The sequence below is a fragment of the Panthera pardus genome, unplaced genomic scaffold (assembly GCF_024362965.1).
Source record: "Panthera pardus isolate Hobbes unplaced genomic scaffold, ASM2436296v1 HiC_scaffold_12, whole genome shotgun sequence".
NCBI classification, from domain to species: domain Eukaryota; kingdom Metazoa; phylum Chordata; class Mammalia; order Carnivora; family Felidae; genus Panthera; species Panthera pardus.
This window is the reverse complement of record NW_026526677.1, coordinates 55,081,726-56,232,150: the sequence shown is the minus strand read 5'-3', so window position 1 is coordinate 56,232,150 and position 1,150,425 is coordinate 55,081,726. Positions and strand designations below refer to the sequence as shown.

Genomic DNA, 1,150,425 nt, shown 5'->3' with positions numbered 1-1,150,425 from the left:
TCATTCGCTTCACTGAGCATCTGGGTCCCAACCAGTTTGACTAGGGACCGTCTGAGGGTCAGGTAACCAGCACAGCTGCTTCAGGATTCAGGGGATAATTACATGATATCGTTGAATTTTAGAGTTTCTAAGGGAATATTCCTCACTTGGAATACTTCTTGCCAAGTATAGAATTTGGTTCTTCACTCCCATACCACCCCCTCCCAAATATGACCACTCTCCACCCCACCCCCCAGTCTTCAGTTCTTCTCTCCCCTTCCCCTAAATTCTCATTTTCATAAGAGGATTTAGTTTCCCTCAACTCCAGCTTCTTATTCATCGACTCCACAAATTCTCTGATTTAGAACTGCCAGGTACCTGATTCCTTTTGCACTCTGACCCTTTATAATCTTGAGGAAAAATATACTTTCACTTTCAACATCAATTTTATGGCCATTTTTTTTTGATCACTTGATTACCCATATCTTGCTTGTTGCTGTCTCTCCTTAACCCCCAGTGCTTTTCAGTGTAAATTAGTTTTGCTCACAAGTATGCCCATTTTGGTATATTTCAGGGACATGTTATCCACTGCCTTCGTTCAGTCAAGAAATCCGGATCCTGTTCCCACCATGCTTTCTGCCTTTCTCCTCTATCTTGACCTAGTAACTGTTATTGTACTCATCACCTGAGCTTCATGGAGATTCACATGGTCAAGTGCATCTTTGTACTTGACATTTTAATCAAAGGATATCTTCCAAGGAAGAGTACTACTTGAGGGGTTCCTCAAGTCTCAGTGATGTTTGTGGGATATTTACCTCCTTCATGGAAGTCTATTCTCACCTCAGGTCAGAGGGTTGAGTCCATCATGCTCCTTAATTCATGGTACGCCGTCCTCATTGGTCCACTTGAAGACTCTCTCTTCTTTCATTTACTGATTTATTGTCTTTTATTCTCATTCCTCAGTCCCATTCTTCTAATTAAAAAAAAATTTTTTAAGTTTATTTATTTCTTTTGGGAGAGAGAACACAAGAGCAGGGTAGGGGCAGAGAGAGAGGACAGAGAGAATCCCAAGCAGGCTCCTCACTGCCAGCACAGAGCCCTATGTGGGGCTCGAACTCATGAACTGTAAGATCATGACCTGAGCCAAAATCAGAGTTAGACGCCCAACTGAGTCAGCAGGCACCCCCCCCAACCATTCTTCTCTTTAAATGAACAACACTCTAATATATGTGATGTGTATCCTTTTATTTGTATGTTTTTTGTAAAATGTATTATGTTAGATATGTGTATTTTTCATTTATATATGTGGCCAATTTAAAAACATGTAGCTTACTATTTTTTTTTAAGTTTCATTTTTTTTTAATTTTTTTATTTAAAAAAATATTTTTTTAATGTTTATTTATTTTTGAGACAGAGAGAGACAGAGCATGAATGGGGGAGGGTCAGAGAGAGGGAGACACAGAATCCGAAACAAGCTCCAGGCTCTGAGCTGTCAGCACAGAGCCCGACGCGGGGCTCAAACTCACGGATCGCGAGATCATGACCTGAGCCGAAGTCAGCCGCTTAACCGACTGAGCCACCCAGGCACCCCTTTAAAGTTTCATTTTTAAGGGGGTGCCTGGATGGCTCTGTTGATGAAGTGTCCAACTTTTTTGTAGGATTTTATTTACTTATTTATTTATTAGAGAGAGTGAGAGGGAGGGTTAGTGGGAGAGAGAGCATCTTAAAGCAGGCTCCATGCCAAGTGTGGAGCCTGACGCAGGGCCCGATCTCATGACCCTGATATCATGATCTGAACTGAAATCAAGAGTCGGGTGCTTAACCAACTGAGTCACCCAGGTGCCCTGGTATCTGAGTCTTGATCTCAGGGTTGTGAGTTCAGGCCCCATGTTGCACTTCACGCTGGGTGTAAAGCCTACTTACAAAAAAAAAAAAAAAAAAAAAAAAATTATTTTTAAGTAATCTCTACATCCAACATGGGGCTCAAGTTCACGACCCCAAGATCAAGAGTCTTATGCTATATTTTATTTTATTTTATTTTTTTTAATTTACATCCAAATTAGTTAGCATATAATGCAACAATGATTTCAGGAGTAGATTCCTTAATGCCCCTCACCCATTTAGCCCATCCAGTAACCCTCTGTTTGTTCTCCATATTTAAGAGTCTCTTCTGTTTTGTCCCCCTCCATGTTTTTATATTATTTTTGCTTCCCTTCCCTTATGATCATTTGTTTTGTGTCTTAAAGTCCTCATATGAGTGAAGTCATACGATGTTTGTCTTTCCCTGACTGACTAATTTCGCTTAGCATAATACCCTCTAGTTCCATCCATGTAGTTGCAAATGGCAAAATTTCACTCTTTTTGCTTGCCGAGTAATACTCCATTGTGTATATATACCACATCTTCTTTATCCATTCATCCATTGATGGACATTTGGGCTCTTTCCATACTTTGGCTATTGTTGATAGTGCTGCTGTAAACATTGGGGTGCATGTGTCCCTTCGAAACAGCCTTCCTGTATCCCTTGGATAAATGCCTAGTAGTGCAATTGCTGGGTCGTAGGGTAGTTCTGTTTTCAATTTTTTGAGGAACCTCCATACTGTTTTTGAGAGTGGCTGCACCAGCTTTGCGTTCCCACAAGTAGTGCAAAAGCAATTGTCTTTCTCCACATCCTCGCCAACATCTGTTGTTTCCTGCGTTGTTAATGTTAGCCATTCTGACAGGTGTGAGGTGGTATCTCATTGTGATTTTGATTTGTATTTCCCTGATGATGAGTGATGTTGAGCATTTTTTCATGTGTCAGTAGGCCATCTGGATGTCTTCTTTGGAGAAGTGTCTATTCATGTCTTTTGCCTATTTCTTCACTGGATTATTTGTTTTTTGGATGTTGAGTTTGATAAGTTCTCTATAGATTTTGGATACTAACCCTTTATCTGATACGTCGTTTGCAAATATCTTCTCCCATTCCGTTGGTTGCCTTTTAGTTTTGCTGATTGTTTCCTTCGCTGTGAAGAAGCTTTTTATTTTGATGAGGTCCCAATAGATCATTTTTGCTTTTGTTTCCCTTGCCTCCGGAGACTTGTTGAGTAAGAAGTTGCTGTGGCCAAAGTCAAAGAGGTTTTTGCCTGCTTTCTCCTTGAGGATTTTGATGGCTTCCTGTCTTACAAGAGTCATATGCTGTATTGACTGAGCCAGCCAGGTGCCCCTGCTTACTATTCCTTTTTTATTAAATACTATGGTTCTAAGATCTAGCTCCGGTGCTGATGTACATCTAGTTTGTTGCTTCTGATTGATACTGAGTGCTCCGTTGGGTGCATCCCCTACATTTTACTTTTCAATCCACCAGTTATAGGTAAGTAGGTTGCCTCAAACTTACTCTCAAAGAAAACATTTGCAATGAGCACCCTTGTACATCTCCCCATTCAACATGTATGAGAATATCCCTTGGATATAGGCTCAGGAAGGAAATCATTGGGTGATAAGGCACATGTAATCTTAATTTTACTTAGTATTGCCAGATTGGGGTCCAGAATGGCTGTACCAGTCTGTTCTGCCACTGGCAGTGTGTGAGTGTCCCTATATTCCATTATCCCCAACAATATTTATCATTAATTAGCTTTGTCATTTTTGCCAATATTAAGGGTTAAAAGTAATGTAACTCAATTTTAATTATATATTAACACAACGGAAATGCTGCAGATGGAGCCTTGGGTTCTCATTGACTCAGACCTCTTCTTCATATCTCACACCTACTCAGTTGTTAAATCCCATCTGCACATCTCCCAAGCCCATTTCCTCCTCTTTTACTTTGCCATGATTTGGGGGGAAATTTTTCCCTTTCACTATTGCAATTGCTTCCTAATTTGTTTCTTAAAAAAATTTTTTTAATGTTTATTTATTTTTGAGAGGGAGAGAGAGTGTGAGTGGTGGAGGGGCAGAGAGAGGGAGACACAGAATCCGAAGCAGGCTCCAGGCTCTGAGCTGTCAGTGCAGAGCCCAACGCGGGGCTCGAACCCATGAACCGAGAAATCATGACCTGAGCCGAAGTCCGATGCTTAACCGACTGAGCCACCCAGGTGTCCCACTACTTTGTTTCTTAGTGTCCAGACTCCACCCTGTCAATACATTCTATATCTGTTACTAAGTATTCCAGAAGCAGGGCCCTTTGAAGCAAGAATGAGGATGTTATGAATGAATAATGGTGAGGATTTTTACCCTAAAACTCTGAGTCAGGGGTTAACAAAGGTTTCCTTTCTAGCAGGGATCTCTAAACTTAATGAAATGGCAATCAGTTAGAGATATTACACCCCTATAAATCTCCACAAGGGAATTTCTAAAAGGTGATTATCACACCCTCACAGAAAGAAAACTGGGACTCATTAAAGAGTTTACTATGTCTGAGTTTGGAATCCACTCTTTCGAGTCGAAGCAGATAAAACCCGCCGATCATTAGCAGGTGCCTCCTTCCTTTTGTGTTTCTAAACGTTGCTTCATCATGTTGGGATTCTTTAATAAGTCCTGAAAACCAATTCAAATTAATTAAGCCAAAAAAGAATCAGGAGGCAGAAAGGGAGGGTTAATTATGATAAAAACACAAATGTATTTCACAGAACCCAAGGGGGAAGTGTAGGCAGAACTCGGGGCGATTTGAAAGCTGACAGAGTAAGCTCTGCAAGACGTCTCGGTTCATTCCTCTCCTAAGTGCTTCTTGCTCCGGTCCTCCAACCGTGCGGCCGACTGTCACTGCCCCACAGATTCCAGATCTAAACGCTGCAGATGCCGCATCCCACAGAGACCAACTTAATTCTCTTTTGGCTTCAGGATTATCTCACTTTGCCAAACACTGTAGCTTTCTGTCCCCCAAGAGGCCTGATAATACAGAAATGAGTAAACAGAAATGAAGCATTGCTAGTGACAGACTTAAAAATTTCAGAACTGCTGGGTAGAAGTGGGGGGCCTTCATTACTTCATCCTGTTGGATGTTGGATTGTGAGAAACGATATCCAGACCTGATACGGGTTGTACCCGGAGATCCCAGACTCAGAGTTGGATTCAGGGGTGTAACAGAAGTTACATGTGACTACTGAGTTGGAGGTGGTATGTGGGTTATGTTCATGGGCCATTTGGGATTGCATGTGTGAGAAGACAGGCGTATGTATGCTGAGCAACTCAGGGGCAGGCTGGGGGAACGTGATTCTGTTTCACCAACATTCCTCACTTGAGAAGTGGCACGTATCACTTCTGCCCACGTTCCACCGGCTTGAACTCAGTCATATGACCACCCCCACCCGCACGGGAGGCTGGGAAGTGGACCCCAGATGTGTTTCCAGGAAGAAGAGGAAAGAAATTCATGAGTGTCTGACCACTCTCTTCCACCAACACCTTCCACTTCTACAAAATGGCTTTAAAACGCTTTAAGTTCCCAAAAGTCTGCTCTGTTCTCCCCTCTGCTCTGAATCCGGATGGCAGAGTATCTGTAAGCAGAGCCTGGACATAAGAGTTGCATGAATTAGTTCTACATGGTGGGAGTGGGGGGTAGTGCTTTGTTGCTGAAGAAAGGGAAAAAGGTAGGTGCTTGGGGGAGAGAAAAAAGAAAAATAGAGAAATAACCACATGGTGTTTATTCCCAATCTCTCCTCTCAACCTATTGAAGAATTAGACTTCTAGGCTCAGAAGTTGATAAGTTCCCTGTCTAAACGTGAGGTTCAAATACCTGCTTTATCTCAGTCTTAAAATGGTGGGCGGGAGGACGAGATGAAGACTTAAGAAGAAATGTCATTCTGTTCACAGTTCAGGACGTCCAGCCTAACCTCACGGGGGTCTCTCGGTGCCTGCTTGTGAGCCCCCATCAGCTGTTTTGGAGCCGCTGCCTGTAGGCTGTTTATCTAGGAGTCAAAAACTGTGTACAAATGTGATGGGGAGAGGTGAAGGGTTCAGGATTTATAATTGAACCATTAGTTAGAACGTGATTTTAAAAAGAGAACAATGTAAATATGTCCATTTCAACCATAATCTTGATGCCTTGACGCAAGTATTTTTATTTCCTTGTGTTTCTTTTTGGTCTTTATTACCTTATGTAAATACATTAACATTTTTAAATAAATTTATCATTTTTAAAAACAATGTTATAACCACCTGCACAAAGGAAGCCTGAGGAGACATGACAACTAAAAGTAACGTATTCTGGATGGGATTCGGAACGGAGGAAGCTCATCAGGCAAAAACCAAAGGAAATCTAAAGTGTGGAGTTTGGCTAATAATAAGGTATCAATATCGATTCATTAATTGTAACAAATACACCATACTGATGTAAGGTATCAATAATATGGGAAACTGGGTGCAAGGTATATGGGAACTCCCTGTACTATTGTCGCAAGTCTTCTGTAAATCTCAAACTGTTCTAAAAAATCGAGTCTATTTTTAAAAAGACTACATTATTATTCTATCCAGTAACTTTTTTTAGTGTTAGACATCCATTCTGTTTCTGGCTTTCCACTGTTAAAAATAATGTTCTCTAAACATCCTGTACCTTTTAAATGAATTCAGAATCAGAATCCACTTCAGAGAGAACCGAGAAGTAGTTAAACTCTAATGATTGCTCCTTCCCCTTCTCCAAACATTCAACTACAGTTTGCCTCTTAGACACCTGTCTCCCCATGGCTTACAGTACTTAATGCCACCTGCATAATGAGTGCTATTCTAGTCTCTAGAATGAATCCTGACCCAAGCAAAAGATATTTAAACAGTTCTGGCCCAATACTCATTGACTCAGCAAACATCTATCACGCACCCGCAGTGTGGCAGGTGCTGGTGGTAAATAGGAGGAGCTCTCTGCGGCACATATCCATTTGACTTAGGGTGAGGATATTTTAGAGGGTTATGTTTGTGGTCATCTGAACTTGAGGGTTTGCATTTTAAAAGATAAAGCCAAGTTTCATCTTATATACAGCAGTCTTTTCTTCAGATAGTTTTCCTCTTCCTTAACATAGAGGCAATGTCCAGAATATAAATAGTATGTCTTGGCTCAGAATGCATCCGAAATGAAAAGCCATTTTGGGGCACCTGGGCGGCTCAGTCAGTTAAGCTTCCAACTTCAGCTCAGGTCATGATCTTGTGGTTTGTGGATTCGAGCCCCGTGTCAGGCTCTGTGCTCTCAGCTCGGAGCCTGAGGCCTGCTTTGGATTCTATGTCTCCCTCTCTCTCTGCCCCTCCCCTGCTTGTGCTCTGTCTCTGTCTCAAAAAGAAATAAACATTGGGCATCTGGGTGGCTCAGTTGGTTAAGCATCTGACTTCAGCTCAGGTCATGATCTCACGGTTCATAGGTTTGAGCCCCGTGTCTGGCTCTGTGCTAACAGCTCAGAGCCTGGAGCTGCTTCAGATTCCATGTCTCCCCCTCTCTCTGCCCCTCCCTTGCTCGTGTTTGTCTCTCTCTCTCTCGTTCTTAAAAATAAACATTAAAAAATTAAAAAAAAAAGAAAAGCCATTTTATATTGGTTGACATGATACAGTCAGAAGTATATTATAGTTTATTAAACTAGGGGCCCTATACAAAATTAAATCATGGAGGTAAATGAGTATCAGATCATAACTAAATCTTAAGAAGCCAATGAATGATAAATTCACCTCTTCTGATGGGAAAGCTTTGGGGGAAAAAGCCCAGTGAGAGGCAGATTCAGCTGGACTGTTCAGGAGTGGTGGGGGGGGGATGGAAGAGTGGCATGAAATGGAACAGAGAGGATCCTGTAAAATATCAGGCCCCGGTCACATTCTCGGGCCCATGTGATTTATGTTGCATCCATCCCATCAGGAAGATCCTTTCATTTGAACCATTTCCTATGCTTTTCCCTGCGACAGGGAAGATGGAGACCTGAGATGAGCCATGGCCCAGAGTAGCCATTACAGCATGTTCATGGTGAGTCACATCTATCTTGAAGGGGAGCATGCACAGGGTTTCCTTCTAAGAAGATAGATGGTACCGAAAGTTGGAGTCCTTTCATATTTTTTTCTTTTAGTGCTCATACACAATAATCTATTAACTTCTGATACAAGATAGAAAACATGAATTTGTCTTTTCCCACCTAAAAACCCATTACATGACAGGAAAAAAAAAAGATACAAACGAGAAAACGAGGGGGATATCAGTGTAACAGGAATATCAACACATTTCTGAGAGAAAGGAAGTGGATGGAGAAGTAGTTCTGATGATGCAGGGTGCAGGAAGTTGCACCCTGGAATGTGCTAGAGGACTGAGAGACAGAGTTGGGTAGAGTCAGAACCCAAGAGAACCATAAGGCTTGGAAACACCAGGAAGGGCCATTGGAAGAAAGATGACTTGGGCTTGAAAACTGGGAAATAGATGGCAGTTCTATAAGTAGAACATTGGACCCTGCTTACATGCTCTCCCACCCCATCCCCACACCAAAACCCCAGCTAGCAGGCATCTGCCTCTCAAGCGACTGTTTAGAATGTATTTCCAATATCTGCCCTCTGGGCAGCTGATTTCTGGATCAGCCTGGAGTCAAGCTCTCCAATAAACAAGCCCAGCACATATTCACAGAGTCCCAATCAGGTCTTTGTGGCTCATTCCTAAAAGCAAGTAAGTATTACCAGATATTTGAAAGCCTGTAAGATGAAAAGTGCTAAAACAAGAATCCGCAGTTATGAAAAGAATCACCAGGGGGCACCTGAGTGGCTCAATCGGTTAAGCGTCCGACTTTGGCTCAGGTCATGATCTCACGGTTTGTGGGTTTGAGCCCCGCATCAGGCTCTGTGCTGACACCTGTCTGTCCCTGCCCTGCTCACGCTCTCCCTCTCCTTCAAAAATAAGTTAAAAAAAAAACAAAAAAACATTAAAAAAAAAAAAAAAAAAGAACCACCAGGAAGCAAGAATGAGCTCTGGAATTAAATATATAATTGGTCAAATAATTCAATAAAAGAATAGTAAGATAAAGATGGAAGATATGAGAGGATTTGCAACACTCGAGTAATAGAAATTCCAAATGGGTCAAACAGAGGGTGGATGATTATAAGAGTGGTAAGAGACTTGGCCAGAGCTGAAGGACACTAGTTTCCAGACGAAAAGAATCCACCAAGTTCCAAACACGTGAATGATAAATCTGTGTGAAATTTCAAAACTCCATGAATAAAGAGAAGATTCTAAAAGATTTCAAAGATGGAAGGGAGAGAGGGGACTTCCAAATTAGACCTGAAAACCAGACTCACATGGGATTGCTCATCTGTAGTCGTAGGTACTGGAAGACCACAGAAGAATAAAACCTTTCGAGTTCTGATAGGAAGTGTTATCAGTCTTTTACTTTTATATCCTGTGAAGTGCAAGGGCAGACTAAAAACATTTTCAGACAAACAAGTAACAAGGACTTTTATCTCCAACATAGTCCCGATGAGGAAATTCCTGAGGATGTACTCAAATAAGACCAGTGCGTAAATCAACAAAGCTAAAGACTTGGAATTCAAGCCAGGAGGAAAATGAAAGGACAAGAACTCTGCAGCTAGGACAGGCTGGAGCAGGAGGATGGGGGATTACAGGAGGAGGGGGCTGCAGAAAGTACGGATTCCAGGGATTTGCTATCCTTGAGGATTTGGAGACACTTCAGGAGAAAAGTCATGTTTATTTCTAGAAAACTATTTTCTTCCATCTCTAAAAAAAATTGCTTCAGAATCCTTCCCTGATGAATCTATTCTATAATTCTCTACTCAGTGTCCTTTCTAAGAGATTTTCAGGAGCTGGCTGTTCCAGCAGAACCTACTCAGAATTTGGGGGTGTGAGGCCTGAAACTCCCTCGCAGGCATCTGTTGACAAGAATTGCTATTCACAAGGGGGGATAGGCTTTGGAGCTGAGGAAAGTTGGTGCCTAGAGGAGAGAAAGGAAAACTACAAAGAAAGAATTACATGATACTTGTTTCCTAAGTAGCTCAAGCTTCCTCTTCATTCAGCCATTTAGTCTGGGTAGGGCTCTGCCCTCAAGTTTAAGGAAGGAACATACACACCAGGCTTAAGTCAAACAATACATACTGTTCTCTAGTGACAACATTGGCTAAGGGGCAGTACATGCCATAAGATGTCCGATCACAAGGAATTTAGGACATTAGCTGGAAATGTTGAGGCAAAGATTTTCACTCTTTCCCGCTGGTCTTAAACCTGGAATGATGTAGTCTTAGAAGTTACTGGCTGCCATACGACAATAAGAGGGCAGAGAGAGCCTCTCTGTGGTTGAGACTGACACACAGTGGGGAGCAGAACCAAAAGATGGAGAGGACTTACGTCCTGATGATATTTTATAAGCTCCTGCTTTAAGCCACACCAATGGTCAACCCTGTTCTGGGACTTTTATGAAGTCCATAAACTCACTATCTATGGAAGTCTGGGTCAAGTTTCCTCTTGTATAAAACAGAAATATTCTTACCTGATATAGACTTTATACATTTGCTTATTGATTTTCAGCTTTCTGATTGAACAGAATGTATTATGGCAACAGAAAAGGATATATAAATGCTTTTAACCTTGAAAATATAAAAATGAAAATACAGATGATAGAAACAGATGGAAGATGGAAGCAAAGGTAAATGAAGAACAGGGGCACTGATTTCTATAAATGTTGGGATCAAGAGACATAGTCTATAGGTGATGAAACAAGAAATAAAGGTGTAAGTTAGCATGTGAAATTACAAATGTCATAGGGGTGCCTGGGTGGCTCAGTCAGTTGAGCGTCCGACTCAGTATCAGCTCAGGTCGTGATCTGATGGCCGGTGGGATCGAGCTCCACGTTAGGTTCTGTGCTGACAGCATGGAGCCTGCTTGAGATTCTCTCTCCCTCTGCCCCTCTCCCACTTGTGCATGCACTCTCTCTCTCTCTGAGACAGCACCAAAGAGAAGGGAAACTATTCAGGGGAAGTAAATAGGTTTAAATTGTGAGACTCAGGAGAAAACTAGAGAAGTTGAAGGGAAACCTTGAGTCTTTGTCTCTATTCTACCTTTGTGAAGCGTTTGCTCCTCTCTTTGAGCTGAAAGTTATCCTAAGAAGGTTGGGATTTCTTTTTCCTTTTGGATGATGCATTTGCAATGATGCTTATGAGTCAGGTCATCAGGACATGCACACTTTGGAGCCCAGGGATGCTTAGCTGAGGGTTAAGAGAGAAAATCAAAGTGGATACTTGGAAAATGGTGAGACAAAGCCATAACTAAACCGAATGGTTTGCTCTGACAATTTTGTCTGTTGGTATTGGTGGGAAAAAGGGAAAATTAGCTGAAAAAATGGAGGAGAAATTGACTAATAATAGCTCACATTAGAGAAAATTAGCAAGAACTTTGGTAAAGGTAACTTGGAAACATGATATAACATACTCATAACTCCTTACACAATAGGGAGGTAAAAAAGCCAGAAGGAAAAGAACATGCTTTCTATGGCATCAAAGTGACCTGAGAATACTCTAGTGTTGACCTGCCTTCCTCTGGCTGATGAGGGGCACTAGCTAGATTTTGACTCTAATACTTTTCCCCTGGAAGAAAGGCTAAGACTCTAGGGAAGAAATGCACTGGTTCCATCTCTCGAAGCAGGAAGCATTTCACACTGAGCCTGTAGCATCCTGTCATCTACTGAAGACAACAAGGATGCACTCAGAGATACCTGGGCAGAACTGACAAGGTCTGAAACACCTGCTTAAAAACAGACCTGTGAGGAGAGACTGGCTGGCTCAGTTGGAAGAGCACAGAACTCTTGATCATGTTGGGTGGAGAGATTACTAAAAAAAAAACCAAAAAACAAAACACCTAATGAAACTTAAAAAAAAAAAAAAACCAGAAACAAAAACAGGGCTGTGAGTGGCCAAGGAGTCACCTATCTGAATGAACCCCAGAGAGGGAAACAGCGACCCCAGTGAATCAGAGCTTATATGTCTGTTAAAGAACTGTGAGTTCACAAAAATCCTAAATAGGGGAAGATTTCACAAAAGGAACTAAAGGTGGTGGTACTGTGCACACTAGTTTACAATATTATTGATTTAAAAATTTGTATCAATCATCCAGAAGTATATGAGTCATGCACTGGTATTTTGGTCAAACTCCAGAATGTAAGCTATACGAGTAGGTTTGAGGAGGAAAGAAACGCTGGAAAGACACAGAAAAAACATGGAAAATAGCTATCCATGGTGCTTATGTAAGGTGGGGACATACTTGTAGAAAGGGAGGGTAATTTTGTAGAAGATGAGGGAAGTGCTGTGGAAGATGGAAAAATATAAGTAAAAGGTGAAGGGAAATACTGGGTGAGCACTGTTGAGCAGAGAGGAAAATCTGTATTAGAAGAAAGGAAGTATCAAGGTTAATTAATAGAAATATAATGCACAGGCAGCAAATTCAGATTTTTTTTTTTAATGTTTATTTTTGAGAGAGAGAGTGTAAGCAGGGGAGGGGCAGAGAGAGAGGGAGACACAGAACTGGAAGCGGGCTCTAGGCTCTGAGCTGTCAGAAACTTGAACTCAGGAACCGTGAGATCCGACCTAAGTCGGAGGCTTAACCGACTGAGCCACCCAGACACCCTGCAAATTCAGATTATTACATATGGGTCACCGAGTCCTTCTGAAGAGTTGGTCAAAAGGAGGAAGGAAATTTGTACATTGCTTGGAAAGTGAGAAACAGTCTGGGCTAACCGTGTCAGGCTGAGCACACTCACAATGTACAAAGTCAGTTAAGGTAAGAGAAGGAATCAGAGTTACAGGAAAAGAGAATGGTAGGTTATGAGAGAAATGTCAAGACATTAAAAATAGACTCCTTTTCATAAGGAGATAAAGATTAAAGAATTATGCAAACTAGGTGAAGGAATGAAAAGGATATGACAGTGTCTTAGAAATAAGCAGGCCTACACCGAACACCAGCAAAGGAAAACAGTCCCTTGCCAGAATGCAGAACCAAAGGTCAATGAGAAAACGGACTGGTCCACCTACAGTCAGCACCTACAAGACCTCACATCCAGTGCTTATACCACTGTGACCAGCAGGGGGCGGGTGTGCCCACTTAGCTAGGGTGGGAGGACACTTCTGTGCTTCTAGAGGCCTCCCCGCCCACAGAAGTCCCCAGAGAGCTAGTGCTTTCAGAGCAGGACCCAACCCAAGGGCTGAACGTTTCCGTCCACAGGGCCAGAAGAGCAAACTCTGGACTAGAGCCGGCTCTCCTTCCTCTTTCCTTCTTCCAGCCGCTCCACCACTCTCTGCCTTGGGCTCATCAGGATGGATCTCAATAGGCCCTTTACCCTGTGGGTACGGCCTCCCACTCGTCCTCATTCCCAGGTCCTATTCCTGTTTGGCTTGGACATCACCTTTTCTGATCCCATCTGCCTTAACTCCTCATCTCCTAAAACCTCTCCACTGTGCCCTGAGAGCTCAAGGTCATTCATCAGCAGAATATTCTGCATCCTTACCCTCTTTATGTACGTTCTCTTCATCTTCTTGCTCTGCAACATAATTTTGGTCCAAAGATACTGCTTTCCTTGAAGTCCTCTCAAGAGGCAGTTGCTTGCTCTCCTATAGCCTCTGTATCTCTAGGCCTGGAGGTGATTTACATGTTCTCCTTGTTCCTCATTGCTAATCACAAATGCCTTCTCTTCCATAATACGAAGAGTCTATACTATCCACAACCCCTCTGTATGTGGGCATCTCTGACCTCCTCCCCATGTGTAGATGATTTTAGCCCTTGGATCACTCTCTCCAACACTCCAACAACATTCTTGGGAATTTCCATATCCACACTGATGATTATTCCAGTGCCCCGGATTCTTAAATTCCTCAATATTCTCTTCTCCATGAAATTGTCATCCATTCTATCTAAGCCATTCCCTTCCATGATAGTATTCTAGACCTTGTCATTATAAGAACTTCAGTCTTACCATAATTTCAATTTTAGATATTTCATTCTTTGACCACACCTCTTTCCTAACCCAGATTTTCTAGAACACAGAGCTGACCTGAGGCAAAACATATGTGCTGATGCTTTTTTGGGAAAGATGCAAGAGTGGGGGGAAAGGAATAATCAGGTAGAGAAGTCAAGAGAACACCTACCTACAAGGTGGTGCTTTACTGAGCTGGCACCATCTTTACAAGAATGCTAAATGGGATGGCTTACAGGACCCTTCCAGAGAAGCCATATGGAACTGCCGCATCTAAAAACATTCTATCAGGGGAGGAAAAGGAAGCCATTTGTCTGTGGGTGCCTTGTCATGTTCTGTTTCTCATTGGCCAAAATCCTCCCCACGGGACAGTAAGTCCTTAGGATCTGCAGGTTGTGTATTTGACCCCTCTAGGAAGTCAGTGGGGGAAGCCAGAGCACTCAAAGGTCCAGTCAGGTCAGACCTGGTGTGGGAGCTGCTATGGCTCCCACGGCAGTGGGTGTGATAGAAGTTGTGCTGACACTTGGTCCTGAAGCCTAAGGGGGTACCTGAGGCAACCAGAGCTGGGAGATACGGTGGTCAGGGCTATCACCACTGGAATGAAAGAAACCATATCCCGGGGCAGTCTAGCCAGAAAATATGGCAAGTGGTTTAGGTCCTGGGGAGAGGAGTGGGCAAGTCAGGCTGAGCACATCTGGGGTGAAATAAACTGAATCTTGTACATCCATCTCTTGTGCCACTTAGATCTGTTCTTACCCGTTTAGATCTGGATCTTGTGTGAGGAAAAATGATGCTCTCACTTTTTCCCCAGGAGAGAAGCTTAAAGCCAGTTCTTCAAGCTGATGACCAGTTGCATTTCTTTAGAAGGGACTATCAGACCAAGTTATATGCCTTTATTATAGCTGATCCCAGGGCCATAATTGACATTCATCATCTTCCTGCTCTAACAACCATTGTAGGTTTCCCTCACTCTCAACCAGAACTTTGGCTGATCTGGGTTACTTGCCTGGTGGGGTGATCCAGAACTCAACACCCTTGCCTTCCTCTTGTCAAACAATGGTGGCAATGATCCGTTCAGAGTTATTCCTGGGCAGAGAAGCAGAAACACTTGCCCCAGTGAATTCCCTGAATTGCAGACAGACTCTTTATCCATTATGAAATGTCAACCCTTGCTATTAATGTGATTCAGGGTCGACGACCCCTGCCAGTGTAGTAACTTTTTTGTCTGCTGGTCCAATGGCATTAGGAGCTCAGAGTGACCAAACCACAATCATAGCCTTTAGTTACCTGGTAGAAGCGCGCGCGCGCGCGCACACACACACACACACACACACACACACACACACGAATAGGAACTTGTTAGGCCCTAAGATTACGGAATAGAAAACATGAGTTCTGTAAGTGGGTCATTGGGAATAATGGTGATCAGGGACAATCCTACTTCAACCACCTTGTAGTTGCCCAGACTTATGCATTCTAGCTAATGAAGAGACAAAACCACCTTCCTCCCTGGCATCATTATAGTGATGCATTCCTGAGGAAATTGCAAGGATTAGCACCACCAACAGAGCTTGAAAGATACAGACTAGTTATTCCTACCACAACCCCATTTATTTTGTCCTTTTGGCAGATGCAAAAGCTTGATGGATTCTGGAGAGTGACTATGGATTATTATACACATATTCAGCTAGTGAATTCAATTACAGCTGCAACCTGGATGTGATGTCTTTATTGGAGCAAATCGATATAGCTCCTGGCATCTGGAAAATGTTTTGTTTTCAATCCAAAAGCAATCTGCCGTGATGTGGCATGACAGCTGTATTATTTCACTATTTTTTTCTCATGGTTATGTCAACCTCTGGCTTTCTGGAATAATATAGCCAGAGGAGGCCTCGATCATCTTGATAACCCACAGATCATCATGCTGGTCCATTACATTGATGACACTATGCTCATTGGACCTGCTGAGCAGGAAGTAGTAAACATGCTAGATATTTTGGTAGGACATGGGCATTCCAGAAGATACGAGAAAAACTCTGTGAAAACTCAGGGACCTGACACGTGGATGAAGTTTCTAGGGGTCGAGGTGCCTGGGACATGTTGAAATATAGCTGTTAAAATGAGACACGGGTTGCTTCATCTTGAATTGACCACCATGACTAAAGAGGCATAAATCTTGGTAATAAGCCTGTTTGGATTTTGGAGGCAACATATATACTACTTTGGAGCATGTTGCTCCAACCCGTTTACCAGATAATCTACAAGATTTCCAGTTTTGTGTGGGGCCCAGGGCCAGAAAAGGCTCTGCAGCAGGCCTAGGTTGGTCGTGAGACCTAGCAGACCCAATGGTATGGGAAGTGTCTGTAACAAGAGAGCACGAGCCTCTGCCAAAACCCCAAGAAGATAATCACAGTGCAGACCCTTAGAGGACTGAAGTAAAACTATACCCTTTCTGCTGGCTGTCTTCCATTTGAAAAGCAAATCTTAACTTGCCATTGGGTTCTGGTGGAGATCGAATATCAGAAACTGAAACATTAAGTGATGAGGCCAGCAGACTCCTGCTTGAGGTGGGATGCTGTCAGCACAAGATGAGTTTGCCATCACAAAGAACTGTCAGCCGCAGTAACGGCTGAAATCAGGTAAGCTAAGGAGATGTGACACAGGCCATCATAGGCTCTGTTGTGGTTACTCCTTGCACCACTGAGATCCCCTTGGATCCCACATTAAATCCATTCTGTGAAAGATGATAGCCAGCTGCAACGTCTATGAAAGATTTAGTGTACAAGGATTACTGAGATAAGCTACAGCCCACTAGTTGGAACTAGATGTAAAGAGCCAGAGGTCTAAGAGGGCAGAATGGAGAGAGCATTTGGAGCAGGGGAGTGGGAAGGTAGGTAAGTGGCGTCTTTGGGCTCTGGAGAACAAGCAGTGTAGTATTATTTCAAAATCTCGCTTCCCAAATGCAGCTTGTTCTCCAGGACTCAAAGATGACTTCCTCTTTCCCTGCTGCAAAATCCCTCTCCGTCTGCCCTCTTAGACCTCTGGCTCTTTACATTTAGTTCAAGAGAGAGAAACCGCTTGCTCTATCTACCTCCTCTTAGTGCCTTCTCAGTCAAGGGGCTAATAGAATCCGGTACAACAACCGCAACATTCAGATACCAAGACTACACAGACTCTCACTGGGGAGAGAGTTGGACGGGAAGGTATTCTCACAAAGAGCAGTTTCAGTGGAAGGGAGGGGAGGACACAGATGACATCGGTGTGGTGAGAGAATAGGACTGGACAAATAGGATGTGGAATCCTTTTTTTTTTTTTTTTTTTAAGTTTATTTATTTTGAGAGAGCACACACAAGCAGGGAAGGGGCAGAGAGAGAATCCGAAGCAGGCTCTGTGCTGTCAGTGCAGAGCCCGACACAGGGCTGGAACTCAGGAAACTGTGAGATCATGACCTGAGCCAAAGTCAAGAGTTGGACACTCAACTGACTGAACCACCAGGTGCCCCAGATATAGATTCCTTTTGAAAAGCTCGACTGAGAAGGACCCCTGGCAGAGGTCACCCCCAGCTAGAGCAGTGACTCTTGTCTAGACACTCTTGCTGCTCTCTGGATATACCACCCTGCTCCATAAGTATCTGATTCCTCTTCTAGACTAAACCTGAGGATAGGATTCACTTCTGCTCTGTCCCTTATCCTCTCCTGCCCTCCAGCAGTCAGCACAGCAACTAACACATAGCACACTGAATGATCAATACGTGAGTGAATAACGTTACGCATGTTGGTAGTCATGGAGACATACGCTCAGGTCCCCCTTCAAGGAAGGGGAATGCAGAGAATGTAGTCAGCAGACAGATGTAGCCGTCAGCTCTTTCAGGATCTGCCTAAGCAGCCCTTAGCAGTGATTGAGTGAGCCATTCCAGCTGGACACAGGACACAGATAGGCAATATTTCAGAGTAATTCCAGGTTGACCAAGACTTGGGCAGGTCTGTTTAGTACTTTAGTTTCTTCTTCTGCCTGACCCTGCTCCCTCCTCCCACCCCACCCCATCTTTACAGGTGTGGATCCTGTGGAAAAACAAAATTCAGCAGACTAAAATTTTAAGATCTTATTGGCCTCATTCAATGACTCATGAATCAGGCAGCATCCAATCTAGCATATAGAAAGGAGCTCTGATGGCACAAAAACAGACACTCAGATCAATGGAACAGAATAGAAAACCCAGAAATGGACCCACAAATGTATGGCCAACTAATCTTTGACAAAGCAGGAAAAAGTATCCAATGGAATAAAGACAGTCTTTCCAGCAAATGGTGCTGGGAAAACTGGACAGTGGCATGCATAAAAATGAACCTGGGGGCACCTGGGTGGCTCAGTTGGTTAAGCGTCTGACTTTGGCTCAGGTCCTGATCTCACTGTTCCTGGGTTTGAGCCCCACGTTGGGCTCTGTGCTGACAGCTCAGAACCTGGAGCCCGCTTGGGATCCTGTGTCTCCCTCTCTACCTGCCCCTCCCCTGCTCATGCTCTGTCTCTCTCTCAAAAACAAATAAACATTAAAAAAAAATTCTTAATTAAAAAATGAACCTGGACCACTTTCTTACACCATAGACAAAAATAAACTCAAAATGGATGAAAGACCTAAATGTAAGACAGGAAGCCATCAAAATCCTTGAGGAGAAAGCGGGAAAAAACCTCTTTGACCTCGGCCACAGCAACTTCTTACTCAGCATGTCTCTGGAAGCAAGGGAAACTAAAGCAAAAATGATCTTTTGGGACCTCATCAAAGTAAAAAGCTTCTGCACAGCGAAGGAAACAATCAGCAAAACTAAAAGGCAACCGACAGAATGGGAGAAGATATTTGCAAACGACATATCAGATAAATGGTTAATATCCAAAATCAATAGAGAACTTATCAAACTCAACACCCAAAAAATAAATAATCCAGTGAAGAAATGGGCAAACGACAAGACTAGACACTTCTCCAAAGAAGACATCCAGATGGCCTACTGACACATGAAAAAATGCTCAACATCACTCATCATCAGGGAAATACAAATCAAAACCACAATGAGATACCACCTCACACCTGTCAGAATGGCTAACATTAATAACTCAGGCAACAACAGATGTTGGCGAGGATGCAGAGAAAGACAATCTCTTTTGCACTGCTGGTGGGAATGCAAGCTGGTGCAGCCACTCTGGAAAACAGGATGGAGGTTCCTCAAAAAATTGAAAATAGAACTACCCTACGACCCAGCAATTGCACTACTAGGTATTTATCCAAGGGATACAGGTATGCTGTTTTGAAGGGGCACATGCACCCCAATGTTTATAGAAGCACTATCATCAATAGCCAAAGTATGGAAAGAGCCCAAATGTCCATCAATGGATGACTGGATAAAGAAGGTGTGGTATGTATATATGCAATGGAGTATTACTCAGCAGTCAAAAAGAATGAAATCTTGCCATTTGCAACTATGTGGATGGAACTGGAGGGTACTATGCTAAGTGAAATTAGTCAGTTGAAGAAAGACAAATATCATATGACTTCACTCATATGAGGACTTTAAGATACAAAACAGATGAACATAAGGGAAACAAAAATAATATAAGAACAGGGAGGGGCACAAATAAGAGACTCTTAAATATAGAGAACAAACAGAGGGTTGCTGGAGGGGTTGCGGGAGGGGGGATGGGCTAAATGGGTAAGGGGCATTAAGGAATCTACTGAAATCACTGTTGCACTATATGCTAACTAACTTGGATGTAAATTACAAAATAAATAAATTATTAATAAAAAAAAAAAAAGGAGCTCTGAGAAACTGCACGAAATGGGAGACTTTCATAGGCAGAAGGGAGCAGGAACAAGGAAGTTTTACTAGGCAAAAAACCAGATTGGTTACTGAGAGGTTACATTCAATAGCGGATGGCAGGGGTTTGTCTGGCAGATTACTTCAGGCGATTCCTGATTGGCTGGTTTAAGATTCCATTTCTGGGGGAGCCAAAACGGTAATTAAATTAAGTCTCAGTTTGGTGACATGGGCTTAGCACAAGCAACTTTGTTTTGGACCTGTTGTCTTATTTTCAACATTCCCTAATAACCATCTGGTTACCCACACTCCAGCTTCTGCTTCCACAGAAGCCATTTGTGACAGGAGATAAAGGAGCTTGCTCCACAATCCAAGCAAGACAAAGATGAGATTGGGGGAAGGGGCAGGAGTTCAGGTGCCCAGGGAGAAGGGCCAGCCAAGCAGATCTGTGGCCAGAGTTCACCCTCCTTACTATTGAAAATATGCACTCTAGAATTTCATCTGTTCCTTTCCCCTTTTAAGATTTTGTTCTGTCTGCTTTCTAGTTAAGTTATGTATTAAAGAATGTCAGATGAATGAGAAGGGGTTTGTATTGTGCCTGTCAGAGAGACCAGAGCCCCTTTGAGCTTGGAGAAGCAACAGTGATCATTCCACCAGCTCTCAGGGTAGAGCTGGCCATATAGCTGAGCATCTGGGAACTCCTTCGGGTTGGGAGTTTTTCTTCCTCACTTTAATTTGGTTCCGTTCTGCGGGAGTACATCCTCATACCCTAGCTCGGAATGTATCATATTGACTCGGCACAGTGTTGATGATCCTTTTGGTTCTTTTCTTCCTCCAAACCTAAGGCACATTTCAGAAGTGTCTATTACATCTATGTCACTTACTTCCTGCGAGCCAGGGTTTTGTAGTGATCAAGAGTCTGGGCTTTGGATTCAGACCACCTGAGACCCAGTTTTGCCATTTACAGGCAGGGGTGACACTGGTGAAATTATTTACCACTTCCACACTTTGGTGGTTTTCTGATCTGTAAAATGGAGATAATATTGTCCTCACAGGATTGTTGTTGGAGTTAAGCAATATAATATATCATAAGCACAAAAGTAGAGTCTTGCTCACAGTAATGTTCAGTAAACACACACACACACATGTTCATTTTCACATGGATAGATGTAGGGCCACTACCCAGAGACACAGCTTCAATGCTGAGGTTCACCCCACTCTGCCCCAGACAAGACCCTGGCCTTACTAAGCTGGGGGGATGGAGAGAGGCTCTGATGCAGTCACTCTCCTTTATTATCAACATGACCAGAATCAACAAAAACCAGAGTGGAGAGTTCCTCTGAGACTGAATTATCACTTTGTGATCTAAAAAGCCTTCCCTTGCTTCTCCCTAGTACCAAGGCTACAGAAACAAGCATTATGAAAAGGGAAGGAAGGGAAGGAGGGAAGGAAGGAAAAAAGGAAGGGAGGGAGGGAGAGAGGAGCCCCACCTTTGAGTCCGGGTCTGGAGGAGCAGAGCATTAGGCATGGGGCCCTGGAAAGGCTCACAGAGCAAAATATTACTGGTGAGAAAGAGGAGAAGCAGTGGAGTTATTTAGATCTGGGTTTAAATTCTTGGTGCAGGGGCACCTGGGTGGCTCATTCCGTTAAGTGTCTGACTCTTGGTTTCAGCTTAGGTCATGATCTCCCAGTTTTGTGAGATTGAGTGCCATGTTGGGCTCTTTGCTGACACCATGGGGCCTGCTTGAGATTCTCTCTCTCCCTCTATTTCTGTCCCTCTACCCCTCACTCTGTCTCTATCTCTCTCAAAAATAAATAAACTTTAAAAAAGTTATAAAAATACTTACAAAATTTCTTGGTGCAGCGTGTACTTGCTGAGAGAACCTGGTTAAGTTGCTTTAACCTCTCTGGTTATGAAATGAAGCCTCATTTCTCACCTCTTAGTCTCTCATATTCCGTGCTTTAGCCACACTGCACACACAGTTCCTCAACTGTGCATTGAAAAAAATGTATTGTTTCTGTGAATTTTCATTGTTCCCTTTGCAGTAACCCATTCTCCAAGCGCCCCCCAAGCAAGCTACTTTATTCCCTTTTTGGGGGTCAGTTGTGGCTCTTCCTGCAGAACTCTGCTCAGATGTCTCTTCCCCGGACACTCAGCCTGCTGTGGGCTCCCAGGGAAACCTGAATTATCTCTGCTGTAGCGCTTAACAGCTATGCAATGACGTCTGGAGACACCTCCCCCCACTCCCCGCCAGATCTCCCAGACTTTTTTGGGATTGTAGTTTCAGTGCCTGGCGCTTCACAGATGTTCTGTAAATGAGGTTGAATATCACTGAAACTTTGTCAGCTTTAAACGATTGGACAAATGCACACGGTAGGCATCAACAAATATTTGTTGGGAGGAATGGAGTGGAGTGAAATGGAATGATTTTAATATTTTTAGCAGCACTATCTTAAAAGTCCACAAGATGGCAGTGTTTCCACATGAGAAATAATGCGGCAGTGTGAATGAAATTAAATGTACTCCTAGCTGGTGCTGGAAGTTAAAGTGAATATTGATATAGAAATAAGAGAAATTAAAACACAAATAACAACTACAAAACAAAAGAAAAAGAAATAAGAGAAATTGGTTGGCTATCTTATTGGTTGATTTAACTGAATACGTGATATATGGACATGGTACAAAATGCCGAAAATGTAAACTCTCCTTTCCTCACTACTTCTCTCCCAGCTCCATATTGTCCACTCCAAAGGCAACTATTTTTATTATCCTTCAAGAGATATTCTAAGTATTTAAGCACATAATGTATACAACTAGTTTTCTAGTTTTCTTTCTCCTTTTTCTTTCCTTCTTTCTTTCTTTCCTTCCTTCCTTCTTTTCTTTTTTCTCTTTTCTTTTCTTTTCTTTATCTTTCCCTTCCTTTCCTTTTCTTTCCTTTTCTTTTCTTTTCTTTTCTTTTCTTTTCTTTTCTTTTCTTTTCTTTTCTTTTCTTTTCTTTTCTTTCTTTTCTTTTCCAAGTAGGCTTCATCCCCAGCATGGAGCCCAATGTGCATGACCCTGAGATCAAGACCTGAGCTGAGATCAAGAGTCAGATATTTAACTGACTGAGCTACTCAGGTGCCCCTATATCTAGTTTTCAAATAACACCAATGGTTGTATACGACTGTTCAGTGCCTTTTTTTTCCTACTTAAAATACTTCAGCGCGTTCCATATTAAGAGATAGGCTTACTCCATTAAAAAAATATATTCCATACTTTAGCTGTACCTTAATGTATTTAATCAAACTCCTATTGATGGATATTCAGCTTGTTTCCAATGAGGAATGTTTGAGATATTTCTCTTGCCTCTTGCTATTACAAGTATCTCAAAATATTCCTCATCTTACACATGTGCAAGTATATCTATATTTTAAATTCCAATGTTTGATATTGTTGGTCAACTAGCCCTTTGTTGAGGTTGTACCCATTTACATTCCTGTCAACAATATGAGTGTCATTTACTTCACAAACTTGCAACAGATGTTATATACTTAAGTATACATATATACTATATATATGTATACGTACAGACACACACACACTTAAGTAATATTTATGCTTAGAATATATTTTAAAACAAAAAAACATATTAAAATATATATTTGCCAATCTGATAGGTGAATCATATCTTATAGTTTTGTGGTTTTTCTAGTTTTTTTTTTTTTTTAATTTTATTTTTAAGCAATCTCTGCAGCTGGTATGGGGCTTGAACTCACAATCGTCAGATCAAGAGTTGCACACTCCACCAAGTAAGCCAGCCAGCACCCCTTATTTTATAGCTTTTTAGAAATTTATTTTAGAGAGAAAGAAAGCACATGAATAGGGGAGAGGGACAGAAGGAGAGAGAGACAGAGAGAGACAGAGAGAGACAGAGAGAGAGAATCTTAAGCAGGCTCCAGGCTCAGCACAGAGCCCAACACAGGGCTCGATCTCATGACCCTGGGATCATGACCTGAGACGAAATCAAGAGTTGGACGTTCAACTGACTGAGCCACCCAGGTGCCCCTACAATTTCTTTATTCATTCTTGTTTCAATAAGCATTTTTTGTTTCTTTTTACTTACAGCAGATTTCTAAAAAGTAATCACCTGTTAGTTTTTGTTGTTGTTTTAAAGATTTTATCTTTAAGTAATCTCTACATCCAATGAGGGGTTTGAACTTACAACCCCAAGAACAAGAGTTGCATGCTCTACCAACTGAGCCAGTCAGGCGCCCTGTTTGTTTCCAGTTTTTAACTACCACAAATAAAATATTCATGACCAAGTCTTCATATGGACATGGGTTTCTATTTCTCTTGGGTAAATTCCTAGAAGTAGAATGGCTGGATCACATGGTAAATGTGTGCTTAACTTTTAAGGATACTGCCTAACTGTTTTCCATAGCGATTCTATCATTTTACATTCCTGTTAGCAGTATATGAGCATTCCAGTTGCTCCATATCCTCACCAATATTTGGTATAGTCAGTCTTTTTAATTTTAGGCATTCTAATAGATAATGTAATGGTAACTTACTGTGGTTTTAATTTTCATTTTCCTAATGAGTAATGGTATTAAGGGTCTTTTCATGTGCTTGTTTCACTTTGGCGAAGTATCTGTTCAAATATTTTCCCCATTTTAAAAATTGGGTCATTTTCTTATTACTGTATTGAGTTTTGAAAATCTTTTTTATATTCTGGTACAAGTCTTTCATTGGATATATGATTTACAAATATTTTCTCCCCTTCATGGCCTCTCTGTTCATTCTCTTAACCGCGGCTTTTGAGGAGCGAAAGTTCCCAATTTTGACAAAGTCACGTTTTATCTTTTTAAAAATGGATCATGTTTTCGGTATTGTATCTAAGAAATCTTTGTCTTACTGAATATTAGAAAGATTTTCTTCATGTTTTCTTCTGGAAGTTTTATTTTTTTTTTAATTTTTTTTTAACGTTTATTTATTTTTGAGACAGAGAGAGACAGAGCATGAACGGGGGAGGGTCATAGAGAGGGAGACACAGAATCCAAAACAGGCTGCAGGCCCTGAGCTGTCAACACAGAGCCCAACGCGGGGCTCGAACTCACGGACCGCGAGATCATGACCTGAGCCGAAGTCGGCCGCTTAACCAACTGAGCCACCCAGGCGCCCCTCTTCTGGAAGTTTTAGAGCTTAGGTTTTTACATTTAGGTCTGTAATCCATTTTGAGATGATTTTTGTTTATGGTGTAAGATATGGATCAATATAGCTTTAATTTGTACATTTCTTATCCCAGGTGTAGTTGAGCATATTTTCATGTTTAAATACAACTTGTATTTTTTTTTTTCTTGTGAGCTCTTCGATTAATTCCTTTGCTCAAGGCTACTAAGTTTGGATATGCAGTTCATGGATGTGGAAGCTGAAATCTGGCAGTGCGCTATTCACCTAGTTGTGCGTGCTACGGGGGCCCGTTTTATTTTCTTTTTCCTAAGAGCGCACGTGCATGCACAGAGCACAAGCATGGGAGGGGCAGAGGAAGAGGGAGACAGAATCTTAAGCAGGCTGCACATCCAGCACGGAGCCCAATTTCCTGATATCATGATCTGAGCCAAAATCAAGAGTCTGGATGCTTAACCAACCTAGCCACCCAAGGACCCCATGGGGGCCCCTTTTTCTAATTCATCCTCAGGGAGACTTGTTCTTTACTTTGCATAAAGCCATGGTATAAGCTAGCATAGGCATTGCCTTTGTCCATTTCTGTCTTGTATGGTAGGTCTTTTGTATATTTTATAGGAGTTTTCTGTATAAGTTAGCTCTTCATCACTGTGGTGCAAATGTGGTTTTTTCCCCCATATTGTCATTTATTTTTCAGTGTTTTTGCTATTTTTTCATCAGAATTACTTTTTTGTAGAGTCAAATATATCTAAACTTTCTATTGTGGGTTTTGAGTTTTGTGTCACACCCAGAAAGCTTTCCTACTCTAATTTTTTAAATTACTTTAGGTCTTCTTCAAGCTTGCCTTGCTCCCCTCACGGATGTTTTTTGTGAAAATCAAATGAGGGAATCAATGGGGAAATGCCTTGAGAATTACCCAGTGATTGTAAGTTGCGCAGTAAGCTGAAGTGCTCTGGAAAGCGCCTGTTGTAAGGAGGGGCTGAGCTCTGCATACTCACACCATCCTGTGACCCACCTGGTAATGGGAGCTCAGAGATTGCTCCTCTGGCTGAGACCAAGCCTAAATTGGGAAGTGCAAGCATTCTAAGAATACAGGGAGAGAGGGAGGGGCGCCTGGGTGGTTCAGTCGGTTGAGTGTCCGACTCCGGCTCAGGTCATGATCTTGAGGTTTGTGGATTTGAGCCCTGGGTCGTGCTCTGTGCTGACAGCTCAGAGCCTGGAGCCTGCTTTGACTTCTGTGTGTGTGTGTGTGTGTGTGTGTGTGTGTGTGTGTGTGTGTCTGCCCCTCCTCCACTCATGCTCTGTCCCTCTCTCCTTCGGAAATAAATAAACATTAAAAAAAAAAAAAAAGAATACAGGGAGGGTGAAGCTGTTCTAGTGAGTAGAGTGGCTAATAAGACAAGATGCCCTGGGAATCTCTTAAAATAGGAAGGTCAAAATGCTTTTCTTTTTTTTAAGTTTAATTTGTTTTGAGAGAGAGGGAGAGAGCAAGCGGGGGAGGGACAGAGAGGGAGACAGAATCCCAAGCAGGCTCCTTTGTTTAACAGCTATTTGCTGAGTGCCTTACTAAAGGATGAAGAAATGAGAAATTCCATCTCTGCTCCCAAGAAGTTTTGAGTAAAGTGCTTGCTTTGGCAGAACTTATACTAAAACTGGAACGATACAGAGAGGATTAGCATGGCCTCTGTGCAAGGGTGACATGCAGATTTATGAGCGTTCCATATTTTTAAGAATGAAATTTTTCCATTTTCAATGACATGGATGGAACTAGAGAGTGTTATGCTAAGTGAAATAAGTCAGAGAAAGACAAATACCACACATAAGTATACCATATGAAGAATGCAAGAAACCAGACAAAGGGAGGAGGAGGAAGAGAGGGAGGCAAATCAAGAAACAGAGTCTTAACTATAGAAAACAGACTGATGGTTCCCAGAGGGGAGGTGGGCGGGGGAATGGGTAAAATAGGTGATGGGGATTCAGGGGGGCACTTGCTGAGATGAGCACCAGGTGTTGTACAGAAGTGTTGTATTACTATGTTGACTAACTGGAATTTAAATTAAAAACTTCAAAAAGAAATAAGTTTAGAGTAGGGAATCCAATGCACCCCGAGAGCGGGGAAAACAATGCCAGCTGCCGTTTCTTCAAGACCTAAAGTGAGCCAGGGACAGTGGTGATCTCATTTAATACAAGGAATCTCCTTTTTAATGTCTTTTGTTTTTATTTTTTGAGAGCGAGTGGGAGAGGTGCAGACAGGGAGGGGACAGAGGATCTGAAGGGGGCTCTGAAGTGGGCTCCGCACTGACAGCAGAGAGCCCAACGCGGGGTGCAGGGGCTAAAACTCACAAACCGTGAGATCATGGCTGAGCTGATGTATGCTCAACTGACTGAGCCACCCAGGTGCCCCAATACAAGCAATCCTCTTGAAGGTAGGTAGAATACGACCGTTGATAATGAGAAAATTAACAATGAGAAAGGGAAGGGAGTTTGTCCAAGGTCACACATGCAGTAAATGCAAGAGTCAAAATTGAAATCCAGGTCTGCTGCACTCCAAAGCTTATATTCATTTTGCCACGATAATAAGGTGGGAGTAATCCTTCTACCGAACAAATATTTATTGAGTAGCTCTTTTTGTTCCAGATATCGTTCTGGGTGCTAGTAATGTAGAAGAGAAAAAACAAAGTCCCTGTTTCCTGGGGCTCACGTTCTACCACCGAAAGACAGTAAGCAAAACGAGTTTTCAGTATGGCAGGTGGTAAGTACTGTGAAGAAAAAGTAGGCAAGATGGTGGGAGTGGGGGGAGAGGATTGCTAATTTAAATCGTCAGAGAAGGCTCTGATAATGTGAAGTTTGAGCAGAGACTTAAAGGAAATGCAGGAATAAGAGATGGGACTGCCATAAAAAAAGAGCTTCCTCCTTTGCCCGCCTGTGTGTAGTTTAGAAGAGAGGGGAAGAAATGAGGGTGCAGGTATTCTTCCGAGCTAGAAGACCTGAGCTTTACTTATCGATTTATTAGCAATTTTTTGAACCTCTGAGCCCAAATTCCCTTTTCTGTAGACAGGAATAACATTCCTTGCCCAACTTCCCGCACGCAGCCACCATGAGATGCAAACTCTTTGAAAATACCTCAAGTGAGAAAGCAAGACTAGGAGTTAGCTCTTCAACTGAAAGGAAGTCTGTGTAGGAAAATAAAGAGAATTGCTATTACAGGTAGACTGGTTACCCTAGACATTTTTTGAAAAGCTATCCCAGGCTGTAAAGAGAAATAAGCTAAAAGAAATAAGCATACATTTCATAACAGGCTTCTGCTGAAGATCCCTGTTTAACTTGCAGTAGTCAGAAACTGCGTCGCGTATTTTAACTGAACGTGGCAGAAAGCTCTGCCACTCGAACCTTTATTTTTTTTTTATTATTTATTATTTTTTTTAGAGTCTCTTATGCTTTGGCTCTCTCTCCCACTCTAACCTCTTTTTTTTTCTTTTTTTTTCCTTCCCCTCCCCCATGGGTTTCTGTTAAGTTTCTCAGGATCCACATAAGAGTGAAAACATATGGTATCTGTCTTTCTCTGTATGGCTTATTTCACTTAGCATAACACTCTCCAGTTCCATCCATGTTGCTACAAAGGGCCATATTTCATTCTTTCTCATTGCTAAGTAGTATTCCATTGTGTATATAAACCACAATTTCTTTATCCATTCATCAGTTGATGGAAATTTAATCTCCTTCCATAATTTGGCTATTGTTGAAAGTGCTGCTATAAACACTGGGGTACAAGTGCCCCTCTGCATCAGTATTCCTGTATCCCTTGGGTAAATTCCTAGCAGTGCTATTGCTCGGTCATAGGGTAGATCTACTTTTAATTTTTTCAGGAAACTCCACACTGTTTTCCAGAGTGGCTGCACCAGTGTGCATTCCCATCAAGAGTGCAAGAGGGTTCCCGTTTCTCCACATCCTCTCCAGCATCTATAGTCTCCTGATTTGTTCATTTTGGCCACTCTGACTGGCTTGAGGTGGTATCTGAGTGTGGTTTTGATTTGTATTTCCCTGATGAGGAGCGATGTTGAGCATCTTTTCATGTGCCTGTTGGCCATCTGGATGTCTTCTTTAGAGAAGTGTCTATTCATGTTTTCTGCCCATTTCTTCACTGGATTATTTGTTTTTTTGGGTGTGGAGTTTGGTGAGATCTTTATAGATTTTGGATACTAGCCCTTTGTCTGATATGTCATTTGCAAATATCTTTTCCCATTCCGTTGGTTGCCTTTTAGTTTTGTTGATTGTTTTCTTTGCTGTGCAGAAGCTTTTTATCTTTATGAGGTCCCTATAGTTCATTTTTGCTTTTAATTCCCTTGCCTTTGGGGATGTGTCAAGTAAGAAATTGCTGCGGCTGAGGTCAGAGAGGTCTTTTCCTGCTTTCTCCTCTAGTGTTTTGATGGTTTCCGGTCTCACATTCAAGTCCTTTATCCATTTTGAGTTAATTTTTGTGAATGGTGTAAGAAAGTGGTCTAGTTTCATTCTTCTGCATGTTGCTGTCCAGTTCTCCCAGCACCATTTGTTAAAAAGACTGTCTTTTTTCCATTGGATATTCGAACCTTAACTTTAATCGACACATCCCACCTAGGCATTTCCCTTCTTACCACGCCCCCTCACTCGAACTCCATTTCCCAACATGCCCTAGGCTCCTCTAAGTCGGCAGTCATTGTGACGCGAGTAACACAGCTTTCTGGGAAGTGTAGTTTATTTGTTCTCCAGCTGCAGAAAAATCTAAGGCTGTGGACTACCACTCCCGTGAAGTAGCGCGGAATTCCACCGCGTTCGCGGCGTCTTCGAACGCGCCGCGGCAGCCATGTTGGACGCGGCCAGCACAGGGGCCGGCACCAGGGGGTTATCGAAGCAGCTGTCACGATGCTGGGGTCCCTGGTGTTGAGAACAGCGCCGGCGCCGCGGCTCCTCCTCCAGCTGCTTAGGTCCCCATCGCTGCGGAGAAATGGAAGTGCCTCCGGCCAGGCTGTAACCACCGCGGGCCGCGGGGAGCCGCAATGGCTGAGGGCGGCCGTCGGGGGGCGCCCTGCAACATCGCCGGCTTTCCTCACCGGAGGAGGGGCAGCCACCTGGGGGCGTCAGGGAGAACGCACCGAGACCCAGTGCTTCCTAGCCACAACATGGGGACGCCTTCCTAGCCCAGAAGAAACACTCCCGGGACAGGACAGCTGGAACGGAGTCCCCAACAAGGCTGGACTGAGCATGTGGGCCTTGGCCACGGCGCTAGTGGTTCACTGTTACAGCAAGAGCCCGTCCAACAAGGGTGATTATCGGGGCAGTCTGGGTTCGGGGAAGGTAGAGGCGGGAGAAGTGTCCTGACTTGAGGGTGGGAGTTGCTTGTAGATTTACACCAGCAGAGCTTCAGTCTTGGAGGAACCCAGACATCATCTGGTTACTGGGGCAAGGTGGTGAACTGGAGAGCTCAGTTGCCTGTGAGTTGTGTAACTTCCCATCGTAGGTCAGCTCCCTCCTTTGGGCATTACTTTGTCCATCTGTGCAATGGACAAAACATGTAAAATTAGAGAATGGACCCTTTATGGTCTAATATTCTGCCTGGTCCAATTCCTCTCTTAAGAGGCCTCCAGGAAACCACGGTGTGTTCTAACGGCAACCACTGGGTAATTTAGTGAAGTTTTCCTTGTAAGGTGGCCTAAGAAAGGAAGTAGAGACTTGGTTTCAATGCCAGCTTTGCCACTGCTCACCCCTTGCTCCTCTCTGGCTTCACCCCCCCCCCCCCCACCCCCCCCCCCCGCCACCCCTTACACAGTAAAGAATGATTTCTCAGTAATCTTACAGTGCTGTTATTTTGACTCTTGGAGTTCAGCAGCGTGGGTCTGCCCATCAGACTCCCACGGGTTTTGCTGTGCCTGGTCTCAGGTGTGAGGTGATCCTGCCAGGTGGGACAGTTGGCAGGAGGACTAGGCATGCTATAATTCTATAACTTTGAGCATTTTTTTTTTTTTAATACCTTCTGTGAGCCCAATTTTGGGAGGTTTTGAACTCCTAACAAAAAGTCAGTTAAGGAGACAGTGCAGGCAGTTAGGCCTATGGGTGTGGTGAGTGGTCTGACAGTGTGTTGTTGGGGGATTGGAGGGCCAGTAGGGTCAGGAAAGCATTCCTGGAAGATTGGAGACCCCTAGAGGATGGGGAATTTGAACTTGAGTTCTGTAGGATGAGGCAAGAGATGAAAAAGAGAGCGATAGTGTGAGCTCCAATTGAGCAAGGAATGCAGCTTATCTTTTTTTCAGGTTGATACCAGCCCCTTTCCCTAATACTTTCACATCGTTTGTCCACCATAGATAGCATCTGGAACTTAGTAGGTATGCAGTAAATGTGTCTTGAGTTGGATTCTGTTTTATGCGAAGGCTTCACAGATAAGGGATTCACAGGTCAGCATGATGTGTATAGAGGTTAGCAGGGTAGCCAGCCTGGTGGAGGACAGGGCGTTTTTGGAATGAGGTGAGAGCAGATGGAGTGGGGCCTGGGTGTCAGACAAGAGGGTTTGGAGGTTTTGGAATTTCTCCTGTAGGCAGTGGAGAGCCATGGAAAGTTCATGAGCAGGCAGTGTCCTGAGGCCAGTATGTTTAGATGGATTGGGGGAGGTGTCCAAGGTCTTGCCTTAGACTTTCCTGGGGGCTCCAGACTGGACTTTGTCTATTTACTAAAATAGGTAATGACCAAAACCATGATCACTTCCAACCCTTCAGACTTTGCTAGCCTGCCCTATACCCTGATTTGGAGTTACAAGCTCAGGAACTGTTCCCTGTAGGAGCCAGGAGGCCCTGGTTCTCAGCTCATTCCTCATTCCTCCTGTGACCATGCAGAAGCCACTTCTTTCTGCAGAGTGAGGGAAGAGTGGATACAGTGATCTCTGAGGGAATTTTGTTCTCCTTCCAGCTGAGGGCTGCCTGAGCATCCCTGGATGTGTGCTTAGAGAACCACTGGGGAAGATAACCAGGAAAGATCTGACCCTAGAGTCTAGGCCGGCAGGTGGGATGGAGACACTAATGTTTGAACCACACATCCGGTTTGCATATGCATGATAAGGTGGCCATCTTATCCCTGCTGTACAGGTAAGGAAATTGAGGGTCAGGAGGTTAGGTGAGTTGGCCAGGTCATATGGCAAGTAAGTGGCAGAATTGGGATGGGAGCCTAGGTTTTCTGGCTCCAGATCCTGCTCTTCCCACCCTACTGCAGTGCCTTCTCAATGTTTCACTGGGTGAGTCTCTTGGCTAGATTGAGAACTCCTTGAGGCAGGGCTGGCTATGAGTCTTTCCATTGTTCAACAATGGAGCTTAAAACCATGCTGGGCAGATAGGGCTCCAAGGGCATTTGGTATTGACTATTTGAAAAAATGGTGCCTCTACTGTTGTTTTTTTCTGAGTCAGGCAGTTTTCCTTTTGGCCACAAGGTGGTGCCAGTAGCCTGCCAACTGCCCAGGCCACACCAGGCTTACATTAGGTTTAGGGTTGCTTTTCTTTTCTTTAAAAAAAAATTTTTTTAATGTTTATTTATTTTTGAGAGAGACAGAGTGTGAGTGGGGGAGGAGCAGAGAGAAAGGGAGACGGGTTCCAGAACAGGCTCCAGGCTCTGAGCAAGCCGTCAGCCCAGAGCCCAATGTGGGGCTCTAACTCACAAACCAAGAGATCACGACCTGAGCTGAAGTCAGATGCTTAACCAGCTGAGCCACCCAGGTGCCCCTAGTGTTGCTTTTCTGCTAGGTGGTTCCTAAGGGATTGGAACCCTCTGCTTTGGATCTCCTTTTGCTGATCTTGGCACCGAGGAGTTTGTAGACTTTTTGACCCTCATTTCATCTCCTCAGCATCCCTGTGAGGCTGTCGGGACAAGGATTATTGCCTCTGCTTTATAGTCCTGAAAGTGGGGTTTGAGAAGGAAAGGGGCTGCTACAGCACAGGGAGTAGGGGGCAGACTGTTGGAGCCAGGCCTTCTGATTCCTGGTCAAGGCTCTTAACTTTCAGAGGAGCCCACACCCTTGCCTGTTCCCATTCTGTTCCTGGTGTTGGGTTGGTGACTTGTGACATGAGATTCAAAACTAGGCTGAGAAATTGGAGTTGGGGGTGAAAGTGGCACAAGGTGGGGGGGGGATGATTAATAACAGTGACAGCCATGTGAAACATTAGAGCTTTCTAGCTAATGAAGAGTGAAGGGATTCACACATCATGCATTTGCCATAGACAGCACATAGTTGCTAGCACCTTACCTGAACCACCTGTATGATGAGAAGAGTTACGAGTTTGGGTTCCATAATGGATGTGGAAGATAAGTTAACAGTGGATGCCATCTGGACAGGAGATGATTAGCTTTCCCTTTATATACCTTGGCGTAATTTCCCTTGTTAAAGCCCATGTTTCTGAAGTTCTTCCATTTCTATTGTTTTACTGGGTCCTCCATGCAGCTTTGAGGGTAGGTCCTGGATAGGGATCTGACCAGTGCCCCCTTTCTTTTCAGATGCAGCCCTGATGGAAGCTGCTCGCACCAACAATGTCCAAGAAGTCAGCAGGTAAGTGTTGAACCCCAGGACTTGCTCTCCCCCACAAGAGGGCCTGAGCTGGGTGAACCCCTTCCTCCAGTGATGATTGCTTTGGAGGAAATGCTCACACTAAGTTGGAAAGTGAACCCTGTGACTTCCCTATGGTCACAGTCACCTGGGCTCCCTTGGCCCAGGTCAACCTTTAAATGTTTTAAGGTAGGGAGTCAGCCCTGTGTCTCCTTTTTTTTTTTTTGACTCCAAACAGCTCTGGATCCTTCCTCTGTTTTATTCTTTGCAGGGCATGGTTCAGAGTCCTCCCCACATCCTTTGGGTCCTTTACTGAATCTTCTAATTTGTTGTTATATCTTTGTGGAAGTGGCCAGGTGTTATTGTTTGTTGCCTAGATGGGGGGCACCCATGAAAAAGTTTGGAGATTTGGGAGGGAGCTGGAAGAGGCCTTTCTGCCAGGTCTTTTGGTGTTAGAAAAGTTTGCCTGCAGGGCTAGGGTGTACACACTGGGCTCCTGCTCAGGGGCTGAGTGCATTCTTCCAGTCTGCCTGGCTCAGCTGTGCCTTTTAGGACCGCTGGCAGGTTGGATTTCAGGTTTGTTCTTGGGCAGGGATGGGACACAGCTTGGGGCTCAGCCTGGTGCTGGGACTGGGCCGTCTGTGTCCAGGATAGGTGCGCAGACAGGGACCAGCATAGGGCATCAGTATGGGGCTGTTGGTTAGGGGCAGAGGTTTTATTCTTGGTGAAACTAGTGGCCTACCCTGGGCCTCATCTTGGCCTTTTTGGCCCTTTGTATAAAGTGAGGTGGCCACAGTATACCCCGCCTTCCCTGCTACCATGTGCCCATTTTGGACAGGAAATCTAGTGTTCGCAGTGGCTATCCCCGCACCCAGTGCCACACACTCTTGGTGCTCCTCCCCACTCCAGCTGCCTGAATGTATAAGAAAGTGTTGAAATTCAGCTGCAGCCCCCACCAAGACTTACTGCTTTGATTCCCTTTCATTTTATCTGCAGCATTATTATTGATTCTCAAGGGTGCTTTTGAGTATTAATGTTCAAAGCTTAGTTTTTAATAAACCACTTTTGGAAGTATGGGCTGGGAGTTGTTTCGTAGCCAAATAAATACGACGGAGCAATAGTTTAATAAACATGCGATGATGCATCTTAAAAACCAAGCACAGATGTCAGCTTGCTGTTATAAGAGCCATTCATAACTGCCAGCTGTGCGTGGCGTCTTCATTTCCCCAGAAACAGATGAGCCTTGCTTCCTTCTGCTGCAGTACAAGGGAGTGAGGGGGCAAAAACTGGCCGTGCCGCCTCCTGGCAGGCCTTTGCTGACCCTCACATCACCGGTTGGTGACCGCTGAGGGCTGCCAGGCTGCTGCTTTCTTGTGGCAACCCAATGTAGGTAGTGTATTTGCAGAGTATCAGTGCAGTGAATCCACTTTTCCATCACCCAGGGGAGGCTGAGTTTACCCTATCCCAGTGAGCCCCCAAGTGTTGATTATTTTAGCTCTTTCAAATACACATTTTTCTAATAGCAATAAACACCTGCCAAAAGAATGCAGAAAATGGTTGAATTCATGGTGTGTGTGATGCAGAATATTCCTTCTTGCCTGTGTGGATAGAGTATGTTGGGGCCTTTTGTGTGTCTCCCCCAGTTTCCAGCTGCTTTTTTCCTGCCTGCTGTTGTTTCATCTCTTTTGGTCATGATGACTCAGAGTCTCCCTTCACCCCTTGTAAGGGAGTCAGAGATGAGCTAGGCACAGACCCTGCTTTTCAGCATGGCAATCTTTTTTTTTTTTTCTTTTTTGAGAGAGAGTGCCCACATGTGTGAGCAAGCATGAGCCAGGGAGGGGCAGAAGGAGAGAGAGAATCTTAAACAGACTCCATGCCCAGCACAGATCCCCATGCAGGGCTCGATCTCACAACCCTGAGCCAAAATCAGGAGTCAGATGCTTAACTGATTAAGCCATCCACACGCCCCTATTTATTTTTTAAGTAGGCTCCATGCCCACTGTGGGGCTTGAACTCAAGACCCTATGATTGAGAGTCCTGTGCTCTACTGACTGAGCCAGCCAGGTGCTCCCATTCTGTTCTTTGTTTAAGAAGGTTGTGAGCTAGACTTCAGCTTAAACCAGTGGTTTGTGTGCCTCCCCAGGTCAGGGAGAGGTCTGGTTTCCCACATCTCTTCCCCAGCACAGACTTTCCCCAAACAGAATTTGGGGAAAGTTGCTTTTTACTGATTTTTCAGCAAACTTGAAGCAGAAAGTCCAGAGTCTTATTTCCATATGCCCATTAGCTATATCAGAGGGAGGCTGGGTCCCTCCCTTTTCCCTTCTTCCTCTCTTCCTTTCTCCCTGGGTGGCAGCCATTTCCTTCCTCCTCCCCCAAGGCACTTAAACCTTCTTAATGTGTTCAACACTGACTCTTCAGGAGTGGAAGCCCTGTCCTGGGGCCCCTGTCCCACCTGTCAGCAGCATGAGCAGGTGGCCCTTCTCCTCGGCTCAGCTCATACCCAAGCCTGGCTTCTGGATGTAGGAACCACTCACCCGAAACATAGGGCACAGGGCAGACTGAAGGCACATCTGTCCAGGCTTGGGCTGAGCCGTGTAAGGAGCTATCCAGGCTGAGAGAAATGAGGCCTCCTATTCTCTCAGTGGAGATCACATTTCTTTCAGAACAAACTTGGGTGAAAGACAACACCCCCAACCCATTTCCCTTCTCCCAGCAGGAAGCTGGACCTCTCTGCTTTGTGCCTAACTCAGTTTTTCATCAGCCCAAACGTTCTCTAATGAAGGAACCCTGGTGATATCAGTCTTCAACTTCAGACTGCTTTTACCTTCCATGATCCATTTGATCACTTGACAAAATTTACTGAGCACCTCTCATATGCTAGGCCCTATGCCTGGCATGAGGTACACCTGACCAGACATGATTCCTGCCCTCAATGTAGGTGATTGGGGAAGACTGTGGCAACACAGTGTGGTCTGTGCTGTGAGACAGTAGCCCAGAAGATGCCCTAACCAACCTGGGAGACCAGAGTAAGCATCCTATTGGAAATGGCTTCAAATATCAGTAGGCCTTAGCAAATAGAAAGGGAAGGCAAAGGGGGTCGCATGAGTGGTAGCACTGAGGCAAGAATCAGCCTAGGGTGTGTGGTGAGGAGGGGGATTTATATATTGTCTGGTGTTGTTTGATCACAGTTTGCGGCTAGGAGGAACTGGAGAGAGGAAGGGACTCGGTCATGGACGGCACTGTGCATTTGTCCCTCAGTTGTTCATCTGTCTAGCCTGTCTTCTGTGCCCAGCCCTGAGCTGCATTTGTGTCGGTGGCAACACCATGAGGAAGTAGAAGCAGTTCCTGTCCTGGAGGAGCTTACTAACTCCCTTCCCGGGGGAGGAGGGAACACATGAGTCAAAATTGAGAACCAGCAAAACTGGGCACATATTGCCTGACTTTTATGAGCTTAAGTAACACAGAGATGATAATACCTTTAACCGGTAGAGTTGTAGAGTATTTGTTAATGACAAAATGTTACTTCATTTGACCAGCGTTTGTGAGTGCTTATTAGGAGCGAGGCATTGGACTGAGTGCTTGGAGATACAGTGTGAACAAGATTGGCACAATCCCTGCACTCTTGGTACTTACAGTCTAACTGGGAGCCAGTGACTGGGAGCCAGTACTAATTATGTACTTCAAAATGAATTGCAGTTTGTCTTTTCAACAAATAGTAGTGGGACAACTGTATATCCACATGCCAAAAAAATGCAGTTGGAGCCTTACCTTACCCATAGACAAGTATTAACTCAAAATGGATCATAGGCCTAAATGTAAGAGCTAAAATTATAAACTCTTAAAAGAAAATATACGGATAAATTTTTGCGACCTTGGGTTAGGCAAAGCCATCTTAGATATGGCAACAAAATCACGAGAAACCAAAGGAAAAAATAGATAAATTGGACTTCATCAAAATTAAAGACTTTGTGTTCAATGGACACCTTCAAGGAAGTGAAAACTTTCCCACAGAATGGGAGAAAATATTTGCAGATCATATATCTGGTAAGAGATTTTTATCTAGAATACATAAAGAGCTGTTTAACTGGACAATAAAAAGATAACAGAATTTAAAAATGGTTAAAGGATCTGAATAGACATTTCTTTAAGGAAGACACTCAAATGAGTACAAATGAGTACATAATATTCAGTATGCACACGGAAAGGTGCTTAATATCATTAGGGAAATGCTAATCAAAACCACAATGAGGTATCACTTCATGCCTATTAGGATGGCTGTAAGCAGAAGGATAATAGCAAGTGTTTGTCAGGATGTGGAGAAATTGGAACCCTTGTAGATTGCTGGTGGGGATGTGAAATGGTGTGACTATTTTGGAAAAGGGTTGGCATTTCCTTAATATGTTAAACATAGAATTACCTTATGATGCAGCAAGTCTATGCCTAGGTATATACGCCAGAGAAATGAAGACGTGAACGTGAATGTTCATAGCAGTGTTATTCATAATAGCCCAAAGAGGGAAACAGCGCCCAAAACCCAACAATGGTTGAAGGGACAAATAAAATATAATACAGCCATATAGCAGAATATTATCAGTACAAAAGAATGAAGTATTGCTATATGCTACAACATGAATGAACTTCGAAAGCATTATGCTAACTGAAAGAAGTCAGACAAAAGACCACATATCATATGATTCAATTTATATAAAATTTTCAGAGTAGACAAATCCATAGAGACAGAAAGTAGATTAGTTATTGGCAAGGACTGCAGAGGTTGGGGTTGGGAGGGAATAGGGAGTGACTGCTAATGGGTCTGGAGTTTCTTTGGGGAATGATGAAACTGTTCTGGAGTTAGTAGTCAAGATTGCACAACTCAATATAATAAAAACAATTGAGTTGTACATTTTTAATGGGTGGGTTATATATGATATGTTAATTATATCTTCAAACTTGATTAAAAAGTGAAGTATAAGACACTTGGGAATCTAACCTTGAATCTGGGAGGGGTTGAGGTGAGGGTATGTATCAGTAAGGAAAAGCATTGGAGTATGTGAGATTGAAGTGAGCTCGGGAGTTTGAAGGGAAAAGCAGAACATTCAGTTGGAAGGAATAGTAGGCGGAAGGCCCTGAATTAAGAACAGATGTGAAGAAATCAAGCAGTTGAGAGAAAGCCAATCTGGCTAGACTCTACAAAGCAAGGACGGAAGGACATGAAATGAAGCTGGAGAATTAAGCGAGGACCATACTACACTGAGTCTGTAGGCCGTGGTAATGCTTTTTATTTTTACTAAGATTGCTGGGCAACCAGTGTAGAATTTTAAGCACACGTGTGTGTGTGTGTGTGTGTGTGTGTGTGTGTGTGTGTGTGAGAGAGAGAGAGAGAGAGAGAGAGAGAGAAAGAGAGAGGGAGAGGGAGGGAGAGAGATATGGTGACATGATCTAGATCTGTAATTTTAAAAGATCTCTGGTTGCTCCATGGAGAATAGATGATATAGAGAGCCATCCATGGTGGATGCAGGAAGATTGGATGAAAGTGACTGGAATAGTCTAGAAGAGAGGATGATGGCAGGTGATGACTTGGACTAAGGTGATAGCAGAGATGGAGGAAGTAAGCTAGACAGGACTTGATGGTGGTTAGAGCAGTATCAATGCCTGATATGTCCTACATACTAATAAATGAATGTTGAATGAATGAATAGAATTGGATATCATTGATTAGGGAGAAGAAATTATTAAGAAGGAATTTCAGTTTTCTGGCTTAATCAGCTATGTAGATGCTATTCACTGAGGTGAAGGTGCTAGAGGAGAACTGAGTTGGGGGGAAAAGATTATGAGTTTGGTTTTAAACATGTTAAATTTAACATGCTAGTGAGATACTCAAGTAGAGATCTGACTCTTCCCACTGTATATACCATGCAGTCTCCCAAAAAAAAAAAAAATATATATATATATATATATATATATATCAGTGATTACTTTAGAGATTGTTTTGTTATCTTTTTTTTTGATTTCTGGTTTCATGGTTTTAGAAAATAAAGGAGTTCATACCAGCTCAAACTTGTTTAGTAGATGCCTTTGGAAAAAAGTCTGATTTGGTTTGCATTTCAAGAAAGAAGAAAGGGTTGGGTTTTGTTGAGGGCACAAAACATTTATTCTAGCTTTACATTGATGGCTTGGTTCTTGTCCCTGGATGCCCCAGCTTGGGGCTTGAGGCACTTGCTGTCCATGTGCCAGTGCTAAGGTGTCCAGAATGTGCTCAGCTACAGCATAGGTAAATGTTCTGCACATTGATCCAAGGATTTTATCTAATTAACAAAAACCCTGGCTGGTAAGTACATTTGACTGTCTCAGAGCCTCAGAGAAGCTGTCTGTTTATCGATTGTTGTATCATTTTGGCTGGATGGGAAGATATTAATGATGGCATCAGGGCAACCAAAACATCCAGCTCTCTTAACCAGTAAATATTTAAATGTCCTTGTGGTTTACAGTAGGTTGAAACTAAAGTTTATTCTAAACCAAAGGTCAAGGCTTCACTGGTATCACTCTTCTAATTTGATGCTTGTTGTGAGAGCTCCTTAAGATCATCACACTGTTTTTTGAATGCTAGGATGTAATGTGCACAGGCTTTTGAATAGTGGGATGTTAGAAGGCAGTGTAATGGAAAGAATAAAGGATTTTTAGAATGAGAAGACCTGGCTTCCACTTCTGACACAGCTATGAACTGGCTCTGGGACCCTTAGTAAATCATAGAACGTCCCTCTTTGAGTCTTTGTTTCCAGATCATGTTAATGGGGACCCCACTGAGAACTTTGAATACAGTCCCTAGTGTTCAACTCTGCAGAGAAAACTGAGTCTCTTTGGAAGGGTCCAGATCGCACACTGAAACACTAATTCAAGTGGACAGTTCCCAGGCAAGCAGTTCTTCAGAGTGGCCTGTACCTTTTTCTGAGGTGCGTGACTGGATCTTTGCTTACTTTCTCCCTGGTGATGGCAGGTAATTGGGGAAGGCTGGATTAGCAGCTTTTTCAGAACTTCATGGGTAGGTGGAAGCAGTCTGTCATCTGCATAGAAACCCAGCAGAGTCAGGTGGTTGGCCAACCCCCAGAGCACAGAATGGCCAAGGCCTACTGGGGTGGCTTGTAGGGGGGAGGGATGTCCCTGAAAGGGAGCCCAGCCCTGGGATGGAGCCTCTAGTGTTGGCCCTCCTGGTTCTTGGCTGTGTGGCCGTAGTCCCTAAACTTCCTCAGTGGCCTTACCTGTGAAGTATTATTGATAATATTTGTCAGACCACCCTCCCAGGGTCTTATGAGAGTTCCAGGCAGGTGGACTCTTGTCTGGAAAATTACTTATCCTTTGGGTCATCAGTGTCATGTTTTCCTGGAAGGCTTCAAGTACCCTAGCCTTCCCAGTACCTGTAGGTCCCCATAACACCCGGAACTTCCTCTGTGACAGCACTTATCACCCCCTGTTGGGATAGGTCATCTATTTTCTTTCTCTCCCACAATACTGTGAGCATTGCTGGTTTTCATTGCTGTTCATGTGAATAGTTAACACATACTTACTGAATATTTCAAAAGTGCTTTGTAAATGATAAAGAGTTAGGCAAATGTTAATAGTTATTGATAGTTATAATAAACCTGTAAAAGAGGACTGACCTCCCTTTGAAAAAATAATATAAAAATGGAGAATTAGCTCTTGTATTCAACAAGTAATACCTACTATGTGCTGGCACTGTGCTAAGCTCTGATAGATCAGTGGTAAGCCAAAAATACGTAGAGGCATCACCTCATGGAGCTGGAAGCCTACTCAGATGTTGATCGTGCCGATGTGAAATTACAGCTGTGACAGATGCTGCAAGGGAGGGTAAAGAGAATCCTAGAGCCTCTGGTGGATTTCCTCTGGTCAAGGAAAGCTTCCCAGAGGAAGCTTGAGCTCTGGTGAGGAGTTAACCTAGGTGAGTGAAGAAGGGCAGAAGAGCTTTCCTGGCAGAAGGAACTTTTATTTACAGAGACCCGTGGAAGGAGGAACGATGGCAAGTGTGAAGGACTGGAAAGGGCAGGCACCGCAGTGTAGAGCGGGTGCCAGAATAAACATTAGAAGCCGTAGTAAGGAGCTTTGTGTTTGTTCTAACAGCAGTGGTAGCTGATTTGGTGGTGGTGGTGGGGCATGGGGTGGAAGGTTGACATGATCAACAACCATTCTGATTGTTGAGAAACATAAGGAACCAATCTGAGTGTTACCAGTCTGTGTGTTGCCAGCGTCTTTGGCACTGATCCAGCCACCGCAGCAGGGTAAGTCGCAAAGCTGTAGGCCTCCAGGGCCCCGCAGCAGGGGCAGCAGTCAGGCTCTGTCTCCCCAACAGTATCGCTGTGGCCTGAGTGCCGCTGCTTGAAAATCCCAGCTCAGTCATGACCATAACACATGTCAGCATGGCTAGAACCAGTTAGATTTTTTTCCCAAGGAATTTTCCTAGAAACAATGGGAGAGAAATCCAAGAATACTGAAAATAGTCAAGCTAAATGTGTTTCTGGGCTTACAGTACTCACTTTAGCTTCTTGCTTCACAGTTCCTGCTCTGTCCCTGTCCTGTTTGAAAGCTTTCTCAGAAAAAAAATCTCACTTTTGAATTTTGAGGCTCTTTTACATCCTAGTTCCTTCCCTCCCCTCCCTTCTGAGCAGGAGTCCCAGGTCCAGAGTCTTCTTAAGGCAACAAGTGGTTCTCCCCTGTCACTCTGTCAGGGCGTCTGCCCAGGAGGCTCTCATATCATTGGCAGAAATCCCAGTGGTAAGGACTTTGAGATGGGAGAAAGCAAGGTTTCATTCCCAGCTGTGAGTCTGAGAAAACAAGGGTTGAATTCCAGCTGTGCCGTTTGTCAGCTCTGTGACCTTGGGAAGTTGCCTAACCACTTTTCGCCTAAAGTGAGATGATGATTGACCTACCTCACACCATTGCTGTGAGTACTAAATGAGAACATTAAATGACAGAAACTGCTTAGTGCTATGCCTAGTGCATACCAGATGCTCAGTGCATAGTAAGTTTTGTTACTAAGTGTTGATAATTACACCAGGTTTTTACCCCACAGCTAGAAAAATAAATTAAGGTAATGGATAGAATTTTCTGGATATTCAGTTGTTACCCTGTACATGTTTCTTAAACTTTTAGTGTGAGTATTCAGAGACCTCCCAGACTAATGAACACAAGGTAAATGAATATTAAGCGGGGCAAAAAAACACAGCCTATCATGCTTAGTTTTACTCTTTTTTTTTTTAGAACTCACATATATTCAGAATTTTATTTACTTCTTATAGGATATTACTTTAATGACATTTTTTACACCTATAATTTTTATATACTTTGGTACATGTAGTATAAAATATTATAAAATGATATTTTAGGGGCACCTGGCTGGCTTAGTCGGAAGAGTGTACAACTCTTGATCTTGGGGTTGTGAATTCGAGCCCCATGTTGGGTGTAGAGATTAGTTAAATAAATAAAACTTTTTCAAGAATCTTAAGTAATATTTTAATAACATTGTTGAATATTATTGATAGTGGCTGATGTTTATAAAATGCCTTTTTTGGGGCGCCTGGGTGGCTCAGTCGGTTAAGCGTCCGACTTCAGCTCAGGTCATGATCTCACGGCTCCTGGGTTTGAGCCCCACGTTGGGCTCTGTGCTGACAGCTCAGAGCCTGGGGCCTGCTTCAGATTCTGCTCTGGCTCTCTCTCTGCCCCTTCCCCACTTGTGCTCTGTCTCTCTGTCTCTAAAATAAAGAAACATTAAAAAAAAATTTAAAAAACCAAAAAACAAATGCTTTTTTTAAGGCAGTTATATGAGGCTTTAATCACTAAATCCTCACAGTCGTGCAGGTAATAATAGCCCTGCTTCACAGACAATGAAACAGAAATGCAGGTTGCTAGAGTAATCCACAGTGGCCCACTTGGAAGTCGCACACCACTTCATTTTCCAGATGAGGCGGCCTGAAGCAGAGAGAGGCTTGCTGGGGTCACAGTTTCCTCAGCACTCTTCCAGGCTCAGCGAGATGTTTTCTAGCTAGAGGAAGAACCATTTCTGTCTGCCTTATTGAGAGTCCACAAGGCTCCTGAAGAGAAACTGTCAAATCCAGATCCCTTACCTGTCCTCCCCTCTGCTCTTCACCCACACCCCTGCCTCCAGCCCCACGCTCCTGCCAGCCATGCCTGGCCCTTCCCTCTACCCCAAGAACCCCATTCCACTCAGGCTTGGCTTCTCACTGTCCCAAACATGCAGCTTACTCATTCTACCTGGAAGCCTTTGCAGTGATTCCAGTTCCACCCCTGTCCTGTCTGGATCCAACTGATGCTTCATCGCCCACCTCAAGCCCTTCTTCTTCCAGAAAGCTCACCCTCACTAATAATGATAGCTGTCATTTATTAAATACCCACTCCATGTGAGGCAGAGTACTAGATACTGTATATGTATTATTTTCATTTCTTGGTACGGTATTGCAAAAGCAGATTATGTTACATCCATTTTCCAGATGACAAAACTTGAGGCTCAGATTTAGAGTGCTTACTACCTCACAGCTAGTAAATAGCAGTGTGGTGATTTAAACTGAGGCCCACAGGAGTCCAAAGTATGCACTTCCCTTGCTTCAGTTCATTACTTGCTCTAGCCCATATTGAGCTTTCTTACCAGATTCCCACAGCCTTAAAGTCTGAGCCACACAATATCACGGTTAGTTTTCTCCTTGCCTCTCGTGCCTGTGTCTCCTCAACCAGGCTGTGCTGTCACAGCAAGGTGGATGGCACCTCCTCCTGCCTCCACTGTAGCTAGTCACACAAGCTTGGCTGGGCACTCAGAAGGCACACAGTACAGATAGAGCCTTACCGGTTGATTGATTGGTTGAATGAAGCTCTGTTTATTCTCCAGAGGCTACCCAGCAGGAGGGTACAGCAGCTGGACAGGCTGACTGGTCTCCAGGATCCTCCATTCATGTGGATGGGAGGCCCAGGAAGGTTGCATAAGAATCCTCTCTGAGGCTGAGCTGAGGCTTCCATCTCAATGCCCTTTTGTTTGGGGGGGGATAGCACCCAGGCCTCCCGGGAAGTCTGTGTGTTTGACCAGCTTTTGCAGATGGACAGTGAGCAGGGACAGGATATAAAGCACAAACAATTGTGGGAGGCCTCTGAATTCCCAGGGGTTCAGAGTCCAGCAGGCAGGGCAGGATCCTTTCTAGGGCAAGTGACACTTAGTTATAGCCCCTGCATGGGTAGACTGGATCCAAGGCACTTTTTGTCTCTGGCCTCACTTCCTCTTCAGTATTCAAGTCCTTCTTTGGGTTTTCTTTTTTTTTCCCCTTCAAGGAGGTTTTCTGCTGGACAGCTCCTCTAGGTATGAGGCCCTCTCTACCTCCCAAAGGATGCACAAACTCTGGTTGAATAAGCGTTCTTTCTTTTATTCTTTTCTTTTTCTTTTTGAGATATAATTCACATACCATAGAATTCACTCTTTTAAAGGGTGCAGTGGTTTTTGGTATATTTATAAGATTATGCAACCATCACCACTGCCTCATTCCAGAACATTTTCATCACCCCCTCACCCCAAAAAAGATCCTGGTCCCATTGGCAGTCACTCCCTGTCACTCCCCCCAGAACCTGGCAACTACTGATCTACTTTCTGTCCCTGTGGATTTGCCTGTCTGGACATTTTCCATAAATGGAATCATACAACGTGGTCTTTGGGGACAGGCTTCTTTCATTTAGCGTAATGTTTTCAGGGTTCATCCATGTTGTAGCATGTATTGGTACTTCATTCTTTTTATTGCTAAATAATATTCCATGTATAGATATACCACATTTTATTTATCCTTTTTTCATCAGTTGATGGGTGTTTATGTTTTTACTTTTTGGCTGTTGTGAATAATGCTGCTGTGAACATTCATGTACAGGTTTTTATGTGGGTAGATACCTTGGGTATCTCTTGGGTAGATACCTACAAGTGGAACTGCTGCACAATAGGATAACTCTTATTATCCATTTGCCAGACTGTTTTCCAAAGTGGCTGCACCATTTTACATTCTTCCCAGCAATGTATGAGGGTTCTGACTTCTCTAGTCTTTTCAAAACTTGTTATTGTCTGTCTTTAATTATAGCCATCCTAGTATGTGTGAAGTGATATCCTATTGTAGTTTTGATTTGCATTTCCCTGATGGCTGATGATCCATCCATAGAGCATCTTTTCACATGCTTATTGGCCATTTGTATATCTGCTTTGGCATTTATTTTTATTTTATTTTATTTTATTTTATTTTATTTTATTTTATTTTATTTAAAAAAATTTTTTTTTTAACATTTTATTTATTTTTGAGACAGGGAGAGACAGAGCATGAACAGGGGAGGGTCAGAGAGAGGGAGACACAGAATCCGAAACAGGCTCCAGGCTCTGAGCTGTCAGCACAGAGCCCAAGGCGGGGCTCGAACTCACGGACCGTGAGATCATGACCTGAGCCGAAGTAGGACACTCAACCGACTGAGCCACCCAGGCGCCCCTATTTTTATTTTTTATATTTTTTTGGCATTTATTTATTCTTAAGACCCCTTATAAGCATTATGCCCCATTTGGCATTGAGGAGGAGAATAAACATGCATCATGATGACTTTTGCCTTTCAAGAACTTGCAGTCTGGTAAGAGACTTGTAATTAGTATGTAAGAAAAGTTAAGGCTTCATAGAGAAGGTGGCATTTAGTCTGGGCCTGGAGATTCGTAGTATTTGGGTACAAGGAGCTTGGTGGAAAGGTTTTCTGGGCATTTGGAGTAATGTAAGCAAAGGCACTCGGTAATTAGAAAAACATTTATCTTGTGATGAATTCTGAAGCTGTATGTGTGAAAGCACTGGCATAGCACTTGACACATAGTGGGCTGTCATTATGTGTTAGCTTCCCCTGCAACTGCCCTTTAGTCCCTGCTCTGTCCTCCAGGACTGCGCAACTCTTTTCCTGTTCCAGACTTTAAAAAAAAAATTTTTTTTTTGGTAACATTTATTTATTTTTGGGAGATAGAATGCGAGTGGGGGAGTGGCAGAGAGAGAGAGGGAGACACAGAATCTGAAACAGGCGCCAGGCTCTGAGCTGTCAGCACAGCTGACAACCCAATGCAGGGCTCGAACTCAGGAATGGCGAGATCATAACCTAGGCCGAAGTCGGATGTTTAACCGACTGAGCCACCCAGGCGCCCCTCCGGACCTCTAAATATTAGGAGACAGAGCTCCAAGCCAAGTAAGACTTGGTTCCCTAAACTGTTTTCAAGTCTTCTCCCCATCCTAGTCATTTCCTAATGAAATGGCCACAAAGTTTTGGTGCCCTTTCTGAATTACAGTGTGGCATGACCACAGTTGTGAGGAACAGGGCAGTCATCCCTTTTGTCAGAGATTTTATGCTTCTATTAATATAGCCTGAGCTTGCACTAGCTTTTTTGGTAGCCGTGTTGTGCTCCTAGATTCTGTAAGCTTGCAGTCAGCCCAGCCTGCTGAGAACCAGGGCTTCCTGTACTTCTTTAACCTTTTGATTAGATTTGTTTACCAAACTTGTTTTAGCCTAAAGGCAAGACCACTTTTAAAGTATCGTATTGCCATGTATTGCTACATGAGTATGAAAGTAGTGCTGCTAACGTGTAGATTACCGTGAGGAAGAAGGGATGGATTGGGCCTTTCTCATCTTGAGTCTAGGAGAAGAGGGTCTCTTCAATGGGAGAAGGTTCTAGAAAGCAGAACTAATCAAAGGGTATCTCCATCCTTCAGATCCCTCCTTTCCGTTTAAGTCTTTTCCTTCTTTGTCATTTTTTATCAGTTTATTAGTCCCATCAGATTCCTGTGGTGTGCTGGCCCCAGGCTAAATGTGGGAAAGGAGGGAAGAAATGGGATATGTGCCCTGGAAGGCAGTGTGGTTCAGTAGGGAGAGGTCCCAGTCCCAAGCTGCCACTTACTGGCTAGTCATCTTAAGCAAGTCCTTAACTAGTCACAAGATCAGATGAGATCACGTCAGGTGCCTGATACATAGTAGGCTGCTCAAGAAGTGTGAGTTCTTTTGACGTCACCATTCAAGAGCTCTCCACATGAGGAGCCAAGTATGTTGTGTGCTCACTGACCCTGACTGAGCAGAGCTCTCAGAGCACCTGCGATACTTAAAGCATTTATTTGTGTACTTGTCCCATTTCCGCAACCCCAATTCAGATGGGAGCTGCTTGTGGACAAGGTCCATGTCTGATTCATATCTGTACACTTAGTGCCCAGCACAGAGCCTGACTTGGAGAAGATGCTACCTAAGTTTTGTTACTGGAATGAACCTGAATTAATGTAGGCCAGTCTTTGCCTCCACCTGTCTAGGGAGTCAGGTATTGTGACTGACTTTGCACAGTCCAGTATTTACTGAAAAGCATGGGGTTCTGGAGCTTGGCACTGGTGGCTCAAGTGCCAGCCCTGTTGGAGAAGTCTGAATCACTTCTGTGTCTCACTGCCATATTGTGACAAGCTATCTGGCAACCAGCCAGCTGCCCAGCTAGAGTCCTACTGTAGTGCCAGTAGGTGGCGCTGGTGGCCCTTTCCCACACTTCAGCTACCTAGACCGGCATTTCCATCTTGTCACCAAGTTACCAGGGCAGCTGTTGACTGGGACATACCCTATAGCCCTGGGCAGAGGTACCCAGATAAGGGTGCCCTGGGCCACCCTCTCCTCCTTATAGCCTTGTATTGTTGCTTTTCATGTTTTATTGCGTCCCAGCCTTAACACACACTGCTTGGGGAAACAGGGATGTTTCCTTAAGAGGTTTCGAGGAGGGGCACCCAGGTGGCTCAGTCGGTTAAGCGTCCGACTTCAGCTCAGGTCATGATCTCCCAGTCTGTGAGTTTGAGCCCCGCATCAGGCTCTGTGCTGACAGCTCAGATCCTGGAGCCTGCTTCAGATTCTGTGTCTCCCTCTCTCTGCCCCTCCTCTGCTCATGCTCTGTCTCTGTCTCTGTCTCAAAAATAAATAAAAACATTAAAAAAAAAAATTTAAGGGGCGCCTGGGTGGCTCAGTCGGTTGAGTGTCCTACTTCGGCTCAGGTCATGATCTTGTGGTCTATGAGTTCAAGCCCTGCGTTGGGCTCTGTGCTGACAGCTCAGAGCCTGGAGCCTACTTCCAATTCTGTGTCTCCCTCTCTCTCTGCCCCTCCCCCGCTCGTGCTCTGTCTCTCTCTGTGTCAAAAATAAATAAACATTAAAAAAAATAATAAAAATAAAATTTAAAAGAGGATCCCAGGAGATCATTGGGGGAATCTGTGCTTCTGCCTATCCTTTCTGGTGCAACTCATGTCTCTGCCTCCAGGAAGTTGTCCCTGTGGTTCTGTTGCTCTGACCTACCCTCACACAACACCTTCTCCAGGGTCCTTGCTTGTATTTTAGCTGTTTGCCAGGTGTGAAGCTGAACAGTGAATGCCTTGAAGGACTCAGTGGAACTCAGCTCAGAGTTCTGTAATAACCAGTCTCATGGAAAGTTTGTGGAATGAATGGATGAATAATAGGAAATGGGTTCCTCAAAAAATCGTTACCCAAACTGAAAGACGTTCTACAAACAAATTAGCCTTCCTCTGTAAAAGTGTCAGAACTAAGAAAATCAAAGAAAGGCCCAGCAACTATTCTAGTGAAGGGAAACTGAAGACACTTGCAATGCCTGGTTCTAATATTGATCCTGGCTTACATCTGGATTACAGAGGGAAATTTCTATAAAGGACATTATTGGGATAATTGATGAAATTTGAATATTAGATAAAAACATTTTATCCATGTTAGGTGTTCCAAATTTGGTCATTATTGGTTAGTGGTTATGAAAGAGAATGACCTTGTACTTAGAAATATGTGCTGAAGTATTTGGGAGTAATGGGGCACATAATGTCTGAAACTAACTCTCATATGGTCCAGGAAAAAAAATAGAGAAAAGGAGAGGCGCTTGGGTGGCTCAGTTAAGTGGCCAACTTTGGCGCAGGTCGTGATCTTGCAGTTTGTGAGTTTGGGCTCCACATTGGGCTCTGTGCTGACAGCACAGAGCCTGGAACCTGCTTCAGATTCTGTGTCTCCCTCTTTCTCTGTCCCTTCCCCACTCGCGCTGTATGTCTCTCTCTCAAAAATAAATAAATATTTTTAAAAATTTAAAAAATAGAGAAAAGGAATGGCTAAGCACAGGAGGCAAAATGTAACGAGAATCTGAGTGGAGGATGGATCTGAGTTTTTTTGTCCTATTTTTGTAACTGTTCTGTAAGCTTGAAATCATTTCAAAATAAAGTTTAAAAAAATCTGTGAGGGGCACCTGGGTGGCTCAGTTGGTTAAGTGTTCAACTCTTGATTTTGGTTCAGGTCATGATCTCATGGTTTGTGAGATCAAGCCCTGCATCAGGCTCTGCACTGACAGCATGGAGCCTACTTGGGATTCTCTCCTCTCTCTCTGCTCCTCCCCTCCTCAAAATAAATAAATAAACTTAAAAAAATCTGTGCACTTTAATGTGTGTCAAGTTTCTGCTTGAAACAGGGAGATGGGACAAAGAATGGTCACCCAGCATCGGACTTCATTCCATTTCATCTAGTACTATTCAGTGAGGGTCTGATCCAGCTCCTGTGCTGTGTGCTTTTGAACAAATGAAAACTTGTGGTAATGACAACTAACATTTGCAAAATGTAAGTGCTTTTGCATATGGTATTTCCTTTGCTCAAGCTCAGCACCCTTGTTAAGTAGGTCTGGCAGGCTGATAAGGTTAAGGTGACTGACTGAGGTTCAGAGAGGTTAACGTGACCTGCTATAGTCATGCAGCCTGGAAGAGACACATGCAGGTTCATATCCAAATTAGTCTAGTCTGAGGCTGATGCTTTCTGGACCTCCACATCTGTATCTGTACAAGGAAGGATTGGACTGATTAATCTCTGCCGATCATTTATTATGTCTAGAAATTTTAAAACTTTATATGATAGGAAATAACTAGTCAGGAAGCTTACAGGCACATTCTACACGTTTGTTGTAAGTGCTGCATAAGTGCCTGCCCTTCTCCCTCTCTGCCCACCTGCTTGCCTTTGGAGCAGTTTGGGTATGGCAGTGCTGGGGTGAGCCATATTCCTGGCAGAAAGAGCAACTAGAGAGTTTCCTAGAGGAAGGGTCCCATGCAGGGCCTTGAAGGAGAATGCTTTGTTCAAGTAGCAAATGCAGAAGATGCTAGAGAGGCCTCATGTCTGTGAAGTTAGAGCACCAGGATCCTACCTAAAGTCCACTGGCCCAGGCTGAGTTCTGAGAGCAGCCTTCTTCCTCCCTAGCCCTGCCCCTCTCAGCCCAGGCTTACTGGGTAGATAAGGCGCAGATGGAGGCTGTGTGTGTGGATTCTAGCCCCAGGCGCCTTGCCTCTGTTCAGACAGCCTGGCCTGGTGCTGTTATTACTGTAAACAGGACCTTCTGCGAGGCTCCAGCCAGAGTCCTGTTGCCCAGATAGTGATCATGATTGAGTCTGCATGGCTCACTGCTTCCAGGCCTCTGATGCAGGTGGGCCAGGGCTCCCTACCCTTCAGCCCCCCTTCCCAGCTGCAGCTGAGAGCCAGTTAATGTGAAGGATCCGGAAATCAGTTGGAACAATGCACGATTGAAGTTCAGTGGCCGCTTTGTATTGATTGGTTGTAAAGAAAGAGGAAGAAAAATCATGTGGTACCTCCCTCCCCTGAGTAGAAGAGCTGGTTAGCCAGAACAACTCAAAACTGCCCCCATATCCCTGTCTGGGACTGTCTCCCTCCTACAGACAGCAGCCGGAGGAGTTGTCTTTTCTTTGGAAGTCTTGCTGATGCCTGTGTCTGTCAGGAATCCACTTCTCAAATTTTGACATTATACGTAATTAGAATCCTAAGATTGTAGAACTGGCAGGGACTTGAGAAATCATTGAATTCACGTCCCCTATTTTACCACACAGAAAAGTGAGGCCCAGAGAGACTGATTTATCCAGGATCACACAGCTAGTTACTGAGAGAGCCATGACTAGAATCCATGGCCTCTAGCCCCAGGCCTGCATCTGAAGTATCCCAAGCCCTGAGCCTGAGAAGCCACACCCACATACTCCCACATATACACAGGAGCCTAAGTTCTTTGAAGAAGACAGGCCTAACCAATATATAACAGGTAACTTCCAACATAAGACAGGTATTGGTGAGAGATATATGTCAGGAAATGCTATATACATGTACTCATTCATTCAGCCCCTGAGCCTTGAGAGAGTGGCTGTGGTGCCAGCACAAGGAGTGAAGAGACAGGAGGGTCATGCTGACTGGAGGAGGGGGTGGGGGGACAAGGAAACTGATGTGTTTGGGGAGCCTGGGTGGCTTAGTCGGTTGAGTGTCTGACTTCAGCTCAGGTCATGATCTCATGGTATGTGGGTTCGAGCCCTGCATCAAGGCTTTGTGCTGACGGCTCAGAGCCTGGAGCCTACTTCTGATTCTGTTTCCCTTTCTCTCTTCCCCTCCCCTACCCGTGCTCGTGGGCGCGCTCTCTCTCTCTCTCTCTCTCTCTCTCTCTCTCTCTCTGCCTCCCTCAAAAATAAACATTAAAAAAAAAAAAAGGAAACCGATGTGCGATATAGGTTAGCTAGCATAGGCCAATGAGGCAGCATCAAGGCAGTCTTAGGGAAGGCTTCTTGGAGAAAAAAAGGGTAAGGGGCTTTTTCCCCCTAAGAAAGTTTTGTTTAAAAAAGAAAAGCAATAGTATGTTCATTGTTGCCAAAACAACAATAAAACTTAAAAGAATACAGAAGCACTCACAGCAGGAAGGGAAAGTTTAATACCCCCCACCCCCTTTCCCCCTTAACTGTTTCATGTTTGGTCCATAGCCTTCAGATCTCTCCTGGATTCCTGATATATCGGAGCAGCTTTGTTGTCCCCCTTGATTTGTTACTCTCCTATGGAAATCTTTATTTACTTACTATTTATTTATTTATTTAATTTATTTTTAATATAATTTATTGTCGAATTGGTTTCCATACAACACCCAGTGCTCATCCCAACAAGTGCCCTCCTCCCTGCTCATCATCCACTTTCCCCTCTCCCTCACCCCCCATCTACTCTTAGTTTGTTCTCAGTCCTTAAGAGTCTCTTATGGTTTGCCTCCTTTCCTATGGAAATCTTTTTTTTTTTTAAATTTTTTAACGTTTATTTAATATATTATTGAGAGAGAGAGAGAGAGAGACAGAGCATGAGTGGGGGGGGGGGGGGCAGAGAGAGAGGGAGACAGAATCCGAAGCAGGCTCCAGGCTCTGAGCTGTCAGCACAGAGCCTGATGTGGGGCTCGAACCCACAAACCAGGAGATCATGACCTGAGCTGAAGTAGGACGCTTAACCTACTGAGCCACCCAGGCGCCCCCCTATGGAGATCTTTAGGTCTTGGGCCAGGGTGCCCTTTTCTACTGCTGGCCCTTGCCTGGGGATTTGAGACTGCTTATTTATCATTTCACAGAAAATTTTGAGCACTTATGTTCCAAGTTCTGTGTACACCTTTCACATATCCTGGTTTACTCTTGTTAACTTCCTTACAATGGGGTAGATACTAATTGGGAAATGATAATAGTACAGGCCGTTGTTCTCTTTGTCCAGTGCTTTATTTTTATTGCATGTCAGGTATTTTTACATATTTTGCATCATTGTTTCTTCATGGCACCCCTGTGTGACTTACGGAGTAGGGCCGCTGGGGTCCTCCATTTTTTTAACAGATGTGGAAACAGGCTTGTAGAGCAGTAGCTGTCACTCAGATGAGGGGACCAAGTGAAGTTCAGAGAGGCTAGGTCATGCATTCATTCACTGCTACCCACCCAGTAATGCTGGAGCATGCATGTGGACCAAGTCTATCCTGGTAATTCCCCTGCTCCACCCTACTTCCTGAGAGCTGTGTGAGATCTGGGGTTCAACTCCTGACCGCTAGTGTGGCCTCCTTCCTGTCTGCTGCCCTGGGCCACCCCCTATTAGTGTCACCCACCACTGCTGTGCCAGGCAGGAGAGACCTAGTTCATTACGGAAGGGCCTTCCACAAGTCTGGACGGAGCCCAGAAAGGCCTGCAGTGCCCAACTCCTGGACAGAGGCTGCTCTGCCCTGAGTGGCAACCTGCATTAAGCATTCCACTCATCATCTCAGGGATGATGGAATCCTAACCTTTTCGGAGACACCGTGCTCTGTCACAAGCATTGCTCTTTTTAAAAGAGATTAATTCACTTGCCGCATTTTGTCCGTTGGTGAAAATCACAGGGGAGAGCAGGGGTGGCTTTCTCAGGCCTCAGAGGCCCTTTCAGCCACTCTCAGCAGGCAGCCACCCGCAAGCCCAGCTGGCCCGAAACTTTGAAATGACTGCCTACTGGGCATTCACTTGCAAAGGAACAAAATGAAATGGAGGAGACCTGGGTGTGTGAAATCCTAACTTTGAGCACAGAGGGGAAGTGGGGGAGGGGCCCCAGCCAGCTTTGAAGGAGGAAAAGTTGTTTGTAGCTGGGTTCACTTGTGATGGTTTGTAATGTTGGTACTGGTCCTGCCTTGAGTCACCGAGTGCCACCACTCCTTATGGAGTGCTACCACGTGGTATCTCTTTTAATCCTTACAGCCACCTTGCACAATAGAGATTAATATCCCCCGTGCCACAGCTAGTAAGTGAGAGAGCACCCTTGGACTCCAGGGTCATTGCTTTTTTCGTTACATCTGAGCCCCCAGAAGGCTGCAAAGAATGGTGCTCAGGCAGGATGCTGTGCAGGGCTCAAAAGCTGGAGTGTCGCTGAAGAACACCAAGATTTGCCTCCTAGGAATGAGTCTTCCAAGTTGGTGGAGCCCTTTCCTTCAGATTTCAGTGTCCCCTCCTGAAACCTGTAAGAGCCTATGAGGAGGCTAAAGCTTGGGATGAGATACCTTCCGTAGCTTGTTAGAGTAGGAGGCGCCAGCCCTGGAACTAGAGCCCAGGCTGCCTGACTGCTCTCTGCTCTTTTGGCTCTGTTCATTGACAGGATAGCAAGTTTAGAGAAGCCCTCTTTTCCAGCAGTCCTCCTCTTAGAAGAAAACCCTGCATTGTACAGAAAAAAGATAACCCCTAAATGCTGATGGCCGTGTAACAAGTAGCTGAAAATTGTTGCTAATCAGAGACATGCAAACTAAAACAATAATGTGAGATCCCTTTACACCTATTGGGCTTGCAGTCAGTAGGAAGCTGGCAACTGCCAAGTGTTGGCTGGGAGAGCAGGACACAGGAACATCCTGAAACCCAGGGATCTCACTGCAAGTACATGCCTCAGAAATACTCCTACTGGTCCAAAAGGGCACATGTTCTTGTTCTTTTTGTTTGTTTGTTTTGTTTAATGTTTATTTATTTTTGATAGAGAGCAGGAGAGGGCCAGAGAGAGAGAGGGAGATAGAGAATTCCAAGCAGGCTTCACACTGTCAGCGCAAAGCTTGACACAGGGCTCGAACTCCGAAACCGTGAGATCGTGACCTGAGGCGAAATCAAGAGTCAGATACTTAGCCAGCTGAGCCACCCAGGCCCCCCACAAGAGGATGTTCTTTGAGCATTACTTTTGGTGGCTGGGAGATGGAGACTGCCTCAGTAGGTATCTCTGGGAGAGCAGAGAAGGAAAAAATCTGGTGAATGTGCCATTGAGAATTATATAGCAATTTTAAAAAATGGAATTATTGTATACTTGGCGGTGTGAGTTAATCTTAAAATGTATTATTTGTGAAAAAAAGTAATAAATACAACACGTGTGTGTGTGTACATATATAAAGAGAAAACACTGCTTGGCTCAGGCTTTGGAAAGTAAGAACCTCTGTCTTGTCTCCTTCCCAGGAGCCAGCATGCAGCTGGGCACAGAGTAGGTATGTGCACATGTTTGTTGAATAAATGAAGAGAGGAGTGCCCAGAGCCAAGCTGAATGAATTACCCAGTCATCCTATGTGACCCTGTGTTAGAATCCCTGGGTATTGGCCAACCTGCCACTGCCAGCGTCAGACTACAACACTTCGTTCCATGAAAGAGGTGGAAGTAGGGTAAGGTGGCAGGTGGAAGCCACCCTGTATCGAACACCTGCTATGTGCCAGGTACTGGGCTAGGATCCCAGCAAATTAGAGGTTAGTGTCCCTATTTGATAGGTGAGAAAACTGAGACTCAGAGAATTGATTGGCCTAGGGTTATCTAGCTGGGCTAGAATGTGAATCCAGGTTTGATTTATTACAAAGTCCTTTTATTCATCCTTTTCATTACACCATACTCGGTCCTCAAGGGGCATGAGGAGAAGGCATCTCAGTCCTGTTTCTTCAGCCCTACTTCCAGATCAGAGCTGCTTCCAGAATTCTCAGGGCCCAGGCAGGGGAAAACGGCTCACTGTCCCACTGGAGACAGGAGGGATTCTGGCTGCACTGAGTTTTTCCTGGCCATGCCCCGCTTTCTCATTTTCCTGCCCTGACTTGTCTCCCTTGTCTATGTTACAACAGCTCCCAAACTGTCTTTTGTCCCCACTTTCTACTCTCTCCCCTTTCAGAGTCAGCTTGCTTAAGCTATCAGGTTAATTTTATAATTTCTTTTACACAGAAACCTTCAGTGACAACCCTTTTGCCTGTGGTAACAGTCTTAAGGAATGCCAAATAGGTTTCTTCTCTGTTGCCGGCTTTAGCTGATCAATGATGCCTGATTAGAACGAGGGTTGAAAAGGATTCTGAGGCTTGTTCAAAGGCTCCACAGAAAAAACTTCCGGGAGAGATTCATGATTTCTGACTTAGATGCAGGAGGCAGGACAGTAGCATGCATGCCAGGCATTTGTCAACTCTTGAAGTTGGGTTTGTAACCTAGGATCTTTTTTTGATTTCATGAAGACCTGTGAACTCCTGGACATTGAAAAAAAAAAATCTTTTTTTTGAGTACCTGTGCTCTTGTGCACTTTTCTGGAGAGAATCGTCAGCTTTGGTCATATTCTCAAAGAAGCCTATGTCTCAAAAGAGATTTACGCCCACTGCCTTGGCCCTGTGTCTTGACTTTAGAGGCTCTGTTGTAGGCCCTGCATACCTTGGCAGCTGCCTGTTTCTCTGCCAAGAACCGTCACCTGGATGGATCTACTTGATGATTTCCAAATATACCTTCCCATTGCTTCCCTGTGTCCTGATAGTGTCTTGTTGCTTTTGTCTTGACTGTTGCGCACTTCCTCCCTTGTCTCTAAACTGTTTCCATTCTTCAAGGCACAGTTCAGGCTTTTCCTTCAGAAACCTCTTTGATTTGCTTCGGCTGGTCTTGATTTTCTGGCCTTCTGTACTGAGGACCAGAGAAATGAAGCCATCCTATCAGAATCACAGTTAGGATCAGAACCCCAGGCTCTAAACTCTCATACCCATGCACTTTCCACAGCACCTGCTAAACCAGGGAAGGTTTTGTAAGTTAGGAAGGAGGTTTTGTGCAAAGAGATTTTGTCTCACAGGGTTCTTACTCTCTTTAATATTCTTGGCCATAGAAAATTGTTCCTGCATAAAAAAGGCTTAACTCTGTGTGGTAAAGAGGCCCAGGAGTTTCACCGGAACAAATCCTCCAAATTAGAGATCAGAGATGAGTGACTTCCCAATCTCCTCTTCAACACTCTTCCCTCAGATTTTGTGCCCAGTCATGCTGCCTTCTCTTCTGGGGGAGAGGCTTTAGCCTCTGCCTCATGCACTCCTTCCTCTTCTTTGACCTCATTTGTCGGGCTAACTCTCTGGCATCACATCCTCAGGAAGGGCTTCCAGGTCACTAAGACTGGGTTAGGTCTCCTGGGTGTGCACTTGTAGCCTGTGCTCCCCATTCACAGCCCTCCTCTGATGCATGCTTATGTCCTTGCTGGCCTGTCTTCTCTCCTGTGTCAGCACGGGCCAAGTGAATACATACTTGATATGGCTTTTCCTCCCAAGCCTTCATCACCTGCTTACTTCAGCAGCACAGAGCTTTTATTTGGCTTGGTCCAGAGGAGCAGTGACTGCAGATTGTGGCACAAGAATGGCACTAGGACTCAATTCTAAGCCTCCAGACTCTCTGCAGGTGCCCTTTCATTTGCTCCCCTCTAAAGAGTCCTCCAAACACCCTCCCACCCAGTCCTCATAAGCAGATCCTGCCTTGTTGGTGAATTGCTCTTGCCTTTTGGTCCCCCTCTCTCCTGGTCTCCTGTAGCACTTCTGGTGGAAAACTATACGCTGCAGGCTTTGATTTCCTGCTGTCCTGAGTCTTCCCTCCACAACTATGTCATTTGCTCTCTAGGGTACACCTGTGTCTTCTCACCCCCATCCCAGAATCTAGCACAGGACCAGGCACGTATGGTGATTGCTAAAATCAGTTGAGTATCTTGTCTTCCATGTGCCATGGCGTCAGGTTCAGTTTGGAGGAAGGGTGGTGAGGTGAGAAGGGTTCCAGCTCTAGAGCCTTTATCAGCCTGAACTTCAGTCACTGATCACTCCTTAGCTAGCTTTGTGACCTTCAGCGAGTCATATCACCTCACTGAGCCTGTTACCTCATCCATGAGAAGAGGAGGTTAGCGTCAGTTCCTTAAGCATCTATGAAGAGCAAATGAGAGCAGGTGTGTCAAGTTCTGAAGGCAGTTCCTGCTTATAGTAGGTGTCCAGTAAGAGGTTGATTCTGTTTACTCCCTTCTCTCTGTCCACCCCCACATTGTAGAGCCCCCTGTTCCCAGGACCCGGAATTCAGGATTTTAGTGATATATATAAAACTGTGTTTGTTAGTTTATCCAGCAACTATTGAGCTCTTACTATGTGTTAGGCACTGGCATAGAGAGTCAGGCTTGTGTGGACTCTCCTAGAAACCTAATGTAGCATTTCTTTCTTTTTTTTTGGTAATATTTATCTATTTTTGAGAGAGAGAGAGAGAGAGAGAGAGAGAGACAGACAGACAGAGCACAATTGGGGGAGGGGCAGAGAGAGAGAGAGGGAGACACAGAATCTGAAGGAGGCTCCAGACTCTGAGCTGTTAGCTAGCACAGAGCTGCCGCAGGGCTCAAACTCATGAGCTGCGAGGTCATGACCTGAGTCAAAGTTGGAAGCTTAACCTACTGAGCTACTCAGGCACCCCAGTCTAGCATTTCTAGCATTCTTTCCATGTTTCCTTGGGTTTGAGATTTTGAATTTCCAAATAACCACCATACAGAGAAACTTGAGTGTGATCCTTTTGCAAACTGGCACTTACCTAGATAAGCAGTGTCATTGGGCATTCAGTGCTAAGCATGGGGAAATTCTAAGGATGGGAAACAGATCTGTGGATTGGATGAGCTAAGGAAGCCTTCTCGGGGGACCTCTCAAGCCAGGATTGTATTCCATACCATGGAAGTAGGATTAGAATAGGCAAAGAATCAGGGAGAGAGCATTGGACCAAGGTAGTGGACCAAGGTAGTGGGAGTGTCAGGGTATTAAGATAGAGAAGGCACATTCTTTCCTCAGAAGGCTGGAAGGATAACAGCAGGGGTCAGACTGATTAAGGGAAGAAGGAGAGGGGTAGGGGATCCCTGGGGAAGGGGGGGGAGACTGGCCAGAGGAGCTAGAGTGGGTACTTAGTTCTCAAAGGCCTCTGACTGTTTCCAGATTCATGTAGCCTCCCTATTTGTTGACTGTCTCATTTCTTCCACTCTTACGTCCATGATATGCCATACACTGAAAATATTTCTCTCTTTCTAGGCTCTTGTCAGAAGGTGCAGATGTCAATGCAAGGCACAGACTTGGGTGGACAGCACTCATGGTGGCAGCCATCAGCCGAAACGACAGGTGAGAGATCTCCTTCCACACAGGGCTCCCTTAGCCAGATCCCTGCAGACCACATTCCAGAACCCTCTTCCACCCTTGCTTGTCTCCCTGCTGTTTTCTCCAGAGGCAGGGTGGTGGACTAAGGAGAAGGTCAGGTCTACACCTTGTGCAGTGGAAAGTATAGAAGATGTGGAGAGGGAAGAATATAACTCTGGATCCTAGCTCCATCTTTCACTGGCTTTGTGACATTAGGCATGTCATTTGCATTGTTGAAGTCACGAAATGTTTGGAAGTGTGTTAAGTGGTTGAAGGTACACATTTGAGTTACCTCCATGTTTTCTTATTCCACCATCTGTCCATGTGAGGAATCTGTAGTCACAGTAAGGGCCCCGCTAGGCTATTTCTTTGGAGGTTCTGATGGAAACTAGGGAAGGCCGGGGACATTCTCCCTCCCATTGGAGGTCGTGTTCTTTTCCTGCCCGCTCCCCCATTTCCTCAAGGGATAGCTGTTTTGTAAAGACTGAAATAGTCCCCTGTGTGTAGAGAATTACTTCAGTTCTCACAACTGACACAAGATAGGTAGGTAGGTAGGTAGGTAGGTAGGTAGGTAGGTAGGTGGTGGATGGATGGATTTCTCATTTTGTAGCTGAGAAAACTGAAGCCCAAAGAGATAAGGTGATTTGTCTGAGATCACACAGACGAGTTAGAGCCTGGTCTGGCTGCCTACAAAGTTTGTGTGTTTTACTTTACCTCATTGCTGCCAGATCCTGGGCTAGTGCTGCATACTGCCTCTCCATCCCAGTCTCTAGCTGTAATTATGCAAAAGAATTGATTAAAAAGGAGCAAAAAGAAATGCTTTCAAAAAAAGCAGACTGGGCACTTAAGTAGCAGCCACTGAAATTGATAGTTTGAGTTACCAGTTTTAATTTTTCCTTTAAGCAGATCATTAAGGCTTTTGTCTGCCAGTACTGGCCTCCTTTGGAAGGATCATAAATGTGGTGGAAACCAACAAAACGGATTTTCTAATATAAAGATGGCAGTGCTTCAGACTGGCTGAGAGACTTAGCTATACATGAGATAGGTCTCTCCTCTCTGCTCCTCTGTCCTGAACTTGTTTCTCAGAATTCCATTTCTTTATTTGCCACTTAAGCTCCAAGCCCTTAAAAGAATACTTGGTGTGGGGCGCCTGGGTGGCTCAGTCAGTTGAGCATCCGACTTTGGCTCAGGTCATGATGTCATGGCACGTGAGTTGGAGCCCCGTGTCAGGCTCTGTGCTGACAGGTCAGAGCCTGGAGCCTGCTTCCGATTCTTTGTCTCCCTCTCTCTCTCTGTCCCTCCCCCGTTCGCACTCTTTGTCTCTCTGTCTCAAAAATAAACATTAAAAAAAGAAAAAAAGAAAAAAGAAAACTTGATGTAAATAGGCTTTGCAGTTGAGAGTCCTGGAATCCAGTCCTGGTTCTGACCCTTCGTTGAATTTAAGAATTCTGTGGGCACTCTATTTCTTCATCTGAAATCATTTATTTTTACAAACATTTGGTAAACGTCTACTCTGAGCCAGACTTTGTGCTCAGCATTGGAGAATCAGAGACCTTGGGAGCTCAAGGTCCAATGTGAAAAAGAATGGCAGGTAGAGAGACAGAGTGTAGTGTAATCAATGATGTCAGAGCCATGTGGACAGGAAATTATCAAAGCAGAGGTTAGGAGAGGACTGACTCTGTGAGCAGGGTAGATTCTTGCTATATTTTTGTGAGAACCCAGTGAGATAGTGTTTGTGCTACCTGTTACAAATGGTGAGTTGTTATTCTCTGTTGCCCATATTAGATGTCTCTACACATAAACACATGTGTTTATTCTACCAGTGATACTCCACCCGCCACCACCTCCACCCCACCCACCAGTTTTCTTTCCCAGCTTGCAAGTATCTCCATTCACAAGAGATAGCAGGTGGTGGAGAAAAGAGAAGGGAGTGTGTGCCCTTCTTTACATAGTATTTTCAGCGCTGAGACAGAATAGGAAATAACACTATACTTAAGAGTACTGTCAATCAGTGAGCAGATAGCTGGTAGATGTGCTTTGGGGACATTTCTCTCTAAATCTAACGAGTTGTTGGCTTAACTGATTGTCCTGTCTTTATCCAGGGCCATTAGCAAATCAGCGTTGCTTGTTGAGCGAAGTGACAGTGTTGGCTAGTATTTACTTGTTTTGGTTCCTAGGACTAATTATTGGTGTTTTAAACATCCATTTTGTGCCCTCCTCTTCCTTCCAGGGCCCAGGGACAGATTTTTATTGCAAATAGCAAACTTAGGTTAATTTATTCATATCATATATATATACATATATATACACATATATACATTATATATATAATATATATATTACACATATATATACACATTATATACATATACATACATACATACATATGTACATACATACATATGTATGTGTATATATATATACATTATATATATACACATTATATACATATATACATTATATATACACATTATATACATATACATACATACATATGTATATACATATATATGTATATATACATATATATACATATATATACATATATTACACACATATATACACATATACACAATATATATGCACATATATATACATATATATGTATACATATACATATATATATTACAGATATATGTATATATATACATATACATATCTGTATATACATTACATATATCTGTAATATATATATATATATATATATGTACATATATATGTGTATATATATATATATATTTGGCACCTACTGTTTGCCAGTCACTGTTCTTGACAAAGATTCCTGTCCTCACAGAGCATATTTCTTTTTTTTTTTTTCCCACAGAGCATATTTCTATACTAGTGGTCCCTGCGTAGAGAGAGGCAGAAAGAGACAATAAATAATAAATATAATACATAAGTAAACTACATACCTTATTAGAAGGTAAGAAGTGCTATAGAAAAGGAAAAATTGGGGTGCCTGGGTGGCTCAGTCAGTTGAGCGTCTGACTTCAGCTCAGGTCATGATCTCACGGTTTGTGGGTTCGAGCCCCACATTGGGCTCTGTGCTGATAGCTCGGAGCCTGGAGACTGCTTCGGATTCTGTGTCTCCCTCTCTCTCTGCCCCTCCCCCGCTTGTGCTCTGTGTGTGTCTCTCTCTCTCTCTCTCTCTCTCTCTCTCTCTCTCTCTCTCAAAAATGAATAAATGTGAAAAGGAAAGGAAAAATAGGAGCACCTATGTGGCTCAGTTGGTTGAGTCTGACTCTTGTTTTCAGTTCAGGTCATGATCCCAGGGTATTGGGATCTAGCCCTGCATCAGGCTCCATGCTGAGTATGGAGCCTGCATGGGATTCTCTCTTTCTCCCTCTGCCCCTCTCCCCCACTTGCCCTCTCTCTAAAATTAAAACTTAAAAAAAAAAAGAGAGAGAGATAGAGAAAGGAAAAATGGAACCTGATAAAAAGGAATGCCAGGAGTACCTTGGTCAGAGTGAGTAGGCCTCATTGGTAAAGTGCCGTGGGGGGTGGTCTTGAGAGATGATCATGCTTATGCCAGCACAGTCTGCCAGTAAGTTTCTCCTGATTAGAAGTGTGCTGATCCTCATTTCATCAATCACCAAGCCCTTCTGGAATCAGGCCTGAAATACCACCACCTTTCAATTGGATTTGGATGAAAGGAGGGTAGAGGAACTGCACGTTTTGATTCCAAGCTGAGAGCAGAGAACCTTCACCTCCTTTAGATGTTGGCAGCTTGCAAGCTCAAGGGAGAGAGGTCCTAAGACCATCTGATCATTTCACCTCAACTGCCGTTAGTGAGTGCCTGCTTCATGCCTTACATCCTTCGGGATAGAGCACAATAGTGTCTATCCTTAAGGAGATTAACATCTTGTGAACTGTTATTTATGTATGTATTTGTCTTTTAACTTAATTTTGAATAGTAAAGATAGTACTATCTTATTTAATTTTGAATAGAAAATACAGTACTGTAGCACAAAATTTTTGAAGTATGTATGGGAACTTAATTTATAATTTATTCTCACCTTTTATTTCCAAAAGGGTTTGCAGTGACTCAAATTAAAATACAAATATAAATGTACACGGGAGAGTTAAAACTGGATCAGAAATCATATTGGTAAAAGGAAAGATAATTGTATCAGGATTGAACGAGAGATTTTCTTTTCTGAAAATAGGTTTATTGTTTTTGTAAAAATAATATGGAGAAGAAAGTAGCAGTCAAATAAATTCCCTCTGTCTAGAGATTGATTGTGTGTGTGTGTGTGTGTAATTTTATATAAATGGGACGATGCTGTACTCACTGCAAATCAGGTAATTAGTGGAATTAAGTATTAATTTAGATTGAAGTTTCCTGACGAACAAGGCAAAAAAGGGATACAGAGAGTTTGGTTCATCAGGAAGGAGGAACTTTGTTCTGGCACCCCTTTATACTATCATTTTATGTATCCAGCAAACATTTTTTAAAACTATACTGTGTCTGGTGCTGATGTGTTAGGCTGTGAGGGGATTCAGATAATAAGCATCACAGCCTTTGCCTTAAGAAGCTTACTCAGACTGCTGACATCAAGGATGCAAGTAATGTGATGGCCTTTGTTTTCAGTAGCCGTTCTGCTAAAGATTTACCAACATTCTACTAGGATGATCCTTTTGCCAGCCCTAGTAACAGCTTGGGTGTACTAGCGACTTGAGGAGCAGTCGCTGGGGGCTGACCCCTTTTCCACAATGAGACCTTCATAAGCCTCATGCCACAGGCACTTGTTTAGCCTGAGTCTGGGTGCCTCATTCTGTGTTGCACTTTGACCCAACCCAACTAAAGGCTAAGCCACAGGGTCCCAGGATGATCACTGTGACTTAGCATAGCCTTCACCAGCTCGTGCAAATATACCCAGCCTTCAGCTAAATTCAATTAGTTTTTCTTTAAGAAGGGAAAGAAATCCAATTTTACCAAACATGGACAGACGGTGGAAGGCACTTTGATGTTACAACCTCTCAGTGATGCTTTACTTAGTCACAAGTTCATAAGCAAGAAGGCTTAATTACTTGGGAAAACACAGGATTAAAACTGGATACAATGGCTGAGTATCCGCTCTTGGGCGACTTGATTCGAACCCATGTACCCAGTTCGTGTGTGGTGCGAACTTTGATGTGTGCTATGACAAGCTGAAAGTCATGACCCCCTCAGGGAAGCTCCTTCACATGGCGTTTGCAGGATGTGTAGGCGGAGAGGCAGGGCCTGCCTGGCCTGTTTGCTCAACTTTGATGTCCAAGCAGCCACAGGCCCCACTGTTTGCTCTTTCACTGAAGGATGGATTGGGAGCCTCCTACCTTTCCCAGTGGACAATGGCCAGCAGTGGAGTGTGACGACTGTTGACCATTCCAGGAGCCTGGTGGACCAGAACAGGGCTTTAGGAGGTGCAGAGCCTGGGGGGCCAAAAGCTGTTTATAGAACAGTCATTTCTCCAGATGTAGCTTTCCTTAAAGCCTAGTGTTGGTTAGGTGCTTATTGTGGAGGTAAAAATAGTCTCCTGAGTTTTAGCAGTTACCAACTACTGCTTGGCCCTCTGTCCAGTGTCACTAAAGTATTTGTAAAATGAAGGTATAAGTCTGTCCTGTTTACTTCATCAGTGTTTACGTGCAAGGGATAGCGGTGTGATGGAAATACGGTATGATTTAGATCCTTATAGTTTTTAATGACTTAAAACACATGTCTGATAAAAGGAATAGTGTCCAGAAGATACAAAGAAGTGTTACAAATCAACAGTAAAAAGACAACCCAATTTTTAAAAAATGGGCAAAAGATTTGAGCAGACATTAGCCAAAGAAGAGATGGATGGCAAATAAGCACATGAAAAGATACTCAGCATTCATCATTTAGGGAAATGTGAGTTAAAATCACAAGGAGAAACCACTGTATACCTGCTAGAATGGCTAAAGTTTAGAAAACCTGACGGTACCAAGTGCTGACAAGGATGCAGAACAACTGCCATCATTGCTGATAGGAATGCATTATGCTATAAACCACTTTGGCAGTCTCTCATAAAGGCAAAACATATATTACCATGTAGCCCAGCAAAACCAACTCTTATACCAACTTTGTCCATGAGATATAGAAACATGAATCTTGGGGGCGTCTGGGTGGCTCAGTCAGGTAAGCATCTGACTTTGGCTCAGTTCATGCTCTTGCAGTTAGTGAGTTTGAGCCCCGCATTGAGCTCTGCGCTGTCAGTGTGGAGCCTGCTTCAGATCCTCTGTCTCCCTCTCTCTGCCCCTCCTCTGTAAATATGTTTTAAATATGTTTAAATAAACATTTAGAAAGATTAAAAACAAAAACAAAAATCTTCAAAAAGACATTGATAGTAGTTTATTCATAATTGCCCCAAACTGGAAATCATCCAAATGTCTATTAACTGGTGAATGGACAAATTATGGTACATCCATACAGCAGACCACTATTCTGCAGTTAAAAAAAAAAAAATTACACGTGCAACAACAGGGACAAATATTAAAAGCCTTATGCTAAGCTAAAGCCAGACACAAAAAACTAGCTATGATATAATTCCATTTATAGGATGATCTGGAAAAGGCAGTACTGTAGGGACAGAAATCAGGTTAGTGGCTGCTAGGGTTTAGGAGTAGGAGGAAGGGCTCAAAGGAACTTTTGGGTGATGGAAATATTCTAAATCTGGATTGAACAATCAAAACTCATCAAATTGTACATCTTAAAAGGGTGAATTTTACTGTGAGTAAATGATACTTCAGTAAATTGACTTAAAAAAAACTTTTTAAAAAAGTCATCATCCCAGGGCACCTGAGTGGTTCAGTTGGCTGAGCGTCCAACTTTGGCTTAGGTCATGGTCTCACAGTTTGTGGGTTCAAGCTGTGCATCGGGCTTTGTGCTGACAGCTCAGAGCCTGGAGCCTGCTTCGGATTCTGTGTCTCCCTCTCTCTCTGCCCCTCGCCCACTCACACTCTGTCTGTCTGTCTCTCTCTCTCTCTCTCTCTCTCTCTCTCAAAGGTGAATAAACATTTAAAAAAATTTTTTTAAAAGCCATCATCCCTGTCTAATATTCATTATTAATTGTGACTGGTGGCACACTGAGAATTTGTTTGTCATGTCAAAATGAATTCGTATAGTTCCTGGTCACCTGGGATGTTTAGATTTCCTATTGTTGATGGTATTTCACGTGTATTAATTGTTACTGGAGAATAAAGGTTTGTGACTTCACATGATTTGTGACGTCATAAGGTGTAATTCCTGATGAACAACAACAAATTCATTTACAAGCGATACACAGGGAGCTTATGTAAATTCACAAAGTATCCTATGATTCTTCATAGTAAGAAAAAAGTACAGGATACAGGACTGGGAGCTTGTCTTCCATCCCACATGGTCCTCAGACTCCTTGTCCCTGGACTGCCAGGCAGTGAGACCACCTAGATAGTGTGGCTGTTGTGCCTCAGGAACCAAGAGTGGGATGGTGGGGGGGAGATTCAGATAAGTCCACTTGGGCTTGGTGGTTACTCTGAAAGCCCCTGCCTCAGAGAAGGTGAAGTTATGAAGCAGAGCTCCAGCAAAACTGTTTGAAATTCCCCACAAGAGTCTCCCTCCCTCCTCTGCTTTTTCTCCCGGAGTGCATTTCATAAGCATCGGAAGGACTGCTTCCCGGCACTGCCTTCCCTGCTTGGCCAGGGTCCCTGAGGAGCTGATCTAATGAGTGGATAACACGCATTTGCCAAGGCCTTCCTGGATGTGGTACCTGGGCTTTGTTAATTTTAAAATGCCGCCATCCTTGGCTGAAGACCATTTAATTTCCTCTCATAGCAGTCATTTATTTTTAGCATTTGCTTATTTTCTTTCCACCTTACTGAGATGGTGGGTGGGCATTAAAACCTGTCTTTAAGAAACCAGTAGCTCAATTGAGATTCCTGGCTGTGCAGGCCTTTCTTTATGGGGTCAGCCACTGCACAGGTGTTCTTAGAGTGATGCTGCTCCTGGAGCTGGACCAGGGGCAGCTTCCCTGAGTGGCTCTCCTTCCTTGTTGGCTGGCCAGAGGCAGTGCTGGTAGAGCACCCTTGCACCTGTGCTTCAGTGCAGGTCCTTCGGGGGCCCAACCATGTAGAGGTCTATCCTGCCTCAGAGTTCTGCAGCTTCTTCCCAGGGTCCCCATCCTGTTCTTGGCCTGGCTGCTTGTTGCCTGTGCTGTGCTGGCTGATCTTCTGACTGTAGTGATCACGGCTATGGTTATGATTGAGTGCCTTCTGTATGCCAAGCCTATGTCAGGCACTTCTCAGGTTGTCTCTATGCAATCCAAATAGGGAAGGATTATTATCCCTATTTTGCAGATGGGGAAAGTGAAGCTCAGGGATACCCAGGGTTGTTTAATAAGTGAAAGAGGGAACCAGGATTTGAAGCCAGGTATCTTTGAACCACAGATTCTCATTTTTTCCACTGGAGTATGCTGCCTGTGGAGGGAGATGGTGGGGAGCAAGGCTATGGGTTGGCCTAAGGGGTGCTGGGACTAGAGTGAAGTCAGCTCAATTAGGGTTTCTTGATGATGTGCTGGATAATTATGAGAAGTCTAAAAACAGACAAAACATTCTCCGTTTCTCAAAAAGCTGACAATTGGGGGGTGCCTGACTGAATCAGTAGAGCATGCAACTCTTGATCTTGGGGTTGTAAGTTCAAGGCCCATGTTGGGTAGAGAGATTACTTAAAAATAAAAATCTTAAAAATCTGGCAGTAAAGGGATAAACAAGTCCCACTTTAACTGTAGAATGAGGCAGAATGTGGTCAGTGCCTCAGTGAAGATCACCTATAGTGCTAGGTGTAGATCACGCCATGTAGAGGCAACATCATTAAGGGAAGCCTTTCATACGAGGTGGGCCTTGAAAGTTGGACAGGATTTTGATTGATAGAGGTGGGGGCTAGAAAGACAGCATTTCTGGGAGAAGGACTGTGGTGAGCATAGGTTCACAAAGGTGAGAAAGTAGGACTGTGACAGATCTTGTTGGAGGATCTAGCAGAGGCTAGAGACCAGAGAATGTGAAGGAAAGGCCTTATCCAACACAGGCCATGATCCTCTCAGTCTTTGGTAGCCTAGCATTGGTACAGCTGTAGCTCTAGAGCTGGATTACCTGGGCTCAACCACATTCTTTCTCTTACTAGTTATGTACCTCGGCAAGTTCTTTCACTTATCTGTGATTGTTTCTTCACATCTATAAAATGGGGATAATAAGTAGATCTACCACAAAAGGCTGTTTTGAGGTTTAAATATGTAAATATATGTAGTGTTAGAACAATGCCTACCATATTGTAAGCACTTGATAAGGCTTTGTTACTTTGGTTAGTGGTAGTAGTGGTGCCTTAATTATTATTCTTGTTGTTGATTATTGGTCACTCCAGGAGGAAATTAGTGAATGGTCTACAGGTAAGCCTGTCTTTGAATGTAGGGTATTACTTGTCTCTCACCAATACCTTTAGGTGACTCAGAAGTAGTAGGGCTTTGGAGATTTTTTCCACTCCTTTTCATCCTAGAAACTGGGCCTAGAACATGAGACCCCAGAGCAGGACACTTTGATATAGGACTGGCTCTTGTCCCAGGTGGCCACCTGCCCGATGCTGGGCAGTGCTCAGTATTTCCCAGCAAGAAAGGGTGGGTGAGAATGCTGGCCAGGTGCCCGGAATGCCAGCATCATGTCCCCAGAAAAGTGTGCCGAGTTTGATTTTCTCCCACTGCTGCTGCTGTGGCCGATTATGTCTGAGTAACAGAGTCATTTCTAATCCCATTTGGAATCATTGCTCAAGATAATCCTGTTTCATAGTAATGATATTCCAATTCCAGCATGCACCGATTCTAGTTTGGCAGATGCATGCCTTGAACTCAGGCAACCCAAGACAGTGGTCCCTGGAAAGCAGTGCCAGCTCATTTGCCTAACATAACAATCTCAGGATAACCCCCCTTCTCCAACACTATATCTTGTTCGGGAGTTCTGTGTTCAGTGATCTCCTGGAGAGTTTCAGTTGGGACCAACAAGGAGAGCATCCAGTGCTCATCCTGGTCATGGGGAAGGATACATTGGGAAGGATGTTCAACTTCTAAGGACTGTGATATGATTCACTCCCACATCTTTTCTTTAAAGACATCAGATCCACTCTCTGCCATGGGCTCTTTCTTTCTTTCTTTCTTTCTTTCTTTCTTTCTTTCTTTCTTTCTTTCTTTCTTTCTACCTGTCTACCTGTCTACCTGTCTAAGAGAACAAACTATACCTTTATTTACTTTTCATTAAGTTTAAATCCTTGAGAGGTACAACATCACACGGATTCTGTGGCCAGAGGCTTTAGCAGGAAGATTGCTTCAGAATTTGGCATGAACCATGCCAGTGGTTCCACAAGCACAAGTTACTTTTCTCCAGATTGCTCTGGTTTTGTTCGGTTTGCCACCAGGAGTCACTGTGTTGTTCTTTGCTTTGTACATATACGCATATCTCTTGCCTAGATAGAATTCAGTTTTATCTAGAGCATAAACATCTTCAGTTTTAAGAAGAGCTGTGTGCTCCCTCTGGTTCCAAAGACCTCACTTATAGCCAACAAAAATGGCCTTGGACTACAGCCTAACAGACATATTTGTTGTTTTAAGAGTCCTGTTCCCAGCAGGCTTCCACAGGGTCCAAGGGTCCAAGATGGTGGAAAGAGGTGAGCTGCTTATTTAAATAAGGCTGCAGGCTAGTGGGTCAGGAGTATACAAGCAGTATAGTAGGTGTGTGTGGGTTTCAGCAAGGTATTTGTCTCTCATGACATTTCGCATGAATAAAGTATGATGTGGAGAATAGTTCAGACAGACTAATAAATGGTGAATGACCTATTTCATATGTTGTGTATATATGATTGGAGACTGGAGAGCAGACTCAAGTGGTGAGCCACAGGGCCTCGTCCTTTTCAGTAGTTACATCAGTGATTCTATTGAGACCATGGATAAATGCCAACCCAATTGGCAGATTAAATGAAGCTTAGAGAGAGAGCTAATATGTTAGGTGAAAGAATTGTGGACATGAAAAAAGAACTCAGTGGGTTAGAACAATGGTTAAATCTGTGGTGATAAACATTAATAGGGATGAGTGTTTAAGTCTACAATTAAAAAACCAAAAACCAACCATAAAATGCAGGGTGAGGAAGTCCCAACTTAGCAATACTAGCAAATAAAGCCCAGGAGCTGACTAAAAACTCTGCGTATCAGCAGTGCAGTGTTAAGGCCCCAGAAGTGAATTGATGCAACAAATATTTACTGGTCTGTACTGGGTCTTATGTGTGAGAAACAGATGGTCAAGCACAGTCCCTGCTTTGGGGAGTACAAAGTCCAGTTATGTATGACAGTGGTGAGGAACAAGAGCTCTGGAAGGAGACTGCCTGAGTTTAAAACCTAGCTGTATCTCTTAACTAGCTCTGTTTTCGCATCGGCAAAATGCGAATAATAATAGCACCTACCTCAGCAATGGTGATTGTGAAGATTTAATCTCCACATAAGATGCACATAAGACTATTTAGTGCATAGATATCTGCTTGTGTTATTAATATTTTTTGTTTTCTTGTTGTTTTTTTCATCCAGAGTTGAAGAAAAATATCAGCCCCAGCGTGCTCTTACAGATCATTTGCCTAGAGAGAGCCTAATCAGGCCCATACTGTGGTGAAATCCCTACCATCAGAGCTTGACCACATTAGCCCATAGGTTTGACAACCATATATTACAGAGCACAGATTGAAAGACATGAAAGATAGGGAATTACATTTGAAACTAGGCTAAGGATGTGAAATCGAGATTGTGTTGGAAACCCTGTGATGGTGGTCTTGATTCCTTGCCCCTCTCCTTAATGTGCCATGTCTTCCTTGAGCCTTCCCCCAAATGATCTCACCACTGATTTTGACCCTGTCCATCTGAATGAGACTCCCTTTTAACCCAGCTGGCTGCTATGACCTGCTTGACTATACCATCTGAAAATGTCACTGTCCCTGGTACACAGTAGGGGCTCAGTAATTATGGGATAGTAAGACACACTAATGGATGGATAGTTGGATGAGTGAGAACCAGTGTAGTTTAGTGGAATATGTACTAGGTTTGGCCTTACACAGACCTGGATTTGAATCTTGGTTCCTATGCTTAATTAATGTGTATACTTTGGCAATTCACATTATTTTGCTGAGCCTCAGTTTATTCACTTATAAAATGGGACTAGTACCTCATTGCAAGTGGTTATATGGAGCTGAAATAGTGAATGTAAAGTGCTTTTCACACTATGGCTGCTGTTACTATGATTATTGACTTTTACCTTTTGAGGGAAGTAAACAAAAGATTATTATCCTCTTTTGAGAAAATTGGGGCACATTTTCTATACAGGTACTTTGCCTCCTACCTGATCCTTAGTTTGTTTCCTAAGGAACCTGCTTTATTATTACTATTTTTTTAACTTTTCATTTTTTTTAATTAATTTATTTTTTTAATATATGAAATTTATTGTCAAATTGGTTTCCATACAACACCCAGTGCTCATCCCAAAAGATGCCCTCTTCAATACCCATCACCTATCCTCTCCTCCCTCCCACCCCCCATCAACCCTCAGTTTGTTCTCAGTTTTTAAGAGTCTCTTATGCTTTGGCCTAAGGAACCTGCTTTAAAAAGAAAACTGCTTTCCTCACCCTCTCCACTCCCATTTCATGCCCCCATGCCAAAGGACCTTTAGATTTAACACATGCCGGTGCCTTTGGTCAGGCCACCCTGCTTTCCTGACCAGCTCATAGACCAGCCAGTAGGCTGAATGAGCCACAGCTCATTTGACTTTCCAGCAAACCTCCTGAACTCTGACCTCTTTGCTTCCTCCCTTCATCGAGGTGTGCACTGGGTTGAGAATAGGTCAACTCTTTGTCTTCTCCTTGGGACCCGTGACACTCATCACAGTGACCCTATGCTTTGCATGTAGGGGGGCGGGTAGAGGGGAGGAGGAGTTGGAGGAGCTTCTCCTGAAGCTCAACATTGTGTGGGGACGACCTGGAGCTGGGATCACTGCCCTTCTTGCTTCACCAACTCCAGCTGCTCACCAGCTGTCTTTGACACGTGCCTGCCCAGCATAGGCCTCGGCCCACACCACAGGTTTCCTTGCTTTTTCCTAAACAATGTGGCAACCCCAAGCCCCTCCGGCCACTGAGAGCAGAAAGCCTTAACATCGATCGATGTAACTATCTTCCATGCATTGTGACACCCCACTGTCCTGAAAGCAGGAGCTCATCAAGGTCGGCGTGAGCCAACCTTCCTACATGAGCTCCCACCTCTAATCTAATTATAATCTGATCAGCAAATTAAAATGTGCCTCTTGGGGGCTGTGGTTCCAAAGGGAGTTTCATGAGTCCCAGGAGCTTCCAGTTAGGGACCACTCTCCTATTCATTTCCTCACCTTTGTCTGGGAACTGCCTGGTGGAAGGCAGGAAAGGCCTCATGCTCAGGAGAGGAAGATGAAGGTTTTCCACGGCTAAACCACCTGTGGCCTAGTTTGGAACCTCAGATAGGAGATGGCTAGGCAGGGCTGAGACAGTTGCCATCTACCATTCTCCGTTTCCCATCAAATAAAATAATGATTGGAGTGCCTGGGTGGCTCAGTAGGTTAAGCATCCAACTTCGGCTCAGGTCATGATCTCCTAGTTCGTGAGTTCGAGCCTTGTATCAAGCTCTCTACTGTCAGCACAGAGCCTGCTTCAGATCCTCTGCTCCCCTTTCTCTCTGCCCCTCCTCAGCTTGTTTTCTCTCTCTCTCAAAATAAATAAACTTATGGAGAAAATAATAATTTTATTTATTCATCATTTATTCATGCACTTATTCAGAAAGCATCTACTGACCACTTTGACCCAGGCACTGGGCAAGGAGCTGGGAAGGAAGGTGGAGACATGGTCTCTATGCCTCATGGTCTAGCAGGAAAGGTAAATACGAGTAAATAGGCAATCATGGTACAATATGATCAGGGTCACCTACCCGTGGGTGTGGGTGTTGCATTCTGTAGACAAATAAGAAGGGCATGGATCCAGGCTGGAGGTCAGACAAGACTCAGTGAATTGGTGACCTTATCACTGAAGAGCCCTGAAAGTGATGAGCACTAACCAGTTGAAGGAGAGGGGGGGCACTCCCAGCAGAAGTCGTGGCACATTTGACGGTCTTTGGTGTACTTCAGAGAATTCATTGTTTTCTCTGGGTCCTTAACCCATTAGTCCCCAAGATCTACCAGATCATCATAGGAATTAGAAGTTCTGCAGTTGAGAGACTTCCTAAAGGAATAAACCTTTGGAACAAGTGGTTAAGTTCAGTTAATGATTAATAGAAGGGGATAGGGAATCAACCCTTCTAAAAGATCATGTTGGTGTTGTTGAATGTATATCTAGTCTGTTGCTTCTAACTGCTATATCAGATAGTATGTCTCTACCACATTGAACTTAACTCATTCCCCAGTGATGGATACTTGATTGCCTGCAACTCCCCACTGTCACAAAATGCTGGGATGAACATCTTCCATGTCGCCTTTTATGGATCTGTGTAAGAATTGCTCTGGGATATATATATTCAAGAGAAGTGCTGGGTCATAGAGTAAGGTACTTTAATTTGACAAAGTGTTACAAGCTTGGCTTCTAGAGTGGCTGCACCAGTCTATCCTGACAGTACGTGAACAGTCCCAGAACCCCATGTCCTCTCCAACACTTGGCATTTTTTAGCTTTCTAACTTTTGCCAATATGTTGGATTTAAAGTGATATTTCATTGTTTTAATTTGCATGTCTCTAATAACATAAGTTTGAGGATCTTTTCATATACTTAATGATAATCTTTTTTGTTTGTTTCTTCCTTTGGGAATTCACTGTTCATACCCTTGCCCCATCTTTCTGTTGGACTTTCTGATCCTAGCTTTGCTGCTAAAACCTGACTTGAGGCACAGCGTTCCCAGATTGTTAGCTCTTGGGAGTCAGTATAGGAGCGTGAGGGGCAACATGGCAGAGGGATAAGGACATGGACTTTGTAGCCACACTGCCCTGGTTTGAATTCCACCTCTACTCCTTACAGCTGAATGATACCTTGGACACGTTACTTAACCATGCAGTGCCTCAGTTTTCTTAATGCATAACCTGCCTCATTGTGTTGCTGTAAAGATTGAATGTGTTATTATATATAAAGTGTTTAAAACAGTGTCATGTGGGAAGTATACACAAATGTTAGCTCTTATGATTAGACTACTACCTTCCTCCTACTTAGCCATTCTGTACCCTTAAGAAAATAGATATTTGTACTAGCAGGCAGTAGAAACAAGGCAGAGAAAAAAATAGCTCTCAGCCTAGGATCAGAGTTTACCCTCACTTCCTTCACCTTCAGTATTCACAAGACCCTGCCTTTTTGGTGAGTACTGAGTGGAGATAAGAACAGAACAGATCCTGATGGGCACACAGGAAGGAAGTACTGCTGCTAGAGCCAGGTCATGAAAGGACAGACTCCTGTCCTCTTGGGCTGTACACATCCTCTGAATCTTGAAATTAGGGAAAGAGAGTCTGGAAATTCTCTCTAGCCTTTGAGACTAATCCTCACATTGGTAGGCATATCTTTCCACAGACCACCGGAGACCAAATCCTGAGCTGGCTTGGAGAATTGCTGATATTCTTAAGTCTTTGCCTATGGAGAACTTGAAGAGTAGTTGACATAGATCCTTTGAGTAGAAATGTTTCCTGTTGTAGAAAAACGTTAAGTGCATGGAATGACTTACTCTGCCCCCTTTAATCCAGATGTTAAGACCACAAAGGCCTAGCCCATACACCAAAGTCTGTTTGGTACCAGCTATCCAAATTTAAGGCAGTAATATCTAAACCCAGACGTACAAAATGGCACCTAGTATGCTGGCACGAGAACAGAGGGGAGGCTGCAGTTGTCCTTTGATGGATCACCTCAAATAGCAGTGTCTGCTTCCCTTTGTGCCATCAGAATCTCATTTTACTCCTGACCTTGTACTCCCCTTGTCAGCCAGATGGGCCAACTCACCTTCTCCCCATATAAGTCACCTTCTCCCCGATATAGTTCTGAACCTGGGGATTTGTTTCTGCTTCAGCAAAAAGCATCAAAGAGACAGAAATCACTTCATTTCTAAAGTCTTACTGCTGCTTCTCGTTTCTGCTTCTTTTGCCTTGCCTTGACCTCTGGTACCTGGATATTCCTTAGTTTCTGGCTGCTTACTTGGTTTGTGGCCTACTGTTCTCCTTTAGCTCCTAGCCCTTAACATCTGACCTGGCTTTTGACTCTCTACCACATATCAGTGCTGCCTAGTCTCTGGCCCTTGGTTCTAGTTTGACTCTGAACGTTTTGATACTTGCTGGGCATGGCCAACTGCTAAGTCTGTTCTTACCAGCTTTGCCGTAGCTTTCTCTAACCTGGCTAGCCTGTTTTTGTCCTGCTGTAGCCCACAGGTCTGGACACTTCTTTTGGTCGTCAGAGCTAGCTTTGATTACCAGAGCTAAGCGTAGTCATGTAGCCCTCTGGCCTGATCTGGGCTGGCTTCTCCAAGAGGGGTTTGATCCCCGTGAAGCTCTGGATTAGATGCTTTCTAAGTACGTAAATGGCCCTTGGACAAAAAGCCTCCTAGCCATCTGGCAAGGTGTTTGGTGCCATTCTTGGCCACTAAGCAGCCACAGTTCCTTTAGTCCTAGCAATACCCCATAGTGGGGCTGCTGCCTTTTGAGTTTTATTAAAAGTGAGGGAAATTTTCTCTGAGGTTGCAGAATGAGTCACTAGCTTGGTTGCTTACCCTCTTTGGCCTCCAAGTTTGTGAAGTGAATTGCCCATTCCCTTTGATTGGGTTAGCTGCCTGAGGGCCGAGCCTAGTCACTGTCTTCTCTCCATCCTACCAGACCACTGTCTGCCCTCCAGGGCCAAGGGCGGCATACTTGGTTGCTTGGACACGTCTTGCAGCCTACAAATTGGACAGACGGAATCAATACTCATGAACCTGGAGAGGCCCAGGTTAGCACAGTTAGTGACACCAGCTGCCTGGAGGGACAGCCTGCCATGGGAGGGGTTGTGATTGAATGGTGATTGGATACAGCATCTGAGGATTAACCAAATTATGTCCCTTTGAGTTTAGATCGACAAACCTTTTTCACTTGGATTTTATAACAAGCTGACTTGTGCAGAATATAGAAGAGCTGCCTTCTTAACACAAGGCTGTGCCGGCATGAGTCCTGGGGGAAGGGTGGTCAGGTATACGTGCCCACTGTGGCCCAGATTCATGTTGTTATCACTAAGATTATATGGAGAAAGGGAAGAGAGCTTGTATTTGTGGAGCTCCTTCTATGTGCCGTGTGCCACAAAGTTTCACATACTTTCTCATAACCTGAAAAGGAGGCGTCATTATCTCCATTATTCTGGTAAGGAAATGGAGTCTCAGAGGTGAAGTAACTTGTCCAGGGTCACAGGCAGTAAATGACAGAGCTTTAATTTAAACCCAGGTCTCTCTGTGCTTTTTATAAAATATCATTCTGTCTTCCTAATTTAAGTGTCTTAATTCACATTTCTCTTGACTTCCCCACAGCCTAACCACAGAGTCAGGTACATAGTAATAATAATAACCAATGTTTGTTGAGCACTTATTGTATGGCAGATGGTGTTCTAAGCACTTTACATGCGTTAACACAGCCATATAAGCCAGATGCTCTTATTATCCTTGATAATTATGAGATTGCAAAATGATGTTCTAATTTCATCATACCTTCTACATTTATTAGTTGTCATTCTACAGTAAGGAAGAGCTTTCCTTTCTCTCCATTAACTTGTTTTCAGTATGGAATTATGGAATCTTATTTTACTCAATGGGTTGTAATCCGTTACTGTCATTATTCATGTTGATGCTCAGATAGTCCCAGATTTTATTTTGTTTATTTTTATTTTATTTTTTAATTTTTATTTTATTTATTTTTAAATGTTTATTTATTTTTGAGAGAGAGAGAGAGAGAGAGAGAGAGAGAGAGTGAGAGCAGGGGAGGGGCAGAGAGAGAGGGAGACACAGAATCTGAGGCAAGCTCCAGGCTCTGAGCTGTTAGCACAGAGCCCGACACGGGCTTCGAACTCACGAACCGCATGATCATGACCTGAGCCGAAGTTGGATGCTTAACTGATTGAGTCACCCAGGCAACCCAGATTGTCCCGATTTTAAAGCCATATTCTTTTTTTTTTTTTTAAAGTTTATTTATTTTGAGAGCGAAAGTGAGCAGGGGAGGGGCAGAGAGAAAAAGGGAGAGAGAGAATCCCAAGCAGATGCCCTGCTGTTGGTAAAGAGCCCAACACGGGGCTTGATCCCATGAACTGTGAGCTCATGACCTGAGCTGAAATCAAGACTCGGATGCTTAACCAACTGAGCCATCCAGGCACCTCTTAAAGCCAGTGTTCTTAACCTCTATATCATACTACCTTTCTAGCAGATATTTTTTCTCACTGCTGTCAATTGATTTGCCTATGTATAACAGCCTTTTTGTACCCTTTGGCTTTTAATCTTCTGGGAAACAGTCTCATCCCACTTATGTGTAAACTAAGAACAAATATGTCTCCAAGTGAGAACCTGACAGACTCCGCTATGAATTCAGTATCTGAGTTTTAGACGTGGATTTTAGCTGCTTACAGACACTTCTCATTTCTCTTTGGAATTATAATCCATATCCTACAAGGATTACCTGTGAAAGGTACTTCTTAAGATCCTTGTAGGTAAGGTGAATAGACACCTGAGATTCAACCTGACCATGCTAGATCAGTTGTAGAAGCACCTCAGCTACGTGGGAGATTGCTTCTGGTTCTTTGATCTGTCTGTGAGGAGTGTGTGTCTGTGGACATGGGAATTACTAAAATTCATTCATTTATGCAGCAAGTAATTGAGCCAGGTTGTTTGCCTGTTGAAGGTAATAAAATTCAAGCCAGTTAGTACAGGGAAAACCCTTAACACTGATGGTTACAGATACTGAAAATCTAACAAAGAAGAGAAAAACTAAAACTACTGTTTGACTTTTTAATAGTTATAATAATTAGAGTAAGTTTTTGAACTGCTTACCACTTATGCCTTCAAAAGCATTAACAGTTCTGAAGGCCAGTAAGCAAAAGATTAACATACTAAGAGAAAAATGGTCAAAGGACATTATGAAAATAAAATCAACTGTTGTGATTCATTAAAAAAGAAACACAACTAACTACTAAACATTTTTTTTTTTTTAATGTTTATTTTTGCGAGAGAGGGCGAACAGGGGAAGGGCAGAGAGAGAGAGGAAGACACAGATCTGAAGCAAGCTCCAGGCTCTGAGCTGTCAGCACAGAGCCTGACATGGGGCTTAATCCCATGAACCACAAGATCGTGACCTGAGCTGAAGTCAGACACTCAACCAACTGAACCACCCAGGTGCCCCCTAAACATATTAAGTCCAACCTCATTAGTAATCAAAGAAATTCAGTTGAAACGGTAGTATGATTCCATTTCTTTTTACCAGATTGACACGTGATGAAGAAAAATAAACACCCTATTTTGAAAAAAAAATTTTTGTAATGTTTATTTATTTTTGAGACAGAGACAGAGCATGAACGGGGGAGGGGCAGAATTGGAAGCAGGCTCCAGGCTCTGAACCATCAGCCCAGAGCCCGACGCGGGGCTCGAACTCACGGACCGCAAGAAGGTGACCTGAGCTGAAGTCGGACGCTTAACCGACTGAGCCACCCAGGCACCCCGATAAACACCCTATTTTGGAGAAAGGAAGGCCCAACAGTTACTCTCTTTTTCCTTTGCTAGTAAAAATAAAAATTGGTACAGTCTTTCTGAAATTCAGTTTGGTGATATTTATCAAAACCCTTAAAAAGGTTTAAGCTTTTGACTTAGGACTTCATCTCCAATGAATTTAGCCAAAGGAAATAATCAGACATGTGTTACTGAAATATTAAAAATAATCTAATGTTTTACAATAGGAGATTGGCTAAATAAAATATACAATAGTCTTATAGTAGAACACTGTGCAGCTGTTAAAAACCGATGTGGTAGACAGGGGTTCCTGGGTGGCTCAGTTGGTTAGGCATCTGACTTCAGCTCAGGTCACAATCTCACAGTTCGTGGGTTCGAGCGACGCGTCGGGGTCAGAACACTGTGCAGACACACTCGGTGTCTGGAGCCTGCTTCTGATTCTGTGTCTTCCTCTCTCTCTGCCCTCCCCTGTTCTTGCTCTGTCTCTCTCAAAAATAAAATAAAACATTAAAAAAAAACCCAGTGTGATAGACAAATACTTAAAACATGGAAATATGTGTGTTTGTGTGTGTTCAGAGAAAATTTATGTATGATCTTATTTTTGTAAATAAAAATGTATGTACATTGAAAAAATGGATGCTATATATTCCCTTTTTTAAACCATATTTTTTAAGGTTATTTATTTATTTATTTATTTAGAGAGAGCCCGTGCATGTGAGCAGGGGAGAGGGGCAGAGAGAGAGAGAGAGAGAGAGAGAGAGAGAGAGAATCCAAGTAGGTTCCATGCTGTCAGCACAGAGCCTGACGTGGGGCTCAGTCCCATGAACCATGAGATCATGACTTGAGCCAAAAGCACAAGTTGGTTGCTTAACTGACTGAGCCAGGCGCCCCTGTTACATATTCTAAAATATTTCCTTCTTTTTAATTATCTATATCTTCTGAATGTTTTATAGTGAACACATTTTTTTTTTTGTTACAGAAAAAATAAAACACTGGCAGGAATATTCTGTAATAGGAGTGAAGTAAATGTATATACGAACACTTCCTGGGTCAAGGATACTATGCTTGGTGCTTTATAAATTTACCTAATTTAACCTCACTGAGTCTGTAGAGGCCCCTGACTCTGGTCCTCCTCCCTCCAGTCCATTCACACACAGCTACTGAAGTGATTTTTCTAATAGCAGTGGTTTGGAAGGATATACCAAACTGTGAATAGTGGCTACTCTTGGAATTTTAAGGAGGTGGATGTTTTAATTTAGTATTTCAATATGGTATGTATTTTTCTAAGTCTTTGTATTTTGAGGTGGGGAGGAAAGGCGTATGTTGTCAAGTCCCTTCCCCTTTAAGCCCTTCAGTGGCCTGCTTCCTCTCCCATGCTTCTCCCCCTTACACTCTCTGCTCCAGTCCTACTTTCTTCAGGGGAAGCCCCGTGCTCATTTGCCTCCAGGATCTGTAAACGCATTGAGTCCTCCCATTTCACCATCCCAGGTCTGACTCTGTAGCCTTCAAGTCTTAAATACCTTAAATACCACATCTCTGGGAGGCCTTTCTTGATCCCTTCCCTTGGTTTCCTACTGCACATGGTACTTCTTCCATCATAGCCTTGATCACACATTGCTACAATTTTATGCTAAATTGTTGTCCTCCCCAGAAGACTGTAACCTCCATGAAGGCACAGACCCTAGCACAGTGACTACAACACAGGAAGCATTTGACAACTAATTGTTGAATAAATACTTTGTATTTTGTAGTTGTGGAAGCCTATAGGGCCTTAGAAAGGTGTTAAATAACTTGGCCAGAGCCTCTCAGCTAGTAAGTTTCAGAGGTTTCCTACCCTTGACTTTCACACTGGCAGAGTCCATGTTGTTTCCCCTGTACCACTCACTTGAACAGACGCAGATCCAATCCCCAAACAGGTATCAGAACCTGAGACTCTACTTCCTAGGCGTTTCCAGCTTTTGACACTTCTGTCTTTCTGATTTCTTCCAGTGTGGTGCAGGTTCTCCTTGCTGCTGGCGCTGACCCAAACCTCGGGGATGATTTCAGCAGTGTTTACAAGACTGCCAAGGAGCAGGGAATCCATTCTTTGGAAGGTAAGCATAGACTCCCCTGCTGTTCTGAGCACTCTTCTCCCTTTGGCTACCAGGCAGTCTTGCTTTGTGCCAGCTCTACCAGCAACTCAGAGTGAGAGTCTATAAGTTCTTTATCCTCTGGGAACTCATGGATAACCCAAAAGGCTTAGAATAGATGCCTTTCACAGTCCCTTGTGGCTCTATAATTTAATTTATGTCCCTTCAAAAGTCTCGGGGAATAAGACAGAGGCCTGACTTCATGACCACAGCAGGGAGTGGGGGTACTTTTTACCTGGTGTTCCGAAAGTGCCTCAGCCTGTGGAGCCTCAGAGGAGTGGACAATGGAGCAGGTTTCCATAAAATAATTAAGGCAACTGCATGGAATGTGGCTTTGTTCCTCTTCTACTTCCTGCAGACTTACCCTGTTCCGTCCCTGCCCTAGAACTAGAAAGTAGCCTCACTGATTTCCTCCGCCTCAGAAGTCCCTCTGAATACTACTCCGAATACTGCTCCCCCGCCTTCTATATGCAAAATGCAATCCTGTCTCTGGGACTGGCCCCTCAATTTACCATTATGACCCAGAACAAATGTGGACCTTCTCTGTGCCATGACGTTTATGTTTGTAAAATGCAGTGGTCATAAGCACCTCCCAAAAGTGTCATGTGGGTTGTTTGGATTTTAGAAGAAAGAGGCAATGTGCACCCGTACTAGGGTTTGTCACATGTCTGTAGGAGGGTAGTCAGTGAAGTCAGTCTTGGTTGCCTCTGGTGAGTGGTTCTTTGAAAGTGAGGTCTAGAAGAGGATGGGTTGCTTTGGCTACAGGCAGAAATGAATATTTTACTTTTGGGCTTTTGCTTGTTCGGACGGTCTCCTCCCTCCCTGTCTGTTATCCTGTGTTGCTTACAGAGGCTGAGATACCCCTGTTTCCAGCAACGGGGCAGCTGAGCAGTGCTGCTTCAGGGTCGGCAGTGATGCCAGGAAGACAGCCAGCCACACTGACTGCCTGAGGGTCAGAACGTTGACTGGAGGGACGTCCAGTCAGGGGAGTGGTGCGCTCAGCCCTCGGAGCTGTCAGTGAAGCTGCCAGACTGACATAGCTCTGGTAGCCCAGAGCAGAGGGGTTGTTGCTGCCCCAGCGAGGTTTCTCAAGTCAGCAGCACGAGAGCAATGTTAAGAGCATCAGAGCATTGCTGCCCTGGTGAAGTGTCGAGTTGCCCTCCCCCTACCTCTCTACCTCTCTACCTCTCTACCTCTCTACCTCTCTACCTCTGTACCTCTCTAAACCTACTCCTTGTGTCAAGCTCCACCGCTATGGCTAGACCCTCTACAAAGCCTTTACTATCCTTGGCAATAATTGCAACCTGCCCTCAGCTGTTCTTTTGAATGTTCTCTAAATCTTGACCTTTTATATGGTTATTTGAACTCTCATCTGCCCATATGTCTGTTCTCTCCTCCTCAGCTGACAGTTCCATGTGCAGGCCATGACCTATGCCTCTTTGGATTCCCCACTGAGCTGGAGGAATTATGTTCACTTCATGTTTCAGAGGAGAATTTCATAAGTACCAAACTTGCCCTATATTTGCAGCTTGCTATGTGGAGACTTGCTTTGTGGGCTATCCTCTCTTTACTCAAACACAGTATTACTGTCCTTAGCTCTGTCTTCTGTCCAGATGCTCTCACCAAAAAGCAAGGAGGAACATTTGCTGAGAGAGCAGAGCCAGGTGGAAGGGAAGGGATTGTTTGAATAAGTACCCTCTCACTTGCTCTCAGGATTCCAGCAGGGTTCAGTCATTATTTAAAAAAAAAAATTTTTTTTTAATGCTTATTTATTTTTGAGAGAGACAGAGTGCAAGCAGAGGAGAGGCAGAGAGAGAGAAGACACAGAATCAGAAGCAGGCTCCAGGCTCTGAGCTGTCAGCACAGAGCCCGATGCAGGGCTCAAAACTCCCAAGCCGTGAGATCATGGACCTGAGCTGAAGCCGACGCTCAACGAACTGAGCCACCCAGCTGCCCTTCAGTCATTATTTTTGATTTCACAGAATCTCAGAGCTGTGAAGCCGTGTAGTCTAACCTTTACTTTCACGCCAGTCCCCAACCCCTGCATTCTTTTATGTCTTTGTTATCTCCAGATTGATGCTCATATCCAACATTCTATTCTAGATCCATAGTCAGTATACTTTTCCTAGAAAGAGCTGTATAGTGGCTTTTAAGCTTTGTGGGCCTCAGTTTTGATTACTCAGCTTGGCCGCTATAGTGCAGAAGCAGTTACAGACAATACACAAATAAATGTGCATGGATATGAACCAGTAAAACTTTATTTACAAAATAGGCAGTAGGCTGGATTTGGCCCATAGACTGTAGTGTGCTAACCCTGTTGTAGATATTTTCTTTCTTCCTTCCTTCCTTCCTTCCTTCCTTCCTTCCTTCCTTCCTTCCTTCCTTCCTTTCTTTCTTTCTTTCCGCTGCCTGCCTGCCTTCTCTGAATTTTTAGCTCTCACACTAGCCATACTGCATTCTGTATAGGTAGGTAGATAGACAACAAAAATATTGGAGAAGGCTATTATATTCCTTATGAAATAAAGATTAAAATGTTAAGTATCTCATTTTGTATGATCTGCAAATTTGGTGTGTAGGCTTTATGGATTCATATGACATTCCTATTTAACAGGCACTGTTCTAGGCATTGGTGAATTAGACAGACAAGATCCCTGCTATCATGTACTTTATGTGCTAGTCTTTGGTTTAAATGTTCATAAGGATTCCATTCAGTACAGAGCCTTGGACCTCATAATCAGGACAATTTGGAAGCATTATTCAACATTCACAACTGAATCCACCAAACTTCATTTATCTCTAGCCTCCATTTGTCCTGTTGTCCACAGAATTTTAAGAGATTTTCTTAGATTTCTTGTGAAAATAAAAATGTGTTTAGCATTTGCCATATTTTTTTTTTTTTTTGCCCAGTAACCCTTTCCCCAAAAGATACTAAATTATTCTGGCATGGCCTTGTGTTGTCCATAGAGAACCCATACTGATACCCAGTAATTACCTAAGTGTTAAAGAACCATTAAAAAAAAAATACTAGAATTTTGTCAGAATCATTGATGAACTCAATCTTGTAGCTTGCAGGATATGCCTGTCTTTGCACTTGTTTTGTTGTTGTTGTTAAATTCCAGACTGCATCATTGCCTGCCACAGTTTTCTGGCAGCTTATCTGATTTTCCCTGACATATCAGTTTGAATGTGGTCTCCCCTCCAACTTCATGTATGCTAAGTCCTAAAAAGTGACGGTCCTTTAGAATCATCCCAGGACTCTCCTCTCTCCTTACCAAGACTTTAGCTCCTTCTTAACCAGATTTCCTTTCTTTTTTTCATTTAAAGATATCTCATTCTTTCATCTATTCAACCACTATTTATTGCCTACTGTATTCAATTCTGGGTCATTCTCATTGATGAAGTAGACAGAAACAAAAGAATCTTGTGGTTCTCTTTCCTTTGGATTGGACATACTTTTTCACAGGAGGTTACCTGACTTATGGGATGTGTGAGGAAGCTAGAATAGAATACGAGATGTGAGCCCCTTGCCCAGAGTGTGTCCAAGCAAATCCAGAGGAAAGTCAAAGGCTCAGTTGGACGGTCCTTCACCTTTGGAGCAGAGGCCATGCTAAGTCCATCAAATTTACTAAATTTCTAGTAGAATTTCTGTGGGTCTTATACTGTGCTCAGTACTGAAAGGTGAGTTGTAGTTTGTGACCTTGGAAGGATCTCCCCAAATCCCAGTAATAGATCATTTTTCTGCCTTATCAGTATCGTGAACATCAAGAGATAAAGTATATGACGTGTGAATTGTAAAGTGCTCTACAGTTGTAATTGCTTATTAGTTTTATTTCTTTATAATTCAGTAGCATTTACTAAGTGTCAGGCACTCTGCCAGATGCTGGGAATGTAGAAATGAATATACATGGTCTAGCCAGTCAACAGTGCTCCCAGTCAAGTGAGAAGACAGACCTATGAACAAGACACCACAGTACAGGGTGATAAATGCAAAGGTAGATGTACAAAGAATATAGATAGCACTGATAAAGGCAATGATGAGTTCTACCTGAGGGCAGGCTATCTAGGAAGTTTTGAATTGGGTCTTAAGTATGAGTGGGAGATTGACGGGCAGACTAAGAGGGATGGATCTTCCAGGCAGAAGGAACAACACATGCAGAGACATGGGGTGGGTGGGTGATAGCAGGTGGACTCATCTGCCACAGTGCTGAGAAAATAGCAAGAAGTAAGACTAGAGAGGGAAGCAGGGTTCCACATGAGAAGAACATTGTAGGACAGTCCTAGGGTGCTCACACTGTTTTCTGGAGGCCATTAAAGGATTTTAAGCAAGGAGATGCTCAGTTTACGTTTGCATTTTAGATGGATCATTCTGATGGGGTGGAGGATGAAGTTGGAGGGGAGTGATCAGCAATGGCTCTTGACCTTTAGGGGATGATAGGCCCCTTTGAGAATTGGATGAGAAGCTATGTTTGTCTCCCCCAAAATGCACTTATAATTTCTAGGGATTCTTAAAAGTGATCTTTGGGAATGGAGAAAGTAGATATGAACAACATACTATGAGGTTGAGTTCTTAGCCAAATGTGGAAATTGGTGGAAAAGGAGGTATCCATGGTGACATCCCAATTTCTGATTTGGGTGAAGAGTTGGATGTATGGGTCTGGAGCTCAAAGGAGAAGTCAGGAGATAGGGATGTAGGAACCCCCTGCATTTACTTGGTAGGGACTACAGTGGATGTGACTAAAATTGCCCAAGGAAAAGAGTTAAGGTAAGAGGTGAGGGGACAAGGTGTGAGGAGGAGAGAGGATCCAAACAAGGGGACCAAAGGTATCAGAGAAGTGCCCTTGTTATCTCTGTTCTGCCTGCTCAGCACAGGCACAGTCTAGAAAGGAAAGAAACTTCTGTGACCTCCTTTCTGAGACTTTATTATTGGTTGCCCCATTCCTAGTGAAACCCTTCTCCTGTTTTACATATGACCATTGCTCCTTGGCAAGAAGCCTGCTCAGTCAGGCACATTACAGTATCTCCCACCTTTGTCAGAGTTGGTGTTTCTGGGCAGAGGGCAGGTCTGCTAGTGCAAGTGATACAGGAGTGCGTGGCATAGAAACCCTGCTGGCCTGACTGTTCTGTCCATTGTCGTTAGCCCTCAAGAGTGGCATCTTCAGAGGCATAATGGTGTCCTAGAGAAAGATCAGACTTTGGTGCCAGGCAGTTATCTAAGCTCTATTCGTCTAAGTTCTGTAACTTACAAGCTGTATGGTCTTAAGCAAGTGACTTAAGGTTCTTGAATTTCAGTTGTCTCCTCTCTAACATAGGGATAACAGTACTCATCTACAGGGCTATTAGGATGACTAGAGATAAGTAAAGCATAGTGTAAAGGATAATGTCATTTGATGAAGAATTTCTCTACTGTAGTGGGTTTTGACTCCATGCAAACCTTCCTTGGAGGTACTGAGCAACTCATCACTCAAGGGGCATTGACAGAGGCTTGGGTGTCTGCCCATCAGGGATTCTGTATAGAGGATTCTTGCCCTGGGTCATTGGACAATATGGCCTCCAAGGCCCCTGTCAGCCATGTGATTTCTAAGATTCTAGAAACTCCAGGCTCACCATCAGAGCAGGTAATGTACTTAGAAGTAGGATTTGAGCTGGGCTTTGGAGGGTGGAAAGGAAAGGAAAAAAGAAAGGATATTCTAAGCAGGGACACAGCTTAAACAAAGGCACATAGAAGGGACAGATGTGGAGGAGAACGTGGAGATCACTGCTGCTTCTCTACCAACTCATTCCCTGATCTTGACCACATTCCATTCAGTGCCTTGCTCCCCACCCATGCTCACTCCAGGAGAGTTCCACTTGTGGCTGGCCGATGGGTGGTGGGTCCCAATCCTCAGGTGGAGGAGGCAATAAATTAACGATAACAGTAAACAAGTCGCCCAGCCAGGGATGCCGCAGGCTGCTTGTAAGTAACTGTTATAAACATTGGGTGTCTGGGGCTGTCAGAAATGCAAGCGAGCACTCTGAGCGCCTCTCATATGTACAATTAAAACAATAAAACACGGCAGAAACATGACCAGAATAGGATATAAATCAGCTTCTCTTCTCAGCTCCAAGTGGTGGCTGAATAAAGATGAGTCGTGCAGAAGCTGGGTTGGCATAGGACCCTTCTGGGGAGTAGGCCGTACCTCCCAAGGCTAACCCCAATAGCCTGGGTGGTCCCCTTCCCACAGCTCCAGGGGCTGTAGGCCCTGGCCTGCTCCAGCTGACCTCCCCATCTCTGTGTCTTCAGATGGGGGACAGGACGGTGCAAGCTGGCGCATCACAAACCAGTGGACAAGTGCCCTGGAGTTCAGGAGATGGCTAGGAGTTCCCACTGGCGGTAATGGAACGGCTCTCTGTAACATTTCTCCCCCTCCCCAGGACGTGCCAGGGAGTCGTCTCATCTTAGCTCATCTATTCAGTATAAGTTAATCACCCAGCACCCACTGTGTGCCCAGCCCCTCTATCCCCTTGGAAAGCACAAATTTAGATGGAAGAATAAGCCTCCCAAGGGCGTAAGAGAGGTCCCCAGTCTTTGAGTAGCATGATTTAAGTCTACAGATGTTAGTTCTGGCCTTGGGCTTGTACTGCTTTTAAAAACTCGTCTGGGCTTTCTCCCTGGAAGAGACCCTATTTGCCACTTTAAGCTTCACTCCTAGTGAGGTTGTGGGCTAATGCCATAAGTACAGAACACTTAATAGCTATGACACCTGCGGTATTTTTTTGTACCTCTCTGAGGCTCTGTCTCCTTATTTGTAAAATAAAGGTTACCAGAAGAGTTAGAGATAGTATATTTATCCCTAGCCTAAAACCTAGAACATAGAAGGAATTCCACTAATGTAAATTGCTGTTTTTATATCATCATCATTATCCTCACCATACTTTTATGGAACTTCATTCAGAATCTTTGACATGGGCTTCCAAATGCTATTCAGTGGTAGCAAACTGTTGTCTGTAAAGAGCCAAACATTTAGAGTCTGAGGAGTGGCCTGGTCATCACCTAACTGTGTGACTTCGGGCATTTCTCTTTATTTCTCTGAGTCTTGATTTTTTTCATCTATAGAAAAGAATAAACTATTGGTTTATTATAAAGATCAAATTGAAGTACTTATGAAAGCACTTGAGAAGATACAAGGCATTGTGCAAATGTGTGAGATACTAGCAAGAAAAGTAAATAGTAATAATAAAGATTGAAGACTGGACCAAGACAGTCTTTGACAAGTGTCCAGTCAGAGGTGCAGATAATAAGGACTATCAGAGCTCAAAGAAGAGAATCTCTGGTTGAAGCAGTCAAGGAAATAAAATGGTATCTGAGCCCCAAAGTATAAGAAGGTTTTATGGAGGGCCTGAAGGTGGGTGCGGTTGGGTGTGAGGGGGTGTATTATATCCACAACAGTGAGGAAAAGAAAAATGTGTTTCAGGCTGTTAAGTGAACTTGTCCGGGTGAAGCAGCCATACAGCAGGTTTATTTTGAAGAGTAGTGAATGGGAAAGATGTGGCATTAGTAGACTGGGGCCACCATAAGATAATGGTGATGAGGTGGCTGCAGCAGCAGGTAACACTGATGCTGTGTGCCCGTAGCAGCCCTGTGATGTAGGCACTAAAGGAAACTGAGGCAGAGAGATGCAGCCAGATGCCAGCGGAACTGTCTCCTGCTCTTACACAGAACCCGGCCACCAGAGCAGCCTCTAGGTGTCCCACACTTAGCCCAGAACCTCTGCTGGTCCAGAGTCTTGGAAGGCTTGGGAATCTGCCAGGCCAAAAGCTATTTGGGCAAGTTATTATTTTTAATAATGTCCCTGCCTCTTCCTCATCAATGTCACAGCCTTGTCACTCCTCCAGGGCCAGCGGTTCTACATCTCATTTCTCAGCAGTGCCAGCCACTACAGAGTCACCAGGATGGACAGTGCACTGTGAATCCATCACGCCTGTTAGCCAACTTCAAGATGAAGTGTATCATCCAGTTAGGTTAATTGTTCCCCTCCTTTTAGCCATATTTATATATGTTTGACTAGGAGAGGGAGATAGACGAGTTGACATGTTTTGTTAAAAAGAATAAATTTGATACATTTATAAAAATAAAAGAAAAGTGGGATGAGGTGGCAAAGGACTAGTCTTGTGATTTTTAACTGATTTACATATTTTGTGTATAAATATTTTTTCATCAAAAGTTCCAAATCAGGGATGGGTCCCACACACCACACAAAATATATTAGAGACATTTATATGGATAGCAGGAAGGGAGACAGAGGGCTGAAATTTTCCAGGCACCCAGTGATTGATGGGGGCTGAGGCTCCCCCTGACGCTTTATTGAGTTTCCGATGATTATCTCTCGCTGAGACATTTTTTACAGATGACGGTCGAGCTGTCACAATGGACCATGGGGGAAAAAAAAACAACAATAATAACACTTTAATCTTTTTACTGCACTGCTCCCTAGTATCTCAGATTCATCTTCCCTGACGCACGCAGTTCATTATTCTGCCCCTCCCTGGATGGGAAATAAAGGAAAATAAATATATATGTAGACACACTTACCCACATACATACACACACACGGACTGGATATAAAAGAGACCACCTCAGAACCAGAGAGAGGCAGAATTTATTGTTCTTTTTGCAAGTGTTGAGGTTTATTAGTAGAGATGCTGGGTTGGCTTGGAATTGGCTATTAATTACAGCATTTTGTATTTGTTTTTATTGCAAGTTTTTAACATTTTGAAGAAAAGGCAGAGAAGAGGCAAGCAGGTATAGAGATGGGGAGCACAGAGGGACCAGGTTTGGCCAACCAAGTAGCATAACTGGCTGAAAGGCAGAGAGGGCAGGCTCTTCCTCTTGTTGCCAGCCCTACCCGGAGGATCCCTGGAGCTGAAAGAATTCTGCTTTAGTTGGGATGGGGGCAAAGCAGGGGCAGTGGGGGAGGTTTAAGCTCAGAGTAATGATTGGCCACCTCAGAGGGACTCTAGATGGCTGTGAGATGTTACTGCTGTGAGAGTTAGATGAGATGGGAAGAAGAGGAGGGTCAAACACAGTGCCAACGTGTCTACAGACAGCAGAGTAACACATTCTTAAGAGTTTGCCCCACTCTTTGAATATGATGGTATGAAGGTGACATGTGGGCTCTGGAAAGCTTGACCTAGGTCTATGTTCAAAGAAGGGGTCTTGGCCCAGAGAGGATGCCACACTGCCTAGCACCACAGGCAGGGTCAACAACCTGTCTTCTTGAAGTTCTAGGCCAACCTTCCTGTTCTCCCCCTTCCCTTTCATGGGGGTGAGAGAAGATGAGTTTGGGGTCCTTGGGGGAAGGCTGCCCTTGATGTGCCCTCAGTAGAGTAAGTGCGGACCCAGTATTACCTTTAATTCTTCAAACCTTTTCTGAGCTCCTAGTAGAAGGTAATAATGAGATAAGCAGAGTCCTGTTCTTAAGCAGAAATTTTCCGGTCCATGGGCAGAAAACATGGTGTCTGTGAGAACCATTTTCAAGTGGGGTTTGGTATTCCACCTATAGGCCAACCTAGAGACCACAGGTGCCTTCTTTGTATGAAGGATAAAAAGATGTGTAAGACACAGTATCTGTTCCTTCAAAAACCTGTTTTCTGCTTGGGGAGACAAACTCCAACATCCACTCACTAAGGAAGTATTTATTGAGCACCTGCCATGTTCAAGAATATACATAAGAGGCAACTGAGAACATTTAAGACTAAAAAGAGAATGGTAACTAATTTGATACAGACTAGACATTACTCAAATGCACAGAGGGAAAGGAGATCGGTGAAGATCAGGCTGCTTAAATCATAAAGGATGAGTAACATATAGATAAAAGGAATAATGATGTCATGTAATCACATAGAGAAAAGAGTACAAGCCTTGGAGTTAAACAGAGCAGCTCAATTATTAAATATCATTGTGATCTGAAACAATTTATACAACCCTGTAAGTCATGGTTTCTTCATTAATTAACTAGGAATAATAATAATAACAGCCTAATGATTCTTGGGAGGAAAATAGTTGTAAAGTTCCTAGCACAATACCTGGCATATAGTAAGTGCTCAATAAATGGAGGCCATTTTTTTTTCTTACTTCACCAAGAGTTATATATTTATTTGAGTATTGGAGAAAGACTCTAAGTCCTAGGGTATTAGGCATCAGGACTCACCTGTGACCCTCTACTGAGTATGAAATGGGCTCTTGCAATGAGCCTGACACATTGTATAGTGTTAATCTGAGAGGTGATTCTCGTCAGAGTTGGAGTGGCATCAGGAAGAGGAAAGGGCACAATAATAAATGTATTAACATTATTGACTATCTATTGTATGTCAGGCAGTGTGCTCACCTCCTTACATACACTTTTTAAAAATATAACAGCTTTGTTGAGATTTAATTCACATCCTGTACAGTTCGGTCATTTAAAATGTGTAAGTCAGGGATGCCTGGGTGGTTCATTGGATTGAGCGTTGGAACTCTTGATTTTGGCTCAGGTCATGATCCCAGGGTCATGGGATCAAGCCCCACGTCAGGCTTTGCGCTGGGTGTAGAGCCTGCTTGAGAATCCCTCTCTCTCTCTTTCTCTGTCTCTCTCTGTCCCTCTCTCTCCCTCTATCTTTTTTTCCCCTTCTCCTTCCTACCCACTCCCCCCACTTGTACACATGCTGTCTTTTTTTTTTTTTAAGTTTTACATTTATTTATTTTTGAGAGGCAGAGAGAGACAGAGTACTAGTGGGGGAGGGGAAGAGAGAGGAGACAGAGAATCCAAAGCAGGCTCCAGGCTCCCAAGCTGTCAGCACAGAGCCCAGGGCTCAAACCCACAAACCGTGAGATCATGACCTGAGCCGAAGGCAGACGCTTAACCGACTGAGCCACCCAGGTGCCCCCACATGCTCTCTTTCTAAAATACATACATATATAAATATATAAAGTCAGTGTGTAAGTCAGTGGCTTATAATATATGCACAAGAGTTGTGCATTCATCACCGCAGTCAAGTTTTAGAACATTTCCATCACTCCATAAAAAGAAATTCCATTCCCCATTTCCTCTCAACTCCTCCTAACTTTAGACAGCCACTAATCTACTTTGTTTCTATAGCTTTGCATATTCTGGACATTTCATATACATGGAGTCATACAATATGTGATCTTTTGGACTGACTTCTTTCACTTAGCATGTTTTCAAGGTTCATCCGTGTTGTGGCATGTGTCAGTGCTGCATTCCTTTTCCATAGCTGAATGGTCCATTAATGAATGGACCACATTTCATTTCTCCATTTATCAGTTGAGGGACATTTGGGTTGTTTCTCCTTTTGGCTACTATGAATAATACTACTGTGAATATTTGTGTACACGTTTTTGTGTGAACATAATGTTTTCAGTTTTCTTGGCTTTATACCTAGCAGTAGAATTGCTTGGTCATAGGATAACTCTATGTTTAACTGTTTGCAGAACTGCTAGACTGTTTTCCAAAGAGGCTGCACCATCTTACATTCCCACCAGCCGGGTATGAAGGGTCCAGTTTTTCTGCATCCTCAGCAGCTCTTGTTACTGCCTTTTTTACTTTGGCCATCCTGATGGATGTGAAGTTGTATCTTGTGGTTTTGATTTGCATTTCCTTGATGGCTAATGATGTTGATCATCTTTTCATGTGCCTCATGGCCACTTGTATATATATCCATTCAGATCCTTCATCTGTGTTTTAATTGGGCTTGCCATTGAATCTTGCAAGGTAGGTGGTGATATCTGTTTTACAGATGAGGAGACAGATTCTGAGAGATGTTAAGTATTTTGATCAAAGTTATACAGTGAGTTTTGCTCCCCAGTCTCCTCAGTCATTATTGACCTCTGCACAATACTGCCTGCTAAGGATTCATGGTAGGATCACCAGGGTCCTCTTATGGGGAGTCTTGCCAGCAGGAAGGGAGGAGTTGAGACATTAACTAGGACTAGGTGGGAAAAGCCTCTGAAAGTCATAGGAATATGGATATATTAACAGCTCCAGGACTAGGAAAATGGCCATTTCCTAGGTGCCAACCATTTCCTGTGCCCCTTACTATACCACATCATCTCTGATTTTCACAGTAACCCAGTTCATAGATATTTATGTTCCCATTTTACCAATGATGAATTTGAGGTCCAGAGGGACAAAGTAATTTTCCAGAGTCAGCAGGATCAGAATTTGGTTCTCTTGAACTCAAAATTCTGAACTCTTTCCTGCCAGAGATATTTTATAAAAGATGGATTTCTTTCAGTGTTATTTGCAGCATTTACAAGCTCTGCAGGCCATGGCCCAGCCCATGGAAAGTACTTAATAAATGTTTGGTGGATGAATGAGGAGATAGACTAGAGTATATGGTGTAAAAGGACCAATTCCAACTGGGATTCTGGAGGCGGGCAGAAGGAGGTATAAGTGAGATATTGGAGGTCTCATCCCAAGGCTTGGTGTCCTGGGGGCTTTGCTCTAAGTTTCTAAACATAGGGCTTGGGAAGAGTGCTCTGATGCCCAGACATCCTTAGCTTCTCTGGAGCAGGACGAAGCAGGTGGAGGTGGGATGGGTTTGACTAGCCTTGTATCTTTCTTGTGTTTGTCACAAGAACATTAGAGTGGGAGGGACCCTCAGAGACCATCTAGTTTGATGCTTCTTAGAGTTTTCTCTGAGGAGCAACACAAAGGGCTTTTTTAAACTGTACATTCCCAGGCCCTGCCTACTAAAAATTGCTGAGATGGGGGCCTAAGAATCAACATTTTAAAAAAAAAATTTGTTTTTAACATTTATTTATTTTTTAGAGACAGACAGAGAAAGAACATGAGCCGGGGAAGGGCAGAGAGAGGAGACACAGAATCTGAAGCAGGCTCCCGGCTCTGAACTGTCAGCACAGAACCCGACTCGAGGCTCAAACCCATGAACCGCGAGATCATAACCTGAACCAAAGTCAGATGCTTAACCAACTGAGCCATCCAGGTGCCCCAAGAATCAACATTTTTTTTACAAGTTACCCTGGTGGTTTTGTTCCCACTAAAGTTTAAGAACCACTGGTGTAGAAAAACTCTTCAACTTTAAAAATAGGGAATCTGGGGGTGCCTGGGTGGTTCGGTTGGTTAAGCGTACGACACTTGATTTTGGCTCAGGTCATGATTTCGTGGTTCGTGAGATCGAGCCCCATGTTGGGCTTTGTGCTGACAGTGTGGAGCCTGCTTGGGATTCTCTCTGTCCCTCACTCTCTGCCCCTCCCCTGCTCACATTCATACTCTCTGTCTCTAAAAATAAATAAACTTAAAAAAAAAATGAAAATAGGGAATCTGGGGGCACAGAGGGATTGAAATGCATCTTCAGTTAGTGAAAGAGTCATTTTTGAATCCAGTTCTCTTGTCTCTTGATCTTTTTTGTTCTTGCTGTTCTCCATGCTGCTTAATCCCCTAAGAAAAATCATTGCATTGCATGCCCATAGTTTTCAAGGTAGAATCCAAATACTCTGAGTCAGGTCTCTGCCTCCCTGGGCAACCTCATCTCTGCCCGCAGCATTCTAGGCTTACTGAAAGACTCAGTTTTTCCAGGGGCCAGGTAGTGCAGACTTCATGCCCTGGCCTTTGCACATACTTTCTTTCCTAGAATGCCCTTCTTCCTCTCTCCATCTGGCAAGATCCTCTTCATCCTCAAGACCGTTCTTCTGGGAGATTCCTCCCCAAGCTACATGACCTGTGCCCCGTCTTTGCTGCCATTAGACCCTGTGCATGTATGACTCTCATAGCACTTACTCTTTTGAGGAGCTCAGTATTGGTGTGCTCATGGGCAGGCAGATGGTTGAAGGTTCTCATGTTGAGTGGTATAGATGTGTAAAATACTGAGGTGATGCTATATGAAATATATACAGAAAATGTTATGAACTAGTTACTGTTATCCATGATCTAACTGGGGGTCAGAGGGAAATTTTAACACAAGAAAGTATTACAAGGGGTATTGTTAGGCAATAAATGATTAACTGGTCAGATGGGTATGCCTAATCAACGTGACAGGCATCCAGAGCAGAGCTGGGAAGAAAGGACTTCCTGGAAGAGGAAGCTTGAACAGGTCTTTAAAGAACAAGTAGGATTTGGAGAGGAAGGAGGGTTTTCCAGGCTGTGGAAGAAAATGAAGGGCCTTGCGCTTCCCAGGGATAGTCTCGTGGTGACCCTGCACAGGAGGTCTCTCTCCTGCCCCATCCCCTGCCTGAAGACAAACACAAGAAGCAGAGCTGACAGTGTCCACATGGGTTGAGAGGTCGGCCTGCCCATGCTGGCAAGGTGCTGTCTCTCAGGTTATAGCGAGGATTTAAAGAGGTAAAAGATGCACAATATCTTTTTTTTTTTTAATGTTTATTTTTGAGAGAGAGAGAGAGACAGCACTTGAACAGGGGAAGGTCAGGGAGATGGAGACACAGAATCTGAAGCTGGCTTCAGGCTCCAAGCTGTCAGCACAGAGCCCGATGTGGGCCTCGAATGCACAGACCATGAGATCATGACCCGAGCCAAAGTTAGATGCTCAACCGACCGAGCCACCCAGGTGCCCTGATATAGAATATCTTGAGGGGGGGGAAGCTAAGAGCCCAAGGCTTCTTCCCCAAGACTCTGATAAAAATTTAACCTACATCCTGAGCTTCAAACCAGGTTGAACAACCCTGGATTATGTGAGGCTTGAGCCTGCAGGCACTGACAGAAGCTGGGCATTGAGAAGTATGAAGGATAAGGCCAGGCAGGCTCCAGATCTTGTTCTGGTCCACCACCAATTGGCAGTGTGTGTTGGGCAGGCCACCCAGCTTTTTTACCTCTGTCTTCTAATCTGTTGAGTAGAGCGATGGCATCTGTCCTAAGTTGCCATGGAATGAGGAAACAGTCACATTGAAGTACTCTCGAAACTATAAAATGCTGCACAAATGTACGGGGTTGTTCTCGCATTTGTCAGATTAGTCACAGACATTTACTCTCCTGGAGACATGCCCACATCTTTAAAAGCAAAGGCACCGCTAGACACTCCATGACATTAGATGGCACAAGTTCTGGAGTGGCAGGTAGAGGCTGGCTGAGCCTGAGGGAGAGGCACTCGTTTCTAGGGTTGCCTTTCCCCTGTACAAGGCAGTGGTAATAAAGCTTTTGTTAACCAGAGACCACCCATCTTGCCTCATATGCCTTTTTTCAAAGTCTCCCCCCGTAGACTTTGCAAATGAGGACAAGTGCCATGTCTGATTCATGTCTGTGTCCCAGTGCTTAACCCAAGGGAGAGCAACATTAGTAAATATTTGTGGTGATGATGTCTTAAAAAAAAAAACCCTGGTACCAGATTTGATTGTCATAATATTTAAACACATAGTGTTCCTCAAATGATTTCTTATCATACCCATTTTACAGATAGAAGAACTTAGTAGTGGCAGAGCTTAAAGTCAGGACTGCATGACCCCATTACCTTAAATCACTTTCTCACTGTGGGAGACAGTGGCTTTTTTTTTTTTTTTTTTTGTAATTTCAGCAGTGCTGGCAAGTGGCCAGGGCTACATGAAGGGCTTCAGGTGCTACTTTCACCTCTGCTGACTCCTTGACACTGCTGAGTCCAGGGAATCCTGCAGAGTGCACATCAGGCACATACTGGCCACACCACCCAGGTATAGACTTTGCAACATCAAAAGACAGAGGTGGGAGCAGATGGATGACAGTGGGATGCGTTATCATTCTCCCTGTGGTCAGAGGGGTGAAGAGACGGGAATGGCTGACTTAGAGGAGAAGCAGGAGCCTGAGCTCATCTCTCCCTGGGCTGGTAGAGGCTGGGAAATATCTTCTTTTAGGAAGGGGTCAGTTCGCTGGCTGAGAATTGGCTCAGACAGGGGCCTCGAAAGACCACCTTGGTGGGCAGCTGGTGAGCCAGTCTTGAATGAGTCACTTTAGCTTTCGTGGATTTACTTACTCTTCCTCAATGAGAGTGGGTAAATATGTGAGGGCACGTGCCGCACCTCTCCCCACACCTCCTTTCCACCTTTAGCTACTTGTTTTGGATAGAGAATAGTATGACATCATATGATCTGGGGGCTTCAGCAAGATCTTCTGGGAGAGGCTTCTCGAATTGGGTGATGTCAGGAAAAGAGCTTCCTGCAAGAGCACAGAATGGGCCTAGCTGACCTACACTGGGTCCTAACTGATTGTAGCACCCTTCTCAACTTCAGTGTTCTCATCTGTGAGATGAGAAAATAAACTTACACCTCACAGGCTTATTCTGAAATAAATAAGGAAAGGAAAATGCTCTAGAGATTGTAGTACACTACTCACTTCCAAAGAGTATTCTGTGGAACACTAGTGCTACAGGATTTTAACAAGGACAAGGGAGAAAGAGTCTGTCAAACAGGGTACTGCTAACTAACAACCAAATTAAACAGCTGGTTCTTAGTCAGCAGTGCGCCTTTCAGAAGGGAAAAGTGTATGCAGGATTCCCCAAATGGGACCACTTTTCACAGACAGAATGAACTTTGGAAGCACAAGACCAGACAGGAAGGATAATAGCTGACATTTACTGAGAGGTACTATATGCCAGGCACTGTTCCAAGCCCCTTTGCTCATAGTGTCTTGTTTAATCCTTAAAACATCCCATGAGAGGGTACTGCTCTTTCCATTTACAGATAAACTTGGCACAGAGAGGTTAGGTAAGTTACCCAAGATACACAGTCAGTAAGTTCAGAACTGGGATCCAAACACCAGGGTCTGGCTCCTGAGCTCACTTATTTAACAGCCACGCTCTAAAACAAGGTAATACTAGGACCTTATTTATGTATTACGCATTTATTCACTAATTCATCAAGTATTTGTGAAGTGCGTATCTATGTCCAGACACCAAACTGGACACTGGGGATACAGCTCTGAAGACAGTCACACTTCCTGTCCTCAGTGAGCATTTGGTCTAGTAGGGAACATAGTCAAGTACACAGATGGTTACAACAGAATATGATAAATACTGTAATTGGGAGATGCTTAAGGTGCCAAGGAAGCCCTTAGGAGGAATAACTGCCTCAAATTTAGGAAGAGTAATACTGGAGGAAGTGACTTCTAATCAGAGGCCTAAAATGAATTGGAGTTAGTCAGCTGAAGGCATGGAGAGGGAAAAGCGTTCCAGGCAGTGGAATAGTATTTGTAAAAGTTCAGAGGCAAGAAAGCTCATTAGGAAGGGCATGGTGAGAGATGAGACCTCAGAGATGAGCAGGGGTCTTCCTCACAGACATTCCTTATTAGCTAGACTATGATGCTGGTACTCTGCTGACATTTGTCCCTGAACCGAATAGCCCCAACTGTGTTCCCTGAGTTCATCTGCTTTTTATGGCAAACATCCAGTGTATACCTCTGTCATTGTCCTCACAAAACAGTGTTATAATTTGTCTGTTCCTGATTCTTGCATCAGACTGTTAATTTCTTAAAGTCAAGAATCATGTCTTACTCATTAGTGTCTCCAGAAGCTACTACTATGCATTGATGCTCAGTAAATGTTGTTTGTTGAATAAGTGATGTGTTTTCTTTGTAAAATGGATTATATCCTTCCTGCTTTTTTGAGCCAACTATCCCTTTTCCTCAGGTTCATCATTATATTCAACAGCTAATGTCCTGTGTGGCAGTTCAGTGATACCCTTAGGGGCTTTTGAGGTGCTGTATTCTGTGACTTCCTCTTTCAGCTTTTTATTGTGCTGTTCTTTTCCCTTCCTGCCTGGGCAGCCCTTGGTTTTAATCAGTCTGCTGGATTCTGAAGCCTCCTCCCCAGGCTTCTTGTTTGTTTCTCCTAATCTGCAGTGGGCTGGAAACAAGATCACTTACTATGATTTGATAAGACTATTTGTGACTAAGAGTTAGTCATTTCTGAGTTAGGTCCTAAAGGCGACCTATGGGGAAAATGCAGATGCATGTGGGACTTGTATGTTAGCTATTCAGAGGCCTTCTTCCTGTTCTTCTTGCTCCAGGAAAGGTCAGATAACACTCAGGGGTTGGGAGAGGTCATCAGTCTGGAGAGCCTCTGTGTGGTACAGAAGAACTGATCTACCATTAATTGACTAGACTACAAGAAAGTCTGTCTGTTCTTCAACTATACACTCCACCAACTTCATTCTAGCCAAACACTTGAAATGCTTCCACCTAAGCTCGCTTATCCTGGTGCTAGCTACAAACCTCAGACCGATCTTTATTAAGGCAAGTTCCAAGGAGAATGTGCTTGTACCTTCATTTGAGCAGAGAAAGAAGAGGGAGTGGGAACCAAGGCTAAGACCAAAATGTCTGGGCTCTGGGCTCTGATTCCCTTATTTGCAAAATTAAGTGACAACATGATATGATGTAAAGAAAGAGGACTTGGGGGTGCTGGTGGCTCAGTCAGTTAAGCCTCTGACTTCGGCTTACGTTGTGATCTCTCAGTTCATGAGTTCAAGCCCCACGTCGGGCTCTGCACTGACAGCGTGGAGCCTACTTGGGATTCTCTCTCTGCTCCTCCCCCATTTGTGTGCACTCGCTCTTGCTTGCTCTCTCTGTCTCTTAAAAAAATAAAATAGAAGAAAGAGGACTTGGATTAGACCTGGGTTTTAATCCTCACTCAACCACTCATTGACTATGTGACCTCTATACCTCAGTTTCCTCATCTGTAAAATGGAAATTATAATACCTACTACAGAAGTTAGTTAGAAGAATTAAATAGATTGTGTGAAGTGACCATTCCAGGCAAGAGTAGAAGGTCAGTAAGTGAAGTCTACTAGTATTAGGAAGAGATGTGACAGTCTTCTGGTTTGGGGGACTTTTAAATAGGAAGTCTAGTTTCACAAGAGGGGAATTGCATAGACTCCATTCCGTGACCACTTGGAAAAGAATGATTTAGAAATGGTATGGTGCTTTTAACTACCTAGGCAAGGTTACCTGTTGACTAAATTATACCCTTTATCCAATGAGAGTTAAGAGGAGCCTACCTTTGCAAGCCCTATGGGCTAGGGAAGAGGGTGTACAGGTAGGTAGACCCAAATTCTGCCCCCAACAAACTCAACTCAGGTGGAAACATAGACCGTAGCTCCAATAATTTCTCCATGAGGCAAAAAAGAAACCCTGTCCTCTATGCAGGATACTTACTGTTCTAAGTGGTCTCATTTCCCAAGGTGGGGCCCCAGAGGTGGGATAACCTTACAATTTATTGTCCAAACTGGGACTGTCCAGGACAGTAGGCATAAACCAGACCCATCCAGGGTACACTGGGACATCTGTGGTCACCCAGCCCAGAGGGTCCTGCAGAAGTGATGGAACTGGTTTTAGATTCTTTCCTATCAAATTAGAGGGAGTCATGAATACTAGCACTGGACCGAACCAAGGGTTTTTGGCTCTTTGACCACACGAAATACTTATCCTTCTTACCTTAAAAAAAATGTTCATAGTACATCATTAAAAGTGAAAAAAAAAAAGATAACAAAACTGCAATATAGTAAGCTCTAATATTATAGGACCTATATGCATGTACATATATAGAGAGATACATATATATGTGCTTTGTACGATTTATATGTAAGACACACACATACACACACACACATAAATATATATATATATATATATACACCATATATGTATATATACACACCAAATATATATATATATATACCATATATATATATATATATATATACCATATATATATATATATACACCAAAATATTAAATGTAGTTTCTTGAGTTGCTGAACTGTTGATGCCTTTTCTACTTTGTATTTTTCTGTGGTTTCAAATTTTTAATGGCTTTTTAAAAAAGTTCTTTCCAAAATACTATTAAATACTCACTAGATTGTAAAAATCTTCAGATTAGAGAGATGTATGGCTGTTATTAGCAGAACAGTCTCTTTCTCCCACCTGACTCCTCCATTAGCCTACCCCAACCTTCTTTATTCACCTGGATAGTTTCTCTTCACCCTTCAAGACTCTCATTTTTTGGGATACTCTCTTCATGCGCAAAGTGAGCTAAGCTCCCCTCTGCTTTCTATATCATCCTGTTATACCTCTAACATAGCATTTATCTCCGATAGCACTGTAAATATCTGTTTGTTGTCTGCCTCCTTCATTGGATTGAGTCAGGGATCATATCTGACTCTTTTCTGTGCACCCAAATGAATCCTAACACATAATAAATGTCAGTAAACATTTGTGGAATTAACTGGTTTTGCTTTACCACCTCTTGCCCTGCACAGATGGCCCAGCACTTAGTAGGTACATCATGTGTTTAGTAAGCAGGTACATGAGTGAGGGAGGAAAATAAAGAACCAAGAAAAAGGTGAGATTGGTGGCTCATGGCATTTGTTGCTAATGGAAGGGTTTGTGTTGCTGTCCCTCCAGTCCTGGTCACCCGAGAGGATGACTTCAACAACCGGCTGAACAACCGCGCCAGCTTCAAGGGCTGCACAGCCCTGCACTACGCTGTCCTTGCGGATGACTACCGCACAGTCAAGGAGCTGCTTGATGGAGGTGAGCGTGTGGGTGATGGGGGTGGGGGTTAGCAGGGAAAGAGTACCTGGCAACCTCTCTGCTCTGGAAATGCTTCCCCAGAGCTCTGTTATTCTTCCAGAGCTGGAAATGCCTCAAAGATGGCTGCACTTCATGAGAGTGGGTCTGGGCATGTGTGATTTGCCCTTCTGTGCCTGGAACATGTTCTTTTCCTATGTGTGTGTCGTATCGCACAGCATCTCCTTGTCTGCACACACTCCGAGTTTTGATTGTGACTCTCCCCATAAGTGTCCTCTCTTCTCCTCTGTGACCTCCAGAGCAGGGCTAGTGGAACAAGACAGGAGGTCTTCAAATCCCTACCAGTGCAGGTCTCAAAGATATCCTTCTTGATCCCATCCCCCCACCTCAGTCTAAATTAGGCCCTTTCCATTACTCTGGGTCATGGCACCCTGTTCTTTCCTGTAATTACTCTTGTCACAATCTGGAATTAGTTTAATGTGTTCAGTGGCCTTCTCCCTAACTTGACTCTGAACTTCCTAAAGGCAGGAACCATGACTAATTAGTCCCTAGTACCTAGTACAGTACATAGCATAAAGTAAGAACTCAATAAATCTTTGTTCAGGACTGAATACCCTCCCTTTGGAGAGCATTGGTTTAATTGGAAAGGCAGTATATGCCATCCCCAGACAGGCTGGACTCATTCTGTCTAGGTCTGGTACAGAGTTACCTGCCACCCTGCCAAATACTTCCCAAGCTGTCACTTTCCCTCCCACTTCCCCCTATCCCACTCTGGCCTCTTCTTGGGGTAGGGAAAGAAGCATCTTGCCAGGATGTGACATGGCCAGGCCTCTGAGTGAGTGTGGCACATGACTGCCTGTGTATGCCCTTGTTGCCACTTCTTGAGAGCCCAGGGACCCTCTCTTGGGCCAAGATCCTTCTCAGTGGTCATTCTTCATAGAGCCTGGGCTCAGGAAGGGGCCTCAGAAGTCCTCTAGGTCACCCTGATTGCCTGCTCCCTCTCCTCCTGGCAGGAATCTCTAAGAGCTCACAGGGTGGCATTTTCTTGGATCCTGGCAGGGACTGAGGGAACCCTACTTCTTCCCCAGGAGTCCATTCCATTTTAGTTCTTCTCTGACTGGTTGAAATATCTTTTTTAAAATACACTGTTATTTTCTTATCTATAATTGCTGCCAACTGTCCTCTGCAACCTAATCACTTTTTCAAAATCCAGTATTCAAAGAAATTCTTTCAGTCCTAGAGCCTTTGCCTCCCCAAGCTAATATTCCCAGATCATATTCTAGTCCTTGTCATGTGCTGGGCTGGAGGGATTTCCGGTAATCCCCAAACTCTGCCACCTCCTGTCAGCCACAGCCATGCTGGCTTAGAACCCAGGCCTGGCCCATCCCCCCAGCCTAGGCAGCAGAGTGTGCCTGGGCCTGGGACATGAACACTGTGAAGCATAGGACTGCTCATGGATGTGGTGACAGTGCAGGGGTGTCTGCGGATGGGATGACTGATGCTTTCAGAGCAAGAATTCACTGCTCTCAGAAACAGAGACTTAGAAAACGTCTCAAGCAAGATGCTACTCACTTTGTCCTTTGGAAAGATCTCAGGCAAGACATTTGTAGCTAAGAATTGGAGCATTCACCATGGGGCTTCTCTCTGCCGTGCCTTAAAAATCAATCAATACTCCCAGCCATTGTCCAGTGGTTTACATTCCCTGCTTCCCCTCAGCCCCCAAACAGGGAATTCACTCTAAAGAGACACCCTCTCCCCAGTCTTCCAGATCGAACACCTTTGAAATGAAGATGCACGGGCCTTTTATGAAGCACTCCCCACCCTACCCCTCCAGGCCAAGGCTGGTCCTTTGAGCCGTTCCAGGGGCATGGTTCCTGCCTGTTGACTTGGAACAGATGCCCTTAGCCCCCAACTTTACAGTTGGCCCACCTGCCTTTTTACCCAGCATCTAGTTACACCCCCTGCCCTAGTCTCCCAGCCTCAAGGGCCAAAACCATTAACCCACTTATTTCTCCTTTCCCAACCTGAACAAGTGGCCGTCACTCAAGGCCTGCAGGCCTGCCAACTTCTAACCTCCCTCCCCCCTTGACCTCTGTTGGTCTGCCTGTATGTGTGACCAGCCAACCGAGAGGCAAGATCCTGCTCCCTTGTCCTAGAGGCTATTGCCAGTCACATTTCCAAAGTCTTCTGACCTTAGGTGACCTCTTCCAAAGGGTTTCAGGGAAGGCAGCAGGGCCTGTATTTGCCACTGGCTTTGCTGCAGCAACTTAGAGGGAGGCTCTCTGTGAGATCCAAGGCAGGCATAGGCACAGGGCAGCCTGTGCTCACGAGATCCACACAGAACCCTTGTCTTTGAAATTACTTCATCCATAGGGATTTGGGGCCCCCAGATTGTAGAGGGTTAGAGCTAGAGTAAGCAGCCGCTCTTGCCCTCTGGCCAGCGGTCCCCATGTGAGAGCTGGGAGGTGGTCCAGGCAGCAGCATCAGTCTGTTAATGTGGTAAGTTCTCTGACCCCTTTAGAGGCATGGTCACTTCAGGAAAGTGTCTGAGGAAGGACACCTCAGACTTCAGAGTCAGGCCAACCTGGTTTGAATCCCACTTCCCTCACCTACTAGCTGTATTGCCTTGGACATGTCAACTTAACTCTCTAGGCCTGCTTTCTTGTCTGTCAAATAATACCTGGGAAGTACCACAGGGGTTAGGTGAGGACCAGTGATAATGTCTGTAAAATCCACGATATGTGGAAGGTGCACCATGATTGTATAGAGAAGTCAGGCTCTTCCTCTGACAGTTCTAATCCTTCTTATTTCCTCCCCATGCTAAACCTCTGTTCCTGCCTAAAGGCTTCTTAATTCTGTCTCTGCCACAACTTATTTAAAACACCCTTGTGTTCCCTCTCTTCTCATCTAGACCCTTGGGCTCTTCAAGGTCTCCCTTTCTCAGGAAGCTTCTTCTGATGTTCTGGTCCATTCTGATTGCACCACCTCTGAACTCTTGCAGGGTTGGGCTGGGTGCTTAGCATGGGCTATGTCTTCATCTTTAGGAGGTCCTGTAACATAGTGAAAAGAACACAAACTTGGGAGTCTGACAGACCTGGTTTTTTTTTTTTCTTTTTTTGTTTTTTTTTAACGTTTATTTATTTTTGAGACAGAGAGAGACAGAGCATGAACAGGGGAGGGGCAGAGAGAGAGGGAGACACAGAATCTGAAACAGGATCCAGGCTCCGAGCTGTCAGTACAGAGCCCGACACAGGGCTTGAACTCACGGACCGTGAGATCATGACCTGAGCTGAAGTTGGACGCTTAACCGACCGAGCCACCCAGGTGCCCCGACAGACCTGGTTTTAAATCTCAGCTCTGCATTGTCAGTGTGGGCTAGGTAGTTGTCATCTCTGAGGCCATGGACTTCAGGGCATCCTAAGATGGATCAGGCAGATTGACCCTGACCCTGAGAGACTCTCAGACTGGTAGAGGAGATAGATATGGAAACAGGCAGTGACAGCTGGGTGGGTGTCTGGCTGGGAGCTGGAGGACAGGGGCTCTAGGAACAAAAGGAGGAAATACCTACCTCTGCTTAGTGAGCAGGGAGGTGGAGTCAGTTACAGAAAGCTTGGGAGGAGGGGGCAGGGGTTGTGCTTAAGTCCTATCAGGAAGGATAATGAAAGTTTGCCAGACAGCTTTGCGTGGACGGTACTGAGTTCTGAATTCACGGGTAGCAATTCTCTATTCTTGAGCTCCATACAAAAGTGGAAATCTTTGTGGTTTTCATTCTGTAAACATGCTGCTTCTGCCTGTAGTGTTGGCTTATGAACAGGAAAGCTCTGCCTCTGCTCTTGACTGCCAAGTACAAGAAAAGGTTGGAGGGACGCAGGGAGGGAGAGACAGGATGACTGGGATGAGGAATAATTGGGGAAGGTAGGGAGCCGCCTCCCTCAAGCCCCTGGAGCTGACTCATCCCAGTATTTCTAGGGCAGTTAAGGGTTTTTGCAGCTATTTCCTCTGAGGGATGTGATCCCATGGCCAAATCCATCTTCCTAAGACATACCTCCAGTCATGGCAGCCTTTCTCAACTAGGATTCCTCCAGAGAATTGAGCCCTAATGCTCTAAGGCATCCACAGTACACAGGGAATAACTCCTCTCCCAGGCAGCTGAAATGGTACAAGTTATCCACCACCATTCATGGGAGAATTGAGAAAATCATTACTGAGATAATTTCCTATGTGTGGTTCAGAGGAGAAACCCAGTTGAAGAAAGCTGCAAGGAAAGAACACGAACTGTGAAGTCAGGATCTCAATGCCAGCCCTGCCACCAAATAGTGTGTGGTCCTGGGCAAGCTCCCGACTGCTCTGAGGTTGTCTTTCCTCTTCTGGAAATGGGAGTATGCCACCTGGTGTCTGTGGTTTTCTCAGACTTAGGGCATGTGTAGGTTCTACAAAGTAGGCACTTTATAGATGGTCTTGTATTACTTACTTCAAAAATACTCAGTGCTTACTTGTTAAAAAATAAATACAAAATAAAAAAAGAATCCTATCCATCCTAACTTTTTTTTTTTTTTTTAATGCTTATTATTTTTGAGAGAGAGAGAGACAGAGACCAAGCAGGGAAGGGGCAGAGAGAGAGGGAGGCACAGAATCCGAAGCAGGTTCCAGGCTACGAGCTGTCAGCACAGAGCCCGACGCAGGGCTCGAACCCAGAGACTGTGAGATCATGACTTGAGCCATAGTCAGCCACCCAACCAACTGAGCCACCCAGGCGCCCCTACTCATCCTAACTTTTTAACCTGGTTGTTCTAGTCATGAACCTCACCTAACTTTTTTCCCCACTGCTACCGTAATATCCAGCTATACAATAATGTCGCTTCAGTGTTCCCACCTTGGTGCCTTTACTCATGCAGGTCTTCTGCCAGTCGGTCCCCATCTTGAATGCCACCTCCCTTCTGAACTCTTCCCTGCTCCCTGGGATTTGGGTCCAGTCCCCATTACTAGATTGAGGTAGATTGAGGACAAGGACTGTGTCTTATTTGCCCCTCCCTCCTTTGCCACAGTGCTCTCTGCACATAGTTTAGCACATGTCTAGATGCACTGATCATCTCTAAAGCCACTGTAGACTTTCTGTTTGGAGATGTACTCTTGCTTCCTGGCCCACTTGTTCTTAGTGTCAGCATGTATCTGGTTTTTTGGAGCTTCACATATGAGCAGCCTCTTTGCAGCTACGTTTGTAGTCACAGTACCTACCACTGCCTTTTCAGTGCTCATCCCCTCAGAAACACTTGGCCTTTATGAAACCTAATAGCACTTTCCCTGGGGCTTCCCTTAGCCTCTTTTACCTACTTTCATGGCTCTTCCTTGTCCTTCTCTCCAAGTGTGCAGCTCAGTCGTCAGTGTTAACCAGCCATCATCAAATGAGTCAAATTCCCCACCATCTCTGCCTAAGGCAAAGAGCCTTTCCAGTGCTGACATCTTCCCTTTAACAGCCTGTTAGTTTGTTTTTGGGGCTGGAAACTTAGAGTTCCATTTCTTGTTCCACTTCACTGTCTGTCCATCTGGCTGTACTGCCAGATGCTGAGGGAGTCGGCTTTGCCTCAGGCTGTCCTCTGGAAACTTCACCCTCTGATTCTTGCCAGCAGTGCAGAGAAGGGGAATGAGCACTGGGCTGAAGATCAGATATTCAGGCTCTGCCACCAGCCAATCCTTTCTCCTTTAGGCAAATCCTTTCTTCTCCTCAGTAAAACAGAGAAGTTGGAGTAGCTGATCCCACGGACCCCTTCGAGCGAGCTTCAGCATCCTATATAACCCCTAGGCAAGTCATTTCATTCATTTTGTAAACACTTACTGAGTACCTCTCCTGTCATAGGCCCTACCCTAGGCACCTGGGAAATAAAGATGATCCAGACGTGGTCTTTGCCCTTAAGGAACTCATAGTTCAGAGAGGAAATCAGACATTTTAACAAAGACTTGCCATCGGGTATATTAATGGAGATATATAGGAGGTACTGAGGGATCACCAAGAAAAGACCTTTTCTGTCTCTGGGGAGGGCAGGGAAAGCATGGTGTAGGGAATGGTGTCTGCACTAAGTCTTACAGGATGAATACAAGTTTACCAGGTAGATGAGGGAGAAAGGCAGAGGGAACAACATGTCCAGAGGCATGGAGTTTGAAGCAGTATGCTGTATTTAGGACATTTCAGGTAGTTCAGAAGAGCTGAATTTATAGGGTATGGATAGAAGGCTCAGAAGTCAAGAATGAAAAGCAGGAGCCGATAAGGGAGGCCTATACCAAGATCTGCTAAAGAAATTGGACTTTATCTTTCAGTGGGAAAGCATTAAAATTTAGGAGAGGGAAGGATTGGATTTATGTTAATGTGAAAAATCACTTAGGAGTTTCAGAAATGTTTATCAGTAATCAAATGGATAAATTCAAATTAAATAAATTATGAAATGTTCACACAATGGAATAATCAAATGAATGAATGAATGAATGAATGAATGAATGGAATGAGTGAATGAACAAACAAATGAACGAACGAACGGTTTCTTTCTCTGTACAACAACACAAATGAGTCTCACAAACCTAACATTCTGGACACAAGCCAGACATGAAAGAGTACTTACTATGTGACTGCAATTATATAGAGTTCAAAATAGACAAAAGTAGCCAATGGTGTAAGAAGTGAAGGTAGTAGTTACCCTCAAGCGGGCAGATAGTTACTGGGCACCAGGGGGCTTCTGGGATATGTAATGTTCTATTTCTTTATCTACATGCTGGTTGTGCAGGTGTATCCACCTTGATGAGATTTCTTTGAGCTATACCTTTATGTATTTTTTTAACTTTTCTGTGTATATGTTATACTTGAGAGAAAGGTTAAAGAAAATGGAGAAACATGGATGAGAAGAGGGCATGATTGGAAAAAGGGAAAATACTTCGTTTAAAAGCTACTGAAATTTTCTAGGTGAGGCCTAACCCAAGATAGTTGAAGAGAGAGAAGACTGATCCCAGAAAGAGTGAGGAGTAGGATCAGACAGTGAGAGGGGAGGAGGAGTCAAGATGAGGTCCGAGTTCTAGGTTGGTTGCCTGAATAGATGGCATGTACCTGCACTGAGATAAAAAATATAGGACTGGAGTGGCTCCTGGGTGGCTCAGTCGGTTAAGCATCTGACTTTGGCCAAGGTCATGATCTCGTCGTTCCCAAGCTCAAGCCCCACATTCGAGCTGTGCTGACAGCTCAGAGCCTGGAGCCTGTTTCAGATTCTGTGTCTCCCTCTCTCTCTCTGTCCTTCCCCCTCTTGAGTTCTCTCACTCTCTCTCTCAAAAATAAATAAACATTAAAAAAAGAAAAAGAAAGAAAAAAAAATACAGGACTGGAGGTACAGGGGAATGACCAGTGCTATTTTTTTTTTTTTTTTTTGGGACAGAGAGAGACAGAGCATGAACGGGGGAGGGGCAGAGAGAGAGGGAGACACAGAATCGGAAACAGGCTCCAGGCTCCGAGCCATCAGCCCAGAGCCCGACGCGGGGCTCGAACTCACGGACCGCGAGATCGTGACCTGGCTGAAGTCGGACGCTTAACCGACTGCGCCACCCAGGCGCCCCTCAGTGCTATTTTGAATGTTTACTTCTTCCCTCCCTTTTCCCTCTCACTTTTAGGTTCTGAGGTCCAGTGTTCTAATGATTCCATTGCTGCTTTCTCCCTTCTTTGCACTCATCTGATGAAACACTAACTGTAGTTTGTTGTTTGTTTTTTTAAAATCTTTATTTATTTTTGAGAGAGAGAGACAGAGCATGAGTGGGGGAAGGACAGAGAGAGAGGGAGACACAGAATCGGAAGCAGGCTCCAGGCTCTGAGCTGTCAGCAGAGAGTCCGACGTGGGGCTCAAACTCACGAACCGTGAGATCATGACCTGAGCCGAAGTCAGATGCTCAACTGACAGAGCCACCCAGGCGCCCCAACACTAACCGTAGTTAAACCCAATTTCTCTTCACTTCGTGTCTGAATCTGAAGAGCTGAATATTGCTGGGGGAAAGAAAAAATCATACAATCATGCTAACTGGACTCACTTCACATTTATGACCATAAATCCCAGACACTCAGCACTGCCAGCTGCCCCACTGTACTTGTGATTAAAATCACCATCTTATTTTGGACCAGGACACCTTTTTTATGCCTTCTTTCTCCTCAGACCTCCAGTCCTCTCCTTTAGCTCCCAAGCAAATGATCCCACCTCCTGCTTACTATAGAAAATACATTATAGTTCGAAGGGAACTACCTCATCTTCCCACCGCTTCCACTAGCCTACCACATCTGTACTTGAATGCTGCCTTCCTTCCTCTGCAGTTCCTAAGACCAGCCCTGCATTTGGGCTCAGGCTCCTATTTTCAAGGTCTTTGCGCCTCTGGGTATCCCTTATCTCTCCTGTATTAGCCGTGTTCCCCTCTCTGCTGGCTGATTCCAGTCAGCACAAAAACATGCCCTCGTTATCACCCATCTTAAATAAAGCAAACTAAAAGTTTCCTGGGATCTCCCTCCAGCTGCCACCTCATTTCTCTATATCCCTTCATGGTAAAAGTCCTGATTATGTCCCTACCCACATAATCCACTCCCCCAACTCCTGTTTTTTCCTCTGTCTCAGTGTCACCCTGGCCAAAATATTCATCTATTTTTCTCCCAAAATTGGCATGTCAGGGCTTCCCCATCTCAATAAATGATACCATCATCTGTGTAGTTTTCAGGCCCCAAATCCTGGTGTCATCCTTGAATTCTCTTTTTCCCTTACATTCCCTGTCAGGTCCTTCAATAAGTACTGTCAGCTGTGCCAGTCAAGCACATTTTGAACCCATTCCTGTTTCCCCTGTGCCACTGCCTCACCTGTAGTCCCCGTGCAGGGTGACGAGCACCACAGGTTGCTAAGTTCCGCCATTTCCACTCTTGTCTCCCCGAATCCATCTTCCAAAAAACAGCTAGGCGATCTTTTTTCGAACATAAATGCTATCATTGTCCTACCTAAAACCTAACATTGGTATGCCACTGACACCAAAATGAAATCCAGACTCCTTACCAGAGCCTATAAGGCCCAGAGCCCAGACTCTTGCCTGTCTGTGTGACCTCATCCCTAGCCATTCTCCCCCGTTTTCACTCTTCCCTAGTGACACTGGTCTTCTCTTGTCCTGCAGGCACACAGAACTTCTCATGGCAGGGCTTCTGTACCTGCCTGTCCCAGAGATGGGATCATTTCCACCTTGGGAATTCAGGTCTCAACTCAAGTGCTGCCTCCTCAGAGAACCCTTCCCTGAGCACCCTAGGAAAATAGCTCCCTGGTCACTTTCTATCATATTACCCCACCTTATCTTCTTTATCAGTTCCCAAATGATCACATTTATTGGTTATCTTTTTCTCCCCCACTAAAATGTAAGTCTTACAATCATAAGAGACCTTGTCCCTCTATTTTACTGCTATAGTTGCAGCTCCTAGGGAAAAAAACCTCACAGCTGGCATATGGTAGGCGATTAATAAATAGCTGTTGACCAACCAGGGAACCAGTGGGACAGTGTTGTAGACATGTGCAGCAGGCAGTAGGATAAATGAGTCTGAAGCTGAAGAGAGAAAAGACTCTAAGCTGGCCATGAAAATTTCAGAGTTGGCAGTCTCTTGGGGGTGGTGGAAGCTGGCTGAGTCTGTGAGTTGCCCATGGGAAGTTACAGAGCTAAGGAGACCCAAGGACACAACTGAGAGAACCTGCATTTTTGATGTGAGCGTGAGAGGGAGAGCCAGTGCAAGACATTCAAGGAAACAGAGAGGGAAAAGGGGAAGCAGAAGAGAATGGAGAATGGGTTGCTTTAAGGCAGTACTTCTCAAACAATCTATGAAAGACCTGTCTCTTTTTGTTGTTGTTTGATCTTGCAATCTGTCATGAACCAATAACCAATACTTTTGTAAAATACAATAAAAATAAATTACTGGCAAAATTATATTTTTAAAGGCATACAAAATAGAGCTCAAATGTGCCATTAGGTTTGACAGATATAGAATAACTCTGGGTCCCTGTAAAAGTTTCTAGACACTTACTCTCACTGTACTTACCTCGTTGAGGACTGGTATCAAGGCTCACAGACTGGCACCAGTGTATGGACCACACCTGAGGCATAACTGTTCTGATGGTACTCCTGGGCAAGAAGGGAAGACAAATGGGCAGAATATAGCCTCTGCCTTCACGTGGCTTGAAGTCCAGTGTGATAGACCATTTGGGAGACACAGTCATACTGTGTAACAGAGAGCTCACAGCACTACCGTTAGGATGTGGGCACCCAGCTCTGCCACCATCTCACCCCTGTAGGACTTTTGGCAGATCACAGTCCATCTCTGGCATCACTTTTTCCATCTGCATGATGAAGAGATCATGTCAGATAATTGGACACTGAAGGTTTCCTCATATTGTTTGGATACAGAGCTAAAATCCCTTCATGCCAGTAGTTGTCTGTGAGAAGGATGGGGAGTAACTGCTAATGGGTTCGAGGTTTCTTTTGGGGATGATGAAATATTCTAAAATTAGATTATGGTGATGGTTGTACAACTCTGTAAATATACTTTAAAAACATTAAATTGTATATTTAAATGGGTGAGCTCTATGATATGTAAATTATATCTCAGTAGAGCTGTTATACATGAAAGAAAGGAAGAAACAAAGAAAGAAAGAAAGAAAGAAAAAGAAAGAAAGACCCAGTGCCACTCAAAACTAGGAAAAATGGGCTTGTGTGAGTAACTGGTTGCAGGTCAGAAAGCCAAGAGGCCCTGACTGGCCCCAAAGCTAAGGTGGTGGTCTAGAGGAGCCCCTCTGTTGTATATAAAAGTTTCCTTTTAAAGAATACTAGTCAAAACTTTCCTGTAAAACTTTCTCTTTTTGCTATAAAACTGGTCTTTTTGTTGATTTCCCCTTATTACCTTAACAACTGTTTATGGCACTCCCCATCCTTGTGAAGCTTAAGCTCTGGCAGAATATAGAAATTAGGCAAGTAATTACAAAATTACTAGCTAATTGCCACTGAGATAAGTATTAGGGAAGAGTAGAGGGTACTGTGAGGGTGTAACAGGGACCTAATCTGATCTGAAGTCTTCCCTGAGCAAATGTATTGAGACCTGAAGTATAGATGTTAGCTTGTTACTTAACTTGAGAAAGTCCCGTAGAGAGCGACGGGCACTGGTCATCCAAAGGGACTCAGCAGTCCAGGCGGGGGCATTGTGGGGAATGGACGAGTTCTGTGGTGTTGTAATTGGAGTCCATGTGGTAGGTCAGGGCTAAAGGGGGCCTTCAGTGACCCTGAGTCCTATCCTCTTCCCTTGGCCTACTCAGACCCTTACCCAGGACAGAATGAAGAATTGTCCTTGCTCACCCCCCAAGGAAAGATATTTCTCTATCCCAGATCCTGTGGGTTTGGAGGAGACACTGCATGGTTGAGTTAGAGATGAGCGCCTGGTCACCAGAGCCCAAGCTCTCCAGAGCCACCTGCCATCTAGGCAGGCGCATTTCATCAAGGCTGTAATCGGCTCCAAGCAGTCATCAGATGAGCCTGGCTGGTATCCGGCATGACCTCATCACCGCCAACAGTGGCAGCTGGAGGCCAAGGCTCCCCTGGGTGAGGGAAAGGTCAGCATCAGCTAGGCCAGGTCTGTTCTGTGTCCAGTGTGCTCCTCCACCTGCACTGGGCCTAATAGAGCCGAGTAGAATTCAGATTTCCCAAGGCAAGGCCATCTACCCTTTGCTGGCCCGTTCTTGCCCCTTCAGTGAATGTGTCATGGACTGAATGCACAGAGTAAGAATAGCACTGCAGCTTTAAGAAGGGATGTCAGTCTGAAGGTCAGGGTCTGCAGAATAGCAGCAAAGTTCCTGTCCTAGAGTCAGACTGGGAGTTTGCTCAGAACCAAGTTTCCTTTCCCCAAAGGAGTTTTGCTTCTAGCATTCATGCCCTCTCTTCCTCTACACAGAGGCCTGGCAGTGTCCTAGAAAGGGCACAGCAGACATGCTCTCTGTAGGTCTATAACCACAGACTCCTTCCTGAACATCATTTTGGAAATGAATTCTTTTAAATATAGTGGAAGAAGGAGTTTGTCCCTTCAGGAATGCTTCAGAAACTCCCTTTGAAGTAATGAATGCTGTGTTGTTGGGAGTGGTGGCTGTGGGTCAGGTGACCTGGTGCCAACTCGACCTTGCTGTGCAACCTTGAGGAGTCCCTCCCCCTCACTGAGCCTCATTTTCCCCATCTGTAAAACTAGATAATTGGACTGCAATCTCAAAACTCCCTTCTACTTTCATATTTTGTGATTCTCAATAAATAATTGCCCTCTGATTTGTCTAATTGCAAATCTAAGTGCTCATAGTTATTCAGCAACTATTAATTATTTTCCTGCAGCTGACCACCAGTATCCCTTTTCTAGGTTCCTCCGATATGTGCTCTTAAAGTGTCCTGTATAATTTCTTTCTTACACTTACCACAACATGTAGACATATAGCTGTTTGATCAATAGATCTGTCCTTTGTTAAATAATGCATTCCCTGAAGGTAGGGTCTGGATCTGCAGTGCTTATATTCCCCGCACCTTGCAATATTGTTAGCGCATGATAGGTGCTTGGTAAACAATTTTTGAATAAGTGTATTTATAAAGGGGCACTAGGCATTACAGGAAATAAAAAAGAAAAAGATATAGGCCCTTCCTTCAGACTGCACCCTGTAGAGTGCTAGTTTGGTAAAAAGGTTCATACACAAAGCACACTCAGGACAGTGCAGGACTCTGAATTAAACCTAAGCAAAGGGCAGAATGAATTAGTGTAATGAATTAGGAGGGAAAGATCACTGTTGGCATTGTAGAAGCTTCCTGGAGGAGGGGGACTGGAGGCAGTCCCTGAAGGACAGGTAGAATTCAAACAAGCAGAGGGAAGGAGGAAAGTTTTTCAGGTGAGTCAGTAACAGAAATGAGGCTTGCATGTTAGAGACCTGGAAGAAACTGGCCACTTGCTAGATTATGGATAGGGAGGCTTGAGTGTGGAGGGCCTTGGGGATGAGCCAGAGGACTTGTACTCCACTTTGAAATCCATAGAGAGTTCCTAAAGTGACTGACTATTGTTTATTTAGTGACTACAGTGATTCTTAACTTTAAAAGTTGTACATGATAAAAACTTCAAGCAGTACTAGAAGATATATAGGGGAAAAGAAGTCTCCCTTCTGTGTCCCTGGTCCTCCTCCTCAGAGACAACCACTGTAACTTTTCTTATGTATCCTTCCTATTGCTGCTGTAAACGGATTATCAAAAACTTAATGACTTAAGACAATGCAAGTTTACTGTCTTAAAGTTCTGGAGATGAGTTGGAATGGGTCTCACTGGACTAAAAGCAAGGTGTCAGTAATACATTCCTTTTTGGAGACTCAGAATCTGTTTTCTTACCTTTTCCAGCTTCTAATGGCTGCCCACATTCCTTGTCTCATAGCCCCCTTCTGTCATCGAGTCAGCAGTGTCAGTTGGTCTTCCTCTTTTTTCACTCTGACATTGAGTCTTCTCCCTCCTTTCACTTATAAGGACCCTTGTCATTACATTGGGCCCACCTGGATAATCCAGGGTAATCTTCCCTTCTCAGAGTCAGCTGATTAGCAGACTTAATTCTATCTACGACCTTAATTCCCCTTTGCCCAGTGATTTAGCATATTCACAAATTCTAAGGATTAGAATGTGAACATCACTGGGGGGCTGTTATTCTGCCTATGACAATCTCGGATATTTTATATTTATTTTTCTTCCTGTTTTTGAATAGTTGATACTTGTACACAGTACAAAATTCAAAAGAGTTTTCAGTAAAAAATCTTACTCCCGTCCCATCACCAACCCAAGTATTGCCCTGTTTCTCCACTGTACCTTTATTACTTCTTCCCTTGAAATTAATAAGCACTCTGTGGGGAGACAGTTTTAAGACCATGCAGGTAATCCTGCTGCTCATCAAAATTTACCCCCTGGACTTAGCTTCCATTGATGGTTCTTTCCTGAACCAATCTTTATAAGTGGTTGCAAAATGAATATTTTGCATCTTTCCCAACTCCAGCATCACTCCACATTGACCACTTAGGACCTGGCATCCTGTGGTAAGCAAAGGCAAGAACGCTTTCTCCCTCATTTATCTATGTGTTGTCAAAATGTGCTCACAGATACTATTGCTTTAATTGTTCTGCACCTCATTACTATCTTTAGTTATGTTGGTGCTAAAATTATCTCAGATTTGGCCAGTGTGGCAATTTTTTTTTTTTTTTTTTTTTAGCATTTCCATATTTCCTGGCATAACAAGGTGTTTTAGTCTTGTATCCATCTTGGTGCCCCTGGAATCAGCCATTTCTCTGAGGAGCCCTAAGACTTTTTAGTGAGCAATTGTATTAGAGACTGAAACCTGAGTACCAGGCTTGCTCATCACCCCTTTGTTTATAGGACCATGGGATGCATATGGTTATATACACATGTGCATATAGATCCATCACAAGATACACATACATGCATATGCGTATATACACACATGGGCATATGCACATACGTATTTTCGAAATCCTGAACACCACTACCTCCCATTCCAGTCCATCCTTACAGAGTTCTTCCTTGTCTTCACACATTTCTTATTTGTATGCCCCTTCTTCTATAGTGAGAATGCTGGCTCCAAATAGCAATGATACATTTACTCATTTGTTTACTCCTATAAGACGTCTAAGAAGGCTTGAGCTTTGCCTCACCTATACCACTATAGAAAACAAGCATACTATTGGGGCACCTGGGTGTCTCAGTCAGTTAAGGGCCGGACTTCGGCTCAGGTCATGATCTCACAGTTTGTGGGTTCGAGCCCTGTGTCAGGCTTTGTGCTAACAGCTCAGAGCCTGGAACCTGCTTTGGTTTCTGTGTGTGTCTCTCTCTCTGCCCCTCCCCTGCTCACACTCTGTCTCTCTCTCTCTCTCAAAAATAAGCATTAAAAAAAAAAAAAAAAGCCTACTAAACAGAATTCCAGTTAGGATTTGTTTGCAGTTCTCATGCGTACTCCATCCGTGGCTAAGATTATATAGTCAAATACTAGGTTCATTAAGTTACTTGGGTGGTATTTTTTCCCCTTCAGTGTGTATGTTATTCATTTGAAATACAGTTGGGTTAATTTTTCAGTTTATTTTCAGTTTTAGGGTTTTTCTCCCCTACTTGTTTTTGTTTTACTTTTGGTGTTTGAATATGTAGAAGATTCACTTTTGTCTAAAAACTATCCAGAAAGATACACTCAGAGAAGTAAGACTTTCCTGTATCCCTTTCAACCTTTTTCCACTCCCCTCAGTGAGCCCTAACCCCATGTTTCTTAGTATAAGCAAATACAGTGTATGTATTTTTTAATTTACTTTTTTCCTACATAAAAGGTAGCACACTATATATGCTCTTCTGCAGTTTGCTTTTTTTCTTCTTTTTATCTAACTGTATTTCCTGGAAACTATCAGTTCACAGAGATCTTCCTCATTCTTTTCTTTTTTTTAACACCTGCATGGTATTCTGTTGTGTGTTTGCACTATATCCCCTATGCTCAGACATTGAAGTGTCCAGTATTTTTTAGTTACACATAATGCTGCAGTGAATAACCTCTCGCATGTATATTTGAGATTCAAAGTCCTAGAAGTGGTATTGCTGGGCCAAAGGGTAAATACATATGTCCTTTAGTTAAATATGGTGAATTTCTCCTCCACAGAAGTTGTACCATTTTACGTTCCCACTAGCAATGTATGAAAGTGCTTGGGTGGCTCAGTCAGTTGAGCATCTGACTTGACCTGATTTCGGCTCAGGCCATGATCTCACAGTTTGTGGGATCCAGCCTCACGTTAGGCTCCGCACCGACAGCATGGACTTGTTTGGGAGTCTCTCTCTCTGCCCATCTCCTGCTTGCGCATGTGCTCTCAAAAATAAACTTTAAAAAAAGACAAAAAAGAAAGTGCTTGTTTTTCTGACAACATCTCCAGCAGAGTGTATTGTCAAGCTTTTAGATTTTTGCCAATCTGATAGGTGAGATATAGTATCTCAGCATAGTTTTAGTTTGATTTTCTTGTCATGAGTGAAACCATACACCATTTCATGTGTTTAAGAGCCTTTTTGTATCTCTTTTTGTGAATTGTCTATTCATGTCTTTTGCCCATTTTTCTATAGGACTTTTGGTCTTTATTTTTCTCTTGATTTTTAAAATTTCTTTGTTGAATGGGGTTGTTGAAAGGGATCCCTTTTTTTGTTCAAAAGGATATTGACCCTTTATGTGTGATATATATCACAAATATTTTCTCCAGCCTTGGTTTGATAAGATTTTAACACTTCCCATATAATTCTGCTATACAGCCAGGATTGCAAACCACTGGGGTGGTTTAAACTGTGCCAGTTGGAACTGTTTCTTAAAGGAGAGTGCATATGGAAAGAAAGGATCCTGGGATCACCCAGGACTTAGTCTTAGGTGTCACCTGTAACTTGGGACAGAAGAATGAACAGGAACCTTCAAAGGAGATAAAGTCATATGTATATATATCATGGAAATCAAGGTGGAAAATAATCGAAAGGAGGCAGGAGTGGCCAGCAACATTGATTACTGTAGCCATGAGGAAGAAGTGGAATCTCAAGAACCATGAGATCATGACCTGAGTTGAAGTCAGACACTTAACCAACTGAGCCACCCAGCTGCCCCATATTTTATTTTATTTTTAATTTAAATCCAAGTTAGTTAACATACAGTGTTAATTATTTTGGGAATAGAATTTAGTGACCCATCGCTTACATATAACACCAAGAGCTCATCCCAAGAAGTGCCCTCCTTAATGCCCCACGCCCATTTAGCCCATCCCCCCACCCAACACCCCTCCAGCAACTCAGTTTGTTCTCTGTATTTGAGAATCTCTTGTGGTTTATCTCCCTCACTGTTTTTATGTTATTTTTGCTTCCCTTCCCTTATGTTCATCTGTTTTATATCTTAAATTCTACATATGAGTGAAGTCATATGATACTTGTCTTTCTCTGACTTATTTTGCTTAGCATAATACAGTCTAGTTCCATCCATGTTGTTGCAAATGGAAAGATTTAATTCTTTTTGAATGGAATTGCCAAGTAATATTCCATTGTATATGTATACTACATCTTCTTTATCCATTCATCAGTCAGTGGACATTTGAGCTCTTTCCATACTTTGGTTATTGTCTATAGTGTTGCTATAAACATGGGGGTGCATGTGTCCCTTCAAAACAGCACACCTGTATCCCTTGAATAAATACCTACTAGTGCAATTGCTGGGTCGTAGGGTAGGTCTATTTATAATTTTTTGAGGAACCTGCATACTGTTTTCCAGAGTGGCTGCACCAGTTTGCATTCCCACCAGTAGTGCAAAAGAGATCTTCTTTCTCCGCATCCTCGCCAACATCTGTTGTTGCCTGACCTCATTGTAAATTTGTGCTTCTCTCTCACCACTTTCTGAAAAGTTGGAGGTTTCTTTTTCCCAAGTCCATCTATCTGGTTTGTTGTGCAGCCTCAACTGAGACAAACTTGGTGAAATCCTCAGAATTAGGTAGAGAAAAGCCATTTTGAGGGAAGTGGAATAATTAGCACCAGCAAGAAGCTCCAGGTCAGAAATGGGCCTCTTGGTGTAGGCAGCACGTCCCTGCCCTCTTCCTCCTAATCTCCCCACTGCCATTCCACTTTTATTTTTGGTGACTGTTGCCTGGTGACTGGCTTTGGCCATAAAGGAAGGAGCATAAACTGAGAGAGTCCTTGTTAGCAGTGGCTTCTGGTTTAAAAAAAAACAAAAACAAAAAAGAAAACCACAACAGTTTTATGAGGGAGATGAGTAATTCAGCCTTGATGTGGGGTTGAAAAGCAGACATCAGCAGATGAATGGCTCCTGCACCCAGGACTGGAGCCTGTAGCATTTAATATTGTAAAGATACTCACCTCTGCACTCTTGAATTCTCTCCCAACTAGGAAGTACAATTAGCAAAATTATTTCATTGTTTTCTGTTTTTGCAAGTGTTCTCGAAACCACCTGTAAAGAAGGCCTCCTGCCTTCTTGAAAGTCAAAGTGAAAGTCTGTATATTTGAATATACAGTTGACCCTTGAACACCGTGGTGATTAGGAATGCTAATGCAGGCAAAAATCTGCATATAACTTTTGACTCCCCCAAAGCTTAATTACTAATAGCCCGCTCTTGATCAGAAAAGTCTTACCAATAACATAAAGTTCATTAACATACATGTTGTGTTATATAACATATTCTTGCAATAATGTAAACTAGGGAAAAGATGTTACTTAAAAAATCTGAAAAAAGTGGGGCACCTGTGTGGCTTGGTTGAGCATACAACTCTTGAGTTTGGCTCAGGTCACGATCCCACGATTGTGAAATTGAGCCCCATGATGGGCTCTGCACTGAGCATGGAGCCTGCTTAAGATTCTCTCTCTCTTAGGGTGCCTGGGTGGCGCAGTTGGTTAAGCATCTGACTCTTTTTTTTTTTTTTTTAATTTTTTTTTTAATGTTTTATTTATTTTTGAGAGGGAGAGAGACAGAGTGCAAGCTGAGGAGGGGCAGAGACAGACACACACACAGAATCTGAAGCAGGCTCCAGGCTCTGAGCTGTCAGCACAGAGCCCGACGCAGGGCTTGAACCCACAAACCATGAGATCATGACCTGAGCAGAAGTCGGATGCTTAACTGACTGAGCCACCCAGGCGCCCCAGCATCTGACTCTTTATCTTGGTTCAGGTCTTGATCTCACAGTTTGTAAGTTTGAGCCCTGTATCGGGCTGTGTGCTGATGGTAAGGAACCTGCTTCAGATTCTCTCTCTCCCTCTCTCTGCCCCTCCCTCTCTCTCTCAAAATAAATAAATAAACATAAAAAAAAAAAAAAAAGATTCTCTCTCCCCATCTGCCCCTCTCCCCTGCTCACATTCTCTCTAAAATAAAAGTAAAATTTTTTTAATTATAAGGAAGAGAAAATATGTTTATAATACTGTTTTTGTCAAAAATAAATCCACATGTAAGTGGACCCACACAGTTCAAACCTGTGTTGTTCAAGGGTCCGCTGTACATCATTTCAGTAAGCCTGGATTAACCACCACTTAATGGACTGATACTTCTCATCCAAGCAGAAGGCTTTGCTTAGCTTTGAGAGTAGACATGTGAGTGGAAGCATAAGCCATCTCTTGATAACCCCTCTTGTCTGCTGTGGACATTAGGCTGGGATTGGTCAACAGAAGCTTAAACATCTGGTCAGGTCAGTCCTTTGGGGTGGTTGATGTTTTATAGACAACCCATCAAGATTGATTGGCCTCATAACTGAATTAGCCAGATGTGTGGGCATTGTGTGCCCTCTCCTCAGCCTCCCTTCAATGTTGTTAGATGGAAGCAGACATGAGATTAGCATGTTTGAAGATGATGTGTTTTTAGTGCATGAACAAAAGCTTTGCCTTCTGCAGAGACTGTGGCTGTGCCCCAGACGTCAGCAGTATAATTATGACTGCTAAATTCAGCCCAGACCCCAGGCTCGGCTGCCTTGGTCTCAGCTGTCATTTGTGGGAGGGGGCGGGGAGAATGCACAAGCCCAGGGACCCAGGCTCTTATTATGTCCACTTTGAACTCTGCTTTATCCAGAGTCATTCCGTCCCATGACAGTTGCTCCCAGCTGCTTTCTGGGCACAGAGCTTGCTGCCGTCTCTGGGGGTTAGTCCGTGCTGGATTATGGGGAGAGATGGAAGTAGAGCTGGCCTCCTGAAAGCCCACAACTTCCAGGAAACTTGCCCAAAATGAAAATGAGCTGAGGCTCCCCACACTTCCATAGCCTATGTCACATGCTATTCAGAACATTATCTCTCATCTAGAAAACCTCTACCTTAGGTTGCATTGAGCAGAAGTCCTTGGCAGGAGTTTTTGCTTTTGCCCTTTTTCCCACTTAACTCTGTGTATGAATTATGTTTGAACATTTATTTCCATGCTTTTGTACCACCACTTTTCTTTTTTTAAGTTGATTTATTTATTGGGGGGGGGGGGGAGGGGAAGAGAGAGGGAGACGGAGGAAGAGGGAGAGAGAATCCCAAGCAGGCTCTGCACCATTCGAGATTATGACCTGAGCCAAAATCAAGAGCTTAACTGACTGAGCCACCCAGGCGCCCCTGTACCACCTCTTTTCTAACCAGACTAGCCTACATATTTGCCTTAGAACAAGCCAGGCACTTTCATGTCTCCAGTAGCTCTGCTGATGCTTAATATTCTGTAGACATCACATATTCAGTGTGTCCAAACCCAGCCCTCCTCAGACTCTTCCCATATTCTCCTATTTGGTGACTGGCAGCATCATCTACTGGTCACAAACAGAGCATTATAAGTAAGTCTGATGATTTCACTCTCACTTTCCATCAAGCCTGTCTTAGAATTTTCTCTCAAGTCCATCTTCTCTCTTCAGTCTTCACTACCCTAGTTCAGATTTCATCACTGTCACTCGGCCTGTTGTAACAGTCTTCTTGTTCATCTCCCTTCCTCCAGATTCCCCTTCAAACCAACCTCTACCCTGCAGGCGCTCCCCTGTTTGAAGACCTTCAGCAATTCCCAGCGCCTGTAAGATAAGCCTAGATGTTTAACCCCATGCACATCTTCCTGCAGTGCTCCATGAATCTTCTGCCGCCCTGTCTCCAAGAGGGGCTGGGGATGATGGTTTGCTTCAGGACTGGGACCAGAGGTTGGTGGGCCTACCAGGGGGATCCTTGCAGCCAGGTGGGCCCAGAGAGACAGGAACTATTGTTGCCATAGGCCCACTCAGGTGCGTAGGATAGAGTCTTTCCTGCCTCTAAACCTTTGCTCATTCACTTTTCTCTGCCTGGGATGCCCCTTCCCTGCTTCTCCACCTATCAAACTCCTAGTCTTCAGGAGCCAACTCATTTATGTCTCTTCTCTGCAACTTTCCCTGACTTGCCCACATGAAGTGTATCATTTCTCACTCTATTCCCCCACAGCAATTTCAGGAGGTTATTTTGTTGTTTCAGAGATTATAGTGGAAGCTTCAAAATACAGAGTTTCAACATATATCTCCACCTCATACACCCTCTGTCCTCTGCTCCACTGATTCTGCTGCCAGTAGCCCTGGTCAGGTGTCTAACCTGTGGAAGGCCGTCCCAGTCTCCTTCTGTCTGCTAAAGAGATGAGGTGGCTGGCTCCCTGCTCAATACACCATCTCTGTAATAGACCATTGGTGAGATGGCATTGTAGGAAGGAATGCCTAATCATGGTAATTGTAGTAACCATAACAATAGCTATCATTTATTGAGTTCTTACTGTGTATCAAGCTCTGTACTAAGGCTTTTATCTCTTTTAATACTTAAAATAACTCTGTGAATTCGATACTCTTATTACCTACATTTTCCCTATGTATGAACAAAGGCACTCTTAAGTAACTTCCCCAAGTTCCACCACTCACTAGTAAGTAGCACAGCCGTTGTGGCATATCTCGCTTATGATCTCGTGAGCAGAATTACCAGTCTGTATCCCCAGAGCCTCTACAGAATCTGGCATAAAATAGGTGTTCTGCAATGTTGGTTGGTTGATCGAATGAATGAATGAATGAATGAATCAGTGTTCTTCCCATTGAACTTGCTTCCAGGCTTAAGAGGGACTGGCTGAGCATCTGTAGCTTATGCCAAGAAGTATGGATTTTGTCTCCTCTCCTAATGCCCAGCTGTACACAGACATGTTCCCTCCCACTCAGTAACAAACTGCCTGGAACTCTTTCCTGGCTCATATTTACAAGAGAATGTGATAAATTCTGTATTGATCCCTGCTGTTCCACTGTAAATTTTGCAAAAGATGATTAAATAGAGCAATAGAGTCTGCAGGCATTGTGGCTCAATATGTTGTGGAGTGGTGTATCGACCTCCTCCATCCAAAGGCAGCCAGCGCCTATCCCTGCTGCCCCAGACCAGTAATTAAAATCCTGTGAGACTGGGATTTAAAATCCAATCATATCCCTGAATCAAGCCTTCTAGCCTCCCCATGTGACGAGTGCAATAAGGTAACGGCAGGAGCATGTTTATGTCCGTGCTGAAGCAGTCCCCATAGGGTGGGTAAGAAATGGAGAGTTGGGTAGCCCTGCTGGCTAAATCACTTCACCCTGACATCACAGCCACTTGTAAGACAATCTGTAGGTACATAAACAAGTCCCAGCCAAAGACCAAATCTCAGATTTATAAGAGCAAAATATCATGCACAAAAATTCACAAATTGTGTTTCACTGTACACTTCTGTGCCCACAGCCAGTAGTTGGTTTAAGCATGTGCTTTGGCTTGATTAAGCTCTGGCCTTCAGTAACCAAATAAGTGTTTGAATTTCCACAGGATTTCTTTGGTTTAATCTAAGCTGAAGCACAGCTTCCCTGTGCTGAGGCCTGTAATCAAGGCACAAGGTACTATTTAAATAAACTTACCCATCTTCTCCTCACATGATTGGGAGCTGTTTAAGAGCTGGGCCAGTGTTTTCTGATTCACCTTTGTATTCCTGGTGCCTAGCTTGATGCCAGACACCCAGAACATTCTTAAAAAGTATCTCTGAATGAATAAGCACAAGTTAAGCAATAAGTCTTGGAAAAAAAACCTCTGTAAGCTGATGTGTAAGTGTTAGACCTACCAAATGGTCATTCACTCGGTGCTTGAATACTTCCAGTGCTGGGGAACTCATTTGTTCCTCAGCCTGCTCAGAATCTATCTTTGGATTATGGTTAGAAATTTCGTATATTCAACCAAAATCCAAGGGTCTTTAATTTTACCATGTGGCTTATGTAGAATGAATCTGATCCCTATTCCACTGCCAGCCCTTCAAATACCTGAAGTTGCAGTCATATTCTTCTGAGCTATCTTTCTCCACCCTGAACCTCCAGTTCCTTAACCCATTATTTTCATGTGGCTTCCCAACCCTTTCCTAGTAAGTAGCACAATTGTGGCATATCTCTGCTTGTGATCTTTTATTAGGTTTGTTTTTTTAGTAATCTCTATACCCAACGCGAGGCTTGAACTCACAACTCTGAGATCAAGAGTCACATGTTCTTCTAACTGAACCAGCCAGGTGCCCAGCCCTTTCCTATTTTGATCCCTCTTCCCAGAACCATCTCTACTTTGTTTCTCTTCTGAAACCCGTGACTTCCCATTTATCTCCATTACTTTTCATCTCGTTTGTTTCAGCTCTTAATGTCAACCATCCACCAGGTGCATCTCGTGCTCTTCCCAACCCTAATCTGTTGTCTGCAGATTCAACGAGCAGACCATGCCTTGATATTTGTGTCAAGGATAAACATACTAAACAGGACCAAGCCTCTTTGCTGCCTCTCGAAACTTCCTTCCAGGTTACTTATGATCTGTTAGTCGCTCCATTCCCCTTGGGTCTGGTTAGTCCACCAGTCACTATTAACTCTCCACACTGTACTGGCACCCAGCCCACAATTCTCCATCATGTTCTCAGGTTGTCCTCAGATACCCCAGCAAATGTCTGATGAAGTCCACATTTTCCCTTGCTGTACCTGATTGAGCAAATAGATAACCCTGATGAAGAAAGGAAATGAGGTTAGTCTGGCATGACTTGGTTTCCGTGAACCCATCGTGATGCCTGGCGATCATCACCATTTCCTTTTCTAGGCATTCACAGAGCATCCCTTTTGTAATACATCTGATTCTGGAGATTCTTTACACTTTTATGTGAAAAGTGTATGATCAGATAAGTGCTCTAGGCGTTCAAAGGAGGAGGTGGTCTACATAGGCTAGAGTGGTCTGGGAAAGCTTTGGGATAGGGGAAATGGATCTGGGCTCACCACTGAAGAAAGCAGTGACAGCTCTGTGTAGTCCAGTCCTCTGGTCAGTTGGAATTGAAATCCTGGGGTGTGGGACCCAAGACTGGGCAGGTAGAAAGAGCCCTGGACTGGAAGGCCAGCTCCCACTCTCCCACTCACAGTCTCCATGACCACCTTGGGCTCCAACCTTCTGTTACCCAGGCTCCTCCAGTCTTTTTCTCCTTTGTGCTTACTCAGTGCAGCACCTCTGCTCTTCTCCAGCTGGTGCCATAGTTTCCCATCTCCCCAGTTACACAGTATGTGGCTCCCTTGTAGTGAGGGGAAGGGAGTCATCATCCTCATCCCCTTGTCTGCCTTCACCACACTGCGTTGTCACTGTTTCTGTCTCTGTTTGCGTCCCATCAGTCTTGGTTCTGCCCAAAGGCAAGAACTGATCTGATTCTGTGTGCCCAGCACCTCGCCCAGCATCAGTACTCAGTGGGTTTTAATGGAATGGCTGGATTCAGCCATGAAGCAGTAGCTCTCTGTTCCATGAACTTTAGAAATCCCCCTCTTTGAAGGTAAGGGATCCTACCTGTCTAGGTCCACTGGGGAGTTAGGACTGGTAGATGACCTTCTGGGGGGTCAGTTAATGTGAATCACTGTTCACCTGGTCCCCAGATGGGGCAGCCCTGAATGAGAAGAAAAGGAACCCCATTTTGTACCCTTTCTATAAAGCTGTCTATCCCAAGCCTACTTCTAGAAACCCCCCTATATCTTGGTTTTGGAGCCTCTGAGCACACTGGAAGGGAAGAAGAGAGATGATTTTTTTTCCTCTTTTTGAGTCATCAGGTCTTTAGAAGGTAGCACCATGTGGTGGAAAACCAGACCTGGCTTCTTCAAACACAACAACAAAAAAACTTATTATGGAAAATTGCAAACACATACAAAAATACAGTAATAAATCTCTGCTTTAAATTCCATCTTTACTATTTGTCTGCTGGGTGACCATGGGCAAATTATTTCAGCTCTCTGAGCCCGTATTCTCTGAATATTTGTATGATGAATAATTCAGACACTGTATACAAAGGCCTTACACACAACAAATGTTAGCTTGTCTCTTTTTGTCCTGCTCTTCTGCCAGACTCAGTTAAATCATCTGGAAAATGGGAAAAATAATACCTCTTCTACTTTCTTCAAATTGTTGTTAAGAATGAAATACATGGAAGGAGTCAGCACAGGGTATGACATGTAGTGAGTGCTCAGTAAAGATTGTTGGTTAGAGGGGAGGCATATCTATAAGTGCACATGTATGTGTGTGTACATATCTTGAGAATGCTCAATGGTATGGCTTATGGAAACAGCTCAAGATTAGATGTCAGGAACTGGGGCTCTTTCTGGTTCCACTCAGCTTCCTGCAGCATTTTGGACAGGTCTCTTCTCTCTCACCTTCAGCCTCAGTGAATGGAGAAGAATTGGTTTGTCTCTGACCTGAGGAGCTACATACATACTAGCCGTGAGGATGAAACAGGGATGGGCTGCCAGGAAAGGGAGGGAGTTGAGAGGACAACAAGAGCCAGCAGACAGATGGGGAGAGCATGGATAGCTAGAGGGTGGTGGAGGCTTCCCAGAGAAGGAACCTTGAAGAAGGGGTAAGATCTAGATGGTCAGGGAGGCAAGGAGTGGAGTTCCAGGCAAGAAGAATGGCGCAAGCAACACTGTGGAGACAGGGAAGGTGTGCGGCTTCTTTGAGGTCGTTATTCTGTCTCTCTGGGAATGCTTCCTTGATGGGGAGCACACAACCAAAAAGATTTCGCTGCACCCTGACAGATACCTCTAATTATGGGAGTGATTTCCCTTATATTTAGCAAAAAAAATTTTTTTTAATTTTTTAAAATATTTGTTTAGTTTTGAGAGACAGAGATAGAGAGAGACAGAGTATGAATGGGGGAAGGGCAGAGAGAGAGGGAAACAGAATCAGAAGCAGGCTCCAGGCTCTGAGCTGTCAGCACAGAGCCTGATGTGGGGCTCAAACTCATGAGCCATGAGATCATGACCTGAGCTGAAGTCAGACGTTCAACCGACTGAGCCACCCAGGCACCCCAGTTCAGCAAAAAAACTTCCAATTGGAGATAGTAAACAGACTGTTGAAATAGTGAAAATCAAGATGAAGGTGGTAAAGGAGCTCGCAGTAAAAATGGGAGAGTGAATATAAACGTTATTACAAAGAACAATGTACAGTCTTTTTTTCCCAATCATTTTCGAGCTTTTTATTTTACTCAGTCCAAACAAAACCCCTAGAGGTGGGCAAGGCAGCAGTCATTACCACCAGAGAAGTGAAGCAGGTGCCCTCAGTCACAGAGCCAGGGAGAAGTAACCCCTACTCCTGCAAGCTCCCCCACCCAGTGCTCTTTTAAAGGACTGGGAACCAGCTGCCTGTAGGGGAAGGGGTGAGTCATGGAAACTGCAGTGGTGGTAGACCTGGACCACTAGAAGGCCAGTCTGGCTGAGAGAACTGTAGGGGGCGGTGGGGAGTGTGTGAGTATGCTGATATTATCGATAATACAGCCTAACACATTTGTATAGGGCAGTTACTCTGTGTGTGTGTGTGTGTGTGTGTGTGTGTGTGTGTGTGTGTGTGTGTTTAAGCCCTCTTATCCTAGCATTATCTTCTTTGATATTCACAGAGGTAGGCAGAGGGCCAAGACTGGTAGTGACAAGGGAGGAGGCCTCCTCCCCCACCCTAATTTTAGTCCTCTCCCAGGGAAGGGCGTGTGAACCTCTCTCCAACCACTTTGTCCCCACTTCCCGCCCACAGAGCCCAGAAGGTGTTGGGACTTGACATGATATAATTTTCTTTTTTTTTTTTTTTTAAACATTTATTTATTTTTGAGACAGAGAGAGACAGAGCATGAACAGGGGAGGGGCAGAGAGAGAGGGAGACACAGAATCTGAAACAGGCTCCAGCTCTGAGCTGTCAGCACAAAGCCCGACGAGGGGCTCGAACTCACGGACTGTGAGATCATGACCTGAGCCGAAGTCAGACGCTTAACCGACCAAGCCACCCAGGCGCCCCTGATATAATTTTCTAGAGAGGTGTTTGGGACCAGAAAAGAGACTAGGAGCTTTGGCCTACAGGTGTCAGCAACATGGGGCATGCACTTGCTGTCAGAGGGCTCTTCTGAGGCAAGAAGAACAGTTTTGTGTGTTTTGTGTGGCCTCAGAAGATAGTCCTTGGGAAGAAGTCCATTTATTTGGTAAATTTTAGTGAAAGCTATTCTGTGCCAGGCCCTGTGCTGGCTCGCAGTGGGTCAGACATAGTCCCTGACTTCTAGGAGCCCTCAGTCTTGGATGCAGACAGAATGTTTGACTGCAGAATGATCGGTAAGACAGAGCAGAGGGCCTGTGGGAGCACAAATGATGGTACCAAACCTGGGGTGGGAAGGAAACCAGGAAGGTTTCTTAGAGAAGCCTGAACCGGTCTTTAAAGATGAACAAGTATTTGCAGGAAGACCAAGGTGGGAGTGGGGATGGAGGGACAGGTTGGGGTTTGTAGGAAAAGGATCTGCCCTCAGTTTAGTGGGGGGAACCCTGTGGAGGGCCATGAGCATGAGGCTAGGTTCTGAACACATTCAGGGGAGTCAGGGTGACCACCTGTTTCTGATGTAGTAGGAGGGGTGTCTCTTTGTAGGGAATTAGAAGAGCTCACTACTAAGGTGTTTTTCCACTCAAAATCTATGATTTTGTCAAACCAAAGGCACTGTGCCAGTGGGCTCCCTGGGTCTTGGTGGGCCAGCCTTCTCTTCTGGCGGCACCATTTCCACTGCTTTACATGGTGAGACCCAAGCCAGCCACTGGTACCAACCAGAACCAGCCCGTACCCCACCCCACCCCCCCTTCTCTCATGGCCTATTGACAGATCCTCCAGAATCTGAAGGAATTCAAGACAAATGGTTAAGGGGATGGAGTTAATAAAATTTGAAAAATTGAGGCCTGTCACTCCACTAAACTTTTTTCAATACCACTGACAGAAACATATTTCCCCAATGAGTGACCTTCCACAGCTGTAGCGGGCAGGCGCAGCCGCAGCAGTGCTGCCAGGAAGCCAGTCTGCTATTTATCAAATATTATAAGCTGGGACACACTAATCTGGAGCAGGGAGAGGAGGGGAGGGGTCCTGCACTATACTGCCTGGGGTGCTCCAGGTGTTGGCCCCAGCCCCAGACAGCCAGTGGGAGGTGACGGATGGCCTGCGATTAGCACTCCCCACCTCCATGCGGCCCTCTCACTTGCTCCCAGAGGCCTGACCCTCTAGACCAGCTGCTCGGCCCGGAGGGGCCCTGGGTGGGAGACAAGGGGAGGTCAGGCCAGGGCACGGGCCATCCTGATGCCCCTGGAGAGGGCAGGCGGGTGAAACCCAATGTGGTTATTTATTGGAGTATAATGGTTTGTGGCCGTTGGTCGTGGAGGTGAAATCGATCAGTTGTAGAAGTCAGGTTCTATCAATTATTACAGCAATTAGTCAAGTCAGAGCATCAGTGCAAGGGTGCGGGGGCTGGGGGACTAATATTAGATGGACATTTTCCATGATGCCCCCACCTCAGCCTTCCTAAAGTGGGAGCAGAAGTGCTGCCCTGAGGCTCCAGAACCTTGGGGAACCTGGCTGGCTTCCCCCCTCAGGAGTAGCTGGGGTGGGGCCTTCTGGGCTAGAGATAGGCTCAGCACTGTTTTAAAAGGCGTCCTTGTGCTGGCTGGCCCAGGTGCAGAGATGTCCTACCTGTCCCCATCCCATCCTTTATGAGAAGTGACACGACTCCTACTAGAAATTACTCAGTGGCCAATGTTTATGGCACACATTTTTCATTCTGTAAGCAAATATAGATCACTGACAGCACTTGTTTGATGCAACTAATCTCACCCTATGTTCTTTCTCCCATTGTCTTCCTCTCTTACCTTCTCTTGCTCTCCCCCCCTCCCCTTTTCTTCCTGTTTCTCTTCTCTTCTACTCTTGGTCCTCTTTTCTTTCCCTTCTATAGGTCTCTGATTCCCCCTTTACTCTTTTCTTTCCCTTCTATAGGTCCCTGATTCCCCTTTTACTCCAGTCCATATCTAGTGACAGAGCTCCCTTTGAGGCTGCCTAAGAAAGGAGACCTTTCCACTCTGCTAAACTGTAGCTCCCTTTCAGCTCTAGCTATGGTCCCGGAAATAGGGGTGGTGGGGCAGGCAGTTGCCATCTGCCACTGGCCCTCGGCCCTTGTGGAGCGCCTCAGTGTTGAGCACCAGAGAGAACAGGAGTGGGCTGGGAAAGCCAGACCATGTGAGCAGGCCCCTTGGCACTCCATTCCTTCCTGGGCCCCCACAGTACTGTCTGTCCCTCCTTCAGCCCAAGTTGTAGTTGTATGGTCGTCTTCCATCCCCATTAGCTTCTGGAAAGCTGAAATTGTTCCTTGATGCAAACTCTAGATAACAGCTAATCTTAAAGACAGGAAGAGGAGCCTGCAGAAGAAATGGTCACAGAGGTGTGAGGAAAACCTGAAAAAGTGGTTTTATAGAACACAAAAGAGTGGCCAAGGTATCAGTTGCTATAGAGTGGTCAAAAAATACAAAAAAGAAGGCTATTCACTGGCTTTGCCAATCCCCCGTCATCCTACATACAGAGCCCTGCTGATACAAAGCACCCAGTCACTGCCAATAGAATTGAAAGAGTGAGGTTCCAGCTGAGCCCCTAAAGACCCACCTACTAGTTACGAAGAACACAGACACCCTCCTTACCAGGGAGCTGGCACTTTATCCTATAAGTAGTGAAAAGCCAGGGAAGGATATTTCAGCAGGAGTATGTTTTGGCTGCCCTTTTGGGAGTGTGGAGAATTGGAGTTGAGAAAACCTGGCCATGGGTTTGACTCCTGGTCCAAGCAAATAATTAGCTTTGTAACCTTGGGCTATGATTTCACTTTTCTGAGCTCTAGTTTTCATGTCTATAGCATGGGGATTTTAATTCCTACCTCTCAATAGTGGTTGTAAGGATTAAGTGATGTAATGTACATGAAGTACAGAGCACAGTGTCTGGTACATAGTAAGTGCTCAGTAAATACCTATTATTACCACCACTCCTAGATATATAACCAAGAGACATGAAAACACATCCACGTGAAGACTTGTGCACATACTTTCATAGCAGCATTATTCATAATAGCCAAGGGGGAAACAGCCCAAATGTCCATCAACTGATGAATGACTAAACAAAATGTGGCCTATCCACAGAATGGAGTTTTATTCATCCATGAAAAGGAATGCTGCATTTCTGCTTTCATGTTGTAGCATGAATGACACTACAACATGGATGAACCTTGAAAACATGCCAAATGAAAGAAGCCAGACAGAAAAAGCCATATACTGTATGTTTCAATTTATATGAAATGTCAAGTATAGGCAAATCTATAGGAACAGAAAGTATAGGTTAGGGTGTCTGTGATAATGGCTATGGGCTTTCTTTTTGAGATTATGAAAATGATCTGAAATTAGTGGTGATGATTGTATTACCCTGTAAGTATATTAGAAACCACTGAATTATATACTTTAAAAGGTTGAATTTTATGGTATGTGAATTCTATCTCAGTAAAAATTATATATATTAATATTTTATATCAAATTCCTATTAGAAAATAGGAATCATGTATAAAAGTATTAATTTTTCTCATTGATAATAAGTGTCCTTGCCCTAGATCATACTTCTTGCTCTCTCCTCTACTCCCTTCTCCCACACCTCTTCCCCTGCAGCCCAGGCAGACAGCCACATGTAAATGCTTAATAAAGCTTACAGTTGTTGGTTGATAAATTTATAGACCTTTAAGAAGCAGAGAGCTTCAGTAGGAATAGTTTTAGATCATGGAACAAATGTTCCACATCCTAGGATTAAGAAATGCTGAGTTTTGGGGCACCTGGGTGGCTCAGTCGGTTAAATGTTCCACTTCAGCTCAGGTCATGATCTCACTGTTCATGGGTTCAACCCCCGCGTTGGGCTCTGTGCTGACAGCTCAGAGCCTGGAGCCTGCTTCAGATTCTGTGTCTCCCCCTCTCGCTGCCCCTCCCCCACTCTCACTCTCTCTCAAAAATAAATAAATGTTAAAAAATTTAAAAAGAAAAAAGAAGAAATGCTGAGTTTTATAGTCCATCAGTAAACAGTAGCGGGACACACGCCTTGAGCCAGGCCCCATGCTGATGTGCATTGGCCTGCATATTTAGTGTTTTCAACCAACCCATTAGATCCTTCTGGCAGGGACTGTGTCTTAACCCTTCTTTACTTCCTGACAACACTTCCTTAGCAAGAAAGAAGATCGAGGAATATTCCATTTAACACATAGTTCTTGAGTATCTGCTGTGTCCAAGGCACAGCTTTCTTAGGTTTCGGTCTCCCTGCTTCGAGAGAAGTGCCTTTGGGGCCAGGCCAGATCTGATTCTTTTGTGTCTCAAGCCCCACACATTCAAAGTTTGACAAATTGAATGGAATGGACAGTTTTTGAAGAGGAGAGTGAGGGTTCAGACCTGGGCTTTGAGAAGGAGATTCTAATAATGTGGGGGTCAGAGGAGCCTTTCTTCCATATCTGCCAAGGCTTTGCACCAAGTAGACACTTTATACAGGCTTGTGAGCTGCCAGAACTTAAAAGAGAAACAAGGTAGATGCATGGCCCCCAGCAAGCCCCTTCTTTTTATCATACTTCAGGTTCTTTGTCCTCCAAGCACAGGAACTGATACAGAAAGAAATGCCTGCCCACATGCACATTTTCCTATTAGAAAATAGGAATCATATATAAAAGTATTAATTTTTCAGTTGGAATTGGTAAGGGCATCAAACCTTGGGGCTAGCATAGCCAGGTTCCTGGTAATGCCCACTCCCTTCCAGAGGACTCCGTTAACTCCAGTAAGCAAGAAATACCAGAGGTAAAAGACATTAAAGAAGAGAGAGGAGTGGAGAACAGAAAGAAGGGGGCTGTTTCACCTTTTTTCAGAAAGTCTGTGCTTTAGAAAGGAACCCTCTTATATGGTTTTATTAATGAATATTCATCTGTATGCAGATGAGTTTGTTAATGACTAATGCATTGGCATTAGGATATATTTATGTCTTTGGTATATTTTTTAGCATATTCAGCTGTGTGTGTTTGTTTTCTGTGTGTGTGTATAGAGCACACCTGTGTGTACATAACACATGTGTGTGTGGGTAGTATGTTTCTGCACATATGTGCATGTGCATGTAGGAACGCCAGTACCCTGACCTCTGTGTCAGAATTAAGAACTCTCCTGTCAGAGCAGCTTGATGTTTGTCACACCATTCTACAATCTCTTAGGGTTTTGTTGCTATTTCCATGGGAATTCCTTACTTTGAAATCAGGGCCCAAGTCACCTTTGAGGGAAGGCTGAGGCCCCAATGATCACTCATAGAGTCTTTAACTACTTTTCTTCTTCCTGCCAGGAGCCAACCCCCTTCAGAGGAATGAAATGGGACACACACCTTTGGATTATGCCCGAGAAGGGGAGGTGATGAAGCTTTTAAGGACTTCAGAGGCAAAGGTAAATTTCGGAGAAAGGAGAAGGCCTATGGGTACTCCATGCTGCATTTAATCTTTTGCTCATTAAATGATGTCTGGCTCCACACCAAAGGCCACTTCTCCTTAGGTGATTATTGTCTGTTTTAATACAAATCCAGGGGGAGCCTGGGTGGCTCAGTTGTTAAGCATCTGACTTTGACTCAGATCATGATCTCATAGTTCATGAGCTCGAGTCCCACATAGGGTTAGCTTGAGCCCCGCTTCGGGTGAGCTCGTGCCCTGCTTCGGGTGAGCTTGAGCTCTACTCCAGGTGAGCATGAGCCCTGCTTTGGATAAAACACAAGCCCCGCTTTGGGTGAGCCCCACATCTCTCTCTCTCTTTGGGTGAGCCCCCCTTCTCTCTCTCTCTCTCTCACCTTCTCTCCCTCTGTCCCTCCTGTGATTCTCTCTCTCTCGCCTCTCGCTCACTTGCACTCTCTCTCTAAAACAAAACACACACACACACACACACACATACACACACACACACACACACACACGTATGTATCTGTATATACATACACATAATGTGTATATAAACACATACATAAATCTAGTCCCCAGTCTTAATAAGAATAGGAAGCTACCCTTATCATGACCAGGCAGAGGCCTGGGCCACTTCTGGGTTCTGAGGACTAATCTTCAAATTCAGTTTTTGAGCTAATAGACCTTTTAGCTCCTTTTCATAGGACCAGGATAGTTAGACAAAATCTTTAACCCAAGTACTGTTTCCTCAGTCGTTATGTATTCTATAACCTCAGCAAGTAATCCTTTCCCATCATCCCTCCTTTCAGAACCATTCCCTGACCCTTCCCCTCCACACACAGTCCAGAGAGCCTGGTATAGTCTGAGCCAAAAAAATCTCCATCTTAATTTGATCTTCTCAACCAAACTTTTGAGCTCCCTAAATATAGGCAGCTTTCTGCTCTTCCCAGCCACTGAGCTATCACTCAGGAACTACTTGGCAGAGTCCAGGCATTAGAATCACAAATCTCAGAGCTGCCAGGGACCTCAGAAATTGTCAAGTCCGGTGGTAAGAAATTTTACCAAAGCCTAAACAATTAAGTCAGAGGAAATTAAGATGTTGTGGTTGAGGAGAAGTGGACCAGAGTTGCACCCAACTGGCCTAGCCCTTCTCTCCTGAGCAGCCTCAGGGGAGGCTCTGCTGTGAACACACGTTTTAAATCTCTGAAGCCTAAATCAATGGACTCGTTTTACTCCTGGGGAAACTAGAGCCGAGGGATGTGACATGACTTTGGCTCCAGAGTGAGTTAGTGTCAAACCTAAGCTAATAGACTTGAATACAAGGTCAGGTGATAGGTTCCGTGGTAGGACTGGAACTGGAAGACTTGGTTGCTGACTCTCATTCTTGTGTTCTGTCCAGGATCATGGAGTTTCTGTTGGCACATTGGCTGATGTACCTTGAGATGATTCAGTGTGACAGGTCCCACCTAGTGGCAGATATTCTCTGTGTCTTGAGTAAGAGCACTTAGGTCATTGGACTGAAACAGACAAGATACGGGTTGTGATCCCAACTCTACCACTCACTAACTGGGTGATGTTGGGCTAGCACTTGCTTTCACTGAAGCTCAATTTACCTCTGTGAAATGAAGACATTGGACAGAATGGTTTCTAAGGTTCTATTCTGTATACAATTGTCTACATGTCAGGATAAACCAGATTATGTTGTAATAACCCAGAATTTCAGTGGTGTAAAGCAATAAACATTTATTTTTGGCCTCATGCAGCCTATCCATCATGGGTCAACAGTGGGGGCTCTGTTCATCAAAGGCCTGCAGAGACCAGACTGGCATTGCAGCCACCCTCTGGGATGTTGCAGGTTGCTTGCCAGAGGGAGAAGAATGCTCTGGAGGGTCTTGCATATGCAGTTAAATGCCCAGTCTGGAAGTAGACCCTTCCACTCACAGCTCACTGGACAGAACTAATCCCTGTTCCCACCCAATCACAAGGGACCAAGGGGAGTAATCCTACCATGTGCCTACAAGGGGGAGACTGGAAATGTCTGGCAGCCAGAATTAACCATATAGTTTGTTTCCCTGGGAGCCTTAGTAACTACCCTGCAGTAGTTTCCTCCAGAGGAGAGGAGGTAGGAAGGGAGATGGGGTTTCACAGCACATCCTGAGGGGTGCTTGGGACCAGCAAGAGTGAAAATTCCTAGAGAGCAAGTAATTCCCTCCTCTCTGTTCAGATTTTCCATCCCTAGGAATATCCCTAGAGGTAGAGTCAGTTTGCCCAGGTGCCTTAAAGATATCCCTAAACGTGTTTCACATAACCTTGGACTGCACTCCTGTCATCCCTCAGGCACAATAGCTGTCCCATGAGACCATGCCCTAGACTTGGCCAAGAGAAACCATGGTGTGTCAGGTGATCTGACATGGGGCAAGTCTCTTAGTGCCAGCATAGGTGGAGGGGTTAGAGCTGCTGTGGGATCCTTAACAAAATTCGGCTGCTTAAGAAGTGGCTTGATGTTGGCCACGTTAGTACAAGGCTAGTGTCCCGAGTAAATAAATGGTGGTTGTGTTCCTCTGTTCCAGTCAGACCCTTCTGGACCACAGAGGGCAATTGCAGACACTACCTTCTGAGTAGACATGGAGCTCTTAGAATCTGTGCAGAGTAGGGCAGCTAAGGGGAAAGAGGAACTATGCCAGAGAAAAAGCCAAAGGCAGTGGGGACATCAGGCCCAGAAAGGAGAGACCACATATAGACACAGGAATAGCTGTGAGTGAAAGGGGGGGGGGGGGGGAGATTCATTCACTGGCAGAGCTGGGACAGAACCAGGCTCAGTGGCAGCTATCGGGAGGAGCTCCCTAACAGAGCTGTCACACAGTGCACGGGGCTGCCTTTGGAGGCTGGAAAACCACGTAGAGACTGCTTGGGGTTCTGTAACCTCTCCATGGAAGACTATTTCTCTGTTGTCACCTCTCTGTACTTTATGTTTTCATCTGGTCTGAAATGTCCCAACTGTCCACTGAGCATCTCTCCTTGATTGCTGTACTGTCCTGTCACCCCTCAGTTCTCCTTGGGTATTAGCATTGTCTTTCAGTTGCTCAGCATCTACTTTGTCACCCATTCTTCTCTGATTTTTTTTTTTCCTCTAAGCTGCAAAAAAACACTACCTCTTCAAAATCATGAGGCAGAGCTTCATGGGAAGAACACTGCTATAGACCTGGTTCTGTCCCACTTTGCCAGTAAGTAAGCAGTAGCTGATTCTCTCTGAGTTCAGGCCTTACGTCTATAACCTAATGACTCAGGCCTGGAGGGTGCTGAGGCTCCAGCCTGAGACCTCATCTCCTGGCTCTTTGTCTAGACATGGGTGACTGCCACTCCGATCTTATCTTACTCTCCTTCTATGCACCCAGCATCCTCCTGCTTCCCAGCCCAGCCTTCTCCACCCTGTAGTCAAATATGTGTTCGTTATGGAAAATGTGTAAGTGTAAAAGTCATATGTGTCATTATAGAATATTTGGAAAGTAAATTAAAGAGAATTAAATAATTTAGTACATGTTTATGACTGTCTGTGTGCCAAGTTCTGGGCTAGGTAAGAAGAAGACAGGTGGGTGAAACACTCAAAGAGCTTACCGTCTGGTGAAGAGACAGGCAAGTGAACCATGAAAGTGAACCAGGGAAGCCCAGGGACTGTGGGAATCCAGAGGTGGCTTCGAATCCTACCTGGGGAGATCAAGGCAGTCTCACTGGAGGACAGGGCAACTGAGCTGAATTTCAATGAACATTTTAGCCCTACTATCGATATGTGATCACTATTAATATTTTTAATTATTTATAATAATAGTAGGTATTATTAAGTGCATCTTTTATTAAGTGCATCTAGGTACTATGCCAGGTGCTTTCTCTGCATTTTTTATAACCCTGTAACAAATCCTTGAAGCAGCTCTTATTACCCCGGTTTTATAGATGGGAAAACTGAAGCTGAAGGAAAGAAAGCAGATACTTAACAGAAAATCAGGTTGTTAAAAGTAACTATTGGGGTATGAATCAGAGGATTTACTTTCATGATACTATATATGCCTTTTCTGAACCTTACCTATATATATGTATATAGATGGCCTTTTTTTTTTAACCTGGTTGATAGCCTACGGTACATACAGGGGTCTTAAACTTGCAGCCATGTTTTATTTTAACAATCCAAGAATTTATTAAAAATGTGACCCCGTAAGGGTTGGGGGTGTGGATTCCTCCCAGCTCGCTATTATATTTTGTGCTAGCCTAACAGACATTTATATTTCCTACTTGGCCCTGAAGGTGTTTGAGTTATGATCCTAGTCCCATATTTGGAATTTGCTTTTTTTTTCACTTAATATTATTTCTTTTTTTTAAGTTTAATTATTATTATTATTTCTTTTTAGTAATCTCCATACCCCAGCATAGAGCTTGAACTCACAACCCTGAGATCAGGAGTCACATGCTCCTCTGACTGTGCCAGCCAGGTGCCCTGCTTAATATGATTTCTTGAAAATTTTCCCATTTTCAAGTTATCCATAAGCCTAATTTTTAATTTCATTCTGCCTTTTAAAATGTGTCACTTATCTAAGAATCTCTGTCACTTTTTTTTTTTAAGTTTATTTCTTTATTTTGAGAGAGAGAGAGAGAGTGTGACCAGAGGAGGAGCAGAGAGAGAGGAGAGAATCCCAAGCAGGCTCTGTGCTGACAGCATGGGCTTGGACCGTGAGATCATGACCTGAGCCAAAATCAAGAGTCAGATGCTTAACCAACTAAGCCACCCATGCACCCCAAAGAATCTCTGTCACCTTTAGTAGCCTACATGATTTTCTCCTTGCTGCTGGTTTGCTCAGTTTCTCTGCTTTGTCTGTGCAGAAGCTTCCTTGGGCCCCCTAAGAAGATTCAGAGGTGGATGAACCCCAGCCCCTGTCCTCTGAGCTGGCCATCTGGAAGTGGAGGATGGGAGAGAGGCAGGCACCCTTGGTTCTGATACCCACAGACTGATTTGTATGTTAGGAGGGGTCCACAGAGAGTTTGTGGGGGCTCCAAGAAAGCATGGATCACCTTCAGGCAGAATGAGCAGGGCAGGCTTCGTAGAGAAGGTAGTTGTGATCTCACTTTGAAGGATTTTGTTACATGGAGAGTTTAATACTTAAAGCTTAGACCATTTTCATGTTTTAACTAAGAGACGAAGGAGAGAGGTAGAAATATATCTCTGTGCACACGATGGCAGATAAAACAAAAATATGGGGAGCTAGTCCATGATGAATATTCAGCTGAGGGGGACGTGCTGGTGCCAGCCCGCATCTCCACTCCCGGATCCTCGTTCCGCCGAGACTCACGAGGAATTTATTGCTCATTTTAATCACACCCAGAGAATGAATTGGCAGGAATATTAGGCAGATAGGCCTATCATATATATTTTATTTGCATATCCCAGTGACAGAATCACAAGCACATTTCCTGTATCCATATTTTTTCATTTGCTTCAGGGATAGCTGGGGATGCAGTGCTCCCCTGGGCCCGCATTCTGGGCTGCAAACCTGGGTGCTGAGGAGAGCCCTCTTGGAGAGAAGGGGTGAGGTACACAGGAGAGTAAGAGGGTTATCTTGCTCCCGTCATAGGGTGAAGTGATACCCTTTCCCCACTTTGCCCAGCCTGCTCCCTGCTGCATTTCACTTCAAGTGCCAACATGCCCCATGCCTGGCCCTGTGCTTGGCCTTACGGGGATGACAGCACCATCTGACCTTCATTGCAGCTTTACAGTGGGCCAGACACGGAGCTGTGTGCTTATGAGGACAAGCTTTTGCTTTCTCTTTTCTTTGTTTTTAACTTTTAAATAAGTTTTTATTGAAATATACTTCTATAAGGTGCATATATCTTAATTATATAGCTCTCTGTATTTTCACAAGCTAAACACAGCTGATCAAGAAACAGACCATTATAGACACTCAGAAACCTACCTTACACTTCCAGTCACTGCCCATCCCCCAGGGGTAAGCATTACCCTGATTTATTTTAATTTTATTTTTACATAATTTCAAAAATAGTGCGATGAATTCTGTAAATTCTTCACCCACATTACCAATTGTTAACATTTTATCACATTTGCTTTATTATATATATATATATATAGAGAGAGAGAGAGAGAGAGAGAGAGAGAGAGAGAGAGGTAATTCTTTCTGAACTGTTTAAGGGTAAGTTACACACGTGATGCCCCTTTATCCCTAAATACTTGTATTTCCTAAAAGGACATTTTCTTACCTCAGTACGGTCCTCAAAAGCAAGGCATTAATATTGATATTAACTAATCTGTCAGTGTTATTCACACTTCACCAGTTTGTCCCAATGACTGTCTTTACAAGAAAAGAAAATTCTGGATCCCAAATTGGATTTAGTTTCATATCTCTTTAGTAGTCTCCATTAATCTAGAATGGTTCCTCAGTCTTTCCTTGTCTTTCATGACCTTGACATTTAATGGGTTCAAGCTGGGTATTTTGTAAAGTGTCCTCCAGTTTGGGTTTGTCTGATGTTTCCTTATGATTACATTTAGATTACACATTTCTGGCAAGAACACCTTCTGGTGTTTATTTCAATAAAATCATTAGGTAGCCCCATGCTAAGAGTAGGAATAGGAGATTAGTGTTTTAAGTCTCATCTCCCTAAATAGACTGTGAACTCCCTGGGGCAGGAAACAGGTCTTTTCTTACCTCCAGGGTGTAAATTGCAAGCTCTAGAGCCAGACTGCAAAGGTTAGCATATTCTGTCTCTATTACTTGCTACCGGTGGACCCATGCTTTAATGCACTTCATCTCTGTGCAGAGGAGGAAGAGATACACTGAACTTCTTATGGCTGGGAGGATTAGAACAGCTGGTTCCCAGTCAGATGAGACCCAGCAATTGATGCTAACACTAGTGAGTGAGAGTTTGAGGAGTAACGGGATTATTTACATAGGCTCAGATCCTCACCCCACAGGATACTTATTAATTACAAAGGGGAAAATGGTAGTCGAAAAACATGGCACAGAGCACCTTAACCCAGTGATCAAAGTCAACATCACCAGTTATAAAATAATCAACATCCTGTGCCTCCTGATATGATACACTAAGAACACAACTCATCTTCTCACTTGAGCCAGTCCTCTTAACCTTCTCTCACCAGTCTTTGAATCAACCCAGCTATTTGCACAGTGACATGATCTGATTTACATATTAAAACATCACTCTGGCAGCAAGGAGGATGGGCTGGAAGAGAAGACAATGGAATCCAGGATGCTGACATAATGGTCACTGAGTGTAATGGAAGTGACACCTGCTATGTGCCCTAACTTTCTCTACAGGGGTGTATACTTTATGAGCTAGTTCAAGAGATTTTCAAGTCCCTTGGGTGCCTCTCTCATCCTCCAGGCCTCTTTGTTGGACCTCCTGGGCTCCTCTTACCATCATTCCCCCACTCAGCGTTCTTTCCATCATCCCGTGACCCTAGTCTCATCTGTTGCCCCCTGTCCTTTTGTTGACTTTCTTTCCAAGTCCTCTCTGTCATTGAAGCTTCAGAGCATGGGAGAAGCCCTGAGATGCGAATTGGGGTCAGCGTCAGGAACATGGGGCATATCTGAGTATATCTGAGAGCAGCCTAAGTGGGCTCTGTGACCCTGACCTCCCATGAGAGGTAAATGGTAGCTTGGCCTTTCTTCTGTTTCCTCCTCCATACCTATTGCATGCTTGCCCAGGGTCTCATTCTGTCTACTCACCACTCCCACCTTCACCTCAGCTGCCCTTTCAGTGAACACATTGCCACTTTCATTGTCAGACCTGTTCCTTGAGGGATACCCAATAATAGGGTTGCCTGACATACCCCTTCTCCCTGTAACCCTCCCCCAAAGAACCACTCATCTCAGCTACCCACCACTGAGTGTGTGCAGCTAGGCTTCACCCCAGCCTCCCAGCCCTTTCCTGTAAATGCACTCACAGCCAGGAGGGGTGCCATATTAAATCAAGAATGATAGAAACCAGTGGCCACGATTATCCGCCAAGATGTAGCATGGGGAGCTGGTTGCTGCCGGCTCCAGGTGAGGACTTCTGAAGCTAATTGCATGTGGCTTTTATTAAGAAGATGATCACTCCCCCACTTCTGCTCTTGTGGGTGGTTTCTTCCTAGTGCTCTCAGCCCAGTGTCCTCTCCTTCTGCAGGCTGGGTCACCTGCCCTATCTTCTCCTCTAGTGGAACTGTGTCAAAGCAGGGCCTCGACCTCAGTCCCTATAGGCTTCCTCTCCATCTCCTCAAAAAGCCGGAAACAGTAGTAGCCTACATTTATGGAGCCCTTACCAAGTGCCTTCTCCCATCTTACTCTCCTTCCCCAAAGAGAATATATCCAGACCAAATATTTTCCTTTCCTGTGTTCTTTCACAAGCGTGGGCTCATAGCTGATGCCTCAAAAAGCCATTCATTCAGGGGTGCCTGGCAAGCTCAGTTGGTGAGTATGATACTTGATCTCAGGGTTGTGAGTTTAAGCCTCATGTTGGATGTAGAGATTACTTAAAAAATAAAATAAAATCTTCAAAAAAAAAGGCCACTCTTTCATTCAACACATTTTTAAAATACAAACTCTATGCTAAGCATTAGGAAAAGAGCATGAAGCAGTAAACTTTAACCTGGTTTAATCCCAGCGTCCTATATATTTTTATCAAAAAGTCCGATCCATTTTCAGAAGTTTTTCTGAATAGATATTGAGAACTCCAGGCTGGGGGAGAATCAGGATGTGTCCTGATTTAGGCCACAGGTTGGATCTTTCCCGGGACCATCTAGAAAGCTCCTGAGAAACCGGCCAGATCACAGTATAACCTTTTCCCTATACTCACCCCCATAAAAGCCAGGGACCCTTTACCCTTGCCCAAGAAAATAACAGGAATACTAAACTCATGACATCAGAGAAGAGTTATAGGAGTAGAACTGTTTCCCTGGAGAAGACTTAGGAAGACCACAGGGTCCTACCCAAACCAACAGAGTGGCAAGAAAAGTCATGTTGCCTGTGACAAATGAAAAAGATATGTTCTGTGAGGCCCCACACATCAATGCATGGAAAGCACCTAGAGGCTGAATTTCTAACACATAAGGAAAACTGGCAGGCAGAGATGAGCTGCCTTGTGCAGTTGGAGGTATCCCCAGAACCTTGCTGGTGTTGAGACTGTACCCTACAGACCTAGGCTTCCTAAGGAGGGAGCCTCAAGAGCCATTTCTGGGGTAGTGGGGCATCTAAGTGGACTAGGCTCCTAGCTTCTGCTTGATCCAGAGCAACTCTTCATCTGTGGAGCCCATACAGGTTAAATTAGTTAAAAGGGTTCCTGTGTCCCCATCCCATCTCCAAGAAAGCACTGGGTTATATAGTTATCAAAATGCAGTGAAGGAGAGAAATAACGTTTATCAAAGGCCTTCCAAGGGCCAGCTACTGTGTTCTCTGCTTAAGTCTCTCACACTACCACTTCTGCTATACATTTGCTATGTGCCAGAGACTCTGCCGAGTTCTTTGTGTATGTTGTCTCACCTGATTCTCCCCAGCATCCCACCAGGACCCTGGAAGGTGGGTGTGAGTCACCATCTCCGTATTAGAGATGAGGAAATGAAAATTCCGGGAGTTGAATGAACTTCCCCAAGGTCAGCTAGCTAGTAAGTGGATGAGGTGAAGTTTGAATTCAGGTCTTCATGGAACAGAGCTGCTTATTTCTGCCACACAGCTTGCCCCACTATGAGCCAGAAGAGGAGACAAACTTCAGGTGGGGACAACTGTAACAATTAAAGACACTGTTTTTAGAGGGCAGTGCCTTTGTATGGTTCCCAGCACTCAGCCCCTGCTCCACAACCAGTAGTCACCTCATTCAGTTGGCAACGTGTATTGACTCCTTCTGTGAGCCAGGCCCTTGCTATGTGATGGAGCTGTTGAGATGAATAAGACATGGTCTTTGTCATCAAGGACCTCATGGTTGAGTAAGGAGAGACAAACAGGCAGTTAAATAAGTGCTCTGGAGGTCCCAGGGGCAGGCATGAAGCCTTACGATAGGGTCCTTAGACAATATAGTATTTAGGTTGAGATCACCAGGGCACTTGTAGATGGGAATGCAGAAGACTTTTGTGGTGAGGGAGCAGTGTGAGCAAGGGCTCAGAGGCAGGAATACTCTGAGACCCATCACTAGGAGAAGGAAGGGAAGCAGACTCAACAAACCCTGGCAGTCAGCTTCCATTGCCTCAAGCTGCTTTTGTGGCCTGCCTGACTACAAGCCAGCAAGGCCACTAGCCAATGCAGCACCAGGCAGTATGTGTACATGTCACCATCAGAGCCTTCCAGCCCAGTGGACCTAAGTGCTGAGAGGGGCTGGGTGGGCAGGGAGGAGGAGGAGGCAGATATATGGTGGAGTCGTCAGAGCCAGGTGATGTATGTGGCGCCTGAGGGAGCTGCACAGTGACACTCTGGATTCCAACCGGCAAGCGTCGCTCCACTGGGATTGGCGCCGAATTATTGCTCCATATGAAACCCAGGACTGATGGGAGCTTTCAGTTACAGACTGATAGCAACAGCCAAAATTGGATTGTTTGCTATTTATTTTTTTTAACTTCTGTCAAGGTCACTACTGTAACAGGAAAACACTGCCCAAGCAGCAGGTATTTTTCATCCACTCTGCCTGCAAGAGCAATCTGTAGCCACAACTTTTGTGACAGGGCCTTTCCTTGACAGCTTTCTTTCTAGAAAGCTGTCAGTGTTACAGGGTCTTAAGGGAAAGGAGCCTCCTGAAGATCCATGTCTTTCTGTCCCAGTCCAAGACCTGCTCCCTTCCACCGTCCACCCTGCTCCATGAGCACTTTATCATCCCACCTGCACACTCACCCTCCCTGCCTGGCCCCCAGATAGCCCTCCATTTGCTGCCTGGCCCAGTACTCCAGCTTCAAGCCTCCAGTCACCCAGAAGCCTCCCCAGAATGTTCTGGTCTTTGTATATCCTTCCTTCTCTGGACTCCCGTGCCACCCTGTTTAGCTGTCAATTCTTTCCTCTTATCTATCATCAAATTCACTTTTACAAACATTCACCAGCTGCCTCCACTGTGTCAGGACTCATGCAGGGAGTAAAAGACAGTGCTTGCCCTCAGGCGGCTCATAAATAGATTTAGAGTACAGAGTCACAAACATGCAACAAATTTGTTTTCAATAGTGGGAGGTTTTTGTTTGTTTGTTTTTTAGAGATGGGTATAGGCTAGAAATAGGCACACATGCTTTGGAGGAAAATGATCAGTACTGCCTGAGAAATGTTTGTGCACAGGCCCTGCCTCACCTTCCTCCCAACTTAGAGCTCCCTGAGGACAAGGCCTGGCTCTCCTCTCTTCCCTGCAGTGTGATCATATTCAGGCTTCCTCCTTCTGCCTTCCCTGAAGTGGACCAAGCCCAGGGCCAGACACATACCAGGCAGTCAGCAGTGACTAGAACCCTCTGGGTTCTAGTCCTCCTCTCCACCCTGCCTTTTCCATCATGGCATGCACAGGACAAAACAGACAGCAATTAGTGAATAATTGTGTTTAATTGAAATGCAGTATCATGGAAGTGGAGGGTGTTCATAGCTCTGGTTTAAAAACCAAAAGGGGGGCGCCTGGGTGGCTCAGTCGGTTAAGCGTCCGACTTCAGCTCAGGTCACGATCTCACGGTCCGTGAGTTCGAGCCCCGTGTCGGGCTCTGGGCTGACAGCTCAGAGCCTGGGGCCTGCTTCGGATTCTGTGTCTCCCTCTCTCTCTGACCCTCCCCCATTCACGCTCTGTCTCTCTCTGTCTCAAAAATAAATAAACGTTAAAAAAAATTTTGTTTTTAAATAAAAACCAAAAGGTTTTTGGGGTACCTGGCTGCCTCAGTCAGTGGAGCATGTGACCATTGATCTCCGGGTCATGAGTTCAAGCCCCACATTGGATGTAGAGCTTACTTTTAAAAAAATGAAAAACAGGGCACCTGGGTGGCTCAGTCAGTTAAGCGTCTGACTCTTGATTTCGATTCAGGTCATGATCTCATGGTTCATGGCTTTGAGCCCTGCTTCGGGCTGTGTGCTGACAGCACGGAGCCTGCTTGGGATTCTTGGTCTCCCTCTCTCTCTCTCTCTCTGCCCCTCCCCCACTCATACTCTCACTCAAAAACAAACATTAAAAAAAAAGTAAAACCAGAAAAGTTTTCAAGAGGGTAAGTGGAAAGGGAAATAACCTATTTTTATTAAGCACTTAAAACTGAATGCCAGCCATGATGTTAGGCACATTATGTATATCATCATATTTAATCCCCAATATACAGATGAGAAAACTGAGGGGGAGTAACTTGCTCCAGATGATAAGCACATCTTATAAGTGATAAAGCTAGGATTCAAACTCAGGTCTTCTGTCAGACTCCAGAGTCAAGGGTTACTTTACTAGCAGTACTTATTTTACTAGCAAGATGAGCCAGGACTCCTGAGCAGTGGCCAACTGAAGTAAGGAGAATGAGGTGAGGACTAGGACAAGGGGACAGTGGGAAGGACTGGGCCAGCCTCCAATGACCAGGAGCCAGAGTGTGCATTAGGACCCCTGGAGACCCAGAACTGTGTTTTTTACCCCTGAGTTACAGGGTAGAATGAAACTGGGATCCTGTTGGGCCCTGTGCTCCTGAGCCACCTGCCCTCTCTCCCCACAGTACCAGGAGAAGCAGCGGAAGCGTGAGGCCGAGGAGCGGCGCCGCTTTCCCCTGGAGCAACGGCTGAAAGAGCACATCATTGGCCAGGAGAATGCCATCGCCACAGTGGGTGCTGGTGAGTATCAAGATGCCAGCCGGTGCCAGAAAAGGGCGGGGGAGCTCATGGTCTGCTGCAGTGAGGTGTGCATCCTGCTGTCACCATACCAGGCAGAAGTGACTAACATTACAACTTAACGTTTGTTGAGTACTTTCTGTGTGCCAGGCATTGTGATAAGCTCTTCATGTATGTTGTCATTTAGTCCTTACAGCAACCCTGTTAGGGTAAATCCCCATTTTACAGATGAGGAAGCAGAGATACAGAGCACTCATAATAATTGCTCAAGGCTGCTTTGCTATACTCTGACTCAAACCTTGATCTGGTCCACTGTTCCCACCCCTAACTTTTCAGGTAGGCAGACTAAGACCCAGAGAGGAGCAGGAGCTTGTCCATCACTTGTAATGTGGCAGCTGAGTCAGAACTAGAACTTCTGTCTTTTGTCTCCCAGCCTGGGACTATGCCACTTTTCAGTGTTTTTTGTCAGCATCTGGTTCAGTTTTAGGAGAAATACCCTGAACCAAGCCTTAAGCGCTTTCTTCTTGACCCTAGAAGCTCTTAGGTCCCATACTGGGAGCCGGAATGCTCTCTGGTATAACCCCTACTCTGATGGCCCTTCTGCCCATGCAGACCCCACTAGAGAGAATTATAAAACTAGGGTTCTGCTCAAGATAGTGGTCTCACTTCTCTTCTCTGACTCAGGTGCATGACTCTCTGAAGCTGTCCTCAGACAGATGAGGCAAGGGCAGAGTAACCCACGCCTGGCTTAAACAAGCAGGCAGTGGTTCTCAAAGCATGGTCTCTGGACCAGCAGCATCAATATCCTCTAGTACCTTGTTAGAATTGCAGATCTCAGACCTCACCCCAAACCTATGGAATCAGAAACTCTGGAGTGGGGCCCAGCAATCTTTTAACAAGCTGTGTAGGCAGTTCTGATGCTCAGCTCATGTTTAAAAACCTCTGCCCTATGGTGTCAGGACATTCTATTCATGTTGCTTACCCCTTCTCTCCAAGCATTTGGCCCCACCAGATGTGATCCAGCAACTGCCAAAGACAGCACCTGATAAAGGCTTAGTGATAAAAGAAAACATCAGGCTATATTGTGGTGCACCTCTGGGACATTCTGGAGCAGCATATCAGCCCTAGGATACCAATTAGAGGGGTAATTGAAAAATGAAGGCAGCCACCCCTGCAACACAGCCCAGCCTGGTCTCCATCATCCTCACACACCAGTGGGACTCATGTGGCAGTCATGAGTCCCTCATCAGCAGATAAAAGGAGCCCATGGACCAGAACTGCCTCACCAGCTAGAAGTCAGGAGGCTGCTTAGAGGCATACACAGGAGCCAAGGAAAGCTTTTTGAACACACAGGCCCCACTACTCAGGCCCAAGCCACACCAGGCTGCCCTTTAGGATCTGGATACAGACATCCACTCTCAGCCACCACCTTACAGGTGACGACACCTTACTACTTTGCCAAGGCTGTGGCTGAGGTGGAGGGAGGGGAAGCCCTGGGAGTTCCTGAGGGTTGAAGAGAGAACGAGTTGCCCATGGAAAAGGCATTACCTGCACAGAGAGCTAAGAAAGCAGTCTCCTGTCCACCTGGGCCGGCACTGCAGCTGCCATCATAGTGTTTTCCCTCTGCTCCTTACACAGCCCTTTCCCAGCAGGCTGTCTCCTCCTCTCTGACCTCTTGCTTCTCCCCAGCTTCTCAAGCCCCATAAGATGTGATGCTCCAAGAAGTTGGAGGGAGGGGAGAGGAGGACATGGGAAGGAGAGATTTAGACCAATGTGGGCTAAAATAGCAGGTCTGCACTCTTTAGCTGTGCAACTCCAGCTAAACACGTGGCTTGTTTGAGCATCAGCTTTCTCATCTGTGAACTGGGGAGCCAAATCCAGGACTGACTGACTATAAAGTACATGCTCTTTCCAGTCCCTGTCGTCAAGGTGTTTACCAGCTAGAGTGGGGCACTATGTTCTTTAAATTAGGCCCACAGTTGTTTCCTTCAAGCCGAGACTGATCCTTAGTCTCAGCCCCAGGCTGGCCTCTTCCTCTGATCCTACACCAACCTCTGATGCACCCCCCACTTTGTCTCTCCTTGTTGTTGGCCCATAGCCGGAGTAAATGATTCAGTTGCCCACTTGCGAAGGGCTGTCAGAATGCCTGCCCTGAGAGCTTCCCTCTACCCAAAACTCCATTCTGTTACCCAGACTTTGCCTCGGATTGGGAGGGTCCTACACCTTGTCCTGTGTTATGTAGGTTGACCCTGCTGTGGCTTCAGTGACCCTTGAAAAGACAGACAGGTATTGGGGCCTGAGCTGTGGGCTTGTGTATCTCCTCCATTTGTATGGTGATAACTGTATGCCCGCCTAGCTGAGAAGCCTGTGGCTGGTCATCACACTGATAAAGATCTGATAATGTTCACCTACCAACCCAGGTGAAGCATGAGGTACTCTCTGGGCCAGAATTTGTGGCAGGCAAGCAGCAGCCAGTGCTTCAAGATCTCCAGACTGGGGGCGCCTGGGTGGCTTGGTTGGTTAAGCGTCCGACTTCGGCTCAGGTCATGATCTCATGGTCCGTGAGTTCAAGCCCCGCGTCGGGCTCTGTGCTGACAGCTCAGAGCCTGGAGCCTGCTTCCGATTCTGTGTCTCCCTCTCTCTCTGACCCTCCCCCATTCACTCTCTGTCTCCAAAATAAATAAACGTTAAAAAAAAAAATTAAAAAAAAAAAAAAAAAAAAGATCTCCAGACTGAAGCAAGTATAGGAGACAGACGCACATCCAGAGGGGTAGGCCAGGCCTCTCTGGATCCTCTAGGCTAGCGTCAGATATATGCTAGGGACTGGCTGGGTGGAGCCTGGCACCCCAGGGGTACCATGAGGATGGGCAGCCAGAGAAGTGCCGCAGAATGAATTGATTTGATAAATGGCCATTTATTACCCACACGAATTGGCTGAAACCAATTTCGGTCACATCAACCCCTGGTAAGTGCTGGGATATTGATTTGTGCAAAGTAATACAGTGAATTTATCAGTGTGATCCCCAGCTGCAGGGCTTCTAGCAAGGCTGGCGCACAGTTACCGCCTTACAAATGGAGGAGATAAAGCACCAACCCCATAGCTTAGGCCCCCATGGCCTCTCTGGTCTTCTAGGGTCACTGGAGCCAAAGCAAGGCCAGCCTACATACCACAAGCCAGAGCCTTGGCATTGAAAGTGAGGCTCTCCTTACAGAACCCAGAACTACTGTTGGTCATGGGAGGGGGAGGATGCCTACCCTGTTGAGCAGACCTCCTGGGATCTCAGAGACTCTACATCCCACCGTTCTCAGAAAAGCAACGAGCTGTCTATTCAGCATATCCAGGACTAGACTCCACTGCTTCCTCCAACTTGTCCACATCCTGTGCTCCTGTCTCAGTAAAGGCACCACTATTCACTTATCTCCTAAAATAAAAACTTAGATTATTCCTTGCCCCTCCTCCCTCTCCCTCACCCCTAACAGCCCATCAAATATCAGGTTATAGCATTTGCCTCTTAAACGGGTCTCAAAATTTACCCTCTCCCCTCCATTCCCAATACCACTGTCCTTGCTCAGGACCTCAGGATCTCCCATTCGAACCACATAGTGACCTCCTCCTTGGTCGCCCTGCCTCCTTTCCTTCCCCTATAACCACTTCTCCTACCCAGTTGGAGTGAGCTTTGTAAAATGTAAAAAATTCCCTGTTTAAAATCTTTGAGTGGCTCTTGCTGCCCTGACCAGTATACAAGGCCCACCCCTGCTGCTGCCCCACCTTCCTCTGCCATGCCTCCCCCAACCCAGCTGTGCATCACATACACCAGCTGCTTCTGCTTTCTGCATTTGTTGATGTTGCCCTCTCTGTTTGGAATTCCTTTTCTTCTGGCCCTTTCCCCAACCTAGCCCAGCCCTCCCTATCTCCCACATTCTGGCTGGTTTTTACTTAGCCTAACTCAGTTCAAAAGTAATAGACTGTACACTCCTGAGAGCAGAGATCATGCCTCAGTCGTTTTTGTTTTCGCAGTTCCTGGCACAGCTTTGAAGTAGATGTGTAGTGCAGTTTGTTGAATTAGTTTGGTTGGGCACCATGTCTGTCTCATGCTCTGAGGAGAGAAGAGAAGCTGTAAGCCTACCCTCTAGTAGCTCACAAGCATACTAGGAACATGAGTATATTGATAGTTAATAACAACACACATACGACTTGACCTTTGGCTCCTTGGGTGGATAGGCCATTCCCCAGCTCTGCTCTGGGTCAGCCTGCACACCTGGAAGCTTCCCTGCAGCTCCCTCTGACCAGGGGCTCATCCTCAACACCCATTGCTCTGTTCCCACTTGACTCTCCCCTCAGGAGACCTCTGCCAGCTTAAATGTTCTACCATGCTGGGGTCTGGCCCGAATTCAGAATCTCACCATTGGCTACGTGGCACACAGTGGACTATCTCGTGCTTCACTTCTCTTTTTGACAATCCAAAAATGTAATCACCCAAGCCCACCCTATACCTTTCTGGACCCCTCTTGGGGTCCTGTTTCTGAGCTGAGAAATATAATCAGGCCATCCCTGAGTCATGGTGTGGCAATGATTAATTTAGAAAACTGCTTGCAGTCCCACCTTCATGTCACACCACTTCACATGTTCTCGTTTTCTGGACCACCCTGGTCTGCTGAGGTACTCAAGACTATCTCCAGGCTATCTCCAGGAAGCCTTCCTTAGCCCTCCACCTGGACAGAGGGCCCATTCTTGGGGCTTCCCACGGACATCTTTTATCACTGCACTTAACAAAGGGCATCTATTTGATGTCTCCCTCCAAAGGTCAGGAACTACCTCTCCTTCAGCTTTTTCCCCAAGGTTGGGCACACAGGTGTATAAAAGATTGCTGAACTCAAGTGAATTAAGCCTGAGCCCATCTTCACACTTAGCCTCTCCTCAACACAGATTCTCAACCCGTCCTCTTTCTGGAAGGGTGATCCTTCTAGTGATTCCTACCCCAGTACACCCACGAGCGGGGGTTGGGGGGTTTCGCAAAAGCCAGTCTTTGCATTTTTTATGTGTTAACCACTCAGTAGCAATTGTTTGCCTTCAGAAACACTAATCCTTAGAGACTAAGAAAAGAACTGTTCTCAGGCACCTGGTTGGCTCAATCGGTCAGGTGTCCAACTTCGTCTCAGGTCATGATCTTGCAGTTTGTGAGTTCAAGCCCTGTGTCAAGCTCTGTGCTGACAGCTTGGAGCCTGGAGCCTGCTTCAGATTCTGTGTCTCCCTCTTTCTGTGCCCCTCCCCTGCTCGCACTGTGTTTCTCTCTTGTTATCTCTCTCTCAAAAATAAAAATAAGCATTAAAAATTTAAAAAAAAAAAAAAAAAGGAGAGAACTGTACTCTCATCACCCTCTCAGCCTGAGGCTCCAGTCAGTATCCACTCATCCAGCAAGTACTTCTTGAGCACTTGCTGTGCTCCTTGAACCTATAAGGTATAGACAGGAGATTGCTAATAGATGTGCAGGTGACTCAACCACAGGAGTCCCTCTTAAGGACTCGTTCCCATAGGAGATGCCACAAGCATGGGACAAACGTGTTCCAGGTTAGGCTAAAAAAACCTCCCACACTAGATCACTAGAACTGATCAGGAAGGAGGAGTCAGCCCACCCAGACTGCCCCAGAACCTTGAGCCGGACAGAGGCAGCTGTCTCCTGTTGTTTTAGTTTGGCATACGATGGTTCTTTCTGTCTGGAATGTTCCATCATACCCCTACTGCCTGGCAGTCCCCTCTCATCATTCTCGCCCAGATGCAAATGGCTCTTCCCGCACTTCTCCCAGTGTTCCCATTCCATTTGGAGCCCACAGTTGGCAGAGCAGCATTCACCTGAAAGGAACAGACCTTACTTTAGGTGTCTTTTTAGGTATCCCAGCACCTGGCTCAGAGCTTGTTTGCTGCACAAATGGAAAAGGCTCCCTGGAGAGGGGTTATGAAGAGAGAGGAAGCCTTATTCCCCCAAGGGTATTAGTAACCATTTGGAGCACTCTTGGGTCAGGCCTTACCCTTCTCGTTTGTAAAATGGAAGTTGAAGCATCTCTTTTTTCCTCCTTGTGATTTCAGAATGACCAAGAATTAATTCATGTAGTCAGCAATGTTATACCACCTTTGGGCTAGTCCCAAGGGTCCCTCAGGAAATGGAACTCCTAGCATCTGCTCCCACAGATTACACAGTCTGAGCAGGGAACACCCTCCTCCAGGAAGCAGGGCACAGGTGGATGAAACCCCTTACGCTGCCCCTTACTGAGCCCTAGTCTCCTCTTAAATGGAGACAATACCTACTTCTCAGGACTAGCATAAGGATGAAAAAGATATCTATAAAATGCCAAAGCTGGCGGCAGCTGCTTTGACTACTGTTATTTGTACTTTTCTGATTATCCTCTCTTACGGAGTGCCTTCATAACCCTAGACTCATTTCATCTACATGTGGGGCTGGCTTAGCATGTGTCTGACTATTCCCATTTTACAGATGAAGAAATAAGGCTCTACAGGAATAAGTGTTTTATTCAGATTCAGTCAGCTAGTAAGTGGCAGAGCCAGGACTCCAAACTAGGTCCTATAACTCCTACCATGTCTATTATACCACCCCATAGGTGAAAGTCGACCAGGGAATACAGACCCCGAGAGTTAATGGAGTAGATGTGGGGTGGTAGAGTTAATCAAAAAGGTTGTTGCATGTGAGTTTTAAGATGGTCCAGTGGTGGTGGGCATGGCCAGGAGAAGGCAGGCATTCTGCTAAGGGGAAGAACACAGCAAGGAGGCACTGCTGCTCGCCCAGCCTGTGGAGAGGCAGCCGGGCCTGTTGGAGCTCACAGAGATGGGACCGGCCAGGGAAAGGGCTCAGCTGCCCACTTGGGGACCCTGACACCATCTTAGCCCAGAGAGCAGTTGTCAGGAGACTGTTGGAGGACAGGAGCTCCTGAAGCCATGTATCAAAGGCTGAATGAGCCAGACTGGAAGACTACAGAAAAGACAGTTTTCTGGGCGAGGCTAGGGTGTGAGAAGGTGCTGTGGCCAGGAAGAGCCAACTTCTTTCTTCAAACTCTTGAAGCACCAGTTCAGGCTCCAGAGTCAGCCAGAACTTGGGGTAAAGCCCAGGGTCTTCATTTATTTACCTGTGTAACTTGAATAGGTTACCTAACTTCTTTGCACATATTTCCTCATCTATCAGAAGGGAATCAAGTTCCCTGCCCTGCCTGCTTTGTCATAATGAGGCTCAAATGAAGTTATGTCTATGCAAGTTGTTGATACACTGGAAAGTGCTAGCAGAGTAAGTTGCTGTTGCTGGTCCACAGTGAGAACATCGATACCTATGGCACATCTCAAGTGGCCCATCAGGGTCTCTGTCCCAGCCTCTGCCCCAGCCCAACAGGACCAGCCATGGTCATCAGCCACCCTGCCAACCACACACCCTGAGGCCTGCCTTCCTCAGTCTTTCCTAGCTGCTTCCGTTTTTCATTCTGTCGGACTCCATCTGCTTGGTCGTTTTTCTCTTCAGATATTATTAGAAATATCCAGAGTTGTAATTGTTTAATGGTTGGCATTTCGCCTGTTTCACAGGGGGACCAGATCAAGCCCACCCCAGATCCATGCCCTGGGTCTGGCAGAATTGGCCAGGGACAGCTGTGCAGTGGAGTCTGCCTGGCATTATAAAGAGCTCTCTCCCAGGTGCATTATTAGAAAAGAAGGGGAAAAGATGGCCCCAGGCATAATCCAATTCCACCTTCTCCATGGCGCTTTTGAACTGCATAGCCCAGCAATGTGCAACTCTCGGTGATCGGGAAGCTTTCCTGAAAGAGAAATCAAGATCAGAACCTCAGATTCATGACACCTGGAGGATCCCAAATTCCCCTAGGCCACCTGTCTAAGTGATGCCTGGGCACTTCTCTCTCCCCACAAAACCCCAAGAAGCCTGAACCCAGTTCATGCTCAGCTTCTTTTCAGCCTACGCTCTCAATTCACCCAACTTTTTAAAGAATGTGACTCCTTTCAGATGACCCCTGCCTCACCCCTGCCCCAAAACACATCCACACATCATGTTCACAGTCTAACCTTTGCCATCTTGTATCTCTGCGTCCCCCAAAGCCCCCACCCACAGGTTCTTATTTCTGTCAGGACACTGGGGACTCCCTCTCAGCCAGGCTTGGGCTGCCCCTTGTCATTCCCAGCCTTCAGGTATCTGTGAGGCCAGTGGATTCCCCTGAGAACCAAGCCTTCCATAGGGCTGGGTCAGCTAGTTTAGAGAAGCTAGACTTGAGTGTTTTCTCAGGCCCCCCTCATGATTCACAGAGAGCGTCTCCCAAGAGGTTGCACTTCCATCTGTTCCTGCTGAGGCCAGAACTAGAAAGTTCTTTAGGTAGCAACATTAGAGATTGAGTTGAGAAAGACCACAGCAAAGACCTGAAGTGCTATGGCAGGTATTTGAGACGGTAAGCTGATCCCACACACAACTACTCATGTTCATTCCTGTTTCTCCATCTGTGTCATGCCGGCCACCTTTGCCCCTTCGGATCCTTCCTGGCCTTCATGATCCCTTATTAGTCCTACTTCTTCTAGAAAGCCTTCCCTGATCTGTGTAGCTACTTCTTTGAAACCCAGCCACAGATTGTACCACACAGGATCTTTGTACCTCAGGACCAGCAGACACTTCCCTAAGACCATCAACTCTTTCTCAGTTGACTTGTTTTCCAGGCCTTGTCTTCTGACATATATCCCTTTGTTAATCTCCCCCTGACACTCTGAGCACCAGAGCATACATGTTGTTCCATCTGTAGACCAGCCCTACACAGTCCTCTGTCCCCTTCTATGTTCTGACTGCCACGTTCCCATTAATGCAGTCTGAATGGATACTTTTTAAAAGCAGCCATATGTGAGCAAAAAAAAAAGAAAACCTGTTTAGAGAGAGAAGTAACTCTACCATCTATACCAACTAGTAATAATCTACCAGTTATGTGACGTGACGATCAAATCTCTTTATCTCTGGCCTCAGTTTCCTGCTCAGTATAATGGAGTTAAGAATAATACTTTACTTCTCTTCTCAGGGTGTTTGTGTGGGTCTTGAGTAATAAAAAAATGTTGACAGTTTTTCTAGTTGTGCCTGGCAGATAGCTTGTCCAATAAATGGTTCTTTTTCTAATGGCTCTGCCTCATTCTGCCCCCTGCTCTTATACTTGAGTGATGCTTCTGGAGCCTGATTCTCCCACTCTGTAGTTGGACACTTAATTTCCTCACCTTGAATGCACAGCCTTTGATTATATACTTCCTCCTAAGGAGGGGAGGTCATGGGGTGCCTGGGTGGCTCAGTCGGTTGAGCGTCCGACTTCGGCTCAGGTCATGATCTCGCGGTCTGTGAGTTCCAGTCCCGCATCGGGCTCTGTGCTGACAACTCAGAGCCTGGAGCCTGTTTCGGATTCTGTGTCTCCCTCTCTCTCTGCCCCTCCCCTGCTCATGCTCTGTCTCTCTCTCTGTCAAAAATAAACATTGGAAAAAAAATTTTTTTCAATAAAAAATAAAGAGGGGAGGTCAGGTCTCACTCTGGCAGAGCTGAACTCCCAGGGAACTTGGGACATACCTGTCCCACTCCCGCACCATTTCTCCCTGATGGAGGTCGTGGTTAGTGACAGTGCCAACCATGTGGTCCACCCCTCTGTGCCCTGAGCTCCGCACTACCCTTGATTGGATTCCAGAAAGTACATTTGGCTATACTTCCAGACAGCAGACTAGGTCTTGGTTTCCCCAAGTGGGAAAGAGTCCAGAGCTCATACCCCAGATCCCTCAGGGCCTGCCATGGGCTTCTGTCTCTTGCATTTGCATAGGAGGCAGGCTCAGTCTCCCACCAGTCGTGAGTAGAAGTGGAACCAGCCCTCCGAGAGCTAAAGTTCCTCTCCAGTTCTCCTTCACCAGCCCCCTGCCCCCTTCACCTCCATTCACCATCCACCCGCCTTTCAGTTTCCCTGGCAACGCTGAGTGCTCATCCTGGAAAACTTTATCCGAAATCTGCTCTGGGCAGCTTTCCAAATCCATGCTAACCTGATTAGGTGTCTCTAGGGGCCTTGCCAGCTAATCAGATTAGGCAGCACTAATGGTAGTGAGGACTTTGAGTGGGCGCAGAGCAGTAAAACATATTGTATACTTAGTGATAATTATCCTGCCTTTTGTGTCATTGATTTATCTACCTCCCTCACTGTCCCCCCCGTCTTGTGTGTTTGGCCCTAGCGATCCGGAGGAAGGAGAATGGCTGGTACGATGAAGAACACCCTCTGGTCTTCCTCTTTTTGGGATCATCTGGAATAGGTAACTGGGAGCAGAACGGCAAGTAGGGAAGGAGTGCTGAGGGAGCCCCAGCTGCTGTGGGCCAGGGTCACACAGCCCACTTCTGAACTCCAGCTCTCAAAACAACTGCCTCCAAATTACAGAGCCAGAAAGAGGGTTGTCTGTCACATTAGGAACAGCTGGAATGATGCCCCTCCCTCCGGAAGCTGTGGTATAGGGCCTGATGCACCTGGAAAACCAGGCCCTTTGGGGTCTGTTAGCCCTGGTCCAGCCACTCTGCATCCCCAGAGGCTGCCCTTTGGGAACAGTTGAACCACCTCCACTGCCCAGCACACCAACCTTATTTATTAGTACAACTTGGGACATAACCTTCTAGCAAGCTAAAGAAAGCCCCTGGTGGCCAACACAGTGTGGGGTGCATAGCAAAATTGGTTTCAGTCAAATGGGTTTGGTATTTTTCCAGCCAGTTGGGCTGGATTATCTGAGACATTCTCACTCCCTCACTCTCCACCCTCACAGACCCCTGACCTGCACCACCACCTCCCACCATTGTCTTTTTGGGGAGTTTCATGCATTTGTTGTCTCTTCTTCCCCTCTCAGCATCTTCATGGGCCTAGCTCTCCCCCAGATGTAGATTACTGCCACCTCACCATGATACTGTAGAACTTGATTTCCTATACTAGACAGTGACTTCCAAAGGTTTGGCCATCATACCAAATGGCCCTTAGAGCCACCGCTTTGGTATTGCCATTGCTTCTTTATGTTACAAAGAAAGGCTGTGAAGCCAAGGAGAGGTATTCTTTATCCTCTCCCAGCCTCTGTTTGGCCTATGGCTCCAGGGCCTGGCTGGATGGCAAGACCATGAGTGTCCAAAGAGATGCAGTGCAGTGACCAGGAAGTCAGGGTGCTCCTGTCAGAGGCAAGGTTTGCACTGGGCTTCAAAGGATAAGTTGGCTCTGGATTATAAGTGTCAACCTCCCACTGTTAGGATGCTGCTATAGAGAAAAAGTCTCAGTCTCCAGCCACAGAAAAATCAAGATGCAACGCACTTTGATTCTGGTCTCAGCACCACCTCTAATTCTCCCAGTGACATTGGGAGAGCCACCGACCTTCTCTGAGCCTCAGTGTTCCCACCCATAAAATACATTATTTCCAGTGTCCATGCATTTCTAATACTCTTTCATTCCAGGAGATAGTCATCTGGTCCTAACCCAACACCTCTTCCTTCCGTCTTACTAGGAAAGACAGAGCTGGCCAAGCAAACAGCCAAGTATATGCACAAAGATGCCAAAAAGGTAAGGGCCAGGATCTGGGCCAGAGGTGCAGGCCATAGAAACCTCGCCATTACTGCTAGCCTCCAAAATTCTAGGCTCTCTGAATCTGTCAATAGTGAATCAAAAAGATGGGCCCTGACCCAGGAAGCAGGCCTCAGCTCTGGCCCCCAACTTGGCTACCAAATATTCCAGGAGTTTGGGCAAGTTATCCAATCTCCTTGTGCCTCCATTTATTAATCTATGAAATGGGCAAAATAATCCTTGCCCTGCCTGCTTCCTGGGGCATTTGGGAGAACCCACTGAGATTCATCCATACATTTTCAGGCATCTACTTTGGCCAGGTACTGTAATAGATTCTAATAACTCAGCATTTAGGACAGTTTCCCTTACCTGAGGAACTCAGGCCGAACAAGGAAACAGCTTTAGAAACATACCGTTACTGTCTAGTGCATCAAGGCCATGCTAGAGTCTTGGGGCCTATAGAAGAAAACAAGAATGAGAAGATGCCTTATTGCTTCTCTCCATTGTATATGAGCTTTTAAACATGATTTCTTATGCCCTAACCTGTGGTGTGGTCATAGTCCCCTTTGCCCCATGACTCAAAGCCCACGGACTCTTCATAGGAGAAGGCTGTCCCTGTCCCATATTTATTCAGACTCTGGCTTTCCAAGACCTGCTTAATTTGACTTTCTAGGCAGACTTAACCAACTGAGCCACCCAGGCACCCTCTAGGCAGACTGTAAATGTTTTCACGCAGAGAGAAACGTCCAAGAGATCCATCCTTGGAGATTGTAGAAACATTTCAACTAAAGCCAGACATTCTTCTTTCCACCAGTCTTTCCATTGTGGAAGCTAAAGTCCCCCTGCTCACCACCTGAGATTGTCCATGACCCCAGATGCCCTCGCCTAATTTCTATGGAAGACCTCTGCAGCTGAGGCAATGAGGAATTGCTCAGGCCTCTGCCAGCCAAACTGCCGCAGCAGCAGAGTCCTGGCCACCTTTCCTCCTGCTTCTGGCCTCACCACCCCTTTGCCACCTCCCTGAGGGCCTGGCACCACAGAAACAAGGTAGCTCAGGCTGTGTCCTGTTGAGCCACATCCCTGGCCCCCGTCTGCCTAATAACTGGCTAAAGGCTCCTAAGCCTTCCTGGCTCTGCCAGTAGCTGTGCTCTGCCTCAACCAAACCCAAAGCAGACCCACTTGACAGGCAGTAGGCAAGAAGCAGCACACAGCATGCTAACATACTGCAACCAAAATAGCATTTTTAAGACAATTCATCAGGTTGGCAGCGATTGAAACAATTAGCACTCTGGAAAGAGCCATAAACTAGCAGGACTATTAGGGAAGATACAGTTACGGGCAGGAACCACCTGATTAGGGATGAAGAATTCTGAGTGGTTTAATTTTAATACTGTCAGAAAGGTTAATATTTAATTACAAATTATAATCTCCTTATCCAAGCTGTCTTAATATGTCTTCATACACAGTGGAAGAAGGGAAAGCATGGTCTGATTTGCTGGTGTAGGAGGCAGGCGGGGCTTGCTAAGAGACTGATGATTCAAGTCATTTTTCAGTTGGAGCATCTGAATGAGGGGCAGACTGACACCAGTGTGGGGGCTCCTAGAAGCATGGTTATGGCATTCTGCGGTACACCGTCAGCCCTTGGAGGCAGTGGGCTGGGCAGTCAGGGCCCTGGAGCCAGCCATTCCTCAGTACAGGCTCCAGTTCTCCTTTCTCCTGACCTTAGGTGGGTTACTTAACCCCTCCAAGTTTGAGCTCTCTTGCCTCAAAGTGAAGCTGTCCAATCCTGTGTCTAAGATGGTTGTGAGCATGCAGTGAGGTAATATGAATCACAGTGAGCTCAGGCTCTGGCACATTTAAGTAAGTGCCTGATCCCTTGTCTCATGTTTATTCATCATCTGGTACTTTCTGCAGCACTACCCCATCAGCTGTCTTATTTGATCCTGCGATGCTAAATTAGATCCACTTTTCAGATGAGAAGACTGAGATCCTGCAACATGTAAGGGCTTGTCCAAGTTCATTTTGAGGGGAGGAGGTAAAATCAGAATCCAGTCTCTCATCTCTTCTCTCAATACAATTGTTCTCAGCTACAGTAGGAGACTAGATTGTAAACTTGTCAGTTTGTCCCCACGTCACATAGGGAGATGAGAGGCATGAGAAGCCCAGAACAACTGTCTCTGTATTTAATTTTCATTTTATTTATTTTGTTGTTTTTTAAGTAGGCCCCACACCCAATATGGGGCTTGAGCTCAAGATCCTAAGGTCAAGAGTCATATGCTGTACTGACTGAGCCAGCCAGGTGCCCCTAATTTTAAAATCCTAGGCGGTGCTTCCGTAAAACTCCTACTTGTACCAGCCCATGGGCCGGCTCACCTCAGAGTCTGTGTTTAGTAGAGACATTTTCTGGCCATATAACAGGCAAGTTTGAGACCTACCTTCAAAATCCGAGAGTCTTAAACTGTACCCAACACCAACAGGACCCAAGGAATGATTTATGGAAGTGTCATGTCATAAAAAGGGTAGAGTAGGGCTGACTAAATGAAATGCATGCTGGCCTGGGAGTTGGTGGCTTGAATTTAAATTCTGGCTTTGTGATCCTTAGTTTCCTCATTGGAAAAGGCCACTGGTACCTTTGGACCTGGTTGCCTCACAAGGTCTCATTTGTACAATTTTATAATTTCTTTATTGGAATCAAGGGTAGTCCACCTGCCTGGGTTCAAACCCCAATTCTAAGCTACTCTGGAGTTTGCTGGGATCTCTGTTTACATCAGTTTTCTCATCTATAAAATGGGTCCAATAATGGTGCCTATCTCATTAGATTATTGTGAAAGTTAATTGAGATAATAATGTAAAATGCTAGACACCATCATTATCATGTAGTAATCAATCAGTACATGTTGGATATTACTGTCATAATTGTTGCCTCACTTCATCCTAAACTAAGATCATGTGAAACCAAAAGTATTCAAGCCAAGAAACTCAAGCCCTGAAACTTGTTCAAAGTTACTTTGCAAATCAGTAGAACTAGGATGAGAACCCACATTATTTGACATAAGTGAGCAGTAGAGCCTATACTTCTGGATCCTGGGACAATTGACATCGGCACAAAGCTCAGGATTCTTCAGATGAAGACTGCCAAGAGCCCTGCTGATTGACAGAGCAGGAAATAGGAGGCAGTAGAGTTTAGTGGCTAAGAGCACAGACTTGGAGCTAAATTGTCAAACCTGAGTGACCTTGGTCAAGTTACATTAATCTGTGATTCAGTCTTCTCTTCTGAAAAGTGGGGATGATAAGAATACTTACCTTACAGACTTGTACATGTTCTGAGCCCTGTAGAGCAGCTGGCTTAGAACATTGCCAGGTACTTAGCACACAGTGACTGTCAGCTATTATCATTAGATACCCATCTCGTGGGTTCCAATGCTTTGCTCCCTCTGGGAAACACTCCCGGCTTCTTCATGTCTGTCCTCCCATTCTTCCTCAAGTCTGTGTTTCTCTTGGCTGAGCTGCCTGGGACCCTCTGAAAATGTTTTCTGGCTAATGCCCCATGTTCTCAGATAGCAGTGGTCACCTCCACATTGCCTTACTACTTCTCCAGTCCTCCTCTACCTCTTGGGTTAGGTCTCTCCTCAGGCCCCTGGTGAGCCAGGGAGAGGAAACAGGGCCTGTGTTACATAGGAAGAAGCTGCAGTTCAAAAAGGGGGAGGGGGGCAGCATGCCCAGTGCCACACGGACAGTGGCCAAACTGGGACTGGAAACCAAGGCCCTGCAAAGGCTCTTCTGCCGCCCTCTACCTCTGGTACAGAGTGAACAGAACAGAGAAAAACTACGTCACCGAGTGAATTTCTGACCGGCAGCTGAGCTAGAATGTGGCCTGGATTTCAGACATAAATAGCTACCTCCCTCTAGGCTCCTGGCACCCTGTCATCTCCAGCCCTCGGAAGAAGCATATTCAGTGAGTGCACTTTCTAAGGTGGAAGCATGTGCCACTAGGAGAGGAACCTGGGACACCCAGGCTGTGAGTAGAGAGACAGGCTACCTGTGAATGCCCTTTTCACTCCCTAAATCCCTAAATTCATTGTGAAAAGGAGTGGATACTCTGCCTGTGTTAACTCACAGATCCCATACTATACACATACACACACACATCCGCTCCCTCTGAGGCTAATCATAGTTGAACCTCACCCCAGAGGTTCCCTGCAGATCACTCCTAGGCCCAGTGGTGGAGAGAGAGGGGCTGTAAGCTGCCATATGGATAGCTGTTAAATAAATTAAAAGATTTCTTAGCATAAAAGAAAACTAAAACAAAGGGGCATGTCCCTATAAAGACCTGCACAGCTGAGGGCACCATGGAGCTGTCTGGGTATTTATTGTACCCTTCCTTCTCATCATGGTCCACGTTGATGGTGACCGAATTTGTCCATGTATGTCTGCCCCCACTTGAGGTGTTCTCCTTGAGGACGGAGACCAAGACTTGTTCACAGCTGTAGCTCTAGTGCCCAGCACACACAAGATGCCCTCAGGAAATGTGGGATGGGTGGGAAGGTGGGTGATACGGTAATCAGACCAGTAGAAGCCTGAAAAAAGAGACATTCTGAGCCAGATTTAGAAGGGCAGGGACACGACTTAGGTTTATTAAGGTAGCGAATGGGGTGGGGTGGGGATCATGTGGGGGAGGAGTGAACAGAAACCCACTATGGTGAGAATGGGGTAGAAGATCTTGGTTGGTGTGGTCTGAAACCCTAGGGCCTATTTGAGCAGCTCTCCTCCTTAACCCTTCCCTCTACCTTCCTGCCTCCAAATGGACTCCTGCTTGTTTCCACACAGGGCTTCATCAGGCTGGACATGTCTGAGTTCCAGGAGCGGCATGAGGTGAGTGAGAGTCCTTGGTAAAATGTGGTTTGGTGGATCTGTCAATCAACATGATTCTGCCTTGGGATTTGTCCTTTGGGGGCATATGTGTGCAGCAGGATCACTGATCTGTTTTGTATCGGACTTGCTCTGAAAAACAAGCATAAAGAAGATCTGTCTGCTCTCTCATTATAGCAGGATTCCTGCCACCCCAGGAGAAAGCCTGACTGTCCCTGTTGACACATGCAGTCTTTTTTTTTTAAGTTTATGTATTTATTTTGAGAGAGAGTGTACAAGAGTACATGTGCACACGCACACAGAGGAGAGTCAGAGAGAGGTGGGGGAGAGAATCCCAAGCGGGCTCCATGCTGTCAGCATGGATCCCAAGGTGGGGCTCAGACTTACAAATTGTGAGATCATGACCTGAGCCGAAAATCAAGAGTCAAGACGCTTAACCAACTGAGTCACCCAGGTGCCTCTTGACACAGGCAGTCTTAATGAATAAAGCCATTTTCCTGTGTGTGCCCATATCGGAAACTAAAAGCATAGAAAGGCTTTTTCAATATGTTTCCTTCCTTCCTCCAGGTGGCCAAGTTTATCGGGTCCCCACCAGGCTACATTGGCCACGAAGAAGGTGGCCAGCTGACCAAGAAGCTGAAACAGTGTCCCAATGCTGTGGTGCTCTTCGATGAAGTGGACAAGGCCCATCCAGATGTGCTTACTATCATGCTGCAGCTGTTTGATGAGGTGAAAGTGACTTTGGGCTGGGATGGAGGAGGGGACCCCAAAAGTATGGGGTGCTGTGAATCAAGAATCAAGGGCCCAGAGGCTTGTCTGATCCCTTCACTTGCCACTTTGCCCCCATGTGTATTCAGTCACTTAGCAAAGGATGCTTTGCCCCCTTTCTGGACCAGGGCCTGGGCTGGGCACTTGAGGACAGACCAGTAGTACTACCCAAGGATTGACATTTTCTGGCTGCCCAGACTGCCTTCTAGAGAGACATGGAGCAGAGGTACCAAGACAGAGAGACATGAATTTTTAGTTCCAGCTCTGCTCCATCTCTAGGCATCAGGGACCTCATGTGACAAAGAAGGAGGCTGTATCCAAGATAAGCTCCAAGAACCTTTCTGGCTTGTGAAGCCCTTTTCTTCCAAGGAGTTCCAGGCTCACCACAAATTAGATAACCTCCTTCTGGTAGGGTAAGCTCTAAATAAGAACTCTGCTTTTCAGTACATTCTGTGTACTAGGCTTGTGCTAACAACGTCACCGCTAATCATCACAATAGCCAGGCAGTGAAAGCTGTCTCATTTTTTATTTATTTATTATTTTTTCTAATTAAAAAAAATTATTTTTAACATTTATTATTGAGAAACAGAGAGAGACAGAGCATGAGCATGAGAGGGGCAGAGAGAAGGGAAGGCGTAGAATCTGAAGTAGGCTCCAGGCTCCGAGCTGTCAGCACAGAGCCCGACGCGGGGCTTAAACTTATGGACCATGAGATCATGACCTGAGCCGAAGTCAGACACCCAACCAACTGAGCCACCCAGGCACCCCAGCTGTCTCATTTTTTAGAGAAAAAGAAACTGAAGTTCAGAGAGGTTATAAATGACTTGCCTGAGGCCATGGAGCTATTATACAGAGGATCCAGGTTTGGGCCACAGATACATTTGATTCCAGAGCCCCAGTTCTCCTACTCTGTGCCATTCCTTACCTCAAGCAGGGAAGGGAGAGCTTATCATAGGAGGATTGGATCTCTTCCTTTAGAGGCCGGGCAGAACTGAGCATGAGGCTTCTCCTCTGCTCCCAAGCCGGGGCTATATTAACCATTATATGTCCAGATGGAGTCCAGCCCACTTTTCCACTTAGTCCCTTCCAGCTCTGGGACAGCAAGGAGGGGTTTTGCTTCCCATGTCGCAAGTGTACTTGATGAGGTGTGGGAAAGGACTCCTCATGGACCAAATAGCACACCAGGTGCCAAACCAAGAAGACCCAGATCCAGATATCCCCATAGCTGCCCATCACCTTCCCCACATGGCCCAGTATCCTTGTCCCTGCCCTAGTTTCATTGCTGTCTTCCTAGCCCCCCAGCTCTTCCCTGTCCCCAGACCACCCACTGAGGAATAAAGGCCGGTCCTTCAAAAGTCATATATTAGTTACCCACATCTGTGCTGTAAGATCTCCCACTTTATTCTAGTCTCTTGATGAGATTCAAGTACACAGCTATGGACTAGACCCAGACCTTCTCTCTGGGAGCTCCCTGCCTAGGTAGATAAGTGGAAAGGAGACATGATAATAGTTGAAATTTTTGACTTTATGTACCAGGCACTGGTCTAAAACAGTTACTTGTATCAATTCATGTGATCCTCCCAACATCCCTATGAAGATAGTTCTTATTACTGCCTCTGTGTAAGATATGGAAACTGAAGTAAAGTGAGATAAGTAATTTGCCCATGGTCATACAGCTGGGAAGAGAGAATCCAAGGTTGGAACCGAGGCAGTCCAGTTCAGAGCCTACAGCTTCACTAAGAACTACCATGCAGGTAGGACCAGAAGAGAGAGGTAGATCTGCAGTGAAGCATTCACAGGAAGGGAGGGCCCAGCTCAGGGAGCGTGAGCACAACAGTTTCTGACATCCCTGGAGAGGTACCTCTGATGACTACCTTGGCCCAGAAAGAGGGAAGGCAGCTGCTGACTGAAATACAACCAGCACCACCTAGAACTTGTTACCGCCTCCATATATAAGCCCTGTCCACCCATTCCCTGCTACTGTCACTCCATTGACTACCTTTTGGGAGTTGGTAATAATCCCTTCCTACAGCCCCCACCAGCCTACTGTCATTCCTGAAATTTATATCCTTGATTCCATTGACCAAAGCTGTCATCCAAGATTACTTAGCCAGAGTTATGCTTATAGGCTCCTTGTGGACAGGGACTTTATCTTAGTCCAACCATTCCCAGAGCCCACAAAGTCAGGGGAAATGCTCTGTTAAGTAACTTAATTCAACAGGAATATAGTATACCTTTCAAGGATAAATCAGGAGGTTCTAGGCGAACGAGCGGAGAAGGGCTGGCAGCAGACAGCTACTGTGCCGAAGCATGGGGGCGCGAGGCCGTCTGGCCTGTCCAGGGAACTGCAGCTGCTCAGCACTGCTCGGCTACAGAAGGGAAGTGAGAACAGAACAGTGGAGGTGAGTGGGTAAGTTGTCAGGGACCAGTTACAATCCCAGGAGATGAAGTATGGGTTTACTTGTTAGATTGTAAGGAGCTTTTAAAGACTTTAAGCAAGAAAGAAACATGGCCAGGTTCTTACTTTATAAAGATCTGTCTTCCTAGCCTGAGAGAAGGCATTGGTGAGAGAATGGACTGGAAGGCAGAGGGGGAGCAGCAAGGAGGCTGTTGAAGCCTCCGGGGTAGAGCTGAGGATGCCTTCTCTAAAGCAGAGCCACAGGCTAGCCAGAACTCCCAGAAGGCTGACTATGCAGGGCTCAGTGATTTGATTGAATTTGAGGGGAGACAGAGGGGTCAGGCATGGCCAGCTGCAGGGTTTCTGGCCTGGGTGACAAGACAGCCGCTACTGCCATTGACTGAGGCAGGGAACACAGGAGGATGAGCAGCAGATTGGCGAGGAAGGTGAGTTGCTGAGGTTTGAAATCACTGAAAATGAGATGCCTGAGGGACGACGACCAGATGGAGGTGTCCCGAGAGGCCAGTCATCAGTTGGAGAGATCTAGAGCATAGTACAATTCTGGACTGGAAGCAGAGATTCAGGAATGCATCAGCACGGACAGGGTAATGGAAGCCACAGGAAGGGATGAGATCTCTCAACTAGGGGGTGTGTAGTATGCAGAGAAGAAAAGGCTAACCCAGAGCCTTGTGACCTATCAGGAAAGTCAGAGGGAATGTGGTTCAGGTGGGGCAGAGGGGACACAGGATGCACAGTGTCTGCCTTGGTGTTCATGAATGAGTAGGGCAGACTGGCAGCAAAAAGCATTTTAGCCCACTGTGGTGCATGCTGAGCTAGAATAAGGTTACAGTTGTCGGGAGTTGTGGGGGCATATGCTCCAGTCTGGGGGCATGAAGGAAGCACCCTCATTCTCACCTAGCCCAGTTCTCACAAGCCTGGATCCAGAGAAGCAGGAGCCCTAATGCTCTCACCAAAACACCAAGCAGGACTATGACCCCAGAGCCTGTAGCACAGGGAAGAAGTCCCAAGAAGAGACTGGCCCCTGAGAAGCCCAACCTGCTCTTCCCTTCAAGGATGGAAGCAGTGGGAAAGCAACCCCTATAACCCAGGGTAGCATTCACACCCACCCAGTCACTGCTGGGAGGTGTGCCAGTGACAACTCCCTCTTTGGGACACATCCTATTGCCAAAGACTCTGAGGAAGAGAAGACATGAACACTGAAAGTCATCCTTTGGGTCAGTCTTACCCTGCACCTGTTCCCGTCACCCCTCTAGGACCCATCCACAGGCCCAGTTAGAAGCAGCGCTTTGATCCTGGAATGAAATTGCTGTTGGTTATTGCTCTAGCCAGTATAGCAGCATGTGTACTCAGTCCTTGGGGTTGAGCTCTGTGAACAGTGTCCTATGCGCACATTTGGACACATCTCATACACACACACACACACGCACACACACGCACAGAACAGGTCTTCAAAACTACAATTGCCCCCGGGTACCTGGGTGGCTCAGTTGGCTGAGCATCTGACTTCGGCTCAGGTTATGATCTCATGGTTCGTGAATTCAAGCCCCGCGTCAGGCTCTGCGCTGACAGCTCAGAACCTGGAGCCCGCTTCAGATTCTATGTCTCCCTCTCTCTCTCTGCCCCTCCCCTGCTTGCACTCCGTCTCTGTCTCTCTCAAAAGTAAGTAAACGTTAAAAAAGGAAAAAAAGAATTGCCCCCAGGTAGATTCTGTTGATCTATAACTCACAGATAGGGAAGCTAATGGCAAAAGCTAAAGATTATCTGCTTCCACCCTTGCTTTCCCTTCTTCCCACCCAAGGCAGGGACAAGAAAGTGATTAGGACTTGAGCTGCACATCTATTCTAAATAGACCCCCTTGGAACTAACACTTTCTGAGAGGCCTGTGTCAAAGACCCATATAAAGCAAGGCTAACAAGCACCAGATACCATGCCCAGCATGGAGTAGGTGCTAGGTTAATGCACATTTCTTCCCCTTTAGCCCCTGAGGGCTAGGGCTAGTCTGCCGTTGCTTTGGCTTTAGAAGCAAGGGCTGACCCTGAGTCAGGTTCATACCACCAGGGAATGGGAATTGTTAAAGGAGGACTAGTTACCATCTGAGCCTGGGGCAGGCAGGAGCTGACAGGTTGAGGTCAATGACCTGTCCCCAGAGCCATGGTCTCTGGCCTGGCATGAGCTTGTGCTTTGTGGGAAGAGTGTGGGAGCACATGGGAAGCACTAAACAGGAGACCTGCAGTGGATGTGGAAGTGCCCCATCGGTGTCCACTGTTGTTATTCCCATCAGTTCTGCTCAGTGAGGCCCTGACCATTGCTTTTGTCATAAATGACTATAGAGTGCTGTTGTTGTACAGTCATAGCCTTGATGTTTGCTGAGTAGGTGGAGCTTCTTGCCCTTGAACTGAGTGGCCCCAGACAACTATACTTTCTTCGTTGTTCTGTCCCTTCTACTGTAGCTTCTTGTATCTTTTCTCGGTGCATCTGTCTCCTGTATAGATGGTTTCATCTGTGTCACTTCAGAAAGAGCTAAAGATTCCAAGGAAACTTCCCACATTGGCTAAAGAGGAGCCTTGTTTTCTCTTCCTCTCTGTCAGGCAAAAGGATGGCTTTAAAGATGGAGAGATTTGGGGACTCAGTCAGTTAAGCATCTGACTTTGGCTCAGGTCGTGATCTCACTGTTTGTGAGTTTGAGCCCCGCATCAGGCTCTGTGCTGATAGCTCAGAGCCTGAAGACTGCTTTGGTTTCTGTGTCTCCCTCTCTCTCTGCCCCTCCCCTGCTTGCACTGTCTGTCTGTCTGTCTGTCTCTCTCTCTCTCTCTCTCAAAAACCAATAAACATTAAAAAATTTAAAAAATAAATAAAGATGCAGAGATTATACTGGTTTCAGTTCATGTCATTCATTTTGATACAGCAAATGTGTATTGTCTGCTGTCATAATAACAGTTCAGGACATTTGCATAGTTTGGTTAACTAAGGGTTTTTAACCAACATGACCATATTAGTCTTCACAGTGGCCCTATAAAATACCCTCCTCTGAACTCCTACAGTGACCTTATACCACTTAACTCACTGAATTGTCATTGCTGGTTTCTTGAGTGGCATTCCTTCTCTTAAGGAGGACAATGTCAAAGGTGCGGTGAGCCTCAAGCCTGGCCCGGACTGGGCTGCCAAGGAAGTGTGTTGGATAAATGCATGTTTAATCAAGCTGACTTCCAGGGTGCCAGAGATGAATCAAGGGCCCTTATTGATGACAAACAGAGGTGCAATATTGCCTGAAGTCACTCTCAACAGGTGGAGTGGTTGCAGCCCAGGGCAGTGAGCACTGCAGCCTAGGTGTGAGAATAGTGTTCAGAGAACTGGGAGGAAAGAGCAGCTGAGGGTTCTAGAGAGAACTTCTGGAAGAGGTAGTCAGGCTTAACCCTCCATGAACATGGAGTCACTGTTCTTTCCCAGGGCCGGCTGACGGATGGAAAAGGGAAGACCATCGACTGCAAGGATGCCATCTTCATCATGACCTCCAATGTGGCCAGTGATGAGATCGCACAGCATGCCCTGCAGCTGCGGCAGGAGGCTTTGGAAATGAGCCATAACCGTCTTGCTGAAAACCTTGGTATGGCACACAGCCTGAGCTGTCTGGGCAGTTGAGCAGGTGCCCAGACCACCAGCACATCTCTTCCCCAGGAGGTGGAGGATGACATCAAGCAGGAGGCCACATCTGTCATCTTTCTATTTGGAAGTGAACCCTTCAACCCCTCTTCCAAGTCAGAACTCAAGTCTTGTCCTGACTCTTCTCCCCCTCTGTTCCTTCCTCACACAACTCCTACCCTAAGGAATCCTGAGCTTTGGATTTGTAGCACATAGAGATGGAAGGGCCTCAGGAAGTGCCCAGTTCTAACCCTCTCAATATTCAGGTGGAGAGCAGGCCAAGGCGTAGAGAGCCTGAGACCCTGACCAGGATCACACAGACCATCAGGGGCAGCACCAGATCTCTTTTCATAAATGGGGCCATGAAGCAGGCACAGTTCCCAAAGCTCCCTAGGTGTGGGGAGTAGGCAATTTATGATTCTTTTTCCACAGGGGATGTCCAGATTAATGACAAGATTACCATCTCAAAGAACTTCAAGGAGAATGTGATTCGCCCCATCCTGAAAGTAAGAGGTCTTTGTCCTTCCTATTGGAGTCTTGGGTGGGAAGATCCCCCTTAGCCATCTCTCTGTCTTCCCCTTTGGGGTCCAGTAATTCCCTTTACCCCTTCTGGGTCACAGAGCTCACCCCACCCCTAACCTGGCCCTACAGGCTCACTTCCGGAGGGACGAGTTTCTAGGACGAATCAATGAGATTGTCTATTTCCTTCCCTTCTGCCACTCGGAGCTCATCCAACTTGTCAACAAGGAACTGAACTTCTGGGCCAAGAGAGTAAGAATAGGAACTGCCTATGGGTGGGGATGGGTCATCTGCCTGTTGGAAATTGGGGAACACTGGGTTGGGAGCACCCCCTTCCTAGAGGCTTGGAGAACAGTGGTGTGGGTCAGTGGCCTCAGGGGCACACAGTCATTCACAGGCCCAGGCCTCAGGCCAGAGTGGTGAGAGATGGAAAGCACTGGGCCACATGCAGGCACACTCCTATCTGACCTGTCTCAGGCCAAGCAAAGGCACAATATCACGCTGCTCTGGGACCGCGAGGTGGCAGACGTATTGGTCGACGGCTACAATGTGCACTATGGCGCCCGCTCCATCAAGCATGAGGTGAGCACTTACTTAGAGAAGTAAGGCACTTCTACACTTCCCACCCCAGGGCCCCCAGACCCAGCCCCTGGGCTCCCAACCTGGAATAGTTCATACCCAGAGCAGATGCCCCTTCAGAACCAAAACCAGAAGATGATCAAGTAAAACCCCTGTCCTGAAGGATAACCGAGGATGAATCCCTGCTAGGAGTGAGGAACTGAGCTGGGAACCTCAGAAACTGACACCCCTGAGTCTTTAGCATAGTCCTTTAAACTGTGTGTTTTTAGCCCCACTCTGCAGAGGGAAACTGAAGCTCAGAGGTTTCTGACTTGCCCTAGCAGTAAGTGATGGAGCCTGGGCTCCAGGCTCAGGCCACATGCTAGCCCAGGCCACAGCGGTGACGACCACTTCACCTGTCACCTGCAGGTAGAACGCCGTGTGGTGAACCAGCTGGCAGCCGCCTATGAACAGGATCTGCTGCCAGGGGGCTGTACTCTGCGTATCACTGTGGAGGACTCAGACAAGCAGCTGCTCAAGAGCCCTGAACTGCCCTCACCTCAGGCTGAGAAGCGTCCACCCAAGCTGCGGCTAGAGATCATCGACAAGGACAGCAAGACCCACAAACTGGACATCCGGGCACCGCTACACCCTGAGAAGATGTGCCACAGCCTCTAGCTTCTACTTACCTACCTATACATGCCCTCAACATCCAATAAAGGCCCCTTGGCTGTGGCATGGCAACCGCCCTATCTTCCCCTCATGCCCTTTACCTCGTCTCCACCTAGCCTAAGGCCTGTTTACCTCCACAGCCGCAGGAAGACCCCTCCTGAGCCTCAAAATCAAAAATAGGGGTTTTGCCCTCTCCTGGACCATTTGTTATGGGCCCAAAATTTGCTAACAGGTCCCCAGGAGAGGGGCTGTCTTCCCACCCTCTTCAGAGCAGGGAGGAGAAGGAGGTCCCTTTTCTCTATCCTTCAGCATGATCCCCATGGCCTGTATACTCTCTGGAACTTTATCACGGTCCGAGGAAGCTCAGAAGTTTGACAGCTAAGAACAGATCTGGCTCAGGAAAGACAGGGACCAGGCTGTGACCTGTCTGCCACCCTCTGCTGGCCCTCATGCAACTGAGTCCCCATAATGTCTGCACAGATTGTAGAGAAAGAATGCAGAGGCCCAGGCACAGAGGTTGTACAGTGTAGGCTTAGGCTACCTCTTTCCCATGCCCTAAAATTCCAACGAGAAGGGACCCATAGAATCCTTCCCTACTCCACTGCCATGTGGTAGCTACTCCCCCTCCCCACACATTCTGGTGTCAGGCCAGACCATGTTTCTCCAGCTTTGGAACTAAACCAGGATAAGGCACCTCTAGGAGGAAGGCTGACTGGGTCACTACCCTGCTCTGCTCTGGAACTGGACAACAGTACCAAATGACCAAGCAAGCTCAGCTCTATGGGACCTCTTTCAGGAGACTAACACAGACATTGGGGAGCTGTAGGGAGAGAGAGAATGAAGTCAGTCCTGTGCCCAAGTGGCCATGACGTCTGTAGCAGCTCTGTCTATCCTGCTGTCCCAACTAAGTCTGGAATGAATAGCTTCCCCATGCAGTCTCCTTCTTTGTCACTAAGCAGAGGGGCTGCACACCATCCCCCAAGGGCATTCCACAAACCAGCCACATTTCAACCCCAGCTTAGCAGGGCACAGCAAGGCCTGGTGCATCCTTGGGCTCCATCGACTGTAGCCACCATTGATGACCACTCCATCGTCCTGCGGGGCCATTTTAGAACTCTCCTTTTGTGTTAGCTGATCTCTTTCAGGAAGCAGAAAATGGGGGCAGGTGATGGAGGAATGCCATGACAGTATGGTGGGTATGAAGCAGACAGAAGCTAAGACATGGGCTCCAGCAGATGCTCCAGTAATCACTGTCCAGCCCCTCAAGGAGCTGCCTGCTGTTCCCTACCTCAGTGACTGCTGTTCTTTTTATTATTACTACTACTGCTACACCTTCTTGTTTTGAAATAAGTTTAGACTTATGTTGCAAAAATGGTAGAGTCCCGTATACCCTTCGCCTCACTTCTCGTAATAGTAACATCTTAAAAACTGTAGTATAGTTATTAAAAGCAGGAAATTAACATTGATGCAGTACTAACTACTCTGTAGACATTCAGATTTTGCGAGGTTTCCCGCTGATGCCCTTTTTCTGACCCAAAGTCCAATCCAGGATCCCATGTTACATTTTGTGGGGGTTTTTGTCTTGTTTTGTTTTTCTGTTTTTAATTGTTTTAATGTTTGTTTATTTTTGAGAGAGAGAGAGAGAGCACAAGCGGGGGAGGGGCAGAGAGAGAGGGAGACACAGAATCCGAAGCAGGCTCCAGGCTCTGAGCTGCCAGCACAGAGCCCGATGCAGGGCTCGAACCCAGGAACAGTGAGATCAAGACCTGAGCCGAAGTCGGATGCTTGACCAACTGAGCCACCCAGGTGCCCCTGTTTGTTTTGTTTCCAAAGTTGGTCTATTTTGAGAGCGAGAGTGCTGCATGCACAAACGTGCATATGGGGGAGGGGGAGGGTGACAACCCAAGCAGGCTCCGCACTGTCAGCGTAGAGCCAATGCAGAGCTCAGCTTCACAAACTGTGAGATACGACCTGAGCTGAAATCAAGAGTCAGATGCTTAACCAACTGAGCCACCCAGGTGCCGCCCCCCTTTTTTGTCCATGTTACATTTGTTGTCCTGTTTCCTTCATCTCCTTCACCCTGTGACAATGCCTCCATTTTTCTTTGCCTTTCATGACCTTGACACTTTTGAAATGTCCAGGCCAGTTGTTTTGTAGAATGTTCCTCAATTTGATTTGTCTTCTGTTTTCATGTGATTAGATTGAGGGTTTGCATTTTTGACAAAACTACCCCAGAACTGATGATGTGCCCCTCTAGTGCCTCGTAGCAGGTGGTGATGTTACTTCTGATCACATGGCTGAGGTGGTGTGTACCAGGTTTCTCCACTGTAAAATTACTAATTTCCCCTTGGAAATTAGTAACAATCTTGTGGGGAGATACTTTGAAGGTGTGTCAATGTCTTATTTATTCTTAGACTTTTTGCCCACTAATTTTAGCATCCAAAAACCAAGTGGCTTTTGTTTACAAGTATTAATGCTGTGTTGACCTAATGATGACTTTCTGTTTACTTATTTTATCTGTATTAGTTGGTATTCTACTGTGGGGAAGAGCTATCTCCTTTCCCCCATATATTTATCCAGTAATTTATATCAGTATAAACTAATGGATATTTGTTTTATTCTATGGGTTATAATCTAATACTAAAATAGTTCATTTGTTGCTCATACTGGCCCAGATTTGGCCATCAGGAACTCTCTCAAGTTGGCTTCTGTGTTGTTTCAGCATTGTCCCCGTCATTTTTTTTTTTTTTTTTTTAAGTACTTCCTTACTCTCTAGCACCACAGGATGTTCCAAGCTCACTCATATTTTTCTTGTTCTAGCCCTGGCATCAGTTATTTCCCCAGGTAGCTCCTGGTTCCTTTCACTCGAGAATGGGCATCAGATGTATTCATTGCTACTGCGGTGTCATTATTTCTAGGCCCTTTCAGCATACAGAGCTAAAGAAATATGTGTATTTATGTTAACACACACATCACGCACATCTGGATTTATTATTGTGTCTATATGTATATTATTAAAAATCATGAGTTCAGGTGATACCTACAGTTCCAATCCAATACCATAGGATTTGTGACACTATTATACTTTACTTTTCTTTTTCTCTTCTTCTGCTATCTCTGTTTCTTCTCCTTTCACTCTGTTTGGTGTTCAGACTTCCCTTAGGGGCTCTAATTCAGTCAGTTAGTGACCATCCTATGTGGAACATTCCTATTGGATTAAGTTCGTATGCCTGGCTGTCAGTCTTTGGTTCAATCCGCTGTGACTAGGAGCAATAGACATATAACTCAAGACCAGACAACTTTCATATTAGAAAACCCAATGGCCACCTTCCTGAGAGGAAAGTAGGAGACAGAGTAGATCCTCAGATTTTGAGGAACTTAAGTATTACTACTTCTACAGATTCTTAGGTAGACCTCCTAAGTGATGTTGGGTCCCTATCATCACTTCCAGAGCATCCTAGGCAATACTTAGTTCACTTGTATTACTTGTTCTGTGTCTGTATTTGTCACTAGAATATAAACACCCAGAGGGCAGATACTTGTTTAGTTCACTGCCCTATTCACAAGACCTGACACAGTGCCAGCATATGACAGATGCTCCAGGTATTTGGATGGGTGGGTGGGCCTTGCAGCAAGCACAGATCTTCACAGTGGGTCCCAGGAGAGAACAGTATCATTTATTCAACAAGCACACATTTATTTGTCGTGATTTTGTGCCCAGCCAGAAGGACCTGCCAGGATTGGACCCTCAGTAAATGGGGTAAAGTAAGACCCTGATCCCATACTGAGTATCCTGGAATGTGTGAGACTGGGCTCGAAAATTAAAATGTAACACTTATTATTCAGAAAGAAAAACTCAAAGATGTGTAGTGATTGTTTTAGAGATTTAGGAAAGAAACACATTTAAACCATACAAAAATAGAAAATGGACCAATAAAGATAAAACCTGAAGTTAAAAAGTAGGAAAACTGGGACACCTGGGTGGCTCGATTGGTTAAGCGTCCTACTCTTGATTTCAGCTCAGGTCATGATCTCATGGTTTGTGGGAATGAGCACCATGTCATGCTCTACACTGACATCGAGGAACCTGCTTGGGATTCTCTCTCTCTCTCTCTCTCTCTCTCTCTCTCTCTGTCTCTCTCAAAATGAATAAACTTTTTAAAAAAGTAGGAAACCAAAAAAAAAAAAGAAAAGGCAAGTAGAAAAATGACTCTGAAAACACCAATAAAATAGATAAAACCTCAGCTTGATAAATAGAAAAACAGCAAACAAACAAACAAACAAAAACCCTGCAGAATTAGGAATGAGAAACCATGTAAATATGGAAACTTTTTAAATTTTAGGAGAATTCTATGGCAACAAATTTGGAAACAATAGATAATTTCGTAGCAAACACCGACCCAAAACATACTTTGAATAGACCAATTAATTACCAAAGAAAAAATTGGAAAGGTCACTAAACATTTATCCTTTTAAAAAATCATGTTCTTTTAAACTTTTTTGTTTTGTTTTGTTTTTAGAGAGAGAGCACACATGAGTGCTAGAGGGAGAGAGAGAAATTCTTAAGCAAGCTCCACGCCCAGCACAGAGCCCAACACAGGCTCGATCTCAAGACCTGAGCTGAGATCAAGAGTTGGACACTTAACCGACTGAGCCACACAGGCGCCCCTACTTAAACTTCTTTTATTGAAATATATGTGGGAAAATGCACAAATCACAAGTATACAGTTCATTGAATTGTCACAAGGTGAACACCACTTGAAGCTGTCATCCAGCCCAACAAATAGATGAGTTACAATTTTTAATTATAAGTTGCTTCAGACTGTGGGATAAGATGGAAAGATGTTTGGTTGATTTTTAAAGGCCAGCATAAGATTAATACTCCAACCTGATAGTGCCTAAAAGAATGCCCTAGCCTAATCTCACCTATGCCTATAGATTAAAAATTCCAAAGAAAACAAAGTTGAATTGTATGCTATGATCATATTAGGTTTATTTCAGTGGTACAAACCTCAGTATTAGAAATTTATTAATATAAGTCACTACATCAAAAACGAAGAGCCTGGCTGGCTCAGTTGGTAGAGCATGCGACTCTTGATCTCAGATTCAAGCCCTGTGTTGGGTGTAGAGCTTACTTAAAAAAAAAAAAAAAAACAACTGGATTATTTAAATGTCAGATCAATATCAATTTTCTTATTTTGATAATATATGATTAAGAGAATGTCCTTGTTTTTATAAAATATACATTGAAGTATTTAGAGGTTAAAGGTAAAAATTTGCAAATGTATCTGGAAACTTTATATATATATATATACATACATGCATATATATATATATACATACATACATACATACAGATGCATGGACTCATATATGTATACACATGTATACATACACACCCACAATGATAAAACAAAAGAGTAAAGTATTAACAGGTGGGAAATCTGAGTAAGGATATATAGAAATTCTTTATATTGTTTTTGGAACTTCTCTCTAACTCTAAAATTATTTCAAATAAAGTTTGCTAAATTAAAGGAGATAAAATATTTTATCAGTATATGCTGAAAAAGCATTGAATAAAAATTTTCAGTTTTAATGATTTATGATATAAAAATAAAGCTCTAAGGGTGCCTGGCTATCTCAGCCAGTAGAGCATGTAACTTGATCTTGGGGTCCTGATTTTGAGCCCCATATTGGACATAGAGATTCCTTAAAAAAAATTTTTTTAATGTAAAATAAAGCTTTAAGTAAAAGGAAAAGATAATTCATCAAAAAACAATCGCAAACATTTCTAATAGTGAATACTAAAGCTGTTTTTATTGAAGTCTGAAATAAGACAGGATTCAACATTACTTTGAAAATTCAACTGAAAACAATTAGGCAAGAAAACTAAATAATTAATGAAAATACTGGAAAATAATAACTTATCTTGTTTTGGTGAAATACAACTGTGTATTTAGGAAATCCAAGAGACTATACTAAAACCTAGTAGCATAATAAGGAAATTTGGTAAGTATGAATAAAAGGTAAATGTATAAAAGTCAATAGCTTTTTTCCTATTCTAGCAGTAGTCAACTAGAAAACAGTAACAAAGGAAAGGTATTTCATTCAGTTGCAACAAATACACATGTATATTTGTTCATATATACAAAAAAATTACCTATGAAAGGGGAATTGGGTAGAGAGAGTGGGATAGCAATGGAAGTGGAAAATTCACAATATTCATTTTTATACTTTTAATTTTGAACCATATTAATGTGTTACCTATTCAAAATTATAAAATATTTAAGAATAAACTTAAGAAAATCCTACTGAAGGGCATAAAATGAAAAGATATACCAAGTTCTTGAAAAGTATGACTCAATGTATAATTCAGTGTAAACCTAACGACTCAACAGCATTTTTAATTTAAAGTTAACTAGGGGTGCCTGGGTGGCTCAGTCGAGTGTCCAACTTCAGCTCAGGTCATGATCTTGTGGCTTGTTAGTTCTAGCCCCTCATTGGGCTCTGTGCGGACAGCTCGGAGCCTGGACGCTGCTTCGGGTTCTGTGTCTCCCTCTCTCTCTGCCCCTCCCCTGCTCATGCACGTGTGTGCTCTCTCTCTCTCTCTCTCTCTCTCTCTCTCTCTCTCTTTCACTCTCTCTCAAAAATAAACATTAAAAAAATTTTTTAAGTTAACTAAACTCATGTTACACTGCAGTGTCTAGATGTGAAGGCACATGGAGATACTGTTTTCTGGATCTAGCTCTTAGAACATAAGCTACTACTATTGGCAGTAACTACTTAATAGTGTGCAAACTAGAGAATGAGTCCATTTAACTCCCACCAACACACACCCTAGGTACAATGAGAGAGAAAGGAAAGAGAAGAGTCATCTATGACTAGAATGTGGAGACTGTATCTGGATGTGGAAAAGAGAAAGCAGTGGAAAATGAAGCTAGAGAAGCAAGTTTCCTAATTTCATAGTGCCTTGAATGCCATCTAAGGGAATGAAATTACCATATTTATGTTTTCAAAAGACCCTTTGGGCTGACTTCGGACCAGTTTGCAGCAGATGGAGAAGTTACAGGCAAAATCCCTTCCCACCCTCAAACATGGAAATAATATGTAACAACAACAAAAAGTTTAACACATAACTGGGCTTGAAACTAAAAATGGGAGATCCCAAGGTGCCAGAAATGAATGGGAACCCAAAAGTCAAAGGATTTGTGAGAGTGGAAGTCAAGGAGTTACTGTTCTTTAAGGATATTCCCATAATCAGCTTTTCACAAAGGAACCCATGGGAAAACAAGTCCTATTAAAAATGAGTTTACAGGGAGAAATTGAAAAAGTTACAAAAGAAGAAGGAGAAGAAACAACAAACCAAGGAAAGAACAAATGGGAGAGATTTTAAAAGAGTCTGAAGGGTGCCTCACTGGCTTAGTTGGTGGAACCTGCAACTCTTGATCTCAGGGTTGTGCATTTGGCCACCACTTACATGTAGAGATTACTCAAAATTGTTAAAAGAATCTGAATTTATATATGTTTAAAATGTTCAGAGAGATAAAGGGAAGACTGGAAACCATAATGCAAGAAAGGACAGTATAAAAAATAGGTGAATCTGAAAAGAACACTCCAGAACTTTCCTCAGATTTATTTCCGTGTTTTTTACATCTAAGCAATTTTCTTTTTTTTTTTTATTTTTATTTATTTTTATTTTTATTTTTTTTATTTTTTAATATATGAAATTTACTGTCAAATTGGTTTCCATACAACACCCAGTGCTCATCCCAAAAGGTGCCCTCCTCAATACCCATCACCCACCCTGCCCTCCCTCCCACCCCCCATCAACCCTCAGTTCTCAGTTTTTAACAGTCTCTTATGAACATCTAAGCAATTTTCTATTTTGTTGTGGTCCTAATTGATACTATGTATTAGGTATTAGATACTAGGACCACTCGGATTTTTAAAGAACAAAGATTTGGATCACCTACTAGGCAAATAACACTAATGATCTAAGGAGATGACATAGGGCAAGGAGAATATGGAATGAGTAGAAGAGGAGGGAAGTCACTGGAGTGCCACCCCACCCACCCCCACCTCTGGGCCATGACCAGTTGCAGAAATAAGGAATGTAGCCTCGACCACAGTCCTGGAACTATTTGCTCACCACCGCCTAAGAGTCAAGTCTAATCCCACCATGCCTCACAGGTTTGTCACAGTAATCCCAAGCGTCTGAACCTCATTGGTCATCTACCACCACATCACACATACTGCTCCCCTTCCCAGCCCTTTGCCTGTGCCTTCCAGCACTTGCCTTCTATAATCCTTTTTTTTTTATTAAATTTTTTAGCGTTTATTTTTGAGACAGAGACAGAGCATGAATGGGGGAGGGTGAGAGAGAGGGAGACACAGAATCCGAAACAGGCTCCAGGCTCTGAGCGTCAGCACAGAGCCCGACGCGGGGCTCGAACCCATGGACCGCGAGATCATAACCTGAGCTGAAGTTGGATGCTTAACCGACTGATCCACCCAGGTGCCCCTATAATCAAATTCTATATAGGCACCTTCTTGTTGGAATGTTTGCATCACTCTTCACCTTAATTGTCCCCTAAAGGGACTGCTTACTTTGGCTGTCCCATAAACTGTTGCTTCCCCTGTAGCCTTCCTAAGTGGAGGCTGCTTTTATTGTCATACCCAGGAAGTGAGCCCCCACTGCTGCTCTGTGATTATTTCTCATCCTTTCTTCCAGCTTTTAAAATTAAGCAGTCTGACTACTATCCCAACCCTTCTGTCATTGTTCTTTCTACTGAACTCTCAATGTCCCTCATACAGGGAAGGTTTTAGCTCCTGTAGTATCACTTTCTCTTTTTCCCACACATGCCATTATTCTTGGTGGCTTTAACTTACCATGAATGACTGTTCCAACTCGCTGCTTTACTTATATTTAATGATCTTTTTCTGCCCCTGCCCACTTCACTCACCTATGTCACTGTCATATCCTACATCTTATCAACAGTAACTACACTTCAAGAACTTTTACAACTCAACAATAAAAAGATGAATAACCTAATTGTAAAATGGGAAAAAGGTCTGAAGAGATATTTCTCCAAAAATGTACAAATGGGCAATAAGCAAAACATTAGCCATCAGAGAAATGCAAATCAAGACTGCAATGAGATACCACTATACACCCAGTAGAATAGCTATAATCAAAAATATAGACAATAACAAGTGATGAAGTGGAGATTTGGGAATGTAAAATGATGCAATCACTTTGGAAGAGTCTAGCAATCCCTGGGAAGATTAAACAACTTTCAGGGATCCCTGGGTGGCTCAGTCGGTTAAGTGACTCTTAGTTTCAGCTCAAGCCATGAACTCGTGGTTCATGAGTTCAAGCCCCATGCCGGGCTTTGCACTGGCAGTGCAGAGCATGCTTGGGATTCTCTCTCCTCTCTCTGCCCCTTCCCCACTCATGTGCATGCACTCTCTCTCTCAACATTAAAAAAAAAAAAAAAAAAAAAAAAAAAAAAAAGCTTCTATAGGTCCCAGCAATTACAGTCCCAAGTATATACCTGTGTCATAAAACAAACATGAAAACTTGTTACATGAATGTTAAAAGCAAAAAAGTGGAAGCCATCCAGATGTCCATCAAACTGATGAATAGATAAAATATGATGTATCCTTACAATGGAATACTCAGCCATAAAAAGAATGAAGTATATGCAACAACATGAAGATGAACCTTGAAAACACATTAAATGTAATGGGATCCAGTTACAAAAGATTACGTATTCTGATTCCATTTATATGAAAATGTCCAGATAGGCAAATCCATAGAGACAAAGTAGATTAGTGGTTGCCAAGAGGAGAGGGAAATGGGAATGACAATAGGTTTCTTTTTGGAGTGAGGAAAATTTTCTGTACATAGTGGTGATGGTTGAACAACTTTGTGCAAACCAGTGAGTTAATTGTACACTTTAAAGGGTGACTTTTATGACATGTGAATTATCTGAGGTTTTTTGTATCAAGAAAATTATACCTCAATTTAAAGAAAAAATCATTTAGAAAATAAGCTTTTTAAAAAATGCATCAAAGCTAAATGTCAAGAGAATGAGAAGACAAATCATAGACTGGGAGAAAATATTTGCAAACTACATAATCTGATTAAAGACTGGTACCCACAATGTACAAAGAACTCTTAAAATTCAACAGAAAAAAAATGAACAACGAGATTACAAAATGGGCAAAAGATCTGAGCAGACACCTCTCCAAAAAAAGACAGCAAATAAGCACGTGAAAAGATGCTCAATATCCTACATCACTAATGAATTGCAAATTAAAACAATGAAATACCACTACACACACATTAGAAAAGAATCTGAAGCACCAGTGCTGGTGAGGATGTGGAGCAACAGGGACTCTCATTCATTGCTGGTGGGAATGCAAAACAGTCCAGCCACTTTGAAACACAGTTTAACTATTTTAGTTCTTACAAAACTAAAAATACTTTTACCATAGGATCCTGCAGGTCATGCTGCTTGGTATTTACCCAAATGTGTTGAAAAATCCACACAAAAGCTACACACAAAATTTATAGTAGCTTTATTCATAATTGCCAAAACTTGGAAATAACCAAGATATTCCTTAATAGGCAAGTGGGTAAGCAAACTGTGGTACATCTATTCAGTGCTAAAAAGAAATGAGCTATCAAGCCTCAAAAAGACACGGAGAAACCACGAATTCATATTACTAGTGAAAGAAGCCAATGTGAAAAGGCTACATACTGTATGATCCCAACTATATGACATTCTGGAAAAGACAAAGCCATAGCGACAGTAAAAAACATCAGCAGTTGCTGGAAGCTTGAGTGGGACAGAGAGGAAGTGGAGCATAGGGGATTTTTAAGGCAATGAAGCTCTTCTGTATATTAGATATTGTTGAGTGCATGCCATACATTTGTCAAAACCCATGGAATGGACCCTGCTGTAAACTATGGACTCTGGTTTATAGTGATATGTCATCAGTTGTAACAAATGTACCACTCCGATGGTTATGTCGATAGTGGGGAAGCTTTCTAGGGATGGGGGAGTATATGGGAACTCTATACTTTCCACTCAGTTTTGCTGTGAACCTAAAGCTGCTCTAAAAAATAAAGTCTATTAATTTTAAAAAGGTAAATGAACTTCATTTTAATACAGCTTATCAAAGAAGTCAAGGTTCATATCCCAGCAGGTTAAAATTACAAAACTATTTTAGGGTCTAACTCTGCTTAATTTCTGTGGTTTATCTGGACATACTCAGACACAGTATAGATGCTTACCAGGTGCTTTCTGGAAGAGCAAGTCACTCAAGCTTTCTGTGGCCTAATGTCACAACTTGGGTTTTTATCTTTGATAGTTTCTTCCCATTACAGTATCTCTTCAGTCAGCTGGCTTATTCTAACAAATATATAAAACAATTATAATTTCCTGGTCACTAAAGCATACCAGCTTAAAATCCTCACAGTGTGGCAGTTAGTATCCCTAGAGCAATCTAAGAGTGAAGCAGAAGCAACCTTATCTAGTATGATCTAGGTCTCAGAAGTAGCACACCATTATTCCCACCATATTCTCTTCATTAGAAGTAAGTCTCCTATGGAGAACGATAGGGAGGTTCCTCAAAAAATTAAAATTTTTTTGATTTTTAGTTTGGATCCTGTGACCCATCAATTCCACTTCTGGGTATTTACCTGGAGAACACAAAAACACTAACTCAGAAAGATACATGCCCCCCATGTTCACTGCAGCATTATTTATAATATCCAAGATACAGAATATTCAGCCATAAAAACAATGAAATCTTGCCATTTGTGAAACATGGATGGACCTTGAGGGCATTATACTAAGTTAAACAAGTCAGAGAACGACCAATACCATATGATCTCACTCATATGTGGAATCTTGAAGAAAAAAAAAAAAAAACTTATACAGAGAACAGTTCAGTGGGGGCTGGGGAAAATCGGTAAAAGCAATCAAAATATACAAACTTCCAGTTATATAATAAATGAGTCATGGCGATATGTAAATAAAAAATTTGACTATATAATGATAGATGTTAACTAGATATTGTTGTGGTTATTTTGTGATAACATAAATGTCAAATCATGTCATATACCTGAAACTAATATGTTATATGTTAATTCTACCTCAATACAAAAAAATTACTACAAATTAAAATACCTGAGGGAACAGGAAGTAAGTTTCTAAGTCCATCTCAAACTTAAAAGAAGAATAAAGCTCCACCTTTTAAAGCATCAAAGAATTCATATGTATATTTTTAAACTACTACACATGCCTGGACACATCATATATTTTAAATTCCAAAAACCAAAAATAAAGAGAAAAATCTTGAAAGCAGCCAAAGAAAAAAGACACATTATACAGGGAACAAAGCATACTTCTCACCAAAACCTCTGCAGGCCAGAAGACAAGAGAATAACATCTTTAAAGTGCTGAAGGAAGAAACTGTCAACTCAGCATTCCATACCCAGTGAAAGTATTTCAAAAATGAAAGTGAAACACTTTTTCATACAAATACAAACTGAGAGAATTCATTACCATTCGACCTGCATTACAAGAAATGTTAAAGGGGGTTCTTCAGGAAGATGGAATATGGTATCAAAGAGAAACTTTGATCTATATTAAGAGATGTAGATCTCCCTCTGAGCCACTATTTAACAATAATGCCTGCTGCTTTCCACTTTTGATTGGAAGGATCACACAACATTGGAGGCCCAGAAAAGGGTGTGTTGGTGGCCTCCAAACTGGTAAAGGTATCTTTGGCTAGGGTCTTTCTGTGACCTAGGGAACCTTTGGAACCTTCGCTGAGGGCTTTGATTTTCTTCGAATTATGGCACCACTGAAATCTTACCCCTTCTAGGAAGTGTCCATCAAGAAATTAGAAGACTTAGTAATGGAAGACCCCTAGGCAACAGTCGGCTCAGGATTCTCCTTCTGATAGCAACGCTGTCCCCCACCCACTAACACCATCCAAATGCTTTTCAAGGTTGCTGTCATGTTGGTCCATTCATGGCCATCCATTGCTCTCTGGATATACATCTGGATATATTTTACTGGTCCTAATGTGATAACCTAATATGACCCAAGCTGGACCAACCAGACTCCCCTTTCTCCCCCCACCAAGAAATTTTAAAACCAGAGCTTGAGAGAGAACCTCAAGGCTCTCTTTAGAGTACCTAAGATGTACAGCTCTGGAGCTGGCCATGGCCAAGTTATCTGTTCTGGGGGGCAGAATAGTGGAAGAAACTGATGAGCTGAGAGTAAAGAACAGACTGGAGAGAGGAGCAGAGCTAAAGGTCAGAGAGAGTTACAATGGTGTCTGGGTCTCTGGTCCCAGTTTTCCCTGAAGCCCACCTGCTGTTAGGTCCTATAAGACAACAGAGTATCCCTAAAACCAACTTTCTTTTTTCATTTAGCTGGAGTTTACTTTCAGGTGAAATTTCTGTTTCTTGCAACCAAAAGATTCCCAAAAATCTTGCTCACTGCCTCGCTGAGCATTTCACCTGAAACCCTTGTGACTATATATGTGGTCATCTGTTATTTGCAGGTGGGATCATTTTAAGAAAGGTTGATGTATTGGGGTGCCTGGGTGGTGCAGTGGGTTAAGCATCCAACTCTTCATCTCAGCTCAGGTCATGATCTCACAGTCCTGAATTCAAGCCCCACATAGGGCTCTGCGCTGATGGTGTGAAGCCTGCTCAGGATTCTGTCTCTCCTTGTCTCTGCCCCTCCCTCACTTGTGTGCTCTCTCTCTCTCTCTCTGTCAAAATAGAAAGTTTATTTAAATTTTAAAATAAGAAAGTTTGATGTATTAAAATACAAGTGTACAGAGACACCTGGCTGGCTCAGTCGGGGGAATATGTGACGCTTGATCTTGGGGTCATGAGTTTGAGCCCCACGTCAGGTGTACAGATTACTTAAACTAATAAACTAAAAAATAAAGTGCAAGTGTACATGCCTGAAAAAATACTGGGTAAGTATTAATTAGCTTGAAATAATTGTTTGCTGTACAAAAAGAACTTACTAGAAAGGATTCTATAATTTATAATTTGCATAGTGCTCTAGAAATATTGTTTCAGGGGTGCCTGGGTGGCTCAGTTGGTTAATCATCTGACTTTAGCTCAGGTCATGATTCCACAGTTCCTGAGGTCAAGTCCTGCATCAGGCTCTGTGCTGACAGCTCAGAACCTGGACCCTGCTTCGGATTCTTGTCTCCCTCTCTCTCTGCCCCTCCCCAGCTCATGCTCTATCTCTCTCTCTCTCTCTCAAAAATAAACATTAAAAACTGTTTTCAAAAAAGAAATATTGTTTCAAAACCATTGTGTTCATCACAATAAATTATAAATACTACACAACTAATAAGAACAAAATGAATCTGTATGTGCCAATAATGAAATATCTCCAGGAATATTATGGGGAAAAATCTAGTTCAAATACATTATGGTTTTATCCCCTTTGTGTTGTGTATTTACACTTACGCACACACACACACACACACACACGGGCTTTTTTTTTTATTTCCAGGAGAAAAGTATTCACAAAGGTTACCTTTTGAGAGAAGGACTAGGGGAAGAAAGGAGGAAGACACTTTATATATCACTTTCTAGTTCTTTTTTTTTTTTTTTAATGTTTGTTTATTTAAAAAATTTTTTTTTTCTTTTTCAACTTTTTTTTTTTTATTTATTTTTGGGACAGAGAGAGACAGAGCATGAATAGGGGAGGGGCAGAGAGAGAGGGAGACACAGAATCGGAAACAGGCTCCAGGCTCCGAGCCATCAGCCCAGAGCCTGACGCGGGGCTCGAGCTCACGGACCGCGAGATCGTGACCTGGCTGAAGTCGGACGCTTAACCGACTGCGCCACCCAGGCGCCCCAATGTTTGTTTATTTTTTAGAGACAGAACCCATGGACCACAAGATCATGACCTGAGCCAAAGTCATTGCTTAACCCACTGAGCCACTCAGGCGCCCCTGTCTTTCTTAAATCATCTGGCCTAATATATGTATTTTTATTTTGAGTTAGTGAAATTATAAACTTTTTCTCTCAGTACATTTCTGTACTCTATTACAAGTGGAAACTGAATAGGGAAAGCAGAACTGAGAAAAATGAATAGCAGAACTAAGAAAACTAAACGCCCAATAGCTACAGAGTGGATGTAAAAAAAAAAAAAAAAAAAAAAATCAAATTTATACCACAGGACTCCAGGAAACTCCAGGACTGTAAATATATTTTATTTTTTAAATGCAATAAGACTGAGGTGCCTGGGTGGCTCAGTCAGTTAAGCGTCTGACTTTGGCTCAGGTCATGATCTCGAGGTCCGTGAGTTCAAGCCCCGCTTTGGGCTCTGTGCTAACAGCTCAGAGCCTGGAGCCTGCTTCGGATTCTGTGTCTCCCTGTCTCTCCGCCCCTCCCCCGTGTACTCTCTCTCTCTCCCTCTCTCCTCTCTCTCCGTCTCTCTCTCTCTCTCTCTGTCTCTCTCTAAAAAAAAAAAATAATAATAAGTAAACATATGGGGCACCTGGGTGGTTCAGTCAGTTAAGCATCCGACTTCAGGTCATGAACTCAGTCTGTGAGTTTGAGCCCCACATTGGGCTCTGTGCTGAAAGCTCAGAGTCTGAAGTCTGCTTTGGATTCTGTGTCTCCCTCTTTCTCTCTCTGCCCCTCCCCTGCTCTGTCTCTGTCTCTGTGTCTCAAAAATAAATAAACATTAAAAAAAATTTTTTTGTATGTTTAAAAAAAATTTTTTTTTGATGCAGTAAGACTTCCAGGTCTCCTCCTACATCCTGGTCAGCTAATTACCCCTTCCCCGAAGAAACAGGAAACTGAAGTGTTAGCCTGTGGAAGAAGCCAACCAGAGAGCCTTCAGGCTCAGGACCACCAAGAACAACAAAAAGTGAGGTATAAAAGCTGTTCCCAAAACATACCCCGGCTACTTCTGCCACATAGCTTCAAAAGCAATGGCAGCCAGGCACATTTCCTTCTTGGGCAGAACCTTGACAGATTTCTCTCTAGAGGTACTAAAATATCATAGAGAAAAGATCTATAGATGTAACATTTTGCATTAAAAAAAAAAAAATGGATGAGTCCTTAACCAATGACCATACAGAGAAACCACATTTCACAAGCTCTGGACACACAGAGAGAGCTCCCAACAAACTTTGATACTTCACTCCTAAATATGAAAGGAAACAAGGGTCACCAGACATGTGAGGAAAGCTTGAGCATAAAAGCCAAAAATATAATCAAGAAGAAAACTAGGGGCACCCAGTGGCTCAGTTGGTTAAGTGTCTGACTCTTGGTTTCAGTTCAGGTCATGGTCTCACAGTTTGTGAAATCAAGCCCCGCGTTGGGCTTTGCACTGAGAGTGTGGAGCCTGCTTGGGATTCTCTGTCTCCCTCTCTCTCTGTCCCCCACTTGTGTGCTCTCTATCCCTCTCTCTCTCTCTCTTTCTCAAAAATAAATAAATAGAACTTAAAAAAGAAGAAAACTAGAAAAAAGCAGAAAATACAGAAAACAATAGAAGAAAATTGCCCAAAAAATATAAAGATGAATAATAAAAAGAGAGAGATAAGAAAAAATAATATAACCATGAAACAAAAAATAAGATTCTTTTTTTTAAAGTAACAATAACAGAACAGAGATAACTTCTGCAATTTTAAGATATGTTAACTAATTTTTTTAATCCATAAAATAATTAGAAGATAAACTTGAGAAAATCTCTCAAAAAGTAGAACAAAAAGAAATGGAAAATGAGAGGGGTGGCTGAGTGGCTCATTGGGCTAAGCATCCAACTCTTGATTTTAACTCAGGTCATGATCTCATAGGGATCAAGCCCCACATCAGGCTCTCCACTGACAGCAAGGATCCTGCTTGGGATTCTCGCTCTCTCTCTCTCTCTCTCTACCCCTCCCCAGCTCATTCTCTCCCTCTCTCTCCGTCTCTCAAAACAAACTTTAAAAAAATTAGGGGCACCTGCATGGCTCAGTCGTTTAAGTGTCCAACTTCAGCTCAGGTCATGATCTCATGGTTCACAAGTTGGAGCCTCACCTCTGGCTCTGTACTGACAGTGCAGAGACTGCTTTGGATTCTCTCTCTCTCTCTCTCTCTCTGCCCACCCCTCAAAATGAATAAAGTTTAAAACCATTTTTAAGAGTAAGAAATTATAATTACATCCCTCAGAAACAACATAGGAAATTGAAAGACAATGGTGAAATGCCTTCAAATTCTGGAAGAAAATTATTTTCAACCTGGAAATTCATACCTGGCCAAATTCTTAATGAAATGTGATAGCCTAATCAACATGTTAATCAGATATGAAGGGGGCTCAAGAAATGTGCCTATTATGCACCCTTTCTCAGGAAGCTACTTTAGGATATGCTCCATTCAAACAAGGAAATAAACCAAGAAAAAGAAAGTCACAGAAATCAGTAAATAGGGTATCTGGCCTGATAGATGGGCAAAGGAATATCTCAGGAAAATAGCTCTGCAAAGTAACAATTAGTCCAGGAAGATTTTTGCAGGATTTTGCAGGAAGACAGAAGGCATTTAGTCAATTTTTTCTATGTAATAAAAGAAAACCTCAAAATCTCAGTGGCTTACAAAAACAAATGTTTTTCATGTTCGTGGGTCTACATATTGGCTCGGGTTCAATCAATATAACTGGGCTCAGCTGGGCTTGGCTCTGGACTGAAGTTTGAGTTCAAGTCTTCTCCCCATGTTTTCTCATTCTCTTGGAACCAGCAGCCACCCAAGCCACGTTATTTTCATGGCAAATTGCAGAAGCGGAAGAAGCAAGCCAAATTACACAAGTACATTGAAATATTCTGCTCCTCTCATGTCTATTAACATTCTTGAGCCAAAGCAAGTCATAGGGCTAAGCTCAACATCAATGAGGTGGGAAAACATACTCCCCCCTACTCTAATGGAAGATACTACAAAGTCACATGGAAAAAGCATGGGTGTATAATTCAATAACAGGAAGGAAGTGAAGAATTGGGAACAATAATCCAGCCTAACCCATAAAGCTCCAGGAGAAATGTCTCCAGGAAAAAAAATAATGGGACTAATAGAAGACATGTCTGTGTGGAAAAGAGTATTTACAAATGTTTTACAATTTCTTAGGAGAGAAATAACTATGGAGAATATAGAAAAGTAAGCAAATGAAAAACAGGCTATTATTCTAGGAAAGCAAAAGTTCATATGAAGAAATTAATCATGTTACATATATGATACATGGCTCAGGTATAAAGTCTAATTAAATGTTGACATAACTAAAATTTGTATACAACTACTGTTCTTCATGGATTCCAAGATACACAAGTTATCAAACTGAAATCTGAGAATCTGAAATCAAAGTCTGTCACAAGTGCTAGCAGATGGGCAATGATCATGACATAGATGCTATTTCATACGCAACTGTAATGGTTAACTCCTATCGTATGACTGAATATGCCACTCCTGGACATTTCAGTCCACAACCCATTTAAGAACCATTTGAGGAAAGAAGAGAAGTCCAGGTTTTGTCTAAGAAGTTTTCATTTATATCTTCTGGAAAAATCAAGTAAGTACCAGTATCGAAACTTACAGAATAAATATCAATGGTTTGGAAGAAAATCCCACTGATGATAGTGGATGCCTCTCTTAAAAAATGCTATATTGGGGCGCCTGGGTGGCTCAGTCAAACACCCCACTTTTGATTTAGACTCAGGTCATGATCTTGCAGATCATGGGATCAAGCCCTGGATCAAGCTCCTCACTGCCAGTGGAGCCTGCTTGAGAGTCTCTCTCCCTCTCTCTCTGTCCCTCCCCACCTCTCTCTCTCTCACTCAAAAGAAATAAATAAACCTTTAAAAATGCTATATCACCAATACTCTTGAAAGTATGGGGTATGACACTGTATTAAAAAAATAAAATGTGGGCATTGTGAGGCAAAAAATTAAAAAGAATGAGACTCTGAAATAAATTTCAGAAATGCTTTAACCAATTTATTTGCTTATCTTTTTCTTTTTGCATGCATGCACAAAAGTGTATAATAAATTATACATCTAAAGTATAGATGTATAATGTAAAGTAAATGCTCTCTTTCAATAAATATAAAAATGTTCTTTTTTTGTTAAAAATTTTTAAATCTTTATTTTTGAGAGAGAGACAGCGTGTGAGCAGGGGAGGAGCAGAGAGAGAGAGAGAGAGACACAGACTCTGAAGCAGGCTCCAGGCTCCAAGCTGTCAGCACAGAGCCCGACGCAGGGCTCAAACTCATGAACGGTGAGATCATGACCTGAGCCGAAGTCAGACACTCAACCAACTGAGCCACCCAGGCGCCCCTAAAAAAATGTTCTAAGTGATAAGAAACTATAATGGTTATTTTGGTAATTTTTTTTCTTTTTAGTGATATATAAAGGTGTATTTTATAGTCAGTGAGGTCTTAGATTCAGTGAAATACAGCATATTGGGTTAATATTGGAAGACACACTGGGGACTTAGGTGGTGTGAGTGGTAAATATTCATACTAAGAATCCAACAGTCTAAAATTAATAAATTAAGGGGTGTCTGGGTGGTTCAGTCTGTTAAGTGTCCACCTTCAGCTCAGGTCATGGTCTCACTGCTTGTGTGTTCAAACCCTGCGTCGAGCTCTGTGCTAATGACTCAGAACCTGGAGCCTGCTTCAGATTCTGTGTCTCCCTCCCTCTCTGTCATGCCCCTGTCTCTCTCTCTCTCTCTTAAATATAAAATAAAACATAAAAAGTTAAATTAAATTAAAAGATTAATAAATCAAGAAATCACAGGGTAAACATTATACTGAAAAAACATACTACCTAGGATTAAATCCCAACTGCACCATTTGCTAACCATGTGACCTTATGTAAGTACCTAACCCCTCTGTGACTCAATTTTTCTCATCTCTAACATGGGAATGAAAATAGTACCTACAATATAAAACGATTATAAAGACTAAACATGAAAAATGCTTAAGATAAAGCCTGACACATTGTAAACAATAAATGTTAGCTAAAATTATTTATCTAAATATATGGAAGTCAATACCAAAAGAAACAGCTGAAATGTTTTGCAAAGTGAGGTGTGGGTTCTGGGGATACAAAGGGGTAGAGAGGAGGACTGGTGTTTTTCATTATAAGTCTTGATTTTTTAAAATTAAGTACATTTTAATTTGATAAAGTAATTGTTTAAAATATACATGTTAGTTGACCAAAGAACCTAAATGTAAAATGCAAAACTATAAAACTCCTAGAAGATAACATAGGAGAAAATCTAGGTGACCTTGGGTTTGGCAGTGACTGTTTAGAAACAACACCCAAAGCACAATCCATAAAGAAACAATGGATAAGTTGGACCTTATTAAAATTAGAAATTTCTGTTCTATAAAAGACACTAGTAAAAGAAAGAAAGGACAAGACACACAGCCTGGGAGAAAATATTTGCAAAACACATATCTGATAAAGGACTAGTATCAAAAATATACAAAGAATCCTTAAAACTCAACAATAAGAGAACAAACAACCTAATTTTAAAACAGGCAGTAGATCCTGGCCCCAGACCCCCTCCCTGTCCTGGAAGCCTGGGGAAGTGGCTGGCCTTGGGAGGAGCTGTGGAGGCATCACCTCTTTCTGCTGTTTTACCCCACCTCCCCAGAGGGCCTGGTGGCTACCCACCTGTCTCTGCCCTCCTGGGATGTCTCAGCCAGCCTCTGACATTTCTGCAATCCAGAGAAATGCTAAATAAAGCAATATGTGTTTGAAGAAACAAGGAAGGAAGGGAGGGAAGGAGGGAAAAGAAAAGAGAACCGGACTTCAAGCTGTATTACAAAGCCATAATCATCAAGACAGTATGGTACTGGCACAAGAACAGACACTCAGATCAGTGGAACAGAATAGAGAACCCAAAAATGGACCCACAAACATATGGCCAACTAATCTTTGACAAAGCAGGAAAGAATATCCAATGGAATAAAGACAGTCTCTTCAGCAAGTGGTGCTGGGATAACTGGACAGCGACATACAGAAAAATAAACCTGGACCACTTCCTTACACCATACACAAAAATAAACTCAAAATGGATGAAAGACCTAAATGTAAGACAGGAAGCCATCAAAATCCTTGAGGAGAAAGCAGGCAAAAGCCTCTTTGACCTTGGCCGCAGCAACTTCTTACTCAACACGTCTCGAGAGGCAAGGGAAACAAAAGCAAAAGTGAACTATTGGGACTTCATCAAAATAAAAAACTTCTGCAAAGTGAAGGAAACAATCAGCAAAACTGAAAGGCAACCAATGGAATGGGAAAAGATATTTGCAAGCTACATATCAGAAAAGGGTTAGTATCCAAAATCTATAAAGAACTTACCAAACTCAGCTCCAAAAAAACACAAATAATCCAGTGAAGAAATTGGCAAAAGACATAAATAGACACTCTCCAAAGAAGACATCCAGATGGCCAACCAACACATGAAAAAATGCTCAACATCACTCATCATCAGGGAAACACAAATCAAAACCACAATGAGATACCACCTCACACCTGTCAGAATGGCTAACATTAACTCAGGCAACAACAGATGTTGGCAAGGATGCAGAGAAAGAGGATCTCTTTTGCACAGCTGGTGGGAATGTAAACTGGTGCAGCCACTCCTGGAAAACAGTATGGAGGTTCCTCAAAAAATTAAAAATAGAACTACCCTGTGACCCAGCAGTTGCACTACTAGGTACTTATCCAAGGGATACAGGTATGCAGTTTCGAAGGGGCACACGCAACCCAATGTTTATAACAGCACTATCGACAATAACCAAAGGATGGAAAGAGCCCAGATGTCCATCAATTAATGAATGGATAAAGAAAATGTGGTACATATATACAATGGAGTATTATTCGGTAATCAGAGAGAATGAAATCTTGCCGCAACTATGTGGATGGAACTAGAGGGTGTTATGCTAAGCAAAATTAGTCAAAGAAAGACATATATCATATGACTTCACTCGTGTGAGGACTTTAATATACAAAACAGATTAACATAAGGGAAGGGAAGCAAAAATAATATAAAAACAGGGAGGGGGACAAAAACATAAGAGGCTCTTAAATATGGAGAACAAACAGAGGGTTATTGGAAGGGTTGTGGGAGGGGGGATGGGGCTAAATGGGTAAGAGGAATTAAGGAATCTACTCCTGAAATCATTGTTGCACTATATGCTAACTAACTTGGATGTGAGTTTAAAAAAATTAAATAAAAATTTTTTAAAATGAAGAAAAAAAGAAAAGAAAAGAAAAAGATTTGAACAGATGCCTTACTAAAAAAGATAGCAAATAAACATACAAAAATATGCTCCTTATCATATGTTTTTAGGGAGCTGGGGAATTGTAAACTAAAACAACAATGAGATACCACTACACACATCCTAGAGTGACTAAAACCAAAAACACTGAAAACACCAACTCACTAAGACATCTGGTTTTATCAGCATTTTGTCATGATTATAGTGGACTTGTGTGATATCCCCTGTGATGTTAAGATGATCGAAGTGTCTATGGGACTAAATTGCGTCAAAATGATGAAGGTGTACTTCTGCCCTTGCCAGATTAAACAAAAACACCTTTGCCTTCTCTTTGCCTGCTGAAATAGAGAAAAAACATTTGCAAGCTAACAACTTTATTACAGGTGGCTGAGTCTCTGTTGTTTTGCTCTAGTAAAGAAACCATATCCAGAGTCATCACCTCTCTTAACCTTTCAATAATTCACTGCCATTCTCCAAGCATCTTCTGACTATGCATAAGCCAGACAGGTGAGTTAAGAAGGTAAGTAACAGCAATTGCTACCTCTGAATTTTCAGATCTTTGATGGCTGCACTAGTCTTACATTTCCCCCAGCAATACAGTATTATTTTTTGTTTATAATTTTGATAGGAAGGAAGTTGTAGGGCTTCCACTTCACCCTTTCAACCATAATAGCCATATTCCATGGATTAGAGACACATTCTGCCACTTGCTGAATATGCCTAGTCCAACTATACACTCTGGAGTTGGAAAAATCATGGGTTTAAAAATGGGTTTAAGGACTAGACTGACAGTGAGGTAGATGACAATCAAAAGTCAATCTATCACTTGACTCCATAAGCCTCCACTCTTGAGTGGTGGATCACTGTGCCAACTACAGCTCCAATTTGCATTAGAGCTGGTGTCAACAATACCTAAGGGCACAGTTACTCTTAATTTCCTAGGGATGCCATAACAAAGTACTACAGACTGGGTGACTTAAAACAACAGAGATTTATTCTCTCACAGTTCTGGAGGACAGAAGTTCAAAGGTGTTGGCAGAGTTGGTTCCCTCTGGAGACTCTGAGGGAGAATCCATTACATGCCTCTCTCCTAACTTCTCCTGGTTTCCAGCAATTCTTGGCTTGTAGATGCATCTCTCCAGCCTCTGCCTCCATCCTCACATAGTGTTCTTTCTGTGTGTCTGTATGTCCAAATGTCTTTTTATAAGGACATCAGTCATTGGATTAGGGCCCACACTCATCTAGTATGACCTCACCTTAACTTGATTACATCTGCAAAGAACACATTTCCAAATAAGGCCACCTATTCCACAGGTATTTAGGGCAAGGACTTCGACATATCTTTTTGGAGGATGCAATTCAACTCATAAGTTATCCTGAGAAATGACTAGAAGTCCCACTGGGGAATAGACAGATCTTTATACAACTTCCTTAAGTGTACTTGTCTTTACTTCATTCAAGGAACTAATCCAGGCCTGAAAATTGGGTGGGAGACCATAACTCTTTATCTTGTCTTAAGTTGGCCTTCTGTTCACAGGTTCCAAAGGATTCTTGGTTTTATGAATCAGTTAACACCTTAGTGAAATGCCCATATTCTTTAGTCCCATCTGCAGTGTCTTCCCCCAACATCCCTGGCCTACAGAAAACAGTTACTATGCATTTTCCAAAGATGTTATTACTCTCTCACAAATATGTTTCTCAGTGCCTTAGTGAAGAGAATGTCATCTGGACCCTCTCAGGGGTTGGAATTGGTTGTGGATGAATCACACTTTCCTAGAAGGAAAGATTCATAAAACAACATTCCCATCTCCCTAAGTGTTTGGATTCTTTCTTCTACATTCTACCAAAGGAATCTTGGCATCTCAATTTCATTTAACTTCATCAATGAATCCAGGTTTCAGTCAACCAACTCAAAAAAAAAGCAATAAAGTCCACTGTACACCCACAGGGATGGATAAAATTTAAAAGACTATTTGTGGGGTGACTGGGTTGCTCAGTCAGTTGAGCATCCAACTTTGGCTCAGGCCATGATCTCACAGTTCAAGAGTTTGAGCCCCTTATCAGGTTCTCAGCTGTCAGCGTGGAGCCCACTTCAGATCCTTTGCCCCTCTCTCTCTGCCCCTTCCTGCTCATGTGCACTTGCTGTCTCTCTCTCTGTCAAATAAACATAAAAAAAAAAAAAGGACTATTTGACAATGAAAAAGGTTGTGGAGCAACCAGAATTCACATACATATTGGTGGGAGTATAAAATGGAACAACTACTTTAGGAAAAGTTCTTGTAGTTTCTTATAAAACTAAGCATACATCTACTCTATGACCCAACAATTCCATTTCAACAGAAATGAAAACATATATACACCAAAAAAACTTGTACATAAATGCTCATAGCATCACTACTCATACTAAGACAAAATTAGAAATAGTCCATATGTCCATCAAAAGAGAATGGCTAAGCAAACTGCATATTAGATTAGTTTTATGTTACTGTGTAACAAATAATCTAAAGCTTAGCAGCTTAAAATAACATTCAGTCATTAGCTCACAATTCTGTAAGTCAGAGTTGGGCACAGTACTCATCTGCTAAGGATGTCAGAGTATCAGCCAGGGTGCATTCCTTTCTGGGGGCTCTGAGGAAGAATCCACTCCCAAGTTAATTCAGGTTCTTAGCAGAATTCAATTCCTTGTAGTTGTAGGACTGAGGTCCTCTTTTCTTATTGACTTTCAGCTGGAAGTCACTCTCAGCTCCTAGAAGTCACCTACATTCTTTACCATGTGGCTCCTCCATTTGACGATAAAGAATCTTCCTCCTGTTGAGTGATGCTTCAAATCTCTCTGACTTCACTGTTTCTGACCTTCTGACCCAAATATAAAGGGCTCATTGTTATTAGATAAGATCTACCCATTTTCTCCGGCTCTCCTTATGTGCTTGCCCTGATGGAGAGGCAAGGAACTGAGGGCAACCTCTGGCTAACTTCTGGTAAGGACTGAGCCCTCAGTCCAACAGCCCTGGGTGAATAGAGTCCTGGCAACAACCATGTGAGTGAACTTAGGAAGCAATCTTTCCTAAGTCAGGGCTTAATTTGAGACTACAGACTTGGCACATTGACTGCCATCTTGTGAAAGGCCCTGAAGCAGAAGACCCAGGTAAGCCACATCCAGATTCCTGATCCACAGAAATTATGAGATAATAAATGTGTATTGCTTTAAGCTAATAAGTTTGGGGGTTATTTGTTATGCAGCAATGGATAATATCCATTCTCTCCTTATTCCTCAGCAACGCAGACTCTATTTTGGGCTGGGGAATACTAATATGCTCAGTTAAAATCTTGCCTTTCCTAGTCTCCCATTAAGTTTGATGTGACTATATAACTAAGTTCAGACAAAAAAGAAACAAGTAGATGTGTTGTATGGAACTTCCAGAAGGTTCCTTATAGGGAGATGTCTCACTGAGTGATGCACTTTTTCTTTTCCTTCTTCCTCATTCTTGATGCCTAGAATGGAACTCTAGGACATTAAGTAAACATGAAGTTAGAAACCACACTCTAGGAAACAGAAAGAAGGAAGGAATAGGAGTCCTTGATGCCCATGAAGCAGCCACACAAGCACTGGACTCCTTACTTACAGACTTACCTTAAGTGAGGAATAAATAATCTATTACTTTTTTTTTTTTTTACAGTATTGTTATTTTGGATTTTTTCTTATGTGCACCCAACCTAACCCTAACTCATAGAGGGCTCATGGCTTTTGTAGCCATCCGGATCCTTTCATCACCACCATGCTGTCTGCATCACTTCTTTCAAGCCATTCTCTCACATAGGAGCAAACTTCCTCGCAATCCTTCAATTCCTCATTCCCTTTATACTGATCCCTAACAGCCCCCCTTTATGCTCTTTATGGCCACTTCATTCCAGGTGGCCGCTTGTAATACATTGATGAACTATTTTGCCATTGAATGACACTCTATCTCTGGATTTTCACTGCCTTTGGTCACAACCAGGCATCAAAATTATTCCAAGATTCCAATAGTTCTGAGACCCTGATGCCCTTAGCCAGTCTAGTACCAATTTCTGTATCAGTCAGAGTCATTAGTTACAAGCAACAGAAATGAACTCCATCTTATTTAAGCAAAATATATATATATTAGTACATTACATTTATAAAATATATTAGATATATTAAAGAATTACTGGAATGCCTGGAGGACTAAATACAGAACCATAGATTTAGAAATACTGTCCTAAATTAAGCTGCATTGTTTTCTCCATGAAGACAGCCCTGCCACCACTGTCCCTTGCACAGCTGATGTGGTTGGTGCCAAACCCTCAATGCTGCCAAGAACAAGCTCTGTAGGGGCCCTCATGCACCTAGAACTAGACCTTGTCACAACCCCTTGCCCCTGTAGAGGATTCTTATGGTCCCTGTGTCCTCACTACTACAGATTCCTTAACTTAGTCTGTGATGAGTGTACATGATTGGCTGAGACTAGGTCAAGTGTCTGCATCTTGGTTGTAAGGGAAGTTTAGAAAGCAAGTATCTGACATCTGTTAGGTGGGGAATTCCCCTAACTTAGAAAGTGGTTTCAGATGCTAGATAACAAAAAAAGAATAATGAATGTCAACTCTTTCCTGCTGTCAGGCCAGAGTGCCAAGAAGGACTGGGAGAATCACACTTTTCTGATTCCTCTGGATTTTCCCAAATATCTCCATTTCACCTGTTACACATTTATTATTTCCTAATCAATACATTCATTCACTTTAGGATGTGGCAGAAAACTTGACTATGAACAATCTGCCAATCACATGATTATACTCTTGTTGCAGCCTTAGATTGCTGCCCACAAACAGACATATCCTTACCAAAGTTACAAATTGTCATGCTGTTCCTCATCTGCTTGTACCCTCTTGACCCACCTTCCTGAGGTTACAAATGTAGACAGTATACACCAATATTTTACCATTTTTCTACTTAATCCTCTGAAATTGAAACCTCAGGGCAAGGGGGGAAAACTGAGGTCAAGTTCTGAGAGACAACATGCAGTAGTTTTTCCAGCTACTTTATTATCACCTAACAAGGTCATCTCATTTCTAGGCTCAGGATGGAGATTCTGACTACATTTCACCTGATATCAACAGGGCCAGTTCCATATTTTAGGGTCTGCTCTTCGCATCACTATGTGCTTAATTCAACTTGAAATAGATTAAATGTAAAGAAGAATGTGTTGGGTGGGGGGCGCCTAGGTTGCTCAGTTGGTTGAGTGTAAGTTGATTTCAGCTCAGGTCATAATCGCCCATGGTTGTGACATCAAGCCCTGTATCAGGGTGTGTACTGACAGTATGGAGCCTGCTTGGGATTCTCTCTCCCTCTCTCTCTTCCCCTTCCCAATTTGTGCTCACTCTCTCTCTCAAAATAAATAAATAAACTTAAAAAAAAAAAAGAAGCATGTACTGTATAACAAAATTCAGTGGAGGGCTGAACAACTAATTTGCAAAAAGAGTAAAGATGTCTCAGGAATAACTGGAACGAGGCTCCTAAATTCTCACCTGAGTCTCTATATCTTTTGCCTCAACTTCTTATTTATTCTTTCTTCACTACAGACCATATTCTTTCTCTTTGTTATAGGGAAAATGGCTGCAAACATTTCCTGAGATTTATATTTACAGCTTTCGCCATCCAAAAGAGAAGGTCTTGTTTCTCAATTTAATTAAGAAGAAATGATGAGGAGCACATGGGTGGCTTGGTTGGTTAAGTGTCTGACTCTTTGTTTTGGCTCCGGTCATGATCTCATGGTTCATGAGTTTGAACCCCGCATCAGGCTCTGCACTAACAGCAGGGAGCCTGCTTGGGATTCTCTGTCTCCCTTGCTCTCTGCCTCTCCCCCACTCGTGCTGTCTCTGTCTCTCTCCAAAATAAAATAAAATTTAAAAAACAAAAAGAAGAAATGATGGGAAAGGGTTTATTGACCCATCTTTGGACAAGTATCCACACCTGGACCAATTATGGCTGAGGGTAGGATTGTATAAGAGCAATGATTCCCTAGGTATCCATGTGGATGGAGGAGACAGTTCCCAAGAGAGGAGTTGTGCTGGGATGACCACACCATAGATGTCCACTATGGCAGTCCTTATGCCGTTTCCTTCCCATGCACAAAAACTTGGATAAGCTTGTCAATATAAGGCATAGTTGTTAGGATCAAACCTTTTTTTCTTCTTCCCTTTTTAAATGTATATTTTTGAGAGAGAGATTGGCAGAGAGGGAGAGAGAGAATCCCAAGCAGGCTCCATGCTGTTAGCACAGAGACTAACATAGGGCTCAAACCCACAAACCATGAGATCATGACCTGAGCTGAAACCAAGAGTCAGTTGCTCAACTGACTGAGCCACCCAGGAGCCCCTTCTTCCTTTTTTAAGAGTCCACTCACCTCACCATCTATGTACCATTCTCTTGTCCAGGCAACTAAAACATTCTAAGGAGAACTTCCCCATAGATAAGAATCCATGTACCCCATCAGACTAGGAGATTCTTAAAGAAAGCATCCAGGGTTAATTTATTCCCATGTTCTAGTACCCCATGAAATGCTATCATGGATCAGACCCTAAAAATATTTGTAGAATTGGATTAAGATCTTTCCTCATTCTTCAGAGATCCTTGATGGTTGAACATTTGGGGCCCTGGAAAGAAGAGACCTAATGCTAGAAGTTAAAACTAATGCTAAAAGCTAAATAGGTGGGGTGCCTGGGTGGCTCAGCCGGTTGAGTGTCTGACTTCGACTCAGGTCATGATCTTGCACTCTGTGAGTTCGAACCCCGCGTTGGGCTCTGTGCTGACAGCTCGGAGCCTGGAGCCTGCTTCTGATTCTGTGTCTCCCTCTCTCTCTGTCCCTCCCCCACTCATGCTTTGTCTTTCTCTCTCTCTCAAAAATAAATAAACATTAAAATTAAAAAACAAAATAAAACAAAAAAAGTAGAAATTGGTAGTATACTGGGTAGCCTAAGGTACTAGTGGGAAGAAAAGAATGGTCAACAAGGTTGTCCCCTTAATAGATGAACAAGAGACTACAGGTTCTAATAGACAAGTTGGGAGGATACACAGTTAGTGTATTTGCTTCCAACACTCCCTGGAGCAGAGAGTCACAGCAGGAGAGAATAGGGATTTGGAAAAAGGATGCTTGTGGATTTTGTTATCCAATACATTCTTCTTTATGTTTAATCTACTTCAAGTTGGATTTCTGTCACTTCCAAAGGATGCTTCATAGATAAATGGGTGGGGAGGAGTTCTAGGGTCCTCATGCAGGACCTGACAGTGTGTTAACTTTTCACTGATAGATAAACTCTCTTCCTTTTTAGAAGTTAGACATGGATGTCTGATCAAGCTTTGCTTCCAGTCATGATTGGACAATGATGACACTGAGGACGTTGCTTCAGAGGGCAAGAAGATGAATTTCCATGGTAGGGAAGAGCCACTGCTCCATGTTCTTTCCATAGGAGAGAAGGACTGGCGAGGGGTGCCCTGGATTAATAAGTCAGCTTGGCAGCCACATTCTGAGCCTAGGCAAGCCTGACCTCAGAGGCTACTCATAGAAGTTGGAATAAGGTGGTGGTACCTGGGAATTCCCAGGCTGTCCTTCTCCAAGTGACCACAGGCAAAAAAAGTTCTCCAGAACATGGGTCCTTCCTCATCCATTTTCAGGGCTCTTCCACTAGCCAGGGTCACAGAGTAAGTTAGTTGTCAGAGCAGAAGAAAAACAGTCTCTCCCTACATTCCTTTTTCATGCTGCTCCCTCTGTGGGGGGCTCCTCCCATCCTGACACACTTCACTGTGTGGAAGTGACTCTACAAGACCACTCCTTGGACCTCTGTCTCTTCATCTGTAAAAATTAAGAGGTCAGTCTGGGTAACTGCTGAGCCCTGATTTCTTCTGAAATCTTAAGGATAGAGGTGATGCTATGGTGCAATGATAGGAGTTTTTGTCCAGATTATATACCCAGGTATGAGGTGTAACAAGCCAGAGAAGTCTGACCAGAGTGTGGTCTGGGTCTCTGAGTCACGCAGGGCTGAATCAGTTGGTGAGAGGGAGAAGGAAGTGTGCATATGGACAGTGGTGGTGGCAACAGCAGCAGTGGTGGTAGCTAATTTACTTAATGTTTACTATGTGCTAGGTACTATTCAAACATTTTATATATTTTAATTCACCTAATCATTAAAATCAACCAGTTTATGCAGCCACTCTGGAAAACAGTGTGGAGGTTCCTCAAAAAATTAAAAATAGATCTACCTTATGACCCAGCAATAGCACTGCTAGGAATTTACCCAAGGGATACAGGAGTGCTGATGCAGAGGGGCACTTGTACCCCAATGTTTATAGCAGCACTTTCAACAATAGCCAAATTGTGGAAAGAGCCTACATGTCCATCAACTGATGAATGCATGAAGAAATTGTGGTTTATATACACAATGGAATACTACGTGGCAATGAGAATGAAATATGGCCTTTTGTAGCAATGTGGATGGAACTGGAGAGTGTTATGCTAAGTGAAATAAGTCAGGCAGAGAAAGACAGATACCATATGTTTTCATTCTTATGTGGATCCTGAGAAACTTAACAGAAGACCATGGGGGAAGGGAAGGGGGGAAAAAAGTTAGGGAGGGAGGCAAACCATAAGAGACTGTTAAAAACAGAATAAACTGAGGGTTGATGGGGGTGGGAGGGAGGGGAAAGTGGCTGATGGGCATTGAGGAGGGCACCTGTTGGGATGAGCACTGGGTGTTGTATGGAAATCAATTTGACAATAAATTTCATATTTAAAAAAATCAACCAGTTTACAGGTGAGAAAACTGAGGTATAGAGAGGTTGAATGACTTACCTTAAGTCATAAGCTTGTAAGTGGCAGAGCTAAAACCAGCTATCAGGCTCCAGAATCTGTCATTACTCATGGAAGTGAAGACATTATGCTCAGCAAGAAGGCATCACAGCAAGACTACTGCAACACTATTTTGTGCTAGAGCATTTTTTTTATTCCCCCAGGAATGCATGCATATGTGGGAGGGAGTTTTAGTCAGGACAAGCTCCCCACATCAGCTCTCAACCACTAGCCTCTTGAGCGTGAGGTCTTTGCAGAGTCCAGCCCACTCTGTTTCTTTCTTCTTTTATGAAGAGTTCTCGGGAAGCCCCCTTTCCTGCCCCCATATCACTTCCACACCACCACCACCACCACACCACGCAGCCTAGCCTCCAAAGTCCCCTTATTTCCACCATCTGGAAGACCTGAACCCAGTAGTCGACAGGATTCAAAGAATTTGGCGGGGGGGGGGGGGGGGGGGGGGGGGGGGGGGGGGGGCTATGTCTGTTTCTTTGCCAATCAGCAGGATGCAAATGGCTGCCTGCTGAGAAAAGAACCTCCAAGTCCACAGCCCTGAGTCATGGGAAGGTCAGCTTCTGCCCTGCTAACTGTGCAACATGCACATTACATAAAATTTCTAATCACCACTGCGATATTTGATTACCTATAAAGGTGTCAAGCACTCAGAGATTATATTGGTCAGAACTTTTGACTGCAGGTATCAGAAGCCCAACTTAAAGTAGGTGTAGACAGAGAGGAGACTTTATTGGCTCAATGACCAAACCCAAGCTGTAGAAATGATAGGGATGGATCATGGTCTCTGAGAAAACTGGAACCAGAAGCTCTTTGCCTCTCCTCAGATCTCTATTTGTCCCTGCCTACAAGCTTCAATTGTTCCTTTGCTTCAGCTTTGTCATTGGAGAAGGGATCAGGCCCCCTGCAAATTCCTCAGACGAGGGAGAACTTTCTTGCAGGCAGAAGGGTGGCTCAGCAGAAGGAAGTTTCCTGTCCCTGCGGAATGAGGGTATGAAAAGGGGAGGATGATCCCTTTCCGGTGAGTGGGGAGTAAGAATCAGGGGATGAGGATTCCTTCCCCAGAAATAAGGGCGGGATTCCCCAACACAAAGATTCCAGCTTAGCTTTCCTTAACTCAACAGGCAGACATGAGAAGACCTGTGATGTACAGAATGATGAGCTCGACAGTGGTAGAACTGGGAGGTAACAGTTCTGTCCTGAGACATTGCACTTTATTGTGAATATTGGTAACATGAGTAACCAAAAGAGAGGGAGGTACTATGGGACACTCAACATAGTCTAGGAGTATCACAGAAGGCTTCCAGGAAACAATAATGTCCAAGTTGAGACCAGATGGATAAACAAGAACCCACCAGGTTTGGGTGTTTTGGGGAGGTAAGGGGGAGTTGGATGGGGGAGGGGGTAGTGGAATGAACATTCCAGCTAGAGAGAACAGTATGAACTAAAAGATCAATGTGTGAGGGCTTCAAAGAAAGCCAAGGTGAGGTAGAGGTAGAGGTAGGCTGGAGCACTGGTACAGAGGACACTGTGACCAGAATGAGGGCTTGGATTTGATCATGAGGGCAATGGAGAGCCATAATAGGTCTAAGGAGAGCACCTCTGATTTCTCAATTCTGAGATCCCTTAGGCTTCCTGTGGAGGATGTGTCACAGGTGAGCAGTATGCTTCACACACCAGTGGGGAGGACTTTTGAAGCAATTTTGCTGCCAGTTTTAGAAGTTTATATCTAAAAAGTAATTAGAGAAAACACTTCAAAAAAACCCCTGTGGCATGGAGCAGTTACAAAAATTGGAGATAGGTGGTCCTTGTGTGAAGCAAAGAACTGGTGGCCAGGGAAGTGGGTGACCTGAGGATAGTCACGTTCCCCACTAAGTTGGTAAATTGGGAGAAGATATTCCCAGAGTCCTTCTCTCATCCTGCAAGGACTTTGGTAATAAGGTGCCACCCTCCCCTGGCCTTCTTCTGGGTCTTCAGTCCCCCATCTGTAGGACCTACCAAGATTTGGGTGGAGGAGGCCGAGGGCAGGGTGAGGAGGCTGTCCAATCCACCTCAGGTAAGCTGCCAAGGCAAAAAGCTTTTCTCTTCTGTTCTAGAAGGGAGTCTGTGTTGGTTTTCCCACAGTGTGAAGGTCTGTGTCTGAATCTGCTGAGGGCTAGGTCTGTGACCAGCTCCAGAAAGAGTCTAAGTGGTTTTCCTGGTGAAGAAAAGGGGGGGGGGTGGTTAAGAGGCTTAGGGAAAGTGTGGGGGTCACTCAGTTACTCCCGATCCTGACATTCATTGCAAACAGTCTTTGCGGACGGTGCTGAGGACCAGCGAGTCACACTGTGTGGAGGCACACAGGGAAGACTGAGCTGGGGAACTAGAGGGGAGAGGCAGGCTGGCCTGAAGGTACAGGGCACGGTTTTGTGGCCAAATCAGGATAGAGGGCTATCGGCTGCAGCAACCCTCCCCCTCAGCAGCCTCCCGTGGCCCCTCCACCAGAATCCTACCACCCTCTGGGTGATCCCGCTGTGGGTCTCAGCTCTCCAAAAGCTCTTTCTCTCAGCCTCTGTTCCTCCTCTCCCTGTCTCTGGCCTTGTCTTTCTGAGACTATCCCTCCGTGTGTGTGTTTCACTGTCCCTGCCCTGTTTTGTCTCCTCTCTCTCCTGATCTCCATCTCAATCCCTGATTCCGTCCACATCTCATGCGGGTGCCTTCTCTGTCTCCTCATTCTCTTTCTCCATTCCCTCTCTGTCTCTTTCTTATCTTTGTCTGTTCTGTTTCTGCCTCATCCACATCTCCATCCCTGCTTTTCTCTTGTATGCACTTCAGCTCTGTCTCCATCTCTGCCCCTGTGCACCTCCTTGGCCCCATCTCCAATCTCTCTCTGGTCCATGTCTCATCCTTGTCTCCATCTGTGTACTTGTATCGCTCTTGTCCCTTTCTCCATCACGTTTCTGTCCCTTTCTCTCCCTGTGTCCTCTCTTCATCCACGTCCCTATTCCAGGCTCCGTCTCTTCCTTGTCCGTGTCTCCATCCCCCTCCTGGGCTGCCTCCGTGGTCCCCGCCGGGATGGGGACCTCGCTGGGGGCGGGGCCGAGGGGCTGGATCAGAATAACTCGGTTATCGGGACGAATTAAATTAACTTCTTCACATGAGCGCCGCCAGGCCTATTTCCCCTCCCTTCTGCTGGGCCGCAGGTGGGGAGGCCGAGGAAAGGGGTTGGGACCCTCCAGCCTGGCACTATGCGTAGCGAGCGAAGGTCTGGTCCAGATTGGGGCCTGATGGGGACTCTAGGGATCGGTCCCCGCGCCACCCCCTCCCTGCACCTCGGGAGCCCAAGGAGGGCGGCGGGGACCCTTTGGGGTGGGGGTCTGGTGTGGCTGGGGGTGGGGCCTGGGAGGCCCAGGCCCCGCCCCACGGAGCTCGCCCCGCCCCGCCCCCTCCGCGGGGTCCTGAGCGTTTAAAAGGCGCGCGGGCCCGGTCTGGCTGCACTTGCATTGCACCCGGGCGGAGGGTGGCCGCGACGGGGCGGGCGGACTCGCGGGCGCTCAGAGCCGGCCTCGGGTCCTCGGCGCCAGGCGCTCGAACCCTTATCCAGACCCCCACCCGGCCCGGGACCCGGACCCCAACCCCAACCCGACCCGGCCCGGTCCGGCCCCCGACCCCGACCCCCGGGCCGATGGACTACTCCTACCTCAATTCGTACGACTCGTGCGTGGCGGCCATGGAGGCGTCCGCCTACGGCGATTTCGGCGCCTGCAGCCAGCCCGGCGGCTTCCAGTACAGCCCCCTGCGACCCGCCTTCCCTGCGGCTGGTCCGCCCTGCCCCGCGCTCGGCTCTTCCAACTGCGCGCTTGGCGCTCTACGCGACCACCAGCCCGCGCCCTACTCGGCAGGTGAGCCCAGCCCCGGCCCAACCCTCCCTCCAAATCCTGCGGAAACCCCCAGCCCCTGGTCTATGTGGCAGGTGACTGCGACTGTCCCCCACAGCTGCCACCATCCTTGTCCTCCAACACCCCGCGGGAACCCCCAGTCTCCCTGTAAGATGGGGTTCCCCTAGACAGAGTTGAGCCCCACCCTCTCATCCTTCCCCTTCCTCTTTCTCACTGCCAAATCCCTATCCTGTGCTCTTTAGGTCAGGGAAATAGATCCCTGGTGCAGCCCCAGACCCCTCACCAGGTCCACTTGTCCCCACCTGCAAAGACTTACCACCAAACCTCTCCATCCCCGTATCCTTAGAAGATACTCCGGCTCAATCCAATCAGATCCCATCCTTATCCCCACCCCACTTCATGTCTGACCCCCAGCAAGGGCTCCTGCAGCAGCTGAGCTGCCCACATGGAAACCTTCCTAGAGCCCCAGCATCATCAAGCCCCTCCTGCTTGGTTTTGAACCCATCCTGCCTGTGTCCTGACCCTCTTGCACCACTGAATCCCGTTCTGTTGCCAGAAGAAAAGAGTTAAGCCACTTTCGTTCCCCCTGGGGCCTCTCCCAGCTAGAGTCCTGCAGAACCCAGAGGCAGCCCCCACCACTTCCAAGCCTCTTGATTCAAGTCCCCATCTGAACCCTCAACCTCATGGAGCCTCTCAGCCATCCCCATCTCACGGTTAGAGTCCAAGCTGCCCCACCCAATGTCCTTATCTCCTTCCTTCCTGAGAACACCACTGGGACCCAAGTAGAAGATTGGGGCCTGAAGGGTGGGGAGGGATGGTGCGATAGGAACCTAGATTTGGAGAAATGAAAACCAGCAAGATGGAGGCAAACACTGGAACAAGGATGGGGAGATTGGGTAGTCTGGGCCAGATGAGGATGAGGATTGGGGAGATACAGTCAGGAAATGGGGATATGGGCCCCAGAGAGATGGAGTTCTGAGATGGGGAGTTGAGGACAGATACAGAGAAGTGTGAGCAAAGACAGGAAGATTGGGGACCATGGGAGAAATGGGGACCCAGGGCTGGGGAGATAGAGATAAGAACTAGGTGATGGGGACAGGAATTATGGGAGATGGGAACCAAGGAAGACTGGCAACAGAGATGAGGAAGATGGGATAGGAATGGGGTGTTAGAGACAAGGATTAGGGGGGAGATAGAGAACTAGGGACATAGGACAAAGATGAAGGATATTAGGGACCCCTAAAGGATATGGACACCTAAGCAGGGCTTGGAGACAGGGATGAGGAGACAGTGTCAGCAACACTGGCTGTGGGGCAATGGGGATTGGGATGGGGTAAATGGGAGACAAGGATGGGAAGAGAATGAGGGAGGGGGGTAGGGCTGGCTGTGGGGGAGTTGGGACACAGACGTGCCTGGGAGGAATGAGAAGGGCAAGAAGAAGGTGAAGGAACCTGGGTGGGGAGAAATACGGACTCTTCTCAATGGCCACAAAGAGAAGAATGGTTCAGAAGGGGAAAGCTGAAGAGAGATGCGGATGGAGAGAGATGAGGAAGAGGAGAGGGGGATCAACATCTGGAGGAAAATGAGGCATGAGAGGGGGCTGAGAAAATGAAGCCTAGGAGAAGAGAAATGGCAGGGTAGAGGGGGCCAAGTCCCTACATGGCAGAATGTACACAGGCAGGGCTGAAAGTAGACCCAGGCCAGGGAGTCTCAGTCACCCAGCCAGGTCCAGAACTGGTACTGGGAAGACTCACGATACTGATAAGACGTGACAGCCAAGGTTAAGGTGGACATGGCACAGCCTGAAACCAAACGGGCAGACTGACCAAGGCAGAAACACCCAAGCGGAGATCGGAGGGGCAAGTGGACTGGAGGGAGATTAGGGAACAAGGCGGTGGGTGAGGCCAGGTCAGCGGTCTTGACCTGAGGATCAGATCCTGGTTCCTTCTCCTCTGCTCTTGGGCCCCATGTCTACCTGCGCCCTGTCCGTCTTCATTCCTGCCAGCTCCACTGAACGGTAGGGAAGAGGCTCAATTGGAGACTGAAAGGAGGAAGCCGAGGGGCCAGGGAAGGGGCAGGGACCGCGAGCGATCTCAGGGGCAGGACACAGCCGGCTGAGCTCTGTCCCTCACACCTTCACCCTCTTTGCTCCCCCTTCCTGCACACACCCCTAGTGCCCTACAAGTTCTTCCCGGAGCCGTCGGGCCTGCATGAGAAGCGCAAGCAGCGGCGCATCCGCACCACGTTCACGAGCGCGCAGCTCAAAGAGCTGGAGCGCGTCTTCGCAGAAACTCACTACCCCGACATTTACACGCGTGAGGAGCTGGCGCTCAAGATCGACCTCACGGAGGCTCGCGTGCAGGTGCGTGTTTTGCGTGTGTAAACGGGAGTGTGCGCGTGTCAGGGGGTGGGAAGTCAGTGCCCGACACCTGGGGGCCACGGGACAGAGTGGCAGGCAGGTGCAGCCTGGGGGCGGAGAGCTGGGACCAGGAGCTAGGGCGCGGTCTGGGGGTGGTTGGGAAGGAGAGGATGGGCAGCTGCGGTAGGCGAGGGGGCCAGGACTCGGCAGACCTGAGGCCCTAGGGAGATCTGCGTGTTCAGCCCCCCAGATTTCCCCCTCAGTTTCCCTAGCAGGGACAGGCGTGCGGAATCCTGGAAGGAGGCCGAGTGGGTAGAGCGGGAGCCCGGGGAGGCTTCAGTGCCAAGTGAGGCAGACGAATACGGGAAAGCCAGTGAGCTCCTCCACGTCCCCTCCCCAGGTCTGCAGCTGTGAAATCCCCGAGCCGGGAAATCCCGGGCTCTGGGCAGGCACAGGGCCCAGGAGAGCCAGGCCAGGGTAGATTCTGTTGTCTATCTCAGAAATCCAGTACAGAGGTTGAGCTGGTCCGCCCTTACTGGAGACCCTGAACAAAAGGTTTCCCCTGTGCCCCAACCCGTTCTCAACCGCCGTTGGACACCCCAGGTGGAAATTCCTGGAGCTTCGTGTAGGAAGGACTTCGGGGCAGGGCTTTGGGTGATGAGGGGAGCGAAGGCGGAGTCCCGGAGACCAAGAACACTGGGTCCGCGGGTGAGCAGATCCCAAGGGGGAAGACCTGGAAGGAAAGGGCAAGTGGAGGAGAAGAGGTGAACAGAGAGGTGAGGAGGGCAACGGGTCAAGTGGAGGGCCGAGGGGCCAACGCTCAGAAAGCTGGCAATAATCCTGATCCGGTCCCTTCTGGACTGAGGGCTCACCCGCGCCTTGCGGCCTCGGCCTGACCGGCCCCTGTGCCCGCAGGTCTGGTTCCAGAACCGCCGGGCCAAGTTCCGCAAACAGGAGCGTGCCGCCAGCGCCAAGGGTGCGGCGGGCGCGGCGGGCGCCAAAAAGGGCGAGGCGCGCTGCTCGTCCGAGGACGACGACTCCAAGGAGTCCACGTGCAGCCCTACGCCCGACAGCACCGCGTCGCTGCCGCCGCCGCCCGCCCCCGGCCTGGCCAGCCCGCGTCTGAGCCCCAGCCCGCTGCCTGCCGCCCTGGGCTCCGGGCCCGGCCCTGGCCCCGGGCCACAGCCGCTCAAGGGCCCCTTGTGGGCCGGCGTGGCGGGCGGCGGGGGCGGCGGGCCGGGCGCGGGCGCGGCGGAGCTGCTTAAGGCCTGGCAGCCGGCGGAACCCGGGCCGGGGCCCTTCTCGGGGGTTCTGTCCTCCTTCCACCGGAAGCCTGGGCCGGCCCTGAAGACCAATCTCTTCTAGCCGCCGGACTCTGGAGGCTCCGGGCCTGCCCCCCAGAGACGTCCTTGCCCCTCCAGGACCTGACAGAGTCCCTCCCCATTCGGGCGCCCGCCTGAAGTGCCCATCCGTCCCTACCCCTACCATGTCTGACCCGTAGGTGTGCCCTCCCCAGCTTTGGAGAGAGATCAAGTCAGAGACACTCTCCTCCTCACCTACCCTACCCAGCAGAGCGGGGTACTTTTCACTGGGGCCGCCCCCCCCCCTCCCCTCCCCAATTCCAGCTTGGTTTTCTTTGGAACCGGGATGAAATAACAGCGCTGGAATGTGAGGGTCCTCAAGTTCAGTAACAGCCTAGCTCTGCAGCTGGCTGGGTCACTTAGCCACCAGCCTGCTGCTCTAGCCCCTGGGCCAACCCACACTGACCCCACCCGTTCTGGTCGTCGTTGGGATAATGAGCCGCCTGAAGGGTCCCACTGCCAATTTGTCCCCTCCCATTCCCAGCCGGTCTGGCGCAGAGGTTAGGCCGGTTCAGAGCAGAGGGGCTGGCTGCCAGGGCATCGGGACAGAGGGGTTACCTCTTTCCTGATTTTTTTTTTTTTTTTTTTTTTTGGTTGTTGTTGTTCTTTTCCTTTGAAAAACTTGTAATTTATTGAGGTGAGTTTTGCTCAATCCAAATAAAACTTAATTTATTGAAGACATCACGCTGGCAACCCTTCTGAGTACTCAGGATGGGGCTACGCTGCCTGCAAGAGACGGTCCCCCTTGCAACCAGCGAGGAAGCCACTGCTGCCACGCATCCGCACCCCATGGTGGTATAGACCAGGAGACAGTGAGAACTAAGCAAACTAGCACTTTATGGCCCAAGATTCTTCTCCCCACCCCCAACCGGCCCCAATAATATTAAAGTGCCTGCCCTCCCTAAACCCACGCAGAAAAGCTTAAATAAACCCCAGCCCAGTCCTTGGGCTATTCCTTCATTTCCGGACGGACACCCCCAGAGTTGGGGTTGGGAGAGGTCCTAGCTGAGAACCCCCCACTGTGGTTCAAGGCCAGATAGAGGGCAGCAGAAACCGCGGTGAAGTGGGGGCCCAGACGTACCCAAATGGACCCTACAGGCACCCCCGGGACTGGGAGTAGGGGTCCAGAAAGGGAGGTCAGCACCAGAATAACCAAAGTCCTTGGTAATTACGGCAACTGACTCTGCTGTAAAAGGTGAAGGGCAGGATGTCCTAATTAGGGCATTCCAACATGATTGGGCAGTGGGGAACGCAGATCCCCAATAAATAGGCAGAGAGGTACTGCCCCACCCCTCATAATTTTCAACTTTGGGGCTAAGGCTGGGCCTTAGTAGGGGCGGGGAGGGGCGCTGAGTTCGCAGATTCGCAGTGCCACCGCTATCACTTGCTGAGCTGCAGGGTGTCCAGAAGGAGGCGCTTGTGAGCCGGGTCCTGCACCCCGGCCTCCTCCAGGTCCTCCTCGGTGATGTCGCTGTAGGGGTAAGATAGGCTGGGAGATCCGCGAAGTGGTCTTGAGGGCCCGTAGCTCCGCCCCAGGGGTCAAACCCACCCATCCGCCTCCAGCCCCGCCCCCACCTGAGAAACTCCAGGTCGTCCCAGCCATTGTGCACCAGGCCCTCCTCATAGCGCTCCAAACCGATGGCCCGCAGCCAGGCGCCCATGCCCGCCTCGCCCAGCCCGCTGGCCCGCCCGCCCTGCGGGCACGGAGCCTGAGGGAATAGGGCACGTCAGGGGGAGCACTGAGGGTACCCACACAGAGAAGCACCTGCAGACAGCCACTTTCTACCACGTGCTCTCAGGAAGGAGGCAAGAACTAGGGCTGATTGAAGTGTTCCCCTCCCCTCCCCCAAACTCTCCAGTGCCCAGCTCAGGGCAGAGGGGACACTACTAAGTGCTGAATGGTGAAGGAAGAAGATACCACCTCAGGTACACACAGCCACCCCTCGTCCACACACCTCCTCTGCCAGGTCCTCCTGGATGCTCTCTCTGATGCGAGGTGGAGGGAAGCTGAGAGGCCGGCCATAGTCTGAGGGCAGTCCTCGGGGTGGCTGCAGCTCCAGGGGGCCTGGCAGAAGCACTGAGCGGCCAGGCCCAGCAGGAGCATAGTCCACCTCACTCAGCGTCTTGGCCATCTGCAGCACTGAGCAGGAACGATCGTCCCCACTGGCTACCTCCCCCAGGAAAGTGCTGGTAGGTGAGGGGCCTGGGGGTAGTGGGGGTCTTGGATGGGCCTTGGGAGGTGGTGGGCCACGGGCCTCACCCCCACTGCGGCCCCTGACCACTGGCCCTGTCAAAGGGTCCAGGCTGGGGGGCAGGAAGATGGCCGAGTCTGGCAGTGGTGGTGGTGGAAAGTCTGGAGGGGGCAGTGTGCCCCCAGACTCCTCATCTGATGAGCTCCCCTCTCCCACACGGGGGGGCCGGTGGCGCCCAAGCTGTGGAGCAGGCACTGTGATGGCCACTTTGTTCTTGGTGGCAGGTGGGACAGGGGTCCTGGCAGGCGAGGGTGGCTCTGGGGGCAGCAGCTGGTGTGGGACCCCTTCAAGGACGTAGTAGGCAGGGTTATTGAAGCTGTTCTTGGGTGGGGGGGCCACCACCCCTTCCGGCTCTGGAGCCCCCTCTGCCTTCAACCTGCATTTGGGAGCAGGATAATTAAGTCAGGACCCAGAGACCAAAGTGAAGGCAATGGGTGCAGTGGAAGGAGAACTGTACTGGGAGTCAGGAGATAAGGGTCCGTGGTCCTAGAATTGCATGAGACCTTGAGCACATTGCTTTCCCTCTCTGGCCCTCTGGTCTTCATCTCTAAAGTCGAGTAGACATGGCAGTTGAACAGATAATCTCTAAACTTCCTAGCCTTACTTGCTAAAATTCTCAGAGCGTAAATCAGTGCAAACAGGTGCCAGAAGTCAAGGCAATGAAGGCCTTTAATGGGAATGATCAGCCAGAGTTTGAAAGCCTCTGGAGGCATCTGAGGCCAATCTACTGAGGAATCTTACCCAGGGATTCAGGTTAGTTTTACTCAAGCCTGAGGATAAAACCAAGGCGACTGATAACAGGTGAAGATGAGTGAAAAAGCACCAAACCGTACCTAGCAGCTTTTATTGAAGTTCAATCGACAGTTGGATATAATTAGAAAGTAAGCCTCACTTTCCAAGAGTATGATCCACAGAATACTAGTTCCCCAGGGTATTAATAGTTACTGTGTGGAAAAGAAGTTTCCTAGCACATTAAGTTTGGGAAACTATTCAACAGAGTTGAAAAACAGTTTCCTTCCTGTCCACATGCTCAGAGCTTTTGCGAACACTAGTGTGCACTGGACTATCTAAGAAAAGAATCTAGCAAGAACCGTTTCCCAAACCCATTTCCAATAGGGCATCTTGTAGGACTGTGGTCCCATAGTATGCACTGAGGGAAATCCCAGGCTGAAGCCAAACAGAAAGCTCAAGCTAAATCTGTTTACATGGAAGGAACTATTGCAAAAACAACTTCTAATTCTATTTTTTAAGGCAGAATGGGGAGGAAAGGCTCACTGTGCTCCTTTGGATTCAGAGAGCCACGCCGAAGAGGGGATTGGCTGGCCAGAGTGGCCACGGGTGTAGAGCCCTGGCACTCCCAGCCATGGGGCGTCAGAACACTCAAGCAGCAAATGATCCCCAGGCTGGCCGTGAGAACCAAACATAGCAATAGTTAAAGTGGGGGGATAACAGGTTCCTTCTCTCACCTGGAGGTCAAGGGCTCCTCCCGGGGAGCGGCTCGAGGTGGGGCTGGGGGCCTCCCAGTTGGTGGTGGTTTCTCTGGTTCTTCGAATAACCTGGACAGTGGGCAGGCCGCCTCTGCGGGGGCTGGCTTGCGGTTCCCTGACCTGCCGGGGTGTATAGGGAGGAGATGCTGTAGAGGCTGTCCCAAAGCCCCCGGGTACCCCTTCATGGGACACCCAGCACAACCCCAGCTCACCTGGGATCCTGGCTGCCTCGAGACACAGAGGGGGCTTTGCTCTTTGCTCCTGCCTCGTCCTTATCAATGCTGATCCACTCTGGGGGAGGAAGAGAAAAGAGACTCAGAGAGGACCTGGGGTCCTGGACCCTAGATACCCACTGGGCCTACCAGCCTCTTTCCAGCTACTCCTCAGGGCAGGCCCACTCCCAACCATGGCTGCAGAACTTCCAAATATTCCAGGGATTCTAACATGCTCTCCCCACACCCCTGGTTCTCCTTTCCGAGACCTGCCCACACCACCCCGTCTCATGCCCCATATCCCTCCCAGTGGAGCCCCCACCGTAGAGTCGCTCACGGGTGCCCAGGCGCTCTGTGGGCACCCGCACCTTCATGGAGCCACGGATGTTGCCTGTCTCCTCGCCACGGTGGGACAGGAAGGTCAGGAACTGCTGTGCTGTGCTGCCAATCATGGACTTGAGTGCCACCACACACTCCCCTGAAGGGCAGATGGGGTAGACCAGCAGATTGCCAAACCTTTCTAGGTCTCCTGTTTGGCTTTCTGTGCCCCTTGGCACCCCTCACCCCTCACCATAGGATTCGTAGCCATCCATGGATTTGACCGTGAGCAGGAGGTGCTGGTCCTGCAGGTACTCGATGTCAGCCAGAATTGGCTTGAGCTAAGGAGCAGAGAGACCCAGTGAGGAACAAAGCCCCAACCATCCCCTCCTACCCGACACCACTCATCCCTACCCTTAGGCTCGTCCATGCTCACTACCACTCATCTACTAGGGAAAAATCCCAAATCCTTAACACAGAGGACACAGCCCCACATGGGCCCTTCATAACATTTAACAGCATCGTAATTAATTTTCCGCATCCTCAATGGCTAACACAGGACCTGACATTTAGCAGAAACTCGAAAAGTTTTTGTGAACAAATAAATGAACCTACAACTTGGTCCCACACCCCTCAAAGAAAGCAAATGCCCTCATCCTCATTCATACCCAGCCCCCACCACACACATGCACATACACATGCATGCACGCACACACATGTGCACGCACACCCATGTGCACGCACATACATGGACATGCTCCACTGCACCTCTCCCTGTGCCCTCACCTACAAGCCCAGGCCCTGACAAAAGCCTCACCGTAGGCAGCTGGCGTGAAGACCACTGCACCTTGAGGAAGTTGATGTTGTCACTGCTCTGGGCATCATTCTCAAAGCTCTTCTTGTACTCTGGGGTGAGGGTGGGGAATACCCGACTGAGTGCCACCTCCCGGCTTCCCTTCCCACTATCCAAGGGGGATATCCAAGGTGTCTGGGCACCTCTGGTTCCCCATCCCTCTCAGGCCACACCCAGCCCGGGGCCCCCCTCTGACCCTCCAGGCAGGTGGAATAGAATTCAATGAAGAACTTGGTGCGGCTGGCTGTCTTCACAATGGCCTCAATGCTCTCAAACTCAATGTAGGCCTGGTCCGAAGTCTTTGAGAGACCTGAGGGGTAAAGGGAAGAAGGCAGTCAGGAGGGCTGAGAGGGTGACAGGAGGAACAGGACAGAGACTGAGCCCTGGAAAGAAATCAGGGGTCATGGCAGAGCAGTAAGGGAGGCCCCAGGAAGGAAGGCCAGGAGGGGCCTCCCCAATCCCCAGCAACCAATGGGGAGACCCCAAAGCCCAGACCATGGACCAGGGCAAACAGACAACCCAAGGATGAGAGACCATCTAAGGAAGGGCTGGAGGATGAGAATGGCTGCAGGGATGGCCTGCCAACAATCCCCCACACTACCAGGCACACTCAGCGGTACACATGTGGTTCCAGGCAAATACAGATACACATGCACGTTTATACTCACACACATACACACACTCATGGACATGTACTTCTCATGATGCCCCAGGCACAGACACCCTCACACAGCACACATTCAGAAACATTACCGCATGTCCGTGTATACACCCAAACACACGCACAGATATATTCAAACCTATGCACATCCCCAGGCCACCACCAGTGCCTATCCACCCACAAGCACATCCAGAATAGTCACCTTTCTTAGAGATGAACTGAGAGGTAACTCCAACCTCAAATGTCCCAAACACAGGGGAGTGGTCGCTGGTGACGATGTCATCAGTGCAACCTGGGATAGGAATGGGAGCTCAGGGGCAAGCTCTTTATTCTCCGTTCCCACTTCCCAAAGCTAGGGCAGTGTCAGGACAGTGACCACCCAGGACTGCCCATCACCCTGTCCAGGAAACTCTGACCATAGGAATTGCAGATGATGTGGGTCTCAGGGTAGGATTTCCAGAGAATCCGGTCACACCATGAAGGCACATTGGTCCGGACCTGGGGCAGGAGATGGCAGCATGGTCAGGTTCAATAGCTGGGGTTGCTCAGCATGAGCCCCACCCAGAGCTGCAGAGCTGATGAGGCCCTATGCTCCCACCACACCAGGCCCCCGTGCCTACCTCCCTTCTTGGGTCCTTGTAACACTCAGGATCACCCCTAAGGCCTCAGAGGAACCACAGAAGCTGGAATAGTAACTGCCCAGACCCTTGACCAGACATGTACCCTTGATTCACTGCAGGCCAGGGGAGTCTCCCAAGCACTCCGCCCCCAAACCTGCCTCGTTCCCTTCACTCACCCCAGTTGGCTTCTGCTTGTGCCAGGCATATGTGTCCCGGGAACCCCGCTCATAGCGGTAGGTGGGTGGGAAGGAGATCTCCTCCTCACCTAGGAAAGGCAGGGAACAAGTATGGATCAGGGCCCTGAAGTCCCAGGAGTATCGTAAAGGCCCCATCCCTTAGAGACCTCCTGACAGGTCCACACTCACTGAATCGAAGAAAGACCTTGTGTTTCTCACGCTCCAAGTTGAGCTGGTCCACTCTGAGCAGGGGCTCAAACTCCTTCCTGCTGATGTAGTTGAGGATCTCCTGTGGTGAGGACACAAAGACTGAAAACTCCCTCTTGACCCACAGCCAGAGTCAGAGGTAGGATCCCAACTGGCCCCCCAGCCCAGCTCCCCTACCAGTCACCACTGGCCCTGTTTGCACCTGGATATCCATGTCCAGGCGGTAGTTGAGGTCCCCAAACCAGAAGAGGTGAGTGAAACGCAGAGAGATGTCAAAGGCACTGAGCTGTCGGTCACCTAGTGAGAGCAGCCGCAGGATGTCCAGGTAGTTCTGGTTCCGCCTATGGTGGGGGTTGGGGGAGGCCTCCAGGGTCACGAGCCAGGGACTGGCAGAAAGGTAAGTCTCTGGGGTCAGGTACAGGGTAGGGCTCAGGGTGCCTGGGGACAGAGGAAATAGCTGGGAACAAGATCAAGGTCAGGAACAGACAGCAGTCTCGGGTTTGGACAAGGGAGAAGGGGCTCTCTGGGGACAGGGAGGTAGGTGGGTCATGGACTGGGATATGGGAAAGGGAATAGGTCTCAGGTGAATAGGGAATGAGGGTAAAGACTTGGGGAGGTGCCCCCCTCACCGGGCAGTTTTCTCATTTCCCGAGGTAAGGTGGCAATTCACAAAGCCAAATGAGGTGCCATTAAACATGAAGGAGACACCCACAGCCCCCTTGTTTCCTGTCAGGGCAAGCAAGAAAAGAAGGCCTGTGTCACATCTAGAGGGCTCCCAAGTCTCCCCTCTGCCCCTCAAAGCAGCAGTGGGAAGGTTCTCCCAACTCCCCCCCGCAGTCTTATGAGGCAGGCAGGCCCCTGAACACATCCCCTCCTTCCCTGGAGGTGCCACACAGATCACACACGGTACATCTGGATGGACCGAGTTTCTCTGCATGTGTGAACAAGGCCCCTGGAGATCACAGGGGATCCCAAAGGTGACGCTGAAAGGACTTGCAGATTCTGAGCAGAATCTATGCTGAGGGAGCACTGGACCACAAACCAAGAGACCTGGGCACTCTGCCAAGTCCTCCACATACTAGTCATGTGACCTTGGAGAGGTCACTCAGCGACTCTGGGCCTGAGTGTTTTTTGGGTCTTTTTGAGTTTTATCATCTATGAAATAGAGGTAATTATCCTGGCCCTGCCTTCCTAGTGGTGCTGGAAGAGATTTAGAATATGAATATGCTTTACAAAGGGCTCTCTATAGGGGTGCCGGGTGGCTCAGTGGGTTGAGCCTCTGACTCTTGATTTCAGCTCAGGTCATGATCTCACATTTCCTGAGTTTGAGCCCTACATCAGGCTCCATGCTGACAGCACAGAGCCTGCTTGGGGTTCTCTCTCTGCCCTGCCCCCTTCCCTCCTGCTAACTGTCTCTCTCAAAATAAACACACTTTAAAAAAAATGGGGGGAGGGCTCTCTATATAAGAAAGCTGGGAGCAACCAAAAGGAGGAGACTGTGAGCTGGAGAGGAAGCAGGAGGCGTGGACAGAGGGACCCTGCCCACCCTGCTCACCCAGGGTGTTGGCGATGCCAGTCTTCACGCTGGATGTACTGACGTGGCTGATTCGGTTCTCGTGCTCTGGCTTGACCAGCACAGCCACCTTGATGTTCCACAGTGACTGCATGGCAATCTGGGTAGAGGGTTTGGGGTCACTCCGGCCCTGGACCGGGGCCACTGTCCGCATTCCCCTCCCACCCCCACCTACACTACAGACTGTTCTGTCAGTCATAGGATAGGAAGGTCTCTACTACCCCTTTTTCCTGAGGTGCCAGAGAAAAACACAGCACGTTCCCATAGCATGAAGGACTTGGGTTAGACCTCCTAAAGGATATGCCCAGGGACCAAGGGAAAAGCCAGTCAAGTTGTGCTCCCCAGGGTCACCCATGAGGTGAAGTAGGATAGTTTGGGGTGGTGTGTGAGGAGGGGGACTGGACAAGATGACCCCCTCACCGGGCGGTAATCCAGATCTGTGAGCTCCTTGAGGCCCCCGCGTAGTAGGTCCAGCCACTCGCGGTCGCCCACCGAGTTCTCCTGGGTCCCAAAGACATAGATGTCATGGGGTATGGTCACTGTGACTTCATCCAGGGTTTTCCCTAGACCCTTCGATGTGAACCAAGATGTCACGTTTTTCGGAGGTGGTACGCTTCCTGGAGGCGAAGGGGATGGGGGCGGTCAGGCCCTTGACCTGGGGCTATTCCTCTCTCCCATCCCAGCCCCAACCTGGGCCTGACCCATATTCCAGGTGCCTATGAAGACAGAGATCATGTCGGGCTCATCTTGCTTCGAGTGCTTGTTCTTCATGAGCTGCAGCAGCTGGCAGAAGGCCTCCCGCTTCTGGGGGGACAGCAACTAGTTAGGGGAGGTCCCTGGTAGGTGGTAGGTCCCATGAGGTCATGCCTGTGAGTTCACTGCATATCCACTACTCAAGCAGACAACAGGTGCTCAATAAACGCTCACTGAATGACCATTTGACTCTGCCCTCAGGCCACCCATTTTCAGTACACATACTCTCTACCCTGTCAGACCCACTCCTGCCAAGAGGGATGACCGGCCTACATCACGTGTTCCCTCTCTTCCCATCCCACAGGGGACCCCTGCAGCCCCCAGGGCCTAGCCCAACATGCCACTCACCCGGGCACTGACAAAGATGAAGTCCTTGCGCTGCGTCCGATCCTTCTCCTTCTCAAACACAACTCCCAGCTTGTTCTGGACACGCTGGGACTTAATGAGCTGGCGGACTAGGGGATGGAGGATGGTTACACTGGCCTGTGCACCAAGGCCTGGAGGCCACCCTGCCCACCACCCCAGGTTGCTCCCTGGCTCACTGCGGTCGTGTGTGAAGGTCGTCCAGTCCTCCTGTGAGTCCCGCTGTCTCCGCAGCAGCACCAGCCGCCCACCCTCCACATCCACGCTCAGCGTGAACTTCTGTGACTTCCCAATCTTGGTCAGGTCACCCAGGGTCACATCCAGCTTCACCTGCAGGTCAGGAGGTGTATAGGCTGCTGAAAAGACCTCAGGGCAGGTGACACCCCCTTCATCTCCAGCTGCTCTTTGGCCCATGAGGCCCCACCTGTCACCCCTCCGTGTACCTCAAAGGCCTGCACGGGGATGGTCTTGGCCTTACGTATGGATGGCTGCAGCGGGGCCGGTGGGGCTGTGGAGCTCATGTCCTGCAGGGCCTTCAGGGCCTGGAGTGGGGAAGGGCAGGGAAGGGCGGGCAAGGTCAGGGGACATGCTGAAAGCTGGGGCCAGGGGGGATACAGTTGATGTGGGGTCAATGCTAAACTGTAGATTCAGGGTTGAGATCAGTTAGGCCAACGCAAATACTCAGACTGCTAGGTCAGGTCAGAGGTCAGGGTTAAGGCTACCTTTTTCTGGATGCCTGACAGGAAATCCTTTAACACAGACAGCTTCAGTACCAGGCTCTCTAGTTCCTGCTCCCCAGTCTGTGGTGGATTCTGCACAGAGAAAGAATAAGGTTTGTAACATGCGGCCACCGCGCAGGAGGTCCCCCACCCAACCCGGAACATGAACCCCTTCCCCACAGGTCTCCTCACAATCCCACCTGCTGCTGCAAAAGGCGGGTCACCATGGGAGAGCTCTGCTGGTCAAACACCTTGGACAGGATCTCCAGGCCCGACAGGACCTTGTCCACCTCACTAGGGGAGACAGTAGGTCAGAACTCCCTACCCCGACCCAAGTATGGGGAAGGGGGGCTGAGTGTGCAGCTTCAGCCTCTACGATGAGGATACGAGGGTTCAGGTGAGGACAAGTCAGGAGGCAACAGCTGGCTCCCTGTTCAGGGCCAGAGATCAGAGGTCAGAGCATTTGTGCAGCAAGGGGGCAGGCGAGGACAGGTCAGAGGAGAGGCTGCATGCATGGTGTTGGGTGCCCCAGGTACCTGTGCAGCCTCCGGCAGGAGGTGGCCAGGGTGCGGGTAAGATGGGGCAGGTTGCTGGCTCCACCTCGCACAGCCTCCAGGTCCAGTCCGTAGCTACCCTTCAGGTACTCGTGCGAGACAGTACTCAGCCCATTGGGAGCACTTCAGGGAGGGGTTAAAAAGTCAGTGAAGAATCTGCTGACCCTGTCCCAGCACTGCCACCCTATCCCTAGAGGAGATAGTACTGGTAACAATTGGAGCACCATGGATCAGGGAGTCTACCTCTGGGGCTGAGATGGGATGAAGATCCCTGGGGGAGGAGTGGGGGCTGGGAAGGTCTCTCTACCTTTGATGAGGACAAGTTCTCAGAGGAGAAAGGGAATTCCTGTTCAGCGTAGGGGGTTGCGGTCTTACCTCTCAGCAGCTGGAGTTGTGGGAGTCTCAGGGGCTGCTGGGGGGCTGCCAGGCCCCATGGGGGCAGAAATACTGGTGGAGCCAGAGCGCGGGGGCAGTGGGGGCTTCTCATCCTCCCCATCTGTGGACAGGAGTCAGTGGGGCAGCTGTTTGGGCCTCCCCATTCTCATTGAAGTATGGGGGGATGCTGTGGCTATCAGAGACTTCCACAGAGGTGGGGTAAAGGGCTCTGGTATCATGGTTAGGGGCAGGGGGCTTTAGGGCAGGCAGGTTGAGAAGATGTGATGGGAAAAAACAGGTGGTGTCTGGGGAAGGGACAGAGAAGACATATGCACACGGCACAGCAGGCAGCACCTGAGGCATCACGGTCGTCCGGTGGGTCTGGCTCTCGCTCCCGCTCCACAGGGAGCAGCAGGGCGCACACAAGGCCCTGGTTGGGCTGGGCATACAGGCCGATGAGCTCGCCCAGGGTCTGGAAGCGGCGCACGGGCACGCCCTGCGAGGTCTGCGAGCAAGCAAGGGTGGGAGAAAAATCAGCCAGTCACAGGCTGGAATCAAGGTCAGGGGTTGGGGCCCAAGCTCCTACCTGCACGGCCAGGAAGTCTTCTCCATCAGGTAGAATTCTGTATGTATGCACATGCTTCTGATACCTGATGACAAAGCAGGGGTCAGAATCTGTCGCCCCCAAGCTGGGGTCTAAGCCCCAAGGTCCCCTCTCCTCCTGCCACCAGGCTCAGCCCCCAGCCCACTCAGGTTAGTTTTCCTAAAATCCTTTACTCAGTCCACACAGGGTTAATGATGAGGCCAGTCTACTTCTAGACCTGCCAGTCTACTTCTAGCCTGCTAGTGTTGCCAACAAGAGCAGGAATGACCAGCAGCATCCCCCCCCCCCCCCCACCCCAGCCAGACCTACATAGGCTCCACACCCACCACAGGGCCCGGGAAGCAACAGGCAGCTCTTTTGTGGCCTCCACAGCTGTCTAAACAGCCCCTCGGGCTGTGGTACCAGCTCTGGCCCCCCGCCAGAGTAAGAGTCCTCAGAAGCCTGGTAACCTCTGTTTGCATGCATAGGCAATGTGCTAACACACGTGTGTCCCTGCTGTCTGTGTTTACATTGGTGTCTGTCTCTACTGGAGCTGGGTGTGTCAGGGGCCATTTTTGCTAGGGAGTATGCGGGTATCCCAGCTTCTGTCCCCCTTCCCCAGATACCAGGAAATTGGGATGACCCAAGGGGTCCCCTGTGGCAGACCCAGGCTTGTAAGAGCGCCAAACTGAGGAGGGGCAAGAGGGGTACTGACAGGTGGCAGCAACAGCTGAGCAGGTGACAGCTGAGCCAGGCCTGGGCAGCACAGGCCACACTCAATGGGGGCAAAGACTCTCTTGCAGCCATACCTCAGGTAAACTTGCTCAACGGTGCCACCCGGGTCCATGTGTGTGCTGGGCAGGAGGGGGACACTGGCACCAGAGGACCGAATGCCTGTTTGAGGAGACCCTACACCTTGGCCACAGTCCATCCCCCACCTCAAGTAAGCCCCCTTTGGGCACTCTCCTGGATGCTGACGGGGCAACATTCTGTGCGGGTGTCTTTGTGCACTGGTTTGTGGACTGTGGGTCTGTATTTATAACATAAGCAACCCATGAACTGAGCCCTGTCTGCATGACGGGCTGGGTACTCAACACCCCACAGATGTGATCTCATTTAATCCTCACATTTTGGTACAGATATGAGCACCAACTCCATTCTCCAGAAGAGGAAATAGGCTCAAAGAGGAAAAGTGATTTGCCTCACTTTTAAGTAAAAGGCAGAGCTGGGACTTAAAGCCAGGGCAGAGCCCAGTGCCTGTATCCCGACCTGCCGGTCAGATTGCCTGTGCCTGTTGGAGCAGGGGTGTGTCCGGAAATGTTACCCACCTACAGGTAAGCAAGTATGTTTCTCATCACCTACCCCCAGGCTTCTATCCCATTTCTGACCCCTCCCCCCATCCCCGGGCTGCAGAGATGCAAGGAGGAGCCAGAGTCAGCTGGCAAAGCCAAAGCCCCTGACACAGACAGACCCTCACTCCACCCATCTCCTCCCCTGGCAGTGGAGTCTGGGCTCTCCCCTCTTGGGACAATAATGTTCCTCCCCTAGACACAGGCCCAGCTGTCCCCCTCCCACTCAACAGCTGAGCCAGCACCTGCCTCCCTCCCCTCTCTAATTAGGGGATATGCCTCAGAGGGGGCTGGGAGGCAGGACTCCGTGATATTTATCTGCGGAAGCTGTCCCTTGTTAGTCTCTCCTACTGGACGTCAGACTTGATGCATAAGCTGAGATTTAGGGGACCCCTTCCTCTTCGTCTTCAGGTCCACTGCCCAGGCCGGGGTTTCTCAACGCCAACACTACTAAAATTTTGGACTGCATAGTTCTTTGTTGTGAGGGACTATCCTGTGCATTTTAGGATGTGTGGTGGCATCACTGGCTTTTACCCACTAGATGCCAGTAGCACTATATCCCACTTGTGACAACCAAAAATGTCTCCAAACGTCGCCAAGTGTCCCTGAGGGGTAAAATCAACCTCAACTGAGAACCACTGGCCTATGCCCATGTACCCCCAAAGAAGTGAGGAGAACAGAGGGGTAAGGGACAGAACGACAGGGGTTTGGGAGGGTTCACGAGGCTGAGGAATATTACCAGATCCTAACAAGGCCCACAGGAGCCCACCTAGTATCAGACCACGGGGTGCAGGAGACAGCTCAGGGAGAAGGCTCCAAACATACCAAACGCACCCGGCACCACTGCCACATACAGCTGATGGGTACAGGCCCAGGATGAGATCCGTTCAGGGAGCTGCCAAGTCTGGCTCCACATTCAGCACCCATAGCTCAGGGCTAGGGCAGCCAGGATGCCCAGGACTGGGGCCCAGAGCCAGGGCACATGAACGCGCCCATTGATTCATGAAATAATGACACGGCCCCATATAGCCTCACATCCCCTTTTCTCAACACCACTCTGCTCCACCAGCCCCAGACATCTACCGCCAGGCAGGTCCCAATTTCAGTCCTGGCGGCACAGGAAGCTGCTGGGCATCCTCACATATCCATCAGTCTCTCTGGCCCCAACTCCCTCTATGCCTACAGCTCTTAACACCCAATCCCTGTATAAACAGAACTGCATATAACCCCGGAACACACATCCACACATCCTCACTCCCTCCCGCCCCTCCTGCCTGGAGGGTGCCTGAGGGGGTCTGCTAGAGACTCCCTGCATTTTTCCCTATTACAGCCACCCTGCTTAACAGGACCCCACATACTCTGCCCTCCCTGCCCCAGAAAGTGTCCCCAGACACAGCAGGAAGGAAGTGCCCCCTGCATCCTTCCTCAGTCCCAGCTTAAAGCCAAAGCTCCCACTGTGGAGGGCGCAGACGTCCCACTGTCCCAGGCCCTCCGCGCACATGCAAGGAACCTGGGCCGTGCCCCCGCCCGCCAGGAGCCCCAGCCCACTCACAGGACACAGAGCGCGAAAGCTCCCGCCACGCTCTCGCTGTCTCGGACCAGGAAGCTGCCATCGCGGCCTGCCCGGGCCAGCAGCTCCTCGGCGGCAGCTCGGCTCAGGTCGCGGTGGTACCAGGCGGGGGCCGGGCTGCCCAGCGCGCCCCCGGGCCCCGCACCCCCCAGGCACGGCGCCCCGCAAGCCGAAGCCATGGCGCGTGCAGGGCTCAGCGCCTCCCGCGCCCACCGCCCCGCGCCATCCGCCCCGGGACGCTCGGGGCTGAGGCTGGGGGCGGGCCCGGGCCCGGGCCCTGAGGATCCGCGGACCGGACCGGGCTGGATGTCTGGGGCTCCGCGCTCTGCCACGCAGGCCGCCTTGTTCGCCGCGCCGCCGCCGCCGCCGCCGCCGCCGCCGCCTGCAGCGCCGGCCTCAACTTGAAGAGAAAGAAAAGTTTGTTCAGAGGCGGCGGGGGAGGGGCAGGAGCGCAGCGCTGAGCCGGCGGCCGGCCCCCTCCCCCTCCGCTCGGCCCACGGCCCGGCCCGCCCCTACCCCCACCATCTTCCCCGCGGGGATGATGGCCCCCACATTCCCGCAGGATCCCCCAAACCCACAATGATCCTGCCCTGCCATCACCACCCCTTAGAGATCCAGCCCCCAACCATCCCCCCAACGAAGGTCAAGTTCCCCCACCCTGCTTCTGGACACTTTGGATCCCGGCCCCCTCTCCGGAAAATAAGCCGTCTCTAGTAATCGCAATGGTATGACCCCCAATTCCCATAATCGTCTAATTCCACCCCAAATCCTTTTCATTCAGCTCCCCTTGCAGCCTCAAAGGGTCGAGTTCCCAAAACCTGCGAGGGATCCAAGATGAACCTCTTCCCATCCTTATCCTCGTTATCCGAGCGGCCTGGACCTTCAACTCCCATGAAATCTAGGCCCCTCTTAGACCTGAACCCTCAAACTCCACTGGGGCCAGCCCCCGACAAATCCCGCGGGGGTAAATCCCCCCTCCCCCCATTGAGACCTGGTCTCCCATACACCCTCAGACAAGGTCCGGTGTCCTCGAATCCCCGGGCACAGTCCCTGGCAGCCCCTCGCAGCCGGGGCAGAGCCCTTCCCCCCTCCCTGCCAAGTTCCCTGGCACCATCCCCCATACACGCAGGCCGGGGCCTTGAGGGGTTCAGCAGTCCGAGATCAGCACCCCCAACTGCCCTCTGGAAGAAAGTTCCCTCAAACCCCTGGGCTCCCGACTTCTCCCCAGAACCGCAGCCGCCGCGCGCAGACCCCCACCTCCTGGGCCGCTCCGATGCCCCTTTCCCGGGGGAAGCGGCCCTTGACTCTCAACGGCCACTTAAGATGGCCATCCTCTGCCGCCGCACCCCCCCCCTCGCCTTCCGCCCCGCCCGCCGCTCCGCCCCCGCGGCTCTCCGCGGAGCCGGGGGTAGCACCCGCGCCCCGCCTACCCCGGCCCCCCGATCCTGGAGCCGCTGACCCGCCGAGTGACCTCGGGCCAGTCACGGCACCTCTCCGCGCCTCGCCTTCCCGCTCTGCAAAGTGGGGGCAATGTTATTTGGCCGACTCAATGGGACTGCTTGTAAAGCTCTCGGCACGGGGCCTGGCATCCAGTAGGCGCTCCAGAACAGCGGCTATTTTTATTATTAATTAAGGAGTAACAAAGGTGACAGCTGTGTAAACTGTAAAGCGCTGCGCCTGAACGAACGGGTATTATTAGCACCCGCCCCCGCCCCAGCTACTCCCTCCAAGACAACAAACTTGAGCCTTTGTGGGCGGGACGCCGAACCGGGAGCTCCCCTTATCGGGTACGTTCAGACACCCCCGCTCAGACGCCCGCCCTTGGCGGGAGGGTGGGGGGAACACGGTCGCCGGAAAGGGGGCGGGGCCCATGGAGGGTCTGGCCCGCCCCTTCCCCCCAAAAAAGACCTAGCCGGTGGCAGCGTCTCCCGGGAGTCCGCTTCCTGCCCCGCCCCTCCGCCCCTTGGCTCCTTAAAGGCGCAGGCCTCCATCCTGGCTCCCACTGCTGCCAACTCCTGAGCCACCGTCGGCCTATCTCCTTTAACCTGGGAGAGAACTTTCACTTTGCTCAATTGAACCTGTGCCTGGGTCAGTCCCTACAAGCTTCTTCCTCTATTTCCAATAAGTATTTGTTTAACCCAGCGGGACCAAAGCTTGGGATACGGAATGGGCTCTGTGGGGGCTTTCCCGACTAGGTAAATATAGTGACTAAGAGACAGCCCCCCCACACCCAACAGTGTCTCTAGACCCCTCCAGGAACCCCATAAGTCATCCTCCAAACTGCCCGACTTTTCCCGTCACTCAGCTCTAGAAATGAGGGAAGGTGAGTCTGCCATGAAGGGGACACCCTGGTGCGGTGGGGAGGGAAGAGACCTGGACTAGGAAACTTCATACCTGGGTTCTAGTCCTAGCTTGATCACCAACCTGCCTGGTGTCTCAGAGAGGTACCTGTGCCTTTTTGGAGATGACTGTGAGGGGGATGTAGAGACAAAGACTTCCCCAGGGGGAGACCCAGAGACCTACTCAGGCCTAGTTCCTGGGGGATGTGTAGAGACAGAACAGGCGTATCTAGCAATCGCCAGAGGAGAGGCCAGGCTTCTGCCCCTGGGAAGCCCCCAAGACTTTCCAACCTTTTCCCATCCTCCTGGCTGCAGCAGGGCTAAACCAATTCTAGACTCTTGAACATTTCATCCTCCAGGAACCTCCCACACTGCCCTCCCCATTCTTCTGTCTTCCTCCTCTGAGGGTTCCTAGTCTCAACTCTGTCCCTTCAATCCACATCACGTGAGAATTTTTTTCACCCCCACTGGGAATCCAGAGCCTTCCCTGGACTTCCATCCCCAGCAGAGCTGACCACAAAGCCAGGCAGACAGGACCTGAGAGAAAGTGGGGATATTTGGGGACCAATACAAGTAACACAGTCCTGGACCTGTCTCTCATTTTTGGCTACAAGAGAACAGGATCTCCGAGGACTATTAAGGGCGCAGACACTGGGCTCACATGCTTTCTGGCAACATCTCCTTTGTACTTCACAACTCTGAGGGAAAGAAGGATTATTATGCCCACTTTACTGAGGAAAAAAACTAAGCTTTAATGTAGACAAGCAACTGCTTCACTTTCCATAGTCAGTAGCAGAGTTAGGATTCAAACCCAAGTCTCATTTCTCTCATCTGAAGGAATACAAAAGCTATGGAAGCTGTCCTCTACTTACTGAAACCAAAACCATTCATCAGACACGGATAGGTCTGTCTCTTTGTTTGAACTGACTGTCAGAGAAAGCCCAAGGCCCACCATGGAAGCAGGAACCGGATGGTAGAAGGATGGATAATGAGTGGAGGCATGCTTAGCACTCCCTCATTTGTGAGAGCTATGCTGAGCCAAGCTTGGTCATCAAAACTGGGGACATGCAGCGAACATGCCTGAGGAGGGCTGGACTCAGCTGAGGAGCCAGAGGTGCAGCATAGGGACCAGGCTGAGCAGGAGAAGCCCAATCCCATGGGGCATGGCCCCAGCACTCATGGCCAAGGCATAGAACCTGGCCACCTCCTCGTTGGGGTTGCCCTGGGCCGGGTCGAACCACATCTGGATGCAGCGGCCGCTCCCTCGGTTGTAGTTGCTGAGTTTGTAGGAGCGGCTCCAGATGCCCTCACACAGGGCTGCGGGCGTGGGAAAGTAGGTCTCAAATGTGCGACAGGTGGCTCCGGCCGGACACTTGTTCGATCCTGCATGGGGAGAGAGGGTGGACACAGACATTCAGCCCCTGGGCCCAAAGCCCATTTCTGGCCACCCCCCTGGAGATCCGCACCCAACCCCAGATCCTCGGACCCCGCCTCCATCTCCGCACCCCCGGGCCCTCACCTGAGCTCCAGTCCCAGCCCTTGTGCCAGTTGCTCTTGCAGGTGTAGGAGGTGCGGCAGTCCTCCCACCATTGCTGACAGTCCTCCTTGCACAGGGGCACGTCCAGGAAGCGTTCCTTGCGCCAGCTCTGGTTCACCTGGGTGGGAGGGGGGGAGGGAGGGCTCCTCTCAGCCAGGGGTGCTGGCAGCCACCGCCTTGACCACCTTGACCGAGCAGGATGGCAGCCCGCTGGGCTGGGGTGAGGGAGAGGCCCGTACCTCCTGGATCCAGGGCCCCAGATTGGGTGAGCACTCGTACAGACAGTTGTCCTGAATGAAGTGGCGCTGGCAGGCAGGCTCTATCTTGCCGCAGTGGTCCAGGTTAAAGTTATACAAGAGGGAGGGGTCCTTGTGCAGCTCCTGGCTGGTGTTGTGTGAGCAGCAGGCGTTCTTCCTCCAGGGAATGCACTGGGTGGAGAAGACACTGGAACACATGCCTCCCCCACCAAAACCTTCAGCCTCTCCCTATTTGGTGCTTGGTCTCCTGCCTCAGGTGGGTTGTCCTAAGAAAGTTTACTGTGAAGACCCCTCTGTCCTTGGCCTCCAGGAGCTCCCATCTTGGGGGAGACTTAGTTACAACAGTGTAATCAGGGGTTGTGGGAGCCGGAGAGAAACCCTGTCTTGGGAGGACAATAGCTATCGTTTAAGCAGCCCTTCATATTTTATAGGGAGTTCTTTGATTTATTTATTCATTAAAAAATAATTACTGAGTACCTATTTCTATGCCAGTTACTGTTCTAGATGCTAAGAATACGGTAGAAAGCAAAACAGAAATATGTGTTCATAGAACTTACATCCTGATCAATGGAGACAGACAGTAAGAAACTAAAAGAGAAAAAATATAGTGTCAGGATATGATCAATTACATGGAGAAAATTACAGCAGGGAATAGGGATGTGGAGTATGGGGTGATTGTTGAAATTTTAAAGAAGGTGGTTGTGAAAAGCCTCACTGGAAAGTGGCATTTTGAGCAAAGGAGGAAGGGAATGACCTATGCAGTAATGTATGTTGAGTAACTTTCTTCTTGGTCTGTATTAAGTTCTGTGTCCCCAGCGGCGAGGCCAGTGCCAGACATGTGGCAGGCCTGTAAAAATATTTGCTGAAAAAAATAAATGAAAGACCTATTTATGATTTCCTAAATCTAAACTCCATCTTACATATAGATGCATCATATTTCAGTAAGCTTTAATAGAGACTGGCTTTTTCAGGACTGTAAATACTATGAAAAGGAAGGCCGTGCTATGTGTTTTGTTTTACTGGAATTATTCACTATTTTAGCAAATTATGTCATCAATGGCAACACTGCATAGAGTATCTTATAGCATTTGAGTTGTCAACAGAATATACCTGTATCCATCTTCATTTGTAGCTGCCCCATTCCTAGTGATTTGGTGAATAAAAGCAAACATTGGGGCACCTGGGTGGCTCAGTTGGTAAAGCTCCCAACTTGGGTTCAGGTCATGATCTCACAGTTCATGAGTTTGAGCCCACGTCAGGCTCTGTGCTGACCGCTCAAAGCCTGGAGCCTGCTTCAGATTCCGTGTCTCCCTCTCTCTCTCTGCGCCTTCCCCTCTTGCATTCTTTCCCTCCCTCTCTCTCTCTCTCTCTCTCTCTCTCTCTCTCTCTCTCAAAAATAAATAAAGATTAAAGAAAATAAAGCAGTAACTTAAAAAGCAAACATGCCATTTGATAGTGATTTCTAACGTAGTCATATCAGAAAATTGACATATGGAAATATATTTTATTATAAGTTGCTTTCTTTGTGCTTCTCTTTTGTATTACAGATAGATAGAGTCATGCTGGTATTTTTTAAGTTAAATGTACAAATAGGTCCTATTGGCTTTGAATTTTATTTCAGAAAAAAAGGAGACATGGAGTCTCAATAGAGTTGAAACCAACTGGCATCCGCTTGTATAGAGTGAGTGAATGTGCAGCAATCGTGCCCCTGGGTCACAGCCGTAAGAGCCCTTGTCCTCTACTCTGACGCTTCATGGACTGGCACGTGATGAAGGTAGTGAGAACCATCCTCCCCGACAGTCTCTTACCCTCTAACATGCTGGGAGTGCCCACCCCAGTCCTACCCCCACACCACAGGGGCTGCTTATGTCCAGATCTTCTGTGCGTCCTCTGCTTCTCCGGGCCCATTTCCTCATTTGGGTTCTATGGGGGAGAACATGATCTCCTACATTGAACGACTACTGGGAATGTGAAATCATGTGCAGAAAACTCAACGCGTAGTAAGTGCTCAACAAGTGATCATATCGTATCACTGCTGACATTATCCTCTGAGGAGGCCACCCCTAAATCACCTCAACCAATACCCCCCACCCTACCTTCATCTTCTCCCACAGCAGTAACTCAGGATGTGGGGCTATCTGATCAGTCCGTCCTTCCCCCACCACCCTGACTTCCTCTTCCACATTAGAACCAACCCCCTCCCCAACTCGAGCCACACTACGGCCATACCTGGTCATGCAACTTGTCCTCGGGGCCTGGCTTTGTCTTGTGGTGCTTGGCGTCCATGCAGACGTTGAGCAGGTCTACCCTGTTCCGGGCACTGCACATGGAGGCTGTCCAGGCCAGCAGCAGCAGCAGAAGTGGTGTCAGTCTCCAGGCCATGTCTTTGTGTCCCTGCAGATGGAGCTGTGGTTAGGGAGGCCGAGGCCTGAAGGGAGAGAGCCTCATGCGGCGTCCCCCTTGACCCCCTGCATCAGTCTCCCCATCTCCACAGTGGAGGATGGGGTCAGACCCTGTTCATTTAGTGCTGGGGTCCTGAGGCTCCCTGAAGCTGAAGTAGAGAAGGTTGGCAAAGGGGGCTCCCCATTCCAGGCTTGGCGGGCTCAGAGGAGAACTGAGGTTAGTGGACTGGCTCTGGGGGAGTCTTCCTAAATTGGAGGAGATGTTTTTGTGCCCTCATCTTCTCTCAACTTTACCCAAGAAAAGTAATTAAATAGTTCAGGTCCATGCCCTCCTGCCCTGAAAGGGGCCAGGGACACCCATTGCCCTTATGCTGTGTCCAGCAAGTGCTCCACGAGGCACCGAACCACCTGGGTTCCCGTGCCAGCTTAGAGACCCTGTCAGCCTGGGGAAGGCAGTGGCCCAGCTCTGCTGAGTTCTCCCGATCACCATGAGGGTCAAGGGATGTAGCACATGGGGTGGTATTTGGTTAAATAATACAGAAATAGAAAGAGTGGCGGTTTCTAACTTTTGCTTCCTCAGACTTTTTCCTTCCTTGTTTTCTGAAAACCATTTCCTCCCTCCACCCCATCATGACTTTGGCCTCCTCAGCTTTCGCTAGGCTAATGCACTTACCGCTGCAGATCCCCCTTCCTTACCCTTCAGAAAACAAGTGCAGAGACCCCTGGCCCCTTGGGGACAACATAAAACATAAAAGTACCTCATGTTGGAACAGCCAAATAGACGAGCACTTAGAGTCATGGGAGTCACCCAGCAAAAGTGACGGCCCGCTTCTCTGTTCCTGACTGACCCTCACCCCCCACTCCCATCTATTAAAGATCTATTCCTGGGGCGCCTGGGTGGCTCAGTCGGTTAAACTTCCTACTCTTGGTTTTGGCTCGAGTCATGGTCTCACGGTTGGAAGGTTCAAGTCCTGCATCAGGCTCTGTACTGACAGCCTGCTTGCAATTCTCTTTCTTCTCTCTCTCTCTCTGCACCGCTCTCCCATGTCTTTCTCACTCTCAAAATAAATAAATAAACTTAAGGGGGAAAAAAAGATCTGTTCTTTGGGCTCTGTCACTGAAGTACTGGAAGGGATAATGGAGACTCCTTCCTCTCTCTCACCATCCCTACATGCAGCTGATCATCACAAAGCCCTGGTCAAGGGTCCTTCCAAAGATCTTTCTGGAATTCACTTCCCTTGGCTCTATATTTGGGGTCAGGTCTTCCCTCCTCCAATTTCTTCCCCTTAAAGTCACCTTCCCCACAGGAGCCCGAGTGATCTTTCTAAAGAAAGATCTGCCCCTCCCCTACACAGAAACCCGCCAAGTCTCCCCAGTGTCCCTGTCACCCTTCCCTCTTAGGGCATCTTGCCTGAGCCTCCTTTGCGGCTGGGAGCACACACAGCTGTGTCTGAATTGGCCTCTTCTCAGGCTGGCAATGGCTCCAGGCCCTTTGACTTTCACCAGTGGTCTCTGACCTCGGTGCAAGACAGACTGTAAGAACTCTGGTTAGCACAGTATAATTTCCTCATTCGGCTCTTCTGGTCTTCCCTCTCTTCCAGGCCCCACCCATTCAAGGCTCCATTAGTCTCTCAATGTATTCATTCCTGTTTCCATTCAACTCTTTGTTAATTTATTCATCACAGGATTCACACATCCAAGATTCATCAAAACCTAGAGAAGCTCATCTCTAAGGGGGATCTGAACTTTTGAGGTACCCCACATGGTTGTTAGGATGAAGCGGGTTTGTTGGGCATGAGGTGCAGTAGGGAAAAACCCAGGCTTTAGGGTCAGGCCATGGGTCCCAATGGTAGCACCGTCCCTCACACAACCTTGGAAAATGTCACTGAGCCTTTCTGAGCTTTCGTTTACTCTCCAGGAAATTGTGGAGAATTATATATGGAAAAGCCTGGCACAAAATGAGTGGGCTTAAATGATAGCTCTCAGGTTACTTTTTGAGTAGCCAGGTAGACATAGGTAGAGGTTGAAGTATAGAAGTCAAGGGTCACAAAGAAAAATGGTCTCAAATCTGGTAAATGGGGGCCCCTGGGTGGCTCAGTCGGTTGGGCGTCCAACTTCAGCTCAGGTCACGATCTCACGGTCCGTGAGTTCGAGCCCCGCGTCAGGCTCTGTGCTGATGGCTCAGAGCCTGGAGCCTGCTTCCGATTCTGTGTCTCCCTCTCTCTCTGCCCCTCCCCCGTTCATGCTCTGTCTCTCTCTGTCTCAAAAATAAATAAACGTTAAAAAAAAAAAATTAAAGAAAAAATAAAAAAAAATCTGGTAAATGATCATATCTCACCACCTAGCATTTCTATGAACATAATTGAACATGGGGTGCCTGGGTGGCTCAGTCAGTTAAGCGTCTGACTTCAGCTCAGGTCACGATCTCATGGTCCATGAGTTTGAGCCCCGCATCGGGCTCTGTGCTGACAGCTCAGAGCCTGGAGCCTGCTTCGGAGTCGATGTCTCCTTCTCTCTCCGACCCTCCCCCCATTCATGCTCTCTCTCTGTCTCAAAAATAAATAAACATTAAACAAAATTTTTAAAAAAATAATTGAACATTTTTTGATAGCCTTAAAAAAATGTGGTAGGGGCACCTGGGTGGCTCAGTAGGTTAAGTGTCCAACTCTAGATTCAGCTCAGGTCATGATCTCATGGTTCATAGTTTGAGCTCCACATCGGGCTCTGCACTGGCAGTGTGGAGCCTGCTCGGAATTCTCTCTCTCCCTTTCTGTGCCCCTCTCTAGCCTGCGCTTGCTCTCTTTCTTTCAAAGTAAATAAATAAACTTTTAAAAAAAATGTGGTAAACATTATGTAAAACTTAACATCTTAATTATTTTTAAGTGTACAGTTCAGTAATTTTAAGTGTATTTATGTTGTGCAATCAATCTCCAGAAACTTTGCGTCTTGTAAAACTGAAACCCTATTGTCATTAAGCAACAATACCCCATTTCCTCCTCTCCCCAGTCCCTGGTAGCCATCATTCAACTTTCTGTTTTTATGAATTGACTACTTTAGATATTTCATATAAGTGGGAATCATATAGTATTTGTCTTTTTGTCGCTGGCTTATTTCTCATAGCATAATGTCCTCAAGGTTAATCCATATGTCAAAATTTCATTTCTTTTTTTTTCTTTTTAACGTTTTATTTATTTTTGAGACAGAGAGAGACAGAGCATGAACAGGGGAGGGTCAGCGAGAGGGAGACACAGAATCTGAAACAGGCTCCAGGCTCCAAGCCGTCAGCACAGAACCCGACGCGGGGCTCGAACTCACGGACCGCAAGATCATGACCTGAGCCGAAGTCAGCCGCTTAACCGACTGAGCCACCCAGGCGCCCCTCATTTCTTTTTAATAACTGAATAGTAATTCATTATATGTATATGCTACATTTTGTTTCTCCATTCATCCCTTTATAGATCCTGGGATGCGTCCACCTCTTGGTATTATGAAGAATGCTATTACGAACATGGGTGCACAAATATCTTTTGAGGCCCTTGCTTTCAATTCTTTCATATATCCAGATATGGACGAGCTGGATCATATGGTAATTCTACCTTTAATTTTTAAGGAACTGCCATAATATTTGCTGTAATAGTTGTACAATTTTCCATTCCTACCAACAGTGTACAGGGTTCTAATTCCACCACATCCTCGCCAACACTTGTTATTTCCTGTTGGCTTTTTGTTTTTTTAATAAAAGCCATCCTAGTGGGCGTGTGAGGTCACGGATTGGATTTGCATTTCCCTGGTGATGAGTGATGTTGAACATCTTTTCATAGGCTTATTGATCATTTGTATATCTTCTTTGGAAGATATACAAATGTCTGTCCAAGTTGTTTGCCCACTTTTAAATTGTATTCTATGTCTTCAAAAAAATTTTTTTAACGTGGGGCGTCTGGGTGGCTCAGTCGGTTAAGCATTTGACCTCAGCTCAGGTTATTATCTCAAGGTTCATGAGATCGAGCCCCTCATTGGGCTCTGTGCTGACGGCTCAGAGCCTGGAGCCTGTTTCAGATTCTGTGTCTCCCTCTCTCTGCCCCTCCCCTGCTCATGCCCTGTCTGTCTCTCTCTCAAAAATAAACATTAAAAAATTAAAAAAAAAAAAATTTATTAAAAAAAAATTTTTTTAATGTTTATTTTTGACAGAGAGAGAGACCTAGCATGAGCAGGGGAGGGGCAGAGAGAGAGGGAGAACAGAATCTGAAGCAGGCTCCAGACTCTAAGCCGTCAGCACAGTGCCCGGATGCAGGGCTTGAACTTACAAGCCGTGAGATCATGACCTGAGCTGAAGTCAGACATTTAATCGACTGAGCCACCCAGATACCCCATTTGTATTACATGTCTTTTTATTGTTGTAGGAGTTCTCTATATATTCTGGACTAACCCTTTGTCAGATATATGATTTGCAAATCTTTTCTCCCATTCTGTAGGTTGCCTTTTCATTCTGTTAACTCTCCTTGGATGCCTGGTTTCCCATTTTGATGCAGTCTAATTTATCTGTTTTTTCTTTTATTGCCTGTGCTTTTGCTGTCATATCCAAGAAATCATTGCCTAATGCAATGCCATGAAGCTCTTCCCCTGTTTTGTTTTGTTTTTTTAAAGGAGTTCTATAATTTTTAAAGGACACCTGGGTGGCTTAGTCTGTTAAGTGTCCGACTTTGGCTCAAGTCATGATCTCGTGGTTTGTGACTTTGAGCCCCACATCGGGCTCTGCACTGGTGATGTGGAGCCTGCTTGGGATTCTCTCTCTTCCTCTCTTTCTCTGCCCCTTCCCCAATTGTGCGCTCTCTCGCTCTCTCTCTCTCTCTCAAAATAAAGAAATAAACTCTAAAAAATTAAAAAAAAATAAAGAAGTTCTATAGTTTTAGCTTTTACATTTAGGTCTATGATCCATTGTGAGTTCAATTTTTCAACGTTTTTTTATTTTTATTTTTATTTTTTTTTTTTATTTTTGGGACAGAGAGAGACAGAGCATGAACGGGGGAGGGGCAGAGAGAGAGGGAGACACAGAATCGGAAACAGGCTCCAGGCTCCGAGCCATCAGCCCAGAGCCTGACGCGGGGCTCGAACTCACGGACCGCGAGATCGTGACCTGGCTGAAGTCGGATGCTTAACCGACTGCGCCATCCAGGCGCCCCGTAATTTTTATATCAGGTATAAAATGAGAGTGTCCAACTTTATTATTTTGCATGTGAATATCCAGTTGTATCCCACCACCACATATTGAAAAGGCTATTCTTTCCCTCATTGAATTGTCTTGGCACAATTCAATTTGTCAAAAATGTGGACTCTCAGTTCTATTTCATTGACCTACATATCTATATTTATGCTACTATCACACTGTCTTTATTATTGTAGCTTTGTAGGAAGTTTTGTACTCAAAAAGTGTGAGTCCTCTAATTTTGTTCATTTTCAAGAGTGTTTTGGCTGTTATGGGTTTCTTCTATGTCCATATGGATTTTAGGATTAGATTGTCAATTTCTCCAAAAAAGCCAGCTGGCGTTTAGAGAAGGATTGAATTGAATCTGTAGATCAGTTTGGGGAGTAATGCCCTCTTAACAATAGTAAGTCTCCTGATTGATGAACATGGGCTTTCTTTCCATTTATTTAGGTTTTAAATTTCTTTCAACAATGTTTTATAGTTTTCAGTATATAAGCCTTTTACTCTGTTAAGTTCACTTCTATGTATTTTATTCTTTTTTATGCTATTGTGAATGGAATGATATTCTTTTTTTTTTTTTAAGTTTTATTTATTTAAACAACCTCTTCACCCATTGTGGGGCTAAGAACTCATGACCCCAAGATTAAGAGTCACATGCTGTTCCAGGGTGCCTTCGTGGCTCAGTTGGTTAAGCATCCTACTCTTGATTTCGGCTCAGGTCATGATCTCATGGTGGGTGAGATGGAACCCTGCACTGGGCTCTGTGCTGGAAGTGCATAGCCAGCTTGGGGTTCTCTCTCTGCCCCTCCCCCATTTGCTCATGCTCCGCCCCCCCCCCTTTCTCTCAATATAAATAAACATTTAAAAAAGAAAAAGAGTCACATGCTTTTCGGACTGAGCCAGCCAGGTGCCCCTGGAATTATAGTCTTTTTTTTTTAAGTTTATTTATTTATTTTGAGAGAGAGAGAGAGAGAGCAAGCAGGAGAGGGGCAGAGAGAGGGAGAGAGAGAATCCCAAGCAGGCTCCTCGCTGTCAGAGTGAAGCCCAACATGCGACTCAAACCCACAAACCATGAGACCATGACCTCAGCTAAAATCAGGGGTCAGACGCTCAACTGACTGAGCTGTCTAGGCGCCCTTTTTTGTTTTGTTTTGTTTTGTTTTTAATGTTTATTTATTTTGAAAGAGAGAGCAAGCAGGAGCAGGGGAAGGGTAGAGAGAGGGAGAGACAGAATCCCAAGCAGGCTCTGTGCTGTTAGCACAGAGCTGGACTTGGGGCTCAAACTCAGGAACTGTGAGATATGACCTGAGCTAAGATTAAGAGTCAGATGCTTAACTGACTGAACCACCCAGGCCCCCTCTCCCCCCTGGAATTATTTTCTTAAATTTATTTCTTTTTAATAAATTCTTTATTTTTAAAAAAATGTTTAGATTTATTTTTGAGAGAGACAGTGCAAGCCTGCTTGGGATTCCCTCTCTGCCCCTCCCCCCCCCCAAAATAAGTAAATAAACATTTTAAAAAAGAAAAGAGTCCTATGCTTTTCCAGCTGAGCCAGCCAGATGCCCCTGGAATTATACTCTTTTTTTTCTTTTAAGTTTGTTTATTTATTTTGAAAGAGAGAGCAAGCAGCGGAGGGGCAGAGAGAGAGGGGGAGAGAGAGAATCCCAAGCTGATGGTATAGAGACTGATGTGGGGCTCGAATCCACAAACTGTGAGATCATGACCTAAGTTGAAGTTGGACACTTACCTGGCTGAGCTACCCAGGTGCTCCTTAAGTTCATTTTTATATTTTCATTGCAGGCATATAGAAATACAATTGATTTTTGTGTATTTATCTGCTATCCTACAAACTTTCTAGACTCACTTATTAGTAATACTATTTTGTGGATTCCTTAGGATTTTCTATGTACAATGACATCTGTGAATAGAAAGTTTTACTTCTTCCTAGAGAAACATTTCCTAGATGGCATCCCTTTTATGCCCAGGCTTGTACTTGAGTTTCTCCCTGCAGTCTCTAGGCAGCTTTTTAAGCTGTGGACCAAATGGAAATGATAAAGCTTTTTGCAGCAAAAAAAGGAAGGAAGGAAGGAAGGAAAGGAAGGAAGGAAGGAAGGAAGGAAGGAAGGAAGGAAGGAAGGAAGGAGAAATAGTTTTGCTTCTTGCTTTCAAATCTGTATGCCTTTATTCCTTTTTATTGACTAACAGGCTTAGCTACAACTTTTTTTTTATTAATCTCTACACCAAAGTGGGGTTCAAACTCACCACCCCAAGATCAAGAGTCGTGTGCTCCACTGACTAAGCCAGCCAAGTACCCATAGCTACAACTTTTGTACAAGTTGGATAGACATGATGAGCATGGATATACTTCCTTATTCCTGATATTAGTGGGAAAGCCTTTTGATGTTGACTGGGATGTTATCTGTGCCTTTTTCATAGATGACCTTTGTCAGGTTGCGTGAATTCTCTTCTATTCCTAGTTTGTTCAGTATTGGGTTTTGTTTTGTTTTAAATCATGAAAGTATTTTGGATTCTGCCAAATTATGTTTCGACGGAGATGATCGTGTGGGTTTTGTCTTCTATTCTAGTAATATGATATTTTGAATCAATTAATTTTTGGATGTTAAACCAACTTGCATTCTGGGATTAATCCTATTTGGTCATGATGTGCAATCCTTTTTATATGTGGCAGGATTCAGTTGTGGGTTGTTTTTGTTTTTTTGTTTTTGTGTGTGTATATATATATATATATATATATATATATTTTTTTTTTTTTTTTTTTTTTTTGAGAGAGAGAGCACACAAACAGGGAAGAGGGGCAGGAGAGAGAGAGAATCTTAAGCAGGCTCCATGCTCAGCATGGAGCCCAACTTGGGGCTCAATCTCATACCCTGGGATCATGACCTGAGCCAAAATCAAGGATCAGATGCTTGGGGCGCCTGGATGGCTCAGTTGGTTAAGTGTTGACTTTGACTCAGGTCATGATCTTGGGTTCAAGAGTTTGAGCCCCACATGGGGCTCTCTGCTGTCAGCACAGAGCCCACTTCGGATCCTCTATCCTGTCCCCCCCCGTCCCCAGTCTCTCTGCCCCTCCCCCGCTAATGCTCACTCTCTCACTCTCTCAAAAATAAAATAAACATTAAATGAAAAAAAAAATTTTTTTAAGTCATTCTTAACTGACTGAGCCATCCAGGCGCCCCTGGCTGGATTCAGTTTGCTAGTATTTCATTGAGAATATTTATGTCTTTATCTATAGTGGATATTGGTCTGTAGTTTTCTTGCAATGTCTTTGTGTGATTTTGTATCAGAGTAATATTGATCTCACAGAATGAGTTGAGATGTATTACCTCTTCTTTTTTGAAATAATTTCTTTTTTTGTTAAAGTTTATTTATTTTAATAATGTCTACACCCAACGTAGGGCTTGTACCCCAAGATCAAGAGTCACATTCTATTCCAACTAAGCCAGTTGGTGCCTCAAAGAGTTTCTGAAGGATTGGTAGTAATTATTCTTTAAACATTTGGTAGAGTGCACCACTGAGGCTGTGTGAGCCTGAACTTTTATTTGTGGGAAGTTTTAAAATTATGAATTCGATCCCTTTCCTTGTTACAGGTATATTTAGATGTTTTACTTCTTCTTATGTCATCTTTGGTAGTTTGTATCTTTCTAGGAATTTGGCCATTTCATTTATGGTATCTAATTTATTGGCATACAGTTGTTCATAGTATTCTTTTACAATGCTTTTTACTTCTGTATTAGTGTTGTCTCCTCTTTTATTCCTGATATTATTAATTTGACTCTTCTTTCCTTTTTTTCTTGATCAGTCTAAATAAAGGTTTTTGTTGATATTCTCAAAGAAACAACTTTTGGGGGCACCTGACTGGCTCAGTCAGTAGAGCATGTGACTCTTAATCTTGGGGTCATGAGTTTGAGCCCCATGTTAAGTATAGAGCTTACTTAAAAATGAATTAATTAAATAATTAATTTAAAAAAACAAAACAAAGAACCAACTTTCATTTTCATGGTTTTTCTCTATTGTTTTTCTATGCTCTATTCCATTTATTTTTGCTTTACTCTTAATTTTTTTCCTTCTCACTTTGAGTTTATTTTGCTCTTTTTCTATTTTTTAAGGTAGAAGGTTAGGTTTTGATTTAAAATCTTTCTTTTTGGTGTGCCTTTGTGGCTCAGTCGGTGGAGTGTCTGATTCTTGGTTTTGGCTCATGTCATGATCTCACAGTTCATGGGATTGAGTCCCATGTCAGGCTGCATATTGATACCATGGAGCCTGCTTGGGATTCTGTCTCCCTCTCTCTCTGCCCCCTCCCGTGTGTGCACACACGTGTGTCTATCTCTCTCTCAAAATGAATAAACTTTAAAAGATAAAATAAAATGCCTTTCTTTGCCTCTTAACAATTTTTGTCTTAAATTCTATTTGTCTGATACTATTATAGCCACTCTAGATATCCTTTAGTTATTTTTTGCATAATGTATCTTTTTCCATCCTTTTAGGTTCAGCCTTTTTTGTGTCTATGAATCTGAAGCGTGAGTCATGCAAAGAGTGGATAGTTAGGGTGCCTGGGTGGCTCAGTCCATTAACTGTCCGACTTTAGCTCAGGTCATGATCTCACAGTTTGTGAGTTCAAGCTGTCTGCTGTCAGCACAGAGCCTGCTTTGGATTCTCTGTCTCTCTGTCTCTCTCTGCCCCTCTCCTGAGCTCTCTCTTTCTCTCTCAAAAATAAATAAACATTAAAAAAAAAGAGTGTATAGTTGGACAATGATTTTTTTATCTGCCAGTCTTTGCATTTTTATTGGAGAATTCAATCTATTTATATATAATGTAATTACTAATAACAGGTTTTACACCTGCAATTTTGTTTTATATATGTATTTTGGTTCTTTTGTTCCTCTATTTCTCCTTTACTCCCTTCTTTTGTGTTTAATAGATATTTTAAAATGTACCCTTTTAATTACTTTGTTGTTTCTTTTATTATATTTTTATAATTTTTTCTTAATAGTTGCTCTGGGGTTGCAATTAACATCATAATTTATAACAATCTAGTTCAGATTAATACTGAGTTTCAATAATGTTCAAAATTTTACTCCAATATAGTTTCATTCCTTCTCATACTGCTTTGCTGTATTATTATATAAATTACATTTTTATACACTATGAGCATATCAGTACCATTTTAGGGGCACCTGGATGACTCAGTTGGTTGAGCATCAGACTTCAGCTCAAGTCATGATCTCATGGTTTGTGAGTTTGAGTCCCGCATCTGGCTGTAAGCGCAGAGCCCACTTCAGATCCTCTGTCCCCCTCTTTCTCTGCCTCTCCCCTACTTGTGCGCTCTCGCGCTCTCTCTCTCAATAAAAAAAAAAAATACCATTTTATAGTTATTGCTTCGTGAAGCTATCTTTTCCCATTTAGACAGGATAAGAAAAGAGTTACAACATAAAAACATTTATACCGTATTTTCTATTTCTTTATGCAGTAACTTTTACTGGTGCTCTTTATTTCTTCATGTGGATTCAACTCACTGTCTGGTGTTCTTTCATTTCAGCCTAAAGGGCAATCATTAGTATTTCTTGTAGGGAAAGTCTGCTAGTGACAAATTCTCTCAACTTTGGTTTATTTGTGTATGTCTTCATTTCTCCTTTGAAGAAGAATTTTTTTGGTTATAAAATTCTGGGCTGACAGTCTTTTTCTTTCATTACTTTGAATATTTCATCCCATTGCCTCCTGGACTTCATAGTTTCTAAATGAGACATTAACAGTTGATCTTATTGAGGATCTTTTATAAATGATGAGTCGTTATTCTATTGTTGCTTTCAAGATTCTCTCTTTATAGTCCAATAGTTTGACTCTGATGTGTTCAAGTGTGAATTTCTTTGAGTTTCTCTTACTTGGAGGTCACTGAACTTAGACGTGTAGATTAATTTTTTTATTTAAAATCTGAGTGGTTTTGGTCTCGATTTCTCCAATTATTTATGCTCTTATTCTCTTTCTACTCCTTCTAGGACTCCCATTGTGCATATTCTGGTATGCTTGATGGTATTCCCACATGTCCCTGTGTTCTGTTCATTTTTCTTCATCCTGTTTGTTTTTAAGAATGGGCAATTTCTGGGGCGCCTGGTTACCTCAGTCCATTAAGTGTCTGACTCTTGATTTTGGTTCAGGTCATGATCTCACTGTTCGTGGGTTCAAGCCCCACATCAGGCTCTGCGCTGACAATATGGAACCTGCTTAGGATTCTCTCCCTCCCTCTCTCTCTGTCCTTCCCCCACTCATGTGCTCATGCACGCTCTCTCTGTCTCTGTGTCTCAAAATAAATAAGTAAACTTAAAAAAAAATGGACAATTTCTATTTCCAAGTCTGTAGATTCTTTCTTCTACCCCTTCAAATCTACTGCTGAGTACCTACAGTAAGAAACTGTTTTAAATTCAGACTTTACTTTTCCTTAAAAAAGGAGCTTAAGGTTCACAACAAAATCAAGGAGAAGGTATAGGGATTTCCCATATACCCCCTGCCTCCAGACATGCATATCTTCCTCCATTATAACATCCCCAACCAGAGTAGTACGTTCGTTACAACTGATAAACCTACATTAACGCATCTTAATTACCTGAAGTGCATAGTTTAGATTACAGTACACTTTTGGTGTTGTACATTCTTTGAGTTTGGACAAATATATCATAGCACGTGTCATTATTACACAGATTATTTTCATTGCCCTAAAAATACCCTCTTCTCTGGGGCACCTGGCTGACTCAGTCAGTAGAGCATGTGACTTTTGGGATTGTAAATTTGAGCCCCACGTCAGATGTACAGACTACTCAAAAAATAAAGTCTTAAAAAAAAAAACCTCTCTGCTCTGCCTATTTATCCCTCCTTCTCCCCAGCCCCCAACAACCGCTGATCTTTATAATGTCTCCTAGTTTGCACCTTTTCCAGAATGTCATATAGTTGGAATTATATAGTCTGTAGCCTTTTCATGTTGGCTTCTTTCACTTAGTAATATGCATTCAAGGTTCCTCCATGTCTTTTCATGGCTTGATTATTCATTTCTTTTCAGTGCTGAATAATATTCCATTGTCTGGATGTACCACAGTTCATTTATCCGCTCACCTACTGAAGGACATCTTGATTGCTTCAACATTTGGCAATTATGAATAAAGCTGCTAGAAACATCTATGTACAGATTTCTATGTGGACATAAGTTTTCAAGTCCTTTGGGGAAATGCTGGATTATATGGTAAGAATATGTTTAATTTTGTTAGGAAACCACCAAACAGTCTTTCAAAGTGGCTGTATCATTTTGTATTTTCACCAGCAACGAATGAGAGTTCCTATTGCTCCACATCCTCACCAGCATTTGGTGTTGTCAGTGTTTCAGATTATTTTTTTCTGTTAGGTGTATAGTGGTATTTCACTGTTGTTCTTGCTTTAATTTTTTTTTAATGTTGAGTTATTTTTGAGAGAGACAGAGAGAGAGTAGAGGAAGGACAGAGAGAGGGAGACACAGAATCCGAAGCAGGCTCCAGGCTCCAGGCTCTGAACTGTCAGCACAGAGCCCGATGCAGGGCTCGAACTCACGAGGGGCGAGATCATGACCTGAGCCGAAGTCAGAGGCTTAACCAATTGAGCCACCCAGGCGCCCCTCACTATTGTTTTAATTTGCATTTCCCTGAAGATATATATGTGGAGCATCTTTGCATATGTTTATTTGCCATCTGTGTATCTTCTTTGCTGAGGTGTCGGCTAATTAAGGTATTCGGCTATTTTTAATCAGGTTGTTTATTTTCTTATTGTTGAGCTTTAAGAGTTCTTTCTATTTTAGAAAACAGTCCTTTATTTGGTATGTGTTTTGCAAATATTTTGTCCCAGTCTGTGGCTTGTCTTCTCATTCTCTTAGTATCTTTTACGTATCAGAAAATTTTTAAAATTTTGATGCTTATTTATTTTTGAGAGAGAAAGTGAGAGAGTATGCACACACACACGTGAGCAAGCAGGGGAGGGGCAGAAAGAGAGAGAGATGCAGAATCTGAAGCAGGCTGTCAGCTGTCAGCACAGAGCCTGATGCAGGGCTCGAACCACAAGATCATGACCTGAACTGAAGTTGGAGGCATAAGGGACTGAGACACCCCGGCATCCCAGAAAATTTAGATTTTAATTAAGGCTAGCTTGTCAGTTCTTTCTTTCATGGATCATGCCTTTGGTTGTGTATCTTTTTTTTTTTTTAATGTTTATTTATTTTTGAGAGAGAGAAAGAGTGAACGGGGGAGGGGCAAAGAGAGAGGGACAGAGGATCCAAAGTGAACTCTGTGCTGACAGCAATGAGCTCCCCCTCGGCTGGAGCTCACAAACTATGAGGTCATGACCTGAGCCGAAGTCCTATGCTCAACTGATGGAGCTACCCAGACTCTCCTGATTTTGTATCTTACAAGTCATCACCAGGGGCACCTGGGTGGCTCAGCTGGTTAAGCATCCACCTCTTGATCTCAGCTCTGGTCTTGATCTCAGGGTCATGAGTTCAAGCCCCGCGTCAGGCTCTGTGCTGACAGCTCAGAGCCTGGAGCCGGCTTCGGATTCTGTGTCTCCCCTCTCTCTGCCCCTCCCCTGCTTGTGCTCTGAATCTCTCTCAAAAAATAAAATAAAGTAAACATTAAAAAAAAAAAGTCATCACAAAACCCAGGTCACCTAGATTTTCTTATACATCATCTCCTAGGAGTTTTATAGTTTTGCATCTGTGATCTATTCAAGTCTGTGATCCATTTTCAATTACTTCCTGTGCCTTCACAAAAAGTGTGACGTGTATCCAGATTTATCATTTTGTATGTGATGTCCAGTTGTCCTGGCAACATTTGTTGAAAAGATTCTCTTTGCTCCATTTTATTGCCACTGTCCCTTTGTCAAAGAGCAGTTGATTATACTTATGTGAGTGTATCTGTGGACTCTCTGTGTCATTAATCCGTTTGTTTATTCTTTTGCCAATACCACATTGTCTTTTTTGTGCGTGTTTATTTTCTGTGAGAGAGAGAGAAAGCTAGTGAGGGAGGGTCAGAGAGAGAGGGAGACAGTGGATCCAAAGCATCCTCCTCAATGATAGCAGAGAGCCCGATGCGGGGCTCAACTCATGAGCCCCGAGATCACGACCTGAACTGAAGTGGGATGCTTGCCGCTTAACGACTGAGCCACCCAGGTGCCGCCCACATTGTCTCGATTACTGTAGCTTTGCAGTAAGTTTTGAAGTCAGGTATTGTCATTTATCCAACTTTGTTCTTCTCAATATTGTGCTGGCTGTTCTGGGTCTTTTGCATCTCCACATAATCTGTAGGCTCAGTTTGTCAATATCTACCAAGTAACTTGCTGGGATTTTGATTGGGATGACATTGGATCTATAGATCAAGTTGGGAACAACTGACATCTTGACGATATTGAGTCTTCCTTACATGAAATATGTCTCCTTTATTTAATTCCTTGATTTCATTCATCAATTTCATAGTTTCCTCACATAGATTTTATACATAGTTTGTTAGATTTATACCTATGTATTTCATTTTTTTCCAGATGCTATTATGAATGATATATATTTTTTAATTTCAAATTCCACTTGTTCATTGCTAGTATGTGGGAAGGCAGTTGACCTCCACATATTAACTTTATATCCTTCAATCTTGCTATAATCACTTATTAGTGCCAGAAATTTTTTTGTCATTTCTTCAGATTTTCTTTTTTCTTTTAATTTTTTTAAATGTCTATTTATTTTTGAGAGACAGAGCGAGACAGAGGGTGAGTGGGGAAGGAACAGAGAGAGACACACACAGAATCCAAAGCAGGCTCTGAGCTGTCAGCACAGAGCCTGATGTGGGGCTTCAACTCACAAACCGCGAGATCATGGCCCGAGCAGAAGTCAGATGTTTAACCAGCTGAGCCACCCAAGTGCCCCAGATTTTCTTTATAGATGAATATGTCATCTATGAACAAGGACACTTTATTTCTTCCTTCCCAATCTGTACCTTTTATTTCCTTTTCTCATCCTGATCATCCTGATGCATTAGCTAGAACTTTCAGTACAATGCTGAGAAGTGAAAGGGACCTCCTTACCTTGTACCTGATCTTAATAGGAAAGCTTCAAGTTTCTCACCATTGAGTATGTTAGCTCTACCTCCAACTCTTGATTGGGTTGGGTTGGGGAACCAAGGGTTCCTAGCATCGTGGGATCAAACCCCGTATTGGGCTCTGTGCTGAGCACGGAGCCTGTTTAAGATTCTCTCTCTCCCTCCCTCCCTCTCTCTCTCTCTCTCTCTCTCTCCCCCTTGCCTATCTCCCCCACTTGTGCTCGCACTCTCTCTCAAAAAAAAAGTATGTTAGCTCTAGGTTTTTTGGTAGATATTCCTTATCAAGTTGAGCAGTTTCTAGTAAATATTTCATTTCAGTTATTGTACTGTTCTACCCTAATTTCTATTTCAGTTTTTAAATAATTTTTATTTCTTTTTTTTTATTTCTTTTTATTTTTTAGGTAGGCTCCATGCCGAATGTGGGGCTTGAACACATGATCCTGAGATCAAGAGTCACATGTTTTACTGACTGGCGCCAGCCAGGCATCCCAGTGATTTTTATTTCTTTATTGACGTTCTCTATTTAGTGAGACATCATTTTCATATTTCCTTGAATTCTTTAGACATAGTTTCCTCTTTTTAAAAAAAAAAAAAAAAAGTAGGCTCTACGCTCAACACGAGGCTTGAACTCATGATCCTGAGGTTAAGAGTGTCACGCTTTGCCTACTGAGCCAGCCAGCCACCCTACTTCTTGCTTATAATAGCTGGTTTAAAGTCTTTGTCTAATAAGTCCAGTGTCTGGGCTTCCTCAGGGACCGTTTATTCTGAGTGCTTTTTTTCCCCCCTGTGTATGACTCACACTTTCCTGTTTCTTTGCATGTCTCATATTTTTTGTTGAAAATTGGGTAATTTTTAAAAAAGATTTTATTTTTAATCTCTACATTCCATGTGGGGCTTGAACTCACAACCCCAAGATCAAGAATTGCACACTCCACCAACTGAGCCAACTAAGTCCTCAAAAATTGGGTGTTTTAATTAATGTAAGATGGCAACTCTGGAAATCAGATCTCCCCAACTATGGCTTGAGTTGTTGCTGCTTATTTGTTTATCAACTTTCATGGGCTAATTCTGTAGAGTCTTATTTTCTTTGTCATATGCGGTCGCTGAAGTTTCTGCCTGGTTTGCTTAGTGGTCAGTTAATGATTGGACAGAAATTTCATTAAATTCCTTGAAGCAGTAAGTTTCCTACTTTTTACCAAGGGTTCAGGCAAGCCTTCAACACTCTGGCAGTTTACTCTGCCTTATTCCTCACTTCCTGCATGAGCAGGACCTCAAGCTCACCAGAGTTGATGGAGAGATTGGAACTTCCTCGGGTATTTCCTGGATGTGCTCACAGTTCTGTAAACATTTGCAGATTTCTAGATCCCGAGGTAATCAGAGATTTCATAGCCCTCCATCGACATTTCATTCCCCAATATTCCTCTTAAGTTTTTTAGCCAGCCTCTTGTTTGCTTCAGCTGGTGTTTCTGCCTCCGGCAGCTGGGACGTCAAACAATTTGCTGCTAATTGTTTAGACAAACAAAATAGAGTTTCTTGCTGTGAGAGTTCTGAATCAGGTCAAATAAAGACTAGTGCTATGAATGGGACTCTTCAAGGGAGCTTACAGATAGATCAAACGGTGACAGTTCTCTAGGGATGGGGCTGTTTGGGGAGTTCCACACCCATGCTGCCCCCTCTAGTGGCTGCTAGGCCACTGTTTTTCAAAGCTAGTGTAGTTGAGAGACTGCGGATTTGTGGAGCTCCTGTGGAGTTGGGGAGAGGAGGATGGGGAAGAAGCCGGTCAAAATTCACTGTTCCTACTGACATTCGACCATTTTTCTTAAACAAATTCTCCTTCGATTTTTGAAAGCCTTGGTTTCCAGACTCCTAAAAACTTGATTTTGACAATTTTTACCAGTATTATTGCTTTTATGGAGAAGCAGATTTTCAGATGTCTTTACTCTGCCATTCCAGAAGTGCTTCTTCAGACTACTTGTACTTTAAGAAGTATCAATGTTTAGATGCTATGGTCACTCATAAGAAAAATGGTCTTTGAGGGGCACCTGTGTGGCTCAGTCGGGTTAAGTGTCTGACTCTTGATCTCAGCTCAGGTTTTGATCTCTGGATAGTAAGTTCAAGCCCCATGTTGGGCTCCACACTGGGAGTGGAGCCTACTTAAAAAAAAGAAAAAGCGAAATGGTCTTTGAGTATACAGTCTATACTTAACATGAAGAAATAAAAGTTATTTTGGTGTGTTTTCTCCTTATAGCACAGCTTAAGTCCTTGCATAATGTGAAAGTGAACTTTCACTTCTTAGAAAGCATGTTAAGTTTTCACGACTCACATTATCCATCCCCTTGGGTCAAGAGAGAACAGAAAACATTAGGGTTCCTCACTTCTGGAGAAGTTAACATTTTTAATGTTCTAAAATATAAAATTGTAAAATATAATGTTCCTATTAATAACACGACTGAGGCTGAGGTTATTTCCTGACAACACTTTTTTTTTCTGTTTCCCTTATGCACAATCAGCCCCTAAATTCAGAATAACAAAATTATCAAGGCATCTTTTACACCAAAATCATCTTGATGCTTCCCTGGAAGCTGTTAGAATACACAAAAAATTTGCTTTCTCACTGCCTGGCACTCAGAAGGAAAGGCTACAAGGAGGGATGCTAAAAATAATTCGGTATGGTCGGTATGCTCCATGTTTTTAAAATTAGCTATCAGTATTCTAAAGAGCTGCCTTGGGGCACCTGGGTGACTCAGTCAGTTGAGCACCACCTCTTAGTTTCCACTCCGGTCATGATCTCACGGTTTGTACGATTGAGCCCCCACTTGGGGCTCTGTGCTGACAGCGTGGAGCCTGCTTGGGATTTTCTCTCTCCCTCTTTCTCTCTGCCCCTCTCTGCTCACATGCTCACTCGCTCTCTCCCTCTCAAAACAAACAAACAAACAAAATCTGCCTTGTTCATCATGTCCATAATGTAGAGAAAGATGTCAAAGCCAAGAGAGGAGCTCATCCTTTCCAGAAGACTTTTCTACAGGGTGAAGTTTGTGGCTGTGAATGGTCAGTGACTGCGAACTTTCCCAAATTGGTAAAAACATACTCATGTTCACATGCAAGGGCTTGCATGATGCCTATCAACAAATTTATTTCCAAGATCATTTTATGCCTTCGTTTAAAATAACTTTTTATTATCGATAGTAAGTTTGGTGTACATCTTACACAATAGACTGTAAGGCCCTCAAGATTTCTAAATATATCCACTGTCCATATCACCCAGAGCTCAAGGCAAGTAAGGAAGGACAAATAGAATCATCAAAACTAAGTTGGTTGCAAAGGTAACTCTCCTTCCCCAGATCCTAATAATATTTCCTCTTCAGAGTAGCCATCAACTGAGACTTCATGAAATGCAGCAGTCACCAGTAGCTTCATGCTCTGTTGTCTTTCTCCTCGATGAAGCTTCTCTCTTTCACTCTGATATTGGACATCAGTAGGTCTCTAGATCATTCGGTCCTGCCAACAAGGAGGTTCTATTCTCTCCTTTTGTTTTCCCAAAGATTCTGCCATACTTGACAGGAGAACAGACTCATGGGTCTGACATCACCACCATAGCTGACCCTTGGACAGTGCAACACATTGGAGCTGTGAGGCTTGAGGTTTCCAGAAAAATTTCAGTCCTAAAACAGAAGACTTCTATGGAGGGAGAAGCTAACCCACAGACAAGAAGCAGGAATATTTTTAAAGGAATTAGTGAAATTGAGAAGGCAATATGGTTGTGGCTGTTGTGTTGGTATTTTTGGTAATGTGCTTCATGATCTTTTTTTCATTAGTCATATGATGTAGCCCTTTTTCTCTCCTGGCTCTGGTTTCTAACCCTCAATTTAATAGACCATACTTGTGCCAACTGGAATAAACCCTTTCTCTAAAAAAAACCCTTGGTCAATGGGCCACACTCCTAAATATCTCTACTGGTACTGTCCATACCACACCAAGCACAGAGTCCCTCCTTGATTGCTGCATTTTCCCAACCAGTCTCTCAAAGTTTTGTTGTTTTTGATTTTAAAGAGCAGGTGGGGCTTCTGGGTGGCTCAGTCGGTTAAGCGTCTGACTTCGGCTCAGGTCATGATCTCACAGCTCATGAATTCCAGCCCTGCACTGGGCTCTGTGCTGACAGCTCAGAGCCTAGAGCCTGCTTCGTATTCTGTGTCTCCCTCTCTCTCTGCCCCTCACCTGCTCGTTCTCTCTCTCTCTCAAAAATAAATAAACATTAAAAATTTTTAAATAAAAATAAAGAGCACATGAATGGGGGAGAGGGGCAGAGGGAGAGAGAGAGAATCTAATGTGGGGCTCCATCCCACAACCCTGTGGTCATGACCTGAGCCCAAATCAAGAATCAGACACACAACCAACTGAGCCACCGAAGCACCTCATCTCTCAAAGTTTATGATGGGATCGAGTTTGGCTCAGATGATAGATTTTTGTGGAGCCAGATTCTGAGTTCCTCAGAATCTGTCACCTCATGAACACACCCCACAGAAATTTAGAATCATTTAAGATCCTCTATATGCTACCATTGCAGGGGAGAGTATCATATAGGTAATCATTCACTCTTTTACAGATCATAAAATTTACTTATTTAAAGTTTACAAATATTTTGCCAAGTGGTACAACCTCACCACAAATGAGTTTTAGAAAATGTTCATGCCCCCCATGTCCATTTATAATTAATCTTGGTTCCCAAATCCCAGCCCTAGGCAACCACTAATCTACTTTGTCTCTATAAATTTGCCTTTTCTGGAATTTTCATACAAATGGAGTTTCACTTAACATAGTGTTTTTAAGGTTCATCCATGACATTAGCATGTGTCAGTAGTTTGTTACTTTTTATTGCTGAATAATATTCCATTGTATGGGTAAAATACATTTTGTCTATACATTGTCTGGTTGATAGACATTTAGGTTATTTTAAGTCTTGACCTATTCTGAATAATGCTTCTTTTTTTTAATGCTTATTTATTTATTTTGAGAGAGATAGAGCATGAGCAAGGGAGGGGCAGAGAGAAAGGGACACAGAGAATCCCAAGCAGGCTCCACACTATCAGCACAGAGCGTAATGCGGGGCCCAAACACATGAACTGTGAGATCATGACCCTGCCCAGATCAAGAGTCGGACGCTCGACTGACTGAGCCACCCAGGCACTCCTCTGAATAATGCTTCTATGAACATTCACATACAAGTGTTTATGTGGATGTATATTTTCATTTCCCTTGGGTAGATGCTTAGAAGTGGAATTGCTGAGTTGTAAGGCAGTCTTACATGTAACTGTTTTTGAAACTGCCACACAGTTCTCCAAAAGACAGCACCATTTTACCTCTCTTTCAACAATGTATCAGAGTTCCAATTTCTCCACATCCTTGCCAACATTTGTTATTGCCTTTTTTACTATAAACATTCTAGTGGGTATGAAATGGTATCTTATTGTGGTTTTAATTTACATTTTTCTAATGACTAATGAATGGTATCAAGCATCTTTTCACATTCTTATTAGCCATTTGTGTAACTTCTGTGATGAAATGTCTGTTCATTCTATTGCCCATTATTTGATTGAGTTGTTTGTTTTCTAACTATTGAGTGGTAAGCATTATTTATATATTATGGATACAAATCCTTTATCAGATATGTGTTTTCCAGATATTTCCTCCAGTCTGTAACTTGTCTTTTAATTTTCTTGAAAAAATTGTTAATGTTTATTTATTTTTAAGAAAGAGAAAGAAAGAAAGAAAGAAAGAAAGAAAGAAAGAAAGAAAGAAAGAAAAAATACACTGTCCATCTTAGAATAGGTAGAAGCTTTTTTTTTTTTTGAGATTTTTTTTCTTTAAATAGTCTCTACACCCAACATAGGGCCAGAACTGATGACCCTGAGATCAAGAGTTGCATGCTCCACTGACTGAGCCAGCCAGGCGGCCCAGTAGAAGTTTTTTTTTTTTTTTCAATGTTTTATTTTTGAGACAGAGAGAGACAGAGCATGAGCAGGGGAGGGGCAAAGAGAGAGGGAGACACAGAATCTGAAGCAGGGTCTAGGCTCCGAGCTGTCAGCACAGAGCCCAACGCGGGGTTCAAACTCACGGAGTGTGAGATCATGACCTGAGCTGAAGTCGGACACTCAACCGACTGAGCCACCCAGGCACCCCTAGAAGTTTTAATCTAAGAAATCTTTGCCTAACGCAACGTCTGTTAACTCTTCTCTTGTTTTCTTCTAGAAATTTTGTTTTAGCTGTCACACTTAAAAAGACTTCTTTTTTAACATTTATTTATTTTTGAGAGACAAAGAGAGAGTGCAAGTGAGGGAGGGGCAGACAGAGAGGGAGACAGAATCTAAAGCAGGCTCCTGGCTCTGAACTGTCAGCCCAGAGCCCAACATGGAGCTCTGACTCATGAAGGGCAAGATCATGACCTGAGCTGAAGTTGTACACTTACCCACTAAGCCACCCAGGTGCCCCTTGGCTGTCACATTTAAGTCTATGATCTTTTTGAGTTAATTTTCTGTATATGGTATGACTTGAAGGTCATACCATAAGTTCACCTTTTTGTGTGTGGATAATCAGTTGTCCCAACACATTTGTTGAACAGACTATCCTTTCCCCCCGATGAATTGCCTTAGCACCTTTGTCAAATATCAATTAAATATAAATATAAGGATTTATTTCTGGACTCTCAGTTCTGATCCATTAATCTCTATGTCAATCCTTATGCCAGTACCGCTGCTGAGGAGATCTTAATATGGAAAATTATTAATACATTCTGCAAGCTAATGACTCCTCAGAACTTGAGAATGGCAACTCCAGAAAGTGGGACTCAGACAAGTATTCTTATACATGGTTCAGAAACAGCACAATAAGCTTTTAATAAGGCATGTTGGCTTGAGGTGATACCGATCTTAAATTTCACTCATTCTTTTTTTTTTTTTAAGATTTATTTATTTTTAAGAGAGAGCTCAAGCAGGAAAGGGACAGAGAGAGGGGGGGACAGAAGAGCTGAAACAGTCTCCACACTAACACCAGTGAGCCCAATGCGGGGCTTGAACTCATGAGTGGTGAGATCACAACCTGAGCCTAAGTCAGATGCTCAACCAACTGAGCCACCCAGGTGCCCCAAATTTCACTCATTCTAACACATCTATAAATAAGTTGCATTTGTAAATAGTATCATTGGTTCCATATTAAATGTAATACATCAGTTGGCCTTGTTTGCAAGACCACCTAGGATGGTGGCCAGTGGAACGCTCCACTTTTCATGTTGATGTAGTTCTTTGCATAGGGTTCAAAGGGCTGGTTCTCTTTCTTACCTGAATCAAGCTGAAAAGTTAAATTTGTAACCATGACCATGCCAGAAACATAAACTGACCATAACATTACAAGTTGGTAGGTCTTTTGACAAACATTCTGCTCCCCCTCTCCTTCCAAGAACTTGTTAGCATTGTATTTTCCTCGCCTCCTGGAAGTTAGTCATGGCAATGACTTGATGTGGCCATCAAAATTAGTGATGGGTGGAAGTTTTGTAAGCCTGTAGAGAATTCACCAAGCTTCCTATGCCTGTCTCATGGAAGTGTACGATGAGATGGAGCCTCCCTCAACCTTGGGAATCCCTGAGTGCCATACAGAAATCCCCGCTCCCCAACCCTGCTTAACCCACATTAAACTCTGTGGCTTGAATAAGAAATGTTAGTTGTGCCAGGGAGATATTTGAGATGTTACTGTAACATAGCCTAGCTTATTATTTTTTTTAACCTAGCTTATTATAACTGCTACAACCTATGCTTAATGTGAAAACACTGCCTAAAAGTCTGTCAAATTATTGGTTTGGAACCTGATCTAGGAGCTAGGTTTGGGTTCCATTCCTGGCTCTGCTAGACCAGCTCAAGCGCACAAGTCTGGTTAAGCATGAGGTCCATTATCCCTTCAAGATACACATATTTACCCAGTCTGCAGGGGAAAGAATTTATTCTCAAGAGTCAGATTGCCTGAGTTGGAATCTCAGCTTTTATGCAGGGGACAGTTTTAGCCATATTTCTTAATTTATGTGGCCATTTCCACATATGTACAAGGCACACAACAGTCTATATACCCTATAGGAATAAATGTAAAGCATTTAGGATAGTGCCTGGTAGATAGTGCTTTGTGGGTGTTAGCTGTTGGTGAGGAATGGCTCTTGCTGAACCTCTTCACCTCTATCCAGCCATACATCCAGAACATGCCAGGCACACCCATTCCTCTCTCTTCTATTGGAGAGCTGAGCACGGAGCAGAATAGTCAACCTGGGGGGGGGGGGGGGACATAGGTCCAATTCAAATTCTAAAATTCTGAGCCTTGGGGAGCCTGGGTGGCTCAGTCGGCTGAGCGTCCTACTTCGGCTCAGGTCATGATCTCGAGGTGCGTGAGTTCGAGCCCCGCATCGGGCTCTGTGCTGACAGCTCAGAGCCTGGAGCCTGCTTCAGATTCTGTGTCTCCCTATCTCTGCCCCTCCCCCACCCATGCTCGCGCTCTCTCTCTCTCTCTCTCTCTCTCTCTCTCTCTGTGTCTCTCTCTCTCTGTGAAAAATAAACTTAAAAAAATAACATAACATAACATAACATAACATAACATAACATAAAATAAAATTCTGGGCCTGGCTCTAGATTAGAGCTGTAACAAAAAATGAAATTGAGAGCTATGAATATGTCCTAGGTTATAAGCGCAGTTAAACATCTAGAAAGTTCATAGTAAGTTTCAGAACTTGGAACTGACCAAGTCTAACTGGCTTCAATCAGCGGGAACCTGAAAGCAAAAGTCACATTCCCATTTCACACCCAAAGAATTCACTTAATACATGTTAGGTGTCTGGTTTATTCAAACGTGGGTCAGAGCCCCGCCCCCATCCAAGGAACAGGAAGTGAATAGCTGGGAGCTATGGGGCTGAACAGGGCAGGGCTGTGCAGGTATCACAAGGTAAAAGGAGCTCAGCTGAGCAACCAGAGTTGCAGAATGGGGACCAGGCTGAGCAGGAGAAGCCCAATCCCATGGGGCATGGCCCCAGCACTCATGGCCAAGGCATAGAACCTGGCCACCTCCTCGTTGGGGTTGCCCTGGGCCGGGTCGAACCACATCTGGATGCAGCGGCCGCTCCCTCGGCTGTAGTTGCTGAGTTTGTAGGAGTGGCTCCAGATTTCACTGCACAGAGCAGCAGGTGTGGGGAAATAGAAATGGAAGTGGTGGCAGGCAGCTCCCACTGGGCACCGGTTATGCCCTGTAGGGAAGATGGAAGACCTTTAGCCACTGGGCCCAGAACTAACTTTGTTTCCGCCAATCTCACAGCCCCAATATGCCAGCTCCACACCCCACACCTCTGCCTCCAAATCTCTCCCTCCCTGACCTGCCCAGGCCCTCACCTGAGCTCCAGTCCCAGCCCTTGTGCCAGTTGCTCTTGCAGGTGTAGGACGTGCGACAGTCCTCCCACCATTGCTGACAGTCCTCCTTGCACAGGGGCACGTTCAGGATGCGTTCTTTGCGCCAGCTCTGGTTCACCTGGGAGAGGTGAGTGGAGAAAAAGGGCTCAGGTTCAAGATTCTCGGCAGCTCTGCCCTGAAGAGAGAGCTGGAGAGGCAGCCCGAGGAGTTGTCTGGGAGGCTCAGATCCTCTGCAAAGTTGGGGGTCCAGGGGAGCACACTCATACCTGCTGGATCCAGGGCCCCAGGTTGGGGGAGCACTCATAGAGGCAGGTGTCCTGGATGAAGTGCTGTTTGCAGGCAGGTGCCATCTGTCCACAGTGGTCCCAGTTGAATCTGTACAGGTAGGAAATGTCCTTATGGGCTTCCCGGCTGGTGTTGGCAAAGCAGCAGGAATTCTTCTTCCAGGGGCTGCACTGGGTGGGGGAGACACAGGCACTAACTCCCATGCCTGGCACAGCCACAGTATTCCCATGTGCAGCCACTCCCCCTTTAGTCTTTTTTAAATTATTTATTTATTTATTTATTTTTTAATGTTTAGTTATTTACTTGGGGGTGGGAGAGAGAAAGAGAGAGAGAGAGAGAAGGAGAGAGGGAGAGAGAGAAAATCCCAAGCAGGCTCTGTGCTGTCAGTACAGAGACTGACATTGGGCTTGATCCCATGAACTATGAGATCATAACCTGAGCTGAAATCAAGAGTCCTACACTTGACTCACTGAGCTACCAAGACTCCTCCCTCTTTTATCCCCTAACACAGTCAATCTTTCAGAGAAATACTTGCCACTGGGGGACCCTCTTTGGGGGAAGTGCAGCCATTATAAAATTCAATAATCCAAATCTCTATTGAGCTCCTACTTACTCTAACCCAGAAGGTAGAGACATAACAATGAAAACTCATCAACTGCTTTGGAAAGAGATTAAGCAGGGGAGAGGGATGGGGAAGGGCAGTTTTCTAGACTTGTCAGACAAGCCTCATTTAGAAGGTGACAAAGACCCAGAGGTGAGGAGGCAAGCTAAATAAATTGGAACCTCAGAATAGATCTAATTACATAAATACTCAAAACAGTGAATGAATGAAAACCCATAGTTTAGAATTCAGTTTAAAAGCAAAATATTAAAATGTGCTCTTTAGGGGCGCCTGGGTGGTTTAGTTGCTTAAGTGACTGACTTTGGCTCAGGTCAGGATCTCACGGTTTGTGAGTTCGAGCCCTGCATGGGGCTCTGTGCTGGCAGCACAGAACCTGCTTTGGATTCTGTGTCTCCCCCTCTCTCTGCCCCTCCTCTGCTCATGCTCTATCTCTGTCTCTGTCTCTCTCAAAAATAAATAAGATAAACATTGTTTTAAAAAGCTTAAAAAACCACAATAAAAACAAAAAAAAGTGCACTTTAAAAGAAGTTAAAATCAAAGCTGCTCAAAGTATGCAAGTTACACCATCACTTAGCTGCAGGCTCAGTGATTCTGAGCAAGCACTAACTGGGGACTGTGATCATTATCTGCTACTGAGGTCAAAATGAACATTTACAGGGGCGCCTGGGTGGCTCGGTCGGTTAAGCGTCCGACTTCGGCTCAGGTCATGATCTCGCGGCCCGTGAGTTCGAGCCCCGCATCGGGCTCTGTGCTGACCGCTCAGAGCCCGGAGCCTGTTTCAGATTCTGTGTCTCCCTCTCTCTCTCTGCCCCTCCCCTGTTCATGCTCTGTCTCTCTCTGTCTCAAAAATAAGTAAACGTTAAAAAAATTAAAAAAAAAATGAACATTTACATATTGGAATGCATTTTACAAGTGACTTCCCTTTTGTGTTTTCTTTACAGTTATGCATCATATTGCTTTTTTAATGCTTAGATAGGTCCAGGATATTAAAGGGGTTGTGACATGGGGCGCCTGGGTGGCTCAGTCGGTTAAGCGTCCGCCTTGACTTCGGCTCAGGTCATGATCTCACGGCCCATGAGTTTGAGCCCCGAGTCGGGGTCTGGGCTGACGGCTCGGAGCCTGGAGCCTGTTTCCAATTCTGTGTCTCCCTCTCTCTCAGCCCCTCCCCCGTTCATGCTCTGCCTCTCTCTGTCTCAAAAATAAATAAACGTTAAAAAAAAAAAAGGGGGTTGTGACAAAATAATTTTCATAGAAAAGAGACCTCAGGTCCAACAAAAAGGTCAAGAGCCCCAGTGGAAATGATTGCTAGATGCATGAATCAATGTGCCTCACACCCAGCCTCAAGACCGTGAGAAATCTACTTTTTTCGAGCTGTTTGGGGCTGGAGGGAAAGAAACCACAATGTGTTGTGTGCACTTGCTGCTCTCAGATTCTTGGGTCAGTTCCTGTCTAAACTCTGAAATCAAAATCAGCCCATGGGTCTGATGTGTCTGACGGGTCTCTCCTGTGTCATTTCCCAGGCTCCTCTCTGGACGTGCTTCCTGATCTGTGTAACGCGGAAACCCAACAACCAAGGAGCTGAGGTGCTGGCATTGTACTGGCGACACTGGGCACACAGTATGTGGTAAGCCAGTAGTTGCCCGCATTAGTGCAAACTCAAAGTCTCTCAGGTGGCCTTCCTGCCTCCACCATGGAAAGGGTTTGATGCTTCTATCTCTGGCTGCCCTCTTCCTGAGTCAGCACCTCCCCACCTCGGATCACCCCTCCGCCCACCTGCTCATGCAGCTCGTCTTCTGGGCTTGGCTTTTCCTTGTGGTGCTTGGCATCCATACAGACATTGAGAAGCTCAGTCCTGGGCCGGGCTGCCCACACTGCAGCCACCCCCGCCAGAAGGAGCAGCAACTCTGTTGTCACCAGCTGGGCCATGTCAGTGTCTGAAGGAAGACCTGTGGTCAGTGGCACCAAGGAAAGCAGAGGTGGGGCCTCCAGGTGTGTGGGAACAGCCCCAGGTGGGTGGAGCCTCCAAGAAGCCTGGGCCGGGTCATGCCCCACCCCTACCCCTGTCTTCATAGCCTCAGGGAGGGGTGGGATCAGACACCGCCCTCTGGGACAGTCCTTGCTAGTGTCATTAGTGACTTCTCCAGGTGGACAGGAGGATCAAATGATGAAACTAAGGGATGGGGTTTGGGCAAAATGAAGAAATAGCCGGGAGATTGCCATAGGTCCACAGTCTTGTTTGAAATCCTTGGAGGCAAGTGTTTCAGAATTTCAAGTATTTAGGATTTTGTAAAAGTAATACAATTCACCTGCACGCAACAGTCAAGCATACATTCTGTGCTGAAATAGCTACACTGGTGGGAGAAATAAAAACTATAATAACCTCACATTAATTTTCAGGTCAGATTTTGACACCAAATGACTTCGTGCAAACTTTGACAATAACCTCAGTTTTGGAGCTCCAGATAAGCCGCAGACCTAAGTTTAAAACAAGACAACAAAACCCAGCCCCAGTTCCAGCCCTTCCCAGCCTCATCATTTGGCCTCTCCTGGAGATCCTGCACCACGAGGAATGTCCCAGGGCACAGAGGGCTGTGGGCAGCCAGCTGGACAGCCTTCGGGGCCTTGGGGAGGTTCCTGCCCCCGACCACAGAGCTGGCCTCCCTTTGGCTTTCGTAGCACCTGAATCCTCTGAATTCAGACACTGAACTTTGGGAGGGAACTGACCGTTCCTTCACCCCACCGGTCACCAGGCGCCTGGGCTCTCCTAAAGTTTGGCATTCGTTTCCCATGGCTCCCAAAGCGCACACGCCCCTCTGCTCAAAGTTGCCTTGTCTCCACACTGCCTTGCCCTCCCCGCCCTGTCCTGTGGAGCTCAGGCAGCTTCCTTGGCCTCCTGGACGGGACCTGAGCTGGGTGGCCTCCAGGCTGACTGCCTGGCAGGGCTTGGGAAACCTGGAATTGAATTCCCACCTCCCCTCTCCTCCTCGCCCCTCACCTTTCCACAATCCAATATTCTGCTGCTCTATTTACTCCAGTGTTTATTCATTCTCTCACTTGGTAATTCATTCATTCCAGGACCCAATCATCCTTCTAATGACCCAATCACTCACTGATTGGGTCACAAGACAAATCAGTACTCTCGGGAGCACCAGGTGACTCTTTGGATCAGGCTCTTTGGGGAAACACGGTCTAGCAGTTTAGAGCACAGTTCTCAGCCCTAACACACCACCTCTGGCTTGACCTTGGGGGAAAATAACTCAAATTATCTTGAGCTTTAGCGTCCTCATCTGAGCACTAAATGTAGGGGAGAAAACCCTAACAAATGAGAGTCAGCTGGGCACGGATTGTGTCATCAGTTGGCTCAGGCTGAGGGATGTGCCCCACCTACCATAATAGAGACCCCCCAAGATTGATACAGGCCCCTCGATTCCAGAGCTCCTTCAGCTTTGTCCCTTGCACCTTCGCTGTGCTGAGGCTTTCATGGGGGCCGCTGATGGGGAGTACTAGGGAGGCCTGGGTGGAGGCTGAGAAGGCCCTTCCCCAGGCTTGGTGGGCCCCACCTGGTCGGTCAGTAGTTTTTCTTGCTGTGGTGGTTGCTCTCTAGAGTCAGAGCTCTCTTCTCCCTGCAACCTATGCTCTCTGCAAGTTGCTCTCCACATTCCTAGTCTCAGCTTCAGATACTGGTGCAGCTGTGCCCCCACCAACCACCATCATCCTGAACACACACAACCCAGGGCCCCAGACGTGAAGCGCTAAGAACCCAGCACTGTGCTGAAAGGTAAAAGTCCGCTGGTTCTAGTTCGGTAGTGGACACCAGCTTGTGGTTTTAACCTTGGGCAGACCCTGCTCTGGGCCCTTAGCTTCCACTTCTGGATTCTCTAGGATTTAGGCAAAGTGGATCCTCTCGGTGCAGCAAATTCTTTAGCACATGCTGGGAGCACAGCGGGGTGTGTTGCCTCTACTAAAGGGGTGGGGAGTGGCATACCTGGGAGAGGAAGTGGTTCCTGGTCTGGCTCAGGCCTCTGCTCCGCTCTACAGTCCCCCTTGCCTTACTCTGGGGCACAGCCGCGGTTTAGTGGCCTAGGAGACGGGCAGTAGGTCAGGCAGCAGGGAATGTGGCCCAGGAGTGGAGCCCGGGATCGGGCGAAGGCCACTCAGCCGTTAATTCTTTTTTTTTTTTTTTTTTTTTTTTAAGTAAAATAGCTATTTATTCAGCCTCTTGTCATGCCAAAATGTTTTGTGCATATACCACTCTAATTAGCACACCCTCTGTAACAGGCAAAATTGTACATCAAATTATATGTCATGTTACCTCATTATATAAAAATGTAAAGTGAAAATGATTTTTCAATTCCTTTTAACGTTACTAGTAAACAATTCAGCAGTAGATATGAGGCACAAACTCTTAGTAAAATATGACACAGGAAGAGCAATAATGTAATTCTCACTTAACTTGTCACAATTTGTTATGAATATACAAAGACAAGTTTCTAAAGTGTTATATTTACTAAGATTCTGGCAATAGCTTTATGTAACAAGACACAGCATACCAGGGCTGCCACTCAACTTGTTTATGGTAAGACTCAGCTTCAGTATGAAGCTGTTAAAAAAAAGAAAAAATTAGAAGTCTGCTTTTTTGTTTTACATGCTAAGTATCTTGGCAAGTATGCCATTAACCACAGTATGGAATTTAAGAGCAGGAATAAGGAGTTAATAAAAGCTAAACATGGCAGCCTAAACAAAATGCATACAAAAATAAAGTAACTATCGCTGGCTACATAAAATTTTCCTGACTGGTTAAAACTAACAGTGTAAAACATGCGTTTTAGAATCTTTAGCTGTCAAGTTCAAAAAGTACCAGTGTCTATTTGAAATGATTCCTCTCCAAAGCCAAAGTGTAGTCAAAGTTAATTCAAATGTTATAACACATTCTAATGCTAAAAAACATTCAGTATTATTGAAGTGGAGGTAAATCCCAGAGCTTTTGGGGCTTTGTCGTGCTGCAAAAGGCTGTTACTCTGGTTCACTTAAAGCAGCAAGTGACAAGAGTCCAAGGATGTCTAAGGGCAAGACTGCCGTACCAGCTCTGAGCTCCCCATGAAGCATGGCTACTGTGTCCACAAAAATAGGATGTGTGAGGATAAAAGGCACGCTACTCTTCTAGCTAAAGAGATAGCAAACCACCCCCCCCAAACCTCAAAGCTCCTTCCCCAGGTAAATAAAAGTATATAAGGGGAAAAATTAAAATACACTTATCTACTGAATAAGAATTTTGAAATATCAGTGTAATCCCTATTTCCAAAATGTTAACTAGAGTCATCTGGTCATTTCTAATTACATCTTAAATGATATATCCAGATTCGATTTCTGTTGATGTATCATTAGCTACTTCGAGTCAAAAATAGTAATTTTATTCCCAAATCTTAACCACTAGCACAACTGCAATGTATTATCTCCCAGAGTTGTTCAGCCTTGGAAGAGAAAAAACTGATGTTCAAGCAGCAGGCAACAATTATGGCCCTTTCACACAGAGGCATCCGAGTGGCTACTGAATAGTCCAGTAATAATTCTAAAAACAAGAAAATTCATGCATTTTAGTAATTATGTCATAATTTTAACCGTTGAAATTTCCTTAGACATTGCACTTTCTTTATAAAGGATTCCTGATTTTTCTTAATATTATGACAAGTCGGGACTTGAACTAGCAGCCTTCTTTTTCTTCTTCTTACTGTGTTTCTCATGCTTCTTTTTCTTTTTTGTTTTTTCTTTTCCTCGTTCTTCACTGCTTTTCTTCTTTTTTGCTCATACTTCTTCAACATAATCTGATTCTGATAAGGACTCAGATGATAAAGGCTTATCTTCAGGACGCATCTTTCTTTTTTGCTGAGTCCTTTAATGTCCTTGTCTTTCTCAGTTGCATCCTTTGACTTCTTTTTCTTTTTTTAAACTATCCTTACTGTCCCATTCAGTTTCTGACATGGAGCTTTCAGAAGATTTATGTGAACAATTCTTCTTTCTCTTTTTTCTTTTTCCTTGTTTTTTATCCTCATCTTCAGAATCCAAAGAACTGCTGGAAGAAGCAGAGCTTGATGAAGAAGATGAATACCTACCAGATTTCTTCTTTTTTTTTTCTTTCTCTGTTTTTTTTGGATGAGCTCTCACGTCCACTTAATAATTTCTCCCTGTGTTTTTCCAGTTCTTTCTTCCAATTCTCATTTTCTCTTCAAATTCAGCCAATGCCTTGGAGCCTTTCTTTTTCTTCTCTAGTTGTTCTTTCACTTCTTCCCAGGTAGGCCTTGGTCGATTCAGATAATTTTGGGTCATTGGCCCTGAAGACTGGATTGGACCCCTGGATCTGGCCATTGCTATTGGGTTCATATAGGCCACTCGATTTTCCTGCTGCCCCATGGTGCGGGACTAAGCACACAGTCAGGCACAGAGGAAGATCAAGCCAGAGAGGTGGCTGAGGTGGGCCCACCGCAGGTCCTTCGGCCTACTCAGCAGTTAATTCTTGCACGTCAATTATTGTGGACACTAGCCAGCTTCCACAGGAGGTGGGTGGATTAATAGTGCCGGCCTAGGGCCAGTCCCCAGCCCCACTTACCCCATTTTCTCCCCCAGACTCAGGTCTGATAAAACCTTGCAGCCTGAGTTGCCGAGTCCTTTAAAACAATCTGATCCACTTCCAACCCCCTGTCCTTGTTATACAGAAGAGAATGAGACCCAGAGAATCAGGATAGAACCAATTGCAGGGCAAGGGCTGGAGTGCAAGCTTCCAAGCTCCCAGCCAGCTGTAGAGAGCACAGAACTCTCCAGTCCCCAACTTATAGATCCAGCAACTCCTCCAAGCTCATCAGCCCCAGGCATTGCTCACCTCCAGCTGCACAATCAGATGTTCAGATGCCCAGAACCCAAGGCCCCAGCCCTCCTCCCTCCACTCTCCTGCCCCCCACATCTACCCATACAGGTGCCCCATCTATGGCATCATCAGAGTCTGGTCTCATGTAGACCCCTCCCACCTCTCTCACCCTAGCCAAGGACACAAGTCTTCCTTTTATCATGGTGGTACCGCTTTTGGGGAAAGGGAAGAGTAGAGGAGCAAATTTGGGCACGAGAAAATACCAAGCTTTATTTTGTCACAGCGCCTGTGTGCAACCCAGGGAGAAGTGGTTACAGAGACGAAAGCCTAGAGGAAGGGTCTAGGTTGGATGCAGATGTGGGAGCCATCAACCTATGGATGGCAATAGAAGTTTAAGGAAGATGGAGCCTCAATACCCTGGGGAAGGCCATAGGTCTGGGCCCATGGAACAGGGAGGGGGTGGGATTGCTGGGGGAGCAGCCAAGCCCTAAAGGGTCTGCAAAGAAATGGACTCCCAGGAGACCCCCAGCTCATGCCCTGCTTTCCCTCTCCCTCAGAGTGATCCTTACTTGAATCCTGTGACAAGCAGGGAGGGTTCAGCCCTCTGAAGACCTTGGCAGATAAGGCACCATTGGACCCTTCAGACCTCTCTTCTGGCTTTATAGGACCAGACAGCCTTCTCCTGATTGGGGAAGAATGACCAGAGATCTAGGAATGTCTTAAGGTGGGAGCTCTTTCAGATTGGACTTGTCCCTGCCCGCACCCTCCACCCCTGCCCTGGGGGCTGATCATTAACTGGGCTTTGTGGCCCCTCCACCAGGAGAGTAAGGCCCTGGGCCCTGATGGCTTCAAAAGTAACCAGCCACTGGGAGGTGATTTGGGGGTGGGGTTATGACCTGTGGGGAGTCCCTGCCCTTGTTGAGCCTCAAGCCTGGTTCTGAATCTGAGATCTGGGTGCTGGGGCGGGGGTGAAGCAGCCACCTTGGAGCAGATCCCAAGAGAGTTATCTGCCTGGACCGGAAGCTTAATATCAGCAAGGTAAGCTATCCGCATCCTTGTAGAACCCAATCTGTAGGCTGCCCTGTGACCAGACAAAGATAACAGGAAGGTGTTTGGCCTACAAAGGGAGAGGCCCTGGGCTGCAGGGAGTGGGGGTGGGAGAAACTGGAGCTTTACCTGAGTGCCAGCCCATCAGCTGTGGAAACTGTGGTTCCCAGGCAGCAAGGTGGGGCTAGGATTCAGATCTGAGTCCCATTCCAAACCAGATCCTTTCACAAAGAATGAAAGAGAAGCTTTGTGAGAGGCACTCAGGGCATCAGCCTAAGGCTTGCAAATCCAATGTTTCTCCTCTGGCCTCAATTCCTGCCCTTGCCGTCTTAACTTCTATTTCAGCCATCTAGAAATTTTTGCTTGTGCTTTGGTCCCACCAAGTTTTTGTACATGCTGAACCATAACCATGGAATACCGGTCCGCCCTCCGTTTTCTGCTTGGCAAACATTACTCCTCTGGAAGCCTCCTCTAACCTCCCTGGGCTTCCATAGGCTACTTGTGAGGGCTTGTGTTGTCAGGGACAGCAGATGATAAACACAGTAGGTAGGTGTTTGTAGAAAGGGACTGGAGCAATGTGATAAGAAAGTGCCTGGATGACTTCTTTTGGTTGAGTGGTCAGAAGTCCTGTTAGTGGGAATTGTAGGTTGAAATCTGAGAGGCTATGAGGAGCCAGCCCACAGAGGACAAAGGAACGTTCCAGGAACACAGAAAGAGAATTGCCTGAGAAAGGCCCAAAGTGAAAAGTGTGAATGGTATGGAAGGGGAACAGTTTGACACGAGTGAGCTCTAAGTTGGGGCGGATGGCAGGGCTTTCTATGCCATTGAAGCTTAGTTTTTCCAACAGATACCATGGAAAAGCCTTAAAGCTCTGGTGAGGGGCTGTCATGTAGTAAGACATTTTTTGTGTTTGTTTTACTTTTTTTCCTTTTTTAAAAAATCTTTATTTATGGGAGAGAGAGAGACAGAGTGCAAGCTGGGGAGGGGCAGAGAGAGAGGGAGAAGCAAGCTCTAGGCTCTGAGCTGTCAGCACAGACCCTGACGGTGTGACTTGAACCCATGAACTGTGAGATCATGACCTGAGCCAAGTCGGATGCTTAACTGCCTGAGCCACCCAAGCACCCGAATGCATATGCTTCTTGACCCAGCAATCCCTTTTCTGGAATTCAAGTATAGCATTCTACCATGCATAAGATGACTCAGTGTAGCATTATTTGTCCTTTTAAGAAAGGGAAGCAATGCCATTGCTCTTCATTGGCATTCCCTACCCACTACCACCACCAATAGCTCCACCCTAGTCCACATCTAGAAAGGGAAGGAAGGGGCAAGAAACTTTTATTTCCCACCAGGAGCCTGATGACTCATCTGCCAGTCTCTGCCCACCTCTTCCACCAATGCCCTCATCCCCTGTGATGTAGGAGTGATGAACTTGGGGGAGGGAACTTGAGGGGGAAGCCTGGTGCAGAAGTAAGAACCTCAGACTTAGGGGTCAGTTTCCACCCCTACTTACTGGTGAACTTCAAGCCAGTCCCAGTCCCTCTTTGGGCCTCTCAATAGGAATGATAAAGCAATGAGGCATGTTGCCCCCCAAATGACTCATCTCCAAATTATTTACGAGACACAAGATATACCTGGATCTGTCTATTAAAATAGGCTGTCAGAGGAACCCCATATGACCCATCTTGGATCAAGAAGCATAATTACTAGGGCATTGGGAGGCCCCTTTATCTGAGATTGCTGAGCTGGGCTGAGGCTGGGTCACCTAGGCTGGGTGCAGTCAAGGAAGATGTCCAGATGTCGGCAGTGGGAGGGACTCAGCTGAGGAGCCAGAGGTGCAGCATAGGGACCAAATTGAGCAGGAGAAGCCCAATCCCATGGGACATGGCCCCAGCACTCATGGCCAAGGCATAGAACCTGGCCACTTCCTCGTTGGGGTTGCCCTGGGCCGGGTCGAACCACATCTGGATGCAGCGGCCGCTCCCTCGGTTGTAGTTGCTGAGTTTGTAGGAGCGGCTCCAGATGCCCTCACACAGGGCTGCGGGCGTGGGAAAGTAGGTCTCAAATGTGCGACAGGTGGCTCCGGCCGGACACTTGTTCGATCCTGCATGGGGAGAGAGGGTGGACACAGACATTCAGCCCCTGGGCCCAAAGCCCATTTCTGGCCACCCCCCTGGAGATCCGCACCCAACCCCAGATCCTCGGACCCCGCCTCCATCTCCGCACCCCCGGGCCCTCCTGAGCTCCAGTCCCAGCCCTTGTGCCAGTTGCTCTTGCAGGTGTAGGAGGTGCGGCAGTCCTCCCACCATTGCTGACAGTCCTCCTTGCACAGGGGCACGTCCAGGAAGCGTTCCTTGCGCCAGCTCTGGTTCACCTGGGTGGGAGGGGGGGAGGGAGGGCTCCTCTCAGCCAGGGGTGCTGGCAGCCACCGCCTTGACCACCTTGACCGAGCAGGATGGCAGCCCGCTGGGCTGGGGTGAGGGAGAGGCCCGTACCTCCTGGATCCAGGGCCCCAGATTGGGTGAGCACTCGTACAGACAGTTGTCCTGAATGAAGTGGCGCTGGCAGGCAGGCTCTATCTTGCCGCAGTGGTCCAGGTTAAAGTTATACAAGAGGGAGGGGTCCTTGTGCAGCTCCTGGCTGGTGTTGTGTGAGCAGCAGGCGTTCTTCCTCCAGGGAATGCACTGGGTGGAGAAGACACTGGAACACATGCCTCCCCCACCACAGCTGTCTTCTCCATATTCCGGCTCCTTGGCCCCAGGTAGGGCATCCAGAGGAATACTTGCTGGGGAGGGTGCCTCTATGCCTGGCCCTTGGGGTAGTTATAACAGAACTTTTAACAGAGAGTAAAACAGAGGATGTGGGAGGCATGGGAACCACTGTCTGGGGGAGCAATTATTTTTACAGCTCTAAACAGTTTACAAAGTTATTTCACATGATTCGGGTTATTTATATTACTCATTCCGCATCCAGCCCATATTAACTGAATGCTTACCTTCAATCAGGCGTTGTGCTAGGTGCTGAGAATATAGTAGTGAACAAAACAGATCAAATCTCTACCTTTATGGAGCTTATAGTTTTAGTCCCGGGCAGAGGGAAGATACAGATCATTGTAGGCACAGAAAACAACAAGTGCAAAGTCCCTGAGGCTTTGGCACTTTATGCCTTCAACGGTCTAGTGAAAACATCATTACTTCAACTTTGACAGAGTTTACATAAACTGCATCCCTGGGAAATGGTAGGATCAAGATTTTAACTCAGGACAGGGGTGGGGTTGAAAAGCCTGGCTCCAAGCTGTGGTAAGGGTGGAGATGAGGGGGGCTGATCTGCTGTCGTCTGGTCTGGAATCCCAGGCTAGGGGACTTCAGATAGGTCCAGAAAGCAGTGGGGAACAGAGGGGCAATGTCTTGCACATGAACCCCGGTGTGGACCTGACTCAACGCGGGAGGCAATCCCAGAGAGGTAAATTCAAGACAGCTAAGACAGAGGAAGTGGCGAAGGTGTCTGAAGAAATCGTTCTAAGCTGGGCCTCCAGAGCTGAGTGATTATGAGCAGATTGCTTAAAATCTCTGAGATGACCTCTAGCACCCAGGGCCAAGTGACAGGGGAGATGTGACAGGTCTGGGCACTCAGGAGAAACTCAGGAAAACCCATGAGGGTAGAACCAAACCTACCCTTCTCCAGCAACCCAGCACGCCCCCAGCACGGCTGACACAGAACATGCTTCCAGGCCTCCCTAACTTCATGCACACTCCTCCTCTGATGCCCCAACTCTCAGTTGCCCTGCAAGAACCCATGCACCTCATCCCTGACCTGCCCACCACAGTCAGTGGCTTCTGCCTCCACAAGATTAATTATATAATGAAAATCACTTGCTGGCCTATAGCAGGGGCTCAACATAAATAAGCACTCTCAGTGCAGCCCCTGTCTCAGAGTTACAGAATCATCTGTCTCCCACAAAAGTCTGTGTGCCATTTCTTGGAGAAGAAGAAGTGCTCCAGAGGGTTCTTCAAAGCACCCTCTAGAACTTAAAATGTTCTGAAAATGAAGTGGTGGATACAGACTTCCGGTTTTGGAAGATAAAAAGCTCTGGAGATGGGTGGTGGTGATGGTCCCAAGACAATGTGCATGGATTTAATACCACTGAACTGGATACTTAGACATGCTTAAAATGGCATATTTTATGTTACTCATATTTTAGCCATGCACACATGCACAAAGCAAATGATACATCGGAAATGACTCAGAAGTCATGGGGCTCTGGGCTTCCCGCCCTTCACTTCCAGCCCCTGGGTCAGTCTATGCCTTCTTTACCTGGAAACATCCCCGGCCCTCTAGCAACGTGAGATTTTGTGGGGAACAGAGGAGGAGACCAGGAAGAGTGAAATACTGACATCTCTCACGATCCTGGAGTTCAACCTCAGGTTCGGGTTCCCTGAGTGGCTTCAGGGGCTTTACCTATAAAAGGAGGGCCCTCACCTCCCCTTCTCTGTGGGCAGCAGCATCCTTGGCTCTTGCCTCACTACTCTTGCCACAGCTTGTGCTGTAACCCTGCCACCCGTGTACATGCTGTTCTCTGCTAGGCTGCCCTTTCCTGCTTTGTCTTCCTGGAAATCTCTTACTCATCCTCCAAGGCCAAGGCTGATGGCACCTTTCCTGGGAAGAGTTCCCAGCATTATCTGATTTGTCACTGTCTCTTCAGGACTTAATAGGGGTGGAGGACCTGGACTGTTCATATGTGTTTGCCGCATTGTGACCTTGAGGGACCTGTCTCCCCTGTACCTCGTCTTTGAGCTGCGTAGGCTGGCACATAGTTAATGCTGGGAAAGGCACTGCCCGACTCTGTCCTAAGCCCTGCTAAAGACTAGCCTCTCAATTCCCACATGTACCTGTGCCCTCTCTGGGCCTCATTTCCCATTTCCTTATCTGAATGAGTAGAGACCATCCACCTACCAATTAGGCCCTTTGGGCATATTCACTGACAAGGCGTGAGGAAAGCACTTGGCCCATAGTGGGTGCCAGAAAATGGTCCCCTCACTACAGTAAATCTGGTGGCCTCCTGGGGATTGCCTCAGCCACCCTCTTGACTCCATTGCTCCCCAAAACTGATCTTCCCATTTCCCAACTTCTTCCATTCTCCCCAACCCTTGACCCCACTCCATCCTCACCTGGTCATGCAGCTTGTCCTCAGGGCCCGGCTTTGTCTTGTGGTGCTTGGCGTCCGTGCAGACATTGAGCAGGTCTCTCCTGGCCCCTGGAGTCCTGGACTGGGCGCCCCACGCAGTAGCCACCGAAACCAGAAGCAGCAGCTGTGTCATCTGCCAGGCCATGTTCATCTATTCCTGCCAGAAAGCCACAGTCAGAGGTGGACACAGCCTGAGAGAGAGGCAGCAGCCATGAGACTCTCCACCGAGTTTCTTGTCTGCCTGCCAAGCCCAGATCTCTGCCTCCTCACCCAGCTTATCCCCTAGGGCACCTGAGCCAAACAACAAGGCAGATGTAGAGGTCTAGGCCAGAAGGCAAGATCCAAGGGCCTTCTTCCAAGGGCCCTCCAATGCTAGCTTGCTCTACCTTGGTGGGAGCCACCACCCTTCTCTGGATATATCCTTCTGTATTTCACTGGTGGTGTTTCATCCACAGTCTGAGAGTCCTGCCAGCTCGGCAAGTCTTCTCAGATCTGCACAACGGGAACCACAGGAAGTGGTCTGCTGATGAGGGTGGGGAGTGAGAGGAAGAAGTACCTGTCAGCCTCAGCCCATCCCCCACCAGCCCAAGGTAGCCTAGTTTCAGGCCCCCGGAGACTGCCAGTGGGCAGACAGGGATGCTGACCTAGGGCCAGCTGAAGGCCACTGAGCCATTCAGTTACCGCTTATGGTCCTGGACCCGGTGACACGGGAGTTGGGGGATGCTAGGGGTGCAATGTGGAGAGCCAATGAGGGTGCAGGCCCGGAGAGTCAGAGCCCGGTTTCTCACACCTCAACAACCCCTCCCCACCACACAAGGGTCTTGGGAAGTTACCCTGGTGGAGCCAGGCATAGAACCAGGGGAAGGCCAAGAGTAAGGCACTTGAAGGAGGGAACGGAGCCAGAGCAGTGGGTGGTGGGAGTTACCAGAGGAAAATTCAGCAGACACGAGAGACCCCAGGAGAACTGGGAAAGACTTCATCTTTCCTCCCCTCTTCCTCCCCACTTTCCCTCAAAGCCTGAACTTGCCTCTGCCCTCAGCCCACCTGGGAGGAACAGTGTCTCCCTCCTCCTCTCCACTCCCTCTTATAAACCTACCTGGACTGCTTCTCCAGTGTCTCAGTCAGGCGGGGTGGTCAGGCTCTGTCTAGGAAACAGCTCAACTGTTTTTCAGTGAGAGGCCAGGTAAATAAATTATGGTCCACCCAATGGGATCTAACCTGGTATAAAAGATTGAGAAAGCTCTTGGTGTACAAATATGGGAAAAGCTCCAAGTATATTGTTAAGTGAAAGAAGGAGGGTGCAGAAAGGTGTTGGTGGAATGCAATCTTTTGTGTAAACAAGGAAGAGGGAGAATGTATGTGCTTGCGTAAGAAAATTCTGGAAATGTAGAAGAAAATTTTTTAAGTAGTTGCTTGGTGGGATGACACAGGATTAGGAATGAGACTTTCTTCTATTTAAAAAAATTTTTTTTAAGTTTATTAATTTTTTAGTAATCTCTACCCAACAGGGGGTCAAACTCCCAACCCCAAGATCAAGAGTCGCATGCTCTTCTGACCGAGCCAGACAGGTGCACTGAGACTTTCTTCTATAAATCTTTCTATGCTGTTTTGATTTTTTGAACCATATGAGTATATACCTTATTTAAATATAACATGTATGTTTGTATGTATATGAATATAAATATATAAAATGTTGAATGGAAAGATAAAATACAGAATGATGCATCTGATTTGATACCATTATGTACATTTCAGTAAGAAGGATATTTATAAAATAATGCTATGTATTAGTTATGGATACTATAGATATGTTTGCAGAAATGTGAACATGAGGCTACCATTAGTCCTAGGTCCTTGCGTATACTACCATAGAAATTCTGTGCGTTTATGCCATATGCAGTTGACCCCTTGAACAACATGGATTTGAACTGCACAGGTCTACTTATACACAGATTTTCTTCGGATAAACAGTACAGTACTATAAATGCATTATCTCAATAACATTTTCTTTTCTCTAGCTTATTTTATTGTATGAATATGGCATAAATACACATAACATACAAATTATGTGTTAATTGTTTATGTTACTGGTAAGGCTTCCAGTCAACAGTAGGCTATTACTAGTTAGGTTCTGGGGGAGTCAAAAGTCACATGCGGATTTCTTTTTTCTTTCTTTCTTTCTTTCTTTTTTTTTTAATTTTAATGTTTATTTTTGAAAGAGAGCATGAGCGGGGAAGGGACAGAAAGAGAGGGAGACACAGAATCTGAAGCAGGCTCCAGGCTCTGAGCTGTCAGCACAGAGCCCGATGCGGGGCTCAAACTCACGGACCGTGAGATCATGACCTGAGCTGAAGTCGGATGCCCAACCAACTGAGCCACCCAGGCACCCCTAACATGCAAATTTTCAACTGCACAGTGAGGTAGGGAGTATCAGCACTCCTAACCTCTGCATTGTTCAAGGCCAACCATATGTTCCATTTTTGTGCACAAATGATAGCATACTGTTCTACACTTTGCCTTTTGGGGGTAGTTTCACTGTACATTTGTGCTTTTTTTTTAAAGTCTATTTATGTATTTTGAGAGAGAGAGAGAGAGAGAGCGCATGTGCATGTGCATGTGAGTGGGGGAGGGACAGAGAGAGAAGGAAAGAATCCCAAGCAGGTTCTACGTTGTCTGCACAGAGCCCAACATGAGGCTCGATCTCACCAACTGTGAGATCATGATTTGAGCTGAAATCAAGAGTCAGACACTTAACCGACTGAGCCACCCAGGCACTCCTCACTATACATTTATGCTTTTGACAAAACAAACAAAAACCTCATGAAGCCAAGTTATCCGCACTTACACACTTGAGTATTATCGTCACAGCTGATACCATAACCTTCAAGTATTTCTTTATGCCTTGTATGGTCTGAAATTAATTAAAATGCTCTCTATGGCAAAAACCCTTTCTTTAACCATTATAAAAAAGTTAAGAAAGGAGGCACCTGGCTGGCTCAGTCAGTGGAGCACGTGATTCTTTAAAAAAAAAAATTTTTTTTTAATGTTTATTTTATTTTTGAGACAGAGGGAGACAGTGCATGAGCAGGGGAGGGGCAGAGAGAGAGGGAGACCCAGAATCTTAAGCAGGCTCCAGGCTCCGAGCTGTCAGCACAGAGCCCGATGCGGGGCTCGAACTCACGGACCCTGAGATCATGACCTGAGCCGAAGTCGGAAGCTCAACAGACTGAGAGCCACCCAGGCGCCCCTGGAGCACGTGACTCTTGATCCCGGCATCGTAAGTTCAAGCCCCACGCTGGGTGTAGAGATTACTCAAAAATAAAATCTTTAAAAAACAAAAAGTAAAGGAAGAAAAGTTCATTTTTTCAAGTCAGAGATGCTTGTCCCTTAGTCTATTTCTCAAACATTATTTCAGATAGTAAAATTGCTGCTAGCAGGAAGATCGATGGTATTGCCCCTGTTTTTTTCTTTTTTCTTTTTTTAATAATGTATATTGATGTTTTCCCATTATGATTTTGGGAAAACCTCCAAATCTTGTCCTCACGTACCCAACTAGTGGAATACCTCTCCTGGGGCAAGGTCTGTGGTTTCAGTCTGTTCTCAGCACATGGTCCTGCTGCGGGTACGTCTGGGATGGCAAGGTCAGAGTCTGGTTATGAGATGCTCACCTTGCCCCATGTGCCCACTCCGGGCGCCATCACTGCTGAGTACCAGACCATGGTCAGCAGCACTATTGAACCAGCCTGCAAACTAGCCTGCGATCTTCACTGTGCTGCTGGTCTTGGTACCTTCATTCCCTAAACTGGGACATGTATCTGTTTTCCTTCTCTTAGGAGAGGTTTGAAGGTGTAAATGAAACTAAACATGTGTTACATAATCACGAGAACTACTCTACCCCAGTTAGAATAATGGATGCTTTACTTACCTTGTTGTGTCTGTAACTCCCACAACCCACTGCAATGTTAACTCTATTACTCCCAACATACAGATGAGGAAACTCAGGCCTTGGGAGTTAGGTGACTTCCCAAACAGCTAAAGAGTAGAAGAGTCAGGATTCAACCCAAGCTGATTTAGCTACAAAGCCCATGCTTTTTTCACTGTAATGCTATCTCCAGATACATGGTCTCATTTTGTTGCCTTGTCTCTAGGAAATTTAGCTGAGAAACCACATTCTATGTTTACTTTTGAGAACAGCCTTCAGAGCTTCTCTCCCTAGAAACCTCTTAGACTGTACAATATTTTTTCCAGTTCTACTAAGTTTTGTCAATGTAAATAAAAGAAATATAATATTTTGGAAAGAAGAGTATCATGTTACCCCATTCCAACTAGAGGTAAGTTTAGATTTTTCATTAGAAGTTCTTCCTAGCCATGTTATCAAGCAGGTATACAAATCACAAACGATGCAGAAAGGGAAAACGTAAGATTTCCGTTGCTTTTTTGAAAAAAGCTAAGCAAAGACATAAATAAATATATAAAGGCGGTCACGCCTGGACCAATGCTGAGAGTGTACCAAGAAACAAAGGTTATGATTAATCTAATCCTGTGCAATGGAGGGGAAAAAGCCCTTTCCCATGAGGAGGGGTTAGAGAAGAGTACAAATTCTTTGACTGTTGGCAAGTGAGGTCTGTGACCCTTCCCCTCAAACGTGGACAGGCTCTGTGACCGCTCTGACCACTAAAATGTGATAAAGCTGATGTTTTGCCAGTTTCTAGCTCCAGGCCTTAGGGATTATTAAGGACTGAATGTTTGTGTCTCTCCCACAGTCGTATGTTGATCCCTTACCTGTCCCCCACTATGTGATGATATTGGGAGGCAGGACCTCTGGGAAGTGATTAGGCTTAGATGGGATTAGTGCCCTTATAAGAGTTATTTAGAGAGCTTGCTTTTTCTTTCTGCTCTCTACCATGTTTGTGGTATTCTGTTACAGCAGCCCAAACCGATCGAGGCAGGGACTAGCAGCTTCTATTTCCTATCTCTTAGATCCCTGAGCCACCATGTGAGGACACTGACTACCTACTGGAGGGGCCACACTGAGAAGCCCCTGGACTACATGGAAAAGAGGGGTCTAGGAAGGATGGCCTTCCAGGAACCCCTGCCCAAGGGCCAAGCACATGAGTAAAACCATCTTGGATGTTCAAGACCAGCTCAGACATAAGCTGAACACTACCAAGTGACCCTAGCCACTGCCACGTGGAGCAGAAGGGTTATCCATCTGAGTCTTGCCCAAATTCCTGACTCATAAAAATCATGAAATTTAATAAGATAGCTATTAAGTCACTACATCCATTTGATTTTTTAACTTCGCATTTTGGAATGATCTTTGACTTACAAAAAAATTGCAAAAGTAGTAAAGAGAGTTCCCATATACTTTTCATCCATGTTCCCTGAATGTTGGCCTCTTACATAACCAAACACATTTTGGCCAGAAAATCAGAGGAGCATTGGCCCTTTCTGAGTGTATCATATCCAGGGGTATGTGATGTGCAATATGTCCTATTGCTAGCAATAGTTTGGTTAAGGTGGTTTCTCTCCATATAGTTCTTAGTTTTCCCTTTGTGAGTAATCAGTATTTTGTGGGAAAATACTTTGACACTATGCTTATATCCTCATCTCACTGTCCTCCCATCCCATCTTGCCTGCAACAATAAACCACAAAGCTAGGAGATGGGTGCAGCAATAGAAAACTGATAATACTGTGACAGTTAGTGTTGCCTTTTCCAGGCTCTGAGAAATAATTTGGGTTATCATCTTTTTTTCTATGTTTATTTATTTTTGAGAGAGAGAGACAGACAGAGCATGAGTGGGGGAGGGGCAGAGAGACACAGAATCTGAAACAGACTCCAGGCTCTGAGCTGTCAGCACAGAGCCTGACATGGGGCTCGAACTCTGGAATGGTGAGATCATGATCTAGGCCACGGTCGGATGCTTAACCGACTGAGCCACCCAGGCGCCCCTGGTTTATCATCTTAATACAGCCAAATAACAGTTAATTCTACAGAATTAGCAAACTATTTCCACAGACTTCCTCATCACTGCAAGGGATGATCAGATTATTTAATTATTGAAGAGTTTTAATCTGAGGAGTGACATGATTCAATCGGCAGTTTTGAAAGATCTTCTGGCTGAGGTGGGCAGAAGGGATAGGGTGTGGGCAGGTGGGTGGATCAGATAGACCTCAGGAGTCCAGGCCTGGGATGATGGTGCCTTGGACCAGCAAGGTGGCAGTAGGGCACCTGGGTGGCTCAGTTGGCTAAGTGTCCGGCTCTTGATTTTGGCTCAGGTCATGATCTCACAGGTCGTGAGTTCAAGCCCTGCATTGGGCTGTATGCTGACAGTACAGAGCCTGCTTGGGATTCTCTCTCTCCCTCTCTCTGCCCCTCCCCTGCTCTCTCTCTCTCTCTCTTTCTCTCAAAATAAATAAACATTAAAAAAGTTAATCAGTTCAAGATTCACTGTCTACTATGTGCTAGGGCTACAACAGTGAACAAGACAAAGTCCTTGCTGTCATGGAGCTAACATTCCAGTGAGGGAGGGGAGATGAGAGAAAACAAATGAAGAGATACATGGTGATGGTGCTCTGGAGAAATAAAGCAGGGTAAGGGAATAGAGAATGATAGAGGGGGCTGTTTTATTTTATTAAAGTTTATTTATTTTGAACCGTTAGATCATGACCTGAGCTGAAGTCAAAATTCGGCTGCTTAACTGACTGAGCCACCCAGGTGCCCAGCAGGGGTTATTTTATATAGGAAAGATCTACAAGGTGATATCTGGGCAGAGGCCATAGTGAAGTAAGGAAAGTTTCTGTATGGATATGGAGGAGTATCTTGTACCAGTCCCAGCTTATCAAGAAGCAATGTTGTGGTTGGACTGGCCTTGACCCTTGTGCTTCCTGTTATGAATGTAAGATGCCTTTCAGCAATAACCATCAGGAAACTTTGAAAAAAATGAAGATTTATTACTCACAGAACCTGGAAATTACACAGCATACCTGGGGCCACACAACGAGGTCGTGGGTAGAGACAGCACACGGGCCTGGGGTTCCACTTTTATTGGAGTCATGGGTGGGGGCCTAGGGTTTCACGGTTTCACTCTTTATTGGTGAACTTAAAACATGAAAGCAGGGGCCACCTGCTGGCTCGGTCAGTAGAGCATATGACTCTTAATCTCAGGCTTGTGGGTTCAAGCCCCATGTTGGGCATGGAGCCTACTTGAAATAAATAAATTAAATAAATAAGAGTGAGAATTTAAAGTGTGAGAAGAGAAAAAACAAGATCTCCAAAACAAAAGAGCATCCGTTGGCGGGGAGGTGACCTGGCTCTTTAGCCTATGTGGCTGGCAATATGTTTATTGAAGAAGACTGTCCTTGATATGGATGTCTCAGTAGTCAAAGCTTAAGTCAGGCATTTGGGCTGCAAAAAAGAACAACCCACTGTCAAGGTTTACATTATAATCTTCCCTGTGATGCTGAGGTATCAGAGGCAATGGTGAGGAGATTAATGGTGGCGGGGTAGCCCACATGCTAAAAGTCGGGGGTAGGGCACCTTGTTGCCCAGAAATTGCACATAAATAGGATTATAATAGTAAATGCTATAATAATTATACAGACAATATTCTGAAATCCAGTCCACAGCCGTCGTCTCAAACTTGAAAGGTCCAGCCATGAAAACAGGTTAGTGATTGCAAGAGTTTAGCCATCTGTTCAAAGATTTGGGTGATGTTGTAGAATATTTTTTTTATTAATATTTATTTTGAGAGAGAGAGAGAGCACAAGCAGGGGAGGGACAGAGAGAGAGAGAGGGAGAGAGAGATCCCAAGCAGGCTCCATGCTGTAGGCACAGAGCCCAACTCAGGACTCCATCTTATGACTGTGAGATCATGACCTGAGCCAAAATCGAGTTGGATGCTTAACCAACTGAGCCACCCAGGAGCGCCCATATGTAATTAATTCTTGATCTTGATGTTTCGTTACAGTCTTGTGAATCCAGCTTTTCGTAAGAGTTCTGTAAATTCTTACTGAGTTCAATGGTATGATCTGAAAGTTATCAGAAAGCTGTACTTGTCAGAGTCCTTTCCATGAATCTCCTTGAAGATGAAGCACTTTTGCAAGAGACTCAGAGTAAAACAATAACTGCCTGTAAATGAAAAAAGACTTAAAATGCCCATAGTTAAGGGGTGTCTGGGTGGCTCAGTAGGTTACGTGTTCAACTTCAGCTCAGGTCATGATCTCTTAGTTTGTGAGTTTGAGCCCCGCATCAGGCTCTGCTGTCAGCTCAGAGACCACTTCAGATCCTCTGCCCCCTCTCTCTCTGCCCCTTTCCCACTCACACTCTTTCTCTCCCTCTCTCTCTCTTCTAAAAATAAACATTAAAAAATGCCCATAGTTAAAAGTCTGATGAGAGTTCTGTTTAGTGAAATTGATGAGGAAATTTGGTTATTTCTGTGATATGCAAACATGTTAAGATGGTAACTGGAATTATGGCTGATAATGTTACATATTGGACTTCTGGGAACTTCATATAATTTCTGGAACACTTGTATTAGTAACATATATCCATACAAGGATATCCATGAAGAAAGTTTAGCATTATTTCTTACTTGGCATGTTTCCATGTAATTTAACACATCAAATAAGTCCAATTCGTTTAATGTCTTTTTCTATTTTTTTTAAAGTTTATTTATTTATTTTGAGACAGAGAGAGAGAGAGAGAAAACAAACATAAGTGGGGGAGGGGCAGGGAGAGGGAGAGACAGAATCCCAAGCAGACTCCTCACCATCAGTGCAGAGCCTGAGATGGGGCTCGAACTCATGAACCATGAGATCATGACCTGAGCTGAGATCAAGAGTCAGACGCTTAACCAACTGAGCTACCCAGACTCCCCTATTTTTTTATTTGTTTGTTTTTTTATTTTTTATTTACTTATTTTTTTTTTTTTTTTTGAGAGAGAGAGCACAAGCAGAGGAAAGGGACAGAGGGAGAGAGAGAATCTTAAGCAGACTCTACGCTCGGCACAGAGCCCAAAGCAGGGCTTGGCTCTACCTCACGACCCTGAGATAATGACCTGAGCCAAAATCAAGAGTGAGACAATCTACGGAGCCATCCAGGCACCCCTCTTTTTTTTATGTTTGTTTTTTTAATGTTTATTTATTTATTTTGAGAGAGAGAACACACACACGTGCACATGCACACTCACATGAGTGGGGAAAAGGGTAGAGAATCTCAAGCAGCCTTCACACTGTAGGGCAGAGCCCAATGCAGGGCTCAAACCCATGAACCATGACACTATGATCTGAGCCAAGATCAAGAGTCAGACGCTTAAACAACTGAGCTACCCTGGTGTCCCTTAATGTCTTTTTTTATACAGAGAGAGAACAAATCTTTTGAGATGTTCCAGGTGCCCTTTAGAAAATCCCAAATGTATTTCCAAATTAAAAAACAAAACAAAACAGAACTTCATTTAGAATTTGATTTGGGAGGCACCTGGGTGGCTCAGTTGGTTAAGTGTCCAACTCTTGATCTTGGCTTAGGTCATGATCTCACAGATCGTGAGACTGAGCCCTGTATACAGCTCTGCGCTGACAATGTGGAGTCTGCTTGAGATTCTCTCTCTCCGCCCCCCCTCTTTCTCTGCCCCTCCCCTGCTTATGCTCTCTCTCTCTGAAAATAAATAAATAAAACTTAAAAAAAATGATTTGGGAAAGTTTGATTTTTGTCATTTATTTTCCTCTTTCCCATTATGAAATAACCAGTTTTTTTTTTTTTTAGGGCAAATTTTTCTTTTTCCTTAACAAAAATGCATCTTAATACTTCATACCTTCTCTTAGCCAAAACCATATCCTACTTTCCTTGCATACCGAGTTGTTTCCTTTATTAGTTCTAGTAGCTTTAATTACATATATTAATTAGAATTCTTAACCCTTAGAAACCTTAATTTCTAGTAACAACTAAAAGGCAACGAGTTGTGAACTTTTACATCAGCATTCATTAGATTGGCAAATTTATGAATATATTTAACAATTTCTAGTAACACACATTTCCCCATAACACAATTTTTCCATGTGACCCAAGACATGTTTACTAACAGACCCAGATGTCTTTAAGTTCTTCTATGATGAGAGGTCAAAAGCAGGTAAATTTAGACTTGTTTAACAATTAATGTTTCTGGGTGGCTCAGTTGGTTAAGCGCTGGACTCTTGATTTCAGTTCAGGTCATGATCTCATGGTTCATGAGTTCAAGCCCCATATCATGTTCTGTGCTGACAGTGCAGAGCCTGCTTGGGATTCTGTCTCTCCCTTTCTCTGCCCCTCCCCTGCTTATGCTCTCTAAATAAATAAATAAATAAATAATAAACAAACAAATAAACAAACAAGTAAAACTTAAAAAAATAATTAATGTTTCAGTATTTCATCTTGTTTAGAAATAATATAGACATTCAATGAATTCCCATCATTTAATTTAACTTAGCAAAATTCTTTTTTTTTTTTAGTTTATTTACTTATTTTGAGAGAGAAAGAGCGAAAGCACACATGCACACGAGCTGGGGAGGGGCAGAGAGAGAGAATCCCAAGCAGGCTCCTAGCTGTCTGTGCAGGGCCCAATGTGGGACTTGAACTCACAAACCTTGAGATCATGACCTGAACCGAAATCAAGAGTTGGATACTTAACCAACTGAGCCAGTCAGGCACCCCTCTTTTTTTTTTTTTTTTTTTTTTTTTTAAACTTAGCAAAATTATAACAATGAAAGTTACCAAAGATTTGGGAAACTGTTTTTTTTTTTTAAGATTTTATTTTTTTAAAGTAATCTCCACACCCAACATGGGGCTCAAACCCACAACCCTGAGATCAAGAGTTGCATGCTTGGGGCGCCTGGGTGGCTCAGTCAGTTAAGCATCTGACTTCAGTTCAGGTCATGATCTCGCGGTTCGAGTTGGAGCCCCATGTCAGGCTCTGTGCTGACAGCTCAGAGCCTGGAGCCTGCTTTGGATTCTGTGTCTCCCTCTCTCTGTGCCCCTCCCCAGCTTATTCTCTCTCTCTCTCTCTCTCTCTCTCTCTCAAAAATAAAACATTAAAAAAAAATGAAGAGTTGCATGCTCCATTGACTGAACCAGCCAGGTGCCCCATGAAACTGGACATGCTATAAGATATAATTACTGATGAAAGTTTCACCTAAAAACTCTTGTCCCACTTACATCTATCTAAATCACTGCTCCTAACAATTATGTTTAGGATACCCGAAAACACTTCATTAGACACTAGACAAAGTCAGCCATCATCCCAAGCTACTGTTCTTCCTGACAAAATTTATATTAGAGATAACATGAATTTGACTAATAAACCAGGTAGAATAAAAGTTGTATGTCTGCATTATAGTTAATGTTGATAACTCTGAAGACATACCGATTTTAATTAAATCAAATTTAAACTAGATTTATTTACCAAAGATTATCCCAGATCATGTGAACTTAAAAAACATTTGGGTTAGTTTCTGTATTTCTGAGTTTTAGGAATATTTAATTCATAAGTGCTCATTTAAAAAAAAAAATTTAACATTTACTCATTTTTGAGAGACAGAAAGCATGAGTGGAGAAGGGGCAGAGGGAGGAAGACACAGAATCCAAAGCAAGCCTCTGGCTCTGAGCTGTCAGCACAAAGCCTGATGTGGGGTTCGAATTCACCAACTGCGAGATCATGACCTGAGCCGAAGTTGGACGCTCAACCCACTGAGCCACCCAGGCGCCCCTTTAAGTGCTCATTTTTAAGCCAATTAAATGGAACTCTTATCAATTAATTTTGGCAATACCATCTGGAGGTAGAGAGAGAGAAAAAAAACCCCCACATGTACAGAACATATATCCACAGACATACGTAAACATACAGAGATACACAGAGACACTATTGCAAAATTTTAGCCATGAATCAAGTACATAACATAAAAGTCACTAGTTTATAAAAAAGTTGAATCCCAGTTGGCAGATGGAACAAGTTAAGGTGTCTTGCTCCAATGGCTAAAGCTTTTTACTAATAGTTGTGAAGGCTTTTAAGATTTGTACTTGTCCTTGACAAGTAGACTTAAGTTACATCCTGGGGTGTTTACACTTCAAAGACACGGTGAGATTTACATTTTCAAGGGACCAAGAAAGAATGTAAGTTTTCTCCTTGGGGTTTTAGTGCCTTTTTGATGGTTTTGCTGGTACCTGGAAAATATAGTGGCACTGACCTTTAATTAGAGGAGCACCCCATAAAAATAATTCTGTGGACTCGAGGTCAAATCGGGCCTATTCAGAAATGGAAATGAAGAGGGAGTCATTTGGGTCATTGTAGTCATGAAAAGGATAAACCCATGGGACCATGCTCATTTTGTGCAGCAGGAGATGGGCTTCACCTTAGTCTTTCCATTCACTGTGAGCCTTAGCAGTGATCACTGTGATGGAAAGATGGCATGGAGCTAGGCAGTAAATATCCAAGGGAGGAGAGAAGTATGAGTATGAGGGGACTCCAGGGGCCTTTGCCCCATTTCCCTCTTCCTCTTCCTTGGAGGCCTTGATAACCATATCAGCTTTCCCTTTGGTGGCAGGGATGCCTCCAGAAGTGTGCTTCTAGTTCTGCCCCATTCAGGGGAAAGCTGAGGGGTTCAGGATCTGTGATATCTTAGAGGAAACAAGCACATAACCTGGATGGATCTTTTAAAAAGTTATGGATTTTACGGTCTTCAGAGATACTGGCCAGTTGGTGCATTTTGGCAGCCATGAGTAACAATTCAGAGCCCATTCCAAACCAACAAGAAAACTTGCAATAGCCTGTTTGTTCCTCTCTTTCCTTCCTGCTGCATAAAATCTCTAAGAAATGTTTGAATTCCAGTTAAGGTACAGTTGTGGTCTCAGTTTCTACTTTTTGTTTTTATCCTGTTACCTTAATCTTAGGTGTTGTTGCCAAGAATTTTGGATGACATCACTGTAAGCCCTCTTGCTAGGTGGCTGCTTTCCTTTCCAGAGTGTACCAAAAGACCTCTCTGGATTGGGGTCTGCCTCCACTAGCGCAATATACATAGGATCTTTGGGAAAAGCTCCTAGGCCTCTGAGTATAATACCAGAGTCTTGCATTTTGGTTTACATGGCATTGACTAACACCCAGGAAGTGTCCGTGGGGTTTTGCATTTATCAAGGAGATGGTGTACCTCCTCAGGGTTCTCAAGAGGCTCTGGCACCAGATGTTCAGGACATGTATATCTGTCCATCATTTTATGTAGTAACACCTGACCAGGGATTGGTAATATCCCATTGGGTCAGGGGATGAAGAGTGGAAGTAGTGAGTGAAGTGGTGTCAGAGACTGTAGGCCTCTGTTGTATTTTCCCTCTGGTGGTGCCATTGGTTTCCGCTTGCAAAGCTATTTCAGTCTTCTGGATTAGGACATGTAGTCCAAGCATAACTCACTGACTCAGTGGTTGCAGGTGGGAGTCTCCTGTCCTCTTTTCCTTGTGTCTTTAGCCCAGAGCCTCTCCTTGGGCAGTGACAATGCCCTTGTGATCCAGTCTACCTTCCTTAGCTCTTCTTGGCCATGAGGCATGGAGGACCCTCTCACACAGTAATAGTCAATTAAGGCCTTTATAATTAGGAGTCTGATTATCTCATTAGACACTGTGGGCTTGATCGCGATGCTCTGGGGAGATCATTGGATTGTTATGATAGCTGTGACTCTTTGTGTTGCACGCCACAGACAACATACCACAGGGCCAGTATGCAAAAGCACATAGCAGTGTGACAGACCCCCAGCAAGTGGTGCTTCTTTCTGAGATGATGTTACCCATCTGAGTTAGGTGGTTAATAAGCAAGTTACAGGTAAAAAAAGGCATTCGCTCCCCCCCTAAGGTAACTGCAAGGACCATCATGCAGTCCTGCCAGCCACACTGATGTGGAAACAAAGGCAAACGAAAAATTAAATTTCCTTACTGCCTACAGCTCATTGACAAGTCCTTGGGACAAGCAGAGTGACATTCCTCTAGGAGCTCAGCTGCTTCGATGATGACACTTTGCTAAGGGCAAAAGGCAACCTTAGCTTAACATTATCCCAACCTCTAGGATCCTGTAAGTCTACCTGAACATATAAAAATTGCTTTGGAAACTTCCTTTACCCCCTCTCCCCCCAAAGATATATGTTGGCAATCATCCTCCAAGCATACGGCCCACTGAAATACATCTGAAGAGTCTCATGATAAAGGTTTTTTTTTTTTTTTTTAATTTTTTTTTTTTCAACGTTTTTAATTTATTTTTGGGACAGAGAGAGACAGAGCTTGAACGGGGGAGGGGCAGAGAGAGAGGGAGACACAGAATCGAAAACAGGCTCCAGGCTCCGAGCCATCAGCCCAGAGCCTGACGCGGGGCTCGAACCCATGGACCGCGAGATCGTGACCTGGCTGAAGTCGGACGCTTAACCGACTGCGCCACCCAGGCGCCCCTCATGATAAAGGTTTTACTAGACAGTAATAAATGCCTTTTCCTAACAACAGCTGGCCCCTTCAAGGTCCTGGAAACCTTGCTTCCAAAATTCCTTAGAAGACCTATGCTATCCCTAACCACCTCCCAACCTGAGGGTGTATTATCAATCACCTATCACAACCCCAGGGCAGCTCTTTCTGCCCATGGGTCCTGCTCCATGCTTTAATAAAATCACCTTTTTGCACCAAAGATGTCTCAAGAATTCTTTCTTAGCCAATGGTTCTGGATGCACCCCTGCCCCCACCCCCCCAACTCTAAAACCGCATCAATACCAATTGTTCTGTGCTGGTCTCAGCCCACTGGTAAGCAGTGCTGTGGTTGGGCTGGCCCTTGTGATTCTTTTTTTAAGATGCCCTTCAGCAGTAATCATCAGGAAACTTTGGAGGAAAGGTTTATTACTTACAGAACCTGGAAATTACACAGCATACTTGTGGCCACACAGCAAGGTCACCATAGAAAGAGCACATGGGCCTGGGGTTCTGGGGTTTTGCTTTTATTGGGGTCGATGGTTGGGGCCTTGGGTTTTGAGGGCTCAGTTTTTTTGTTTTTTTGGGTTTTTTTGAGGGAGAGAGACAGAGCCCGAGTGGGGAAGGGGTAGAAAGAAAAGGAGACACAGAATCTGAAGCAGGTTCCAGGCTCTGAGCGGTCAGCACAGAGCCCGACTCAGGGCTTGCACTTATGAACCGCGAGATCATGACCTGAGCTGAAGTCAGATGCTTAACTTACTGAGCCACTTAATTGCCCCTGAGGGCCCAGTCTTTTTGGGGAATTTAAAACTTAAGAGTGATAATTTAAAGTGGGGGAAGAGAACAAACAAGTGGCCCAAAGTGGTCAGTTATCAAAGTCAGCAAAATCCCTAAAACAAAGGAGACTTGGTGGAGGAGAGGTGGCCTGTTTATTAGAAATGGCTGTCAGTTGGACCGCTCAGTAACCAAAGCTTAAGTCAGGCACTTGCATTACAAAAAACAAAAGAAACCAACTGTCAGAGGTTACATCGCAAGAGGGATGTGTTCCAGACAGAGGGAACAGTAAGCCCAAAGGCCCTGAAGCAAAAATGCACTCTAAACATTTCAGGAACAAATAGGAGGGAGATATTGTATTCACATCACTCAGCTCTTGCCCTTCCTGGATCCTGGAGAATTCTCTGCACAGAGCCATGGATTTTCCTCTCTAGCTTATGGGCTTTGGACTTATTTCTGACTCTTGAGAAATCCCTATCCTACCTCCTACTTTCAGCCCAGGGCTGGCTTGAATAAAACACAATGAAGGAGCAAGTAGTATCTCAGGACAGAAGGGCCACGGCCAGGAAGTATCTTCTAGGGACTCACATAGATCTGGAGACATGTTTGGGATATTATGTTAGAGAAAACAGAAGCTGGGATATGAAGTGGAATCTGCCTGGGTCCCCAGCAAGTCACAGTAGGGTCAAGGTAAGGCCCAGGATTCCTGGCTCCCATTCTGTCCACTCAATCTCAGGGCCACCAAAGCCTTTCCCATCTGAGTTCTTTCTCATCTCTCTTTCTCTATCCTCAGATACCTGGTTCTGCCCAAAAGGATTTTCACTGTTCTTTAAACACATCATCATCTCCTTTCAACTCCATACCCTTAAAGGTAATAATGCCTCTTTGTACAGCTCCTTCTCTCACTTGTCTACCAGGTAAACTCCTATTCATCCCTCAAGGCCCTCTCAAATGTTTCCTTCCCTGGAACAAAAGTCTAAACTCAGTTTCTCCAGAACCCATTCATCTCTCCTTTCTCTGTACTCTCATAACACTCTTGCATACATTGATTTTAACATTTACTATGCTCTCCTATAATTGTCTATAATTGACTTAGTCCTCACTGCACTATATTTTTCTCTACGAGAGGGATTATTTCTGCTTCATTGCTCTATCCATAGGGCCTAGCATGGTGTCTGGCTTTTGCATGGTACTCAATAAATGTTGACCAAACAGTGGAACAAAGGAAGGAATATGAAGCAAATTCCTTAACCTCTCAGAGTCTTAGTTTTATTATCTTTGAAATGAAAGCAAGTTAAGCACCTGGCAAGGTTAAATGATGGATAATGAATGTAAAACAAATGTCACCATCATTGACTGAGTTACCCAAGCCAAAAATAGGGAATCACACAAATTTTCCATTTCTCCCACTCCCTCTTCCTCTATCTGGAACTAACCAGTCACCATGGCTTGTTGAACCTGGCTAAAGACCTTGGTAAGAAACTCTAGCTTACAGGGGAATTTCCACTAGGCCAGAGCTGTCAGGAAGCATGAGAGGCAAAAGGTGCTGGCAGTAGGGATCCTGTAAGGAAAAGAAGCAGGAGGAGAGACTCATGGGGACATAGGCCACAAGAAAAGCAGAGAAAGGATCGAGGAGATGGGAGACGTCAGGCTTTGTCCTGGGGACATAGAAACCACTTAAGTCTGTGCCCTCAGGAGTTCCTGGTCTGCTTGGGAAACAACTAGAAACACAATTTGTACAGAACTAGGTTGTAGTAGATGTGAGAAGGGAGATGATTATTATTTTCAGAAATACCAAACAAAAGCTGTGCTGTCTAGTTAACAATAGGTTTACAACCTATTGGAAATATGTACAAACTGCCTCCCGCCCCCGCCTCACCCCAAACACACACAATGGAGTCCCAAAGCCTTAGATACTTCATTTCCTGGTTCTTCTTCCCCTCTCTGTTTTGCAGGCTTATTTTCCTGGGCTTTGCAATGAGCATGCGCCAAAGAACAAAGGGAGGAGAGACTGAAAGTCTCTGCATCACCTTAGGGAATGTACATTTGTTCCAATCAGATTACCTTTTGCCTTACATGGGCATAGGTAATGCCCGGGTAAGACTGTAACCTCTGTAGTACTTAGCCAGTGAGGAACCAGGGGAGGGACTTGTGTGCTAGGAAACAAATTGTCTGCGGTAAATGCCCAGAGCATGCCTGTTTGTCAGACACCCACTTGCAAGAACATTGATTAAAACCTCGTTTCACTGTGCTCTGAGTCTCTGCATCCCTCCTTTGGTTGGGTTGATGGGCTTATTTCTAAAGGTGGAGCATGACCACCTTCCTGATACCCCTTCTTTACTTGACTTACAGGATATCTCCCAGCTTGCTTGCCTGCCTTTCTTCTTCTTCTTCTTCTTCTTCTTCTTCTTCTTCTTCTTCTTCTTCTTCTTCTAATTATTATTATTATTATTATTATTATTATTATTATTTTGGCCCTCCTTCTCAGTCTGGTTTGCGGCTTCTCCTAGTTTCCTCAAATCCTGGATGTTGAAGGAAAGTATTTTCCATCTACAGTCACTCCTTTGATGATCTTATTTAGTCTCATGGCTTTAAATGCCATCTGTGTGCTGTTAACTCCCAAATTGATATATCCAGTCTAGATGTCTCCCCTGGCTCTCAGACCTCCTGTCCCTTCCTCCTCCTGCCCTCTCACCATCTGTACACTAATGGGCATTTCAAACTCCACACACCCAAAAATGAACTCCAGATAGTTGCCTCCCCAAAACAGCATCTCCTTTGTCTTTTGCATCTCAGAAATGGCAACACTGGTCTTCCAGTTGTTTAGTCCAAACATCTTGGCTCCTTTCTGCCTCTGATATTCTACATCCAATCTCTCAGCAAGCTCTCTTGTCCCTACCCTCTAAATATACTCATATTTCAACCACTTCTCATCCCCCACCTCTGGATTATTATAATTGGCTCCCAATTGGTCTCCCTGCTTCTACCACTCTCCCTCCTAAATCTATTCTTCATAGAACAGCCAGAGTAACTGTTAAAATGTAAATCAGATCATGTGGATCTTCTGCTCAAAACCCTTCACAGGATTCTCAAGATGGAGTAAAAGCTAAAATCGTTACTGTGACTTGCAAGGCTGTACTATCCGGCTCCTGCTACTTCTCTGGCCTCATCTCCTGCTCTCACCATAGTACACTATGCTCCAGCAATTCTCCACCCTTTGTACTTGATCTCTCTGAAATGTTCTTTCCTAAACATCATATCAATGCCCTCCCCCTTCTTTTTCTTCAGACCTTTATTCAAAAGTCATTTTCCTAATAAGGTCTTCCTTGGCCTCCCTACCTAAAATAAAAAAAAACTTCCCTCCCCACTTCTCTGATTTTTCTCCTAGGCATTTACTGCTATCTTAAAACTATATATTTTATTTAACTTCTTTGTTGTTTATCTCTTCCATTAGAATGGAAGCTGCATGAAGAGATGTGGGGGGGGGGGGGTCTGTTTTGTTCACTATTATATACCCACTATTTAGACTAGTGACAGGAATACAGTAAGGCACCCAGAAGGTATTTGAGTGAATGGATGAAAAAGGTGGACAGTTCCAAGAGGCAAAATTTACTCTTTAATGAAAACTTTGTAACAACTAGAGCTGCTTGGAAACATAATCATGTTAACATACACAGTCCACTAGGACTTAAATATGTAGTCTTGTCAAATCCTCACATCAGTCCAGGATAGGAGGAAGGCTGCATAGTTTTCGAAGCTGGTTGAAGACAAAACTAAATCCAGGTGGGGAAAACGACTTGTTAAACTTCACACATCTGGTGTGGTCAGGAGTAGAACTGTGGATGAATGCTAGCTCTAGAAGAGGCTGGTGGGTGATGGAGCTTAATGGGGGTTGGGTTTGAAGGACTGCCGTTGTCAGAAGGCATGATCTCTGAAGGGGAGGCTGAGTCAGAGGTTACTGGAACAGAATCATCAGGGAAGGAGTGGGAGAGATGACGAGGCTGACCACTAATGTATTTAGCCCAGGCCTGGAGAGGGCAGCTGAATTCCCCAAAAGCAGTGCCTGAAGCTGACTAGTCACTCAAACCCATTCAAACCCATACATGATTTCAAATGCAGAACTGGAACTGGACCGGCAATCTTATGAAACCTGTGAGTCCCCTGCGGGTCTGCAGAGTCTGGCTTCTCCACTGGAGTGTGAGGTCTACTGGGGGCAGGGACCATGTTCCTAGATTTTCCCCAGCTTCTAGCAGAGTCTGGAATATAGTATGGACTCAACTATTTTTTTTAAGTTTATGTATTTTGAGAGTGCACGCAAACACATACACGCCCACACACTCACGCCCACACCCTCACACCCCCCACCCCCCCCCACACGAGTGGGGGAGGGGCAGAGAAAGAGGGTAAGAGAGGGACTCCTAAGCAGGCTCCGCACTGCCAGCACAGAGCCGGTCCCGCAGCTCCAACCCTCCAAGTGAGATCATGAACCGAGCCAAAGTTGGATGCTCAACCAACTGAGCCACCAAGGTGCCCCAGGACTCAACTATTTCTGTTGAAGTCGTACATAAATAAAGCATGCGCCCCAACAAGAAACTTAGGGTGAGAATGGGAAGGCAGATGAGGTGTAATATCACTCAGCAATTCTGGGGTAAAAGTGGACAAATTTTCCTAGGACGCCACAGGACGAACAGTCCTAGTACTAAAACAGATTGCTGCTAGTTTTCAGTAGGCGTTCGCAAGCACATCCAGGCTAAACACGGAGGGGCGGGGCCAGACTGGAGAGGGCCCTCGGCGGAGGCTCGAGGAGGGGCCAAAGAGTAGGCAAATTTCCAACCTTAACGACGTGACTAAGGTGTAGAGCGTCACATCCGGTGTGGAGGGCGGGAACGAGAAACAAAAGGAGAGCGAAGGCGCATGCGTTGGTGCTTCCCCGGTTCTGGTGGGCCCTTCCGCTCAGGCAGAGAGAAGTGCTTCCGGGTCGCTGCCGGCTGCCGCCTCCCGGAGCGGTAAGTACGGAAGCCAGGCTGAGGCTGCTGTCTCTCTGCCCCTTCTCTTCTTCCTCCCTCGGAGAAACCCCGTGGCCCTGACCCGGCTCTTCAGGAGCTCCGTGCCCACACTCTTAACAGTAAAGAGCTCCAGCTCATTGGCCGCTTCCTCGAGGCTAAGCTCCACCCCGTCGCACAAGATCCGCCACTCATTGGTGTCACTTTCTGTCACCCAGCAGTTCTTCCAGTTAATTGGCCCTATTCAGGCCTCGCTGCTTTTGCGATTAGCAACCCTATAAAGGGCAAATGCCTGTTCGAATCCCGCCCCTGCATTCTTCTTGTTGGGCCACCCCGCGGTCATTTTCATAATAAGCGAAGAATGGGCGGTGGCTTTGCCGCGAGGGGTGGGGCTTTCGGAGCCTCGGTCTCTCGCCTCAAACTTACTGGCCGTGAGGATGGGTGTTGTGTCAGTGACACGGGCCGGGAAGCTGAGGTTTACTAAAGGACAGCGGCTGGCCCAGGATCAGTCAAATGAATTAGGGCAAAAGTAGAACTAGACGTAGGTCCTTTTCTCCTGCTCATCTCTTCTAGTGCCTGGCCTCGATTTCTTCCCCGTAGGAATTCTATGCCCCACCTCACTGTGTGACCTAGAGACAGTGTTGCTTGTCCCAGGGCCTTGATTTTCCTGTGAACTGAAAGGTTTTAATTCAGATTCTCTGGGACCTTTCTGGTCCGCTCCCTCAGCTAAATCTGTGCTGAATTTACGTATTCTCTCACGTTAGTTCATTCAGCCTAACATTTACTTATTTATGCATTTACTCATGCCTTTAGAATGCCTTTCTGAACCATATTGCACGTGGTAGCCCATCCCCACCCCAGTTTGGTTGTGGTTCATGAGAGAGGTGGTTAGTGCCCTAAATTTCTGACGTGGAGTAAGAATGGAATGGATTCTCATAAAAGGGCAAAAAGTAGGTCTTCATGTTTGGAAGAGGTAAAGATAGTGTCAGTGGAGCCCTGCTACCTTTAATTTTGTTTAATTTTGTAATACCAGTCTGCATTCTGGATTCATAGCTCTACATGTTGGCTTCCATTTTCCACTCCTTGAATAGCTTGCAAACAGCTTTACTTCTCCACAAAGTAAATTGATTATCAGAATAATTATGAGGGTGGGTATAACTGTTATCCCCCATTTTACAGATGAGGAAACTGAGGCTCAGAGAGGTTAAGTGACTTGGCCGAGGTCAAACAGCTAGTAAGTGGTGGAGCCAGGACTCAAACCCAGGTCTGTCTGATTCCCACAAGGAAGAGCTATTTCCCCCTACCTTCTACTCCACCCCATCCCCAAATCAGACTAACCAAATAACTGAAATCAAATACTTCTGATCTGGATTCACCTGGCCCTTTACCTCAGTCTAGGAGCCATGTCCACCTTGTTTCCCTCACTCTTCCCCCGTGTGACTGAGACACTGTGGTTTAATCTGGATCGACCCTGTGTGGAGGAGACGGAGCTGCAGCAGCAAGAGCAACAGCATCAGGCCTGGGTGAGTAAGGACCTAGCACAGTGGTGGAGCCTTAGTCAGGGACCTCCCCTGCCTTTCACAGACCATGATCCTGGAGGAGCTTTTTGCCCTGAGCTGGGAACAATCAAGCTGGGAGGTAGGAGGCCTAGGTTCCAGTCTTTATGCTACTGATTTACGGTGGGACCATGGGATTTCTGGGCCAGGTTGGAGCCCAGGCTCTGTTCTCTAACTCATAGGAAATAGTAATTTTGACTGTATTGAGGATGTAGCAGATGCCATATTCTCTATCAGTCTCTCACTTTACCCTCACTGTAATCTCATAGGGCAACCATGGCCCAGAGAATTTAGTTGGATCCAGTTTATAAGTAAGTAGCAGATGACAAGAAACAAAGGGATTGACTCTTTCTAGAAACTGAGAGGAAGGGGCGCCTGGGTGGCTCGGTCGGTTAAGCATTCGACTTCGGCTCAGGTCATGATCTCACGGTCCGTGAGTTCGAGCCCCGCGTCGGGCTCTGTGCTGACCACTCAGAGCCTGGAGCCTGTTTCAGATTCTGTGTCTCCCTCTCTCTCTGCCCCTCCCCTGTTCATGCTCTGTCTCTCTCTGTCTCAAAAATAAAAATAAACGTTAAAATTAAAAAAAAAAAAACTGAGAGGAAGCTTCTCCATACTTGGGGGTGGGGGTATCTTCTTAGGGGCAGAGTGGGCCAGTCCCATGCCCCTGACATGCCCTGCTTGGGCCCTGACCCTCCTCTCCCCCTTTGGCCACAGCTCCAGAGCATCGCAGAGAAAGACAACAATCTGGTACCCATTGGCAAGCCGGCCTCGGAGGTGAGTGGTTCCAATAGGTAGGGCCTTTGTGGGGCTCAGGTGGACTAAAGCTTTGCTCTAATTCTGAAGGTCCTACCTCTGACTCCAGAGCAATTGTGGTCCTCAGCTCTAGGCAGAGGCCATAAAGGGGATCTAGAGTGGGTGGCCATTGGACCTAGCACCAAGGTCCTGCAAAACATGCACCAGTCTGCTAGACTCAAGGCGGGGGGCAAGTCTGGGGAATGGAGGGTCACTCACTGCCCCTGAGAAAGGCTCCAAGTGGACCAGCCCTTGAAGTGGTCCAGGCAAGCCTACAGAGCCTATAGGCTCTCCCCTGCCTCACCAGCACTATGATGACGAGGAAGAGGAGGATGAAGATGACGACGAGGATAGTGAAGAGGACTCAGAGGATGATGAGGACATGCAGGACATGGATGAGATGAATGATTACAATGAGTCACCTGATGATGGAGAGGTCAATGAGGTAGGCAGGGGTGTGGGGGTGGGCCCCTGCCTGTGACCTAACTGGTGGCCAAGGATACAGAGACTCTGGATCCAACCAGGGACAGGATCTGGGACTACGGCCGGCTGGGTGGCTGAGGCCCCTCCCCACCCACACCTAGCCTTCTCTCCAGGTGGACATGGAAGGCAACGAACAGGATCAGGACCAGTGGATGATCTAGGTAGACAAGGCAGGGTGGCCTCAGGCAAATTCCAGGCCAGCCCAACTTATCCTGCACCCCCTGCAGAACCAGCTGATTGCCCCAGTGCCTGAAAGCTCACCCTTGGGTATCTCTTCAGCTGCTGCCAAGAACTGGTCTCCTTGGCTCCTCCTAGGCCATCACTTTGCCCTTGAGTCTCCAGGGCCTGAGCCCACCCCACCTTTCCGCCCATTACCTCACCCCTTGGTTGCCAGGTATAGTCTCTTTCTAACTCCCTTTAATAAAGACACAGGAATGATTTTATTTTTTTCCCCGTGTCTATTCCCTAATTGTTGGTCGGGCCCAGAGGAATCCAGCATCTTCTCTTGAGCTTCAGGGAGAGGGCATACAAGGGACTTCAGGCAAGCCTACTGGATCATGTTGTCCAGGGCTAGAGGTGGTCCTGGCCCTGGGCCCAGGCTCCATTACCATTTTCTCTGGCTCAGCTTGTACCCATTCCTTCAGAGCCTCTAACTCAATGTTTACTGTTTCCTCTGATCCTAACTGGAATTGCATGGGCTGAGGAGGGAAGGCTTCTGAGGCCTAGAGCTAGGAGGCCCCTGGAGATTTTCCAGCTGGCTTCCTTGGTGTTAAGAGAGATTAAATCTTCAGGCAGCACGGGGACTCCCTTGGAGTCACCCAGAAAATCAGTGATAGAGTTGGGTTGGGAGCCCAGGTCTCTTGCCTGTCAATCCATGGCTCTCTGGAAGGAGGGGGGCAATGGAACCAAGCATCCTGATAGAACTTGATGTCCCAGGTCAGTGTAGAACTGGAGTGGGGCAGAGGTTGGAGGACAGCCTCCCCAGCCTGAGTCCAGCATGTGTCAGGCCACAAGCAGGGAGAAGAATGGATGTTCTGAGGTCCTTGCTTCGGTGGGGGTGGAGAGGCAGCAGTAAGTGCCTCTGGGCCTGGACCTCAGCCAGGCCCTGCATAGGTGAGCTGGGCTATGCCGTCCTTGATGGCAGGGAAGTCTGGGAGGCCAGTGTGGTGGAGGCGGCAGCGGTAGCGGCCACAGCTCTTGGCATACTGCAGGAAGCGGGGTGCACCAGGGAACAGCGCATGGTCAGCCAGTACAGTGGCACCAGCTGGCAGCAGGGCATGGGCCTCCAAAAGCTGCAGGTCTCGCAGGTAACGTCGGGGCCGGTGTGCCAGGAGCACCAAGTCTACCTGACTCAGCTGGTACTGGGTTTGTAGGTGTGGGATCACCTCCTCTGAGCTACTCACGATGAGCTCCACCTGTGGGGATGGGAGGAGTTGGAGGTGAGGGTGGGAGGGTCTGTTCTCCCATACCAGACTTCACCAGGATCTGGCTTACTTTATGCCATTTCCTCTGTCCTCAGAACCCAAGAAGTCAGGATCAGTATTGTGATTTCCATTCTGCCAGTGATGAAGCTGAGATTCAGAGGATAAGTTCTTTGCCCAAAGTCATAACAGCTCACAAGAGGTAGACTTAAGGTTTGGACCCATATTTGCTGGTCTCCAAAGACCTTCCTTTTAACTGCTCCTTTGTCATCCAGCAGCAAATATGAGCAAATGACTTGGAACAGACAGGAGTTCACACATCACCCAGAGTCACAGTCTCCTACTGTGCTGCCTAGGTGGGATTCCCTTACTGGGGGAATCTCCTAGGTGGGATTCCCTTACTGGGGAGGCCTGGCTAGGGCAAGGCTGGGGGTGGAAGGGAAGATACTAGGGTCAGGGAGGCAGGGGCTGACCGTGCGCTCGTCGAAGCCAGCCAGGCGGATGAGTTTTTCAGCCACTGCTGCGGTGCGTGGGTTCCACTCCACAGTGAGAAGGCGGCCCCCAGGGGGCAGGGCACGGGCAATAAGCAAAGTGGAGTACCCACAGTGGGTGCCCAGCTCCAGCACGCAAGCAGGAGCCTTCTCTTCCACCAGCCGCATCAGGATCTGACCTGGGGGGGGAAGATGGCTTATTGCAGCAGACATGGGAGATGGATTCAGGGCCCCTGATAGAAAGGGATCTCAAATGTCCACCTGTCTCACTGTAGCCCTCAACCAGCTGGGGTCTCCTTGGACTACAGCTCCAGCTGCCTCGCTCGTCCTCTGACCCTCCAGGCTTTCGTCCTTCAGTCTCATCTTTGTACCAGCCACTAGCTATCTTTCCAACAAACAAATGTGACCCTGTTGCTCCTTGGTTCCTGTGATCCTAAAGGCCTTTGGGATTGAACTTGGGATCCTCAGCCTGACATTCAGGACCTTCTTGGACCTGATCCTATCCAACCTTTCCAGCTCTTCCCATCTGTAGACTGTACCACAGTCCTCCAAAACAACTGTGCCCAGAGTCAACCAAGTCATCACTGGCTCATTCCTTCATGGTGCATTAGTATATGTGACTGGCTTTGCCTCTTCCTACCCCTGTCCTTATCTGCTTGGCCAAATTGAAAACAATCCTTATAGGCTCCATTTAAGTGTTGCTTCCTCCAGGAAGGCTAAGGCAGAAACAGGCACCAGGTTCCTGAGAGACCTTGGCTAGAACTTCCAGTTTCATTCCTCTTTGTTTTGTTCACTGGGTAGCTTTCTAACCTGGGAATTGGAAAAATTTCTTCAGACTCTAAAAGCACTTGTGCCAGGAGCTGGGACTGAGACAAAGCCAGGTAGCTATCCTGAATGGGATGTGGGAGCCTCCACGGTGAGGGGAGAATGAATCAGCACAGATAATTACAAAGTTATGGGTTATGTGCTGAAATGTTATCCCCTTTGTATTATGCCCCCTCTGAGGCTAGCATTTATGGCTGATTCATCTGTGTGGCCTCTACCTCCTTTTCCAACCTAGCACCTAGTACATGCCTAGTTCAAATGGGATGGCAGTAAGTGTTTGCTATATGAATGAATAACTTTGCCCAGCCCCCTCATTTGCAGAGGAGAAAAAAGAGACTCAGGATGAAGAACCTGCCCAATGCGCCCAGTAGGCACTGGCAGATCTCAGACCTTCCTTACCATCTTGGGGGTATTTCCTGGAGCAGAAGGCTAGGGAACACTGACCTTTGACAGGCCCCATGTGGCCCAGGTACTCGCAGTGGCTGCTCCAATGGTCCAGGGTGGTGAGGATATGACTGGGGTCTCCAGGCAGGGCATGAGTGAGCACATAGCTGAAGGCCCGTTCCTCAATCTGCAGCCCTGACAGGCAGTCTCGGAGGCTCCGCAGCAAGACCATACGCACCAGCAGTCGGAAGTAGTGACGGTAACGCACCAGCAATGTCACCACCAGTGGCAGGAAGGCCAGTGCGATGGCGGGGGACATAGTCCCTACCAGGGCTCTGGGGTGAAGGAAGGCAGACAGGGAAACTCACCATTGCTTGTCATTTGTATTATCCCTATATTTTACAAACCATGGCTCAGAAAGGCTAAGTCTTTTGTGCAGAGTCATACAACAGAACCAGGATTTGAATCTGAATTGGTCCAATTCCAAGCTCATGTACTTTCAAGGAATCCATGCTAGTCTACGTTCTACACCCAACCTCAAACCACCTCTTCCCACCTCTGCCCCCTGATTCTGTCTTCACCTTACTTTTCCCACCCATTTTGCCTCATCTCTGTCGTCACCCCTTCAGGACCACTTTCCACAGTCTTTGGAAATATCCTACCCACCCCCCCCCCCCCAACCGCCTGCATCTCCTGATGAGATTTCTTCCCACCCCTCCATCTGCTCTTCCCTGTGGGTGGGAGGAGTCCTTGATTCTATATTTCTTCTCCAGTTGTCTCCCCTCCCCTGCATTCACCTTTTATGTTCTCTCTCAGAATTCCTTGTAAAAGCATGTATACACACAGCACATGCTTCCCCCCTACTCGAGCCTCTTCTCCCAAGCCCTATCCCTAATGGGGAGGGTAAGTGTCTTCTCCTCTCCCATACCTTGAACCATCCATCCACCCCTTCCTCCAGATCTGACCCTCGTGAGCTCCTGGTGATGGTGGGGACTAAAATTGAAGGTAAGAGTGTATAAATGGATGTGAGTAGGTGAGTGATAGTGAGTTTGAACTCGTGTGCTTGGGAACCCACACTCAAGAGCCCTGCTTACCTGTGCTGGAGACTTCTGCTTGGGGAAGATCAGAGCCTAGAACAGGAGGGGGAGGCCTCAGGGCCAGAGAACTCTGAGGCCGGCTGGACTTGCTCTCAATTATTGATGCAGAAGCTGCTGCTGTTACCTGAGACATGTGGTTCAAGTTACTAGCTGCAGGAACAAGGTGGGGCTGACTCCTACCCTTCATGAGCCCTAAATTTACAGAACCCCAGGGTCTTGATTTGAGGGGTGATGACAGCTACTGGGTTTGGTGACCTCTCCTCCAACTCCTTGTATCAGGATATGGGGGCATGGTGTGAGCCAAGGAAATGGGAGGCTGTAATTTACTCAATTCAAAATTCAAGTTTTGTTTAAGCAATTGCCAGGGTGTGGGTCACAGAGAGGAGTCAGATCTTGTCTCATTCCTCCAGGAACTCCAAATTTAGCGGAAGAGACTGATCCAGAAACAGAATAAAGCATAATGCAATTCTTCACGGATATGGGGACTTTAGGCTGTTCTGTGAACTTCTGTGTATCTAGACAGAGCAGTGTGTGGCACATCACAGACAGTAATTACTTGATTTGATAAATGAATGGAGCTACGTGGAATAGGGATTAAGCACAGGGAGTTGGGGATGCCCAAAGAATGGGGTCAGAAATGGCAATCAGGAGGATATTGTTTGTATTCAGGCCTGAAGGCAGACCTCGTGGGGAGGCGGTGTGCCAACATGTGGAAAGTCCAGGAGGTCAATCAGGAAACTGCAAATAAATATTTACAACCCCTGCACCACCACCACCACCATTACCATTAACCCCCACGACCCCAGTGCTGAAAAGGGAGGCAGGTCTCAGGTGCTGCAAGATGTTGAATAACAGACTTGTTGAATGACCAGTGTTCAGGGTCCAAGGGAAGATATGGGATGGTTCTAAAAAAAGCACTGATAGTCAGCTTTGTGAATTAGGATTACTAGAGTTGATGTAAAAAGGCAAGCAAGATTGCAGAGAAATGCCTGAGGGCAAAGACTGCCAGGTGGCCTCTCTTCCAGGATTGAGCTCTGCTCCTCTTTGGCTCGTGAAGGAATAAGAGCTCTTCTTCCAATAAGTCTCCCATCCCCAGTACAGGTTGAGAACTCCGTTGGGGGCTACAGTCTTTATGTGTCTTCCAACTTGGTGCTGGGCATCTGGGTCCAGTGTTTGTACACGGAGACTGTGTGCTCGAGGAGCGAAGGGCCTGAGTCCCACTCTTCCTTCGCATGGCATTTACGGGAGCATTTGGTATAAGTTCGCTCACTGACCCTGAAAGGTAGCCTGGCAGCCACGCGACCACACAGTACACATCAGGAGGGCCTCTTTAAGTCGGCGGAAGACTCCAGCTCCAAGACTGAGAAGACGCTGAAGTCATGTGACCTGCCCCTCCCTTTCATCGCATCACGTGCCTCGCGTCTTGGCAAGCGAGGTGAGCCCTCCCATTGGTTGGCGATGATCATGCGGTGGAGGCGGGGCCGGAAGCCAGGATTGCGGCGGTAGCTGCGGGGCTCTGGGAAGGGATAGGCAGGGCGGCGGGTGGCTGCTCGCTGGATGCAGCCACGGGTCATGTGACCGGAAGGGCTCCCGACGGACGCCGTCCCTCCTCGGCGCGGCCTGAGCGCCCGGCCCGACCCCGGCCATGGGGTGCTGCTACAGCAGCGAGAACGAGGACTCGGACCAGGTGCGGCCGCGGCGGGCGAGGCTCGGGAATGAGGGTTGAGAGGCTAGGGCGTGGGGCCCAGAAAAAAGCCTGCAGAAGAACGGGACTGTGGGCCTCACTTAGTACGGAGGCCGGGAGGGGACAGATTACGGAGGGGACGCTCGGCCGGGCTCCTACCCCTGTTAAAGCCCCAGCTTTCTCTACACAGTCTCCGCTTTGGGGTGTGCAGACAGCCCCCTGTCCCGCTCGCTCCCACCCCTTTCATGTTATCCTATCTTTAAACCTTTATAGCCTTCAGAATCCTCAGCCTCGGTCCTTGGGAAACACTGTCTTCCAAGCTTCCTGTGCTTTTTCTGTGCTTGTATGAGCGGGCTTTGTGAATCCATTCTAAAGATGGGTAAGCTGAGGCTCAGAGTTAGCTTTTCCTAACATGAATCAGGAATCTATGTATCTTCTCAGTCCCTCGAGTTGGAGAAGGAAGGTCACTGCGGTTTGGGGTCAGAGAAGGCTTCTGGAAGTAGGTGGCATTTGAGTTGACCAGTAAAGAATTTAATAGAGACCATGACATCAAGACGTTTTGGGGAAGCAACAAAGCGGGTTTCACTTTGGCTGTATTGGATTAGAGAGGTGGGATGAGAGCTCAGTTTGACCTGCCTCGGTGCAGTTTTTGCTTGGGGCCTGCGAGTTCCTTTAGCTAGAGGGGTGCTTGCCCTGGGAATTTGACCGTAGACCTGATCCCTTTGCAGAAAGGATTAGGCTGGGAAGATTGTGCAGTTTTAAGTTCTTCCTCTTCCCCTTGGTGCATTCTCACTTCTCCCTACATCTTAATCTCTGACCTGCCTGCCCGATCTCCTTTTAGGAGTGGGGAGACCTTCCCAAGGATGAAGTCTCAAGCTCTTGCCTCTAAGCTTGGGTCCAACATGTGTTGGGTTTCAACACATTCTAGACACACAGATGACAGAAGGATTTCAGCAAGTAGCTCACAGTCTGGTGGAGAGATGGTCACAGAAGTGGATTATATTATTGGTATTTGGGAAGTCGGTCTTTCCCCAGTGACTCACATGAAACTATTTTGGGTTAAGAACTTAAGGTTAGGAAAATGCCCTTTGTTTGAGAGGCATGGGTGTCTCTTGGGCCTCATTAATTCTCCAAACCCCCAATGAACACATATTCCTATTTCCTGTCCCTTACACCTTAGGCATACATCATGTCCGCTATCCCTCACTTCACCCCAGCATCTTAGAGGAGACAGTATTCCTGCCTACTGGGAAAACTGTGGCCTAATGGAAAATTGTCTCCTAAAGGATAACACGAACTCTTGCAGGGAATGAGTTAAGAAGGGTTAGGACCTTCTCAGAAAGGATACCAGCTTCTATCTGGGAGAGCTGGGTTTATTGATCTGAACTTTCATCTTGACAGGCTCTCACTTCTGTTTCTAACCCCCAGAGAGGTGCTCAGTCAGTGCTGGGTGATTTGAGCCTTCATGTGGCAAAGGTCTACAAGCCATTCCCTATCCCAAAATCCCTTTCTCAGCTCTTGGGCAGGCCCCTCCCCCACTTTAATCTCTGCTCCCTTGTTACAATAAAAAGAAATAAATGACACATTTTCAAAGACTTTTTATAGTTCTCTCATTTGACGTTTGCCAAATGTTTGTCGTATAGGTGTAGGTTATGTACTTAAAGGTAAGGGAAAAGTTCAGAGAGGCTAAGATATTTAGCCAAAGACACAAAGCTGAGTAATGCTGTAGTCAACGTATCTTGATACCAAGCCATGTGCTTTATCCATTGGGCCAAGATATTCTTTTCAGCTATGCCCATACACCAGGTGACTACTTATGGACAGACCATGTATATGTGTCTGTGCTGGAGTAGACAGTGAAAGCCTGACTCCTGGGTTGACACTGACTCAGGGACAAACCTTGGTGTGAAACACTTCCTCCATGCTTCACTTGCCCTTGGGGGTGGGGTGATGTTATTTGTTCACTCTGATTGGGGGTAGCCTGGCCTCTTCTGGGAGTCTAGGTCTCAGGAAAACTTCGTTGTTCTTGAACAATCCACTTAGACATGGGGGACAGGGGAGACCTGTCCTATAGGAAGATCTGTCTGAAGTAGGGCTGGGAGAAGGACAGCACACAGGAAGCAAATTCAGGGTTATGGAGCCAGCTTTCCTTTGAGATAGTTTGATCTTTAGCAAGCATTTTGTCCTTCTAGCCCTTGAATACTTAGTCTGTGTTTTGAGGAGGAGGAGGGTATGTCTAGGAGTTGGGAGGTGATAGGACAGAGTCCCACAGCTTTTGTCTCATACTATTGGGAACCGAAGACGCTTGGCAACCTAGACTTGAGAAGGAAGAGTATTGTGAAAAGGCTCGGCCTGCCTAGGGTGGGGCAGGCGAGCAGGAGGAAGTGGCCCTCTGTAAGGAGAGTTGTGGAGTTGGGGGCAGGGGAACTGGGAGCCCACAGTGGGAAGGTCTATGGTAGGAACTGAGATCTGCCTGGAGTGGAGCACTGGTGGTCTGGCACTAAGGGTTGGTGAGTCAGCATTAGGCAGGATGGGCCCCCTTGTCTTTGGCTTTGTCCTGGGCACCCTTGCTCTTTATGGCTTGGATAGATACCCAGCAGGCCTGCTTATCCAATTTGTGGCTGACATAAAGCCAGCAGGGATTTGCAGCTGATAGGCTCAAGGCAGGGTCATATTCAGAGAGACTGCAGTAGATTAGAATAAGGGGCTGGAATAGGACCAGGGAGACTTGGTTTGGCCCCATGTTAGTTCTGGGGTTTGTGATTATTGGCTTAAGCTAGCAGTAACAGGACTACTGAAAATTAACAAACCACAAGACTAGAAGTGTGGTGACTTGGCAAGGGAGGGAACAGCTGCACTGTTCTGGTCAGGTTTCACCAGGTGCACCAAGTTTGGTTCTGGGAGTCATATACAAAGAAAGCATTAGAGAAGAGTGAACACCTGAGAGTAGAAGGGACCTGCCCTCTAGGAAGGGGGCACACTTGGACTGTGTGACCCAGAGGCTGGGACTCTTGCCCTGAGATTACATGAGGAATATAATTGTCTGGCCTCACGGGGCCTCCATCCTAGGAGCAGACAGCCTTTCTGGGAAGGGCCTGGTCTGGGGGATCAGGAGGGCCATTCTTGGGCTCCTGACTCCCATCAGTTTCTAGACCTTACTCCTCTGGCTTCCAGCTTCCAGTATTCTTTCTCATCAGGTGCTAGACTGTTTGCTGAAGCTCCAGAGTGGTTATTGAGTACATGCTTTGTGTCTCTGTCCATCTTTTCAGGGCCTCTAGGGCTGCTTGGATTTACTTTAATTCATCCTAGACCCACAACTCAGCTGAGCTCCAAAGGGCAGGCAGGACTGAGCCTTATCTGACATTCCATACACTTCAGCACTTGGGATATTTTTTGGTGCTTAAAAGTCAGAGCTGGGCTGAAAGGAGAGCCCAAGAAAGGCAGGTTGGACTAAAGGCTCCAGGGTTGGGGTGCCTGGGTGGCTCTGTTGGTTGAGTGTCTGACTCTTGATTTTGGCTCCAGTCGTAATCCTAGGGTTGTGAAATCCAGCCCCACATCAGCTCCAGCCCCAAATTGGGCTCCGTGCTGAGTGTTGAGCCTGCTTAAGATCCTCTGTCTCTCTCTCTCTCTCTCTCTCTCTCTCTCTCTCTCTTTCTCTGCCCCTCTCCCTTGCTAGCATGTGTGTTCTCTCTCAAATAAGTAAGTAAATAAATAAATAAATCTAACTAAAGGCTCTGGGGCTTACTTCTCCTCCATGGCCTTTCCCAGGACCGAGAGGAGCGGAAACTGCTGCTGGACCCTAGCAGCCCCCCTACCAAAGCCCTCAATGGAGCTGAGCCCAACTACCACAGCCTGCCTTCCACTCGCACAGATGAGCAGGCCCTGCTCTCCTCCATTCTTGCTAAGACAGCCAGGTGAGCACTGCAGGACCAAGCCTGGGCAGAGCTTTCTCCATCCATGTTAAAAGCTGGGATAGGGGGACTGGGCCCAGGACATGGGGGATGGGACAAGGTCAGTGGTGAGAGATGCCTCTAGGCCTGGGCTTGCTCCAGTGGGGAGGCAGGGACATGGTGTCAGATAGCTCTGGAATTGGGACTTGGCAGTGAGTCCTGTGTATCCCTCTTAAAGCACCTGTCATGTTCCCTCTGCCTCCTCTCCCCAAAGCAACATCATTGACGTGTCTGCTGCGGACTCCCAGGGCATGGAGCAGCATGAGTACATGGACCGGGCAAGGCAGTACAGGTGAGACCTGGCCAGCTTGCATCCCTCCCTCAGGCTACTTGGGTCCCTCCCTGCCCCTCAATCCCTTATCCAGCTTTGGAGTCCGAGCCCCAGTCCAGGCTCCTTGTTTGGGTGTGGCCCAGGAGACTGACAACAAATCTCTCTGGTACCTCAGCAGATGTGCATGTTGGCCCTGTTTGCCCCATGGCCTTCAAGGGTGTGGAGGCCAAGGGAGGTGGGCCTGGAGTGAGTTTGTGGTGAGCAGAGGCCACCGTCACCCTGCTTCTCTGGCCTGAGGGAGTGAGACTTCCCCGAGCCGGGCTGGACTGGGCAGAGCAGACTGGCCTGACTGCCCACCCCATCCTCCCTCTTGGCCAGCACCCGCTTGGCTGTGCTGAGCAGCAGCCTGACCCACTGGAAGAAGCTGCCACCGCTGCCATCTCTCACCAGCCAGCCCCACCAAGTGCTGGCCAGCGAGCCCATCCCCTTCTCCGACTTACAGCAGGTGAGCCACCCCTTGGCCCGCCCCTGCCCATCCTTCCTGCACTGCCCAGGCTGTGGCAGAGGGTTCGCCCTCTCCATCTCAGAGGCAGTAGGGAAGTGGAGTTAGCCTGGTAGCTCAAGTACCTTGCTCAGTCTCACCTCTCTTACTTTGTGTCTTCTCCTCTCCACCTTTGTTCTCTTTCTCCCCTTTGTTCTTTTCCATCTTTCCCATCTTTCCCATCCCTGCCTTTCTCTTTGGCTTCCTATCCCCCATCATCCCCTCCTCTCTCGCCACCCAATCCACTTCCCTGGCTTTTTGGATCTCCCTTCTCACTGCCTCTCTCTGTTCCTCTCCTCCCTGGTCCCTCTGTCTCAGGTCTCCAGGATAGCTGCTTATGCCTACAGTGCACTTTCTCAGATCCGAGTGGATGCAAAAGAGGAGCTGGTTGTACAGTTTGGGATCCCATGAAGAGAGGGATCCTTGGGACAGCTCTTCTCCTCTCTTCACCCGTCTTCACCCTGCCTCTCCTGGCCCCCAGCCTCACTGCGGCTCATACAGTACCCTAACCTGCTACTAATCACAGAGAAGAGTGTGGAGGAGGAGAAGAAGCTGGAAGGCTGGAAGCCTGAACAAGTGAGGATGGAGCAAGGGAGGGTAGAACCATTTGGGACTGGCGTTCAAAGCCCTGGCCAGGGATGGGGTGGGGGTCAAAAGATTAGGCCGTAGTAGGTCTTCACTGTCACTGGGAAGGTGAAGGTACCACTGTGAGAGAGTGATCCTTAGGGGGCCTATGGGGGCCCCCTTCCCATCCTTTCTCTTGGCCTCACTCCTGCCCCCCTCTCCCTGACTTGGTGCTCACATGCACCTCAGTAGGGTTTGTGACCAGGGTCTGGACGAGCTTGAATCTGAATGAATTGAGTTTGTATATCTAGCACCCTGGGTTTTTACATGTTTGGGGTTTTGTTTTGGTTTGTCACCCTCGATAAAGGAAGTGTATTCATCTGTGTGCTGGCTGCAGCCCGTCTGTCCTGCCCACCACCCTGATACTACTTCTGGTCTGTGAGCAGTGAGATGGATGCGGGGGGTGGGGGATGTCTTCTAGGGGCATTAAGAGGAATCCAGGAGATAAGGGTTCAGGGTTCCCCGGTCTTAGCCAGAACTTGGCCTGGAATAACATCAGATTGGATAAGACCATGCTTGTCCTTTCTTGGTGATGGGAACACTGTCAAAACTGAACAGACTTGAATCTGAGGCAGCTCTCGCTGTTGGGGCCCTGCCTCAAATTCAGTGGAATTACCAACAAGCCCAGGGTTGGGGGATAAAGGCAGACCAAGAATACTTGATATGGAGCCAGCAAGCCAGTGTTTTCAAGCAGAAGATTCCCTTTATCAAATGAAATCTCAAGCAGAATCCCAACATGTAAGACAGAGCAGAAATACCCTGATCTGATCGAAGTGGGGGGTTCAAAGATCACAGCCTGTCGTCTTCTCTGAGGGATCTCCACAGAAACTTGGCACTCTGTGAAACAGCTCTAACCCCAGCATGTCTGAATGGAAGAGTAAAGAAAGGGCTCAGAGAGGTAAGTCTCCCAAGGACATACCAGTAAACCCAGGTCCCCCGTGTCCCAGGTGTTGCAACAGGCCTTTTCCTCCACTGCCTCCCTCTTTCAGCCAAATAACACTGGAGCTACTGACAAGTGCCTGAGTTGGAGGACGTTTTTACATGACACAGGTGACTTCGCACCTGCTCAACTGCTCAAATCGTTTATTGTTAAACCAAACTGACCATCCTCTCAGGACTGCTGGGGCCTGAGAACCTCAGAGTGCATTCTGCTTGATCCGGACCTTCTTGGGCTTGATGTTCATGCGCTTCCACACTTCAGCTGTGGTGCGGTCTGCCTTGGTGACCCCGCTGAAGTCGAATGTGGTGATACGGGGCAGGGTGCACAGCACATATTGCCTGTGGGGAAGACTCAGGCTGGGGGCCAGCCCTGCACCAGAACCTCTTTCCCCCTCCACCAGTTGCCACTATCTCCCCTAATTGCAAGGAATGGAGGAACTTAAGTATAATTTGGGGGATGACAGAGTTTCTCCTGATAGGCAAGAAATGCCTAAAGGTCTCTACTCCTTTCCCTGTCCCAGCATGGCAGAATAATGGTGTTGGACTTCTTATCTTCCCACCTCCTTTCCCCCTCAGAGGAGCCCAGCCCAGGGGCAGGGCGCTCACCTATACCCCTTCTCTTCCTCTATGGGGTTCCCATGGAGTGTCAGGCTCCGGAGTCGAGGGAGGACAGCCAGCTTGTTCACTTCTCCCAGGCGCTGGATGCTGTTGCCATGGAGATAGAGGACACTGAGGTTGAAGAAAGTTGTCAGGACCTGTTGAGGGAAGGAAACCGAAAGCCAGAATGGACAGGGTCCTGGATCTGTGCTCAGGACTGGCTTGTGGGCAGAGAAGGAAGAGTTTGAGAAACAACTTGATTTCCAGTCTATGCCATTCCGCTGCAGCCACTGCAGACGACTCCAACCTACTTTTCATTTAGCTTTGAAGGGCTAACACACATTGACACAGAGCTATGATCTAAGGTGCAGGAGATATGATCCTGGTTCCTAGCATAGCCACTGACTTGCCAGGTGCCTGGGCTCTCCTGCCTCTCCTTGAGCCTTAGCTGGCCCTACACTGAAGGCCTTTTCAGCTTTAGTGATTTAAGATTCTTTCACAACAGGGGACAGGGGTACAGAACATCATGCTAGGTACAAAAGAGAAGCTTTCAAATAGTAGTTAAATTGGGATCTCTACACCTGGGGAATAGTTACCAAGTCATTCTCTAGCTGCTTTCCCTCTGATAGGGATCCTGGACAAGACAGGGCCAGTTCTGTTTATTTCTTTTTTTTTTTTTTTTTTTATAACATTTATTTATTTTTGAGACAGAGAGAGACAGAGCATGAGCAGGGGAGGGTCAGAGAGAGAGGGAGACACAGAATCCGAAACAGGCTCCAGGCTCTGAGCTGTCAGCCCAGAGCCCGATGCGGGGCTCGAACTCACGGACCGCGAGATCATGACCTGAGCCGAAGTCGGACGCCCAACCAACTGAGCCACCCAGGCACCCCCAGTTCTGTTTATTTCTTAAAATTTGAGTGTGAGTTCATGGAAGATCAGTGCTGCAGTCTAGCTATTTCTTCCACAAAATAACTCAGCACAAGGCACAGGGGGTGCCAGATAACAAGAGCTGTGATTTTAGTGCAGCCTGCTATGTTCCAGTTGTTTTTCATAATTCTCATTTAATCCTTACAAAACCTTTATGATGCTGGCATATGCTCTCCATTTTTTCAGACAGGGATGCTGACATTTTGAAAGGTTGGGTGTCTTGCTCAAAATCACACAGTAAGATCTAGGATTTGAACCTACATCTCTCTGAGCCCACAGCCATGTACTTTGTACCGTACCACACTGCCTCATTACTTCTTTGATAATATGTGGGAAGTAGAGAAGCTGGGAGCTAGAAAAGGTGGGATCAGGCCCATCCTGATTGGACTCTCAGGGCTGGGTACTCACAGGGTCAATTGAAGTCAGGTCGTTGAAGGATAGATCGATCCAGGCCAAGTTCTCTGGATGCTCCAGAAGCAGTGAAACCACATGGCTGAAATCTTTCAGGTCATTGAGGACATTGTTGTTCAGCCACAGGGACTGGGTCAGTGACTTCCCTGACTTTGAGTGCCTTAGTGGTCGTAGCCCTGTTCTTGGCTCCTCGCTTGTCAGATCTGTGGGGACAAAGTAAGACTTGGGTTATCATCTTTGCTTTTCTGTCTTAGCATTGGGAAGGGACAGAGCTGGGCGGATTTACAGCCTAAGCTATAGCTGGAGGGGCTGGCAGGACCATAGCTCCATGCTTGAGTCTAGTATGACTCTACCAATGGTCAGTCCAGGACCCTGTCCCATAGACCCCAGGAATCCAAATAAGCTTGGACTGAGGGTCAAAGACTTCCCATCCCAAACTCTTGGTTTGGGTCACATGGTCCCCTCATGTCTATCATATCATTGGGTCCTTTGTGTACCACCCCTGTTTGAGGGGTTGAGGGAGGCAAAATCACTCTTAATTTTGTGGAAGTTAAGAACCCAGAATTGTCAGGCTTGAACCGAGATGACAGCACAAAATCTAGACTTATCCGCTGGTGGAGCCCATAGCATTCACTAAAGTACAACACATTCTGATGTCCTCTTTCTCGCGTTAATATTGAGCAACTGTGTATGTGCCAGATACTGGATATATAGCAGTAAACAAAATGAGAGATGGTCTATGCCAAACTCTGTATGAGTAACAGGGCAGGGATGAAGCAGTTGTTTGTGCCTTGGAGGAGCTCATACCAGCAAGATGAAAACAACATCAATGTTGTTGGCAATGTTGGCAATGTAACAGCAACAGAACTATGAAGTGAGGCTCCTAACATAATCTGGGAACTTAGGGAAGTTGAAACCTGCGATGGAACTCAGTGAATCAGGAGACATTAACCAAGTAAAGGGTGGAAAGGGTGAGAATAGCATGACAGGAGAAGAGGCATGAGGTGTGGAACAGTGTGTATATATGGGCATGTGCTGCACAAGGTGGGCAAGGAGGAAAAAGACAAGGAGCTTTGAATGCCAGGCTGAGTGTTTTGGACTTTATCCTGTGGGCAATGGGAAGCCAGTGGAGGGTTTAAGCAAATGAGGTGATTCAAATCTTTCAATGTAGAAGATCTTTTTTTTTTTTTAAGTTTATTTTTGAGAGAGAGTGAACACATGCAAATGGGGAGGGGCAGAGAGAGAGAGAGAGAGAGGGAGAGAGAATCCCAAGGAGGCTCCACACTGTCAGTGGGAAGCCCAATGCAGGGCTTGAACCCAGGAACCATAGATCATGACCTGAGCCAAAGTTGGATGCTTTACCAACTGAGCCACCCAGGAGCCCCTCATTCTTTTTTTTTTTTTTTTTAATTTATTTATTTTGAGAGAGAGATACTATGTGAGATACTACTAAAGAGAGGGAGGGAGAGAGTGAGAATCCCAAGCAGACTCTGCATTGTCAGTGCACAGTCGGGTGTGGGGCTTGAACTCATGAACTGTAAGATAGGGATCCTAGATAAGATATTTTATTTCTTAAAATTTGAGCCTGTGTTCATGAAAAATCAGTGCTGTAGTTTAGCTACCTCTTCCACAAAAGAACTCAGTACAAGGCACAGTTGGTGCCTGATAACAAGAGCTATGATTTTAGTGAGCCGAAGTCAAGAGTCGGACGCTTAACTGAGCCACCCAGGTGCCCTACAAAAAGATCATTCTGAAGCTTTAGTGTGGAGTATGGATTAAAGGGAGTGGATGGGACTGAGGACCGATGTGGCTCTTTCAGTCATCCAGACAAGAGATGAAGTGGAACAGAAAATCAGCATGACTTGATGATTGATTGGATGTTAAGAGTAGAAGAATAATCAAGGGTAGTGCCCAGTTTCTTGTTTGTGTGAATGATAAGGAATTAGAAAGACAGAAACTGGGGTTGGAAGGCTTGGCCTTGGTGTGTGTCTGAGGTTCCTGTAGCACAAAAAGGTGGAGAAGCCAAGTAAGCAGCTGAATATGAAAGCCTGATGCTCAGGAAAGAGATGAGAATCATTAGCATAGAAGGTGTACAAGTTAGAGAAATAGATGAGATTCCACACGAGTGAGGGTAGAGAGAAGGGACAAGGAGGAAGGGGAGTCTATTAAATAGTTATGAATAATCGGAGGGAGAACCTCGAGAAGATAATTTTACAGATGCTTGGGGAATCCATAGTTTATAAGCGGGAGTTTCGGGAGATAAGGTCTGAAAACTAATTTCGGCAACTCAGAAGCTCCTTGTGACCTTGGTGAGGACTATTTCAATGAAATGACGAGGGCCTGGGGACAGAAGCTAGATTGGACTGAGTTCAAGGGTGAAGGGACGGTTCAGGAAATCTAAGCAGGTAGTGTAAACAACACCCTCAGAAAGTTTGGTTAAGGAGGAGAGAGAACAGGGAACACAGTAATTTTACAATCCATCTGTATAGGCCCCCATTCACGTTTTGACAAATGAGGTCAAAGAAAGGATGGGCCCTGCCCAAATTCATGGTGGCAGAGCCAGAACCAGATACCAGCTATGGCTGAGGTGACTACATTTTTCCTGTTCTCCCTAAGCCCTTCATTACTTGTCAAAACCTGCCTCAGGGGAAGTAAGTATTTAGGGTTTGCTGAGCCTGGCCAGCTGTTGTCACTCCCCTCAACTCTCACTGGACATGCTTCCTCCCTTCCCATCCCCTCCTCCCAGTGTTAACTTCCTCTCCTCCTCTGCTGCACATCCAGCAGCATCCACCAGATGGCTCTCTGCCTTAATGCTGGAGTGAGCAGGAAGTTGGGGGGAGGTGGCAGAAGGGCACTGGAGCAGAGTGCTCCAGCTCATGAATAAACTCCTTATCCTGTCCCCTCCCCACCACCATATCCCAAGAACCCCCAATGAAATGACACAGCTGAATAAAAGGGTTAAAATAAACCCATATGGATTAGCATCCAGTCTGATGAGGCAGCAGCTTGAGGAATGCCACCAAGCATGGGCTGATCTCTAGCTCAGAATTAGCCACTAGCAGGACTGTGCTGCCTAAAACGTGAGGCTCCTATTGGGGCTGCTGGTATCAAGGGTGGAATGGGGTATCCCGCTGCTACATACTTCTGTTCCCTTAGACTCCACCAGGGTAGTGCACTGCTTGAGGATCTGTTGAAGCTGCCTTGTTCAGAGTAGGCCAAGGCAGGTCTGGAAAACAGATCACAAATATCAGTGCCCAAAGAACTGTGGAGTGTTCAGCCCCAGGAAGACTGGGGAAAATGTGATCCTGTCTTCATATCTCTGAAAGATTGCTGTGCACCTTTTCCACGTGTCCCTAGAGGGTGGGAGCTAGTTTGATGATAACTTCTTTGCATCATTCCTCACCTCATAATGGGAGGGGTTGGTAAGTGGGTGTCATAGGGGACTCCCTTACCACTGTAGGTTCACGAGCGAGCAGAAGTTAGAGGACTTTGGGTTGGATGTGGTCTAAAGTCCCTGCCATTTCAGAGTCTATAATCCATCTATCGATTACTTCAAGCAAATAGTTTATCAAGTACTCCTAAACTCTTTCCACAAGTTCTGTGGAACCAGAGGGCCTTTGGGGCTTGGATGCACCTGTCTTTTTCTCCTCCTTACAACACACAGCAAGGAGCACAATGCCTGGCATGTGTGTATACACATGTGCTTACTAAATAGGTGCTCAGTAAATATTAGTGATTCAATGAAAGGGCATCTGTACAGATCATGGTTTGTGCTGTGTGGTTATTCTTGGTTGTAGTAGATTGTCCCCTTATTCTGAGGGTTCCGTAGAGGACAAAGCTATTCCCCACTCAGCTATTCCCTTATTTGTCACCTCAGCTATCTTGTACATGACCATTACAGCTCAAACCCTTGTGAAACACAGACTATATCAATTAAGAGTGATACAGTGCCCAATAAAGATCATGGTAGGTGAGTGTATGTCCATGACAGAACATGAGTTACCACTGTGTCTGGTGGGAGCCCAGTAGTGCCCTAAACACAAGCCAAGGCTAGTACCTCCTGGATAACTATTTGCCTTTTTTCTGAGCTTAAAATTAGTCACCAATTGCCTATGTGAGAAAACCAAAGCCAGATACTGGGGCTAGGATATGTGGGTGCCAGCATGTATTCTGTGAGGGCAGATGGTAAAGTCTAGGGACAGCAGAATTCCCTTGGGAAGAAGCATATTCTCCTGAGAATATGATTCTCTCTCTCTCTCTCTCTCTCTCTCTCTGTCTCTCTCTCTCTTTCTGTCCCTTCCTGAAGAGTATGAGCCACCTATTTACAAGGACATTGAATAACAAAATGGGAATGAGCATGGGCAGTGCTGAAACCTGAAATAAGTGTGGGTGATGATTGAATAAACTTGGATATGACTGGAATGAATATAAGATATTTGTCAATAAATATTTAAACTGGAAACATGCCCATTGTTAATAACGAGACCTTGCATGTTTTACCAGTGATCAGAATAGGCTTGTGTCCTTAGAGGAGAGAGGGTTCTGCTTGTGTTTTCATTAGTCTTTTCGTCTCTTCAGGTAAAAACAGGAGAATAAAACCATTGGCTGATAGACTGGTTTCCCAATTTTCTTCCACCTGACTTTACTGTTGTAGGCTGGCTTCTTTCAAAGAGGATCAATTATCCCTCCCACTCCTACCACCTCTTCCTACCACCTCCCTACCCCTACTCCTCCCCAAAACAACAAAATTGCAAGCATACAGGAATTTAGGCTTTTAAGTAGAAGACTGGTTTCTCCCTGGGGACCATACCCAGCCTGTTGCTATGGTGAGTGGAGTGCTGTACTCTGTGGGCTGACCTTGGATCATATGGATGCTTCGGAAGGAGTAGTCAAGAGGGGGCTCTTGCACTGAAGTGTTCATATAGTCCTCTTTGCTCATAGCTCAGGCCATCGTTTGTCAGGTGTAAGCACTGGCCCTGGGAGTCCGGGTTCAGCCTGGGAGGACAGAGAAGGACGGGTGTTGCAGGTACAAGGGGCATAGGCCTTCTGGTATCCCCATAGCCTTCCACCCTTCCTTTCTATCCTCTACCACTCAAGGCTTGCCTGGCTGCATTTCTATTTTAAGATATTAAGCATGGTTCCTTGCATTTGTAGGGCACCTTCCTACTTCTCAGAGAACTTTTACATCCCTTAGAGCTCATTGATAATTGTAACACCCATTTCTCTTTCTACACAAAGAAACTGAGACCCCAGGATGAAAGCACTTGCCGAAAGTTAAGCCAATGAGTCAGTGTGGACTGCAATCATAGCCTCCTGCATCCTACTCTGAGCCCCGCTTTGTGCTACTCCATAGTAGTTACCATGGAGGCTGTCTTGGTACCTACACTCTGGTGACATCAACTGGGCTATTCTATTGCTTAACAAACTCCTGAGCACCTGCATTGGATCAGGTGTCTGACAGCCCTTTGCAATCTGACCAGCTGGGGACTTGTTACCTCTGCTCAGCTTGTCTGTCAGCCCCATTTCCTTTCCATAGACCCTATGTCTGTCAGCCCCATTTCCTTTCAATAGACTCTATTTTCAGCCACATCCCGAATACAGTCATATGTATATAAACACATACACATAAAACCAGAGTCTACTTCAGTCACTCACCTGTCACTGATGCCTGAAACTCCACCATTAGGGATTCATTCCTTTGGGTTCAGGGATTGTTCCCTGTTAAAATGGAAATACCCCTTGAGAGGGGTGAACACAGTGTTATCAGTCATTTACAATGTGGTGTGAATTGTTTTATTAGATCCTTTCCAATTCCAATGAACTCAAACAGAGAAATTTTCAAGAGACTGGAGAGAGCCATGAGAATACTACTCACCTGGGAAGAAGAGAGCTGAACACACTTTATACCAAGGGGGTTTGAATGTGACACATACAAACAAAAGACAAATAGACCAACAAGTGCACATCCCAGTCAGCCTCCCCTTCCTCATTGCTTCCACTGCCATCATCGCCTTTGCAGTTACTATACTTCATCTGCTTTCCAGAAGGATTTGAGGTAGTTTACAACAATACATGCATAAAACGGGATGATTTACGGAACAGAGCTGTTCAACTGAAATATAATGAACACTGCAAATGCAGGCCACATACATAATTTTTTTCAAGTGTATAGTTTAAAATTTTCTAGTAGCCATGAAAAGTCAAGAGAAACAGATGAAGCTTAATCTATTTAATCCAATATATCCAAAATATTCAACATATAATTGATATTAATAATTGAGACATTTTACACTTAACATAGCACATCCTGGTGTGGACATGCTACCTGTCAAGTGCTCAACAGCCACGGATGACTAGTGGCAAATGGAAACATGGAAGAGAAAGGTTAGAAGGCAAATTAAAGAAGAAAGGAGAGAGATGTATCTAACAATTAGGAAACGGCCTATGTTATCTCTGAAATTCCTGGCAGCCAAAGTAAAAAGGGAAACCTTAGGATATGGAGTTATCATTTGATTCAAAGAAGCAAACAGGTTTTACGCAGAAAATGAAATCTGTGCATTCTCTTAAAATGAAATTTCCCTTAAAAACCATGGACTTGATAGCTTATAATTCAACTTAATACAGTTCAAGTAAATTCCTTTTTTTGGTGATTTCACATGTGTAGAAGAATGGAAACTGAATGATGTCTTCCTCTCAAAAAGCAGCAGTCTCAACTGAGCTTCGTGGAAGTGCCACCTTGAGTCACTTCACAGCTGAATTCTCTTGTTAAATTGGAACTGGCCTGGTGGGCACAGACTGTTGATTAGGGAGACCAGAATCTTTTAGGTATCAAATCAACAGACAGACAGCAAAGAACACATGTTTTTCCAGACACAGGAACCTGGCTTGTGTTCTCACTGAGACAGAGAAGCCCATTCCACTTGAGCACCTACAACAGGTTCGATGCCTTTGAGAGATTGGATAATTTTCTCAAAGTCCTGGGTTGGGACCCCAGAGTTCTGCACTACTGGACGTGGATTTTAGCTTAGAATATTTAAGGGCAGAATTTTGTCATTAGTTTCCTTGACCATTGAGAACCTCACTCAGAATTTTGTGTTGCACCAGCTCCTGATGCATTTTTCTGGATGCGTTAGTATTAAACATGGGGCCCCAAGTAGTTAGGTAAATTGCCAGGTGGAGAGGGTTATTACTCTTCTCCATTTAAATAGTAGCCCAGGCTGTGAGCTGGCACTAAATTTTGTTCATCATCTGACACAGAACCTGGCTTACAACAGGCGCTCGAGAAATATTTGTGGGAGGAATGAATGAGAAACTGCCAAATACAAGGATTTCTGTTTTGGGAGTGTTGATGCTAAGCTGTTCTTTCTAACAATTGGCTCCCAGGTTCAGCTATTTCAGTCCACACCTCATTCACAGTAAGAAAGTCGATTCAATTCTGCCAACATTTGTGGAATGGCTGCTGCCCTGTACCTGACCAGAAGGAATGAAGCCAAGATAGTAAATAACAGAACCCTGTCTGTCATGGGCACAGAAAAGCCTGCTAGGATTCCATCGATTGTGGCAAACCAGCCCACATCAAGTTCTAAGAAATAGCTGCCTATTTAGTGAATGTTAATCATGTTTCAGTTCCCAAGCCTAGTGTACCCTCTGATGAAGCCTGTCTTTCCAGAAAAAAATTGATCAATGTGTCCTATAGATTGATTCCCTTGATTGTTCCTATTCATGGTCTTCCTTGTATCTGTCCTTTTTGCCCTGTAACTCTGTAGTTCTATCCACTTTCATGCTGGGCTCAGCCATATGACTTGCCTTGACCAATGGGATGTTGGTAGATATGAAACTAACAGAAGCTTAAAGAGAGGGCATGCCCTCTTGCTCTTTACCTGTGCCAAGAGAAAATGGCTAGCCTACTGGAGGGATGTGAGAAACGTGCAGGTGAGATACATGCAGAGAGCTAGTGTTCCCACCTGAGGCCATCCTAGACTAGCCAATAGCCAGCTTATACCAAGTCAAGTTCAGGATAGTCACACAACCCACAGGTGCCTGCAGACACATTAATGAGCTGAGCCAAGACCAGAAGAAACATAGCTGACTGAAAGACTTGGAAGCAATAATAAATGTGTATTGTTTTAAGCTATATGTTTTAAAGTATGGTTTTGGATAGTTTGCCATACAGCAATAGCTAACTGATACATACCTGTATTATACTTTGAACAAAATTTTATCGCAGCCTGTTTCCTCATCTGTAAAATGGAGACAAACCTATTTTGAGTGCTGTTTTATGTCCTGCAGCAGGTGCTTAATACATTGAAGCAGTTGTATTCTCTGTACATTTCTTTATAAACTACTTCCTATTCCTTCCTTGTAAGCTCAAGGGCAGGGACAGAAATCAGACTTCTTTCTCTCTTCCCACCATTACTCTGCACTGAGCCTAGCAAAGAATGGGTATTCACTAAAGGCTTGATGAACAAATGGATAATGGAAAAATGAAGGAAGAAATGAATTGCGTCTTCAGGTGTCACATGGTAAATCTGGCTGCTGGGTAGGTATACCCAAACTGACAAAAACCTGAGGCTGCCTTGCTCACTTCGGTGGCTGCGTTTTTGGAGTCTGTCTTTCCCAGCTGCTATTCTGCCTCATAACCAGTCAGATCACAGTGCCTTCCTCATTTATCCAGGTTAACTTGACAAATGACAGTTTTAGAGGAATACTTGTCTTGTTTTGGAATTTTTCTCTTCCAAACTAGAAATATCTTTTATCTTTAATTTTAAAAGTTAACATGATAGCTGAATAAAGTCAAACAACATAGAGAAGTACATCAAGTAGAAACTAAAAGTCTATGATTTGATGCATACTGATTTGATGCATACTCATTTTATACTGAAATATGGTTGTCCTTGTAGTGTTAGCTAACAATGTATTTTTTTCTCTTTAAATTATTGTAGACTCTATGGGTGCCTGGGTGGCTCAGTCTGTTAAGCATCTGACTCTTGGTTCCAGCTCAAGTCATGATCTCATGCTTCATGAAATTGAGTCCTGCATTGGGCTCTGCACTGACAGCGTGGAGCCTACTTGGGATATTCTCTCTCTCTCTCTCTCTCTCTCTCCCCCCCACTCTCTCTCTTTCAAAATAAATAAGCTTAAAAAATGTTGTAGACTCTCACCCTTTTAATAACTGTAGAGTATTTCACAGAATTTGTGTGTATCCTACTTTATTTACTTAATTTAACTTTAACCAATCCTAGGTTGATGGAAATTTGTTTTCAGTTTCTGGAAATTACAACAATTGGAGTTTGATTTGTTGATAGCCTATTCCTTCCCTCTCAGGTAAGTAGCAATACAATGGCATAAGAAGCTTTGGGAATAATCAGATGAGATCTGATAAGAGACTAAATGGCCTGGCCTAGAGAGGGTTTCTGGTCATGGACTACAGGTGGAAGAAAAGTCAAAGAATGGCATGAAAAGTCTACCACATACTCTAGTGGGAGGTTATACTTCCAGGTGCCATAGGGAAGTCCAAGATTCAACCTAGCTCCTGCCTACCTCTCTACTGCCATCGCTTCTCCTCATCTCTAATTCTGCAGCCCAGCTAATACACCTACTTGAATTAAGTTCCTTGCACCTGCCACTGGGTTGCCACACATCTACCTTCCTCTGCTTGGAATACAGTTTCTCTCTCCTTTTGCCTTGCTACTTCTTTATGGCTCAGTTCAGGTATCACCTTTTGAGCCTGTATATACGCCCCAATCTGGATGTGGAACTTCTCTTCTGGACTCGTATACTTACTGCCATGGTAGCACTCCTAAGATTATCTGTTTACCATCTGTATGTCCATAAACTCCACCAGGGCAGGAACCATGTTTTTCTCATGTGCCAAAGTGGTGGCAAGTAGTAGGTGCTTAATCAATATGTAAAAATCATAACAACGATGGGTCGCCTGGGTGGCTTAGTCGGTTAAGCATCTGGCTCTTGATTTTGGCTCAGGACATGATCTCACAGTTCATGGGTTTGCACCCCTCATAGGGCTCTGCACTGATAGCATGAAGCCTGCTTGGAATTCTTTCTCTCCCTCTCTCTCTCTGTCCCTCCCCTGTGCATGGATGTGCGCTCTCTCTAAATAATAAACACTTAAAAAAATTGCAGGGCACCTGGGTGGCTCAGTTGGTTAAGCATCTGACTTCATCTCAGGTCATGATCTCATGGTCTGTTAGTTTGAGCTTCACATCGGGCTCTCTGCTGTCAGCACAGAGCCCATTTCAGATCCTCTGTTTCTTCCCTTCTCTGCCCCTCCTCCACTCATTCTCTCTCTTCTCTCAAAAACAAGCATTTAAAAAAATTTAAAAAAATGCAACAGTAATAATACTATAACGGAGAGGGACATGAGCTTGTATAATTGAAGGATTTGACCCTGGTCTGAGCAGTCAGAGAAGACCTTCCAAAGAAGTGATTGAGAAAACTGAAGGATAAGTATAAATTATAGCAGGGAGAAAAGATGAACATTCCAGGCAGAAAAAACAGCATGTGCAAAAGCTCTATGGTGAAAGATTACCTGGAAATCAACGTTGAAGACCTCAAAGAATGCTATATAACTAGAGAGGAGAAAGGGAAGGATATATATTAGACTGGGGGCTGGAGACGTAGACAGGAGCCTGGCTGAGATGTTGCTTGATGCTAAGACCAATAGGAAGGCACAGGTATATTTTTAAATGGGGCTGGGGGGAGTGAACAAAATCACATTTGTGGTTTGAAGGACTACTCTGGCTGCAGCATGCAAAATGGCTGGGAAGGAAGGCAGGAAGGATGTGATGGTAGCTAGGACCAGAGAGAAGTCCTATTTAAGAAGTAAAGCTGACAGAACTTTGAGATGGATGCGAAATAGAAGTTGTATTAAGGATAACTCTTGGGTTTTTGGCTTCCATAATGTTGGACAGAGGTGAGAACATGGTAAGAAATCCAGGCTTGGAGTACATAGAGATGATCAGTTGCAGATGTGTTGAGTTTGGATTGTCTGTGAGATACACGAAGATGTTGGAAGAAGCAATTGGCTAGACAGACCTGGAGCTTAGAGATGAGTGCTGGGCTGGGGGCACATACTTGTGTACATCTGTGTACAGGTGGTGAATGAGGTGGATTAGAATACCAAAGAGAATACGGCAGTGTGAAGTGGGCCTAGAACCAAGCCTGGAGGGACTGTAAGATAGTAAGTGGACCAGCCACCTAGAAGCCAGCCAGAAGCCAGCTATTCATGGCAGCATCAGATGTGGATGTTGCATTAGCCAGATAATTTCCTGTTTAGTTTTGTTAAATCTGTTTGATTCCCATTGTCTTCCATCTTTCTAGTTCCTTTTCCCCATTTAAGCTCTCAAGGAAGATTTGGACTCATTCTGCCTGAAGTGTAAATACCCCAATGTAGGCCATAAAGGCTTCTTTTCTCTGAGGCAGTTCAATCTACTCCAGCTGGAAGTTGGAGAACTGGGGATCTATCTAGTCTTAGCTGTCACTGACTTGTGTGGCCTCAGGCAAGTTACTGCTCCTCTTTGGGTTTCAGTTTTCCAATCTGTAAAATGGGAATAAATATCCTTGACTCACAAAATTCAAAAGAGACTGGATGTGAAAGTGCTGGTAAGTTGCCGAAGGTAATCCATCATGAAGACTGTAAAAGGAATGAAACTCTAACAGTAGAGCTCCGAGAAACAGACCATAGTGGAGGTAAAGAGAGAAGAGATAATTTAGGGACAGGACCCCCCCCCCCCCCATGACTTTGTGTGGGAAGATGCTGCTGACTCAGAAGGAGGCTGTATTCTAGGATTTTCCTGCTTGTAAGGAAAGAGACACTTCAAGCCTCATACAGCTCCAGTATTAGGGCCTGTAGTTTACTCATGTCCTGAAGAGGTCTCAGTTCATCAAAGGAAAAATCAACCCATTTTCTGAGGGCGTTTCAGATCTCCCAGTGTCAGGGATTTGAAGCATTCGTATTGGGGAGCGGGGACCCAGGTTTGTGATGGGGGATGTTCTTAAGCGCCCCCAAATCTGTAAATCTGTATGGGTATGTATCTCGGCGCCCTTTCCTCCCCTCCCCGCTCCAGTCTATTCCATATGGACGTTGTGTCTTGTTTGTTGTTAAAGGGGTAAAGGGTGTGTGCGGGGGTATCTCAGGTCCCCGAGAAAGGAAATTCCTTAATCTTTCTGTGTGTTCCTCTCCTCTCTATAGAGAGCGAATTGTTCCTTTGAGTGAATTTCCTGTTTTCCCGCCCGACTCACCCGCTGTTGCTTTCCCTCCAGCTCGGCGTCCCACTACCCCTTGCTTACTCAGCCCAACTCCATAGTAACTACCTTCGCCACCGCGACTCGGCTAAGCGCCGAAAGTGCTTCCTGATGCCTACCGGGAGTTGTAGTTCGCCGGGGGGCGGGCCTCCGAAGCCGCGGGCGGTGCTGGGATTTGTGGTTTTCTTTGCTTTCAAGTCGCGGCCGGCTTCCGGAAGTAGTGACACCGCTTCTCTCTTCCCAGTGGTCTTCACACTTCCTTTTCCCGGGTCCTGAAGCGTGCCCTTGCGTGAAACTCCAGCCGACCGGGGCCAATCAGAGGGTGGTGCGAGGGGGCGGGGCCATAGTTTAAACTAATTGTGCGCTCGGAGCGCTGGCGCGAGTCCGCAACGAAGACGATCCTGGGGGACCGTGAGGCGCTGCGGGAGCGCGCGGCCAGGTAACCGGCGCGGGCCCGCGGCTGCTGTTCGGTCTGGGCGCCCGCAGGGATGCGGTGCTGGAGGGGGTGCTGGAGAGGCGGGTGCGAGCCGAGAGCCTCCTTCGTAACCTACTCTGGGGAGATTTATCGGGGGTGAGGTGTGTGAGGAGGGGCGCCTGTTCCGAGGGGAGGTGCCGGCGTGCATAGTGGGAGGGTCTGTTTGGGGGTGTGTCCGTGGAATTTTGCCTGAGGACGACCGGGGTGCGGGGTAGTGCCTGTTCCTGAAAGGCTTGTGAGCGAGAGGTCCCAGGAAAGTCTCCGCCTATTATTGTTAACAATAGCAGTAGTAATATTGGTAGTAAACGTTTTCAGAGCACCAACTACGTTTCAGACACTGTGCCACACCCTTTATATGGATCATCTTTTTAATATTCCTAATTTTCCAGTTATACTTTATTAGAGATAGGGAACCGGCGGTATTTTATAATGTTTTTTTGGCCAGGATTACATAGCTAGTGCGTGGTTGGCTGTACTGGGGTGTTTGAGGGTTGGCTTGAGGGGGGGAGGGGCCGTGTGGGGGCTGTGTGTGAGTTGTTCTTAGGGTCAAATCAGGTAGGTTGTTTCATGGAAACATCTTAGAAAGTACAAATTTATGACTAAGTGTGTGAAGGTTGTGGGTGGGAAAGAACCTAATTGGCTTGATGCTCCCTCCTCTGGGTGCGCCTTCTTCGTTACCTCTGGAAGAGTACTTCTCATCTTGCATTGGAAGAGTGTCTGCATGTTTGTCCTTCTGAGTGGAGACAGTGTCTTTTGTCCCTTTATCCTGATGCCTAGACAGCTATGAGTGAGACATGTCATGGCCATTAATGTATGCTTTGAAATGAATGAGCTTTCATGGACTGAAAGAAAATAGGAGCCTGGCTTTCCCATCTTCATTTAGTGGCTTTTGAACTGCTGTATTCTTTTTGTGGGGAATGGGGCTGCCTTCTAAAAATGTGATACTTGCTTTGATCCGTGTTTTCCTCTCTCTGGTGTCTGTTGCCTGGTCCTGTCTTTCCAAAGTTCTGGACCGTCATGTGTGTTACTTTGTGGTGGGCAGAAACCTTGTTGGGAAGGGAATTGGGGCTACCTTGTGGAGATCTTTACTGCTGTGAATATACGGGAACCTGGAGGGAACATTCAGATCAAGCAAGGTAGCTTTCAGTCAGCAGGGATTAGTGTATGTACTCCTTCCCTCTCTGTTCCTGTATGGTATTTCCTCGTTAGAGGAAGAAGCATGTACTTGTCTGTAAAAGCCCCTAAAGTACTCTTTTCTTGGCCCAAGTTTAAGCAAATGATGACTAATTGTAATTCCTTAATCTTAATCAAAAGCCAAAGCTGTACTTCCCCAAAGCTAGAAGATATTACCTGAAAGCTCATATAGGAAACATTTCTATCTAGAGTGTTCTTCTTTACTTATGGAATATGGGAGCGAGAAGAATGCTTTGAACTAATACTTGAATTCTAGAACTGTTAGGATAGGGGCAAGCCCTGCCACAGGTGGCTACACAGAACTGATCAGGGAATGTTTTGACAGCTGTGTCTAATTGATAACACCCTGTGGTCAGTAGCTATATTGGGGGTCATTTATTTAAGCCTCTTCTCCAGTGTATACCAAACTTCTCAAAAGGTGTTGTCTGAACTCAAAAATGATCACTTCCAAGAATGAGACAACTCCCAAAGGCAGTCTATTTCAATATTGAACAATTCTAAGTGATAATAATTGTTACTGTATTGTAATAGCATTATGTTAAAATTTTTTTTAATGTTTATTTTATTTTTGAGAGAGAGAGAGAAAAAGAGGGGCGGGGGAGGCACAGAGAGAGGAGACACAGGATCCAAAGCAGGCTTCAGGCTCTGACCTGTTAGCACAGAGCCAGATGTGGGGCTTGAACTCATGAACCGTGTGATCATGACCTGAGCCGAAGTCAGTGCTTAACCGGCTCAGCCACCTAGGCTCCCCAACAGTATTATGTTTTGTGCTGCAGTGAGTTTTTCATCTTACCCTTATATGTTTACTATTTGTTTTGTCACAATTCTTTCTTGCACTTTGTTCCATTTTTGTTAAAGAGATGAATGTATCTTTCAGATGTTTTCTTCAGTGAGGGTCAGTTAGTGGTAAACATTCTTCTGGGAAACATCTTTATTTACTCTTTTTTTTTTTTTTTTTAACGTTTATTTATTTTTGAGACAGAGAGACAGAGCATGAACGGGGGAGGGTCACAGAGAGAGGGAGACACAGAATCTGAAACAGGCTCCAGACTCCTAGCCGTCAGCACAGAGCCCGACGCGGGGCTTGAACCCACGGACCGTGAGATCATGACCTGAGCCGAAGTTGGACGCTTAACCGACCAAGCCACCCAGGCGCCCCTATTTACTCTTTAGTCTTGATAGTTTAGCTGGGTACTAGGCTTCCAAATATTTTCTTTCAGCATGTTGAAAATGTTATTTTACTGAAATTCTGGCTTTTTTTGTTACTTTTGAGAATGTGTTCACAATTTAACTATCATTTTTTTAGGTAACCTGCATTTTTCTCTGTTTTAAAGATCTTCCCATGTTGTTTGTGTTCTACAGTTTCATTACATGGTGTGGATTTAATTTTACCCTACTGGGGGTTTATAGTGATTCCTCAGTCTGGGATTTCATATCTTGCATAAGTTTTTTATAAAAAAATTTGCGGTCATGGGACAGCTGGGTGGCTCAGTTGGTTGAGTGTCCGACTCTGGCTCAGGTCACGATCTCATGGTGAGTTCGATCCAGTGTCGGGCTCTGCTGACAGCTCAGAGCCTGGAGCCAGCTTCAGATTTCTGCTCTGCCCCTCCCCCACTGTGCTCTGTCCCTCAGTCTAAGTCAACTTTGCTTATGGATAATTTATGTACAGTAAACTTTATTTGTAGTGAAAAGTTTTGAAAGATGTATATACACTTATCAAAAGCTGCCACAATCAAATTATAGAGCAGTACCATCACTCCCCAAAATTTCTGTGTGCTTCTTTACAGTCCGTGTTTCCCTTCACCTTGGCTCAGGAACTATTGTAGATTAATTTGTGTTTCCTAGAATTTTATATAAGTTAAATCATACAGTTGTATTTTTGGGCTTAGTTCCTTTCACATAGCATAATGCATGTGAGATTTATCTATTTAGTTGCATATATCAGTAATTTGTTAGTAGTATTCTGTTATATGGTTGTATCAGGTAATTTTGCTTATTCACTGTTCATGGACATTTGAGTTGTTTCCAGGTTTTGGATGTTATAAATGAAATTGCTATGCGCATTCATGTATAAATCTTTGAGTGTTTGTATACTTTCCTTTTCAGAGTGGAATGGCTGGGTTGTATTGTGGTATATGTTTAATTTTTTAAGAAATTACCAGTTTTCTCAAGTGGTAACACCATTTAAGCAGTATGTGAGAGCTCTGTTTGCTTCGTATTCTTGCGAATACTTGGTATTGTTGGCTTTTTTTTTTTTTTTAAGTTTATTTTATTTGAGACAGTGCAAGTAGGGGAGAGGTGGAGAGAGAGAGAATCCCAAGCAGGCTCTATGCCCTTAGCATGGAGCCTGACATGAGGCCCAGTTCCACCTACCATGAGATCATGACCTGAGGGGGAATCAAGAGTTGGATGCTTAACTGACTGAGCCATTCAGGCACCCTGGTATCGTCGGCCTTTTTAATTTTAGCCATTCTCATGGAGGTGTAGTAGTATCTCACTGTGGTTTTAATTTGCATTTTTCTAATGACTGATGATGTTGAACATCTTTTCACATATTTATTGGCCATTCATATATCTTCTGGAGCAACTTTGTGGTTGCTTCTGTTGGGCACTCATGGCTAGTCCCAATCTGGGACCAAAATGTATGTAATTTTTCTCTACTTGTAGATTTTCAGGCCACGAGCTTAGGCCGCAAAACGACTATGGTTTTGAATTCCTAGGAGGGTTTTTTCCTCCCACTTCACTAGGTGAGCAAGACAATCTTCCTTATTTCCCTGTGGACAGACTTTTTTCCCCTGGTCTGTCTTTATTGAATGTCTTAGCCTTTGTATAGGGATCTCAGCTGCTCTTTGTAGGCTCAGAATCTGTCTCCTGGACAAAGAGATGGTTATAAATTCTTTTTTTTTTTTTTTTTTTTTTGATGGTTATAAATTCTTTACACTGCTAGGATAGCTATGCTGTCAGGTCGCTTTTCCTGGGACTTCCTTACTTTCTTGTGAGCTCAGTTTATCTATGTATCAGGATCCAGTCAGGAAAATAGAAACCACACATAGCTATTTTAAAAGTGAACTCAGTAAAGGGAATTAGTTTAAAGCCTTGCTGGAGGGCTGGACAAGCAAAAAGGGTATCTTTGATGTAATAACTGCATTAAGCAGCTACTTCATCTAGGGCCAAAAAACAAAGGGAAGAAAGGTTGGAGTTCTCAGATCCTGTAAGTCTGAAGGGATCTGGAGGAACTACGCCCTGATTCTCTGAGGAGAGGGCGTCTCCTGGTGCTGCTGGTTTCTCAGGTGTTTGCAGGAAGGGCCTGGAGGAGCCAGGTTTGGTTGAGTTCTGCCCAGCTGGTGCTGGTGCCTCTGAGGGGGGCGCATTGAGGCTGGTTCTGGGAGTTTAGCAAGAAGCGGGAAGGAACCAACTGCTGTTGTCAAGAAACAGCAGGCCATACGAAGGAGGAAGTTCCTGCCTTCCATTTTCCCTTTAGCACCTCCTACAGAGCCAGCTGGCAAAGGTGTGATAGGGTTGGCGGAGTCCAAGCCCCAGTGTCACAGAGCAGAGTGTAACAGGGTAGGTGTGGAGCTGAGAGATAGTAACTTAATTGGCATACTCTAAAAGGATGTTTATTATATTTTTCTAAGCATTTCCAGGTGTATTTAGTGGGAAGATTCTCAGGTTATCTCATTTATTATATCAACAGTCATGGCAATAGTTAACATTGTTTTTTTCTTCAGGATATACTGTGAGCAGGCTCTGTTCTAAGTGCTTTACGTGAACTGCTTCCCAAAGTTCTGTGAGGTAAATACTGTCATTATTACTATTCCCTTTAACAGGCAAGGAAACTGAGACACAAATAAATTAAGTAGTCTATTCAAAGCCATACAGTGTAAGTGGAGTTGGTGTTCTAATCCAAGCATTCTGGGTTCCATAACTCACATTCTTAACTTTCTTACTATGCTGAAAGTTTTTCCCTATGGCAAACCGAACTCTATCTTTCTGTAATTTCTACTCACTAGTTCTGGTTTTGTCTTCCTGCAGAACACATACATTTTTCTCTTCACCTGCATGACAAGTGTGCATATATTTGAACACATTTTCGTGTTCTCCCTCACTAAACATCTGTAGTTCTTCCCTCACATTTGCTACGATATATGACTTTTAGACTTTTCACCACAGTTGTTTCATTCTTTAGCTGCGTGGACTCTGACTTTGCTTTTTAAAAGTGGGGCACAGAGTTGTCTTCTAACACAACCCAAGCCTGCGCTGGTGTTTTGGGCAGCTGTGTTACATTCATGGTTCACTGAGAGTGTGACATCCTCTCTTCTGCCTCCCACCATATGCAGCCTGCTCCCTCCCCTACCCCAAGGGCCCAAAGGCAGCCTATTTAATATAAACTGCTGTACCAAGTCTCTACCTTCTTGTATTAGTTTAGTGAATGCAAACCTTCATGTTTAATCATGTTAAATTGTATCTTGTTACTTTTGGTAGCATAAGAACTGTTGAGAGCTTTTTTGCCAGATCACATCTAAAAGCATTGTATTTTCTCTCCTTCATAGTTTATAATGCCAAAGCTTGACAAGCGGGCTTTATATGTTTTCCTTCTGTCTTTGGTAAAAACGCTAAAAATGGTAGGTTTGAGAAATAAGCTGTGTGTAATACTACTATAGGTCTTACTTCAGTTGATGGAGGTTTGAGGGGGAATAGTTTTGGCTGTTCTTTCTGCTAAATTGGAGGAGGAGCTATCTGGAAAGATATCTTGGCTGTCAGTGAGGGGAGGAGAGGATCAAGGTTAAGGGTTGGCCATTGGGCAATCAGTCATCCTAATAAGGGACCACTTGGCAGAAGTAAAGTGATCTGGTGGCTGTAGAAGGGGAAGAGGGCATATTGCACAGCATGCTCCTGGGTTGAGGCCTCAGTAGACAGCTGTGTCAGCTGCCCTTTCTGTCCTATTTAAGGGCTGATTTCTTTGAAGCCAGTGCAGGAAATGCCAGTGATTGAGCCTGGCAGATTTCTTCTGCCTTACTGCAATTGAGGACAGGTTTTATATGGTGAGGAGTAAAGACTGTATATTTCAGGCTTATTTATTTGACCACTTGAGTGCCTTCCTGTGACTGGTCAGACATACTTCTTTTGCAGGCTATCAAGTTTTTGGTACCCGATGACAAGGTGGATGCAATGTGACCCTGGATCTTGGTCCTTCGTGTGGGTAGCAACTGTTTTGCCCTGTAAGTGGACATTTGTCAAGTGTCTCACTTCTGGATGGCTTCAGTGAGGGGCGAGATAACAATAGCTTTGATTACCTACTTTTCTATCTTCCATGTGGTGTGATGGTGTGAGTTTGAGGGAAACCTCTTGTTCCTTAGGAGTTTGCTACTGTACCCCTCATGAATTGCTGCAAAGTGGACTCTGTCTGGTTGCTGACCTCCAAAGCCCAGTTTCCGTAGGTAGTGAGCAAATAAACAATGAGTGCCTGTTTTATCTCTCAGAGAGCTGAATATATAAAGAAATGTACAATACAGGATTTCCCTCCTCACCAACTGTTCAAACCTGTAGATTCTTTATAGGAATCATAAATATTTATATACTCTTGTGTGTGTTCAAATCTATCGATACTTTATAAGAAAAATATAACAAACTCTTTGCCTACATTTGCCAGTTGTTAACATTTTGCTGCATTTGCTCTCCATTCTTCATATTCTGAACCTTTGGACTATTAGATGCAAACATCATGTTACTTCATCCTAAATATAATTCAGCAGTGTTTCCTAAAAACAAGAGTATCTGCCTATATAATAACAATACAGCTAGGTCTCAGGAAATTTAGGATTGATTCAGTACATCCAGTGTATAATACTTGTTCAGACATCTCACATTTTCCCAGTAATGTCTTTTATAGATTTTTTTTTTTCAAATCAGCCTTCAGTGAAGGGTCATTCATGCATTTAGTTGTGATAATTTTGTCATGCCCCTTGAGCAATTCCCTAATCTCTCAATCTTGAATGCTTTTTTATCTGTCGCAATATTGACATTCTTTAAGAGGTTAGGTAGATTTTTGCAGAATTTTTTTAAGTGTATTTATTTATTTTGAGGGAGAGTGTGATTTGGGGGAGGGGCAGAGAGTAAGAGGGAGAGAGAGAATCCCAAGCAGGCTCCATGCTGTCAGTGTGGACCCCGACATGGGGCTCTATCTCACGAATTGTGAGATTGTGACCTGAGTCAAAACCAAGATTTGGATGCTTAACCAACTGAGCCACCTGGGCACCCCTAGAATATTTCTTAATTTGGATTTGTATGATTATCTCTTCTTCATTAGATTCAGGTTAAACATTTTTAGTAGAACTAGATAGGTTAATACAGTAGTTTGATTAGTGAAGCTAGAAAACACATGGACTCACTTCAGTTTTGCATGACTGTATATAATTTAGCACTCGACTGTGTTGTCTAGTCTGTAAGCTCTATAGGAATTGAGAGAAGAGGGAACTCAGTAGGGCCTGGAATAACTAGGAGAGACTTTGGCAGGAACATGAATAGAATTTGAGATAGTTGGAGTATATGGTTAGATAAGCTGCTCTTTGGGTTTTACATCCCACTATTTAAAAAAAAATTGTTTTTTACATTTATCTATTTTTTGAGAGACAGAGACACAGAGCACAAGTTGGGGAGGGGCAGAGAGAGAAGGAGACACAGAATCCGAAGCAGGCTCCAGGCTCTGAGCTGTCAGCACAGAGCCCGATGTGGGGCTTGAACTCACAAACCGTGAGATCATGACCTGAGCCGAAGTTGGACGCCTAACTGACTGAGCCACCCAGGCGCCCCTCCATCCTACTACTACTACTAATAAAGTTGCATGTATATCATGAAAAATGAATTTCCTCTTCAGATTTAGAGTGCTGTATCTTCTATGGTGTTTGTACTACTGGGAAGCGTTTACTTTAGAGCTCTTGCTTTGGCTTCAGAGGTGATGCCCAGGATTTTGCCAGCTGCCTAACCTTGGGAAAGTTTCTTCACTTGCAAGTTAGAAAGAGTATTAATAACTATTTAATAAGTTATTGTGATGCTCAAAGTGAAGAACTGCATAAATATTTGAATCAAAATATTTGAATGCCTTGGGGCGCCTGGGTGGCTCGGTAGGTTAAGCATCCAGCTTTGGCTGAGGTCATGATCTCCCAGTTCGTGAGTTCGAGCCCCTCATTGGGCTCTCTACTGTCCGCACAGAGCCCACACATCTTCTGTCTTCCTCTCTCTCTGCCCCTCCCTCTCTTCCTCAGTCTCTCTCAAAAATAAATAAACATTAAAAAAATAAAATAATTAAAAAAATAATAAAATATTTGAATGCCTTTAGGTGGGGACAACACTCCATAGTTCTGCCATATGCTCCACTGGAGAATCCATTTCTTTTACCTGCCTGACTCAGGTATTTGAATTTACCACTGCTGGATAACTCAAGGCATGGGAATGAGAAATAGAGTCTTATGCAGAGAGAAGTGGGAAGACTGGCTTGATTAGTTCAGAGTGTATGCTGTGGAATAGTGGGAAGTAAGGTTGAATAAATGACTTGAGGCCATATAATGGAGGGCTTTGAAAATGAAGCCAAATAATTTAGATATAATGCTTTAGACAGAAGAAAGCCATGGAAGGTTTTTGAGGAGAAACACACTTGGAAATTAGTGATATGGAGCCTCCTGAGGAAGGACTTCTCTTGGTTTGGAGACCAGAATCCTAATAGGGCCTTCCCAGTGCTGACCAAGGCGTGGGGGTGGGGGTAGGGGTGTGGTGTGGTTTGGCAATCTTGCCACAGGAGGCCAGAATTTCTGCCCCAGTGATTCTTCCTGCTCTGCCACTGACTCACCCCATTGACCTAGGCTGCGTGGCTTCCCTTCCGTTTGCTGTCTGATCTACAGAATGCTGGGGCTGCCCAAGATGATATGAAGCTGAGCTGACCAACAGTGGGTGGGATGGGAGAATGAACAAGCATTCCTGCCCCTTTGCCCCTTCCCTGGGTAGAGGCTAATTCTAAGCCAGTCTGCCAGGGATCTTGTCCAGGCCTGGGGAAGCTGTCCACCAGGAGGTAAGTTCAGGATGGTTTCTGTCCTTTCTCTGCTTTTTCATAGATCAGCCTTTTCCTGAACAGAAGCTTTATTATTTTCTTTTTCTCTGATTCATGTTCTTCATAGTGACCTTTCAATTACTTGAAGCACATGGGTTACTGCAGGAGGTAGGAAGAGAGTTTTTTGTTTGTTTGTTCAAATATTTTGGGGAGAGCGCAAGTGGAGGAGGGGCAAAGAGGGGAACAGAGGATCTGAAGCGGGCTCTGCACTGACAGGCTGACACCAGGGAGCCCGATGTGGGGCTCAGACTCGCTAACCTTGAGATCATGACCTGAGCCGAAGTCGGATGCTCAACCTACTGAGCCACCCAGGGAGAGAGGTTTAATAAACATATTCTTGCTTTGGGGGGAAGTGATCATAGGTTTCCCTTTATCCAGAACTCTTGTGAACTACATACTAAACAATGACTTATACCTGTAGGGGCGATTATAGAGAGATAACTGGTGTTAAGTCAATCTTTCTCAGCTACTGAGTTTCAGAACCATTCTGGTGTGCTTTAGTGTCTCAAATTATTTCCTTTCCCTTTGAAAGACAGCAGTGAGGAACACGGAAATGGGAGGAATTGGATTAGGATATGTTTGTGGATTATGCCAGAAGTCAGGGTGACTGGGTTGCTAGTCCTGACTGTTGCTGACCAGCTGTGTGACCAGGGACAAATTACGTAACCTCTGAACTGAAGTTTTTTCATATATAAACATAAACAGTTTGGATTATATGATATGGAAGATTTCTTCCAGGGCCAAAATTTATGACTACGTAATGTGTGATTGTAAAGTAACATAGGGTCGCCTAGGTGGCATAGTTGGTTAAGCATCTGACTTCAGCTCAGGTCATGATCTCATGGTTCGTGGGTTCAAGCCCCGTGTTGGGCTCTGTGCTGACTGCTCAGAGCCTGGAGTCTGTTTAGGATTCTGTCTCTCGCTCTCTCTGCCCCTCCCCCATTTGTGCACGTGCGTGGGCTCTCTCTCAAAAATAAATAAACAGTTGGGACACCTGGGTGGCTCTGTCGGTTAAGCATCCGACTCTTGGTTTAGGTTCAGGTCATGATCTCACGATTTCATGAGTTTGAGCCACGTATTGGGCTCTGTGCTGACAGTGCAGAGCCTGCTTGGGATTCTCTCTCCCGCATTCTCTGCCCCTCCCCCACTCACGCTGTCTCTGTCTCTCTCAAAATAAATAACTTAAAAAAATAAACAGTAAAGTAACGTAATAGCTTAATACATGACATATATTGCACATATCTTGTCCTCTTTGTTGTAGTTGTAGGACACTTAACAGTATTTGTAAGTTTGTCCTCTTCAAAGTAATTGTGTTCTCAGACTTTATATTTATTCTGGTGATGCTGCCAATGCTCAGAATATTTTTGGCTCCTAAGCCAATCTTTTGAATGTCCTCAGAAGTAGCAAATCTTCACTGAACCTTGCTTGGTGGGTTCACAGCCAAAAGATACTATAAGCCAAAAGAGTCAAGCAAGGCAGTACATTTTTTGGTGAAAAATGAGGTGTGACTGCAAAACAGTAAGATTTAATTTTTGTGTGTCTCACAGAGTAGACTTTAAAGGCAGTTTCCAGAAGAGTGTTTCATATATATTTTGAGCAATGATTATATTGTTAGAATAAGTAAATAACTTCCTACAGAGACTATTTTGACTGCAGTTTTCATTTGATTTAATAAGATTGGAAATTTTGTTTAAAAAGGTGTCACTTAATTTTTTTTTTATTTTTGTTAATTTTTATTTATTTATTTATTTATTTTGAGAGTGCGAGCTTGAGCCAGGGAGGGGTAGAGAGAGGGGAAGAGAAAGAATCCCAAGCAAGCTCTGTGTTGTTAGAGCGGAGCCTGATGTGGGGCTTGAACTTACGAGCCCTGAGATCATGACCTGAGCAGAAATTAAGAGTTAGGTGCTTAACCCACTGAGCCACACAGGTGCCCTGTCTTTTTTTTTTTAATGAAAAAAAATTTTTTTTTAAATGTTTACTCTTGAGAGGGCCAGACAGAGAGAGGGAGACACAGAATCTGAAGGAGCCTCCAGACTCTGAGCTGAAGCACAGAGCCCAATGTGGGGCTCAAACTGAAAAACGCAAGATCATGACCTGAGCTAAAGTGAGACACTTAACTGACTGAGCCACCTAGGCACCCTTTCTTTTTTTTTTTTTTTTAAGTTTTAATCACTTATTTTAGAGAGAGAGAGAGAGAGAAAGTGAGCTCAAGCACGGGAGGGGCAGAGAGAGAGAGAGAGAGAGAGAGAGAGAGAGAGAGAATCCCAAACAGGCTCCATGCTGTCAGCACAGAGCCTGATGCGGGGCTTGAGCTCACAACTGCAAGATCATATCCTGAGCCGAAATCAAGAGTCAGACACTTAACCAACTGAGCCACCCAGGTGTCCCTGTCACTTCCTTTATACTCACTGTGCATATATGCTTGCTTCTAGGTCAAGGTGACTAGATAGTGTGAGAAAATTAGCCTTTCTCGTGTAGTCCTCCCAAATCACAAATGTATTGGGGGCCAGAAAGGATTGGAACATGCCGCTGTAGGACACTAGCTGAGGAGCCATTGCAGTCCCATCTCCAGAATCAGTCACAAGTTCTTCAGACTGTAGCACCTCTGCTCACCAGTATGTCAGAATCCATCAGGTGGCGTGGTAGAGTGGAAGCAGATAGTCTTTTTCTGGGAAAAATGATAGATCAGGCTACTCCATTGATCTTTATTTTTTATTTTTTTGGTCAGCATTTGGGTTTGAGAAGGGGTGAGGATAGGCAGGGGGATGGGAAGAGGGAAAGCAGCCTATCTTGAACTGATTTCAATTAGGCTGATTGATTGAAGGCCTGGAATCTTGTTGGTGGTTTTGTTGATAACTAGTCAGTAAATTAAGGTGTTAGGCAACGGGGTCAACAAAACATTCTGTCGCTGTATGATCATTTGCAATTCTCTTTCTTTTTTAATGTATGTGTATGTTTTTATTTTTTTAATTTTTTATTAAAAAAATTTTTTTTAATGTTTTCATTTTTGAGAGACAGAGACAGGGCGTGAGTGGGAGAGGGGCAGAGAGGGAGACACAGAATTGGAAGCAGGCTCCAGGCTTTGAGCTGTCAGCACGGAGCCTGATGTGGGACTCAAACCCATGAACCGTGAGATCATGACCTGAGCCAAAGGCAGATGTTCAACCGACTGAGTCACCCAGGCACCCCTATATTTTTTTATTTTGAAAGAGAGAGAGACAGAGAGACAGAGAGAACAGGTGGGGGAGGGACAGAGAGAGAGGGAACAGAGAATCCAAAGCGGTCTCTGTGCTGATAGCAGAGAGCCCAGTGTAGGGCTCAAACTCATGGAACCGTGAGATTGTGACCTGAGCTGAAGTCGAACACTCAACTGACTGAGCCACCCAGGTGCCCCTGTAATTCTTTTTTACTCTAGGCCTTGTTTTCCTCATTTTGATATTGAAAAATTTACATGCTAAGAGTTCTAGATCTGAAAACAGGTAAGCCTAAGGAAATTTGAGCTGGGAAAGTATCTACTTGTTCTAAGTTGCTTGACTTTTGGATTAGGGGTAGGAGTGGAATTCCTTTTTAGCCCCTAAGTTACAGTGATTTTACTCTCTATGTGCAGTCATAGCTGAGCGATCAAACATCAAGTAGCTGTTTAATGGGAAGCAGGCACTAGGAGCTTTCTCCTGAAAAACAATCACAGGACATGCTGGTCTGGGAGAAGTCATTGCCTGGTAGGACCTATTGTTTGAAAGAGGTGGGGGTGAATTTCATCAAAATGGACAGTGTGGATATAGTGATTTAGGAGATTTAGAGACTTTGTTCCCTGCTGTGGTTAATTTCAAGCCTACCTTTAAAGGGATTCTCTTAATGATTGGTGGAATGGGATTCATTTAGAGAAGAAGCCCCAGGTAACCACAATTAGAGTTGAATGGCCAAGAATAGAGCCATTTGCTGGACAGAAAGTGCCCTAATCAGTTGCTTTTTGACACTTACATCCTATAGAGACCCCAAGGAGAGAATAGGCTGTTTGGTGAGCTCACTAGGCACTAGGCTGGGAGATTTGGGCTCTAAACAGAGGAGGAGGTGACCTGAAGAATCCACACTTCTTAATCTCCCTGTTTCTCTTGTTTCCTTTAGTGCCCTTTAGTTTTAATTAAGATTGTGTAAACACAGTCAGCTTGCCAGTCCCCTTAAAGTGGCAGGTCCATGACATTTTTGGCTGTTCACTCACGCAAGGTATGTGACTTTAAATTGGAGAGATTGTCCTCTTTGACAGTTTGGCTTCACTGGCCTGCTTCACTGAAAGAATCCATTAGATTAGGGCCAGTTGGCTGTCATTCAGTCAGGCAACATTATTTGGCACCTACTGTGTGCAAGCATTGTGCTGAAATGGAGCTGGATGAGATGATTTCTGCTCTCTAGAAACTTAGTCAAGTGAAACATATTTGCAGCTAGTGTAGACCCAAAGAGGAATGGAATAAAATGTGCAGAAGAACAAGAAATATTGGGATATATGGAGGAAAGAACAGTTGTTTTTGAATTGGGGGAACAAGGAGAGCATCTGAAGAGAGAAGGCATTTGAATCAGCTTATAAAAGATGAACTTGGACTTCAGTAGGTTTGGAAGAAAGCATTTTGAAGGAGGTTACACATGGGCAAAGGCACAGAGCTTGGAAAATGCCTGGCATGTTTGGGAAATGTGTTCTTGAGATAGAAGATATTTTAATTAATTAGTTTTAGTAATCTCTATACCCAATGTGGGGCTCAATGTCATGACCCCACGATCAGGAGTCACATGCTGTTCCAACTGAGCCAGGCAGGCACCCCCTGAATGTTTATGATGTGAGGAAGAACACAATCCAATCCATGTTATTTAGGTCTTGGTCTGTTTTCTTTAAGTGTAAGGTCTTAGATCTTAGGGTTGTGAAGGTGATGGTCCTGGGTCTAGAGTATAAATAAGGTTTGTAGGCATCTCAATATTACTTGATTTCCCAGTTACATTTACTAAGGCAGCTCCAGAAGCAAGAAGGCAGGAAATGGTCAGCAATGTACCTTTATTTATTTTTTAAAGTGTATTTATTTATTTTTAGAGAGAGCGTGAACGAGCAGGGGAGGGGCAGAGAGAGAGAGGGAGAGAGGATCCCAAGCATGCTCCATGCTGTCAGTGCAGAGCCTGACATGGGGCTCAGTCCCATGCACCGCAAGATCATGACCTGAGCCAAAATCAATAGACACTTAACCTACTGAACGCCGCAGGCATCCCAGCAGTGTGCCTTTAGACTGAGCTTCTCCACACCCCCAGATGGTTTTCTTAGGCATGTACATTATGCAGTCTTCCTACTAGTGAGTTGCTTACTTCTTTGTTGTTGTTGTTGTTGTTGTTGTTGTTTTGGGGGAAGGGGAGTTCCTTACTTCTGCTAATCCTTTGAGGATAAAATTTCTCACAAAGGGTGAGCTTTTGATTCTACAGCGGAAACCAAAAACATTTATTGAATCTGATTGAAAAGTAGTGTATATTCATTATAGGAAACAGGAAAAATACAGGTAAGTATAAAGAAGAAACTTAATGTATAGTTTTATTTAGTATTTCCTTTCAATGTTTTGTACCTATGCATATTTCTGTTTTGCATAGTCCAGTGTCATACACTACCTATAATTTTGTATTCTGCTTTTTTCCCAGTTACCATTATTTTCATTGTGTAAATTCATATGAATTTAAAATGCGGCTGAAACTATAAATATTCCTAATGACTGTATAGTAGTCCGTCTATCATACAGGATTTGTATAGTGCTTTCAGTTTTTTCTATTTTAAACAGTATTGTAATACTTTTTTTAAATAAAATTTTTAAGCATTTATCTTGAGAGAGGCAGTGTGAGCTGGGGAGGGGCAGAGAGAGAGAGAGGGAAGGAGGGAGAGAGAGAGAGGGAGAGAGAATCCCAAGGAGGCTCTGCAGGGCCAGTGCTTGAACCCACAAACTGTGAGATCATGATCTGAGCCAAAACCAAGAGTCTGATGCTCAAGCAACTGAGCCACCCAGGTGCCCCTGAATATGAACATCTTTTAGGCTTTTAACATATATTGCCAAATTCCTTTCTAGAGAATCACTTAAAGCCTCACTTGCATGAGGAAAATATAATATTCTTTCTTTGATAATTTTCCACTCAAAGTACTAGATTAAGTTAACTTCCCTGAAGGGTATGATAATTTCTTTGCCATTATTATATAAAACCAAAATTTGGGAGAGGATGGAAGGAGAAAGCATGTGTGTGTGTTGGGGGGTGGTCACTGTTATGAAGCCCTATTTGCTGACGTGACTTCTAGAAATGGAAAAGGAGACAAGTTACTCTTAATTCTCCATTTATAAAATTGGGGTGATAGCACCTTCCCCTTCTGTACTACAGAAATTGGATGACCTAAAATTTCTCATAGAAATGCTTTAATTTCATGCCTCAGATCTTCAGAAGGGTAGACTCTGAAGGAGAGAATTGGTCTTCCTTTCCCACAAAAGTCAGGACCCTAGCTCTTAACGGTTGGCTAGACATTCTAGAAATGCTTAGCTGCTTCATAGTGAATCTTCTGCAAGCAAAAGAGAAGGACAGACACCTGTGTCGTGTTGTGTTGGAGGGGCTTTGTTGGGGATATTCAGCAGAGATGAGGGAGCTTACTTTAATTTCATACTATTATTGTAGTGTGTGAGTGAGAGCTGCATTGCTCATCAGCATCACTGAAGGACATTAGGAACCCGGTCTGTTTCCCATTAGTTGAAATCAAAGAGAAAAAGAAGATGAAGAATAGCACATTGGAAATTCATTAGAGTCGTACTCAACCCAGAAGTAGGGGGATGTCTTTTGACCTCATTTGAGCGTTTTGTTTTATTTTTTAATATATGTATATTTTTAATTTTAGAGGGCACATGTGAACTGGGAAGAGGGGCAGAGGGAGAGAGAACCTCAAGCAGGCTCCAGGTTCAGCACAGAGGCCAGGGCGGGGCTCGATCCCACTACCCTAGGATCATGACCTGAGCTGAAATCAAGACTCGAATACTCAACCGACTGAGCCACCCAGGTGTCCTTTGAGTGTTTTAGATTTGTTTCTTCAATATTACATACCAGACCTATTTTTGCATATAAATTTCATTTAAAATCAGTCTAACGTAGCCATACTCTGGTCAGTTGGATAAGAATTAATCTCCATTAAGAAACTGCTCTTTAGATGTTAAATGTGAATTATTTTGTTTAGGCCCAGGTAGTAAATATTTCAGGCTTTGCAGGCTGTGTAGTTGCAACTACAGTTGACCCTTGAAAAACGTGGGTTTGAATTGCATGGGTCCCCTTATATGTGGATTTTTTCAATAAATACGGTACAGTACTGTAAATGTATTATCTCTCCCTTATGATTTTTCTCAGTAACGTTTTCTTTTTTCTAGCTTTATTGTTCGATTACAGTATTAATACTTATAACTTGAAAGATACGTGTTAAGCATTTGTTTGTGTTATTAGTAAGGCTTCCAGTCAACAGTAGGCAATATATTAGTAGTTAAGTTTTTGGGATGTCAGAAGTTATACGTGGATTTTCAACCGCATGGGGTGGTGGGGGGTGGGGTGGTGGGGGTGGAGCGGTTTGGTGCCCCAACCTTTACATTGTTCAAGGGTCTGCTCTGCTTACCTCTGCAGATCATAGTTTGTTGACCTTTGGGTAGTGGGAAATATATTAGAAGGCCTAGCCATCCAAAAACTATAGCATTTTTCTCAAGCTTTTAAAGGTGTGAGGAAATAGGGGCGCCTGGGTGGCCCAGTCGAGCATCTGACTTTGCCTCAGGTCACAGTCTTCCAGATTGTGGGTTCGAGCCCCATGTAGGGCTCTGTGCTGACAGCTCACAGCTTGGAGCCTGCTTCGGATTTTGTGTCTCCCTCTCTCTCTGCCCCTCTCACACTTGCGCATGCGCTTGCGCGCGCGCTCTCTCTCTCTCTCTCTCTCTCTCTCTCTCAGAAATAAACATGAAAAAGTATGAGGAGTCCATTATATATTAAAATGGAAACATGTCAGATTTTAAGTGAAAAAGGAAAGTTGCAGAACAAATTATAACAGTATGATTACAGGTATGTAGATCAAACACATTTACACTCTTTGTTTTTTTATTTACATATATGTACATGTACATCTACACATATATCTTTATACATACACACGTGTACAGAAAAGTCTGAAAGGTTACAACAGACTTGTAACAGTGGTCACTCCAAGGAGGGAAGTGCCATTGGTAAATGTGGGTTAAGGTTTGGTGAATGGGGAGTTTTACATTTTACTCCGTATACTTCCGTATTACAATATTTCATAGTTGATAATGTGTTCTTTCTCCTTCCTACTTGTTTGGATAGCTGGTGGGCCTATCTCCACTGGCCAGGGTCAGGAGTGTGACAGAGTAGGACTAATTTCCCAGCTCTGCCACGTCAGTTGAGTGGGAAGCAGCTGCTGAGACTAGAACAAGGAGCACATGTATGGGGGTGGGGGGGCAGAATGTGCAGGTGGCTGGGAGAGGCGGCCAAGACAGGCCAATTCTAATTTACCAACAGTAAGTATCACATGTCATGTCTTGACATTCTCCAAGTTGCTTTGCCTTCCTTTATCACACTGGGCCCTGAGGAAAATTCTATGAGCAAGTAAGGCAGGGATGATGATAGGAAAGGAAGCAATCAAAACATTGGACAACAAGGAAGTGGGGATAGAAAAATTTTTCTTTTTGTAAAAGAATTTAAAGAATTAAAGAATATTTTTAAAGAATTTAGAAAGAAATATGTACAAGGATAGGCATTGTTTAACATGGTAACAGATTGAAAATAGTCATGTCTATCAATTGAAAAATATGTGAACATGTTATGTCATATCCTTTATACGGACTGTTATTATACAGCTTTTTTAAAGTGTGAGTTGAAATTTTATTTATTGACATGGGTGGGGGGATGTTCATGATAAATTATTAAGTGAGAAAAACAAGTTGCAGAGCAATGTTAAAGTATAAACCTAGTTTTTTAAAAGTAGAGAAAAATAAAAAAATCCTCTTTAATATAAAAATATATTTGTGCTTATGTGTTTCAGGGCATGGAAAAATCTGTTAACATTTCTTATCTTGTGGGAGGGCCTGGAGGGGAACAAAAAGGGGCTGAGAGATTACGGATTTGTGGGTTTTGGTTTTTTTTGTTTTGTTTTGCTTTTTGAGAGAGAGCACAAGTGGGGAGAAGGGCAGAGGGAGAGAGAGAGAAAGAATCTTGAGCAGAAATAGGGGCGCCTGGGTGGCTCAGTCAGTTAAGCCTCCGACGTCAGCTCAGGTCAGAGCCTGGAGCCTGCTTCGGATTCTGTGTCTCCCTTTCTCTCTGCCCCTCCCCTGCTTGTGCTCTTTCTTTCTCTGTCTCAAAAATAAATAAGCATTAAAAAAAAATTTTTTTTTAAACAGAAATAAAAGAAGCAGAGAAGAGAGAACATCTCTTAAGAATTCTTAAGAGAATCTGGGCACTTGGGTGGCTCAGTTAGTTGTCTGACTTTGGCTCAGGTCATGATCTCAGTTTGTGGGTTTCAGCCCCATATAGGTCTCTCTGCTGTCAGTATGGAGCCTGCTTTGGATCCACTGTCCCCTGCCCCGCCCCCCACCTCTCTTTCATGCACCACTTGTTCGTTCTCTCTCTCTCTCTCTCTCAAAATAAATAAACTTTTTTTAAAAAGTGTCTTTGTGGGGCGCCTGGGTGGCGCAGTCGGTTAAGCGTCCGACTTTAGCCAGGTCACGATCTCACGGTCCGTGAGTTCAAGCCCCGCGTCAGGCTCTGGGCTGATGGCTCAGAGCCTGGAGCCTGTTTCCGATTCTGTGTCTCCCTCTCTCTCTGTCCCTCCCCCGTTCATGCTCTGTCTCTCTCTGTCCCAAAAATAAATAAACGTTGAAAAAAAAAAAAAATTAAAAAAAAAAAAAAGTGTCTTTGTGGGGCGCCTGGGTGGCTCAGTCGGTTAGGCGTCCGACTTCAGCTCAGGTCATGATCTCGCGGTCTGTGAGTTCGAGCCTCACCTCAGGCTCTGTGTTGATTGCTCAGAGCCTGGAGCCTGTTTCAGATTCTGTGTCTCCCTCTCTCTCTGACCCTCCCCTGTTCATGCTGTCTCTCTCTGTCTCTAAAATAAATAAACGTTAAAAAAAAAAAAAAAGTGTCTTTGCAGAGCAGAAGTTTAAATAAAACAACAACAAAGAATTAAGGGAATCCACACTGGGCATGGAGTCCAGTGCAGGGCATGGTCTCACAATGATGCGATCATGACCTGAGCCAAAATCAAGAGTTGGCAACTCAACTGACTAAGCCACCAGGCACCCCTGTATTTTATTTATTTTTAAATGCTTTGCTGCTGTTTTTACATTTTAACACCCTGAAATTAGAATGCATTTATAATTGGTGACATCTTTCAATTGTTGGCTATTTTTTTTCACATTTTCATTTTCTCTGAAATTGAGATATCTTACTATTGATAGTATAGTTCCACTTTCCTTTTTAAAAAAATTTTTTTAATGTTTATTTTTGAGAGAGAGAGGGAGGGAGAGAAAACAGTGGGGGAGGGGCAGAGAGAAAGAGAGGGAGGCACAGAGTCTGAAGCAGGCTCCAAGTTCTGAGCTATCAGCACAGAGCCTGACTTGGGGCTCGAATTCATGAACCAAGAGATTATGACCTGAGCCGAAGTTGGACGCTTAACCAACTGAGCCAGCCATCCAGGTGCCCCTGATGGTTCCACTTTTCAATGCCAATTTTTTTTTTTTTTTTTTTCCCATTAACTGTAATCTTGGCCCCTTTCTGGGCTTCTCTTGCTCCTAACCTCATCAGAATCACATCACCTAGACATTATGGGTAGGGACAAGTGAGTGAACATATTATTTGAGTGTGCAAGGATTTTGTGCATCCTTACTTAACTGATACATGTCTTACACGTACCTGCTGCTTGAGAAGCCAGGTAAATATATATGTAGCCCTGAGGCATCCAACTTAGTGCTCCTGATTTTGATTAGTCTGTCTTAATTTTGCCTAATGGTTTTTAAAAAAAATTTTTTTCTAATGTTTATTTTTTGAGAGAGTGTGAGTGGGGAAGGGGGGGGGGGGGGCGGGGAGTACAGAATCTGAAGCAGGCTCCAGGCTGTCAGCACAGAGCCTGACGCAGGGCTCAAACCCACCAGCTGTGAGATCATGACCTGAGCTGAAGTCAGATGCCCAACCCACTGAGCCACCCAGGTGTTCCCTGTCTGTTGTTTTTTTAATTAAAGTGTAACATACATACAGAAAAATGCATAAAGTAATGTAGCTCATGAGTTTTCACAAAGTGAACACGTAACTAGTGTTGTTTTAAGAAACAACATTACCAGCATCCCATTAGCCCTTTCTAGTTACCATCTGTTTTCTTCTTAAATGCAATGAAAGTATACATAGGGATGGTGACACTCTGTTGGTTCACAGGTGGGTGTGTGGCTCATGGTTATCTTGGGGGTGAATCTACTGGAAAGAGCTTCAGGTTTGGAGCCAGAAGATCAGAGTTGCATTGTGGTCCTGTTATTTTGTAGTTGTGTGACCTTAGGCAAAGTACTGTTCTGAACTTCATTCCTCTTTGATAAAATGAAAACAGTGTTTACTTTGCAGAGCTGTTGTGAGGATCATGTGAAATACTTTATAGATGGGACACACTGTCAGTGTTAAAAAGCCGTATACAAATGCTAGTCATTTTTTAGTAAGGGAGGTAGAATCCCAAGCAGGAGATGATGTGAAGCTAATGTAAGGAGAGAAAATGAAGAAGTTTGATCACAAAATCCATTCTCTTAACCACCTGTATTGCCTTCCTTTTAAATTGATATTGGTGTGGTCCTTGACTTTCTGTTAAAATTTCCTCAAATGAAAATAATATAAAGGGTCTAAAAGGAATCCCCAGAGATTTGGAATTTCACCCAGTCTGTCACTTGCTGTCAATGTGGGTGCCCCCAGAGCTGTGCAAGGCAGAGACTTTGACACAAGATTAATATGTTTCAGTAGCAAATGTATGCATTACCTCTTTACAGGCCTAATAAGCAAGCCCTCTTCTGATTATGTCACACTGTTCTAAAGGTGACCCAAATCTGTATCTCTAGCCCCAAATCATATTTTTCACCAGCTACTGTATTTTCCTAATTGTATGTCCAGTAGATACCTCATGTCTAAATCCAAATTTTCAAGCCACCTGCCAGATAGCATGATGGTTTAGATTATGAACTTTGGAGTGAAATAGACCTGGGTTTGAATTTTTTTTTTTAAGTTTATTTATTTTTGAGAGAGAGTGTGTGCAAAAAGGGGAGGGACAGAGAGAGAAGTAGACAGGATCTGAAGGGGGCTCTGCGCTGACAACAGAGATCCCAGTGTGGGGCTCAACCTTACAGCCCCTGAGATCATGACCTGAACCCTGAACCAAACTGACTCAGTTGGCTTAACCAACTGAGCCACCCAGGCGCCTGACGTGGGTTTGAATCTTAATTCTGCTACTCGTTAGCATCATGATCTTGGACAGGTTGTTTAACATCTTGTAACTTCTTGAAAGAGACAAACATCTTGAAAGAGAGTATTATAGCACTTGCCTGATAGGGTTGATACTAGTGCTCAATTAATGAAGTTACTGCTTTTGCATTCTTTTTGTTTTTGGCACACATGCTCATCTCATTCAAGCTAGGAAATCAGAGGTGCTTCTAGAATTTTCCTTTTTCTTTGCTTACAGTTGATTATCGGGGCCTGTCATAAGTGGTTCTCAAACTGTTGCTTTTTTAAAATTTATTTTTATTTATTTTTAATTTTTTAAATTATTTTGAGTGAGAGAGACCACCCACAGGTGGGGGAGGGGCAGAGAGAGAGGGAGAGAGAATCCCAAGCAGGTGCCACACTGTCAGCACAGAGCCCGACTTGGGGCTCATTCCATGAACTGCAAGGTCATGACCCGAGCAGAAATCAAGAGTTGGGCACTTAACCAACTGAGCCACCCGGGTGCCCATGCTTCCTCTTTTTTTTAATCACTGCTTTACTTCAGACATGTATTGGTTTTGCTCTGCATTGTGCAAAGCTTAATAGAATTACAGAACAACGAAAAGAAAAAAAAAAGAATTACAGAACAGACTCAGGAACCAGGTGGAAGCAAAGGGGACAGGGCTCCAAACATCCTTTACTTCAAACCAACTACTTTTATCTGTATCTTGGGTTTTTTTTTTTTGTTGTTTTTTGTTTTTTTAAGTATATTTTCGAGAGAGAAAGAGAGCAAGCAGAAGCAAGGGAGGAGCTGAGAGAGAGAGAGAGAGACAGAGAGAGACAGAGAGAGAGAGAGAATTTCAAGCAGGCCCTGACTGTTAGCGCAGAGTCTGACTCGGGGCTTGAACTCACCCAGGTATCCCTCTGTATCTTGCGTTGTATATGAAGATTGAGTCTGGAGGCTTCACTTTTAAAATATATTTTGAAACCTTTCATTCATTTAAGAAATGCTTATCAAGTATGTTCTATGTGCCAGGCATTGTGCTGAGTTCTAAGAATTCAGTGGCAAGCACACCATCTGTGATTTCATGGAACATATGATGGTAGGAGAAAGGAATTAATGAAATGCAAAAAGGCATAATTAGAAACTGAGTGCTGTGAAGGAAAGTACTATGGTGCTATGCATAGTAGGAACTTGACCTGGTATGGAACTGGGAACTAGGAACTAGGTGGTTAGGGAGAATTTACATGAGGGAAGTAACATTTGAGCTGAAATATGAAGGATAAGTTAGAATTAACTAGATGAAGAGGCAGGAAAAGAAAGCTTTGGGTAGAAGGAAGAGTGTGGACAATGCTAAACCATATGCAGATAGAACTTTCTAGTAATGGATTTTCAGACTCTAATAGCAGCCAGCATTCTCTGTGCTAGGTGTTGTGCTAAGCGCTTTACAAGTATTGTCTTAATTCCTTACAATGACTCTCTAAGAAAGTGCTATCACTATTCCTATTTTATAGATGGGGAAACGGGACACAGAGAGGTTAAATAACCTGCCTAAGGTTGCACAGCTAATAAGCTCTGGAGCCAGGATTTTAATTAGGCAGTCTAACTCTAGACCCCATGCTCTTAGCTACTGTGCTATGTTGCCTTCCTCTTGTTTCTTACAATTCTAGCTTGTATGTCATACAGAGTGAAACATAGATCTGATCTATGTTACTCCCATTTACTCTGTCTCTTTACAAACCTTGATTGTTTCCTATCACCTACAGGATAAAATCTGAATTCCTTAGTATGATGTAAGTACCTCACAGTTTAGTACCACTTATCCTCATCATCTGCTACACCTTCCTAAAACTGCATGCCATTGCTCAAATGTAATAAGCTCTGTCTTTGCACATGCTGTTCTCTCTGCCTAGAATGCTCTTTTTTTCTTTTTGGGTGAAACCCTACTCATCCTACTCATACTTTAAGTACTGGGCTTAAATGTTACTTCCTTGGTAAAACTTTTCTAATCATCCATCCCGAGTCAATCAGGCCGTCACATGTCCTCTAAAACAGTAACTTCTGTGTTCCTGTTCTGATATCTTTTCAGTGAAACAGGAATCCTAGGTCTTTTCCTTCCCACACCTGTGTTCCTAAGAGCTCTGGGTCTACCTCCACAGCGCCCTTCAAGTAACACCATTTTTCATTCCTGCTGCCCCTGCCCTGTCAGCAGCACTTTTATCTCTGCTGCTGCAATTGCCACCTCACTGTTCTGCCCCTGGACTCAATGTTATGCCAGATTCATCTTTTGAAAAAGTGCACACAAGTAAGCCTTCTGCTCAGGACACTGCCTTTCTGGTGTGTCCCCTAGAAGTCTAGACTTCCCAGTGTTCTCTCACCTTCCCGTTGGCACTGTCCAAGTCTGTGTCCTTTCACCTTGTATTAAGGTGAGTTATAGGTATGTTTCTTTCTCCACAGGATTGTAAACCTGTCTAGTTCATGTTTGAGTCTCCAACACAGTATTTACAGGTGTTTATTTCATGTTTATGGTTGAATGTCCCTGATTAAATTTCATTAGTCCCAAATAAGGAGTAACCCATCTTACATATTTTGAAGAATTTGTATTGCAAATAGCATTTTTTGTTTTGTTGTTTTTGTTTGTTTTAAAAATTTGGTCATAAAGTGGAGGGAGGATTTCAGTTTTAGGAAAATTGCTGGTGAGGAACTCTCATCCTTCACAATGATGCCAGATTCATTGGGGATGTTGTTTTATCTAATGATGTTCAAGTTACTTAGCATCTTTAAAAATGGAGAAAATGACACCTAAGACTTGCCCATACCATGAGTTAGTTGTAGCAGAAACCATTTGATCAAGGAATGTGTAAGTGCTTTGTACACCTAAAGGATTATACTGATAAGAAAAGTATAAGTTGTAGTTCAGGTGTGCTGGAGAGAGCCCTGGTTTTAGAAGACTTGAGTTCTGGCTCTGCAATCTTGCAGGTTGACCTTGAAGCAGGTATTTTCTTCTATTCTCTAAAATTGGAATAAACCTGTTTGTTTCTTAGGGTTTTTCAGGGGGAGATTAATTAAGATGTGAGACATAGCCTTCCTTACATTTTTAAAGTCTGTTAAAATGTTAGGTTTGTTGTTGTCTTTTTTTTTTTTTTTTTTTAAATCATGGCCACGTTAGACACCATTCCCATTTATTTTACTTACTAGGAGCATATTAACAAGTTTGGTTTTTGAGGCAATCTAGCATCCTATTTAGAAATCCAGCCCTTACTAATATTTGTGTTTGTTCATTTCTTTGGATATTAAAGGCATCCTGGTGTGATAGGAGAAGTAGATTTGGAACCAGAGAGGGGATTCAGTGCTGTGTAGGAGGTGGAGACATGGAAGATAAAGCAGAGGGGGTGGGAGGAGAGGGGGAGGAGGGGAGAAGAGAGAGGTGTCATCGGAGTTTTTTAGTTACTTAAAGCCTATTTTAAACAAACCAGATCCTGGGCAGAATCCTTATTCTCCAGCTGAAATCATAAGTTGTGTCAAATCAGCAGACCTTGCTCAGACATACAAATAGGTTGTAAAATTTCTGTCTCAGGCAGGAGATAGCAAATCTTCAGCAGAGTTGTCACATGTATTCCACTATGAATGTAGGTTGGGACTAGATGACCTTTAAGGTCTGTCAACTTTGAGATTCTGTGATTTGTTGACCAAGTATAGAAAGCTGTTTTTATTTAGGCGTTCTAGACCAATGTAATTATAAATTGCACTTTTGTCTGTGACTTTTATTTACAAAACCTTGTAAATACCTTGAGTATAGCTCCAATCAGCTTGTGCCCCATGCAAAATTGGTGCTACCAGTTTCCAAGGACCACCTTCTGTCATCTGAATTAGTAAAGCACCCACATGTGCCTTCCTTCGGGGTGGGACCCAGTAGGGTAAAAAACAAAATGCTTGTTTCTAGGGGACTTGCTTTTTTTTTTTTTTTTTTTTTTTTTGCAAAGGAAGCCCTAACTGGTGAAGTTTTGAGCAGATTCTGAGATTAGTTCTGTTACAAAGATTTTTGTTGTTGTTCTTGTTGAGAATGGTGTCCTGCAGAAAGAATCATGGGAAATTTTTAGAGTGCTTTAGATATGATCTATCTAATACCAATAACCTTCTTTTATTGAGACCCAAGCTAGGGCAGTGACTTTCCTAAAGTCATAAATTTAGTAGGTAGTCCATTGGGAACTTAACCTCCAGGGGCTTCCAGTACCAAATCTAGTGTGTTTTTACCACTGGTGTGGCTGTTTCCAGGAGTAGTTGCAAGTCTTTACGTTGAAACTGTTCCTCCTTCCGTTTCTTTTAGCTTTCTCATCATCAGTTCTGTGTTTGTGCACATTGTGCTAGATATGTTGCCTGTAGGGACAGATCCGTTTACTCCTCTGTGACAATGAAACAGGGTGAACAGGTTCTTAGGTGTTTTGTAGAAAAGCCCTTCTTCAGGGAGAACCAAATAGGGCCTCTTGGATGTTATAATGAATCCTCTCCGGGTTTTGATTTGCCCTCTGCTTTTCTCCTCTGGAAGTTACAGGCTTACCAACACTGCTTCATTACTCAGCACTACCCTCTGGAGAGGGAGGGTGAGGCTTGGTAAATAAGCTCGAGGTCAGGGTTCTGAAACAGCAGTCCTTCCCTCCAGCCAACGGTGTTTCCTCCAGCCTTCTTTCTCCGTGGCTTCTCACCCTAGAGATATGTCCAACATCCCTCCCAATAGAAAATTCTTCTGTTCTTGCCTCTTCAGAGTAGTTTTGGTCCTTTAATGTTTGTAAAGCTCTTGTATCTTCAGAAAAAAGCTCTTTAGTGGTTACTTTTAAGATTAGAACTGCTTTGAGGGGTGCCTGGGTGGCTCAGTCAGTTAAGTGTCCGACTTTGGCTCAGGTCATGATCTTGCGGTCTGTGAGTTTGAGCTCCGCGTTCGGCTCTGTGCTGGCAGAGAGGAGCCTGGAGGCTGCTTCGGATTCTGTGTCTCTCTCACTCTGCCCCTCCCTCCCACTTGAGTGTGTGTGCGCACGTGTGTGCACGCTCTCAAAAATAAAAACATTAAAAGATAATAAAGTTAGAAGTTTGATTGTTTTGATCAAAGAGTTGATTTTTATGAGGAGGTATAGAGGCACAAGGCTTCTTGGAGCCTCTGAGAATGTGCTATGTACTAGCTTTTATTTATTCATTCAATGATTGTTTATTTAAGAGCATTGGAGAATAATGTAGAGACCACAGAGACAATTTGCTACTTATGTGACTAAGTCACTTAATTCCTGAGACTCAGATTTCTTCATCTTTAAGATAGAAATAAAACCTACCTTATAGATTGTTGAGAGAACTAGATGAGATGACCATGTAAGAGGATGGGCTCTGGAGAAACCCATTTGGACTCAGATTTTGGCTCCGACACCTACCAACTGTGTGACCTTAGGCAAGTTATTTAATCTTTCTCAGTTTACTTTTCTGTAAAATAGAGATGGGTAATCATAGTATTTGTTATTGTGCCATTGGGTTACTGTGAGGATTAAGCAAAATAAAGCAGGGAAGTGTTTAGCATTGTGCCTGGTGCATACTAAGTGCTCATTAAGTGTTAGCTATTAATTACAACAGTAACAGCAAAAACAATAATGATAGTCTTTAGGTATTTATTATGCTAGGACATCAAGTGGCAGAGGAAAGACTAGAAGGCATTACATAGGGCAGTGGATCTATAAGAGCATTTGCCCTTGCCAACTTTCCTAGTGAGAGGGCCTGAAGGGACTGAGAGGCTCTCATTGGACCCTGGCCTATGGCTTCCTACAGTGAAGGCTTCTCTTCCAGGCTAGAAGGTTGAGATAGGAGTTCAGAGGGACTTCAGAGGACAGTGAGAAGACCAATCTGTCAGGGTGGAGCATTTGGGTAAGGGCATAAGTAACTCTAGTAGAAGGTAAAACTGGGTCCAGGTCATGGAGGGCCATGAATGTCAGGTGAATTGTTTGTATTAGAGCCACCCTACCCTGGGTCATCTCAGCGGAATTGCTCTCTTGCAGTCTTTCCTTTAAGCTTTTTAAAATGGTAATATACATTAAAAACTGTAACATTTACATTTGAAACAAAAATAATAAAACACCAATGCACCTGCCACCCAGCTCAGGAGATGTGATATTACTGGACCCTTTGAAACATCCTGTGTGCTCCATACCCATCACCAACCTCTACCTGAATGCTCTCCTGAATCTTGTGTTAGCCATGTATCATTTTCCTTCCTTCCTCTCTCCTTTCTTTTAAAAATGGTTTTACCATTTCTATCTTGGTCTTTTGAAGACACTGAACAGGGGCTGTGGAATCAGGCAGGAGCCATATGGCCTGCCTGTCACCTGGCTAGGCCAGGAGGAGGGTGGGGACACAGGAGGGGAGTGGCAGCACTGTGGTGGGGGAGGGAGAGGCTGGAGAAACTGGCCCAGCTCCTTGGGCTGTCCTAAAGAGCAGGCCCGGAAGCTTGGCAATTTTGGTGGAGAGGTTCCAGAGGAGAGTTCAGCCCTCTGAGGCTGCACAGCTGGAAGCTGTTGCCTGGAGTTTAGAGCTGTGGGGGGTGGGGGGGGGGTGGGGGTGGGGGGTGAGAATCTCTTGTATTCTTTTGAGACACAGTATCAACTCTTTAATGTGCTAGGGAGCTTCAGGGTTAGCACAGTGCCACATGTGGCCAGGACAGTTTTAGCAGGCCTGCCTCCTATTTTCACCTCATACATATTCTGGAGTGTTGATTGTGCCAGTTATTAAATTATGTTTGCCACTTGGCTTTTCTATAAAAGCTTTGGATTTTGCTTTGGTTTGGCTTTCCTGGTCCTTCTTTGAATAAGAACTTTCCTTTCTACCAATAGCAATTGCCAACCACAGACTGTGAGCGATCCTATGGGAATAAGTTACAGGGCTGGGAGAAGCAGGGTGATGGGAGTCTCTGCAGCAGTGGGCCTTGGTCTGACCCCCACCACTCACCACAGTCATTCTCTGGTGCTGAGAAGGTTAAATTTGGAAAGCTATCATCCAGATGTATTTCAGTGGGATAGATAACATGGACCCCTAGTGTGCTAGATACTGTGGGGGATCATAGAGAGATGGAACTAGTTATGCTCTTGAGGAGTTTACATTCTAGATGTGAGGATAAGACTTCCATGCGTCTACGGTTAAGGCAGTACAAGTACCAAATGCAGAAGGTAGACACGTTTTTCTGATTACCAATGGAATACATGTTTATTAAAAATAAGTTCAAATATGAAAGACACATACAGTGTAGAAAGTTCCTCATAGTCTGACTCCTCCTTAAGATAATCACTGATACCTGTTAAGGAGTATTTGAGGTGTTGACATTTGAGCTGGACCTTAAAGTAAAATCCAGAGAGGCAGACTGATGGAAGGAAAGCAGGCATCCTAAGGATCCATGCTCCCACTCCAGGGAGGAGCACCCTTACTAGCTTCCCTGACAAAGAGCCAACTTCTGCATGGACACCTTGGTTACAAGGTGCCAAAGTGCCCAGCTGGAATTAACCTTTGTTATGCACCACCTTGTGCCTTATGTGCTAGCCAGTGTGTGGGGCATCTTATAGATGTTATTGAATTAATTCTCATTATAACCTTTGTAAAGTAGATTTTTTTCATGTATATTTTTGTTGTAAAATAGGTATCTTTATTTTTGTTTTATAAATAGGGATATGGAGGCTCAGAGGTTACCTGCCAGGGTCCCACAGCAGCAAGCAGTATAGAGTTCTGCTATTCGCTAGGCATGTGATTTTGGGCCAATTATTTCATCTCTGTGGCTCAGTCTCATCTGTAGAGTTGAGTGGTAACAGTATCTGCTTCACCAGGAGCTTTCAGATGAATGAGTTAATACACATTAAGCCAGTGGAACAGTGGGTGTGTGGCACATAGTATGCACTCAGTAAGCAGTAGCTATTTACTATACCTTGTTTTCTCTCTTCTTAACATGATTTGTGTCATCTCCCCCACTTAAATCTATAGATGGCCTTTCTGTCCTCCCAGTCATCCCTCACACTTTTCTCTCCTTTACAGTTTCTCTCTCTGCTTCCAACCATTGCCTGTCTTCATCCTGTCTCTGCAGTGTCTCATTCCTCTTTTTTCCATTTTCCCTCATTTTACCCTCTTTTGTGGCCTTATCACCTGTCTCCTGTCGTGGCAGCCTCTGACCTGCCTCCCTGCTGTTAGCTTCATTCTTTTATATACCAGAATCATTTCTGAAAGTTCAGTTCTCATCGTATCACATCTCTGTGTTAAAAATAAACATTCACATCTTTATTCAGTTTCTTGGTTTCAAGTTCAAGATTCTTTAATTCTGACCCCACCTCACCCTTTAAGTGTGTTCCCAGACTACTTCCACAAGTCCTCTCTGCTTTTCCTTCCCCCCACCCTCCTCTATCTACTTCTGTCTGGGGAAATTTTACCTACCTGTTACAAGATCCAAATTGAAATATCACTTCGTTTTCTTAGTCTTTTTACCTACTCTTTTTAGAATTTTTATATTCTTTTGTGGGAGTTAGCACATACTGTCTTGAAATATAATTTTCAAGGCACATTTCTTATTTTCTGTGTAATTATAACCTAGATCAGTGTAGAGGCTGGGTTTAATTCATATTTGTATACGCCCTCAATGTCCTATAGCAGTGCCTTGCACATAGTAGGTGCTTAATATTTTTGGTCTAAATAAAAGATGGGGGGGGGGTGTCCTCATAACTGCCTGGTGAGTTTCTCTTGGAGTCTTGGTGAGAATCACTGGTCAGTGGGTGGAAATGCTGTGGTTTTGTTTTCTAAGAGGCCGACATCTTATCCGCCATGGAGGAGAGGCAGAGCCTGTAGGCTCTGCCCATGGGTCCCAGTGCCTGTAACTGTGAAGGGGCTCCAGCCAGTGCCTGAGGTACTAGGTCCCGTGCCTTGGCCCCTCGGCCCCTCCCCACAAATGCTCAGCGGAACAGGGGATTAGGTTCTGGCAGCACAGCTGGGATTTTGGCGGCCATTCCACAGTCGACAATAGCACGCAGCCACCCGGACAGGACCGCGCAGGCCTGCACTCCAAGGCCACAATCTGCCTGGGCTTCTTGTTTGGGTGGCCGAGGGGGAGGAGCGGGCAGAGCGCGGAGTCCTGGCCTCGCCACGCAGAAGGTACGGGCTGGAGAGATTCCCTCTGGGAATGGGCTTGGGGGGTGGCCTTGTCCCAGGGCAGGCGGCGCTCGCGAAAGGAGGCCGGCGCTTTGTGTGTGAGCGGCATGTGTGTGCTTAAAGACACAGCCGCCCCGCCCTGGAGCCGGCAGGAAGCAGCCCCGCGTGAAAGGGCCTGTGTCCTGCTCCCTCTCCAAAGCCTCTGTTCCCGGCTCTTCCTCCCTGCCCTGCGCGCCGCCAGGCAGGGGCTGAGCTAATCATCAGGGCAGTCCGTCGCTGGCCAGAGAGATGGACAGGCTGTCACTGCTGTGTTAAGAGAGCGAAGGGGGAGTGTCCGGGTGATACCAGGTTTGTCAGGCAGGCCACTGTGAGATGTGTTTTGTGTATTTATGCCACAGTTTGCCTTGGCTCTTGCCACTGTTGCCGTTCAGGATTTTTTTGTCTGCTGGCTCCTGCACCCCCCTCCCCCCTCCCCCCTCCCCTGCGTCCTAGTCTTTCGTTCGTGGGCCTAGCCTTCGCGGCCCCTCCTCTCCAGTGCGCCCCTCCTCTCCTTGCCCCCGACTGGCGCCCCTCCCCCCTCTTCCCGAGAGTTCCCTGCTTTCGCTGTACTCCCAGATCGCGGAAGCTTGCTGTGCCTTTAAAGAAAGCAGACTCCTGGCTGTGACGCACTTCTGGCTGTCAGCCAGGAAGATCGCTCCTGCCAGGCTGACTGAGAAGAAAACCAACAACTTTTCTTTTGTGTGTGGGGTTACTTTCCACTAGCCCCCCCCTTCCTCCTCTCCTTTCAAGATTTAAATGCTAATGGCGGATTAAAACCTGTAGATACGTTTGGCTTTGGGAGTCTGGTAAGGCCCCCCCCACCCTCCCCTGCACTGAGACTTTTTCTCCCTCCCTCTTTCTCTGGGTTTTTGTTCAAACATGGACGAGGGGGTGCGGTGGAGTTCCCCCCCCCCCTCCGCTTTCCTGCGCCATCCTTAAAGGGGAGGGAGAGGAGAGGGAGCGCAAGTAAACACTCAGAAACAGGCGCTGGGAGCAGAGCTTGCCAACATCCGGGAGTTGGCGCCTTTGAGAGCAAAGGGTTGCTTTCTTTTCCCCTCGCGTAGATAGATGTCAGCGTGTTTTTGTTAAGAGGGGAAAAGCGTGCGCCTGCACACTGAGCTGTAGAGACAGCTCAAGAGAGCTTCTCCATTCCTGAGTGAGGCCTGGGTGTGTACGCAGTGGTGGGGAGTGAAAAAGGTTCATTTTGGCCGCGGGTAGTGACCAGGGTAGGGTGTGTGAATACAGCAGTGGGGGCAGGTGCTGATGAACTGCTGAAGGGGGCTTGGGTGTGTATGTGCAGTATATGGCTATAGGCCCCAGGTCTGCTTCGTGATGGCAACCCTTTTGCCCACATCCTTCTGATCTGGACGTTGCAGAGCATGGGGGGGGGGGGAGGGGCAGATATCAGTAAGCCACTTTTGAAGAAACCAGGGAAATCTTGGTTTCCCTTGCATTCCTTCTCTTGTTCCTCACCAGAGCTCTGGGCCAAATTCTAGGCTACATAGAAGGGTTGGTCTGTGTGAAGAGGGGGAGGCCTGAGTCCAGAGTGAGTCCCTTTTAGGGGACCCAGGAAATATACCCAGCAAGCTGGTTTGCCCTGATCTCAGGAATGCAGAGAAACCCTGTGGAGTTAGACAGGACAGCCTATCCTGGACACCACAGGAGTTGAAAAGGATTGTATTTTTTCCACCTGGGCTGCTCTTGGAGCCACTGGTCCTTAAGCCTTTTATGTCCTCCAGGCCAAGAGATGCACCAGCAAGATATTTCCTATTCTGTTCTTTATGATGAATTAGTTGATGGTGACATAGCTTGGCCTTTGCTGGACCTCTCTGGGGTAACCTACCAGGTGAGGTCTGGGTGCTTGTTTGCCAGTGCCTCCTGACCTATTCCTCCCTGAGTTAGAGGAGGAGGAGGACCTCCCTCAAGATCAGGGTGTTTACTCTTTGGATGTGGGGGTTATTCGATGGTGGGATATCTCTTAGAAAGGTGTACAGAGCATGGAATTTTTATGGCTGCAGGCAGGCTGTCAGAGTAAGTAGTGGCAAATCTTGCCATTGAACATGGGCTTATAGATAGGACAGGCATTTTATTTTGTTTTAAATAAATGTTTATTATTTTTGAGAAAGAGAGCAGGGGGTGGGGGGCGGGGTGGTGGGAAGGGCAGAGATAGAGAATTCCAGGCAGGCTCCCCACTGTCAGCTCTGAGCCCCATGTGGGGCTCAAACTCACAAACCTTGAGATTATGACCTGAGCTGGAATGAAGAGCCTAACCAGTTGAGCTACCCAGGTGTCCTTATTTTTTTAAAATAGGCTCCACACATAGTGTGGATCCCAGTGCAGGACTTGAACTCAAGACCCTGAGATCAAGGACCTGAGCTGAGACCAAGAGTTGGATGCTTAACCGACTGAGCCACCCACGTGCACTCAGACATTTCCCTTGTGAGCTCTGAGCCTGTGAGCCTTTGGAAATAAGGGATAGAGAGGGGGTGGGGCTTGGGAAAGGATGCCTTGAGGTGGGAGTTTGTGTGGGATTTGGGCCAAGAAATTCTGGGAGTGGGAGCTATCACCTAAGAGAATGAGCTTTCAGTGGAGGCAAGGGCTTGTGATCAGTACAATTTTGTAGTTTTCTGGGACCAAATTTCACTTTGGTGTTATCTTGAGGTAGGGCTGGTGTTCTGGCAGGCAGTAAGTGAGTTAAAGATGGTCTCAAAAGGAGCTGGCGGGGGCTTAGGGTAAGGAGAGCAGTGCTGCCACAACACGACTCAGACCCTCTGGCATTTGACCTATCACTTAGTTAAACCCTTGGAACTGAAACTTTTCTTGAACAGACCCCAAAGCTTAGCAACCTGACCCTCTGGTCTTGGTCCTTGCATCTGAGCAGGTGGTTTGCATTAGCTTCAGTCCTGGTAGGAAACCATGGCTAGGTTTTAACTCTTTAAGACCCAGAGAGGGTACAGGCCAGGTGGCTATGCGTCTTTGAGTGTCCTTTTCCTTGTCCTGATACATCTTTTCTAGAAACAGAGGGATTCCTGTAAATGTGGGGCTTGGTCCTGATGTAGGAATTTACATTATATCGGTTTTGAAAATGTAAAGAGGATGCAAGGCCATAAGTTTATAAGGTAGCTTCTTCTATGTCTTGTGTCTTGGTTCCTTCTTGAACTCGGGAAAGAGAGGGCACCTTATCAGGTCTGTGAAGTCTCTGTTTCAGATTCTGAGGGTACTTCTTTTCACATAAATGGGTAGGTGGGAACTCTGAAGGTGCCTTGAGAAGCCTTGGTTTGTTTGTTATTTGGGGATTGTGGGTGGGTGGTACCTGATCACGTTGGGTGGATCTCAGATCCTTTTGTGAAATGGTTCTGAGCTACAATGCGGGGATCTGTTTTTCCATCACCATGACCATCACCCAGTCTTCTGGGTGGGGCTTGCCTCAGATTTCAGGGGGAGGGTGGGGAGGATGGTGCTTTGGCTGGGAGCCCTCAGGTTCTAAGCCAAGGCCTGCTTAAAGCTATAGTCCCAATCTGAAGACTAGCCATGCCACTGGCTTCAATCATTCGTTAACCAGAGAAATGAGTGGCTGTCTGTCCTAACAGCTCCCACCTCAGTGTTCTGTCTCTGGAAAAGTGCTTCTTTATGGGCTTTGAGGTGACAAGGTCATTCTGGAGTGCCTCATGTTAAGTATTGGATTCTTCCTGTTTCCTTGCCTGGGGAGCCCAGAAGAAGGCATTTGGCCTTGACACCAGTTTTCCTGAGCAGTGGAACTAGTTTTAGACAGGCTCCCCCAAAGAGGACATAAGGGTTGTAGGTTTTGCCTCTGAGATGAAGGGAAGAGGTTGGTTAAACCTCAGGTCATTTTTAGCAGCACAGCTGTGGAATCTCTCAGAGGGGGCAAGATCCACCTCCGGTTGCAAATAAAATTTCTGACCAAAATTTTGGACCTCTCCAGACAGCAAGTCTAGAGGCAACAGTGGGGATGAGGGGGAGGTAATCTGGGCCTCATTTCCCTTGTTCCTAAATAGCTTAGACTTTTTTTTTTTTTTTTTTTTTAAGAAGCCCCAATAGAACATGGCCATTGCTGCCTTCACCAGGACCAGGCATGGTCCCTCTAACTTTAGGCTGGCCAAGCACTAGAAGAGTCTTTTTGTGGTGCAATAGTTGAGACCATCTGTCTTCATCCTTGCTTGGCCCCAGGGTGCTAGGCATTCAGTGCTGATGGATAGGCCATGCTGGATGAAAATCATCCAAGACTGAAGAACATTTAGGCCCTTTAGCTTCTTTGCCCTCCTGAGAGTTCCCTTTACCACTTCACTTGGGTCTTACCAAAGCCCAGGTGAATTGGCTCATTTCCAAGACTGTGATGTTGGTATTACAGGTGGGTATTATTGGCTTTTGTGGGGTCAGGAAGCACTTAATTATAATTAACAGTTATATTTAGCATTTAATTATTTTCTATTTAATGCTTCGTGTATGTTTAATATCATTCCTCATCCTGCTGTAAGCTCCTCAGAGGTAGGGGCCATGTCATTGTCTCCCATTTCCCATGTGTCTTCCAGCACAGGATGAACATATGTATGGAACAAGAAAATAACCTTTTTGGTTGTTTGATAAGCACTATACACTTGCATAGGAAGGAATAAGAAATGATGGGGAGTGGATTACCATCAGATTTATGTATATCTTTCCCCTGCTAGACAGTGGGCACCTTATGGACAAGAATGGAGTCCCAACACATTGAACACAGAAGGTGCCTAGCAAATGTTGTTTCCAAAGAACCCACACCTTAGGGGATACTAATATGTGGGGAAAGTTACAGGTGATGTGACTCTTAACCACTCTTGTTCTTCTTGGAATAGTGACAGACTGAGTACCTGTGACAGGAGGTGGGGGGTGGGACTGATTGCCCCCATGATTTGTGGGAATTCTGGGAGCTCCTGGGAGGTGTTGAGGAATATTTAGTCACCAGCTGTGTGGTCTCTTGGGCAGGTTGGCAGGCAGTTGGCTGATTCTCAATGGGAAGGGAAATTGGAAGCAGGAATACCAGGACAGGTACCTGATCCTTCATTAAATGTCCCGTGAGATCTCTGCCAGCATTGGATGTGGCATCATCCAGTCCCTCATTTGAACCATGTCTTTGACATTTCTGTGGGAGATATACAAATCCAGAATTTGGAGAGTTTTCCCTTTAAGGACTTGTTGTTAGGTAGAATTTGGATACCTGCAGAACGAGCCAGAAATCAACCTTTCTGCTTAAGATTAGTGATTGTTTATTGTATACCTACCATATACCAGGCACTATGCTATTTGCGTTATCTGCTTGGTCTTGAAGCATCACAGTGACCCAGGGAAGTGTTTGTGATTACCGTTTTGTAGAGAGGAAACTGAGACCGAAAGAACTTATGCTACTTGTCCAAGGTCACAAGACCAAGGTCACATGGGATCACCATTCAGACCCATGCCTGTCTGAAAAGGCATGTTTGTTGTTTTATTTTTTTATTTTTTAAATGTTTATTTTTGAGAGAGAGAGAGTTCGAGGATAGGAGGGGCAGAGAGAGAGGGATAGAATCCGAAGCAGGCTCCAAGGCTGTGCGCTGTCAGTACAGAACCCAATGCAGAGCTCAAACTCATGAGCTGTGAGATCATGACCTGAAGTCGGATGCTTAACTGACTGAGCCACTCAGGCACCCATGTTCCATGTTTTAAGGGCACCATGTCCCAAAGAGGAGGGTTGAAGAACAGCCTTGAATGTTATATTTTCTGTGGAACAGAAAGATTGCATGTAGAGCTTGTGGACATTGAATTAAATGCAGGATTCTTTACTGTTACAAGTTTTACAGTAATTTTATTTTATTAAAAAAATTTTTTTGATGTTTATTTATTTTTGAGAGAGAGAGAGACAGAGCATGGGTGGGGGAGGGGCAGAGAGAGAGGGAGACACAGAATCTGAAGCAGGCTCCAGGCTTGGAGCTGTCAGTACAGAGCCCGATGTGGTGCTCGAACCCACAAACCATGAGATCATGACCTGAGCCAAAGTCGGATACCTATCTGACTGAGCCACCCAGGCACCCGAAGTTTTATAGTTATTTTATTTTATTTTATTTCATTTTATTTTATTTTATTTTATTTTATTTTATTTTATTTTATTTTATTTTATTTATTTTTAAAATTTTTTTAATGTTTATTTATTTTTGAGAGAGAGAGCACGAGTGGGAGAGGGGCAGAGAGAAAGGGAGACACAGAATCCAAAGCAGGCTCCAGGCTCTGAGCTGTCGGCAGAGCCTGACATGGGGCTCAAACCCATGAGCCGTGAGACCATGACCTGAGCTGAAGTCAGACGCTCAACTGACTGAGCCACCCAGGTGCCCCTATAGTAATTTTAATGTGTACTTTGAGCTTCTTTCTCAAAATTCCCATGGTGCCTTGGTAAATTTAAGTGCTGCGTGAAGAGAGATTTATTTAAATATTAAGAGCCAGTAAATTGAACCACTTCCCCCTTAATCGTTCATCATGGATATCTGATATAATTAACTGCTCTTCTTTTGGTTTTCAGGTGCATTGGGGTGACTGTTTGGTGTCACCAAGATGACACTCCATGCCACCCGGGCAGCGGCACTCCTCTCTTGGGTGAGTAGTCTTCCTCTCTTTTTGCTGAGAATTTTCCCAGAAAGTTTGGAGGGGTGCGAGAGGGAACCAGGGCTATGTAAGGTCCTCTCATCTCCAGATTAAGGAAATAACAGTTTTCCTTTGCCTTTCTCCTTAGTTTTTAACTTTTATTATCCCTGGTGATGTTGCTGCTGACAATGGTCCATAACTCTGCTTGTGTGGCTTAGAAGAGTATTATCTTCTAAGCTTCTGTATACCTCTTAGGAGAAGTATAAATTTCTTTTCTCATGGGACAGTTGGCTGCAGCACGGCATAGAGACCCATCTTCATTTGCTTCCTTTGCATTTTCCTAACTAGAAGGGTTTATGCTGAACTTCAGTAACATGCAGGGACTTTGGTCTTGAAAGGCCTTTTATTGTAGGGCAAGGTTCTCCTTGCTTTCTTTACCATGTTTCTGTCTGTTTCCACTGTTTTCCTGTTGCCTTCTTGATTACTTAAATCCTTGTGCTAGATCTTTTCATACATTTGTCCAAGACAAACAATGGCAAATGAAGGAGTAATACCGAGCACTGGGAACATAAAGGTACAGAGAAACAGAGGAGGCCACAGAGTGTAGTGATGACAAGCATGGACCTTGGAGTCAGACAGCCTGATAGAATCAGCACTCTCACCTGTGTGCGTGACCCAGGGCAAGTTACTTAGCCTCTCAGCACCATATTTTTTAAATTGAAATAAAAATACATCATAGAGTTATTATGAGGACAATGAAATAATGTTTGTAAAAAGCATTAAGCACAGTATCTGAATAAATAATAATTCTTGATACTTAAAATATTGCCAGGGCATGCTATATGGTACAGGGTATTTTAGTAGTCACCCTGACTACTGATCAATTAGGGCCAAGTGAAAAGCCAATCAAAAAAATTACAGAATAGTTTGAAGGACATGAATTTTTAATTTCCAAGTAGGGTGGGCTTAATAAGACATTGTCTTTAATTGCTGTAAATCTCTAGTCAGGAAATGTGTTCAATATACAGGATGTACAAGGGTGCCTGGGTGGCTTAGTCAGTTAGCGTCTGACTCTTGATGTCTGCTCAGGTCTTGATCTAGGGTCATGAGTTCAAGCCCCATGTTGGGCTCTGCGCTGGGTGTGAAGCCTACTTTAAAAAGAAAAAAAAAAATAACAAAACGTACATTCTTAGTCTTCAGTTTCTGAAGTAAATGTGAATTTTAGTTGTACAGTTTAAAATGGGTATTTTTATATTTATAGTTTACTTATTTTATATTTACATTACATTTCAGTTTATTTTTCAATCAAAAGGTCTCATGTTTATTACTGAACCAACCTACTGGTGCAGAAGCATAATGACAGAGAAAAGTCATTTCCTTGATAAAACAGATCTGCTGTTGAGGTAGTGGGAAGGTGATGGAGTAGGATGTAATGGAATAGGAACATACGACTTTCAGGCAGCATAAGTGTGTGCCATCTCATGTATGATCCCTTGTAGACCCAGCATCGTTCTTCTCCAGAGCTGCCTCTTGGAGTTGTATCAGATTTTATTATCAGTTTTTATCCGAATCCACTGGAGAATGGGACGATTCTGCTTTTGTTTCTTGGCCAGGAATCGCTTGATCCTGAAAGTCTTGTGAGAAGACATACTGAGAAACCGCACCACACAGCACGATGGCAGTAGCGGAGAAGAGGAGAGTCAGTGTTTTATATCTATGTTAGAAACATTGTCTCTTCCTTTTCCGCCCCTCATCCCCAGGAAGGGGCTGGTTGTGAGCTATGTCTCTAGTTCAGCGGATTAACTGAATATTGGGGGATCCTTTAGCCACATTATTTTATTTTTTTATTTTTATTTTTTTTAATGTTTATTTATTTTTGAGAGAGAGGCAGAAGGTGAACAGGGGAGGGACAGAAAGAGAGGGAGACAGAATCTGAAGCAGGCTCTAGGCTCCAAGCTGTCAGCACAGTGCCTGACATGAGGCTTGAACCCACCAACCGTGAGGTCATGACCTGAGCCAAAATCTGATGCTTAACCAACTGAGCCACCCAGATGCCCCTAGCCACATTGTTTTAAGTTCATCAGTTTATTTATTTAGATCCTAGGTTTGGTTTTATGGTGAGTACTACCATTACAGAGAACAGACATAGGGTTAGTCTTATTTAACAGCAGATACTTGCATACTTTTTTCAAGAGTCAGAATGAACATGCATTAAAATTATTAATATATAGTTATATAGAAATCTTCAACTTAAACAAAAGATTGGGGCATCTTGGTGGGTCATTTTGTTAAGCATCTGACTTTGGCTCAGGTCGTGATATCCTGGTTCTTGAGCCCAAGCCCTACTTAGGGTGAACACAAAACCACAAAACACCACCTTAGGTGAGCCCCGCTCCTCTCTCTCAACACCCCCCCCCCCCCACTCCTCCCGGGATTCATTCTCTCTCTCTCTCAAAAAAAAAAAAAAAATATATATATATATATATTTATATATATATATATTTATATATATATTTATATATATATTTATATATATATATATTTATATATATATATTTATATATATATTTATATATATATATTTATATATATATATAAATATATATATATATATTTATATATATATATTTATATATATATATATAAACACATATATATGCATACATACACAAAAGGCAGCTAAAGTGGATTTTATGATACTGTAGATACTGTAGCAGCATCAAATAATACTTGTTACATTAGGGGGAAGAGTGGCATAGAACACACACATGTGACAATTATAGTTGTGGTTTAGCAAAAAACAACGTAGGAAAAAAGACTAGAAGGAAATACTTCAAAATACTAAAAATGCATGGATTAAAATACTAGAATGAGTGGGTTCCCTCCCTACCAGGTTTTCAGTAATTTATTTTATTGTGTCAAAATGAATTTATAGTTTGCTTGAAGTGTATCTTGAAATTGTTCCCTACCCAGAAGTTACCATGAATAAACTGTTATAGGGAATAGGGAACTTTTTAAGATTCAACAACCTTAAGTAACTCTGAAAACCTTACAGGCAGCTCTTGGGTTGTTTATTGTTTAGTGAGCTCGGCCCTCACTCTTGTGTTTTGAACCAGACTAATGAGCTTCTCCACTTCCTCAGCTTTCCAACAATTTCTCATTTGAGAGCAAAATAATGCACAGGAAGAAAATACATGTTTATATCCATGAAAGAAACTGTTGCTGGATTCTTACTTAATTGGTGTGGGATGAATCCAGATTCCTTAAGTGACTTTAAATCCGCTAACTGGTGTGATTTTTCAGTCTTGTTAGTGACACAGTCCTTGAATGTTTTTCTTAGATTACAGGTATTAAAAGGAGGCTGTTTTGGGTGCTTAAGTCTTGGCACTCTCTTCATTTTCAGCTGATGGAAAAGGACCTTGGCCTGGTCCTTCAAATCTTCTTCAAAATCTTCGAAAATTTACACTCGCCTTTCCTGACTAATTAGATTAAGTGTGACAAGATGGTATAAATGTATTGTCTTTAAGGCTTCAAAGAGAGGTCATATTTTATGTTCTACTCTTTTTTTCCCCCTTAACTTTTAGCCTATTTTAATTTAGATCCATCTAGAAGTTGTTTTTTTTAAACTTTTTTTTATATTTATTTTTGAGAGAGAGACAGAGCGTGAGCAGGGGAGGGGCAGAGAGAGAGGGAGATACCACATCTGAAGCAAGCTCCAGGCTCTGAGCTGTCAACACAGAACCCGATGTGGGGCTCAAACTCATAAACTGTGAGGTCATGATTTGATCTGAAGTCGGATGCTTAACTGACTGAGCCACCTAGGCGCCCCTAGAAGTTGTTTATATTTTTAAGTTTATTTATTTTGAGAGAGAGTGGGGAAGGGGCAGAGAGAGAGAGAGAGAGAGAGAGAATTCCAAGCAGGCTCTGCACTGTCAGCACAGAACCTGATGTGGGACTCGAACTCACAAAGTGCAAGTTCATGACCTGAGCCAAAACCAAGAGTTGGACACTTAGCTGACTGAGCCACCCAGGTGCCCCCCTGCCTTTTATTTTTAAACATACATTTAAAAAAATTTTTTAATGTTTATTTTTAAGAGAGAGAGACAGAGTGTGAGCAGGGGAGGGGCAGAGAGAGGGAGACACAGATGCTGAAGCAGGCTACAGGCTCTGAGCTCTCAGCACAGAGCTTGACTCAGGGCTGGAACCCATGAACCGTGAGATCATGACCTGAGCCAAAGTCAGACACTTCACTGACTGAGCCACCCAGGTGCCCCTAAAAGTTGTTTTTAACATAAAAATATTTAACTGAATAAATAGTATCATTTCTGTGGCTGAGTCATTGTTTCTTTTTATTTAATACTCTTGATTCTCTAGTGCAGTCAGCCTGTTTAACTACTGAGAAGTAAAAGTTTTGCTACATCTACTTCATTATTTTAATATTAATAATAATAGTGCTTTGTATTTAGCACTTGTATTTTGTAACATATTCTTGCACCCATAATTCCATTTGAACCCACACCAGTCCTCTAAAGTAAACAGCAAACGGGGTAGGAATTCCATCCATTGGGCAAGTGAGAAAGTAGGTACGGAGAGAAATAAGTTGATAACAAAGGTTCCTGGCAAGTTCGTGGAAGACCTGCACCCAAAATCTTTATCTGGGAGCTCTCATCCCAGTACCAATTCATTCATTTCTTCATTTATCTACCTTTCTTTCTGTCAGATAATCTAGTAATCTCTACACCCAGTGTGGGGCTCGAACTCACGACCCTGAGATCAAGAGTAGCATGTGCTTCCGATGGAGCCAGCCAGGCGCCCCGTAGCCCAGTACCTTTTAAAGAGCACATTTGTAAACAGAAACTACTCATTGCACATAATAACCACTGTGCTGAAGTTCTTAAAAATACCTTGTTAATAAGCAGCCTAAGTTCCCTCTTACCTCAGTCTTGCATGTGTGATTGACTGACTTAGCAAACCCTTTGTTCCTCTGGTAGTAACAAAGGTGAAGTTCAGCCCAGGCTTCTTCTGAACTTGATGCCTTTGGAATTTCTGAGGTTTTCCTGGAGAAGTTGACTGTATATGCTTGTTGAATAACCTGTGTACCTGACTCATTCGCAGGTGACTGACTGCTGGTGAGTTTTCTGGTTGTAAAGACTGATTTAGGTGGATGCCTGCCTAAAGGCAAAGAAGAGAAAAAGGCAATTGAATCAGGATTGCCAAGTTTCTCTCTGGGGTTCCCAGCTCTTCTTTTCCTCCCTTATTTTTTCTTTGTTATCTTGTTCTCTCATCATTTCTCCCTGTGTCAGCCAAAGGTTTATGTCTGGGAAGGATTTTTAAAATGTGTAAATAACAGGGGTACCTGGGTAGCTCAGTCGGTTTAGCATCTGACTTCAGCTCAGGTCATGATCTCGCGGTTCCTGAGTTCGAGCCCCGCATCGGGCTTGGTGCTGACAGCTCAGAGCCTGGAGCCTGCTTCGGATTCTGTGTCTGTCTGTCTCTCTCTGCCTCCAACCACCCCCCCGCCCCCAAATAAATAAACATTAAATAAATTTTATTATTAAAAATTTTTTTTTAACATTTATTCATTTTTGAGAGACAGAGTGTGAATAGGGGGGAGGGGCAGGGAGAGAGGGAGACACAGAATCCGAAGCAGTCTCCAGGCTCTGAGCTGTCGCACAGAGCCCGATGCAGGGCTCGAACTCACAAACCACGAGATCATGACCTGAGCTGAAGTTGGATGCTTAACCGACTGAGCCACCCAGGTGCCCCAACGTTAAATTTTTAAAAAATGCATTGGCAAAATTTTGTATCTGTGTGATAGTATATAAAACATACGTAGTATTTAATGTAAGTTTTGAATAGATATTTCAAAGTCCACGAGATAGAAAGGGCTATAATGTGAAAATTTGAGCTATGGAGGGTTATAATGTAAATATTCAAGAGATACAAAGAGCAATAATACAAAAAACCTTTCTTTTAACCCGCTTCTCTGACTCCCCTGTCCCTAGAGGCAGTGGTGGTACAGGACAGTTTCTTGTGTGTGCTTCCAGAGCCATTTTATGCCTAGTTATAGTTAAATTATATCCCTAGTGCTGAAGCATCTTCGGAGAATTTTGGCTCTCATTTAGTTGAAGCCAGAGGAAGGGGTCTGAGGCTGCACGCAGGTGGCTGTTACTGGGCACGTGGCTGCAGCAGGTTCTCTCCGCTGAAGTGCAAGCTCTGAGGACCAGCTGTTCTTCGCGCCTGCGGCCTGCAGCTGTGGGCACCCACTGTGAGCAGGCTCATTGTCGACATCTGGGGAGCACGGCCAATGCAGTGCTCCTCACACTCGCAGTGGGTCATCAGGCTCTCCCCTTTGTTTCACAGGTGAACAGTCTGCACGTAGCCAGCCCCGTGGAGGCCGTGCTGCAGCTCCAGGACTGCAGCGTCTTCCTCAAGATCATTGACGGCATGTGAGTATACACCACACCCCTCTCCAGCCTCCCACGTGAGGCTGAATGTTGGGCTGGGGACCACATTTACTCCCTTTCCTTGCCGACAGCTGTGACCAGAAAGCATGGGCAGGATTGCCAGCGTGGGGCCCTGAGGCAGGAGCACACTGAGCTCATTTCCTAGTCACTCTATCTCTCTATGGGAAGAGGTTTCCCTCTGGTCCCATCCCATGGCTTCCTCACTCTTGCACAGGAGAGCCTGCAGGTCTCTGTGCTTTCACAGGATTTCAAGAGTCTGCTCTGGGGCTCCCTGTCCTCTTGTCCTAGTGAGAGTCTTCCATACCTTCTCGTGGCTCTGGCCTGTCCTTACCTCACAAGCCCTCCTGGCAACCTGTAAGGCCAGGAGGAAGAAAGGGGAATCTCTTGCACTTAAGGGAAATAAGCAGCACCTAGAAATCTTATCTCTAACTTGTTAGTGTGCCACAGATCTGCCCCTTTCTAAACCATTAGAGCTTTTCTGGGGGTTTTGCCTGCCTCATTAACTTGCTTTGTGAGGTCGATTAGCATTTGATAAGCTGCTTGTTGTCCCCTAGCCAGGATTCTAGTGAGCTTTTTTTTTTTACATCTGTCTTTGAACGTCTCAGTTATCTGGGAAATCAGCGGAGTGGGCCTCCCCCTTGTATCTTCCCTCTCTGGAACCAAGCAAAGATGTAACCTACAGTTACAAGGGTCAAGCTGTAACCTACAGTCATTTTTTAAGGCTCATATAGTTCATTCTTTTTCCTCTGTCATCAAGCCTTCAGAAATTAGGGCAAAACTGACCTGTCACATCTTTGTGCTGTGGGCAGAAGTAGAGGTCAGCCATAATGTAGAGAATTGAGGGGACAGAGAGGACCATCCCTTTTCAAAGGAAAGCACGGTAGACAGCCCCCAGGTCGGGGATAGTCTGAAGTGTTGACTGAGACCGTTCTTGTTCCACACGTAGCAGGTAAGAACTGGGGTGGGGGCTTCAGTATCTCTGTGAAGCAGTTTGGCCACCCTTTCATAGGGAAAGGAGGCAGAACTGAACTTGTCAGAGGCAGGGGCTGGATCTGATTCACCTTGAGTTCCTCTGTGCCTAGCTTGGGACAGTACATTGATTCGGTTTTGATTAATGTTTGTTGAGTAAGTGAACAAAAATGTAGTTGATACTGTTCATCACCGAAGTCTAGTGGAGCTGAGTAGCCTAGAACAGATGGATTCAGCAAGAATGGTTTTTGGTTTTAATTTTTTGAATGTGTTTTTTGAAGTGTATGTTGGTGGTGGGATGTCTTACAAGGTTTTTTTAAAGTCCCTGTGGCTCTAACTAGCACCTGCCATAGTGCCTCTGAAAGAGGTCACTATTTTCTTACTTTGGTACAGACAGTACCATTTTCTTTCCCAGTTACCCAGGCAGGACCTTTCAACATCATCTTGAATTCCTCCCTCTCCTTGGCAGTGATTCTACTAGGTCATTTTCCTCTCATTTTGTCCTTTAGAAGACTTCTCACATCTCTGCCTCTGCCTCACTCTGGATACCTGGCCCTCGTGGCTTGGTTCTGCTCTAATCTGTGCGTATTCCCAGGGCATTCCTGTTCATGTGACCTCAGGAACCTTCTTCCTCCAGTCCTCCTTTCATTGTGGTGCCCCACAGCTGGTGGACCTCAGGGATGGACTCTTTATTGCCAGGAGGTTGAAATCTAAAATCTCCAGCCTTGGCATTGAAGAACTTTGATCAGGGACTCCTCTCCTCCCACCAGTCTTGTTTCCTACTCATTTCTAACTCCATACCTACCCTATTTTTTTTCTTCCCGGATCCTGTAGAATTTCCTAAGTTCTGGATTTTATTTTATTTTTTATTAAAAAAATTTAATTTTTTTAATGCTTATTATTTTTGAGAGAGAGAGAAAATTAGCGGGGGAGGCCCAGAGACAGGGAGACACAAAATCTGAAGCAGGCTCTAGGCTCTGAGCTATCAACACAGAGCCTGACACAGGACTCGAGCTCATGAACTGTAAGATCATGACCTGAGCTGAAGTCGGACACTTAACTGACTGAGCCACCCAGGCACCCCTAAAAAATTTTTTTTAATGTTTATTTTTGAGGGAGGGAGGGAGAGAGAGAGAGAGAGCGAGCAGGGGAGGGGCAGAGAGAGGGAGGGAGACAGAGAATCCAAAGCAGGCTCCAGGCTCTGAGCTGTCAGCATAGAGCCCGATGTGGGGTTCGAACCCACAAACCACAATCCTGGCCTGAGACGAAGTCGGACACTTAACCAGTTGAGCCACCCAGGCATCCCTTGATTTTATTAATTGTATCATGGTACTGCTCAACTTGTTCTCCCCGCCGTCACCCCCCTCCCCCACCCCCACCACCTCCACCCCCAACCCAACCTTGTTCCCTGTAAACTGGTAATTAGATCCAAGCTTGATTAGCTGAAGGGTTTTTTGTTGTTGTTTTCTTGTTTTTGCACAGATTCTTCATAGGAGAATTATGTACCACCTATAAGTTAGCATTTTGCAATTCTTTTTTTTTTTTAATTTAAATTTTATTTTTTTTAATTTACATCCAAATTAGTTAGCATATAGTGCAACAATGATTTTAGGAGTAGATTCCTTAGTGCCCCTTACCCATTTATCCCATTCCCCCTCCCACAACCCCTCCAGTAACCCTCTGTTTGTTCTCCATGAGTCTCTTCTGTTTTGTCTCCCTCTCTGTTTTTATATTATTTTTGTTTCCCTTCCCTTATGTTCTTCTGTTTTGTCTCTTAAAGTCCTCATATGAGTGAAGTCTCATGATATTTGTCTTTCTCTGACTAATTTCACTTAGCATAATACCTTCCGGTTCCATCCACGTAGTTGCACATGGCAAGATTTCATTCTTTTTGATTGCCGAGTAATATAGCCTTTTGCAGTTCTTAGTGAAAGGAATTATCTTTCAAACCCTAATGAAGTGGTAGATCTACACAGTTAACATCAGTGGCTGGTAAAATCATTAGGCTGACGATACCTAAGCCTACCATTTAATTTTAATGTCACGAAAATATGGGCAGCCAGGTGTGATGCTCTTTGTGTTGTAAAAGTACAGTAGGGTGTAGCATGGTTTTTGGTATGTGTGTTTGTTTTTGTTTTTGACTTAAGAATAGATCAAGGTGGGATGCTTGGTTGGCTCAGTCATTGGAACATGCAACTCTTGATTTCGGGGTCATGAGTTTGAGTCCCACTTTGGGGATAGAGATTACTTAAAAAAATAAAATCTTGGGGAAAAAATAGATCAAGGAGTGTTTGTTTTTGAGGAGATCAATTTCCTTGGCTTAATGACAAGAGCAGTAGAAATGTCCGAGAGGTAAGCATGTGTATCCTTGGTTTAGCAACTGTAGCTTGGTAACCTGGTGGGAAATTTTCACTGGGAGGGTTATAAATTCAAGATGCACATTTTCCAAGTTGTCTTCTAATGCACTGCCTGAGCCTTAGACTAGGAGAAGTGAAGGTGTAGGGAGGGTAAGAGAGGAGGGAGAGAGAACACAAATATATGTGTGTGCGTGTGTGTGCACGCACGGTGGAGGAGAGGGGCTGTTGAAATTCCACGTTAACCCTAATCTCCATCTCGGATCCAGACCAGTGCAAATCAACTTCCTTTGGGAAGACAGATGTGTTCTTGGTGAACGTGTTCTGGCTTTTTCATTGTGGATGATGCTACTGTTGCTAACCTAAATCAGATGCTGGTTCTCCAGGGAAGGCCGTGGAGGATGGCAGGGTTGGTGGCAGATAGCAGCTGTGGGGCTTGAACAGGTCTTGTTCTTTGGCCACTTGGCCTTCTTTCTGGGAAAATACATTGACATCAGCCCCTCTATCAAGTTTCCCTTTCTGTTCTATGTGAGAATAGCCTGAAGCAAAAAGGCTGTCCCGTCTCTGATACCTGTGAGACTTGACTAGCAAAGTGTAGTAGAGTCATTTTGCCAGAAAACCTAAAGCTCTGACATTTGTGTTACTGACCTTGACCTCTCCTCTTCCTGTTATAAAGCATCCTTCATCTGTTAGTCAACCCATACGTACTGAGTACCTCCTGTACCCTAGCTTTCAGGTCACACAGTTAGAGGGGTCATTTGTAAGTGATGCTGTTGTATCAGTCAGTGCTGCAGAAAGTCCTGAGGGGGAGGAAGGAGTCATGACTGGTAGTGGTTGTGGATAAGACTTGAACTCACTTTTTTAAAAAAATTTTTCTAATGTTTACTTTTGAGAGAGAGAGCATGCAAGTGAGGGTCAGAGAGAGAGGGAGACCCAGGATCTGAAGCAGGGTCCAGGCTCTGAGCTGTCAGCACAGAGCCCAAAGTGGGGCTCAAACCCACAAACCTTGAGATCATGACCTGAGCTGAAGTTGGACGCTTAACTGACTGAGCCACCCAGGCACCCCTGAACTCACTTTTAAAGGATGGGCTGGATTGTTCCAGGTCCAGCATGTTTAAAGCATATTCCATGTAACTTTACTTATCCTAGGGGCTTAGTGGGGGGAAAAAGAGGTTTTGTGGTCAGATAGGTTTAGGAAATAATTCACGTTATATCCTTTTCTTTAGAAAATGCTCAGTTTGGTTTAACCCAGCGTTTCTCAAACATTTAACCTGAGAACCCTCTTTGTTTTTTATCTAATGGAGTACACTTAGGGAAATTACTGCTCTGTGCTGAGGCAAGGAGTCACAATGTTCCAGATTGTGGGTAGGTAGGGAAGATGGCTCTTTTAGGAGCCTGGGAGGAGATTGGCATCTCCTGATGGCTTTGTAGGAGTCCCTAATCACACACCAGCTATCCAGAAAATGGCTTGTGGGGGGTTCACTTGGAAGAATCCTTTGTAATCACGTGGGAGAGGGAGGGAGGTACATTCGTGGTCTTTGCTTGGGTGCTGCTTATGCTTTGCAGGATGTCCGGCACTGCTAAGTTCTCTGGTTCTCAGGCCCTCCCTGCCCTCCAGAAAGTTGACTGAAACCTGGAACATTCAGTAGAATCTGGAGGTTGAGGAACAGGAGGCCCCTTTAATTAGTATCTCCAGCCATAGAAGCCCAAGGAGAAAAGTCTGCTTTCTGACTTCTAGTGAAGCTGTTCCCCGGTGAGGTTGACAGGGCAGTTAGCCTGAGCACCAGGGGCCCGGGCTGTGTGAGGGCTCCCCCTGCTGCCTCCCTCTCCCCATAGCTCTCTCAGCATGTAGCCTGCCCTTCCAGTTAAACAGACCAGCGCAGCAGTACCCAGCCACTTGAGTCTTGTCCCTTGGCCTTAGCCGTCTCAACCTTTGATCTGTTGTGTTGAACTTTGCCCTGTCCCTTCAGAGCCTTGGGAATTCCCTCCTGTTCTTTCAGTTCTTTGACTTGTTTTTCCCTTTCCATCATTTGTCTTACTCTCACTGTGTTTCCCAGGCTTTCTGACCTTTTACAGTTAAGCCATTCCAGACTACTGAACCTAGCTTCCCCTTCGTCTCTGTCATCTTCGTCCTCTCCCCTCAGCCCCCTTCCCACAGAGCCTTTCATATTCATGAAGAGGGTGGCAGAGTTTTTTCCAGAAGGACCTCCTGCCTCAAGTTCCCACTTCTCACCCACCACACAGTTCCTTCTGACCAAATGGTATCTTGGTATCTTCTCCCCTGCCACCAGCATCTCTCCCAGATCCAGTGCAGACCAAACCTGAAGGAAGGGGCAGGTGGCATGGAATGGAGTAGTGAGGGGGGAAGGATTGCTAAGTACTCTGGTCCTGATACTTGTTCTTTTTCTAGCCACGGCACTGATGAGGGGCAGCAAATCCTGCAACAGCCGGTACCAGAGAGACTGGACTTTGTGTGCAGTTTTTTGCAAAGTAAGCACCTTTTTTACCTAGCTGAGAAGGAGCTGCTTCCTCAACTCCCAGGACTTTGGGAGTCCAGAGGAACCAGCTCACAGGTGTCTGGAGGTGCAGAGGCTCAAGGCTGCTGACTCTGTACCACAGAGATGAATATAACTGTTTCCCTGGGTCTGGTGATGCTTATGCCGTCAGGGAAGAAGAGTGTCCCTTCAGTCCCAGAGCCCATCTCTAAGATCCAGGTAGAGCCAGAGGGTCAGTTTTTAGGACTCAGCACCTTGGGCTCCCAACCCCCCCCCCCCCCACCCCCCATGCAAGGAGTTGGAGGAGAGGGATGGATCCATGTTATCCTCTTTCCCTTGTAAGAAAAACATTCCCCTGGATGATTTTGAATTAATTACCTAGGCAATAGATGGGGCAGAGGCAGATTTAGGTTGAGGTCTTGGCTCTTCTACTCACAGCTTGTATGGCCTTTCTGGACGTAGGTTTTTTGTCTATAAGATGGAATAATTGCTCTTAAGGTTGATAGGTAGTAAGAACAGATGTAAAGTTAGCACAGTGTCAGTTCCCCTCCCTTGTACAGTCATGGACACAGAGTCCTCCTCTTTGACACAGGAGCTATCAGCCATCACCCCCTCAGGAGAGTTATGGGAAAGGTGATAATAGATTTAGATAAAGCAAAGGTTAATTGATAGTTGGCATAACAGCAGAAGAACCAGGTGTCCCTAGTCCTCCTGGTCTAACTCAGCTTCAGGCTTCCTCTACAACCTTACTTGGAATAAGACCCTAGAGTGACCTGGAATCTCTGGTTCCTTCTCTGTGGTGCTGAGCAGGAGTTTATGCATTGGGTGGGTGAGTGCAACATCATGTCCCAGTGCTGCTGTGAATTCCTAGCCTGCTTTTTTCTTGAACTATCCCTGTAGTCCTTGGGCTGACCTAGGATAGAACTAACTTCAGGTGGAAATGCGTATGTTGGGGGAGAGAGGACATAGGACCAAGGAGACTTATGTCTCCTAGCCCCACCAGAGGCGGTGATTTTGTTCTACTTTGAGGTGTTCTCATGATCTCAGGAATGGTGTCCAGGAAGTTCACCCTGTTTTCTACATTGTCATCTTTACAGAAAACCGAAAACATCCCTCTTCTCCAGAATGCCTGGTGTCCGTGCAGAAGGTGATGGAAGGGTCAGAGCTGGAATTGGCCAAGGTATCTATGGAATATCGGATGTGGGGGTGGGAGGGTGGCACCAATTGGACCTGCCAGGCCTTCTCTTGGTGATGAGTACTTTATTTCTGGGGCTCATGGAGGTTAGAGGTCAGCCATCTGGCTGAGGCAGAGGCTGATTTAGCCCAAGGAGTCTCAGAGCCCATGCCCTATGACAGAGATTACTAGACTGTTACTGTGAGCCTCAATGAAGACGTGGCAGGAATTGGGCCTCACCCAGGTGTCATAGTCTTCTTTTTAGCTCAGTCTCTTTCATTCCCTCCACTTCCTGTTTCTGGGTGCTGGCCCATAGAGGGCAGTTTAAGCTTTGTAGTTAGGTTCCATGAGTCCAGGAATTCAGTTGTACACCAGGCTTTTTGTACAGTGGGCAGTAAGTCCTCAATCAGGTGTTTCCTAGTGCAGTTAAGGGCAAGGACCTGGGGCTACTGAATTCTAGGAGCTTTGGAAGAGCCTCTGGAATAGTTCAGAGTCCCCAGAACATTCCAGAGAGGGGAGCACTGAGAAGAGAGACAGTCCTGCTCAGTGACTGTCTTCTGTTTGGCTTCTAGATGACCATGCTGCTGTTATACCACTCCACCATGAGCTCCAAAAGTCCCAGGGACTGGGAACAATTTGAATATAAGATTCAGGTAAGCCCTGTGTCTCCACCACACCTGGTGGGCCTAGCTCGTGCTTCACCCTACTCCATTGGTTTTCTTTCAACAACGTATATTGTTCTTTTAAAAAATTAGGTTGTAGGGGCGCTGGGTGGCTCAGTCGGTTAAGCGTCCGACTTCAGCTCGGGTCACGATCTTGCACTCCGTGAGTTCCAGCCCCGCATCGGGCTCTGGGCTGATGGCCCAGAGCCTGGAGCCTACTTCCGATGCTGTGTCTCCCTTTCTCTCTGCCCTCCCCCGTTCATGCTCTGTCTCTCTCTGTCTCAAAAATAAATAAACGTTAAAAAAAATTAAAAAAAAAAATTAGGTTGTAGCAATTCCAGCCATTCTTTATAGGATGTCTGGAAAATATTGAAAAGCACAAAAGAGGGAAATAACAATTGCTTCTAATCTCATTTCCAGAGACAACTAACTGCTAACTTTTAAGAGATATACTTCCAAGTCCTTTTGTGTGTGTGTGTGTGTGTGTGTGTGTGTGTGTATTTTTTTAATGTTTATTTATTTTGAGAGAGCGAGAGTATGAGTAGTGGAGGGGCAGAGAGTGAGAGGGAGAGAGAGAATCCCAAGCAGGCTCTATGCTATCAGATTTGAACTTCTTTTTTTTTTTTTTTTTTTTTTTAATTTTTTTTTAACGTTTATTTATTTTTGAGACAGAGACAGAGCATGAACGGGGGAGGGTCAGAGAGAGAGGGAGACACAGAATCTGAAACAGGCTCCAGGCTCTGAGCGGTCAGCACAGCCCGACGCGGGGCTCGAACTCACGGACCGCGAGATCATGACCTGAGCTGAAGTCTGACGCTTAACCAACTGACTGAGCCACCCAGGCGCCCCATGAACTTCTAAACCATGAGATCATGACCTGAGCCGAAGCTCAGAGTCAGATGCTTAACCCACTGAGCCACCCAGGTGCCCCATTCATGTTCATATATTTAACTGTAGTTGTAAACTCTAGTGGTAACTCTACTGTGTTGGGATAATATGTAGAAATTGTGAGTGTATATTTTTACACAAACTGTCATTCCATGTGTCTCCTCCTTTCCTCTAATGGGAGGGATTAGTGAGAGAGAATATCTTTGTCCATCATGACCGTCTAGCTCAGAGCTGTTACCTTCTCTCCCCTCCTCTACTTGGTCCCTAAGTGCATTTGCTTCACTATAGAGGGAATGACCTGGTTTCCAGGAACTACCTGCCTGGAAGGGTCTGATGTTGGCTTTGCTTCCTGTATGAGCAGCTGTCCTTTATTTCCCAGAGCAGGAGGAGCTGGGATGCCACAGTGGGTAATATAGGTGACCGGGGGGTGGGGGGGTGGGGCATGGGCAGTGCCTAGAGAGCTGTGGCCTTTCACGTAGTGGTAAAAATGTTGAATCATCTCATTTTATACTCATTTAGCTCATGGCTCTCCTCTGAGGTTGAGGTTGTTGTGGCATGGGAAGGATGGGTGTCTCCTTCCTTTAACCTTTTCTCTGCTGCAAGCTGGCCACAGACCTGGTAGAAACAAATTCTTTTTTTTTGTTTGTTTTTAAAGTCCATTTATTTATTTTGGGAGGGAGTGTGTATGAGCAGGGGAGGGGCTGAGAGAGGGGGGAGAGAGAATCCCAAGCAGGCTCCATGCTGTCAATGCAGAGCCTAGCACGGGGCTTGATTCCACAAACTGTGAGATCATAACCTGAGCCAAAATCAGGAGTCAGACCCTTAACGGACTGAGCCACCCAGATGCCCCAGAAACAGAAATTCTAAAAGATAAGGAACTATATAGCAGGCTGGCCAGAAAAGTCCAATCAACTCTGTAGCTTTGGAACTCAGACAGAGAAGGGCAGATTTTACAGCTGAGCTGGTGGGTAAACTTTGGATGAGCCCTGGAGGTGTTCTCACTCAGAGAACAATAGTGAGGGTCATTTGGAAGAGGGCAACATAGTTACGTATAAAAGCTTTCTGTCTGCACTACTGTCTTTGCCCATTTTCTTTTTTGTGGTCAGGAGTGAAGTCAGGTAGGAACTCTTTCTGACCCTGGGTCATCTTCAGGGGAACCGAGAGGGCGGGAGCCAGCAGGGCAATGTGTCTCTAGTAGAATGTTCTCAGCTGGACTGGGGGGCTTTAGGCTTTGAGAGGAAGACTGGGCTCCAGCAGCTCCTGGGGCTGACACTGCTGGTGTGGTGCCCTCTATCTCTTCAAACCTCCCTAGCACCTAAAGTGATGCTCTTCTCTCTCTCTGGTCCAGGCTGAGTTAGCAGTCATTCTCAAATTTGTGCTGGACCATGAGGATGGGCTAAACCTGAATGAGGATCTAGAGAACTTCTTGCAGAAAGGTAAGTAGGGCCCATTCCTGAGGATGCCCTGTCTGAGCTAGGCACTGCTAGGACCCCAAATTGTTGAGAAACGCCGTGGGGGTTTGTTTCAGGTCCCAACCAGGCAGAGTTTGTGCTCAGGAAAAGTGTGTGTAATTGGAATAGGTTGATTTCTGGGCCACATTGCCACCATCCCAGTTCCTACCGAGCTTCTCCTGCTGCCTGGCGGTGCCTGAGCAGGACGTTACATGTGATCTCGTCTCTGTTAGGTTGTCCTTGAGCACTTCACACATACCTTTTTTTTTATTAAAAAAATTTTTTTTAATGTTTATTTTTGAGAGAGAGAGAGAGAAAGAGAGAGAGTGCATGCACAAGTAGGGGAGGGGCAGAGAGAGAGGGAGACACAGAATCCGAAGCAGGCTCCAGGGTCTGAGCTGTCAGCACAGAGCCTGATGTGGGGCTCAAACCCACGAATTGTGAGACTATGACCTGAGCCAAAGTCAGACACTCAACCCACTGGAGCCACCCAGGCATCCCTGTTTTTTATTTTTTAAGCAGTTGCTACTCTAGGCTTAGAAGCTGGGAGTAATGCCTAAAAAAAAATGGCTTTTCCCCCTATGAAGTTCATGTTCTAGGTGGGAAGGCAGATGCATAAATCAGTAAGTATGATGAAGAGTGAGTGCTAGAACAGAGAGGTACGTGATCTACCAAATGCCTTCTGGAAGTACAGTAGAAAGGGTGAGAGCTCCCCCTGTCTTCTGATGAAGAGGGTATCTAATGACAATGGGATGTGAGAAGTGGGTCAAGGCAGGTTCTCTTCCAGCCACTGAATTTGATGTTCCTCATATTCACGTTCCTCTTCAGCCCTTCAGATGGAGATGTTGGAAGTATGAGTCTAGAATGTAGGTGAGGGCTCTGGGCCAGGTTATGGGTGTACAGGTCAGTGTGTGGATGACCATTGAAGCCATGGGCACTGTGGGCAGCACAGGGAGGCGTCATCAGAACTCTGGGAGCTTAGATTGTGGGTGTAGGAGGGAGGGGCAGATAGGGAGACTAGGAATGGGTGTTTAGGGGTAGGAGAGCCATGTGAAGGTAGTCGTGGGAGCCATGGGAGGGGAGGAGGTTTTGAGAAAGGGGTTGTGTTGGCAGGACAAGATTTTAGAGTGGAGGAGTTGAGAAAGGCCATCGGCTCTCATCTGAGAGGTTGGTGGGCTGAGAGGAGGAGATCCTGCTCAAGGCTCCCAAGCTGCCTCTGCAGTGTTGGATGGGGGGGAAAGCATGAGCACTTGGTCCAGTCTCTAAGCAGGGAGGACACCCTCACTCTCCTGTGCTCTCCTTGAGCACTTGCTGAGCTGTGGAAACGGAAGCCACTTGCTTCACTGGGCTTAGGGACACTGACCTCTGGCTAACCCAGACGCCAGGTTTCGGATTCTGCCTGGTGGCCTCCTTCTATAGCTTACATATAATTGTCTGTGGATCCACTTCCACTAAGGCAAGTTCTCAACTTGTATAAAGATGCAAATCTTTTCCCTCTATTAACCTCTATATGGTTGGTTTGCTCCTTGCCCTAGCTCCTGTCCCTTCCACCTGCTCCAGCACCATCTCCGAAGAGCTGTCCCCACCCAGCCACCAGGCCAAAAGGGAGATTCGCTTCCTAGAGCTACAGAAGGTTGCCTCTTCCAGTGGGAACAAGTATGTGCTGGGCCTCCTCTCCTGGGGTGGGGCCTCAACATCCAGTCTTCAAATCCCTGCATTCTAGAAGCTAACACTGTTCACCAACCTGTTACGTCATCAGACAGCACTTAGAGTATGCTGTAGATGTTCTCAACTGCCCCAGTATTAATTAGGGGAATTGGTTGGCATCCATTTTTAGCAGAAGGCCTCAAAGGCTCTGTTCCCTGTTTATGGAATTCCTTTCTTCCTTGGAGACGATGCTAAAGTCCCTTTTCTCAGTGCAGCTCTGCAGAGGTGAGGGTAATTTTTTTTTTTTTTTTTTTTTTTTTGGACAAGGAAATTGAAATTGAGGCTAGGAGAAGGGAGAAGAAAAGCTTTCTCGAGGTCAGTCATGAGGCATGAGATAGCACTATCAATAGAGCGGAGGTGCTTAGCCTCCCAGCCAGTGCTCACATTCCTAGAGCGCTGCTTGCCCATCCCTGCCTGTTGCTCTTCTCTTCAGCCTCACACTTCAGGCTCTGACCATGGCGTCTCCTTCTTCAGCTTCCTCTCAGGTTCTCCAGCCTCCCCTATGGGCGACATTCTGCAAACCCCACAATTCCAGATGAGACGGCTGAAGAAGCAGCTCGCTGATGAAAGAAATAATAGAGATGAGCTGGAGCTGGAGCTGGCTGAGAACCGCAAGCTCCTTACTGAGAAGGGTAGGTGCCTGGCACGCTGGCAGGTGGTGTGTGAATGGGCAGCATTGGGGATTTTCATCCAGGGAAGTGCTGGGCTTGTGTGAGGAACGGCCCCTCTGTTCTCTGTTTGTTCTGCTGGCTCTGGAGCTTAGGGCTCAGCCATGGGCCAGTCAGGCTGGCCTGGAATCTGGTGCTGCCCTTGGCCTCATCCTCCCCTTCCCTTAGATTGGATGCCACCTCCTCCTTCTCTCTTCCCCTTCGTTCTTTGCTGACTCTCCACTCTCCTCCTTTCCCCTCCTCGGGCACAGATGCGCAGATAGCTGTGATGCAGCAGCGCATTGACCGCCTAGCTCTGCTCAACGAGAAGCAGGCGGCCAGCCCGTCGGAGCCCAGGGAGCTTGAGGAGCTCCGTGGCAAGAATGAGAGGTATAATTCTGCCTGCTTCCTTCCCAGCTCCACACCCCACTCTGTACCCATGGGGTGGCAGTGAGGGTGCTACCGTCTTTTCTAACTGCCCCAACTCCCTCACAGCCTCACTGTGCGTCTCCATGAGACTCTGAAGCAGTGTCAGGACCTGAAGACAGAGAAGAGCCAGATGGATCGCAAAATTAACCAGCTTTCTGAGGAGAATGGGGACCTTTCCTTTAAGGTGAGGGTTGGGGGGTGTAGTCCCCACCTGGCGGTCCGTGGGGCTGAGTTAGTCTCGAGGATTCTTGAAGAAAGGGTTGAGAAGAATGTCCTGGCATCTGTCCTATGCTCCAGTCTCTGCAGAGACCTGCATACTTTGGCCCTTTCCTTGTCCCATAATTGGCTGCTGCCAGGGACGGGGTTGTGGCCCTAAATTTTGAGTCTTGAGTTAAAGATATGGTTGGTTGTAATTGGTTTGAGCAGGGTTAGATAGTCAGACACCTACAGCCCCTGGAGTTCGGGAAACAAACAGCAGTGGTGGTACTAGTTTTGACCTTGGGTGATGGGGACTCCCACTTGTCTGTCCCAGCTGCGGGAGTTTGCCAGTCACCTGCAGCAACTACAGGGTGCCCTCAATGAGCTGACAGAAGAGCACAGCAAAGCCACTCGAGAGTGGGTGGAGAAACAGGCCCACCTTGAGAAGGAGCTCAGCACAGCCCTGCAGGACAAGGTAACCTTCTGCTTTGGGGTGTCAGGGCCACAGTCTTGGCTACCTGTTCAAAGTTCCATTTACCGCTCTATTCTTTGGGGCCTTTGGGAATTAAGCTGTCTCCTCTTGAAGGTTAATAGTGCGCCGTATTGGGAAAATGTGAGCTTAAGTCCAATGTACCACCTTTGAGTCTTATCTTTGCTGTTTACAAGGTGTGGTTCTTGGACAAGTTATTTGGTCTCTTTTCTCTCTAAGCATGCTTTGTGTAAAATGGGAAGGATAACAAGTAGCTGCCTCATCAACCATTGTAAGATACTGCATTTATTGGGTGATGCGAAGTAAGTTACCAGTGAATTAGTTACTATTTTTTTTTTAATTTTATTTTTAAGTAATCTCTGCACCCAGTGTGGGGCTTGAACTGACAACCCTAATGTCAAGAGTTGCATGCTCTACCAACTGAGCCAGCCAGGTGCCCCACTGTTATTTTTACTGCTATTTTTAAGAACCCAAATCTACCATTTATTAACCCTGTAGCCCTCGGGGAAGGCACTTAATATCTGAGCTTCAGATCTTGATCTGCAAAAGAGGGACAGCAATAGCTACCTCCCATCTCTGTCAGGTGGATTATGAATTCAGAGAGGACCCAGCATAGTCCTGGCGGCTGCTTAGTGAGCAGTGGGAGGAAGAGGGGCTGAGGGTGGGAGGTGCTATGGTTGCTGCTGTTCATGCCCAGGAAGGCTGGGGATATTTTTAAGCTGGTGAGTGTCTGGATAATGTGGGAGCCCAGACGTGTCTAAGGAAGGGTATATAGTAAGGAAAAAAAAAAACTTTTTTTTTTAAAGTAAGGAAATGTGAAGTGAACTCAGTGGCCTGGAAGAAGAAACTATTAGCAAGTCACATGATTTAATTCAGCCCTGAAATTAGGGTTAGAAAATCAGGTCCCTCATGATCCCAGGTCCATGGTTTCTGAGTTTTTTCCTAGGTCAGGGGAACAGGAGTTTTTTGTTTTCAGTGTTTGTTTATTTTTGAGAGAGAGAGCACACACGTGGGGGAGGGACAGAGAGAGAAGGAGACATAGAATTCTAAGCAGGCTCCAGGCTGTCAGTGCAGAGCTCAATGGGGGGGATCGAACTCATGAGATGTGAGATCATGACCGAGCTGAAGTCAGACGCTCAACTGACTGAGCCACCCAGGTGTCCTGGGAGAATTTTTTTTTTTTTTTTTTAATGTTTGTTTATTTTTGAGAGAGAGCAAGAGCACAAGTAGGGGAGGGGCAGAGAGAGAGGGGGGATAGAGGATTCCAAGCAGGCTCTGAGCTGTCAGCGCAGACCCCAACGTGCTCAAACCCACAAACAAGATCACCACCTGAGCCGAAGTCGGACACTTAATCGACTGAGCCACCCAGGCGCCCTAAGAGATCTTGATAACAGGGTGATAGGGCTCCATATTTTGTTGGTAACATGGTGCCTGTCCCACCTCTGTTCACATGAGGCTCTTGTTTACTGTCAGAAATGCCTTGAAGAAAAGAATGAAATCCTTCAGGGAAAACTTTCACAGCTGGAAGAACATTTGGCCCAGCTGCGGGAGAACCCACCCCGGGAGAAGGGCGAAGTGCTGGGTGACGTCTTGCAGGTAGGAACGCACAGGAGCAGCAGTAGGACCTGTGTGCCAGGGCTCGTGTAGACCCGTGCTTGGTACATTCAGGTTCCTGTTCCTTAGTTCTCACGGGGGCCACGGTGATTGAGGAGTCGTGTTCATCCTCTTGGTCTCTTTATCTCACCAGCTGGAAACCCTGAAGCAGGAGGCGGCCTCTCTCGCTGCGGACAACACCCAGCTCCGAGCCAGGGTGGAGGCTCTAGAGACCGAGCAGGGCCAGCGGGAAGCCAAGCTGCTTGCTGAGCGGGGCCACTTTGAAGAAGAAAAGCAGCAGCTGGCTGGCCTGATTGCCGAGCTGCAGGGCTCCCTGTCCAACCTCAGCCAGGCCAAAGAAGACGTGGAGCAGGCCTCTCAGGCTCAGGAGGCTCGGTTGTCTGCCCGGGTGACCACGCTGACTGCTGAGCTCACCACCCTCAAAGCCACTCTCCAGCAGCAGGATCAAGAACTGGCTGGCCTGAAGCAGCAGGCCAAAAAGGAGCAGGCCCAGCTAGCGCAGAGCCTCCAGCAGCAAGAACAGGCCTCTCAGGGCCTCCGCCAGCAGGTGGAGCAGCTGAGCAGCAGCCTGAAGCAAAAGGAGAAGCTGTTAGAGGAAGCTGCCCAGGAGCAGGAGGCAACCAGGCGAGACCATGCCCAGCGACTGGCTGCTGCAGCTGAGGAGCGGCAGGCCTCTTTAAGGGAGAGGGATTCGGCCCTCCAGCAGCTGGAAGTATTGGAGAAGGAAAAGACTGCCAAGCTAGAGGTCCTGCAACAGCAACTTCAGGCTGCTAAGGAAGCCCGGGACAGTGCCCAGTCCTCGGTGACTCAGGCCCAGCAGGAGAAGGCAGAGCTGAGCCAAAAAGTGGAGGAACTCCATGCCTGTGTTGAGGCAGCCCGCCAGGAGCAGAGTGAGACCCAGGCCCAGGTGGTAGAGCTAAAGGCCCAACTAAGGTCTGAGCAACAAAAAGCAGCTGAGCGAGAAAGGGTGGCCCAGGAGAAGGGCCAGTTCCAGGAGCAGGTCCGGGCTCTTGAGGAGTCCTTGAAGATCACCAAGGGCAGCCTGGAAGAGGAGAAGCGCAGGGCTGCAGACGCCCTGGAGGAGCAGCAGCGTCACATCTCCAAGCTAGAGGTGGAGACCCGGTGCCTGGTGGAACAGCATAAGCAGGAGCGGAAGGAGCTAGAAGAAGAGCGGGCTGGGCGCAAGGGGCTGGAGGCCCGATTACGGCAGCTTGGGGAGGCCCATCAGGCTGAGGCAGAAGCCCTGCGGCAGGAACTGGCAGAGGCCATAGCCTCCCAGCGCGAAGCTGAGGGGGAGTGTGAACAGCTTGCCAAGGAGGTGGCCACCTGGCGCGAGCGGTACGAGGACAGCCAGCAGGAGGAGGCACAGTATGGTGCCATGTTCCAGGAGCAGCTGATGACCCTGAAGGAGGAATGTGAGAAGGCCCGCCAGGAACTACAGGAGGCCAAGGAGAAGGTGGCAGGGATAGAGGCCCACAGTGAGCTCCAGATAAGCCGGCAGCAGAGTGAAGTAGCTCAGCTCCATGCCAACCTGGCCAGGGCTCTCCAGCAGGTCCAGGAGAAGGAGGTCAGGGCCCAGAAGCTTGCAGACGATCTCTCTGCTCTGCAAGAGAAGATGGCCGCCACCAGCAAGGAGGTGGCCCGCCTGGAGGCCTTAGTGCGCAAGACAGGGGAGCAGCCGGAATCAGCCTCCCGCGAGGTACTCAAGGAGCCCCTGAGGGCAGGAGACAGAGAGTCAGAGTGGCCGGAAGAGCGGCAGGGACGCCAGTTCTGCAGCACGCAGGCTGCACTGCAGGCCATGGAGCGGCAGGCAGAGCAGATGGGCAGTGAACTGGAGAGACTGCGGGCTGCGCTGATGGAGAGCCAGGGCCAGCAGCAGGAGGAGCGTGGGCAGCAGGAGAGGGAGGTGGCCCGTCTGACCCAGGAGCGGGGCCGGGCCCAAGCCGATCTGGCCCTGGAGAAGGCCGCCAAGGCGGAGCTGGAGATGCGGCTGCAGAATGCCCTCAATGAGCAGCGTGTGGAGTTTGCTACCCTGCAGGAAGCCCTGGCCCACGCCCTGATGGAAAAGGAAGGAAAGGATCAGGAGCTGGCCAAGCTTCGTGGGCAAGAGGCAGCCCAGAGAACAGAGCTCGGGGAGCTTCAGCAGACTGTGGAGCGACTGAAGGAACAGCTGGCTAAGAAAGAGGAGGAGCGCCAACAGTCTTTAGGGATGGCCAGCGGAAAAGACCCTTCTGGGTCAGGAGCACAGTCTGAGGCTACTGGAGAGAGCAAGCGAAAAGGTCCTGAGCTGCAGGTTCTGCAGGCAGAGGTGAGCAAGCTGGAGCAGCAGTGCCGGGAGCACCAGGAGAAGGCCTCTGGCCTGGAGCGCAGCCTGGAGCGTGAGCGTACCTCCCGCGCTGAGCAGGCCAGTGCTCTGGAGGCCTTGCAGGGCCGGTTAGAGGAGAAGGCCCAGGAGCTGGGGCGCAGTCAGGACACCTTAGCTGCAGCCCAAAGGGAGCTGGCCACCCTCCGCGCCAAGGCCCAAGACCACAGCAAGGCTGAGGATGAGTGGAAGACCCAAGTGACCCGGGGCCAGCAGGAGGCGGAGAGGAAAAACAGCCTCATCAGCAGCTTGGAAGAGGAGGTCTCTATCCTGAACCGCCAGGTCCTGGAGAAAGAGGGTGAGAGCAAGGAGTTGAAGCGGCTGGTCATAGCTGAGTCTGAGAAGAGCCAGAAGCTAGAGGAGAGGCTGCGTCTGCTCCAGGCAGAGACGGCCAGCAACAGCGCCAGGGCCGCCGAACGCAGCTCTGCTCTGCGGGAGGAGGTCCAGACCCTCCGGGAGGAGGCAGAGAAACAGCGGGTGGCTTCAGAGAGCCTGCGGCAGGAGCTGGCCTCACAGGCAGAGCGAGCGGAGGAGCTGGGCCAAGAATTAAAGGCATGGCAGGAGAAGTTCTTCCAGAAGGAGCAGGCCCTTTCTGCCCTACAGCTTGAGCACACCAGCACTCAGGCCCTGGTGAGCGAGCTGCTGCCCGCCAAGCACCTGTGCCAGCAGCTGCAGGCTGAGCAGGCAGCCGCTGAGAAACGCCATCGTGAGGAGCTGGAGCAAAGCAAGCAGGCGGCCGGCGGGCTGCGGGCAGAGCTGATGCGAGCCCAGCGGGAGCTCGGGGAGCTGGTGCCCCTGCGGCAGAAGTTGGCAGAGCAAGAGCGAGCAGCTCAGCAGCTGCGGGCTGAGAAGGCCAGCTATGCAGAGCAGCTGAGCATGCTGAAGAAGGCTCATGGCCTGCTGGCAGAGGAGAACCGGGGGCTGGGCGAGCGGGCCAGCCTTGGCCGGCAATTTCTGGAAGTGGAGCTGGACCAGGCCAGGGAGAAGCATGGCCAAGAGCTGGCAGCCGTGCGTGCTGACGCCGAGACCCGTCTGGCTGAGATGCAGCGGGAAGCACAAAACACTGCCCGGGAGCTGGAGGTGATGACTGCCAAGTACGAGAGTGCCAAGGTCAAGGTCCTGGAGGAGAGGCAGCGGTTCCAGGATGAGAGGCAGAAACTCACTGCCCAGGTAAGATACCCAGCTCAAACTTGCCCCCAAAGATTGGACCTGAGAGAGGGAACAATGTTCCCTCTGGTCTCCCCTCCCTTACCTGGTGGCTGGCAGAGTTGAAGTATGTTGCCCCCTACCGTCCTAAAGAAGACATCAATAGCTTCCCCTTCCTTGAAGGCTCCGTCCTTTAAGAGTCCAGCTGTGAAGGCCATCAGCCCGTTCTAGAGGCACACTATGCTAGGGAGGCATACCTGCAGTGGAGGATCCAGGAGCCACTGGGGACTAGAATGAGACAAACTGGCATTTAAAAACGATTAGTAGAAATCTAATTCCTTGAAGGAAAGTATCAGAGCCACAGCGAGGTCAGCCTGGCAGCAGGGCTAGTGTCTTTTTGGCCCCCATCTCACTCTGTCTTCGTTGCTCCTCCCCCATGCACAGGTGGAACAGCTAGAGGTATTTCAGAGAGAGCAAACTAAGCAGGTAATGCCTGGGGTCCCCGCTAAATGCTGGCTGCTTAAGCGGTGACCCATCTCAGTGCATGACCCTGGCTGCAGCTTGCCTCCACCTGCTCCTGTTGTGAACTGTTTGTGAAGGGGGCAGGGTCAAGCCATGGAGTCCAGGCCCGGGCTGCCCAGGAGTGTGGTGTGCTGGGCCCTCTCTTGGGCCTCATTCCACCCATCCCAGGTCGGCCTCTCCATCCTTCTCCTGTCCTTTTCTCTCATCTGTCTGTCAGGGATGAGGGGTAGGGTAGGCTTCATCTTTCCCATGTCCGAACTGGTGACCGGCAGTCCTTGGGATTCCCAAATCTCCAAGTCCTGTTTCCAGTTTGGATGCTGAACTAAGAGTAACAGCAGAGTGACCGTGGGCCTTGCTTAACACACAGCCCCCTTCTTTCCTGCAGAAGCCGTAAAGGTGACATGAAAGCAGCCCTCACAGGTCAGGGAGGGTTGTGAGCTCAGGACACCTGCCCATCACCCTCTGGGGCTTTAACCTGGAGCATGAAATAGAGCTGCCTGGGAGCAGGAAGGCCAAGCTTGATGAGAGACAGGAGGTGGCATGGTCTGGCTGCCTGGCCCTCACAAGGATCTCCCTGTGCTGCCCTAGACGTCAACGCTATCGCACTGGTTTCTCCACCATCCCTCCTACTCCTGTCACCTCAGGCCTGCTGAGGAGTCGGGCCCTCCTCTCCTTCCATTGCCCGCCTCCTCCAGGGAGCCTGAGATGATGGGGACAGTCAAACCCAATAGCAAACAGTCAGCAATGGAGCTCCTGCCTCTTGTCTTTGCTGTTCATGCTTGAGCTCCTGGAATGCCTGGAGGAGCCAGCAGGGCTTGGGCTGTTCTGCTCCCTCTCCGCCCCACTCCCTTTTCTCTTCTCTGTGGGAGTGGGGTGGGCTTTGGGTCTGAGGGCTGCCCCTGTCTGCTTCCCAGTGCTAACCACAGCAGCTACACTGCTAGCACCAGCCCTCACAGCCTGTGGATATTGGGAAGAGGTCTGAGCATCTGTGCACCTTGGCACTTTTGGGGAGGAGTGTTGGGTATTCATCCTTGTCTGCTAGTTACAGACTCGGTCCCTTGTTCCTGTCCCCAGCCTGGGAAGCTTGGGGCTGTGAATGGTGGCAGTAAGTAGTAGGGTGGTAGTGAGGTGTCAGTTCCCCAGAGTGAATTCTCTTGAATCTGGAGGCTGTGGGGCTCCGGCAGGCCTGTCTCTGCAGGCTGGGGGTGGAGGTGAGCATGGGCAGTGGCTCTGGCAGCACCTGTGTGTTGGGTCACCTCCCTTAGGTCCTGCCAGCCAGCCTGCATCGCAGGGATAAATCCCTAAATGGAGGCCAGAGAAAGGACCAGAGTTTCTTCTTCTAGGAACACTGGGGATTTATCTGGGGGAAACCTCCTAATTTCTCTGAATATCGAGGGGAAGTCCTCCTGAGTTTTCTCTTCTCTTCCTCCCCTGTTCCAGGTGGAAGAACTGAGTAAGAAGTTAGCTGACCATGACCAAGCCAGTAAGGTGCAGCAACAGAAGTTGAAGGTGGGACAGTGGGGGGATGGGCCATCTTGTCAGCCTCAGAGCGAGAATCGGGGAGGGAAGGGGCTCTGTGAGCCCTTGGGCTGTAGTGGGTATGGGGGCAGAGGCGGAGGTGGGCCTGGCATGGCAGCTTTACACCTGCCTGTGGCTCAGGAGCCCCTGTATGTGCCTTCTTAGAGCTTTCAAGGGAACACTGGGGTGGCTCCCATCACTCAGGCCTTCGCTGTCCACTAGTTGCCCCTAGTCATGTGTGGTTATTTAAACTAAATTAAAAATTGAGTTCCTCAGTCACGCTAGCCACATTTCCCTTGCTTAAGTAGCTATGTACGGCTAGTGGCTACCATATCGGACAGGGCAGATACAGAACATTTCCATTCCTGTGGAAAGTTCTTTGGATAGTGCTGCTCCAGACAGCCTAGCTTTGAGGATTGTCAACAATGTTTAATACTGCACTGTAACTTAATATTTGTCATGCTTTCAACAGCGTCACCTTTTTGGTTTAATACCTGCTTTTCTGCAGTTCAGTCTTCACAGCTTTTACTTAGGGGCAGAGGAATTAGGCACCTGTGGCACTAAAGCCCCGTGGTGGGTCACAGGAGCTGGGAGCAGAACTTCATTTCCATGCCATAATCGTGTGATAAACAGATGCTGCTTCTCCATTTCGGGGCCTTCTCGGTGCTAGGAGATGTAGGAGAGAGAAGGCCGGGTAGTCCATTGTCTTCTACAAGCTAAGTGCTCTGCTCACTGGCATCACAGGGGGGACCGAGATCTGGACATGGCCCCTGCTCCCAAGGAGTCTGTGGTCTGCATAGGAGGCAGTGCAGCATCATAAAAGCCCACAGCCTTTGAGGTTGGGTGGAACAAGGTTCAGATCTTACTCTGCTATGACCCCGGTCAATTTGTTTAAATCTCTGAGCTCAGTGTCTTCACCTCTGAAACAGATGAAGTTACTTCCCGGAGCAGTTGTGAGGAGAACAAGAGTTCCCGTGTCCTCTGAGAGCTCATGTGCCAAGTGCCTAGCTTTGCACCCAAGTGTTCCCTGAGGATCAGCCCCCTTCCTCCTTGGGGAGACTACTCATGGAGAGAGAATGAGACAGTTTGTTCCTGGGTGCAAAGAAGGCAAAGATAGGGCTGTCAGAACTCTGCCAGAAATGGCCTTAGCCAGACAGGGAAAGCTTCTGCAGAATGTGGACCTTGAAGGGTGTGTGGTATGGCAGTAGAGTAGGCGCTAGGGGCGGGGGGTAAAAGGATTTTTTGTGCGAGTCCTGAGAGGGTCTGCAGGAGTCTGAAAACACCATGGAACCCAGGAGGTTAGGGCAGGTCCGTGGATTTGGGTGCACTAGCCAGACCAGCCACCCTGATCAGCGTTGTCATGCGTTCCAGGCCCAGGGAGGGGAGAGCCAGCAAGAGGCTCAACGCCTCCAGGCCCAGCTGAACGAGCTGCAGGCCCAGCTGAACCAGAAGGAGCAGGCAGCTGAGCACTACAAGCTGCAGGTGAGGCGCCCCCAGCCCTGGCCCACTGCTTCCTCGCCCTGCTGCCCTCCAGTCCCTGCCTCCCCCTCACCCCCACCGCCCCACTCGTTCTGTGTGCCCGCGTAGATGGAGAAAGCTAAGACCCACTATGATGCCAAGAAGCAGCAGAACCAAGAGCTGCAGGAGCAACTACGGGGCCTGGAGCAGCTACAGAAGGAGAACAAGGAGCTGCGGGCTGAAGCCGAACGGCTGGGTCGGGAGCTGCAGCAGGCTGGGCTGAAGACCAAGGAGGCTGAGCAGACCTGCCGCCACCTTACTGCCCAGGTGCGCAGCCTGGAGGCACAGGTGCGTATCCGGTCAGATGGACTCCACCCTGTCATGTCGGACCCCTGTGCCCTCCTCTCCCAGGCTGCCCCTGCTTGAGGCTTCTCTTCACTCTCCTCAGGTTGCCCACGCTGACCAGCAGCTTCGAGACCTGGGCAAGTTCCAGGTGGCAACTGATGCCCTGAAGAGCCGGGAGCCCCAGGCGAAGCCTCAGCTGGACTTGAGCATTGACAGCTTGGATTTGAGCTGCGAGGAGGGGACTCCCCTTACCATCACCAGGTGAGGAGGTGCCCTGTCTCTGTCTTGTTCACTGAGTGCCCACCGTGTGTCAGGCTGTGTCTTGGGCACTGGGGCTAGTGAGATTGAGAAGATGTCTCTTTGCCCTCTGGGAGCTTTTTCTTAGAGGAGAAGACTAAGGAAACTGTCCGAGGTGTTCGGCCAGATGTTTGTGTAGGGCACACTGGGAGTAAAAAGAAATGAGTGCTCAGAGAGGGCTTCATGGAGGCTGTCACTCCTGCTGAGTCTGCAGAGGAGCGGAAGGTGTGTGTGCTCCGTGAACAGAGGAGAGCAAAGGCTGAGAAAGAGCCTGGCTGGGCTGGCAAGTGAGGTTGGGTGGGGCTGGCTAGACTCCTCATTGAAGTTTAGATTTGATCCTGAAGGCACTGAGGGATCTTGGAAAGGCTTGAAATTAAGGTAGATGTGGTCCAGTTTAATTTTTTTTTTTTTTTTTTTTTTTTTTAATTTCTGTTTTAGAGAGGGCACGAGTGAGGGAGACAGATAGAGGGAGAGAGAAAATCTCCAGCACACTCAGGATGGAGCCTGATGCCGGGCTTGATCCCATGAATCTGGGGTCATGACCCGAGCTGAAATCAAGAGTCGGGCCACCCAACCGATTGAGCCTCCCAGGTGCCCCTAGAAAGTTTTTCCGATAACCAATGTAAAAGCTGAGATGTACCCATACTGTTACAAAAACACTTAAAAAGTAGTAATGCATTTATTTACCCCTCCGCATCCTCTGAGGTAGGTTCTGTGATTATCTCCTTTAACAGATGAAACTGGGGCATAGAGGGGCAGTCCTTTGCCCAAGGTCCCACAGTGGCAGAGGCAGGCTTGAGCCCGGGCAGCCTGGTTTGAGTCCTTGCTTGTCACCAGGCTGGCACCTCCCCTCAGGTACCATTAAATCTAGGTGAGAAGAGAGGAGGCAGACCGTGGAAGGACATGCAAATGGAGTGGCGTGTGGTTAAGTGAGCTCCTGGACTTGTCCATTGCATTGGGCTGGAGGGAAGAGGTAGGATTGAGCTCATGTTCATGGCTAGGGGACCCAGGTGGAGGCTGCTCCCATTCCCTGAGGCAGGAGATCCAGATGGATGGACTTCATTTGGACATGCTCACCGTGGAGCTGAGAGTTACCAGTGTTAAGGAGCTCAGATAGCCATGGAGATAGATGGGCTGACCAGAAATGGAGAGTGAAGGGAGGACCCAGGTCAAGCAAGGGCTCTCCTTGATGCCTTTCAAAAATCAGAGAATGGGGTGCTTGACCTGGTCTGCTTGTAATAAATGTAGGAATTGGGTCATTTTGGAGCAAAGGGATGAACAAAATTGCCTTTTAGCCCCAGGCATGGCACCTCAGCAAGTCTCTTTCCTACAGCAAGCTGCCTCGAACCCAGCCAGATGGCACCAGCATCCCTGGAGAGCCAGCTTCCCCCATCTCCCAGCGCCTGCCCCCCAAGGTAGAATCCCTTGAGAGTCTCTACTTCACCCCCATCCCTGCTCGGGGTCAGGCCCCACTGGAGAGCAGCTTGGACTCCCTGGGGGACGTCTTCCTGGATTCAGGCCGGAAGACCCGCTCCGCCCGTCGGCGCACCACTCAGATCATCAACATCACCATGACCAAGGTCAGGCTGCTGGGAGTGGGCCTGTAGGACCCAAGTGATGCTCACTTGCTCTTAAGGGCATCTTTCCCGTCGGGTGCCTCTGGAGGCAGGCAGGGCTGACTAGTTCATGTGTTACAAAGAAGCACAGCCTCTTGTGTAGAAAGGGGCAGGGCTGGAATTGGATGCCTAAGGGATCTAAGGCTGGTTTCTTTCCATGTGTAGTACTGACCCCGTGCAGACCGAAAGGAGAGAAGATGGAGAAGTTGCAGCCCAGCCCTGTGCCTGCAGCATACCTCCTGGGTGGCTGAGATGCATTGTGGCCGCCCAGAGGGCTGCCTGCTAGGTTGGGGGCCCTGGTTAGCCCTTGTTTTCCATATCCTGAGGAGGATGGGGAGTGGGGAAGGTTCGTTTGGTGTGGGCTACCTTTGGCTACCAAGAAGCTGCAGAAGTTCTAAAAGATTCTAAAAGGGCCCTGGCAAGCTTGGGCTGAGGGTCAGTGGAGGCTGTGGGATGAGCCTGACTATGACTAGCTCAGGAGACTGGCATTCTAGCCCCAGTTCTGCCACTCCCTAGCTGTTACCTGTGGGTTGGTCACTTTACTTTTTTGCACCTTGATTCTAAAATTGTCTGATAACACACTCTCTTCCCTCTTTTAAAGCATTGTTAACAGACTCAAATGAAAATGGGATAGCCTTGGCACCTTGTGCAGGATTCTTAGCAACAGGGCCCATTCCTTGTAGATGTGCAGCTAAGGATTCCTGCAAAGCAGTGGGAATACATGCTGCTGCGGGATCCGAGGCCCTATTTAGGAAAGTGAACAGGAGGCACCTTTATGGATTGTCAGGGCCCCACTCCACCAGATCCATTCTCTCTTCCAGAAGCTAGACGTGGAAGAGCCGGACAGTGCCAATTCATCCTTCTATAGCACACAGTCAGCCCCTGCTTCCCAGGCTGGACCACGAGCCACCTCTTCCACCCAGTCTCTAGCCCGCCTGGGCTCTCCTGACGATGGCAACTCCGCTCTGCTCAGCCTGCCTGGCTACCGGCCCACCACTCGCAGCTCTGCTCGCCGCTCCCAGGCTGGGGTATCCAGCGGGGCCCCTCCAGGTGAGGGGGCCACAGGGACATAACACACACAAAGAAAACCCCAGGCTGACTATCTTCTGGCACCTCACCGACCCCTCCTCCCTGCAGTCTCAGGGCTGTGCTGGGCAATCAGGCTGATGTTCATCTCAGCCAGGGTGAATGGAAAATGGTCACAAGGGAGCCTGGGACTCCCAGTGGAACAGTGATGCTCAGCTGCTGCCTGGAGTCCTCCATTACTGTCTCAGGTGGTAAGGGGTGCCAGAAGGGCGCCTCAGGGACCTTTGGTTATCAATTCCTGGTCCTCAGTTTCTCTAGGGTGTCACAGCCTCCGCATACGGTATATGACTTCTTTTGACCTCCCCAGGGAGAGAGCACACGGAGCAGAGCAGGACTCTAGGGTACTGGGCTTGAAGTCCACGGGACAGGTGGACAGGAGTGGTGGCCACAAAAGTTGGCAAGAGGCCAGGACCCGTGGGAGACCTGCTGCCTCTACCCTCACTCTTCCTGGCCTTCCTACTTCCTAGCCCCACCTGCTTCAGTTTCCCTGCCCTCCACAGGAAGGAATAGCTTCTACATGGGCACCTGCCAGGATGAGCCTGAGCAGCTGGATGACTGGAATCGCATTGCAGAGCTGCAGCAGCGCAATCGAGTATGCCCCCCACACTTGAAGACCTGCTATCCCCTGGAGTCCCGGGTGAGCTCCGGGGTCACCTGCACGGGACCCACACTGGCTCTTCTCCTCCCTCAGTGCTCCATGCGGACCCAGCCCTAGTGCCCTGCCTGGCTCTTTGGCCTGCTGCAGAGTGACCTTATGCTTCTGGTGGAGTAGCTGGCAGAGAGGGGTTCGGGGTGAAATCACTGTGGGTGGGCCTGAGTCTGTGGAGGAGGTCTGCTTGGGACTACTCTGCTCTGACCACCATGCAGGGCCTGAGTAGAGAAGACAATGGGAAGGGAGACCTTCTGCAACAGGAAGGCTTTAGCTGCTGCACACGCCGGGCCCGTGAAGAGTTCTGGGGTGGTCCTGCTGCACTGACCCCCTCCTTCCATCCCATCCAGCCTTCCCTGAGCCTGGCTACCATCACGGATGAGGAGATGAAAACTGGTGACCCCCAGGAGACCCTGCGCCGAGCCAGCATGCAGCCAGCCCAGATAGCCGAGGGCATGGGGATCACCACCCGGCAGCAGCGCAAACGGGTCTCCTCAGAGCCCCACCAGGGCCCTGGTACCCCTGAGGTAGGTGACCCTGATTCCTGTTTTGTTCCATCTAGCAGGCTTCTCTCTCCAAGAGTCTGATGCAGGGACAGGGGCTGTTGGGAAGGGAGGTTTCCGGAGGGAAGTGGTGTTGACTTACAAGGTCCACTTGGCTCTGAGACACACAACTGGTTTTGGATGTGAACTCTTCTTCCCCGTAGTCTAAGAAGGCCACCAGCTGTTTCCCACGCCCCATGACTCCCCGGGACCGACACGAAGGGCGCAAACAGAGCACTAATGAGGCCCAGAAGAGAGCAGCTCCGGCTGTTAAACAGGTCACTGGGGGCTGAAGGAGATCCTAGAGGGACCTTGCTGGCAGGGCCCAAGTGCAGCCCAGTTTGACAGTCCTCCCCTCCCCTCCCCAACAGGCTGACCGCCGCCAGTCGATGGCTTTTAACATCCTCAACACACCCAAGAAGCTCGGGAATAGCCTGCTGCGGAGAGGAGCCTCCAAGAAAGCCCCATCCAAGGCCTCTCCCAACACCCGCAGCGGGACCCGCCGCTCTCCTCGCATCGCCACCACCGCAGCCAGTGCCGCCACTGCTGCTGCCATAGCTGCCGCCACTGCCACCCCTCGGGCCAAGGGCAAGGTGGAAGCACTGACAGGGAAAGGAAGGGGGTGGATGGACTCTTAGAGTGGGTGGAAGCAGGGTACTCCCCCAGGCCACCCCTTGGGAGGCTTCCACTGTGTGGCCCAGCTAGGCCACTGGGGGTGGGCTAAGAGAAGGTGCTCTCTTACTAGCTGCTCCCTGAGGACAGGAGACACAGGGCAACTCAGCACAGCCAGCAACTGATAACCTGAAGCTAGATGTGTCCAGGTCACACCAAGGAAGGGATCCTAGTCAGAGAGGTTTGGGGCTAAAAGAGGCCTCCTCAAGGCCAGCTGTATCTGCTGGCATCACAAGTCTCCAGCCAAGTGACTGTCTCTCTCTCTCTCTTTCAGGGAAAGCACTGAAGGACCAGGACCAGTGAGAGGCCCCACCTGTGTCCTCAGTGCCGACCTCGCCTGGTCCTTTTCCTTCTACTGTCCCTTTCAGTGCCTTCTCTCAGCTCCCAGGCCAGCAGTGGCCAAACCCCTACAGTGATGCCTGCCCACATCCCCGGCCTGGTACCTGGATCTTCACAGGAGCCTTCGCTAGGTGAACTGAGGTGTTCTCAGAGTTGTCCCCAGAGGCCTGGAGTGTCTGGGTCTTCTCCCTACCTTGCCTCCTGACGTTTTCTTAGAACAAAGTCACTTCTCCATCACAACCAGACTTGAGGCTGGCTTTGAGTGGCTGGGCCCAAGGGCCTCGTCCTCCTCAGCCTCTGAATCCAGAAGGGACCATTGGAGGAGCAGGCCCTGGTCCCTGCTGCTCGTGGTGGCTGGGCCTAGCAGGGCCCTTGCTTTTGAAGTCCAGGACTGGACATTGACCTAGCAGGTGCACCTAGAGATGCTCCCATCCACCCAAGGGCTCAGCTGCCCAGAAGATGCTCTTTTCCAGAACAGATAGGCCCCATGCCTGGGGGTGGCAGTGGGGAGTGGGAGGGGAGCAGCCTTCAGCTGCACCTCATCCCCCCTTCCCCAGACTTAAAAGTGGGGTGGGATTTTGGAGTGATGGGAAGGTTTTTAAGGGCCAGGGATGGATCTTTTTCTAAATGTTATTACTTGTAAATAAAGTCTATTTTTCTCCCTTAAGTGCTGAGCTGTCTTGATTTGTGTGGGAAAAGGGAAGTTTAGGTTCATTAGGGTATTTCTATCTTTGTCCCTGCCGAGTGTCCCAGACTACCTGCCTTCTCTCAAATCCCTTCTCCTGGCCTTTCTGGGGCCACAGGATCTTTGCACACTTTTTTGAGGGCCTGTGTTCCCGGACTTTAATTTTGTCGTTAGCTTCTGAGTGATAGTCCCCCTCTTCCCACACTCCCTCCTGGGACGGGCCAAGTTCTGTAAGTGGAATGAGGACTTAAATGACAGAGCAGATGTCATCATGCCTCCACTGAAAAATCATTTATGAGTACCCATTGTGGACCCAGGCAGCTGTGGATCAGAAACAGCATCTACCCCCACCCTTCCCTGGGACAGTCCATTAAAGGGAAAAAAGAATATTAAGTCGATGCAGAAGGCCTGAGCTGCAAGGGCAGCTCAGGTAACGACATTCATCCAGGTTCTGGAGTTCACCTGTCTTGATGGTGAGGCAGAGGGGACCCGCTGGAGGGTGAGGTTTCTTGAGTGCAGGGCACAACTGTCCTCGGCCCAGCCTGGAGAAGCGAAGGCAGACAAGGCTCAGGGCCAAGGGTGGGGACATCTCTCGTAACCTCTCTCCAGGCCATGCCTCCCCTGCCTGCATCCTAAGTTCCACTTGGGAGCACAGTGGACATTAATGGAGGCCACTCCGGGCAGAGCCCACCCTATCCTCCCCATACTACTACTCCTGTCCGTGGAAACCTCCACTCAGGTTTCTCACCCAGAGCTGGGCCACGACGATGTGACGCTGGGCAGTCTGCTCAGGATCGGCAAAAACACAGGAGAAGTTGGTATTGCGCAGGGTGGGGCTCAGCTCCTCTAGCATGAGGGTCGTCTGCAGCTGGGTGCGTGGGCCCCGGCGCTCCCGACTGAAGCAGAGGAGGAAAGGCCATGAGAAGACCATAGGAGGAACCCCAACCACCCCCCTGCCTGCCAGCCTTGCCACTGCACCCCTCACCTGATGCTGCCCTCCCTCAGCCGACCTGGGAGGTGTTCGATGAAGGAACCATTGCCCAGCCAGTACAGGATGCTAAAGTGGGGGAAGCGGCTACAGGCGGTACAGGACAAGGTCAGCGTTCCATCTAGGGACACATGTGGCTGTTAGCCCTTCTGGAGAGCACACCCTCCCCTCCACCATGCTGCCCTCCCCCCTGGCTCCCACAATTCAGGAACTGGATTACTGCTGTACACACCACCCAGGTGGGAAAGTCCGTTAATGGGGAAGTGTGGTTGTCTACAAGGCAGGCCTGGGGCTGAACAAGAGGAATTTGGGGACGGGTCCTTGGTTCAGATGACGACTCCTGACCCTGTTTCTTCAAGATGGCCTTTTCCAGTGCTCAGCTTTGGGGACTCTAGGAGCCCTGGTCAAGGAGGCAGTAGGCCACTGCTCCTCTAAGATGGCCAGAGGGCAAGTGGGCTTGGGTGGGGCGCAAGCTGGGCCTCGGAGCATATTGCAGTCAAGGCTCTGGGAGCCCTCTGACCATCCTTATGTCTGAATTCTCTCCATCCCATCTTGGGAGCTGGGCCCTGCACCCACACTCATGATGCTGGGTGGGAAAGGGGATGCCGAGTGCTCTGGCAAGTGCCCTGGCTGGTGGGGCTACATGGCAGAAGGCAGTGGAAGGGGGCAGCTCAGGAGTCAATCCCACCTTTGGGCCCTCTGTGCCCACAGCTCACCCCCTGACCACCGTGCCCTTTTGGGCTCCCATCAGAATTGCTCCTTACTCAGTGGGACTTCCAGTTCCGGCCAGGTCACCTCCATTGCTGGGCACTGCTTAGCTGTTGGGAGCCCTGAGGGGCAGGGGTCCTTTGTGATCCCAGATGAGCCAGTGAAAGCGGTGGTGGCCTGAGGTAGAGGTGTGGCTCCAGCCAGGTGAGAGACTATGTGGGCACATAGGAGCAGGACAGGCAAAGGCCTGGGATCTGAGGGCAGGACAGTCACAGAGGTCAACTGCTGTCTGACTGCCTGGAAATACTCAACATCCTGGCTTGGATCTTGGCTGGAGAGGGAGCTGCCTGGATGCAGCTCTGGCCGAGATTCCTGGGCTCTGCCCAGGGAATCAGAGGGGCAGAAGGACTCCTCGGGCCCCACCTCTTGGCCCTTTCTGAATGGAGAGAGGCTGGACAGAGGCTGAAAGGGAGAGCACAACAGCAGGGTGGAGCTCCCCTGGCGGAGGGTGTGTGTGTGTGTGTGCCTGCTCCACTCCCTTCTGTTCTCAGGCCCTACCCCACCCGCCCTTGCCAGCCCCTAGGTCCTACCTGGTGTCCGGTTCTGTCTCATGGTCTTGACGGATGTGTAAGGAGCTGGCGTGCCTGGCTCTATTTAACTGTGACAACTTCCTCCTCTCTGGGGCTGGTGGGGGAGGAGAATGGGAGTAAACTACTTCTCTCACATCTTCTCAGTGGCTTGTCTGGATCCCAGCCATTTGTATGGGCCTGTCCTTCCTGTAGACTCCACAGCTGTCCCTTGGTCTGAACTGACTGGGTTGCCAGGCAATGCTATTTATTTACTCCAGGCATCCCATCCAGCACAGGCTGGAGCTCTTTCAGAATGTAGCAACAAAGCTGAAGATCATCTAGTAACCGTCTTTCCCCACTCTAGCTCTTATTACCATTAACATTATGTGGTTATGTGTCCACTCTAACCCCTTCATTATAAGGATGGAGAAACAGACCCAAAGAGGGGCCAAGGACTTACCCCGTCACAAAGACAGGCAAAGCTCTCTTCACTGGAGCTGGTTCCGGGAAGGACAGGATTAGTGAAATCCTTCTGGGAAAACACTCTCCACTCCCCTCTATTTCACTTTCACTTTTGTTCTAACCATGGAATCCAGAGTAGGCTCTGAGTTATTAACAGAGGGCACACACATAATGCCAGTCTGGGTCCAGTCTGTACACAGCACCTCTTCTGGGAGCCGAAATTCATGATGGCCCAGAACCTTCCTGCTAACTCACAGACCCCCCCTACTCTCCAAGTGGCATCAGACTGGATCTTTCGTCCCTGCTCAGCTTCACCCTCCCAGGGGCACATACGGTATGAACTTATGAGTCTCCTGCAGATGGATTCTTCTGTCCCAGTCAAGGGTTAGGACTCTGGCATCCACCTTTGCTCTTCGGAACCAGCCCTTGCTTCTACATGAGCAGACTTCATGCTTCTTTCACATTCACACTGATATTCAAGGGGTCAACTCTCCTTGGCACTGGGGGCCCCATATTGGATCGCTTTGACCACTCCAGGCTCAATGTCACACCAGCCTGTCATCCTGGCCTTTCTCAGGCTCTCCACTCCCTCCAACCACCAACCCCACCCCCACCCACCACCCCACAAACTATATGGCCAGAACTATAGGTCTAGGTTTACTAGGAAGTCTAAATTTCCCCCTACCTGGCTCCCAAGAAGCCCCAAAGAGCCCTCTTTTTCAGAATCCCCCCCCCTTCAAAGCTCAACACTCAGTCCAGCTGTGTCCAGACCCACATGAGCCATGACACAGGAACTATGCTGACAGCACTCTCCAGCCTTGTGTGCAGGAACCTCTCAGAGTCAAGCTGAGGACTTGGAACATAAACTGGAGCTTTGGCCCTAAAAAGGAGAGGGTGCCTCCCAGGGAAGTAGGGGAGCAAGCAGCCCAGCGCTGGCTTCAGCAACAACAGAGCTATATGAATTCACCAGTCTGGTGGCTGATGGGACAAATGGAGCTGGGGCAGGGCCAGGACTAGGGTGGGGTTAAGTGAGGCACCTGGGATGCAAAACTGGAGTAAGCATTCACTATCAGGGTCTCGCCAGTGTCTGCAGAGGCAGAAAGACCAGGACTGGTGATTAAGCATGAAGGACGAGACCCAAGTGTCTGAGGTTTGTGGTCTCTGTGTTCTCTGTGATGGGATGCCCAGAATAGAACCAGGGAAGCCAGGAGATGGAACTAGGTTTGGAGTTCATGAAACTCCTCCCTGGGAGTGCCCCTATCTCTAGCCAGCAGGTCAGGAGGCAAGGCTGCCTGGGGCTTCTGAGACAGTCCTTTGGGGGTGGGGTGGGGATGGAGGAAGAGGAGACAGCACTCTACCTTAGAGTGGAACCAAGACAAGAGTTGGGCCACCGGGAGGTCATGGGACTCAGGCTTGCTGAAGTATGAAAAGAGAGCCTTGGACAACCTGGTCTTGGCTTCTCACATGAGCCTGAAGTATAGGGGGAACAAAAGTGAAAGAATGATCCCTAGACCCTTCAACTGGGCGCACCAGCATGAGCAGTGGGGGACTATGGGAAAACACAGCTGGGTGAGAGAAGCCAAAGTTGAGAGTGGCTCATGAGAAGAGGTGCTGGCAGCAGGGCACTGACCTCAGGAGGTGAGGAAGAGAGTCACCCAGTGATGCCCCAGGGCCCTTCTGCCGCAGGACAGGAGCCTGGCATCACACCATTCCCAGGGATAAGGGGTGGGGCCAACTACCCCTAGGATCCAGCTCTCAAATGGGAATAGCAAAAGGCAGCAAAGACAAGGTACTCCCAGGGACCCCAGGGAAGAATAAAGCAAGATGGATGTTCAGCTTTCCAACCCAGCTCACGGAGCTTTATTCAGAATGGAGTGACAAGATCCTGCTTGGCTCTTGCTGTGCTTGAAGATGCAAGCCCAGCTGGGCCACATTCCCTAGGAACCCAGTGCTGAGGGCCCACGTTTACCCTCCCACTTCCTTCAGAACTCCTAGGGCCAGAGCTAGGGCCTACCTGGAACCTGTTTTTAGATCCCTTGCCTGGGCCTTGCCCGCTTCTCTTCCCACCCACCTTCACTCCTGTTGCCAGGCCCGGGTAGGCCCCATGAACGTGGAAGCTGACAGAGGGACATTCCCTGGGCTGGGAATCCCCTGGCTGCTTCAAGGGAACACTGTCTGACGACAGGGAGGAGTCTTAACTGTCATAGTCCTTCTGCTACACACAAACAGACGCACATACTCTCTCTCAGGCATTCAGGGAAGGAAGTGAGTGATGTGGCAGGGTAGCCTTTGGCACGTGTCACCACTTCCGGGCTAAAGGTTCTGTTCACATAAGGGGCCTTCAATCACTGCCACCCATAGCAGTCCCCGTGGCCCAACTACATATGGATAGACTCTGTTCTTGGCTGAGTACAGCCCAGCTTGGGGACAGGTTACCCAAGCTGCTGCTGTTTCTGGTTGCCCCCAAACACATCCTCAATGGATTACGAGGTTCCAGGGCTTCTCTCACTAGAAAAGTCACAAGGTTCCACTTGCCTCAACCAGTCTATGGGACCTGGACAAGGGAAGACAGAGTCAGACACAATACCGATCCCAGGCCCAGACAGGGAGGAGGGAAGATACCTCACCCCTCAGTGCACATCTGTGGCACCAGGCAGAGCCCATTGGCTCTCCCACACTGAGCGAACCAGACTGGAGCCCCACAGAAGGAAGGAAAGATGGGGGTGGGATTGGCTGAGGCTCTCAGCCAGAGATGAGAAGGCTCCTTTAAACCAAAAATGTTGTGTCTCTGCTCCCACCCTGCTCAAGCAAGGAGGGTAAGGCCTGGAGGAGTTGGGGCAATTCCTATGCTCCACAATAAAAAAGGTTTTTAAATATATTCATCAAAATAGTATTCTTTTAAAAAGCCCCCACTGCTGACAGCCCCACTGGCTGGCTCTCCATCGTCTCCCTCCCCAGCCCGGACACAGCCGGAGGGGTCCTGAGTGGCCCAAGTGCCCCTTTGAGTCTTTCCCACCCAGGAGGTCTTGGAGGGCAGGGAGGAGAGTGCCCTGAGGTCCATAGTGGGTGGATGCTCTTCTTCCTGACTATTCCAGGCCCAGGATGTAGTTGATGCCTTGCACCAGGCCAATGATGACAGGCTGCCAGGCTACCAAGTATCGAAGCCAATCCAGCAGTTGCCCGTACATGACGTGAGGCCTCTCCCAGCTGTCAGTGTGTTAAAGAGGCTATGTGTAAGAGCTGCTAAGGTTGGACTAGGGGATGGGTGAGAAGGTCTGCCCACACTTTCAGCTGCTCCACAGAAATGAACCTACAAGGAGAGGAAGCCCCAGCCAGCCTCTCCATGTCAGAAGGAAGGGCTAAACCCAGAGAATGGGGGAAGGAGAGAACAGGGAACCAATGCAGAAGACAGGACAGACATGGGAGAAGGGTGGAAAGGTGAAACTAAACTAAGACCAACATGCAGAAGAGGGCCTCCCATGTAACACCTTCTCGAAGATGGACCCGTTGGTGTTAAGTAAGAATACACAGTCTGAGACTGCTGTAAGTGCATCTGTACCAGTGGCTGCAGGGAGGTGGACAATGTGATAAAGTAACCCCAAAGGTTCTTGTAATGTCCACAATGAAGGCTTTCTAGGTCAAGGAAGGGGCTGAGTCTAGGGATCGAGTTGGAAGAGAGCAGGGAACAAGTTAGTCATGGGATAACCCTGGGCAGAGGCTCTAAGGAATCCCCACCCACCACTAAACACCAGGCCCTACTGAGGCCAAGAGGCCCCAGAGATCAGTTCCGTTCCTTTAACTTTATAACTAAATGCTGGGCCAGACATCTAGAGAGGAAGTCTGGGAATCCAGCTCTGGGGAAAGCAGAAAATGAACATCACGACACTGTGAGGGAACCCCTCCAATAGCATTAGAAAGAGCAGCCTGGCCCAATCCCTGGGAACTAAGGGAAGCCCCAAGTCTCAGCTCTACCATGGAGTTACTTAACTGTTCCTGAACTAGACCCTGGAATAACCAAAGAAGAAACCTTATGGGGACAGGCCAGAGCCTCCTGTTCAGGGACTGTGGGAATGTGCTAGGTGGGAATGCAGTGGCCCCTGCCCAGCCCAGCCAGTGACCAGGGGATAGGGAACCCTGGTATGGAAGGAAAGGGAGAGAGGGAGAGAGGGAGAGAGGGAGGAGAGAGAAGAGAGAGAGGGAGGAGACAGAGGGAGGAGAGAGAGGGAGGAGAGAGGGGGAGGAGAGAGCAAGTGAGTGAGCAGCCAGGGTAGGGAGAAGGGAGAAACCTGGGCCCCTGGATCCCAGGGGAAGTGAAGTGGGGGGGAGGGGCAGGGGCAGAGTAGTGACTGGGAAATTTCCAACAGACAGGCAGGGAGGAGGAAGAGGAAGGTGAGGGCAAAGTGGGGAAGGCCAAGAGGGTACAGGACGTAGCTCAGAGGAGCAGTGGTCCCGGGCTGAAAGTGGATGGATGGGAACAAGGAGTCCCTCAGCCATCCTTGCATCTTGCAGGCCCCGCAGAGGCATGGAGACTGTCTCTAGTCTCACATGTCACAGGTAAGGCATTACTTATTAGCTATATAACCTTGAGCAGGTTATTCAACCTCCAAACCATTTCATTTGTAAAGTGAGGAGGGTCACCAAGTTGCCAGAGAATCAAATGAGATAATGTGAGCAGAGCACTTTGTTGAAGTGCCAACCACACAGTGAGCAAACAGTAAGTTGGGCTGCTACTGCCATCAATTTACTGTTGGGGGATCTAGAACTATGATGAGAATCTGAGCTGCTGGTCCTGTCCCATGTTCCACCCCCTACTTTCCTAGACCACGAGCCAAATGGAATTGTGGGTATGTACCAGGCTGGGGGCAGGAGGAAAGGCCACAGAAGGACACAAATGCAGAGTGCTGGCCAGGACTTTCTTCCCACTGCCCATTCCCAGCAAGAACCCAAACAAAGGATACGGGTTGCTGAACATCCTCTTGAGATCCACCTTCTCTTTGCAGTAAGGACATGTCTGCTTCTTTCCCACAATGCACCAGCCGCGGATGCAGAATTCGTGGAATCTGAGTACCACTGGTCAAGGGAAATGGTAGGCAGCCGGGATGGCACTGGAGCCCCATGCCCATGCACTAGCCCTGGAGAAAGGTTCAAATCCTGGCTTCACCTCTTATTAGCTGTATAACCATGGACACATCCTTTCTCTCTGACCCTGTTTCCTCTCATGTGAAGAGAGGAAAATGATCTCTATCTTACAGCATTGTAGTGGGACAAAATGGAGAGAAGACATGGCACAGAATGGGCGCTGAGTAAGCACATGATAAATACTGGAAGTGTCATTCAGGGAGACTAGATTCTGATACTGAGCGATCCAGCTAGAGGATGCTCCTCTCTGTGACTGAGCCAACCTCAAGGCAGCTAGTACAGCCTCAGGCTCCTTTCTGATCCAGCCAGGCTATAAACACTGTTTACATAGGTGGCCCCCAGCTGTGGAAAAGAGTGAGGGAGGCTGCGATTTCCACTCCTGGGCATCAGTTTCTCTAGCAAAGAACACCACCCAAATGTCTGCCCTTTTGTGACTCTCTCGCACTTCAAGGTTTGGACAATATGCCAGGGTCATGACCACCCCCTCCTCTCCCTGACTAGAATGCCATGTGGCAGGAGAGATGTGGCCCAGGGGCTCCAGACAGGATACACATGATTGCAAGACAGCCTATATGTGTTCTCGATGATGCCCTCTTCACTGACATCCACAAAGATCTGCTGCCCACACACGGCACACACACTGTCCGAGAGGTGTTTGGTAGGCATGCCCGACTCGCTGTAGAACTGGGAGAGAAGAAGAGGAAAAGACAGGAAAGGTGTGAGAATCAGCCCAAGTAGGAAGGTACCACAGAGGACTTAGGTCTTCTGAAGAGGAGGCAAAATGCCAGGGGGAGGTCCCACAGCTAGAGAACATCTTTTATGTGCCAAACTCACCTCATCTTTGCGAGGTGGATGGGGAGAAAGGGACACCAGAGATGGGCTGGGAAGTCAGACCCAGTAGGACCTGAACACTGGTCTAGTCAGCATCAGGGACAAGGAAATCAGAGGTAGGAGAACTCAGGGCTGGCGATCCAGAGCTGTGTCAGGTAAGCCGCTCTGTGGCCAGACTATACTTCCACTAGAGATGGACAACATCTCTTCTCTAAGATTAAAAACAGTCAAATATCTTTGGTGCAATGTTGGTATGGTGATGAGGGCATTCCCAGACACTTGTGGCAGCAGCAAAAGAGGCTTACTCCTTTTGGGCAGCATTCGGACAGCATCTCAAACTGCCATGCCCTTTAGCCCACTGATGTCACTTCAAGTAAGGTAAAGAAGTAAAAATATCAAAAAAGCCTCATGTATACAGATATTCATTTAAGCATTATTTATAATTAAAGAAGCAAAGAGTTTTGCAATTCTGTAAAAAGTTAAATAGAATTACCATATGACACAGCAAGTCCATTCTTACATGTACCCACCCCCCAAAAATGAAAACAAAAACTAAACACACATTTGTAAGCCAATACTCAAGGCAGCATTTTTCACAATATCCAAAAGGTGGAAACCACTCAAGTGTCCATCAAAAGATGAATGGATAAAACCAAATGCGGTATATGCGTACAGTGGAATATGATTCAGTCATAAAAATAATGAAGTTCTGATCCATGCTACAACAGGCATGAACCTTGAAAACATCCTAAGTGAAATGTCAGACACCAAAGGTCAAATATCATGATTCCATTTATATGATAAAATATCTAGAATAGGCAAATTCACAGAGACACAATGTAGGTTAGAGGTAGCCAAGGGCTGGGGGAAGGGAATGGGGCGTTATTGCTTAATGGGCACTGAATTTCTGTTTGGGGTGATGAAAAGTTTTGGAAATAGTGGTGATAGTTGCACAACACTGTGAATGTAATTAATGCACTGAACTGTACACTTCAAAATAGCTAAAATAGTGAAGTTTTAAGTTACATATACTTTACCACCATAAAAAATACCATAAAATAATAAAAACAAGCAAAGAAATGGAAATAACCATGCATGACTCAGAATAGGAGAATGCCTAAATAAATTTGGTACACACTCAAGGGACTGAACAGGCAGCGAGTCAACTGAAGCCTGAGGTGTAACAGTAAGTGTCAAAAATTGATGGCACAGTATGGTTGGTACCATATGTAAAGACAAGCCCAAATGTATACAAAGAGAAAAGATCAGAAGGAAATATGTCACAATGCTCACACCAGTGATGGTTTGGTAGTAGCATCATAGGTGGTATTTTTCTTTCTTTTTTTTTTATTTTTTTTAATGTTTATTTTTGAGAAAGAGAAAAAGGGTGAGTGGGGGAGGGGCAGAGAGCGAGAGGGAGATACAGAATCCAAAGCAGGCTCCAGGCTCTGAGCTGTTAGCACAGAGCCTGACGTGGGACTCAAATTCACGAACTGTGAGATCATGACCTGAGCCAAAGTCGGATGCTTACCCAATTGAGCCACTCAAGCGCCCCTCCATAGGTGGTATTTTTCTTTTGTCTACTTTTCTGTACTCAAATTTTCCTTAATGAACATACATTACTTTTAGATTAAAGATTATTTATTACCATGGTGAATTACAATAACCAATTCCATGCTCCAAAAACAAACTTCAAATTTTGTATACTTTCCATGTGGTTTATTCCTTCTTTCTTTTTTTTTTTTTTTAAGGTTTATTTTTAAGACAGAGAGACAGGGAGCACAAGTGGGGGAGGGGCAGAGAGAAGAGGGAGCATCCACAGCAGGCTCCATGCTGACAAGCAGAGAGCCCAATGCGGGGCTCGAACTCAGGAACCCTGAGATCATGAAGTTGGATGCTCAACTGATTGAACCACCCAGGTGCCCCTATTCTTAAATAGCTAAATAGCATTTCCCCCTGACCCCAAAGAGAAAAGACTTGAAATTTATTTTTTGGCATTTTCTAAGATGTATTGTTTTTTTCCTTTCCTTTGCCTTAAAAACTGTGGTAAAAACCACATAATATAGAATATACATCTTAACTACTTCTAAATGTAAGTTGATCAGTGTTCAGTCTATTCACACTGTGCAACTAATCTCCAGAACTTTTAAACATTTTGCTAGACTCTATAATGGACTGTGAAAAAGACTTTGGAGTTTGTTATTACAATTCATCTGGACCTGTAAGATAGTTTACTATACCTAGCCATTTGTATGTCCTTAAACTTGAGTTTGCTCTCTCTTTTCTTCTGTTTGCAAACAAATGTCTTCTGAAAAAGCAAAGCCCTGAGGCTGGGTGAGAGAGGAGACGGCACCCAGGTGCTGGGACAGGGAGTATGAGAGGGTGACACCAGGTGCCTGCCAGAACTTCTGCTCGACATGGAAGGTTCCCTTGCTCCAAGCTGTCCTCCTGAAGAACAGCCTCTGTCAGCCATCAGAACTGCTATCCCAACCCAAGACTCCTCCAGGATAGAAGGCAGAGACAACACACTGCCCCCAAGAGTCCATGAATATAGAGCTTCCTGCCTTCACTCCCACCTCCCTCCCTTGTAAAACTCTCTGAAGTAGCTCAAGGTGAGTGCGCTTATTATCACAGAATACTAGAGCTGCCCTAACACTGGGGAAACCAAAGCCCAGAAGAGGAAATAAACAAGAGGGTACTAGAACCCAGACCCTTTGACTCCTACCCAAGTTCCCATCCAAGTAACATCTGCAGAATGATCACCTACTTAACTTGCCAAAGGCCAGTTATCCAAATGATTACAATTTGCTTATCCAGAGTACAAAAGGCAGTGGAAAAGGATAAGCTAGAGTCAGAACGCAGGCTCAAACCTGTGGGAGTCTTATGAACTGTGCAACTCTCAAAAGCTGGAATCTCATAATGTTAGTGTTGGGGGGGCACCTCTGAGAAACACTTCCCCAAAGCTTGACAGGCTGATGGCTCTGAAATGTGTTCTGGCTTAGAATTTCTAGGCACATCAACTAAACAGAGAGGGGAGACCAAGAGGTCTGGGTTCAGCTTGGCACTGAGTCCTTGTACAATCACGTGGCATAGGAATATGGCCACTCACTCTGGCCCACAACATTGGCAATAAGAGAACTAAGAATGCTACAACTCAGGAGATGGTTTAGAGCTCTGAGGAAGAGCTTAACCTCAAATCACCCCAGAGTTCTGCCCCCAGAGCACCGGGGCCAAGGGTGCAAGATCAGGGTGCCTAGGTGGCTCAGTCGGTTAAGCATCCGACTTACTCTTGGTTTTAGCTAAGGTCGTGATCTCACAGTTTTGTGGGTTCGAGCCCACATTAGACTCTGTGCTGGCAGCGCAGAGCCTGCTTGGGATTCTCTTTCCCTCTCTGTCTGCTCCTTCTCTGCTTGCGCTGTCTCTGTCTCAATCTCAAAAAAAAAAAGAAAAAAAAAGGATGAAGGATCAAAGAGAACTTGGATGAGGTGAAGACAGAAAGAAGGAAGGTCACAAAAGTATCTGTCTTAGGCCCCTCATTTCTGGAGTTCTTCCCACAAGGCTAATGTGGAAACAGGCAGGCAGAGTCAAATACTACAGTGTCTCAACAAAGCCCTCAGGTAAGCTGTCAAACCAGGAAGGCCCAACACCCCCATGGCTCACAGAGACCACACAGGAGACTGTATCAGGAGGCACTGAAGTGGGGTTGGGTAAAATACAGAAAGGCAGATTTCAGTTTAACCTTAAGAGCCTGATCCCTTGCTAGAATAGACTCAGGGGGACCAATGGTTTATTAGGATTAGACAGACCTAAGTACAGTCTTCTGTCACTTACTACCTTGATGAACTTGAGCAAGCCTTCCAAACCCTTCCCTCTTCCATCAAAATATATTGGGTACCTACTGAAGTACCAGCCACTGGACCATTATATCCTGGGGATATAATGCTAGAAGAGCATAAACCTGACCTCTAACCTCATGGAACCTACAGCTACAAGAGAATGACATTAAAAAAATAAATACTGGGGCGACTGGTTGGTTCAGTCAGTTAAGTGTCAGACTTGATTTCAGCTCAAGTCATGGCCTCAAGATTTATGGGTTCAAGCCTTGCATCAGGCTTCACACTGACAGGGCAGAGCCTGCTTTAGATTCTTTCTCTCCCTCTTTCTCTGCCTCACCCCGCTTGCTATCTCTCTCAAAATAAACAAACTTAAAAAAAATTTTAAATACTTATAGAAAATAAGAACTACTAAGTAGGCTAAAATAAGAATTAAAAAGGCAGTACAGGGGTAAGAAAGAGGTTCCTAACTAGGCCTAGGTCACGTGAGGAGGTTTCTTTGAGAGAGTGACAAGAAGTTTCTTGAGGCTGAGAGATAATGGGTGGTGGGCATTAGGAGAGGAAGAAAGGCAGAAGAGGGAAGAGGCCTTGAGGTGGAAAGGAGCCCGGTGCACTTGAGAAACTAAAACGAACCCAATGTGGCTAGAGTTGTGAGAAAGAGGAAAACCGTGACACCTTCTCAGCCACGTGAAGAATTCTGGACTTGAAATGGAAAGTCATCTAAGGCATTTGATCAGACGTGAATTTTTAAGATTACTCGGTTCCTGCGTGGAAAATGGAGTGGAGAGGAGGCCAACATGAATTCAGAGGCCAGCTAAGGGACAATTCTTTAAAAGCAAGAGATGCTGGAGACCTGTGCTAAGGGGACGTCTGGGCTAATTTGACGGCAGTAAAAACTGAGAGTGGACAGACTGGTGATGACAAATAGATAGCAGAAGACTAAAGATATGGTACTGAAAAAAGTGCTGGGTTAGAGGTCCAGAAAGTTAGAGAAAAAGAAAAGGGGAATGCCTAGGTGAAGTGCATTGAAGATGCCTTAGGTATGAGCTCAGGGAATAGTGACATTCCAGGGAGGACAAGCTACAGAAGACAGCGAAGGAAAAGCAGGATAGAGATGCATCACAAAAGCCAAGGAGAAAAGACCCTTTTAAGAAGTATAGGGTGGCTGAGTCAACTGTGCTGATGGCTGCTGAGGTCAGAATTAGTGACACAGTCACTGGTGACCTGAATAAAAAGGTCATTTCAGAGGAAGGGTTTAAGCTGAGGTCAGATTAGAATGAACTAAGGAGTATGTGGAAAGCAATCAAAAGGAGACAGGAACTTTCTCTAAGTTTAGCTGTGAAGGACAGGAAATGGGTCAGTTGTTAGAGGAGAAAGTAGGTCAAAGAAAGGATGTTTTTTGAAAAAGAATGCTTCAAAAGTTAATGGGAAGAGCCTAGCAGAGAAGGCGAAGTTGAAGTCATGGGTGAGAAAGGAAGTTGATAGCACAATGGGTCCCTGAGAAGGGAAGAGGGTATGGAATCCACAGTGTAGGCATGGCTGGCTTGTGATGGGAGAAAGGACATTTTCTCCACTGTAACTAGAGGGAAGGAGGAAAGATGGGTGCAAATCTGTGAGTAGAAAACCCAACACAGGTGCTTGTGCACAGCAGGGGCTCTTGAAACAAAGAGGAGTTGCATGCCACACCAGTGAAGAATGTATACACCATGAAAGCCCTGTGAGCTCACCCAGTCTGACTGCTTCTCGACAGGTGAGGAGACTGATGCCCAAGGAGGAGGGCCTCACCTGAAGTCAGAGAGAGCTGGTGGCAAAGCTGAGCTGGTGTCTGGTCAGTTGAAACTTGGTGAAACACTGAATAAAATATCCATTTCTCAGGGTTATAGAAGAGATTCCATGTGACAGAATGGTCTGAGAGGACTTCAGACAATAGATGTTATCCAAGAGACAAGTGGCATATGCTCATGATTTAGGATTGGTCTGTTCTGTGTCTTGATCTGTGTGTTGGGTAATGAAGATACAAAGACAAATTCTACAGGGTCTCTCTGCTCCAGGTGATCACATATACAAAACAGGTAGCTTTCTAGCAAGCACTAGTGTATGTTAGGTACACTGGACAAATGACAGCTACCATCATCATCCTCTACTACGTGCCATGGGCCAAGGTACTCTGCAAAATGCTGTGCATTAACCTGTTTGTTCCTTACAATTCTTTATGTCTGGTAATATTATTACATCTGAGGAAACAAGGTCGGAGAGGTAAAGTAACCTGCTCAAGAATACATAGCTAATTAAAAGTGGATTAGAATTTGAAATGAGGTCTGACTCTAACCCCCTAGCTCTTTCCACTACTTCAGACAGATGAATGGACAGCCAGTCCTGTCCTAATGTTGTCTGGGGCACAGAAACTTGTTGAGAAGAAAGCATGAGGCAGGACTCATGGCCTAATGGAGCAGAAATAATGTGCCACTACCCTGCCTGCCCAACAGTTCTCTCTTTTGAGCCCCAGAAAAACAGGCTTGCCTATTTCACAATCCTCTGTCCCCCTACCCCCACCCAACATGACTTTTGGGTATGAATGGAAACTATATGACTGATTATCACAAGCTCATGACCTCACAGTGACCAGCTGGGGAAAAAAACAAAACAAAAAAACACCATCCAAGGTTCCCTTGACACAAGAGTTACTTTAGTTCATACTACAATTACTCCATGTGAGGCAAAACAGCTATTCTGCACTAAACAAGAGTAGTGCAGAATAGTAAAAAGGAATTGAGAATGCATGTTAATACAATTGTAAACCTTATGGTTTCATTTCTAGCATGCCTTAAGTTAATTAATCACAGATCTTTGTAGGTCAAACCACTCTCAAGGGGGACCAAAAGATGAGTCAGCATAGTTCCGGACCTGGTAGATGGAACAGCTTCAAAATCAACTATGACTCTCTGGGATTAGAGCTGTGATCACAAAATGTACAAAAGACTATGAAAACAACTGGGGCTGAGATGTGGCATAGGCACACAATGGAACTTTATTATCTCAGCGGCTACACACACACGTTTATTTAGTCTTTTAAAAATTGAGGTACACAATGGAATATTATTCAGCCTGAAAAGGGGAGAAAATTCTGACACACATGCAACAACATGGATGAGCCTTGAAGACATTATGCTAAGTGAAGTAAGCCATCACAAAGGACAAATATTGCATGGGTCCATTTACATGAGGTACACCTAGAGTGGTCAAATTTATAGAAGCAGAAAGTAAAATGGTTGTTGCCAGGGCTTGTGGGGAAGATGGACTGTGGAGTTATTATTTAAGGGGTTCAGAGCTTCAATTTTGCAAAATGAAGAGTTCTATGGATGGATATGGTAATGGCTGCAAAACAATGTAAATGTAGTTAATGCCACCGCAGACTTAGCAATGGCTAAGATGGTAAATTTTATGTGTACTTTACCACAATTTAAAAAAATGACTAGGTCTGCTACTTGGAAGTGAGCAGTGGTGGTGCTAGTAAAGGTTGCAGTTGGTCATACCTGGCACACTATAAATGGTTGACAAATAACTGTTTCTTGAATAAATGAAAGAATGAGTTGGCTAACAAATTCGTGGAAGGCTGGAATTTCCTAGCTTTCTTAAACTGCCTTCCCCAAACCATTCATCAGGTTCTGGCTTCAAGGCCAGGGATATTCTTGAAATTCAGGTTGCTGTGGCTCAGGGGCCCACGTGTTCCTAAGCAGACCACAGCCCATTTGACTAAAGACTGGAGCAGATATAGGAAAATCCTGGAATTCTCAGGGTGAAAAGAACTGTAAAGGTAGTGCAGTCTATCCCTTTATCCCAAGTTGGAGTTAGAGTCCCTTCTCCCATATCCCTGCCTAGTCTCATCTGTTGGCATCCTGAGCCCTAGCAATTAACTTGCCACTAAGTCTCCGCAACATTTGCTGTGGGGAAACTATGAATGAATGAACTCCTGGTGACTCACCCAGTACTGCCACAAGCCATGTTAGTCTTCCTATGACCCACTCCCTGCCCCCAGAGATGGGGGCCTGGGGAAACAGCAAACTGTTATTATTGTTGAGGTCAGCAAGGTCACATTCTGTTGGACAAGAGCTAGGCAGAGTAGCTCCCCTGAAAGGGATAGGCATTCTCAGTGTCAATTACCTAGGGAAGATGTGGATCGTCATAGAAGAAACCAGGATGCAGATGGCTGGCCTGAGGTATGGGCATATTTTTTGTCAGACATGGGCTCTGGGTCTAGACACTTGGAGGATAGTTGTCTAGATGTGGATTCTAGGTGGTGGGTGCTAAGATGGCACCTGATACACAGAGATAGGCTGAGAGTTGGATGGGGCAGGGTCTGAAAGTCTGGGAAAGGAGATACCCTGCTTCGTCAGACTAACCTCATTCAAACTCATATCTATTTTCCTGCTATCAACCCCAACCTTTTAATAAAGTTCAATGTCACTGTTTGATCCTTATGTTCTTGTGGTATTAAGAGGTATTGAAAGACATGTGGGTTTAAGAGGGGTCAAGAGCTGGTGCTTGAGGCACTCCCCACCCTAGTGAGAAATTCTCCCACTAGGTCTCTTGGTGAAGCTGCCACTCACATCACTTCCCACTTCATCTAGTTAACTCCTATGCATCAGCTCAATAATCCCTTCTTCAGGGAGGTCATCTCGGAGTCCCGAGACTAGGTCAAATGTCACTACTGCATTTGTTCACACCATTATGAACCTTTCCTTCATAGTATTTATTGAGGTTATAATTTTATATTTATTTGTGTATTTATTACTTTAATACCCATCTCTGTCACTAGGGCGTAAACTCCTTTTGGACGAGGACCACGTACACCTTTGTAATTCCAGCATAAGTCCAGTGCCCTGGCACGTAGGAACCATTAAATAAATATCTATTAAATGAATGTTAACTTCCTGATGGTAAAGTGGTTCTTTCCTACAATGGCTCTAAAGTTAAAAATTCCACGGTACAACTGAGATCTGGCTTTCCAAATTTTAAGGAAGGAATCTCCATACCATACTACTTATATCTTGAAAGATATTTTTTTTATGGTTTATCTCTTCCATCAAACAAGCGATGCTATCCTGAACTGTCTGGAGATGTCAGGAGGCAGTTAAAAGCCCGTGTGGGGACACCTGGTTGGCTCAGTCGGTTAAGATCTGACTCTTGATTTCAGCTCAGGTCATGATCTCATGGTTTGTGAGATGGAGCCCCATATCAGGGTCTGCAAGAACAGTGCAGGGCCTGCTTGGGATTCTCTCTCCCTCTCTCTCTGCCCCTCCTCAACTTGTGTGTGTGTGTGTGTGTGTGTGTGTGTGTGTGTGTGTGTGTGTACATGTTCTCTCTAAAAAAAGAAAAAACAAAGCCCATGTGAACTTACCCCTATGGTAGACGCCATATAGTCTGCACACATTTCTGCAAAGTCTCGCTCAAGAACTCCATAGTAGAGGCCATAGAAGAGGAGAGAAATGCCAAAGTCCATAGCATCTTCTGGTTTGATCCTGTAAGGGAAGCAGCATGGCCTGTAAGGCCTACCCTAAGATGCAACTGCTTTGGATTACTACTGTGGGACACATAAGGCAGCAACTAAAGTGGTAGGCTTTAAGGGCTAAAGCAAGCGTTGGCACACTAAGAACAAATCCAGCCTGCTACCTGTTTTTATATGGCTTGTTGGCACCATCTGAACAGGCTAGCACTGTGAGCTACAAAGACCAAGCCAAGGTATTCCCTAGTGCCCCTCTTCCCCACTCTGTTCCCAGTGCCTGTCTCCTCCAACTGGCAACCATGCCTTACAGCTGCCTAGGGCCCACTCTGGTTGGCACCTACATGTTGGGGACTCCACTGCTGGCAATCACTGGACACCAACCAGTGGAATTTCAGTCAGGAAGTTGGCAACTCACCAAATTGCCTCACCTCCAGCCAGCTGCCTAAGTTGAAATGACTGAGCAAGGGCACACCAGGACCTGGGTTGTCACTGGAACAGAGAGTGAAAATGATCCCAGTGGTCACACACCCCCTTGTAAGGCCCCTCCTTCTGAGAATCTCTCGTCTGATGGCAAGTGGGCACAAAGCATGCCCACCATCTGAGACAGCCCATCCCTCAAACAAGGTAGGGCAAGGGAAGAGTTTCCCCTCTTGTTATACTACATATTATCCTAGACTTTGCCTTTTGTCCATAAAGTCTAAAATCTGATTTGGCCCTTTACAGAAAAAGCTTGCCATCCACAGCTTTAGAAATAAAGATAAAGTCAGTCAATTAGTAAATACATACATACCAGTTACCATAAAATTTTAGGTTGTATCTATACATATTCTGTATCATGTCATCAAAGTTAAATTTTGGTCCAAGTCTACTTCCTAAGAAGGACAAAGATCTTATCTGTATATTAGGAGGCTTGTTTTAATAATTCCAAGGACTAATAATTTGCAACCTTCAGTCTTTAAATGTTTATTATAGAAAACAACCTTTTAAAAAATATTTGTACCAGGAACTGTATGTGTTCACTTAAAGTCGTAAATTATATTTATCTTAAAAAGTTGAGTTTACTCATGAATCATGTAATATTTAACCTAGTAACTAGACATCATGATCTTATACCAATTAACTCGATTAGTAGCATAAAAATGGTCAAGCCCCTCAATTCTGTTTTCTTCCTGGTATAGTTTATGCAAATAAAAAAGAACTGTAATTAAAAGAACAGCCGGGGCGCCTGGGTGGCTCAGTAGGTTAAGCGTCCGACGTAGGCTCAGGTCATGATCTCACAGCCCGTGGGTTGGAGCCCCGCATCGGGCTCTGTGCTGTCAGTTCAGAGCCTAGAGCCTCCTTCAGATTCTGTGTCTCCCTCTCTCTCTGCCCCTCCCCCACTCACTCTCTGTCTCTCAAAAAAATGAATAAACGTTAAAAAAAATTTTTTTTAAACAGCCATCTTGGGGAGCCTGGGTGGCTCAGTCAGTTAAGCATCCGACTTTGGCCTCAGGTCATGATCTCGTGGTTTGTGAGTTCGAGCCCCACATCAGGCTCTGTGCTCACAGCTCAGACCCTGGAGCCTGCTTCAGGCAGAGCCCTCTCTCTCTGCCCTTCTACCCGCTCACACATGCTCTCTAAAATAAACATTTAAAAAAAATTTTTTAAGAATAGCCATCTTTAGTACAATGCAGAATCTTGATTTTTGTTTTTTTAATCACACAGGTTAGGAAGATATCTGGAAATATCTTGGTTTTCTTTGACAGGACATGTTAGACTCTATTCCAATGAGTTCCTATAAATCCTTGTGGAGCCTGTTATTGCTTGCAGCCTGTACTACCCCTGGAAGAAAGAATTCCACAGTATCCTCTCACTATATAAAGTAGGGCTTACTCCTTTCAGTTTCAAAAAGGCTCCTGGAGCACCTGGATGGCTCAGTCGGTTAGGCGTCTGACACTGGATTTTGGCTCTGGTTGTGATCTCACAGTGCGTGGGTTTGAGCCCTGCTTGGGATCCTCTCTCTTTCTCCTTCTCTCTGCTCTCTGCCCCTCTCCAGCTCTCTAAGTAGATAAATAAACTTAAAAAAAAAAAAAAAAAAAAAAAAAAAGGCTCCTGCCTACAGTGTGCCAGATTTGGGAGAGTCCAGTGGTGCTGACTTTAAATCTGAATCCTAAATCTGTAACTTCAAGTGCACTGTCCTAGGCTTAGGATTCCTCATGATCCACAGCCCACAGTCCCATCACCTCAGCCATGAGACCACATTTCCACTCTCTTCTGCCCTTACTTACTGTACCCTACAATCTCAGAGTCCAGGATTTCTTGGCTTCTGCCTCAACTGGGAGTGAGGGGGCTTGTACGCTGACACGAATCTTTTTGAAATCTTATGACAATATGGAGTAACAGCCAGAATTTGACTCCTGGTAATATATCCTTAGGAAGCAACAAAACAATGCTATCCGAAACTGGAAAACACCCTAAGTGCCCAACAATGGAGCAGGGGTTAAATGCCCACAGGTTAACTTTCTAAAAAAGTGTGCCCTTAGACATCTGATAAAAGTGGAATGTCAGCTACGTTACAAGGCAGCAATTTTATTAGTATACTGCATCTAAACTGGGAGACTCTTAAAACTGGCGAGGGAAAGCTTTTGAGGTAGGGTGTTTCCCACAGCCATCTGGGTGGTCTCATTCCCTCACATCCCAGCCCTGGAACTACTGTAAGGACTGTTATGGACACCGCTCTGCTGTTTCCTGCCCTGTATACTTCTGGGCGAACCTACTGCCAGGTGTTGCCAACTGTGTCACATGAGTTTGTCTAGGGGTTGACAAAAAACGTTTTGTGTAAAGGACTAGATAGTATTTAAGGTTTGTGACCTAAATAGTATTTGCCACAAATATTAAACTCTGCTGCTATAGTTTTATTACAAAAACAGCCATAGACAATGCATAAACAAATGAGTATCGCTGTGTTACAATAAAAACTTTCTTTACCTTAGAAAAAAACAGGAGGTAGACCAATTTGGCCCACAGGACAGTTTGCCAACTCCTAGTCTCCCTGAACATAAGACCACTCAGGTAGAGTGGACGCTGCGATAGTACAAACATGGACAAGGAAAATGGCTCTGTTACAGTGATGAATGGAGTAATGGTAACTGGCTATAATCATTATTATGCTTACTTTTTTTTAATACTTTTTCATTACAATATAGATTCTTGGAAAATATCACCAATGATTTGGGACTCTAACTCTGTATGTCCAGACACTCCTTTCTCTTGGCCAGTGCAAATCAGGGAGGGCTCACCCTCCCCTATTCCCCAAAGCCCAAGTGTCCTATCCTGGGTGCCATGTCCCCCTTGTTAATATCTAGGACTTGCTCCAGGAAGAAAGGTACATCATACCGGCCCCTCCTCCCCAAACACAAGCAAAAACAAAAGCAAAGGATACTTACTTGAATAATAAATTGAGACCAAAGAGGGTAAACATGACAGCCATGTAGCCAACAATGCCTGTGGCATAGCTGATTTTATAGATCAACAGGAACCACTTATAAACCAACCTGGAGAAAGGAAAGAATATTAGCACAGCTGACACAGAAACTCTGGCCTAGGGGCCTCTGGATTACCAGAACCTCTTATTCACACATCAATGGAGAGAGCAGGTTCTTTGGTTAGGACTTACTGAGCAACTTGTTACTGTAATGGAGCTGGTCACTCCCTTAACGGTAGAAACACCTCCACATACCAGGGAGCTAGTGCTATTTTCCTGGTCCCAGACCAAGCAAAGAAAAGAGAGCCTTAAAAGGAGGTTTTGGCCTCAAAGAGCACAGCTGACCTCAGACAGCTATGTCATCTCAAATTCAGATTAGTTGGATAAGGAAGTGAAAAATACTAACTACAGCTATGCTCAGAAGGGAATAGGTGGGGAAGGCTAGTTGTTCTCGTCAGAAAAGAGAATTCAAGGGAAGATGAATAAGAGGTAGAATCAGCTATAGGTTTTTCCAGTTGGGCATGGTTAACCTGAATACTGCTTTGCTCCTTTCCAGAGGCCAATAAGGAAATGGTGTCTAATGGATTTGCTTCTGAAATGATTTTCTGGAGAAGAAGGGATAAGGAAGGAGGCACTCAAAGAATACCTTTGAATTGGATGTGTGTGGTGGTGGTGGTGGGGGGTGGTGGAGTGGGGCTGTACAACGCTAGTGAAGGAGGAGGAGCAGTGCTCTCTAGAACCCTACAAAAAGGAGTGTGAAATCTGGTTGGCTGACCCCAGCCAGGTTCAGAGAGGAAAGATGGTTCCCTGAATGTAGCAGGGCCTTTTTAAATGCTATGGAGGCAGGTCCCTGATATCAGGAGCAACTACTCTATCTGTGGTGGGAGCAAAGGAACAATTTGCTTGAATAAACAACTCAAGCTTGCCTGGCTACTGAGGCCGAGTTACTGCCAACGGTGCTCCGCCTCAGGGAAGAAACTCAAGGTCCCTGCCTATGCCTCTCTGCTACAGCTAAGCAAGTGGTGATCAGTTCTCAAGAAAGGGAAAGGCCCCAAACATTTTGCACAAAGCAAAACCCACACAAAGCTCCATTACCCAGGGTTTGCACTGATCAGATGGGAGTGAGATAGTGGAAAGGATGTGGAATTTTAGGTGGAATCTGGATTAAGTAAGTATTATTAGCTGGGTAATTCCAAGTAAGTCAAATCACCACTCTAAGACAAGTTTATTTTTTGTATTACAGGGGAAAACCATGATGCCTTCCTCAATGGATTGTACAGAACCCATTTCCTGGTGTATATAATACACGCTCAATAACTGCTACATGAATAAACGTGAATGTTTATGAAAGTGCTCTGAAATTATAAAGCACTATCAAATGTTAGTTATCGTGATAAAAAACTTCCCATGTTATAGACACATTTTCAGTCATTTCATCTACAAGTTGATACTGTTTGTTACTTAGTGATTCTTAAAGTGCTTTTTCACACTTTGTCTTCATATCACCCTATATGAGGTAGCAATTATCATCACATTTGTAAGGATAAAAAATTCAAGGCTCAGAAAGGTGAAGCCAAACAAGTCATATAATTAACAATTGGCAGGGCTGGGGTTTCCCATCCACATCCATCTGGCTCCAGAGCCTCTATCTTTTCTAACAGTCCTTAATGTAAACTACCACAGCCAGGGAGGAGCTTCTCAATCACCAACTTCACCTTGAAGATCAATTTTACCATACAAAATGATACTCAGAAGGCCAAAGGAAGACCTATATAGTAAAGCAGAACATAAAATGCATGGGGAAAAGAGCAACTTGCAATTTGGAAGACTTTGGTTCAGGTAGTTACAACTTGGAGGCTGGCTATTTCCTCTGCTAGGCTCTCCTGGATCCGTACACACATCTCTCACAGCACTTACCAACTGCACTGAAACAGCTGCTTTCTTGTCCATCTCCTCCATTAAACCGAGCATTCCTTGAGGGCAGGGACCATGTCTTATCCAGTTCTGTATCCCCAGCGCTCAGCACAGGGCCTGACACATAGCAGGTGCTTGTTGAATGAATGAATGAATGAGAAAATCTCTCTCTCTGTCAAGTACAGATATTAAATGACCTCACAAGCTGGTTGGGAGGATCAAACTAGAAACGCATTTGGATAAAATGCAAAGAATAATACAGGCAGGGGCTGCTTTGTGACCCAAGAAGGAAGTATTATTTGTTGAAAAATTGCACATTTGCTGAGATTCATTCATTCAACAAAAATTTACAGAGTAGGCTCCTATGTGCCAGGCCCTGTGGTAGGGCCTGGATATACAGTGACAACCAAAATACATGTGGTTCCTGATCTCACAATTATAGTTTAGTGGGGGAGATAGACACTCAATATTTTGTGATAAGTTCTATGTTGGAAAACTACAGGGCCTATAAAAGAATACAACAGAAAATCTAATTTAGAGATTAGAGAAGGGTTCACACACACACAAAAAAAACATTTAAAATGAGACAATGATCACCAGAATTTGCTTACTTATTTTGGTTGCTTTTAATATAAATAAACCTTGATATAAACTCTAAGGTAAGCTACAGGGAAATATTTTATGATTTTTAATCTGTGAAGGGGGGATAGTTCTCCCAATCAGCTTGTTTTGGTGGAACCCCATGCCAAGTAATCTTGGCAAATAAAAGTTACAATTTTTTTAGTCTAAACCCATTCCAACCCCAATGCATTCCAACCCATTAGCTTCAGAAAACCTAGCTCCTCTTCCCCACTACCTAATCTCTCACCTTGGGGTTGTCTGTACTAGAGGTTTTCGGGTGGCTCGGAAGGTGACAAAAGCTGTGACAGCAGAGAACAAGATCCAGATCACTAGGAACCTCCACCAGTGCAGCTTCACTGTGAAATAGAGGGGAACAACCCACATCTGAAAGAGGGTCACCATCTGAAACACAAACACAAGCACTTCAGCTCTAGCCAGCTCCCTCTGTAGCTCTATCCACGAGTCCATTTCAGCCTGATCCTCTCCTAGATTTCCAAATTTGGACAGAGGCACCTCTTAGTGATTCAACTTAGAAACCTAGGACCATGCCTGACACCTCCCTTTCATCCCTCACCTAACTGTTGTATATATTCTTTCCTTTCCAGGTGAGTCCTTGCCAGCCCTTGCCTGCCTCACTGCAATGACCTCTTTGTTCAATCTCCCTGTATTCAGTGTCTCCCTCTCCAATCTACCGTTTCCACGAGTCTGGAATGGTAATTCTAACATACAGTCTTTCTTTTCTTCTCTTTCCTTTTCTTTCTCTCTCTTCTTCCTCCCTCCTTCCCTCCCTTTCTTTCTTTCTTTTTCTCTCCCTCCCACTCTCTCTTTCTAAGTACGCTTCACACCCAGTGCATGGCCCAACGTGGGGTCTGAACTCACGACTCTGAGATCAAGACCTGAGCTGAGATCAAGAGTCAGACTCTTAAGTGACTGAGCCACCCAAGTGTCTCTCTAATATAGTCTTGAACATGTCATTCCCTTGCTTACAACCCTCTAATGGTCCCCTACATACAGGGTAACACCCAACATCCTTAGGCAGTCAAATCCCCACTACCCTACTATTGTGGATTGAACGAAGGCATAATCAGGAATAAGTCTAGGCATCAGTGTAAAAGAAATGAAAAAATATTGCCTTGCTTTGTAACTCTTAGGCTTAAAGCTATAAGGGTGTAAAGCTACTCATCTCACATCATGAACGAAAGAGAGAAAGGAAAAAGGAAAGAAAAGGAAGAAGGAAGAAACAGAGAGAGGGAGCAATTTAGGGACAGGGTTAGGCCCTTTAAACCAGATGGTCCAGAAGAACCCCAAAAGACCTAGATTCTAGTTCTGTCTGCCTCCAATTCACTGGGTCACCCAGGAAGGTTCTTCCTCCTTGAGGGAAAGGCTTGACTTGATTTTTCAAACCCCTTCAAGTTCTAACATGCTAAGGTTATTCTGTTAAGCAGCCTTGTATCTCAGATTTCCTGGGAGAGCGAAGGCAGCGTTCAGTAAGTACATCAAGAATTGAGGGCGCCTGGGTGGCTCAGTCGGTTAAGCGGCCGACTTCGGCTCAGGTCATGATCTCGCGGTCTGTGAGTTCGAGCCCCGCGTCGGGCTCTGTGCTGACAGCTCAGAGCCTGGAGCCTGCTTCAGATTCTGTGTCTCCCTCTCTCTGACCCTCCCCTGTTCATGCTCTGTCTCTCTCTGTCTCAAAAATAAATAAACGTTAAAAAAAAAAAAAAAGAATTTAGTTTGCATTTAATGGAAAGAGAAATGCAGAAATAAACATGACCCTTAGTCCCTGTTCTCAAGGAGCTAATAGTCTAGCAGCAAGAGAAAAATATAAATCAAACCTTTGATTAATGATTCTATTAATCTTTAGATGCTTTTTAGAAGTTCAAATAGAGGGGTGCCTGGGTGGCTCAGTTGGCTGATCGTCCAATTTCAGCTCAGGTCATGATCTTATAGTCCGTGAATTCGAGCCCTGCATCGGGCTCTGTACTGACAGCTAGAAGCCTGGAGCCTGCTTCAAATTCTGTCTCTCCCTATTTCTCTGTCCCTCCCCCACTTGTGCTCTGTCTTTCTTTGTCGCTCTCTCTCAAAAATAAACATAAAAAAAATAATTTAAAAAGTTCAAATAGAAACCATTAAAGAATGACTAAACATGGGCACCTGGGTGACTCAGTCAGTTAAGCATGAGATGGGCTCAGGTCATGATCTTGTCATTCCCAAGTTCAAGCCCTGCTTCAGGCTCTGTGCTGACAGCTCAGAGCCTAGAGCCTGGAGCCTGCTTTGGATTCTGTTATCTCCCTCTCTCTCTGCCCCTCCCCCACTTGCACTCTGTCTCTGTCTCTCTCAAAAATAAACATTAAAAAATTAAAAAAAAAAAAAGAACGAGGGGTGCCCAGGTGGTTCAGTTGGTTAAGTGTCCGACTTTGGCTCAGGTCATGATCTCACGGTTCGTGAGTTTGAGCCCCGCGATGGGCTCTGTGCTGACAGCTCAGAGCCTGGACCCTGCTTCAGATTCTGTGTCTCTTCTCTCTCTGCCCCTCCCCTGCTCATGGTCTGTCTCTCTCTCTCTTAAAAATAAATAAACATTAAAAAAAAACTTAAAAAAATAAAAAATAAAAAAGAATGAAAAACAAGGTAGAATAATACACTGAAATGACCAGAGATTTTAGAATTAAAGAGATCTAGATATGAATCTCAATACAGCTATTTACTGTATTACCTTAGGCAAGTCACTTAACCCTGATAAGTCTCAGTTTTCTGAACTGTAAAATGGGATTAACAGCATCTACTCTCAAAAGATTGTATAGGTTAAATGAATTAATTCATGGAAAGTTCTTGGAACAAGGCCCAACAAAGTAAGCATTTAATATAGATAATGTAATAAATACAATGTAAGTATTCAATATAATAGCTCATATAAAAAAACAAGTAGAGTGCATAATTCATAGTAAGCATTCAGTAAATGAGAGCTCTTATTATGGCTTCACATTATCAAAACCGCATAAAGTCAACTGTCATAAGGGAGCAAAGACTGCAGTTGGCAACCAAAATAATCAACATATTGAAAGTGGTGGGGTTATAATGAGAGAGAGACAAAAGAAACAAACAAACAATAGAAAAGATCAATGAAACAAGAGCTGGTTGTTTGAATAAACCTTTAGCCAGAAACATCAAGAAAAAAAAAAGGACCCAAATAAAATCAGAAACAAAAGAAGTAACAACCGACACCACAGAAATACAAACAACTTAAGAGACCACTACAAAAAAATTATATACCAAAAAAACTGGACAACCTAGAAAAACTGGATAAACTCCTAGAAACATACAATCTTCCCATATTGAACCTGGCACAAACAGAATGAGACCGATTACTAGTAATGAAATTGAATCAATAATCAAAAACCTACCATAAACAAAAACCAAGGACCAGATGGCTTCACAGGTGAATTCTACCATTTAAAGACAAGTTAATACCTATCTTCCTCAAACTATTTGAAAGATAAGAAAAGGAAAGAAAGCTTCTCTATGAGGCCAGCATTACCTTGATACCAAAACCATACAAAGATGCTACAAAAACCAACCAACCAACCAACCAAACAAACAAACAAACAAAAAAACCTCCACCAAACAAACAAAAAAAACCCCCCACCTATAGGCCAATATCCTGAATGCACACAGATGTAAAAACTCAACAAAATATTAGCAACCACATTCAACGACCAAAGGACAGTGCACCATGATCTGGTGGGACTTATTCTGGGGATACAAGGATGATTAAATATTCACAAATCATATTCCACATTAACAAAATAAAGGACAAAAATCATAGGATCATCTCAATAGATGCAGAAAAAGCATGTGACAAAATTCAATATCCATTCATGATAAAAACTCAACAAAGTGGGGATACAGAAAACATACCTCAACATAGTAAAGGCCATATATGACAAACCCACAGCCAACATCATACTCAATGGTGAAAAAACAAAAGCTTTTTCTCTAAAATCAGGAACACGACAAGAATATCCACTCTTGCCACTTTTATTCAACATAGTACTTGAAGTCCTAGCCATAGCTATCAGACAAGAAAAAGAAATAGAAGGCATCTAGATTGGTAAGGAAGAAGTTAAACCAACACTATTTGTAGATGACATGATAGTATACATAAAAAACTGTTAGAAGTAATATATGAATTCAGTAAAGTTTCAGGATAAAAATTAAATATACAGAAATCTGTTGCCTTTCTATATACTAGTAATGAAGAAGAAAGAGAAAATAAGAAAAAATTCCATTTACAATTGCACCAAAAGAATAAAATACCTAGGAATAAATTTAATTAAGGAGGTGAAATACCTGTACTATGAAAACTATAAGACACTGATGAAAGGAACTGAAGACAACACAAATGGGAAAATATTCCATGCTCATAGATTGAAAGAATATTGTTAAAATGTCCATACCAACCAAAGCAATCTACAGATTCAACATAATCTGTATCAAAACACCAATAGCATTTTTCACAAAACTAGAATGCAAAGACACCAAATAGCCAAAATAAAATTTGTATGGAATTGCAAAGACACCAAATAGCCAAAGCAATCTTGAGAAAGAAAAACAAAGCTGGAGGCTTCACAATCCCAGGTTTCAAGATATACTATAAAGCTACAGTAATCAAAACAGTATGGTAGTGGCACAAAAACAAACACATAAATTGTTCCAATTTCAGTATATGTGCTCCTGAAGCAAGCACAGCAGACACATAAATCAACAGAACAAAAGAAAGAGTACAGAAATAAACCCATGCTTGTATAGTCAATTAATCTATGACAAAGAAGGTAAGAATATTCAATGGGGTGAAGACAGTCTTTTCAATATTTGGTGCTGGGTATCCAAAGGATACAGGTGTGCTGTTTTGAAGGGGCACATGCACCCCAGTGTTTATAGCAGCACTACTGACAACAGCCAAAGTATGGAAAGAGCCCAAATGCCAATCGACAGATGAATGGATAAAGAAAATGTGGTATATATATACAATGGAGTACTACTCAGCAATCAAAAAGAATGAAATCTTGCCATTTGCAACAACATGGATGGAACTAGAGTGTATTATGCTAAGTGAAATCAGAGAAAGACAAATATCGTGTAACTTCACTCATGTGTGGAATTTAAGATAGAAAACAGATGAACATAAGGGAAGCAAAAATAATATAAAAACAGGGAGTGGGACAAAACATAAGAGACTCTTATAGAGAACAAACAGGTTGTGGGGTGGGGGATGGGCTAAATGGGCAAGGGTCATTAAGGAGGGCACTTGTTGGGATGAGCACTGGGTGTTACACATAGGGGATGAATCACTGGATTCTACTCCTGAAATCATTATTGCACTATATGCTAACTAACTTGGATGTAAATTAAAAAAAAAAAAAAAAAAAAAGCTGGGGGGAGGTGCCTGGGTGGCTCAGTTGGTTAAGCATCAGACTTCGGCTCAGGTCATGATCTCACAGTTTGTGAGTTCAAGCCTTGTGTCAGGCTCTGTGCTGACAGCTCAGAGCCTAGAGCTTGCCTCAGATTCTGTGCCTCCCTCTCTCTCTGCCCTCCCCTGCTCACACTCTGTCTCTCTCTCTCTCAGAAATAAACATTAAAAATTTTTTTTTAAATAACGAAATATGAAAAAAATTGGTGCTGGGAAAACTGGACAGCTTACATGCAAAAGAATGAATGAAACTGGACCATTTTCTTATACCATACACAAAAATAAACTCAAAATGGATTAAAGACCTACATGTGAGAATTGAAACCATAAACCTCCTACAAGAAAACACAGACAGTAACTTCTCTGACATCAACCTCAGAAATGTTTTTCTACATATGTCTCATCAGCCAAGAGAAACAAAAGCAAAATTAAACTATTTAGACTACATCAAAATAGAAAACTTCTGTACAGCAAATAAAACCATCAATAAAATGAAAAGGCAACCTACTGAAAGGGAGAGGGAATTTGCAAATGACATATCTGATAAGGGGCTAATATTCAAAATACACAAAGCACTTATACAACTCAACAGCAAAAAAACAATCTGATTAGAAATGGACAGAAGGGGCACCTGGGTGGCTCAGTCAGTTAAACATCAGACTCTTGGTTTTGGCTCAGGTCATGATCTCACAGTTTGTGAGTTTGAGCCCTGCTTCATGCTCTGCGCTGACAGCACAGCACAGAGCCTGCTTGGGACTAACTCTCTCACTCTCTCTCTCTGTCTCTCACTCTCTCTGCCCCTCCCCCTCTCTCAAAATAAATAAATAAATAAACATTTAAATAAATTAAAGAAAGAGAGAAAGAAAGAAGAGGAGGCTCCTGGGTAGCTCAGTCGGTTAAGCATCTGACTTTGGCTCAGGTCATGATCTCATGGTTCGTGAGTTTGAGTCACGCATCGGGTGAGCTTGAGCCCCGCTTCGGGTAAGCCCCACTCCACTCTCTCTCTCTCCCCCTCTCTGCCCCTCACTCTCTTGCCCCCCCCCCCAAAATAGAAAAGAAAAGGAAAAGGAACCCTCTTACACTGTTGGTGGAATATAAATTGGTGCAGCCACTGTTAAAAACAGGATGGAGGTTCCTCAAAAAATTCAAAATAGAAATACCAGTAATTCCACTCCTAGATATTTACCCAAAAAAACCCAAAACACTAATTTGAAAAGATATCTGCACCCCTATGTTTAGTGCAGGAGTACTTACAGTAGCCAAGATATGGAAGCAACCCAAGTGTTCACTGGTAGAATGGATAAAGAAGATGTGGTGTATATATATCTTTTTATCTATACCTATATCTATATCTATATAGATATAGATATGTGTGTGTGTATATATATATACATATACATACATATACACAATGGAATATTATTCAGCCATAAAAAGGGAGATCTTGGGGCACCTGGGTGGCTCAGGTGGTTAAGCTTCTGACTCTTGATTTCGGCTCAGATCATAATCTCAGAGTCTTGCAACTGAGCCCTGAGTCGGCCTGTGAGCTGGGCACGGAGCCTGCTTAAGATTCTATCTCCCTCTACTGCTCGTGCTGTCTCTCTCAAAAAAACCAAAAAAACAAAAAACAAAAAAAAATGGGGGAGGGGGATCTTGCCATTTGTGACAACATGGATACACCTAGAGGGTATTATGCTAAGCGAACTCAAACACAGAAAGACAAATACCATATGATTTCACTTATATATAGAATCAAAACAAAACAAAACAAAACAAAACAAAAAACAAATGAACAAACAAAAAGCAGAAACAGACTCAAACAGAGAGAACCAACTAAAGACTGCCAGGGGGGAAGGAGATAGGGGGATGGGCAAATGGATGAAGGCGAGTAGGAGATACAGAATTCCAATTATGGAATGAGTCACAGGGATAAAAGGTACACCATATGGAATATAGTCAATGGTATTGTAATAGTGTTGTATGGTGATAGATGGATACTACGCTCACACTTGTAGCGAGCATAGCGTAACATATAGACTTGTGGAATCACTATGTTGTACAACCTGAAACTGATGTAAAGTATGTGTCAACTTATATACTTCAATAAACAATATTTTAAAAATCACCAAAACCTCCAGGGGGAAAACAAGTGGTAGGGTCATAGCAATTTCTTTATAATTCTTAATTTTCCTTTCCACGAAAAATAAATTATCTAAAAACATAAACCAAGGATTTGAGGCTACTTTCAGGTACCTGGACACTCTCTGGGAAGCCTGAAAGCCAGATTCTGTTCAGGGCCTAGACAGCAGTACCTGATAAGCGGCAAAGCAAAGCAGCTGAGTAAACAGAATAGCCTCCCATGACAAAACTGTTAGGTTACAATTTTGCCTAGTTGATTTCTACTATAGTATTTATTAGCATTTTGCTTAATTTAATAAGTAAACTGAAGCTTCTTCATTAAGGAAGGCATTTTTAGTGGCAGCTTGGCAATATGTAAATGATGGAGTTACCCAAGATTTTCAGAACACTGTCAGGGACTCTGGTGCCACCTGCTGGCAATACTTTACACAGACACATTAGGTTAAATCATTTGTTCAAGTGCACGAAGTAATGGAAAGCTTTTGCCCCAAATTCCAGGATTTGGGATAATGAGACAAATACATGAATTGAGCAGCCATCAAGCACAATCAGCAAAGCATCAATTACTAACATGAGAGTTCAGAGGAAAGATGTAGCACTGTGGGCAAGAGCCATCAGGAAGACTGCCTGGAAGAGGCAGAGCTCTTGTCTAGTTCTGAAGGGGCTTGGAGTTGACCAGCTGGAGGGGAAAACTGAAAGCCATTTACTTTTCTTTCCCTGAGTCTACAAATACAAAATTGAAGTGAAGACTAACCTGAAACCTATTCATTGATCCATTCTGCAAACATTTACTGAGGGACAATCCCAGCTTCTCCAATCTGGAAAATAAGAATAGCTCTATCTCACCTATCTCTCCACAAGGCTATACAGTTGAAATGCTGACGTTAGATGCTAACAATAAGAGCTAGATGACATTTTGGGAAAGCAAGCTGGTGCAGCCACTCTAGAAAACAATATGGAGGTTCCTCAAAAAACTAAAAACAGAACTACCCTACGATCCAGAAATTGCACTACTAGGCATTTATCCAAGGGATACAGGTGTGCTGTTTCGAAGCGGCACATGCACTCCCATGTTTACAGCAGCGCTATTAACAATAGCCCAAGTATGGAAAAAGCCCAAATGTCCATTGATGGATGAATGGATAAAGAAAATGTGGTGTGTATACACACACACACACACACACACACACACACACACACACACAGTATTACTCGGCAATCCAAAAGAATGAAATCTTGCCATTTGCAACTACGTGCATGGAACTGGAGGGTATTATGCTAAATGAAATTAGTCAGAGAAAGACAAAAATCATATGACTTCACTCATATGAGGACTTTAAGAGACAAAACAGATGAACATAAGGGAAGGGAAGCAAAAATAATATAAAAACAGGGAGGGGGACAAAACAAGACACTCATAAATATGGAGAACAAACAGAGGGTTACAGGAGGGGGTGCGGGAGGGGGGAATGGGCTAAATGAGTAAGGGGCACTAAGGAAAATTCCTTGAATTCTGAAACTCCTGAAATCATTGTTGCACTATATGCTAACTAATTTGGATGTAAATTAAAAAAAAAAAAAAAGAGCTAGATGATATTTAAATGGACTTTTAGATTTTTTTCATCTCAGAAGCTATAATTCATGAAAAATCAGAAAGGAGCCCCCAGATCAATCCTCCCCTGGGCACCAGCTGCCTTTCCAATCTTCTCATGCGTGGTGCTTTTGGCTTTCGGGATTCTTTTTTTTTTTTTTTTTAATGTTTTTATTTATTTTTGAGACAGGGAGAGACAGAGCATGAACAGGGGAGGGTCAGAGAGAGGGAGACACAGAATCTGAAACAGGCTCCAGGCTCTGAGCTGTCAGCACAGAGCCCGACGCGGGGCTCGAACTCACTGACCGCGAGATCGTGACCTGAGCCGAAGTCGGCCGCTTAACCGACTGAGCCACCCAGGCGCCCCGGCTTTCGGGATTCTTATCACTTCTGTATTTCCCTATGTTGTGGGGGTAGTGATTACCTACCATGCTTGGCTGAAAAGGAATATAAAGAATGAATTGAAAACTACATAGCCAGCTAGTACAGCAAAGCACGAGACTCACAGCTAACAGAACAATCAGCTTGAAAAAAATGCTGATAAATGGAGAGAGGTCAACTGGAGGAAGGTGTCTGGGATATGCTTCACAGCTCTGATCAATAATTTCATGAATGATTTGGATGAAAATGCAAAGGACCTGCTTACCAAACTGTGGACAGCATAACGTTTAAGAGCTGGGAAGAACAAGATAGTGAACATGGAAGAAACAAGCAAGGTCCAAAATGAATAAAGCTTGTTTCTAGAGTTCTTCTAGCTCTAAGATTCTAAGGGCTAATAAGTCAAAATGAAGAACAAAAACCATATAATGAAACTGAACCAACTACCAAGTATAGGATGGAAAAGGAATGGCTTAATAGCAGTTCATGTGGAACAGATCTAGGGGTTTCAGTTGACCACAAATTGCCAGGGAATATATGCCAAAAGGGCTGCTGCCAAAAAAGCCAAGGCAACCTTACGCTTTTTAACTAGGAGTATGTCCAGAATGAACGAGGCAGCAAGCAACTCTACTGTTCTCTGCTCTGTCAAAGCATCCTTAGGGCCCTGGGATTAGGTCTTGAGACCACAATGTACAAAGAATAAAACAAAGAAAAGTGGCCATAAGGGAGCAGCCAGGATTACAAATTTGGTCTAGAAACCAAATTACATAAAGACCAGCTGAAAGCCTAGGATAACAGGCCTGGGGAACTACAGGAAGGCACAGCTATTACTTTCAGTTATCTGAAGACTGTCCAGAGGCCCAGTAAGCTCAAATATTCAGTGTAGTTCTGTGATCAAGTAGGACTCCACACATTGCTAGAATACTCTACAGGGCAGAAACTTAGTTGGCAATTGCCTCCTACCACAGCCCTGGCACAGTCAACCTTACCACATGAGGCAGACCATTCCATTGCTAATAGATGTGCTAGATAGTTCTTCCCTGATACCAACCTGAAAAATCTGCCTTTGTGTACCTTCTGCCTCTGGGTCCAACTCTTGTCCTTTAGAGTGCCACGCAGTACATTTACTTCCTGTTTCTTTCTTTCCTTTTTTTTTTTTAAGTAGGTTTCACAAACAGGGCAGAGTCCAACACAGGGCCTGAACTCATAACCCTGAGATCAAGACCTGAGCTAAGATCAATGCCTAACCAACTGAGCCACCCAGGCGCCCGCCCTACTTCCTATTTCTTACAACTACTCTTCTAATAACTAAAATTTCATCTTTTCCCCCAAGTCTTCTTCTCTCCCACCAAGAGTCAGTCAAGCAGTAACTTAACACTTACTGAGCGCTTACTGTACACCATGCTAAGTAAGGACTGCAGAATCCAGAGATAAAAAACAAAACTTCCTCAAGAACTTAAATCTACTGAGGAGAAAAAAACAATTATAATGCAGTATGATAAGTGCTATAATGCATTAAGCCCTGGTGGCCAAGAAAGTAGAGGAGAAGCTTTCACTCAACATGGGGGAACCAAGGAAGTCTTCCTGAAGAAAGCAACCTTGGATCTCTGTCCTAATGGCCTAGTAGGTGTAAGTAGAGAAAGGCATCATGATGAGTGTTCCAAGATAAGGAAACGTGGTATATTTGAGAAAATACAACTAACGTTTGAGGGAGGTGTGAGAAATGAGCCTAAAGAGTAGGCAAGGCTCAGAGAAAGCTGATGTATGCATCACACTTAGGAAGTTTTTATTACAGTCGGAGACGGAAAGTTTTTCCTTCTCATAGAAAGCGGATTAGCACCACCCTTCCCCATCTTAGTCCACATTCTCTAGCCACATTGTACTCACCCTCTTAATGTGTTGGTCTGATAAAAATCTATAGTACTTTAAAAAAACTTTTAACATTTACTTTTGAGAGACAGAGAGAGGCAGAGTATGAGCAGGGGAGGGACAGAAAGAGAGGGAGACACAAAATTCGAAGCAGGCTGCAGGCTCCGAGCTGTCAGCACAGAGCCTGACATGTGGCCCGAACTCACAAACCTGATCATGACCTGAGCAAGATCATGACCTGAGCCGAAGTTGGATGCTCAATGGACTGAGCTACCCAGGCGCCCCAAATCTATAGTACTTTAAAGATTTCTACGTAGGAGATTTTGCCACTCCTCCATCCCAGGAGGGAATAGCAGTTCAGGGGATAGGAGTTTGAAAAGATACTGTGTTTAGTAATAGAGATGATGAAAGCTTCTCCTTGGAGATCTTCAAAAATAGGATAGATACTTTTCCAGGCATAAACTTACTCCTTCCCCTGACCTCCCTGAGGGAGCTAAGGACTAAGTAATATTAGACTCTGAACAGATGATGAAAACTGAGCTAGAGAGAAGCCAAAAAGCAAGCTGGGCCTGGGCTAGGTTTCCAGTCCCGATCTTCTGTCTCCCAAGTCCTGCCTCCCTGATACCATTCACTTCTGAGTTTGTGATAAAACGCTGGAAAGGCTGAGGAGGCAATATGATGTAGCCAGTAAAGGGGATGGGGAAGGATGGATTTGGGCAAAAGGGAAAAATCAAGGAAAAATCAAGGGAGTTAAAAACAGAAATGACCATGGCAGAAACTGACAATTTGCTGAAGTTTTTGAGAAACTTCAAAAATTGGCTGAGTCCTCTCATGAAAAGAGTGCTTAACCAAGAATAAGATTTTGGTTTTATATCCAGCTCCCCAATTTAATGGTTATGTGCTCCTGGCAAATCTCTTCAGGATTTTACCCTCTGGTTTACTAATCTGAAAAAGGGAGATATATCCCTGTCCTCACTATCATATAAAGCTGTCATGAGGTTCCAATGAGATATCAGATGAGAAAAGTATTTTTTAAAATACCAACAAATTGAAACTATACGCAGCTTAAGGTAGTATTACTACTGCTGCTGTTATAGAAAAGAACAGTACTCTGACATTGAAATACAGAGAACAGTAGGACCTTTTGTTCCCAAATAGCAGGTAATTTTGACGAAGTTTTTCTTCTTTTAACTTAAAGGATGGACTTGAACTCCTAAGTTACAAGGAGATGTTTGATACTTTTCAGTGAAACCAGTCGACTGGCATACTTGCTCATAATCAGCCTAATGACTGGCAACATCCATGCTGCTCTAGGACAGCGCTTCTCATAAGGGGTGAATTTCCTCCCCAGGTGACATTTGGCAAAGTCTGGAGACATTTTTGATTGTCATTATTGGGGGAGGAAATGCCAGTGGCATCTAGTAGGTAGAGGCCAGGCATGCTGCTAAACATCCTACAGTGCACATGACAGTCCCCCACAAAATAAAGAATCATCTGGCCCAAAATGTGAATAATTTCCCTATTGAGAGACCTGGTCTAGGAGAACAGAGCTAGTGTTTTTCCACTCCATGGTCATGTGTGCCCACTGAAAGGGTGGGCTGCCAACTAGCACTAGTGAAGAACAGAATATTTCATTCATTTGAGAGAAACAGAGACTTATCAATTAATTCCATCATTCCTCAACATGCCATAAGAACCATTTTTTTTTTTTTTTTTTTTTAAAGCTCTGACAGCTAAGCTCAAACAGTTCATGTTTCTACGTCCCTCTCCTTTACACAACATTCTCTGGGGAGTTGTTCTGATTCTTTTTTATTCCCATTCTTTGTCCCACAAACATTCTAATGTGTTTAACATGTTTATTTTTTTGTTCTTACAAACTATTTTTTGTGCATGTCTTTTGATTAGTTGGCACTAATAAATTTGTTTCTGTTTGTTACATTTTCCACTCAGTACTCTGCTTTTAAGATCCACAAGCCCTTAAGGGTAAATCTTATGTGCTGCAAGGCAGCATCATGATTTGGATCCACCACATTTTACCTTTTTATTCAGACACATATACCCAGATTGCCTCCAACTCTTCAATTAACTGCCATAATTAACATTTAAATGAACCCCTTCTCACGTGTCCCTTGAGGCTATGCCACAGGTAGGTATATATTCCAGCTGACTGAATAGTGCCACGGTGCTCCCCAGAATGCCTGCCCTAGTCTTCAGACCTATAAAGAACACACAAAAGTTCCTAAAGTCTCTGATACCTGCCAATAGTTGGACATATCCAGCTTTCTAGTTTTTAGCCAATCTAATAGGTGTACAGTGATATCTCACTGTTGTTTTAACACGTGTTTTTCTAATTACTAAGGACCTAAATGTGAGACCTGAAAACCATAATACTCCTAAAAAAAACAAAAACAAAAACAAAACATAGATAGTAATCTCTTAGACATCAGCTTTAGCAACATTTTTCTAGATATGTCTCCTCAGGCAAGGAAGCAAGAGCAAAAATAAACTCTTTGGGCTACAACAAAATAAAAAGGTTTTACACAGCAAAGGAAACCATCAACAAAATGAAAAGGCAACTTATTATATGGGAGAAGATATTTGCAAATGATATATCTGATAAGGGGTTAATACCCAAGATATATAAAGAACGTATACAGCTCAACACAGAGGAGGAGGGGGAGGGGGAGAATAAAGTAATCTGATTAAAAATGGGCAGAAGACCCAAACAGACATTTTTCCCAAGAAGACATACAGATGGCCAACAAGTACACGAAAAGATGTTCAACATCACTAGTCATCAGGGAAATGCAAATCAAAACCAAAGTGAGATATCACCTCACACAGTCAGAATGGCTAGTATCAAAAAGAAATAACAAGGAATGTGAAAAAAAAAAAAAGGGAAGCCTGGTGCACTGTAACTAGGTGCAGCCACTGTGGAAAACAGTGTGGAGGGTCCTAAAATAATTTAAAATAGAAATACCACATGATCCAGTGATTCCACTATTGGTTTCTCACCCACCCACCCCCTAAAAAAGAAACCAGTAATTTGAAAAGATAAGTGCAACATCTAAGTTTATTGCAGCATTATTCACAGCAGTTAAGATATGGAAGCAACTTAAGTGTCCAGTGATAGACAAATGAATAAAGGAGATGCACTGTGTGGTGTGTGTTTAATATTATGCAGCCATTCAAAAATAATGAACCCTTACCATTTGTGACAACATGGATGGACCTTGAGGGTATCGTGCTTAGTGAAAAAAGTCAGAGAAAGACAAATACCATATAATTTCACTTACATGTGGAATCTAAAAAACAAAACAAATGAACAAACAAAAAAGAAAGAGACTCATAAATAATAAATACAGAGAATAAACTGGTGGTTGCCAGAGGAGAGAAGAATGGGGGGATGGGTAAAATAGATGAAAGGGATTAACAGGTACAAACTTTCAGTTATAAAAATAAATAAGTCAGGAGATTGAAAAGTAGAACAGGGGCACCTGGGTGGCTCAGTCATTTAATGGGCCAACTCTCGATTTTGCTAAGGTCATGATCTCACAGTTCTGGAACTGAGCTCCATGTCAGGCTCTCTGATGACAACACGGAGCCTGGTTAGGATTCTCTCTCTCTCTCTCTCTCTCTCTCTCTCTCTCTCTCTCTCCCTCTCCCTCTCCCTCTCCCTCTCCCTCTCCCTCTTTCTGCTCCTCCCCATCTTGCACACATGCTCTGTCTCTCTTTCTCTCTCTCAAAATATATAAATAAACTTAGAGGCACCTGGGTAGCTCAGTCAGTTAAGCGACTGACTCCTGCTTTCAGCTAGGGTCGTGATTTCACAGTTTGTGAGATCAAGCCCCACATCAGGCTCTGTGCTGACAGTGTGGAGCCTCCTTGGGATTCACTGTCTCCCTCTCTCTGCCCCTCCCCCACTTGCATGCTTGCTCTCTCTTTCTCTCTCTCAAAATAAACATTTATAAATAAATAAATAAAAGTACAACACAGGGAATACAGTTAATAAGATTGTAATAATGTTGTATGGTGACACTTACTAAATATACTTATCATGATAAGCACTGTGTAATGTATGCAATTGTCGAATGACTATGTTGAACACCTGAAAATAATATAACATTCTGTATCAACCATACTTCAATAAAAATTTTAAGGTAATTGAAATATCAAATATAAAAACTAGTCAATAATACGAACAATTGATAGAAGAAACCAAATGACTAGTAAGAAAAAAACACTCAACCTCACTAATAAAGAAATGATTAATTAGATATTTTTACCCTATTAGATTGACAAAGATTATTAAAAATACTGATGATTCCCTATATTCTCTTTAATACTGGGTAACAGCACCATTAACTTCTATTGGTGGGACTGTAAATTGCTATAACTTTTTGGGAAGGCAATCCAACAAGATCCATTAATAATTAAAATGTGTCTATCTTTTGACTAGGCAATTCCATTTCTAGGAATTCATTTTCAGAAATGCTTACACAGCTATGCATATTATATATGTAAAAAGTTTATCATGTATATTGTTATATACGTAAGGTACATATGTAAGATAAAATGTATATGTAATAAGTGAATTGTAACTGTGATAAACTTAATTAAAAGGTGTCTATCAGCAGAGGTAGGTTAAAATTTTTTTAAAAATCTATTTAAAAGAGGGCTACCTGGGTGGTTCAGTCGGTTGAGCTCCAGACTTTGGCTCAGGTCATGATCTCACAGTTTGTGAGTTCACGCCCCACATCGGGCTCACTACTGTCAGTGCATAGACCACTTCAGATTCTCTGTTCCCCTCTCTCTTTGCCCCTCCTCCCCTTGTGCTCCCTCTCTCAAAAATAAATAAACATAAAAAAAAAAAAAAAAAAACTATTTAAAAGAATACTATCAGCCTGGGTAGCTCAGTTGGTTGAGTGCCCGACTTTGGCTCAGGTCTTTATCTCGTGGTTCGCAAGCTGAAGCCCCACATTGGGCTCTGTGCTGACAGCTCGGAGCCTGGAGCCTGCTTCAGATTCTCTGTCTTTGTCTCTCTCTGCTCCTCCCCTGCTCACGCTGTCTTTCTCGCTCTCTCAAAAATAAACATTAAAAAAAATTTTTTTAATTGCCTGTCTTTAAAAAAAAAAAGAATACCATGCATTACTAATTTAAGTGGATGACATGCTAATATAGATAGGTATTTGAGAGACAGTATTAGGTGAAAATATTGCAGAACCTAATGGATGTCATAAACATTATATGCATAGAAAAAATCTATAAACATAAAGTGTTAATAGCAGTTCTCTCTGGACACTTTCGATTTCTATGTCACATATATATTGTTTGGATTTTTTATAACACGTAGAACATTTATAATCAGAACAAAACCAAAATAAAAACAGAACAAAACCTCACCCTGCCTCTAGACAGCTTGGTTTTATCCTCTAAGAACAAAACAGGCCTTCATCTTTTTTGATAATTAGATAGGATACAGATTTTACAGCTGAGAGGGAAAACTTAAAAGAAGCCCAGTCGGCTATTCCATAAAAAGAAAAATAAAATCACAAAAATCCCTTACTCAACATCCCTGACAGGAGGTTGTCTAAACCCTCCCAAAACATATAGCCTGTGGGACACCTGGGAGGCTTAGTTGGTTGAGCATACAACTCTTGATTTCAGCTCAGATCACAATCCTAGGGTTGTGGGATTGAGTCCCATGTAGGGCTCAGCATGGCGCTTGCTTAAGATTTTCTCTCTCAGGGCACCTGGGTGGCTCAGTCAGTTAAGCAGCCGACTTGGGCTCAGGTCATGATCTCAAAGTTCGTGGGTTCAAGCCCCGCATCAGGCTCTGTGCTGACAGCTCAGAGCCTGGAACCTGCTTCAGATTCTGTGTCTCCCTCTCTGCCCCTCCCCTGCTTGCACTCTGTCTCTCAAAAATGAGTTAAAAAAAAAAAAAAAAAAGTTTGGGGCGCCTGGGTGGCTCAATCGGTTAAGCGGCCAATTTCGGCTCAGGTCATGATCTCACGGTCCGTTGAGTTCGACCCCGACATCGGGCTCTGTGCTGCCAGCTCAGAGCCTGGACCCTGTTTCAGATTCTGTGTCTCCCTCTCTCTGACCCTCCCCTGTTCATGCTCTGTCTCTCCCTGTCTCAAAAATAAATAAAACGTTAAAAAAAAACATTAAAAAAAAAAAAGTTTAAAAAAATTAAAAAAAAAAAAAAAAAAGATTTTCTCTCCCTCTACCCCTCTCCCAACTCGCGTTCACTCTTACCACCCTCTAAAAAAAATTAAAAAAAACAAAAAACAAAACAACAAAAAAAGCCCATACAGCTGCTTGTGGTAGGAAAATCATTCCTTTCTAAGACAGTTCATTTTACTGTGGAACAGCTCCCACTGCTGGAAAAAAAATTTTTTTTTAAGTAGGCTCCACACCCAAAGTGGAGCCTAATACAGAACTTGAATTCATGACCCTGAGATCAAGACCTGAACTAATAAGAGTCAGACCCTTAACCAACTGAGCCATCCAGGTGCCCCGAAAAATTTTAAATAATATTTAGCTGATATCTACATTCCTAAAAACTCATTACATAGCTTTAATCTGGGCCTTTGGAATTACATAAAATAACAACAGAAAAATATGTTAAAGCTTGAAAAGACTTTAGCAATCATGTACTCTTAACTATTCACTTTAAAGATGAAACACGGGCATGAGGAAACAGAGGCTTAGAGTAATGTGCCCATGGTCCAGTGCTAATTAACAACAGCGTTAGAAATAGATCTTATATCACCTGACTCCCACTTCAAGGCATTTTAAACTACGCCAAAATTCTATTGTTCAAAAAGCAAAAGAAGGTAACAGTTCCTAACTCATCCTATGAGGCCAGCATTACCTTGGTATCAAAGGAAGACAAACACATGAAGGGACACACACATGACAATAAAATTACAAACTAACATCCCTCACGAAGATAGAGATAAAAATTCTTAACAAAATACTAGCAAACTGAATGCTGCAGCATATGAAAAGGATTATACACCATGACCAAGTGGGATTTATACCAAGAATGCACCACATGATCTTCTCAACTGATGTAGAAAAAGGATCTGAGAAATCCAACACTCATTCACGATAAAAACACTCAACAAACTAGAAACAGAAGGGAACTTACTCATTATGATAAAGGGCACTTACGAAATACCCACAGCTCACACATTTAAAGATTAAGGACTAAAAGCTTTCCCTCTGAAGGGCACCTGGGTGGCTCAATTAAGTATCCAACTCTTGATTTTGGTTCAGGTCATGATCTCATGGTTCACTACGCCTGACAGGGCAAAGCCTGTTTGGGATTCTCTCTCTCACTCTCTATGCCCCTCCCCTGCTCATGCACACATGCTTTCTCTTTCTCTCTCTCAAAATAAATAAATAAACATTAATTAAAAAAAAAAAAAAAAACTTTCCCTCTAAGATCAGGAAAAAGAGAAGGATGCCCATTTCACCACTGCTATTCAACATTGTACTGGAAGTTCTATCCAGAGCAATTAAGCAAGATAAGAAAAAAAAAATCCAACTGGAAAAGAAGAAGTCATATATAGAAAATCCTAACAAATCCCCAAAAAACTATTAAAATTAATAAACAAATTCAGCCAAGTTGCAAGACACAAAATCAACACACAACACACAACAGCCAGCTATATTTCTATATATTAACAATGAATACAAAAAGAAAATTAAGAAAACAATTCCAATCACAATAGTATCCAAAACAAAATATTAGGAATACATTTAACAAAGGAGGTACAAAACTTATATGTTGGAAACCACAAAACAATGAAATTAAGGAGGATCTAAATACATAAAAAGACAATTCATAGTCACAAATGGCAATACTTCCCAAACTAATCTACAGATTCAGTTGCAATCCTTATCAAAATCACAACTCCTTTTTTGCAGAAATGGCAAAACTCATCTTAAAAATTAATAAGAAATTTCAAGGGACACAATAATCAAAACAATCTGGAAAAAGAACAAATTAAGAGGACTCACACTTCCCAATTTCAGAACTTACCAGGTTGCTATAGTAATCAAAAGTGTGGTGCTGAGACTTCCAGGGAAGATGGAATAGAAAGATCCCAAGCTCACCTCATCCCACAGATACAACTACATAAAACCCTGATCAGTGTAAATAACCCAGAATGATCCAAAGACTGGCTGAATGGACTCTCCAGAGCTACATGTAGAGAAGAGGCCACACTGAACAGGGTAGGAAGGGCGGAGACAAGGTAGGGAGCTAAATGGACCTATGGGATTATCCATTGGGATGAACAGACGCAGGGAGCCCAGAGCGGGGAGAGAAACAGATCCTCACACCAAGCACCGCAGGCATGGAGAACCTGAATAGGGAAGATGAATCCCTGTAACATTTGGTTTTGAAAATCAGAGGGTCCTACTCTCGTGAGTTCTTCAACCAGCCAGGCTTAACACCTGGAACTTTAAAAATCAGAGGGCTCAGCAGAGCCAGGAGGGGGATAGGAAACCGAGTCCCTGCCCTTAAAGAGACAGCACAACAAACAGCCCTGCAGAAATATAGCACAGAAGTAGCAATTTGAAAAACACCTGTGGTATACAGGAAGGAGATTTATTTATTAATCTCAGAGTACTTGCTAGAGGGCAGGGATCTTTAGGAGACTTCTTCAGGAACAAAGGAGCTTGCTGGCACCATTTCTCTCCTCCACCCTCTAGCCTAGACACATAGATACCTGCAGGAACCAGCACAGTGGCCAAAACTCACTCAACTTGCTAACTGCGGCCCCTGTCCTGTGCTCTCTTGTGGACATGCGCCTTTCAGCCAGGCCTCAGGTCTAGGTCCCCTCCCACAGCAAAACTATGTGGGCCTTGCTGGCATCTTGTACTTCACCTCATGTTCTCCTGAGGAAATGCCCCCATCCAGTACTTCCCTGGCTGGATCCCATCCCAAGCAGTGCTATAAGCTCAGCAGTGTACAAGCAGGCCCAACAAGAGTGAGCACCACTCCAAAGTGATTCCTGCCTCAGAGAGAGGGGAAGATAACTATATGTACCAGTCCAACTGCAACCCAAACAGTGGGCTGAGGGCAGACATTTGGTCTGACTGCAGGTCCCGCTTATCAACAAAAGCTTCTCAGGGGACAGCACAGAGAAAGCACCCTGCAGTTTGGTGCTACTACATCTCTGGCAAATGCTTCATCTGACTCACCTCAAACCAAAGGCAGCCCCAGACTGGCCCACTAACACAGAGACCAAACCCTGCCCAAAACAGGCCAAGAGACCCATTGCAGACGACTGGACTAAAGACAAATGTGGCCTAGCCACAACAGTGCGGTGCATGCAACATACACTGGAGACACTCCTGAAGCAACAGGTTTTGGTGAACAGGGGACACTGCACTGCACGGTACTCCAGAACCTCTTCATCATGAAGCCACTACTTGATCTCTTCAAGATCAAGAGATATAGCTGACTTTTCTAACACACAGAAACAGACACAGAGAGTTAGACAAAAGAAAGAGGAGACCAAAGAATATGTCTCAAATGAAAGAAAAAGACAAAATCACAGCAAAAGAGCTAAATGCAGTGGAGATAAGTAATATGTCTGATAATTTACAGTAATGGTCATAAAGATACTCATTGGACTTGAGAAAGAGTGGAGATGTCAGTGAGACCCTTAACAAAAAAATAGAAAACATAAAAAAAGAACTATTACAGATGAAGAACTCAATAGCTGATATTAAAATATACTAGATGGAGTAAATAGTAGACTAGAGGAAACAGAAGAATGTATTAGCAACCTGGAGGAGAGAGTGTTGGAAAGCAATCAAGCTGGGCAGGAGAGTAGGAAAAAAAAAAAAATTAACAGACTTAAGAAATTCAGCAACACCTTCAAGTATAATAACATTTTCACTCTAGGGATCTCATAGGGAGAAGAGACAGAAAAGGGGACAGAAAATTTATTTCAGCTATTTAATAATAGCTGAAAATTTCCCATACCTGGGGAAGGAACAGAAATCCAGATACAGGAGGCACAGACATCCCCCAACAAAACCAAGAGAAGAAGGTCCACAACCAAGACACATAGCAATTAAGATAGCAAAAAGTAGTGATAAAGAGAGAATTTAAAAGCACCAAGAGAAAATAGTTACATACAAGGGAAACCTAAGGCTATCAGCTGATTTTTCAGCACACACTTCGTAGGCCAGGAAGGAATGGCATGATATATTCATAGTACTGGAAGAAAGAAAGGAAAAAAAAAAAAAAAAAAACCAAAACCTTGCAAATGAGAATATCTAGCGAGGCTATCATTCAGAATAAAATGAGAGATAAAGACTTTCCTACACAAACAAAAGTTAAAGAAACTCATCACCGCTAAACCAGCCCTACAACAAAAGTTAAAGAGGATTCTTTGAGTAGAAAGGAAAGACCATAAGAAAAAATAAGAAAAGTAGGAAACACAAAAGTAATAAAATTAATACATCTATAAAAATCAGTCAGTGGATTCACAAAATAAAAGGATATACAGTATGACACCATATACCTAAAATGTGGGGGGGAGGAGGAATAAAGAATGGGTTGAAACTTAAGCGACCATCAACTTAACTTAGACTGCTATATGCATAAGATGTTATATATAAACCTAATGGTACCACAAATCAAAAACCAATAATAGATATGCAAAAAATTAAGAGAAAGGAATCCAAGAATATCACTAAAGAAAGCCAACAAGTCATAAGAGAAAAGAACAAGAGAAGAAAGGAACAGAGAGGAAGTACAAAAACAACCATAAAACAAGTAATAAGTGTTGATGAGAATGTGGAGAAAAAGGAACCCTTGCACACTGTTGGTGGGAAGGCAAACTGGTGTAGCCACTGTGGAAAACAATATGGAAGTTTCTCAAAAAGTTAAAAATAGAATTACTATATGATCCAGTAATTCCACCCCTGAGTATTTACCCAAAGAATACAAAACACTAATTTAAAAAGATATACCCAGGGGTGCCTGGTTGGCTCAGTCAGTTAAGTGTCTGACTCAGGGTTTTGGATCAGGTCATGGTCTCACGATTCATGGGATCAAACTCTGTGTCAGGCTCCGCACTGACAACATGAGGCCTGCTTGGGATTCTCTCTCTCCCTCTCTGCTCCTCTTCTGCTTGTGCATTTTCTCATCCTCTCTCAAAATAAATAAACTTTAAAAAAAATGGTATATGCGCCACTATGTTTATTGCAGCATTATTTACAATAGCCACATTGTGGAAGCAGCTCTAGTGTTGATCAAAAGATGAATAAAGAAGATGTGGTGTACACACACACACACACACACAGGAATATTACTCAACCATAAAAAAAGAATGGGACCCTGCCATTTGCAACAACATCGATGGATCTAGAGAGTATAATGCTAAGTGAGATAAGTCAGTTTTAGAATGATAAATATCATATGATTTCCTGGATACCCATATGCAAAAACATGAAGTTAGACCCTTACCTCATACTATTTACAAAAACTCAAAAGAGACCAAAGAGCTAAAAGTATAAAACTCTTCAAAAAGCACATAAAGATAAAAGCTTACTTAGTAATCTTGGATTTGGCAATGGATTCTTAGATATAACACTAAAAGCACAAGCAACAAAATAAAAAAATAGGTTTAACGGAGCACCTAGTGGCCAGTCAGTTAAGCATCCGACTTTGGCTCAAGTCATGATCTCATGGTTTGTGAGTTCAAACCCTATATTGGGCTCTATGCTGACAGCTCAGAGCCTGGAGCCTGCATCAGATTCTGTGTCTCCCCCTTTCTCCCTGCCCCTCCCCTGCTTGCACTCTGTCCCTCTCTGTCTCTCTTAAAAATAAACAAAAAGATAGACTTAAGGGTGCAAACTTGGAACAAGCAGTAAATAAACCACAGAGATCTAATGCAAAGTATAATGCATATGGATAACAATATTGTAATATAATCATCAAACCTGCTAAGAGATCAACCTTATTATTTCAACCACTAAAAACAAGGATAATTACATGATGTGATAGAGATGCTAAATGTTGTTATAATAGGAATCATATTACAATAGATAAATGTATCAATTAACATGTTGAACACCTTAAATGTAACCAATATTACATGTCAAATATATTCATTCAAAAAGGAAAAATAAATAAATTGGACATCAAACTTTAAAATGTTTATGCATCAAAGGGCACTATCAAAACAGTAAAAATGCAACCCACAGAATGGGAGAAAATTTTATAAATAACATATCTAATAACGGTCTAGTATACAAACTATATAAAGAACTCTTACAACTCAATAATAAAAAGACAAAAAGGAAAAACAAAAACCCAGTTAAAAATAGGCAAAGAGATTTCTCCATGGCAGATATACATGTGGCCAATAAATACATCAAATTATCCTCAACATCATTTGTCATTAGGGAAACACAAATCAAACCACAATGAGATACTACTTCATGCCCACTGGGGTGACTATAATAAAAACGAAAAAAGAAAAAAGAAAAGAAAAGAAAAAAGAACAAGTGTTGTGAGAATGTGGAGAAACTGGTTGGCTCAGTTGGTTAAGCACTTGACTCTTGATAACTGCTCAGATCCTGATCTCACAGTTTGTGGAATTCAGCCCTGTATTGGACTCTGTGGAGTCTGCTTGGGATTCTTTACCCCTCTCTGCTCCTCCCCCACTCAAAATAAATAAATACACTTAAAAAAAAAAAGAAAAGAAAAGAATGTGGAGGAATTGGAACCCAATGCACTGTGGGTTAGAATGTTAAATGGTATAGCTGCTATGGAAAAACGTTTGGCAGTTCTCAAAAAGTTAAATAGTTCTACTCCAGGGTGTACCCTGCACTTCTACTCCAGCAATTCTACTGCGGGGGCATACCCAAGAATTGAATACAGGTGTTCAAATAAAAGTTTATAATGAATGCTTGTAGCAACACTATTCACAATAGCCAAAGGGTAGAAAGAACCCAAATGTCTATCAAACGATGAACGGATAAACAAAATGTGGCATTCCCATACAATAGAATATTATTCAGCCATAAAAAGGAATAAAGTACTGATACTAGAACATTGTTGAACCTTGAAACTATTATGCTATATGAAAGGAACCAGACAAAAAGCTACATATTGTATAATTCCATTTGTATGAATATCCAGAATAGGCAAATACATAGAAAACAGATTAGTGGTTGCCAGGGCCTGGTGGGAGGGGGAAATAGGACGTGATTGCTTAATGGATATGGGGTTTCCTTTTGGGGTAATGCAAATGCTCTAGAACTAATAGCAGCAATGGCTGCCCAACACTGTGGATGTACTAAAAACCACTGAATTATATACTTTAAAATGGTTAGAACAGTGAATTTTGTTATATGAAATTATTCTCAACAAAAATACAATTCTATCCCTCTTCTATATGAAATAGTATCTGAAAACATTTTTATGTCTTGAGCTCTTCTCTTAGGAGTGGAAGCAACAATAGCCACTAACAACATTAGCTTTAGAGTTTACAAAACACTTTACCGTACAATTTTATATAATTTTCACAACCTATGAGGTAGCTATCACTCCAACTTAGAGATAAGAAAAACAGGCTCAGAGAGATAGAAAATCATAGAGCTAAGAAGTGAGAGAGCTAAAAAAAATAAAATAAATAAAATAAAATAAAAAAAAGAAGTGAGAGAGCTTACTACTCAAGTCAGACTGGGATGGCTCCATTTTATTAACTGCCTCCATGGCAGACAGCTCCAACTTCTGATAAGCTTGAAAAAGGACAGGAGATGTCACTGTGTACAACGTTCTTGGGCAATTTTCTTCTTCCAAAGTTAGTATTTATTTATTTATTTTTTTACTATTTTTTTAAGTTTATTTATTTTGAGAGAGAGAGAGAGTGGATGCGAGCTGGGAAGGGGCAGAGAGGGAAAGAGATTCCCAAGCAGGCTCTGCACTGTCAGCACACAGCTAAATGTGGGGCTCGAACCCACAAACCATGAGATCATGACCTGAGCTGAAATAAAAATCAGACCCTTAACCAACGGAGCCACCCAGGAACCCCCAAAGTTAGTATTTTAATTAAAGCAGTAAGAATATCCACTGTACAAAAGTTAATAAAAGTTTTTTAAAAAACAATCTAGATTACTGTGTAACAGCAGCATAAAGCAGGACATCGCAGATTTCCTTTTCTAATTTTTGAAAAATAAGGGTTTAAGTTTCTCAGTTCAAGATATTTTATTTTTTTTAATTTTTTCAATGTTTTTATTATTTTTATTTTTGAGAGAGACAGAGTGCGAGCAGGGAAGGGGCAGAGAGGGAAGAAGACACAGAATCGGAAGCAGGCTCCAGGCTCTGAGCTGTCAGCACAGAGCCTGATGCAGGGCTTGAACTCACAAACCGCGAGATCATGACCTGAGCCAAAATCAGATGCTTAACTGACTGAGCCACCCAGGCACCCCCAAGATGTTTTATAATGTTAGCAGGTCGCTCACCAGTGAAGTTCAGTTTACAAGGTATGGCAGTAATGAGATAACTGTGCATGTTCCTTATACAAATGACTTCGTTAAATTAGTCACATTGCCTTTAAGGATTAACTAATGAATGACATCAGTGGTTTTCTAACACTGGTGAGTCCTATGTTTGTTCCTGAGAAGCAGAGAGTTACCCAACCCTGTATCAAGCAGAGCAGCCTCTTAATTGTTTTCTATACTGGGTTGTTCCTTAAGATATTATTTGAAGACAGGATTCCACAGCTTTTAAAAAAAAGTACTTACTGAAAACCACTATAGTACATACATGTATTCTCACTTCCTTTAGAGGTTTTCAAAAATCTCTGCAGATTGGCCAGCATTATATAATTAAGATTATCTTTAAATAGCAGCATAGAAATACCAAGGGGGTTTTCATTCTACACTTAGTTTATGAGTGGTCTTATTTTTCCCGGCTCATTTCAACCATCTTGGTAATCCCCATTTTATAGAGAAGGCACTATAATCATACACTGACAAACAAGTGACTTGTCTCAGGTATCAGGGCAAAGTATGACCAGTGTCTAGACATGGAGCCACACCTAGGTGGCTTAGCCTGCTGGATGGTCTCCAGTTCAAAAAGCCTTGGTGTCATGTGGTCACTTAATGCACTGTGACCTGAAGGTACAGATGTCTCTATTTGTGGTACATGTAACACTTGAGCTGGCTATAGGCCAGTAAGGTTCAGAACCTGTGTCTGTTCAAGGGCAAAGATTAGCCTCTCTTCCTTCTATGCTCTAGGTGACCCCTCAGTTCCCTGGTTGCTTTTTGCTTCAAGCAACCTATAGTACAGCAGAAATTATGAAACAGGAAATAAAAGACCTGGATTGAAATCCTGGCTCTATTAGTATTCCCTTCATGCGTCAATTCTCTGGGCCTCAGTTTGTTCATGGTACTTACCTTATGGGCTATTAGGAGGATTAAATGAGATAGAGCAGTTCATATCATGTGAGCTACAGACCCCTGGGCATGTCTGGCCATATTACCAGAGGTATGAAAAAGCATATAATTGAGCAAAAGAACCATTAGGTATTAAGATTAAAAACGCTGGAGTAAAATTGTTTGGGTTCAAATAATGGTTTTATCACTAGATCAAGTTACTTAGCCTTTGTCTCAGTTCCTCATTTGTAAATGGAGAAAAAATTACCTTACTGAATTATTATGGGGATTAGCTAAATCTATGCACCTAAAATACTTAGAATGTGGCTGGCATAGAAAGAATTCAATAAATACTAGCTATTGTTACTATTATATATGTGATTGTATATTCTTTACAAAGTATTATCATATGGGTGTTTGCCAAGTTTTTATGTTAAAAAAGGGTTGCCCATGAAAAGATTACAAACTTCTAAGAAAAAAATCCAGTACACTACACCTGCCATGTCCTAATCCACAGTAGTTAAATCTATGATTTTAATCTTTTCAAACTTATTGAGACTTGTTTTGTGGTGTAACATCTGTCCTATCCTGTAGTACAGTCAATGTGCCCTTGAGAAGAGTATGTATTCTGCTGTTGCTGGTTAGAGTGTGCCCTTTGGGTCTCTTAGGTCTAATTAGTTTTTAATGCTGCTCAAGTCCACTATTAAGTATTGATATTCTATTTGGTTGCTCTTTCCATTACCAAAAGTAAGGTACTGAACTCTTCAACAATTATTGTACAACTGTCCATCTCTCCCTTCAATTCTGTCAATTTTTGCTTCACATATGTTGGGGCTCCTTTGTTAGGTATGTATGTGTTTATAATTATTGTATCTTCTTGTTGGATTGAACCTTTTATCGATATATAATGTCTTCTATGTCTTGTAAATTTTTTTGATTTAAAGTCTGTTGGTCTGATATTTAATAGCCACCCCAGCTCTCTTTTGATTATCATGTGCATGGAATATCTTTCTCCATCCCTTTACGTTTAATATCTGTGTCTTATGAGTCTCTCATGGTTGGTTTTTTTTTTTAATGTTTATTTATTTATTTTTTGAGAAAGAGAAAGAGAGAGGGAGGTAGGGAGGGAGAGGAAGAGAAAACACAAGCGGGGCAGGGGCAGAGAGAGAGGAAGACACAGAATCTGAAGCAGGCTCCAGGTTCTGAGTTGTCAGTGCAGAGCCTGACCCGGGGCTCAAACTCACAAACTGTGAGATCATGACCTGAGCCGAAGTTGGATGCTTAACCGACCGAGCCACCCAGGCACCTGGTTTGTTTTTGTTTTTTTTAAGTTTATTTATTTATTTTGAGAGAGAGATAGCATGCACATATGAGCAGGGGAGGGGCAGAGGGAGAGGGAGAGAGAGAGAATCCTAAGCAGGCTCTGCACTGTAAGCACAGAGCCTGATGTAGGGCTCAATCTCACAATGAGATCATGACCTGAGCCAAAATCAAACGTCGGACACATAATTGACTCTTATTATACCACCCAGGCACCCCTCTCATGGGGTTTTTAAACCAGTCTGCCAATCTCTGCCTTTTAATAGAAGAATTTAAACCATTTAAAGTAATTACCAATAAGGGAGGGTTTCCTTCTGCCATTCAGCTATACATTTTCTATATGTTTTACATGTTTTGTTCTTCATTTCCTCAATTATTACTTTTTTTTTTTTTTTTTTTTTTTTAAATCTAAATCCTACCTGTAATATTTACTCGGAGGCTTGGTCTTCCCAATAAAGCGATCACCTCTCCCTCTATTTGAATAGTTTCTGATGAACACCTCCTCATGAATCTGTCCCAAAATGTTTACAAGGGAAGACCTACCTTTTCTGGCCATGGAAGTAGCCTTAGGTTCTATCCCTATTTTCACAATCTGGATTACTTGCCTCTTCAACACACATTTGCCATACACTCTTCACCATTCATATATAAAGTTTATTACTATTGTCCATTCCCCACCTATATGTGGCCTGGGTTAGGCTGGACCCCAGAATACTAAGGGTCTGTTGATGAATGTCATACAAAGAAGTGAGAGGCAAAGTAGCTTACATTGTAGGAGCGGGGGTGCCTCTGTTTCCACTGTACCAGAAGCAGCTGGGCCACCACCAAAGTAGCGATGAGGATGAGGACCATTTCAGCGTGCATGGCTTCATGGCCACGGTGCTTGGCATGCATGCGTGCGTGCTCAACCCTGAAAGCCAAACAGATGAGGTAAGGCAGGTCAGGGATGGTGTGATGGTAAAATAGCAATGCTTTCCAGGGACATCCCACCATCCCATAGCTCAGAACATATTCTTGTGCTTTGCAGCTGCAAGGTACTGTACAAATTAGAGAATAGAAAAATACACATCTTAGAGAACAGGCACTGGGGGATAGAACCAGAGCTCTGTGGGCCCCAGTCAAAAATTCAGCTACTGGAGTTAAAGGTGGGTTGTCTGCTGCCCACCTGCAAGAGCAGAAACAGCTGACACCTTTCCTGTAGGAAAGAGGTCCCAGGTGAAGCCTGTAGTCACTGCCCATTTCAGTCCTATTTCAACCTGTCACTGGAAGGAGAAAGTAACCCAGAGAAAAGGTTATAGCTATAAAGTCTCATAATCCTACTCAGTGATATTATGACACCAATTAAGAAGTAATACTGCAGATGTGTACTAATTCCAGGGTTAAAGTCTTGCTTTATTTGTCCTACCCTCTCTGTCAGGACCAGGGATTCTGAAAGCTAGTTAATGCCTGAAAAATCTGGACTGCTTCAACTTTATACTAATTCAACAGTGACTACACCATCAGTGTCCACAGGTAAATAGCCTCCTCAAGGGCTCAAGGAAGAGTACAACCGAAAACTCATATAATCTAAGACAGGCATTCTCTGGTCCAGAGGACTGGCAACAAGTGATTCCCTTGGCCAATATAGGCAAAGAGCTTCCTCTAAGAATGCAAAAGAGTCAATCCTACCATTCTGGGTCAGAGTCAGCCAACAGAGAGAAAAAAGGAAGGAGTTAGAAAACTAAATATAAATACAGCCTGTAGTCAGGAGCTTTTATGCAAATTCTCCATGCATGGGGATATTAGGGAGAGAGGGATAGGACAACATAAATGGTATCTTCATAGAGTTCCCAGGAGCAATGAGAGACTATGCAAGAAGAACCCAATGGGATGAATTACATAAGAGATAAATGATAAAGCAAAGAGTTAATTGTACAATCTAGATGGTGGGTGTAAAGGTGTTTACTGTGTAATTCTTTCAATTTTTCTGAGATTTTTCATAATAAAATGTTAGGGAAGAAACATGGTAGCGGAGTGGGCAGCCAAATGTCAGCAGCCAGCCACAGCACCTAAGAGTTTATCCTAGGTGGGAGAATCTGACAAAAAGAAAATATGGAGTGTAAGTCAGAAAAACTTAGGTTCAGACATCCATGTGGCCTTGGCCAAGAAAATTCACATCTCTACATCACAATTTCTTCATTTGTCAAAAAGAGTCCATATCTTTGCTGCTTCCCTCATAGGGTTGTTGTGAGGATAAGCTAAACTAAAAGGGCAAAGGGCATTTTAAAAACCTAAAGACTGTGGGGAGTTATAAAGATAACAAGACATAAATTTCTTATTCGCAGACAGTATATGACTGAATGGATGTACACAACAAAAAATCAAAGAAATATCTAGAAAATACCGGAGAAGATCTAGTTCAGGTTCCCACCCAATGCAAACATTATCTTTATAATATTTGTTTGAATACTTCCACTGGCTGAGAACATCTGCCTCTTAAAGTAGTTAGGGAACTATGTGTCTGGCACATTGTAGGTGTTCACATGTGTTATGAAGAAATAAAATTCCAATGCTTTAAGGGCAGAAGTTCACTATACCACAATTATTAAAGCTGTCTCTGATAACGAGACAAAATATCTATCTATAGCTTCAATCCGTTGGACCTAATCTTATACTCTGGAACAACAAAGGATATTTTCACTCTTCTTACCCAGCGCTGCTCTTTCAAAGATTTGTCATGATCTTATTTAAAAACAAAAACAAAAACTATCCTCTTCCTACTATCACTTTTCTGTGCCCTTTTAGGCTAACAGTTCTTTTCAACACTATTCATATAATATAATGTGAAAACCATTAAACCTGGTTGCCTTCTTCTAGACATTATCTAGCTAAAGATCTTCTTAATATACAGTGTTTACAACAAAATCAATGTGGACTCAGTGAAGCAGAGCACGGTGGAACTATCACCACCCTAAAGCAGATAATATATTTTTAGAAACATCTTCCAAATTTTGGAATGTTTTGATAGCTGAGGTAAAAAACTAGTACATATTAAGCTTACAGTCACCTAAAATCTTGCTGGGTTTGTCATATAAGTTGGTATCTTTGCAATTCTCCATTTTTATAATCTAAATGAAGGGGGGTTTTGCACTATTAATAAAGTCTACATGGTTGATTTCAGCTCATTGGTCAGCTACCTTGTGAAGTTTGTGGGGTAAGCACTCTGAAAGTTCTTTACTGATGAGTAATCATGACAATATTTGTTGACTCACTCTGGTTACAAAACATGTTAGTAGCAGAGTTGAGATCAGAAGACACATCTCTCATTTTTCACCCAGAGCTCTCTGCCCTGTTCATGGATAATGATATTAATGATGATAATCAACACTTACTGGAAGCTTACCACATGCCAGGCATTGTTCTAAGATTTTCACATATATTAATCCCCACAACTACTCTATACGGTACAGGTACTGTCGTAATCTTCATTGTGCAAACTGGTAAAATTAAGGTAGTAAGAAACTAAGTAACTTGCCGAAGACCGCACAGCTAGGAAATGGCAGAACTAGTAGTGTTCAAACCCAAATAAATGGTTTGGTGCAATTACCTATTTACTCCCCAGGACTGAAGGAGCTACTCAGGAGTAACCCAAGTACTGGGAAAGATCCCAAATGACCTGTCTTACTGGTCAAGAGTCACTGCCTCCCCACAGCCAAGTTAGCAAAAGGGAAGATATACAACTCTATTAGTAGGATTAATTTATAGTTTCCAGCCTAAGGGGCCCACACTGTCACACTTACCTCCATTGCTCCTCTGGGGAGAGGTCCGACATATCAACCTGTAGAAAGACACCACAAGAAAAATCCATTACTGTCTGAGAACTATCCCTGCCCAACATAAGGTGCTCATACATTCATCATTATCTTCAAGGAATTACAAGAAGCTTTCAAGTGTCATAATCTGTATGGAACCTTCCCCAATACTCTATTTCCCACTGATCTCTCCCTTCTCTAACCACTTACTTTGTCTCATGTCTATGACTGACAGTATATTGTATGTATATGCAAGGCAATGAGGATAGGAGAGTAACTCTAACCCCTAAGATGTTCACAGCCTTGTCAGGAAGTCACACATATATACAGAAAATTTCTTTATTATATGCTGAGGACTAGTTAGAGAAGAATAAAGAAATGGCTTCTGATCCAATCTGGGGTGTTATAGATTGGAGAGAGTTCCCAGAGGAGATGTGAAATATCATCCAGATGAAAAAATAAGAGAAATAAATGTTCCAGGCAAAGGGACTAACATAAACATGAAGGAATAAAGTTGCATACAACTTTATTTATTTATTTGTATAGCATACAAATAAATGAGTATGGCTAGAGCAAAAAGTATGAATCAGAATTAGTGGGAGATGAAGCTAAATAAAATATTTTGTCATATAATGCTGTTTGAGTCTAAATGGCTTTATGGCATCAGGCAAAACATTAGACTAGGGTGAACTAAGCTTCAGTCTGCTCTGCTATTAACTAGTAGTATGGCCTTCCAACTTCAAAGTTCTGGTTCTATTTGTTAGTCTTGTCCTTTTAGAACAGGGTTTCTCAACCTTGACATTAGGGATATTTGAGACTGGTTCATTTTTTTGGTGGGGTGGGGAGTTCTCTGTACACTGTAGGATGTTTTAGCAGCATCCCTGGCCTCACCCTCTAGATGCCAATAGCATCTCCACAGAAGCAACTATGTCTACAGACATTGTAAAATGTCCCCTGTGGAAAGAAAACTGCCTCCAGTTGAAAACCACTGCCCAAAAATAAACTCTTTGAGTTCAGGACTCAGAAAGCAGTCTTCTGCTTCCTTGCAGCCACACAAAAGCATACCCAAGTGTCAGTACATAAGTCAAAAACATTACTTTCATACATTCTTTTACTGACCTGAACTGAAAATGTTTCTTGATGTCAAGAGGAGAGACAATTCTCAAATGTATCAATCAACAAATATTCTTTTAGTACCTATGATGTTCAAGGCCCAATTTCCCACTGTTCCTATGATAATTTCAGAAAAGTACTTTACATGGAATGTTTGATTTAAAATGGGCAGAACTCTCCTACTGAGTCAAATCAGCACATATTTACCAGGCATCCTTTTATATGTGTGTATTGTGTACTCCCATCACTCTTTAGGGAGGGCTTTCTGATTTCTACATGTCCCAGCTAAGTTAAAACAAAACAAAACAAAAACAACAACAACATCTCAAGGCTTCACCCAGCCAATCAGGATAATGAAGTCAACCACCTCCTCTCTTTTCCTAATTCACACAATGCCTCACAGAATATATTCAGGTGTCCTGACTCAGGCCTTCATCTCCCCCGGAAAAAAAGAGGCCCCAGAGTATCCCAGAAGGACAAGTGGATATAAGAAATGGAAATGCCCAGGGTGCCTGGGTGGCTCAGTTGGTTAAGTGTCTGACTTTGGCTCAGGTCACGATCTCGGTTCATGAGTTCGAGTCCCACATCGGGCTCTGTGCTGACAGCTCAGAGCCTGGAGCCTGCTTCGGATTCTGTGTTTCCCTCTCTCTCTGCTCCTGCCCTGCTCACACTCTGTCTCTGTCTCTCAAAAAGTGAATAAACATTTAAAAAAATTAAAAAAAAAAAAAAAAAGAGAAGAAATGGAAATGCCCATTTGGGCAGTACCTGAGCAGACAATTAAGGACCATATTTCTAAAGAAACAATCCATATGGTTTCACACTACGTATCAAAACTCTTTTCCTTTTTTCCAACTTGAACCTGCATCTTGCCAAACCAGTCTGTTCATTGTCCCAAAACACATGGGTCTCATTCCTGTCTCTAGCCTTTGCATATCCTTCCTTTTGATTGCCATGTCTCCCTCTCTTTTTTCCCATCCAAGTCCAACTTGTCCTTTGAGGAACCAGCTGCAATTTCACCTTCTCTGGAGAAGCCTTCCCTGATCCTCTAGCTTAGTGAATGTGGTCCTCTGGTTTTCTCAAGCATGGATTTTTCTCCTTCTCACTCAAAGTGTAGTACAAAGGCTAGTGTCAACTTTATTTGGGTGCTTGTTAGAAATGCAGAATCTCAGGCATCACTCCAGACCCACTGAATCAGAATTAAAAAAAAAAAAAAAAGTTTATTATAAGCATGAGTGCATGAGCATGGGGAGGGGCAAAGAGAGTAGAGAGAGAGAGAACCCAAAGCAGGCTCTGTGCTGTCAGTGCAGAGCCTGACACAGGGCTTGATCCCACAAACCATGAGATCGTGACCTGAGCCGAATGAAGAGTTGGATGCTTAACTGACTGAGCCACCCAGGCACCCCCAGAATCCTCCTTTTAATAAGATCTCCAGATGATCTGTATGCACATTAAATTTTAGAAGCACTGTTCCATGCCATTCATTCATAGTCTTATGTTATCTTAGACATGATTGCCAAGTGATCTAACTGCTTCTTAAGGCAGGACCAGCATTAAGGTCGGGGTAAGCAAGGGACCTAGGGCTCAAAATTTAAGGAGGCACTCACTGTCAGGTACTAATCCTCCACTTGCATGACCTTGAAAGTGAGTGTCTCCTTAAAGTTTGTACCCTAAGTGCCTTGTTTGCTTCACTCTATTCCTAGCCTGCTTTTGTGTAACTTGCTCCCATCCCAGAAACCTGGAAGATCCCACAGCGCCAAGGAGAATACACAGCTTTGTGTCTTTCAAGGAGAACAGAACAGAGCTGAGCATATATTACGCACTCAGTGAGTACTGAAGGAATTGAACACAATTCTCTACAATATGATAAGTATGCTGACAAACCAGCACCTTACCTGGAGATGCTTAAATGGGAGTATAAACAAACACTTGAAAAGTACTTAATAAGCATCTGGGAAAGAAGTATTCATTTGACACCAGGAAGCACCCAGAAAATCATGTTTAAAAAACTCTATGTCAAAACAAAACAAGACAAGACAAAACCAAGACAACATAACTACATGTTCAAAGAAGCCAGACAAGTCTATTGAAGGAAAAACTAAGGAAGATCCAAAGAACTAGGCCAGACACAGGGGTGCCTCTCCATGAGATAGTGGTCAAGCATGCTACTGTCCATATAGTCTATACTGTCTCTCCATCTGGAAAATAAAGAATAAGACTTCTGATTTCATTGTGGGGCTGTGAACGTAAGAACATTCCAGGTCACCATGCGATTTCATTGCCTTTCCTCCTGGGAGAGTGGAAGTACTTTATAAAGTAACAGGAGAGGCTGGGGAACCAAATGCTGGTGAAGCACAGAACAGTAATGCTTTCAGAGCCTCAGAGAAAACAGCTCAGAAAGGCAAACACTAAGGCTGAGATTGGACTTGGACTTACAGGACCATTTAGCACTTCATGGAGTACTGTGAATCCTAAGAGTAAAGATATGATTTGGCTTTAATATTTGCCTCCTGAACCAAGCGATTATTTACATTAGATACAAACTGGTCTTCAAGTGCAAGTGGAAAGACAAGGAAAGCTCTAAACTACAACTATAATTAACCTGTACCATCTGGAAATACAGCTTTATTTGCTCCCTCATTAATGAGTTTATTCATCTGGGTCCAAGAAGTAAGACAGTCTTGATTGTGCCCTGTCCAGAGCTCAGGTTAGCTAACTAGGGAGGCTCTCTAGGCATGGTTACTGATTGATGGGCTGACATCCAACTCCCAAGACCCACATACAGAATGTTTTCTTGCCAACCACTCACCCCTCTCCTAGAAGCTCACAAGGCACCTATAGTTATGCCAATCTACCTAAGTCCAGATTTGAAAGAATAAACCAAAATGTCAGGCAGAGGGCAAGAGAAAATTTCATAAAAATAGAAAATGCTCTGGTGTAAAAGACTCAGGGACCCACCCATGTAACCCCACAAATAGGCCTCCTGTCCCACCCCCTCAAGTATCAGATCCCCTCTGGTCTCTGAGTCTTTACACAGGCTGGTTACTTTGTCCATTAATGCCCTCTGTTCCACCAAACCAATTCTGCCTTGGTACAAAATGCTGGCCAAATCCTCCTGGCTCCAGGAAGGCTCTTTAGACTGACCCCATTCAATGAAGAAACAAATATCCTCTACTGCCTTGCTAAGCATGGGGCATAGTCCAGCAGCATCAGCACCGTGAGAGCTTATTAAGAAACAGAATCTCAAGACTCCATCCCAGACCTCCTGAATCAGAATCTACACTTAATAAGATAGCCAGATAATTCATACGCCCATTAAAGCATTGCTACTGCTGCTATTGCATCCCAGCACTCACATTCCACAATGTGTCCAAAGACATATACTTCTATGTACCTGATTATTTTAATAACAGCTTTTCTGAGATCTAATTCACATACCATAAATTCATCCACAGTCCTTTTCTGTATATTCACAGAGTTGTGCCACCATCACCACTGTGTAAGTTTGAAACATTTTACCACCATAAGAAGAAACCACATACCAGTTAGCAGTCACTCTCCATCCTCCCCCAGCCCAAGAAGACACTCATTTACTTTCTGTCTCTATCTATAGATTGCCTATTCTAGACATTTCATAAAAATGGGATCATACAGTATGTGGTCTTTTGAGATTGGCTTCTTTCACTTAGCATGTTTTCAATGTTCATCAGGTTGTAGCATGTACTGCAGTTAATTCCTTTTTATTGCTAAATAACACTGCACTGTATGGATATACTACATTATATCTATCCACTCAACAGTTAATGGACATTTGGGTTGTTTATACTTTCTGGCTATTAAAAATAATGCTGTTACGAACATTCATTTACAAGCTTTTGTGTAGACATGTTTTCATTTCTCTTGAGGATATATACCTAGGAGTGAAACTGTTAGGTCATATGGTAACTCTATGCTTAACCTTTTGAAGAACTGCCAAACTGTTTTCCACAGCAGCTGCACCATTTTACATTCCCACCAGCACTGCGTGAACGTTCCAATTTCTCCACATCCTCAACAATACTTGTTATTCTCTTTTTCATAAACGCATCCAAGTGGGTGGGAAATGGTTTCGCTATGTGATTTCAATTTTGCATTTCCCTAATGGATAATGACGCTGAGCATCTTTTCATATGTTTATTGGCCATTTATATATCTTAACTTTGGAGAAAAGTTTATTCAGACTTTTGTCCATTTTTTAAAAATAGACTTTTTTGGAGGATTTTTAGGCTTACAGCAAAACTGAACAAAAAATACAGCGTTTGCCATATATCCCCTCCACCCAAACACACATAGCCTCCCCCATTATCAACATCCCCCACCAGAGTAGTACATTTGTCCCAACTGATGAATCTACACTGACACATCATTTCACCCAAAGTTCAGTTTACCTTAACAAACATATAACCTATAAGGACGTGTACACAACATTCAAGTATCGTACAGAGTAGTTTCACTGTCCTAAAAATTCTGTGTTCTGCTTATTTATCATTCCATCCTCCCCTAATCCCTAGCAAATACGTATCTTTTTACTGTCTCTATGGTTTTGCCTTTTCTAGAGTGACATATAGTTAAAATCATATGTAGTCTTTTTACATTGGCTTCTTTCACTTAGTAATATGCATTTAAGACTCCTCTGTTTTTTCATGGTTTGATTGCTCATTTCTTCTTAATGAATAATATTCCATTGTCTGGATGTACCACAGTTTATTTATCCACTCACGATATCTTGGTTACTTCCAACATTTGGCAACTACGAATAAAGCTGCTATAAACAACTGTGTGGACATAATAGTGTGTTTAATTTTGTTCTTCTCCTTTAATACTGTATTGGCTATTCTGGGTCTTTTGCCTCTCCATATAAAGTTTAGAATCAGTTTGTCAATATCCACAAGGTAACTTGCTGGGATTCCGACAGGCATTGCACTAAATCTATAATCAAGCTGGGAAGAACTGACATCTTGACAACATTGAATCTTCCTATACCTAAACGCGGAATATCACTCCATTTAAATAGTTCTTCTTTAATATTTTGATCAGAGCTTCATAGTTTTTCTCATATAGATCCTATAAACATTTTGCTAGATTTATACTAGCATTTATGCTAGGATGTCATTTTCATGGAGCTAAAGTAAATGGTATTGTTTGTTTTTAATTTTAACGTTTATTTATTTCTGAGAGACAGAGAGAGACAGAACATGAGAGGGGGAGGAGCAGAGAGAGAGGGAGACACCGAATCTGAAGAAGGCTCCAGGCTCTGAGCCATCAGCACAGAGCCCGACATGGGCCTCGAACTCACGAACCCGTGAGATCATGACCTGAGCTGAAGTTGACCTCCCAACCAACTCAGACGCGCCGGTATTGTGTTTTTAATTTCAAATTCCACTTGTTCATTGGTGATATATATATATATATATATATATATATATATATATATATATATATATATATATATATATATATGAAAGCAATTGGCTCTTTTTATATTAACCTTGCTGGATTTATATCATCCTGAAACCTTGCTATAATAGTTCCAGATTTTTTGTTGACATTTTTGGATTTTCTACATAGACAGTTATGTCATCTGTGAATAAAGGTGGTTTTATTTCTTCCCTCCAAATCTGTATACATTTTACTCCCTTGTCTTACTGTATTAGCTAGGCCTTCCATACAGTATGATGTTGAAAAGCATGGTGAGAGGAGACACCATTTACGTTGCTCTTAACCTTACTGGGAAAGCTTCAAGTTTCTCACCATCAAGTATGATGTTAGCTGCAAATTTTTTTGTAGATATTCTTTATCAATTTGATTAAGTTACTCTCTATTTTTAGTTTTCTGAGAATTTTTATCTTTTTTTTTTGTAGATGCAGATTTTTTTTTTAATTTTTTAAAATTTACATCCAAATTAGTTAGCATATACTGCAACAATGATTTCAGGAGTAGATTCCTTAGTGCCCCTTAACCATTTAGACCATCTCCCACTCCCACAACCACTCCAGTAACTCTGTTTGTTCTCCATATTTATGAGTCTCTTCTGTTTTGTCCCCCTCCCTGTTTTTATATTATCTTTGTTTCCCTTCCCTTACGTTCACCTGTTGATTTTTTTCTTTCTCTGCCTAATTTCACTTAGCATAATACCCTCCAGTTCCATCCACATAGTTGCAAATGGCAAGATTTCATTCTTTTGGATTGCCGAGTAATACTCCATTGTATATATATACCACATCTTCTTTATCCATTCAGCCATCGATGGACATTTGGGCTCTTTCCACACTTTGGCTCTTGTTGATAGTGCTGCTATAAACATGGGGGTGCATGTGTCCCTTCAAAACAGCACACCTGTATCCCTTGGATAAATGTCTAGTAGTGCAATTGCTGGGTCACAGGGTAGTTCTATTTTTAGTTTTTTGAGGAACCTCCATCCTGTTTTCCAGAGTGGCTGCACCAGTTTGCATTCCCACCAGCAGTGCAAAAGAGATCCTCTTTCTCCACATCCTCGCCAACATCTGTTGCTGCCTGAGCTGTTAATGTTAGTCATTCTGACAGGTGTGAGGTGGTATCTCATTGTGGTTTTGATTTGTATTTCCCTGATGATGAGTGATGTTGAGCATTTTTTCATGTGTCGGTTGGCCATCTGGATGTCTTCCTTGAAGAAGTGTCTATTCATGTCTTTCACCCATTTCTTCACTGGATTGTTTTTTGGGTGTTGAGTTTGATAAGTTCTTTATAGATTTTGGATACTAACCCTTTATCTGATATGTCATTTGCAAATATCTTCTCCCATTCTGTCGGTTGCCTTTTAGTTCTGCTGATTGTTTCCTTTGCTGTGCAGAAGCTTTTTATTTTGATGAGGTCCCAGTAGTTCATTTTTGCTTTTGTTTCCCTTGCCTCTAGAGACGTGTTAAGAAGTTGCTGCAGGCAAGATCCTGCTTTCTCCTTGAGGATTTTGATGGCTTCCTGTCTTACATTGAGGTCTTTCAACCATTTTGAGTTTATTTTTGTGTATGGTGTAAGAAAGTGGTCCAGGTTCATTCTTCTGAATGTCGCTGTCCAGTTTTCCCAGCACCACTTGCTGAAGAGACTGTCTTTATTCCACTGGATATTCTTTCCTGCTTTGTCAAAGATTAGCTGGCCATACGTTTGTGGGTCCATTTCTGGGTTCTCTATTCTCTTCCATTGATCTGTCTGTTCTTGTGCCACTGAGAATTATCTTAAATGGGTATGGGATTTTGTCAAGAGCTTTTTCTGTATCTATTCATATATTTATGTAATTTTTCTTCTTTAGCCTATCAATGTGATGGGTTACATTAAATGATTCTCAAACGCTGAATTAACTTGCACACGTGGGATAAATCCCACTCAGTCATGGTGTATGATTCTTTTTATACACTGTCAGATTTGTTAATATTTTATTGATGGGTTTTTTTTTATTTTTTTTTAACGTTTATTTATTTTTGAGACAGAGAGAGACAGAGCATGAACGGGGGAGGGTCAGAGAGAGGGAGACACAGAATCTGAAACAGGCTCCAGGCTCTGAGCTGTCAACACAGAGCCTGACGCGGGGCTCGAACTCATGGACAGGAAGATCGTGACCTGAGCCGAAGTCGGCCACTCAACCGACTGAGCCACCCAGGCGCCCCTATTGATGGTTTTTAAATTGATGTTTGTAAGAGACATTGGTCTGTACTTTCTTGAATTGTCCCCTCATTCATTTATAATACTAGTAACTTGTGTCCTCTTTTTTTCATAGTTAGCCTGGTTACAGACCTACCAGTTGTATCAATTTTTTCAAAGAACCAGATTTTGATTTTGTTGACCTTCTCTACTGATTTCCTATTTTCAATCCATTGACTTCTACCTTGTTTTTCATTATTTCTTTTCTCCTGCTTACTTTGGTTTTAATTAGCACTTTTTTCTAGGTTCCAAAGATGAATCCATAGGTGATTGATTCTAGATCTTTCTTTCCTCTAAACATGCTTTTACTGCATCCCACAAATTTTGGTAAGCTGAGTTTCCGTTTTCATTTAGTTCAAATATACTTAAATTTTTCCTGAGATTTCTTCTTCGATCCATGTGTTATTTAGAAGTGTGTTGTGTAGGGGCGCCTGGGTGGCTCAGTCGGTTGAGCGGTCGACTTCAGCTCAGGTCATGATCTCGCGGTCCTTGGGTTTGAGCCCCGCGTTGGGCTCTGTGCTGACAGTTCGGAGCCTGGAGCCTGTTTCGGATTCTGTGTCTCCCTCTCTCTGACCCTCCCCCGTTCATGCTCTGTCTCTCTCTGTCTCAAAAATAAATAAACATCAAAAAAAAAAATTTAAAAAAAAGAAGTGTGTTGTGTAATCTTCAAGTATTTGTGGATTTTTTTTTAATGTTTGTTTATTTTTTGAGAGAGAGAAAGCACAAGAGAGGGAGGGGTAGAGAGAGGGAGGGAAATGCAGAATCTGAAGCAGGTTCCAGGCTCCAAGCTGTCAGCACAGAGACTGATGCAGGGCTCGAACTCATAAACTGTGAGATCATGACCTGAGCTGAAGTCAGATGGTTAACTGAGCCAGCCAGGCACCCCAAGTATTTGTGGATTTTCTTTCTCTTCTTGAATTCTAGCTGAATTCCACTGTGCTCTGACAATGTGTTCCTATTCTTTTAAATTTGTTGTGTTTTATAGAAACTTTGTGGTCTACCATGGTGAATGTTTCATGAAAACTTGAGAAGGTCAATCTATTCTGCTGTTGTTAAATGAAGCAGTCTACAGATGTCCATTATATCCAGTTGATTGATAGTGTTAACTGAATTTAGCTATGTACTTACAGACTTTCTGATGGCTGAATCTGTCCATTTCTGACAGAGGAATGCTAAGCCCTATAACTATAATCTGGATTTGTCTACTTCCGGTTGCAGTTCTATCAGCTTTCACTTCACGTTTTGACACACTGCTGTTACATATATACACATTGAGGACTGTTACGTCTTCTTGGAGGATGGACTTTTATTACTACATAATGCCCCTCTTGATCCCCAATAACTTTCCTTGCTCTGAGGTCTGCTCTGTCTGAAATTAATATAGCTAGTCTTACCTTCTTTTGATTAGTATTAGTATGCTATATCTCTCTTTATTCATTTAATTTTATATGTATCCTTTTACTTAAAAAGGGGCTTCTTGTAGGCAATATATAGCAGATCTTTTTTTTCATCCACTATGACAATCTTTCAGTTGGTGCATTTTTTTAAGCTTATTTGAGAGAGAGTGCGCACATGTGAGCAGGAGAGGGGCAGAGAGAGAGGGAGAGAGAACCCCAAGCAGGCTCCATGACATCAGCACAGAACCCGACTGAGGGCTCGAACCCATGAACCTTGAGATCATGACCTGAGCTAAAATCAAGAGTCAGACATGTAACCAACTGAGCCACCCAGGCACCCCAGAATTATGTGTGTGTGTATGTGTGTGTGTGTGCACGCACGTGTGCGTGTTCATATACACATATATATTTAAGTTTATTTATTTTGAGAGAGAGAGTATGGGAGGAGCAGAGAGAGAGAATTCCAAGCAGAGTCCACACTGTCAGCATAGAGCCCGATGCGAAGCCTGAACTCACGAACCGTGATACCATGACCTGAGCTGAAACCAAGAATTGGATGCTCAACCAACTAAGCTATCCAGGCGCCCCTGAATTATTTATATTTTTATTGTTGGGCCGTAAAAGTTCTTTATATATTTTCTGGATACTTATCTGATGTATGACTTATAAGTCAGATAAGTCTCTTATCTGATATATGACTTCCAAATATTGTCTCCCATTCTGTGGTGTGTCTTTTTACTTTCTTGATAGCATCCTTTGCAACACAAAAGTTTCTCACTTTGGTAAGTCCAACTTATTTACTTTTTCTTTAACTGCTTATGCTTTTGGTATCATATCTAAGAAGATTTCATGATTTGGTCATGATTTATGACTATGTTTTCTTCTAAAATTTTTATAGTTTTATTTATATTTAGGTCACTGGTCCACTTTGAGTTAATTTTTTTATATGGTATGAGATAGGAGTCAACTTCATTCTTTTACATGTGGCTAGCTAACTGTCTCAGCACCATTTGTTGAAAGGACAATTCATTCCCAATGTGCACCTAATTCTTCACACTGGCTCTTAATTCTGTAAGATGGTGCAACATCCTTGTTTTCCACATCATTTTCTCAAGTGTCCCCACAGCTCTATAAACTTTGCTGACAGAACCTCAGAAAAGTCCAAAAGATACCTGAAGAATAAGCAAACAAATAAGGCCTCAAAGCTATCTGTGAGATCTGAGACATTTATTCATTTATTCAATTCTCATTTGAGGTACTCCTGTTCTAAATGTGCAGGTCCAGGGCTAGGCATGGGGATGTACAGATGAACCAGACTTTTTTCTTGCCGTTGAGAAGACAGATTAAAAAATAAAATAATTAGGCTGTTTTAAAAGTATGAATTTACTTAGCCCAGGGAGCACAATTGTTTCCACTCTACAGAAGGCACAGATAAGATATAAAGGAGAGTAATGACTCACTGAATATCACAGTTGCCAAGAGTGATGGGGAAAGGGTCACAGAGCTTATGGGAGAAATCAGAGACAGAGCTTAGGGCCCCAAATGACCAAATCAATGACTAGTCACAAAGTCCTCCTACGGTCACATTATGATTGTCATGGGCCCCAAGTACTTCTGCCTTTGTGGGCTCCTTCCTCCATCAAAAAAAAAATATTTAAAAATGCTCACTTCAGCAGCACATATACTGAAACTGGAATACAGAGAAGAGTAGCATGGCCCCTGCACAAGAAAAACATATTTTATGACTGCATTACTATAAAGATGTATAATCCAAGCTGGACTGTATTCATTTTTTTCTTATTATTAAAGGAAATTAAGACATTTTTGTGGGTCCCTGGGCATTGTCCCTAATGGATAAGTCAGTTGTGGGTCCTGCTGTAACCCCATAGCTATGGACCAAGTGTTTTCTCCCCAGCTGCCAAGTCTTTGCTCTACTGCTTGTAAGATTTTCTCCTCTATTGAGCCTATCTGATCAATCAGCCTGAGTTTGAAGTTCACACTAAATCTTACACACTGCCTAAATCCACAACAAAAGGTAACCTCACTCCACTTGTATGAGCACTATAAAGTCACTGAAAAATCACTTGACAATAATGTGTATTCTGTGTTCAAAAAAGGTTTGGATACATTCATGAATGATCATACCCCAAAAAAGAAAGACATGTCATTGACCTGCAAACACCAAAGTCATGGGAAGTACATAGCTGGCATCTTGAAAGTAGCCAATAAATGTTTATTCATTCATTCAATCAAAAGACAAGCATAAAACAAAGTCTATTCCTTTATAAAACTTACCTTCTAATAAGAAGACAGATAAATCTACGTGGCAATGAGAAAGAATGAAATATGGCCTTTTGTAGCAACGTGGATGGAACTGAAGAGTGTTATGCTAAGTGAAATAAGCCATACAGAGAAAGACAGATACCATATGGTTTCACTCTTATGTGGATCCTGAGAAACTTAACAGAAACCCATGGGGGAGGGGAGGGAAAAAAAAAAAAGAGGTTAGGTGGGAGAGAGCCAAAGCATAAGAGACTGTTAAAAACTGAGAACAAACTAAGGGTTGATGGGGGGGGTGGGAGGGAGGGGAGGGTGGGTGATGGGTATTGAGGAGGGCACCTTTTGGGATGAGCACTGGGTGTTGTATGGAAACCAATTTGACAATAAATTTCATATATTAAAAAAAAAAGACAGATAATAAACACATATAAGCATATACACACACACATATATATACATAATGTACATATATGTAAATATATATATAAAATATATATAAAATACATATATATACATATATATAAATACATATAAAATACATTCTGGTAGTGTTATGAAGGAAAATAAAGCAGGAAAAGAGAAGAAAGTGAAAAAGGAGACTGTTTTTTTGACTACATTGTAGATATTCGCTTCCCCCAAAAGGTTTCCAACAACAAGAGAACATGCTGGGTGAGACAGCCGTTATACTTAGCCCATGTGGTAGGTCTTATTTCCTTGGGTTTTATCTCATTCCCACTTTTCACCCCAAGAAATGGCTTTAGGGCAACAACTACCTTTCTCAGTGAAGAGAAAAACATTTGTAGGTCCTACTAATCCACCACAGGTGGATATGTCACCACAGGTGCTATATGTCAATGAATAGGAAACTTCCTCAGTGACTCAATTTCCCCATATATACAATGAGGGGGTTGGCTTAGGTGATTTTTGAGGTCCTTTAAAGCTAAAATGCTGTCATAATTCTACCAAATCTAACTCCAAAGCTTCAGAGTCAGCTCTAATATTTTGACTTTCCAAACTGCCACAGTTTCCTTTAGTTACCATACAACTAAAAACAAAATGCCTTCAGTGTGGTGAGCTGTAATTTAACAGGATGCTACCAAATTACATCAATGAAACTTTAACAAATGATTACCACAGGCATGCATCAGGAATATCCATCACCAGGAGATGGCTTCTTGTCCTGGTTTCAAGTACCTGCTAACTGTAAAGGGCCCTAACCTCTGGAACCCTATCCACCAGGACAAACTTAGTATTTCAGAGGTCTCAGCTGATCCTTCCAAGTTAGAGATGGATTAACCATGCAGCTAAAGACTTCATTCTTTCGCAAAAATTAGAGACGGATAAGCCCAACCTTTGCCCTTGAGGTATTCAGTCGGGGGGGGGGGGGGGGGGAACAGGACACAACAGACTATTAAACATAACATAGTATGATAAGGACAACCACTGACATTTAAACAAAGTGCTACTTAAGTGCAGAGAAAAGAGATATTAGCTAGCTCCTGAACCTGATATGAATACAACATACCAGGAGGGCTGCCTCTTCTATCTTGTAGGGACAGATGCTCTGGTCTGCTGGGTGATTAGGACAAGTGAAATACCAAGGTTCACACAGGCTCTCCATATTTGTAGCTCTCCATTCTCCTCTCATTCACAATCTTCTTTTTTTTTTTTTCCAATATATGAAGTTTATTGTCAAATTGGTTTCCATACAACACCCAGTGCTCATCCCAAAAGGTGCCCTCCTCAATACCCATCACCCACCCTCCCCTCCCTCCCACCCCCCATCAACCCTCAGTTTGTTCTCAGTTTTTAACAGTCTCTTATGCTTTGGCTCTCTCCCACTCTAACCTTTTTTTTTTTTTTTTTCCTTCCCCTCCCCCATGGTCTTCTGTTAAGTTTCTCAGGATCCACATAAGAGTGAAAACATATGGTATCTGTCTTTCTCTGCCTGACTTATTTCACTTAGCATAACACTCTCCAGTTCCATCCACGTTGCTACGAAAGGCCATATTTCATTCTTTCTCATTGCCACGTAGTACTCCATTGTGTATATAAACCACAATTTCTTTATCCATTCATTAGTTGATGGACATTTAGGCTCTTTCCATAATTTGGCTATTGTTGAGAGTGCTGCTATAAACATTGGGGTACAAGTGCCCCTATGCATCAGTACTCCTGTATCCCTTGGGTAAATTCCTAGCAGTGCTATTGCTGGGTCATAGGGTAGGTCTATTTTTAATTTTCTGAGGAACCTCCACACTGCTTTCCAGAGCGGCTGCACCAATTTGCATTCCCACCAACAGTGCAAGAGGGTTCCCGTTTCTCCACATCCTCTCCAGCATCTATAGTCTCCTGATTTGTTCATTTTGGCCACTCTGACTGGCGTCATTCACAATCTTCTTAAACTCCATAGCCTTGTCAAGAATTCAAGGCCAATAAATCAAAATGCAACTACCTCACTTTTAAAACAGACCTCATAAATCAGCTGGGAATCATGCAGACATTGGATCTACTTAGGCAAACTGTAAGGCCTGATACAGACAGCACACTTTGAGCAAGAAAGTGGAAGTAGGTGTTGGTTGTAACAACTGCTATGGCTGCTATCTGCTCATCACCCCCACCCCTCCTACCATCACCAGAAAGTATATCTTGCAGGCCAGCTGAGTTGGGAAGCTTTTTCAGTGAAACTTTTCAAATATATATAAGAGTAGAAGGAATAGTTTAATGACCTCTTTCTCATTCAACAATTACCAAACTTGGGGGCACCTATCATTCTTCGGTTCTTAAATTCCTTTCCCATCAAATTCATACTTCTCAGACTAGCCTCCTCCCTCTCTCACTCTTTCCTACGTGCATTCCAGCCTCCTACATACTCTAAACCTTTCTACCCATTCTTTTAAAACCCAATCCATATGCCACCTCTTCCAGAAACCCTTCCAGAGCAGAACTATCCTTCCTACAAACTCCTTAAAGCCTTTACTTGCTAGCCACATCTACCCACCTATGGAATCTCCCTTGAATTCTTCATTGCCACACCTCCTAAAGTTCAGACTTTATCCCTTGCTCTTTCCTAGGATATTGTAGTGACCTCCAAGATCATCTCCCTGACTCTAATCTTGCCAGAACAGATTCATAACATAAGAGCAGCCACAGTGATCTTTATTAGACACACAACTGAGTATATCAGCCCCCTACTTAAACAGACCTTAATGACTTTCTATTGTCTTTGGATTAAAGCCCAAACTCCTTTGTATGACATATAAGGTACTTCATAATCTGGTCCAGCCAGCTATTTATCTCACCAGTCTCCCCCAAATGGTTTACACTCCAGCCACAATCCAGGAATGAACCACCTACCATTCTAACATGCTCTTCCCTTTTATACCTTGGTGCTTTGGCCACTGCCATTTTCTCTCCTTAGAATTCTTTCCTCATCTTCACTGTCCATCTCTATTCACTCTCAAAGATGCAGTTCAAGTATTACCTCCTTCAAAAGATATTCTCCAACTTTATACATTCACACTGCATTCGACAACTGTTAGGTGAGCATATGTTGAACTCTAGACTGGAAATACAATAATAAATAACAGCTCTCACTCTCAAGATACTTCAGAGTCTAATAGATTTCCTCAGGTGAAGTGTTCCTCTTCTGCAGAAATTTGCAATTTGTACATTATCTCCAAGGTCACATTTATTACTTTTTATACTTGTTTCTGAGTCTGTTTCCATAACTAAACTCTAATCATCTTCAGGTCAAGGATCTTTTCTTTTTTTTAAAAGCTTTGTTCAGGAACAGCATCCATTTTAGGTGGACAATTGAATGACTGTTCGTATATTTACAGGGTTGTGCAACCATCTTTTTAAATCTATTTTTTAATTTTAACTTTAGTTTTATTTTGAGAGAGAGACAGAGAGCAAATGGGGGGAGGGGCTAAGAGAGAGGGAGAGAGAGAATCCCAATATGCTGCACTGTGTCAGCACAGAGCCTGATGTGGGGCTTGAACCTACGAACTGTGAGATCAAAACCTGATATGAAACCAAGAGTCAGACACTTAACCAACTGAGCCACCCAGGCACCCCCGTGCAACCATCTTATTTTAAATCATTTCTATCACTTTAAAAACAAACCTCATGTTCATCTCATCTGCAACACCCCCAGACCTAATCAACCACTAATCTACTTTATTTCTCTATAGATTTGCCTCTTTTGGACCTTTCATATAAATGAAGTCATACAAAATGCAGTTCTGACTGGCTTCTTTCAGACACCATAATGTTTTAAGGATCATCCATGTTCTAGCATGTATCAGTAGCTCACTCCTTTTTCGTGCCAAGTAATATTCCACCATATGGATATACATTTTATTTATCCATTCAGCAATTGAGGGATATTTCGGTTGTTTCTACTTTTGGGCTATTATGAAAATATTGCTAAGAACATTTGTGTACAAGCTTTTGTGTGGACACATGTTTTTTATTTCTAAAGTATATATCTTAGGAGAGGAATTGCTGGGTCATATGGTACTTCTATGCTTAACCTTTTGAGGAACCATGAAACTGTTTTCCACAGCTGTTGCACCCCTTTACACTTCTACCAGCAGTGCATGAAGGTGCCAGTACCTCCACCTCCTTGACAACACTTGTTATTATGTCTTTTTTTATTATAGTATCATGGTGAGTATGAAGTGGTATCTCATTGTGTTTTTAAAAAAAATTTTTTTTAATGTTTATTTATTATTGAGAGACAGAGAGAGACAGAGCATGAGCATGGGAGGGGCAGACAGACAGGGAGACACAGAATCTGAAGCAGGCTCCAGGCTCCAAGCTGTCAGCACAGAGTCCGATGCAGGGCTCAAACTCACAAACCGCGAGATCATGGCCTGAGCTGAAGTCAAACGCTCAACTGACTGAGCCATCCAGGCGCCCCTCATTGTGGTTTTGATTTGCATTTCTCTGATGACTAATGATATTTAACTTCTTTTCAGGCACTTATTGGCCATTTGTATACTTTCTTTGGAGAAAAGTCAATTCAGATCATTTGTCCATTTTTTATTGGGTTATTTATCTCTCTCTTGTTGAGCTGTGAGAGGTCTTTATATATCCTGAATGTAAGTTCTTCATCAGATATACTATTTGCAAATATTTTCTCCTATTTAGCAATCTTACTGGATGTGAACTGGGTGTGAGCATCACTTGAATCTTACTTTCTTTTGTTTCAAAGAATTAGCCTGTAATCTGGTACAATGTATGTGTTCAATAAATGTTAGATGGATGTTACATAATGTTAACAGCTATGATGACAAAGATAATGCCTTACTCGTTCAGCATCCCCCTCTTACTTCACACCTAGCACTAGACACAAACAAAGCACATGCTTCGGAAATAAACAGAGACTGAGTAACAGTCTCGAACAAACAGTGGGGATGATGTCAAATAAAATAGCCAAACAGAATTTTTCACATTTCTTCTCCCCCACCTAAGACTTCTCCTTTGGTCCTTCCTATTTCAATACATATACCATCAACCATGGCGTTGCCAATTACTTAAAGCAAAACAAATCCCAAAACCTGGAAGTCAAGCTTATTTTCCTTCCCTTCTATCTGATATCCAATCCACCAGCAAGTCCTGTAGGCTCTACTTCAAAACATATTCTAAATTCATCCACTTCCCATCATGTATGCTACCGCACCCCCAACACTATCAGGTCTCACCTGAACTACTGCAAATCTCCTAACAGCTCTTCTTGAATGCCCCTTACAATGCATTCTCCTTAAAGCAGCCAGAAAGATTGTTTTAAAAATGCAAACCAGGGGCGCCTGGGTGGCTCAGTCGGTTGAGCAACCGACTTCGGCTCAGGTCATGATCTCACGGTTTGTGTGAGTTCGAGCCCCGCGTCGGGCTCTGTGCTGCCAGCTCAGAGTCTGGAGCCTGCTTCTGATTCTGTGTCTCCCTCTCTCTCTGACCCTCCCCCACTCATGCTATGTCTCTCTCTGCCTCAGAAATAAACATTAAAAAAAAAAATTAAAAAAAAAAATGCAAACCAGCTCACCTCACTCCTATCTTTCAAACCATTCAAATTCTTTTCATTGTACTCTCAGGAAAATTCAACATGTTTAGCAGCATCGATGAGGCCTTACAGATCTGACTGTGCCAAACTCCCTGACCTGACTGGTATTATTTTTTCCTTGCTCACTATGATTCACACACACTGGCTTTCTCTTTGGTCCCAAGACATGCCTAACTCATTCCCACGGATTTATACTTCTCCCTCCACTTGACACATGTCTGCCTCCAAATCTTCCAATTGCCAGATCTTCTTCACTCAGGTGTTGGTTCAAATATCACCTCATAGGCTGTTCATAACCTTTCCTAGTTGTTCTCTATCACATCACCCTACACTCCTCAGAGCACTTGTCACCATTTGGAGTTATCCTGTTTGCTACTTGTTACCTGCATGCCCCCATTAGAAAGTAAACTTCACAAGAGCAAGGACCTTCGTTGTCTTGTTCATTGCTGAGTTACTGGGACCTAGGAAAATGCATGACATATTGAAGGTACAAGTACTGAGGAAGGAAAGATTGAATTAACAATCCAGATTACATATTTAATAAATGCTTCATGAATGCGTGAGTGAATGAATCAGGGGAAGGAATGAAAAGCACACAAAAATAAGTGGAAGCACTGTTACTTGATATTTTTATAGCTGCTCACTTTTCTCCACCTTCACTGCCTTTGCTTCTGCTCAGATCCTCAGTATCTCTTAGCTACCAAAGTACTCCCAACTAATTTCTTCTTTCCCCAACTGGATCCCTCCAAAATAGCTTCTACACTTCTATCAGACTTGATCACTCTGAGACATAGATCTGAACATGTTTTAAACCCAAGCTTCTTAGCATATTGTTAAAAAGGTCTCTCCAGGGGCGCCTGGGTGGCGCAGTCGGTTAAGCGTCCGACTTCAGCCAGGTCACGATCTCGCGGTCCGTGAGTTCGAGCCCCGCGTCAGGCTCTGGGCTGATGGCTCGGAGCCTGGAGCCTGTTTCCGATTCTGTGTCTCCCTCTCTCTCTGCCCCTCCCCCGTTCATGCTCTGTCTCTCTCTGTCCCAAAAATAAATAAAAAACGTTGAAAAAAAAATTTAAAAAAAATAAAAAAAATAAAAAGGTCTCTCCAACCTTACTGCTCATTGTTATCCCCTTACATTTAGCCTGTACTCAGTTTTACAGAAATTCTTAAAGTTCCCAGGATCTGCCTCCAAACCTTTGAAGATCTTTTCACTTTGCTGGACCACTCTTCCCTACCTCATAGACTATCTATTGAACTCAAATTTAATCCTTAAGAGCAAACGCAAGCTTCTTCTCTGTTAAGTCTTTAATGATTCCCCTAAGCAGAGTTAATCACTCCTTCCTTTGTGTCACTACGGTATATAACACACATCTTACACTATACCACAATTATTTGTTTCCATGTCTGTCTTCCCCTATATGACTATTAATCCCCTGAGAATAGGAGCCAGGCGTTCATCTTTGTGTCCCCCTTGCATAGTATTTGGCATATATAAGCACTCAATAACTGATGACTGAGTTAAAACATACCTTAACTCCTCAGCCTGGCATTCAAAATCAACCTTGTATGGGCCCCAACTTATATTTCTAGATTTAGCACTTAGTCCTCATCTACTTGATGATCTCCACAAATACATCCTTCTTTTTCACATTTACTTGGGGCCTTTATTCCTGATGCTCTCTAGTGAAATTTAGAACATCCATAAGGTCCAGGTCAGAAGGCTCCTTCTCAAAGAAGACTTCCTTAACCCTATCAATGAGAAGGGATTTACTTCCCCAATAGTATTTTGTTTTTTCTACTGATAAGGTAATTAGGACCTTTTTTTTTAAGTATATATATTTATTTTTGAGAGAGAGAGAGAGAGAGAGAGAGAGAGCACAAGTGAGGGAGGGAGACACAGAATCCGAAGCAGGCTCCAGGCTCTGAGCTGTCAGCACAGACCCCAACGCAGGGCTTAAACCCACAAACCATGAGATCATGACTGAAGCCAAAGTAAGACACTTAACTGACTGAGCTACCCGGGTGCCCCACTGGACCTTTTATTTTATAATTATAGCCACTGCATTTCCAACTGGACTACATGTCCCATTTTCTAACAGAACTATAAGCTCCTTGAAACATGATTTAGCATCTTCTCTCTCGACCCAAGTGCCTAACATAGCCCCTTGCACAAAAAGCAATCATCAACAAATATTTTATTAGTGAAGAATAATATGCTTAAGGATTAGAGATTTCATGCTTCCATTCCTTCACATGGTAAACTTTTACCCCTCAAGAATCAGCCCAATGATGGGGCATGTGGACGGCTCATCGGTTGAGGGTTCAGTTCTTGATTTTGGCTCAGGTCATGATCTCAAGGTTCAAGAGTTTGAGCCCCTTGTTGGGCTCTGTGATGGGGGTTCAGAGCCTGCTTGGGACTCTCTCTCTCTCTCTCTCTCTCTCTCTCCCTCTCTCTCTGTTTGCCCCATCCCTGGTTCTGGCTCTCTCTCTCAAAACAAATAAACTCATAAAAAAAAAAAAAAAAAATCAATCCAATATCCTATCCTCTCTGAAGTCTTCCCTAACACTCTCAAATACAATTATGCACTCAATCCATGTACCTGTGGTACCTTGTGCATAACTCTACTCATAATACTTTATGTCATTATCACTTCCTCTCCCTACTAGACTGTGACCTCTTTTGGAGCAGAGATAGTCTCATTATCCATTTAGGAGTTCCCAAGACCAAAAAAGTATCTGGTATAATTAAATGTTCAATAAAAATGTGGTGAATTTTGAAAACAGTGAGTCCATGTTACAGAGTACACCAGCAACAGAGATCATGGAATCCTATCACCAAGTTCAAATCCCACCTCCACTTACAACCTATGCAATCTTGAATAAATTAAAATTACTTAGCTGTGTCTTGGTTTTTCTCATGTAGAAATTGAACATAATAATAGTATTAAAATAGAATTAATAGAGCTAATGTCATGTAAAATGCTTACTACAGTGCCAGGGACACAGTATGCACTAAAAAATTAGCTATTGTTACCATAAGAATAGAGGGAGAAAAAACTGTTTCTGGAGGGTGCTGACAGACTCAAGAAGAGGTTAAGCAATGGGCAATGGAGAGTAAAGTGTCACTAGGGTCCTCTTAAGTAACAGACACATTGGGGTGCTTCGGTGGCTCAGTCAGTTGAGTGTCCAACTCTTGATCTCAGTTCAGGTCGTGATCTCATGCTTCATGGGATTTGACCCCTGAGTCGGGCTCTGCACTGACAGGGCAAAGCCTGCTTGGGATTCCCTCTCTCCCTCTTTCTGTCCCTCCCCCGTTCTCTTTCTTTCAAAATAAATAAATATTAAAAAAAAAAAAAAAAAAAAGGCGGGGCGCCTGGGTGGCTCAGTCAGTTAAGCGGCCGACTTCAGCTCAGGTCACGATCTCGCGGTCCGTGAGTTCGAGCCCCACGTCGGGCTCTGTGCTGACAGCTCAGAGCCTGGAGCCTGCTTCCGATTCTGTGTCTCCCTCTCTCTCTGACCCTCCCTGGTTCATGGTCTGTCTCTGTCTCAAAAATAAATAAACGTTAAAAAAAAAAAATAAAAAAAAAAAAAAAGTAACAGACACATTAAGTTATTGAGAACACCCTACTGGGAAAGGGGAAGGAGAACAGAGGGACCACAAACCTTGGTTTGTGGCTTATGCTTATGCTCTCTGCCTCCAGTTCCCTGCTTCTTCTTTCCCCACAGTTTCTCCCTAGTTGCCCAGGGCCAAAAGCCCCATGGCCACAACTCAGCATCCCCTTGGGAAAGCTGCACTTTAGAGAGAACTAATGAGTTTACATTTACCTACCAGATTTTCCTCTGAGGAGCAAAGAGATAACAAAGGACTTCAAGAAGGAAAAACACAAAGAAATAAAGTGGAGATAAGGAATGACATCAGACGGATTACAGTGGGTTGGCTTTCAGGACAAATAGTCCCAGGTGAATTGAGCCTACACTCCTCAGAGGCATCCTCTGGCAGTGCCAGTGTTTGCATGTGCTTCCATGGTCAAAGATGCAAAGAAGCAGGATCTGGAAAAAGGAACAAGGACTAAAAAGAGGAAGCTACAGAGGCACCTGGGTGGCTCAGTCAGTTAAGCGTCCAACTTTGGTTCAGGTCACAATCTCACAGTTCATGAGTTCATGCCCCACATGGGGCTCTCTGCTGTCAGCACAGAGCCTGGAGCCTGCTTCAAATTCTGTGTCTCCCTCTCTCTGCCCTTCCCCACACATGCCTCATCTCTCTTCCTCTCTCAAAAATAAACATTAAAAAAAAATGTTTTTAAGCTGAAACTACAGAAATAAAAATTCTAGCCCAATTTGAAGAAAACTGCAACAGAGGTATTCAAAGAGGTAACAGGATGACCCAAAAGATAGCTCCCTACCATTAGAGGGGTTTAAACACAGACTGGGAGTGATCACTTACTGGGGATGTTCAACATCCCTTTAAGATTCAAGTTCAATAAACATTTGAATTTCTACGCTAGCCATTGTGAGAGATTAGGTGCTAGGAACACAGAGATAAAAAATGATATGGTTGTCCCCTCCCTCCCAGAGTTCACCACCTAATCAGGGGGGAAATACAACATGGTTTAAGTGCTGACAGAAATCCATATAAGGTACCATGGGGCAGAGAGCAAATCCTCAGATTGTGTGCCTATGACTCACTGGTAAGGTGCAATATGGCATTAATTAAAAATGGAAATGCTTCAAAAGCAGTTTATAAGCAAATGCTGTCAGGTGATATTGTGTTATTTCCAGAACAGATAGTTAAGTGTGTCAGCTAACCTTTGCTATTAGGTTAATATTCCTTTCATCCTGAGCCGAACCCACAATATACTGATGTCTGCTACATGCCAAGTACCAGGCAAAGCACTGAAGAATGTATAGAGATGAGAAAGACAGTCCTGGCATTCAAGGAGTTAGAACATTCCTCTTCACCTTTTCCTCCTCTCTCTCTCCTATCCCCCTTTATTGACCAAGTAACACCTTAAATTCCTTCTGGAAGTAGAAGAGTTATTAAGACATAAGCTTAATTGGAGGCACCTGGCTGGCTCAGTTGGTGGAGCATGCAACTCTTGATCTTGGGGTTGTAAGCTTGACCTCCACATTGGACGTAGAGATTACTTAAAATCTTAAACAAACAAACAAAAACAAGACATAAGCTTAATAAAAAAGTGACTTGCAAAAAACAAGAGTGAGCTGGGGATGGGAGGTATAAAGGTATGATGAGAAACCAAATGGGAAAGATTCTCTGCAGACAGGCTATCTGCCAAAGTATGAAACTCTGCATAAAAAGTCAAGGTTATATGTAGGCCTTTTTGTCTATAACTTCTCTATCACCATTTTTTTCTTCTCTCAACTTAATGTTATTAGCACGGGTTATTAACAATTATTATGCATTCACTCACTCATTCACTAGTATTTACCTGATAGAAAATAGTACCTAAGTACCTGACAGGAACTGTATGAAATACAGGCAGAGTAAAATACTGGGATCCAGGACTTTCAAAGCTGCAAGAGACCTTTAGAACGTCATCTAGTCCAAACCTATCAATTCACAGATGAAGAAGTGAGGTACAGAGAGATTGAAATCTTTCATGAATTCACATTTTCATGCATTTATTGAATCATACTCTTTGCCAGACACCAGGGACACAAGGCTTTCAAGGAGAGCCTAATCTCATGGGAAACAAACAGCATGATTCCAGTCAAATTACCTCTATAAATGAAGTCATATACTTACATAGTAGAAATGTCCACTGTAGGACAGTATTAGAAGTATACAGTACTCATACTGCCCAAAATAGTTAAAAGCACAGGTGCTGGAGTCATCTTGGATTTGAACTCCAGCTCTGTCACTTACTTAGCTATATAACATTGGGCAAGTTACATAAATTCTCTACATCTCAGTTTCCACATCTATAGAATGGGGATAACCATAATAGTACCTACCTTGTAAGATTTTGGTATTAAATTAGAAAATGCATATGAAACACTTGGCACAGAGTAAGTACTCTATCTTATTTCACCTTCAGCACTCTGCCTCAGCATTCTCCTCCTGAGCCCAGGCCTCAGAATCTCAACACAGCCTTTTAAGCATCTATTATCATTTGACTGTCTCTGAGATAAAACAAATCTGCTATTCCTAGTCTAGAACCTAGGAGTACTTTTTACTACTCTGTTTTTTTCCCACTACACTATGCTATTACTCAGTTTACATACCTTAAAAATAATCCACAGAGGCATCTGGGTAGCTTAGTCGGTTAAGCATCTGACTTTGGCCCAGGTCATGATCTCACACTTCCTGGGTTCGAGCCCCGTGTTGGGCTCTGAGCTGACAGCTCAGAGTCTGGAGCCTGCTTCAGATTCTGTGTCTCACTCTCTCTCTGCCCCTCCCCCACTCGCACTCTGTCTCTCGCTCTCTAAAAACTAAACATTTAAAAAAACAAAAAAAAAAAACAAAAAAAATCCAAAGATAAATAGTTAAATATCCAAGATTAAACTTCAATCACACATACCTCAATCCCCCAGTAAAATCTTGGCTTTGACCAAGAGTCTCTAGAGAAGAAACTCCTGGAAACAAGAGACATTTATCAAAGGTCTATCAGGAGAGACCCACAAGAAAAGGGGCGGGGGGGGGGGGGGCGGGAAGGCAGTGATTACTCCTTTGAAGAAGCAAGGGATTTCTATACCCTGCCTGTTAGAGCTTTACCAGTCTAGCGGAGAAGAGGAGATAAGACATGAATTGCCACTTCCTCTTTGATATACCCATCCCACCTACTCCCTAGCACAGCACCTGTGACATGTTTTTGTACTTATTTATCAGTGTTGCTCTTCTCATGTTAGTCTGTGAACTCCCTGAAGGCAATTATCACACCTTCTCCATCTTGGTATTACCAAGAATAGCACAGTGCCTGGCACATAGAAGGTGCTTCAGAAATTTGATGAATTGATAAATGAACACAGAGAAAACTATCAAAGGCAGGGAAAGAAGACATCAGTGTAGATCAGAATAGTTCCAAAAGTCAAGACAGCCTTGGGCTAGAACCTTAAAATACAGGTGGGATTTGAAACATACAGACAGGACAGCACCAACAAAGACCTGGCAGTAACCAGAAACATGATGCACCATATGTTAGAACCAGAAAGTTTTAAACACGATTTAGTCCAACAGTCCAATTTTTATAGGGATGTTGTAAACATTCAATTAAAAAGCATGTACTACTAAGCAGAGGAGCTGGCATATCACAAATATTCACTAACTGGTAGCTATTATTACTATTACTCAAAAATAATAATTATCAAACACTTAGCAGGTACCTGCTGTATGTTAAGCAGCATGCTGAGGGAAGGGACTATAACAACGAGCAAGACAGACTTGAATTCTGCTCTCTAATGTAGCTAAGAGTCTAGTGGGGAAGACAGACAAAATAATCTTTGGTAGACCTGGGCTAGGAGGAAGTAGAGTGAGGGGCTGAAAGAAGAAAGAGTAGGGTCATCCAATCAATGGGCAGTAAGAGAGAACTGTGTGTGTCTCAAAGTGTGTCTTGAGACATGTCAGGGGTTCTGAGTCCCCTTAAGTACCCCAAAGTTTCAAAGTGAGATTTTGTTTGAATAAAGGCTTTTGTGGCTAAATAAAGATTTAAAAACCACCAATCTAGTCCAATTTCCTCTTTTAATAAGAATAAAACAGGGCGGTGGCTCAGTCGGCTAAGTGTCCAGCTTCGGCTCAGGTCATGATTTCACAGTTCATGAGTTCGAGCCCTGCATTAAATTCTATGTCTGTCTATGCTGGCAGCTCAGAGCTTGGAGCCTACTTTGGATTCTGTGCCTCCCTCTCTCTGCCCCTCCCCTGTTCACACTCTGTCTGTCTGTCTCCCTCTCTCTCTCTCTCTCTCAAAAATAAATAAACATTAAAAAAAAAAAAGAATAAAACAGGGTCCAGATGAGGTAAATTACATACTTGAGGCAATAATACCTCAAGTTAGTTGTAGACTGGGATACTTGCTTTGAACTTGAGCTGGAAACTACCCACTGATCTGTATGTCACATCATTCTGGCAGATGAACAAGCACTGGGAGTAGATGCATCCAGAATTCACAGGCACTGGCCAGGCAGGCAGTCTGGCCCTGATTGGATGTTGATGCACTTTTCTACCTTAGGTCTCAAGCTGGGTCTCTGTGTCAAAATGATGCCTCCAATTCCTCTCTAATGTTGACCAGCTACACCTTCCAGGAGGAACTCACTGGCTCCAGGAGGAACTCACTGGCTCCAGGAGTAGGTCTGCTTCTGGACCACCTATCTGGTACCCATGCTTTATACTACTAATATCCTCAAGCACCATGTAGTTTGGCAAGTTGAGAGCAAGAACTGAGTTTAACCAGTTATCACAGCCTATTTACTACCTACCCTGAGTTGGCTAGACCCATCTCTCATCTTCCTAACTATCACTAAGCTAATCACTCCTCCCAACCAGGGGTTTAGCAGAATCAGGTTATCAGTAAATTAAAGGACCTATATGGAAAAACCAATATTCCTCTGGTTAACCCCTACTTAACACCTCTCAAGAATGAAATACTGCTTCATAATTTGGAGATTAAACTTTTGTATATATAGAAAGGGGTAGTTTACTTTGGTAAGATGAGCCTGCAGTTTAGGTCTTTAAACTGAGGAAAAACAAATGCTTTGGAATCTGGGGAAAAAAAAAAAATGGGTTTAAATCTTAGTGATACCACTTAGTAGTTGCAATATCCTCGGCATTCTCAAATACTCTGAACCTCAACTTCCTCGACAATAAATAGGGAATACTAATAAAATTACCATCACAAACGTGAGACTCAAAATGCTCTTTTGAATCACAGTCACTTATCAAATGTACCATATCAATTTTCACATGAGATCATTAAAATCATACAGTTTTAAATTACCTACCCCTATAGCACAAATAATGGAGAAATGGAACCAAGGTGCTCAGTACAGCATGGGCTAAGTTCAGGATAGCATAGGCGGACCTGGGTTGGAATCTGCACACAGCCCCTGCCACCGCCCCCTCCCTCACAAACTGGAATCCTAGAAAAGTTACTCAACCTCTCTAGCCTCAGTCTCCTCAAGTACAAAGTGCAGCTAATCTAACTCACAGGGCTGCTATTAGCGATGAATGAGATAATGCAAGTAAAGGGCTTTAAACAGGAGCTGGTTTATGGTAAGGACTCAATAAACAGTAAGTTTTTCTATCGGTAGCTCATTTCCTAAACCCTATTTTCTCTACACCTCTCCAAAACTAGAGAAGCACTTAGCAAAGCCTAAATTACTTCAACAAATAATGAAAAGACAAAAGAAGAGGAAAGGAATGATGGTTGCTATTCCAGACCACTTATCATGCTAATGGAATCTGATATTGGAAAACACAGGTACAATATCCTGAAGAACAAAACCACAGCATGTGCAATCTTTCCAAAAAAGTGGCAAAGAGCACCAAATGTGTCTTAGGCTATCCACTACCCTTTTATAATTTGGGCCCTACAGTAGTTTACCAAGCAGAAAGAGCTACAGGAAGGCAACTCTGATGCCACATGTAAATCACTACTTCTTTGTAAACCCAACCTTTATTTTTTCAGCTCAAGCTCATCTCTATTATAAGGATTTCACTGACTCCTCCTAGCAGACTCAACCACTTGCCCCACTGAATTTTTTACACACTTCCAATATAACAATTACCTAATAGAGTAGAGCTATTTGCATGCCTCTTCCCTATACTCTAAGTTGGTAAAGATCCCGTCTTACATTGCCAGTGCTTAACACACAGACCTCCATAATTGCAAATTACAAGGATGGATTTCACCTTCTTTTTCACTAACTAAAGCTGCTAAGAGACAGCTGGGTAGACTTTAGTAGAAACTCACATAAACTAAGTCTACCAGACCAGACCCCTGGTTCTTGTTTGTGTGTTTGTTTGTCTGGGAGAAGGGAGCTTGAAGGGATTACTAGCTGTTCCAGCTTCTCAGAGTTATTTTCTCAAACACACAAAAGATAGAACCAGTCCATACAGAATTTCCAGACCACAGATTATATCTTTCTACGTAAACAAAACAAGTAACAGAAGTTTCTGGGATGGATGCTAGTGGTTACATATAAAGTTGACCTCTAGGCACGACACTCTAATAAGTCTGTAGTATAAGCATATTATACAACTAGAAGCTCTCAAATTCTTAAAACAATAAGGGAAGAAAAGCGAAGAAGCAAAAATAAAAACTGTCTTACATCAAAACTTTAAGTTCTTTTCCCCTCTGCCAATACTTTTTTGCTCTGTATCTCAATGAACCCTGATATATGTAATTGAAATCAGGCTCCCTCAAAGAAGGGTTCATGACTAACAAACCATACGTAGTAACTTCAATACTGTATTTATTTTTTCCAGGGCACTTTCAACTATATCTCACTGAACCACAGTCAACCGTAATCACAGAAACTTAAAACTGGATGGGGCCTTGGAGGTCATTTCCACAACCACCCCATATCACCAACCAAGTGGTATCCAAACACCTCTAGTGGTTGAGAGGTATGGGTCTAAAATGTTTCCTTAAAAATCTTCCCCTGCTCTAACCACCTGTCAGTTTCTCAGTCTCTTCCCGCCACCTTAATAACCCCAATCAAGTAAATCAAATCCACCAAGTCATCCTACCACCAAGCAACAGTCTTAGCTTCTCAAGTGCACCTCTACTCCCTTTCTCTGAGCCTCACCCCCAATTGTCCCCAGTCACCCACCTCCAATACACAGCCAGAGCCTCTAAGATTCTGATCCCTCAGAGATCCCACTGGTGGTGAGTGGACCCCTGACAATCAACCCCCTTCCTCCTATCCCTCTGAGTTGTCCATATGCTGTCCTACGCAAGGCTATAAGCAACCCTTGCTATGAATGTACCTTTGGCCTCACAATAATCTCCCTTTCCTTTCTTACCTTCTATTTACTTCTCAGCGCTATCCCTTCATCCCCTTTAAACTCAATGTCTCTTTCCTCCTAGTGATTCAAGGACCACCGGTAATTCAATACATCAGTTGTTAAATGTCCATTAGACAGGTAAAGGGGACATACACCCTCAAGGAGCTCACCCTCAAAGAGCTCAGAGGTCTAGCAAGAGCCAGAAATAGAGAATCATTTACCCCATTAGACTCAGCTCCTCTGGGAAGCCTTCCCCAGCTCAAATTGAACTGCCCTCTTCTCAGTGCCACCATTATACCTCTGATGCTACGACTAGTTTTCCTTCTGTGTCTCCCATCACTAGGCTGTGGGCTCTTCTATGGAAGGGCCCCTATGTCTCTAGCACTTAACCCAGGACTCAGCACAAACATATGTAATGTTTGTTAAATGAGTGAAACGATGAATTCCGGTATACAATCATTCATTCTTCCATTAGGTGCACAAAACTTTATGACACATTATGTACCAAGTCCTAGAGTGTAATGATAAATAAAACAGTTCTTACATAAAAATAACTCTCAACACTGTAATACTAGATTAGCACTCTTCCCTGGTGTGCGTCCCCAACCCCCACCCCAAACCAAGCCGGTCTTCTCCTACAGCGAAAGTCCGGCCTTCCCACGCAGAAGTCCACGCCCCTCCAACTCAAGCTACCCCTCAGCCCTTCAGTCCTACCCCTACGACCCCCAGTTAATAATCTCAAATCTAACGCCCTCACTTCTTTGGCTTCTCTCCCTGTCCTCAATCTCCACCCTCGAGGTCACGGCAAGTCTTCTATCCCCATGACCGCCTTTCAGTCCCGGAGTGCAGGTTACCTCTGATTTCCCTCTCCGCGCACCCGCCCCCCAGTTGGCTCCTTCCTTCTCAGGGTCCCGCCTCCCCTAGGACCCCACTCCCGATAACCTCTCCTCTCCCTCCCTTCAGGTTCAGGCTGAGCCTCTTCTCTCCTTGACTCTCAACATTTCTTACCTCATCTAGCTCCCGTTCCCCGGCAGCACCTCCTCCAACCTCCACCTCTACCACTGCCGCCATCTTCACAGCTCTCCCCCTCCCTCCGGTCCCCGCGGGAGCCAGCTGCTTCCGCCGCTCAAGTGCTCCTAGCCAATCGGCGGCGCAGGCTCCGGCAGGGGGCGGGGCAACAAGTCAGGATGAGTCTTGAGCGGTACTAAGAGACTATCTACCTGCTGCTCACTTAAAGGTCAAGGAGGGACGGTTTCCATGCGCTTCTAAGCTTCCCTGGGGGAGGGTTCTTGGCAAATGAGAAATTTGGCTTGGATTTTTTCAGTGCAAATATTTCACCAATTCTCCCCTTGGGAGCGCCAAAAAGAAGGGTCTCTACATCGTCAACTTTTGCGACGCTCCCTCATTCTAAGCTCCAACAAGAGAAGCGTAGAGGCTAAGGACTACATTTCCCAGAATACATTGACTCTGACCCGGAAGTTTAGGTTCCGCGCTGTGGACAGATTTATAGTGAGTGGAAATTTGCATAAAATATAACTAAAAATATACCTTTAAAATAGATATAAAACATACATAGATGCACACGAATGCATTTTACTGGCTATATCACATGTCTTCTTGCCTCGGTGGGAATCATTTTTCAAAAACAGCGGCTTCTCGAGGCCCCAGGACAAATTCCCGGAATTCCGGAGGCGGAGAGTAGTGCTACGAATCAGAAGTCGGAGGTCAGAGGGCCAAATTGGCGGGAGAAAGGACTTTGTGGTCCGCGATCTGAGGCTGTGGTGGCTCTTCCAGGTCCGTTGTTCCGGGTGAGGGGCTTTGAGGGTTGTTGGGGGCGGGGGGGAGGTGGGCAGTTGCAGAGAATGGGCAGCGGTCAAGGAATGTACAGAACAGCGCGTTCCGAGGAGAGGGGGAAGTGCCTGCACGGTTTAGTCTCCCGAAGCTGAGAGCTGAAGAGTCTCGCACCTAGTAGGTGCTTTGAGGGGCCAAGCTGAATTAATATTTACTAAGTACCCACCATGTAAAAAGGGTTTTGCGTACATCAGGAAGCCATTGATGATTCCTAATGGAGGAGTAACAACGAGAAACAAATTTAAGAAGATTGATTTGAGAGGGGAGAACAAATTAAGAGACTTGTATATTTAGTTGAACATTTGTTGCGTCTTTACTACGTGGTGGGCTCTAGGGGTATAAAGGTGAATGATTTAAGGCACCACTCATGCCCTGGGGGGCGTCCAACGTTCCTGTACTAACCTATTTTGTACTTGCTGCTCCATGGCCCTGTGGTTGCATTCTAGTTGTTTCACGTGTTTGTTGGAATCTCACCACCTGGTCCAGATCCGTTCCCTGCCCACTGTCCCCACAAGCCCATCAAGGGCATCAGAAACAGTCTGACTTCCTGCAAAGATTTCCAGAGAACCAGCCATGGCTAGTTTGTTTTTCTTTTGTTCTCTCCTTCAGGAGTAGCATGAGGATTCTTTCTCTTCTGGAAACTGACAGGACCAAAAAAGGCAGTGCCAAAGTGGTGACAGAAGAGATCTTAGGAAAAAGTATTTTTGCCTTGTACTTGGGATAGCTGCTGGGCCCACAATGGCTCCTGTAAAGATTAGCCACATCGTATCATTTTCCTCTCAGGTATGTTAATTAGCAGTTGTGATTTTTTTCTTGGCAACTGAAAGAAGTGACAAAAGTAGGAGACTTGGCTGCACTTTCAGGAAACTCCCAGTTTAATAGAAGAGACATCGTCCCTTCTTTGGGAATCCAAAGTCAAAGGAGGACACACAGCTCTTGCCCTCAGGTTGTTCCCAGAGCAACGCGGGGTGCATAAAAGAAGTGTTCCTGGGAATTGAAGGTAGAGAAGAAACAACTTCAGGATTCATCCCTTAGTTTGAAGGGAACTGGCAAACCCATAGGCCCAAAGTCTGTACCAGGGTTCCTAGAAGGGCAGTTTAGTTACTCTGTCATTGAGAGCACACCCGGACATTCAAGGTCATCCGTGACCTGTGAGGACATCACCTCCACCATCAAAAGTGATCTTGGGGCGCCTGGGTGGCGCAGTCGGTTAAGCGTCCGACTTCAGCCAGGTCACGATCTCGCGGTCCGTGAGTTCGAGCCCCGCGTCAGGCTCTGGGCTGACAGCTCGGAGCCTGGAGCCTCTTTCCGATTCTGTGTCTCCTTCTCTCTCTGCCCCTCCCCCGTTCATGCTCTGTCTCTCTCTGTCCCAAAAATAAATAAAAAAACGTTGAAAAAAAAATTAAAAAAAAAAAAAAAGTGATCTCAACCTCCTCCCTAAAAGTTCACTTTTGAGAAATTCCAATTATCCAGATTAGATCTAGATGCTGAGGCCTAAGCCCAGGATTTATACCATGTGGTGATTCTTAAGAACTTCCCACCCTTTCCTTTGCTGTCATTTCTATCCATACCTTTTCTCCCCACTCTTCTTCACCTTCTGTTGCCCTAGTCTTTCTCAAAGGATGCCACTGCATTTTGGGTGGGATAAATCTGCATTTATAGCAGTATCATTTACCTGATGAGGTATTTAGCATCCATGGCCTTCAGACCCTAATGACAGTAATGCTCCCTGGTCATGATGACAGTCAAAAACATCCCCACTCATTTCGGAAAGACTCTTAGAGAGCCTTTTGGAACTAATATATCAACTCCTAAGTGAAAGAAAATAAAAATTGCCCATATCCTTCTTACCTACATAGTCAGCCTAAATGGTTTTCTTCAAAGATTGAGCTTTATAAAGTGCTAGAGAATGTTACTTATCATCTAACACTGAGGTTTTCAAACTGTTCTATGGGCACCCACTTCTAATTGAAATGAGGTGGTGCATGTATGTCTCTAGACCCCCCCAACCTGTGTTTTAACCAGAGCTCTGGGTTTTTTTGCTGAAAATACACACACACACACACACACACACACACACACACACATTTTAGTGTAAGATTTCAGCTAAAAGGAAGGATTTTATTGCTAAAACAATAACAAGATTGAAAACCATGAGTATAGACTCCCTCCCCTTTACTTACGGATGAAAGAATTTAGATCCAGAGAGAGAAAGTAGTTTGCTCAGGGCCTTGCCACCAAAAAATATCTAACTGTGGGTTAGAACCAAGAATTTCTCTCTCGGTGGGTGCCTGGGTGGCTTAGTCGGTTGTGCATCTGACTTTGGCTCATGTCATGATCTCACAGTTGATGAGTTCGAGCCCCACACTGGGCTTGCTGCTGTCAGCACAGAGCCCACTCCAGATCCTCTGTCTCCTCCTCTGCCCCTCCCCTGCTTGTGCTCTTTCTCTATCTCTCTCTCTCTCTCAAAAATATTTTTTAAAAAATTTTCTCTCTCGGTATTGCTATTGTTGCCTTGGAACAAATCACTTTATTCCTACCCATTAGTTGTAAACTCAGAATAAAAATCCTTGCCTTTCTTTTCTCATAGGGCTACTTTGAAGATAAATAAATGTCTGTGAAAGTACCTTGTAAATGAAGTGAAATAGCATAGTGTGGCAGTTAAAAGCCTGGATTCAGAAAGCTAGATGTTCTGATTTTGGTTGGTTATTTGGCTTTGTGGCCTTGGGTAAGTTTCTGAACTTAAGCTTCAATGTATTGATCTGTTAAGTAAGAACCAATAATAGCAACTAAACTAAATAGTAAAGTGTTAGGAGGATTAAATGAGGTGGTTTGGTAAATGGAGGAGAGGTAAATGATCTGTAAATCCCTGGCACATGATAGCTGTATTTTTATGGACTCTCCCATCTAGTGGTTCTTCTATCATGGTAAAATGCCTGGAAAGGTTTGGGAATGTAGGAATCCCTCATTCATGGGCATCCTTTTTACCTTTCAGTTCAGTGAAGTTCCTGATTACTCCTTCTCTCTCTGACTTAGGATCCCAAGTATCCTGTGGAGAACTTGCTGAATCCAGACTGTCAGAAGGGACCTTGGCTCAGCTGCCCTCAGGACAAGAGTGGGCAGCTGAAAGTGGAACTCCAGCTGGAGAGGGCAGTGCCCATTGGCTACATTGATGTAGGTGAGTGAGTTCTCTGAGGTCTAGGAATCTGTGCGGGAGATGCAGGAGTCACATTCCCCTCCAAGTGCTCCATAATGTCTCAATTTGGTCTAGCTGAGCACTTTTCATGGAATAAGCCCTTCCTGGTGTGAAGGTGAGATGTGGCCCAGATGCCCTTCTCAGGTGTATGGTGTTGGCAAACTCTGAGGTTTCTGTTCACATAGAATGCAATGGGAGGGGCACCTGGCTGGTTTTAGTGGGTAGAGCATGTGACTCTTGATCTTGGGGTTGTAGGTTCGAGCCCCACATTGGGTGGAGAGATTACTTAAAAATAAAATTTGAAAAAAAAAGTAGTGGGAATGGTATTCCCTGAATTATTTAACATACGTGCCCTGCTTTGATCTGAGTAGTCTGGGTGAAGCCTTAGGATGCTGACATAATTACAAATGCCAACAAATAGAACCTGTAAGCACCTGTAAATATCATTGTCAAGAGGATGCTGGGGGATGGGCTCTGCAGACTAATCTGGGAAGTCTCCATAGGAATTTGCGGGTTGAGAAGGTTGGCCTTAGCATTCTCTGGAGTAGAGAACTAACAAAGACCATTGGCCTCAGCTCTGTAGGGCTCCCTAGCAGGGGTCTAATAGAGACAGAGATTAGCACTGCCTGCCAGAGCCAGAGGACAGGGAAGCAGCAAGTCTATTGAGTCAGGGAAGGTTTCTAGCTGGGAGGACCACTGTGAACCTTCATACTGTCATTTTGTGGACTGAGGTCTCATCCACTTCAGTTGCCGGTTCACTGTGTTCCTTGACCTTTCTGGGCTTCCAATCAGCTCTAGAATGGAAGAATGTCCTTTTCCCACCCGATACCTTGTGTGCGGTCAGGGGAGCATCTGTCTTCCCATCACCCTTAAATCCTTCTCTCAACCTTTTGTCCTCAGGTAACTGCGGCTGTGCTTTCCTGCAAATTGATGTGGGCCGTTCTTCCTGGTCCCTGGACAGACCTTTTGTCACCTTGCTCCCTGCAACCATGCTTATGTCCCTGGCTGATTCAAAGCAGGGGAAAAACCGCTCAGGGGTCCGCATGTTTAAAGATGGTAAGGAAGGCAAAAACAGAAATGGGAAATGGACAGTGAGAGAGACTATAAGAAAGAGATGCAGTCATACTAAGCTAGACAACCCACTAGAGAGGGCCATGGAGCTGTTAGGTGGAATGGTGGGAGGGGCCTGTGAAGGGGCTTGGTCGTATCTGTGGGGGTATGGGGTAGGTAGTGAGTGAATAACTACTGGTATGTTTGTATGAGTTCTCTGTGATGACAGTATATGGGAACCGAGAACATTTATGCACTATGATTTATATTTACACATGATTCGGTGGAGCCTGATGTAGAGCCCGTATTTGTGAGTAGTGTTTTTATCTGTATAAATGTACATTGGTGTGAGTACGGTAGTCGCCCTTTATCCATGGTTTCACTTTCCATGGTTTCAGTTACCTACAGTCCACCACAGCCCAAAAGCAGATGATGTTCCTTCTAACATATTATTAGAAGGTCAATAGTAGTAGCCTCCCTGTGTCACAATGCCTACGTCATTCACCTCACTTCATCTCATCACGTAGGCATTTTATCATCTCACGTCACCCCAAGAAGAAAGGTGAGCAGAGTACAGTAAGATATTTTGAGAGAGAGCGAGAGAGAGACCACATTCACGTAACTTTTATTGTAGCCTGTTGTTATAATTGCTCTGTTTTATTATTGTTATTAATCTCTTCCTGTGCCTAACTCATAAATTAAGCTTTATCATAGGTGTGCACATATAGGAAAAAACATAGTATATACGAGGTTTGGTGCTATCTGTGGTTTCGGGCATCCGCTGGGGGCTTTGAACATATCCCCCACAGATGAGGAGGGACAACTGTGTAAGTGTTAGTATAGAATAAATGTTTATATAAGTGATGGAAGGCTACAGGATGGATATGGTTAGATAGTATATAGTGCTTCCTGAGTTCCAATCCATGCAAATTTCTGTGTTCACTAGGCACTGCAGAACAGACATAAGATCTGATTCCTGGACTTTGGGGACTTACAGTCTAATAAGGATTTGTCTGTGTTGGAGCTGAGGTGTTTGTAATGTTGTGAAGGAACCATGATATGGGAGGGGCATACTAGGTGCAGGGGGTGAGGTGCTACCACAGAGTGCTGGGAAGTAAAGGTGAGAAGGGTTTGCAGTATTGCCATGTCACACAGTGACTATGGAGGCCATGGAGTGTTGTGAGGGAGGTGGAGGTCTCATGGTCCAGGAAGAGCAGATGTAGCTCATCTGATCCACTGGGCTAGTGGTCACCTCAGACCCCAACACTACAGGTACCTCCTGTTTAAAATGAGACATTGGGGGCACTTGGGTGGCTCAGTCGGTTAAGTGTCTGACTCAATCTCGGCTCAGGTCATGATCTTACAGTTTGTGAGTTCAGGTTCTGCATTGGATTCTGCACTGACAGTGTGGAGCCTGCTTGGGATTCTGTCTCCCTCTCTCTCCCTCTCTTTCAGTCCCTCCCTCACTTGTGCGCTCTCTCTCTCTCTCTCTCTCTCTCTCTCTCTCTCTGTCAAAATAAATAAATAAACTGGGGCACCTGAGTGGCTCAGTCAGTTAAGCGTCCAACTTTGACTCAGGTCATGATCTCATAGCTTGTGGGTTCGAGCCTCACATCAGGCTCTGTGCTGACAGCTGAGCCTAGAGCCTGCTTCAGATTCTGTGTCTTTCTCTCTGCCCCTCCCCGGGTCATGCTCTGTCTCTCTCTCTCCTTCAAAAATAAATAAACATTAAAAAATAAAATAAATAAAGTTTAAAAAAAAACTTTCATAAGTAAATTGACACATTGGCAAGGTCCCTAGAGAGGTATAGAATGAGGATGTGCTGGGAACAGTGTGGAACCGTGACAGAGGAGCGATGGGGGGAAGGCAAGGCACCAGGTCTGAGTGCACCTTAACTGGCCTACTTACCACTGCCAAACCCTGAGCACCAAAGCCTAAGGGGACAGTTACTGATGGCCTCCATTCCTTTTGTTGGAGTTTAATCTGTATAGTCCCTGTCTTTCCTCTCCTCAGTATTGACCTTCTCTTTCTTTGTCCCTCCCATTCACACAGTTCCTCTGCCTCTCATTTTCTTTCTTTTTCCCTTCAGAAGATTTCCTGGCTGCGGCCTCAGGTGAGCCCTGGGATCGACTTCGCCTGACCTGCTCCCAACCCTTCACACGTCAGCAGTCTTTTGGTCTGGCCTTCCTCCGGGTGTGTTCCTCCCTGGACTCCTCAGATGACCCTGTGGGGGATCTCTCTGCTCCCGGGAGCACTAGGCTAAGCCAGGTATGTACAATGGTGGAACAAGGACTTCATATTTTCCCACTTTTCTCCGTTTCAGGTTAGAAGACTGGGGCTTGATTGAGGGATAAACACTGAAAGCCACCTTCCCCCCTACCACACACACACATTCAAGTAAAAACAGAAATGGGCTTGCTACCTTTCCTTACAGCTAAGAGTGAATGCCTCTCCATCCCTTTTGCCCTTGGGAGATTCAAGGCAGTGAACCTTCAGTGCAGTGTACACAAAGCTGTAGGGCCATTGGTTCTTTAGCAAGAATGAAATTTCTTTTTGGATTCAGACTTAATCCACTTTACGTTTAGGTTCCTGTGGGCTACAGCTTTCATCAGACTTTTCCTTCTAGCACCTGGAAGCCCCAGGGCTCACTTACTATCTCTCTGTCATTGTTGTTGCCTGACCCACCTGCCAGGAAAGCCAGTTATAATGTTAGATATGTGTTCTGCAATTTCATTTGTTTTCCTGCTTTCTCTCCTTGTACAACACACACATGCTGCTAAGAGAAGATGGATAGGTATCTGGTCAGTTTACCTCCCCTCTTCTCAGCCAGTTTTCTAGTTATTTTTTATTCCTCAGCCTATTCTGAATCCTCCTGCTTTCTTGTCACTGTGTCTTCATTTATCTTTCCAATACCCTCTACCATAATTCACTCAAAAACAAATACAAAGATGGAATCACACAAAGCAAGAGTTGTAGAATTCTAGAGGTCAAAAATACTTAGAGATCATCAAGCCCCAGCCACCTTATTTTATGTGTCAGCTAGGGACACTTGCATATTCAGATTCACACGGTGAACCAGAGCAGAAGACGGACTAGAAATCAGGTCATCTGTCATTATACCACAGTGCTTCCTATGCACGTAATACACCTCTAGAAGCTCCAAACATCCGGGGCACCTAGTGGCTCAGTCGTTTAGGTGTCTAACTCTTGGTTTCGGCTCAGGTTGTGATCTCATGGTTTGTGGGATTGAGCCCCACGTTGGGCTCTGTGCTGACGGCTCAGAGCCTGCTTGGGATTCTCTGTCTCCCTCTCTCTCTCTCTCTCTCTTTCTCTCAAAATAAATAAATAACTTTAAAAAAAATGAAGTTCCAAACATCTGACATAACCAAAAGAAGTTCAGTTCCAGGAGTGAACATTACAAGTGTCACTCTTGTTGAGGTTACTGAGAAAAACAGACCGAGCATCAGAAGGAGGAGGAAGGAGGAGGAAGAGGAGGTGCTTCTGTAGTACAGCCTCGGGAGAGACCTAGAGAACGGAGACCAAGTAAAGCCTGGTCTGAGATTTACTCCTCCTTCATGGGAAGGGCTAAAAAATGCAGCAGGACCAGTGGAAGCCGCTCCATGTGCTCTGCCAGGTTCCAGTATTGTGGTGCCAGGGGGCTGACACGAATGGAGCTACAGCCCCGTGGGCCTGGCCTCAATAAAATGAAAGCTTTGTGAGATTAGGGACCTGTTTGTCTTGTTCCATACTGAGTCCTGGCAGCTGGAACAGTGCCTAGAACAAAGTAGGCTTTTAGAATAACTTACCTTTCAGGGGCAAGTTGTAGATAGGATCACCACCATAAAGTTTACCATCCAAACTGAGACATTTGGAGAGGAAAAAGAGTGCTATTAACTACATAGAGACAACAGTATTGTCCCAGGCAAAACAGGACATACGGTCTCCCTAATTATAGGCTAAATAAGGGCTTCTTTTGGCCATCTAAATTACTCTGCACCTTTAAGACCAATGAGGGAGTCAGCAACTCCAGAGCCATAATGTTAGAAGGACCTTGACCATCAACAGCAGAGTGAAACGTATTACACATACCTCAGTGAAACCACAGGGAAAGAAATTCTAAAATGTGTCTACAAGAGAGGGTTGATGCATGGAAACATATTGATGGCACTCAATTTTATAATTTAAAATGTCTAAAATTTAAGGTGTATTGTTCTAATGGTATATTATAGTGAAAGCAAAACGTACGGGCTTTTAACCCCGTGACATAGGGTCTTTTAAGGCACTGGTTTTCCAGTTAGGAAACTGAAGCACAAAGAACTTTAGTGAGATGTTCCAGGTCACACTGCTAAATAAGTCTTAGAGTGGATTTGAATCCAGGCCACCTGACTCCATGTAACCTGTGCTTGGAAGCTCAGTTCCTAATGATTAATCTCACTTAGAGTTAAATAAACCATAAATTCTCCACACCCATCTAGTTACCCTTTCTAGTGGTATTTGCTCTAAAGTATATGAGACAAGGTAAAGAAAAAATAGAAGCCCAGGAAAATTAAAATATTTCTAAATTAATGCTCCATCCAAGATGAGATTGTAATGGCAATTAAAAAATATTAAACGGTAGGGGCACCTGGGTGGCTCAGTCGGTTGAGCATCCGACTTCAGGTCATAATCTTGCAGCTCTTGAGTCCAAGCCCCATATCGGGCACTGTGCTGACAGCTCAGAACCTGCAGCCTGCTTCAGATTCTGTCTTCCTCTCTCTTTGCCTCTCCCCTACTCATGCTCTGTCTCTCTCTCTCTCTCTCTCAAAATAAATAAACATTAAATAAAAAAATTTTTTAAAGTATTAAACGGTAAATGTGATTACATACATAAATACATAAACAAGCTGTGAATGTGAGTAAAAATACTACTTCTCATGTTTGCAGAATGAGGCCAAAATCATGCTTTACAAGAAAGATGTTTACCTTTAAAAGAATCTCTGATAGGGGCACCTGGATTGCTCAGTTGGTTAAACGATTGACTTCTACTCAGGTCATGATCTCATGGTTTGTGAGTTCAAGCCCCGCATCAGGCTCTGTGATGACAGCTCAGATCCTGGAGCCTGCTTCAGATTCTGTGTCTCCCCCTCTCTCTGCCCATCCCCTGTTCATGCTCTGTCTCTATCAAAAATAAATAAATATTTTAAAAATAAAAGAATCTCCAGTAGAAGAATCAACTGTAAATTAAAGACAAAGTTTTTTCATTTTTTTAAATTCAAGGGAAAAAGGAAATTTGGAAAAATAAAAAAGGAAATAGGTGCAGGTGAATTGACAGATAAATTGAATAGACAAAATAGAAACCGTAGCACATACCACATAAATAAAATCTAGGTAGAAATGATCTCTTGCATGATTATCGCACGTAGAAATTTTTGGAGTTAGAAGTAGAGAGGTTTATAAAATGCCTGTGATAGTTACATGGAGAGGCTAATGGTAGAAAAGAGACTTGAGGTATCCATATATACATACACACATACACATTTCTTTCTATAAATGGCTAGAAATGGTGGCTTAAATTGGTAGGTTTTTAGTTGTAGATGAACAAAATTTTCACAAAATAAATCATACTGGAAATTAAATAATACTATTAATATTTAGAAGATAAAAATGATAAAAATGTCCCCAAAGAGTTCAAAATAGAACTATTCTTAACTACGGAGAAATATATGGGTATGCTTTGTTTCTTTCATGTAGGTGTATAAAGAGATAAGTGATTGGAGTTTTGTACCTACATGAGTGAATTTTATATATGTACAGATTTAAACTACAGCGTATACGCTTTCAAAAGTTCGCACATGATTATTATTCCCATGACCCCGTTTTTCCCGACAGCATATATTTGATTCTGGGGACTTTCAGGATCATGACAAAACCCTTAGCATTGAGGAACTAACTTTACAACATTACTGAATCTCGTATCTTAGAGCTAGAAGAGAGTGTGCACACAAGCAAAGGTACTGTGTAAAGTTATAGAAAGTATGCTTAGTCATTAAGCTGAAGTCCTCAGGTTTGGGAATAGCCCTGGTACAGGTGGCAGCGTCCCCTGGTGGTGAATGTCTGTAGTTCATATTGCTCCATTTTCTTCTCAGGGTTCTGATGCTCAGGAGTCTGGTCCAAGCCCCTGGCTGGCTAATCCTTCCATTCGGAGGACGTTCTTCCCAGATCCCCAAACGTATGTAGCTACCAGAACGGAGGTCCTTGTCCACTTCTCAGTTCTTTCTCCCAAAAAGAGAAAGGCTACCAAGTCACTCACAGGCACACAAGCCCTGCCTGGTTTCCCCCCACTTAATCACAACCTCGGGACCTAACCCTATCTGTATATCAAACTGGCTTTCTTGGTTAGAGGTCACTGACTTAGGTAAGAGGAATGGAGTCTCTTTTCTGAGTGAAACCGAGTGCTCTCTGTTTCCCTGCAGGAGCACCAAGGAAATTTCAGAGCTTAGGAATATCCTAAAGCAGCTGCAGCCAGGGGCTTTGGGACGTTCAGCCTGCATGGTACTTTCAGCTGCCCGCAGGGTGCCCCCCGTGAGTATGGCAAGCACAAAAAACATCCAGGCAGAACCAGGTCCCAGTCATCCAGCCAGCACAGGTGAGTCCCCATGACCTACCTTTGGCTCCTTGCTCTCCCTGGCACCATCCTTCCTCCCTGAATCCACTGCTGCTATAGAAGGGTGGCTTACAAATGGGACTTCCTGTGGGAGAAAAGACCATTGTCAGTGTCTTGTTACCAGAGGAGAAATCAAATACTATATAGTAATTGAAATCAGGAATCCTTATTTCTTCGGGCCCCAATTCCCCCATATTCACAATGAAGGAGTTAAACCAAATAGTATTTCGGCCTTTTGCAGTATTAATGTTTTGTGATCACTTCAGAAAGACAGTTAAGTCAGGGTGATGGTGTATGGAGCTTGTTGGGGAAATAAAGTAGGGGAATAGCATGGTTTTATCACAGAGGAAGAAAAGATTCAGCATTTTGGAGCTCCTACTTAGCTCTAGACATTGCTAACACACTTTTACTAACTTAACTATTTAATGTTTATAACAAATTGCGAAGTAAATACTGTTATACTTATTTTACAAAAGAATCTGAGGTATTTCTGAATCACACAGCTAATAAGTGGCAAAACCAGGATTTGAACCCCAGAGTTCTTGTTCTTTTTACTGTTCTAGATAGCAAAAGAGAAAACAAGTAGAGTTCTCACTGAAAACCTTTGGTTTCACTCATTGCTTCACTGGGAAAATTTTTAAAAAGGAAACAGGTGATTTGTCATTTCAAAGAACTGACCAAAATTACTGAAATAGTAAGCATATTATCTCATGGCAGAAATAGGGTACATTGTTTGTCTACTGTTGCACGATGAATTACCCCAAAACTTGGTAGCTTATGATAGTATTTATCATTTCAGTTACTCATGGTTAAGAATTCGGGCATGACTTAACAGCATCTTCCAGCTCCAGATCTGACACAAAGCTATAGTCCTTTCAGGGCTCCACTGGAAATGATCTGCTCCCGAACTCAGTCACATGGTTGTTAGTACGATTTAGTTCCTCGTGGGTGGTGGGACCAAGGCTTCCCTCAATTCCTTTGCCATGAGAGCCTCTCCCAGGAGCATCTCACAATGTGGAAGCTTGCTTCATCAGAGTGAACAAGCTAGAGGGCAAGAGAGAGCATGCTAGTAAGAAAGAAGTCAGTCCAGGGCACCTGGCTGGCTCAGAAGAGCATGTGACTCTTGATCTTGGGGTCGAGAGTTCAAGCCCTATGTTGGGTATAGAGATTACTAAAAATAAATAAATAAACTAACTAAAAAAAGAAAAAAGAAACAAGTCGGTCTTTTATAACCTGATCCCAGGAGTGGCATCCCATCACTTTTGCCATATTTTATTCATTACAAACAAATTACTAGGTTCTGCCTAAATTCAAGGGGAGTCATGACTACCAGGAGGCAGGAATCAATAGGAGTCCTTTCAGAAGCTGTCTACCACATAAGGAAGGATGTAGTTTATTATTTTAAGAGACAGAAAATGGGAAGGAGCTAACCTGTTGGGGGCACCCAGTCAGCTGGACACTGGAGCTATGAAAGTACCTACAAACTTTCTATATAACTCCTAACTCCTATATCAAGTATTTCATAAGTTCTGAATAGCTAGACAAATGGTTGTTGCTGGATTTTGTTGCCACTCATTTGACAGATATCTGAACATGTCTGTGTTCAAGGCTCCATGCTAGGTGTCAGGGATTCCACAGCACAGAAAATAGCAGTTCTCCTACCCTAATGGAGAGGCATCTCCATGTAATATAAGTAAGTCTACAACTGCAAACTGTGATGAGTACTTCAAAGGCAAAGCATAATAGGATGATCAGATTTAGATTAGAGAATTCAGGGAAAGTACCTCACAGGAATTAGTATTTCATGTGAGACTTGAAGAGTGAGAAAGAATTAACCAGGAAAAATGGATAGAAAGACTATTCTTAAAAGAAAGAACATCATGGGGCGCCTGGGTGGCTCACTGCATTAAGCATCCAATTCTTGGTCAGCTCAGGTCATGATCTCACGGTTCATGGGTTCCAGCCCTGAGTCTGACTTCTTGCTGACAGTGCCTGGCCTCCTTGGGATTCTCTCTCTCTCCCTCTCTCTCTATCCCTCCTGTTTGCATGTGTGCTCTTTCTCAAAAATAAATAAACGTTAAAAAAGGAAAAAGAGGGGCACGTGGGTGGCTCATTCAGTTGAGCATCTGTGAGTTTGAGCCCCATGTCTGGCTCTGTGCTAACAGCTCAGAGCCTGGAGCCTGCTTCAGATTCTGTGTCTCTCTCTCTCTCTGCCCCTCCCCCTCTGTCTCTCTCTTTCTCTCTCTCTCTCTCTCTCTCTCTCTCTCTCTCTCAAAAATAAACATTTAAAAGCAACAAAAAAAGAAGGAACATCATATGTGAAGGCCTTTTTGTTAATGAGCTAGATTTAATGAGTATTTCTAACACAGAGCTCAGACCAGAAGAGCAAAACTCAGAGAATAATGTGGGCAGGACGAAGAGACAGAAAGTGCAAGCTCACAGGTGAGTAGATCAACCTGAAAGAGCCAAATCACCTCCCCAAACCTTATTGTCCACCTACACCTGTCCTTCCCCCACTTGTGTCTTAGTTAGATCACCGAGTACCATTAAGTCTTGATCTCATGGTCTAGACCCAGAGGGTAGTAGAGAAAAGATGTCCTTGTCCACATGTTGTCAACTAAGCAAGGAGGTAGCTCTGTAGTAAATCAGAATCTGAAGATGGGTACTCTGTATCTCATGGACTTCATTAAAATTGAAATCTTTTTCTGCTTTAAAGAACACTACCAAGAAAATAAAAAGACAAGTGACAGAATATGTGAGAAGATATTTGCATATCATATATCCAATAAGGGACTTGTTTCTAGAATAATAGAGAAAGCTTACAGCTCAACAATAAAAAATAACCTAATTTTTTAATGGACAAAAGATCTGAATAAACTTTCCTCCAAAGAAGATAAACAAATGGCCAATAAGCACATGAAAAAATGCTTAGTATCTTTAGCCATTAGAGAAGAGCAAATCAAAACCACAGTGATCACACCCACTAGGATAGCTGTAATCAAAATGACAATAGCAGGGGTGCCTGGCTGGCTCAGTCTGTGGAGCATGCAACTCTTGGTCTCAAGGCTTTGAGTTCAAGCCCTACACTGGGTGTAGAATTTACTTTAAAAATACATTACAAAAAAGAAGAAGAAGAAGAAGACAATAACATGTTGGCAAAGATGTGGAGAAACTGGAACTTTCATATATTGCTGGTGAAAATGTAAAATGGTGCAGCCACCTTCATAAACAGTTCTTCAAAAACCTGAATATAGAGTTACCATAGGACCCGACAATTCCGCTCCTAGGAATAGACCCCAAAGAACTGGTAGCAGGTGTCCACACAAAAACGTATAGTCACATGTTCACAGCGGCATTATTCATAATAGCCAAAAAGTGGAAACAACCCAAATGTCCATCAACTGATGAATAGATAAGCCAAATGTGGTGTATTTATACAATAGAATATTGTTCAACCATTAAAAAAGAATGAAGTACCAACACACAATATGGATAAACCTTAAAACATGCTAAGTGAAAGTAGTCAGAAAAGACCACACATTATATGATTGCATTTACGTGAAATGTCCAGAATAGACAAATCCATACAGATAGAAAGTAGATGAGTGGTTGCCAGGGTCCTGGTGAGGGTGGGTGTGGGAGTGACTACTAATGGGTTTAGGGGTTCTTTTGGGGGTGATAAAAATGTTCTGGAATCAGATAGTCGTGGTGGTGACACAACCCTGTGAATATCCTAAAAATGTTGAATAGTATAATAGGATGAATTTTATGGGCTGTGCATTATATCTGAATAAGAAAAAATAATTTTAAAAACCTGAGAGAAATAATAGAACTTCTGTTCTCAGATGGTCAAGGTTAAGTGACCTCCCTCAAGTTGGGTACATCAAGTGGGAAAACCAGGACTCCAACCAGGGCTTTGGGCTCCACATCAATGAATCCACACTCTTCTGTCCTAACTGGAGGCTCCTTTAGTCTTTGTGGCCTATTATTAATAGCTGGTCTTTATTCTCTGTCACAGGCCTTTATCCAGCTCAAACTCTCGGCCATACCGGAGGGGGATAGCAAAGGCAGGGCAGAGAGAACACCAGCGACCCCAGGCCCAAAGCAGTGGGGTCCAGGATAGTGCGCTGTGCCCCATCTGCTCAGGTGAGCTGCTGGGGCATAGGGGTTATTGTGGGACTGCTAGGTATCCCTTGAGGCAGGACTGGGAGACCTGGGAATGCTGCCAGGGAACATTCGAGCTGGGACTCCTGCTCTTCTCCACACACAGACAAGTCTATATTGAGGACATGCTCACATTGTGTTGGCCCAGCTGAGGCAGGGACACAGGCCCTGTCCCCAGGAGAAACATGAAACAAAACTATAAAATACTAGCAGAGAGGGCCTAGCATTTCCTTCACAGCTTTTTTCTCCATGTCCCAGTTCTCTAAGTCCCTGTTCAAATGGTACTTATTTGCCAAGTCTTGTCTCATTTTAGATAATCTGTCCCAACCTGCAACCCTGCAGCATTCTCTGATTCCCAGCGCTTAGCACTTTTCCCTTCTGCTTTGTGTCACAGTTGCTTGTGGCCTTAGCTTATCTTTACCCTTGACCTCTACAGTCCAGAAGGACAGGCCTGGGTTTACACCCCTCAGCTCCTGGCACAGTGTAAGGCATACAGTAAACCCTTGATAAATGTTTGGTGGATTCACGAGCAGATAATGTCAGGAGTAGACTATCCAGCCAGAGTAAACTTCCTGCAAAAACAGCCCGCACTGGGAGCAGGCCCAGCTTTGCTAACCTCCTTCTCTCCCCCTTAGGCTCCTTCAGCATCAAGGTTCTTCCCCGGCACGCTGCGACTTGTGGAGAGACCTCCCCACCTCACCCAGCCTCTCCCTCCTCATCACCATCTTCATCGCAGTCTGTACTGTGGGTGTCCTCCCCGGACAGCTCACCACCCACTTCCTGGGTCCAGTGCCCTTTATGCCAGTTGGATTTCTCAGCAGGAGAAGTAGAAGAACATGCCAGCATGTGTGGGGAGTTCCCTCAGGCATGAGCCATGAGGTCCTGTGGTTTTGGCCCCCCTGCCCTCAGTGACTAAAACTGGGGAGTGGATCTCTTGACTGCGGAGAAGAGCTAATAAGGCCAGGCCGCCCTCTCTCCTTCTCTCCACTCATTCCCCCAGGACTCTGCCTCAGGGTACCTCTGGGCCCAGCCTGCTCTCCACTCCCAGTTGTCAAGGCTTCTGTCACCATGGCACCCTGTTCTCCCAAAGACAGTTCCATCCTTTTCCCCTTTGGAACTTCTGGGATAGAATTGATGATCTCTCTGGGGCTTTGGGGCATAATCCAGAACATCTTCCTCTCAGTGAGTGATCAGCATCCTCATGCCCATTTTCCTGAAAGGAAAACTGGACCCAGTGAAAACAGATGGGACCCTGTGGTATACTGGGAAGTTGAGTGCTTTTTGAGCTTAACTCCCAGTATCCTTGGTTGGTTCCCTCCCTACATACAATCAAGTAACAGTGTTGCTGTATGACCTTAAGCAACTTGAGTTCTTCATCTTGGACTCAATTAAGCATCCTGCTTGCAGAGCAATTCCAGAGATCAGATGGGTTAATGACTAAGGAATAGTTCTAGGCTTGGCTATGGAACCTTGGACAAAACCCAGTCCCCACCTGTACAATGAGGCAGTTGGACCAGAGGGTCTCTAAGGTCCCCTCCACCTATAACATTCTAAATTCTATTCCCACACCTTCCTTGAGCAACTATGTCCTCTCCCCTTTCCCAGAAGTTTTCACTGTGTGGTATTCATCAGTTCCTCTGGTCTCCAGGGTACAGGGCAAAGGGGGAGCAGCTGGTCCTGGCAAAGGGAGGGCCAAGGGCGGGGTTTTGAACTCAAGTGTAGGAAAGAGGAAGCTGGGCACAGTCAGGGGAGTAGCCAGAGCAGTTCAGTCCTTCGGTCCCTGCCAGCCTAGGTGGGTGCAGCCATGGACCTCCTCACGGTAAGAGGCCTGTTCTACCATTCCTCATCCTGGTCCCATTTCTGACCATGATTAAAACAGTAGATTGAGCCACAGGGACAGTAAGGATATCCCAGCTGCCATGGAGGTGATGAACATTGCCATGTTGGTGGAGGAGAGCCCTTGGAGTCCCGAGCCTGGGCCCAGAGAGGAGCCCTGGGGGTGGGCTAGGCCTGGTACAAGAGAAGGACAAGGCAGCACTGAGGGAGAAATGCTACTGAAAGCAGGATTGGGCAACGCCAAGGTAGGTTGGTGGGGAAGGAGCATTGGGATGTTCTAGGAGGCCAGGACAGAGCTGAGGGGCTTGGAGAAAGCCCAGTTCAAAGACCCTCCTGTGTGGACATGTCTGGACCTGTCCTTCGGAGGCTCTGGGACTCTCAGAGGGATGAGCAGCTGGAAGATGAAGTCAACAAGATGGGAGCTGGGTCCTGGGCGGATCCTGTGGTAGATTCCGAGCATGGCCCCGTTCACCTGCTTTAACCTACCCTTTTTCAGGGTGCCCATGCTAGCCCAATGTGTGCATGTTCCTGTGAGGGTAGAAGTTGTGCTGGGGAAGGGATCCCCAGCCAGACCCAGGCCTGGCACTGCCTTTAAGGATCTACACAATAAAGTGGTGACTAAGAAAATGTTGGTAATCTTCAATGCTGCTGGCCTTTAAGATGGAGGCAGGTAGCCGTAAACTAAGGAATGAAGGGAACATAGCTCTAGAAGCTGGAATGGGATTTTCCCTTAGAGCCACTCTCTCCTGCCAATACCTGGACTTTTTAGCCCAATGATACCAATTTCTGAATTCTGACCTCTAGAACTGTAAGAATAAATTTGTATAGTTTTAAGCTAATGGTTTTTAAAAAGAGAAAGATGCTTTTTTCAACCAAGACCAATTTTCTTAATATCAGTATTTCAATAAATGAGATTATTTACTAAAAGCTTACAAAATCTATACAAGAAACTACTATGGTATGAAAGGGTATTTCCAAAATGATTGATTCCCAAAAAACATGGAAATGAAATTTATCTCCTACACAGACATAATTTTGAGGGGACATTCATGTCATTATATAAGATGATTACATTGGATAAAACATATACTAAAGTGTAGGATGTACATTTGATATAGAGTTTAATTTCAGATAAAGGTGGTAGCATTGTTAATTTCCTTCTTAGAAGAAAGTGGAATCATTTATTTGTATTATCACATCCCACATTTTCGATGTTTCAAATAAGTAAAGATTCCAGAAATCCAAAACTAGTAACAAAATAATTCCTATTTGAGTTGAGAAGCATCATAAAAGTAGTTAAGAACACTAACTCCTAAGCCAGACTACCTGGCTCCGTATCTCATAAAGTGGCTTAGCATGTCTGTATGTCAGTTTCCTCTCCTGTTGAAGGGGGTGTGATCACTCCTACCTTACAGGGTTATTGTAAGGATAGTTACTGTACTTGTGAAGTGCTCAAATAATGAGCATATATAGGCACTACACTAAATGTCCTTTGAAAGCAACACTGTTGGTATGTGTTTGGGCTAAAGCAAAATAGAACGGTGGCTGGGTTGAGGGCTTAAAGATGGAAGGGTGAGGGAGGCCTCAGAGCAAAGGGGGTTGGAGACTGGGGATCCCACCGTCTCCATCCTTTATCCAGCCACAGCCCAACTGGACGGAGATTGTGAACAAAAAGCTAAAGTTCCCACCTCCGCTCCTGACTGCCATCCAGGAGGGCCGCCTGGGCCTAGTGCAGCACCTGCTGGAGTCCGGGGTGGAGGCTTCAGGCAGCGGGCCAGGCGGGCCCCTGAGGAACGTGGAGGAGGCCGAGGACCGCTCCTGGAGGGAAGCTCTCAATCTGGCCATCCGGCTGGGCCACGAGGCCATCACCGATGTGCTGTTGGCCAATGTCAAGTTTGACTTCCGGCAGATCCATGAGGCACTGCTAGTGGCAGTGGACACAAACCAGCCAGCAGCGGTGCGTCGCCTGCTGGCCCGGCTGGAACGGGAGAAGGGCCGCAAAGTGGACACTAGGTCTTTCTCACTGGCTTTCTTTGACTCCTCAATTGATGGCTCACGCTTTGCCCCTGGTGTCACTCCACTCACCCTGGCCTGCCAGAAGGATCTGTATGAGATCGCACAGTTGCTCATGGACCAGGGCCACACCATTGCCCGGCCCCACCCGGTCTCCTGTGCCTGCCTCGAGTGCAGCAATGCCCGCCGCTACGACCTGCTGAAGTTCTCCCTGTCCCGCATCAACACCTACCGCGGCATTGCGAGCAGGGCCCATCTCTCGCTGGCCAGTGAGGATGCCATGCTGGCTGCCTTCCAGCTCAGCCGGGAGCTCAGGCGCCTTGCACGCAAGGAACCTGAGTTTAAGGTTGGTTTCTCATACTTTCTCCTGCCCTTGGTCCCCTGCATCTGTCCTTCCACATGGTCAGGGGTGGGCTTGTGGTGGGTGTTCCAGGAAGTGGAAAACAACAGAAAGATAATGAGACCTAGTTCTGTTCTCGGTAAATCTCCATTTATATGGGAAGAGAGCCATCACTCTAGGGCCACCTAGATTTATGGGGCAGCACAAACCCCACCCTAGGGATGCCCTGGGTCTGTCTGAGGAAGGAGGGAGAGCACAGATAGAAAAGCAGCTAGACAGACTTAGAGATGACATTCAGTGGGACCCGTCCCTTCTTTTTAAAAATTTTTTTAATGTTTATTTTTGAGACAGAGAGAGCATGAGTGGGGGAGGGGCAGAGAGACAGAGAGAGAGACACAGAATCTGAAGCAGGCTCCAGGCTCTGAGCTGTCAGCACAGAGTGCAACGCTGGGCTCGAACTCATAAACTGAGAGATCATGACCTGAGCCAAAGTCAGATGCTTAACTGACTGAGTCACCCAGGCGCCCCTGGGACCCATCCTTTCTGAAAACCTACTGTGCGGCCCCATATTGAGCATTGTGAGTTGGAGCCTCGAGCTTGTGATCGGCAAGAGTGAGGTGGACAAGCCACTCCTAGGATGCTCAGCTTCATTGGAGTGCCTCTATGGAGGGTGCTCCATGGTTTCCAAAACCCAGAAAAGAGAGGTCAGGAAGCTACAGCTGTTGTGTTCCATGCAGACTCCTTCAAAGAAGCAAAATTTATCTTGGCTGCACAGCCAGGAGGTTTAATAACTAGTGAGGAGGAGGAGTAGGGAGGATATTTGCAGTAGGGGGTGCAATCCAAGCAAGGCTGTTGGGTAGGAAAAGTACACATGGTGATGAGTACAAGGGGCTGCTCGGGACAGAGAAGGAGTGAAGGGGAGCGGGGGAGGCCTGGAAGCGGGGACTGGTCAGGAGCCTTAAATACCACCAGCCCTGTCCTGTCCCTCACTCATCCACCAGCACCCCCTCTGTGCCAGGCACACTTCGTCCCCAGGCTCGAGATTACCATTAGGTGGGGAAACAGAGTTCTGAGGCAGGATGTGGCCCATGCCAGGTGCACTGGGGAAACAGCATGCTGTTTCACCAGAGTTATGGAGGGATCAGAGCCCCCACCTCACAGGTAGCAGGAAAGAGTGGTTCCTCTGAAGGACTTTCCCTCCGTGCTCACAGTGGCCCACTGAGGGAGGCAGCACCGATTGTCATCCCCACCCTCCAAACCAGGGACCTAAGGCCTGCAAGGAGAACCATCTGGCCCAATGTAACACCACCTGAGGGACAGTGCTGGGTGCAGGTCTAGCCTCCCCAAATTCTTGCCTGCATTCTCTCTGGGATTGGGGCCCTGAGTAAAAGCGAGAATAGATTGGGTAAAGTGGAGCGAGAACTGCCTTACTCATGTCTGCTTCTAACATTGCTGGCACGGATTCTCATGTAAGGTAGGTGCTCAAAAAACTCAATGAAATGAACACAAGAAAGGCATAAAGAGGATGAGAAGTGGAACAGGAAACAGGGACCAGGAAAGGAGGTACAAGGGACGGGCAAATGTGGTAGAGGGGTTTGGGTTGCAGTGACTTAGTGATGAGGTTGATGGAGCACCAGAGAAGCAAAGTTGACACAAGAGGCCCCTAATTATAACAAGGAGGAGAGCTGAGGTGGCAGAGAAGGAACGGAGGACTCAGGTGACATCATATGTGGGGAGGTGATGGCCTGAGGCAGCACAGAGGTAGCCAGGCCCACTGTTGGGAGGGTGGAGCTGACTTACCAGAGCTGTGTCTGCAGGGCGGTGGGCATACACAGATCTGCTTCCCTGCAGCCTGAGTACATTGCCCTGGAGTCGCTGAGCCAGGACTATGGCTTTGAATTGCTGGGCATGTGCCGGAACCAGAGTGAGGTCACCGCAGTACTCAATGACCTGGGCCAAGACAACGAGACTGAACCCGAGGCTGAGGGCCTGGGCCAGGCCTTTGAGGAAGGCATCCCCAACCTGGCGAGGCTGAGACTGGCCGTCAACTACAACCAGAAGCGGGTCAGCTGGGCCCTACCTACCTCCCCCACCCCTGCCCTAATCCCTGCCTTGCCATGGCTAGGTATTCCCCAGTCCAGCCTAAGTAAGTCCTCCCCCTGCCCTCTGAGACCTGATCCTGAGCACCCTTCTAGCTAGGCCCTGGTCCTGTGGGCCTCCCCAACCCCCTTCTTACCTTCAGTCTAAGCCCCTAACCTCTCCCCAGGCCTTGGAAGTCCCATTACCCACCAGGACTCTACCTTCAGACCAGACATCTGGGTTTTATTCAGCTCTGCCTCTGGCCTATTGTGTTAGTTTGATCCAGTCTTCTTCTGTTGTTAAACTTCGGTATCTCTATGTATTCAACAAGAGTAGACTAGATCTCTCAGGGCTTAGATACCAAGTGATTCCATTATTCCTTACCTTATTAGATGCCTGCCCCCATAAGCTGAAGACATGCTCCCTTTCTAGCCTCTCCCACCCCTTACTCCTCCATCTCACCCATCTTCAGATATCCTATCTCACCAGTAGCTTAACCAAAAACTTTCCTTCATAATGGCTCCCCTGGCCCTGCCTCCCAAAACATCAAATCCTACTCTCCCTGTTCCTCCCCTCCTCAAGACTGGTGCCCCACATCTCTAAGAAGGCAGAAAACCCTGTGGGTTCTGGGACTCTGGTACCTAGTTCCACCCACCACTACCTGGCTTAGACTCAAGAAAGAAAGAGGAATCCAGAGAGTCCAGAAAAATCTTTTGAGTTAAGCTTCTCCCTCACAGACTAGGAAACCAAGGCCTAAGGGTGGGGTCTGCCCAAGGTCACATGGCAAATGAGTTGCCTCTCTTCTGAGCTGGCTGGCCTGAGAAGAAATATGGTTCGTCTCTGGGGCAGGGAAGGCAGTACTGTGCACACAATTGGCTCCCCCTCCCTTCCCTGCCTGGTAACCACCCACGCTGCTCACAGCGCCATCTCTGCTTAGTTTGTAGCACACCCCATCTGCCAGCAAGTCCTGTCCTCCATCTGGTGTGGGAACCTGGCTGGCTGGCGTGGAAGCACCACCATCTGGAAGCTCTTTGTCGCCTTCCTCATCTTCCTCACCATGCCCTTCCTCTGCCTCGGCTACTGGCTGGCACCCAAGTCCCGGGTACTAAGAAAAAAGTTAATGATAACTGTCACTTATTGAGCACTTTGCTAATGTTCCCATGTAGTCACTTGAAATGGCCCTGGAAAGTAGGTATTACACTTTCATTTTATAGAGCAGGCATGGGGAACAGAAGTGCTCTTTTTGTCCAGGGGACGCAGTAAATAGCCCAGTCCCTATTTAAACTGAGGTCTCTCTGCCTCCAAAGCCTGAATCTTATGTACGACCCAAAATCTCCTAAAGAGACCCCCGCCCCAACCTACAAATTCTTTGAGAGCCTGTATGGACCTAGCTATCTTTATTCCTTCATTTCAACAAGCATTTCCTTGAAACCCTGCTGTGAGCTGGGCGTTATGCCTGATCCGGGGGATATAATGTTAACCAGGTGAGAAACAGGGAGAGTGGTGTCCCAGGGAGCAGAAGCAGCTTGTCTGCAGGCCCAGGGGAGGGAGAACATAAAGTATCAGTGAGACGGAAAGAATTTCTGCTTGCTGAAGCATACGTACAAATAGTGAGTGATGGGGAGCAGGCAGGGGCCAGATCTAGCAGTGCTTTATAAGCAGTGATAGAAGCCATTGTAGGATTTTAATGGAGTGAGTGATCCCTTTAGTTATGTGCTTTAGAAAGTTCTCTCTACTAGAGGCATGAGGATGGGTTGGGGAGAGGGTAGGAGTTAGGGAGATGGCCGTTGTCTGAGATGGGGACACAGGAGGAGGAAGAGAAGGAACCAGTTTAGGATGGAAGATGATGAATTTATTTTTTAATTTGGTTGAGACTGAAGAGCCTGTGGGACCTCCAAGGATAAGTTGTTTTACTCTGTGATCCTCAATTCCTTAGCTGAAACACATGGGAATAGTACTACTCACCTCATACAGCTGTGAAGGAAATAGATGTGAAATAGAGCACATTCTCAATAAATGTCTGAATAAGTGTGCGAGTCAAAGGAGGGGTCTGGAAGCTCTCCAAGGAAGGGGTGGTGTGACAGGCCTCTGAGAGCCATGCTTTCCTCCCTCTCCCTGCAAGCTGGGCCGTCTGCTGAAGATCCCAGTGCTGAAGTTCTTGCTGCACTCCGCCTCCTATCTGTGGTTCCTCATCTTCCTGCTGGGTGAGTCCCTGGCCATGGAGACACAGCTGAGCACCTTCCGCGGCCGCAGCCAGAGCGTCTGGGAGACTTCCCTACACATGGTTTGGGTCATAGGTACGTGTGTGGGGCCCTTTATTTGTAGTGGTCCCCCTTGTGGGCTCCCTCACTGTTCTTCAAAGTAAGTACTCCAGTAGAGGCGGGGGTGGGGAGGACCCTCTGCCTGTAGATGCCCGCAAACATAGAACCAAACCCCTCTAGGCTCCAGCACTCCAAGGGACCTTTTCTATTCACTCCTAGTTAGAGGATCTAGCCCTGTGATAAGACTCCCTGAGCAGGGGCCCCATTCTTACCCCACTCCAGAGGTTCCTATCCTTTCACAAATAAGACACTGGTCCATAGCTTCAGGTGGGAAATGACCCTGGCGTAATGGTAACCTGCCAGGACACCAGGCAGTCTATCCCGAAAGTCGTGGAACAGAAAGGCTCACAGACCAAACTGAGATGCTTCAATCATACAGTTTACCAAATCCATAAATGGTGGTGCTGTTACGAGAACCAGAGTTGAAGTTTAAGCAGGGGCTGCGAGAGCCAGAAGTTGCCTCGCCCCAACACTTGGTCTATAGGAGAGACATGGGGGCAAGTATGTGTGGCCACAGCTGAAGCTTGCTAATCATCCCGATGAGCAGCTAGGAATTTCCTTCGCAATTCTTTTTTTTTTTTTAATGTTTACTTATTTTATTATTTATTTTTTTAATGTATTTATTTTTGAGAGACAGAGAGGGAGAGAGCGCCAGTGGGGGAAGGGCAGAGAGAGAGAGGGAGACAGAGAATCGGAAGCAGACTCCAGGCTCTGAGCTGTCAGCACAGACCCCGACGCAGGGCTCAAATTCACGAACCGTAAGATCATGACCTGATCCGAAGTCTAATGCTTAACTGACTGAGCCACCCAGGTGCCCCGATTTATTTATTTTTGAGAGAGAGCACTCAAGCAGCGAAGGGGCAGAGAGAGAGGGAGACACAGAATCTGAAGCAGGATCCAGGCTCTGAGCTGTCAGCACAGAACCCAACATGGGGCTTGAACTCACAAGCCATGAGATCATGACCTGAACTGAAGTCTAAAGCTTAACCAACTGAGCCACCCAGGCACCCCAAGCAATTCTTGTGCAAAAGACACATAGGGCCAGAAAGGGTATCAACAGTGGGTAGCTGACTTAAGAGATGATGAATCCTGAGGGCTTCAGCTGCCTCATGTATATTCAGTATATTATGAATACTTAATCCCTTTCTATGTATTCACACACAAATGCTCCACTCGTTTTATTTGTTCAACATGTCACCCAAATAACTAACTTATCTATGCTCAACATGTAAGTTTCATGTATTCCATTGGTTTTCTTCTATAGCAGAAATCAAGTGTTCTTGAACAATTCAGCAAAGGCAATTACAAGAACCCCCCAGAGCTCTATCTAGCCTCTGGCTGGGCAGCTCAGCGGGTTGGGCCATAGGCCCCCTTCCTCAGCTGCCCTCCCCTCAGCCCTAGCTTGGTCAGCAAACTCCTAATAAATGCTTGTTGTTCACTATGAGTGAAGCCCTGATAATGCACGGATAAATTAAATATGGTTCCATCCATCCATCCATGCAACAACATATAGGACTGAACATCCATCCCAGGTTCACAAGATAGTCTGCTGCTGTCAGAATTGATTCAGTTCCTGACCACACCATGTTCCCACTTGTCCCAGGCCTATGCTCATTCTCTTTCTCCAGTCCTGTCCCCTTCCCACATTACCCCATCACCTGGCTGGCTCCCCTTCTTCCTTCAAATCTCAGCTTAAATGTCACTTTCTTTGAGAAGCTTTCCCTGGCCCCCAAATCAGGGTGAGGGTCGCTTCCTAAATACTCCCAAAACAACCTGTTTCCCTGCTCCTCAATCTTTGCATTCACCATACTGAATTGTAACCACTTGGCTACTTGCCCATCTCCCTCACTAGAATCCTGGAAGGCCGGGGACCATATTTGTGCCAGGGTCCCACTGGCATATGGTGGTAGCTTAATAAATGTTAGTTTAATAGTGACTACTTGGCCTTGTTCTGGGCGCTGGGGACAAGGAGATGAATCAGACATGGTCCCTGCCCTTAAGGAGTTCAGAGTTTAGGGGCGGTGAGGGGAGACAGACCCAGGAAGAGATACCCCATAGGGCCCCGTGGTTGATGGCATCACAGAGATCTGAATGGAGCTGTGAGAGCAGAGTTCAGGGAGCAACTCACCACACCTGCTCAGGGAAGGTTTTGCAGACAAGGCAGTATTTGACCTGGGCCATATAGGCGAGCCTGGCTTCAAATGGGTGTGGAAGGGCATTCTAGGCAGACAGAAAAAGCACACACATGTATCCAGGGAATGCAGAAGGGTACAATGCGGCAGGGTTACCTGGCTAATGGGGTCCAAGACCCAACACCCCCATCCCTAGGTCTGGCACTTTTCCCCACTGAGACATGGGCACTCAGAGCAGGCAAATAATTTGGAGCCCCTTCAAGTCAATATTCTAGAAATATCTGTCCAGCATTTATTCAGTGGAGGGCAGGGAGAAACAGATTTAAACCATTCCCTCCCAGTACCAACCTCTCCCAGGTGTTAGTTTATGCATATAAGCCAACTGGGATCATCGGTGCAGGCCCCACGGTAGAGGAGTCCACATTAGCTGGTAGTCTTTTTTATTTTCACATATCACTTTGTAGTTACGTAGATTGCATGGTTATGTTTAATCACCTTCGTCCCTGTGATGTTTTAGCTCCCCCACCCTACGGATAGGTGCCCCCACACCATAACCTAGCTCTGACCTGGAAGCAGGACAGTTCTGCCTTGTCCTGTCCCTGCCTCCTACCTTCAGGCTTTCTGTGGTTTGAGTGCAAGGAAGTGTGGATTGAGGGCCTGCGCAGTTACCTCCTGGACTGGTGGAACTTCTTGGATGTGGTCATCCTGTCCCTGTACCTGGCGGCCTTTGCGCTGCGCCTCCTTCTGGCCGGGCTTGCCCACGTACACTGCCGGGATGCCCCCAACGGGGCTGCCTGCCACTATTTCACCACGGCTGGTGAGTGCCCCCCAACTCAGTTGGGGTCCCCCAGGCCCTTCTCTCCTTTGGATGTCAGCCTCAGCCTCATTCCACCCTGCACAGAGCGAAGTGAGTGGCGCACTGAGGACCCCCAGTTCCTGGCGGAGGTGTTGTTTGCCGTCACCAGCATGCTCAGTTTCACCCGCCTGGCCTACATCCTGCCGGCCCATGAGTCCCTGGGCACTCTGCAGATTTCCATTGGCAGGATGATTGACGACATGATCCGGTGAGTACTGTCCCTGCTCAGAGCATCCTCCACTGTGATAGACTCCACTTGACCTCCTTGTAAAAGTCCTCACCTCTAGTTGGCACAGGGGTTCTTAACCTTGCTGCCTTGCAGAGGCTCCAGAAACCTCTGAGGTCCTGAAATTACAGACAAAACTAGGGATGTAGACGTAAATGCACATTTCTCTGCAGCAAGGGTCTATAACTTTCATCTGATTCTCAAAGAGGCCCATGAGCCCTGAAAAGATTAGGAACCACTGAGAGCAGGACTAGCCCTTGGATGGGAGTTCCAGCCCCAGTTCTGTTGCTCCTCATGACCCTCTCAAGGCCTCAGTTTTCCCATCTTTGTGGTAAGGGCACTGGAGTCAGGGGTCCCTTTGGATCGTTCCCACTCTGCAACAGCTCTTTGAACTCGTGGCATTATCTGGTATTCTTGGTGCTTATCACCTAATAATTGGCAGCCAAACCTGGACTCTCCCGCTAAGCAGAGCCCATAGTTAGTGCCTGCTGCCCAGGGAATCCCCTGCCTGAAGCCCTGGTTACATCTACGAACATCTTCAGCTCAGCTCAGCTTGAGGAGAATCTCCCACCCCACCCCTGAGACTCTTCTGCCCGCATGCCCCCCACCCAGCCCCTGTTGCAGGCTGACCCATTCTCACAGGTAGCTTTACCACTGCTGCTGATAAATCCTGTCCAGTAGGACTGCCTGCCTCACTCTTCCTTGAACCACCTCTTAGCATTTCAGTCCCTCCCTGGGAGACTGGCCCATCCCCAGCTTGGATCACTTCAACTAAGTATCCTTTATTCTCAAGGAAGAGCTCCTGCTTCAGCACCATTTTAAATGACTTCTCCTTTCCCACCTTTACTTTCTCTGTTCTTAATAATCACCAAATTTGAATACTTGTCAAGAGATGCTGAGTCTGGGAGGCCATCGCCTGATCCCTCTTCCCAGAACCTGACTTCTCCCAACGTAGAAACCTTCTCTGATCCTTCCCCACCCCACCCCCTGCCAGGTTCATGTTCATCCTCATGATCATCCTGACTGCCTTCCTCTGTGGCCTCAACAACATCTACGTGCCCTACCAGGAGACAGAGCGTCTGGGCAAGTACGCTGGGGTGGAGGCAGGGTGGGTAGGTGGGAGTCTGGGGCTGATCGGTCTGGAGCTTAGTGATCACCACTGCCTTCCCTCTCCTTCCTCATCTCTTCATTCATAATTAATCTCTTGTTTGAGCAATAATTCACTCTCTCATTGATTCCTCCTCATTCATTTGTTCATTAACTCATTTACTCACTCATTCACTTTTCCCCCAAACTTTGTATTTTGAAAAATGTCAATCCTATGAAAAAGTTAAAAGCACAGTGGTTGCCCATATACCCTTCACCTAGCTTCATCAGTTGTTAATGTTTTACCACACTTTGCTCTATCTATTGCTCTCCTTATTTTATTTTCCTTGAAACATTTAAAAGTACGTTGCAAACATTATGACACTTTATCCCTAAATATTTCAGGAGATTTCCTAAGAGCATAACCACAAAACGATTATCACACTAAAAAAATTTATTTCTTCTTTTCTTTTTTTTTTAATGTTTATTTAATTTTTGAGAGAGAGAGAGAGCATGCACAAGGGGCAGAGAGAGAGGGAGACAGAGAATCCAAAGCAGGCTCTAACCCATGAACCTGAGATGAAGTTGGATGCTTTTTCTTTTTTCTTTTCTTAAGTAAGCTCTATGCCCAATGTGGGACTTGAACTCATGACTCCAAGATCAAGAGTCACATGCTCTACTGACTGAGCCAGCCAGGCACTCCCACCCTCAAAAAATTTAATATCGGGGCGCCTGGGTGGCGCAGTCGGTTAAGCGTCCGACTTCAGCCAGGTCACGATCTCGTGGTCCGTGAGTTCGAGCCCCGCGATGATCTCGCGGTCCGTGAGTTCGAGCCCCGCGTCAGGCTCTGGGCTGATGGCTCAGAGCCTGGAGCCTGTTTCCGATTCTGTGTCTCCCTCTCTCTCTGACCCTCCCCCGTTCATGCTCTGTCTCTCTCTGTCCCAAAAATAAATAAAAAACGTTGAAAAAAAATTAAAAAAAAAAAAATTTAATATCAAGGGGCACCTGGCTAGGTCAGTCAGTAGAGCATGTGTCTCTTGATCCGGGGGTTGTGAGTTCAAGCCCCACATTGAATGTAGAGCTTACTTTAAGCATTGTTTAATTAATTAATTAATATTGAACCCAAATTATTATTTTCTGTATAGTTCTTATTCAAGTTTCTCCAGTTGACCCCCCCCCCAAAAGTCTTTCTACCCTTTTAAAACTCTGAGAGCCAATCTGGGGTCATGTGTTTTATTTTGTTATCCTATCTCTTTAGTCTCCTTTATTTAAAAAAATTTTTTTTTAATGTTTATTTATTTTTGACAGAGAGAGAGAGAGAGACAGAGCATGAGCGGGGGAGGGGCAGAGAGAGAAGGAGACACAGAATCCGAAGCAGGCTCCAGGCTCTGAGCTGTCAGCACAGAGCCCAACGCGAGGCTCAAACTCACAGACGGCAAGATCATGACTTAAGCCGAAGTCGGACGCCAACCGACTGAGCCACCCAGGGGCCCCTCTCTTTAGTCTCCTTTAATCTGCAACATGCCCTCTACCTTTTCTTTGTCTTTCATAACAAATGAACTTTTTTGAAGAGTACAGATCAAAGTATACTGTAGAGTATTCTACAGTTGGGATTTATCTGACTAGTTCCTCATGATAAGATTAAAGTTAAGCAGTTTTATCAAGAACACAACGTAGTTGATGATGTGTATTTTCCACTGCATCACATCAGGAGACAGAAGATGTCAATGTAGCCCATTGGGAGGCCCAATGGTCTAGCAAACCTCTTCACTGTAAAGGTACTAAGGATGCCCTTTAGTAATATAAAGATATGCTGAGACCGTGTGACTAACCTGTTCCCTTGCCACCTTTCACTGGCTTTAGCATCCATAGATGAATCAGTTATTATAATAGTGGCTTCAAGATGGTGATCTTCTACTACTGCCATTCTTTCTATAAATATTTTTTTAATTTTTTAACATTTTATTTATTTATTTATTTATTTATTTATTTATTTATTTATTTATTTTTGAGAGACAGAGAAAGAGACAGAGCATGAGCAGGGGAGAGGCAGAGAGAGAGAGAGATAGAGAGAGAGAAGCACAGAATCTAAAGCAGGCTCCGGACTCTGAGCTGTCAGTACAGAGCCCGATGCAGGACTTGAACCCATGAATGTGAGATCATGACCTGAGCCGAAGTCAGACGCTCAACTGACTGAGCCACCAAGGCGCCTCTCTTTCTACATTTATTTGCTGGCATTCTTCTCTAAAGAAGTGCTGTCTTATTTTTTAAAAATCACTATGGGATTCAAAGATTTTTTAAAATATAAGAATCCATTATAGTCATTATTTCTTTTTGATGCTCAATTCTTCCAAAACATGGCCAATAATTCTTGTGTCTGTTTATTCACTCACTCATTCATTGTCCATTCATTCATTTGCCCACTTTTTAAGTTTATTCACTTCATCATTCAGTTGTGGTGGGCTTTTTATAATTGTTGTCGGGCCCACACCCATTTACTGACACCTTTGCAGTAAGTCCTATCCCTGGCACTGGAAGCACAGATAGAGGAAATGAACCGAACCAGGCTCAGTCTCATGAAGAAGATACCCAGTGTGCACAAATAAGCTCAATTTGTGGTGATAAGTGCTGTGAGGAAGGAGGGCTTCTGTTGAGGAGACCCACAGGGGAAAGCTCCTTCCGGGGGAAACCACTAGGGGTGGCAACCATTCATTCCAGCCAGCTTGGGTAATCAGGAAAGACTTCACCAGGAAGGGATTATCTGGACTCCACCTACAAGGAGTATGGACTTCAGAGAAGGTGCAGGGCATCCTGGGCAGAAAGGGAACACGTACCAAAGCAGGGAGGTATGGCTGTAGAATAGCAAGATGTCTTCCATGTTTGGCATGTAGAGGGAGTTCTGAGAGAAGAGCTGGAGAGGGTAGAGGAGCCAGGTCATGGAGCCCACGAATGTCCTCCTAAGAAGCTTGGGCTGTTTCCAGCATGCCAGGGAGCTCCGGGTGGCCTTCCAAGCAATGATTCTGTTATAAATTCTTCATGAGTGCAACTACATGGTTTTATCAATGATGCTGAAAGAGCTACACTTGGGCCTGTGGATATTGGTCAAGGCTTTGTCATTGGTTCCAGTATAAATGGAGGCTTTATTCCAGTATAAATGGAGACCAATCCTCTTACTAAGAACTTTTGTTCACATCCAACCTTCAGGATATTAACTTAAAGGAACTGAGCTTAGACAGCTGAAACCATGAACTGTAGCACCAGAGGCAGCAACCATTCATTCCAGCTTGCTTCATAGGTCCTGGTGGTATCAGTCACTCCACAGTGGCACAGGCAGCCTGAGCCCTCCTGTGTTGTTCGTTCACAGATGACACCTTATTAAGTAAAAAAAAATATTTCTGCTAACAATCTCAGGTAAGTTGCATGGTAGGCATATGAACTGAGAGTGATTAGGAGCATTTAAGGTTTGACAAACCTCAAATCAGCAATTAAAAAGAACACCTAGATGGGGCAGGGGAGCGGGGAGTGCCTGGGTGGCTCAGTTGGTTGAGCCAACTCAGGTAGTGATCCCAGGGTTGTGAGATTGAGCCCAGTATTGGGCTCCATGCTGAACGTGAAGCCTGCTTAAGATTCTCTCTCTCTCTCTCTCTCTCTCTCTCTCTCTTTCTTTCCCCCTCCTCACCCCATTCACTCTCTCTTTCTAAAAGAAAGAAAGAAAGAAAGAAAGAAAGAAAGAAAGAAAGAAAGAAAGAGAGAAAGGAAGAAGAAAGGGAGGGAGGGAGGAAGGAAGGAAGGACACCTTGGATGCAATGTAGAGGACAGAATAACAAGAGATTGAAGCCAGAGACCAGATGCAGGGGCTGTTGCAGTAATCTAGGCCTGAACTGGCACTGAGATGGAGGGAGTAAGATGGATTCACAGATAATGTGATCAGGTCTGTGAGTGACTAACAGACAAGCACATTCTGCTGGGGGTCGAGAAGGGAGTTCAGGAAGGGCTTCCCGGAAGAGGTGGCACTGGCTTTGCTATCAGAGTGGTCCAAATCACCATCCTCTCTCACCCAGACCATGACAAGTTTCTTAACTGGTCTTCATGCCCCTACTCTGTCATAGCTGTATCCTTAGTACATTTGACTCGTAGTAACATGCTTTATAAATATTGGCTTACTGAAAGAATAAAAGTGAGAGCTCAGAAATGACAAGAGTAGGTATGGGTCATTGTGGTCCAAAGGGCTTCATAGAAGCAGATCGCCCTTAGCTGGGTCCTGGAGGGTAAGAAGGAGTGTGTCTGGCTGGGTCCCGGAGGGTGAGGAGGAGTGTGTCCGGGTGGTGCTCAGGCTCTTCTCCCACCCCTCACATCCTATCCTTTGCTTGGCCCGGCACACCAGTTTCAACGAGACATTCCAGTTTCTGTTCTGGACCATGTTTGGCATGGAGGAGCACAGCGTTGTAGACATGCCTCAGTTTCTGGTGCCTGAATTCGTGGGCCGGGCCCTCTACGGCATCTTTACCATCGTCATGGTCATTGTGCTGCTCAACATGCTCATTGCCATGATTACCAACTCCTTCCAGAAGATTGAGGTGTGTGGACTGAGGCCACCTGTGGCCAGGGAAAAGAAGGGACACAGAGATGGAGAGGAAATGGATGCAAGGAGTCCAGACACTTGGGTTCCTCCTCTGGCTCCCCTCCTGTTTTGTTTTGTGGCTTGGGGCAAGTTTTCCTTACCAGGCCTCATTTTCTTCATCTCTAAAATGAGGCTCTTTAATAATGCTATTCGTTTCTCCAGACACAAGACGCTTCATGGTGGGGAGGAAGGGTGTGTTGTGGAAATGTAGATGGGAACATGGGAAGGGAGAGGGAAGATGGATGGGGTCAGGTTTGTGGCTGGAGAACAGCCTGGGCAGGAATTGGATGTCAGAGGATGAAAGACAGTGCTGAGGAAGAAAGGAAGGGGGGAGCCAGGTGGGGGAAATGTGAGTGATAAATGGGAATGGGGAGAAGGCGGCACTTGGCACACTGCAGGAGAGACATGGAGACCAGGGGGAGGATGAGGCAGACTGCGCGGGCAGGAGGGCGAGGGGCCAAAGCAGTCCTTGCATAGCCTCTGCCTCCGGCCTCAGGACGACGCCGATGTGGAGTGGAAGTTTGCTCGCTCCAAGCTCTACCTGTCCTACTTCCAGGAAGGCCTGACGCTGCCTGTGCCCTTCAACATCCTGCCCTCCCCCAAGGCCCTCTTCTACCTTCTCAGGTAATGACCTCAGAGCTTTCGCTCCCAACCCCCCAAGCACCCAGCACCCCTAGCCCAGCTCCTGCCCAATTCCCTACACCCTGTCCCCTGATCAACCGCTGTGGGTCCTCTGACTCTCTCAGGAGAATATTCTGCTTCATCTGCTGTTGCTGTTCCTGCTGTAAAACCAAGAAGCCAGACTACCCGCCAATCCCCACTTTTGTGAGTACCTCATTTGCTTGTCTGTTGTCTTCGTCACAGCAGGCCTTCAATGGTATTATCTATACCACCTGTTTGTCTGCACACCCTCGTCTGTCTTTCTGGACATGTTCTCCAGAAGGCCAGCTCCTAGGTCCTCCTCTAACACATGACTGCCTTTCCTTCTTCCTGACTCTGGCCATTTTCTAGATTTCCAACCATGGGTCACCCAGCTTAAACAGAAATCCATGCCACCTTGCTCCCAAGCCACTGACACCCTGTTCAGCTCAGGCACATTCTATAGCCTTAAGTGGCCACCGGAGCCTCTGCTGGGCCACAGAAGGATCAAGAAACCCCTACTCCCCCAATAATCCTTTTCAGTATTGTATTTTTATTACTATTTTTACATAATATTTTTGCCATCAGAAAGAAAAAAAAAGCTCCCAGCCTTCAGACAAACCTCTTGGCCCTAAACTGAGCCAAGACACAGATAAGCATTTAAAAAAAAAAAAAAAAAAAAAAAAAGTTAAGAAACCAAGGGACAAATGCCCCACAAACTAGGAAATTAAATGGCTGATAGAGGCCTGAGAGAGGAGGCTGAGCCTCCAAGGGGCTCCCTTATTTCTTGTTGTCTGTTCCTTAACCCAGGCATGGGCGCCCCATCCTAATTCAGACCAGCATTACTGCCAGGTCTGTAGGGGGTTCTATCTGTTCCCTTTAAAACTTGTTACCTGAGGATCTCTCCAGGCCAGGGTCGCCAGGCCAGATCCCCAGGTGAAGAAGGCTCTTCCTGATTGGTCAATAGTTTGTTCAACAAGTACTTACCAAAGCACACCTATTCTGGAAATAAAGATATGCATAATGGTGGTCCCTCAAGGTCTAGAGTAGGAAGGAGATGGACTGTAATTGCACAGCAGAGCCAGCCTATGGTAGAAAGAAGCACAGAGGACAGGCCCCAGACCCAGGAAGCCAGGAGTTTCCCGGAGTCTTGAGGGAAGAACAGTATCCTGAAGGGTAAACAGGAGGTTGATGGGCAGATACAGTGGACATGGGAGTTCTAGGCACAATAAACTGCATGTGTTCAGCATGGGGAAAACAGGATGCTTACAAGAAACTAAATACCCAGGGTTCCCTGTTCCCACCACTTCCTGGCTCCAGGAGTTCCTGTATAGACCCCTCCTTTACCTTAATGGACTTTTGACTCCAAATTCTGGAATTATCACCCTATTCCCCCTGCCACTTCCTGTTCCTGTCCAGGCTACCTGATGCATATTTGCAGACCATGTGTCAAGACTCCTCCACCCTAGGGTGAGACTCTGCCTCTTTGCCTGGGCTTGAACCCCATTCTCTGGGCATGTGCCAGTCCTGAATGGGCATAAGCAGTGTGTCCTGCTGGACCACCCCCCCACACACACACACTAGCCAGCTGGGATCACCCCACTCCTCCAGTGCACCCCCATGGGAGTCCCACCCTTCTCCCAGCTGCCCCCACCTCACTTATTCTTTCATGATCCAATCAGGTGTCCTTTCCCACCTATCTCACATCCTTAGGAAATGGCCTCCCTAAGTCTTTACTGATTATTTAATAAGAAAAATGCTTTACATAACTCTGTAGCTGTAAAGAACCTATCATTCTCTCTCATGCTTCTGCCTGCCCATCTTGGTCAATCCCATCTTTTCCCTGAAAATATTTAAAAAATATTTTGCTTTTGTTATATTATAAAAGTACATATGTAACTCTAAAATATCTAGAGAGAAGATAAAACTAGATGAAAACAATTATTTCCTAAGCATGTAGAGAGCCCTTACTCTATGTCCCAGTGAAGTACTAACCTGGGAAGTAGACATTATTACCATTTCTGTCTTAAATTTGGAGACACTCAGGCCTGAAGAAATTGAGTAGCTTGCCTGAGGCACAAAGTTGCTAAATGATGGAGCTGGGATTTGAACCTAAGTCATCCCAGTCTAGTGCTTTGCCTACTACACCTCTGTTCTCTCTCCACTGTCTGCTCCATCCATTGCCCTGCTTGCCCTTCTGATACTGTTCTGAGGCCTATAACTGGACCCCAAACCAATCATTCTAATTGGCATGATGATATCCATCTCATAAGCATGAGCAGGTACCTGTGGGTGCCTCCCCCCAGCCCCTAGTCTCCCCCTGTGCAGAATTTGAAGGGCAGAGTTAGCCTGGACTAACTCAAGAAAACCAAGATGGGGTTGGTGGCAGGAGAGAGAACTCAACTGTGCCCGGCTCAACATTTTTGTCTTTGCCCTGCCCCACCCACCCCCTGCACCCCTTCCGACCCCTCGCCCCCCTACCCTGGTTCTCTTACCCTTGGCCATTCCTCAGCGTCTGCCTCCTGTCTTCCAGGACTGCATCAGGGTCTAAATATGTGGCCTTCAGGGGCAGCAAAGTCTGCACAGACTTGGCCTCCAACCTTTATCATCTGGGGGAGGGCACAAGAATTAGAGAATGGCTTGGGGTGGGGGTCTCTCTCACCCTCTGGTGTTCCCATCGCAGGCCAATCCTGGGGCAGGGGCAGGGCCTGGGGAGGGAGAACGTGGATCCTACCGCCTCCGAGTCATCAAGGCCCTGGTACAGCGCTACATAGAGACAGCCCGGCGGGAGTTTGAGGAGACCCGTCGGAAAGGTTAGTGGCTTGCCCCCAAACCTTCCCCATTGCCAGTCCTAGCTCATATAAATCCCACACACCCAGACACACCCTGCAGTGTGGCCTTTCTACTTAATGACTCTCTGAGCCATTCAGACATTTTTTCCATTCATTTCATTTAATCTTTCAAGTGTTTGTTGATTCATTCACTCTCTTACCCATTCACTCACTCACTTAACTCATTATTCACTCATTCACTTATTCACTTACTCAACCACCATTCACCACTACATTCCGTTTGTTCCAGCCTCATCTTGGAGGGAGGGGGTACTATGTCAAGCAGAGACACAGGGGAAACTTTCAGTCCGGTGAGAAAGAGAAACCATCTTTGTAGGCAGATAGTGCTTAGCTAGGAGAGACCCAAATTGCTATGGGAGCCCAAGGGAGAGAGAGAGAGAGAGAGAGAGAGAGAGAGAGAGAGAGACAGCAGACAGCACCTATTATTTTGACAGGCTATTGGGAAGGTAGAAGAGTAGAGGACCAGAAATGGGAGAAAGCAGAGGTGTAATTCAAACTGGGCCCTGAGGATGGTTAGATGGGAACAGGGCTGACAAGGGCAGAGGCACAAATCTCTACCCATTAAAACTTTCCCATCCCTGTGATTCCTGACCCCTTCTCTGGGGAGAGGATCCCTTTCCTTCTTTGTATCTTCTAAACTCATGGCCACCTCAGCCCCACTCAGATTCATCTGCCCCAGACTCTGCCTGCTCCTGATCCCCAGCCCACGAGCCAGTCTCTCACTTTCTCCAGTTTTCCTCCCTCAGGACCCACAGGCATATGTCCCCTGAGATTCTGTTGAGGGTAGAAGTGGTTCAGGGCAGGCTCATCTTCTGAGATGATCCCCATCAATACCTTCCCCCACACCCCCAGACCTGGGCAACAGACTGACAGAGCTGACCAAGACTGTGTCTCGACTGCAAAGTGAGGTGGCTGGTGTGCGGCGGACTCTGGAAGAGGGAGGGACACCCCGACCACCCGCAGGTGCCAGCGTCCTCAGTCGCTACATCACCCGAGTGCGCAACAGCTTCCAGAATCTGGGCCCCCCCATCCCTGAAACCCCAGAGCTGACAGTGCCAGGGCTGGTGGGGACCCAGGTATCTTCGGAAACTGGGCTTCGGGATGCTGGAGGGGCTAGGACGCCAGCTTCTGGAGAGTCTGGCCCTTCCTCCCCAGCTCACGTGTTAGTGCACAGGGAGCAAGAATCAGAGGCGGCTGGGGACCTGCCCCAGGAGGAAGATTTGGGAATCTAAGGGGGGTCCTGATGCGGTGGGAGGGTCCCTTCTTCTGTTACTAGGTAGAGAAGCCTAGATAAGTGAGGGTAGGGGTCACTTAGTAGAAGCCTGTGCTGCTTTACTTGCCTCAATAAAGTTTCTGTTCTGGATGTCAGATGCCTCTAGAGAGTGTAAGGATCTCTGTCTCTTCATGTTTTGAGATCCCTTTCCCTTGTCCCTGAAATGGACTCTTGTGGGAGCAGGAGAGACAGAAATGTCTTGCTATGGGGTCCCAGATATCTTGGGTTTAGGCTCCTACTTGAGTTCCCTCACATCATTAGTGGAAAGGATTCTGGACTGGGAGGCAGGGAGCCTGGTTTTAATACTAACTCTTTGATCTTGAGCAAGTTGCTTCTTTCCTTAGCTTTGCATTCCTCATCTGACAAATGGGCGATGAATCCATCTCCCTTCCTTCCTTTCCTTCCCTCCCCTCCCTTTCCTTCCTTCCTTCCTCCCTCCCTCTCTCCCTCCCTTTCTCCCTTTCTGCCTTCCTTCCGGAGGTTGTGGGGAATCTCTGACTCTTAAAGTTTCTGGTTTGCAAGTTGTGGTATGTGACAGGGGTCTGCATAGGAGACCATGTCTAGGAGGGATCAAGAAGTCATCCTTTTAGTCCCTCAGTTTCTGAGTCTGGCAAGGCTAGAGCAGAGTAGATGGTCTGGTCTCATGGAATAAACCAATCGTGAAATTTGATGTCACCACACTGCAATACTGTTTAATTGAGTGATCGTCATAGTACTACCCGTGCTTGTCCCAGGGAGTCCCTACCACCACACAGCAGGGCTCCCTCCACCCTGCCATGGCCTCAGATCCCCCCACATCCTGGTTGGGAGGGAAGATGGCTGGATAGAGAGATGGCTGGGTGGGTCCCCATCCCTGGGGAAGTGGCTGCTAGGGCTGTGTCCGAAACCACTTTCTCGCTTCGAGGCTGTTCGAAGCTCCCTTCTTCATATGAAGGTCACCAGTTCCCAGAACTCCTAAGTGGCAGATATTGAACTTTCAGGGCCCGACTCCTGAGATCTGGAAGCCCCTAGGTGCCAAGAACAGGGTCTTCCAGGAGAGTAGAGAGAAGTCCCCCTGGGAGGTGGAGTCTGGCTGTCCTCCTGCTGAAGAGAGAAGAAAAGAAGGTGAAGGGTCAGTAGGGCCAGGGGGAGTTGAAGCAGCTGAGGGAGGGGGCAAAGAGTACTCACTTTGTACAGATACACAGCCCCGCCTCTTCTCCCCTGGAACAGATAGCACCATGAGAGGCCTCCATGTAGATACAGAACCTCACACCCCAAGCTTCCCTTCCTACCAGGTCCTGGCGTGGGCCATTCCCCCCTTCTCAATCCAGCTTTCCCTTCTCCAAAATGCCGACTTCTGACTTTCTTTCCTCTTTCTTCCCCTGGAATATCTTTCCAGCTTATCTGTCCCTGCTCCCCCCCTGGCCCCAGCCACTCCTCCATGCTGTCCTTGCCTCGGCACTTAGGAACAGCATCATATATGTGTCCTGTCAACCCCATTAAGCCCAGGGCCTCTTGAGATCTGAAGAAGCACCCATCGCTTTCCTCTGCTTATCAATCTCCTTAACCAGATTCTATTGGTCAATCAGACTATACAGCAGATAGAACCTTTTGAGAATATTTACAGAATCACCTGAGAATGTTCATAGATCCAGAAAACACTTATAAGACCTTTTAAGAGCTGGCAGAACCCAAGTCACAGAGAATAGTAATTACAGCTGACTTCTAGCCCTCAGCTTTCCCATTAACCAAGTGGGTCTCCTGAAAGGGCATCCTGGTTTGTTTCACCCATCCCACCAGTCCTGCTTCCCTCGTGCATGGCTTACCACCCAGATAGGCACAGTTAAAGTGGCTGCAGGTCTGATTATAGCTCCAGAGAGTCACCAGGCTCTGGGCTCCTTCCTGGGAGAACCTGGTGACCAAGAAGACTTCATGTGGGGGGATCAGCACCTCGCGCTCCTCAGGAAAGACAGATAAGGCCTGGATAGGGGCCCCAAAGCAAGTCCTTAGAGAGAAGAAGGTGGCATTACCAAATCTGCGGGCCACTGCCTCATCCAGGGAGCTGGAAGCAAACTGGCCCAAGCGGACAGAGTCCCCCAGCCTCTTGGGTTCAAAGTGAAGGGTGCCCACGCCTCGGAACACCACCTTCCCAGGTCCCCCGTTGCAGCCCCCACTGCCCTGCAGCAGCTGCAGGGCCCGGGTCAAGTAGAAATGCAGGGCCTTGAAGGGGAAGTACTTCATGTAGAATTCCCGGGAGCCACCGCCTGTTCGCACAGCCTGGTTCAGCTCCCAGTATAAAGTGTTAGATGAGTTGGTATAGACCATGACGGCGATTCCGTGCTGGGCTTTGAAGCCAGGGGGCAGGGTGAGCCCTCGACGCTTGTGCTCCCAGGCCTCCCGTGCTGCCTCCCAGGACTCCCGCAGCAGGGCGTGGCCAGCCATCTCCTCCTTCAGCAGAGGGACTGCCTTTTCTTCCATCTCCTCTGTGCAGCCCACGTAAGCATCATCAAAGGTGTCTGGAGCCAGGCCCAGGGGCAGGATGGGAACAGCCCGGGCCTATGGATGTAGGAAAGAGAGGAGCCACATAGGAAAGGATAGAAGTTCAGAGCACTGGACGCGGGCCCTGGTGGCAGATCAATTCAGAAACACAGTATCTCATTTCTATGACCAGATATATAGTATATGCAATTTGGCAAGAGCTCAAGGGCTTAAATAGCACAGCCACTGCAGTCGACAGACATGGGTTCAAATGCTGACTTCCCCATTTACTAGCTGTGGGATCCTGTGTATGTCTCTTTAACTTTTATGGGCTCTCCACGTATAAACTGAGGATACTTTCTACCTCACAGGGATATTGTAAGGACAGCATATAGATCTTCACTTCTGTACAACATGAAGGGGTCATTTTGTCATTAGAGAAGTTCTTGTACCTGGTAGGAAGTGGGGCTAGATGACTTCCAAGCACTGTTCTGGCACTAAGATCAGTATTCAGGTGATATACAAATATACAGCCAATGTCCAGTGACCTGACCCTGCCTCCATCCTTAGATTCTCTTCCACCCTCATGCCACAATACCAAGACACTGTCAGCTCTGAGACTCCTGAGTCTTCTTCTGCTTTAGAAGCCCATTTTTCCAAACATGGGGTGGGGTGTGTGGAGGAGGTCAAGCCCCGGTCTAGGAGGAGCTGCAGGAGGGCAGGGCACAGGTAGCCCAAGCCGCTTTGCCTGGGCTGCGCCTGTGGTGGCAGACAGGAAGTGGGGAGGAATGATATGAAGGAAGGAGGATCCTAGGAGGACCAGTGGGTGGAGGTGAGGATTCTGGGAGAGAGAATGGGAATTTGGGGCTGCCTGCAGGGATGTAGGTTCCTGAGAAGAAGAAGATTAAGAGGACTGGGATCCTAAAGAGTCCCTGGGAGAGATTCTTGAAGAGTCAGCCCCCCAGTCCACCTCTTTTTGGTCTGCCCCTGAACTATTTGTTCCCTTTGTGGTGGGAGAAGCTTCCCCCAGTTACCTGCCAGAGGGCATGGAGAGCCATCAGCAGAGCCACCAGCATCGTTTTTGGGGGAGACTCAGGAAAGCGAGGTCCAGATGTCGAGGGCACCATTGGCGATGGGCTGGGGGACAAAGACCTGGGTCCGTTCCTCGGGTGTGAAGTGCCCCCGTTCAGGATACAGTCCAGGAGGGCGTGGGCGGGGCTAAGGGCGGGCCTAAGGGGGTGGGCGGGGCTTTAGATTTAATTGTCCTCCGCAAAACCCCAGGGCTCCGCTCCCCAAGTTCCCAGTCGCCCCCAAGCTCAGCGTCTTCTGCTCGGGGACCTTCTTGCGATGGTAAAGGTGGAGCCGTTATTTGGCTTCGCCCGGACAAGGGAGGGGGAGGGAGGCCGGGGAACCCACCTGGAAGTTGCAGGGGCGAGAGCGGGAAGGGGCGCTGATAGCTCGGGCAGGAGGCAGGGGGCTCAAGTCCGGGCGGGCGCTGCGCTGTCCCGGGAGTCCAGCCGATCAACAAAGTCCCGCGGCTAACTATAGCCCCCGCGGCGGTAACCTGACACCTCTCTTCTCCAACAACGGACACGGGGTGGGGGCAGCGGGTGTGGCGCGGGAAGGGGCCGAGGGGCGTACCGCCCTACCCCTAGGACTGCGAGGTCTTTCTCCAGAATCCACTTTGGCTCCGAGCGAGGCCAGGGATGAGGCAGGGACTTGTGAGACTTGTGAGACTTGTGAGACTTGTCTCTTCCTCAGGTGGTCCCAGACCTGGCTGGGCCCCACCTCCCAGACCACTACGCCGGGGAGGCCCACGAGGGTCCCGCCCACCAGAAAGTCTCCGCTGGTGCATTTGCTGATTTGCATGATATTTGCATATGGCCCAAACTTTGGAGCATTTGTGGTCGGACCTCTGAGCGGCACCCATCGTTCCCCTTCCCTTTAGTGGGGTGGGACCAGATGCAGAGCTATCTCACAGCCTCAGGGGACAGTACCACTTCTCCCCAGACCCTCCCTCTCTGGACCTCTTAGACTCAGGTGACCCCATGTTTATAAACACTAGCCTTTCCCCTCCCCTGCTGCGGGCCTGTCTATAAATAACCTGGCTCTGAGTTTTGGATGCCCAATCAGAGGTAATGGGAGAAATGGCCAGCTGAGGAATCAGTAAGCAGCTCTGGGAACAGCTTTCTGGCAGCCTGAGCCGCTGGGGGTGGGAGGGTTACTCTCACAGTGGCCATGGGAATTGGTGGGGGGAGGGGGGTCTCAAATGTCAGGATTTAAAGAGATGCTTCCTGCTGCTTGCGGGGCGAAAGTGCCTACCAGGTTAGACTTAACCACAGGGCCTCCATCCTGGTCTGGCTCACTCACTTAGCCCCATCCCTGCTGCCCCATCCCCTCAGGCTGCCCGCCAAATAAAGAATTTCCTTCATCAAGAATCCTGCTTTCTCCCAAATTCCTTCCTATAGCCCCAAATAGACAAACTGTGTACACAGGCTTGGAGAGATGTGGGGAGGTACATGGAAGGAGCGGCATCCCAAAAAACTAGAACACTTGTCAGGCAAACACAGCTGCCAGACAACTACTCTTGGGGCACCTGGGTGGCTCAGTCAGTTAAGCATCTGACTCTTCTTCAGCTCAGGTCATGATCTCATCATTCACCAGTTCAAGCCCTGTGTTGGGCTCTGCGCTGACAGCATGGAGCCTACTTGGGATTCTCTCTCTCCCTTTCTCTCTGCCCATCCCCTGCCGCTGCTTGTGCACATTCTCTCTCTCAAAATAAATAAACTTAAATAAAATAAAAAAAAAGGCAAGTATTCTTGTCCCCTTCCAATGAGACCGACTATCCCAAAGCTCAACTAGATTAGAAAATCAGGAGTTTCTCTATTATTTACCATGACTATGAAAAACAGCATCTTGCCTGTGTATCCTGGCTGCCTCTGTCCCTGGAGGACCCTCAGCATTTGCTGTTGGAACAGAAGATACTGTCTGGGATGGGTAGGCTTGCTGAAACAAGTCCTTGGTATCAGATCTAGTGGATCAGAGTTTTGTCCTCTCTGATGCAAGTGCTTCCCCCATCCCCAAATATGGAAATCCAAGAAAGGCCCCAAGAGATGGAATCAAATCTAGTCACTAAGCAGAGGCCCTGAGGCAGAAGCAGAAAGTCCTTTAAGATCACCTAGCAAATCAGTGCTGGCCAGACCCAGCCACCTTAATCTGGGAATCTCTCCTGGCATGTCAGGTGAGTCTCCATGCTCACATAAAAGGAATAAAATGCAAATGTAAAAGATACCGAGGACAGGGGTGCTGTGCACAGGACCAAACCCAATGGGGAGACAGTCATTCCAGCCTGGATCCTCGATGCCTCAGCCCACCTTCTCTCTGGCTTCAGGGGTTCCCTTTTACATGGGAGGAGCACAGGCCCAGGGCAGACTGGGCAGAGGCTAGTGTTCCCAAGCCTTGAGGAGACATCCAGAAATAGATGGGGGAGTGTCACATTTCTGAGCAGCTGTGTGGGGACAGGGGGGTGAGGGACTGACAGTATAAAGGAGAAACCTGCCTTTCCTCTCCCCTGGTGGCCATCGCAGAAGACCAACACCAGCTTCCCTGGAGAAGGCCTAGGTAAGGGGCACACCGCCATCCTCCTGGGCACAGGGCAGGGAAAGACTCTTTTAAAGGGGAAATTTGGGGTATTGATGGTGGAGTTTCAGGAGTTAGGAACAGTTTCAGGGAAACTTTTAGTCTGTTCAGGTTGCTATAAAATATCCCAGACTGCATAACTTATAAACAAACATTTCTCATAGTTATGGAGGCTGAAAGTCTGAGACCAGGGTGCCAGCATGGTTGGGTGAAGACTCTCTTTCTGGCTCATAACTGGCACCTTCGTACTATGTCTTCATATGGTAAAAGGTGCTAGGGAGCTCTGTGGGGTCTCTTTGATAAAGAACATTAATCCCATTCATGAGGGCTCCGCCCTCATGAACTTATTACATCCTAAAAGATCCACCTTCTAAAGCCATCACAGCAGGTATTAGGATTTCAACATATGAATTTGGGGGGAACACATATATTCAGACCGTAGCCCCTTTTATGGAGAGGTTTAGGATACCTAGGGAGGCTTGGGGCATTGAGAAACTTAGGGGTTCCTGGGAAGGGACTTAAGAGTCACATCCCCAAAAGGAAATGTTCAGTGAGGGTCTGGATAAGAAGAAATGACAAGTGCCCTGAACAGGATGAGAGGAAAAACAGAAGGGCAGGTGGGATATAAGGGGTTGCCCAGTGCCTCCACTTCCTTGCCTCCCATGACCTCCCCATCATTCTGGCCCCACCCCATTCCCCCAAACACTGCTCACCAAAGTCATCAAACTACCTGTTCTGCAGTGGTCTACACTGTTAGCTGCACCCAGAAAGCCTCTCAGCCTCTCAGCAAACATTCCAGGTGGCCTCATCTGTGGCTGCTTTGGGCTAAGCTCTGGGGACACAGAACAGGTCATAGCTGGTCCCTGCCCTCAAGAAACTCACAGGCCAGGAGGGGAAACAGACACATAAGGGCAACACAGTAGGATTAGGACAGTGGCAGAGGGAAGCACAGGGTGATTTAAGAGCACAGAGTCATCAGAAGACTCCCTGGTGAAGGGGAACCCTGAGTTAAGCCTTGAAAGGTGGGTAGCAGGAGAAGGGCATCCCCAGCAGATGGCAATGTGTGCAGAGCCACGGGGAGGGAAGAAGTGGAGCCTCACCTGGAACTTTGTTCTGTACTGGAGAAGCCAAGCACGAGGCTGAAGAGGTCACGGAGGGCTAGGTCACAGAGCACCTCAAATGCCAGCATGAGGAGGATTCTGTCCTGAGGGTAAGGAAGGAAGTTGTGTTTTGTTGCTTTTTTTCCTTTCTAGATGTGTTCTCATGTATTCCCTCATAATTTTCATCTCTGCATTTTTACTCTGTATTTTGAAATATTTCTTCCAGTTAGGTTTGGCACACAAGGTTTTTAAGCAGGTAAGCAACCTGACCAGCTGTGCTTCAGAAACACTGTTCTCCCTGCTCTGTGGAGGGTGGATTAGCAGGGGTGACCGCTGAGGCAGGGAGATCAGGGAGGAGGCAGGGGCAGACCTCAGCCATGGCAAGGGATGTGGGGGTGGGAAAAGAAAAGGAGTTTCTAGGATGGATCCATATGGTGATTAGATGGCAACTAATTTAGTGTTTGATGAATGATCAAATGAATGGATATCCAAGTGACCATTTTGGGTGACTGGGTGAATAACAGAGATGGTATATTATATGAGACTCTTTCAATGGCAAGCTAGATAAAACCTAAAGAGGAAATTATTGGGGTGCCTGGGTGGCTCAGTCAGTTGAGCGTCCGACTTTGGCTCAGGTTATGATTTCATGGCTCATGAGTTCAAGCCCTGCATCCGTCTCTGTGCTGACAGCTCAGAACCTGGAGCCTGCTTCTGATTCTGTGTCTCCCTCTCTCTCTGCCTGCCTCTCTCTCTCTCTCTGAAAAATAAATAAACATTAATAAAAATTAAAAAAAAATTTAAAGAGGAAATTATCACAAGAATACCAGAGTACTTCATGAGACCCAAGTGAAGAGCCTCTAGAAACCCAAGATGTCTTGGTCTGCCTGTGCTTTGGCTTCAGGCAGCTTTTTCTTTGCTTCTCAGCCCTCTTTTTCCTTTCCCTGGGGATCTTATGTCTTCTCTGACTTCAATACACCCATGACTCTCACATGTCTCATCTTATTGTCCATTCTTCTATCCCTTGGACATTTGCCCCTTGAGAGTCCACACATGCCAAACTGAACTCACCGTTTTTCCTCTAAACCTGATTATTCATTCATTTTGTATTGAGCACCTATCATGTGCTGGGATGGGCAAAATGAGCTTTTAAAGTGTCTCTGCTCCTCCTCTGTTAGCAGACTGGAGTATGGAATCCATATGTCATCCTTGATTTTTCCCTCTGTTGCACCCCCTATATCCCATCAGACACCATGACTAGTAAATTATACCTAATGACTCTGGGTCCATCCTCACTGCTAGTATCTTAGGCCACATGATTCAAGGTCCTCACTCTCACTTCAGAACTCAGACTTCCCTATCCCAAGCCTATGAACTCTCTCTTTTCTTGCCTTGTCTCTGCAGGGTAGAGATGAGGATAGAAACAAGGGCAACAGAGAGATGGCAAGAGATAGAGTTGGCCTAGTGAGGTTTTGCTGCATAACCATTTTGCTCTGTACCATAAAATCTTGTGGCACGCAAAGGTTTATTCACATGTTCACAGGTTTTTGGGCTGACTATAGATTGTCTAATCTAAAGTGGGTTTGCTTGGGCTGCTCTGCTTCAAGCTGCCAGTCTGCCTCAGCTTTTGGCTGGCTGGGCTCAGGTCTGCTCCTTCTGTGATCATTCTAGGGTCCAAGCTAATAGAACAGTTCTGGGCCACATTCTGATGATTTGTGACCCCAAAAGACCCCCTCTCTTGGTTTAGAGTTTCCCAAAAGCCAATCCAGAGACAAGGACTTGGGTGTAGTGAGCTTATTTGTAAGTTGATCCCAGAAAGTACAAGTTTAAAAGTGGCAAAGTGGATGGGGCACATGTACCCCAATGTTTATAGCAGCACTTTCAACAATAGCCAAATTATGGAAAGAGCCTAAATGTCCATCAACTGATAAATGAATAAAGTATTATGCTAAGTGAAATAAGTCATTCAGAGAAAGACAGATATCATATGTTTTCACTCATATGTGGATCTTGAGAAACTTAACAGAAGACCATGGGGGAAGGGAAGTTGGAAAAAATAGTTACAGAGAGGGAGGAAGGCAAACCATAAGAGACTCTTAAGTACAGAGAACAAACTAAGGGTTGATGGGGGGTGGGGGAGAGGGGAAAGTGGGTGATGGGCATTGAGGAGGGCACTTGTTGGGATAAGCACTGGGTGTTGTATGTAAGCCAATTTGACAATAAATTACATTAAATAAAATTTAAAAAGTGGCAAAGTGGGATGGAGAAGAGAAAAGCACCCCCCCCCCAAAAAAAAGTGCGTTAATGAGCACACTGTGACCACTGTGGTCAACTGGGGCTTAATCCCACTGGGTACCCTCTGTGGGAAAGGGAATCTGACTACCATTCTTCCTTGGTTAAGGGTTGTCCCTGGGAACATTAAATCCCCTGCACTTTTGGGTTGCCCTGAGCAAGTTTACAGGGTGATGGAGAAAGTCTTGGGCACAAAAATAACATGGAAAACTAGAGGTGAGAAGCTCAGCATAAGCTGAGGTATCAGCATGCACGAGAACTATCCACTGCTCCTGTGTGTGGACTTGTGGGTGGGCTGAACCATCAAAGTTTAGCCTCCTCCCACCCAGCAGATTATGGAACAGGGATGCTTAACCTGAATGAGACTGGGGGCAGAGACATAACCACCTGAAATTTATGTAACATTGTGTGAGGGTACATACATCCATTTGCTTTTTTAAAATTTTAATGTTTATTTTTGAGAGAGAGAGACAGAGCATGAGTAGGGGAAGGGCAGAGAGAGAGGGAGACACAGAATATGAAGCAGGCTCCAGGCTCTGAGCTGTCAGTACAGAGCCCAGTGCAAGGCTTGAACCCATGAGCTGTGAGATCATGACCTGAGCAGAAATTGGACACTTAACCGACTGAGCCACCCAGATGCCCCTCCATTTTCTGAGGAGACGTTTCACCTTTCATCAGATTCTCAAAGAACCACTGACTGTTTTACCGTTTGTGTATAAGAAGGAAAATAGAAATACCTTTGCATTTGCTTATATGTGCATAGAGTATCTTTAGAAGGATACACAGAAAATGGGAATGTTGGTTGCCTCTGGGGAGATGGAGTGAGGAATTAGCAAGAGAAAGATATTGTATTGTGTGCCTTTTGGACTATTTAAATTCTGAACAATGAAAATGTATTACTTAAAAAAAATTAAACGTTTAGAGGCACCTGGGTGGCTCAGTCAGTTAAGCATCTGGCTCTTTATCTTGGCTCAGGTCATGATCTCACAGTTCGTAAGGTTGAGCCCCACATCAGGCTCCATGCTTGGGATTCTCTCTCTCCCTCTCTGCCCCTCCCCCGGCTTGCCCTTTCTCTCTCTCTCTCTCTCTCTCTCTCTCTCTCTCTCTCTCTTTCTCTCTCTCTTAAATATTTTTTAAAAAGATTTAAAAAACTTAAACCTTTAAAACATTAAACATCAAAGTCAAGATTGATCCTGTTAGTAAGCAGAAATGTGAGTAAGAAAATAGATATCCTCAGTCAGCTGAGAGGCTGACTCTTGATTTCGGCTCAAGTCATGAACCCAGGGTCGTGGGATCAAGACCCTGTTGGGCTCTGCACTGAGCATGGAGTGCTCTTGGGATTCTCGCTCTCAAAAAAAAAAAAAAAAAAAAAAAAAAGAGAGAGAGAGAGATCATAATAACTAGAACTGGCAAAGACATAGAGAAAAGGCCACTCTCATTCACTGTTACAGAAGGGCAAACTAGTACCTCTGGGTGGTAATTTAGCAGTGCCAAATAAACATTAATTCATATCCTTTCAACATTATATCACTTCTTGATCTTTCCTATAAAAATATGCCCATAAGTAGATAAGGATTTATATGCATGGATGTTCATAAAGTATTATGTGTAATGTCAAAAATGTCAAAAAGTTACAAAAAAAATGTGTGCCCATAAGAAAATAGTTGAACAAACTATGGTTTAGCTATATTATGAAATCCCGTGCTGCCATTATAATGAATAAGGTAGATATGAATGTATGATGTGGAAGGAAGTCCTTGATACATTGTTTCCTGGAAAAAAGGTTACAGGAGATGTGTGTGAAACATGAAAAGGCATGTTCCTTTTCCTTTTTGAAAAAAAGAAAATAAAAACCAAAAGCAGCCTGTGTACAGAAAACTAGGTGTGTATGCATATTTAAATATTAAATTACTTGCATGTGCACAGAAAAAGGTCCGAAAGGGTACTACTGTCACGGTAACAGCAAGCACAGCTAAGAGTGAGAGAGGACACAGAGAGACTGTCTGTTCCTTACCCCAAGCTGGACTCTGCCTTCTTGGAGACTCATTCCCCATCTCATCCTCTCCCCAACTCTCAGCCCCTCTCCTTTACCACCTGGGGGGTCTACATCTGTCCCTGCCCTGGAAGCAATCGAGGGCTTAGGGGAGGAGGGCTCAGTTGGGACCAGGACTGCAGGAGGGAAGGATGCCATGGTCCCACCAGGTGACCAGTCCTGGATCTGCCCTGTTCCAGCCTCACATCCCCCACTGGGTGAAGCCCAGACCTCTTACTGTGCTAGTCAGGACCTTTCACGAACGGCCCCAACATTCCCACACTGCAAGCTGTGCCGTGCTGGATAAAATGTCTTTCACTTTTTACATTCAACACCTTTGCTCTTCTCATTTCTGCTACCCACGACTCCTTTCCCACCCCAAATGCCAATCTTCCTATCCCAGTCTCCACTGATTGAAGCCTTATTCTCCTATTTATCTGAAAGACCTTGTTCAGGTAACACCTCCTCCAGGAAGTCTCCCATATTCCTATGTTCCAGCAAGAAGGGTCTACTCTCTCTCGAGCCTTCATTTCTATGTTGTGACTGTGCCAAGCACTGGGAGTGGCACAGATCAGGTGTCAATTAATGTTTATGAAATTACATATTAACATTCTCATTTTCTAGATGAAGAAACTGAGACCCAAAGAGAGATAGTAACTTGTCTAGGGCTACCTCCAACATGCAGCCTCCTGCCATGGTGTCTCTGCTGCTTGTGTCCATGGGCCTCATGGAAGCACTTCAGGTATGGTTATCCTCCACTGTCCCCATGTCAGCAGGGAGTTGTCAGCTGAGTTGTGGGCTTCCTGTGAGGAGCCAAGGGAAGAGAGAATGACTGATGCTCCCTTTGGGGCTTGCCCAGCCTGAGGGCACAGTCCCAGACCCTGGTCTCTGCAGCTAGTCGTTCCCAATCCCCTTCCCCTCCAGGTGTGTTTGGGGCTCTCAGCATCATCATCTAAGTGGAGAAATTTGGTGACAGGCTCCCATTCTCCTGAGGCTCATCCTCTCAGTCCTTACTGCTCCCTCTCCCTCAGGCCCAGAGCCACCCCATCACTCAACGAGACCTCTTCTCTCAAGAAATGCCCCTGGATATGGCCCCAGCCTCCTTTGATGACCAGTATGCTGGCTGTGCAGCAGCCATGACAGCTGCCCTCCCGGATCTCAACCAAACAGAGTTCCAGGCCAACAAAGTGTATGCTGACGGCTGGGCACTGGCAAGCAGCCAGTGGCAGGAGCGCCAGGCCTGGGGACCAGAGTGGGGCCCCAGCCCTACCCGGCTGCCCCTGCCACCCCCTGGCTTCCGCGATGAGCATGGGGTGGCCCTCCTGGCCTACACAGCCAACAGCCCCTTGCACAAGCAGTTCAACGCAGCCGTGCGGGAGGCGGGCCGCTCCCGAGCCTCCTACCTCCACCACTTCTCCTTCAAGACACTCCATTTCCTGCTGACTGAGGCCCTGCAGCTGCTGGGTAGGGGCCAGCGTTCACCCCAGTGCCGCCAGGTGTTCCGAGGGGTGCATGGCCTGCGCTTCCGGCCAGCAGCACCTGGAGCCACCGTAAGGCTGGGAGGATTTGCCTCCGCCTCCCTGCAGAATGTTGCAGCCCAGCAGTTTGGGGAGGACACCTTCTTTGGCATCTGGACCTGCCTTGGGGCACCTATCAAGGGCTACTCCTTCTTCCCTGGGGAGGATGAGGTGCTGATCCCCCCCTTTGAGACCTTCCAGGTAATCAATGCCAGCAGACCAGCCCAGGGCCCTGCCCGCATTTACCTCCGGGCCCTGGGCAAGCGCAGCACATACAACTGTGAGTACATTAAAGGTGAGCAGGGGATGCACTGGTCAGCATCTATGCAGAAGATGGGCCTCCCCTTCTGTTTTCAAGGGATACATACACAAATATTACAAATAAATTAATAGTAAGGGGGACCCAGTCCTGTCCCTCTGCCCCTCCACCCCCTTGCATCTAAGGGGAGACAAGCTTCTGAGGTAGTAGGACGCTTGTCCCTGGAGGTGCTTAAGCCAGAGCTGGCCTCTTGCCTGCTGGGAGGTTGAAGAGGGTTTTCTGACCAAGACAGGTGTCTATGGACATTTGAGAGCCAAACAGAACTGATCAGGCTTTTCTCCCAGCTGGAAGCTGGAAGGCAATTAATTTCTGGCCATAGCACTGACACCCAGACCATTGATGCCGGGTCTGATTAAGAGCCCCGACCTCAGCTTCCAAGAGGAGCACATGTATTCGGCTGAATGGAAATCCTGTGCTGTCGTGTGTGCTGGGTAGAGGTGCAGGTGGGTGGTGAGATAGCCATTAGGGGCTGTGCCCCAAAGTTCCAGCTCAGGCTGTGGCAGGTCTCGGATACTCTTCCTGTCTATCCTCCAGGGCTGGCCAGAGATCGAATCATGAGGCCAGCCTCAGGTTCTTAATATCTGAAGGGGTTGGGGGTTGCTGGTCCTGGCCAAATGATGCCCAGGGGCTTGTGAAGCCTAATTTGCATAATTAGAAGCAGGTTGTTGCCTGGAACTGTGGACCACATCTAAGATAAGAGAAAGTCCAGTATGGCTACCATTCTCATCTTGGACAGCACCATGAGCTTGCATGAGTCAATGGAAGGTGAAAAAGACATGCAAAATACATAAACTAGTGCCTCCTTGGCTGGGACAAGGCATGGGAGAGGGAGAGGTGAGGCAAAGCTACAGGCCAAGGAAGCAGGAGGGTACCCAGAATAGACCCTGGCTTTGAGGGCTGGCTCCCTTCTGGCTCTGCTGCTCATGGGTCAAGTCAAATGTAGGCAAAGGAGGTCCCACCATAAGGAAGCAGAGTTAGAAGAAAATGTATCAGCTTCTCCTTGAATGAGTTGGGGATGGACCACAGGGTTTGGGGGTTCTTTCCTGACCTGAGAGCTATTGAGACTTTGATTATTTACTGTTTCTTCCCTACAGATAAGCGGTGCAAGTCTGGGCCCTGCCGTCTGGATAACTCAGGTAAGAGCTGCAAGCCTATGTGGGCCTCAGCTCAAGGATGAGCAGGGTGCCCTGGGGTTGGACTCCCCTCCTGAATGCATGTCACTCTTGAAAGGAAAACAACCCTCTTTTAATCAAAACAAGTAAACTCTCTTAAGCAGACACCTGTGGGGGTTGCTAACCTCTCTTAGAGGACATAGATGTGTGCATGGGGCAGTAGTCATGCAAGGTGATACACCTGCCCCCAAGTATGGGGCCCTCTCCTTCACAGAAGGTCACTGATCATGCAGCAGAGAGATCCAGGTTGCAGTGAGGGGGTGAAGGGAAGGGACCACTCCCACAGTCCTCTCTGGGCCTTCTCCTTCAGCTGCAGAACCCACTGTCTCTATTACTAACCTCAGGGCTCCTGTAGACCACCTTTCAAGGTTGAGGTCAGGTCTTGGGTGCTGGAGACCTGGGATCTCATCTGGGCTCTGCCCTTTCTCTGTGATCACTCGCTCTCTCTGGGCCTCAGTTTTCCTATCTGTATAATAAGCATATTAGACTAGATGATCCCCAGGTCCCTTTCAGTTGTGACTCTTCTTCCCTTGAATACCCACTATTCCAGGGCCTGCCTAAGCCACCACTTCTCTAGGTGGGAAGGGGCTTTTCCAGGGGAACCAACTGGAATAGGCCCTTCCCAAGAAAGAAACTCTAGCCACTTATCCCCCTCAGGTCCCTCTTCCCTCCTCCAGGGCTCTGTGAACAGTGGGAAAGAAGGGGCCCTAGCATCTACTTTATTCCCACCATTCTCCACTACACAGTCCCACACCATGCTCCAGGCACACCACGCCATGAATCCTCACCATGACCCAGTGGGGTAGGTACTATCATCACCCTTGTTCTACAGATGAGGGAACTAAGTCCCAGAGAAGTGAAGCAACCAGTCCTACACACACAGCTAATAAGGGGTGGGGTCCAGAGAGCCCAGCTCTAGAGCCACACTCTGAACCACCACACTACCTGGTCCCCATTTCTCTCCAGACACCATCTTATTTTATCCTTACTGTAAAATAAACTATTGGAAGGAGGAAGAACAGGGAGTATTACCTTCGTTATATAGTAAAGGAGACCCAGAGACAGAAATGACTTGCCCAAGGTGACAGAAGGAGTCAGTGGCAGAGCCAGGGTCAGAAGCCATATCTCCAGGCTCCAACCAACTTGAGTTCTGCTAATGTCATTTCAAGCACTGGACAAGTTAAGGATTCCCCCTGGTCCATCAGTACTTCTATCAGGGGTTGGGCAGAGGGGCAAAGATGAGCATCACTAGAGCTCACTCATATCTCTTCCCCTTGTTCAACCCACTTTGTGATGCCTCATTTGTCTCAGTAGGGGGCAGGGGCATAGACCAACCTAGTGACCTCTGGGAGGGGAACTGGGGCTCTTTCTTTCATCTGCCTACCCTCCTCCCTGAATCCATGCTCTGCATCTCTGGCTCCCATCACACTTTGTGTGTCTGTGTTTCCAGCTCACTCTGCTCGCTCCTCTTCGTCTTATTTATGTACCTCATTTTACCCTGAAAACTTCTCTCTCTGCCTCTGTTTTTCCCACAGCCATGAGTCAAGGCCCCATTTCTGCAGTCTGGTCCCTCCTACTGCCACTCTGGCTCCTTGTCAGAGGAACCTTTCCATAGACTCCAGGCCTCCCATCATCCTTCCAACACTGAACAGCCCTGCCTGCTGCCTCTACCCAACATGGGGATGTTGGCCACATGTGTGCTTTAAAGGCAGCCAGGATCCATGGTAACTCCATCTGCTGGGAACTCTGGGATGTTGGTAGCTGCCAGGCCTGCTGATGGAGGAGTAAGGGAATCTGGGGACTGAGCCTTAGCCAAGGCTCTAAGAATGAGACACTGAATAGACATGGGGGTCTCTACAACAGGCAACAACTCACTTGGAGGTTAGAGATTAAACTAGTTTGGGGGGGGGAATGGGGAGGAAAGCACTTGGCCAGAGCATTTGCTGGTATTACTCAAATGCCTCACATGTGCACCTGAAAAGCTCCTATTCACTCTCCCAAGAAGCCTTCTCTGACTTCTCCCACCTGGCTGGGCTAGGGGTCCTGCCTCTCTGCTCCCACAGGTCCTTAGATGCTTCTCTACACCATGTGTTCATGTTTGCCTCCTGTATCAGATGGTGAGCTTCCTGAGGGCAGGGACTGGGTCTAAAGCACAGAGGTAGTGCTAGAAAATGTGTAAGTCAAAAAGGAACAAACATCTTGTGAATGGCTCATCTCTGCAGTGCCCTGCTCTGGACATTTTCAAGCTCTCTGAATGTCAGTGTGTAGGAATGATGTGGACTGGCTCTAGCTCCAGACAGTAGAGAGCAGGAGAAATAGCAGAGACAGCATTAGGTTCTCTGCCAGGGTCTCAACTGAATGCTCAATTGAATTCTTGTCAGCAAAGACATAATTTCTGCTCTGATCTATGTGTCCTAAGGTTCCCGTCTCTAGAGAGACAATCCTGGATCCCCAACTTCCACTACCACGGGCCCCAAGGGTTAAGACAGGACACTGAAGAGGTGCTAGGCACACACTTACTTTATTATGAGTTGGGGCTTTAGGGCCAAAATTCTGGTGTGGCCTCCTGCTCTGGAAACTAGAATCCTGAATCCTTTACCCTGAGTCCTAGGCAGGGACTGGCAAGACCAAGTTCCTAAAACAATAGCCACCAAGGAAGTAAGAGAAGACAAAGAAACATGGTAGTTCTGTTTCTCATATAACCTGCACCCTTGCCACTCTAACATTTCTAACGCTCAGCATCAAAGTTCAATTCTGTTCCTCCAGGACTGCATTTTGATTTTGACCCTTCTCAGAGTTTCTCTTCCATAGGGATTAAGGGAGTGGCAAACTCTGGATTTCCCTTAGTGGTTAAGGTATGTAGACAAGCGATCCCTGTGGTTTGTGAAATCGGCAGTGCTGATCCTGAAGAAAGGGTGTCCCAGGCTCTTAGGCACAGTGGGGAGAGACTGGGTGGCCTGAGAGCCAACAACCACCTGGCCTTTCCATCTCTGTCTGGGGGTGCTGTGGCTGCATCAGACCCCTGGGACTCACAGGGCCTGCACCAGCACCAGGAGGCTCATGACCAGGGCCATGGAGAAGAAGATCCCCAGGAAGAAGCGATCCATCACACGGGCCAGCCGCTTCCAGTCCTCATGGCGGCGCTGGGCAGCCCGGTGGCTGTGGAAGGTGTTAGCAATGGTAGCTACGTGATGCAGCAAGGCTTCTTGATGGCACAGACACCGTGGCTCATGGCAAGGAACTGCTGGAGGGTGAACCCCTTCATCAGAAGGCTGGGGACTGGGGGGTGACTCAGGTGGTCTAGACTGCCCACAGGGCTCCCCTCGTTCCCGCACGCACAAGCCCCGCGCCAGGCGTCCCAGGAGGAGGGCCCGAGCCCAGGCTGGCACTGGTCGGGCACTGGGACCACAGTAATGCAGGTTCATGATAAGGATGGTGAGCGCTGTGGAGAATGTGACCATGGTCATGGTGGCCATGTAGTACTTCCCTGAAAGAGAGAGAGTGAGCTGGGGCCCAAAACAAGAACTCAGGGTGCCTGAGTCTGCCCACTGCCTCAACACAAATAGGCACCAGCTCATCCACCACGAGGCTCTCAGGACCCTCCAATCCCAATGGATGGAGCCAGGAAGGATATAAAAGCCAAGGTCTCCTCATCCCCTATTCCTACAAGTGAGTTCTCACAAGCCATGTGCTCCCTAGTTGTTCTCCTCCCTGCTGGACTCTGCACTCCCTCACAATCCATGAAAGCCACGCTCTCAAATGTAGAAGCACCATCTGGGGCAAGTTATTGATTCTTTTGGTACAACTGGGATAACAACAGAACTTACCTCACAGGTCTGTGGTGAGGGCTCCCTGAGTTAATAAATGACAAGCGCTTAGGAGAGGACCTGGCACACAGCCAGCACTCAATGCAAACTGCCTGTCACGACGGGTGAGGGGAAGGATGTCTTCCCGGAAGGGGCCTACCCCTCTCCCCTCAATCTCAGAATGAGGCATGCTCCCGGAACGCCCCCACCCTCACCCCCAACTCCCGCACCGAATTGGGCCGGCACGGCTGGGCTGGGGATGGGCGGGGGCCGGTCTCACGGAGGGGACGGCTCACTCCCCGCCCCCTCACCACCCTCGACCCGCGCCCTCGTGGCTCACCGATGAGCGGCACGCTCTCGGCCGGTGGCATGCTCTCGGCCAGGAGCAGCTGGAAGACGGTGAGCGCCAGCAGCACGGTGACACCGAGCGACACCTTCTCGCCCGAGTCGGCGGGCAGGTGGAAGGCGAGCGGCGCGAGCAGAGAGATGAGCACGCAGGGCAGCAGCAGGTTGCACACGTAGGCGGCGGCGCGGCGGCGCAGCAGCAGCGTGAAGGTCACGTCCGGGTAGGGCTCTGAGCAGCAGCCGTAGGTGAGCACGCGCCGCCGTGCCGGCATGCCCAGCACGTGCCACTCCACGTTCTCCACGAAGTCGGCCAGGCTGGCGGCGGTACCCGCGCGGCCGCACGTCCAGCTGGTGCCCGCCATGCGTCCACGAGCCGAACGTCAGGCCGCAGCGCTGCGCGTCGAACGGGAAGGCCGACACGTCCACGCGGCATGAGCTGCGCGTGATGGCCGGCGCGTCCCAGCGCACGGCGCCATCGTGCCGCAGAACCACGTTGGTGCTGGCCGAGGCCAGCGGCTGTGCGTCAGCCCTGTGGGCGGGCGGGGTTGGGGTATCTGAGGAGGCTGCTGGGAGGCAGACTCCTGCAGCAGCTCTGTGACCCCCGGGGCCCTGTGGTTACCAGAGACCGCCTGGAGGGTGGAGGGGGCGGCAGAGAGGGCCCTGCGTGCCTTTGGAGGCTCAGAAGGGGTGGCGCCTGCAGACTCTAGAGGAGACACGGATCTAGGCCAGGGCAGGGTGAAAACACATCTGCAAAAGATGGCACCTGGCTGCATTGTGTTATCTGCAAATCTCCTAGAGGGCCCCTGGGGGAAAATATGCAAAGCCATGTGTTGTCTGGGAAACACAACTGGTTTAGGTGGCATAAAGGAATGCTCCAGAGGGTTAGGCCCTAGAGGAAGTCCCTAGGTAGGCCGTCGGGGAGTCCTGGGAGACTTGGAGCGGGCCTGGAAGGGTGGAGTATGCCATCAGGAGGCACTTGTACCCCAGAACCCTCTCTGTGAGAGATACAGAAATGGCCCCTAGACCACACAGTGGGTTCCCAGGAGACATTCAGCCTGGGTTGGTTTGGGAGAGTCTAAAGTGGGGGATATCATGGAGGGGCTGGCAGCTTAGAAGGGTCCTGGGGGAAAAGCTTCCAGGACAGCATAGGAACCAAGTTAGGTTGCGGGGATGGGGAATCAGTGCAAACCTAGAGCCAAGGGCAACAGATGGAAGGGGGAGGGGCCCAGGCAGGCAGTACTTGTTATAGAGTACGATGTCTGGACGCCACACGAGACTGCTGGGGATGCGGATAGCATCCAGGCCACCATAGGCATCGGGGTCCCATCGTAGGTAGGCATCTGTCCACTCCTGTCGAATCCACAGGTACAGGGTCAGCACCTGGTTCCGCTCATCCTAGTGGGTGGCAGGGAGTAGGCACAGGTGTGGGCACACATATATGCACACCCTCCCCTGTGTGTACACACTCACCTACAGAGTTCTGGACGGCACCCACAAATGCAGCTGGCTCACAGTCCAGTTCCTACCCAGGCCTGACCTTGCTATGTGACCTTGACAGTTTTCCACTCTTCTTTAGGTCTCAGTTTTCTCAGTAGTTACATGGGTGATAATCCCTGCTGGGCAGGAATCCAAGTGTGCAAAGTAGTGGACACACTGTGGGCACCCAGCAGTTAGTATCCAACGGTTAGTAGCTGTTATTATTGTTAATATTAATGTTTATAGATAAGAATTATTTGGAGAATAATCCCATTCTCTCCCTCCCTCCCCCCCCCCCCCCCCTCCAATTCCTTGACACTGCCACAGGCATGCTCCAAGGTTGCACCACAACACACCATATCAATGATCTGGGACAATGTCACCTCCAGGGTCACGTTCAGAGCCTGGTCTGTGTCTGCCACAGGTCTCAGGGCACTTGTGTAGTTGGCGAAGAGGTCACGGAACAGCTTGTGAGCCAGTCTGCCCTCAGCTCCCAAGCATTCTGGGGGACCAGGAAACAGGGTTGTGCATCTGAGACCCTTGTCCAGGGCCCTCTGCTCATACCCTCTATCCCCACAAGGCTGGCACCTGTCACCTGCTGTGCTATCTCCTGGCCATCTGAATGGTCCTCCTGATGTCTTCTCTGTCCATCTAGCTGTGGTTCTAGTTCCTCCCTGGACTGCTTCCAGGGATGAGTGAGGTGAAGGCTGAGGACTAAATTGGTACTGTCTTCTGGAGCATGCTGACTGTTTTTTTCCCCCACCCTTTCCCTTCCTAAGGACCTGGATTCTGCTTGCCCTACTGCAAATGCAACAGGGGCCTAAACAGATGATAGGAGTCTCATCTCTCACCCAGGTGTTGTTAACCCCATTGCCACCCCCCACCCCACCCCCGCTCCAGTCTCTCAAACCTGTCTCCACTTATCCAGCTGCACTTCTGTGGATTTCTTCGAAGTTTCTGATGCTGTGGGCTATCCCTCCTTCTGAAAATCCTCTCTTCTCTAGACTTCTGTGACATACCACATTGTCTTCAGCCTCTGACTCAAGTATTGTTCCCAGAATCCTGTCCTTGGCCTTTTTTTTTTTTTTCAGCCCAGATTTTTCTCCTGAGCTCCAGACCCATAAATACAATTCATTCCTGAATGTCCTGTTGGCACCTTTAAGGCTGTAGGTCCAAAATATGAACTCATTTCCTCCTCCCATGCTCTGAAACCTATTCCTTATTCTGTGTTCCCCATCTCAGCAAACAGCACTGATCCCCCAGTGATTTCAGCCAGAAATCTGGGAATTATCCCTCCTTTCTGCTCCCTCCCCCTGCAATCCAACCAGTACCCGAATTCTGCCAGCCATGCTACTGGGGATCTTTCGAATGTCTACTCACCTCTGAAGCTGAGAGGACTTCTCACTGCCCCTGCTGCAAGTTTAGTCTCTCTAACCAACCTTCACATTTCTGAGATCAGGTTTTTAAGCACTCAAGTTTGACCAGGCCAGTAGCTGCTTAAAAGTGTTCAATATCTCTCTCTGTTGCCTGCTAATAAAGTCTAAACTCAGCTTGGCATTCAAGGCCCTTCATGATCTGGCCCCCTCACCCTGGCTTTTCCATCACTGCTCCCACCCCGGCCAGGCAGGTCTTCTCTTGTCCCCTTCAGCACCTTTGTCCTCCATGATACCCAGATAGAACACTTGTTCCCCACACAGTAGTGAAGAGAAATAGGGTGTGGAGAGAGATTTGGGGAGGAAGGTAACAGCAGCAGTGCCCAGAGAGGCAGGGCTGGTTTACTGAGCTTCACACCTGGAAGCAGCGAGAGCAGGAGCAGAAAGCCCAGGCCGGAGACAGAGAAGCTTAGGCTGAGATGGTGGCTCCGGGGCCCCATGGCCCTGCCACAGCAAGAGGTGGGGCAGGTCTCTGGGTGTGAGCCTCTTGGCCCCACTGAGGGCAGCATCAGGCTCTGCTGGCAGAGATGGTGTGGACGATACCTGCAAGTCAGAAGTAAGACTGAAATCTCCTCTGGGTCCAGCTACCCTCTGGGGAGCCCTGCGGCTCTTCCAGTTCTCTCATCCTATTTGTACCTGCCCTTGGATTTAAGTACTTGGATCTTGGCATCTGCTCTTTCTCCTCTGTTAGTCCTTTCCTCTTCTGGCCTCTGCCCCTGCACTTGTCTCTGCCCCCCACCCCCTTTACCTCTCTCACTCAGCATCTCCGTCTCCACTTCCTTTTGTCTTTTCTTCTGTAACTCTTTCTTGGCCTCTGCCTCTTTGACTTTGGTCTTCCTCCTTCCACTCACTCTTCCTGTCTCCTTCTATTTCAGCCCCCTAACTTCCTTTCTCTGTTCTCCATACCTGGACTCCGGATGAGTCTGGCACATTCTCAGCAGGACAGGGCAGAGACTCCATCAGCCCTGAGCCCTCTGAGGCATAGGGCTGCAGGCCCCTCCCCCTTTGCCGTTTTCATTAGCTTAATTATAGGGTTGGGATACCTGTGCCCATGGGAACAGAGTAATTGAAACTGACACCTCAGGTTACCGGGCCCTGAATTATTCAAATTATGTAAGTCAGCACCCAGGCTCAGCTGAAGCCCAGCCTGGGGTATTGGAGGGCACAGAGATCCTAGGGTCAGGGGTGTGAGGGAGCAGGACCCATGGATGATGTTGTCCTCCGAGTTCTGCCACCATTACTGAATTCTTGAAGCCTCCTTTAAACTGTCAGCTCTGCCTCCAGTGAAAGATCGAACACATCTGTCCAGGCTAGGTAGGCACTTTGTGCCAATCAAGCTCTCCCCTCCTGGTGGGAATGGGAGCTGAGCCTCAGGCTCCTCCAGGTGGCCCCACAGAGCAGGGGATGCAGCTCACATCCTCACCTCCAGCTCCCTACAGCCATCCCAATCGGAGCCTCAGTGTTTTCCCCATGCCCAAACACCATAGGTGATATGGGGTAGCAGGGAAAACACAGGCTTTAGAGTCACTTTCAGCTCTGTCTTATGAGTTGTCTGACATGGGCAAGCTACTGAAACTCTCTGGGTTTCGGTTTTCTCATACAGGATAATGGGATTAACAGTCTTCACTTTGAAAGGATTAAATGAGACAAGCAATTATGCAAGGCAAGTGCCCAGCATATGGTCTGATGCACAGTAGTCAACCAACTATACTCTCAGTGATATCTTCAGGAACACACACTTAGATTCACAAGTCTTCAGCCCCTGGCAACCACAGCTCTAAACTTTCTATCTCCATAATTTTGACTTAAGTACCTCATGTAAGTGGAGTCACACAGTTGTCTTTTTGAGATCAGTTGATTCACTTTGCATAATATCCTCAAGATTGATCCATTTTGTTACATATGTCAGAACTTTCTTATTTTAGGGCTATATATATTCTATTGTATGCATATGCTACATTTTGCTTATCTATTCATTCCTTGAGGAATACTTGGCTTGCTTCCACATTTTGGGTAGTATGAATAATCCTGCTGAATATGAAAATAGAAATATCTCTTCAAGACTTTGTTTTCAGTTCTTTTGGATATATACCCAGAAATGGAATTGCTAGGTCATATGGTAATTCAAATTTTTTTTTTTTTGAGAAATCGTCATACTACTTTCTATAATACCCATAACATTTTACATCCCCACCAAACAGGGTACAAGGGTTCCAATTTCTCCACATCCTCATCAACATTTATTATTTTTTCTTTTTTTTTAAATAGTAGCTATCATAATGGGTATAAGTTGGTATCTCACTATAGTTTTGATTTGCATTTCCCTAATGATTAGTGATGTTGAGCATGGTTTCATGTGCTTATTGGCCATTTATATGTCTTCTTTGAAGAAGTGTCTATTTGAGGCTTTTGTCCATTTTTAAATTGTTTTTTTTTTGTTGTTGTTGTTGTTGTGTTCTAGGAGTTCTCTCTATATTCTGGATATTAAGCCCTTATAGGGTATATAATTTGTAAATATTTTCTTCCATTCTATGAGCTGCTTTTTTAGTCAGTTGATATATTCTTTTGGTGAACAATATTTTAAATATTTTATGAAGTCCCGTTTGACTGTATTATTTTTTTGCCTGCACTTTGAAGTCATATCCAATAAATCACTGCCAAATCCAATGTTGTGAAGCTTTTGCCCTGTATTTTCTTCTAAGAGTTTTATAGTTTTAGTTCCTATATTTAAGTATTTGATCCATTTTAAAATTTTAGGTATGGTGTTTAGATAAAGGTACAACTTTATCTCTTTGCATGTGGATATCCAGTTATCCCAGCACCATTTGTTGAAAAGACAAATTCTTCCATTGAATGGTCTTGGCTCCCTCATCAAAAATCATTTGACCCTCATGTGAGGGTTTATTCCTGGCTCTCTATTTTAACCCATTAGTCTAGATGTCTGTTTTTATGCCCATACCACACTGTTTTGATTACTGTACCTATGTAATAAGTTTTGAAACCAGGAAGTGTGAGTCCCCCAGCTCTGTTCTTTTCCAAGATTGTGTTGGTTATTCAGAGTCCCTTGAGATTCCATATGAATTTTAGGATGGATTTTCTTATTTCTGAAAAAAAAAATGCCACTGGGATTTTGGTAGGAATTGCACTAAATCTGTAGATTGCTTTGGTTAGTATGGATATTTTAAATCTTCCATTCCATGAATACGATGTCTTTCCATTTGTCTTTAGTTTCTTTAAGCAATATTTTAGTTTTCAGTGTACATGACTTTTGCCACCTTGACTATGTTCATTCCTATTTTCTTTTTGATGCTATTGAAAATGGAATTAATTTTATAATTTCCTTTTTGGATTGTTCATTGTTAGTGTATAGAATGCAATGGATTTTTGCATGTTGATTTTGTATACTGCTTTGAATTAATCTATTCAGCTATTCTAACAGTGCTGCTGTTGAACGCTGTCATCATCATTGTTATTTGGTGTAATCTTTAGGGTTTTCTACATAAAAGATCATATCATCTGCAAACAGATTTTACTTCTTCTTTTCCAATTTGGATGTCTCTTATTTGTCTTTCTTGCCTAATTGTTCTGGCTAGATCTTCCAGTATTATGTTGAATAGAAGTGGTGAAAGAAGATGTCCTTGCCGTGTTCCTGATCTTAGAGGAAAAGGTTTCACTCTTTTACCATTGAGTACAATGTTTGTTGTGGGTTTTTCATATATGGCTTAGTTTGTAAGAGTGTTGGGTGTTTATCGTCCTATTTTATTGAGTGTCTACCATGAAAGAGTATTGAATTCTGTCAAATGCTTTTTCTGTATCCGTTGAGATGATCATGTTCTTCTCCCCACCCCCATTCTGTTAGTGTGATGTATACATTGATTTTCACATGTTGAATCATCCTTGCATTTCAGAAATAAATCCCACCTGGGGCGCCTGGGTGTCTCAGTCAGTTAAGCATCCGACTTTGGCTCAGGTCATGGTCTCACAGTCTGTGAGTTTCAGCCCTGCATTGGGCTCTGTGCTGACAGCTTAGAGCCTGAAGCCTACTTCAGATTCTGTCTCCCTCTCTGCCACTCCCCTGCTTACGCTCTCTCTCTCTCTAAAATAAACATTTTAAGAAATTAAAAAAAAAAAAAAAAAAAAGAAATACCACTTGGTCCTGGTGTGTAATCCTTCTGATTTGCTGAATTCAATTTGCTGATATTCTGTTGAAGATTTTTGTATCAATGTTCATAAAAGAATTGGGCTGTAATTTTCTTTTAGTGTCTTTGTCTAGCTTTGGTATAAGAGTAATTGTATACATTAAATGGGCAACTGTAGGTAGGGGTGCCTGGCTGGCTAAGTTGGTAGAGCACATGACTCTTGATCTTGGGGTTGTAAGTTTGCCCTCATGGTGGGAGTAGAGATTACTTAAAAATAAAATCTTTTTTTTAATTAAAAAATTTAAAAAAAAATTTAATGTTTATTTTTGAGAGAGAGAAACGAGCAGGGGAGGGGCAGAGAGAAAGGGAGACACAGAATCTGAAGCAGGCTCCAGGCTCCAAGCTGTCAGCACAGAGCCCGACACAGGGCTTGAACTCCCAAACTGCGAGATCTTGACCTGAGCCAGAGTCAGATCCTCAAATGACTGAGCCATCCAGGCGCCCCCAAAATAAAATCTTTAAATAGGTAAGTGTAAAGTATGTGAATTATATCTCAATAAAGCTGTTACCAAAAATCTCATAAACAATCATGAATGAGAGCTGAAACAAGAAAATAATCACAGAAACAAGAAAGTTCACAGGTACTGGACATATTAAATAATAATAATTTGAGTAATGTATTCTGGGTATTGCTCTAAGCACCATAATATGTATTAATTCATAATTCTTACAATACCCTATAAGTTAAATACTATTATTGTTTCCATTTTATAAATGAGGTAACTGAGGCACAGGAATAACTTAGTCAAGATTCCATAACATATACCAAATGGACTCGGGATTTGAAAGTAAGATATTAGGAGTAGGGAATCCATGCCTTTCTATGCTGCAACTATATTGCCCCTTTTAAAAACAAAATAGATATATGCATAATATGATTTAAATAAGAAGGATTGGAAATTTATTAACAAAATAAGAGTACTCTCAAAAATGAGGAGGTAGGTTTAAAAAGTAACCACATAGGGGCTCCTCGGTGGCTCAGCTCGTTGAGCAGCCAACTTCAGCTTGGGTCATGATCTCACAGCTTGTAGGTTTGAGCCCCGTGTTGGGTTCTGCACTGACTGCTCAGAGCCTAGAGCCTCGTTCGGATTCTGTCTCCTTTCTCTCTCTTTCCCTCCCCCACATTTGCGTGTTCCCTCCCTCTCTCTCTCTCTCAGAAATAAACATTAAAAAAATTTTTTTAGCAATCCCTATCAAAATAACACCAACATTCTTCACAGAGCTAGAACAAACAATCCTAAAATTTGTATGGAACCACAAAAGACCCCTAATAGCCAAAGCAATCTTGAAAAAGAAAACCAAAGCAGGAAGCATCAGAATCCCAGACCGCAAGCTGTATTACAAAGCTTGAATCATCAAGACAGTATGGTACTGGCACTAAAACAGATACTCACATCAATGGAAAAGAATAGAGAACCCAGAAATGGACCCACAAATGTATGGCCAACTAATCTTTGACAAAGCAGGAAAGAATATCCAATGGAATAAAAATAGTCTCTTCAGCAAGTGGTGCTGGGAAAACTGGACAGCGACATGCAGAAAATGAACCTCAACCCCTTCTTTACACCATACACAAAAATAAACTCAAAATGGATGAAAGACCTCAGTGTAAGACAGGAAGCCATCAAAATCCTCGAGGAGAAAGCAGGCAAAAACCTCTTTGACCTTGGCCACAGAAACTTCTTATTCAACATGTCTCCCAAAGCAAGGGAAACAAAGTCAAAAATGAACTATTGGGACCAAAATAAAAAGCTTCTGCACAGCAAAGTAAACAATCAGCAAAACTAAAAGGCAACCAACAGAATAGGAGAAGATATTTGCAAATGACATATCAGATAAAGGGTTAGTACCCAAAATCTATAAAGAACTTATCAAACTCAACACCCAAAAAACAAATAATCCAGTGAAGAAATGGGCAAAAGACATGAACAGACACTTCTCCAAAGAAGATACCCAGATGGCCAACCGACACATGAAAAAATACTCAACATCACTCATCATCAGGGAAATACAAATCAAAACCACACTGAGATACCACCTCACCCCTGTCAGAATGGCTAACATTAACAACTCAGGCAACAACAGATGTTGGCGAGGATGTGGAGAAAGAGGATCTCTTTTGCACTGCTAATGGGAATGCAAACTGGTGCAGCCACTCTGGAAAACAGTATGGAGGTTCCTCAAAAAATTAAAAATAGAACTACCTTATGACCCAGCAATTGCACTACTAGGTATTTATCCAAGGGATACAGGTGTGCTGTTTCGAAGGGCACATGCACCCCAATGTTTACAGCAGCACTATCAACAATAGCCAAAGTATGGAAAGAGCCCAAATGTCCACTGATGGATGAATGGATAAAGATGATGTTGTATATATGTGCAATGGAGTATTACTCGGCAATCAAAAAGAATGAAATCCTGTCATTTGCAACTACGTGGATGGAACTAGAGAGTATTATGCTAAGTGAAATTAGACAGACAAAAATATCATATGACTTCACTCCTATGAGGACTTTAAGATACAAAACAGATGAACATAAGGGAAGGGAAGCAAAAATAATATAAAAACAGGGAGGGGCACAAAACATAAGAGATTCTTAAATATGGAGGACAATCAGAGGGTTACTGGAGGGGCTGCGGGAGGGGGGATGGTCTAAATGGGTAAGGGGCATTAAGATATCTACTCCTGAAATCACTGTTGCACAATATGCTAACTTGGATGTAAATTAAAAAAATAAATAATATAAATCATGGAAACAACAACAAAAAAAACCGTAATGGACAAATGATCCACCTACTTCAACAAATAAAGGATGTTAAAAAAAAAAAAAAGAGGGGGAAGAGAGTTGATAATATGATACTTGAGATTTATCAACCAAATGCAAAGTATGGACCCTGTTGAGATCCTAATTCAAACAATTCAACAGTAAAACTTGACCTTTGAGACAGCTGGGAAAATTTGAAAATGCAGTGGATGTCAGTTCCTATCTAGGAATTATTAATTTTGTTAGGTGTGACAAAGGCGTTGTGATTATGTTTATAAAAATTTACTTGTTATAAATTCTTAGGTATTGAGGAAATGATGATCTACCTTAGAAATACCATTGTGGGATGGGCAGATATAATGGAGGTAAAGAGGAAAGGATTTTGACAAATGTTGCATGTAGATTCATGACAGCATCTTACTCTTGCATAGGTGAAAATCTCTACAGTAATAGGTTAATAAAAAACCCTCAGGAAAACATAAGAAATGAAGGTTTAAAGCAGAAATCAATATACAGTAAAACCTTGGTTTGCGAGCATAATTCATTCCGGAAACATGCTTATAATCCAAAGCACTTGTATATCAAAGCGAATTCCCCCATAAGAAATAATGGAAACTCAGATGATTTGTTCCACAACCCAAAAATATTCATATAAAAATGATAACAATACTGTAATATAAGAAAATACAAAAAAAAAAACAAAACCCACCTGTACTTACCTTTGAAAACCTTTGTGGCTGGTGTGAGGGAGATGAGAGGACGATTGTTAGGATGACTTTCACTAGCACTAACAGAATCACTACTATCTATTGGGTTAATAGCATCTTTTTCTATACCATAGCCATTGTATACATTCTCGTGGATATTAACTACAGTACAGTGTTAACAAACACCTGTCTACTGTATTTAACATAACTGGCAATAAGGCAGCAGAGGCAAGGGTCTCTATCTGCAGGCAGCCTGACCTAGAATGAAGCAAAGCATTCCTAAGCTTACTCTTGTATGGAAAAGCAAAGCAGTGTCCATAGGTGCTTTGCAGTGACAAAAAATACACTAATGCCAGTTGTGGGCACCTTACAACGTTCTGAAAAATTACTGATTTCTGCCAAACACCAAGGCCTGGGACTGAGCATCCAAGCATGGGGGGTGATCACCCACAATCCCACTGAGAGAGGAGAAAGAAAACCATTGGCTCCATTGTGATGTGACGTTCAGCATCACATGCTACTCATATTCCAAGACGTCGCTCGTTTATCCAGTTAAAATTTATTAGAAATGTTTGATTGTCTTGTGGGACACTCCCAGAACAAGTTATTCGTAATCCAAGGTTTTACTGTATTACAATACAGAACTTTGGTAAAATTGAGAAGTTGAAGAGCTGGTTTTTTGAAAAACAAAAAATCTCAAGTAATTTTCAGTTAATACAAAGTAGCAGCTGAGTCTACTACTGCATCTGAAAAGAGCAGCTCCTGCAGGCCTTGGTTTGGCTAATCCAACATTTTTTTTTTTTTTTAATTTTTTTAACGTTTATTTATTTTTGAGACAGAGACAGAGAATGAACGGGGGAGGGACAGAGAAAGAGGGAGACACAGAATCGGAAGCAGGCTCCAGGCTCTGAGCCATCAGCCTACTGCCCGACGCGGGGCTCGAACTCACGGACCGCAAGATCATGACCTGAGCTGAAGTCAGACGCTTAACCGACTGAGCCACCCAGGCACCCTGGCTAATCCAACATTTAATCTCCAGACCTTTCCTGACTTTGACTTCGGCATTCTGCCAAGGAAATACACTTATTTTAGGTATTATATGAGGTTGCAGATTCCATAACTCTTTAAGAGTTTTGAGAAAACTGATTCCCGTTTTTATATTTTTGAGAAACTTAACATGGAGTTTTGAAATGTAGAAGAGCTTCATCTTATCATTCACTTTGAACTGTAAGTCTGTTGTCTGTGATGTAACATAGCTGCTATGATAAACATCTGACATACAGCCTTTAAAAAATACATGGATATGAAATACTTGTCCTAAGAGGAAACACTGCACATATTCACAATTCTTTAAAACTTCTAAAGGCTAACCATTTCTAAGGCACATTTACTTTTCACACAACACCTCTCTCACAAGGAAACCAGAACAGGAATTCTTTGCTAGAAGCCCAGTAATGCTCTGTGACTCAGGTTCACAGTCAGTAACGGAGATTCCCAGCTGAGTTACCCTTGTCCTTGCAGATCTAAATTAAAGGGAAGCCCCAGACCTACTCTGCTTTAGCTCCAAATTCCAAATTCCTCCATGTCCCAGTGTCTTTGGCCTAATCCTAATTGGAATTTGCTGACACCTTCAGTTTAACAGACCAAAAAACAAACAAACAACCTCCACCCCACCACAAATAGTACTCATCAGACCCATCTGCTCCCTCTGCAAAACAGGTCTGTTTAGCAGCAACATAAAAGATCATTAACCCCATTACACAATGGAACATGAGTATGATCCAAGTTTTAAAAACAAACAAAACCTCCAGAGCAGAAAAGCCAGGAGGCTTTGAACCCTAAAGGCAATGAGACTCTTCCCTGATCCCTCACTGGGAATCCAAGCACATAAAAAAATGCTTATAAATATTTTTATATGAACAGGATTAATTAATAATCTCAACCTATTCACCCCTAAATTTGCTCATAAATTTAGCCTTTGATTGTTCTTTCTTTAACCCATGCCCCATCTCCGTTTAGATTGCAGATCAACTGAGGCTATTATAAAGCTCCTTGGGGTAAGAAGGCTCAAAAAACACAAAGGGAAAAGGCCAATAGCAGGAATGCTATAAACATTTCATTTTATTTATTTATTTTTTAAGAAAAGTAGCTTCAGAAAAAGAAGAAAATAATCTAGATCATTTATTTATATATATATATATACTTTTTAATAAAAACCTTTACATAATCTTCATGCATAAAGACCTAGAGGTGGCCATGTTGTCTGTGACAGACCTAATACCAGCTGTCACAGGTCTTTACCTGGGACTCCCCATAGCTGGCAGCAGTGTAGCAAAGGCCCTCCACTAAAGCCCCTAAAGCCCAGCTCCTTGCCTGCCTCAGTAATGGTTTTATGTTCTAGGACTGTAGACAATGGGTAGGAAATGCTTTGGGCTAGAAGAGAAAGGATGAGGAGGGCTACCCAACCTGCCATGTTTTATCCAAACTCTTCAGGGAAATCCAGAATGGAGGCCTAGCAAGATGACTGAAAACCAGGGATCAAACTGAGTTCTGGAGCTTCCCAGAGACATGGGGTCTGTGACCAAGAGTTCCTGCACATGGTAGCAGGAAAGGTTTGGTGTTCATGCAACATTCAAGGCAGAACAAACAAGCCTTGAAGATTCATCCCTCCACGGCAGGCACTCACTTCTACCCTAAATGAGTCAGAAAGACCCTGTTACTGCTTCCTAACTCAGTCCAACCCTCTTTGGACTCTAAAACAGTGTCAAGTCATCAACCCACTTAAGAGACAGATTCTCCTTCCTTGTGTGGATAGTTCATCTGTTAAGGAAGGACAGTCTTTGATTAACACATTTGTCCTAGTATAAAAGGGCTGAGGTAGGAGTAGGGTAGCAGGCTGGCATGGAGGGCCACAAGATCCAGAATGGCTGAGAGTGGAAAAGGATTCCCTGGTTCTCTGGGGGGGGATTCTGCCAAAGGTGTTTTATTGATCATTTTTCAAAAGAAAAAAAAAAAAAAAAGAATGGTTTTTTAAGGATGGTAAAAAGAGGCTTGACTCCTTTTTGGGTTCCAAAAGCCCTTACGTTTTGTTCAGTAAGAAAAGCCCTGAACAAATGGAGGCTGCTGCTTGGGGCAGCAGGAAAACAGGATGGATTCCACAGCTAACCAAGAGAATGGCAAACAGTGCCAATCAACTCAATGCAAAGGATCTTTGTGTGGTGAGTGTGAACAAGCATGTGAGTGTGTTGGGAGGAACTTGGGGTTCACTGGCTTCCAACAGTCAATTCTCGCAGGTAGGACTGTGTGAGACCACGCAGTTCCTCCAAGGCATAGTCCTCAGGCATGGGGAGTCGGCCAACGTGGGGAGCCAAGAGACGCAAAGGGACTCGCTGAGGGTCTGGTGTTGAGTCGGAGGTTGCATCAGGGGCATGCCGAAGGCTCCATACCACCCGCAGCAGGTTGGCTACACGTTTGGCCATGTCTGGAGAGAAAAAAAATGGAGTGGGGACCAAGGATGAGGGGTGGGAAGGGAGGGCATCAGGGCAGAGGTATAATAATCATAAAGACAGGAAACATGCAGGCAGGAAGCAGGGAAAGGATGGAGGCTTACCTGACTGGGCCAGGCGATCCTTGGCATTGTAACACTGGATCTGCTGTATGCGGTTGCACAGTGAGGTCACTTTGGTGTGTAACTGCTCCATCTCATAAACTGAGCAATCCATCTACAAAGAAGCAGAGAAACCAGTTAGGCCAAGAGGAGGTCCCCTCACCCAATTCTATCCATAGACTGACTATGCAATGCTCTGAAACAACAGAGAAAACCCGCGAAACTGACTGGCAGTGTCATGTAACCACTATACAGCCTAATCACTGAGGACAAGGCGCAACCTCAGCAGTAATCCACCAGAGGAAAGTAACATATAGTACATAGAGCCCCAGAATGGACAAGTCTGGAGATTAGCATTCATGAACCATTTTAACTAGCAAGCTTTAACATGGCACCAAAAATACAGATAAATCTGGGCTCAGAGAAATTGTATGACTTTTTAAGAATGCACAGTAAGTAAAAAGTGGAGCCCAAACTAGTATTTAATTTCGGTATCCTAACTCCAAGTTCACAACCCTCTCTAAAATACCACAGGGCCCTCTTCTCACTGTATGCCCTCTATGCGTCGCGATCCATTCCTATGGCTTCAATTATGATTAATGTGCTGATGATTACTAAATCTTTAGCTTAATATTCCAATTTTCCACTCCCCTTTCCAGGGCCACTTACCCTAGCTGAGGTTATCATTACTTAAGACCTTGATCACTATCTTCAGTGTCATCCCCATTACATCCTTTTCCCTACCATCTATCCGGTAGCCAGAGTGACCTTTCTAAAAAGCAAGTCTGTATTTTTACTCTTTTTATTTTTGTTAACGTTTATTTATTTTTGAGAGACGGAAAGAGACAGAGTGTAAGCAGGGGAGGGGAAGACAGAGAGGGAGATTCAGAGTCTGAAGCAGGCTCCAGGCTCTGAGCTGTCAGCAGAGAGCCCAATGTGGGGCTTGAACCCACGAACCGGGTGATCATGACCTGGGCCGAAGTCAATTGCTTAACCAACTAAGCCACTCAGGAACCCCTGTATTTTTATTCTTTAAAAAAAAATTTTTTTTTAGTTCATTTATTTAAGTAATCTCTACCCCCAGTGTGGGGCTCCAACTCATGACCCTGAGATCAAGAGTTGCATGCTCTTCCAACTCAGCCAGCCAGGAACCCTGTATTTTTTATTCTTTATTATGTTCTGAATACTTTCCAGCAGCATCTTATTCCTGTTTGTCTCACATGTGACTCTTGGTTAGCCCTCCTCTCTCAAACTCTTACATTAACTATACTAATACCTCCTCCTTCACCAAATGCTCCTTCAACCCTTCCACGAAGTATCTCTCTCATTGAATCTATTTTTGGGCTTTGCAGAATCTACCATTTAACACCTCTACAAGTACTTTTTTATCCAAAATAATCCAGTCTTCAACTGGACTTCTAAAGGTGGTAAATAAAATGAGGTCTTTGCTCTCAAGAAATTCATAGAAAATAAAGAAACCATTGGAAATAAATCTTAAAGAATCATAAGCTATGCAGATGAATCAAAGAGGGTAATGTGGTAGAAAAACTGGATGGCTACTTCAGATTGGGGGATCAGGAAAGGATTCCTTGAGGAAGGTCATATCTAACTAGAGACCTTAATAACGAGAGGGTCAAGCTTTCTAGGCCAAGAGAACAGCTAAAACTACAAGATGGGAATGCAAAGAATGGTAAAATGCAGTTTAAAAAAATTTTTTTTCTAATGTCTATTTTTGAGAAAGACAGCAAGTGGGGGGAGGGGCAGAAAGAGGGAGACAGAATCCGAAGCAAGTTCCAGGTTCTGAGCTACCAGCACAGAGCCTAACACAGGGCTCAAACTCATGAACTGCGAGATCATGCCCTGAGCTGAAGTCAGATGCTCAACCAACTGAGCGCTATCCAGGTACCTGGGTGCAGAGTTTAAAAGCAGTTTAAAATGCAGAGTTTAAAGAGGAGAATAGAAAAAGATAAAACTGGAGAGGTTTTATATACCAGTGGATCATAACTGGGGTCCTTAGAATTTTGAAAGTCTGTGAACTTGGACTGGGAAAAATTTTTACTAAAATTTTTTTTTACTAAAAATTAGCATTTAATTATTAATGTGGATGTCAAGCAATAACTGTGACTTTGTCATCAGCAGAAATCACAGCTATTTTCATATTACATTACAGTTGTTAGTGATTTTTAAATGTAGTATTTCAAAATTAGAGTAGTTAGAAGATCCACTGCTGAGCTTGTTATTTAAGATCTTAATAAAGCAGTTATTACTTACTATAAGTTCTTAATATTTTGGTAACTATATTTTAACATAACTGGTTTCTTTTGTAATCCCATGTATTCAAATTTTTGCAACAAAACACATTAGACAGCCATCCATGGGCTTTACCAGACTGTCAAGGAGGTCCATGGCACGAAAAAGGTAAGAATTATTCATGCAGAGCTTTTAAGACTTCCTAAGGAGCACTTTATTCTAAGTGAAATGACAAGCCCCTGGAATGATTTTAGAGTGAGATTATATGATTTGTATATTAGATCACTCTGGGGCACGTGGGTGGCTTAGCCAGTTAAGCGTCTGACTCTTGATTTCAGCTCAGATCATGATCTCCTGGTCAGGAGATCGAGCCCTGCATTGGGCTCTGTGCTGACAGTGCTGAGGCCTGCTTGGGATTCTCTTTCTCTGCGCCTCCTCCACTCATTCACTCTCTCAAAATAAATAAACGTTAAAATAAAAATTAAAAAAAAAAAAAAAAAAAAGAGGATCACTTTGGTTGCTGTGTGGAAATAAATTGTAAAGGAACAAGTGTAGAAGCAGGGAGGCCAATTAGGTGTCTACTACAGCAGTCCAGGTGAGAGATTTTGTGATTTTACTACATCTACACGGTTTCCCTTTCCACTCCACACACCAATACTTACTCTTATTAAAAGTTCGCTGGAAGCACTACGATCTCTCTGACCTCTAGACTCATACTTACACTATTCTCTCTGCTAAAGCATTCTGTCCCACCCATCCTTCTTTTTCATCTGAAAGAAATGAGACTCACTTCTAGAAAGCCTTACTATAACCCTCAGACTGGGTTAGGTACTCAATTTATGTGTTGCTGTAAGATACTCTGTGCTTAATCGTTACACGTACCATTCTATAGTAACTGTTGGTTTACCTGGAAATATCTTCCTCAACAAAATTATTACTTTGGTAAGGGTAAAACATACAGTACTGCTTACCTTCATATCCCCCAAATCCACCAGTGCTTGGGACATAGTAAGTTCTCAATAACTAGATTGTGTTAAAGTATTAATGTTCAACTAGAAAAGAGTTTTCTTCAGTGATAATTTAGGGATGATGCTCTTAATCCATCTTAAACATGTAGCAAATAAGTTATGCATATTATGTGCCAGGCACTATACTAGTAGTGGGAATTCTGATAAGGGTAACAGATAATAATTACTAAGCACTTAGTATATATAAAGTAGTCTGCTAAAACACAGTGTATTTTGTTTAAGCTTTGTGACAACTGTCAGTATCTATGATAATCTGTGCCATTAACTTATTTGCTTAAGGTCACATAGCTAATGAGTGAGAACCATTAATTGAATCTAACAGTTTGGCTCTAGAACTCGATTCTTAACCTCTATGTTCTATTACCTTTAATCTTAAAGAAGATCTCCCCAAAAGGTGCTCATGATAACTGCAAGACAGATGTAGATAAGTAACTAAAATACAGTTAGTAGACTAATGTACCAAGTGCTTTGGTAGTAAAAAATAAAGTGCAATAAACATTTCTTGGGGAAAACGAGAACAAAATAGAGCTTACAGCAATGTAAATTTTTTTTTAAGGTTATTTTGAGAGAGAGGGGGCTATGGGCATAGAGGTAGAGGGAGACAGACAATCCCAAGCAGGCTCTGTGCTATGACCACACAGCCCCATGTAGGGAGGTCTCCATCCCAGGAACCAGGAGATCATGACCTGAGCAGAAACCAAGAGTCAGATGCTTAACTGAATGAGCCACCCAGGTGCCCCCAGCAATGCAGATCTTAAAGGATGAATGTATGTGTGCTCAAGAGTGAAATAAAACAAATTCTGCTGGAAACTCCATGAGTAATTTAGTGTGATTAGAGAAGGTGGCATCTGGAATGTGGGGGTAACACTAGTAGGAATAAGCAGGAGTGAAAGGTAAAAGCCTTTATATGGGCTTTAATTCTATATTCCAGAGTTTGGTCTTTGTGCTATAAGCAATGGAGGTCTCTCTTATGATCTTATCAAGACTGACCCCAATACATTTTAATGAAGACTAAAAAAACTGTTAATATATGCAATTTTAAACATGCCAAATGATGTATGAAACTACCTTCACCAAATCTCTGACCTTCCTATCTCTCTCATCCCTGAGTTGTTCACTCAAACTAGGGCTAGACAAGGGGAGACTATGGACAAGCCTCGGGCATGTCTACTGTACGTACCACTGGTAATAAGTACAAAACAGAAGTTTTTTTTAAGTTTTGATACAGGTGTCATAGTGATTACAGCAAATTAGCCTCATCAAAACATCCCTTTTGCACTGACCATTCTATCTTTGCCATTAAGTTTTTCAAGTGGTCGCTCAGGCCTTTTGAGGTCTCTGTGGCTTTAACGGCCAGGGAAAAGGAAAACCAAGCAGTAGTTCAAAGACTCAGGTACCTGCTGTATCTGGTGAAGCATCTCCATGACCCGAATATAGTCCAAGTAAACAAGTCCTGATGTTTCCCAGTCCTGGATTAGGCTGCTGCGCTCTGGAGGTGCCAGGTCTTCCAAGAACCCCTTCAGGTAGTCATAGTTCTCATTAATGATGGCATCTGAAGAAACAAAATATTAAGCACTATGTCTGCACAAGTATATGGTTCTCAAAAGTACACAGATGACATGACAGAAATCCAAAACAGGAAGGAAGGGGAAATAATGTTGGGTCGAACTAGAGAATTGCACAGATATTTCAAGTAGATATCTTGAAATTCTCCAAAGAAAAATGTGAAAAAGTTCTTGCTTCAGTTCCCCAAACAGAGACATCTGGGTGTTTTTTTCTGTTTTCTTTTTCTTCCTTTTTTTTTTTCCTTTAATTTATTATTTATTTTTGAGAAGAAGAGGGTATGAGCCAGGGAGGGGCAGAGAGGAAGGGAGAATCTCAAGCAGGCTCTGCGCTGTCAGTGCAGAATCTGACATGGGGCTAGAACTCATGAAACTGTGAGATCATGACCTGAGCTGAAATCAAGAGTCGGATGCTTAACCAACTGAGCCACCCAGGCACCCCTCTGTTTTCTTTCTTGAGACATAATTGACCTATAACATTATGTTAGTTTCAGATACACAACATAACAATTCAATACTTGGATATATCGCAAAACGATCAACCACAATGTCTGGTTATGTTACCATACAGAATTATTTTTTTCTTCTGATGAGAACTTTTAAGATTTACTCTATTAGCAACTTTCTTTTTTTTAAAGATTTTATTTCTAAGTAACCTCTACACCCATTGTGGGGCTTGAACTCACAACCCCAAGACCAAGAGTTGCATGCTCCACTGACTGAGTCAGCCTGGCTCCCCCGCTATTATTAGCAACTTGCAAATATGCAACACAGTATTATTAACTATGGTTGCCATGCTGTATATTTCATCCTCATGACTTATTTATTTTGTAATTGGAAGTTTGTATCTTTTGACTCCCTTATTCATTTTGCCCACTTCCACCTCCCACCTCCCACCTCTCTGGCAACCACCAATCTGTTCTCTGTATCTATAAGCCTTTTTTTTTTTTTTTTTCTTATTTTAAAGATTCCCCAGATAATGTGATATCATGCAGTATTTGTCTTTCTCTGACTTAGCATAATGCCTTGAGGTCCATCCATATTGTTGCAAATACTAAGATTTCATTCTTATTTATGGCTGAATAATAATCCATTGCCTATATATACAATACACACACACACACACTGTTTTCGTTATCCATCCACTGATAGACACTTAGGTTGTCTCCCTATCTTGGCTACTGTAAATAATGCTGCAATGAATATGGAGTTTCATGTATCTTTTTGAGTTGTGTTTTCATTTTTTTTTTTGGATAGCTACCTGGAAATGGAATGACTGAATCATATGGTAGGTAGTTCTATTTTTAACTTTCTTTTCTTTTTTCTTTTTTAATGTTTATTTACTTTTTTATTTAAAAAATTGTTTTTACATTTATTTTTGAGAGACAGAGAGAGACCGAGCACAAGTGGGGGAGAGGCAGAGAGAGGAGGAGACAGAATCCGAAGCAGGCTTCCAGGCTCTGAGCTGTCAGCACAGAGCCTGACGTGGACCCGAACTCATAAATCGTGAGATCCTGACCCGAGCCGAAGTAGAATGCTTAACCGATTCGGCCACCCAGGCACCCCAATGTTTATTTTATTTACTTTTTGAGAGAGCAAGAGACACAGTGTGAGTGGGGAGAGGTAGAGAGAGGGGGAGACACAGAATCTGAAGTAGGCTCCAGGCCCTGGACTGTCAGCACAGAGCCCGAAGTGGGGCTTGAACTCACAAACCGCGAGATCATGAGCTGAGCCAAAGTTGAATGCTTAACAGACTGAGGGGCCCAGGTGCCCCTATTCTTAATTTTCTGAGGAACCTCCATATTGTTTTCCATAGCGGCTGCACCAATTTACATGTCCGCTAACAGTGCACAAGGGTTCCCTTTTCTCCACATCCTCACCAGCCTTATTTATTTTTTTTGACAACAGCAATTTTAACAGGGATGAGGTGGTATCTCACTGTGGTTTTGATATGCATTTCTGATTAGTGGCACATATCATTTCATGTAACTGTGAGCCATCTATATATATCTTATTTAGGAAAATGTCTACTCGATACTCTGCCTATTTTTTTTTTTAATTTTTTAATCTTTACTTATTTTTGAGAGAGAGAGAGAGAGAACAAACGAGCGAGCAGGGGAGAAACTGAGAGAGAGGGAGACACAGAATCCAAAGCAGGTTCTAGGCTCCGAGCTGTCAGCACAGAGCCTGATGTGGGGCTCGAACTCACGAACCATGAGATCATGACCTGATAGTCAGATGCTCAACCGACTGAGCCACCCAGGCATTTTCCTCTGCCTATTTTTCAATCAGGTTTTTTTTGGTTATTTTTAGGAGTTCTTTAAATTTTTTTTTTAAACATTTATTTTTGAGAGACAGAGCATTAGTAGGGGAGGGGCAGAGAGAGAGGGAGACACAGAATCTGAAGCAGGCTCCAGGCTCTGAGCTGTCAGCACACAGCCTGAAGCAGGGCTTGAATTCACAAACCACGAGATCATGACCTGAGCTGAAGTCAGACACCCAAATGACTGAGCCACCCAGGTGCTGCTTTTAGCTTGATGTAGTCCCATTTATTTCTGCTTTTGTTGCCTTTGCTTTTGGTGTCACATCCCCCCCAAAAAAAAAAAAAAAAAAAAAAAATCATCATCAAGATGGATGTCAAGGAGCTTACTACCTATGTTTTCTTCTAGTTTTATGCCTTCAGGTCTTACAGTTCAAGTCTTTATCCATTTTGAGTTAACTTTTGTATATGGTGTAAGACAATGGTCCAGTTTCATTATTTTGCATATGGCTGTCCAGTCTTCCCAATGCCATTTATTGAAGACTGTATATTCTTGGCTCTTTTGTCATAAATTGACCACATACGTGTGGGTTTATTTCTGGGCTTTCTACTCTTGATTTTAAAGTTTATTTTTTAGATTTAAGACACAGAGAGCACAAACAGAGAGGGGAGGGGCGGGGAAGAGAATCCTAAGCAGAGCCCAACATGGGGCTTGAACTCATGAATGTGGGATCATGACCTGAGTTGAAATCAGGAGCGGACACTTAATCGACTGAGCCACCCAGGCACCCCCTGGGCTCTCTACTCTGTTCCAATGATCTATGTGTCTGTTTTCAGGCCTATACCATACTGTTTTAGTTTCTTACAGCTTTGTAACTGAATTTGAAATCAGGGAGTGTGATGTCTCCAGCTTTGTTCTTCGTTCTCAAGATCACTTTGGCTACTGGAGGTCTTTTGTGGTTCCACGCATATTTTAGAGTTGTTTGTTCTACTTTTGTGAAAAATGCCACTGGAATTTTGGCAGAAATTGCACTGAATCTGTAGACTGTTTTAGTAGATCGATATTTTAACAATATCAATTCTTCCAATCCACAAGCATGGAATATCTTTCCATTTCTTTGTGTCTTTAATTTCCTTTAATCACTGTCATAGTTTTTAGGGTATAGGTCTTTGATCTCTTTGGTTAAATTTATTCCTAGGTATTTTATTCTTTTAGATGCAATTGAAAACAGGATTGTTTTCTTAATTTCTCTGATAGTTCATTATTAGTATATGGAATTGCAACAGATTTCTATATATTGATTTTGTATCCTGCAATTTACTGAATTCATTTATTCCAAGAGTTTTTTTGGTGGAGTCTTCAGGGTTTTCTATATATAATCATCATGTCATCTGCAAACGATATAGTTTTATTTCTTCCTTTCCAGTTTGGATGCCTCTTATTTATTTTTCTTGACTAACTGCTCTGACTAGGACTTCCAATATTATGTTGAACAAATGTGGTGAAAGTGGGCATCCTTGTCTTCTTCCTGATCTTAGAGGAAAAGCTGAAAGCTTTTCACCATTGAATATGATGTTAGCTGTGGGTTTGTCATATATGGCCTTTATTATTGAGGTATGCTCCTTCTATGACAACTAGTTTTTATCATAAATGGATGCTGAATTTGTCAAATACTTTTCCTGCATCTCTTGAGACAATCATAGGATTTTTACCTTTCATTTTATTAGTATGGTGTATCACACTGTTTGGTTAAACCATCCCTGTTATAAATCCCATTTGATCATGGTGTATAATCCTTTTAATGTATTGCTGAATTCGGTTTGCTAATAATATGCTGAGAATTTTTACATCTATGTTCATCAGGAATATTGGTCTGTACCAATATGGTTTTTCTTATGATATCCTTGTCTGGTTTGATATTAGGATAATGCTGACCTTATAAAATGAGTTTGGAAGTATTCTCCTCTCTTCTATTTTTTGGAAGAGTTTGAGAAGGATTGGTATTAATTCTATGTTAGGTAGAATTCACTAGTGAAGCCATCTGGTCCAGGACTTTTATTTGTAGGGAGTTTTTTTTGTTTTGTTTTTTTTTAATTTTTTTTAACATTTATTTATTTTTGAGACAGAGAGAGACAGAGCATGAACAGGGGAGGGGAAGAGAGAGAGGGAGACACAGAATGTGAAAAAGGCTCTAGGCTCTGAGCTGTCAGCACAGAGTCTGACGCGGGGCTCGAACTCACGGACCGTGAGATCATGACCTGAGCCGAAGTCGGACACTTAACCGACCAAGCCACCCAGGCGCCCCAAGGGAGTTTTTTGATTACCAATTCAATCTGTTTTACTAGTAACTGGTCTGTTCAGATTTTCTATTTCTTCATGATTCAGTCTTAGAAGGCTGTATGTTTCTAGGAATTTATCCAATTCTTCAAGATTGCCCAATTTGTTGGTATGTACCTGTTCACAGTAGTCTCTTAATGATCCTTTGTATTTCTTTTTTTTTTTTTTTAATTTTTTTTTTTTTTCAACGTTTATTTATTTTTGGGACAGAGAGAGACAGAGCATGAACGGGGGAGGGACAGAGAGAGAGGGAGACACAGAATCGGAAACAGGCTCCAGGCTCCGAGCCATCAGCCCAGAGCCTGACGCGGGGCTCGAACTCACGGACCGTGAGATCGTGACCTGGCTGAAGTTGGACGCTTAACCGACTGCGCCACCCAGGCGCCCCAGATCCTTTGTATTTCTAAGGTATCAGTTATCTCTTTTTTAATTTTGGTGAATAAAATTCCCTAAGTACACGAAGAGTTTAACATAATTCATGCATATCAAGCATATCCTTGGCAAATGGTGACGTAACAATATTGCTGTCAACCTGTCCCTCTAGCCTCTCCAGGCCACGTTTCCTCTGCACAGAGAACTCTTGCAAGTGTAATCTGATGCAAGACCTCAAAGTCCCATAGAGAATATCATCTCTGGCCAGACTAATCATGGCATTCAGAGACTGGAAGAATTTGGGGTAATTTCAGGAGACACGGGCCCTAGGAGGACTCACCAGAAGCTAAGTGCCTGATGATGAGTTTGTGGCAGCGGTTCCAGTGTCCAGCTTTAAACAAATAGAGGGCCTCCAAATGCTTGTCAGATTCCATGTGTGCTCTCACTGCTTTGGCCTCATTAATCCACTCAGCAGGCACACAAAGCTTTTGGGTCAGGAAAGTCTCCTTAGCCCAAGACTCAGGGGTCTCCAATAGTTGGCAGTGCCGGGTAAGCAGCTCTCGAACAGCATTCTCACGCACGCTGTAAGAAGAAAGACAATGCTGAATAAATTCTATCTTCGTTGATGGAGAAGACTGCCTCAGACAATGCAGAGTGATCCATGGGATAGTCTCTCAAACTGCAAGTCTTAACCCTTATTGGACTTCAAACTTCACTTAAAAAAAAAAAAAAGTCACCATATCTACATTTATTTTTTAAATGAAATAGTATCTAAGCACGTTATATTTTCATGATCAAAAAAGTCTGAAAACTAATACTCTAGGAAAGGTTGTCTAGGGCTAAGAAAAGGCTTTCCCTTTCTTTTCCTTATTTTCTTTCTTGTAACAGGAGATGAAGGACTAGGATAGGAGAATGCTATTCTGCACAGAGCAGTTGTTTGCAGTTCATTCCCAACCTTCTTCCTTCCTTTTCTCCCATATGGTCAGTACAAGTAAACAAAGTAGTTTTTAAAGGTAAGGCCTCTTCCAGGTCCTTGTTTGCTTTTTTTTTCCCCTTCAAAACTACCAACTTTCCTAATTCATTTCTCTCTACCTCTAGATTTAGGCTACCCTCATTCTTTCTGATCTCACGTCCCCTTAGAGTCCTTATCTATCTGGGCCAAAGGACCAGCCATTTAAATTTCAAATCCAAACAAGTATTCTCATTTTAGATTCTTTTCTGAACACCTTTCAAGGCTTTTCAAGGACCCCCCAATCTCATCTTAACTGTTTCTTTTTAAAAATTCTTTATCAGGGGCACCTGGCTGGCTCAGTAGGGGGTGGTGAGTTTGAGCCCCATATTGGATACAGAGATGACTTGAATAAATTAAATAAATAAACAGAAATAGGATCTGCTTGAGCCTACTCTGAATCATCAGTTTTATTAGCCAGACTTTTAACCTCTGAAATTCCCCATGAATTTATTTAAATAAACTCAAAGGAAAAGTATGAAATAATTTTGCTTCCTGGTAAGGGAGAAGAGGAGAAATTCCTTTAAGGGAAGGCTGTGCTAGATGCTTTATACTTCTACTCTCTTTCTGTAAAAAAAAAAAAAAAAAAAAAAAGTTGAATTAAGCAATCTCAATGCCCATCATGGGGCTCAAACTCATGACCCAAATGAAGATCAAGAGTCACACACTTGGCTAAGTCAACTTTTCCTCCTTTAATCCCACAACCACCTTTGATTAGATACAGATTAATATTATGATTTTATAGATAAAGAGTAAGCTTTACTCCAGGTCAAAGTGAGTACATGATGGATCTAGAACTGAGGCAAGTCTGACTACAAAACTCAACTCCTTTTCACACTGTATCACATGACAGTTAATGCAGCATAATGATTAAGAGCACAGACTCTGGATGTCTTGAGTTGGAAGACTCTGCCATTTACTAGCTATGTGACCTTGAGCAAAAGTTACTCTCTCCCTGCCTTGGGCTGCTCATCTGTAAAACACAGATTGTAAGAGTGTTACTTTATAAAGTCATTATGAGCACTAATTTTGATATAAAGTATTTACAACAGAGTGTATATCCATATAAAAGTACTATGCAACAAAGTACTATATAAATGTTTTTGTTACTAGTGTAATGCCATGCTACTACCATTAACAGGAAAAAAAATCTCCATCAATTTATCTCATTCACACCATGGAGAAAAGGCGATTTCAGGATAGAGAACCAAATCCTAACACACCTAAGTAAGGATATATTGGTAAATATGATGCTACCAAACTTGAGGGGTAGGCATGGGTGGATGGCAAGGGAAGGCCAGAGAGGGAGAAAGGCAACAGAGAGAAAAAGTCAGGGAAGCTCCCTGCCAACTCATTATATCACTTCACAGATCCACTGAGGCAGCTCAGCAAGTATTATTTCTGCATAATACCTAAACATGCCACATTCAACTGAATCTATGTCTGTGTTAATGGGTTGCCCCATGTGGATATACCCTTCCTCTTCTACTTAATTATTTCCTGTTCTTGTCTAAAGTTTTCCATGATCACTGCAGTTCACAGAGATCTCTCCTGAGAAACAGCATTATTTGGCACTAAACTTCTAACTTGTTCACATGAATACAGAGACAGCTGTGGACTGAACGGTCTTAAAGTTTATCACAAGGCTGGACCGAAAATACATTCTAGACGCTTACTTAATGAATTAAACCCTAAGAGACTGATTCTTTGCCCCTGTAGCCTTAGGTGTACCTCGTGGGTTCATGGCATCTCACTCACCTTGAGTTGTCAATATGCAGGAAGACAAAGATGGCCCACTCCCAGAGGCCCTCACTTTCCAGTTGGCCAGCAAAACTGGCCTGTAGCACACCCTCACACTGGTCTGAGAGATGAGTATAGTTAAGAGCCCGCAGCACCTCCCACAAGTGCCAGCTTAGGCGGTAATCCAAAGGATCTGCTGTTACGCTTCGAGGCTCCAACAGCTGGTTGAGATCATAATGTCTGCAAAGGAGAATGTGCGGAGTGTTACCACATCAAGGCAGCAGACCACCTGCACTGAACAAATCAATTGTTCTGGCTATGGCTTAGGAGATAATAAAGGCAGGCACCCTAGAACAGAAGCGTTATAGACCACATGGTCTCCCTCTGAGATTGTGCTGTATCAATCTACTTCTAGGTTCAGCCAGATTACAGAGCCTACCAAAAATGAAGGCAGCTCCTCTTCTGTGGCTGTGGGATCTGACAGGTATGCTGGTATTTGTTTGGCCTAGATATTTATTGTCCTGGTACACAGAGTCTTCATAATTCTTACTCTTCATTCCTTTGCTTTAGTGTTGATACCTTTCTTAACCATTTAAAACACACAGTTATCTTAGGATCTTTCAAACTTCTCTATTATATGGAGCTGTCGGAGTGCTAACTCTCCAACAGCTAACTAGTCTTCATGATGGTTATTTCCTTCTAAGAGGTTTATAATTTTTGCCTCTGATTTTGTCTACAGTGGGGAGTATTTTTTATATAAGGACATTCAGGTGTCCTGGGTTTTTAAAGTGTCCCTATACAGACTTTTACCTTTTCTTCTGCTGGGAGCCCAAAGATTTCAATGGTCCTAGACTAGTTAATGTGTAAAGTTCTTAGCTTGCAATTCCAGATCGTAAGAATAGTAGAAAGTAAGATCTCATGCTTCTAAGTTTTAGAGCTTAGACTACCAATCAATAATTTTCCTTTTCACCTAAGATCCAGACATTTTATAAATTTTTAACACTTCTCAGGTAATGAACAGAATGTTTCTAGACCAGTGTTGTCAAACTGAACTTTGTGGGATGATAGAAATGCTCTGTAATCTGTCCTGATCAATGATAGCCAATAGTCAATACAGGTGCCTATCAGACACTTGAAATGTGGATACTATAAATAACTTAATTTTAAGTTTTACTTAAATATTCATATGTGAATAGCAGCTATTATATTGGACAGTGTAGTTTAGACTATTTGTGAAGGACAGAGTGTGGATTTTATGTAAGGTCTTAGTCCACAGCAATTCTATCTTTCCTGAGAACAAGGTTTACTATCTCCTTCTGGCGCTGGTTTCTCTATTTCTGGCACCTTGAGATATCCTTCTTTTTCTTTTTTTGACATAAAAAAAACCTGACATACAGTAAACATAACATATTTATAATGCACAATTTTCATTAAGTTTCAATATATGCACACACTGCGAATTTACCACCAAGGTCAAGATAACAAACACACTCATCACCTCCAAAAATTTTTTTATGCCCCTTTGTAATCCCTCTCTTCCTGCCTCTCCTTACACCCCCTCTTCCTGGGCAACCAGCTTTCTGTGATTAATCAGTTTGCATTTTCCAGAATTTTATATAGATTAGAATCATAGAGTAGGTATGCTTCCAGGTACTTTTTTGTCTCACCTCTTCCAAAACCAAGTAAAATTATCCTGCGATTCACTATGCTAATTATGTGTATCAACTGCTGAGTAGCATTCCATTACATAAATATACCACATCTTGTTTACCTATTCAGCTGTTGGTGGAAATTTGGCTTGTTTCCAGGTCTGGACCATTATAAACAAAACTGCTATAAACATCTGTATACAAACATGTTTTCATTACTTTTGAGTTAATACCTAGGAGTGGCATGACTGGACCATATGCATGCAGGTATGTCTAACTTTTTAAGCCAAATTGTTTACCACAGTGCCAATATCATTTTATATTTTTACCAGCAGTGTATGAGAATTCCAGTTGCTCCACATCTATGACAACATTGGGTAGTGTACGTCTTTTTAATTTCCAGTCATTCTAATAGGTGGGTAGTGGTATCCCATGATGGTTTTAACTTGCATTTCCCTGTTAGCTACTGATGCTGAACATTTTTTCGTGTGCTTGACATCCAGGTCTTCTTTGGTAAAGGAACTGTTTAAATATTTTGCCTATGTTTAAAATTGGGTTGTTTTGTTATTATTGAGGTTCTTATTGTTTTATTTATTTATTTGCTTATTTATTTATTTGAGAGAGAGAGAGAGACAGAGAGAGAGGGTCTGAGAGAATCAATCCCAAGCAGGCTCCACACCCAGTGCGGAGCCTGATGTGGGGCTTGATCCCATGACCCTGGGATCATGACCTGAGCCAAAATCAAGAGTCAGATGCTTAACTGACTGAGCCACCCAGGCATCCCTACTATTACAGAGTTTTAAGAGTTCTTTATACGATCTGGATACAAGTTTTTTATCAGATATATGAATTGCAAGTATCTTCCTCCAATCTGTGGACGCTCAATGGACTGAGCCGCCCAGGCGCCCCCAGTGACCAGCAGTTTTTAATTTTGCTGAAGTCCAGTTTACCATTTTTTTCCTCTACAGACTGTATATTTAGGGTCAAAAAAATCTTTGCCTAACTCACAGTTGTAAAGATTTTCTGGTTTGTTTTCTGCTTTAAGTTTGAAATTTAGGTTTCTGATTCATTTTGAACTGGACACATAATAGAAATAAACAGTAAAACCAAAAGCTAGTAGACTATCAAGAAAAAAAAAGAGAAAAAACACATATTACCAATATCAATCAGGAGAGAGACACAGATCATACATACATTTTAAAAGGTTAATAAGGAAAAATGTTATGAATAACTTCATGCCAATAAACTTGGTGACTTCAATGAAACAAATTCCTTAGAAGAAGCAAATGATCAAAACTGACTCAAGAATAAGCAGAAAGCCTCAACAGTCTAGTAAGGAAGTTGATTTCATAGTTTAAAAATTTTTTAGTGTTTTATTTTTTAATTTTTTAATGTTTATTTCTGAGACAGAGAGAGACAGAGAATGAGCGGGGGAGGGGCAGACAGAGGGGGAGACACAGAATCCGAAGCAGGCTCCAGGCTCCCGCACAGAGCCCGATGCGGGGCTCGAACCCACAAACCGTGAGATCATGACCTGAGCCGAAGTCAGTCGCTCAACCAGCTGAGCCACCCAGGCGCCTGTTTATTTTTTGAGAGACAGAGCATTGAGTGGGGGAGGATCAGAGAGAGAGGGAGACACAGAATCTGAAGCAGATTTTGAGTTGTCAGCATACAGCCCGATGCGGGGCTCGAATCCACGAGTTGTGCAATCATAGTCTGAGCTGAAGTTGGACACTTAACCAACTGAGCCACCCAGGCGCCCTTATTTTATAGTTTAAAAACTTTAATTAAACAATAAAAATGGAAAACTTCTGCTCTTCATTTTATTAAGAAAATGAGGGGCGCAGAGTGGCTCAGTCGGTTAAGTGTCTGACTTTTGATTTTGGCTCAGGTCATGATCTCATGGTTTGTGAGATCGAGCCCCGTATTGCGCTCTGTGCTGACAGTGCAGAGCCTGCTTGGGATTCTCTCTCCATCTCTCTCTCCCCCACCCCTGCTCATGTAGGTACATGTGTGTGCACACTCTCTCTCTCAAAATAAAGAAAAAGAAAATGAAAAAACAAGACTTTATATTAGGATGATTAAAAAAATTAATGATAAAGGACTAATATCTAGAATATATAAAGAAATATTGCAATACAGGAACTCTTTTAAAAAACAGGCAAAAAAAATGTGAAGAGATACTTTAGCAATAAAATATATAGACGGTAAATAAGCACATGAAAAAAATGCTCAAAATCATTAGTCACTAGGGAAATGCAAATTAAAGCACTACTTCAGTTATTTCTATTTTACCACAATATAAACCTATATGATCCTCTAATTAACACAGTTACTCACCTAATACCTAAAAGTATTTAATGAATTGAAATGAGATATGAGTGATTAGTTGTGGCGGAAAAAGTCCTATAGTGTTTCTGAGCATGTGTGCCAAGATAGGTCTGCTGAGAGAGTTTTAATTAACTGATTATCTATAATAATAGCAAGTGTTTATATACTGCTGGAGGATAAATAAACTACTGTTTCTTGTTTAAAAACAACACTGGGGCACCTGCGTGGCTCAGCTGGTTAAAGCATCCAAGCCTTGATTTTGGCTCAGGTCATAATCTCACAATGGTGACATGGAGCCCTGCATCAGGGTCAGGGTCGGGGTCAGGCTCCAGAGCTGGGTGTGGAGACTGCTTAAGATTCTCTCTCTCCCCTCCCCCACTTCCACTTTCTCTCAAAAACAAAACAAAAACAAACATCAATAACAACACACACATGAGATGCCACTATATACCCACCAAAATGGCGAAATTAAAAAAAATAACAATACCAGGGGTGCTTGGGTTGCTCAGTCAGTTAAGCATCTGACTCTTTATTTCAATTCAGGTCCGTTCATGGATTGGGCCCTGTGGGCCCTGCATTAGGTTTCATGCTGAGGGCGCAAAGCTTGGGATTCTCTCTCTGCCCCTCTGTGTCACCCCGTTCTCTCTCATAGAAACAAACAAAAAAAAAAACCTTAAAAAACTCACAAGAAAAAAAAATTTTAAGTTTATTTATCCTGAGAGAAAGAGAGAGAGAGAGAAAGAGAGAGAGAGACGCAGAGCCTGATGTGGGGCTTGATCTCACGAACTGCGAGATCATGACCTCAGCCCAAATCAAAAGTTGGAACGCTTAACCCACTGGGCCACCCAGGTGCCTTAACAATACCAAATTTTGAAGAGGATATGGAGCACCCAGAGATCTTAGTGGGAATGTAAAATTATGTGAACACTTATGGATACAAATGTTGATGGCATCTTTATTCATAATAACCCAAATCAAGAAAAACTATCCATCCACAAATAAATAAATTATGCAACAAAAATCCTTCTGATACACATATTAACATAGATAAATCTCAAAACCATTATATGAGTGAAAAGATAACAGAATGATCCCAATTATATAAAATTCTAGAAGAGCAAAATTTATCATAACAAAAACTCAGTTCGTTGTCTGGATGTTGGGGATTGATTGCAAAGGGGCATGAGGGAACTTTTTGGGGTTAATGTAATTATTATCTTGATTGTGATGACAGTTACATTATGTTAAAATGAACACTTCATTATTTGTAAATTGTATCTTCTTAAAGTTGATTAATTTTTAGATTTCTAATTCTAGTTCCAATGTTTTTTGCATTCAACTACTATAAATTATACTTTGTTAATTTATACAAACTTAGGCAATTTGGCCTCACATCAAAAGGAAAAGACTCAGGATAGAACTTCCTAGGGCTGATTAAGCCCTCATGAGTGGCTCTCTGACTTACCTGTCACTGTAGAGTTTTAGAAGGTGAAAGCAGACATCTTGAAGTGGTCTCTGTGAGTTTTTCTCCTCCTCTATCACACAGCCAGAGCCTTCTAGGTATGAAGGAAGTGGGGAGCAGGCATAACTCTCAGCCTCAGAAGAATTCTGAAGGGAAGAATTTGGTACAACAGTACATCAGCTGCTACTGTGTTTCATTAGATGTGATCCTGTCTCAATTATACTACTTACACACATGTATTACGAATGATGACACCCTGGGACGCCTGGGTGGCTCAGTCGGTTAAGCGTCTGACTTTTGGCTCAGGTTATGATCTCGCAGTTCATGAGTTTGAATCCCAAGTTAGGCTCTGTGCTGACAGCTCAGAGCCTAGGGCCTGCTCTGGGTTATGTGTCTCCCTCTCTCTCTGCCTCACCCCCGCTTGTGCTCTCTCTCAAAAATGAATACACATTAAGAAAAAAAAATTTAAGGATAGTAACACCCTAATGGAATGTGTCAAGGATCTTAAACTTAATTTTGAGTGGTGACATAGCCTACCTGTCTTCAAGGGACTATCAAAGACTTTGGATAGCTCTCACTAATCCTCCTACCTTTCTTGTCACAATTCTTATTACATTCAGTTTCTTTAGTGTTCTCTTTCTCCTGACATGTTTATCAAAGATAATAAACATGGACAGTAAGAAAAAAAAGCTGAAGAAATTATGGCTTTAAAAACATTAATAATGGGGTGCCTGCCTGGGTGGTGCAGTCAGTTAAGAGTCCGACTCTTGGTTTTGGCTCAGGTCATGATCTCACGGTTCATGGGTTCAAGTCTCAAGTAGAGCTCTGCATTGACAGTGTGGAGGCTGCTTGGGATTCTCTCTCCCCTTCTCTCTGCCCCACTCCTGTTCGCGTGCTCCCTCTCAAAATAAGTAAATAAACTTTAAAAAAATATATAAAAACATTAATAATATTTTAACTCCAACACTGTCAAGGCATATGAAATATGATGATATTCAGAGGCAAATTTTTCAGGCCTGGTGATTTAGGACTATACCAACTTGAGGTTGGGCTATATCTCAAGGAATTCCCAAAGGAATAAGACAGCATTAGGAATAAAGAAAAACCCTCTCTCATCTGGGGGCAGGAAAACAGCTTTAAGAAAGTCAACTGTGGATGGGAATGCAAGCTGGTGCAGCCACTCTGGAAAACAGTATGGAGGTTCCTCACAAAATTAAAAATAGAACTACCCTACGACCCAGCAATTGCACTACTAGGTATTTATCCAAGGGATACACGTATGCTGTGTCGAAGGGGCACATGCACACCAACATTTATAGCAGCGCTATTGACAATAGCCAAAGTATGGAAAGAGCCCAAATATCCATTGGTGGATGAATGGATAAAGAAGATGTGGTATATATATACAATGGAGTGTTACTTGGCAATCAAAAAGAATGAACTCTTGCCATTTGCAACTAGGTGGATGGAACTGGAGGGTATTATGCTAAGTGAAATTAGTCAGAGAAAGACAAATATCATAGGACTTCACTCACGTGAGGACTTTAAGATACAAAACAGTTGAACATATGGGAAGGGTAGTAAAAATATAAAAACAGAGAGGGGGACAAAGTATAAGAGACTCATAAATATGGAGAACAGACAGAGTTACTGGAGGAGGTGTGGGAGTGGAGATGGGCTAAATGGTAAGGGGCATTAAGGAATCTACTGAAATCGTTGCATTATACACTAATTTGGATGTAAATTAAAAAAATAAAATTAAAATTATAAAAAAAAGGAAGAAAAGAAAGAGTCAACTGTGGAAACATCATACTAAATAAAGTAGAAGCAGACACTTGGGGAAGTTTAAAAGTAACCCTGTCTAGAGGCAGGAGAAAAGGAAAGTTTCCCATCAGATTTCCTGGGTCCATTTCAATTTTAGAGTCCTTTCAAAAAAAGGAGTTAAGAAAAAGTATTATGAAGTGTAACTTGATGGATTTTTTTCTCTGCAGTACTTTTCTGGCAAAATGAGAATGCCCGCCATGACACTTGGTTGGCTCTACTGGACACAAATACCTGAAATGCTTCTTCGTACATGCTGAGTGCCCTGGAAATGGAGGCTGTCGGTGGAAGCAAATACCAAAGATGGACAGCCAGGGAGCGTTTCCAGTCCAACTGTGAGCACACGTTGATTTGCCTCTCTTCGGAGACCTGCCATACCTGCAGGAAACAAAATCATCATCATAGCTATGTGTTATACATCATCTTGTTACTCAGATCTCCAAGTCACTCACTTATTCCAGTAACACTTTATTTTTTAAGTAATCTCCATGACCAATGTGGGGCTCAAACTCACCACCCCAAGATCAAGAGTTACATGCTTTACCAACTGGATCGGCCAGGCACCCCTATTTAAGTAACATTTTAAATGAACTAGATTAGCAGTGTTAATGATCCAAATATAAAATACACAGTTCTTTGGGGGCAGGGTGGATTTAGACAACAGGTGTTCGGAGATGAAAACCACTGAGAGTGAAGAGGAGGTCTTCTCACTGCCCACAGCTGATGTCTTATAAAACTTTAAGATGTGCATAAATTCTGACCAGCTATTTCATTTTTGGAAAGTGATTATCAAGATGTCAACCAGGCAGGCAGCAAATGGAGAACTGGCTTAAAATAATTATGGTGTATCATCCACAAAATGAACAGAAGTGGGTTTTAAAAAGAGTGATGCTACACAACATGGAAAAATGTCCATATACGTAAGTGTACTGCTATGTATAATTGATTTTATTTGAATGTACACACATGTGTAAATACACACATATATACACACATATATGTTGATACAGAGTTAAAACATGTCTGGAAAGACAGACTACAAATTATTTACCTTGTTTACCACTATGACAAGGGATAAGGTGAATTTTAATGTTTTAATTTCAATATAACCAGTTTTTGGTTTTGTACATGTTGTACATGTTGTACCTTTGTAATCTGAAAATACTTCACTAAAATTTAAAAACAAGTTGCTTAGTTATATGTGTAACAGTGTAAAATTTACAAAGATAGCTTTTTCCCTTAACCTCAAGCCATCTTGAATTTATGAGAAAATTTACGCAAATGTACAAGAAAAGAGGAAAGTACCGGTTTTCCAGCCAACAAGGCAAAGATCCGCAGTCTCTCGTCCTGGATGAAAGAGTTAGCCTGGAGCTGATGCCAATCCACCAGCTGCATGGTAAGCAGCTCCCGGATCGACTGGCTGCCCACCAATTGGGATAAAAGAAGGGCAAGACGATGATCACCTATAAGAGAAACAAAACTCTAGTGATCACTGAGGATTTACAGACTTGGGGAAACACTAGGTATTATCTTATTTCTTCTAGCCCTCAGGAGGGAGAACTTGACACAGTGACTGCTTTCTGCAGTAGTAACAAAATACTGACCACCACCATACCATTTTCTGCCTGGGCAGAAAATATTCAGAGTACTTTAACCTAAATTACATAGACTGTACAGTATACAGAGTTCAATTATAGATCTACTATTACTTCTGTGACCCTTCATCTGTAAAATGGAGGAAAGTATCATCTGATTCAAAGGCTTACAGTGAAAACTGAGATGACATAATTGAAAACATGCCCAACTAGAATGGCACTGAGGAATGGCCAACTGAAAGCTAGAGAAAAAGCATATGTGCGTGGTATAAAAAGAATCGCTGAGTCTTTCACTCTCATAGGTCCAATAATCTTTTTTACTAAAAATTAAGTACAAAGGGCTGAGGCAATAAAACAATTCTAATTAACCAGAATGTGAGGGGATAGAAATTCCAGTTTATGAAAACTTCCAGTTAAGATGTAAGTTAAGAGAAAAATGCTTTGTTTCACCCCTTCTGACCTGGTAAAGTCAACAATCTTTCTCCTTTCGTTTGTACATATGGGTCAGTGCTTACATGTCTATGTAAACTACCATTCTATCAGAAACTGAGGCTCTCATCTCAAAAGAGTTTCCTTCACAAACGAGAGGGGCCTGAAGGAAAAAAAAATCATGCATCAGGAATACATTTGGAAATGTGCCAGGCCAAGTGGTCTCTCTGTATATAGGTAATCAAGGCATGACTGGACTATGATTCAGGCAGTAAGTGCTGTAGCTCACTTGACCATGAGCTGCTAGTATTCTAGGTGAAAAATACTAAAAGGAAAAAAGAAAAGATTATTTCTATGTATCTACAGAATCCCAAAGAGAGGATTTACTGGCCAGGATTTATAAATATTCTGGGTCACCAGAGATGGTCAAGTTCAAAGCTTGATATAATCCATTCATTTAGATCCTCTCTTTGCTTCTATCACACAACCAACCAATCAGCTTCTGCCCATCCCTGACTTTTCACATAGATTTTCCCATTGATGAGGACATATACAAAGCACGTAGCAGGATCCTAGGGTACTTCCTCAAGTCAATTTTAGTGTATGGTGCAAGGTAAGAATACAAATTAATCTTTTGCATGTGAATATCCAACTATCACAGCATTATCTATTGAAAAGACCATACTTTCCACATTTAAATCATCTTGGCACCTTTGTCAAAAATCAACTGAATCTAAGTGGAAGGGTTTTATATTCAAGTCTCACTTCTATTCTACTCTGTTGTTCTATGTTCATTCTTATACCAGTACCACATTGTCCTGACTGCTGCAGCTTTATAGAAGTTTTGAAATTAGACAAGTGTTGAGTTCTCTGATTTTGTTCTTCTTTTCAAAGACTGTTTAGGTCTTTTACATTTCCAAATAAGAATCAGCCTGTTAATTTTTGCAAAAATGCCAGCTGTGGATTTTGATAGAAAATGCACTGAATGTACAAATTAATTTGCGGATAACAGACATCTTAACAACACTGAGGTTCCCAATCTACCAGTGGTTCTCAATCTGAGTGGTTCTGCTCTCCAGGGAACACTTGGCAATGTCTAGAGATATTTTTAGTTGTCACAACCAAGGGTAAAGTACTCTTATGGGTAGAGGGCAGGGATGCTGTTAAGTATCTTGAAATGCCCAGACAGCCTCTACAACAAAAAATTACCAGCCAAAAATGACAAGAGTGCTGAACTGAGATGTATTCCATAAATGAGGAATGTGTTTCCCCATTTATTTAGATCTTTATTTCCTCAGCAATGTTTTATAATTATAGTACAAGTCTCATTTTTGTTACATTTATTCCTTAAGTATTTTATTCTTTCTGATATTATTGTGAATGCAACTGTTTTTCTCACTTCATTTTTCGATTGCCTGTTGCTAATACATAGAAATAAACTGAATTTTGTATACTAATCTTGAATCCTGAGGTCATGCTGGACTAGTTTATTTAGTCCCATTACCTTTTCTGTGGATTACTTAGGACTGAACTATATACATACAGAATCATGCCATCTTTTAATAAAGACAGTTACATCCCATCCTTCCTCATATGTATGACTTTTTTGCTTCTTTTCCTTATGTGATTACACTGGCTACAATATTCACCACAATGTTGTACAGAAATGGTGTTCCCAATCTTAGGGTGAAATTGTTCAGTCTTTCAACATTAAGTATGATGTTAGCTATAGTTTTTTTGTACGTGTGCTTTGACATCTGGGTAATAATGTCATCATGGAATGAGTTGGAAAGTGCTCCCCTCTATTTGCTGAAAAGAGTTACAGAGGATTGATATGACTTCTTCTTCAAACACATGATAGTGTTCACCAGTGAAGACATCTGGATTAGCTTTTCTGAGTGAAGATTTTTAATTACTAATTCAACTTCTTTATTTGTTACAGATCTATTTAGATTTTCTACTTTTTCTTGAATTAGTTTTGATAATTTATATCTTCCTCGGAATTTGTCAATGTCACCTAAGTTGTTTAATTTGTTGACACAGAATTTCTCATAGTATTCCCTTTTCTGTAGGGTTAGTAGCATTTTTGTTTGTTTTTTATTTTCATTCTTATTTGTTGGTAATTTGTCTCCCTCCCCACCCCCCCATGATCACTGTAGTTAAAGGTTTGTAAACTTTCTCAATCTTCTCAAAGAACTAATTTTTGATGTTACTGATTACTGTTTTTTTCTTTTTATGTTGTCATTTTCATTGATTTCTGTTCTAATCTAGTATTTCCTCTCTTCTTCTACCTTTTGGTTTATTTCTTATTTTGCTGATTTCTTAAGGTAGAAGCTTAGGTTATTGATTTGAGGTCTTCTTGTTGGGTATATATAAGATAACATTGATAACGTTCACAAATTTTATGTTCTTGATATTGTTTAATTGTTCTATCAATTATTAAAAGTGGAGGTAGTAAAGCGAAAGTTTTTAGTAACCTGAAAAGTACTGCCTTGGCAGAAGTTTAACCTTAAAATAAGAAAAAAAAAGGAGGAAGAAGTAGAGTTTATGAACAAATAAATCTAAGGACCTGACTTCCGGCAGTCCTTAAGATCCTCTTCTGCTATACACATATGCATTGGTAAGCATAACTTTGTCTCTTTAATGATTCATAATCTTTTTAGCTTTATAGAAGGCCAATCCTAAAGACAAATTCTCTCTGTACAAAAATATATGAAGACCACAAAGGCACTGAGCTAAACATGTAGTGACAGTGGAATGCAACTGGCCATGTATATAAGTTCTTGATTCTAGCTTTTCCTATGATTTATTCCTTATAATCCCCAAACTGGCCAAGTCCCCCCCAGAATAAATCCAGTTGATGGCTCCAATTAGTTGGTTTCACGTAAGATAAGTTTCAGTAACAAAGTCTGATCAGAGATCTACTTATATTAAATTGAACTATACCATCCTTTATTTTTACCAAGATTTGTGTCTGAAGTACTTGCTGAATGCCTCTCATTAGTGCAAGAGGAAAAGCAGAAATATATAATGGGAAGACCTTAAAAAAAAAAAAAAACAACCAAACAATAACCCAGAAATTAAATTTAATATTTACCTGAATGAAATAAAGTGAATTAATCCAAAATGCGTATGTTTCAAAAGTTCAGAGTACTGCTTATTGTGGGGAAGAAAAAGCCTAAATGTCAAAAAAAGGAGTTCCCTAACATCTATACATAAATGAATGCTGAGAAGCATTTGACTATAATGCCTATATTATAGGAGATGAAAAGAACACAGTGTGTGTATGTATGTGTATATCATATATAGCATATGTATGTATTATAATGTGTATATATACACATATTGTGTGTGTGTGTGTGTGTGTGTGTGTGTGTGTATGTAGTGGGATACCACCTTTGAAAAGTTTACATTCATATATGCTTTGTGTACACAAATTCTAATATACCTAATATATTACAAAGTAAATAGTCCAAGTACAAGCTGTATACTGAAATCTCTACTAAATGCTAAAGGATGCAGGTGATTTGTATTTATTGCTTTTTGCTTATCTGCATCTGTAAATCCATTTGTAGCATACAAAATTAAAATAACTTTAATTTCATAAACGTAATGTTTAACGTAGTTTTATAAAAAAACTAGAAAACACAATCCCTATTCTTGAGGAACCAGCAATATTCCTGGGAAGTTTATTATTAATTCAGGTTAGAAGACAAAGGCATATCTACAATTAAGGGGTAGGGACAGTGAGTAGCACAGACAGGGGTGCAGAGAGGGACCATATGCCCTACCTGACTGCTGGGCCAGAGAGCAGGCCTCACTGATCCTCTTGCCTGTGAGGTAGCTGAAGACAGCCTCCACAGGCTTGTCTTTTCGGGTTAAGGAGACTTCCTCCTCAATTTGAGGTGCGGCAGTATAGGATAGCCAGCGAGAGAAAGTTCTTCTTCGCTCCAGAATCTGAATGTATTCATTGGGTTCATCCAGCTGGCTGTCAGTCTCCTTCAGGTGGCCCCATAAGGCTTCACATAATGTCCATGCTAGGCTCCAGTGCTTCACAACTAAAGATGGGACAGGAAAATAATAATATGACATAAAGTCAAAGTAACTACAGAGAGGACATCACTCTAATGGTGGCATAAAAACACATAAATTAATAAATACCCCAAACAACCACTCAAGCTGATTTCCCTGAATCTGTTTTTGGCTCACTCTGCTGTGTTTTACAAGTCCCAGAGGTCTGTAGTGTAACTGCTTGTTCACTCCATGTTCCTGTGGTACTTGTTATAACATATGTAACTCTATGCTCTTTTAAACCAGTTCCTCTAGCTCAATTATGGCTAATATAATCTCAAATGACAGAGAAAAGTCCTGTAACTTGATTAAATTCTGTTTACAAAATGCTTTAAGAAATAAGAAGTGCTGGGGTGCCTGGGTGGCTCAGTCAGTTCAGTGTCCAACTCTTGATTTCGGCTCTGGGCTGACCGTGGAGCCTACTTGAGACATTCTTTCTCTCTCGCTTTCTCCTTCTCTCCCTCCCTCACTCTGTCCCTCTCCCCTCTCCTCTGTCACTTGTGCTCTCTCTCTAAAATAAAGAAAAAAAAATTTTTTTTTTAAATTTTTAACATTTATTTATTTTTGAGAGACAGAGAGAGCACAAGCAGGGGAGGACAGAGAGAGAGAGAGAGGGAGACACAGAATCCAAAGCAGGCTCCAGGCTCTGAGCTGTCAGCACAGCGCCCGACGCGAACTCAAACTCACACACTGTGAGATCATGACCTGAGCTGAAGTCAGCCACTTAACCAACTGCGCTGCCCAGGCACCCCAAGAAAAAAATTTTTTATTAAAAAATATGAAGTGCTCTAAAAACTTGTGAGAGAGTATTCTCTCCTGTAAGAGGCACAGCCTAACATTTACTGAGCCTAAAATGACACTATTCGAAAACACTTAAGAGTAAAGCCAACTCTGAACTTCACTATCCACAGTGGTTATCATCTTCATTTTACAGATGAGGAAATTGAAGTAACTTGCTCAAAGTTATAGGCAAAATGTAGTAGAGCCAAGATTTGAACCCAAGTAATAAATCCAGCTCTATACTCTTAACTACTATTCATATTGCTCCTCAAGAAGGAAAACAAGACGGAAGCACTGTTTACCACTAAGCCAAATACAAGTATGCACTGGGAAGACGTCTCACATGTTTGAAGTGATGATGAGACAACTGAAGCAAACACAAAGAAATTAACATACACAATTCTCAGAATTTGTGGCATATGACAGTCTAAAATAGTTGCCATTTTTCAACATTTTTACATGTTGAAATGTTATCAAACATGTAATTAAGTATAATTTTTCTACTATTTGAAATAGTAGGTTCCCAAATTAGAAAAGCCTGTTATCAAAGTATTGGTTTAGAAAACCATGGTCACAATAGTTATAGAAAAGAGAGGTTAAGAGGGAATTTATGAACACTAAAATTGTTGGGAAGAACAAAAGGGACTTAAGCTGGACATGGAAGAATGGGTAGGATTTAGAAAAGCAAGAAGGAAGGGCAACTGGGTGGCTCAGTTAAACGTCTGACTCTTGACCTTGGCTCAGGTCATGATCTTGTGGTTTGTGGGGTCAATCCCCACGTCAGGCTCTGTGCTGGCAGCGCAGAGCCTGCTTGGGATTCTCTCTTTGACCCTCCCCTGCTGGCATGCACTGTACTCTCTCTCAAAATAAACAAATACACTTTAAAAAAAAAAAAAAAGAAAGAAAGAAGGAATGGCTTTCTCTCCCTATGTTCTCAGAATGGAGAAAGGAATGGAATTAAAAAAATCCAAGGAATTTGGCTGCAGTTCCTGTGAACAAGGACTCATATATTAAAAGGCAGAAGAGTAACTGTAAAAAATGTTATCATTTCTTCTTCCTTGGGATTTTGCTCTTTGCAACTCAACTACACACAAGTGTGAACTCAGGCATCCGCCCACTACATTGCCATAAGGAAATCTGTCCTCCTATGAACACATGCTTCTACTCCAGTTCCTGAAACATCAAAGGTTAGATAGACAAAGTCCATACTCACTTTGTGCTTCCAAAAAGTCTCCAGATGCTTTCTTAACCCAATTTGCATAGTCATGAATGACAGCAACTCCTGGATTAGGGACAATGAGAGGACACAGCTCATCTACATGGACAGTGCTGTGCTTTAATTTGAGCTCCAGAGGTATTTGGTATAACTGCAGGTCTTCATCTGGCTTTTGTCTCAAACTGAGTTTTTCCAAACGAACTTTGAATGGAGACTCTGTTAGGCTACAAGAGCAAATGACAAGACAGAAAATGAAGATAAGACAGATGCTAGAATTTTCCTACAAATAAACCTTTATTTTTATGATTCAAAGAGAATGCAAAACATTCACCTGTGATTTTAAAGTAACTGTGTTCCCTAATGTCAAACTATAATGAACTTATCTGCTGTAGAATGAGTAAACAAATTATCTGGCCCATGCATTCAGAATCCAAAGGCTTCTTAAGGCCAGGTTGTAACAAGCACGGGAATCAATGCAGTTAGACTTTGAGCTGGCTTCAACATGTATCTACATATTATGAAATCCAAGGACCAAAAGCCATTGTTGGGACACTGATTTCTCAAATTATACATAGTGAGGGATCAAAAGTTGTGAGGCTAAGGTTATAGATACTGTAAAACTGACTCTAAATTAAGATGAGCATATAATCAATCTCACCTTGATCCAATTTTAAGATTGATAGTAATAACTTTCAAAACATGACATCATGTATAACCTAGATTAGGATCAACATTACTAATTGTGAGGTTCAAGAGAGCTATTGTTTTGTATTTCTTCAAAGTTAACTTTAAATACCAAGCATTATAGGTGATCACAGTCATTTAATCTGTAGTAAAGACAGCACAATTTGTTATAAAGAGTAAACAGGAAAATGTTATATATTTTGCACAAAACTGTATGCATATTGGTTAATAACTACCAGAACTGTGTATGCATATGTATGTGTGTGTATAGATTACATATGTGTATGTGCACATATGTATGTGTATAGATTATATATGTGTATATGTATACTCAACACATATATAAAGTATACAGAACTAGAAGTACACACACATAAATGTTAATAGTGGGGATTATGTAGTAATAACATAGCATACATAGCTACCAGATGTCTTTTTTTAAGTAAGCTCTATGACCAATGTGGGGCTTCAACTCATGAAGCCGAGATCAAGAGTTGTATGCTCTACTGACTGAGCCAGCCAGATGCCTCTATCAGATGTCATCTTATTTCCAGATACTTATGTATGAATTATACCCAGTTTATACATTCACCTTACCAGGTCCAAGATATGGGAAATGTGCTTAGTTGAGAAAATACCCCATATATATATATATTATATATATGTTATATATAATATATATTACATATAATTATATTATATAAAATATATATAATATATATTTTATATATGCACATATATTACATATATATTATATATATAATATATATATACACATATATTACATAAGTATATATATATAAATCACAAATATCTAAGTGAGAAAATAGGAAAAAATGACTAATGCAATAAAAAGGATAAAACCCAAGGAATGCTGCAGCATCAGCTTTGGGTCTGTTAAATTTCCAATTAAAGTTTAACCACTAAGTATTATACTCTTCATACCTTGATGTTACAAATGGAGTTATCTTATTAATCGGTTTGGTTTTTAATTATACAAAGATCTTCTGGTATCTAAAACTGTATTAAGAACAGGGGTACCTGGGTGGCTCAGTCAGTTGAGCATCCAACTTTGGCTCAGGTCATGATCTCATGGTTTGTGAGTTTGAGCCCCGCATTGGGCTTACTGCTGTCAGCCCAAAGCCCACTTTGGATCTTTTGTCCCCTTTCTCTCTGCTCCCTGCCCTCCATGTGCTCTCTCAAAAATAAACAAACATTAAAAAAAAATAAATTAAAAAAAAAACTACACTAAGAGCATATCTAGAAAGATCACCAAGGTCTAGAGACTTTGGGTCTTCTGATAATGAAAAATTTTTTCTCACCTACCAAATTGCTTTTCTCAAAAACCATAAAGAAAATGTGACTCACGATTTAACAGCTACTGGATTAGGCAGGAATCCATATTCCATAGAATCGGCATTTTGATGATTTTCCAGTTCATGACAGCCACTCAGCTGTTCTCCACTATTAGCAAGAGTCCAGTTGGGGCCCCAACCAATTCGAAATGAGCGTCCCATAAACAGAGCCATATCCATCAAGAGTTTCCCCTTGCCATAGGTGACAGACTTTTCAAGAGGGACTAGGCCTGGTTGTCTACGTGTACCCACGGTTTTCAACTGAACTTCAGGGGCTGGGCTGGGCACCGTAAACACAGAGGTGAGGGGTGGAGGGACAGACCAAGGGCATGTGGATGGAATATTCATCAAAGACGTTGCTCTGGGGGTGCGACATTCTTGTACAGAGGCACTTGGTGAAAGAAAAGCTCCACTAGTAAACTTTGATTGTAGTAACCCACCAACTGAAATAGGGGGAAAAAAAAACTATTAGAAAATACAGTCTCTATTGCTTCTTGAACAGCAATCATCAGTGAGGCTGAAATTACAGTTTTTCCAAACCAATTAAATCAGATATAGATGACAAGAGGCAAGTCATAATCTGTGGAATACTGTTTCACCAGGAAACCAAGGCAGGAATTTGTGATGATGATGCCACAACAATATTAACATTTATAACAAACACTATCACTACTACTTAAAAAAAAAAATTATTTAACACTTATTTTGTGAAAGACTCTGTATAAGTCATTTGTATACACAGTTTCATTTCACCCTTTAATAACTTCATACAAACAGCACTATTATCCCATTTTATAGGTAGGAAAACTGGGCTTTGAAAAGTGATTAGTCCAAATCCACAAAGCTACTAATGGCAGGATTGAGAGATAACCCAGGTCTGACATCAATGGTCATGCCCTTTTCAGAATGCCAAATGTAAACATTTCTTAGTCCAAAGAAAAAGCTTAATAAGATAAAAATACAAATTGCTACCACTCCAATGCTCATGCTAGACTCCATGAAACAAAAACCTATGGAGGTACCTTGTGCCTTTCAGAAGGACAGTTCTTATTACTATTATATTGCCTGTTTTCTAAGAGGTAGAGGTAGTTATTGAAGTACAAGTGCCCATTAGAGAAAAGGTTGTTATGTTTAATTGCTTTATTAGTTAACATATTTTTAAAACGGGTTATTAAGGGCACTTGAAAGAAGTGAAAAATAAAGTTTTTAAGGCAATATAAACAAATCTCTTCCTAGTAGTTCCTCTGGCTTTTAAAACATTTTGAGATTACATGTGCTTATGTCCTTTGTTCATATTGATACTCTACTTCCAATCCCACAAGAAGAAAAAAAGGGAAAACTTTAAAATCAAGTATCACTTTCCTAGGAATTTGGCAAGGTTTAGGAAAAAGCAGAAATCTGACGAGTTTTATGCATTGTAAGAAGCAACATTTGCCCCCAGGAGGCAATAAAATAAGGACAGTATGAGGACTGCACAAAATTGTACAGTGCAGGACAACTTGGTCATTCCTCTAAGATGTGATAAAAATTAGGAAATCTGATCTAGTCCACATTCATAAGCAAATAAAAACATAACCTAAACAAAACACAAATGCTTTGTTCTCCATACAACTTCTACATCTGCAACAATAAAGCACATTACGGTTTTTAAAAACCGGCCCCACCTAACATATTTAGAAGAGTACATTTCCTCTTGGCATCCTTATGTCATATGCCTTTAGGGGGATATTTGCTAGAGAAGCTGACTCAGCTTAGAAGAAGATATGTGAAAAGCAGGACTTTACAGCTTTCTTGTAAAATAGCATCACTTACAGTACCTAAAGAACGGGATTTTGACGAGTGGGATGCTGAAATGGGGAGTCTGGGAGAACAGATTTCTTGAGAAGTATCTGTCTTAGAAGGAAGGTGACTGAAGCGTTGATCCATGACCATATCTACATCTTCTTCATCAGCAAGCAATGATGCTTTCATGATCTAAAAAGGCAATATCTATAGAATGAATGTGTTCCCTGGAATCCAAAGGCCATAAAAGAAAAATGCAGTTTACAACAACCAGTAAATTGCTCTGCCTGAAGGCTGTGTCCAGAGCTACTATAATATCGGTGTGGCTGCATGTGCCTGAGGAATTTAAGTTATAGAACATTCCTCTTATATCTAGAGTCCCACCAAAGTCTGGCACACAGCAATTGCTCACCTGTTTACAGGATGATTAACTTTGAAAATAAGACAAAGGCTAAACTTATAACATGCCAAAAGGCATAGGAAAAAGAAATTAAGACAGAGTTTAAAGAAACCTGTTATCTACTAGGCTATTAAAACTTTTATGGAGCACTTTTGAGAGCCTCAAAACCACCCTACAGAGAAAAATCTGTGCTCACAGATGTTAAATGACTCGCCTAAAGTCACATAGTAATAGTTAGAGAACTCGGATTAGAATCCACGTGTTCTGAATCTCAATATAGCTTTCCCTCCCAGAACGGAAAAATGAGGCCCAAATATGGACCATATTCTGGTTTTTCTTCATTCCAATGACCACTCAATGCTCTTCAGTAAATAATCAAGGAAGAGGCCTGATTAGATGCAAGGGAGATAAACATTAGTTTGGCTTCCTGTTGTAGTAAGGGTGGGTTAGGACTTCACCTGTAAGACATGTGGATTAATTCCCAGTGAAGATGCAATGTGTGTTGAGGCAGACACAGGTTCCTGATCCTCAGGCACGCACTCTTCTAACACGGAATCCAAAACTGGCTCCTGGGTGATATCTACCATGTCACTGTCCAGTTCCACAACCCTCCCTAACTGCTCCACCTCTGGGCTCTGGCTCTGTAGACAGCAGAAAGATCAGGGAAGCAGCATTAAATTATACCAAATAGACACAGAGCTTCTATAGTTATTCAGAATATGATATTGTAATACTAGATTCTGTCCATTCTAAGACAGTGTGAGGTAACATATTTGCTAAAAAGGATTTAGGAATAATTACCTCAAATCCCCCTATATGTACTTGAGATCCAAATATGGATACATGAAATCACCCTTTTGTAATATGTTAAGGTCTGGTGTCTGGAACGTAAGCCCCATACTGAACAAATGGTGGTCTTCAGACAAAGATTATGCCTTACCTGATACAGCTAGCAAATATAATTTTCTGATATACACAGGGTGACCCTGCCCTCACATTGCCTTGTAGCCAGAAGCCATTGGGAAAAGAGAATAAAAGGTACAAATATCAAAGTCTCAAGTAATTTTCCATTTTTTTTTTATCTTTTCTGTGACTAAATCCTAAAGGTTAGCTGGAATCCACATATGCAGTACCATGTAACATATGAGGAATGTCTACCCTAATTTCCCAAAAGGAAAAAACAAAGTAATATTAGAAACTTTTTTTTTTTTTTTTTTTTAAAGTAGGCTCCACACCAGGGCGCCTGGGTGGCTCAGTTGGTTAAGTGACTTCAGCTCAGGTCATGATCTCATAGTTTGTGAGTTAGAGCCCTGCAATGGGCTCTGTGCTGACAGCTCAGAGCCTGGAGTTTGCTTCAGATTCTGTATCTCCCTCTCTCTCTGCCTCTCCCTTGTTTGCACTGTGTCTCGGACTATTTCTCAAAAATAAACATTAAAAAAACCCTGAGATCAAAAGTTCCACGCTCTACCAACTGAGCCAGCCAGGTAGCCTCTTAGAAACAATTTTAATTTAGGAATAATTCCTTTATGTTCAAATTCCAAGAGTTATATTTACATTTACTAAGGAGTTTTCAAGATATACCCATGACTAACAGTTAATGATTTGAAAAGGTAAATAACTCATCAACCTGAAGCCCACTGTAAAATAACCATTTCAGTACAAATTAAGTATGTCCTAAACTTGCATATTACCTGGTAAAATGGTGACAAGTGGCTAAGCCAACTTATGAAACATTCTCAAAATCAAAAAGTTTTACCACTTATTTTTCTTATCATGGTATCATTTATAGATTATTAATCTTCCAAAATTTTTGGCTTATCTTCCTAAGTGGCCTATTTCATGCTAACCCTCAAATAGATGCTAATGTGTAAAAGGTAGTTTAAAAAAATAATTTCATGGGGCACTTGGGTCAATTGTGTGTCTGATTCTTGATTTCGGCTTGGGTCATGGTCTCACGGTTTGTGGGACTGAGCCCCATGTCAGGCTCTGTGCTAGGAGCACAGAGCCTGCTTGGGATTCTGTCTCTTTGCCCCTTCCCTGCTCGTGCTCTCTCAAAATAAATCAATAGACATTAAAAGTAAATAAATAATTTCTTGATTACTTTGAACAAAGAAACAATCATTAGTGTAACTTTTTCAACTTTATTTTTAATGGTCTATTAGCTATTCCCTTGCATTCCTTTAACACTTATCCTTACTGAAAGAATGACTGCTCTCATTTATAAGTGTAGAAAAACTGAACTGTTGGATGCATAGGGAATTGCAACTGAAGATATGAATATTCCCGAAGGACAGCTCTAACAAAACTAGATAATGATGAAAGGCAAAAATGATAACTCTTTTTTTACCTACTGTAGAGGCTAAAGGCAAGTGCGACTACCTTTATGCTCTACAATTCTGGAAAAAAATAAAATAAAAAGTAGCCCTGGTCACAATGCTCCCATTTACAAGAATTATGGGAACACTCTAACTCCAAAGGCTCCCTAGTATATTAGAGTTTTTAACCAATTCACTTTAGGAAGCTATTAAACTACTCCATATCTTGTGTGTCAACCTATCAGTTAGAATACCCTCCCACTGTTGGGTTCCCATTACATTCTGTCTAAACCTGTTTTTTATGATCTATCATGATATACTATAAATTCTTGCATATGTGATGTCTGTCCCACCATATTGTCAAGGCTTGAAAACAGAGATTACGGCCTACTGTTTTCTGTATCTATCACCAAGCACATTTTAAATTCAACATTCATCATTTTGTCAAATCTACTGCCTAGTGTAGTGCCTGGCATACATCAGAAAGGGCAGTTAATAACCATGAAAGAACAATGAGTGAGGATGGGTGGGAGAAAAGGAAAAAAGGAGAGAATGGTTTCAACTTACACTACTCAACGAAGAAATAACAGCAGCAAGAGATGTTCACTTAGAACACTTTAAGGCAAAACGAAGGTATTTCATCAAGTAACTCGAATGGAGACCTAAGGGACCCAGCATATTTTTCAGAAGTATGCTAAGTAAGGATCAAGGTTTTATTTGCTCCACTCTCATGCACAGACTTTAAAGCTCTGAGGTATGGTGTAATAAGTAAGGGAGAAGTGAATTACTAGAAACTATGAGGAGCTGGGAAGCTCTTAGAACCATTAGTGAATGTTGTTAAAGTGTATCTAAGCAACTGCAGTAAACTCTCCCAAAAGATGCCTGTGTACTTATTTTCTGATCGATCTTGGGAGATCAGGTGCTTCTTCAAAACCAGTCCTGGAAAGAAAAGTAGACTAATAATAATAATAATAATAATAATAATAATAATAATAAAGATGGCTCAGAAGGAATTGAGGAAGTTAAAAAAAAATAGGGAGTCCTTGTGAGATCTATGGAAAAGAAAGGCAAATACTGGGAAAAGCAGCTAAATGGAATATTCCTTTCATATACTGTAATCTCTTGAAAGTAGATCTTATTTATGTCTAAATACCAGCACAGTACATTATAAATCCTAAGTACACAGATAATTTCTGTAAAATGACTGTCTTTTTAGATACATGGAAGGTGAGATTTCATCACTGAAACCTTCAGGGATTTTAGAAACCTTCACTTTCCACCTCAAGAGAATCTTTCTCATACAAACAAAGCTGCCAATACCCTAAAGATAAAACATGTCTTAATCCAGTAGATAAAGTAATTCAAGTTAGGTAAAGTAAATCATGACACCTTTTATTCAACAAAGGGTAAACAACCAATCCACGGTCAAACAGGTATTTAAATAATTCATACTGTCCTCGCCAAATAGTTTAATATAGTATACTTATTACCATTGCCAGCTTCCAAAATAGCTTTTATTTTTTTTAATGTGTTTTTAATTTATTTTTGAGAGAGAGAGACAGAGAGAATGGGAGACACAGAATCTGAAGTAGGCTCCAGGCTCTGAACTGTCAGCACAGAGCCCAACATGGGGCTCAAACCCATGAACAGTGAGATCATGACCTGAGCCAAAGTCAAATGTTTAACCAACTGAGCCACCCAGGCGCCCCCAGAATAACTTGTTTTCTAACTGCAAAGAATGTTTTATATTCATTTGGCTGGAAAATCAGCCTTGTCACCATTATTGTGTTCTCAGGAAAGATTCCATGTCGTGGTTTCAAGGGCCCACCAAAATAAGTGTGTATGTTTCTATACGTACATTCAGGGATATTACAATTAAGTATAAGACATGACAGTATTAATATCTGAAGCAAAAAGACTTCTGGTATACAATTATTTTATATATATATCATCTATTACATAAAAATATAAAATGGATAATCACATATACATTTACTTAGTGGATAAATATAGACAGCTGCCACTTTACTTTTAAAAAGTATACACAAGAAAGGGGCACCTGGGTGGTTTAGTGGGTTAAGCGTCTGACTCTTGATTTCAGCTCAGGTCATGATCTCACAGTTGTGAGATCAAGCCCTGCGTCAGGCTCTGTGCTGAGCGTGGAGCCTGGTTAAGATTCTCTCCATCCCTCTCCCTTTGCCTCTCCCCTACTTGGCACGTGGGTGCTCTCTCTCCCAAAATAAAATTGACTAATTTTAAAAAGTATACACAAGATGAAATGTTAATTTTCTTCTAAATCCTAATCACTTTTTCCCTTGAAAAAAATTCCTAACTCATTTGAAGGTACTCACTGAATGAACAACGCTAAGTTTCTGAGCAAGTCAACTACTCAGTGTTGATACTGAACACAAGTTACAGTTCAGTATGAGGTGGAGGTAAAAAGCTATAGGTAAAATCTCTCTCCCTGAGTGCTATCTGAGGTCTTTAAACAAATGGTTCTGAAGCCTCAATGCATATTTCAATCACCTGGGGGAAAGCATTTAAAATATAAATATGCCTGAGCCCCGTGCCTATCTATGGAATCAAAGGTCACCAAAGGAGTGATCCAGTCAGCTGAAAACTAAATCTCAGATCAGCATTTTGGAAACAATGTTCTAACTACCAAATGTTTCTGCAACTGCCCTAATTTATCTGTGTGATGAAGGTTTTTATGCCAACACTTTCTGTAACTTCAAAGGCACAGTAGAGACTACATGAAGATTTAGTTACCTTAATGTTTTCTGGTTGCTTTGATTTACCTATTTAGAAGCAAATCAAAGCTTTAAGAACAAACTACAAAGACACGAATGATATTATACACGAGGCAGTGGGATAAAGTGACCATTAAACAAAAATGTAAATCTTTCTAATACCTAAAAAACCCCCAACCCCCAATTCTGAGAACCTGAGATTGTACACAGGAGGAAAAAAAACTGCTATGGCAGACTGGAGGTGGAGGAACACCATGTCCCTGAAATCAAGCTGCCCAGGGGCCAGGTGACAGTGTGTAGAGAATCATCTTGACACTAGGATGAAAAGACAGTGCAGTCTGTTCCCAGTTCGTCCAGATGGCTCAAGTGTTTTCTTCGTGCCCAGTAAGATGTAGGTCTTCGGTGCGAATTACTAAAAGCTATGCAACCACTACCATTTCCTACCTATCTCACTGGGCAATACGAAGGAAGTCCTTCATTACTGTTCCAATACGTTAGCCTAATACCTAAACAGCTCTACCCACTATTCCCATTTCTGTTTTTGCCATCCAAAGACCACCCACTTCTCTTCAATCAAAGGAGATATCTGAAACAGATCCCATTCACTGTATTCTCTTTGCCCATTTTGATCCTTATGAAGTCTCTTTTTCCTACAACCTGGTTCTTGTGAAATTATATGGTACTCAGTTTCTTAAAAAATTCTCACCTATGAAAGTGTCATCATAGAAACGTATAGTTTTCTCTTACTATTTGTATTCTGGAAATTAAACAGCCTAAAAATCACTGGTTGTCAAGACACATTACGTAAATTTGCTCTATCCACGGATGAAGTTTTTTTTTTCTCAGCTGCATCTTTAGGATCTTGACAATTACTTTTATTAGCAGAAAAGAAGGCTACCTGACTCTTATTCTAGAAATACATATAATGTAAGATGAAAAAACACTTTGGAATGAAAGAGATTATACAAAGCATATGATTCAGAAAAAATGAACATGGAAAACTGGAAAACCAAGTCCATTTACAGCATTTCTTTAGTTCAGAAGAGAATTCTTAGGGGTTTTATGCTACAAAGATTATAAATATAAAAGTCAATATATTTCCCATTTCCCACTTTTATCATACCCTCCCCCTCACCTTGTACGCGCAAATATGAACATACATACACAACAATCTCCAGAAAATGCCTCCCAAGGAATTATTTAATAAATCATAAAAATCGCACATTTCAGCAGCCATAAGAATTGTAGCACAAAAAATTCCAAAGGCCCTGCTTTTAGCAGCTGAGAGGTAGAGGATGCTTTACAAAGAAATTCTATATTAAGTTCTCTTTTTTGAGGGAGTACGGCAGCAAAGAAAAAAAAATTTTTGTAACTTGATTGAATATAAATGACATCCAAAGGAAAGTAAAACTCTTCATGAGCTGGCAAAGAAACTACCTGATATTTAAATTACAAACCTTTCCCTAGATGGACAAAAGGCTTATACTGGCTTAACAATACTGAAAAGGAGTATGATACAAGTAATTGCAATAAACAATGTAGCCCCTACTCTCCCCACGCCAAATAATTCATTTATATTCTAAAACTTGATCTATATTCAGAAAGATTATGTATTGTTAAAATACAAATATTAAGAGGTTACCTGAAGTATAAGCAAACAACTTGAGAAAAATGGGAGTTAAAAAACCCTTGCAGAAAGCGAATTGAACTTTTAAAAAACCACAGAGGTAAAGAACAAGATTAAACTGCACATCAGATAGTCAACAAAAGTAGAATTTACTTTGTATCAACCCACACAAGCAAAATGCTATCTTAAGTTGATCACTGAGCAGAGAATTCAGCAAGTCCAAATGAAAGAGAGGGAGGTGTTTAAGAATGATAATCTGTAGAAGGAATGATCCAAACAGCATGAGAATTCCTTAAATCTCTCAATTTAAAAAAAGATGTCAGGACCACACCATGCCCTCCCTTGTACTTGTCTCAACGTGACTGCCAATACATTTGTACTCTTCAAAGTTCCAGGGGTCATAAAACAGCTTTGTACTAGCTGAATGACTTGCTTTCAACTTCTGTATCACGGATTCCATTCAAATTCACTGTCCTGTCTCTACCTGGGGTGGAGGTGCTGGCTTGCCATTAAGAGCCATCTGGAATGGGGTGGCCTGGCCTGCAGGAGGCAAAGGGGCAGTCTTCAACTTCTTTGTACTAGTTTTGGATGGCCGTTCCTCCTCTTCTTCATCAGAATCCTGAAGGCCATACTTAGAGAAATGGGAGACCTAAGGAAGAGAAGAATCCAACAAAATCAAAAAATGTTTTAAAGATTTTATTTTTAAGAAATCTCTACACCCAGTGTGGGGCTCAAACTTACAACCCCAAGATCAAGAGCCACATGCTCCACTGACTGAGCCAGCCAAGCGCCTCAGAATCAACAAAATCAATTTTAACACTTATATTCCTAAGAGCTTCCACAATACTTGTCCTTACAATCTTGCAGAATTAGCTTTAAAAAAAAAAAGAGAGAGAGATCATAATATTTAAGGCACAATGTCATCTATCATACTTTACTGTTGTCCCTAGATTTAGATGATTAGTACATGTACTAGTTGCTCATATACAATTACTAAATTATTAATACAGGAAACCGAATCCAGAAACACTGCTACTATTTTCATTTCTATATGCTGCCTAGTTGTTCACTACCTACACAAGGACATTCAACTAGTTAAATAATCCAACTGGCCTAGAAGAAAATAAACCACTGGGTTAAACTATCAAGGAAGGGAGGAAGTCAATGTCTTCATCCCCAAAAATCTTTAAATGAATGACAATTTAGGAAGAGTTGGTATCAAGAGACAAAAATTCTGCCTCATGTCTCTAAGGATGTCACACATTAGAAAAACCACTCCTTAGAAGTGTATCTACATGCTCACAGGATGGGGTAGAAGATGTGAATCATCAGCATAAAAGTTTTTAATAGCTCCTTATTGTTCTGGTGTTTAACTAACATATGTAATTTGGAGCAAATCATAATGTACCTCTACAGATCTGTTTCCTAATTTGTAAAAATGAAAAGAATTTAAGAGAGACTCTTCTAACACATTTTGTCAGTGTAACTACAGTTTACAAGAACTAGGTTAAGTTGACTATATACCTTAAACACCCAAGAACCTGTTTCGGGACGGTACTCTTTGAATTGAGCTCCCTGTTTCCTTGAAACTGCTTCCAATCTGCCCTCATAGTTCATATCAGCAAGTCGATCTGGGCTCTTTATTAAACAGCGAGATGTTTTATCTGTTGGCCAAACTCCATCCAGTGTAACTTCGGCCTTCCTGTAATGTACAACCAAGTGAAGTGTAAATGTTCCATACTTAAGACCAGAAAGCCAAGTAACATCTATATAAAGGTACCTGTGTTACTTTGGAATTACTCTGCAGGTGTTACATAAACTTGTGTCCTGCCTCTTAGGGTAGATAAGCTTAAAAGCAAGGAATCACCCCCACATCACCTAACTCAATATCTGGTTGAAGAGTCAAACTCCATTTACTTTAAACTACCACGACACGTCAATTATTTCCAATAAAATTTTGACACTTAAGCTACGCATCCTTGATCAAATTCAGTGCTAAAAGTCCAGATCTAGGACTTAACTCTTGGTGAAGGTCTTAAAGTGGTGTTGTACTTAACAACATTAATAATAGCAGCAACTACCACTAACAAATGTTTCCAGAATGAGCTATCAGGAATACCATAATATTAACCATTAAATATTGAGTGGGAAGATGACTGTAACTGCAGTAAGGTACACCTTCTAATATCAACATGTGAGATCAAGGACTGTGTTCTATTCATCCTGTATGACTTACACCTAGTACAGTCATTAGTACATAATAATAGATGACTTAAAGAAAAAAAACTTTTATTAAGTAATCTCTATGCCCAATGTGGGGGCTTGAACCTACAACCCCGAGATCAAGAGTCACATGGTTCCACCAACTAAGCCAGCCAAGTGCCCCCAGATAGAACACAATTAAATCACATTATTTAATAGGTGACTTTTTAAAACATTATTCTTTTTAGTGTGATAAAAGATATAACACAAAATTTACATCTTAAAAAGAAATTTACCACCTTAACCCTTTCCTTTTTATACCATTCAGTAGTGTTAAGTATGTCCACACTGTTGTGCAACCAATTTCCAAAACTTACCTTTCCTAAGTAAAACTCTATCCTTAGAAAACAACTCCCCTACCTCTACCCACTGGCAACCACTATTCTATTGTTTGTTTCTATGAATCTGTCTCTTTAGATGGCCTTAAATAAGTGGAATCATACAGTATTCGATGTTTTATGACCAGTTTATTTATGTCCTCAAGGTTCATCCGTGCTTTAGCATATGTCAGAACTTCCTTCCTTTTTAAGGCTATATAATATTCCATTGTGTGTAAAAAGATTTTGTTTATCCATTCATCTGTCAATGAATATTTGGGTTGCTTCTACTTCTTTGCTATTATGAACACTGTTATGAACATGGGTGTGTAATCACTCATGGTTGTGAGATCCTGCTGCCAATCCATCTGGATATATACCCAGGATATATATCTATATATACATCTATGTATCTATATCTGTATGCACATCTACATATCTATATCTATACTCATATATAGATATACGTATATATCTAGATACATACACACACATACATACACATATATGTGTATATTGCTTCCAATTCTTTAGAAACTGATGGGTCATTTTTAATTTTCTGAGGAATCACCATACTCTTTTCCATAGTAACTGAACGATTTTACATTCCCACCAAGATATACAAAGGTTCCAATTTCTCCATATTCTTGCCAAAACTTTTCTTTTTTAAACTTAGTAACGATCCTGATGGTATGATGGCTCACTGTGGTTTTGATTTGCATTTCTCTAATTATTAGCAATGTTGAGTACCTTTTCATATGTTTGCTGGCCATCTGTATCTCTGGAGACATGTGTACTGAAGTCCTTTGTCCAGTTTTTTTTTTTTTTTTTTGGTGGTATTTTTGTTGTTGTTGAGATATAGTTCTTCATATTAACCACTTACCAGAAATATGATTTGTAAATATTTGCTCCCATTCTGCAGGTTGGCTTTTCATTCTGTTGCATGTGTTCTTAGATGTACAGGGTTCTTATATTTTAATGTAGTCTAATTTGTTCATTTTTACTATTGTTGCCTATGCTTTTAGTGTTGTATTCAGTAAATCCTTGTCAAAATATAATGACATGGTAAAAAGAAGGCCTTGGGGCACCTGGGTGGCTCAGTTGGTTAACTGTCCCAACTCTTGATTTCCATCAGCTCAGATCATGATCTCATGGTTAATGAGTTTGAACCACACATCAGGCTCTGTGCTGGGAACAAGGAGTCTGCTTGGGATTTTCCGTCTCCCATTCTTTCTGCCCTTCCCCCCATTCCCTCTCTCTTAAAAATAAACAACCATTTAAAAAAAGAACGTCTCTTCAAAAAATGGTGTTGGGAAAACTGGACAGTAACATGCTAAAGAATAAAACTGGACCACTTTCTTACACCATACACAAAAATAAATTCAAAATGGATTAAAGACCTAAATGTGAGACCTGAAACCATAAAAATCTTAGGAGAGAACACAGGCAGTTAACTTCTTTAACACTGGCCACAGCAACTTCTTTCTAGGTATGTCTCCAGAGGCAAGGGAAACAAAATAAAAAATAAACTATTGGGACTATACTAAAATAACAACCTTCTACACAATGAAGGAATCAATCAACAAAACCAAAAGGCAACCTAAGAAATGGGAGACGGTGTTTGCAAATGACGTATCTGATAAAGGGCTAGTATCCACAATACACAAAGAACTTATAATACTCAATACCCAAAAAATGAATAATCCAATTAAAAATGGACAGAAGACATGAATAGACAGTTTTCCCAAAGAAGACGTACAGATGGCCAAAACACATGAAAAGATGCTCAGTATCACTCATCAACAGGGAAATGCAAATCAAAACTACAATGAGATATCACTCATACCTATCAGAATAGCTAAAATCAACAACACAGGAAACAACAACAGGTACTGGCGAGGATGTGGAGAAAAAGGAACCTGTTTGCACTGTTGGTGGGAATGCAAACTGGTGCAGCCACTGTGGGAAATAGTATGGAGATTCCTCAAAAAGTTAAAAATAGAACTACTCTGGGGCACCTGGGTGGCTCAGTCGGTTGAGTGTCTGACTTCAGGTCAGGTCATGATCTCACAGTTCATGAGTTTGAGCCCCATGTCTGGCTCTGTGCTGACAGCTTGAAGCCTGGAGACTGCTTTGGATTCTGTGTCTCCCTCTCTCTCTGTCCCTCCCCCACTCGTGCTCTCTCTCTCTCTCAAAAATAAACCAACATTAAAAAAAAAAACAGAACTACTCTGTGATGCAGCAATTGAACTGAGGTGTTTACCCAAAGAACACAAAAATACTAATTCAAAGGGATACATGCACCCCAATGTTTACAGTATTATAATTATAATAGCCAAATTATGGAAACAGTTCAAGTGTCCATCAATTGATGAGTGGATAAAGAAGTATACACACACCACACACCCCATTAAATATTATTCAGCCTTAAAAAAGAATGAAATGTTGCCATTTGCAACAACATGGACGGAGCTAGAGAGTATTATGTTAAACAAAATTACTCTGAGAAAGATAAATACTGTATGATTTCACTCATATCTGGAATTCAAAAAACAAATAAGCAAAGGAGGGAAAAAAGTGAGAGGCAAACCAAAAAACAGACTCTTGACCATAGAGAACAAAATGATGGTTACCAGAGGGGTTGGGGGGGGGGGGGTTGGGTTAAATGGATAATGGGGATTAAGGAGTGCACTTGTGATGAGCACTGGGTGATGTATGGAAGTGTTGAATACTGTACTCCTGAAACTAATACACTGTATGTAAACTAAAAACTTAAAAAAAAAAAAAAATACACACACACACACACACACACACACACACACACACACACACACACACACACACATAAAACTTCCCCCATGTTTTACTCTAAGAGTGTTGTAAGTTTTAGGTCTTATGTTGAGGCTTTAGTCCATTTTGAGGTTTTTTTTTTTTTTTTTAATATAGTATAAAAGTACAACTTCATGCTTCTGTATACAGGTTTCCCAGAATCATTTGGTAAAGAGATTGTTCTTTCCCCTACTGAATGGTTTTGGCAGTCTTGTCAAAAATAACTACATATGTGAGGTACAATGCTGCTAGTATCTTCATAGGGATTACATTATATCTGTAGATTGCTTTGGGTAGTATAGACATCTTAATAATTTAGTCTTCCAATCCATGAACATGAGATAATTACCATTTGTTTGTCTTCTTTCAGCTTTTGCTTCCCTGGTTAATCTTATTCCTAAATATTTTATTCTTTTTGATGGAACTGCTTTCCTTTTTGGACTGTTCATTATTAGTATATAGAAACTTAACTGATTTTTGTGAGTTAATTTTGTATCCTGCTACCTTGCTGAATTTATAACTGTTTTTTATGGAATCTTTAGGTTTCCCACATAAGATCATGTCATCTCAACAGAGATATTTTACTTCCTCCTTTCCAATCTGGGTGATGCCTTTTTTCTTTTGAGACAGATGGTGGGAGCACACAGGGGAGGTGCAGAGAGAGAGAGAGAGAGACAGACAGACAGACAGACAGAGACACAGAGAAATCTCTTAAGCAGGCTCCATGACCTGCACAGAGCCCAACGCAGGGCTCAATCTCACAACTGTGAGATCATAACCCGAACTGTAATCAAGAGTCGGATGCTTAACTAAGCCACCCAGGGCCCCCAGGATGATACCTTGTATTTCTGTTCCTTGCATAACTGCCCTGGCAGTTATATTGAATAAAAGTGGCAAGGAAAAGCTTTCACTCTTCCACCACTGAGCATATTTTCTGTGGACGTTGAAAATATGGCCTCCATTAAGCTGAGATAGTTTTCCTCTATCTCTAGTTTGTTGCGTGGCTTTCTCATAAAAGGGTATTTTGTCAAAATGCTTTTTCTCATCAGTTGAGATTATCATGTGATTTTCTTCATTCATTTTATAAACATGATGTATTACAAGATCAATTTTTCTATGTTGAACCTTCCTTGTGTTTCAGGAATAAATCCTACTTGGTCATGGTGTAAAATCCTCCCGATGTACTACTGAAATCCATTTGCTAATACAACTGGTGACAGAACAATGCTGGGGTTGGGTACCAACCCCCTGTGCAGTTGAAAATCTGTGTATCTGACTCCCACAAAACTTTACTACTAATAGCCTAGTTGACTAGAAGCCTTACTGATAACATAAACCACTGACTAACACATATTTTGTATGTTATGTGATTATATACTGTATTATAATAAACTAGAAAAAAGAAAATGTTAAGAAAATCGTAAGGAAAATGCAGTTACAGTACTGTACTATTAAAAAAACCCATGTATGTGGGCTCACACAGTTCAAGGGTCAAATGTATATTTTGTTGAAGATATTTACTTGGGTATTCATCAAGGATATTGATCTGTAGTCTGAAGTCATGTGGTTGAAGGCTTTTGGGGGCATGGGGGGGGGCTGTATTTTTTGATTACTGATTCAATTTCCTTATTATGGTTGGTAGGGTCCCCTAAGGAGAGAGAGAGAGAAAAAAAAAAAAAAACCCTCAAGGCAACCTGGCTATATGTGTATGTGACAACATCCCTCATGACCTTGTAACATGAGACCACTTAATCAGACTGCATGTTTGTCTGTTACCATATAAGAGAGACAAAGAAATAGAAAACGTATTAAAAACTATACCAGGCGGCGTTTGGGGCTCAGTTCTTCGTGTACAAACCCAACTAAGCCGTACCGGCACAAATAAAGTTGCTTCCTGGAAAGAAAAGCTTCAGGGTCATGACTCCCTGTATGAGAATACTGCTACAATAGGAAATATCTAAAAATTATTATACTTATAGGGCTATTCTGAATTTCCACTTCTTCACAGTTCAATCTTGGTAGGTTGTGAACATAAATTATTTTACCTGTGGCCCTTTCATGTGTCTGAACAGGTATCCGAAGCTAGTTTCTCCAATTACAATAAAGAGAGTTAAAAATGATCATAGCAGACACAAGAAAAAAAAGTACTATTAAAAAGTGTTTTGGGAAAGTAACAGTTGGTCCTCATGATATTAGGGAAAAGGAGGCAAAAAAAAGTCCTAGTGTAGCATTTCTTTACCATTTTTACTTTTAAATTAAAGAAACAATCATCTTAGACTGTACAGTAGGTCAAAAAAGCAAGTTGCAGGAAAATGTATATAATATAAAAAAATGTGACTTAGTGGATTATTTTTTCTTTTTTTTCCTTAAAATTTTTTTTCAATGTTTATTTATTTTGAGAGAAAGAGAATGCGAGTGGAGGAAGGAGGGAGAGACACACACAGAATCCAAAGCAGGCTCCAGGCTCTGAGCTGTCAGCACAGAGCTCAACACAGGGCCTGAACCCACGAACTGTGAGATCATGACCTGAGCCAAAGTCAGACGCTTAACTGACTGAGCCACCTACGCACCCCAAGCAGATTTTTCTAAATACATAAATAAATTCATACCTATTTAGCCCTTCACCCACAGGTGGTTTTTGGTTATCATCTAAGTAGACAATCACTTCTTTCCTTCGAATATGCACAATATCATCCAAATTTAGATTTGTCAAATTCACATCTCCTTCAAAATAGATTGAACCATAACCTACAAGTCAAAGGAAATAGTTAAAAACTCATCCTGTATAGAAGGCAAATAATCTATTTTATACTCCCAGTGACTAAATAATCAGAGGAAGCAAGCAGCTTTAAACATTAATCAGGATTTTATTTAATTTTCTTAACAATTTTAAATAATCTCTACATTCAACATGGGGCTCAAACTCACAACCCAGAGAACAAGAGTCACATGCTCTGTCGACTGAGCCAGCCAGATGTCGCTAAACATGAACATTTTAAATCATCTGGTAATACTTTCATTGTGTTATTTCATCCATAGTATGTATTAGGGGGTGACATCAAACACAGTTATCTAGTTTAACATCTACATTTCTGTAGCACTTATCCTCAAAACAGCCTTCTTAAATCTCTTCTAAGTATCTGTACTACTGCTACATTTGAAACAACCTTTACTTAGTACCTAGCTTTCAGTGTACCTGAGAGCCCTTTTGAAAATACAATATAGCAAGATGAGATTTCCCCCCCCCAAAAGTTATCTGTATTAACTTAGTATGAAGTTAAACCTAAATACTACTCCATCTTTTATTACTAAATTTTCTCTTAGTATTTTCTTGCTTACTTTCTTTAATTGTAGAAAACTCCAATGAGCCAAACAGTTACCAAAGAATGTTACACGATTATAAGCTTATTTTGTTACTTGTCAAAGTGTCTACCGTGAAGGTCAAGGTGGGTCCAAGTATAGGGGAAAAAAGAAATGGATTCAGCTATCAAGAGCTTCTTTTACTTAATTACAAAAATAAGGTGAAGATCTTTGGCTTAAACACTACAAACTTCTACGTTCACACTCACCTTTACGACCAATAGTGAAGTCAGAGACAATGCATTCTCCTTTTTCATTGGTAATTTTGGCAAGGTCATCCATAGATGGAATAGTGTAGTAACCAACCTTAGTGAGAACAATGCCTATGACAAAAGAAACAGCAAATATAGTATTAATCGTAATTGTCCTTAGGTAGAGGAATTTTCATATTTCACTTTTTCCTTTTTGAAAAATAATAATCTAAAAGCTAATGTAATCTGAAACAATCAGTAACTAAATAAATTATTAAATAAAGAGAAAACATATAGGAATAAAGCATTTTTCCAAACTGGTTTTCTAAGGAACACTATATGCCTAAGAGAAACCGTGTTTTTTTGTTTGTTTTTTTTTTTGTTTAAAGATTCCTGGTCAAGTAAGTTTGGGAAACATGCACATGATAGTATGTTACAGGCTCTGAGAACTTGTCAAATAATTAAGTCTATTTAACTTCACTTAATCCAGTGTTTCTCACGCTAATTAACCAGAGAAACTTCTTTTCATACGGCCTCCATTAACATACTATACTATGAAACATAATCCATAAAATGAGTTCTGAGAAAGGGTTACTTAAGATACTTTTATTCTACAGATGAAAATTCCAAAACCCAATGTGTAAAGAACCTGCCTTGATTACAAAGTAATTCGGTGGTATAGGCAGAGCTATAACTCCAAAGTCAATACGTGTTATTTTACAGCCTGTCTTCCATAAACCCCTTTTATCTTTCAAATTTACATCCCTAAGTAAAGAGCTAAAATCAAGATGAAAAATCCGACACGAGGGGTACATGGGTGGCTTAGTCAGTTAAGTGTCTGACTCTTAGTTTAGACTCAGGTCATGATCGCATAGTTTATGGGCTCGAGCCCCGTACTGGGCTCCATGTTAGCAGTGCTGGGCTCCATGCTGGCAGTGCAGAGCCTGCTTAGGATTCTCTCTCTCCGCCCCTCCCCTGCTCTCTGTCTCTCTCTCCAAATAAATTAAAAAAGAAAAGAAAAGAAAAGAAAAAAAAAGAAAAAGAAAAATCCTACATAAGAAAGTCCCAAGGATAAACGGAAACTTAAACATCTAGTGTTATTTAAAAATAAAAACAAAAAAAGGTCTAAATTAGTGTTATTTTTAAAAGTATTAACTAAGTAGATTTCTGAAGAACTCAAGAAAACAGAACACTGGTATGCTTGTTGTAATCACCCCTTGTCCCATTTATAGGTACGAATTAGGCTAACTTGCTTTGTGAGAGAATTTAAGGCTAATATCAAATCAAACTTCATCCTCCTGCAATGCCCACTTGTATACTCAATGTGTTTCTCTACTGGCAATGTTTAGAGAGTTGTTATAGTGTCCCTGGGGATGGAACTTTAAAATGAGAGGTGACAAACAAGGTCAATGAGAAAACAAAGAGCAATTAAAAAAAAAAAAAATCTAGACTGGGTATTTGAAAAACCGATGTAGTATCATAATGAATTCATGTAGATACACAAATAAAATATAAAGTTGTTTTCACAGGGCACCAAGTGACCAGAAAATATATGTGAAGGCAGTAAGATGATTAGATACAGAAAAATGTTACAGACACTGCAAGATGAACTATAAAACAACTCAAATGTTCACTAACAGAGAATGGATAAACCAAATGTGGCATATTTATAGTAATGGATTACTACTCAACAATAAAAAAAGAATGAACTGTTGACATATTGTGGATTAAATCTGATAAAAATTATAGAGTCAAAAAGAATATATATAGTATTATTCCATTTATATAAAGTCCAAGAATAGGCAAAACTAATCTATGTGACAGAAACCAGACTGTGGTCAACTTCTGGGGATGGGGACATAAAAACTTTCCAGTTTCCATTATATATATTCAGTATATATATGTCAAAATTGATTGAAATAAAACACTTAATATCTGTGCACTTCACTATATATAAATTGTATCTGTTAAAAAAAAAAAAGGAATGTGATTACATTAATCAAAACCCAAATGAGGGGTGCCTGTGTGACTCAGTCAGTTAAGCATCTCTCAATTTTGGCTCAGGTCATGATCTTGTGTTTGTAGGTTTGAACCCCGTGTCAAGCTCTGTGCTGACAGCATGAAGTCTGCTTGGGATTCTCCCTTTCCCTCTCTCTCTGCCCCTCCCCTGCCCACACTCTCTCTCAAAAATAAATAAACATTAAAAAAAAACAACAACAGGGGCGCCTGAGTGGCTCAGTCAGTTAAGTGTCAGACTTCGGCTCAGGTCATGATCTCACGGTTCATGAGTTTGAGCCCTGTGTCGGCTCTGGGCTAACTGCTCAGAGCCTGGAGCCCGCTTCAGATTCTGTGTCTCCCTCCGTCTGCCCCTCCACTGCTTGCACTCTGTCTCTTGCATTGTCTCAAAAATAAATAAACATTAAAAAAAAAAAAATTAAAAAAAAAATTAAAACAACAACAACAACAAATGAGATATTAGGTCAACAAAGAAAAAAAGGCAAGCTTTAAGTAAACAATCAAGACCCTATAATCTTGTAGTTTACATTATTTGTTTCATAGATCAGTTGGGAAAAACTAATCAGTTCATTGCTGGGGGGAACGAAAGAAAAGCACAGAACTGAGGTGATAATAAATAAACATAACAACGTATACCATTTGAATCCCTACACATTTCAGTCATTATGGTTTATATACTATGTTAATTCATATCTCAAACCCTTATATGATAATAATTATCACTATTATTTTAATTAAAAAACTAGTAAGCAATCTGAGTTTATAAAGCTAGAAAAAGTAGGATAGTCTCTGTGGCTATAAAATTTGGGATCTTTATGCCAGGATAATTAATGACATGAATTTACTCCAAAAATACAGAAAGTATGTGAATTAAGAATCAACCAAAGCAGGGGCACCTGGGTGGCTCAGTCAGTTAAGTGTCCGACTTTCAATTTCGGCTCAGGTCATGATCTCACAGTCCTGAGATCAAGACCCGTGTCAGGCTCCACATTGAATCTGAAGCCTGCCTGGGATTCTCTCCCTCTCCCTCTGCTCCTTCCCTGCTCATGTGAGTGCACTTTCTCTTTCAAAATAAATAAACATTAAAAAAAATAAAAAATCAACCAAAGAGTATGTGAAAAGGGTTTAAAATGTTAACTTCTAGAAAATGCAATAAAAACATTAAAAAGTTCAGATACCTGACTTCCACTAAGTTGAAAATCTGTGACAAGTAAGAGGTCTTAAATGACTAGTAAAAGATTACTCATGTACCAATCTAAATCTGACCTGCTGGATGCATATGGTAAGCATTATTTTCTATTTCTTCTCTGTCATCCTGCAGTGACTCCTCATGAAAAGAGGTCTCTTCACTGCTTCCTTCCAGCCCATTTCGCAAGGCAGCACGCATGTTTAGTGCAACAATGGTATCATCCACACTGCTACTGCTGTTGTGTTTATTTCCAGCACTCTCTGGGGTTTGAGGAATGGGTTTGGCAATAGGGTTAGTATAAAAACGTGACACAAGAGAATCATCATCTCCATCCTGCTGATGGTTCTCATCAACAGGTTTGCTCAGGAAACTGAACCTGAAAAGGTAGAAAACAAATAATATCTTAGCTCTTTGTAACAATGGTAATAGCCAACCTTCACTGAGCTTTTACTAATAAGTGCCCGGGACTATTCTAGGTAATTCCATATATTAAAATTTTGTTTAATACTTGTGGTAACCCTCTGTAATAGGTTCCTATCATTCTCTTTTACAGGAAAGAAAACTGACAGAGAATAAGAAAGTAACTTGCCCAAATTAAAAAAGTTCTAAGTGCTAGAGTTGGGATTTTAACCCAGGAAAACTGGCTGTAGATTCCATGCCTTTAACTCCTATATTTTCGTGAATGAGTGAATCTGAGCATCCCAATTTTCCCAATTTTTAGTTAAAAAAAAAAAAGGCACTCTACTATGTAAGGTCAAATAAGAGTGGTGAATTTCAAACTAAAAAAATTGAAAAATTTTAGGTTTTCAATATTATTATCAGCAAGGTATTAGAAAATGCTTCATTCATGAAAAATCAAACTAGAATTTTATCCTGAGAGACAAAAACAAAAAACAAAAACAGGAGTGCAAAGATATAAATAGAATTTTTCACTGAGGCATTACTCTGAATATAGGAATATCAAAATAATCTAAATGTCTTCTAATGGGGAACTAATTATCATATATTCACAATAATGGCTACCAAGTAATTAAAAAAGAGGCATATGTATATTCATATTGATATAGAAAGGTATTTATAATAAAATAAATAAAAATAAGCAAGCTATAAAACACTGCATCATTCATGCCTATCTCTACAATATCTATATAAACAAATTTCAAAATTTTAAGAAAAGACATCAAACTATTAAGGGTTATAAGGGTGACTATTTCCACTTCCTCCTTTATACACTTGTATACTTATTACTTATTTTTTTGGTTTGGTTACAGTGACCATGTATCACTTTGATAATGATCACAAACAAGATATCGCTCATTTTAAAGGTGGTGAAGGGTGTCAAATGTGTGAGAACCCTGGTTCAAAATGACATGCACGGATACCAAAATAGTTATGCAAAACTGAATCAGAAGAACTCCAATAATTTTAAGGTCTAAAGTACTCAAAAAACAAGAACAGGACTTAATTTCTAGATGCTCATATGCTGTAATACTATGCAACATTCACCAAACTTCATACATTTTCATAGAATGAGTAAATTCCAAGCTTAGAATCTCTTCAGAATGAGAACACGGCTCTCTTCCAGGAACAACCCAAAACAAAATCTGGTTTACCTCTCCCCATTTTCTGGATAATCAGATGGTGAAGCGAGATCTTCGGAGTCACGATTAACAGGAGAAAAGAGATTGCTGTTGTTAAGGTTTTTCAAAACCAACTTCTTGATGCTCTTCCTATAAACAGAGACCAAAAAAAAAAAAAAAAAAAAAAGAACTCAGGTGCACATAATCACATCACTGGCATTACCTTAAAAACCAGAGTCAAAAAGAGCACCCTCATTCAGCTCTTACATAAATAACAATGGCCAAAGAGGTTCAATTCACAGTCTTTAATATATAACCAGGACTTAAGGTCTCAAATATATTATACTCTGCTGTTTGGAAGAATATGCTAAGCACATTCAAAACAAAGTGGGGAATCCCCTTTGAAAACAGTCATCCTTCACTGAATCCTGAACACTTTATCCAGACACTTAGATAACCCATCATAGTATGTCTCATGTTTTGAGTAATTCTCTATATGTCTTCTCTTTAAACATTTTCTTCCTTTTTTGACAGTCAGGATTTATGACTGTCTCTTCATAGAACTTGGCATGCTGTCTTGAAGAAACAGAAAGGAGGTATTTGCTGACTAAATAAGATTTCTTTTAAAGTTGACAAGAAATAGGAGTAAAAACCCCTGATATTCAAATAATCACAAAATTTCAAATTTGCGTACAGAAGGTTTACTTAAGGCAAGAACGTCTGTGGTATATAAGCTTCAAACAAAGAACCATATGAAGAGATATTAATCAATCTTCACTTAAAAACTCACTGGATTAACTAATATGCTACACTCCCTCTTAAAAATAACAAACTGCAGGGGCGCCTGGTGGTTCAGTTGGTTAAGCTCTAGACTCTTGATTTCAGCTCAGGTCATGATCTCACAGTTCGTGAGTTCCAGCCCCACGTCAGGCTCTGTGCTGACAGTGTGGAGCCTTCTTGGGACTCACTCTCTCCTTCTCTCTCTGGCCCTCTTCCACTCTCTCTCCCAAATAAATAAACTGAAAAAAATAAAAATAAAAATACAAGTTGCAAGCAGTATATAAATAGCACTCATCTATTTATTTCTAATCTCAACAACTGAGTTATATGGTAACAACTGTCAGCAGCATTTGTTCTAAATGCGTGTATGCTATAATCCTTATTATAATGGTGTCATTAAATATGTATTAAATAAGCCAATGAAATAGGCACTTGACAATAAAGAATTGTTATTTCCATGAAAGTTAAAACTTGCCTTCCTATTAATGGGTAACACAAACCAATCCTCCTAGAGAGACAATCAGAAAAGCTAGAGCTCTTTACAGGCATGGAAAGCTAACAAGATAGTAAAAAAGGACTGAACCAGCACCTGGAGGGACACTGGCACAGAGAGGTGTTATTATAACGGTGTCTGTTATTTACGATTGCTTTTCTCCTGGAGACTTTTCTTCTCTAAAATTTTGCTTTTTGATTTTAAGCGATTTCTACACCCCACATGGGGCTCAAACTCACAACCCTGAGATTAAGAGTTACATGCTCTTTCCAACTGAGCCAGCCAGGAGCCCCTCCTTGGGACTTCTCTGATTCCAAGGGGAAGGTTAAGAGGTTGATGGTGTGCCTGACAGTTTTGAGGGACTAGAGAGATAGAGACTGGAGTCTGGAGCCACCAGGAGGTTAGGGGCACTAGTGAATGCCACTTATTCTGTGTTGGGACCTGGAAAGTCTTTACCTCTGGAGTTAAGAGAGAACTAAAAGTAAAAAGTATAAATCACAAGTTCAGTTCTGACTCATCTCAATAAGCACTTGTCATAAAAAAGCAAAAATTCTCTGTAAGTCAGTATCATTATCTTTTTTTTTTTTTTTTTTTTTAAATTTTTTTTTTTAACGTTTATTTATTTTTGAGACAGAGAGAGACAGAGCATGAACAGGGGAGGGGCAGAGAGAGGGAGACACAGAATCTGAAACAGGCTCCAGGCTCTGAGCTGTCAGCACAGAGCCCGATGCGGGGCTCGAACTCACGGACCGTGAGATCATGACTTGAGCCGAAGTCGGACGCTTAACCGACCGAGCCACCCAGGCGCCCCAGTATCATTATCTTTTAACTCTAATTATTGCCTTAAGCAGTTGTGAAAATGACAGACATAAAATAATTTTTAAAAAAGACACAAAAGGAGACAAGATATTTCTTCAAAGAAGATGAATGGCCAATAAGCAAATAAGATGTTCAACATTACTAGTTATAAAGGAAATGCAAATTATAAGCACAAAATACCACTTCACACCCAGTAGAATGGTTATTATACACACACAAACAGAAAATACTAAGTGCTGACAAGCAAATGGAGAACATGAAAACATGCATTGCTGCTAAGAATGTAAAATGGTGTAGGTACTGTAGAAAACAGTTTGACAGTTCCTCAAAAGGTTAAATACAGAATGACCAAACAATTCCAATCCTAGATATACACCCCAAATAACTGAAAACAGATACTTGTACACCAATGTTCATAACAGCACTATTCACATAGCTAAAGTGTGGAATAACCCAAACATCGAACAACAGATGAATGGATAAACAAAATGTGGCATATCCATACAACAGAATATTCAGCCTTAAAGCTTCAATGAAGCTTTGATACATGCTACAATATTATGAATATTAAAAACATTAAGCCAAGTAAAACAATCCAGACATGAAAAAAAAATACTGTAGGAATCCCCTTATATAAGTATCTAAAATAGGCTAATTCATACAGACAGAAAGTAATACAGAGGTTAAAAGGGACTGAAAGGAGGAGGAGATACAGAATTATTGCATAACAGGTGCATTTTTCCTGTTTGGGATGATGAAAAAGTTCTAGAAATGGTTGTGATGGTTACACAATACTGTGAATGTACTTAATGCCACTGAATTGTACACTTAACATAAAATTTATCATTTTAACCATTTTTATTTATACTTTACAACAAGAATTATTAAGTAAAAAAAATAAGTAAAACACAAGTGATTCAGATGTACATTTGTAAACCCTGTTAAGTATTAAAATGGATAAATTTAGGGAACTGTAGATGTGTTCATTTTTTGTGATATTGGAAGTTAAGGAAATAAAGTAACCAAACTAAAAAAAAAAAAAAAAAAAAAAAAAAAAAGGAAAAAAGGAAAAATCAGTATGAATATTGAAGACCCAAATGATTAGCAAGCTTAGCCTAATTTAAGACCATACCCCAACAACTATCTTTTCTCTTTTTTTTTTAAAATTTATTTATTTATTTTGAGAGAGATTGTGTGTGGGAGGGGCAGAGAGAGAGACAGAGAGAAAATCCCAAGTAGACTCCACACTGTCAGCACAAAGCCCGATGCAAGGCTCAAACCCATGAACCATGAGACAATGACCCGAGGTGAAATCAAGAAGCAGACGCTTAACCAACTGAACCACCCAGATGCTCCTATAGTTTTGTCAAATACACATGGAATATTAAAAAAACTAGCCATATGTTGGGATCATAAAAGCAAGCCACAAATTTCAGAGAATCAAAATCACCTGGAGTACCTTTTTTGAACATAAACTAGAAATCACTAACAAAACAATCGCTTAAAAGTCTCCATGTTAAGAATTCATACTCATATAATCCAAGGCTCAAAATACCTCCCCCATGAAACTTAGAAGCATTTGATTCGTATGTAATTATTACCTGGATGATAAAGAGTACTCCATATCAAAACTTAGAGAACACAAATATAGCTGAACTAAAAGGAAATTTATATCTTTAAATACATGTATTTGGAAAGAAGAAAAGCTGAAAATCAAAAAACTAAGCGTCTATTTGTAAAAAGGACAGGAAATTAAATACCAAAAAAAAGGGGGGAGGAAGAAAGGAAGGAACTGAAGACAAAATGAAAGTAAACATTAGTGAAAATATAAATAAAAGTTTATAAAATAGAAAACAATCACAGAATCGGGAGCATCAATAAAAGTCAGAAGTTAGTTCTTTGAAATCAGTAAAATTGGTAGATCCATGACCAGACTGAGAACACACACACACACACACACACACACACACACACACACACATACAAATCTTTGTCAGAAATGAAAATGGGGATATCCCCATAGATTCGACTGAAATGAAGAAGATAGTAAGGATACTTTTTAACAACTTTATGCCAATGAATTTAACATTTTAGTTGAAATGAACAAACGTTATAAAAACATAACTTGCCAAAGGTGACTCAAAAAATAAAAAAGCTCAATACCCTATTAACTTTTATATAAGTTAATAATTAAGAAAAAAACCAAAACCAAGCCTTACTACAAAAAAAACTTCAGGCCCATATACCTTCACTAGTGCTCTATATTTAATATAAACAAAACCCAAAAAGGTCTATCTTACATAAACTTGTCCAGACAACAGAAGGAGGAAATACTCTCCAATTTGTTTAAAAGGTCAGCAAAAACTTTATACTAAAATTAGGTAAGAGGGGCACCCAAGTGGCTCAGTCAGTTAAGCGTCTGACTTTGGCTCAGGTCATGATCTCCTGGTTTGCGTTAGGCTCTGTGCTGAGAGGCTGGAGCCTGCTTCGGATTCGGTTTCTCCCTCTCTCTCTGCCCCTCCCCTACTTGTTCTCGTTCTCTCTCTCGTTCTCTCTCTCTCTCTCTCAGAAATAAATAAAAACATTTGAAAAAAAAACATGTAGGAAAGGAAAATTCAAGCCAATCTAAGTCATTAACACAGATGGCAAGAAATCCTGGACAAAATTTTACACAGTGAATCCTAATAAGCAAAGAAATTATCAAACACTATCAGAGCCTATGTGCAAAGAACTTCTCCTGAACACCCCGCTTTTGCTGGCCAAGATGGGACAACTTGACAATCATAAAAAAACACCAGCTACAGCAGACTGAAACACAGCAACCAGGGTGGGGAGACTGATTAAATATTTCACATGAAGAACATACTTTCAACTAGAAGATAAGGAACCAAACATAAAACATAAAAACAGTGCCAGGCAAAAGTGAAGAGGACTGAGACCAGAAATATGAAGTTAGGTACAAAGAACAGAGTATAGCAAAACTAATTTGGGAAAGCAAAACTATGTGACTTCAAAGACTAAGTTTATTTCAACAATGAAATACTTCATAAGTAAAAACAAATGACAGATTCATGTATATTCTGCCACAGTTAAGTCACTGCTCTCAACTGGCTTATAGGAATATAGCTAGAAAGGTATGTAGTAATAAAATTGATTTTTTTAAAAGATTTATGTTTTTAATTAAAAAATTTTTTTTTAACATTTATTCATTTTTGAGAGAGAGGGAGAGAGGGAGGGAGGGAGGGAGGGAGAGAGAGAGAGAGAGAGAGAGAGCGAGCGCGGCACAAATGGGGCATGGGCAGAGACAGAGGGAGACACAGAATCAGAAGCAGGTTCCAGGCTCTGAGTTGTCAGCACAGAGCCCAATGCAGGGGCTTGAACCCATGAACCTTGAGTTCACAAGCTGAGCTGAAATTAGACGCTCAACCAACGGAGCCACCCAAGCATTCCTTTCTTTTTTTTCTTTTTTGAGAGAGAGTGCACACATGCACAAGCTGGGGAGGGGCACAGAGAGGAGGACAGAGGGTCTGAACCGGGCTCCATGCTGGCAGCAGAGAGCCATATGTGGAGCTCAAACTCACTAATGGTGAGATCATGACTTGAGCCAAAGTCAGCTGCTTAACTGACTGAGCCACCCAGGCACCCCAAAATTGACTTTCATACATTGAACTTGTATCCCACAAACCTTGCCACATTTATTAGTTCATAGCTAACGTACAGTAAACTCCACATACTAAATTGTACAATTTGATAAGTTTTGACATCTGTGTACACCAGAGAAACCATTATCATAATCCAGAAAAACACAGTCACCATACCCAAAAGTTTCCTTGTACTCCTTGTAATCTCTCCTTCCTACCATCGCCATAACGACGACTTGCATCTTCTAGTATTTTATGTAAATGGAGGGGGGAAAAAAACCCTGATTTGGCAAATACAGGATAGAATACCATTAATTCAAGTAAGTTATGTTTAAAACAAATATTCAAAATAATACTGGAAAATAAAACTCTTATCTAGGGGTGCCTAGGTGTCTCAATCGGTTAAGCGTCCAACTTCGGTTCAGGTCATGATCTCACAGTTAGTGGGTTTGAGTCCCACGTTGGGCTCTGTGCTGACAGCTTGGAGCCTGGAGCCTGCTTCAGATTCTGTGTCTCCCTCTCTCTTTGCCCATCCCCCACTTGCGCTCTCTCTTTCTCTCTCAAAATAATAAACAAACATTAAAAAAAATTAAGCAAAACTGTTACTTGAAAAAACAAACAAACATAGGCATATTTAAACCAGAAACACAGCAAAATATTCCCTCTGACAGTCCTCCCTAACCCTCTTCAGTTTATTTATTTTTAACGTACTCTCTATGCCCAACATGGGGCTCGAACTCACAACCTGGAGATCAAGAGTTCTATGCTCCACCAAGTCAGCCAGGTGCCCCTCCATCCTCAATTTAAATAACACATCTTCAGAGCAGCTTTCTTTCATCATGCTATTAGTCTCTCCTACAGTGGCAATCTCTGCTTCTTTCTGTCATTTGTCTCACTTGTGATTACTGTCAACATCTCTCTCCCCTCACAGATTATGAATTGGGTGACAGAGGAATGAATTTTGTTCTTAGTTGCATTCCCAGTGCCCATCACACTTGGCATTTAGTAGTTACTTGATATATGTTTGTTGAATGAAGGAACGTACACGTGAATTAAAGAATATTTTCAGAGCGCCTGGGTGGCTCAGTCAGTTAAGTGTCTGACTTCGTCTCAGGTCATGATCTCGCGGTTACTAGGTTTGAGCCCTGCATCAGACTCTGTGCTGACAGCTCAGAGCCTGGAGCCTGCTTTGGATTCTGTGTCTCCCTCTCTCTCTGCCCCTCCCCAGCTCACGCACGTGTGCGCTCTCTCTCTCTCTCTCTGAAAAATAAACATTAAAAAAAAAAATTTTTTTAAAGAGTATTTTCAAATTTTTGTCACTCAGAATAAATATAATTACTGGCTTGCTCTATAGTAAATTCCTCTGACTAGAATGAAAAGGCAAAAGGAAAAAGATGTGGCACTGAAAAGGTTCTCACACCGTTAATCTATCAAATTCATCTTTCAGAGCAGAGTGCTGTTCTAGTGGCGGCCATACTTATAAAGTCCTTCATTAATCTTTTACCATCTGTGGTATTATATGGCAACTGTTTACAGAGTTATAAAGTGGTAGCCCAAGGTTTGGTTTAGGAAGTGAACAGTAGCATCTGCCATTTCCTTTAGATAGTTAAATACAGTTAATACTACATTCTAGATTCTAACAACTCAATCATGGAAAGCTGACAGTATAAACTAGAAAGACCTTTATGATCTCCATCCCCTTATTCCTTGGCTTAGAATATTTCCACCTCTAAGACCCTTCCCCATAACTGGCATAAGAGTGAAGTTGTGGGATTCTATGCTATTATTTAGCTCCCTTTATGCCTAAGATGCATTCAGATGTTCAACATTCATTGATTACTTACTAAGTAACAAGAACTATTTCAGGCACTTTAAATGACAGAACAAAACAAGGGTACCTACTTATATAGAACTCATGTTCTAGAGCGAGAGAACAGAAAGAAAACTAAAAATAAATTACATATTAGAAGGTATGAGAAAGAAAGAAAAAGACGGATGAGAAGAATGTGGGGGGAATGCTGACAAGAGAAAAGATGAGTGCGATTTTCAATAGACTGGTCAAAGTAATCTTCATTGAGGGGACATGTGACTAAACACTGAGGGTTAACTATAAGGATTTATCGGAAGAAGTGTTTCAGTGCAAAAAGAACAAGCAGGGCAAAGATTGAAAGGCAACACATGGCTTTTCTGTCCTAACAGTGGCAAGGAGGCAGTAAATTAGAGTGGAGTAGACAACGGAGAGTAGTAGTAGTCGCATTCATACAGGTAATGGAAGGTCAGATCTTACAGTACCTTACACAGCATTGCACAGAATTTGGCTTTTACTCTGAGTAAAAAATCAATCACCACACAGTTTTGAAGAGAAGAGTGACATGATATGACTTAACACTTCAAATAGCTCTCTAGCTACATTCAGAATAGAATGCAGGAGGGTAAGGGTAAAAGCTGAAAGATCAGGAGAATATTGTAATAATTCAGTGAAGAGATGATGATGGCTTGGATCAGGGTAGTAGAGTGGTAGTAGAGTGGTTAATAATTGGTCAGATGCTGGGTAATCTTTGTAGGTACAACAAAGAAGATTTGCTGATGGTTTAGATGTGGGACATATGAAAGAAGTAAAGGATTCCAAAGTCTCTGGCCTGAGCAGCTAGGACAGAAATGCAATTATCTGATAGAAGTTTGGATGTAACAGGTTTGAGGTGGAAGATGAGGAATTCAGTGTTGTAAACGTTAATTTTGAAATAAATATCTTTTAGACATCCAAGTGGAGATGTTGAGTAGGGCTGGATATAAAAATCCGGAGTTTGGGAGAGAGGTCGGGAGTGGAGATAGAAGTTTGGGAATCATCAGACTATAAATGACATACAAAGCTATGAAACTAAATTAAATCACTCTGAGACAGTAAAGAAAATGTGATCAAGAACTGAGCTCAGGGGCATCCCAATTTTAAGAGGTTGAGTAGAGGAGGAACCAGCCAAGGAGACAGAGGGCAACCAGTATAGTAGGAAGAAAACTAGGCAAGTGTGGGGTTCCGGAAGTCAATTAAAGAATCAAGGAAGGAGGGTCCCTGGGTGGCTCAGTCAGTTAGGCACCTGACTTCAGCTCAGGTCATGATCTCATGGTTTGTGAGCACAAGCCCCACATGGGGGGAGCACCAGCCTCGCCTCTCTCTCTGTCTCTCTCTGCCCCTCACTCACTTGTGCCCTCTCTCTCTCTCAAAAAAAAAAAAAAAAAACAACAAAGGAAGGAGAGATGAATCGTGTAAAATATTTCTAATACATTAAGACAGTTGAGAGCAGTAACATAGAAGTGGGAGCCAAGAAGGGGATATGGGTGGTATTACCAGCAAAATGTGTACCTTCCCACCCTAATCTTTTCCATGCCAAACAAATTGCTAAATGCTGACACATAAACATGAATCATACACAGTCCCTGCCTTCAAAATAATCCAATGATATGCTAAGAACTGTATGAAAATGGACTTTCCATCTTTTCTGAAGCAGTAGCCCACCATATTTTTAAGGAAAGAGTAATTTTTTTTAACTTAGTAACATTCATAAAGAGCTGCACGTGATGAATTTCCACTTTTTCTCCACAGCTTAAAAAAAAAAAAAAGGCCAAAAACACACTCTTCTGATTAAAGTACTTGCTGTTAAAAAAGCATCTGTAGGGGCCCCTGGGTGGCTCAGTCGGTTAAGCGTCCGACTTCGGCTCAGGTCACGATCTCGCGGTATGTGAGTTCAAGCCCCGCGTCGGGCTCTGTGCTGACTGCTCAGAGCCTGGAGCCTGTTTCAGATTCTGTGTCTCCCTCTCTCTCTGACCCTCCCCCGTTCGTGCTCTGTCTCTCTCTGTCTCAAAAATAAATAAACGGTAAAAAAAAAAAATTAAAAAAAAAAAAAAAAAAAAAAAAAAAAGCATCTGTAGGGGCACCTGGGTGGCTCAGCCAGTTAAACAGCTGACTTGAGATCTCGCAGTTCGTGGGATCAAGCCCTATGTGGGGCTCTGCACTGGCAGCGTAGAGCCTGCTTGGGATTCTCTCTCTCTGCCCCTCCTCTGTCTCTCTCTAAATAAATAAACTTAAAAAACAAAAACAAAAAACAAAACAAAACCTGTGTAGAAGCACCTGGCTGGCTCTGTCAGAGAAACATGCGACTCTTGAACTCGGGGTCATGAGTTAAGGCCCATGTGGGGTGTAGATATTACTTAAATAAATAAAATTAAAAAAAAAAAAAAAAAAAGCCAGAGTATGCATCTGTTTGTCCAACTATGTATCTAGAAAAATAATGCAGAAATGAAATGCTCTGAAATTACATTTCCAAATGTTAACTACTGGTAACAATTTGCTATGTATTTTTCATTTTATTTCCATGTTCATGTTAGCACTCTAGGGCATATTTGCTCTACTGCATAATTTAAATCTAATTTTAAATGTTTACCAACAGCTCTTCTACATACTTTGTGTATTTTTTCCTATGTAATTATTATTGGTTCAATACCTGTATGTACGGAAATATAAAAATATGTAGAGAGCTTCTTCTTAATTGGTTTGGCCAATTTAAGTTTTAAGAAAAAAGTACCTTCTGATTAAAAATAAAATTATGCAAGGACTAAATTCTCAAAACAAAAAAACATGCATATGTAAAACTAGAAGCATATTAATCTAAATATTTTTATGTTAACCATGGTCACCCTTAGGAATGATCAGGTCACTTTTATTATCTGTAATGTTCTCTATTTTTCAAATTAAAAACAAAAACCTAAACACAACATTTCTATTACATTCAGGTAAATAATTATATATTATTTTGTACTTAGTTTAAATTAATATTCACACTTAATTTATGCTGACAAAAGTAAACTCACTTAGGCATGAATGCTCCATTGGCTAAGGATGGCTCATCATCATCCAGCCCATCAAACAGATGGGACTTCGCTGTGCCTGTTGTCTGTAAAGCCTTTGGTCGAACTCTGGTGGCAGGACGGGGTGTTAGTTTATAATGAGTGGGTGTAGTGAGAGCCTTCTGGGCTGCTGGATTTGTTGGTTTCAATCTCTGAAAAACAAAACCATCAAGGACAGTTCTAGTTTAATTCAAAGGCATTGTTTTGGCCTTAAAAAACCTGTAAGAATAGAGTTCAAATCTCCTATCTGCCAGTCACCCAACTAGATACCTCTGTTTATTTTTCAACTAAACCAAAAATGTCACACTTCAAAATAAACTGAGATGTGCCCATGAATTGCTATTCAACTTCCACGCAATCCAAATCACTCTGAAAAAATAATAGCTTTCATTTATTCATCATTTAGTAAACACTGCTAATTGCCATGAGTCAAACACTAAGCACTCACAATAAAAATCACTTCCCCTGACTTTTGAGGAAATTACAAGTTAGTGGAAGAGACACAATTAAATTAAGACTTCAGGGATGCCTGGGTGGCTCAATTGGTTAAGCGTCTGACCTAAGCTCAGGGCATAATCTCGCAGTCTGTGAGTCTGAGCCCCGTGCTGAGCCTGTAGCCTGCTTCAGATTCTGTGTCTCCCGCTCTCTCTCTGCCCCTCCCCAGCTTGTGCGCGCACACTCTTTCAAAAACTAAATAAACATTAAATTAAACAAACAAAAAAAACCATTTCAAGTTGATTTCGATGGCACCTTTATTATGCTTCTATAGCATCTTCGGGATGTTTTATATTTGTTTTCCTAAACATTATACATGGGATTATACAACCACTTGAAACAACAATGTCTAACATATAAAACCTGTCACAATTTATTGTTCTCTTTACAGTGTAAACTGTTTGCACCAGTGTGAAACTGTCTGCAACAGTGAACCTTCCTAGATACTTTTTGTGATATTTCATAATTGTGTGCCTTTGCTTGGAATGTCTTGACTTAGACCTACCAACTTCTACATACATACTCAAAAAAAGTTAAATGTGACCTCTTTTGCAAAGCCTTATCAAACTTTAAATACTCTTCTTTAACATAAAATTTACCATTTTAATGCATACAATCCAGTGGGTTTTAGTATATATTTTTTTTTTTTTTAATTTTTTTTTTATTTTTGGGACAGAGAGAGACAGAGCATGAACGGGGGAGGGGCAGAGAGAGAGGGAGACACAGAATCGGAAACAGGCTCCAGGCTCCGAGCCATCAGCCCAGAGCCTGACGCGGGGCTCGAACTCACGGACCCGAGATCGTGACCTGGCTGAAGTCGGACGCCCAACCGACTGCGCCACCCAGGCGCCCCGGTTTTAGTATATTTAATAAGTTGTGCAAGAACCACCAATATCTAAGTCCAAAACATTCCCCTCACCCCAAAAAGAAATGCTGTGCCTCCCGATTCCAGCCCTTAAAACTGAGCAAACATGAATCTATTCTGTCTGTATAAATTTGCCTATTCTAGGCATTTTATATAAATGGAATCATGTGGCCTCTTGTGTCTGGTTTATTTCACCTAGCATGTTTTCAAGGTCCATCCATGTCATACATAGTATGTATCAGTACTTCATTCTTTTTATGACTGAATGATATTCATCATATAGATCTACAACATTTTGTTTATCCATTCATCAGCTGACTGTATATACTATATTGAGCTTGAGTAAATTTAAACACCTTAACAGATCTGATCTTCCTCACTAAATAGCAAGTTCTCAGAGAATAAGTTCTTGCTTTCATTTTGTATCCTCAGTACTGAACGAAGTGACCAGCACATGTTTAGGCCTAAAATTATGCTGCGCCACTAACACACAATGTTCATCTAAGCACAACTTACATTTACACAGCGTGTTAAAAAGCACTTTAAGTTCCTATCTTCTCATTATATCTAGTTACAAGGTTAATTCAAGGGGCGCCTGGGTGGCTCAGTTGGTTGAGTGTCCAACTTCAGCTCAGGTCATGATCTCACAGTCCCTGAGTTCGAGCCCTGCGTCAGGGTCTGTGCTGATGGCTCAGAGCCTGGAGCCTGCTTCAGATTCTGTCTCCCTCTCTCTCTGCCCCTAACCCACTCGTGCTCTGTCTCTCTCTGTCCCCAAAATAAATAAAAACATTTAAAAAAAAAATTAAAAAAAAAACGAAACAAGGTTAATTCAATAGCCAGCTGAGGGAGAAATAAGATGACAGAAATGATTGAAGAGCTATAGACTGATCAACTTACTATAAGTCAGGTATGCATCATCTCATTTAATTCTGAACACTAAACAGTATTACCATTCCCATTTTACAGATGAGGAAACACATTCAGAGGCAAAATAACATGCTCAAGGTCTCATCAGTTGTACATGGTAACACAATGATCAAACAGACCAAAGACTACTTTTAACACCACACCACAGTGAGCAAAAGATTATTTCTTTGACACTAGAGCATAAAAGATTAAGACAAAGTTAACTGCAGAAACCAGGAGAAAAGATATTGATGTGTCACTTAACAGCATTATTTTAGGAAAATCAGCCTCTCTGAGGCTTATGTTTGCTCAACTATAAAATGGGAGTAATAATACATGCCTTAATTCAGAGCTATTGAAAGTCTCAGCCCTCATCTCCACTCCAGTGTTCATTTCACTGCCATGCTGCCCTCCAGATAATAATAATTCCAAACATGATCTTTTGCCCAGAAAAAAGCATAATGTGTCTTAAAAACTTAACTACACCTAGCTTTGCTTAGGCTACATATGTAAGAAATTACATTCTACACAGCTAGTTTCTCCTAACCTGAGAATAAACTTTATAAAAGCATCCTTAAATTTACCTCTTCTTTCTTTTTAGGGTCTGACATGGGATTCCGGAAGAGAGGAGAATCTCCAAAAGGTGAGTATGTTAGACTATTGATATGCTGCTGGAGAACAGCTTGCTGGGCAGCAGAAGCATTGGGATCTGTCAAAGCTTTTTTAAAAAAAGAAAAGAAAAAGCAAGATTATCAGTCCAAGGATCCAATGTATTTATAGCAAGAGAACACAATCGTTTTGGAAACACCTTCAAAACATTCAGACTCACTCAACAGCATTATTGGTGGGAAGCAGAGGAGCAAACTGTGAAGAAAACCAACAATCAAATAAACTAATGGGTCAAAGATATGAAGAGACATTTCATAAGAGATAACACACAAAAATTTTTACTTAAGTGTTCACTGTCAATAATCAATGAAATAAAATTTAAAACAACCCTGAAAAAATATATTATAGCTATGTCATTATCTATCAGTGCCACAGCTGTATAGAGTTACAGTCTTTGACTTCTAGAAACATTACAAATTGGTTTACTCTGTCTAAAAGAAACGGTATGACAGTACATAAAACAAGTACTGTTTTTATGCTTTTTAACCTACTTGTTTCCATCATGGAAATTTAACCCAAGGACTTCATTAAACTAGAAACAAAATAAAGAGATGTTTGTAAGTGATGAATATTATCTGTTATAGTTAAGACTTGGGAATAACCTATGTCCAACATTAACAGCTGTAAAAATCATGACACATCAACATGGTGGGTTAAGTAGTTATTAAAAATAATGACAATGTGTTTCACTGTGGAAATAAGGAAACATCTTTGATTTAATAAGTAAAAATTGCAGAATAACTAAGACTAGAGGAAGAAAGTGGCATATAAAAAATGAAGATAGTTGCTAAGGTGTCCTTATGTTTATTATTTACATTTAATATTCCTATTACATTCAAGTAAATTGAAAGAAAAAGTATCACTCCCATTAATCTAATTTTCTAAGTGTAAAAACATGTCATTAGTCACAGAGAATTGAGGGAACAGACAAGGAATGATAATCTATAATCATACACAGTAAAAACAAAACAAACCCCACAACTATCGGTACTATATCTTGATTGATGAAGAAACTGCTTTACAAAATTAGTATTTTCAAAAATACTGATAAAAAGTCAAATCATACTTAAGTCATCTTAGAGATAAAAATACTTTTTTCCTTTATAAATGTTTAAAATACAGCTAACACCAAAATATATTAGGTAATCCACATTAAAGAAGTGCCACAGACAAAACATTTGGAGAATTTTAGTACTCATAATAGAGGAAAAAACCACAGCAGCAGCAGCAACAACAAATCCAGGACAGCTAAAGCTAAATTGATGAAAAAGGGGTAGATCCACCTTAGTCAAATTAAGCTTTTTTAAAATCAGATTTATCAATTAAATACTAAAACACTGTATACTAATATATCAGTAGAGAATGCAAGTTTGCTCAAGACTGTGAAACCCAGAGGAGATGTCCATTTTAAGAGCATATAATAAATCATCTGTACTGGAAAGTTCCTAAATCCAATTTAAGACCATCAGCAGGGAAAAGATTTAGAAAAGCAGTTTTGGTACACAGTACCACACAATAACAGCACAGTGTTATTCTGTGGACTATTCAAGGAAATTCAAGAAAACCTGGATGTTTTTAAAAGAACTCTAGGGGCGCCTGGGTGGCTCAGTCGGTTAAGCGTCCGACTTCGGCTCAGGTCATGATCTCGCGGTTCGTGAGTTCAAGCCCCGCGTCGGGCTCTGTGCTGACAGCTCAGAGCCTGGAGCCTGTTTCAGATTCTGTGTCTCTCTCTCTCTCTCTCTCTGACCCTCCCCCGTTCATGCTCTGTCTCTGTCTCCAAAATAAATAAATGTTAAAAAAAAAAAAAATTTAAATAAATAAATAAATATATAAATGTTAAAAAAAATTTAAAAGAACTCTAATATTCACTAGTCAAGTTTGGTATTTGACAGCCAATTATCCATTAAAAATAATGTTGACCTGCACCAGCTCATCCCATCATTAACAAGTATAATAGTTCACCCCACCTGGGCTTACTCAAAAGAGTAAGAACTCCTTTAACAAATCTAAACATAATTAGGAAAGTGTGTGAGGATATTTTTATTTTTGTAGGTTTAAATATGAAATCTTCTCTAAGTTAACTGTATGATTTACATATACAGACAAGAGAGCTAATATGTTACCAAAAATAAGAGAACTCGCAAGCATGTAAGCATTTGTTAAGCTACCATTTGTGTTATAAATATTCAATTCTGGTCACAATAATTTGACAACATACTGAGAAGACTCATCATGACCAAATGATTAAAGGGATAGGAAAAGGTATAAAATCAAAGTCTGAGAATAGAAAAAACTGATGATATTTTACCTTGAAGAAAGACAACAGGGTTACTGCAAGAAAAACTGTTAACAAACTGGTTTGCTTAGCTTAGAACCACTGAGTGGAAATTCTATGGAGGCATGTTTTGATTTCTAAACAACCTGAACAAAACAATGGACTAGACTGATTTGGAAAACTGTAACTGAGGGACTCCCACCGTTGAGAGTGGACTCAGACTCATATAAACTCTAAAGCACCTTACAGTTAGTGTCCTGTGATGCAAAGATGTACATTCTAAAAGTCAACATAGCTACTTTTAAGTTTGTGGTATGTAACTATACTATTAAATGCTTGTGTGAGGACCTTTTAATTGATTTTAGAAGATGGATTATCAAAAACCATTCAAAACACAGTACTATCCAAGTAAAAATGGCAGGTTACAAATATGTATGGTACCCTTTCTAGTGAAAACAGCTAAAACTAAGGAAAAGAAATAAAACTGAAAATATCACTTTTAATGATAAAGCTGGTTTTTTTTTTTTTAAGGGAGAAAGAAGAGTGCCTGCACACACAAGTGGGGTAGGGGCAGAGGGAGAAGGAGAATCTTAAGCAGGCTCCACACCCAGCACAGAGCATGACATGGGGATCTCACAACTGTGAAATCACAACCTGAGCTAAAATCAAGAGACAGATGCTTAACCAAAAGAGGCACGCAGGCACCCTATTTTTTTAAAGTTTGTATTTATTTATTTTGAGAGAGCAAGTACACGTGCATGCATGGGGGAGGGACAGAGGGAAGAGAAGGAGAGAATACCAAGCAGACTCCCTGCTGCCAGTGCAAAGCCTGATGCGGGTCTCAAACCCATGAACTGTGAGATCATGGCCTGAGCCAAAACAGGGTCAGACGCTTAACTGACTGAGCCACCAGGCACCTGGATGTCAACTGGAATTCTAATTCACCTCCACTCCTTCCAAAGATCTAAGTAAAATCTATGTTTAAAACAAATTAAAATGTATCTATATAACCCACAACGACAAAGAATGGGAAGTAACAAATGAGCATTTGAGAAAATATAACAAATTTCTAGGGGAAAGAAGTGGACAGAGGAGTGACAAAGCAGGATACAGCGAACTACGTTTAGAGTACATTCATAGGGGATTACAGCCCAACGTAGAGCTTATCTGCCCTGGAGAATCCCAGAAAGATTAGGGATTCAATGAAACCAAGTTTGATGAAGTGAGACTGAAAGCAGGAGAGATAAATCAACGTAAAGTACATGTACAAAACACCTATACCTTCATCCTCCTAATCCCTGATGCTTAACAGATAAGCCAAACATCAGAGAGTGTGCCTCTGATGAAACAAAGTTAATACTTGGAAAGAACAAGGGCAACTAGTTTCAGTACTTGCATCATCCCAGAGCTAAGAATGTGGCATTCTAACCATCAGGGGACCCTTGGACAATAGCTGGTTTCTGGACTACGCACCTTAAAGTGAAGCTTACTGGTAAACAAGCTCTACCCATATACATAAGTTGCCAATAAGCTTTTTATTATTTTATTCTTAAATGGTAAGGATCAAGGAGCATTAAAGAATAAGACCAAAGCAAAAATAACCCTGAAGAGATAAGGCACAGAAGAGTCCTAAAAAAATTTTAATGCCAATTAACAAATTCAAAGTTTTAGGAAATAACGGCATCTAAGAACAGGATACTTAAAAAAAAGAAGTTTCGAAGAATGAGAAAGAATTCATGTAAGTTAAAAATAAAAATTCAGGATGCCTGGGTGGCTCAGTCAATTAAGTGTCTGACTCTTGACTTAGCTCAGGTCATTATCTCATGGTTATTGAGATCAAGCCCCCCATCGGGCTCTGCACTGACAGCACAGAGCCTGCTTGGCATTCTCTCTCTCTCTGCCCCTCACACTCTCTTTGTCTCTCTCAAAATAAATAAAATGATTTAGAAGACAGTAAAAAATCTAAAAAAATAGAAACACAGTTTAAAAATCAAGCATTAACGTAGAGGGGCGCCTGGGTGGTTAGGTCGATTGTGCGTCTGACTCTTGATTTTGGCAGTCATGATCGGGCTCCTCACTGAGCATGGAGCCTGCTTAAGATTCTCTCTCTCTGCCCTTATAACCAGCTCATGCGCTCTCTCTCTTTAAAAAAAAGAAAAAGAAAAAAATTAAGCATTAAGATAGAAAAGGTATAAGCAATTGAGTGAAATTTCCGAACAAAGAGACAATCCTAAGTCCTTGTGGGGAATGGAACAAGTCTCAAGAATCAGAAAGGCATTAGACTTCTCAACAAATAATGGTTAATGAAAGGAATATAGTCCAAGTTCTGAGGATAAATTATTTTCACAGCAGAATTCCATAATATTAAAGCGTGAGGAACAAAAAAGGTTCTGTACTGTCAGAATTGTAAGTGATCAAAGTTTATCTTTCATATGTAATTTACTTAAAAATACATTCCAGGAAATAAAGAGGAAAACCCTACATTCAGGACAGAACAGTTCTCACTGAGTAAACTTGAAGGGGGTATCAGGAGCAATGCTGAAGGCCCAGGGAATAATCAGAGTTCATACTTCTGCAGGAGAACAGAGGGATCAAGGAATGATGTATTCAGAGTAAAAAAGAATTCTGAAACCTTCCTTAAGAATTTGGACTGGTTCAGGAAGGTGATAAGGGCTGGTAATGCAAAGGTAAAAAAGAAATTCTAGCAGAAAGAAAAAGCTGTATGAGAAAGGTGTACTTGGCTGGGCAGCAGTGTTTTCATAGTTGTAATAAAATGCTACGCTCACATTAAAACTTTTAAATTATTCTTTAATCTAAGAAAAAAGTAATAACTATAGGACAGAATACATTATCAATGTTATCAATATGAAAATATAAACATGGCAAAAGAAGAGGAAAAAGAAGGGTGAGAAAAGGCACTAATACTCTTCCTTGACCAAGAGAACTCAAGAAATACTGTCTCACAGGTGACAGAATAAGAAAAACAATGTAGGGACACAGCTTAAATTTGCAAAAACCTTATCAAAATGTGGTACACGGGTCATGACAGTGTACAGGAGATGAACTTAATGGTAAAGAGACTTACTTTCATTCTGTCTCATTCATTCACTCAGTTACCCTATGTATGCCAGGTGGTATGTTTATTTTCAACAGAACAGCTTTCTTTTAAAAAGCTATTTAAGCTTAAAAAGTTCATTTTAAGTTAGAAAATAATAATAATAAAGGTGGTAGGCAGAGGGGGCAAAAACTGGGTAAGGGTGTTCAAATGAGTAAGTATGAAAAACACTTCAGTAGACAAAACTAAACTTAGGGAATTTAGTAATACAGCTATGTTAGAAATGAATAAAGAACACAGAGGATAAGTGAGCTAAATTTCTCATCTATTAATAAGCTAAATTAAAACTTAATAAAGCAAAACATATCAACATAAGCACATCGTTTAGAGATATGAACTTAACTATACACCAGGAAACAAAGTGACTGTAACAAAGTGGTTTCTTTGGGGGAGTAGGCCTGGGAGTGGGGAAGTGGAGAAGGCCAAGATCTGTTACAAGCCCTTCTGTACTACATGACTGTTTAAGTGTGTTTGTATACTGCTTTGGTAGGGGGATGGAATGGGTGGAAAATGAGGTCAACAAGTTAAGTATTAGCAAGAAATACAACTGAGTAAAGCCTTCTAAAGTGACTGACACTTACCTACTGGGGCCTGGGGGGCTCCAAAGCCCAAAGTAGCTGTCGTAGTATTAAATCCAGGGGCCCCAAAGGCTCCTGTACCAAGAGGCCCTCCGATCTTAGGTTGGTTGTTCCCAAACAAAGATGCCTGTCCAGCACCAAGAGCTATGGAGACAAGAGGAAAGAAAAAGCGCCACAGGAGATCCTTTGAATGTTATACCAGAGGTCAGTTACTTAAAAATATAATACATTTGGAAACTTCATAATGACCACTCATTTCAACAAAAGAGCTAATACAGTCAATGCTAACTATATGCCAGGCACTGTGCTAAGTACATTATATACATCATAGGCAAAACACTTAACTTCTCTGTGCTTCGGATTCTTCAACTATAACATGAGATAATAATACATAGCTTAGATATTTATCCTAAGGTTAAAATGAATAAACACATACTAAGCATTTAAAAGAGGACTGGTAGATACTAATATTCATTAAATATTAGCTAGTACCTCACTTAATCTTCCTAAGCCTGAAATAGGACATATCTGCATTTTATAGATGAGAAAACTAAGCGTTTAGTAATTAGCTCAATTGTCACAAATGTTGTAGATGGTGAAACGGAGGTTCAAATCTTGGTGCATCTGAATACAACCAGGGTTCTTTACTACACTATAGTAATACGATGTTTGAAAGAATTAAAAAATAATCAATTTTTAAATATCAATATTTGCAAATCAAAATATGCAGCTGAACCAATCACAATGTCATCTTTTTGACTAACATACAGGCTAAACTACAGAAAACCAAATCCAATACATCTGTGAAGAGCAAAAAGCAGTACTTTCAAGTGTACTATCTCATGAAAACTACTTTACACCAAGACAAACGTTTTGTTTTATAAAAACCTAAATGCTTTGTGATGAGGTTACTAAACAGTCTCAAGTTTCATCATGAATCAGACTGGAGGGAGTAGAACTTATTTTCACCAAGGGGAAACCACTGCAGAAACTTAGGTTTTAAAGTCTAGGGGCGCCTGGGTGGCTCAGTCGGTTAAGCGGCCTACTTCGGCTCAGGTCATGATCTTGCGGTCCGTGAGTTCGAGCCCCGCGTCGGGCTCTGTGCTGACAGCTCAGAGCCTGGAGCCTGTTTCAGATTCTGTGTCTCCCTCTCTCTGATCCTCCCCCATTCATGCTCTGTCTCTCTCTGTCTCAAAAATAAATAAACGTTAAAAAAAAAAAAAATTTGAAGTCTAATGAATCTTGCTTATGGATCTTGTTCTCAGCAGTGAAACTGGGGAGAATTTATTTAGAATGATTTATTGGCATTAAATTTTTTTAAAATTTCCATCTCCTCCTCAAAAAGTTATTGGAAATTCGGAAGATCTAAAGTTCGTTTTAACGCCATCAATGCATCTTCAGAGAGAAAAAAACCACTTTAGAAATACAATACTTAGAGATCTAAAATACTGAATACAAATTGTTTTGAGATTGCAATCAAAAAAAGGCTAGGAAGTTTATACTCAGAGAATCCATACAAAATAAATTAGTGAGGGTAACTACTGAATGGACAAAACACTCCCTGTCTAATTAGTAACAAGAAGACAATCCCTTTGCTACAGCTTTGGAATAGGGAATGGCTTCTTTTAAAATCCCAAACCATCAGAAATTGGCGAAAATTAACAGAAAACCTGAATTTACTTCCTTGAAAGACAAACTTTACAGCAAAAATTTCAGAATTCTTTATTTTTCCAGGTAGCAAATACCTCCTTACCAATGAACAAAAACCTAGAAGAAAAACGAATATATAAAATACAAAAATTTCTCATCTAGATGGGTATGCATTTCCTTCACCTTTGTAGGAGCCCTGGATGAAGAACCATGAAACAGTCTAAAAATCACTGTATTTCAATAACCAATAAAAGAATAAAAAAGGCACTGGGAGGTTCAGGTCACCTGAAAAGAGACTATCATAAATTGACCTGCCTGCATACTGCTGCAATTTGTCAATAGAAAAATATTTTATCTAGATCTAGCTCATATTACGTAAATGGCTTTTTATGCTTAACAAAAAAGGGCTTCCTAAGAGTCCACAGGTTGAGGGACATTCTGGAAAATAATGTCAATTTATGAAATGCGCTATATTTACGATTAGTTGTAGGAGTCATAAAGCAGATATATGGGGGTCACCATGTTGTAATAGTGGCCCTAGAAACTCCAAGGATGCTCAAGAAAAAAAGTGAAATGGTTATATTCCTTTTGAGATTAGAAGTTAATTTTATCTATGGTATCTATTAGCTTTGGGTAAATTTTTCTGTGTATACCTTAGCGTTACAATAAACTTTACTAGATGCACCCTAAACTTACTACTTCATGGAAAATTTTAAGAACTAAAATCTCCTTTTTTTTGGAAATCTTTTAAAGTTTATTTATTTATTTTGAGAGAGAACGAGCAAGCAGGAGGGGCAAAAGAGAGGGAGAGAATCCCAAGCAGGTCCGCACCATCAGCATAGAGCCCTATGTGGAGCTCTAACTCATGAACCGTGAGATCACGACCTGGGGCCACAACCAAGAGTTGGGTGCTTAACCGACTGAGACACCCAGGCACCCCAAGAACTAAAATATCTTAATATTACTAACTACCAGGGCACCTGGGTGGCTCAGTCAGTTAAGAAGCATTTGAATTCAGCTCAGGTCATGGTCTCATGGTTCGTGGGTTCGGGCCCCGCATCAGGCTCTGTGCTGACAGCTCAGAGCCTGGAGCTGGCTTTGGAGTCTGTGTCTCCCTCTCTCTGCCCCTCTCCAGCTCATGCTCTTTCTCAAAAATAAACATTAAAAAAAAAAAAAAAAAAGATAGCAATATTACTAACTACCAAGAAAATGGCATATTATAGATAGTGACAATGATACTTTATATCACTGTCAAATCAGAAACGTATACACCCCTGATTTAATGAGGGTTCCTTGGTCTGAGCACATGGGAGGTGGGGAATATCAAATGTCAAGGAATAATACATTTTACAGGAAAATTTGTTACAGGACATTTTACTTCTGCTGAGACAGAAGTATGAATCTTCATTACTCCAAACAAAAGGTGCACAGGAATACCCACTTAGCTAATGCCCCAAAAAGACATCACCCAAAGCTACAGTGCTATTCTACTTGAAATGCAGAGTTCATGAACATGGATGGTTATGTACAATCATCTCCAGACACACTGCTCTCAAAGCCTCAAGTCTGCTTTATCAGATGTGATCATCAAAGAATTCCAACAGCGTATGCTTGTTGGTTCTCAGAACTCTTATTTCCTACATGATCTAGTGCTGCTAAGGTTTGGGGGTGTAAAATTATTTACTGATTTTATTTGGGTTTTAGTTTATACAAAGCATGAATGGGGGATATATAATGGCAGTAAAAACAGGATCTGTTGTCTGTGATGTAGAACTGTTTAAGGATAACTGAACATACTCAAATAAATAAAAAGGCTGAGATATTACATTATTGTGGAAGAGAAGATGATAGCATCAGAAAAAGTTACATGATATTTTATAACTTGCACTATAGGAAAAGGCACTGCTGATAATAACCTGCAAGACCTAGAAGCCTCTTTGGCTCTTTGCCCACATAAAAATAAACTTGTATATGATGATACCATAAAATTAAGCGGTAAACTTAAAGACTTAGTGGAAATATCTAACAGACATTAGGATAAGCATCTTACCTGGGTCTTAGGTTTATGGCTCACAAACTGTCTAGGGTCAAAACTACCTTTGAAAAGCTCTTAATTTGCCCACACCAAAGCTAATTTTTTTCTCCAGGATTACAAGAGAACACTGATGTCAGATGATATATTCTGCTTAAGTTTAGGGATTACACTGCACAAAATTTAGAACTTTTTAGTTTTTATTTCTTGCTAAATATACGTGGTAGAATTTGGATAAGTTAAAAAGTTCAAATAAAAAACTCTACCATACAACCCAAAAGAGTTAATATCCACAATATCTAAAACACTCTCAAAAACAGATTAAGAAGCAACGATCAAATATTGAGTAGGGAATTGAAAGATTCAAATGGCCAGTAAACATACATTAAGCATACCCTTCACAGTAATTAGCGAAATGCACACTAGAATTCCACTAACACGGATGTAAAGATGAAAAAGTCCAACAATACGGAAAGGGTATGGGAAAAATGAGCACTTTCACACAATGAGAACAAAAATTCATACTGGCATTCTTTTTGGAAGGCAAATTAGCAAGACTGACCAAAATTCAAACTGTGTGTATACTCTGACACAATCCCAAGTATCAATCCCATAGTAACACTAACACACACAAAATTATGTAATGAAGATCTTCATTACTGCATTGCTAATAATATCAAAAAGCTCAAATGTCTACCAATAGGGGAAAGCTGAATTATGGTATTTTTATATGTTTATGTATATATACAGACATCTACACACAATGGAATACTAACAGAAAAAATATATGCCGCAAATGCCATGGGAAATGAAAAAATGAAATAAAGAATTATCACATAAGGAATAATGAAGGTGCTTTCATTTTGAAACATTTTTGACCATTAACACACAATATAAAATACACAGAGACCCATAACACACACATATTTAATTAAAATAAAAATTAAACGATACTTGGGGCGCCTGGGTGGCTCAGTCAGTTAAGCTTCCGGCTTAGGCTCAGGTCATGATCTCACAGTCTGTGGGTTCGAGCCCTGTATCAGGCTCTGTGCTGACAGAGAGGAGCCTGGAGCCTGCTTCAGATTCTGTGTCTCCCTCTCTCTCTGCACCACCCCCCCTCAAAAATAAACATTAAAAAAAATTTTTTTTAATTAAATACTTAACCTTGCTTTGTACAATAATTTTTTCATTTTTTTTTTCCTTAAATGCTGCTTGCAGCGCACTACATAAATACTACATCCAACTAACGTGTCTTAACCTTTGGTTTAAAAAAGACACTCTTGTAGGATGTGGTTTCTACTTAAGAATACATTAAAAATATATATATAAAGCACACACATGCATAACCATGTGTATGTGCACGTACATTTGAGAAAAATGTACAAAATATACATAAAGGGGTCTGACAAAATCCCAAACTTTAAATAGCTGTTACTTCACAAACCGGAAGGTGTTTAGACACTTCTGTATTGTTGAGGGTTTTTTTTCACAAGTACTTACAGCTTTTATTTTAAAAAGAAATGGAAGGAAATAGCTCAGAGTATAAAATTAAGTACTATTAAAAAGGAGATGGCAGATAAATGATCACAGTATACAAAGACAACAGATAACTGGATGGTGGAAGCAGAGACCATGGAAATAAATAGTCTGCAACTAAATGACAGTCAGATGACTTGGGAAACAGGCAAAACTATATGCTCTAACAACCCTGTTGAACTGTACATGCTGAAGCGCTTATTTGTTTTATGACCACTACCACTTCATATTGCTTAAAGCAGTTGGGCAGGCAGGAGGGTCAATGTCTGGGGTGCCAGGGTGGCTCAGCTGGTTAAGTGTTGATTCTTAATTTCAGCTCAGGTCATGATCTCAGAGTCGTGAGATCAGGCCTCTGTCATGCTGCATGCTGAGTGTGCAGCCTGCTTAAGATTCTCTCACCCCTCTTCTCCCTTTCCCTCACTCACATTCTCTCTCTCTTTCTCTCCTCTTTCTAAAAAACTAAAAAAAATAAATAAAAGAAGAAGGGTCAGTGTCTTCAAAGGCACTGAAAATTAATTATCAACAGTAGGAACAGAGACACAGGTGTGACATCTCAGCTCTACATCAAGATGGAAAGAACTGAGAAGTATGCACAGACTTTTGTAAAAGACCTTATGCTCTTACTGCTCTGTTTTCCTATTAGGGTAATTAAGCTTACTTGATAAACAGTTCAAAGTCTTAAATCCCTTTTACAAAGGTAGCACAAGGGAATGGGAAGTTAATAACGCCGTCATATTGACAAGTCTCACATTAAATACTAAAAATCCCAAATAGACCAGGACTATAAGACATTTTGTAGAATGGGAGCATAAATAAGATATGTGTCCAAATGTCTAAGATAAATGTCTAAGATAAATGTCCAAATGTTCTAAAACCTGGTAAAGCATAACTGCTGAGAATGTTTTATAAGTCTGTTTGAGAAAATGCATATCTACACCCTATTTCCAGGCATAAGATCAAACAGAGTTGTCTTAAGTTCCAACAATTAGAAAGCCTAAATTTTGTGGTACAGTTCCTTACCTGTTCCAAATCCTGCACCAAGGCCAGTCCCCAGAGTCCCAGGTCCTGGTTTACTTCCAAAAATACTACTCCCACTGGTATTTGTGCCGAAACCTAGAAGGACAAAAGAATGAGTGGACTGTACTTTTAATAGAACTCTCAATTTCCTGTATAAGGGAATTTTTAAAAAGGCAGTCTGACCCTAAGCTTTGTATCCTGTCAGTTAATAATATTTAGAAATCCTAAATGGCAGGCTACTTTAACCTTTTTAAAGTTTTTAAAATTTTGATGCCTGTAAACAGACCCCCATATCTTCCTACTTACTTATGTTTCAGACTTGAAATATTAAAGCAAAGTGACTATGCTTGAGCATATACATTCCCTTTGTAAGACTCAAACCTATTTTTGATGTTTAATTAATGGAAGAAAAATGAATTCCCTCCAGCTTTCACTAAAAATAAGACAGTCCAGGGCACCTGGCTGGCTCAGTCAGTAGAGCATGTGGCTCTTGATGTCAGGGTTTTGAGTTCGAGCCTCACGTTGGGTCTACAGATTACTTAAGTAAACTTTAAAAAAAAAAATTTTTTTTTAAAATAAGAGAGTCAACAAACACACTTTATTGAATCTAAAGGTTCCTGCTAACAGAAATTTACCTATAAAATTTTCTACAGTAGCTCTGGTTTTGAACAGATAAACCCTGCATGGGCAGTAATGTGTGGCTGGCTGACCACACAGGAACTTTAATCCTCATCTTTCACATTTATGAGGTGTCATAATCAAATCAGCCCACAGGAGCACTCAAGGACTCAGCTAGCTGATATTAAAAATAATGTATACATAACTTTTCTTGGGTTGAACTGTTTCATTATCATAGATGATGGATAGTTAAACCATCTTCCTTCACTATGATCTTTAGAGAAAATCCTATTAATTTCCCTTGAAAATCCATAGGTTTCCCCAGAAGAAACCTATACTGCATTACTGCTGTTATTTATCTTTTGTTCAGATAGGTCCACAAAGTTTCTGTACTCCTTTTGGAGATGATATCGACAAAACAGCTAATGAACATAACATTCATCTCCTGTTTTTCTTCATAAAGATTTTATTTTTAAGTAATCTCTACACTCAACATGGGGCTCTACCTCACAACCCGGAGATCAAGAACTGTATGCTCCACCAACTGAGCCAGCGAGGCGCCCCTATCATTAATCTCTTTTGATAAGAGGAAACAAAAATCAATCAAACCTTGTTCATGAAATACTTGAAGTCTTTTTAAAAGGTATCATGGAGGGGAACAGCTCTAAAAGATAACAGTCTTAGTAAAGAGTATCTTGGAATATATGACACTATCACCAAATAAGAATATTATACTTAGTCATGCCAATCTTTGGATTATTATCTCAATAGAAAAAGACCAAGAAAAAAGGCTGAAGAATTTAAATAGTTTGAAAATGTATTTTTAATGTCATTTAGAAATACATGTGATCAGGGGTGCCTGGTGGCTCAGTCGGTAAAGCATTCAACTCCTGATTTTGGCTCAAGTCATCATGATCTCATGATCAAGCCCTGTGTCAGGCTCTGCACAGAGCCTGGGATTCTCTCTCCCTCTCTTTCTGCTCCTCCCTTGCTCACGTGCTCTTTTTCTCAAAATAAAAAACTAAAAAAATGCATGTAATCTGACATAATCTATTTAATTCATATACTCATTAAATCTTTTCTTCAATTGTGCTAATAGCTATGCCACAAAACAGTACTGCTACTCAAACACAGTTTTTGGTTTTTTTAAAGAAAACAAATGTACTTGGAAATATTCTTTTTTGAGTTAAAATTTAACCGGAAAGTGTCTTCCATTCCCATAAATAGCAGAAAATAAGATACTTGTGAACTACCTCAAACCCACACGAGGGAAATAAGTCCCAACTTACACTGTTTATACCACACATTTCCTCAGATTCTTACTGACAAATGTTGATCAACTCCGTTATTTCAAAACAATTTTTAAAGTAAAATTAAAGATGGTTAATTAATGGTTAATTAATTTACAACAAAGGAGCCAAGAATATACAAAGGAGGACAGTTTGTCCAATAAATCGTGCTAGGAAAACTGGACAGCAAAAGAATGAAACTGGACCACAATCTTACACCATACACGAAAATTAAAGACTTGAACTGCAAGATCCGAAAGTATAAAACCCCTAGAAGACAATATAGGCTGTGAGCTCCTATGTAATATCTGTTGGGGCAATGACTTTTTGGATGTGACACCAAAAGCAAAGACAACTAAAGCAGAAATAAACAACTGGGACTATATCAAACTTAAAAGGCTTTTATACAACAAAGGAAACCATCAACAAAATGAAAAGACAAGCTACTGCATGAGGGAAAATACCTGTAAATCACACATCTCATAAGAGGTTAATATTTATATAAAGAGCTCAACATGATAGCAAAAAAATAATCTAATTTAAAAATGGGCACAGAATCTGAATAGACATTTTTCCAAAGAAGACATACAGATGGACCAAAGACATATGAAAAGATGCTCAACATCATTAATCATCAGGGAAATGCAAATCAAAATCACAATGAGGGCTGTCTGTGTGGCTCAGTTGGTTAAGCATCCGACTCTTGGTTTCAGCTCAAGTCATCTTAAAGTTTGTGAGCGTGAGCCCTGTGTCCGGCTCTGTGCTGATAACACGAGGCTGCTTGGGATTCTCTCCCTCCCTCTCTCTCTCTCTGACCCTCTCCTGCTTGTGTGTGCATTCTTTCTCTCTCTCTCTCTCTCTCTCTCAAAATAAATAAACGAACACAATTTTTTACAATAGCCAAAATACTGAAAACAGTATTTTGTATTTTAAGTATCCATTGATGGATAAATGGATAAAGATGTGGTATGTACATACAATGAATATTATTCAGCCATAAAGGAGAATGAAACATTGCCATCTGTGACAACATGGATGGAATTTGAAAGCATTATACTAAGTGAAATAAGCCATTCAGAGAAAGACAAAACTGCATGATCTCATATGTGTAATCTCATAAAACAAAAGAAGAGCTTATAGATACAGACAATAGATTGGTAGTTGCCAGAGGCAAGGAATGGGAGATGGGCGAAATGGGTAAAAGGAGATCAAAGGTACAAACTTCCAGTTATAAAATAAATAAGTCATGGGGATATTATTTACAGTATGGTGACGACAGTTAATACTGTCTTGCATATGTGAAAGTTGCTAAACTAGTAGATCCTAAATGTTCTCATCATAAAAAAACGTGTAACTATGTATAGTGACATATGTTAACTATAACTAGACTTACTGCAGTGATCATTTCACAATATACACAAATAACAAATCCTTATACCTGAAACTAATGTTATATTTCAATTATATCTCAATTTAGAAAAATAAGCCTAAAGGAAAAAGATACTGAAGTATTCAAATAGTTCCTTAACTGCCCACTTAACCATACAGCATGGAAGAATCACTGATATATTGCCCAACATCATCTTATTATTACAAAAAGAATCGACCTTTTTAAACTGTTGCTCCCACGTATAGGCATTCTGTCTGTAATTCCTCTCCTGAAACAATTCTATTCCTCCATTCACTGAGAAATTCAGACACTAGGGGCACCTGGGTGGCTCAGTCGGTTAAGCGTCCGACTTCGACTCAGGTCATGATCTCATGGTTCATGGGTTGAGCCCCACACAGGGCTCTGTGCTGACAGCTCAGAGCCTGGAGCCTGCTTCAGATTCTGTCTCCCTTGCTCTCTGCCCCTCCCCTACTCACGCTTTGTCTCTCTCAAAAATAAATAAACATTAAAAAAAATTAAAAAAAAAAAAAAAAAAAAAGAAATTCAGACACTTATCTTATACTCACTTAATCTTAAACTCGTTCCTGCCAGGAATATTTACTAAGAAAATGAGCTGATGACTCTAAAGAATGACTTAAGGATCTTGCAACACCAACTGTGGCAGCAGGTACTCCAACTTACTTTAGGTATCCGAACTTTTAACTCGTGGATTAACCAGCATCAGAATGAAACAAAATCCCGTAATGGATAATGTGTGACCAACAATAACTTAGCAACACTCTGAATCTTTGTATAACCTTATTCCATTTCCAGATTTGTTATATGGCTTATTTCCAAATCGGAAGATTCTTCTGCCCACAAACTCAAAGTTGAAAGGTTCCCAAGACAACAAGAGAATCAAAGAAAGCCTTACCTAGCTCTGGATTCCTCAAGGGTGGTAACGGAAATTTAAATTCACCCAAGAGTAGAATAAAACTTGCCACCCTGCAACTCCCATCTGACTCAGAGGGAATCATTACTCTTAGGGCCCCATTTCTTCACCCTTTAAATCATTTAACCAAGTTTTAGTGAGCACCAATGCTATGCCAGTCACTAGGTCAACACTGGGGATTAAAAAAGAAAAAAAATTAGGACCATTCAGATTCATCACAAAAGCTAGTGAGGCATTTTAGATAAAAATGAAATCTTTCATTTTCAAACCACTGGACAGGATTGTGTGTGTGTGTATATACATATCCAACAAAAAAAATCTCCAAACGTATCAGAAATCTGCAACCATGGAAAAACATCAAGCCCAGCCCACTTCATCATTTTAGCCTATATAAGCAAATAAAAAGTGTTTCTGAACATGAAGCATGCTACAAAAAAAGACATGCATTTTCAAAGGGAGGGAAAATTGGCTCTTGAGGGGTTAAATGAATCATAGATATACCATGGTTTATGGCCCTTGAAAGGGCAACAGTACATAAACAGATACACAGTACATATGCGATATTAAAATCTCACAGGATGAGAAGATAACTAAGAAACAACTGGTCTAGGGGTTCCTGGGTGGCTCAGTCGGTTAAGCATCCAACTCTCGATTTCAGCTCAGGTCATGATCTCACGGTTCGTAGGTTCAAGCTCAAACTCAGGACTCTGAGATCAAGAGTGGCATGCTCTTCCAAATGAGCCAGCCAGGTGCTCCACTGACCATGTCTTTTCACTCATCTTCCACTAAGTATCCCCAGTGTGTAATGATGTATCTGGTATGTAAAATCCTTAACAGATATTTAAACTATTATTTCCCTTGATCATAAAATGAACTTTCCTTATCTAATGCAAATTATGTTAATAATTTGTTAAAAATTTGATTAAAAGCTTAATTAGGTAGTTACAGAAGACATAATATAATGTTCTATTAAAGTTTAATTTTTTTAGCATTATCTCTGAAAACTAGTTTGGGCTGTGTTTTAATTATTATTCAATCTTATCTGTATTTTCTAAATTTTTTATAATGAACACATATTCAAAAATAAACTTTTGCAGCCGAAGGAAAGCTTTAACTTTTAATAAAAATCATGAAATCTCAAAAAAACAAGAAAAATCAAAACAAAAATGACAACAAAAAACATTTAAAAAAAAAATCATCAAATTTGTATACTACTTCCCTATTTAAAACCTGGCCTAAGAGAACGTGTTATCTCGGGGCTTCTGGGTGGCTCCGTTGGTTAAGCGTCCAACTCTTGGTTTCTTCGCTGAGGTCGTGATCTCAGTTTTGTGAGTTCGAGCCCCGCATCTGGTTCTGTGCTGGTAGCATGGAGCCTACTTGGGTTTCTTGCTTTCTCCCTCTCTCTCTGCCCCTCCCCTGCTCGTGCTGGTCTCTCTCAAAATAAACAAATAAACTTTAAAAAAAAAGTGTGTGTTATCTCAACTGAATGTGTTTCATTTATGGTCTCTCAACTATTGGTGAGGTAATCCAAAGGAAATGTATTTCCTTATTTTGAAAAACTTCTATCTCCATTAGAGAAGCAACTTTCTACAAGGTAATACTGCATGTGTTGAATGGCCCATTTTATCCAAAGCAGGGAGTTGGGAGCCTAATAATGAGGTAAGGCAATTTATATCTAAGTATGTCAACCCATGTCTATGATTTTAAACCTTTCCCTCTGGTACCTCACATCAAGCCACAGCTTACCTGAGAATTTTTTAATATTCCCAATCATATGAATCAGGAGAATGATGTGTGGTATAGTCAGTGTAACTTTAAGAGAGTCAAACCTGCTTTTTTATATGTACCAAAATTGGAAGTGTTTGTATTGGTTCCTAAAGTCAGGGTTGGTTTGTTACCAAAGAGCCCGCCACTGGTTGTACCAAATGAAGGAGCACTGGTTGTGCTGGTTCCAAATGTAGTAAGCTTGTTATTGCCAAACAGGGTCTAAAAAGAACAAAATACAGGAAAATTTTAAGTAGTATAAAGACACACTCCAAACAGTAAACAGAGGTTACACCTCATACTGGATTGGATGTGAGGGAAGTGAAAGAATGTCGTAACTTTACGAAAAAGTAGGAGGAGGATGAATAAAGACTATAAGAAAAATATACTAATCTGAGCAAGATGGGACTTTACAGAGCATGCTTCTAGCCTGAGACGTTAATGGCAACCCTTCAGCAAACACAGTATTTCAGTACAGCAAAGAAAATAATAAGGTAATCAAATATTTTTTTTTTACCTGGTAACAGAAATGTTCATGTATTTAATTTGCCAGCAGAAACAGTTACAATAAAAAATTTAAACATGCTAGAACATGGATGAGCCTTTAAAACATTATGCTAAGTAAAAGTGGTCACAAAAGACTACATATTATGTGATTCCATTTATATGAAATGTCCAGAATAGACAAATCTGTAGATAGCAGGCTTGAAGTTAATTGGGGGGAAATGAGAAATGACTACTAATAAGTATGAGGTTTCTTTTTATTAAGGGGATGAACATGTTCTCAAATTGACTATGGTAATAGTTCCACAGTCAGTATACAAAAAAACCACTCAATTATAAACTTTAAGAGGGTGAATTGTATGACATACGGATTATATCTCAATAAACTGGTTACTAAGAACTTTTTGAAGAATTATATAATTTTCTCAATTTCTCATCTCAATTAGCTGCCCAAAGAAAAGTTACAAAATAACAGATTGCTATTTCCCTGAAAATCACATTTTGGGATTTTTCTTTCTTTTTCATTTTCTTTTTTTAATTATCCACCAAGAGCATGTTCAAAGCTTTTTTTTAATGGGTAAATAAGACAGATTGGCTGTTTTATATTGATTCTTATAGTTTAAGTGGTAATACAGAATTTACTATTATTTTTAGGGTCAAACACAATTCAGTTAAGCCTCCAGCTGCAGGAAAACCATGAGATCACCAACTTTAGCAACTTGGAATTCTTAATTCTCAAATATCATACCAACGTATCACCCAAGAGAATAGAGTATAGGAACTAAAAATTACCTGACTTAATAATGAAAGCACTTCAATTTAGACTCAACAATTTAACCAACTGGAGTGATACTGTGCTATCATAAGTAAACTGTACATAAGCATTGAGGCAAAGAAGTTTAAAAAAGAACTTACTACTTGAAAATTAACCTACTAAAGTTACTTATTTTTGTACCAAATAGCTTTTAATTACTATCAGCATTGTCTAAGACCTAATAAAAACACTTGAAATATAGTTAAATCTTTCTTAGAAATTCTTTAACAAATTTATACATATCTTCAAATTAGATCAACTATAATAACCTACCGAACCGACAGCACCAAATCCAGTATTGGGCTGCCCAAAGAGACCTGTTCCTGTTCCAAATGCTGTCCCAGTGCTGGTGTTTGTAGCTGTCCCAAAAAGACCTCCAGGCTGTGAGGCTTGGGTTACTCCAAATAAACCCTGCAAAAGGTATCTACGTTAAAAGATATCCTTACAACAGTCAGTCTTAAGAATCAGACTTACAACAGTCAGTTTTAAGAATCTTAAGATTAATAATAGCTGCCATTTTGGGTGAGCCTGGGTGGCTCAGTCGGTTGAGCATCCGACTTCGGCTGAAGTCACGATCTCACACCTCATGAGTTCCAGCCCCGCGTCGGGCTCTGTGCTGACAGCTCAGAGCCTGGAGCCTGGAGCCTGCTTCGGATTCTGTGTCTCCCTCTCTCTCTGCTCCTAACCCACTCACATGCTGTCTCTATCTCTCTCAAAAATTAAAAAAAAAAACATTAAAAAAAATGTTTTTAAAAAACACAGTTTATAAGATAGATATTATGCTAAATACATAAAGCATTATTTTTCTTCACAACAACGAGCAGGGCCATTTAAAAAAAACAAATAACAAAACCCTCATATCTACATCTAAGCCCAATGAGTTCCAATGTCCTGGGCAGTGGTAAGACTTTATACTAAACTCTTATGCTCTAAGAGATAGCAGGACTGTAACACTGAAAACAAAATATGACAGAATGCTTCATTTTCAGAGAGTTACGCCAAAAGAACTAATCAATGCTGAGCCGGGCAATGGACTTTGAATCATACAACTGAAAACAATCAGCTGAAATTATCAATCTGGACACAGAGGCAGGAGTGTAATGTTAAGTCTTAATTTGACATGAGAAACTATACTAATTACAAATAAAGTTTATGTCATCCAGTGCTTAAGAAGATATTTTATTTTATACATTAGTTAACTAAAGAAAAATATTGCACTAATGAACTATTGCTGAAATGAGAATTCAACAGTGATTTCATTCTTTTTGATTGCCAAGTAACACTCCATTGTATATATATACACCACATCTTTATCCATTCATCTGTCGATGGACATTCAGGCTCTTTCCATACTCTGGCAATTGTCGATAGCACTGCTATAAACATTGGGGTGCATGTGTCCCTTCGAAACAGCATTCCTATATCCCTTGGATAAATACCTAGTAGTGCAATTTGTGGGTCGTAGGGTGGTTCTATTTTTAATTTTGTGAGGAACCTCCGTACTGTTTTCCAGGATGGCTACACCAGTTTGCATTCCCACCAGCACTGCAAAAGAGATCCTTTCTTTGCATCCTCGCCTGAGTTATTGATGTTAGCCATTCTGACAGGTGTGAGGTGGTATCTCATTGTGGTTTTGATTTGTATTTCCCGGATAAGGAGTGATATTGAGCATTTTTTCATGTGTCTGTTGACCATCTGGATGTCTTCTTTGGAGAAGTGTCTATTCATGTCTTTTTCCTATTTCTTCACTGGATTATTTGTTTTTTGGGTGTCTAGTTTGATCAATTCTTCATAGATTTTGGATACTAACCCTTTATCTATTATGTCATTTGCAAATATCTTCTCCCATTCTGTTGGTTGCCTTTTAGTTTTGCTGATAGTTTCCTTCGCTGTTCAGAAGTTTTTTATTTTGATGAGATCCCAATAGTTCATTTTTGCTTTTGTTTCCCTTGATTCTAGAGACATGTTAAGAAGTTGCTGCGGCTGAGGTCAAGGAGGTTTTTGCCTGCTTTCTCCTCGAGGATTTTGATGGCTTCCTGTCTTACATTTAGGTCTTTCATCCATTTTGAGTTTATTTTTGGGTATGGTGTAAGAAAGTGGTCCAGGTTCATTTTTTTTGCATGTCACTGTCCAGTTTTCTCAGCACCATTTGTTGAAGCACCATTTGTCTTTATTCCATTGGATATTTTTTCCTGCTTTGTCAAAGATTAGTTGGCCTGGATTCCTATCTTTGTCGAGTGTTTTTATCATGAAAGGGTGTCAAATGCTTTTTCTGCACCTACTGAAGTGATCATATAGTTTTTGTTTATTATGTTTATTAATTTTCCTATGTTGAATCAACCTTCCAGGATGAATCCCACTTGGTCATGGTTATCATCTTTTTCACATGTTGGTGAATTTGGTTTGCCAAGTATTTGTAAGATTTTTGGGGCTTGAGGGGTGCCTGGGTAGCTCAGTCGGTTAAGCGTCTGACTTTGGTTCAGGTCATAATCTCACAGTGTGCGAGTTCAAGCTCCGTGTAGGGCTCTGTGCTGACAACTCAGAATCCTTGGATTCTGTCTCCCTCTCTCTCTGCTTCTTCCCTGTTCATGCTCTGTCTCTGTCTCTCTCTCTCTCAAAAAAATGAATAAACATTAAAAAAATTTTTTAAAGATTTTTGGGATCTAGCTGTACTGGGTTTTTAATCAGATACAGTATCTCTAACTTAAAGGCCAGTTAAATTCTGAAAATTTTAATCAATAAATCATACTTCTCATTAATCTTAATTTTATTCTTCCCAAAAAGAGTCCTTAGAAATAAACTGGTAAAGGGACACCTGGGTGGCTCAGCTGGTTATGTGTCTGACATCTGATTTCAGCTCAGGTCATGATCTCACAGTTTGTGAGTTCAAGCCCCCAGTGTCAGGCTCCGCGCTCACAGTTCAGAGCCTGCTTTGGATTCTCTTTCTCCCTCTCTCTCTGCCTCTCCGCAGTGCACATGCGCTCTCTCTCAAAATAAAAAAAATAAACTTAAAAAAAAAATACAGAAACTGGTAATGACTCTAAGGACTTTCTCTTTTGCTTTTTGCACAGAAATAGCAATTATCTAATATGGCTCTGAGTTTTAGTGCTCCCTTATTTATTTTAATGAACTACACATCTTTGCCTGACTCCGCTTAAGGAAAAAGCTGAAAGAATATGCTGAAATACAGCTAGTAATTTGTAAGTATTTTCTCCTATACTCCATAGAATGAGTAGAGCCAATGTCCTAAAGTATAACTTTTAGTGGCCAATTCTATTCTAGCACATGAAGCAGCTCCTGGTGATAAGGAAATATGCTTGGAAAGAGTAAGTGACTTGCTCAACAGCCCCTCAGTGAGGAGGGAGTAAAGTTTGGACTAGAATCTAGGCTTTAATTATTTACATTTTGCATATTCCTTTCTATATACCGTCAACCCTTAAGAACTACCGTAGAGGTAGAACTTGCTACTTTGATATGATTAGAAGCCTCATTACTTAGTTCTCTGAATAAGACCTGGAGTTAATTAAAGGTCTGTTTCCTTACCATGGTATTAGTACTTGGCTGTCCTAGTGTGCTGGTATTACCAAAGGAAAAGCCAGTGTTCTGGGTGGTTGTGGCCTGGCCAAATGGTTTACTGAAGAGGCTGGTAGTCTGCTGATTCTGTTGGCCAAAGAGACCACCCGGATTTGTTCCAAACCCAGTTGTACCTTTCAGAAAAAAAGAAATACAGTAAAAATAAATGGAGAAAAGAAAAACCCCCTCAAATCTCACATTATTCAGTTACTGCAACAACATTAATATTCTTGACTAAATGATGTAGGAAATCTACATATCTACATATCTAAATGATGTAGGAAAATTTCATTCACTACTCAAAACAGATAACCATTTCACTTCCCATCCTTTTTCACCTAACTCTGGAGTTAGTTCAGACTTTAATTCCTATAATAATACTCTGACTCCAAGAACCCTGGCTGGGCTAAGTAATCTTTTTTGAGTCCAAAACTTTCTTCTATTTACAAAATACCACACCACACTCAGAATCTATATGTGTATTTTAACCTTGTTAGATTAAGTTTTTCTTGAGAACAGAGGCTTTCTATTTCACATAGGATACACTGTATTTGATAATGAGTATGTGGCTAAACTACATCACAGGATACCAAGTCTGAAATGAATGTTAAATGCCACTTAAATATGTATTTATCTGTATATTCGCAGGTGTGTATAAATCTCTGTAAAAGATCACAAAACAGTCCAACTTTTGCGTGTTTTATGGAGGAAAATAATAGCTAGGGGAAGCAAACAAGATACCTTTGGTTACAGACTTTTTTGTGTCTCGTGAACTTTTTATCATACATATGTATTACCTGTACAAAAGTAGTATTTTCATAAAGTAATTTAGTCATCATCATAGACTTCCCTCTTTCACATCCCACATAAAAGCAATCTATCGGCAAATCTCATCAGTCCTATATTCAAACTGGGTCTAGAATCTGACATGTTTACTACCTCCATCTCCTCAGTCAAGCCACTATCATCTCTCATGTGAATGAAGCAACAGCTTTTCTAATTTATTTGTCTTCACCCTTGCCCCCTTAACAATCTTTTTTTCTTGAGTCTTTAAAGTTGAAACACAATGTTATATTAGTTTCAGGTGTACAACCTAGCGACTGGACAAGTCTCTAGGTTATGCTATACTCACAAGTGTAGCTACCACAATCTAAATATAGCAGCGTTCAGATGATCCTTCACTCATAATCACATGACTTCTCTTTCTAAAACTTCTAATGGCTTCCTAACTCAAATAAAAATTCAAATCTTGACAATGACCCACAATGTCCTATAAAATATAGTCCTTATATCCCTTAATACTTCCCCTTGGTTCTCATTATCTTTGGAAAAAACTCAGGGTTTTTAGACTTACAGCTTCCTCTGGCTGGAATGTTGTTCCTCCAGATATCTGTATAGCTTTATCCTTCACATTCTTCAGATAGGTCACCTTCCAAATGTCACCTTATCAGTGAGGCCCTTTTTAACCATCTCCATTTACTGTGTATCTCTCCATCCCCATCTACATATCAGACACTCTATTCCTCTGACATCGCTGAATTATTTTATCAAAAAATGACAATTATGTTTTACTTTTAGTTGTCTGTCCCTCCTCAATATGATGCCAAATGCTTACTAGTTCCAAAGGCTGTTTTGTTCTGACCATATGCAAAGCCTGAGTTAGTGGTAGAGGAGCTGAAGAGTCCTGTTGCACTGGAGGTGGCTGGAGAAGACCCAAACAAGCCAGATGTGGTACCTGCTCCCACCTGGTTCTGTGGGCCTTTCCGGTTAGCCTGATAATCCTCTAAACGAAGTTCCTAGAGGAAGGGAAAGCGTATTTCCAATCTTAATATGCAGCCAAAAAAATTATTTAGGAAACTAAATACTTAAATTTAGAATTCAACGTTCATGTTCACATAGGAACCATGACTAAAAAACAGAGAAGTACAGAACATGAACTTATCACCATTACAGAAAAACACTTTCAACAGTGTAGAGTGGACACTAAAATCCATACCATAATTACTAAAACCACAGGCCAAAGGACCAATCATATCTTAATTTTAATTTTCTTTTATAAACAGCAATAGTTTCTTTTAGTACAAGGCTATATAATAATCCTATCTACTCCCACCCCAAATATAAAAATTAGCTAGAAATATCAAAGTTTCTGGGACGGGATGAGGGGTTTCAGAAAATTAGGTAAAAAAGGGATACAGTTTAAGAGTTCTATCTCACACGTCAGGGTGTTTCTGTACACTACAATAAATCAAGTACAGTATGGGATATAGAGGAAGCAACAGCTATAACTAGGGATGACACTCAAAATATACAACACACTATCATATTATAGTATGAACAAACTGTAACTTCATGCAACGCCATGGATAAATCTCACAGTGTGGAAAAGCAGACTTAGTAGGTAATGTAAGATTCCATCTATATAAAGTTCAAAATGAGCAAAACATGGGCACTCACAATAGTAGTTAGCTTAGGAAGAGGTGGCGGGGCGGGCGGGGGGATTGTGCCTAGGGAGACCGGGCACATGTGGGACATCAGGAATGCTGGTAATGCTCAGTGACTTGATCTGGATCCTGGTAACATGGGTCTGTTCACTTGGTGAAAACTTAGTATGTTGTACACTTATGACTTTGCATGAATTTACTAAAATCATGTGCATGTCACGTACACACACGTCGCCCAGTATAATGAGAACATACAATCACAATGGACTACTAACAGAACTATACCAGTACAAACAAGCTGAATATTGACCTTCCTAAAATAAGATATGTATAGATAATACATTAATTTTTAAAAATAATTTGCTTGTGGAGCACCTGGCTGGCTCAGTCAGTAGAGCATGTGGCTCTTGATCTTGGTCAGGGTTTTGACTTCAAGCCCCACACTGGGCAAAGAGCTTACTTAAAAAAAATTTGGTTGTTAGTCTTTTACATAAACCCAGTGTGAACCACTGATCCTAAAAATAATCAAAAACATTTTTAAAAATTGCTTTCCAATAGAATCAGAAGGTTAGGCTGATATTCTGTATTGCATTTTACTGACCTCTAGAGACTTGCTTTCATATTCTTTCATAGCAGTAATACACTGGTGCTTGGTACTGATGTTAGTGCTAACTCCAGCTTTAACCATAGTATCTGTACCAGTCGGAGGCTGCAAAGGAAGATAAAAGCAAATATGAGAGTCTAAAGCAAATGTCTAAGTCTAAACTTTAAATCCCTACTCTCCAGACACAATTCTTAAACCACTGAACTCTACACTATCTAGTCCTGTAGGTCTTTTGCTAAATCAGAGTTTCAATGGCGCTTAATTAAATACATTGCATTTCTGATCTCTCTCCCCTACGTTATCTAAATAAATCAATCACAATAAGTTATCACAGACATTGAGTCCACAAACAAGCCATCTAATTACATACTAAAATACACTTAATACTGTATGCATAAGGAAAACTTCATCCAATTTACCCAACATGTACATTTAAACCTGAATCTCTGAGTTCTATCTCCTACCCTGCTCTGAAGTATCTGAAAGAAGAAAGAAATACATAAAATAAAGCGAAGTGTCTGCTTTATAACTGTTGTTGCATTTAAGAAACATGGAAGCCGGGGTTTTTTTTTCCCCTATAACCTTATGAGAAACAGGCACAATATATAACCAAAGATTTCTACTAGTATTGTCAGTTTCCTCAATTATCACACTTTCCAGGAATTATTTTTCCCTATTATTTATAAAATTTAGGTTTCTAAATTCAATATTATGACTTCACCACCTTGCCTGAGAAATTCTTCATTTCCTGGAGTAACTTTTAACAAGAAGTTCAGTCAAGACCTACTTTCCCCAGATTTTCTTTAAGCTAACTGCGCCTCCAGCCTACCCTAAGTATCTCCCCAATCGCATCAAATGGTATCTTACATCAAGTAATATTCCATACATTTTCATAAACAAATCTTCCATTCTAACCCTCTGCCCAAGTCTTAAAAAAGCCAAAGAAAACATAAAACTCCATTGCCCCATTTTGCCATTTCATCAACAAGTTTTATTCTTCATTGGCACACAAAATATTTAGGAGTTATTCCATATATCTCCTTAAAGAGGCCCTATTTTCAATAATGGTTGAGCATTCAACCATTCCTTTAGAGCCAAGTTATGAATGCAATAAATACAAGTTCAACATCATTACTACCTGTTGTAATCAACCTTGTGAATATAAATTTGACTGGGTTAAGCATAATTCAAATACACATAATCTAGATTTATGTTTCATGACTTTTCGTATTTACTATATAACTATTTACAGATTTTGTTCTTAACACATCTTAGAAGAGTGAGACTAAGCTGTGCAGAACTGGAAAAAGGAGAAATTTGATGATTCATCCTGCAAAGAAATATACAAATGGGAGAGTAATATATTCTACAAAGACTGGAAAGAAATACTTACATTAAACTTAATCGTAGTCCCAGTGGGAGCAGCTGTAAAACTACTCGGCCCAAAGAGGGAGCCAGATGTACTACCAAAAGGATTGGAGGTGGTATTTGTAGTACCAAAAAGTCCCCCACTGCTGGTACTTGTTCCAAAATCTGTAAATTACAAAGAAAAATAAGATGAAAACAGTTTAAGAATCTGTAAGACATCTTGGAATTGGGCTGTGGCACTATAGATGCATTACTTTCACATACTCAAATTTTCTATCTTACAAATTTCCCTAGTATCTTCAAACAGGTATTTCATATAGACACAGATAAAATTCTAGGCTCAAAACTTTGAAGTGAAACAAAATCTAAATCCCTTTGTCAGCTAAATGTCTATAAAGTTCTTCTTGGGTAAATTTGGAAGAAAGTGAAAAAAAAAACAGTGCTCTATTTCATCATAAATTTTATTTCATTTCTCCTTTCTTGTTAAAACTACATGCTGAATGAACCAGTCTTTCTGAAAACATCACAATAGACTTCAATAGGGTCACAGTGTATTTTATTTACATAATACATATTACATTAATACAAACACATACACATAACCAAAAAGTTCAAAACATATAAATGGTCCTATTAGGGAAACCAAACAGGTTAATATAAAATTCTGCCCAGAAAAATAATTTAGAAAAATTAGTAGGCATCTTGATTGTTTTATAGAATGAATCCTCTAATTACCTTACTTTTCCAAAAAGCTGAGTTTCAAAAAACTCCATAAAAGTGAATTTAACTGTTATCTAAGGAATATATTTTTCAAAGTAAGAGATATTATTTCTCAAGAAGTTATACAAAGGGTGCCAGAAATGTCAGTAAACAATAAAGTTATCTGCCAGTATTTCATAGTAAGTCAGATCCTAATTACCAATTTAAGAGGAATGTGATTTCTCACTGGCAAACTCTTTCTTTTCTAAAAACACGTCCTAATGTATGGTTTAAGGTAAACAGGCACATCTCTTTTGAATTAGCACTTTAGATTGCATTTTACATTGTCATCATTAAGTATTTCAATACCCTACAAACTTTCCCTTTGTGAAATACGGATAGCTGGCTAACTTATTCATTCTGCTATACTTTTGTGCTAAGAATGCATCAACTCACAGAGCACACCTGTTCAACCAATAGTGGTTGCCTCAAAGTACGGTGTGGAGAAGTATCCCTAGGCCACATTTAGACTTAAAGAGAAAGAAACCATCAATTAAAATCATCTGCCATGGATAATGAATGGAAGAGTAACCAGGTCATCTCCAGTATTTGTCATTCCTGCTTTAGTCTCTTATAACAAATGTGAAACAGAGGCAAGGAGGTGCCTCTGCAGTACAATACGGATGACTATACACTCCTCCTTGAAATTCTCCTGTCTTAACAACTATGACATCACTCTGACTTGGCTTTCCATATACTATCTGGTCATTCTATATCAGGAGCCTCTTCCTCTGCATATTCCTTAAATAATAATGCTTCTTAGATTTCCACTCATGGGAAGATGTACCCAACCTCCTCATTTAAAGCCTATTAAACTTTTCAATACGTTTTGAAGATTTCCTCTCCCCATGTTTTTGCCATCTGATAGAGAAAGGAGGTAAATGAACACAGGCAAAAGAAGAAGAAAGAATATATTCAATAAGCAAATCAAATTGTTGGATGCAGAAGTCCAATGATATCCTACTTACTTCCGAAGCCAGTTGGTTTATTTTGTGCAAAGGCATTGTTTTGGGATGAGAAGAGACTAGTCCCTGTACTTGCAGTTCCAAACAAGCTATTTGATGTTCCTGTTGATGTGCCAAACCCAAAGCCAGTGCTTGTGGAAGTAGCTGGCTGACTAAATGAATTAGTACCAAATAATCCTCCTGGGGAGATGGAGAGGGGGAAAAACAGTTAAATAGATGGACTGGAACCACTATATGAAGTCCTATATCAACTACGAATAAACCAACTGTATTTCAAGTAAAACCCCTACCTGGTTTGGTCTGTGAATTTCCAAAGAGGCCTCCAGTATTATTGCTAGAACCAAATGCAGATGTTCCAAAAGCCCCTCCACTAGTAGTACCAAAACCAGTACCTGAAAAAGCAAAATCCAAGGTCAAAACAAAATCTTAATCAGGTGATCCAATGAAAAAGGATTTTAGTATTTCTTAACATTCTGTGTTTCAATACAATCGTTGGTCTTCTCTGAAAATAATTTTTTCAAAAGTCCATCATACTACAAATTACAGTCTTGAAATTAAGCATTGTATTCATTGCCTCAGGTTAAAAAAAAAAGTGAAGAAGTGTGACTTTTCAATAAAGTTATAGATGTTGATGGACTAAAAAAAAAAAGTGCCAACTAAAACCAAAAGGAGTGCAAAGGTAACTAGTGATTATAAGCTACAGACAAAAGTAAAATAATCAGAATTAAAGTGTTCAATTCTCTCCAATCACCATACGTTCCATAGTCACTGGGATGGATGGTCCGTATTTAGGAGAGCACTTCAGAATGACCTGGGAAGGGTTTTCAAAATACACATGTTCAGGTTCCAACCTGAGAGTCTAATTCCATAGTTCTAGGACAGAAAATATGTTCTTTAACAAACAAACAAACAAACAAACAGGGGTGCCTGGGTGGCTCAGTCGGTTAAGCATCCAACTTCAGCTTAGGTCATGATCTTGCAGTTTGTGGGTTCCAGCCCTGCATTGGGCTCTGTGCTGACAGCTCAGAGCCTAGAACCTGTTTCAGATTCTGTGTCTCCCTCTCTCTCTGCCTCTACCCCGTTCACGCTCTGTCTCTCTGTCTCAAAAATAAATAAACGTTAAAAAAAAAAAATTTTTTTTTTAATTTTTTTAATAATAAAAATAAAATAAAATAAAAACCAAGGACCTAACAGTGCCTCAGTCAGTTAAGCGTCCAAATCTTGGTTACAGCTCAGGTCATGATCTCACGGTTGGTGTGTCTGAGCCCCGCAGAGGATTCTGTGCTGACAGTGTGGAGCCTGCTTGGGATTCTCTCCCTCTCTCTCTCTCTCTCTCCCCCTCTCTCTCTGCCCCTTCCATGCTCTTTCAAAATAAGTAAATACACTTAAACAAGTGAACCATCAAAAGTCAAGGACCTATATGCACAGGGTATTTCAAGAAGAGGTCAGAAGAGAGTTAAAAAAATTTTCCTCTATTGTTACAACCCTCACCAGTTAAGAGAAAGCTTCTGAGGATTTGCATTAAAACATACTGTTCAAACACTCATCTCCCCTTAAAAAGAGAAAGATAAAAACAAGACTGGGGGCACCTGGGTCACTCAGTTGGTTGAGTGTCCAAGCCTTGATTTCAGTCAGGTCTTGATCCCAGGGTCGTGAGACTGAGCATGGAGCCTGCTTAAGATTCTCTCACGCGCCCTCTGCCCCCTCCCCCATTCATGCATGCTCTCTCTCTTTAAAATAAAAATAAATACCATACAATAAAAAATAAACAAGACTAGTAAAATGCTGATTGATGCAGCTAGGAAATAACATGAAAGTTCATTATACCATTCTTTCTACTTGTGTAAGTATAAAATTTTTAATTTCAAGTTCAAAAGTGAGTAAGTGGTTGCTACAGGCAACTAGTATCATGTACAATACTGAGTGGAAGGGGAAGTGGATCATAGGAGGGCTGGTGGGGATTAGGGACTTTGATATTTTAACAGTTTTGTCACTGAGTATTATTATTCACAGAGCAAATCTCAGAGCAGCTATTCAATAACTGCAATTTTTACTGCAATATAAATAGATTATTTCCTGGCTTGAAAATCTTTAACACACTGTTAACTTTTTGCTACAAAAACCAATTAATAGGGGTGCCTGGGTGGCTCAGTCGGTTGAGTGACTGACTTTGGCTCAGGTCATGATCTCACAGCTTGTGAGTTCAAGCCCTGCATCGGGCTCTGCTCTGACAGCTCGGAGCCTGGAGCCTGCTTCGGATTCTGCCCTAACCCACTCGCATTCTGTCTCTGTCTCTCTCAAAAATAAATAAACATTAAAAAAAAATTTTTAAGAAACAAAACAAAAACCAATTAAAAAAATATTTCAAGTATGGGGTGCCTGGCTGGCTCTTCAGTAAAGCATGTGACTCTTGGTCTCAAGGTCATGAGTTCAACCCCCATGCTGGGCCTGGAGCCTACATTTCAAGTACCTTTTTATTTTTTATTTTTGAGAGAGAAAGAGAGAAAGCAAGCGAGCAAGCAGGGGAGGGGCGAGAGAGAGAGAGACACACACAGAATCTGAAGCAGGCTTCAGGCTCTAAGCTGTCAGCACAGAGCCCGACACAGGACTGGAACCCATGAACCATGAGATCATGACCTGAGCCAAAGTTGGACGCTCAACCTACTGAACCACCCAGGCGTCCCACAAGTACCTTCTACTAATGATCAAAGAACCACAGAAACTCGAAACTTATTTCTATTCTCTTAAAAAATTTTAACAAGATCATATCATCCAATCATTTAAAAAAATTTTTTTTAAGTTTATTTTGAGAGTGAGAGAGAGAGAGAGAGAGTGAGCAAGCAGGGGAAGGGCAGAGAGAGTGGAAGAGAATATCCCAATATATTGGGGCTCAAACTCACAAACTGTAGATCGTGACCTCAGTGGAAACCAAGAGTCTGATGCTCAACCAACTGAGCCACCCAGGCGCCCCCTCAGTCATGTTTTAAAATAGAAGTAGTGATGGTGGGCATCTTTATTTGATTTCTTTTTTTTAATGTTTATTTATTTTTGAGAGAGAGTGTGCAGGGGAGGGGCAGAGAGAGAGGGAGACAGAGGATCCAAAGCAGGCTCTGTCCTAACAGCAGAGAGCCCAATGTGGGGCTTGAACCCACAAACTAGGAGATCATGACCTGAGCTGAAGTTGGGACGCTTAACCGACTGAGCCACCCAGGCACCCCTATCTGGTCATTTTTCAAAGAAAATTTGTTATAAAAACCAAAGTATGAATAAAATTCCTGTCTAAAGCTATCAGAATGGATTTGTTCTTTTAAAAAATGTATTTATTCACGTATAATTAACACACAGTGTTACCCTAGTTTCAGACTTTCATTCGTTTCAGACCCTGTATTTAAGAGTCTGTTCTTTTGTCCCTTTTTCCTTTGTTCATTTGTTTTGTTTCTTAAATTCCACATATGAGTGAAATCATATGGTATTTGTCTCTCCCTGACTTATTTCACTTAGCATTATACCTCTAGGTCCATCCATGTTGTTGCAAATGGCAAGATCTCATTCTTTTTTATGACTAATATTCCATTGTATATATACACCACATCTTCTTTATCCATTCATTTATTGATGGACACTGGGTTGTTTCCGTATCTTTGCTATCGTAAATAACACTGCAATAAACATAGGGGTACATATATCTTTTCAAATTGGTGTTTTGGTTTTCTTTGGGTGAACATCCAGCAGTGGAATTACTGGATCTTAAGGTAATTTTACTTGTAATTTTTTGAGGAACTTCCCTACTGTTTTCCACAGTGGCTGCACCATTTTGCATTACCACCAACAGTGCACGAGGGTTCCTTTTACTCCATATCCTCACCAACATTTGTTATATCTTGTGTTTTTTTATTTCAGCCATCAGAATGGATTTGTTCTTAATAAGAATAGCTTAATATTTTCCCCCTCTTTTGTTCTTTTGTAAAACTTACTCTGCCCAAATGTTGAAGTTGTGCCAAAGCCACCAGTGCCACCCCCAAAGGGCGTTCCAAATGACTTATTAAACATCTTCAAAATGAGTCTTTGCTTCAGATAGCTGAAAGAAGAAAAAAATATTACTTTTTAAAGACCACAGAATTAATTCTTTCAAAAAATATGACATTTTACAAGTTGAGGCCCATTCAAACTATAGCATAATCTTTAATCTCATTCAATATCCTAAAACTCTATAATGATAAAAGATCTTCTAAAATTGAGCTGAATTATCAGTACCATAATGTGAGATTAAACTTCAGATCCCACCAATAATCAACCATCCCTTTAAAACCATGTTTTTTAACTTTTTTTTTAAAGCTCCCTTTTAATGAAGGATTCAGGTCCACTATGCCAGATCTAGGAGGTTATGCACAATATCCATTAAAAATCACAATGATATTCTGCTATTATAATCACTTGAGAAATTAAAATTTTTGTTAGGCTTTATTTTCTATAGTTTGCATTGCAAAAAGGTTTTTTTGCCTTATTATTATTATTATTATTTTGGTATATAAAATGTTACAATATTAAATGTTACTTAAACTATGCATACCCCTCCCCCCATCTCCAAATGCCAGAGAGTCTGGTGCTCTGACATTCTCTTTGAGTCTTACTTCTTAAGACCATTCTTTATGGTCCCCTACTTTTCTATCTTTGGAAACATTACAGAAAATCTTTGGTGAAACCCCCTCCACCTCATATGAATGATTCTCCTGCAGTATCTAAACTATGTACTTAATGAGTTGGACCAAAGTGTTTCAAGAAGTACAAAAGAGAAGTTTGCTCTCCCTTAGATTTGACCAAAAAACAAGTTAAAGGTATAGTTTATTCCAAAGTAAACACTGTCCCCCTCATAAATTTTCCTTAAACTTAAGATATCTGCTACCACTTACCTATCAGCAGACAAGAAAATACTGAGTAAACTATGTACTTTTAATATAAAAACTCAAAAACAGCCAATCGTGCTTATCTGGATTCTGTGACAGGTAGGACGATTTTTCTATTATATACACATGATGGAACAGTTTTTTCTTCTAGTAAAATCATGCCTCATTCATATAATAGAATTAAATACAACATTTGGAAGCGCTCCCCACAATGTTCCAGTGTCCCTTTAGTACTTCCAGCTATTCCAACAACCGAAACATTCTGTGCAACATTGGAAAAGATGAAGCTGTCCCTAAATACCTAATGGTTTTACAGAAATCAACATTCTGTCCCCTAAACTCTCCTACAAAAAAAAATTCCAACACTTAATTCTTTATCCACATCCATGAATTTAATAACTCTAATTAAACAAAGCTCAGTGAACCACTGGTTCAAGAGAGCCACATCAGAATTAGCTGACAAGCTTTTCAAAATAAAACCCCCCAGGCCCTATTCTAGAAATGAGGACCAAAATGTCCAGGGTTAGGATATAGACATTTGTATTTTGAAAAGTTCAAGTGACTCTAATGCATTCTCGTGGAACTAGAGACTATATTTCATGTAATCATCATTTCTCTTTCAGTAATGAGATCTGCTTGAAGTTTCCTCTCTTCTCAATTTAACAGATGTCACAAAGTGACAGACTGGGCCTTCAGCCTATTAACTGGTAACTCTCCTTTCCAGGGAAAATATTCTTGGAAGCTCAGCAGAAGTCTAGACCTGGCTATGGGTCTATCTATCTATACATTTGTTTTTCAACAGTGCATTCAGAATTGACAGTTGTGCTAGGGGTTAGATGTCTGGACAGTTCCATTTTGACCACAATCCCTCTCATACTGCTGTCTTGAGTCAGAGCCCCTATACACTCACTTTACTGTATCTGTTGAATAAATTTTTTGACCCATCATCAGCACAGCAAAAAACTGTGAACTGTAATAAAGTTATTACAATAATTTTGCCATCCATTTTCTTATTCACCCCCACAATCAGAAATCTGTTGTTCATGTAAATCTGACATCTACAGAGCAGACACGTCCGGATTTAAAAGCCAAGTAATAGTTTTCCTCTGTGACATTCATCCTTATGTTGAAGATTTTAATGTTAATTTGGGTTTCATAGTACTGAATTCTACAGACCAAACCCACAGCTCCATAACAATCAAAATTTGTTTTTAATAATCTTATCCTAACAAAAACCTAACCTCACACATATATTTCACAAAGGGATTTTAAGTAGCAATAAAATACCCTGGAAAACACCTAACAGTATATAGGCTCTTATATATTATCTCAACAATCCTAATATGATGGTATTATGTATCACTACCTGTACTTTCAGGATGAAAAAAACAGGATCAAGTGTTTACCAAATTTCCCAAGGTCAAAGAAGTAGTGAGTGGAAAAACCTCAGTTTAAACTATCTTCTGACTCCCCATAGATACGCTCAATCCTAGGAGAGAACATACTAAGCAATAAACAATAACGTGTTCAGTGTTAAGGAAATTCATCTGTTCCAGACTCAAGAATGAGGGGCAATGCCGGTAACAAAATCTAATTTAGACTCCTAGAATAAAAGCTTCTCATTCAAGCTCAGCCTATCTTTCTGACTCAAGGATGAGAGACAACGCTGGAACCAAAATCCAATTTGGATTCCTAGAATAAAAGCTTCTCACTCAAGCTCAGCCTATCTTTTTGGTTCTGGACACAATGAGCTTGGCTTAATCTCAAACCTGATCATACTGGGACTTAAATTGTTTTTTGTTTTTTGTTTTTTAATTATCACCATGGAAACAAACCAAGATTTTTGCAAATGACCTCATGATTTTCATTACAATTGGCAGAAACTGAATAACGGCTAATGCATTTACCTCTCTGCCCTTCAAATAAATCATTTTCCTGCCTATGTTATGAAATCTCAGTGACTCAATGAAAGATGCCCCCTTCCTTACACTTACTCCTTCCAAACAACCTAATTCATTCTTCAAAACCTAGCTCAAATGTCATCTCTTCTATAAGCCTTTCCTAACTTCCTCTAACAATCAGTTATTCTGCTGAGCTTACACAGCTCATAATGATTTGTTTACAAGTATCCATGTTGACTCTGACTATAGCAGACACTGTTATAATACCAACTACACAGATCTGTTATAATACCAACTACACAGATCTCCGTTCAAGACCGAAGGATTTGTTGTCCCGGCTGCTGAGAAGTACTACCGAAAGATAACCCTCAGTTGTCAGTCCTGTTCAGAACTGCCACTGCTGAAGAGCTACCTTACCCAATGTCATATCCTCTTCCTAGGACCAGCCCATATGCAAAATCAGGCCTCTTCACTCCAACTAAGGGTAACTTTAAAGGCTCTTCCTGGCTTCACATTCTCCACAGGATTGGTTGGGTCCTTCATTAAGATCGTATCACAACTCAATTTCCTCTTCTCTCCCAACGTGCTGATCCTAAGAGCACTGTCTAATAAAACTCATGCAGGACTACCTCCAGTTCAGAGTCTGCTGCCCAGGGAGCTCACCTTCTGAAATCTCCAACTCTCCCTAATACACAATGAACTTGTCTGGGTAATGGACAGTATCATTTGTTTACTATCCCAGAACCTAACATAGGGTCTGAAACATACAGTTGACCTTTAAATAATGCAGTAGGTGTTCTAACTTTTGACTCCCCCAAAACTTAAGTACTTAATAACCCACTATTGACTGGAAGCCTTACCAATAACAAACAGTTCTTTAACACATATTTTGTATATGTATCATGTACTGCATTCTTTTTTAAAAATGTTTATTTGAGAGAGAGAGCTAAAGAGCACATGCACACACACAAAGGAGGGGCAGGAAAAGAGAGAATCCCAAGCAGACTCTGTGCTGCCAATGCAGAGCTTGACTCAGGACTCAATCTTACGAACCATGAGACATGACCTGAGCCAAAATCAAGAGTCAGATGCTTAACTGACTCAGTCCCCCAGGCGCCCATACTTACTGCATTCTTACAGTAAAGTGAGCTAGGGAAAAGAAAATGTTAAAGTCATAAGAGAAAATACATTTACAGTACTCTCTCATATTTACTGAAATAATGCCACATGTAAGTGGACAAGTGCAGTTAAAACGCTTGTTCAAGGGTAAACTGTACTCATTTTCTAAATTAATGACAATCACCACTTAAGTGTTTTTTATGTTGTGTTTTGTTTTTGAGAGAGAGAACACAAGAGGGGGAGGGGAAGAGAGAGGGAGACGAAGATCCAAAGCGGATTCTGCACCAACAGACTGACAGTAGTGAGCCGGATGCAGGGCTCGAACTCACGAACCATGAGATCATGACCTAAGCTGAAGTCAGACTCTTAACCCACTGGGCCACCCAGGTGCCCCTAGTGTTTTTTAAGCACAGGCTGAATGATCAAGGTACTTTAGAAGTAACTTCTAACTTAAAATCATGTTTCATGAATTCTCACAACAAAAGAAAGCCATGGAAGGGAAGATTCTTGGTAGAATCTGTCATTTAATTAAGAGGTTGCAAAAAGGAAGCAATCACAAAAGGCTGGATACGACTGGCAGACAATTCTTTGTTTGACCTGTTATAAATATGGCATATTTCACATATACCTAAGTATGCATGTACATAGAAATGTTTGTGTGTGTATGTATACATTAGCTCAAACTAGCTGATAACATTTAAAACAGGGCTATGGCAGAAAAATAGATTTTGGGCCTCTCATAAAAAAACCTAATGATTAAGCAAACTAGAACTGTAATCATCCAATAATAGCCTGGAGTTTTAGTAGCAAATGTCCCCTTTGGTAAGAGCCATATAATCTTTAATCTCCAATGTGCCACAATACCTACCCAACATCGCTTATTTCCATCAGGTGCCTGGCCTCAACAGATTTTGAGTTTGTAACTTCTGATATAACCTGAGAAAGGACCCACACATTTAAAACTGGATGATCAGGTAAGTGCCAAGAAGCACAAGTCGTCAAAATTAGGTCAGAATCTGAGCAGGAAATGTGAGGGAAAATTTGTGGGTATTTAGAATCTGAACTGGACCATAGGGAATTAGAAAGAGGGGAAATGAGCACCAGATAAATAAGGTACACAGGTTAAGAATGGGTATTTGTGTACCTATCTTATCTGGCCTTTTATTTTAATATCAAAGGCCAGCTTCCCTCATATGATAAGCATATAATATACTTATCAGCATAAACATATAATGTGCTTATCAGTTCATTAGGTAGTGATGTAATTAACCTTAAATTACCCAACTAAAGGAATAAACCAGAGCACTCCGCTACATACGTACCCAGAATACGGTATATCAAGAATAGGACACCACCAGAACATTTGGACAAAGTTACCTCCATGAGAGTTATTTCAAGGAAAAGATGCTTAATGAAAAAAGCAAACTGCAAAAAGATACACTTGGCAGCTTACGTACAATAGAAAAAAACAATACACTGTTATTTATGGATATGCATATACATAGTCAAAGTAAAGAGGGAGACTAGAAAAAATACATTAAAGTGGTTGCCTCTAGAGAAAGGAAGGTAAATGAGACATGGGGCAGAGAATTCGGAGGACCCAAACTTTTCCATCATGTTTATTTCCTCTATTAAAGCAACAACAAAAGATCTAGATGACGAAGACAGATATCTGCACTAACTCTATTTTTCCATTAAAAAAAAAAAAAAAGTAAGGGGGTGCCCGGGTGGCTCATTGGTTAAGCATCTGACTCTTGATTTCAGCTCATGTCATGATCCCAGGGTCATGGGATTAAGCCCTGTGTTGGGCTCTGAGCTGAGCGTGGAGCCTCCCTAGAAATTTCTTTCTCCCCCTTTCTCCCCTGCTTGCACCCTCTCTCAAAAAATAAACAAACAAATAAGTAACGAATTATCTCACATAAACCTCCCAAGAATCCAAAGAGGTAGGTATTTTTATCCATATTTTACAGTGGTGAAATTGAGGCACAAGAAGTCACTTGCCAAGGACCACAAAGCTATTTTTGACTCCACAAAGCTACTTTTTTTATTTTGAGAGAGCATGCACACAAGGTGGGGAGGGACTGAGAGAGGGGTGGGGGGGCGGGGGGAGAGAGAATCCCAAGCAGGCTCCATGCTGCCATTGCAGAGCCCAACACAGGGCTTGATCTCACGGAACTGTGAGATCATGACCTGAGCAGAAACCAAGTGTCAGACGCTTAACCCACTAAGCCACCCAGGCGCCCCTCCACAAAGCTACTTTTGACTATTAGCTGTGCATACAGAGCCCAGAGCTCCTAGACAATGAACTAAAAGGAAAAATCACTTTGCATTTACTAAATAAGGAAGCTATAACCCCCAAATTTGGCAATTGTGATCTAGCACCATCAGGAGAAAGAGACACTTCTCTGGCAAACGTGAGATTTCTGGTCATCAGAGAGGTAATCGCTCTTATGGATTGACAATTTATATCACCTAGATGAACTTTCCTCCAAAGATTAACTACTTCATGGATGGATTTATCTACACTCATTATAGGGTTTTTTTTGGATAAGACATATTTGGAAAGAAAAAATTAAAATGAAATAGTGCCATACAGAAAAAGACAATGCCCTTAAATTTACTTTGCTCTCTGTGCTACATCTTTTAATTAATAATTCAGACTGTCAGATACAAGAAAGAGGCAGCTTTAATAATAGACACCAGTGTCCAGTATTCCCCCACTGTCCCAAATAAAGCTTAATAACCTGACATATCTCCAACTTTTATGAGCTTTGTGAACTCTGGGCATGACAAAACTTAGTCGTCTTTCAGAAAAGTGGTGGACAGACCCTAAAACATGGTTACAACCCAGCAATTGCCAACTTTGAGTGGCATCTGAATGACTAAGCAAGCTTGCTGCTCTCTGACAACAGAAAGTTACACAACTGGGAAGTAATTTTTCCTTTCCCCTTCACTGAGTTCCTTTGTACCAAACTCAGTAAAGAGCAAAAACAATAAATGTTAGATGAATGAACTAGTACTTCTCAGTTTATAAAGTACTTTTTCATTTATCCTCTCCTCTAATCTTCACAAAAATACTAGAATATTCTGGTGGGAATTATCATCCAGAGTTAAACTGAAAGGAAAAATGTTCACTTTTGCCTTGAATGGGAGAGGAAGGATGGAGAGTTAGCTAGAATTCCAGAAGTTGACGTAGTCTTAATCACCTAATATCACATCCCAGCAAAACCATCTGCTATCTTCTTGTTTTACTGTATCCCTATGATCAATCCCAGATCAAGTCATTCCTTTTATTAGAACATTCGTTTTTCTCCCCTAAAAACTATGTCCCCCCCCCCTTTTTTTTTTCTAAAAACTGCTGTTCAGGGGTCCCTGGCTGGTTCAGTCAGTAGAGCATGTGACTCTTGATCTCGGAGTTGTAAGTTTGAGCCCCATGGTGGGTGTAGCAATTACTTAAAAAAAGAAAATCTTAAAAAATTTTTTAAATAAAAATTGCCACTCAAGCCTCACCTACTTCACACTGTCCTAGATTAGAACCTTCAGACTCTTATCAGTATGAAAACATATCCCCACCCCTCTCCCTTTCCAAACCCGATTACATAATTACAAACTAATACCTCCCAGCTGCTTTTAGTTATGCAATATATTTGTTGTCATACCTGCCACTTGAGTGTCTGAGTTGTTTGCTGCTCTAGTAAAAAGCATCTGGATTTTGCTCAATTTCTTCCATTAGGCTGTAAATTAATTAAAAATAGTCTATATTATCTAATACAATTCCTTTCTTCACAGTGCTGAGCACCATTTTTCATCCTCTTAACATAACGTTCATTTTATAAAGTAGTGAAGAGTACATTAGCTTTGGAGTGAGACAAATCTGTATTTAAAACTCTCCGCCACCTACTATCTTTGCAATTTTCTGTAAATCTAAAATTAATTCAAAATTTAAAGTTAAAAAAGGAATTTAAACCACCCTGCCACTTGCTACCGTGTAACTGTATTTGTCATAATAATATTCAACCTCTTAGACCTCAATTTCTACAATTAAACAATAGGGATTATCTGGCCTACACTAAAGGACAAAAAGGTCTCAAACTAGAGCGCCTCAAAGGTAGGGTTTTTTTTTTAAGTAATCGCTACACCCAAAATGAGACTTGAACTTATAACCCCAAAAGAGACGTGCTCCAGTGACTGAACCAGCCAGAGGCCCCAAAAGCAGGTTTTTCTTTAGCTTTTCAAAATATATTTTACAATAAAGTGTAAATTAATTTCCCCTCCCTCTAAGCCTTGACTGCTCAATGCCTCGTTAAAAAAACCACACATAAAATGATTTCCCAATACTTCACTGTCGCCTACTGACCATTTAATACAACCATAAAATATCACTGTAAACAAAAACAAACACCCCCTCCACACACAACACACACACACAGAGGTCACTCTGATCATTCACTCTCTTCCACTCAACTCACATCCTTATCCTTAGTCTTATTCCCAACAGGACACCTTTAATCTACAAATCCATTCACCTATTTCTTCCTAAGAAGCTTAATCCACCAAGAAGGGTTAGGTGTGTAGATATCAGAAATCTGTGTCAAAGCAGCATGTGGAAGCAAGGTATGAAGCGATTACTAACTGCAAAATGCATTCATGGAGGATGAACTGTTCCCTTCCTGAAAAAGTTCTAATTCACTCAGTTCTTTCTTCCTTTGATTAGTGGCTTTTAAGTATTTTTAGCTATGGAACCCAATACATAAAACAGACATAAGGAGAAGCTGCTCTAGCTGAAGTAAAGAATAGGTACAGTAGAACCCTACCAGCTGAGCCCTCTCAAAGAAGCTTAGGGCTGTAGGAACCAGTGTGAAAAATCATTGTCCTTTCTAGATTAGTGGTTCTTTTCTTTTTTTTTTAAATTTACATACAAGTTAGTTAGCATATATTGCAATAATGATTTCAGGAGTAGAATTCAGTGATTCATCCCCCATGTGTAACACCCAGTGCTCATCCCAACAAGTGCCCTCCTTAACGCCCCTTGCTCATTTAGCCCATCCCCCACCCCACAACCCCTCCAGCCACCCTCAGTTTGTTCTCTGTACTTTAGAGTCTGTTTTGTCCTCCTCCCTGTTTTTATATTAATTTTACTTCCCTTCCCTTATGTTCATCTGTTTTGTATCTTAAATTCCATATATGAGTGAAGTCATATGATATTTGTCTTTCTCTAATTTCACTTAGCATAATACACTCTAGTTCCATCCATGTTGTTGCAAATGTAGATTAATGGTTCTGAAAGTGAGGTCTGAAGGCCCCTAAAAGTCTCTGAGACCTCTTCGAGGATGTCCACGAAGTCAAAACTATTTTCATAATAATACTAAAATATTAACTTTCTTTTTTTAAACTGTACTAACCTCAGCACTGAGTTGCAAAACCAATGATATATAAAACTGCTGGAACCGGGGCACCTGGGTGGCTCAGTCAGTTAAGCAGTTAAGCATCTCACTTCAGCTCAGGTCATGATCTTGTGGTTTGTGGTTTGAGCCCCGCGTCAGGCTCTGTGCTGACAGCTCAGAGCCTGGAGCCTGCTTCAGATTCTGTGGGTCTCCCTCTCTCTGTGCCCCTCCCCTGCTTGTGCTCTGTCTCTCTCTCTCTCTCTCCACCCCCCCTCAAAAATAAGTAAACATTGAAAAAAATATTTAAAACAAACCTGCTGTTTCATGCTGGAACCTGAGCATGAATCAGGACAATGACCCAAGCTCTAAAATAGTCACTAAATTCTTCACTGCCACCCACTTACAGCACACAAAAAAAATCCACTTTCACTTGAATGCCTTTGATGAAGCAGTAAAAACTGATTGTATTAATTCTTGATATTTCGGCATACATCTTTTTTAAAAATGTTTATTTATTTTGAGAAAGAGTGTGGGAATGAGTGAGGGAGGGGCGGAGAGAGATGGAGAGAGATAATCCAAGCAGGCTCCAGATCCCACAAATCTCAAGTTCATGACATGAGCCGAAATCAAGAGTCGGATTTTTTTTTCTTTTTTTTAATGTTTATTTTTGAGAGAGAGACAGAGCACGAGCAGGGAAGAGGCAGAGAGAAAGACACAGAATCTGAAGGAGGCTCCAGGCTCCTCTGTCAGCACAGAGCCCGACTCAGGGTTGGAACTCATGGACCGCAAGATCATGACCTAAGATGAAGTCAGATGCTTAACCAACTGAGCCACCCAAGTGTTTCACATCTTTTTAATACTCCGTGATTATTCTTTGAGATGAAATGGGAAATACTCAAAAGCACTTCTTGTAAATGGAAACACAAGGGCTATCTCAAAGAAAAACACTTGTGTGATTACCTGAGTAGAAAGCTGAACCAGCTGATTTTTTCATGAAACACCATTTTTACTTCAGAGAATAAACGATAAACTATGGTTATTGAGACTTGAAACAAAAATTAGAATTATGTCTACCACTATGAGCTTGCCAACTTCCCAATTCTTAAAAGACTTAGCTGATGAGATGGGTGGAAATGTTAACAACTTTATAATTAAATTTGTCAACATTTGGAAGAGGTACATAACCCGGTGAACCAATAATTTCTAAATGATCAATGTATGAAGTCATAAAATCATGCATGGTAAACATTCAAAGTACAAGACAGACCAATGAATTTTAATGTAACACTGTACAAAAGTTCAATAATATGGTTTCAGATTCCATATTGCAACAAATCTTTAGAAACGTGTTAAGTATAGTGTCAAAGGAGAATACCTACAATTACTTGAAAAGGTTATTAAAACATTCCTCCCTTTTCCACCCTTTTCTGTATGAGGCAGGATTTTCTTAACATACTTCAACCAAAACAACTTATCAACTAATGCAAAAGATCTGCAAATCCAGTGGTCCTCTATTAAGCCTGACATCAAAGAGATTTACAAACATGTAAAACAACCCCACTCTCGGGGTTCATTTTTTAAATGAAATTGTTAACAAATGAGATTATTTCTTTAAGTCAATAAATCTTTAAAACTTTTAATTTGTATGGGGTACCTGGGTAACTCAGTCGGTTATGCGTCCAACTTTGGCTCAGGTCATGATCTCACAGCTCGGGAGTTCAGGCCCAGTGTCAGGCTCTGTGCTGACAGCTCAGAGCCTGGAGCCTGCTTCGGATTCTGTGTCTCCCTCTCCCTCTGCCCCTTCCCCGCTCACCCTGTCTCTCTGTCTCTCTCTCTCAAAAATAAATAAATATTTAAAAAAAATTTTTTTTAATTTTAATTTTCTAGTGCAGTAAATAAGAGTAGATATAACCCATATAAACAAAGGCTCTCTGGAGTATTCAATAATTTTTAGAAGTATAAAGGAGTCCAAAGACCTCAAATTTTGAGAACTGCTGTACTAGAGTATTCCTACTGCCTCCTTCTAATTCATTTGCCAGATTCCAGTTTGACATCTTCCAATTTACACTACTACTCACCAGCTTAAACTCACTCTTAGTATCAGACTTAGGTAATTAGAGCTATATTTTAAGAAATAATTTTCATTTCTCTACTACAAAACTGCATTACACTGAATTAAGTACAAACTCTTCAATATGACAATTCAGTGTCAGTACAAAAGGACAAGACTTCTGATCAATGCGTATTCATATGACATCAAATGTATCAGTAATATGAAAGATAATGGAATCCCACAGCATCACATTTAATCGCATCAATTCAACTACAAGCTCTTTTGCCCTCTTCCACAAAAAGAGAACTAGATATTGCTTTATTTACCCAATGGCCTATCCCCTTTCAAAAAGACCTTGATTTCTATCCCAGAGAAAGGGAGGCTACCATGGAAATAAAAGAAACTAAAGAAAGTTACTCTAGGACTCTCAGCTTTTCAGCTGCCTGATACCAGATTTTGACAATTTAAGGGTTTTTCAAGGACAGTTTGACAAAATGTAAGCATCTGTACAGCTGACTTTACAAGCATACACTAGGTAAGATAAAGGTATGACTTTACTGAAATACTGGTAATGTATTCTCAAGAGCAGTGATCTCCCAATCCAGGCAATTTTGCTTCCCAGTGGACATCTAACAATGTTTAGAAACCTTCTTAATTGTTACAACTTGGGGAGGGGGTATTATGGATATCTAATGGGTAGAGGTGGGGAATGCTGCTAACTATCCACCAATACACAACATAGCTCCCAGACAAAAAGAATTATCTGGCCCAAAATTTCAACAGTGTTCAGGATGAAAAATCTTCTCTAGAGACATGTGATGCCAAATACTTAGGTTCAATTCCAAACCCAAAGAAATGCACCAAATTCTCAAAAACCGTTGTTTACATGCCTTGCCTCTAATATTTATATTGTTAAATTAATTTCTTTCTAATCTTTCAACAAATTGCATAATTACAATGCTCTATGTAATACAATGTGCTCTCTATTGGAAATTAAACATCAGAACTACTATCCCTTACTTCCTAGGTTCATTGCTACAATAAAAATATCACAATATCACAAAAAAATACCCAATTTCTTCCAAGCCGTAAATTTGGTTCCCTAAAAGTTCTATTTGCTCTTAACTATCTATGAGCTAGTAGACATGAATGAAGTCAGATACCAAAGTACCATGTAACATACAAACAGTATGGGTCATCTTATCTAGGCCCCATATTTCAGGAGCACACATATACTCAGTCTTTTTATAGACTATTTTTAGATTTAACTGCTCCATATTTGTTTATCCCTTCAAGGAAAAACTACTTGGCCTACTATGTGCCAAGCAACTTGAATACAAAGACAAAAATATTTACCACAGTCTAAATAAGATAAACAGCTAAAATACAAAATGATTTGTGCTATAAATAGAAGTATCAAATAAGTGTTAGGGAAGCTTACAGGAGACAGAATGCCAGGAAAGGCTTCCCAGAAGAGGGTGACGCTTGAACTGAGAAAATGTCACAGAAAATACACGGTTCACATCTCAGTGTTTAAACTACTACTCCTCTGCTCTTATGCACTAGTTTTCAGTTTTTGCTTCATCATCTAAACAAGAGCAAAGTGATGATCTGACCAATGTAAATAGATCAAAGTGGCAACTTTCAATTCAATTTCATCCAATCTTAATGAAGAGTCAAAAAATAATTCTATCAAAGTATTTCCCAGTACCTCCAATTTGTCCAAGTTGTTTTTTTTTTAATATCCTAACTTCTTCCTCCAAGTAAACATACCATCTGTCACCCAGTTAACCAGCACTTTTCTGAATTTATAAGACTGTCAGAGATCATGACCACTGCTCTTTTCTTTCTTCCAGTTAGTTTCCTCTTCCGAACACAGTTTCATTTTCTCATCTTACTCTACTGCAATACTTTGAATTCTGTACCAGAAAGGAACCATGAGTTCCGAGGTACCAGAACTACAAAATAACTGCTGCCTCTCTTTCTAAGCCTTGTCTATATTTCTTGCTTTCTATTCCAATGCTTCTGTGAGCCACTAACTGGACTCTCTTCTGAGTCCCCAGCAGCTGATACAAATAAAAATTTCAGATTTGAAACAGGAAGCTAGCCAAAGACATGTATGTAGTCCTATCGATTCGTTTCCAATACGTTACATCATTGACATTCTTTAACCAACTTTTGAGTTCTCATAGTTTAGGTTAGGGTACCGCATATGAAGCTTCTGCCTTACTATGAACAGACCTGGTAGCAACCAGAACGGAAACGCTACTGAAGACTGCTGCCAACTACCGAATGCCCCCCCACCCCTGCCGCCAATAAATGGGAGGCTGGAACACCCAAGGAGAGTGATACACGAGAATATTTTCTAGACTGAGTCAGATCTGGTATTCACTAATCCCGTCCCTTCTCTGGGCCTCAGTTTCTCCATCTATAAAACTTGCTAGTGACGTACAGTAGGAGGATTGGCTTAATTTCTAAGGTCCTTCCGGCTACAGTAATCCAGATATCCCATCTTTCTCATCTAGTTTTACAAAGAACACGTGGGAGGGCAAAAAAATAACCTTTTACTCCACTAAACCGACCTTAATTCTCAGATATTGTTTTAAAAAGCTAACAAACTCCTGACCCACCCACCCTAAACCTCGGGCAAACCTTGGCAAGCCGTGAAGTAGCCAAGACAAATTGAAGCCCATCCCACACTACGGTCAAGAAAGTGCTGGGGAGACCCTAGTCAGGGAGTTAAGACGCGGCCCCCGCAAAGGGCCCGCCCACCTAATCACAGCCAGGCAAATGAATGAGTACCACCAGATACACGGACGCTCCTCCAGCGCAGGCTGCAACTGGAGACCCCGGGGCCCATACTCCACCGATATTGATTCCCTCCCAGCGCCTGAGGAGCCCGGCCTTGGGGCCGCAGGGTCGCGGGCCCCGCCCCCTCCCTCAGGGCAGTAGGTGCGCGCCGGGGCGCGAGACTTCGGCGAGGAGGCCTGGGACGCCCCGCGCACCCGCCCGCCCTGAGGAGAGGAGGAGCCTGACGGTCCCGGGCCGCCACCGCCCCGGCTCCCGACTTACCGCGGTGCGGTGGGGGAAGGGAGGTGTCAGGAGTGAAGGCCTAGGCCCGTCCACCACCCGCCGCTCAGAGAGCAGCGCGCGGCCGCCACGAAACCGTCGCCGCCGCTACCACCACCGCCACCGACCGCCGCTTCGGGCGCAGCGCGCAGAGGGCCCGACTGCGTCACACGCCGCCCGCCGTCAGAGGCTCGCTCCCGGCGCTCCGCCCTCGCTGTCTGAGCATTGGCAGAAGCCGCCGCCACTCTAGGCCCGCCCTGTTATTCATTGGGCAACGAGTCTTTTGAAACCGAACGTGAGGGCGGTCTTCGGGAGAAAAGGAGAGGGGGAAGAGGAGGGACAGCGGAGTTACGGGGAGGGGCGGGGAGGGGCGATGGGAGGGACATGGAGTCCCGCCCCTCCCTGCCGAGATTGGCTGGAGGAGTCGTGACGTCATACAGGGCCCCCCTCGAAGTGGGCTTGTGAGTGGCTGCGTGGGGGTGCATCGGGCGGGGTGTGGGAGAAGAGTGGTGACGCTATACAGAGGCTCCGCCCCCTTCCTTGGAGCCGAGACAGTCGGGCTGCTGAAGCTCGGGCCAATCAGAGGGGAGGCTCCAACGATGGCATGGTAACTATTCTACCCTTTCCTTGCCCCAGTCCGCGGGCGGTGATGGGAAGGCTTCCCCGTAGTCCTGCCCGCACTTCCTGGCCAGACCACGTGCGGAGCTGGAGGGCCCTCCTGGGAGGTCTGTCTCTCCGTGTAGCTTGCCTGCAGCTGCTACGAGGCCCCAAAACCTGGCCTCCTGGTCTCCCAACCCATGCCGGCCCCATCACAACCTTTCCTTCTTTGAATCTCTCTAATGTACGCTATGAGCATGCCGTGAGGGAATGGCTCAACATGGGATTTGTTACAAATGAGGGTTCTTGGAACTTCTTTCACACCTGCACTTTAGGAATTCCTATTTATCTTAAAGGCCTGGTTCAAATGTTCCTGCCTTCTCTGGGATACATTCCCGGATCTCTCTGAGGAAGTTTGGCTAATGCTTGGGCAGGCCTCTGTTACAGCCTTGTCACTTTGTATCCTATTATTTTCCTGTCTTCTGTGCTCAGGCTCTTAGAAGTCAGAGCTGCATTTTATTCATTGGGGTTTCTTTCTCCCGTGGCCTAGCCCAGGACAGACGCTTGATATTACAAGGGAGAAGGTTGAGCATATTCTAGAAACTAGACCTAGTGACTGAGGGTCCCATGCAGAATAGCAGGGACTATGCTCAGAAAGCAAAACCTATTCAGACTACCTCTCCACCACCACTTTTTCCTGGAACATCAACACAGAATTGAAGTGGGCTCTGCCCAAAAGTAGATAAATTTAAATCCCTCTGAGTGTTCAGTGGTAGCGAGGTATTACAAATAATTGACTAATTTGTCCAAAAGTGGAATGCTTGTAAAGATGAAATAAGATAACAGTAGAAATCTGATACATTGTAGGTGCTCAGTAGATGCTCAAAGGAAGAAACAAATAAATATGTGGATGGTCAAATAGTAAAGCTAGTTTAAACATCTGACTCCAGCCACATTCCCCCCACTCCTGCATCCAAATATCCCTCCCTTTCATCCTCCCTTTCCTGTGTTCTACATTGGAAAGTCATTAGTTCTCCCTGGATAGTTTACTATAGCTTCCTCACTGACCTACAGAACATTTGATTTCTCACCCTCCAATCCTGAAACCCAAATATGATTAAACCTCTCCTCCACTTATTTATTCTGGTGTCCCTAAGCCCAGGCACAAAGTATAGGTGCACATTAAATGTTTGATGAACGGATGAATGACTTTCTTAAGTAGAATAGTAGTAGAAGTGTGAGACTTTTGAGTTAGGGAACCCTGAGTTTAAACCTGAGCCCAACCATTTATTGGCTATGTCAACTTGGGCAAAATTTTAACCCCTAAGCCTCAGTTTCCTTGTCTGTAAAATGAGGGTAACAACTGTAATTGCCTTTAAGGTTGTCGAGAGAATTAAATGAGATAAAGCATTTAGTATGGGACCCAGTATACAGTAAGCCCTCAATAAATGATAATTATTCCTATTCTTTAAAAATGTCAAGGAATTCCCATTCTAACTATTCTAAGACATTGATTCTGACACAGAAATGGCTCCCAGAAATATGTTTTAAGTGATTAAGTAAATACATTCAGGTCAAAGTGCTGGCAGGTATGCAGGAGCTGAGATCCTTAAATAGGATCCCACATACTTGTGGGAAGACTGGAGGAAGAGACATTAGATGAGGAGTGTGGCAGGGAGCAATTTCCTATGACCATGGTGATTTCTAAATAGAAGGACCTCTTGTTAGATACTCTGATAGGCATGTGGCCCACATGCTCATCATTCCCAGGTACTTCTGCCCTCGGAAGGACTTTGTGGACCACATACTCTCACTCTGTCTAATTCTCATAACCCCCTTCTAGTCTCTTCATTCCTTCTTCACCTCTAAAGAAAAGAAGTTTGGTGCATGCTCACAAAAACTTGCTGAGCCAAACCCTCTCTTGGGCTTCAGGAGCCCAAGAAGTCCACAGCTTAACACTCTGCTCTGGCCCAGAGAGACAAAGCAAAGGAAAGTCCAGCTTTCCTGGGAAACCCCAGTCTCTCACATACATACTCTGAGAACTCACCCTATGCAGCTTTGAAGGATTGGTGCTCAGAGCGGAGACAGGACCCATAAGGACTGAAGAATCGGGGAAGGGCAAGAGACTTCCTTTTAGAGTGAGGGCCTAGATTTCTTTCTTTTTTTTTTAAATGTTTTTAAATGTTGACTTATTTTTGAGAGAGAGAGCGAGAGAGCATGAGCAGGGGAGGGGCAGAGAGAGAGAGAGAGAGAGAGAGGGAGGGAGACACAGAATCCAAAGCAGGCTCCAGGCTGTGCTGACAGCTCAGATGTGGGACTCAAGCTCACGAACCATGAGATCGTGACCTGAGCCGAAGTTCGAAGCTCAACCGACTGAGCCACCCAGGCGCCCCCTAATGGTTTAGATTTCTTAGGTGGTGCGTAGGAAAGAGTGACAGAGTTGGAGTCAAACAGCTAAGTTTAAGTACCAGACTTCCTACTTTTTAGACCTTGCACAAATTATTTAACTGTTCTGTGACCCAGTTTTCTTGTCTATGAAAAGGCACAAAAATTCCCATGTTGTAAAGTGATTGTAAATGTCAAATAAGGGAATTTGCAATGGACTGGGCACATGTTTGACACACAGTAAGCACCCAGTAAATGTTGATTTCCTTCCTCTTTTTCTACAACTGAAGGGAGGGATGATGTTTATAAATAGCATATAATTAGATTTTTATAAATCTTATGTGAATACCTTTGACTTTAAACTAGAGCATTTAGTCTATTACACTTAACAAATTTATTGGTATATTCAGAATTTAATCTAACATTTTCTATTTGTCCTACTGTTCTGTTTCTGGGTTTTTCCTTAATTTGTTTTTCATTTTAGTTCTTTTGTAATAATAACCTCCATTTTTTGAGGTGCAGTCCTGCCAGATTGTTTTAATTGAGATATAATTCACACAATATAATATTTACCCATTTTAAGTATAGAATTCAGAGGGTTTTAGTATAGAATTCAGAGGGTTGACCCTTTAACAACATGGGTTTGAAGTGTGCAGGTCCATTTATATGAGGATTTTTTTTTCAATAAATACAGTACTGTAAATGTATTTTCTCTCCCTTATGAGTTTCTTAATAACATTATTTTCTCTAGCTTACTTTATTGTAAGACTACAGTACATAATACATACAACATACAAAATGTGTGTTAATTAACTGTTTATGTTATCAGTAAGGCTTCTGGTCAACAGTAGGCTCTTAGTAGTTAAGGTTTTAGGGAGTCAAAGTTATACATGGATTTTGGACTGGGTGGGTCTAGTGCCCCTAACCCCTGTGTTGTTCAAAGGTCAACTATATTCATGAAGTTGTGCAACTATCACTACTATCTAATTCCAGAAGATTTTCATAACCCCAAAAAGAAATCCCAGACAATTAGCAGTCATTCCCCATTTCCCCCTTCCCCCAGCCCCTAGCAACTACTAATCTACTTTCTGTCTTGATGAATTTGCCTATCTGAACATTTTCTATAGATGGAATCATACAATATGTGGCCTTTGTGTCTGACTTCTTTCACTTAACATAATGTTTTCAAGGGTCATATGTGTTATAGCGTGTATCAGAATTTTATTCCGTTTTATGATAGAATAATATTCCATTTTATGGATATGCCATATTTTATTTATACATTCATAAGCTGATGGCATTTGAGTTTCTACCTTGTGGCTACCATGAATAATGCTGCTATGGACATTTGTGTATAAGTTTTTTATGGACATATGTTTTCAGTTCTCTTGTGTTTATACCTAGGAGTAGATTTATGGGGTCCTATGGTAACTCTATGTTTAACTTTTAGAGGAACTACCAGACTGTTTTCCAAAGTGGCTGTACTATTTTACATTCCTATTAGCAATAGATGAGGGTTCCAATTTCTCCTCATCCTTGCCAATACTTGCTATATTCCTTTTTTTTCAATTGTAGCCATCCTAAGGGCTATGAAGTGACATCTCATTGTGGTTTTCATATACATTTCCCTAATGACTAATGATATTGACCATTTCTTCAAGTGCTTATTTTCCATTTAAATTTCTGCTTAGAAAAAAAATACGTACATATGTATTTTTTTTTAGAGAGAGAGCGTGTGTGCGCACAAGTAGGGGAGAAGGGCAGAGGGGGAGAGAGAGAGAGAGAGAGAGAGAGAGAGAGAGAGAGAAGGAATCCCAGGCAGGCTCCATGCTCAGTGCTGAGGCCAACATGAGGCTCAATCCCACGACCCTGAGATCATGACCTGAGCTAAAATCAAGAGTCAGCCACTCAACTGACTGAGTCACCCAGACACCCCTAAATCTCTGCTCTCTTAACATTCTTTTGGATTATTTCATTTTTCTCTTGTACCAGCTTGGAAATTAAATTCTCTTTTTATATTATTTTAGTGATCTCCCTAGAAGTTCCCATATGCATTCCTAAGTGTGCTATTAATGAACACCTTTATGGTACAGTTTGCCAAGATGGAGGGAAAAAAAAACATCCTAGGTCAGAGGAACAGAGAGAAAAAAGATGTAGGACCAAGAAAGAGCTCAGTATATCCAGAGGTACAAACTAGGATTTCATCCTAGAAGTGATAGGGGAGCCAGAGAAAGTTGAACAATGAAGAACAAAATATACAATGAAGATTTAATTACTATTTGAGGCAGAATGGGCCTACAGCAAGATGGGTGTGCTTAGGGTGGATAGTTTAAAGTCATCCAAGGAGGATGCCTCTGCTCTGTGAAAAAGATCTCTAGGAAGAACAAAGAACAACCCTGGAAGACTTTCCTGAGGCTGCCCAGGAGGCAGGGTCGGAGTTTGGCCTGAAACCGGGTATCTTTAGCACTGCGTCCTTGCCTCTTTACCTATCCCTAGCCATGCTTATTCTGCCTCTACCCCTACAACAGTGGTCTTTCCTCAAAGGCTTTTCTTACAGTTCCTAAATCTCTTCTTGATACATCCAAATCCTGTCCATCCTTCAAAACCCAATTCAATTAAATCAACCCTTCAATCAAATATTTTCTGGGCTTCCTTTGTGTCTATCTCTGGCCTAAGCTGAGAGATTCAGAAATAAATGGAACAGGTGAGGGTTCCATCCTTAAATGGGTTTCCAGGAAGGAGAGGGGAACAGACACTTAACAATAATTTCACTACATTGTGGTCAATCCTAATAAAGGTGTGATGGACTTCTAATGCTTCCTGTGGAGTGGGGAGGTAGGTGAATCATGGTGCTTAGGGAGAGATAAGGAGGAAGTTGAGCAAAGCTCATGGAAAAAATGAGCGTAGCTAGAATGTAAAATATGTGTTTGCTAGAGTAGAGGATGGCCAGATAACGAAGGATGATGAATACCACACTAAGGAATTTGCTCTTGATCCTAAATGCCATAGGGAGTTGCTAAACAATTTGCAGCAAGAGAGGCACATGATCAGATCTGTATGGTTTTTTAAAATGTTTATTTATTTTGAGAGAGAGAGAGAGAGATAGCAAGCATCAGCTGGGGAGGGACAGAGAGAGAAGGAGAGAGAGAGAATCCCAAGTAGGCTCTGTGCTGTCAGCACAGAGCCCGATGCAGGGCTCGATCTCACAAACCATGAGATCATGACCTGAGCCAAAATCAAGGGTCAGACACTTAACCGACTGAGCTACCCAGGCACCCCCAGATCTGTGTTTTAAGAAGAGCCAATGTGGCTGTAAATGGGGAGGATGATGAAGAGATAGAAGAGCAAGGAAACCAGTGAAGCAGAGCCTCAGGAAGCTTTCCTTAACAACTACATCCCACATTCACTTTTCTTCTGCTTCTCACCTCTGTACTGCCTCCATGCTACTGCGGGCTGGAGCATCCCTGTAAATAAATGCTCAGTCAGCTTGGGGAATCTAGTATGTGTGTGTGGACAGGGGGAGTGGAGCAGTGACTGTGGCCAAAGCTGGACAATATTGGTGCTATTTCAGGCACAGGCCTCTCTGAGGTATGTCCAGGCACAAGGCAAACCAACCAGGAGGACAGGAGACACTGGAAGGTTTCAACGGCAGCAGCAGCAACTACTTGGATTACAGACAAATGCTGATTCAGCAAACACTGACTGCCCACTGAATTGAAGGCAAGACTAGAAGCTTAGATGCTTGTTCAACTTCTTTATCTGTAAAATATATTCCATCAAATTTACCTCACCAGATTATTAAGAGGATTGAATAAGAAAGTGTACATAAAGTTCCTCGTAAGTTGCCTAGTAAGAACTCATTTTTCTACTTTTCCTCACGTAAATCAAGGTGATAGGCTTTGGAACTGACAGAAGAAGAAATAGATTCAGAGAGGGTCAGTGATGGCTGAGGTCACACAGTTCAGAAAAGGCTCAGTCTTGGGGTGCCTGGGTGGCTCAGTCGGTTGAGCGTGCGACTTCAGCTCAGGTCATGATCTCGCGGTCCATGAGTTCGAGTCCCACGTTGGGCTCTATGTGGATAGCTCGGAGCCTGGAGCCTGCTTTGGATTCTGTGTCTCCCTCTCTGCCCCTCCCCTGCTCATGCTCTGTCTGTCTCACTCTCAAAAATGAATAAATGTTAAAAAATAAATAAAAAAAAAAAAAAGAAAAGGCTCAGTCAGGACAAGTTCAGACCATAGCTTCCACATCTCATCACAATAGCCAGGGTGTCTTGAGTATCTCCTGCATACCTGGCACACTGCTGTTTTACCTCACTTAATCCCCAGGACAACCTTGTGCTGTGGATATTCCTAAAACCATTTTACAGATGAGGAAACTGAGATTCAGGACTGTATGGTGAATTGCCCAAATCACCAAAGAATTAATGGCAAGATTAATGCACCTCAAGTTTCAGGCATTGGGGGTAGTCTAGAGGCACAGAGAAGGGACCCAGCCTCAGGGAATGGTATTTAGGGCCAAAGGAACAGACAAGGAATAGGGTCAGGGAATAAAGACAGGGAATAAAGGCCAGGAGCAAGCATCTGTATGTTGGAGGTAGACAAAGAAGATGACACAAAGCCCTGAGGTAGAAAACCTACATCTAATCATTGAAACTAAAAGGAGGTGGTTCTTTTAGTACAGTCTTACTAATTGTTCATTTGCCCTGGAACCCTAAAGCACAGGGTGGAGAGGAGTTCAAAGTCACTAGAATAGGACATTGTCCCGCCAGACTTGGAGCCTCCAGGAGTGAGTTATCTCTGGGTCTGCCACCATTGCCCAGTCAGGGCCTGCCACAGAAAGGGCTAGGCTGAGTGAATGAACAAGAATGAATGCATGAAAAAGATCTCTGGTAAGTTAATCAAATTTAAGCTTCTGTATCCACCTGCAAAGTGGTGAGTGTAGCTACCTTGTGGGATTAACATTATACAGTTGACTCTTGAACAATGCAGGGGTTAGGGGTGCTGACCCCCCCCCCCGCCCCCACACAGTAAAAACTCCATGTATAATTTTTGACTCCCCAAAACAACTACAAATACCCTACTGTTGACTGGAAGCTTTACCGATAACAAACTATTGATTAACACATGCTTTGTATATGTTTTATATGACATATTCTTACAATAAAGTAAGCTAGAGAAGAGAAAATGTTATTAAGAAAATCATAAGGAAGAGGGGGCACTCGGCTGGCTCGGTTGGTAGAGCGTGTGACTCGGTCTTGGGGTTGTGAGTTGGAGCCCCACATTGGGTGTGGAGCCTACTTTAAAAAACAAAATAATTTTTTTTTCTTAAAACCATAAGGGAGAAAATATACATTTATAGTACTGTGCTGTATCAAAAAATCCACGTGTAAGTGGACACGTGCTGTTCAAACCCGGGTTGTTCCAGGTTGTTCTATATAGGAAGGGATTAAGGGAATGACCTCAGGTGCGGGACTCCAATCCTGTTTCTGACATTTATAGCTGTGTGAATAGGTAACATACCTTTTCTAAAACAGGGATGTTAATAGTATCCATCTCATGGAGTTTTTATAAGGATCAAATGGGATAATGCATAAAAAATAGAAAAGTGCCTGGAAAACAGAGGGTGCTCAAAATGTGCTATTACTGTGGGGATATATGACTAGGAAAACTGTGGTGGTAACTACGTCTAGGTCAGAGGTCTTCACCCCCTGCAGGTGCTCTGGCAACCCCAAGAGTCTTCCTCGGGTTCCTTCAGGGGTCAGTCTGGGTGGGGAGGGAACCCTGTGGGCTGGGTTGGTTTCTGCGGATCAACCCTCTCGTGGTGGGGCAGACCCAGGACTGGGGAAAGGAGAGCCTTGCTCTGTTATGTCAGGACAGGGCGCCCTCTCCTGATCAAAGCCGGGAACAGCTCTGGCCCCGAGTTTTTGGGGTGGGCCTCCCTGATCTCTCTACCTATAACGTGCTCTTCCCTTTGCTGAATGCCGGGAATCGGCTACGGGGAGCAAAGTTAGGGGGAGGGGCGCTGAGGCTGGGGCAAAACTGTTTTAATGTTTCAGAAGGGCGAGGCCGGATAATTCGGCTAGAATGGGGACGTGGGCAGGAGACACCGAGACTAGAAAATTAGAGAATTCGGGGCTTGTTGAACCAATTTTATGTTCTTTCAACAGGTGATGGAACGCCGCTGAGAGGTAAGGTGACAAGGTGGCTTATCCAACGTGTCAAACCCAGGGGTCCAGGGCTCTTCCGGCTGCCCCCACGCAACAGGAATTAGTGGGGCAGACCAGAGCTAGAGAGGCATGGCACAAGGGGACACCGGATCAAGGCGGAGAGCCAAGGGTCCAGGTCCGCAGAAGTGGGGAGGGGCCAATGGAGGATCTGGGCGCAGTTTCCTCCCCAAGCGCGCTGGCCCCGCCCCCGCCGTACCCGCTCCGGCCCGCCCCCGGCCGCTTGCCCCAGGCCGGGCCTGGGCTCCCCTCGGGTTCCCCCAGCGCCCGGCCTGCGCCGGCGCGGCCTCCTCGCCGCCACAGCCTGGGTGAGTATGGGGATGGGTGTGACGGATCGCGGGGCAACCCCACTTGGGGGAGCTCCGCCACGAGGTCCAGCTTTCTCACCGCCCAGCCCCAAGGTGCTGGTGCTTGCCCAGGATCTGCTGCTGTCCCGACTTCTGAACTAACCCTTTACCCCTCCTGCTCTCCCACATGGTGCTGGCTGTGCACTGATTGAGCTCTCCTTCATTCTCCAGGGTCTGCTGATGGGGATTTCTCTTTAGATGCCAGGGGTGTAGGTGTTGGGTGTCTCTGGAACCCGATAGAGTAATTTCAAATTACACCTCTTCCATTTATTAGCCTGTGACCTTGGGCAAGTGTTTTTAACCTCCTTGAGCCTCAGTTTCCTGTTCTGTAAAATGGAAATACACAGGCTATATAGGGCCTGCCTCATAGAATTATAGTGAGGGTTAAAAGAAACAATGTATGTGGAGCATTAAGCAGGGTGCCTCATACTCAGAAGGTACCCAGTAAGTATGGATTCTGGCTGGAGGCTGAGAAGATCTCTGGGACCTTTGGAGATAAGGTAGGGGTACTCCTAAGAAAGCAGTTTCCAGCTAAGTAGTACGTATGAAGAAGTTAGAGCTGACTGGGACTGAAGAGCTGCCCTTCAGGTAGTGAGCTCCCTGTCCTGAGGCCTGGAGAAGTAAAATGACCATGTTGGAATGGTCATATTAGTAATCTAAACCACATGATCTTCATGTTGCACAACTGTGGAAAAAGACCCAGAGTGGTTAGATGACTTGCCCAAGGTCACACAGCTAAAAGAGGAGCCAGGCATACCTCCAAGCAGTGGAACAGATTGTTCCTCCAACCTCTTTACCCACCCCCTGCCTCAAGCAGTGCCTATTCATTTCCTGAGGATCTGTTCTTCAGTTTGGGCATCCCAGTGGTTCCCGAGGCTTCTAGAGCCACTGGCTTCAGAGAGGGGACTAGTGCTGCTACAAGCACCAAATCAGGGTTTGGGCTGGGTGGGGAAGTCCTTCCCCTTCTAGGGTCTCTAGGGACTTATAGTCCATTTGGGGATGATCCAAGAAATGTGTTCAATTTGGGAGGGGCACCAGCTCCAATTCCAATTCCTCTGGGAGATCCCTGGCTCCTGAAGGCAGAAAAGAAGTTGGGCAACTGGGGCAGGCTGACTAATCGGGCCTAGAAGAGAGGCAGGGTGGGGGAAGATGGAGGAGAACACAGAAGCGTATTCACCTGGTTCTGGAATGCTAGGAGGTTAGCTTCAGGTTCTTCCTGAGGGCGGGGCCAGGAAGAGTTGGGACTTGATCTGGCAAGACCTTTGAGTCCATAAGGGCGGGTTCTTTATGAATCTGGAGCCAGCCCTAGTTTGGCCACAAGAAGCGTAAGTTCCAAGGATGGCTTTCTGTCAGGCTCAGCATCTGGCTTTGAGGAAGGGCCTTTCTCTCTCTGCATCTTGGTTTCTCTGCCTTTGCAATGGGGACAGGATTCACTGACTCATCTATATAGGATTTGATTTACCTTTCTTTCTCTAATGACAGGTGCCCCTTCTCTCTCCCCTCCTAATCTGATCTAACCTGACCTTTCTACCCAGAGGTCTGTCCCAGAGACGAAGGGGTCAAAGAAGGCTGGGGCTGCAGTTTGTGACCCTGTGGGCCCTACATCTCCCCACTGCTGGCTCTCCCTTCTAGTTGTTGTGCGACCCTGAGCAGGTTCTTGTTCCTCTCTTAGCCTCAATTTCCCCTCTGTGCACTTAGGGAGGCTGGGCTAGGATTGCTGGTGTATACGTGGTTATTATAGTTGTTAACCTTAGCATCCTCATCTCAGCAGGGAGTCAACAGTTCTCAGGAGCTTTTACTTCATCTCTGGAGGGGGATGGACAGGCCCCATGGGTTCTGGGAAGCCTCCAGAAGCTGACCAGGCAGCTCTTTCCAGCAAACAGCAAGCCCAGGCTAGCACCAGGCCTGATTCTGCAAAGCCTTTCACCCTCAGAGCACATGAGGCAGCAGGTGGGGACGAGCAGGGGGTCAGGGTTCTATTGGCTTCCATGGAGCCCTCGCTGCTGTGCACTGTGGTGCAGACACACAGAGCCTGGGAAGGGACCGAAGGTACAGAAGGCCCTGGGCCAGTGGGTGAAGCAGGGAGAACTGAAGCCTAGAGGCTCAAAGGCCTGTGAAAGAAGGTGGACTATTCTGTTCACTGGGAGGTTTTAGGGTTGGTTCCTGAAACAAGAGAGACCAGTTAAACCAGCTCCTGTTGTCATAGACCTATAAAGCCAGGTATAGGGGAGAAGAAACTCTCCCAATCTATTCAGGCTTCATTTTAGCACAGATTTGCTTCATTGTCTTTCCTCTGAAATTGAGGGTGAATGTCCTCTTGGGATTCTGAGTCAATCGTCCCCATCCAGGGCAGGAACTGTCCAAGTTTAGGGGCTAGATGGCTTTCTTCTCAGACCCTCCATCCCATGGCTCAGCTAAGCTGAGGACTCAGCACAAGGGCTGGCTTTACCACAGAGTCCCAGCCTTGCTGCCTTGGGCCTTGACAGCATACTACTCCATCCCCAGGTCTGACAAGATGTACCAGGTCCCACTGCCACTGGACCGGGATGGGACCCTGGTCCGGCTCCGCTTCACCCTGGTGGCCCTGGTCACAGTCTGCTGTCCACTTGTCGCCTTCCTCTTCTGCATCCTCTGGTCCCTGCTCTTCCACTTCAAGGAGACTACGGCCACACACTGTGGGGTAGGGCTTGCGAAGTGGGGGGGGGGGGGGGGGTCAAGGAATATCTCATATTCAGGTCCAATTGGATCGATTTTGGATCCTGATTCTGTTGTAACAGGATTAGTGAGCTCTCCAATGAGGTCCATCAGACAAACTGGGTTGCTGGGTACCTGTAAATTGAGGTCTCAGGAATTAGCCTTCTGCCACTTTCCATGGGGGTCATTAGGGCCTGGAGTCATTGAAGTTGGGCAGCCCCAGAATTCAATCCTTACTTCATAGAGGGGCAGATTCAAGAGCCCCCGGGTTTCGTGGGGGATGGAGAGAGAACAGGACTGGGCTAGAGGGTGCTGGCGCCTCTTAGTGTGACACTGTGGGCTGTGGCTGTCTCTGTGAGAATGTGATTATGTATGCATCTGTGTGACTGTAAGGGACGTGACTGTATGTGTCTGGGAGAGACCATATCTGTGTGTGTCTGGATGGGGGCCTGATGATGTGTGTATATATGTGTTCCATATGTGTATATGGGCTATGTTCCCCAGGTAGGCATGTGCCCTCTGAGCAGGGATATGGTGTGCTGGGCCAGGAGGAAAGATGTGAGTTTTCTCTGTAATGTTTCGGGGTAAAGAGGGTCAGACCTGTGTTGACCTCTGTTACACTCCTAATTTCATCCACTGACTCTCTATTACCTGAGACACAGAGACTGAGCCTCAGCTTCCCATGTCTTAAAATGGGGTTGGCAATTCCCGTCCTCCTTCTCAGGAGTAGTGTAGAGCTCCAGATAGAGGAAGCATAGGAAGGTGGTTTGGGAAGTGTGAAGGGTGAGGAGCCGAAGGAGTAGGAGGAAAAGAGATTGTAAGGTTGGAAGGCAGGGCAGGAGAGGAAGAGCCCATGGGCTCTAGGTGGAAAGGAGGCAGGGCCTGGACATGGACCCTTGGAAGAGCATCAGAGAGAGCTCTGAAGGCCCCCAATCAGCTCAGCTTCCTGCCTCCCTATAAAGAGCATTTGCTCCAGAAATAGGACTATGATTAGAAGTGGGGTCTGAATGGCAGTATGGAGTGGGGCCTACTTCTTTTGTTCTTATGACTGGAAGTTTTCTCTCTCCTTGCTTTGTCGATGGGTAGATGTTGGCCTTGAGCGGTAGGCAGCCAGTCTTATGATACCCAGGGCTGGGAGCTGTCAGAAAGAACAGGACTGGACAAAAAGGGGCTGACCAGGTGATCTTGAGGGGGAGGATCGAAAAGGATCCAAACAATGGCTTTTCTTGACCAAGTTTTCACCTTAGATAATGCATCAAATGTTTCTCTCACCTGGTCAACTCCTTTGTATCCTGCAAAACCCTTCTCAAATGTCTCCTCCTTTGAAAAAACGTTCCCTAGCCTCCTTGGGGAAGACTTAATCACTCTTTCCTCTGGGTGCCCACAGTTCCCTGTTTTATCTTTCATACAGTTCTATCATATCATATTTGTATCTCTGTTCCCCATCAGACCAGGAGCTTCTTCAAGGTGGGCACTACATCTGAATCAGAAAGAATTGGTTGAATAAATGAATAGGACCCCCTCCCCCCTGCATCAGCCCCGTGCCCTTTGAAAAGGAAGCCTGAGACCAAGTCTTAGTCCATGCAGAAAATTATATTTGTAAGGCATATGGAATTAAATGGAATAGGCTGTTTGCTTTGCCCCTCATGGCTGGCTCCTGAGGGCTAATGGGATCAGTAAGCCAGCATATCTGGCATACCTATAACCCATTCTTGACATACTAGTTAGGGATCCTAAGGCATAGGTAGTTGCAGGAGGGATACCTGACCACTCTGGGGCAGGACTGAGCTTAGGGACCCAGGTGGTATTTTGTCCCCACTCTCTGGGACTACCATGTTGGAGCCACCTTGGGGCAGCCCAGGTGGATGTATGCTCTGAATTTCTCACCTGGAGTATTCTAGAAATGGCCAACCCTAGAAATAAAAAAAGTAACCTTACTCTAACACATCTGTAATTTAGATGACTCTGTGTTTGCTTGCATATCTCCAGTGATGGGGAGCTTCCTTCCTCTCCAGGCAGCCTATTCTAAGGAGGCTTAGTAACTAACAATTAGCAAGCTCTTTCTTGTAGTGGACATGACATTCTCTTTTTGGTGAATCTCTGCCTTTGCACTGGCTCTGCTTTGGGAGCCTGAGAGCTACTCTCTCTCCTCCTGGCATCAAGCCAGCCCTACAGAGGTGGGATGGCAGTAATGGGGGTAGGGGTCCCCGAGTTTACTCTTATTAGGTAGCATATTTCCAGTTCTTTCAGGCAACCCTCACAGGATGTGCGCCCCTAGACTTGGCCCAGTCGGTCACTATTCTCTTCATATGAGGCCCTGATCTGGGCATAGGTCTTCATATGGCCTGGGTAGCACAGGGAAAAGTAGTACCGTTGCATTCCTATTACTGGCTGTTAGACCCCTGTTAAGGCATCTTGAGCTGAGTTAGCTGTTTCTGCACAGGTCCAGACTGGACACTGATAACCTCATATTTAGGCCCGTCCAGATCTGTCTTGGATCCTGAATGTATTGTTCTAAGATTAGCTAGCTCTCCAATGAGGCCCAACAGACATACATCTGCTTCAACAGAAAGGGGTGAAATCCTATTTTGCTTTCTCCCTTTTCCTTCCCTGAAAACTGCCTGGATCCCAGGATACAACTCTCAAAAGGGTCCCCACCCCCATCCCTGGCAAGGAAGCTGTTGTGGGCTGACTTTAGCCACTATCACTCTTACCTTTGCAGAATGTTCCAGGGTTTATGATATGGCCTTGTTGGTCCTGGGAGGGCTGTGTGCTTGGGCAGGCGTGGAGATCTGAGCTCTGTGGGCGGGAGGGCAGGCCCTAGAGAGCTAGGGGTGGGACCCTCCAGTCTTAGAATAGTTTCAGTCTGGCTAGAACTCTCAACCCAAGCCCCGGATCCTTCAGCACCCAGTGTGAGTGTTGCTCAGTTCGCGCCCCCTCCCCCATTTCCTTGATGCTGAGCTGGACTAGTGAACTAGGGCTCCCTTAATCGTGGGTGGTATGAGTCCCAAGGGAGGTTTGGTCCTAGGCGTTTGAATACAAAGCCTTTCTGTCTGCCCCCCAGAAGGGAACCCATCTCACAAGTCATGGTAGCTGGGGCAGTCAGGGGTGGGAGGAGGGACTTCTCTGCCTAGCAGGAGAAGGGAGTGGAAGAAGCTAGCTCCCTTGGTTTGGGTCTGTCCTTGCTGGGTCTGGCCCAGCACAATAGGCTCAAGCTGAGTGGAGAAGGTTCCCGTGACCCTCAGATTCCCATAAACTTTGGATTGGGTGACATGGTCTTAGAGAGGAAGGAGAAGCCTCTGCAGGGACCCTGGTATCTTGAGATGATGGTACTGTTGACCTGAGGCTTGGATCATTCTGAGCCTGGGGGTGGGCTGGTTGGCAGCCTGTGGTCCCATTGAAATAGGTTCTGGGCACTCCCACTGTTCCTGGTTGAACTTGGGTGAAGAGGAGGAATGTGGTCAGACAGGGTCAGTGGGAGGGCTTGGACCAGTCTGAGCCAAGGGTCCTTTGTCTAGGTTATGTGACCTGAAGAAAGCCTTGACTTGGGAGCTTTAATCTGTCAAGTGGCTAAAATCTTAGTCCTAATGTTCTATGGAACAGAAGTAATAACCTTTCTACCTCTGATCCTTCTGAGTTGGGTGTGAGAGTCTTGAGATTGAAGTGGCCCATCAAACTCCCATGTCCAGGCCACTGGGAGCCTCTATTCTCCAGGCTCTTTAAGAGGTGGACCTATAGGACCATTGTGCCAAAGGGATTCCTAAGAGCTGACCCTGCCTGACTCAGCTGCTCCCGCCCCATCTCTCTCTGTACCTCCTTACCTTCTGCACTGCTTTCCATTTCCCTTTATGCTCTTTCTACTCTGGCTCTTCCCTATACCCAGAGGAGCCAGCTCTGGAAAAGGCTCCACTTCCCGAGGCCCAGGTGTCCCACCAGGCCCCAAGTTGTGTCCCTCGCCCTGCCTGGGCACCACTCCCTACAGGATGTTCTCTGCGGCCTCCCAGCCCTTGGACCCAGATGGGACTGTGTTCCGGCTCCGCTTCACGGCCATGATCTGGTGGGTCATCACTTTCCCCATGTTCGGCTTCTTCTTCTGCATCATCTGGTCCCTGGTGTTCCACTTTGAGTACACGGTGGCCACTGACTGTGGGGTGAGTGCCAGGCTCCCCCGCACCTGGGTCAGGGCCAGGTCAGGAGATGGCAGTAAGAGTGGAATCAGAGAGTAAGAGAGAAGGCGGAGGGTCAGAGAAAGGGGAAAGGGATAAAGGGATGGTGGGGGGCAAGTCAGAGTTGTGGGAATTTGTGGGGAGAGACTCAGGGAGAGTGGAGTCACAGTCTTCCGAGAGTAGAAGATTACAGAGAGTGCCAGGGAGCAGAGGGGAAAGGGGAAGGGAAGGGAAGGCAGTAGGCAAGAGAGGTCATGAGAGGGAGGAGGAAGCTGAAGAAAGACCAGACTGGAAAGGAAGCCAGGACTGGGGAGTTAGACTGGGCCAGGAGCCAGGAGAGGTCATAAGTGGCTTTAACCCAGACTGGGGACGTGGCCTGAGAACACCCCCAGCCCTGCCCTGGAATCTTCAGGCTTGGTTTCTCCCCTGGCAGCCTCGGGCCCCCTAACCTGTGTCCACTCAGGACTCTGCCAGCTAGAAACCCAGATGGACTCCCCGCCTCCAAGAGCAGTCCACCAGGCCTTTCCTGAAGGCCTAGGGGTAGAGGTTCTGTGTCAGAAGGATGGAACTGAACATGGACTTGCCCTTAGCCTCTCATCTTACATGACACAGTCCTAGACACAGACAGTCACAGCACAGTGAAATGGGACTCCTATTGTGATAAAGGGGAACATAAAGAATGAAGGGGAGCATAGGGATCACAGGGCCCAGAAGAAGCACTTAATCCAGCCTAGGTGTTGGGGAAGACTTCCTTCCTGGACCAAGGGGCATTTCTGCTATGGGGGTAAAGAAGGATCTTTGTGAATGCCAGGCTGACAACTTTTGATTTTATCCAGAGGGCAGTGGTGAGCTTTGGAAAGATTTTAAGCAGGAAAGGGACAGGATCAGATTTATGCTTTAGAAGATCATTCTGGCTCCTGAGTGGAGAACAGATTTAAGAGCAGGGGGCAAGAGTAGGGAGATAAGTGAGGAGGCTAGTGCAATAGATCATGCTACTGGGAAGACCAGAGCTAAAATAGGGACTATGAAAGTAGAGAGGCAGGGATGGAGTCCAGAGAAGAGTAGCAGGTTGAATTGATAGGAATGGGAGGTCTTGTTCAGTTGGCAAGGGATGGGGACAGTAGATAGCAAAGTCATCCATAAGTTTGGGGGACTTTTATCAAAGGAATGAATCTCAATTGGTGAAATCTGAGGTGCTTTGATAGGGAATTTTTTGGACCTTCACCCTTTATACCATGTGACTTTCTGATCTACTGCCCTGCCACAGGTCCACTGAGCCACATCCTCTAGGATGTAGAGGGTTTCTGTTCTTGGGGAAAGGGGTTATGTTCCCACTTCAGTACCCTTAGCTCTGAGCTCATGGGGAGATTTGGGGTGAGCTGGGCACCTGGTCTCTGATAGCTCCTGATGTTGCTGGCATAGTTGGTGAGTGGAGAACTTGTGTGCTTGGGATGGGGGAACATAAATGAATATCTATACTGATTATGCATGTGTGTGCATGCGTGCATGTATATTTGTGTGTGTGGGTGGGGGTAAGAGGAAATCCCTGCTCTCAGCATCCTATCTCCACCCCTAATCTGGGAGGAGCTTATGAGGATGACACCAGTAGCCACAGGGCCCTAAATCTCCCTTCTTCCTGTGGTGTCCTCCCAGATTTTTGCCATCTCTACCATTTACCTGTTTCCCAACATCAGTTAGGGCTCTGGGCTCTCCCAGCCAAGCTTTAGAGAGCTCATGCTGGAGGAAACAAACAGACAAAAAGCTCATGCTGGTCCTGCTCTCCTTAAAGTAGCTGGGATGGAGGCAGGAGTTTTCAGAATGAATATTCTAGGAAACAGAGGCAACACTCCCACTAACCTTACTTAGGGGACCTGCCCAGAGGGGTAGAAAAGTAAGGAGGCTTGGAGGGCTCAGAAGTCTCTGATGAAGTTACAGTTCTTGCCTGTCACTCCCATGCAGGGTTCCCATGTTCAATAACTACATAGCTCACCAGCTATTTGCAGGCTTTTCAGGGAAGTTTGTCTTCTGAAAGCCATCACTTGTACCTGCTGTGTGCTAAACACTGCAGATGCTCTGCATACATCATATTTAATATTCACAATCATCCTGCAAGGTAGGTGGTAGTGTCCCTATTTTGCCAACAAGGAAATTAAAGCTCAGAGAGGTGAAGTGACCTTGAGTAGGTTAATAAAGGCAGAGATGGGATGCAGACCCGGGTTTGTGTGGCTCCAAAGCCTACATGCTGTCTCTTTACTGATTACTCAGAGTGAGTATCTGAGCCTGGTCTCAAGCTACATGGTATCTCAAGCCATGGCCTTGGGAGCGGCACCCTCTCAGAGAGCTCTACACTTAGCTTCTTTTGGTAGTGCTGAGGGGAATCTATCTCCTTTTCTGTGAAGGCTGCGAAGCCCCTGGCTGGCGTTACCCCAGGCCCAACTCTGCCCTGTGAGCTGCGTCCACCATTGCCTATGTTCCCAGCATTGATCCATCAGCATCACCATTAGGAGAAAGGAGGGGATCTTCTAGAACTCCATCTCTGAAGACTGGTCCTGCTATAGTCACAGCACGGTCATTCCTTCTCTGGGTCCCTGGGCTCTGGCACTGCTCTGGTTCTTGCTGACAGTCTAAAAAAGTCCACAGAAAGCGAGTGCCATGGACTGGTAGTTTCCAGTCCTGGAATCCTTTAGAAATGCAGATTCTCAGATTCCAGACCCCCAACATCCTCACACAATCCCTGGTTAGTTGTACGCATGTTAAAGGTAGAAGCACTGCTCCAGACCCTGGAGTCTGAGAGATCCTCCTCCTCTCCCTGGCTTTCCTGTCCCCATCTAGACTGTTCTTTCCTCATCCTCTCACCCTCTCACACGAGCAACACACCAGTCCTCGCAGCTGTGTGTTATCTCCTCCTCCTTCCTCAAGGAGGAAGAATAGTGCTCCAGTTCCTGAAGGAATAAGGAGTTCCAGGCTTTGAGAAAGATGAATGGGAGGGATGCACAAGAATAGGTCATTTTCTTAGACTACCCCAGGTTAGGAGCACCCACTTTCTTTCTTTCTTTTTTTTTTTTTTTTTTTTAACGTTTATTTATTTTTGAGACAGAGAGAGACAGAGCATGAATGGGGGAGGGTCAGAGAGAGGGAGACACAGAATCCGAAACAGGCTCCGGGCTCTGAGCTGTCAGCACAGAGGCCTGATGCAGGGCTCGAACTCACGGACCGCGAGATTGTGACCTGAGCCGAAGTTGGCGCTCAACCGACTGAGCCACCCAGGCGCCCCAAGCACCCACTTTCTTAAGCATGATCAGGGTGGGGGTACCCTCCTGACCCAGGTCCCCCAGGATCTCACAGTACCCTCTACCACCTTGGCACACCTGCCCAGAAGAGTTAGTAGAACTGAGAGCAGTCAAGAACAGCTCAGGTGGGCCGTGAATCCAGCACGGAAGCTCAGGTCGTCTGTTACTCATCCCTGTCCTCAGGACTGAATCTGGGGTCCTGGGCCATGGAATCTCCCATAGCTCTGTGCTATGGGCTCAGAGAGCATCTGAACCTGTCTACAGCTTCCCCAGCCGTATGTAGGTTCCATGTATAGGGAGATGGAAAAGGTCCAACCAAGTCCCTGCACAAACCCCAGGCTGCCTGGGGAATGAGAACAAGCACATTGGGGGCCGGGACCTGGAAAGGGATGTCTCCCAGGAGAGCTCTCTCTGGAGGTGCCTGAAGGAGGACCTCCAGGCAAGGAAAGGGCTGGAGCGGAGCCTTCTGAGGGCCAGCGTGATTTTGATAGATGGAGAGAAGGATCTCCAGGTGGGTGGGTGGGTGGGGCTGGTGGAGGCCTGCCACCAGACTGGTCACAACTCTCTAGGTGCCCAACTACCTGCCTTCGGTGAGCTCGGCCATTGGTGGGGAGGTGCCCCAGCGCTACGTGTGGCGCTTCTGCATCGGCCTGCACTCAGCGCCCCGCTTCTTGGTGGCCTTCGCCTACTGGAACCACTACCTCAGCTGCGCGTCCCCGTGTCCTGGCTACCGCCCGCTTTGCCGCCTCAACTTTGGCCTCAACGTCGTCGAGAACCTCGCACTGCTAGTGCTCACTTACGTCTCCTCTTCCGAGGACTTCAGTGGGTGTCCACATGAGGGAAGGAGGAGCAGGGGAAGGGTTGGGAAGGGTCGCCCCTGCGCCCTCCCTCACTCAGACCTTCAGAGGGAGGGGTTAGGATGCTTCCTGTAGTGCCCGCTCCCAACCCTCCTCTCTCCCTCCAGCCATCCACGAAAATGCTTTTATTGTGTTCATCGCCTCTTCCCTCAGTCACATGCTCCTCACCTGCATTCTCTGGCGGCTGACCAAGAAGCACACAGTAAGTCAGGAGGTACGGTCTACCCCTAGTGGGGCTCTAAGCAGCCCAGGGGAAAATCAAGAACACCCGTCCTCAGGATGCGGGTAATGGTGAGATGGGAACCAGAGTTCTAACGGGAACCCGGGCTGAGGCTGGGGCTTGGGGATGAGTGGAGGGTGATGGATTGGTCAGAATCTAGGACTGTGTTCGGGTACTAATGGAGACTGGAAAATAGAAGAGATGGAGGCTCCAAATGGGGGTAGAATGAGGGACAGCACCCAGGCTGCAGTGGGTTAGGAACTGTGTCAGGGGTCTGTGGTCTGTAATAACTCCAGTGCCCCTCCTTACCCCCGCCCCCGCAGACACCTTTCTTCTCCCCACAGTATGTGGAGGTGTCAGGTTGGGGGGTGACTCCGAGTAACTTTCATGTTCCATCCTGCTGAAGTGGGAGGGGCAGGGACAGCACTGCTCCTTGGCTTCATTATACTCCCAAACGCAGGAATATGAACATGCCCATCATTCCTGCTGCCCTTGCCTGTGCCCCCTTCCAAAACCAAGGGAGGTAAGACGCAGCCCTCAGGAGTTGGGGCTAAGAGGGGAGGCTGCCCACACATATCCAACAGGCTGCAGAGTGATCAGACAGCCCATCCTCTAGGACCGCAAGTCCTACAACTGGAAACAGCGGCTTTTCGTCATCAACTTCATCTCCTTCTTCACGGCGCTGGCTGTCTACTTTCGGCACAACATGTATTGTGAGGCTGGAGGTGAGGCCAGGCTGGGATCCGTATGGGGTCACAGTGGCTATGGGACAGTTATGATGTTGTCTATACTGTGCGAGATGGCAGTGGCCTTGGGGGCTGACTGCCATTGTGTCTCCTTTGTAGAGATGTGTGGTGGTGGCGATTTATCAAGAGGCCCCTGGGGGGCAGGGGCGGGAGTCTCACCACGCTCTGTTCTTGTGCCCTTGCAACAGTATACACCATCTTCGCCATCCTGGAGTACACCGTTGTCCTAACCAACATGGCGTTCCACATGACAGCCTGGTGGGACTTCGGGAACAAGGAGCTGCTCATTACCTCCCAGCCTGAGGAAAAGCGATTCTAAACCCTTTCTCTCCTACTAGAAAGGAGGAGGCGGTCCACTGCCCAGAAACTAGAAACAAGACACCACTCTGGCCTTCCCCACCCTGTGTCCTCTGTGGACCGTGCTGAAGCTGGGGGAGGGGGAGGAAGGGCAGAAGGGCACAGGACAGGGTTTTAGGTAGCCCTGCTGGCTTCTCTTTTCCCTCACCCCACTTGAAGGCACAGGGACCTTCAAGCAGCATCACCCTTATCCGGAGGCCCCAAGAAGCTGAGCTGTTAGGAGAGCTCCACCATCTGGTGCTAAAAAAAGTCCTGAGGTTTATAACCACCATCGGTTCTTGGCCTTTACATAGCCACCTCTTGCTGAGGTCAGGGACCACTGAGCAGTGGCTGCTACCTGAAAACCACAGCCATTTCTCTCCATGGGGTCATTCACTTGACTGGTGTATGTGATTATTTCCTGCACATGCCCAGGCCTGTGGCCACAGTCCCTTGCTAAGTTTGCCCAGGTGTTCTAGCTCTGACTTCACCTCCTGTTTAGTGTGTACCCCTTCCCCATCTAAGCCTTAGTATGTCCATGCAGGTGGTTGGGGGTAGGAGGGCTGTAGGATCTGTAAGGGCTCTGCCAGTGTGTGGTTCTGACACTACCTTGTGGAGGTAGTGTTCTGTACCTGAGGGATGTCCTGCTCCAGGAAAAGCACTGGCACAGCATTTGTTTTCCTTCCCTTCTGAAATCCGTGGCTCACCGACTCTTCCTCCTTGGCAAAGGTGTAGGGTAGTCAGAGGCAGATTCCTGCCCCAAAATGGGCTCTCTGCTGTCTCCCTGTCCTCCCTGCTGCCCCATGCCCTGACCTCTTTTGGTTGTACATTTTATTTCAAAGGAAAATAAATTTTTTTTTTTTTTTTTTGCCAACAGTCTGGGCTAGCCTTACTTGTCTTGGGGCTTGGACTTGTCTTTCTTTAATTGGAACTGAGGTGAGGGACAGGCTCCAGGATGGAGGGAAAAAGTCCATGACAGTGTATGATTCCAAGTGGTATCCCCCTATCCCCCCTCTTCCCACCTTAGATCTGGAGTGTCTTAAGACTGGTCTAAGCCACAATTCTGATGAGGAGGAGTGACTGAGCTATCCCTGTAATGACTCCAGGCTTGGTAGCTGGGATAACTGGGAGAGTCTTGGGTTGAGGCACAGGCCTTAGTTCTAGCCCCAGCTCTGTCGGTGAGACCTGCCACCTTCGGGTGTAAGGCAGCAGCTCTCAAGTGCAGGACTGTGAACACCTGCCTGCAGGCTGATGGTTCTCAACTTTTCCCTTTCTGAGCCTCAGATCACAAAGTTTTTCTTAATGCTTTGCATCTCAGTCCACTATAGAATCTGTGGCTGGGCCCCAGAGCAAGACTGGCCCCTCCAAGGGAGCCCAGATCTTTGTTAGGGAAATTGGGGGCTGGGGGGAACCACAATGAAGCCTATTGTCTCCTGTCCCCTTTTATAGGAAACAAAAGGCTCCCAGTCTCTGGGGAGCCCTAGCCCATGCCCATCCCCTGCCCAACCCCCAATGCCCAGCACACAGGGAGGAGCCAGGGCCACTGGAGACAGGAGGTTTTATTGATGCTGATGGGGGTAGAAAAGGCCCCCAGGAGCCCGGGGAGGGAGGGGGACTGAGTCAGTCAGCAGATGCATAAGGCCTGGGCACATGGGGGTAGGTTAGGGCACATTCATCTTCTCAGGATTCTATGGCTCCTTCTTTGGGAAAGGGAGAGAGCATCTTGAGGGGGGGAGCAATTCGAAGAGCAGCCAGGGAAAGGTTAGGGACAGCTGAGAGCTCCTAACCTGAGAGAAGGCACCATAATAGGCAGCAACATCTGTGTGGAAAGCTGGATCAACTGGTCAGTAGGGAAAATGGGGGAGGGGCACTGGGTTGGCTTCTTGGGGAGGGGTCCAACCTTGGCCTGGGTGAGCTCTCAGGAATACCTGGTGTTCCCAAGCAGAGTGGGGCAGGGCCCAAAGCCCCTTTCTCCGTGGGCCTCCTTAAGGAGAAATAGGCATTCAGAGAAAAGGGCATTCAGGGAGCCCCCTGGCAAGGGGTGCCAGAATTAGTCCTTAAGGCACAGCTGGGGGCAGACAAGGCGCCAAGGCACAACTGGTGGGGGGGCAGGGGCAGCCTCCAAGCTGAGTGCCAGGGTCACAAGAGGACGCAGGACCGCCCACGCTTGATGGGCGTGGGGTTGAGCACAGCCCGGACAGCCTCAGCAAACACTTCCTTGACGCCGTCCTGCTGCAGGGCTGAGCACTCGAGGTAGCGCACAGCATGGATCTGCTTGGCCAAGGCCTGGCCCTGCTGCGGTGTGATGGGCGCCTGGCCCTGCTCCTTAAGGCGCCGTAGGGTGTCAGGCTGGGCTCTCAGGTCCTTCTTGGTGCCCACCAGGAGGATGGGCACGTCGGGGCAGTGGTGGCACACTTCCGGATGCCACTTGTGCCGCACATTCTCGTAGGAGGGCGGACTGGCAATGGAGAAACAGATGACAAAGACATTGGTCTGAGGGTAGGAGAGTGTGCGGAGTCGGTCATACTCCTCCTGGCCCGCTGTGTCCCACAGGTTCAGGTTCACTGTGCGCCCGTCAACCGCACTCTGGGCACTGTAATTGTCGAACACTGTGGGGATGTATTCCTTGGGGAAGGCATTAGTCGTGTAGCAGATGAGCAGGCACGTCTTGCCCACAGCCCCATCGCCCACCACCACACACTTGATGCTCTGCATCGTGGGTGCAGCTGCTACAGTGGAGGCAATGCCTCCTTCCCCTTCTGGGCCCCTCTGGATGCAGTGACCTATGGACAGATCAAAGGGACACTCATGGTTATGGAGGCCTCTACCCATTGGGAAGAAGAATGGGGACACACAGAAGGAAACCAGTTCCTGTTCTCTTAACCTGACACCATCCTGCAACCCCATCAAGACAGATGTTAGAGAGGCAGATACACAGTGAGAGAGAGGCCCTAAGACCAAGCAAAGATACTCAGGTGTAAGGAAGATGGCATTATGTATTATGTGAAGCACCTAAGTTCTGGTACCAAACTGAGTAAGGTCAAGTCTTGGTTCTGCTATTTGTACATGTGTGACCCTGGACAAATTACTTAACCTCTCTATGCTTCAGTTTTCTTACCTGTAAAATGAGGATAAAATAATATCTACCTCATTGGGTTGTTGTAAGGATTATGTAAATTAATACATGTAAGGCATTTAGAACAGTGCCTTGGTCATACTAAGCATTAGCTACTTTTTTCCTTTTCCTCCAGGCAGTATAAACACAAAAAGACAGTATACAAGTGTAGGGATCTACCAGATCCTCTACCAGACAGGGACCCCTCCCACTGAGTAGACTAGAGAGGGGTTCTAGCACAGAGCAGCTGTCCCAGGTCACTCTGAGATGCAGTGTGGAGTCTCTATCAACTCAGGGCTTATTCTGCCCAGTGCACTATGTTTTAACTCTTAAGCCTGACACCTTGGCTACTGTGTGCAAACCAAAAGGCACAATGAGAAACCTGCTGAGTAAGGAGCACACTTCTCTAGACGGCTGCCCTATCTCAATCCAGGGTGCCTGAGAGGTGAGGAAAAGGAGGGAGAGCTGACCCCATAATTCTTGTAAGCACAACAAACCCTATCTGGCAACTCAGTGCAAGAGAATACTGGAGATTGTGCCAGGGCTGGGATTTGGTCTGGAATCTGGGTGTGTAATGATGATGAATGAGGCAGAGGCTGTGGCTCCCAGACATTAGCATCTTCTCTCAAGGCTCTTGGTGGGGTGAGGTAGATCCTCCAAGCCCAGACAAGAGGAATGGATGGAAGAGGAAAACATTTATTTCCTCTGTCCTTTTCCTGAGATCATGGCATGTGCCTCTGAAAAATTTCAGAAGCTTTTAAACTCGGGTAGAAAACATAGTGACATTAAAGCACTATCACTGAGAATATATGCTGGAGTCAGATTGGCCAGGGATTCTAATCTCAGTTCCACCAACCAGTCATGTTTGATCTTGGGCAACATATTTAAGTTTCCTGAGTCTCAATTTTCTCATCTGTAAAATGGGAACAATCTTGCCTATTGTGTTAGAATTGCCAAGAGTATGAAATGAGCTAATGTGAAGCAAGTGTTTGGCATGAGGTGTGGCACACAGGAAGTGCCAAATAAACAGGCTGCTGTAATTATTAGTGGGGTAAGTATGAGAGAAGTCCCAGCTCCAGCCAATACCCTGGTCTCCCCTGTAGTTCACAGGGCCTTGGGGAGAGGAACTTCTGAATTCTGGGACAGAGCAGAGCTTCCGGAAGCCCTGTGATTATTTATACTGCTATGGCAAGATTCCTCCTCTCATTGGCTACTTCCTCTTGGCCATGGGGGACTTTTTTTCTGGCCAGTATGTGACTTCCTTTCCCTGACTCTCTCCCACAACCAGGTCTGTGCTCCCTGGAAGGGACGGCCCTGTTTTAGACCCACCCAGTCTCTAAGTATCTCTTGTTCTACCCAAGCACCATCACCACGAGCCCATTTTCCCCATTTCACTTCACACATACTATACCCTGGTCTGAGAACCCCTTATCCCTCAGGTTGACCTCTCAACCATTGGTTCAGAAGCCTCAAAAATCAAATGGGGGGGGGGGGGGGGGAAGGAATCCCTCCCTGGGAAGCAGAAAAGGAATTCTGGTCATATGGGAGCTGTACAGGACCCAGGACTTGGTCCCAGCTTGGAGGGAGATGGTTTCACTCCCTGAGGTTGCCCCTCTGGGGATTAAAAATATTTCCATCTTATTTGAATGAATAAACATGCGTTCAACCTCAGGTGAGAGGATAGAGAACCTCAGGGAATGGCTCTGGGAAGGAAATAAGGGTCCCCTAAGGCAGTGGAGAGAACCTCAGACTGGGAGTCAAGAGACCTAACATAAATCCTAGTCCCAGCTCTGCTCTGCTGCTGACTCACTGCAACCCAGCATGAGGCACTTAGCTTCTCTGGGCCTCAGCTTCCCAATCCATGAAATGGGGAGAAAAATGCCTGTGACAAGGGTACTAGGTAGATGAAATGAGACATCAAAAACCCTGGGAGCAGGGGATAGGATGATGGGCATATGAAAGGCCCCCAGGAGCACAGGGTGGGGGTGGGAGGACTGAGTCAGCAAATGCAAAACGCCTGGGCAATTGGGGCAAGTTAGGGCACATTCATTCTCAGAATTCTGTGATGCCTTCCCTGGGGAAAGAAACAACCAGTTTTTTTTGGGTGGGGGGAAAGGTCCATCACTTGTGTCCACAGGATTATCTGGGAGACCCTGGCATTTTGAGATCAGGCCTCTTGGGCTTGTAAATCTTCAGTCCCACACAGAGCAGAGGAGTGGGTGTGGTAGTGTGACTGGGAACTCTTCCCCTACAAGCCCAACACTGGGCTGGCCCAGGCAGGAAGGCAAGGAGGGAACTCTGGCCGGCAGTCACAAGGCCCAAGAGACTGGAAGTATAGCTGGCTCCGGGCAGCTCTCTAGGGAGGGGTTATCAACCGGCAATCAGTAAATCAGCCCTCAAAGAAGCTGGGAGGGACAGAGTAGCTTCCGGGCTGGCAAGGGAACAGGGACTGACACCGGAAAAGGATCTTGAGTGAGGTAGTGTCCAGAAACAGGGCAAAGCAGAAGCAGTGTGGTACAGAAACAAGAGCACTGGATACCTGAATTTGACCTCTTGGATTCACCTGCTGACTCTGCCCCTTGATCAAAAGCCTTCACATGGTACAACCTTTTATAGGTACATGATGTTATATTATTTGATCCTTATAACAACCCGCTGGTAATATTCCTAATTTACAGATTAGGAAACAAACTCAGGGCACTTAAAGGAACCCAACATCACACAGCTAGTTAGCATGGAAGCCAGGACACAAACCCCAGTTTTGTCACCCAAAGTCCCATGTTTTCTTCAAATGTGTCACATAGCCTCCAAGTTACCCCTTACCAGCTGTCTTAGAGACCTTAAGCAAGTAAGTCACTTCCCTCCCTGGAGCCTCTGTTTCTTTATCTGTACAACAGGAGCGATAATACTTGCTCTCCCTGCCTTCAAAGGGCAGCTGTGAGGATCACTGAGCATGGGAATTAATGTGCTTTGTAAACTGGGAAGTGCTATGTGCACAAGAGGTAACAAAAGCAATGCCTTTTATCCCAAGAGGCAGGAAGCACCATGTATGCAGGCATCCAGTGGTGGCATCATCCCAATTCTCCCTGCTCAGGTGTAGCTCAGACCCTTATCCTCTCTCCCAGGACAACTCTTTTCTCTGAAATCCTATGGCCTGAGCTGGGTCAAATAAGTTCCCACAGATCATTTAAGGAGGGCACATACTAGAAGGCAGGGTCTAACCTGTGGCATATAAGAAGCATCAGTCAGTGCTACAGAGGCCAATCATGAGAGAGGCCTGGTCTGCCTGGGGTCAGGGATCATCTGTGACTTATTTACTAGGTGACTTTTTTTTTTTTTTTTAAAGGATTTTTGTTTAGTAAATAATAAATTAAGGTTTGCAAATATATGTAGTATTATTCTGGCTTTATATCCCGAAATTAATTCAGATCATGCCTGGTCCCTCACCTTGGTGTTCAGAGTTCCTCATAATCTGGTAGAGGTTTTGGAGTCAGATAGACCTGGGTTTAAATCCTAGTTCTTCCCCTTATGAGCTAATAGCACCAAACCTATCAGGTTGTTATAAGGATTAAGTGCAATATTTGTGCTTTGTAAATGTGAGTTCCCAGCTCTCTGCTCCAGAGGGATTTCCACCGTCCTTTGTAAAGGATCCAGGTTCATTCTTGCCTCTGGACTTTTCCTCTTGCTCTTCCGTATGCTGTTGTCCCTTTAACCCTCTCCCATCTTCCTGACTCAAGGCCTAGCCTCAGTCTCACAGTCCCATGAGTCCATAGCATGGCTACCCCTTTTAGTAGCCATGCTATGGCTTTGGCTCGGTGTGATTCTCCTCTGATAGTCATATGTAAGTTTCCTAGCTTGTGAGTGCCCCCCAATACTGAAGCTTGAGCTTCTCTCCACTGCCCTCACAGAAAAGCTAAGTATAGGGCTGGGCACACAGGAGTGTGCAGCCACTGCCTTCTGATTGGTTTGCTTCTGCCCCATTACTGAAATGTGGATAGATGCCATAGAAGCCCAGAATTGGACAATAACCCCACAGCCAAAAGCTTTGACTTAGATAAGCAAAAGTCTCTCCTCACACTACCAGCTTGATCTGGCTCCCACAAGGAGCAGTCCATGGGAGCACAACTCATAGGAGGCTAATGTGGTCCCTGGAGCCCAGCTTTCACCCAATGGGACCTGGTCTTGGGGTGTGGCCCAGGCAGGCCCAGAATGGGGGAGGGAAAGGAAGCAGCAGATTGATTGCCAGATCTGTGGCCGTTATAGTAGGGGAAGTGTCCCAACTAGGAGTGGGGGAGGGGAGGAATGGGCTGTAACAGATGGGGGAGTGTGGAGGCAATGGGAACTTACTGTAGCCTTCTAACCTGCCTCCCAGATCTGGGGATCCCCTTCTACAGCCCTCCTTGAAATTCATTCTAACTATAATCCGTCTGTGGGCATTCTCTTCCCTGAGCTCTGGTCACATCACCCTGACCCTCTACAAGCAGCCTCCACATACTCTTCTTCAAAATACAGCAAGCAACAATATTGGCTGTCCCTGTGGGAATCCAGCATTTCTCCCCTATTTCCATCCATCAACCCCTCCCTACCCCCACCTCCAACATCCGTCCTCCAGAGCCAAGTACTCTTGCCACTTCCTCCAGGAAAGTTTTTGCAAATCACCCAAATCCCAAATGACTTATCCCATCCCAGGTCTGGTCCTTATTTTTCTCACAGGTACATTCTATCTTGTATCACATGGAGGCTGAACTGAATCTTATCTCTCATCACTGGACTGAGAGGGTCTAGAGGGCAAGGTCCTAGCTGATCTGTCTCCCTGGGCTGAGCACAGCACACAGTGGCTATTAGTAAATAACTGAATGAACTCAATCCATCCCTCATGTCTTTGCACAGAGGAGTTCCTCTTCTTGGAATTCTGCTTCCCTGCCTCAGAGTCTCCCAGTCCTTCAGGGCCCAGTTCTGTTCCCCAGCTTCTCGAGGACATCAAAGCAACCCCCTCTCCTGCCCTACCTTCCCCAGCACTGTCTCTACTATACATTGCACTCAACTGGATGCCTCATAAGGAGGAAAGTCTGTCCTGCTTACTTCCAGAAGCCCAGCAGAGGGCTGAGCAAAAGCTGCAGACTGATACACATCTCCTCCCCCATCAATCCAGACTCTGACTCTGTGAACAAGAAAGAGCCTCCATGCCCCGGAGACACAAGAAAGGGTAACCCACTTCCTCCTTCCTCTATGGAGTACAATTTAGAGTAATGAACACACAGGCTAGATTGCCCTATCCTCAGGTGGGAAGGGGGGGGGGGGAGGGCGGAGGCAGGATCCAGGGATAGCTGGCCCAGAGGTGATGAGGAAGATGGGTAGGAAAAGTGATCCTGATAAGGATAAGGACTGGTAATATTGGAAGACCCTTGGTCAAGGATGAGGTGAGGATCAGGGGTGGTGTTGGAGATGGATTTAGAAGCTCTGCAAATCTTTGTTTTGCAGGAGAGGTGGAGAGGTGATATGAAAAGGCTCAAAGGGGCTGCAGCTGGCTGCAGCTGGGCTGGGAGGAGGAAGCTGGGGGGAGACATGAGGTCAGTGTGGGGCTGGGATGAGGCCAAGGGCTGAGTCTCCCTCGTTCTTCCCCTTCTCCCCATCAGCAGGGACAGAACCCAAGAGAGTCTAGTTCCCAGCCTTAAAAAAAAAAAAAAGAATGTAGGCCGAAGAACTCTCTGCTTCTTGCTATTCTACACCCTTCAGCCCTGCAGAGGAGCCTGCATGGCAGCAGTAGGGTAAGAGGCAAAGAGAGCTGACTCTACCTACTAGGGACTAGAAGGAGGAGGAAATGAGATCCGAGATGGTTGTAGCTGGGAAGGCTGTGGGGGGCTGGGACCCTTTCACTAAGTCCCAGTTCCCTTCCTTCTCTCACCATCCCAGCACTTGGGGTGCTCCTCAAAGGGTGAACCCTAGGACCAGGGCAGCTCTGGCTGGGGGAGCTAAGGAGACTGACCCTCCCCCACCAGGCAGCACAGAGGAAGGCTCCAACACTTGCTTCCTCCTCTCTTCCTCCTCCCCACCTAACAGCAGCTCAGCAGTCCTGGGGGCCCCACGAAAGGCCTGTGAAGTGGCACTTCCTTTGCCTTTGCTCATTTCACACGATGCTATACAGAAATGCCATGCTTTACAGAAATGTCATCCTCCCAATCCTGCCCCCCGCCTCTGAAAATACCCAGAGAGACCCAGGGCGCCCTATCCCTTGGGCCCCGCCCCAGGTCTGAGGGGGTTTCCACAAGGGAAAAACACATCAGGGAGGAAACTCCGGCATCTATTTTCCACTGTCAGTGGGGCAGAGCTGGAGCAGGGCACAGGGTACTCCCCCGTATTGCTGCCCCCTAGCAAAATCCCCAACGCTCTGCCTACTTCTCTTCTCTCAACCTGTAAGAATCCTTGTGCTTTGGGGGGAAGAAGCCGCAGGTCCTGTCCCTGAACAGATAGAGACTACTCAGGCCTCTGATCAAGGCTGGCATGAGACAGGAGGGCCCAGGGTTAGGGGCACTGCTATGAGGAGCTTCTTGGGGGAAGAAGAGTTAGAGCTCTCAGTATTCTCTATGCTCACTGGAGGTACTGACAGGCAACTCCTTAATGCTGGAGCTGAGCTACAAGAGACCAAGTTGACCTGGGTTATACAGAGTTGGGAGCAAATCCAGGACAAGGACCTGGGTCTCCTAACCTCCAGTCTGATGTCACTTCCACAAAGGAGAAGGTGAGGTCTGTTACTCTAGCTGGGAATAGGCCCATGTCTCTGGTCTCATTCAGGATGACCCTACAATGGTTTATTCTTTCCGGAAATGGGCCAAAGGGATCTGGTTGATGCCTGAGCCCTTTTTGCTTCCACATTCCCTTGACTCTCATGCCTAGACCATACTAGGCTATGATTCAGCATTGACATTACTGTATAGACAGCCATCCTACCCTGCCCCAACTGAGGAGCAACAACTCTAGGCTCTAGCTCCTGGGGAGATGCCCTCCGCCCATGACATGAGGACAAAAGAGGAAGCTAGACCCTAGACAGGAAAACCAATCTGTTCTGGGGAGGTGGCCCAGGCTTTGTCTTTGGTTTCCCTCCTCACATACTCCTACAAGCCTCACCACTAATGGGTTTACACTGTGCATGGAGAGAGAGGTCTTCACTCTGGGCCAGGGCCCCACCTTCTTCCTAGTTGCCCAGCTACCCTCATTGTAATATCTGTCTCACTATAGCTACAGCTTCTCCTATGTTGCTGTTTAAGACCTCCTAAAAGCTCATATCAGCCACCTCATCTGCCCAAACAAGCTGGCCAGAAACAACTCTCCATATCCTAGATTTCCAACCAGGATCTGTGACAATCTCACATTAGCCATTTCTTCCTAAAATAAGTACTGGTTTAAGCAGGTGGGGAGTCAGAACTCCTGAATGGTTTTTTAATGAGCCATGATGCTGAAAAAGGACCTTGCATGAACATCCTTCTCTGAACTGGAATTTTTTGCAGGTCCCTGGGATTTCCTCCTGGAGTGGAATACCCTATACCTCCCAGAAATAACAGGAGATATAGGTGGGTGGAAGAAGGGATGATTCATGGGAGAGGGACAACTGTGCAAAGGGAAGAGAACAGAATGAGGAACCAGATTAGCCCTTAAATCTAGCTGTGCTTGGGAATCCCAAAAAAGTTCCCCTCTACTTCTCTTTTTTTTCTAATGGAGAAAAATGAATACAGTAGACTTAAGGAGGTAGAGAGGCAGGATCTATCAGTATGCTTCCCAAAGACTTGAGGAAGGAGCTTTAGAATGGGGACAAGAGCTTATAAACCCAGACTGAGCTGAAGTTAGACTCGGGAGAAATTCTTGAAAGAGGGGGAGTAGGCTCCTGGGTGAGAGGGGGAATATTAAGGATGCCTGAAGTCAGAGGGGTCAGCAGAGGGCCTTCTGGTCACCAACGCCTTGCTGTAGCCCAGGGCACATGGATTCCCAGCCTGGGAAGGCCCCTGAAGGCAGTAGGGAAGAGGGGGCAGACACCTTTGCCTTACAACCCTCTTCTTTTCCTGAATTGGAACTAAAACAGTTAAGACTGAAGTTAGACCAGCCACAGTCTTTCCTCCAGAATCCTACCTTTGCCCTCTCCCTTTCCTTCCATCACACCTAGCTGACCTGGTCCCATTCTCCCTAACAGGTGGTGTTGCCACCAGTAAGCATTGGAGTCAGGGACCTTTGGGCTATCCCCCAGCCTCCAGACCTGGCCTCTTGGTTAAGCAACAAAGGGTCTGGGTGATTTTGATTTCCCATGGCCTCTCTTACCAGTCTTATTCCTGTGTCACTCTACCCTGACTGCTACCGACTGCTTCTTCCTGCCTAACCACAACCTCACCCACTGCAGGTTCCCTTCATTCTGCTGGCTTCCCCTACTCTGAGCCATTTCAAGGCTGAGGGCAGTTATTTTGTCTCCAAAAGATAAAGATATAGACACACTGACAATCCCATGCAAACACACATATAGAAAGGGTTACCAGCCCTTTAATTGGCTCTATCACTGTCTCTCTGAGGTAGGGAGATTTGAAAAGGCTTTCAAACTCAATCAAAGATCTAGACCCCAAAGTTGGAGATAAGTGACTGAAAGGGAAGGGGATAGAGAGAATGAGAGGAGTGAGGGATGGTGGAAGATGCAAGAGGGTGGGTATGTGTTTGGGAGCCAGAAGTTGGGCAAGGAAGGAAGGAGGAAATCTGCAGGGAACAGAGATGGACACAGAGGCAGAGCAGGTGACAGGACAGGACAGGACATAGGCATGACTGTGTGTTTAGGTGAAAACACTTTAAAGGATGCAAGAAGAGGACGATGGAGGGTTTGTGAATAGGGTCTGAAGTAGGAACAGAGGAAGAGAAATGAGAATGTATACAGTTTAGGGACTAGCGATGGGGTGGGGGGTAGTGGGAGATGCTCCCAATAATTTCCCAAGTCCAGAGCCCCTGCTGCCTCCCAGAAGCTCTAGTCTCTCTAGCTCCTCAAAGCTCCTCTCTAGCTCTCAGTCCTGCTTTCAGTGATGCCATCTTGTTAGGGGCTATCAGCACCTCTAGGCACTGGACAAAACCAGGACCTCTCCTTCCTCAGTTTACCCCCAAAAGAGAAAGGCCAGTCCCAGGTCAGCTAGGCACAGAGGATGTTTGCTTACTAAATACTTGTTGCTTCATTCCATGGATGGAGAGGATGGGCGTCAGAAAAACAGACATACAGACAGAGGGGGGCTGGCGGAGCTCCCCCGCCCTCCTCTGAGCGCACAGGACCTTGAACTGCAGCCTGTGAGTGTGGGTCCGGATTGGCACAGATCTTCCAGAGAGGGAGCTCTTTCTCTGCAGTCTAAGGCTTCACAGGCCACAGACACCGCCCCCCTCCAACCTCCCAAGTGTCACAACTGCCGGAGCAGAGGGAGCGCCTTCTCCAGCCCAGAAGGCCCGCTCCCTCACACACTTCGGAACCCCCCTCCCCAAACTTCTGAGGTCACCCCACCCCCGAGTCCCATGTCCCAGCTCTTCCACTTCAGAGACTTTTCTCTCAGAGCGGGAGACCCTCCCACCTCAGTGGTCCCTCGCGGCTCCCGGGAACCGGGGCAGCCTCCCTCGGTACAGAAAGCCACCCTCTCAGAGCCGCCGCCGGCTCGCAGTGGCCGGCTCCCCGCCCCGCCCGGCCGGCCGCGCCCGCCCAACTTGCAGAGAGCCGAGAAGCTCCCGCCCGCGGCCTCCCGCAAGCAAACTTCCCGGGCCCGCGTCCACACGCAGTCCCCGCCGGCCGGGCTCCCCTCTCCCGGACCCCTAGCCCGCCGGACCGCGCCGGGCCTCACCTGGTGCCCTCCCCGCCGCGGGGGAGCTGGGGGCGGCGGCAGCGGCTCGGGGCTCGAGAAGGAAGTGAGAGCGGGAGGCTGGAGGAAGTGGGGGGGGCGGGCCGGCCGGCCGGGGCGGGGCGCGGGGGCGGGCCCGGGCGGGGCGGGGCCCGACCAGGAAGTGCGGCGGCCTGGGCCCCCAGCTCTGGTCTCACCCCCACCCCCACCGCCTGCCCTGCTCGCGGCAAGGTCCTGCCCCCACCACCCCCACTCCCGCCAGACCCCAGCCCTCTGCCTCGGAGGCCCCTAAGTCAGGCCTCCTAATGTCGGTCCTCCTAAGGTCAGTCCTCCCAGTCTCCTCCTTGCCACCCCCACCCCAGTAGAGGCCCTAGCCTAGGCGCTAGGCTTTTGCCCCCCTCCCCATATCTCGCGCCCCCCCCCCCCCCCCCCGCGGGAAGATGTTAAGAACAGGCACCCCTAGGCTGCGTGCCTTCAGTCAAGCCCAGGATCGATCGCTGGCCGAGGCTGGGGGTTGGCCAGAATGGGTCCGGCTGGGGCAGTCCCCACCCCTGCCCCGAGCCCTGGGGGAGTGCGGAGTGGTGGTGATTCAGCTGTGGGAAGGCCCCAGACCCCTGGGGAGGGTGCACAGACTGGGGGAAGGGGAGCTGGCGTCAGCACCCGGGGAAAGACAAGATCAGCAGAGGCGCCTGAAGAGCCGCGGGCCCCAAAAACAGGATGTCGTGTCGTCGTTCCGCAACCGGCTGCTTCGTGCGCCCCGGCTCTGGGGAGGGGGCGGGGCGGATGCAGGACTCAGGGCTCCCCTAGCCCGCTCTTCTAGTCGCGGCGCTCAACTGCTGAGGGCGGCAGGGCCGCACCCAGGCCCGAGATCCTGCAGGCGCCCTGGGTGCAGTGGGTGGGCAGGCTCGTGGGCGCCCTCTGGTGCTTCTGCACCCAGGTCTTGCTCAGACTCGGAATGGATATCCTTCGTTCAACACTAAGTTTCTGAGCGCCTACCACGTGCAGAACTCCTTGCCGTGTACTGTGGAGGAAAACTGGGAGGCATTTAAAACAGGCTCCCTGTCTCCAAGAGGTTTTCCAGATAAAGGGGAAGAACAACTCCGAGAATAAATAGCTTAACCTTTCTGAGCCCCAGTTCTATCTTTGGTAAAATAGTATAACCTCTTCTTCATTCTGTACTTGTGGAGAGATAACATGAAAGTGGATGTACAAGATCTGCTGTCAATGCCTGACTCAAAGTAAACATTCAACAAATGCCTTTAAAAAAAAAATCACGCTGGGAGCGCCTGGGTGGCTCAGGCGGTTGAGCGGTTGAGCGTCTGACTCAGGTCATGATCCCTGGGTCATGGGATCGAGCCCCGCCTCCTGCTCTGTGCTGAGCCTGGAATCTGCTTGAGATTCTCTGGCTTTGTCACTCTCTTTCCCCGCTGCCCCTCTCGACTGCTAGCTCTCTCTTAAAAAAAAAAAAAAAATCATGCTATAAGAATTAGTTTCCTAAACACAACACGCCTACCCACATCTTTGGGTCTTTGCCCATTCTGTTCCCTCTGCCTGCCTTCTTTCCTGTATTGACTTCCAGGTGAAATCCACTCAGACTTTCACAATTTGGCCTTAATGGACTACTCCCTCCCTGGCTGCCATTATCCTTTCTCTGACAAAACACGTGCACACACACATACACACATACACCCCACCCCACTTCTGCCATGCACTCAATAGTCTTTCTCAGTGCTGTCTAGTGGAAATAATGTAAGACACATATGTAACTTAAAATTTTCTAGTGATTACATTTTTCAAAAAGTAAAAACAAACAGGTAAAATCAATTTTAATGATAGGTTTTACTTAGCCCAATATAGCCAAAATATTATCATTCAACATGTAACCAATATAAAAACTATTGACTATAAAAATGAATAGGGTATTTTATAGTATTTTTTTATACTAAGGCTTTGAAATATGGTATGTGTTTTACACTTAGACTGAATCTTGGCTAGACACATTTCAAGTGCTCTATAGTACATACAGCTAGCGGGTATGGGGTAGGGCAACAAAGTGGAACCTCTGTCAGATTCAGACTGGTAGATGACTGAATAGATGAATTCAATTCCCATGAGCCTTCTGGCAGAGCTTGTCCTGATCTTCCTAAGTGTAGGCTGGGTCTCTCTCCTCCCTCTCCATAGCACTTGGGACAAAGTCCTCTCTGTAGAGAAGAGGAGAGCAGGAAAAACAAAAAGGTAATTTGATTCCCCTTGATATCCTACTGGGAGCACACAGTCGGTGCTTGGTGTTTGATAAATGAAGAAAGGATTGTGAGTTTTCATAAAAAACAGGATTTAGTGGAGGACTACATAACTAAAGCAGCTTCTATAAAGCCATTAAAAATTGTGTCCGACAAAGGTGTTCGAAGGACAAAGGTGTTCGAGTTGTGTTCCTAGAGTTCCCTTCCCAGGACTTGAAGGCAGGAAAATGGTAGCGCTCTGGCCTCCCTTCCTTTCAAACCAGAGTTAATTTGCTTTTATCTGATTTATATACTAGTGTTCTGGATAAAGAGCTTATTTTAAAAAAGTTTCCTGCAAAAAATATTTGAAAATCAGTTTTAGAAGCATAGTAGTAAAAGTAGGATGCACATTACATGCAGTAGGCCAAAAGTCAGACTGCATTTCCAGAGCCTTAGGTCTTGGGCATGCCTGGCCCTGGTTCAGCTTACTTTGGTGGGAGAACCTGACTTGTCCTGGAGGATTTCATGGTCTGGTGGGACATGGGACTGCTGCATATGAAGCTACCAGAAGAGGAAGAGCCCTGGGCTGCTGGGCTTCAGAAGACCTGAAGTCTAGTCTTGGCTCAGCCAGACCTGCTAGTGAGACTTTATGCTAGGCCTACCCTTCTCTGGGTCTCAGACTCCTCCACTGGAAAACAAGGGATTAAATTAGATGATACCCTTTGAGTTCTGACTTTCTATGATATACTCTTCAGAATAATAATTAAGTAATCAAGGTTTATGCATGCAGCATATTGCTCATCGCTCTTTAGTACCATTTAGGTCATCTTGCTTTGTGCTCTAGTTAATTGTATCTGTGCCTAATGTGTGTCTCCCCCACTGGCTGTAAATCCTTTGAGGTTGTGTCTGATTCATCTTTGTGTTCACCCACTGGGCCTGGCACAGGCAGGCCTGAGCACCCATTTGCTGTCAGTATACATCTGTGGAATTAAGTTGCCATAATAAATGTGTAGAACCATCAGAGGTCAGGTGACTTAGAACCACATTTATGGCACAGATATAGGATGGACCAATATGGCCAGAGGAGTGGGAGACAGGTACTGGGGTGGAACTGTCTGCAAAGGGTTCTTGGAAAAGGAAGATGCTTAGCTGAAGAGTGTAGGAAGAGGGAACAAGCCCCAAAGGGCTGTTTTTTCTTCCTAGTCTCTTACTTGCTTTCCATGAATAGGTGAGTTCTTGGTAGGTGGTGTATGTTTGTGCTTACAAGCAGCTAAGAAACAAGGACACCCACTGGGACATTTAGAAGTGATGCCAAGGGGGGGCCCTGGGTGGCTCAGTCAGTTAAGTTCAGGTCATGATCTCCTGGTTTGTGAGTTCAAGACCCATGTCTGGCTCTGTGCTGACAGCTCAGAGTCTGGAGCCTGCTTTGGATTCTGTGTCTCCCTCTCTCTCTGCCTCTCCCCTGCTCACACTCTGTCTCTCTGAAAGAAAAATAAACATTAAAAAAAAATTTAGATCCTCTGTCCCCCACTCTCTCTGCCTCTCCCTCCCTGCCCTCCCCTGCTCTCATGCAAGCTCTCTCTCTCTCAAAAATAAACATTAAAAAAGAAAAAGTGAGATGATATATGAGAGTATTTGGTAGAGGTAGGACAGAGAGATCACAGATAGCTTCTGGAGCCAGACAGTCCAGGATTCAATTCCTGGTTGTATCACTTACGTTGAGACCTTTGACAAGTCATATGAACTCTCTCATTCATTCTTTGAACACATTTTATTGAAAACTTTCTCTAGGCTAGGTATAATGTCACATGGCAATGACACAGAGGTGAAAACACAGTTAAGTCCCCATCCTGATGTAACTAGCAAGGGAGATAGATCTTAAACAGGTAAGTATACAAAAGTACAGAGTGCTGTAAGAGCATAGAACAGAGCCATTTAGTTTCATTTTAAAATGGGAATGACAATACTATGTGCTTTGTGGGATTATGAAATAATGCAAGTTGAGTGTTGAGCAGATTGCCCAGAGTACGACAAACATTCTCTGTATGCCCATGACTTGGCTCCCCTAAAAAAACAGGGCAGAGACAGAAAGGAGGAAGAAAAAAAGCCCTGAAATGATCTCACCTCTGCCCTGATGTCTTCCGAACAGGTCTTCCCAGCTTAGTCTGCATGAGCTCCAGCCCCGATAGCTCACGCATGGCCCACACAGGTCTTCTGCTCAGCCCCAGTTGCAGCATCTTCAGATTAACCCTAATTCTGTGTTGTCCTTTCTCTGATGTGGCTTAGGGGACTCAGGCTTGGTGGGGCTCCTCTTGGTCCCCTGGTGTTCCCCCTCTTTCAGCCTGCCTTAGGGTTAAAAGTAGGAGTCTCTCTTTCATTACTCCCTTTTATTGCTACCACCAAAGACAAGCCCGATGTTTCATTTCGTGACATGGGAAGATGATGAGCAAAACAGGAGATAGCAAAAAAGAACAAATAGGGGAAGTGACAAATGAAACAAAGTTCTAGAGTTGCGTCCTCTGATCCATTGTTCCTGAATCCCTCTGAGGAACTAACTAGATGGGGGAAGGAAGGACTAGGGGCTTGCATGATCTAGTGGAGGGTCTCTCCTCCCAGGCAGGCAGAATAATAGTTGCCTTGTTTGCCTCCAGAACACCTTTGCATCTTTGTACCACCAAACTGAGTGGTACAGGTCATTTGGCATAATCCCCTCTGGGAATTCCTCCTTCTTCAGCTCTGGTGAGTTCCAGGAGCAATTCAGTTGGTGCAGAGTCACACAGCAGTGCCTGGATGTGAATCTAGGCAATCTAATTGCAGAACCCCTCCCCCTCACTCCATCTGTGTGCCTCTGCACAGCCTCACTGATTGCTTTAGGCAGTTACTTGTTCCTCCTCTGTGCTCCCTCACTTGCCCCTGTACCATTTCCTCTCAAGACATTATCAATAAATGCTCAATAAGTGAATATTACTATTCATATACAAATTCCCCCCAAAACCAAACTCTTCAAGGATAGGAACTGGGTTGTTATGAACAGGTGCTCAGTATATGTTAAGTCAATTAATGAACATTGGTAGTAAGATTCTAGACTTGATTTTGGAAGAGGAGGTGATTTTCTTTGTGAAACTAGCATAGGAAGAATTGTTAGAAGCCAAGATCTCTCTCTTCCTTACCCAGCCAGACCCTGTACAGCTTCGCAGTAATAGCTGTACTTGCCATTTTTGGACACCAGGGAGCGCCACTAATAACACAGCCCAAACTCAGGGATTCTAAACTTTTGTGAGCAGATTTAGGACTGTGTTACACTTCTACTGGAGATACTATCACTTTCAAAATGAAAGCTATTGGTAACCAGAAACTCTGTGGTATAGAGGAATGACAGCTAGGGACAAGACAGCCGGTTCATAGAGAACACACATCATTCATTTATGCACTTTTATTGAGTACCAGCTATGTACTTCATGTTCCTGGGAGAATATGAAGATGAATGAAATTCAGTCCTTGATGAACTCAGAAGCTAATGGGGAAGACAGATACTAATGAGAGAATCATAATCCAGTTATATAAGTACTCTAAGATATAGCAGAAGACTGGAGACACAGGGCAAGTCAGACAAGGTGCCAAAGGAATGAAGGGGTGACTTTTGAGCTGGGTATTTAAAAAAAATTTTTTTTTGGACTAATCATAACTTTTGGTTCACGCTATGCTGTCATCATTGGTTAAAGCATGGGTGCTTTTCTTTCACTGGAGCTAAGACTTGAAGAATAGAGAGAAAATCCTAAGGGAGAGAGCTCGATGTGGTGGCCTCAGCCTCATTTTCTTAATCTATAATGAGTATAGCCTCTGTCTTATCTAGCAGAGCTCTTTTGAAGGAAGGATGACATAGTAGATGTGAAAAATCTTGCAAATAGTGACATAGAGGGATGACAATTGTTAATCCAATCTGATTTAACCAATATCTGCAGAAAATCAGGAGCAAGGCCCTAAGAGGAATTCAAGGGAGATACACCCGGTTGAGGTAAAGGTGTATGGTAAAGGCTTTGTATATAGGTTTAAAAAAGAGAGAAGGGCACCTGGGTGTCTCAGGTGATTAAGCATCTGATTCTTGACTTCAGCTTAGGTCATGATCTTGTGGTTTTGGGCTCAGGCCCTGCATCCAGCTCTGCACTGATGGTATGGAGCCTACTTGGAATTCTCTGTCTCTCTCCCTCTCTGCCCCTCCCTGCTCATGTGCCCTCTCTCTCCAGATAAATAAAGAAACATTAAAAAAAAAAAAAAGAAAAGAAAAAGAGAGGTGGGAAAAAAAAAGCTCTTTGGTTCCTCCTGAGACTCATAATGTGATGAAGGGTTCTTGCAGAAGCTACACTGACATGAGGACCCAACATAGGGGCTATTGAGGTGAGAGTCACAGCTTCAGATCCAGGAAGATCCATGCAGTCTCAGGATTTTCCTGTTTTGTAGAATATCAAAGCCAAACTGGATTAATAATCTGGTACTTATCCATCCTATAGTTGGGGAGACTGAGATCCAGAGGGAACTGGCTTTTCTGATGTTACATCATGATGTTGCAGGCAGAGAGAAAACCAAAATGTTTCTCCTGTTATCCAGGCCAGGGCTTTGGTTCCCAGGTACCATCTATTTTTATTTTTAATTGTGGTAAATTACACATAACATAAAGTTTACCTTCTTTACCATTAAAAAAAGTTTGTTTATTTATTTATTTGGCGGGGGGAAGGAAAGAGAGAGAGGGAGAGAGAGAATCCCAAGCAGGCTCTGCACTGTCAGCATGAAGGCTGATGTGGGGCTTGAACCCACAAACTATGAGATCATGACCAGAACCAAAATCAAGAGTTGGATGCTCAACTGACTGAGCCACCCAGGTGCCTCAGCTTCTTCACCATTTCTAACTGTACGGTTCAGTCATGCAAGGTACATTCATGTTGTTTGGCAGCCAGTCTCCAGAACACTTTTCATCTTGAAAAACTGAAACTGTATTCATTAAAAATTGCCTATCCTCTCCTGGCAACCACCATCCTACTTTCTGACCCTCTGAATTTCACTCTAGGTACCTCAAAGAAGTTGAATCATATAGTATTTGTCTTCTGTGACCAGCTTATTTTACTTAGCATAACCTCCTGAAGGTTTATCCATGTTGTAGCATGTAGAATTTCCTTCCTTTTTAAGGCTGAATGATATTCCACTGTATGTATATACCACATTTTGTTTATTCATTTATCTGTCCATGGACACTCAGATTGCTTCTACATTTTGGCAATTGTGAATAGTTCTACTATGAACATAGGTGTGCAAATATGTCTTTGAGGTACACCTGTGTGGCTCAGATAGTTAAGCATCCCACTTTTGATTTCAGCTGGAATCATAATCTCCCGGTTGTGAGATTGAGCCCCGCATTAGGGCTCTGCGCTGACAGCATTGAGTCTGCTTGGGATTCTCCCTCTCTCCCTCCCTCTCTGCCCCTCCCCATCATGTGCTCATGAACACTCTCTTTCTCTCTCTCTCTCAAAATGAATAAACATTTAAAAAAAGTTTCAAATATCTCTTTGAAACCCTGCTTTCAATTTTTTGAGTATATATTCAGAAGTTGAATTGCTGGATTGTATGCTAATTCTACTTTTAGTTACCAGGCACCATTTTAGCCTCATAGAAAATGCAGCATGCTCTGAGAGGTTCACATTCTTGATGTGAATTGGTAATAGACCCTCACTTCCTGCCTTCAAGACCCAGGCTTTTTGTATTAAATGGGTTATGCACCCATACTGCCAAAGAAATCGTGTGGTACTTAAGAGAAATAATGCAGTCGAGTTTAAAGGAAGTTAAGCATGCTTTACTTTCTTTTTCTCTAGTGTGTTCTCTTAGACAAATGAGTGAACAGGCAGGTTGGCTTAGGCAGAAATGATAAACTAGCAATCTGAGTGATTAATTTATGCTACAAATGTGTTTTGTCTGGTCTGTACAGGGTTTTTTACTTAATTGCTAGAACTAAAAAAAAAGGGATATGTCATATAAAAGTCCAGCTTTTAACCTTCTCTTAATGATCCAACAATTACAAGTCCACCTTCTTGCCTGCTCTCCAGTGTGCCATAGTCCCCACCACTCCCTATATCCCACCTACTTCCCTCAATTATATTATCTATCTGCCATTTGAGCTTAAGACCCCTGACTCAGAGCATATGTCTAACAGAACCTAGGTCAGGGGCTCATCTGTTCTGTCCAATTTTCCAGCACAGAGTTGTTATTCAAGAAATATTTTGGTGGTCAAATGAATTAACTCATGTCCACCAGGTTTTACTGAGCACTTATGTGCAGAGCCAGGGACTGGATCCTCCTTTCTCAGAAATGGATGAAGCATGGTTCCCTGACCTCTGAAAACTCAACCTTATGGGGTGGAGGGAGGCAGACATTAGTATGCTCCAGTTCTGGACTAGAGGCACTGGTCAGAAGTGGGAGCTTCTGAGGAGAAGACCTTGAACCGTATCTGGAAGAAGGAGAGGACAGCTATATGAGGAGCTAGAGGTAGGAGGGCAGAGAAGCCACCGCAGATACAAAGGCTGGATGGTGAAGGTTCAATGTGTTTGAGGAACTTTAAAGAAGGCCAGTGCGACTGGAGCTTAAGAAGAGAGTGGGGGAGAGTGCTGGTAGATGACGTTAGACGTGTATTTTTGTATCAACAGCCTAACCCTTAAGCCAGGCAGCTGTTAGGCAAATCCACGTTCTGGTCTTCTGAGGGCTCGCTCAGAACAGGTAGCTGGCTTAGCACGGTCAGTCAGAGGAGGACCTGGGCCTAATCCCTTCCCCTGACTCCAGTGCCAAGGACAGGGTAGGGCACAGAGCAGGTTTTAGTAAAGATCTGCTGACAGCGTACTCGAGAGAGAACAGGAAATGCAGGCTCTGTTGAAGGAGGCCCAGGCGCGGCTCTCTCTTGATTGGGGCACTCATTCTAGGTCGCTAACACCTCCTCCAAGCGACACAGGGAGCTGGGAGAGTGAGAGGCAGAGAGGAACCAGCCACAGGCCCTACCCACAAAAACCTCAAAGGGGAGGGGATTTGAGGAGCAGGTAGGAAAATAGGCTGTGACAATTAAGGGAGGGCATCCGACTTCGCTTGGATGAGGCGGGGAGAGGGGTCAGGAAAGCAGATGGGTCCTTTAGCCGAGACGTAAGGGATGTGCAGGGCAATTTTACGTATAGCGTTTTGTATGTTGCATTTTGTTTTCTGGCATTATTTCCTCTGAAAGCACTCGCAGTCCTTAATGGGCTGCCCCGGGGCGGGTCCTTGCTTCACTCCCCAACCCTCTGCAAAGGGGCAGGGCCTCCCAGGAGCTCCAGTCTTGTCTGCAGCACCCAGATTTGTCCGCCAGGGGCCGCTGCGCACGGGTGACTAAGCGCGCAGGTTCCTAAACGGCAGAGAGGAGAAAGCTGATTGGCTGCGCGGTGCGGCGGGCGGGCGGAGCCTGAAAGCGGGTCCCGGGTGGGGGCTGGGAGCGTGCCCCCGGCCCAACCGTGCCAGGCCGTTGTCGCTTTAGGCAGCCCGGGACTGCGATCATTGTGCCAGGGGCCTCTATCCAACCCCGCTCTAGAGCTGAGGCGACTGGAGCATCATCGAGGCCCGGAGACCCGGGCAGGGCAGTTACTGTCGCCGTCGCCGCAGGCCTGGGTTACCTGAGCAACTGCGTGTCCGTGGCCCGCCAGCCCAACCGCGGGCGGTTAGAGCGGGAGAGACTCCCTTGAGGGAAGGGGAGGTCGGGACCGGACCATTGGTGCGGGAGGAGTGTCCTGGCAGAGACTAGAGCGGGCCGGGGTCTGGGGAAGCCAACCGCGGGCTGGGGGCACCCGGCAGCAGCTTCCAACAGGTTATTCCGGGATAAGCCCGGCGCTGGGGCGGGCCGGGCTTCGCTGGGGGCCGGGCGGCGCGGGGCGGGCCTGCAGGAGAGCACGCCCCCGCCCGCCCCGGGCCCGCCCCGCGCCGCCCGCCAGCCTGCCGGGGAGCCGCTGTCCCGGGCCTGGCGAGTGCGCGTCCGCCGGCTGAACCTGGGCACCGCCGCTCTCCTGGGCACGGGACTGGGCGGGGGCGCTGACCTCGGCCTAGGAGGCCTGGGATCCCGGAGCCGCCCGCGCCCGCGGGGACCTGCGAGTTGCACGCCCTCTCCCAGCCTGTGCTGCTCGCGGCTACTCGGCGGGGCGAGGCCAGGTGCCCCCCTCTTCCCCTTCCTTCCCTCCCTCCCCCACTCCGGTGTCCGCGGGAGATCCCGCCCGTCCGCCCCCCTCCCGCAGAGGTGTAGCCCGCTGCGGAGCTGACAGCGGCCCCGCAGCCACCCTGTCCAAACTCTCCGGAAGCGGCCGGAGCAGACCCGGCGCTCAGGCCGCCGCAGCTCCGGCGGACCCACTGTTGGACCGGAGGCACCCGCCCTCCTCCCGCGCCCAAACTTGGAGCACTTGACCTTTGGCTGTCGGAGGAGGCAGGCCGGCGGGTGGCTGGACAGCTGCGGCGCCTCGAGGGCATCTTGCCTGGGGTTCCAGGACTGTCGGCTATACTTCTGGGCTCCCGGCTTTGCCTCTGGGATCCCGAGGTGTCCACATCAGGCGCATGTTGACTGAGACCTAGAGTCATGGATGTGTGCGCCCGTGTAGCCCTGTGGCTCCTCTGGGGGCTCCTCCTGCATCACGGCCAGAGCCTCAGCCATAGCCACAGCGAGAAGGGTACAGGAACCGGCTCAGGGGCTAGTTCTGAGGAGTCCACTGCAGCAGGTAAGGCCTTGCCACGGGCTGGACTGGGCTGGGGGCGTTGACTCAGAACTGAGGTGCCTGAGTGGGCAGGTGGAACCTTAGGTTTCTACATATGAAGTTGATGGAGGACCCACACATGGCACTGTCTGTTCTCAGTAACCCAAGGAGTTCTTTCTGTTCAGGAGCCACCGCTAATGTTTCTGTCTCTCGTGAACAACTTTCCTCCTCCCTCCCCAGGATGTCTTTTGTCGGTAACCAGAAGAGGCTGGCCTTTGGGGCACCTTGGCCTTTCGGTTTATCAAGCCAGGACCCTTTCTCAGGACTACTTGTTAGGAAGAATGGTTTGGGCAGATGATAAGTCTATTGCTCTTGGCCAGTTTCAGCACTTGGCAGCACAGGGGAGGTTGAGGCCACTTGGGTTGGGCAGGGAAAGTCAGGGCTGGGCCAGCCCTCTTGCCCTATAGCTTGGTGTTGAGGTGTGTCTTTCTGTTCCAACAAGCGTGGGAAACTTAGTCCCACCCTTCCCTTAGGTAATCTTCTGTCTTTAGCTATCCCATTTGAAATATCCACATAGTTCCTTAGAATCCCACTTACCACGAGGGAGTTAAATGGCTTTTTCTTATCATAGGTATGGTATGATTTCTGGGACCACTTGTTGATGTATTCTGTTTCTTCTGACTGATCAGGGTAGGGATTCTATAACATGTTTGGTCTGTTTTTCCTTATGCAAATCATGGAGACTTGTCAGATATCGGGAGCTTTGGTGTTCTGTTGCAGAAGGAAAGAGTACTTTTGTAAAATTCATTTGTTTTACACAAGGCTTAGAAGGAATTCTGTTTTCTTTCCCCATTTCTCTCACTCTGTTATTGTGATCTATCCAAAGTAGTGGGGTGCAGAGTGGGGAGGGTTTATAGCTGAGTTCTTGATGAAGGTAGGCAAGCTTAAATGAGGGGACTGCTCAATGGATACCCATTGATTCAAGGAGGAAAAGGAAACATAGGTCATGGTGGCTGGGAAGTTTCATGGATGGATCCAGATGATGGCTTTGGTGATAGATTCTTTGTTGGAAAACTCCCTTTTTTAACTTCTTTGATTCAGGTGAGTGTGATTCCAGATATCTGAAGGGCTGGGTTCCAATTGAGGTCAGGATTGTCCTGTGTCCAAGCATAGCACCTAGGCTGTTATTTTGAAGATAGGTCTTTCTCACATATTAAACCTCTTTCTCCATATGCTATCTCCTTGGGCCCTGAAATGTAGCTCAAAGCTTGGTTTTTGCTGGGTTTGTGAAGGGAAAGACTAGTAGGCAGATGTAGATCAAACTGGAGCATCTCTGCTGTTTCAGTGACATTCCTGTTTATAACTGATAAAATGGTCCTTTTCTCACCCTAAAATATGAGTGCCTGGCATAAAATGAGGTTTTTTTGGGGGGGGGGGTGTTTTATATCTTAGACACAGGCTAAAGGGATAAAGTTTTGAATTTTAGGCATTAGCTTGCTATCAAGATTTGTGTGTATGTGCACGTGTGTGACCACACCTGCCTAAAGTAAGAGGCATTCTAGCATCCCTCAGAACCACCCCATGACTTGGGCTTAGGGGGACAGCCCTCTTTACAACATATCTTAAAGGACTGGCTATGCTGATTGTATCACTTAGGCCTCTTGTTTGGTTTGGTTCCTCTCAGTTCAGAAATTAGTTTCTGTTAGGGGTGCCTGGGTGGCTCAGTCAGTTGGGTGTCCAACTCTGGATTGCGGCTTGTGTCATGCTTGTGTGGTTCATGAGTTTGAGCTCCGTATTGGGCTCTGCACTGATGGCACAGAACGTGCTTGGGATTCTATCTCTGCCTCTCTCCTGCTCTCTCTCAAAAATTAATGAACAATAGAGGTGCCTGGTGACTCAGTTGGTTAAGTGTCCGACTTTGGCTCAGGTCATGATCTCATTGTTCTTGAGATTGAGACCCATGTTGGGTTTTGTGCTAATGGTATGGAACCTGCCTGGGATATTCTCTCTCTCTCTCTCTCTCTCTCTCTCTCTCTCTCTCCTTTGCCCCTCTCTCACTTGCTCTCTCTCAAAATAAATAAACTTAAAATACATAAATAAACATTAAAAAAATAAATTAGTTTCTGTTGTCATAATAATACTGAATACTAAGGAGGGAGGTCTCAGACAGATACCCTAGGTGCTGGGCATGGTTATAGTTTGTGGGAACCTGGGGACCCCAGCACTATTGTTCTAGGAGTTTATCCCCTTGGGCCTGGCCTGTCTGGGACTTTGACTCAGGGACTCATTTTTTTGCAAAGAGGTGGTTCATAGACAGGACTCTGCTAAAGGATTTGAGGAGAAGCTTTCTATGCAGCCAGGCACTCTCCTAGCTTTTCCAGTCCCCATGTATTCTTAGAACACAGGAATTTTACTTGTCTGTAAGCTTGCCATTTCTCTAATCAGATTCAGCATACCTAGTCAATTTATGTGTTCTCTACAGTTTATTTTTATTTATTTTTTTAGAATGTTTATTTATTTATTTTGAGAGAGAGTGAGAATGAGCGGGGGAGGGTCAGAGAGAAGGGGAGAGAGAGTATCCTAAGCAGGCTCTGTGATGTCAGTGCAGAGCCCGACGTGGGGCTGAATCTTACAAACCTTGAGATCACGACCTGAGTCAAAATCAAGAGTTGGATGCTTAACTGACTGAGCCACCCAGGTGCCCCAAATTTATATATATATGTGTATGTATATATATATATATATATATACATATATATATATATATGTATATATATATATATATTTTTTTTAAATTGATTAACTTATTCATTAAATTTTTTTTAATGTGTATTCATTTTTGAGAGATGGAAAGAGAGCATGAGTCGGGGATGGGCTGAGAGAGAGGGAGACACAGAATCTGAAGCAGGCTCCAGGCTATGAGCTGTCAGCACAGAGCCTAATGTGAGCCTTGAACCCATGGACCATTAGATTGTAACCTGAGCCAAAGTCGGATGCTTAACCGACTGAGCCACCTAGGCACCCCAAGATTTTTTTAATTTTTAAGTAATCTATACACCCAATGTAGGACTTGAACCTAAGACCCCAAGATCAAGAGTCATATGTCTACTGACTGAGCCAGCCAAGTGTCCCTTGCTCTCTACAGTTTATATTTTACAATTACACAGCTATTTTTCCTGTAAAAGTCTCATAATAGCCTACTAGAATGCATGGCAGGTGGTATTATCCCCTATTTTATAGATGAAGAAACTGGTTCTGTGCAGTCTTTAGACAAGTTTTAGATTTCTTCCATCTTCTTTGGCTCTGCTTTGTTAAAGGAGTGCTAGGCAGGGCTGAGAGAATGTTACTTTCTTCCTGGTGAATTATTTAGGCAGGCCCTGGTGACTGTAGCTGAGATCCAGATCTTCTGCAGGGGCCAGAGAATTGGATTTTTTTCTCTTGTTGGACGTATATGTTTATCTGAAAGTCCTATTCCTTCAGTGAAGGCAGGTGGTCTGCTATGAGGCTCTCTCATTGGACAGTAGGGAGGCCATTCTTGTCACCTCTGACTCTCTGATGCCTGCACACCCAGCTGTGCTAAGTTACTTTCTCAGTAAAGATATGTGTGCATCAGAGTGCTACCCTGGGGACTGCATTTCTGAAGCTGTCCTGGAACTGATGCTTGGAACTTCCCATACACTCTGGGCTCATTGCTTCCAGAAACTCAAAATGTTTTCTGTAGAATGTTTGTGGGGGGATCCCAGGTGAGTCAGGTTGTGACTGCCAGTGTTGGAGATACTGAGGGTCTCTGATCAGGAACTGTGGTGTGACTCATTATAGCCACAACAGGGCCTTGCAGGATAGGCATCTTGGCAGTTTGTGGACTGCAGGCTGGTTTCTCAATCAATTCCTGATGGTAGTGCGAAGGCAGAACTCTGCCTGCCCACCCGGCTAGTTGCTGCTGCCTCCGAGGCTATAAATGGCCTGGCCATCTTGGTGGCTATGCTAATTTTAGCTGAGGGTAGCTCCCGGAACTGGACTGGGGCCAAGAGCAGGTGGGTGGGACTTGGCTGAGGCTAATATTGGGGCTGAGAGAGGGTCACATTAATCCTGGGGCAGCTAGGACATCATCTGCATCCATACCTTGGCTTTGACAATCACCTCTTAGCTAGGTTAATTTATTCAGCAAACCTCAAAGAGTGGCAGTTCGTGTGCTATTTATTCAACAAATGTTTGAGTGTCTTCTCTGGACCACACACTATGTTTGGTGGTGGGAATTTAAGGATGAACAAAACAGACATGTTCTCTGCCCTCAAGGAGTTTACAGTCAGTCTAGTGGGGAAATAGGAAATAAATCCATAAATAAATATATTGTGTGGTGGGTGCTGCAAGAGAAAGCATAAGCAGAGTGCTGTTTGGAGAATAGGAGGAGGACAGAGATCCAGCTGAAGTAGCAGCTCAGTGCCTAGTAAGACATTAATAACAGCAGCAATAATAGCAACTAGCCTTTGTGAGTTCTTAGTGTGTGGCAGGCATTATTCCAAACACTTTGTTTCATTTATTTCTTACGTGATCTGGTGTGCTAAGTATTAGCCCTGTTTTATATTTGAGGAAATGGAATCATAGAGAGGTTAAGTAACTTGCCCAAGGTTATACAGCGAGTGGGAAGTAGATCCAGTATTTGAATCCAGGCAGCCTGACTCTTCTCCCTGCCTTCACCTCAGCCCTTAGGTTACACACTCTCTCACAACTTGTGACAAATGCTGTGATAGAGGTATTGTATATACACACAAAAGAGTGTGGGAAGCCCAGAGGAGCAAGTGACTAACAGTGCCTGGGAGAGCTGGGGGAGGCATTTCGGTTTCCCCCATAATTTTTTCTCAGATCTTGGGAGATAAAAAGTGGTTGCCTAATTCAGAAGTTAAGAGGTGGAAACATCAGTTAGTTCAACCCACTTATTTTTACAAACGAGGAAACCGACATCCAGAGAAGCATCAAACCAAAGTTTCACAGTGGGTTACTGGTGGAACTAGATGAAGACAATCGAGTCAAGGACCCTGACTTAATTGGTTATTCAATCCGCAAGCCCATAACGAGTGCTTACTGCTTGCTTTGCACTATGAAAGAGACAGGGCTACCAAAGAAGTCTAAATCTGGGGGGTAGGGGTGGGAATATTTATTTAGAGAATATTAAATGTAGCATAAAGCACAGGCTTAATGAAGCAAAAATCCAGGCAGTGTAGACACTGTAGACTAAGGATTAGGAGAGCTGTGTGTGGGTTGGGCTAGGCTGAGGTGGCTGGGGAGGGCTTCCTGGAAGGAAGAGTTGGGTAGAGGCAGAAGGGAACGAGGAGGGAGTAGTGGTCTTGACTTGGGGAAGGCTGGAGGAAAGGGGGCATTGTAGATGTCTGGGTCACCAGGGTGGGCACATGGAGTCTCACTGTTTGGCGGCTGGCTGAACAATAACTGGGCAGAGTTGCTTCATACTTGGCCAGTTACCTAGCATGAGGGCCTGTAGACAGAAGATTGCGCTCAGATGTAATGTAGCGGCAGAGCTAAGAACTACCATAATTTTGAAATAATGATGAGTGTAAATAATATTTTGAGATGCCTACAACAGTGTAATGTAATGTGAAAGTGTCTATCATTTCTTTTGGTGACAAAATCATAGGTCCTGTTGGTAATACTGTGGTTAGTTGCCCATAATATATAATAGAAGGAAATATTAACTTTCAGTAAAAGAATATTGGAAATAAAGATGCAATTTCCTTCCCATCCAAATTCACAGTCCCCTCTGAATTCTGTCCATGGTCTCCTTAGGAATGTGGGGCCTTCATGTTAAGAATGCCTGTTCTCTGGCAAGGAAGGGACGAGGTCTTGTTGAGGGGAATGGTTTCCTAGGGCTCCACAGGACTTGGGTTTTGAGCACAAAGAGGCCCCTCATTTCCTGCTGAGTAACTTGGAGATACGTTGCTTAATGACTTCACGGGCATGCTGTGGTACGTTTCCCTTTATGGGAAATGATACTCCAGGAAACCCAGCAGCTCTGGCTGTTAGACTTCTAGGGAAAGAGAAAGACACCAAACTGGGCTTCCAACAGAACTTTCTCTTTCTTTCTTTCTTTCTTTCTTTCTTTCTTTCTTTCTTTCTCCCTCTCTCTCTGGTTACTGCTGATAAAAAATATGAAATATTTTGGGGCACCTGGGTGACTCAGTTGGTTGAATATCCAACTTCAGCTCAGGTCAGGATCTCGTGGTTTGTGGGTTCAAGACCTGTGTTGGGCTCTGTGCTGACAGCTTGAAGCCTGGAGCCTGTATCCCCTCCCTCTCCTTGCCCCTCCCCTGCTTGCACTTTGTCTGTCTCTCTCTCAAAAATAAATAAACATTAAAAAAATATGAAATATTTAAGATATATAACAAACTATAAAGAATAATACATTGCATACCATGTGCCCAGGACACAGTTTAAGAAATAAAGTAATAACAATACAGAACTTTCTTTATTACCCCCAGGACACTTTGTATAAATTTCTAATGTAGCACATAACACATTGTATATATATGTTTGCTCTCTCCCAAGTGTAAGCTCTGTGGAAGAAGGGAGGAGGGATTGTCCTTTATTCATCTCTGTTTTTTTTGTGCCTAGCCCTAAAACCTATTTTAAAGTTTGTTGGAAAAAGTGGAATCTGGGCCTGTTTGAATGGCTCATAATTTCTCTCTTCCTTTCAAACCATCACATTCTTGGCTTTTCCTCAATCTTTGGGGGTGCTGCTCACCCAGGGTACTTGATATTTTCATCCATGCTCAGTACTGTTCATTCCTTTATAATCTATTTTATTTTATCCTCAACTTTGGAAGTTGGTAGGACTGTTTTTATTATTATGCCCTTTTTAAAGGTGACAAATTTACAGCTGAGAAACTTGTGTTCTTGGTCCTATATAGTTCTGACAGGATCAGAAGTATAACTCTGGGGATCTGTGTTCTAAGCCTTTACTGTTTTCTTTCTTTCTTTCTTTCTTTCTTTCTTTCTTTCTTTCTTTCTTTCTTTCTTTCTTTCTTTCTTTCATCAGAACATAATACCTGTTGATGTGTTCCTCACTGATCTGACACTCAGAGCCCTTTTAGCCTAAGTGGTCTGGCGATGGCTATATCAACATGGATGTTTGAATAGTCTAGTCATATATCAGAAAGTACTGCTGTGGAGGCTGGTGGAGTCTACAATCTTAAGAACCATGCTATGCTGTTGGAGTCCTCTGTGTATGTGCTTGCCTTCCTCAGTATACCATAAGCTCCTCGGGGCTTAGGACAGCAGGTTCCTAGCACGTTGCTTAGCATGTAGTATACTTTGTATTTTATAAAGTTTGTAGAACTAAACTGAAGGGGATTTGTTTTCTGATTCTGATTCTCCTGTAGTTCACTAAGCTGGTTAGAAGTTGAAAAAATTTTCCTTGGAAAGGGTTAGCTAACGTTGAAGAAATAAGCTTCACTTACTTAGAAAGTTCACTGTTTTAGAATTTCTCACTCTTTGTCTCTGTTAGGAAAAATCATCTAGATCAGTTTGGGTCCAGTAATAGCCTCATTTCACCTGGAAGAACTTTGTGTAGGATTTTAAAGGCACCAGACTCTTATCATTGCAGTCCTTAACAAGAGAATGCAGTTAAGAGTAGCTGGGAAACTGTCTAACTCCACAAGGACCCATGTGGAGTGGGGAGGAGAGGGTTGGCAAGTGAGTGGGTGGGGCTGGATAGAAGCCTAGATGTAGAGTGAGAGGATTGTCTCGGCTTTGCAGAAGGGTCTGAGTTGGCCACAGCCATCATACATAAATATCTGGATTTAGGGGGACTTTAGAATTCCAGCTCCTTTCCTTGCTAGCTGTGGATCTAGTGGAGGGCAGGTCATCTCATCTCTTTCAGCCTTAGTTTTTTCATTTGTAGAAAGAGAATAAATAACCTTAGTGAACAGATTTCTAGTGAGGATCAAATGAGATGACTTCTATACTGAAAAGGCTTCATAAACTCTAAAGTACTATGTAAGTAGGGATAGTTGGGGACTGAAAAGCCTCAGTCAGAATCCAGGTATCTACTCATGGTGTCGCCTCTCTAAGGGTAGTTGCTACCCTGAACCTGCTGGAGATCCATTGTTTACCCTGAGGTGTACCCATCAAATGTGTATAGGCTCAGGGTGTGGCCAAACTAGGCTTTTATTCAGGGTTTATTCTAGGCTAAGGGAAGCTGTTGATAGAATCTGGATGCTGGTATTTGACTTTATTTCCGGCCCATACCCCCTTCCTTTTATTGGGTGTAACCACTTCCCCAGTCCCACCTGCAGACTTGAAATGGCTGACCAGATGGGCCTGGTCCCCACCTGTAATGGTGCATAACAAATTATCCCCAAACTTAGAGGCTTAAAATAGTAAACATTTATTATCTCATGGTTTCTGTGGGTTCGGAATGTGGGTGTCACTTAGCTGGGTGCCTCTGGCTTAAGGTCTCTCATGAGGTTGCATCAAATTGTTGGGCTGCGGCTGACGTTCATTTGGGGGGAGAGCATTTGCAAGTTAATTTGCGTGTTTGCAGACCTTGGTCCCTTGCTACAGGGACCTTTCCATTGAGCTGCTTCATGACGTGGCAGTTGGTTTCCCCCAGGACAAGTGATCCAAGAGGGAGTGCCGAGGATGGAAATGACAGTTTTTTTACTGCCTAATCTTGCAGTTGATGTGTCATAGCTTCTGCCATATTCTATTTGTTAGAAGCAAGTCAGTCAGTCTAGTCCATACTCAAGGTGAAGGGCCTGCACAAGGGCATGAATACCAGAAGGATGGGATCACTGGGGCCATCTTAGAGGATGCCTGTGGTATCACCCTAAGGCCATCATCTTGGGAACAATGGCTTCTGGGTGCTATGCCCTCTTAGCTTTTCTTCGACTTCCTTTGCTTGTCTCCTAGAGTTTTGTGGAGTCTCTCTGTACTTCCTTTGATATTATATCTTCTTGGTTCACGCATAACTTCTTTGCTTTGACATGTAGAGTTGGCATGGCCCCTCCCTCTATATTCCTCCTGTGTCTTAGGCCCAATCCTAGAGTAGCTTTTTATCCTAGGTTCTAGCCCTGCCTCCCACCTCCTTGTTTGATATCTTCAGTTCTGAAGCCCATTTTACATCTACTGACCTTGGAGGCTTTACTGCCCCAGCTTGGCCTCAGAGAGCTAGACTTACAAGTGGCATTGAATTGGGACTTATACAATGACAGATGGAAAACTCACTCTGACCTTTTAGGATATTGGTGTTAGGTGCCAGGACTTAACATCCTACTGTGTCAAAGCTGAAGGGCTTTTAAGGACTATCTCTCCCCAACTCCTCATTTTACATATGAGAGGAATAAACTTGCTGAAGGTGGTAGCCAAGGCTAGAATCTAATTATGTCTGATTCTCCTTCATGTGCTGTTTCTACTCTGTTGTGGAGTCTTTCTACCCTAGTGCAGCCAGTTTGGATTGTTAGAGGTCTGAGACCTATACAGAGGAAAACCAGAAAGTGGTTCACAATGTTGTATTTTGTTTACAGAAATTGGGCTGGGCAGAATTGGGAGTATTCAAAAGTCAATGTCAAGCACTGCTTCTGAGGAGTTTCCCCGTACAGCTAGAGAGCTTTCACATAAGGCAAGGAAAGGAGCCAGTAATACCTGTGGCATTTGGTGACTAATATCTGCATTCTGTACCACTCCCTTGGCATCTCAGTTCAGAGCAAGAGAAATCTCTGTCTCTTGGGATGTACAGAGCAGGCTCCCTGAAGGGGGAGCATCAGAGAGCTTTAGTGCATGTCTCACCATTATTAGGCCCAGCTGCTTTCATAATGTATGGACTTGGGGCCTCCACAGCAAGGGTAAATGTATCTAAAACTTTGTGTGGTTACTTGTGGCCACCTGGAAGGTACCAAGGGCATTCTTTGGGCACTGAGAATTTGACAAAATCTCGCCTACGTTGGCGCAGCTTGCTGGGGCAAGCAGACTTGTGCAGAGATGGCTATGGCCCTGTAATGTTTGTCAGAGTGGAGCAGATTTATTTCATGAGAGGCCGCGCAAAGAAAAACCTCAAACCAGCCATCAGCGTTGTACTTTTGTTTTCTGCTGGGGAGCTTGGAATAGAGATGGTGTAGGCTCTGAAGACCCTCTGTGGGTGGTGGTCTCCTTCCTGACCTAGGGTTCTGGTCCCAGGACATTTTGCCTACTTCGTCTTCCTCTGTTCCTCTCTCTGTCTCTTGGCCCAGCCACACTTTTTCCTTTATCCTGGTCTGCAGGACACACCTTCTACTGCCTCTCTTTCACTTTCCCTTCTGCCCTTGTACTCTCTTCTCAGACTGCCCCTCCCTCTCCTCCTTTCTTCCTACCTAGCCTCTTAGTCCTCTGTGAAGGGTTCCCTGACATTAGTGCTAGCCATGAGTTCCTTCTCATCTCTGATCAAGCTGGTAGCACTTGCTATCTGCAGTACTCTGTGCACTTCACACCCTGCTCATGCCTCTTAAAGCAAGAGATAGCCCGATGTAGAAGCAAGAGCGCTGGGCTCTGGCTTAAGTCCTTACTGGCTGTGTGACCCAAACTACTTGAGAAATGAGGTTAAAAGAGAGTTAACTTATATGAAAGGGTTGTATAGATTTTAAAGCCATTTTTTTTGTTTTTGATTTTTTTGTTTTGTTTTGTTTTGCATATTTTCCTCTCTCTTGAGGACAAGAGCCATGTCTGTTTTGTTGACCGTAGTACCTATCCTTAGTATCTATCACCGTGCTGGTCAGAGAGTACGTGTCCAATAGACATTTATTGAATAAATGAATGGATAACAATGAGTTGATCCTTGGGTTGAGTGGACATGAAGGGAGAGTTCTGAGTAAACTGACATCAGTTTCTGTGAAAAGTTTAGACAAGAGTGCTCTGAGATGAGGGCTAGAATGCACATGGTGGGTTTTCTGAGGAGTTCTGTGAGCGTTATTTCTTTGCAGACTAGTACTTTATCCCTATTTATTGAGCACCTACTGAAGCTGTGCTCAATGACAGCTATTAGTTATTCTGGGAGATGGTTTGGCCCTTGACTGTGGATAGCAGTTTTTATTTGCCACATCAGTGGCTACCCTGAGCAGCTGGCTGTGGGGAGAGTGCATATGGGCCGCGCTCAGACAGGGCCAACAAGAGACCTGTGGACAAGGCTTCCTTGGGTCCTGCTGTCCCTGTCTTTTGGTTCCACATAGGTTTACCTCAGTTCAAACTTGAGGCAGCCACATGAACAGAATAACTTTAATTGCTTTTCTTAACCTGCTTGGGGAAGTGAGGAGACTTCTTTCCTGCTGGGCTTGTTGCATAGCAGGGAGGTAGGATAGTCTGGTGAAGATGACTGGCTTTTTAAATGTTATCTCTGATTCTGGAGCTCCCTGGGCCTCCGAGAACTCCAGCCTGAGCAGACATCACACCAGCTTTCCTTCAGGGCATTCGGGAAGGGCCTCTAGGGACACTTGGTGGAGGAAGCAGAGGTGTAAGAGAGATAGCTGTGCTGCCAGCATGGCCCAGTGAGGACACATCTGTCCCTTGCCTCTGTTAGCCACATACACTGAGCTCCTGGCTGCCTTGTGTGGAGTTCTGGCCTACGTAATGATCAGAAATCTCACGGGCAGGGAGGCAGGCAAGCTTCCAAATCTCATATGCTTCTGATTCTCTCTCTCCAGGGTGATTTGGTAGCTCTGCTCCTGCTCAGCCTCTCTGGGTTATCTCAGGCCTCTCAGGAAGCTCTCAGAACTCTCATCACTACAGTGTATGTTAAAACAAATGTGTCCACGTTTGCCAAGTTCCCAGAGCCAGCATCTAAAATGTAGTGGCCAGGGTGACGGGTGCCCTTCAGGTAGAATACATACACAGGTTAGAATGCAGTCCGTGTGTGTGTGTGTGTGTGTGTGTGTGTGTGCGCGCGCGTGCATGGGTGTTGGCCGGGTAGCCAAGCTTGTGGAGGTTTGTTTCAAGTAACTTTTGCTGACAAGGGCAAAGTTCACTGGAACTCATACTTCATATTGCGGAAGAGATGAATATGTAATTAAGACAACTCAAATAACTTCAATGATAAGAATGATGATGATAGCTACTATTCATTGAGCACCTGTTGTGTTCTGGGCTCTGGGCTAAGTGTTTTACATCTGCACAATACTTAAAGGTGAATATTTTTCTCATTTTGTAGATAGGGAGACTGTAGCTCTGAGAATTTAAGTGATTTTCCCAAGGTTATTAAGCCAGGATTTGAATTTAGGTTTATCTGACCCAAAGGCCAATGATGTTTCTATTTTAGTTTAATAACTTGTGGGGAGGGGAAGAAACCGCTATATGAATTGAGATAGGTGCATTTGGATTTACAAATGTATAGTTTCCCAGATGGTTAGTGGCATAAGTTTGTTCTGTCATCTAAGTGCCCTGGAAGAAACGGGATTAGGAATTTGGAGGTGAGGAAGGGAATGAGAGGGTGTATTTCACTTATAAATCCTGAATGGGAATATCACCCTGGTGAAGTATACTGCTACCGAGTGGTGTGTATTCAGTCTGTATCTTCCCAAACTAGCATTATGGTTGAGATCTTCTGGATATAAGCTTTGGGACAAAGTCTGTATCTTTGTAGTCTTCTTTATTTCTTCAGGCAACATTTAACATGTATGTCATATGGTATATGACAGTTCCTGCCAGTAGAAGTACTGTGTATAATACGGAAGTTAAGATATGCATTGATACTTTTCCTTATTATAATAAGAGCTCCTATTTATTGAGTACCTGCTCTGTACTAGGACTGGGCTATATACTTTCAAGTACGGGATCTTGTTTAATCCTCACAATGGGTCCCCCATTTTATAGTTTATTGTGCAAGGTAATCGAGGTTCAGTGCCCTGTGAATGATACTGATGGTCCTTTTGGAAAGTGAGATAAAGGAAGCTTTGTGGAGGTGGGAGCAGCTTAGTGGCTCTTTGGGTACTTTAGGCAGAAATATAAGGTAGGTTGAGGCAGGCATTCCATGTGTAAAGGCATGGAGTGAAAAAAAGTAGTTTTTGTTTTTTTTTTAAGGGGGGGTGCAGGTGAGTGAGGGAGAGAGAATCCCAGGAGGGGCAGAGAGAGAGAGAGAGAGAGAGAGAGAGAGAGAGAAGTGGGGTTTACCTGAAGTGGGGCTCAGTGGGACTCAGACTCATAAACCATGAGATCATGACCTGAGCCGAAGTCACATGCTTAACGACTGAGCCACCCAGGTGCTCCAGAAAAAAGTAGTCTTTAGGGGACATTAGTTAGTCCAGATTGGCTGGAGAGTAGCATCTATGAAGGAGAGTACTATAAAATTAGGCATAAAAGATTGAGGAAAGATGAGGGAAGGCCTCAATGCCAGGCTAAAAAATTTAGGCTTCACTTTGTAGTCAATAAGTTGTTCTTGCAGGTTTTGACCAAGGGAGGACATGACCTGAGCTTTGCTTTAGGAAGATTAATCTCACAGTGTGTACACAATGTACTGATAGGAGTGAGGTTGGACGTAGGGAGCCCAGATAGAGGAGACTTTGCAATTGTTCACGAGAAGGGATTAGGGTCTGCATTGTGGATGTAGAATCAATAGGACTTACAGTTTAGGGGGAGGGAGGGAAGGAAAGAGAAAAGTCAGAGGTATGTCCATGTTTTGAGTTTGGGTAATGAGGAGCCTGGTGGTGCCATTATCATAAAATACATGGCAGTCAGAAGGAGGGTCAGTGCTAGGGGGTGATGAATGACGGGGGTAGTTGACTCTATTTCAAGTGCTGGGCAAGACACTTCGCTTCACAGTACTCCAGGAACCAAAGACTTCTTTTCTCTACACACTTGTTTCAGATCTGTCCATTTTATAGATGAACTCTCTGGTGCCTAAAGAAAACGATTTGCCTAAGGTTACACAGTGACTCCTTGGTGGATTCTGAGTCTGAGAACCTAAGTTTCTTGTTTTTTAGCTATTAAGCATCCTAACAAAGCTGGGCTTTCACTGTAGGAAAAGTAGAGAGTCTTGGAGATAGAAAAATCTGGGTTCAACTCCAGGCTTTGCCATTTTCTGCTTATAAAATCTTGAAAAGTTTCCCTTTTCTCTCTGAGCCTTAGTTTCCAAATTTGCAAAAAAAAAAAGGGAATATTAATCTCTACCTTATGGAGGCTACGGAAGATAAGGTACTTAGTAAAACTCTTAGGTGCTGTGTGAGGGTACTATTCCAGGATAATGGCGGGGGTGGAGCCCATGTATATATTGAGTATTTTGGCCAAATGAGAGCAGACTTAAACTCACAGTTTTTCATGGAAGGTCTTCTTTCACTTTAGGCTGTCCTAGGCTGCCCACTTGTATTTGGGGCTTTCTGGTCTGGGAACGTGCCAAGTTTTCCATAGTCCTGTATCTCCACTTTTCTAGTGGGAAATAAATTTATTACTGAAAGAACACTGAGTGATCACATCCTATCAGCTGTTCTTGGCCTGAGAGAAGATGAATACGACCCACTTTGCCCCAGGGTCTTCTGCCAACCTTCTGCTTCTGCTGGCTTAAGATGTTGGGGCAGAGTGATAGCTGAATTTTAGGCTATGCTTTGGGAGAGACTCCTGCTAGACCAGGGTAAGCCCTGGCAACAGAGGTACTAGGGTGTAGCTACTGCTCAAAGCTAGTGCTTGGAGTCCTCTTGTGGTCATCTCTTTGGTTTAGTTTATATGTTCCCGAGTCCTCTTGAGAAGGGGGAGTAAGCTGCTTGTGTACTGTCAGGTAGCAGATCTGTGGTTATGAAGCTCTCTGTCATGGAAGCGGGCCTGAAACCGGCCATCTTGTCTGATGTCTTGTCACACACCCTCTGAGAGAGTAGAGGGAGAACGCGAGATTTTCTGATTAATAAAATGGCTGCTTCTTGTTTTGTAGCTTTGTCTTTTAAAAAAAATTTTTTTTAATGTTTATTTAATTTTGAGAGAGAGAGAGAGACAGACAGAGCATGAGCAGGGGAGGGGCAGAGAGAGAGAGGGAGACAGAGAATCCAAAGCAGGCTCCAAGCTCTGAGCTGTTAGCACAGAGCCCGACGTGGGGCTCGAACTCACGAACTGGGAGATCATGCCCTGAGCTGAAGTCAGCCACTTAACCAACTGAGCCACTCAGGTGCCCCTTTGTAGCTTTGTTTTAAAGTATTTTCTTTTCACTTATTTCCCTTGAACCTTTATTTCTTTTTCTTCCCTCTTCCTAGCTTGGTTCTCTTGAGTCTCCACAGTTTTCTTTATGGAATATGTACTTTAATAAAAAAGAACACCAGGGGCACCCAGGTGGCTCTGTTGGTTGAACATCTGACTCTTAATTTTGGCTCAGGTCATGATTTCACAGTCTGTGGGTTCAAGCCCCACGTCATGCTCAGCGCTGTCAGCTTGGGATTCTCTCTCTCTGCCCCCCCTCCCAAATAAATAAATACAACTTAAAAAAAAAAAAGAACACTAGACTAGGAATTAAGTAGTCATAATTAACATGGGTTGTGATACTCTTGACCATTCTAGGCCTCTGTTTCCCCATACCAGGTATTTTGGGGTTAATAGACCCTATCTCACAAGGTTGATGTGTACAGATCTTATGAAATAATGTGACAAGTCTTACACAAATGTGAGCAATTTATTATTAGTTTTCCTTTGAATTGTCTGGTCATCTGTATAATTCATGTCTCCTTACTACCCTATGTCCCCTAGGTTCTCACTTTTCCTTATGACCTTGCTTTTTCACTCTCAGTGACAACAGGAAAACTTGCAAGGGAGAAGAGCCAGAGCCTTTGGGAAACGTAAAGTTTGTTGTTTTTCAAGTGTAACATCTTGTCATTAACTTGAACTTTACCCCTTCGTGCTTCAGTTTTCGTATTTGCCTCCTGGTTTACCATGTAGCTCAATTCTTTGGAGTCTTGAAGTCATTTCCATTTTGAAGAATCTCCTTTAAAATACAAGCATGACTGGGGTGAGGTTACCCCAGAACTGAGAATCCAAACTAGCCTTTGCTAGCTTTTTGGGTGTGGATCAGCTAGGGTATAGCTACTGGGAGAATGAGTCACAGTAGGACACTGGGGTGGAGGACTGGAGCCTGGCAAGAAGGCAAGGCTTAGTTTACTGATGCTGGAAGGGTGTCAGGGCCTCAGGGCATACTTGATACTGCCTCTCTCACAACCCACACCCAACTGCTCTTCCTGAGCTGAGTGAGTGCCTATACACTCAGCCAGGAGTTAGAGCTTGGTGAGGCCCGATTCCCCCAAGAATTCAGGGCTGGAAATTAGGGCACTTGAGCAGATCTAATTGGCTGAACCGGGTGAAGGGCAGAGGCTTTCCCTGGGGGCTCCTTTTAATCTCCTGTGGTTATAGACTTTTAAGGTTGGACTAATTAAAATGTTGGCAGCTGGACTCAATCCTTTCCTTGCACTAGTACCAGAAGTTGGCACAGGGCTGTCTTTGCGGGGAGCTGAGGAGTGGGTTTCCATTTCCTCATCTAACTAGATGCATAACCATGTGGTGTTTGTCCAGAATGGGTTGCCACATGTCTTGTGGTGGAGAGAGATATAGGCTGAGACCTGGATCCGGATATGCCTGGATTTGTTACTCTCTTGACTCCTGAGATGTCCTTTCAGGTTGACTCTCTGTTCTGTTAACCCCCAAAAGGCTTTGCTCTGTTAGCTGGAAAGTAATTTTCATTGTCTTGGGGCATCCCTCCCTGATGTGTGTTCCTGTTCTAACCAGAAAAAGGGAGAAAGAAAGGATAGTTATTAATTCCCACCATGCACCAGGTTGGAGCTAGTGTTTTACATAGCTGTCTTTTGACAGCTGTCTGTCCATTTTACAGATGAAGAGATACTCATGAAAGGAAAATAATTTGCCTGATTGTCATTATAGCCTGTAAGCACCTGCACCAGAATTCAAATCCAGGTCTCTCCCAAAGCCACTGGTTACCTTCCTAAAGAGGCACATATGATTTTATACCCTCCTATGCTTCCACGCTGAGCTGATTTCCTACCTCCAGAAAGACTTCTTCAGTTTCTGTAGTCACAATTATTTTCTTGGTCTGCATTTCCAGAGCCTTCTGCCCCTCTCTCTAATCTGGCTAATATTCATGAGGCATGGATACAGACACACACACACACACACACACACACACACACACACACCCCTACCCATTTGACTACTACCACTTCTGCAAGGGGTAGCACTCAGGATGTGTTTGTTAGAGAACTGAATGAAGTTATAGTGTTAGAATTTTAGGTATTATGACAAACTGGTAAAGGGAAAGGTTTTGGGCAGTCTTGGCTAGATCTCTGAAACAGGCCAAGCCTGAGTCTGAGTCTTGATTTGCTCAGAGTGTGCTATGTTCTACCAGATGCAGCAGAGCCTTTTACGTAGGATGTCTTTTGGGTTCCCGGAGTGCAGGCATCTGTTCCCTTTGGTAATTTTCTTTGGCATCTGGCTTTAGAGTTTGTTTCTTTCTTGTAGTTTCCTTGCAATGAATAAAGTTAGAAAAACGCTACCTGGAGTAAGCAGAATGACAAAGCCCTCAGCCTGGCCTTAGTTGCTGAAATATACCTGTTGGCTGTGAGAGGGGTGGGAGTAGGGGATGGAGGTATGGGGTTGGGTTATTTTTGCAAAGAACATACTCAGTTATTAACCTGCATTTGAGGCTTCTGCTTTCTGCAACCTTTACCTAATGGTATGTGTCACTTCAGAGGCTAAAGTCTTTCCTAAAACAGGCAAGCCTGTAAAAGCATTTTCATAAGTTGAATTATGTCTCTAATTTGAAAAAATTATAAAAGTATTTTCAGGGCTTTTTCTATACATATAGCATATATGCTTAGTGTTTCATACCAAAGGTCCTTTGGGGGATAAATGGCAAATTAGAACATAACAAAAAACAGTTAAAACACCTTTAATGGGAAAAGTAACAAGGTATTAGTAACAATCAAAAATAAATACCATGATAGGATGAAATGCAATGGTTTTTCTTTATCTCTTCTGTTTTGATAATATGGGAAACCTGAAATCGCTTATTCAAATAGAATGGTCTAGATAGTAACATGACATCCTTTTGTTTTCTCCAGTGTTGAGAATAGATTATAAGATGTTCTTAGGCGAAGGGGAGGAGAACACACTCGGGACCAGGGAGAACTGTGCTTTAGCTCAGCTACAGTTCTCAATTGTGTATAAGGACCCAAGAAACTAGTAACTAAACTTTCTGATGTCTGTTTGTGAAATGGGAACAATATGTACCTTGTTTAAATTTATGAGGATTAAATAAGATAATGTACATAAAGTGTTTTGTAAACTCTGAAGTTCTACTCGTGTCAACTCATTGCCACCACTATAAGGAAGCCTTTGGTTTAAGCCTTTGGTTTAAGCCATAGGTGTGAAGAAGGATGTGGAACTGATGAATAAATAACAATGCTGTTTGGGCAGCCTCTGAGAGGAATTCTTGTGAGGTGAGGGCAAAGACCACATTCATTCCTTTAATACATACCTGTCAAGTCCTGCCTGTCAGAGGGGAAGAAATACAGAGATCTCTTATCTGCTTATTAAATATGTGGTGTGCTAAATATGGAGGCAGCTTTGTTCAGGAATGAAATCTCTATAAAGACAGGGGTTCTCGCCTGTCTTATACACTGCTGTATATTCACCCAAGACTAGTGCGTGGCACATAGTAAGCTCTCAATAAGTAATTGTCGAAAGAATTTTGACAATTTTGGAATCAGGCAGACTAGGTTCATATGTGGGCTCTGCCCTTTACCAGCCCCTTTCCTGATCAACTTGTCTGATCTTTCTGGTGCTCAGTTTCTTCATTTATAAAATGGGATGATGATTAGCTATCATACAGGACTATTGGGAGGATTAAAAACATTGAAAAATTTGGGGAGTGTGGGTGGCTCAGTCAATTAAGCATCTGACTCTTGACTTTGGCTCATGTCATGATCTCATGGTTTGGGAGTTCGAGCCCTGCATCTGGCTCTGTGCTGACAGCACAGAGCCTGCTTGGGATTTTCTCTCTTCCTCTCTCTCTGCCCCTCCCTTGCTCCTGCTCTGTCTCTGTCTCTCTCTCTCTCTCTCTCTCTCTCTCAAAAATGAATAAACATTAAAAAAAATTTAAAAATTTAACAAATTTTGTAGAAATTCTAGTAAGTGCTCTATGAAAGATGATTTTCCCTTCCTGATTTACAAAGTGTGATGGAAGTACAGGGGCAAAAGCACATCTTCTTGGGGAAGCGTAGCCAGTGGCTTCAGATGTTTGGTGTGACCATATCTTCCTAATGCATAAGATGAGAGTTACTGGTGTTATTTCTTCACAAAAGGAATTCCCTGGGATTGAGCAAGGATGTTAGAATTAATATGTTTTGCTTCTCTGCATTTCCCATGGTCTTGGTGGGAAGGCTGGCTCTTATCTCTCAAGGCAAGGTAACTTTGGTGCTACAGGTTTATGCAGAGGCTGTTTGCAGAAAAAGCAGCTTCCACTGGAGAGTCTGGACTCACCTGATTTGGATTAGGCTTTTATAGCCAGCCATCACCCCCCCCCCCCCCCCCCCACCTCCGCCACGCCCCACCTCGATAATTGTTAGTTATAGCTTTGAAAGCGTGTACTCAGCTTGACTTCTGTTATGGATCAGTTGTAAATTCTCCCAGGACTTGGAGCAGAGCATGTTTGCTTGGGTTAATCAGGTATTTATGAGTTGACCTTTACTAGTGAAAACCTAATTTTTTCCTCATGCCTGAGTGACTCCAGCAGGCTGAGGGCCTTGTTCTGAGACATTCCCGGGACCTTTGGAAATTGCCACAGGTTTGCCTTCTCTTGTCACACGTGCACAATGCCCGTGGGATCTATCTGCCCCTAGGTAAGGGTGCCCAGCATGCTCCCTTTTATTGTATGGTTTTAAGACACTGCAAATACCACTCTCCTGTCTTTCATCATCATTTTAGCCTTCAGGGCTTTCTCTTCTGGTTTGGTTTCTTGGGAGAAATTGTCAGGCCATCAGGTAGAAAGGGCTTCTTGCTTGTGAATTGGAGCCACTTGGCAAGAAGTGGGTAAAGAGTATCTTCCCGGATGGGAGTGGTCAGGCACTGGGTAAGTTAGTTTGGGGGTTCAGTGAGCCTGCTGACTTCTAGAGTCAGCACGTGCCCTAGCTATGTCCTCAGTGCCCTCCTTCTGGAGCTGAGCATTGTCACAAGGGAGATCTCAAATGTGGGCCTGAGAAAAGGGAAAGGGAGGAGGGTTAAGGAAAGGAGATAAGGGAAGAAAAGGGAACTTTGCTGAGCTGATGCCTCCTGCTAGGTGCTTTAGATCAGTTATTTCCTTTAATCTTCACAACAAGCTTGTGAAGTTTACTGATGAGGGAAAGTGAAGCCCAGAGAGGGTAAGCAACTTTTCAAGGTCACAGTGGCAGTAAATGATAATGGTAATAGATATCATCTGTTGTATGTTGGGAAGGCACACACCAATTCTCTTTCTTTAATGTACTTTATATAATTTAGTGCTCACTACCATCCTATGAAACATTCTTATTATTTCTGTATTGCAAATGAGGAAAGTGGAAATTAGCTTTGGTTACTTCATGAACGCCACTCATCTAGCAATAGCAGTGCGGGGATTTGAATCCAGACTCCTGTGATTAGAAAGCTTGTTCCTTGATGTTCACGTCACTGCAGACAGAAGAGCTAGGACACCAGTGCACAGTCATGAAAGCACGGTTCATGTCTTTATCTCTCCCAGTATCTCCATAAGCTATGATAGTGCCTACCACATTGTTAGTGCTCAGTAAGTGTTTGCTGTGAAATCCAGCTCTACTCTCTCCTATTGCTCCCTGTGGCCAACTGCATCCTGCCCTTGGCCTGACTGTCTTCTCTCCACAGTCTGGACTTACCTAACTACCCACTGTGTCCTCCCTGCCCTCCCAGCACACAGCATCTGATCCAGCACCGCTGCTGTCCTGCTGCTTCACCCCCTTTGCCCTGGCTACACACTTATTCTGCCATCATCCTTCAGTCCTGTCCATTCTTTTCTATATAGTTTCTCTGAAGAATCCCAGAGACTTCCCCTTTCGAGACTATAATCTTCCGGATCTGTATCCTATAATTAGGCACCTAATTATCTGCTGTTTCACCTTATAATTGTTTCATGGACATTAATCTTCTCTCCAACCAGCTAGTGGTAATCATATCATCATGACTCCGCAGTTGGTTTGTGCTTTGCACTTTACAAAGCACCCTTCTGTTGAAGATGCATCTTTTTGCTCATCACACCCATAGGAAATCTGTGAGATGTGATAGTAGGGGATTATTATTTCTGTACTATAGCAGAAAAAACAAATGCAAAGAAGGCAGGTAATTTCTCAAGGTCATATAACTAATTAGGGGCAGAACTGAGACTATGTCTCAGGTCTACTGATTTCTGGCTTAGTGTTTTATTTGCCATGCCTTCCATATTAGTATTTTTCCCTCGCATTTCCTGGAACCCTACCTTCAAGGGCCATCTAAGGCAGAACATCTACATTTGGGTTTTCAGGAGGCTTGCTTGGTGACCTGGGGAATGATGGAGTAGGCCAGATAGCAGTCTCAGGTACTTCTCAGAGGTGTCTCAGAGGTTGCTACTGTCTGAGAGAGGTTTTGACCCTGTGGCTGCCAGGATTAATGTTAAACTGAGAAGAACTGGTTTATTTTGAGTGGTCAGAACATTCTCTCATAGACATTCAAGAAATAGGGAAGGATGTATGATGCTGGGCAATTTCATGTTGTGGCAATGGCATGAGCTTTGGGAGCAGGCAGATTAGAGTTTAAAATCTGGCTTTGCTATTGTTTATTAGCCTCATGGCCCTGGAGAAACCATTAATCTTTATGAGTTTTATGGCTATTGTGAGAATGTATTTAAGGGCCACATAATGGCCCTTAATAGTACCACATAATGTACCATATGGGGCATTCATCTTTGTTTTTTCTTTTTAGTTGAGGTGAAACTCACATAACATAAAATTAACCATACACATCTACAACTCAGTGGCATTTAGCCCATTCACAATGGTGTGTAACCACCATCTCTGTCTAGTTCCAAACCATTTTCATGCCCCAAAGGGATCCCATACTTGTGAAGCAGTTGCTCTACTTCACCTGGTGGCTGCCAATCTGCATTCGGTCTGTACGGATTTACCTGGTCTGGATATTTCATATGAATGGAATCATGATAAATGTTACCTTTTGTGTCTGGCTTTTTTTCGCTTAGCATAATATTCTGGAGGTTCTTTTGTGTTAAAGCATGTAGCATGTATAATGAAGCAGTACTCCATTCCTTTTTATGGGTAGCTAAGATTCCATTGTATGTATGTACCACAGTTTGTTTACTCATCTCTAGGTGGATACCTGTTACCGTCTTTTTTTTTTTTTTAATTTTTTTTGGTGTTTATTTATTTTTGAAGAAGAGAGCATGAGTGGGGATGAGGCAGAGAAAGAGGGAGACACAGAATCTGAAGCAGGCTCCAGGCTTTGAGCGGTCAACACAGAGCCCGACGCGAGGCTTGAACTCACAAACAGCCAGATTGTGACCTGAGCTGAAGGGAGACACTTAACCCACTGAGCCACCCAGGCACCCTGACTGGCTGTTTCCATCTTTTGGCTGTTGTCAATAGTGCTGCTGTGAACATGTGTATACATGTAGTTGTTTAAGTACCTGTTTTCAATTCTTTGGGGTATATTCTAGGAGTAGAATTGCTGGGTCATATGGTAATTTCATGTTTAAGCTTTTGAGGAACTGCCAAGCTGTTTTCCAAAGTAGCTGTACTGCTTTACACTCCCTCCAGCAATGTGCAAGGGGTCCAATTTCTCCACATTTTAACATTTGTTATTTTCTAGCTTTTTTTTTTTTTTTTTTTTTTTTTTTTTATTATAGCCATCCAGGTGGGTGTCAAGTGGTATCTTATTGTGGTTTTGATTTGCATTTGTCTGATGACTAATGATATTGTCTTTTCCTCTGCCTCTTGGCTATTTGTATATCATCTTTGGAGAAATGCCTATTCAAATTCCTTGTCCATTTTTTAATTGGGTTTTGTCTTTGGTCGAATTGTGTAATGGTTAATTTTATGTGGGCTGGACTAAGGGATGCCGAGATAGCTGATGAAACATTATTTCTGGGTGTGTCTGTGAGGATGTCTTCAGAAGAGATTGTGGATCAGTAGACTGAGTAAAGGAGACCATTCTCACCAGTATCAGTGGGCATCATCCAATCTTCTGAGGGCCTGAATAGAACAAAAAGGGGAGGAGGATGAACTTGTTCTCATTGCTGGAGCTGAGATATCCATTGTCTCCTACTTTTGTACATCGGACCTGCTCATTCTCAGGCACTTAGACTTGGGCTAGGACTTACACCATCACCCTGCCACTCCGCCCAGGCCTCTGGACTTGGTCTGAATCACACCAGCAGCTTTCCTGATTCTCTGCAGATGGCAGATGGTGGGACTTTTTGGCCTCCATAACCATGTGAACCAATTCCTGTAATAAATTTCCTCTGGTATATCTGTATCTGTCTATATCTATATCTATATCTATCTATCTATCTATATATATATATATCACTCTTGCTCTCTCTCTGTACCTATTAGTTATGTTTCTCTGGAGAACCCTAACTAATACAAATTATAAGAGTTCTTGTTATATTCTGAACACTGGACATCCATTTTTTTAAAAAAACATTATTTTGTGGGGCGCCTGGGTGGCTCAGTCAGTTAAATGTCCAACTTCAGCTTGGGTCATGATCTCATGGTCCGTGGGGTTGAACCCTGCATCAGGCTCTGTGCTGACAGCTCAGAGCCTGGAGCCTGCTTCAGATTCTGTGTCTCCCTCTCTTTCTGCCCCTCCCTTGCTCGTGCTCTGTGTCTCTCTCTCTCTCTCAAAAATAAAATAATTAAAAAATTAAGAAATGTTCTTTTTTGTTGTTGTTTTTTATTGTTTTATTGTTGTTGTTGTTTTATGTTTATTTATTTTTGTGAGAGAGAGAGAGCACACACGGGTGAGTGAGCAGGGAGGGGAAGAGAGAGAGAGACACAGAATTTGAAGCAGGCTCCAGGCTCTGAGCTGTCAGCATAGAGCCTGACATGGGGCTTGAACTCACAAACTGTGAGATCATGATCTGAGCCGAGGTTGGATGCTTAACTGACTGTGCTACCCAGGCACCCCAAGAAACATTCTTTTGGGGCAAACCTTCCTTGACTCAAAAATCACTCACTCGGCTTTACATCCAGATGGCCAACTGACACATGAGAAAATGTTCAACATCACTCCTCATCAGGGAAATACAAATCAAAACTACAATGAGATACCACCTCTCACATGTCAGAATGGCTAACATTAACAACTCAGACAACAACAGATGTTGGCGAGGATGCAGAGAAAGAGGATCTCTTTTGCACTGCTGGTGGGAATGCAAACTGGTGCAGCCACCCTGGAAAACAGTATGGAGGTTCTTCACAAAATTAAAAATAGAACTACTCTATGACCCAGCAATTGCATTACTAGGTATTTATCTAAGGGATACACGTATGCTGTGTTGCAGGGGCACATGCACACCAACGTTTATAGCAGCGCTATCGACAATAGCCAAAGTATGGAAAGAGCCCAAATGTCCATCGATGGATGAATAGATAAAGCAGATGTGTATATATATACAATGGAGTGTTACTCGGCAATCAAAAAGAATGAAATCTTGCCATTCGCAACTATGTGGATGGAACTAGAGGGTGTTATGCTAAGCGAAATTAGCCAGTCAGAGAAAGACAAATATATGACTTCACTCATATGAGGACTTTAAGATACAAAACAGTTGAACATATGGGAAGGGGAGCAAAAATAGTATAAAAACAGGGAGGGAGACAAAACATAAGAGACTCTTAAATAAGAATAAACAGAAGGTTGCTGGAAGGGTTGTGGGTGGGGGGATGGTCTAAATGGGTAAGGGGCATTAAGAAATCTACTCCTGAAATCATTGTTGCGCTATATGCTAACTATGTTTCAGAGGAGCACATGCCCCTTAACTAACCTGGATGTAAATTAAAAAAAAAAAAAAATGTATATATATAAATCACTCACTCATCTTTAAATATACCTAGATCTTTTATGTCTCTCAGGCTTTGATCATACTTTTTCTTTTGTCTGGAATATCCTTCCCTTATTCTGGTGGCTGAAATTATAATTGTTCTTCCAGGCTCAGATCAACTGGTACCTCCTCTGAGAAGCTATATTAACCCCTTTCTCCTCCTTATTCCATTAGTTAGGTGCTCTTGACTATGAATATCTCTATAATGGTATACTTTTTTTATTGTTTGCTTCAAACCACTAGGTTGTATTTCTAGAGTCAGGGATTATATTTTGATTTATTTCTGTCCTTATCATCTAAATGGCTTGGCGTATAGTGGATGTTAATAAATGCTGAATGAAACGAGCATAGACTGGAGTTTTGAGTGTAGAGTGGAGGTTTGCTTGGCAGAAATGGTATAGAGGGGATGAGTTGGGAGTTGTACCATTTATTCATTCATATAGTATTAAGACCTTACTCTGTGCCAGGTACTCTGTTAGGTACTTGATATGCAGTGGACAATAAGAATAATAGTTTCTGTTGTCTTATATTCAAGTAGGAGGATAGGCAATAGATAAGTAGACATGTAATATAGTTTCATGTAATAGTAAGTTCTAGAAAACAAAATAAAGCAGGACAACGTGTTACAGAGTGATGGGGGTGCTATCTTAGGTAGGATGGTCAAAGAAAGCTTCTCTTTTTAATGTTTTTTTAAAAAATTTTGTTAAAGTTTATTTCTTTATTTTGAGAGAGAGAGAGAGTGTGCGAGAGCACATGAGTGGGGGAGGGGCAGAGAGAGGGAGAGAGGGAGAATCCCAAGCAGTCTTGGCCATCAGTGCACAGAGCCCGATACGGGGCTCGAACCCACGAAACTGTAAGATCATGACCTGAACTGAAATCAAGAGACAGACACTTAACTGACTGAACTACCCAGGCACCCAAAAAATGCTTTCTTAAATGGTGAGTAGCATGATGCTTGGCTCTACGTTTTCTAAGTCAAGAGAATGAATGAGCAGTATGGGAGCCAGCCAGATGTTTTCAACACCTGGAAGTCCCTAGGTATTGTACATGAATGTTTATAGTAGCATTATTTATGGTAGCCAAAAAGTGGAGACAACTCAAATGTCCACTGAGTGATGAATAAACAAAATGTGATATATCCATATGATGGAATATTATTCAGCCATAAAATGGAACAAAGTACTGATACATGCTACAACATGGATAAACCTTGAAAATTTATGCTAAGTGAAAGGCAACATATTATGTGATTCCATTTATGAAAATGTCCAGAATACGCAAATCTGTAGAGACAGAAAGTAGATTAGTAGTTGCCAGAGGTTGGGGGAAGGGGTTATGTGGAGTGACTGCTAATGGGTATGGGGTTTATTTTTAGGGTGATGAAAATGTTCTGAAATTAGATTGTGGTGATGGCTGTATAATGTTGTGGATATGCTAAAAGCCACTGAATTGTACACTTTAAAAGGGTGAATTGTATGGTATGCAAATTATATCTCAATAAAAACAAAACTTAGATTTGCTAAAAGCTGTTGTTTTTAACATGGTTGTAGAAAGTTATCATTTATTTTCTTTCTGACTGGAAGTCTTTCCCCGGGACTTCAGCCCAAAGGTGAGGATTTAGGAGCCCATTCCCAGTTTTAGATGTGAGCCTGAACATGATTTTAGGCATGGACCCACCAGTGGCTAGGTAGAGGATACCTAGCCTGCTGGATAGGCTAGGTATAGCTGGATAGCAGGATACATTGTCCTGCTTTGGTTCAAGGGACTTTTCGTGCGTTTAGCTGGGGTAAGTATGGATGAATCACTCCCTATAGTCTGAAAGATGTGGGATGTGAAGAATGAGCTGTCATCTCTGTTCTGATGACATCTTGAGTATCACACAGTTGTAGATCCAAATATAGGTGCTGAACCATTTGCCCTGAATGCTTCATGGATAATTCCCTGGGAACCAGTAGAGGATAGGGAGAGAGATAATCTAAGCCTGTGGGAGCAAACCAGGTAAAACCAGGTAAGAGATGCCAGTGACATATTTTTTTTCTCATCTTTTTTTAAAGATGATCTATCAAAAGCTCAAGGGAAGTTTTTTTTTTTTTTTTTTTTTAACTCTGTAAACACTTATTGGTGGACTCTCAGGTGGCTGGTCCATTGACCTTGTCCTGAAGAAGTTCCCAAATACACCCGGGAGGTGAAACAGACATCTAGGCTGCCAAAGGTCCACTGAGTGGTTCCGATAGGATGTGCACAGTCAGAGGAGGGAGAGATGGCTGTAAACTTGGTGATAAGAGGAAGCCTGGGAAATCCAGCTTAGGCCCAAGTCCAGAGGGCAGCATGTACTTGGTGTGGGACAACAGGGAGAGTAAGGCAGGATACATTTTTTCTGTGTTGTTTCTGTACCTGCTCACTTTCACTCTACAACAAACAGACCTTTGAGGACCTGCTCTAAAGCTGCCCTGGTACCGGACAAAGCTGGAGACATAGGCATTATAAGACTTGGGCCCTGCCTTTAGAAGTGCTTAATGTTTTGGGGTACACAGAGCTGGAAACAGTTGACTCCAATGGTATGGATCAGGGTGTGTAATAGATAGGGATGGACTCGGTGTGTAAGACTGCAGACCGACGGACTCTGATTTGGGATTAGGTAAGGCTACCCTTGAGCAGGCATTGAGATAGGGCCTTGATGGAGGAACCTTTTTAGGTCATTGCCAGAAGGGGAAGTAGAGGTACAGAATGCTTCTTTGTCAGATGTGGGCCTCTCATTTTGCCCTCAGGTTTGAAGAGGAATAAAGGGTCTATGTCCAGGAATAGCGCTTTCCCTGCCACCCTTTGAAGCAGTGCTAGGCTGACTGTGGAAGGCCCTTCCCTGTCTTGCACTTGTTCTACTGCTGTTTTGGAAAGATGAAGCCTGAGAGGTGCCAGAGCAATGCCAGTTGCTATGGGGCCGGAAACAGGTGAGGCTTGTAGCCCTGCTCGAGTTAAGGAGTGAGGGGTTTGTCCTCTTCAGCCAGCTTAAAGCCTGCCTTTGCTATGAAACTGGATAAGTAGTCTGCACAGCTTGTTTTTCATTTGGGGCTATTTTCAGCCCTGGAGCCCAGCAAGGTGGAATGATTGAGATGCTTTTGTAGGGTTCAAGCTTTTGCCAGATCCTATTTGCCAGGATATGGACCCAGCCATTTCCTGGGAGGTCAGCTTTTCCAAACGCTCAATGTTAAAAGGAAGAAGCATTTTCATTTCCTCTCAATGAGGAGTGTAGGACATGTGAAGGTGGGTGTTTAGTTTAATATTACAACCCAGGTCCTAAATGGAGATGCGGTATAGTTTGGAACATTGCCATATGGTCTCTAAAGCAGTTTTGAGGAACTCATCTGGATCCTTCTTGTATTTTTATGGTTATTGAGATGGCCAGGCCCTACTACAGGCGGGCCTCTCTAAATGTATACACCTGATGCTGGCCAAGGACTTGATGTCTTCTGTGCCTGCCTGTCTCTAGGGCTAACAGAACAGATAGCTCAGCCTTGCTTACTGGCAAGTGACCCATGGTGGTCCATGTCTGGTAGTCTTCTCGAGAGTTCCCTATTTAGTGAGTGCTTATTGTGTGCCAGGCAGCTATGGTGAGCACCATGCTAGATGGTGAGGTTTTATCAGAGATACCTAAGACAATACCATCGTCTTACTCCTAGGGCTTAACACAGCACCCTGCATATAAATAAATACTTATGATTTAATAAATGTTGGTCCAAGGACAAACCAAACCAAAATCAAAATAGTTTTTATAGGAACTCAGAAGGCTTGTGAGAAGGGAGACTACTATGTGCCAGGTACTGTATAAGTGCTCTCATAGACATTTAATTTTTCATACATCCTTCTGAGATGATTGTTGTCAATATCTTATAGTACAAATAAGAGGTTAATTACTTGGCAAAAGTCACTTTATTATTATTTTTTTTAATGTCTATTATTTTGGGGGGGGTGTGGAGAGAGAGAGAGAGAGAGGCAGAGAAAGAGGGAGAGAGAGAATTCCAAGCAGGTTCTATGCTGTGAGCACAGAGCTATATGCGGGGCTGAATCCCATAAACCGTGAGATCGTGACCTGAGCTGAAATCAAGAGTCAGACACCTCGGGTAGCCTGGGTGGCTCAGTCGGTTAAGCGTCCGGCTCGGCTCAGGTCATGATCTCACAGTCCGTGAGTTCAAGCCCCGCGTCGGGCTCTGTGCTGACAGCGCAGAGCCTGGAGCCTGCTTCGGATTCTGTGTCTCCCTCTCTCTCTGCCCCTCCCCTGCTCATGCTCTGCCTCTCTCTGTCTCAAAAATAAATAAAAACATTAAAAAAAAATTTAAAGAGTCAGACACCTTAACCAACTGAGCCACCCAGGTGCCCCCAGAGTGACTTTCTATTAGCGTTGTCTAGACTCTTTCTTGAGGCGCTCCATCTTGGCATGGAAGATACCTAATAGACCACACGTTGCCTTGTTTTGAGTATTGTGTGGGTGAGCAGGGCTAGTCTGAGTCTTTTTGAAGTCAGCAGGAGGTGCATCTGTATGCCTAAGTGGGGAGCTGGTAACACAGATAAGGATAGGAAACTGGGCATAACCTTGAGGAACTACCATCTAATGGGGGGGATAGGTAAGTCGATATTATAGGATCTACGTAAAAAGGAGCCATAAATCGAGGAAGGACCCTTTTACTTTGTGAGGGGTATGGTGACCAGGAACTGCTACCAGGAGGCCTTCTGTACCTCAGCTCTTGTTCTTCTTTTCCATACCTGCAGCTCCTCATGGTAATCTTCCTTACTACCTGAACATGCATTTTGACAGTTTTATGAGTCTTACCTTGTTGTCAAGATTGTTATTCCTTGAGACTAGGTGCTCATGTTTTTCTTGCCACCACTTAGACTTGGGTCACTTACTCAGTCCGAACCTCAGCTGTGTTATCTGTAAAATGAGGCCAATGATAGGTAGGTAGATTACAGTCTGAAAGCCGGGACCAATCCAGGTGTTGATCTCTGGAGATTCACCTTATTCTCCCAATTCTGTGATTTCTGTGATCAGACCTAATATAAGGCTGGGCATCTAGGAGGCTTTGAATTAAGGTTGTCACAGAGAGTATTTTATGGCACCTCAAAATTCTAAAACTTTTCTCTGTCACCATTGTTAGATCCAGCAGTGACAGAAGCTCTTGGCTTCTGTTGGCCAGGCTCTTGGACTAAATGAGCATTTCTAGCCTGACAGTAAGGCTTTGGCTGAAGTCTCGTAAGCTCAAGAGGATATTGTATTCCCTCCCCCTTTTTTTAAAATTTATTTATTTTGAGAGAGAGGGAGTGCAAGTAGATGAGGGGCAGAGAGAGAATGAGAGAAATAATCCCAACCCGGCTCTGTACTGGCAGCACGGAGCCCAATGTGAGGCCCGAACTCACGAACTGCGACAAGATCATAGCCTGAGCTGGTCAACTTACTGAGCCACCCAGGTGCCCCTAGAGGATATTGTATTTAAATATATTTCCTAGTGTGGTGTCTTTCATTGTCAGCTAGGTCAGTTAGAGATAGTGGTTTCCTGATTTGCTTCTGGATGGCCTGGCTTAAGCAATGGGATCAGGACCCCACCCTGAAGATATTCACCTTTTTAGGCATTGGGCCAGACGTCTAAAGCTCCATGAAACACTCTGTTCATGTACAGTACCCACTTGAGCTCTAAAACTTGTAAAATAGTCAACTTTGGTATAAAACTTGGGCTGGGGTGGAGTCCTAAGGAACCTAGCAGGAGGTCACAGGAACTCTGAGCTACAGCTAAGTCCACCACTAACTAATCAGACAGTTAATAATAATAAAAATCATAATGTTAATTGTTATGATAAAAAATGTACTTTGAGTACTTTTGTGTTATGTACAATTATGTATTCACCTTATTTAATCCTCACAGTAGCCAGTGAGATAGATAGATATTGTTATTCTCATTTTATAAATGAGGAATCTAAGGTCACATATCTAGTAATTGGTGTAAGTGGGACTCAACCTAATTAGAAATGTCATGTTCTAATTCTAAGACTTAAGTTTTTAAACATTGCACTATGCTGCCTCCCCAGTGATCTGGATATATGCTTATATTTCTATGGGCCAGGCTGCCTCTTTGGGAGTGGGGGGAATATAGTAACAGGTTGTTTCTTCCTTAGCACCTGAAAGAGTTATTTATTTTTGGAATGCATGCTGAGTGCCAGGTACTGTGTACATACCACAGATACTAATTTTATTAAGTAATATTTGTATTTATTCAATAAAAAAAAAGTTGCATGGCATAAAGTAAAGCACATTGAGCTAGATCCAGAATCCTGGCTCCATTTTTTGCTAGCTTTGTGACCTTTGAACAGCTTACTCAAATTCTCTTAAATCAATTAATATGTTTAAAGCTCTTAGAACAGTGCCTAGCACAGAGTAAGTGCTCCATAAATGTTAGCTATTATTTTTTTTTTTTTTAATTTTTTTTCAACGTTTTTTATTTATTTTTGGGACAGAGAGAGACAGAGCATGAACGGGGGAGGGGCAGAGAGAGAGGGAGACACAGAATCGGAAACAGGCTCCAGGCTCCGAGCCATCAGCCCAGAGCCTGACGCGGGGCTCGAACTCACGGACCGTGAGATCGTGACCTGGCTGAAGTCGGACGCTCAACCGACTGCGCCACCCAGGCGCCCCAATGTTAGCTATTATTAATACTGTTTCTAAATTGGGGGCTAATAAATGTATCAGGCTGTGGGAAGACAGTGGTAAACAAGATAATCTCAACCCTGACCTTACAGAGTTTACAGTCCAGTGAAGGAGATAGGTTTTTTTTTTTGTTGTTTATTTTTAAAATTTATATCCAAGTTAGTTAGATATAATGCAACAATGATTTCAGGAGTAGATTTCTTAATGCCCCTAACCCATTTAGCCCATCCCCCTCCCACAACCCCTCCAGCAACCCTCTGTTTATTCTCCATATTTAAGAGTCTCTTATGTTTTGTCCCCCTCCCTGTTTTTATACTATTTTTGCTACCCTTCCCGTATGTTCAACTGTTTTGTATCTTAAAGTCCTCATATGAGTGAAGTCATAATGATATTTGTCTTTCTCTGACTGGCTAATTTCGCTTAGCATAACACCCTCTAGTTCTATCTACGTAGTTGTGAATGGCAAGATTTCATTCTTTTTGATTGCTGAGTAACACTCCATTGTATATATATACCATATCTGCTTTATCTATTCATCCATCGATGGACATTTGGGCTCTTTCCATACTTTGGCTATTGTCGATAGCGCTGCTATAAACATTGGTGTGCTTGTGCCCCTTCGACACAGCATACGTGTATCCCTTGGATAAATACCTAGTAGTGCAATTGCTGGGTCGTAGGGTAGTTCTATTTTTAATTTTGTGAGGAACCTCCATACTGTTTTCCAGGGTGGCTGCACCAGTTTGCATTCCCACCAGCAGTGCAAAAGAGATCCTCTTTCTCTGCATCCTTGCCAACATCTGTTGTTGTCTGAGTTGTTAATGTTAGCCATTCTGACAGGTGAGAGGTGGTATCTCATTGTAATTTTGATTTGTATTTCCCTAATGAGGAGTGATGTTGAGCATTATTTTATGTGTCGGTTGGCTATCTGGATGTATTATATGAGAAGTCTCTATTCATGCCTTTTGCCCATTTCTTTGCTGGATTATTTGTTTTTTGGGTCCTGAGTTTGATAAGTTCTTTATAGATTTTGGATACTAACCCTTTATCTGATATGTCATTTGCAAATATCTTCTCCCATTCTGTTGGTTGCTTTTTAGTTTTGCTGATTGTTTCCTTCACTGTGCAGAAGCTTTTTATTTTGATGAGATTGCAATAGTTCATTTTTGCTTTTGTTTCCCTTATCTCTGGAGACATGTTGAGTAAGAAGTTGCTGTGGCTAAGGTCAAAGAGGTTTTACCTGCTTTCTCCTCGAGGATTTTGATGGCTTCCTGTCTTACGTTTAGGGCTTTCATCCATTTTGACTTTATTTTTGTGTATGGTGTAAGAAAGTGGTCCAGGTTCATTCTTCTGCATGTCGCTGTCCAGTTTTCCCAGCACCACTTGCCGAAGAGACTGTCTTTATTCTATTGGATATTCTTTCCTGCTTTGTCAAAGATTAGTTGGCCATACGTTTGTGGGTCCCTTTCTGGGTTCTCTATCCTGTTCCATTGATCTGAGTGTCTGTTTTTGTGCCAGTACCATACTGCCTTGATGATTATAGCTTTGTAATACAGCCTGAAGTCTGAGGAGATAGATTTTTAAACAAATGATTGGAAATATGATGAGTGCTGTGAAGAAGTGCAGAGTGGTATGGGTCCCAGTACAGAGGGACCTAACACCATTTGAGGGCTTGGGAGTCTCTGAGGAAATGTCACAGGTGGGCCCTGGGATGGAATAGGAATAGCACAAACTCTGGGACCGACTGCCCTGCCACTTATCATATCAGTGCCACTTTGGGCAAGTTACTTAATTTGCCTGTGCCTTTTATCTGAATAATGAGGATAATAATAGTATCTCTCTCACAATGTAGTTGTAAGGATTACTAAGTAATATTTGTAAAGCGCTTAGGAGTAGTGCCTGGCACATGGTAAGTACGTATAGGTTAAATGAAATAAGTAGATGAAGTACACTCTTCTTAAAGCATGTATCTTGGTATTCCTGTCTTTAAAATCTTGTATTAACTTGTCCTATCTGGTACCGGTTAAAGTCCAAGTTCTTTAATATGGCAAATATCATATTTTCTTGGGATGGTCCTTGTTTACAATTACCTTTTCTGTCTCTCTTTTACCCTCAGTAACCCTGTTTAGACCATAAATTACATGGCTACTCATCTATGGTGATCTTCCACATGAGGCCTTCCATGGTCTGACCCCTTTGTCTGGCTCCAGTCTCATGTTTTGACATTGATCCACTAGCATCTTACCTAAGTGTTTCTGTGAACTACTTGCCATTTCCCAAAGCCATGTTGTATTTTATTGTTTTGGGGTTTTGTTGTTGTTGTTTTTGCATTTCTGAGCCTTTGTATATGCTGTTCTCTCTGCTGGAATGACCTCTCCTTTTCACCTCCATCCTTCTTCCCCTAGTACCGCCCTCCTGGCATATATATACTCATTCTTCAAGATATACCTCAATTATCTTCTATGAAGACTTGGCCTTACATACCTAGTTAGGCTATTTTCTCTTTTGGGCCATTACTGTAATTAGTGTAACTCTTCATTGTGCTTCTTATCCCTGTTGTACTGCAATTGTTTACTTTCATGGCTTTCTACCACATTGTGAGTTGCTACAGGGCAGGGACTGAGTACTCTTTATTTCATTAAAAAAATATTAGTTATGGCATAAATATGATTAAGTGAATTAAATGCTTGAGGAATTTTTACATATGTGTATACCCTTGTAACTATCACCTAGATCAAGATACAGATACATTTCTGCATATTCAGAGTCTGGCATAGTGATCAGCAAACCTTTTCTTTAAGGGACCAGCTAGTAAATATTTTAGGCTTGATGGGCTGTATGGTTTTTTTGTCGAAGCGGCAAGTTGTGCAGGAAAGCAGCCATAGACAGCATGTAAATGAACATGCATGACCGTGTTCCAGTAAACTGTTTGCAGACATGTGTTGGGCCAGATTTGGCCCGAGAACCACAGTTTGCTCATCCGTTATCTAGCACAGTGCCCAAAGATAGAACAGAAATTGAGTAAATGTCTGTTGAATTGTAGACAAAGATCTTGATCTTAGAAACCATTTTCTTGAGTTTTCCAGTAGTGGAACAGCTTGTACCTACAGATAGGGCCTGTGCTTTTGGGGAGTACATCTTGAAGCAGGTTGCCTTTTCACAAGTTGTTTGTGTTCATAAGGGACTAAAAATGTCACCTCTTCCAGCACAGTTTTGGTGGCCTGTGGTCACTGGCAACTTTGGGGTCCATGAGTGTATTTGTGTAATCCCTTGAGGTCATGGACTATGTCTTATTCATTTTGTCCTTAGTGTCTACCATAGGGTATTGGACAGGGACACTTAGTAAATTTTGAATGAATAAATGAATTGAAGTTGGCTTTCAGTAGTAAGCCTAATGGAAATTGTACATTTACTTACGATAAAAGTATCTTTGCTTTTGGTTTTTATTAACACTAGTTTTCTCTTGCTGGTGGGTGCTTTGGCTGGCAGTTGATGGCATCATAGGACATAAACCTGTCCAGTGAGTGAATGACCTTGAACACAAGTATACAGCCAAAATAAGCAACTGGTCCCACGGCCCAGTGCTTGAATGTCTACATGTTTACTTTCACTTTCTTGCTCATTACTATCAAAGCCAGGACGGTGAGGTGTGTGATCTCAAAATATTGTTATGAAGCCTCGATTATTGTATATAGTTGGTTGAAATCTGGATTAGCATTTTGAAAAGAAAAAGTGGTGATAATAAACAGCTGAAAACATTGAATTATTTCTCAATAGGTGCACTTTGTTTATAGGCAAAATCATTCAAAACATGAGGGATTGTGGAAGGAAAATAGAATCTAGGTGTTGATAAAAAGGATGGATTTCATTATTTCTGAGTCAGAAATAGGCAGTTAAACTGTCATTAACATAATACTTTTTTTCTCCAGTGGTTGGCCTTCTTCACAAGTATCTTGTACTATATTTTTTGTCATTTGCGAACACGGTATTTAGAGACCTGGAGCCTAAACTGAGGGTAAATTTTCAGTAATCTCTAGGGAACTTTCTTATTACTGCTCTCCCCCTACATCCTCTCCCCCCCTCCCCCCCCCCCCCCCCACTATAGCTGGCCAGGCACACAGTGGTTGCCCACAGAATTGAACCTTAATTCCTGCTGCCTCTCATGTCTTCACAAAATTTTATATGTGTTTTCTGAAGATTGGAAGGGATTGGCATGAAGGTTGGGGTGGGATGGGGGTTGAGTAACTTCAGTGTCAGGAATAAAAGGCAAGTTATCTCCTAAGTGGTCCTAATGATGATCATATATACTTTTAGAATACAAAGAATTTAAATTTCTTATTTTATTTGATCCTTGTTGCTATCCGGGGAAGTAGCCCTATTTGCACAAGGGTAAGAAGAAGCTCAGAGGTAACTCTTTAAAGGTGTCATGCTGCTATTAAGGCTCAGAGCCAAGACTTGAAGCCAGTTCTTTTACTTAGGTGTCTGTATTCCGTATAATGCAGCCTTGGTTTCAAACTGTTTTCTAGGTATTCTAAGGCTTCCCAAGCTGCCTCAGGGATCACTGTGGAAGAAGTGAGTCATTGGGAAGAACTCTAGGCTTGTCTCACATGTCTCAACCATGGCCCCTCCATATTGAGCTTATTTTTTAACTTAAAAAGATCTTTTTTATTATTAAATTTTAAACATATACAAAACTAGAGAGGGCAGTGTAATGAACCCCAACGTGCCCATTACTCCCCATTTACAATTATGTACTCAAGGCCAATCTTATTAATCCTGTTTCATCTTTACCCTCCCATCCCTTTGGATTATTTTAAAAAATGTTTAAAAAAATATATTTTAAATGTTTATTTTTGAGAGAGAGACAGACAGACAGAGTGTGAGCAGTGGAGGGGGAGAGAGAGAGAGAGGGAGACACAGTATCTGAAGCAGGCTCCAGGCTCTGACCTGTCAGCACAGAGCCGGACATGGGACTTGACTCACGAACCGCAAGATCATGAACTGAGCCAAAGTTGGACGCTCAACCGGCTGAGCCAACCAGGCATCCCCTTTTGGATTATTTTGAAGCAAATTCTAGGCATGTTATTTCATTCATGAACATTATTATGTATTTCTTAAAGAAATAATAATAAATTTGAAAACATTACCAAAATATAATGATCACACTTAAAAATATAACATAATTCTTTAATATCATCAACTAGTAAGTGTTTAAGTTGATTTGCTCACATCAGTGTCCAATGAAGATCTATACATTGGTTGATATAAATCTTTTTTTTAATCCTTTTTTTAGTTTGATGTAGTTCCATTTTTTTATTTTTGCTTTTGTTGCCCTTTCCTGAGGAGACAGAACCCTCCTGAAAATTGCTCAGACGAATGCCCAAGAGCTTATGCCTCAGTATTCTTCTAGGAGTTTTATGGGTTCTGGTCTTATATTTAAGTCTTTAAACCTTTTGAGCTTATTTTTGTATATGGTGTGGGAAAGTGTTCCAGTTTCATTCTTTTCCATGTAGTTGTCCAATATTCCCAACACCACGTATTAAAGAGACTGTCTTTTTTCTGTTGTATGTCCTTGCCTCCTTTGTTGAAGATCAATTGACTGTATAAAGTTAGGTTTAATTCTGGACTGTCTATTCCATTGATCTATGTGCCTATTTTTGTGCTAGTACAATACTGTTTTGATTACTATAGCTTTGTAGTATAGTTTGATATCAGGAAATATGATACCTTCAGCTTTGTTCTTCTTTCTCAAGATTGCTTTGGCTATTTGGAATCTTTTGTGGTTCCATACAAATTAAAAAAATTCATTTTAATGTGAATTTATTTGTGAGCAAGAGAGACAGAGTGTGAGTGGGTGAGGGGCAGAGAGAGAGGGAGACAGAGAATCTGAAGCAGGCTTCAGGCCCTGAGCTGTCAGCACAGAGCCCGACGTGGGGCTCGAACTCACGAACTGTGAGATCATGACCTGAGTGGAGTCGGACGATTAACCAACTGAGTCACCTAGGTGCCCTGGTTCCATACAAATTTTAGGAGTATTTGTTCTAGTTCTGTGAAACATGCCTTGGGTATTTTGATAGGGGTTGCACTGAATCTGTAGATTGCTTTGGGTAGTATGCACATTTTAATTGTATATCTTTCCATTTGTATGGAATAATATGGTATATTTTCCCATTTATTTGTGTCTTCTTTTTTTTTTTAATTGTTTTTAGTGTTTGTTTTGAGAGCGAGAGACAGAGTGTGAGTGGGGGAGGGGCAGAGAGCCAGGGAGACAGAATGTGAAGTGGGCTCCACGCTTTGAGCTGTCAGCACAGAGCCAGAAGTGGGGCCTGAACTCACGAGCTGTGAGATCATGACCTGAGCCACAGTCAGATGCTTAACCCACTGAGTCCCCCAGGTGCTCCTATTTGTGTCTTCTTTAGTTTCTTTCATCAATGTCTTACAGTTTTCCATTTTTTAAATCAATGTCTTACAATTTTAATTTCTTTCATCAGTGGCTTACAGTACAGGTCTTTTACCTCCTTGATAAATTTATTTTTAAATTTATTCCTAGGTATTTTATTCTTTTTGATACAATTATAAATGGGATCTTTTCTTAATTTTTTTCCTGATAGTTCATTATTAACATAGAAATACAATAGATACAAATAGGCAACTTTACCTATTCATTTATTAGTTCTAATAGTTTTCTGGTGGAGCCTTTAGGGTTTTATGTGTGTAATATTATGTCACCAGCAAATAGTGACAGTTTTATATCTTTTCCGGTTTGGATGTCTTTCATTTCTTTTTTCTGGTTGGTCTAAGTCTTGAGTTTCTTCTAATTCATAGCTTCCCTCCCTCTCCCCGTTTTATTTCTTTTCCCTGCAATTCTCTATTGAAGAAAGTGAATAATTTGTCCTGAAAATTTTCCCAGTTTCTGGGTTTTGCTGATTTTTTCTCTATAGTGGCATTTAACATGTTCCTGTGTCCTCTGTATTGTACTATAAGTTGGCAGTTGGATCTTGAGCCTTGATCAGATTCAGGTTTGCTTTATTTTTTCTTTCTTTCTTTCTTTCTTTCTTTCTTTCTTTCTTTCTTTCTTTCTTTCTAAAAGTGTTTATTTTTGAGAGAAAGAGTGCATATGAGTGGGGGAGGGGCGGAGAGAGAGAACACAGAGAATCCTAAGTAGGCTCCTTGCTGTCAGTGTAGAGCCTGACGTGGGGCTTGAACCCATGATCTGTGAGATCAGGACCTGAGCCAAGATCAAGAGTCAGATGCTTAACCGACTGAGCCCCCCCCCCCCCCCCCCAGGCACCCTCTTTCTTTTTAAAAAATGTTTATTTTATTTTAATGGGGCACATGCGTGGCTCAGTTGGTTGAGCGTCTGACTCTTGGTTTCAGGTCAGGTCATGATCTCACGGTTCATGATTCGAGCCCCTCATCTGGCTCTGTGCTGGCAGCACGGAGCCTACTTGGGATTCTCTCTCTCTGTGCTCCTCCCCTGCTTGCACTGTCTCTGTCTCTCAAAATAAATAAATAAAACTTTTAAAAAAAGTTTTATTTATTTATTTATTTTGAGAGAGAGAGAGAGAGAGAGAGAGAGAGAGCGCGCGCACAAGCAGGGGAGGGGCAGAGACAGAGAGAGGGAGAGAATCCCAAGCAGGCTCTGCTCTGTCAGTGCAGAGCCTGACATGGGGCTCCATCTCATAAACTGCAAGATTATGTCCTGAGCAAAAATCAAGAGTCCGATGCTTAGCTGACTGAGTTACCCAGGTGCCCCTCTTTTCTTTTTTTTTTTTTTTAAATTTTTTTTTTCAACGTTTTTTTATTTATTTTTGGGACAGAGAGAGACAGAGCATGAACGGGGGAGGGGCAGAGAGAGAGGGAGATACAGAATCGGAAACAGGCTCCAGGCTCCGAGCCATCAGCCCAGAGCCCGACGCGGGGCTCGAACTCACGGACCGCGAGATCGTGACCTGGCTGAAGTCGGACGCTTAACCGACTGCGCCACCCAGGCGCCCCGCCTCTTTTCTTTTTGAAGGATGCCCAACTACATCTGTTTTTCTCTCTTCTTGTAATGTTAAGATTGCTAAGTGGGTTCAGATATTGTCAATTTGATCTATTTGTTAAAATATTTCCCATCAACTTTTCCCTGATGATTTTAGGAGCCATTGATGTTTTCTACCTAGATCTATTATTTTGTTAGAGATCTAATTAGATATGGAGACTCCTAATTAGATTTAATTTGAACTGCATTTGAAAGAGAGAGTTACACTGTTCAAAAATAAAGTTTGAAAGTTATTGGATTGTAACTGGTCTCTAAGAGCACCAATTACAACAGGAACCAGGAACTGAAGTGGGGACAGTGCCTGTAACAACTTATAATACTTTTTAAACTGTCTTTACTTCCTCATGTGTGCTGTTTTTGGCCTGCATTCTTTCTCAGCTCAACAGTTAAACCCTCACAACAAAAAGGGCCCACATGTTTTAACTTTTAAAGAGTAAAATGGATGGACTGTCTTACTCTAGAGCCAGACCTGAGGGAGGGAGCCCTAAGGGGTGGAATGAGAGTTCTGCTTTAGTGAACAAAGGACGTGGTTAAGTCCCTGGGGCCTGTGTAGCCAGAAGAAGAGCCTGAAAATGGCATTGGCAGCATCTAAGACTAGATACTTCTAGTTGAGAATGGGAGGAACAGTCCCTTATCCTTATTCCTTATTCCATACCACGAGGGGACTCTTTGGTCTAACCAAAGGGCCTGCCTGCTTAGGCTTCATTTCTGTCCCATCTGACGTGTTCCAGGCCCAGGGTCTTGGTAGCTGTGTTTAAGGCTGACTCTTAGGAATCCTAAACTGATAACCGCAGGACAGCCTGATGGCTCCTTGTTTTTGGCTCTGTTCTAAGGAAGGCCAAGGGCAGGAACCTCTTTGCAATAGCTTGGCTGATCCTTGGCCGGCAATAACTTATGTCATTCTGGCCAAGAGAAGAGCTGCTGTGGAGCACTTGGTGTTCTCTAGCCTTTGCAGAGGTCACAGGCAGACAGGGCAGGGGAGCAAGGCCTTAATTAGCTAGGGACTGCTAAAGCAAAGCCATTTGGCAGTGTCTTACCTCAGCTCCTCAGATCCTCAGTGGGACTGGCTCCTTCTCCTGGTGACAGTGCAAATACTCCCTCCTTTTATAGCTTTATGTCTCTGAGAGACCTCTCTTCTTCCGTGAGCTTCAACACACTTCTATGTAGTGCTGTTAAAGGCTGATATTAAAAGCTAGTTAGGTGGAATGATAAAAATTCCTTCCATCTGAGCAGTGCTTTTTAACCACTCAAGCATGTTTTACTTCATTTGTTCTGAACCAATAGTCTGTGAATTGTAGATGAGGAAATTGAAGCTCAGAAAGGAGAAATACTCAATTAAGATGATTGCTAATTTTACTCTGGATTCCCAGACTAGAGGTCTTTCTACCAGTATATGAAAGACAAAGGGAAAGGTGGAAGATGGTAAGTAATATTGGGTAGCTTTATGTGCCAGGCACTGTGGAGGGTGCTTAGCTTAGTTTTCTCACAACATTATATGGTAAACAATTTTACCACTCTGAACTCCAGACTGGTGAAGTGACTTGGCCAAGGTTATAGGTAAGAAGTGGCAGTGCCTGGAATCAAGTCTAAGTCTGTTTGGCTTTAGAGCCTTTGTCTTTCTATCATTATACTATATTCCTTGCCAGTTTATTTGAAAAAATATTTATTGAGCCACAGATGTAGTGCTAGGTATAAGGGATATTAAAAAGTGTAATATTCAGTAATCTCCTCATGGAACTCATAATTTTGGTGATGGTTCACTGCTACATTATTGGGAATGGGGGCAAGAAGTAGATAGGGGGATAGGAGGCAGTGGGAGCTCGGGGGTCTCTAATTTTTCATGGTAGAGGATTTGTCGGAGGAGGCTTCCCAGAGAAGTATGTACCTCAGCTAGTCTAGTGATGAAGAACGTAGGCCCTGGGTCAGTCTGCCTGGTCCCATCACTTGCTAGTAATACTTGGGTCAAGTTGCTTAACCTCTCTGAGCCTGCTACCTTATCTATAACATGGAGATAATCATATTATCTACCTCAAAGGGCTGTTGTGAAGATTAAGATGAGATAATTCATGTTAAACATTTAACAGATTGCCTGACACATAATAAGCTCTCATTAATTGTCAACCATTATGGTTATCATCGTCTAACCTGTGTTTCTCCTGTATTCAGCTCAAGTGGAGACAAATTAAGCCAGGTTATCTTAGGACCTCTTATTATCAATAAAGTGGGGTTTATTTAAGTCATTTCAGAATATTCCATTGAAGCCTAAGATTCTGTCAAAGTAAAAACTGCCATTTAATTGTTTCCAGGAGAGCAACTGTTTGTATCTGATGGTAACCCAACCTGGCTTGTGCTCCCTAAAGCATCTCTGTTCAGTCCCAGGACATCCAATAAAGACCCCTCTTTCCTCTCCTACCTCTTCATTGGATAGGCCAGAAGCAGGCCTCCTTTAGAAACTAGGTCTATTCCCCTAGAGCCCCTTTTCTTTATCACTAGACTAGCTGAAGTACCCACTTGGAAGCCTTTCCTGGCAACTTCCCTGACCATATTAGCATGCTCCTCAAGCTCCCATCACCTCCTTTCCCTCTAGCTATTCCTATGTTCCCATTCCCTCTATCATAGCAATGAGCCTTACCAAATTATGAGTTCTATGAGGGCAGAGATTACTAAATCTCATACTTCCTTGTATCCCTTGTACCTAGCATTGCATCTGCAGCCCAGTAAGGATTCTTTTTTTAGAACAAACAACTGTCAAGGAATATAATAGTATAATGATAGAAAGACACAGGCTTTAAAGTTAGCAGACAGATCTGAATCTAGGTTAACTTTCTCCCAAAGCTTATTGTGCTGGAGAAAGTAACGTGATTTTAGTACTCCAAGTAGTACAGGTACTCTTTCCTACTTTAGGGTCCTGTCCATTTGGGGAACAGTATCTGTATACATTTGCGATATACCTGTTTGCAATAACAGTACCTGTATACATTTGTATAAATAAATGCTCATTATAAAATGTACATTTTAAAATAAGTGTTCTTCATGGGCACCTGGGTGGCTCAGTTAGTTAAGCGTCTGACTCCTGATTTCAGCTCAGGTAATGATCTCACCGTGGTGAGATGGAGCCCCTCATCAGACTCCATGCTGGGTGTGGAGCCTGCTTAAGATTCTCTTTACTCCCTGCCCTCCCACTTCCCATCTCCCTCTGCCCCTCCCCTGCATGTGTGCACGTGCTCTTTCTCTCTCAAAAAATAAAATAAGTGTTCTTCAAAAAAAAAGTAAATTAAAAAATAAAGTAAATGTTCTTCAGAATATCACTATCGTATGAAAAGAAAATAGGTATTCTGAAAGACCTTTGAGATCAAATTTGGAAAAGCTGGAGGCTTTAATATGATAAGGAAAGGTATGCAGGGTTTCCTACATTTTTTTTAAGCTTAAACTCATGACCCTGGATCAAAAGTCATATGCTCTATGGACTGAGCCAGCCAGGTGCCCTTCCTACATTTTTTTTTTGGTTACAGAATCTCGACCCCCTCCCCACTAGTGCCCTCCCTCCCCCCTCAAAACCCCCATCTATTGACATTACATAACACACTAGTGTTCTACGGAACACTCCTAATGAAGTACACAAAGTGGCTTCCTGTTTTTCTGTTAGTAGGGCTTGGAAAAGTAGAATGGCAACCTGTCCTTTGGTCTTAGAGCTACCCTTCTTTTCACAAACTGGGTTGTTGCTACAGAGAGCTGGATCTTGGGTAATCCACCGGTCCTTGGTTATGTCCCAGAATCAATGGGAGATTTAGCTAATTGAGCCTCTACAGATGGCATAGTCTTTTGCTTCTGGAGGGGAAGATAAATGCCCTTCTTTGAGGAAACAACGCTCAGTTCAATCAGGGAACTATCTATCTGCTCTTTTGTGAATTGCAGCTGGCCCAGAAGAGGGTTGGGGGTGGATTGCATTCAGTAATTTCAGTCTTATAGAGTTCTGGGTTCCAGTCCTCACTGTGCTTTGACTGAGGTACTTCGATTTTCTCAACCCTAGTTTTCTAATTTAAGGATGAAGAAATTGGGTTAGATTAAGTACATTTAGTAAATATTTATTAAACGTTTAATGTATCACTGTTCTAGGATAATGGGCATGTAGTGATGGAAAGCCAGACACTGCCTTGTGGAACCTCATCTAGTAGAGATGATGTGAGTGGGGAAGTACATGTTACAGATTAAGACTTTAGTAGTTGAGGATCACTGTAGTTTAGCAGGCTTCCTGGAAATGGTGTGACTTAACTAGTCTCTAAAGCTCTGTTTAAGGTTTACATACTGCACAAGTTCAGGGAGGCACTTGGATTGTAAAAATGACCTGAGTGTCGGTAGGAGTGAGCATAGATAAGAGTGCTCAGGTGAAGGTGTTATCCTGTATTGCTCTTAGGTATGGCGTCACCCATGGCCACTCTGCTGAGGGAGTGTTTTCCGGGCAGCTGCAGGTAGCACTGCCAGAGAGAATTTGCAGCTAAGGACAGAGGGAGGGCCTGGGGAGATGGGGATTGATATTGTGGGTAGAGGCAAAGAATCATAAGTGATGAAGTCAGAAGTTAAAAGAATTGGGAATTGGTGAGTTGTAGCATATAAAATGGGTCAGGACAACAGTTCTTGTCTTGGGCTATGAATGACAGTGGGACTTGAAACCTGAATATGTTTATATATAGTTTACCAAGTTCTTACCACAAGCCAGGCACTGTTTATTTATTTATTTTTAATATTGCATTTATTTTTTAAAATTTACTTACTTATTTTGAGAGAGAGAGAGAGAGAGAGAGAGCGAGCATGAGCAGGGAAGGGGCAGAGAGGGAGGGGGAGAGAGAATCCCAAGCAGGCTCTGTGCTGTCAGTGCAGAGCCCGATGTGGGGCTAGATTTCACGAACTGTGAGATCATGACCTTAGCCAAAACCAAGAGTTGGATGCTTACCCTCCCAGGTGCCCAAACCAGGCACTGTTATTAGCATTTCTAATGGTAAGCTTATTTAAATTTTTATTATTTAATTATTATTATTAGGGTATTTATTAAAAAAATTTTTTTTAACGTTTATTTATTTTTGAGACAGAGAGAGACAGAGCATGAACGGGGGAGGAGCAGAGAGAGAGGGAGACACAGAATCGGAAGCAGGCTCCAGGCTCTGGGCCATCAGCCCAGAGCCCGACTCGGGGCTCGAACTCACGGACCGTGAGATCGTGACCTGAGCTGAAGTCGGACACTCAACCGACTGAGCCACCCAGGTGCCCCTTATTAGGGTATTTAATCTCTATACCAATCCTAAGAGGGTAGGTACTATTGTTTTCTTATTATAAAGGTGAGAAAACAGAGGCCCAGGGAGCTTAAATAACTTGCTCACACTCACATGGTTAATAAGCAGTGGGGTTAGGATTCAGGCCTGGATGATATGTTTCTAGGGTCCTTGTTCTTAATCACCATGCTCTGCAGCTTTAGGCAGTGAGAAGCCATCATAGATTTCTGGCTAGTGAAGCCACTTGTTGCAAGTAGTGTGGTGCAAGGCAGTTTCCCAAGGAGGGGTGGAACTGAAGGCAAGAAGGTTAGCCATAGGTTGTTGTAGTACTTACCTTACTTACTTTTGGAAGTAAGTAAAGGTCTTGAAGATATTTCACACATGACTTCCTGAGGTGAATCTGGCAGTGGCCAGCCCTACTTGTAATGAGCCCATTTTAGAAATCATTTTGTAAAGAATTTTAATCTACAGGAAACTCTCCTATCCCTATTGAACAGGCTGTTCCAGGCAGAAGGGCCCTGGGATCAGGTCAGGAATACCTCCTTTGGGGTCAGAGTCCAAGCAGCATCTGGAAGCATTTGCAAAAGGGGAAATATTAAGACTTCCTGTTGCCACTAGAGTTTGCACTCCTGATAGGGGGGATAGTCATGGTTGATATCAGTCTGCTTGTTTATCATGAGAGACTGGGCAAGTGGGCTGAGTTACAGAGATGTGACAGACACAATCCTAGTCCTTGAGCAATCCACAGATTACTGAGAAGATAAGCATATAAGCAAGTACACTCCATACAGTGTCACAGGTGCTACAGTAGAGGAACATAGACGATGTACTGGGAGAAAGGAAGGAGAGTCTAAATGCTTAGCAAGAGGGAGTCAGGGAAGGGTTCAGAGATGCTTAAGGTGGATCTTTAAGAATGACCAGAAATGTACTAGGCAGTGTGAGGAAGTACATTGAGTGTTCAGGGAATGGTGAGTTGTTCCTGGTGCTGGAGTGACTGTTGGGCTGCTTGGGAGGGATTCTGAATGGCAAAGAGCTTACATCCTATTGGAGTTGAGCTTTACCATAGATGTTTAAGATGCAGAGTGACATGGTCAGAGTGGTGTTCTAGAAAAAGCTCTTTGATACCTGTGCTCAGGAGGCTGAGAATGGATAAACTAGAGGCAAAGAAGCAGCTGCAAATGGTGAGGCTGGAACAAGGGCAGTGGTCATGGGGATTGAAATTTTGTGAGTGAAGGGCAAGGAAATGTTAGGTGATTGGGTATTAGTGTGATGCCATTCACACATGGAAATACAGGCTGGAGAGCTGGTGTGGGGAGTTAATGTTGGTTTTGAGGTGCCTGTGGGTGACACTGGCTACCAGGGAGAGAAGATGGGAGTTTTGGAGCTCCTGCAAGAGGTAGAAACATAGGTATGAGAATGACTTCTAAGTGAGAGTGGAAGCCATTAGAAAGAGATGAAATCACCTGATAAAATCCATAAAGTGGGGAAAAGATGGAGGTTGAGGATAGAGCCCTGGGGAACTCTGATGTGTGTAGACAGAAACACCAGGGAAGGAGTCTGAGGAGTAGGAATCAGAGAGGTAGGAGAAAGTTCTGTCTGGGAAGCCAGGAATGGGAAGATTTTTAAAAGAGGGTAAGTGTCTATCAAAGCAGAGAACAAGGAGGGTGAGTCCTGAAATGAAGCTACTGAGTCATTGGTGACCTGGTGACGGCAGTTTCAGTAGAGGGGTGGGGACGGAAGCTAGACGCTAGACCGCCCGTGGCTTGGGGAGGGAGTAGGAGGTGAAGATACAGAGGCAGCAAGTATTGACTTTTTGTTTGAGAAATATAGTGGTAAGGGAAGGAAGGAAAGAAGATGATGAGGAACCAGGGAAGGCAGGTTCAAAGATTTTGTTTTTTCAAAGTTGGCAGAGTAGAGTGGGGAGCTGAGCTGGTGCAGGTTGAGGGAGGAGAGATAGAGAAATGCAGCCAGTGAAGGTGCCCTGCCTCTCTCAGAGCTTCAAGTTACTGTGGGAACCCTATACTGTGGTACTGTGTTGAAGCCTGTGTCACAAGAAAGAGTGTGGGATAGACACAGGGGACCTTGATGTTAATAATAATTAACGTAGCACCATATATTGAGTAACCTTTGCACGCTAGGCATTTTTCTAGAAACATCGAACAGAATTCTAATGCTAACCACAACTCCCAGAAGTAAGTACAGTATAGTCACCATTTTCCATGTGAAAATAGATGAGTTAAACATTCAGGCAGTTAGAGGTGGAGCCAGTGTTTCGGCTGAGGTCTGTGAACCTACAAGGTGTGTTCTTTCCACTCTGCTGTGCTGTTTTTTTCATTAGAAGTCTAATCCTGAAGACTCTAAAGGGGGCCTTGGAAGGGGGTGCGGAGGGATGGATGGCCCAGAGAGATAAAGGTAGAGCTCTGTAACTGGCCCTACCCTGGAAGGAATGTGACTTAATCTCTGGAGTGAAGGAGAAAGGTCTTGGTCCTGCCTTGCTCTGTTTTCTCTCTGCTAAGCCTTTGGCTTTCACTTTATTTTTCTCCATCTTTCTATAATTTCCTACCACGGCCTGTTGTTGACAATTTACAGAGCCAAAAAGATCAACTTCTAAGCCTAAGCCATTCTTTTTGACAAACTGCCTGTGAGGATTTGCTGAGCTGTAGGATGCCACTCTCTTTGGCACAGGGCACATGATAGGCTTCTTCCTGGTAAGTATTTTTATTTGAATGGAATAATTTTGGATCAGTGGAAAGAGCAAAGCACTGAAAATTAGAAGACATGATTTCTAGTATAAGTGAGCAGCTAGGTTAGCCCAGGCAGGTCACTTCCCTTGCATATTTACTTGACGTAAGGCAGGGACTGTGTTTCACTCATCCCTGTATCCCACACACCTGGCTCACAGCCTGATTGAACAGGTGTCCTGAGTAAGTTTATTCTGCTCATCTGTTAAAGGAGGGGATTGGACCTTTTGATTTCTAAGTCACCCCAATTCTAAAAGCGTATTGTTCTATGAGGATTTATATACTTTAATTTAAAAATAATAAGTGTGGTAATTTGCTTAGGGCCTAACTACTTGCCAGACACTGTGTGATGCTCTTTACATATTTATTTTTTTAGATTATTTTTAAAAGTTTAAAATTTTGCCTTGGTTGTTTAGAAATATTATAGTCCCTTGGGCTGTCAGCTCCATGAGGACAGTGGTACCTCTGCCTGTTTACCATTGTAGCCCTAGTGCTAAACACAGTGCTGGGCATGTTATGGGATGCTCAGTGAGTATCTGTTGAACACATGAATGAATGGATGTATTATTATTACAACAGTCCTAAAACACAGGTACTATTAGAGCCATCTTACTAAGAAAATTCTAGTTCAAAGGTCATAGATCTAGTACGTGGCTAAGAGAGAGGATTCAAACCTGTCTAACTATAGAATTAGTGCCTTTAGCACTTAATACCACAATGCCTCCACTTATCTGATTTTTTTTTTTTTTTTAAAGTAATCTCTATACCGAATGTGGGGCTTGAACTCAGGATCCTGAGATTAAGAGTTGCATGCTCTTACAACGTGCTGTTCAGGTGCCCCTACTTATCTGATGTTTTTTTTTTTAAGTTTATTTATTTTGAGAGAGTGAGAGAGAGAGCATGAGCACATGAGTGGGGGAAGGGCAGAGAAAGAGAGGGAATCCCAAGCAGGCTCCACGCTGCCAGTGCAGAGCCTGATGTGGGGCCTGATCTCATGATCTGGAGATTAAGAGTTTCATGTTCTTCCAACATACTCTTCCAGGTGCCCCCATTTATCTGATTTTTTTTAAGTTTGTTTTTTCTGAGAGAGAGAGAGAGTATGTGTGTGTGTGAGCAGGGAGAGGGGCTGAGGGGAGAGGGAGAGAGAATCCCAAGCAGGCTCCGTGCTGTCAGTGCAGAGCCTGACATGGGGCTCGAACCCATGAACTGCGAGATCATGACCTGAGCTGAAATCCAGAGTCAGAAGCTCAACCAACTGAGCCACCCAGGTGCCCTTATCTGATGGTTTAAAAAAAAAAATTTTTTTTTTTAACGTTTATTTATTTTTGAGAGAGAGAGACAGAGTATAAGCAGGGGAGGGGCAGAGAGAGAGGGAGACACAGAATCTGAAGCAGGCTCCATGCTCCAAGCTGTCAGCACAGAGCCCGACGCGGGGCTCGAACCCAGGAACGGTGAGATCATGACCTGAGCCGAAGTCAGACGCTTAACCGAATGAGTCACCCAGGTACCCCCCTTATCTGATGTTTTAATCAAAAATTTGAAAGGATGGAAGAGAATGAGGAAAAATGCAGAGCAGAAAGTCAAATTTTCTTGAGGGATTGGTGATGGGGTTAGATGTTGGGCACCAAAGTTTTATTCATGCTAAAAGTTGTTGAGTATCTCTAGCACCTTAAGAAAACAAAGGGTTTGTAAAAGCAGTTATTATTCACTGGGTATTTCATTCTTGTGTAATAAATAAATGACATTTAGAAGCCATTTCCTTTGTTTTAACTATCATCTGTTCATTGAACACTCTCGAAGTTGTGTTTCCAGCTCAGACTTCTCTGAACTTTAGACTTGTGTATCTAACCTCTTAATTGACATTTTGGATGCCTGATCAGCATTTTAAACTTACCAAGTTTACGTTTATGTTCAGTCTGTCAGCAGATCCTATTGTTTTTACCTTTAAAACATATCCGAAATTCAGACATTTTTTATAGTCTCTGCTACTACCACCTTGATCTGAACTCCTGTTTTCTCTTGCCTGGAGAGGTAATAGGCTTTTAGTTGGTTTCCCCAATTTTGCCCTTGCCTGCCGACAGTTTGTTTTATATAAAGCAGTCATAGTGATCCTCGCAAAATGTAAGTCTAATCACATAGCTCTTCTGTTCAGAACCATATCTTTCAGGGAAAAAGCCAGAGTCCCCCTTTCTCAGTTCCCTGGTTTATCTTCATCTCCCCTCCACCTGCTCACCCTGCCTCATTGGCCTCCTCACTTTTCCTGGAACAAGACAGATATGCTCTTGCCTCAAGCCCTCTGCATTTGTTTTTCCTCTCTCTCCTGTTTCTGTGTGGCTCCTTAGTTCATTTCTTTCAGATCTTTTGGTCAAATGCCATCTTCGGAGTGAGGATTTCTTTAATCATTCTATTTAAAAATAGCAACTCCTTCCCCATAGCACACTGCAACCTCTTTTTCTATTTTTCCCCATGGCATTTATCATCCTCTGATATATTTATTTCTCAGACCTTCCACCTTGTCCCCACCCCCACCCCCCACCATCAGTTCCATAGCAGCAGGGAGTTTTGTTCACTGCTGAGTCCTCAGTGCCTAGAACACTGATGGGTGTATAACATATGCTTTGTAAATATTTGTTGAATAAAATATTTTGGGGCAGGTACATTGCTAGATGCTTTGTATATATTTGTTTACTCTTCTTCACATCCCAGCACGATACCACTATTATTCCCATTTTACAAGTAAGGAAAATGATTTGCCCAAGATTGCATAGCTGGAAGGTTGTAAAGCCTAGGTCTGTTCCACTTAATACACTATTAGGCCCAAATAAAATATTATAGAAGGATGGAGTCTAAGTATTATTGCTTTGCTGCTGAATGAAGTATGTAAACCTTATAGGCCTAGATACCAGAAGAAGGGCAAAGTGTGAATGTCCTGAATTGGGCATTGTTCATTTTGTCACATGGGAACACGCTGCTATTTGTGATGCTGCTACAGCTAGAAACCTAAAACATCCTGGAAAAAGGCCTCTGTGGGAGATCTGCCTGTGTGCCATTTGACACACCTTTGGCTTGTGCACACAGAAAGCTAGAAAGGTTTTGTAACGATTTGGAAAATTTTCTCCCCCACTCTCTGGGAAAGACCTTCTTTCCATAGTTTAGAATAACATTAGAGTTACTTCAGGCCAATTGCTTCGCATCACTCTTCTTTCCTGAGGCTTAATGTCAGCCAAAGTCAGAGTGTCAGTTGTTTCCAGGGTATACTGGAGTGTGGCTTTCTATGGTATGGTGGTTAGAAAGACCTAGAATGAGATGAGGCTAGAGTCTGAAATATCTTTAGGGTAAACTGTGGCTGAATTCAAATGAGATCCTAATAGAGGTGTGGCATTGTGTCAGAAAAGAAGGTGAGGGACAATGAGATCAAGATTCAACCCCCCCCCCCCCCACTGGCTGGGATTTATCTATCTCCTGAGTCTAGGGTACCCATAACACCCCCCTCCTCATTTTTTTTATTGTGGTAAAAGACATATCAGATTTACCATTTTAACCATTTTTAAGTGTGCAGTTCAGTGGCATGAAATACATTCATATTGTTGAGAAACCATCACCACTGTCCATCTCCAGAACGCTTTTCATCTTCTAAAACTGAAACTTATACCCATTAAACACTCACTCGATTTTCCTGCCCCCCCTTCCGCCCCCCGCCCCAAGTCCCCGGCAGTCACTATTCTACTTTCTGTCTCTGTGATTTTGACTACTCTAAATAAGACCCAGGGACCAGTAACTTTGAGGTGAGAGACCTGGTGAAGCCTTGGACTTATGAGAGACCCAGACAGAGGGATCAAATGTATTCAGGGTAGGCTGTTCTCAGTGACATGACAGGAGTAGAAGAGGAGGAAGTGGAAAAAAGTCATCCTGGCATGACTTGGTCAATGACAAGTCCAGAGAATAGTTAATTAGTGAAGTGTGGATCAGAGTGATCCCCAGAGTAAAATGAGACTGGGATCAGAGCTGTACACAGGGATTAATGAAAATCAGATGAGAACATTCCCCAGAGTAAGATAAGCCTGGAGGAAAAAGGTATGGGGGTGATAACACCATGCCCTGGGTGAAAGAAAGAAGATAGCATGTTTGAGCAGTTACAAGTAGTAAAGGAAATGTAGTGACAAGAAAGAATTTTAGGACAATGTGTTTAGGAGATGAGGCTAGGGAGACAATCAGATGTCAGACTGTAGAGAGCATTGTATGTCATGTTAAGGATTTGAGACTTTATTCTTTTGGCAATGCAGAGCCCTTGAAAAGTGTTTTTTAAAATTTTTTTTAATGTTTGTTTATTTTTGAGAGACAGAATACTAGTGGGAGAGGGGCAGAGAGAGAGGGAGACACAGAATGCCAAGCAGGCTCCAGGCTCTGAGCTGTTAGCACAGAGCCCGACGCAGGGCTCGAACCCACAAACCACGAGATCATGACCTGAGCTGACGTTGGATGCTTAATCAACTGAGCCACCCAGGTGCCCCTGCCCTTGAAAAATTTTAAATAAGAGATAGATATGGTCAAATTTTGTGTCTGGTTACTGTGCCCTGTATTCCCAGGAGAGCTGAGGTCAGGAGAGGCTAGAAAAGACCATGGCAACCTAGGGACTGCAGGCAGATGTTTGCTGGAAACCACAAGGATCTTGCTTACTGTCTGAGCTGGGATGCATGAGGAGGGGCTGGGGTCTGACCTCAGGGAAGTCCTCACTCTAGGAGGCTTTCCTGGACTTTGTCAAAGACTAAGAACCTCAGCAGTAACACAGCATTGTGAATGAGCTAAATGCCATTGAATTGTTCACTTTAATAAAAATGGTCAATTTTGTGTGATGTGAATTGGATTTTTTTTCAATAAAAAAATCAAAGGGAGTCAGGGATGGGACTAGGCATCGCAGAATGCCGAAGCCTGTCCTCTTTTGGTCCGTCCTTCCTATCGTCTGCCAGAGTCCTCTAATAAGTCTGTCTAACCATGACCCTTCCCTGCTCAGAAGTCTCTGTTGCTTTCTCATTCCCCACAGATTATAAAAGCCAAGCTTTTGATGGAATCTGGTGTTCATGACATTCCATTATCTAGCTCCTGCTTATTGCCTTTTCAGCAAGCATCTTTGTGTTCATTCCCGCTCTCCATTTTGCTTGAATGCCTTCCTTCCGTGTCTGGCAACTCCTCATCCTTCAGTGGTCAGCTCCACTATCACCACTGTTTTAGAAGCCACCTCTGATTTCCCTGCCCATGGGTAGGCAGCCCATTTCACAGTTATTTTTTTATTATACTTGATGTGTCTCTGTTAGTTACCTCACTGTATTGTGATTGGGAGTTTTTTTAAAGACAGGGGCCCTACTTCATTTTTTTTTTTTTTTCCTGTACCCTGAGCCCAGTATTGCACAGAGATGGCTGTCACTGATTATATTAAAGAAAGTCTTGGGGCGCCTGGGTGGCTCAGTCGGTTGGGCATCTGACTTCGGCTTAGGTCATGATCTGGTGGTTCGTGAGTTCGAGCCCCGCGTCAGGCTCTGTGCTGACAGCTCTAGCCTAGCTAGAGCCTAGAGCCTGCTTCGGATTCTGTGTCTCCCTGTCTCTCTGCCCCTCCCCTGCTTATGCTCTCTCTCTCTCTCTCTCTCTCTCAAAAATAAATATTTTAAAAAAAGAAAGAAAGAAAATTTTATTTCTACACCCTAAATACCCAATCACAAAAGGCAAATAATAGGCTATGTTGGTATTGGTCAGTGTGGTGAGGCTAATAGGAGGCAACAATCCATAGTTGTCTTGTATCTCTTTTCTTTCCACCCTAGCCAGCGGGTTCCATGGAACAAGAACTGCAGCTACCTCAGGGTAGCTGGGCTTAGAAATTAGTTCTTTGTTTCATTGGAAAAATAGTAATAATAAAAAATAAAGAATAGCTGAAGTGAGTATAGATGGCAGAGACTGTTAGTTGTCTTTGCAAATATTGTCTCTTTCGTTCTTTTTTTTAAACGATAAGAGCACCTGAATTTTAGCAGGGCGGATAGCAGCTTTTTATAACTCTTTTGCAACCAAGTGTGGCCGCATGCCCAGGTTGGGACTAGTGGGATCTAAGTGGAAGTGGCGTATCTACCGCTTTTAGGTCATGTGCTTAAAAAGAGTGGCTAAGTGTTTCTCTTGCCCTTTTTCCTTCCTGCCAGCTGGGGCATAATGAGAGCTATGGCACTTTCTGGTTCCAGCGATGAAGTGTCACATTGAGTGAGGATGGCAAAGTTCCACTCTCTGCCCTAGACTGCTCACTGCTAACATACTATATGAGACAGAAATAAACTCCCCATGGCTTAATCCACTCTAAATGGGGGTCTTTCAATGACAGCAGCTTTACCTGCACTCTCACTGATGCAGGGAGGCCTCTGATACTGCAGTCTCAAGTTGCTTCCTCTTGCCGCTCCTGGATGTTTCTTGGTGTAGTCACTGGGTTCTTACCATTTCTTGCCCTGCCTCTTAGCCTAATTCCTGTTGTTAAGATGATTCTCTGAATTCTGTCATCTACTTAAATAATTTATTGAGGTGAAGGTTATATCATTACAAAATTAGCCATTGTAAATTGAACAATTCAGTGGCATTTCGTACATTGACAATTTTATGCAACCACCACCTCTGTCTAGTTCCAAAACATTTCTGTTACTTCGGAGTAAAACACCTTATCTACTAAGCAGTTTCTTCCCATTTTCCCTTCCCTCCTGGCAGCCATCAGTTTGCACTCTCTTTGTGGATTTAATTATTCTGGATATTTCATGTAAGTGGAATCATACAATATGTAGTCTTTTGTGTCTAACTTCTTTAATTTAGCATAATATTTTGGGAGTTTGTCCACATTGAAGCATTTGTCAGTACATCATTCTTTTTTTTTTTTAAGTTTTTTTGATTGTGATAAAATATATAACAAAATATGCCATTTTAACCATTTTCAAGTATATAATTCTGTGGCAATATTTACACTCACAGTGTTATACAACCATCACCACTACCTGATTTCAAAACTTTTTCATCATCCCAAACAGAAACTTTGTACCCATTAAGCAATAACTCTTCATTCTCCTCTTCCCCTTAGCTCCTGCTAAATTCTAATCTACTTTCTGTCTCTATGAGTTTGCTTATTCTAGACATTTTATATTGCCTGTGTTTCATATAGGATCATACAATAATTTTCCTTTTGTGTGTGGTTTATTTCACTTTGTATAATGTTCATAAGGTTTATCCACGTATGTATCAGAAAACCTCATTTCTTTTTATGGCTGGTATTATATTAGAATACACACACACACACACACACACACACACTCCACAATTGTTTATCTATTCATCTGGTGATAGACGCTAAACACTTGGGCTGTTTCCACCTTTTGGCTCTTTTGAGTAGTGTGGCTATAGACATGTATGTACATGTCCTTGTTTGACTACCAGTTTGTTTTTTTTTTAAAGTAGGCTCTATGCCCAACATGGGGCTCAAACTCATGACCCTGAGATCAAGAGTTGCGTGCTCCACCGACTGAGCCAGCTGGGTGCCCCTGAGTGCCAGTTTTTAATTCTATTGGCTACATACAGGACCTAGAAGGAGAATTATGATTAAATTATAATTCTGTGTTTAATTGTTTTAAGAACCACCAAACTGTGCCAAACTGTTTTCCACAGCAGCTGTACCATTTTACATTCTTACCAGCAATGTATAAGGGTTCCATTTTGCCATATCTTTGCCAATACTAGTTAATTTTCTTTATACTAGTTATTTTTCACTTCGTTGGTTTTTTTTTTTAATTTTTTTTTTTAACGTTTATTTATTTTTGAGACAGAGAGAGACAGAGAATGAATGGGGGAGGGTCAGAGAGAGAGGGAGACACAGAATCTGAAACAGGCTCCAGGCTCTGAGCTGTCAGCACAGAGCCCGACGTGGGGCTCGAACTCACAGACCGCGAGATCATGACCTGAGCCGAAGTCGGACGCTTAACCGACTGAGCCACCCAGGCGCCCCTCATTTCGTTGGTTTTAATTACAGCTATCATAGTGAGTGTGATGTGACATCTCATTCTATTATTTTTTTCTAAAGGATTTTATTTCATTTTAATGTTTATTTTTGAGAGAGAGACAGACAGAGCATGAGCGGGGGAGGGGCAGAGAGAGAGGGAGACCCAGAATCAGATATAGGCTGCAGGCTCTGAGCTGTCAGCACAGAGCCCAACATGGGGCTCAAACTCAGGAGCCATGAGATCATGACTTGAGCAGAAGTCGGATGCTTAACTGACTGAGCCAGCTAGGCACCCGTCATTGTGGTTTTGATTTGCATTTCCCTAACGATTAATGATGTTGAGCATGTTTTCATGTACTTATTGACCATATGTATATCTTTTAAAAAAATTTTTATTTTAGGGGCACCTGGGTGGCTCAGTTGGTTGAATGTCTGACTTCGGCTCAGGTCATGATCTCACAGCTCGTGAGTTGGAGCCCTGCATTGGGCTCTGTGCTGACAGCTCGGAGCCTGGATCCTGCTTCAGATCTGTGTCTCCCTCTGTCTCTGCCCCTTATCCACTCGCATTCTGTCTCTGTCTCTTTCAAAAGTAAATAAACATTAAAAATTTTTTTTTTATTTTAAGTAGTCTCCACGCCCAATATGGGGCTTGAATTCATGACTCGTAGGTTAAGAGCCACATGCCCTACTGACTGAGCCAGCCAGGCACCCCCCCTCTGTATATCTTCTTTGGAAAAGTGTCTGTTCAATTCCTTTGTCCATTTAAAATTAGGTTATTAAGTGGCATCTGGGTGGCTTAGGTGGTTAAGTGTCCAACTTCGGCTCAGGTCGTGATCTCACAGTTTGTGAGTTCAAGCCCCACATTGGGCTCTGTGCTGACAGCTCAAAGCCTGGAGCCTGCTTCAGATTCTGTGTCTCCCTCTCTCTCTGCCCTCCCCTGCTCAATGCTCTGTCTCTCTCTCTCAAAAATAAATATTAAAAAAATTTTTTTTTTAATTAGGTTGTTTGTCTTTTTATTGTTGAGCTGTTAGAATTCTTTATATATTCTGGATACTAGACCCTTACCAGATATATATGATTTGCAAATAAATATTCCTTCCATACTGTAGGTTGACTTTTCATACTCTTGATAATATCTTTTGATACACAGTCATTTTTAATTTTCATGGAGTCCCATTTATCTATTTTTTCTTTTGTTGCTGATGCTTTTGGTGTCGTATCTAAGAATCATTTCCAAATCTAAGGTAATAAAGATTGCCCCTGTGTTTTCTTCTAAGAGTTTTATGGTTTTAGCTCTTACATTTAGGTTGTTGATTGATTCTGAGTTAATATTTGTATAAGATGTGAGTCTAACACACTTTTAAATCCTTGAATGTATGCTGTTGGGATTTTCCCAATCAGTAACGATTTTTGGGTCTTCAGATCCCGAGAGATACAGAAGTTGTGTTAGCTACTATTGGCTGAAGTGCTCCTTTTCACCAGAGGTGTATCTTAGAACACATTTCCTCCTCTTCAGATGCTATCCACTGATGTGCATTTGATAGGTCCAGGGCTGCTTCGAGAGTAAGGCCACTGACATTTAGGGCTACCAGCCAGTTGATTAACATACATTTTTATATGTGCAGTGAGATGCTGTGCCATGGGCTTGTCTGTATCTTAGGCTTTGCAGAAAGGGAGGAGAGCGAGGCTTGCATGAAGCAAGGCCAAGCTGCCAGGGGTCAGGGAAACAATGCTGTCAGGTTGCAAGTCTGTACTGAGCCCAGTCAGGTTCCTAGTCCTGCTTATGGCTTGTTGAGAACTACGTAAAACAGTAATGAGTAGCAGAAAGATATAATTTGGAGACAGAAGCCTTGATTTCAAATTGGATGATGTCTGGTTAGTCACTTCTCTCTGAATTTCAGTGTCTTCAGATATACAGCTTGAATGTTAACTTCATAGGGTTGTTTTGTTTTTGAAGATCAGATGAGATTATCAATGGGAAAGTGATTTGGAAACTGTAAAATGCTGTGCACATTTAGGAATGTAATGAAGTCAAGGGGAAAACTAAGTCTTCTGTGAGTTGTTGTTGTTATTGTTTTAATATTCTCCCCCCACCTATGATTTACAGCAAAGGTTTGAGGCTTATTGGCCAGATACATTTTTCATTTTTTTTGAATATTTTTACATTTGTTGTGACTCTTTTTGCAAGTGACAGAAATATAACTCAGACTGACTTAAGCAAGAGAGGAACTTATTGACTGTAGTAACTAAAAGGCTAAATGTATATTTACCTTCAGAAACAGCAAGATCCCTAGAATTGAATGATGTCATTGGGCTTAATCTCTTTTCCTTTGGCTCTGCTTTTCTTTGTTTTGGTGTCATTCTTAAAAGACTCCACCCATGCAGTGGCAAAGATCGATATCAGCTTTGGGTGTGCATTCTACTAGCTAAGCAACCACTATTGAAAGATAATACCTCTTTCTTGATGGTGCTGGCAGTCCTGGGTATGATTTCGGCTTGGGTCATGTGTCCACCGTAAAGTAATCACAGAAGAATGCTGGACTTTTATTGGCCAACAGAGTTAGATTGTTTTTACTCAGGGAACCCAGGGGTCAGGGTCTGCTCCCCTGGAACCTCTTGGGCTGAGAGCAGGGAGGAGTGGTCCCCGCAGGGGAGATCAAGATGCTTTTACTTAAGGGCTTGGGAGGTGGGGAGCTAGTTAAATCAGCAAAATTCGTAGACCTTCACTACCAAAAAAAAAAAAAAAAAAAAAAAGTGTGTTTCCAGTACTTAAAACAACCGAGTACAGCTGCTCTGCTTGACGAAGTAAGATATTGCCAAGGAACCTGGGTGAGAGGAGAGGTGTGTAGAGCAAAATTTAAAACTTCTAGACAGTTTATTCAGTACATATTTGTCTAAGGTGTGATAGTCCTTGAATCCTTTCTTCCTATCTATCTGGCCTTTTATAGGAGAGATTGCATTTTTCCTCCAAGTGAGGTAAGTAGCTGAGCCAATTATTGCCTAGAGCTGAAGATGTCAAGGGCCTTGCTTAGCCTTGACACCACACTGCTTTTATTGAAGAAGCCACAAGCCTTTCAAATTTAAATAGGGAGTCAGAGAACAATAAGAAGTCACTTTACAATGTATTGGTTAACCAGAGGATGAAATATATTTATATCCTCAATATTTGCAAGGGCTTAGTATGCTAGAGTGTATAGAGCTGTGAGCTGGATTCTGTTTTGTAAATTGAGTGAGAGTAAAGCCACTCTTATATATCAGCCAGGTGATCATGCAGCCAATAGCCATTCAGTATTGTGTTGTGTGTGTGTGTGTGTGTTTTTTTGAGATAAAATACATTTAACATAAAAGTTGCCATTTTCGAGTGTACAGTTCAGTGATTTTTTTTAACAGTTTTGTGCAACCATCATCACTATCTAATTGCACAACATTTTCATCATCCCCAAAAGAAACCCCATTACCCATTAAGCAGTCACTCCCTATTCTCTAAACCTTGGCAACTATAATCTACTTTCTGTCTCTGTGGATTTGCCTATTTGGACATTTTATATAAATGGAATCATGTCTGGCTTCTTTTACTTGGCATAATGCTAATATATATTTATCTTACTACTTTCTTATGATACTTTCTAGAAGTAGAATCATCCCATACGTCTACCAAGTAGTCATTTCTTCTATCCTCAAACGTATAATTGGGATGGACATACCTAACAATTGGAGTAGCACCCACATCAGATCCTTGACCTGTCAAATAAGCTATCACAGTGGGGAAGGCCAAGTGGAAGCCTTTGAAACTGCTGCATGCTCCCCTGGTCAAGATAGTGAATCAAAACCAATATCACATTCTGTGAGGGATGGTGGAGGCTAGGGCTAGCCTTAAGTATCTTAAAAATGCAGGGGTGATGGTCCCTATTCTGTCTACATGTAATTCATTAGCCTGTCTTCTTGCAAAACTGCGTGGATCCTGGAGAATGTAGACTCCAGCAGTTTAACTGAATAGCCCTAATTATGGCTGCTGGGATGCATGTGGTATCTTTGCTAGAGCATGTGAATATGTGGCCATTAATTTGGTGAATGCATTCTTTTCTCAGTCAGAAAAAAGGATCAAAACCAGTTTGTATTCAAGTGGCACAGATATCAGTATACCTTTATAGTTTTTCCCAGGTCTATATAAACACTTACACTCTTGTACTCTTTGTCATAATCTGGTCAGAAGAGACCTGGACCATCTGGCCATTTCATAGAACATCACTTTGATCTATTAAACTGACAACGTCATGCTATAATCAGCATGAGCAAGAGCCCTGGATAAGATATATGCTGTTCCACATGGATTCTGTCCCATTCTTTGCCAAAGTGAATGTATTTGGTTTTAAAATATGTCCACAAATTGTTTGATACCTGTCCCATCAAGAGCCTAATTCCCCTCCCCTTGACCAAGCCAGTCCCTGGTGACTTGAATCTAACAAATAAGAATAAAGTAAAAGTGATGGTGTATGACTTCAGAGACTAGGTCATAGAGGTAGTGCAGTTTCTTTGTCTCTCTGTCTTTGGGATCACTCATTCTGAGGAAGCCCACTACTGTATTGTGAGGATATTCAAACTGCCTATGGAAAAGCCCACATGGAGAAGAACTGAGGCTTCTTGATAACACCCAGCACTGATTAGCTAGGAACACCAGTGAGCCATCTTGGAAGCAAATCCTTGAGGCCTAGTTAAGTCTTCAGGGACGATAGCCCTTTATAAACCTTTATGAGAGACCTGAGCCAGTTAAGTCACTGTCTGATCCCTAACTCTCCATAAATGTTTATTGTTTTAAGCAACTTAATTTTGGGGTAATTTCTTATGCAGCAGTAGATATTAATACACAGCCCCATGAGCTATGTATGAGAGTTCCAGTTGTCTGACATCCTTTCCAACACCTAATACTTACCTGTTTTTTTCATTTTAGCCTTTCAGGTTAGTGTGTAGTATTACTGCATTGTGGTTTTATTTTTTAATTTAATTTTTAAAGTTTATTTATTGAGAGAGAGAACTTGAGCAGGGGAGGGGCAGAGAGGGAAGGAGAATCCCAAACGGGCTCCGTGGTGTCAGTGTGTAGCCTCATGTGGGACTTGATCTCATGAACTGTGAGATCATGACCTGAGCTGAAATCAAGAGTGAGACGCTTAAGCGACTGAGCCACCCAGGTGCTCCACTGCCTTGTGATTTTAATTTGTATTTCCCCAGTGACTAATGAATCTTTCTATTCATAAATATATGAATAATATACACATATGATAAATATATACATATACATATGTATATATGATATATATGACAAGTCCAGACAGTGTGTGCAGATTATATATCATATATATATATTTTAAGCAGTGTATATTTATGATATATATACACACACATTTATCATATCTGTATCTACACATACACACACATACACTGTCTAGATTTATTATTTTGTTAATTTTGTTATTTTTTTGTTAATTTTGTTATTTTTTATTTTGTTGCTTGTTATTTTATTACTGGTTTGTTAGAGTTCTTTATGTATTCTGGATACAAGTTCTATATATTGTGAATATTTTTTCTCAGTTTATCAATTTTTGCCTTCATGTTTAGCCCTTTTTGTGTTCTTTTCTTTTATTTATTTATTTAAAAAATTTTTATTAACTTGTTTTATTTTTTATTTCTTAAAATACACATCCCAATTAGTTAGCATATAGTGCAACAATGATTTCAGGAATAGATTCCTTAGTGTCCCTTACCCATTTAGCCCATCCCCCCTCCCACAACCCTTCCCATAACCCTCAGTTTGTTCTCCATATTTATAAGTTTTGTCTGTTTTGTCCCCTTCCCTGTTTTTATATTATTTGTGTTTCCTTTCTCTTATGTTCATCTGTTTTGTCTCTTAAAATCCTCATATGAGTGAAGTCATATGATTTTTGTCTGTCTCTGACTGACTAATTTCACTTAGCATAATACCCTCCAGTTCCATCCACATAGTTGCAGATGGCAAGGTTTCATTCTTTTTGATTGCCGAGTAATACTCCAGTGTGTGCGTGTGTGTGTGTGTGTGTGTGTGTGTGTGTGTGTGTGTGTGTATCTGTATATATATATCTCATATCTTCTTTATCCATTCATCCATCGATGGACATTTGGGCTCTTTCCATACTTTGGCTATTGCTGATAGTGCTGCTATAAACATGGGGGTGCATGTGTCCCTTCAAAACAGCACTCCTGTATCCCTTGGATAATTAATTTTTTTAATGTTTACTTATTTTTGAGACAATGCAAGAGACAGAGTGCAAGCAGTGGAGGGGCAAACAGAGGGAGACACAGAATCTGAAGTGGGCTCCAGGCTCTGAGCTGTCAGCCCAGAGCCTGATGCGGGGCTTGAACTCACGAACCATGAGATCATGACCTGAGCCAAAGTCAGACACTTAACTGACTGAGCCACTCAGGTGCCCCAATTTTTGTGTTCTTTTAAAGAAAACTTTTGCCTACTCCAAGTTCAAGAAGCTATTCTCCTATTTTCTCACTTTTAAGCCTTATTATTTCATACCTTTTGCATAGTTCTGCAGTGATCTGAAATTACTTTTTTGTGTGTATGGTGGGAGGTGGTCAAGGTACATCCCTCCCACTCTATCCCTGTATGGATATCTAGTTGATCTAATAACATTTATTGAAGAGATTACTTTCCCTTCTGTACTATAGTGCCACCTTTGTCATAAGTCAAGTGATCATTATGTGTGGGTCTGTTTTGGAATCTGTATTCTGTTCCATTGCTCATTTTTTTTTTTTATTTAAAAACTTTTTTTAAATGTTTTTATTTATTTTTGAGACAGAGAGAGACAGAGCATGAGCAGAGGAGGGGCAGAGAGAGAGGGAGACACAGAATCTGAAGCAGGCTCCAAGCTGTCAGCACAGAGCCTGACGTGGGGCTCAAACTCACAGACTGTGAGATCATGGCCTGAGCTGAAGTTGGATGTCCAACTGACTGAGCCACCCAGGCGCCCCTCCATTGCTCATTTTGTATCCTTGCAGTAATACCATACTGTCTTAATTGTTACTATAATAAGTCTTGATATTTGGTAGTGTAAGTCTGTCAGCTTGTTCTTCAGGACTGCCTTGGCTGTTCTTGGTCCTTTGTATTGCTATATGATTTTTAGAATCAGTTTGTCAATTTCTGCTAAGGAAAAAACCTATTAGGAAGGAAGGAAATTTGACTGGGTTTGCATTGAATCTATATATTAATTTGGGAGGACTGGCAGCTTAACTAGATGTAGTCTTCCAATTCATGAATGTGATATGTCCTTCCATTTATTTAGATCTTTAAAATTATTTTATCTATAATAGTCTGTAGGTTTCCTTTTGGTGGTCCTATGTATCTTCCACACCCCTCCCCCCACTGCCACCCTGGGATTTGATGTATTTTTGACACAATAGTAAATGGTACTACTAAAATTATAAAGTCTTATTTTTCTTTTATAAAATAAACCATTTCAGTGTAATCTTAGCATTCAACACTTCCGTCTTCAGTTTCTCTGCTACAGTACCTTGCTTAGGAATGACTCAGGAGAGGGGTGCCTGGGCGTTCAGTCCGTTAAGCAGCCCACTTCGGCTTAGGCCATGATCTCGAGATTTGTGGGTTTGAGCCTTGCATGAGATTCTCAAGCCCTGCTTGAGATTCTCTCACCCTCCCTCTCTCTCTGCCCCTCTCCCACTTGTGCATGTACACGTTCTCTCTCTCTCTCTCTCTCTCTCTCTCTCTCTCTCTCTCTCTCTCAAAATAAATAAACTTTAAAAAGAAAAAGAAGAATGACTCAGGAAAGAATTCCATGTATACTGCTATTTCTTTACCCTCACCCAGAAGCCTTTTAAATAAGGATTATTGTTAAATTCAGTTAATTCAGTTGCTTTATCTGTGAGTATACATAAGTTGTTTTTCAAAAATCTTATTTTTAATTTATAAAACTTTATTTTAATAAAATAAATCTTAGACTATAGAGGATATTTTTTCTCTTGTACATTTTCCCTTTAGTGGTCCTTAAAAGGCAGTTCCTTTTGTATTTCATTGTTTAACAGAATGTAGCAAATCCTTTAACTGGCACATGAAAGAAAACTTACATTCTACCCTATAGCAAATCACCTATGCTCCACAATTTGTAATATTTTTTTAAATCTTAGGAAATACTTTGCATATGTTCAAAAAGCATTTGCTAACAAATGAATGCAATTTGAGAAATAGAAAAATATTGCTTTTCATGTACTATTTAATCTCATTTTTTACTGCAGCAAGAAGGAAATAGTGTTTTACCAATGATATGTGCCTTTTGTTTTTCTCTATTAAGTAAGAAACCCATAAAGAGATTTCTTAACTGGATTGAATACCTCTGGACTTTAAACATCACAGAAAATATATAGAGGCTTATCTTTAGATTTAATTTTTAGATATGTTTTTAATCCTGATAGCTTTATTTCATTAATTTTTTTTTTTTTTTTTTTTTTTAGTTTTAGAGACAGAGTGCATGAGCAGGGAAGAGGGGTAGAGGAAGAGAGAGAGACTCTCAATCAGGCTCCACACTCAGCATGGAGCCTGACAGGGGCCTCAATCCCACGACCCTGGGATCATGATGAAATCAAGAGTCAGACGCTCAATCGACTGAGCCACCCAGGTGCCCGTATTCATTATTTAATATAAGGGTCAGCAAGCTATGCCTACTTCTATAAATAAAGTTTTATTAGAACACAGCCACATTCATTTGTTCACTTATTATCAATGGTACTTTTTTTTTTTTTTTTTTTTAAGTAATGTCTACACCCAACTTGGGGCTAGAACTCACAACCCTAAGATCAAGAGTCACATGCTCGACCAACTGAGCCAGCCGGGTGCCCCATCTATGGCTACTTTTATACCCTAATGGCAAAGTTATTTAGTTACAATAGAAAACATATGGCTTATGAGCCTAAAATAGTTACTATCTGACCCTTTGCTGAAAATATTTGCTGACTCTGATTTAATACACCAAGGCACAGTATATACCAAGGATACAGCTCATTGTTAATAATAGATGTAAATCCATATTTTAAGTAGTCTCTTGATAATTTTGATTTTTGGGGGGACTTATTTATTATTTGAAGCAATTAGATTGTTTTTACCCTGTAATGTAGCTTATAGAAAAGTAATACTAGGAATAGAGGGGTCAGCTGTCACTTTCCTATGATTTATTTTTGTTTGTAATTTTAATAGTATCTTCAATCCCTGCGTATTGTTTTTTTATTTTTCTTTACTTATTTGCAAGAATTCTTATTTGTCTATGTGGTAAGGGTTGGTTTGGTTGGGAAAAAAGTAGAAACCATAATACATAAGCTCATTTAATTAGATATGTATTAACTGCAGTATGTCATAGTATCCTAAAAACAAATTAGTGACTGCAAGCACTGATGTTCTCCCTCAGACACCATGGAGCTCCCGCTCTATCCTCAAGACATCTTGCATGTGGTAGGTGATGTGGAAACATCTGACATACAGACCCAGAGAGGGCAGCATCGTTGGTCTGTACAGTTCATATTGGTAAAGCAGAATTCTTATATTTTAAGATTAAAAACAAATATAAAATAATTCTTTCTGTACTTTCATTGGAAAGTCTTATGCATCCCATTTTGGAGATGACTGTCTTCATATATATTGTTTGTGTAAATTCTTTCTGAATGTAGACATGATTACTGAATATAAATAAAAGTTTGTAGCATAATACAACTCTAAGTCCAATAAAGACTACCTTGTGTAGTCGGCAGCTGCAGTTACAGAATCTGGAAGCCAAGCCAAGCCTCACTGAGATGCTTCATCTGTCCTTATCCTGTGTGGGCAGCTCTATTCCACTAAGATTTTGTGCCTGCAGCTAATTAAATCAAGGATTTAACCTTAGAATGGATAATATAGGATGGTGACTTCTTGCCAGTCTGCAAGCCACCAGAAACGCCACAGCGAGTAAGACCACCGCCTAGCAGGCCTCATTAGTTGGGGATTTACTTTGTGGAGTTGACAGAAGTTTAGGTATGGAGTCACACTACCTGGGTTCAAAATCTGGACTTCTTGTTTTATTAGCTGCATATTCTTAGACAATTTTACTTTCATCTCTGTAGGTCTCAGTTTCCTCTTATGTTAAGTGGGGAGAACGATACCCAATTTGTAGGGCTGTTATGGAAAATCAGTTACTCCATATAAAGTGCTTAGAACAGTATCTGGCACATGTTAAAGAAATGCTCAGTGAGTATGTATTAGTTCACCTTTTGAAGGTTCAGATTTTGTCAGTACATTGAGAATATTTATCTCTGTAAGCAGATTGTCTTAACCAAGTTCACAAGGCTGGTATATAAAATGAGAATGCCAATTTTTAATTTTACCTCAAGAAATAGAACTATCCCAAGTACTGGAATCCCTGTTTTGGTAGGACCATGTCTCTTCTCCTTTTGGGTAGCACCATGGAACACCAAAAACTCATCAGAAAGGTTATGGTGAACATAGAATCTGAATTAGGGGCATTAGTTAGATGAAGCCAGTGTTTTGCGTATAATGCCAAAGTGGCTAAAATGGATATTTATTACCCTTTTAAGAATTTCTTCACTTAAAATTCCAGATGTTTACTTCCACCCTCTTTTGTTGCTTCTTTCATTCTGATCCACTCACCATGAACTTGGACTCTGAAGAGCCGGTGTTGTGAGGAAGCAGACCACAGTGGTGGTGGTATTTGGAGCAAGGTGGAGCTCCTGGAACAGCAGAGGTAGTGGTGTTCCAGGGGCCATGTTACAGACGCTAGGAAGAGTGGAGGTTGGCAGTGGAACGTGAGGTGTGCTGACAGACACATTCTGCCACATGATTTTAGGCATTGTTCTTGGCATCCACCTCTGGTTTTCCACTTTTCCAGGTGGTCTGAGCTTCTCTTTAAGATGTTATTTTTCTGTTTAGACTAGTCAGAATCAATTGAGGTTGTTGAACTTGTAAACTAAGTTGTTCTTGCAACTGGGAACCCTGGCTGATACAGTGGCTACAGTTGCCTGATGCAGTGGTCTCACAGTAGGGAAGGAAAGGTCATGGGAGAGCAACTGCAATGTTTGAACTTTGTTGGCTCCCTCTCTCCTTGAGAGTGTTGGGATCACTGTATTCCCAGGGCCTAGAATTATGCCTGGCATATAGCAGGTGCTCAGTAAACCTTTGTGGAATGAATGAATGATGGGCACATTCTGCCAGTGAACCCAGTTGTGTGTCTGTCAATGTGTGTTTGTGACTTTGCTCTTTCTCAGCTTCTATGGCTGATCAACCTCCCTGATCAGCCTCTGGCCTCTTGGGTCTCTGTTGTATCAGGTCCAGTGCAAGGGTTTAGCATTTAGGAGGAAATAACACCCTTGTGCCCTGGGTGGGATTTTTTTTTTTTTTTTAAATAAACCTATGTTGGACCCTCAGTAAATGAAAGGCACTGTACTAGGCTCTTTACCTGTGTTATCTCTATCTTCCTACAACCTTGTGAGATGGGTATTGTTCTTATTTCACAGAGATTACTAAAACTCAGAAAGATTTACTAATCCAGGCCTTCTGTCCTTGTCTTTTCTAAATGACAGCTTCCGTTTACAACTTTCTTTAGTAAGTTTAGTAAGTAGTAAAAGGTACATTTTTTTTTAGATATGTTACTACACTTGTTATCATATATAACAGTTAAATTTTACTGCCTTGGAAGCTGTTCTGTCTTTTAAACTCACTTGGCTTGTCTGTGCTCTGTGGACTAAAAAAATTTTTTTTTATTAATTTTATTTTTGAGAGGCAGAGAGAGACAGAGCGCGAGTGGGGGAGGGGCAGAGAGAGAGGAAGGCACAGAATCCGAAGCAGGCTCCAGGCTCTGAGCTGTCAGCACAGAGCCTGACGCAGGACTCGAACTCACAAACCACGAGATCATGACCCGAGCCGAAGTAGGATGCTAATCCACTGAGCCACCCAGGTGCCCCTCTCTGTGAATTTTTTAGTTTAGCTTTAGGATTGGGATTGGGATTGGGATTGGGATTGGGTGTGTGTGTGTGTGTGTGTGTGTGTGTGTGTGTGTGTGTGTGTGTATGTATAGAAGGGCATATCACAGAATCCCCCAAAGTACTCACAAGAACTTGAATCCCTTTTTGGTATCACAGCTTTCTTGACATGCTGGAAGCCATAACTTCTTGAGTCTTCCTCATGAGGCTTGTTGGTAGAATAAAGAAAGGACCATGTACCCATAGACTTTTACACACACACACACACACACACACACACACACACACACAAATACTGAACTGTATTTGAACCTCAGATTTGCCACCTAATAACTTACGATGCTTGGTAAATTTCATATAGATGTCTTGCTTTGCTTTTCCTCTGATGCTGTTTCTGAGATTAGGAAAAACAGAAATACATGCCTTTTATCTCCACTTTTCCTTTTTGGTTTTAAGGCAGGCAGACCTCTGCTTCAGGTCTGCCCTTTAAGGAACTGTATGGGAATTGGCAATTAGCACCCACATTCTGGCGTAGTGAGGTCATTTGCTTCTAATTACTGAGCCCCTTCCTGGGTGTTATGAGATGATGACCTTCTGAGGATTTTGAGAAGTTGTTCCCAGTTCATTCAGTTTCTTGCCTCTCTTCTTGGTGGAGATGCTGAGGGTAGTACACCTGATATCTGTCTCTCCTCATCTCTAGAACACACTGTTTTAGACTTTGGGTTCTCATAAATCAGAGCTGGGACTTTGAGATGAAGTTCTGTAAGCATGCTAATCAAGACTTAGGGATCATTTATTCTAGGCTTCTTGTATTTCAGGCATAGACACAAGCCTAGAGAGCAGTGTCTTGTTCAAGATGACACAGTTGGTCAGGGATAGAGTGAATATCTGAAGATATTTCCAAGGGCAAATGGAAAGCCCTGCAAAGGCTAAGCCCCCTGAGGCCTACTGGAACATAAAGCTAGGAGGGTTGGGGAGGGTGAGGGATTTGTTCTGTGATTTCCTTCCCTGCATCTTGTTAAGAGTGAACACCTCACCTCTGGTTGCTTTGGTTTGCTCCCACATATCATTACTTAGAGTGGACCTCAGTCTGTAGTGGGTGATCTGAAACACACCCCAGTCCTAAATTGTATGCTTGGGGTCGTAGGTTACCAAGTTTACAGACAACAGTCTTGTGCCTCTGTGGACACGTGATCAGGCTATGAATAGATCTGAAGTTCTGGGAGAGCCTCAGCTCTTCCCCCACCTCTCTATTCCCAGCAGCCTGCCTGCTGGTAATTTCCTCAGTGCTCAGACAGCTAGACAGAGAATGGAAACAGGGCAATCTGCCCATCCCCTTTTAGGAGGCAATGCAGGCCCAAGTCTCTGTGAGTAGCCTCTGGCCTCTTGGGTCTCTGCTGTATCAGGTCCAGTGCAAGGGTTTAGCATTTAGGAGGAAATAATACCCTTATGCCCTGGGTGGGATTTTTTTTTTTTTTTTTTTTTTAATAAACCTATGTTGGACCCTCAGTAAATGAAAGGCACTGTACTAGGCTCTTTACACGTGTTATCTCTATTTTCCTACAACCTGTGAAATGGGTATTTATTACTCTTATTTTACAGACATTACTAAAACTCAGAAAGATTTACTAAGTAACCTACTGTCGCACAGCTCATTACTTGAATCCAGGCCTTCTGACCTTCGTCCTTTCTAAATGACAGCTTCCCTGTTTATAACTTTCTTTAGTAAAAATTGGGCTAGGATAATTTGGATGGACTATCCTTGGAGCCACGTGTGTTGTTGAATGATCCCATATAACTCGGAGAAATGGGGTGAACCTGAAGGAACAGGAAGAAGGCCTGTCAGTCTGTGAGCAGCAAAGGGAGCTAAGTGGATGGCTATATCAGGATGGTACCTGCCAAGCACCCATGTGACTTTAGTGAACCAGGTCAGACAGTGGCTGTCCTGCAGGCTACTAACCATATTCCTCAATATGGCATTCAAGGCACTCAGAGGTGGTGTTTCTGTTTCAAAGCCCCTATTTTACCTCTCCTTACCTTCTGTCACACAGACTGTTCTTCATTCTATTGTTCATCAAATCTGCTGTCACCTTCCATGCATGGGCATTTATAGGCTCTATCATGATTCTAGTCAGAAAATAACTGTTGACCACTAGGGCTGAGCAGACAGTTTTGAATACTCAGTCATCCCATAGTCATTTTTTTAAAAAATGTTTATTTATTTATTTTGAGACAGAGAGAGAGAGAGAGAGAGAGCGAGCGAGAGCACGTGTGAGCAGTGGGGAGAAGCAGAGAGGAGAGAGAGAGAGAGTCCCAAACTGATGGCGTGGAGCTGATGGCATGAAGCCTGATGCGGGGCTTGATTCTATGAACCATGAGATCATAACCTGAGCTGAAATCAAGAGTCCGATGCCTAACCAGCTGAGCCACCCAGGCACCCCAACCCGTAGTCATTTTGGTCTGGAGCTCTCTCATTCATTCTTTGATTCATTTGTGTATTCAGCCATTCTAACATACTGGGCACTCCTTCTATTCCAGGTACTGTATGAGGCCCTGGGAATCAGTATAATGAAAAGACAGACAGGGTTTGGGTTCTCCTAGAGCTTACAGTGTAGCCGGGAAGGCAAAAATGAAGCAGATAATTATAATGAAGTCTGATGAGTGTCATAAAGTGGAAATAAGGGATGTGATGAGAGGGTACATACTGCAAAGGAACCTAATATTGTTTAGAGTGTCAGGAAAGACCTCACATTACCTGAGGAGATGATGTTTAAGTGAGACCTGAGGATTGAGAAAAATTAGCTAAGTAAATGGGGTTAAGAAAGGTGCTTTTTAGATGGCAGGCTGAGTATATGCAAAGACCTGGAAGCCAGGTGGTAGGATATAAGGCCAGGTTCATGTTGCTTCATTTATTAAGCAACCATTTACAGATGATGGGTTATATCATGTGCACTGTGCTGGGAGCTAGGGACATAAAAAACAATCAGATGGCCCCTTCCTGCCTGGAGAAATTCAGTCAGGAGCAGTGGCATCACTTCTTGGTAACCAGTATGCTAAGGTCACCTTAGATCTTGGACTCAGGCTCCTTGGTCCCATGTGACAGGACTTAGCACCTTTAGAGAAATGGTCTGCCCTTGAGCATTTGGCCCATCTGTCAAGCAGAGAGGATATGGACCTCAGTTGGACACTTGCAGCATTTGCTCTCATCCCTGGCTTCACACTCACCAGATCCTTGATTGATGGGGTTCGTCTACAGACTCGAGGTTGATGGAGACCCAGAGATTGACTTTTTACCCCAGCGGGAACATAGTAGAGCCTTTCTGGCTGAGACGAAGTTGCCTTGGTTTTCAGAGCTTTTTATCCCTGGTCTCGTACTTGTTATTCGGATTGAGTGGTATCAGACCCATCCATTTTCTTGAATACATTTCTGTTGTTCTGACTTGTGGCACTGCTTATGGACAGAAGTCTTAGGGGCAGTTTGTCTTGACTGTGCACTACATGACTGCAGGGTGCACAACAGACTGTTGTGAATGGGGCTGCCCCTCCCTAATTATGCAACAATGCATCCCTGTGGCTCTGGTTGAAGGGAAGTTATTTAAACACTGACTGTGTGCCTCAGGCTAGGTGGTTTATATTCTTGACTTCACTTAAGAGTCTCAGTAATGCTCTGAGGTAAATACTACTATTATCCTCATTTACATATGAGACACTTGAAGGCCCAGGGAAGCTAGCTAGCTGTGGCTGGGGTTAGAGCTCTGGTTGGACCAAAGTCTCTGCTTCTCTGCACTCCCAGCCATTTCCCAGTGTGGTTACAGACTTTACGTCTTGCCTGTCATCTTGTTGCCATGGCTTCCTTGGCCTTGTCTACTTTGACTTATCTGTCTGGCCTCTCCGTGTCAGTACTCCATGGATTCTCAGCATCGCTGAGGCTCAGGAATGTGTCTTGTTTGGGAGATACCCTAGAGTATCTAAATTTCTTTTCCCATCTAAATTTGTGTGTGTGTTTAGCACGAGGCAACATTATATCTGTAGGTGAAGTCACTTTCGAAAAGTAAGTCAGCTCTGGATTTGTCGGGCTGCCTTTCTTGCTCCAGCTTCCCCAGCACTGTCAGTAGGAGGGAAGCTGGGGATGATGGCTCATGAGAGAGGAGTTTGAGTGAAAAAGGCATTGGACCTGGGTGTGGGTGGTAGGATGAGATCCTCTCATTTGTAAATGAGTAGTCCCCTTTCAAGGGACTTATGGTTCTCCTTTCTGTCTTTTAATGGAGGATCAGCCTCTTCACCTGGGGATTCTGGAGCTACTGACCTTAGCATGGGAGGGCTTTTTTTTTTTTCCTTCTCTGAGCTGTCAGGGTGTAGGGGTGCACATGTGCTGTGGGAGAGGGAGGTGTGTGGGGCAGAGTCTGGGGAAAGGGGGCAGGAGGAGGGATGTGTATTCACCGCCTCACCTGCTTCTCTGCACTCTTTCTTCTCCCCGTCCCCTCAATGGAGGCTTTGTGGTCTCAGTCTTGTTTGAGAAGTAGGGTCCTAAAAAGAACACGCGTCTCCTGCACTCATCTATCTTGTGTTCCAGATCCACCCGACTGCTTGCAGTTCTTGAAGCATGGCAAGCTTTTTCATATCTCAGGTCTTCGTACATTCTGTTCCCTCTGTCGGGAATGTCCTCATCTTCTCTACCCCAAGTACACCCACTGAGCCTTCAAGACCCAGTATAGATGTCACCTTTTCAGTGACACTGCCTTTCCTCTCTTCTCTCTGTGGAGGTAGGCACAGTCACTTTTGTGCCTCCACAGCGCTTGGTACAGACCTCTGTTGTGCTGTGATTATTCGCTTAACTGTCTGCCTCCCTCCCCATGTATTGAGCCTCTTGAGAATAAGGAACAGAGTCGGTTTCATCTCTTGTTAGCAAGCACAGGGCCTGAGGGACATCAGAGTGTCAATAATTGTTGCTGTGAACTACGCTAACGCCTGACCTAGAAGTAGATGGTTGTGTACAACTCTCTTGTGTGCCTCCATAAACTAAAAAAGGATTCTCTTCCATAATTCAGTGTATTGCACATCTTCCACATTCCCTAGCCCTCCAAACATGCACTGCAGTGGCTGACTTCCAGAGAGAACAGTGCCGTGCTCCACAGATGTTCTCTTTGTCTGCTTTGCCTTACCTTGCCCTTCATCTCACAGTGCTCTTCGAAGCCCCTGGGCCTGACCCAGGGAATGAGTGGGGAGTAAATGCCAGAAATGAGCCACTCTTGGCATACTGGATCCTTGATTTGCAGGTTTGGCCCTGTGGGGCAGTGCGGAGTGAGAAAATGGAAATGAACCCGTTCCCTGTCATAGCAGCCCAAAGGGCTCTCCTCCAGATTGTGAGTACTATCACCAGCTGCAGCAATGAGGCACTCCCCTTATTGCATTCTGGATCTAAGACAATCAATTCTTCTTCTAAGTTGGCTCACTTGGCTCACCCTGAGCTTTCTCACAGGGCTGAGAGCCTGAAACACGTCCTATCACAATTGTTTTTCCACCATCATCAGGCCACAGACTGGGAGATTGTTTATTCTTGTCCCTTCATTTTATAGAGGAGGAAACCAGGGTCCACAGGGAGCATGGGACCAGCGCAAGGTCCTATGACTGGTGGCAGCCGAGGCTAGACACTGGTCTTCCCACTCCTGGCAGAGTGCTGCTCCCTTTGCTATACCTCGCTGCCTCTGATATCAGTTTTATTTTTCTGTTTGTAATTCCTGTACACTGTGAACTTGGTGAGGGTGAGGCAGCTGGGAAACTAGGTATCTTTTTCTTCGGTTACTCCCTCACTCCTACACTGGCTGGACACAGGAGACATTCAGGAAAGACTTGGTGAAGGACTGAATAAAAACCCAAGTTGGTCCAGGAAGACCTCATGAGCTAAGGTAGAAGAAGGCTAACGTAAGCACATCCCTCCCAGTTTCACTGGAATATCTTTGGTTTTGATGATGATTCCTGTGGTTTGGCTTTCCCAGTGTTAAACACAACCTTGGCTGGAGCATGGAGGAGGTGTGGTTTGTAACACTGGTGTTTTATCCTCATGAAAGCCAGATCTGTAATGAAACTTCTGGGAAAATACCACATCTGGGCTAGCCAAGGATGCCTTTGGGTTTTCAGACCCCTCCCTTGCTCCCCAGCAGCAATCAGAGGACACAGATTGTGTGCAGCATCGCAAATTCCATTACAAATAGATAATATTTGTCCAGTGCTTACTATGATTTCTGGAACTATTTTAGGTATTTTATAATTCTCTTAATCCTTGCAATCCTCCATGAGTGGTTACTGCAATTTTTTTAACTTTTCAAATTGACTTTATTGAGATATAACTTACAGAGAGTAAAATGCACTTGTTTTAAGTGTTCAGTTTTAGTGTTGACAAATATATATGACCTGTATGATCTCTCCCTGGCAATCAAGGTATAGAACATTTCCACCAATAAGCACTATTAATTATCCTCGTTCTGTATGGCAGAAAAGTGAGGTATAGGAGGAGTTAAGTGACATTGAAGGGGTGTCCAGGGTCTCATAGCTTGTAAATGATAGGACCAGGATTTGAACTCCAGAGCCCATATTCTTAACTACTGTATTGCTTTCCATCTCTTCTTTTGTGGTCTAGCCATTGCCTTTTTTGCCCTGGTAGATAAGACATTAAGGAGTAAGATGACTTAGGCTAAAAGTCTAAGCACTAAAGGGGTCTTGGGCAAGAAGCCCAGAAGTAGGCAGTGGGGAGGATTGAAACAGTGATCTCGGTACTAGAATCCCAGGACCCAAGCAAACAGAGCTACCTGCTTTTTGTCCAGCCTTTGCCTCTCCACTCCTGGACCAGGGTGCCTCCTAACAAGGTATAAGGTAGTACCTGAAAAAGGGACAGGCTTCTCTGCTTACACAACTGAGACAGTGAAATAGAAGAAAAGTCTCATTTGCTCTGAGAGTGCCATCTGTGGTATACTGCATCCAGTTCTGCGCTAGGCACTCTAAGGGCCAAATGGACAGGCCAGAGCATATGTAAGGGAGGCAAGGTGGAGAGAGGTCCTGAAATCTAGTCCTTTGAAGAGGGGTTGGAGGAACCAGGTTTGAAAGCCCTTAAGAGAAAATGTAGTCATTGCCTTCATATCCTTGAAAGGCTGTTCTTTGGACAAGAGCATCAACTTGTTTTTCTCTGTGGCTTCAGAAGGCATAATTAGAGAGTCCTGTGGGTGGGACAGTATAGCATATTTTGGAAAAATTGAGCTACAGTAGATATGACATACCTCATCAGCTTGTCATCAGCTTGGAGTACGAATAAGGTCAGGTCTCTTTTCAATAGTAAGATTGATTTCTTGAACGAAGATGAAATTATCTGCAAGTTTAGTATGTTTCTCCTGGGGCCTTTCCTCTTCCCTCTTTCTCTTTATGAAGTATTATTGAAGAACTTCATAAGCTAATTTAGTACAAAGGAGTCAGGCTTAGTTCAAAACAGAGAACTAGAGGATCTTATTGGTGTGTTAGTGGGCCCTGTTTTCAACTTCTATCATTGGCACACAGTGTGGCTTTTATGAACGCATTTCTCACAGTGTGCTCTTTCCTTATTTAGTGTAGCCATAAGGACTTGGTTCTGTACAAGGCGCAGTGGTTCTCTGACGGAAGATGACAGCACCGCTTCAGTGTCACACTTGGCCTAGACCTAGGTTTATGCTTAAGCTCTCAAAGTGAATGCTCTTCAGTTCATATATGTATAAGCTCATCCATTGGAGGAGGGAACCCCTATAGTCGTCATTTGGCAGGTCTAGAAGTGTTTCTAGATTTAGCCACATTTCAGTTCCAGAACCAGCCTTCTTCTACAATTATTTTGGTTACTGTATTAAGCTTGAAACACCCATTCAGACATTCTGTTTCCTTGGTGTGAGTGAGCACTTACCGTAGGCTCTTAACATCCCTTTCTACCTTTAACTTGACTTAGGATCTCAGTCTGTCGGGGAAATTCTAACAGCATTGACTCTACAAGAAAGGGGTGAAGCCTTCAGTCTTTGGTCCTGAAAGGGCTTTGATCCTGTACGTATTTGTGTTCATTCACTTGTGTTCTGTTCCCCTCGCATACTAAGGGGTGTTGGGAACAGTTTTTGCCAAGTCACGAAAGATCACACTGTTTTCTTTTCCCCATGGGTATTGTGTGCTCTTTTGTTTTATATTTATATGGTTAAAAGGGGATTTCCCTCAAGAACAAGGGTCTGCTCCAAGGTGACTTGATGTTTCTAAGGCAGAGGGGGCTGACAACTTTAAAATGGCAGTTTCCATAACTGAAGTAGTTTGAATTGTTGTTTAATCTGGTCTCCTGCTATACAAGGAAGATTTTTCAAACTACTAGAACTCCCTACCATTGGAGTGGGCCACCCAGAGATATGAGTGCTTTGACATTACAGCTGTTAAACAGACTACCTGCTTAGGGCCATTGTGAGAAAATGCTGAATTTCTTTAAAAAAAAATTTTTTTTTTAGTGTTTATTTATTTGAGAGACAGAGAGAGCCTGAGCGAGGGAGGGGCAGAGAGACAGGAAGACACAGAATCCGAAGCAGGCTCCAGGTTCCAAGCTGTCAGCACAGAGCCTGACGTGGGGCTCGAACCCACAAACCATGAGATCATGACCTGAGCTGAAGTCGGACACTTAACCGACTGAGCCACCCAGGCACCCCAGAAATGCTGAATTTCTTAATAAGACCACCATCCAGAATGAGTAAGGTTAGCATCAGAAGATGTGAAAAGGGGCAATTGGACCATGTAGGCTGAACCTGGATTGTGAAACTCTTTCCTCCATGGAGCGACCCTTACTAATTATCTCCACTATATCATACTAGCTTCAGCAGGGTAATGCTCTCCTTTTATGTTTGTGTCCAAGTTGGGCACAGGAACTTTTCTTTAGTACTATATAACTGTGCCCTACATAGAATGTTTGGACAAGACTCAGGGACAGCAATAGGAAAATAAACATAGTCATTGAAACTAGTTAATCTGGCTTATAAAATGTTGCTTGATGTCTGGGACACCCAGAGGATATACACATGAGCAGTGCCGTCATGATTATTGGGTGATGGGCTGGAAACAAGATGAGTGATGAGTATGAGTGAATGAGTTGGCCTCTGAAGGGCCGTCTATCTCTGAGATTATATGATTCTTCTAGGCCTTCAATCTTGAAAATTCTAGAACTGACTTTGTGCTGTGATTCCTAGAAGTCTTATAGACCCAACAGTGGGTCAGGAAAGTGGGTGACTATAATGCAGTTGAGGTTACCACTGATCTCATTTCCACATTTCTCCCAACCACTGCTCTCCCCTTAGGCCAGAGAAATACGGAATAAAAGACAGCCTTTTATATATGCCTGATCACAGTGAAAAAAGAAAATAGCCTTATTCTTTGTCCTTGATGCTGATCTGTCCTTTCTCATTAGACCCTCTCAACACCTTGTGATATGGGCAAGAAAGTGCTTACTAAGCTCTTTTTAGAGGTGAATAAACTGAGGTCCAGAGGAGTTAAGTAATTTACCTGTCCATATTATACACTGGATTGACTGGTATCCTAAGTGCTCTCAAGAACTATTTGTTAAATAAATGAAGCCCAGATTCTGTCTGTCCTTGGGCAGTATTTTGCTACCACATAATTCTGGACCCCGTAGGGGCTTCCTGTGAGCATCTGCAGGATTGGCTGGTTTTTGCTGACCTTCCCTTTGGGATTCCCTCATTCTGTAGCTGAAGCTGTGTGCACTCTTTAGAGAGCATCAGCCCAATTGTGTTCCCTACAGAGTGGGATGGGAAAAAACATTCCACCCACTGTGATTCTTTTTTTGTTGCTTGTTTTCTGGGATCTTCATATCATTGCCGACAAGAGTGACTCATAGACTTCACTATATGATTTTCTTGGTTAAGAGGACTTTTTTCTTAGCTCTAGAAGAAATGAATTATAGTTATATGGTTGTATGGTTATGGTGCCGATATTCGGCAGCTTTACCCAAAGCACTACAGATCTCTCTTCTAACTAAGAAGAAGTTAGAAGTTACTTTGGCTCGGTAACACTGTGCAGCCACTGCGTGCCCAGCCATGTGTTAGGTGTCTAGAGGAAGCTCTTGGGTTGAAGGGCTTAGAGTCCAGTTGGAAGATAAGATGCATACATAAATAGGAAAACAGTTTGACACAATTTTAAATAAAACGCAAAATCAAATGGTATATATGTAAACATTTAAATGTGGGGAGTAGGTCATAAGGGGCTTAGAAGGTATTGTGGAAAGAGTGTGTAGTTTAGAACTGTGGGCCACTGACAAGTTAACTCCCTGCACTACTTTTTCTTTATCTGTGAAATGGGTATAGTAATAGCAGCCTCCTGGGGTTGTGAGGATTAAATGTGGTAACGTGTCTAAAGCACCAGCATAGTGACTGATGCTTGGTAGGCATAAAGCCAGTGGTGATTCCCGCCCTCCCACCCCCTTTTCTAGGAGCTTTCCTAGAGGAGCTAAGCCCGACAGGTTGATTAGGATTATGAGGAGGGAAGGAAGGAGGATGGCAAGCCAAGAATGAGGGGCAGGTCCTGTGAGTATGTCAGTCTGGTGGGAATGGAGGGTACATGGGAGAAGCAGTGAGAAGTAAAGCTAAAGAGACAGAAGTTTGGACTTAACTGAAAAGAGATGTTATGATGGGAGGTATATTTAAGCCCTGTACACATGTGTATGTATGTATATAAAGGTCCTTATCGCACTCTGCAGCATAGCATAGTAGCTAAGAGCTTGGACTCTAGAGCCAGGCTGCCTGTCTCTAGCTGCTACCACTTAGTTTACTTCTCTGGGCCTTCGTTTCTTGATTTGAAAAATGGAGTTGATGATAATGATACCTTGTAGGGTTTTCATGAGGGTGAAATGAGATAAATATGAAGTGCTTAGAGTAGTGCCTGACACATAGTGCTGCCTAAATGTTAGCTGCTATAATCATAATTATTTAAATGGTACAAAACTTTTATAAAAAGTGTATGCCCTTACTGATGAACTCTAACAATAAACAAAAAAACTGATCCATTAGCTGAGGGATGTCAGTTGACTGGTGTTTACAGTTTGAAGGCCTCTGCTATAGGTTACAGGGTCATCAACACGGGGAGTGAGGTGAGGCCTGTGTGAAGTGGTGGTAAACAAGATCTGACAGGAAGGTGCAGGATGAATTGGGGGGTACGTTTGGCAGGGGGCTCTTGACATGGGGCATGTCCGTGTTGAATCATCTGGTATAGTACATTTGTTGCATGTGGAGGTGATTCCTGGTAGGTCTTAGGCAGCCTCGTCAAAGGACTTGAGTTCCACTGAGGGGTGTGTGCCACACTACCACGGTAAACAGTGCTGCCATAGAAAAAGCATTACTACATACTTTTTGAGTGGATACATGTTTTTCAAATAAAATAGAGTCATCATTGAGGAGGAGGCTGAAAGTTCCCCTCAGGGTGGAAAGTACGAGGATTGGACTTAACAGTAGGGCAGGATTTGGTCATTGGGAGGAATGCATGGGGATGAGAATGGGTTTAATGGATGATCAAGTTAGTAGCCAGACTTTTAAACCCAGTTTTTCTGTTCCAGTGAGTTCTGCAGAACGGTGTTCCTTAAACAACCATATAATATCTAGACTGTACGTGGCAATCTCATCATGTGGGCTGCAAAAGTAGCCCCCTTTTCCTGGGAAGGGTGGTCTTTGTTTCCCCAGGTGGCACACTGCCAGCTTCTTTACTGATTTGCAAGTCCCACAAGGGCCAGGCTGAGCTGGTGTTTTATGGGGTTGGGGTTGGGGTTGGGGTTGGGGATGGGAAGCTACTCTCTTCCATTTTGGTAGTGCTTCAGGAAAGGCTCCCCTACCCTTCTTTCCAGTGCTGCTTGTGCTCTGTGCCTAGGCTGGGCCTAGCTGGGACATGGGTTTAGTGATGGGTGGGTAGGGTGGCAGGGACTGTTGGATTTTCGGCTTCCACTAAATGAACTGCGGTTTCTCATGATCTACTTGCTTTGCTCTCTATTTGTATAGCATTAAAGGATTTTTGTCTTCATCTTGGCCAGCTCAAAGTTAAACCATGAGAGATTTTCATTTTAACTGAGCTATTTCTCATTTTAGCTGGCTTTAGGTTTTAAGTCTTAAGACCATTAATGGTGGTATCCCCCAGCAGAGCTCTTTGTGAGATAAGGTGGCTCTGGCTGCTGGGAGCCAGTTTGCAAGGCAAGAAGCAAAAGTGTGTGAGCGCCAGATAGAGGAGTCTCTTGTAGAGTCTCTAGCTTATGCTCAGTACTTTGGGTCTGTTTGAGTGCAGAGCGGATCTAGGTGCACTACAGAGTTTGATGGATTTTACCTGGAGCAGATGCCCCAGGGGTATAATAAATATGATTTTTGAGGCAACTAGGGCTATAGCATATTTCTTTTATCCTAAGGCAGCTCTCGTGCTAGGAACCTGGGACTCTTTAGTCTGCCTTTAGAGACCTCTCCAACCCTGTCTCTGTGGGCTCAACATTCTAGCATCCAGATGTTCCATATTCCCTAAGACTAACCCAATGGCATTTTCTCTGGGAAGCCTTTCCCCGACCCTTAAGAGAGAAGTAGTCATCTTGCTTCCAGGGAAGTTGGTATATCCCTTGACTGTAGCTCTTTCCTTGTATCCTGATTACCTGTCTTCTCTACTAGAAGGTAAGCTTCCCTTCCTGCCCTGCCCCCCCAACCCGTAAAGCTATTGTGCTGTAATAAACAAAGATTATTTACTGCCAAACATAGCTGTTACCAAAAGATCCACAGGCCAATTCAGGTTTCTAAAAAACCCAAAACTTCCTGAATAGAGGAGAGAACAAACACAGTTTTCCTTCTTTCCCCTTTCCACGTGTCTCCCACAGTCACATGACTAAGACTTGAGGAAAATGAATTGTCACATATATATGCAAGGTTCAAGATAAGTGATAGAAACAAATGAATTAGTGTAAAAAAAAAAAGGCTTCATCTACAACCAGAAGCGCAAATTAAAATGTAAGCTTTTTGAAGGCAGAGTTGTTTTTTGTTTTTAAAGTGTGTGGCTCTAGTACCTAACATAAATTGTATACAGAATAAACATCAGTGGCCAAGAATGATGAATGAATGAGTTAATGTGGGCATTTAGTACTTTTCCTTCTTATCAGGAGTTTAAGACCCCAGCTGGGTTGATTTGGTGGGTGGACCTCAGGCTGGTTCAAATTAGCTGTCTTGTGTGCAGACCTAAGAGCGTGTGAAATGTGCTCCTGCTGGGGTGTTTCCCCCTGGCCTTTCCTTTTTGAGCACTCCTCTCTTCTCTGATTGCCATTTAAAGATCTGCGTACTGAGGACGAGCTGCTGGAGGGAATGTTTCCCTGAGGACATGGGGTCTAATGGCAGCCAAGGCTTTGTGGTTGATTAACTCCCTGATTGAATCACTGATTTTGAGGCACCCAGGGAGGGAGCATGGGTATGTGTAGACCAAATTAAGAACTCTGCAAGTATGATGAGAGTGGACGGGGGGAGTGGGGACTGGGTGGCGGTGGGATGAAAACGGGATGGCCAGAGAGTTTTAAACTCTTCCTCAGTCCCACGTTTTAGATTTCCCTTTTTGTGGTGGAGTCAGAGCAGTCTAGTAGAAAGGACAGAAGCCAAGGGGCTTGACTTTTTTCTGCCATCAACTCACCGATGTGTTGGTCTCATTTCCTTCATTTGTCGAGTGGGGTGAGGAAACTCTGCCCTGCCTGACTGCCTTGACTGTAGTGAGGTCTGGTGAAGTGTTGGATGAGAAAGCTCTGACCAGAGTGGGAGAAGAGTACAGCGACACTGGCCACTGGCCCATCTTTTCTCACCAGAGTCCTCCTGTCTCTGGAGGAATCAACCATGGTAGCCTGGTCCTTAATGCTCAGGTTCCTCTGAACTTTCTGTTCTTTCCAGCCTTGAGGTCATCACTCTTTATTCAATAATGTGGGTGACCCAGAAAGCATTCACAGTTCCCCGACTGGAATTCCTGTAGACCAGGGACCATGTTTTTCCTCCGTGTATTCCTAGCCCTTGGGACAGGTTTGGAAGAGCAGGCACTTGCTAAACAATTTCTTGAGAGAGAGTTTAAGTTTGAATACTGGATCTGCCATATACAGTACTAACTTTATGACTGTGACCAAGAGACTTGGCTTCCCTAAACCCTAGTCTCCTTTATCTGTTAAATGGGAATCATAATCCTTGTCTTTCAGGGTGAGAATTGAATATATACGAAATTCCAGGTGTTGTGTAAATGTAATTCCCCTCCATATCTGCCAGCTGTGGTACATGGGGCCCAGTAATCTGCTAACTACTATACTATAGTACCTCCATAGTGACCTGCTGAGCCCAGAGTTGCTCCTGAGGTGATGTTTTCTGGATATTTAGGTCTCAGACAGAAGAAGAAAGCAGAACCTTGGGATTTCCCTTAGCATTTCCGCCCTTTTCTATCTGCCTGCCCTGCTTGCTTGTTCTTCCTTGGATTCTGTTCCTAGAAGAGCCAGAATATTTTTCTGCCTCTTCATTTTCCGAAGCGTCTTCACCAGCCAGAGCACTTTTGTTTTGGCTCTTCCAGGCTTGCTCTGTATGGTCTTTGTTATTCTTCATTAGCTGTTACTATTCCCGCTTATTTTCAGTTTCCCGACTTGTTGTGCTTTGTCCACGGCTAACACAGCATCTGAGGAAAGTCACTTGGTCGGGCTCCCTCTAGCCACACAGGTCTGTGAGGTGGAAGAGCTGAGTTCCTGTGCTGGCTGTGCTATCTCTAGCTGTGTGACCTTGGCCGAAGATCTTGCCCTCTCTGGGTCTCACACCTCTCATCACTAACATGAAGGATTTGAACCAAATAAGTGGTTTGTAAGGGTCCTTAAATTCTGAGTGTGAGTTTGGACAAGGCATTTTTCTTTTTGGGGGGTTCTTAGCTTCCTCATCTGGAAAACCAAGTAGGTTGGACTAAATAATTTATACTCACTTCTAGGCCTAAATATTTTCTCCTCGTTCTTTTTTTAGTTTCTTTCTTCCTTTTCTGCCTTGTATTGCTTTCTGGAGCATTTCTGTGACAGTTAACAGCTGTGGACAGGAAACTCTTGAACACTTCTAACTTGGCAAAGGTTGCTGCTCCCTCTGAACCTCATCCCAGCCCATTTCCTGTGTTTACAGCGTTTGGGTTTTTTGCTTAGTGACAGGCCTGACAGGTCATACTCCAGTTCTCCTCCATGGCTTTGTGTGGGGTAGACCAAAATGAGCACCGACTTGGGAGTTTGGGAGACAAGGTTTCAGTCTCCGCTCAGTTGTATGACCTTATGTAAGATACCTGCCTTCTCAGAGTTCATTGTCCTCATCTGTAAAGCCAGAGAGTTTAACTAGCTCTGATACTATAGGATGTTAATATTTGCTTCCCTTTTATTCTCCCCGCAGGGACCTCTGTTTATCCCGTTTCTTCCACATACTCCAGTGTGGAAGGGACCCAGGGTAGCTGCCTTTGCATTTCCTGTGTGGGACAAAATAATAGGAAGAAAGGAAGTCAAATAGCTATCTCAGGCCCAGATTGGCAGCAGAGAAAAGTTGAGGTACGGAGCTGGTGTGATCAAATTGCCCAACATATCCGCTATATAGTTGGTAACCAGGTGGACACCAGTCTGCATTTATTCTTATCAACACTCTGGAGAGAGACAGTATCCCAGTTCCAGCCTTACTTTTACCATTTATGTGACTTGAGCAAGTCATTTAGCAGATCTGGGCCTCAGTTTCCTCATTTTATATTAGGGATAATACAAGTACTGACTTTAGGGTGCCTGGATGGCTCAGTCAGTTGAGTGTCTGACTCTTTTTATTCTTTTGTTTTTTTTATTTTTGAGAGAGAATGGCAGAGTGTAAGCGGGGGAGGGGCAGAGAGAGGGAGACACAGAATCCGAAGCAGGCTCCAAGCTCTGAGCTGTCAGCACAGAGCCCAACACGGGGCTCGAACCCATGAACCGTGAGATCATGACCTGAGCCGAAGTCGGACCTTTAACCTGCTGAGTCCCCCAGGCACCCCTGAGTGTCTGACTCTTGATTTTAGCTCAGGTCATGATCCCAGGGTTGTGGGATTGAGCCCTGAGTCGGGCTGAGTCCTGAGCATGGGGCCTGCTTGAGATTCTCTCTCTTTCTCTGCCCCTCCCTCACTCATGTGCATGCATGCGTGTGCACACACACACAGGCGCGTGCGCACACACTCTTTCTCTCTAAAATAAAAAATAAAAGGACTGACTTTACAAAGTTGTAAGAGAGTACAACTTTCTATGTACAAGTCCCAACATAGTTCCAGACATATTTGTCCCTCCTTTCTCCCTGAGACAATAACAATGTACTTAATTCTGTTCTTGTGTAGATAACAGGAGGACACTCAGGTCCCACCGCAGAGTCACTAACATGCCAGCTGGGGACAGAGTCCAATTGTGGTTGGAAGAAACCTTGTGAGTTTGTGCTTGAACCAGACTGAGCTCAGTGCTGTGACCTCAGAGGGGAGACTCATAGGGCCTAAAGTGGTTAAAGAAGGCAGGTGGGCATAGGACTTTTCCTGGACCTTGAAGGGCCACCAAGTCTTGCCCATGAGGAGCTGGAGGGAGAGTGGCTCCAGGTGCCCGTTCACCCTTGCTCAAGCTGGTGCTTAGTATTCATGTGTATTGGCATTTACGTCTTCCCTTCCCTCCCTCTTCATCGGGGAAGTTACTATCCAAAGGACTTCTCCTTTTTCCTTTTACATTTTTGAGAGAAAGAAAATTTGAAGGCACAAGGATGGCATAACATTTATTCAGAGCAAACTAGTTTTAGTTTAACCAATGGGCTAGGTAGTTTGCTTGCATAATCTTAAATACTTAGAAAATTACAGTATTATGCCACATTTTACAGCTGAAGTAACAGTGCCTCCAAAAGGTTAAGCAGTTTTTTCAGCTCAAAATTAACAAGTTATAATGACGAATCAAAAGAGCTCTGCACAATAATTCAGTACGACTTCAGCCAGTTTATTCACCCAAGTTCTTAGTAATCTGTAATAGTTGTCTTGTGCTTATCTTTTTGAGATGGCTATCTTATTCCTGGCTCCTACTATACTTAGCTCTTGTTCTTAGCAATAATTCTCTATTCTGTAGATCTCTAGTTCTACCGTTGACTTAGATTCCACCTCATTATGCCAACATTAGCTCCCTTAATTCTTTTTCCAGATATTTACCAAGCACCTAACTATAGGCCAGACCAGAGATGGATACAAATTCCAGTTCCTGCTTGGATCTTTCAGTGTGATGGTTGGACAAACGATTACAGTAAAAACAACTTGGTAGTAATTGAATATTTACTGTGTGCCATGCTTTATTTGAAGTACTTTATATATTTTCATTTCATTCTTAAAACTCTATCAGGTAGATACCGTTTTCTTCTTATTTTATAGATAATGAAATGCAGGCATACAGAGGTTAATTGGTCTAAGTTGTGATAGAGAGAAGCACAGGGACCATGTGGGCACAGAAGAGGGGCTCCTAATCTAACCCAAAGAGTCAGTGTAGAGAATACTTCCTAGAGGAATTAGAAAAGGCCTGAGTAGAATCTTGAAACTTGAGTAGGAATTAGTCAGGTGTAAAATGGGGCAAGGATATTGTAGGCAGAGGGAACATTGTGTACAAAGCCACAAAGTGAGTCTTGCGTATTTATGGAACTCCAAGTAGTTTAGTGTGGTGGCAGGGTAAGGTGTGTGTCAGTGACTGGTATGGGATAAGGCTAGAGAACCTGGTAGGGACCACCTCCTGAAAAGCCTGTATCCTTTGCTACATTATATTTGTTATACCTGCTAGTGGTTCCCAACTTGAGCATTTAAAACTCTGAAAGGGGCCCTTGAAGGGTGTCTCGTGAATCCATATTATTTTCTTAGTTGTTTTTCAATCTGTGGATACTAAAAGTATAACTATTATTAATGGAGCTTTTGGAATTCCTCATTGAGAAAAAGTTAGGAATCACTGTTGTAAGAGTTGGGGAGCTTTGCAAAAGATTTTTTTCTTTAAATTAGAATATTTATTGAGACAATTCTAGACTTACATGCAGTTTTTAAAAAATGCAGTGTGGCGCTCGGGTCTCAGTCTATTAAGTGTCTGACTTGATCTCAGCCCAGGTCTTGATCTCAGGGTCATGAGATCTCAGGGTCCAGCATGGAGCCTACTTAGAACAATAATAATAATACAGCGAGATCGTTGGGAAACTTTGCAGTTTTCCCCACAGGAACATTTTGACAAACTGCAGTATAATATTATAACCAGAATATATTGACATTAATAAAACCTACCAATCTTGTTTAGATTTCCCCAGTTTACTTGTACTCGTGTGTGTAAGTTCTGTTCCAACACTGTAAGTATCCTTTATTTGCCCTTTTATAACCACACCTTTCTCTCCCACCCCCTTCCCTGTTCCTAACCCCACTGTTATCCATTTCTAAAGTTTTATGACCTTTCAAAAATGTTGTATAAATGGAATCAGAGTTTGTAACCTTTTGGAATTGGCTTCTTTCTTCAGCCATAATTCCCTGGAAAATCATCCAAGTGATTGTATGTATCATGACTTTGTTCCTTTTTATTGCTAAATAGTGTTCCATTGTGTATAATGTATATAACCATTCCCTGAAAGATGTATGGACTGATCCCAGTTTTGGGTTATTAAACATAAAGCTTCTATGAACATTTGTATACAGATTTTTTTTTAAGTTTATGTATTTATTTTGAGAAAGAGGGCATGTGGCCAGGGGAGGGGCAGAGAGAGGGAGAGAGAGAATCCCAAGCAGCCTCTGTGCTGTCAGTGCAGAGCTTGATGTGGGGCTCAAACTCACAAACTGTGAGATCATGACCTGAGTTGAAACCAAGAGTCGGACGCTTAACCAACCGAGCCACCTAGGCGCCCCTATAAACAGGTTTTTATGTGAACCTGTGAAGGATTTTATTCAGGAGCATGGAGAGTGGTCTAGTCAGATTGGAATTTTAGAAAAATTGTACTGACTGCTTTAGTAGAGGATGGGTTTGAGAGAAACGAGCAGAGACAGGAAGATCAGTGAGGAAACTGTAGTAACCCAGGCAAAGTACATGGAGATCTGAGCTCAGATCTCTGTGAGCTGGAGCATAGAGGCCTTTCCTCAGAAATCATACTAAGCTCGTTCCCATGTGGGAGCAGGACCAGGGAGCCTGGGCTGTCAGGAGGCTCAGGCACACTCCATTCTGGATAGTTAGCCACCCTTCTGGGGAGATGTTGTCTGGATCCATAGCTGAGAACTGCATCAGGTGAGGAAGGGCTGCAAACCAAGTCCTTGGAATGACCATCCTGACTGCAGGGTTTTTCAGTAGATGTTCTTGGTTATCTAATCTCAAGAAAAGAAGAAAGGGGGTCAGTTATCTTCTTTGTATTGTTTGAATGGAGGCTTGTTTGGGGCAGAAAGATGGTGAGAAGCTCTTGCCTGGTTCTGGTCTCTGGGAGCCCAGGCATGTGTTCTCTGGTAGGCCATCCAGCAGTGGGGCTGGGTGACCTGAGGATGAACTCCTGCTGCAATGGTCCCTGGAATCAACATTGTTTTTACCCCGTGTGTGTGCCTGGCTCCCCAGTGTTTATATCTTCCAGGCATTTATCACTGTGCTCTTGGGGTCACTGTGATCAGGACTGATTGTTGAGAGCCAGCTCCACTCCTGAACCAAAGGGTATAATCCTAGAGGGTCCACTAATGGGTTGGACACCTCCCCTGGGCACTGTGCAATGTCCTTATCTGGACAAGTCCTTGGATGCCCACTCAAACACTTTTAGAAAACTTTTCCCAGCAGAAATCTGTTTTGAGTTGTTTGTAATTATTTTTTTGGCCATCTCAGACCCTGACAAGTGCTGGCCAGGATGCAGGAATGTTTGGGTCGGGTGCCAGGTCAGAGAATTTGGGGCAACTTTTGAACCAGCGTGTGTTGATTTAATTTCTCTGGGGTTGTCATGCTTCTTGGCACAGATACCTTTAGAATGTAAAGACCTGTGGTATGTGGGACCCCAAAGCTGAGAAAGCAAATCTTCAAAATCTGTAAGCAGCTCTCAGTTGTCCCTAGACCGGGTCTTGTGTTGTCCAGTGCCATGCCTGACACAGGGGAACACCAGAAAAATCAGACTCGTGTATAGTTGGGAAGATGAGACTCAGATAAAGCAGAGAATAGAGGACCAACAAGCAAATGACTAACACTTACAGGGCTTCACTGTTTTTCAAAGGACTTTATGGATTTTTCTGATAAGAGAATTAATCCTTAGGAATAGTCAGAGTATAGGAAAGTTGAAATTTAAGTACCTGCACCTACCACTTCTGTGATTCAGTATATATTTTAATAATTGAGAAGAAGGGGTGGGGGGACCCTGGAGAGCAGAGTAAGTGTATCTTACCTCTTTTTGTATCCCTAGTGCCTTTGGCTAGTTCAGCCAGCTAGTTCAAGGTCAGCAAATAGGTGATTGAAAATCAGAAATGAGTGTTGAAATGGTAGCATGTGAACACTGAACAGGGGGCCAGAAACTTTTAATTTAGTTAAAAAGGTGATAGAAATAAAAGGGCAGGCAGATAGGCTTTTAAGCAGATGGACAAGTGTCCAGAGCCCTGTAGATGTGGGAGGAGGCATGGGCAGTCAGAACAGCTACAAGTCCCCGGCATCAGAAGCCTGCGTTATTGAGGTCATGGCCTGCTTGGTGGGGACTAACGTTAGGAATTAGCCACCTTCTTCCGGAGGGAAGCTTTTTGTGAAATCAGTATTTGAAGAAAAAAATACTGAGAGGAGGAAGAAGGTAGAAATGGGGTGGCTGAGTGGAGAGAGGAGAGAGGGCTGAAGATTTCATTTCTTCTAGCAGGTGATTATGTTTCATATGCTGAAATAGAAGCATATTCTTTTGCTCTTTTTGTTCCTCCCTGCAGAGCGTGCTAGGGACTCAGTACTCTGTCTCTAGTGTCTTTTTAACTTTGTTTCTAAGTCTTGATAAGGAAGGTGTCTCTGGCTAGTGCTGGACACTGAAGAAGTTAAGGCAAAACCAGGAAATTCTGTTTTACCCTGCTTGGGGAATGGCACAAGACCAGTTATGACTTCTGTGTTGGTCCTTAATAGGCAAGCAGAACCTAATTAAACTTGCCCCTATTCGTGAGTCTTGGAGGGTAAGGGTTAGAAGTTTTAGGGAGCCCTCTTGAACACTCATCTGGATCTCCCAACCATATAGCCTTGCCATAGGAAGTTAGTGAGACTTCTAATCTGGTTCTGCCACTAGTTTGCTGGCCAACCTAGTGCAAAACAACCCCCTTTCATAGTCTCAGTTTCCTTCTCTAGTTGTAAGGTAGGCAGTGATCCTTGATGCCCCCCAAAGCCCTTCCAACTTTGCCACTTAGAGTTTGAGTACAATGGGGATCTCAGCATCCACTATTCCCATTCTGCGCCAGGAATTTTGTAAGATTGGTGAAAAGTACATTTTGACTTTGGGTTCTTTTACAAATCAATCTGTGTGAGATGCTGTGCCCCTTCCTCTTGGGCTTGCTTTGTTAGGTTGCCCTGCCTTCCACCCCTACTGTCTTCTACCTGTTTTCAGACTGGTATCTCCTGCTGCTCTGGTCTCTTGTGTCTTACTGTATTCTATTTTGTGTCTTTGTCATTCATACACTGTGTTCATTCTTGTACTTTTTGTGGGCCAGGATTATGTTGGTTCATCTCTGTTTGAATTTGCTCTTTCATGCAGCTGAGTTCTTCTGGGCGTTCATTTGTTCAGTCAGTGAATATTCATTGGAGCCCAAGTGTTGTGCTAGGGACTTCGCTAGGTCCTGGGTGTTGGCTCAAAGCCAGGATTCAGCCATGAAGGCAGCCATGGCTCCTGCCACTGTGGTGCTTACAGTTTAGTGGAGAAGAAAGATATTAAGCAAATTGTCACACAGATAATTATAATTGTGAAAAGTGTTATCAATGTTGGAGAATGTATAATGTGGGCCTAAACCAGTTTGGCAGGGAAGACGATCAAGGAAGATTCTTTGAAGAAAAAGTATTTAAGTTCAGACCAACAGCATGTGTCAGAATCTGCAGGTCAAGAAAGAATGAAGAAGCTTCCATACAAAAGGAATTCTAGGTCATTCTCAACCTGGGTTGCACATTAACATCACCAGGTATAAGAGAGTATATGAAGCAGCTGGACTGGTGCTTCATACTGGTGCTTACTGGTGAGAGTATAAAGCAATGCAACTACTTTGGAGAACAGTTTGGCACTTAAAAGTTAAACATAACCCTGTCATATAACCCAGAAGTTCCACTCCTACTGGAACTCAAGATGAAAAACTTATTTTCACTCAAGAAAAATGAAAACCTATGTCCACACAAAGACTTGTACACAAATGTCCATAGCACTTTATTTGTGCTAGCTAAAAACTGGTGGATGGATAAACACATTGTGGTATATACATTCAGTGGAATACTACTCAGTGAGAAAATGGAGAAAAACTACTGATTCATGTGATAACATGGTTGAATCTTTTGAATGCTGAGCAAAAGAAGCCAGCCACAAAAGAGTACATACTGGTGATTATATTTCTTTGAAGTTCTAAAGCAGGCAAAACTAATTTATAATGATAGAAATCAGATCAATGCTTGTGTGAGGAGGGCAGTGCGGTTTGGCAGTGAAGTACCAAGTGGGAACATTTTGGGGTGATGAAAATGTTCTATATCTTAATTGGGTGGTGGTTACACAAGTGCGTATGTTTGTCAGACACACTGAACTATGCACTTAAAATGGAGACATTTTATTGCGTGCAACTCTGCCTTAAAAAATATCCATGCTCTATTTTTATAAATGTCAAGGCAAGGCAAAACTCATCTATGGCGATAAAAGTCAGAAGAACAGTTATCACTGTGGGGTGGGGTGAGGTGTAGTGGTTGTGATAGTATTGATTGGAAAGGGGCAAGAGGGAGGAAGTCTTCCTGGAGTATTTCTTGATTTTGGTGGTAGTTACTTAGATATATACATATGTAAAAGTTACTTGATCTATATGTTTATTTATATACTTTGCTGTATATATGGTATGTCTCAAAGAAAAACAGAAAACCAAAACTCCCCTAAAACCAAACCCATGCCTAAGTCCCATCCATTGAGATACTGATTTAATTGGTCTGGGATGGGGCTTGGGCCTCAGCAGCATAAGTGCTCCCTAAGTGAATCTAATATGTAGCCGGAGTTGAGAACCAACGTGCTATGTGAAAGGAAGGGAGAAACTTGGAACATGAAAGAAGGATTGCACAAAGCTAAGGGAGTTGTTGGACAAGAGACCAGAAAGGTGGCAGCTGGCAAATCATTCTGGGCTTTACAGGCCACTTTAAGAAATTTGAACTTCATCTTAAGAGTAATGAAAAGCTTTTGAAGGGTTTTAAGTAGGGAGATGACTTGGACAGATAATCAGCTGGTATGCAGTAGCATTGCCTATAGTTAGCATTCCTGCCAATTGCTTGTTGAGTATTCAGAATCTCTCTCCTGTGAGGAGAAGAAGATTTGGAATAGTTGAGGAGTCTTGAAGGACTGGTGCTTGATTAGAGGTGGGGAGTGAGGGAGAATGAGATGTCAAGGTTTCTGACACCAGCAACTGGAGAAGTGGGAACTTTGGCAGGGGGTGGGGGCGGGGAACTAATGAGTTTAGATTTAGACATTATGCATCCGTTGATGTTCCTGTCAGACATCTATGTGGAGATATTTAGTAGGTGGTTGGATTCTGTGTGTTTCTGAGGGTCAGAAGGGAAGCTTGAAGCAGAACCATCATCTTACTTTTTTGGGGGGAGATGGCAACAGTTTTTTGGGGGGAGATGGCATTTCTTTAAATGATAATTGAAGCTGTGAGGAGAGGTCAGATCCCTCCTGGAGAGAGTCGTCTGAAGAGAAGAAAGCTCGGGACCAAACCCAGATTCTTTAAAACTCCAACATTTAAAAGTCATGTCTGGAGGAGAAACCTGCTTTGTACACTCAGGAAAGCAAAGATTTATTCATTCATTCAGCAGATCTATATTGAATACCTACTGTGTGCCAGGCACTATATGAGTCCCTGGGGATACCACAGGGAGCAAAAAAGTTCCTGCTTTTGTGACCCTTACTTCTACTGGGGGGAGATGGGCAGTAAACAAATCAACAAATAAGTGCATCATATACAAGGTGGTGGTAGGTGCTATGAAAAAATGAAAAAGATATGACCTCTGCCCTCAGATATCCTCAAATAACTACAGTTGTAAGCTGACTGAAGTGAGGCCAGAAGAGGTACAAAGTCAGAAATGCTGGTGGAACTCAGAGGTGTATCTCATTATGTTGCATATTGGAGCTTTATACGTAGTCAATGCTGTGAATTTGTTTCCACTGAGGGCTTTCTTTAATTTTATTTCATGTGAATTAAAAAAATATTCAGATCACAGGTTAGAGCGAAAATATAATTATCTAGCATTATAATAAAGATATAATATTTTTTAATGTTTACTTTTGAGAGAGAGAGCGAGTGGGGGTGGGCTGGTGCAGGGGGACAGAGGATCTGAAGTGGGCTCTGTGCTGACAACAGTGAGCTCTATGTGGGGCTTGAACCCACAACACATAATATTTTTATTTTTATTTATTTTTTTAATGTTTATTTATTTTTGAGAGAAAGAGGGTGGGGGGGGAGCAGTGTGCAAGCAGGGGGAGGGGCAGAGAAAGAGGGAGACACAGAATCCAAAGCAGACTCCAGGTCTGAACTGTCAGCACAGAGCCTGATGCAGGGCTCAAACTCACAAACCAGAAGATCGTGACCTGAGCTGAAGTTGGATGCCTAACCAACTGAGCCACCCAGGTGCCCCACAACATATAATATTTTAAAGCATGCTGGTAAGAATTATAAAAGCCTTTACTGACCACACACATATTGTAGGCCAGGCTTTTTTTTTTTTTTTTTTTAAACTTTATTTTTAGAGCAGTTTTAGGTTTACAACAAAATTCAGAAGGAGGTACAGAGATTTCCCACATATCCTCTGCCTCCACACATGCATAGCCAACCCCATTACCAGGGTTACTTACCAGAGTGGTACATTTTTTACCAAGGATGAGGCTACATGAATACGTTATAATACCCAAAGTTCATAGTGTGTTACCTTAGGGTTCACTCTTGGTGTTATATGGGATGTTATTATTACTTTTTTCACATGTTCTCCCTGGGAGGGGAGACATGGGAAGTCTTTGGGGTAGTCTTTTGCTGCTTGGGTAGCTGAAACCAGTGCCTGCTTCGTCCATAAGGAAAACTCTTCTGAATTCCTGCCCCTGCTGAGAAGAGTCAGACCTCTTCTTGGATATGAAGACATGATGTTCCAACAGGGGCAGGACCATCCCTCAGGAGGCTGGATTTCACTCAGTGTGGGAATCTGACTCCTCTTTCCTCTGTGGCTAGACCTACAGTGTGCTGTATTCCATGTGGGACCTTTCTTGCCAGAACTTCCTAGGTCCAGGGAACTAGTTTAGTTCCCTTTCTCATTCTTTACCCTTTTGTGTAGAGGGTACTTTCTCCTCCCCACGCCCCTTCCCTAGACCCCCAGCCTCAGCCTCATTCTGCATTCTGTGCTGTTTTATCTCTGGAATCTCATGGCCCTTGGTCCATCAGTCTTCCCAGCGCTGGTACTCTCAGTCTTAACAGTCTTTTGAGTCCTTTCTAAGGGTAAGGGTGGATTCTGATCCCATCTAGAGTCACTGCAGAGCTTGCTGGTTGTGCTTGGGGGGTGGGAGGTCAAGTGGGAGAAATTAACAATCAACAAATGAGACCCCTGCTGGCAAAATTTATCAGTTTTCAGATTCCCCTCAGGTGCCAGCCAAGTGGTAGGGAACAGTCTGACCAGCGCCTTTCTTTGCTCCTCATCTGTACCTTCTTCTTTGACTGCTGTTTGTCCCACTTCTTTACCTTTGGGCTTGTGTCTCACATCAGACAATCCATGGTCAGGCTCGACCGCAGTGGTTCTGCTTTGCATGCCTATAAATACATGTTCTCAGGGGGATAAGTTACTGTTTGGTGATGAGAACGTGGCTGGAGGAGAAGAGGCATCAGGTGGATGGTGGATATTGGTGGTGGGAACTGGTGGGTTGTACTCAGGAATTCTCTTGTCTTTGGGGGAGATATGGTTTGTTATGAATCCATTCATGCACTCATTCATTCATTCAGCCAGCATTTGCTGATTTTATATTTGACAGGGTGGATGTAGGCCCTGAGGGTTAGAGTGAGTCAAACTTAGTCCTTGCCCTTTTCTGGATATGGCATGCAAACAACTTAGAGCATGAGAATTAATACAACAGAGTTATGTATAAAGTGCTTTGGAGCATAGAGCAGTAAATGATTAGCTCTGCCTGGAGAAAGGAGAGGAGATTTAGACGCAAAGGAAAGACTTTGTGGTGTTGGCTGCTAGTGGTTAACAAAGTGTGGTCTGCAGACCGTTGGGGGTCACCAAGATCTTTTCAGGGGTCCACAAGGTCAAAGACATCTTAATAATAATGCTACGATGTTACTTGTCTTTTTCTGCTGTGTCTACATTTGCAGTGATGGCACAAAAGCACTTAGGTAAAACTGCTGGCACCTTAGCAAGAGTCAGAGCAGTGGCACAGAACAGCACTGGTGGTCGTGGTATTCCTCACCAACATGCACTCTGTTTTAAAAAATTTATTTTTAATTTTTTAATTAGTAAAAAATTTTTTAAATAAATATAAAATGTATTAATTCTATTCAATTGTGTCCTGTTGAATACATATCTCTTTAGTATTCTGTGTGATGAAACAGGAAGTGTGCATAAACCACTTCTGTGTGTAGAAGTTTGATGCTTATTTCTTTCTCTAAATTTTTAAAATTTTTATTGAAAATTTTTTTAATGTTTATTTTAGAGAGAGAGAGAGAGAGACAGAGCACGAGCGGGGGAGGGGCAGAGAGAGAGGGAGACACAGAATCCGAAGCAGGTTCCAGTCTCTGAGCCCGTCATAGGGCTCAAACCCACGAACCTTGAGATCATGACCTGAGCTGAAGTTGGATACTTAACCCAGTGAGCCATCTGGGCGCCTCTGATGTTTATTTCAAGAGAGAGCATTCGTACCACAGAGCTGCAAGTTGAACTGCCTCCTTTTTTCAGGGAACACCATTTTTATGTGAAAGAATAACTGACAGGTAAACTATACTTACTCAGACTCACGTATTTGGCACGTATTTTCTTAAAAATGAATGAAGTGAGTCTGCTATTAAAGGAAAACAACTGGTAGTATTTATTGCCAACAATAAAATTCTAGTTTTCATTTAAAACTTAGAATTTTGAAAAACTTGGATCTGCCACTGTGAGCTTGACAGCTGCCCCAGATTTAAATCTTTTCTGATGTAATTAGTGGTGATATTAATAACTGTGATTATTTTGATATCGTAGAGATGAAATGGGTCAAATTTGGAAGTTTCCTTGTGACCAGTGCATCATGTTACAAAATCACTCCTGGATAAAAGATCAAAGTACAAGATAGACCAATAGATTTTAATATAATAGAGTACAAATGGTTCATTTATATAGTTTCAAATTTCACATTGCAACTAATCTTTAATAAACCTACTACTTGTCGATTTTGATGTAATATCAGAGAAGAATGTTCACAGATATCTGGAAGATTATTAAAATATTCCTGTCCTTTCCAACTACATATCTGTTTTGCTCTGTGATCAAAACAACACATTGAATGTGGAAACAGATACAATAAGACTACAGCTGTCTTCTATTAAGCCAGACTTAAAGAGATTTGCAAAAATGTAAAAACAATCCCACTCTTCTCAGAAAGCATTTTTTTTCCAGGGATGCTTGGATGGCTGATTTGGTTAAGCATCTGACTCTTGATTTCGGCTCAGGTCATGATTTTACAGTTTGTGAGATGGAGCCCCACATTGGGCTCTGTGCTGACAGTGCTGAGCCTGCTTGGGACTCTCCCTTCCTCTCTCTCTGCCCCTCCCCACTCGCACGTACATGTGCATACACGTGCTCTCTCTCTCTCAAAATAAACTTTATTATTATTAAAATTTTTTTAATGTTGGGGTGCCTGGGTGGCTCAGTCGGTTAAGCGTCTGACTTCAGCTCAGGTCATGATCTCGCGGTCCGTGAGTTCAAGCCCCGCGTCGGGCTCTGTGCTGACAGCTCAGAGCCTGGAGCCTGTTTCAGATTCTGTGTCTCCCTCTCTCTGACCCTCCCCTGTTCATGCTCTGTCTCTCCCTGTCTCAAAAATAAATAAAACGTTAAAAAAAATTAAAAAAAAAAAATTTTAATGTTTATTTTTGAGAGAGAGAGAGAGACAGAGCATGAGCAGGGGAAGGGCAGAGAGAGGGGGACAAAGAATCTGAAGCAGGCTCCAGGCTCTGAGCTGTCAGCACAGAGCCTGACACAGGGCACGAACCCATGAACTGTGAGATCATGACCTGAGCTGAAGTTGGACGCTTAACCAACTGAGCCACCCAGGGGCTTCTCAAAATAAATAAACTTAAAAATTGTTTTTCCAGAAAACAATTATTTTTCATAAAAAATCCTATTAAATTAATGTATAGGAGATTTATTTGTCTAAAATGAATTAATTGCTATTATTAGAATTTGCGTTTTAATTTCTGATATGGTAGTGGGTGCCTGGGTGCCTCAGTCAGGTGAGCGTCTGACTTCGGCTCAGGTCATGATCTCACAGTTCGTGGGTTTGAGCCCCTCATCAGGCTCTGTGCTGACCGCTTGCCCAGAGCCTGGAGCCTGCTTCAGATTCTGTGTCTCCTTCTCTCTCTGCCCCTCCCCTGCTCACGCTTTGTCTCACTCTATTTCTCAAAAAATAATAATAATAAATAAATGTAAAAAAAATTAATTTCTAATATGGTAGATATTAGTTTTGGGATTTTCAACTTTTACGTATATAAAGGGGCCCTGGAACCAAGATATTTAAAAACCTACTCCTGTGCTACTCTTTTTACTTACAGTTCTCTTTTCTGCCTGAAGAAATCCTACACATAATTGTTATTTAGTTATTTGTTCAAAAAACATTGAGCATCTATCAAGAACCTGGCTTTTGCTTGCTGCTGGGGACATGGTCCCAAGCCCTTATGGACATTGTTTGATAGGGAAGACAAATGAAACAGAGAACTGAAACACAGTATGATAAATGTTATTGGTGATAGACACATAAATGCTGTGGGAATACAGGCTATTGTCGGAATCACTTGCTAACTCATCTAGAACATGTGACTGATTGATTTTTCAAACACAGTAGGGAGAGTGACTGAAGTTAGCAGGGAACTGTTCACATGTTGCTCTGGGAGGAAAGAAGGAAACTACAAATGTATTGATTGTCAGCTTTTTGCATGCCCTATGCTATGCTAGGGCATAGGCGTTGGAACAAATGTGGTCTTAATTTTCATAAAAACCCTGTCAGCATAGGTAATTATCCTCATTTTGCAAATGAGATATTGGAGGCTCAGAGAAGTTGAACATCCTGTCCAACATCATATAGATGTAACTAATAGAGCTGGGATTTTGACATATGTGTTCTGGTTCCAAGTCCAGGGCTCTTTTATTAATAATGCATTGCTAAACGGGTGGATCTTCTAAGGTATTTCCAGGTGGCGCTGGGAAACCTTGCCAGATTGGAACGAAGGTATAAGAGAAGATAGAAGAGGTGTCAGGAAGGAGAAAGACAGCCTAGGAAATGCTTGGTAGAAGGAGTCATTTGTGAATTTTGACTAACATGGTTTTTCTGGATAGGATTCAATGGCCTTAGGAGACATCAAGGTTTTATACTCCTTTATTCTCAATCCCTTAAATCCTCTATGCCAGATGATGCCAACAGCAAAGGTCACCTGTCTGTCTGATCAGTTTACAAACCAGAGCCTAGCATTTGAAGCCTAAACTTCTTGCACCAGTTATAGGCTTTTGGGAGAGAGGCTGGCTGACCTTAGGCCACTCGTGTCCAGCCTGGAGGCCCCCAGTCCCTAGAGCTCAGCATTTAAACTTTTTCCAGTATTTAAAAAAGTTTATTAGAGGCTTCTGGGTGGCTCAGTCGGTTAAGCGTCTGACTTGGGCTCAGGTCAGAATCTCGAGGTTCGTGAATTTGAGCCCTGTGTTGGGCTCTGTGCTGACCCTTCAGAACCTGGAGCCTGTTTCAGATTCTGTGGCTCCCTCTCTCTATGCCCCTCCCTTGTTCACACTCTGTCTCTCTCTCTCTCTCAAAAATAAATAAATTAAAAAAAAAAAGCTCATTAGAAGTTGTGCTTTATGATAAACCTGTTTGTGGATACAGGCTAATGAAAAGATTGTATTTCTTTGCTTTGAGTCAGAAATCTGTCAACTTAATGTGGTTCAGGTGTGCTACCTAAGGTTTTCTAGAACAAGGGTCAGCAAACTATAGCCCTGGGGTCAAATCCAGCCCACTGCATGTTTTTTTGAATAAAGTTTTATTAGAACACAACAAAGCTCATTTACTCATGTTTTGTCTGTGGCGGCTTTTGTGCTCTAAGACAGAGTTAAGTAGTTGTAACAGAGACTATATGACTCATAAATCCTAAATTATTTATTATCTGGCCTTTTACAGAAAAAGTTTGCTGACCCCTAGGGTAATCCTGATTCTTTCCATCATGGTACTTAGCACATGGTGTTTTAATTGCCTCTGTCCCCTACTTTTAATAATATATATATTTAAGTTTATTAACTTATTTTTAGAGAGCGAGAGAGAGGGAGAGCGCATGTGTGTGCGCAGGTGTGCATGCATGTGCAAGAAGGGGAGGTGCAGAGAGAGAGGCAAAAAGAGAGAGAATCCCAAGCAGGCTCCGTGCTGCCAGGGCTCGATGCGGGGCTCAATCTCATGAACTATGAGATCATGACCTGAGCTGAAATCAAGAGTCAGATGTTTAACCATCTGAGCCTCCCAGGAGCCCCTCTTCCCTACTTTTAAAACTAAGCTCCTTGAGAGCAGGGGTGAGATCTGACTCATCTCTCTTTATGCCCCATGCTGATCACAGAGCCTGACATATTAAGAGCACACAATAAATGTTGTTTAAATGGGCACATCATGTGCTGATTAAAAAGCTCTGATGGGCAATTTTTTTTTCTCATTCTGATAGGCAATTATATGTGCCTCTGATTAAGACAAAAACAGAACTAAGGGAAGGAAAACATTATGTTGGTTATGCTAATCCCAGTGCTGTGTGCCTCACCTATGAACCAGTCATTACTTACTGCAATTTTTTTTGGATAGGTAAACGACACAATCATGCCAAGAGCTCTTGTTGGTGAGGAAGTTGAGAAACAATGCCTTAATCTTTGGCTGCATTCTACCACCACCGCTTTACCCCATCCTCCGCTCCCCACTCCCAACTTAGCGGGACAAATGTAGTAGAATATACAGTTACATGGAGATATTTCTTCTTCATGTATTGTATTCTTCTTACTTGTCTTTTTTAAAATGTTTATTTTTGAGAGTGAGAGCGCGTGCGTGTGCGTGAGTGGGGGAGGGGCAGAGAGAGAGGGTAACAGAGGATCTGAAGTGGGCTCTGTGCTGACAGAAAAGAGTCCAGTGTAGGGCTCAAACTCCCTGAACCTCGAGATCATGACCTGAGCCAAAGTCGGACACTTAACTGACAGAGCCATCCAGGCACCGCTTACTTTTTGTCTTCCATAAAGCCATTTCTTCAGTGTGCTTCTTACCATCTGTGACTAACGGAAGATGAAACCACGCTAAAGCTGTTTGGTCACCTTGGCATAAAGATAAGTGAAGTACCGACCTGGGAGTCAGTAAACCTGGGCCCTTGCTGTGACTCTTCAGCTGTCTTTGATTTGGGGCACATCAGTTAACATCTGTGAGCTCCAGTATCCAACATGTTTTTATTGAGTCACATCTGGGACACTTGACACATTTAATATTTATATCTCTCCCTCATTTTGAAAAGGATTTGAGCAACTCGTGAGTGACAGAGAGTTGACTTGTCCTGTCTGTTCCCTGTCTCTGACCAGCAGTCAGCTGAATGATTAAATGGATTGGAGTGTTTTGGGACTTTGATCAGTGCCTCGGAGAAGACCTCACAGCCACAACAGCCTCTTTACCCTGTCCTTGTTTTCTCTCCTGTGACAACTTCTTCCTTGGGAGTAATCTGAGGAGTTTTTGCTGGAGAGAAGGAATCAAGATCAGGGTCAAAGGGAAAGAGGAATTTTAGAAGCTAAGAATTGGAAGACATACTAGAAACTTTACTTAAAATATCTCTTTCAGATAGTGAACTTGAGGCCTGGAGAAGGGACGTGACCTCACTTGGTAGAGCTAAGACTAGATGCCAGGTCTGCCTGCTGTGTGTGTGCACGGTGTTTTCCAGGGTTCTAAGAGAGGAGTAGGTGGCCTCGGCTCTCATGCTGGTTTTTGTGTCACATTAACGACTGTGTCGGTGGGTGGGGGAAGCTGTACTGCAGACCTGCCACGCTGTTGCACCCGGTGTGCCCAGGACCTTAGATGTCTGAGAGCTATTCGCTGACCGTAGCTGTCAGTGGACGGGCATAGCATGTGAAGGGTTTCTCCGGTTAGTTTGTGACTGGCATTGTGTTATTATTACCAGCGGTGACAAAGTGAACCAAAAGGAAAACTACATATTATCTTGGCATTGCAATGAATGGGCTGTCTTCCTGTTTCTGGAAAGATTGTATTCACGTGCATTTATTTATTGACTGATTAAAAATGGTATTTCACTTGAATATGTATTTCTTTGCTTACTGGTAAGGCAAAAGTTTTTTTTCTGTGTTCATTGGCTATTTATATTTTCTCTCATTTGTATTTTTTCTTGTGAGTTACCTATTCACGTTCTTTGTCTAGATCCCAGGGTATTCCCAGCCTTATGCTTGACTTTCCTGCCAGGGAGCCATCAGGATAATAGGACATTGTCCCTAAATGGGGGAACTCAGCACATCCTGGGGGGAGAGAGTTGAAGACTGGATGAAACACTTTTCTCACTGTACAAATAGCTATTTAAGTGGCTACACGAGGCTTGAGGTGCTAGAGGCTAAGGGCACTGAGACAGGTGGGTAGCAGAGGCCAGCAGTGCCCACAGTAATGTTGTCTCTTGCTTTTCCTGTACAGAGTTTTGCCGGATTGACAAGCCCCTGTGCCACAGTGAGGATGAGAAGCTCAGCTTTGATGCAGTCCGCAGCATCCACAAGCTGATGGACGACGATGCCAATGGTGACGTGGATGTGGAAGAAAGCGATGAGGTGAGCTCTCTCCCCCTGCCATGGCTCCCTTCTCTTCCTGTTTGGACAGTCCCTGAAGGCTGCCTAGACACTCTTCCCTTTGGAGAGATGTTCTTGGTATTGGCTTGTTCTCTAGGAGCTCCTTCCTGTCAAAGGGAGTGATTCTCAGCAGAACAGCCCTGTAGGAGCCAGCCTGTCCGAGTGCAGGCCTGCTGTCTGTATGCCTGGACTGGCTCCCATCTGCCTACTGGCTAGAAGTACAACACTGACTGAGCTGTGCTGTTTGAGAGGGAGAGAGAGTCCCGAGGTCGGTCTCTATAGTTCCCCTGAACCCATACTGTAATCCTGCTGCAGATGGAGGGCATCAGTCTGTACTTGCTATGTACTCAGCCCTGTGTTGGCATGTAGGAGAGACATCAAAACAGTCATTATCTTGCCCTTTGGGAGTTTATAGTCTGTTCAGGAGGAAGAAACACATGTTCCTAGAAAGATTATTCTGAATTCCAGGTTGTGGTTGCTGGGAGCTGGTTGAGTGGTCCAGATAATAGGAGCGAGAGGAAACTCTAGATGGAAAAAGCTCTGTTATTGTTTCACCTTTTGGCATTACTACAGTTCCAATTATACAGAGCCCAGAGTGCAAAGTCATCATGTGTGGAAAGATTGAAAGGTTTTAGTTGATTTCAAGCTCAACGTGGGCCAGCAGTTTGGTGAAGCTGCCAAGTTATGCCAAATCTTTAATAGTGATATGGTGTATGTCATGAGGAAGAGGTAAGCCTAGTTTTGAGTTCAGTCTTGGATCTCACATTGTCAAAGGTATTTGGAACAGTGCGAGCCTCTACAGAAAAGGGTGACCTGAATGCTGAAGGGTATGGACACTATGAAATGGAGAGCATTCAGTAGAACTTAGTATTTATAGGTATTTGTTATGTATGTGCCAAGCACTGTTGTAGATATGGGGATGTGGCAGTAAATAGGACACAGACATCTGTCCTCCTATCATTTACAGTCTAGTGAAGAAACTTGAGCCTGGAAAAGAACAGATCCAGGTAATATAATTTGTATCTCACATACATTAGAAGTGGAGGAATTAGATTTTTAAATAATGACGGTGATGGCGATGAAAACTGTAGCACCAGCTCTCCTTCATTGGATTCTTATTCTATGCCAGGCATGGTGTTAAGCTCATGGTGTTAAGGTAGTTACTCTTTTACCTTTCATAACAGCCTTTTGAAGTTGGTATTATTGTCAAGGACTGGAGCCTTGGAAAGGTGAAGCATTTTGTTCAAGGAAACATTGGATATGAGCACAGATCTGATTTCAAAGCTTGTGCTATTAAGTACTGCTATATTGTTTCTCTTAAACTAAAGGCAGGACCAGGACCAATGTGGGAAAAGTAAAATATGGCCATATTCTTCTAGAATGAAGAATCGTCTAATAGTGCCATCTTGTCTTAGGAGAAGCTTCCTTGGTAGGTACGTAGTAAACTCCCCGTCACAGAAGATGGGCAAGTAGAATACAGCGCTCTATTGATTGGTTAGCAGAGGGGATCCTCGCATTAGGTTGAACTGGGTAATGTCTAAGTAATTTATAAGAGGAGAAAAATAGACTTCCTGGAGCAGAAGCAGACATTTGGGTGGAGTGGAAGGGGTGGGGCTGCCTGAGTGGTAAGTAGGGAGCCAGTGTGAACACAGATGTGGGGGGGGGGAGCTCTGACTAGAGCAGGGTGGGTGGGTTTGGTTGGATGGAGTGACTATGGTGGAGGACTGAAGGACAAAAACCTGGAAAGGAAAGTGGGGCCCAGGCGACTAGGCTGAGAGATGAGTACTTATTGAACCTGGCAGTTGTAGGTTCTTGAGCAAGGACAACAGGCGTGATGAAAGTTTTGGTCGCATCTTGAAGTGACACTGGCCCTCAAAGGATCCAGATTTTATTTGTCCACGATGGGAAAAGGACCATGTTCCTGGACGCAAATGAAGACTAGAGGTTTCCCTCTCTCAGGGGGCCTGGCCACAGGACTGGGGGATAGGTGGCACACCAATTAAGAAGGTGATATGATCTAAGATCCACAAATTCCTGGATATCCTTGTCACCCGCTCCTCCTTCTTTTTTCACTTTCTGCTGAATTGCTTTGTCAATGAGGGGAGGAAGAAAATGTTCTTTTTAGAGGAATGTTACCACAACAAAAAGCTCATCAGCACAAACTGTTCTAAAATAACACAAAAGCTGTCACCCTGCTCTTCTCTGTGCCAGTGGTGAGCTGTTCTTTTTCAGTGTAGCTTCTGCCTTGCCTTGGCTTCAACTTCTCTCCCGGCAGGCTCAGGCCTCTGGTGGTGAGAGGGGCCTGCCAGTCTGGGTTTTCACCATCAGTCACAAGCTACTGTCTTTGAAAGAGAAGGTAATGGTGGCAAAGTATGTGTGCTTAAGTCAGTCTAAACGTATATGAGACAACCTTGGAGTTCAGGTTCTAACTAGCATGTTGGGTGGACCGCTCAGAGCTTAGAATATTGGCTCACGGGTACTGAGCAGAGATGTGACCCTGGTTGTGCTGGCTATGATGGACCTGAGCTTTTTATGACCATTCGAAAGCACCACTGATTCCCCAAGGATTTTAGAGGAAGTCTGAAGGGATATCTTCAGGCTTCATTTGTTCAGCCTCATATCAGCAAGCTTTCCAGGTGACTGAACTATATAACCTCAGTTCTGGATCTTGTAAAATTTTAGCCATTTTTGAAATAAGTCTTTCTTTTTATAGATTATTGTGAACAGAGTGTTAACTTTCTTTGGATCATTCAGAACATGTCATCAGGCCTCTTCTATAACTACCCCAGGGCTTAGATTCCTATATGCATTGTTGTGATTTCTTCTTATAATTTCCCTGTCTCTTCTTTGATTCATCCCCATTTCTAATTTCTGTTTACTTCTCTGTGAGCTATGAAATTAGACGTATGGTAAACTGAGACTCAGCAGGCATTTTATAGGAAATATGTAATCATTGGCATGTGGGGCAGCCAGTTTGGCTGCTCCAGTACTGTCTTTGTTTTCTTCTGTCCTAGTTAGTGTAGCTATGGATTGTGGGCCCTTCAGATGAGCAAGGTGGCATTATTGGTGATGGTGCCCTTCTTGGCAAGGCTGGGAGGGAGTTCTACCAAGCCAACAGCATGGAAATTCATGACCTGTGTTCTACTGAGACTTCTGGTGGGGACACTGCCTGTGGGCAATGGATTTGCTACAGTGGGATGGTCCTGTCAGGTTGTTCTGACAGTCTGAGGTGGACAGACAGAGGCTGTCCAAACCTGCTGTCCCTTCATGAGCACTGGGTGTTGTATGTAAGCGATAAACCACAGTAATCTACCCCAAAAACCAAGAGCACTTTACACACTGTGTGTTAGCCAATTTGATAATAAGTTATATTAAAACAAACAAACAAACAAACAAACAAACAAAACCATTGTCCCTTCAACTGGATCCCTACAAGGAAAATCAAGGGCATTTATCCAGCCATTAAACAAGTTTTTGTTGAATACCTGTTGTAGGACTATGGATTCTGTAACAAACAAAATGGATACGATTTTAGCTTTTATAGAGCTTGCATTCTAGTGGTCTGTATGTCACAGGCAATTAAATGAGAAGTAAAATTCTGAAATTAGGAAGAACTGTGATTATAGTAGTTTAGTGACTTCCCCTTTAATTTTCTCAGGTAAAATGGTGGTTAATGATTCCTACCCTTGCAGGCTATTGTCAGAATTCAGGGAGAAAAGTGCTGGTAAAGTTTCCAGCACAAATAACTCCCAAACTCTACAGAAACCAAACAAGTCAACACAAAATGGGAAAAAATTTGAACAGACACTTCATCAAAGAAGATATATGGATGGCAATTAAACACATGGAAAGATGCTCAATATCACTAGCCATTAGGGAAATACAAATTAAGACCACAGCATGATAGCACCACACATCCATCAGAATGTCTGAAATTAAAAAATGGACAACACCAAGTGCCAGGCGAGGAGGTAGAGCCACTAGAACTTTTGCTTATAGAGTTTCTTAGAAAGTTAAACACAATTCACTACATGCTCCAGCAATTCTGCTTCTCGGTATTTATCCCTATAGATAAATGAAAATTTATATTCACACTAAGACTTGTACACAAATGTTCATAGCAGCTTTATTCATAAGCGCCAAAAACTGGACACAAAGCAAATGTCCTTCAATGTGTGAATGGATAAACAAACTATGGAAAACTGCTCAGCAATTAAAAGGAATGAACTATTGATGTACACAACATAGATGGATCTCAAAGGCCTTATATTGAGGGAAAGAAAGCAGACTCAAAAAGTTAACATGCTGTATGATTCCATCTACATGACATTCTGAGAAAGTAGGGATGGGAGTTAGGCCAGTGGTTACTAGGGGTTAGGAATGTGGGGAGGGTTTCATTATCAAGGGGCAGAATGACAGAATTTTGGGGGGTAATAGAATTTTCCTGTGTCTGGGTTGTGGGACAGTTAGAAGAATCTAAATATGTTTCAAAACTCATATGACTATATACCCTTGACCCCCCCCTCCAAAGTTAATTTCATCATATGTTAGTTAAGAAAAAAGTCGCCAGCATAGTACCAGACATACAATTCAAGCTCAGTGAATGCTGAGCTTGAATGCTGAGCTTTTCCCCTTTCTGTTTCTTCTGTATTTCCCAGAAAGTTACCTGTATCTGACAGTTGTATTTTAATGTTTGTTTAACTGATGTGTTTCTCTCACCAGACTGTGAGACTTTTCAGGGCAGGGACTGGCCTTATTTGGTTATTTTGCCTTTGTTTCCCCAATGCCCAGCAGAGCCCTGTACAGAATATGTGCTTAATTTAATCATTGGGTGGAATGACTGGCTGTTATCTGGGTAGCAGCATAGTGTCTGGCTGAGAAGGGAGGCTTGAGCAAGGGTGTGATCACACATTTTGGGGGGGGGGGGAGTGGATGGTTAGGTAGCAGTATGAGCCCAGGAAGCTGCAAAATCAACTTATGCTTTTGTTAGTGTCTGTGCAGTGTGGTGTAGCAGCATAGCACAGGGTTGAGAAGTGGTGCTCTGGAGCCACACAGACCTAGGTTTAAACCTGGCTCTGCCTTCAGCAGCCATGGAAACTTGAAGAAGTTACTTCATCTCCTTGAGCCTCAGTTTCTTCATTGGAAGTGGAGTGATAAGAGTAGGCATCTCATGAGTTGCTAAGAGTAAATGAAATAATGCATACAGAGCACTCAGTACCATGCCTGGCATATGGAAGAGGCTCAGTAATGGTTAGTTTTTGCTATTATTATTATTGTTATTGTTTTCATCAGAAAGCACATACATTTTAATGCAGACAGGCCTGTATTCAAAACTTGGCTTTGCCACTTACTATGTGACAAAAAGGCAAGTAACTTCACCTCTCCAAGCCTCAGTTTACTCAGCTGATTGAGGAGATCTTTGCAGGGTTGTTGTAAGAATTTAATGCACGCAAAGGGCTGACACAGGATTTCATGGTTTTTCCTCCCTCGGGGTGGTGGTACAGATAGCGAGGGCTGGCCTATATGGCAAGACTTCCAGATCAGCTCTCTCATCCCACAGCACCGGCACCACAGTGTTCAGCTCTGGGAGCCACCCCCAGCAGCTTGGCTGACTTGACTAGGACCAGAGCACCACAGGAGGCAGTTCTATGTGCGCCTGAGTAGCTGCTGTGAAGGGGATGGGGCATGACAGAGCAGGGCCTAGCTTTTCTAGGGGCTGCAACTCCTCTAGCCGCTCCCCCTAGTCTCCTGTCTGTATGCCTGTGTGCTTTAAAAAAGGTTTATGTGAGAACTTCTCATTTCCCCCCACCCATGTGGAAGGCTAGAGGAGTTTCGAACAACAAAGCCGTATTATAGTACTGTCACCAGATCTGTTTGACTTTAGCAGGGTAGGAGTTGACTTGCTTTCCTCCTTTTTCACTGCCCCACCAAGAGGCATGCTTGGTTGTGGGAGGCTCTGTGAGTCGGGAAGGATGGAACCTCGCACCAAGTGGAATCAGGGCTGGGGGAACTCAACTTTGAGAGGAGCGCCTCCACTTGCAAACCCCAGAGGCCAGCAGGAATTGGACTTGGTGGGAGGTGGTATGTAAGGAGGGAGGGAGAAGCCCTCTGTGCTTCTTGCGTATAAGCAGTGCTGTGGCCAGGCTGGGCTAATTTGGATGAGGGTGAGTAACTGAGTTATGCCCAGAAGTTATCAGCATGGTTAATAATAATTGTTTTCCCTCCTCTGCCTTTGGGCCTCATTTCCTTACATCCAGACAGCTGTAGACACCTCCAAGTGTTCTCTTGCCTCTAGTGTCCCTTTACCAGCCCGTGTTGTTCATGCTGCCAGCAGTCTTCCTAAGTTACGTTTTGGTTTCATGTGTCCTGCATGATTTTCTTTTCTTATTCCTTCGGACTATCTGTGTCTAGCACTCCATCCCTTCAAATCTGGCCTTGGTCTTTCTTAAGACTCTCTGCACCTACCTCCTACCTCTCTGGTCTGACCCTGGTCCTCACTGTCTCATAGCTGTTCCATGCTTATTGCAGGCCCCTTTCTCTGCTCAGCTAGTTCTCCCTAGCTGGAGTTAACTTCTTATATCCCTCCCTTCAACCCTTGGCCCTGTCCGTATCTGTCTTAGGTGTCCTCTGGAATGCTCCAGACTCACTTTTCGTGTGTGAACTTTCCCTGGCTTTCCCACCCCCACCGATTTCTCTCATCCCCGTACCAATTCCCATAGCACACATTCTATATCAACTCAATTTAGCACGTAATTAGAATGTCTTGCTTTGTGCCCTAATGATTTTGATTGTATTATCTTACCTATAAGTTTGTCTTTTTTGCACTCTTACTGGAATTACTGAAGCACAACTCTGATCATTACTTCTCCCTTGTAAAGGGAATGCAATGGAAGAGGACCATCCTTACCACCTGTCAAGCCATGTTCCAGCTGATGGCTCGTACAGTGTCATTTAATGCTCAACCACTCTATGAGCTAGGTGTTATTAATTGTCTTTTAGAGGCCATTTAACTATAAGAGTGGCCTGCCTTTACTTACTAAATTAGTCTTCACTATCTAAACCTGCCTGTCGGTGCTCCCACAATCTGCCTTTAGCTCTCCTAACTAGTTCACGTTACACTGCATTCCCCTACTTTATCCTGAAACCACTTCCAATATGTTCTCTCTATCCTATCACTGTGCCTTTGCTTTAGATACATTTTCATCTCAGCATCTCTCTGCCTCTCCTATTGCCTGTAAAAATTCCACTCATCCACCAAAGCCTAGATCAGGGTGTCTCAACCTCAGCATTAGTGGCATTTTGGGCTAGATGATTCTTGGTTGTAGGGAGCTATCTTGTACACTGTGGGATGTTTTGCAGCATCCCTAACCTTTATACACTAGATGTTGTAGCAAACCTCCACCATCACTCCTTACCCCAGAAGTTGTGACAACCAAAATTATCTCTATTGCCGATTGCCCTGGGGGACAGAAGTGCCCCTGGTTGAGAACTGCTGGCCTAGATTAAATGTTTTCTCCTAGAAATCTTATTGTTTCTTTATGTGGGAAGTAATTGGCATGAATCTCTCATTTGGCATATCGCTCTGCTCTGTATTGTAATTAGTTGTCTGTCTGACTAGATTGTGATTGCCTTCAGGGGCAGGAACCAGGTCTTATTTATTTATCACTGTGTCTCACACAGTGCTTGGTACAGGGCCTTACACACAAAGGAGATGAGTTAAGTTTTTTTTGAAATTTGAATTTGAAAGCAGTGATCCTGTCTTATCACTGAGTGCCCCTTAAATTATTTCCTTAGGGCAGAGCTAGAGTCCAGGGTTGGCTGGCCAGTGGTAGTGGGGCAGGGTGCTTTGGATTTGTGAGTTCCTGGCCAGGATGGTGGCCGGCTCAGTGGTGGGATGTTTCTAGGAGAGCTAGGGTCTAGGATACAGATATGATATTGCTTAGTGTATGATGTGTGTGTCTGACCTCTGTGACCCCTTCCTTATCTTTCTACCCTATGCTGTGAATCACATACAGAATCTGGGCGGAGGTGAAATCACTGTAGTTAAAATAATAGGGAAGACTTAGGGGCACCTGGGTGGCTCAGTCGGTTAAGCGTTCGACTTTGGCTCAGGTCATGATCTCATGGTTCGTGGGTTCGAGCCCCACGCTCTGTGCTGGCAGCTCAGCCTGGAGCCTGTTTCAGATCTGTGCCTCCCTCTCTCTCTCTGCCCCTCTCCTGCTCACACTCTGTCTTTGCCTCTCTCTCTCAAAAATAAATAAACATAAAAAAATAAATAAAATAATAGGGGAGACTTAGAGAAAAACATGTACAAAGAGGGCAGAGATGAACACAAGAAAAAAAAAGACACAGAATGCTGAAAGGCTATGTGACTGAGCAAAAGTACACACGGGCTTTGGAGCAAGAAAGATGAGGGTTTTAGGTGTACTTTCATCAACTGTGAGTTGCGTGACCTTGGAAAGTTTCTTAAATCTCTGTGAGCTTTCATTTTCTCATGGTCACATGGGGGCAGTAGTCTCTGCCTTGAAGGATTATAGCCAAGATGAAATGAAATCATGTGTAGAAAGTACCCAGCCTGTGGTTTCGTTCACAGTGGTAGCACCACTGTGTCTTCTCCTCCTGCTACTGCTTCTGCCCACCTGGCCTGAGGTGGCTGCTTTACATATACTCCCTCATGGAATCTTTACAAGAAACCTGTGGGGCAGGTACTAATCTTTCCATATAACCAATAAGGAAACTGAGACTGAAATTAGCACATAGTTACCTGTTTTGGGGGTTATTGCAACTCAGATCTGCATCAGGCTGATGAAAATGTTCTTTTAAAAAAAAAATTTTTTTTAATGTTTATTTATTTTTGAGACAGAGACAGACAGAGCACGAATTGGGGAGGGTCAGAGAGAGAGAGGGAGACACAGAATCCGAAGCAGGCTCCAGGCTCTGAGCTGTCAGCACAAAGCCTGACATGGGGCTCGAACTCATGAACCGTGAGATCATGACCTGAGCCGAAGTTGGAGGCTCAACTGACTGAACCACCCAGGCGCCCCTGATGAAAATGTTCTAAACTTGTGGTGAGGTTGCACACCTCTGAATATGCTAAAAACTCTTGAGTTGCCCACTAAATTGGTATGTAAATTATATCTAAATAAAGATGTTAAAAAAATAAAATTGTCACTACAACATTTGTTGGTGTTACGGTCACCTCCCACTTGCCTTGCTATATAGCCCAACCCATAGGAACCCCTAGGACTCTATAGAATAAACACTTTGAAAACAGTGTTGATTTCTGTCTCAGTGTCCCCCACTCCTAACTTTGACAGATATGCAGAGGTGCTTCTAAGTCTGAAGTGCCATGGTTTCTGTAAGCAGAGATCCATGGTTAGCTAACTGATAGCTAGTTTGTTTATTTCTGGGTAGGTATGGATGGCTTTTGAGGATACCAGACTGAAGAGCCCTGGGACATTCTCTTTGGGAGAATCCTTCCTCTTTTTCTCTCCCCGCCTCCCCGCTTCCCTCCCTCCCATCCTCCCTTCTCCCTCCTCCTCCCTTCCCACCTCCTTCCTGTCCTCCCTTTTTCTTTTTTGTAGCTGTCACTTATGGGAAAGCTAAGATGGCAAGAAAGCTATGGGGAGAGCCCAGGTGGTAATTCCTTCTCACCCACATACCAGTAACCTGAATCAGATTCTTGGCACTTGCTATATGGAGCTTCAGGAGGGGACATGTCAGAGGCACTTGGCTAAGTAGCCCTGGTATTATTTTTCCTGGATTCACCTTGTGCTCCAGGCCTTCCTGTGACTCCCACTGCTGCTGCCATGCTGGCCCATGGGAAGCAGACCTCTCCTCTTGGTCTCTGGACCCAATCCTGAACATAGATTTCCTGGCTTCCTCTTTGAATAAGTTTGACAGCCTGGAGCTTTTGCTTTTTTTTTTTTTTTTTTTAATGTTTACTATATGCAGCAAGTAGGGCAGAAAAGAAATAATTGCAAACAATTTTTCAGATAACCTCAGCATAGGTTTCTGTGTATACATTTCTGTTGCTGCAGTAATTCTTCTTTGACCTGAAGGATTGTTACAGTTTGGAGGCATCTCTCTGGTTTTTTGCCTTCCAGCTTCCTGCTGGTCTCCTGGTGCAATCACTATCTTATCTCTTTCCCTGCAGAACATTCTGACCTCCTGCCCTTAATGTAGGTAAAGCACAGTTTGAAGTCTGCTCAGGCCTTTTGGACAGAACAGAGATGAGTGATACTGTGAATGACATCATTCTTCAGGTGAAACCTGGTCCTTAGGCTAAGGGAATGACCTGTCCCCCATTTTTCCTTGTAAATACTTAATTGTAGTGCGGCTGTAGCATTCACCTACCAACCCCCACTGAGTTCAAATTCTGTGGCCTTGCTCATGCATTCAGTCCAAACTCTTGTGAGTTTTTTAGAATAAAGTATGTGGACATTGACTTCTTAAAAGTCTAAGCATAAGCTTTGGCGTCTGACCTGAATTCAAATCCAAACTTTGCAATGTAGATCTGTGAGTAATTTGGAGCCTCACTTTCCTCATCTGTAAAGTAGAGATGAAAATAAGATACTCTTTGCTATTGATAAGCCCTCAGGCTGGTGAGAGAGGCAGACATGTAAACTGGCAACAACAATAGCACGTTTTCAGGACTGTAATGGTGGTGTGCACAGGGGCTGCGGGGGGGGGGGGGGGGGGGGGAAGGCTGCGGTTTGCAAGAGAAATAAGGGTGAGGTCAACTAACGTGCTGGTGTAGCAGAAGATACATTGTCAGCCAACACTCAGGGAAGGGTACCAGTTGCTAGACAAGCTGAGCTACACATCAGAGGGAGTAGGCCTAGTTTGCAGTCTGTCCCAGTGCCTTAGCCAGATACAGGATGAAGCAGCAGCTCCCCCAGATGGTACCGCTCATGTTTCCAGGAAAACCCAGACGGTTTGCTTTGACAGGGGAATTCGTTCTCACTACGCAGACTGTTGTTTTCCTTCCCCATTCTTTGTTGGTGAGTCGGCTTTGTCTGTTCTGGATTGCAATCCTGTTGATGACAGAGATTAGGTAGATTTGTAAAACTCCTCTGTGTGTGTGTCTATATATGTGTATGTGTCTTTTTGTGCCTTTGTGTTTGTTTCTTTGTATGTGTGTGTACATCATTTTATGCCTTTTTGTATTTGTGTGTGTCTTTTTGTATTTAGACGTGTCTGTGTGTATGACAAGAAGTGGAGGGAGGGGAGGGGTGCCTGGGTGGCTCCATTGGTTAAGTGTCTGACTCTCAATTTCAGCTCAGGTCGTAATCTCACACTTCCTGAGATTGAGCCCCTTGTTGGGCTGTGCGCTGACAGGTAGGAACCTGCTTGGGACTCTCTCTCTCCATCTCTCTGTCTCTGCCCCTCCCTGACCTCTCAAAATAAATAAACTAAAAAAAAAAAAAAAAAAAAAAAAAAAAAAGGCAGAGGGAGGGAGGAAACCAAGCTGAGGAAATAGGACTTAAGAGAAAGCCCATAAGCCAGGTCAAGGATCAAAGAGAAGGTTAGGAACAAATGGTTAGGCAACAGCACAATATGCGGGACCTGGAGATAAAAACAGAGTTAGAAGTACAATCGGGAACCCAAAGACGCTGTTAATCTAGGCTGGATCTGGACTCTGTAAAGTGGTAGGCAGAGTGCAGGGGTGGGTCATCTAGCAGCCAGAAATGGTTAAGCCAGCAGAGAGAGGACAGCCCTGCTGCAGGTATCAAGCTTCTGAATCTTCCTGTCCAAGGAGGAGTCAGCGGCTGGCTTGCAAGGCCATCAGACCTAACCGGTGTTTGTGTTTGTTTATGCAGGTCTCTCCGTGCATGTCTGTGCATGTGTACCACATCCAGTGTCCTCTGTGGCAGTAGAAACAACGGGTTTTCAGTGCGATGTCTGATCCACCTGAGGACTCATGACCCCCCATTATTTGTTCTCATGTCCTCCCCTACTGCCCCTTCTTTCTCTTTTTCTCTCTTCCTTCTCCAAGCGTATTTTGTGTCTGCTGTCTCCTGGACGCTGGAGATGCAAAGACTTTCTACCTGCAAAGAGCTCATATAACTAGTGAGGCAGAAGAACATACGTGTCCTAATAGGTGTTGTGATGAGGGATTGGTACTGCATGCTCTGGAATTTTAAGAAAAGGGAATTTAATTCATCCTAGGATTCCAGGAAATACAACCCAGAAGAGGTAATGGCTGAGTTTAATTTTGGCAGATGAATAGGAGTTAACCTGGGACAAAGGGGAGAAAGGTTTAGCAAGTGAAGGAACGTGAGTGATGTCCTTGGATCTGTGAAGTCACAGGTTTCTTTAATTCAAGCATAGAATGTCACAGTGGGACAGGGAGGGAGAGGCTGGAGATGAGTTGAAGTGGAAATGGCAGGCATTAGCCAGATTCTTAACATACTGAGGAACTTGGATTTTATCCCAAAGATGATGAACTACAAGGATTGTAAACAGAGATGGGGCTCATTCTAATTGACAGGATGTCTGGGGTGGGCTTTGCAGAGCAGGTGAAACTAGAACTTGTTTTATTTATTTATTTATTTATTTATTTATTTAAAAGTTTATTTATTGACAGAGACAGCACAAGTGGGGAAGGAGCGGGGCGGGGTGGGGGGGTGGGTAGGCACAAACAGGCTTTGCGCTGCCAGTGCAGAGCCTGAGCCCGATGTGGGGCTCAAACTCATGAAACTGCAAGATCATGACCTGAGTTGAAACCGAGAGTTAGACACTTCACCTACTGGGCCACCCAGGTACCCCTTGACCTTGATTTTTAAAGATGAACAGGGCTTACTGACGAAAAGAAGGAGAAGCAGAAAAGAGGAACTTATGAGTAAAGGCAGGACGCAAAATATATGACAAGTTTGGGAGACATCAAGTAGGGAGGTGTTTAGAGAAAAGTTTCTTTGTAAGAAAGGGGCATCTTCAATGGCTGGTATGTGGCTCCAATAAGATAATGAATGTTAAGAATCCTTTGTAAACCATGGTGCTGCATGAAAATGTCACTAGTGGTGTTGTTATCCAGCTTCTTCTCTTTCCCTTCCATGCCCGGCAACGCCAGGCTCTCCCAGGTGTAGGTCAGATAGGTGTGAACAAGGCAGTGTGGCGCAGTGTGGCGCTGACTGGGTCCTCTTTCATCTCGCCACCTGGCGTCTTGGGGAGGAGGAGGAGCTAAGATTAGAAGTCTCTGGGACTCAGAGGCCGGGTGCTGGAATGAGCCCTCCTGCCAAGGGATCTGGGTTCAAAATAGTCAAACATTTATGAAGCACCTCCTATGTATAGGCGCTGTGGGGGACTGTGCCTTACATGATCTCATTTTCTCCACATTGCCACTTTGAGGTTGTCTGCATTTTATAGGCTTATGGTGACATTGTGAATAAGTAGTAGAGATGGGATTATAGTCTGTATCTGTGAGATTTTTTCCTATTTCACTTCACAAGCCTTGTGATGTCTCTGGGTGGTGAGCAATCTCGCTGACTAGTGCAGGGTGGAAAACTCTGTGGGATCTAAGGCAGTGTGGGTTTGGGAGGATTGGAGAGAGAGTTTCTGGGCTCTATGTTGGGGATTGAGCCATAGCCCCTTCCTCCACATACAACAGTGGTTCTTGCTTTCAAGGACTGACTCTCCTCTCTGTATCTGTCTTACCTTGGTGCTTTCCACAGGTCTGATTAATCTCTGTGTCCTTGGATCCCAGCACAAGGAATGTCACAGAGTCATGCCCAGTAAATGGCTGGTTGGGCAAATGAATGAATAAATGCCTCCTTTTTTTTTTTTTTTTTTTTTTAAAGTTTATTTACTTTGAGAGTGAGAGTGCAGTGCAAGCAAGGGAGGGGCAGAGAGAGAAGGAGAGGGAGAGAATCCCAAGTAGGCTCTGCACTGTCAGCACGGATCCGAATGTGGGGTTTGAACTCACGAACCGGGAGATCATGACCTGAGCCAAAATCAAGAGTCAGATGTTTAACCTACTGAGCCACCCAGGCGCCCCATGAATAAATGCCTCTTAATAAAGGCTTCTAGAACCCCTAATGTCTTCACTACTCCCTCTGCCTTCTCTTGTGGTACTGTGATGCCCTAATAGATTTTGTTCTTAAGGACAGTTTTGTTTTTGTTTTGGTATTGTTGTTTGACACATAAGCCTAAATTCTCCCTTTTACAGTTGATTAGGAGCCAGAATGTTGTTAAAGAGGAACACAAGTTTGTCTTGCTCTTTTTTTTTTTTTTTTAAGTTCGCTCTACACCCAGTCTGGGGCTTGAACTCTTAACCCCAAGATCAAGTTGCATGCTCGACTGACTGAGCCAGCCAGGTGCCCCCATTTTACTCCTTTATATTCTCTGTTCCCAAGCCTTTCCCCCTATCCTCTCACTGCCTAAAGGTTAAGTGGGATTTAAAAGGGACACATGGTGAACACTCAACTCTTCTGTCAGGTGTTCTATTTTGGAAATGGAGTCCAGGAGGTTTTCCTGCTATTAAGTGCTTGGCTGGATGCATGTCTGAGAATCTTGGAAAGCCATGCCTAGGGATAGCAGTATGGAGAAGAGACTGAGAGAGGAATCAAAGTTGATTCTTCTTTATGGGAATTGTAAGGGAGAGAGAGTTCCTTAATACCTGAAGCTGTAATAGAGGGAGTAGGTGCTAGTCCAGGGATCAGCAAACTATGACCCCTTTCCTGTTTTTTGTACAGTCTATAAACTAACAATAGCTTTTACATTTTTAAATAGTTGGGGGGAAATCCAAAGAAGAGTTTTGTGACATGTGAAATTTACATAAATTCAAATTTCAGTGTCCATAAATATAAAGTTTTATTGGTTCAGAGCTACTCTTACTCATTTACATATTGTCTATGACTATTTTCACTCAAGAACAGAGTTGAGCAGTTGTAACAGAGATCGTATGGTCTATGAAGTCTAAAATATTTACTGCCTGGTTCTTTACAGAAAAAAAATTGCCTGGTCTCTGGTTTAACCCATCAAGTTTTTAAAAACAGATTTATTAACATATAATGCATATACCATATAATTTACCCATTTAAAGCATACAATTGAATGGTTATGAGTATATTCATAGATATGTGCAGCCATTGCCACAGTCAATTTTAGAAACTTTTCATCACCTCAAAGAGAAACCTTCATATACTTTGGCTATTGTTCCCCTATCTTCCTATTCCTCACAGCCCTAAGCAACTACTAATCAACTTTATGTATTTATATATTTGCCTATACTGGACATTTCCTACAAATGGAATCACATAATATGTGGTCCTTTGTGACTGGCTTATTTCATTCACCTAGTGTAAGGTTTTCAAGGTTCATCCATGTTGTAGTACATGTCAGAACTCTATTCCTTTTTATGGCTGAATAATATTCTATTGTATAGGCACACTACATTTTGCTTTTTCCCTCATCAGATGATGGACATTTATTATGCTTTTACCTTTTGGTTGTTATGAAAAATGCTGCTATCAATATGTACAAGTGTTTGTGGGCATAGGTTTTTATTTCTCTTGGGTATATACCTAAGAGTGTAATTACTGGGTCATATGGTAACTTTGTGTTTACCTGTCTGAGGAACTGCCAGACTGTTTTCCAAGGTGGCTGAACCATTTTACATTCATGCCAACAATGTGTGAGCATTTTGATTTCCCCATATCCTTAGCGGCACTTGTTATTGGCTATTTTTTAATTACAGCCATCCTTGTGGATATGAAATAATGTTTATTACGGTTTTGGTTTGCATGACTAATGATGTCAAATATCTTTTCAAGTGGTTATTGACCATTTGTATATCTTCTTTGGAGAAATGTTTTATTCCTGTCCTTTGGCCATTTTTTAATTGGGCTGTTTGTCTTTTTACTATTGAGTTGTTAAAGTTCTTATATCCTAGATATATACAAGTCTCTTATCAGATACATCATTTGCAATATTTTCTCCCAGTCTGGAGGTTGACCTTTCGCTTTCTTTTTTTTTTTAAAAATGTTAATGTTTGTTTATTTTTTGAGAGAGAGAGAGAGAGAGAGAGAGCGAGCATGAGTGGGGGAGGGGCAGAGAGAGAGGGAGACACAGAATCCAAAGCGGGCTCCAGGCTCCGAGCTGTCTGCACAGAGCCCGACGCGGGGCTCGAACTCACCGACCTCGAGATCATGACCTGAGCATGCTCAACCAGCTGAGCCACCCAGGCCCCCCTACCTTTCACTTTCTTGATGATGATCTCTGAAGCACAGATGTTTTTCATTTTGATGATGTCCAGTTTATTTGTTTATATTTGTCAATGCTCAGGCTTTTGATGTCCTAAGAATCCATTGTCAGATCCAACATCATATTTTTCCTTGTATTTTCTTCTAAGAATTTTAAAGGCATCTGAAGCTTAACATGCCCCAAACTGGATTATAAGTATCACCTCATCTAAAACCTACTCTACCCACAGCCTTCCTCATTTCAGTTGAAGGCAACTCCATTGTTTCAGTTGCCTGGGCCAAAAATTATCCAGCCATAATTTCTTTGACTACTTTTTTTCCTGCTCCTTTCTCCTTATTGTCTCCTTTTGATTTCCCCATTATGCATATGAGTTTAATGGTGTACCACGTTTCTCTGAGATGGTTTGTTTTTCTTCATTCTTTTTTCTCTTTGTTTTTTGGATTATATAATCTCTTTCAATCTCTCTTCAAATTTGCCAATTCTGTCTTTTGCTGGTTCAGATCTCCTGTTGAGCCCCCTCTCCTGAAATTTTCATTTTAGTTATTGTACTTTTCAACTTCACAACATCCATTTGGTTCTCTTTTGTAGTTTATATTTATTGATATTCTTTATTTGGTGTAACATTGTCATCACACATTCCTTTAGTATTTGAACATGTTTATAATGGCTTCTTTGAAGACTTCTTCTGCTAAATCTGAAATTTGGTTGCTCTCACAGTTTTCTTTGCTTGTGTCTTTTTCTGGTGTCATACTTGCCTATTACTTTGTATGTCTCATATATTTTTGTTGGAAACTGGATGTTTCTGTGATATATTGTAGCGACTCTGGGTATTGGTCCAACCCCCTCTGGGCCTTGTCATTATTTGCTTGTTTATTTGTTTGGTGGCTGGCAAGATCATTTTAGTGGTCCATTACCACCCTCACTCCCTACTCCCCTATACTGTGTGAAGCCTCTCATGTTGCTCCTCAGAGCTTTAGATATGGCCATGGTCACCTTTGGATGACAGTGGTTTGGGTAGGGCTCTCATTGACTCTGTCTTTTTCTGGCCACATTCAGGTGTTAAGTTCCATTAGTTGTCATCTGATTACTCTGTTGTTTTCAGCAATGCTCTGGGCATAAATTTGCTCTGATCCAATCATATTGGGACTCCTCTGAAAGGATAGTTCCTGAGATAAGTGTTTGAGATTTGTTCTTACCCCAGGAGGGCTCTTCCTAGCCCTCTCCCCAGTTCCCACCAGCAAATTCTCCAGCCTACAGTTAGCTTCTATCTCTAATCATCCACCCATCTCCTCTCAAATGCCTTTTTACCACAGCTTTCACTGTGTTTGAGAATGCTCTTGGTCTTGAACTCCTTCACATTCTGTTGCAAACAAAATAATTTCCTTTGGGAAGAGGTTTGAAACTCTGTGTAAGCCTGCTCCCCACCCAGGCAAAATCTCTGAGCCATGATTCTAGAGCTGGAGGTGGGGATAATGATGTGCTTCTCTTTGAGTGATACATCAACTTTAGGAGCTGAGCTCTCAGCGGAGGTGTGGCAGTAGCTTCAGGCTGGCTTGGCTTGCCTCTCCCAGAGGATAATTGCTGTCTTATAAGCCAGGGCCCCAGCATCCTCAGTGACTCTGCATCCAAGGTGAAGTCCCTGCTTCATGAGTGGGCCTGGGTGGAAGAAGGGGGGCCCACTTCTTAGTTGGACTCACCTAGAACATAGCCTTAACAACAGGTAACTGGAGGCAGGATGAAATATGCTGATATGCCTTCTGTCAGGCAGATAGCCTTCCAGTTAGGAGCCTGGGGAACAGAGAACCCTGTTCTTGGCTGCTCTAGTCTGGAGTGGAGTTCCTGTTTTACCAATTTGGAAGTGGGGAGGGAGAGAGGGAGCAGGTGTTAATTCAGGTACTATAGACTCTCACAGTTCTTACTGAGTTTTAGTAGATGTTCTTGAGCAAATGTTTCTTCATTTGCTGTATGCTCTTAGGACTATTCCCAGAGACTTTAAACAGTGCTTTAAAAAAATAATTTTCACTGTTTCACTGGATAGTGGGTCCATGGAGCTTCTCATACTGTCAAGCCAGAAGTCCCCTCTAATTCATCAATTTTCAAAAACATGCATACCCATAATGTATTCTGTCTGGGGCTGTGTATTCATTCTCTGAAAATATGGCAGTATTGACCTCAATTAAGAAGATGATCCCTTTTCTCTGGGGAAGTATTTTTAAATTAGTGACCTATTTCTGTCCTCCTTTCATAAGACAAAGATTCCCCAGCGAGTAGTTCTTGGCTAGCTTGTATACTTTGGTCCCAAAAGTCTCCCAGTCTTTGCCATTCTGGCCAGGTACCTAGAAGGCTACAACTTGAGATGCTACCTTTAGGATTTGATCTCTGTCATGTGCCCAGTGTCATGGTCTGAGGACATCAAGGATGATGATTCCATGACAAGGACTCAAACTCAGAGGGATTCTCTGTACCTGCATATGTGTTGGGTGCTGGGTGCTGGGTGCTGCATATATAGGAGTAAAAGGAAAAGCATCGTTGCTGCCTTGAAAGAAGTTCCTCTCGTGGTAGATGTAGGTAAGAATATGTCAACAGATGAGAATACTACAGTGGGATGAGTGAATGCTGTGATGGAGTCACAGAAGAGGCAGGCCTGTTAGTTATATCCACACGTAAAGTTGCTGACATGTAATTTGGGTCTGGAGAGATGACTGGAACAACTGGGAGAAGAAAGAGAGTGTTTAGGTAAGGAAATAGCATATGCAAAGACGTTAGACTGGTGAAGAGCCTGGTAACTTTCAGAGAATTTTGAGTAATTTGTTATCACTGGAGATGGCAGGAAGTGGCAGTTGATGTGGCAAAGGAGGCAGGTGGGTCTTGCATATCGTTGTGAAATTTTAATTTTAATTTTAATTGGAATTAATGCTTTCAAAATAAGAATCATAGAATAGGACAGAAAAGACCTTCAAGGTCAGTCGATTACAAGTGCTGCGTCTCAATTATCTCTATTGCTGATCTCTTGGCACATGGCCTTTATATAGCAAGCACTTAGGAAATATCTATCTTTTACCTCCTTCTGGGATGTCCATTACATGTGAGAGATCAGCATCACTGTAATAGTGGGCTCCGGGGTTGCACATTCTTAGTATCTTTATATTCCTTTTACAATATGTTAAATATATTCATATTTAAGAGAGAGCTTCATTCACACATAGAAGAGCATATTTTGTGCCAGGCACTGTTCTGAGTTTGATATGTGAATCAATTCATTTGTAATACCCTCAACATGAGGGTATTATGAAGTTTTGTACTACTGTTGCCCCTATTTTACAAATGATGTGCATGATACACTCAAAGTGATAGAACTGGGATTCAAAACCCAGGCAATCTGGCTCTAGAATAAAGCTCTGAACCATCGTCCTACAGTGAATCCAAGCCAATGTAAGTAACCCCCTGGCCCCTAGCTGAATATCTGTATTTTAGATTGGCTGACAATTGGGGGACCTTTTTCTTTCTTTTGTGTAGGGGACAAAAGACACATTGACTAGTTATGGTAAGCTAAGCACCCTGCTGGGTGTTGTAGGGTGAGAGACATTTATTCACTTATTATTTTTTTAAGTTTTTATTTTATTTTTTAAAGTTTATTTATTTATTTTGAGAGAGATGGAGACAGTGCAAGTGGGGGAGGGCAGAGAGAGAGTGAGAGACAGAAACGCAAGCAAGATCCACACTGCTAGCTGTGGAGCCCAGCATAGGGCTTGAACCCACAAACCACGAGATCATGACCTGAGCCAAAACCAAGATTCGGACACTTGATCGACTGAGCCACTCAGGTGCCCCTAAAGATGTTATGTTATGTTATGTTGTGTTGTGTTATGTTATGTTATGTTATGTTATGTTATGTTATGTTATGTTATGTTATTTATAAATATTTACTTTTGAGAGAGAAAGAAGACAGAGCATGAGTTGGGGAGGGGCAGAGAGAGAAGGAGACACAGGATCTGAAGCAGGCTGCAGGCTCTGAGCTGTGAGCACAGAGCCTGATGTGGGGCTCGAACCCATGAACCGAGATCATGACCTGAGCTGAAGTCTGCCGCTTAAACCAACTAAGCCACCTAGGTGCCCCAAGATTTTATTTTTAAGTAATCTCTACACCCAGTATCGGGCTCAAACTCACAATCCTGAGACCAAGAGTCGCATGCTCCTCTGACTGAGCCAGCCAGATGCTCCTCATTCAGTTATTTAATAGCCACATACCCTGCTGTGTGCCAGGCCCCATGCTTGGAGGTGGGCTTTTGAAGCTAAATTAATTATTTGTTTAGGTGTTCCAGAGAATGTATAAGACATTGGTTAGAGATAAATGACAAATAAAACATAGTTTCTATATTTGAGTTGCTTAGGGATAGCAAGGAGGAGGGTAATTAAATAGTAATTATAGTGTAATGGGATAAGTACTGCCATAGATATATACCCTGAGAACTAAGAGAACAAAGAGAGTAGAGCAATTAACTTGCTTGGGTGAGGTCTGGAAAACTTCACAGAGGCAGTGACTTTTTCTTTAGCAGATAAAGACAGGGAGAAAATATTTTAAATGGAGCACCTTGTGTAAAGGCTTAGAGTTATACTGAGTATGGTTTATTCAAGGAGCCTGTAGTAGCTGGATGTATCTAGAGCAAATGTTGGCAAACATTTTCTGTAAAGGGCCATACAGTCAATATTTTAGGCTTTGTTGGCCATACAGTCTCTGTCACAGCAACTCAGCTCTGCCTTTGTAACATGAAAACAGCTATAGGCAGTACATAAATAAATGACTGTAGCTATGTTTCAGTAAAGCTTTATTTATAAAAAGAAGCAGCAAGCTGGATTTGGTCCATGGCCATAGTTTCTTGACTCCTTGTCTGAAGTGTAGGTGCCTGGTAGGGAGGGAAAATGGCCAGGAGGCTGCCTGGGAAGCTAGTCTATGACTAGATTGTAAAAAGCCTTGAATGTGAGGCCAAGAAGCTGGGGCTTTATTCTGTAGGTAACGGGGAGCCATGAAATTTTAAGTAGTTTTTAAGTGAAAATTTTAAGTAGTTTTAAAGTTGGTATACTTTATGGATTTGTACTTTACAAAGGTCATTCTGGTGACTAATATGGTGGATGGACTGGCAGAAGTGAGACTAGATGTACAAAGGTGTGTGAGAAATGACTCTCATCTCCCTGCCCTCGGCAATAGCTTCTGATCTTACTGGGGACAGATACTTCATCTATGAGACATCCAAGTCCCAGCACTTTGTACAAATGGCATTTAGAGCTATTGTAGCTAAAATGAGGGTCCTTGGTGGACATTGAAGAGATGAACGAGAGTTGGGAAGCATCTTAGATCTGGGGCATGTGTCTTGAGTGTTCTAAATATTGCGTGTGGGGAGTGGTGAGTGAGAGTAGAGATGGTGAGGTTTGGTCTGGGAGATGTGGAAGGTGAACAGTCGGAAATGAAGTTGGAAATGGGAGGAAGGAGTAATTGGTTGTAAGGAAATACCCGGGAGACCTGCCTGGACCCCTGTGCCCAGAGATGCCCTGCTCTGCTTCTAGCTTTACATCAGTGACTTCTACTCACTGATGAAGCTGGCTGGGCCTGTTTTGTTGGGAATTCTACAGAGACGTTTCCCCTCCTGTCCACTCTCACCCACATCTCTTTACTCCTGCTTCACTTGGGGTGGGGATGGGGTTGCATTCTTTGTGCCACCGCCACAGAGATCACTTTTCTGAGCTCAGAGCTAAATATACTTAGTGACAGCTGCTCCCTGCTCTTCAGATTGCTCCTGAGCTGTAGCTCTGGCCAATGCTGCATCCCCATGCTAAGGCAAGACTTGTAGGGAGCCTTCTTAGGCCTTCCTGAGAGAAGAGCTGCTTGTTCTGAGTCAGAAATAGTAAATCTTTGTTGTGGGAATCAAAAGTTGCCTCTTGGCTTGGTTTTGTTTTTGCTTTTCATTGCTCTTAAACTTCCTTTTAAACCAGACTTCAGCTATTAGTTGGCTGTGGGGTGGTGTGCAGAGTAATCTGTGGCAGTGCCTACCCCAACTGCGGTGGGCATTGGAGTTTTAGTTCAGTACAGCATTCTTGCTTGCTATGTTTATGGCTGGATAACTGGGACCTTCATCAAAGCATAGATGGTTTGGCAGGGGGATAGACACATAATAACACTGGTAAGGGTATACACAGCACAGAAGCATCACCTTTGACGAAGAAGCTTTTTCTCTTACTTTCCGTATCCTTATCTCACCCTCCTGCCAATAACAATAACTAACATTTGAGTTGTGCTCTACAATTTACAGAGAGTGCTTTTGTGTGCATCAGGAATCACAAGCTCTCTGCTCTCACACTAGAGAGTACTTGCCTCTTCAGAAGGAGGCAGCTGATGCTCAGCTCTCACACACTGTTGCCAGGTCAGTGTGCAAACCCAGGAGTGGTGCCCTGGGGGTGGGGGTTGAGGCCCTCATGACCTCCCTCAGCACCAACTCCCCCATCTCCACGCTGCCCCAAATGACAACACGCACATAATGTCCTTTGATGTGGACAGTTGATTTTTTCTTAGCTTTAAGTAAAATGTGAATAACAACATCTTCATAAAATGTTGCATTTTGAAGTTAATTTGTAATGGACAACCTACATAAAAATGATGTGCTTGCTATGCGGACACCAGTTTATGACAGGTCCCTAAGCCACCTTTTCTCTTCCAGTCAAATTACAGTCCTTAAGCCCTTAAAATCTAGGAACTCAGGTGTTTCTAGATCTTTATATTTTTTTTTTTTTAAGGTAGACTGAAAAGCTGAACTTTCTTGGTGTGAAATTTAGTTTTTAAATATAGGTTCAGTTTAGAAGATACTCTGTGGGCCACTGAAAGACAGGTGCATAGGCAGCTTATGGACTTCTGCAAGCATGTCTCATTTACAACTTGTCACACTCAGATGAGAGGGAGGCCTAGTCCTCACTCGTTCTGAGTGGGAAACAGGCTCAAACAGGCGAAATACCTTGCCCGAAAGTCACACAGGAAGTAAGGGGTCTGTTTCTATAGGTTGTGAACTCTTCCTCTTTATAGTATACTGCCTTAGCTACTCTTTTCTGCTTGTTTTAGAGAGTGTGTGTGAGAGTGGGAAAGGGGCAGAGGGAGAGAGAGAGAGAGAGAGAGAGAGAGAGAGAGAGAGAGATTGAGAATCTCAAGTAGGCTCCAAGCTCAACGTGGAGCCTGACGCTGGGCTCAATCCCATGACTGTGGGATCATGGCCTGAGCCAAAGTAAGGAGTCAGAAGCTCAACTGACTGAGCCGTGCAGGCGCCCCTGCCTTTCCTACTCTTGAGGCCTGATTGTTCCACTCAGCATCAGGCCCTTCCTTCAGGCAGAACTTCTGTCAGCGCATAGTCCTCATTTGGCACCTCTTCTTGCTGGTCTTGTTTTCCGACCCCATTCCTTCTTTGCATGGTTTGTGGCATGAATAGAGCCTGTACATGAGCCCTGTACGTGCAGCTTCCCCTTACACTTTCTTCCCATGAGCTTCTCTGTTCTCCATATACCTCAGTGATCAGACTTGGCTATAAAAAGCAGTCTATTTCTTATTGGTTCCCAATAAGCAGCTGGTATGTGTCATCCGGTGGTTTCCTAGAGTTAGCTGGGAATGGCAGAAAATCCCCTTCTTTGGATATTTTGGCATTTCTACTCCTAAGGCATGCACATGATGTGTGTTTCTGTAGTCTTAGATTAGGAGGGTCTGGATTAGAACCTTGGAGGACCAACACAGGGTATACCTGTATCTGTAATCTGAGGATTACAGATTTGATTTCTTTAAAATATGTGCGAAACTTGACAACTTTTCATTATACCCACATTACTACCTCGTTTCAAGTTAGGTTTTTGCAGTAGCCACCTGACTGGTTTCCCTGCCCTTGCCTTCCTATAGTCTGCTCTCTAGCACAGCATTTGGAGCAATCCTTTAAGAGATGCAAATGTGATCATGTCGCATCTCTGTTCAAAGTCCCCTAACAGCTTCCTTCTCAGAGTTGAAATCCAAGCCCATATAATGGCCTACAAGGGTGTTTATGATCTGGACCCCTGATTTCTTCCCTGGATTTGTCTATCACTAGTCACCACCTCTCTCATTTCTCTCAGCCACACTGGCCTCCTCACTGTTCCTTGAACAAGCCGAGCATGTTCTTGCTTCAGGGCCTTTGCATTTGCCATTCCTATTCTTGAGATACTCTTGTCCCAGTTATTCTGCTTGCCTTTCTCCAACATCTCCTTCAGGTACATGTACCTCCTTAATGAAACCTTCCTTGACTCCTCTAAAATGACAAGCCACCAATACCAGTACTCTTGTCATTCCATATTCCTCTTTCCTGCTTTATAGGAATTACTGTTTCTCTCACCCAAAGAGGATATTAGCTCAGTGAGGATAAAGATCTGTATCTGTTTTGTTTACTACTCACTGAATTTCTAGTGCCTGGAACTATGCCTGGTACTTAGAAATCTTATGTTTGTTGACTAAGTGAATTAATGAATTTCTGTCCCCAGACTGGCTGTCTGACTACTTGTGACTGTGTCCCCCTGAGATGTCCCAGTGTCTGTTGTTTAAGGCCTAGTGATCTCATCACTCTCGCCTCCAGTGAGAGAAGACTCTTAATAAGTTAATAGAATTGTTCTAAAATTAATTTTGAAAAATAAACAGCTGAGATTGACAAGAAGTATTCTGAAACATCAGAGCCATGGGAAACAGGGGGTCCAGGCATTAGAAATTACTATTAAAGTACAAAATAAAACAAAAAGTATAATAAGATAGTCAAGGGCTAGCACAAAAATAGAAATATGATTGAGGTGCCTGAGTGACTCAGTCGGTTAAGTATCTGACATCAGCTCAGGTCATGATCTCATAGTTGGTGGGTTTGAGACCCGAGTTGGGCTCTGCACAGACAGCTCAGAACCTAGAGCCTGCTTTGGATTCTGTGTCTCCTGTCACTCTCTCTGCCCCTCCCACACCTGTGTTCTCTCTATCTCTCAAAAATAAAATAAATAGACTGAAAAAAACTAGTTAAAAAAAAGAAATATCATTTAGTGCAGAAGAATGCAGAGCCTGGAAATATACTCAACTATATATAAGGACTTAATTATTACTAAATAGCATTTTTAAAAATGAATAAAAGATAATTTAATGAATGGGGTTGGGATAACAGCGTGGCAACTTGGGAAAAATTGTTAAAATTCACAATTTACAGGGGCGCCTGGGTGGCTCAGTCGGTTGAGCGTCCGACTTCAGCTCAGGTCACGATCTCGCGGTCCGCGAGTTCGAGCCCCGCGTCAGGCTCTGGGCTGATGGCTCGGAGCCTGGAGCCTGCTTCCGATTCTGTGTCTCCCTCTCTCTCTGCCCCTCCCCCGTTCATGCTGTGTCTCTCTCTGTCTCAAAAATAAATAAACGTTAAAAAAAAATTTTTTTTTTTTTTAAATTCGCAATTTACAGCATATAATGAATCAAAGGTCAGGTGCCTTAAAAGGCTGACTATTAAAAAACCATAAAAAATACTTTAATCAGTTTAGTTTTTCTAAGAATCAACAAAATCTTTTTGCTCTGGGCTTTTCACCATGTCACTTGCATAATCCTTATTAAAAAATAAATTTTCTCACCAATTACAAATAAGAGGTTGGGGAGCTGGAGAACCTAACCCTTGTTGTCAACTGAATTTAGTTGAGGCTGGAGGGCACGAAGGGCTGTCTAGCCTGTGCATGTGAGCACTGCCTTTATCTCCTCATCTCACGAGACGTCTTGACTTCCTAACACCACTCCAGCCTCTGTGGGAGTGTAGCCAGGCCACACCCAAACCACAGGTAGAAGAATGGGTTAGAGCTGCGCCCCAATAGGTGGCCATTAGCCACATGTGGTCATTTAGCTCTGCATTAATTTTTTTTTTTTTAATCTCAGGGTGTGTGTGTGTGTGTGTGTGTGTGTGTGTGTTTGTCACACTAGCCACATTATGAGTGCCTAGTGGCCACATGTGCCTAGTGGGGACTGTTTGGACAGGACAGATATTGAACATTTCCATCATTGCAGAAAGTTGTATTGGATGGTGCCATGTTATAGTTGTGGGCACTGTCAAGTTCCTTGTGCCCAGCAGGCTATATTCTGACTCGGTTGAGAGTGCTCCAGTGTGGACTTGCTTCAAACTTCTCTCCTGAGTCATTAAGTCTTAGATGTCTTAATATCCCCAAAACCCAGGGGGAGGAAATCACCTCTTGATTATGGGTCTAGGTAATCTGTCAGTAGTCTGTTTGTTTAGATAGTAACATTTACTGATGTTACGCTGGGTCAGACCCTTTCCTAGACACAAAGGGTAAGAAAAGAAGGATAAGAGACATTTCCTGACAATCCTACTAAACTATGTTTTAAAAACATAGTGATCAAAATTGCATATTTCTTTGATGTTTGAGGCTCTAGGGAAAACCGGGATCAAGTGTTCAATCTTGTACATACTAATGAGGTTAAGAATCTGGCTGAATGAGTATCTGTGAAGTTAATTACCAGTTAAATTTCTAAAAGCTTTGATTTGTTTGGCTTTTCTTCTTATAAGGGTGTATATTATGAAAAGAAATACCAGTAATTTAAAGGACAGCGTATATAGTGCTGGGGGAAAATTTGGACTGTAAAGTCAGATATCTTGGGTTGGAATACAAATTCATCACTTGAGCAAATGTTTGAGTTATCTAATGCTGTATAACGAACTTCCCCAAAACTCGGTGGCTTCAAACAGCAACATTTATTTTGTTATTTATCTGCAATCTGGGCATCGCTCAGTAGGGACAGCTCATCTGTGTCCACTTGGCATCAGATGCAGTGACTCAAAAACTGGGGGCTGGAATCACCTGAAGTCTCAGTCACTTGTCTGAGTCCTGGGCTGGGGAGACAAATAGCTGGGCTGCTCAGATATCTGTCTATATTTCTATGTAGTCTTTCCATATGTTCTAGCCATAATGGTGGCTTTGGGGGTAGCCAGGCTTCATGTATGTTGGCTCAGAGCTCTCAAGGCATGTGTCCCAAAATGGAGAAGGCCAGGTGAAATCTGTATTGCCTTTTCTAACCTACCCTTGGAAGCCACTCAACATCACTGCTGCCAACTGTTTGTTAGAAGATGAGTCACAAATGTCAGCCTATATTCCAGGGGAGGGGAATTCTCCTTTTGTGGGAGGATTATCATAGAATTGTGAACATATTTTAAAACCATCATAGCAAGTAATTAAACCTCTCTAAATTTAATGTGATTTGGGGGCAAGTTGCATTATCTTAGCGTAGTTCTGTTCTCGTTTGTAAAATAGGTGTGATAATTCATTGGTTGTGGGGATTAGATGAGAAAATATTGTAGAAGTTCTTGGAATATTGCTTAGTATATAAACAGGTGATCAAAAAATTGTTAATTCTTTTTCCCTATCCTTCTTCCTTTTTCTAGTGTATTGAATTCCAGTTAACTATCATTTATTATCTTTCCATAATTAAAAAAATACGAGGAAGAAATTGCTTATTCTTTTTTTTTTTTTTTTCAAGTGAAACATACAACAAAGAAGAAGAGGTAGTCTAGTTGGCAGCTAGGACATATGCACATGGAAGGACATAAGAGTGATGTGGTACACTTATACATTGGGTGGATGGAATGTGCTATGGAAAGTTAGATAGCCTGTGTGGAGATCTCGGTGGGCTGACCCTAGGTATCCCTTGTGACTTGTGTGCTTTTTCCTTGCAGTTCCTGAGGGAAGACCTCAATTACCATGATCCGACAGTGAAACACAGCACCTTCCATGGTGAGGATAAGCTCATCAGTGTGGAGGACCTGTGGAAGGCATGGAAGTCTTCAGAAGGTAATAGGCAGCTTGGTTATCAATCCTAGTTGCTGGAAGATTTAGAGAAGACAGAAGAAGATGGGCAGCAACTTGGCCTTAAAAGTACATGAGTATAAAGTGCTTTGTAAAGAGCAAATTATTAAAATGGTTCTACATACAGTCACTGATTAAGACTGAATCTAGTCACCATGTTGGGAAAGGGGGAAGATGCTTCAAATAGAGTTGGAGCTGCTCTTCATTAGAATTCTAAATGGTTCTATTCTATCCCCACCTGTCTCCTTCCTACCTACCACAGTCTCTGCTGCTTCTCCAGAGGTAGGGAGCTTACTGGCCTTTTGAGGCAGCCCCTTCCTTCTATCAGTCTCTACTTGGTCTCAGCTCTGCTGAGTCCTAGATGATTCAAAGATTGGGTGGAAGTAAGATGGAATCTCCCGAGTCTTTTCTTTTCCAGGTTAAATAGCCAGGTTCTTTGAAGAAAACATGTTTTCTCAGCCTCTTCCTCCTCTTGGTCTCCTGCCTGTGAACATTTCTGTTAATATCTTTCTTAGATCATAGTTCTTAGAGTCAGACACAGACCCGCAGGAATGGTTTGACCAGCACAGAGTTGAACAGGATCGCCAGTTTCTTAGTTCTGGACTCTGCACATCAGCTAATGCAGTCTGATTTGATACTGGAGCCTTCAGCACTCACATCACTCTGCTAACTCATGTTGAACTTATTAAATAAACACTTTAGTTATTTTTCATGTATAAAATTGTTAAACCAGGACTACGATTTTTTTTTCCTGAAACATTTGCTTCAGAGCTGTGAGTGAAAGAGCATATCTAATAGTGTGAAGCTTGACAAGGAAGGGAAAAACAGGGTTTTTGCATCCTCTCCATCTCTATCTGTGGCTAGAGTGTCCTTTGATACTAACAGGATTGAAAGCGGTCTCTTTGCAGGGTCTCATAAGATAGGTCTTGATGCTAAGAAGGGTTAAACATAAGTGACCATCAGGGCCCTTCCTTTGCAGATGAGGAGCCTTAGGCCTAGATTTATAAAGTTACTTGTTCATTGTCATGCATTTAGTACATTGTAAAGCTAGGACTCAGACCTGGACCTTCTGCTCACTGGATCAAGGCTTTTCCATGCCATCTGGGTTGAAAGCGCTGGTCTGGTGGTAGAGAAAAACCAGTTTGGGTAGGAATGAGGCAGTTTTTATTTTTGTTTTAATCTTACCTAGGATTATAGAATTTTAGATCTGGAAGGGATTATCTATAAGGTAGGTTGAGAACATTAAATTTAAAACAAGAAGACCTGGGGGTGCCTGGGTGGCTCAGTCAGTTAAGCTTCTGACTCTTGGTTTCAGCTCAGGTCATAATCTCACAGCTTCGTGGGTTAGAGCCCCACATCGGGCTATGCTCGGACAGTGTAGAATCTGCTTGGGATTTTCTCTCTCTCCCTCTCTCTTTGCCCCTACCCCACTTGAGCTGACTCTGTCTCTCTCAAGATAAATAAATAAACTTAAAAAAAAAAAAAAAAAAAGCAAGAAGACCTGGATTCTAGTCCTATTTCTGGCATGGACAGGCTGATACTTCTTATTAACTCTGTGTTTTTATCAATCTAGAAGAAGCTTAAGTTAGCTTTACAGACGGCTTTCTGGAAATCTTTAAAAGCTGAGTTCCTTGTGGGGGCTTTGTTTAATAGCTCCTGAGCAACTCAGGCTGTTTACTGATGAAAAATCAAGCAATGAAGTGATCTTTGGAATTATACTGGCACTGCCAGGAAAAATCTTCTACTAGTACTGTTTAATTTTAGTTTTCTTCTTTTTCTGTAACAACATAAGGACATGGCGCCTGGGTTTTAAGAGTGGGTTTCATAAGTGGGAACTTGGAATGAAAGATGGCAGGGAGAGCATTCCTGGCCTTCTCAAAGCTCATACACAAGTAGCTGGGAAGGGAAAGTGACCAAGAGAGGGCAGAAACAGGAGTAAATCATAATACTAAAAAGTAGCCAAGACAGTTTTCTGGTAAGAACTTTATTCCTGGACTCAGCAACTATTTGGAACACTTCCAAGTGTGTTCTAAATGACAGGAAGATGGAAGACAATGGAATGAGTTTTGAGGAGTTGGTCCCCATTACTGGTGAGCAAGTGATATTCCAGTGCACTGTGATGTAGCTCACAGCTAAGCTGGGAAGTGACATGTATGTATCATTTTAGGGTTTTCTCACTATGTGTCATGCCTGGTGGTTTGACAAGCTAAAAGTAAGAATCTTCATGGGTACTGTTCCTCCCAACAATTTGCTTCATTAATTAGAGCAAGGCCCCTAATCTCTGGAGTGATGATTTCCAGAGCTACAAAAAGCATGTAATACTCTGGCAGTCACTCAAAGTGGCTGGTCTGAGTTTTGCTAGATGATATAGATATCAGCAGTGTTCATTTGTGTTCAGAACATTAGCTGACTAATGTCAGTACCATCTATGTGATTAGTTGTTAACATTTTCTGACTGATACTGAAAGCCAGTCTTTCCTTCCTGTTGTTTAGATTTTAACAGAAAAGCCTGATAATTGCTACATTAGCCAGTTCTGGACTTCAATAATAAAAACAGCAACAACTAAGAAACTACTCTGATATTTACATGATATTTGATGTGTGCTAGCCACTGTTCTGAATGATTTATATATGTTAATTCATTTCTCACAAAAACCCTTTGAAGTATAAATACTATGATGGTCTGCATTTACAGATGAGGAAAATGAGGCAGAGAGCGTTTGATGAAATAATGTAATGCACTTCTTTCTAACCAGAGTTAGTACAGACTTCACAAATTAAGAGCATAGTCCTCAGTAAGACTGCTCTCACTTTAGATACCAACCAGCCATAAACCCTGGGTGTTCCCAGCCACCTCTGCTCTGACCGACTGGCTACAAATCACAGTTCCCACTATCCCCTCAGGTTTGGTAATTTACTGCATGACTCACAGAACTCAGGAAAGTGCTGTACTTCTGATTACAATTTTATTAGAATGGATAAAAGTTAGGACCAGCCAAAAGAAGAGACCAATAGGGTGAGGTCTGGGAGGGTCCTGAATTTGGGACTTCTGTGTCTTCTGCCCCTGGAATCAGGACATATCACCCTCCCTAGCATATTAATCATGGATGTGTTTGCTAACCAGAAAGCTCATCTGAGCCTCAGGATCCAGAGATTTTATTGAGGTCCGATTACATGGGCATGATTGATTGAATCACTGGCTGCATGACGGCTCTTCATCTCCAGCCCCCCTGTTCCTTTCTGATGGTTGGGCTGATATCTCCTGGCCCAAAGCCCCAATCCTCTAGTCAGCTGGTTGGTCTTTCTGGCAACTAGTCCCCATCCAGAGTCATCTCATTAGCTCAAACTCAAGTGTGATCCAAGGAGCCCCACCATGAATAACAAAGATATTCCTTTTTTTTTTTTTTTTTTTTTTTTAAATTTTATTTTTGGGACAGAGAGAGACAGAGCATGAACGGGGGAGGGGCAGAGAGAGGGAGACACAGAATCGGAAACAGGCTCCAGGCTCCGAGCTGTCAGCACAGAGCCCGACGCGGGGCTCGAACTCACGGACCGCGAGATCGTGACCTGGCTGAAGTCGGACGCTTAACCGACTGTGCCACCCAGGCGCCCCAACAAAGATATTCCTATCACCAGGGAAATTGACACCAAATTGACACCAAATTTGAAGGGTCTTTGAAGACAAAGACCACCAAATTCTTTGTTGTACAAAATTAAATAAGAAGGAGCTGAACAAACAGGGCTGAGGAAGGATCAAGAACAAGGGGAACTCCAGGGATCCCAGCAGCAGGGTCTAGGGGATTGGCCTTTTGTAATTGGCTACTCTTGGATGTCTCCACTTCGTTCATTTTTCATCTAAGTATCTTTGCTCAACAGTGAGATATGGTGGAGGGAAAATCAGATTGGCATAGTTTGTATCACAGACTTATTATGTAAGGTAGTGGTAGTGAGAGCTTAGACTGTGGGGGAGAGGGCAGCAATTTCCAGTCCCTCTAAGGCCCTGTGAGGTAGGGGGAATGGTAGTTTTTTTAAAGGAAGGGATGCCAGGTAGATTTTGTAGAATCTTTGAGAAATAGAATTGTTTGCATATTTGAGCTAGGGGAAATAGTAACAGTGTCCTTAGAAGGGGTGCTGGGAGGACTGACCTAAGAGGACTCTCTTCTAAAGCATGGCTTCCATTCTTCTAAACAAAGTACATCATGTCTATTTTTTCTCCCCTTTCCTGGACATGAGATTTTAAAAGATGCTATCTGCCAAACTTAAATAACAATTTCGTTCTCCATTTGTATAGATCAAAGACATATTAAACTATCAATTTTGATTCTAACTAAAATGATTCCAGCTAAAAGCAAAAGTACTTGGTATTCTAGTGTGACTCTGAACTTTGTCTTGAGAAAATGTTTACTTTCTACTGGAAATGATTTGGAAATAATTCCAAAGAATAATTTAGAAATAATAAACTCACAGATCTCCAGTTCTGTCTGTGCTATTCTTTGCAGGATGGGATTTTTCACAGGAGGCAGTGGAGCAGTACTGGCAAACCAGGAGGCTTTTAGAGAGAAACCCAGCAGAACTGGCCTTTCTCTGTTGATATAGCACAGCAGGGGCAAGTGGCATTGGACTTCTGTCTAAACCATTTCAGAAGTCATATCAGTATAAAAAAGTTGGCATCCCCTTTTTGCTTTTACATAAACCCAGTGAGACATATGTTTCTTCTGTTCCTTTAGCTCTATAAAAATTACTTTGCTAAGTGAATCTTCAAGTCATTTAGTTAACTGCCTCAGCCATTGTTGCTACATTTTGGGGGAGAAAGATACAACTGGCTTTTTATTTCTCTTGGATTCTTTTAGATACTTTTTCTCCAATAACAAAAAACAATTAGCATCAATGCAGTGATTTAAAACTTATCACAGGCATTTTCTATTTATATTAAATAGCTGCTTGAGGGTAAACGTTCTTACTTGTATCCCCATTTAATAAAGGAGCATCTCTCACCTATTTCTGTTACCAAGTCCTGAGGATTCTATCTCTCTTATATATATTTTATATGCATCTCCTATGATACTGCCTTAGCTCAACTTCATCTTTTTGAAAGATTTATTGAGTTGTAACTGATAATACAATCAGGTGTAAATATTTAAAGTGTACAATTTTTTAAAGTTTTGACACATGTATTCAGATGGCTATCCTTTATGAGATATATGCTTTGCAAAGATTTTCTCCCAGTCTGTGGCTTATCATTCTTTTAATAGTATCTTTTGAAGAACAGTAAGTTTTAATTTTTCTGAGGTCCAGTGTTTCAATTTATGCTTTTAAGAATTATGCCTTTGGTGTCATATGTAAGAAATATTTGCCTAACCCAAGGTCACACAAGCATTTTCTCCCATGTTTTCCTCTAGAAGTTTTATAGTTGCAGGTTTTACATTTAGGCCTCTAATCTGTTCTGTATTAATTTGCGGATGTTAGTGTTAACAAAGAAGTCCCAAGTCCTTCTTTGTGCTTCTGGGCGTCTCAGTTGTTTCTAGAACCATTTGTTGAAAATTCTGTCCTTTCTCCCACCGCATTGCCTGGTCTTTTGTTAAAAAACAGTTGTCCATATAAGTATGGGTTTATTTCTGGTCTTTGTATTCTGATCCACTGATCTATTTGCCTGTCCTTATGTCAATACCATGCAATTTTGATTACAATAGTCTTATAATAACTCTTTTAGTCAGATAGTGTTAGCTCTCCAACTTTGTTTTCTTTTTTCAAGTTGTCCTGGCTGTTTGATCTCGAATCAACTTGTCAATTTCTATAAAAAAAGCCTACTAGGATTTTGACTAGCATTGTATTGAATCTATAGCTCAGTTTGAGAGAACTGACATCTTGACAATATTGAGTTTTCTGATCGATGTATAAAGTATATCTCCCCATTTAGTTAGGATATGTATTTTGTAGTTTTCAGTGTACAGGTCTTTCTTTCATACCTTTTGTCAGATTTATCTCTAAGTATTTCATAGATTTTGATGGTATTATAAATAGTACTTTTAAAATTGTGGTAAAATATATAAAAAAGTTGACCACGTAAATGGTATTTAATTCCTGATTGTTGTTTATATATAGATATATAATTGATTTTTATATATTGGTCTTGTATTCTGCAACCTTTCTAAACTCACTTATTTGTGAGATGCCATCAGAGTTTCAACTGAGGTAATCAAGTCTTCTAGTAAAGAAAATTTTGTTGTTTTCTTTTCCAATCTGGATGCCTTTAAAAAAGTCTTCTTCTTGTCTGATTGCCCTGGTTAGTATCTCCAGTACAGTGTTGGGAGAAGTGGTAAGAGTAGGCATCATTGCCTTGGTTCTGATCTTAAGGAGGAAAGAATCCAGTCTTTCATCATTAAATATAAACATAGTTGTGGGCTTTTTTTCCCTTTTATCAGATTGAGGAAGCTATTACTAATTTGCTGAGAAATTTTTTATCAGGAATGGATATTGGATTTAAAAAAATTTTTTTTAACGTTTTATTTATTTTTGAGAGAGGGAGAGACAGAGCATGAACAGGGGAGGGTCAGAGAGAGGGAGACACAGAATCCGAAACAGGCTTCAGGCTCCGAGCTGTCAGCACAGAGCCCGACGCGGGGCTCGAACTCACGGACAGCGAGATCATGACCTGAGCCGAAGTCGGCCGCTTAACTGACTGAGCCACCCAGGCGCCCCGGATATTGGATTTTTATCAAATGAGTTTTCTGTGTCTATTGAGATGATTGCCTGGTTTTTCTGTTTTTGTTTGCTAAGATGGTGAATTACATTGATTAATTTTTGAATGTTAACCCTGCATCCTTGGGATAAACCCCACTTGGTCATCATCCTTTTACTATATGGTTGGATTCTATTTGTTAAAATTTTGTTTCATATTTTTATACCTTTGTTAATGAGGGATATTGGTTTATAGGTTTCTTGTAATATCTTTGTTTTTGGTATCAGGATTATGCTGACCTCATTAAATTAATTGGGAAGTAGTCTTCAATTTTTCAGAAGACTTCATATATAATTGGTATTATTTTTCCTTAAATACTTGGTAGAATTCACTAGTAAAGCCATATGAGCCTGGTGTTGTCTTTGTAGGAAGGTTTTTAATGACAGTGTCAATTTCTTTCATAGGTATAGGACTGTTAGGTTATTTACTTCTTAAGTGAGCTTTTGTAGTTTGTGTCTTCAATTTGTCTATTTCATTACATTGTCAAATTTATAGGCATACATTTATTCATAATCTTTTCTTATTATTCTTTTAATATATTGATATAGCCAAAGAACCAGTGTTTGGTTTCAAGGATTTTCTCTATTGTTAGCTATTTCATTGATTTTTACTTTGATCTTTATTATTTTCTTTCTTCTGCTTACTTTGGGTTTAACTTGTTCTTTTGTAGTTTGTTAAGGTGGAAACTGAGGTCATTGACTTGAGACCTTTCCTGTTTTCTAATATTGGCATTTAGTACTATAAATTTCCTGTAAGTACTGCTTTAGCAGCATTTCACAAATTCTGGTGTGTTGTGGCTTTTTGCTTTTTGCTAACTGATTTATAGGTAGCATAGACAGAGTAAAAATACCTAAAATGAAAGCACAACTGGTGGTAAATGCTTATTCTTTTTTTTTTTTGGTCTGATACAGTCTTCAATAACTTGATATCCCTCAATAATGTATTCCAATTTGAGGAATTATTTTGGCCCTGGAAATTCATGCCTCTGAAATCTGTCTTGTATCTTATATCCATCTAGTATTGGCTCTTCACCATGTTAGATGATACGTTTTATTTTTATTTTTATTCAACTCAAATATTCTATTTACTTTCTATTTCCTTTTTGATATCTTCTTTGATTCATGAGTTTTGTTTTTGTTTTTTTTTTTTTAGAAGCATGGTATGTAGTTTTCAAATGTTAGGGGATTTTCTAAAGATTTTTCTGTTATTGATTTCCAGTTTAATTCCATTGTGGTTTGAGAACATACTTTGTATGGCTTGAATCCTTTACAGTTTTTTAAAACATTTTATTACATTTCTGAATATTATATATCTTGGTAAATGTTCCATGTGCATTGGGCTGTTGTTGGGTGGAGTGTTCAATAAATGTCAATCAGGCCATGTTGGTTGATGGTGTGGTTCATGTCTACTATATCTTTGCTGATTTTCTGCCTAGTTGCTCCATCAGTTATTGAGGGGGAGTATTTAAATTTTCAACTATAATATTGGATTTGCCTATTTTTTCTTGCAATTAGTTCTGTGAGTTTTTGCTTCATGTATTTTGAAGGTATGTTACTAGGTGCGTAAAGATTTAGGATTATTTATTTATTTATTTATTTATAATGTTTGTTTATTTTTGAGAGAGAGAGACAGAATGTGAGTGGGGAAGGGGCAGAGAGAGGGAGACACAGAATCCAAAGCGGGCTCCAGGCTCTGAGCTGTCAGCATAGACCGTGATGTGGGGCTTGAACTCACTAACCGTGAGATCATGACCTGAGCTGAAGTTGGACGCTTAACCGACTGAGCCACCCAGGTGCCCCTGTTATTATTTTTTAAAAGTTTATTTATTTAAGGGGTGCCTGGATGACTCAGTCAGTTAAGCATCTGACACTTGATTTTGGCTCAGGTCATGATCTCATGGCTTGTGAGTTTGAGCCCTGCATTGGGCTCTGTGCTGACAGTGAGGAGCTACTTGGGATCCTCTCTCTTTCTCTCTCTCTCTCTCTCTCTCCCTCTCTCCCTCTCTCTCCCTCTGTCTCTGCCCCTCCCTCACTTACCCTGTCTCTGTCTCTCCCAAAATAAGTAAATAAACTTAAAAACAAAACAAAAAAAAGAAAAAGAAAGAAAGAAAGAAAGAAAGAAAGAAAGAAAGAAAGAAAGGAGGGACTGCGTGGCTCAGTTGGTTGGGCATCCAGCTTCGTCTCAGGTCATGATCTCATGGTTCATGGGTTCAAGCCCCACATTGGGCTCTCTGATGATAGTTCAGAGCCTGTAGCCTGCTTTGGATTCTTTGTCTCTCTCTCATTCTGCCCTTCCCCAACTTGTGCATGTGTGCTCTCTCTCTCTCTTTCGCTTTCTCTCTCTCAACAACAACAAAAAAACATTAAAAAAAGAAAAAAGAAATGCATTAAATATAAAAACACAAGTATATTAAAAGTAAATACATGGAAAAAGATACACAAAACTAATAATACTCAAAATAAAGCTATATTTATATCAAAATATCAAAATTATATCAAAATCTGATAGCACAGAGCCTGATGTGGGGCTTGAACCTATGAGACTGTGAGATCATGACCTGAGCCGATATCGAGTCAGACCCTTACCTGACTGAACCACCCAGGCGCCCCTAGATGCATTTTTTTTTAATATATGAGATTTCTTGTCAAATTGGTTTCCATAAATGCATTTGTTATAGGCAGTTTATGATTGGGTCTTATATTTTTTGGCAATCTGATAATCGCTGCCTTTTAGTTGGGGTATTTAGACCATTTACATTTAATGTGGATATTAATATGAGTAGATTTGAGGCTACTATCTTGCTATTTGTTTTCTGATATTTTTCCCTACTGTATTTTCTTCTCTTTTCTTTTTTTTTCTACCTTATTTTGGGTTAATGAGTAGTTTTTTATAATTCCATTTGATCTTTTTTTTTGTTGTTTTAACCCTGTTTTGTTATTTTAGTGGTTGCTTTAGGAGATAAAATATGCATCTTTAATCTTTCATAGTCTTCTTTCTAGGGATGTTATTATTTTATTTGTTATTGAAATATAGTTGACAATATTTCATTAGTTTCAGGTGTATGACATAGTGATTCAACAACTCTATATATTATGCTTTACTCACCATAACTGTAGCTACTATCAGTCACCACACAATGCTATCTGCAACACCATTGATTATATCTCTATGCTGTACCTTTCATCACTGTGACTTATTCATTTCATGACTGGAAGCCTGTCCATCCCACTCCCCTTCACCCATTTTGCTCTTTCTCTAGCCCCCTCTCCTCTGGCAACCAACCACTAGATTGTTCTCTGGGACTGTTTCTGCTTTGTTTGTTTGTCCGTCTATATTGTTTTTTTAGATTCCACATCTAAGTGAAATCATATGGTATTTATTTTTCTCGAACTTCCTTCACTTAGCATAATACCCTCCAGGTCCATCTGTGTTGTTGCACATGTTAAGATCTCATTCCTCTTTGTGGCTGAGTAGTATTTCAATGTATATATACCACATCTTCTTTATCCATTCATCTATCAATGGACACTTAGGTTGCTTTCATATCTTGGCTATTGTAAATAATGCTGTAATAAACAGGGGTGCATATATTTTTTCAAGTTAGTGTTTTCATTTTTTTAATGTTTATTTATTTATTTTGAAATAGAGACAGAGAGAGTGAGAGAGAGAGAGAGAGAGAGCATGAGGGGGGCGGGGAGAGGCAGAGAGAGAGAGAGGGAGAGAATCCCAAGCAGGCTCTGTGCTGTTAGCACAGAGCCTGACGTGGGGCTCAATCTTGTGAACTGGGAGGTCATGACCTGAGCTGAAATCAATAGTTGGACACTTAACCAGCTGAGCCACTCAGGCACACCAGTGTTTTCACTTTCTTTGGATAAATACCTAGCGGTAGAAATACTGGATCATATGGTAATTTTATTTTTAATTTTTTGAGGATCTTCCATACTGCATTCCACAGTGACTGCACCAATATACATTCCCACCAACAGCGCATGAGGGTTCTCAAGAGCTATTATTACACCTTGTCACATATAGTGTAAGAGCCTAACACTAGTGTACTTCCATTTATTCCTAAATCTTGGTTCCACTCTCTGCACTGTGGCCTGGAAATTCTTTCAGAGCCATAACTAGGACAAGTATATCACCTGCCTCATTTGTTTACCATCTCTCAAGGACCAATGTCCATTATAGGCTGATGTCCAGTGTCTTTAAAACCATTGTTTCATATATTTTGTCTTTTCTCTTTGGTTGTTTCAGGAGAGAGGGTAAATTCCATTGTAGTTACTTCATCTTAGCCTGAAGCAGAAACCTCAGCTTAATCATTTTGCTTGGATGCTTTCATACTGTACTTCTTGGCCTGTCTAGCTCTACTGCAGTTTGTCCTTCAATTGGTTCTAGAGGGATCTTTCTAAAGTAAATATCTGACCAGGTCTCTGCTTAAATTTTTCAGTGGCTTCCTATTTTTTATTTTTATTTTTTTAATAGTGAAACAAATATGCCAGAACACCAAATTTCTAGGTGGAAGAAATATTCTTAATTGGAACCTGGACGAATAAAGGTATTGCTAAAGATGTTACAAGTAAATTCCTGTGTAATCACATATGATAATCTTATGTTACTTGGAGGAGATAAATACTGGCTTTTCTATTCATTAGGTAACACTTGAGTTTGTGAAGAATTAGCAGTAAGCTTAGGTTACAACTGCTGTCTCATTTGGGACTTAACAAAATGAGGTACTTGAAAGCTTAGTAGTTGTTGATGAAACAATTTTTTATAGAAAATGCCATTGACTTTTTTTAGTGTTTATCAATGAGATGTTAAATGCTGAAATTAAATGCCCATTTGTAATCTCAACTGAATTATTTCAGTTGGGGGAAAAAGTTCAATATGTATATATAAATAAAAACCTGGTGACCTTTTATATCCTGAGAGTTTCTTTATATTTTAATGCCATGTTTCTCCATCATGCCTTATTCACCTCTGTAGTATTGGCCCCCAAAAGTACTGTTTTCTCCTACAATTTGTGTAAACGTGCCTTCATTACAAAAAAAATAAATAAATAATCAGGGTGCCTAGGAGGCTCAGTTGATTAAGTGTCCAACTCTTGATTTCAGCTCAGGTCATGATCTCATGGTTTATGGATTTGAGCCATGCATTGGGCTCTACACTGACAGCATGGAGCCTGCTTAAGATTCTCTCTCCTTCTCTCTCTGCTTCCTCCTTCAAAATACATACATAAACTTAAAAGAATTACTTGAAGAAATTACTTAAAAGAATTATACCTTCTATATACCAGGCATTGTGCTAGATTAGTTTAGCGTGTCAGGCCCATGCTTATCTCTGTGATCCACTTATTTTCTTCTTTTCTACCACTCTTCATCACATCTACTCTATAGCTGCACTAATTTATTTGCAGTTGGGAGGATATGTCGTTTCCTTTCATCCCATGTTGCTTTCATAGATACTGTTCTCTCTGTCCCTCCCCCTTGTTGATCTGATTAAATCCTATTTGACAACGCTCAGTTTAAGTCTTCTTTTTTTTTTTTTTAACGTTTATTTATTTTTGAGACAGAGAAAGACAGACCATGAACGGGGGAGGGTCAGAGAGAGGGAGACACAGAATCTGAAACAGGCTCCAGGCTCTGAGCTGTCAGCACAGAGCCCGACGCGGGGCTCGAACTCACGGACGGACCCCGAGATCATAACCTGAGCCAGAGTCGGCGGCTCAACCGACTAAGCCACCCAGGCGCCCCTTAAGTCTTCTTTTTATTTTCTCCTTTTATTCTCTTTATTTTCCATATTCTTTTCATTCTTTCTTTTATTTCAAGATTTTATTTAAATTCAAATTAGCTAATGGATAGCATATAGTATAGTATTGGTTTCAGGAGTAGAATTTAGTGGTTCATCACTTACATATAGCACCCAAAGTATACCCTTCTTTAGGAAATCTTCCCTGGAGACCATAGTTTAGGTTAGATGCTTTCTGTGCTCCCACATCTCCTTACCCTTATCTCATCACAGCATTTAGTACACTAATTGTAATCATCTATTCCCTTGCCTGTTTTCCTACCAGATTGCTTGAGGACATTACCTTATATGATTTTATATCTTAACACTTTGCACAGGGCCTGGTCCAGCATAGGGATGTGGAAGACAGAAGTTTGTCCTTGGCTCTACCATTGTGAGATCTTACACAAGTTGTTTGGCTCATTCAACATTCCAAAGCCTAGGTTCTCTTACTGCTCTGCAGCCGTGTAGACCGGGTTTGTGCTGGGTAGCCTAGTGGGCCTGTCACATGAGGCCTTGGCCCAAGTGCCAGATTCTCTTTACAGTGATGATTCAGGAGTTGAGGTTGACACCACATCAGAAAACTAAGACCCCTGCCTCCCTCTAGGTGCAGGTGGCAAGCTGCTAGTGAGAGCCAGAAGGAAACCACTTAGAGAGACAATGGGCTACAACGTGTCTTTGCTCACATTTCTTCCCTCTGGTGAGCCTATAGGTGTATCCACCCAGATTCTAACCAGTTTTCAATATCTATCGCTTGTTGAATGAATGTATATTTCTTCATTCATGTATATGAATGAAGAAGAAATTACTACTGAGTTTGTATTAAATCCTAGGTGTTTTCAAACATATGAACTCATTTAATTCAACAACTTGAAGAGATCAACACTGTTAGATGGTAAGCTACCTGGGTATCTGTCTCAATCACTGCTCTGTTTCCAGTGCCTGGCACAAAGTAGTACAAAATAAATGTTATGAATGACTGGAAAGAAATTTTATAGAAGGGGAAATTGAGGTTCAGAATGGTTAAGTGATTTACCCAAGGTGATCCATGGCCAATAGGATGGAAATCAAAGTCTTCCAGCTTCAAATCTAGTGCTTTTTCTGATAAATTCGACAATTAAAATCCGGCCTTCTAACATGGCCAGGTATTTGGAAATCCTGAATGACTTCATTTTTTGTGGCTATTCTAAATTAAAGTAGGAGAGTTTACGCATTTTACATACAAGTCTTTCTCAAAGGAAAAAGGCCTTTTCCCATGAAGCATAGTGTGGAGGCCAGGATAGATCTTTACTATCTGAGAAGCTAACTGATCATCAATTTATAGAGGTCTCTGCTGATAGGTATAAGTGCTTAAAAAAAAAATTCTCTCCTTTACTTCCATGAGAAGTCTGTGGGGGGCAGTGATGCTGTTGGTGGGAAAACATAGTGGCACTCCTGATGGGATGTGCTACAAGTGATCCAGGACCTACAGATTGCCTTCATTTGTTAATTAATTAATTAATTCATTCATTCATATTGATTCTCTTGTCCATTCAGTAAACTTTACAGAGTATTTAGAATGATCTAGCCCTGTGTTAGGCATTGGGGAATACAGAAATAGAAAAGACATGTTCCCTACCACTATAGTGCTTATATATAGCACAATGGAGAAGAGAGACATGTGACTAATAATAACAATATAACATGCATGTTAGAAAAGAAGTCTGAATAAAGAAAGTGCTAAGTAAGCAGAGAAGGGAGTGCTAGTACTCATATTTTGAAGGTTTTAGAAGAGAGGATTTAGAAACGAGCTCCAAAGCATTTCCACAATGAAGAGCTGGAGCTAGGTTTTAAGGATTAGTTGGTGTTTGGCAGTCCACAAAGAGGGAAAAGAGCTTTTCTGGAAATAGCAAAGACCTGGAAGTCTGAGAGCAATGTCCAAAGATGAGTAGCAAAATAGTGCAAGACACTGATTGTAGATCAGGTCTGCTAAGTTCAGAGCAACAGCTGAGGCAGCATCCAGGGAAGAGCTGTGAAGTTCAGGTCATCTGTTTGGTATGAGTTTGACTGTTTACCCAGTGGTTTCCAGCTTCATAAGATAATCAGCTAGGTGCTAGAAGAGAATACTGTAGCTTATGCTCATATTGTATTTATTTCATTCTTTAATTTTTGTGTATGTTTTACAGTATACCTAATGTCAGTACATGAGCCTGATTTATAAATAGATAGTCCTGTGTTGGCAATGTATGCTCCAAATACAGGTAGGTTATGTCATTAAAAGGGTTGGAGACTACAAAGTTAATCACCTTATACACTTGTCTTATGAAGGACTATTTGGTGCTGAAAACACCAGAGATTGGCCTTCTCTGACGCTGTGTAGTATTGTCTGTCATTTTGCCCAGAGAGGTAGTTTTTGATCTCTCTAGGGGCCTCATGGACAGGCTTAGGGTGATGAGAGGCTCATGACTTTAGAAGACTGTCTCTTGCTTGCATATCCTCCTGGAATTTGGGCATGTGAGTCATTTGGAGACTATCTGTACTAAGCTCTCCTTGCCAAATTCTGTGGCCTTCTAACAGCCACAGCTCTCTGTACTTGCTATTACCTTCGTCCTCACTTTGGCCTGGAGATTCTTCCCATTTTCTCTTTTGGAATGAGAAAGTAGAACAAGCCTTTTAACTTTTAGGTACTTGAACCTTAGGGGTAAGGGACCCTGATATCTTGCCTTGGCTATTGATTGGGACACAGGGTCACTCTCTGATAAGGATACAGCCCAGCCTGGCTTACTTTGCCCAGACTGTAGTGACTCTGGGTGGCCAACACCATGCTGCCAAGCTTACCTAGATAGCGTGTGTGCCTAGGTAACAGAATGATGTGTAGAGCACATGTACACACACACACACCAAAATAACTACCTTGAGGTTTGTCCTGATATGCTAAAGCCATTATCCTCTTCCCAATAGCTTAGCCATGTAGGGGCTGACTATGTTAAGAGTCCATCCTCATTGGAATGCAGTGGCCCCCTTACCTTATAGACCTCCATCTCACTTAATGTCGTGTTTACAGCAGTGGTTCTCGGCTGGTGGGCAATTTTATCCCCCAGGGAACATTTCACAGTACCCGGAGACATTTTTGATTGTCATGACTGGCAGCATGCTACATCTCGTGGGTGGATGCCGGAGATATTGGTTAATATCCTCCACTGCAGAGGACAACCCCCCCCCCCCCCCCAACAAAGAATTATCCTGTCCAAAATGTCAGTGGTGCAGAGACTGAGAAACCCTGGTCTAGAGTGACTCCTGCCCAACTGCACTGCAGTGTAAGGTGCAGATAGGGGAGTTCCTGCATGCCAAGTGTCTGTGTTTGGGCTTGTAGCAAGGCATCCTCCCATGAGACAAAAGGCTCTTGTAGCACAGCTAGCCTCAGGCCTTTCTAGCAACAGAAAAGTGGCCTTCTTTCCACTCCACATGCCAAGCAGAAAGGCCCCATTGTGCTGGACGTGGCTGAGCTCCCTTGGCAGCAGTGGCAGGAGTGTGTTGTTCTCTGTACTTCACAGGCTGGTACTTGTCCATCTGCCTCGTATCTGAGTGTCCCTCTACTACACCTTCATTAGCCGACGTTCTAGACCATAGTAAATGAGCACATTTGTAATGTCTACTAATGGATTCAAAGGCATATATTCCTTCTCAGGAGGAAAAGGCCAATACATCCTGCTTTTCTAACCCTGCTCTGTCATCCCCCCTTTCCCAAACCCTAGGATTTCAACATAGCTCTTGGAAATTAATTTCTCTTCTCTTTCCAATATATTCTAGTCTGGGAATTAGAAATTTAACCAAGCAATGACCAAGCACCCTTTTCCTAATCCTCTGGGATCTTGTCTCCTAGGATGCAGTCTAAGTGCACTAGAGTGCCCCTCATTTCCTCCCAAGGCACCTTCCTTTTCTCACCTCCTGTGCCTCTGCAGACAGTTTAATGGATATCCAAAGTCTCAGCTACAAAACTTCCCTCCTGAGCTCTAGTAGCTTCTTGAGGACATCAAGAGTTCAGAGCGTTTTTGCCTCCAATTTTGTTTCATGCAGGATGTCTCAGTGTCTGCTTTGTACCACGTGCTGGGCTCCACTGAAGGGGAAGTAGGTGAGTGGAGGGACAGGTCCAGCCTTCCAACTTCTCCAGCTTATCTGAGGGTGACAGAAGTAATCCAATATCTGAGGCGTGTTTACCAGAGGAATGCCTATTTTTCTGACAGGCATTTCAGAAGTTAACCATCCACATGAGCTGTGTATTTGTTTAAGGAGATGATTGTTTCTCTTTGGAAGCCCACAATCAGACCATTTCTGGAATTCCTTGTTTGGGGTGGTTATTCCTTGAGTAAATTCTTATTGATGCTACTGTTTAAGAAGCTTTACCTTAGAGACAGTGGGGTGAGCCAAAATGAACAGGACGTAGTCCGTGTCTTTGATGTTTCCTGACTTTCATTTTTATTTATTTATTCAAAAAAAATTTTTTTAACCTTTATTTATTTTTGAGACAGAGAGAGACAGACCATGAACGGGGGAGGCTCAGAGAGAGGGAGACACAGAATCTGAAACAGGCTCCAGGCTCTGAGCTGTCAGCACAGAGCCTGACGCGGGGCTCGAACTCACTGACTGCGAGATCACGACCTGAGCCGAAGTTGGACACTTAACCGACTGAGCCACCCAGGCGCCCCTGTTTCCTGACTTTTAAAGGAAAATTGGACAGCACTCTGATGAAAGGCAGTTTTGGGGAAAGACATGGACCTTAAGAGAAGAGGGTGATAAATCTCACCGTTTCATTCTCTTTCGGAACATTTTTTGGCTTCTTACTGCTCGCAGCAAGTAGTTTTCAAACTTGAGGAATGTACAAATTCCTTTTAAGGGAAATAATTTATCTTGGACCTACAATGCTGACTTAAACTGTTTTTATTATAACAATGATTACTCAAATTATTATCTAAATGTGTACAAACATAAAATGAGGTTTAAGGTGCTATATAAAATTTGTATATAAATATAAACAAAAACAGGTTTATACATTAAATGAAAGCAAACTTTAAATCCAATAAAATGGCATCATTTTTGCTGCAACTCAGTTGCTCCCAGCCTTTTTAAGTTCAGTATGCTGGTATTCCTGGGTGCCATGTGATACACATATCCTATATGTCATTCGTCTACCTGTCTGTCTGTCTGTCTGTCTATCTGAGAGAGACAGCAAGAGCACAAGAGTGCATAATGGCTTAGAGCAAGGGTTACGGAACCACACTGCTTGAGTGCAGGTGTTTGCTTTGCCAATTCCTAGCTGGGCAACTTTCGGAAAGTTATAACCTTTCTGTGCCTCATTTTCTCCATCTGTAAAATAGGGATAAAACAGGACCTATCTTTCACATGGTTGTTGCGAAGAACAATGCATTAATGTATATGAGGCCTCTAGAAGAGTACCTGTCATATAGTAAGTGCCAATGTAAAGGATGGCATTTGTTAGTATTATTATCATTATTATATTATAGTTGAGGGTTATTTCACCCAAATACCGGTATAGTGAAAGAGCAAGACCATCCCCTGTGGGTCAAACAAAAGGTACAGTATGTACCCCTTTTATACTGAGGATTTGTAGGAGAGGGGGATGGTAAACACATAAACATGTGGTCAATGAGAAGGCCAATGTGACTGATGGTAAGTTCAAGTAGTTCTTGCATTCTGGAGTCAAAGCTTTGCTTGTCTCTTCCCACAGTGTACAACTGGACCGTGGATGAGGTGGTGCAGTGGCTGATCACGTACGTGGAGCTGCCTCAGTATGAGGAAACCTTCCGGAAGCTGCAGCTGAGTGGCCATGCCATGCCGAGGTCAGGAGGAGACTGGATTCTCTCACTTGGGGGTGTAGGGAATGGACTGGGATCGGCCCAACATCAGGTTTCTCTGGCCAGTTAATGAGGCTCCACTTTTTTCAGGGCACACTCTCTAGACCTCTCCTCTTCTTGCATCCATTGTGCACTTGCTCTGAAGTGTGATGGACACTTGGCATCCGTTCTCTTATTTAACATTTCTGTCGATCCTGGGAGTAGTACTAATAGCTGTCGTTTATTGAATGCTTAGTACATGGCAGGCACTCCTATGCACCACTTCATATACAGTATGTCACTTAATTCTTACATCAATCCTGTAAGGTAGGTATTATTGTATATAGACAATGAGACTAAGTAACTTTTCTAAGGTCACATGGCTAGTTAGAGGCAAAACTGATTTGAACCTAGATCTGGGTAGACTTCAAAGCCTGTGGTATTTCTCTTTTCTTTTGCTGTGCTCCCAGCAGCTGCCTCTTTTACTGCCCAGGAGCCTCGGGGCTCTGTTAGCCTCCCTTGAATTATCCATATAGAGTGTGTCTACTCTAAAGACGTGGTGTGAGGTGGGGCTGACTCCCACTGGCCCCGGCCTCCTCTCCGGGATGACTCTTCCAACAGCTGTGGTACCCTAACTCTGCCTGCTTCACAGGTGCAGTAGGCCAGGGCCTGCGGGGGGTGGGGAGGGGATGGAGTACTGCATGGACTTCTTGTTATGTCAGACTAGTACCATGTGTCATGCAGCCATTAATCCATTTACTTATTCATTCGACAAATATTTACTGGGTACCTGCTCCGTGCCAAGCACTTGTGCTGGGTGCTGGGGATAAAGATGACAACAGCCTGCCCTTGCCCTCCAAGGGCTTACTGTCTGGTAAGTGCTGACTGTGTATAATCTGTCATCCTATTATGTAGGTGCATCTGGTTATGAGCTTCAGCAGAGGGGAAGGAGGGAGGTGAAGCTGCTGGTGCACCCACACTTTGCAGCCTGCAGCCGCAGAGCTACTGGGCGCTGCTGCCCCCGCCCCCTGCCTGCAGCCTCCTTTTCACAGCTTCTCCCTACCCTGGAGAGAGTAATAATCTTACTGTTTGTACAGCCCCTTCTAGAATACTTTCCTGCCTATTATTTCAGTTGGTTCTCACAATTCTGGGAGGAAGGAATTACTACCCTGGCTTTTGGGTGAACAAACTGAATTTCAAATATTTTATGATTTATCCAAGCTGGTAAGTGGCAGAGCTGGGATTTGAACCCAGGTCTTTTCATGAAACTTTACCAATTATCTACCCCGTGCCGGGTTCTCTCCTAGGCCCTGAGGACAAAGAAGTGTATCAGACCCCATCTGCCTTGAGGAATTCCATGTTTAATGAAACAGACAATTAAATAGATGATTGACCATGAAACTCCAGGATCTAGGTTTCTTTCCCGTTACCCATGGAAATTGCAGTATCGCCTTGGCCCATTCCATCTTGAGGAATAGCTATGGTTCCATTAGAGTGAAAACATAGGATGAGAAGTCAGTTCTCAGGTCATGGGCTCTTGGTGCCTCCCTGTAGCTAGACCAGATCCAGCCAGGTCAGGCAGGGGGTGGAGGAAGCCAGGCTGTGGCACCTTAGTGACAGCAGGAAGCCTGGAGCCTTCGGTACACGGAGTGTGGGATGGAGTGGCAGTGGTTGTAGGCCCACCACTAGGCAGCATGGTGTAATGGGAAGAATCCAGAAGATTTGAGTTCATTTCCTGCCTTTGCCACTTACGTGCTATGTACGTGACTTTGGGCGAGTTGCTCAACTCTGAGTTAAGTCAGTGGTGCAGTGAAGTGGAGCTAGTGATGGACCTGTGTCCTTCCAGTCAGAGGACTGAATGAGGCATTGTATGTGAAGCATCAGAACAGGATGAGAGATGCAGTAGCTGCTTAGTAAATGTTAGCTCCTTTCTCGTTTCTCTCATTGCTCACTTCATAGGTTTCACTGACAAATAGACTGCAGAAAAGATGACACTTACATTGATCAGTTAGATGAAGGCCAGTGCACTGGGTGGAAGTGCTCTGAGGAGGAACCCCCAGAGCTCCTGGGCCTAGAGGAAGCATCTGATTTCACAGAAGCTTACACAGAAGGAAAATGGGGCCCCAGAGGGGAGACCGAGTAGTTTATGATCAGACAAGTGAGTTGCTGACTCAGCTGGGACCAGAAGCTAGATCTTCTGACCCCTTCAGCCCCCATCACAGTGTCTCACTGCTTCTCTTGTAGAGGGGTTGATTGCTTCCCATGGCTGGAGAGGGAGGTAGCTGCCCCTGTGTGCCCAGGCAGGAATATAAATCACACACTGATGTCAGAAGCATTTTTTTCTACCTGGGGAAACAAAGCTATGCATCAGCAAAGAGCACTAACTTTATGGAATATGACAGTAGTAAAGGCTCATGTGTGGGACCCTGACCACTGGATTTATAACCTTTCATATCTTATAACCGTCTCCTCCACACCCCCTGTGTTCTAGCAGAAGAAAAACACAGTCCAGTTTGTTTCTGGGTCATTTTCTCATTTGCAGGCCCTTTCTTATTAGAGTTATCATTAACAGTATGTTGAAGGTCATAAAAAGTTACAATAATCTGACTGGGAGTAAATGACAGTGACTCAAATACAAGATAATAAGACTAATGCACTGTTTGTCATCAGCAGATTTGTACTTAATGGCAGTGGGTTAGGATTAGAGGTCCTCAGAAAGCACTGGGTCACGTGGCTTGTGTTTTGACCTGGGTTGGACAGGAGAATGTATTTGCAGATGGTGGGAGTGTGGGGATAGGTGCACAGTTGATACTCCCTGGAAGGAGAAACACAACAGAAAACTTATAGTTGGGTGTGGGCATGCTCACAGATGGGTAGTCCTCAAAGAGCAAGGTTCTCAGGGGATGGTGGACATGGGGAGAAGGGTGAACATATTCTTGGTAAATGTTATGTGTCCCTCCTTACTCCCTGTTGAGATCCACTGGTATGGACTCTGTGTTCTAGAGCACACAGGGGAGCAATCACCAAGAGCTAGAAGTCATGGAAGTGTTCCTGGAGGAGGTGGGTAATCCTTCCTGGTTTTAATGGCAGGAAACTGAACCCTTCCTCTTTGCCTCGACAGGCTTGCTGTGACCAACACCACCATGACAGGGACTGTACTAAAGATGACAGACCGGAGCCATCGGCAGAAGCTGCAGCTGAAGGCCCTGGATACAGTGCTATTTGGGCCTCCTCTCTGTGAGTCCTGTGGAAAGAAGGGCTGCTGATTTGCCATGGAACCCGAGGTCATTGTGGGGGCTAGGCTGAGGTCCTGGGTCTCCTAGGTACACCTGCAAGGCAGCACCTCCACTCTTCCCACTGAGAAGTGAAAATATGAGACATGAAATAGTCTTATATTTCAATCCAGTCGGATGTCAAGTTCCGTTCATTAGATACATTAAGACCTACTTTGTGCCAGTGTTGTACTGGACCCTGTAGGAAGACCTGGATGAATCATATCCTTCCATAAAGGGATAAAATGAAAGTTCCAGAGAGGTACACCATGCTTCTGAGGTCCAGAGGAGGGATAGAGAAGGCATCTGACAGGAGAGGTGACATGTGACCTCTGCCTGTAAGGATGGGTAGGGCTTTATTCCATGCAGGTGGCAGGAGAGGGCATTCTAGGCAGAGGAAACAACCAGAGAAAGAATACAAAGGCTAAGATATGAAAGGTATGCTCAGGGATAACATAGGGTCTGAATGCCAATTAGCTGTTCCCTGCTTTCACTGTGGACATGCAGAGAATATGAACTGATGGCTGAACATCTTATGTCCTTGGACCACCAAAGAAGACTAAGTGGGCTTCCCTGGAATCATAGAGACACACTCGGGCCTAAGAAAGGGTAGTCTCTTCAGCCAGGGGTTACTCAAGAGAAATAGGCAGTTCAGCTCCTGAAGATCTCTGCAAGGTGGGAATGGCCAACCCTGCCATCCTTTATCTTATTCCCCATGAACTCAGGGGGAACAAAAGTGGTAAGATTTCTGAGAAAATTAGCCTTGACCAAGCATGCTCTTAGGACCTACTCTCTGCCCATTGGGAGCTGTTGGCATCAGTTCAGGATGCCAGTGGCAGAATGTTATGAGGCCAAGAACCAGTCCAGAGAAGCAGCTGGCAGGCAGAGTCAGAGGCTGTATAACATTTTCCCATCTGTACATTCGGCTTGACAAGTGCCTGAGCTGATCCGTCATCTGTACATGTTTTTTAAATTTTTAATAAACTTTATTTTTTAGAGTAGTTTTAGGTTTGCATCAAAATTGAGTGAAGCTTGGGGTGTATGGGTGGCTCAGTTGGTTAAGTGTCTGACTTTGGCTCAGGTCATGATCTCATAGTGAGTTCGAGTTGGGCCCTGTGCTGACAGCTCAGAGCCTGGAGCCTGCTTCGGATTCTGTGTCTCCCTCTCTCTCTGTTCCTCCCCTGCTTGTGCTCTCTCTCTGTCTCTCAAAAATAAATAAACATTAAAAAAATTAAAAAATAAATAAATAAATTGAGTGAAAGTGCACAGATTTGCCATACACCCTGCCCCCACACATGGCATAGCCTCCCCCATGGTTAGTGTCCTCCACCAGAGTGGTACATCTGTAATGACTGATGACCCTGCACTGGCACATCATTATCATTATTACATTAGAGTTGACTGTTGGTGTTGCACAGTCTACGGGTTTGGACAAATGTACAATGACATGTATACATGTATTGTATAGGATAGTTTCACTGCCTTAAAGATCCTCTGTGTTCCACCTATTTATCTCTCCCTCCCCCTCAACCCCTAATATAGAATTACCATATAACCCAGCAATTACAGGCCTAGGAATGTATCCAAAGAATTGAAAACAAGTACTGAAAGAAGTACATGTTCACATTCATAGCAGTGCTGTTCACAACAGTCCAAAGGTGCACACAACCCAAATGTCCATCAGTGGACAAATGGATAAGTGGTAGTATATAAATACAATGAAATATTATCCAGCCACAAAAAGGAATGGAGTTGTAATACATGCTACAACATGGATGAACCTGGAAATCATGCTAAGTGAAAGAAGCTAGACATAAAAGGCTACACATTATATCATTCTATTTATATGAAATATCCAGAATAGATACATCCATAGAGACAGAATGCAGATTGGTGGCTGGCAGAGGCTGGGGAAGTGGAAAATGTGTAGTGACTCCTAATTGGGTATAGGATATCTTTCTGGGATAATAATAATGTTCTAAAATTAATTGTGCTGATGGTTGCACAACCTTGAAAATATGATAAAACCACTGAATTGTACATTTTAAAAGAGTGAATTTTAGGGTATGTGAATTATAGCTCAACAACAACAACAACAACAACAATACATATGCGGCTTGATTTTTGGCAACTCCTGGACTTCCATTTAGAGAACTTCTTATCAAATTTAGGAAAGTAAAGTACCTTGGTCCCTTTTTCAAATTTCCACTCACTGTGTGACCTTGTGTAGGTCACTTTTCTCAGGATGTGTTTTCTGATTTGTATTATGAAAAAATTGAGCTAAAGGATCTTTGATTCCTTTCAGGTGAACATTCCATAGTTTTTGAGAGGAAACCCTTTGATTGGTAAGGGTCCTGGTAAAAGGATAAAAGATAGGAGTTCTCCTCCTCTCCGCTGCTGTCTGTTTAGGAATCTGTGCTTGGCCCTTGCCTTATCAAGTGACCTTTGGCAATTCAGTTCTCCTGCCTAGATTTTGGGTTCCTTATGTGTAAAATGGGCTTGGTCAAGGCTCTTACTGGCTCCCTGATTCTAGGACTCTGATAGAGCTTGGGTGTACTTCTGGGAGCTAAGGTTTTGGAATCCAGCAGCTGTCCTGATGGCAAATACTGTTTTTATACTTTCCTACTGACGGCTCGTTAAAGAAAAGTTTTGAAAATTGCCAGATGGAATCTGAGGAAAATACTAGGAAGCTCTTTGCCAGGAGACATCTGCAAGGGTGGGGCTGTGTCTGGGGGGTACCTGCAAAGAATCCCTTGGTCTGTGTCCCTCTAGCTCTGTGTTTCCATCTGAGCATGGGCTAAAATCCCTACTTGAGCTCTGTTCCCTGTCCAACACCCATACAGGACTTAGAGTGCTAACCTGTGCTGCTGACCTGGTTCTGTACTGAGGGTGAGTTCTTAAGGCTGTGGTTCTTAGGTGGTAAACACCCTGGAGAGCCTGGGCCAGGTATAGCTGCAAACCTTGGCTGCCTTGCCCAGCCTTAATGAAAATCCTGCCATCAGTCTGAAACTTGAGAAATCTCAACTCAAAGTTTGTTGTACAATAGCCCGGAAGGTCTGCTGACTGATCAGGGTCCATCTGCCTGAGCAGCCTCAGAGCTTGGGAATGGGGAAGAAGGATCAAACCGGCTCAGCACGGAGCTACTCAGGACCCATTTTCTGACAGTAGAAGACGTCTCAGCCCTCCCACCATGGCTGCAGAGGAGCACATGGCCTTTTACAGTCTTTCCGACCTGCAGAGTTGGCTCTAGGCTTGCAGGTCTATCCGGGGCTCTACTAACAATCCCACAATGAGGTGTTAGTTGTGTTCTGACACACGAAGTCCCAAGGCAGCTTGCCTTGGAGACCTATGCTGATGTCTCACTCTGGCAGCAGATCATTCACTGAGAGGGCTTTTCCTGATCTGCAGATAATTTGTCAGAGAAATGGAGACTCAGGAGATGAGGTGAGTTTTTAGAGGTCATTCAACTTTTAAATGACAGAGCCATGACTCAGACCCAGTAACTTATATTTCAGTGCTCTTTCTACTATATTATCTCATCCTCTGCTTCTGACAGAGGAAGCAAGATAAAACATAAAGAATTCCAATATGAGATGAAGCCAATTAAATTAAAAAAATGTTTATTTTTGAGAGAGAGATAGAGTACAAGTGGGGGAGGGGCAGACAGAGAGGGAGACACAGAATCTGAAGCAGGCTCCAAGCTCTGAGCTGTCATCACAGAACCCGATGTGGGGCTCACACCCATGAACTGTGAGATCATGACCTGAGCCAAAGTTGGACACTTGAGCCACCCAGGTGCCCCAAGAGTTGGATTCTTAATGGGCTGGCTCCCTCAACTCACTTTTGAAGCTTTCTCCAGGATGCCTTTCCAGCCTCTTCCTGGGCATGTTCAACCCTTTCTCCTTACTCTCTTCTGGGATCCTATAGCCCTTTGTACCTGCTTTTTTTTTTTTTTTTTTTTTTTTAATAATCTGTTTTCCTGTCTGTTACCCTTCAAACTGGGAACTCATGAGGGTAGAAACAGCTTTGTTCATCTGTCGTCGTAACTCAGCATATGGCCCAGCAATGAGTAGGCGTCAGGAAATGTATGGTAGAAGTTTTGCAGAAGGAGGCTGGGTATCCTCAGAGCTCTAGGACAGGGGAGATGGGAGGAGACTCTGGCCCAGCTTGGCTGTGGGGAGAACACTATGGAATGTCTTCTGTGGATATGTGAGTCAGCTAAAGCACTTCTTGGGCTAAAACCAGAAGGCAAGAAGGTCCAGGAATAGTTATTATAGGTTAACCACACACCTCAGCACAGAAGGCTATGTAAATGACAAAAGAAATTCCAAGCATGTATTCTGGCAGTAAGCAGTGAATAGGTGTGTCTCCCAGGGACAGGGTATTGTGGACAGTAGAGAAGGTGGCAAGAATAGATTGGGAGAGGGGGTTCCAGAAAGTGGTAATGATTGGAGGCTCACTTTCTCAATGCTAACTGTACTATAAAAATTCTCACCATTATTCCTGACTCTGTTAACATGTCAGCATCTCATTTGTTTATACCCTCCTCCCTTGCCTCAGGCCTGATTGTATTAACAGTTGACCTCATTTTGCTAAAATCTATTTGTAGCACTCGGGCTGGGAACTCTGCCACATTCTGGCTCCCCAGGTCCTAGCCAGTTTCCCTGGGTTAGCTCTGTTCACCTAGCAAGCCACACCTGCTCTCATGAAAGCTCCATGGTCTGTCTGCCCTAGCAGTGCTCGCTGGGCATAGGGGTAGCTTCTGAGAGTTGAGCTTGTGCAGGGGCTGTGCGGGACGGCCAGCCATGCTCTTCTTGTGCTTTCACATGCACTTTCTATCATAACCCCTTCCATGTGAAAACTGCCTTTCTTCTTCCCTTTGTCTTTCCTTTCCACCTTTGTTGAGTACCTGTTCTGGTCAGGCTCTGTGCTAAGTATGGGGCTATAGAGAGAAATAAGTCTTGTACCCTGGCCCTGAGGAACTCACAGACTATCAGAAGGTGACTAGTATGAAAGCTGAAAAACACGCAAGGTAGTCCCTGAGATGGCAGGAGATAATCCATGTTTACCTGTCCAAAGAGTGGGTTGGTTGAGGAATCCTAGTCAGAGGAGAAGGATTGGAAATATCCATGTAGACTGTTGTGGGCTGGGAAGGTGGCAGGAAGCAAAGAATGGGAATGGAATTCTGGGGAAAAGTACACAGATACTTAGTAAGGCACAGATGAGACTCTTCATTTCTCTTTTTCTGTCACAATGGTTTATAGATTCTGTATTAGGATTCTCCAGAGAAACATAATATGGATGGATGGATGGATGGATGGATAGATAGAGATAGATAGATAGATAGATAGATATAAAGGGAAGATTTATTATAGGAATTGGCTTACATGATTATGGAGGCCAAAAAGTCCTGTGATATGCCATCTACACCCAGAGAACCAGAAAAACCAGTGGTATGATTTAGTCTGAGTTTGAAGGTCTAACAACTAGGAGAGCTGATGGTGTAAGTCTGAGTCCAAAGGCCAGAGAATCAGGGGGCTGATGCTATATGTCCCAGCCTGAGTCCGGAGACCTGACAACCAGGTGTGCTGATGTAAGAGGGGAGCAGAAGATAAATGTCTCAGCTCAGGCTAAGAGAGCACATGCATCCTTCCTCCGCCTTTTGGTTCTATTCAGGCACTCAGAGGCCTGAGGATGATTGAATGACATGTACTCACATTAGTGAAGATGGTCTCCTTTACTCAGTCTACTGATTGAAGTACTAATCTCTTATTGAGGCAAGAAAGCTCTCTCGGCATCCCTTAGCCCAGTCAAGTTGATACATAAAATTAACATCACAGATTTGCTTTGGACTATAGGGTTCTGCCCAGGGTTCCACTGAAAGGGCCTGATAATTCTCACATCTTCTTCTCCAGCTACTACCTCTTATTTAAACTCCACATCCACATTCTTAATTACCTAGTGGATATGTCCAGCTGAAGATTTCCAGAACACCTCAAAACACTTTCATTCATAACTATGCACTTGATCTCTTTAGCAATTCTGTGACAATGCATTTTAGAGTTGAGGAAGTTGAGATCCAGATGGAGCAGAGGCAAGCATAGAACCCAGACTTCCTAGTACTCAGTGCAGGATGCTGCTTTTGATGGCACAATAGTTTCTCTACATGAGGCCTTACATTTAACCTTAAAGGCCTGGCCATTTGGCCTTTGGGTATTCACTCTCCGGATGGCCTGTGAGCCACAGTCAGCTCTCAGGATATTGTCTGGGAGAAAAATTCAGGTTTTGGAACTCTTATAGCCACACTCTGGCTAGATCAGGGGATCATCTCCATGGTGAGCAATGTTTGGATGTAACAAAGCAGAAACAACACCTGCAGCACAAGTAGGAAAGTTGTAATGAGAAAGTGGGGTGCAGCAGAAAGACCATGTGGTCAGGCAAGTCTGGATCTGAATCCCAGCCCTGTCACTTTTGATGAACTCCAGGAAGTCAGTTCTCCTGGGGAGACTCAGTTCCCTGGCCTATAGAGTGAGAACACAAATACCTGCCTTCTAGAGTGGCTGTGAGAATTCAAGATGGTGGATATAAATGCCTGATGTGTTATGTGTCTTCTCTTTTCCTTCCTCTCCTATGTGGGGTAAGGAGAGAGAGATATCATACTTGGAACTTATCAGTAAAGGTTCAGTTCCACAAATATTTACTGAATCCCTGTGTGAGCTGGTCATCGCTGTGCTGGGCCCCGGTATACAGACAAGTGATGATCACTAGGGGCCACAAAGTGAGTCAGCCAGATTAGAGCCATTCTCTTCTTGACAAGGTGGTGGCTCATGGGATGGGACAGGCAGTATCTCTGAGCTCTAACTATGCACTTGACTGGACAGAGGGGTGTATGGATGCTTATATATTTAAGTGGAGTTAAAGTTGGTTGAAGAGATCCAAAGGGTACTGGTAGGTGGAACAGTATTGCCTTAGACAAGGGGAGGACTATCAGATCCTACCCTTGACTCTGGTCATTCAGTATTTTTATTCATGACTTGGATGAGAGTATTAAGCTGGAAAAAATAATAGAGTCTTGTTCCACATCAATCTGGACAAGGTGGGATAGGGACTGAATAGAATATATAGGTGCCCAATCCGCATGTCCATCTTGAGAACTTTGAAGTGTTGGAGGTAATAGGGGGCGGGCATTTCCCAGAGTCTTGTTTGAACAGGAGTGCCTCTGACTTTTGGTAAGAATATAAAAGGGATGTTGGAGTTGGGAAACCTTGGGAAGCCAAGATTAAAAGTCTGTAACAAACAGGGGAGACAAAGAGTACCCCGGCCTCTGGAAGAGGTGTGGAGGAGGCAGGTGTGTTCCAGAAAGAAAGGCAGCTCACCGTGCTGCAGAGATATCTCTTCCTGGGACCCAAAGGACAGGAGAGTGAGGACTTGTGTATGGTTGGAAGGGTAGGCCTGCCTGGAGGCTGGAGGATGGCTGCCAAGGGACCCTCAGTTTTCTCTATGAGAGTCTGGCCTAAACATGTAAAGGATAGGGCTGCCACCCCAGACCTCGTAACTCCCCTCCCTTGGATGGAAATAGAATGTGCTAATCTGTCTTTGATCCCACACTGTCCCCATGTCCTGCTGCTCAGCTTTCAATCAGGAACTATGAATATAACCATTTGTCAATCTGGGCCTCAGCTTCACACAGTTTCCAGCTACATGTATCTTTTCCTGTTATCTAGACCCAGCCTCAACTTGGTGGCTCCACCGGGGTCCTTTTGGATTCCCATCAGCCCCTCATCCTTACCAGGCGCTGGGGTCCTATCGACCCTACTGCCCCCTCCTCAACCTGAGGATAAACTGCTGTGCACAGGAGGGCATTCCTTCTTTTCTTCCTTCCCCGCCCCCCACGTCTAGGGCTCCTCTGAGCCCACTGCTACTCTCTCCTGAGTTGAGTCCAGCCCAAGCAGGGGCCACAGTAGCAGCCGTGTTCTCCTTATGGTGTCCTGGTTTCCTGTGCTGTGGCTCAGAGCTGAGACCTGGTGGACTGGGAACAATGGCAGGTTCCAGGAGTGGCCCTCTTCTGGTTGGCTCACTTCTGAGGACATGGCTTTTGTACTTACCTTCCGGTGTTGCTCCTTGTTCAAGCTTTTCAGTTTTGTTCTGGAGACTGAGCATTGCTTTGAACCCCAGCCATCACACCGGCACTTTGCCAAATTGCCACCAGGCATTCTCTGGAGGTAGATCTGTCCCTGGATTCCTGGCAAGGGCAACGTCCTGTATATGCCAATCTTTTGGTGTTACTCCCGTTGTACTTGGTCTCTGGATTGAGCCACAGCCTAGAAAGGCTCTCCATTGGTGAGACCTTTACCTGACCTGGGCTCTGTACCTTGTACCTGGAATAGCCTGGTTGTCCGGGAGACCCGGCTCCTGCAGGAACATCAGTCCCACAGCCAGGCCTCAAGCTCTAGTGATGTTGCTTTATACTCTTACCAGCTGTCCCCTTCTCCCTACTCTAGCATTGCTGATCCAGTAGCACAGAAGCCACTGCGTGTGGGCACATGCAGTGCTCATTGCAGTCCAGAGGTAGCTGGGATGTCCTGAGAAGGCACTAGTTGTCTCCTATTCACTGCCTAGTAGGGAAGTATGATTTAACAAACTTCCTGCACAGCTCTCAGGCCTCTCATCTTTTCCGAAGTAGGCAGAGAGCTCACTATACTAGTATGTGGCAAATGTGTGTCTAAGAAGCATTCTGCAGTGGGAGGGCTTCATGCAGGAGGGGATGCATGGAGTTGCAAGGCTAGGTGTGCAGTGGGCAACCTGTCTCACCATGGCCTCCTCTCTGGCAGTGACCCGCCATAATCACCTCAAGGACTTCATGCTGGTGGTGTCGATCGTTATTGGTGTGGGTGGCTGCTGGTTTGCCTACATCCAAAACCGTTACTCAAAGGAGCACATGAAGAAGATGATGAAGGATCTGGAGGGGTTACACAGAGCTGAGCAGAGTCTGCATGACCTTCAGGAAAGGTAAGGCCCTGCCCCTTCCCCACAGCCCTGATGCTGCCAGCTCTTGGGAGCCTCCTGTTTCCACCAGGGTTGTGGGCTGTCTCGCCCCCAAGATCATGCTGGCGTCACCTCCCAGGCTGTGCCATACTTCCCAAAACTGTATTGGGAATGTAGGCTCCTGACATTGCAGTTGCACAGGCAAACATTCCTCCCCAGGGCAGAAGCTTATTTCTGTCTTTCCTCCCTCTGAGTCTCAGAGGGAGAAATGTGTAGCTGTCAGAGATCTAGAGCCTCCCTGGGTGGATGGCTTGTCCATTCTATCCTTCTCGCTGCCCCTGGACTGTTATCTTTCCCATAGAAATAGACATAATTACCTGTTCTTCATTGTTCGCCGAAGAAACCTCCCAAATCTGTCTTTCTGATACCTTTAGTGCTTGAAAGATGGTAGGGAGGTCCTGGTAGTTAAGGTTGAATGTATATAGAGTGAGGCCAGATCCCTGGCACCATAAGACTCTCATGGAGCAGTTTTAGAAAGATGCGTAAGTCAGGAGGGAGTCAACGCAGGTAATTGGTTTTTTGCTTTGTTTTGTTTTTGAGAAGAGGAGGGACCTACTTCAGGACTCTTTTTTAGAAAATTATTTTGGCAGCCTCAGGATTCCCATTGAGAAGTCTTTGCAGGAATCCATGTAAAAGGAAATGACATCTGGCCCTTTTCTGTTACTTTTTAATGATAGATACTATTTTCTTTGGAGGGTGGGCAAAGGATTTCTTATGAGCTAGGTATTGTTAACTACTTAAATGCATTATTATTTTTTTAAATCACCACAACCATGTTAGGTAGGTACTATTACTATTTTAGAGTTGAAGAAATGAGGGCTCAGAGAGGATGAGTGCTTTGTTTGGGTCACATATCAGTAAGTATTAGCCAGGAATTTTGACACTTACAGGTGCTGCCTCAGTAAAGGTGGCCCTATCACATTCATTTCCACTGGCTGGGCTTCTCGGAGATAAGTGAAGTTTTATCTCTGAACTGATTTCTGGCTACTTTTCTGGGCCCCTTGTTCCTGGGCCCTTTGCCAACTAGGGGCTAAATGCTGCTATCTGGGCAGCCCCCATTCTTCATTTGTCTGAAAAGCATGCACTGTTTTCGTTCTGAAGCCAAAGAATCTAGGCAGGAGACGTTCCAAGTTTGAGGATAAAACTAAGCTCCCAGTTCTCCCTGCTCCCCAAGGCCTCCAGAGCTTAATGACCACTGTGGGCCTTAGAGAAACAACTGCATGCACACACATTGACACATGTGCACACACATATTCTCCTCTGATAGTGTCCAGAGCCCACATGCCGCCTTGTCCCTCCTTCCTTTCACAGGCCTGCACTGCCAGCCACCACAGAGCTTTTCTTTTTTTTTCCAGAGTTCCTGATACTTTGGGTGAATAAATGTAATGCTACATGTGCATTCCAGGTAGGATTTCACTGGGTTTCAAGAAAATTCTTTGAGGCAAGGATTTTGATTCCCATTTAGGATTGAAGAAACAGGCCTGGTCCGGGGAACAGACTTGTCCCTGGTACAGGGAACAGATTAGTCACACAGCTGCTTTAGAGTCAGGGTTTGCGGTCAGGTAGCCAAATTTTCTTACTTGTAATGCTAACTGACTGCTGCTTTCAAGATGCTCAGTCTTCTGTGGAGGAGATGGAGTGGGGTGAGGCTTGACTGTACACGTATTTGCTCATGTCTGCACCCAGTAGTATTTATTGATCTTCATCTCTGCTAGATCCTGTTAGGACTATAAAAGTGGGTCAGTTTTGATTCTACTTTAAAGGAGTTCCCTACTATCTAGGCAAGGCAGACAGATCATAGGCTTTTCTGAAGAGGCTGCTTTCAGAGAGGATTATATTCAGTGAAGAAATGAATCCCCAATGGTGTAATTTCAGGCAGTTGGGTCAAGGAAGAATACAATAAAGAGGGTATTCAGCAAGGGAAGCTGATGGGGGCAGGAAATGGCGCCTCTGATTTGTTTTGAGCCTTGCCTGTAGTGCCACCTAGTGTGTATCTTGAGGAGGCTGAACTGCCTTTCTCTCCAGGGACAAAGTGGACTGCCATTTGTCAGCAGGAGGCTTGCAGCCTAGTCCTGTTCTGCTTGTCCCACCACATCTCTTGAGGTTTCAGCCACTGACAGATCTGGACTTGAACTGGCAGTTTTTATTTTTATTAAAAAATTTTTTTTAATTTTATTTTTGAGAGCAAGAGAGACAGAGCATGAGCAAGGGAGGGCAGAGAGAGAGGGAGACACAGAATCTGAAGCAGGCTCCAGGCTCTGAGCTTGTCCGTGCAGAGCCTGATGTGGGGCTTGAACTCACAAACTGCGAGATCATGCCCTGAGCTGAAGTCGGACACTCAACCGGCCGAGCAACCAAGGCGCTTCATGGACGTGACTTGGCAGTTTTTAGAGGCTGAGTTCTGTCTCAGCCTCTTCTGTTTCACCTACTTAATTAGCTCAGTGGTCAGTACTCTCTTCTGAGGTCCCCTTTTGTTCTGTAGCTTTATCCTTCTGTATCTCAGGTCTAAGCTATATATCACTGTCTTCTTCATCATCCTTTACCCTCCTACCCTGGTCTCCTGTGACTTGGTGTTTCTTACCCGGATAGGAAGACCCAACAATGACTAAGTCCTTCCCTTCTTCCAGAGGGATTAGCGAACTCTTACTCTTTCTCCTGGGTCTAGTCACCTTCCCTGACTCCTTTCAGGCAGAGTTGGTCACTCCAACCTTTGGGCTCATCCAACACCTTGTATGTCTCTCTGTTGTAGAACTTATCACACTGTGTTTAGGTATCTGTTTATTTGTCTATATTGGACTAGATCATGAGCTCCTAATTGGCAGGGACCAATTTCTCATTCATCTCCATGTATCTAGGACTTAGTGCAAGGCTTGGCATTCAGCAGACACTTGAAAGTATGTGTTGAATGAATGGATGAATAAATGAATGGATTAACATAGATATGTGGAGGAAGGAAGGAGGCTGGGTTGGATGGCTGGAAGGTTTTGTCAGTGAACAGAGGGAATGTGTGGGTGGGTACAAAGGTATATTTTCATTATAACTGAGCCCTTGAGATCTTACCTACCATGGAAGATACTTAGAAAGAAAAGTCAGGCCTGGGGGCAGCAGGGGCCCTCCCCAGACCCTTTGTTATGAATTTCATTTTCTGCACTTCTGGGAACAGGTACTCAGGACTCTATGAGGTGCTTCTCAATGGTTCCTTTCTCATCTTCCCTAAATACTCCCAGGATCCCCACCCCAGTCGCATCGCAGCCATTGTGCCTTCTCTGGATCTTTGGGCTAGCTTGCAGGGCATTCTACATTTATTGAACCTTCCAGATACCTGAGGATATGGGGAATGACTGTGGGGTTTGGAGTCCTACAGATTGGAATTCTAGTCTCTGTTCTACCTGCAATTACTTCCCTTTTCTAAGTCTTAAATCCATACCTGTCCTAGGCTGATAATGATGCAACATATCATTATCTGCAGGGAGGACACATGGAAATACCCTGTAAGCTAGTAGTTGTTAGGATCTTTGTGAGATCCCTCAGAGGAAGGATTCAGATACCCAGGAACCTAGCATGATTACTGGCAGCAAAATGATAAGAAATATGGTAATCACTGTGGTTTCTTTTGGCCCTGAGCTAACTCAGAGCCAGTCAACAGAGTAGGGAGAATATATTCTGAGTGCCAGAGCCCTCATTTTCCTCTTTGATGCCGTGACTCGTGGCGTGTTGGCTGGCACCCCTTGCCTGGCCTTCTCCAGCTCCCTGCATCGCTCCCCAGGCTGCACAAGGCCCAAGAGGAGCACCGCACAGTGGAGGTGGAGAAGGTACATCTGGAGAAGAAGCTGCGTGATGAGATCAACCTTGCCAAGCAGGAAGCCCAGCGGCTGAAGGAGCTGCGGGAGGGTACTGAGAATGAGCGGAGCCGCCAAAAATACGCAGAGGAGGAGTTGGAGCAGGTAGGAGAGTGTACTGCTTCCTGGACACCCTGGGGTGGGGGTGGGAAAAGTGCAGGGCCAAAAGCCTGGCTGGAATGCTTCATGTGCGAGGACTTTGAAATATGCCTCAAAGAATATCTTTAGGAGTTACTAGACTCTTACCAATAATAGTGGAAAAGTTGTAAAAAAAAAAAAAAATGGTCGCTTCATGTGCGAGGACTTTGAAATATGCCTCAAAGAATATCTTTAGGAGTTACTAGACTCTTACCAATAATAGTGGAAAAGTTGTAAAAAAAAAAAAAGGTCACTGTGATTTTCAAAGACTAGGGGATAACAGGTGATAACAGTTATTTTGTTCCCTTTTTATTGAACTATTACATAAAGTGTACCAATCATAAATATACAGCTGGAAAGCTTTCACATAAGCATGTACTTGTATAACCAGCATCCAGATCAAGATAAAGAGTATCTTTTAAGCACCCTAGAAGGCTCACTTTTGCTTCTCTCTGCCTTCTGTCAATATTCCACCAAAAGGTAACTATGGTCATGATCTGTAAACTGGATTTGTTTTGCTTGATTTTGAACTTCACATAAATGGCATTATATGGTATTTTTCTTCGTGTTTGGTTTCTTTTACTCAGCATTATGTCTGTGAGAGTCATCCATGTTACTGTGGGTAGTGGTAGTTGGTTTATTTGCATTGCTAAGTAATTATTCATTGCAGGAGTGTTCTTTAAATTATTTATCCATTCTCCTGTTGGTAGACATTTGAGTTGTTTGCAGTTCTTTTTCTTTTCCTTTTATGAATAACACTGCTATGGACCTCCTGCATATTCTCTTAGCATAAACACTTATTTCTGTTGGATATATAATAGGGAATTTATAAATTTAGCTGTATTAGAAACCTCTAGTTTTCCAAAATGGTTGGACCAGTCCATACTAGTGCCAGCAGTGTGTGAGAGTTCTGGTTGAGCTACAACCTTGGTATTTTTAGGCTTTTTAATTGTATACATTCCGGGATCTAGAGGTATTTCATTGTGATTTTAATATTCATTTTCCTAATGGCTAATAATAATAAATACCTTTTGATAAATTTATTGACCATTTTATTTGGGAATCTCTTCTCATTTTAAAAATTGTGTTACTTGTCTTCTTCTTAGTTGATTTGTAGGAGTTCTTTATATATTCTGGATGTAAGTCTTCATATGTATATATATATATACGTATATATATATATACGTATATATATATACACACACACACACACATATATATATATATATATATATATATATATATATATATATATATATAAAACACAAATCTTTTCCCAGTCAGTAGCTTGTTTTGCTCTCTTAATATTGCTTTTAATGAACAGAAAGCCTTGATTTTAATGAAGTCCAATTTAGTCATTTTTTTTAAGTGGTTGATACTTTTTGTGGCCTCTTTAAGAAATCTTTCCTGATCCCCAAGATATTTTTGTAAATTTTCTTATAGAAGTGTTCTTGTTTTACTTTTCACATTTAGGTTTGTGGTTTATTTCAAATTAGTTTTTGTCTATATGAGGTAGGAAGTCAAGGTTCTTTTTTTTTTTTTTTTCAAGTAGATAATTCTGTTCTGTAGTCTGTCTGTCCTTAAAGCACATTGTCTTCAACTAAGTCTCAATATCAGTAGTAAGTTCTCCAGCATTGTTCTTCAAAATGGCCTTGGCTGTTCTAGGTTCTTTGCATTTCCATAATTAAGCTTGTCATTCTACCACTTCTCCCTACTCCCCCTGCCCCCAAAAAAGCCTTGCTGGGATTTTTATTGGTTTTATATTGAATCTATAGATTAATGTCGGGGAAAATTGACATTTTAACAAAATGATTCTTACAATCCATGAGCATTGTTTATCTTGTCTCCTATTTAGGTCTTTTAAAATTTTTCCCAGCAGTGTTTTGTAGTTTTCAGTGTAGAAGTCTTGCACTTTAAGAAAAATTATTTTAGGGGTACCTGGGTGGCTCAGTTGGTTAAGTGTCTGACTGTTGATCTCAGTTCAGGTTTTGATCTCAGGGTGTGAGTTCAAGCCCCGCGTGTTGGTTCCACGCTGGGTGTGAAGCCTACTGCTCTTATTTTTCTAGCTTTTTAAAAAATTTTTATTTTTTCAGATTTTATTTTTAAGCAATCCGTATACCCAACGTGGGGCTCAAAACTCACAACCCCCAGGTCAAGAGTCGCGTGCTCCACTGACTGAGCCAGTCAGGTGCCCCTTATTTTTCTAGCTTCTTGAGGTGGAAGATTAGGTTATTGATTTTAAACCTTTAATATTTTCCAACAGAGGCATTTAGAACTATAAATTTCTAGCTCAGCACTGCTTTAGCTGCTGCATTTACTAAGTTCTGGTATTTCATATTTTCATTATCATTCAGTTGAAAAGATTTTTTAATTTCTACTGCAATTTTTTTGGGGGGGGGGTGCTCATGGTTGTTTAGGACAAGTGTGTTGATTAGTTTTCAAACACTTGGGGACTTTTCCAGTGATTTTTCTCATTGATTTCTAATTTAATTTCACTGTGGTCAGAGAACATATGCTGTATATTTTCAGTTCTTTCAAATGTGTTGAGACTTGGTTTATGTAAACAGACCAAACAATACAATGGAAAGGTGAAGAGTGTCAGATTGGATAAAAAAACAAAACCCAGTTATCTGCTGTTTACAAGAGATATAAAATGGTAAGGATATAAAATGGGTAAAAGTAAAAGGATGAGAAAAGATATACCATACAAACGCAAAGCAAAATAAAACAGGAGTAGCTATATTACTATCAGACAAAATAGGCTTTAGAGCAAGAAGTATTACTAGAGACAAAAATGGACATTTCATCATGGTAAATGTGTGAATCCAACAGTAACATAACAACGCTTAATTTGTATACATCTAATAATATAGTTTAAAAATATATAAAACAATGAGGCACCTGCGTGGCTCAGTCAGTTAAGCATCTTTCAGTGTAGGTCATGATCTCACACACAGTTTGTGCATTCAAGCCCTGCATTGGCCTCTGTGCAGACAGCTCAGAGCCTGGAGCCTGCTTCGGATTCTGTGTCTCCCTCTTTCTCTGCCCTTCTCCTCACGCTCTGTCTGTCTGTCTCTCTCTCTCTCAAAAATAAATAAACATTAAAAAAAATTTAAAAATATATATATATATATATAAAGCAAGAGCTGAAGGAACTAAAAGTTTAATAGACAAATTTATGGTCAAAGTTAGAGATTTTAAAACACCTCTGTCAAAAATAAGAAGCCAAAAGTATCAGTAAGGATGTGAAAAATGTAAACAAGATTAATCAATTTGACCTTATCAACATATACAGAGCATTCTGCCTGACAACTGCAGAATACACATTTTGTTTCATGTCTGCATATTGCTTCTGTTCCAGTCTCTCCTCTCCTTCTGGGAATCCAGTATTTATGTAAGACCCTTTAACTGGATTCCACTTGTCTCTTATGCTTAGTTGTGTCTTTTTTTTCTCTTCGTGCTTTGGTTTCATTATTTTCTGTGGATTCGTCTTTGAGTTCTCTAATCCTATATTCTGCTGTGAATATTGTGCTGTTTTGTTCAACCCATCCAGTGGAATCCTACTCTCAGATAATGTATTTTTCAGTTCTAGAATGCCTGTTTTACTCTTTTATAGATTCCGGTTTCCTGACCAGAATTTCCATGTTTCCATTTATTGTGTCTATCTCTGTATTTTCTTCACTCATAGTTGAAGTCCTTTTCTGGTGCCTCTCACATTTGGATCACTTATGGGACTGCCTATTTTTCCTCTTGATTATTGGTTATATTTTCCTGCCTCTTCTCATGTCTAGTCATTTATTTTTATTAAATAGTGGACAGTGTGTTTAAAAAATAATAGAGGCTCCAGATGATTTTATCTTCCATCAAATAGAGGCTCCTCCCTTCTTCTGTTAGGTATATAGGGTGAGGATCTAATCACCTCAAGCCAATCAGAAATTGAGCCATGTTGGAGCTGGGTTGTAGTTTTAGAAAGACTTGGTCTAGCACTCGTTTGTCCCTGTTTCTCAGGCATGTTCCTTCCTTTTTCTTGAGAGCTTGTGGATTTCTTTCTCCTGAGCCCTGAAAGACTATGAGAGATTCATTTCTGCCACTTGGAGGATTTTAACTTAGCTCTTTGGCCTCCTGCTCCTCATAGCTTCAAAATTTTGCAGCTGTCTCGAGGGGAGGACCAGGGGTATGTGTGAAGCAGGTCCCTTCCTTCCTACAATGTTTTGTCCCCTAAGTATTATGAAATTATGGGAGATTTTATTCCACCCTTTGACCTAGCTATGTGTTCTCCTGTACAGCCCCAGAACTGAGTAAATGCTCAATGAAGAAAACTGGATGTATGTTTCTAATCTCAATTTCCAATCTGTCATACCAGTACTGTACTACCAACAAAATCTGGGCTGGTTTCTCTAGGCTCCAGTGGAGTCCCCACTGCCCTGGGCCATGCCCAATTATCAGCTCTCACCCAGAACCATCCAATGGCTCCAAGGAAGAAAATGGCTGACAATTATCAACTCATCTTAGAAAGGCTTTTTCCCCTCTTTGGATTTTCAGTTCATCTAGTTCAGTGATTCTCAGACTTTTTGATCTCAGAACTCTTTGACTCTTAAAAATTATTTAGGACCTCAAAGAACATTAAAAAAATTTTTTTTAAGGTTTATTTTTGAGAGGTGGGGGAGGGGCAGAGAGAGACAGAGACACAGAATCTGAAGCAGGCACCAGGCTCTGAGCTATCAGCACAGAGCCTGATGTGGGGCTGAACCCACGAACCATGAGATCCTGACCTGAGCTGAAGTCAGAGGCTTTAACTGACTGAGCCCACAGGTGCCCCATCAAAGAACATTTTTAAAGGGGAAGTCTGTTGCTATTTACCCTGTTAGAAGTTAAAACTGAGAAAATTAAAGAGTATTTATTAATTCAGGGGTGCCTTGCTGGCTCAGTCAGAAGAGCATGCAACTCTTGATCTTGGGGTCATGAGTTCAAGCCCCACATCGGGGGTAGAGATTACTTAAAAAAAAATCTTAAGGGGTGCCTGGGTGGCTCAATCGGTTAAGCGTCTGCCTTCAGCTCAGGTCATGGGCTGATCTGACAGTCAGGTCAGATCTCACAGTTCATGGGTTGAAGCCTTGCATAGGGCTCTGTGCTGACAGCTCGGAGCCTGGAACCTGCTTCAGATTCTGTGTCTCCCTCTCTCTCTGCTCCTCCCCTGCTCACGTTCTGTCTCTCTTTCTCTCAAAAATAAAATAAAACATTAAAAATTTTTAAAAAAAATTTACTAATTCATTTTAAATAAGTGTATTAAACTCCTTATATATCAACACAATATTTTTTTAAAAAATGACTGCATTTTTCAAAATAAAAATAATTTAATGAGAAGTGAGTTTTTTTTTTTTTTTTACAGTTTTACAAATTCTTTTAATGTCAGGCTTAATAGACTGCTGATTCTTATATTAGTGTCTATATTCAATCTGTTATGATATTACTTATCATATAGTCTCTGGAGAAATCTACAGTTCAGTTGTGAGCAAAAGGGAGTGAAAAAGGTAAATAACGTCTTAGTACAATTATGAAAATAGTTTGATCTCACAGATGCTCTGAAAGGATGCACTCAAGGATCCCTGGATCACACTGGAAAAATTGTAGACGTAGTCTTTATAGCTCTCTGATGACTTTGAAAATTTTTCATAATTATAATAATTTGTCTTTCAAGAATTTTGTAATTTTTGTAGCTTAGACAGCTTTCCCCAGATGCTGTGTTGGATCAGAATTATTCTTCTGGCATGACCTACTGCATCCTATGGGGAAGTGGAAGTCAGGGGTAACAAAGCACGTGGTCAGTGGTTATTAACTTTGCTGCGTAGTAGAAGCTATGTAGTAGAACTTGCAGAACATGAGAAAGTATTGATACCTAGGCCAGCACCCCAGATCTGTGAAATCAGAATCTGGGTTTGGGTCCAGATATCAGTATTTTTGAAGTGTGATTCCCCAGGTGATTCCTCACCAGCGTGTGGCAGGTTGAGAACCACAGCTATAGAATAAAAGAATACTGTGACTTGCCCCCCAGCTCTATCTCATTCAGACATTTATTCCTTCTGTGTGGCAGGATGGGTCTGTCTCTGTCTCCTTGCCTCCCATCCTCCCCACCCCACCCCCCACTTCCTTTTCCCTATTTTGTAAGTATTTCTCCTGTTAAACCATTTTGAGCCTGTTAGACCAGCCTTTCCCAACTGTCTCACTGCCCTTCCTTTCCTCTTTTTTCTTTTTCTCTCCATCCTCCCTTGCTCTTAGCTTATCCCATTCCTTTCTCTCCCTTCAAGGTAGAACTTGATAATACATTTTCACACTTGGTGTATTAGACCCTAAGGCATCTGTTCTCCATTTTAAATCTACAAAGCCAGGAGTGGGCTAAGTTATAGTTTCTTTTTCCACTTTTTCAAAGACCGAAAACCAAGTGGGGATTTGTCCTCTCATTGGCTCTCTATGGAATAAAGGTGTTCTGTCCTTAGCTAAGGCCCTCCCAGTCTATCTCAGGCCATGGAGAGAACCTCAGGCCTGCTCTGGGATACTTGCCCCATTGGCAAGTTGGGAATAATACAACTGCCTCTCAATCCCTTTTCTCTGGGATTCTGACCAGCTAAAGGTCAGTGTCTAGGTGGGGAAATTGGGGGTCACTTCTACTGTAGACTGGGTGAGATAGCAAGGGATCCAGTGTGTATAATGTCTGCATGCAATCTCAGACCTTGCATGTTTAGTGCTTCCATGTTTCAGCTTCATGGGATGCTCCTTGCTGAGAAGTCAGTGAGATCTCTGCTTACACATTGCTTCTCTCATGTCTTGGCCTCTTTTGGCAATGCCCATGTTCAAAGTATGTGTGCTGGTTTGTAGAGGGTGCCCTTCAGAGCCTACCTGCCCTGCTCAATGGGAGAATCATAGACAAAACCTCGGGACTACAGGACACTTTGGAGAGCATTCAGGCTATCCCTTTCTGGAATAGCGATCATTTTTAAGGGCTCTCTGACCTGAGCTGTTCACAATACCTCCTCCTGAGATCACCCCTTTACTGTGGTTTGGATTTGCAAGGGAGAAAGTCTTTCCTCACACTAAATTGAGATCTGCTATTGAAAGCACAGGGTCACAGGGCCAGGAGCCGGAATCAGAGTTTTGGATTCCCAGTCAAGTGCTTTTTCTGCCACATGGTGATGTCTTGAGATCTGAGCATAGACCCCCACCTCTCAGAAAGAAGGTGGCTCACTGAGCTGACCTGAGCCTCAAGAGAGCAGGGAGGATTATGGAGATTGGCTGCAGGCCAGGAGAGGCAGCTAATGTGTGGGTACACAATGCTCTAGTCTGGCAGAAAAAAAAAAAAAAAATCTCAATTTGAGATCTGGTTGACACTACTGACTGTGTGACCTTGAGTAGATTACTTTCCTTCTCTGAGTTTGCCTCCTTGTAATATATAAAACACAGAATAATCCTTGCCCTTTCTGCCTCTCGAGAGGGCTGGAAGCTCATACGAGATAGCAGATAAGAACTCAGAATTCTGTGCTATCAGAGGCATCGGAGAGGGTCATGGCAGCAGTAATGGCTCACATCCTCTTGGCTGCACAGGTTCGGGAAGCCCTGAGGAAAGCAGAGAAGGAACTGGAATCACACAGCTCATGGTATGCTCCAGAGGCCCTTCAGAAGTGGCTGCAGCTGACCCACGAGGTGGAGGTGCAGTACTATAACATCAAGAAGCAAAATGCTGAGAAGCAGCTGCTGGTGGCCAAGGAAGGGGTGAGACCTGCCTTCCCACCACTCTCTTCTCTCCTCCTTGCCCCCTCCCCTCACCTGCCCTTCTTCCTCCTCTCCACCTCTCCCTATCCCTCCTGTTGGACAAAGAGATATCCTGGTGCTGGGTTCTGTTTCTTTTCCTGAAAAATAGTTCCTGATGATGTCCTCAAGTTTCTGGAGGAGGGGCTGAGGGCATGGGTGTACTCCCACCTGCCTTCTGGAAAGATGAAGCAAGTGGAGGCAGGTAGAGGGAAAACTCTGCCAGCCCCAGCCCGCCATGGGGCAGAACCCTTATGGGGCTGGGGGACTGTCAGGGGATCCCACTGCTTCTCTCTTTACCTTCATTTTCTTTCCTCCCCCGCTGTTGTCCTTCCCCCTGCCTACCTTTCCCTTCTTCTCTTCCTTTCTCTCATGCAGCCTAAGCTGTGCTAGGAGGAGGAGGACCCAGCCACTGAAAGGCATTTCTCATTGTCCCACCTCTAATCCCTGCTCTGTTTAAGCTGGGGATCTCATTTTTGCAGGCTGAGAAGATAAAAAAGAAGAGAAACACACTCTTTGGCACCTTCCACGTGGCCCACAGCTCTTCCCTGGATGATGTGGATCACAAAATCCTCACTGCGAAGTAAGTAGCACCTGATGCCCAGCTCTGGCAGTGTCCACCCCATCCTCGGAGTTGGAGGGTGTGCGGAGTCTGCAACCCCAGTTCTGCTTCTTCACCGGTAGAGGGGCAGCTCTGGTGTCCTGCCCCGGCCTTTATCCAGCTCCCACCTTGCTCTTGAATTTATGATTTAATTGTGTTTCTTATTTGCACGTATTCCCCCAACCTGTTCCTCTAGGAAGCCTCGTTCCTACCGGGGCTCCCACCCGCCCATGGCTTCAATTCTCTTCCATGTGCTCCAGGCAAGCTCTGAGTGAGGTGACGGCAGCACTGAGGGAGCGCCTGCACCGCTGGCAGCAGATTGAGATCCTCTGTGGCTTCCAGATTGTCAACAATCCTGGCATCCACTCCCTGGTGGCTGCTCTCAACATAGACCCCAGCTGGATGGGCAGCACGCGCCCCAACCCTGCCCACTTCATCATGACCGACGACGTGGATGACATGGATGAGGAGATTGTGTCACCCTTGTCCATGCAATGTAGGTGACCTCTTGGGTGGGGGTGAGGGAAGGGGCCTTTGATGCACCGGTTGAGAAGTGGTTGGCCACTGCTGTGCCTAGAACAGCATATGGGGCGGAGACCAAGGAAGGTAGTTGAGCTCAGGGCCTTGGTTCATAAAGCACAGTTCATGTCAGGATATTCCTCCACAGTTGTGCTCTTGGTGTTGTTTCCATGCTCTATGCTCTGTCTGCCCCTCTGGGTCTATTGTGTTAAGTGTGTCTCCCTTCACTCTTTGTGTTTCTTAAATCCCTTTATTCTCCTTTTTCTCCCCCATGTGCCTTTATAAAAACAATCTCCTTTAGTGGTTCATTATATCAAAATGGTATTCGTTTTGGCTCTTTACTGCTATTATCTGTTTTCATTTTTATATTTGCTCTTAATTGCTAAAGTGGACAAATGGAATGATATCTTTTTCTGGTTTTGTGCGAGGCCCCATAAAGCGGTAGTCCCTTAAAGAGACATAGCCCTACATTCTCCAAGTCAGAAAGACATTCTTGTCCTGGAGGGATCTCCTGCACAAGCATGTCCCCCTGAATTCTTGGACCTCTGCACCCTTTTCTGGGCCTTCCCTCTCCCGTTCCTCCCCTCAAGTGGTGAGAGCTGAGTAGAGCAAAGTCAAAGAGACAACTCTCTGTGGGAAATCTTCAGTGAATGAGGGACTTACCCCTAAGTGGCCCAGTTGAAATTTTCCCTGGATCAGAGGCTATTTTAGATAAATAGAATAGACCTTTACGGAAAAGCTGTTGTCTCGGGCCCACATCCATGGGCCTGGCTTAGGGGCTCACTTTCAGAAAGCCAGATTCTTTCATCAGGCTGGACTCCAGCTACAGACAGGATTTATTTGTAAATTTGTTCAGCAGTACTTTGCCTCTGGCCAAGCTGCTTTGTCACCCTGGTCTGATATCCTATCAGGGCTTTAATCAAAGGCCCAACAAGGTTAGGATCACTGGCAGGCAAGGCTCCCATGTTCCCTGGGTTGGGAGGGATCTTCATTAGCTCTCAGCTACCCAGTCCTTGCCCTGGCCCTCCCCTTATCCCACTGAAAGGTGGGCTGAAGCCCTCTGTAAATCAGATTCTCTTCTCCTTTTGGCCTGGCTGTTGGAACCTAGATGCTGCCTGGCTGATGGGGCGTAGGTTCAGTGACCGCTCTCTCTGCTCAGCATCCGCCGGCTCGGATGATCAGTCCCTCTGGAAATACCCGGGTTTGAGGAGCCCCTTTGGGGCTTTTGTTTTTCCAACTTTTGGGACTAAACCAACACTCCTACCCCTGAGCTCCTTTTCCTGCCTGCCTCACTCCCCTGCCTGCTCCCTCTATTCCCTTGGCACTATCCCTACTAACTGCAGGGAGAGGTTCAGGGGTGAGAAGAATCAGCCTGCTCAGCTGAGGGCTGGAGAGAGAACACCCATAGTGAGGGAAGGCTTGGGCTTCTCCTTCCGGCCCAGCTAGACAGAAGTCCTGGTGGCCCTTCTTCTAGCTGGGCTGGGATAGAAAGAGAGAAGGAAAGATCCTTCCTTTCTTTTCTCTTTTTCATGTTTCTCCCTTTTCCTCTCTTTCCCCCTTACTTCTCCCTTTGCCTCTTCCTTTTCCATGCTGCTTCTTCCTCTTCTGCCTCCCTTTCGATGCCTTGAAAGCCACCAGCCATAGAAGCCCTGCCTCCCCAGCTCTCCATCACTGTGGACCTGTGTTCTCTCCCTCACGGAGCCTCCATGGCTTCTGGCACCCATGTCACGTGGCTCATTCTCCCATCTTTAGGGAGAAGGTGGGGAGGCCCACCTCTCAGGGTAGAGGAAAAAAAACAAAGGTAGAAATTCTGTTTTCAGCTGGAGCTGGAAGTGAGCCCAAGGGGGATGCTCTAGCACATTCCTAAGTTACCTGGTGCCCGTATACTCCTTCCCTGGGCATGGTGGCCATCGTCTTCCAAGAGCCTGATTTGTAGCATTATTCCAGGAGCTGGCTCTGTGTTGTCTGCATGCTTGTTAGAAGAAATTTGGAAAGTGAAAAGTGAAAAAGTGCAGAAGAAAAAGGCACACCTAGTCCCACTGTATTTGAACAGCTTTTTTCCTACAGTCTCCTGTCTGTGAAATTTTTAATAATTTTTTATGTGGTCAAGATAATAATGACCACTACCATTTGTTGAGTGCCATGAACTGTGACAGGTACTTTAAATACACTCTCTTGAAGCGTCACAACAACCCTGCAGAATTTTATAAACTAGGTCTCAAACTAGGGAAACTAGTTGCACAAGGTCGCGGCTACAAGTGGGAAGGCCTTACTTCAAACTCGAGTCTTTTGTGTCCTGTAGTTCAAGGTATTTCTTTCATGTATCCTTTTGTCTCCCCTGAGCATTTCAGTAGGTATTTTTGTATGTTTTTCAAATCTTAAGCAGAATTTTTAATAGCTGTATAGTCTTCCGACAATCAGATATATTATCATTTTCAATTTTATGTGTATTTTCATACGATTATTAATACTTATGTGATGAGCATGTGTGTGTATAGATCCTTGTCTGAACTGTGAATTACTTCCTGAGGTTGGCTTTCTAAAAAGGCTGGTTCTTAGTGCTCTCCCGGACCTCGTCCCACACCCCCTCCCACCCTGCCTGGCCCGTTTCCTCCCACTAACTGCCCTGCCTCTCCTCTCTAATAATATTGGCCCTCGGTATCCTTCCATTGCAGTTGCCACTAAAACTGACCTGGGCACCTCATCTTCAATGTCCCCTTCCTTTTAGGACCCCTGGTGGGAGGTTTTCGGGAGGAGGTGCCCCGTTCTCCAGATTGGGCACCAAGGGCCGAGCGGTCTGCAGCAAGCCTTTCTCCAGGGGCACACCTGCTTGGCTGCCAGCCCCGAGGAGGTCGGCCCCTCCTGACACTTTCTTTACTCTCCTTGCAGCTCCCACCCTGCAGTGCAGTGTCCGGCAGCGCCTGACGGAACCACAGCACGGCCTGGGATCTCAGAGGTTGGTAGAGGGCGAGGCTGGCCACTTCTTGACAAGCCGGGTCTCTCTGCGGCGAATGCGCAGCCTTTCATCTGGACAGTCTTTCAGTTCTGAAGGCCACGGGACCAGCTCTCCACCTGCCTCTGCTTCTTCTTCCTGTTCCTCTACCACCACCACCACCACCTCCTCCTCCACCACCACCACCACCACCACCTTCACCACCTCCATCACCAACGTCCATGTTCACCCTGTCTATTACCACCACAGCACTTCCTATTTCCTCCAGATGAAGCCCTACCCTGACCCATCCCCTGCTGACAGCACCGCTGTGATGCCTGGGCATTCAGAGAGCTTGGGGTATCGGCTGTCTCTCTTCTCTTCCTTGCCTTTCTGCTGCCTTTACCTTGGCCTCTGCCTGCTGGCTGCTGCTTGGTCAGCTGTGGGGGTGTGTGCATTGGGGCATCTTCTCCTGGTCCTGCCCTTTCCCAGCCCTGGGCTCCTTCTTAAGTTCAGCCTAACTCCCCACAACTTTGTTCCCTTCTCTGTTTGGGGTTTTGCTGACTCTAAAAATGAGTACAACGCCCCTCCCTCACGGTCCTATTGCACTTTTGCCTAAACTTTGCACTTTCACATCCGTTGTTTCCATGGAGTCTTTACTTCCTTTACTCCTTCAATAGAACATTTATTGATACCTGCTCTGGGCCAGGCTCTGCTGGGCATGGGGATTCACAGATGATAAGATACAATCCCAGCCATCAAGACTCACAGTCTGGTCCGGGAGAGGTACATAAATAATTACGGAACAGTCTGAGAAGTGCTATGGGGTGCTGAGGAGGGAGTGACTAACAGTGTGCACCTGGGTGGAAGGCTTCACAAAAGAGGTGACATCTGTGCTAACACCCTGTGCAGGAAAAGGAGGAAGTATAGTCTAGGCAAAGGAAGGTTTAATGTGCAGAGGCGTGGAGGTTCAAGAGAATATGATGTATTTGTGGTTAGAACCTTGGGCGTGTGTTGGTGGGAAAGGGTGGTAGATGAGGCTAGGAGGAGGAGGGGCTCCAAGAGGCTTGGGCATTGCCCTTTAGGAGATGGAGAATTCCAAAAGGGTTTTAAAAAGGAAGAGAATCATGGGGCGCCTGGATGGCTCAGTTGGTTGAGCATCTGACTCTTGATTTCAGCTCAGGTCATGATCCCAGGGTCATGGGATCCAGCCCCAGATCGGGCTCCATGCTGAGCATGAAGCCTGCTTAAGATTCTCCCTCTCTCTCTGTCTCTCCTCACCCCCCTTCCTTTGCCCCTCTCACCAGCTTGTGCGCTCTTTGTCTCTCAAATAAAAATAAAAGGAAGAGAATCAGATTTGCACTTTAGAAATAACATTTTTGTGGCCTGTATAAAGAAGAGAAGGGGAGACTACAGAAATCTGGAAGTCACCAAGGTAGACCAGTAGGGGAGGTAGTGAGGTCTAGGCATTGGAAAGGAGAGGTTTAATTTGGTAACTGGCTGAGATGGGGGTGGAGGAGAAGGAGGAGTCTAGGATGACACCCAGGTTTCTAGCTGGGGTGGCTGCATGGATATGGTAACCTTCATGGAATTAGGGAACTGAAGAGGGGAAATGGGTTCAGGGGTTTTAGACAAGAAAAGTTTATAGGTGGGGCCAGCATAAAGTACTCACTTTCAGAATAGGAATTTAAGGTTCTGAAAAGTTAAGTAAATTTCCCCACGTCCCACAGCTAATTAGTAACAGAACAGAGTAGAACTTGACTTTCCATTCCAGGGCACTCTAGGTATTTTTGTCCTTCCACAAGGTCTCAATAACTGCACTGTGTAAGAGTTGGTGAAAGGCTTTCTCCCACAGCCTGCTCTAGCAGCTACCTCAGGAGATAGGCTAGGGTCAGAGATAAGAGAATTCACTTTGCCTGGAACAAGCTTAGGGGAGACTCAGAAAGTCCCTCTCCTCTGGAGGGACCTCTCATCTCTGAAGTTGAGACATGACCAGCCCTGGCCTCAGGGCTGCAGCCTGCTGATGCCGTTGCTGACTTCTGGCTGTGCTTCACTCAGGAAGCCAGTCTCTCTCTGTGTTAGCCTAGAGGGCTGTTCCTTGTCTTTTACAAAGGGACTGCCTTTGCTAGCACTTTCACCCTGCAGAGTGGCTCATATTCATCCTCATCCTCATTTTCATCCAGAAGCCTAGGCTGGGAGACTGCCCCTCCCAATACAGGCGGAGAGGGCTGGATGGGGTCTGGGGCATTAGGGGATGCTGTGGATCTCAAGCTCCAAGGCCCAAGCTGAGGGCAATGGGGAGGGGCGGGTGGGGAGGTACCTGCACCCACCTGGCCTGTTCACTACTTAATTTTCTTTTGCACCATGCACCAGAGGATCGTCTCTAAAGACAAACAGGCTCTCTAGTAAGGTTAGTAGCTTGGTATGGGAGCCCAAGGCAACCCAGCCTTTGGGGAGGGACACCTTCTGGCGCCTGAGTGTCTCAAAGATCCAGGGAGGGAAAGTGAGCTTTGCCTCAGCAGGGCTTTTACCTCCAGGGTGTGACACCTGGGCTTCCTCCAGGCTTTTTTCTTGCATTGGAAAGTCTTAGCTTATAACTGATGACAAGGCATGGGGGGACGGGAATCATGGCCAACTGGAGCTGTAGGCCACGAGGAGTGAGGCTGGGAGGTCCCCCAACCCCCTGACCACTCTTCCTTGGCATTAGAAATGTAGGCTTCTGGGGTTCTCACGTCATCAGCGTAGATGGCCCCCTTTCCAGTGCTGCTGCCCCCCAGAACTGTCTCGGCACCTTGCTCACTGGCTCATTATGTGTGTGGAAAAGGCAGGATATGGAGAGCATCATCTTGGAACTTAAGGAAACAAGGGCATATTTAGATGGAAGAAAGGACAGTGTCAGATATAGGAAACCAAATATGAGACTGAATACTAGTAAACAGTAGAGTATGTGGCTGAAACAGGATTTGTAGAATGGAATTGGAGCTGGGATTGTTCTCTGCTGTTCCTTGTCTCCAGGAAGATACTGGCCCATGGGGTAGCTGCTTAGTTAGTTGTTTCCTGTTGAGAATTAACCCTACACTAGCTATGAGCCAACCTTCTGCTTTTGCCTATTTTAAGGGCCTGGTGCCTTCCCTGATTTTTGACCCCCAGCCTCCTCCTTTCCAGATCCTGTGGTGCTCTCCCCTACCACTCCTGACTCTTTTCCTTTGGCTTCCTGACCTGGATGCTTAAGCATTTCCCTTAGCCCTCTCCTCTGCCTCTACTGTGGTTGTCAGGCCTCTGGAAAAGCAGAGGGAGGGTTAAGGGACTGACAGGGGACCCCTCATATTTACCCTTTTGTCTGTAGAGGCAGGAGAGGAGGCATCGGGAATTGGTTGATGGGCCTTCTTAGGAGTAGCCAGCCCCTTCGGGGTCTCAGCTTTCTGGACTAACCTTGGTGTGTGCATGTCCAGTGTGCGGTGCCACATCCCCATAACAGCCTTGCAAAGAAACCTCTTGTGACTGGCCCACAATGGGTCTTCCAGCTTGATTGGCCTCATCATCTTCATTCCCACATACTTCCTACATTTCCAAGTGATTTGCTAACATACTTGATCCTCCAAACAGCCTTGCAAGATCACTCAATTGGTATTATCTTCATTTGGCCAAAACTGAGGACCAGCAAGGTTAGATGACTTAAGTTTAAGGTCACACAACAAGCCTCAGGCAGAGATGGAAATCGAAACAGACCTTCTGACATCTAGTGGCAGCTCTTTGGAACCACTGCTACTTAAAAGACCGATGTGCTGTGTTTCTGCACCTGCCTGCACTGTCCCTCTCACAGAGCTCTGAAAAAGACCCCACCTTTCCAGCTGCCAGCCGACTTTGGTTTGAACTCAGAAACACTTCTCTGTGACCCACTTTGAATCCTGTGAGAGGGTTGAAAGAGGCAGCATCCTGACCTTTTGGGGTGGATAAGGGATTGTTTGCAAGGCTGTTCTAACCTTCTCCTCCCCAGCCTGTGTCAGGCCCACTTACTACTGCATGTACCCTGTTCCTTGGGGCTTGGCCCAGACTGGATGTATCCCAGGGTGTGACAGGAGTCCGTGGGGGAGAAAGTCATGGAAAATGGTGACCCAGAGCAATATGTGGGCTCTGGGTTGGCTTAAGGTTGAGTCCTAAGAAATCTAGCCACTTGTGGGAAGGAAGAGATTTTATTGAGGATGCCTGGGGAACTTAAGCCTACAGTTGCAGCAGTTTAGGGCCTGGCCACTCAGCAGGGTGGGGGCCCGTCACTAGAAAGCCCTTTGCCAGACAGATGATGGTATAATGATGTTTGGTTTTGCTTCTTGTTTGTCTCTTTTCTCTCTACCACTCTTCCCTTTCTTTCTCCCCTTGTCCTTATTTCTATTTGTTCCTCCTTTTGCCTTTCTTTCTCCCTGCTTTTACTCTCCCCTCTGTGTCTCTTCCCCATCCTGTCCCCATTCCCTATTCCTGCCGCCTCTCTTATCCTGTACTTAACGGCCTACTCAACTTCCTTCTCTTTCTCATCCTTCTCTCTCACCCACCTGTCTGTTCATCCTCTTTTCTCTCTCCTGCCCCTCTTTCCATCCCCATTCCCTACCCCATCCTTGTCTTCTCATGCTGTTCCTCTCTCCTCTTCACCTTCTCCCCATTCCCCTATCCTGTATGTGTCCCTTTCCTCCTCTCTGCCCTGTCTTGCAGGGATTTGACCCTTTCCGATTCGGAGTCCTCCCTCCACATGAGTGACCGCCAGCGTATGGCCCCCAAGCCTCCTCAGATGGTCCGTGCTGCAGATGAGGCCCTCAACGCCATGACCTCCAATGGCAGCCACCGGCTGATTGAGGGGGTCCACCCCGGGTCTTTGGTGGAGAAACTGCCTGACAGCCCTGCTCTGGCCAAGAAGGCACTACTGGCGCTGAACCATGGGCTGGACAAGGCCCACAGCCTGATGGAGCTGAGCCCCTCAGCCCCACCTGGTGGCTCTCCACTTTTGGATTCTTCCCGTTCTCACAGCTCCAGTTCCCCAGACCCAGACACACCATCTCCGGTTGGGGACGGCAGAGCCCTGCAGGCTAGCCGAAATACACGCATTCCCCATCTGGCTGGCAAGAAGGCTGTGGCTGAGGAGGATAATGGCTCCATTGGTGAGGAGACAGACTCCAGCCCAGGCCGGAAGAAGTTTCCCCTCAAAATCTTTAAGAAGCCTCTTAAGAAGTAGTCAGGATGAGAGTGGCAGTGGCGGGACAGCTTGCCCTTCCCTGGTCTTCTGCCTCTCTTTCTTCCCCTTCCAAGATCCCTGGCCCCTAGAGTGGGGCATGGGAGGGGCTGGCCCAGGGGCCTCGGCACTGTACATACCTGCCCCCCCCATCCTTGGGTCCTTCAACATTATTTATTAACTGACCACCATGGCCTGCCTGCCCTGCCCTCCCACCCACGGGCTGCCGCTGCCACTCCCTCTCTACTTCAGTGCATGTCTTAGTTGCTGTCCCCTCAGCTCCCAGCTCCACTTCTGGGGTCCAGCTTCTGTCTCTGCTGTCCCAGTTATGAAGTTTGGTTTCTTGTTTCTCTGTGTTTCCTGCTTTCAGGCTCCTCCCTCCCACCACTCCGCAACTTCCCCTAGCAGCTTGGGAGGGGGGAAGATAGGAGGAGAAACTTCTGACGTCTGTGCCTCAGACCTGTTCCACCCCATCTACGATGGTTCTGTTTGCCTCAGACTGGGGCGGGCCTAGGGTCTATTGCTTGAGGTTTGTTCTTTGGGAGTGTGGTGGGCCAGAAGGAAACTTGGCCTGGAGCTCTCTTGAGCCTCTAGGGGTCCATGGGGGAGTGGAACACATTCCCAGAGAATAAGCTACTAGAGAATTTTGAAGAGAGGCCAGGCTAGGGGGTAGGTTGGGAGAGACTCCTCTTAGTTGGAGCATGAGTAGATGCCAGAGTTGTGGGCTATAAGGTAGTCACCTTTTCTCTCTACTCTCACCCACACCTGCGTCTTTCTTATCCCTGCTCCCCCATACTGCAGGAGGGTTTGACTATAAGAGGTGCTGCCCAAATGCTCCCCCAAGCATCAGTACTCCTGGAGCTCAGGACAAATGGCTCCCCTGGCCATGGGAGTCTCAGCCATGATACAGGGCTCAAATGGGGCCCTGAAATGGTTGGGCAGGATATTGTTGCATTTGAACCAAAAAACATTTTTAAATTGAAAAAAAAGATCTCCTGAATTTCCCAAGTGCCTGCACCACATACTCCCCTTGTCAGACCCCATTTTCATGTTACTGCATAGCTTGGGCCAGAGGCTCAAAAAGGACACAGCTGGTTTAGGGAAGGGGGTGGCTAAGGAAGATGTAGGTGAGGGCAGCTGTGTGACCTCTTCCCCCACTCCCTTCCCACCCTCTAGACAAGTCTCTCCCTTACCTGTTTTTGCTATGGCTGTAAAGGTATTTTCCTGTTGCCCCACTCCCTCCCATGCCTTTACTCTGGGATCCTATTTGGGGCCTGGGGTGCAGGCACCTGGGGCTGGTCTTAGGAGGGTGCTAGGCTGCAGACTGCCTTGTACCCCCTGGGCACCCTCACATGGGTTTTTCTGTGTTATTTCATAAGACTCTTTGAAGTCCAATAAAGCATGTAGGAGATTTTAACCTCTGCTGGCTTTGACTCTCATTGTGTTCTCTGGCATAGCAGACAGGATGAAGAGACTATTTCTCCTTGGCCAAGGAAAAATGAAACTAACACACGTACCCAAAAGCTCTCTGGATAGGGTTACCAGATGAAATACAGGATGCCTGCCTGGTTTAATGGAATTTCTGATAAATAAAAACGTTTTTAGTATAATTATGTCCCCTGCAACATTTGGGACACGTTATTTTTGTTTGGTAAATCTGGCAACCCCATCCACCCTTAACCTATCTATCCCATGTCTTGTCTATCACCTTTGTCTTTTTAAATTACTTCACAGGGAGCTTGGGGTGTATCTGGAGGGCAGTGAAAAACCAATGAAAGGTTTTAGAAATCGATGCCACGTGAGCTTTCATAAAAATTAGTTTGTGTAGCCTAATCAGAAGCTTTTACATCAGTCTTGTATATTTCGTCTCTTACCCATTCTTACCCCCCACATTCAGTCACCAAGCACAGTCCATTCTGCTTCCACAAGGCCTTACTGCTGACCCTGTTTCTGCCACCACCCGCTGGAGAATTATAAAAGCCCTGCTCTGCTCAAACTCTTCCAGAGTTCCCATTCCGTCAGGATAAAATTCAATGCCCTTGGCCTAGCAAGGCTCTCTTCCAAGGATTTAGTGCCAGATTTCCTCCGACCTAGAGCGTGGGCCTCCTGGCTGCCTCCAGCTCTGGATCGAAGGCTACAGCCCACATTGGACAGCAGTCGGGTTATTATATTCTAACAGTCCTCAGGACAAGAAAGGGTTTTTGGATGGTTGGGTTTTTATTTCAAAAACACCTGAACCGGGGCGCCTGGGTGGCTCAGTCGGTTAAGTGGCCGACTTCAGCTCAGGTCACGATCTCGCGGTCCGTGAGTTCAAGCCCCGCGTCGGGCTCTGGGTTGATGGCTCAGAGCCTGGAGCCTGCTTCCGATTCTGTGTCTCCCTCTCTCTCTGCCCCTCCCCTGTTCATGCTCTGTCTCTCTCTGTCTCAAAAATGAATAAACGTTTAAAAAAAAATTTAAAACAAAAAACAAAAACACCTGAACCATCTTGTTCTCGGCGGGGGCGCGCCAACGAGGAGGGCGGGGCCGGGCCTGGCGGGTTCTGCGCGCAGCGCGGGGTTCCTGTCCCAGATTCCTCTATGCCCACACTCAACATGGCGGCGGGAGAACCGCGTTCCCGCCGGGAGTGCCCACACCCAATGTGGCCGCGGGAAAGGCGCAGTATCTAGGGCCCTGCCCATACCCAAGATGGCGGCTACTGGGGCGAGGCTTACTTGGGCTTTACTAGCCCTGCCCACTAGCCAGGGCGCAGGCAGCGTCGAGTAACGTCATTCGAGCTCCGTCGCGCCGCTTTTGCGTCTTGGGTGGCGGGAGCGGGAAGGGGATTCGGATTGTCGCGCCTCCGCTCCGTGGAGGAAAGTGCTCTCTGGCCCCAAATCCAGTCCCTGCACCTGAGTACCCCCAGGAACCCGACCCTTCGCACCCTACTACCTTCTCGATCCCGCCGGCGCCTCAGAGCTGCAGTCCCGTCTCGAATCCCTCAGCGCTTCAGCCACTAGCCGCGATGCATGTGATCAAGCGAGGTAAGCCGGGGAGGGGGCGGCGAGTTAGTGGGGGGCAGGTAAAGGGGTCGCGGGCTGCCGCCGCCCTTGCAGTCGGCGGCGCCCGCCCGCCCGCCTCCACCGCTTCCCGCCCTGCCCGCAGAGGCTTCCCGCCCTGTCAAGCCCGCTCGGCCTCTGGCTTGCGTCAGTCTGACCCTCCCACCCCCCACAAGGCCTTCAGTCTGAGCCCCCTCGGCTTTGTCATCCTGGCGCCTTTCTAAAGAATAATACCTCCCCTTTATCGGGTGGTTCCTGTGTGAGCCGAGCACTTTCCAGGCAGTGTTTATTAGCTCCTCTTCTCAGGTGAAGAATCTGAAGTGCAGAGAGAGGTCTGGTGACTAACGCAAGGCCACCCAATTAATTAGTTGATGGTGAGGCCAGGGTTCGAACCCATGGCTAACATCGGAGTTGTATTGGAAAACCCTGGGGCTGATGAGCTGTCCTAGGGACTGGGAGGAGCCGGGAAGAAGGGACTCAGCCCTAAATGGGCACCTATCAGTTTCCTGATCTCTTTTGTGCGGTGAAAAAGAAAAGATCTTAGACACAGACAGACACCCCTGGAATTTGCCCTTTGCACGACGTGTGTTGCCACTTGCCCCAGGAGTGGTCTCGGAGGAGTTTGGGACTGGGACTAGTGATACAGAGTCAGAGTAGGGTGGCAAAGACAACTTCTGACAGGATGAGTACTGGGAAGGGCCTGGGACTTGTGTTCTTCCTCAACAGTTATTTCCCGTTAGACTTGCTGAGTTTCTCCTTTTTGCCAGCCCTTTGCTTGGCAGTGTGAAATTATAAGAGGAGACAGCCCCTGCCTTGCCAAAAGGTTTAATCGGTTTGGAAAAACAAGAGCAAAACATACATTTAGCAGAGAACCGTATGAGGCAGGTATGAACAAGTTTCAACTTGAACCTACTTGCCCCTGTTAAAGCAATAAAGTTATTTCAAAATTGTAGGCACTTAGTAAATACTGGTTGACTGGATATTTTGTCCACTAGGCTGTGAGTGTTTCAAACATCGGGACTTTATGCCTATACTTGGCACAGGACTTACCATGAATAGGAATTCAAAGAATGAATGAGAATTATTTTAAAATATAGGATGGATATAGGGGTGCCTGGGTGGCTCAGTTGGTTAAGCGTCCGACTTCGGCTCAGGTCATGATCTCATGGTCCATGGGTTCGAGCCCTGTCTGGCTCCGTGCTGACAGCTCAGAGCCTGGAACCTGCTTCAGATTCTGTGTCTCCCTCTCTCTGCCCCTCCCCCGCTCACGCTCTGTCTCTTTCTCTCTCTCTCTCTGAAAAGTAAATAAACATTAAAGAAGTATATATGATATAATAAATGCTAGGGGTAGGCAGGTGGTTGATTTGGTTTTGTCTGGGTAGTTTAATAAAAGCCAAGAGATGGAGAAGTGGACAGTGGTGGTCCATCTTCTAATCTTTAGTATCTTGAGAACATCATTCTCTGAAATTCCTAGTCTTCCATTTTAGCTCACGAAACCAAAGACCAAAATACACAGTGTACTTTTATTGGTCCTTTCCTGTGAATGAGACGAGCATCTAGTTTTTTAGACCTTTGAAAAAAGGAGGATGAGGATCCCCTTATGGTAAGTCTGTAACAAATAGGAATTGAAAACTTGTGAACCTAAATTACTGGAGTAGGTAACACCTCTATGTTATATTTTTCAGCTTTGGGCCCACTTTAAAATGCTGTAGTTTAGATGGTACTTCCTACCAAAATAAGCTCTGAAAGGCAGGGCTTATTTTGTTTCTCATTCCTTCAGAGAACATAATTTGATCCAGATGAGTCTCTGCTAGATTCTGCCAGTGTAGCATTTAGCAGGGCTTGTTAATATACAAAGTGGTACTTCGGTTTCTTTTATTTTTGACTTTTACGGGCTTAGGGTTTTTCTTTTTCTCTCTCATTTTTGCCATGCCAGTGAGTAGCAGACTGACTTATGTAGTTTTTTTAATTTTAATGTAATTATCCAGGAGGGCAGCTGGCAGTCAACCTACTAGTATAGTAGTCCTCCCCCACTTATCCGGGGTTTTGCTTTCCACGGTTTCAGTTACCCGGACATCCGTGATCTGGAAGCAGATGATTCTCCTGAGTATTGTCAAAAGGTCAATAGTAGCCTAACTGTACATCACAATGCCTATGACTTTCACCTCATTTCATCCCATCATATATTCATTTTGTCATCTGACATCATCCTGGTACCACGAGGTATTTTAAGAGAGAGAGAGAGAGAGAGAGAGAGAGACCACATTCACATAATTGTTATCATAGTATATTGTTATAATAGTTTTATTTTATTATTAGTTATTGTTTATCTTTACTGTACCTAATTTATAAATTAAACTTTATCATAGGTCTGTATGTACAGGAAAAAACAGTATATATGAGGCCCAGTATACTTTCTGTGATTTCAGTCATCCATTGGGGGTCTTGGAATGTATCCCCTGTCACAAAGGGGGTACTACTCTATTTACTCAATGTGCTTATATCTTGCTAAGCACTGTGAGGGAAATAATAGAGGAAGAAGGCAGCTCCATCTTCAGAGATCTTAGGATTGTTAGGGACATAGGATTAATCATATGAAAATTGTTAGGTAACAGAAGGAAATAGTAGATGAGTATTTCTCTTGCTGTCTTCAGCTATTTTTTTTTTTTTTTTTTTCCTAATGGGAGAGTATTGTATTCCTCAGGGAGATTAAGGTTAAAGAATAAAAGTTGAGAATCATTGCAATAAATGCAGTGTAGCTGACTGAGTTGTAAAGTGTGCTTTAGAATGCAGTATAGGGTTTTCAAAACATTGGGTTGTAACCCATAGTAAAAATTATATTTTACATCATGACTGAGAACATGCCAGTCTGTGTGTGTGTGTGTGTGTGTGTGTGTGTGTGTGTATTCATGAAATGAAATTTTTTTTTTTCAAAATAATTCCTTTTAAAGCATCCACTTGTACTCTCATAATCACTCTTCTATTCCCAATCTGTTCTCTAGCTCTCCCTCTCTTTTCCCTGCTTATCTCCCTCCCTATTTTCTCCCTTCCTTCTTAATTCCCTTTACAGCCCACTGTATTATTTTGCAAGTCTGTGTGGATACTCTGCTGGGCACTGAGATTAAGGCTGAGTAGGCAGACATGGTTCCTGTTTTCAAAGATCTTACAATCAATTGATAAAGATAGACACATTTATTTTCATTATTTTTGTTTTAAGTTTATTTATTTTGAGAGCAAGCGAGCGTGAGCTGGAGATAGGCTGAGGGAGCGAGGGAGAGAGTCAGCACAGAGCCCAAGACACAGCCTGACCCAGGGCTCAGTCTCAGGAACCATGAGATCACGACCTGACCCAAAATCAAGAGTCAGACTCTCCACCAACTGAGCCACCCGGGCGCCACAAAGATAGACATGTTTAAGAACTTAATATAATAAGATATGATACTCTGAAAGGTAAAGTAAAGGCTGTAGGAGGCCATTCATTCAGTTTTTCAGAAAGCATTTATTTAGTACTTCTTTGTGCCAGGAACTGTTTTAGGTAGTAGAGATTACAGCAATGAACCAAACAAGGTAAATCCCTTTTCTCATGGCATTTACATTCTGGTGTGGGTGAGAGTGGTATGTATATGTAAGAAACAAGTAAATATAAGAATCAGTCAACTTCAGATCATGATTAGGGAGATGATGATAGTAAAACAGTAATGTAATAAAGGTGATTGAGAAGGTAATCTTAGGTTAGATAGTCAGGGAAAGGTCTGAGGAGCTGGCATTTGAGCTGAGCTCTGAGTAGTATTAAGAGCCAGCTGTGTGAAGATCTGTGGGTTAAACATTCCAGGTAGAGGGGATAGAAAATCATACCTTGTAGAAGAGGCACATCCTTGGTTAACTTACAGTATAGCAAAGTCTTCCTGAAGAGAGAATCAGAGAAGTTTGTAATCAGAGGACATCAGACAATTAGTATTCTAGAGGATTTCAGAAGAGGAAGAGGTCAGTGTAAGTTTGAGTGCTTGGGGCAGGTCCCGTGGTATAAGCATTGATGTGGGTGTGGGAATGGGAGGCGCTATTGGAACTTAATGTTATTTTCACAGGGAACAGGTGAAAAAGTGATAGAGGGCCAAATTAAGGAAGATTTTGCTTGAGAGAAGAGGATAATGTAGGCAGTGAGAAGCAGGGATTAATGATGTGATGAAGTCAGCATCTGAGTTGCAAAGTTGACCAAGTGGAATGATAGGCTAGAAAATGGGCCTTTAGACTTCCCCTTCCAGGGTGAGTCGGTATAATTGCTGTTGTACTTTTTGTCAGTTTCCTGATTAACTTGGCAGCTGCAGAAATCTGTTTGCAAATATTGCTTTGTGATCATCTGTCTGCTTAGTTAGCCAATTGGTAGAGCATTGAGGGCCTAGTCCCCGTGTGGGCCAGTAAATTAACTCTGTTGCAGGGTTAAACACTGCATATGTGAATCTGGCCAGAACAGGAGATCACAATGGTGGTCAGAAAGAGGGCTGTCATAGTGTTCAGATATTAGTGCAGAAGAAAAAATATCCTGTTTTATTGATCAAAGGTTAGTAGCGGTGTCTTAATTTTAATTTATTCTTCATCCAACATTTGAGAACTTACCTTGGGTCAGCCACTGAACTAAGTTTTAACATAAAGATGTGAATGAGAAGGCCAAGTGTAAACATATAATTAACACATTGCCCTTTAGTTACTAGTTAAAAAGGATTGGGGGTGGGGAACAGAGAAGATAAACCAAATGAATCAGTTTGGGGTACTAACATTTATTGAGTGCCTCTTTTGTATCATATACTGTGATCAGTGTTTTCCCAATAAGAGCAGCTTTTAAAAAAAAAAAATGAGATATAATAACTGTAATTATACCAAAGCTTTTAAGACAAAAGCTCTTTTTTACCTAATCTCATTTTGTTGTTATAGTAAACTGATGTAGTAAGAAGAGGTATAATAATTATCCTCATTCTGTAAATGAAGATCTGTAATGTCTGGTCATATTGTGTGGCTTGCCTAAGACAAGCTATTTAGTGATTGGATGTATTTACTATTCTTGACAGGAATAAATAAATAAAGGTTGGATGAACTACTATTGAAGTTAAACTAAGAATGATAGGACTTTGTCTGGAAGGACAAAGAGGACTATATTCTGAATACAGAATCGTAAAAGGACTAACTAGATAAGGTCTACATGTATTTGCTTACCATATCCCAGAAATATGAAAACTAAGAGGTTGGAAAAAGCAAAACAAAAACTAAGAAGCCTCTGGAAGATTGTCTTGAATTACAAATAGAAGTATGTCTTTACATGGTATGAAGTACATTCAAAATCATGAGTATGAAAGACAAATTTATCATGAAGATGTTGGACAGGTTTTAAATAATTTAACATTTCTAAATATTTGAGTACCTTGCTAGGCCTCGGTTCTTGGTCGGGGCACTGGACAGTGTATTGGTAAATAAAACTTGCAAAAATATTTTTTCCTTTTGGAAGTTATATTCTAGCAGATGAGTGGGGAGCTCACACGGTAAACAAATACATAAATAAAGTACATAGTAAGTCAGATGGTACTAAGTGCTGTAGAGAAAAACTAAGCAGAGAAGGAGGAGGGGGGTAAGAAGAGCAAGGCTGTGTTTGGAGCATTGCAGTTTATTTATTTATTTATTTTTGTTAAAAAATTTTTTTTTAGTTTATTTATTTTGAGAGAGAGCAAGCAGGAGTGGGGAAGAAGCAGAGAGAAGGAGCGAGAGAATCGTAAGCAGGCTCCACACTGACAGTGCAGAGCCTTACACGGGGCTTGAACTCAAATCATGAGATCATGACCTGAGCTAAAAACCTAGAGTTGGCCGCTTAACTGACTGAGCCAGCCAGGTGCCCATGGGGTATTGCAGTTTAAAAACAGGGTGATCAGGGGCACCTGGGTGGCTCAGTCAGTTGGGTGTCCGACTTTGGCTCAGGTCACGATCTCACTGCTTGTGGGTTTGAGCCCCACGTCAGGCTCTGTGCTAACGGCTCAGGGCCTGGACCCTGCTTTGGATTCTGTGTCTCCGTCTCTCTCTGCCCCTCCCCTGCTTATGCTCTGTCTCTCTCTTAAAAATAAATAAATGTTAAACAAAATAAAAATAGGGTGATCAGAGAAGCCTCACTGGGAAGATAGCATTGACCAAATACCTAAAAGAGTATAGATAGCAAGGAGGCCAAGGTTGCCAGGGTTGAGTAAGTGAGGAAGGTGGGAAAGAAGAAGGTAAAGTTGGGGAAGGGCAGGGGCACACAGGATAGATTGTGTAGGATTCTATGGACTATAATGATTGTACTCGTAATGATTTTGACTTTTATTCTGGAGGAGATTTGCGGGGGATAATGTCATGATTTTGACTTAAGTGTTTTTTTTTTTTAACGTTTATTTATTCATTTTTGAGAGAGAGAGAGCTCACAATCAGGTGAGGGGCAAAAAGAGAGGGAGAGAGAGAATCCAAAGCAAGCTCTGAGCTGCCATTGCAGAGGCCAGTGCAGAGCTGGAACTCACAAACCGAGAGATTATGACAGGAGCTGAAGTCAGACGCTTAATCGACTGAGTGACCCAGGCATCCCTGGACTTAAGCTTTTTGTTTTTTTGTTTGTTTATTTATGTATTTTGAGATAGAGAGAGAGAGACAGCGAGCAAGGGTAAGGGCAGAGAGAGAGAATCCCAAGCAGGCTCCATACTGCCAGCGCAGAAGAGCCCGACATGGGACTTGATCCCATAAATAGTGAGATCATGACCTGAGTTGAAACCAAGAGTTGATGCTCAACTGACTAAGCCACCCAGGCACCCTGACTTAAGTTTTAAAGAATAATTCTGACTGCTATCTGGGATAAAGGGAGAAGCATCATTTGGGAAGTTATTGCAAGAATCCAACTGATTTTTAATGTAAAGGAAGAAGGGAAGACTTTCAGTATAAAATCCCTACTTTTTGAAGACACAAAAAATTTTTTGATGAATCTGTTGGGGTCTGAACTTTTTATCTGTGAAATAGCATCTCATGTTCATCAATATTCAAAGTTCGTGTGTTAATTACCTTTGATTCTTTGACATCGCTATGTTATTAAGTGCTAACGTGAATTGCATGGTTTGTTCTTCAGATGGCCGCCAAGAGCGGGTTATGTTCGACAAAATTACGTCTCGAATCCAGAAGCTATGTTATGGACTTAATATGGATTTTGTTGACCCTGTAAGTAAATATGGTTTATATTTAAACCTTGTTTCATATGATTCTTTTTACTAGTCTCTTATCTCTTATCATTCACTTGATACATATTTTGGTTTGATATTTTGGTTATGGCGTTGGATATAAAATGTGAATTCATTGCTTAATGCTTATTTTCTAAAAAACAAAAACAAAACAAAACTTACTTTCTAAAATTGGGTCCTGTGAGTTCTTTTCAGAGAACTATGAAAAGAACTCACAGAACTCACTCTCTGGAAAGAACTCACAGGACCCAAATTTAGAAAGACTTCCTTGAGTAAATTGTTGTATTCATAAGTGGAAAAGCCTGTAGAAAAGCTTTTTTTGGAGTTATGGTCATTTGGATAGGAACTGGTTTGAAATTTGCTTTTTTGTTATCTATGTAGAAAGAATACATTTAAGTAATATAAAGTGGATTTCATGGACAACATTTAAATTAAGGAGAACTATTCATAAGCAAGTTTTTCTGTTTTTCTCATTTTTTGTAACTTAGCTACTCTAGACCCTTATCAACTCTTCTCTGGATTGCTGTCTGTAGTGGTCTCTAAAGTGTCCTCCTGGTCTTCCTCTAATCTTGCCCTCTTCAGATGCATTTTACACATAGCTTCCAAGATGATCTTTGAAATAGAATCTATAAGAACCCTTTTTCCAAACCCATTCATATTGCCCCAGCTTTATTTAGGTATTTTATCTGTACTGTTGTGGGGCTGGTGCTGGCCTCATAGCATTAATTACGTGATATGGAAATTCGTTATATGTCTCTGTCCTCCTCTAGAATCGAGGGTGGGCTGTGTCTTATTCTTGTGATATCTAACAGTGCTTGGCATATATGTAATTAGACACTTGATAAATATTGAATTGACCAAAATGTTCAAAAGAAAATAATTTTAAATAACCTTAGAATATGCATATTATAAATTCTTTTATATTTAACAATATAAATAATATTATAAATAAATAGGAATGTAAGTAAAATATACTTATATTTTACATTTGTTTTTATATTTAGGAATTCTAAATAATAACTAGAATAGTTGAATATTAGAGTTGGAATGAATCTGAGAGATCAAACTATTTCATCTTCCTGGTTTAGAGATAAGAAAATTCCAAAGACAGGGGAGTGAGATGTACCAGTGACTTGTTATTTTATCCTGAATTCTGATTACTTGCCATGTAGCACCAGAAGCTATTCAGAAGACTTCACTCCTCTTTTACTGAACATAACTTATATCTTGGATCTGAGAAGAAAGTGATCAGGAGCAACTTGGGCTTAGGTATAATATAAGTAGAATTGATTATAAACTAGTGATACACACACACACACACACACTTTTTTTGAAGGGGGCATGCTTTGGTTAACTGGGAAGTGCGTTGATTTTCTTTTGGATTAAGGTGTCTTAAAGATTCAGTCAACACTTAGAATTTGTTTTTCTTTATTTTGTTTTTAATGTTTACTTATTTTTGAGAGAATGCGAGAGACAGTGCAAGCAGCGGAGGGGCAGACAGAGGGAGACACAGAATCTGAAGCGGGCTCCAGGCTCTGAGCTGTCAGCCCAGAGCCCGACGCGGGGCTCGAACTCACGAACCGTGAGATCAATGACCTGAGCCGAAGTCAAGACGCTTAACCGACTGAGCCACTCAGGCGCCCCTAGAATTTGTTTTTCTTAAAAATATATGGTAATAACTTGTGCACTGTGTGTTTTAAAAAGGGGAACCTCTTACAGTATGGTCTTGAAAACAGTGAAATACAGTGAGGTTGAATGGGATGTGGAGCAGAAGACTTAGTAACTGTGGGCAAGTCCCAGTATCCTGAGCCTTAGTTTCTCATGTAGAGTGGTGATGGTAATAATGTCCATCTCACATGGTGACTGAAATGTCAGAGAAGATTATGAAAATTGAGCTACTTTGTGGCTACTTGTGAAGTGCTAAAGAAAGGGTAGTCATTAAATTATTTGATGAGTCTGCCTCAACCCTAATTTATACCTTTATCTCCTTTAATTGGAATGATTGAAGTTTGATTCATTTGTTTTCTCATCCTTGTCCTTAGGTAGAATTGGGGGGAAATGGGTAAGTATATAGCTCAAACCCTGGTCACAGAGGGAGAATTTGAATGAAAGATGAGGAAATACTTATAAAATCACTGGTTTGTTTTTAGCTATTTTCTTGTGAGACTATTAATCTTTATAAAAGCTATACTTGGATTTTCTGTTTGTTTGGTGATACCTCTTCATAGCAAATGTAGTATGCATTGTCTGGTGGATCTATTGGTTTATGTGTTCTTATTACTAAGTTTCCCATAGTTTATTCTGAAAGATAATTTTTCAGGAAAGGTAGTTGTCTATTTTGTTTTGATAACAAATTTGATGGCTTTATTCATTGCTCTTTTAAGGAGGCTAGTGGTTCTTGGAGAAGCTCAAGTAATTCGTGGTTTTGTTTTTATAGGCTCAGATCACCATGAAAGTAATCCAGGGCTTATACAGTGGGGTCACCACTGTGGAACTAGATACTTTGGCTGCTGAAACAGCTGCGACCTTGACTACCAAGCACCCTGACTATGCCATCCTGGCAGCAAGGATTGCGGTCTCCAACTTGCACAAAGAAACAAAGAAAGTGTTCAGTGGTGAGTCTCCAGGAAAAAGTTAGACTTCTCAGAAAATTTATAAGGCTACTAAAATGAAACCTTAAATATCAAAAGTTACGTCTTACTTTAAAAGTGTGCGTGTTAGTGGCAGAGAAGAGACTGGAACTTCTGTTTCTCCATGCTGCTGACCTGCATGAGAAAGTCAGTGGATCCTTTTCTTCTCTCTCTCTCTCTCTCTCTTTTTTTTTTTTTTTTTTTTTTTATTAAAGCCCATCAGTGGTTGGTGGTGGTTTGGTTGGTAAAATGAGTAATATTTATTGGCAAGTTCTAGGTTGAACAAAATGTCTTTTGTCACCATTAGCAAGCATTTCATTCCATCACTCATTTTATAGCTCAGGGAATGTGGGCAAAAGAAGGTTAAATAATTTGTTCAGTGTGTAAAAAGTGATATATGAAGAGTCAGCTGGTAGACTGAGAGTACAAGTCTTTTGGCTCAATTGCAGATTATTATTATTTGGGGCTCAAATATCACCCTCTTCATTGGATTTATTGTATGTATATTAGTTTTCCCAAAATTGTTCTATAGATTCAAGATAATCCCAGTCAAAATGTCAGCATTATGTGTGCTTATATAAGTTTTATATGTAAATGCAGAGAGCCACACTCTGCTATCTGCTATGATGTCTTGAAGAACAAAGTGAGAGGGCTAACTGTTTATAGAAATGAAATGCTTGTGATGATAAATTATGAATTTAAAGTTGAGTTTCTATTCTGTTGGGATAAAAAACAATTGAGATAATAATTTCTGCTTTTCTGTATTTTCAACCAATACTCAGTGGGGTTGGTCATCAGAATCACTGGGGAATCTTTTTCACATTACAAGAGCCTATGTTTACTCTAACTCTGGAAGATGTTTCCTTTACTGAGGTATTAATCTATATTTATTCAACATGTATACGTTTATTGAGCACTTTCTATGCTAGGCAGTCAGATAGGGTGGCATGAAAAAAAGGGTTGAAAACCCTTAGACTGTTATCTGAGGATTGAATTTGCTGTTAAGTGATTTTGATATTTATTTATTTATTAAAATTTGTTTTTTAGATGTGATGGAAGATCTCTACAACTACATAAATCCACATAATGGCAAACACTCTCCCATGGTGGCCAAGTCAACACTGGATATTGTTTTGGCCAATAAAGATGTATGTATAATGCTTTTCTGGTGAAAATTTTTTTATGGATTCCTTTTTTTTTTTTTTAAAGCAACAAGCATATTTTTAAAAATTTAAACATTATAAATAGTATAGGTAAAAAGTAATTCTTTCTCCTTCTCTGAATCCTGCTTTCTAGAGCAAGAATGTTTTATCATTTTTGACTATATTTTTCTAGAGCTGTTCTATAATATATGTGTGTATGTGTGTGTGTGTACGTGTACATATATATTTTTCCTTTTAGTGGTAGTATACTATGCATACTGCTCTTGCTGATACTTTTTTCACTTTAAGTTTATCCTGGAGATAGTTTTATATCAACATTTATGAACTTACCCTACTCTTTCTAACAGCTGCATGGCTTTCCAGTTTATAGATTTATTATCATTGTACATATATGTAAGAATTGCTCTGGTGATGAATATTTGTTTTCCATTTCTTGCTGCAGCAAATATCCTTGTATGGTAGGTGCTTTGCTCATAGATGAGTATATCAGTAAGATAAATCCCTTCAGTGGAGTTGCTTAGCCAAAGAGTATGTGCATTCAAAAATTTAGTAGACATTGCCAGACTGACTCCCAGCATAAAATCTTTAGAGATCTTGCTCAGCAACTTAAAAGTTGTCCACTTGTGTTTTAATCCCTTTCTTAACTAGATCCCACAGGACAAAAAAGGGAAAGATGTGTAGGTCTAGCCAGCCCTTTTGTACATGGATTTATTTACCATGTTTTTACCTTTGGTAATAGAATGATTAGTCAACTGTCTCTCTAAATGTGTATCTGATGTTAAAGAGGGTGAGAGAAAACTGAGTTGTTGTGTGTTGTTCATATGTGTAATCTTGAAGACAGGTTAAAAACAAAAATAGGGGCACATGGGTGGCTCAGTTGGATGTATCCATCTCTTGATTTCAGCTCGGGTCATGATCTCACAGTTGTTGGATCCAGCCCTGCCTTGGGCTCCACGCTGAGCATGGAGCCTGCTTAAGATGCTCTCTTCTCCCTTTGCTCCTCCCCCCCTCATGCACGCTCGCTCTCTCAAAAACAAAACAAAACAAAACAAAACCCCAAAAATAACAGCAAAAACCTGTATTTATAAAATAAATACTGATAATCATGTATTTCAGTTCCCCATTACTTGGGCTAGGCACCTACCTGCCTTTGACAACAAAGATGCCCTTAAACATTTAAGAGTAAAGGAGGAGTGTCATATAGATTTTTCTAGTTCTTGGGCATGGATCATTATACAGAAAGCATTTCTGTTTTGTGTTTTGAAGAACAATAATAACTCCATTTTTTTTCTATCCAAAATGACTATTTGTACCTAGTTGCTTTTGTTTTCCTCTAAACAGCTTTATAGCAAAGAAAAACTCTGTAACAGTGACCAATTTTGCTATAAATCTCATTGTCATGACACTAGTTTATTTAAAACCTGCTAAAAGACCATAGATTTTGAAGAGCCTTAGAATTGATGTAATCCTACCCTCTGTCATTCTTTATTAAACTGTTATGTGCAGTTTAAAATGGGCTAATTTTGAAATAAAAATATGTAGTAGTAAATATGTGGTACTAATACCTTTAAATTAACAGGTAGTCTAAAAACATGTTTAAGGATGATAATGTCTCTTTTATGCTTATGTTCTTTCCTTCTTTAATTACAGATTAACTGTAAATATAATAGGGGAAGTTTGGAAAATCCCATTTATATTTTTACTTATGTACAGCTTACATATACATGTTCTCTTTTAGTCTTTTAATATACATGTTTTAAACCTAATCAAGATACTCTATATACTGTTTTACTTTCCTAATGTTAGATATAAATTTCTAGTCTACAACAATACTTAGTGTTCTTCCTTTGTATCCTATGTCAGTTTTAGTTTCAGGGCTGAAAGAAATCAGATTTTGTGAAAATCTAATTATCTTAATTATGGTTTTTTTTTGTTTGTTTGTTTGTTTTTTAACCTCTATTAGCGCCTGAATTCTGCCATTATCTATGACCGAGATTTCTCTTATAATTACTTTGGATTTAAGGTAAATAATGGGTTTTAAATAAGTGGGAATTCCTCATTAAATCAGCAAACACAGGTTTTTGTTTATGTTTTAATGATACAATTATAAAAACAATAAGTTTTGGGAGTTGGGATGGACCTGGGGGATTAGGTTAGGGTGGCGATGGTTGTTTGAATTCAGGAAAGATAGCTTAATCCATTTGCAGTTTTTGAATTTTACAGGTATTACTTGTGGATTACTTAAAGAGATATGTAGATACTTGGCTAGAATTATTCCGTATTATTCTATTTATGTAACAACTATTTATTGAATCCCTACCATGTACAAAGTGCATTTTCAGGTACTTTTGTGTTGATAAACAGTATTTTGCAATGATTGAGAACATGAATGTCAGGCCATCTGGGTTCAAATCTCTGCTCTCTTATTGAGCTGGTTAAATTTTTTTTTTTTTTTTTTTTTTTTTTAAGCTGGTTACTTAATCTCTCTGTGCTTATTTCCTCACCTTTCAAATGGGGATAATGATAATAAAATTTCAACAATAAATTCTCTTGAGAATTAAATGACTCTGTGTATGTGTGTATTGCTTACATCAGTGCCTAGCTTTACAACAGCACTTTGTAAGTATTAACCATAATGATGATGATGACGGTGAATACCACGACTTCTGCATTTAACATTTTACACATTAATATAGAGCTGGCTTTTTCTAGAAGTTTTCATGTAGTCTTTTCCAAAACAGATGGCCAATTGATAATGTTCCAGACCGAAGCTAGTAAAAGTATATTCTTCTAAAAGCTATTCTTCTCATTTAAAATAATACAAAAACTGAGAATATTTCAATAGATTGCCTTATTGGGAAAGCTGTATTGTGTCTTTAAAAACTGTGCTCTGGAAGTTTTTTGGTTGCTTTGCTTTTTCTAGACTCTGGAGCGGTCCTATTTGTTGAAGATCAATGGAAAAGGTGAGAAATGAACATGTTTGTTATATTTTCTGTTTATTATATTGAATATAGAGCTTTGAGCTATTAGCCTTAACATTTCTATTTGAGCACTAACATTTTTTTTTTCAGTTTTTTAAAATTAATTAATTATTTTTTAATTTACATCTTAGTTAGCATATACTACAGCAATGATTTCAGGAGTAGATTCCTAATGCCCCTTACCTGTTTAGCTCATCCTTCCCTCCTGTAACCCCTCCAGCAACTCTTTGTTTGTTCTCTATATTTAAGAGTCTCTTATGTTTTGTCCCCCTCCCTGTTTTTATATTATTTTTGCTTCCCTTCCCTTATGTTCATCTGTTTTGTATCTTAAATTCCTCATATGAATGAAGTCATATGATATTTGTCTTTCTCTGATTAATTTTGCTTAGCATAATACCCTCTAGTTCCATCTACATAGTTGCAGATGGCAAGATTTCATCCGCCGTATGTATGTGTGTGTGTGTATATATATATATATGTATATATATATATATACACACACACACATACACACACACACACACATACACACCACATATTCTTTATCCATTCATCTGTTGATGGACATTTGGGCTGTTTCCATACTTTGGCTATTGTCAATAGCACTACTATAAACATTGGGATGCATGAGCGCCTTCGAAACAGCATACCTGTATCCCTTGGATAAATATCTAGTACTGCAATTGCTGGGTTGTAGGGTAGTTCTTATTTATTTATTTATTTATTTTTTAATTTAAATTTTTTTTTTTTTTTTTTTTAATTTACACCCAAATTAGTTAGCATACAGTGCAACAATGATTTCAGGAGTAGATTCCTTAGTGCCCCTTACCCATTTAGCCCATCCCCTCCCCCACACCCCCTCCAGTAACCCTCTGTTCTCCATATTTATGAGTCTCTTCTGGTTTTGTCACCCTCCCTGTTTTTATATTATTTTTGTTTCCCTTCCCTTATGTTCATCTGCTTTGTCTCTTAAAGTCCTCATATGAGTGAAGTCATATGATTTTTGTCTTTCGCTGACTAATTTCACTTAGCATAATACCCTCCAGTTCTATCCATGTAGTTGCAAATGGCAAGGTTTCATTCTTTTTGATTGTCGAGTAATACTCCAGTGTGTGTGTGTGTGTTTGTGTGTATGTATATATACACTACATTTTCTTTATCCATTCATACATTGATGGACATTTGGGCTCTTTCCATACTTTGGCTATTGTTGATAGTGAGCACTAACATTTTTAACTTTAGATTTGGTTTATGATTAATTGTTGGTGCTTATTGGTATAAAGTTTTTTAAATTGTCTTTGGTGTTCCTGTTTTGACTCCAGTACATGTCTCAGCCTAGTTTTTCTGACATGTCCCATCATGTGACACTCCTTTTGTTTTTAGTGGCTGAAAGACCACAGCATATGTTGATGAGGGTATCTGTGGGGATTCATGAAGAAGATATTGATGCTGCTATTGAAACATATAATCTTCTTTCTGAGAAGTGGTTTACCCATGCCTCTCCCACTCTCTTCAATGCTGGTACCAACCGCCCACAGCTTTCTAGGTAAGTGTCCTGTATGTTTGCTTTTAATGTTCTGAAATGGTTTTGATTAGGGAAGTAAACCTTGACCTGAAGAAACAAGGCAGTTAATCACATACAAATTAATGCAAATGAGGGAACAAAGCTGTAGTGATTCACTGATAGTATGATTTTTACATAGGAAATTCAAGAGCATCTACAGATAAATGATCAGAATTAAAAAGAGATTCTGACAAAGCATCTGGATATAAGTTCAGTATTAATTAATGAAGTTTCCTATTTTAGCCCTTAGAAGATTAACTTTTAATGTGTATCATTTATAATACTGGAAGGTACCTAGGACTAGATCTAATAAAAGATGTGTAAGACTTTTAAGGAGAAAATTCTAAAACATAATTGAGGGACATTAAAACAATGGAGAGTGATTTTATATCATAAATGGATTTAATATTATAAAGATGTCAATTTTTCTCAATTTATGGATCCAGTCAAAATGTCAACATGCTGATTGCAAAATTTATTCAGAAGAGCAAAAGACTAAGAACAATTTAGTAGGCTTTTCAAAGATACCAGGTTCTAATCCCTGGAACCTGTAAATGTTGATTTATAAGGAAAAATGATCTTTGTAAATATGATTAACAAGGATCTTGACATGGGAGGTTGTCCTGAATTATCCAAGTGGGCCCTAAATCCGATCAGAAGTATCTTTATAAGAGAAAGGCTGAGGGGGATAAGATACATACAAAAGAGAGGAGGCAATGTGAAGATAAAGGCAGAAATTGGAGTGATGTGGCTATAAGCAAAGGGGCTACCAGAAGCTGAAAGAGGCAGCGAATATTTCCCCTAGAGCCTCTGGAGGGAGTGTTCTTGATTCTGGCCCAGTGAAACTTCTGTTAAACTTCAGGCCTCCAGAACTGTTTCAACCCAGCAAGTTGGTGGTAATTTTTTAGGGCAGCCACAGGAAACTAACATAAATAGCAATAGCAGGTTTTGAAGAAAAAGCCCTACCAGATTTCAAGACTACTCTAATGCTATGGCAATTAAGACAGTGTGGTATTTACCCTGAGATAAGCAAACCACAGGAATATAACAGAGAGCCCAGAAAGAGATTCAGGCTTATAAGGGAACTTGATGTATAATTGAGGTGTTACTGCATTTCACTGGGGGAAACGGTGCTAGGGAAATTGGTTATCCTATGGGGGAAAATTAGATTTCCCGTTTTCATTCCATATACAGAAATATGTTAAAAAAAAAATCTAAATGTGAAAGTAAAATCTTTTAGAACATTAGAGAAAATAGATAAATATTTTTCTTCCTACTTTTTACTATGAGTTTCAAATATTCAGAAAAGTTTGAAGGAAGGACAGTAAATGTCTATACACTCACCTCTGCCTAGATAAAAAAACTATTACCATTTTATCATATGTATATGTATGTATTTTTTATCTTTAAAATTTTTAAAAATTGTTTGATTTTTTTGAAAGTAAGTTGTAGACATCATGACTCTTAATACTTCATCATGCATCTTAATGGGAGATTATATGTGATCTCAGAATGATGAAAGATTTCTTAAAGTAAGTGTACTAGATAAAACATCATAAAGGAAAAATTGACTACATTAAAATTAAAAACTAATGTGAACCAAAAACAAAATGGAAAAACAAGTTTCAGCCTGACAGAAGATATTGGCAGTGTATGTTAACTATCAAGGGATTACAAGAAAAAGACGGGCTCCTGGGTGACTCTGTCAGTTAGGTGTCTGACTCTTGATTTCAGCTCAGGTCATGATCATATTTGGTTAGTTTGAGGCCTGCATCAGGCTCTGTGCTGACAGTGTGGAGTCTGCTTGGGATTCTCCGTCTCCCCTTCTCCCTGCCCTTCCCATGCTCATGTGTTCACTCTCTCTCTCTCTCTCTCTCTCTCTCCCTCAAAAATAAATAAGCATTTAAAAAATTTAAAAATCAAAAAATATTTAACGTTTATTTTTAAGAGAGAAACAGACAGATTGAGAGTGGGGGAGGGGCAGAGAGAGGGAAACACAGAAACTGAAGCAGGCTCCAGGCTCTGAGCTGTCAGCACAGAGCCTGACGCAGGGCTCGAACCCATGAACCGTGAGATCATGACCTGAGCTAAAGTTGGACGCTTAACTGACTGAGTCACCCAGGTACCCCAAACATTAAAAAAATTTTTAAAAAGTTGGGGAAGCACCTGGGCAGCTCAGTCAATTAAGCGTTCGACTTTGGCTCAGGTTAAGATCTCATGGTTTGTGGGTTCGAGCCCTATTTCAGGCTCTGTGCTGATAGCTCAGAGCCTTGAGCCTGCTTCGGATTCTGTGTCTCCTTCTCACTGCCCCTCCCCTGCTCACACTCTGTCTCTCCTATCTCTGCAAAAATAAATAAACATTAAAAAGAAAAAAAAAAGAAAAAGACCTAAAACTAAATAGAAACATGGGCAAAGGATAAAATAATTCACAGAAGAAACTTGACTGGCCAGTAAACATGTGAGGTGATAAATAAACTTTGCTAGTAATTAGGAAAACAAAAGTTAACATAATGAGATATTTCATGCCTATCAGACTGATAAAAATTAAAAGGCTGGTAATACCAAGTGTTGGTAAGAATGTAGAACATAGGGAACTCTCATACATTGCTAAGTGAGTATACTTACCCATCCACTTTGGACAATCTTGAGTATAGTGGAACATAATGCGTATCTTTTGACCTAGCATTTCGTGTTGTGGGTTTATTTTCTACAAAAATCCTTACACCTAAGCCCCAGGAGATATGTTCAAGAATTTCCACAGCAACATTGTGTAGAATAGCAAACAAATTGGAAAATCCAAATGCCCATCTACAGGCAAATGGACAAATGTATTGGCATAGCCATGCAGTGGAACAACTTATAGCAAAGAAAGTAAACTAACTAGTGACATGTACCAGTAGGAATGAGCAATATTGAGTTAAAGCAAGTTGCAGAAGGATAAATGAAATTTAAAAATGTAGAATGTATATAAATGTTTTTAGAAGGTAGAAATGCATGGAAATGGTATGGGATTGCAATTAGACTATATATGTAGTGTCGGTTTTCTTGATGTAGGTGATAAGTACAAAGTATATGTCATATTATTCTCTGTATCTTTTTGAATGTTGTCATATTTAATGGAAAAAGTCAATGGATAGAATTCATTTGAGTGGATGTATATTCAAGATAGTGAAGGGATCCTTGGTAGAGTAAGTAAAGTTCCTGAGGTAGGGAGCAGGATGAGATCCAAAGCACAAGTTGGAGGGGTTGTCTTCCAAAAGACTAAAGCAGCTAACTTTTGGAGGACCTGTCAAAGAATTGACCATTGGATAGATGTTTTTTTATTTCATAAATTTTTCTTGGCTTACTAATAGGTTGGAAAGACCTATTATTGATCTATGCTTAGGAATTTGCAGGAGAAAATGTGTTAAGGCACATCTGCAGTCTGATAAACATGTGAGTTAATATTTTTGACTTTATTATAAGACTTCCTTCTAGGCTTAACATCTGGGATAGGCAGCAAGATATTTTTAAAATAATAGGATGTGTTGATATGTCTTGTGTCATATCCAGTAAAAGTTTTTTTAATTTTTTTTCTAAAATAACTAGGAATTTTGTAAACTTCAAATCTTATTTGCCCAACTTACTGTTTTGGGGGTGTATAGTCAGTGTTGTTTCTCCGCTTTGTTTCATTTCCTTGCTGAGTTGTGACTTTTTTTTCCCCTGTAGCTGCTTCCTTCTGAGTATGAAAGATGATAGTATTGAAGGCATTTATGACACTCTAAAGCAGTGTGCATTGATTTCCAAGTCTGCTGGTGGAATTGGTGTCGCTGTGAGTTGTATTCGAGCTACTGGCAGCTACATTGCTGGGGTAAGCTTCTGTTTTATGACTAAAAGATTGTAGGATAAAAAGATAAGCAGCCAGGCTTATCGTTGAGAGGGCATACGCTGGAGCTTGGGAGACCTGGGTCTCTGTTAAGTGCTAACTGGCTGTGTGACTTGGAGGGAGTCATTTCACTATTTCTAGCTTCTGGTTTAGATTAGATGATCTGTCGGATTTTTTTGGCTTAGATTTTGGAATTTGGATTTGATGCGATAATAATAGCATCATAATAAATGATAATTTATTGATTGCTTATTATATGCTAAATTTGTTACAAAAGTTTGAGTTACTCATTTAATCCTTGCTACAAGCCATAGGATATGGGTACCATTAGAGACACATGGTAGGAACTTTACTCTTTGCAATAACTTTGTGATTAAAGACAATATCATCTTTACAAGTGAGGAATCTGAGGCTTAGAAAATTAAATTACTTCCAGAGATCAGTCACTTAATATGTAGTAGAGCCAGGATTCATGTTTTACAAGTTGGCTCTTTATGATGTAAATTTAGCCCTTTGCTAGTTCATTATTCATTGGGAGTCAAGATGAAGATACTGGATAAGAAAGACCTGGATTTAAATCCTATCTCCTCTACTTAGTAGTAATGCAGCCTAGCATAAGTTATTTTACATCTCTGGGTTTGTTTCCTCACCTGTAATGTGAAGAAAATATCTGACCCTACAGAAGAAAGTTAGGGAGTCCAGAAGGAAACTATTCTATTACATAGTGTTTTGGAGCACTTAACACACAATAATAGGGTGAGCCATTGCTCACTTATCTTTCTAGTCTGTTTAAAGGCTTACCTTAGAGTTAGAAGGATTATTTTTGATGAGGTATCTTTTAGGAGTCTTTGTGTTTTCTTATCTTCATTCTAGAATCCATTTATTGTTGAGAATCTCCATATATCTTTATTGTCTTCATTTATCCACTGTGTATAATTCTTACTGTAAGTTGCCTTTTGGGAAAAAGACACTGTAGTTGTGTTTTTATTCTACTCAAAGTATATCTTTATATAATGACCATTATAAGGTATGGAGGTTAAGTTCAGCTACCCTGGTTTCAGATTCTTTTGACTTGTAATTGTAAATTAGAGATGCAACAAGAACATTAAAACAACAATTAGGGGAAAACAATATTTTGTTTATTTTATATTGGGTATTCTGTTTATAAAGGGAGAGATGGAAAGCAGATAAAACTTTATTTAGACTGGGAGAGCTCTTGTAACATATTCACTGTTGAGCCATTTTGTTCTTTTCCATGCTTACTTAGTCCCACTTTTCTCCTCCAGATGCCTTTATTCTCGGTCTCTCTTTCAGACTAATGGCAATTCCAATGGCCTTGTGCCAATGCTGAGAGTATATAACAACACAGCTCGATATGTGGATCAAGGTGGAAACAAGGTATGCTCTGTTACTTGAAGTCTTGGAAATTAGGACTAAAAATCTTTAACCATGAATGCTTAAAATAAGGTGATTTAGTGTGTATATTTGTAATTACTTTGCTTTTTTTTTTACTTTCAAAATCAGTTTAATGAGGTATAATTTACTTCAAAAATGCACACACTTTAAGTGTACAGTTTGATGCGTTTTGACAAACGTGTATACTTATGTAATCACTATACCAATCAAGATATAGAACATTTCCATTACTCCAAAATGTTTCCTCAAGCACCTTTGATTAATCACCCCATCACTCCCACCCATACATACTTTACCTTTGGCTCCAGGCAGCAAATGATCTAGTCAGCTTTGTATTATTTTTATTTTATTTTTTAAGTGGGCTCCACGCTCAGTGTGAGGCTTGAACTCATGACCCTGAGATCAAGAGTAGCATGCTCTACTGAGTGAGCCAGCCAGGTGCCCCCAGTCAGCTTTTTTTATATGACAGTTTATTGGCAAAGAATTTCTAAAATTGTAACTTATATTGATACCTAATCTTGCAAAGGAGTTGTAATAGTCTTGTAGGGGCTTTTTTGTTGTTTTTGTTGTTTAACAAAAACAAAACTCTGCCTGTTTCACAGAGGGAGAAGTAGAATTGAGAGAATTGGATTGTTTGCCCAGTGTTATCAGCAGGATAGTTTGCCACTTGAGGCTGCCTCTTACGTATATGTAGACACACTAATCACCTGGTAGTTGATGAATTTCCTTTGATGGACTTTAAAAACAATCTGTGGAGATCTTGATATAAGACATCACTTTTTTGATCTTTGGTAAGAGCACAATTTATAATTGTCAGAATTAAAGTGATTTTCTTTGGGGTTTGCATACGTGTCATATAATGTAAAGTAGCTGGATGACAACTGAAGGAAGCTCCGTCTGTAGTTCACTGTGTCACTCTGGACAAGTTATTTCATCTTTCTTGTTCTTTCTTATCAATTGCTCTTTTTCACTCCTAGAATTATAAGAAAAATACTAGTACTTATATTTATAGTACTTTTACTTGTATTATGTCATTTAATTCCTTACTTGTAATGAAGATCAAAGGAGATATTATAAAAGTGCCTTGGAAAATATGAAGTTTCTTTGTTTCATTCTGATTTTGAAAAGAATGATGATGTATTTGCCTTTAGCGACCTGGGGCATTTGCTATTTATCTGGAGCCTTGGCATTTAGACATTTTTGAGTTTCTTGATTTAAAGAAGAACACAGGAAAGGAAGAACAGCGTGCCAGAGACCTTTTCTTTGCCCTTTGGATTCCGGATCTCTTCATGAAACGAGTGGAGACTAATCAGGTGAGAAATAGGTACCTGTTGGTAAGAACAACTTTATTCATATCAGTTTTCTTTTTTGTCATCTTAAATCATGCTTAGGAAGAGCCCACCTGCATGTTATGCTATGGAAGAATTTTAAGCAGGTTAAGAGATGCCATTCCTACCTTCTTGGATTTTTGTTTTCTTTAAAAAAATTTTTTTTTAATGTTTATTTTTGAAGGAGAGAGAGGGTGTGAGTAGGGGAAGGGTAGAGGAGGGGCAGAGAGAAAGGGAGCCACAGAATCTGAATCAGACACCAGGCTCTGAGCTGTCAGTACAGAGCCTGATGTAGGACTCAAATTCACGAGCTGTGAGATCATGACCTGAGCCGAAGTCGGCTTTAACCGACTGAGCCACCCAGGCACCCCTTGGATTTTTATTTTCTAAAGTAGATGCTATCGGACCTAAATGCTTAAAAGATCATGTATAAACAGGTAGAATTAGATGTTTGAGCCCGAGTCCAAAATGATCATTTCTGTAGCAGATTTCCAAGAGAGTCTATAGAAGTCACCCTGTCCCTTTCAGTGTTCCTAATGGACTATGTGTGGTTGGTTATTTAAAGTTTCGTATGGGTTCTTCCCTTTGTAGGACTGGTCTTTGATGTGTCCAAATGAATGTCCTGGTCTGGATGAGGTTTGGGGAGAGGAATTTGAGAAGCTGTATGAAAGGTATGGGAAAAATATGAAAGTAATCATTTTTAACCGTATGTTTCTTTTATTTGGGGAATCCAAGTGTCAAAATACCATCAATCATTAGCCAGTTTCTAGGAATCCCAGAAGCATCCAGTAGAGAATGTGATTAATAATATATTTTGGTCAGATTTGCTATCTGAATCTTCACCAAAATTGAGTTTCTATCTTCTTTCTTAAAACTTTGGGAGTTATAAAGAGGTTTTTAACTGATCCTTATAAAAATTAAGACAGAGAGTATTATTTTTGTCAGTACATTTGACAAAAAAAGAAAAAAAAGTTATGCTTTATATCGCACCCAGGAATCAAGAACAGTTAGGACACATGTCAAGAGTTTATTAAATAATAGTACAATAGTAGGAGATTTGACCACTTGAGGTGTTATTCCTTTTCCTTATGAAGGGTTTTGTTGATTTAATGGAATTGGGGTATATTCAAATAGGTCCAGAGCTGTCTGATTTTCCTCTGTGGCTTTAGTTACAGTAAAATAAAGATCATATTCCTCCCCCCCCCCCCCCCCACCCTTTTAGCAAAACATAGTAAACAATTTAAGAGTTTTTGTAATTTTATATTTTAGTGTCTTCAAGTTGTCTGCAATAAAGATTTTCTTAGGGAATATTAAAATAATATTAGCTTTGCCTTTCAGTTATGAGAAACAGGGTCGTGTCCGCAAAGTTGTAAAAGCTCAGCAGCTTTGGTATGCCATCATTGAGTCTCAGACAGAGACAGGTACCCCGTACATGCTCTACAAAGATTCCTGTAATCGGAAGAGCAACCAGCAGAACCTGGGAACGATCAAATGCAGCAACCTGTGCACAGAAATAGTAGAGTATACCAGCAAAGATGAGGTAGGTAGAAAAACTTCTGCCCAGGGTACTGAGAGAAGAATCTTAGGCAGTTATTGTTTGTGCATCCCTCACTTGATTTCACTTGAGGTGGGGGAAGGGAGTTTTTGTAGTTTGTTGTAAATAGAAGGGCACCAAAGTAGAGATTGTAAGGGAACAGGTGTGATCTGTGCCCTCAAATATCTTACAGTCTAGGCCATGTAGAAAAGATTTAATCACCTTTTTATTACACACGCATTGTTGTAATAATCTTTACTCAGTGTTCAGTCATGTTGGTTTAGGACAAACACAAAAATGTGTCAGGATGTTCATTCAGTTTAAAGTATATAATAAGCAGGTGGAGAGTCTTTTCAGTGAATGGTGAGACAAAATTCTAATCTCGGATCTTTAAGGCAATTCACAGAAGAGGTAAGGATAGAAATGGGACATAGATTTGGTTTCTTAAAAAAGAAGTTTATGGACAGGCTTTCCATTTGGGAAGAATAGCCTGTCAGATCAGAGACAGGAATAGGTTTTATGCAGTGTGTATCAAATAAGTTTGTTCTGATGGAACAAATACATTATGGTTTGGTATATGGAGAGATGGCTATAGCTGAGGGAGGGAAGGTAGTAGGTGAAAGCTGGCATGTCGCAGAGGTAGGAAGCCCTTGTAGGTTCCTGGAAGGAAAATAGCATCAAAATGCTAGGATGAGAAGGATGGTTCTTGTTTCTGGTGATAGAGTGTTTTGGTGTGAGAATAGGTTGGAGGTGAGCCTAAGGAGATTGTTGTAGTGGTTGAAAGACAGGCTGCTTGGATGTTGGATATAAACTATGGAAAGGAGGAGGAAGCCTCCTTCCCTAGCCCCTGGCAACTTCTACTAATCTGTTTCCTACCTCTGGATTTGCCTCTTGTGGGTGTTCCATACAAACAGAATCATATAATATGGTGGCCTATTGTGTCAGGCCTATGTCACTTAGCATGTTTTCAAGGCTTATCTGTGTTGTAGTATGTATCAATACTTCATTCATTTTCATTCATAATCCTTATAATGCCCCATGAGGTCATGCACAACTGGGGATGCCCATCTCATCTACTGTTACTTTCCCTCCTTGCTCACTGTGCTCCAGCCCTACTAATTTCCTTGCTGTTCCCAAACATACCAAGCACACTCCTTCCTCAGGACTTTTGCTGTTTACTTTATTTTGAATATTAAAATGCTCTTCCCCCCCCCCCCCCCCAGATAGCTACATGGCTTGCTATCTAACCTTTTCAGTTTGTTCATATGTCCTATTCTCAGTGATGTCTTCCTTGACAACCGTATTTAAAAATGGCATCCTTCTGTCCTTATTCCTAGAACTCTTTTGTCTTTTCCTCCCTTATTTTGCTCCCTAGCATTTATCAGACTCAATTACTGGATTATGTGATTTGAGTTATACTTTATAAATGGGTACTTAGGCAACTTGTGTAGAATTGAGTAGATATGAAGGGCATGAGGGAGTCTAGGTGAGAGGAGTTGAGAGTTTGGGTTAGGATAGTCCTAATCAAAGTGGAAAAGAAAATATTCATTTAACATTATTTAACATTTATTATATGCGAGATGTGGTACCAGAACTAAAAATAAAAGGGTAAATAAGATATGATTCTTTCCTGGAGAAGCCTATCACCTAGTGTAGTGTAGTGGAAAATCACCTGAAGAGCTTTTTCAGAATTCACAAACTTGGATCTCCTGTTGTTAAAGGCTTATCAGAATCTCAATTAGAGTAAGGTAGGAATGTGTAATTTGGAAAAGCGTTCTATAGTGATGGAAGTGTTCTGTATCTGGTGGCTGTTGAGCTCATGATATATGATCATTGCAACTGAGAAACTGAATTTTTTATTTTATTGAAATAGCTACATGTGGCTAGTGGCTGGTATATTAGACAGCATACATCTCCTGACTGAGATGAATATACATAAAAAATTATAGCACAGTGGGATATATGTCTGGTCATAGAGCCATGGAGTATGGAACACAGATTCTCTCTCCTTATTTCACTGGTGCGTGTTATAACTCACATGTGAATAGGTATTGGGATTTAGAAATGAACGATGAAGAGGGAGAAGATAAAGATAAAAATTTTATAATTTAATATCATAGAGCATTAGAGGCTTACATGTTGCTGTCATTGACATGGGGAAGAAATAAAAATTGTGTGATTCTTGACCCCTTTTCTTTGCCTTCCAGGTTGCAGTCTGTAACTTGGCTTCCCTAGCCCTGAATATGTATGTCACGTCAGAACACACATATGACTTTAAGAAGTTGGCTGAAGTTACCAAAGTCATTGTCCGAAACTTGAATAAAATTATTGATATTAATTACTACCCTGTCCCAGAGGTATGAATAGATTTTTTGCTTATTGGTAATTATTGAAATCCAAGTTGGAGGGAGTGTATCACGGTCTGCCAGTCATTATTTAAATGGCTGTCAGTGGAATGGTGTGAGAAAATGGAGATAAAAAGAGAGAGGGTATCATTTGGTGCAGAATGTTGCCTTTTCTATTCAGTAATGTCTCTTTCTTCTCTAAATCTGTTGGCACAAAGGCATGCTTATCAAATAAACGCCATCGCCCCATTGGAATCGGGGTACAAGGTCTGGCAGATGCTTTTATTCTGATGAGGTATCCTTTTGAGAGTCCAGAAGCCCAGTTACTAAACAAGCAAATCTTTGAAACTATTTATTATGGAGCCTTGGAAGCCAGCTGTGACCTGGCCAAGGAGCATGGCCCATATGAAACCTATGAGGGCTCTCCAGTCAGCAAAGGAGTAAGTATATGGATGAAATTTCTTTTTGCTTATAAGTTCCTGTAGTAGGCTGAATGGTTGCCCTCAAAAAGATATGTTTACATCTTATTGCTGGAACCTGTGAATGTTATCTTTTTGGTTTAAAAAAGTCTTTGCAGGGACGCCTGGATGGCTCAGTCGGTTAAGCGTCCGACTTAGGCTCAGGTCGTGATCTCACGGTCCGTGGGTTCGAGCCCCGCATTGGCCTCTGTGCTGACGGCTCAGAGCCTGGAGCCTGTTTCGGATTCTGTGTCTCCCTCTCTCTCTGACCCTCCCCTGTTCATGCTCTGTCTCTCTCTGTCTCAAAAATAAATAAACGTTAAAAAAAAATTAAAAAAAATAAAAATAAAAAAGTCTTTGCAGATATAATTAAGGATTTTGAAATAAGATTATCCTGGATTTTCCAGCTGGGTCCTAAATCTAGTGACAGTATCCTTATAGGAGACAGAGGGGAGGAGGAGGCAACATGACGATGGAGGCAGAGACCAGAGTAATGCATCCACAACCCAAGAATGCTGATAGTCACTAGAAGCTGCAAGAGGCAAAGGACAGAATCTGCTCTAGAGCCTCCGGAGGGAGTGTGGCCCTCCCAACATGTTCATTTTGGGCTTTTGGATTCCCGAGCTAGGAGAGAATAAATTTTTGTTATTTTAAGCCACCAAATTTATGGTAATTTGTTATACCAGCCATAGGAAGCTAATATGGTACTTTTGTTCTCTAGAGTTAAAAAGATACTCTTTTTTTTTTTTAAGATTTAATTTTTAAGTAATTTCTGCACTCAACATGGGGCTCAAATTTATAACCCTGAGATCAAGAATCGCATGCTCCACCAACTGAGCCAGCCAGACTCCCTTTATCGTAGGCAAAGTTCTTTTATTTATCTATTTTTTTTTTTTTTTAAGAATTTTATTTTAAGAAATCTCTATACCCAACGGGGGCTTGAACTTACAAACCCGAGATCAGTAGTCCCACGCTCTATCAACTAAGCCAACCAGACGCCTCACCCCTTTGTTTATTTAAATTTTTTTTGACATTCATTTATTTTAAAAGAGAGAGCATGAGCAGGGGAGGAACAGAGAGAGGGAGACACAGAATCCGAGGCAGTCTCCAAGCTCTGAGCTGTCAGCACAGAGCTGATGTGGGGCTCAAAGTCATGAGCCATGAGATCATGACCTCAGCCGAAGTTGGACGCTCAACCGACTGAGCCACCCAGGCACCCCTCCCTTTTATTTTAATGTTTTATTTAGAACTAGTCATTGGTAAAAGTGATCTAAGAAGAATGCTAACTGTATTAGTTTTCTTTCGCTAAATATAGTACATTAAAACAATATGTTATCATCGTTTCCTTGAGTCAGGGTTCCAAGCTTGCCTTAGTTTGGGTCTCACAAGGCTATAGTCAAGGTGTTGGTAGAGGCTGGAGTCTCATCTGAAGCTCAGAGTCCTCTTCTAAGCTCACCTGGTTGTTGGCAGAATTCATTTTTTTTGTTGCTGTAGAACTCATGACATCTTGCTTCTTCAAAGCTAGTGAGAGAGAGTGTCTCATTTCAAGAATACCCGAGTCCAATTGCTCTTTTGAGGGCTTTTATCTGATAAGTCAGGTCTACCCAGGATAATTTCTCTTTTGTTTATCTCAAAATTAACTGATTGGTGACCTTAATTACATCTGCAGAGACTTTTCACCTTTGCCATAATCATGTAAGTGACATCCATCATATTCCCAGGTCTTGCCCACATTTGGGAGGAGGACATTGTACATGGGCTGTGCACCAGGGGGTGAGAACCTGGGAACAATTCTGCTGTCCACACTGCCTTTATTATTGGTAGAATGATTTTCTTCAGTGTAAAATAAAATGTTATGTTATTTTTAGTCTTGATGTTCCTGCTGATTTTGGGGAAGTCTGATATGCAGTGATTTGAAAATAGATGTCTAGTAGCTAAGCAAATAGATCAAGGGGCAGATCAAAGCAATTAAGAAAGATGAAAATAGAGTAACACTTTACTATACAAAGAGAATGCATCTCAGCAATATACTTGTGTTAATGTTAGGATTTCCTGGTTTGTAGATATGATATGGGTTCTAGATATGATAAGGGGAAGAGGTAAGCCTTAACCAGTTTTTTTAACATTCTTTTAATCAGTTAGACTGCATGGAAATTTGGCCAGGGGAATCTCTGGACTTTGAATTCCTCACACAGTTCCATTAGAAGACATTTGTTGGGATGTAGGGCATGGCAGTTAGTCATTCGGTTTTTGTCATGGTTTTAAATTGTTGTAGGGTGGTTTGTCATAAATTTGCATTGTTTATTCCCTAGATCCTTCAGTATGATATGTGGAATGTTATTCCCACAGACCTATGGGACTGGAAACTTCTCAAGGAAAAGATTGCAAAGTAAGTAAGGAGATGTAAGGTAGCTTTAAAGTAAGGAGGGTTTAACTCTCATTGTGGCTTTCAGAAGTTAGGTATGTTTTATTAACTTCTGAAACTTATTTTTCTCTTTTAAATGGGGCTTACATGACCTATTTACAGAACTGTTTTTGTAAAAATACTTTGTAAGATAATATATGAATAGTAACCTGCAAATTGCTTGGTACACTGAAAACATTTTAATAAATGGTAGGTATTATTATTAGCTCATCTTGTTTTAGGGGCTTAACTATCAGGATTAAGCAATTCTTTTTCTCATTAAACCTTCATATTTTCCATTGTGCTTGCTTTTTAAATGTTTTTCACTTTTATTTTTTGCTTAACCACCTTGGTGATTTGTCAAAATGGCTTTTGCTGAATTGATTGTGATAGGAATAAGTTAGGGATTTTGGAGAGGTTTTGGAGGGTAATGTGTTAAACTGTGTGAAAGAAAAACTGTGAAACTTGAGGTTTTTTAAGGCCTTTCAATCTAAGAAACATAAAAGATTTAAGGGCAGGTAGAATGTTTTGCTTAGTGAATAATAAACAAGTTGTTTTCATTTTCTTCATGAGTCTGTCATCTGTGGGTTAATGCATATGCAAAGTGTTTAATGTTTACAGAAGGAAGTAATAGGTTTAAAATACTCTTTAAAAATATCTGTTCACCTTAAAATTGTTTTATTACTCAAATAATACATATTAGAAAATCTAGGAAAATATATGTGTGAAAGGGAGTAAAATGAAAAGTATCCCAGTACCACCTCCCCCAAAAACCTGTTTGTATCTTCTTGTCTCTCATCTTTCAGATTTTCTTTTGAACATGTGTGCATGTGTACATTTACATGCAAATTCAACTTTTACAAACATGAAGCTATAGTTTATTTTTTGTGTTTTTTTTGTCAAAATGCTATAGATATTTTTCTATACACAACTTTTTAAATTTTCAAAATTAATACATGAATAATAAAATTCAAATACAGAAATAAAATGGAAAGTAAAAGCCCTTCCTTTTTTTATTTTTAAATGTTTATTTTTGAGAGAGAGCACGCAAGCAGGGGAGGGGCAGAGAGATGGGGACAGAGGATCCAAAGCAGGCTCTGTGCTGACAGCAGCAAGCCGATGTGGGGCTCGAACTCACGAATCATGAGATCATGACCTGAGCTGGAGTCAGGCCCAACCGACTGAGCCACCCAGGTGCCCCAACAGCCCTTCTTTTTATACCTCTTCTGCCAACCACTTGTTCCACAGAACAAACAAAAACCAGCTTACTCCTTTTCCCAGAGATAACCGTTGTTAATAGTGTGTATTTTTCTAGACCTTTTTCAGTACGCTTGCAGATGCATACAGTTTTGTTCCAAAGATGTGATCAAACTTGACATCCTTTTTTTTTTTTTTTTTTTTAAATGTTTAATGTTTATTTATTTTTGGGAAAGAGAGGGAGAGAGACAGAGTGCAAGCAGGGGAAGGGGCAGAGAGAGAGGGAGACACAGAATCCAAAGCAGGCTCTAGGCCCTGAGGTGTCAGCACAGAGTCCGACACAGGGCTCGAACCCACAAACCGTGAGATCATGACCTGAGCCAAAGTTAGATGCTTAACTGACTGAGCCACCCACGCGCCCCTAACTTGACATATTTTAAGACCTTTAGGGATTTATTTTGGACATCTTTCTTTTTTTAGTCCATGCAGATCTGCCTAATGTTTTTAATGATTACAGACAATTCCATAGTTTGGTATGTGCCATATATATATATATATATATATATATATATATATATATATATATATATGACTCTTCAATACATTTTCCTATCTTTGGACAGGAAATCACTGTCCACTTTACTGAGTAAGAAAGACATGAGGTCTTTTGGTGGTTTGCTTGATGCCTCAAAATTACAAAGTGACAAAGTGAGATTAAGATTCCATTAGGATATGAAGCTTTAAGCTAAGTACTGTGTAAATCCAGAGGTATATAATGTAGTAAAGACAAACTCTTTGAGAAACTTAAGACTAAATAAAGTAAGACATGTAACACAAGTAGTTAAAATGTACATAAAGGTACATGTCATAGAAAATGTTTGCAGAAGAAATATTTATATTTGGCATAAAAAATTTTTTTTTTATGTTTATTTTTGGGAGACAGAGTAGGGGAGGGGCAGAGAGAGAGGGAGACACAGAATCCGAAGCAGGCTCCAGGCTCTGAGCCTGTCAGCACAGAGCCTGATGCGGGGCTTGAACCCATGAAGCATGGGATCATGACCTGGGCCAAAGTTGGACGTTCAACCAACTGAGCCACCCAGGTGCCCTTATATTTGGCATTTGTATTCAGCATTGTCTCCCTGGTTGGGAAAGATGTTCCAGAGGGGTCATCTCTTAGGCTAAGCTTTGAAGAACAAGCTAAGGGCAGTGTTCAGATAGTGTACTCTTCCTTAAGCACTCTGGCAGTGAATAGAGTCAAAGATGTTAACCTTCCTCTAGGAACGTTATGATTAAAGAGGTAATAGAAGAAGTCAGGAATATACATAATCTGAGCATAATTTTTTCCTGTGGAGAATTTTGGTGATAGATGTTTGATTGTGACCACTTTCACATCATTATTTTTCCTTAAAGAGCTTAGCACAGTGATCATATAGGTACTTAGAAAAGAGTGAGGGTTGAATGAATGTATCCTGATACAGGTGGGGACTCTCCAACAGTCATTTGAGTATTTCCCTGAGCAAGCTAGTGTATCAAATGCTAATAAATCGTCATAATAAGAATTGCCAGCACTAAAAATTGTGCTAATTGAGTTGAGGATTCAGGCATTTAGGAGAGGGGCAAGCTATACCATTCATACTGTGAAGTTGCATCTCTACTGGGGTTGCATGCAAAAGTCATTATATGAGTCTAATGCATGTATGGTGTCACTCACAGCATCTGCATTTACTACAATGACATGAAGTAACTGCCTTCCTGGCAGATTATAGCTTTAGGACCAGCATCTGATAATCTCCTTTTCTTTAGGTATGGTATAAGAAACAGTTTACTTATTGCCCCAATGCCTACTGCTTCAACTGCTCAGATTCTGGGAAATAATGAGTCCATCGAACCTTATACCAGCAACATCTATACTCGCAGAGTCTTGTCGGGAGAATTTCAGGTGAGATCACGACTAGACCTACAGGAGATTGTGCAAAAGCCCGATGTTGGGAGTAAATGACAACTCCTATTTAGTTTGCCCCTTTTTGCTTAGTACAGGGCACAGCTTTGATAAAATGGGTCATCTTCATCTCCAGTGTTACTCTATTTCAGCACATAATAGACATTTAATAAATATCTGTCAAAAGAATGAATTTTTGAGGGTTACATAGGAAAATAAGTTGTTGATGTTAGAGTTCACATGATATTTAACCATCCTTTAATGATGGTTACAATTCACAAATTTTTACAAATAACTTGTTTACAAATTAGAATTTCTGGTAGGTAGGACTAGTGTTTTTTTTACAGTTCCCAGGTAATTCTAATATGCAGCTAGGGTTGAGAACCACTAATCTAGAAGATTTTTATTTGTGAATTTCCAGATCTCCTGAAATCAATTTCTGTAGGTTTGGAGTGGATGCATTTCTATTTTTTCTTAAGTATTTATTGTATCCTTTCTTAGGAGAAAAAAAAAAAGAGTCCACAAAGATTTACCCGTCTTAGGCAATGCTGGCTCTTTTCACCTTTGCAAATATTACGTTTCTTGAATAACAGGTCAAGATTTAAAGGAATACAGCTTTTGTTTGGTAGGATGGGCCTCTCAGTTTTATAAAATACAGAATTTACCAGGTAATCTAATGTTAAATGCTTCTTTAAATGATCTTATTTACTTTAAGTTCCAGGCCTGTGATCCTGTTTAGCCCTGTCATTCTTAATTATTCCTTGGCATCTTTTTTGCTTTTTCATTCAGATTGTAAATCCACACTTACTGAAGGATCTTACCGAGCGGGGCTTGTGGAATGAAGAGATGAAAAATCAGATTATTGCATGCAATGGTTCTATCCAGGTACAGAATGAAAATGAAGTGTGCTCTTTAGTAGCTAAGTTGGACATCGGTACCTTCTCACTTATCCCAGGCAGTGGAGAGAAAGAATGGCTATTCACTGTGGTCATATAGGCTTATGTTCACCTCTGCATTGTTGTGCTAGGATTATATACATCTTCACATAGCTAGGCCTTTCCCTCTTGTTTGTGCAATAATATAAAGCAGTAGTTTCCAACTTCTCTGTACATAAGAATCAGTTGGGGAGCTTTTAAAATTCTGAAGCTTAAAAAAAATTTCGGAAGCTTAGGTTGCATAACAATTAAGTTGGAATACCTGAAAATGGGAACCAGGCATTAGTATTTTTTAAAGACCATCTGGGTCATTCCAAAATGCATCAAAGTTTGGGGACCACTGATAAAGTGTGAAATTAGAGAGTCAGACTTAATTTAAAAGTATGGTGGGGATTGAGGACTCAGAGTCCCAAAAACAGAGCCGCAAATAGTATTTAACAATAAAATATTTGCATATTTGCAGCCGAGAATCAAGAAGCATTTATTTAAAAAAAATTTTTTTTTAATGTTTATTTATTTTTGAGAGAGAGAGAGAGACACCACGAGCCAGGGAGGGGCAGAGAGAGAGAGGGAGATACAGAATCTGAAACAGGCTCCAGGCTCTGAGCTGTCAGCATAGAGCCCGATGTGGGGCACAAACTCTGAATGGCGAGATCGTGACCTGAGCCAAAGTCGGACGCTCAAATGACTGAGCCACCCAGGTGCCCAAGAAGCATTTATTTGTGGATGGAGACCTCTGTCTAAACATTTGTCTCCTTGGTAACACAGATAAAGATTTCTGTAACAGTTCTATTTTTGCTGGAAGAAATGGTAACACTATTAGCTAGTCTGTATGTTTTGATGCAGATTAACCCTATACCTAAGAAAATGTTCTGTTGACTCCAAAAGGGGTTTGTTTCATTGCTTCCCTTGATCATGTACCTGTGAGTTATAGCCCTGATTATTTGTGTTTTTTGTAAAGCTTAAGGGTCATTTATTGCTGCTTGGTTCCTTCCTTTTTTAAGTGCCTCTAGAACAATGAATATTTTGGCTATAATCCAAATAGAAACGGATCTTTAATCATTACCACCAGCCATATATTTTGTTGGTTAAATGGAGTTTTGTTGGACATTCTAATCCAGAGTAAGCAGTCTTGGGAAACTTGATAAGGGCTCATATTGTATGATACTGAACGGTATGGGTCAGATCTGGCAGGAAATAGAACTGAGGCCAGACCCTGGTATCATTAATTATGTTAATTAAAGGGACGCCTGGGTGGCTCAGTCAGTTGAGACTCTGACTTTGGCTTAGATTATGATCTCACAGTTCATGAGTTCAAGCCCTGCGTCAGGCTCGCTGCTGTCAGTGCAGAGCCTGCTTCGGATCCTCTTCCCCCTCTCTCTGTTCCTACCCCACTTGCTCTCTCTTTCTCTCTCAAAAATAAATAAACATTAAAAAAATTACGTTAATTATACTGATTTCTTCAACCAGAGTGCAATAAACATTTGTTTTTCCTTCTTCAGAACATACCAGAAATTCCTGATGACCTGAAGCAACTTTATAAGACTGTGTGGGAGATCTCACAGAAAACCGTTCTTAAGATGGCAGCTGAAAGAGGTGCTTTCATTGATCAAAGCCAGTCTTTGAACATCCACATTGCTGAGCCTAACTATGGCAAACTCACTAGTATGCACTTCTACGGCTGGAAGCAGGTTGGTGGAGGAAATCATGGACTTGTTGCCAGCTTGGGATATTTTGGAATTGGAGCAGTTTTACCTTCTAGCTGCCTATTTAAATATTGCCACCTAGTTCTTTCATTTCAAATCCAATATGTTAAAACCAAACCATGGTTTTTGTGCCAGATTAAGCTCTCACTTTGGATTTTCTTGTTTCTTTTAGGATTATTTCATTATTAGTTTTGAAACCTTGGAGTTACCTACGACCCTCCCTTTATTCTCCATACAATTACTCACCAAGTTGTGGTGGTTGTACCTTTGTACTGTTTCTTGAATATCTTTCTTCCTGTTCCACTACCATTATTCTTAACTTCTTAACTGATCTCTTTGCTTCTAGTAACTGCATTATCTTGTGCACTGCTACCATTTCTAAAATAAAACTTTACACATGTCAACCCACTCACTGTTCAAAAACATCCATTGTTTCTCCACTTTATCTACAATCTAAAAGCCAAATTACTTAGCTTGTCATTGGCAACTGTAAAGTCCTGTGATTCTGGATTCTATCCTTATTAACTGGCAATCACCTGGGTATTTATATAGAATTAAATTTTTTTCTTTTTAATTTAAGAGACATTTATTGACTACATACTATGTGCTAAGACTGGGGATACCAAATAGAAGATGATGGTACTTATCCTTGAAGTAGTCATCATCTGTTCTTTACAGAGACACAGTCTAGATCTCTAATTATAAGGCAAACATTGTTTTAGGCAAACATGGAAGTCATACACATAAAAACAAAAGACTATAGAACAAAAATGTTTGACATTTCCAAAAAGATAAGCTTTTTTAGGGGTAAAATGAACACAGTGTACTGACTCTTTAAGCATTTTTGAGAAGGCTTCCTACAGGAGATGGAATTTCAGGTTTAGAAAACAATCTGATGTGGTTTATGGAAATGTATTTTAAACATTGGTTTCGAATGTCTAGTGTTCTTACAATTTCTAATTGTTGTATTTGCTTCCTTTGTGTAGGGTTTGAAGACTGGAATGTATTACTTAAGGACACGACCAGCAGCGAATCCAATCCAGTTCACTCTAAATAAGGAGAAGCTGAAAGATAAGGAGAAGGCAACAAAAGAAGAAGAAGAGAAGGAGAGGAACACAGCAGCCATGGTGTGCTCTTTGGAGAATAGAGAAGAGTGTCTGATGTGTGGGTCCTGAGGAAAGGCTTGGAAGAGACCAGCACTTCCTCACAGCCAAACTACTTCTTGAGCATAGATAGGCACAGTAGGTTTGCTTGAAGTGCTAAGGTTTTGTTGGACCTTATTGCAGCAAAAGGAGCAATTGATTTAAAGTACTGTTTCTATATAATAGTGTGAAAGTACTGATATTTTAAATCAATATATTGGGAATCAAAGTAGAAGTTTTAGGAATGCAAAAGAGGTCATCTTGCAAATAGGAAGTAACTGAATAGGGTTTCATTGCCCACTTGGCACCCCTTTTTTGGTGACCTCAGTTTTCATAAGAAGACTTAGTTTTACTGCTTTGACTGGTGGGTCCATAGAAGCAAAACTGAGTCATAACCTGTGAGAAGTGTTGGCAGGACCTTTATCTGGATAAGGTCCTATTGGTCATTCTGAAATAAACATTTCAAAGTGATTATGTGAGACCAAATTTGTCATTTATTTTCATACAAAGGTCAAATTTGAAAAAATATTTTCTGTTCTTTGAGAGTTCAGGGAGGAAATTTTAAGAAAAATTACTCAGATGCCTTCTACAATTCTGATCTTAACATATGCCTATTTCTTCTTTCTATTGTAAAATATATTAGCATAAGTGTTACCATTTTACCCACTTTAAAGCATACAATTTAGTGGCATAAAGTACATATACAGTGTACAACCATCATCACTATCTTATTTCCAGAAATTTGTCATCATCCCAAAGAGAAACTCTAAAACAATAACTCCTCATTTCCTTCACCTCTCAATCCCTGGTAACCTCTATTCTACTTTCTGTCTTTGAATTTGCTTATTCTAGGTACCTCATATAAATGGAATACTATATAGTATGTGACCTTTTGTGTCTGGCTTATTTCACTTAGCCTGTTTTCAGGGTTCATCCATGTAGCATATAGCAGACTTTAATTCCTCTTAAAGCCTGAGTAATACTCCATTGTATGTATATATCACATTTTGTCTTTCCATTCATATGTGAATAGACATTGATGTTATTTCCACCATTTTGGCTATCGTGAATAATGCTGCTCTGAACATTGATGCACCAGTATCTGAATTCCTGTTTTCAGTTTTTTTGGGTATATACCTAGAAGTGGAATTGTGGGAATACATCATAATTCAATGTTTAATTTGAAGGAACTTGAGGAACTGCCAAACTTTTCTGTAGGCTCAAGCTGCACCATTTTACATTCCTACCAGTAATGCATGAGAGTTCCAATTATTCCACATCTTTGCTGACACTTGCTAATTTTTTGTATTTTTCATACTAGCTATCCTAATGGCTTTTGACAGTTTGATTACAATGTACCTTGGTGTGGATCTCTGAGTTTATCTTTCTTGATGTTTGTTGACCTGCTTGGATCAGTAGATTTACATCTTTCATTAAATTTGGGAAGTTTTCAGCCATTTTTCTTCAGATAATCTTTTTGCCCCTTGCTCTCTTTTCCTTCTGGGACTCCTGTAATGCGTCGCTCGTTCCACTGCTTATGTCCCCCAGGTCCCTTAGGTGTCATTCACTTTTCTTAATATTTTTTCTGTTCCTTAGGCTCAATAATTTAACTGTCATATCATCAAGGTCACTGATTCTTCTTCACACTCAACATCTGTTTGAGCCCCCTTGGTGAATTTTTCATCTTAGTTATTCTTTTCAGCTTTAAAATTTGTTTGTTTCCTTTGAACGATTTCTGTCTCCATGTCGATATTCTGATTTTAATGCATTGTTTTTCTGATTTCCTTTGTTTGTTCATGTTTTCCTTTAGCTCTTCAAGCATTTTTAAGACAGTTGTTTTAATATCTTTGTCTAGTAAGTCTGGTGGCTGGGCTTCCTCAGGGATGGTTTCTGTCAGTTTTTCTTGTTCCTTTGAATGAGCTATGTTTTCCTATTTCATTGTAATGCCTGTAATTTTTTGGTTGTTGTTGAAATATTGTTTGATACTTTTCCAAACTACTTTTGCAGAGACTATTCCCTAGTGTGTGTAATCACTGAAATCTCTGTTCAGTTAATGTTTTGACAGATATCCTTGAATTTCAGGAGCTCTCTATGTAGACTGGCTCTGTGCTAGGGCACTTTCTCCACATATGGGTAGGCTTTTTTCTGAGCCTAGGCATCTGTGATTGTTAATTTTATGTGTAAACTGGCTAGGCCATGGTACACAGATACTTGGTCAAACACTAGCCTAGATAGCTGTGAAGATATTTTTTTAGATGACATTAACATTTAAATCAGTAGACTTTGAGTAAATCAGATTACCCTCCATAATGTGGGTTCCTCATCCAATCAGTTGAAGGCCTTAAGAGAAGAAAGATTGAGGTCCCCTAAGAAAGAAAGACTTTTGTCTTCAGACTGCCTTCAGACTTGAGCTACAATATCACTTCTTTTCTGGGTCTCCAGTGTGCCAGCCTGCTCTGCCAATTTTAGATTTGCTAGTTCCACAATTGTGTGAGACAGTTACTTAAAATCTCTCTCTCCTTTCTCTCCCTCCCTCTCTCTCATGCTCCCCCCTCCCATTTTCTCATTAGTTTTATTTCTCTTTATAGAGAATGAGAACCCTGACTGATACAGATTTTGGTACCAAAAGTGGTTCTAGAGGAGTAGAATCTTAAGGATGAATCTTCTGAATTGGTTCTGGAGTTTCTGGAATTGATTCTCTAATCTGATTAGATTTAAAGGCACTAATGACTATTTCCAGTGGTAAAGGAAGTATTGATAGTTTGTGGTGTGATGTGGTAATAGAGACACTCAAAATACCATCATTGGATGCTCCTAATCAAATACTTACAAGAGGCAAGGTTCTGGGTGATTGTGTGTATGTTCCACCTCCAGGGTGTATCAACTCTCCAGCCCTTTCTCATAATTTAGTTCATCTTGACTACCTTTTCCACACTGCTCCAATACATTGATGACGTGCTGATTAGACCTACTGAGCAAGAAGTAACAACTACTCTAGGCTTACCGGGAAGACATTTGTGTGTCAGAGGGTGGGAAATAATCTGACAAAAATTTGGGGGCCTTCTACCTCTGTGAAATTTCTAGGGGTCAAATGGTATGAGGCATATTGAGATATTCCTTCTATGGTGAAAGATAAATTGTTGCATCTGGCTCCTCCCACAAGCAAAAGACTGGCACAAGGCCTAGCGGGCCTCTTTGGATGTTGGCGTCAGCATGGCAGTGTATTCCTCATTTAGGTGTGCTACTCTGGTCTGTTTACCAAATGACCTGAAAAGCTACTGGTTTTGAGCAGGGCTTGGAACAAGAGAAGGCTCTACAATAGGCCTAGGCCCACCCTGCAGCTGCTCTGCCACTTGGGCCATGTGATCCAGTAGGTCTATGGTGTTGAAGTGGCGGTGGCAGATAGGGTTGCTATTTGGAGCCTCTAGCAGGCTCTTTGGATTTTGGAGCAGAGCCCTGCCATCCTCTGTCAGTAAGTATTCACCTTTTGAGAAACGTCTTTTGGCTTGCTACTCAGCCTTAGAGACTGAATGCTTAACCATGGGCCACTAAACTACTGTGTGACCTGAGCTTCCCGTCAGGAACTGGGTGCTGTCTGACCCACCAAGCCATAAAGCTGCACCTGCGCAGCAGCATTCCGTCATCAAATGGTATATACATTGAAGTGGTATATACAGGATTTGGCTCGAGAGGCCCTGAAAGTACAAGTAAGTTATTGAAGAAGTGGCCCAAATGCCCATGATCCTCACTCTTGCCTGCACCTTTGGGGAGGTCCCTATGATCAGTTAACAGAAGAGAAAACTCAGGCCTAGTTTACACATGGTTCTGCATAATACGCAGGCACCACAGCTCCTTTCTGGGACAGCCCTGAAGGACGCACCATCTTATTGACAGAGTTGTGGAAGACTTTTAAGCAGGGAATACTTTTAGATAGCTCACTCTGGCTACCATGGGAAGAGTGACCTAACCTATGGGTTTGGGTCAGACTCAAGTACCATATCAGGGTCTAGTTTGGTCTTTGGAACAGACTGGTTACTGGGCGAAGAGTTGGTCTGGGTGTCTGTCAGACTTGATGCCGCCGGTGGGGCAGGACCTGATCTGTTTATGTGGGCTAGACTGGATATTTGGAGTAGGCCTGACCTGTGTGCCTATGTCAGATTGGGATATCCAGCCTGGGGGCTCACCTGTGTTTGGGACTGATAGTCTCTATAACCCAACCTGTGTGCTTGGGTTAGACTAGAGAGTGCAAGGCTGACCTGTATATTTGGTCAGACTGGGCTTCATGTCAAGTCTTAGGCTGTATTTGGGAGAGACTGGGCCCCAGGGAAGGGTCCTAGCCTATTTGTTTCAGACAGGATGTTCAGAGTGGGTTGTGGTCTGTATGACGCTCTGTACAGCTTCCAGGGGGGGCTCTATACATCCAAATATTAACTGGGGTTTTCTCAGGAGTCAGGGGGAAGAGGACAAAGAAACTAAACAGAAAGATAAATAGGGAAAAGCAATTTTATTATTGGAATGGAAATAGAAAAAGCATTCTAAGAATTTAAAAAGTGGTAGTTGGCTAACAACGGGCCTTCCCTTGAGCCCATAATCTCACGATTTCAGCCTGTCCTTCAGTGATGCCTGCTTATTTCTTATTCCCAGAAGTCACAACCCCAACTTCCCAAGTTGATAAAGTCCTTTCACTCTGGCAGTTGCCCCTCCACTCTCATATTCTGCAGTCTCTGGCTTCTCCCCAACCTCCTGGGCTGATTTATTGCTATAGAGCATCTTTTCCACATGTTGCCAGATCTCCCTGGTCTGTACTCCATAAATGATAGGATTCAAGGATCCTGGGAGTAGCATGTAGATGGCACTGAGCAGGTTCTGGACATCCGGAGACACAGTCTTGGCCACTCGGAAGACAATGGAGGTGGAGAGACCAGAGAGGTAGATAGGATGACCAGTAAGTGGGAGCCACATGTGTGCAAGGCCTTGGCTCGGGCTCTCCCAGAAGAGATCCGGAAGGCAGCATAGATGATGCGTGTATAGGAGTTCCCTCGCAGGGCTAGATCCAAGGTCATAGTGACCAACCGCATGGTCAGTCCCAACCCATTGTTGAAAGTCAAGTCTCCACAAGCTATGCTCAGCAGTGCAATGTACTCACAGGCAAAGTGTCGAATCACCATTGTCTGGCAGAATTGAGCTCGTGACGTTAGCACCACCAAAGGCACTGCTACTTCCAGGCTCCGTGTCAGAGCAAGAATGGCCAGCACTCCCAGCAGGTGGGAGGTTATCAGGTCAGTATAGCAGAGTGGGTGATAGATGGCCACGTAGCGGTCTAGGGCCATGGCCAGCAGGAGATTGTAGTCCAGGAGAGTAAAGTAGATACAGAACATCTGGTCCAGGCAGCCATGCAGTGACATGGGGTTAGCATAATGCACAAAGCCCTCCAGCATTTTGGGCATCACGGCTGTGGCAGTACAAATGTTGACAGCCAGGAGCAGGGCGATGAGCATGTACATGGGCTGATGCAAACTCCGTTGGGCCACCACCGTGTGGATGACCAGGACGTTTGCAGAGATGATCGTCACATAAAGGAAGGTAAGAGGCAGGACCAGGAGGCGCCGCCACTCTCGCAATCCAGGGAAGCCCACCAGGAAGAAGTTGGTGTAGGAGATGTTGAAGGCACTGGTATCTCCATCCTCACCCATCAGCTTTGGCCTTGGGTTGGCCCCAGGAGCGGTGATCAGAGACTGTTAGAACAAAATGGTCAGTGGAAGAAAGCCAATTTCTGTTTTAGGGCCTGAGGGGTTTGTGATGAATGTCCACCTCTTCATGTACATATGTCTACTCCTTTGGGGCACAGATGGGTGCTATGCCAGGTGTTACGGAAGCTACGGAGGTGAACAAGGCATCCTTTGTCCTCAGGGAGCTCTTGGCCTGTGTGTGTGAAATGTAAACTTACAAGATCCTTGTTTATCTGTGATGTTACAGGTATTTGCTGAATAAAAGATTAGGAGGAAAAGTAGGTGTGGTACATGAGGGAAAATAAAAGGTAATGGGGGGCACCTGGGTGGCTCAATCAGTTAAATGTCCGACTTTGGCCCAGGTCCATGGGTTTGAGCCCTGTGTCAGCTCTCAGGGCACAGCCTGGAACCTGCTTCTGATTCTGTGCCTCCGTCTCTCTGCCCCTCCCCTGCTCACACTCTATCTCTCTCAAACATAAACATTAAAAATAAAAATAAAAAAGTTATGGACCAGAGGTAAAACTAGAAAGCATGAAGAAAACCTTTGAAAGGAGGAAATATGAGGAATTTGTGGTCCAAGAAGTGTGGAAGAACCAGGTGGGGTTTATCAGGAATGATGGCCTCACTTTCGTGCCTGGGTTGCACTGTGGCAAGGCCAGGGGAAAATTGCTGGACCTCAAACAACAGGTCACAGGGACTCTTGCCTTCCTAAGCCTCTATAGACTGACTCTGAGGCCTCCTGCCTGGCCTTGTCCTCAGTGTCATGGATGATGATTTTGCTTTCCTCTCAATGTAAGCTCCTGGAAAGCCAGGAAACAGCATTCTTCCCTCGTGCTGCTGGAGCTGCAAGTGCTGATTTCCCCTCCAACCCCCCACCAAGCCCAGGCATCGAGGACGTACTTGAGCACTGCTTGTTGAGCAGGCCAAGGAGGAATAGGAAGAAGATGGGAGGAGGCTGAACATTTAGTTGGGTTCTGAGAGCAGTAATTTCAAAGTGTTGACCAGATTTTTGTGTAATTAAGGGAGCAGATAGGAAAAGATCCAGAGTCCTAGGGTTTGAACAACACAGATTACATGAAAATAGCCAACACCTATTGGACATTTACCATATGGCAGGCAGTGTTTTCAATGCTTTCATGGATTCACTTTTTAAAATCTTAATTGTGCCAGTGAAGGAAGTAAGGCACAGAGAGTTTAAGTCTAGTTCCAGGTCACACAGCTAGTAAATGGCAGAGCAGAATTTGAACCCAGACAGTCAGACCCTAAAATGCATGCTCTTAACTTTAGGATGACCAACTGTTCCCTTCCCGGCTTGCCTGAGACTTCCCTGGAGTTTGCACTGAACATCTGGTGTTCCAGGAAACCTTTGGGGCAGATCACTTCACTCTTACTACTAACTACATAGAAGACTGGAGAAGCCTTATAGATTGTGGAGCAGCTAGGAAATGGTCTTCCTTCTTATCAGTGTATTGTCTCTGAAAACCACGTTTATGTTGGTGTTCCTATAATCACCTTCTGAATACTTAGAAGAATAAAGAGGCACAGCTGTAAATTCACAGGGAGACTTCCAAAGGAAGTGGCTTTGGATTTCCAATGCCCACCATGGAATGTCTTTTTGAAAAATCTTAGAGCATTATTTTATACAGAATAATCCAGACTTTGGGAAATGTACCATTAGTGGGGTTGGGCAAGGGCCAGATGACATTGTGGGAGGGGGTAGAAGTCCTTAGAGTGGGGGACTTTCATAGCTGGAGGGTGGGATTGAGAAGCTGAGAGTGAGGTGAGCGGTGGTCCATGATAGGACAGAGGGGCAAGAAAGAAATGCAAGCTGGAGGAGCACTGGCCAAGAAGGTGTTTAAGGACCAAGCTTCTTGCCAAATGCCAGAGTGTGTTCATTGTTAAGGGGCTTAACAAGCTGTCACGTGAACTGTAGTTTTCCCTCCTATTTTGTATTTTAGGATCACTCAGGTAAGTTCCTCAAGGAGCTCTTAGACCCTAAAGCAGTCAAGAAAGGAAATGGCAGAATAACAAGCCCCTCGAGGAGAGGCAGAAGGGATGAAAAATACCGTGAGGGATGAGCAGATCAGTTAACTCGCTGATGAAAGTCTTGAGAGAGATGAAAAGGTGTTGCTAGAGTCACATCAGTCAGACTTAGGAACCAACTGGAAGTGGGGAAAGACAGAGGAATGGATAGTAATTTCAGGGTTTTTGTTGTTAGCCAGGATGACTGCACTGGTGCTCCTAAAAGCTGAGCAAGGAAGAGCAGGGTTGGGGTGCTAGGAGGTCCAATTAATTAATTGAACTTGGATGTGGGGAGGACTCCCAGATGAAGAGGTCCCCAGTCAACAACCTGAAGTCAGATGGAGAGCTCAGATGAAAAATTAAGGCTAGAGGTGACTATGTGAGGATTAGAAATTTATAGAGGGCATGAGACAGAGTCTTAAGGAGCAGATGGCAATGAAGGAGACCGAGGAAAAGAGGGGAGGGAGGGAGTGTGAGAGCCAGGAGCAAATGGAGTTCTGGAAACCAGAGGAGAGGCTTGGTTGCTCTGGAGGCTTCGAGGTAAAGGGCTTTACAAACAGCAGAGGCCAAAGACCAACTGAGCCAACTCACCCTACAAGTAGCAGAGGAGGGGACGGAGAGGAGGCTGAGGATGATGCCAGAGCCGTGTGCTCTCTGCAGAAAGAGCCTCACCTCCACCACTGGAAAAGTCAAAACCACACACAGAGCTGCTTTATCTCTGCCCTGTCCTCACAAACTGGCAACGGTGTTCGTCTCTCTTCCTTCAGTTCCCAGGGAGAGATGTCTCTTTTGTTCTTAGGGCGTCTTGTACTTCTCACTCTCTCCCCTCAGCGTATGAAAAAGTTCATCTCTGTTAGGAGAAAATAAGCTCCACCTTAACTTCCTATAACCCTCTAGCTTTTCATCTTTCTCCTCACATTTATTTATTTATTTTTAAAGTTTATTCATTTATTTTGAGAAAGAGTACGAGCAGGGGAGGGACAGAGAGAGAGGGAGAGAGAGAATCCCAAGCAGGCTCTGCACTGTCAGTGTGAGCCTGACGCAGAGTTTGAACTCACGAACCGTGAGATCATGACCTCAGCTGAAATCAAGAGTCAGGCACTTAACAGACTAAGTCGCCCAGGCACCCCTCTCCTCATCTTTTTTTTTTTTTTTTAATTTTTTTTTTTAACGTTTATTTATTTTTGAGACAGAGAGAGACAGAGCACGAACGGGGGAGGGGCAGAGAGAGAGGGAGACACAGAATCGGAAGCAGGCTCCAGGCTCTGAGCCATCAGCCCAGAGCCCGACGCGGGGCTCGAACTCATGGACTCATAGACCGTGAGATCGTGACCTGAGCTGAAGTCGGCCGCTTAACCGACTGAGCCACCCAGGTGCCCCACCCCTCTCCTCATCTTTAAAGCAAAGCCTTGGGCATGTCTTTGTTGAGCAATAATCACTGGCTCGCTGATTGAGCTCCTCGATGAATGGAAAGTGTTGCTTTCCAGTGGGGAGACCATGTCTTTTTCATCTCTGTCCCAGTGACCAGCTCTGAGCCCACAGCCAAATATGTGCTCGGTAAGTGTTGTGTTGAAGGAATAAATGCATGCACAAAGTGATTTTAAGAAACATTCTCATTTGCAACCTAGAGCAGCCCTTGGAAGTGGAATGAAGGAAGGAAGGAAAAATGAAACCCATTAAGGCTCAGAGATCCCAGGTGATTTGCTTAGTCTCACCTGACAAGAAGAGCCAGGCCTGAAATTCAGGTCTTCTAAACTCTTCCATCCACACCACAGTTTTCTCCCTCACCGACTCTGCCCACCCCTCCTCCCCAACACACACAAGAGGCAACAATGGACAGGCTCCAAACATTCTTAGTCTCAGCAGTAATACTAAGAGTTAGCATTTATTGAGCACTTACTACATGCCAGACATGATTCCAAGGCTTTTTTCTTTACTGTTCACAGCAACCCTAAGAGATGAATACTGTTTATTAACCCTCCTTATAGATGAGGACACTAAGGTTTAGAGAAGGTAACTCATATTCTTAAAGTCTCATAGGTATTAAATGATAGGGCTGGCATATGAGTGAACCTAGGTTGTTGATGGTAATTGGTGGAGTTCAGGTCCAATCTCAGGTTTTCCTGCCTCCAAATCCCCATCAAGCTCCGGTCTTCTCACCCCCAACCTCACCATGGAAACCTGTAGTGGTGTCCTGTCGGGGTGCAGCCTGCTGTGGCTCTCGGTTCACCTCTGAAAAGGTAAGGCACCAAGGCACTGATCTATGAGGCTGAAAGGGAGGGATGGATAAGTAGACCCGTGGTTCCAGAGGAGGAGCCTGAGGAGATTCCCAGTGGGCAGTCATGTCCACAGACACCAAGGAGGAAACAGTGAGAAACCCAGAACTCAGGGAGGACCCCAGGGAGAGAGGCTGGGTGGAGGGGACAGTGTATGAACATTTTTATTTCTATGGCTCTTGGTGTTTCTCAGAGAGCAGTCACAGCTGCTGAGGGATTCATTTTACAGATGACCCATTAGAAGCTTAGAGAGAACAAGTCAGGGTTCAGGTCAGATTCCATCCCAGGGGCACCAATAGGCAGAAGCTGGGTATTGCTGACTGGGATGACCAGGACTCAGCTGAGGGGAAGGGACTCTTGCGATGTGGGGGTTATATAGGCACTCAGGGATCACCCAAAGGAGGGAAAGGGCACTTGGGTGATCATCCCCATTGAGGATGATATTAGCGTTGGGTCTTTCATATACAGCTTTTATGATCTCGAGGTATGCTCCTTTTATCCCTACTTTCTTAGAGGTTTTTATCAAGAAAGGATACTGTATTTTCTCTGCATCTATTGAGAGGATCATTTGGTTCTTGTCCTTTCTTTTTTGATGTGACAAATCACACTGATTGTTTGCAGATATTGAACCAGCCCTGCATGCCCTGTATAAATCCCACTTGGTGTTGGTGAATAATTTTTTTAATGTATTGTTGGATCCAGTTGGCTAATATCTTGTAGAGAATTTTTGCATCCATATTCATCAGGGACATTGGTCTATAGTTCTCCTTTTTGGTGGGGTCTCTGTCTGGTTTTGGAATCAAGGTAATGCTGGCTTCATAGAAAGAGTTTGGAAGTTTTCCTTCCATTTCTATTTTTTGGAACAGCCTGAAGAGAATAAGTGCTAACTCTTCCTTAAGTGTTTGGTAGAATTCCCCTGGAAAGCCATCTGGCTTTGGACTCTTGTTTTTTTGGAAGATTTTTGACTACTAATTTTTCTTTGCTGGTAATGGGTCTGTTCAAATTTTCTATTTCTTCCCATTTCAGTTTTGGTAGTGTATACATTTCTAGGAATTTGTCCATTTATTCCAGATTTCCCATTTTATTGGCGTATAGTTGCTCATAATATTCTTTTATTATTGTTTTTATTTCTGCTATGTTGGTTGTGATCTCTCCTCTTTCATTCTTGTTTTTATTTATTTGGGTCCTTTCCTTTTTCTTTTTGATCCAACTGGCTAGTGGTTTATCAATTTTGTTCATTCTTTCAAAGAACCAGATTCTGGTTTCTTTGATCTGTTCTGATTTTTTTTTTTTTTTTTTTTTTTTGGTTTCGGTAGCATTTATTTCTGCTCTAATCTTTATTATTTCCTGTTTCTGCTGGTGTTGGGTTTTATTTGCTGTTCTTTTTCCAGCTCCTTAAGGCGTAAGGTTAGGCTGTGTACCTGAGATCATTCTTCCTTCTTTAGGAAGACCTAGATTGCTATATACTTTCCTCTTGTGACCACTTTTGCTGCATCCCAGAGGTTTTGGGTTGTGGTGTTATCATTTTCATTGGCTTCCATATATTTTTTAATTTCCTCTTTAAAAAATTAATAATAATTTCCTCTTTAACTTCTTGGTTAGCCCATTCATTCTTTAGTAGGATGTTTTTCAGTCTCCAAGTATTTGTTACCTTTCCAAATTTTTTCTTGTGGTTGATTTTCAGTTTCATAGCGTTGTGGTCTGAAAATATGCATGGTATGATCTCAGTCTTTTTGTACTTACTTAGGGATGATTTGTATCCAAGTATATAGTCTATTCTGGAGAACATTCTATGTGCACTGGAGAAGAATGTATATTCTGCTGCTTTAGGATGAAATGTTTTGAATATATCTGTTAAGTCCATCTGGTCCAGTGTGTCATTCAAAGCCATTGTTTCCTTGTTGATTTTTTGAGTATATGATCTGTCCATTGTTGAGTGGGGTGTTGAAGTCTTCTACTATTATGGTATTACTATTGATGAGTTTCTTTATGTTTGTAATTAATTGATTTACATATTTGGGTGCTTTCACATTTGGAGCATAAATATGTTTACAATTGTTAGGTCTTCTTGGTGGATAGTCCCCTTGATTATGATATAATGCCTTCTTCATCTCTTGATAAAGGCTTTATTTTAAAGTCTAGATTGTCTGATATAAGTATGGCTACTCCAGCTTTCTTTTGTTGACTATTAGCATGATAGATGGTTCTCTACCCCCTTATTTTCAATCTGAAGGTGTCTTGAGGTCTAAAGTGGGTCTCTTGTAAACAGCATATAGATGGATCTTGTTTTCTTATCCATTCTATTACCCTATGTCTTTTGATTGGAGCATTGTGTCCATTGATGTTTAGAGTGAGTACTGAAAGATATGAATTTATTGCCATTATGATGCTTGTAGAGTTGGAGTTTCTGGTGGTGTTCTCTGGTCCTCTCTAATCTTTGTTGCTTTTGATATATATATATATATTTTATCTTTTCTCTCCTCAGAGAATCCGCCTTAAAATTTCTTGCAGGGCTGGTTTAGTGGTCACAAACTCTTTTAATTTTTGTTGGTCTGGGAAACTTTTTATCTCTCCTTCTATTTTGAATGACAGCCTTTCTGGGTAAAGAATTCTTGGCTGCATATTTTTTCTGATTCAGCACATTGAATATATCCTGCCACTCTTTTCTGGCCTGCCAAGTTTCTGTGGATAGGTCTGCTGCACACCTGATCTGTGTTCTCTTGTAGGTTAGGGACTTTTTTTTTCCCTTGCTGCTTTCATGATTCTCTCCTTGCCTGAGTATTTTGTGAATTTGACTATGATATGCCTTGTTGATGGTTGGTTTTTGTTGAATCTAATGGAGTTCCTCTGTTGCTTCCTGGATTTTGATGTCTGTGTCTTTCCCCAGGTTCGGAAAGTTTACTGCTATGATTTGCTCACATAACCCTTCTACCCCTATTTCTCTCTCTTCCTCTTCTGGGACCTCTATAATTCTGATGTTGTTCCCTTTTAATGAGTCACTGATTTCTCTAATCCTTAAATCGTGCTCTTTTGCCTTAATCTCCCTCTTTTTTTTTTTGCTTCATTATTCTCTATAAGTTTGTCCTCTATATTGCTGATTCTCAGTTCTGCCTCATCCATCCTTGCCACCGCTGCATCCATCCATGATTGCAGCTCAGTTATAGCATTTTTAATTTCATTCTATTTTTTACTTCTTTTATCTCTGCAGAAAGGGATTCTAATCTATTTTTGAGTCCAGCTAGTATTCTTATTATCGTGATTCTAAATTCTGGTTCAGATATCTTGCTTGTATCTGTGTTGGTTAAATCCCTGGCTGTTGTTTCTTCATGCCCTTTCTTTTGGGGTGAATTCATTCATTTTGTCATTTTGAAGGGAGAAAAGGAATTAATGAGGTAGAAAAATTAAAATTAAAAAAATTAAAATTAAAAAAATATTAAAATTAAAAAATTAAAAACACACACACAAAATCTAATAAATGATGAAAAATCCTAGGTGTGTTTTGGTCTCTGTGTTCAAAGTGGTTTGATAGATTAGAGTAAAAAGGGGGGAGAAAGGAAATTGTTTGAGAATTTGAAAACATGAATACACTGAAGTAGACTAAAATTAAACTATGGGAGTAAAATAGAATTTGAAAAAATTTACACAAAAGTAAAGACTATAGTAGAAAAAATAAAAGAAAAACATTTTAATAGAAATTTAAAGTAAAAATGAAGTTTTTCTCTTTCTGTATTCAAGAAAAAGAAAATAAACCAAAAAGAGAAAAAAGAGGGAAAAAAAGGAAATCTTTTGAAAATTTGAAAAAGTGAATAATGATGGAAGTAAAATAGAATTTGAAAAAATTTACACAAAAGCAAAAAATATAGTAAAAAAATTAAAGAACAATATTTTGAATAAAAATTGAAAATAAAAATGAATTTTTTCTCTTTCTGTATTCAAGAAAAAGAAAAGAAGTGAAAAGAGAAAGAGAAAAAAAAAGAAAGAAAATTGAATAGATGGACCTGCTAGCAGATTGAAATAGGACTGAAATTACTTCGTTTTCCCCTAGAAGTCAGACTATGAATTGCTTTATAGTCCATAAACTAAGCAGGCGGTGAGACTTGTGTTCTGAAGAGCGAGGTTGGCCCAGTTGGGCAGGGCCTAGTGTAGTGGCTCCGTCCTCCACTAGATGGCGCTGCTAGACTATGGGGGTTGAGTGTTGTAGCGCTCAATCGTAGGTGCATATGCGCGTGCGGGAGCGCAATGGCGTCACCCAGCCACACAGTCTCTAGTATTGGGACTCTGTTCTCCCCGGTTAGCAATTGCTCACCCATCCTCTGTCTTCAGCTTTTGTCCACTCCCCTCTTTTTCACTGTCCATGACCAAGCCCCAGGCAGTACTTGTCACCTGTGTTTTGTCTCAGGTGTGGCTGTTTTCCCTGGCCCCTTACTTCTGAAGGACTGCAGCTTTGACCCGTTCTGCCCCTCTGTGGGCGGGTCTCACTGAGCAATGGCTGAATGTCTGCTGCACCCAGGAACGCTTGCTGGACCCTGCTGCTGCCTGTGCCCCGAGACTGTAGCTGGGTGCCAGCCCGCCCCAGAAAAAGTTCACGAGATAGTGTAGCAGCAGCGTCTCAGGGATTATGGAAAATCACAACACACATCTGGCACCAGGCTTCACTCTCAACAACGTTGCCCCAGCACCAGCGAATGCAGTTGCCTTCCGGGGTCTGCTGGGACCAGGTGGCTTCAGCAGTCTCTACCAAATGTCCTTCTAGCAGTGGAACCGCTTTTCCCTGTGTGGCCCAAGAACCTCCTGGACCCCACTTTGCTCCTGGGGATTCGCCATTCCCACCAGAGCACTGCCAGGTATGGAGCTGCAGAGTTGCAGCCTTTGCGCTCCCCTTGTTTACAGTCTTAATGGAATTTAAACCCTCTCCTTTCTCTCTTTTTAGTTTAGTCCCTGCGGCTGTTTCCAATTTTCCACTTTCTCTCCAGCTGCTTTTGGAGAGGAGTGCTTTTCCCATATTCTCTCCACCCGCCCCCCCCCCCCCCCCCAATCTCTGTCCTCTCTCCACCTGCAAAAGCGGCTCCCTGCCCGCTGCGGCCCCTCACTCCCCAAGTTCACCTCTCTGTGCCACGTACCTGCTGAATTCTGTGGTTCCATTTGTGCAGATTGTTGTGTTAATCCTCTAATCAGTTTTCTAGGTGTGCAGGATGGTTTAGTGTTGGTCTGGATGTATTTCATGGACGCGAGACACACAAAAAACTTCCATGCTGTTCTGCCATCTTGGCTCCTTCCCTGTGTGTAGAATCTTAATGGAATTTAAACCCTCTCTTTTCTCCTTTCTCCCTTTCTTGTTAAGTCCTTGTGGCTGTTTCCACTTTTCCACTTTCTCTCCAGCTGTTTTCGGGGTGGGGTTCTTTTCCCATACTCTCTCCTCCCCTCCCCCCAGCCTCCGTCCTCTCTCCACAAGCAAATCAGCTCCCTGCCCTCCACGGCTCCTCTCTCCCCCACAGTTCACCTGTCCGCGCCGTGTACCTGCTGAGTTCTGTGGTTCAGGTTGTGCAGATTGTTATGTTAATTCTCAAATCAGTTTTCTAGGTATGCAGGATGGTTTAGTGTTGATCTGGCTGTATTTCATACACAAGAGACACAAAAAAGACTTCCTTGCTGTGACACCATCTTGGCTCCTCCCCTCCAGTACTATACTGTTTCAGTTATTGCTGCTTTGTAATAGAGCTTGAAGTCTGGAATTGTGATACTTCTGGTTTTTTCTTTTTCAAGATTGCTTTGGCTTTTCGAGGTCTTTTGTGGTTTGATACCAATTTTAGGATTGTTTGTTTTAGCTCTGTGAAAAATGCTGTTGGTATTTTGAGAGGAATTGCATTAAATGTGTAGATTGCTTTGGGCAGTATAGACATTTGAACACTATTTGTTCTTCTAACCCATGAGCATGGAATGTCTTTCCATTTCTTTGTGTTGTCTTGAATTTCTTTCATCACTATTTTGTAGTTTTCAGGGTACAGGTCTTTCACCTCTTCAGTTAAGTTTATTCCTAGATATTTGATTGTTTTTGGAGCAACTGGAATGGGGTTGTTTCCTTAAATTCAGTTTCTGCTGATTCATTATTAGTGTATAGGAATGCAACAGATTTCTCTACATTAATTTTGTATCCCACAACTTTACTGAATCCGTTTATCAGTTCTAGTAGTTTTTGGTGGACTCTTTAGGGTTTTCTGTATTTAGTATTATGTCATCTACAAAATGTGAGTGTTTTATGTCTTCCTTCCCAATTTGGATGTCTTTAACTTTTTTTTTTTTAAAGTTTTCTTTACTTTGGGGAGAGAGAGACAGAGATTGAGAGAGAGAGACATCGAGTGCTTGTGTGCAAGCAAGGGAAGAGCTAAAAGAGTGGGAGACCCAGAATCTGAAGCAGGCTCCAGGCTCCAAGCTGTTAGCACAGAGCCCAATGGGCTTGAACTGGAGAACTGTGAGATCATGATCTGAGCTGAAAGTCGGACACTTAACTGACAAGTTAAGCCCCCCAGGCACCCTGTCTTTTATTTCTTTATGTTGTCTCATTGCTTCTAGTACTATGTTGAATCAAAGTGGTGAGTGGACATCTTTGTCTTGTTCCTGATTTTAGGGGACAATGTCTCAGTTTTTTTTTTTTACCACTGAATATGTTAGCTGTGGGTTTTTCATATATGGCTTTTATTATGTTGAGGAATATTCCCTCTAGACCTACTTTGCACAGGGTTTTTATCATGAATGGGTGTTGTACTTGTGAATGTATTTTATTGTTAATAGCATTCTAATGTATGAATGTACCATAATGTATTTACACATTTTATTGCCAAAGGACATTATTTTATTTCTAGTTTTTCACAATTAGGAACAATGCCACTGTGAATATTCTTGTACGTGTATTTTGATGACCATGTGTCTGAGGATATTTTGGGGGTTAAGAGGTATGCATATCTTTAGTTTCACTGGATAATGGCAAATTGTCCTCAAAGTGGTTCAGCAATCTACAATCTCATTAGTAGTGCATTGAGAGTTTTCGTGGTCATCTTCTGGGAAATTTTGAAATACATATACAAATATGCTATGTTTATACAATAGATATGTGAAGTTGTACAGTGCACAACGTGAACATCTATATGTGAGAGGCTGGAGGTCAAATGCCTTTTCTTATGCTTATTTTCTGAAGTGACTGTTCAAGTCTTCTGCCTATTTTACTATTGTCTTTTTCTTACTGATTTGTAGTTGTTCTTTATATATTCTGGATACTAGTTCATTGTTGGTTAAACCACCTACAGGTCCTCTGATGGACTTCCATTTGCTGACCATTAACCTTCTTAGAACAGTCTCCTCTCTGGGCTTTGGTGAGGCCACTCTCCCTTTAGTTTCCTCTTGCCTCTCTAACCCTCATACACAAACCCAACCTTCTGGAATCTCTTGTTTCTGTCTTCCACTCCTCATTTCTGCTGTTACCAGTCAGGCCCAGGCCACCGTCAGGTCCAGGCCACCGTCATCTCCAGTATCCCAGCCTCCAGGCTTGTGTCTTTCTGATCCACATTCTACTAGGGCTGCAGAGCCATCGTTCCAAAACACAGGTAGGATCTTGCCATTTTGCTGCTTTGGACTCTTTAAATGGCTAAATACTGCATGGAGTAAGCACTCAAACTCCTTATCACAACAGATGAGGCCTTCTATCACTTGGCCTCTGCTTATGCATTCAGCCTCCTTCCCTGCCAGGCCCCCACCTGTCCCTGTGCCAGGGAAACTGGGCCTGGCTGGGAGTTTCCCACTCAGCCATGTACCCGTGCCTCTGTGCCTTTGCCTACCATGCTGTTATGGCCTGGAATTCTTTTTCTTCTATCTCCTTCCTCTTCAGTAAACACCTTATCTTGTCTTTCAAACATAACTCAAATTGACCTTCTCTGTGAAGTGTTCTGTCTTAGTAATTGTCTTCCTCTATGTTCCCACAGAGTTTTGTGCATAAAGGTATTATTGAACATTACCTGTCTTTATAGTTTGGAAGCTTTATAGACTAGAGCCTCCTTCAGGGAGGAGACCAGTTTCTTTTTCTTTGCAATCATGGGGCTAGCATGATGTATGTAAAATAGATGTTTGATGAATGAATGTGAGAATGCATGAATATCACATGCAGAAAGAAGGGGAGAAAATTTAGAAGCTAGAGACAGAAGCTTCCTTTGGAGTTGGTTACTGTATAATTCTGGATGAGTAGCTATTTTCAGAAAATGGATAAAATACTTTCAAAGATGAATGCAGATAGTCAAAGCCAAAATACAGCAGGGATGACTCATTTGCACATATACCCACTTGATAGTGAGAGTACTTGTAGGACCTATAAGTCCCAAAGAGTCAGGTGGGAAGCTCTCTGTGTGTGGGCAGGGGCTGGGCCCTCTGCCCAGCTACTAGAGGGGCTAGTAGCTCTGCCTTTTGGAACAGAGTTGGAACAGAGTTGCCAGGTGCTGCCTGATTTCCTTGGTCCCGGCCCCGTAGATGACAGGGTTAACCAGACATGGGAGCAGCAGGTAGAGGGCGCTGAGTGAGTTGTGCATGGCCGGGGAGGCCGTGGGAGCCACACGGTAGATGATGGATGAGGACATGGTGGAAGAATAGACAGTGAAGATGACCAGCAGGTGGGAGCCACAGGTGTTCAGGGCCTTGGAATTTGCTCTGCCTGATGAAATCCAGAAGGCAGCATGGATAATGTGAGAGTAGGAGGCTCCAAGTAGCAGCATGTCCAGGACTCTGTTGAAGATGTGGACAGTGAGACCCACAGACTTGTTCGGGGAGATGTCCCCACTGGAGAGCTTCATGAGGGCCATGTGCTCACAGGCAAAGTGGTGGATCAGGTCTGAGCAGCAGAAGTGAACCTGGGAGACAAGCCCCACGAGGGGGGGCAACAATGCAAGTGTTCCTGGCAGCTGCCGCCCCCACCAGGCCAGCCAGCAACTGACCCATCACTATCTCAGGGTAGCACAGAGGGTAGCATATGGCAATGTAGCAGTCCAGGGCCATGACCAGGAGGATGTTGCAGTCAAAGACAATGGAGAAGTAGATGCAGAACATCTGGAGTAGACAGCAAGGCAGGGAGATGCGGTTGAAGTGGGTAGAGAAGCTGAACAGCATGGTGGGCATCACAGTGGCGGCAACACAGATGCTGACAGCCAGAAGGGAAATGAGCAGGTATATGGGCTGGTGCAGGCTCTGCTGGGCCACCACCATGTGAGTGACCAGGGCATTGGCAGAGATGATCACCAGGTAGAGGCTGAGGAAGGGCAGCACCAGAAGGGCGCGAGTGCTCCTGCAGCCCAGGGAAGCCCACCCAGAGGAAGCTGGTGTAGGACCCGTTGGAGCTGCTGTTGCTCCATGCCAACATCTTCCTTGGGAAGCAGAATGGTCTGGGAGCAGGATGGTCTGGTTTCCGTACCTTGACCCCTACTAGGGCCCGCCCCACCTTCACCAGGCTTTGGTCTTCATGAGTCAATAGTCCTGGAGAAAAAAATGAGAAGCTAAGGGTCATAATTTAATGACATATGAACCTTTCAATAAGTTTTTGCATTTCAAATATATTTCTCAGGGTAGATTTCGGATGTAGGATTATTGGGTCAAACAATCTGAACATTTTTGAGCATGCCAAGTAGATTTCTGAGAAAGCTGTATCAGTCTCATGTCTAAGTCACTGGTGCTAGTATTAAATTAATATGATTTAATAATTTTTATTTTAGTAATTTGATGATTGAAAAATACTATCTCATTGTAATTTGCAGGTTCTTGTTTCTGAAATATCTGTTCATTATGCTTTGCCCATGTGTATAAGGTGTTAAGTATTTCCCTTAGCAATTTAATTATTAAAATTAATTATTCCTCTTTCATCCACTGAAACAAAATTTTCAAATCTCGTATTTTTATTTTGTTTCTGATATTAAGACTAAAAACTTTAAATTTATAAAATGAAATCTATGGGCATTTCTCCTTATGAGTTGGTTTTAAGCTTGGAAAGTCTTTTCTCATTCAAAGATTTTGTTCCCCTTTAAAATATGGCATGATTTTTTCATATTAAATTTTGATCCACAAGAAATTTGTTTTTGTCACAAAGTGACGATCTAAGTTGGTATATTCCTCCCCAAGGAACTAAATACATTGTTCTTGTTTCAGCTTCTCCATTGCTTTGTGTTACTATCTTTATCCTAGATTAAGTTCTTGTATGTCATAGGGTTGTTTTACAGGTAGTGATGCTCTGATTGTTCTTGTGCCAATACCATACATTTTTTAAAAAATAAAAGCTTTATTGAGGTATAATTTGCAGACCATACAGTTTAGCCATTTAAATGTACAATTCAATGTTTTTTTTTTGTTTTTTTTTTTTTAGTAAATTCACAGAGCTGCACAACCATCACCACAATCAACATTTTCATCACATCAAATTGACACCCTTTACCAACTGATAGTCACTCCCCGTTTCTCCCAATCCCCTCAGCCCGAGGCAACCACTTTCTATGTCATTGGATTGGACTATTCTGAATGTTTCATATAAATGGAATCATACAGCATGTGGTCTTTCATGGCTGGCTTCTTTCACTTAGCATACTGTTTTCGAGTTTCAATATGCTATAGCCATGAGTATGCCATTTCCTTTTAGTGGCTGAATAGTACTCCATCATGTGGATAAACCTCATTGTATTGATCCACTCATCAGTTATTGGATATTTGGGCTGTTTCCATTTTTTGGCTATTTTCAACAATGTTGCTGTGAACACTGATGTACAAGTTTTTATGTACACATGTTTTCATTTCTAGGAGTAGAATTACTGGGTATCTATATACTCTCTGTTTAATCTTTTGAGGAAGTACCATATTGTTTTCCAAAGCAGCTGCACCATTTTACTTTCCCACCAGCAGTGTATGAGGGTTATAATTTCTTCATGTCATTGTCAACAGTTATTATGATCTTTTTAAAAATTCTAGCCATCCATGGTGTTCTGATTTGTGTTTCTCTGAGGGCTAATGATGTTGAACATGTTTTCATGTGCTTTTATTTGGAGAAATCTCTATTCAAATCCCCTCCCTGTTTTTATTAAAATATTTTTTTGAACATTTATTTATTTTTGAGAGAGAGAGAGGGAGACAGAGCACAAGTGGGGGATGTTCAAAGAGTGAGACATAGAATCTGAAGCAGGATCCAGACTCTGAGCTGTCAGCACAGAGCCCGACTTGGGGCTCGAACTCACAGACTGCGAGATCATGACCTCAGCCAAAGTCGGACCTTCAACTGACTGAGCCACCCAGGTGCCCCTCCTCTGCCTGTTTTTAATTGAATTGTCTTATGCTATTGACTTGTAAGAGAGTACTCTACTATTTTAGCCATTATAGTTTCATCACTTATTTTTCTTTTTAGTGAAACTTACCTTTATAAGTACTTTGATTAAAATTAATTTTTGTTATTCTCAAGTTTTATTCTTCCAAACTTTAGAAACATTTAGCCAATTTTCAGAAACAATCTCATTGTGATTTTTAAAAATTGGGATTTCATTAATCCTATAAATTAATCTGTGGATGACATTGATAACATTCAGTCTTTCCATCTACTATCAAAGTATGGCATCCTGAAAAAGTCTTGATTTACACCTCTCAACAGTTTCTTAGTTTTATTTGTACAGGTCCACGGCAGCGGGCACTCTATCTACTTCACTCACAGTTATGTTCCACACACTGAATATAGAATTTGACACATAAAAGATATTCAGTATTTTTTGAATAATGAATAGGTCCCCCTCATTGCTCTTAAGTGTATTGTAAAGTGTTTTGCTATTTGCTACCATTGAGAATACAATATTTTCTATCATTTTTTTGAATTGGCAATAATTTTATATAGAAATTTCTTGATTTTGTACATTTGTACATTTATCTTCTATATTATATATATATTACATATTGTACTTTTAAAAATTCCCTTATTAACTGAGAACTATTTTCAGTTGATTTTATTGAATATTCAAAGGAGAATTATCCTTTTTCATCTTTTTTTAAACTAGATTTTTGTTTCTGTTTTATATTGTATTTCATAAAAAAGAACTTCCAGAACAATATTAAAGAATAACGATAAGAAAAGGTATATTTATTTTTCCCCAATTTTATTAGAACCCCTGTTTCTAATGTTAAGTACAAAGTTGCTTGCTCATTTGAGAAAAATACTATTTTTTATGTTAATAAGATACTGTTCTGTTTCTAGTTTTTTTTTTTATTAAAAAAAAATTTTTTTTTCAACATTTATTTATTTTTGGGACAGAGAGAGACAGAGCATGAACGGGGGAGGGGCAGAGAGAGAGGGAGACACAGAATCGGAAACAGGCTCCAGGCTCTGAGCCATCAGCCCAGAGCCTGACGCGGGGCTCGAACTCACGGACTGCGAGATCGTGACCTGGCTGAAGTCGGATGCCCAACCGACTGCGCCACCCAGGCGCCCCTTCTGGTTTTTGATAATGAACAAAATGGGACGTTGTGTTTAACGTTTTCAAATGCTTCTTTTTGGAAGCAACTATAATAAGCCAATGTTTTTAAAATTTGACTTGTTGACAAGTAGATATCTCACACAGTGTTTATATTTTTAAATTCTGCTGACATTCTGCTAGTATTTTATTTAGAATAGGTCTACAAGTTTCTTTTTCAGAACAATTTTTATGAGGTTTTAGTATCACAGCTATGCCAGCTTCATAATGAATTGACTCGCTTTCCTTTTTAAGTTCTATTTTCTAGAATAGTTTTTATAGCACAGGAATTATTCATCTCTTAAGAGTTTGGAAGGAAAATCACCAATAAAACAATGTGGGGGCAAATCTTTTTCGGCTGAAAACTATTTGGTAGCCCTTTCTGATTTCTTCCGTGGTAATTAATCTACTTAGGCTTATCTACTTAATTAATTATCTTAATTATCTTAATTTACTTAATCTTAATCTACTTAATTAATTATCTTAATTATCTACTTAGGATAGGTCATCTGACCCAAACTGATTCTCTCCACTTTGCCCTGTCTCATCACTGCTCTGGACATGGTGGAGGAGCAGATGGGGGTCAGGTAAGGCTTCGTGGAGGAGGGGACATATGCGTCAGCCTGGAAGGTCCAGAAACAGCCAGAGGCAGAGAGAAGGAGGGCCTCAGATGGCTAAGCTGAGGTGTAACAGGAGGGCAGGAATGGAGATGGTGGGTGTGGTTGAACCCAAAGCCTCGGGGGCGGGGGGGGGGGGTGGGTAAAGGTGGGAATCAGTGAAGATCATTGTGGTTTGGAGCCCCAGAGTGTCCCCTCTCCACCCAAAGGCATCTGGCTTGGACCTGCTCCAGCCCTGCTGCGTTGAGGTGGCAGCAGGGTGGTCAGAGGTGGCCGGCAGGCTGTCAGGGCTGGAGGATCTCAAACGCTGCTTGTGCCTCAGGACCAAGTGTGAGGTTTGCCTGGAGGAGGGGCTTTCTCATGTGCACTCCCCTGCTTATTGAGGCTCTTCTGTCCACTACTCCCTGCCCCCCACACAGGGTAGTCCTGGCAACATGGTCCCCAGTGAGTGCCCTTTTCACCAGGCTCTGTCCAGTTCATCCATGACCCTCCCTTGGGGTGGGACCTGGGCCAGGAGGCAGAAGCCCTGGGGCAATGGCGGCTCTTGCTGGACACAGAACTGGGTCAGCTCACACTGTGCGGGCTTAGAGTTCTGAGAACTGCTTGCTGGCTGCTTTAAGTCTGTATTAGTTTCCTGGGGCTGCCATACCAACGGCCACAAACTGGGTGACTTACAACAATAGAAATTTATTCTCCCATAGTTCTTCAGGCGAGAAGTCTGAGATCAAGGTATGGGCAGGGCTGGGCTCTCTCTGAAGCCTCTGGGGGAGAACCCTCCCTCACCTCTTCCAGCTTCTGGGGGCTTACGCTGCAAAACTCCAATCTCTGCCTTCTTCACAAGGCCTTCTCTTCTGTCTCTTATAAGGACATTTGTCGTTGGATTTAGAGCCAACCTGGGTAATCCGGGATGATCTCATGTGAAGATCCTTTATTTACTTACATTTGCAAAGACCCTTTTTCCAAATAAAGTCACATTCATAACTTTGAGGGCCTTAGACATCTTTTTGGGGGCCACCACTAAACCCACTATAGCCTCCATACCTGTGGCTCAAAAGAATGAAAGAGGGACAGTGAGGGTGGCTTTGGCCTAGGCAGGCGGTGGGTGCACAGGGGTGTGGTAGGGGAGGGTATGGATGTGTGACACCCATGATGGGGGGGGGGGCAAGGGGCTGCTCTCAGGAAGCCCATCTAGTCTGGGCTCCAAGAGTTCAGCTCAGAGGAGTGGAAACTCAACCCTGTGTATGAGGCAGGGCTAAGCCAGGAAGGCTTCCTGGAGGACATATACTTCTAGCTTTGTCTTAGAACAAAGAGATCAGTTGAGGGGAGCTAAGTGAGCAAAACAGGCTGAGGAGATATTAATCAAGTTTCCTTATTATACCGAGAGCTCCCAGCCATGCCTCCCCTCATTCTGGGGCTTTCTGGGGCAGAGATGGGCTGCCTCTGTCAGACTGGTGTACGTTCCTGCTGGCCAACTTTTAGTGACAAGGTGAGATGTTGTGGCTGTAAAGCACAGACAGGAGTATGGTCCTCAGGGCACTGGGGATGCCTCTGAGGCCCTCTGGACTGTCACCAGGACTCCACATCAGGGGTGACAGGGGAGCTGAGACATGAGGAGGGTGCACACACATTCCGTGCAACCTTCCCACAGCTGACTGCGCCCCTTCCCACCCTTGTGGTTTGCCTCTCAATCCCCTTTCTCGGGGGGTCCAGCCACTGCCCCAGCCAAATTCTGGGACGTCACCCTGCTTGTTCTCTCCCTCACATCCCCTGTCTGGTCTGCCCCCAAGTCCAGCCCACCCCACCACCTGTCTCCTCTCTGCTCTGGCTCTTGAAGCCAGTTCCCAGCTGACCTCCAGGCCTTGAGTGGGGGCTAGTCTGTCTCCACCTCTGCTGCTAGAAGGATCCTCAGGAAAGCAGACCTGACCCCGTCACCCTTAGTAAAACCCTGCAGAGGCTCCCCAGTGCCAACAAAGGAAAGGCTGGCATTCGAAGCTCTCATCTTCTGTTCCTCCTGCAGGGGCTGCTGCCCTCCAGCAAGGCCACACTGGGCTTGCACTTTGCCCACCACCCCCCTGCCCACCAGTCCTTCCTGCCCTCTGCATCCGGCTCTGCCTGTGCTTGCTCTCGGACCTCAGGTGCCACCTGCTGCAGGAAGCCCCTGCTGACTGGTCTTGCCCCAGCTGCTCTGAGTTGCTACAGGGTGAGGAATCTTTGGGTTCAGGACTCCGTTAGCATTCCACTGTGGAAGGCACTGTGGACAGCCCAGCTGCCCTGGGACCTCCCTGACAGCTTCCCACTCCTCCGCAGGACTCCAGGGCAGCCCATTTGTCCACTGTCTCCCCTCTCTTCACTCTTTTATGGCCCCATGATCCCCCTCTGTGCTAAACTCTCCTCTCTAGACTTTTCTTCCTGTCAAGGTGGTAAGGATTCCCTATTTCAAAATCTGCTCTCTGATGAGATCCAAAGCACACACTGGTGAGTAAAAGCCTGATGATGGCTTGGATCTCTGAGGATGGAGTAGATGGGGAGGCTTTTTGGGCATAGGAATCTCACTGAAGTCCCTGAAATCCATCTCAGGTCATCATCTGCTCTGAACTTCTAACCTGTGCCTCTCTACCCACCACCGCCCCGGCCACTGGCACCAGATGGCAGGCAGCGTGGAGAAGCAAGTCCAGTGCCTTGAGATCTGACTCAGACTCTGGCAGGGTACCCTTGGGCCTCTGTTTCCCCTTCCATAAAAGAAGGACGGGGTGGTCTCTTACAGCCTTCCCTTCCTAGATCCCACTTCTGATGATTCTAACAAACTTCATGTGATTATAGTTTAGGAAGCTCATCTTTTTAATGTTTTTTTTTTTTTTTTTTGAGAGAGAAAGAGAGAGGGAGCACACAAGTAAGGGAGGGGCAGACACACACACACACACACACACACACACACACACACACACACACACACACACACAGAATCCAAAGCAGGCTCCAGACTCTGAGCTGTAAGCACAGAGCCTGACATGGGACTTGAACTCACAGACTGTGAGATCATGACCTGAGCTGAAGTCTGACCTCAACCAACTGAACCACCCAGGCTCCCCTCTGTTTTTTGTTCTTTTTAAAAATACCACTTTATGGTCTTTGACATACAAAATGCTGTACATATTTATTGTATACAGCTTGATGAATTTGGAGATAATAAATACCCATGAAACCCCTGCCACAATCTATGCCATAAACATACCATCACTTCCAGAAGTTTCCTCCTGCCTATTTATTATTAGTGATAAAATACTGAACGTAAGATCTACCCTCTTTCATGTTTCTCAGTTGATTTGATTTCCACAGCACACCTGGGAGGTGGAGGCACCAGTCCACTTTGCAGGTGAGGGAACTGAGGCTGGCAGCCAGCAGTCTTGCAGCCACTGTGCACCAGAACAGGCCCTGGAGCTGCCCCTGCCTCCTAGTGTCTCCCGGGCCCATCCTGCTGCTGGGGTTTCAGAGGGCCTCTCGGTACTGGGAATGTTGGGTGATTCTTCTCTCCATGGGAGGCAGGCATGGGACAAGGACTAGGCAGGCCTTCCTGCTTTGTACTCTCTCCTCCCTCAGCCTGACATCCCACCAGTCTTGCTGTGTCCAGTCCTGAAAATGGGTCTCTGTCCCTTCAGCAGACCCCCTGGCCTCTCCAACCTTATCTCCTGCTCTCGGGAGGGGGCTGAGGATGCCTTTCATAAAGAGCAGGCCAGTAGGCCCTGGCACTGATGAGGGGGCCCCATGAGGCCAGGGGACAACCTAGTTCTGCCCACACCCCCTGCTGAAAGACCTTCCTCAGGATCCTCCCTCTAGCCTAGACAGGCAGGGTCGCATAAGACTGTTAGGATGGATCTCTTTCCTCCCTGCACGGGAAATTTTGGAGCTGCCCCACTGGGAAAGGAAGCCCCCTCACGGGTTCCCCCCTGGCCAGGGGCTGTCCTTCTGGGTATCATGTACATTAGGAAGGAAGGAGAACTCTCTACTATGAGGGTCTTTTGGGTTGAACACCCTAGTCCTAGAAAAGCAGATTGTGGACCCAAAGACCTCAGGCTGTGGGCAGTGGGAAATCTGGCAAGTGGCCTGATATGGCTCTTGTGTGTGTTTGTGTTGTGTGAGAAGGGCCTTCTGGGGTTGGCATTTCAGAAAGCCAGGAGGCCGAAGTTCCCTGTTGGACTCATGAACACCCCCTGCCCCCATCTCTGCCTTCACTGCCCATAAACAAGTTATTTGGCTCTGGGGGCCCTTCAGTCTCTGAGCAAAGCTTTTAGAGAAGCCTGACCCTCTCTATCCATGTCTGGGCTGTGGACTGGTGGCTCCCTGGTGCAGGGCTGACTTTCCTCATGCAGAGGCCTCCAGTCCAGGCCAAGTGCAGCCTGCACTTCCAAGAGGAGCCACAGAGTGGCACCCAAGCACCATGTCTGGCAGAGGCTGCCAGGGATTGTGCCCTGGGGCTGGTGTCCTCTAGGCCTGGTGGAGATAGAGATGCCTCATCTTTGGACATTCCTGGTGTGGCCTACCACTCTCCCAGCCTCCCACCCTACCCCCTAGACTGTGAGTTTGAGTCAATCAGAACATGCTGGTGTCAGGCCCCGGGGCAGGAGACCTGGTTCTGTGTGGTCCTGGCAAGTTGCTTTCTGTCTTTGAGCCTCAGTGTGCTTTTCTGACTAACAATAACACCAACCTTATTTCCATTCATTCATTCATTCGACACATATTTATGGAGCACCGAGTAGGCTATGTGTAGTATAGTTGTGAACAAGCAAAACTTCACAGGGCTGTTACAAGCATCAAATGAGTTTATGTCTGTACCTTATTTAGCACAGTTAGTAACACACAATACGAACTCTATATAAATTAGCTAAGATGATGTCTCTAATCCTTATGACAACTCTATGTGGTTGGCCCTAGTATTATCCCCATTTTATGGAGGAGAAAACAGGTAAAGGCCACACACTTGTCCAAGGCCATACAGCCAGTAAGCGGCAGAGATGGGACTTGAACTTGGGCTGTCTGACTCTAAATCCCACTGCTGATGGTTCCCACATTTAGTGTGTGTGTGTGTGTGTGTGTGTGTGTGTGTGTGTGTGTGTGTCCTCTGAGCTCTCTCCAGATCTTCCCCAGGGGAGCTTGGGCCAACGTGGGTCATTTCTTCAGAACTTCCCCATCCAAATCCTCAGTCTCCTCCCTCCCCCAGAGTCTCTGCCTCCTTCTGCAGGTTTGGTTCTTTCTGACAGGGAAAGTCAGTGGCCACCAATGATTCAGGGGCTTGAAGAAGGACCCAGGCCAAGCTCCCTTCTGCTGCCACCAGGGGTCAAAGCCTGCCAGGGAATGGCGGTCAGAGCTATCTGGCCCTGGTGCTGTCTCCATCGTGATCGTCCATCACACTGAGCTGGGACTGCTGAGCTCAGACCTTTCCTGAGGGGCAGAGAGCACCTAAGAATTCTGTCTTGGGGCTGTAGGACATGTCCACAGCAAGCTCTCCATTTCTGCATGGGCCGTGGGTTTCTCTGGAGGCAAAGGAAGCAGAAGAGAGAGGGTCTTGGGGCTCACAGTTTACACCTGATCAAGGAGAGGCAGGAAAAGGTGTCTGTTACCCTATCCTCTCAGGATGCCTCCCCTTCTCATGTATTTTGAGTACCTCTTGCTTGTCTTACTGACCCACGGTTGTGAGCACCCTGGAAAGAGGCAGGGTCTGCCTCACACATCCCACCCATTGGCCAGGGTATCTACCCTGGTGTGTGCAGGGTGTGACGGGGACCAAAGGCTGAGGAAGGCTGCCGTTCCTGCAGGGTGCTGAGTGTTCCCTGGGAGGAAAAGCCCTGGGATTCTTTCTAGGTTTGGCCTCCACCAGCTGGGTGACTTTGGGCAATGACTCCAGGTCCCGAACCTCAGACAGCGGGGCTATTTCTATACTGTTCTAGAATTTGTAGGCCATGCTTAATTACATTGAGGCCCTCAGGCCTCACAATAACCCAAGTTATTGTGGGGCAGGCACTGCCCACCACTTACCAAATGATAAAGCTAAGCTTGGAGACATTAAGTGACCTCTCAGACTGACCGCTGACCTGTCCTGCCACTGCACTTATTTCCTGTCTCATCCTGTGTGGGGAGGGCAGGGAGAGCATCTAACTGACACCGGAAGCTCCAGGGCTGGTACAGAGCCTGGAACAATCATATTTTTTGAATTGCTGGCTCTAACCCCTGTGCTTTTTTTATTCCACCATGCTACAAAATAGTGTCACCAGTCATCGAATGAACATTTACTCTGTCAGGGCTACGTTCGGCATTTGATTTTATTATTTTTAAGTTTATTTATTCTGAGAGAGAGAGAGAGTGCATGTGAGTAGCGTAGGGACAGAGAGAGAGGGAGAGAGAATGAATCCCAAGCAGGCTCTGCGCTGACATTGCAGAGCCTGATGCCAGGCTCGATCTCACAAAACACAAGATCATGACCTGAGCTGAAATCAAGAGTTGGACGCTTAACTGACTGAGCCACCCAGGCACCCCTGATAGGCCTTTTATAAACATGGTCTTTAGCTTCCCACTCTCATGAAATAGATATGATAACATCTCCATTTTACGGATGAAGAAGCAAAAACTCAGAGATGTTAAATGAATTGGAGCAGTTTACACAGCTGGTTGAGTGGCAGAGATTTGAACCTAGATTAATTTTGCTTCAAAGCGAGTGTTTTGTTTTTTTCTTCTATCTTAATGACAAATCGAGTATTCTCTACAGGGAAAGCCTGCAGGAGGTGGGTGAACTCAAAATCTCTGTGCCTCAGTTTCCTTATCTGTGAAATAGGGATAGGACTGGCACCTCACGGGGCTTCTCTGAAGAGTAAACAGGCTGACGCATAGAAGACATTTAGCTCTGAAGTAACAACCTTTTGTTTATGGCCATCGTCATCTTTACATCACCCTCCCCGGTCCCTCCCTCCTGTGGCTGGTGTGAGAGGAAATGGGCTAAGGCAGGGAGCGGCCTCTGTGAACTGACCCCGGCCCAACGTCATGTTGACAATCAGACATCTTCTCCCCTTGAGGGAGGTAGTGGTTGGCCCGGGAGTGCCCAGGCCCTGTTCCCGGATGTGGAGGGGGCTGCTGCCCCCCTAGGTGTCCCGGGATGGGGTGGAAAAGTGGAGGGTAGAGCTAGAGCCCCCCTTGCACCCTGGAGGCTCTGGGAGGAACCTCAGACGGCCAGTCCCAGTGGTGACAGCAGTGTATCAGTGGTGCAGCTGGGCCTGGGCAGCCTGGAGAAGCCTGGGCACCAGCAGGGACCTTGGCGTCCCCCAGGACTGGGAAAGTTTGGGCCACTGTGGAGAAAGTTGTGGCTGTTCAAACTTTTCTCACTGTGAGCTCATCACTCTCTGTCCCTGGGGCTGGCTGAATGATTTGCCACCAATTAGGCCATAATGAGCTGGGCCTTAGTGGCCTCAGAGGCTCTCTGGCGGGACGCAGGCTCAGCAGGACACCTGGGGCCCAATTACAGCAGCCTGGGCCTGACGCTGGGTCCAGATATGGCCAGAGCCCCAAGGAGATCCACCGTCCCCAAGTGCCCACTTTGCTCGCCTGGCTAAACTTTTAATGAGTGGAAATGGCTACTCTCTCACTTGACTGTGGCCTAGGCATGCCACCTGGGTCCTGCTCACTCCCTCCTTAAAGGGCCAGAGCAATTTCTAGAGCATGGCTTGCTGCAGTTTTGAATTAATTGGTCAATCAATAGCTCTGTCATGTGGGGTCTAGATGTTGACCCGCTGTGTGACCCTGGGCAAGTCCCAGACCTCTCTAGGCCTTAGTTCTTAGGAGTAATAGTCATGGGGTGATGTGAGAGTCAGGTGAGGTAACAGAAACTGTAAAGTGCTAGCTCCTTGTGAATGATCATTATTGCCCTTAATTATTGTATCACATGATTCTGGCTGGGATCTTGACCTTGACCCCCACTCCTAGGTGAATTACAGCCCACTCTGACCTGGTTGTTCACAGAGGCAGTGATGGGGCCCCTCCCTGCTTTGTTGGCCCCTGGCCTGGCCTCTGCTCCAGGCTGGGCCCATCTAGTTACTGTGCTGTTCTTATGTTTCTCTTGGCTCAAGCTCCCTTTTCCTTTCTCCTCCCTTCCACCATGAGTGTAAGACTCCTGACATTATTAAGTCCAACCCTTACTTCATAGATAGGGAAACTGAGGCCTGGGCGAAACAGGCCTTCCTTTTCTGGGGTTTAGTAACAAACTTTTGTGCATAGATAGGGCTTTTAGTATATTCTGGCCTTCTCAGCAACCCTGTGAAGGCAGGTAGGCATCCATCTGTTCACTTGGTTATTGTGGCTAAGCTTGCAGGATCAAAAGCCAGACTGCCTGGGTTCAAATCCTGTCTCCACTATTTACCAGGCACATTTCTGTGCCTCAATTTTCTCAAATGAGAAAACAGTAGTACTTACCTAACATGGTTGTTGTATATTAGGTTGAGTTAGAATCCATGTTAAATATTTGGAACTCTGCCTAGTGCACAATGGGTTCTCAATAATTACTAATAGCTTTCTTGTCATAATGCACCTGTTCACTCAGCAAACACTGACTGGGTTTCTGGTGTGTGCTGAGCTTGATGTGCTGGGCCCTGGGGGTGCAGCAGTGAATAAGACCAACCATTAGGGCTCAATCTTGTAGGGAAGACAGACACATAGAACCATAATTTCAAGACCAGGGACTGTGACAGGCAGAAGTGGGGACAAGCCAGGGACCCAGAAGAGGTGGGAGTGCTGGGCGGGTGCTGAGCCAACATTTACTGAGGGCTTCAGATGGGTCAGGTCCTGTGTTAATTGCTTTATTTCTGTCATCTCAGTCCTTCCTCACACACACCTGTGAGGTAGATGATGCTGTCCTTTTACTGATGAGGAAACTGATGGTTAAGTTACTTGTATAAGATCATCCAACCAGGAAATGGCAGAGCTGAGATCCAACCCAGGATTGTATAACCCCAGATCCTGTCCCCTTTCCTCTCCCACTTGTGGTGGTGGTTATGACTGGCAGGTGGGATGGGCAGGATTGGGGGGTGGTGGCCCTTCATAGAGAGGAGATATTCTCACAGGGAATCCTGGCTTTGCTGACAGGCCCAGATCTGGGGTTTCCCCTCCACCTCTGGCAGAGGCAGAATGTACAATATTTCCTAGCATAGGCCCTGTCCCCAGGCTGCCTGGATTCCGATTCACTGACCAGCAGTGTGGTTACCTAATCCTTCTGTGCCTCAGTTTTCTCTGTAAAGTGGGAATAATGATAATAGCAAATGCTTGTAGTAATGCTTTCTTCTAAGAATTTTGCATCTATTATTCATTTAATGATCATGGTCCTATATGTTTTTTTCCAGGTGGGGCTAACACCTGCGAAGTTGTAAGGTATAATTTAGTTAATACACGCAAAGCAGTTAGAACGGTGCTGGGCACTTAGGAAGTGCTCAGCAAGGCCACAGACAGGATTCCCTGAAAGATAATGAAGGTGACAATGACCACAATAGTAATAAGAATAAAACATTTCCTCGTGGCTCCATAGCACTTTTCAGGTACAGTGGCTTACACAGCTATTCTTTCATTTGAGACTATGAAGGCCAGTGTGTCCCAAAGTGTATTTCACAGAACACACTTCCACAGGAGGCTCATAAGAGTGTTTATTATTTGTATTATTTTTTAAATGTTTATTTATTTAGAATGTGCGTGCAAGTGGGGAAGGGAGAGACAGAGAGACAGAGAGACAGAGACAGAGAGAGACAGAGGGAGAAAGGGAGAAAATCCTAAATCCTAAGAAGGCTCTGTGCTGTCATCTTAGGACCGGATGCTGGGCTGGATCTCATGAACCCTGAGATCATAACCTGACCTGAAATCAAGAGTCAGACCCAGGTGCCCCAAGACTGTTCTTTAAAAAAGAGATTCTTCATTCAAGTAAGTTTGGAAAACACTGAAACCAAGGTAAACAGTTTTCTCTGAGAGACTCCAACTCCCTAAAAATGGGTTGTCAGCCTCCACAAATGCAGAGCTTCTCCTAGTTATTATCCAGTTTCTCCATGGAATCCCAGGTTCTGAATAGCATCTGTGTGGGTTGTGAGGCCTAGAAAACACGAAAACACTAAAGAACATTCATTGGCTTTGCGCCACTCACTGGCTGTGTGCCTTCCGGTGAAGTTGTGTGACCTCAGTTTTCCTATCTATAAAATGGGAATAACATGCGCATATGACAGGTCCCATCAGTGTTTTGAGGCCTAAATGAGGTAAACGGTGTGACTGTGGACCCAGCATAATTCCTGGCAAGTGGTAAACAGGGAACAAATGTGTATTATTATCCACATGAACATTGACGGAGTGGATCCCATTATATCCCCAAGCAGACAAGCCGAACTCAGAGAGGTTGGCAGGTAGCTCCCAACACCCCACCCGGCCTTCTGGATTTTAGGAGGATCGGTAGAGCCCTCATAGTGCAGTCTGGGTGGTGAGCCCTCGGGTCACCAAGGATTCCCGCGGGGTGGGGCGGGAGGGTGCGCCACAGGTGGGGAGCCAGGGGTGGGCTGGAGCCAGGGGTGGGCTGGAGCCAGGGGTGGGCTGGAGCCAGGGGTGGGCTGGAGCCTCGGGGCAGCCAGGCCGTGGGCGGCGCGGGGAGGGGGGCGGCTGGAAGCGCGCGGGGCCCCCGGGGACACGAGAGGCGGGAAGCGGCGAGGGTCGCCCCTGCGCTGGCAGCGGGCGGCGGGGCCGGCCGCACGGCCGAGCTAGCCCGGTTGCCACGAGCGGGCCTCTCCGCCGCCGCACTCCCGTGGGGCTTGTTAGCGGCGCACGACCGCGCAAACACCGGATCCGCCGCGCGCTGACGAGGCCTGGGGGAGGCTGAGGCTGCGCGAGCGCGCCGGCCTCGCGGGAGCGGCCGCGGGGACAGAGTGCGCCAGAGGCAGCGCCGCGAGCCGCGGCCGCGCGGGGGCGCCCGAGTCCACGGAATGAGCTGGGCACCTGGCCGAGGAGTCGCAGGTTTACCTGCCTGCTTGCTTAGTGGGTGGGGGCTTAGAGGACCTGGGGCACAGGGTGGTTCTGCGAGAGGAAGCACCGATCCCGACTCTTGCTCACACAGCTATTTTAAGAAGAACGTCGAAGGGTTGAAGTCATCGTCCAAGGCTGGTAGAGCTGTGAGACACGGTCTTCGCTCTGAGATTTTTGGATGCCTCCTTTTAGTTTTCACTTTATTGCCTGGCAGCAGCCTTTTTTACTCCACGACAATTTTCTGTTCTGGTCTTAAACCCACTTCATCTTTCTCCTTCCCTTACCAGAGGAAAAAGAACACAATTAACCTGGGATGTCTCAGTCGCAACTTGAAGCGTGTGCTTTTTCTTGTTAGCCGTATCAGTGAAAGTAGCTTGGGGTCTCAGGATGTTCACCAACTCTCCTAGTAGCCTGTTTTGAGAAACGGAGCCTTTCTGCCTCAGGGCCAGCCAACCCTCGCAGGAGCATGTACTCGTGACTTAATAGACCAGGGCTATATGCCTGTGATGCTCTGTTAGTCCACAGAATGTGGACCGGGCACTGGCTGTCTTCCCTCTGTGTTGTATCATTATCCCCCTGGTCCACAAAGCTGTAATGCTACCTCTTCTGCAAATAGCTGGTCTTTGCTTTTACCTAAGTCCCCACCTCTTTCTACTGTGTAGCCTCTGGACTGTGGTGCCCACTGCCTGCACTGTTAGATGGCATTGGCCAGTGAGGCTGGCTGTGTGAGGATGGCTCCTGACAGTAGTAATAGGGCTGCACTACACCCCCACTGTTTCCAGGGTCACGTCTGACTACAGTGGGATGGGGAAGGTTTGGCTGCTACATAGAAAAGGCCAAGAAGTCTTGGCTAAGAGTGAAATTTTGGCTAAAAAGTGACCTCTTCTGGCTCCTCAAAATCCCGTATTTTATAGTATTTTCTATTTCCCTTTCAAATGTGCAGGCCAACCTTAACTTGTTACTTGGATGACAAAGAGACTTAATTCCTTTCTAACACATTACCAGGTTGGATCAGAGCTGGCTGGTGAGGATCCCTCCTGAGTTTGTGAGGAGAGTGGCAACTGTGAGGGGATACTTCTTAGGAAGGCCTCCCCTAGGACCGGACTCGTCATTGTGCATGGAGGGGGATGGCCTCACTTTTGTGGCTCCCCACAGAAATCCATATAGATGGATGGGAAGGCAGTTCTGTGTGTCCTGTGCTCCCCTCTGCACCTGGCCTGCCTTCTAAGGTTACAACTGTCATTGTAACTTTTGACTCCATTTAGATGAGGTTGACTTGGCCATATTGGGTGGCAATCATGGCTACTGTGTTCCTGAAGATAGAGAAATGGCATGAAAGCCAGGCTGCTGTCTGGAGGCTAGGGGACACTCACCTTGGTGGCACTGCCCTTCTGACAACTCCCTCCCATCCCCTTGCATGAAATAACAGCAAGCAAACAAACTCTCTCAGTAGGCTGCTGTGCCTTTGGGTCTGCCCAAAGTGATCTTCTCTGTAGTCTATATTATATCCCAAGGCCTTACCTGGCCTAATGCTTAGTAAAGACCCACAGGCTGACAAGAGCTGAGAAGAAAGAGGGTCCCTCCTGGGTCTGGAGGGCAACAGGGAAGAAATCACCAGATGGGAATTGGGTACTGGTTCCATCTCTCTGCTCAATCTCTGACTCACCAGAGCCTTGGAAAAGTCATTTCTTTGTCCTTATCAGAATCTTGGGCAGAATAATCCTTAGGGGATCTTTCAGCACTTGAGTCTCCTCCTTCCACATCCAGGCCGAGGTAGGAAAAGGGAAGAGGTCTTGGTAGATTGTATAAGATTCTTTATAGCAGGGCCTGTAGGAGGGGGGCCTTGGGTAAGACAGGCTGAGATGGACCTGGGGTTGGGACAGAGAGATCATGATTCTGGGGCTGGAAGATGACCTTTAGGTTCTCTTAAGGCTTTACAGAGGTGAGAGCTGGGCCATGGGTGGTTGGCTACAGCATGCCCACCTGTGCCAGGTGTTAGTTTTCCTACTTCCTAATACTTGTCTGGCATCAAACTTGGCTCTTGTTGTGAGGCTCACGTGGAATCATGGCCGTGAGTATGAAGCAGGAAGTACAAGGAGGAGGGCCATTTTGTCACAGGCCAGTCTGGGAAGCGGGTCACAGGAGTGGGTGGATGGTCCATCCATATTCCAGTCCTCTGCCTTGGGACTCCCCATGCGGGAGGTGGGCAGTGGGGTGTCAGGAAGAGCTTGAGACTGGGAAGGGCAGGACTGATACTCAGCTTGTGAGCCATGTAGGGCAGTAGCAGTTACTAAAGTATTGAAACACTAGGTACCATTTAGAAAGAGCTAAGGCCCCAAGCCCCCTGATTACCCCAGTCTCCTTGGTCTCCAGACACCCTGGATGGACACTATCAGGGTTGGAGACCTGGTGCCCATACACCTGCTGTAGTGCCTGGGCTCTGACCCCTGTCTCTATGTGTCCTCCTGACCAGGGCCTGGACCCTGGCGGGTAGACAAGTTCCCCGGGGACAGTTCTGGAATTCCCAGATGCACTCGTGAGGCCCTCCGGCTGTGGCTTCTGGATGGTGCCAGTCACCTCCATGTGGCAGCTTGTGGGAACTCCCGCCTCCAGTGTGAACTGTTTTCAGTTGTTAAATATTTTGACAGTCACTCCTGGATAGCGTAGAGACAGCAGGGTGAGGAATTCTGTTCTGGGCATCTGTTCTCTCCTCTGTGGGCATAGAGTGGCAGCACCTGGCTGGCTTGTGGTTCTCTTTAGCTGTGGTGGAGCCCACAGGGGCTCCCAGAGACTCTGGTACCTCCTCCCCTGGGCAGGGTCATCAATTTGGCACAGCAGATCCTGTCACCTACCCTCGTTCCTGGCACAAGCCCCTTGCTGCATTCCTGGGAGTGGAATCCTGCTGGGAGCCAGTGCCTGCCAAAGGCTGGGAGCCATTCTGCCTCTGCCCTCTGTGGGCAGTTCACAGTCTGGGTCTCTGCTTCCCTTGGCCAGTTCCTGCCACAGCTAATCTCCTCCCTGTGGCCCATGCCTGGCAAGGAGCCCTCTCTGGCAGAGCAGGCTGCATGTGGGTTGTCTGCCAGGCAAGCCTAGTCCCATTGCTTCCCCATTTCCCTGGAATCCTTCCAGGGTGTTCCTCTTGCTGGTCCAGCAGCCAATCACTTTCCTGGAGTTTTTCCTTTAAACTCTTTTGGTGTTTTCAGGGTGCTTTACTGTTTCCAAAGCACTTTGAGATTTTATCTCATCAGATACTCAGAAGCCCCTCAAAGAGCACGTGGTACTCTTGAGATGGAGGGCCCAGGAGTGGGCAGAATTCCTGAAGGATTGACTCAGACTCTACCTTTGGGCCCCGGGACAGGGCTTTGTGCAAGAACTCATCCTCAGGGTCTAAATGGGACAGGTGTCCAGCAATTTTGTAGGGGGCAGCTGTGAGTCTACTAAATGGGGCAGACATCAGAGGGGTCAGGAGAATCTGGAACCTGCTGTAGCTCCCAGCTTGCCGGTCTGAAACCAATAGGGAAATTCTCTCACAAGAGCAGCAGCTTTGGGGTTAGTCTGTAAGGGCAGTGAGAAAGGGTTGTTTGGTTGCATCACTAGGCCACATGGAGAGATACTTGGCTTAGAGTGGGCCCAGGAAGCTACCTGGTGTGTGTGTGGGAGCTCACTAGGGAGAAATGTGGGTGCTCATTATGTCTGCATGATACCTTGAGGGTCTGAGTTTGGGCAAATTGAGGTTTGTAAGAGCTGGTGAAATAGTCTTTCCTTCTTGATGGTTTACAGCAGTCTGCTGCCCAGGCCATTCAACTGGCCTCCATGACAACCCCGGGGATTGTCCCTACTCACTCACCTTGGCCTGTTTGTTCCTTCAGTGGGTCTGCCTGGCCTCAGGGCGGAGGAGGGCTTTGTGCTGTGGGAGTCCTTCCCCTGTAGCCTGGTGTGCCCTTGTGGCTTTGGCCCTTCTCTTACACCACCCCCCCCGCAATGGCACTGGATTCCAGTGGTGAAATCTATGAATTCTGGGGTCTACTTCCGGAAGGTAGTCTGCCTCCTTACTGTCACTCCTGCTCCTACCTCAGTGCCTGGGAAGAATTTCTCCTAGAACAACAATGTTCTTTACCTGGGAGAGGGGAACAGCATCCTTGCAGCCTAAGATTAGCTGCTGAGGGGCTGGGGGCTGTGGCCCAGGCAGGTGCTGATGTCCAGGTTGAGAAGAAGACTCCAAAGTCCAGAGGACTTTGTGAAGGGGCTGGGAGCAGTGTGGTTGGGGGTGACAGCTCAGGGAAGATGGGATAGTCAGGATGCAGTTCTTTGCTGGATAGGCTTCCTTTCCATGGGGGTGCTGAGCCCAAACGAGACCCTTGGTGCTCATTTGAAATATGGTTAGGTTCATTTGCTCTCCTGTGTATTCTATGTTAAGGTTTCTCCCATTTATCCTTGATTTCATTCATTAAAAAAATTGAGTACATGAAATGTTCACATGGCTCTAAGAGTCAGACCTGAACAAACCCGTAACTCTCCTGAGTCACTTCCTTCCTCCTTCTACTCTGTGTCCACCACTCATTCTTTCCACCCCCCACTCTGGGGATATAACCAATCTCACCAGCTTCCGGTTACCTTTCCTGTTTCTTTTTGTGCAGACAACAAAATACTTTCTTTATTCCCCCCTCTTTCACAAGAGGTGGCATCCATTAAAGACTTTCTCACATTCTGCTTTTTTGTTTAACAATACATTTTGGAAGGCTTTCCATACCAGTTTATAGATATTGTTCTCATTTTTTAAAAGTTTACTTATTTATTTTGAAAGAGAGAGAGAGAGAGCGAGCGCACATGGGAGGGGCAGAGAGAGAGAGGGAGAGAGAGAATCCCAAGCAGGCTCCACTCTGTCAGCTCAAAGCCTGATGAGGGCTTGAACTCACGGACTGTGAGATCATAACCTGAGCTGAAACCAAGAGCCTGATGCTTAACCAACTGAGCCACCCAGGCACTCCTGTTCTCATTAAAAAAATTTTTTTTAAGTTTATTTTATTTTTGAGAGAGAGAGAGAGAATGGGAGAAGGGCAGACACACACACACACACACACACACACACACACACACACACACACACACAGAATCAGAAGCAGGCTCCAGGCTCTGAGATGTCAGCACAGAGCCCAACACGGGGCTTGAACCCATGAACTGTGAGATCATGACCTGAGTCGAAGTTGGACGCTCAACCGACTGCCCTGTTCTCATTTTTTATAGCTGCATAGTATTCCACTGGGTGGAATGACCATGGCTTGTTCAGCCATTCTGCTGTGTATGTTCCTTAGGGTTTCTAATATTTTGCAATCGCAAAGAATCTTACAATGAATTCCCTTGGGCATAAATATTCTTGTACAGATAGAGATGTCTGACCAGGGTAAATTATAATTTGTGGGGAAAGCATGCATCATTTTGTTAGAAAATGCCAAATTCTCACTGATTAGGGTTGTACCAATTTGCATTCTGACCAGTGATGTATGCAAGTGTCTGTTTCCCCCCAGGTTTGCCAACAGAATGTGTAGGTGTGCTTTTCAATGCTTGCCAATCTGATTTGGTGAGAAATAGTGCTCTGGTGTTATTTTAATTTACGTTTCTCTTATTACAAGTGAGGTTGAATATTTTTCCATATGTTTAAAGGACATTTTAAATTCTTTTTTTGGTGAACTGTACACATCTTTGTCCTTTTTTTCTATCAGGTTTTTGAAACTCCTGTCCCCCATTTTTAAAAAAAAAATTTTTTTTTAAGTTTATTTATTTTTGAGACAGAGAAAGACAGAGCATGAACAGGGGAGGGTCAGAGAGAGAGGGAGACACAGAATCGGAAGCAGGCTCCAGGCTCTGAGCCATCAGCCCAGAGCCCGATGCGGGGCTCGAACTCACGGACCGCGAGATCGTGACCTGAGCCGAAGTCGGACGCTTAACCGACTGAGCCACCCAGGTGCCCCACCTGTCCCCCATTTTTAAAAAGTTCTTTGTATATTAGAGATGTTAGACATTTATCTGTGTTACATGTTGCAAATATTTTCTCTCAGCTTGTCACTTATTTTTTGGCTTTCCTTTTTTTTGGGAGGGGTAATAAAATAATTTTATTTTCATAAAGAGCAATTTATTAATCTTTTATTTGTTCTGGACAGGTTTGCTTTCATTAAACCCAGGGATATTAAATTATAGTAAACTCTTTAGTATAAAGAAAATACCGAATAAAATATTTGAAATTTATGTGAGTTTTAATAACCTACTTTTCAACTTTTCAATATTTTTCACTTAAAAAAATTTTTTTTAATGTTTACTTTTCAGAGAGAGAGACAGAGTGCGAGTGGGAGAAGGGCAGAGAGAGAGGGAGACACAGAATCCGAAGCAGGCTCCAGGTTCTGAGCTGTCAGCACAGAGGCTGATGCGGGGGCTCGAACTCACAGATGTGAGATCATAACCTGAGGGGAAGTCAGATGCATAACTGACTGAGCCACCCAGGCGCCCCAATAGTTTTCACTTTTTTAGAACATATTCTGGAAAAACTGAACCACTTAACAAAATACATAGAGCATGTACCTAAGGGCCTAGGCTCCAGTATGGCTCAGCATGGGACTGATGAGGGGCCTTTTGCTTAGTCTTCCATGAACTTCAGTAGCCAGGCATAGATAGCCACCTGTTCAAGAACTATACCAGCGGTGGCAAAGCTCACAGAAGCCTCAGCTGACTTGGTTCTAAGGATTCCACTAAATTTCATGGTTTCCCATGTTGAACAGACTTACAGAAAACCCTCACCGCTTTTCCATAGTTGCCTAGTAAAACACGGCTTTCCATATTGTTGCCTTCCCCTTCACATATTACTGTAATGGGGACTGCAGTACCCTAAACCCAGCCCCTCTTTCCCTTATCTCTAGTTGGGCAGCCCTGGATCACTCTACCTCTGTTAAGGAAATATCCATCCTGCCTGTAGATCTTTTAGACACTCCTTTAGACATATCCCTTTTTCAGCTGTTTGCAGATGATTCATACCTAAAAAAGAAAAAGTAAAGGGGTGTCTGGGTAGCTCAGTTGGTTAAGTGTCCGACTTTGGCTCAGGTCATGATCTCGTGGTTTGTGAGTTTGAGCCCCACATGGGGCTCTGTGCTGACAGTTCAGAGCCTGGAGCCTGCTTCAGATTCTGTGTCTCTCTCTGACCCTCCCCTGCTCACATTCTGCCTCTCTGTCTCTCTCTCAGAAATAAACAAACATTTAAAAACTTAAAAACAAAGAAAAAGTAAAACTTCCCAAGCAGACTTTAATTTACCTTTAAGCTTCTCACAGAAACAAAATCAGTTCAGATGGCTAAATTAATTGCCTTTGTTCACATCTGCTAACCAATGAAAGATAAAAAAGCAAATACTTGTACTGATGGTAGGTAAAATTTGGGGTTAGTCCATGATTTTGAAATACTTTAAAAACAAAGAGATTTCCTGTTATAGGAATTCCTATAAAATGGACAGCAAATAAAAGAATCTTGAGAGTAGCCAAGACAATCTTTTTTTTTTTTTTTTTTTTGCAGTTCAATTAATTTTTATTTATGAATACAGAGCTACGGTGTCTAAAGTTTTACTATAGGGTGTCTACTAATGAATCATCTTTGTGTCTTTTTTTTCTTTTTCTTTTTTTTTCAGATTTTAACATTTTATTTTTATTTATTTATTTTTTTCAATATCTGAAGTTTATTGTCAAATTGGTTTCCATACAACACCCAGTGCTCATCCCAAAAGGTGCCCTCCTCAATACCCATCACCCACCCTCCCCTCCTTCCCACCCCCCATCAACCCTCAGTTTGTTCTTTAAGAGTCTCTTATGCTTTGGCTCTCTCCCACTCTAACCTCTTTTTTTTTTTCCTTCCCCTCCCCCATGGGTTTCTGTTAAGTTTCTCAGGATCCACGTAAGAGTGAAACCATATGGTATCTGTCTTTCTCCGTATGGCTTATTTCACTTAGCATCACACTCTCCAGTTCCATCCACGTTGCTACAAAGGGCCATATTTCATTCTTTCTCATTGCCACGTAGTACTCCATTGTGTATATAAACCACAATTTCTTTATCCATTCATCAGTTGATGGACATTTAGGCTCTTTCCATAATTTGGCTATTGTTGAGAGTGCTGCTATAAACATTGGGGTACAAGTGCCCCTGTGCATCAGTACTCCTGTATTCCTTGGATAAATTCCTAGCAGTGCTATTGCTGGCTCATAGGGTAGGTCTATTGTTAATTTTTTGAGGAACCTCCACACTGTTTTCCAGAGTGGCTGCACCAATTTGCATTCCCACCAACAGTGCAAGAGGGTTCCCATTTTTCCACATCCTCTCCAGCATCTACAGTCTCCTGATTTGTTCATTTTGGCCACTCTGACTGGCGTGAGGTGATATCTGAGTGTGGTTTTGATTTGTATTTCCCTGATGAGGAGCGACGTTGAGCATCTTTTCATGTGCCTGTTGGCCATCCGGATGTCTTCTTTAGAGAAGTGTCTATTCATGTTTTCTGCCCATTTCTTCACTGGGTTATTTGTTTTTTGGGTGTGGAGTTTGGTGAGCTCTTTATAGATTTTGGATACTAGCCCTTTGTCCGATATGTCATTTGCAAATATCTTTTCCCATTCCGTTGGTTGCCTTTTAGTTTTGTTGGTTGTTTCCTTTGCTGTGCAGAAGCTTTTTATCTTCATAAGGTCCCAGTAGTTCATTTTTGCTTTTAATTCCCTTGCCTTTGGGGATGTGTCAAGTAAGAAATTGCTACAGCTGAGGTCAGAGAGGTCTTTTCCTGCTTTCTCCTCTAGGGTTTTGATGGTTTCCTGTCTCACATGCAGGTCCTTTATCCATTTTGAGTTTATTTTTGTGAATGGTGTGAGAAAGTGGTCTAGTTTCAATCTTCTGCATGTTGCTGTCCAGTTCTCCCAGCACCATCTGTTAAAGAGACTGTCTTTTTTCCATTGGATGTTCTTTCCTGCTTTGTCAAAGATTACTTGCCCATACGTTTGTGGGTCTAGTTCTGGGGTTTCTATTCTATTCCATTGGTCTATGTGTCTGTTTTTGTGCCAATACCATGCTGTCTTGCTGATTACAGCTTTGTAGTAGAGGCTAAAGTCTGGGATTGTGATGCCTCCTGCTTTGGTCTTCTTCTTCAAAATTACTTTGGCTATTCAGGGCCTTTTGTGGTTCCATATGAATTTTAGGATTGCTTGTTCTAGTTTCGAGAAGAATGCTGGTGCGATTTTGATTGGGATTGCATTGAATATGTAGATAGCTTTGGGTAGTATTGACATTTTGACAATATTTATTCTTCCAATCCATGAGCACGGAATGTTTTTCCATTTCTTTATATCTTCTTCAATTACCTTCATAAGCTTTCTATAGTTTTCAGCATACAGATCTTTTACATCTTTGGTTAGATTTATTCCTAGGTATTTTATGCTTCTTGGTGCAATTATGAATGGGATCAGTTTCTTTATTTGTCTTTCTGTTGCTTCATTATTAGTGTATAAGAATGCAACTGATTTCTGTACATTGATTTTGTATCCTGCAACTTTGCTAAATTCATGTATCCGTTCTAGCAGACTTCTTGTGGAGTCTATTGGATTTTTCATGTATAATATCATGTCATATGCAAAAAGTGAAAGCTTAACTTCATCTTTGCTGATTTTGATGCCTTTGATTTCCTTTTGTTGTCTGATTGCTGATGCTAGAACTTCCAACACTATGTTAAACAACAGTGGTGAGAGTGGACATCCCTGTCGTGTTTCTGATCTTGGGGGGAAAGCTCTCAGTTTTTCCCCATTGAGGATGATGTTAGCTGTGGGCTTTTCATAAATGGCTTTTATGATCTTTAAGTATATTCCTTCTATCCTGACTTTCTCGAGGGTTTTTACTAAGAAACGTTGCTGAATTTTGTCAAAGGCCTTTTCTGCATCGATTGACAGGATCATATGGTTCTTATCTTTTCTTTTATTAATGTGGTGTATCACGTTGATTGATTTGTGAATGTTGAACCAGCCCTGCATCCCAGGAATGAATCCCACTTGATCATGGTGAATAATTCTTTTTATATGCTGTTGAATTCGATTTGCTAGTATCTTATTGAGAATTTTTGCATCCATATTCATCAGGGATATTGGCCTGTAGTTCTCTTTTTTTACTGGGTCTCTGTCTGGTTTAGGAATCAAAGTAATACTGGCTTCATAGAATGAGTCTGGAAGTTTTCCTTCCCTTTCTATTTTTTGGAATAGCTTGAGAAGGATAGGTATTATCTCTGCTTTAAACGTCTGGTAGAACTCCCCTGGGAAGCCATCTGGTCCTGGACTCTTATTTGTTGGGAGATTTTTGATGACTGATTCAATTTCTTCACTGGTTATGGGTCTGTTCAAGCTTTCTATTTCCTCCTGATTGAGTTTTGGAAGTGTGTGGGTGTTTAGGAATTTGTCCATTTCTTCCAGGTTGTCCAGTTTGTTGGCATATAAGTTTTCATAGTATTCCCTGATAATTGTTTGTATCTCTGGGGGATTGGTTGTAATAATTCCATTTTCATTCATGATTTTATCTATTTGGGTCATCTCCCTTTTCTTTTTGAGAAGCCTGGCTAGAGGTTTATCAATTTTGTTTATTTTTTCAAAAAACCAACTCTTGGTTTTGTTGATCTGCTCTACAGTTTTTTTAGATTCTATATTGTTTATTTCTGCTCTTATCTTTATTATTTCTCTTCTTCTGCTGGATTTAGGCTGTCTTTGCTGTTCTGCTTCTATTTCCTTTAGGTGTTTTGTTAGATTTTGTATTTGGGATTTTTCTTGTTTCTTGAGATAGGCCTGGATTGCAATGTATTTTCCTCTCAGGACTGCCTTCGCTGCATCCCAAAGCGTTTGGATTGTTGTATTTTCATTTTCGTTTGTTTCCATATTTTTTTTAATTTCTTCTCTAATTGCCTGGTCGACCCATTCATTCCTTAGTAGGGTGTTCTTTAACCTCCATGCTTTTGGAGGTTTTCCAGACTTTTTCCTGTGGTTGATTTCAAGCTTCATAGCATTGTGGTCCAAAAGTATTCATGGTATGATTTCAATTCTTGTATACTTATGAAGGGCTGTTTTGTGACCCAGTATGTGATCTATGTTGGAGAATGTTCCATGTGCACTTGAGAAGAAAGTATATTCTGTTGCTTTGGGATGTAGAGTTCTAAATATATCTGCCAAGTCCATCTGATCCAATGAATCATTCAGGGCCTTTGTTTCTTTATTGACCGTGTGTCTAGATGATCTATCCATTTCTGTAAGTGGAGTGTTAAAGTCCTCTGCCATTACCACATTCTTATCAATAAGGTTGCTTATGTTTGTGAGTAATTGTTTTATATATTTGGGGGCTCCTGTATTCGGTGCATAGACATTTATAATTGTTAGCTCTTCCTGATGGATAGACCGTGTAATTATTATATAATGCCCTTCTTCATCTCTGGTTACAACCTTTAATTTAAAGTCTAGTTTGTCTAATATAAGTATGGCTACTCCAGCTTTCTTTTGACTTCCAGTGGCATGATAAATAGTTCTCCATCCCCTCATTTTCAATCTGAAGGTGTCCTCAGGTCTAAAATGAGTCTCTTGTAGACAGCAAATAGATGGGTCTTGTTTTTTTATCCATTCTGATACCCTATGTCTTTTGGTTGGCAGATTTAGTCCATTTACATTCAGTGTTATTATTGAAAGATATGGGTTTAGAGTCATTGTGATGTCCGTAGGTTTCATGCTTGTAGGGATGTCTCTGGTACTTTGTCTCACAGGGTCCCCCTTAGGATCTCTTGTAGGGCTGGTTTAGTGGTAACGAATTCCTTCAGTTTTTGTTTGTTTGGGAAGACCTTTATCTCTCCTTCTATTCTAAATGACAGACTTGCTGGATAAAGGATTCTCGGCTGCATATTTTTTCTGTTCATCACATTGAAGATCTCCTGCCATTCCTTTCTGGCCTGCCAAGTTTCAGTAGAGAGATCAGTCACGAGTCTTATAGGTCTCCCTTTGTATGTTAGAGCACGTTTGTCTCTAGCTGCTTTGAGAATTTTCTCTTTATCCTTGTATTTTGCCAGTTTCACTATGATATGTCATGCAGAAGATCGATTCAAGTTACGTCTGAAGGGAGTTCTCTGTGCCTCTTGGATTTCAATGCCTTTTTCCTTCCCCAGATCAGGGAAGTTCTCAGCTATTATTTCTTCAAGTACACCTTCAGCACCTTTCCCTCTCTCTTCCTCCTCTGGAATACCAATTATGTGTATATTATTTCTTTTTAGTGCATCACTTAGTTCTCTAATTTTCCCCTCATACTCCTGGATTTTTTTATCTCTCTTTTTCTCAGCTTCTTCTTTTTCCATAATTTTATCTTCTAGTTCACCTATTCTCTCCTCTGTCTCTTCAATCTGAGCCGTAGTTGTTTCCATTTTATTTTGCAGTTCATTGATAGCATTTTTTAGCTCCTCCTGGCTGTTCCTTAATCCCTTGATCTCTGTAGCAAGAGATTCTCTGCTGTCCTTTATACTGTTTTCAAGCCCAGCGATTAATTTTATGACTATTATTCTAAATTCACTTTCTGTTATATTGTTTAAATCATTTTTGATCAGTTCGTTAGCTGTTGTTATTTCCTGGACGTTTTTCTGAGGGGAATTCTTCCGTTTCGTCATTTTGGATAGTCCCTGGAGTGGTGTGGGCCTGCGGGGCACTTCCCCTGTGCTGTCTTGAATAACTGCGTTGGTGGGCGGGGCTGCAGTCAGACCTGATGTCTGCCCCCAGCCCACCGCTGGGGCCACAGTCAGACTGGTGTGTGTCTTCTCTTCCCCTCTCCTAGGGGCAGGATTCACTGTGGGGTGGCGTGGCCCATCTGGGCTACTTGCACACTGCCAGGCTTATGGTGCTGGGGATCTGGCGTATTAGCTGGGGTGGATCGGCAAGGTGCATGGGGGCAGGAGGGGCAGGCTCAGCTCGCTTTTCTTTTGGAGATTCGCTTTGGGAGGGGCCCTGCGGCACAGGGAGGCAGTCAGATCCGCCAGAGGGATGGATCCGCAGAAGCACAGTGTTGGGTGTTTGCGCGGTGCAAGTATGTTCCCTGGCAGGAATTGGTTCCCTTTGGGATTTTGGCTGGGGGATGGGCGGGGGAGATGGCGCTGGCGAGCACCTTTGTTCCCCACCAAACTGAGCTCTGTCGTCCAGGGGCTCAGCAGCTCTCTCTCCCTTTGTCCTCCAGCCTTCCTGCTTTCCGAGCAGAGCTGTTAACTTATGACCTCCCAGATGCTAAGTCGCGCTTGCTGTCGGAACACACTCGGTCCGGCCCCTCCGCTTTTGCCAGCCAGACTCGGGGGCTCTGCTTGCCGGCAGGCTGCCCCTCCGCCCCGGCTCCCTCCCGCCAGTCCGTGGAGCGCGCACCGCCTCACCGCCCTTCCTACCCTCTTCCATGGGCCTCTCGTCTGTGCTTGGCTCTGGAGACTCCGTTCTGCTAATCCTCTGGCAGTTTTCTGGGTTATTTAGGCAGGTGTAGGTGGAATCTTAGTGATCAGCAGGATGCATGGTGAGCCCAGCGTCCTCCTATGCCGCCATCTTCCCAGGATCCTCAAGACAATCTTAAAAAACAAAAACAAAGTTGGAGGTATCACAATTACAGATTTCAAGTTACAGTACAAAGCTATAGTATTCAAAAGAGTATAGTACTGGCACAAAAATAGACACATCGATTAATGGAACAGGATAGGAAGCCCAGAAACAAACTCATGATTATATGGTTAATTAATCTTTAACAGAAGAGGCAAGAATATGTGATGGAAAAAAGACAATCTCTTCAACAAATAGTATTAAGGAAAACTGGACAGCTACATGCAAAAGGGTAAAACTGGACCACTTTCTATACCATACATAAAAATAAACTCAAAATGGATTAAAGACCTAATGTCAGACCTGATACCATACAAATCCTGGAAGAGAGCATGGGCAGTAATTTCTGTGACATCAGCCATAGCAACATTTTTCTAGAGATGTGTCCTGAGGCAAGGGAAGTAAAAGCAAAAATAAACTATTGGGACTGCATCAAAATAAAAAGCTTCTGCACAAAGAAGGAAACCATCAACAAAAATAAAAGACAGCCTACTGAACGGGAGAAGATATATGCAAATGACATCTGATAAAGGGTCAGTATCCAATATATGTAAAGAACTAATACATTTCAACACTGAAAAACCAAATAATCCATTTAAAAATTGGCAGAAGACATGAAAAGACGTTTCTCCAAAGAAGATATCCAGATAGCCAACCTGACACATGAAAAGGTGCCCAACATCACTCATCATCAGGGAAATGCAAATCAAAACTATGATGAGATATCATCTCTCACCTGTCAGTCGAAAATCAAAAACACAAGGAACAACAAGTGTTGACAAAGATGTAGAGAAAAAGGAACCCTCTTATATGTTTGGTGGGAATGCAAGCTGGTGTAGCCACTGTGGAAAACAGTATGGAGTTTCCTCAAAAAGTTAAAAACAGAACTACTCTACAATCCAGTAATCACATTCCTGGGTATTTACCCAAGGAATACAAAAACACTAATTCAAAAGGATATATGCATCCCTATGTTTATTGCATCGTTATTAACAATAGCCAAATTATGGAAGCAACCCAAGTATCCATCGATAGATGAATTCGCTGAGTAATATTCCATCGTGTGTGTGAATATTAGTAATATTCCACACACGATGGAATATTACTCAGCCATAAAAAGAATGAAATCTTACCATTTGCAACAAATGGATGGAGCTAGAGAGTATTATGCTAAGTGAAATAAGTCAGGAAAGACAAATACCACTCGTGTGGAATTTAAGAAACAAAACAAATGAACAAAGGGGAAAAAAAGAGAGACAAACCAAGAAACAGACTCTTAAATATAGAGAACAAACTAATGGCTACCAGAGGGGAGGTGAGTTGGGGGATGGGTTAAATAGGTGAAGGGGATTAAGAGTACACCTATGAGGATAAGCGCTTGTAGACAGACTGGTCCTAAAGGTGCGGTGACAAGAGAATTACAAAGCAGGGGGTAAGTATCTCCAGGAGCCGAAGCTTCGGTCCCCTGGCTCAAGCCTCTTTTATTTTTTGCAATTTGTCTGATAACAGCAAGCACATACAACATAGTATTTGGCATCTTGACAGGTCACCCACCTGCAGTGTATTCCATACTGGGTCATGAGTACATCTGGCACCAGACAAAACACAAAACATTCTTATCCCTGGTCTCGTGCCCCTGTGATGTCCTTCTGGAGAGAATGTGCAGTCCCGGTAGCTTTCTGCCTAGGAATGGAACTTCTTTCAGTTCCTTGCTGCTCCGTCCCTTTCCTTTAGGACATTCTTACGGTGCCTCTGGCTTCTTGTTCTCCAACAAGCATTGAGTAATGTATAGAATTGTTGAATCACTATATTGTACACCTGAAACTAATATAATACTGTATGTTAAATATGCTTGAATTAAAATAAAAAAATTTAATAAAATTAAAAAGAACTAAAAAAAAAAAAAGAATCCTGAGATATTTTTCTATTAACATAAGCAGATGGCCATTATAAAAGTGGAAACAAATGAAAGTGCTTGATGATATTACCTACGATAGAAGAGATAAACTGGCCATGATAGTGAACCAACATTGATGGGATAAAGAAGGGAGTCTGAAGGGGCTTTATCATTGTCATCCTCTCCTGCTGCCCCATACCTCACTTATTACTTTTATAATGACCAATTAATATACACCACAAAATGTAAAATAACTAGGAGCGCTGTGACCTCATAGTTGCCCAAGAAATTTGGTTCTATGGTTGTGTAAGTGAATCCTCATGATCACCGAACCAGAAGTCTTTTATGTACCACTTCAGATCAGGTTGGCCCCATCCCTCTTTTTCCCATCACTGCTGTGGCCACCAGCTCCACCCAGCTTCTTGCAGCCAGGCAGCACCTCTCCTCCAGCCTGTACTTCCAGCCTCCTGCCTCTCCTCTTGGGGCCTCCCCATTGAGGCTGTTGTCCGATTGCCCCTGGCATGTGTGCATCAGCGGCGTGCAGGGGAATCATGCCCCACAGGGTAAGCCTTTAACTAGTGGGAGATGGAGCCAGTGGATACAGTTTTTACTGTCTCCCCCCCATGGATGGTCTTGAGATGCAGCTTAGTGAGATCACACAACACTCACCCTTGCTCACTCTCACTGCAGCCACACCTCCCGGCTGGTTTTTGAGTAATCCACGAGTGATTCCTCATCTAGGCAGCTTCTGTGCTCATCTTTCTTCCTGATCTCTCTTCCAAGAGTTGGAATAGGCTTGGCTAGTCCCTTCCTACTATGGGGCTCACACCTCATATTCATAGGCTAACTATCCTGACCTGTTACCCCAATCCTCTTACCCTCTACAGTTTTCTATTTCCACAGCTCTTCTTCTAACGTATGATACCATTGCTCATTCATTGCATTTATGGTTTATTATCTCTCTCCCTTGGCCACACTACAAGCATTGCAAAGGCAGAATCTTTGTTCAAAATGTCCCATCTTCACTAATGCATCTCATATGACTAGGGCAGTCTTTGGATCATCGTATGGACTGAATTAATTTTTGCTAAATAAATACATATTTATAAAGTGATTAGAACAGCTACTGGTGGAAATACAATTTGTTTCTGAAACAAATATCATGTGTAATGTAAGAAAATCGTCCATGTGACCTCAGAGCTGAGGCTTTTGGGGATTCTGCAGGTACGCCAGGCTCCTCCAGGTCAGATGCACTATGGGAATAACAAGGTAGCTTCCTCCTGCAACTCTACATACATGACAAATATCTCCTAGAATGAATCATCTGGCAAAGTTCTTTCTAGTGAGGAACAAAACTACTAGATTTATATTTCCACGGTGTCATGGATGCTTGGTAACTCAGAGATCCCCATTATGGATAATCACAGCAGATCGTTTTTCTAAGTTATGGAACAGTTATTTCCTCTATTCCTGCCCTCCTGTATGTGGTGCTAGATCTATATGCTACTTTTTTGTTTTATTCATTCTCTCTCTCTCTCTCTCTTTTTTTTTTTTTGAGGGAAAGGGATGTTCCCTCAAATACTTTTCAGAAGTAGCAGGGGTATGAATTATAATTAAAAATTGACATTTCCCTAAGAGATAACCTACCCCTGGGTACATGGAGTCCTTTCCTGCCAGAGGGAATGGAGCACTCTAGAGGTAGCAACGTGACCCAGAGATATGAGCATGAGATCTCTGTGCAGATGCTTTAGAGATGGAGACCTGGCTGTGTCCCATATTAGCCTTGTGATTCGGAGCAGTTTAGGTTGCTTTGCTAAGCCTCAGCCTCCTGTTTTACAAAATGATAACAGAACAAATACATTATTGCAATATTGACAGAATTAAATGAGAACTGTGTAAGCCACTGTTCTTACATGGGTCCATTTCATGAGTTGAAAGGGTTTGCAGGCTGTGAAGAGACCAAGAAGGACAGTGGGACACTAACATTGGCCCTCTCCAGCTCTTGGGAACAGAAACTAGGTGGCTCATGTTCACCTTCCCTTTGTGCCTCTCCTTGGTCACTTCTGCAGCCTCAAGATTCCCCATGGAATGACTTATCTCCAAGTAGATATCTAGTCCAGAGGGTGGTGTCAGTGGGATATGATATTCAAGGGGTATTTATGAGAACATCCTGAAGGAGGGAAAGATTGGACAGAATAGGCTGTCCATGGAGAACTCCATTACTAGGCTTTCTGGTCCTAGGGCCACAGTGGTGACAGTGGCTTACCAGAGCATAGGCCCTGCTGCACTGGAGCCTTTCCCAGTGTCTGGAAGTCTCACATTCACTTTGCAGGCCACAGGGGGAGATGATCACACAGCATTTCCCACTTTCATTCCTTTCAAGCTTCCCCCTTTCAAGGTACCAAACCAGATACCAAAACCTTATACACCCCAAACACTTTAATACATCCTTGGTTAAAAATTTAATTGAAAACAAAGGATACAAAATAAAATACTATTGGGGTGTCTGGGTGGCTCAGTCAGTTAAGCGTCTAACTCTTGATTTTGGCTCAGGCCATGAGCTCACAGTTCATGAGATAGAGCCCTGCATCAGGCTCTGCACTGACAGTGCGGAGCTTGCTTGGGATTCCCTCTCCCCCATTCTCTGCCCCTCTCCCACCTTCTCTCAAAATAAATAAGCATTACAAAAAAACTTAAAGGAAAAAACAAAATAAAATACTATTTCGCCAAAAACTTAAAAGGGAGAAGTGATAGATATAAGCAGTGTTGAAATCCAATCCTAATAGGCTAACTATTGGGTTAACTAATGGGCTTCCTATTGTAACAATAAGGAAGTTACAGATTGTTTTAATAATCATAAAAATGACTACAACATTACTGAAGTGGAGCAAAGCTCCTATTTGTTAGATATATGCATATTCTCTACTTTGTCATAAAATTGATTCTTAGATTATTTTTTCTGAGGTTTTCCTATACCATTTTATAAAATTAAAGAACTTATTATCTGTTGTGAAATACAACACTTCATCCTAGGATTCAAAGCTTGTATGTATGTCTAGAGTAGTAAACTACATTCATTAAAAGTGCATGATAGAGAAAATAAATTGTCCTGGAAAATCGAACCTGCTCACTATTCAAACATTTTTTGATCTGATTATAATGACTTCTTTAATATTATTAAAATCAATCTGGCTAGCCTATAAATTGTGTATATTGTGTTTTCAGCGAGAAAATGTTTTTTTTAAAATTTATTTTATTTTATTTATTATTTTTTTATTTTAGAGAGAGAGTGCAAGTGAGGGAAAGGGGCGGAAGAAGAGAAGGAGAGAATCTTAGGCAGGCTCCACACTCAGTGCAGAACCTGATGTGGGGCTTGATCTCACAGCCCTGGGATCATGACCTGAGCTAAAGTCAAGTTGGATGCTTAACTGACTGAATCACCCAGGAGCCCCTCATTCTTTTTTGATGGCTGAGTAAGATTCCAATATATTTCTATGTGTGTGTGTGTGTGTGTGTGTGTGTGTGTGTGTGTGTGTGTATGGGCTCTCTCCATAGTTTGGCTATTGTTGACAACGCTACTATAAACATTGGGGTGCATGTGCCCCTTCAAATTAGTATTTTTGCATCCTTTCAGTAAATAATGAAATTGCTGGGTTGTAGGGTAGTTCTATTTTTAACTTTTTGAGGAACCTCCATACTGTTTCCCATAGTTAGTCCTTGTCTTTAAAATATTTACAGAACTTCTTCCTGCCCTCCTTGGAGAAGCCCGGGATTTCTAGATGGTGGAAATTCTTCCGAGGGCCAAAGAATTGCCAGGCAATAAGTCAAGTGGTGAAAAGGTGGGAGGTTTTGGGAAGCAGAACCCTCTGCAGTAAATTGCTCGGCAGGAGAGGTATTGGCTGCTGCTCCACCCAGTCTTAATGAATCATATGTGTGAGCCTTACAGGGTAATATCAGTTCATTAGATCAATATAGGAAGAACAAGAGTGTCTTAGGCTGGGCCAGGATCTCTGGATTGAGACCTGGGGGCCACATCGATAGTGGGCGATCACATCAGCAAACTGTCTCTCAGCTTGTTCAGTTCTCTGAAGCTTCAATTGAGAACTTAGTGGAACCTCTCCTGGAAGTGCATTCCTTTCACCCAGGTCAATGCCCACTTCCTGGGCAGCACCCTATAGCATCAGAAGCCCCCTGCAGCACCAGAGCCCAGGACTGGGCTGCTATCTCCTCATAAGGACCAAATAAAGCAGACAGCTTTACCAACTCTTCTTGCTGTGTTTCCTACTAGAGGCCAGGAGCTCAAGTTCCTTGTTTCTGGTGACGATATGCATGCAGAAGAAACAGCTTTATGAAGAAAGGATGAAAATTTTTGCACTCCCCAGGATGAGAGTCCCTGGTCTTCATAAGCTGGAACTTCTCCATCATATGTTTTCTGTACTTTCTTGCTTTTTACATCAGCAAGAGACAGAATGAAAACACAAAACAGGAGACAATCAGCAGCCCCTCTTTATTATGGTATGAAAAAACAAGGGTCTCTTCATCACAGAGAATCAAGGCACTTTCCCTGGGCTACAACCCATGGACACTGCAAACATGGATTTTAATTCAGGGACATGAAACCAGTTAAATATCTGGTTAAATATATATAGAGATCTGTTTTAATTCAACTTTGCCCATGAATGACCTGACAAAGTCTCTAATAACACTTGTCTTTAATTCCATAAAATAATGCTGAAGTGATTATGTGCAAATGGGGATTTTTATTTGTGTGTGTGTATGTGTGAGAGAGAGAGAGAGACAGAGACAGAGACACACACACACACACACACACAGAGAGAGAGAGAGAGAGAGAGAGAGAGAGAGAGAGAGAGCGAGTGCACAAGTGGGAGAGAGGGGCAGAGGGAGAGAAAGAGAGAATCTTAAGCAGGTTCCACACTCAGTGTGGAGCCTGACACAGGGCTTGGCTGCACAATGCTGGCATCGTGACCTGAACTGAAATCAAAAGTTGGATACTCAACTGACTAAGCCACCCAGGAGTCCCAGTTGGGGTTTTTCTAAATGATGATGCTTGATGTTGAGAAAGTCTGGTACTATAAGTCTACCACATATATGACAATTGAGGTTTATTTTTGTTATGTATCCTCTGATGTCTGGTAAGAGATGGGTTCATTGAAAGGTTTTCCCACACTCGTTCCAGTCATAAGACTTCTCTCCACTATGGATTGATGTTTAGTTAAGATCTGAACATTGACTGAAGGCTTTCCAATATCACCTACACTCAAAGAGCTTTCCTCCATATGGAATCTTTGATACACTTTAAGAATTGAGCTAACACTGAAAGCATCCCCAGAATGGTTATGCATATAGGGTTTTGTTCCAATGTTGATTGACTGATGTATAAGATTGAGTTTTTAGTGAGAGTCTTCCCACATTTTTATATTTATGGGTTTTCTGACTTCCACAAGAAGACCTTCCCCCCACTTTCTCCTGTACAAAATGAATTTGCTTATGTTTAATGAGACTTGGGCTCATACAGAAGACTTCTGACACTGAAGATATCCCCAAGGCTTCTCTGATGTGCAAGATCATTCTAGTATCTGAAGGTTTTCCCACATTGTTTACTTTCATGGGACTCAGCTCCAGGAGGACTTCTCTGTTGTGTAGTATAATGGGACTTGGATTTATACTGAAGATTTTTTCCAGTTGAAGATACTCAGAGGGTTTCCTTAAGTTTGGACATGCTGGTGCTTAGTCAGGGCTGCTGTTGTACCAGGGTTTGTTTGATTAGGGAGAGACACTTTTGGACCAATGACTTTTCCACTGTTTTACATTAAGCAGCTGCTTCATACATTACAGTTGAAGTTGAAAAGTGTGCATACAGCAAAGGAAACAACCAACAAAACTAAAAGGCAACCAACGGAATGGGAAAAGATATTTGTAAATGACATATTGGACAAAGGGCTAGTATCCAAAATCTATAAAGAGCTCACCAAACTTCACACCCAAAAAACAAATAACCCAGTGAAGAAATGGGCAGAAAACATGAATAGACACTTCTCTAAAGAAGACATCCGGATGGCCAACAGGCACATGAAAAGATGCTCAACGTCGCTCCTCATCAGGGAAATGCAAATCAAAACCACACTCAGATATCACCTCACGCCAGTCAGAGTAGCCAAAATGAACAAATCAGGAGACTATAGATGCTGGCGAGGATGTGGAGAAACGGGAACCCTCTTGTACTGTTGGTGGGAATGCAAATTGGTGCAGCCACTCTGGAAAACAGTGTGGAGGTTCCTCAAAAAATTAAAAATAGACCTACCCTATGACCCAGCAATAGCACTGCTAGGAATTTACCCAAGGGATACAGGAGTACTGATGCATAGGGGCACTTGTACCCCAATGTTTATAGCAGCGCCCTCAACAATAGCGAAATTATGGAAAGAGCCTAAATGTCCATCAACTGATGAATGGATAAAGAAATTGTGGTTTATATACACAATGGAGTACTACGTGGCAATGAGAAAGAATGAAATATGGCCCTTTGTAGCAACGTGGTTGGAACTGGAGAGTGTGATGCTAAGTGAAATAAGCCATACAGAGAAAGACAGATACCATATGGTTTCACTCTTATGTGGATCCTGAGAAACTTAACAGAAACCCATGGGGGAGGGGAAGGAAAAAAAAAAGAGGTTAGAGTGGAAGAGAGCCAAAGCATAAGAGACTCTTAAAAACTGAGAACAAACTGAGGGTTGATGGGGGGTGGGAGGGAGGGGAGGGTGGGTGATGGGCATTGAGGAGGGCACCTTTTGGGATGAGCACTGGGTGTTGTATGGAAACCAATTTGACAATAAACTTCATATATTGAAAAAAATAAATAAAAAAAATTAAAAAAATAAATAAACATTAAATTAAAAAAAAAAAGGAAAAAAAAAAAAAAGAAAAGTGTGCATAGGCTGAATGGAGAATTTGTTAGTCCCAGAGTACTGACAGGACTGAACTTCAGGGCAAATTCTACCAGGTGTCTTAGGTCCCTTTATCAGAGTGATACTCTCTTTGGCTTGAGGTGATGTAAGCTCTGCTTCCTCCTGCACTTGGCTAAATGATTCAGAGGCTCCTCGACTTGTCCATTGCAGAGGCCCTCAGGAACGTTCCCATTTAGTCCTCTGGACATTGACCCCTGTATTGGAATTCTGCAAAACTGCTTTGATAATGGACTTCTTGTTTAAGACCAGGAGTCAACATCCCTCTCTGTTTAGGATTCAGTTTGGGGTGGGATATGGTCATCATCACTTCAGTGCTGATCCCAGAAGAATGTTCTCCACCCAGAAGATTTTGTTTGCAAATCTCCATCCTTATGAGTCGTAGAACTGCATTCTCAGAAGCAGGTGTGATTTTAGAGATTTAACCAGTCATCATTCTGATGGAGTCAGTTTCTACTGATCCCTCACTTCTTCAATATTCTAAGGGACCAAGTATCAGAACATTAACTTAAATATACCCTTATTTTCATAGTAACTTCTGATACAAAAAAAGGTCTTTGGAAAATCTTCATCACATAAATCACTGATGACACTTTCCTTTGGCATGTATTTTCTTGTGTTTAGTAGGATTAGAGATCCCATGGAAAGGTTTCTTGTATGTTTTCTATACAGTTTGGATTCTCTGGTTATGAATAGGGTTTAACCTTGACTGTATGCTTTCCTGCATTCTCCACATTCAGAAGGCTTTTCTCCAGAGTGAATGCTCTGGTTATTAATAAGGGCTAAGTTTACATAGAATGCATTCCCACACTCCTAACATTCATAAGGTTTTTCACCAGAGTGGATTTTCTGATGTTTGAGGTCTGAGCTCACACTAAATGCTTTCCCATGACATTCATAGGGTTTCTCTCCATTGTGGATTCTCTGATGTATAATCAGGTGTGCCCTCACACTGAAGCCTTTCCTACAGTAGTTACAAGTACAGGGCTTCTCACCAGTGTGGAATCTTTCATGCACAGTGAGGGTGGAACGCACACTGAAGGCTTTTTGGTAGTGATTATATTCATAGGGTTACTCTCCAGTGTGGATTCTCCAATGTTCAACAAGGCCTGGGCTCCAGGAAAACTTCTTTCCACATTCACTACATGCATAACTGTCTTTCTCCCATGGGCCTGCCCTCATGCTTTTCTACCTGGTTCATATGCTGGTAAAATTTTTCATACTCATATATGATATACAGATATAATATATCCCTATTACATATGCTGACAATCTAAGTGTCCATCCTTGCAAAAATCTTACCTTCAGAATCAACACCTTCTTCGTACTTTGAGCCTTGACTCTGGGTATCCGGGGCTAGAAGGATGGAGGCCAGGAGGGTCCAGGGAGAGGTCGACTTCTGTGGAGGCCACGTGTGGGGCACCTCGAGGGCCGCTCTAAGGCCTTGGAGGCTTCCCTTTCTGTGGTTTCTGAGCTGGCCATAACTCTCCTGTAGGGAAAAGGGCCCCTATGTAATTGATATTTCAACGGTGCATTCCTGGGTAGGAGTGGGGGAGACAGTGACTCTCCCTTTGCTCCAGAGGGAGGGCGTTTCTTGCTAGATTACTTCTTGACTGTGTACAAGAGCTGGGATCTGGCACTCCTCAGGCTCAGTGGTCAGGAGCTGGCCTCAGCCATTGTCAACTGAACTGCTGGAGCCGGCTTGGGGCGGAGAGTTTTTCTGGTAACAGAATTCCTGAAACCAGCAAAACCAGCTCCTCTGAAATGCTGCCGTGCAGTTTTCCAACTGGAGTCTGAGGTTCAGTAAGAGTCCTCTTGCAGGCCTCTTCTTCCATTACACTTCAGGGGTGCACGTTGTTGTAACTCAGTAAGACTCTGGAGGCCGTGGCAAACAATAGGCTTACAACCGGAAGACAGAACAGCCTGGATATGTGAGAAAAACCCTCAGCCGGACACATCTGAGCGCTGTCCGGCTTTGGCCAAGCAGCACCCACCATGCCCGCCCCAGAGAAATTCTTAACAAGAGTTCATAATGTGACCGGTATGAGGATATGTGTCCCAGAATTTTTCGTGACATCTGGGAACTGGGTGTGTCCAGCATTGGGAGAGTAGGTAATTAAGGGAATATACGAGGTAAAAATAATAAACTAGATGTAAGTATTAGCAGGTGAGAGATTAAAAAAAATTTTTTTTAAATCTTTATTATTTATTTTTGAGAGAGAGAAAGAGAGATAGAGTATGAGCAGGGGAGGAGCAGAGAGAAAGGGAGACACAGAATCGGAAGCAGGCTCCAGGCTGGTAGCACAGAGCCAGATGCGGAGCTTGAACCCACGAACCATGAGATCGTGACCCGAGCCGAAGTCGGGCGCTTAACCGACTGAACCACCCAGGCACCCCAGCAAGAGAGATCTCAAAAATGGTGATGAGTGAAACGCAGTAAGAAACAGAATGACATTTTTAGAACAACACGTTTTATAATTAAAACAATTTGAACAACAGTTATATATGTTTTATAAGAGTAAAATGCAAGCTTAAGTTAATATAGTAAATACATTAGAATGAGGATGTATGGGGGGGAATGGGTACTGGGAATAAAATATAGATGGGCCTCATACACACTGATGATGTTTCCGTGCTCCAAAATGAGGATTATGACTAATCCCATACTCTGTACACTAGGTATAATTGAAGAAAAAAAATTGTTAATAATTGATTCAGATGTTTTTGAGTTGATAAGACAGAAGAAAAATTCTGAGTTAAAAGAGTAGTGGCTTCCCATAAAAATATTATTGATATAAAGTACAAAGGGTTAGAATAACTCCACAAAATTCAAGCTTTATTAATGTCCCGTGTTTACAGAATGGCCTCTCCTTATTTCTTCCAATTACCTTTCTCCTCTCTGTACTACAGTGGCCCTTTTATTTGGGCCTGGTTCTTCTCTTTATGGTACGTCAAAAATGTAGGCTAAAGATTTGTAGTAGAATGGAGTGCCAAAACTCTGGAAGAGTTAGGAATATACAGAAAAATATGATTGAATTGGTGAACTTGGACATTAAAGGGTGTCAAAAGAAATGGGGGTCTCAGGATATTTTGCTAAGTGAAATAAGTCAGTCAGAGAAAGACAGATATCATGTGTTTTTACTCATATGTAGAACTTGAGAAACTTAACAGAAGACCATAGGGGAGGGGAAGGGGGGAAAAAAAGTTACTGAGAGGGAGGGAGGCAAACCATAAGAGACTCTTAAACACAGGGAACAAACTAAGGATTTGAGAGGAGAGGGGAAAATGGATGATGGGCATGAAGGAGGGCACTTGTTGGGATGAGCACTGGGTGTTGTATGTAAGTGATGAATCACGGCAACTTACCCCTGAAACCAAGAGCACACTATATACTGTATGTTAGCTAACTTGACAATATATTAAAAAAAAAAAAGAAGTGGGCCTCAGAGAAGCAGACATCAGAAACATCCCCCTCTCCCTGTGCCTTTGTGTTCTGGTGGGGTGTTCCTTTTTAGGGTGCTGGGCAGTGAGAAGAAGAATTCAGGTCCTTGTGGGAGGCACAGAGGCTGAGAAAGAGTGTGAAGGGGCTCACAGAATGATGGCAATGATGGATGGCATGGGCTGTTAGGGACAAAAGTCCCCTCCTTTTATGCATCCCCAACCCCACCTGGTGCTCCTGAGTTGTTACTCAGGTAGGAAAGGAATCCCTGAATGGACAGTGTGAACCCAACTCCTCTCCACCCTTGTGCTCTCTCTTCTCTTTTTCTCCTGGACTCAGTATTCCCTGGTTAAGAGGCTTCATTGCATCTGGAACACGAGGGAGTAGGGTTGATTCTACCAGGAGCCTAGGAATCTTCTGAAAAGCATTGAAGAGTCTTGGAATGACCAGAGGAATCATCCTAGCATAGAAGCTTCCATAACATACAGGGTTCTTAAATTTGCTCAAGAGACAATATGTCTCCCCTTGGAATGAACACAGGAGTTGGCAGTAGGGACACATTAGGGATTGTTAGGCTTTGTGGTCTGACCTAGAAAAAAACCTGTCAAAACAAGTAAACTTGCTTTCAGGATCTTGGGAACCCTCTGCCCCATGTTGCAGAGGGGGTGGCTCTCTGTGTCTCCTGACCCTCTAGATTGCTCAGAGTGGTGTCCTTGGATATGGCTGTCCTGTCCTGCCTCTTCCCCATCTTATTGTGGGGCTCCTACAATAAATGGCTGTAAAGAAAGTCACTTCGGTTCCATCTAGATTCATATCACCTGGGGAGGGGTTGGCCTCTTTCAGTCAACCAGAGGAACATTTTCTCCTTATTAATTAAGCTTCACAACAGACTAAAACCCAGTCCAGAAAACAGTAGGCAAGAACACTGAGATGGGTGTGAAATGTGCCACTCACTCCCCAGGAAAGTGGTGCTAGAGACCTTTACCTCTGAGCTCTGTGGTATGCGTTGCCTCTGGCTGAGGAGGAGAAAGTTGTTCATGTCCCCCTTAAAACTCTACCACAGAGTCTCTAAAAGTAGCATGCACATCTTTTTGGTCCCCTTCAGCTTTACTCTGGTGATACCAGTGGGTCACTGACTCAGAACATGGCCCCTGAACTTTGGTCTTGGGGTGGTGGGTGTTTACGGTTCACTGACTTTTACTTCCTTCCTAGGTAATGTCACTGAAATGTGAAAATATGTCAGATTTCTGTCCAGTCAGGAACTACCTGAGTGGGGATAAGGCAGTCTACTTGTCAGATGAGTAAATAGAAATGTTGGGGTGGGTGGGGGTCATGGAGGAGAACCAGGCTGGTGGGAAGTGGAAGGAACATTGATGGTGGGCAAACTGCGGAGGGGCCGCAAAGGTGTGGGTGGTGAGGGTGGAAGGGAAGAAACGATGAAGGGTGGGAATACTAAAAGAAGGCAGGAAGAAAGGGAGGTACAGAAGAGGGTGGTTTTCTCATCCTCAAGTAACTTCTCACACTTATCAAGCTCTGTATTCAAACTGTAGTATCTTTGTTGTATCATCAATATAGGAAGGCATCAGGTGTGCTCTCTTTTAACCTCCAACCACCCCAGTTTCCAACTTAGAATCATCAACACCTATGATCTCCATGGGGGCAGTGGGACCTACTGGCCAAAGGCTTAGGATATTTTAATCATATCAATTGGGTACAAGTGGTAATGACCTTAGGCAATGTCTTGATTTCTCAGTCCCTCAGTGGATAATTCTATGCCCTTACGGTTAAAGGGGATAAAATACCTAAAGTCTTACTATGCTTACCAGCTAAGAGTGCCAACACAGTAACCATAGTAATTGTTATTACCTTCCTCTTGGCTCAGGGACAGAGTGTCCCTATTATTCAAGATCACTGCATCCCACACTGCCCTTCTAATAACTTCCTTTCATCTCATCTAGGACCTTGCTATAGCAAATGTCTTTGATCTCCTGGATGGTTGTTTAAATCTCCTCAGGATGAAACAGTTTAGTACCTCCTATTTTCAAAACAAACCTTCCACTCATGTGTTGGGCCTTTTTCAAGGCCAAATCTCAAGTTAAAACCCGCCCCCCTCCCCACCTCCCGCCCTTCACAAGCCAGCTGTCTGTCCTTATTCCCTCTACAGCCTGCTGCCATCTGGCTTACACCTTAGCTTATACTTTAGCATTCTTGCAGAGTTCCCTGAGGGCTTTTCTGTGCCAAATTAAAGCCTAATTCCTCCCACACTGGCACTCTCCACCGAATTCAACATTTTTCTCAGTCTCAACTTCTTAAAACTTTCTGAATCCTTTGCTTCAATGAAACAAAACCTGAATTCCTCTTATTGTGTCTAAGACAGTTCCTCTTTCACCCTAAATTTAAAGTCTGTTAGGCAACTATCCTCAGATGATTTTTATTCTTGTGCAACATGCTCTCCTGCTGACTCAAATTGGTTTTTGAAATGAGATGAGATATAAACAAATACTTAGCAGATACATTTTATTTTATATTTTATTTTATTTTGTTTTTCCTTTTGGTTCATCTACTCTCACCTAAATACACTGATGCCACTGAAATCTGAAGTTCCATCTTAGGCTTCTTCTGTAATCTTCAGAATTCAATATCTAAACGGCATCAGCATACCTTTTCCTGTTTATGCTTTAAGTTGAACTTGGCAAAAGTAACAACTTCCTACTTCTCCTTAATTCATGTTAGTTCGTTGTAGGACTTCACGGGCAGTCACTCTGTGGAGAAACCTGAGAGTCATTCTGGACCTTCCCAGAACCAATCAGTCATGAAGTCTTAACAAGATTACTCCTAAATGTTTCTGAAACCCATTTTCTCCTCTCCATCACTAACATATGGTGCACTGTAAATTCTCATTCAAATTCAGACACTTCCCCATCCCCCATAACTCCATTTGCAGAGAAGAATTTCAAATGTGGCTGCCCAAGGGTGCTGAGCAATTGGTTTCTAGTTCTAGGGGTAGGTTTTTGTTTTGAAAGAGGCTAAGCAAATATATACTGAAAATAATTTTTTTTCCCCTTAGTCCACTTTCTATGGGGGTAATTATTTCTTTTCTCTTTAGAATGGTAAGATCTAGAGGACAAATATTTGGATAAAGGCTTTAGTGAATGGGATCACAGAGGTCTATTTAATACAGGCATCAGGTCCAAGATACGAATCCTCCTGGCTCACATTTGGTAGCTCAATTCATAGCATTATTTAAGGCTTGGACCATCACTCAGCGGGACTGTTTCTGTGTATCTTCTGGTGGTGGCAACAGGTAGCTAGCTACTTGAGGTTCTGGAGATCCTGGATGTGGGCTTCTTTTTCACATCTTTTTCACCTTGAAGACTTGGGTCTTCATTTTATTTAAAAATCCCTGTCTGTTTGGTTCAATATTTAGATCTTTGGCTCTGTTTCTGTTGTTTTTTGCCCCTCATTATTTTTAGTTATTTGGTACTGTTTCTTGGCATGCTTAGTAATATTTGATTTGGGTTGTGTGGATAAAATCATTGTATGTGAAAAACTGTAGAAGCTTTGGCTCATGTTCTTGGCTAATGTTCTCTTTCTCCAAAAAGGCAGATAGAGTACTGGCAGGTTTTGATCCCACTTTGTTAGCGCTAATCTTTTACTGGTTGCCGTTACTCCTAGAGCACAGCCCTTTTGCTGTCTCAGAGGTAAGCCTGGAGTGCTTACAAGTGTTACCCTACCTTCTCAGGCCCTGACCTATAACCTCTGAATCCCCAGCAACATAGAGCTGCTAAAACTTTTGCATAGCTGTTTACCCTCATAGCTGTTGCTTTCAACTTAGGTGTGGGGAATCTTGCCTTGGAGTTGCACAGGTTAGGAACTGAAAAACACCTCAAGGGGAAATTACATGCTAAATTTTGGGCTCATTTCTCTAAGTTTCCCTCTTCCATCTCAAGTCTCAGACTCCATGGCATCTCTGAACTCCAGCTTCCTTCTTTCCAGCCCACTGGAAATGCCACAAGCCCAGCCCCCTCTTTCCGCGTAGTCTATTCTCCATACCTGGACTCAGCAAATGCTCTGAGGGAAAAAGCACAGGCAAATGTGGCATTGTCTAGGTACACCTACATTCTCTCCAGCAATTTTTCTCCTTTAAGGCCTGCCTGGCTTGATTTCTCCCTAATACCTTCAGTGACTTTATGTATTTTATCCAGCTTTTACATTTACTATTGACAGGAGGGTTAGTGTGGCATAAGCTACTCCATTGTGCTTAGCTGTGGAGGCTGGATATACTTACTGCTCATCCACAGATGTCCTAAAGCTCCAAGGTACCGACTGGTTTAGGTTTCATCCTTGGCCACCTGAGTGGTAACTGGTCTCTGCCTCCAGGCTTACCCCTTCCCATCCATGTTAGCATGGAGACAGAGGCCTCAAGTCAGGACAATATGAACATCAAAAAGAATATCTACAATGGATTGAAACCCATCTACTATAGATATTATAAGCCAAGAGTTTATTCTGAGTGTGAAAAAAAAATGATTTACTTTTGGAAGTTCTAGGGGAGTAATTCATTATTTTGAAAGCAGGTAAGAGGAGACCTTTAAACATGCTTCTCTTCTCTCTCTCTTTTTTTTAATGTTTATTTTTGAGAGAGAGAGAGAGAGAGAGAGAGAGAGAGAGAGTGAGCACAGGTGAGTGAGCTGGGGAGGGGCAAAGAGAGGGAGACACAGAATCCGAAGCAGGCTCCAGGCTCCGAGCTGGCAGCACAGAGCCCGGGTGTGGGGCTGGAACCCACAAACCGTGAGATTGTGACCTGAGCCAAAGTCAGACTCTTAACTAACTGAGCCACCCAGGTGCCCCAAAACATGTTTTTCTTTTATAAACTCTATTTCCAGTGCCACATCTTGAGCTTTCTAGGCTTCAGTGTAAGTGGGACACTGTGTTCTACAGACTGCTCCTAGCCAAATGCAATACCCCCTTTTGGGTGTTATTACTCCACAAGACACTTCAGTGGCATAGCACTTCACTCTCACGGAGACTCCCTCCCTTGGCCTTGAGAATACTCATTGTCTGGTTCTCCTCTTGCTGATCTATTCCTCCTCCCCCTCACTCCTCAGGCCCCAGTGCCCGTCTGGGATGCTTTCTTTCTCACCCTGCAAGATCTCACCTGCCATACTTAAACTTTCCCTTTCCCATGGGTCGTAGTGGAGGAGAGGCAGCCAGTGGGCCAGAGCTGGGCCTCCGGCCACCCAAGTCTTTCCTCAGGCTGAGGCAGCTGTGTGCCTCAGGCCTTGCGCCTCCAACTGCCTGGCAGGGGAAAGGTGAGAACTGGCAGCTTGGTCCTGGGGATGCATCCTCTCACTCCCCTTTCTGGTTAAAGACAAAGCACCTACTGGTGTCTACTCAGCTGATTGGAGGCACCCTGTGGTGCTGTCACTGCATCTGGTGGCTCTATTCCTACCCAGGATTCCTCAGCCTGGGTCCTGTTCCCCTCACCCAGCTGGGTCCTCCTCAGTGAGACCACAGTAAGAAGGACATAAACCTCAATTTTCAGCCACCCTGTAATGAAACAGACGGTATTGGTATCTTAGAGATGGACTCACTTAGGGTTGGCATAAGTAGATTGTTATATCTGTCCCATGTACTATAAGAGAGATGTAAAATGATAGCACAGGAGGGAATCTTGGTTACACGAAGGCCTGATGGTGTGTGGGAGTGCTTTCTGAATGCTATTAACTTAGTGCCTAGGCTTAAGATCCAAGGAGGGAAGATGGGAGAGATTGATTTTGGTATCCTGAAACTATACTCTCCATGGACCCAAAAAGTCAAGGTGAAATCACGAGCAGAATGTAGACCAGGGGACTGGAAGGCTTTCTTCAGGTGCATCAGAGGAGAGCTGCTGCTTACTCTGTTTTTTGCCATCACCCTTGTGGGGAGTAGAGACCACTTTTCCTTCCACCATCTCTGGGTCTGCTCCCATTTGGGGTCTAGGAACAGTCAGACTTGAGCCTCAGTGAGCTGGGTATATGAATCCTTTGTCAGTGGGCCCAGCAGCAAGAGATGGTTCCTTAGAACAAACTGCACATTCACCCACTGCCATACAGGTACTAGGGGAGAAAGAAGACAACTCAGATAAAAGGTAAATCCCATTAAAGAAATTGAAGGAGGAAGATGACAAAAAACATTTTCTGAGTCCATAATATAATTTCTCTTATAAATAATTTAGTGAATGAATTGAAGGAAGAAATGGCTTTTCTGAGATACAAGCTAGATTTGAGCTGTATCTCAAAACAAGCAGCAAAAAATATAAAAAATTAATCAAGAATAACAAATTGTAAGTTACTGGAATACCAGAAGGAGTAAGGAGCATCAATGATTGGGAGACAATAATGAACTAAACACTAGTAGACTATTTCTTTTCTTTCCTTTTCTTCTTCTTTCTTTCTTTCTTTCTTTCTTTCTTTCTTTCTTTCTTTCTTTCTTTCTTTCTTCTTTCTTTCACTTATTTCCAAGACTTTATTTAAATTCAGGTTAGTTAACATATAGTGTAGTATTGGTTTCAGGGTAGAATTTACTGATTCATCACTTACATATAACACCCAGTGCTCATCCCAACAAGTGCCCTCCTTAATGCCCATCAACCATTTAGCCCATTCCTCCCCCACATCCCCTCCACTAACCCTCAGTTTGTTCTCTATAGTTGAGAGTCTTTTATAATTTACCTCCCTCTCTGTTTTTATCTTATTTTATTTTTCATTCCCTTCCCCTATGTTTTGTTTCTTAAATTCCACATATGAGTGAAATCATATGGTATTTTTCTTTTTCTGACTGACTTATTTCGCTTGGCATAATACACTCTAGTTCTATCCATATCATTGCAAATGACTAGTATCCAAAATCTATAAAGAATTTATCAAACTCAACACCCCAAAAATAAATAACCTAGTTAAGAAATGGGCAGAAGACACGAACAGACATTTCTCCAAAGAAGATGTACAAATGGCTAAAAGATGCATGAAAAGATGCTCAACATCACTCATCATCAGGGAAATACAAATCAAAACCAGAATGAGATACCACCAGTAAGAATGGCTGAAATTAACAACTCAGGAAACAACAGATATTGGCAAGTATGCAGAGAAAGGGGAACCCTCTTACACTGTTAGTGAAAATGCAAACTAGTGCAGCCACTCTGGAAAATCACGTGGAGGTTCCTCAAAAACTTAAAAATAGAATTACCCTATGATCCAGCAATTGCACTATTAGGTATTTATCTAAAGGACACAAAGATACTGATCCAAAGGGGCACATGCACCCCAATTTTTATGGCAGCACTATCAACAATAGTCAAATTATGGAAAGAACTAAAATGTCCATTGACTGATGATGCATGGATAAAGAAGATGTGAGATATATATATATATATATATATATATATATATATATAATGGAATATTACTCAGCTATCAAAAAGAATGAAATAGTAGAATATTTCTTGAGATGTTATAAAAGGCTCAGGGTGTTTCAGGCTAGATCATACTTCCTCAACAGGGGTGATATCACCCCTAAGGAAGGGAAAATGATTTTGGGGGCTGGCGGCGGTGGTGGTGGGGAAAAAAAAATCTCACTCTTTTTATGTATAAAGTCTAGATACAGTACATAAGCCAATATGTGATTTATCTGTGCTATTAAAATCTCATAGGAGGAATTTGGAAAAAAATGTCTAAAAAGACTCATTAGGTAGGTGATAAAGAATGAAAGACATTAGGTAAGTGATAAAGAATGAAAGATTGAGAAGTACTGGAATAGACTGATGAGAAAGGAATACTCTGGTAAAGATTTTTAATTCTAAGGAGCAAGAGAAAACCGTTACATATCACTTATGTGAACCAGAACAAAATGGGAGTGGAGGAATGGGAAGAAAAGCAAGAAAACAGAGGCAGTGAAGGTTGAGTTAAATATTTAAATAATTTATTATAAAGTCTAATGGAAAAAGGTGAGGCTTCAGGGAGAGTCCATTCTAAGTTACAGGGACTCAGAAATCAAAAGGGCTATCTCCAAAATAAATTAGATTAGGACCATTGAATTAGAATTAACTTAATGTCTCAGCAAAATCTGGGAGTTAGGAATAGGGTCAGTGAAAAAGAATTAAGAGATTTATAAAACTTTTTTTCAAATAATAATAGGGAAATATGATCTAATTAGGAAGGGCAGGGAAAGTGCAGGTAACCATTTAATGGAATGGAAAATCAAGATAGAACTTCCAAATTAATAAGGGTGGACTGGAGTATATAACAACTTGATAAAAATCATAAAAATAACAAAAATCAAGGGCAGAAACAAAAATGTAAAATAAATAAAACTCGAGGAATGAAGTACAATAGTCCTTACATCAAATGTGTATGGACTAAATTCTGGCAATAAATAAATTTTGAAAAGTAAAGGCTTCATGGGCAAAGGAATGGCAAAAATTAGCAAATAAAATTAGAATCACAATGCATTCCATACCCTGGAGATTCTGATTTAATTGGTCTGGGATGTGCTCCAAGAGTTGATTATATCTCTATCTATTATCTGTCTGTGTATCTATCTATTTATCTATCTATCTATCTATCTATCTATCTATCTATCTCTTAAAATTTTATGTGTGCAATACAGTATTGTTCATTATAGGCACAATGTTATACAGAATATCTTTAGAACTTAATCATTTTGGGGCACCTGGGTGGCTTAGTCAGTTAAGTATCTGACTTCGGCTCAGGTCATGGTCTCTCGGTTCACGAGTTTGAGCCCTGTACATGCTCTCTCTCTCTCTCAAAAATAAATATAAAAACATTTAAAAAATTAAAAAAAGAACTTAATCATCTTGCATAACTGAAATTTTATATCCATTTCTTCCAACCCCTAGTGACTGCCATCTACTCTCCTCTTCTGTGTGTTCTGTCTCTCTCTCTCTCTCCCTCTCTCTCTCTCTCTCTCTCTCTCTCTCTCTCTCTCTCTCTCGAGGGTGCAAGTGAGCAAGGGGCAGAGAGAGAGAGAAAGAGGGAGAAGTGGGGCTCATCCGGGGCTCATGTTTTATCTGAAGCAGGGCTCATGCTTACCCAAAGCGGGGCTCAAGCTCACCCGATGTGGGACTCGAACTCCCCAACTGTGAGATCATGACCTGAGCTGTCAGATGCTTAACGACTGAGCCACCCAGGCACCCCTGTGTGTTCTCTTTTTATATAAATTACAAAATTTAAGCAAAAAAATGGTTTGATAAAATTGGTCTTTTTGATGGTTTGAAACATGGGATCTATGTTGGTAAGGTCTTTGAGATGTCTTTAATTCACTAGCCGGATTTGTGCTGACTCAAAAAGCCATTGCAATACAATACTCTTAGTTGACATTTATAGCTATAATAAGATTTCCTTTAAAAAACATTTTACTGAGGTATGAATGATATACAAAAAGCTGTACATATTTAGTGTATACAACTTGATGGGTTTGGAGATAAATATACGTTGAGAAACCATCACCACAATCTTTGCCATGAACATATCCATTTCCTCCAGAAGTTTCTTTCCTTCCTTCCTTTATCCTATCCCTTCTCTCTAATTAAATACAAAACTGAACCAACAGGGCTAACTCCAGATTTAAAAGCACTCCCTCTAGCAACACCCTTGTCAAGAGAATTAGAAGCACAAGTGATTTAATCATCCAACTGTTCTAATGATCATGTTATGCTTAGCACGATTAGATGGCACTCCATCTGATCATATTCAGTCAGTCAAGGAATCCTGTTTGTCTCCACCCACTCCTTAAAGGTAACTGAACACAAACCCTGTTCCTGTTCTGGGGCACTTTGCTAGTTGGAAGAGCTTCCATCAATCCTTGATTTTACTTGCAAACCATTATTTTAAGAATATCAAATACAGAAAATGCTATGTGGTGACTCCTACTATACTATCAGCAGGGATGTTGTCCAGTATGTGATTTGTTTGTACTGGTGAATGACTTGATGAATTTTTAGGCAAAACTATATACAATCCTCCTATGATTTACACAATGGCATTTCTGGAAAATCCAAATGCACATTAAGGTGCAAGGATACTTATATGTAGAACTGAATTGGTTGTACCTTCAAAATCTGAAAGCAGATTTTCCACTCATATTCATGACCAGCTCATGGCAGAGCAGTGACATGCTTACAGTTAGCCTGCTTGATGTGGTCACTGTCAACCTCAGCCCTCATTCACCATGTAAGCCAACAGGGCGAACTGCGGGTTTCACATGGCTGTGCTGGGTGGTCACATCCTTTTTGGGATCCAGTGGTTTAGTTGATGCCAGGAGCGCATGGCTGTCGTGACGAGGTTATGGGTCTCAGGATCGGATGGCACTGCACCTGATGAAACCAATTCCATCAGGAAGTCCTAGAAGTCTCCGCCCGCTCGGTGGGGGTGATGGAATATAAGCCCGGTGCCTGTTCTCGAACACTGTGCTGGTTGGAAGAGTCGAAACCAGGTGGACACCCACAGTGTTCTGGCAGCCCCCGAAGCCCCCAGGGGCCGCCATCATGTCCCCGTCAGCTCTCGGGGTGGCTGTGGTGTGCATGATCAACATGAACAGGAGCATGGAAGCCCACAGTATCCTCCAGAAGAGAGGGTTCAGCGTGCGCTCTTTTGGAGCCATATCTCTGGTGAGGCTCCCAGGACCCACACGCTGTCGTCCGCATCCCATGAGGTACGATTTCTCCACGAGGTACATGCACATGTATGACGACCTCTCCAGGAAAGACCCGGAATGCTACCGCGGCAACGGAATCCTGCGCATCTTGGAGAGGAAGGAGAGAATCAAGCCTCACCCAGAAAGGTTTCAGGAGTGCAGCGACTCCTTCGAAGTCATTTTCACCTGCGAGGAGAGGGTATACGACCGAGTGGTGCAAGAGCTGTGTGCCAGGGAGCAGGTGACCTTCCGGGCTGTGCACGTGGTGGACGTGGACATCGAGGACACCTTGGAGGAGGCCACCTTCCCGGCGTTCCTCATCTGTGAGCTGTGCCAGAGCTTCCAGCAGGCAGACGACATGGAAGACAGTCTGGATCAGCTGCTGCAGGCAGCAGAGGAGAAAACAGGAAAGAGCATTCTTCACACAGTCTGCTTTTACTGACAGTCATGGCTGGATTTGGTCCCTTGCTCATTAAGAACTTGTGCGTGGGGTTTCGGATTCGTCTGTATTTTCTGTGAGAATAGGTTTCAACTCCTTTTCATGAACTTCTGTTTCTGTGATTTTTAGGTATATACCACTGGGGAAGAGATATGAGCAAGAAAAAGCATTTTTTGGGAGTCGGGGACAAGGCGTAATAGTCATGGAAACAGTCCAAACTTGGGCATATGTTCTAGGTACTTGGTGCACAAGAAGTAATTCAGCGCCAGTGTGGATCCGTGAGGAAGTTGCTGTCATGGCCTGTGTTTTGCAGATGAGCAAGTCAAAGTTTATAATGGAATGCTGGACAAGTGATTTGTTGAAGGATATTCAGCAAACAAACAATATGGTCTGGGCCATCACTGTTTCCCCAGCCTTCTTTCTGGAGGCTCTGGGGGAGAATTAATTTCCTTGCCTTTTCTAACTTCTAGAAACCACCCACCCATGTTCCTTGGCTCAAGGTCCCCTTCTACCATCTTCAGAGTCAGCCAAGTCAAGTTGAATCATTTCACATGACATCATTTCTGCCTCCCTCTTTCACATTTAAGGACCCTTATAATTACATTGGGCTCACCCAGAAAATTCAGATTGATCTCCCAATTTTAAGGTCAGCGGTGTTAAAAAGAATGCCACAGACCCAAGGTGGTGTTGCTTGCACCCTGGACTGCAAACCAAGGCTTAACTGAAATTTTCAATTTCTCCAGGAGTGGACTTATAAATCGGTCTGGAATTTTGTACTCAGTACAAATGGGATAATCTGTTATGTGGGTCCTCTCCATCTCCCAAAGGAAGATGAGGTCATCCACCTAATAAGACTCCCTCCCATTCCCACTGAGGGAAGGGGACCTTGCCTGAAACAGTTGTTTCTTTTATTTTGCTAATAACTTTTTGCCTCATTGTCCTTCCTATAAAAACCTTGCATATGTATAACTCCTTGGACCTTCCTTCTACTCTGTACATGGGATGCTACCTAATTCATGAATTGAGTAATAAAGCCAATTAGATCTTTACAATGTAGTGGTTTGAATTTTTGTTATTTAACAGTAGATTAGGAAACTTAATCCCATCTGTACATATTACTTTTAAAGTGTACCGCTTACAAAATTTGAGAGTGTTGCCTCTGGAAATAGACTGGAATGAAACAATTAGAGGTCTCTAGGAAAGTAAACATGGAAGTCTCTTCACTGGCATAAATTATGAGGAGCCCTTTGGATTTCATTAAACACACAAACAAAATGTAGTGTGTTAGAATTAGAAGTATAGGCTATATCACTTGTTAAAGAAACAATTTCCTTTTGCTTATTTTGAATGCTATGTTAATTATAAGGGTTTTTTCTTTAGATTTTTAAAATGGTCATTCATTTTTTGAGAGAGAAATGGGGGGAGGGGCAGAGAGAGAGGGAGACGCAGAACCTGAAGCAGCTCCAGGTTCTGAGCTGTCAGCACAGAGCCTGACACGGGGCTTGACTATTGGGCTTAACAATCCTGCATCAATGTCCACTTAATTCTTAGTCCAACTGGTATACCTTGAAGGGTAGAAAAGAATTTTTCCTTCTTTTCACTAATAAGTTTTTAGAAGAGCATGAAATATGGGGAACTAGCTATAATAATATACTTGTATGTATTTATATCAAAAGACACATTTTTCTGAAGGTGGGATTATTTTCTTCCTGTCTTTGTTATATGATTAAAAACAATAATGTACAAAATTGGTTTTATAATCAGTTAGAATATAAAGTTACTTCCAAGTTGAAAAAAAGTTCCCACCCTACAGTCAGGATGAGCAAAACCAAATAAAATTACTTATAAAAGAATATAAAGAAAGCAGGAGAATTTTTTCTTCTAGCAATCATAAATGTGGATTTTTGGTGACCAAGCATTACTAGGTGGCAAATGAAATAAAAATGGGTCACAAATGTCAAGAATCATATGTGATCTACAAATTGTGCATGGACATTTAGGAACCCTTAGGAAAAATGAAAACTCATTGTGACTCCAGAATTTGAATCTTGGAGTGCCTGGGTGGCTCAATTGGTTAAGCTTCCAACTCTTGGTTTCAGTTCAGGTTATGACCTCATGGTTCATGAATATGAGCCCTGAGTCAGGGTCTGAGCTGGTAGAGAGTAGCCTGCCTGGGATTCTCTCTCTCTCTGCCTCTCTCTCTCTCTCTGCCTGTTACCCACTCTCTCTCTTTCTCTTAAGATAAATAAATTTAAAACAAAAACAAAATATGAATCTCATGACCAATCCTGGGATGACTATAACTGCAACATCATCCTTCACATGAAAAAAAATTGAAAGTCATCTTTGCATATTGCATGTGTTCATATTGCAGATTGAAAATAAGTTTACTATCCATTAATTTAATTACATTAAAAATTTTTAATGTTTATTTTTGAGACAGCAAGAGAGCGAGAGAGAGGGAGACACAGAATCTGAAGCAGGCTCCAGTCTCTGAGCTGTCAGCACAGAGTCTGACACAGGGCACAAACCCATGAACTGTGAGATCATGACCTGAGCTGAAGTTGATGCTTAACCGACAAGCCACCCAGGCAACCCTAATTTAATTATATTTAATGTCAGTGAAGGGATTAAAAGAGGCCTGTAGCAAGGCTGGTTTAGCTGGGAAAGCTTTTTTTAGTGAAACATCATAAATGTGAACATTCAATGTGGGATGGAGATCCAAGAAGGTGGGAGGAGTGTGAGAGAAAATAGTCAGGAGAAGGCTAGGGAGGGAGAATGGCACTTAGAGATCTGGGATCCAGACCATGTGGAAGAGGGCAAGGGTGATGGAGACAGCTGTGTCCCTGGGGTCCTGATGTAACTACCTCCCTCAAGAGGTCTCATGAAAGAATATAAACAGCCCAATGCCCAGCTCCTCAACAAGCTGAATGTCATCTCCAAAGAGCTGGTGAGTGAATTAGATGTGTGTGTGTGGAGGGGAAGATTCCAAGATCAAGATAAGGATTGGGCTGGTGTTATGTTCCGAGCAGGCCAGACGAGACAGGACTCTCATGCACTAAGAATGGTAAAAGACCAGAAACACCAATCTGTCTCGTTAGAGCAGAAGTGGAGAGGAGGTCTGGGAAGCTATATGGGCAGGTGAGGTTAATGAAGGGTGCTAAATAAAGAGAGGTAATCAATATATGGCAAGTGCTGTAGTGAATTGACTAAACATGAGAAAACAGAAATGACATAGACTTACTTCAAATCTTTCTTGGCAAACAAGACAAGAGCCCAGAGAATGACTGGGATCTCTGCTGAGCTTCCCAAATCATGGTATGGGAAGTAGACCAGGACACCTCAGGCAGGTGTGAGAAGGGAACTATGGGAGAGCAGCATTGAGTGGGACATTTAGGATGAAGCAAACAGGCAAATTCTCAACCTCTGAGCCACCTGGCTTCTCTCTTTGGCTCCAATTAATAAAATGTCTTCTGCTTCTCCCTTTCCCCAAATCCATGACCATCATTGGTTTCCATAATATGCCCCCCTCTCCAGCTCTGCCTTTGTTGATTTATGTCTTCCATGGCCTCTTCCTTCTTGCCATTTTTCTCCTTTCCTTTCACAATCAGGTCTGTGGGGTACATACCTGCCCTCACATACCTCTGATGCCACCCCACTGGTTTTCCTGCAGGAGATCAGCTGCCCTCACCAGAGAGAACCTTCTCATAGAGCAGCCATATGCTCTATAGGAGACAGTGCCCTGACTTAGGCCCGCTGAGTGGACTCCTTTGATTGGTGACTCTGATAGCAAACACTTTCTCCCAGCACCTGGAGGGTGGAAATTCGAGATGATTTTTCCCCCCCAGAATGAAAAATCAGGGGCACCAAGAGGGTAACTGGAGTGGAAGAAATAATGTTCATGAGCATAAGATATACCTTAGCTACTAAGTTAGATATTTTAAACTACCCCTTCAATAGGGGGAATTAACATTTATCTCCAGTTCTTCAACCTATCTGCTTACGAAGTTGATTTTCTCTGAAACCATGAGCACAGATCTCAGGCAAATTCCCATTTTTTTCTATTTCCCCAGTTTGTAATATGGTGTCTAAAAAATAGTTACTGCTTCCTAAATGACTGAGTGAATGAGTGAATGAATGAATGTACACTAAGAACTAATTGATAAAATTTCCACTTTTCATTCTTCCAAATATTATGGACATCCTTTCCCAACAATAATGCCTTATTTTCCAAATTCAATCATTTCTAAACTTAGTTTCTTAGGTTGTGAACATGAGCAGTGCCTCATTCAGGTACACACAGGTTCTGTCAATGTTACTTCTTAAAGGTCTGTTGACTCTCGTCACAAGTGAGCCAACTGAATGTGGTGAAGTCAGAGAGATATCAAATCTCATTTTCATCAATTAGGCCAAATCTGCCTGTATAAACACCTACCCTACTTTCTTCAGTATTCCCTATGCAAAGCTACCTGGAGCTGAATAAACACTGTTCAGTGAACAGGCTATGTTTTGATTTGAATACCCACATTTTCTTGTTTCCCTCCTTTTTCATTCTTTTCCTTATGTTAAACTACCTACCAAAAGGTCAAGTTCAAGTTCAAGAAACACCTTATTTACAGCCTTTTCAGATACATATAATGATTTCCTTTGTATATTCATAATCCTCTGATTGAGAGGAAAATACAATAATATGTTTTATTTGATTAGCTGGGGATATATACATGTCAATTAGACTATTACTTATTGAGGTAGAGAACATGTCCTATTGACTTTTTGTGTTTCTTATTGTTTGCATGTTCAGAGAAGATGAAGAGTATGCGATATGCCAAAAGCTCCTTGTGACTTCACAAGGAATATTACAAGAAAATCTGTATTTTCATTTCTGTCAATGAATCAAAGGTGATATCTCTGGTAGTCTCCACAGGTATGATTTCCTTAAACCACACTGATGTTAGCCACACAATCTTCCACTTCCTGGGCATCCCTGGGCTAGAGGACCAGCATGTGTGGGTTTCCATCCCCTTCTTCATTTCCTATGTCATTGCCCTGCTTGGGAACAGCCTGCTCATCTGCATTATCCTCACAAAGCACAGCCTCCACGAACCCATGTACCTCTTCCTCTGCATGCTGGCCGGAGCAGACATTGTCCTCTCCACGTGCACAGTACCTCAGGCCTTGGCCATCTTCTGGTTCCGTGCTGGGGAGATCTCCCTGGATCGATGCATCACTCAGTTCTTCATTATCCACTGCACTTTCATCTCTGAGTCAGGGATCTTGCTGGTGATGGCATTTGACCGCTACATTGCCATATGCTACCCACTGAGATACACCACTATTCTTACACATGCACTCATTGGGAAAATTGGTGTGACCATCTTCCTGAGAAGTTTTTGTATGATCTTCCCCATAATATTTCTTTTGAAAAGATTGACTTTCTGCCAAAATAAGATTATTCCACACACTTATTGTGAACACATTGGCTTGGCCAAATATGCTTGTAATGACATTAGCGTGAACATCTGGTATGGACTTTTTGTCATCGTGTCTACAGTGGTCTTAGATGTCCTGTTAATTTTTGTTTCATATCTGCTGATTCTCCATGCTGTCTTCCACATGCCTTCACGAGATGCTCGCCACAAAGCTCTCAACACATGTGGCTCCCATGTCTGCATCATTGTCCTCTTTTACGGCCCCGCGATCTTCACAACCCTTACTCAGCGGTTTGGACGCCACATTCCACCTCATATTCACATATTATTGGCTAATGTCTGCATTCTGGTTCCACCTATGCTGAATCCCATCATTTATGGGATTAAGACCAAGCAAATCCGAGAGCAGGTGGTTCACGTATTTTTTCCAAAGCAGAAATGACTTTGGAAGAGGAACAGTATTTTCAGCACCTCTAGTTCTCCATGATGTGGTCTGAGGAAGCAGTGGGTGGAAACACTAATGGCAAGCTGAACTACTAGGAAGTAGCCTAGTGAATTCTGTTTCTGGGGCAGGTTCACCAGGGAGGTGAGAGGACTTAACATCTTCTGTCAAAGCAACAGAGAGAGCCATGCCATGTTTGACTGAACAGGTTACCTCCTGAACAGAGCCTGTGGCTGGACATATGAATTTCCAGAGTCATGTGTCCTTATGTCACTAGTCTGATTTTTGGTTATAGATGAAATTGTTGGGAAGGAAAAATTCTTTCTCTGCCCTTGAAGGTGTTCCAGCTGGAGTAAGAATTAAGTTGACTTGAGTTAGTTAACAGAAGAAGAAAAAAATAAGTTTTATTATGTGTGCACAGAAGCCCAATAATGAAATTGAGACCTAAAGAAATGACAAAGGCAGGTAGTTTTTATAGTTTTTAGACAAAGGGACAATACATCTGTGAAGAATTGACAGTATAAAGAAAACAGGTATTTGGGAGCTTAAATTAGTAGGGAATTCTAAGCAGAACTAAGGCTGAGGTAGTAGATTAGAAAAGGAGAGCAAAGATTTGTTTCTACAGTGTTTTCAACTTTAAAATACCTTTCTCTGGTGATAAGGATGTCTTTGTACTTCTTGGCACTGGGAGGATATTTTTCACATGGATGATTTGTTTTCTACTTTCAGGGGGACAGATAAGGGTGTGAGTGTCCTTGCATTGACTGTTTCTTAAGTAGTTTTTATTGAAAATAATTAATGTGCCAAAGTGGCACATTTTGGGGCACCCTCCCTTGGCCCCTATAAAAAGAGGGTATTGCTCTGGTCTTAGAAGTTGTTAAATTATTCCTCACTGAATTCATGTCCTCTGAGACATCTTGTGATATCCCTGGACAATCACATACAAACGGCCCAATGTTTCAGTTATGCAGGACGAAAGACTTCTGGAGATCTTATGGACAGCATGGTGATGAGAGTTAATAATACTTCATTGCATAGGGGCACCTGGTTAGGTGTCTGACTCTTGATTTTGGTTCAGGTCATGATCTCATGGGTTTGTGAGTTTGAGTCCCACATTGGCCTCTATGCTGACAGCGTGGAGCCTGCTTGAGATTCTCTCTCTGTCTCTCTCTTTCTCAAAACAAACAAACAGATAAATAAATAAATTTAAAAAACCTATTGCATATTTGATATTTGCTAAGAGATTTGACTTTAAGTGTTCTCACCCCCCTCACTCAAATTGCAGCTATGAAAGGTGAATGATATGTTAATTAGCTTGATTGTGGCAATCATTCACACATAATGTATACATATGTCAAAATATCACATTGTATACCTTAAATATATAAATTTTTACCTCTCAATTATACTTTAATAAAGCAGGAAAAAAGAACTCATCTCAAATACGACAATTAGATTTGTTAAATATTTGGTATGCATCTGTCCATATTTTTCTGTATGTATCTTTATGTATCTGTGTAAAAATAATAAAAAAATATAAACATACTCATAAATATAGACAGACACATATGTAGTTGTATCTTTGGAAAAGGTGGAATATTGGGACTCCTAGATGGCTCAGTGGGTTAAGTGTCCAACTTTGGCTCAGGTCATGATCTCACTGCTCATGGGTTTAAGCCCTGTGTCAGGCTCTGGGCTGACAGCTCAGAGCCTGGAGCCTGCTTCAGATTCTGTGTCTGCCTCTCCCTCTCTGCTCTTCCCTCACTTGTGCTCTCCCTCTCACTCAAAAATAAATAAATAAACATTAAAAAAGGAAAAGGTGGAATATTAACTATAGCAGTCTATAAGATACCATCACTTCACTTGTTCATGACCTACATCAGTAAGTTGTGAAAGGGCCATTGGTAAGTATTAATCCCTAAAAAGGGAAAAGAAATTGTTTGTAGAACACTGGTCACAGACACTGGAAATTGTCTTCCTACTCTTGACAAGGGATAATCCTACTGATATGATGTTGACTCTTGGCCAGAGGAAATGGGGGGACACTGTGATGCTCTAGAGAGCTGGCCTATTACAGCCAACACTTGAATAGTGGAACCACAACATGTGTTTTTACCAGTTCCATTTATAGCAGCATGTTATTTTGGAAGGTAGAATAGAGTCTGTGCTAGACACAGGAGCCATTGCATGAGCCCAAGATGAGACCATTATTTTTGAAATGATGGATGTAATGGTGTACTGGAAAGACATTCCACAGAGATGGAGTCAAAACAACTCCTCAAACCCTCTTTGTATGAAACACAAATGCCTGACAAGCACAGACATGGATGTGAACTCATGCTGAGATTGCCATCCTGAGTAGCAGCAAGTAAATGTTTGCTTTAAGAAGTTGTTTCCCAGGATGCCTGGGTGGCTCAGTTGGTTGAGCATCCAACTCTTGAATTTTGGTTCAGGTCATGATCCCAGGGTTGTGGGACTAAGTGCTGCATCAGGCTCTGCACTGAATGTGGAGCCTGCTTGAGATTCTTTCTCTCTCCCCCTCTGTCCCTATCTCCCGCTCACACTTTCTCTCTCTCTCTCTCTAAAATAAAGAAAAAAGAAGTTGTTTCCCATGTGTATTTTCCCTTCACTTACTCTGGGTCTTCGATTCCATAGTGCAGCCTGAATGCTCCTCACAAAAGCCAAATGTCATCCCATCTCCCTCCCGCTCCAACTTGCTTAAAAAAAAAAATACTAGGCACTACCACCACTGTAAGCTATTGAATGAGTTACTTGTATAAATGGATCCAAGTCATTTATATAAGAACACTCAGGATTAAAACATATTTAGGTATATATTGTTCAATAAACACACCTTAAACAAACAAAAGTTTGTAAATAAAGGAATAACTCAACAAACATTAAATTATGCCCACTATAAATTACCAGGACCAAGCTAAGGCCTGGAGATAATCAGTATCACAGTCCCCTTTCTTAGGGAGTCCATAAACTAGAGTTGACAAAAATTAAGGGATTAAAACACAATGTGATAAATAATGTAGAAAGCACTGTGGGATAGGGTAGGACAGTCACTTCTGTGAGAAGTGTGAGTCTCCCAACTGTGAGAGAGAGAACTCTTCCTGCATATTCCTGTGCTGAATGTGGACAGGTACCTAGAATTAGCCAGGTCAAGGGCTTGACAATAGGAAGTGGCCAATCTGAATAGTGGCAAGGTGAGGAAAGCAGTGTATGGAAGAGGAGGGGCAAGAGACATTCCTGAAGAGATAGGAAGGAGGAGAGCAGGAAAACCAATATTGTAGGGAAGCAGCAATTTCCTCTGCCAGTCAAGGTCTTTCAACTGCACTAAGAATTAAATTGACAAGAGATAGATTAACAGGAAAAAAATCTGAAGTTTTATTATATGTGTACAGAGGCCAAGTAATGAAATTGAGACCTCAGTAAATAACTAAGGCAGGTAGTTTTTATACTTTTAAACAAAGAGACAATATATTTGTGAGGAGTTAACAGGACAAAGAAAACTTTGGGAGCTTCAATTTGGAAGGAATTTGAAACAGAACTTGGGCTGGGGAGGTTAATTAGTAAAATGTAACAAGGGTTGTTTATACAGACTTCTCAGCTCAAATTCCCACCTCTAGTGATAAGGATGTCTCTTTACCCTCTGGTACAGGGAGGGTATCTTTCACATGGAAGATTGATTCATTATTTCCTGGAAGCAAGGGGCGGTGGTGGTGATGTCAGCATGTTCTTTTGCATTGGCTGTTCTCAAGTAAATTTTACTTAAAATCATCAATGTGCCAAAGTGGTGCATTTTGGAGCGGCCTGCCCTTGGCCACTACAATAAGAAAGAGTTCAAAACATGCCATCCCAACATATACCACTGTGGAATACTGATTATTTTGAGCTTAAGGTGCTTAAGAAACAGAAGATACAACAAGAATTCTCTGAATTACCCCTTCCTACCTAAAAAGTAGCTATATAATTTCCCTTGAGAAAAGTGCCCTTTCTGTTCCAGAAAGGGAAGAACATTCTCATTCCCAGAGACTGGGAATCCATGCTGAAATGGATCTGTACAAACTTACTAAAAAAACCCTTATATTCTGCCACTTCCTGTATCCCTTCCCCAGATAGCTTTTAGTCACATCACCACATTTCCTGCCCCCAGCCCAAACCCTTTGTCTTCCCATTCCTTTTCTTTCTCTTTTCTTTTCTTTTCTTTTCTCTTTTCTTTCTTTTCTTCTTTCCTTTTCTTTTCTTTATTTCTTCTTTGTTATTTTATTATTTTTAAATTTACATCAAAGTTAGCATAGAGTGCAACAACGATTTCAGGGGTAGATTCCTTAATGCTCCAACCAGCTTGTGGTTTAATTGATTTGTTCTACTGTTTTTTTGGTTTTGCTAACATTAATTTCTGCTCTAATCTTTATTATTTCCTGTCTTCTGCTGGTGTTGGGTTTTATTTGCTGTTCTTTTTCCAGCTCTTTAAGTTGTAAGGTTAGGTTGTGTATCTGAGACCTTTCTTCCTTCTTTTTTTTTTTTTTTTAATTTTTTTTTAACGTTTTTTATTTTTGAGACAGAGAGAGACAAAGCATGAACGGGGGAGGGTCAGAGAGAGGGAGACACAGAATCTGAAACAGGCTCCAGGCTCTGAGCTGTCAGCACAGAGCCCGACGCGAGGCTCGAACTCACGGACCGCGAGATCATGACCTGAGCCGAAGTCGGCCGCCCAACCGACTGAGCCACCCAGGCGCCCCTTTTCTTCCTTCTTTAGGAAGGGCTGGATTGCTATATACTTTCCTCTTATGACTGCTTTGTTGCATCCCAGAGGTTTTGGGTTGTGGTGTTATCATTTTCATCGGCTTCCATGTACTTTTTAACTTCCTCTTTAACTTCTTGGTTGACCCATTCATTCTTTAATAGGATGTTCTTAAGTCTCCGAGTATTTGTTACCTTTCCAAATGTTTTCTTGTGTTTGATTTTGAGTTTCATAGCGTTGTGGTCTGAAAATATGCATGGTATGATCTTGATCTTTTTGTACTTGTTGAGGGCTGATTTGTGTCCAGTATGTGGTCTATTTTGGAGAACGTTCCATGTGCACTGGAGAAGAATGTATATTCCACTGCTTTAGGATGAGATGTTCTGAATATATCTGTATATATATATATAAAGCCATTGTTTCCTTGTCGATTTTCTGTTTAGATGATCTGTCCATTGTTGTAAGTGGGGTGTTGAAGTCCTCTACTATTATGGTGTTATTATCAATGAGTTTCCTTATATTTGTGATTAATTGATTTATATATTTGGGTGCTCTCACATTTGGTATATAAATGTTTACAATTGTTACGTCTTCTTGGTGGATAAACCCCTTAATTATAATATAATGCCTCTCTTCATCTCTTGTTACAATCTTTATTTTAAAGTCTAGATTGTCTGATATAAGTATGGCTACTCTGGCTTTCTTTTGTTGACCATTAGCATGATAGATGGTTCTACATCCCCTTACTTTCAACCTGAAGGTGTCTTTAGGTCTAAAGTGGGTCTCTTGTAAACAGCATATAGATGGATCTTGTTTTCTTATCCATTTTGTTACCCTATGTCTTTTGATTGGAGCATTGAGTCCATTGAGGTTTAGAGTGAGTACTGAAAGATATGAGTTTATTGCCATTATGATGCTTGTAGAGTTGGAGTTTCTGGTGGTGTTCTCTGGTACTTTCTAGTCTTTGTTGCTTTTGGTATGTATGTATGTATGTATGTATGTATGTATGTATTTTTTTCATCTTTTCTCCCCTCAGAAAGTCCCCATTAAAATTTCTTGCAGGGCTGGTTTAGTGGTCACAAACTCCATTAATTTTTGTTTGTCTGGGAAATGTTTTATCTCTCCTTCTATTTTGAATGACAGCCTTGCTGGATACAGTATTCTTGGCTGCATATGTTTCTGATTCAGCACGTTGAATATATCCTGCCACTCCTTTCTGGCTTGCCAAGTTTCTGTGGAAACTTCTGCTGCAAACCTCATCTGTCTTCCCTTGTAGCTTAAGGACTTTTTTTCCCTTGCTGCTTTCATGATTCTTTCCTTACCTGAGTATTTTGTGAATTTGACTATGATATGCCTTGTCGATGGTCAGGTTTTGTTGCATCTAATAGGAGTCTTCTGTTCTTCCTGGATTTTGATGTATGTGTCTTTACCCAGGTTAGGAAAGTTTTCCACTATGATTTGCTCACATAACCCTTCTACCCCTTTTTCTCTCTCTTCATCTTCTGGGACCCCTCTGATTCTGATGATCCTTTTTAATGAGTCACTGATTTCTCTAAATCTTCTTTTTTTAAATGTTTATTTAATTTTGAGAGAGAGAGAGAGAGAGAGAGAGAGAGCGAGAGCAGGCGCCAGGGTGGGGCAGAGAGAGAGGGAGACACAGAATCTGAAGAAAGCTCCAGGCTCTGAGTTGTCAGCATATAGTCCACCACAGGCTTGAACCCATGAACTGTGAGATCATAACCTGAGCTGAAGTCGGATGCCTAACCAACTGAGTCACCCAGGTGCTCCAATTTCTCTAATTCTTAAATCATGCTCTTTTGCCGTATTCTCCCCCCCTTTTTTTTGCTTCATTATTCTCCATAAGTTTGTCCTCTCTATCGCAGATTTGCTGTTCTGTCTCACCCATCCTTGCCACTGAGGCATCCATTGGAGACTGCAGCTCAGTTATAGCATTTTTTATTTAATCCTGACTAGCTTTTATTTCTTTTATCTCTGCAGAAAGGATTCCAATCTATTTTCAACCCCAGCTAGTATTCTTATTAGTGTGATTCTAAATTCTGGTTCAGACATCTTGCTTGTGTCTGTGTTAGGTCCCTGGCTGTCGTTTCTTACTGCTCTTTCTTTTGGGGTGAGTTCCTTCATTTCATCATTTTGAAGAAAGAAAAGGAATAATAAGGTAAAAACGTTTTAAATTATAAAATTAAAAACAACACAAAAAATCAAATAAATGATGCTAGATCCTAGGTGTGTTTTGATCTGGTTGTTGAAAGGATCTTCACAGATTAGAGAAAAAAGGGAAAAAAAATTAAAAAAAAGAAAAAAAAGGAAAACATTTGAAAATTTGAACAAATGAATACAATGAAATAGAATAAAATGAAACGATGGAAGTAAAATAGAATTTGAAAAATGTACAAAAAATTAAAAAATATAGTAGAAAAAAATTAAAGAAAAATATTTTTAATAAAAATTGAAAATAAAAATAAATTTTTTCTCTTTCTGTATTCAAGAAAAAGAAAAGAAACAAAAAAGAAACAATAATTGAATAGATGGACAAGCCAGTAGACTGAAATATGACTGAAATTACATCCTTTCCCCTAGAAGTGAAACTATGAAGCACTTTATAATCTGTAAACTAAGCAGGTGGAGAGACTTGTGGTGTTCCTGAAAAGTGATATTGGCCCAGTTGGGAGGGGCTTAGTTTAATGGCTCTGTTCTCCACTAGATGGCTCTACTTGGCTTACTGGGGTGAATTATTATGGTGCTTGTAGGTGTGTATGCACATGCGTGGGAGGAGTGAAAATGGCATCACCTAGCTACTTAGTCTCTAGTGTTGGAACTCTGTGCTCTCCCTGACCAGCAATCGTGCACCAGTCCTCTGTCTCTGGCCTCCATCCACTTCTCACTTTTACACTGTCTGTGACCAAGCCATCAGGTTGCCAGGGGGCACCTCCCTCCTGAGTTTTATCTCAGATGCGGCTGTGTTTCCCGACCCCTCACTTCTGAGGGACTGCGGCTTGGGCCCACTCAGATCCCCTGGGGGAGGGTCTCACCAAGCAATGGCTTGGTCACCCAGCTGCACCCAGGAATGTTTGGGGGACCATGCTGCTGCTGATGCCCAGAGACTGCGAGTGGGTGCCAGCCCGCCCCAGAAAAAGTTCACGAGATTGTGTAGCAGCAGTGTTTCAGGGATTATGGTAAATCACAACACACATCTGGCACCAGGCTTCCCCCTTAATGTCCTTGTTCCAGCACCAGCAAATGTAGTTGTTTTCTGGGGTCTGCTGGGACCTTGGTGGCCTCATAGCCTCTACCAAATGTCCTCCAGCAGGGGAACCTCCTCTCCCCATGTTGCCTGTACACCTCGCAGGTCTCACTCTCTGCTCCTGGGGATTCGCCTTTCCCACCAGAGCACCACCAGGCATCGAGCTGTGGCATTTCAGACTCTGTGCTCCCCCTGTTTATATAGAGTCTTAATGGAATTTAAACACTCTCCTTTCTCCTTTCTCCCTTTATTCTTCAGTCCCTACAGCTGTTTCCACTTTTTCACTTTCTCTCCAGCTGCTTTGGGGGGTGGTGGGTGCTTTTCCCATACTCCCCCCACCCCCCATCTCTTTCCTCTCTCTACATACAAAAGTGGCTCTCTGCCCTCCGCAGCTTCTCTCTCCCCCAGTTCACCTGTCAGTGCTGCGTACCTGCTGAATTCTGTGGTTCAGGTTGTGCAGATTGTTGCGTTAATCCTCCCATCAGTTTTCTAGGTGTGCAGGATGGTTTAGTGTTGATCTGGGTGTATTTCATGGATGTGAGACACAAAAAAACCTTCCATACTGTTCCACCATCTTGCCCCTCCTCCTCAAGTTATATTTTTTGATTGATAATGGGATTAATGCTTACTACTTCCGATTATAATGGAAATAGGGATATTTCACATAACAATGCTAACATTGAATTTCTTGAAAATAATACGTGTATACATGTAATCTTGGTTGGAGGAGCAGCTGGTGTGGGCATGACTGAGGAACCATCAGGACCTGACCCATGTACATTCTGCTATGGTCCCTTGGGTATCAGCTTCCTCTGCAGTCTTTAGGCAAATGCATAAATCTCTGCTGCCTGATGCCTGTTTCTCAGCCTTTACTTGATTCATCCCATTCTAGCTCGTGAGGACTCCCTTTGAAGCAGGTGAAACTTTAATTGCTATGAAATGAAATTTCAGGAAGAAGACCAGGAATTGTGGGGTTATGGGGCATAAGGCTAATGGTTGAAAGTATTAGGACTTTTGTGGGGAGTCCGGTGTGTTGAACAGGGACAGCAGCAGGGGCTGAAGCTCATTCTGTCCCCTCTGATTGCAAGAGCGTTCTGATCATCAGACTGCCTACCTCAAGGACAGTGGCCTGTAGTCAGTGTTTCTGAGGTCTGAGAATTGTCTGTTTAAGATATATATATATATATATATATATATATATATATATATATATATAAAATATTTCTTATTATATATATATATATAATATTTCTTATTATATATATGCCATATATAATATGCATATAGGGATATCATCTTCATAGTTTGAAGCTGACGACACAGGAATATTTTCACCTAAGGAATTGTCAGGCACTGTAAAACTGGGGCTTCTAAAAAAAAAATTTAAGGAGCTGTTTTACCAGCACACCCCTAGACTGGAGGTACAAGTATGGACTGTTCCAGTAGAATGGAAAGGGCTGTCTAGGAGGGGAGAGGGGGGAGACTTTGGGCTTGCACCCACACTTTGGCTCTCAGTGTGCTTGGAGCCTCAAGTCCCTCCAGAGAGGATTCCACACTAGCAGCAGACCTTGATTACTGTGAACATTTTAGGCATCAGAAGAGCCTCATTCATGGCTCCTATCATCACCCTTTATACTTTCCATCCAGTATTTATCATTACAGAGTAATCACACGGTGCCTCAGTGTTCTGGATTATGGGAGCATACATATCTTAAACAGACCTCAGAAAGTTTACAGTCAATTGGGAAACACTGACAATAGGCCAATATCTCTGAGGTAAGTGCTCTGATGATTAGACTTCTTGTGAAATCAAAGGAGGGGAAAGAATGAGTTGTGGCAAGAGGCATCATGTGAGCACACTCCTGATGTAGGGGACACACAGTGAGAGGGCCCTGGGTTGGTGCCATGGCTCCACAGCACAAATCAGGGATAGAGGCAACTTGTCCAGGGGATTGAAGATGCCTGGATCAAAGTTGCAGAAGCCTTCATGAGGCACTTGAGAAGGTTGTGGTGTTTTTTTTTTCAGTTTATTTATTTTGGGGGGGAGGGGCAGAGAGAGAAAGAGAGAGAGTGAGAGAGAGAGAGAGAGAGAGAGTATCCCAAGCAGACTCTGCACTGTCAGTGTGGAGTCTGATGTGGGACTTGAACTCAATGATCATGACCTGAGCTGAAGTCAACTAAGAGACCATGCTTAACCAACTGAGCCACCCAGGTGTCCTGTCACTCGAGAAGGTTTTTAAGGTGGCCATGAGTTGCATAAGGAGCCATTCCAGTTCATGCAAGTTCACCCAGAGACCAGCCCCCAACTGGCAAGCTCCGTAGCCTATATTCTTTTCTACTCCAAAGAACCCTTCTGTGTGCTGCTGCCAAGATATCCAGAGTCCATCAACCTGTGTAAGCTGGTCCTCTTCTTCTCTTTCTAGTTACTTGAGACTTAGTTTCTTTCCCTTCATCACTTTTCCCTGCTATTCCTTTGCCAGTATAGTGGCACACACACTTGTCCATCACCCCCAGTGGCATTTTCATAGCAATTTCGATTTCTATCTACTTCTCCAGTAGGATGGCTTTCCCCCCATCCCTATTTATTCTTATAGTTGTGTGGCCACAGACTGACCTAGTGGTAGCTGCTGTCCACCCACGCACAACTTCACAAGCCTCTTGGGGGCTCTGTTCATGTGATTTTATTTTCAGGACAGTGTTAGCCATTTCTCAGGGGCAATATAGCAATGAAAATAGGACTGGATTTTCCTGGTCTGGAAATTAATTTTTAAAAAATGTTTATTTTTGAGAGAGAGAGAGAGAGAGAAAGAGAGAGAGAGCAAGCGAGCATGAGTAGGGAAGGGGAAGAGAGAGAGGGAGACACAGAATCTGAAGTAGGCTCTGGGCTCTGAGATGTCAGCATGGAACCCGATGTAGGGTTTGAACTCGTGAACCACAAGATCATGACCTGAGCCAAAGTTAGTCGCTCAACCAACTGAGCCACCCAGGCACCCCCTCGATGTTAAATTTATAGGTGAGGAGAACAAACCTGGAAGCGAGGCTATTATTTGCATGTGCACTTACTACGTGCAAGGCACTGAGCAGACATGGAGTGAATACAATGATGAAGACAATAACTTCTTTTTCTGTCTTCTCCACCAGTCCTCACAGTCCTGCTTTGCCTCGATCCATGTTAGCACCTGGTTCTTTCTTCTGTAGGACACTGGACAACAGAGCCATCTCTCAGCTTCTTGCACTTCTCCTGGCTTGGATTCAGGACACAGTGTTCTGTGTCTTCACCAAAAATTTACCCCTTTTCTTTTTAGAGACATTAGCAATGAAGCAATAGCAAAAGTGGGTGGAGTTTCAATGATAAGTAATTATGAACACTTTGTAGTATTATTCCTGGTCTTGACCCTGTGGTGAAGGGGGTAGGATATGGCTGCCTGTTGGGGGGCTGTCTTTGTTCCACTGCGCTCACCCCTTGAACCTGCCCCAGGTCGGGAGGGCATCTCACTTCCAGTTGTTTAGAAAGGTCTCTTTTTCTTAACCCATTTCAAAGATGAGGAAATTACGTCCAGGAAATTTTGAAAAGTTTCCAGCTCTGTGCTTTGAGTTGTAATGATATTTTTGAGGCTGAAATTTCTGTTCTAAGAAGTGGATTGTGGGAGATGCAGGAGAGAAGCATCAAAGGAAAAGACTTCAAAAGGGAAGGGCTGGAGAAGGTGCAAAACCTTAGGACATGTTTACACAGCTGCGGCTCAGAAAGCCTAGAGCCATTAACATTGTCCAAGGCCGGATCCTCCTTTACACCTGACCCTTCCTAGTGTTATAAAAACCAATTAACTCGAAATTCAACCTTGAAAAGCTAAACCATTAGATTGATTAACACACTTGCTTAGCTGACTTTATGCACGTAGTCTTTAGCGATTATCCTAATAAAAAGAACCTTCATTCTGGAGTCGGGGCCTCATTTCGACTCTAGTACGAGGACCTTCAGTTAACTGCAGTTTGTTTGCGGACTCATCTTTTGCGACTCTGGCCGTAGTCCCTGCAACAGTGGATGGTGACAGTCCTTACTAGCCTGTGTTGGCAGAAGAAATGAATGGTGTGTAGTAAGTAACATTTTCATATCACTGCCGAAAAATGTGAAGCTACTTTAAGATGATACTTTCTTGATCTTACTTCACTGCAATAGTAATTCATCAATACATGAATTTCTCTCACTAGGGCAAACTTCATCAAATTCCAGTCTTTGCTCTCTTTTTCCATCACTTCTCTCTTCCACATAGTTGTTAGATAAATATATCCAAAGTGCTTTCCAATTTCAAAACTGTTCATGGCTGATCTTTTTTCCTAACTGATGAAGTTCATCCCCTTTACTTTCAGAGTCAGTCTACTTTTGTTGCCATCTTTTTTTCTAACTGCTCCAAATTTGCCACATCACAGCCTCACAGAGCTGAAAGCTGCTTTAGACATATTTTGCATTTGTGGGCCAAGCATTTCTTCTTGAATTCTCAGATGACTTTCCCCCATTCATTACTTGATACTTCCTCAACCTGATGGCATCCTACTTTATTTTCAAGGCTAAGTTCAGATATGAAGTCATTCTTAAAACCATTACAAATATAAACAATGAGAATTACTTCCATTGTGTTTCCATACTAAAATTTACTTGTATAACTAATATGTCAACTTAATAATTTAATTTTAATTAATGTAAATGTCTCTTATGAGCTTAGGACCTTATTTAGAAAACAAACCATCTTTTTTAAAATTTATTTTTTATTTTTAAAAAGTTTTTATTTAAATTCCAGTTAACTTACCGTGTTATATTAGTTTCAGGTGTACAATACAGTGATTTAACACTTCCTTTTTAAAAAAATTTTTTTTAACGTTTATTTATTTTTGGGAGAGACACAAAGCGCGAGCAGAGGAGGGTCAGAGAAAGAGAATCTGAAGCAGACTCCAGGCTCTGAGATGTCAGCACAGAGCCTGACGCAGGGCTCAAACTCAAGAACCATGAGATCATGACCTGAGCCGAAGTCGGATGCTTAACCGACTGAGCCACTCAGGTGCTCCATGATTTAACACTTCCATACACACCAGGTGCTCATCTCAGCAAGTGCTCTCCTTAATCCCCATCACCTATTTCACCTATTCCCCACCCACCTCCTCCCCACCTCCCCTCTGTCAACCTTCAGTTTGTTTTCTGTAGTTAAGTGTCTCTTTCCTGGTTTGTTTCTCTCTGTTTTTTTTCCCCTTTGCTTGAACAAATCACCTTATTTACCTTTAGTATCATAGTTCCTGGCACCTTCAGAATGGAATAGAATTAGATAAATGTGAAAAGCTGCTGGTAACAGCAAAAACAATCTTGGTGTATGAACTGAATTTTCCTCTCTGTTAATAGGAAACTTGTCTGATCCAGGCATGACTACCTTAAACCACACTGCTGTTAGTCACATGGTCTTCTGTTTGCTGGCCATTCCTGGCCTTGAGGACCAGCATGTGTGGGTTTCCATCCCCTTCTTCGTTTCCTATGTCATCGCCCTGCTTGGGAACAGCCTGCTCATCTGCATTATCCTCACAAAGCACAGCCTCCACGAACCCATGTACCTCTTCCTCTGCATGCTGGCCCGAGCAGACGTTGTCCTCTTCACGTGCACAGTAACTCAGGCCTTGGGCGTCTTCTGGTTCCGTGCTGGGGAGATCTCTCTGGATCGCTGCATCACTTAGCTCTTCTTCATCCATACCACCTTCATCTCTGAGTCAGGGATCTTGCTGGTGATGGAGTTTGACTGCTACATTGCCGTATGCTACCTACTGAGATACACCACTATTCTTACATGTGCACTGATTGGGAAAGTTGGATTGACTATCTTTCTGAGAAGTTATGGTACAATTTTCCCTATAATGTTTCTTCTGAAAAGATTGGCTTTTTGCAAAAGTAGCATCCTCCCAAACACAGCCTGTAAGCATACTGTCTTGGCCCGTGCTTCCTGTAATGACATATGACTAAACATCTGGTATGTGGTTTTGTCCTAATGTCAACAGTGGTCTTAGGTATCGTGCTAATTTTTATTTCATATGTGCTGATTCTCCACGCTGTCGTCTGCATCCCTTCTGGAGATGCTTGTCACAAAGCTCTCAATACTTGTGGCTCCCATGTCCGTGTCATTGTCCTCTTTTATGGACCTGGGATCTTTACAACACCTACTCAGCAGTTTGGATGCCACATCACACCCCATATTCATGTTCTGCTGGCCAGTATCTGCATTATGGCTCCTCCTATGCTAAATCCCATCATGTATGGGATAAAAACCAAACAGATCCAGGACCAGGTGGTTTATGCATTGTTTACAAAGCAGAAATAATTTTGATGTGGAAGCTGGCATTCTTTTTTTGTTAGCAATCCTCTCCATGGATGGAGTAAGCTTTAGCACCAGTTTATGGAAGCAGGTAAGATACTAGTCAAATGACTCCAGGTGTTGCTGTTTCTAGTGAAATTGCATGAATGTGATTTTTGTACATGTTTCTTCCAAAGTCTCTAATATGTCATTGAATATCAGCGTCTTTGGGGCCTTGGTTAACTTTCTCCCCACAGAATTGAGAGCTAGATCAGGGTACCTCTCTGTGTCTTCTTCTCTTACCTCTCTAACCCTAGACTGGAGAATTACATAAGATGAATCTTGGGCAGTGATTTTCTTCTGACAGTTGCCAAACTCTTCTTTTCATCCTTGTGACTTACTTATTTTATAACTGGCAATTTGTACATCTTAATCCCCTTCACCTAATTTCTCCCATCCCCAGACCCCTCTTCTCTCTGGCAACACCAGTTTGTTTTCTGTATCAATGAATCTGTTGCTGTTTGTGTGTTTAGTCCCTCAGAAGTTTGTTTTGAGAAGCTACTATAAGTGGTACTTAAAAAATTTTTCTTTTCCAAATGTGCGTTGTTTTCCAAAGTTGCCAAACAATATTGAATTCTACATCTGTAGAAACACAATTGATTTATATGTTGACCTTCATCCTGCAGCTTTACCTTATTCCACTTACTAGTTCTTGTAGCTTTGTTGTTGTTGTAGATTCTATCTGTAGTTTTTCCTGCATATGTACAGCCATGTTGTTTTCAGAAAAATAAAGTTTTATTTCTTCCTTTTCATGAAAAAAAGAGCTGATGTTATGGTTTTGGTTTAGAAGGCTGGCAACTCACACAGAAATACCATGTTGCAATCTGAAGGCAGAATTCCATTCTCCTCTGTCTTTGCTCTTAAGGCCCTTAACTTATTGAATGAAGCCTATACACCTTATGGAGGGTTATCTGCTTTACTCAAACTTTAATGATTTAAATATTAATCACATTAAAAAAATATCTTCACAGCAACATCTAGACTGGTGCTTGACCAAATAATTGGGCACCAAAGTCTAGCCAGGTTGACACGTAAAATTAACCATCATAACATCCCATGTAAGATTGTAATCCCTGTGACATCTCACCACTCTGTGGCTCTGAATCCTTTTCTTTTTTTTTCTTACTTGGTGATGTTTTATTTCAGGCATTAGAAAACAAAAAATCTATGAAAAAATCAAAGTCTGATGATACTTTTAAGAGTTCAATTCTCTGAAAATGTAAATTTTATTTTTTTGTTTTATGCAGTGACTGAATACACAGAGGGACAATGACCAGACCATATATAAATATAGAACACTGACCCACAACCTGAAGCAACTTGCCCAGGAAACCAATTTGTTATCTACAATAGCCAGCCTCCTACAAGTCAAGACTTGTAGTCAGACTGCTGTCTCTAATATCAATCTAGGAAGCCAAACAATGAACCCTGTAACAGTCAGCCCCAAACATCCAGGTCTTGAAGAATAACTGACAGCTTCTCTAATTTTTGTTCCTGCTACCAACTTAGGCCAACCAGGAAAAGACAAATATGTGCCCCTAACCAATAACATGGGATGCCCCCCTTCTAGTTAGCTCACCTACAGCTTCTCCACTTTAACAGCCTTCAATTAGAGCACATTTGAAGTCTTCCCTTTTTCCACTCTAAAACTTTCCCATTCCCCTGCCTACCTTTAAGTCTCTGCCAAAATCCAAATGACGTAAGTGGCTGATTTCCCTACTAGTACTCTCTGAATAAATGGACTTTGCTAGTTCTCATTTGGTTGGTCTTCATTATTTATATAAGAGTAACACAGATGATGTTTTAAAGACAAAAACAAATGTTGAAATACATTTCATCTATATTATAGAAAGGACTGTTAGGGTTTGTATCCTGGTAGAGATTATCCTTTGAAGCATTAAAGGGTCTTTGTCATTCGGGAAGATACCATTCTCCAGTTGTTACTTGTTTTATATATATATATATATATATATATATATATATATATATATATATGTATATATATATATATATATGTGTGTATATATATATATATATACACACACACACACACACATATATATATATACGTATATATACATATATATATATATATATATATATATATATATATATATATATATAGACTTCCCAGGAAAGAAAAGCATGAGAAAAGCCAGTATAGACATCATGAAACTAATTCCTTAGCAGCTAATTTTTTTTAGATTCTTTTTATCTTAAACTTGTTTTATTTTTAATTTTTTTAAATTTACATCCAAATTAGTTAGAATCTAGTGCAACAATGATTTCAGGAGTAGATTCCTTAGTGCCCCTTACCCATTTAGCCCATTCCCCCTCCCACAACCCCTTCCATAACCCTCAGTTTGTTCTCCATATTTATGAGTCTCTTCTGTTTTGTCCCCCTCCCTGTTTTTATATTATTTTTGTTTCCTTTCCCTTATGTTCATCTGTTTTGTCTCTTCAAGTCCTCATATGAGTGAAGTCATATGATTTTTGTCTTTCTGTGACTAATTTCGCTTTGCATAATACCCTCCAGTTCCATCCACATAGTTGCAAATGGCAAGATTTCATTCTTTTTGACTGCCAAGTAATACTCCACTGTGTGGGGGTATATATATATATATATATATATATATATATATATATATATATATATATATACACACACCACATCTTTTTTATCCATTTATCCAACGATGGACATTTGGGCTCTTTCCATACTTTGGCTATTGTTGATAGTGCTGCTATAAACATGGGGGTGCATGTGCCCTTTCAAAACAGCACACCTGTATCCCTTGGATAAGTACCTAGTAGTGCAATTGCTGGGTCATAGGGTAGTTCTATTTTTAATTTTTTGAGAAACCTTCATACTGTTTTCCAGAGTGGCTGCACCAGCTTGCATTCCCACCAATAGTGCAAAAGAGATCCTCTTTCTCCCCATCCTCGCCAACATCTGTTGTTGCCTGAGTTGTTAATATTAGCCATTCTGACAGGTGTGAGGTGGTATCTCACTGTTGTTTTGATTTGTATTAGCCTGATGAGGAGTGATGTTGAGCATTGTTTCATGTGTCGGTTGGCCATTGGGATGTCTTCTTTGGAGAAGTGTCCATTCATGTCTTTTGCTCATTTCTTCACTGGATTATTTGTTTTTTGGGTGTTGAGTTTGATAAGCTCCTTGTAGATTTTGGATACTAACCCTTTATCTGATATGTCATTTGCAAATATCTTCTCCCATTCCACCAGTTGCCTTTTAGTTTTGCTGATTGTTTCCTTCACTGTGCAGAAGCTTTTTATCTTGGTAAGTTCCCAATAGTTCATTTTTGCTTTTGTTTCCCTTGCCTCTGGAGACTTGTTGAGTAAGAAGTTGCTGTGGCCAAGATCAAAGAGATTTTTGCCTACTTTCTCCTTGAGGATTTTGATGGCTTCCTGTCCTACATTGAGGTCTTTCATCCATTTTGAGTTTATTTTTATGTATGGTGTAAGAAAGTAGTCCAAATTCATTCTTCTGCATGTCGCTGTCCAGTTTTCAAGCACCACTTCCTGAAGAGACTGCCTTTATTCCATTGGATATTCTTTCCTGCTTTGTCAAAGATTAGTTGGCCATATGTTTGTGGGTTCAATTCTGGGGTCTCTATCCCGTTCCATTGATCTGAGTGTCTGTTCTTGTGCCAGTATCATACTGTCTTGATGATTATAGCTTTGTAATACAGCTTCAAGTCCGTGGTTGTGATGCCTCCAGCTTTGGTTTTCTTTTCCAAGATTGCTTTGTCTATTTGGGGTCTTTTGTGGTTCCACACAAATTTTAGGATTGTTTGTTCTAGCTCTGTGAATGCTGGTATTATTTTGACAGGTATTGCATTGAATATGTATATTACTTTGGGTAGTATTGACATTTTAACAATATTTGTTCTTTCTATCCAGGAGCATGGAATATGTTTCCATTTATTGGTGTCTTCTTCAGTTTCTTTCATAAGTTTTCTATAGTTTTCAGTGTCTAGATTTTTTACCTCTTTGGTTAGATTTATTCCTAGGTATTTTATGGTTTTGGGTGCAACTGTAAATGGGATCGATGCCTTGATTTCTCTTTTTGTTGCTTCATTATTGATGTATAGGAATGCAACCGATTTCTGTGCTTTGATTTTATATCCTGCCACTTTGCTGAATTCATGGATCATTTCTAGCAGTTTTCTGGTAGAATATTTTGGGTTTTCCATATAGAGTATCATGTCATCTGCGAGGAGTGAAAGTTTGACCTCCTCCTGGCTGATTTGGATGCCTTTTATTTCTTTGTGTTGTCTGATTGCAGAGGCTAAGACTTCCAATACTATGTTGAATAACAGTGTCAAGAGTGGACATCCCTGTCTTGTTCTTGACCTTAGGGGGAAAGCTCTCATTTTTTCGCCATTGAGGATATTAGTGGTGGGTCTTTCATAAATGACTTTTATGATCTCCAAGTATGATACTTCTATCCCTGCTTTATTGAGAGTTTTTGTCAAGAAAGATGCTGTATTTTGTCAAATGCTTTCTCTGCATCTATTGAGAGGATCATATGGTTCCTGTCTTTTTTTTTTTTTTTATTGATGTGATGAATCACATTGATTGTCTTGTGGATATTGAACCAGCCCTGCATCCCAGGTATAAATTCCACTTGGTGTTAGTGAATATATTTTTTAATGTATTGTTGGATATGGTTGGTTAATATCTTGTTGAGGATTTTTGCATCCATGTTCATCAGGGAAATTTGTCTGTAGTTCCCCTTTCTAGTGGGGTTTTTGGTATTGGAATCAAGGTAATGCTGGCCTCATAGAAAGAGTTTGGAATTTTTCATTCCATTTCTATTTTTTGGAACACCTTCAAGAGAATAGGTGTTAACTCTTCCTTAAATGTTTGGTAGAATTCCCCTAGAAAGCCATCTGGCCCTGGATTCTTGTTTTTTGGCAGAGTTTGGATTATTAATTCGAGTTCCTTACTGGTTATGAGTCTGTTCAAATTTTCTATTTCTTCCTGTTTCAGTTTTGGTAGTGTACATGTTTCTAGGAATTTGTCCATTTCTTCTAGATTACTCATTTTATTGGCATATAATTGCTCATAATATTCTCTTATTATTGTTTTTATTTATGCTGTGTTGGTTGTGATCTCTCATCTTTCATTCTTGATTTTACTTATTTGTGTCTTTTCCTTTTTATTCTTGATCAAACTGGCTAGTGGTTTATCAATTCTGTTAATTCCTTCAAAGAACCAGCTTCTGGTTTCATTGATCTGTTTTACTTTTTTTTGTTTTTTTTGTTTCGATGGCATTAATTTCTGCTCTAATCTTTATTATTTCCTGTCTTCTGCTGGTTTTGGGTTTTATTTGCTGTTCTTTTTCCAGCTCTCTAAGTTGTAAGGTTACGTTGTATATCTGAGACCTTTCTTCCTTCTTTAGGAAAGCCTGGATTGCTATATACTTTCCTCTTACGACCGCCTTTGCTGCATCCCAGAGATTTTCAGTTGTGGTGTTACCATTTTCATTGACTTCCATATACTTTTTAATCTCCTCTTTAACTTCTTGGTTAGCCCATTCATTCTTTAGTAGGATGTTTTTCAGTCTCCAAGTATGTGTTACCTTTCCAAATTTTTTCTTGTAGCTGATTTCAAGTTTCATAGTGTTGTGGACTGAAAATATGCACGGTATGATCTCGATCTTTGTGTACTTGCTGAGGGCTGGTTTGTGTCCCAGTATGTGGTCTATTCTGGAGAATATTTCATGTGCACTGGAGAAGAATGTATATTTTGCTGCTTTAGGATGAAATGTTCTGAATATATCTGTTAAGTCCATCTGGTCCAGTGTGTCATTCAAAGCCATTGTTTCCTTGTTGATTTTTTCATTAGATGATCTGTCCCGTGTTGTAAGTGGGGTATTGAAGTCTCCTACTATTATGGTATTACTATCGATGAGTTTATTTATGTTTGTGATTAAGTGATTTATATATTTGGGTGCTCTCACATTTGGCGCATAAATGTTTACAATTGTTACGTCTTCTTGGTGGATAGACCCCTTAAGTATGATATAATGCCTGTCTTCATCTTGTTACAGTCTTTATTTTAATGTCTAGATTGTCTAATATAAGTATGGCTACTGTGGCTTTCTTTTTCAACCATTAACATGATAGATAGTTCTCCATCCCCTTACTTTCAACCTGAAGGTGTCTTGAGGTCTAAAGTGGGTCTCTTGTAAACAGCATGTAGATGGATCTTGTTTTCTTATCCGTTCTGTTACCCTACATATTTTGATGGGAGCATTATTACATTGGCTTATAGAGTGAGTACTCTAAAGATATCATATCTGCAGACCTGGGAAGATGGCAGCATAGGAGGACGCTGGCCTCACCTCATCCTGCTGATCACTTAGATTCCACCCACAACTGCCTAAATAACTCAGGAAACCACCAGAAGATGAGCAGAATGGACTCTCCAGAGCCACACGTAGACAAGAGGCCCACAGAAGAGGGTAGGAAGGGCAGAGAGGTGGTGCATGCTACATGGACTGGTGGGAGGGAGCCGGGGTGGTGGAGGGGCAGCCGGCCCGGCAAGGCAGAGCCCCTGAAGTCTGGCTTGCCAAAGTGGAGGGGCCAGACTCTGTGAGTTCTGACAGCCAGCGGTACTTAACATCTGGAATGTTAAAAGTCAATAGCTCTGCTCTCGGAGAGCAGGGAGGGTGAGAGGATGCTGGGAGGGAGGTTTGTTGAGCCCCAGGTGACAGAGCTCAGCTCAGCAGGGGAACAAAAGTGCTGGCAAGCGCCATTTCCCTCTCCCATCCCCCAGCCAAAATTCCAAAGGGGAGCAGTTCCCATCACCAAACTTGCTTGCACTGCGCAAATGCCCAATGCTGTGCTTCTATGGATCCACCCCTCCGCTGGGCCTGCCTCCCTCCTGGTGCTGTAGGGCCCCTCCCGCAGGGGACCACCGACCAAAGCAAGCTAAGCTTGCCCCTCCTGCCCCTATGCACCTTGCAGATCCACCCCAGCTAATACGCCCTTAGCCAGATCCCATCGAAGCAGCACCACAAGCCTGGCAGTGTGCAAGTAGCCCAGACAGGGGCCACACTACTCCACAGTGAGTCCTGCCCCTGGAAGAGGGGAAGATAAGGTACCCACCAGTCTGACTGTGGCCCCCAGCGGTGGGCTGGGGACAGACATCAGGTCTGACTGCAGCCCTCCCACCAACACATTACTCCAGACAGCACAGGGGAAGTGCCCTGCAGAATGGAGTCACCACAAGGACTACCCAAAATGATGAAACAGAAAAATTCTCCTCAAAAGAAACTCCAGGAAGTAGCGACAGCTAACAAATTGATCAAAAATGATTTAAGCAATGTAATGGAACAAGAATTTAGAATAATAGTCATACAATTAATCGCTGGGCTTGAAAACAGCATAGAGGACAGCAGAGAATTTATTGCTACAGAGATAAAGGGACCAAGAAATGGTCATGAGGAACTAAAAATGCTATAAATGAGGTGCAAAATAAATGGAGGTGGCCATAGCATGGATTGAAGAGGCAGAGGGGAGAATAGGTGAATTAGAAGATAAAATTATGGAAAAAGAGGAACTGAGAAAAAGAGAGAGAAAAGAATCCAGGAATATGAGGGGAGAATTAGAGAACTACATGATACAATCAAATGGAACAATATCTGTATCATAGGAATTCCAGAAGAAGAAGAGAGAGAAAGGGGCTGAAGGTGTACCTGAACAAATCATAGCTGAGAACTTCACCAATCTGGAGAAGGAAACAGACATGGAAATCCAAGAGGCACAGAGAACTCCCTTCAGACGTAACTTGAATCGATCTTCTGCACGACATATCATAGTGAAACTGGCAAAATATAAGGATAAAGAGAAAATTCTGAAAGCAGCTAGGGATGAACAGGCTCTAACTTACAAAGGTAGACACAGAAGAATAGTAGCAGACCTATCTACTGAAACATGGCAGTCCAGAAAGGAATGGCAGGAAATCTTCAATGTGATGAACAGGAAAAATATGCAACCAAGAATCCTTTATCCAGCATGCCTGTAATTCAGAATAGAAGGAGAGATAAAGTTTTTCCCAAACAAACAAAAACTGAAGGAATTCATCACCACTAAACCAGCTCTACAAGACATCCTAAGGGGGATTCTGTGAGTGAAATGTTGCAAGGACCACAAAGTACCAGAGACATCACTACAAGCATGAAACCTACAGACATCACAATGACTCTAAACCCATATCTTTCCATAATAACACTGAATGTAAATGGGCTAAATGCTCCAACCAAAAGACATAGGGTATCAGAATGGATGAAAACCCAAGACCCCTCTATTTGCTGTCTACAAGAGACGCATTTTAGACCTGAGGACACCTTCAGATTGAAAATGAGGGGATGGAGAACTATCTATCATGCTACTGGAAGTCAAAAGAAAGCTGGAGTTGCCATACTTATATCAGACAAACTAGACTTTAAATTAAAGGCTGTAACAAGAGATGAAGAAGGGCATTATATAATAATTACAGGGTCTATCCATCAGGAAGAGGTAACAATGATAAATGTCTATGCGCCGAATATGAGAGCCCCCATATATAAAACAATTAATCACAAACACAAGCAACCTTATTGATAAGAATGTGGTAATTGTAGGGGACTTTAATACCCCACTTACAACAATGGATAGATTAGCCCACAGCTAATATCATCCTCAATGGGGAAAAACAGAGCTTTCCCCCTGAGGGTTGATGGGGGATGGGAGGGAGGGGAAAGTGGGTGATGGGCATTGAAGAGGACACCTGTTGGGATGAGCACTGGGTGTTGTATGGAAACCAGTTTGACAATAAATTTCATATTAAAAAACAAAAAAAATAAAGACATCATATCTAATGATATGAATTATTGCCATTATGTTGCTTGTAGAGTTGGAGTTTCTGGTGGTGTTTTCTGGTTCTTTCTAGTCTGTGTTGCTTTTGGTATTTACTTATTTATTTGTTTATTTATTTATTCATTTAGTCATCTTTTCTCCCCTGAGAGAATCCCCCTTAAAATTTCTTGCAGGGCAGGTTTAGTGGTCACAAACTCCTTTACTTTCTGTTTTTCTGGGAAACTTTTAATCTCTCCTATTTTGAATGACATCCTTGCTGGATAAAGAATTCTTGGGTGCATATTTTTCCTATTCACCACATTGAATATATTCTGCCACTTTTTCTTGCCTGCCAAGTTTCTGTGGATAGTTCTGCTGAAAACCTCATCTGTCTTCCCTTGTAGGTTAAGGACTTTTTTCCCTTAATGCTTTCATGATTCATTCCTTACCTGAGTATTTTGTGAATTTGACTATGTTATGACTTGATGATGGTCGGTTTTTGTTGAATCTAATGGGAGTCCTGTGTGCTTCGTGGGTTTTGATGTCTGTGTCTTTCCCCAGGTTAGGACAGTTTTACACTAGGAGTTGCTCACATAACCCTTCTACCCATTTTTCTCTCTCTTCACCTTTTGGGATCCCTATGATTCTGATGTTGTTCCTTTTTAATGAGTCACTGATTTCTTTAATTCTTTTTTTTTTTTTTAATTTTTTTTTCAACGTTTTTTATTTATTTTTGGGACAGAGAGAGACAGAGCATGAACGGGGGAGGGGCAGAGAGAGAGGGAGACACAGAATCGGAAACAGGCTCCAGGCTCCGAGCCATCAGCCCAGAGCCTGACGCGGGGCTCGAACTCACAGACTGCGAGATCGTGACCTGGCTGAAGTCGGACGCTTAACCGACTGCGCCACCCAGGCGCCCCGATTTCTTTAATTCTTAAATCATGCTCTTTTGCCTTAGTCCACCTCTTTTTTTCTGCTTCATTATTTTCCATAAGTTTCTCCTCTGTATTGCTGACTTTCTGCTCTGCTTCACCCATCCTTGCTGCTATGGCATTCATTGGAGATTGCAGCTCAGTTATACATTTTTTATTTCATCCTGACTAGCTTTTACTTCTTTTATCTCTGCAGAAAGGAATTCTAATCCCTTTTCAACCCCAGCTAGTATTCTTACTACTTTGATTCTAAATTCTGGTTCAGACATCTTGCTTGTATCTGTGTCGGTTAAATCCCTGGCTGTCTTTTCTTCCTGCTCTTTATTTTGGGGTGAATTCCTTCATTTCATCATTTTGAAGGAAGAAAAGGAATTAATAAGTTAAAAAAAATTGAAATTATAAAATTAAAAACAGCACAAAAGATCAAATAAATGACGCTAGATCCTAGGTGTGTTTTGGTCTGGTTGTTGAAAGGATCTTGATAGATTAGAGAATAACTGGAAAAGAAAATAAAAAAGAACCATATTAAAGGAAAAATTTTGAACAAATTAATCCATTTCATTGTTGTTCAAAACATTTGAACATATGAATAAAATGAAATGATGGAAGGAAAATTGAATTTGAAAAATGTGCAAAAAAGTAAAAAATAGAAAAAATTAAAGAAAATGTTTTTTAAAAAAATTGAAAACAAAAATAATTTTTTTCTTTCTGTATTGAAGAATAACAAAAAGACAAAAATTGAATAGATGGACCAGCAAACAGACTGTGATTTAAGTTACATCGTTTCCTCCTAGAAGTCAAATTATGAAGCACTTTATAGTCCGTAAACTAAGCAGGTGGAAAGACTTGTGTTGGTGAAGAGCGAGGTTGGCCCAGTTGGTGGGGCTAAGTGTAATGGCTCCATTCTCCACTAGATGCACAGCTTAGCTTACTAGGGTGGATTGTTGTGGTGCTTGTAGGTGTGTATGCACATGTGCAGGAGGGGTGAAAATGGCATCACCCAGCTACCCAGTCTCTAATATTGGAACTCTGTTCTCCCCTATCAGCAACTGGGCACCTGTCCTTTGACTCCAGCTTCCATCCACTCCCTGCTTTTATACTGTCCATGACCAAGCTGTCAAGTCGCCAGTCGGCACATCCCTCCTGAGTTTTATCTCAGATGTGGCTGTGTTTCCTGATCCTTCACTTCTGAGGGACTGCGGCTTTGACCCATTCAGATCCCCTGGGGGAAGATCTCACCGAGCAATGGCTGGGTGTCAGCCGCACCTAGGAACGTTCACAGGACTATGCTGCTGCTGATGCCCAGAGACTGTGGCTGGGTGCCAGCCCACCCCAGAAAAAGTTCACACGATCATGTAGCACAGTGTTTCAGGGATTATGGTAAGTCACAACACACATCTGGCACCAGGCTTCCCCCTTAATGTCCTTGTTCCAGCACCAGCGAATGTGGTTGTTTTCTGGGGTCTGCTGGAACCCTAGTGGCCTCACAACCTCTACCAAATGTCCTTCCAGCAGTGGAACCACTTCTCTCCATGTGGCCTGAGGACCTCCCACACCCCACTCTGCTCCTGGGGATTCGGCCTTTTCACCAGAGCACTGCCAGGTATTGAGCTGCAGAGTTTCAGACTCTGTGCCCCCCCTGTTTATAGAGTCTAAGTGGAATTTAAACCCTCTCCTTTCTCCCTTTTTTCTTCAGTACCTGCAGCTATTTCCACTTTCTCTCCAGCTGCTTTTGGCTGGGAGTGGGTGCTTTTCCCATACTCTCCCCCTGTCTCTGTCCTCTTTCTGCAAGCAAAAACAGCTCCCTGCCCTCTGTGACTTCTCTCTGCACCAAGTACCTTCTGAGTTCTTTGGTTTAGGTTGTGCAGATTGTTGTGTTAATCCTCAAATCAGGTTTCTAGGTGTGCAGGATGGTTTAGTGTTGATCTGGCTGTATTTCATGGATTTGAGACACAATACAAGCTTCCATGCTATTCTGCCATCTTGGCCCCTCCCTATTTGCTGAGATTTTTGCAGAGTGTCAACCACCTTTGACAAACTGTCAGATTGACAAATGTTCAAAAGCTTGACAACATACTCTGTTGGCAAGATTATGAGAAAGAAAAGCACTCATATATACCACAAACACAAAGTAGGGTGATAGAGGTGAATTGTCCAGGATTGTGGAAGCACCTGGATCAAGGCTACAAAGGATTCATGAGACATTTGAGAAATTATCTTACAGTGACCCTGGGCTAGGTAATCAACTGTTCTAGTATATGCAAATTCACCTGTACACCAGACCCCAATCACTGGGCCTCTTAGCCTCTACTCTTTTGCTCACAGTAGAAAAATTCTCTTTGCTACTCCAGAAGCGTGCAATGAGTACCAGCGTTTGTAAGCTTGTCCTCTTCAGACTCTTATTTTGCTTCAGATTCATTTCTATTTCCTATTTTTTTCATGAGCGTTGCATGAACAGCTGGCCACCAAACCTTAGTAGTATTATCATGTCTATTTTTAATGCTTCCATCTCCTCCAGGAGGATAGTTTTTTTCAGGGATGTGTGTTCTCAAAGTGGTGTTCTGGCCACAGAATGATCTGGTGTTATCTGTCCACAGCAGGCAGGTCTCATAAGCTTCTACTGGCACTTCTTTCATGTGGGTTATTTTCAGTGGTTTCACCACACTGAGAGAGTTATACAGGAACAAAAACAGGTGATTTTCCTACTGCAGAAATAAAATGCAGAGATGAGGAGAATAGAACCCAGAGAGAGAGAGAGAGAGAGAGAGAACTATGTTTACACGTACTCACTGTGTGTTAATATTTGAGTCAGACACTGAGTGAATGCAGAGTTGATGAGGGTTGTTTATCTGTGAACTTCACCATAGCTCAGATAGTTTGGATACCTGAACTTCTCACTACCTGAGTTTAGCACCAAGCTCCTCTCCTGAGAGTGGAGATGGAATGTTAGATTCAACACACAGTGAGAGAAGGCATGGAAGTAGATAGCCAGTGTATGAGAAAAACTTAATTGACTTACAATTTATTTTTTGAATAAATAAAAATGTGTTGGTAATCTTCTAATGTCCTCCACAATGATATGTATTAGGACGAATGTCATTAGTAAATTACATACATACTGGTTATTTACTATTGTATGCCATTCTGAATTACTTGATGCTTTATTTTCTTTTATGTTTATGTATTACTTCTATAATCAAACATTTATAGTGAGATAAAAACAAAGGAAGAAAAGAATATGAAGAAAAGTGACTAAATTACCGATCTCTATGATAGTATATTTTGCATTGAACATTAAATGGCTTGTTGTGGTTCTAGTCAGCCAAAGGAAGTGGTGCTTTCATAACAATTATTTAAAAAATTGTTTTTTAAATGTTTATTTATTTTTGAGAGATGGAGAGTGACAGAGCATGAGTGGGGGAGGGGCAGAGAGAGACAGAGATACAGAATCTAAAGCAGACTCCAGGCTCTGAGCTGTTAGCACAGAGCCTGATGCAGGGCTTGAACTCATGAACTGTGAGATCATGACCTGAACTGAAGTTGGATGCTTAACTGACTGAGCCACCCAGGCACCCCCATAACAATTATAATCCACGTGTGCCTGCAAAGAGCCCTGTATATCATATGTATTCCTTTAGTTAAAGATTCCAAAATACGAATTTTATCACAGCACTGGATAAATTGAACTTTGAATTTTATTTTAATTATGAAGAAATATTTTCTAGGAAGAGATGCCTATTAAAGTAAATAAGATAAATATAAATGGATGCCTGTTTTGAGTAATAGAGAGTGTTGATTACAGTGAATGTAATGCTTCTTGAAAGAGGCAAAGGGATTTCTTATAAGGAAATATTAGGTTAGGAGTGAGAACATCTGAGTATGGAAAGGCACAGAGATGCATATATAAACTTTGAAGATAGATATCAAATAACAGGGAAGGTACCAGAGGACCAGGTGTCAAGAGAAAATGGTGTTAGGAAGTGAGCATAATGAGTTGGCCCATATGGGACTGTGGATGAGTTGGTGGAGTCAGAACCCAAGGGCACTGTGTTGGAATAAAAGTGACCTCCTGAGCCTCACAAACATAACCTCTCTGTAGTCTAATCTGCAACTTGCTAAATTTCCTCCAGTCACTGATTTCATGTCTGCTTTGAAAGACTATCTGAAGCTGATGGCTGATTTTGTTATAAGTGAGGTGAGATTCTAGGAGTAGGGGAGAGTAGAGCTAGATACTAGAACTCCTTACAGGCCCAAGGTAACGGAACACATTTGGAATGTTGGATTGTCAGGATTTTTGTTTGGAGTCTTGTGAAAAGATTGTAGAGGAGACAAATAGCCAACATTTGGACTGATAGGGCAGAAATAGAAGGTAGGTTCTCAAAGGACTTTACTTTTATCTTTATCTCTATTTTTTATTTTGTTAGTTTATTGAGAAGGAGGAGGGCCAGGGATAGAAGGGGGAGGGCCGGGGATAGAGGGAGAGACAGAATCATAGGCAGGCTCCACGCCCAGGTGGAGCCTGATGTGGGGCTCAATGTGGGGCTCAATCTCACAACTGTGAGATGATGACCTGAGCTGAAATCAAGAGTCAGATGCTTAACCGACTGAGCCACCCAGATGCCTCTCAAAGGACTTTGTAAGTCTCATTTGGATTCAGGAACCTAAATTCTCAAAGGAAAGTCTTGCTTTGGCTACTTATATTATATCTTCTCTCTTACCTGCCTTCTTACTGTCTCCCCTTCCTTCTTACTGTCCTGTTTCCTACTTTCCTTTTGCACTGTGTTTTAGGTACACATTGTTGAAGGGACATGTCCAATCCATCAAGGGATTCAAAGGTTGTTAGAGATGATTGATAGATAAGAAAGTAATTTCTGATTAGTGAGATATGTTTTCCAATATTTAGAAAATTGTGACTTAGGGGAGATGGTTCACATAGGCAAAGCACTACTACCCTTGGCAGATTCTAAGAAGTCCTAGGTGACAGGGACAGGGAAGGAGAGCACTCAGCAGCCCAAAGCAAGGTGATGTCTGGCACAGGCTCAGGAAAATTTCTTTTGGAAGGAGGTATGGGGAAGAGTCTTTTAAAATAAATTGGAATTGGACTAGCAGTTCTAGGCAGCTGTTCTAAAGGCCGTTCTCCAACCCCTCTACTTTCCTCTATGGTTCCAACCAAAGCAAATCCTCTTGGCTATTCCTTTTCTCAAATATTCCAAAAGCTTCTGAAGGAGCTTCTTCATCCCAACTTCTGATTGTGTTCAATCTCTGGCTCTGTTCTTTTGTCGTTAGATCTCTGGGGCTCTCATTTTTTCAAGTGTCGCTTTTCTATTTCTTGTAGGAATGGGGCATTTCTTGGAAAAAGTATATTTTCTTACAGCATCTGTGTGACCAACCATCCAGTGTAGAAGGCATTGCAGGAAACAACTCCATTAGACCATCTATGCCTTCTCAAATTCCAACCTCCCTAGACTTTCCTCTCAGGAGAGAAGAGTCAGCCCAGTTGAGCCAATCTATCTTCCCTGAGAAGGTAATCTGGTGCCCAAAGAGAAGAGGAATATTTTGGTTTCAGAAATTAAAATGAGGAGAGAGAGAAAGGGAGAGACAGAGAGACATAGACAGAAAGGGAGAGGGAAAGGGTGAGAGAAGAGAACGTGTTATACATTTATTTTAGGTGAAGTGCTAGGTACTTTAGTAAGATAACTTGTTTTTAGTGTTATTTTATGAATATTATACATATACATTGTTTAAAAACCTCCAAAAGTTCTCCATGTCTTTACAATAAACAATAGTCTCCCTGTCCCATCTCATGTGTGATTCTGGCTCCTCAAAAAACCACTTTAACACAGCTATTTCTTTAGTATTTACTTCCTTATATATAGACAGCATGTTTATATTATTTCTTGATTTATATTTTTAAATAATTTTTATATGTCATCCATTGACTTTTATATATGGAAGATGGGCATTTAGCTTTCCTACATGTAACGCCCCCATACCAAATACATACATACAAATTCAGACACACACAAACCTCCCTTTTCTTGATTTATTAAAGAGCTATATTGTGATTTTTAAGATGTGTACTTATGTTTACATTATTATGATTTTAATAACTGAATTATACAGTGACATGTGGTCCCATTTCTTTTCTTGTGCAACATTTTTTTCTTTCCTGTAGTTAATAATTGTTTATTTTTTGTTTCCTTGTTTGCTTAGTTTTTATGTGACTTACCTTCTACTAAGAATATAAATTAAATTTCAAAACAAGCGTTTCCTTGTTCCCTTTGAGGCTTTCCTTTCAGTGACTCTACACCCTTGATCCAGTCCAGACTCATGCTACTCCAGGCCACAGTGGCTGGCCTTCACCATAATTTGAGGAACCCTTTCACTTCCTCACAGCCTATGCCCTCTCCGGCATTGTAGCGCTTTGGTTTAACTCCTTTGTTGGAACCCACGTTTCTCTATTTTTGGTTCATTTCCTCACTTTGTTGTTGCTTATCTTCCAGTAGATTCCTATAGAAGACTTAATGAGAGGTTAGTATTTGAGTTCTTTGAAGGTGCTAAATAACCTTTTTATGCTTACAAGTTTTTCATTTACCTTGGTGTAAAGTTCTGGATTGGAGTAATTTGGCAGGAAGTCTCTCCCTAAATAAGTTTCATGCCTGCACATAGCACCTTGAAATCACTTTTTGGTGCCTCGTTCTTCTTTTTTTTTTTTTTAAGTTTGTTCGTTCGTTTGTTTATTGATTGATTGATTGATTGATTGATTGTAATCTCTACACCCAACGTGGGGCTCGAACTCATGGCCCCAATATCAAGAGTCGCATGCTCTTCCATCTGAGCCAGAAAACTGCCCCTTTGGTGCCTCATTCTTAAACGAAAATGAATTGTAAGACCTGGGCATTGGGTAATGTAAGCTAGCACTACCAGACATAAATAAATAGAAGTTCATGGGGTTTCATTTTGTTCAGTATGTAGCCTTTAATTTTATCCTCTGCTTTTAGCATACTATCCCTACCCCATCCATGCCTAGGCTGAGTCTCCAGCCTTAACTCCATCAGAGAACAGACTTCTAGCATTCTGCTGGATATGGAAAGTGGTACCTGAATGGACAGGTTGGGAAAGAGGATCCAAGAGCCTGGCTGCTTTTTATGCAGATTTTCAACCAATGATCTTTAAAAATCCCATGCTTATCCCTATTTAGAAAAGTTCATGATGCCTTAATTCTTGAGACGATCTGGGTTCTGCAGTGAAAATTATCTTGGCTCTTGTTTTCTACTCAAACCTATTAGTTTTATCCCCTCTGCTTAGTCACTAGTCATCTATCTGCTTTCAAAATGTTGTCCCTTCTCTGTTATTATCTTTTCTTCTATTTTTTGCATTGATGTTTCTGTTATTTTACTGACGTCTTAACAAGGTATTAGGAGGAAACAGTGGTGAACACAGGCATTTGTTTAGATATAGTTAACCAGAAAACTCAAGGAAAACATTTATATATAATCTGTATTTCTCTCTTATTAGGTGAAGTTAAAGTCCACATTGACCTGCTTCTGAAATGGCTAGCTTCAATCACACTGGTGTTAACCATATAGTCTTCTATCTGCTGGGCATTCCAGGCCGAGAAGACCTACACATATGGATTTCCATCCCCTTACTCATCTCCTATGTCTTTGCTCTTCTTGGAAATGGTCTGCTCATCTATATTATCCTCACCAAGAGCAGCCTCCATGAACCTATGTATCTTTTCCTCTGCATGCTGGCTGGAGTTGACATTGTCTTTGCCACAACCACAGAACCCAAGGCATTGGCCATTTTTTGGTTCAATAATAGGGAGATCTCTCTTAATAGTTGCATTGCCCAGCTCTACTTCCAGCATTCCTCCTTCATTTCTGAGTCTGGCATCTTGCTGATTATGGCATTTGACCGCTACATTGCAATATGTTACCCACTGAGGTACACCATGATACTCACTCATTCTCTGATAGGGAAAATTGGTGTGGCTGTTTTCTTGAGAGCACATTGTACAATTTTCCCCATGATATTTCTTCTGAAGAGACTCACTTTTTGCAGAAATAACATCCTACCACATACATTCTGTGAACACATTGGTTTGGCCAAGTATGCCTGTGATGATATCCGTGTAAACATCTGGTATGGATTTTTTGTCCTAATGTCCACAGTGATCCTAGACATTGTCCTCATTTTTGTTTCCTATACTCTGATACTCCATGCTGTCTACTGTATCCCTTCCCGAGATGCTCGCCACAAAGCTTTCAACACATGTGGCTCCCATGTCTGTGTCATTGTCCTTTTTTATGGGCCTGGGATCTTCTCGGTTCTCACTCAGCGCTTTGGACGTCACATCCCACTACATGTCCACATTCTGTTGGCCAATGTCAGCATGCTTGCTCCACCGATGCTGAATCCTTTTATTTATGGGGTCAAAATAAAACAGATACGAGACCAAGTAGTTTATGTGTTGTTTCCAAAGCAGAAATGACTATGGGGTAGCAGAATCTGGTTTTTCAGAAACTTTGGTCCTTCCTGAGATGTGCTTTCACAGCAGCAAACCACAGAACTAGAAATGAGTCACAGCATACATAGCTCATTGAGTTATGGGCCTCTGGAGCAACTTACCTGAGACTGTGAGACTTGCCCCTCCCCCCCCCCCCCGAATCAATCTGAAAGCAGTCCCTGTGGATTGACTGAGATACTTACAGCTCATTATTTGGGGGAAAGGGCAGGTTTCTCTGTAGTAGTCATGTCTAACTCTGTAATATTCAACTCAACTTTGGGAACAGACAATGTAATAGTAAGTCTCATTTAGATAAATAGTAAATTTTCTGTCTTGAGCTATGTCAAACCCTGAGACATTTCACCACATGCCTGCTGGATACCTAAATAAAATCTTCATTCTTTCATATGCTTTCTCAAATTACCATGGGCATTAAGAGAACAGTAAGGGAACTGTACTCCTCCTAAATTTTGATATTTGAAAGTTGTTTCTCAAAAATCATGCCCCTCAGTGTGGTACAGAATAAATTCAGACTTCCTTCCCAACAACAATTTCCACATCACTTTCACACAATCTGTGCTTCAGTCTTAGGGAACTGTCTGTCTCTAATCTCTTGACGTCCAGTCATCTTGTCTTGGCACATTTCCCCTAAGTGATTCATTTACCTGGAATGACTGCTCCTTTCCTTGAGTTTTTAATAGATTCCCTTTATTTATCTTTCAAGGCCCAGCTTGGTGTCATCTACTCAGTGAGGTCATTATAACCACCTCCTCTCAAGAAGAGATATGACTGCCTCTATTAGATGATACTATATTGTTGATACTTCAGTTGAAAATATTTACTTATTTTTATATAAGTATTCCATAGAGAAATGATAGGAAGAAAATGAAAATTACACACACTCTCACCACCCAAAGAAATGTACTGTTATCATTTTGATGTAGAATCTTCCAGATTTTATATGTAACTCTCTTTTTAAAATATAATTAGTCAAATTGGCTTACATACAACACCCAGTGCTCATCCCAACAAGTGTCCTCCTCAGTGCCCAAAACCCATTTTCCCTTTCCCCACCCCTCCATCTGCCCTCAGTTTGTTCTCTGTATTTAAGAGTCTTTTGTGGTTTGCCTCCCTCCCTCTCTGTTTGTAAGTAATTTTCCCCCATCTCTTCCCCCATGGTCTTCTGTTAAGTTTCTCAAGATCCACATATGTGTAATTCTAACTCTAATAACTATAACCATACACATATATTCAGAACTTATTCAGTATTAATGCATAGGCCCACAGTGTGGCTATTTTTAAATGACACTACATTTGGAAAGACATAATAACTTTAATGACTATATATCTTTTAATTAATTATATAAAAATTATGCTTAAAAATTCTTTTTTACATCAGCTGAGGTAGTGTTCATCCTTTTATTTTTTAATTCTTATGTTTTTCTAATCATTAGCAATGTAAATGCTGTGCTAGGGACATTTTTGTGCATAAGGTTTATCTATTTTTTGTGCAGTAAGCTTTGCCTGTTTTTAGCCTTAAAAAGAATTACTAGGTTAGTGGTATGTGGATTTTAGGCTCCTCTGGCACATTGAAAAAAGAAGTTGTTATTAATTTTCACTCATCAGAAATACATGAAAATGCCAAAATTTATTGTATCCTTACTAGCACTTAGTAAGTAGTTCTATTTTTTAAGTCTGCCATGTGACAGAGTAAAACCATTTTCATTGTCCTTTCATTTGAACTGATTTAGCTAATAGACACATGGAACAATTGTTATGGGATATTGTATTTCTTTGTGGGTTAATAGTAACAACCATTTGTTGAACCTGTGCAAAACTTATTTCATACCTTACCTTATTGAATCTTCACATCAAACTCGTTATTGCCTCTATTTTATTCATTTTAAAGATGTAATTCGGAGCTCAGAGAGGATATATAACGTCCCCAAGGTATTAGTATTTATTGAAAGTATTTTCTCAGGTTGTTTAAATTATAAATTCTGCAATTTTCTTTGGTTGGCTTCGTTGCCTTTTGTTTTAACCCTAAAGAGATATAGTATTAAATATTTTCAAGTCCGTCATTGTTTTCCTTTATGGGTTTTATTGTTTTCATTTTAGGCTATTTCTTCAACCTATGATTTGATTATTGTTCTTATAGTTTTAGTTTTCTATGGTTGCTTTTTATATTTAATTTTTCAAGGACACATATTACTAAATAAACAAAACTAAGAAAAGAAAGAAAAACTTCAATGACCAATAATCAGAAAAATGGGGCATAATTGTTAAATTTTAGTGTGTTTTCCAGTTTTTATATGATTATGTCTTTCTGCATATATGATACAGTTCACTTTTTTTCTGTGACATGTTTGTCACTCAATAAAAGGTGTTGCAAATTTTCTAATATGTTTTGTGAGTTAAATAATGGGTGGAACAAGCTTATCGTACTGTTCAAACTTTGGTATACATACCAATTAAAAATGATTCGGCAATTTTTGGGGAAAAGAGTTAAATTCATCACAGTGATTATTTGCCAGTTTCTTGTAATTCTTGTAATTTTTTTCTCTGAGACAGCTAATCTTTGAAACAACAATTTTGAGATTGTGTACTGTTTAGTTGAGTATGATTATAGCTGTGTAAATATTCTGTTGATTAGTGTTCTCTTAGTAAACCATTTGCATCTTCTCCCAAGTATTTTATGCTCATATGGTTTAGGTTGATATCCTTTAAACCACATGAAACTGGATTTTTTGTTTCTATGATATCTGATAATCTTTGAACTTATCTGATAGGTAGAGTCGTTATATTTATTATGAACTTAAGACATTGTTTTTATTGTTTTTATTTATTATCATTATTTTAAAAATATAATTTATTGTCGAATTGGCTTCTATACAACACCCAGTGCTCATCCCAACAAGTGCCTTCTTCAATGCCCATCACCCGCTTTCCCTTGTCCCCCACCTCCCATCAGCCCTCGGTTTGTTCTCTGTATTTAAGAATCTCTTACGGTTTGCCTCCCTCCCTCTGTTTATAGTTTTTTTTTCTTCTTCCCCTCCCCCGTGGTCTTCTGTTAAGTTTCTCAACATCCACATATGAGTGAAAACATATGGTATCTGTCTTTCTCTGACTGACTTATTTCGCTTAGCATAACACTCTCCAGTTCCATCCATGTTTCTGAAAATAGCAAGATTTCATTCTTTCTCATTGCCAAGTAGTATTGCATTGTATATATAAATCACATCTTCTTTATCCATTCATCAGTTGATGGACGTTTAGGCACTTTTCATAATTTGGCTATTATTGAAGGTGCTGCTATAAACATTGGGGTACATGTGCCCCTATGCATCAGCACTCCTGTATTCCTTGGGTAAATTCCTAGCAGTGCTATTGCTGGGTCATAGGGCAGATCTACTTTTAATTTTTTGAGGAACTTCCACACTGTTTTCCACAGTGGTTGCACCACTTTGCATTCCCACCAACAGTGCAAGAGGTTTCCCATTTCTCCACATCCTCGCCAGCATCTATAGTCTCCTGATTTATTCATTTTAGCCACTCTGACTGGCATGAGGTGATATCTCAGTGTGACTCTGATTTGTATTTCCCTGACGAGGAGTGATGTTGAGCATTGTTTCATGTGTCTGTTGGCCATCTGGATGTCTTCTTTGGAAAAGTGTCTATTCATGTCTTCTGCCCATTTCTTCACTGGATTATTTGTTTTTTGGGTGTGGAGTTTGGTGAGTTCTTTATAGATTTTGGAGACTAGCCCTTTATCTGATATGTCATTTGCAAACATCTTTTCCCATTCTGTCAGTTGAATTTTAGTTTTGTTGATTGTTTCCTTTGTAGTGCAGAAGCTTTTTATCTTCATGAGGTCCCAATAGTTCATTTTTTCTTCTAAGTCCCTTGCCTTTGGAGATGTGTCGAGTAAGAAATTGCTGCAACTAAGGTCAAAGAGGTTTCTTCCTGCTTTCTCTTCTAGGGTTTTGATGGTTTCCTGTCTCACATTCAGGTCTATCATCCATTTTGACCTTTTTTGTGTGTGTATGGTATAAGAAAGTGAACTAGTTTCATTCTTCTGCATGTTGCTGTTCAGTTCTCCCAGTACCATTTGTTAAAGAAACTGTCTGTTTTCCATTGGATACGCTTCCTGCTTTGTCAAAGACTTATTTGGCCATACATTTGTGGGTCCAGTTCTGGGTTCTCTATTGTATTCCATTGGTCTATGTGCCGTTTTTGTGCCAATACCATACTGTCTTCATAGTATGTAGTAGAGGCTTTGTAGTAAAGGCTAAAGTCTGGGATTGTGATGCTTCCTGCTTTGGTTTTCTTCTTCAATATTACTTTGGCTATTCTGGGTCTTTTGTGGTTCCATACAAATTTTAGGATTGCTTGTTCTAGCTTCGAGAAGAATGCTGGTGCAATTTTGATTGGGCTTGCATTGAATGTGTAGATTGCTTTGGGTAGTACTGACATTTTAATATTTCTTCCCCCAATCCGTGAGCATGGAATGTTTTTCCATTTCTTTGTATCTTCTTCCATTTCCTTCATAAACTTTCTATGTTTTCAGCATACAGATCTTTTACAAATTTAGTTAGGTTTATTCCTAGGTATTTTATGATGCTGGTGCAATTGTGAATGGGATCAGTTTCTTTATTTCTCTTTCTGTTGTTTCATTATTGGTGTATAAAAATGCAACCAATTTCTGTACATAAATTTTGTACCCTGTGACTTTGCTGAATTCATGTATCAGTTCTAGCAGACTTTTGGTGGAGTCTATCAGGTTTTCCATGTAGAATAACATGTTGTCTGCAGAAAGTGAAAGCTTGACTTCTTTGACAATTTTGATGCCTTTTATATTATTTTGATGTCTGAATGCTGATGCTAGGACTTCCAACACTATGTTAAACAACAGTGGTGAGAGTGGACATCCCTGTCATGTTCCTGATCTCAGGGGGAAAGCTCTGTTTTTCCCCATTGAGGATGATATTAGCTGTGGGCTAATCTATCCATTGTTGTAAGTGGGGTATTAAAGTCCCCTACAATTACCACATTCTTATCAATAAGGTTGCTTGTGTTTGTGATTAATTGTTTTATATATGGGGGCTCTCATATTCGGCGCATAGACATTTATCATTGTTACCTCTTCCTGATGGATAGACCCTGTAATTATTATATAATGCCCTTCTTCATCTCTTGTTACAGCCTTTAATTTAAAGTCTAGTTTGTCTGATATAAGTATGGCAACTCCAGCTTTCTTTTGACTTCCAGTAGCATGATAGATAGTTCTCCATCCCCTCATTTTCAATCTGAAGGTGTCCTCAGGTCTAAAATGCGTCTCTTGTAGACAGCAAATAGAGGGGTCTTGGGTTTTCATCCATTCTGATACCCTATGTCTTTTGGTTGGAGCATTTAGCCCATTTACATTCAGTGTTATTATGGAAAGATATGGGTTTAGAGTCATTGTGATGTCTGTAGGTTTCATGCTTGTAGTGATGTCTCTGGTACTTTGTGGTCCTTGCAACATTTCACTCACAGAATCCCCCTTAGGATGTCTTGTAGAGCTGGTTTAGTGGTGATGAATTCCTTCAGTTTTTGTTTGTTTGGGAAAAACTTTATCTCTCCTTCTATTCTGAATTACAGGCATGCTGGATAAAGGATTCTTGGTTGCATATTTTTCCTGTTCATCACATTGAAGATTTCCTGCCATTCCTTTCTGGACTGCCATGTTTCAGTAGATAGGTCTGCTACTATTCTTCTGTGTCTACCTTTGTAAGTTAGAGCCTGTTCATCCCTAGCTGCTTTCAGAATTTTCTCTTTATCCTTATATTTTGCCAGTTTCACTATGATATGTCGTGCAGAAGATCGATTCAAGTTACGTCTGAAGGGAGTTCTCTGTGCCTCTTGGATTTCCATGTCTGTTTCCTTCTCCAGATTGGTGAAGTTCTCAGCTATGATTTGTTCAGGTACACCTTCAGCCCCTTTCTCTCTCTTCTTCTTCTGGAATTCCTATGATACAGATATTGTTCCATTTGATTGTATCATGTAGTTCTCTAATTCTCCCCTCATATTCCTGGATTCTTTTCTCTCTCTTTTTCTCAGTTCCTCTTTTTCCATAATTTTATCTTCTAATTCACCTATTCTCCCCTCTGCCTCTTCAATCCATGCTATGGCCACCTCCATTTATTTTGCACCTCATTTATAGCATTTTTAGTTCCTCATGACCATTTCTTGGTCCCTTTATCTCTGTAGCAATAAATTCTCTGCTGTCCTCTATGCTGTTTTCAAGCCCAGGGATTAATCTTATGACTATTATTCTAAATTCTTTTTCAGTTTTATTGCTTATATCTGTTTTGATCAATTCTTTAGCTGTCACTTCTTCCTGGAATTTCTTTGAGGAGAATTCTTCCATTTCATCATTTTGGCAAGTTTTTTTGTCCCTTATGAGTTTTAAAAGCTTGTTATGTGCTCCGTACCTGCAAGCACTGCTATATTAAAGGGAGGTCATACACTGTCCAGTGTTCTTTGGAGAGGGGTACTTGCTTTCTGTTGTTGTGACTTTGGTTACTTTATCTCCCTACTTATAGTGATGTTTTGGGCCTTCCACCAGGTCTACTTTGATTTGTTCCTTACGTAGCCCTGGAAAGGAAAACAAACATACAAAAAAACAGAAAACAAAAACATGCAAACACAGAAACAAATAAACAAAGAAAAATCCAAAAACAAAAAACCAGAAACACCAGCTACAACTAAAGAATAGGATGGAGGCAGTGCTGATGGAAGAGCACATACAAAGAGAAATGACAGGGGCGGGGGAAAAAGAATAAATTAACACTGACCAGGCAGAGCCACTAAATGGCTTAATCCAGAGAGAGAGAAAGGAAAATAAAGAAGGAGGTGGGGGAGAAAAGAAACAAAGATAAAGTTACCCAGGCAGAGAAACTATAAGCTTAATTATTCCAGAGAAAGAGAAAGGAAAGAAGGATGTGTAGAATATGTGTCAAGAGAATGGATTAAATATGTCTGCTTATACAAACCAACAACCAGAGTGACCAGACTAGTTGAGGGAAGAGATAAGGAGAAAAGGAAGGAAGAATATATGTAAATAACAAGAATTGTCCTAGAATTAATCCAGGCAATGCAGCAGTGCTGGTCTGGAGGAGGTGGCCATCTGGTTCCACAGCGTCTATCCTGCTCCAGTAGATATGCAGTTACCTGGCTCCGAGGGGTGTTTTGGTGTAGGAGGGTCCCACCTCCACTGTGGGCCCTGTGGACCAATCCCTGAGGCCCCTCACCTTGGTGGTGGTGGGGAGAAAAATGGCGGCCTCCCAGTCTCTTCTCCATGGACCAGTGTCCCAAATCACTAGGTTGGATCTGTCCTCACTGTGCTGCGGGTGCAGATGAGGTGGTCTGTCTCACTCGCCTGACTCTGGTGCCCTGGCACTTGGCTGGGATTCAAACTCTTGCTCCATGCAACCTGTATTGGGGAAACAACTCTCCATGCTGCCTGATATGTGGTCCTGGCTGGTTTTGTCCTGTGCTGCAGCACTCCAGGGAGGGAGTCACTTTCTCCTACCGTGGACTGTGCCGCTGACCTAGCCACCGAGCCTGGGGTTGGTTCTCCTCCTCCCCAGGTGCATGAACAGGGCAGCCAGCCCAGTCTGGAGAAAGCCCTGCAGTTAGAGATGGGATCCCTCTCTACCCTGGTCCAAGGTTTTTCTCTTGTCCAGATACAGTCCTATGATTCCCAGCCTCTCTTTCTCTTCATCTCTCCGCAGAAGGGGATCCCTCCCCTCCATGCCTACGTGGCCTGTTTTATCTCTCCTAGTTCGCAATCACCCACCTATGGCCCATCAGGTTGTTCCAGTGTCTCCCTGGTAGCAACTCAGTCTCTTTTCCTCCCAGACTCTTGGGGTTCAAGGTCCTTTGGCTTTAACCCTTCTTTGAGAGACACATAAAGTTCAGATCCCCCCACTTCTCTGCCATGTTGGACCCTCCTCCTAAGATATTGTTTTAAAAAGTTGATTTGTCTGCCTCTATCCTGCAAATAATTTAGCTTGTCTTTATGCATCTCTTTGTTTCTATCTCCAAGTTTCTAATGATCTTTTTAGCTCTATTTAATAAGCTATCTAACTAATCTGCTGAATGTTTTTTTCATTTCAAGTATTGCATTAAAAATTAATAAATATTATTAAAATATTTTTAATGTTTATTTTTGAGAGAGAAAGAGAGAGTGTGGGGGAGGGACAGAGAAAGAGGGAGACACAGGATCCGAAGTAGGCTCTGGCTCTGAGCTGTCAGCACAGAGCCCAGATGCAGGGCTTGAACTTACAAATTGCGAGATTATGACTTGAGTGAAACTCAGACACTTAACCAACTGAGCCAGCCAGGTGCCCCAGTAGATATTTTTTTTTAGACCAGTTTTAGGCTTATAGAAAAATTGAGTGGAGAGTACAGTGTTCCCAAATACATCTTTATCCACCCCCCCCCCCAGTCTTGCTCAGAGAGTTTCTCTTATTTTTAGCATCTTGGATTTGTGTGGTATATTTGTTAAAACTAACGAACCAATACTGATAAATTATTATTAATAAGAGTCCAAAGTTTACATTATGGCATGCTCTTTGTGTTGTACAATTCTATGGGTTTTGAAAAATGTATACCGACATGTATCCACCCTTATAGTATCATACAGAGTATTTTCAATGCTCACATATCTCCTATTTGTCCTTCTCTTTCTCTCCTTGAATTCCTGGAAAACACTGATGTTTTTTACTGTCTCCATAGTTTTGCCTTTGCCAGAATGACATAAGTTTGGAATTATACAGTGTGTAACCTTTACGTGCTGCCTCTTTCCCTTAGTGTTATGCACTTAAAATTCCTTCATGTCTGGTGAGTGCATGATATCTTGTTTCTTTTTATTGCTGAGTAATACCCCATTGTATGGATATACTAGAGTTTGCTTATCCATTCACCTGTTCAGAGATATTTTGGCTGCTTCCAAGTTTTGACAATTATGAATAAAGCTTCTATAACATCTGTATGCAGGTGTTTGTGTGGACATAAGTTTTCAGCTCCTTTGGGTTAATACTAAGGAGCATGACTGTATAGTAAGTGTATGCTTAGCTTTGTAAGGAACTGCCAAACTGCTTTCCTAAGTGGTTGTACCATTGTGCATTCCCACCAGCACTGAATGAGGGTCTTGTTGATTCACATCCTCGCCAACATTTGGTGTTGTCAGTGTATTGAATTTTAGCCATTCTAATAGGTATATAGTGGTACCTCATTGTTGTTTTTTGATCTGCAATTTTTAAATGAAATATGATGTTGATTATCTTCTCATATGCTTTTCTGCCATGTCAATGGATTCTTCACACCAGATTTCTCATATTGTTTTTTCCTAGATAGTACATATACTGCAAATTTTAGCCCTAAATAATACTTTAGAGGTCCATGGTTGTGCCTGTTCGGGCTAGTCTTTCTTAGGTGTCCAGAGAACAAATGGAGGGATTATTCCTTGACAGGACAGACAGTTCCTCCTATAAGGAGGAAGCAGGAGTGGGTAGGAGCAGATGCAGATATGTTTTTATATCCAGTGTTTTGAATTTGTGTGAGTTTCCAATTGATTGATTCTGATTTAGTAGACAAGGTTCTCTTCCAAGAGTAAAGAGCTAGGTTCTGGAATCAAGATTGGAGGTTTGAATAGGGTGTACATATGAAGTGTTAATTAGGCAGAGTGGGAGAGTGAGCTAACTTGAGGCAATGTGTAAGCTTGCTGGACCCTGCTAATAGTCTATGTTGGTAATCATTTTAGTGGCACCATTTTGTTCTCCAGGTGACTACCCAATTATGTTCTTGTTTCAGTTTATATTAATGTTGAGATGGACTAGACAAAATGGAGAAAACAATTTTAAGGTTGAACATACTTAAAGCTATCATAAAAAGGGCATAGAATCTAAAAGTTAATTAAGAATGGAAATCATACAGAGTGGGCTGAAGATTTAGAAAGGAACTTGTGGTATTAATAGATTAGCTGTTTTGGTGAGGTTAGGAAGCAGATACAGTCAGCATATGCTTGGGCAAGTAATTGTGTGGCTAGGCAGTGGGATGTTTGAATTAGTATACTTGGAAGTGGAGAAAGGATGTGACTATGGGAGTGCATAACGAAGGCAGAGTGAAGGGAAATTCAACTGAGATCAGAGGAGGAAATGGAATCAATGGGACGAGGTGAAGAAGTTTTCCAGATGGACATGGAAGTCTTTATGATACAAGTGTAAGACTTCCATGCATTTGTTTGTGAGGGAATCCAGGGGACCTTCAGATAGCCTTGAGGAATAGGAGAAGACAGATAACATAAATCTCAAAGCAGCATTAGCTCCTACACTAAAGTGAATGAGCACTAGCTGGGAACAAAATTATTCAAGAAAAATTTCTATCAACAATAAAAAATACTACATGGAAATAGAAACATTGCCATAATAATTTCCTTCTTTGAAATATCAAATATTTAAGTGAAATAATCCAGAACACATGTACAAATTTATACATATATATGTTCATTGCAGAACAATTTCAACAGAGAAAAACAGAAACTTTATAAATATTCAATAAGTGAAATGGTTAAATGTATTGTATTATGTCACCAAGGTATAATATTTAGTCACTCAAATTTTTAAAGAAATATTTATAGATTACTAACTATGTGTCATTGCATCAGACAGGAGACACATGCAGCTGAATTAAAGGAGCTACATGGTTTACAGAACATTTGTTACAACTGGGAACATTTATTACCAATTGTTAATTGGAAATTCCTATATTATGAAATTAAATAAAAAAGTATACCACATGCACAGTTTGATCTCAACGATAAATAAATCCATGAATAGGGAAGAAAAAAATCTTAGAGGGTTATCAATGAAAATGTTCCATTAAGTCCCTTGCATGATGGAATGAAAGTATTAGTCCTGTACACAAAACAATATTAATACATTTTCAGTGGATTTGATTTGATTAACATTTTATCGTGGTGTGGTGAACATAGTTGGTTGAATGGGTGGTGAAGGAGTAAATGAATGTTTGGGAGAATCTTTAGAATTCCAGCTCCTAATATGCTTCTGTGCCTTCTGGAAGTCAGGGTTGAAGAGGGTGAACTGGAGTGACGTGTGGAGCCTTGATGAAAGTCCCTTCCACACTTCTGTCCTCTACCCTCACCTCTCCAATCTAAAACCTCTCTTCCACCTCCTCTCCTGTCAAGCTCATGCAGCTCTTCAGACAAGGAAGGGTTCAGGGCTTATTGTTATGTCACTGGCAGTAGAGGAGATCCTAGGGGAGAAGAAAGTCACATGAATAAGTCCATAGTCCCCAAAGATGCTCAGAGAAAGAATAATTTACCCTGCAATTCCTCCTCCAACTTAATCCCTTAGCCACTGCATACAGTCTGCTTATTGTGAGAATACCCTGCAATCCAGGCAGGGGCATAACTCCAGTCTGTGGTTCCTGATGGCTGTGATGGAGAGTTGGGGTGAGGAGAGAGTAGGTTGGTACTGACCAGGATAGGTTGGTGACTTTCTGGGCCCTTCTGTCCATGGGCATCAATGGTGGGGTCTGGCTGAGGGTGGGGATAAAGAAGGTGGAAAACACTGAATTACTGATGAGAGACATGGGGGACAATAATAGATTGCCTTCATCATTTGGTAACTCTTTAGGCACTATATTTGGAATTCTCCATTCCTTGAGAGAGCAGACAAAAATTCACCATTCCCTGAGAGGACAGACAAAAATGTTCCCCTGGATGCTTTGTAGCATAGTGGAAACACTAGTGGAAGGAGAGGCATGAGACCTTCTTGACTCATTTCTTTTGTGAACTTGGGAAAACTGACTTTCCTTCTGTGGCCTTGCTAAATAGTGAGTTATATGACAAGGTTATTCTAAAGCAGGAGCTGGCAAAATTTTTTTGTAAAGGGCAAGAGTAAAAGTGTTAAGCTTCAAAGATGGTCTCTGTTGCAACTACTCTGTCCCAAAAAAGCAGTCCTAGTAGATATGGGGAATGGGTGTATTCCAATAAAATTTTACCCATAAAAAAAAGCAGGTGGTAGACAAGATTTGGCCCACAGGCTGCAGTTTGATGAGCCCTGGTATAACGTGCCAACCAGAATTGATATTTTATATCTCTGACTCATGTTTGGGTAAATCAAGAGTGGAACTGGTGAAGCAGTGGTGTTGTCCTATGAGTTGCATTTCTATGAGAGTCCCTTATGGCAGGGATAAGGGGGCTGTAAGGCTGGAGACAGGGGTAAGAGTGGAATAGCCTCTGGAAGCCTCATCTCCTGGAAGAAACTGATTCAAGAAGAGGAGAATCAGTGTGCTGAATGAAGATAGGCAAATTTATGACTTAAGTAAGTCATAACTTGTCTCTGTGACAGTGAGTTTGACTGGTTAATGACTGTGTATGGATTTGGGTGGCTATTATGTGAAGGAAAGTTTAAAAGTGTATGTGAGTGTGCATGTGTGTGTGAATGTGTTCACAGTGAAGGGCTGTTTGTATGAATAGTGAAAATGTGTGTGTAGATCTTCATCAAAATTTTTATGGGTGAATATGTGTGTGGTGACTGTATAAATGAATGTATGTGATAATATGCATCTGAATGGAAGATTGTGTGTTTGTATGTGGATTTGTAGCAAGCAGAACTGGAATTGAACCCAGGTAGGTCAGACTCTAAATCTTCAATCGCTTGTTTGTCCTATGATACATTGTCTTACATGTCTTAGATATTGTGGAATATATAGGAGAATTGAAGGGAGTAGGGAGGAAGCCAAGGAAAGGTGGTGTAGTAGTCAACATAACAAAATGGAAGTTTTTAAAGCTAATGGAAGCTTTGATGCTAATACTTTTGGATTCAAATATCAGCTTATCTACGAACAAGGTGTTTGACTTTGGGTATTTACTTATCTGAGAGTCAATTTCTTCATGCATGAACTAGTGATATGTTCAATTTCATAGGTTTGGTGTGATTATTAGAAATAACATATCTAACAGTAGGCATTTAATGGTTGCTATTATCACACAAAAGTATTAATAATGGAAATTGGAGATTCCTAATAATGAGAAATTAATCTGGCACTTAATTTAAACCTAAAATTAATTTAGATTTGGCAAGCATGCTATGATAGATTATTTTAGAGAAGCTTCAGCAGCATTATTTAGAAGCATTATTTAGAAGCTTCAGCAGCATATTTGTGTTGTAAGTAAAGTGGTTTGGGTAAAGATTAAAGGATGGTAAAAAGATAGAAGAAAGAAAGCATATCCATTCTGTGAAACCAAAGTGAAGGGGGAAGAGACCATTGATCATATATACAGATGAAGGAGAAGGAGCCAACAGAGAGAGAGAGAAAGAGAGATTGAAGTTACTAGAGTGACAGATTAGTAGGAAGAGGTACTTAACGAGAAGGTTGGGGTCCAGTGTGCAGATGGAGACAGATGGAGGGTTGAGTCTTGAATTGGAGAAAAAGAGACAAGGCGATTCAAATATAAATAAATTTGTAGATGGCAGAGTGAGGGTGAAGAGGTTAACGGAATGAAAAATGGATGTTTTTATTGTTTTTTCTCCTAAGGTCAGGAATCAGGAAATCACAATTATCTGATGAAGGGGACCAGCGTAGAATAAGGCATGTATGAAGTGATTCGGAGATGGTGTATGTAGGCGAATTCTAGCTCCACCATTTACTAGCCAGGTGACCTTGGGTAGGGCACTACTTAAATCCTCCAAGCTCTGTTTGCTCCCTTATCAGTAAAATGAGGGAAATGACTACAATTATCTCACTCTGTGGTGATTAAAACAGTGCACATGCAGTCCTTAGTACAGAGCCCCTCCTAACTGATCTGTCTCCATTTTCCAACCTGCCTCCTCCATTCCCCATCCATCTTACACAATATTGCAAGAGTGAGAGAGCTACCTAAAATGCCAACTTCATCATGCCATTCTCTTACTACAAATCCTTCAGTGGCTCTCACTGCTTCAACATAAATTCTAAACTTCTTACACTTATACTCAAAATCCTCAGTGATTTGGCCCCTACCTCACTGCGTGACATTATTTTCTACCATTTTGTGTGAAGCCCTCTTTGCTACAGTAACCCTGAATCATTATAATTTTCCTCCATAATCTATATCCTTTCAGATTTCTGTGACTTTGTTCATGTTATTCCCTCCTCACATGACTTGACTTGGCAAAACCTTACTTCTTCTTCAAGGTTCAACTTAGGGTGACACTTTTAGAAAATCTTTTCTGAACTTCCAGGAAGCTCTCCATGTTTCCACAGCTCATTGTGTTTAACTTTTCCTTTACATTGTCCTTATCATTTAGATATTTTGCTTAATTTTCTCCTCCAGGTAGGTCCTCTAGGAGCCATGGTAGGTGCTCAGTAAGGCTTATTAAATTATAGTCAACTCAGTGACTGGTTTTGAGATACATATCACATTCAGATGGTCAAAGTAGAAATGGCAGTGTTTGTTTTTCACAGCTCTTAACTATTTATAACAACCTCAGACTAAGATCTATGGTGTTCTAGAGCTGGAACAACTCTCTTACAGATGATCTAATCCAGCTTCTCCCCAACATTAGATTTAAGGTGATAAGAGAGAGATCCAGAGCAGGGAAGTATTTTACTGAGATCAAATAGTAAATAGAATGTCAAAGAGTTTTAACCCATGTTTCCTGACTTTCTGACCAGGATCCTTTCCACTGCTCATCCAGTGACAAATGATCTAGTCCTACCTCCCTTACTTCAACCCTTTTCACCTTTTTTGGCAAGATAGAAGTGACTGCAAATCTTATACACCAACATCTAGGTGGCTTGTCCTGGGAATGGCAACCCCTAACCACACTGGTGCCAGCCACTCACTCTTCATTCTGCGGGGCATCCCTGGCCTGGAAGACCAGCACATATGGATTTCTCTTCCCTTCTTTATTTCCTACCTGGTTGCTGTCCTTGGGAATAGCCTCCTTGTCTTCATCATCATTACTGAACGCAGCCTCCATGAACCCATGTACCTCTTTCTCTGCATGCTAGCTGTGGCTGACCTCATCCTGTCCACTACCACTGTGCCCAAAGCCCTGGCCATATTCTGGTTTCATGTTGGGGAGATCTCCCTTGATGGCTGCATCACTCAAATCTTCTTCATCCATGCCACCTTCATTGCTGAATCAGGGATTCTGTTGGCTATGGCATTTGACCGCTATGTGGCCATCTGTGACCCACTGCGATATACTACAGTGCTCAGTCATGCAGTAATCATAAAGGTTGGTCTGGCTGTGGTCCTGAGAAGCTTCTCTGTGATACTCCCAGATATGTTCCTGGTGAAGAGACTGCCTTTCTGCCATAGCAATGTGTTACCACATACCTACTGTGAGCACATGGCTGTTGCCAAGTTTGCTTGTGCTGATATTCGTGTCAATGTCTGGTATGGCTTGTCTGTTCTTCTCTCTACTGTAATGCCAGATGCCTTGCTCATCTTGGTTTCGTATACCCTCATCCTCAATGCAGTCTTCCACCTCCCTTCCCGAGGAGCTCGGCAAAAGGCTCTAGGCACATGTGGCTCCCACCTTGGGGTCATTTCCATGTTCTATTTGCCTGGCATTTTTACAGTAATTACCCAGCGGTTTGGGCATCATGTTCCCCTCCATACTCACATTCTGCTGGCCAATATCTGCACATTAGCCCCTCCCATGCTGAACCCTATCATTTATGGGGTCAAGACCAGGCAGATTCGAGAGTGTGTGGTCAGTACTCTGTGTTCACAGTAGAAACATGTTGAGTCTGTGTGACTGATCTGGTGGTATGTTCACCACTATGGTGTCTCACATTTTCTTTACCTATTTTGTAGAAACTTATTAACTAAGGGTTCTACTGACTGAGAACAAATGGATTTATCATGACTTTGAAAGATAGATTGTCATGTTGCCTTTATAAGGTAATGTTTAGAAAAGAGCATGAGGTTTTTTGGATATGATATCAAAAGTACAGGCAATAAAAGCAAAATAAACAAGCGGGACTACATCAAACCAAAAAGCTTCTGCACAGCAAAGAAAGCACTCAACAGAACAAATAGGCAACATATGGAATGGGAGAAAATATTTGCAAATCATTATCTGATAAGGGGTAAATAGCCAAAATATATAAGAAATCCATATAACTCAATAACAAAACTCAATAGTAAAGGAACAAATAACCTGGCTTAAATATGGGAAAAGGACCTGAATAAACTTTTTTTTTTTTTCCAGAGAAGACATACAAATGGCCAACAGGTACGTGAAAAAGTTCTCAACATCACTAATTATCAGGGAAATGCAAATCAAAGCCACAATGAAACTTCACCTCACACATTTTAGCATAGCTATTATCAAAAAGAGATAATATATGTTGATGAGGATGTGGAGAAAAAGGAACCCTTGTGCACTGTTGGTAGGAATGTAAATTGGTAGAGCTATTAAGGAAAATAGTGTGGAGGTTCCTCAAAAACTGAAAACTAGAACTGCCATATTGTCCAGAAATTCCACTTCTGGGTATATATATGAAGGAAATGAAATCACTATCTTGAAGAGATGTCTGTACCCCCTCATGTTCATGGCAGCATTATTTATAATAGACAAGACATGGAAACAACCTATGTGTCCACTGACAGATGAAAAAAAAAAATGTGGGGCGCGCGCGCGTGCACGCACACACACACACACACACACACACACACACACACACACACACACACTGGAATACTATTCAGACATAAAAAGGAAATCCTGCCATCTGTGACAACATGGATGAATCCTGAAGCATTAAGCTAAGTAAAATAAGTCAGACAGAGAAAGACAAATACTATATGAGCTCACTTGTATGTGGAATCTAAAACTGAACTCATAGAAACAGAACAGTTTGATGGTTGCTAGAGATGAGTAGTGGGGGATGGGAGAAAGGGATGAAGGTTGTCAAAGTGTACAACTTCCAGTTATACAATGAATCAGTTCTAGGAATGTAATGTACTACATGATGACTACAGTTAATACTGTATTGCATATTTGAAAGTCTCTAAGAGAGTATATCTTAACAGTTCCTACCACACACACAGAAAAATTTAACTACATGAGGTGATGGATGGGGTAACAAACTTTATTGTGTGGTAATCATTTTGCAATATAAATGTGTCAAATCATTATGTTGTATACCTTAAACTTACAAAATGTTCTATGTCAATTATACCTTAATAAATCTGGATGAAAAAAATGTGGTACATATATACAATGGAATATTATTCAACCATAAAAAGAAAAGCCTGCTATTTGTGATAACATGGATGAACCTGGAGGACACTATACCAAGTGAAATAAGCCAGATATAGAAAAACAAAGACTGTGTGCTCTCTTATAGATGGGATCTAAAAACCTCAAACTTCCAGAAGCAGAGAGTAGAATGGTGGTTTCCAGGGGCACAGGGGTGGGGGAAATAGGTATTGGTTGAAGGTTACTAACTTTCAGTTATAAGTTCTGAGGATCTAATGTACAGTATGATGACTATAGTTAATATATACTGAGAGTTGATATTAAGTGTTCTCACTATACATATACAAAAGGTAACTATGTGAGGCAAGGAATCTGTCAATTAGCTTCATTGTGGTAATCATTTTACAAAATATGCATATATATTTAAGTGTACATCTTAAGTGTATACAGTTTTTATGTCACTTATACCACAATAAAACTGGAAAAAATTAAATATAAATACATAGTTTCATAAAGGGATGGGCACCACAATCTCTAAATTCCCTGATTATACCTTTATCATAGGGCTGTGATAGAACTAAAAATATAAACAGGATCTTGATATGCATGACATAGAGTAAGCAGTGGATAAGTTTTTAACTTCTACCTTAGCTTATCTTTTAAAATGTAGTGCAATAATTTCTGCCTCTTCTAATTCAAAAAGAAGTTATGGAATCAAAGGAGATCACAAAAGTTAACAGGCCTTATTTGCATTTTAAAGGAAAATATTAATCATAACTGGAATTGGTGCTGGTAGAATCTTCATTTCTCAAGAGAATTTTGTGTGATCTGTGCGGTATACGGATCACTTGTTAGTAATTACCGATGGGGATAGAAATCAAGATACTATTATCTTTACCACTTAATTTCTTTCGGTGGGGACCAAAGCGATGGTAGTATGTCATCTGTGTAATAGACATCTCCAAGTATTGGAGTAACCTGATATGCCAAGGAATTCAGATTTTGAGAAATGAGAGTATTTAAGTTTATATCATGATAGCTTTCTCCCATAAGTGTATCAATTAAAGGGAACAAATCATCATTTACATTGGTCAACTCCAAAGCAGAGACACAGAAGCAGAAAAGTATATTTTATAATTCACCCTTAAAAAAATTTCTCTATAACCTTGACATGCAGAATCCAACCATTCCCCAGTTATATCCCCATTCATAGAGAACTTAGCTTTCCTTTTCTTCCTTCAGTTTATCAACCAAAGCATGATTAATTTTGTCAACTTATATTGATTTAGCTCTGCAATGTTGCCATCTCGCCTGAGGATTTTGTTCTCTTTATCTTTTCTTCAAAGTACCTTCTGTCCAGTGTTAAGACAGACCATTACTCATACTTACAAATAACTCATCACTAAATTTTAAGGTCGCTGATATCTTTGTACAGTATCTACATTTCATGAAGTGGATAGCAGATTCACTAAAGACTAGCAGATTTCCTGAAGGAAATGTGAGATTCTATTTTATTAAAAAAATTTTAATTCCAGTGTAGCTAACATACAGTGTTCCATTAGTTTCAGGTGTACCATATAGTGATTCAACAGTTCCTTACGTTACTCGGTGCTCATCAAGGTGAGTGTACTTTTAATCCCCTTCACCTGTCTCATCCATTCCTCCACCCACCTCCCCTGTGGTAACCATATGTTTGTTTTCTATAGTGATGAGTCTCTCTTTTGTCTCTCTTTATTTGTTTCTTAAATTCCACATTTTAATGAAATCATATGGTATTTGTTTTTCTCTGACTGGCTTATTCCACTTATCATTATATTCTCTAGTGCTATCCATGCTGTTGCAAATGGCAAATTTTCATTCTTTATTATGGCTGAGTAATATTCCATTATATACATATAATAAAATATACATATTCCTATATATATACACACCACATCTTATTATCCATTGATTTATCAATTACACTTGGGCTGCTTCCATAATTTGGCTATTGTAAATAAGCTGCAATAAATATATAGGGGTACATATATCCCATCGGATTAGTATTTTCATGTTTTTTTGGGTAAATATCCAGTACAGCAATTACTGGATAGTAGGATAGCTCTATTTTTAATGTTTTGAGGAATCTCCATACTGTTTTCCACTGTGGATGCCCAGCTTGCATTCCCACCAACAGTACATGAGGGTTCCTTTTTCTCTACATACTTACCAACACTTGTTTCTTGAGTTTTTGCTTTTAGCTATTCTGACAGGTGTGAGATGATATCTCATTGTGGTTTTGATTTGTATTTCCCTGATGATCAGTGATGTTGAGAACCTTTTCACATGTCTGTTGGCCATCTATGTCTTCTTTGGAGAAATGTCTCTTAATATCTTCTGCCCATTTTTAACTAGATGATTTGGGTTTTTTCTTGTGTATGTTAAATTGTGTAAGTTTTTAATATATTTTGGATACTAATTCTTTACTGGATATGTCATTTGAAAATATCTTTTCTCATTCAGTAGGTTGTCTTTTAGTTTTAGGTTATTTCCTTTGTTAAGCAGAGCTTTTTATTTTGATGTAGCCCCAATAGTTTATTTTTGCTTTTGTTTTCCTTGTCTCAGGAGGCATACCTAGAAAAAAGTTTCTATGGCCTATGTCAATAGGTTACTGCTTGTGTCCTCTTGTAGGATATTTATGGTTTCAGGCCACACATTTAGGTCTATTAAACCATTTTGAGCTAATTTTTGTGTATGGTGAAAGAAAGTAGTCTAGTTTCATTCTTTTGCATGTTACTGTCCAGTTTTCCAATCATCATTTGTTGAAGATACGTTTTCTCATTGGATATTCATTCTTCCTTTGTCAAAGATTAACTGATAATATAATTGTGGTTTTATTTCTAGGTTTTCTATTCTAGTCCATTGATCAATGCATCTATTTTTATGTCAGTATCATACTGTTTTAATTATTACCACTTTGTAATAGAACTTGAAGTCTGGAATTGTGATGCCTCTGATTTTATTTTTCAAGATTGCTTTGGCTATTCAAGGTCCTTTGTGGTTCCATACAAATTTTAGGATTGTTTGTTCTAGTTCTGTGAAAAATGCCATTTTGATTGGGATTGCATTAAATGTGTCGATTGTTCTGGGTAGTATAGACATTTGAACAATATTTGTTCTAACCCATGAGCATAGAGTGTCTTTCCATTTCTTGGTGTTGTTTTGAATTTCTTTCAACAATTTTTTATAGTTTTCAGAGTACAGGTCTTTCACCTCTTTGGTTATTTTTATTCCTAGGTATTTTATTGTTTTGGTGCAATTGTAAATGGAATTGTTTTCTTAATTTCTCTTTCTGCTGCTTCATTGTTGGTGTACAGAAATGCAACAGATTTCCATGTTGATTTTGTATGGTGTAACCTTATTGAATTATCAGTTCTAGCAGGTTTCTTTTTGGTGGAGTCTTTAGGGTTTTCTATACATAGTATCATGTCAGCTGCAATAGTGAAAGTTTTACTTCTTCCTTATCAATTGGGTTGCCTTTTTGTTGTTTGATTGTTGTGGCTAGAACTTCTAGTACTATGTTGAATAAAAGTGGTGAGAGTGGACATACATCTTTGTCTTGTTCCTGACCTTAGGGTAAAATCTCTCACTTTTTCCCCAGGAAGGATGATGTTAGCTGTGGTTTTTTTTATATAAGGCCTTTATTATGTTGAGATATGTTCCCTCTAAAATTATTTTGTTGAATGTTTCTATCATGAATGGAGGTTGCACTTTGTCAAATGCTTTTTCTGCATTTATTGAAATGATCATACGGTTTTAATCCTTTCTCTTGTTGATGTGATGTATCATGTTGATTGATGTGTAGATACTGTAGCACCCTTGCATCCAGAGAAAAAATTTAACTTGATTGTGCTAAATGCTTTTTAAAAATTTATTGATGGATTCAGTTTGGTAATATTTTGTTGAGGATTTTTGCATTTATGCTCATCAGGGATATTGGCCTGTAGTTCTCTTTTCTTGTGGGGTTTTTATCTGGTTTTGGCATCAGGGTAATGCTGGGCTCATTGAATGAATTTGGAAGTTTTACTTCCTCTTCTTTTTTTTTTTTTTTAAGTTTGAGAATAGATATTGACTCTAAGTGTTTGGTAGAATTTATCTGTGAAGCCATCTGGACCTGAACTTTTGTTTGTTGAGGTTTTTTTGATTACTGATTCAGGTTCCTTGCTGGTAATCAGTATGTTCAGATTTTGTGTTTCTTCCTGCTTTAGTTTTGGTAGGTTATATGTTTCTAGTTATTTATCCATCTCTTCTAGGTTGTCTTGTTGGCATATAATTTTTCATATTGTTATAATCCTTTGTGTTTCTGTGATGTTGGTTGTTATTTCTCTTGTGATTTTATTTGAGTACTCTTTTTTTTTTTTTTTTTGATGAGTCTGGCTAGAGGTTTATCAATTTTGATTTTTCAAAGAACAAAGCTCCTGGTTTCTTTGATCTGTTCTATTGTGTTTGTTTCTATATCCTTTATTACTGGTTTTATTGTTGTTGTTTTTCTAGCTCCTTTAGGTGTAAGGTTAGGTTGCTTATTTGAGATTTTTCTTGCTTTTGAGATGGGCCTTTATTGCTATAAGTTTCCCTCAGAACTTTTGCTGTATCTCAAAGGTTTTGAGCTGTTGGGTTTTTATTTTCATTTCTCTCCATGTAGTTTTCTATTTCTTCTTTGATCTCTTGGTTGACCTATTCATAGTTTAGTAGCATGTTATTTAACCTCCATGTATTTGTGCCCTTTCCAGATTTTTTTTCTTGTGGTTGATTTCCAGTTTCATAATGTTGTGGTCAAAATAGATGGTAGGACTTTGATATTCTGAATTTGTTGAGACTTGTTTTATGGCCTAATATGTGATCTATTCTGGAGAATGTTCCATTTGCACTTGAAAAGAATGTGTATTCTGCTGTTTTAGGATGGAATGTTCTGAATATATCTGTTAAATCTATCTGGTCTAGTGAGTCATTCAAAGCCATTGTTTCTTGTTGATTTTGCTTTGTGATATGTCCGAAAATATGTCTATTTTGTCCAAATATTGCTACCTTACCTTTCTTTTTCATATCTGTTTGCATGATAAATGTTTCTCCATCCCCTCACTTTCAATTTGCATGTGTCTTTAGGTCTGGAATGGGTCTCCTGTAGGTAGCATATAGATGGGTCTTGTTTTTTTAATTCACTCTGTCACCCTATGTCTTTTTATTGGAGCATTTAGTTCATTTATATTCAAAATAATTATTAATACATATGTATTTATTGCCACTTTTTAAAACTTGTTTTGTGGTTGTTTTTGTAGCTCTTCTCTGATCCTTTCTTCTCTTGCTCTCTTCTCTCATTGTTTGCTGGCTTTCTTTAGTGATATACTTGGATTCCTTTATTATTATTTTTTGCATGTTTATTACTGATTTTTGGTTTGTGTATGTAACATCTGCATATAGCAGTCTATATTAAGTTGATGGTTGCTTAAGATTGGACTCATTCTTTACTCTTCTCCCCCATGTTTTAGGTAATGGTGTCATACATTTTTTTATTTTGTGAGTCTGTTGCTGTTTTTTACAGATATACTCATTTTTACTGCTTTTGTCCTTCCTACTTTTCTTACTCTTATTTATGGTCTTTCCTTTCCTTTTAAAGAGTCCCCTTTAACATTTCTTGGAGGGCTAGTTTAGTGGTTTAGTGTTTGTTTGTCTGGGAAACTCTTTCTCCTTCCATTCTGAATGATAGCCTTGCTGGATAGAATATTCTTGGCTGCAGATTTTTTCCTTTCAGCACTCTGAATTTATCATTCCACTCCTTTCTGGCCCACAAAGTTTCTGGTGAAAAATATACATATAGCCTTATGGGTTTTCTCTTGTATTTAACTGTCTTCTTTTATCTTGCTGCTTTTAAAATTGTCTCCTTATCACTACTTTTTGCCATTTTAATTACTATGTGTCCTCATGTGGACCTCCTTGGGTTGATTTTATTGGGGGACCTCTGTCCTGAATATGGATTTGTTTCCTTTTCCAGATTAGGGACATTTTTAGCTATTATTTCTTCAAATAAATTTTCTGCTCTCTTCTCTCTTTTCTTCTTCCTCTTCTGGGATCCTTATAATGCAAATGTTATTACGCTTGATGGACTCACTGAGTTCCCTAAGTCTATTCTCATTTTGCATTTTAATTTTTTCCCTATCATCTGTTCAGCTTGATTACTTTCCATTACTCTGTCCTCCGGGTCACTAATTCATTCTTCTGCTCTCTTAGCCTGCTATTTATTCCATCTAGTGTATTTAAAATTTGTATTGTGTTCTTTTCTGATTGGTTCTTTATCTCACTATTAAGGGTATCTTTGATGTTCCCCACTCTTTTCTCAAGTCCAGTATCTTTAAATCCCCGATCAGGCATATATATCTGTTTTGTTTAGGTCTCTTGCTGTGGTTTTTTCCTGTTCTTCCATTTGGGACATATTCTTCTGTCTCTTCATTTTGTCTTACTCTGTTTCTGTGTGTTAGGACAGTCAGCTATGTCTCCTTCTCTGGAAAGTAACAGCCATGTGAAGGAGAGGTCTTGTAGTACCCTGTAATGCAGTGTCCCCTGTTCACCAGAATCTGGCACTTCAGAAGTATCTCCTATGTGTGTGCACATGCCCTGCTGTTGTGTCTTAGATGCTTTTTCCTTTAGTCCAGTTGTCTCCAGTGGTTTTCTCTGCCTATCGTGGGCAGTGTTTTGTCTCTGTGGTGTTACTAGACCAGCTGGGAGCCTCCTTCATCTGGAGTTAGATCATACATTTGCCAGAGATGCAGTAGCACCAAGGTGCCTTTCCTGTGTTGTTCCTGAGAAATTTTTGTTATTGGGCACGGCCTGTTGTCAGACCAGATGTCTTCCCCCAGCCCACTGCTGGGGCACCCTTTGGACTGACATTATGTGGTTGTCTTCCCCTCAACCCAGGAAAGGAGTCACTTTGGAGTCATGTGGTCAGGCTTGTGGTCACGGTTTGAATGGCCTCTGGCAAAGAGCATATTGGAGGAGGTGGACTGCGCTGTGCCTGCAAGGTTTGCATGCCAGCAAGAGGGGACCTGCTGCCACCTCTGAAACCAGGCTGGTCAGGGTAGGGCCCATGGTTTAACAGGGTGCACCATGGTCTGCTTGTGAAATGAGACTTGCTACCACTGCAGCTGCTGGTACCAGGTCAGTAGGAGCTGATCTGCAAAGCAGGTGGGTGAAACAAGCAATTTTAACAAGGTGTGTGCTTGTTTCCTCAGGAGGGGGCCTGCTGCATCTGCCTCAAGGACCAAGGCTGCACAATGTGCATGGTTGGGGGCTGTAGTATTGGTACAGTTTGCACTGGTCTTCTGGGGGAGGGGACAGCAGCGCTGGGACTGAGGCAAGCATGACTAGAAAGGACAGACCCACTGCTATGTGGGTGGGTGGGACTTGGCATAAGCAAGTTAGGTAATGAGTGTTGGCATCATGTTGTTTCTTGTAGATTGCCATGTTTATTCTGGGCATTGTGGGAGAGAGATGTGCCAGTGAATGGTGTCTCCTGGATGAGTCCCTCAGCATACCCTGCTCTTCAGGTACAGGCTCTGAGAGGAGTAAGTCTCCCTTCCATATGCCCCAGATGTTTTTCAAACTGCTACTTCTATGCTGTATTTTTGAGGGCTGTTTGTCCCACTGTCTCTTTAAGGCGGGCACTCAGCTTCCTATTGTCTCTCCCAAAGCTAAGTCAGCTGATTTGTAAAATGCTAGGCTTTAAGTCCCACTGGTTGTAAGAACTTAATGAAATTCAACTCCTCTGGTTTTCAAAGCCAAAGGTTATGGGAATTTGTTTTCCCTGTGCAGGTTTCCTAGTGTGGTAGAGGCTGCTTCTTGCCCTTCTCTGTGCCACTGGCTCCCTTCTTCCTGTGGAGGGCCCAGCTTTCCATCTGTTTATCTCCCGACTGATCTCCACCCTTTCTACCCTCTTCAGTGTGGCCTCTTCTCTGCCTTTAGTTGTGGAGTTTGTTCTGCCAGGCTTTGGGTCATTTTCTGGGTTATTTATGCTGATGTGGGTGTTATCTAGTTGTATCCATGGGATGAAGCGAGTTTAGGGTCTTCCTACTCTGTCATCTTCCCCGCCTCCCCCTGAGATTCTATTTTAGACAAATAGAATCTATTTGTCTTGAAGAATAGTATTGTGCTTGAAGAATAGTGGTTCCCTCACAGCCTGCTATTGCTTGGGTGTAGAGCTTCATTCCAACCTTAAGAGCTTAAATTCAAGAAAGTGTTTGCTGTCACCAGGTGATGCCATTACCTGAGTCCTGGCCTTCACATCAATCAGGTTCAACCAAAGAAGCAGAACTAGTAGGAGACATGCAGAGACTTATTGCATTTATACAATTGTGAGGGCTGGCAAGGCAGGACCTAAATCTGCAGGGCAGGCCATTAGGAGGGGCAGGCTGGAACTCTGGCATGAGCTGAAGCTGCTACTCATAGATGGATTATCTTCAGTGAAGCTTCAGTTCTGCTTTTAAGGTCTTTCACTTGATTGGATTAGACCCACCCAATTTATCCAGGACAATCTCCGTTAAAGTCAAATGATTATGGACTTTTAATAACACCTACAAAATACCTTCACAGCAATATCTAGATTAGTGATTGAAAACCTGCCGGCTTATAGCCTAGCCAAGCTCACCTATCAAAAAACCATTACCCCTTCGATTTAGATTGATGCGCCCCTTAACCAACTCCAATATCAACAAGATGTGGTTGGGAGAGCATGGCAGGGATGGGGAGTACAGCAGGCTGGATACGTAACGTGGAAGTCTAAGGTCTGGATCATTCAGTCTTTATTTTCAAAGTATGGCTGTTTTTCTATAGGTGTTGTGGAGCCACTTATATGTGTGTACATTGGAACAATAATCCTAGATGTATATGAGAACAAGGATCGAATGGGTTAGATTGAGGCCCCACGTACAAAGGAAGCCCCTTTGCAAACTCTGCAAAGGTAAATAACCGAGATCTGACTAAAGGCCTAGTGATGGAGAGGAGAAAATGAGACTTGAGTCACATAAAGAAGGCAGAAACATGTTTTGGTTGATCCAGAAGATTTGGGCCAATTAGTTTGTTTCATAGAGGGAATTATAAAGCAATCTAGGGAGGGACGCTGATGGTGAAGGTCATCTGACAAATTTTCGGTGAAGTCCCTGCCAAAGTCTGCTTGCTGGTGTCCTGACAGGTCTGCAGAGACAAAGTGGTTCAGAGTTCATGCGGAGATGAGGCAGGGTCAGTGGCTGAGAAGGGCACCCACAGAGGGGGTGCTACCAGTGGTCAGAGGATCCCTACCAACCCACCCCCAATGGACGGAGGACAAGAGGGGCTGAGTTACTTCCTTCATCATTAAAACCAGTACTGAAGAAGGGCCGCAGAGGTCCAGCGAAGGCACATTCGGAGAAAGCGTAGATGAGGGAGCCGTGGTCAGTGATGTTGTAGAAGGAGACAGTGCTGGCCTCATAGTCAAGGAAGATCCCAACTTGGCACGGAGGCACCCGAAGGTGGAGGGGAGTCTGGGGGCTGGTGCCAGCCTCATATTTTTGTTTGTTCCACAGCCAAATTGTCCAGAAGCCATTTTGGGGGCTGAGCAAAAAATGCCCTTTCCTCCGCACAGAGTCTCTACAAACACCCAGGTCCCAGGCCTCCTTTCCTGTCACATCTACCTCCCAGTAAACCTTTCCAGAGTCAAAGAACTGGGCACCCAGGACCATGGGATAAGTGTCAAATCTGCCCTCATTTTCAGGCACTTCCTGCCGGCTGCCTCCAAGCCTCACTTGTCTCCGATCCTCTGACAGGATGAGCCACGGATTGGCTGTGTATGGATCCAGAGTGATGTTTACTGCAGAGAGGGGACCAGAGTCAGGCTGGGAGAGTGTGGGGAATCAGGAACCTGGTGTCTCTGGTTGGGGATGAGGCTGAGGGGCTGTGGATAAGGAGGTATCTGTGAGCCTCACTGTGGAAGGAAATGACCCCCAGCCAGGCCTGACCTTTGAGGGAACCACCTTCTCTACCTGTCCCTGCCTCACCTACCCTGACCTGCTCTCTCTCCCTGACTCTGGGACTCTGCTTCCTCATCACCCACTTCTGTTCCCCAGTCCCAGTCTCTTGGTGGTCGCCTCACCTCCATAAGTCCTCAGCATCCTTTTCAGCCCTGGCACGAGGCACACACTCCTCAGGTCTGGAGGGGTGATGTCCAGATTCTTCAGGTTCCAACACTCACTCCTGAGGCAAACAGAGTTACAGACCCTGTCCCCAACTCCCACCTCACCCTCCTGAACCCTGACACTATAACCTCCCTTGTGGATGAAAATTTAACTCAATGCAAATTTACAAAAACCTCCTTTGCTGGGATCCCTGGGGGTGGGGGTGGGAGGCAAAAGGAGGTAGGATTTAGTTCCTTTCTAGGCCTTACTGGTTACACAGGCCCCTGCAGCTATGGATAGTTTGTATCTCCTCTCCAAGCCTGAGGTCAACAGGCACTCACTGTTTTACACTGTTTCATTTTATCACAAGGCATCTAATACAGATGGAATCACTTCTGTAAGGAACCTCAAGGCGTCTCCCCATATCATGGGTCTTACTCTCTGGCTCTAAGAGATTCATAACTGGCTGTAGACTCAGAACTTAATAGAAATTTCCCTGTTGGTTGGGGCTTCACTTTGTAAGGATGATATAGTCTAATTACTTTCGGCAGCTCACCAAGATGTCTGTTAATTAGCTTAACAACAGAAAATATTTTACGGAGGTTTGGGTATTTGAGAATAGGGACGAGAATGGGGGGAAAAATGAGTGCATGTTTTTCTAACTCAAAAACCTCTTCCACAGGTATATGTGCTTCCTACCACCCCCTCCTTTTTTTTTAATGTTTATTTTTGAAAGGGTGAGAGACAGAGTGTGAGTGGGGGAGGGGCAGAGAGAGAGGGAGATAAAGAATTCAAAGAGGGTTCCAGGCTCTGAGCTGTCAGCACAGAGCCCAATGTGGGGCTCGAACCCACAAACCACAAGATCATGACCTGAGCCAAAGCTGGACACTTAACCCACTGAGCCACCCAGGCAACCCCCTGCCCCTTCCTCTTACAAAGAAAACTCCTTACCTTCCCAGGACACTTTTCACCTCCTGAGGAGAAAAGAGAGTGTGTAAATTCTGGACTCACTGGTTTACCATTAGACCTCATTTCTGTGGGTTGGGTGATGCCCCCCAGCCCCCAAGACCCCCAGGACACTGCTTTACCCCATTCCTCTGGGGCCAATGCCTGAAAGACATTTCTGACCAGCTTGAAGCAGAAGGGGTGTGGATGCTTGTGGGGTAACCAGGGTAACCACCATGGGTGTGACCTATAGCTAAGAGAAGGATGACAATTTAAGGACTCTGATTCAGAGGACAAATTAGAAAGCCCCGATTCCTGGAAGAAGAGTGGAAAGGAACAAGTAGCCCAGCCTGGCTGAGTCCCAGAGGCAGTCACAGGGAAAGAATGGCCAAGTCAGGATGCACAGAAACTGCTCTATCTCATTTGCAGGCTTGCATTTGGGGGAAGGAAAGGCTCTGTCCTATGTTGGAGTTAATGCTGCCTTCTCATATGTATGTGAAATCAAATCACTTGAGAATATGCTGTTGCAGGGCTTGGGAACCCTTACCCAGGAATTGGCACACTCCTAGGCCCAGTCAAAAGTGCATTAGAAAGTGTGGCTCAGTGTTGGGCAGAAGCAAGATTTAGACAATGAGAAGAGGGCCTACCAAGTCAAGCCAATCCAGAAAGCCTTTCTGCACAAACCAAACTAAACAAAAAAATTGGCTTCATGACCACATCTGACAGAGACACTGGCAAGTTTGGGAAGAGAAAAACTGTATAAGGTTAGAGCAGAGGGGACTTTAGAGACCCGCTAGTCAATAGTTTCCCCAAACGAGGCAAACACATTAAGGGATGCGAGAGGATTTTAAGTAGCACACACATCAATGAGTGTTTAAAAAATAGTTATGTGCTCATTTTAATTTCAGCTCTGCCACTTACTATTTGGGTGAACTTGGTCAAGTTATTTAGCTGTAGTGTCTAAGTTTCTCAACATCTCTGCCCCTCTGTTTTCTCATCTATGAAATGGGGATAACGGCATCCAACTCACTGTATTGCTGTGACATCCTGAGTACACAGAGGCAGATACTATGTGCCATTTAAGAATCGGCGGTGGTTACAAAATTAGAAAAAAATCAGTAACCTATCAACACAGGATTTCTTGGCTCCTATCGCTTAGGACAAATTTCCTGTTAAGCTAAATTTCTTCAGGTGAAAGAGTGAGTTGTAAAGAACAAACATATGCCAACAGGTTTGGGTAGTTCACAGAAGCAGCAGAAAGTGGGAAGAGGGTACATTTATGACTAACACTGGGGGATCCTTATTATTCAGTCCACTCCCTCCCCTTGTTCCACAGATGGAGACATTAGATCTAGGAAAAGGAAGGGACTTAACCTAGAATTATGGAGCGAATTGGTGGCAGGGCTGGGGATGGGCCACTGTCTCTTAATTTCCAGGGCACTGTCTTTAGTTACATTTATGAAAACCTGCTCCTGGTCAAATGCTCACGTAAAAGTTTTTGTGGTTTCTCTCATTTAATCCTCACAAAAATCCCTTGAGATATGTAACATTATAGTATACATTTAACATAGGAGAAACCTGATACTCAGAAAAGTTATGGAACTTTCTCAAGGTCATGAACCTGGAAGGTGTCAGAGCAGGCACTTACCTGGGATGGCTGGTTCTTTGAATTGCTGGATGGAATATTTCCTCCTAACTCTGCACCTTTCCCATGACTTGAGTGCAAACCAAGCATGGGTCTGAATTCCAGTTTGGGAATATTCCAGGGACCAGGTTTAGCCTTTTTTCAGTTGTTCCTTGAACCTCAGGGAGGGGGATGGCTCACCTGCAGCAGCTCCAGGGCTGAGCCCCTGCTCCTCTTCTCCAGCTCCACGACCAGCTCCTGCAGGGCCTGGCTCTTCTGGGCCAGTGTGGCCTCCCTCTCGCCCAGGATTCTCAGCTGCTCCTTGTCCTCCATCTCTAGTTTCTGTAGCTGTCTCTGTTCCTCTGCAGCCAGGAAGTTCTGCTGCTGCACAAACTCTGTGTGAATCCTCAGTTTGTGTGTCTCAACCTGACTCTTTGGTGTAAATGGAAAGAGAGAGGTTTTTATCAAAATCTCCTAAGCTTCAGGAATGAAGGTACTCCTATCGGTTTCTATTCCCTGTAGATTCACCACTCAGACTCTGGGTCTAGAGCAAACACAAACACACACACACACAGAATTTTTCTGGGGAGATAAGTGAGTGAGGCTTCTGGGCTCAGAGGGGAATGGGATTATTTTTGGGGGGCACACTGTAGCTGTCCTACAGCCGCATATGTATGGTAGCAGACTTTCAAAACCCACCCAGTACCCAAATGTGCCCCCGTGTCTTCATTTCTCAGGGAGTTCCTGAGAGAGTCACATCCATCCCTACCCCCAACAACCTCACAAAGACAGGCTCACAACACTGCTCTGAAGTCCTGAGGAAAGGGAGTCTTTGGGATAATCTCTGCTTGTCCTCTCCTGCTGGTGACTGGAAGGTCACCTGACGACACAGGATGACTCCTTTTGCCACCACAGCCTGACTCATCCTTCTCTGATCCCAAATCTTCCTTTTCTGGGCTCTACAGGCCATGAGTTCCCTCCACTCTTCTAATCCCTGACTACCCTACCTCCAAGTTATGGGTATAGAACAAGCTTTAGGTCTCCATTCTACTTTGGACCAGTGATCTGGATATGGTTAAGCAACCACCTGGTCAGATTGGTTTTTCTACATTTGGTCTTGGTCATTCCCTTAGGTCTGTTCCTCACAGCCCTTGTCATTTACTGACAGGCCTGGACACTGGGCATCTCTCCTGGGAGACCTCTGTCCCCAGGAGGTCACTGCTGAGGCAGTGATTCTGTCATTTCTTAAGACTGGGTTCAGGGAGCAGAAGCTTTAGGGTATGGCTTGTTCCTCTCAGCACTTTTTCCTAAGACTCTTGATTTTTCTATCTGATTGGGAGCTCTCTCCTTTTTATTCCTCTCTGTCAGGAGGCCTAGAGGATAGCTGGTTCTTGGAGAGTGAGATATACTGACTATCACTCCTCAGATGGGCATAGCTATGGTTAGAGCTTGAGTTTGGGACGCTGGACTCTGCCCTGGCTTCTGATCTGAGATTCCTTTTAGGACATGATTCTTGCCTTCCAGGCTGCTCTCTTCATTGCAATATCCACTTCCAACTCCTCCGCCAACCGTTGTCCTTTTCTCAGGTTCCCTAATGCCACCTGGAGCTTCTCCTGTAGAGAACGATAGGTTAGTGCCCAATCAGACCAAGAAGTGGGGTGGGGTGGGGTGGGGTGGCATAAGAAAGGAGAAAACCATGCTGGTTCTTTGAAAAGACTGAGTGCTGAGAAAGAGGGGAGACTACAGTCTGACTGGGGTGGAAATTCTGTGGATGGGAAGACTTTGGAAAAAGCCTAATGTTTCTTACAACATAGAGCTACACTGTTGGTAGGGGGCATGCTCATTCCTAATTAATCAGGAGACAAGGAAATGTGATTCTTGTAGCATTTCCTCAGTGTATTCCCCGCTCCTGGGAAATGAGAAAGTTGTACCAAGTTTGCAGTTCTTGGCTTAAGTTAGACACGGAAGGTGGGAGGCACCCTTCCTTTCCCCAACCCCTCAACTCCACAGGTGACTCTACCTCCCTGGCTCTGGGGAACAAAGCACCCACCAGGGATGCCTCTCCTTCTACATGCTTTCGCCTCTGTGCTGAGGCCTCACCTTGTACTCCTGAGCAGCCTCCTCAATAGGGACCATGTGGTGGTTACGGTGGTTCTGGGACTGGGAACACACCCAGCAGAGGATCTTCCCGTCTTTCTCGCAGAACAGGTGCAGTTTCTCTCCGTGCACCTCGCACCGCTCCCGCTGCATGCCCTCCTTGGCACTCTGGCCAATTTGTTTAAGGTTGTCCACCATGTTGGCCAGCGGCCAGTTGGGCCTGACGTTCCGGAGCAAGAAGATGTGCTGACACACAGGGCAGACGCCGCCCCCATCTTTTCCGACCTGAGAGATGCAGTCGTGGCAGAAGCTGTGGCCACATTCAATGCTCACAGGCTCCACGACAGGATCCAGGCAGATAGGGCAAGTGACCTCCTCCCACATCATCGCCAGGGGCGCTGCTGAGGCCATTGCGGTAACGTTCCTATGAGGCAGCCCTGTGGAGAGCCTGCGGAAGCATAGTAGGAGGGGAGAAAAGGAAAAGAGAAGATGAGAAGGGTTGGGGGGGGGGGGCGGGGGGAAGCAATCCCAAGGAAACCCTGAGGAAGAGTGAGGTGGAGGGTGTGAAAATAAAATGAGAACGTTAACTTGAGCAACAAGAGCTTCTCCTCCCTAATCTCATCCACTGATCCAGCCAGACAGCGGGGAAACGCAGTCCCCAAAAGAGAGCAAGATTGTTTTTGGGAACTTCAGAGACAGAGCTGTGTGCAACTCCATCTTCACCAGGTCCACCGCTACTTAAACCCTCGGCCCCTGGCCTTTTCCTGTGCGTCTTCTCCCATGTCGGGTGCCAAGTGCACTGCCAAGCAGCTCGTGGTAACAGGTGCGGCCTTTTACCACGCACTCTCCATGCGCTACAGGAGGTGCTGCGTGCTTTGCGTACGTCTTCGTTAGTCTGCGCGATGATGGCAGGCGTTACACACAGGTTACAGGACTGCATACATAAGAATATGTTTACAAGTGTGTACATATACGTGTAGTACGTATACATGTCTGTGCTTGTATGTGTATGTACGTGTTCACACCCACCCACCCACGTGGTAGAGCACTTCCCGGGCTCTCCTCTCAGCTTCCGGAACCTGGTAACTGTCCTCATTGCCTCTGGGGCACAGACCCAGACCTATCTACCACCCTGCCCCTCTCACTCCCAGAGGGGAACTGTGGAGAGGAGGGTCTCCAGGACTGCGGACCTACCCACGCTGGGCTGCCCTAGACCACGCTCCAAGCTAGGTTGCTGCCCCGTTCTCCCTGCCCAGGCGGCAGCAGCAGTAAGGCGGCCCTCGCCCCTTCCCCCTTTCCTGTAACTTGGGAGTCACGTACACAGCCAGGCCCCCTCCCAGGCAGGCTGTCAGCCCGGGAGGAACCGCTGGGCTTGGGCTGATCGAGACCAGTCCCTCTGCGGAGAAGGGAGAACAGGGACCCCAGGCTCTAGGGATGAGACCTGGATGCAAGGGGACCCTCAGATCCGGGGCAAGGGGGAGATGTCCCCCAGCCAGTGCTGGGGCGCTTGGGTTTGGGCAAGTCACTCACCTTTTCAGGGGAGTCCGCAGCTGGCGGCAAGTTCCCTATTTCACTTTCGATTTTCCTTCAGAGGCAAGTCTGAAAGGGAGGCGGGCCGAGGGGCAGGGAGTGGGAGGAGCTTGGGAGGAGAGGGTGATGCGCAGGGCGGAGCTAAGGGGCAGTGGGTGGAGGAGGCTCAGACGCCACGGGCTGACACTAAGCGAAAGCCCTTCAGCGTTTCAGCCTTGCTGCGCGCTCCCTGCCAGGTCCTCAGTAACTAATGGTCCTCAGCACCTACTAGATGGAGGATTCATACTGCCTTCTTTGACGCTGGTCACCATCACTCCACAGCCCTATGCTGTGCCTACGTGTGGGAGCTGCTCCTAAGGAGGTCTGGATGGGGACAAGAGTTCCTGGAGCTCTTCCTAAAGTGCCATCCTGTGCTTCCTACTTCCAGAAACCAGTCCTTTTCAGGAGAGTGTGGATATTCTTTTAACATCAAGGGGTGAGGGATTTATACTGCCTGACCCAAAGGCAGGTATCACACCAGTGAGTGGTAAGAAAGGAATTGACATTTATTGAGCATCAACTGTGTACTTGTCACTGAACTAGGGATTTTCACAGGTTATTTCCTAAATTGTAGTAAATTGTATTTCTTAATTATAGTAAAAATTGTAGTAAAAAGTTATTTCTTAAATTGCAAAAAAAATTGCAATTACTTAAATTGTAGTAAAATTGTAGTAAAATTACATAACGAAATTTACCATCGTAATCATTTAAGTATACAGTTCAGTGGTGGTATTAAATACATTCACCTCATTGTGTGACCATCAGATCAGCATCGTCCATAGAACTTTTTTCATCTCGTCATATTGGAAACTGTTACCTATTAAACAATAACTGCCCATTATCTCCTCCTCTGAGCTCCTGAAAGCCACCATTCAATTTTCCATCTCTATGAATTTGACTTCTTTAGGTGCCCCAATAAAAGTAGAGTCATACAGTATTTGTCCTTTTGTGACTGGCTTATTTTACTTAACACAATGTCCTCAGGGTTTATTCATGTTGTGAATAACATGACAGGCTTTCTTTCCTTTTACAGGCTGAATAATATTCCAATGTCTGTATGTGCATTTTGTTTCCCCATTCATCTGTCAGTGGACACTTGGGTGACTTCTAGCTTTTGACCATTGTGAATACTGTTGCTATGTTCAGGTTATACTATTTAAGCCACATAACAATTTAGTGATTCAGGAGTTATTAAACTCATGTTACAGGAGAGGACACTGAGGCTGAATGGAGTGAAGTGACAAAGTAGATGTATGAGAATTAAAATGTGCAGGGAAGAACCTCATTTTAGTGACAGCCCAGAGAAGACTGGCTGCCCTGTCAGCTCAAGCAGAGGCTGTAGGGGCAGCTGGTAGGGATGTGGTCACAAGCTGTGGAGGAGGAAGGAGAAAAAAAGGAAGGGTGAGGAGGCTAGGATTCTCAATTCCTTCCAACTCAGATTTTTTTTTTTTTTTTTGGTCCCTGTATAACTTAAGGTTAAAAACATCAGTTGAAATTTGCTTAATGTTTTGTATAGATTAGGAAACCTAAAAACACTTTATGCCTCTTTGTAAATTCCAGTTCTGTTTTTATGAGAATTTGCTTAGTGGAAGGTTATCAAGTGACATCTAATATTCAAATTGTATCACCGTAATGATTTTATTCCAGGAACATAGTTCCAGAAAGAAAAGTGGAAACAGTAAAAGAAGAAGGAGAAGAAGAAGGAGGAGGAGAAGAAAAAGAAACCTATATGTGAATTAGCAGACACTCAGAAAATGAGTACTTCACATCACTGCCCTCACTCATTCCTATAGGCACCGAGCAAGCTGCTGTGGGGTGGGGTAGAAAAGAGCATAGATCTCATGATAGTGCCGACATGGATTCAGTGCTAACCCTGCTATTTACCAGCCATGTGCCATCCCTCTGAGCTACAATTTATTTATTAAATAAAGATATTAATATATACACCACAGGGTTGCTTTGTACATGTTCAATAATACACACACAGATCAATATAACATATACATGCTGCAACAGTCCCCAACTTGGTATTATCTAGAAGATCAAAATTGCCACTCATTCCAAATTCCCCTTACTCACTGCCAGTACGTTTAGTACTTCAGTGTTCTTTCCCTGGTGGGTAATCCAAATCATTCCTGAAGGATCAGTATCCTTAATGTTCCTGTCTTTAATGCACTGGTTATTGTTATCAGGCAATAAGTAGGAATCTTTCCAATGTATATTTTGGGTTTTAAGCAAGGTCCTCCTTGCCCCATTATGTACCAACAACTTAAATTCTCCTTGGTATTAGAAATAAGTCACTCCAGCCAGTATAGAAACTCCATCCCGTGCCTCTTTAATCAGTGGCTGAAGAAGCCCCATAGAGCCAGGGGATAGTTGCAAATTCCAGTTTATTAGAACCAGGTTTGCTTACTCTGGTAGGTCTTCTCCCCCCTCTAACCCCCCCCCCTTTTTTTTTACTACACCCTCTAAAACAGGGCTGAGTCCTATGTTGGAAGATGGAAAGAAAATGTTCTATAGTTGAGTTACTTGTTTGGTGGTGATAGGGGTCACTTACACCTCCCCCCATGGATTCTTTAAAGTGTGTGTATATAGTGCATATGAAAAAATGCAACCATATATTAGTTGATTTTGATCATGTACCAGAATTTATAGGACAACCTTCCTATCTCATAGGGTGGGGTTTCCAAGTTGGTGTCATACCTGAGCCTTCAGCAGGGCATCTCATAGTTTTATTGGGTCAACTTTTTCTGCCTGATGGTGTATACTGTAAGACCAATGCATTCCATAGGGCAAGCCCATTAACAGAATTCTTTGATTACAAAATCAGTTCCTTGGTTGCCAGTGATGCTTTTGGGATACCCTGATGGTGTAAATCTAAAAATGGTGGTGTTGGCAGAAGCAGTGTAGGAAAGAAAATGAATCTGTCTATGGAATATTACCACCTATATTGTAAGGGCAATACAAATTAGTTTAATACAATTAACGTGCCACTAGAAGACTGTCTAGACTCTCCTAGAAATAGTGAAAAATCAGGCTCAGAGTTGTCCTTTAATGTATGTATCCATAGCAGTAGGGATAGAGGCTCTGCCTGAGAACAGGTTTCTCCTAAGTCTTCTTTGTTTATGACTATTAATATGGACACTTGCACAGGAGCTCACTGAATAGCAATAGGTGCCTGGGGCAGAGACCTATCAATATCCATAGAATGGGTCTTCTTGTTTACCCATGACTAATTAAAATTGATGCATTTAGAGTCTAGGTACTTGGGACAGGGTATTTAGTGTAGTAATAAGGAGTTTAAGCCCTGTTTGATTCCATATACAATATTCTTAACTAATATAATCCTGGTAAGCCTTTTATTTCCAGATCTTAAGGCCAACTCAAACACCATCTTATTTATATAAAGACTTCTCTATTTTTCTCTTGTCTGTCAAGTCCGTTTTAGGTTTTGCACATGCTTTACTCTTTCAGAGGCATGGTCTACTAAAGAATAGGATTGGTACCTGATTAATCTCTAGGTAAAGCACAGTGAATAAAAGGAACTCCAATATTGTGAACCATTTTAAAGACTGTTGGATAATGTAGATTTTGGAATCAACACAACAGGGATCAATCTCTCATCAGCAAATGGAATTGGTCTCAGGTTTCACCAATTTACCTCCATTTATCATTTTCCCTCCAATGCCAGATTTGAGAGACAACCTGGCATTAGCCATATTTATTATTTTAAGGCAAAGAATGCCTCTCAGAATGCAATGCCAGGAAAGCTAAAGAAATGATTCCATCAGAGATGTCAGTATTTCAACACAGTTAAGAATCCATTAAAAATGATCTCTTTACCTTTTAGAACTTGGAGCATGAGAAGAACCTGAAAAATGTCTAAAATTTCAATGAATGAAAAAAGGGATGTGATAGAAATGGGAAAGTCTAGGGGCGCCTGGGTGGCGCAGTCGGTTAAGCGTCCGACTTCAGCCAGGTCACGATCTCGCGGTCCGTGAGTTCGAGCCCCGCGTCAGGCTCTGGGCTGATGGCTCGGAGCCTGGAGCCTGTTTCCGATTCTGTGTCTCCCTCTCTCTCTGCCCCTCCCCCGTTCATGCTCTGTCTCGCTCTGTCCCAAACATAAAAAATAAAAAAAAATAAAAAAAAAACGTTGAAAAAAAAAAGAAATGGGAAAGTCTAATATTGGGGTGCAGCCTATGGAGGACAGAGTTTGGTTTCCTAATTGGGAGAACCTCCAGGAAAACCTCAGGAACTGCTAATGACCTCAAGCAGACAGAACCCTGAAATGTCCCATTCTTGAATCTGCAGGACATATGGAGACCTGGAGGGGAGTAAAGAGGAGTCAGCACACCCTGCAGGATAGCCTGGCACCTCTACATTGTCCTCCTCTCCAGGGGGGTGAGAAAGGAGGAAAGGATGGCTGAAGTTAGTGAGAACATCAGAGCTTTTAACAAAATTACTGACCAATATTTTTCAAGACTCTCAAGGTCATGGAAACTAAGGAAAAGCTGAGAAGTTGTCACAGACCAGGCTGGATTAAGGAGACATGATGATTAGTTACAATGTGGTTCCCTATGCTGGATCCAGGACCAAAGAAGTAGATACTAATGGAAAAACTGTCAAGATCTAAAATCTGGACTTTAGTTAGTAATGATACACTACTACTAATTTCTTAGTTTTGACAAATATACCGTGTTCATGTAATTTGTTAACACTAAGGAAACTAGGGGAGGGAAATACAGAAACTGTATTGTAACTCTTCTGTAAATCCAAATGTATCCCCAAAAATAAGAAGTTCATTTAACCTCCTTCCCCGCCCCCCCCCCCCCAAAAAAAAAACCCTCTATGAGCGGTGGGGGAAAAGTGACCTTTGGATGGGCAATGTAGGGGCATTAAGACATCACTGAAGCCTGTTCTCAATTTCCTATTGGAAAGGAAAGGGAGTATGTATGGAAATTATATGATGCGCCAAGACCTTTTCTGAGCGCCTTCATAGTCTAGCATAATTCTAACAATCCCGTGAAATAACCGTTATTCCCAGTTTACAAGTGAAACCTAAAAGGCTCAAGGAGTTAATTTGCTCATTATCACACAGCTGATAAGAGACAGATCCCAGCTTTTCTATTACATCATGCTTGATGTGTGACCTCTAAGGTTATTACCAGGAGAGAGAGAGAGATTGCTTCCTCATTATAGCTTCATTTTCAACCACCTTCATTCCCTAGGTACAGGTGAAAAGAGAACTTCTTTCCTCCTCTCTGACACATATGTATAAAGCACTCATGCACATTTCTGGCTACATTGCCTGGTTTCTCTTTGGCAGAATTTGGAAAGAGCTTGGGCTTATTCTCTCTAGAAATGGAAATTCTTCATGGCCTCTGGTGTTCCAGCAGGACAGTGTGTGTGTCCTCATCTCTACTCTCTTGGTCCCCACCTGTCACCAGGCTATTCATGGGGCTGGCTCTTTGGGAAGGGAAGGTGCTCAGTATGGGGCAACTGAATATTCCTCTGGTGCGCCCTTGTGAAAAATCATCAGGATGTACTACTGTTTGGTGCTTCCTTCCAAGTCCCAGAGCACCCTGGCCCAGCACTCAGGGGGTTCAGGAAGTTCAACTATGAAAATCTCTTGGATTTGCATTCGGATCCCGGAAGACCTGTTATTCCCTTACTTCTACCAGGAGGTTTATAAAATGTTGGTCTTTATTGACACAGCAAAAAATGTTTTTCACAAACAGAGAAATGGACGAGAAGAGACACACACTCTGGAGCTATGGTGAGTGCTGGGACTGGAGGGTCAAAGCTGGGGGCGGGGGTGGAGGTGGAGCATGGAGCCTTGTATTTCCAGCCTGCATCAGCATTTCTGCCTCTGGGCCTCACTGAGCAGCAGCTGGTTAGGACAGGCAACCACCCTTTTGGTCCTTACAAAACCTGAGAGGTAAGTGTTACTTCAAGGCCTTTGTCAATCCTTTTTCTTATAACATCATGGGCTTGGGTGGTCATCTGTAAGGAGTTCTGATTACATCAAACAACACCTTCTTTTGAGCTTGACCATTCCTTGCTGATCTGAGCTGAGAAACATGGTTACCTCATGGTGACAGGAAACACTATTCCTTCTCAGTCTTCAACTAACTGGCCAGACCTGGGCAAAATCAAGTAGAGATAAATCTCCAGGGTCTCTCCTGCAGTGGCTTCTCCAAGGACAGGCTGAATCTGACAGGAGTCCTTCATCCTATTGTGGGGCTTATGATTAGGGGGCAAAGACATGCATAGGGGATGTACTCCGCCTCAATCTGGAGTCCAGCTGTGTCAGAAAACCTCCCTTGATACGGCACATTCTGACTAGTTTGAGCCAGTACAGAGGGGTCACTATCTCATTCTACGTTAATTCAAGTCAGGAAGGCAGTCAGTTAAGTAACAGAGGATCATAGTTAATCTTTTCAATGTTATTATTTCCTGATGAACTCATTTTTCTAATGGAATTTGAAAAATATTTAATGCCTAGCATGGTGCTAATTTTGGTTATGTGTAAGATTTCTTTCATATTTATTTTTATTTTGTTTATTTTTAAAATTTACATCTTAGTTAGCATTAAGTGCAGCAATGATTTCAGGAGTAGATTCCTTAATGCCTCTAACCCATTTAGCCCATTACCCCCCTCATAACCCCTCCAGTAACCCTCTGTTTAAGAGTTTCTTATGTTTTTGTCCTCCTCCCTGTTTTTGTATTATTTTTGCTTCTCTTCCCTTATCCTGATGAACTCATTTAACCTTCCCCAAAACTCAAGGGAAGTACTCACATTAGGTTTTATGGGTCAGAACATTTGGACAGAGAGGTTAAGAAATTTGCTCAGAGTCATGTAGCTAATTGGTAGTAAAGCCAGAAATCAAACCCAGACAGTCTGGATTTACTGCATACACTTCTACTCTGTCCCGCCTACCCGGGATAAAATACAGGTAAGATGCCAGCCTGTCCCAAACTCTGATATGCTAATGTGAGGAGACACTGGATTTTAATAGAACATACATTATTCATGCTATTAAAGACGTTTCAGGAAGTTGGAGAGATCACTTTTGCAGACATCTTAGAGCCCCTCAGCAGATTTGTGTGTTAATTCCGGAGGGAACATCACAGAAAGCTGGATTATAACACATTCACAGGTGCCAGTGATTTACAAACAGGCCTGTACACTGGCATGATTTTATCACTTTAAATTTAATATCATTCAATACTAGACATATTTCCACTCCATTCCAGACCTTGGCATCTCTTTGTGAATAATCAGGCTTCATCAGTTAAACATAATCAAGGATTTTGGTTGCCAACTTTAGAAATGAGGCTATACATATAATTAAATGTGAAGGTATGATCTACTGTTTAAAAATATTTAAAGAGATTAAGAATAAAAGACTGATAGGATAAGATTTACTTAATAATCATGATTTTTTTTTTAACTATGTGGATCCCAAATCTGTAAGGAAGTGAAAACCTTTTGAGAAACTCCAATTTTATTCCTTTACTCAGATTTTACTGCAATTTCACTGATAGATTTTAGGATTTAAGTCCTATATTCAAGCTATAGCCTCTGAGAATCTGTTTACATGTGGTCTGAGGAGGAAGGATAGATGGAGGCTAGGAAGTCTCCCCATACAGCTCCCATTCATTCATTCACAGATCATAATAGCAGCTTCAAATGGCTAGAAAGCAGCTGGAGGTGGAAGGAGCCCGAGTTGTTTCTGGGGGACTGGAGACCCTGCAGATGGTTTGTGACTGTCCAGTTATAGGTGTGCAGCCCAAGCAGGTTTATGCTAAGCTTATTTCTGAGCAGAGCAGTGATAGAGCTCATCTCAGCAAAAGCATGACAACATCATGGGCTTGGGGAAACCTTGGGTTCCCAGCTCCTGATGGTCCCTGCTAGGCTATAGTATCATGCCACAGCCTTTTTTTTCTGTAAACTTCCTCTTGGTCCCAGGCTTGGGGCTTCTTCAGTCCTAGGACTCAGCTGGCAAATCTGAAGGCTTAAAGGCTTCCATACCCTTCAGTGCTGGAGACTGATGTCTAATTGCTATAGAAATCTTGTTTTGGGGGAAAAGGGTCTCCAGCCTTCTCTAAGCTGGGTCATTTCTTACAGTGGCTCATAGTTTGACTATAGGCCATTTGGCGACAGACTTCCCCCATCAGAGAAAGATAAAGTCTTTGCACTATTCATGGTCTTCCGGAGCCTAAATGAGGAAGATTGTAGAAAGGCAGAAAGTGTAATTTAAAATTTCCCCCCACATCCTCAAGAAGGGTCTGCTTGGCATTGATTCCCTCTTTTTGTCTTCCTGTTTTTTCTTTCCAGATATAGTTTTATCATGTTTCTCCTTTGTTCACTCAGGAGAAAGTTCTTCTTCCTAAACCATGAGACTATAATTACATTCACACTCAGGGAAGTTAATAAGCACATGGGCCCCTTATAAACTTAGAATTTTTCTATGAGGAAGTTGACGGGTTGATGCATACAAATGATCAGAGAGGAGGCAGAGGTGGTAAAAGAGGAGATCCCATACATCTGTAATCCTATTTCATATTCTTTGACATTTGAAGTACTAATAACATTAATAACCATTATAGCTAGCAAAAAGCAGCAGCATAACACCGTGCTTAAGGATGTGAATTCTGGAGTCAGACTGCTTAAATTTGAACCCATGCTCATCCACTTTCTTACATCATGATCTTAAGCAAGTTTTCCAACTGCTTGGTAGCTCAGTTTTCACATATGCAAACTGGGAATAATAATTATACCCACCTCATAAAGCAGTGTGTACTCCAATATTAGCCATTATTATTTTTAAGTGTGCTTATTACATTCCCAGCACTGTCCTAAGTCCTTTGCATATATTCTTATTTAATTCTTACAATGATCTCCAGGGATAAGTATTGTTTTCAAAGATTTTAGAGGTGAGAATGCTGAGGAAGAGACAGAAGCGTGAGGTTTGTAGTCAAATGGACAGAGCTTGAAGCTGGTCTTCTCTTCTGCTGACTCTTTGTGTGGTGCTGGACAGGCTTCCTCACCTTTCAGGCTTTATTTCCCCATCTGTAGGAGGATGATGCCACTCACAGGCTTTGGAAGGAGGAAGACTCATGAGTTAATGGATGTAAAATCCTAGGGTATCTCTGTTTGTTGTTACATTTTAATAAATGCCTACCATGTGCTAAACAGTTTATAGTCTTTCCTACATTCACCCTCTGGTGAGGTTGGTATTTTTGTCCTTTTTCAATGACAAGAACACCTTTTTTGGTGAACTCCTTGTCACCCTGCAGCACTGGAATCAGGGAGGAGGGAGCAAACTCCCTTGTATCAGACACTGCAGCACTCTTGGGTCTTGGGCACAGGTGGGTTGTGGAAAGTGACTTGGCCACTGCATCCAGAGGATGAGCCACAATCTCTGTGGACAGGCTGGAAAAACTGGACATGATTGGAGCAGAGAGGCCTAGCTGGCTTGACCTGAGGACCACTTCTAGTGGGTGACCTCACTCCAGTCCCAAACCCCTGTATCTGCTTTGGAGGGAGATGGGGTTGGAGGGAGGGGATAAAAAAACTAGCCTTTAAATTGTCTCAAGGGTAAAGGATCTAGTAACTATAAAGTGTCAAAACATCTTCTTATATAAAACAATTAAGCAAATAGCCTTTGTCTTTAGGCCAGCTTGGATTTAAATCCTGGATCTACCACCTAGCTTCATGACCTTGGCAAAACTATTTAGCTTCTTGGAGCTCCCATTTTTTTTCATGAGAAAATGGAAAAATATCCCACAGGGTTAGAGGATTAAGCAAGAATAAGTGTACAGAGCATTTATAAAAGACAAATGTATTGTTTCTGAATTTTACTATTATTTTGTAAGAAAATGAACTCAGGACCCTGAAGTAAGGAGCATGGCAGACAGGAAAAAATGGGAAACAGCAAAGTGTATTTAACTCCAGCACACCAATTTAGGGATCTCTAGGAATCAGAGAAAGGTCATGTCCAAGCTTCCAAGCACCTGAGATGGCAGTTCTCTGAACTTTCTTCACGTGTGATTGTGGGCTTGTGGTTGTCATTTCACTCTGCCGTGGACAGAAGCTTTGTACAAAATGATAGGATGCTATGTGGAATGAGAGTCAATGAAAACCTAGCTTTGGGTGGGCCCTAAGCTGCTGTTTGGCTGAATAGACCAAGTTGTTTCCAGAGAAAGAGCCTTTCCATTTGGGCTCTGGTCTATTAGATATGCATGTCTTATGCATTATGTCTGACAGTTTGGGAAAAATTTCATAAGCTGTCTACTAGCACGTGGCCTTGAGAATCAGTCCTGAGTGGAGATCATGATCATTCACTTACCAGATATTTGGCTTACAAGAAGTTAGTCAACCTGAGACTCATTGTGATGATTGTAGGTAACATCCTTACTTAGTGTCTGGCAGATGGTCAATAAATGATAGCAACTATTCTTGTCATCAGAAACTGATGTGTGGATCTGTGCACACTTATATTGGAACAAAACAGCACACCCCTTTAGGATATCCCTAATATGAGTTTTCATTGCTATGTGCCATTTCTAACACAGTGATTTTCAGAGAACAGAAAGTCAGTTTAGTGCTTATAGGACAAATCATCAGTTCATTCCTTCAACAAATAGGCAAAATTGAATGAAGGAAGACAGATAGAAAAGAATGATTCTATTATACAGGCAAATTTGTGGTATTAGAAGTCAGAAAGGTGGTAATCACTGACAGGATGGGGTGACTGGAAGGGGTTTCTGAACGTTCTTGGGGGCTGACAGTGTTCTGTTTTCTTGATCTAGGTGCTTGTTACACAGATGTGTTCACTTTGAGGAAATTCATCAATCTTTACACTTACAATATTTAGGTTTTTCTGTGCATATTTCAACAAAAAACATATTCTAAGAATTATCAAATATGGTAAATTTCCTGAATAGAAAGATATGTTAGCAGTAATGTTTATGATGCTTAGGGGAGAGTTGACTGAGTAGGCTACAAATGTATGATGGACAAGGTCTCTTCTCTTCCCTTCTGCATCCAGTATAAAGATCTTTGACCTGGTCCTGCAGAATCAGGAGCCAGGAGATCATTAAAGTTATGACAGGAAACACCCTTCTATAACAAATCTGGTCACTGTGTTTCCTGCCTATACATATACTCATTTAAATGTCCATACTTACCTTTTAACTATTCTGCTAGTTTAATGGAAATTTGGACAATGAATCAATACAGAGAGACCAAATGAAGAAAGTAGGACAGTTAGGAGGCTGTTATAATATCTAGGGAAATGATGGCAAGTTTTAGTTTTATTGTGATCTGAGAGGAGGGGGGTGTATTCAAATACAATTGATTTGGGGAATAGGTTATGGAATGAAAAGAGATGCTAAGTTTTTTGTTTTCCTTGGAGATTTCACAGATAACAGGAATGGGAGGAAGGCCTGACAGGTATTAGAGGGTAAACTTTGGGGACAAAGTAGGGGAATTACAGTTAGGGCTTCTATGAGACATTCAATTTATAAGGCAAACCAGTGTGAAAATACTTAGCAGATACATGGAGATGCAGTCCTGAGGAGAGAACCTGGGGAAACTAGAAAGCCTGAAGGTGCAACATGAAGTTATGGGATCAGAGGAGTTCACACACTGCACTGTGGGCTCCTTGTTGAGTACTATTAATCCTCTTCAGGTGGTAACCCTCAGACTGGTCAGCTTCACCCTTCTGCCCACACCAAGGAGAACTTCAAAGTACTTGGTGCTGTCTGTCATAATCGTGTTTATGGTAAGAGGGTTGAAAGAGATATTTAAGAGCTATGTCCACAGGACTATCTCAAAAGCAGAGTCAGAAGAAAATGTGCAAGCTTCAAGCAGCCAGCGTGAGGTGGAGATAGGACTGGGGAAGATGGTGTTTTAACGAAAGTGAATCATCTGAGTTCCCGTCTTGTTTACTAGACTTAGCTTGAAGAACTCTTGCATACCTCCTCTAAGCCAACCCATCTTCACAGGACAGAAATTTGTCACTATTGAACAGATTCAAAAGAACCTCTTTGGGGCCTCAAAGGAATTTCCAGGAAAGAAATACAGAAAATGTTGGTTTCTTAACAACAGCAGAGGAAAAACCAACCAGCCTCCTCAGAGGAACGTTTTGAAAACACATCCTTTATTTGAATGTGTCCTTTCTGGTGTATTTGTTAATAGATATGTCAGGCTGTGGAAACCCTGCCTCTAAGAATAAAAATGGAGTCTATACTCCTTATTCTGAATACCATCCTAAAAATTGACAGAAAATTATTCTTTCTTCATTATTTAATCTTCACCCTGGAGATTGACCTTTGGGTATAGCTTAAGTGGAAAAAGGAGGTTGTCTAGGTCCAAGAGAAGATATGCAGTGGCTAAAGCAGTAAGCAGAGATCAATCAACTCTTAAAATGTATTCATTGTCACTCTATCCAAAGAGAAGACTAAATTAGCCAGGAAATGGAGGGGAATGGGGCTCCTAAGAGGAATGAGGTTTTTTCGTGGCCTAAGAAAGGGTTATGGGGCAGCTCTTCCTTTCCATCCCACACTTAGTAGGGACTTTATAAGTGATGGTCAAATAAATGAATGCCTCTTACTTGTAGGGCAGACAACTCCTTCATGGAAATACTATGTTCTCCTGCAACACCAGCACTTCTGGTCATTCTACCTTCCTCCTCACTGGCTTTCCAGGCCTGGAAGCCTCTCATTATTGGGTTTCTATCCCCATCAATCTCATCTGTGCGTTTTCCATCCTGGGTAACGGTATCATTCTTCTCCTGATCTGCACGGATCCAGCCTTATGTGAACCCATGTACATCTTCCTGTCCATGTTGGCAGCCTCCGATCTAGGCCTCTGTGCCTCTACCTTTCCCACCATGATGTGGCTTTTCTGGCTGGGTGCTCGTGAGCTGCCCTTTGATCTCTGTGCAGCGCAGATGTTCTTCATCCATGCCTTCACCTATGTGGAATCTGGTGTGCTGCTGGCCATGGCCTTTGATCGTTTTGTTGCCATCCGGGAACCTCTGCACTATGCCACAATTCTTACCCACTCAGCCATGGCCAAGGTGGGGGCTGCCATCCTGGTGAGGGCTGTCCTGCTCAACCTCCCAGGACCCATCCTCCTGCGGCGTCTGCTTTTCCCCCAGATCAGTGTACTTTCTCACTGCTACTGCCTGCACTGTGACCTTGTGGGATTGGCCTGCTCAGACACCCAGATCAACAGCTTGGTTGGCCTGGTCTCCATCCTCTTCTCACTGGGCCTTGATTCCTCCCTCATTGTGCTCTCATACGCCCTGATCCTACAAACAGTACTGGGCATTGCATCACCCGGGGAACAGCTCAAGGCACTCAACACATGTGTCTCACACCTCTGCGTTGTTCTCATCTTTTATTTGCCCAAACTGGGGCTGTCTGTGTTACACAGAGTAGAGAAGCACAGCTATCCTGCTCTGGCAGTGCTCATGGCCAACCTGCATTTCTTGGTCCCGCCTATCATGAACCCCATAGTTTACTGTATCAAGTCTAAGAAGATACGTCAGAGCCTCCTAAAGCACTTCCAGCATAAAAGGGTTGATGTCTTTTAGAAGAGCAGAAGGATCCAATGGTACATGACCCCTGTGGGGCACTCTGGGTCTTGGGGCAGGGGAGAGTTAATGTTTGAGGGTTCAGTGATTCAGTTTTTACTACTGAGCATTTCGTGGGGGGCACTATTAGCTTCTATAATTACAATTTTGGGGGACTGAGACCATTGAAAAGTATATTTAAGTACCACCTTGATAATCCTCTCATTGCTCTGATTAGAGCCAAACTATTTCAGACTCATATACTGTGACATCTCCTTACCTAGGGGACCTAACCACAGCAACTGAGAGGATGTGTGTGCATACCCATTTGTGAGGCACCTCTCTCCTTTTCCTCACTGGATTCCACCCCCCTCAGCCCCCATTTCTAAACCTAAGGAAGAAATATATTCCTATTACATATAAGGTTAGATGTAAATAAACTATATTCACCTTAACACTGGTCTTCTCCCAAACTTGGTATTGACCAGTTCACATAACAAGAAGTAGAAAACAGGGGTTGGAGAGTGAGAAACACATAGGATGACAATGAACATGCTGAATTTATCTAGCACTTATTTGTAGTCTAGGGGGTCATAGTTTTCTCTTGATTCTCTTCATGTGTGTCTCTGCTTTGAACTTGAAAGTAAGTTTGGTCCTGTTAAACTTAGGAAAGATGCTCAGTATAACTTCTGGATAGTGCTGGTTTCTCAAGCATCAATGGTAAAGGTGGAACAGCCACTCACTTCCAATGCAGGTGATCTGCTAGGATATAAGCCCCATGAGACCAGGGATTTGGGGACTGTTTTGTTCACTGATCTGTCCCCAGCTCCAAGAACAGTGTCTACCATATAATACGTGCTTGGTATATATTGAATAAATGAGTAGGAAAGACAAAGGAAGAAGAAAAAATCTTGAGAGCTGATCCCCAGGAATGGAGAAGACTGAGAGATCCAAATACCTGAGGCCTGTGGGGAGAATGAGCAGTTGGTGAACTGCAATGGAATGAAGTCAGGATGAATATCAGAGGCCTTGGGGATGAGGTATGGCTCTGTCTAGATCACATGGTCCAGAAGGCTGTTTCCAAGGGTGAAGCTCAGAGAGGAGATTAAGTTTTTTGTGGAGATTTTCCCAAAGCTGCTTGCAAATTTCCAGGGGAAATTTTACCCAGAAACTGGAGGGTGTCCCATTTCAGCTCTAGCATTGTCCTTGGCTTGTTCAGTTCTAAAACAACTAAAAATTTCATTGAAAATTAAAATAGGGATATTCCTGGTAGAAAATAACCACTCAAATCTAATAGAAAAAGCCACAATAGAGTTATTTGAAACTTTTTGTTTATATCTATAGCCATCCACATAATTGGTAATTTAGTGATTGTTGTCATTTCTTTTTAAAAAAAATTTTAAATACAGACATGGATTTTTTATTTTTTAAAAATTTTTTAAAATTTACATCCAAATTAGTTAGCATACAATGCAACAATGATTTCAGGAATAGTTTCCTTAGTGCCCCTTGCCCATTTATCCCATTCCCCATCCCACAACCCCTCCAGTAACCCTCAGTTTGTTCTCCATATTTATGAGTCTCTTGTTTTGTCCCTGTTTTTATTTTATTTTTGTTTCCTTTCCCTTATGTTCATCTTTTTTGTCTCTTAAAGTCCTCATATGAGTGAAGTCATATGATTTTTGTCTTTCTCTAATTTCACTTAGCATAATACCCTCCAGTTCCATCCACGTAGTTGCAAATGGCAAGATTTCATTCTTTTTGATTGCTGAGTAATACTCCATTGTGTGTGTGTGTGTGTGTGTGTGTGTGTGTATACACATACACATACCACATCTTCTTTACCCATTCATCCATCGATGGACATTTGGGCTCTTTCCGTACTTTGGCTATTGTTGATAGTGCTGCTATAAACATGGGGGTGCATGTGTCCCTTCGAAACAGCACACCTGTAATCCATGGATAAATGCCTAGTAGTGCAATTTATGGGTCATAGGGTAGTTATATTTTCAATTTTTTGAGTAAACTCCATACTGTTTTCCAGAGTGCACCAGCTAGCATTCCCATCTTTAAAAATTTTTTTAAATGCTTATTTTCGAGAGACAGAGAGAGAGAGAGAGAGCATGAGTGAAGGAGGGGCAGAGAGAGAGAGAGAGAGAGAGAGAGAGAGAGAATCCAAAGCAGGCTCCAGGCTCCAAGCTGTCAGCATAGAGCACGACACAGGGCCTGAACTCATGAACTGTGAGATCGTGACCTGAGCCGAAGTTGGACCCTTAACTGACTGAGCCACCCAGGCACCCGATTGTTGTCATTTCTATGTATCATTTTCATGAACTGAGACAAGAGAGAAGGAGGAACTCAGAGGCAGGAGGCAGGGTGAGGAACTGTGAACCTGATACATGCAGTTCTAGCAGGAAAACTTGTTTCTGCTGTTAGATGTATTTGCATTGGCCACTGTAGCATGGATTCTAAGAACTCAGAACCCTGTGCTTATCAGTAACTAGGAGGAGGCCACTTCAGATCTGTGTCTGAAGGCCACAGATCTTGCCCACTGAGGTCCAGAAGCAAGGATAACAAATCATGAGTTTATAGTTACCATTTTATTTATTTATTTATTTAAAACTGAGTTGAATCCTCAGCAGCTTTTTTTTTTAAGTTTATTTATTTTTGAGACAGAGAGAGACAGAGCATGAATGGGGGAGGGGCAGAGAGAAAGGGAGACACAGAATCGGAAGCAGGCTCCAGGCTCTGAGCCATCAGCCCAGAGCCCAACGTGGGGCTCGAACTCATGGACCATGAGATCGTGACCTGAGCTGAAGTCCGACACTTAACCGACTGAGCCACCAGACGCCCCTATAGTTACCATTTTAGAATACTATGTCTGGTAATAGCCAACCAAAGGTTTCAGAGTCTAGTTTGACAGGCCACTTTGGAAGAGGAGGTCATTTGTGCTATATAGCTTGTGCTATATGACAAGGTTACACAACAGGGTCACAAATCTTGTACTAAATAAGCAACTGTGTTATCTAGGTCCCTCTGCCCACTTTACCCTCCACCCCAATAACAAGAGGTTCCTATCAGAGAGCCAGTATGTCTCTGAGGGTCCACCAACGTCTATCAGGAACCCACAGCTGACATGATTGTGTTCAAAATCACAAGCAGCCTTGGGCAGTTAAAACAAAAACGTTGCATACAGGCCCTGAGGCTGGAAAAGTCCATTATGAGGGTTAGCAGAATTAAGTTTGGATATTAGACACCCAATCTAGGATTGTAGGGATCCTTTGGCTTTGTCATTTTTACCTTTTCTCAATAGCAGCACTAAACTTGGAACCTTTTCTCATTTTAATCTCTGTCAATGTAGCATGACCATTCCTACATTCCATGGCTGCACTGACATCAAGAGCTGGAAGGGGTATGATGGTCTCTGTCTCTACTACTTTATCTTCAGGGCACAGACATCCAAGCATATTCCAAATAATGCTGCCTTCTGCTCCACAGACATGGTAACTATTGAATTATCTGAGCCTGACACAAAGTGAGGTCCTGAGATGGTTTCTAGAAAGCTGAACTACTAGTTTGCAGTTAAAAGATCAGAGTGTGATACATAGTGGTTTTAGTGTCATTAGTTAAAAAAGTCTGTGTATAGGAATTCTAAAGATCTTTCACTTAATCTTTAAGCTAATAAGACTTTCCCCCACCCATGAAGAAGATTGGAGTTAAAAAAATCTTACTCCTGGCCTATAACAGCAAAAGGAAGAGGTCTTCCATGGTAGCTTTAAAAGGGGGTCTAAGGAACAGATGAGACAATAGTACAGTACATGTTAGATGAACCAGCTGGACAAGAATGAAATGAGTAGAGAGTGCAATAATCCTGGCCGCTAGGTATAATTTTTCCTGTATTACAAGGTCAGGGAGACTGCAAGGAAGTAACTGCACATAGCTTTATTTAGGGTAGCATCCCTGATATCAGAAATTTCCTGTTTTTGGGAAACAGAGTTTGATATTTTAGTTTCACTAAGTTGGGAACAATTGGTAACACCTCAGACTTTGATTAAATCTTCAGAAAAGCTGTGTCTTAATAGTACGTCCACACACTAAGAGCTATGATCTTGGAATAAGGATAAAATGAAATAATAAAGTCTTAAAGCCTGAAGTTAAACTTCATAGGGTAAGATCATTGATTCACCAATAAATTAAGTATTCCTGCCAGAAAACACTCAAGGAAAAATAACAGAATCCAGAGATTTTTCAATACATCATTTACAATGTCTAGTATACATTGAAAAATTACTATACATACCAAAAAAGGCACAATCAAGAGGAAAAAAAGCAGAAAGAGACCTCTCATAACCCATATTTTGGGATAAAAATATGTTCTCTTTGTGTTTGGAATTAAAAATTAAAACAAATATTTCAGCATAAATATAAAAACAATTAAAAAATATAAAGGGGATGCCTGAGTGGCTCATTCAGTTAAAGGTTGACTCTTGATTTTGACTCAGGTCGTGCTCTTGCAGTTGTGGGATTGAGTGATTCATTAGGCTCTGTGCTGACAGCATGGAGCCTGGTTTGGATTCTCTCCCTCTCTCTATCCTGCTTCTCTGCTCACACTCTATCAAAATGAATAAACTTAAAAAAATACAAAGAAGATGGATAAATAGACAACTGTTAGTATGCAACCTCCTTTGGAGCTTCTCAGTTGTAATCTGAAACTGGCCCCTGTACATAGAGGGCAAGGAGAGACTGAAGAAAAAGGCAAATCACTCCAGATTGGTGGGTGGAAGGTTTATTAAGCAAGGAAATTTACATATGAGGTTCATCTTGGGCAGCCATAAGGTGAGTTGATCTCTGCATATACTCACCAGAATCTTAAAAGTTTATATAGAGGCCTTAGCTGAGCAAAGTCACGTATATCATACAAATGGTCTCAAAAACACCTTAATCTTGGGGCACCTGGGTATCTCGCTTGGTTAAGCATCTGTCTCTTGATATTGGCTCAGGTCATGATCTCACAGTCAGGAGATAAAGCCCTGCATTGGGATTCTTTCTCTCTGCCCCTCCCTGACTCTCTCTCTCTCTCAAAATAAAACAAACATAATACCTTACTCTCTCAAGGATATGTCCTTGGAACAGCTCCCAGTGTGAGAGTGGGAGGCAGAGCATACATCCTAAGGACCCAGGAAGAGGAGAGGAGCCTCTGGTTGCCTGGGTTCAGCAGTTCTCCTGATATGGAGATTTAAGGAGAAATTTAGAAACTGCATAAGCATAATGGAATCAAATGAAACTTTTAGATCTGCAAATATATCTGAAGTAAAATCATTTTTGGGAATAACATGAGACTGTACAATGCAAAGGAAAGGATAGAGAACATGAAGACCAAGTCAATAAACATTATTTAGTATTCTATTATTTAGTTAATATTAACTAGTTAACTAGTATTCTATTAACTAGTTAATAGAAGCAGAGAGAAAATAGTTTAAATAAATGGAATGACATTTGGGTCTCTATCAAGTAGAGATAGGTGTTTGAAGTCCAAGAAGAAGAATGGGTCAGAAAAATACTTGGTGAATGAATTAAAACATTTTTTCAAATTTCATTACAGAATAAAATTAACCCACAGACCCAGGAAATTGAGCCCCAGAAAAATGAATACAAAAAAAACTATACATTGATACAAAAACCAAACTGATGAAAACCAAATACAAAGGAAAAAATATAACCAAAAGTTCTGAGAAAAGATATTACATATATGGGAATAATGGTAAGAATGATGACTGACATTTTTAAGAAAAAAAATGAGATAAAAAAATAAAGGACTAACATATTTAACATGCTAAAAGGAAGAATAAACCCATCAATGTAGAATTCTATAACTAGCAAAAAATTTTTTACCAAAAAAAATTTTCAGGGGCACCTGGGTGGCTCAGCCAGTCCAACTCTTGATTTCAGCTCAGTCATGATCTAACAGTTTGTGGGTTCAAGCCCCATGTCGGGCTCTGTGCTGATTGTGCAGAGCTTTCTTAGGATTCTCTCTCACTTTCTTTCTGCCCCTCCCACCACTCTCTCTCAAAATAAATAGACTTAAAAAAATTTGTAAAAATTTTGAGGAAAATTTTTTTCAGGTAAAAGCAGAGACTTTCTTTCCAATAAACTTATACTACAAAAATGTTAAAGTAAATGATTCATGTTGAGAAATACTTTATGAAAATTTAGATCTATGGGAAGGAAAGAAGAGCACTGAAAATAGTAAATATATATACAAAAGTTTTCTTTTATTAAATCCTTTAAGTTGGTTTAGTTTTTGAAGTTTATAATGTATATAAAATATATGCAAATACACATTTTATGTAAAATATATATAAAAATGACAAAGGACAGAACTAAACCATTGTAATATTCTTATGATTTCCATGAAGTGGTATAACATTAATTCAAGGAAGATTGTGCTAAATGGGGTAAATCCTAGAGCTACCAATAGAACAATAATATGAAGTACAGCTAAACACAAGTAGAGGGCATAAAATGGTATTTTAGTATATGTTCAATTAACCCCCCAAAATGCAATACAGGAGAAATAAGGGAACAAAGAATACAAGAGACATATACAAAACACATAGTAAGATAGACTTAAGTATAACATTAAAAGTAAACAGATTACATATTCCAGTTAATACATAGAATTTATCAGACTAGATACATAATCAAGGCCCAACTTATGCTCTTTATAGTTAACTAAATATAAAGCCACTTGAAGTTTAAAAGTAAGAAGATAAAAAATGTACTATACAATTTAAGCAGAACATAGGTTGTATAATATCAACAAAATTGACTTAAATGCAGATTACTACTCATAATGTTAAGTGTCAATTCATCAAGAATATATAAAAATTATAAATTTGTATGCACCTAATAACAAAGCTACAAAATACACAAAGCAAAACTGACAGAAATAAAAGGAAAAATAGAGAAATCCACAACTGTAGTTAGAGATTTTAACAGTTCCATCAGTGACTGACAGAAGAACCAGATAAAAAAATCTTTAATATGATAAAGTTGATCATTGATCAACTTGACCTAAGTGACAATCTTAAAACACACTCCAAATATGCAGGAACATTTTAAGTGCACATGGACTATTCACCCAGATAGACCATATAAAGGGCTATAAAACAAGTGTGAATACATTTTGAAGGGCTGAGATACAGTGTATGTTTTCCAACCATGATGGAATTAAATGATACATTAATAGTAATAAATAATATAGAAAAATCACCAAATACTAGGAAAGTAAGCAACACACTTAAAATAACCAATGGGTCACAAAAAAAAAGTCATAAGGGAAATTAAATAGTACAAAATTTTTTAACAGATCAAAATTTGTGGGATGCAGCTAAAGCAAAGCATGGAGAGTTTATACATACACTTTTCTTTTATTAGGAAACATGTTTAAAATCAATGGTCTAAGTTTCCACCTTAAGAAACTAGAAAGAGAATAGACTATTAAACCCAAAGTAAATAGAAGAATGGAAATAAAGAGTAGAAATTAAAGAAAAGCAAATAGAGAAAAAAGAAAAATCATCAAAACCATAGTCTGGTTCTAAAAATAAAATTGATACACCTCCTCTCCCCACCCCCTGCATGACAAAACAGGACAAAACAAACACAAATAACTAATATAATAAGTGGTGACAAGTCCTACAGAATTGAAAGGATTATAAGGGGATATTATAAATAATTTTATACATATGATGGTATATTATAACAGTTGTTACTTTGAGAATCTAGACGAAGTGGGAAGATTATGAAAATAGAACATTTGAATAGAATTCATTAAAAATTAAATATAAAATAGGGGCGCTTGGGTGGCTCAGTCAGTTGAGTGACTTCGCCTCAGGTCATGATTTTGCAGTTCATGAGTTTGAGCCCTGCGTCGGGCTCTGTGCTGACAGCTCAGACCCTGGAGCCTGCTTTGGATTCTGTGCCTCCCTCTCTCTGCTCCTTCCCCACTCATGCTCTGTCTCTCTCAAAAATGAATAAACGTTAAATAAAAATAAATGTAAAATAAAAAAAAAGGAAACTTCAGATCCAGATTTCTTTCCTGTGTAATTGTATCAAATGTTTAAGGAATAAATGTTACATGAATGTTTTCAGAAAAAACAATAAGGAACACTTTATTACATTTTATGAGTAAAAAAAAAAGCCCTGATATAAGAACTGGACAAGAAAATTACAAGAAACTTAAAAGATCAGTATCTGTCATGAACATAGACACAATTATCTCTATCAAAACATTAACAAACTAATTCCAGCAATATACAAATATGGTACCACATCATGACCAAGTGGGGTTTATTCCAGGAATGCAAGGTAGTTTACCACTTAAAAGTAAGTCAATTAGTATACTACATTAATAGCATGAAGGAGAAAAATCATGTGATCACCTAACTATATGAAAAAAATATGATGACTAAATTCAACATTATCTGGATAATAACTTTCAACAATTGGTAAAGGGAACCTTTGAAAAACCTACAGTTAGCATGATACTTAGGAAAGTATTCAATCTACCATAATTAAGATCAGAAACAAAGCAAGGGTGTTTGCTTAACTCTATTGAATATTGTATCAGAGATCCTAGCCAGTATGAAATCTGAAAAAATAATTTCTACAAAAATTATTGCTAGGGTTTTGATATGATTTTAACAAATTGATTTCAAAACATATAGGAATGTAAAGAACATGGAACAGCCAGAACCACTGTGAAAGTATAATGTTGGAAGACTTACACTACCTCCTTTCGAGACTTATAATAAAGTTAATACAGTGTTGATATGAGGATATAAGATTTATATGATAGTCAAATAGATTAACAAAAGAGAGAAGAAAATTCAGAAATACATCCATACATAAAAATTTGACCGATATTTGGCAAAGTTGTCAAGGCAATTTTGAGAAGAGTCTTTCAACAAATTCTGGAACTGAATATCCATAAATGAAAAAATAAATCTTGATCTCTACTTCACACCATATATAATTATAATTTGTGTTTGATCACAGACCTAAAATTAAAAGCTAAATCTATAAAACAAAGTACTAACCATGAATAAGATTGTTAATTTTATCATAACTAAAATTTCTTTTTATCAAAGGAGACTAGTAAGAAAATCAAAAGGCAACCCACACAATTGGCCAATATTTTCACTATGTTTATATGACAGACGACTTGTATTCAGAATATATAAATAGCTAGTATAATCAAAACAAAAAAATTCAATAAAAGTGGACAAAAAACATTAACAGACATTTCATAGAAGGTATATGCATGAACAGTTAAGTGTATAAAATATTGTTCAACGTCAGTCATCAAAAGCAAATTAAAACCACAAATTACTATTTTATACATATTGGAATGGGTAAAATAATAAAGAATGATAGTTTAAAGGGTTGATCAGGATGTGGAACAACCAAGTGTCATACATCACTCATGACAGTATAAAATGGTACAATTACTTTGGAAAACCATTTGGCAGGTTCTATTAAACATACACTTACCTTATAACCCAGAAATTTTAGTTTAATATTCATAGCATATTTATAATAGCAAAAAAAAAAAAAAAAAAAAAAAAAGAAAGCAACTCAAGTGTCCCAAAATAGTTAAACTTTGATGTATTCATGCAATGGAATATCAGCAATAAAAAAGAATTAACAGCTGATGCAGACAAATACAAAGGAACCTCAAAAATATGTTGAGCCAACCCGCAGCAACTTCTTATTCAACATGTCTCTGGAGACAAGGGAAACAAAAGCAAAAATGAACTATTGGGACCTCATCAAAATAAAAAGCTTCTTTCTGCACAGCGAAGGAAACAATCAGCAAAACTAAAAGGCAACCAACAGAATGGGAGAAGATATTTGCAAATGACATATCAGATAAAGAATTAGTATCCAAAATCTATAGAAAACTTATCAAACTCAACACCCAAAAAACAAATAATCCTGTGAAGAAATGGGCAAAAGACATGAATAGACACTTCTCCAAAGGAGACATCCAGATGGCCAACTGACACATGAAAAAATGCTTAACATCACTCATCATCAGGGAAATACAAATCAAAACCACAGTGAGATACCACCTCACCCCTGTCAGAATGGCTAACATTAACAACTCAGGCAACAACAGATGTTGGCGAGGATGTGGAGAAAGAGGATCTCTTTTGCACTGCTGGTGGGAATGCACACTGGTGCAGCCACTCTGGAAAACAGTATGGAGGTTCCTCAAAAAGTTAAAAATAGAACTACCCTACAATCCAGCAATTACATTACTAGGTATTTATCCAAGAGATACAGGTATGCTGTTTTGAAGGGACACATGAACCCCAATGTTTATAGCAGCACTATCAACAATAGCCAAAGTATGGAAAGAGTCCAAATGTCCATAGACAGATGCATGGATAAAAATGCATGTGGTGTACAGATGCATGTGGTATATATATATATATATATATATATATATATATATATATATATAATAAAATGGAGTATTACTTGGCAATCAAAAAGAATGAAATCTTGCCATTTGCAACTACGTGTATGGAACTACAGGGTATTATGCTAAGCGAAATTAGAGAAAGACAAATATCACATGACTTCATATGAGGACTCTAAAATACAAAACATGAACAGAAGGGAAGCAAAAATAATAAAAACGGGGGGGGGTAGGACAAAACCTAAAAGACTCTTAAATATAGAGAACAAACAGCTGGAGGGGTCATGGGAGAGGGGATGGACTAAATGAGTAAGGGGCATTAAGGAATCTACTCCTGAAATCATTGTTGCACTATATGCTAACTTGGATGTAAATTAATAAAATTATTAATAAAAACAAAAAAAACCATGTTAAGTCAAGGAAGTTGGACACATAGAATATGTATCATTCCACTTATATGAACTTTTAGAACAGTAAGTTTGATATAAGGTAATCCAAATCAAACAGTGGTTTTCTCAGTGGGTGAGCCCTAAGGGTATTACCTGGAAAGAACACAAGGGAAGTTTCTGGGATTATAAAAATGCTCTGTATCTTGATTAAGGTGGTAGTTATACTGATGCACACATTTGTCAGAGATCATCTAACTATATACTTAACATATGCATTTTATTTTAGGTAAATTATATCTCATTAAAGAATAGTTTGGGAAAAATAAATCCAATTGTAGCCAATGGTCCCAAATACAGTGTAGCTGGTTTCCTTGATTCCCCCCTAATTTGAATTAAATATCCTGGGGACTAGAATTTATTGCCCATTGTGTGGTCTCTAGTTGTCTGGCAACCTGGGATGTTTATGGGTAAATTAAAACGACTAATTTTGTGTGTGCTGAGCCCTTGAGTGAAGGAAGAACTATTATGTTAACTTGGAAGTCATGGAGAGTATGTTGCATGGGATAGGGTGGTAGCGGTGGGTTTGCAGATGTCTCCTATTCAATCTGTCACCAAGGATTTATTTTCCTGAATCATAATTATATTTCCAATTCCTAGAATGGTGCTTAGCATATTGCATATTCTCAGAAAAGTCAGTGATGTTAAGAAAAGAATAGATTTTATTAGATTTTTGGTCTCAGGGTGTAGATTTATAGGAACTCACCTGGTAAAGAGTAAAAACCACAGAATTTAGAATTAAAGAGATTTAACCCTGGCTCTGATATTTGATTTCTTGGACAAGTTATTACCTTGCTAATCTTCTGACTCTATAAAGGGGGGGGGTAGTTATGTGCTCATCAGATGGTTATGGGACTGTAATAAGATGATGTACATCCTCCTGAGGCACTGAAGAGTGTTAAACTAATCCACTGCTGTAACTAGATGAAGTTCTGATGACCTAGGTCTTCTTGAGCCTGCTAGTGGCCTTCTCCTTTGTAAGCTCTTTCCTAGCTTACTAAAATGCTTTACCCTGGAGCCAAATACCTATTAAATACCTATCAATCTGCCTGTAGAGTCTGAGCACAGATGTCAGGACCAGAGACTTTGAGAACTCTGGATCCTAATGGACCTTCTAAATCACAGCCATCACTTTCATTTTTATTTTTATTTTATTTTTTTAGCAATGAAGATTTTTATTTATTTATTTTTTAATATATGAAATTTATTGTCAAACTGGTTTCCATACAACACCCAGTGCTCATCCCAAAAGGTGTCCTCCTCAATACCCATCACCCACCCTCCCCTCCCTCCCACCCCCCATCAACCCTCAGTTTGTTCTCACTTTTTAACAGTCTCTTATGCTTTGGCTCTCTCCCACTCTAACCTCTTTTTTTTTTTTTTCCTTCCCCTCCCCCATGGGTTTATGTTAAGTTTCTCAGGATCCACATAAGAGTGAAACCATATGGTATCTGTCTTTCTCTGTATGGCTTATTTCACTTAGCATCACACTCTCCAGTTCCATCCATGTTGCTACAAAAGGCCATATTTCATTCTTTCTCATTGCCACGTAGTATTCCATTGTGTATATAAACCACAATTTCTTTATCCATTCATCAGTTGATGGACATTTAGGCTCTTTCCATAATTTGGCTATTGTTGAAAGTGCTGCTATAAACATTGGGGTACAAGTGCCCCTATGCATCAGTACTCCTGTATCCCTTGGGTAAATTCCTAGCACTTTCATTTTTAAAAACCTGCTCAGGAGGTCAAATTGGAATGTTTTCTCTATTTCATCTCTAAAGAAGGGGTTTGGTCTTTTCCCTGGACCTTTGAGGCTTGGTGGCAGCTCCACATGGCCACACCACGGACTAGAAGAAAAGACTAAGGATATCAGACTTGAGTCATCTAGTATGAGACTTTGTTCCCACATCTCACAAAGGCTCACAAAGTGGTTGAAGGCTTCTGAGAAAGCAGCCTTTCCTATTTGGACAGAAGTGGAATGAGATGAGGTGGGTCCTAAGACCTCTTTTCCCCTGAACAAGTTAGATGTCCTTACTCAGTACCCATTGCCCTGTGCTTATCCTAATATTCATTTAATTTGGCTTAACTTATTTGGTTTTGCTGTTGTCTCCTATATGTAGGTCTCCTCCAACAGTGAAAAGTCTCCATGAGCACTTTTGACCATATCATGTCCATACCTAGATTTTAACATAGTGCATACTCAGTAAAAAAGATGAAAATTCTCACCTTTCAGAGAACCTTCCTAGATTGACATTATACCTTGTTGCTTATTCTTCTGTACAGCAGGCACAGTTTTCCCAAAGCCCATTGCTGAGTGCTAGGTCTCCATTTCTGTTTCTCTAATTCTGTGTGTTTCTCCTGTCAAACTGAGAGTTCACTAAGGGAGGCATGCATGTATCCACATCAGAGTAGGAGCACCTGACTGTGGATGAAGGTTATTTCTTCTTGTCAGACTGTGAGTCTTATCTTTTTTATTTTATCAAGGTCTCCTAGAAGGGAGGAGTCCTGTCAGAACAGCAGTGTGGAATTCCCTGGGAGGTGATCATCAGCTTGGTGACCATGTTTCCCAATAAACATGGGATCCCTAGACTTTGTAATCATATCTACATCACAAATGGGAAATACCTAATGGTTCCTCATCCTTCAGACTTGTGCTACTTATCTCCTTATCAAAGTAAGGATACTATTGAGTGTGGGCTTCTCTCTCCACCATGCTGGGAACCTCTGGTCTCTTAAACATTACCATTGGCTCACAAACTGGCCCTCATACACAGGACAAGAGGAGACCAATGCAAGAGGCAGGCCACTCCAGATGTGTAGGTGGCAGGTTTAAAAAGCAAGGGAACTTACTTATGAGATTTGTGTTAGTGACCCCAAGTACCCACCTGTCAAATCTTAAAAGTTTATAGAGAGGCCTTAACTGGGTTCAGTCATGTATACTGGCCAGATGGGCTCAACAATACCTTACTCTCTCAAGGCTGTGTCCATGGAACAGCTCTCACCGTGGGAATAGCGGGTAGAATGTATATTCCAGGGACGGGCGAAGGTGTGAGGAACCTCCAATTGCCCCAGTCTGGCTCAAAGTTTAACTGGTGGCCACATATTCCCAATGGCCCACTCCAACAATTGCCCAAGCCTAAAGGAAGAAGACAAGGTTCTAGGGTGGGGTTGGAGATTTAAGACTGAACAATGCCCCGCTTCAGCAGTCGGAGGGCCCCATCCCGGATCTGCTTGGTCTTCATGCCATAGATGATGGGGTTGAGCATGGGTGGTACAACAAGGTAGAGGTCAGCCAAGAGGATATGGATGTGCCGGGGCACATGCTGGCCAAAGCGCTGAGTGTAGAATGAGAAGAGCCCTGGTGTATAGAAGAGAAGGATGACACCCAGGTGGGAGCCACAAGTGCCAAAGGTCTTAGCTCTTGCCTCTTTGGAGGAGAGGCCTAACACAGCCCGGAGGATTAGTGTATAGGAGACAGTGATGCAGATGGAATCTGTGCCCACAACTAGCGTGGCAGCAGTAATGCCATAGATGTTGTTTGGCCGTGTACCCCCACAAGCCAGCTTTACCACAGCCATGTGCTCACAGTAGGAGTGGGCCACCACTCGGCTACAGTAGCTCAGCCTTGCCAATAAGCATGTGAGTGGGGTCATGAGGCCCAAGCCACGAAACACAGCAGCAGCTGCCAGCTTGCCCACAGCCTCTGGGGGCAACAATGACCCATAGTGCAGTGGCCAGCAGATGGCCAAGTAGCGGTCAAAGGCCATTGCTAACAGGATACCAGATTCAACAGCTGAAAAGCCATGGATAAAGAACATCTGAGTAGCACAGGCCCCAAAGTCAATCTCAGTAGCATTTGTCCAAAAAAGTGCAAGGAGTTTGGGCACAGTAGAAGTGCAGAGCACCAGGTCAACGATGGACAGCATGCATAGGAACAGGTACATGGGCTGGTGTAGTGCAGGCTCTGATCGCACCACCAGCAGCACTGCCATGTTGCCAAGCACTGCTAGGGCATACATGGAGCAGAAGGGAAATGCAATCCAAAAGTAGGATGCCTCCAGGCCAGGAATTCCCATGAGCAGAAAAGAGTTTGGGTTCTGATGGCTGTGGTTTGTGAAATGCATGGTCAGGTCCAGGTAGGGTAGGTAGAGAAGACCTTACTGCCCTGCTCTGAACCCTAGGAAGCCCTGACAGATGAAGCCATTGGGATTCATTCTTATTCTGTGGCTGAAACTGAAAGGATAGCAGAAAAAATTTGAGTTAGATCTCATAAAAAACATCCAGGATAAGAAGGCTGTATAGCATTGGGAAGTGATATATGGCAGGAGGTGAATTTATCATTACCAGGGATCAAAGGAGACTTTCCACTTAAGTCTGATTCAACAATGTCTAGGCTAGGCTGTAGGGTGAGTTACATGGTTGTAGAACTCACTCTTGTTACTTATCCTCACCATGGAGAATCTTCTATGCCTGTGAACCCAATTCTGCCTTGTACTCTTATTTTCTTCTGATCTGCCTATGTGACAATAAAATAATATAAAAATCAAAGGTCAGGCACATTTGATTTGTGGTTACTTTTCAAGATGGGAAGATCAAGACTGAGAGATAAGAGAAAGCAGAGTGGGGGGGGGTGTTGTTGGATGGGTTTTTCAAGCCACTGAGCCCATGGTTATTCACAGATGAGGCTCAGAACAACAAACACACGGTGAAAGGCTGAGTCTCATGTAGTCTGCTAAAGCCGTAACATTGCCTGGCTTATGTTAGTACTAGAATCCTGTGCTTGTCATAGGTTTCTGGGTGAAACAGGTGAGATCATGCAGAATCGGTCAGTGGTAGATGTCAAGTTAATTTGGCCATAATAGGTGATGTGATAAAGTTACTGAGGAATGAAAACACAGTCTTATAAAAATCAAAGGTACATGAAGAGGGTATGAGAAGTAAATTTTAATCACTGGGAACACAATTGTTAACTGTAAGCAAATATGGAGACCAGTTTGGTCAGATTATGGCATGGAGCTTCTACACATGTCCACCCCATCTCTTTGCCTATTACCCACACTTTCTATATTCCCTGATCTTCCCTTACCTAAAAGTACCTTCTCACTATTCTCTGATCCACTAGCCAGCCAGTAATTGAGAGTTTGAGAAAGAATTTGATTAAAAAGTCAGGAAGGGGATAGTAAAGGGAGAGAAGAGGATGAAAAGGAAAGTTGAGAACAAGACACAGGAATAAACACAGGAGATATTCGGGAGGGAACAGTACCTTTCTCACACTGGTTTCTAATATGATGGGATGTGACTGTGTTCTGGCTGTTAGTGGGAACAGAGAGGGTGGAACTGCTTGAGCCCTCTGGAGATAAGTCCATCTATATCCCTAACCTTAAGCTGCAGTACTCCTTGCAATCCCTTCCATCAGCTATCCATACCCAGAAAGAAAGAGGCAAGAAGGCAAAGGATAAGGTCTTCTCATGTGGTCTGGGGGAAGGAACCCTGGACCAGGATGACTTCCCAGTGCCCAATGTGGCTGTTACTGTGATATGGAGACAAACATCTTGTCCCTTTGTCTTATCATCCCTTCTTCCATGCATTTAAAATTTTCCTTCTGTGCTATTTCCCTTCCTGAGTTTCTACCAGAGAGCTTGGGACCAAGAATACTCAGATGGTATTTCAGTTTTGGTGGTAGATGAAGGGTCAGGGACAGAGAGAAATCTGGGTGGGGGGTGGGGAGTCCTTGTAAAATGGTATATGTAAAGCTGTTCCATTCTGAGCACACCATGTGTTTAGTTCAGCATGTGACTCTGTCTGTATATGTTGCTGTATAAAATGCATGAACAAGGCTGTACTCAGACATGGTATGTACATTTAGATAAGACATTGTTTTTAGAGTGTCCATACTTCAATGCCCTTTCTTTGGTGTGGAGAAAATTGAGAGCTGAATAATCTAGACATAAATGGGAAAGACTTGCTTTCTTCACTTTTTTCCCCCCACCTTTTCTTCCAGTCTTTTAATAATTGAATCAAGTTTCCTCAGCCTCTGAGCTGCCTCTCAAAGAATGTTTACTCTATCCTTGTAGTTACGCAGCACAATGACTGCATGCCCCCCTTGCCTCGGCCCCATTTGCACAGATAGAGAAAATGAAGTTGGAAAAACATGTGGAGCACAGTATGCCAAGATTCTAAGAGAGATCAAGGTGAAGGCCTTGGGGTCATCGCTTCCTGTCCTTCTCACTAATATTTGAGTTAGAGCTCATGAAAAATGTCCAGGAACAAAGCTGTCTCATGAAGAAAGGAACACACTGTTCATCACTGAAAGTGCTTATGAGCATCTGGAAGCCACCTGCCCAGGATTCAACTTTTGTTAATGGAAGAGTAAGAGCAGCCCTTTTCAAATCTCAGCTCTGCTAACTCACCAGCTATGTGATCACAGTCAAGTCACCTGACCTCTTGTCAACCTGCTTCAGATTCTGTGACCTGGAGAGTTCATTCCTACCTCAGAGGCTACTGTGAGGAATCCTTATGGGAGACATTCATCTGAAGAGCACTACATGGCATATAGCAATGGTAAAGAAGTGTGATTCATTTATAAGTCCTTTTTATCTGAAGTGGAGACTACCTCAGTGAGAAAATTATCTTAGTGTTCTCCAGGTCTTTGGCCTGTTTGTAGTGTGCTTATTGTAGGGTGACATACAGAGATAGACTTACCAGGCCTAGGACAGGGAGTGGTAGTAAAGTCTCAGGTCCTGCAGGGATTAGAGAGTGTGGAGCAAAAAGGCTAGAATATTTATCCTGTTATTAAGGCCCTGAGATTAAAAATTCCCTGGGGATAAAGGCACTAAAAACACCTCTGGGATGCTGGAAAGAGGCAGAAAATTGAAGCTAGGATATTTGGGTCTTTCCTTACCCTACCCAACCAAAAGAGTAGGATAATGGAGAAAATTTACACTGTGAGTTCAGAGTAGATAGGAAGGGAGTAGGCATACAGACCCCTGCACACAAATAATCCCAAAGGCTTTCTGGCATAGGAATTCTGTTTAGAAAATTTGCTAATTTTGCTTTTTCTCTTGGCCCCTTCCACACGTCCCAAATATTTGCTTCTCAATGCTTCTTAGCTTCTCTGAATGTTAGTTTTTCATCTGTAAAAGGGGTAGGCAATGAATGAGATGGTATATGGAAGGCATTTATCATTTTTCCTGGTATATGCCAAGCACCTGGTAAAAATTTTAATTTTATTATTTTATCTAATTCAATAATCATTGACCGAGCATCTACCATATGCAAAGAACTATGCTAGATGTTAGAGCAGAGGGTTGAAGGATCACACCTTTGTTCATAGTCCAGTTTGGGATCGGCAGACATAAAAGATTATAGTTCAACAAGAGATATATAGATATAAAAAAGACACAAGTTCATTTATCAGAAAGGGGGTTAGTGCTGTACAACTTAGTCAAAGATTCAGAAATAGAAAGTGGACTTAGAGGAAGGTGCACATGAAGGAGAGAAAAAAAAGCATGTGTAAAATATGGCAGACAAGAGATAATGGGCATTTTCTGGCAGTCAGTGCAGCCTAGTTCAAAGTTTAGTTAAAAAAATTTTTAGGGTGTCTAGGTGGCTTCGTTGGTAAAATGGCCAATTCTTGATTTCAGCTCAGGTCATGATCTCACTATCATGCCTTATGTTGGGCTCTGCACTGACAGCATGGACCCTGCTTGGAATTCTCTTTCCCCCTCTCTCTACCCCTCTCCCCTGCTCACACATGCTCACTCTCAAAATGAGTAAACTTAAAGAAGGTACATTTGATTATAGTTGACACACAATGTTACATTAGTTTCAGGTGTACAGTGATCAAACTCTATATATTATGCTATGCTCACCACAATGTAGCTATCATCTGTCACCATGCAACACTATTACAATATCATTGACTATATATCCTATGCTCTACTTTATTCCTGTGTCTTACTCATTTTATAATGGGAAGCCTGAATCTCCCACTCCCCTGCACCCATTTTGCCCATCCCAACAGAGCAGAGAGCCTAGAAATAAACTCATGTTTATATGGTCAATTAATCCATAAAGAAGACTATATGGAATGGGGAAAAGACAGTCTCTTCAATAAATGGTGTTGGAAAAACTCGACAGCTACATGCAAAAGAATGAAATTAGATCACTTTCTAACACCAGACCAAAAAAATCAAAATGGACTAAACATTTAAAGTGACACCTGAAACTAAAAATCCTAGAAGAGAACACAGGCAGAAATTACTTCTTATTCTTTAAGTCAATAGAAATTCCTACTGGTCATAGATATATTTTTATAGGTGTGTCTCCTAAGCAAGGGAAACAAAAGAAAAATAAAATATTGAGACATCAAAATAAAAATCTTTTGTACAGCAAAAGAAATCATCATCAAAACAAAAAGGCAACATACTGAATAGAAAATAAGTGGTTAGTATTCAAAATATACAAAGAACTTATATGACACCGAAAAAATTGAATTAAAAATGGGCAGAAGACCTGAGTAGGCATTTTTTTAAAGAAATACAGATGGTCAGACACATGGAAAGATGCTCACAATCACTCATCAGAGAAATACAAATCAGAGATATTCTGAGCCATAGTAAGTGTCCTTTCTCTCCTCTCATCCATACACCATCTTATCAAATGCTGTTTGTGTGATATGGTCACTTTAAATCTTGTTGGTACGACCTTAGTCAAGTAACAGCTCTTAGCCTCTTGTTCCCCATCTGTAAAAATGGGGAGAGCTATCATATTACACGGAAGATGCTTAATACAGTTTATGTGACATGGTAACAACAATCTGTTGAGGATTTGCTATCATTAAATTATTATCTTTCAGTCATCTTCCTACTCAATAGGCTTTGTGAAGGCAGAGACCAGGGTGAATTAAGCTCTTTGATAGTACTTAAAAGAAGATCATAATGGCGTTAGGTATAGGGAGAAGGTTGTTGAATGAGCAGATAGTATTCTAGTTTAATGTAGGGTAGGCAGACTGACGTGAAGCTTGATTTCAGGCAATAAGGCAACAAACCTATTGAGCACTCAATATTTATCTGACAGGGTCTTAGAGATACAAAAAATTGAAAATATACCTGCAAATGCAAATCAAAACTATAAAAGATATCACCTCAAGCCTGTCAGAATGGCTAAAAATCAACACACAAGAAACAACAGGTGTTGGTGAGGATGTGGAGAAAAAGGAACCCTCTTGTTCCATTGGAAGGAATGCAAACTAATGCAGCCACAGTGGAAAACAGTATGGAGGTTTCTCAAAAAGTTAAAGATAGAACTACCTTATGATCCAGCAATTGCACTACTGGGTATTTACCTAAAGAGTAGAAGAACACTAATTCAAGGGGGTACATGCACTCTATTTATAGCATCATTACAATATATATGGAAGCAGCCCAAGTGTCTGATTGATGGATAAAGATGTGAGATTATATATATATGTGTGGCAAGATTTCATTTTTATGGCTGAACAACATTTTAGTGTGAGATTACATATATATATATATATTATATTATATTAATTATATATTATATGCTGTTTGTGTGATAGGGTCACTTTAAATCTTGTTGGTGTGACCTTAGTCAAGTAACAGCTCTTGGCCTCTTGTTCCCCATCTTTAAAAATGGGGATATATATATATATCATCACACACACACACACACACACACACACACACACACACGTTATTCAGCCATAAAAAAATGAATTCTTGCCATTTGCAACAATATGGATGGAGCTAGAGAGTATAATCCTAAGCAAAATAAGTCAGAGAAAGACAAATACCATATTATTTCACTCATATGTGGTATTCAAGAAACAAAATGAGCAAAGGGAAAAAAATGAGAAAGACAAACTAAGAAACAGACTCTTAACTACAGAGAACTGATGGTTACCAGAGGGGAGGTGGGTGGAATGATGGGTGAAGTAGATGATGGAGTTTAAGGAGTACATTTATCATGATGACCACTGGGTGATGCATAGAATTGTTGAATAATTATATTGTACACCTGAAATATAATACTGTATATTAACTGGAATTAAAGTAAAAACTTTCTTTAAAGGGGTAAAAAATAAAATAACTGGAAAAAAGAAAGTGATAAACCTGGGAAAATTTATGGTGATAGAACATAGGATAGTTAGGAGGGTTATATGAAGTAAATACGTGAAATCCTTAAATATTTTCTTGTAAATACAAGTGTTTACTCCAAAAAAAATGTGAAAAGAAGGTGGTTCCCAGGAAGCAAGCTATCTTATTTTGAAATTCTATACCAAAGAAGAGAAACAACAGGTGTTTACCACAGTGTTTTATATAAAATTTGATTTGAGAGCTTCTAGTATTTTAAGAAGTATGATAATACTGATCTAAGATAATTCTATTACATGACTTGTCCTTTAATCCTATTTTAAGTTTTAATTATATGAATGATTTACAAATACATTCCTTTATAGGAAACAAACACAGAGAGACAGAGAGAGAGAGAGAGAGAGAGAGAGAGAGAGAGAGAGAGAGAGAGAGAAGATTCCTGTTTTAAGGAGCTTTAAATGCAGATGGTGAAGATGGTGAAGGGAAGAGCTAGTGGGAGATGGCATATGGCCCAGGTGACAGAAAGGAAGGTGCAGACTTTGTTCTCTGAGCATAGATTCCCTGGGTAGCTCACAGGATATTCATACTTCAAGAATTCAGTTTCAGGGATTCTAAGGTTTGGCCATTCCCCCATTTAGTTCTTCCAGAGACCCATCTGATTCTAATAGAGGGAATAAGTGGCAATAGCAGATAAATGAGAGGACTCTTAAATTTTCTGCCAGCACCACAGTGCTCAGAGCCAAGCCAAAGATCTCCATTTTTTTTTTTTTTTACTTTTTGAAACTTTTTATTTTGAGGTAAGTTTATGTTCATGTGTAGTCATAGGAAATAATACAGAGAGATCCATATATCCTTCTCCCAGTTTCCCCCAATGGTAACATCTTGCATAACTGTAATATAATATCATAACCAGAAAATTGACATTGATCATTAGCCTTATTTAGATTCATCAGTCTTAAAAGGATTCATTTGTTCGTATGTGTATGTGTTTATATTTAGTTTTATTCACTTATTACATGTGTAGATTTGTGTGACCACCATCACACTCAAGATACAGGATAATTCCATCATAAGAATCCCTAGTGCTAGCTATTAAATTTTAATGGAGAATGTACTCAAAAGATTTATTCACCAATTTGAGTAACTTCTCTGAGGCTATGTTGTATTTAATATAGTTTTGAAAGACACTAAATTACTAAAAAGACAGAAGAAGTTAATCACATTAATTCCAAGGAGTTCTCTGGGAATACAAACACTGAACTACCATTACTGCTTTAGAAAGGAGAAATTGGGGGCACCTGAGTGGGCTCAGTCCATTGAGCCTCTGATTCTTGATTCTGGCCCAGGTCATGATCCCAGGATTGTGGAATGGAGCCCTGCGTCAGGCTCTGTGGTACTGCGTGGAGCCTGCTTGAGGCTTTTTTTTTTTCTCCTCTCTCATTCTCTCCCTCTACCTCCTCCTCCCCACTCGCTCCCTTTCTCTCTTAAAAAAAAAAAAAAAAAAAAAACAACCCAAAGAAACAAAACAAACAAACAAACAAACAAAAACAAGGAGAAATTGCTGAGTGGAAAAACATCTTAATGGTATCTGGAGCAAAAATAAGGCGGGGCTTTAAAGACACAGGTTATTAGGTCTTTTACACAGGTTTAACAAAAGAAGTTAAAAATCACAGCCTGATTCTTTTGTTTAAAAAAGAAAAGCAAAGTCAACAAGAAAAAAAAAATCATTACTGGTCTGCACTCTGTGAACAGAGCTTTCTCTCCCTGGGAAAACAAAAAATTATTTGCTCCTGTATGAAATTTAGGACCACTTACCAAAATGGCTAGCTTGGCAGAGGCTGCTGCTTAGCTTAGAGCTCAATTGTACAATTCACTTGAAGCTCAGTGTGAACTTTCCTCATAGACAATAGACATTTGTGTTCACACATTTGAAAATGAACTTACACAAACATGTGCAATTTATACAGTTTCTTAAAAGCATAAAACACTGACAGTTTTAAACTAATGGGTTTAGGGCTACACTCAAAATAAAGCTTTGTGTTCTTTGTTGCTACCCTTTATCTCTAGGGTAATGAAGACTGTCTATTAAGTGAAATTGTTAATAGCCAAAAATTATGAGAGGTCAGTCATAAAAGCTGCATGCGGGATATTTTTCTTTCTTTTATCCTTTTGGAATTAAAGATATTCCTCTTGTTTGGAGGAGAATGATGGTTTAGTTATAATTAAAATTCTGTTCTTTTTACTATTTGGTGGAAAAGACTGACATACTACTAATTAAGCTACTTTTAGACTTATCTCCTTATTGAAGGGATCTCCATTATCTTGATGGAGCTCATGGATAGGCATGGTTATTCATTGTTAACTTGGGATACCATTGGGTGGATCTTTATTCAACTAATGAGATTTATTCTACAGAATATTATAAAGCTTCTATTATGCGTCAACATTTCTCTAAGTACTAGGAATGTAGTGGTAAATGAAGAAGACAAAGTCCTTGTTCTGATAGAACTTCTAAGCTAGTAAGGGAGACTTTCATTAAAACGGTCAACATGTAACAAATAGGTATTGAAAAGTGCTAATTAAAATAAAACAGGAAGATAGAAAGTGACAAGGAGCATAGTTTTAGAGTAGTCATGGTAGAACTTTCTGAAGTGACATTTGAGTAGGGATCTTGAGGACATCAGTGAGCAAGGCATGCAGCTGTATGAAGGACAGTGCTCCAGGAAGAACAGCAGATGGACACACTTTGAGGTCTGAAATGTGGTGAATTTGAGGGATAACACCAGGCCACTTGGTTGAGTGGAGTGACTAAGAAGAAAGAAGATGCATTTGAGAGGTAGCCAAGGTCCAGGTAATAAAAGGTCTTGTAAGCCATGGTGAAAACTGGAATTTGTGTAAAGTGTGTAGAAATCTATTTGAAGATTTAGAACAGGATTCTGTTATGCTGTGACTTATGTTTTAAAGGGTCTACACTGGGGTGGCTATGTGACTCAGTCAGTTGAACATCTGACTCTTGATTTCGGCTCAGTTCATGATCCCAGGGTCGTGGGATCGAGCCCTGTGTTGGGCTCCACGCTGAGCATGGAGCCTGCTTAAGATTCTTTGTCTCCCTCCCTCTGCTCCTCTCCCCAACTCGTGCACTCTAAAATAAAAAAAAATAAAAATAAAAGGTCTATATTGGATTCTACATAAGGGAAATAAGGATGAAAGAGGAAAACTAGTTCAAAAATTATTGTTATAGCCAAAGAATGAAATGATGGTGATTTAACCAGGGTAGAAGCAGCAGAGTCAATGAAATGTGATTACACTTGGGATATGCTTTGAAGATGCAGCAAATAGAATTTGTTGATTGATTCACTGAATGCAGGGTTATGAGGATATGATGGGCTTTAGGTTTGAGACTTCTAGCCTTCCAATTGGATGGATGGATGGATGGATGGATGGAAGGGCTTCAGTACAATGGGAAACACTGAGATTAAAGTACGTTTAAAGAGTAGAGGTAGAAAGGAATCAGAATTCTGTTTTAAATATGTAAGCTTGGAAATATATGTTAGACCTTCAAGAATAGCTGTCAGGTAATCAAGTTATATTTACCAAATTTGAAGTCCAGGGGAACTATCTGAATTAGAGATGTACATTTGGGAGGCATGAAAGAACAGTTAGAGGCATGAGAAATGATAAAAATCACCTAAGGAATGAGTAGAGAGAAGAGACCTCAACATCAGAAGCTGGGAAAAGAGGAACTAGACAGTAAAAGATACTCAGAAAGTGACACAATGAAGTAGGAAGAAAACCTTCAGAGTGTTTAGGAAATCAGGAAGTAGAGAGTGCACATCTCTGCCAAATGCTACCAGAGTGTTGAATAACATAGGGTTTAAGAATTGATTACTGATAGTTAACAATACTGTATCATATACTTGAAATTTGCTAAGATAGTAGATCTTAAGTGTTTTTACCATAAAAATGATAACGATGTTACTAGATTGTGAGGATTTTACAGTGTAGATGTATATCAAAACATCAAGTTGTGACACCCTAAACATACAATTTTTGTCAAATATACCTCAGTAAAGATGGAAAATTGATTATTGGTGTTTTCAATAAATGATGCTGGAAATTCTAGACATCTACATGCAAAAGAATAAAGTTGAACTCCCACCTTATATCTTATTCAAAAATTAACTCAAGTGGATCAAAAACCTAAACAGAAGCTATAAAATTATAAACTTCTAGAAGAAAACATGGGTAAAAAGCTTCATGACATTGGATTTGGCAATGATTTCTTGAATAGGACACCTAAAATACAGGTAAGAAAAATAAATTGAACTTCATGAAATTAAAATTTTTTGTTCAAAGGACACTACCAAGAGAGTGAAAAGAGAGCCTATAGAGTGGGAGAAAGTATTTGCAAGTCATATATAAGTGATTAATATCTAGAATATATAAAGAATTCCTACAATGCAACAAAAAAAAATGCAATTCAAAATGGGCAAAGGACTTGGATAGACACTTCTACAAAAAAGATATACAAATGGTCAATTAGCCATTTAGCTAATTATACAAATGGCCAATTAGCAGGGCACCTGGGTAGTTCAGTCAGTGAAGCGTCCAACTTTGGCTCAGGTCACGATCTCACGGCGGGTGGGTTTGAGCCCCACATCAGGCTCTGTGCTGACAGCTTAGAGCCTGGACCCTGCTTTGGATTCTGTATCTCCTTCTCTTTCTCTGCCCCTTCCCCACTTGCACTCCGTCTCTTAAAAATAAACATTAAAAAAACAAAAACAAATGGCCAATTAGCTCAAGAAAAGATGCTCAACATCACTAATCATTAGGAAAAAGCAAACAAAAACACTAAGAACTACCATTTCATATCCATTAGGATGGCTATTATAAAAAAAACCAGACAATACTAAGTGTTAATGAGGTGTTTAAATAGGAAGTTTGTACCTTTTTGTTGGGAATGCAAAATGGTACAGCTGGTGTGGAAAATGGCATGGCAATTTCTCAAAAAGTTAAACATAAAATTATGATCGTTCCCTAATTCAACCTGGGTATATCCTTCCCTGACTGCTCCCAGTATCAGCTTGTGAACCTCAAGTCAGGTTCACCAACTCTACATAGTCCATCTCCTCAGCCTAACTGACTTCAATATAAGCCCTGTTGTAGAAGGCTCACCTCAACCCAATGTGTTCTGGAGACTCTAGGTGGAGGGGCGAGTGCTTGTTCCTGAAGGATCAGGCTTAGGACATCTAATACAAAATCTGGATGTTTCTGTGGGATGAGAGGGGAAGCCAGAAGTATACAGTGTCAGTAGGAACTGTTGGGATGTTTCATGGAGAATTCAGGTTAAGTGACAGAGGAGTCCCTGTGAAAATCAACTTCCCCTCTCAGGACTATGGCAAAAAGCAGATGCTGAGACCAGTCATAGGAGGAAAATATCCCTTTTGGTATTGTTATTAATGGTTGATAGTTATTGAGTAATAACATGGATCATTACAGCTCAGTGATCTCATTGGATCCTTCCCAAATGGTGAGAGATGGGCAGGGTTAGGATTATTGTCCCCATAGAATAGTAAGGAAACAATCCAAGAAACAGAGAGGTTAAGTGCCTCATCAAAGTCACAAACTGGGATTTAAACCTAATCTCCCATTCATAACCTCAACTCACAGCTCTGTCCACAAAATGAAACAAAACATCAAGACTCCAAACCAAATAAACAGATAACATTGACCTAGTTATAACTGAACCCCACCTTTCTAAATCACAATCCAAAGCACACAGAAGGCATCTATTTGCATATTCTGAGGAGGCTTTATTTCTCAGCAGGCACTGCAGGGAAGGAAGGCACTGCAGGGAAGAGAGGGTGGAGAGAGGCACAATAATTGTCAAAACCAGACTACACTCTGCCTCAAGGGAGGCACTGAATGCCAGAGAATGGTGAGAGAGTAGGATCTGTAGGAAGCCAGGGGCAGGAATCCCAGAAGACTGGGAACTGGGACAGAGGTCTCTAAAGTCACCTCCAGAGAAGACACCAGGCCCATCATAGGTCGTTTTCAGGATGTTCCTCAGGGATCAGACCTGCTCTTTCTTTTTCTTTTGGGACCAGAGCAGCTTATTATGAGAATATAGCCAGACCTCTCCTTTCCAACGGTCTTTTCCAGCCTTCTCTCACAAGGAAAACTGCATCAGTTTTTTTTAAAATATGAAATTTATTGTCAAATTGGCATCAGCTTTTCCTGAAGCCTACAGAAAATGAATTGAGCCTCATGCTGAGGGGTGAGAGCACATAGGGCTCATGGCAGTAGGACAGACCAAGCATATAAGGGAGGTGGCACAAGTGGGATGAGGGGCAAGCAGACCAGGGAGGCAAGCTTCTGCTGAGTCAGCTGGCTACTAGAGGGCTGGAACAGGGTATCTGGGGGTCATAGGTCAAGGAAAGAGGCCATGTGAGCTGGGCTAGCAGAGAAAACTAGAATAACCAGGATAATAGCAGAAATCAGACTGAAAATAGTAATGACTAGAGGGAATACCCAAAGGCTGAGTAGAGAACCTCTAGAAGGAGTTGTTTAATGCTTGAAGGGAATAGGCTAGGGGTGTGTGTGTGTGTGTGTGTGTGTGTGTGTGTGTGTGTAGGTGGGGAGCCATGGAGTTCATAGGGCAGAGCTCATTTCTCAATGCCTCTCATGCTCAAACAGTTTATCCTTATCTCAGGAATTATCTGACCTCCTGATTCTTGTCTTCTAGCTTTCTCATCCAGTGTTTGTCTATCTAACAGAGGACCTGCTTTCTATTCTCATCAAGACTTTATCTTCTATAAGCTTCAGATCCTCTTTTGTCAGCATTAGAAGAAATCTTTTTCTGCCTCCCAGGCCTGTGCTCCTGTATTGTGTATTACTGACCACCTCAAGAAAGCCTTAACTAACCAACCCAGACCAGGTTAGTTAATCTCTCATTAGTGCTACCTTCTTTCCTCCTACTTCATATTCTGGCCTCAACACAGTCCTGGCTGCTGTAATAGTCCTGGGACAAAAGGAAAAATCTGAAATAAGGATATTGAAGGGACAGGCCAGTTATACTTATTAAAGGTTTTAGCAATGGGGTGCCTGGGTGGTTCAATCAGTTAGGCATCTGACTCTTGGTTTCTTCTCAGGTCATGATCTCGAGGTTTGTGAGATTGAGCTCTGCGTTGGGCTCTGTGCTGACAGTGTGGAGCCTGCCTGGGATTCTCTTTCCCCCTCTCCCCGTCTCATGCACACTTTTTCTCAAAATGAATAAACATTTAAAAAAAAAAAAAAGAAAGGTTTTAGCAACAACTAGCTATATCTTTGCAGCATGGTCCTGTAAATGGAATCTTGGCACAGGAGTCAGAAGTTATGAAATTTAGTCCTAGCTCTGCTACTGACTTCCTCCGTGATCACCTGGGGACTCAGATTCTCAATTCTATCACTTGAAAGTCCTCTCAGGTTAAAGGTGTAGTCTACCAAATAGTTTATAGCACTGACTGAATACTCTAGGTATGGAGCCACACACACTTTTGGGGGAGACAAAGAAATAAGTGAAACAGGCTTGCTTTTGTTATTTGCTGATGTCTTGACTATGAACACAGGAAGCATAGGACAATGACATGTACAGACTGGACCAAACACTCATGCCAAGCAGGTTAAGGGTGCTAGGGCAGGAGGAGACTGGATAAGCAGAGTAGGATTGTGAACAGAATTAGAGGTATATTTCAGTTAAACCTGGAAAGAGGGAAGGTTGACGGATTGATTATTAGGCATTTTAAACAGAATAGGCTATCTGTGAGGTTGAGGTGTGTGGGAAAATCAACTGGAAGACCAGAGACAGGTGGCAAGAACACACAGGAAGAGAGACAGGGGCGCTCAGGGAAGGGAGAAACCTATTTGAAATTGGAGAAGTACATTAACTTAGGGCACAGGTGACAACATGCATAGGAGGATATTCTTTCAACTATTCAAGAAATATTTAGCAAGTCCCTCTATAGGTTCCATAAAGACAGTGGCAGTAAATCTAAAAAAGCACAGCCCTGTTTTGTCATGGGGCTTCCACACTGCCCATTCCAATGCTATCTTAGAGAAAATGCAGATACACATTAGATTTGGAGAAGTTTCTAATAAGAGGACTTTTTGATGATCTAGTTAACCAAAATTGATGGAAGATTTTATAGAATTTCCATCTGTAGACGTGCTTAAAATCAGGGGCTACTTAGTAAGCTTCAATTTGGATTAGATGGTAGTATATTATCCACCAAAGGAGTGGAGAAAGTTTCTTTAGGGAGTCATTCATATACTTATTTAAAAAGCACTTATTGGGGCGCCTGGGTGGCTCAGTAGGTTAAGCGTCTGACTTCGGCTCAGGTCACGATCTCGCGGTATGTGAGTTCGAGCCCCGCGTCGGGCTCTGTGCTGACTGCTCAGAGCCTGGAGCCTGTTTCAGATTCTGTGTCTCCCTCTTTGACCCTCCCCTGTTCATGCTCTGTCTCTCTCTGTCTCAAAAATAAATAAACGTTAAAAAAATTTTTAAAAAGCACTTATTTAGGGGTATCTGGGTGGCTCAGATTGAGGGGCATCTGGGTGGCCCAGTTGATTAAGAACCTGACTCTTGGTTTTGGCTCATGTCATGGTCTCATGGTTCAGGGGATTTAGACCTGCATCAGACTCCACACTGAAAGTGTAGAGTCTGCTTGGGATTCTCTCTCCCCCTCTCTCCCTGCCTCCCCTGCTTGTGTGTGCATGTGCTCTCTCTCAAAATAAGCAAACTTTTTAAAAGCAAAGCACTTATTGAGCATCAATATTCAGTAGAGTGTGAATATAGAAATAAGTCAGAGCTCTTGTATTAAAAGTACTCAGTCTGGTGAGTGGATAGTGCATGTGTACTGACAACACAGATTGTGCTCTCCTTGTGTTATTTAATTCAGTGCATTAATGAGCCCTCATTGAAAACACTGAGAAAATCTGCCTGGAGGAATCTGAGAAGACTTCACCAAGAAGGTGGCAGGATCTCGGCCAGGTATGAAAATGGGCAGAGGAAACATTCCAGATACATTGTATGAGCCACAAGCATAACTTTCAGGAAGTGACAGATAATCCACTATAGCTGAATCTCAGATGAATGTTTAGGGGAATGGTAAGAAGAGAGGCTAATAATTTAGGTAGGAACAAGTTTGTAAGTGTATTAAGTAGGTTGTAAGTCTTTTTTTGTTTTTTGTTTTTTTGTTTTTGTAGCAATGAGGTCTCATAAGTGGTTTTCAGTAGGGATAGAACATGTGGTCTGTTGCGTTGTAGTGGTAGATTGAGTAGGGGTGGAAAACTAAAGAGGAGGTTTTTTATTCAAATATAATTAACAGTGTTATATTAGTTTCAGGTGTTACAATATAATGTTTCAACAATTCTGTGTATTACTCAGTGCTCATCGTGATAAGTGTATTCTTTAATCCCCACCACCTATTTCTCCCATCCTCCCACCCACCTCCCTTCTGGCAACCACCAGTTTGTTCCCTGCATTTAAGAGTCTTTTTTTTTCTTCATTTTATTTCTTAAATTCCACATAGGAGTGAAATCATATGGCATTTGTTTTTCTCTGACTTATTTCACTTAGCATTATACTTTCTAGGTCCATCCATGTCGTTGCAAATAGCAAGATCTAATTCTTTAAGGTTGAAAAACATTCCATATTGTGTGTGTATATACATACCACATCTTATCCATTCATCTATGGATGGACACTTGGTTTGTGTCCATGTTGTGGTTATTATAAACAATACTATAATAAGATAGGGGTGAATATTTTTTAATGTTTATTTTTGAGGGAGAGAGAGAGAGAACGAACTTGAGTAGGGGAGGGGCAGAGAGAGAAGGAGACACAGAATCCAAAACAGGCTCCAGGCTCTGACCTGTCAGCACAGAGCCCAACGTGGGGCTCAAGCCCAGGAACTGTGAGATCATGGTCTGAGCTGAAGTCAGACACTTAACTGACTGAGCCACCCAGGTGCCCTGGGGTGTCTATCTTTTTGAACTAGTATCTTCATTTTCTTTGGGTGAATACCCAGTAGTGGAATTACTGGGTCATATGGTAATTCTATTTTTAATTTTTTGAGGAACTTCCATACAGTTTTTGACAGTGGCTGTACCAATTTGCGTTCCCAGCAATAGTGCACAAGGGTTTATCTCCACATCTTTGCCAACACTTGTTCTTTTTTTATTTTAGCTACTCTGACAGGTATAAAGTAAGATCTCATTGTGGTTTTTATTTGCATTTTTCCAGTGATAAGTGATGTTGAGCATTTTTTCATGTGTCTGTTGGCCATCTGTATGTCCTCTTAGGAAAAATGTTTATTCAGGTCCTCTGTCCATTTTTTAATCCAATTTTTTTTTGGTGTTGAATAAGTTCTTTATAGATATTAATCCCTTATTGGATATGTCACTTGCAAATATATTCTCCCATTCAGTAGGCTGCCCTTTTGTTTGGTTGATAGTTTCCTTTATTGTACAAAAGCCTTTTATTTTGGTATAGTCCCAATAGCTTAATTTTGCTCTTGTATTCCTTGCCAGAGGAGACAAGGTGTCACAAGATGTTTCTATGGCTGATGTCAAACAAATTATTGCTTGTGTTTTCTTCTAGGAATTTTATGTTTTCAGGTCTCATATTTAGGTTTTAAATCCTTTTTGAATTTATTTTTATATATGGTGAAACAAGTAGTCTAGTTTTCCCAATACTGTTTGTTGAAGAGACTTTTACCCCATTGCATATTCTTGCCTCCTTTGTCATAAATTAATTGACCAAAAATTGTGGGTTTATATTTGGAGTCTCTATTCTGTTCCATTGATCTATGTGTCTATTTTTGTGCCAGTACCATAATGTTTTGATTACTACAGGTTTGTAGTGTATCTTGAAATCTAGGATAGTGATACCCCCACAGCCTTGTTCTTTTTCAAGATTCCTTTGGCTACTTGGGGTCATTTGTGGTTCCACACACATTTTAGGATTGTTTATTCTAGTTCTGTGTAAAATGATGTGGGTATTTGATAGAGATTTCATTGAATCTGTAGATTGCTTTGGATAGTATGGACATTTTAACAATGTTAGTTCTTCCATCCATGAGCATGGTATATCTTCCTTTCTGTGTCATCTTCAATTTATTTAAATGGGAGGTCTTTGTAATGACACAGGCAAGAGATGGAATTTGGGAAGACAAGAAGTATGGAAAGGAGAAAAGCAGCATGGGAGACAATTTAGGGACAGGATCAAGGGGTATCATTGACTGAGAAAGAACACCAGAAGCTTTGGCATCTGGTAGAAGGCTTTATGACTTGAGCATAATGAAGGTGGAAGGGGATAAAGCTGAATAGTGAGTAGAGACCAGGCTATGCAGGGACTGGTAAGCCAGAGTTAAGCATGTGGATTTCATTCTCAGTGCAATGGTAATTCCATGAAGGTCTTGAGGCAAGGCCTGGAATAGTATAATTTGCATTTTTAAATAGATTCTTTGGCTACAGTATAGAAAGTGGAGCCTAGAGGGCCCAAGATTCAGACCACAGAGACCAGTTAGGAGCCTTTTGTGGTCTAGATGAAAGATGGTGAATTAAATAAGAATGTTGTCAGGGAAAAGGAAAAGAGTAGGGAGTAAAATACATTTTGCAGATTGATAGGATTTGCTAATGAACTGGATACTATGGAAGAGGGAAGGGATTAAATCAAGGATTATCCCTGGGTTTCTGACCTTGCTACAGGATGGATGGCCAGAATATGTGCTAAGATGGCAAGGCATGGTAAGGAAATTGTTTGTAGGGAGATAAGATTTTAATTTTGGCGGTATAGTTTAAGATTGTCATGGAACATCTAAATTGGAGAGGTCCAATAGGCAGTAGAATATACTCATCTGAAACTCAGAGAGAAGCTATACAATTGGCAATTCCCCGAACATAGATAGTAACAACAACAACAACAACAACAACAACAAAACTCACAAAAGACAAAAAACCAAAAGAAAAAAGTGAGAGGAAAAAGGGAGGACCTAGAAAGGTAGCAGGACAATAAAAGGGAAAATAAAAACAGAGAGAAAAGGAAAGAGTGAGGGGAAAGAAGCAATAGCTAGGTCAGTATAAGGGAAGGAGTGGAGATGGAAGTTAGCTTGGAAAGGATTGGAAATTAAATGAGGTTGTAAATGGTGTAGAGATCAAATACAGTCAAGTTTTTATTCAAGTTGTGCTGTGAAGGGGAATCGAGTTAAGGGGTTGTTAGATGGAAGAGATAAAGCTGAAGAATACAGGATGGTGTTGATGTTAATCAAGATCAACACTGTAGAAAGGGGGGCAGATTTGTGTGTAGGATAGCAATGACAAATAGCATGTGCAAAATGCTTCACAGTTTACAAGGTTTATTCTTATATGATTTCATCTTTCCTCACAATAACATGGTGAGATGATCATGGGAGGTATGGTTATTGTCTCCAGTTACAGGTCAAGAAGCTAAAACTTAAAAAATATCAGATTAATGTTAGTTTCTGCTAGTAGGTAGACTGATGGCACAATCATTACTTGAGACTAAGTCTTTAGATTCTAAAACTTTTCCCTGTACCATGGTGATGAGTTAGAGTTTTATTTCTTTAACTTGAACACTCCAGATTTCAACTGTCTGTGGAACAACCAGGTAGAGGCAGAAGAATATAGTGATTTGAGTCATTGGATTTGAAGGCAGGAAACGAGTTCTCAAAGTTTAATATTTGACATTTTTCAAACATATGATTGTCAGTAAGTAACTTAACCTTAACTTTCTCAATTAAAAAGAATGCCCATATTTACTGAGCACATCTTTAAATTCTAGATTTAGGCTAATGGTTTTTATTTTTATTTTTAAATTAAAATTATTTTTAAGTTTTGAGACATAACTGACATAGAATTGTATTAGTCTGAGGTGTTCAACATAATGATTTGATATATGTTTATATTGCAAAATGTTACCAAAGTCTAGTTAGCATCCATCACTTCACATAGTTATGACAATCTTTTGGTGATGAGAACTTTTAAGATCTACTTCTTTGCCACTTTCAAATGTATGATATAGTGTTGTTAACTGTAGTCATTATGCTATACATAACATCCCCAGAACTTATAATTGGAAGTTTGTACCTTTTGACTACTTTCACCTATTTCTCCCATCCCTAGCAGCTACAAGTCCGTTTTGTTTCATTTTAAGAAATTTAATTCCAATGTAGTTAACACAGTTATAGTAATTTCAGGTGCACAATATAGTGATTCAACAATTCCATATTTATTTTAAAGCACCTTGAGAGCAGAGACCATATATTACTCAGTGCTCATCAAAATACTCCCAATCCCCTTCACCTATTTTACCCATCCCCCACCTACCTCCACCCTCCACTAACCCAATGTTCTCCATAGTTAAGAGCATTTCTTTGGTTTGTCTCTTCCCCCCACCCCCCTTTGTTAATTTGTTTTTTCTTCTTAAATTACACATAATGAAATCATATGCTGTTTGTCTTTCTTTTGACTGGCTTATTTCACTTAATGGTATACTCTCTAGATCCATGTTGTTGCAAATAGCAAGATTTCATTCTTTTTTATGGCTGATAATATTCTTATGTGTATCACTTTTCTTTATCCATTCATTCATTGTGCTAATAGTTTTACAATATCTCAATTCTAAGGAGAAACTTTTAAGATATAAACTGATAAAGAGGGAAGCACAGATAAAATTGTGGGACACAAATCTTTACGCTTTTTCAAAGACAACGATAAAAGGGACAAAAATGAGATAGAAAGATAAAGGACACCAGAATGAAAAAGAATGGTATGAAGTTTAGAGGTCAATCTTGCAAAAAGATGGGGGTGGAGGATCTCTTCCTTTGAATGTCATGGATGCTAGAAAGCAAAGTGGGTGAAGGTAGAAGCATGTAGAATGGAAGTTAAAGTTAGGTGAAGGAAAACAATAATAGATCTTCTCATGTTCTCAAATTGGCTAGAAGTAGGGCTTTAGTTGGTGAAGTTTCTGAGTGTCAAAGGCCTATTGAGCCCCTATTAGAGAAAAATTTATAGAACTTGGAGGAAAGTAAATTATTAGAAGGGGCTAGGTTTAATTATTTTTCATACAGACAAGCTAGACCTTTACAAAGTAGTCCTTAGTCACACAAAGATAACAAAGTTCTTCCACTCAACTCCTCAATGAGGGTTGCCTTGTGATACTAGTTAAATGGTATTTGTAGATTAGGATTATTTTCTAATTTAAGGTCTAGAATGATATCAAGGGCTAATCCTTCCATGTGAATGATCAGAGCTTAAACTTCAGTGCTAGAACTCTGCTGACACAGGATACTCTCTGGACAGGTCCTGTGGAAGTAGACAATAGGAACAGAAGAGGATTTCCAATGGTCACATCAGCCTCCAACATCACCTCAACCCATCCGTCAGTCTTTGTGTTGATGGGGATTCCAGGCCTGCAGCACCTACATAATTGGATCTCCATTCCCTTCTGCTCAGCTTATACTTTAGCCTTGCTAGGCAACTGCACCCTCCTCTTCATCATCCAGACTGATGCAGCCCTCCACGAGCCCATGTACCTCTTTCTGGCCATGCTGGCAGTCATTGATCTGGTTCTCTCTTCTACAACACTTCCCAAAATGCTAGCTATTTTTTGGTTCAGAGATCGGGAGATCAACTTCTATGCCTGTCTGGTCCAGATGTTCTTTCTCCACTCCTTCTCTATCATGGAGTCAGCAGTGCTTCTGGCCATGGCCTTTGACCGCTATGTGGCTATCTGCAAGCCACTGCACTACACCACAGTCCTGACTGGGTCCCTTATCACTAGGATTGGCATGGCTGCTGTGACTCGGGCTGTGACGCTAATGACTCCACTCCCCTTTCTGCTCAGACGTTTCCACTACTGCCGAGGCCCCCTAATTGCCCACTGCTACTGTGAGCACATGGCTGTGGTAAGGCTTGCCTGTGGAGACACTCGCTTCAACAATATCTATGGCATTGCTGTGGCCATGTTTATAGTGGTGTTGGACCTGCTCTTTGTTATCCTGTCTTATATCTTCATCCTTCGAGCAGTTCTACAGCTTGCCTCTCAGGAGGCCCGTTACAAGGCCTTTGGGACATGTGTGTCTCACATAGGTGCTATCTTAGCTTTCTACACACCTGTGGTCATCTCCTCAGTCATGCACCGTGTGGCTCGCCAGGCTGCCCCTCATGTCCACATACTCTTTGCTAATTTCTATCTGCTCTTCCCACCCATGATTAATCCCATCATCTATGGTGTCAAGACCAAGCAGATTCGCAAGCGAGCCTTAGGACTATTCTCAAGAAAGGATGTATAAATGGAGAGTTAGGGACAGGTGGAAAAAGAGTGGGACAGACTGAATGCTGAACTGGGGGTGGGGGTATGATAGGAAGTGGAGGGATGCCAGTTTAGTTCTTTCCTGGTGTAATGAAAAAACTTAATGATGTCCTGAAACTCAGTCACCAGTCTGATCAGGACTCATGGGGCTGTATTCTTTGGTTGCCTTTGAATTCAAAGGCTGACTGCTGACTTTGCTGCCTTCTCAAAGAGCCCACTCTATTAGGAGGCTTGACAAAGGCTTGACCCACTCTCTTCTTGGTAACATCATCTAAAGACACAAAGATGCTTTCAAGTTCATTTAATAAGACTGAGAATCTGAGTTTCTACTCAGAGCCACTGGGATCATGAGCTGGGAAAGACCAACATTTCATCTGAGACAAGAGTACCTATACAGTTTGAAAGTTGATGTCCAGTATCTAGCTAAACATTACCAGTTTTGGGGAACTCAATCTTCCTGGGCTACAGGTTCCAAGTCAGACAGTTTTGCTTGTTAAAATTTATTTCTTCAGTTGAGTCAGCCTATGTATTCTTTGACCTATTTTGACCTCTATATTCTCATGACCAATCTCTGAGTAAAACATGTCCCCTGACATTTCTTTACACATCATGCAACTCTTTGCACACAGATCTAGCTTATGTTTTCACCAAGAATGTGAATTCTTTATTCATTCAATAATCCAGTCACAAAACATTATTGAGTCCTAAATCTGTGCTGGGAATACATATTAAGGTGGGGGTGCTGCACTTATGTCTATGTCCTAAGACAAAGGAGGAAATGCTAAACATAATAGGTTGTCGTCTCTGACCTGCCCATCACAAGGCTCATTATCATGAAAGACATAGGTAGGCAAAATAGACAGGAGATGGGGATATTGACCTGTATTCTCTTTCTTTTCTTCTATCCAATGCAAACTTACATGCTAGAAAATTTCCTTAATGTTAATCCTGACAACTAGAATTTGTGTGTGATCATATAGGCCCTCATACACCATCTTCCACAAATGCATTCTTCTATTTTTATCTTGTGAGTCCCTTGTTTCCTCAGACTACTCTTTAGAAATTATATATCTCTATCTTATTCTGCCTTAATTTCTGTCTCTGGGTCTACATATATATCTAGACATATTATTTAGCTTTGAAAGAATCTGAGCCTATGTCAGGTGGGGTATGGACAGATGGAAGTTTCAAAGAGGGGAGACTGTAGCACGAACCCAGGGTCTTATGCTTGGTTCACATCTCTGCTTTTATAATTCCCTCTGACACCAAAACACACACACACACACACACACACACACACACACACACACACACGGAAATGATATTCTACCTTTAGTTTCTATTTTGTTAAAACCTCTTGTTTCTTCTGAGCATAGTTGGTACAGGTGGAAAGCTTAAAAACTGCAAATACTAAAAACACAGTGTATAACTTGAAAGAAGCTATTTCCAAACAGAGGTCTTCTTATCCTTCTGATGACTTACATGAGGAATGTCACCAGCCTGTAGATCTTACCCATCCCCAATGAGGAAAGAATGGCTTTGCTTCCATTATAAGTCCAATATTACAAATATCCCACAGCCAGGTATTCTAATATCAGAACCACCAGGATTAGTCAGAAACAAGTTATATCTTAAAATGGGTAAAAGAATTACCCCTCTAAAATTCTAGTACTAATGAAAATATTCTTCAACAATGAAGATGAAAGAACAAGTGTTACTAACAAAAACTGATGGAATGTGTCAATATTAGGCCTGCACTAAAAGCAAAACTAAAAGTAGTCCTTTAGGCTGAAGGAAAATGAGCCAGGTAGAAACATAGAATTGCAGGAGGAATTGAACAGAAAAGCTAAATATGTGGATAAATATAAATAAATATTGGCTGAACAAAAGACAGAAAAGCAAATGGAATTGAGCTGAAATGTTCTAATATTCTACTAGTGACCTTCAACATAGTTATCTAAGCTATGGCCATTCCCTACTCCATGTGCTTTTTATCCCTGCATCCATGACATTAGGTTTTATCCCTTCAGAATGGAATCAAGGGGCAAAATAAGGTACTTTGTTCCTTCACACCCTGTCTACTTTATCTGGCTCTTGTCTGGATGTTTTGACTATAAGCTATAGTCAGTCACTCTATTAAGCCTGTCACCTCAGCCTCCTGGCCATGGCTCTAGATCTGTTTCCTATAAACATGACACATATAACTGAATAGTGTGTCCTCATTCCATCATCAGCTTTCTCTCAATCCAAAGTGGATTTTTTTTTCTGTCTCACCTGCAATTTGCCCCTGATGTTAGCTTTTCCCACATTAGTATTTAGGTTAGTTTCCCTTCGTATAGTCTATCTCCTCAGCCTTGCTGAGCTTGGCTAAGTTCCAAATTTAAAGGTGTTATGTAGAAATCTCATTTTGTTTCAACATCCTAGGAGATCATCCATCATAAGGAGAGCTCAGTACACACCCAGAAGCCAACAGTTAGGAAAGATAAAGTTAGATCCAGTATACTTCTGTCAAAAGGAACTATGTATAGTTGGGGTATAGAGCTCTGAGATTGCTTTTATTTTTTTTTTAATTTTTTTAAACGTTTATTTATTTTTGAGACAGAGAGAGACAGAGCATGAACAGGGGAGGAGCAGAGAGAGAGGGAGACACAGAATCTGAAACAGGCTCCAGGCTCTGAGCTGTCAGCACAGAGCCCAACGCGGGGCTCGAACTCACGGACCACGAGATCATGACCTGAGCCGAAGTCGGACGCTTAACCGACCAAGCCACCCAGGCGCCCCTCTGAGATTGCTTTTAAAACATATAACCTACCAAAACTAAATCATGGAGAAATAGAAAGCCAAAGCAGACCCATAAGTAGTGTAGAGATTAAGTTAGTCATGAAAAATCTCCCATTAAAGAAAAACCCAGTAACAGAGGGCTGCGTTGGTGAATTCTACCAAATATTTAAAGAATTAACACTACTCCTTCTCAATCTTGTCAAAAAAAAAAAAAATCTAAGAAGAGGGAACACTTTCAAACTCATTTTATGAGGCCAGGATTATCCTGATACTGAAGCCAAAGACATCATAAGAAAACTATGCTAATATCCCTGATGATCATAGACATGAAAATCCTAACAAACCAAATCCAACAGCACATTAAAAGGATCATACACCACAACCAAGTAGGATTTATTCTGGGGGGTCTTATATATACAAAAATATTAAAAAAAATCAATTAATGATGTGCCACATCAACAGAATAAGGAATTTAAAAAAATCACGATTATCTCAATAGATACAGAAAAAGCATTTGATAAATTTCAATATACTTATATGATAAAATCAAATAGCACTAGAAGAAAAACACATAAATTTGATAAAGGCTATATATGAAAAGTCTATAACATTCTCCATGTGAAAAACAAAGATTTTCTCCTAAAATCAGGAACAAGGCAAGAATGCCCACTCTTGCTAATACTATTTAATGTAGTACTGGAAGTCCTGGCCAAAGCACTAACAAGAAATAAGAGGCATCCAAATTTGGTAAGGAAGTAGTAAAATTATCCTTTTGTCAGTGACAAATCTCATATATAATAAATCCCAAAGATGCCATAAAAATATTGTTAGAACAAACAAGTCAGTAAATTTACAGAATACAAAAATCAATATACAAAGAAAGTTGTGTTTGTATATACTAATTATCTTGAAATTAGTACAAGAATCCCATATATAATAGCACCAAAAAGAATAAAACAGTTAGGAATAAACTTATGAGGTAAAAGATTTAAATACTGAAAACTAAGAAATATTATTGAAAGAAATTAAACATGAAAAAACGGAAAGACCTCTTGTGTTCATGGATTGGAAGAATTAAAAAGTTCATAGTACCCAAAGCAACTTACAGATTCAATGCACCTCTATGAAAACCACAAATATTGTTTATGGACGTAGAAAAAAGAATTCCATAATTCACGTGGAATTATAAAATGCTATGAATTGTCAGATCAATCCTGAGAAAAAAGAACAAAGCTGGAGACAGCACACTTCTTGATTCCAAAAAGTATTACAAAACTATAGTAATCAAAATGGTATGGTACTGGCATAAACATAGATATATAGACTAATGACACAAAGAAAACCCAGGAATAAATCTACACAGATGATCAATTGATCCATGAACAAGGGTGTCAAGAATACACAATAGAGAAAACAGTCTCTTCAGCAAATGGTGAAGGGAAAATTGGGCATCTACATAAGGAAATTGTATTCCTATCTTACAGCATACATAAAAATCAACTCAAAATGAATTAAAGACTAAACATAAGACATGAAGCTCTAAAACTCCTAGAAGATGACATAGGGGAAAATCTTCATGACCCTGGTCTTGGCAATGATTTCATGGAATGACATTTAAAGAAGAGGAAACAAAAGCAAAAGTCAACAAGTAGGACTATATCAAAACGAGAATTAAAAAGACTACATCAGAGTACACAGCAAAGAAGACAGTCAACAGTAAAAAGGCAACTATGGAATGGGAGAAAATATTTGCAAACCATGTATTTGATAGGAAGTTAATCTCTAAAAGCATAAGGAACTCTTACAGCTCAAACTAATAACCCCATTTTGAAATGGGCTAAGGACTTGAATTCACATTTCCTCAAAGAGGACATTCCGACGGCAAGCAGGTATGTGGAAAAAATGCTTATGGTCACTAATTATTAGGGAAATGTATATCAAAACTACAATGAGGTATCACCTAACACCTGTCAGATTGGCTATTATCAAAGACAGACTAGTGCTGGTGAAGAGAACACAGTGGAGAAATTGGAATTCTTGCACACACTGTGGATGGGAATGCAAAATAGTGCAGCTGCTATGGAAAACAGCACAAAAGTTTCTCAAAAAATTAAAAATGGAACTACCATATGATCTGGCACTTCTTGGTATATATCCAAAAAGAATTGAAGTCAGGATCTTGAAAAGATATTAGCACTCCTGTAGTCATTGCAGCATTACTCACAATAGCTGAGAAGTGGGAAAAAAAGCCTAGAAGTCCATCAACAGGTGAATGGATAAAGAAAATGTGGTATGCATATTTCATGAAATACTAATTAGCCTTAAAAAAAGACATTCTGCAATATGCAACATTATGGATGGACCTTGAGTTTATTATGCTAAGTGAAATAAGCCAGACTCAGAAGGATAAATTCTGCAGGATTACACTAATATGAAGTATCTAAAATATTCAAATTCATAAAATCAAGGACTAGAATTATGGTTACCAGGAACTGGGGGGAGGGGAAATGGAAAATTATAGGCATAAAGTTTCAGTTAAGATGAATCTATACAAAATTGTACCTGTAGTCAATGTATTGTACACTTAAAATTTGTTAAGAGGATAGGTCTCAAGTGTTCTTATCACAATAAGACAAAATAAAGACAAAATTAAGTCAAAATTAAAAGAGCATCTTTCAAATTAAAGATAAAGTATTATGGGAAATTGTAGTAGTCGTCATCATCCATGGCAGACTCAGGTATAAGGTATAAACTAGTTCCTTTCTCGGGTCTTTGAAAAATAGCAGCATTGAGTCCAGTTGTAGGTAGAATATCACCTTTTATTATTTATAAGTGGTAATTATTAATAAGTAATCACATCATAATCATAATGACTTCTCGATTACATAGTTAGTGATATATTCTTCTTGTGGTTTAGGAAAAATTGGGATTATGATTTCCATTTTAGAGATAAGGAAACCCATCTGAGATCAGGGAAGTGCCATTCCAAAGTTACAAGCTGGAAATCCATGTCTAGCTCCAGCCAATATGTAACACGTATGCAAAGTAAGATCAGATATTTTTGCTTGGTTAGGCTGGAGTTCCTGCCCTTCCAGGTCACAAACAGGAATTGGCTTTGGTTTATATGTTTAAATGAGTCTCACTTTGTTAGGAGACACTGGAAGGATGGGGTAGAGGTAAACAGAAGCACATTAAAGACCAAGGCACAAGCAGGATTTACCTGAAGCACCCAGTGTCTGGAGAGTTAAGCATGACCCCTGGGAGGCATGATTTGAACCACAAAGAGGGAGGTGGCATGGGCTGCAGGGAACTCAAGGGGTGGGAGCCTTGGGTCAGGGGAGTCCTCTTGTGTTTTTTAAAACAAGAGGTGACATGTGGGGAGTGGGGAAGGATAAGGACACTCTCAATTTCCTCCCATACCTAGTCCTGTTCCTAAGCATCAACTCCCTGCTCTCTCCCCAGTTCCTTTATTGCCTCTGTTTTGGCTCTTCAACAAAGGAGGCATAAGTACTAAGAATCCAACCCAAATATTTTGTCTACAAACTCCAGAAACTCCTTTCACTATAGAGGATAACCAGAAACACTGGTTCACCTCCAAGAAGTTTTGGCTGATTATTCCTATGTGGATCCTATCATTTCTCACTTATCATTCCTCTTCCCACACTTACCAGTATCCCTGGGCCCAGTTAGGAGGCTTCTGCATTAGTCAAGAGAGAAAATGAGCCTGAACTAGAAAGATACAGGGAAAGGTAAGAAATATATATTTTTGAATAATGATGTGTTAATTGAAACATGCTGTTCAACCATTGTCTACTGGTCTCTTCCTTCTAGAGAATGAGTGTTAAGGGAAGAGATAGGAGCCATTAACTTGGGCATTATTCTTTAAAACAGTCTTTAAAGTGACCTCTGCTACAATGATAAGCTCTACAGGAAATCATTTTGCAATGCCATTTCAAATATAAGGAGACAAAATCATCTTGGTAATAATATGCTCTTGGAAATTCACAATTTTTCATAATACATCAAAATAAGTCAAAGAAATGAAAGAAAACAAATGTGATTTCTGAAACAGATCCAAATAAGGTATCATGATACAGTAGGTGATAGGGACTGATTTTAGAAGTTTGCATAAATTCTAACAGTGCAAACTCTTGGTTAATGAGCATCAGCAAAGACTTTCTAATGGCATTTACCTTCTTAGGCTCCTCTGTAATAAAAACTCACATTTTGTTATATTGTCTATGAATTCAATCATTTTATAGATGAATATTTGTACTTGGAAATAAATTTTTAAATCTTGCAGACAGGAAAATATGTGAGCACTTGTATAAATTTGAGTCCATACCCTAGAAGTTCCATAGATAAAAATATCCATAAACTTTAAAATCTTTTACTATTCCCTAGGGCCTGCCTAGAGCAAGCAGATAAATACTTTGTAAAATTTTATCCCCCCCCCCCACTTTTCCTGAGTTCCAAGTTCTTCCAGGGTTGCTGATGGGGTAATCATACCGGCCCCTTTTATTTGAATGGCTCACTGAGAAATATTTCGTATAGATTCTTCTCCCACAAGCCACATCCTTGAAGGACCTTAGGTGACAATCTTCCTGTTTGAGTCTTAATCTTTCAAATCCATCATTCTGATATCTTTTAAGGATATATTTTGTTGACTTTAAAATAGATGCACGCATTAACTGAGTACTTTCTGTGTATGAGACCCCTCTAAAAAATTTTAGGAGAAAAAACAAATAGACAAGTTCTATTGTCTAGAGTGGTCATTTTAGCTCTTGAAATAGTACAAACAGGATAAAATATTAACTACAAAAACAGGTTCCCATGTTCTGGATATTAGGGGAAGGTGACTGGCTCCATTATGCTCCCACTCTGAGACTGTGAATCTGAGAGAGGTAGGCTTCATGCACTGTTGAACACAGAGTGTTCAGACCTGATCAAAGGAGGGAGAATATTATTTTTTTAAAAGTGTAGTTTTATGGAGGAAGAGAGAGATACACTTATATGACAAATAAGGCTCAGCAAATCCTGATTGTACAAAAGAATTTTATATATAATCCCACTTACTCTTCCCTACAATACTTACATAAAAACAGAGCATTGCTATTCCTTATTTAGAGAGGAAGAAACAGGGGCTTGGAGATAAGGACTTGTGCTTAAAAAAAAAAAAAACCCACATTAACTGTATCCCATAAGAGAAGAAAGATCACATAAAAACTGGGCCACTCCAGTGTTTAATGATTTGAAAAAATAAAAATGAGCTAGAGGGAAAGATAAAAATTGTTGATATTACCCAGTGATCCAAAAGAATTAAAGCATGCCATTTGCAACAATGTGGATGAAACTAGAGTGTATTATGCTAAGCAAAATAAGTCAGACAAATATTGTATGATTTCACTTATAAGAAAACAGATGAACGTAGGGGAAGGGAAGGAAAAAGGATAAAAACAGAGTGAGGCAAACCATAAAAGACTCAAATACAGAGAACAAACTGAGGGTTGCTTGAGGAGGAGTGGGTAGGGGGATGGGCAGGCATTAAGGAGGGCACTTGGGTTGAGAATTGGGTGTTATACATAAGCGATGAATCACTAAATTCTATTCCTGAAACCAATACTACACGATATGTTAACTTGAATTTAAATAGTAAAAAAAAAAATAGCATTCTTGCTAAAGATGAGAGTTCTCTTGTGAGGAGAATGAAGAAGCTGTGAGGAGAATGGAGGGAGAGCCACATGAATAGGGAGTTTAACATGAATTTAGATGGAGAACCAAAAGACACAGCAGCTCCTCATTTTCTCAGTAAGCTAGAGGCAAGGCTGTACTTACAGAGATTTGTGAATGTGGAGAGGACCTGAAAGATATATTCCAGAGCAGTTCTCTCATACAGAATTTTCTGCAATGATGGAAATATTCTGTTTCTGAACAGTCCAATATGCTAGCTACTAGTCATGTGTGTCTGTTAAGCACTTAAGTGTTGTGACTGAGATATTGAATAATTTTAATCAAATTTAAACAGTCACATGTGACTAGTGGCAACCATATCTCAGAGTAGTGCTAGAGAAAACAGATTTTGTAATAAATCGGGGCATTACAAACTGCAAGCTTTATTCAACTTATACAGACACTCAAGGCCTGAGATTTCAGGACAGTAAATTGGTTTTTGTGATTGTTAGCTTAGCTTGATCATCATGTACAAATGTGTGTTCTAAAACAATGAATTAGTTCAAACATATTTTCACTTCTTTTATCAGGGTATTCTTGATGTCACCATGAACACAGAAAACACTACCTTTTCTCCATGTACTCTTTTATGTAAGTTGTCTTGTAATATCAATTCTAATGATGTTTTATGTTCTATCTACTCAATGAGATTCAAAGTTCCTTAAGGGTAGAAAACATGGATTATACTTATCCAGGTCTATGAGGACTACTAACCAATTTTGTTTAAAGTTTAGCAACAGGAACAAGAGCTAATTCTCTCTCTATATATATAGAAGGTGAAGGAGCCCTGTAAAAATAGACAAGGAAGATATCAAAAAACCATGACAGCCTCCAATATTACCACAACCCATCCAACTTCCTTCCTGCTGGTAGGAATTCCAGGTTTGGAACACCTGCATGTCTGGATCTCTATTCCATTCTCCTTCGCCTATACTCTGGCCCTGCTAGGCAACTGCACCCTCCTCTTCATCATCCAGACTGATGCAGCCCTCCACGAGCCCATGTACCTCTTTCTGGCCATGCTGGCAGTCATTGATCTGGTTCTCTCTTCTACAACACTTCCCAAAATGCTAGCTATTTTTTGGTTCAGAGATCGGGAGATCAACTTCTATGCCTGTCTGGTCCAGATGTTCTTTCTCCACTCCTTCTCTATCATGGAGTCAGCAGTGCTTCTGGCCATGGCCTTTGACCGCTATGTGGCTATCTGCAAGCCACTGCACTACACCACAGTCCTGACTGGGTCCCTTATCACTAGGATTGGCATGGCTGCTGTGACTCGGGCTGTGACGCTAATGACTCCACTCCCCTTTCTGCTCAGACGTTTCCACTACTGCCGAGGCCCCCTAATTGCCCACTGCTACTGTGAGCACATGGCTGTGGTAAGGCTTGCCTGTGGAGACACTCGCTTCAACAATATCTATGGCATTGCTGTGGCCATGTTTATAGTGGTGTTGGACCTGCTCTTTGTTATCCTGTCTTATATCTTCATCCTTCGAGCAGTTCTACAGCTTGCCTCTCAGGAGGCCCGTTACAAGGCCTTTGGGACATGTGTGTCTCACATAGGTGCCATCTTGTCCACCTACACACCTGTGGTCATCTCCTCAGTCATGCACCGTGTGGCTCGCCAGGCTGCCCCTCATGTCCACATACTCCTTGCTATTTTCTATCTTCTTTTTCCACCCATGATCAACCCCATCATTTATGGCATCAAGACCAAACAGATTCGTGATCATGTGCTCAGTCTATTTCAAAGAAAGAATGTGTAGATGCATACTTTTTCCTTATCTATCAGTTCAGTACTGAATGCATGCTGGACTGAGGCAGAGAGAAAAACAATCTCAAGTAGGAAATTTGTAATCTCCAAGTTTGACAATTCTTTAGTATGACAAGGAAAATGAGGTTTTATTCCTCACAGATCCGGTTAGATCAAACCAGGTATGTCCCTTTAGTCCATCGGGTAGCAGAGGTTTGACCTTCCTTTTTTCATAGACCTATCACATGATTAAGAAAAACAAAGAAGCTTCCAAAATGCCATTGTCATCTAGGTGAAATACAATAGGAATATTGGCTGAGATTGGCACAAGAAGTTGAGGTTTTGTGAACTTTTCATCTAGACTGAGTAATTAACCACAAATTTTGTGACCCGAAGGCCAGCATTACTTCCAGTACTATAACTGCTTCCATAGTTTTTTTAAGTGGCCTCCAGCCTCTGCCACTCTATTAGCCTACTACACCCAATGTTATTGGCTCTACACTTGGACAGCTCCACTTCTAAGCAGACTTATTTCTTCCACTAAGTCAGTGTGAATCAGAAAAGAAGTTCAAGGAACAGCCAATTCCTTTGTTGAACATTTAACAAAGGAGTCCTCTGACATCCCTTATATATATTCATATCATGTAACTAACTTTTCATGTACATATGCATTTCTAAAAAAACATTAGTAATGTTTATTGAAGAGCTTAATACCATCTTTGAGCTATGTATTATGGAAAGAGTAATACCCTTTGTTCTTGAACTTGAGACATCTGAAGCTAAAGAAGTTATAATATATAGTTGTGGTAGACTGTATTATTGTTCATAGATATTTACTTTTCATACCTCTACCATGGGAGGGAAATTTCCTCACTCCAGGAATGCTAAGTCTTGCTATGTGACTTTCTTCAGCCAATGAAATTTGAATGGTCTTAAAATATTCCACAATCACAAACTTCAAAATGCATTTGTGTATTTTCCTTCTCTCTTGCTTTTTACCTGTGCCACAAGAATGAGCATGTCCCTGTACAGGGTGTTTCCTTCAACCTAGACCCATGATTGAGAAGATCCATGGAGAGATGAATCAGACTTATAGTCTGGAGCATAGCTACCGCTGACCCCAAAATGTTACTATAACATGAACAAGGATGATTTTGTTATTCTTGCAGTAAAATGACATTTGGGAGTTGTTTTATAACATAACCCAGGGAAAGCAGATTGCTGGAGTTGTAAGCTATTTTGCCCTCTAGTTCATGACAGTTCGAGACCTTGAGTATTTGAAGAAAAGGAAAGTATACTGTTTCTTTTTCTAGTACGTCCTAAAAATGAAACTGGATTTCACTTATCTTTCTGCCTTTGTCTCCTTATGCAAATTCATAATTGAACACTCCTTTAGTTAGTTCTTTAAAGAAGCTCTCATACACTTTCATGAAGGTCTATTTATACAACCATGTTCTTCTATTTTTTTAATTTTTTAAACCTTTTCTTTCCTAAATCATAACTAAAGGAGTTTCTCTAAGAACAAAGAAACTTGGTAGGCTCTGAAAAAGCATCCCCAGACCCTCCTCATGTTATACCATGATTTACCTCATAGGGACATATGGAGGGTGCTGCTTTCAATAGGTCTCTGACCAGATCCCAAATGTCTCAGTCATCCAGACATGAGTTAACTGGACAGCAATGAAGGAAGTGATATTAACCAAGAGCTTCTGACTGTTCCCTGAGCCTTCCCAAACTCTTGCTTGTTTTTTCCTGAGTTGAGTTCAGGCATTCTGGATAATAGATTAGATTGGTATTCAAAAACATCTACTCTCCCAGAGTATATAACTCCACAGACTCAGGGGTTGGCCATCTGCACCACTTTGTTAATGGGGCAGTAGCAGATGCAGTACAAAGACCTGAAATTTGCTCGTGCAATGGGGCTTGTTGTCTTCTGACTTTGCTGCAACATGACAATATACCCTGGTTAGCTCGTTGGTTCAATGACGATGAAGAAAATGTGGAGCAGAGATGCCTGATCAACTTGCAGATTAAAGCAGAACCTCACAACCAAATCCAGCTTGGATCAGCAGGTTCCCCAGCTGACCTGCAAATGGATAAGCAAATTCAGTTGAAATCAGCAGAGTCATCTCAGCCAATCTCCAGGTGTATGAGAGATACATTTTTACTGTTATATGACACAGATTTTGTGGGTATTTGTTCCACAGCAAATTCTGGAAACTATTTATCTGTCATTGTTATTTAGTAAGCTGAATATAGTAAATGGATTAAATAAGTATTTCCAGGCTCGAAGACCTGATTTGTCCTTATGTTTGGTGCAGAAATGAAACTCATACCCTCCACAGAATGATTTAATCCAACATGTAAGTCTGACAGTATAGGAACTCAATTACTATGTAATAACAGTATGCACTGCTAGCTTTATTCACAATAATCAAAGGTGAGTTATTTCTTATCTTGTATTAACACTGTGTGCTTAGATGGAGCATAGTCATCAGAATACATGTATGCTATTTTTATCTTATTTTTCCTTGGTGAGTTATATTTTATTTTTGGTTGGAGATAAAGAATACATGGACTTTACCATAACTTTGGGAATTTTAATTCATTTTTTCATATTAAATATAACTTATTGTCAAATTGGTTTCCATACAACACTCAGTGCTCTTCTCAACAGGTGCCCTCAATGCCTATCACCCACTTCCCTCTCTGCCCCACCTTCCATCAACCCTCAGTTCTCAAGTATTTAAGAGTCTCTTATGGTTTGCCTCCCTCCCTTTCTGTTTTCCCCCCCTCATGGATGCTATTTTTAGAGTTGAAGTTTTACAGTTATATAAGTGATACAAGAGGATACAGAAAATGTGCACTAATTTGAACTTAAACACAACACTTCCAACAATTCCTGCACCCTACTTTTGGGTTTTCTGAACCCTGAATAATTGTAAGTTGCCCAAACAATGCCTCTGCATGGATCCGTGACTGACCCAGACATCAATTTTAGCTAGAGCAGCCCCAGCCCATTGATAGTTTGGAATGGCCAAACCACCGAGTTTGAATGCAGACTAACATAACAAAAAAGGCAAACTTTAGCCTACATTTTAACAAGCAATATTTGAAATAACCACAATTTGAGCATACTTTCATGTCGTGTTTTGTTCAGGATGCTTCTGCATCACTGTTTTGCCTTTTATTTCCCTTTATTGTATTTTTAAATCTCTGATATTGTACATTTCATCTGATATTGTAATTTTCATAGGTAAACAAATATATTTTACTTCAGACATTAAAATTTTCAAATGTGAAAATTACATTTAGGTATTTTTATATCTTCTGATGCCCCTAATATGCTCAATCTCTCCTCTAGCCTGTTATACCATTACAATCGTATTCTGTATGCTTACTATCTTTATACGCTAATTTTATCATCTGTACTTTGTGATTTGTTTTGATTTTTCTTATGTGTATTTCCTGATAATTAAAAAAAAATATATGTTTATTTTTGAGAAAGAGAGTGTCAGGGGAGGGGCAGAGAGAGAGAGAGGGAGACACAGAATCCAAAGCAGGTCCCAGGCTCTGAGCTGTCAGCACAGAGCCGATGCAGGGCTTGAACTCACTGACTGTGATGTGAGATCATGACCTGAGCCGAAGTTGGTGGTTCAACTGACTGAGCCACCCAGGTGCTTCATATTTCCTGGTAATATTTTGAGTGAATGCCAGATGTGTTGAATTTTACTTTTGGGTACTGGATACTTCTGTGTTCATACACACATTGTTGGGCTTTATTCTGGGTCATGGTTATGTTGTTGGAAACAATGTGATCCTTTAGGTTTTGCTTTTAGGCTTTGTTAGTCAGGACTCAACAGCTTTCAGTTTAGGCTTAATTTGTTATCACTACTGAGAAAAAAAGCATTTTTGAAAAAAAAAAAATCTTAGGGCTCATGAGGATTTCCACTCCAGCTTGTGGGAAAAGAACTATTCCCAGCCCTGTGTGAGAACTGGAGATTGTTTCCTCTAAGACTTTTGGGTGGTCTTTCCTTAGTTTCAGTGATTTCCTCCCATAAAAGTAGTGAATGGTACTCAGGTCAAGACTGCAGATCTCCAGTACATTCTCTCTCTTTTCTGGTATTCCAACCTATGAACTCTAGCTCCCTCAAACATTTATGTTTGAGATATTATTTGTGGTGTCACATGCATAAGCTTAGAAGTCAGATTTTTAAAAAGAGTATGTGATCCCCTAAGTAGAGGGAACAAATCAAAAGAACATAGCCATGTCCTGGCATGGAGGTGGAATGACATGAAAGCAGGCATGGCCCTCAGAATCTAAGGACATGTGGAGTTGGATAGAAAGTTGGAGAAGTCATGAGGTGATAGAATGTCCATAAACTGTAGAATATGCTAAAGTTGTACATATATCTTGTAGATTCCAAAACTCCTAATTGTCTAAAAATGTTGGTCTGTAGAATAGGAGAACAAAATGGTATACTCAGAATTTTCATTTGTTATTTTCTTCAGCCTTTTAATATTTACATTATTGTATGTTTTATAATATAAAATATAATGGTATGTAATGGTTAAGTACATATTACATAATGTACATTTATATGTAGATATAATACTTGTCTAATATTTGCATATGTATAAGTATACATATACACATGTATGTGAATGATCAAGTTTATGGTCTACTGGCTTGGATTTCCTCGATCTACTCCAGTCATGCACATCTCTTTCTTGAGGAAGCATGTTCTGGTTTCTGCTCTAATCCCAGCATTAAATTCCTCCTTCTTCCCAGGAATGGCACTTGGTCTACATTTCAAGCAGTTTTGACATCAAGTAGAGTTGAATTCTAAAATATTTCTATCATCACTCTTTGGAGAGTTCCTTGCCCACTGGCGTTTGGGAAGCTTAGTGAGTTAGAGACAGATATACTAACCTTACTAGAAGCAGACTAAAGAATGGTCCTCACTGCTCCCTTCAGTGTAGAGCTGCCTCCACAAAGACATGACTAAAATCCAGGGGTCTGAGGAGCTCTTGGGTATGAGTCCAGTTTGGAGGATGTCTAGTCACTTTTGGTAGTTGAGTTCCTACATTCCTGAGACCTCCCTCTAAGAATGTATCTGGTTAGTCCTGGTTTTGTACCCCTCCTTAGTTCTGAAGCTTTCCTTTTGTGACACTGGGGCTGTAAAAACACTTTTTAAAAAGACAAATGCTAGGATTTTACAGAAAAAGAAGGATGATGTAAAGTTTGATGGCTAAAAGAGAGCTTGTCCTTATTTTAAACAGATGATGGGTATCAAAATATTTTTTATAATACTAAATACATTTAGAATTTTGATATAGCAGTTTGATTTTAAAATGCCAATATTTAATGTAATCTGGGAATTATATATTTTAATTTAATTAGATACAAATTCTATATGTAAACTTGATTTTGAAAAATTATACACCTCTTTATGCAGTTAAGGAGTTCACTTACACAAAGTCAGAGAATCTCTTCTCTAAAGCACATATACAGACCCTAGTGTTTGACTTGAAACTTCTAGAATGGGCAGGATTTAGATGGACCTATTTTCATTCCAGAAATGAGAATCAGTAGTTTCCAGTTCAGGACTGTAGAGTGATTTTATGTTTCAATCTCTAATGATGTTAAGCACTAACTGAGGAACTAATATTATGTCCGTTGCAGGGTCAACTGATAGATAAGTATGAAAATATGTGACCCTTAATAATGATTGCTAAGTGTATTGTTAGCGTTTGAGTTGGACTATTGGTATAACAAACAGCTATCTATTACCCTAAAGGTTTTTTCTGAAGACTTAAGACAGTAATGTCTTAATTGTGTCAAGTTTTATAATACCTGGAGGATATGTAATTTGATCATCTCATCCATCTGAACTTAAAGAAATTCATACTTTCATAAGTTCATTCATCTATCCAAACATTTATTGATTCCTTAAATATGTTATGGGTGGCATTTTTGTACTCATGAGTTATACAGTCAGAACAATAGGGCAGTGTTATAGGAGACCAAATGTGAGTGACTCATATCAAAAAACCTTAAATGCTAGAGCTAGAATCACTGCCTCTTTCAGCACACAATTCTTAACAGCCCATTCTGCCTGAATTCTGTCCTATAATATGCTTAGTTGTAGCCTTTTTTTTTTTTTTTCCTTTGGTGACTGCTTCAAAGTTTTGCCCAAGAATTACTTTGGAGTCTAAGTGCAGTCTATTTGATGACTGACACCATGCTTCTTCCAGTCTCCTGACTTTGGCTGGTCTTCTTACTTCTAAGCTTCTGTCATTACCAGCAATATCACCCACAGGAAAGGGAGTGTGTAGATACATGAATGGAAGGAAGATGTCTGGATGCTGTATCATCAGAAATGGAGGTTTACGTCCTCATTCAATGGAGATAAAAATTGCAGGAAGCCGAGTCTGCTCAAAGATCCTTAATGGAATATTGCTCCCATATCTGGTGCTCAAAGGCAATGACCAAGAGAAGACCAGAATGGAAAGTCACTATTTTTAAATTTAGAACCTAAAAAAGGAGTTTAGGGGTCATCTTCTAAAATCTTATTTTACAGGTGCCAACAAAGTTCCCAAATTAGTAGGTCATATAGTCATTGGTACTCCACTATATGTGTTTAAAAATAGTCTCTCATGATCCACATGAGAGTGAAAACATATGGTATCTGTCTTTCTCTGTATGACTTATCTCACTTAGCATAACACTCTCCAGTTCCACCCGTGTTGTTACAAAAGGCCATATTTCACTCTTTCTTATTGCCATACAATATATTCTATTGTATATATAAACCACAACTTCTTTAGCCATTCATCAGTTGATGGACATTTAGGCTCTTTCCATAATTTGGCTATTGTTGAAAGTGCTGCTATCAACATTGGGGTACAAGTGCCCCTGTGCATCAGCACTCCTGTATTCCTTGGGATCATGAGAAACTTAAGACTATGGGGGAGGGGAAGGGAAAAATAAAGTTAGAGAGGGAGGGAGCCAAACCATAAGAGACTCTTAAAAACTGAGAATAAACTGAGGGTTGATGGGGGGGTAGGAGGGAGGGTAAAGTGGGTGATGGGCATTGAGGAGGACATCTGTTGGGATGAGCACTGGGTATTGTATGGAAACCAACAATAAATGTCATAATAAAAAAATAAAAATTATCATAAAATGGTATAGCTTGGTTTTATAGATGAACATAATTTTCACACACAAAAATTATTAATTCAGAAACCTAGAAGTTCAGGGAGACTTGGGAAGATTTATACTGGGGAAACCTGCCAGTCAAGAAGGTATTTCTCTTATATAAGACTATATTCTTAACCGAGAAAAGACTTTGAAAGATAATGAGGCACTCAACAGAGGGTGTGCTTGAAGAAAATGTGGAATAATTACCTGTACCAAGTTTCTTAGTTTGGGCCTATAAGCGTTAAAGTAATGTTCATAAATTTGTCATTTAACTCTAAGAAGTTTTTCCTCGAGTCAAGATAGGAACTGGAATAGTATCTTTCCTGTTGATCCACAATTCAAAATAGAATTATTCAAAGCTTAACTGTCTATAAACAGATGACAGTAAGTGAGCCTGATCTACTTTGAGGCACTTGCGTTAAGCTACAGCAGTCAGCAGGACCTCTGGTTAAACAGAAATCACTCTGTTGAATGATTCTTCTTTCTTGGTTATTGGTTCATCTCAACAGAAGATGGCCCAGCAGAGGGAGTGGTAGTACAGTGATAACATGGTGGTGGAAACAGATCTCAGACACAGTGGTGGAACCAAGTTTCAAACCCAAGTCAATGAGCCTTCATGAAATTAAATAACTTCCCCAAAGCCAGTTGCCTCATTTTCAAAATAGTATAGTATCTATATCTGAGGGTTTGAGGATTTAATTAGTTAACTTCTATAAAGTAACTTATATACTCAGGTTCATATGTGGCAAAAAAAAATGTTTTATAAAAGATAGTTGTGATGACACTAAATTCTATATTTTTAAATGTTTATTTTTTTTTTTTTTGAGAGAGTGTGAGCAGGGGAGGGTCAGAGAGAGAAGAAGACAGAGGATCTGAAGTGAGGTCTGCACTGACAGTAGTGAGCCTGATGTGGGGGTTGAATCCACCAACCATAAGAGCTGAAGTTGGACACTCAACCAACTGAGCCACCCAGGGGTCCCCCTGTATAGTTTTAAGCGGTATGCGCCACTGCTTCCCTTTAGTTGTAGCCTTGTAATCTCTCAGGTATAGGAAAGCTCTCAATGACATAGATCCTCTCCTCAAAGCCTTGTGTTGCAGTAATGCATGTCCCATGTATGCTTAACTTTTAGTTTGTTAACTTTTTGTTCTAGTCTCAGGGTAAAACATTTCTCTATTAGTGAGCTATCCTAACCCTATGAATAATTTCTTATTGGCAACAGGAGTGTTTAGGAAGATAAAGTGAATCATTAAAGAGGTAAAAGTGAGGTCCTGCCTATTGTAAAAGAGTACATAGAGTAGTACTGACTGGATTTTCCTTCCTGCCTTAGATTGGATGAGGGTGGGTATAGAAAAAAAAATCTCATCAATTATGGTTTGATTAGGAAGGCAGAACCACTATGAATGATATGGAATAAGGGGTTGATTATGGGTATTAGACCTTAAGGAATTAAGGGATCTGGTGAACTATATGGAAGATTATGTGTCTGAAGTGACCCTACAATTCAGCAGGACCAACACTCAGAAAATCTGGATGTGGACTGGAAGAGTAAAGAGTAAGGATAAGCGTCTCCCAAAGATGAACTGGAACCTACAGAGGAAGCCTCAAATCCACGTCACTCACTGCCTCCAACCTTTACAATGCAGGGGACTGGAAGAAAGAGCTACCTTTTACCATGGAGCTGAGCACACACCTTACCCAGGGTCTGGATAAATGGAAGGAGATACAGCAGAAGATGAAGGAATTGTGGGTTCAGTGGCTACTCCTTGCGCACAAGGTGAGCCCATAGGATCAGGGAGCTAGAAGGAGCTACAGCATCATTGGGCACTCTACACAAGCCTTTAGAAAATAATGGTTGCTCTTTCACCACTGCCTTCTAATCTCACAGAAATAGGCCTTCCAGCCAGCCCTAACCAGGAACCTCACAGGGAAAGGAATTCTGGGAAACAGTTCCACCTTGGCCAGGAAGACACAGTACAATGTCCTAACATTAGATGCATCTGAGAAATCTTGTACTAATCAAGTTGAGAATAACATTAGCTCCTGAGTGGAAAGTCTACCTGTCTACTTACCTATATCCTATATTTGTCTATCTAATCTGCCTATAGCACACAGTGAGATGATTGTATCACTTGAATGATTAGGTCTCACTCTCACTTTCATATCCATCCAACTTTAACAAATAAGGATTGGACCTGAAGATATTTCTTGAAAATGAGTCCTTGCAAGATTCTTATCCAATTGTGAGCAACATAATAAATTTTATACTTGGATAGTGTTGGTTCCGTTTGAATCAAGTGAGTTGGTTTCCCTCATTGCTGAAGAAAAATGTGAACAACCATATTACTCTCCAAGAAGGAGATTTGTGCTTGTCAGGCAAGATTTCCAGAGGTATAGATCCCTCAGATCTTAGGTTTTTATTTAATATTTTGCAGAGCCACTTCTCAAGCTCAATTCTAGAATTCTCAATTCTAGAATCCAGTCATAGAAGATCCGAACAGTCAGGAATTTCTATTTTACCTTTCTAACAGGACAGAAGATTCTTGGCTTTTACGTTCAAAAGCCTTGATCCAGAAAGACAAAAGATTTATAAGGGCATCCGATCTGAAAAAAAATGTGGTGGGGTATCTGATCTGGCAGAACAGGTTTATTTTTCTGGCTTTAGATTAGGTTAGGCACAAAGACCCTATGTGCCTGGCAGAACGAAGGACATTAGTTGGAACCATGACTTTTACTCCCTGGCTCTCAAGGCTCCAAGTGGTGTTGAAGTGGATCCTAAGCATTCCTGAGGCACAAGTGAGACAAAGAGTTGGCTGAAAGAAAATAAGAGTGGCCACTCTGACCACTTTGCACACAGCCTTGTTACTGGGGCAAAGGAATGAGAACTAGAAGGATACAGAGTAAACAATCCTTGCCAGGGTCCTGTGGGAATGGGATTACAAATCTCAGTGGATCAACAGTACCAGAGAATCCAGTAGAGAATCTTCTCTCCAGAAGATTTCTGTGGGAAATTGACTTTGAATAAGATGTTCAATTATTGGACTTATTTGTCATGTCCCCATCCTGTATTCACGAGGGTACATTCGCTTCCATCATGCTCTGAGCTCACACCTTCATGAAAGTCCATGAAAGCCCAGACATGACTACATTTGACAATGGGATTAAATGCTTTACTGTAACTCAGCTCAACCCTGAGTCTGATACGTATGGGTGTTGTCATGGGTGGTTGTCCCTGGATGGAGTGGGAGCACCCATCCACGTGGTATTTTCTCCTTTTTGCTCTCATTCAGTGCCATAGGGGGATGAAGTTGGAGATGCTTGGTATTTGGTTTTGGACATTGGTAGACATGGAAGATCATCTAGAAGTATCATATTGTGGTATATCTGAGATTGTTTGGCTATAGAGTTCTTGTACTAACCCTGCTGTATGCAATTAAACCCTGAATAAAAGTCCTGGATCTCCATACACACTGTTTTATGTAGCATAAATCATGGACTTTATACAATATGCCAAAGAACTATTCTATGATGAAGGTTTCTTTTCATTCCCTTCAGCATTGGTGCCACTGATGGATTTGGGCATGATTTTTCTTAATTTTCTCCAAAGCCCAGGGTTATGGTCAGGAGATAATTCTGTAAAACAAACTTTTAGCTCTGAGGCTTCTATATTATCTTTTAATCAACTCCTATTTTAAAAATATCAGTGGGTATATTATATTTGGCACCAAAATTATGTTCATAGAACATAACTTTTCTAAAATAGGTGAACTTGGGTTTGGCACTGGACTTCAGAGTCCTTGATAAGGAGATGAGGGAATAAGCACTTCTCACCCCAAAACAATGGAGGAAAATCAATATGCTCTAAGCAGCGTCAGACATAGGATTCTGAGGAAATAAAATATCGCAAACTCTCTTCTAAGTTTTAGTTTAAACCCCTAGCTAGATAAAAATTTGTGTTTTCCTTGAAAATTTTTTGGATGATAGGAGGTTTGAATATTGCTGTGGCTTTATCATTGGCTTCTTTAGATTATACTTTCAAAATATTAAGAGGATTTATTTTTAACCTAAGGTAAGTCACTTTAGATTTTGTAATGGTTTGTAAACTGAGGGTAAATGAGCATTTTAGACTTAAAGTCTAAAATATTTCAGAACTAAAATGGATATACCATAATTCTGAAACACTAGAATTGGGAATTGCTTTTTCATGCGTTACCACAAAATTCTTGTAGGTTTCTAGCCTGAAGTAATCATCTCGTTATAGAATTTATATGATTAACAAAAAGGGCCTAATCATAACAAAATAAACCAAGAATTTTCCAAAAGGATCTGAAGTTATTTCCTCATTTGTATCTACCACTGGGTCTTCGCTTAATCTCATCACTTTTACTGTATTCTCTACCTAACTTCTTTCCTGTCAATAATCCCACCGTTACTTTCTTCCCTTTTTGTTATTATTTCAGTGTAGCTACTGTCCTTCACGACCATCTCAGAGCCTCTAAAACAAAAATCTAATGTCCTTCTGTATCCTCTTCCCTTCTTTCAATTAGTTATTAAGAGGAGATGTGGGATATTGCATTTACATTTATTTAGATGGAAGAATGACCTGGCTTGAGGATTAACTCCTATGGGCAGTGAGGTCCAGTCCAAAACCTATTAGATTAAGATTTCCCACATTCATGTTGCCTCCATCCTCAACAAAAGGTCTTTTCTGTGGCAAGCCAAAAGGGTTGGAAAAAGATTGCTAATGCAGTTGAATTTTTCGAGGTCTTTACTAACAATTTGCAAATTGTCTTCAAGAAGGTATTAGGGTATAATTTTATCTTCTACAAGTTGTGCGAAACATACCCCAAAAAGAAACTAGAAATCCTTTACAAAAAATGTCAAAGATAGAAATAATCTTACTCTTGTGGTTGGCATGCTTGTGTCTTATAATTTTATGAAGTTGAATATGAAAAGGGATACTATGTAAGAACTCATGCTCTGATTTCCCCATTCAGATATTCTCTCCACTGAGAAAATCCATAGTCAAATGGAATATATTCTAGTATTCTTCTTAGACCCTTATCTCCCACAAGTCAGGAAAGACCTAATTGCATGGGTGTTATTTCATTGGCTTCCCCAGTCAGAGCCTTTTTGTGTAAGTATCTGTATGCCCAACAGATGCAGAAGAGTCACTTGGGTTGAGACTCTGCCTTAAGGATGTGGAGAAATCTCTCTCGTATCTGTTTGGTACGGACAGCATAGACAACTGGGTTGAGGATGGGTGGGATGAGGAGGTAAAAGTTGGCCAAAAGGATATGGATATGGGGAGGCACATCATGTCCAAAGCGGTGAGTGAGAGAAGAAACAGCAATGGGGATATAGAAGACAAGAATGGCACAAATATGAGAACTACATGTCCCTAGGGTTTTAAGCCTAGCCTCAGGGGTGCCCAATCCCATTACAGCCTTGAAAATCATCACATAGGAGGCAGTGATGGCTAATGAATCCAAGATCAATACCAGGAAGCCAATTCCCATTCCATAAAAGTTGTTGACTGTTGTGTCACCACATGCCATGGTGACTACAGCCATGTGCTCACAATAGGAATGGGCAATGATTTGGGTCCGGTAAAGGGGCAGCCTCAGGCGAATCATCAAAGGTAGGGGTCCAATGTAGAGTACTCCACGGAGGAGGGCAGCCAGGCCCAAACGACCCACCACTGCATGAGTGAGCACTGAGGTGTGGTGTAATGGGTCACAAATAGCGACATAGCGATCAAAAGCCATGGCAAGGAAGATGCCGGACTCAACAGTGGCAAAGCAGTGGATGAAGAACATCTGAGTCAAGCAGGCATCCAGGTCAATGTTGCGGGCACCAAACCAGAAGATAGCTAGCAGTTTGGGCATGGTAGAGGTTGACAGGACCAAGTCAATGACAGCCAACATGCATAGGAAGAAGTACATGGGTTGGTGCAGGCTGCGTTCCATCTTTATCACCGCCAGGATGGTCACATTCCCCACCACAGCCACCAGGTACATAGAGCTGAAGGGGATAGAAAGCCAGATGTGCAGGGACTCCAGCCCTGGAATTCCAGTAAGCCAGAAAGAACTAGGCACCAAGCAGGCATTGTTAGATATGAACATGTTTCAGGGAGTGGAATATCCAGGAGATAGTAGCTCTTAGTTTTAGACTTTTATTCTTATGAGAGATATTGTCTCTGGAAACTGTAGACTACTAGATTCTTATTTTCATCCTGTGCAACTGGTGGAACCTATAATAAAGAATTCTGAATGTCTACTTGAAGATTGGCATGTTACATATTTTATTAAAGAAACTATGCATGAAAACACCCAATGGTAAATGTAGAAACAGGAATGCTTATGACTTCTGATAAAATGCTCTACTTCACCCTAGAAGTCTCCTCAAAATGGTTCACCCCCTTTGGTCCAGTATTCTTGCTTTGGGAAGTACTTCCTAAAGGAAATGGAAACTACAGAAAAGTTCTATGTGCAATGATTAAATGTATATACATGTAATGTGTTTAGCTCAGTGCCTGCATATACTTTTCTGTATAAATAGTAGCATTAATAACATTGATTAGGTATTTGCAACTGTTTATTTCATAATGAAAATTTAGAAGTGTGTATTCAAATAAAGCATTGCTTAAGTTGTAGAACATCCATTGAATGAATTAGAATTAGGTTTATAATATTTTTAGCCCTATGTATTTACCTGGTAAAATGTTTACATCATTACAGTGAGGGGATGGCAGGAGGCAGATTGAACTACTATGTAGTTTCATTAAAATATGTGTCAAGGGGCGCCTGGGTGGCTCAGTTGGTTAAGCATCCGACTTCGGCTCAGGTCACGATCTCACTGTCCAATGAGTTCGAGCCCCGCGTTGGGCTCTGTGCTGACTGCTCAGAGCCCAGAGCCTGTTTCAGATTCTGTGTCTCCCTCTCTCTCTGACCCTTCCCCGTTCATGCTCTGTCTCTGTCTCAAAAATAAATAAACGTTAAAAAAAATTAAAAAAAAATACGTGTCAAACGTAACTGAAATGTAAAAACATACCCTTAATTTTCTTCCCTTTTTATATGTGTACATTCAGTCTTCTAAAAGTGGACAAGGGCTTTAAAAATGGTCTTAGATCTATCAAAACCCAATCAAAAACAGAGGGACAATTTACTAAGGAAAATACATCAGTGAGGTACAATTCCCTTCTCTAAGGGTTTAACACTGGATTAGTCCGATTGTCAAATCTAATTGACTTCTTCAAAGATATTTGGCACAGGATCTTATTCTCAAAGAAAAAGATCTTTCATTTAAGGTTGCTCAGATTTCATGGTTACAAGATGAAGAGATGAAGTTCTTTAAGAGAGGAAGTTTAATAGTCTGTCATTAGAGTAAACCTATCTAAGAATCTGGGTATCTAGGAGATGAGTAAAATAAGGTGCATCTTTTTATAAGCTTATCTCACTGGATATTTTGCACATTACCTGATGATAGCAATTAAGGAGAATGGACTAAAAGAAAACAGTTGACAGGATCCTTCTTACTGACCACGTCCTCTTGGTCTCTATTCTTTAAAGAGAGGTAAGCATTAAATCACTGGCCATTACTTGTAAAAGACTCATCCACTTCTTGCTCTTCTGCCTTTCAGGCATCTCTAAGAAGCCAGAAATGGGTCCTATTGCTTCACATCCTCAGAGTTCAGAACCTGAGAGTGCAGAGTTTAATTTGGGGCCTGTCCTGTCTTAGGGTTGCCATCCTGCTGTTTCCCGTCAGATTGTCAGCAATAGTCAACAAGTTTCAGCCTCCGCACCCTCACCATTATAGCTTTCTTCACACAGCCATGTTTTTGCTGAGAAGTTTCACCACCATTTTGGTTTTTACATGGGAAATTTCCCCCATTCTTCAAGGCCCATCCCAGATCATCTCTCCCCTAACAAAGCCTTCTTTGGGAACTCTAGTCTACACCACAGTGGGTGGGTAGTCCCTAAATTCCTAATTGTCTGAAGCCCACACACATTTAAAATATTCTTATCTAAAATATAAGTAGCAATTACATTTCCATGTCAAGTAAGCATGAAAATGCCCCTATATAACCTCAGGGATCCCTAATTGTAGCTCCAACACAAGTTTTTACAACTTTTCTCACTTTTTGGTCAGCCACTGATTGGGTGCTGAAAAGAAAAAGTTTTGTGAACTTTAAAACATTTCACAAGTGTTCTTGTTACATTAACTCACTGACTTCAGCAATTCCGCAAATTGGGTACTTTAGTATGCCAGTAAGTGATAATGCCAGTAAGCGATAATGTGTGAAGCCACTTCCTCAGAGTTCCAATGTGAGCTTCTATGTCTTCTGGAGAAGACAAGAAAGGGAAAGACGTCCTGGAGGCAGCACCACAGGGACAGCTCAGGGCACCAGCTTTGCCACCTAACAAACCAGATTTCCATTCCAGACCTTTATCTCACTCTATATCTGGGAAAGTAGTCTAAACTCTTTGTCTTTTTCATAAAAAAATGGGAATATCAACTGCAAAGGATAATTATAAAAGACAAATGAAGTATGCAATTCTTGGTGTAGGGCGGCAAATTTCTCTACTTGAATCCTTACTGTTCACTATGGGGAGTAGACCAGAATCATAGATTCTGCAAATTGGCAGTTTCCTAGGTTTCTCTGTTACATGGGACATCTTTGAGGAAGTCTCAGAAGTCCAGTAATTAGAGATGAGACAGGGATTTCAAGGGAACATTAATCAACATGCAATTTTATCTTACAGCAGGGAGAATGCCTGAAGTGTTCTCAAAAAATATTGTGATAAACTACCATCCTAAAGCAGAAAGGGGCCTGATTACTCAATGCAGGGTAGGTTGCTTATCACAAAAGGAATTAATGTTCATAGGATGGACTTAAACTCCCAGATTTCTAATTTTGATTTGTACCAGACCCAGTTTAGTCAATGAAACTGTAATCAAATTTTGTGCTAGGACAAGCAGAATATGAACATATATATAAAAATAAAATCCACTAAAAGTTGATAATTGGCATCTTAAGTGGTGGTTTGAACTATGTTGTGGCACCAGAATTGTGTCACTTTACCCACAATATTCCAGAGAAATATTTTGTGTCAGCCCACATAAAGGCATTCCTACTTGGGACATTGGTGACCAGTGTCTGCAAGTCCTAGAAAAAGCATCCTGATGGGTCCAAGGCTCCTGAGAAAGGTTTTGCTATGGAAAATTAAACATGGGTTAGCAGTAAGAGACGTAGGTTCAAATACTAACTCCGCTGGTTTGGGCTCTAACTTAGGGAGCATACACTCTCTGCCTCAGTTTTCTGTCCTGTTTTCCAGTGTGTTAAATGAAGGAAATAACTACTTTAGGGCTACTTCATGTATTAAGTGACCTGTTTATAATTGTGTGTGCATGGAAGGTCAAGTGTTAGGATGCCTGGCCTCTGGAATAGGCGCTGTGTTTCCTCTCTTCCTACTCTTCCCCTCCATTCTTTGCCCTCTTCCACAGAACAGACACACAGTACTGTTTCCTTCCATATGGCTTTACTGACTCCATATCCTTCTTTCCTAACTATAGGAGAAGCTTTTTAAGACATGGGTATAATCATTGAAGAGACATGCTGATGGTGTAAGGATCAACTTAGGAGAGGCTGACTGTGGAGCAAGAGACCAGAGGTCCAATCA

General features: G+C 43.3%; 33 protein-coding genes, 3 long non-coding RNA genes, 2 other non-coding genes and 5 pseudogenes across 92 annotated transcripts; 22 read left to right on the top strand and 21 right to left on the bottom strand.

Annotated features, from left to right (window-relative positions):
- Positions 1 to 26,464: 26,464 nt before the first annotated feature.
- Positions 26,465 to 26,570, top strand: LOC128776270 (U6 spliceosomal RNA). The gene has a single exon (XR_008421358.1). It is a non-coding gene; the product is annotated as a U6 spliceosomal RNA (small nuclear RNA).
- Positions 26,571 to 29,614: 3,044 nt separating this feature from the next.
- Positions 29,615 to 171,846, top strand: CLPB (caseinolytic mitochondrial matrix peptidase chaperone subunit B). 2 transcript variants are annotated; one of them, XM_019449704.2, is made up of 17 exons: positions 29,615 to 30,141; positions 33,348 to 33,399; positions 59,086 to 59,172; positions 80,939 to 81,042; positions 87,359 to 87,448; positions 101,450 to 101,578; positions 133,848 to 133,945; positions 146,630 to 146,744; positions 156,979 to 157,056; positions 158,275 to 158,330; positions 163,158 to 163,202; positions 163,767 to 163,928; positions 169,834 to 169,990; positions 170,458 to 170,531; positions 170,677 to 170,796; positions 171,022 to 171,126; positions 171,532 to 171,846. In XM_019449704.2, exons 1-17 carry the CDS (start codon positions 29,742 to 29,744, stop codon positions 171,778 to 171,780), a joined length of 2,121 nt encoding a protein of 706 aa, XP_019305249.1. In that variant the 5' UTR covers positions 29,615 to 29,741; the 3' UTR covers positions 171,781 to 171,846. The 2 variants fall into 2 exon arrangements, with proteins under 2 accessions (XP_019305249.1, XP_019305250.1); XM_019449705.2 differs by lacking the exon at positions 87,359 to 87,448 and having other exon boundaries at positions 29,619 to 30,141.
- Positions 69,468 to 69,800, bottom strand: LOC109267145 (60S ribosomal protein L35a-like; annotated as a pseudogene).
- A 34,625-nt stretch (positions 171,847 to 206,471) lies between the features above and the next one.
- PHOX2A (paired like homeobox 2A) lies at positions 206,472 to 211,094 on the top strand. The gene is made up of 3 exons (XM_019449702.2): positions 206,472 to 206,844; positions 209,016 to 209,203; positions 210,116 to 211,094. Exons 1-3 carry the CDS (start codon positions 206,628 to 206,630, stop codon positions 210,563 to 210,565), a joined length of 855 nt encoding a protein of 284 aa, XP_019305247.1. The 5' UTR covers positions 206,472 to 206,627; the 3' UTR covers positions 210,566 to 211,094.
- Positions 211,095 to 211,203: 109 nt separating this feature from the next.
- On the bottom strand, positions 211,204 to 226,553 carry INPPL1 (inositol polyphosphate phosphatase like 1). 2 transcript variants are annotated; one of them, XM_053900061.1, is made up of 29 exons: positions 226,444 to 226,553; positions 225,169 to 225,586; positions 222,271 to 222,334; positions 222,039 to 222,189; positions 221,685 to 221,805; positions 221,292 to 221,432; positions 220,956 to 221,049; positions 220,759 to 220,848; positions 220,480 to 220,578; positions 220,216 to 220,366; positions 220,022 to 220,128; positions 219,622 to 219,724; positions 219,341 to 219,537; positions 218,903 to 219,020; positions 217,977 to 218,073; positions 217,550 to 217,688; positions 217,330 to 217,429; positions 217,141 to 217,229; positions 216,761 to 216,842; positions 216,547 to 216,636; positions 215,880 to 215,993; positions 215,648 to 215,736; positions 215,084 to 215,171; positions 214,835 to 214,990; positions 214,513 to 214,591; positions 214,280 to 214,420; positions 212,517 to 213,189; positions 212,137 to 212,270; positions 211,204 to 212,032 (listed from the first exon to the last, which is right to left on the bottom strand). In XM_053900061.1, the coding sequence occupies exons 2-29, from the start codon at positions 225,363 to 225,365 to the stop codon at positions 211,942 to 211,944; spliced, it is 3,795 nt and encodes a 1,264-aa protein (XP_053756036.1). In that variant the 5' UTR covers positions 225,366 to 225,586; positions 226,444 to 226,553; the 3' UTR covers positions 211,204 to 211,941. The 2 variants fall into 2 exon arrangements, with proteins under 2 accessions (XP_053756036.1, XP_053756037.1); XM_053900062.1 differs by lacking the exon at positions 212,137 to 212,270.
- Positions 226,554 to 226,597: 44 nt separating this feature from the next.
- Positions 226,598 to 260,403, top strand: LOC109267143 (uncharacterized). Of its 3 annotated transcripts, none has more exons than XR_008421213.1 (6): positions 226,598 to 226,973; positions 230,941 to 231,093; positions 235,180 to 235,307; positions 243,994 to 244,173; positions 258,895 to 259,363; positions 259,772 to 260,403. It is a non-coding gene; the product is annotated as an uncharacterized LOC109267143 (long non-coding RNA). The 3 variants fall into 3 exon arrangements; XR_008421214.1 differs by lacking the exon at positions 226,598 to 226,973 and adding an exon at positions 229,481 to 229,575; XR_008421212.1 differs by lacking the exon at positions 243,994 to 244,173 and having other exon boundaries at positions 226,598 to 227,509.
- On the bottom strand, positions 228,427 to 233,277 carry LOC109267137 (folate receptor beta-like). 2 transcript variants are annotated; one of them, XM_019449696.2, is made up of 5 exons: positions 233,133 to 233,277; positions 231,549 to 231,713; positions 229,302 to 229,490; positions 229,045 to 229,180; positions 228,427 to 228,908 (listed from the first exon to the last, which is right to left on the bottom strand). In XM_019449696.2, exons 2-5 carry the CDS (start codon positions 231,699 to 231,701, stop codon positions 228,622 to 228,624), a joined length of 765 nt encoding a protein of 254 aa, XP_019305241.1. In that variant the 5' UTR covers positions 231,702 to 231,713; positions 233,133 to 233,277; the 3' UTR covers positions 228,427 to 228,621. The 2 variants fall into 2 exon arrangements, with proteins under 2 accessions (XP_019305241.1, XP_053756040.1); XM_053900065.1 differs by lacking the exon at positions 233,133 to 233,277 and adding an exon at positions 232,130 to 232,241.
- On the bottom strand, positions 255,890 to 259,300 carry LOC109267139 (folate receptor alpha-like). The gene is made up of 4 exons (XM_019449697.2): positions 259,148 to 259,300; positions 256,734 to 256,922; positions 256,450 to 256,585; positions 255,890 to 256,307 (listed from the first exon to the last, which is right to left on the bottom strand). The coding sequence occupies exons 1-4, from the start codon at positions 259,298 to 259,300 to the stop codon at positions 256,021 to 256,023; spliced, it is 765 nt and encodes a 254-aa protein (XP_019305242.1). The 3' UTR covers positions 255,890 to 256,020.
- A 2,366-nt stretch (positions 260,404 to 262,769) lies between the features above and the next one.
- LOC109267140 (protein FAM133B-like) lies at positions 262,770 to 264,236 on the bottom strand (annotated as a pseudogene).
- Positions 264,237 to 266,218: 1,982 nt separating this feature from the next.
- Positions 266,219 to 271,652, bottom strand: LOC109267142 (folate receptor gamma-like). 2 transcript variants are annotated; one of them, XM_053900064.1, is made up of 5 exons: positions 271,559 to 271,652; positions 270,446 to 270,619; positions 267,773 to 267,961; positions 267,519 to 267,651; positions 266,219 to 267,384 (listed from the first exon to the last, which is right to left on the bottom strand). In XM_053900064.1, the coding sequence occupies exons 2-5, from the start codon at positions 270,611 to 270,613 to the stop codon at positions 267,095 to 267,097; spliced, it is 780 nt and encodes a 259-aa protein (XP_053756039.1). In that variant the 5' UTR covers positions 270,614 to 270,619; positions 271,559 to 271,652; the 3' UTR covers positions 266,219 to 267,094. The 2 variants fall into 2 exon arrangements, with proteins under 2 accessions (XP_053756039.1, XP_053756038.1); XM_053900063.1 differs by lacking the exon at positions 271,559 to 271,652 and having other exon boundaries at positions 270,446 to 270,638.
- Positions 271,653 to 282,146: 10,494 nt separating this feature from the next.
- Positions 282,147 to 285,144, top strand: LOC128776109 (uncharacterized). Its single transcript, XR_008421033.1, has 2 exons — positions 282,147 to 284,677; positions 284,927 to 285,144. It is a non-coding gene; the product is annotated as an uncharacterized LOC128776109 (long non-coding RNA).
- A 4,144-nt stretch (positions 285,145 to 289,288) lies between these two features.
- On the bottom strand, positions 289,289 to 290,639 carry LOC109267135 (uncharacterized). The gene is made up of 2 exons (XR_002079955.2): positions 290,530 to 290,639; positions 289,289 to 289,653 (listed from the first exon to the last, which is right to left on the bottom strand). It is a non-coding gene; the product is annotated as an uncharacterized LOC109267135 (long non-coding RNA).
- ANAPC15 (anaphase promoting complex subunit 15) lies at positions 290,575 to 293,972 on the top strand. 5 transcript variants are annotated; one of them, XM_019449691.2, is made up of 5 exons: positions 290,575 to 290,701; positions 292,092 to 292,221; positions 292,969 to 293,028; positions 293,354 to 293,491; positions 293,643 to 293,972. In XM_019449691.2, exons 1-5 carry the CDS (start codon positions 290,610 to 290,612, stop codon positions 293,688 to 293,690), a joined length of 468 nt encoding a protein of 155 aa, XP_019305236.1. In that variant the 5' UTR covers positions 290,575 to 290,609; the 3' UTR covers positions 293,691 to 293,972. The 5 variants fall into 5 exon arrangements, with proteins under 5 accessions (XP_019305236.1, XP_053756035.1, XP_053756034.1 ...); XM_053900060.1 differs by having other exon boundaries at positions 290,678 to 290,701; positions 292,097 to 292,221; XM_053900059.1 differs by lacking the exon at positions 290,575 to 290,701 and adding an exon at positions 291,103 to 291,239 and having other exon boundaries at positions 292,097 to 292,221.
- Positions 293,946 to 299,232, bottom strand: TOMT (transmembrane O-methyltransferase). 2 transcript variants are annotated; one of them, XM_019449677.2, is made up of 5 exons: positions 299,022 to 299,232; positions 297,745 to 297,871; positions 296,711 to 296,985; positions 295,424 to 295,620; positions 293,946 to 294,944 (listed from the first exon to the last, which is right to left on the bottom strand). In XM_019449677.2, exons 3-5 carry the CDS (start codon positions 296,967 to 296,969, stop codon positions 294,624 to 294,626), a joined length of 777 nt encoding a protein of 258 aa, XP_019305222.1. In that variant the 5' UTR covers positions 296,970 to 296,985; positions 297,745 to 297,871; positions 299,022 to 299,232; the 3' UTR covers positions 293,946 to 294,623. The 2 variants fall into 2 exon arrangements, with proteins under 2 accessions (XP_019305222.1, XP_019305221.1); XM_019449676.2 differs by having other exon boundaries at positions 297,745 to 299,232.
- Positions 299,233 to 299,270: 38 nt separating this feature from the next.
- LAMTOR1 (late endosomal/lysosomal adaptor, MAPK and MTOR activator 1) lies at positions 299,271 to 305,142 on the top strand. The gene is made up of 5 exons (XM_019449689.2): positions 299,271 to 299,434; positions 303,200 to 303,345; positions 303,596 to 303,673; positions 304,031 to 304,157; positions 304,512 to 305,142. The coding sequence occupies exons 1-5, from the start codon at positions 299,393 to 299,395 to the stop codon at positions 304,602 to 304,604; spliced, it is 486 nt and encodes a 161-aa protein (XP_019305234.1). The 5' UTR covers positions 299,271 to 299,392; the 3' UTR covers positions 304,605 to 305,142.
- A 741-nt stretch (positions 305,143 to 305,883) lies between these two features.
- On the bottom strand, positions 305,884 to 320,181 carry LRRC51 (leucine rich repeat containing 51). 6 transcript variants are annotated; one of them, XM_019449681.2, is made up of 7 exons: positions 319,950 to 320,033; positions 315,886 to 315,931; positions 313,347 to 313,429; positions 312,549 to 312,686; positions 307,689 to 307,894; positions 306,363 to 306,511; positions 305,884 to 306,095 (listed from the first exon to the last, which is right to left on the bottom strand). In XM_019449681.2, exons 4-7 carry the CDS (start codon positions 312,628 to 312,630, stop codon positions 305,954 to 305,956), a joined length of 579 nt encoding a protein of 192 aa, XP_019305226.1. In that variant the 5' UTR covers positions 312,631 to 312,686; positions 313,347 to 313,429; positions 315,886 to 315,931; positions 319,950 to 320,033; the 3' UTR covers positions 305,884 to 305,953. The 6 variants fall into 6 exon arrangements, with proteins under 6 accessions (XP_019305226.1, XP_019305223.1, XP_019305229.1 ...); XM_019449678.2 differs by lacking the exon at positions 315,886 to 315,931 and having other exon boundaries at positions 319,950 to 320,057; XM_019449684.2 differs by lacking the exon at positions 315,886 to 315,931 and having other exon boundaries at positions 313,347 to 313,409; positions 319,950 to 320,056.
- A 98-nt stretch (positions 320,182 to 320,279) lies between these two features.
- Positions 320,280 to 392,765, top strand: NUMA1 (nuclear mitotic apparatus protein 1). 7 transcript variants are annotated; one of them, XM_019449654.2, is made up of 26 exons: positions 320,280 to 320,391; positions 357,940 to 358,013; positions 364,365 to 364,450; positions 370,202 to 370,281; positions 371,384 to 371,466; positions 372,033 to 372,113; positions 374,359 to 374,446; positions 375,997 to 376,117; positions 376,643 to 376,800; positions 377,088 to 377,205; positions 377,311 to 377,428; positions 377,777 to 377,917; positions 379,406 to 379,528; positions 379,680 to 383,078; positions 383,499 to 383,540; positions 385,017 to 385,085; positions 386,466 to 386,576; positions 386,682 to 386,900; positions 387,001 to 387,158; positions 388,528 to 388,774; positions 389,632 to 389,860; positions 390,397 to 390,533; positions 390,896 to 391,072; positions 391,252 to 391,365; positions 391,459 to 391,680; positions 392,034 to 392,765. In XM_019449654.2, exons 2-26 carry the CDS (start codon positions 357,972 to 357,974, stop codon positions 392,043 to 392,045), a joined length of 6,375 nt encoding a protein of 2,124 aa, XP_019305199.2. In that variant the 5' UTR covers positions 320,280 to 320,391; positions 357,940 to 357,971; the 3' UTR covers positions 392,046 to 392,765. The 7 variants fall into 7 exon arrangements, with proteins under 7 accessions (XP_019305199.2, XP_019305202.2, XP_019305200.2 ...); XM_019449657.2 differs by lacking the exon at positions 320,280 to 320,391 and adding an exon at positions 329,501 to 329,683; XM_019449655.2 differs by lacking the exon at positions 320,280 to 320,391 and adding an exon at positions 351,103 to 351,359.
- LOC109267133 (60S ribosomal protein L39-like) lies at positions 359,329 to 359,654 on the bottom strand (annotated as a pseudogene).
- Positions 392,766 to 393,049: 284 nt separating the features above from the next.
- IL18BP (interleukin 18 binding protein) lies at positions 393,050 to 397,219 on the bottom strand. 2 transcript variants are annotated; one of them, XM_019449687.2, is made up of 6 exons: positions 395,509 to 397,219; positions 395,070 to 395,163; positions 394,536 to 394,733; positions 393,769 to 393,892; positions 393,532 to 393,679; positions 393,050 to 393,325 (listed from the first exon to the last, which is right to left on the bottom strand). In XM_019449687.2, the coding sequence occupies exons 2-6, from the start codon at positions 395,089 to 395,091 to the stop codon at positions 393,242 to 393,244; spliced, it is 576 nt and encodes a 191-aa protein (XP_019305232.2). In that variant the 5' UTR covers positions 395,092 to 395,163; positions 395,509 to 397,219; the 3' UTR covers positions 393,050 to 393,241. The 2 variants fall into 2 exon arrangements, with proteins under 2 accessions (XP_019305232.2, XP_053756032.1); XM_053900057.1 differs by having other exon boundaries at positions 395,853 to 397,219.
- Positions 397,220 to 397,341: 122 nt separating this feature from the next.
- On the bottom strand, positions 397,342 to 479,427 carry RNF121 (ring finger protein 121). 2 transcript variants are annotated; one of them, XM_019449669.2, is made up of 9 exons: positions 479,313 to 479,427; positions 448,775 to 448,812; positions 445,764 to 445,905; positions 417,062 to 417,216; positions 414,242 to 414,349; positions 410,712 to 410,832; positions 401,200 to 401,333; positions 400,469 to 400,570; positions 397,342 to 398,737 (listed from the first exon to the last, which is right to left on the bottom strand). In XM_019449669.2, the coding sequence occupies exons 1-9, from the start codon at positions 479,373 to 479,375 to the stop codon at positions 398,659 to 398,661; spliced, it is 942 nt and encodes a 313-aa protein (XP_019305214.1). In that variant the 5' UTR covers positions 479,376 to 479,427; the 3' UTR covers positions 397,342 to 398,658. The 2 variants fall into 2 exon arrangements, with proteins under 2 accessions (XP_019305214.1, XP_019305213.1); XM_019449668.2 differs by having other exon boundaries at positions 397,342 to 398,717; positions 479,313 to 479,425.
- Positions 460,664 to 460,768, top strand: LOC128776298 (U6 spliceosomal RNA). The gene has a single exon (XR_008421379.1). It is a non-coding gene; the product is annotated as a U6 spliceosomal RNA (small nuclear RNA).
- Positions 479,428 to 479,729: 302 nt separating the features above from the next.
- XNDC1N (XRCC1 N-terminal domain containing 1, N-terminal like) lies at positions 479,730 to 517,583 on the top strand. 3 transcript variants are annotated; one of them, XM_019449693.2, is made up of 25 exons: positions 479,820 to 480,098; positions 480,765 to 480,938; positions 483,192 to 483,333; positions 484,252 to 484,407; positions 486,491 to 486,669; positions 490,527 to 490,609; positions 490,854 to 491,026; positions 493,414 to 493,486; positions 495,063 to 495,190; positions 495,844 to 495,952; positions 496,030 to 496,034; positions 496,479 to 496,505; positions 496,841 to 496,857; positions 498,684 to 499,403; positions 501,249 to 501,461; positions 502,414 to 502,578; positions 503,599 to 503,773; positions 506,546 to 506,746; positions 506,831 to 506,993; positions 508,006 to 508,098; positions 512,482 to 512,674; positions 513,215 to 513,342; positions 513,465 to 513,543; positions 516,041 to 516,170; positions 517,062 to 517,583. In XM_019449693.2, the coding sequence occupies exons 2-25, from the start codon at positions 480,894 to 480,896 to the stop codon at positions 517,439 to 517,441; spliced, it is 3,777 nt and encodes a 1,258-aa protein (XP_019305238.2). In that variant the 5' UTR covers positions 479,820 to 480,098; positions 480,765 to 480,893; the 3' UTR covers positions 517,442 to 517,583. The 3 variants fall into 3 exon arrangements, with proteins under 3 accessions (XP_053756028.1, XP_019305238.2, XP_053756029.1); XM_053900053.1 differs by lacking the exons at positions 498,684 to 499,403; positions 501,249 to 501,461; positions 502,414 to 502,578; ... (7 more) ...; positions 516,041 to 516,170; positions 517,062 to 517,583 and adding an exon at positions 479,730 to 479,813 and having other exon boundaries at positions 479,954 to 480,098; positions 495,844 to 497,883; XM_053900054.1 differs by lacking the exons at positions 495,063 to 495,190; positions 498,684 to 499,403; positions 501,249 to 501,461; ... (8 more) ...; positions 516,041 to 516,170; positions 517,062 to 517,583 and having other exon boundaries at positions 495,844 to 497,883.
- Positions 517,584 to 518,147: 564 nt separating this feature from the next.
- ART5 (ADP-ribosyltransferase 5) lies at positions 518,148 to 521,735 on the bottom strand. 4 transcript variants are annotated; one of them, XM_019449665.2, is made up of 5 exons: positions 521,581 to 521,735; positions 520,974 to 521,169; positions 519,288 to 520,017; positions 518,650 to 518,682; positions 518,148 to 518,565 (listed from the first exon to the last, which is right to left on the bottom strand). In XM_019449665.2, exons 2-5 carry the CDS (start codon positions 521,064 to 521,066, stop codon positions 518,459 to 518,461), a joined length of 963 nt encoding a protein of 320 aa, XP_019305210.1. In that variant the 5' UTR covers positions 521,067 to 521,169; positions 521,581 to 521,735; the 3' UTR covers positions 518,148 to 518,458. The 4 variants fall into 4 exon arrangements, with proteins under 4 accessions (XP_019305210.1, XP_019305209.1, XP_053756030.1 ...); XM_019449664.2 differs by lacking the exon at positions 521,581 to 521,735 and adding an exon at positions 521,356 to 521,574; XM_053900055.1 differs by lacking the exon at positions 521,581 to 521,735 and adding an exon at positions 521,356 to 521,574 and having other exon boundaries at positions 518,148 to 518,562.
- A 1,739-nt stretch (positions 521,736 to 523,474) lies between these two features.
- Positions 523,475 to 535,900, top strand: ART1 (ADP-ribosyltransferase 1). 4 transcript variants are annotated; one of them, XM_019449675.2, is made up of 5 exons: positions 523,475 to 523,560; positions 529,624 to 529,741; positions 530,031 to 530,717; positions 531,930 to 531,971; positions 533,543 to 535,900. In XM_019449675.2, exons 2-5 carry the CDS (start codon positions 529,679 to 529,681, stop codon positions 533,546 to 533,548), a joined length of 798 nt encoding a protein of 265 aa, XP_019305220.1. In that variant the 5' UTR covers positions 523,475 to 523,560; positions 529,624 to 529,678; the 3' UTR covers positions 533,549 to 535,900. The 4 variants fall into 4 exon arrangements, with proteins under 4 accessions (XP_019305220.1, XP_019305219.1, XP_019305217.1 ...); XM_019449674.2 differs by having other exon boundaries at positions 530,031 to 530,796; XM_019449672.2 differs by having other exon boundaries at positions 530,031 to 530,811.
- CHRNA10 (cholinergic receptor nicotinic alpha 10 subunit) lies at positions 534,510 to 539,507 on the bottom strand. Its single transcript, XM_053900627.1, is given in 6 exon segments — positions 534,510 to 535,494; positions 536,154 to 536,487; positions 536,489 to 536,687; positions 537,399 to 537,553; positions 537,991 to 538,136; positions 539,426 to 539,507. Coding segments are annotated over 6 exon segments (1,374 nt in total). The 3' UTR covers positions 534,510 to 535,036.
- Positions 539,508 to 548,841: 9,334 nt separating this feature from the next.
- Positions 548,842 to 664,323, bottom strand: NUP98 (nucleoporin 98 and 96 precursor). Of its 6 annotated transcripts, XM_019449626.2 has the most exons (34): positions 664,142 to 664,323; positions 657,292 to 657,366; positions 649,683 to 649,786; positions 645,999 to 646,100; positions 645,712 to 645,888; positions 644,010 to 644,149; positions 642,614 to 642,721; positions 641,184 to 641,364; positions 639,539 to 639,702; positions 636,269 to 636,406; positions 634,761 to 634,899; positions 628,689 to 628,781; positions 622,454 to 622,594; positions 616,398 to 616,531; positions 613,512 to 613,699; positions 602,949 to 603,065; positions 601,413 to 601,711; positions 598,149 to 598,262; positions 597,189 to 597,327; positions 590,696 to 590,873; positions 589,656 to 589,820; positions 582,938 to 583,120; positions 582,115 to 582,271; positions 580,311 to 580,740; positions 578,256 to 578,482; positions 575,983 to 576,249; positions 571,473 to 571,630; positions 570,402 to 570,545; positions 568,350 to 568,492; positions 562,923 to 563,144; positions 560,496 to 560,737; positions 555,021 to 555,175; positions 550,349 to 550,460; positions 548,842 to 550,219 (listed from the first exon to the last, which is right to left on the bottom strand). In XM_019449626.2, exons 3-34 carry the CDS (start codon positions 649,756 to 649,758, stop codon positions 550,002 to 550,004), a joined length of 5,451 nt encoding a protein of 1,816 aa, XP_019305171.1. In that variant the 5' UTR covers positions 649,759 to 649,786; positions 657,292 to 657,366; positions 664,142 to 664,323; the 3' UTR covers positions 548,842 to 550,001. The 6 variants fall into 6 exon arrangements, with proteins under 6 accessions (XP_019305171.1, XP_019305168.1, XP_019305173.1 ...); XM_019449623.2 differs by lacking the exon at positions 657,292 to 657,366; XM_019449628.2 differs by lacking the exon at positions 657,292 to 657,366 and having other exon boundaries at positions 634,812 to 634,899; positions 664,142 to 664,322.
- Positions 664,324 to 664,634: 311 nt separating this feature from the next.
- Positions 664,635 to 686,062, top strand: PGAP2 (post-GPI attachment to proteins 2). Of its 14 annotated transcripts, none has more exons than XM_019449643.2 (9): positions 664,635 to 664,745; positions 673,287 to 673,307; positions 676,196 to 676,370; positions 680,367 to 680,535; positions 684,410 to 684,662; positions 684,805 to 684,911; positions 685,378 to 685,440; positions 685,534 to 685,642; positions 685,852 to 686,062. In XM_019449643.2, the coding sequence occupies exons 3-9, from the start codon at positions 676,237 to 676,239 to the stop codon at positions 685,980 to 685,982; spliced, it is 966 nt and encodes a 321-aa protein (XP_019305188.1). In that variant the 5' UTR covers positions 664,635 to 664,745; positions 673,287 to 673,307; positions 676,196 to 676,236; the 3' UTR covers positions 685,983 to 686,062. The 14 variants fall into 14 exon arrangements, with proteins under 14 accessions (XP_019305188.1, XP_019305190.1, XP_019305195.1 ...); XM_019449645.2 differs by having other exon boundaries at positions 664,636 to 664,745; positions 680,367 to 680,441; XM_019449634.2 differs by lacking the exons at positions 664,635 to 664,745; positions 673,287 to 673,307 and adding an exon at positions 673,354 to 673,651 and having other exon boundaries at positions 680,367 to 680,441.
- Positions 686,063 to 687,540: 1,478 nt separating this feature from the next.
- On the bottom strand, positions 687,541 to 699,086 carry RHOG (ras homolog family member G). The gene is made up of 2 exons (XM_019449651.2): positions 698,957 to 699,086; positions 687,541 to 688,782 (listed from the first exon to the last, which is right to left on the bottom strand). Exon 2 carries the CDS (start codon positions 688,712 to 688,714, stop codon positions 688,139 to 688,141), a length of 576 nt encoding a protein of 191 aa, XP_019305196.1. The 5' UTR covers positions 688,715 to 688,782; positions 698,957 to 699,086; the 3' UTR covers positions 687,541 to 688,138.
- A 10,037-nt stretch (positions 699,087 to 709,123) lies between these two features.
- On the top strand, positions 709,124 to 892,273 carry STIM1 (stromal interaction molecule 1). 5 transcript variants are annotated; one of them, XM_053900052.1, is made up of 14 exons: positions 709,135 to 709,934; positions 810,913 to 811,043; positions 839,009 to 839,123; positions 857,387 to 857,498; positions 860,614 to 860,729; positions 869,596 to 869,773; positions 873,576 to 873,753; positions 881,383 to 881,550; positions 882,069 to 882,169; positions 882,448 to 882,683; positions 883,815 to 883,907; positions 885,596 to 885,662; positions 888,012 to 888,048; positions 890,343 to 890,506. In XM_053900052.1, exons 1-14 carry the CDS (start codon positions 709,796 to 709,798, stop codon positions 890,385 to 890,387), a joined length of 1,716 nt encoding a protein of 571 aa, XP_053756027.1. In that variant the 5' UTR covers positions 709,135 to 709,795; the 3' UTR covers positions 890,388 to 890,506. The 5 variants fall into 5 exon arrangements, with proteins under 5 accessions (XP_019305163.2, XP_053756027.1, XP_019305164.1 ...); XM_019449619.2 differs by lacking the exon at positions 888,012 to 888,048 and having other exon boundaries at positions 709,136 to 709,934; positions 890,343 to 892,273; XM_019449621.2 differs by lacking the exon at positions 883,815 to 883,907 and having other exon boundaries at positions 709,137 to 709,934.
- A 1,342-nt stretch (positions 892,274 to 893,615) lies between these two features.
- On the top strand, positions 893,616 to 931,190 carry RRM1 (ribonucleotide reductase catalytic subunit M1). The gene is made up of 19 exons (XM_019449617.2): positions 893,616 to 893,876; positions 901,018 to 901,106; positions 903,564 to 903,741; positions 904,804 to 904,904; positions 906,883 to 906,942; positions 907,843 to 907,882; positions 909,284 to 909,446; positions 913,173 to 913,314; positions 914,644 to 914,727; positions 915,897 to 916,058; positions 916,665 to 916,744; positions 917,412 to 917,613; positions 919,815 to 919,964; positions 920,171 to 920,392; positions 922,723 to 922,799; positions 925,815 to 925,950; positions 926,740 to 926,835; positions 928,388 to 928,576; positions 929,578 to 931,190. Exons 1-19 carry the CDS (start codon positions 893,858 to 893,860, stop codon positions 929,764 to 929,766), a joined length of 2,379 nt encoding a protein of 792 aa, XP_019305162.1. The 5' UTR covers positions 893,616 to 893,857; the 3' UTR covers positions 929,767 to 931,190.
- Positions 931,191 to 934,380: 3,190 nt separating this feature from the next.
- On the bottom strand, positions 934,381 to 935,522 carry LOC109267096 (olfactory receptor 52Z1P-like; annotated as a pseudogene).
- Positions 935,523 to 948,192: 12,670 nt separating this feature from the next.
- LOC109267034 (olfactory receptor 52K1-like) lies at positions 948,193 to 949,154 on the bottom strand. Its single transcript, XM_053900626.1, is given in 3 exon segments — positions 948,193 to 948,672; positions 948,674 to 949,075; positions 949,077 to 949,154. Coding segments are annotated over 3 exon segments (960 nt in total).
- Positions 949,155 to 1,000,413: 51,259 nt separating this feature from the next.
- On the top strand, positions 1,000,414 to 1,001,004 carry LOC109267094 (RNA polymerase II subunit A C-terminal domain phosphatase SSU72-like). Its single transcript, XM_053899236.1, has one exon. It carries the CDS (start codon positions 1,000,414 to 1,000,416, stop codon positions 1,001,002 to 1,001,004), a length of 591 nt encoding a protein of 196 aa, XP_053755211.1.
- Positions 1,001,005 to 1,005,909: 4,905 nt separating this feature from the next.
- LOC109267033 (olfactory receptor 52B4-like) lies at positions 1,005,910 to 1,006,872 on the top strand. Its single transcript, XM_019449544.2, has one exon. The coding sequence runs from the start codon at positions 1,005,928 to 1,005,930 to the stop codon at positions 1,006,870 to 1,006,872; it is 945 nt and encodes a 314-aa protein (XP_019305089.1). The 5' UTR covers positions 1,005,910 to 1,005,927.
- A 13,424-nt stretch (positions 1,006,873 to 1,020,296) lies between these two features.
- LOC109267093 (olfactory receptor 52B4-like) lies at positions 1,020,297 to 1,021,240 on the top strand (annotated as a pseudogene).
- A 17,381-nt stretch (positions 1,021,241 to 1,038,621) lies between these two features.
- LOC109267092 (olfactory receptor 52B4-like) lies at positions 1,038,622 to 1,039,569 on the top strand. The gene has a single exon (XM_019449595.2). The coding sequence runs from the start codon at positions 1,038,625 to 1,038,627 to the stop codon at positions 1,039,567 to 1,039,569; it is 945 nt and encodes a 314-aa protein (XP_019305140.2). The 5' UTR covers positions 1,038,622 to 1,038,624.
- A 14,876-nt stretch (positions 1,039,570 to 1,054,445) lies between these two features.
- Positions 1,054,446 to 1,055,384, top strand: LOC109267091 (olfactory receptor 52B4-like). The gene has a single exon (XM_019449594.2). It carries the CDS (start codon positions 1,054,446 to 1,054,448, stop codon positions 1,055,382 to 1,055,384), a length of 939 nt encoding a protein of 312 aa, XP_019305139.2.
- Positions 1,055,385 to 1,065,665: 10,281 nt separating this feature from the next.
- TRIM21 (tripartite motif containing 21) lies at positions 1,065,666 to 1,073,281 on the bottom strand. Its single transcript, XM_019449616.2, has 7 exons — positions 1,073,226 to 1,073,281; positions 1,071,699 to 1,072,153; positions 1,071,116 to 1,071,211; positions 1,069,800 to 1,070,030; positions 1,067,981 to 1,068,003; positions 1,067,008 to 1,067,108; positions 1,065,666 to 1,066,725 (listed from the first exon to the last, which is right to left on the bottom strand). The coding sequence occupies exons 2-7, from the start codon at positions 1,072,104 to 1,072,106 to the stop codon at positions 1,066,175 to 1,066,177; spliced, it is 1,410 nt and encodes a 469-aa protein (XP_019305161.1). The 5' UTR covers positions 1,072,107 to 1,072,153; positions 1,073,226 to 1,073,281; the 3' UTR covers positions 1,065,666 to 1,066,174.
- Positions 1,073,282 to 1,085,920: 12,639 nt separating this feature from the next.
- Positions 1,085,921 to 1,086,874, top strand: LOC109267032 (olfactory receptor 51H1-like). The gene has a single exon (XM_019449543.2). It carries the CDS (start codon positions 1,085,921 to 1,085,923, stop codon positions 1,086,872 to 1,086,874), a length of 954 nt encoding a protein of 317 aa, XP_019305088.2.
- A 13,991-nt stretch (positions 1,086,875 to 1,100,865) lies between these two features.
- Positions 1,100,866 to 1,101,912, bottom strand: LOC109267031 (olfactory receptor 52P1-like). The gene has a single exon (XM_019449542.2). It carries the CDS (start codon positions 1,101,910 to 1,101,912, stop codon positions 1,100,965 to 1,100,967), a length of 948 nt encoding a protein of 315 aa, XP_019305087.2. The 3' UTR covers positions 1,100,866 to 1,100,964.
- Positions 1,101,913 to 1,122,305: 20,393 nt separating this feature from the next.
- LOC109267030 (olfactory receptor 52K1-like) lies at positions 1,122,306 to 1,123,256 on the top strand. The gene has a single exon (XM_019449541.2). The coding sequence runs from the start codon at positions 1,122,306 to 1,122,308 to the stop codon at positions 1,123,254 to 1,123,256; it is 951 nt and encodes a 316-aa protein (XP_019305086.1).
- A 9,352-nt stretch (positions 1,123,257 to 1,132,608) lies between these two features.
- Positions 1,132,609 to 1,133,553, top strand: LOC109267090 (olfactory receptor 52K1). The gene has a single exon (XM_019449593.2). The coding sequence runs from the start codon at positions 1,132,609 to 1,132,611 to the stop codon at positions 1,133,551 to 1,133,553; it is 945 nt and encodes a 314-aa protein (XP_019305138.1).
- A 12,360-nt stretch (positions 1,133,554 to 1,145,913) lies between these two features.
- On the bottom strand, positions 1,145,914 to 1,146,867 carry LOC109267029 (olfactory receptor 52M1-like). The gene has a single exon (XM_019449539.2). It carries the CDS (start codon positions 1,146,865 to 1,146,867, stop codon positions 1,145,914 to 1,145,916), a length of 954 nt encoding a protein of 317 aa, XP_019305084.1.
- Positions 1,146,868 to 1,150,425: the final 3,558 nt, after the last annotated feature.

Coding starts and splice junctions, on each gene's coding strand:
- CLPB (XM_019449704.2), top strand. CDS start 29,742: ATGCTGGGGTCCCTGGTGTTGAGAACAGCGCCGGCGCCGCGGCTCCTC. Junction 81,043..87,358: donor GGGAATCCATTCTTTGGAAG/GTAAGCATAGAC, acceptor CTGTGTCTTCAG/ATGGGGGACAGGACGGTGCA. Junction 170,797..171,021: donor TGAACTTCTGGGCCAAGAGA/GTAAGAATAGGA, acceptor GACCTGTCTCAG/GCCAAGCAAAGGCACAATAT.
- PHOX2A (XM_019449702.2), top strand. CDS start 206,628: ATGGACTACTCCTACCTCAATTCGTACGACTCGTGCGTGGCGGCCATG. Junction 206,845..209,015: donor GCCCGCGCCCTACTCGGCAG/GTGAGCCCAGCC, acceptor ACACACCCCTAG/TGCCCTACAAGTTCTTCCCG. Junction 209,204..210,115: donor TCACGGAGGCTCGCGTGCAG/GTGCGTGTTTTG, acceptor CTGTGCCCGCAG/GTCTGGTTCCAGAACCGCCG.
- INPPL1 (XM_053900061.1), bottom strand. CDS start 225,365: ATGGCTTCGGCTTGCGGGGCGCCGTGCCTGGGGGGTGCGGGGCCCGGG. Junction 216,637..216,760: donor CATCATCTGCAATTCCTATG/GTCAGAGTTTCC, acceptor TTCCTATCCCAG/GTTGCACTGATGACATCGTC. Junction 212,033..212,136: donor GACGACCTGGAGTTTCTCAG/GTGGGGGCGGGG, acceptor TTACCCCTACAG/CGACATCACCGAGGAGGACC.
- LOC109267137 (XM_019449696.2), bottom strand. CDS start 231,701: ATGGCCTGGAGACTGACACCACTTCTGCTGCTGCTGCTGGCCTGGACA. Junction 229,491..231,548: donor AGGACAAGTTGCATGACCAG/GTATGGCCGTAG, acceptor TTCTCCACCCAG/TGCATTCCCTGGAGGAAGAA. Junction 228,909..229,044: donor GGGCTGGGACTGGAGCTCAG/GTGAGGGCCCGG, acceptor CTCCCCATGCAG/GATCGAACAAGTGTCCGGCC.
- LOC109267139 (XM_019449697.2), bottom strand. CDS start 259,300: ATGGCCCAGCTGGTGACAACAGAGTTGCTGCTCCTTCTGGCGGGGGTG. Junction 256,586..256,733: donor TGGGGCCCTGGATCCAGCAG/GTATGAGTGTGC, acceptor CACCTCTCCCAG/GTGAACCAGAGCTGGCGCAA. Junction 256,308..256,449: donor GGGCTGGGACTGGAGCTCAG/GTGAGGGCCTGG, acceptor TCTTCCCTACAG/GGCATAACCGGTGCCCAGTG.
- LOC109267142 (XM_053900064.1), bottom strand. CDS start 270,613: ATGAACATGGCCTGGCAGATGACACAGCTGCTGCTTCTGGTTTCGGTG. Junction 267,962..270,445: donor AGGACAAGCTGCATGACCAG/GTGAGGATGGAG, acceptor TTCTCCACCCAG/TGCATTCCCTGGAGGAAGAA. Junction 267,385..267,518: donor CAAGGGCTGGGACTGGAGCT/CAGGAGGGCCCG, acceptor TCTCTCCCCATG/CAGGATCGAACAAGTGTCCG.
- ANAPC15 (XM_019449691.2), top strand. CDS start 290,610: ATGCGTTGGTGCTTCCCCGGTTCTGGTGGGCCCTTCCGCTCAGGCAGA. Junction 292,222..292,968: donor AGCAACAGCATCAGGCCTGG/GTGAGTAAGGAC, acceptor CTTTGGCCACAG/CTCCAGAGCATCGCAGAGAA. Junction 293,029..293,353: donor TTGGCAAGCCGGCCTCGGAG/GTGAGTGGTTCC, acceptor CTGCCTCACCAG/CACTATGATGACGAGGAAGA.
- TOMT (XM_019449676.2), bottom strand. CDS start 296,969: ATGTCCCCCGCCATCGCACTGGCCTTCCTGCCACTGGTGGTGACATTG. Junction 295,621..296,710: donor CCACATGGGGCCTGTCAAAG/GTCAGTGTTCCC, acceptor TTCCCCCCCCAG/GTCAGATCCTGATGCGGCTG. Junction 294,945..295,423: donor CTGGCTTCGACGAGCGCACG/GTCAGCCCCTGC, acceptor CCATCCCCACAG/GTGGAGCTCATCGTGAGTAG.
- LAMTOR1 (XM_019449689.2), top strand. CDS start 299,393: ATGGGGTGCTGCTACAGCAGCGAGAACGAGGACTCGGACCAG. Junction 303,674..304,030: donor GACCGGGCAAGGCAGTACAG/GTGAGACCTGGC, acceptor CCTCTTGGCCAG/CACCCGCTTGGCTGTGCTGA. Junction 304,158..304,511: donor CCTTCTCCGACTTACAGCAG/GTGAGCCACCCC, acceptor CCTCTGTCTCAG/GTCTCCAGGATAGCTGCTTA.
- LRRC51 (XM_019449686.2), bottom strand. CDS start 312,630: ATGAGCAAAGAGGACTATATGAACACTTCAGTGCAAGAGCCCCCTCTT. Junction 306,512..307,688: donor ACCTGACTTCAATTGACCCT/GTGAGTACCCAG, acceptor TTCCCTCAACAG/GTCCTGACAACTTTCTTCAA. Junction 306,096..306,362: donor GAGGAAGAGAAGGGGTATAG/GTGAGCGCCCTG, acceptor TCTTCCCCACAG/GCAATATGTGCTGTGCACCC.
- NUMA1 (XM_019449654.2), top strand. CDS start 357,972: ATGACACTCCATGCCACCCGGGCAGCGGCACTCCTCTCTTGG. Junction 377,918..379,405: donor GCACAGCCCTGCAGGACAAG/GTAACCTTCTGC, acceptor GTTTACTGTCAG/AAATGCCTTGAAGAAAAGAA. Junction 379,529..379,679: donor TGCTGGGTGACGTCTTGCAG/GTAGGAACGCAC, acceptor TTATCTCACCAG/CTGGAAACCCTGAAGCAGGA.
- IL18BP (XM_019449687.2), bottom strand. CDS start 395,091: ATGAGACAGAACCGGACACCAG. Junction 394,734..395,069: donor GAGACAGAACCGGACACCAG/GTAGGACCTAGG, acceptor TCCTGCCCTCAG/ATCCCAGGCCTTTGCCTGTC. Junction 393,893..394,535: donor GGAACTGGAAGTCCCACTGA/GTAAGGAGCAAT, acceptor ATGTGTCCCTAG/ATGGAACGCTGACCTTGTCC.
- RNF121 (XM_019449668.2), bottom strand. CDS start 479,375: ATGGCGGCAGTGGTAGAGGTGGAGGTTGGAGGAGGTGCTGCCGGGGAA. Junction 445,906..448,774: donor TCCCCAGAGGAGCAATGGAG/GTAAGTGTGACA, acceptor TTTGGCTTTCAG/GGTTGAGCACGCACGCATGC. Junction 414,350..417,061: donor CTAGTACAGACAACCCCAAG/GTGAGAGATTAG, acceptor TCCTTTCTCCAG/GTTGGTTTATAAGTGGTTCC.
- XNDC1N (XM_019449693.2), top strand. CDS start 480,894: ATGGCTCCTGTAAAGATTAGCCACATCGTATCATTTTCCTCTCAG. Junction 483,334..484,251: donor CATTGGCTACATTGATGTAG/GTGAGTGAGTTC, acceptor TTTTGTCCTCAG/GTAACTGCGGCTGTGCTTTC. Junction 501,462..502,413: donor TCAACTACAACCAGAAGCGG/GTCAGCTGGGCC, acceptor ATCTCTGCTTAG/TTTGTAGCACACCCCATCTG.
- ART5 (XM_019449665.2), bottom strand. CDS start 521,066: ATGGTGCCCTCGACATCTGGACCTCGCTTTCCTGAGTCTCCCCCAAAA. Junction 520,018..520,973: donor CTCTCCATGCCCTCTGGCAG/GTAACTGGGGGA, acceptor CTACATCCATAG/GCCCGGGCTGTTCCCATCCT. Junction 518,566..518,649: donor GGGCTGTGTATCTGTACAAA/GTGAGTACTCTT, acceptor TTCTCTCTTCAG/CAGGAGGACAGCCAGACTCC.
- ART1 (XM_019449672.2), top strand. CDS start 529,679: ATGCAGCCTCCTGCCATGGTGTCTCTGCTGCTTGTGTCCATGGGCCTC. Junction 529,742..530,030: donor GCCTCATGGAAGCACTTCAG/GTATGGTTATCC, acceptor CCTCTCCCTCAG/GCCCAGAGCCACCCCATCAC. Junction 531,972..533,542: donor CTGCCGTCTGGATAACTCAG/GTAAGAGCTGCA, acceptor TTTTTCCCACAG/CCATGAGTCAAGGCCCCATT.
- NUP98 (XM_019449626.2), bottom strand. CDS start 649,758: ATGTTTAATAAGTCATTTGGAACGCCCTTTGGGGGTGGCACTGGTGGC. Junction 583,121..589,655: donor AGCCAGCACCTCCACCCCAG/GTAGAGACAGGA, acceptor TGCTGTCTACAG/AGCCAGAGCCCAGAGGTGGA. Junction 580,741..582,114: donor GTCAAAATCCCGTTCTTTAG/GTACTGTAAGTG, acceptor CCCCTATTTCAG/TTGGTGGGTTACTACAATCA.
- PGAP2 (XM_019449632.2), top strand. CDS start 673,486: ATGGAGGATCTGGGCGCAGTTTCCTCCCCAAGCGCGCTGGCCCCGCCC. Junction 676,371..680,366: donor CTACGGCCACACACTGTGGG/GTAGGGCTTGCG, acceptor CACTCCCTACAG/GATGTTCTCTGCGGCCTCCC. Junction 684,663..684,804: donor CTCCTCTTCCGAGGACTTCA/GTGGGTGTCCAC, acceptor CTCTCCCTCCAG/CCATCCACGAAAATGCTTTT.
- RHOG (XM_019449651.2), bottom strand. CDS start 688,714: ATGCAGAGCATCAAGTGTGTGGTGGTGGGCGATGGGGCTGTGGGCAAG.
- STIM1 (XM_019449618.2), top strand. CDS start 709,796: ATGGATGTGTGCGCCCGTGTAGCCCTGTGGCTCCTCTGGGGGCTCCTC. Junction 839,124..857,386: donor GGCATGGAAGTCTTCAGAAG/GTAATAGGCAGC, acceptor CTCTTCCCACAG/TGTACAACTGGACCGTGGAT. Junction 882,170..882,447: donor CACAAAATCCTCACTGCGAA/GTAAGTAGCACC, acceptor CATGTGCTCCAG/GCAAGCTCTGAGTGAGGTGA.
- RRM1 (XM_019449617.2), top strand. Junction 916,059..916,664: donor AACGAGTGGAGACTAATCAG/GTGAGAAATAGG, acceptor TTCCCTTTGTAG/GACTGGTCTTTGATGTGTCC. Junction 928,577..929,577: donor ACTTCTACGGCTGGAAGCAG/GTTGGTGGAGGA, acceptor TCCTTTGTGTAG/GGTTTGAAGACTGGAATGTA.
- LOC109267094 (XM_053899236.1), top strand. CDS start 1,000,414: ATGTCCCCGTCAGCTCTCGGGGTGGCTGTGGTGTGCATGATCAACATG.
- LOC109267033 (XM_019449544.2), top strand. CDS start 1,005,928: ATGATTTCCTTAAACCACACTGATGTTAGCCACACAATCTTCCACTTC.
- LOC109267092 (XM_019449595.2), top strand. CDS start 1,038,625: ATGGCTAGCTTCAATCACACTGGTGTTAACCATATAGTCTTCTATCTG.
- LOC109267091 (XM_019449594.2), top strand. CDS start 1,054,446: ATGGCAACCCCTAACCACACTGGTGCCAGCCACTCACTCTTCATTCTG.
- TRIM21 (XM_019449616.2), bottom strand. CDS start 1,072,106: ATGGCCTCAGCAGCGCCCCTGGCGATGATGTGGGAGGAGGTCACTTGC. Junction 1,071,212..1,071,698: donor AGGCTGCTCAGGAGTACAAG/GTGAGGCCTCAG, acceptor CGTTCTCTACAG/GAGAAGCTCCAGGTGGCATT. Junction 1,066,726..1,067,007: donor GATGCTGAGGACTTATGGAG/GTGAGGCGACCA, acceptor CCCTCTCTGCAG/TAAACATCACTCTGGATCCA.
- LOC109267032 (XM_019449543.2), top strand. CDS start 1,085,921: ATGTTCTCCTGCAACACCAGCACTTCTGGTCATTCTACCTTCCTCCTC.
- LOC109267031 (XM_019449542.2), bottom strand. CDS start 1,101,912: ATGCATTTCACAAACCACAGCCATCAGAACCCAAACTCTTTTCTGCTC.
- LOC109267030 (XM_019449541.2), top strand. CDS start 1,122,306: ATGGTCACATCAGCCTCCAACATCACCTCAACCCATCCGTCAGTCTTT.
- LOC109267090 (XM_019449593.2), top strand. CDS start 1,132,609: ATGACAGCCTCCAATATTACCACAACCCATCCAACTTCCTTCCTGCTG.
- LOC109267029 (XM_019449539.2), bottom strand. CDS start 1,146,867: ATGTTCATATCTAACAATGCCTGCTTGGTGCCTAGTTCTTTCTGGCTT.